A 1,153,433-nucleotide genomic window follows, 5' to 3' on the forward strand; every position below is an offset into this window, starting at 1 on the left:
TGGATCTCTTACCAATCATTATTTCAGTACCATCATTTAGTGTTTAAGATGCTTCCTGCTTGGATGATTGGAAAGGAAATAAAAACCAATGAAATGCAATAAATCTAATTTTGCTACAGTATCATCCCCTCCTTCCCAAAGCCCTCCATTTTGCCTATTGTGAAGCATGCTGGTAACATTTTGTCCTGTACTCTTCCTGGGGATTATTATTATTATTATTTTAAAAAAGGTGCATGCACACCTTTGTAGTTTGTGCATGCCTACAATGGAGAAAAAGTGGGAGAGAGGTTCAATCTCCCACATCATGAATACATTCTGTCAACTTGTGTGGATGGCAAGTGGAGGAATAGCCATTAATATTAAGACTGAAAAATGTGTGGAGGTTAATGTGCCAATGGCACCCACAGGAAAATTGAATCTGTGTGGCCCATCTACTGTATGAAGTCCCCATCTGGAAGCACCCTAAATTAACAAAGGGCATTGTTAAGTAAGACTCAACTGCCATTTCTTTCGGTTTCTACACGTCAAATGTTGTGCGAGGGAATTACCTCTTCCTTTGCCTCAGGCAGCAAAATGTCTTGGGCTGGTCCTGCTAAAATGTGTAAAATTGGGGCTGCACCTATTTTCATGTTTACTTGGAAGTAACTCCCAATAAGATCCATGTCACTTAGTAGATGTAAACATACCCAGGGTTGAACAGTAAGGTGAATTGATGTTGACATTGGAAGATACAGATTCTCAGCCTCTAAAGAGTTGGGTGTTTGACATGGGAAAGGATGAGACAGAGGGATGATTCATACAATTTAACTGGCATATTTCAAAGATGGTTTAAGTTCTCATAATGTCTTTGTACCTGATGAAAACTGAACCTGGAGATTCAGATTCACCATGTAATGTGGCCCCTTGATCATTGTATAGAGTAGCATCTTCCTGTTGCTGGTGGGCAACTTAGGGAAATTCGTTTTCCATCCACTATACTTTGGCAATGCTTGGTAGACCAATTATGTTTCTCACAATCTGAAACGGAGTACAGCATATGTTTCCGCTGTTTGTACTGCTGGAGAATGACTACACTTCAAGATAGATCACAATCTTTATTGGTGATCCACACAGGAAGTTATCAGACCATTGGATCAATTTATGGTTTGTTTGTTTGTTTGTTTCTTTGTTTTTGCCAGCACTTACCAGTAATTGACTCTTCAGGGTTTCAGACAGGAGTTTATCCCATCTCTACCTGGAGATGTCAAGGATTGAATTTGGTAATTTATGCATGCAGAGTATGTGCTGTTCTCCTTATATTTCAGGCTGTTCATCCTGCCCCTGTCCACCTGCATTGAGCAAATTTTAACTTATAGGGGTGTGGAGAGATACAGAGTCTGTGATGTTCAAACCCCTATAGTTAATCAGGGTCTCCTGTACCCAGATGTTCACAACAGATTAGTCTCTCTAATGGAAGTGTGCATCCTCTAATCATCCAGATTACAGGCATGATTCAAACCGAAGCAAGAAGAGTGTGCTATATGAAAGGTGCCTGTAGGACAAGGAATTAATTTAACAAGGGAGCCCAGATGGCCCAGACAGTGTGCTACAGAAGGGCAGAGACTTCTGGAAATGCAAAAGATGAAAAACTGCTAATCTATAGGTAACTGGGCAGCCAGAAGATATGGACATTATAAGTTTATTTTAAAAGCCTGTGTTTGCAAAGATGTAAGCATGCTTTCAAAATCAAACAGTGGTGGCTTGGGAGGTGGTCCAACTGGCTTTTCTGCAGCTTTCACAAGGAACATTTGTCCACAAGCGAGACTGTTGTACGTCGTTGCTTCTCTGAAAGGTTATGATTCTAAGCTATTCTTGCCAATGCTAACATTCCTTTTATGTCAGTAGAATGCCACGTTTTTGAAACATTGCCCTGATGTAGATGTTGGGATATTCCATCCTTCCTGTCTTGTTTGGTGCCAGGGCAGTGAGTTATAGATGGCATTTGTACAAGCGGATCATTTGTGGGGCTTGGGTGAAATTGGATCTGTATTGACTGAACATCTAATATTGAGCTTTGAGACTTTTTTTTTTTGGTACAAACTGAAGGTTGGGGGGAACATATGACCAGGGCTTTCTTCAGCCGGAACTTCCAGCACCTCTCAGGTGGGTGCCATTGCCAATATAAAAGAACAAGGGAGGCATTCATGGTGACTTCTGGCACCTCTTTTTCTAGAAAAATAGCACTGCATATGACTGACTCCTGCTCCACAGACAATCCTCCTCTGAGAAAACTAACATGTCAGGAGGAAAGCTAAGTAAAAATGTTTCATAAGTGCAGGGAGTTTTATAACAATTCAAACCCTCCCAGAAGACACTGATTATCTGTAGCCACATCAGTCCAATTTCAGTTTCTGATTTGGCATTAACCTGCTTTGGGTTGGTCACGCTGATAGATGGCCCCCACTGGGAGGACAGTGTGGTGAAGAAGCCTACTGATTCCTGGACCTCTGAGAAGCTTTTAAAACCATCAAACATGATCTGGGGAACTTGGCTATGGTGGTGCTTTAGTTGCTGCTGCATTGCTTTTTTAGATATTTGTCGTTTTATTGGTCCTCTTAAACCACCTTGAACTTCCTAGGAATGGCGGAGTATCTTTTTCTTAAGCAAAATGGGAAACAGTTAAGCTGAGCAGTTTCCACATCTGTAATCTGAAGTGGATAAGTAGCTTTACCACAGGGATGCGAAAACCTGGGGGCCTCCAGATATTGTTGGACTCCATCAGCCCCAGCTAGCATGATGATGGGAGTTGCCATTCAGCATCATTTGGAAGACTGCTGGTTCTCCATTCTTGCTTTACCACACCAGGCACCATTTTAGGAGGCTGGCTTGGGTATCCTGCTCTTCTGTGTTTAAAATGAATGGTGATTTGGTGGAGTAGAAGAAGAGAAAGGCGGCACGGGAAATGGAACCTACATAAGAGAATGCGTGTTGTCAGGATAGGAACTGGGCTCTCCAAGGCCACATTGCACTTGTTCCTACATGCTCAGTTCTTGTCTAGGCTGAATTTAATTGAGCTTGCCATGGATTTACCCCAGAACCTGTCATCACTGCAAAGATACAGTCTTGGGATATGCAGACATTACTGGTCATTCTCAGCTTTGGTCTGCCTGACCTTCTCTCTGCAACTGTTGGCTACTTATGTTTTTGCTTCCTTTGTGATTTCCCATCTCTTCCATTTCTTGTACATGGCTTTCTAAAATCTCAGTTCATCTGTAAATGCAACCACAACAGTTTCTTTAGATGCCCCCCACTTGTTGGAATGGTCTGCCTTTGGGACTTCATTATTTAACCTTTAAGAAACACCCATCCATATTGGACTTTCTTCTCTTTGAGTATTTCTGACCATGGGATCTCACCCAATAGTTCTTCAGCTTTTTGAAGAATAGTTCTTCAGCCTTCTTAAAGTCCAGATTACTCTTCCTTACCTTTGTATCATGAAACCCAAGAGCACACAGTCACTTCCTCCCATGGTTCACAGTACTTCCACTTCCACTTGGGGGGCATGGGTGGTGCTGTGGTCTAAACCACTGAGCCTCTTGGGCTTGTCAATCAGAACGTCTGTGGTTTGACTCCCCACAACGGGGTGACAAAAGCATGCCAGTGCAAGTAGATAAATAGGTACTGCTGCAATGGGAAGGAAAACAGTGTTTCTATGCACTCTGGTTTCTGTCACGGTGTTCTGTTGCACCAGAAGCAGTTTAGTCATGCTGGCCACATGACTCAGGCAGCTGTTTGTGGACAAATGCCGGCTCCCTCGACCTGAAAGTGAGATGAGCACCACAACCCCATAGTTGCCTTTGACTGGACTTAACCTTGACTGGCCTTAATCTTACCTTTTACCTTTACTTCATCAATCAGTTGCCCCCTTTTGGTGAGGGCTAGGTCCAAGATAGATGACCTTCTTGTTGCTTCTTCCACTTTCTGGGAAATGAAATTGTCACTGAGGCGCTGGAGGAATTTGCTAGGATTTACATTTTTTGGCAGAGTTTGAGTTCCAACAGATATTGGGGTAGTTGAAGCCTCCCATAACTACTATATCTCTCCTTTTTTTGAATATTTGGTAATCTGCTGTAGGAAGGCATCATCAAGGTTGAGCCAGAGCATTCTGTGAAAATTAAAAATTAAACCATCCTCCTCTTCACAGAATTTAGATTTGACCATCTTCCTGGAAACAAGGGTGCTGAAAAGAGCAGATAAAAGAATGTGATATTTGTGTGTGTGTGCGTGTTTTAAAATGGCCAGCAGTACGGCAATTCAGCAAAAAATGGATGCTTTGGCTGTTTCTTCTGTAACAGCATACAAAAATGGAGAGCTGGATATTTGTGGTGGGCTGGAGGAAAGTGAGGAGAGAACAGTACTGCCATGATCCTTCCTTGCACATGTGATTCAAATTAAATCCAGAGCTCAGATTTCCAGCTGTTTTGTTACATGGAAGCAGATCACCTGTTACTCTGTTTTAAAAAGAGAGGGAGAATGGGAGAGACTGCTTCCCTCCCCCACCAGACTCCTGTCACAGAAAGCAATTCCATCCTAAGCAGCTTAGCGTGTGGGATATCGTCTCTTTTTTATTGTTCTGTTGCAGTGCTTTCTGCCCTTCAGAGCCAGTTAGACTTGTTAGGGAGAAGCCAACCGATTGGCTGATTAAACGAGCTCCGTTTCATAAATTATAGTTCGGCATGCACTAGCACGCGTCTTGGGGCTGCCGTAATCCCAGGGGCCCGTCTGTTCCTGACTCCATGCCTGTCGGTTCTGCATCGTACATGATGTTGCACTGGAATTTCCTGTCGTAAGAAAAGCTGGCTGTTGCATCTCCAGGACGACTCTGTGAGTAACTCTGATTTCTTAAAACCTTGCGTTAATTGCACACTTTAAGCAAGAGATCCTGTAATTGGGCAATGCCACATAAGGGACAACTTTAGTGGCTGAGGGACTGCGTTGCCTCTGAATTAACTTCTCAGTCCCTAGAGAGTTAAGTCTATCTACTATGTGCAGTTAAACTGCAATCCGCTGCTGTATTTATTTTGGAAATGGTGCCGTGTTTAATTCTATGTCTGTGCTCTCTTTCACTTATTAGAAAGGGATGAGGTTGCAATATTTGTGACTTTTCCATACAGATGCTGCTTTGGATTGAAGACACATAATGTATATGTGTTACGAAGGAACTGTATTTCCTTTTTCTTTATGAGTGCTCAATGAGATTACTGTGGAGAGGGCTCCAGACACTGAATGATTTTTAAAAAGCCACAATAAACACCCCCCTCCCAAGTTTCTTCTTTTAAATATATAGTCTTTACCAGCTCATGGCAAAGCCTTAAGCAACTTTTTTTATTGAAACGCTACTTTGTGCTCACCCCTTTTTATAGAAAACTAAATGCCACAAGCACTTCAGAATTTGAGCTGCAATTTTATGTGCTCTTCCTTGTGGCTAAGTTCCATTGAACTTACTTCTGAGGAGCAGATTGCAAGGCTTTTAGATACAGTGGTATCTCAGGTTACAGACGCTTCAGGTTACAGACTCCGCTAACCCAGAAATAGTACTTTGGGTTAAGAATTTTGCTTCAGGATGAGAACAGAAATCGCTTGGCAGTGGTGCGGCGGCAGTGGGAGGCCCCATTAGCTAAAGTGGTACCTCAGGTTAAGAATAGTTTCAAGTTAAGAACGGACTTCCAGAACGAATTAAGTTCTTAACCCGAGGTACCACTGTAGAACCAATTATTTCATTGTAAACCCACAGGTGAGGCCATGCCTCTTAACTTCTGTATGACACCTAGTATAGTGATCAGCCTGATTATAAGTAATAAATTAAGAGGAGGAACTTAAAATAATAATTAAAAACTATGGAAACTGCTGCTTGGGATTTTCAGTCTATGTCTGAAGTCGCAATCATATTTACTAGGTAGTAAGTCTAACAGAATACAATGGGGCTCACTTCTTTATAAACCATGCTTAAGGGTGTCCTGCACTTTAATGAAAGCATCCCATAGATTCCTGTATTGGCTTTTGAGTATTGCCAGGTGCTGCAGAGATTTTAAGACACTGCAGCAGGCATTTGGCTTCCCTTCCAAACAGTAGAACCGAAAGTGGTCTGGGGTTGTTGTTTTTTGTTGTTGTTGGCTAGGCATGGACAAACTGGGCAATTTCAGTCTCTAAGGTATTTGGAGGCTGCGTCTTGGTTCACGTGTTCATTCAAGAAGTGCAAACCTGGTAGTTTTTCATTAAAATGCAAACAAAATCAATTTTGTCCTCCATCTCTACTTGTGGCAAATATAGTTGGGCCATGCTATTATTGCAGTTATTATTTTACGGAATTTTGTATGGAAACCACCAGTGTGTCGTGTCCTCACAACCATTACTGTCCAAGAGAAACCAATATTCATAATGCTTTCTAGGAATTTTTAAAACAGGGAAAGTGTCTGTTTGTGTTGCAACTGTGGAACTTTCTTTTAGCATAGATTAGAGTCCGGGCAGTTTCTTGATTAGTGATTCTCTCCCTTTCCACAAACACCTCCCCCAGTGCATTGGTGGAACAGAAAATGTAGCCTGCAACTTGAATTCCTGTGCTCCCAGGTTAGCAGATATGTCTACTTCAGTCCTTCTGCTTTGATGACTGTAAATGGTTGAAAAAGTTTTAGTTCTCTCTCTGCATTTTAAAAGTCCGTAATCGAGTAAGATTTGTGCTAAATGTTTTTGACCCTTCGGACGAACTTCATTTCCTGGTTTGATGCGTTGCTTGTATAGCTTTGTATTTCCTTTCCACATTTTTTTCTGTCCAAAATGTTACATTTAGGTAATCCTCCGCTTCCAAGGAACAGACGCATGGGGCAGTTTTCAGCACGAATGTATCAGAAGGGGAGGGAGAGCGCGGCAGACGTAACCCAGTTTTTATTAGATGGGTTACAATATATACAAACTATTCTGCATGCCTTCAAGATAGCTAATGCAGCCGTTTATGAAGCTACGCCTGTAACTCTGTCATTAGAAAGTTTGCAATGGCAGTGAAATGAGCTTCGCAGATAGATGCTATCAACATGTGCTGTGAATCAGCCAAGCCTGCACCATGACTGATGCTTTTAGGGCTTATCTAGATCATTGGATCATAGCATGGTGCCTTTTGCATTTTACCCTTTCTAGGAAATTTATTTATTTATTGAATTTCTGTCCCGCTCTTTCTCCCAAAGGAGCCCAGCGTAGCAAACTGGTGGAAAATGCTACTCAAAACAGGTTTAGAACATTTAAAAGAATTTTTAAAAATCCGAAAACATTTAAAGGCATTAAGAACACCTAAAAGCATGTCAAATAATTGCATCACAGTTAATAAATTTAAGATAGCCGGGAACAGTCTCTTTCAGCTACCTAAATACCTAGGTGAACAGGAATGTTTCTTCCTAAAAATTAGTGAGGGAAACAGACCTGTCCCACCAGGGAGGACATTCCACAAACGGGGAACCATCCCTGAGAAAGTCCTGTCACCTGTCAGTGCAACCCAGGCAGTTCCTGGGAGTGGCACCCTGCCCAGAACAGGTTGTTCACTTAATTCCCTCCAGCCAGGGCACCTCCATCATATCAAGATTCAGCCTTATTGGCTATATCCAATCCTTCACTGCTTCCAGACATTGGCCCAACACCTGCACAGTCTCTCCTGAGTCAGATGGAATGGAGAGATAGAGCTGTGTGTCATCAGTATATTGACAACCTGGCTTCCCCCAAAAAGTCTTGGGCAGTGCTGGACAACACCATGCTCCAGATCCCTGGACGACAGCTCCCAGCAGTTTCACATAGATGTTGAATAGCACAGGAGACAGAACGGGTGCCTGTGGGACCCCCACAACTCAAAAACCACATGTTTGAGCAATATTCACCTAGTGCTGTTTTCTAGTTATGACCTCATAGGTAGGAGCAGAGCCACCACAATACAGTGCCTTCAACTTCCTCAGTTGCTATCCTGATTAGACATCTGCAAATAGAACCAGATAAAGCAATGAATATACCTTTGTTTCCCAGAGTTTCTTAGGAAAGAGGGATTGGTTGTTAAACCACTCTGAGAATTGTAGCTCTGAGAATTGTCAGGCACCTCCTGACAACTTTCAGGGCCCTTAAGAAACTAAACTGCCCCAGATTTTTTTGGGGGAAGCCATGGCTGATTAAAGTAGAATAATGCTGCTTTAGAAGAAAAAACTGGCCCTATAAAGCTCTGTTGGAGCTTCCAAATGTTCAAAGAAGGGAGGAATGCAAAACCACGCTTTGGTTCATTCATGGTATCCCTTTCCTGATTTGAACTTTTTTGCATTCATCGCTATGGGTTTGGCTATGTACTGTGTATCCACATCTGGACTGCCAACTGCAGAGGCCTTTTGGGATACTAGACTAGATAATTGGGCTTGGATAAATGAGATTCTTTTTAAAAAGCATCTCTAGTGTCTCTCTTCAAGGCAAAGTAGAAAATCTAATGCTTTTTCCATCATTAGCATGTTTAGGGTCATGTTCGCAGCACTTATAAACATTGGCAATGTGGATTATGAGTGTGACACTTTACTGGTTAGAAAATAGATACTCAGACAGAGACTGTTTTGGAAAGTTTTTGCAGGGAATGTTTCTGGTCACACAGACACTGAAATCTATTTTTCATTGCTACAGTGCTTCCTATTCAATCAGTTGAACCATTTTGCAACCTCTTCCCCAAGCAGATACTGCTAGCCTGTTGCAGAAACAATTCTTGATCACAGAGGCGGAGCTAGCTTAAGGTTACCAGATTTTTTTTCAAAGAATCAGGGGACACTTTTTTTTTTTGAATAGAGAAAAAAAAAGTTATTAAAAAAAGTTACTATTTTTTTTTTTTTTTAAGGTAAAATCTTCTCTTCTGTGGTCTCTGTCACACAGCCTTCCTTTGGGCCCTGGCCTGCTCTCTTGGAGCACTAGCCACCGTGGAGTAGGCTCAGGTCGGGCCTGGGCTCGGCCACGTTTCCTTGCCCTCCCGGTGCTCTCCTACCTCCCCTCATAGGTGGCAGCGGCGCAGCATGGCAAGGTCAGGGCTCCTCTCTTTTTTCTCCTTTCTTTCTTTCTTTCTTTCTTTCTTTCTTTCTTTCTTTCTTTCTTTCTTTCTTCTCCTTCTCCTTCTCCCTGCGTTGGCTCCAGGGTTCTCCTGGCCCCAGAGCGCCACTGGGCAGTCGGCTGGGTGGCCAGGCGCTCTTGCTCCCGGCTCGATTTGGGTCATGGGGTTCCCCCAGTTAATGTGCCGGGCGTCCCCGGTTCCCCCTCAGCAATGGCAGTGGAAGTCTAAGCAGCCCGGAGCCAGCCTGGTAGCGTGGTTGGCTCTGGCTGGCTTCAGGAGTTGCCTTCTGCCGTGGCGCCGCCATTTTGCCTCGCCGGAAGTCCCCATATGAAGTGTCTTGTGCCGTTGAACCAATCACACAAGATTCATTCCCTACTAATAAATATACAACACTTAAAATATAAATCTGGGGACGTTAAATGAAATCCAGGGACATTCTGGGGACAGATTTTGTCTGGGAACAGATTTTTAAATCCGGGGACTCTCCCTGGGAAATGGGGACGTCTGGTAACCATAAACGAGGTGCTCCGGCATCCGGAGCGGTGCACATGCTGTCCACCTGTGGGGTGGGGTGGGGCTAGCTACCTGTGGGGGTGAGGCAAGCCTCCTAGGGGGGCACCTCCCATGGTAAGCATCCCAGGGGGGTGGCACGGCGATGTCACCCCCCTCAGGGATGACACCCGGGGAGGGCAGCACCTACTGCACCCCCTTTCTCCACCAGTGCTTGTTTAAACAGGTATAGGAATAAATTATACTTTTTGGGGGTATGCAGTCAATGGAAGTTTGCTTCTTGGACTTTGTGGTCTCAAATGGGGATCCTGGGCATTGCTTTGGATCAGGCTTCCTCAACCTCGACCCTCCAGATGTTTTGAGACTACAATTCCCATCATCCCTGACCAGTGGTCCTGCTAGCTAGGGATCATGGGAGTTGTAGGCTACCGAAGCTGGTTTTAACCAGCAATCAGTACTTTATTTTTACTGTTTTTGTTGCTCAGATATATTTCTGTTGACTCAATAGAATGCACTGCTGTTTCCACTTTGATTAATTTACCTAAAACATTTTTTTATTAAAAAATAAAATAAAGCATTTTAATTCTACTCTTTGGCTGAAAAAGACTTCCAGAGTGGCTTACAGATGACCAGATAGTTCCTGGCATCAGCCTTGCCATCTAAAAGGCCCAACACAAAAGGAAAAAGGGACTGAAAGTTTCTCTATTTGATATCTGATCTGGAAGTTTTATGAAGCTGGAGGGTTGTTTATAAATGTATTACAAACTCTATAGTGCGGGTAAAGCAAAATACTATGAAATACTATCCTGTAAACCAACACTTGGTTTGAAATAAAGGCTTGAGGTATGTATATCTGCCTTAAGAGTTTCCACTTAGGCCTGCTTTTTATCTGGAGAAAATTCAGCGTCATTTGCTTCAAATGAGCTCAGCGATCTCTTTCTCTTGAATCCTCTTTCATCTCTTTGCAGCTTAACGCTTTCTTTGAAAAATACACACACACACACACACACACACACACACACACACACACACACAGACATTAATCACAAATGTATCTGCTTTTTTGTTTATCTCTTTCTGCTTTGGGGAGTATACTTTCTCAGGACAGTCTCTGCTCTGCCAGAAAAATAGCTGGCTGTATTTTCCCTGCTTTGATATAAACAATTTATTGTATAAAGAAAATGTTTTGTCATATTTCATGATATAGTGCTATTAAAGCTATTTCTGGATCCATCCAAAGCCGTCTTGGAGAAACACAAGGCTCTTGTTTTGAAACTTTCACGTTGGCTGCAGTTAGGTATCCCATGCTATGATGAAGACAGCCATTGTGGTGGTGGGGTTAGTGTGGTGACATCAGTCTGGGTTTCAATCCTCACTTAGCCACAAAGCTCATTGCGTGACTCCGAGGTATCATAATCTCTCAGCCTCACAGGATAATTGTGAGGATAAAATGACGGGGAGGTGGTAGAGGGAAACCTTTGTTGTTGTTTCCAATCTCCTTGGAAGAAGGGCAGGGATAAAAATGTAATAAACAATACCACAATGTAAGCAACTATCAGTGATTAATTTCCAACACACCACAGCTCAGACGTACTAGAAGCCACTGAAAGAATTGCCTCCTTCACACATAACAATAAGCCAAACCCATGGCTTAGTGTGAAAGAACAAGTGGGCTGGTGCACACCAAGAAAATCATGGCTGATTTGCTCCTCCCACTCAATTCTGCTACGGTGCTACCAGGAGATGAGCCATGATTTGGCTCAGTATTGCATCAGAACCTGGGCTCATGGGTTATCTCCCAAAGCCCCAAGTGGCTTTGGCCTTGTATACCTGAAGGCGTGTCACCGCATCGTTCAGCCCAGACACTGAGGTCCAGCTCTGAGGGCCTTCTGGTAGTTCCCTCGCTTTGAGAAGTGAAGTTACAGGTGTGAGAGGAGCTCAGCAGGCACACCAAGCCATTGTTTGGTTTTGTGTTACCTGCAGGCCAGGCCAATGTGTGTTGCAGTGCTTTGAATGCTAGAAATGTACAACATGGGTGCTGTTTTCCCACAGGTTTTGTGGAAGCCTTTGCACAAATAACTATATGCATGAGGGCTTCAAGGCTACAGTGCTATATTTGCACATGCAGGATCAGGGATGAGGCTGATCAGTGTGGCTGTGCTCATTGATCACATATTGATAAACTTGGGAGCTGTAGTGCTATAATATTTCCCGTTATCAGTTCTAGTTGTATAATAATAGTGCTGAGATAGAAAAGTGTTCCCTGTTAAAAGTCCTGCAGGTGGACTGGTATCTAGTGGGGTCAGATTTGGGTCTGTGTTGGCCAGTTCAGATTTCCTCTCTGTCAGATTTCCTTTCTATGATTCTGTGTTTTGGATTGTTTTTTCTGCCATGCCACTTCACTGAGGAAATGATGAACTTGATGCAGTGCGAAAAAACCATTGAGGGATTTTGTCACTCACAATCTCTTTGGTGGTACCATACCTTGCAAATACAGTTTTGCATTGTTTGATTACTGATTTAATTGTAGTGTCCTCAGGCTAAAGTACTAATCTAATCAACTAGTTTTTTTCCTTAAAAATTCAAGTAAGCCTGTTTTCCGGCTTCTGCCAAGACCCGTTTTAGAATTTAATGGTTCTCTTTTTATTTTTAAATTTTGAAGCTATGACCATGTTTGATATAGAACTATCTCTTGTGTCTGTTTGCAGGTTTAACATTAACCATGAATTAATTAATGAACACATGGTAACCTTCATTAAGAAAATTATGCAATTTGCCATGGTTACAGTCACTTCTAGAAAAGCCCAGATAAATCCTTTCAATTGATATTCAGGAGGAAAGGATCATGGGATTTTGGAAATTGACCTTTTGAACTTTGCTGTCTTGTTAAACTTAAATTGTTTTCAAACCAAAAAATTAATACCCAGTGCAAAGTGTACATATGTCACTTAGAGCTAGTAGTCTCATGCCAAGTAGGTGGGCACCTTGTTGGCAGAGAAAAGTTCCCATGCAGTTTGTTTTGCAGCAAATACTATGTTATTCTAAAATGTACATGGTTATTTATGTAATTTACCTAAATTATGAATTTAACATGTTTAAAGATGTAATTCTTTCCACATAATTTCGATGCAAAGGCCATTCAGGAAATGCATTTTAAGTAGGAAAGCTCCCATAATCAGTTATGTATCATTTGCTAAATGAACACACACACCAGTGAATACTCATCATCAGTATTCACTGCTTTGATTTCCGTTCGAGACATGAGAAGAGTAAGTCAACACCATCAATCTCCACTTCTGTTTCCGTTTTTGTTGGAATTCTCTGGCATTTCTTTGCAGAAGCTATATAAGAAGCAGATAGTTCTATACAAGTCAGTCAATGAATGATTTGAGATTCCCAAGAGAAAGAAATACATTCTGCACACTCTTGTTAATGTGAAATACACCTGTACCAAGAACCTGAATTAGCTAAGCCCATCACTCACTGAAGGACATGGAAGCCTAAACTGTATGCATTCACTTTTTAAAAAAGATACAGTGACGCTTAGAGTATTTAATCCTTTCATCTCCCCCTCCCTGAACAAAATGCCATGCATGATGTATTAACTTAGCTTGGGCTGATACTTGAACATCTGTGCTTCGTTTTGACAGATGGCTCGTCCTCTAATGTCCCAGACCAAAAGCACAGTGTGCTGTCATTGGTCATTGTGTGTGTTTTAAAAACCTGGCTCAGCTCCAGCCTGTTGGTGTATGACATTTGTAGCTGTGTCCTGCCCTGTGCCTGGAGATGTATAATGGAAGCTATCATATGGTCAGATCTTATCCGGGTCTAATTAGGGCAAATGGTTGTAATTTATTGCCCTGGCTATTTACAGATGACATTTTACATAATGGTTATATGGCTGTCGCTTGCAACAACCCATGTAATGTATTGCAATAACAGTTACTTGGGAGCAGTGCTGTAACAGTCAGGGGATGATGTCTTAACAATAATCCCTAACTGAGGTTGATGCTGTATAAAGAAAAATAGGTTCTTCATACAGTTGAAAATGCTTGTAAATTGCACTAAGTTCCATCCATAACCAGTGTTAGGAGTGATCTAGATATTGTTTTTTAGATAGAGCTGAATTGTTGCTGTTATTACTTTAGAAAGTAAGAATTTTCTATCCCCAAGAGTAAATCTCTTCTTGAAAACATCCGGATTTTAAGTTCCTTGAAGTATTGGTCACAGAATCTGTATGCTGCATACATTTTTACAAGATCCCTCTCTCCCATTGCAGTGTGAATAATAAGTGCAACAGTAGGTATAAATAATGGGATTTTAAAAAGCAATAAGGAAAATGGCTTGGGCCCAGACTGCCTGAAAGATAATATTTCCCTATATGAAGCTGCCTAGGTGCTAAGATCCTCAGGTGAGCACCCATCAACTTCAGAAGGAGTGGTGGTGACGACACGAGACAGAGCCTTTTCTGTGGCTGCTCCCATATTGTGGCATTCCCTCTAAAGGGAGGTTAGATTGACTGCCTCTTTGTTATCCTTCCACTAGCAAGCAATGACCGTCCTATTCAGACAGGCCTTTGATAACTAAGGGGCAGACACTGCAGTTTATGGGGCAGCTGTCAGGACAATCTGTGTTTTAGTTGCTGGTTCTATATATGTTTTGATATATTTTAACTATTGTTTTTAACTAGTTTGTTTTTCTTAGTCGGTATTATGTGTTTTTAAATGCTGGAATCCCAACTTGAATTCCAGCGTGGGAGAAAGGCAGGATTCAGATACATTAAATAACTAAATATTAAGGAAGATACACTGAATAAAAGATAAATAAGAGCAATGGGCTGCGCCATAAGCTGTTGTTGCTGTTTTGCAGGTGTGAGTCAGTTGCATACTGGCAAATTCGGGTTGGGCAACAAGAGTGGATGTGGTACTTATGTGCCACAAAGCTATTTGCACACACACACACACACAGGTTTTTTGTGGTAAGGAAAGTTTCGGAAAAAATTGCACTGGAAAGTGGGGAATGAAAACTGTGACATGTATAACCTTGCGACATGCAAACAAGTCAGGATGAATGCTCTATAGCTGAGTTATCTGGAAGTGGCCTGAGTGCTCTTGTACATCACTTTTCACCGAAACAGAAATTGCAGGAATCTACATCACAGGGTTGCTGCAAGTATAAGCAAATTAAAATGAAGAGTGCAGTGTCCCTTTGTGTTCATACTAAAAAGAGAAGATGTGGTTGCCACTTGTTTTTACTAGCCCTGCTCTTATCACCTGTTTAGTTTCTGTATGCCCAGCTGCTTTTAAAAGCGCAGGAATGGAATCAATAAAAGCTGGTAACTGCAAGCTCTGATGAAAAGTAGCTATGTCAGACAAAAACAGCCAGCAATCTGATGTTAAGGGTGGTCTATTAGATGATAGTCCTCCATATTAAATTGCTGTAATCGTACAGTGAGAAACAGAATTACCAAAAATCTGAAAAAAATAGTAACTGAACATAGGCATAAAATAGATGTCTGCATTTGATTTGATCAAAATATATTAGTGGTTGTTATGCAGAAACATGAATTGATGGTCTTTTTATTAGCAAGGGACTCACTTAAATTGGCAGGCAAAAATGGAATTATTAAAAGGCAGAAATAAATTGGTTTCTACTTTTGGGTGGTGGTGGTGGGGTGGGGTGTGTGTGTGTGTGTGTGTGTGTGTGTGTGTGTGTGGTTACAGTTTCCAGTCAGGCTCACTTTTAAGTCAGTGGGCTTTTTAAATGAGAGCAATGAGACCTCACCTTGAAATATTTCTGAAAATATTACCCTTTCATTCCCACTAGAGATCATCAGAGAAGGGAAAAATTGGCCTTGGCATCTTTAAACTTGGATTAGTGAGAGCATTTTTTAAGGATTTGTGCTGGCTTTTTAGAACAGTGGGGAATTCTAATTTTGGGCTTAGCAGGATATTAGGATCTCAGATCAATATCGGGAGAATTTCAAAGTATTAGGAGCGAAATGTTACATAAAGGATGCAATCTGTTGAGTTTCTGGGAGCTGGCATGTTATGGTAACATATCTGCCAAGAAGCAACCAGGGATTCCAGTGTGTGTAATCCTCTTTATACAGGGACAACGGGAAGCTACTTCATCCTGAGTCAGACTATTGGTCCTTCAAGCTTTGCGTTGTTTACTCTGGGCTCTCAAGGGTTTCAGACAAGGGCGCTTTTCCCTGTCTGAAACCTACTTGGGAGATGCCAAGGACTGAACATGAGAGATATATACTGTATATATATTTCCAGTGCATATGGAATAAATTTGCTGTGTTCCAGTAAGGAGACCTACTTGTGAGCAAGCAACAACACCTAGATTGGAGCTTTTCATTTCATTTATTTTTTGCTATTGGGGAGCAGTCTGGAGAACAATCAGCTATGTATGTATACAGTGTTGGCTCCAGAATTGAGGGGGGAGGGGCTTTTGGACAAGATCTGCTTCCTAGGCCCACCTCCTCACCACTGTTGCTACCTGTCAGGAGCAAGCCAGCAGTAGCTCATACCATGCAAGTTGGAGTTAACTCTTTATTAGCAAAAACACGATCTGCACAGGAGTGTCAGGCCTAATGAGCATCTCATCTCCAGTAGGTCTTTCCCCCATGAATCAGTTGCTGAGACTGCAAGTCCCTGCTTCTCCACAGCCATCTAGGTCTCTTCCTCTCCAGGGCTTTTTTCAAACAGTCGGAGGCTGTGCCTGCATTCAGTCAGTCTCTCCTCTGCTCTTTTCATGCCTCTTTTGGTCCTGGGAGACAAAGGGAGAGGGGAGCTTGTCGCAGCAGGAGGGGCATCTAAATTTGGGGTTACAGCATGCAGGGAGGGAGTGGGTGGTTTGATCTTCTGCCCCATCACCATCTTTCCCCAGACTCAGAGGTGACCAGTGATAGCTCAGCTGGTTAGAGCATGGTGCTGATAGCTCCAAGGTTGCAGGTTTGATCCTCATATGGGACAGCTGCATATTCCTGCATTGCAGGGGTTGGACTAGATGACGGTTACCAGATTTTTTTCAAAGAATCCGGGGACACTTTTTTGGGGGGGGGAAGAGGGGGGGGGAGTTGTTTAAAAAGTTACCTTTTTTTAAAAAAAAGTAATAGCTTCTCTTCTGTGGTCTCCTCTGTCACGTGGCCTTCCTCTTGGCCCCGGCTTGCTCTCTTGGAGCGCTAGCTACTGTGGAGTAGGCTCGAGTCGGGCCTGGGCTCAGCCACGTGTCCTTGCCCTCCCAGTGCTCTCCTACCTCTCCTCAGCGGTGCAGCAAGGTCGGGGCTCCCCTCTTTTTTCTCTTTCTCTCTCTTCCTTCTCCTTCTCCCTGTGTCGGCTCCGGGGTTTTCCTGGCCCTGGAGCACCACTGGGCAGTTAGCTGGGTGGCTGAGTGCTCTCACTCCCGGCTCGATTTGGTCACGGGGGGGGGGGGTGTCAGCTGTTCCCCCAGTTGATGCGCCAAGTGTCCCCAGTTCCCCCTTGGCAGGGGCAGTGGCAGTCTCAGCAGCCCAGAGCCAGCCTGGTAGCGCAGTTGGCTCTGGCTGGCTTCAGGAGCTGCTTGTTGTCATGGTGCCCGCCATTTTGCCTCACCAGAAGTCCCCTTATGATGTGCCGCTGAACCAATCATGCAACGTTCATTCCCTACTAATAAATCTACAACATTTAAAATATAAATCCAGGGACGTTAAATGAAATCCGGGGACATTCCAGGGACCAGATTTTGTCCCCAGGAAACGGGGACATCTGGTAACCATAGGCTAGATGATCTTCAAGGACCCTTCCAACTCTACAATTCTATGAGTCATGCAGCATTTACTGATGTGTGGGACAGAACCCCATTGATGCCATTGAATAGTTTGCCTCTGGAGGACCGCAGGTCCAACCTATGATCTAACTGTACGTCTAAATCAGTCATTGGGTGCAATCCAGTAACAACATGTTTTATCCTTCTGGTTTTAACATGACCTGATCCTATACATATTTCTTTGGGCTATGTACTGCTGCGTTCAGTGGGACTTGTCCCCACGTATGCGTACACGTAGCCTTAATTGCTCTCAGTAACAGCTAAGAGCAAATTAGGTTTACCTTTGTGTTCCTAATTTCTAGCATTTTTAAAAAGTACAGTAGTATTTAAGTGCATAATTGCATTCTTAGTCTGGGCAAGTTCAGTTGGCAGCTAAGGTGTAGAAGTGACCTTCAGGGTCCATCTATATTCTGGACTTCATTCAGTGTATTCTGTGTTGCAGGGAGATTGAGGATGATGGTTGAACTTCATCCTCTTCCTTGTGATTGAGAACCAGAAATCAACTTGCACCAGTAGGTGTTTATTTACCTCCACTGTTGAAGGCAGTATGTCCTTCAATACCAGTTGTTGGGAATCTCAAGTGGGGAGAGTGCTGTGCGTATGGGGTGATGATGTGTAGACCCCAGAAATAGTCCTATTGTCTGACTGTATCTGCGTGTGTCATTATGAATTTGGAATTTGGAATCCCAGTATCACGCCAAACCCCTTTCATGCCATTTGAACAACACAGTCCCTCCGCCCTTCTTGGGGGGCGGGTGGGGAAAGCATTCTTCATTGATTTTCCTTTGAAAATATGTGTGCCATTGATTTGGGAGGAAAATATTTTCTCAGCCAGAGAGCTGAATGTGTGAGACTCTGGCCAAACCTTGAACATTGCCACGTTCACAGGTCCATCACTAGTCTTGGAGATCTGTGAACAGAATGGATGTATATAAAATAAACAAAGAGCACTGAAGCAAAATCTTGTCCTGAGCCAATAAAGAGTAGAGCAAACGAGAAGCGAGAACCCTTGAGCTTGGTGGATATAGTTTCTTTTAATTAACTACATTGATGGAGAGCAGGCTTTTAAAGGTCATTTCCATCAGCAGTGATATTTGATGTCTGTTGACAAATGAATGCTTTCTGCATTTTTCCCATGTCTTTGGCATGCTCTCAAATGGCTGAAGAGTACACAGTCATTGGGAAATGCAGCAACAAAACACTTAACTGTCCTTGTTCCACCATAGGCAAACATCTGAAATTCTTGATCGTGCTGTAGATTAATTTGTTTTTTCCTTCTTAAATGTTTAGTCAACACACAGCTTTCTGTTTGCCTGCATATAGATATTTGACAGTAGAAAACTCAGAGTTAGTTGTCTGTTAGCCTGGAAAGACGTGTAAGATTCCTCCACCAACCACCATACTTCTAAATCCATACTTCTAAATACAGTGGTAGTTTGTGCCTATTGGGACAAGTAAGGTGGAAGGTAGGGAGCTTAACAATAGGTGCAGCCAGAACCAATGAAAGGCAGGACTGGATCCAATGGCAGGTAGAACCAACTAATTCTAATTTTGACCCCATTTTCTTCTCTGCTGAGTTCTGCAAGGGCAACATGGAAATTAAGGAGGAGCACACACAGAAAGATCGTTCAATTATATTTTAGGATGCAGGCAGGTGAGTTCAGGAGGAAGCTGGATGAGAAAGCTATAGCTCTCCAGAAGTTATTGGATTTTATTCCCATAAGCCCTAGTCAGCATGGCCATTGGTCAAGGATATTGAATTTTATTCCAGCAGGATTTGGTGGGTCATAGGATCCCTACCTCTGATTCAGGGCTCTCTAGGTAATAACCAGTTCTGTCAGCGCAAAGGTTTCTGCTTGTGCAATGGAACGTTCTCCCACTTCTCCCTCCAGGTAGCCTGAATCTTCTAGGGACTCCCTCAGTCCTCTGGAACTGATTTGGGGGAAGAGATGGGAAGTCCTGTTGTGCAATAGGAAATCCTTGGTAGTTGAATACTATGCCAACAGTTTGTAGCATGCCTGTATACATACTGGTAATCATTCCAGGTGTTCTGAAACTGGCAAAAAAATGTTGTTGCAGCAGTGTTCCTGTGGACATTCTAGATACTGTGTTCTGGACCAAGTAAAGCTTACTGAGACTGCCAAGAAGCAGCCTTGTGAACAGTATGTCACACCAGTCCATTCTTGATGTAACCAAAGCATGTGTCACTATATGATTTCCCTAGAAACATGTGCTTATGGTGCACCTGCCTCATTCTGGGCACTGCTGTTCTCTGACCACCCAGAAGCAGCTGCCAGGAGTTAAGACCCTGTTATAACTGTGGCATCCAAGTCGGAGCAGATGGAAGCAATTTTATCCACAAAATGTTGAGTAAAACTGTCGCAGCAAGTGACTGGGCATATCCTCTCCTAACAACATAAGGACTTTCATGATGTTACACATTTCTTACGAGTAATTGTTCCACTGGACCACTCTGTGTGAACACAATGATGGCAGAAAAGGAAAATTTCTTTCTTGCTATTTCTGCCACAGAACAGGCCCTCAGGTGGGCTCTAGCATGTGTTTCAGTCAGGCATGTCTTTTTTACTCCACTGTTGCATTGTTTTCCACCCTTCCCATTTCATTTCCTGACTCCCTGAAAAGGTCAGGTTGACTCTGCCAACAGGAAGAGGATTACTGGGAGTGCTTTTGTATTATTATAAGAATTTAAGGTCTCAAATATATAGAAGAAGAAGAAGAAGAAGAGGAGGAGGAGGAGTTTGGATTTGATATCCTGCTTTATCACTACCCTAAAGAGTCTCAAAGCGGCTAACAATCTCCTTTCCCTTCCTCCCCCACAACAAACACTCTGTGAGGTGAGTGAGGCTGAGAGACTTCAGAGAAGTGTGACTGGCCCAAGGTCACCCAGCAGCTGCATGTGGAGGAGCAGGGAAGCGAACCCAGTTCACCAGATTATGAGTCTACCGCTCTTAACCACTACACCACACTGGCTCTATAAATTAAATGTTCATAAATTTACAAGGCAAACACATAAATTCACAAGGCAAACACATAAATAAGTATGTAAACCACGTGTCCGAAAATAGTACAGGAGAACAACATTTGGATGGGTGTGGCACCCGTGTGATATCACACAGTGGGAGGAGCCCTGATGGGGTCTGTTGTGCCCTTTGAAAGGCCCAACAGAGCCTAGTTGGAGCTGCAAGAGGGTCCAATGGAGCCTGTTGCTGCTGCTGCAGGAAGGTCTGATTGGGCCCAGCCGGCTGTGGAGTATTGAGGGGCCCCAGCCCCCTCATTGAAAATAAGTGTCAGGGACACGCCCAGCAGAGAGGAATCTCCAGAGGAAGAGGAATTGGCTGCACCTGAGTTGCCAACTTCAGAGGAAGATGAATTGTGGCTGCACCTGAGTCGCCAAGAAGTAGGAGGCGGAGCAAGCGATTAGAGCAGAGGCGGGCCAGCAGGAGGCGGGGAGGGACGTGGCGTATATCTGGCCTTGGGAGGGGTCAGAAGCCAGTCGAGTCAACTGACTCCGACAGTGAAGGATGAGTTGTGGAAGCTTGGACTGCTGTAAGCCTGTTATTGAGAAATAAACCTCAGCTACTTAAACTTCCAGCATTCCATGTCTTGTGTGGGAGAAGCGCTAAACCTGGCAATAAGGGGCACTCCCCCCCCCCATAGATGGTGTGCCTGTCCTACAGCAAACATATAAAATGTATATGTATATGTATATCTGCTAACCTAGTTTTTGGAGACTCCAGAGAAGTTGAGACCGACCTTGTTAAGCTTGCCAAGAGCCTGGTAGTCTTGCAACAACGTTTTCATCTAGCACAGGGAACTCTTTAGAAAATCTATTTTAATTGCTGGATGAGAACAAAGGCACACATTGGGAGATTATTGCATTACAAAAGGAGGGGATCAGCCTTAAAACCAGCTGTCTTCTGCTTAGGGCTGCATCAATGTAGAATAAAATGTCAAGCGTGTTTGTGAAGGCACATTTAAGCCGCATGAAGACTGAAGCCTCTTAGCCAAAAGTGGCCCAGCACAGGAGGGGTGGAAATCCTCCTGGCCTGTGGGTGTAATACTAGCGGCAGGGAGACCATGATCCACGTAAAGGTGAGGGCTTAGAAAGAAGATGAACTGGTGGCGAATGATAAATGTTTGCATATAAAGCAGAGCCTTGCTTATTTTGATGAGTCAGAGTTGAATGAGGTCACCGAGTACTTGTACATTTTTTATTGGAATATTAATGTCTGAAATTACAGACAGCCTGTCTGTGGCTGTACGCACTTCAGTCCTGATATGCTTCTTTTGAAGATTCACTGGAAGTTTTTCAAAAGGACTGAAATATATAGACTCTACAGAAATATATATAAGACTCTTCTGTTGTGCTAAGTGGGGAGGCACAGCAGAAGGAGGTCAGGTTACCTTAATTGCCAACCAGGTAATTTAGGGAATGCAGGGACGCAGGTGGCACTGTGGGTTAAACCACAGTGCCTAGGACTTGCCGATCAGAAGGTCGGTGGTTCGAATCCCTGCGACGGGGTGGGCTCCCGTTGCTCGGTCCCTGCTCCTGCCAACCTAGCAGTTCGAAAGCATGTCAAAGTGCAAGTCGATAAATAGGTACTACTCCGGCGGGAAGGTAAATGGTGTTTCTGTATGCTGCTCTGATTCGCCAGAAGCGGCTTAGTCATGCTGGCCACATGACCCAGAAGCTGTATGCCAGCTCCCTCGGCCAATAAAGCGAGATGAGCGCCGCAACCCTAGCATTGGCCACAACTGGACCTAATGGTCAGGGGCCCCTTTACCTTTTTAACAATGCAATAGACAGCCTTGTGCCTTTCTAGGACCCTTAGTATTTCAGGACCCTTTAGTATGCATGCCTAGAGAGACCAGGCGTCCTAACCATGCGCAAAATGGAAGCTGGGTATCTCCACTCCTTTGTTCTTTATGTGCAGGAAAGGAGACTTGAGCTTTTATCGCAAGATTTAAGGTTTTGCTCCTCTCCCCTTCAGTGCTGCTGTTTTAGTGGTGCCTGGCCGTCTGGAATGAGTCTGCGTGCCACTTCCTCCCACAGTCCCATGGAGAGATAACCTGCAAAGCTGTGTCAGGGGGAGGGCCCTCCCCCCCTTGAGCCTGCAACAGCCTTGCCCCAAGGGAGCACTGAACCCAAAGTTTCTTTTCATGATGTTAAACAAGTATTGCCATATATTTCTTAGATTTCTTGGATTTATTTTCCTGCTTTTATTTATCTGCCTTCAGACCCATTTAAGATTTAAACACTCTAAAACAGAAGGCCACAGGCACCAGGCTGTGGTTTTGAAGTTTGATTAAAGACTGGACAGACTTTTCTTCTTTTGCTTATGGTACTAGATGTTCCTCATTTCAAAGAATGCACGACATCTGGCAATTACACTTTCTGACCTCAAGGTTTATTATTTTAACTTTGCAAAATGGCTGTAGCCTGGGGGAAAGCCCACTACATAATGAGCACCCAAAGAGGTTTATTCCTGCTCAGCACGTGCTGTCAGCTTTTGAAAGTGCACCCGTGAGGGTGTAGGAAGTTGCTCCACGCATGGCCCTCCTTCCCAATACGTGATCTTAGGTGACAATGCTATGCATCCATTTGAAGTGTGTTGACCAAGCTATAGACACCGGTAGAATGTCTCTCAGAGACAGAGTTCGGGGGAAACACTGTCCTTCCTTGTGTCCAGCAAGACGGATTTGCAGAGTGTGGATTGGTTGGCCCTCAAGGGTCATCATTTGTGTTTCTCAGAGCAGGGCTGATTGGTGGCCCTTGTATTGGTCAGACAGACAGCTCTCAGAGTGGGTTTTTAAATCTGAAAAGACAACCTTGTTAATTAAAATAACAGCAGACCAACAAATAATGTTTTGAGCAGATAAAAATGCAAGTGAGGGGCTTGCTTGGGTGTGGCACTGTAAGTCTCCTTCCCTTTATTCTTCCATGGAAAAGGAAGGAGAGGAGGCTTGAGGTTCATCTCAGAGAGATAAAAAGCATGATGCTCATTCCAGTGGCTGTACATGTGTCCCAGAGCAGGGCCCTATCATTAGGCAAAGTGAGGTGGCTGCCTCAGGTGGCAGATAGCGACCTAGGAACCTGCTTTATCCCAAATTGTTTGCCTCTTTGTCTACAGCAGGGGTCAGCAACCTTTTTTAGCTGTGGGCCAGTCCACCATCCCTCGGACCATGTGGTGGGCTGGACTATATTTTGAAAAAAAATATATGAATGAATTCCTATGCCCCACAAATAACCCAGAGATGCATTTTAAATAAAAGGACACATTCTACTCATGTAAAAACATGCTGATTCCTGGACCGTCTGCGGGCCAGATTGAGAAGGCGATTGGGCCGCATCCGGCCCCTGGGCATTAGGTTCCCTACCCCTGTTCTACAGTGACTGGCAGCTGCTTTGCAGGATTTCAGACAAGGAGCATTTGCAGCCTTGCCTGGAGATGTCAAAAGAAACCAAAATTGACAGATTTGTCTATCTGTAGGCACTAGGAAAAACTGGGCTTCTCTTCTTTTGCTGAGGCCACTAGCATTTCATTTTCCCTCAACCGCTTCTCCTTGTGATTCTTCCTGTGACTTTGAAAGGAAGTAGAAACAGACAGAGACATTTCTATTCAAGCTAGCTTACTTTCACCTGTCACTTTGTCAGTGGTTCATGGTGGCTAAAAGGCAAAAGATTTATACGGACTGAAGAGAAACCAGAGTTTGAGGTGGCATACAGAAATGTAGCAACAGAAACCAGACCTCCAGTGTAATGGTCTTGATGTTAGTTACAAGATTAGCATTGCAAATAAAAGTAGAGAGTGAAGTTCAGAAGATGATGGGAATGCAAATGAAATGAGCGAATGCATCACAGTTTACTTGAATGGTACGCATCACCATCTAACACTATGAACCTATGTAGGTCTAGTCAGAGGCAAGCCCCATTGAATACAATGGGATTTAGGGATGTGGAAATAAGTATTTCCAGTCTGTATCAGTTTTGCATGTAATTATTCCTAAGTCCATTCCACCCCATGTTAATCTGCATTTTTTAAATAAAAATGTATGAACACTTGCATTACTGTTGAATTCCCCCCTCCATGATACATGTTGTCTGCATGCCTTATCCCAAAATAGCATTTAAGCACATCTTCTTATATGTGTGTTGGTTAAGATTTTTGAATCAAGAACTGTATTGCAAAATTTGGAATACTGTAAAAATGGAAGGATGACTTTGTTCAGATCTGCCTATTAATCTGGAAACTGAAAATCATGTCAATTCAGTTTAAAATGTGAACTGGATAAAATCCTTGAGCGTTCTTAATGGGACTTACTCTCAGGTAAACATGTATGGGACTGCATCCTAAATCACATATTCATCCAAATCAAAGGCTTCAGAAATGAACAGCTTTTCTACATAGGTGATGTAAATTCAGCACAGTGGGTTGTATCCAGCACATACAGGGAATAGATCCTCAATGCACTTAAGTTAGTAATGTCATTTGATTCCTATTGGCCTACTCCAAGTATGACTTAGTTGGAAATAACCCAGTGAATTGTCACCCTTTGTTTATATTCGGCATGTTTGATGCAACATGTTTTATTTACGGTACTTGCAATCTGTGCAGCCACAGTATCGTGGCATTGATAAATGGCCAGTTCTCTCAGTTAGGTTTAAGCAGGGTGGTCTCCTTTGCCAAGTCTGACAGGTTGATGATGAAATGGACTTGTCTCAGATCCTTCCCTTTGGTAGTTGTAGATTGCAGAACACCAGGAGAGGCTACAGTGGTTCCTGCTTATGGGCTTTCTTATAAGCAAGGCAAAGCGATTTAAGCAAAGCTCAAGCCCTGAAAATGCAGGAAATCCAGCTCTTCTTGTGTACAGTCACGAAGGCACTGTTTCTTCTGAAATTGACACACCATCTCTCTCCCCACCACCCACCCCCGTCTTGGATGACGAACTTTCATTAATGTTCCCATGAAAGGAACATTATGTGATTATTGATAGCCTACCCCCCTGATTTTTTTCTTAGTCCAAATATAGTCCAGAACGATAGTTTTGCTGTTTGATGTTCCAACACAAGAGCAACTAGCGGGCCCTGTAAAGAGAGCAGCCTGTGATTCACTGTGTTTAGTGTTCGTGCCTCTTTGTTTTGCCATGCATGCCTGATCCAGCACCCATTTGTTTGAGAAACAAACACAAGGCTTCATATTCTGCTACATTCTCTGTAACCTGTGGACAGTTTTCTGCATCTCTGATGCAATGAGGATTCCCTTTTGCCTTGTTTGCCCAGCACACGTGAGAAAACCATTTGCATGGCTCTGAAAATTGCCCTTTATTTTTACAATCTGCTCTTTGCATTCTTGCCATTCCCTTTAAGTGAAAATTCACCAGCATTTTAGGAATAATTTCTCCTCATGTACACATTTTTTTAAAACATTCCCCACTCAACATCATGCATTTTGTGTGACATTTTCATTAATAGATTCATTTTTACGCAAAATTGTATGTGAATTCCAAAGGATGGCTGTGCTTTGGTTTTTGAAAGTGCAAATTAGGTAGGTTATTGTCTAAATGAATTGCACTTTTTCTTAATTCCTCCATTATGTTCTCTGCACCATTCCAAGTGGGATGTCAGTGTAGAATGTTCCCACTGCTGGGATTTAACTCTCAAGATAGATGACGAGTGAAACTTCTAGCTTCTAAAATGGTTTATTGAAACACACTGTCTATGCATACAAATTCTGTAGAGCACTGGAAACAGCTTGCACAAGCTTTCTGCCTTTCTGGTGTGCTGGTGAGAACTGAATGTAAAAGAGGAGTTTCCCTCGTACAGCTGCTGCTAACAAGTTTCTACTCTTCTTCATGGGGCCTAACCTGGCTCCTGTCCAAGACCAAACCACAGAGGCATTTACATATAAGTAAAGAAGTAATATTTTATTATAGCAGTCTAATGTTACAAACTCAGCAGGTAGGAAAGAGAAGACTCTAGTCCATGTGTCCTTACAAGGCAAAGGAGTAGCATCAATATATCTGGTGTGAGAGCAAGAAGAGTCCAAGATTAGTAGCAAGTTCCAAGACTGCAAAGTTCTATGCAGAGTTCCAGGACTGCACAGGATCTGTGAAGTTGTTCCAACAAGTTTCCCCGTTTACCTGCCAAGCTTTTAAGCAGAGGTAGGGAAAGCTCAGCTGCTCGCGAGTCCCAGCCACACAGAAGTCCCTGGCCTGAAGGTAGACACTCCTCCTAGTGGGATTAGTCTCCTTTCTTCTCTTGATGCACTGCCTCTTTCTTGATGCATGCTGCTTCCTCTGAACTTTTCCGCTGTGTCACAGCGGTTTGTGCCCAGAGCTCCCCTCATTCTCCACATGCTAGGAAGGCACAGCCCCTGGGTCTCCTGTTTTGACAGGTCTGGGCATGCCCTGGGGGTGCTGCTGCAAAGCCTCACCCTCTTCATTCTAAGTCCTTGTCCTCAAGTGCCTCCCTTTCCTGGCCTGAATCAGAGCACTCAGAGGGACCAGTGCCCGTGCCAGACAGGAAGTAATATCTGTGCAAGCTGTTTCAGACTGAAATGTCAAAAGTTCAGTTTAAAAGATTAAGGTACTTCTTGCATTCTGGTTTTGAAATGAGGCTTTCCAATTACGGGGGGTTATCCTGATGAGATCCTGCACTTCAAAATCTGCTGCTGCGTAACTGACAATAAGCCAAGGAATGGTGTGCTAGCGTGAAGTACTAGCTTAATGTAGCATGAGAGGTTTGCACTGCAGGGAAGGCAAGAGGTAGACACCTTTGGGCCAGGGATTGGGTTTTCACTTTCCCCTCTTAGAACTTATTCCATATAGGATAGCAGCAGGCAAAGGAATCATGGAATTAGTTTTTGTCAAAAACGGATTATTCTGCTTTATGGGAGGTGCTGTCATTTGCCTTTAGATAAATTTCCACCTTTTGTCACATTTGAGTATATTAGCCCACTCATTTGTTAATGAAAGCTGCTGACAATAGAACTCCAAATGGGAATGAAAGTCATGCTATTATAAAATAAAACAGTGTTATGTAGCCAACAAGCACAAATTATAGAGGCTTAGCTGCACTTCAAGGAAGTCTTATCTTGCACAATGGAAGGCCTTATGTGTTAAACAAATGATCCAACTCAGACCTCCAGCTCAATGCAAATAAAGTACAATTTAACTGTACAGCAAATTTGAATGAAGTAATAAGTGTCCACTTTGGCACATTTTTTGGTTCCATTAAACTTGGGAAATCAATAGTTGGGTTCTATAAACTAGGAAGCATGTAAAAAGGAAAAATTTATTCTGAAAAATGCCACTAAGAGGATTTGTTTTAGCTCAAAAATGTTTCAGAATAAATGTTCCTCCTTCAGGACCAAGTTACAAATAAATGAAAAATACAGATGTCTACTATTGAACAACATTATATACAGGGAAATTTCAAGTGCTTGAAACATTACAAAGAGGTAAAATATGAGCAGTGTTTCAGAGCATGCCATCAAATTAAGCAGTGGATGAGGCAATTTTTTGAAGAAAAAAAATGGTCTACATAACCTGAAACCATCTGAAAAGTTTAAGAGATGCTAAAAAAGAAAAAGATCATATGTAAAACATTGTTGGGAAATGAAAGTAAAACCCAGAGTACAGACCATGGTAGGCTAACTAACATGTACGTCATCACATTGTTTGAAGAAGGCGGAGCGCTCCGGAGGAGCTGGCCACTGAAGCTATACTGTGCTTGGCTCCACGTCTGGCCTCATCCGCCCCAACGACAAATATTGATGGGGGTCAAAGCAGCACTGGATTAAAGCCCATGGAGGCCCCTAGGCAGCTGAACTCTCAGAGGGGGGTGGGGCTTGCAGATTATCTCCTAATACGTTTGGTGGGATAACATTGAACTAAGAAAGCTTGATTGTAATTTTCTTTCAAGATCAAATCAGTATTATTTTGATCCATTGTTGTGGGCCCCCTAAAAGGTGTGGGGCCCATAGTCTGGTGCCTATGCTGCCCATTTGGTAATCCAGCACTGGACCAAAGACACCTCAGCCCCCTAGAGTTGGTACGCCTGGGCAACCCTATAATAGGAGTTTCCTGGGCATTTAGAAGGATTAAAACAAACAACACTATTATAAAATCACAAATTACTTTTAGTGATAAAGTCTACTTTTCCAGCCATTCTTCACAGTGTGGTTAACTCTGAACACAAGGTGGTACATTCACAATGAGAGAAGGGAGAGATGTTTGATTCAGTTGGCATTTAAAAGCAAGCCTTCCTAATTCACTTTCCAAAACAATATGCAAACCGGAACGCAGTCATCCTTCAAAATTTGCCCTTCTCTTAATTTTGCATTGCAGTTTTCCAGCCAAGTAATATGCTCAAAAATGCATATTCTGGGGTATAGTGTGCGTACAAATAAACACATCTGAGCAAAAAAATAATAATAAAAATGCACAAATTTATTGCATTAGAGAAGATTGCTTTGCAAAAATTTGCAAATTAGGCAAAATTGTACACAAAGCCTTTGTATTAGGAGAAATTCACTGTTGGATTTTCATGATTTGAAAAAAAATGATTGCAAACTGATGCAGAAATGTAGAGAAGTATGGAAAAATGAGAAGCTGAGTGAAACCATAATTGATGGATTTGCCCATCCCTATTGGCAATGTAGCATCATGCAGGAGAATAATAATAATAATAGTAATAATTTATTATTTATACCCCACCCATCTGGATGGGTTACCCCAGCCACTCTGAGTGGCTTCCAACAAAATATTAAAATACCGTAATACATCAAACATTAAAAGCTTCCCTAAACAGGGCTGCCTTCGGATGTCTTCTAAAAGTCTGGTAGTTGTTGTTCTCTTTGACATCTGGTGGGAGGGCGCCACTACCGAGAATGAAAGGGAAGGGTCAGCATCTGGTAATTTTGTTCTGTGGTAACTGATGGTGTTTGCTTCCAAACTCAAATCACAATGTCAAAAGTGGAGAAACTGTTACTGTGAAAGTTAGAGTCCTAAGCAATACTCTGTAGCCCAATGTTTTGTTTTTTTCATTTTTCATTATGCCTTCCTTAAACTAGAAGGTTCTCCCATCCCTAACTGCAAACAAGTTCTTGCTTTCTTATGAATCCTGTCAAACTGGATACTGTTTACATTACTCTAATCCAAAGATAAGACGCAACTTACTGGGTTGGGGTTTGGGATCCCTGCCCACTTACGTACCATGCGGAACTTGTATCAATCTTATGTTGACGCTGCTAAATGCCAGCTACATAGTGAAACTGCACACATTTGGAAGCATAGAGTTCTCAAGCTGTGTTTATGTGTGAAGAGAGACAGAGGCTGAGCAGGGTAAGTGTTTCCCTCTATTTTATGCCTTTATATGAGGGTCTGCTTCTCTGGCATCTTTCAATGTAATATAATCTCATTTGGTGCTGGAGGAGGATGATGGGTGTAAAGAACTTTTGACCAGAAACCGGTCAAAGCTACAGCTTTATTTTCCATCCTGCAGATTAATGTAAAAGCCACTTACAAAACCCAACAACATCCAAAGCTTAGAGACAATGGAGCTGGTGTGCTTTCTAGGGTGAAATGGCACAATTTACTTCATATGAGAAAATTGAAGAACTCAGCCTGTTTCTCGCCCTCCTGCCCCTTAAAATATATTTGACCATTTCAAAAGTCAACCAGTCAGTAAAAATGTCTGAATGGTATGAAAAAATTACAGATATAGGACCAGATCCTATTGGCTTTAAGTGTGAGAGAGCTAGACATGTGCTTAATTCCCCATTAAACCAATGGGGCATTGGCACCACTGATTTCAGTGGGACAACAGTGAAGCACATGTTTCACTCTCCCATTGGAACTAACAGGACTGAAGAATGCTTAGCTCTGGCTCTATTGTGTCCATTGCATCTTTGTATACATTTTGCTCCAATCCATTTAGGGTGAGCTGATGCAAATGTCTCTGCCCCCCAAATATTTCAGTAGGTGGCAATGATGTCTGTACCAACCACGAGAATGTATTTAAAATTTAAAACTGGCAGGTTCTTCCAACCCTACTTACAGCTGAATGTGTGAATGGATTCAAATAAAAAACCATTGTGTTAGAGAGGTGATATCAGTTTGTTTGGGTCTTCCTGAATCACTTGGATGTGCACAAACCATCGCTTGATGGTACAGTCATCAAATGACGAGCCTGAATACATGGATTGGTTGCAAGTCTCTCTTGTAGATAGGCATCATTTCTTCCTTTTATTTCCATGGATAATTTATCGTGTATGAGAATGTTTATTCTGTTTTGGTTTTTATACTTTGTATGAATGTTTTTACTACTTTTGTAAGTCACTTTGGGTCACTTTGTGAAAAAAAGTGACTAATAAATGTTAATAATAAACAAAGGGATAAATAATACAATAATGTAACAAAACTGTGCTAGTTTGCCTTTTTTGGCCTACCCAGAGAGCTGTGAACGTTGCTGCTGTTTTACCACTGTGCCTTCTGTCTAGTAGCATTTCTGCCCATTATCAGCTGGTTGTATCCATTGCTTCATTTACAGACATATCTTTCAAACCCAGGTCACAGCCAGTTTTGGCGGATCTCATTTGGCTACTGAAGCAAGAGAAAAGGGCTGACATTTCCACAAATCCCACTGTGCCTCCTTGCCATTTTCTGTACAGCCACATGGTAGAGCTATTGTGTCACTAATCACACAGTTTTCGATATAAATAAATACTGAAGTTCCACCCCAGAATGAAACTAGTTGAAACCCTAGCAAAATTCTGGACGTTGCCTTTTGATACCATGGAAAGAGGGTAGAGGTGAAGAGCACAGCTGATCAGCAGGAAGTTGCAGTCCCCTATTTAAGTCGCTGGGTGCTTCCTGTCCTCCTTCTGATACCTTGTGGCAGGTGTTTTACAGATTTGATAAAACTGCTTCAAAAATAAAGTTTTAGGGACTTCTGGCGCCTGGAATGACTATTCCTTTTCAAGCCATCACCAACCATGGTGGCTCCTGGAAGTTGCTTGCCACCAACGGAGGACAAACCCTGCCCATGTGTTGTAAGTCTGGATGCTGCTTGGTAATTATGACTACAGTTTTTCCTCCACACTCCTCCGCAGCTGCTTTGAGCTTTTTCAATAGCCATGTGTCCTACATTACCAAGGACAAATCGGTCCTCAATTTGAAGAACCATCTAGTTCAAAGATCATAGGAAGACAGAGCCTGATGGGTCTTGAACATGTCCACCAACTCTTAGCACCTTGTCAGCAGGCAAAAAGGGCATATAGGTCACCTGGCAAGATGTACTGCATTTTGTTTATAGATTTGCATCTGTATGTATAGATGAGCTCCTATACTGTAAATCTCTGCCATCTTTTGCCATCTGGATTTTTGTGCAGCTGAGCCACTGTCATTTGCTGGGTTTTTCTTCTTGCTAGTTTATGACAGGGAGGCAGCTCCTTCTCTTTTAAAGGAATCCTAGCCCATAGATTCTGACCCTCATGTGGAACACCACTCCACCGTGTGTTTAAAGTGGGCTTGCTTAGAATTCCTGCATACTTTGCCCAGTAAATGGAAATTAAAACCAATACCATTATTTGGCCACTAGGGACAGCTTTTGGCTTCTCTGGGCTTACTGACAAACCTGTCCAAATACTTTATTTTTTTGCCATAGTAGGTGATTTCATTTCAGCCCTGACTCAGTTAGTTTCACCCCGTTAAGTGACTTGAATTGTGCTCTGGCAACATTAATATTAAGAAATGGATTTGTTCTTGGAACACTTCATTAATTAAGCAAAAAAGAACAGTGTGGATCATAGTTTTCATAGCAGGCTTTATGGCAGTCGAAATATTTTCAGAGTCCTCTTAAACATGGTGCTCAAGGGCTGCATTAACTGAATGTGCATATGTGTGAAGGCAAGAGTGATGGTGGAAGTAGGCATTATGAGAAATCATGAACTGGCAAGTGAATATAGAACGGCACTGAGAAAAGTTCACATGCAGGGCAGCCTTCCTCAACCCGCTGTCGTCCAGATGCATCTTTCATCCAGAACAATTGGCTGTGACGGCTTGGGCTGATGTGTCTCATAGTCGAAAACCTCCAGAGGGCACCAAGTTGGGGAAGGCTGTCATAGGTGTCCACCTGTAAATGAAAGACAAGGAAATTAATTTGGAGCGTTTAACACAACACTTGGGAAATTTAAAAATGCACCCCCACTTTCTTTAGTGAAATATTGCCTCCTGTGGCTTCTCCAAAAAGGATATGTAACGCTTAGAATAAAAATATAAAATGTACTGAAGGAATGGAGCCATGCTGTATCAACCCATCACAGGGGACCAATGTAATATATTCTGGGAAATGGAAATGATATTGTCCTCATTTGCACCACCTTAGAATGGAGCATATGATGGACAGCTCCATTTTGCAGACAAAATCAGCAAGTATAATGAATAGATTGATGGGCATTGACCTGGGTACAAGTCCAAACTTGGTTCTGAAGCTCACTGAGTAACTCCTGGCCATTCTTTCCCTCTCAATGCAACCTCAATACAGGCTTGCTGTGAGTGTATTTAAAAGCAAGCAAACAAACCGATGACACCTCATGAGGGTAGACTGAGATTAGTGCCCAATTGACCTAATGAACCAACCTCCTTACATGCAGCTTGGTGGGCAGATCGAATCCAAAGAATTTAGATAGCTAAGCCAAAAAAAAATAGAGGAAAGGAAACTACAGTTTCGAATATGGGTAACTAAAACTGCCTACCATCAGGGCTTAGTGTTTTGGTGATATGGAATGCCTTCCCCAGCACATGCAAAAACTGAATGTGCCATCTTTATAGCCACATTATATTGGTGACTTGTAACTAGGAATGGAATTTCTCATTTCCCCAGTCACAGGTTCAGTTCAGTTCACATCCTTTTTTAAAGAAGTCTTCATGAAAATTCACCAGCATTTATAGAAGCATAGAATTGTAGAGTTGGAAGGGACCACATGGGTCCATCTAGTCCAACCCCCTGAAATACTCAGTGCAAATTTCTCCAAATAGACCTGTATTTGTATGCAATTTCCCCTGGTATACACCATTTTGCAAAGCAATTTCCCCAAATATAATGGATTTTTAAAGATATTTTCATGAATTTATTCACTTTTATGCATGCTTTGTCCACAATTACTTGGCTGGAGAACTGCACTGCAAAATTCACCAAAATGTGAATTTCAAAGGATGTCTGTGTTCCAGTCCTCATATTGTTTTGGAAAGGGTGAATTAGGTAGGATCGCCTTTCAATGTGAACTGAATTAAATTTCTCCCCATCCCTATTGGTATCCATGTTCCAGCCCCTTCCTTTTCTCCGTTTTAGTGTTTGTTAGCTCCATTCACTTCCTTATTACCTCAACCCACTCTTTCACCCTTCTCCTTCTTCCATCTCTCTTTCCCCACTTCTTTCTAGCCATAATCACTACTGGGAAAACCATAGCTTTAACAATACGGACCTTTGTCTGCAAGGTGATGTCTCTGCTTTTTAAGATGTTGTCTAGGTTTGTCATTGCTTTTCTCCCAATGTACTTAGATGTGTACTTAGAGGACCTGAATTTCTCCCTCAAAGGGGAGAAGCCACATTGTGACTTTTACTGCTTTTACTGTTCTTTATAAGCAACTCCAGAAACTTTTTGGGTGGAGGAATATGGCAAAATGTTTCATCCCCCCCCCCCGTCAGTTGGACAGCATGCAGAATGAAAACCTTCATGCTTCAGAACATGAAGGGTTTGCAGAGGCTCTTGAAGCACCGAGTTGTGTTTCACAGGTTAGTAAAAACAAACAAAACTAGAATCAAGAAGCCAGACAGAAAGGAGCAACCTTTTCTTTGAAAGGTGGGGGGGATCATTTTGAATATAAGAGCAGGTCTGCTGGACCATGCCAAACATCGATCTGGCCTAGCAGCATCCTGCGCCCTACAATGGCTATTGGGCGCATAATGAAGTCTAATGAAGCAGGATTCAAAACCAATAATGTTTTTCGGTTATTTGCTTCCTTCAGCATATTCAGAGAGAGGCTGCCTCTAAGCCTGGAGAAGGAAAGATGGCTATGAATTGCTTGCTGTATAGAACCTCCAGATTCAGAGCCAATCTGCCTCTGGACAGCCTGAAGCTGGTGAAACTCAGGAAAGGGCTTAATAAACCTCCCCCATTTCCCCAAGCAGCACTTTTGTTTCAACAAAAGCCTCTGGAATCCCCCCCCCCCCAATCTGACTATCAGTATCAATACACATGTATTCCGGCATGTGGGTGGTATTCCTACGCAGAGCTCCATCGGAGTTAATTGACATAGCTGAGGTTCATTAATTTAAGTGGGTTTTAGTCTGAGTAGGACTTAGTTGAATGCAACCCAGGGTACGTAAGGTGGACAGACATCCTTGTCACAAAGGATTTCCCATGCATTTCAGCAGAAATTTCCAGACATCTCTCTTCTTCTCTCCCTTCCCTTTGCAAGTTTCTCTTCCCCACCACCCCCAGATGGTTCTCAATAAGCCCTTTCCCTGCACAAAGGAGGAAAGATGGGCTGCTGAGTTCTGGGCTTGCTCTCTGGTGCGCATGAGGTATAGAGGCATTAAGAATACGTGGCTTAGCTGAAGTGCCTGGAGGGCTGATTGAGAGAGAAAAAGAGCATGAAAAAACGAACTTTTAAACAAAGGCTTTCCTTATTAGAATTGGGGGACGGGGGACGGGACCCCAGATCCCCTGGTTATTGGCCTGAGCAGAATGCTGGATTCTTCCTATTATTATGTGGATTGTGGGTTACCCTACAATTGCTGTATGCTACAAGTAGGCAGACGTTGCCAAATAAACATCACTGTGTTTGTTCTAGAGCTGGAAACCTGCATAGGTTGGTGTTGGTCAAAGAGCATGCTAAGAGTTCTCTCTCTCTTTTTATTGTTCACTTCATTGTACTGTCATACTATAAAGGTGGAAGCGAGAGAGCTATCATTCAATTTGCACTCTCTCTGTGAGCTGCCTTCAGAACTTAGCTTTGCTGTTCCTTGCCTGTTAAAGCTTTTGAGCTCTGTGTGGCCTCTTTATGCTTCACAAAGGGTCTCCACTCTGGCTATTGTGTTAGGTAGCTTTTACTTTTGTGGATTACTAGGAAATGAACAAAAGCACGCTTCATATCTTCTAAGTCATTTCATTAATGCCGGGCTGGAAAGCTGATTAGGTGATGCTGGAAGAGATATCTGGCAATACTCCTGTTCCGTCTGTGTCTACACTCAGCAGCAGAGGGGAATGGTTTACAGTGGTACCTCGGGTTACAGACACTTCAGGTTACAGACTCCGCTAACCCAGAAATAGTACCTCAGGTTAAGAACTTTGCTTCAGGATAAGAACAGAAATTGCACGGTGGTGGCACAGCGGCAGCAGTGGGAGGCCCCATTAACTAAAGTGGTGCTTCAGGTTAAGAACAGTTTCAGGTTAAGAATGGACCTCCAGAACGAATTAAGTTCTTAACCTGAGGTACCACTGTGTTGTTGTTGTTGTTGTTGTTGTTGTTGTTGTTGTTGTTGTTGTTGTTGTTGTTGTTATTGAGGAGCTAAATAGAACTGCTCCATGTCTATATCCCAAAAGGTAGCTCATTCAAACGAGAATCCTCTTTGTGTTATTGTTATTTACATTCTGATTTCTAGGGGAAATTAATGAGAAGAAAAGAGAGTTTCTATTCTTTCCTTCAACTTCATCTCGGCTCTTCTCAAACTAGGGTTTTAAAAATTCCAGTGAATGTTTTGCTTGCCAAGCGCTTTCTGTGTGAAATACAATATAAAATAAAATAAAAATCCAGAGATGCCACATTCATTTTTGTTGTTGCTGGTTTGTGTTTTTTTTTTTTTGGGGGGGGGGGAGCAGTAGCTGTTTTGGTCCTTTGCTGCAAAAAGCACTTTAAAGGGCACTTTAAAGACTAGCACAAACATTTATAACATAGTTCAGTTGGTTAGAGCATGGTACTGGTTGCAGGTTTGATCCATGTACAGGATAGCTGCATATTCCTGCATTGCAAAGGGTTCGACTAGATGATCCTCGGAGTCCCTTCCAACTTCATAATTCTATGATTCTAAGGCCTATAGCCTTATGGGATTGGAAGATCTGGGAGCCTTGTGAATGGTTCCCCTTCTCCTTTAATCCCCACAGCAATCCTGTGAGGTAGGTTAGGCTGAGAGGCAGTAAATGACCCAATAGCCCTGAGTGAGGATTTGAACCCTGGTTTCCCAGGAAGCTGTGGGTTAAACAACAGAGCCTAGGACTAGCCGATCAGAAGGTTGGCGGTTTGAATCCCCACGACGGGGTGAGCTCCCGTTGCTCCTGCCAACCTAGCAGTTCTAAAGCACATCAAAGTGCAAGTAGATAAATAGGTACCGCTCCGGCGGGAAGGTAAATGGCGTTTCTGTGTGCTGCTCTGCTTCACCGGAAGCAGCTTGGTCATGCTGGTCACATGACCCGAAAGCTGTACGCCGGCTCCCTCAGCCAAGAAAGCGAGATGAGCGCTGCAACCCCAGAGTCGGCCAGGACTGGACCTAATGGTCAGGGGTCCCTTTACCTTTACCTTTCCCAGGTCCTAGTCCAAATCTCTAAATGGTATACGACACTACAAGGGCTCTAAACTCATTGACGGGGGTGCAGAAATAAAATGAGTTTTGGAATTAGCGTCTAGGATTATGGAAGTGCTTGAATCCCCCTGAGCTCAAGAGGTCTATCCGGAAGCCCCCTGGCTCTCCTGTTGCTTATTCAGCATTATTTAATATGCAGAGAGAAGAGGTGATGTGAAACGTATTTTCAAACTTTTTTTTTTAATGCCTATGCAGGAATCAATACCATTTTGTTTTCAGAGAATAGCTGCTTTGATTTACTACATAACTACTTATTCATTACAAGTTTCTGTTTTTAATGAGTAAGAAGTACCTAAAAGAGAAACCCATTACATATTCATATATTCTGTGCTTCAGCAGCTATAGCAAAGGCAATGTTCGCTATATATATGGAAGGAGAGGGTTTAAAATAAAACTGCACTGATCTACGTGACATGCTTGCTTAAGTTATTTCAAGCACATGTGAAACTGCAAACTGTATATAGGCTGTTGGCAGCCTGTTTCGCTGGAAATGGAAAGAGGCACAGCTTCTGAATATTAAAACATGAATCTGTTTTGGTCCCAGATGGTTCATGGCTGACAATCTGTGTCTGCCACATGTGGGAGACATATAAGAAGGTTTTGGCAACAGTGGTAGGATCCTGATGTGATGGATACTAACTGTTAAGGATCCAGTTAAGAACGGTTAGGGTCCAAATGGGCTACACAGTGAGTAAGAGCACACGTTGAACCAGTATTGAGAAAATAAGTTCAGGTGGGTGGGTGTCATACACCAGTATTGTTCCTTCCGCTAGCTAGCACTCTTCATATGTGTCATATAAGGACAGGCAGGTGACCTGTGTAGATTGGCTTCCAGTGATCCAATGTGCTGGGTGAGTGTCAATTTCAAACGAGGAACCTTTCTGAGCTTCCAACAAGCACATCCTGTAAAGAATTATCCCATCTATTCTGAAAGGATTTAGAGTAGGTTGTATTCCCTCCCTCTCTGAATCTGTGCTTGGCTTCAACCTCTGATTCCCATTGGCCCCTGATGACCTTGACTGTCTATATGAGTGTGTCGGGGTCCATTCTGGGCCCTTATTGAGCAGCAGGTAGCCTTTATATGCTTTCTAGCTCTCTCTCCATTTTCCTGTGACTGAATCCTGCGAGGGTTCTGTTAAGTTGTGGGTGAACATATCAGACAACACAGCGATTATTCAAACAGCTCTTGTTTATTCACAGGCCAGAACAGAACTGAACTGAAGGGTTCAGCCAGCCTGCTTATATAGAGCTCCACTACAACGCAACTGTAACAACTTTCTGTAACTATCCAATCACTGAATGTCACTTTCAATCCCTTATTTGCATATGTAGACTTGAGTGAAAACTATCTACGGTATTCCCCCTGCTGGCCCAGGGTGAGAACTTCAGTACATAACAGGTTCCTCTTTCCTCAGGCTTCCTCGGTCCCTACTGCCTCTTTAGTCTTCCTGTGACTTGTCCATTCCCCAATGAATTCCTCTGGAATTTACTTTGATCTACATAATGCTGTGAATGGTTGATCCACACTGCATGGTTCCCTGTTCTTTAACAGCTTCCCCAGCAAAACTCGGAATTCCAAAGGTACTGCTGCCTGGTCCTGATAAATTTTATTAATCTCTTTATTTAATTTACATCCCACCCTTACTCTGAAAGGAGCCCATGACAGCCCCCAAAGACTGTTCCAAATCCACAAATGGAAGTATATTTATATGCTGACCAGTTCTAACATTAGTGGGGCTATAATTTTATGCACTCACCAGGGAACAATGCCTAATGAGCATAGTAGGACTTCTGAGTAAATATGCATAGGAAGGTGATTGCAATGTATTGTATGTATAAAGCACCTTTTCTTCTGCAAGGCAATGTACATGTGTCTTTATGTGTCTGTGTGTGTACACACCCACCCACACCCACACACCCCAATGGTAAAAAGTCAGCACTTGTAAAACCAATAAATAGATTAAAATTAACAACCAGATTTTTTAAAAAGCAACAGTATACATTTACATTTTTAATATTAAATTTGTGTAAATCTCAATTTAAAATACATTATAAAAAGTACAGGAAAGCTAAAGAAAAGCACACACAATTAAAACATAGATTTTTTGAAATGCATGATCTTGGTTTCAAAATGCAAATTTGTTTCACATATCCGTACATGTAAATTAAGTCAGCAGTTTAATGCATTTGAACAAAAGGCTTGTTCTTGTTCACCCCATCTGGCAGGTACACAGATAATTTCTGCACCAGCAGAAGATGGCCGAGGACATGGAATGATGATGCGAGAAGTGCTGATAGGGAAATTTTCTCTGAAGTTGCCTGACTTAAAGGATTTGTGTTGCCTGAACTGACCCTTGAAGGTGCATTGAACAGCCTCACTCACTGCTTGCCATAAGCACTTAGCTAAGATGAGTGATAAAAAGCAACAGACGCCAATACACAGGGCAGCTCAAAGTAAATGAAAATTCTGGTTTCTTGAGGCTGTACCAGTGGAGGTGTTAGGTTGTCATGCTGATAGTTATTAGTCCCAACATCTTTTAGGGAAGCAGGCACTGCTAGGTTGCAAATGTATTGCACTGATTTCCCTTGCTAACAGTATTCCACAAAGTTAGCCTAGGGCATGAAGTTGGTTTTCTGGGTTTTTTCGTGGGAGTGAGGCGGGACACGCACACATATACAGTGTTGTGAGTTTGTGGGGGTTAGTCCTTTCTAATTTCTGGGGTCCTGGATCCAGCAAAGGTTAAAATCTAATGAAGTATTCCAATAGCAAGGGTTGTTGTGTGAGAGAGTTGGGCCAGAGGCAGGCAAAAGCCAAAGAATGAAAGCCATACTGGATTTCTGCTGGAATCCAAGGCTGTGGCTATGGGAGAAGCAAGACTGTTTGGGGGTGTTAATGCTGTGAGCACCTCCATCTTGGGCTCAGGTTGTATAGATGTGTAAATAAACCATATAGCATAAAGACACCACAGTCTCTGCTGTCTTTCATTCCAAGAAAACCAAAACCTGGGTAAGTGTCTGGATCCCTTGGAATCTCACACTGCTCAGAGATTGGGTTGACATGCATCTAGATCTAGATCTCTTGTCTTTCTTCCATCATGGATTCACCCCCCCCAGGTTCTTCAAATAATCTGGATTGCACAAATTGCAGGCCAACCAACTATTGTGAATACTTCATAAAATGGATATTTCAAGGCTTTGTCCTTGAAATATGCACGTTGTACCTCACTCATGGCTTAGTCGATTAATGCATTTGTATAGTGCCATTACTAAATTAATAGATGCAGTCCACACAAACAACAGCTTATTAAACAAGGTGATACAGTGGTACCTCAGGTTACAGACGCTTCTGGTTACAGACGCTTCAGGTTATGATCTCCACTAACTCAGAAATAGTACCGTGGGTTTAGAACTTTGCTTCAGGATGAGAATAGAAATCGCGCAGCGGGAGGCCCCATTAGCTAAAGTGGCACCTCAGGGTAAGAATAGTTTCAGGTTAAGAAAGGACCTCCAGAATGAATTAAGTTCTTAACCCGAGGTACCACTGTATTTTATTTTGAGGGAATGTGAGGGATCCATTTGTCTTCATGTCTAATTTAAGCCCCATTGATTTCAATGGGTCTACTGTAAGTATAACTAAGCCTGGATCCAACCCAACAAAAATAGTTTCATCCCTCCAAAGTACACACAGGTAACCCTAACCCTTATTAGAAAACAACAACTTGGGCTGTAATTTCCATTGAGCATACCTGAAGGACCCAAATTTCTCACTTATGACAACTAGGTCTCTGGCGTTTCAGAATGGACAGTGTCAACAAATGTGGTGAACCAGACCAGATGATGTTGTATAGTTCAATGGACAAAGGATGTGACTAAAAGGAGCCAAAGCTGAAACACTAATGTTTTGCACAATGATCACAAAGCACAAAAATTTGGTCTCACCATAGTCTACTGAAGTAGCAGAATCAACTATATTTGTTTATTTAAAAATGTATACACCACTTTTTGAGGAACTTCCTATGCAAAGCAGCTATCTGCAATTAAAAACAAATCCTCCTGACATTAATATATGAAAATATGAAATGCTGTACAACCAAGCAGCATAAGAAGTGGAGTACAGAAATAAAATATAAAACATAAAAGTTTAACTTGAGAAGAGCCTGCAGGCTCTAGTCCAATATTCTGTTTTCGGAATGGCCAACTGAGATGCCCACGGGAAACCCACAAGCAGATTGCTTTAGCTCAGGATATTGCTCCTCAGGTTTATTCAGGATTTTCTTTTAGTGTTTCACATTTCAGATCTTGGACTTGAATATAGCATTGATTTGTCATGGCTGTGTTTCTCTAAATGAGGCTAAAATTAAATAAGATTTGCAAGGAATTTTGTATATGAAAACACTAGGGCAGAGCTAGAAGAAAAAGGAAGTAATTTAAATGTTTCAGGCTTAGCAACCTGGCACATTGTATATTATTTTTATTTATAGTATTTATATCTTGTCATTTTCATTGCATCTGTGTGTCCGATAGCAAAGGAAGATTACTTAAATAGCAACACAAGAATAAGATGCTTTTAAAAGGCAGTGGTGGTGGCGGCATATGAAGGCTGTGGTGGGATGATGTTGAAGAACGTCCTCTCCTTAGGTCTTAGATCAGGGATGGGAAGCCTGCAGCCCTGCAGATGTTGCTAGACTCCAGTTTCCATTATCCCAGACTATTGGCCATCCTGGCTGGGCTGATGGAAGGTGGATTCCCCAACATTTGGAGGGTGCGTTTGCTGCTGCTGTAGTTGTTTGGACTTTGATGATTCAGTGAAGAACATATGGAAAAACACTGCAATGAGTGCTATGTAGAAATTCAGGGTCATGGAGTACCACAAGAAAAACACCCACAGATGACCTAGATTCCTCTGTGCATCATCATATTTTCCTGCATCCCCCTTGTTCTGTTAATTTTTCATCCCTGTATTGGTGGATAGTTTCCATTATACTATGTATGCTGGCATAGCACTGTAATGTTGCTGAATTTCTGCATCAGCTGGCTCAAGAGCCTTTATTGACCTACAATGCACATACTCTGATTGGAAATAAGCAGTGCCAGGTCAAGTGTCCCCTGCTGCTGCCTCTTGCTATTGAGTTGTCACTGCCAGCCTCTTAATGCGACCTTGCACTTCAATTCCCTAGTGGAAATGGGTACCTTGCCATGTCTAGAGGGAAGGTTGTTTATAAATAATATATACTTGCCACGGAGGACAACTTGTTCCAGGAGAACTGGATACGGAGCGGAAGAAATGCATATTTGTAGAGAAGAGAAATTTAGAAACAAAGCATGGAGCGGGGACACACACAACGATTTTCTCACGCTCCTCTAGGCATCTTGTTGTCGAATATCTTATTCCTCCAAGCAAGCAGAAATGCTACTTTGAATACAATCCAGTACAGTGGTACCTTGGTTTATGAACTTAATCCATTCCGGGAGTCCGTTCTTAAACCAAAACTTAAACCGAGGCGTGTTTTCCCTAATGATGCCTCCTGCCACCAGTGCCTTTCCACTGTTTGGATTCCATTCTTAGACGGAGGTAAAGTTCTCAAACCAAGACACTATTTCCAGTTTTGCGGAGTTTGTAAACCAAATCGTTCTTAAACCGGACTGTTCTTAAAGCGAGGTACCACTGTATTGTTATTTCCATATATTTTGTGTGCAGCAGTTCATACACACGCACGCACGCACGCACGCACGCACACACAGTGACTATTTCAACTTGTAAAATGAGCTATGTGATAGACTGTTTTAAATATTAAGCAGACTAGTCTCGTGCAGTAATCCCTAAACTGGTAAAGTAATTAAAAGTATCTTCTGTTTAGATCTTTGCCCTGCCGTGCTAATTCCCTGTTACCATGTAAGGAGAAAAAGCTCAATGTAGATTACTTATTTATTTATTTTTTTAAAAAATGGTGGGGGAGAAGAGAGTAGGGCAAAGAGATGAAAATCCAAGGGACGGAAGAGTACAGCTTGGCATAAACACAGGTTGACGCTCCCATTTCTCTTGTAACTAAGCAGAGACAGTGGAGAATGATTTAAAAAGTGAAGTGAGTTCCTCAGATATGACTCTGACAAGAAGTTGGATCCTGGTTAATATCTCCATCAGATAATTTATCATACGAACACCGATGGCAAAAACCCTAGGCCAAGCAGCATGCAACTTCTGGAAAAGGATGCTTATGTGGAAATAGGACAAGAACAGCAGGCTTAGAGAGCTTTTTGGTTTTTTGTTTTGTTTTAAAATCAGGGTTATCTGAAGAAGAAGGAAAAAAACCTCTCCAGGTGAACTTTAAAAATTGAGCCTGACAATGGATTTGCTGAAGAGGGCAGGGAGAACTGCTGTCAGTCAATGTAAAGACCAGAGATGGCCTCTGGCCCTCAAAATGTTGGTGGAGCAGCACCATTCAGCATGCTCAGTGGTCTGGGTGACAATGGAAGCGCAGCAACTTTTGGAGAACCAAAGGTTAGCCAGCCCTGGTGCAAGCAGTGTTTATGCATGAGACCAATGGTCTGTATGAATCTAAGACAGCTGTTCCTAAAACAGCATGGAGCTAAGATCTGCTTTTTGTTCCGGAATTAAAGTCAGGCAGACTATCCATTCCAGAGAGATGGGATTTTTACTTTTATAGGTGAACAGCATATATGAATGATGTCTGTCTGGCTCCAGCAACAGCTTCTTGCTGTTTTCCAGTTTGTTTCCACCCATGCCTCATCCCCACACTTCTACAGCAGCTTCTCGCTTTTACTGCAACAGGTAGTTAATTGGATTACAGGACAGCTCGGCTCCCTGGAGTCCAGCAGTGGGATAGCCAATAGGTCTCTGTTTTTGCTTCCTCTCTCTCCCCACTCTGCTGGACTGGCTGGAACTAAAAAGCACTCACCAGATGGCTCTTGATATTTCAAAGGAGCTGTCACAGTAGCTGACAAATGACTCTGCAACTTTCCACAAGGCCATTAAAAAAAAGAAAAGAGAACGAAAGAAGGCACACGGAGACTCGGTCTTTACGGGGGGAAATCCTTCATGCGAAAGCAACGGGACTTACGTGCCGAAACATTTCCCCCATTAATTGGCAGGGTTGTAAATATGAAATTCCTGTGAGCATCATACTTGAATAGCAAAACAGCAGAGGTCTGCCAAGTTTGAAATGACTGCAATCTCCCCCCAATCCAGAGACAGTGATGACAAGGAGGAGAAGCAGGTGTCTTGTAAATGATTCTTCCTTACTGCTAGGGTAAAGTGGAGGACTATTGCTATAGATTATAGATCGTATACCAGGTTCCTGTGCATTTTATAAGTCCGCCCCCAATAGATCAGAGGTGGGGAAACTTTGCCTTGCAGATAAGAATGTAAGAGGAGATAAGAATATAAGAGGAGCTGTTCTGGATCTGGGCAAATATCAAATGCGGCCAACTAGACGTATATAGGGAAATATTTCCTGTCCCTCTCATTTATTCACATGTTCACTCATAAGTGTGTTCCTTCCCATTTCTGTAGCAATCTGCAATTTTTGAAAAAAGGAATGCTTATAAATTGCATTGAAATTTATTTTCTCTCAAACTAGGCATTTCTAAATCTGTTGAGATACCTTCTTTTGAGTCAGTAACTTTACCGGAAATTTTCTTAACATATAAGACTTTCTGAATCAAATTATTCTTAACTGTGACAGATCTGAGTATGTGTTAGGTATGTGACAGAGGGCAAAATGATCAGTTCATGTGCTATCCTCACCCCTGATGCATTCCTGATACAAATACAATCTTTAACTCATTTTCTGTCAATTAACAAGTAAAGAATTTGCATGTGAATCTTGAAGGTGAGGGTGAGCTTCAATAAAATCCACATGGAATTTGAGTTTTGCTGCTATGCTTACCTTATTTTCAGAATGGCCAAGAGGTTGTGTAAATGTCCTTTAATTTTACAGCTCTCCAGGGAGGGTTTGCATTTTTCAGCCTTCCTGGGTGTTCACACTCTCTTAAAACCTCATGACATCCTTGGATGGGTGTTCCTGTAAGGGTTGGGAAACTAGGCAGTCTGCCTGCCATGAGACTGAAAGCTTGTTGTTGTTGTTGTTGTTGTTGTTGTAACCCAGAGAAGCCTTTTACATTTAAAGAAACCAGTGCAGATATGTAGTAGAGATAAATGGAAGGACTTCCCTAAAAATCAAATGAGTGCACTAATTTCAGGTGCTTGGTAGCCAGCTGCCTACACATCCTGCATTTCAATTAAAGCCCATGGGAAGATGTCATCAGGTGACTCCTCCCATGTGGCATCTTCAAACCAGGAAGCATGAACAGCCAGGGAGGCTGCAAAGTCTGGGAGAAATGTTTAGTGCAAAGAAAGAAAGACAGATTGGTCAATGCACAACAATAAGCTCAGCCCCGTACCCACCAACATTCTAAAGAGAATGTTCAGTGAGAATAAGGCTGAGAAATGATTTTATTTCCCCCGCAGGGGATGAAACATTTGAGAAATTGGACAGGCTTCAGCACAGCACTAGTTTAGTTATCAAATTACCAATGGTGGTTCACGGCCAGTGCACTACAGATATAATTACCTATAGATAGCCACTATTTGAACATGTGCCCCCTTTTTATAATCCAGGTTTCTGTGCTGAAGCAGGATCTACAGTCATATCTGACGCTTCACTTATTGGTGTGCAGTGGCTCTGGGGGGAACTTTTTAATACTGCTCTGAATTGTGAAAAATGTCAACAAAGAGCTTTATACAGTATCTATTGGGTCAGGCCGGGGGGAGGCCATTATTATTTTTTGGAGGGGTGGAACGAAATAATAGGTGCTGAGTTCTGCAACGTCAAATTGCTCCTTGCCATGGCTGAAAGGAGAGTGCATTATAACAGTGCGCCATCTGTGACTTTGAGATAAAATTCCCATTATCAGCTCTTTCTCAGTCTCTAAACATTTCTGTGTTTGTGGACTGGAGCAGTGCTATATAAAAATAATAATCTAGGGCCAATGCACTTTTATTTCTTCAAGTTGCTGGCAAATTTTTTTATCCATGTGTCAAAGTATTTCTACAGAGAGATGTTAAAATGCACTGCACTGTTCCACGTGTGTAGGTTTTCATTTGGTTTTTATATACTAAGCTTTTCATGGTTCTCAACTAAATTTCTTAGAGCTTGTGATTTGTAGTAGCTTTGAAGATGTGCGCATAAAATATAAAAGTGATTTTATAGCAGCGTTAGCAGCAATAGCTATGTATTGGAAATTAAAACTTGTTTAAGGACATTCCCTCGCCAGTGGCCCTTGGAGTCACAGGGTCCTTTCTGGGTATGTGTGTAACATTTCCCCCATCTCAGCCTTTGCTGGTGTTTTATCCTATTTTCCCATCACACTTCTCCTTTGTTATTCAATTAAGATATTTCTCCCTCCAAGGCAGAAGTAGCTGTATCCCCCCTCAAAATGGGGGGGGGGGGGGAGGCAGAAGCCCACCCCTTACCAATGGTGGGGTACCGGGGTTTTTGCTAGTGGTTGAAATTTTCACCACCCAAGTCTTTAATGGGGATCCATGCTCTTTTTTTCTCCACCACCACGTATGATTCCTATTGTGCCCATCCCAAAGCAGTCAAATATACCCTTTGAAGAGGTGCAATCGAGCCATCATTCTGAAATTTATCAGGTTCCACCCTCTCTGAATAACCATGCCTGCAAGTTGCATTTGATTTTGGCAGAAAAACAAAGAAGTTGTAGCTTTTCCATAATAAAATAAAATAAAACTGCAAAGGTGCTCTGCACCACTGCCTACAATTTGGCAAGCTTAATCCAGACTGGGAAGGGTTGCTCAGCTTGCAAATCTCATTCAGTTCCATGAAAAGGGAGGGGGAAAGTTATTGCCATTTTTTAGATTTCCCATTGTAATGAATGGGGAGCGTTTCATTTTCAACAGATCTAATTTGGTACTGAATAACGACTCAAACTGGAAAGATGCTGGTTGGACTGCTTTCCAAGGCTACAGAAACACGTCACTTTTTGTGGGCGGTATACACCTGTAGCATATAGCCTTATAACAATGTGCATCATATTGTTTAGTCTGCACTATGTCTTTTATAAAGCTTTATTGCTGCACATCATTTTGTTAATTCTTTATGAAAAGTGACATGCCATTGTTCTGCTGGCTTTGTAAATGGTTTGAATAGCTTTATTTGTGCTTGAAGCGTTCAGCAACAGTTAAGGTGCACTTCATTTTAATCTTGCATGTAGTAAATCTTTGCCTGTAATAGCCACTTTACAGTTTTTCTTCCTTCAAGAATCATTTACCTATAACGGGCTGTTGATTTCTCTTTGATAGCACTATGCTTATACCTTTCATAAATCAAAATGCATCCAATGTTCTTCTGATGCATGTAAAATAAATAATTCCCAATGGATTTTAGTCTCTCAGGTCCTGTTTGACCAACACCATCTTGCCCTTGGGGGCAAATTGAGGGCGGATCTAAACTCGTGGTTTATAACATTAAAGATGCATTATTAAAATGTGACAACAGAGGGCACTGCAGAGCAGCGAGCCACTGACAAAGGGAAACTGCAATTAAACATTATAGAATGTTATATTTTATAACGTTTAGAAGATCAGTGTAGATCCAGCCTGAGAACCTCCTTTTCAGTGACTATTGTATAGCACCCTGGAATCTGTTTAGGAGGAAGGACAGTCTAGAAATCTTTTAGATAAATAAATGAGACAATATCACTCTGGCTTTGTGTTGGAAGGGCTCTGTCTGTAGTCACTTCCAACACTTTGCTTCCGTGGCAGTCATGATATGAACAGAAGACTTGATGATGATAATTCCCTCAAGCAATCAAAGCAACCAAGCAAGCACTCTTCAGTATAAATGACACCAATAATTTAAAAAAGTCTACCATATTGCAAAATCTATTTATTCCATACAACCAGGACTGGATTGACTATTAGGTTTACAAGGCTGTACCCTCAGGCCCACATTTTCCTGGTTTAGTCTTCAAGCTCACAGGGAGAACTTGGGCCAATCACTGCCTCTTAGCCTTGCCTTCATTAGGGGAGGGAGTTGTGATTGTGAGGACAGAAGGGAAGGGAAATCCATCTATGCATGTCATCTTGAGCCCCTTGGAGGAATAGCATCATTCATGGCTTGCTACAGTCAAAGCCAGGAAAATAAATGTTTGAAGAAATGAGTGTAGCGAATGACATATGGCTTTCCCTGAGCTGTAACCCAGTCATTTATGGAAGATCAGTTTTATATTTGATGAAATGTTTTCATTGTTTTAGAGTTTGGGTGATTGGTTTTATTGTTCTAAAGCTTGTTTAATTGATTTTATTGTTCTAAGAGCTTGTGCTTCTGTGTTTTATTCTATTTTCCCCCTGTACACCATTTCAGTGGCTTTATGCCGTGCAGCAGTCTACAAATTTGGTTATGATGATGATGAAACAATTTCGTGAAAGAGAAGGCTAACAAAAGCTACTAGCCATGATGGTTACGCTCTGACTCCACAGCTGGAGGAAGTAATGTTTCTGAATACCAGTTGCTGGGACTCACTGGAGGAGAAAGTGCTCTATTGCTCAAATCCCGCTTGCAGGTTTCCCACAGGTATCTGGCTGGCCACTGTGAGAACAGGATTCTGGAATAGATGAGCCATTGGCCTGATCCAGCAGGCCCTCCTTATGTACACATCTGCAAGGGAAAGAAACAAACTGAATGAGCTGTTCACTATCTTTATTACGTAACTCTGATGTTACTTTGGTTTGTTTTTTTTGTCTCTCCTATCCCTCCAAGCTGCCATACATAGATCTAATCCAAGGTTGCTGTCATGGTATCTTTACCCTCTGGAAAGGCAGGCTTGGATACTAACCCGCTGCTGCTATGTGTCTGGGCTTTCTTGTTAGTTTTACCATTTCATTGTTGGCGCCTGGCATTCATAATTATGCCTTATGATCAGGTCACTCTTGTTTCTCTGGCTTTCTCCGTTTGGTCTCATACTAAGCATTGTGAGTGGTTTTTCTCTCCTGCAGCGCTGCATTGCTACAAAACACCCCAGGTTGGTTGTTAATGCTCTCAACAAAGCACTGCTTCATAGGGACAAAGATGGACACCTGGCTTCAGCCCCCTTGTTGTGTCATAAGTGCCCTCCGTCTGCAAGAGTACAGTGTCCTGAAGCATTTTCATCCAATTAAGGTACAGGGACACTGGCAGCCATTGAGGAGAGTTTAAAATAGGCAAGAATTATAGACATTGTGAAATGATCGTGCAACAGGCTTAAAAGTAGTTTTCTATCAAACGTAGAAGTTGAACTATGTGGATAAATTATCTAGAGCTCAGCCTGAATAGCTCATTGACCACTGCATCTCCTGTGAGTTAGTTTCCCTAGTGTTATACTGCTTGATGTGGGCAGACCATTCCCAGAAGCAGATATTGATGCAAGTCTTCAACAGCCAGGCATCCTCCAGATGCTGCTTGGGCCTGGTGGGGCACCAGATTGGCAAAGGATGATTGGTAGAATATGTTATAGATATTAGTTTTAAACTGGCATGGTTTACACGTCAGCAAAGTTTTGTTTCTAGTCTGCCTTCTTATTACAAGACCTATAACCGAAGTGGCCAGTTTGTTGGAGGCAAGGGGTTGGGCATTGATGAGAGCAGCAATATGGAATTATTTGAAGCAGAAGCTCCATCCTGCAGTACTGAGTACACTCTGCCTATGTACACCATTTATAACTGTATATGCCAGTGGCGGCCAGTGCTGTGTGCGCTAAATGATGTGGATTTCACCTGCCATAATCTCTTGAGCATTGACCATGACAAATGGGGACTAATGGGAGCTGAAGTCCAGCAACATCTGACTACCTCAGCATATGTTGTAGTGCAGGCTTTACTTAGGGCTGCCATGCACCTGGAATTTCCCAGACATATCCGGGATTTGTCTGTCGGAAATAGTGTTCAGACGGAATTTCTGAAAATCTGTAAAACGTCTGGGGAAACCCAGATAGATGTTTGGCAGCCCGTGTTGTAAGTGTTGATTTTTATTTTTGTGAATTTCCTAGAAAAAAGCTTAAAACCCTTTTGAAGATTTTGCAATAAAAATAAAAATCAACTTCCCTCAGCCCTAGCTGAGGTCAGTCATTCAGAATGATGGGAACTGTAGTACAACATCTGGAAGGCACCAGTTTGGGGAATGCTGTTTTAGTGATAGGGTCTAAAATAGGAGTAGAAACTAGAATATTCAACGGCAAGATGAAACAGAGAAGTACAGAGTCGACTCTTGCGTCAGAGATAAGTACAGAAAGAGGCTCCCCAGACCTTGAGGAGCTGTTCCTTTGAACTAGCCTTCCTCCAAGAGATGGTTGTTGTGGAGACCAAAAACAGTTAATTATTTTGCTGTAGTAATTCCATTCCTCCTCATGCCATAATTGCATGTTCTGTTGTGAGCCAGTTTCAGATGAACTGGAGGATGGAATGTCTTGATCCCAGTCCACAGCTACAAATAATTTCTTTATCTCCTTCTCTGTTCATGACATTTGCTAAACCCTGTTCAGCGAAAACAAATGAAATAAAAATCCTTTTTAAGGGCTGTGTGGGTGGAAATAACTAAATGTGTGCATCCAGTATTATAAAATGTTGCCACTAAATGTTAATATATATTTTAGAAATAAGATTTATTGAGAGGTGGGGTGGGGGGAAATATCTGACTTCTGGAAAGCGTTCCGATGCGGTCATGAGATTTCCTTATTTTGAAGTGTGGCAATTTTGGAATGACAATACATGTTCGCTCCACATCGGTAGGTCATCCTGACCAAGGTGCACCAGAGTCAAAGGAGGGAGCATGACTTGATCCAAACATTCATGACAAACACCAAGGCAGAAGAGGATGCTGCCATTAAGATGGCTAAGTGAACTTGTTGAAAGAAGGAGTGGAACAGCTTCATGGAACCCTGGGAAAGGAGCAAAGTAATATAGCCTTCAAAACTGGATGGGCTGGACATATGGGGATGTGGCATAATCACAAAATTATAACTTGCCTATGCAGTGAGGCAATCAAGTCAGGGCCCTCCAAAATCTGGTACAGTGGTACCTTGGTTCTCGAACATCTCTGTTGACGAACATTTCGTAACCCGAATGCCGAAAACCCAGAAGTAAATGCTTCTGTTTTCGAACGCGCCTTGGAAGTCGCTTCCGCTGTGTGTTTTTCAATTTCCTCAATTGAATTTGCAGACAGCCCTTTGCGCTTTGGTTTTCAGTGTTTTGGAACTCGAACGGTCTTCTGGAACAGATTACGTTTGAGAACTGAGGTACCACTGTACTAGCAGTGGCCTGGCAGGAACTGATTTGGAGAAGAGGAAGCAATAGTGGCATTAGTAAATAGCACAATGACCAACAATTGGGTGTGGGGGGGACACAATAGGAGGAAAACTTTTAGTGATGGCTTGGGAGGCAGGAAGGGTCAAAGCTGGAGGGCCCCTTCCATTGAGCAGAGTGAGGCGACCACTTCAAGTCATGGATACGATGGAGCGGACTGCAGTAGGGCTCCCCAGCCATTCCCATCCTCTTAAGACAATGTTTGCTTTCCACTGGCCTCTCTTCCAATGTACTGGTTGGAAAAGCCCCCTGAACAAACAAGCATGCAAGCCCAGGCCTTGTGCCCCAGCAGACATTGTTTGCATGCACACTCTGTTCTGTTCACATGACATACAATTGTGCCTACCACTGAACATAAGAATATAAGAATATCCTGCTGAATCAGGCCAATGGGGCCTTCCAGTCCAGCATTCCGGTCTCATAGTGGCCAATCAGAGTGGCCTGTGGGAAACCCACAAGAGCATTCTTTCCTCCTGTGGTTTCCAGCGACTGGCATTCACTACTTTGCCTAAGCATTTGTTTGAGCCAGCAGAGAGCAGGTTCCAGGCAGAGGGGCAAGTGCCTGGCAGAGAGGCATTGGATGAAAAAGAGTTTTGTAAGCCCCAGAGGTTGTTCTGTGCCTCCTAAGCTAGCCTCCTACTCTCAGGCAGAGGACCTGAGTGAAGGGTGGCACCCTTGAACACTTTTCAAAGCTAACCTTTCATGACTTCAGAATCAAAGAGCCAATTTATTAGCGTTTGTATGCTTTTGATAGGATTACAGCTCATTAGACTAATACCATAAAATCTGTTGGATCTAATTATTTACTATTGAGAAAGCTGTAGGTGGCCTGTAAGGAGCTCAGTGAGATTTTATTTTATTTTTTTAATTAACACTTAATTTCTACCTCCTTACAGGATTGATGTAGACACAATCATGGCAGGCAAATTTATATGTAGTTTTATCTGTGTTCGGAGCTGATGCATATGAACTGGCAAGTGGCTGCCAAACCCCTCTCTAACATTTGCTCATTTCCCCAGAGGAATATGGTGGGATCTTGAAGTAGTAGGGAAAAAATGTTACAGTTCAGTCTGCAGAAAGGAGGTACCATTTGTAAATGTGCTGCCATGTTAAAAAACCCTGATAATTTACTCATCAGAGATACAGGTGTCCTAGCTCAATCTACTGTGTAAGCTTGTGTGGTGTAGTGGTTAAGAGCGGTAGTCTGCTAATCTGGGGAACCGGGTTCGCGTCTCCACTCCTCCACTTGCAGCTACTGTGAGAGCCAGTGTGGTGTAGTGGTTAAGAGCGGTAGTCTGCTAATCTGGGGAACCGGGTTCGTGTCTCCACTCCTCCACTTGCAGCTACTGTGAGAGCCAGTGTGGTGTAGTGGTTAAGAGCGGTAGTCTGCTAATCTGGGGAACCGGGTTCGCGTCTCCACTCCTCCACTTGCAGCTGCTGGGTGACCTTGGGCTAGTCACGCTTCCTTGAAGTCTCTCAGCCTCACTCACCTCACAGAGTGTTTGTTGTGGGGGAGGAAGGGAAAGGAGAATGTTAGCCGCTTTGAGACTCCTTAAAGGGAGTGAAAGGCGGGATATCAAATCCAAACTCTTCTTCTTCTTCTTCTTCTTCTTTCTAATTGCAGGGAAATTTCTTTTTTTATGTTGAAGAGAGTGTTAAAAAATGCAATCTTCCACTTGCAGTCTGAAGTGATACTATTTACTTTACCACTAAATGACCTTCGGGGTCATTTAATGATCAGATGACTAAATGATCAGATGACTCTTGATATCCCTTCCAACTCTACAGTTCTATGAGTCTATCCCCCTTTAAAAACAAACAAAGAAGCAAAACCCCAATAATAAGAGGGCCATATATGTTTCCTGGGGGAGAGAATCTCCCAAATTTTTCCTACTGACAGATATATTGCCAGGAGCAGGGGGCGCTGTAAAGTTGTCTCTCTGCATACACCCTGCCTGTCATAACAGGCTATATTTTGCCAGTTGATCTGCTAGGAAGGAAGACTCACAAGAAGGGCCTCTTTGGACCAGACCTCACCTTGTTGATTACCCAGTTTGAGAATATTTTGGCTTTGGCTGAGGAACAGGATTAGTAACTGGAGATGGTGTGCATCTTTGTTTAAAATCAACAACAACAACTCTGGCACCAAGACAGCAAGTTGCCACTACACACTCACACTTTCCCCACCCACCTGTTGCAAGGCAAAACTAGACCCCTGCTTTCTGCATCCGGTAGAGAAGGGGATAGCCGCTGAATACTCTTGTCTCTTAAGCCCTAACAATGCATTACATTAGCTGTGTGAATTGCAGGCACGTGATTTTTCTAAACACTCAATATCAGGAACAGTTGGTGTGTGTGTTTTATTGGCACTGCGATATAGAGGGAGGTGGGATTTTAAAAATTAAAATAAAAAAAGCATTCCCTTTCCAACCACAGTCTCAGTGCAGCCATTATCATTAGGACAAAACGTCTTGCCGTGTGAGTGCTTTGTCTTTTTTAAAAAACAGCAGCAACCTGCGATCACAGGAGGGGTGCCATAAACCTCCCCTCTTTGTGTGTTGTTGTGCTGATGACAACCTCTCCCACCCGTCTGGCACTTTGATTTTTAAATAATAAATACATAAACAACCCTGTGACATGATTGCAAATCATGCCACTCATGTAACATGTAGTTAGGCCTTAAGAGAAATAAATGGGCACCATCTTCTGGGGTAGATGTGGCATCCCCACGAAGGAAAGATTGTGTGTGTGTGTGTGTGTGTGTGTGTGTGTGTGTGTTGCATTGTCTGGCTGAGGACTGAATAAGCCTGGGAAGTGTCCCTGCTTGTCTGAGAGAGTTCATGTACAAATCCTCCATTTTTTGTTTGCAGCACATTTGATGTAAAAAGGTTAGGCTTATGGTTTCACGACAGGAGTTTTCTCTTAATTTTCTACATTGTTAACATCCAGCTTTATAGATAAAAGGCCTCCCAAAGGCTCACACTTTCAATTATATTCAAGCTGGAGCATTTTAATTAAAAAAAAATGAGGGGAAGCCAGTCCCTAGCCATGCAATGGAAAAATTGCTGCTTTGGGGAGAGCAGCAGAATTGCTGCCATTTCATTACCGCGATCCTGTTATTTTCCCAGATAGTTGCACACCCCATCACTCAAATTACATAGTGGAATAGTCTTTGGCAGTCCCTTAACAGAGGCAGAATGGAGTAGAGCTGCGACTTGTAACAATTCTGAAACCTAATTGTGCCTGCTTCACAAGCCCCTTTACCAATCTTTTTTTATAATGGTGTAATAGAAACATAAGAAAAAGCCCTGCTAAATCAAATGGAAGGCCTTTCTAGCCCAGCCGTTGGCTTCCCACGGAAGCCAATTGGGAGCGGGGAACAGAGGGACACATAATGCTGCCTTATACTGGGCCAGACCATTGCCACATATATCTCAGTATTGCCTTCACTGGCTGGAAGTGCTTAGGTACATCCATCAAGTTGGGTTGTTTATATTGTCTATACTGACTGGCAGCAGGTCTCCAGGATTTCAGACAGGAAGCCTTTCTAAGTCATAGAATCGTAGAACTATAGAATCAAGACTTGTAAAGTTACAATGGACCCCAAGGGTCATACCTGGAGATCCCTGGGATTGAACCTGGGTCCTTCTGTATTCAAAGCAGATGCTCTGCCACTGGGCTATGGCTTTTCTCTCTCTCAAAGGTTTCAGAGAGGGGTCTTCCTAAGCCCTGCCTGGAGAAGCAGGGGATTGAGCCTGGGGCATTTGGTGTGGAAAGCAAATGCTCAACCACTGAACAAATCCCTTCCCAGCATCTTGTGGCCACTGAGTATAGAGGCTTCATTTAACTACCATGGCTAAAAATTATTTATAGTTCTACCTTCAGTAGAGTTATGTAAACCTTTTAAAACTCCCACAGTGTTCTCTTTTAAATTATAATAATAATAATAATAAAAAATTTATTTATACCCCGCCCTCCCCAGCCAAGGCCGGGCTCAGGGCAGCTAACAACCAATAATAAAAACAAGTTGACTGAATACAACTTCAAAACAAGATTAAAATGCATTAAAACATTAAAATGCAGCCTCATCACAGGAGGAGAAAGGAAAAAAGAAAAAGTGGGAGGGAATTAAATTGACTCCAAGCCAAAGGCCAGGCAGAACAACTCTGTCTTACAGGCCCTGCGGAAAGAAATCAGATCCTGCAGGGCCCTGGTCTCATGAGACAGAGTGTTCCACCAGGCCGGAGCCAGTGTTGAAAAAGCCCTGACTGTGGTTGAGGCTATTCTAACTTCCTTAGGGCCCGGGACCTCTAGGGTGTTGCTACTTATGGACCTTAAGGTCCTCCATGGGGCATACCGGGAGATAGCCTCAGCAACATAAATGAGGCATGAATGATACCTTGGATGGCTTCATGCAGGGCTGAGCCCGGCGACTCCATCAAAGCAGAGCTCTGATGTTGCTTCAGTGGCAGTCACCCTCCAACTGAGCATTAAATAGGAGGTGCAGCGCTATCTCTCTCATCTGCTAGCACTGCCCTCCATGGACTTCTAACTTGGAGGAGTCCTGCCCCTGTTTCTCTGACGGAGCTGGGAGGACTGTCTAAGTATTCTCTAAGTATTCTGAGCTAGAGTTTTCAGAGTCAGAGAAGGGCAATGTGATGTCCTCTGGCTGGAAAGGTACTGGCACAACAGTTTCCCCTTGCACAATTGCTTCTGGTTGGCCTGGTGATTATTGGCTCACTGGTGCACCCATGTATTGAAATGCCCTCCTTGCTGAAATACAAGAGGCCCCTCAGTGATGGCATCTCCCCAGCTCTTGAAGACATATCTGTTTAGGCAAGCATTCTCCTGGACGGAACTTGTGATTTTATTGCTTTAACTTTTTTGAAAAATTGTTTTCATTGTTATGCTTCTTAATTATTTGTTTTACTGTATATTAGAATGTTTTAATGTTATTGTGTTAATTAGGGATTGATGTTATGGTTGTAAATCACTTAGAAGCCATTGGGCTATATCATCATCATCATCATCATCATCATCATCCTCTGGAGCTCGTTTTGAGGGCAGTTTCCTCTCCCATTTCCACTGTTGCATACCCTTAAAATGTTGTAGTTGCACATCTAGAAAGTGTCTTGTGTGAAGATGTCTTTAATTGTTTGTCATTCACCTCATGTAGAGTTTCGAATTCTGACTTGGACTGTGCATTGTGAATTAGTTGCTTTGCTGGTAACTTGATTGCATGGTCTTATATTGCAACATCTACATAATGCCATGATTGTTAGTCTTATCGCAGTCTCAGTATTGGCCTAATAAACTGGCATGCCTGAAACGGATAGGTCGAAGTAATGGATGCTCATTCAATGTATCAAAATGTGACTCTGCACCATCCTTAAAGAGGTCTGTTTTATGCTTGAACACATCTGCTTGTCTTCTGGGTGTTGCTTTGCAGGATAGTTTAGTCCTGCATTTGGGAAGCTTCCCCATCCTTGTTTTCCACTAATCCAAAGTGATTGCTTATGAGCACCACTTATGACTCCCAACAGATGTATAATTAGGGATTGCAGATGGATTTTCAAATTGTAAAGTGTTCAGCTAAATTAAAATATTCAGGTCAGCTATGCGCAAATGGAGTAGCTTCTTTCCTTCTGGCCATTACATGAGGACCCTTACGCCTCCAATAGCAGTGAATCCCATGAAGGATGGGATGGGGGCATCTATGGTGGAGGAACTGCCACTTCCTAGTCTTGCACCAGCCTGGGTGTAAGGTGTGTATGCGCCTTTTCTTTTTTTTCCTGCTGAAGTTCCCTCCCACCAATTTCTCTCTTAATGACTTCAGAGGGTGGAGTGAGATGACTTGTGCCAGCTCCAAGGCTGGCTTAGCTAGCTGCTGTTTTTGGTGAATGCTGTGGAGAGGGCAAGAAGACTTCAGATCCTGTGGATCTAAGGCTTCCTCGATTCACCTATGATCTACCCTTTACCCCTCTCCTACCACCATCAGAACACCAGCAGTAAAGTTTGCAACTGCTACAAAACAAGGAGGCCTCAGGTACTGAACCTTCTTTCCCGACCATAGACCTCCCGATGCAACCAGCGAGGCAGTGCCACAGCTTCATATGAACCTCATCTTTCCACCCTAGTAGTTTAGGATTCCTTCTTAGGAGACTTTTCCAGCCATTTGTTCATGACCAGCACCTAGTGAGTGAGATGGAGCTGGGTAAATGAGCTGAATGCTAAAAAGTTCAGTAGGGAGCTGTTAACCCAGAAAGAGTCTGGAGAAGACCGAGAGGCTTATATCTGTACTTCAGTCTCATTTTCTTCCTCATTATCTGCTGCATTCCTCCTTGTACCCAGTTCTGGGCTCACCACTAGGCATGCTGCCACCTGTGCCCTTGAGGCTTGGGGGAAATGAAGAGAGAGAACTGGAGATAGAGGCAGGGATTGGGCTGTGGAAGATGGGTGGCTCAAGTGAGATATCTCTGAGCTCTTAGCTCAGGTGCTTCAGATTGCCCTGGGGCTTCTCCCAAGTCCTCAGTTGAACTGGGGGTTCTCTGTGGGGTCCCATGACTTTTCCCCAGAGGAGGTTTGCCTGGGTCTGGGTCAGGCAAGATCCTGACACACTTATATCTTCATATTTCCAAGCCCCAATTTCTGGGCATGGCTTGAGATAAAAATGCAAGTTGTGCTGAAGGGTGCAGGGATTTTGCAATAGATTTGTGTTATCATTGTTGACTATAACAGCATATCTGCCTGGGTGCTAGCATAAACATTCATGAACTCTGTTGTTAAATATGGATCCAGTTGTGAAATCCCAGAATCTGATCAGTACATTCTAGTGAGTGTCTATAGGACTGATGCTTGAATTCGTTTGTTGCTCCAGTGAAGGTCCAGGCATAAACAGTGTCTGTAGAGTGTCTGCATCGCCCAAGATAAAAAAAACAGACTCCATTTTTGCCTGCAAGTTTTATTTAATTTTATGTGAGTTTTTGAGAGTGGCCATTGACAGTGGGAGATCTTCACTCTAGTGCACATCTCCTATTAGGTGAGGGTCCTTCAGCCAGCCAGCCACTTCTTCTGGGAAAGGAGAACCTAACCACTCTCCAGTTCTGGCCAGCTTACATAAAGCTTTGGTTAGTTTCAGCTCCCCGGGGAGACAATATGTCTTTCATCTGCCTTAGCAGGGGCCCTTAGAACTGTTCAGGGTCCTGTATGGTCTCTGCTTGACTGGGATTCTGTCTGCTTCCCTCACTTGCTGCTGATTTTGCCCCGTAATCTCCCCTCCCAGTCCCTGAATTTGTGTTTAATGCAGTGTGTTAGTGACATGTGCGGGCGATTGCGTGCTGGTATGAGATTTAGTTCTGCCTCAAGGCGCTTGCTTCCCCATTACGGCATTCAGTGTTCTACATGACAGGCAGTCCACATTGTCACCTCAAGTGGATGTCACAAATCATTTGGCTGATTTGCATTCACATTTTTGCACATTGTCCCAGTCTGTTCTGAATTCAGATAATTGAAAAATCCGCCCTTCTAGCTGGAATAAGGATAATGTGGCAATGAAGATCTATGGGTCTGGGACCCATGAAATGTAATCAAAGACAGCTGTTTTAATTGGCTTATGCATTAAAATGCTTTAGCGAAACCAACCTGTTCGACCAGGCAAGGAGGCTCTTACTTTATTGGGGTAAGCTGTAAAACTGTCATTTCAATCTCCATTATTAAATTGGAATTTTAAAGATGCATTTTAGAATGTCAAGTCTCCATGGACGAGCCTTAAAAAAATAAGTGAGATAGCACAGAACTGTCTTTCACCATTTATTCCCCCAAATCTCTCCCACTGCCAGAAGAAATTCCACACACCCCTCTTTTTTTACGATGCATTCAAGCTCTTCTTCACGCAACATTTAGTCAATATACTGATACTCTCTAGAAGGCATCTTTATTATTTTTCTTCACTGTAAACTCAATTACATTTTAAATGATTTTTAACTTGCACCAAAGCAGACCATGAAGCATATCAATGAATACAAGTGCAACTCTTTTCATGCCTTAATGGTTCTTGTGGTAGTCTGTGCAAACACTGGAGCTCCAACAATGACCTGTGCCTAATCGTTTTGTGACCACATAACTGTACCAAAAGGATTCCCTGCGGAACTGTTTCCAGGATGAGTTGGTACCCATAATAGGGGCTCCGGAACTGACAATTTGTGATTACATTTTTATTATATGCAACAGAGTCCCTCGCTTTTCAGCTGCAGCCTCTAAGGTAATCATGTATGAATGGCTGTTACACTTCATTTTGCCTTTTTAAATGGCCTTTTAGATTATTCCTTGGTTTTGAGTAGCTTTATAATTGCATGCCAAACCACACCAGATAGATTCTCTTTTGACTGGAGTAAAACCCTTGCTTTTCATACACGAGCTTGCATCTGCTTATCTCTGTCCAAAGCAGGAATTGAGCAAGATTCGCAGGAAGCAAATAGGAGGGTAGATCAGTAGTATGTCTGCTGGTGCATCTAATGAAGTAAGCATGCAAGAATGTAAGACAAGCACTGCAGGATCAGACCAAAGGGCCACCTGGTCCAGCATTTGGGGAGAAGTGCAATAGCTCATTGATAGCAATTCAAACTGTGAGGGGTTTCTGCTACTGCATTAATCAATACTGTAGGTAATGTTTAGTGTCATAGGCCCTTATTTGCATGGCCTTAAGATTTTGCTGTAAAATGTATATGTTGATGCTTTTATTTCTTTTGTTTTCATTTAGCTTTTTATCTGCTCTTTTCTATTTTTATTTAGAACACAAAACCTTTAAATACCGTGTTACAAAGCTTATTCCTGAATTAAATTAAGACAACTTTGATGTTAGCAATAACTCATCTCAAGTCGTCTATGAGCTAAAAAATGGATTTGAATTTATAAGATCCAGGTTTGAAATAGATCTATTAAGCAACAAGGTTAAAATATTGTCAAAAATGTGTAAGTTGCTTTTGGAACGGCATACGAAAGATGAAGAAGTAAAATCTGTAATGATACATTGGGCAAAGGATATTGGTTATAATAGAAGAAGATTAGAAGAAGTTAGAAGATTGGGTAAGATTGTGGAAAGATGGAATAAACTTTACCACATGCAGTTCGCTTAAAGAAAATATAATGAAAATGATGGATAAATGGTATTTAACACCAGTGAAATTAACAAAAATGTATAGAACAAATAATAAATGTTGGAAATGTAAAGAAAAAGAAGGTACCTTTTACCATATGTGGTGGGTTTGTAAGGAGGTGAAGGTCTTCTGGGAAATGATATATAATGAACTTTTAAAAATGTTGAAATATATGTTTACAAAACAACCAGAAGTCTTCCTGCTAGGTATGTAGGTAGAGAAATACATAAACAGGATAAAACTTTGTTTCTATATGCAACAACTGCAGCGAGAATGTTATTAGCCCAAAGATGGAAACAAGAAGATTTACCAACGAAAGAAGAGTGGCAGATGAAATTATTGGACTATGCCAAATTGGCAAAACTGATGGGAAAAATCTGGAACCAGCAGGATCAGACTTTTCTGAAAGACTGGAACAAATTTTTGTTATACTTGAAAGACAATTGTAAACAATTAACATTGCTAGTAGGGTTACAAGAAGTTTTGTAAGGTTAAAACTATCACTTATTATTCATTATAGTTAATTTAGTATTTACACAAGATTATGATTTAATAATAATAAGAAATAGAGGAAAATGCACTACCCAGAGAATAGGTTTGAAAGCCATCAATCAGGGAGGGGAGAAGTCACAGGCTTGGGGAGCCAAATTATTATATACAAAAGTCTACTATGAGCTAAAGATAATTGTACTTCTCTGTTACATTCATTACCTTTTTTGAAAAAACTTTTTAAAAAAACAAAACCTGAGGGATGCAAGTGTACATTTGCTGTTTTGTTGTCTGTAAAATACACAGTTGTGAAAATTCACTGCATGAGTAACTATCTTTAGGTATTTTTTGTGTTTTCCACAGCAGAATATGATTGTTCATCAAGTTGATTCCCCTTGACATTGGTTGGCACGCTTCTATATAATCAGAGTAGTTCATTGAACAGCCTTCACTTCCTGGGTGAATTTCCAGGATAAATGAATTAATAAGTTATGGGTCTGGGCATGGTGCGCATGGTGCATGTTTTGAATTGTGCATTGTGGGCATGACCTCTGATCCTCTTGTTTGATGCATTCTGTACTCCATTTGCTTGTTTAGCTGCCTATTGATTATCAGGCCACAGTCCTGATTCTGTGCCTAAAGAGTGATTCCGTTGAAACACTTTCTGACCTTATAATGAGAAAACATGGGAATAAGTTCTATGGCTTATAGTTAGAAAAGATCCAGAAACTACAGCAAGAACCAAGAGAGAGAGAGAATGGGAGAACTCACTATCAACAGGAAACTGCGGGGTAAACAGAAAGGTCTGCAAAGGCACCTTGTTGTCAGTGCTTGCCTGATCTCCATAGGGAGCTTATTCCACAAAATATAAATCTGCGTATACAAATTATATGCAAATCTAGATCCTGTTTTTGCCTCCTTTTTGATGCTTCCTATTTTCTGTGCAAGCGGTCTCCCTACCTGATAGAGCTGGGCAGCCAGTGGAAACCTAGGGTTTGCTAGGGACTCTACTGCACCATTTCAGCAAATACTACCAACTTTCTCCAAGCTGAGCATGTCCCTTTAAGGATTGTTGTCTGAAGACTTCCTGGCACCTCAAAAATTTCCAAGGTGGTGCTGAGGTTCCCAGAAATTATGGTAACCTTACTCTTTGCTTTCAGCCTACTCAGATTAAAGAGCTTTCCATCTGTTTGATATATGATTTCTACTCGACAAAGTGTAGGATCTGCAAGCTATAAATACGCCTCAGCAGGCTTGGTCTTTTGTTTGAGCAAAGAGCTTGCTTGCTGCTGTTCTGTGCCCAATTGTGCGGTGCCTTTCCCCCAGAACCTTCTTTCCCTAGTTGGCAGGAGCAAAGCCTGCCAACCTTATTAAGCAGCTGTGGTCCTCAACATTGTTGCAGCCTGCCACCCTTGCACTAGTGCCACATTTTATGCAGAGAAATGAGTTGTTGCTACCAGAAAGCCTCCGGGTCTGGACAATAAAGCAGATCCATTGCAAAAGCAGTTTTCCAAAATAGATCTCAACAACCTCTATAATTTTCATGGAACTTTGCAAGGGAAGCAATGAAATCTGCTGCAGAAGAATGAGCTCTGGAATGAGGAACGAGGTCATCCGAACTTGGCTCACATGTTTCTGCAGCATTATTTCGGGTATCCGTTAACTATTCTGTTGTATGCAGCTCAGAATTTTGTTTTTAAAAAGGTATTAAATGGTTTATAAGCACTTTAAGTAAGCAAATAAATAATAAAGTGCAAAATACCTCTTAATTCTGCATTGTGTATGAGGGCTTGTTTCCTTTCCCTTTTTTAGGAGGAGGGAACTAATTATGTTTGCTGTCAATTGCTTCCCAATTAGTATGGAAGAGAAGCTCCTGAAGCAATGGCTTGAGCTACAAGCTGTGTCAGGAGGGATGATTTTCTTCATTATGTGATGCTGGCAATTGAAATTGAAACTGAAGAATGTTGGGGGCCAGTAAGCCAATTCCGGTACGGCTGTACGTGTGTTTGCATTTTCACGTGGCTCTCTTATCTGCCAGCTGTATTACTAAGTGCCAAGCTGCACATGAACCGGTCATGCAATTAGCAATTGTGTGAATGGCTTTTGGCAAGTGTGTGTGTGTGTGTGTGTGTGTGTGTGTGTGTGTGAAGTCCATTCTGGAACAGACGCTCGCATCAGAATAGAGGAGATTAAGCTCCTTGCGCCCCAGTGCAATCCCAGTTCAGACCAAGTCTTCTGCACCTGGTGCTGCATTGGAAACAAAGCACCCACTGGAGTGAATGGGAGCTTCACCCCTAATGCAAATTGAAGATGTGTGAGACACAAACTAGACTAAGACCACAGAAATGGAGGAGGGTCAAATTCCCCCCTATCCTGCCATGCCAGTGTTGCAATTCTGAACTGTGCCCATGAACCTGCACTTTTAAAACGACAGACTTCTGTGAGTGGGAATGGATCTCCTGGTTATCAAGGGCAATGAGGACAGGTTGGGCGACCCAGCGTCAACATCCACCTTGTCACTGGTGGTAGACCCAAGGGCCCAACTGTTTTCACCAAGGTCCCCAGACGGTGCAGCTGTATTTTAATGAATAGAATGGAAGTTTTTGAGTCGGGGTGCGTGGAGAACATATGTATGAACTTAACAGTGCTTTTTTAGTCGCTATTTTGTTAATGTTGTTTTATGGATTATAAATGCTGTTTTGATTTGATAATCATATAATATGGCTTTTGCTGTAATGTTTAGCTTATCTTTTGTTAGGAGTGTTTTATAGATTGCAGTTGTTTTACTGATGATTTGATGTGCTATTACGCTATTGTCATTTATTGTTTGTAAGCTGCTTTGGAATTCGTTTGAATGGAGAGCAGCTTAGAAATACAACCAATTGATGAATCAGATTTACACAGTTGCAAAGTCAGCGTATGAATAGCGCCTCATCTTGTTTGGTCCTAAGGCACAGTGGATGAGCAGATGAAAATGCACCACTCAGAAAGTTTCAGAAGAGCTTCACTGCAGTAACTGATATCATTTAATGATGATAAAAGAATGTAACAATGGATGGTGCTAAGCAATTCCCTTCCAACCAGGCTCACTTCTGGTATTCCAGCCATGTTGAAAGAAGACGGCTTAAAGAAGGCCGTTTGCTCCCCCGTCCATGTAATGTTCATTTTCATGTAAAAGAATAGACCCACTTTATATTTGAATGGGCCGCACAAGTGATTGTGTCAGGATGCCCTCTGCACAGTCTGGCCTGTGCAAGTGATCAACTGGGTGCATTGAAGGGGAAGGCATGAAGCAGTAGCCAGAATGCAGAGCAGCAAAGGAAGGCCAGAAGGGCCAGAAGTTGGTGCATAGTTCAGGCGAGATGGATAGTTCCAAAAGGCCGCTTTCCAGAGGAAAGGAACGCACAGGACTCTCTTGGGCAGCTACTGCATGTAGCAGGATGCTCAGGTGGAAGAACCAACTCTGAAGCAACAGTAGCATAATATACGTAATATATTGTCCTCCAGTTCATATTGTCTGGCTCAGCTGCTGGCCCTCTCTGACCATAATGTGGGTGGTGCTGTAGAGCAGGAAAGACCTGTTTTCTTAGAGGGTCAGCCTGGAACACCTTGGAGAAAAGGTGGATCTACGGATCTACCATATACCACCAAATAAATAAACTAAACACAAATAAAAATAAACAAATTAAATATACCTCCTTTTAGAGCTGTTCTGGTCGCATAGAGAGCAGGACATGCAAGGTATCTACCAGATCCCCTGGTCTGAGACCTTTGGTGCCTAACAGGATGGCTACCCCATCATGCCTAGTCATTTCAGGGTTGTTGTTTTTTAAAGTAATCATATATTTAATTCTCTTCCATTAAAACTATCGAGACATAGAGCTGTTCATCTTTCACTGCAACAGGCCTAAAAGTCCATGTATGAACATTCTCTTTTCTTGTAATTGCCTTTTGCATTACACCCTACTTTCAGTGAGAATGCAACAATCTCTCTACTTGTCTATCTGACTTATTAAAGTGCGTTCAACGTTGGGACCAAAATAAGTCTTCCTTCCTTCCTTTCTTCTCCTTAAAAGATCTGAGAGAAAGAAACCATAAATGCCTTTCAGGAGAATATTTTTACAGTCTTCTCTCCCCGCCCTCCACCCTTTAAAAACATCATTACCTCAATGCTCATACCAGCAGCCCCAGCGAGAAGATGCTTCTCATTACCAGCTCTCTAGATTCCAATAATATGTGCAGTAAAACAGCATGAAATTAAATTTCTTGCTAATTTTGCCAAACTGCTACTGCAGAATAGGGGTAATCTGTAATAAAAATATGTAAATGCGGTATTGGTATTCAACACAAGCAGCATGCTTGGGCTTCCTGTCTGTTTTCCTTTCTGCCCCCCATTTCATTTAAGTGGGCTGTTTTCTTGTTAGTAATGCAATTTGCTAACCTCCGGATGAACTGCCGGACACTGGCAACATATTCAAATGCTGGCAAACACATCTATGCAGGTTCTAGATTCAGGTAGGTAGCCTGTTGGTCTGATGCAGTCGATATAAATATCCAGTAGCACCTTAGAGACTAACTAAGGTTGTCGTGCTGGAGGAGACTCTTGAGAGTCCCATGGACTGCAAGAAGATCAAACCTATCCATTCTTAAGGAAATCAGCCCTGAGTGCTCATTGGAAGGACAGATCCTGAAGCTGAGGCTCCAATACTTTGGCTACCTCATGAGAAGAGAAGACTCCCTGGAAAAGACCCTTATGCTGGGAAAGATGGAGGTCACAAGGAGAAGGGGATGACAGAGGACGAGATGGTTGGACAGTGTTCTCGAAGTTCCAAGCATGAGTTTGACCAAACTGCAGGAAGCAGTGGAAGACAGGAGTGCCTGGCATGCTCTGGTTCATGGGGTCAGGAAGAGTTGGACACGATTAAACAACTAAACAACAACAACAACAAGAAGCTTGTTCTTGGCATAAGCTTTTGTGTGTATGCACACTTCTTCAGATAGATATCTATGCAGGGATATCTACAGTCCAATCCTGTGATGTGCCGCAAGCCCTATACAGTGATGTTGGTTGGGTTTATGGGTCCTTTATGAGGTTAGTGACAACTGCCGTAGAGGCTGGTCCCCAGTGAGATTGGTGGTAGGGCAAAAGGCAGGGAGGAAAACCTCAGGTGGAGTCAGAGCCAATGATAGGCAGAGCCAACAAATTCTGGATTTGTCCTCAACCTCCTCGGTGCTGAGCTTTGCAAGGGCAGCGTTGAGTCGGAGGAGGAAGCTGATAGGCACAGCAGCCCTGGGAATGGTTGTAAGGAAGGAGGCAGGCAGGCAGGCGAGGGCAGAATGAGTTGGTGGGGCAGTGGTCCATTATTCCAAATGGACCAGCCCACAGTGGGTTTCTATTCCCAGTAACAGGTGGGAAATGACACTTCTATGAAAGATCGCAGTCTAATCCAGGGCTTTCTAAGTTTTACAGAAGCCTTTCATATATCAAGTGGTGCTTTCATGTCAATTTGCCATATGCTTTATCAAAACAAGCCAAAACTGATTTATGGGGATCACATTAGTCCATGGTCAAACTGTACAGAGGGATGTAAAATAAAAAGTATTTGTGTTCTTTCTCTTTCTCTCTCTCATACGATTTTTCTAACTGGATAAGTTGGGAAAGAAAATCTAATTGAATACAAAGCAAGCTGTCTTGTTCATGGTATTGACACAAAGACACAAAATTGTCCATGACATACATGGAATAGGATGGTGTTTTTATGTCTTTTTTTAGTTGATTATCCCCGATGTTTTGTCTGCGAAGGTGGTGTAGTTATGATATGTTTAATATTGTTTTAGGTTATTATCTTTTAATTTTTTTGTATATTTTAATCTGCTGTACGGCACCTGAGTCTTTGTTCTTTTCTGTTCGTTTTTTGAAAGCAGTGTTTAAGAAGTTTATCAGGCTAACCTAATGAAGTCATCAAAACAAGGACCGAAAAGCAGGCTCCCCCAGTCACTTTCGCAATGGCCACTGCATCTGAAACTTTTCAGTGTATAATTAAAGAAATCAAGACAGACACCGATGCTGAACAATCAGACTAGACAGCAGCATCTTCACTTTTTAACACACTGATTAAGCACACGTGGGGCCATTCTGAACCAGAAAACTACAAAGAGGTGTGTTTTGTTGTGGTTTTTAGCTTTGATGATGCTTGCTTAAGGGGTCATTTTCTGTTCTTTTGTTTTATATGTCCTGGATTCTACAACATGTCTTCTACAACATGTAGGATTGCCGCTAAAATGTGACCCAGCGTGGTGTAGAGGGTGCAGTGGCATATATACTGAGGAGATCCTGGATTATTATGGACCCAGCTATACAGCTACAAATAAATGTTTTAAATGTGTTGTAAATTGCAATATGCAAATGTGACACCAGATGGTGAGAGTGAGCTATGCCAAATTCAATGTATTTTTCAAAATGATTTTTAAAAAAGGATTTCCACAATGTTTTTTATATGTGTATGTAGATTCCACCTATCTCTCTGATCAACCTACCCTGAAGGTTTTTTGTGTGGCTGGAATAGGGAGGTCGGTCCTATGTGTGCTGCCTTTTCGAAGTCTGTGGGGGCAGGCAGGATGAAAATATAAGGAATAAGAAGTGCAAGCATTCTTTATTTACAATATACAGCATGATGGTACCTTTTCGAATCATAATAGAAACATTCATTTCATTTTTTAAAGGGAGAAAATATACATTAGGCACTCTAAACACATAGGGTAGTATTGAACTACGTTTTACTCAATGGAGACCTATTGACATTTAGGGACCTAATTTCATTGGGTCTACTCTGAGTAAATTTTAGTTAAATACCACCCAAAGAAGCAATACATTTAGCAAGGAGGGCAGTAGTTCCTTATATGATATTTGAAACTTCACTCTAACCTGACCACAACATCTTTTGCTGAAAACATTAAATCACTGCTTTCTAACCTATGCTTATGCAATATACTGGATGCTGTCTGTTCTGAATGCTGTCGTCCCATTTTGTGTAACGGTCAACATTTGTCTAGCACTTTCAAGTATGTATGCTTCACATACATTATCTAATTGTTGTGAGGCCGGGGCAACCCAGTCAGATGGGCAGTGTACAAATAATAATAATAATAATAATAATAATAATAATAATAATAATATCATCTTACAAAGTTAAGTCAATATTATTACTCTCATATTACTAAGGCTAAAAGAGAGAGGAGTTTGCTTAAGGCTGCAAAACGAGTCAATCACAGTGGTGAAATTTGAAGCAGAGACTTGCTGATTCATCGCTCAGAGTCTTAGCAGCTATATTACACCAGCTCCTCATATATTTAATTATCTTTGAATTATATACATTATTATTTGCCTAAAATTCCAGCTTTTTCTCTCTTGTGACTAAACACTTTGTATGCCAGCAAGTTAGCATCAATAACGTGAAACTGGCTTCCAGAGAGCCAGTGTGGTGTAGTGGTTAAGAGCAGTAGACTCGTAATCTGGGGAACCCGGTTCGGGGAACCCGGTTCGCGTCTCCGCTCCTCCACATGCAGCTGCTGTGAGAGCCAGTGTGGTGTAGTGGTTAAGAGCGGTAGTCTGCTAATCTGGGGAACCGGGTTCGCGTCTCCACTCCTCCACTTGCAGCTGCTGGGTGACCTTGGGCCAGTCACATTTCTTTGAAGTCTCTCAGCCCCACTCACCTCACAGAGTGTTTGTTGTGGGGGAGGAAGGGAAAGGAGATTGTTAGCCGCTTTGAGACTCCTGAAGGGGAGTGAAAGGGGAGTGAAAGGCGGGATATCAAATCCAAACTCTTCTTCTTCTTCTTCTTCAGTGTGTTGTGTGCTTACTTTTTGCAATTTGTACAGTGGACGTCTCTCATGATGTTAAGGCACTTGGGCAGAATGTAGTATTTAGGGCAGTTCCATTCCTTGATCCAGACCAGATTCCAGAACATTCTGTGCTAAGACCTGATTAGTGCTAAGACCTGATCCAGACCTGATTCCAGAACTTCTCCCAGAACTTACAACTAGGCAGATGGGTGTAAGGGAATTCTGGCAGGAAGAACACCCGCCTAAATATCACTGTAAGCAAGGGAGGAGCTCTAAAATAAACCTGCTACCTAATAAGCATCCTATGCTTTCCAAGTTCTCATTCCTAAAGAGTCCCAGGCCTCTGAACAAAAAAGGGGATTAGCATTAAACCATAAAACCAAGAATGAGGTTTGTTTTTCTAATGACGGATCTTGAAGATAGCAGCCGATAAGGAATTGGCAGATAAGCATCTTATCAGTTAATGCTAAAAGCAAGCAGGAATGCTGTGTGGTTTTTAATGAAACTTGTATTTATGTGGCTGTTGCAAGCTGAGTCAAAATGTGGGAAACTGTTCAAGTAAACAAGTGGCACTCATTAACCTTAGGGTTTTGCTGAAACAGCCTGTAAACCTTGTTGCAATCCTATTTACATCTGGCTTCTGAATAATGAAATATAAGGGAGCCTTGGCAAATGGGGAGGCACATTTGAACCTGACAGCTAGGGAGCTCATTGGACCCAAAGCACAGATGTACAGGGTAGCTTCAGTCAAGGGCTGCTCAATATGTTTTTGCACCTGAGGTCCCAGAGCAAAATTCTTGATTTAGCCTGACTCTCTTTTGTTAGCTAGATTCGTGTTTTGTACAACCGGCCATGTAGGTGTGACTTGCATTTCTATTTCTAGACAGCAACATTTTTGTAAAAAACAACAACAACCTACTACTGGTCATTAAATGAGTTTATTCAACTATCCAAGTATCCAAAAGAGCCTAGAGAGATTTTCAGTCAGCACAACACAAAACCGGTCCGCAAAAATTGTAGCACGTTCCACACCCCCTCTGCTTCGAACTACGTATTACTGCCATTCAATTGTAATAGTATGTATTTTCTAAGTTACAATCTGTTTTATTTTAGCTCTAATAAAATAAGAAGATTAGCCACGCAACTCGGAGACTGTAAAACACATGTTGAAACGGAATTATATCTCCTGTGCAATCAATATGCACTGCCGTGCTAACATGTGGCCTTTTGGCCCCCCTCCCCCAGAAGCCTTCAGTAACATTTGTACAAAGAATGAAAACCCATTATTTTGTGTGTGTGTGTGCCATTCAGTTGTCAAACAAACTTTACCCTAAAGGAAGATGATAAAAGCACCCCCACCTCGCTTAATCTGTCTTCAGTCTGGTCTCCCTTTCTATAATAAGCAACCAATTTCATGCTTAGTTTCTGAAGCATGCAAACAGCTGGTTTCCGTCATGACCGTTTGCAATTGTTGCGACACTGTGTGTGTGTTTTTTAAAGATCATGAACTCCCTTTCCCTATGGAGAGAGGCATAATTTAAATGCATAAGGTTTGCCGTTTATTTTCAATAACATAAACTATACGACAACTTTGGCATAGAAATGGTGTTGCCTTTATAGTCCCTCAGCTTGGATTAGCAATTTGACCTTGACTATCATCGGACTGTGACAAGAATATAAAGCAGGAGATTTCTCTGGAGCAAACACTTTGAAGAACCTGCCTAGAATAGCATATTTTCTAGTGATGCACTTCATTAGGGGGGTGGGGGGTAGGAAATATATCCCGGCAAACAAGGCCAGGATGTTTTCTTTCCTCCTGCTTTTGCTTTTAGATTTGAGACGACTCAAAGTGCACTCGAATGTGACATGCGGAATTGGAGCACCTTTCAGACTTTCTCTTCTGTTTACAACAAATAAATCTGGTTTTATTGACTAAGCAGTTTGCTTGTAGCCCTGCTCACTTTTTACTTTACATAATTCAGAGCTGGATTTGGATGTTAGTTCCTGCTGCCGGCTATTAATGGCCTGTAATAACAATATGAGTGAGCCCTCATCATTGCTAGAATCTGCAATGGCGTTCGAGTGAGGCAGATCCATTTCTTCCTTTAATAACTCGCTAACTGTATGTTGCGTATGACCAAGACTTTTTCACTTGTAATTTTTATTGGTGTGTAGAACGCTATGATCTTCTCCACCCCTTGCAGCTTGTTCCTGATGTGCTAGAGAAATCAAATGCCTGTAAATGGCATTTCCAGCTGAGATTTAAAGAAAGCATATATCAGATCCTGCCAAACCCAACACTAGTCAATGGATGACTCAGGCAACGCATGTCGAGCAATTTGGAGCAAGTGGTTCTCTCCATGCCAGTTGCTGCAGAAGAGCTGTGCTTTAAGATTAACAATGTGAAACGACATCCAGCATCTAACCTTAAATGGCAGGCATAAGATGTGGGTGAATTATTCAGCAATGCACAAATAATCTGCCATTCTTGATTGCTGTGTACCTTTTAAAATAATTGAGATGTTTGTCTTCAGTGTGCCTTTGGCCCAGACTCACTGGACTGCTCATAGGTTAAACTGAGCCAACCAGAATGCATTCACTTTGCTTTTGAAGGGGGAATAGTTGGCTATCTGCAGTGGCGTAGCGTGGGTTGTCAGCACCCGGGGCAAGGCTAGTAATTTGCGCCCCCTAACCCATGGATTTGCGCCCCCTAACCCGTGGATTTGCGCCCCCTAACCTGTGGATTTGCCCTAACCCCAGATGTTGCGCCCGGTGCGGTCGGCCCCCCCTGCACCCCCCACGCTACGCCACTGGCTATCTGGTTTTGTGCAGCTTTCATAGTCTACAGATATCCATGAATTCATCCCAGGTTTTTTTATTTTTAAAAGAAGGATGCATCATATTCATATACCTGTGAACATGTCCAGGTAATCCTGGCAATTCCACGGTGCATCAGGTCTTGTGTGAAGATGCTGGGCCATGCATTTACATGCATTGACCCCATCTGCATGGTAGAGGAGCAGGTTGTTCCCCTCTCCTACAGTGTATATTTAAAGAAATGCAGGATGTATAATTTCCATTGGAGGCTGGTTCATTAGGACAGTGCCCCACCAAACTCAGTCTGTCCTCAGCCAGACCCCCACCTGCCTGCCTTCTTACTTGAATCCAGTCCAGGTGATGCCCTGCCTGTCAGCTTCCTTCTCCTTAGTCTCAGTGTTGCCCTTGTAAAACTCAGTAAGAAGGAGGATGGGGACAAGACTACAATTAGTTGGCTCTGCCTGCCATTGGCTCTGGCTCCAACAGCTGTTGGGATCCCTGTCTTTTGCCTGTCATGGACTGGTTGGATGCAGAGGAATGGTGGGAGGAACCAGTTGAGGAACTACCAAGGGAAGAAGGCTCAGAGCCCAGGGATTGGTGGTGGGACAATGATGAGTGGTCAGAGGGAGAAGACTGGGAAGAGGAGGTGTCGGAAGTGGAAGGGGTAACAGGACTTAGTGAGCTGGGAGAGTCTGTGGCAGAGAGAAGTCCAGAATCAGAGGGAGAAGCCAAGGCAGGACAGGAGAGAGGCTAAGAGACACAGATGAATCAGACTTGTGAAGAGGCAGGGTTGACTACCCCTCCTGCTGCAACAAACTCCTTTCCCCCTCATCTCCCAGAACCAGAAGAGGCATGAAGTGGGAGGAGCAAAGATAGACACGCAGGCACAGTCTCCAATTGCTTGGGGGCAAGGAACCTGCAAGGGAGGAGACTTAGCTGGCTGTAGGGAGACGGGGACCTTTATTCTTGGCAACTGCTTCTTGGGGGCAACACCTGAGTTGTTCTGCTCATTAGGCCTGAGACTCCTGTGCAGATCCTGTTTTGTTAATAAAGAGTCAACTCCACTTTGCTTGTGTGATTTAGTGCTGGCTTGCTCCTGTCACTGCCCCACCAGTTCTAATGGGCATCAGCTGCTGTTGACAATTTCTTCATTTCTGTACCACTGTTCAATCCAAATTCCCCACCCACCAAGTGGTGAACAGCATATAAATACAAAATATACAATAGAGGGCAATAATATGCCACAAGCATATAAAGTAATGTGATATAAGAGAGCAAGATATGGTAGCTCTATGTATCTATGAGACAATTGGTTATCTACAAAATTATGGAATATTGTGAAGTCTTTTCACATACTGCATTAGATCAAAAATAAGCCCACAACTGTAGTTGGGAGTGAACTACAGAGAGAGGGGAATGTGACATTGTCCAAACAAATCTAGGATAAAGAATATTGTCTAGATTTTTTAGTGACGTATCTACACTTATCAATGTTGAAAGCACAAACGATGTTTATTTAGCATGTGTCTGTTGGCTGTGTGTGAAGATCCTTGCATTCCGAAGGACCTATGGATTGTTGCTCCACCATTGCTTTTGTGTTCTAAGAGAGCACAGCATCATTTTGGGTTGTGTGAAATAACAACAGAATATTTCTCTTCTGTCCGCAGGACTTTGAATGGGCAGGAGACGGAACATCTACAGATAAAGCCCATTCAGGATCAGCAAGTGCAGCAACATGAGCAAGAACTCAAATACTTTATATGTCAGGAGTAAAAGTGTAAGTGGTTCTGTAATAATCTCTTCTTTATGAATTACCAATTCATCTGATTGTGGTTTGAAAGAACTTGTGAAAACGCTGTCATCAACAGGATGTCTACAAATCAAACGAAAATTATTTCTTTTGGTTGTTTCTTCTCTTTCACTGTTTTGCGTATCTCCATTTCTTTTTTTCCTGTACAGAAAATAATTTGGGGGGGGGGAACCCTCCTATTGATTTATAGAGTGGGATTCAACTAATGAGTCCTGTCAGTGGAAGCTCCGAGCAAGGACTTCCACTTGCACAATGTGGCTTCCCCCCCTTCTCCCCCCACCACGTCCCCTGACATTGGGCTTGGGCTTGGGCTTGGAAGGACCCCTGGAACAGCATGCAGCAAGGGGAGAAGGATGGGGATTGTTCCACCTGGCCAGCCAAAGCGCTTGCCCTGATGGAACAATAACCTTAGCATGTTGTTGAATTCTTCCTATGGCACTTAGGCTGAAATCTTAAACTCACTTACTTGGGAGTATATCCCAATGAGCTCAGTTTGACTTACTTCTCAATCATCCATGGGTAGGATTATCCTGTTAATTCCTTGGGATTTTTTGTTGGTCTATACTGAAACATGTGTGCAGAATGCCTGCAGCAAGAATATAGTTTATAGAGGCAATAAAAAAGTTTATCAGCACATTCATAGGCAAGAAGCATAGATACAAACACCTTCTACAGTGGTACCCAATATGGTGCCTTCCGGATATTATGGACTACCAATCCTGCCATCCTTGATGTTTGTATTATTTTAACGGGCCACACATGGTTCAACATCTTACCATATGGCAAAATATTTCATTACACTTTTGAGATACTGCAGAAGGTATTATCCACATCCTTAGACCCCAGACAGCCAGAGAATCCCAAACACTTAATCTGCATGCATGGGGTTTCCATTCCATTTCAAATGTCACTGTTATAACAATTATTTTGCTGTGAGAGCAGGACCTTGAAATGTAAAGTAAATGAATGCCTTTAGCTAATTATGGGAGATCAAGGTCAGGATTATTACTCTGACGAGAGGAGAAAATGATTTTGTTTAAATAATAATAAAAAAAACCACCTTCGCAGTCATGTTCTTTATTGACTCAAAGGTGTTGCCGCAATTCTAGGATTTCAGCTTCATCTGTAGCCCTTCTCTGATTTCATGGGCCTCACAATGTCACTGTGCAGGCATTATTCTCTGTATAAGAGATCTCTGCAGGTGTGTGTTCTGACTCTCAAATTGCCAGGGTTATGCACATCAAAACCAAAGTGAAGCCATTGGTTCTGGCTTCCCTGTTCTTTTGCTTGTGTTCTTTTCATATAAAGGCAACCATGAAAGGTGCTTTAGAGCTTTGCTTCTACTCTCTGTAGCTCTGCAGAATTATGCAAAAATGCTACCATGCCGTTCACTTAGAAGAGAGTGTTTGAAAATGTACCTGGTATATTTTCTTTTAAAGAGAGAGAAAAATGTAGTGCCTGGTATTGATATGGGGTTGCAGCCAATGCTGATCTTACTCAGAGTAGACTCATTGAAATTAATGGACACAAGTAACTTAGGTTCATTCATTTCAGTAGGTCTACTTTGAGTAGAAGTTGCAGTGGGTGCAACCCATGGCTTCAAATCCCAGCCAACCTGATGCCCTCTAGATGTTTTTGTGCTGGCTGGGGTTGGTGTGAGTTGTGGTCGTAAGTAACTGGAGATCACTGGGTTGGCGAACGTTGGTATGAAAACACCAGGCTGTGGGGCAATTTTCTACAGCATGTTATCAAGGAAGAGAACTCCGCAAGGGAGGGGACTGCTCTTTTTTGGCAACAAACTCATGCTTCTTATAACACGTAGTTCTGCTCTGAAGCAAGAACGGCGATCAATTTGTCATGCCTATGTAAACCCTGCATTGGCCAAAATGCTCATTTTCCTTATAAATCACTTTGCCCTTTCTCTTTCCCTGGCACTTTAATGTAAATAGCAAGACAGAAGCTCAACTGCTTCTGAACACCATGTATGAAAATGTTCCATTTGATCTTGGATGTTGCCTTGAGACAGAGAGGTGGGTGTAACTCCTTAGGTATTGTTGGGCTTGAAAAACTAAGGGTAGAGCAGGAAAAGGAAGAACAGAAGTCCTGAGTTCCAAAGTTCATGTACTGTGCATATTATATTTCCCATTTCTGTGAGACTAATCTCCAAAGGTAAAAGGCAAACTTAGCAATGGGTTGTTGTTTTTAATCACTAGAGAATTCTGATTTCAAGGAAGATTGGAATGGAGACTTAACTTGGCTTTCTCTCCTATCCTTCCATCTGCTAATTTCTGCTAATCTGTCCCCTGTCTTTCTTTCTCTCTTTCCCCCCCTTCAAATTGTAGCTGTATTGCTTTAAAAACAATTTCCTTATTAAATTTCTGGCATGATTTCAGCATGGTATAGATTTCTATGAGATATTATAATTTGAACTAGCAGGGAGGTTTTTACAAAGGAGGCAACGCCGAACCTGTCCCAGGTTTGGATTTCCTCCTTTCATTGTGGGCTTTGAAGGAGTGAAGAGCTAGGCCAGGAGAGGGACAAAGAGGCTGTAGTCTTCCAGAAGTTGTTGGACTTCAACTCCCAGCAGCCCTGGACAACATAGCCAATGGCCAGGGATAATGGGAGTCCTGTATCTGGAAGACATCACAGAAACTACTGCAGCATTACTTCTTCCCATGCTGCTGGGATAAATGGGGAGTCATGTTTCCTGAAACGGGTAGTGCTGGTGAAGGTAGTGTGTGGCTCTACCCACATGGCCTGAAGCCCATAATGTGATTCTGTTGGTGTGTGGAGGAACTGTACTTTACTGGTTTCCATGCCATGGAGGCCCGAAGGATGATAACTGCAAGACAGTTGGCCATTTTATTTTCTTCATGCCTTCTGTCCTGAGTACAGAAACGTGAGGTAAATATGAATATGGCTCACTTGTGTGAAACAGCTCTTTGGTGGAGTGGAAATGTAAAATTGGTTAATATAAATGTGAAGGAGTGGGGAGGGAACCAGCAGTGGAAAAACCGAACAGTAACTTAAATGACATAACGTTGCAAATTTAGCAGATTAAGTAGAAGCTGCTGCAAAGACAGAAAGAGACAGGGTGGTTTTGTCAACTGCCAGGTGATTGATTACAAGATACGATGCCGAAAAATCAAAAAGGTGCTCAACGTGAAAGCAGAACAGATGTGTGCAGAATGTTCAAAAATTGCTGAAGAAATCCAAGCAGCACCTGGTTCTTTTCTCTCCCTCCATCTCATCTTTCTGAGCCAGAGTTCATATTCTGGTTCCCTGTTGACTGGGTTTATTCATTTCTAATTTTTATTTATTAAATTTATATCATGTTCATGGTAGCAGACACAAAGGTGGCAAAACTTTGAATTAAAAATAAAATAAAACATTCAAAAGCATATAGGATATGTACTCTGCTAGCTAATCATGTCAAGGTTTCCAGGAACTGTATCTTTCAGCCATTATATGCCTAGGTGAATGTGGGGGACTGAGAAGACCCAACTGCACAGCATGACCATCAGGGATTTTCCTACAAATCGTAAGGCCCAAGATGGTTGATACTGAAAAGAGTGCTCTTTCAGGTACTTGAATCCCAACCCAAGTCATTTAGGACTTTGCACAGCACTACGCACAGTGGGTATTGGGCCTGGTAGCTCACTGGCAGGCAGCCGGTACAACCTTTTCATGGCCAATAGATAATACATGGTCCCATTGGGTTGTCCCACTTACCAACCTGACAGCTTCATTCTGCACAAGCTGCAGCATCTGTACCATCTTCAAGGGCAACCCCACATAGAGTGCGTTACAGTAGTCCAGGCTGGAGGTCATGGACAACTGAGGCCACGTTATCTTGGTCTAGGGATGGCTGGTGAACCAGCCTAAATTGAATCAAAGCACTCCTAGCCACAGAAGCCTCAGCAACAATCTGGAACCCAGGAGTAATACCAGAGTATGACCTGTCCATTCAGGGAGAGTGCAACCCGTCTCAAATCATGAGAAAATATAAGGTCAGGAACGAGAAGAGAAGGTAAGGCTAAAAATACGATGTCGCCTGGAACTTGCAAGAGACTTGGCATAAGAACATGAGAATCACCTGCTGGATCAAGCCAATGGCTCGTCTAGTCCAGCATACTTTTCTCACAGTGGCCAACCAGATACCTATGGGAAACCCACAAGCAGCACTCTCCCCTCTTGTGGTTTCCAACAACTGGTACCTAGAAGCATTACTGTGGAGGCAGAGCATAGCCATCATGGCTGGTAGCATACTAGAGATATGGTACCCAGAGGAAAAATGTAACATCAGAAGTGGGAATGCACACAGACAGTACACCAGGGTCGGGAACTCATGAGGGTGCAGGAATGCAAGAGGCACAGGGCACATGAAGAGACTAGTCATAGCCAGGAACATGAAATAATAGCAGAGGCAAGTGAAATATAAGGACTTCAGGAAGAAGAGACGGGGGAGGGGGGGGATAATTCCTGTCGCTCAGTCAACTGAACAACCTGCAGCATTGATATATGGGGCAGTCACTCCCAGTTAGGCTTACAGCTGTGCCAGAATGTCTGAAAAATTCTTTTTTGGCCATTCAGTGAGTGGGCAGGTGCAGAACAAATCTCTCCTGAAAAATCAGAGGGGATGGGAGAAATTTATCTGAAATGTTTGGAAGAGATTGCTGTTTACCTTGCTTAACTTTACAAAATGGCTAAGTCGTTTCCATTTTCCTCTTGCTTTTCTACCTTACTAATGCCACTCACTGCAGTAGAAGGCTCTCTCTCTCTCTCTCTCTCTCTCTCTCTCTCTCTCTCTCTCTCTCTCTCTCTCTCTCCTCCCTCCCTCCCTCCACTGTTTTGTGCTATCTGCACAGCCTGGAATGACTTGGGAGCAACTCCACATTGCACCACATGGCTCCTGAGGCATTCTGGGAAGTGTGGCTGTTGGGAAACAATGTGAGGCTCCCCCCCCCATCCCTGGCCACACCTCCTGGTGAAACCCAGCAGAGGAAGCTGCAACTCTTTAAGAAACCTTGGCAGAAATTTTTTGCCACCCAAAAGCAGCAGAAACTGGAGAATTCTAGCCTTTATCTAGGATTCCTGAAGGCCAATGAGACTAAATGACACTATGCTGCTTTCAAAGCAATCACTAGAAGAGGACTCTCTTCATGTGAGGTCCACGTATCTGGGAAGCTCAGTGGCCTTGGCTGCAGCAAAAACTTTGAATCCTATTCTTCCAGCTTAGTTTCTCCTTAGTGGCATTTCTACTCATCTCTTCATTATTTCATTTATGTCTTAATTCAGGGCGCTTTCAGGTGTGGAAATTATTGCATTAGTTTTCCTGCTTATAATGCAAAGGCTTCTACCACAGTTTCTAACATTCCTCTTACACTGCATTACCACTTGTGCAATGGAAATGCAACTTTTTGATCAATATAGCATCATGTCACACTAAATTTCATTGGCATCTGTGGATGGGTTTGACACAACAGCACACGTCACTGGTCATGTCCTCAAAACTACCATCATTTCTGCATATATGCACTTCTCTTCTCCTATGATTCACCCAGGAAAACAACAGTATGCTGGGATATCACCTTAATTTCCTATGATTTTCCTGACCAGCAGTGCTGCAAGTTCAATAAACTTGTGTCTGAGTACTTCTTGGCATAAACAAGAGTCAGATATCCAGACTGCAAGCAGATTCTGGAGCTGGAGAAAACACTGAAGCAGTGAGATAGTCTTGCATTACAAACTGAACCTTCTAAATGTATTCACAAGCATCATTTCAACAAAACTCCCACTGGCATTTGGTTAAGATTAGGAGATAGTGACTCTTCCTGATTGGTAGAAAGAGAGATGAAATCGCACTTGTTGGAGGAAGAGACATAGAATGCATATCTTCAGCGGTGTGGTAGTATAGAGGAAATGGATGTGAAGAGGAGTAGGCAGGAATGAATCGGGTGCGTAGAGACCTGCACATGCCATGTAATCACATCAAATATCTACATCCTTACAGAAGATTGATCCCAGCCTCTGTCAATCTATGGGTGGTGACATCATCCCAAAGGAAGGAGTAAGGATGCTTCAGGGTTCCTGGATGCAGCCCGTATTACCACTGTTTGGTATATTATTACAGAAGCATTTGTCTCACCCTGTCTCCTCTGTGATAGTGGACTCACTGGGAAAAGAAGAGGGCAAAACGTTTAGAGGCAAGAATAACCAGGCTTTTCTGCCATGTTAAAGAGGATGCACGTCTGCAAAGGATGCAATACAAGGAGTTCCAAAAGGGGAAAACAGGGAAGAATTATTGTGTATACCTCAGACACTTTTTTATTTTTAATTTGACATCTGTGCCATTTTGTGTTCTTGAAAAATTGTATATATAGGAATGGTTCACATAGCCTCTGCCCCATTCATGTGAGTAGGCCCGGTTCATTTTTGAAATACATCATGCATAGGTAAATGTTACTATGCACTAGGCAGATATTTGACTATGAATGCTAGAGAAAAACCAGAAATGGCTGCTGGTTATATCCATTATAGAGTCTGGCTCACACTTCAGTTTCCTCCTGTGATTGTTGTCATATGAGTTCACACAGGCTGCTCACCTTACATGTGGGCCATTTCTCATTGCATGCCCACTGTCAAGTTTATTAAATGCCGGGGGGAAAGCCAGAACACACACAAAGAAATTTATGCTGGAATTCATTTAGTATGGTAGTATATTGCCAGGTTCAACCACAAGTTTGGGGGCAAACTTTTTTTTGGTTTGAAAAAGTGCTTTAGAGGTCTTCAATGTGTTTTGCAAAAAGACACCAACCCAGTTTGCTTCTTCCTTCCCCGTATGCCACTTTAGCAACAATAAAAATAAAAATTGGGTTTCCTAGTAATACAGTTGCCATTACATAGCTGATCAAATTTGGCTGTGGTGATGATGTAATGAACAGCAAGCAAAAGCTCATGCAACCTTTTAAACATACATGCATATACAGTGGTGCCCCGCAAGACGAATGCCTCGCAAGACGGAAAACCCGCTAGACGAAAGGGTTTTCCGTTTTTGAGTTGCTTCGCAAGACGAATTTCCCTATGGGCTTGCTTCGCAAGACTTGCTAGTCTTGCTAGTCTTGCGATTTCCCCCCCGCTTCCCCCCTTTTTCTAAGCCGCTAAGCCGCTAATAGCCTTTTAGCAGCTAAGCTGCTAAGCCTTTAATAGCCGCTAAGCCGCTAAACCGCTAATAGCGCTAATCCGCTAAGCCGCTAATAGGGTTGCTTCGCAAGACGAAAAAACCGCTAGACGAAGAGAATCACGGAACGGATTCTTTTCGTCTTGCGAGGCACCACTGTATTACAAGGTATGATTTTAACATACATTCCCACTCAAGTGAGAGCTGACATCTGGCAAAATGCTCTGTGGAAAGCAAGTGAGCAAGGTAGAACCAACATGCTGAGTTAAAAGGGACTTCAGGAAAAGTTCCAGAAAGTTGCCACTTTGCAGAGAGCAGCTGCTGGGTATCTGGGGTCATGTGCTCCCGGTGCCAGTGAACATGCTTCCACAGGAAGCTGTTAAATGGAAACCAACTGGTGTGAAAAAATGAGGGCGTACTGGGGAAATGCTAGAAGAAAGGAGCACTTCCTCAGAGAGAGAGAGAACAATCAGTCTCAACACTATGGAGCAGATGGCAGTGGCAGCAGCAAATGTCATGGAGGAATCAAGAGACTGGTGCCTGCCCTGCATGCTCATGTTGGCCCGAGAAAGAAGTATCAGGATGGAAATGAAGAGTGTGCATTCATATGCATATTGGTTTTTCATTTGTTTTATACTGAAAACAAATGAGAAAAACAAAACAAAAAAGGAACATGGGAAATAAATGTAATTAAACTTTTACATTTGTTTTCAACTAGCTGGCATTGCAGACGCACTGCAGAGGTGAGACAGCTTCATGCAGGACTCTGTCTTGGATAGTGCATGAGAATAAACCTCAGGTCTTGCTTCAGCAGGAGTTACTCTCAAACTGAGCCTTGTTTATGAGCTGTAGCTAGCCCTGCTTAGGGCTTATCCATGCTTCCTTCCCTCTGTTCTTTCCAGGCACAGTCTGTGATTTAAAGCTCATACTCGCCAACATTTTTCTGATGGAAATAGGGATGTCCTAAGGGACATTCTGGGATTAAATAATAATAATAATAATGAATTTTTATTTCTACCCCGCCCTCCCCAGGCAAGACCAGGCTCAGGGCGGCTAACAACCAATAATAAAAACAAGTTGATTAAAATACAATTTAAAAAAAGATTAAAATACAACATTAAAACATTAGGATGCAGCCTCATCACAGGAGGAGAAAGGAAAAAGAAAGGGGGGGGAAGGGAATCAAACTGATTCTATGCCAAAGGCCAGATGGAACAACTCTGTCTTACAGGCCCTGCGGAAAGAAATCAGATCCTGCAGGGCCCTCGTCTCATGAGACAGAGCGTTCCACCAGGCCGGAGCCAGTGTTGAGAAGGCCCTGGCTCTGGTTGAAGCTAATCTAACTTCCTTAGGGCCCGGGACCTCTAGGGTGTTGCTATTTATGGACCTTAAGGTCCTCCATGGGGCATACCAGGAGAGGCGGTCCCGTAGGTAAGAGACCAGGATGGCTTCTGTAAATCCAGGACTGTCCCTGGAAAATAGGGGCATGGAGGGTCTGAAAGCTCATATCCAAATTTCATTTTCTTTTGCTCCAGAGATTTTCCTGTGAAAACCCACTCTCTAAAGTTCAATCAGAGCAAATATCAATCCACAGAAAACCCGAATAGATGTTTGCTCCAGTTCAGCTTCAAAGAGTGCATTTTTGTTAGGGAAGTTTAGGGCAAAGAAAACAAAACAAGACAACGCGCTCGGACATGAACCGCTGCCTGGAAAAAGTGGGACAAAAGGTAAAGTGGATAAGCGCTGAGAGTTCCTTCTTCATACAAAGGGGCCCAGTCTTCTCAAGCAAACGCTTACTCCAAAAGAGTGGGTGAGACTGTGGTTCCATTGGAGATTCTCAAGTGTAGTTTAGAGGAGAGCAACACAACATCCTCAAACCAGAGGAGCACTGGCACCTTAGGCTCTTCCTGTGAATGTGTTTCTGGTAGGTTGGGTGCTTCTGGCATTTGGTCTGAGGACAATTTCTCTTCCCACTCTGAATCTGCAGCATCGTCCCCTGAAGAACTGAAGTCTGACTCCAGGGTGATGCCTAGAACACAAAGTAGAGTTCACAGGAAGGCCATAAAGAAGAGAGAGTGAGTGAGCAAAACAATACAATACATATCATAGTGGGGAAGACTGCAGCTAGGTGACCTGCATGCCTGCTTGGTCTTCTATCGATCTGCTACTTGTTGATGGGCAACTTCCCTCCCCTCTCCTCCCTTTCTCTTTGAACTGGAATTGGACATGATAGCCATTCAAATAGAAGAATCCTTCAAAGACAGAACTAGCAAACAGAGGACTGCCTACTGTAAAGTAGGGCATATGGCCACCCTACAGAAAACCCATCACTGTAATAGATCCTAGGGGTTACAAAAGAATGAGTCAATGTGATGAGGGCAATTCTTTTGAACACAAAGGAGAGCCTAGACAATAAATGCAGTAAGATACACCCCCGACATCGCTACTCTTCTGTTTGTCAGTATCATTGAGAGAGATGGAATGAAAGTGATCCAGATACGCGGCACTCTAGTATAAACTCTGATTAAACTATCACACTTATGTCTGAGTACAACTGAGCGAATTTATCAGCAAAGAACCATGCAAAGCTATAATAAGGAATTGAGAGTGCATCTTCAGGGCCTAATAAACACAAACTGTTCAGAAGAGCCTGGAACAAGGTGACTTGAAGTGAACAACAACAAGAACATGCTGCCACAAGCACCATGGAAGATGCATGCTCTGTCCCATTTGCAAAAGTCATCTTCTACTGAGACCAAAACTAAAGATGGCAGGGGTGATGTGGGGTGATTTTCTTGATCACCTTGATTATGAGTTCATGTGCCTTGATCAGGTGGTCTTCTGACCATAATAATGGCCTTTTCTCAATGCCTCCAATCACCAACATATTTTCCAGTGCAAAATAGTATTCAAAATGGTTGAGAATGACAGGTGCATATTATAATTTATAGTCTACTCATGTTCATCTTTTTGCGTGTATGTCATCTAAAACAAGGACTTCTTCACAGCATGGACTCCAGCTTGTTCACTTTTCTGTGATCTGGAATTCTATTGTGATCAGGAATTCTATTGTGTTTTCCCCCCAGCCCCAGAGAAACCCATCAAGTCTTCTGCTGTGGTTTATGATTCAGGGGCACACAGGTGGCTGCTGGTTGTCTGGGTCTTTCAAAATATTGAAACCATTAAATAATGTATGCAAACATCCTCCAGTGACTAATGGGAGGCTTTTATAATTTGCATTTGCACTGCAGATAATGTAGAAATATTTTAACCTAACCACCAGTCCTATGTAGACAACCAAGCCTTACCCTATTCATTTTAGTGATTTTAGGTGTGCCCAGCACCACATCATATTGAACAGATATGTTGATGCTGAACTGAAAATGTAGGTAGATTCCATAAAGTAACATTTACAGTGGTGCCTCGCAAGACGAAATTAATCCATTCCGCGAGTCTCTTCATCTTGCGGTTTTTTCGTCTTGCGAAGCACGGCTATTAGCGGCTTAGCGGCTATTAGCGGCTTAGCGGCTATTAACGGCTTAAAGGTAAAAGGTAAAGGTACCCCTGCCCATACGGGCCAGTCTTGACAGACTCTAGGGTTGTGCGCCCATCTCACTCTATAGGCCGGGGGCCAGCGCTGTCCGCAGACACTTCCGGGTCACGTGGCCAGCGTGACAAGCTGCATCTGGCGAGCCAGTGCAGCACACGAAACGCCGTTTACCTTCCCGCTAGTAAGCGGTCCCTATTTATCTACTTGCACCCGGGGGTGCTTTCGAACTGCTAGGTTGGCAGGCGCTGGGACCGAGCAACGGGAGCGCACCCCGCCGCGGGGATTCGAACCGCCGACCTTTTGATCTGCAAGTCCTAGGCGCTGAGGCTTTAACCCACAGCGCCACCCGCGTCCCTTATTAACGGCTTAGCGGCTTTAAGAAAAAGGAAACAAACTCGCAAGAACTCGCAAGACGTTTCGTCTTGCGAAGCAAGCCCATAGGGAAATTCGTCTTGCGGAACAACTCAAAAAACGGAAAACCCTTTCGTCTAGCGAGTTTTTCGTCTTGCGAGGCATTCGTCTTGCAGGGCACCACTGTACTGGGAAATAGGGGGAAAAGATATGACTGTTTCCTAAGCAGAGGCACTGTTCTTAAAGCTCCTTTATTGCTTCAGTGGGTTTAAGTATGATGTGAATAACAACTGGGCAATATATGTATTAAACTGAAATGCCGAATTGCAGGCACTGTCCTTGAACTCCTGGGCCATTCTATTGTTGTTTCTGTGTCAAATAACACATATGCCACCTTCCTTTTCCTGGGTGCTTTTGAGCAGAACGTGAGCTTGCATACCAAGTGATGCATAACAGCAAGGTGTGAGGATGAGTACAAGGATGTGTGCTGAATTGTAGCATGCAGAGCATGTAATTCATTCTTATTTATTTATGTATACTACCATAATAAATCTACTTTGCAAATATTAGGCTTGAATGTATTAATTGATGTATGCCTGTTGTGTTTTATGAGTGGGTGACTGTAGATATAAAATCATAAAAAAATAAAAATAAAATCATGGCTCAAAGGAGTGCTGGGCAGGGCCTTAACATCTCTGTAATCTTCCCAAGGAGAAATGGATCTCTATTTTCAGGGTGGCAAAAGGGAGTAAAAGTGTTCAATGCATACTCCCCTTTACTAGTACTTTAGGTAGACAGCAGCGGGGATTTTCCTTTCCAGCGAGGCCTTTTTTTCCCTAGGAACAAGTGACACACTTGTCATGTAGCCTATCAGAGTTGGTGACATTAATGAGAGCAAATAAAGCGAATTCAGCATTTATTTCACTTGACTTAAGTGACAGTGTGCCGTACTCTGAATGAGCTCTACTCACTTTCAGTGCTATTATTACATAGTGAAGTCTGATTGGCTACAAGACCTGAAATCAAGAACTTATTAGAAAGAAAAACTAGCGCCAAAATAGCAGTGGAAGGAGGCTGAATAAACTATTTGAACAGGTGTGAAAGGATATTTGTATTAGATAGACATCCTCAATCTGGTATCCCCCAGCTGTTTTGGATGACATTTCCTGCCAGCCCCAGCCAGCAAAACTGGATTCTAATAATAATAATAATAATAATAATAATAATAATAATAATAATTTATTATTTATACCCCGCCCATCTGGCTGGGCCTCCCCAGCCACTCTGGGCGGCTTCCATAGAAACCAAAAATACAGTAAAATATCACATGTTAAAAACTTCCCTGAACAGGGCTGCCTTAAGATGTCTTCTGAATGTCAGGTAGTTGTTTATCGCTTTGACATCTGCTGGAAGGGCGTTCCACAGGGCGGGTGCCACTACCGAGAAGGCCCTCTGCCTGGTTCCCTGTAGCTTTGCTTCTCGCAATGAGGGAACCGCCAGAAGGCCCTCGGCGCTGGACCTCAGCGTCCGGGCAGAACGATGGGGGTGGAGACGCTCCTTCAGGTATACTGGACCAAGGCCATTTAGGGCTTTAAAGGTCAGCACCAACACTTTGAATTGTGCTCGGAAATGTACTGGGAGCCAATGTAGGTCTTTCAGGACCAGTGTTATATGGTCTCGGTGGCTGCCCCCAGTCACCAGTCTAGCTGCCGCATTCTGGATTAGTTGTAGTTTCCGAGTCACCTTCAAAGGTAGGCCCACATAGAGTGCATTGCAGTAGTCCAAGCCCCAGCATCATGCATCTATCCTGGCTGGGGCTAATGGGAACTGTAGCCTATAGTTCAAAACAGCTGGAGGGCACTGGGTTGGGGGAAGGCTGGTGTTAGGGAGCATCCAGGCCTGCCAAAGCTCTTCTTTCCCATCTGAATGCTTTGCCTGTGCATGCTTAACTCAGAATTCATTTTAATTGAAAATTCATTTTAATTGAAAATGGCAAAGATTCATCGCCATCTTCAGCTTTTCTTATAGCTTTCTGATCTGCCTTCAGAGACTATGTCCAGACTGGGGAAAATATTAGTAACAATGAATAAACATCATCAGCTTTTAAGATTTGATGGATGTCAAGCTATCCTTTCCCGAATTAAGAAATCTTGCCTGGCCTTGAGAATTCCCATCATTGCTTCCTTGTAAAACCCAAAAACCTTTATCTGTCTCTCACCAAAGACTGCAGAAAAACTTAGCAGCTACTAGATAAGAGAATGGGTCTTTATTAAAGCATTTTGAGGGTTTTTTTATATAATCAATTTTTATTGAAAGTTTTCAACATAGAATACAATAAAAGCCAAACTAAACTAGATGAAAATAAAACAGAAAGGAAAAGTAGAAAGAAAAACAAAAACAAATACCAAGCCCTCTGTCAAGTTTGTATCTTAACCCTTATCCCACACAAAGGAGGGTCTCAGCTGCGAGCTTCCCCCTTTTTAGTATGGGGTGGGGCAAAGATTTCAGCTACACCTGTGATGTTCAGTGGCACTTAGTTCTGAGAAGACATGCATAGGATTGCACTATCAGGCAGGATACATGATAGAAGTTTACAGAATGTAAGCATGGTTTCATAGGAGCCAAATTTAGGGGCTGAGGTCCTTTCAGCCCCGCCCCCAATAAAATATTTGAGGGAGCTGCCCCCCAAAAGTCGATGGGTATTGCAAGTGCATGGGCCGCGTGTTATGATCGATTATTCAGGCCAGGGCTTACCTGCCCCTTCCCAATATTTTATTCAAGTTGGGACCCCTGCATAGTTTAAAAGAATGGCTAGAGCACCTTCACCAGTAATCCTAGACCACCTGGCTATCCAATGAAATTGATTGTCACTGGGTTACACAAAATATATTTAAAAATATGGAATTGGGGACGAAAATGGAATTAGTTGCCTCTGCATCTCATTGACTCTGGCTCCACCTACCATTGGTGTCTCCCTGCCTTCTGGCCCACCAGCCCTGTTGATCAGTTGTTATTCTCCCATGTTATCTAAAAGGAATCTCCATTTCAGGAGCAGTATGCCATTGAATGCCAGTTAATTGGAGCAGGATAGCTCCACACCTAGCTGCTGCTGGTATTCCCATAAGAGCTGGCTGGCTGAGGTGGGAAGAAGGAAACTGGATTAGATTAGCCTCTGATGAGTCCAGTAGGGCATTTTCCTTTCTTCTCAGCTCATCAATAGTATTCCTGAGCTTTCTATGCGACCATTTAAAATCTCAACGGAAGCTAAGAAGCGCCGACCTGATTTCTCTCCTTCCCTGCGTGAGCTTTGCAAATATTTTTATTTAATGTCCAGCTCCTCTTGTTCTAGGGCAGAATGTTTCATATCATTGATCTACCAGCAGGTGGCTATTTCAACATTACACGATGCACGCTGAGAGCCAGAGATTGCATAGCAAAACCTGTGTCGGAGAAAAGGCGAGGAAGCATTTGCACAAGGGGATGGGAGGAAGATAATTTTGCAGCGAAAACCCAAGTGTATGGGCACAGTCTTCAAATTATTTGTCATTCCACAGTCTTCACATTACTTATCACCACTCTCCCTCCTGTCCCATAAAAAAAACCACTAACAAAAACAAGCGGGGAGTGGAAACAATAGCCACTTCATGAAGGGAAGAAATACCATTTCTCCCTGGTGTCAATAAATAAATTTCCTGAGTGTAGCTGCCAGGTCAGTCCCTTAAGATATCGAAAGCAAGAGGGGAGATTGACAGCTTTAATTGGAACACTGTCTATTGCTGTAAGCATGCAAGTCTTTAAAACAGAGTCATAAAACTAACAGACTGATCTTTTGCAGGCTGCAGCCCTTCTTCCAACTGAAAGGAAGTATGTAGATTTGAATTTACTAGCATTCACCACTTGTTTCTTCGTACACCTCTTTTCTTTTTCTTGACATTCAGTATATAGATTCCAAGCACTTTAGAGTAGGGACCTGCCTTAAGAACATAGCATAAAGAACGCCTTGCTGGATCAGACCAAAGGCCTATTTAGGCCAGCATCCTGTTTCCCTCACTGACAAACCAGATGGTCATGGGAAATTTACAAGCGGCAACTTGCTGGAAGTGCAACACCAGGGATCATTCTGTTTGTAAGTTAAGGGTTAATTTTGTTTGTATTAAAGTCAACTAGCCAAGGAGGAGATGGGTGGAGGTGTTGCTTAGCATGGGGGCATGGGGACATAATCTCTGCTGGTGTAGCATGTGTCCTGATTGGCTCTACAGTTCTGAGCGAGTTTTCCTCTGTATGTTTGGTTGAATGACTCCCTGCTATGTACAAGTCCTGAGGTAAGAAAGACAAACCTTGTTTATTTATCCTCAAATTAAATGAAGGAAATGGCCATGAAATTCACCAGAAATTATTGTGTCTGAAGACTTGTTTTGGTAGCACATGATGGTTCACCACATTTAACAGTAAATGTTAGGATTTAATGAAATCCTTTACTGAAGATGCTGTGGTTTGAACCTTGAGGTTTAAGCATGCAAAGCATTTTCTAGAAATGCATTATATGCTCCAAATGAATAGACCACTGAATAAAACATAATGAATCATTCATAAATATTCACCTGTTTGGTTTTTGTTTACAACCTGTATTTGAGTGAATTATAAATGTCTTCATTCAGTCATTTAACCATTTTCATGCAATTAATATTGGATTTGAAGATCCAGGTTGTTTTTCTTTCAACACCCAATTCACCTGCATTTATCTGTGCTTCTGTGGATAGTGAGCTGCTTACAAAAACAGGTTTTCAGCTTATGTGTGTCCTTGCTTACAAACTCAGAACCTACTTCGTGCATTTATTTCTTTTAACTGGAAAATTTCCTTCAATCTTTTGAACATTTCTCTCAGCAACTACAAACATTAGTCAAATCATTAAAAGCTAATTCTAAATTATAACTTTTGAGATCTCAGTGGTGGTACCAGACCCCCCCCCCCAAAGTGTCCCTATTTTCTAGGAACATCCCTGATTTAGAGAAGCCATTTGGTTTCTGATTTAATCCTAGAATGTCCCACTTTTCCTTAGGATATCCCTACTTTCATTGGAAAAATGTTGGAGGGTATGGAGTTATCCAATCCCCGAGCCATCTAAAGGCAATCCCGCATAAGGAAGTTTTTAAAAATGTTTTATTATGCTTTTATATATGTTGGGAGCAGCCCAGAGGGGCTGGGGCAACCCAGTAAGATGTGTGGGGTATAAATAGTAAAATTATCATTATGGGGGTGGGATGTTCCTATTTTCATCGGAGAAATGTTGGAGGGTATGTGGCAACCTATATTCTGCAATAGAAAGGCAGTCAGATGTTCATTCATATTATACAAGTTTACTTAAAAGAAGGAGAATATTATTAAGCCATAAGTGAGAGTTGAATGCATGACTGGACTTGACTATTTAATTTACAAGCCAGGCTTTATTTATTAGCTTGCTGAAGAACTAGTTCTGACATTCCTTTCCTGTCCTCCAACTGTGCTTATGATGTACGCAAATAAAATAAAGGAGTAAAATGGCATTTCTTTTTTCAGTTAAGTAGTATGATATTCTCATTAGGTGAGTCCCGTTCTCAAAACCTTTATGAAACTGAGATTGCAGTTTATGCACTGATAAGTTAACCAAACAGGTTAATTGCTGAATTATATATAGAAACATAGTGATGGTTGTCTGTTAAGAGTGAGTTGGCTGAATTGCATTCCATCATTATAATGAAGAATCAGCTGGGTGGGGAGGGGGGAGTAAGTTATAGGGTTTAAGGTTATAAAATGGTTCAATTGACTGATCTGAAACTTGGCAGTACAGTGGTACCTCTAGATACGAATGGGATCCATTCCGGAGCCCTGTTCGCATCTAGAGGTAAACATAACTAGTGACGGCGTATCTGTGCACCTGCACGTCGCTTTTCGCTGCTTCTGTGCATGCGCGTGGCGTCATTTTGAGCGTCTGCGCATGCGCAAGCGGCGAAACCTGGAAGTAACGCGCTCCGTTACTTCCGGGTTGCCAAGGAGCACAACTCGAACGCGCTCAACTCGAAGCATATTTAACCCGAGGTATGACTGTATAGGAAATGTAAGATTGAGGATAGTTGATGGTGAATTTAGGGCTTAAAAAGATAAGAGGTGGCTTCTTTTGAATTCTTTTGAATTTTTTATATTTTGCTGGAAGCCACCCAGAATGGCTGGGGAATAAATAATAAAATTATTATTAAGTTAAATATTTGATGAGTGACTCTTTCATGAACTAGGGCTACTTAGCAGCAAATCAGTATGGCAAGTTCAAAGTCGGGGGGGGGGGAGTCAATCCACACAAGCAAAGTCCAAAGGTCAAGAAGCACAGTCCAGTGTCCATCCAAGTAAGCCAAGTCCAGCAGTCAAGATGCAGTCCAGAGTCAAACCCTAGAGCAGTGTTCCCCAACCTTGGGCCTCCAGCTGTTTTTGGACTACAACTCCCATCATCCCTCGCTAGCAAGACCAGTGGTCAAGGATGATGGGAATTGTAGTCCAAAAACAGCTGGAGGCCCAAGGTTGGGGAACACTGCCCTAGAGATCCAGGAGCACCCAAGTCAAGGTCCATCAACATGGGCAGTTGAACAGACTCAGCACCTCTCCTCTGCTTTCCTTTTATGCATTGCATGCTGACTGCATCATCTGGGCTTGATGAATCATGTGACCCTCACCTGTTCCAAGCCTCCTCCAGCTGAGGAATCACACCCCCCCTCCCAGAGCTAACGAGCTCCACCTGGCCAGCTGGGAGCCTTTGCCTGCCTCAGCCTTCTAGATTCCACTCCTGCTGCTCTTTATGCCTCAGAGCCCGCCATGTTTGTGGGGACAGGGGCCCCTCTGATCTGGCGAAGGGTCCTGCTGCTCTGGTTCCTGTGTATTGACCTCCACCCCCTCGCCATCCTACATTACCCTGTGAGTACTTCCTACACCAGCTTCTCCTTCCCCTGCTTGCCCTGGTTTGGCCCAGTCCCAGCTACACCCCCTCGCTGGGATCCTCTTCCTACTTCCCATCGTCCCGCCAGTTCATGACACTCGGGCATTTTAACAGGTGCTGCACATATTATCCCCCACAGCTTTGCCAGGGTGGTTTCCCCAGGTGAATTTCTTCATTCATACTGCATCTTTTTTGGGAAATGCCTTTTGTTAGGTCAAGGGGAGTATCTGCTGTGTGTTTTCTCTAATAGTAATGCAACTCATTGGCAGTTTTCATTTAAAAATATTTTTTTGTGGTCAGTGATAGTCAACGGATTTGTTTGTTCTGTTGTTGCTAGAGAATGGTTTCTGGACTGGCCCACCTTAGCCTGTGGAAGTATAGAAGTCTGTTGTTGCTAGGCGAGATCCTCACAGTCCAGGCCTCAGCCTTGAAGAGTTAGCAGTACAGGTAGGGCAAGAGGTTAGAATAGATGAGAAAGGAGATAGGGAAAAGAAACCACAAGAAATGAATAAAAATGCTTTGAGAGGAGTGGAAGATATCTGTGAGGTGAACAGTGGCTAGATTTCTGACGCACAGGTTTTGAAGGCACAGGACTGCCAGGCTGCAACCGTACTTCTGGAACCCAGTGCTGGAAGTGCGCTCCTAGAAGTACATTGACGGCTTCTAGAAGTGCAGCCATAGCAGTCCGCAAAGGCTCCTCCTCCTCCTTCTATGGAGGGGAAACGGCCTGTGGGTCTGTGGCCCATGGCAGCAAGAGGACCACAAGTCCAGATGTTGTGTGCGACGACATTGTGCATGATGCCTGGACGTGACGACGTGAGCGACATCAGTCCCCCCAAATTCTTTTCCGAGTCGGCGTGTCTGCTACTGACTGAGCTTATCTGATACACTCCCAGCACTTGAAATAAATTTTAAAAATTAAAAAAAAAATTGTCCAATAGCACCTTAGAGACCAACTAAGTTTGTTCTGGGTATAAGCTTTCGTGTGCATGCACACTTCTTCAGAGACACTGAAACAGAAGTCACCAGACCCTTATATATAGTGAGAGGGTGGGGTGGGGTTTTTCTCAGAAGGGTAGTTGGAGATGGGTGATTGACTCAATGGGTATGGTAAATCTGTTGATGACTGTTAACGACTGCAATTAGTCCTATTAGTCCTACAGGAAAAAGCAAGGGATAGTATGCAGAGGACCAGCACTGTAGTTGATTCTCTTCCTAGCCTGCAGCCAGCTATGGACCTTTTGTTGTATTGTAAAGAATATACTGCTGTATTGCAGATTTCTCCTTCTCATTGCAGGTGTGCCGCCCTCGCTGTCAGTGGCAGGACAGCAATCAAGACAGGGCTCCTGTGTGAATAGGGCAGAGTAATCTTTAGCAGATGGGTCTTGCCATCAAATTCCATAGTTTAAATTACCTTGTCAAAATCTTTAAAATGTCAATTCAATCTTCCTGTAATGTGAGCTAAGATGGCACCTGCAATACAGAAAAAGCATTCTGAGCTTCTTCTCAGTTACAAATGAGGTTTTTCTTACTCAAATGGATGTTTATATGTTGTATGGCTGGTTGAAAAGAATGATTTTTTAATGCCAGAAAGCTTGAGGCCAAGGAGCCTCATAGAATGACAATGTCAGGGGAAAATGTCTGTTTTGGTATTCACTGTTAAATAATAAAAAGTAGAAATGAGGACTTCTGCAAACTCCATAACCTAAAATCATAAACTTTACTGATTGAATGAATTTATATACCGCCCTGTACCGACAGGTCTCAGGGTGGTTCACAGAATAAAACCAATATATAAAACCATAAAATACATAATAAAAAAGTAACAACAACCCAATACCCCCCCCCCCCCAATTTAAGGGCAAAATGAACCAGGAACTTCTCCTATGCAAGCCCGTCAGAGACAGGAAAGAGGAGAGCTGAACCCCAAAAAGAATATTTCCAAATTTGATGAATGGGGATTAAAATGGCAAATGCAATTCAGTGTAAGCAAGTGTAAAGCATACCCTCCAACATTTCTCCAATAAAAATAGGGATGCCCCATTCTATAATCATAATTTTACTATTTACACCCTACACAATTTGTTGGGTTGCCCAGCTCTCTGGGCAGCTTTAACATATATAAAAACATAATAAAACCATAAACATATTTTTTTAAAAAAAGAAACTTCCCTATACAGGATTGCCTTCAGATGGCTCGGAGGTTGGATAACTCCATACCCTCCAACATTTCTCCAATGAAAATAGGGACATCCTAAGGAAAGGACATTTTGGGATCAAATCAGAAACCAGGAACGGCTTCTCTAAATCAGGGACATCCCTGGAAAATAGGGACACTTGGTGGGTTTGGTGTAAAGTGTTGTGCACTGGGCAGGAAATCCTAATTTCACATATATGCTAATAAAATATGAACTGGTTGTGACTTACTGGGAATGAGTTTTTGGGACACAATGGTTAGCTCCATTAAGATTGCTGGCCCAGTGTGCAGCTGCTGCGAAGAAAGCAAATTCTATGTTATGGATCACTAGGGAAGTGATTGAAAATAAAGCAGCCAATATCATAATGCCATTACTGCTGTTGTTAGACAGTTGACAGCTAAGGGAATTTAACAAAAAAGTAACCAAGAATTTAATAAAAAGTAACCAAGAAGTGATTGGAAAGTTTTGAACTTTAAGATTCTGTGGCGAATTAAGTGTTCTGTGCCTAAATTTAATTTTTGAAATTTCAATGGGAGAAGTAGGAAATTTGCCAGATAACATTCTGTATATGAGTAAGAATTAATTTCAGCTTTGCTTGTAACCCTCTAGATCATATCTTCTTCCCTAGCATTAAGTAGGGACATCCAGACCTCTCTCTAGTGTTGCTAACTTCTGACAGTGTTACAGCGGGCAGCAAGATAAAAGCCTACCATGAGCAAATTTATTGAAGAGTGCAATTCTTTTTTTAAAATATATATATATATATATATAAAGGTACGGGCCAGTCTTGACAGACTCTAGGGTTGTGCGCCTATCTCACTCTATAGGCCGGGAGCCAGCGCTGTCCGCAGACACTTCCGGGTCACGTGGTCAGTGTGACAAAGCTGCATCTGGCGAGCCAGCGCAGCACACGGAAACGCCGTTTACCTTCCCGCCAGTAAGCGGTCCCTATTTATCTACTTGCACCCGGGGGTGCTTTCAAACTGCTAGGTTGGCAGGCGCTGGGACCGAGCAACGGGAGCGCACCCCGCCGCGGGGATTCGAACTGCTGACCTTTCAATCGGCAAGTCCTGGGCGCTGAGGCTTTAACCCACAGCGCCACCCGTGTCCATATATATATATATATATATATATATATATATATATATATGTTTACAAAAATATGTGCATTGTCTCTTTTTTCAAGTTGTATTTTCTACAGATCTGTTTCATTTGCTGTGAGACATTCGTGTTGCATGCAGTATTTGGTTGGGAAGAAGAGAGGGGGAATGGTGAGTGGGCTGGGGTGGTTATGCTTCTAGTCTTCTGCTTAATGTATGTGTGGGGTTTTGTGTCAGCGTCACTTGTGTGGGTTCTCTTTCTATTTGCTTGTTATATTTCCTTGGTGGTGAGAGTGGTTTGGGGTCGCCTAGGGTGTGGTTGGTTGTCTTTGGTTGACTGTAGTGAGATTTGTTTATATGTGTGACGGGGTGGATTTTTTGGTCAGGTAAGCCAGTGCGCTGCTCTGGTTTTGCCAGAAGCGGCTTAGTCATGCTGGCCACATGACCCAGAAGCTGTACGCCGGCTCTCTCAGCCAGTAAAGCGAGATGAGTGCCGCAACTGGACCTAACAGTCAGGGGTTCCTTTACCTTTAAGCTATATTGATTCGTATGCTGTCGGCGAATTCTTGTTGTCTTGTTGGGCTATGTACGTATGTGATAAAGGAGAACCATATTGCGGTGAAGGCATTTTCTCTTTGTCCCTGTGTCAGTTTCAGTTTATTGGTTAGTTTTTCTAGTAAGGCTTTCCCCCATACTACTGTATTTGATACCATTGGTTCATACTTACTCCTGACAGGTCTCTCTAGTGTTGGCTATGATGCTTCTGGCTGCTGAGAGTAGGTGGGTTATGAGCTCTTTAAAATGTGAGTGGGCATTATTATCTTGGAATATGTTCAGTAGGGCCAGTTCTGGGGTGACTTGATTAGTTATAATTAGTGGAGAAAGTTCATAGCTTGAATAGCAAATCCCAGGCTCATTTTCCTGCACTGCTGGGGTTCTCTCTCTCTCTCTCTCTCTCTCTCTCTCTCTCTGTGTGTGTGTGTGTGTGTGTGTGTGAGAGAGAGAGAGAGAGTTATACACTAAACAGATACAGAAATCACTGGAAGACTGTAAAAGTAAAACCCCATGATGCCATTCATAGCAGTCACTTCCCAGAACAGAACTTCACTTTCAGATGCATTTTCTTTCAATGAATTCATTTGAGCAAAAAGCATACAAGATCATTCTCAGTGTGAATGTTGCTTACAAGGCTTTCAAGGGAACTGTACCATCAAATTAAGTATTCTTGTAATTACCAAAGTGCCTCAACCACCTAAACTTTAAAAAACGTTTTGGATTCATGCAGTGTCTATACGTTTTTGGCTTCATTTGTCATATTGGGGGATTTATTTGTCAAACTGAAGTGAACAACCAGAGCTTTAGAAATCTATGAAATCAACATTATTGTTATATTTTTTTAAGCTGACCTTCCTTTGCACATGCATCAACTTCAACTATCATCTCTTTTTTTTTGGAGTGGCTGTCATTGCACAGAGAAATTTGAAATTGATGATTTTAAAAATAAGTTTCAAGGTTAGGTTTTGGAATGCTGTGAAGTGAGAAGTCAGGCACAGAAAGAATAGTTGCTCTCTTGAGATCAGCTAATGTACTTTCCTAGTGACAAAGAAGAGAGCACTGGTGGTGTCAGCATAGACCCAAGGGTCTGCTCCGTCACATTGCAAAACAAACCTGACATTTAGAACAATCTCATCGCTAACATAGGATTGCCCTGTCCAACTTTGCTCAGGAGAGACCTACAAACTAGCAAATGACACGATCTATAACTGATACAGGATCATTTCCATATAGGTGTAGCGGCAGTCTGTTGTGGCAAAGAAAAAGTCTCATGGGCACCTTAAAAACTAACATGTTTTCTTGCCGCGTATGTCTGCAACTTAATCAGATGCCATTCAGATGAAATGGGCTCTAGTCCATGGAACCTTATGCTATAATAAAACTTGCTAGCCTTTAAGACTCTGTGTGTGTGCTTGTAATATTTTTAACAGGCATTAATCATCCCTAAAGCAGTAAATGACTTTGTTAAGAAATCTGCTAGAAAGCCAGCCATCTCAAAATCTGTTCTCATGGAATATACATAGCTTGCTCTGCCTCTTGTTTTGTGATGGGTATGAACTATATCTGCTCTGTGAGTTTGCTATAAAGGGCTTTCTTGAACAATACAATCAAATTTTCTGGAGACAAATTGATTATCTGATTTTACAGTATTTAGCAGGACTGCTTGAAATTGATTGTCTGATGACCCAAGGAATGAATTCCTATCATCTTGTAATCTGGCATGTTAATTAACCCCATCTTGATTTCTTCTTCTTCTTCTGGCAAGCAGTGTATAAGCTCTTTCTGCCGTATCATAAACATGTAATTTTGTGGGTGCAGCAGAAATGATCTGAAACATTCCAGGTTTTAAGTAAGAATTACTGTATTGGTTGGGGATGCTGTGGGTTAAACCACAGAGCCTAGGAGTTGCCGATCAGAAGGTTGGCGGTTCGAATCCCCGCGACGGGGTGAGCTCCCGTTGTTGGGTCCCAGCTCCTGCCAACCTAGCAGTTCGAAAGCACGTCAAAGTGCAAGTAGATAAATAGGTACCGCTGTGGCAGGAAGGTGAACGGCGTTTCCGTGCGCTGCTCTGGTTTGCCAGAAGCGGCTTTGTCATGCTGGCCACATGACCTGGAAGCTGTACGCCACCTCCCTTGGCCAATAAAGCGAGATGAACGCCGCAACCCCAGAGTCGGTCATGACTGGATCTAATGGTCAGGGGTCCCTTTACCTTACTGTATTGGTTATGAAGCATTTGAAAATTACATGGCAAAAGCTTAAGAATGATGCAGTACAAAACCAGCATATACTTATCTCAGCTTGTCATTTGGACCTCACACCTGAGTAGTACCTCTTGCAGCATCAAAAACTGTGTGTATACTGTTTGTTTGTTTGTTTGTTTGTTTGTTTGTTTGTTTATATAGTCATGCTTCAGTAAATAGTTCTTGGGTATCTTTCAAATGAACACTGCTTTAAACCCCCCACTCCACAATGAGTGATATCGAGTGTCCCAGAAGTGGACTTCCCCACGCTGCCTCATGCAGTTCCCTTTGCCCCTCCCCCCCAAAAAAACTTCCAGAGGAGCCCCCAACTCTACAGAGCTGTGGGGCACACAGAAGGAGGAGAGGGAGGAGGACTTCTGTTATGCAAGAGGCATATTGGGGTGTTCCACTAACAGATGGGCACGGCTGGAAATTGTCCATTATATATGGTACTAAAGAAGTGCTGCAAAACTGCACTTGGGTTGCTAGCACTCATATGAATCATTCTGTCCCAAAGCACTTAATTGATGCTGAAAAATACAGTGAGCCACAACAAATAATGTGTCCACTGTGCTTCTTTATTGTTGCTATGATGGCTGTACCACCCATTAACCACCATTAAGAAACGTTGGGTTGGAACCTCCAGATTAAATTAGTTACACTTCAGACTTAATGGAGTTAATCAGACTCGTGTTCTTTATGACTAACAATATACAGTGCTAACTTGGGGAGCAATCAAAACTCAGGATCTGCCAGGATGAGTGGACTTTGGAATTTGCAGATCTTAGACTTAACTGGTCCAGCGGGAGATATGCCAGCTGAAGTTGTTCATCCTGGCCCAGCCAGAGATATGCCAGCATAGGTTCTCCATCCTGGCTCACTCAGAGCTCAGGGGAACATTCCAGGTAGGTGTGTGCCAGAGTGGTGGTGGGCATGGCAGAGGTTTGACAGGGAAGAGGGGAAACTTACCTCTATTCCAGGTGCCACTTGGCTTAGCCATGCAACTTAGCAACCTATAAAAATGTAAGAATAGTCTGCTTGAAGTCCCATCTAGTCCAGCATCCTGTTGTCACAGTGGCCAACCAGATATATGTTGGCCTTCTTTTCTGTGGTTGGAAGTGGTTACACTGGCAAAGATGGTGATGTAAGTCAAACTCCATTTTGAAGGCTTCTTTCCCCCTCTGTCAGGCTTGGGCTGGCTGAGCTGGCAATGGCCCCACTCCTGAATAGAGTTTAGAATGGGGTAAATTACACTGGCGCTGGTTTCCTCTAGTATGGATTGCTCTGCCTATCTGGATCCAACCCACAGGGCACAATTTGCAGGGATCCGGCACTGTAGGATTAGAGCCTTTCCAAAGGAGGATCATGGTCTTTGCAGAGTTGCGTTTTTGGTGAATCAGGTGGATACTACATACCTGCACAAAATAAAAGAGCCCATCAGGCATCTGATTGAGGGAATGACTGGAAATCAAGGAAGAGGGCACAAGAAAGTGGTACCCACACAGCTCCAGTAGCTGGATTGAACCTTAGCCTCCATTTCAGTTTTGTATGTTTCACTGTTACTTGTGTCAGTTTGTATTAACCTCTAGTACGTTTATTCCAAATTCTCCCTGTTGAGAAATATTGGGCAAAGATACAGATCTTTTCTATATAGCTATAGGGGCTGTCACAGATCACAGCATGTGCAATGTCATGATTTATTTAGAGAACGTATAGGTAGTTTGTGGGTGGGGGAATAATGGATGAGACAGCTGGTGGTAATTCCCAATAGCTAATCCTCTGTGCACCTATTTATTTCTCCTTGAGACAGTTTGTAAGCAAACTGTCTGTAGCATGAAATGTGTAAAAGCTTTACAATGCTATCCTTAATATGACTCACTTTCCTTTTATTTATTCAACACTCTAAAACAAATGTGCCAGGGATTTTGCAGAGCAAATAAATAACATATGATTCCTGGCAACTGGACCTTTCGAAATCTCATTTTAGCAATGGTGTCACCGAATGAAAACAGTGTTTCAGTTTTTCACAAATGCTGAAATTGGAGCTATGAAGGAGCCATGGTACTGGAATCTTTGCTGCTCGAGCCATTTGAGAAGTCAAGAAGGCAGGTTTCTTTTTCCTGTTTATCCTGTTCTCACAGTGGCCAAACAAATATAATCATTCAATCAATCAATCAATCACATTTATAGCCCGCTATATATTTATAACCTACTATCAAACTGCTAATTTCAAGGTTGCCAGAGAGAGAACTTTCAACCATCAAATGCCTGGGGAGACAGCAATGCTTTTAAATTTATCCTGAACATTAATACTGAGGGAATGCCTATGGGAGATGCCTAAGGGGAGCCTGCAAGCAAAACCTGAGTGCAAGAGCATTCTCCCCTCCCATAATTTCCAGCAACTGGAAACATACTGATTCTGACTATGGAGGCAGAGCATAGCCATCATGGCTAGTAGCCATGGATAGCCCTCACTTCCATGAAATTAATCTTGTTGTTGTTTAGTCGTTTAGTCGTGTCCGACTCTTCGTGACCCCATGGACCAGAGCACGCCAGGCACTCCTGTCTTCCACTGCCTCCCGCAGTTTGGTCAAACTCATGACGGTAGCTTCAAGAACACTGTCTAACCATCTCGTCCTCTGTCCTCCCCTTCTCCTTGTGCCCTCCATCTTTCCCAACATCAGGGTCTTTTCCAGGGAGTCTTCTCTTCTCATGAGGTGGCCAAAGTATTGGAGCCTCAGCTTCAGGATCTGTCCTTCCAGTGAGCACTCAGTGAGCACTCCTTAAGAATGGATAGGTTTGATCTTCTTGCAGTCCATGGGACTCTCAAGAGTCTCCTCCAGCACCATAATTCAAAAGCATCAATTGTTCAGCGATCAGCCTTCTTTATGGTCCAGCTCTCACTTCCATACATCACTACTGGGAAAACCAAACCTTTAACTATACGGACCTTTGTTGGCAAGGTGATGTCTCTGCTTTTTAAGATGCTGTCTAGGTTTGTCATTGCTTTTCTATTAATTAATCTAGTCTTCTATAAAACTGTCCAAGTTGGTGGCCATCACTGCCTCTTGCATAGTTTAATCATGCACTGTGCGAAGAATCGTGTTCTGAATCATGCAGCATTCAGTTTCGTTGAGTGTCCATGAGTTCTAATGTTATTTTTGTTTATTTATTACAATTATATACCACCTTTATCTTCCAAGGATCTCAAGCTGGTGCTATGAGAGAGGGAGAAAAACTGTTCTTTATCCAGTTTGGCCATGCAATGCATAGTTTTATACACTTCCATAATACCACATCTTATTCACATTTTCTCTAAACTTAAATACCCCAACCTTTACTGTAACCTTTACTCATTTTGTACAGGCACAGCTTGACCCAGAATGTTCCCCAATGGCTAACAAATCCAAAACTCTCTTTCCAACATCACCACCTGGAGACATGCCTATCTAGCTGGCCCTGCACTTGGTAGCATTTCAGAGAATGCTACCTTGGAGGTCCTCTTGTAATACAATGACTTCCACCTGTGCTGTGGGGCTTCCTTTCTCCCCCTCTCCCACACACTTGGTATATACCCCTGAAATCTTTTCTGGGTCCCCCCCCCCCAACCCTCTGGAGCAGACTATTTTTTTGGGCGCAGGAGCTACAGCTTGATAAGTGCCAATGCAATGCCACACCAGTAAACAGGGAGGATAAGGCTACCCCACTCTCACCCCATATATTGCCAAAGTGGATTTTAATGGTATTCTTTTTGACTTACTGACAGCTTGTTCTTGAAAGAAGGAGAAGGACATATACTCAAAGGATCAAGGATCTATATTTAATCAATTCCCAAGCCTGCTTCAGTCATGTTTCACACCAAAAAACCTCATTCTCAGCTAAAATATTGACATTTCATGCCTGCTTTCCTTGCTTAAATAAATGTCTCAATTATCTTCAATGGATTATTTTCATTGCTCTCTTATGTAAGATTGCATTATTGGAAAGATATCACACTTGATGAACTGTTACTGTTTTTAGGATCTATGAATCCTGATGGTTAAGCTGTGAATGGCTGTAGGCTTGCCCCACCCTACAAGGGCTCTGAATTCTTGAAAGCAAAACACAGTTTCTACGCTGCTTATGTATGTTTTCCTCTTCTAGTCTATGCATACACAGGTTGCTTTGGACTAAAGCAATCTGTATTCCCATGGAACATTTTAACATTGGCTAGTGTAGAGCTCCATCTGGTTTTCACATCACTGAGGCAACTGGTCATAAGGGAGCACTGAGGGCACTCTTAAGTTAAGACACTTGCAGTCCTCCTGGCCCAAGATGTCCAGTGACACCAGAAGGCAGTGCCCATTGGGAGTGGTAGGCAAATGGTAGGTAGAGCCAGAACCTTCACCTTATTGGTTTGAAGAAAGAAGGCAGGCAAGTGTGGCCCAACTGAGGGTAGACTAAGGTTGGTAAGGAAGGGCCTCTGCTGCCAGAGGGGCAATTAGACACCTTCCTTTTTAGTATGGAGCATGTGGAGATATACATCAGGTGTGGCAAGGTGCAGGGCAGGCAGCTGAGAGTCAGAACCACAGACTGAGGTTGGTGTGGAGAACCTCCAGGATCGGATCAAGGCAGGCACCAAACTCTCTGAGAAGTAGGAATTGGTGGGAATGGGGACCGACCAGTGTAGTCACGTGTCCTACTTTATAAAGGAGTGTTCTCTGTTTAACGAGGTATCAGAGGACCGTCTTCTATTTGAAGGGGCCTCTTACTTGGTTCAAGCTTAGTTTAAGGATAATGAACCACAAGAAGGGAGGAGAGGGATGGGCCTTGATGTTGCCCATAACCTGGACAGCAAACTAAGCAGGCACAGAGGTCACATTCTTCCCCTTTAATGTTGAGTTGATAGTATTCCTATTATTTCTAAGTTTAAATATCTACATTAAATTAGCATATGCAAATTTTATGCATTCATCTTTATCCTCTTTTGGGGGTGGGTGATACATTTCCATTTTCTTTGGTGATACCCACACTAGAGTGGACTTATTGGTTGGAAGATATCCTGTGGTCTCTGGAAGAGTTCAAACAGGAGGCCTGCACTACCTGCTCCAGAGCTTGTGAAGTAGTAGCTTCTTTTCTTCATGCTTGACCAAGCTCAAAAACTCTAGGGTTGTTTTTCTCCATACACCCACTAAATGGCAATATTAATCCATGGAACAGGTTGGTTAAATGAGGGAATGGATGTTCTTTCTTCTCAGATTTCTACTTTCTCTTAACCCAGGGATGGGGAATGCTCAAGGTCTGAGCTGTTTGGCCCTTGACATGTTCTCAGCACAACATTCCTCCCTAGGCCACACACCTCAGTGGTCCTGCTCTTCACCCTCAACCACTTTTGCTTGTGTGGAGTGTTCCATTGAATTGTGATAATGTCTCTTGCCTGCCTAAATGGAGGATGGGGGGGGGGTCTGGTGTGTGTGTGTTGAAACCCCTGACTTGTGTGACTGGAATGTATCCTAAAATACAAAAAGAAGGAGTGGCATCCATGGCTTTGCCCACTTTTGTCTCTGGTTCCCCTTTTGATTCTAGCCGTACCCACTACCTGTGGCCCTGAAAGGTTGCCCACAAGGTTGCCCTCATAGGCTGAAAAAAAAGTTTCCCCTACTCTGTCTTAAATAGTGGGAAAGAATCCAGCTCCATAGTCCTGATCCAAGCATTTGTATGCTCGCTGTCAGGTTGAGCATGCAACATACATTATAGTGTGAGAGGAGATATCCTCTACTGACCCATTTGGTAGCCCACCTGGGTAGTTTCTGGCTCAGAAAACTCACCAGGGAAATAAATGAAGTAGAACAGGATTGCAGCGTATTTGTAGAGCGCATTAGTTCAATAATTTTGCACATTGACCTTGCTTCTTCGCAGTAACTTGGCACTAGAAGAACCACAATAAATCAAAGAGCAACTCCTCCTACAGGGACTTCCAAGGCTATCAAGTAGCTGATTATGCTGAACAACAGTTCGAAACCTCACTGCTTTGTTCAAAATGGCACATTAAAATACATAAAGGCCTGCAGCTGTAAGTTCTGTGTCCTTTAGCTTTTTCTGCCCAAAATAATGCTGAGTTATTTTTAACATGTATTATGCAAATGCTGGGTAGACCGGACTTCAATTTGCAAATGGAAAAGAAAAGAAAAAAGAAAAATCCCGTTCATAAATGCCACATTAGCTATTGGGTCATACATTTTCATGATATGTTTCTGACAAGTGCATCGAATCAGCTCTCTGGCCATAAGGAAGGCTATACCTGAATGATTAATCAGTATTTGTGTCAGGGACTGGCAGGATGCTGACGAGTGTGCCTTAGGGGAAGGGGGGTTGGAGTCTTACTCAGGAGATAGGGTCAGTGGTTTCTGGCGGCCTGTGCCAGCCAGAAGGCAAGAATCAGGCAGGGGAAGTTTCAGAGCTAGAGGAAGGGGAGGAAGAGGCAGGCCAGGCAACTGAAGGACTGGATGCTCCCCCACCCTCTCCTGCACCATTGTCTCTCAGAACCAGGAGAAAGAGCAGAAGAGCAGAGACAGTTGCCACACAGGAGGCGTCTCTGGCTATGTTTGTGTAGCCCATCATGGGAAGGTACATAAACTGATGGAGGGGGAGTGGTTCCCCATTGCTTAAACTGTTCCAAAGGGCATGGGCCAGGGAGCAGTTGTCTAAACGCTAGTTTGGTGTGTGTAGGTATCTAGAGCTATAAAAACAACTATAAGTGTTATGTTTGACAATAAAGAGTGAACTCCCTGCTGTGTGCATTCTTCTGGCTGGAAGTGCCCTTGACAATATATTAATTAACTGTGACTACTAAGAAGGACATACATGTGCTGAATCAGGAAGGTTATGGGCATCAAATGATAGGACGGGGTCTCAAAGACGTGCTCTCCCAAGCCCACATTCCCAGCAACTTTACACTCCTGCCTCAGCGACATCTGCACTGGCTTGCTCAGGTCTACAGAACGGAAGATAGCAGAATCCTCATTCTTTGTCTCTGACAGTTCATCTCTTTGTAGCAGGATTTTAGTGCTTCACTTAACAACCATTAGAACCTGGAATGTTTGTTTCGCCATAATAAAACAGACCTAGTATTGGAAACACTAATATACTCAACATGACATATTTCTCGCTCCCACTTCCATTTATTGTTTCCATACAGCTATGAAGGAGTAGTGTAAAATAAATGCATGGAAATAGTAAGCTTGTTTCAGTTGTAATACTTTTATTTACATGATGGTTGTGGACAACATCCTTGTCCATCCTGACTGATTAACGCAGCCAGAGTAGGCCTGGTGGAATGGGCAAGCAGAATTGTGATTGTCTGATTAGTCTTAAGATCCTATTGTGAGACCTTTGTTGGAAAAGCCCATGCTCTCTGTTGGACCATTTCTGACCAGTCTCAAATTTGCCATAATTGAGCATGGTTCTTGAGCACATAGTAGCATTTCAGTTTTAGGAGTTCTTGGATGAAGCAGATTAGTCCCATTTCAATTTATCATGAAATCTGGAAGAGCTTTGGTCATCTTGGTTGATGCCATGTTCAGCTCCGATGCTAGAACTTGCAGAACAAGGCAGCAAGGCAGGTCAGAAGTTGCAGGACCATGGACAGCTCTAAGTGAGCAACATTCTCCAACAAAGGTTAAAAGCAGCTTCCCGACACAGAGTTTAATCCATACTTGCGGCTGTTTGAATCCCCTTTTCATTTACATGCTCCACATGATGTTTTCTCCTTCATAGTGGCATCCTGTAGTTTTTGAACAGTAAACCTGGATTTTTCCAATCTGATGAAACTGTGAAAAAAGAGAGCAGAGCCAGATAAAATCTAATGTTACCTGGCTGTGGAAGTGCTGGAGCACATAGTGTGGGGTCATTACAGTTGGTGACCTACACCAGGAGCTGAACTGGGGGTTGGGGTACATCCCTGATGGTTCTGCTGGACCTCTTAGTGGTGTTCAGTGCTATTGGCCATAGTATTCCTCTGGACCACCTGGAAAGGATGGGTTTACAAGTGTTCCAGTCTTTCCTTGGAGACGCAGGTGGCACTGTGGGTTAAACCACAGAGCCTAGGACTTGCCGATCAGAAGGTCGGCAGTTTGAATCCCCATGATGGGGTGAGCTCCCGTTGCTCGGTCCCTGCTCCTGCCAACCCAGCAGTTTGAAAGCACGTCAAAGTGCAAGTAGATAAATAGGTACCGCTCTAGCGGGAAGGTAAACGGTGTTTCCGTGTGCTCCTCTGGTTCACCAGAAGCAGCTTAGTCATGTTGGCCACATGACCCAGAGGCTGTATGCCAGCTCCCTTGACCAATAAAGCGAGATGAGCGCTGCAACCCCAGAGTCGGCCACGACTGGACCTAATGGTCAGGGGTCCCTTTACCTTTACTAATCTTTCCTTGGGGGTTCCAGAAGGTGGTGGGAGGACTCCTGCTCATCACCTGGTTCATTGGTTTATGGTGTCCCTCATGTTCTTAAACTTTAACATGGAACTGTTGGGAGAGGTTTTCCATAGATTTGTTCTAAGGAAACTGTGGATGTTCTAAACCAGTGCCTGGAGGCAGAAATGGACTAGATGAGAGCTAACAAATTAAGGCTTAATCCAGATAAGGCAGAGGTGTTCCTAATTAGGAAGGAGATGGGTTTAGGAATTAGGATCTAGTGTGTTTTGAATGAGATAGTAGTCCCCCTGAAGAATCAGGTGTGAGAACTTAGCATGGAGATGCCATCTCCACTGGTACCAACTTTAGTTCTGCCCTCAAGTGTAGATTGAACATGTAAATTGACTCATAATAACTTTTGAAAGGGCTTTGTCAGGGGAGGGAGGAATGTGTGTAGTATACTTAATGGGAAAATGGACACACATTTACTCATTTATACAAATCAGTGGGTGCTAAATTGTGCCTCGCCTTTGTAATTATGGTTTTCATTTTCATTAATTGAGAGTATTGTTGCAGTGGCTGTGCTACCTTTTTTTTATTAGGAGATTGCTTGTTAATGGACCAAAACGACTGGTAGATGTTTCTTTAATGGGATCTAATGGTTAGGACATATGCCAAGATCTCTCATGTTTAGAAGGGAAAACCTATCACAACTTAAAGAAAATAACACACTTTCCCTCCAGCTGAGGCAAGAGAACTAATGAAGGGGTGTGTGTGTTTGGTGTATGGTGGGGGGAGGGGGAGGAGAAAGGTGTTGGAGTGAAAGGGACAATTTGAAACAGAAGGAGAAAAAGAAGGATGGAGAGCTAGCTGAAGGCTAAAAATATATTGCAATGACAATATGTCTGTTGCTGGACTTCTGATGTGGGGTTGTGAATCTGATCAGAGCACACACAGAGACTACCACCACTTATGCTTTCTTTATATTTTTGCATATAAACCAAATATTACAAAAACACCACATGCACAATTTTAGAAAAATGTAAAAGCAATTAACCATCATTGGATAAGAATAAGGTCAGGAGTTCTTTCAGCTGGTTCATTTGCACAAATAATTGCCTGTGCAAGCACTACAATTCTGGAGATGCAGAAAGCCACACTCACAGAAGCAGCTGCTGGGGTTTTCCTGGTTTCCTTTTCTGTTGTTGCATAAGGCATTTATGTGAGCAGTTACTTGAACAAAGCATTTAATTCATTTAGACTTTCTGTACGCTTGAAGACTAGCAGTTGTGTGTGTAAAGCATTTCTGTTGAAAAACATTGTGTCTGAGGTGATACCAAAATTCCCTCTGTAGAATTATATCTGTGGTGGCCCCCATCACATTGCAAACAGTCAACTGATGAATTTGCGTATGTGATCCCACTGTAGGTAAAAATAAAAAGACCAGGAAAAAAACTGAGAGCAGTCGCTTTAGCAGTGAACATCAGATTGCACAGGTCTTCAGAGGAATTAACCAAACAATAATTGAGATAAATATGATGAGGTTTTAATTGCAAGCTAGAAAGATGGATAGATTATAATAGATCACTAAAATTGTAAAGGCTGCAGTGAGTGGTAGATGGTGAGTGATAGATGGGAAATGATTTGTGTTATCCTTGGCACTAAAAATGAATGTGTGCTGCCAAGAATACAAATGAAACTTCTAACTGGGAATTTGCCACTCTGGAGACTAATATAAAGATTTTCTGGAATGCTCCTTATAAACAATTGGTGATTCTATTTGTAAGGTGCTGGTAGCACAGTATTCTTGGAAGGCCCGAATCTTGGCTGCAGTTGCATCCTTGACTGATCTGATCTGTCAGATTTCTTGGCTAGAAATCAAGAAAGGTTTATACAGGCATGGGGAACCGTGATAGAATTTAAAGCAGGTAGGGGCTTGTCAATTCAGCACTGGGAATTGCTGCAGTTTACATACTTAGTTGGTGCTCATCCAGCAGGTCTGGCACTCTGAGTGGATTCTTGCATTCTAAATACCTGGGGAAAGAGTAAGAATAAGTTATAGGTTCTCTCAGTAAAGTGCTCATCATGAAGAAGAGTTACCAAATGCTTAGTTTTGGAGCATATAGAATAGCTGCTCCTCGGTGTTCGTCTTGAGCACTTACTCCAGAATAACCTTAGGAGCCAGTCCTCACTCTGATTAGCTCCAATTGGCACAGGGGGCGAGAAGGCTTCTCAGGAACTAAAAATATCCCCTCTTGTGCTGATAGGGTGGTTTTGGGATGCTGGAAATAGGGACACTTGCTGCTGCAGAAATAGTACAGTGGTACCTCGGGGTAAGTACTTAATTCGTTCCGGAGGTCCGTTCTTAACCTGAAACTATTCTTAACCTGAAGCACCACTTTAGCTAATGAGGCCTCCTGCTGCTGCTGCGCCGCCGGAGCACGATTTCTGTTCTCATCCTGAAGCAAGGTTCTTAACCCGAGGTAATATTTCTGGGTTAGCGGGGTCTGTAACCTGAAACGTATGTAACCTGAAGCGTATGTAACCCAAGGTACCACTGTAATGGGTCGTCAACCCCCCCCCCCCGACTCTGGACCATTTAGTTTAGTTATAGAGATGACTGAATGCTTCCATGTATAAAAAAATGTCCTTTAACAAATAGGTACCAATGAGAAGGGTTCAGTTTCACCTTCTCTGTGGCATGCAAGATCTTTGGGGGTGGGGTGAGATTCCTCATGCAAGTAGAGTCCAGAAATGGTACTACCATATGATGAACTGTTTGGCTAGAAAGGCAGTGAAATAGGCTTTTGCTTTACACATTTGTTTAGAATGTTAGAATCCAAGTCCACATATATTTCCCCATGGGGAGTGGTATGTACCCTGGAACATATGGTTCCTTAGTAGCAGAGAAACACACATGCTCCACCTTGGATGTTCTAAACAAGCGTGGAGAGAGGAGAACCAACTTGTTTGCACTTCCCCTCCATATGGAGGAACTGTAAGCTTCTCAAGCGTATGCAATCAAAGAATGAAACTGCTGTTTTCGCTCCCATCTTCAGCGTTTAACTTGATTGCATTTGATATTTTGTTGGAACAATAGTAAATTATTCATTATTAGAATAATGGAAGAGATATAAAACTTGCCTGTCTAATCAGTCTTTACAGTCTTTACAATTAATCTTGTGAGATTGCTGATGTGTGCAGTGCGCTGGTTTCCCAAAAGGATCCATTTAGAGTGGGATGTTCTGCAATGGGGGGCGGGGGGGGGGGAGAGAACTGTAGTGTCTTTAAAGTGTCAGCAAGCTCAAAAGCAGTTCATTTGCAGAATGTAACACTTCCCCCTCCTAAATCAATCTAAAGTGAAATCTCTTATGAAAGACAGTGACTTCAATCGAACGTCATAGTCACTGGAGTGCTAGGCAGAGAGCAGAAATAAAAAGAAACATGACATTCTCTAATTTACCAAGGCCATGGATTAATTTGGGGCTGCACATTAGGTAAAAAGAGTAAATTGGAGCCAAATTGTATAATATTACCTAGCAGGGTCCATTGTATAGTATTGCCTAGCAAGGAGGTGGACCTGATGCATTTTTTGGATTTTGTAGGAGAAATTTGCCATGGTGACTAATTTAAATTCCATTAATTTCAATGTGAACTAAGTTCAACTGATTTATAGTGCAAGCCTAAGCATGTCTACTCAGAAGTAATTCATATTGAATTCAGTGATGCTTACTCCCAGGTAAGTGGGGTTACAACTGCAACCTTTGTTTGGATCCAGCCCATTGTCTCTGTCAATTTGTAGCACGCCAAGCAAGCCCTGTGGCATCTTTAAGACTGAGAATCTGAGAAATGAACAATTCTTAGTAATCAGATAATAGAACAATCAGAATCCTTTTCATAAGAGACAGCCCAAATCTATAGATAGTAAGAGTCTTGTTCCACCTTTAAGACTAACAGATTTATTTTGGCAGGAGCTTTCATGGACACAAACCTGCCCCTATAAGTCAGTAAGGTGCTGTGAGACTTCGTTCTTTTTGTAAGATGCTAGGCATCTTTAACATGCCAGCTCCAATTTTGGTTTGCTAATTTAATGGACAATGTGAGATGCTTCTCAGCGCAGATTGCATTTTCTGCTGACTGCATTTCTCCTTGCTTCCTTCGGTGCATTATGCCTACTGAATGTCAGGGCTCGGTCATGGGAACTGGGAGTCCAGTCTAGTAAGGAATCAAAATCAGAGAGCAAATCAAAGGCAGAACCAGAGAACAAGCTGAAGAGCAAGAACAGAAGCTTGGGCAGATCATCTGCTTTGCATGCAAAAAGTCCCAGGTTCAATTCTCAGTGTCTCTAGGTAGGCCTGGGAATTTTCCCTGTCTGAAATCCCAGGGAGCTGCTGCCAGTCAGTGTAGACAATACTGAGTTAGATGGACCAACAGTCTGACTCAGTATAAAGCAGCTCCCTACATTGCTCCTAAACACAAGGCTAAACCTTATTGTTCAAGCAAGGCTCAGCTGCGGCAAGATGCCAGTTATGTTCTGTTATAAGAATTTTAAGGTCATTCTTATTTATATACACATTATATATATATATATATATATATATATATATATATATATATATATATATATAAAACTGTATATATAAACAGCATGTCTGAAACCCCATAGCTTCCTGTCAAGAAAGCTGTAGTGGCTAATCTTGGTGGCTGGAGTCATTCCTGCTTTGGAACCTCTTTGCTGAAAAGCTGTCACCTGTAGTCCTGTCATTCACCTCAGGAGGCAGCTGCATGCAGTTATGATATTTCACTGTGAGCATAGGTACCAACTCTGTGGGCAGCCCCCTCAAAGTATGTGGGGACGGGGCTGTGCCCCACCAATATTGAGGGGCTGCGCCCCCATCAGGCCTCCCTGTGGAGGCGGAGGGCCCTGCTGGGCCTCCCCGCAGTGGTAGTGAACCTCGTTGGGCCTCCCCAAAGTGGCAGTGGGCCTCCCTGTGCCTCCCGACATGTGTAATATTACACGGGTGTGTTGCACGAGTGATGTCATGCACACACACACGACAAGACCCCCAATGTCCCGTGGAACTTGGTGCCTCTGACTGGGAGGTTGCTGTTATATGCTTGCCTCGTGTCTTGGAAGAGGTGTTCCAGACCCACATTTAGCAGTGACCCAAACATCGAGCTATTATTTCTTTTCTTCAGTTTTTATATATTTTATAATGTGAGTGGTTTATAAATCTTTAAAAATAGAATGCACAGATAGTTCTCATCTGCAGGGAAGAGGAAGAAATGCATGTCTGCGAGAGAATCAAAGAGATTTTCAAGATCTGTAGCTCTTCTGCAAGGGATAACTGAATCTTGTCTCTCCAGTGAACCTCTCTGCTTGGATGGACAGTGTTATGAACAGCACGAGGTTATGTTTTCTCTCCTCCATCTGGTTTTGGCACACTGGGAATCCCTAAGTGTATATCTTTAGAATCTAACATTCATCACTCGCTTTCCTTCTATCTTCCTGCAGACAGACAATAGTTTTAAAGAGGCTTGAGAGTGGTACGATAAAGGCATTGCTACCCACACTGTACACATTATTATTTTAATTATACTGTGAACTCTTGCCCCCATTATCACATCCCCGTTGTATGGATGCTGTTGAATTTTGGAAATGTTAGGTAAAATTAAGGTACCACATTCTTTTAATCTGGCCAACTGGTTGGAACTTAACAACATCATCTTAAGGTTCATCAAAAAGACGTAGTAGAATTTGAGATTTTTTACCTGTTTTTCTCAAAGGAAAATATCACAAGCAACCTTTATGAAATTCACAATTTTTAATTTTCATTCTGAAATTTAATTTGCACTGTCAGTTTTTTAAATTGGTGTGAAGACTTGTTTTGGCTCTCATCTGTGGTGTAGCTGGATAATGAGTGACATAATGATAAACAGTGGATTACAAAATGAAGATGCTGCATAAATAATCCTGATCTTTGCTTAAAGTTTTGTAGATAATTTTTCACCACACATCACTGGGACTGCTTTTGTGAAGCTGATACAGAGTTTATTCCATCTATTTTACTGCAGCTCTCACTCGCTTTGTGTACTAGGCACAGTTCACTGACAACCTCTGCTTTTGGTGTTGTTTATGCTGGCATAATCTCCATCTGCAGTAGTTGCAATAGCATTGAGCTGATTTAAATTTGGAAAACGATCCATGTGAGTGTAGTGGGGGGGGGGGGGAAGGTTTAATTCCCTGTCCACCAGTCCGGCTGCTTGGATCATACTTGGAGCCCACCATTGGTGCTTTCTAGTGGGGGAGGGAGAAGTTAGATCACGGAGCTCTCACTTCATGTCTGCTTCAGCCTCTCTGGGTCTCTGTGTTTTATTGGAGCACAGCTTGACCAAATTGCAACTTTCGCATCAGAATGAGAGAGCAGCCCTCTCTGAATCTTCTGCTGACAGTGAGGTTCCTGTTTCCTATCCCCTGTCCTTCGGAAATGATTGTTCCTATTCTTGTCTTTTGATGACATCATATTTGAACTGTGGCTCGTGTGATTTGTTGATGCTCTTGTCGTTCAGAATCCTGCCCCTTTCCCAAGACTGTGGCAGTGAAATGAGTGAGGCAGAATACATATTATTGTCTCTAGCGTACTTACATAGGAATATATGCATTTGAAATATAAGGCATTGGTGCAGGGCACGGCCTGCTGTTTCACAAAATGCCACCATTGCAGCTTCGCACATTCAGCTGTTTGTAATGGCGTGTGGTGCTGCTGGTGTCGAAGCTCTCAGCTGCAGCTCCTCTGTGGTCAGGAATCTTCATAAGGCACTCAGTATGGACAGCGCCCACTACAGACCCAGTCCTCCACCTCCACCAGTTTGCAAAATTGCAAAATTTCAACCTTTCACTGAGAGCACCCTCTTTGAGAAAAGTTCCTGGCATTTCTTCCCTGCCTCCCAGAATAGGGGTGACACAAGTGCACCACTATTTTCATCTTTGTGGTTGTTGTAGGGCCAGCATGTTGTGAAAAATCTTCCAGTGGAATTGTAGCTGTCTTCTAGTTCTTGGGGTCGCCGCCTCTTTTCTTTGGAATCACATATTATCTTAACCTTTCATTTGCATTTTATCATTCTTTGTAACACAAAAGACAGGAGATTCATTTTCTCCGGAGTTATGAGTATGGCAAGCACATTTAAAAATAGTCTCAGGGTATTACTAAAATGTGTTCCCATCCACAATGCTTTTATCTTTTGCACCTTTTCCGTTTATATGCTAGACATTAAAGATGAACAGAACTCTAGTTTGTGGTTTGATGGTTCCAAAGAGATAGGAAAACAATTGGAACAAATATAGATATAGGTAGGTTGTTTTTCAAATGCACAACATAACCGATGTGCTGTTATTAAAAAAAAAAGTGAACAGATTAACCCAGCACTTTGAGCCTACATTGCAACATAAAGTACAATATATAAGGAATCCACCTCCTGCAGATTTATTATATTGTTTGTCTGCTTTGCAGGGGGGTGGGAATCAAAGTAAAAGAAGTGAAGAATATTGAATGCATATAACACTATTTTTTCTTGCAGTTCTATTACAAATCACAAAAATAAGTTTACGCTATAGCTGCAAAGTTTACAAGAGCCAGGATCTAAGAAGCAACTCATGCTAACCCAGTAGATTTTTTGACTTTTTACTTTGAACAGCTGAGTCCCATGCCACCAGTGAAAAGCAGTTTTTCAGATGGCTGAGGGTTGCTGTTAGAGAATAGCAAGTCTGAGACTTCCTTGAGCTCATAGAAATAGTTTCACAGTTATTTGTTCTTTGGCTAGAATTTCTGATCATTGCATTGAGCCATGTCTGATCTAACCGTGATAGATCAGAATCTGTTTGCTTTTCATGTAGCTAGGCTTGGCCTATGGCAACATTTGATAACCTGGTGCCCTTCAGATTTTGTTGACTACAACTCCCATCATCCCCAGGTCGCCCTGTGGACTGGGGTTGAAGGGAGTTGTAGTGCAACAACATCTGGAGGGCATTGGATTAGCAAAGGCTGGCCTATGATCATGTTAACATTTTGAGGTAAGAGATGCATACCCTCCAACATTTCCTCACCCAAAACTGGGCCATGCCCCCACACAATGCCACCCCCCAACTGCTGCAGCTATCCCCACTTGCCGTCTTACCTTCGCCAGCTCTCTGTCCTCTTCCACTGATGCTACCACAGCTGCGGCAGCTAGGTCTCAGCCTCCTTGTGCACCTTCTTCCATAAGTGTGCTTCTGGATGTGGTGCACCTTCCAGGAGTATGGCGGCTGCGGCAACTGTGGCAGCAGTCACAGAGGTGGAGGCTGTGGTGGAAAGCTGCCACAGCCACCATGGAGGTGGCGGTGGTGAGGCAGCGGAAGCAGGACATCTGGGATTTCAAGTCCAGCTCGAAGCGGGACTGTTGGGTGGTATGGGGGATGATTGGGGGACCAATGACGAAACATCACTGGGACCATTCACATTGTTTTGCTAACCACTTGGAGTTCTGTGTACATCACATTATTATTCAACATTGAAAAACACTTCTGGCAATCAATAGCACTCTGGGGTGGGAATATGGGTTTTGCTTGTGATTTGACAGCAGTTTTAAGAGCTTGTTGGGAATAAAGAGACTGCAAGCCTTGCATTTTTGGAGCAGTAATGAAGGCAGTCACGAAATTAAAAGACGCCTTCTTCTTGGGAGAAGGGCAATGACAGGCCTAGACAGCATCTTGAGAAGTAGAGACGTCACCTTGCCAACAAAGGTCCGTATAGTTAAAGCCATGGTTTTCCCAGTAGTGATGTATGGAAGTGAGAGCTGGACCATCAAGAAGGCTGATCGCCGAAGAATTGATGCTTTTGAATTATGGTGCTGGAGAAGACTCTTGAGAGTCCCATGGACTGCAAGAAGATCAAACGCATCCATTCTTAAGGAAATCAGCCCTGAGTGCTCACTGGAAGGACAGATCGTGAAGCTGAGGCTCCAGTACTTTGGCCACCTCATGAGAAGAGAAGACTCCCTGGAGAAGACACTGATGCTGGGAAAGATGGAGGGCACAAGGAGAAGGGGGCGACAGAGGACGAGATGGTTGGATAGTGTTTTCGAGGTTACCAGCATGAGTCTGACCAAACTGCGACACTGATGCTGGGAAAGATGGAGGGCACAAGGAGAAGGGGGCGACAGAGGACGAGATGGTTGGATAGTGTTTTCGAGGTTACCAGCATGAGTCTGACCAAACTGCGAGAAGTAGTGGAGGACAGAGGTGCCTGGCGTGCTCTGGTCCATGGGGTCACGAAGAGTCGGACACGACTAAACGACTAAACAACAACAACAATGAAGGCAGTCCCCTTAAGAGCAAGAATAAGCAAATAAAATAAAATTGGGGCACAAGTCTATACAACTGTGTCATTGATGCATGTATTATGAAAAATGGGTGGTTTTTGTTAACTATGCATACAATCTATTTCTTGACAAGCTCTTTCTTGAAGACCAGATGCTGAAGCAATGACACTGGGTGCTGTCTTCCAAAATATGGACTATGCAGTTGGATCAGAATATATCCGTATCACTATGAAAAGAGAATGCAGCTGAGTAAAGGGTAGACCATTCCTGTAGCTGTGGGTTGGCTTTTGTTGTTGTTGTTGATAAATGGAATACATTTTCATTAATCTGTGGTATAATTAAAACTGTCGGCTCTGATTATACATTTTCCGCCTGTTCAATTCCTCTTCATCTACAGTGAAGCCCAAAGGATTTCTAGTGCTTGGCATATGCATTGCAAAATATATAGCAGCCAAAATGAAGGGTCTGTTGAGGCTTGGTCTTATCTGAAAGTATGTTGATGCACTCCCTCTTCTGCTTCTTCACATTTCTCTTCCATCTGCCTTTGACATTTTAGAAATTTAGCAAGATTCCAGGGGGTTCCAGGCACTCGCTCAGGCTTTGTGCTCCTTTGTAGCTTTAAGAAATATGGTTTGTTCACCTATTTACACCATCAGTCTTCATGGAGGGAGTCCAAAACTTACAGCATGGTCATTTCAAGAGGGGCTTGTTCCTCACAGCACTGCAGCCATGGAGTCGAAGGCAGCTTTCCAGGCAGATTGCGAAAAGATGGTTCTCCATCTTTTCCCTCTCCTTTCTTCCCAGCACACCTTCCTCAAGACTCTCTTTTCCCGTCACCTCACACCCAGTTACTGTAGCAACATTCCAAATCCCCAGTCTCTGTTCACACCTCAGGGCAAGTGGAGAGGACAGTATGCTTGCATTGCCAATGGCCCTCAGTGGCCCTGTATTGTTCCTAATGGCGCTACCTTGGCAAGGTCATTTTGTATAGGTTAACTCAGGAATTCCTCTGCCGTTTGTATTTCTCCTTTCGCATTCCAAAAAACCCTACCATTTATTAATATCTAGGGTTTAGGGAGTCAACCTCCCAATTTGTAACAGTATGTTGGTATGTTGTTCTTCTGCTTCTTCAAATTTCTCTTCAATCCAACTTTGACACTTTAGTAATCTTACAAGGTTTACATCCAGGTGAAACAATTATTTCCGCCATTAATCTTGATCACTTCTTCTGAAAATAGCACAGATATAATGTTGATATTTGTTACTGTGGGCTCAAGCAAGGGGACTTTCACTGCATATCCATTTTCCTTGCTTCAGAAATTGGCTCTTGCAGGGGGTCAAGAGGACCCACAGAACATCACCAAGAGGGAGTAGAGAGGGGGCCGTTCTGCCTGACAAGCCGAAATGCTTGCATAGGTGGAACATTTGTCATGGTGTGACCTTGAATTCCACCCTTTATTTCTATGTATTTGACTTTTATTTGTGATATGTTCAGGATGCTGTCAACCGCTTAGAGATTTTGTTTGAAATATGAAGTGGTATATCCATTTTCAAAATAAATTATATAATAGTTATAATTGATACATGGAGGAAGCGTTGATTCTACAGTCTAACATCTTTTAGTAATGCATGGGCCATATACCGTATTTTTTGCTCTATAAGACTCACTTTTTCCCTCCTAAAAAGTAAGGGGAAATGTGTGTGCGTCTTATGGAGCGAATGCAGGCTGCACAGCTATCCCAGAAGCCAGAATAGCAAGAGGGATCGCTGCTTTCGCTGTGCAGCGATCCCTCTTGTTGTTCTGGCTTCTGAGATTCAGAATATTTTTTTTCTTGTTTCCCTCCTCCAAAAACTAGGTGCGTTTTATGGTCTGGTGCGTCTTATAGAGCGAAAAATACGGTATATGTGCCAACCACACCCATCTGCCCCACATCTATGTGACATCAGGTGTTAGGCAGGTGAAGATGCAGCTGCAAAGGAACATCCAGGAGCTTAAAGTGTGCTCCTGCTGGTTCCTTGGCAGGCAGGGCTTGCTGACAGCATCAACCATCCCCGCATCTTAAGACAGTAAATTACATCAATTAACTAAGTGCTATACTTTCTTTTGTCTGCCCTGGCTGAAAGCCAGAAAACAAAGCATAATCTAGGACCAATAAAAGACAATTACATATTTTTCTTTTGTATTTCCAGAGATTGTATGAAAGATCATCGAAACACCACTCTATTGTCTTCTGCTGTTTATGTAAGAACTCATTACAAACCCAGTTAATGGTAAATCAAACTTTATGCGCAGAGTAGTAACAACCTTAGCCAGCCGAACCACACCTCTGAGTCGGCTGTCCAGGAGCTGGCCTCCTGGATCATAGCTGATTCTCTTAAAGGGGGCATATGACAGATATTGAGTTGATTACACCAGTGCCAGCCCACACTGAAGACACTGCCTCCGGCAGCACGCCCCACTTTTAACATTGTTGATCCAAGGGTTAGAGATATCTAGCACACAGCTTAGCACCCAAAGCCTTAACTTAATTCTAACACTTTGCTGGATCTGGAGAATATAGTGATCTGGCAATTTCCCAGAATTAGTCACCTTAGTATTTAATCAAATTTAGGTACCCACAAACTCATAACAATACTGTGTTTGCCAATAGGCCTTTAAACCCATGTTTGTTCCATGACATGGGAGTGTAACGTAGGGACTACGGTATTTCCTAAATAGACAGGGTCCCTGATTTGTGTTCACAGAGCTCTTGGGTGGCAGATGACTGCCTGCCTGAGCATAGATGCACTCACATGAGCACTTTTATCTGTAAGCCCAGAATCTGACATCAACAGCGTGCCAGGAAGGAAGTGGTGGAAATGGGGACACTGATCTGATCAAAGTCTAATAGGCCCTAAGGCTTGGTTTATCCCATCCATACAAACTGATTAAATAACACTGACTAGCTTTAGTGGACATGCTGGTGAGTCTGTTCACTTGAGTGGTTGCTGCCTAATGAAAGAAGACAGTGATTGGGGGTGGGGGGTGGAGAGAGATTTTCCCAACCCTGCTCGAAACAAGTGTTCCCTTTACCCATCTCTCTCATCTCAATTCACCTCCAGTGCTGTGTCGTACCAAAGCTGCCTTGTTCCAGAAGCTGTGTTTACGCCATCTTGGCACTCAAGATAACCCTTCAATTAATTGGAAGTTGCTATGGCTATGAGCTCATACATGTGTATATATGCTTGCTTTGATATACACTAATTGGCCTAGCTTTGAGGGCACTCTTATATGTGAACCTGGGATACTGGGCTCAGAGCCCAGAGAAGAGAAACTGTCTGTAATGTTTTGGGTATTTGCCACCTACAGGGTCAGGTGGCTAATGTAGACTGTATAAAGAGTGTGTGTAGTTTTGCCTGGGTGCAGAAAAGGCCCTCTCCTAGCTGTAGTGTCCGTCCTGCATCTATGAAAGAGAAGGTTAGGAGGGCTGTTAGGCTGCTTTGCTGTAAGTTTTTGCCTACTTCTAATAAACCACTGGACACGATCACTCTGTGGTTTCTAGCATCCTTCTTTGGACTTCCTGCATCTCCAGACTCTTTCTAATAGGGTGGTATAGGATTTGTCCTTTTCACACTATTTCAGGATGAGCACTTTGTTTCATTTTTTGTAGGATATTTTTTCCAAAGCATATTATTCTATATTTTTAAGTTGCTCAATACATTTGATGTAGTAAACAATGAATAAATTTTAAGAAAACAATATACAACTCTCATCATCCGCAGCCAGTTTAACCAATGGTCTGGATAATGAGATGATGGTCTGGATAATGGGAGTTGTAGTCCAAAAACATCCAGGGACTGGAGAACAGTGGATTAGATGGCATTTTCTGTTTTTGTTGTTGATGAAGATGTTTAAACATCTGATGATGTTTTGTAGAGGAAGAGGAAAGCCGTAAAGAATTTGGTAGGTACAGACGGAAGAATTATGGCAATGTTTATGAGCTAATGGCCCAGAAGCTTGTAATTAAATACCATAAAAGCAACCAATTCCATATTTTTCCATGGAAACCTTAAAATTGCCTGAGTCATTGCTGTCTTGAGTGTTTCGACATCAGCGAGCATATTTCTGCTCTCATTAAAATCTTGTTCTGTCTAGCACTAAACAGCTTGAAATTTCCTTTTTAAAGATACACATGTACATTATCACAATCAGCAAGTGAATGACAATTCCCTTTTGACCTGAAAGGGAACAGGATATGAATATCCTTTTTGTTCCCCCTGTATGCTCATACATTCTTAGCAATACTGTTCTGTGATGCAAGGGGGGGGGGACCTCTCTTGGTGGAGATTGCTTCTCGAAAAAGAGCCTTAATTTAATGAGTAAGTAGTGTAGCAGATCACTTCATGATGTTAGTGTAGCCATATCTCAAGGTACATCTATGTGTCCTAAGTAGGGATGTTGCTCACTTCTGAATTAGTGCTAGGACAGGTTTGGTGCTTATAACTCCCTCCATAAGGTAAAGGTAAAGGGACCCCTGACCATTAGGTCCAGCCGTGACCGACTCTGGGGTTGCGGCGCTCATCTCGCTTTATTGGCCAAGGGAGCTGGCGTACAGCTTCCGGGTCATGTGGCCATCATGACTAAGCCGCTTCTGGCGAACCAGAGCAGCACACGGAAACGCTGTTTACCTTCCCACCGCAGTGGTACCTATTTATCTACTTGCACTGGTGTGCTTTCGAACTGCTAGGTTGGCAGGAGCAGGGCCATAGCAGATTATAAAGCTATCTTCTAACATGCAATCTGAGCAGGCAAATGTTCTTGCTTTCCAGTCAATTGCTAGGGCTTCTACTCCCACCCCTTAATGCACAATTACCCTAGTTCAGATGCTCTGCAATGTGGATGGCATTTAAACATCTGGTGGAATGTTGGGTAAGCAACTGTGAGTTGAACCTGGTACAATGAGGAGGAGAAACAATTTGCAAAACCTTGGCTATGTGGCTTTAAGAGAAAGGATGGCAGGCAGAAGGAGCTGTGTAGACAATTGTAGCTGCAAGGATTTTATTTTCAGTTCACAGAGTTCAAAACACAGGTTGAAATCTAAATGTGCTCTCTAAATTTAAACCCTCCACAACCACAGCTATGTGACCTTAAAGGGAACACTAGCGGTTACCATGTGGAATTGCCTCTTGATAGGAACTCAGAAAAATAACACCACTTCACTTGTATGCTGTTAAAGATTGGGGCTACATTCAAATAAATAAAAGCAACCTGTGCCGGGGTTTAGGTTACTTCTTAATATTCAGGGGTGTTGTCTTCCTCCCATCTCCTCCCCCCCTCTGCCCAAGGAGATCATCTGTCAATGAAGTCACAAGGTATATCCCAAAATTCTCTGCACTCCTTAAAGGTAAAGGTAAAGGTACCCCTGCCCATACGGGCCAGTCTTGACAGACTCTGGGGTTGTGCGCCCATCTCACTCAAGAGGCCGGGGGGCCAGCGCTGTCCGGAGACACTTCTGGGTCACGTGGCCAGCGTGACAAAGCTGCATCTGGTGAGCCAGCGCAGCACACAGAAACGCCATTTACCTTCCCGCTAGAAAGCGGTCCCTATTTATCTACTTGCACCCGGGGGTGCTTTCGAACTGCTAGGTTGGCAGGCGCTGGGACCGAGCAGCGGGAGCGCACCCCGCCACGGGGATTTGAACTGCCAACCTTTCGATTGGCAAGCCCTAGGCGCTGAGGCTTTTACCCACAGCGCCACCCGCGTCCTTAAAATGAAGATATTTAGGCTTCCCTATAGTTTGTAAGTACCACTTTCCTCCCCACACTTGGTTTATTACAGTTTTAGCAAGCAGCATAAAAAAATGTAACTGGTGTGAGGTAAATCAATAAAAAAAGGTTAAAATAAATGTTTACCCAATACAATAAAATAATAAAAGTGAAGTAAAATGAATACGGTAAATAAAATATAGCTGTTAACGACTGTTTGTCATTCTTTACCATCTGGATGGATCCAGTAACAGGCAGTCAAACCTTGGAGAGGGAAATTAAAAAAGATGTAACAGGCCTGACAAAATCATACAATTTCCGGTGATCAGTAAACAAAAGGAATTATATTTGAGTGGCTTAGCAATGGTTGAATCTGGGTGATCTTCATGAGTTACAGACAGGAACTAATGGGTCAATTTAAGGATAGCATGGGCACGTGTCCTGAAATGAGCAGAACTGAGATGGGCTCAGTGAGATGTCTGTATGGATTTTCTTCTTCCTTGAACCCATTTCAGAAATGAAGATGCTGTTGTCTGCATACTAATGCTGGCAGTGTTTTCTCCCCACCAAAAATCATGGAGACCCCCAACTCCAATGATCCTTGCTGGGAAATTATGCTGACATTTCCCACAGGATATTGATTTGTTTGGGGGAGAAGCAGGCAGCAAAACGATACAACAACAATAAACAAAAAAATATAAAAAGGCACCCAGAGGTTCATTAAAAGCTGGTGTTAAAAAAACCAGTGTCCTAAGAATGCTTGAGTAAGCAGATGTGTTTTTAATAAGTGATGAAATACTAACGTGTTAATTTAGTCTGCGATGTTTCCAAAGGGAGATCATTTGAGAAGGTGACTGTCACCACAGATAAGGCCCTCTTCTGAGTTTTCATAAGATGGATTTCTGCCAGATGTCTTATGGCTACATATATTATTTACACAAAATGTATTGGAGGTGCAGATACTTAACCCATGGCATTACAAACCCATCACTGTGACACATAGGCACATCTAAATATCTTGGTGGAGCCAGTGTCTCCGTCCAGGTATCCCAAATTATTTAAGGTGTTTTTAAAGAAAGACATTAATATTATTAACAAGTTTGTATCCAAAAGGGATAATTCATATTAACAAGTTTATCTGTCTGAGCTCTTGGAGAAAGAAGTGAGAAACAAGGAGGCTGTATCTTCAGTGCTTACAGCTTTGATTTCAGCCTTATGTAAGGAGTTTGCTAAATCAATGAGAACACAATTAGCGACCAAACCAGCAACCAGAGCCTTAGATATCATGTCTGCCTTTACTGAAGTGTTAAATTAGCTTCATGTTTGAGCGAAATCTCTGGAGAATAATTCCAGAAGAAATAATCTGTTTTTTGAGGCTTCTCAGGGTGGGTGAAGAAGATTGGTTGTGTTTGTCTTTTGCGTGTATAAAAACTGACAGACACAGCTAACAAAGTGGGTGCTCTGTTAAACTCCGGGTCCAGAGAAACCCAGCACCAGTGGTCAACCAGGGTGGGCACTGGCTGAGTTCCTCATGGGCTTGGAAGGACCCCTCACTGGCCCAACTCATCTGCTCCACAACTCCCTGCCCACCCTGCAGGGGCCGCAGACAACCAGTGTAGTGATGGGTAGGCACCACTGCCAATTTGACTGAGAACCAAACTAGGCTTCCATCTTTGGTGGCCTCCTGGCATCTTAATTTACCTGACTTATAGTGCTTTGGCCTACAGATCTGTGTTATGGCACTATTTGAGGGCCTGATGTAGAGAGTGGTGAATGCTACTGCTGTCACACTAGTTGGTGGCAGAAGGAGAGGGAAGTGGCTGCATGGGGTGGGATATGTTCGTGGGGGCCAATCAGCAGCACTGTGCCACTGAAGTCTTGTATTGGCCCTGCCTAGAGATCTAATAATGAAAGCTCTAAATGTTATAGCCAATGACATTTGCTAGAAGTTTGCTAGAAAATACAGTTTTCATTGTCGTTTAGCTCATTTCCTATTGCTGTTAGGATTTAAGATACTCTTATCTTCAAAATTGTTAAGAAGTCATACATTCTATTCTGGACAACTTAACAGGTCTTCAATTTCCTGGGCAACTTTACTTTCTCCTTTAAAAAATTAGGAGGCTTATGAGCTGCATTTTATCACCATCTCAAACTCATTAAAATTCTTGCTATTGGGCTTTCAGTTTCTCAAATGGAGTTTATCCAGTCCACTTCACCTTTGCATATTATGCACCTCAACCTCAGATGTGGTCATTTGCATTCTTATGTGTTCATTCCCTCTGCTATTCTGCCTTTGTGCTCTTTCAATATTATTGTTTTTATTAAAAACCAAGTTTCTGGTAGATTTAAAAAAACACAAACTTGTCTCAGCAGAGCTTAATTCTACTCTTCCCCTCTTGCACTTCATTTTATTGCATTTTATTTATTTAACAGCCAGTGGGCTCCAGTGCCCTGGTCTTCAGTTAGTGGGCTGCAGCCCATATTGGGTCATGATGGGCTGCCTCACAGTGATCCCATGACTATCTTCCGTAAAAGGGAGAGGAAAGAGAGATGGAGCTGGGCAAGGCAGGAGTGGAGACCAAGAAGAGGAAAAACCTAGCTAGATCTAGGGACATAGATTTACTTAAAAAAACAACTACCATGTTTCAAGCTAAAGACTAGTTTTGAGTGTGGAAAAGTTGAAGGCCACTTAGGCTTGGACACTGGAGATGTGTTACTAGAGATGTATTACTTCCGTCATGGACTTAGTGGGTGAACCTGTGAGATTTCGACCAGCTTCGGCCCATCTGAAGCTGATACAGGCTCGTCTTATCTTGAGCCCAAGCAGAGTAGTCCACGCAGCAGAAGGATAAGCCGTATGTGCCACATTCTTAACTTTATTTCCACTCTATGCTGAGAGAATACAAACATGCATCTTGCCTCTGCCTTAAAGCTTGGAGATGCAAGGTTCACCTAATCGTAGCTATCAGAACCATTACAGCAGAAGGCCAGCTTTCCAAACACTTGAAAAGCATCTGCAATCCATTTGTAGAATGCTCTGACTAAACACTTGGCTGTTAATATACCTCCTCAGCCACAGGGATGCTCTCCTCTTCTTCCTAGTCCCCCTTTTGTGTATGTGATGCTGTTGGTTTTTTTTAAATGCACAATTTACTGGTTGTTAAAAGAATTTTTTTGTAACTATACAAGAAGCAAACATGAACAACAAAAGTGGAGGTGGAAACAGCAGTCTGACGATTGATAATACCATGACACATGAAATAGACATGGCTAAGCTATTTACTTAACCAAGAAATTGTTTGGACCTTTGTAGCAGTCCCCTTTTTCTGCAGAACCGTACCTTACAGCCATAAAATCACAGGATTGGATGGGACCTTCAAAACCCATTTCAACTAATCCCACACTCAGGGGCACAGGAAGGGGTTTGTAGTGGGGGCGGACTGCCCTGGTGTCACCACATCTTAAGGCTGCCTGCCTGTTCCCATTTACCTAGGAGTGAGCTACAGTGGACTCAATGAGACTTCTCAGTTGATGTGCACAGATCTGTACTGTTATATCTATCTACGTACTAGCTAGCTAGCTAGCTAGCTCACATGTTTGAATATTGAAATACACATTCTGGATCTCAAGGTCTTCTGTTCCCACATCGTTCTGCCACACGTATGAGAGCCCAGGGGCTAAGTTGTTCAGTTTCAAGGCTGAGAAACTGTAAGCCTGAAGAGAACGGGGGAGTGCCATTGTTTCATAAATGAAAGCCTGGAATAAAAGTTATGCGGCATCCAGCCTCTCAATGCTTTCCAGTTTTAAGATTTGCTTGTCAGTCATGTTTCTGGGCTTGACTGCAGGAGATGAATTTTACAGTTGTTTTGTACAGTCATGTGCCCTTGTTGCTTCTGCAGAGAGGATGTGAGATTGATTCTGCTTTTATGAAGCTATTTTTCCATGGCTGGTGATACGGCTGCTCTTTAGTTGCAATAATGTACACTCAGTAGTAGCATGGAAATATAACAGCACACTTACGGAGCCTTCACCGGAAATTTCTTGCAGCTTTGCCGATCTGCAGAAACTTGAGAACTTGCCCTATCATTTGTTTTTCCATTCTATAGTATAGAGAGATCGCATCAGATGCTGGTACATATCTTTGTTTGTCATGTGTGAATTTAGGATTGCCATGTGATCCTAATTTTGAGGGGGGTCTTTTCTATTAAAAGTAGTCTGTTAATCTAGAAATTCAATAGCTACCAAAATGAACCAGGCGATGGAGCGACTCCCCTATCAGGAAAAGTTGCAGCATTTGGGACTTTTTAGTTTAAAGAAAAGATGAGTAGAGTCAGAGGTGGCATGATAGAAGTTTATAAAATTATGCAAGGAATGGAGAAAGTGGATAGAGAAAAGCTTTTCTCCCTCTCTCATGACATTAACACTAATGGACATCCAGTGAAGCTGAGCGTTGAACCTTATTTTTCTGGCGTTCTACAGATTCCACTGTTTAGTCTTTTAGGCGTTATGTTAAATGTGTCAAGGTTGGGAATGTTCAGCCATTTCTGCAAGCACATTATGATGTCCAGATGGAGTTAGAATAGAATCATAGAATCATAGAGTTGGAAGAGACCACAAGGGCCATCGAGTCCAACCCCCTGCCAAGCAGGAAACACCAGCAGTTCAGGACAAACAATATCATTTGATTCTGATGACTGCATATGTTGGCCCAGAAAATGTAGTTCATACTTCTGCATCATGCTGTGGAAATTAACAGAAAATAACCAAGGTTCCTTGTTGCAAACTGTGCATGTTCTCTCCCTCCTGGTCGATCGTTTGGGAGCTTCAAAAGCTTTCTTCAGCCTGAACATCACAGCAACCAATGCCAACAGACATTGGCACACTTAGGGATCTGCAGAGTCTTCTCAGCTTGCGTAACAGACATCAGCAACTCAGCATTTTGGCTAATCTACTTTATTTACATATAAACACACAACGGAGCACTGCAACATGGCTCCCTCTCTCTCTAGCATCAGATAGCAAAGAGAAAAAGGACAAAGGACAATAGTCCCACTTCACGGAACACAGTAACACAAACATCCTGTCTCCGTCACTTCCCACTCTGTGGAGTCAAAACATACACCGTCATGTGATAGACAACAATCCCATGACTGCAATCACGGAGCAGGAATTCTAACAATCCCTTCTGATAGTTCATCTCCACTCCTCTCTTTCTGTCTGCTCTGTGACAAATATCTGCTACTGCTTTTTAGTGCATGACTCATGGAATGACAGAAACATGAACAATTGCATAAATCAGTGAATGAGGGATGAGCACTGCCTGCTTTCATTGCGGGTACCAAATGCATACTTAGGTGATCTGCTTAGTACAGATCAATGCACCATTTCATTTTGAACTAAAGGAGGCGAAATGATAAAATCATTCCGGAGTTAGGTATAGAAGGACATTTTGCTAGCATCAAGTACAACAACAACAAAAAACTTCCAGTGGTTTGACAGAAAAGAGGCCTGCAGGTGGGAGGTAAGAGTTGTGGGTGGCAGTGGGCCCTTCCGAAGCCCTTGTGGCACAGCAGTCGCCCTGGGATTTTTGGTGCTGCTTCTACTTGATTAACATGTTAAGTATGTACAAATCCCTTTGCTTAAAAAAAATCTGGCTGTTCCACATTATGACGACGATGATGAAGAATGTAAGGAATAAACCCTACACAAATCCAGAGTGGAGTCCCTAAGATGGTTGGATGGTGCCTTCTGGCAACTCCTGCAGTCAAGTAGGTGCTTTCCTTTGGATCACATCAGCGAGCCCGAGAAGGGGGTCTTGTCGTCTGGGCAGCCCAGGAGCTCCATCAGGACTCAGTTGAATCTTGCCCTTAGTTTTTTTCCAATTTAATCATCAACATATATCTGGGAGCAAGCTTTAAGTCTTGGTCTTTTTGTCCCCACTTCCCCACTCATCAAGATCTGAAATGGTACATGAAGTGAGAAGGGAGAAATAAATGTTTCTGTTTGCCTGTGTATTTCCTTGTTTTCTACCATAGAAATGAAGGCTGTTTCAAGCTTTCTCATGCACATTCTCAGTCTGGATTTTTCTTTGGTGAGCAGAAAATATTACGTTTGTACTCTTCATATTCTCCCCACCACCACCACCAACAGAATCAGTATACTTGTTACTCTGAACAATATTTTTAATGAATCAATCTATGTACACTTTTTTGTTTTTATTGTTAAGCCTGACAAAACGACTGTCATGCAAATTAATTGATACGAAACATTCCATTAAGACACTGCTTTTCAAGCTTTCATTAAAACAATGTTTTATTTATATTAGTCACCTATTAGCCTAGTCCTCTAGGTGATGTACAACAATTTTCTCAGCAAAATTAATGTGCAAATCATCAGCTACATTATCCCTATAGTGGTAAAAAATTGTGTTTTCAAATGCTGTCAGAACAGAGACTAAAATAATAAACAACATCTCCTTTAAAATAAATCTTGATATATAATATTTTTTAAAAAATAAAAGCTGCTAAGAAAATGTTGAAAGAACGAGATCAACTAAAACATCCTTTTCTGGCACAAAAATGATACCACTGCAGGTGGACCTTTCTAGGGAGATTGCTTGAAGTTAGGGGCCCCCACTGAAAGGCCCCTTTCTCTCACTGCCACTCTCCATACCACTGAATTTAATGGGACATGCTCTCATATAAGTGTGTATATTAGACTGGCTAACCTTGGCCCTGCAGCTGTTAGACTCCACCTCCCAACAGCCCCAACCAGCATGGTTAATGAGCAGGGATGATAGGACTTGGCAATATCTGGGAGTACTACAGGTTAGTCACCCCTGGCATAGCCTTAATCTTCCCCCAGTTTCACTGTGCACCCCAGCACATCTCCTACATCCTGGTCCTCTTGTTACCTATACTTGCCACTCTAACAGTGCTACACCATATTTCATTTCCCCACAACCTATGCCTCTCTCCACTATACATTTCTCCCCTCTGTCTCACACACAGAGCTTCTGAGTTGAGCAGCAGACAGGGACTGCCAGCCCAGCAGAGGCTCAAAGCAGCATCTTGAGCAGCTGTTTACTTGGTTGAACTTCCAAGTCCTGCAGGTCTTCACCTTGTTCTCAGTTGACAGCCGAGTCACATTTGCCCGTGACCCTTCTAATTCAGTGCCAATTATGTGTTCCGTGATTTTATAATGAACCCCTGGACTGCTGAGAATAAAGGATGAAGACAGCCTAATTCCAATGGCCATCTGTGTAACTTCTACTGGACGCAAGAGATAAAAGTCATTATTTAGCTTTCCTGTGAGCATCCATTTAGGTGGCACAGGAATTCTTGTTGGGGAAAGAAGCAAGGACTCAATTATGCACATTTTAAAAATAAGAGAATGGAAGAGGGAGAGGTGATTGGAGGGCAATTGCGAAGAGGGGTAGGGGAGAGGGGCGGTGCTATGATGGAAGTGAATGAGCAAGATTCTAGGCTATTAAACAAGCCTGGACTGACAACCTTCAGCACTTGGGCATAAAATTGACTCTGTAGCTTTTCATAGGCATAGCAAGTCATAAAAGAGTTTGCATTCTCCTATCACTTTGAAATCACTTCTGAACAGAAAGCAAAGAGGCCCCTTTTTGGGGGAAGGAGGAAAACAGTTGATGCGTAGCTTCCAAATCCACACCTCTGTGCTTTGCATTCAGGCCTTTTAATAGCAAATATGATCTTTTATTCAAAGGTCCTAGTTTCTCCTTCCAGTTCAGGTCCTAGATTTTGTCTGAGCACCAGTCTGCTTGGCTGTGTACTCAAGCATCTTTGTTTTCTCCCCTTGTCCACCTGCTTCCAGCCTTGGGCTATCTTCTGTTTCCAGTTCCTTGGACAGACTACTCAGCTGTGATCTTGGATTCAATTGATTCTGGCTTCTGTTCTCTCCCTTCCCCCAGTGTAACATTGGGTGCTGTGTGTGGGTATTCTTACTTCTTCTGACTCCAGCTCTTGTCAACAGACTCTTAAAATGTGCAAACTTGCGGGAACTTACTTCTGGTGGCCAAACCTTGATCTGGGGGACTTTATTCCAGCACCTACCCTGCATTGTCAAATGCATCATCAGGACCTTTTAACTGGTAGCAGATCATCACCCAGCTCAGGAATTAGTTTGCCCTGACCCTTTCTGGCTGTGTACACTTCCAGGCCAACCCCTTATCAAGGTCAGAATTTGGTAACATGGCATCCTGAGTGAGGACAAAATTTGGAGCCCTCCTTCCAATATTTCTTATGTTCACAATAATTTATTTTGATATAGTTGCAATTTAAATGGATCTTCTCAGTAGGTACCCATATAAATATACGGTAGGTATTATTATTATTATTATTATTATTATTATTATTATTATTATTATTATTATTTAATGTGGTGCCTGCTCAGCTTAGCACCTGGTGCAGGAGAACCACCCTCACCACTTTATTTTAATTTTTTTAAAAATGAATTTTATTAGTATTTTCCACACTACAACATGAAAGATATCAAAAGATAACAATACACAACACACAAAAATCAACATTCAAAAACTAAAAAAGAAAAAAGGAAAAAAGACAACAACAAAAAAATATTATATTAACTAGTAAGACACCCTCACCACTTTAACTCCAGCACTGCCCTTATTGGAAAACATTTAATATTAATAATAAAAAATACTTGAACAACATGTACTTTGACTGCTTTTTGATCCTTACTGATGCATTGCTTTTACCTTCTTTAAAACATCTCTTTAAAAACATCTCATTTTGTGGACATGGGGTTTTACTCAGAATTGGCCTATTGAAATTAATGAACCAAGCTGAGTCATGTTCATTCATTTCAGTGGGACTGCTCTGAGGTAAACTCCATTGAATTGCCACCTGTGGTAAGTGCACAGCTGACCTTAGTGTTAGGCAGTGAGGAGAAATATATACATGCATGTGCAGCCTATGGTGACACTGAAATGTGTTGATGATGTATTCTCTAAATATAAGTTGCTATCTATATTTAAATGTTTACGGAATGCTAAATAGAGCAGTTTATTGCTCTAATAATTCATAGCCTCTTTGAAAAGTGCTCCTTCCCCGTGTTAAGGCTATAATCCTATACAGGAAGTCATAGGATTGTGTTGTTAGTCTCTCTCCCCCTCTCCCCCTCATTTTTGAAAAAAACAGCAATTGGACAAGGCTTACTTAAGTGTTGCATATGCAAATAATCAGTGGGGGATGGGTGGGGGAAGTCTTTGGAACAACCCTGTGAGGTAGGTTAGGCTCAGTCAACACAAGTGGAACTGCACATACTTAGAGCATTTTTTAATGTTTTTGTTTGTTTGTTTTTTTAAAAAAAGGTGGCTAGCAAACTTTTTTTTTTGCAATTTGTTGTACAATATCAGGACAGTGGAAAGTTGCTAAACAGCAGTCCATGTTGGTAATATATGTGCAAAAGCAGCAGTTATTCCCAATGGATTGGCTATGTGGTGTGTGTGTGTGTGTGTGTGTGTGTGTGTGTGTGTAAAATATAAGGTCCCAATCCACTTACAGTGTACAGGCCCCAGGAAATCCTATTAGCACCCCTACCTGTAAGGCACTTGGCATTGGCTCAGGAATGAAATTGCTAACTGTCAAGACAATTGAGCAGGGGGGACAAAATGCTACTATACATGTAAATAAAATATCAGTATTGTTTCAGTGAAGTGTACAACTAAGGTGATCTGGCACAAACCAGTTCAAAAAACAAACCAGTGAAAATTAGGGAGGTCATTATACCTATCACCTGTTAGTTATCTGAGGGTAAGGCCAGAATATAAATGGGTTTGCCTTCATTAGGAATGCTTTGTGAATATTCATTTCATCTTCTAAAAGCGATTAAAGGATCAGAGGAAGTTTATTGCAAGGCACTTATAATAACTGGGGTGATCTGAAACATGAAAGCAAGTCATCTAAGAGACAGTGTGGTTTATCTTGTTAACAACATCAATTAAATGAAGATGATCAAAGTGTGTAATACTAAGCAGGATCTGAAGACAGCAGATGGGCAGCTATGGCTTTTAATTTCTTTTAATAAAGGAGTAAGAGGACTTTAAATAAAATGGGAGTAAACCATTAATAAAAAGTAAACCAAGTTCATAATTTAAGCTTTGGCGCACAGAATTTAAAGGAAACTAAAAATTAAAAGCCTGATAAAAAAGTAAAATAAGTCAGTAAGGCAAAGCTGTGGGTTTTCCATATGAGTCATGTCATCTAGACTTGGTAGTTATTCAATCACTCCCTGGATTAAATATCTTAAAACTGTTCATCAGTTTGAGCCTTACTTATCTGCCCTGACTTACATTGCTCTTTGACGAACAATCTAAGACTGTGAACTTTCAATCAATGCCATCCAAGGTACTGAAATGTCTGCTATTCTAAGACTGCACCTATCCATCTGTGAACTGAGAGGGTGGTAGTAGAACTTCCTCTATTATTTGCTTAACTGAGCTTTCGTTCTGCAGTGATAAGAATGAACTTCCAGAAGCCTTTTTCATACGTGTGCACGCACGCACACACAGTTTGCATCCCCTCAAACTGTGCACTTTAAAGGACTTTAACATTATCAGTGCAATTCCCTATTCTAGCCAATCAGGGATACACTTTGATAACCACCATCTCCTCTCCCCCACCGACATACAAATTACTGAAAGGGGATGCTTCCAATTAATATTCAACGTAACCGGCATAGTTTAGATGGATTTGTGAGGCGTTGACGTTTATTAATAAATAAAATTCTAGCAGTTGTCCTGAGTCAAGGAACTGCAAAAGGCAAACCAACTATGAATCTTATATACAATGAATAAAAATGAAACCAGTGGGCAGGAGCAAATTCAGTAGCATTAAATGTAAAAATCAGATGTTCTATAGACTTGAGTTTCTGGTAATTGAAGATGGCATTGATATACCACTGCCAGGGCAAAAAGGCATTGCAAGTGATGGATTTCAGTTTATCATTTTGGAGTATCAGCAGCATGAATTGGCTGAGTGAAGAGTCCATGTAGTACAGACAACTCACAAAGTATGCTTAGCATCTCACAGGGGCCTGCTGCTTTAAAGAAGGCAGGCTAGTGAGAAGAATAAAAATTGTCTATGTATATATTTAGAGTTGTGAAGTGCCTTTACAGCCACTGTCTTGGCAAAAGGTGTTTATTTGCTTTAGCCTCATCGTGTTGATAAAATAAAAAAGGAAGAAAAGTACAATTCTCTATGAAGAATTTTCTATGAATGTCAAATAGGTTTGATGTGACAGTTCAGTTCTATACATGTCAGCTGATAAGTAAGCCCCACCGAGTTCAGTTGCACTTACTCCCAGGTAAATATATATATATAGGCTTGCAGTCTGCATGCTTATGTAATTTGTGGAATTTATCTGAATAAACAACTGTATATGTCACATTTCACACTTCATGCTTGTGTTCTTCAAGGGAGCACTTAACACCTAAGATCATAACAGAACTTGCACATCATTGTTTTGAAACTAAAGCATCTTCTGTCTTATTTTTTCCTAAATGCTTTGCTTTGAAGCATCAAGAACAACAACTCATTGGTGTCCTCAGTGGGTTGGCTCACCTTCTTTCAGTCTGATTAGCTCCAATCAGCACAGAGGGTGAAAAGACTTCTCAGTGGCTTCAGAGCTCCCCTTTCATACTGATCGGGTAGCTCTAGGATACTGGAGACAGGGACCCTGCGGAGACCCTGCTACAAAAGTAGTGATGGGTCTTCATCCCCCCTACAAGCCAAACTATTACACTTCTGCCAGTGACACTGCAGAAGAGAGCATGGTTGAGGGTGGACACTTCATTTGCAGATGGCACTGGCCATTGTTCAGAGTCATCATTGTGACGCATGAAGCAAGAGTGCAGTCTACAACAACACATCCAACACTCCTCTGCAGCTGCACATTGCAAGGGGAATGGTTATTTTGGACTGGTTCCACTACATCTGTTTGGTGCAACTAGAGAAACATGATATACAAAGGGAGGAAGCTGCATAGGGATGATTCACCCACATACACACCTCCCTCCCCATCACAATCATGCTCTCTCTCACTAAGTAACGCTTGCCATTTGTGGGGTGACTTGAGCATCTGTGGTGGGCCATATTGAAGGCCTGCAAAGGTCACATGCTGGCCTTGGGTTCCCACAGATGTGTGATGGTGTAGTGGTTAAAGAGCAGTGGACTCGTAATCTGGTGAACTAGGTTTGATTCCCCGCTCCTCCACATGCAGCTGCTGGGTGACCTTGGGCTAGTCACACTTCTCTGAAGTCTCTCAGCCTCACTCACCTCACAGAGTGTTTGTTGTGGGGGAGGAGGGGAAAGGAGATTGGGTAGTGATAAAGCGGGATATCAAATCTAAACTCTTCTTCTAAAACATTGAGGTGCCTGGCTTTCACACTGAATCTAGTCCATCATGCTGTTTTAGTTTTATTTGTCATCTTTTTTTCCTTTTTTTTTTTTTAGAGGACTAAAAATTCTTTGGAATGCACACGAGTATGAAACATGCTGAGTATGAAACATTTATTTTATTTGAAAATAAAAAGATGACCTCTCTGCACCTCCTATTTGAACAGTACAGTCTTTGAACATTAGCATATCAATGGACTGAAAGCATGTAGCTAACATTGTGTGTTCTGTATTTCTAGCTGACATTTTTGGGGTTGTACAAATTTGTATGTGTGGTTTTCTGTTTTCGTTGCCAGTGGCCTGAGCAATGGAATAAACCTGCAATGTTAAAACAAAAACAAAAACTCAACTCCCCCCCCCCCCCCAGGAGTTTCTTGTTTCATGAAACGGAATTGAATTGGGGAAAGTGTCGAGAGTATTGTTTATTGTTCTTTGCAGTTGGGAATGCACGACTGCTTAGCCAGTTAATGTACCATGTGATTTAAGGAAATGACCCTGAAAGAAATATAGTACTCCAGGTGCTTTTAAGAAACTAGCAAATCACTGAAGCCTGAGTAATGCAACAAACAATCAACACCATGGTGGCCTCTGAGACATGCTCCCGTGTTAGGTGCATTTCAGAGTGGCAAGGTGCTTGTGTGAACCACATAGTGGCAGCAACTTCCACTTTGCCAACAAAACCCAGTTTTTTTAATGGGGGGGGGGAGTAGCATGATTGTTACCACTGCTACTGCTACAAGCAGCAGGCTAAATATAGCTGTACCAACACAGCTGAATTTTAAGCATCAAACACACTGCTGATGGTATACATGCAGGGAACCTGAATGTACACTGTCTGCCACTTTACATACGCACATTTTGTCTACCATTGACATGAGCATGAAGTGATGACTTTTGTGTGTAAATGAGCCATCCGGTAACAATCACTGCAGACAGTGCTTCAGCGTTAATTCAAAGGCAATATCCTGATGCTGAACAGTACCTAAAGTCAACAGTAAAATCTCATTCCTGTAACAAGTGCAAAATATGTCAGAAATCAGTAGATCAGACTGATATAGCAACACAGTGGTGCTGGGTGCCCATTGAGGCTGGTGGGGAAGCAATCAGGGAGGCCAGCAAACTGTAGGGGGGGAGCCAGAACTGACAACAGGTGGAGCCATCCAATTCTAGTTTAGTCTCTCTTCTCCTCCCTGCTGTGTTCTACAAGGGCAGCACTTAGTTGCAGCCATTGGTAGCCCTACTCAGAGTAACCTGCTGAAATTAATGGACATGATTAACTGGCCCATTCATTCCAATGGAAGCTGATAGACGGGGCCACTCCTTGAATGAGTTTAAGTGAGAAGGCAGGCAGTTGGGGCTGGCTGAGGGCAGACTGAAGTCTGTGGGGCAGTGCATAATTGACCCTTAACAGAGCAGCCTCCAGTATGGCTGGATTGATCACCCCATGGGGATAGCCTAGGTGAAGAGGTGAGTGTTAAACTGGTGTCTAGATGTGAACACTCTAGGTGTATACAATTCTTCCAGGTTGATGTCTCTAGGGATTGCTGGGGGTGATTGAACCTGGTGCCTTCTGCATGCAAGGCAGATGCTTTACCCCTGAGTTGTTGTTGTTGGCATCTGTCTGTCTTGAGAGACAATGGAGTTTGCCTCTGGGGGTGGAGTCAAACCTCTGTGTTAGCACCTTCCATGGAGTGCACGCCTGGGCAGTGTGTATGGGGGTCCTGAGCTGCCTAGGCGACAATACCTTCCTCTCAGCCTGATACGGTCCAAAGGCAGAGTAATACGTTTGGCAGCACCTTGGCTACAGGAGTTTCAAGAAGGAGGCATATAAGGTGCCATCCAGACACCTTAGGGTTGCCACTCCGGATTTGTGTAGGGTTTGCTTCTAAGCCTTTTCTTTCCCCAAAGATGTCCTGCCAGGCCATAGAGGTTTAGAATCAAAGTTTTCCTTCTCCTAGATGGGCTACCTTCTGGGGTTAGCGTGCCCCCTCTGCTCCCCACTTCCCTCAACAGCACATGTAGAAATCACCTTCTTGACCATTGGACTTGCTATTGGTCTCGTCTGCTCAATCTTCCCTGTAATATAACCTCAGCATAACTTCAGTCTGTAACCCACTGAGGCATTTTAACTTCTTTTTTAAGCAAGCAAGCAAGCAAGCAAGCAAGCAAGCAAGCAAGCAAGCAAGCAAGCAAGCAAGCAAACAAGCAAACAAACAAAAACATATCTTGCCTTGACCGACTCTTAAGTGAAGTTGCTGGTGAAACTGTCAGCACTTGGAACACTTGAGCTCCAAGACGCTCCATCTCACTTATTCCCTGAGTCACATTTTCTAAAAGTACAGGGTTCTTAAGTTCGGCATTGCACAGCAGGGTGCACATCACATCTCAATGCTACACTGTTTTATTTATCATCTGCTATGTTTGCTTCCTGTAAGGCTGAGGTTTTGGAGGGGACTTGTGATGTTTCTAGGAGTTGGTGCTTGAATCTTATCTGGAGAAGTGATATTTATTGGACTGTTGCTTGAGGGATGCATATATCTGCATTCATGTTTGGATTTGTGTGTGTGCATGGTTATCTTCTGTTTTTCTCTCTGCCATTTCTCTTATCTGTATTTTAATTAAATGGAGCGTTTTCTGGTTATAAGCATCCTGAAAGTCTTTCAGATAAATTTTGCTTATAGTTCTGTACAAGCCTAAAATTATGTGCTTATGTGGACCTTTTTAATATTCCAGTCTTCAATGAAGTCACACTGCATACTCATTATTTTTATTCAAAGCTATGCTTTAACTAAGCTGGGTGCTTGTTTGTTTTTGTTGACTACTTTTCTTTTTCTGGAACTTTCCCATTCCATTTTTGTCACATCGGCTAACAAAAAATCTTTAATAGATTTAGGATTATCACTGAAAAGAAAAAAGACTTGGGCCACATTTACACCACACATTTAAAGCACTATGATACCACTTTAACAAACATGTCTTCCCCCAAAGAATCCTGGGGATGCTTAGAGTTGTTAAAAGCTATAATTCCCAGAGTGGCTTAACAATCATCCCCTCTGCCTGTGGAACTCTGTTCACTATGCATTTGGACACCTCTCAAGATATTGCAACCAAATTTTGCATTTTCATTCCTGAGATCAAGGAGCTGTTGGGATATAATTGGATACCATTCTGAACCAAGAGGGTAGACTGAACCTTTCAAAACTGTTCTGATTTTCTTAGAATTTTCAAGCAACACCAGGTATAAGAATGCTAGTATAATTTAAAACAACAAAATCCACCCCCAAATCCCAGACCAGCAAGAAGGCTCCCTTTTCTGCCTCCATTGCATATTTAAGTAGCTACTCAGTGCAGCTTTTGTGTTGTCTTGGGCCTGTTAGCATCTCCAAGGAATGCAGTTTTAAACCCTTTGGAACCCAGTGTGAATTGTTTACAAGGCACTTTGAAGCTAAAGTGACTTACCTCCAAGCAAGCTTGAAACTATGTATTTCCGCCCCTTGGCTTATTTTGCCAAGGGGGTATGACTGAGTGGATCCACTGGCTAACACATCCTTGTGGGAGGGAGTGGTCCCTGCTGTCTTGAAGGAAGCAGTGGCTCGACCAGTTCTTTAAAAAAAGGGGGGGAGAGGCCACCCTGGACTTTGTGTCAGTTACTGCCTGGTCACAAATACTCGGTTTTTAGGGAAGGTAATTGAGAGGGTCGTGGCACAACAATTGCAAGTACACTTGGATGAACCCAGTTATATTGACCCATTTCAATGTGGGCTCATGCCTGGTTATGGGACTGAACCAGCCTTGGCCACCCTGATGAATGACCTGCATCAGGAGAAGGGCAGGGGGAGTGCAACCCTGTTATTTTTACTTCTTCCCTCAATAGCCTTTGATATAATTGATCATGGAATCAGAGGTGGATTTAGGGCAGTGCGACTGGTTCCATGGCAGCGGGTGCCTAGCCTAGGAGGCGTTGCAGGGCGTCACAATTATGATGTAGTGAACTGATCAGAATGGGGAGTGAGAGGTGGGGTGTGTGCGCCAAATTTTGGCCTTGCACAGGGCGCTGCTGAAATCTGAAAGACCAAAGTCTGCCCCTGATAGTATCCTTCTGAGCCAACTTAGTGAGAAGGATATTTGAGGCACTGCTTTACAGTGGTTCCAATTCTACCTCCAGGGTTGCTTTCAGAAAATAGTATTAGGTGATTGACGTTTGGCCCCCTGGTAGCTGGGCTGTGGGGTGCCACAGGCGACCACCTTGTCCCCAATGCTGTTTAACATATATTTGAATCCATTGCGAGTGGTCATTAGGAGATTTGAGGTGATATGCCATCAGTATGCTGATGTCACCCAGCTCTATTTCTCTGTAACATCTGAGTGAGGAGAGACCAAGCAAGCTTTGGACTGGTGCCTAGACTCAGTGGCAGACTGGATGAGGGCCAACAAACTGATTCTGATTCCTGACAAGACAGAGGCACTATGAGTGGGTGGTTCCCAAGTTTACTGTAGAATAGATAATCAGTTAATTGCCTCCAAGGCCTTGCTCCACTTGGTCTTCTGCATAGGCCATGCAGCTGTGCATACTATTATCTCCCCTTCCCCTTCTTGTGAGGTCACCTGCTTTCATGGAGATGGGCTGTCCAGCCTGTCACCTGAGGGACGCAGTTGTTGCTGCTTGTTCCACCACTCTTACTTGTTCTCTCAGAATCTCTCAATGGAAGCGCTGCACCCCTAAACTGAGGTCATGGGAAATGTGTATTCTCATAATAATCTGAGCACTGAAGCTGAAATCTGCATATTTTCATAAAGTAGTTAAAGCAAGCAAGTGTCAGTTTTTGTCTGGTTTGCTGGAATGAGTGATTTGTAGTAGGAATTGAGTTCCTTTATTGTTCATGAATTATCAACATTTGAATGTTTGTTTAAGGTTGTCTTTCCAGTAGTTATAGAGCATGACAATAGTGTGAAAGAAAGAAAGAAATGCACAGTGGGAAGTTGTTGTTTTTGTGTGTAAGCAAACACTATTTCTTGCCTGTTGCCAGCTTACCCATTCACAGAAGTTAGCACTAGCTGTGTCATTCAAACTGATGAAGCGTGGTTGTTAATCCATCACTTCCCTACCATTTATCCAAAGGAAAACCCGCCATATCCCCCCCCCCCCCGCACACCATATTATGCTGTGTGAGTTTGGGATAGCTCAGTCGGCGGAGTAGGAGCCTCTTAATCTCAGGGACATGGGTTCAAGCCCCACATTGGGCAAAAGATCCCTTCTTTGCAGGGGGTTGAACTAGATGACCCTCATGGCTCCTTCCAACTCTACAATTCTGTGATTCTATGAATGCATTGTTTTCTACAGTTCTTCCTGGAGGCTGTCCATAATATATTTGGGGCCTGATATGAGGCAGGAGGATGAACCTCCTGCATTGGGTGCAGTGCCTAAGGAGAGCATGCTGGGTAGGCTGGAAGTGGCACATTAATCTCTCTCATGGGGCTTGCAGCCCACCCAACACAGCCTGCTACAAACTGAAGCTAACTTGAGCATACTGCAATGGAACCATAGCTGTCAACCTTCCCTTTTTTGTGTGGGAAATTCCCTTATTCCAGCACCGTTTCCCACTGCTTCCGGCTTCCATCCTGGATTGTTAGATCTCCCGTAGACTGTCCCCGGGACAGGTGAGGCTGCTGATCCCTTATTTTTGAGGCTGCTGATCCCTTATTTTCAAATCTGAAAGTTAACAGCTATGAATGGAACAAGAATCAAACTCAGTATTACAAATAATTAAGAGACAGCGATTAAGAATGAATCACCTAGTATTGTCACTCTGTGCTGCTGGCCATGTTGGCCGGGGCTGACAGGTTTTCTTGGGGACAAATGAAAATCCTCTCAGACCAGTGCTTGGCAGTCACAGGACAAATGGAAGAAATCACAACCCCAACAGCAGTGTGGATGAGCTCTCCCTAAGTGTCTTAATGCAGGTTGCAGCTCACAGCCCATTTACTCACCAGGTTGCTGCTAAAATAAACAGCATGTAAATATAATCTCTGGAGACGCCTGAATATTATTGTGAATTGCTTATTATATTTAGTATATTCTGTTGATTCCTATAATAATTTTGGACATTTTAGTTAGGAAAGGTAAAAATGGGTTCTCCCTAACACATATTGCTATTTGCATACTCTGCCTATGATTAAGTGGCCATAAGCTGCGCGCGCGCGCGCCCACACACACACACACACACACACACACACATACATCTGTGTGTGAGAGAGAGTGTGTATTTGATCTGCTACTAAAAACATCATTCCTCTTTTTTTTCATATACGTCCAGAGCACAGATAAAATAGTTACATCCACTTTTCCTTCCGTTTGTACAGAGTGCTAAAAATACAACAGAATGGTAATTGAACCACTCTTTCAATGACATAAATAGGCTTTTTCATGGCATTTTCACAGCAATCAATATCTCTGATTCATTTGCTGCCCTCCCAGTGCACCCATAATTCCTATAATTTTCGCATTTCCTTCAGGGTAGCCAAGATATTTGTCATGAACGCTTAGTTTGGATTGTGTGATCTGTTTAAAAGATAAAAATGTGGAACGCTTAAAACAGATAGGCAGGTTTTTATTTGTCAAATGTGATTTCAATGCATTGCCTAGGAAGCAAGCTGGTCGTCTTATCTGGTTTTTACAGTGTCCCCTATTTAGCCAATCTGTCATAAAGACACCTCTGATTTGAACTGGTCAGACTGACTGAGACAGCCTTCTACTCAATTTCCTTGGGATGCTGCCGTCAGCGGGGAGGAAGAAGCTATTTGTACAATTACAAAATAAAGAGCTTGTCAGTGGTCTATGAAGGAGAGATTTATTTAGCAAAATAAATGTTTCCATTTCCAGGGACAATGGGTGATATCTAATTCCTGTACTTATCATTGTAGCAACTGTGGAGGCAGCCATTGATGGAAAATGAGGCGAGGTGATTTTTGCCAATTTCCCCTTGCCCTGGAAACCCCCAGCACTCCCCCAAATCTGCTCTGGGGGATTTGGGGGTGGGTTTCAAGAACAGATTTGAGATGTGTGTGCTGGAGACTGCTAAAGGGAAGAGGATCAGCAACATTCATCTGTTCTGCAGTTCAAAATGCAGATTAGGATAGGAAGTCAGTGGGTTGCTGGGACCCCCCGCCAACCTGAAATTGGGTATGAGTTGCATCAGAGAAGAGTGAGTTCTGAGGATCTCAGGTATGCAGGGAGAAGTGGATTTCTACAGTTTTAAACTATACTACCAGTTCCTCTGTGCTGCAGAAATGTTTGAGTACTGCAGAACTTAATCCAGAACAAGATCATAAGAACAATATTAGGTGTGCCCAGATGCACGCCTTTAGATTTCCTAAGCAATGAAACTTGAATTCTTCTGGTACAAATTAAGGCTCTGTTGTTATTTTTGAATTTCTAAATTACTATCGACACTAAAAGAAAGACTTCAAAAAATGTATCAGAGAGCAGAAGTTTAATTCTATCTGTCTACATCAAATGCCTACCAGAGATATCAGAGGTTAGTGTAGATAATTCACTAATGTAATTTCAATAATATATTTTCATTGATCTAAAACGTTTGTTCCCAGAAAAAAAATCATAAGAGGAATTAAAGATGTGTGAATATGACATGATTTCTCATTTCTGACCATCATTCATTTTATCATTACTCAAGGGCAGTCCTTGCTACAGATAGTTCAGTAATGTAGCCTAGAGGATATAGAGTCAAGGATAATGGTCAAGTAGGTCTAAATTAGAGGTGGTGGAGAAACTCATCTCTCCTAATTCACACTTAACCAAAACAGCGCACAAACAGAAACAAAGCTGGTGCCAAATATATTGCTTTGTTTTCCTTTGGACTATATCACCGAGGCTGAGAGAGGGGTCTTTTAATCAGGGTATCTCAGGACTTCCATACACACTGCCCAGGCTTTCACCCCAGAAAGGTCACTTTGGTCCTGCAAATGCAGCAAAAAAGCAACAAACAGAAGAGGCAGCAGTGAACTGTGCTGCAAAATTTTGCAGTCTTTTGGATTTTGTGATGCAGTATTCCAAAAGGTATGCATCTGGGGAAAGTGTGAATAAAAATGAATATATTATTGAAAATAGCATACCTTGATACCATTTATTAGACAATGGCTACATGCAACCATTGCTTTATCAGGAGAAATGCGCAGTAAAATGGAGATTAATTTTTCTGAGGATTAAGCATTGCAAACTGATGCAGAAATGTAGTGAACTTGAATTTAAGAATGGAAAAACGAGAAGCCAAAATTTTCAGATTTGTCCATCCCTATGCCTGGTTATAGTTTTTAACAGAAAACCTCCAGAAGGATCCTTATCCTATGAGCTACTGCACCACACTCCCACAGTTAATGCATAAAAAGCATTTGTTGATGTGCATGTGGTACTGTCCCCTGCTGTTACTGTGGCACAAGTGTGCTTTGCTGCAATATTCCATCTGGACCAGTGTGACCACAGCATCCTTATAAGAAGATCTTCATTCTAATGGCCCATCATACAATCCTGCTCTAGCCAGTTGTTAAAGGGCACACACAGGTTCAGAGTTCTTTATTGCTCTATGCATGTAATACTTTTAAAATAAAATATAAAGTACACCGAGATTAATGGATGCAGTTTAGGAAAGAAGCTGCAGAGAATTATTAAGGCAATATTTGTTGCTGTTGTTTTTCTAGGTGTCAGAAGAAACACTGTACTCGCACGATGAAGCGGATGGGGCTCCTCAAGGAATGGACCAATATCGTGTCAGGAGACTTTCCTGCCGTAATCTCCAGCTTCCCCCTTTGGCGTTCAGGCAGCTGGAGCAGGCAGATTGGGACAGAAAGGGTGATCCAGAGACGGTGCCGAGGCCCACCAGCCTTCCGCTGAGAACTCTCCCACTAATTGCTATCACAGCTGCAGAGACTGTCAGGTAAACATTGATTTGGAACCCTGCTTCTGCTTCTGTTCGGCTGCTGAGAGACTGCGTTCTGGCAGCCGATGTCCTGGGTCCCTGTGATTAAAATGTTTGGCTCTTAATCACGGAGCGAATTAAGGCAGCTATAATGGAGAGCGTATTGAAGACAGGTTAATAAGATGGCAGTTCTATACCCATTGTTTTCATAGTAGTGGCAGAAAACATAAGGCAAATGTGTGATGTGAATAGCACAGCTGATACCAAGCAGTCCCTCTGCTAATACAGGGACTGTCCAATCTTATTGGCTGAAGAAGAAGAAGAAAGTGTATTTCAGCCTTCTCTCTGTGAGGAAGGCACTGGGGGCTCCTGTACTTTACTGCATAGTGATTTGGAAGCAATGGAAGGGTTGAAAAGAAACACATGACTCCATCTTTGAATTGGCAGCTATTCTGGATTTTGATGCTGTGGCTTAATCTCATTCAGTATTTCCCAAACTTGAATCTCCAGCTGTTGTTGGACTACAACTCCCATCATTCCTAGCTAGCAGGACCAGTGGTCAGGGATGATGGGAGCTGTAGCCCAACAACAGCTGGAGACCCAAGTTTGAGAAACACTGATATAATTGGTTGCAAGACTATGAGACATCATGTTGCTTCCGTGATCCCTGATAGGCTGTGATCACCTCAGAGAAAAGAAGCCTGGGAAGGACTATTATAACCACAGATGTGGAGGGTAGATAGACATCCCACATGCACATACCCACCCACCAGTGTTGCTGTAAGCATTCAAGCACCAGAAAACTTAGGGCATAACTTAGAGCTAAATACACAGCAAGGACAGGTAGCTGCTGATGTGGCTACTTCTAGCTAGAAGCTATGCATCTATGGTGGCCTGTTTTCCCCAACACCCATTTATGGACCTGGATATGAGCTGCTGTGGTTGCAGCTATTTTGATAAGTCACAAAAGTGTTGGTGGTTGTTGCAGGAGCTCTAAAAAAATGTGAGCTCTGGGCTTCCAGATAGCTCACGTGCTTTCTAAGCTCAGCATCTTGCATCTGTGCTAGAGGTGGGAGGAAGTGCTTTCAGCACAGCACCGGGAACCTATCCATCATACTGGAAGATTCCTGGAACCATGACATGGATGAGATAGTTGGAATGTGAAAACATTCACCCAAGAAGCTTGATTTCATGCATTACGTATGAGGCAGCTGCGTTCTGAAACCGATCAATATAGAGTCGAAATGTCTAAGAAAATGTCATAGATCAACGACAGAAAATATCATGAGCCTCTGACGAGACTCATGCTTGCATCGCATCTGGAAGAGGAGATGTGAAAGTTTGCCTAAAATGTTTCCCAAAGTAATGAAAAAGGGGGTGTTATTGTTAGTAGATATGCTTGCTGGTGCTCACTGCTGTTTTGTAGGCTTATGTACTGGAATGGGATAGCTGGTGCATGAGAGGTTTCTCACAGCAGGTAGATCTCTGCAAGACATAAAAAAGAACACCATTGTCCTGCCTAACAAGCTTTGTTCCAGACATCATGCTCATTTAATTTGGCTTTGATTTACTAGGAAATAAATTTATAAATGAGATCAAGGGGGGAAAGAAAAGAAGAAAGTAATAATGCTGCATTGCACAAACAAACAACCCAACAGAAGCAATTACTGTTGTGCCTGTTTCTTTTCAAAAGCTATAACCTTTATTTCTTTACTGTGGAAAATTAAATGTTAGATGCATGAATCATCTTTGCACTTGCCACACACACACACACACACACACACACACACACACACACTATATACAATATGTACAAGAAGGTATCCTCAGTAGTCCCAATATGCATCTGTAATCTGAAATTCTGTGTGTGGACCACCATCTCAGGAGTCTTGAAAAATCCATGTATTATATGGAAACTTGAAGGCTTTCATAAGGCTACAAAGATCTTTGTGTCTTTGATGTTGTGAAAGAAAACTTAATGTGAGCATGGGTGAAAAGTTCGCTTAGAAACCTGAAACGCAAGGGGACTGAGCAATTCCAAGACTAGTGCTATCAAGATGATTCACACACCAGTGTTTTTGCTCACACGATAACTGCAACTATAATGCAATAATTTGGTTGAATGAAATAGCTATCAGATCAGCTGTCACTTAGGGAGTTTTCTAGTGACACTGCATTTTCTAATGATGGAGTTTTCTAATGACCGAGAACCCTGCCAAAAATAAAAATATGTAACATGTAGTCTCTCTAGACCGAAGTATCAAATGTGGTACCCTCCAGATATTGCTGGACTCCAACTCCCATCCTCTTGGATCATTGGCCATGCTAGCTGGGACTGATGGGAGTTGACGTCCCACAACATATGGAGATCCTCAGATTCCCCAGCCCTGCTCTAGATGATTAGTGATAGTATGAAATGACTCTTTATAAAACAGGAGACACTTTCAATGAATAGATTCTAATAATTACATATTTTGCCTTTTCGTGTGGTCATCACATAGCAATTCCACTGTCTGTAGTTCCCATCATGTGTTGGGTGCCTTCGTAATGTTACGATCAGTCCACTATTCCAAGCGGTGTGACATTAAAGGTGTGTGCTACTTGCCTGGGTTTGGTTCCTTTTGGAAGGAAGTCGCTGTCGGCTTGTTGCCTTTGTGGTTGTTTTTAAATATAAAGTGCTGGTTGAGCATAGGTGAAAGCAGTTAGATTATGCATTCCCACATAGCTAAAGGCTACTGTTTCTGTATAAGACCTCCAGGGAGGCAGTCTGCACATCAAGACACTTAAGACTCAGCTTTCTGTGTCTGTCTTTACTCATTCTGCCTCAAACCGCAGTATTACCCTCTAGTCCTCTTCACAGATACCAGGCCTCCTCCCTCTGGTTAAGGAAGTGGTGTGGAAGAGGGAGGGCAGGCTGTCATTAAGGTATTTGTGGAAACTTGAGGGAAGCATTCTAACACTGGCTCCCATCAAAGAATGTGCCAGGTGAAACCTGACTGGCAGGTTTCAGGTCTATTATCCCTCTCTGTCTAGGAGCTGAAGGTGGAATAAACTGCAGAACAATCCTGTAAGGTAGGTTAGGCAGAGAGAGATTGTGACTGATCCATGGTCACATGGTCAACTAAGAAGGGATTTGGACCTGGAGCTTCCGGGTCCTAATTCAGCCCTCTAACCACAAATCCCATGTTTGCATAGATCATAGTACCTAGGCCTAGACAAACTGGATCTAAATGGTTTAGGACTTAACAAGTCAAAAGCCTTCACTTCTTCCAGGAAACCAACTGGATATCAATGCAGCTTCTTAAGCAGTGGTATCATGTACTGCACATGCCCTGGTCAAAGGCAGCACGTTTTATTATATTTCTACTGGATGGAATTCCCAGGCAGCCTTCGAGGGCAGCCCTACCCACAGCACAGAAATCTGGAAGCTGCCTTGCAATGTCTGACAACAACAAAATTGCAGTAAAATGCACACACAATCCCCCTTCTTGGCCCCCAGCATCCTGGAGGGATTTTGTTGTTGTTGAAAAAAATATAATTAATAAATAAAACCCACTCTTCTTTAGTCCATTCTCTTATCCACAGACAGGTGTTTATCTTTAAAATTTGTTGTTATCTGACCCGACCACCCCTTCAAAATGCTATTTTCAAATTCAGGAATACAACTGAGATGGGGTGCCACCAGGTTGCTTTCAAAGCCTTTTCCTTGGTGTTGCAATAAGGGCTGTTTTCACAGTGATCTCTCTGCTCAAGCACAGTGTGATTGATTTAATCTGATGTGAAATGTCTCGATAATGAGATGTCAGCTGAAACAACAGGAGAACTTAAAAGTGTGTTTGGAAACAACTGAGATGTGGAGGAAAGCACTTGCATAACTCTTGGATGTTTGGGTGTATTATATACTCAAGTGGTTGTTTTTTTTTTTTTATCTGGGTGCCTATCAATAAGCAAATGGTTTAAAATGATACTTTTAAAGTTGTTTATTTTATTTCTGGCCAGTTGTGCTTGGTTTTCTAATGTTCCATTTTGGCATTTTTGTTTTGAAGATAACCAAGGCATGAGGAATTTCTGAACAAGGTACCGTAACTGGAATGTGAAATAGCTCCCCTTCCTAAATTGCTAAGCATACTATATTGCTCACTTACCTAAAAAGTAAGCATATTGTTAGTTTATTCAAGAAAACTTTAAATTCCATGGAGCAGGTGCAAAGTATCTCTGAACCTGAATCTGAACCTGACTGTACCAGCCAGGAAAACAGTCTTCCCCTTGAGTCATGGCTGTGTTATCCCTCTCTAATAAGAGCCAGCACTGCAAGTTGATAAACTGGGCAATTCTACCCAAGCAGAATCTCTTCAATCATTTTGGATTGCCAGTTCCCTGGAATGCAGCCATTTGCTGGCAGGAAAAGGATGGGGGAAGATTTCAGATTGGTTTGGGACTTCGTTGCTAGAGGATGCTGGAAGTGTTCAAGTTTCTGGAAGCTGGAGCTTCCGGAGGCGGCGCGAAACGGCAATGGCGGTCCTCTTCAGCTGCTGAAGAGGGGCTCCGCGGAAAAGGGTCGTGCGCTACGGCACAGCGACGACCCATTCAGAAAATCCACGGGTAGAGTGAGCCCGTGGCCGTGGGATTCGGCGGGCACCAGGAGCGACCTCGGAAACGCAGAAGGGACCCCGTAAGGGGCTCCGGAACGTGGAGGGGGTAGCGGTGCTGTGAATCCATCGCTCTTTCCGCGGAAGTGAAGCCGCGCGGCTGCTGCTGATGAGCGCTGACCTTTCTTCTTTGAACATTTGATTCGAAACAACATACTCGTGAGTAAGAAATTTGAGACTCTATTTGAACAGTAAATTGTGAATTTCTTTTTTTTTTTAATAAATGTTTATTATAATTTAAAATACAAATAAAATATAGTACAGAATGAAACAAATGTCATAACATATTTTCATATCTTCCTTGGACTTCCTCACGTCTCCCGCTCCCACCTTCATCATTGTAGACTGTTGCCAGCAATTCATCATCTTATTTGCATTCTTATAACCCATCTATTTATTTATAATGTAATAGTTAATAAAATTCATATTCTCTCAATCTCACTTGTCATCCCATATCATCTAATTTAGTGGTGCTCAGTTATTTATAATCTAGCATCCTGCTTAACGTTCAATCAAATTACAATATTTTTCTAGATAAATCTTAAATTTCTTCCAGTCCTCTTCCATCCTCTCTTCTCCCAGGTCACGGATTCTGCCGGTCATCTCAGCCAATTCCATATAGTCTATCAGTTGCATCTGCCATTCTTCCAGTGTGGGTAAATCTTGAGTTTTCCAGTGCTTCGCAAGAAGTATCCTTGCTGCCGTTGTTGCATACATAAAAAATGTTCGGTCCTTCTTTACCACCCCTTGGCCGACAATACCCAGAAGGAAGGCCTCTGGTTTCTTAGTGAAGGTATACTTAAATACTTTTTTCAGTTCATTATAAATCATTTCCCAGAAAGCCTTCACTTTAGGGCATGTCCACCAGAGGTGAAAGAATGTTCCTTCACTCTCTTTACATTTCCAGCACTTATTGTCAGACAGGTGGTATATTTTTGCAAGTTTGACTGGGGTCATATACCATCTATATATCATTTTCATTACATTTTCTTTCAAAGCATTACATGCAGTAAAGTTCATCCCTTTATTCCACAGCCTTTCCCAGTCTTCAAACATAATATTGTGCCCAATATCTTGCGCCCACCTTATCATAGCCGATTTAACCATTTCATCTTGTGTATTCCATTTTAACAGCAAGTTATACATTCTAGAAAGTACCTTAGTCTTTGGTTCTAACAGTTCTGTTTCTAATTTCGACTTCTCCACCTGGAACCCTAGTTTCTTATCATTTTTAAAAACTTCTTTAATCTGGGCATAGTGTAACCAGTCACGCACTTTATCCTTCAGTAAATTGTGAATTTCGGCTGAAAGCGGGAGACGTTAAAAAGGAAGTCAGTCTTCCGTCCCTGTTTAAAGTGCTGAGCAAAGTCTTTCTAAAACGGAAGCGTTGAAAGGAGTTCAAAAGAACTTGGATTTTACCCTGCAAATTCGGAATTGATTGCCAAAAAGTTAAGGAAAAATTAAAACTGTATTATAAGTGGACAGAGACTGGGTTATTCCTCTTTCTCTTTTGTGGATTACAAAGTTATGAGACCCAGCTCTCGGGCTGGCTGGATACAAAGTAACATCAGACTGTGGTGACTGTGTATAGGGATACAAAGTTTCATTGGGCTATTTTGCAAGTTACAAGAAAGGAACTGTTGCAAGCACCTTTGCAAGGAACTTTTATACTCTGCAGTTTAAGGGAATTTAGAGGGTTCCCCCCCTCTGTTTTGGATTTTACTTTACTTGGGAACTTAATGGAAAATTTTCATCTTTCTCTCTAACCTCTGGGGTGCTCCCCCTGCTGGATTGTAGAATTATCAGTCTCTGAGAACTGCTGGTTGTTTTGGAATTTTTTATGTCTGGATGTTTACTTTCTGGATTGCTTTTCCCATGGGATTTACAATTTGACCTTGAAACATAGACAGCTGTGGAATGAGTGGTGCAGGAAAAACAAGGGCTGGCAAGAAAGCAAAACAAGCTGAACTACTGCAATTAACTTTGCCTGTGCAGCAACGCAGGTCATCGGTTCCAATTGTGACAGGTCTGCAAGAAGGACAACCTAAACAGCCAGTTTTGGAGGATATGGCTGCAGGAGGGCTAGACCCTATCTCTAAAGAAATATTGGACCAACTGGCAGCTTTAAACAAAAAAGCTGATGAACAAGCGGCTAAATTTGACCAGGTGACAGCTACAATTAATAAATTGACAGACCAAGTTGCTCAAAATACACAGGCGATAGGAAATATTGAAAAGACCACAACAGAGAGTCGAAAATTAGCCGAGGAAGCAAGTGCAAAAGCAGACCAAAATACAAAAAGGATAGAGGAACTAAGAGGAGAAGTAAGACCACTGAGTAGACAGGTTACTGAACAGCAGGCCTACCTGTCTATGGCGGAGCTGAAAAGCAGAGAAAGCAATCTTAGGCTTAGAAATATCCCAGAATTAGAAAAGGAAGATCTGACCAGCTTTTTGACTGCAGAAATATCCAAGTTCTGGGGCTTGGCAGAAGAGAAGGACTTTAAAATTGTCACCGCCTTTAGATTGGGAAGAGTGGCCAAGAAGAATAAACCAAGAGATTGCTTGATCATATTGAGATCTAAGCAAGAAAAAGATAATATACTCGGCCTACACTTCAAAAATTCATTGGTGATACAGGGAAAGACAGCAGAAATCTTCAGAGACATACCAAAACAGCTGTTGGATTTAAGAATTATATATAAAGATCTGGCAAGATTACTGAGAAACAACACAATTCCTTACAGGTGGGAATTCCCCCAAGGTCTATCTTTTAACTGGAAAGAGAAGAAGGTAAGAATCAGAACAGCAGAGGAGCAAGAAAAGTTCCTGAACGACCATGGGGAGGACCTCTGGAAAGGAACAGCAGGTACCTGGCCACCCCCCCTGCCTGGTCAAAAGGATCCACCTCCAGGAATAGACGACAAGGGAGACAACCCTATTGGCTGACAAACTGATCCAGGATGTCTCTGCAGCTCTTCAGTTGGAACATTCATGGTGCAAACTCCCCCGAAAAAAGGAAAAGGATTTTTCATATATTGAGGAAAGAACAACTAGACGTCATTTGTCTTCAAGAAACTCATGTGACCAGGCTCCACAGAAGAGTATTAATTAACAAGAGACTAGGCCAAGAATTTATCTCATCAGACAATGTTAAGAAAAGAGGAGTAGTGATATATGCTAAGGAGAGCCTAGCACCAAAATTTGTGTTTAAAGATGAACAAGGAAGAATTCTGGCGATTGAAATACAATCACAAGGAGAAAAATTTCTGATAGTAGGAATTTACGCACCGAACGAGGGGAAATCAGAATTTTACAAGAAGCTGCATGAGACAATGCTGGACCATGTTGACTATAATAACATCATCCTGATGGGAGATATGAATGGGGTTGTCTCCACACACATGGATAAGTCACAAAACCAAAACTTGACTAAAGATGGCAGACTACCAAAGACTTTTTTTGAACTTACAGACAATATGGACTTGATTGACATTTGGAGGATAAAGAACCCTCTAGGTAAAGAGGGAACATTCTTTTCTGAGGCCCACCTATCTTGGACACGAATCGACCAAATCTGGATATCTAGAGGACTGGCACCTAAGACTAAAAAAATAGAGATCTGCCCCAAAACTTGCTCCGACCATAACGCCTTGAAAATAGATTTGAGACTCACACCAGCTGGATCCTTCAGATGGAGAATGAATGACTCCTTGCTCAGAGATCAGGAGATTGTAAAGAAGGCCCAAAAAACGATGAAAGATTATTTCGAAATAAATTTGAACACTTCGGTGGAAAAGAAAACAATCTGGGACGCAAGTAAAGCTGTTATGAGAGGGTTCCTGATACAACAGAATACTATTAGGAAAAAACTCTGGAATGGTAAAAAGGACAAGATTTTGGAAAAGATAAAGGATGGAGAGAGAAGGTTGAGACTTAATCCAAAATCAAAAGAAGTTTTAAGAGAAATAAAATTCCATCAAGCACAATATGCGAAACTGATAAATCAAGAAGTTGAATGGAAAATTAAACAGATGAGACAAAGATCATTTGAATCGGCAAATAAATGTGGGAAGCTGCTTTCATGGCAGCTGAAAAGGAGACAAAAATTGAACTTTGTTACCAATCTAGAGGTTGAAGGAGAATGTATTCAGAAACCAGAGGAAATTAGAAAGTGTTTCCAGAAATATTTCAAAAAATTGTTTACTCAAGGACCCCAAGTGGAGACTGAGATAAATAAATTCTTAAAAAGCTACGGCCTGGAAAAACTAACACAAGATAAACAAACAGCCCTGAATTATAAAATAACACAACAGGAAATTGAAAGTTCCATTCAGAACATGCAATTAGGCAAATCCCCGGGCCCAGATGGACTTACCTCCAAGTATTATAAGACATTGAAGGAATATTTGACTCAACCATTGATGGAGGTATGCAACCAAATTATGGAGGGGAAGGGGGCACCAGAATCGTGGAAAGAGGCATTCATTACTTTGATACCAAAATTGGAATCTGAAAAGACTCAACTTAAGAACTATCGTCCTATCTCACTCCTAAACGTGGATTACAAGATTTTTGCTGACATTTTGGCAAACAGATTGAAAAAAGTTTTAAACGAAGTAATTCATAAAGACCAAGCAGGCTTCCTCCCTGGCAGACATTTGTCTGACAACACTAGGAACATTGTGGATGTCCTGGAACTACTACAGACAAACTTGAATACGAAAGCAGTTTTGATATTTATAGATGCGGAGAAGGCCTTTGACAACATATCTTGGAAATTTATGAAGAAAAATTTGGAAGGGATGGGAGTGGGAAGGGCGTTCCAAAACGGTATTGAAGCAATCTATTCAGAACAAAAAGCTAAATTGATAGTAAACAATGTGGTGACAGAGGAGTTTAAAATTGAAAAAGGAACACGACAGGGGTGCCCCCTATCACCCTTGCTATTTATTTCTGTCCTGGAGGTTCTGCTGAACTTGATTAGGAAGGACCAGCGGGTGGAAGGAATACAGGTCGGAGGAAAACAATATAAACTGAAGGCCTTTGCAGATGATTTGGTTTTGACATTACAGGAGCCAGAACCCAGTACAAAAAGAGCTTTAGAACTAATCTCTGAGTTTGGTCGGGTGGCGGGATTCAAGTTAAATAAACAAAAAACTAAGGTTTTGGCGAAAAACTTGACACCTTTAGAAATAGAGGGGTTTCAGAAGGAAACGGAACTAAATGTGGTTAAAAAAGTGAAATACCTGGGGGTTAATTTGACTGGGAAAAATTTGAATTTGTTTAAAGATAATTATGAAAAATGTTGGTCTGAAATCAAAAAGGACTTAGAAATCTGGTCAAGACTGAGACTTTCCTTGCTGGGAAGAATTGCTGCAGTTAAGATGAATGTATTGCCAAGAATGCTGTTTCTGTTTCAGGCCCTGCAGATCGTGGACAGGGTGGAGTGTTTTGGAAAGTGGCAGAGGGACATTATGAAGTTTGTCTGGCAGGGCAAAAAGCCCCGAATAAAATTTAAAATATTAACAGATGCGAAGGAAAGAGGGGGATTTGCCCTGCCGGACTTAAGGTTGTACTATGAAGCTGCATCCTTCTGCTGGATGAAAGATTGGTTTTTGCTAGAAAACACTGATGTCCTAGATCTGGAAGGGTTTAACAATGCTTTTGGATGGCATGCATATTTGTGGTACGACAAGGTAAAGTCTCATAAGTTATTTAAAAACCATATTGTCAGGAAATCTTTGTTTACTGTCTGGATTAAATACAAGGACTTACTTGAAAACAAGACTCCGAGGTGGCTGTCACCAATGGAGGCTAAGGCCACAAAAATACTTAATATGGGGGGTGGCTGGGCAAAATACTGTGAAATAATAGAAAAAGTGGGGGACACTTGGAGGTTGCAGAGCTTTGAAAAATTGAAAGGAAAGGTGCGAGACTGGTTTCATTACGCCCAAATTTTAGAGATCTTTAAAAAGGACAAAAAAATTGGTTTCCAGGTGGAAAAATCAAAATTAGAGTCAGAACTACTTGAACCTAAGACGAAAGTGCTTTCAAGAATGTATAAATTGTTGCTTAAATGGAATACTCAAGATGAGACAGTTAAATCAGCCATGATAAAATGGGCACAAGATATTGGGTACAACATTATGTTTGAAGACTGGGAAAGGTTATGGACCACCGGTATGAAATTTACGGCATGTAGTGCCTTAAAAGAAAACATTATGAAAATGATGTACAGGTGGTACATGACCCCAGTCAAACTTGCAAAGATATACCATTTGTCTGACAATAAATGTTGGAAATGTAAGGAGGCTGAAGGAACATTCTTTCACCTTTGGTGGACATGCCCGAGGGTGAAGGCTTTTTGGGAAATGATTTATAACGAGTTGAAAAAGGTATTTAAGTATACCTTTCATAAGAAACCAGAAGCCTTCCTTTTGGGCATTGTGGGCCAGAGAGTGCTAAAGAAAGATAGAACTTTCTTTTTATATGCAACTACAGCAGCAAGAATCCTTATAGCCAAATACTGGAAGGCACAGGAGTTACCCACACTGGAAGAGTGGCACACGCAACTGATGGATTACATGGAACTGGCTGAAATGACTGGCAGAATCCGAGACCTGGGAGAAGAGGCAGTGGAAGAGGACTGGAAAAAATTTAAGGACTACTTACAAAAACATTTTAAGTTATATGAATGTTGAGAATTTGCTAAGTCTTGAGAAAAACATGCTTCAGTATTGAGATTTGGAAATGATTGAAACTAAGTTACGACTGAGAAAAGCTTAATTTTTTAGAGTAAATAATTAGATGAAAATACAAAAACACATGAAACAAGGTTTTAATTTGCTGTTGATTTTTATTGTAAAGAATGCAGGGATGGAGGATGTGGGGAAGTCCAGTTGATGTTGAAAAAAGATTTGAAAAAGTGAATTTTTTTTCTTGTTTCTTTACTTTGTAAAAAAAGCTTTTGTTGTGTTATTGACGATGTATTGATGTTGTATTTTGACCCTGGAAAACAAAGCAATAAAAAATATTAAAAAAAAAAAAAAGTTTCTGGAAGCTGATCTAGTTGAGTATTGGAGAGCTCCATGCATCTTCATGTTCTCCACTTACATGATTTCCTTCCCTATAAGCAGATGGTAGCAAAGGCAAAAATCTCTTGTTCCCCCTCCTGCAAAGCTAAGTGACTCTACATAGGCTGCCCCATATTGTCTACTACCTGGAGAAAGTAAGTAAGAAGGCAATGCTTTGCTTAGATGCAAGTGGGCACGTTGTGATGCATGATCGTGGTACAGGAATAGGCCAATTGCTCTGTTTTTCACAGCTAGGTTTTTGAAGAGAAGCAAAATTTTGGTTGCCTGTTTCCTGGTTTCTTGCTGGATAAAGCAGCAAAGGTACGCAGCACCAAAGGCTGTGTGTGCAGACAAGACAATCAGAACCATGGATTTTGTGGGGAATCAAATGAGATGCCCTTGGGGGAATATTTGATTATCTGGTCATTATTTGCCTACCCCTAACTTACATGAACCAGAAGAGAGTGGATGTGTTCAAAAGTATAGTTTGCAAAAGAAATAAGTGAATGATATTATTGTTGCATTTTTTGTAAGGCAATGTTGATGTGCATGACACCCATCAGGGTCCTTGTCCCAAGGAGTTTACTGTCTGGAATTGGGCACAGGAGAAGCAGCAGAGGAAGGGGAGGGGAGGGGTCAGCTGAGGTTTCATGTGCTTATCCTGAGCTGCAACAGGGCATGGGAATGAGAGGGCTGAATGCCTCAAGGAGTGATTTGAAGGAAGGAAGATAGAGATAGGTCTTGGCTGGGCTGTATATTGTCTGTAACAGCAGGCAGACCTGCAGTTACCACTAAAGCAAATGTAGGAAATGAAAATAATAGAAATATGCAAGCAAATGACACATTTGGCAAAGTGTGTGTGTGTGTGTGTGTGTGTGTGTGTGTGTGTGTGTGTTTATATATATCTATATATCTATATATATATCTGATATTTTACAGCTGCAAAGCTTCCCCCTGCCATCATAGTATGCTTCTTCTAACTGTAATTTCCTGTTGCTAATTCTAACTTTCTGTGTCATTCAGGCATTACTCATCTGGCACACATAATCTGTGTGGCAAATTGTCAGTTTGAAGTACTGCTTTCATTTATACATAAATAAATGAAAAGAAAGGTGTTGTGTGGTGTGTGTGGTGTGTATAATATGGAAACAGACGGAAACACCATCAGTTCACATTAACATACACCCTATCCCATTGAGTCAGGATAGATAAATTATTTTTATTCTTAATAAATGAATAAAATAACAGACAAGGGTCACCACAAAGGTCTATGGTTTTTTCAAGTTTTCTGACATAACAATTCAGATTTGGAGTTGGATCCATAGTTGGGGTGGGGAGATGGAGAAGGATAAATATGGGGCTGGGAATGACTTCATGAACTGTCCTAAAAGACCTTACCCATCCTGGAGGAGATAGGATAGATCACGGCTGACCTACATGCCCAAGCTTACACACACACACACACACACACACACACACACACACACACACACACACTGTCCTTAATCCCAAAGGGATCCTAGGGCAATACACAACCAAAAGAAAAACAGTAACCCAACATATGTATTTAAAGCTAAAACCATAAAACCCTAGATCTTCCAATTAAATAGTCTTGCCGATTGGAACAATTATCAGCCCACCCCTCCCCTGTCAGAACAGAATTGCTGTTATCTGGCAAACATGTGGTAGCAAGTGGGACAGTCAAATGTCTAATGGAAGGGAGTGCCTCAGTGTGACAGCAGAGAAGGCCCTGCCCCAGGCCAGCACATACTGGACCACAGATGGACCACTCATCACCATGAGTAGGGCCTCGCCCAGAGATCTTGTTAGCAGATTGGTCTGCAAGTCTCATACTGTCATAAGAGCATAAGAAGAACCCGGCTGGATCAGGCCAATGGCCCATCTAATCCAGCCTCCTGTTCTCACAGTGGCCAGTCTGATGGGGGAAGGGGAAGAACCTCAGTTTGCTGTGTGTTTTTATTGATTTTTATTGATTTAAGGGGGGCAGCTGCCCCTCCCTGCTCCCCCGGCTAAGCCTATGTCTGGGGCTCTCCTACAGTGCCATCAATAGTGCCAAAAAAAGAAAATAGAGAAGGAAGTAAATAAATACAGTGGTACCTCAGCTTAAGTACTTAATTCATTCCGGAGGTCCGTTCTTAACCTGAAAGTGTTCTTAACCTGAAGCACCACTTTAGCTAATGGGGCCTCCTGCTGCCACCGTGCCGCCAGAGCATGATTTCTGTTCTCATCCTGAAGCAAAGTTCTTAACCCAAGGTAATATTTCTGGGTTAGCGGAGTCTGTAACCTGAAGCGTATGTAACCTGAGGTACCGCTGTAGGTTCTATTTTGGCACTGCAAATTGATGTGCTGGGACACCTGATGGTACCTGGAGTGGAGCCTGCAAAATTCATTCTCTTTGATTTCTGTACGAGTGTACACATTTTTTAATTAAAAAAATATATATTATACCATTCCCCCATATTTTCTGTTTGGATCTGCTGTTTCTGAACTGGGTTTACCTTCTTCGTTCTACTGATGGGAGTCATCTCACAAAGTTTCAGTTATACCTATCAAGCTGAGCTTACTTCCCCATACTAGGAGTTCATGCTCACCTTACTTATTTTCCATTCTCTGTGCATTAGTGTACAGACATCAAAAGGCTTGGATTTTCTGCTCCAACATCTCTCCTGCTGTTCTGTTGTGTGGTTTGCTAGGCATCTCCATATCTCCCCCCATTATCTCCCCAGAACCACTCAGGTGTCTATAGTTATTGCTGACTTTTGCATGAATCTTTGGGCTTTTGTCTGATTCCATGTAGGATTTCTTTTAGAGCCCTTGTGATCAGGTTCAGCATGCCAAAATGTATGCTCCCCATTGCAGAGGCTGTTCTTGTTTGACATTGCACTGAGCTCAAGGTTCCATGCAACTGGGCAGGAGGAGTCCTTGCTGACCCACAGCTCTGAGCTGGGAGGGAGAATCAGGGCTCATGCTTCTTTTTCTGAGTCTCAGAGATGCTCAGAAAGTAGAGAAAAATTGTGATCTCACTGCTTTCAGCCTCTCTTCAAGGTCAAACACAGAAAGGATGGGGAAAGACCCCATTCTCCTGCCTAGTTGCTGAACTCACCAGGTTAAATGATGTGCTTGCCAACTGCAAGATAGCAGTAGTATTTGATGGTCTTTGCCAAACACATTTCCACCAGTCTTCATGAGATGCAGCCCATCTCTTGTCCTTCATTAAGGTTGCTTCACTGGGCAATTTTCTTATATTTTACTGCAGAAATTTAAAATAAAGAGAGTTATGGATTTAGGCTTCTTGTTATAAAGTTGCTACTACTTTCTTGCATGGTATACACACTTCTGTTTCTTCCGGAAAGCTTGAGCAGTGATAGATAGATAGATCTCAGTGATAGATATGCAGAAATTCAGAAGGCATGTTTGGGCCATAACTGAAATGCGCTGAAAATGAATTCAGGGAGAGGAAGCTGCTCTCTCCTGGTTCATGACTTTGCAGCTCAGCAGGGTAGCCTCTGCACTGAAAATAAGTGGGAACCAAGATGAATATAGTGTTGAAAGTTAAAGATCAGAAAGGCTTGCCATTTGATTTATTTTCAGGCACCGAGGACGTTTCTTGGGACTTGAAGTCTCATCTGTCTCCAACAGCTTCATGCTGATTTGGGTCCTCCCCCCCTTTGGCAGTGATTGTACACACAATGACTCACCAAACAGTAAGAAGGAAAGAACAGAGCAATATGTTGATTACCTGGAATGTCTGGGTGTTATTTCCTCTTCATAACAACATTGCCTGCGGAAACACATGAGCTGATTCCCACATTGTTGCTGTCCCCTAAGCTAAAATACCAACAAGCGATGGCCTTCATTTTGTAGGCGAGGGAAATTTTAGTCACTTGCCCAAGGATACATAGCAAAATAATGAGGAACAAATGTGGGAAGTAACATTCAGAGTGCCTTGTTCCTTTTCTACTTCTTTGAATGTGGTCAGCGTGGAAGGCTGGCTATGGAAAACGTCTCTTGATATAGTCTAGTTTTATCCTCCCTCTGGAAGTGAAGAAAATGCCCCAATATAACGTTTAGCTGTGATTAAAATTGAATAATCATTTTAATGTATGTATCTATTTACCTATGAATTTTCATATACTGTTTTCCAGCTTCACAAATTCATATAAAGAATTCAAAGTCATCTCGTAAAACCATTACAGTAACAAGTTTTCATATTATTTTGGTTGTGTTAAAACACCTGGAATGGCAACTTGTAGCATTTGATAAAGATCTGGGTTTAAGGCACTCAACACTTTGGCCTTTGATACTTGATATGTGTATATATACACCGTATATATTATGACTCAACCTATTCTTGTGATTGTAGTTCGTTTTAAGTTATTTTTAATGTTCTTATTTTAATTGCTGTGGTCTTAGGATGAAAGGAACATAATAATTAAGAATAAACCTTACACAAATCCAGAGTGGAGTCTCTAAGATGGTTGGATGGTGCCTTGTACGCCTTCTTTCAGAAACTCCTGCAACCAAACATATTGTGCTTTCCTTGGACCACATCAGCAAGGCCAAGAGGGGCAGCCAGGACCTCCATACACCCTGCACAGGTTTGCACCCCAGGACAAGTCACTTTGATGCTGCTAACACAGCTGTTTGACTTCACCCCCAGAGACGTACTCCATTGTGTCTTGAGACAGATGGATGCCAACCACCACAATTATAAATAGTATTAGGAGTAGTAGTTACAAGAGGGTAGATTTTATATAAACTCCATCAGAATAGTCTGATAATGGAACCTATTTCCTAGAGAGGCAGTGAGCTTTCTGTTGCTGAATATCTTCAGGAAGGTATTTGCCATCCATCAGTTGGGGAGGAACTAGCACTGCATTTCCTGAATTGAGCAGTGGGATGACCTCCAAGCTCCCTTCCAGCCCTCTTATCTACTGCACATCACAAGGGTTTATCTGAGGAGGAGGAGTGGTTCTTTCATTTTGTGCAGGTGCATGGGAAGAGAGAAACTTGTAAATGGCTTCCTCACTTCTCAGAAGCACAGTGGAAAGCTAAAGGATTATCGCTTCCACCTTCTCTCTGATGTGCTGCCTCTGTTTTGCTGAACAGCTTCCCTGTTGTTGAGATAGACAGGTGAATATTATTTAGTTGTTCCTGGAACAACTGAATACATTTTTGTTTCAAAAAGATTTTTGAGCTAGGGGATTGGGAGTTAGATCTCTACATTGCTTATTCATATTGTCTAAAAACCTATCTTTACTAACATGCACAGCTTTGTATGCAATTTTGTTGGAGCGTACACATTTTTGCAAAGTATTTTCTCCTCACATAGTGTTATTTTAACTAATATATTCATTTTGAATACCTCACACATTTGATAACTGCATTGCAAAATACAGAGAATTGTGAATGTCAAAGAATTACTGCTTTTCAGTTTGCATATTGTTTCAGAAAATATGAAATAGATATGTTCGCCGATAAATGTGAACTGATTTGAACTTCTTCCACATCCCTCTATCACATACAATTTCAAGAAATGGGGAAGGGGCACAATTTACTCCACTCTCAAGCTCCCTGTGCCAAGTTTCTAAATAAATACTTTTACTGGGCACTTGCTTCGCCTTATGCAGCTGAAGGAGATAGCAGCAGCTGATTTTTCCACCTCAGGCAGCAAAAAAGGCTTGAGTCAGCTCTGCTGCTTATTTGATTTGATTATGCTTTTAAAACATTTCCATTCCTCCTTTCAGGAAAGCAACTTCCAAGGCGGCAATAATTAAAACAATTAAGTAAAAAACAAAAAAGCAGTAGTGAGAGAACACAAGGCATAAAACAGTCAGCAGCAAACCCATCAATAAATCAGCATGGGTAGCAGTGATAATTTCATCAGCTACAAGCGGTTGCAGCAGGTGCCTATTGGACAGTACTTGTGATGTCACTGGAAACAAGCAGCATACATACACCAATCCCTATGTTCATTTTCTGTCTCCTTTTAAAGCTCCGCTCATCTCCACAGGACAGAAAACTGGGTGATAATGGGCTGTTTTTTACATTTATACAAACACAAGTTTTGAAGAGGTCTCATTAAATAATTTACTTCTGTCTCACAGTTTGGAAGGTGTCTTTTTTTAAAACCTGGAACTTGCTATCCTATGAGGTATTAGGATTATTAGGAGAGTGGGCACCATCAGTGGGTCATGGATTTATTGACAAACTCAACATGTTAGTCTTTACATTTTGCATTCATGTATGGTGCTCTCTATCTGTTCTACATTGCATTATTACTCTGGCTTGAATATATTTGAGTTTTACTGTAAAAGCATGCTGTCTTCAAAGCATTCTTCCTGAGAATTCTCTCTTGAAATCTTACTGCTAATTCCTGTAAGCATACATTAGTTTACTGGCTGGTCATACCATGATAGTTGCTGGTGTCTAGATAAGAAGGCTGCTTACAGATGAAGGATTTATTGAGATGTCAGGAGTGCTGATTTAGCAGAGCAGAGACCTGCAAGCTGCTTGAAGATTGTGCTGGGTGATGATTGAAAAGAAATGAGCGTGGGAGGCACAGTCCAAAACGGGGTCTGCAGCACAACATTTGCATATATAAGTTTGTACATCTGAATCAGGAGAAGCTCTGAATCAGTTTCTGAATGCATTGGTGGACTGGATGAAGGCCAATAAGCTGTACTTGAATCCTTGGAAGACAGGGACTCATTGGGTGGGTAGTAACCCTGTATGGGAGGTAGGCAAGTTACTTGTTCTGGATGTTCTAGATTTGTTGTTGTTGTTGTTTAGTCATGTCCGACTCTTCGTGACCCCATGGACCAGAGCACACCAGGCACTTCTGTCTTCCACTGCCTCCCGCAGTTTGGTCAAACTCATGCTGGTAGCTTCGAGAACACTGTCCAACCATCTCTGTCGTTCCCTTCTCCTTGTGCCCTCCATCTTTCCCAACATCAGGGTCTTTTCCAGGGAGTCTTCTCTTCTCATGAGGTGGCCAAAGTATTGGAGCCTCAGCTTCAGGATCTGTCCTTCCAGTGGGCACTCGGGGCTGATTTCCTTAAGAATGGATGTTTGATCTTCTTGCAGTCCATGGGACTCTCAAGAGTCTCCTCTAGCACCATAATTCAAAAGCATCAATTCTTCGGCGATCAGCCTTCTTTATGGTCCAGCTCTCACTTCCATACATCACCACTGGGAAAACCATAGCTTTAACTATACAGATTAGTGGTTCCCAATTAGCTAAGTATTGCGGATTCCCTGTGTTTCAAAAGCCAAGCCACGGACTCCCTACTTTTGAAAATCATGATATATCTATGGTAGTTTTGGTTATGTGAATGGTGCCACAGACCCCCTAGTTGGATTGCGAAGACCCTTGGGGTCCGCAGACCACCAATTGGGAACCACTGTTCTAGATGTTCTGGATGAGGTTGCCTGAGTTGGCGAAGCTCATTTGACTGCAGCAAGAAACAGCATTTAGCACCATCGGTCCTGTATTGTGGAATGTTCTGCCAAATTCAGCAGGTGTTCCAACTTTTAAATGCCTGATGAACACTTTTCAGGGGCTGCACTCCCTCTAAAGGAGCAAGTGTGTAGCTTGGGGATACTCCTGGATACATCTTAGTCCAGGGGTCAGCAAACTCTTTCAGGAGGGGGCCGGTCCACTGTCCCTCAGAACTTGTGGGGGCCGGACTATATTTTTTTTGGGGGGGGAATGAAGAATTCCTATGCCCCACAAATAACCCAGAGATGCATTTTAAGTAAAATGACACATTCTACTCATGTAAAAACATGCTGATTCCCGGGCTGGATTTAGAAGGCGATTGGGCTGGATTTGGGCCCCGGGCCTTAGTTTGCCTACCCATGTCTTAGTCACTCGAGACTCAAGTGTCCTCTGTAGCCAGGAGTGCCTTTTATCCTGTTCACCAGCTGCAGATATTCCTGGACAGGGATAGTCTGATCACCATAGTCCCTGTGCTGGTAACCTCAAGGATGGCTTACTGCGGTAAGCTTTATGCGAGGCTGCCCTTGGTCTTGGTTCAAAGGCTCTATCTGGTGGCCAGGTTGCTGATAGCTTTTGACACTTGAGATGTCTGTTTTTAGGACCCACCTTATTTTTATAGTTATAAGTTGTTTCTAATGGTTTTAATGCAGTAACCTGCCCTGGGAAGTGAAGGGCAGGAAATAAGTTAATAAATGACAACACATGACACTGTTGCTAAAACATCTGCATTGGGAGTCATCTACTACCGGACCAGGTTCAACATCCTTGTACTAATTTACAATGTCCTTAACGTCCTAGGTCCAAGGTACCTTAGGGACCACATGACCCCTTATATCCCTTATTGATCACTGAGATCATCTGCCAGGAGTGTTACTGGAAAGGATTTCCTGTAGACTGAATGTAGTTCTTGCCTTTCTGCAGTTACACTTACCGTGAACCTCATTATATGATGTAGCACTGTACCAAGGGTGTGGGACAGTGCCTTACAGATGTGTACTTGCTGTATTTAATTATAGAAGACAGAGCCATAATCAGCTGTCAGAGGTGACCCAGGAGTCGGGAATGGAGCCAGGAATCAGAATCAAGGGACCAAGGAGCTTAGGCCGCCATTGGAAGCCCCTGCTCCCAAAATATTTATTTCTTCCAAGAGCTTCCTATTTTTGTTTTATTTTGGGATTGTTGTAAACTCTCTCAGATTAGTCATACTTCAAAATGGAAGGTAATATCAACTGAGAGGGCATTCCTTCCACTCCTCATTTGCATTCCAATCTTCCATACGGTTGCAGTTTCCAAATATAAACAGAAAGCCCACAAGTGATACTATTCTATGAAACTGCAGCAGAGAAAAGAATGGGGAACGAGGGGAGGAAGAGGAGAGACCACAGCCACTATTACTGCAGTGGGCTTGGTAGGGAAAGCAACTGATATTACTTCCAAAGTTCAGACGCAATAATTCAAAGACACTCTTAAGTTTTGCTTGAACCAATTAATATTCTGCCAGCCTTCAAGTAGAAAAATGTTCTTTCTTAGCAGAATGCAGCTGTTTGCCAGGCTGAAAGTGTGCATAATAAATGTCAGCACTTAACTATACCTGGGCATTGTTTTTCTCTTCTAGATGAATGTCTCTTGGGTCCACCAGTTGGGCAGAGATGGGGAATCTGTGGCCCATCCCATTTTTGTTGGATTCCAGCTCCAAGGCTGCCCCAGCCAGCATGACAAGGGGCAGGGATGGTGGGAGCTGTGATCCAGAAACACCTGGAGGGTTATAAGTTTCACATTGTTGATGTTCCAGCTTTCATAAAAAATCTCTTTATGCAGAACCCCATTTCCAACCTTAAAAAAATAAAAAAAATGGTTAGAACTTCATCTCCTAGCCTTGTTCCAGAGGAAGGCTTTGCTCAGGCCAAGAGTGCCTGTGAGCAATTGCAGATACCTTTCTGTCCTCTGCAATCTGTCAGAAGGATCTTACTAATGAGCTGTGAATAGGTTAACTCTTCATAGGTGCTTAAGTTAGAAGCTGTGGAGGCCCAAACCAAATGCATTTCAGCACATGTTTTTCAAGCACACATGTCTGGTTCAGTTAATTCATATATCTCATCTGCAACTTTATTCCACCCCCCAACTCAGTGCAGGTTTACCTTTTTCCAAGATGAGACTGTGCTCATTTTTGTGTTGATGACCCCACCCTAGCTCCACACCACCGATTCAGTGATATATTTGGTTTTTGTTCTTCACCGTCCACATGCCATCACCCTCTGAGATGGGCAGGGGATCTTTCTATACTAGCCTTTTACTTGGAGATGCCAAGAACTGCACCCAGGTCCTTCTGCATACACCATTGAACTTAACACCCCTGGAAAAGCTCAGGACAGGCCCAAATAGCTTCTCGCCTGTGGCCAATTTAGGAACAAGAACCCCCCCAAAAATATCCACAGTGGGGACTAATCTCAGATTGCCAATTCAAGTGGGCAGATGGGTGGTGCTATAACTTTGTGCCACTTGGAAGAGGGATCACCATCTTAAATAGGCAGCTAACTGAGCCTGCTCCTTGTGCTCCATCCCTCAAAGGGATTGAATAAAAATTACCCCTTATTCCTCCACATAAGGAAGGTTGGGGAGCACTGTCCCAAATCATATTGACTGTTCAATCTCAACACTCAACTGTCAATTCTCGTTCTTCCACGCATACACCACCTTAGCAATATCTTCATGGTTTCTCATTGGCCCTAGACTTCCCATCATGATCTTTGCAGAGCTTGCCAATGCTGCATTGAGATTCCACATGGTTTCCAAAGCAGAATGCCACACTAATAGATCCCAATGGAAAAATGCCCCACTTAACACTAATGCATTGTTTTTGTTGCCTTGTTTAGTATAGCCATATGAAAATTGCCATTCCTCTTCTTCACCAGAAAGTGCACATCAATAGGTTTCCTGAGTAGTCCTGTCTGGTGAAACTTTGTTGGAGAGGCTTTAGTGTTAGGAGGAACTTAATGGGAAGTAGCACTTTTAGAAAGTTATGCCATCTTCCCTTCAAGTTGTGCTCCTTAAACATAAGTGGGTGTGCACAGTTTGCAGTCGCTTAGTGCCACACAGTCTCTGCACATCATTAGAAGCACTATTTCCCTGCCCCCTTAATTCCTTAACATGTTCCCAGTTTCATTCTTGATACTCAGACAGAGGCCAGTGATAATATGCCTTCTGACCTTTTACTTGAGGCACTCCAGTGAAGTGAAAAGTTCTTGAAGGTCCCGTTTCTTGTTTCATGGTCTGGCAGGGGCAGTGATGTGCTGTGGGGAAACCTGGATGGTAGTATTTTTAAATTTTTATTTTACCCTCAAGGCTTCAAAATATAGACGGAGAGCATCGCCCTCTACCTGACTTGGTTTTATGATGATGCCTCATTATTATAGGGAGCCATCATGAAGTCAAATCAGAGTGATGGCAATTCTTTTGGTCTAGAGTGATGGCAGTTCTTTCTGTTTGTATGCAAATGGCTTCTCTTTGTGGACAGTAAACTTGGGGATAACATTTTACTGAATGTCTCAAAGAGAATGATACATTCTACAGCAGTTTATCAGAGGCGGGACTCACCCGAAGTAGCAGAATAGCGTCTTTATTTCACTCCTCAAGGTTTTTCCTTTTAATTTGCTGCTGCAGCTGTCTTGGAAGCCTTGCTCCACAGTGCCCCAGGCCTAGCAATGTGCTGGATCACATGGCATGGGTTGGGAAATGGCAGCAGCCATAAACTACCATGGAGTATATTCAGATAAAATTCTGCAAGGTGACCTTTTTTTCCTAGGGAGAAAGTGAGAAAAAGTAAAATCTGAAATTTGTTCAGAAAACTGTCTTCCAAGAAATTAGAACTGAGTCTTATTGCTGCATTCACTCTGGAGTCTTGAATAATAACAATAATAATAATACCTACTAGTTATCAGGAAAACCTTTGTTCCTGCTAGTAAGATCCTATCTGCATTTGTTTGCAGGATTAAGTCTACGTCTTCAACTTTTGCCAGCCTCCACTGATGCTAGTATAAAAGGCCAGCATTTCCATTTAATTAAAGTATGCATGAATATAATGGTTGAAACACTGTGATCTCTCCAATGAAAGTTAGACTTTTACCTGCATCTGATGCTAACAATTAAGAGCAAATGGATTCCCGCTACTGTTCTGCAGAGGGCAACTTCCAATAAATCTTGTAGATGACCTTGCTGCACCATTTTCTTAGTGCGCAACAAACCATCTTAGCTTAGGCCCTATAAATATTAAATAGTACTTATTTAAAGGTAGCACACATGGCAAATGCAGGTATAGCTAACTCCAGTTTCCTGATAGTAGCCACTCAGGGCTGATAATTACTGGGATCAAAGCAGGCAGAGAGGGGAAGCCTTAACCCTTTCTTCCACTGATGTGTTCCTGATGAAAATAACCTAAGTGGCTATTTACCTTGGGATGAAAGTTCCCATTTAAATCTATAATTTCATAAGTTTAAACTGCTGTAAACTGTGCCACAATACGCTGCTAGGCAATATACAAAGGGTACTTCCAGATGGATGTTTATTGTGGGGTAGCTACTCCTCATCCATGCAATTACTTTGAAGCATCCACACAACATCATTGACATCAAAATGTCAGCCCGTTTTTATTTCCCCCACTTAATCTTGATTTACCCTTTCTGCAGAAAGCCTGATGTTAAAAATATTTTGCCAGTGAGCTGTTTGTGACACCAGAATGACACATTTGCAATAGCAAACCCATCTGGAATCACCCAACAACTGATGGATGATACATGATTCATTTGCACATTAATTCAAGAGGTGTGGATCAAGACATTTTGTGTAGATAGAACTCCTCAGATTTATATGTCTCAAAACATGGCCTTGCATCTGTTAGCTGTTCCCTCTTGAGTTCAGAGGCCACTTTAGTGGAGCTAACCAGCCTTGTCTTGCTTATGATCCCATTATTTGAAGGTAATTGCTTCAGTTAGGCTATAATGCATATAAGCTGAAAAATAAGTAGTGGATCATCCACCCCCTAATTGGTGCCCTCTGGATGTTTGAGCTGCAGCTCCCAATATCCCTGACCATTGGTCATGTTGGGTGGTCATGTTTGTAGTCAGGGCTTCCCCCCCCCCCCAGCCGGAACCTGTGAGTGCCATTGCCATTATAAGAGAACAAGGGAGGCATTCATGGTGAGTTCTGGCACCTCTTTTTCTAGAAAAATAGCACTGGTTGTAGTTCAACAGCAGCTGCAGAGCTCCAGGTTGGGGAAAGCTGACTGGAAAAGATGGCATCTCAAAGAGTGTCTCAAAGAGTTAGACATGCTTATTCTCACTGATTTCAGTGTCCACAAGCTCACCTACTTCTGTCCTATTTTACAGTCTATTTATTTAAGGGAATTAAGATTTCAGCTCTTTTCTGTCAGCTTCTCTCCTTGGAGTTTGTTTGCATCAGTGTCAGTGGCGTAGCGTGGGTTGTCAGCACCCGGGGCAAGGCAAGTAATTTGCGCCCCCTAACCCGTGGATTTGCGCCCCCTAACCCATGGATTTGCACCCCCTAACCTGTGGATTTGCCCTAACCCCAGATGTTGCGGCCGGTGCGGCCGGCCCCCCCTGTACCCCCCACGCTACGCCACTGATCAGTGTGTCTGATATTAAAAATGAATAAATACAGGGAAATGATGCCTGCCTGTAAAACAAAGCAAATTTTCATTACAGCTTTTTCTTTTCTTTTCTGAGCCAAACTAAATTTGGCTCTATCCACTTTGTTGAATAGGAAGCAAATCCTCCATCTCTCCTAACACGTTCAATCTCTGGTTCTCTTCCAGAAAACAATCCTTGCTATGTGGGAATGTTTCCTGTCGGTAGGCTTCATTACATGGCAGGTGGAAGATCAGCTCCTATTCATTTGAATTATTAATCAGACCTAGGCAAGAAGTGTCACATTTTCTCGGAGGAGGTATATGAACTGCAATGGAATAGGAAAGGAATAGACACAGCTTGGCTCCAAAGGCAGCAGATGTCCCTTTTATGCCAGATTCAAGTACCAATTGCTTCAGAGCTCTTCGCTTTGGCCGGCCTCCCTGTGAACGCTGATCCACAGTGCCAATGTTTTCAGCAGTAGGTGAGAGATCATGCCTTCAATCTGGTTGCATTGAAGGCTGGGCCAAAACCCATCTCCCCAAGTATCCTGAAAATATTCTCCTCCTGGGAAATTTGAGTCAAATTTTCTTCTGCTTTTTTGGGAACAAACAAAACAAACAAAAACAAAATTATTTTGAAATTTCCATAAGGCATTGCTACTTACCTTGCATGTTTAGCCCTTAGTTTGTGGCCTGACATTCCTGACACCTGAATGACAATTCCTTATTAAGACTACAGGTCGATGGTATGAAAAGCCACTGAGAGGTCAAGGGTAATTAACAGGGTTGGAATATAGAAGCCTTTCTGAAAATGCTTTTTTTTTAAAGCGTTTTTAAAAATACATTGAATTTTTCATAAGGCTCACCATCACCATCTATATATACAGTATATACATTGTATATTGCACTTAAAACACACTTAAAACGTTTTATTTGCAGCTGTATAGCTGAGTCCAGGGTCACCTTTCCTCTGTCTTTCTTCCAACAGAGGCCATGATACAAGGCGACCAAAGCAGTTTCTGTGCCAAAACTGGGGCTAAACCCCAATTGAAATGGATATAGAAACAAAGTTTCCTCCTAGAGTACTTGGATCTGGGTAACAGTAATATAGATTGCACTTAAGTTAAAACACTCATAATAATATATTATAATAGAAGAAAGCAGAGAGCAGAAACACTGAAACTTGCTTAGGATCTGGCAATAAGCCACAGTATATTGATCTTGAAATTTGCCATTTGAAGCTCTTTAAGAATGGTGTGTGACCACACTCAGTGTGGTATAGAAAGGAGAGTATCTCTTGTTAGTGAGACTCCTTGGCAGACATATCTTTCATGTACCCTTTGGCATGTGAGATGCATATTTTTAGGACCCACCCTGTTCTTATGATTTTAATTTGTTTCAAACTGTTTTTAGTGTTGTATTTTAAATTGTTGTGACCCACCCTGGGATCTTTGGGTGAAGGACTGGTAAATGATGCAGTTGCTGTACATGTTCTAAGAGTAATGTGAATTGGGATCTTTTGGCAGAAGTGGTAGACTCTCAGGGCAGTATGATTCAGTGATTTACACTCACACAGGTCTTTAAAATGGGGTGGTGTTTATTGAACACACACAGAATCAAAATACACACACACACACACACACACACACACACACACACGAGTGCTTTGGCTTGGAAGAATTGGCTAAATAATCCTAACCATGACTATACTAACATACACACAACACACATGCAAGAATCAAACACGCTCACAAGGCATAAGGGTCTGAAATAATGATGGAAATAACTTCAGGGTTCAATGCAAGGCAGTGTGGAGGTTTGGGGGAAAGGTGTGTTCAGCACTGCTTGAAAAGGCAGACTAGGTACTATTATGTACTGCTGAAATGAACCTAGTGGAGTTAGGGCAGGACCAAAATACTTCTTGAAAATGTAGTGATGGCACAGATAGGAAGAGGGAGCAGGCTTGAAGGCTATAATTTGTAGGGTGAGGACCTACAAAAGACAAGATAGAGAGAAAAAGTTACCTTTCCCAGCCCTGATGGGCAATAAAATTGGCATGCATTGGAACTCCTGGGTCAGACAGAACAGCAAGGAAAGTGAGACAGAAGTAGCCCTGCCTTATTAAACTTTCTAAAGCACCATTTCAGCAAGCAAGGTTCCAGGGAGACAGCAGACTGGAGGCAGTGAAAGAAAACAGGGTATGACCCCAGGTTCCATTCTGAAGCTGAGGAATTTCAGGCAGTAGGCGGAACTGAGCAAAGAGAACAATTTGATTGTGAAGCTTGGAGTTTATGTATCCTCCTAAACAAACACTTCAAAGCAAGCTCCTAAACTGATTGGATGTAGGAAGGCATGATCCCTGGGCAGTCTTGCCTTTTCTATACCTGCTATAGGCTGGCACTTCATTTCCTTTCTGGAGACCAGTTGTGTTGGTCACTCCTTAGTTGGCATGATTAAATTTAGACTCTTGTGCGATGGGCCCGTTTCCAGAGGGCTACCTGATTGTACTGTTGGCATGGTCAGATTGCATTGCCCAAGGACAAAACTTGTGACATCACCTCTGATGAGTTGGCCAATTTCCACCAGGCAAGCTGCCAGCACCTCCTTGCTTTTATTGCAAAGTAAACCATACTGAAGCCATTTGAAATCCTATAGTCAGTTCTGGAGTGGAGTAACTCCCAGGTGCTTACAGCTAGCAGCCTGCCAACACTCTTCCCCTCCAGGCTCTCCTCCCCTCTCCTCTCACACACAGGGCACCCATAGAAGCTAGTTTCTGGTGGTGCATTCGCATGGTGCTTTGGTATATGTGTGAATATGGGGACCACATGGGCTAAGATGGTCATGTGAGGTTTTTCCCCTACCCAGCTCAGTTTTTCATCGGAATGCAAGTTGTTGTTCTTGTTGTTGTTTATTAAATTTATGTGTTACCAAATTATGCTAGTGTGTGCTCAAGCAAAGGATTCTGCAAGAGAGGATGTCTACAGATTTGTATCTCTTTCATGTAACTCACAACTACTCGTGTGTCCCGTATTCTGCACCAGAATCTACATTTACCATAGCGTTGCTTTTGTTGGAGTGAAGCAAATCTCAATCTGTTCATTTTTTGGCAGAAGGCGGGGAGACATCCTGTGTATCAAACCACTCTTCAATAGCAATGATACAACTGATCATTAGTTTGCCTGTCATACCTAGTCTTAAGCTACGGTATATTAGGTTATACATTATAGAGAAAGCTGCATCAGCTTGACCATGATCCAGAGAGCTACTTTAGACATGGCCCAATTGCTTTTGCACATCCAGTGGACATTTGGCTCTTCCCTCTTAGGAAAGCAGACTCCCACATTAGAACAGAAATCGCTTCTAAAAGTACTCTTAGATTTCAAAAAGTGCTTTGACATACTTAGTTGGAAGGCCTGCTGTTCAGGAAACACAAGTCCAAATCCCTACTGGGTGCGTAGAGATAATTGTGTGGTTCTTCGGGGCTCTAATCATTGCCAAAAATAACATCATAATCAGTTTATAACAGCTCAGACTTTGCTTTGATCATTCAGTTTCTGAATGATTTCCATAATCATTCATTTATTTTTGCTCTTTTCTATTAAATAATCAATCTGCAAAAGAGCACTGGTCCTCTGCTGCAACCTCCTGACCATAGTCATCTTGTCATCAGTTTTACTTTTTAAAACCTTTCTTGACCACCTTTCCACAATGATTAAAATTAGAGCTGATCTGAAATTCCTCAGAAGAGATTTTTTTCCTGAGAATATTTTTGAGAATTTTTCTTCTTCTCACCATTTCTGAAGAGAACCATTGTGCCAGATATTCTCCAAATGTTCTCCATCATATCATTGAAACTGCTGTGATTTCCTTCAGAACAGTGGCTTCGGACTAGGCTTCAGAACAGTGGCCAGGCATAGGAATTTCATTTTGGCCCATCCTCCCATAAACTTTCCTCCTACTGATTCTCATCCTCAAAGATCCAGACCCGTATATTGGGAATGCTGATGGGTTTCATGCCAGGGCATACTGCTCAGAAGAAGTGAGAAGTCAGAGAAGGCTCAGGCGTGCCTAGGGATGCAACAGATTACCAGGAAAGGAGAGGGCTGAGAGAATGTGAAACCTCCCAGTCCCTCCTGGGACTTTGCTTAGAGAACAGCTCCCTAGTAGGCTTCTGCTCAGCTTTGCTCCAGATCCAAGTTACTCCCACTTAAGCCCCAGCTTTAGCTCTACGTCTGATTTGTCCTTCTCCAAAGAATGGAGAACTGATGATGGATGTATATGTTGCTTTGAGTAGTTAAAGCAACAGTAGGGCTTCAAATTTTTTTTATGCATATTGGCCTGTAATATAAGAGCTATACAGTAGTCTGAATCCAGGTCCTTCACCCTTGATTTTTTTTAAAAAAAATCCAAGCAATGATATTTAAAATAAAAAATAAAAAATGGATGTTTTAAAAACCAAGCAGTGCAATTAAAGTAATGTGCAGTTAGGCTCTAATAAAGTTCTGGGCAATCTTGGCTCTACAGCCACTGCTGCTGCTACTAGTCTTGAGAATAAGAGGTGCCCTCTTCTTGATTCTCCTAGGTGGGGTTAGAGATGGAGAATTGCAATGAAAAGAGAAGTGAGGGTGAAAATTGTCAATGTCACTTATTTGTCCTGGGTCCAGAACACAAATGAATCTAGTGATTATCTACTGGCTTTTGTTGTTGCTTTCAGTATTCTCCTCCTCCTCCCTTCTTCTATCCAGTGAGTGAGTTTCAGTATCCAAACAATATGTGATTGATTACATTTCCTCCCACTCCATCCTATTTGCAGTGCATTTCTTTTGCATTGAAATTAATGGGGTGGAATAACATAATAGCAGAATTGATCCGCTAATAATAAAGTAAAAAATAATTCATTTGATAAAAACAATTTAATTTAGAACTTGCAGTGGATCATATTCTCAATTTTTAAACTGATCAATTCTGGATTCACTCCTCAATCTAGATCAGTACTTCATGCATCTAAAAGACTTCTGCAATGCTTGCAAACATGCACATTGAACTAACAGGTCCTGGCCTTCCATCCATGGCAGCAAATTACCCGTCATATAATGTGAGATTGTTGGTGTGGAAAAATGAAGGCAAGTGTGATAACAGAGGACAGCATTAAGTGCCTGGTGAGTTCTAAAAGGGAAAGATAGGAAATGTCACAAACCCATTGCCTTTTATGATTGCTAAACTGTCACATGTTCTGGTAAACTGCTTCAGGCTGGATTCCTGAAATGCACTCTATGTAGGGCTCGTCTTGACGTTGGTCTGGAAACAGCAACTGGTGCAAAATGTGGCGGCTCAACTTTTCACTGGAGTAGGGTATCACCAACACAATTCCCTGTGGTTGAAAGAATTGCACTGATTGCCAGTTAGGTATTGATCTAAGTTCAAGGTGCTAGTTTTGGTGTATGAAGCCCTATATAGCTTAGGACCAGGATACCTGAAAAATATTATCAGCCTTTTAAGTTGAGATCTTTTCCACTCTGCAATTGGAATAATTTTAAAGATGCTTTAGAGATGTTTTTGATGAGTTTTTAAAATTGTATCACTTGTTTGCCAATTCAAATAATAATAATAGTTAACCTGAGGTTTTATTTCACATAAACACACTAACTTAATATGGCTGTATTTAATTTTAATCTTTTAAGAGAACTGTTATTTTGCCTGGTAGCTGAATAGCAATGGTTGCTGCTTAATAAGGCTAATAATTCTATATAATGAGGACACCTACAGATGGCTCAGTGGTGCCTGGGTCGTTAGTGTGCTTTCTCCATATGGCTAGGGTGTTCGCAAGGTCTGAGACAGGGTGAGGGACCCAGAAGTGGAACAATGCCTTCCTACTGTGAGCTTCCGGCTGTTATTTTTGCTCTTATTGTGGAAGCTACACAATACTGGAAGTGTCTCTTAACAGCAGCAGGAGAAAGGGGATTGAAATACATTTCTGTCCCTTAATGGAGAATGCTGGTTCTTCTTCCTGTCGACTGCCTTTTCATCATGGGGAGGGGGCCTGTACAGTGTCCTCCCCACTAAACTGTAGATCTAGGAGTACTACAAATTAACAAGAACAAAAGGCTCTCTACTGAGGCATCCCAATTAAGAGGTTTCTACTGTAGCCCCCATCTAGTTGAAACAACCAGTCCTTTCAACGCTTTGATGAAAAAGGTATGTCAAACATCATTTAATTAAGAGGAAGGCCCCATTAGCACATTTTTCATTACTGTGAGACATTGCTCCCTTTCAATCAATATGATACAGGGACAAGCAGAAGAAAGGAATCCCAGGGTGAGAGTCTTTGTCGGAGCAGGAATTACAAGTGGATTTAGCTGATATCCAGGGATAGCCCTGAGTCTGAAGAAGGAATGAGAATATTCAGTGTGCAATGAAGTCCAGGACTGGAGTCCTAATTCAGAGAAGGCTTAGGGGTACTTTGAAGCTGCCGAAACCTGTGAAACTTCAGAAATGGGTTAGTGCTTAGTATATTTTAAGTAGCAGAAATAATAAATTTGTTTTGTTGGTAGCCACATGGGAAAGCCTCTAGGCAACATGCAATAAAGCATAAAATCATAAAAACATTCAACATGACATATAAAATGTGCTGTCTATGTATTTATGATGCGCGTATAAAATGTTATACAAATTTAATAAATAACATACATTTGTGGGAGAGGGTTAATGATTTGTTTTTACTCTTGTTTTATTATGCAGTATATGTTCTCATTTTATATTTTTATGTTGTGACCCGCCCTGGGATCTTCGGATTAATGGTGGTATATAAATTCAAGAAAGAATAGATGGGCTTAGCAGGGTGGTTCCCTCCCATCTGGTGTTAATATGGGCTTGAACACAAACGTGTTCCCCCCTCCCCTGCATTGTACACTGGTCTGCAACTTGCTGTCTTCATATTTTCCTACACATAAAAAGAGCCCTGCTGGATCAAACCAAAGTGTCTTGTAGTCCGGCATTCTGTTTCCAGAGTGGCCAATCTGGTAAGTCTCTGGGAGACCCACAAACTGGACATGAACACAATATCACTCATGGTTCTTAGTGACTTGCATTCACGCACACTGCCTCTGAAACTGGAGCTAATATAGCCATCAAGACTAGTAGCTACAGCCTTATCCTCTGTGAGTATGCCTAACCCCCCTTTAGAGCTGTTCCAAGGGCATTTTTGGAAACCTCTTTGCATAGCAAATGTGGCTTATCTTCCAGAATTTGTGCAGTGACTTTTGCTTTTTCCACTGTAGATCTACTGTCTCCATGCACCTGTCAGATTCCCCTAGTAGCATCCATGCGTTGTTTAAGGGGTCTTCAGGCAGTATCCATTGGCTGTGGTGTGAGTGACATGCAAAAGGGAACCCAAAACAATGGCCCATTACTTCTATCTTCTTCAGTTACATTTGTAATAAAAGCATCCTTTTTAAAAATTGCTACTAAAATCCATAAGACTTTTGTAAAAGATTGTTACATGGTTATGCACAATGAGGACAGCCAGAGCTGCCTCAGTCATTTGGGGGTGGTGAGTGGGGTGAGGCTGCCACCTCTGGCAACAGAAGCCTCCAATGTGTCACCCCCGTGAGTACGCCGCCGAAGTGAGTACTGGAGAAGTGGCACTGGCAACAGTGCCAACGTTTAGCGAGATGATGCTGATTTCTTGCAAGGTTATCGGTGAAATCATACGAGATATTGTGACATGTGTGAGATCCCCGTTAAGGGAGCTCATCCCAAAGGAGGTAGGGGATAAATTAAATTTTTTAAAAAGTGTGAGATCCCACATGATATCGGGGAGATCTCATTGGAAATGGGCACAATCTCGCCCAAAATTGCTGCAGAGGTGGCAGGGTGAGTGGTGCAGGCGGCAGCGGCAGCGGCAGGGTAGCATGGCACTTCGCATTTTGCTTCAAGCAGTGAAATGGAGACAGCTGATGGGGCAGTGATGGAATGCACCCACCACAAGCAACCTGCATGGATGAAACACTCCTCTCAAGGGCTGTCATAGAAGATGGAGCACACTTATTCTCCTTTCCTCCGAAAGACAGGACTAGAAGCTGCTTGTGGAATTTGCAGGGAAGCAGGTTTCAGCTTGGGATGCGGGTGGCGCTGTGGGTAAAAGCCTCAGCGCCTAGGGCTTGCCGATCGAAAGGTGGGCGGTTCGAATCCCCGCGGCGGGGTGTGCTCCCGTTGCTCTGTCCCAGTGCCTGCCAGCCTAGCAGTTCGAAAGCACCCCCAGGTGCAAGTAGATAAATAGGGACCGCTTACTGGCGGGAAGGTAAACGGCGTTTCCGTGTGCTGCACTGGCTCGCCAGATGCAGCTTTGTCACGCTGGCCACGTGACTCGGAAGTGTCTCCGGACAGCGCTGACCCCCGGCCTCTTAAGTGAGATGGGCGCACAACCCTAGAGTCTGTCAAGACTGGCCCGTACGGGCAGGGGTACCTTTACCTTTTTTAGGTTTCAGCTCATGTTGGCAACACTTGTGGTACACATTAACATCCTAACTGTAAGAGCTATTTGAAATCCAGCCTCCCAGCCAGTCCAATGTTTTGACAAATGATGGCTAGACATTCATTGTAGGTGGCGGGGGGGGGGATCCATTTTGACCCCCCCACCAAAAAAATGCAGGTCTCAAAATATTTGAAAGACATTTGCAGTCCTTATTTTCACTCTAATTTCTTAATAAGCGAACACATTTTGAGTATAATATACTCTTTGTCAGAGACAATAGCCATTTCTTATCTCCTGAATGAAGAGTTTCTTTTTGAGGGGAGAGCATAGGGGAGGGAACAGGTCCTCTTTCAGGAAACAAGGCATGACTATTGTTTCTGACAAAGGGTATATCACACTCAGAGCTCATTAGGAGTATTTAGAAACTGGAGTGCAGATGAAGCACCATCTATATCTGGGGAGCTTGTCTGAGATTGATATTGCTGCCCTCCTTTCCCCCCATGGTGTATGACTGCTTTTTAGGGTCAGTGGGAAGGTAAACAGTGTTTCCATGCGCTGCTCTGGTTTCACCAGAAGCAGCTTAGTCATGCTGGCCACATGACCTGGAAGCTGTCCTCGGACAAATGCCGGCTCCCTCAGCCTATAGAGCGAGATGAGCGCTGCAACTCCATAGTTGTACACGACTGGACCTAACGGTCAGGGGTCCCTTTACCTTTACCTAGAGATGTGTGGGAGCTTGGTGTTGGAATTCCTGAGTTGAAGCACCACGGTGCAGGAGGCAAAGGATTAACCCTGGTCTCCCCACATTGCAGTTGTGATGTAAACTGCCGCTATGGTGAGGCCTTAGTCGACACGCCTCTTCCCAAAGAAAAAATTCTGAAAAGGAAGTATGTCAGAAGCTCCAAACACTGAGCATCCATAACCATTTGAATCTTGTTCAAGTAGTACCTCTAGCTTGGAGGTGATTTTGGCAAATCACGTACGGAGAGAGGCACATCCACACTGACAAATAGTGAGAAAAGAAACGGCATTGTCATTCTTCATTGAGAAGAAGGGGGGGCGTTTCAGAAGAACATTCAACTCCTTTCTACCTAGGTCTTTTACAGTCATACGCATGGTTTATGCAATCTCATGCATGTCTACTCAGAAGAAAGCTCCACTGAGTTAATGTGTACCACAAGTGTTGCCAACATGGTGCCCATGGGCACATTTATGCCCCTGAGATCTTCCCCTGGTGAGGGTGGTTACCTTTTTCTTCCTTGAAAAGTACATAAGTGTTGAAGAAGGATGAGCGACACTTTCCCCTATTTCCTCTTTCACTTCTATGTGCTTTCTTATGGATTGGATTCTACTAGAGCTGACTTTTGCCGGCATTCATTGGTAAAGCATGCACACTTTCCCCACTTCTTGTCTCCCAGGGGCTGGCTGAACTGGGGCTGAGGAGCAAACAGAGAACTGGCCTTTGTGGCATTAACTCTGAAGCCCAAATGTGCTCACAGGTGCAAAAAGGCTGGCACCCCCTGGTATATAGGATTGCAGCTCTAGAGTCTGAAATTGGGCCAGACTAAAGCTCCTTCCTTGCGTCTCTTCACTTGGCCATTTCTATCATGGGTCATCAGCCTGTGGACTATGATAGTTCAGAAATAGTTCAGAGAGACTCTGTTTGCCATCAGGGGGTGGTTGGTTTCACTTGTGCTGGCCCACCTCCAGCCTAAGGAACCATCAGAAGGGAGGTGCTTCCATGGACATTATGTGTATGAGATGAATAGAGTGAAAGATTATGAGTCATGGGGGTGTGGAGAGAGAGTGTGTGAAGTGAGCAGGGCTTACTTTACTTTTTTGGTTGCTGCTTTGTTAATGTTGAAATTGTTTTATACATTATAAATGCTGTGTTGATTTGTTAATTATATAATATGACTGACTTTAATTGTGATGTTTAGCTTATTTTTTAGTCGTTGCTTTGTTAAGAGTGTTTTATGGATTGTACTTGTTTCACTGATGACAGATAGCTCAGTTGGAAGAGCATGAGGCTCTTGATCTCAGGTTGTGGGTTTGAGCCCCACGTTGTGGGTTTGAGCCCCACATATTGCGGGGGCTTTGGACTAGATGGCCCTTCTAACTCTAGGAGTCTATGATTCTAATTATTCTGTGTGATTTATGCTGTATTTGTGATGTTCCATTATGTTCTATCATGTTATTATACAGTAATTCATTGTTTGTAAGCCGCTTTGGGATTCATTTAAATGAAGAGTGGAATAGAAATAAAATCAGTCAATCAGTCAATCAAAACCAAATGGCGTGTCAGCAAGCAGGGACCTGCCTGCAGTATTCATGGTGATAGGCAGTAAAGAGGTGCCCTGCATTTTCTAGTAGTGGTAGTGGTTAAACCATTGCAAGGAGTGTAACATTTTATAATGCTGTGCTTTGATTTGTTTATTGTAACTGCTACTTTATGAATGGGCATATTAATATCCTATTACCTGCCTAAAGCCTTTGGGCATGGATAGAGTGAAAAATCTAAATTAATAAATCTGTGTATTCATATGGCAAACTAACCAGCCAATATGAAAATGAGATTTCCTGCATAGTTTATTTCCTCCTTTCTTAATCGTCTGCCAAGATTCTTTCCGTTCTTGAATATGAGATATAACAGGACAGTAAAAAAAATAAAAAAATGCTTTAATTCAATTTGTTGATTATAGTGAATGAGTGATAAGATATTTGATCAGATAATACACTTTCCTAAGTGCTGTGGTCTTTTGATTGCTTTCTGTTTCGTATAGTTCAGTCATAAAGTCAGATAAATTAGAGATGGGGGTGTGGGAAAACCTTATCCTTTATCCAGTTAATTCTTTTTATGGTACTGGAAATTGAGACAGAGCACTTGAAATCTTTTCTCGCTCTATATCTCCTAGCCAATGCATTTTCAACCATTTCTTTTGGGAGAAACATCCGTATTTTCAAGGAACCTAAAGACAGACCAGATGCTTCTTGATAACTATCTACATTTTTCCTCATACTGTTTCTTCCGTGTACACTTTTCTTTTGGCTCAGTGTTTTAGTATCTTGGTTGTTGAATATTTATACATGGTCACTGTCAAACTCATGTAGTTTCTTAATCCATTAGCTATATTCAAGGCAGGCCCAAGATACTTCACTTCTTCCAGTGAAGGACGAGAAGGTGGTTTCCCCCCATTCTACATACAGAAGCTGATCCAACTGCCAGTTGACTGTTACTCTGAAACTAGTGATGGGACATCATCCTCCACTGTGCCCAAGGGCATCAGACTAGTTTAAGAGTGCACATGGCTTGCCTCTTGGCTTCTGCTGCTTGAAGTTGCTGCTTCACTCTGCTTAATGGTAGGGCCAACCCTAGCTACATTTAGGGGCTTATCAAATTAGTCATAGGGAACCATGCAACAGGAACACATGAAACTGCCTGAAATGTCAGGCCACTGGCCCATCTAGCTAGTATTGTCTCCTAGTATGGGTGATTCGACCCATCTCGCCACCTGAGGCAAAGAGGGAATTGCCACCTCCTGGCCTGCTGAGCTGCACCCCATCTCTGCTATCGCCACTGCTCCCTGGCTCTTACCAAACTCAGGGAGAGCCGGGGTGCTGATCGGCTCCCACCACCAGGGTGTGGAAGACAAGTAGCAAAGCCACGTGCTGAAACGCCTCCCTCTTAGTCCTAACCAGCATGGCAAGTGGTCAGGGGTGATGGGAGATTGGCAAGATCAACATCTCGGAAGACCACAGGTTCCCTGTCCCTGATCTACAACCACTGATAGTGACTCCCCTGGGTTTCCAGCAGGGCATCATATGATGACGCTCTTTGCCCCAGTTATCCCAGGCAACATGGGTGTTTTCATTTTATTTGCTATATGCAAACCATTGAACTTGTTTATATGTAGACCTTTCACTGAAATGAACAGGGGAATCCTTGCCCTTAAAGGGGAAACATTTGGGTAAGCATTGGAGCTCTCATTCTCATAGCTACTACTGAACAAGGGCTTTTGAAGTCATAGGGTGCCCACCATGGATCTATGACTATCTTTTCCCAGCCTCATAGCTGACTAAAGTATAGTAGGGGTTTGTTTTTGCAATTCTTTGGGCCATTAACATAATAATCTAGTGAGTTTACTAGCAAACATGTTATTTTATGTTTGGTTTTCCTGCATGCCTCAAATGACGTTTTCATTTCCAAAAATAAATCTTACTCATGTTTATATAGCTTCTTTGTATTTTTCCCTTTGGTTAGAGCTGCTGCAGTCACAAAAAGCCTTCACCTGCTTCGAAGTACATTTATTTTCATTTTAATAAAAAGGAGAAGTAATCGGCAGAGTTGTAAAGGCTCCAGAATTAAAAATTTAAAAAGTGGAGGACAGTCAGTTGTTACTACTCATTGCTTTGGAGTCTCAGGAACCCCTGTCTGTCTGGTTGTAAACAAAGGGATTATCCAGAGTTTGATGCCTTTGTGAAATCTGATAATCTGACTGCTGATGGTACCCAAATACCATCCTAGAAGAGGCCTTGCCTGTGACAAATGTATAGGTCACCCAGAGCAGTCTGTGGGACATAAACAGATTTTGCTTCTAATATTTCCTTTCAAGATCCTGAGGAAATTTTTAGATTCAAAGCCTGTAGCCAGATCCCACAGATGCCATTAAGCAGGAACTATAACTGATTCAATCACTGTTGCTAAAAGCTATCTCAGAGAGGAATTCTGAATCCAAAGGAATCTTGTGGTAGGGGCAGGTTCCCCTTTTAAATGACTATATTGAAAATGGTTTCATAATTAAAAAAACAGAAAATTATTTTAAGATTTCTTGTGTCAGATATATGGATCTAGTCCATGTTGAAAGTAGGCTTGAGTTACAACTGATGTGAGAAAGAAAATATTTATTTAAAACTTTGTAATATTTTTCTAGGGTTCCAGACTTTTGTAAGAGTTGCTTTTCTCAAGGGCCCAACCAGTGTCTTTAAAGTGTTCACTTTTGATGAGCAGAAAAGATGGCTTGATTGATGTGCATTTGGTCCACTTGCCTACTTTAAATCCTACCTTTAAATTTTTAATTTGCTTCTAGTAGTTCCTTTATTTTTCATATTATGGAAGCATGTATTCTGTGTGGGGCTGCCTTCCATATTTGGTAGACCAGCAGATTTGCCAGGGCAGTTTTCCTTGCATTTTCCGCAACTTGGACATCTAGGGCAGATGGGAAACCTGTGCCCTTCCAAGGATGGGGAAGAATTGCATTTGGTCTTCATCTTTATGTGAATTGACTTAATTCTCATTTCCAGCACTACTACACGTATTGAAAATCCTTCAGATTTCAACACTCCTTAGAATTTTATGAGACAGTTATTGGATTGTAGAACATACACATTACAAATACAATTCAGAAGGTGTACATTTAAATAAATTATATATTTTTATATTGTACTGATTTTTGTACTGATCAGTTCATCCTTACTCCATATATTGCTGGGCCCCATCTTCCACTATCTCTGAGCATTTGCCATTCTGCTGGGGAAGATGGTAGTTGGAGTCCACCAGCAACATCTAAAAGGCTCCAGGTTTCCTAAGCTAGGAAGATAGCCCTTGACTCAGATCTGCCTTGCTATAGCCTCTGATTCAGTCAAACACACCAAACACTCTCTCTTACATGTAGTTCAAATGGTAACTCACAAAATTGCCTTTCATGTTAAATTGCCAGGTTTATCCCAGCTACTTAATCTTAATCCCACGCTCAGTAAACAAACCAACATGGTGGGTTCATTTTATTCCCAACACATTTCCCTTCACTACCAGGTTACTCATTACCATCAGCACCTGAATGCAATAAGCAGGCAACTTATCAATTCAAACCATGAGGACTGTGTAGAAACAATTAAGGTAGCCAGGTGACCTAGAGTTTATTTCCTAGAGTTCCTATAAATGATGACAGATACATAAACACCAAGTCCTTCTATTTTCTGGTTTAATTACAGTATATTTATTATTTCTGTATATTGCTCCTCACATTTAAGCCCATCTAGACCTATTAAAAAGCATTTCCATGAAAATATTGCAGGGACCTTTCAGAGTACCATACGTATAAAATGCAAGGAAATGATGGGGTTGTCTAGGAACTACATTAGACCATTAGTGCATAATGCCGTAATATGTTTTAATGAGCACTTGAGTAAATGCATAAGCATTAGCATGGAAGTTCTGTTAGAAGCAATAGCAATAATTATGAAGTTTCCATTTTAAATTCAGAATAATTGCATTTAGGGATGTCCAATAAAAGTATTTGCTGTAATGTAGTTCAGAGAGAATAAACATGGTGCAACAGAAAGGGAAGAATCTCATTGATGTGAGTATCTGGATTCTCACAGACTCAAATCACATTGGAACTCTGTATGCCTGTTCAGCAAGAGCTGTATGCTCAGTACAGAACAATTATGATAAGCAAGGAATAATACAATTGTAGAGTTGGAAGGGACCCCAAGGGAAATATATGTTGACATTTAACATGTACTGTTACATGATTTATGTAACTTATAAAGCACTTTACCAAAGTTGTTGAATTGGTCTTCTAAAACTTCACAAAAAGATTTGGGATGAAATTTGTTTTTTATCATGGTGGGAACCTCCCTTTTTTAGTCGCAAAATAGCACCCAATCTACACGCATGCACACGTCCAAACACATTCTGATCTCAAGAAGAATGATTCCAACAAAGCCAATTATAATTTTTTGACTATTGTATCCAGCCAGTTAGGAATCATGTAGCCAAGCAGCATGTATCCTAGCCAGACTTGGCTGTATGAAACAACACAAAGCTATATAAGAGTGAGGGCAATGCCCCTGCCCTCAGTTTTACTGAGAGACCACGTTCATCCCATATAGCTCCTCTCTGAACATGTTTTGTAGCAGGTAAGTTTTCCATTAGAACATCCCACCACCACTTTGAATAAGCCCTAATTTTATATATAGAGGAAGGGGTGTAGCTCAGTGGTAGAACATCTGCTTTGCATGCAGAAGGTCCCAGGTTCAATCCCTGGTCTCCAGGTAGGGCTGGGAGACAATCCTGTCCGAAACCCTGGAGAGCCACTGCTGGTCAGCATAGACAATGCTGAGTTATATTGACCACTGGTCTGATTTGATGTAAGGCAGCCTCCTATGTTCCATTAAGGCTGTAATTCTAACCCCATGTACTTATTATTTTATTATTTATTAGATTTGTCAGTTGTTTTATCTTGCTTAGGGCAACCCAAAGCAGCTTACAAACAAACAGACAATCAACCCCACATAGATGGGGGGGAGAGAAATACATTAAAAACACCCTGTCCACTTCTAAAAGGCCACAGATAGTTAAAGCCCAAAGCCTGGATATAGAGGAGAGTTTTTGCCTGTCACCTAAAGATATGTATGTAGTGAAGGCGCCAGGTGAACCTCCCTAGGAAGAGCATTTCACAAACAGGGAGCCACTGCAGAAAAGGCCTGCTCTCATGTTGCCACCCTCCAGACCTCTCATGGACTTCTCTGTTGGCCTTTAACTTCACCAGTCTTCATTATCTCCTTTACCCCCACCATGCAACAGCCCAGCTATGGCTGCAAGCCTACACACATAAGGTGAGAGGAACGAAATGGGACTTGCTCTTTGGTTAAACATACAAAAGGGCTGGACCACATCCTTTTCTTTACAAAACGTGTGTGTTGTGTCTCAACAGCCAGAAAGGCAGTGGGGTCCTCTACAACAGAACTTTGCCAGGTCAAGAAATAGAGGGTATGGGCATTTTAAAGTCTTGCGACTAAGCCCCATTGAATTCAATAGGACTTACTTCTAACTAAACATTGTTAGGAATGTGCTGCGGAACAGACATAAACACTTTAATTAGCATGTATTTTCTTTCCCTAAAGTGGTAAAAGGAAAGACTGGCGCTGGAAGGAACAAGGTGCAAAATTCATCTTTCCAAATCTGTGTTGTGGACCACGAGAAAATAACTCCTTCAAATAAAACTGGGTCTTATATAGGATTAGGCAAGTCACTCTACAACATCATGTGTAGCAGGCACAGGTAAAGGGTCACCCTACAGGAGTTTTTGGATTCCAGCTCTCAGCATGAACTTCCAAGTTCAGCAACATCTGAAGCTGCCCATCCCTGATGCATAGAGTGTGGAGGAATGGGAGGAAGGATGTCAGTAGTAGAGAGTTCTACTAATATTAGAAATGTCAGCAGAACTTCAGCTTTCATGATTTTTGTCTATTGCCTTTCAAAGACAGATTTGAAAGTGTAAATTAATCCAAAGACAATTTCACATCCTGACTACAATTAAGAAGGACAGCCATCTGGGGCTCTAATTATTCATCAAGGAAACTTAGACACCCCCTTCCCCTCAGCTATTTTTATGACCCCCCTAGACAGCGTGCTATTCAAAACATTTTGGGAGGAGTAAATCTTTTGTCTGTCTTCTGACAACTGCTATTTTTGTCATCATCCCTTCCTTTTTTACAATGAACAGTTTGATCCGTGTTGCTTACACACACACACACACACACACACACACACACACCTCTGCCTGCCCCTTCACAGCCTTTTTGTCCTTGAGGCACAATATGAAAATCATTTTTCTCTTGCTTTGAAAGCTATCACAACTCCAGCTTTGCTCCAGTGGGCGGTACCGATGAGATTCGAATAATTTGTCTGATGAATGAGATCCACAATTATTTTTGCTTGGCACATCTAACATTTTCAGCTGAGAACACTGATGCTACGCAGAAAACAAACACAAGAACAGTTTCAATCCAGATTACCATCCCCCCCCAAAAAAGTCTAGAGAACCCATCTTCTGTGAACACTACTGTAGTTGTATTAGGCAGAGTCAACACAACTTATGAACAGGCTTGGCTCCAGGTTTGAGTGGAGTCCTGATAGTGCATTCTGGTGCCCCCCCCATAAGTGTGTCCACCCACAGCTGTGGTCTTTTTCACAGCTGAGTCTGGGTTGCCACCAACCATTTCAACTTTCCCACAGTTTCTCAGACTTGGCTACTGCCAGCAGATGAAATGGAGGGTAGGAACAGGCCAAGGTGATTGCCTGCAGTAATGAATGCAGCTGTCCAAGGTGCCAAGTGAAGATGTCACCCTCTTTATGATTCTCTAAGCCAAATGTAGTCTTACTACCTAGGAATGGGGGAGGGATGTGTTCAACTGGCAAGCTAATGTGAACCTACCAAATTTTATTTCCTGGAACAACGAGCAAACTGAAACATAGCCAGCCTTTGATACTCAATGCAGTTCTTCAGCCAAAAAATGGCACAAAATCACATATGTTAAGGGAAATTGCATACACAGAAAGTATATCCATGGAGATAACATACAGAAGTGTGTTGTGTTAGAAATGTGCATAACATGTATGAATTTTCGTCTGGATTTTTTTAAAAACACACACACACAAATTGATGCAGAAAGGGAGCAGCTTGAACTTAAGATTGCAAAAATCACAGTCAGTCATCTTTATTATCAGCCATATACTGTGGCCTTCCAGGCACAGGACATCTGCTCTTGCAGTCGTGGGCAGGCACAAAACATGAATTTTCAAAACTCTGCTGGGCCACCATAAAATAATATGAGCTTTCTGGATCAGGCCAGTAGCCCATCTAGTCCGGAATCCTATTCTCACAGTGGCCAACCAGATGCCTGTGCAAACCTGCAAGCTGGACATGAATACAACAGTACTCTGCACACCTGTGACTCCCAGCAAGTGGTATTCAGAGGCATGATGCCTCTAACAGTGGAGGTGGAACATAGCCATCATGGCCAGTAGCCATGAGATAGGCTTGTCCTCCACAAATTTGTCCTTAAGATATATAGACTCAAGGAATTGTGGAGCTGGAAGGTTCACTGGGGTAATCTAGTCCAAGCATAGGCAAACTCCGGCCCTCCAGATGTTGGGACTACAATTCCCATTATCCCTAGCTAACAGGACCAGTGGTCAGGGATGATGGGAATTGTAGTCCCAAACATCTAGAGGGCCGGAGTTTGCCTTTGCCTAATCTAGTTCATCCCCCTGCAATGCACTGCTTACAGGGACATATGAAGACCTAGAGACATAAAGATATTGGCTGCATTCTGGTTAATGGATTGCAAGTTGTGTAGGCCTGTAAAATGATCAGGGCACGTAAACAAAACTGGTATTGTTGTAGAAAGCATTTGTTTCCCCCTTTGATTCTTTTTTCTTTTCTTACATAAGAAGCATTGTAAGTAGGTTTGAAAGCGCCTCTGAGCTTACAAGTGCACTTTGATTTGCAGCATGGAAAATGGAGACAGCTGGTTAGAAAAATAAGATACAGCCCATTAGGTGTAAGAAGATAGCCATGCATCTTTTGCATGTTATTTGTATAATATCTCCGCTACATACATTATGGAAATGTGAAATCTGCAAAGGCTGCATGGCTCACATAGCATATGAATTCACTTGCATTGCGTACAGGATTGCACAGGGCTTCTGAGCTAGACCAGGATGCAGGTTTTGCCTTCCCCTGGAATAATATTGAATGGCTTTTGGTGGAACTAGCTGAATTGGGTCTATTTTAAGGAATTGCATATTACTTTCTCTGTCAGCTGTTCTCTGTGGAGATATTTTAATATAACTTGGGTTGATCCTGTAGTTTTCTTTTATCAGATCCTCTGTGTCTCTCCAATCTGAAGTGATCCTTCTCAACTGGGAATGTATTGATTAAAGAATTATTATTAAAGAATGTGAAGGATTTCAGAAAGCACATACATGTTGTACAGTTTGAAATTGATCCAAATCTGGTTAACACAAATTTGTGTCTAAGAAAAAGCTGTAAAATGTGTAGGGTTTTTAATGTGAAAAAGTGATCTATCACACTTCTGTATAAAAGAACCATGGGAGAAGAAGGACCTAGGGCTGGGATTGCATTTGGGGGAAGAGCTTTGCCTCTTCTTCTCAATGTTGTTTTCCTGATGAAAGATCCCATAACTTTCCTTTCCCAAAGCTGCTGTTTTCCATATTGGGGAAAATGTATGGATACACATAAGTTTTCTCTAATGGGGCAAGTAACAGCTTTTGGGAACAGGGTAATTTGCAGCACAAGCCCAATGTATCTACTCAGAAGTAAATCCCATTGTGATCAGTGAAAATTACTCCCTGGTAAATGTGCATAGGATTGCAGCCTAAATCAGAAAAAAAATGTCATGGGGAAAAGGTTAGCTCTCTTTAAATCACCATGTTTTGATTTTATCACTAAGCAGCTGACTAGAGGAAAAGCGAATGGGGCTTCAATAGCACATTTACTTGGGAGAAAGTCCCATTAAAGTCAGTGAGTTTTATTTCCAAGCATGCATGCGTAGGATTGGTCTGTAAATTGTGTAATCATGTAGGACATTCAGAGACTCTTCAGTGTTAATTTTTTTCTCCCTACCACTGTATATGACTTCAGAAAGCATGTTGAAGTTGACAAATTAATGTTAGCCTTATCTTACATCGCCCCTTTGTTTGAAATGGATGATAAATGCTTTATTTAAATTTATGCTGCAGTATTTGTCTGCTTTGGTAACACTGTCCTCTCTCTCTTACGACATGTGGTTTTCAAATGTATCTGCATCTTTTATTCTTAATCAGGCCTCCGTGATTTAAAAGCCTTGCTTTCTTCTGTTTATTCATTCATGTTTCCAGTGTATTTCTGTAGCCATTATCTGCTGAATTCTTTTTCCACTTTCAGAAGAAGGATGCTGCTGCTGTAAACCAGATACTGTGTGAAAACTGTGCAACTGCAAAACACAGGGCTGGTTTGTCTGAAGTTTTCAATAAATATACCATAGACTTTAGAGAGCTCATTATATAAAGGAACTGTTCTTAAATGAGACTGGCTAAGATTTAGATCCCACATTACCAGAGCAGTGTGGCTGCCACTTTCCTAGAGCTGTGTCCCATTGTACTCCCACTCAGGTTACACAGGAATAGAAGAACAATATGGAAGGGCAGGGCAGGGCAGGATGACATTGGAGGGATTACATCATCATTAGAAACCATTTAGTTCTTCCCCTATGATCCTATCCCTCTGATGTAGTTCCTCCAGTCTGATGCTACCAGAGAGGTGTAGGAAGCAACCATAAGAAAACACTTTGTGGTTTAGTAGGAACTGGGCCTTAGTCAATGCCATTCAAGAACTCATTCAGTTCCTTAGCAAAATGAGGTCCATTGAAAGTGTATTGGAAACTTCAAGGACTTTGATCTGGGCTGAAAGTCTGTCCAGACTTAGCTGAGAGTAAGATTGAGCACAGCAAGATTTACTTTTTAGTAAACCTGCATAGGATTGCACTGGTAGTGACTGCATCTGTTGGCTCAGGGAGTGGGTGGCCCTGCCATGGGTGTTCCCACCTGATAACTGCTCCTCCCATTCCGCCTGCCCACCTTTTTTCATAGCCTCTGTTAATTTTAGTTAGCCTTTCCTGCACCTTTTCCATTCCTACAATACTCTTTTTGAGATGGAGGGGGGATACTGTGCACAGTATTCAAAATGTGGCTGCACAATAGGTTAGTAGAAAGGCATTGCAATACTGGAGGCTGAATTTTCAGTACTTTTCCCTAGTGTGGCTTTTGTCTCTTTCTCAGTTGCCATATACTAGGCTGGTGTTTTCATTGAACCATCAGCCTCAACATCTCTTTCCTGGGTTAATCCACAAGCTCAGATTTCATCAATGTATATGTGAACTTTGAATTCTCTGCCGTTGTGTGATTACTTTGCATTTATTTACACTGAGCCATGTTCCACTTCTTGTTGCTCATCCACCACTTGGAGTGATCCCTTTGGCACTCTTCACAGTCTGCCTGAGTTTTCCATTTCTAGAATAACTGGGTATTATCTATAATTTTGGTTACCACAATGGTCATCACTAACTCTGGATCACTTATGAACAAGTTAAACAGCACTGAATACTTTGTAAAGTCTCAGTGGGACCCCATGGCTTACTTCCTTCTATTTCAAGAATTTTTCATTGATTCCTATTCTCTGCTTCCTCTTGTTTAATCAATTACTTGTGCCTTCTGATTCCATGTGTTAAGTTTCTCAGGAACCCTTGCTGATGGCGGTTGGGAAGCTCCACCCTGTGGTTCAAAGTTGGCCCATCACATGTCCTAATTTGGCCCACAAGGCCATTTTCCCCAACCATGGCTACTCTACACCTGATATCAGATGAGGGGCAGTTAGGGATGCATATAGATTGGCTGCACAACTGAGCTTCCCATGCAAAACTTGATCATGTATACCAAGGTTTCCCAAACTTGGGTCTCCAGCTGTTTTTGGACTACAACTCCCACTATCCCTAACTAGCAGGACTAGTGATCAGGAGACCAAAGTTTGGGGAACGCTGGTGTAGACAATCCCTGTAGATGAGTAGAGTTGAAGTCACTGCTCATCTCGTGTTGGGCAGTCATTTCCACCCTGCTGGATTGGCTGTGATCCAAGTATTTACTTGTGTTTTATCTTGTATTTTATTCTCTGAACCACCCTGAGATCTTTTGATGAAGGGCAGTATATACATTTAATTAATTTAACAACAACAACAACAACAACAACAACAACAACAACAACAACAAAGGAACCTGGTGTACCAGGCCAAAAAGACTTCCCATCTCTTGTTTACCAAATTACCCCATCCACATACTTGATGACACTTTAAAGGAACTCCAAAAGGCTGGTGAGGCAGGACTTCCTTTTCCAGAAGCCATGCTGTGTCTTCCTCAGAAAACTTGTTCTTCTATATGCTTAATAATTCTATCTGTAATAATGCTGTTCACCACTTTATTCAGATGCTAAGCGGTTGCCCTATATTTTTCTTGATCCTTCTGCATGCAGTTAAAAAAACCAACAACTGGCATTGTATTGGCTAATTTCCAGTTGTCTAGGGAAAAGGCCAAGTTTAGGGACAAGTTGCATATTTTCATTGGGAAGATCAGGAATTTTATATTTGAGTTATTTAACAAAGCTTGGGTGGGTGCCATCTGGACCAGTGACTTCCTAATTTTTAATTGATTTGCAAAGCTCTAAGACTTCATATCTTGTTATGTCTCTTGAAAAACATGCATGAAGCCCCAGATGCAGGGGATGAAGATTTTAGCATTTTCTGGGCACAGAACCAAAACATTAGGGTAGCATTCCAGCTGTGTGCAAAGCATGGGTCACTTGACTGGAGCACATTTGTGAAAAAGAACGATGGCAGGCTCACCTCAGTAACCCTCTAATAGTGAAGTGCCCATCCATTTGAAAGTAAAATAGAACCACTTCCAAATATGGTAGTACTTTCTACATGCCTGGGGCTAATGGAAGTGGTGGTCCAAAACATCAGGGGCAGCGTGTTGGTGAAGACTGCCTTAGGCTGGTCTAGATGAGTCTTTGGCCAGGTTCAGTAACACTCTTCTTCTGTGCAATATCTATTTGCCTTGGTTTGTGTGGATGTAATCATTGCATGAACTGATTTAATCATGTGTCCGAATGCCTTCCTGAGCCGGAGACAGAAATTCACATTTAGGGTCAAATCTATTATTTGGATAGATTCAAGTTTATGAGAGGGTTTTTGGCTTTTTTAGGTTTGTTTGTTTTTAGAGACAGACAAGAAAAACAGGGCATTTCAGACGCTTTTGTGTCGATCCTATCCCTCATAATAACCTGGGATCTAGATGCTCTCATCGCAGGTAATCTGAAACACAGAGAAGAGGATTCACAGCTGCTGCTCCCTAAAGGAGACCTCTCTCGCCTAGTACTATGAGTTTATTTTAGAATAGTAGCATTTTACTGCTTAAAATAAAATCAACTTTGATTAGCGGGGTCTGTTTTTAAACAGTGGAATCATTTTTTTATTATTATTTTTGTCACGCACAGAGAATCAGATGCTCAAAGGCATTTTCACCGGCATTCACAAACTCCTGAAACTGGTGGTTCATAATAATGGAAGAGCTTGACCTATCCTTTATTCGTAACGGAAGACGCAGAACTCGTTATAATTAAAGCTCCGAGGTGTTAATTCGCAGCCAGGAGTACTTAGAGAAAGGCGGGGAGAGGGAGGGCTGGGGGAGAGGAGCAGCTTAATATTTCAAGCCTTAAGTGGAGCACTTTGGAGAACGCTGGTGCATGGAGGACCTCTGCCTCCCTCCCAGCTTCGGTTGCAAAGAGAGAGAGAGAGAGAAATAGTTCCCCAAATATATGGATGGGCAGAAGAGGAAATGGGACAGCTTTCGGCTCCCTGTTTCTCCATACACCCCTCCTTAAACCCAGACTCCCTTTCGCAGCGACGTCGACTTTGTGCAACTTTGCCACCCAAAGTGACTTCTTAAGGGGGGGGGGGTGGAGAGAGAGCGAGAGAGCGGGGTGGGTCTGTCTGAAAACGAGAAGTGACCGAATGGCAGCCTCGGGGAGGCGAGCGCAGAAAGGCAGCGAGAAGCCCATCTCCCGGGAGTTCGGAGAGGCGGAGGAGACGCGATTGGAGGCGATGGAGCTGGAGGAAAACTCCGCTTAGGTCAGCGCAGCAGTCTCGGCCGCCGCGCGTCCACGCTGCTCAGCCCCAGGCGCCCACTCCGGTCTATGCCGGCTGCTACGGCGGCGGCGGCGGCTGCTTCCCTGGCTGCAGACGGGCGCTGCTCTGCCTTCCTCCTCCGGGGCTCTCGGTTCGCGCAGGCTGCCGCCGCCTCCGCCCTTTGGGCAAGTGGCAGCCCTAAGGCCAGGCAACGTCGTCTCCTAGCGGCCGAGTTGGCGAGCAGACGCCGAGGGAGTGCCTTTCCCCGCCGCCTGGCAGCAGCCGGCGCAGGGAGCTGTCCAACTTTTCAGCAGCAGCAGCAGCAGCCCGGTAGTGGCGCAAGGCGGGCTTGAGCAGGCGAGGCGAGGGCAGGCGCGCAGGCAGGCAGGCAGCCCCGCCGCCGTTGCTTAGCGAGCGCGCCCGGCGAGCGGCGAAGGAGCGCGTCTGCAGCTCGGCAAGCGGCAAGGACAGCGGGTGCGCCGCGCTTCTGTTCCCCTTTTGCCCCGTCGGCGGCTGCGGCCCCAGCATGGAGGCTGAGGAGAGCCGCCCCAGCCTGGTCGAAGCGGCGGAGAGCGGCAGCGGCGGCCCCGGCGACGGGAGCCCGGCGGCGCCCAAGCATTTGTGGCGCCACGAGCACCACTGCCGCTACCAGCTCCGCCAGCAGCACCACTTCCTCGTGCACCAGCCGCAGGCGCCCCAGTGCCCGCCACCGCCGCCTCCCGCGCCGCTGCCGCCGTCGCCTGCCCCTCCTCTCCCCACAGCCGCCCGGGGTCGCGTCGTCGGGGGCAGCGGCGGCGGCGGCAGAGTGAGGCACCGGGGCTATTCGGACACGGAGCGCTACCTGTACAGCCGTGCCATGGACCGCGCGTCCTTCGCCCTGGAGACCGGCCACCGGCCCGGCCTGAAGAAATCCAGGATGTCCTGGCCCTCGTCCTTCCAGGGCTTCAGACGGTACGCGGGAGGGGCGCGGGGAAGGGGCTCTGCGCGCCGAGGGTCATTTCAGCCACCCTCCTCCATCCCACCCCTTCCGACAGGTGAGGGAAGAAGGGAGGAGGATCCTTGGACGGAGCGCGGGGGGGGGGCGTTAAGTTGTAGAGAGGACGTTGGGTGTTTGCGGGGGAAGAAACCCCCCCTAGGGGAGGGGGCCTTAAGGGACGGCGGTCAATAGAGAGGGTGCATGGGCGGGTGCAAGCATGGGAGAGACGGGAAGCCAGGGGCAATTGACAGGACCGTAGGGGGAGAGGGCACGGGGAGTGGGATCGAGGGGGTCATTGGGGGGAGGTGGGGGGATTTGGGAGGCAGGCAGGGAGGGAGGAATGATGCCACCGGGGACCGGAAGATCAGGCAGAAGAGGGCCGCTGGATGTGGTGCTTGGGCACTAGCTTGGGCACTGGATGCGAATTAGGGTAGGGGTCTGGTTGATCTGGGCAATCCTTTGACGTTGTCTGTTGACCCCCAGATCTTTCTTGCCTATGGTAGGCCCAGGCTAAAAGGGGGTGGGGTAGAGGTAAGCGGGGTTGAATCCAAGCACACTAGTTTCCCTTTGCCTTGCAAGTAAGGCAAGTATCTTTTAAAAGGCACAGGAACCAAGCACGTGGGTGATTTGAGGTGGAACTGTGTGGTGGATACTCCCCTGGTATCTGGTGCTGTGAGCAAGTCCACAGCAAAGGATCCATCTATCCTTCTCCATCTTCCCTCCAGTCCCCTCAACCGCTTCATATGCACACATCACTTTATGAAAACATTTCAAGGATAACCTGCTTTTTATTACAGTGAGTCCTCTGGGATTTAAAGGCTTAGAGGGGTCTGAAAGGGATGGAGAGGCACAGTTCTGCACTCCCACACATGGTATCAAATTATTGGCGGTTAATTTGGTGGGAGAGCTTCATAAATTGACCCTTGATTAAATGCAGTTAATTGATTTCCAGAAAGAGATATGAAGCGGGGAAAGGACTGCCGAATTGCTTCCTATGGAGTGAACTATAGGTTGTTGTGTTGTTGTTGCTGCTGCTACATGGAGACTGACAGATCACAGAGTGACATCACTGTTTAAGAACAACTTCCTCTTGCAATCAGTCAGCAGGAGAGCTGCTACTGGCAGGCGACAACAGCTCCATTTATGATCTCTGACTTTGTTTGCAGTAAGCAGGTCCATGCCATTTTCTAGAGTGTACATTACAGAGCAGTAGAATGAGGGAAATGGGATATTAATTTTTCATTGGGGTAGCTGCTGCCTTGATTTATATATAATCTGGGTTAACATGCTCTTACAGCATTCTGCACGGGATGCACAAATACCAGAGTTGACATTTCAAATTGCATCGCACGCCGCACACATCTCCTGCACATTCGTGACCTTGTTCATGGTGGTGTCATTCTGCCCCTCTGGTAAAGAGGGAAGCATCGCTTGGATAAGGCAATTCCCTAGCGCACTCTTTCTACGTTGCTATAGTCGTTTTTAAGATGAAACATTCAGTGATACAAAGAATCCAGTCCTTGTGGTTATTAGCATTAGTGATATCATGTTACTGTTATTTCCCTCCTCCCCCAAACTGTAATTTCATATCCACATCACTGGTGTGATCCGTAGTGGGTCAGGGTGTCTGGTGGAAAAACTCAGAGAGAGACTTAACAAAGTCTAAATGCTGAGATTAGGCACACTGCTTAGTGCACTCACCTAGGAGTAAGCCCTGCTGAACTCTCTGAGCCTCTCTCTTACTTGGAAATCTGTGTGCATAGGATCATTCTGAAATAAATAAATGCTTTTATTAGAATTATAATTACATGGAGTTTAAACCTTCTGGGGACAAAAGAAGATTAATTGTGGAAAGCTTGTGACACAGTGCTTTCAAGAATAATCCATATTGGCTCTTAAACCAAGTGCTCAGTATTGTCTGCAGGTATTAATCCTCCAGTTAATGACAGCGTAATAAATTAAAATGTTGATATTTACTGTTTCTTTTGTCTTGTTGGAGTTTTAGAACTCAGTCCCTTTTCCAAATTAGGGCTGCAGGTGTGTTAGCCAGTGTGTGTCATTGACTTCATCTTCCTTTACGGCTCCATCTTTCACCAACTTTGTAAAATAATGTTTGTTGTTTATAAAAATGAATTCATATTTATGGAAAACACATTTCAAAGGCAATACTCCTAACTTTGAAATGTAAAATGTACTCACACATTCAAGACACTCTATAAATTACACAAAGCTTTTCCCCAAAACTGACATTTTAAAAAATAATTGAAAACACACAGCATTTGGACTTCTTCAGATTTCAACCAGCAAAGGCATATTTAGAAGTTTCTTATGAGTCAAAGTGCTTTGTATTTTTTTATATTTTTAGTATAATTTATAACCTTTAAGAAAATAGCTTACTTTTTTAAAGTTGTATGATCATTTGCAAAAATGGTCAGAATATTGTTAACTTTTTTTTTGTCCTTCAGGACAAGCTGTTGAGTAGCATAAATTTAAATGGTTGTTTCAATTTTGCTATAAATTTGCAAAAGAACAACCACATCCACACCCTGTATATAGCGACCTATAGAAATGACGTAGATTATATAGCTGTTGAAAAAATGCTATATGTTGATGACTTTAATCACTCAAATGAGACAAGCATTCATTATGCATATAACAGCTAGGGGAAAAACTGGTTATGAGTTATTTTGAGGTCAAATGGATCCTTCTACACATTTTGAAGAGTGCATCTATGATTTAAGTGTACACCTTAAAAAAATCCAAGTGCGACTGTTGCAAACAAGTGTTTGAAAACTTGAGTATCATACTGGTATACTTGTCAGATAACTTAGTTTGGCTACACCATAAGAACTGAGTTAAGGTGGTGGAAAATATTGGTTTGTTTCTGAGAAAAGTGTGAAACAACCTTATAGAACAATTTAAGATGAAGTCGTCTGTGGAATTGTCTCCACCTGTTTGTAGAAAGTTCATTCCTGCACGAAAGCATTCTGCAAAGACACGGAAAGTAAAAGCCAAAAACAAATTAAATGGCAACAGCTTAATGCATGTGATGACAAGGAGAAAAAATGTTGAACCTCAAATGCTTTAATTTGTTTTCATCACAAACAAGAACCAAGATCAGTTCATGGGAGCTCCTTGTCATTAAATGGAATGTCTTGACTAAATAAGTGTGTTTGGCATGTGTCCTGCACCCAGAGAGACAACATTGCTACAGGTGGACTGCAGTCCACTGGCTTGAGGTTACCAGGATGGGAATGCAATGGCTATAGATCTGTTTCTGATTCTGCTTCACTGACATACCATCTTGAACTAGCAGATTAATCTCCTCTTGTCTCTTATTTTCTCACTCATGAAACTTAAGTGGCTATGCTAAAACACATCCATTTGTAACAGGATGCATGTAGATTGCAAAATATATCATTGCAATTTAGCCTTGGGTAGAACTGGCATTGAACGGTGTGCATTCTGTGTGCAGATTACTTTCAGTCCTAAACATATGCAAAGCAACAGGATGTCTCTGTGTGACAGGGGACTTACTGAAATCTACAAAGCCTGCCTCTCCACATTTCCCCAATTTTGGCCAAATGACGGTGCCCCATAGATTTGTAAAAACAGTAGCTCTTGGGGCAAGGCCTCCTGTGCCCCCCCCCCCCCAGTAATTCAAGCACTGGCCATTTTAGTCAGATATATGAAGACATAACCTGGCTCTGCAAGGGTTTTTGTCCAGCAGAGAGGCTGTTGCTTGTGAAAGGGGAAACAATTCAGCGATTCCCCCTGAAGCCTCCTGCCCCAGCCAACTCAGATGCTGTTCTAGAGGATCCTCAAACCTTCAAGAGCAGATTTGCAAGGGCGCAGAGGCTGCAGGGTAAAGGGGACATTGGGGAAAATCTGTCTCCCAGCCCCCCAGCAGGAGATTTCCACGAGTAGAACTCTACTCAGGGACTTTCTGGATCCAAACAAGCATTTGCATTATGCTGAACCTCTGTCTACTGCAGTTAAAGGAGCTGAAGTTATTCCATGATTATGGGAGTCAACGTGGTACAGTGCTTACTGTGAATCAGGGCCTAGATCAATGAGAAATAGATTCAAATTTCTGCTCAGTTAAAAAGCATATGGGGGTGGGGTGGGGGAATCTTGGGCCAGTCACTCTCTCTCAGCCTAACCTACACTACAGGGCTGTTGTCAGAATAAAAGGGGGAAAATAATATGCATTGACCTAAACACTTTTGAAGAAAGTAAGGGATAAAGATTAGATAGGATTTTGTAATGGGCTAAATAAAATAAATACATAAGCTGTAATCCAATTGCACTCATATTCAGAAATAAACCCAGTAGATTTTGCACTGTTTTACATGCTTCTGAGAAAAACCAAACCACTATGCATTGGAATTCTGCATTTATTTTACATGCCAGACTTAGAATTCTATTACAATGTGGGAGGTGTCAAATAACTCAGGCCCTTTTGATGGGCTTGATGTCTTAAATTCATGGTTTACTTAAGAAAGAATACTTGGTTTTAATAACATTTTGGTCAGACCTTCGTGATCACAGCCGAACAAAAATAATGTGGGAAGAAAATGGGTATATTCTTAACGTAAAGAAGTCCTGCGTTTGACTCAGATCTAAGAGCCCACTTCGTTAGCAGTGCAGGGAAGGAGTGCTGATTTTCTAAAGCAATTCCTTCTCTGCTCATCGTTTAACCACTTAGGTATAATGCTCAGGTAGGATACTGATATGAGGCTCAGGACTTGGAAGGAAAAGCAAAGGAATGAGCCTGAAGGATAGGGATCCATGAAACTATATGCCTGCACAGAGCAAGAGTATTCTTTAGGGCAGTGGCAGACAATGTGGTGCCTTTGAGATGCTGTTGGATTTCAACTACCAGTGTTGGTGGGCGGGGGGGGGCATGCCTATTAAGGATGACAGGGCACTTCCTCACCAACCTGAGTTTACTCATGACCAATCCCCACCTGCCTACCTTTTTACAACCAGTTAAGCTGGCTGCAAGCTTTGTCCTCCTCGGTCTCAATTTTGCCTTTGTAGAACTCAGCAGGGAGAAAGATGGGAACAAACCTATAATTAGTTGGCCGCACGTATCACAGGCTCTGGCTCCACCTACAAACTACATTGTTAGTTGCAAGTTTCCTAATAACGAACATTTGTCAGTTGGCTTGTCCATCTCCTTCCTATGACCCATTTCCCCCAGTAAAATGTTCAAATTCTTCCATCTTTCTTGTAAACCACCAAGGTAAAGAATAATGCTTTTCTTTGGCACAAGCATTAAGGCAAGGTAGAAATGCTGATGAAAGGACTTAATTTTTGCTTCTTGCTAGAATTCCCAAGGAACGAAAGTGGCATACAAAGATTAGATCAGCATAAATATGTTTGCTCAAGCGTATTCTCTACTGACGGCAGTGCGGATGGCAGTGTAATAATCCATTAAACGAACAGGGAGTCCACTTGAATCTGTTTGTGGTCTAGATAACTGTGTGGCCCAATCCTCTGTGTGTTTATTCAGAAATTAATCCAATTGAGTTGAATGAGTTCCAAGGAAATGTCTACTGATTGTAGCCTTGGTGGCCCTATTGATTGAATTAGTTTTCTTGTAGAATAGTTTCTGTAGTGTCTATTGTATTGTATACTATTGTAGCATCTATTTCTAAGGGAACAAGAAAGGATTTGCTTCACTATTTGTTTCTCCTGTTTCTCCTTGTCTCTCTATTACTTTTCTGGTGGAAACTTGCTGTAAATATCTCAAGTGGCTCTAATGGTCTACAGTTGCTTTTCCATATTTTTACCATTGTTACTGGCACAGGTTCGGGACACAAACTTAGGTGACGTCAGACATTTCAGACATGGGTCTGAAATGGAGCAGTCTTGGCTGCCAGATTCTCTACTCCCTGTGCTAGCAAATCAGATGGCTCAAAGAGGGAACTATAGGCATATGTCACCAAGACTGCAGGCCTACATATGGCTGCCTTTAAAAACTATTCAGAAACTTAAACTGGTACAGAATGTAGCTGCCAGAATGCTTGTGGGAGGGGGCCAGTTCAAGCTTACTGATCATATTACACCAATACTTCCAGAAACCTTGAATTGGTTTGGATCAGGTTATCTGAAGGATTGCCTGCATCTATTATGACCCTCCCCAGTCCCCAAAACCAGCCTTGAAGGTCCTGCTTTCTAGCCCAACATCAAGGTCTATCAGATTGCCACCTTCTCAGTGGCAACCCCACATTTCTGGATGCCCTCCCACCTTAGATATACATATGGCTTTGGGAACATCCTTAACAGCTTTTCTACTTTGTTCATTGTTTTATTGATGTGTGCTGTACATGCTGGCTGTTGGATGCTTACGTTTCCTCCTCGAGTTTTAGGATTGCTTCAGTTGTATCTACATTATTGGGCTTGTTTTTCCATTTCTGTAAGTTACCTTGGGAGGGACTCCCCCCACCCCTTGCTAAAAGGCACTATATTAATTGACTGCCTGCCTGAATGAATGAATGAATGAAGCCAGGTGCCTGCTGCTTTTGAGTGAAATCCAAGCAGGTGTCTGGGATGCAGAAGATAGCTGGTAGCAGGAGCTCTGGGCCAGGAACCAGTGACACAGCACCTTGTAATGTACTGCTTTAGAAGCCTCCTCTGCTCATTAGTCTATCTCCCTGCCTGCCCTTTATCTAGCCTAACCCAACCTCATCTCAGATTGCTTACTCAGAAATAACTTTCTATCTTCAGCTACCTCCATCTGAGATTAACTGGTTCTCTTGGAATTTACAACTCATCAACTGTATGCTTAGGGAGAGCCTAGACTTCAGTTTTTTTGAGAATGGGAGCAGACTTTTTAGGGACTCTCCTCATGTTCCAGGATTGGTATGCGCTCTCCTTGAGTGGTTTTGCCTGGCTAGAATGTATAATTGAACTCTGATAATGACTCTTACTTACCTGAGTGGGGGATAGAAAGGGGTGCATGAGTGTGTGGAGAAACTAACCTGCCATATGCAAAAATAATAGTTGCTCCATGCACTCACTGGCATGTGCCCCAAGAAGGCAATGTACCCCTCAAGTTGAAAAAGGTTCCCAAGTGAACACATGGCTTCCCAGAGATCAAGACCTCTGCATTCTCCCATGGTCCTCTGTGGCTTAGCCCCAACCAGCATGAGACCAGGAGGACCATGCTGAGAACCTGCATAGTGGCCATAAGCTCCTCTGAGAACCTGCATGCTCACACAAAGTTTGTTTTGGTTTAACATCATGTGAGAACTGGGCCTATATATGTTTGATGCAATGGATGACTTCTATAACCACGATGCACCCTGCGTATTTTGTTTATTTTGAAATTCCTCTTATATCTGCTTTGAACAAGGTCACCTATATTTTAATAACTACCGTTGCCACCCATTTAAATGAAGCTTAATTGATCAATAATTTGTGTTTTAGTTGATTAACCACTCAATTAGATTTAAATAAATATGCACATGAGTAAAAATTGCTTTGAAGCAAAAGGAATAATTGGGGTGTGGGGACTGTATCTAAGGAAGTTATACACAGGGTAGATCCACTGATATTAATGGACCTAATTTAGTCATTTCCAAAGCTCCAGTAGGTCTACTCTGAGCATGACTAACACTGGATAGAAACCTCCTCCCTTTTCTTTTTTAGATGAAGCACATGTGTTGGATCAGATATTGTTTTACAAAAGTCATTCCCTCCCCTGTGAGGAAAGAAAGAATCTTTTTAGAACTATTTCCAGGGCTTTTTTCATCCAGAACTCCCCAGAACTCACTTCCGGCACTTGTCCGGTGGGCACCACTGCCATTCTAAGAGAACGAGGGAGGTGTTCATGGTGAGTTCCAGCACCTCGTTTTCTAGAAAAATAGCACTGAGTATGCCCGTAACAAATAAGACCCCCCCCCCCAAAAAAAATAAAGCCCCTGGCTGATTAATCAGGGAACCATATATTTTTAAGCCAATTGATCTAACTAATATGGCAAAACATTTCAACTCAGCTAACAATGGCTAAAGCTTTCATATTTCCCTGCTTTGCAGACTAGTTTGAACATTTTATCAAATACTGATAACTGAATTGGTTTGTGGTTTCAGTATGAACACATGCTTCATTTCGTTTCACTTCATATATTGATTTACTGCTTAATACCAGAACAGTCTCTAAACAGTTTTCAAATAAATAGCATTTGTTATATGCTAGTGTATATACAATCTGTATCTCAAACAATGAAACTAAAACACAACAATACCAGGTAGTAGTAGTAGTAGTAGTAGTAGTAGTAGTAGTAATAATAATAATAATAATAATAATAATAATACATTTTGAGACAGGCAAATAACTCAGTTGTCTGGCCACCAAGTACCTGTAAGAAGGATAAAAGATATATGTCCCTCGATAAATGTCTCTCCCCTTTTCCTCCACCCTTCCTTTATGATGCTCTACATACCAAGGCAGGGGTTTTACAGGGCAGCTCACAGAACAATATTATGAAGCGTCTGATCAGCTGCCTTGCCTGGAAACTGTTCTATTGTTTTATGCCTATATACTGGAGTAAGACATTTAGCCCACCTACTGCCTATGAATGCTTTTCCATTAATTTTTCCAGGACCAATTTATGAATAGTCATGGGGCAACACCCACAATTATTAAAGTAATGTACTTAAAGAGGTTTTTTTTTTATTAACAAAACTCACTGTTATAGTTTGTAGCTTAAGGGGTGTGTAATATTTATTGAAGACATTAAAAACTGAAGGGCTATGAATGCTGAAGCAGTCACTGAAATAAAAGTTTAAATTAAAAGCAGTAATGTTCTGAAGTATCTGTGCTGGCTGCTTGAATCCTCTTTTATGGGCAGTTGAGTTCATCACATTAATGTCACTGCAACTATTATTTCCCATCTCAGAAATATAAATGCAGACCTTTGGGGGCCTAATATTGCTTGTCACACAAGATTTTATTGATGAAATTATTTTTATGGCACCGATTCATACAATATAACATGGCACTGTGCAATAGCATATGCAATAAAATAGTGCAAAATGATTTACAATGACTGTCTGAGCAAAAAATTGAATAGGCTTGTCGACATAAAACTGGCTTCAAGAGACAACTGAAAATCAAAACTGAGGGTGCCTGCCCAATTTTTGCTGGAAGAGTGTTCCACAGCATGGGACCACTAAACGTCTGACTTTTAGCAGAGGCCAATCAAGCTACTGTAACATAGGGGCACAGGAGGACCCTTACGTCCTCATACTTCTTCACTGGCTCAGCGGCAGAGAATAATTTGACTCTCTTCCCCCTCGTGGAAACCCTCCTTCTTTCCACCCATTGTCCACTGTGGTAAAAGGGTTCGCTCACCCTCCACCCCAGTGTAGGGCTGGCTGCAAGATACTCTTTGTCTCTTACTCTGAGGTAAAGCTGCCATTTTTAGCCCTTTCTGGAACATGCAGGGAATTCAGGAAAATGGTCTACACTTGGCTTCTTTACAGGGCTTCCTTTACGCTCCATGAAACCAGGCTGATGTGTGCACTGACCTGGGTGAGGGTTGGGTAAAACCTATCAAGATTCAGTTCCAAGGTTCCAGTGAAATGCATTTATTTAAGAATCAAGACATTCTGAAGTAGGAGATTGCTTTTTGAAAGAAAAGAAAATACTTAATTACCCAGCTAACCTTTATTTAACAGGAAACCTAAAAATAGAAGAGATTATGTTTCGAAGCACCTTACAAGCAGATGAATGGAAGCCACCCTGGGTTTTTGTGGTTTCAGATGTTGGCCTTGACTCTCTGCCAGGCTCACAAAGAACCAAGAGAATTGGGGAATCCCAGAGAGAGGGAGAATTCACATGCTTCAATTTGCTTGCAGCGGCCATTTCTTCAGGCTGATTCTGCACATACCCTGATGAACTGAGTCATTGGGGTGGAGAGAAGAGGCATAACTTTGGATGTGGAATGATAAAGAGGTGCAGGCTCATTTTCAGTCAGGATAATTTGTTGTGGGTGCCACACACACTGCACAACAAAGTATGGTCCATGACCTATTCTACTGGCTACAGAGGAATGCTTTCTTTCAGGGCTAATTTCAGTGAGGGGACGGGATACTGTGGGTTCCAGAGAAGGCCTCTCCAGGCACATGAGAAAATAAGAGCCTGCTGGATCAGGCCAGCAGCCCATTCTGTACCAGTGGTTACTGTGAAAAAAGCTGGTACTGTCACTGATTCTTTTTCTTTTCTTTTCTTTAGAAAGTTTTGTTGGTTTTATAATAAAACTACTTTGTTCAACTTTGGGGGGAAATGTAGAGTGTTACATGCATACCTCAGTCACATATAAAAAGGCATACTGATCCGGGACACTGTCAAATAACTGAATGTATCACTGAATGTATCACAGTGCTTTAACTATCCTTGGCATAGCCTCTCTATCAGTAAGTAGCTGGAGGTCTGACAATGACATCACTTCTATTTACCTAGCTAAGTTATGGGAACCATGCATTGTCAAAATGATTGTGTTTAGCATGGCCCCCAATAACCCTTCTCTGTTGTGTTAGAAAGAGCCAGATCTCAAGCTTCCCTTTGCCATCCTGTTCGGGATGGACCTTTGGGGTCTTTGCAGTGAGAAACGATCTCTAAGCAAACAGCAGTAAACAGCACGGCAGTTATGTCTTTCTATGTAAGAGGAGGGTCTAGATCAGCGTCTAGTGACAGAAGGACCAAAGCAGGGTTTGGGCTCAATGACTTACCAATAATATTGTTGGTAATATTATTGGTAAAAATATTATTTTACCAATAATATTATTGGTAAAAAATACTCTGCCGAAACCCAGGGCTAATTCCATGGATAAACTTGGTGAAATGGTTTGCTGCTCCCCCATTTTGTCTGCCCACAAATAAGCTGGATAATTTCAAGAGGCTGTTTCTGCACAGATCTACTTTAAATCTTCAAAGCAGATTGAATGACTCAGCTCAAAGGAAGGGGTGTTAGCTATACCCTGGATTCTCTGTTGATGACAATGGGAATAGAACTTTCTCTTGATTGTACTCTTATATATTGGCTGATACATGCAATCATATCCAATTGCCTGAATTACTAACCGTGTTGAGAACCCTGCTTGTCTATTGTTCCAGTTTAAATAATAACTTTGCTCAATTTTGTAGTCAAAAAGGAACCAGCAGATAAACTGATTTCTGTTGCTTCTGTTCCTGCCTGAGGCTTCAGCATCATTCATCATTTCCACTCAATGATGACATTGATGTAAATATGCTAACTGAATCACAAGTGAAATCCATAAATCTAGGTCTCGTTTCTCTAATGAGATTTCTATCACACCCTGGTACACTGTAAAATAGGAATGGATGTGAGGGAAAATGTACATTGAAAGGAGGTAAACACACACATAAAAATCTGCAGTTTCTTTGAGAAGTGAAACCTGTTTAACATGGAGAATTGTGTTTTAATCATTCCCTTTTAGTGTGTATAGGGTTGCAGCCTTATTGTGTTGGCTCTATTCTTCCGGCATATTAACTGTTCCTTGGCTAGAGATAATTATACTCTGCAAGCTGTTGCATGCAATACATGAAGGGTATTTTGTCTTCTTTTCTTCATGTGGAAACTCCTGCAAACTGAATTGATGACATCACAAACTTTATTCTTGAGACCTGGGAGCCTTCACAGTGTAATGAACAACCTCTCTAGAAAGTCAGCTCTCCAGGAGCTGGCATCCTGGGTCCTACTTCCATCCAAACTAAGGAAGAGCAACATCTATAGGTCAGTTTATTACTGTGATGAAGCAGCAAATTAATTGCTCAGTTGCGACAAACTGACCGTATACTAAACATTCTAAACTGAGTGGATTTGCCGGGGGTGTGTGTGTGTGTAGATAAATTCCATGCTGTAGCCTGAGAAGAACGGGGAACCTTCCTAAATTATAAACTCACCTTTTCATTAATCATTTTTCTGTAGAAATAATGTTAGATTCCAATCCCAAGACGTTTACTTGAAAGTAATTTTCATTAAAATCAGTAGGACTCACTGCCAAGTAGGTAAATGCACTTAAAATCATGGCGTGAAGCGAATTGCTTATTTCAGAAGCCACTTTCCTTTGCTGTGTCCTCAGGATGTGATGTGTCATTAGCATGCTTATACACTCTGTCCTGTCTATTGGCAGAGGATTGGTAGAGGATAGGTAACTTGCAAGAGTATTACCAATTTAATACCATGATTAATCAAAAGAGGAAGCAAAAGGTTTTAGTCTCCTCATGCTGAACCTGAGGAGGAGAGGGCAAGAAGCAGCTAGCAAGCCTGATGCTAGCATAGGCACATTCCAGTCATCACAAACCATCATTTATTATGATGTCTGAATTCAACCAATCTGTCAATATACATTTCAGCTCCTTGGGGAATCGTTGCTTTGGTGGCTAACGAATGCATCCAAATAGAAGAAATCAATTCTATTCACAGTCAAATAGAAGAGGGCTTTATGCTGAAAGTTTCTCTGGCATCCCTAGAGTCCTTTACAGTCCCTAAGTTCACCTAAGATATGGACTTTAAAAATCCAGTTCATGCTAATAATCTTTAAAAGCTAGCCATGTTTTATTCCTTTTTGTAAAGCACCTCTTCTCATATTTTAAAAGTAGCTGTCATTTGCTAAGCGCTACCCAGCAGTGATGGAACAAGCACAGCAAGTACAGAACTGGCATGCATAGACTACCAGCACAATCAGCTGGTATTAATATAATTCCCCCTCTACCCAATTATAAATCTTAGCCTGCAGGCATATCACACTGGGCAATGAGCCACTCAGATTTCATAGGAGCGATACGCTAAGATTAGGATTGGTTTTACCTGGATAGAAGACCACCAAAAGAGACACATTTAAAGGAATATGCAGTGTGCATGGCTGCACTAAAAACGGGAGGAAAGAAAGCTTTTAGAACTGTTTCTTTACGTGGGTTTCAAGGGCCTTTCTGTTGATATCAAGCCTAGTGTCTGGACTCAGTATATACAGGCAAATGCCATGACCCACAGAGACTAGACAGTTCACCATTGCTGCTGGCCTCCTTTTTATTCCTGCCCCCCCCCCAACAGCCTGGCACAGCAGAAAAGAGGTGCCAGATGTGGAGGCTGCAACTGCCACTATCTGAATTTTCACAGCATGTCTCTGGAACCAAGTGTAGGGCCCAGAAGCATTCTGGGAAAATTAGCAAGGCAACAGCTACAGGCATCTCACTCAGTGTTCCTCTTCAGAGCACCGGACTTCACTGCCACACAACCCTCCACCTCCTGGTAAGCTATCTTATTTGAGAGGGAGGCTCCTACAGTGGTGTTATGATTATAATTGAAATGATCTCACCACAATAATAATGTATGCATCAGAGTAGTTGTACATAAGAGCTCTTCTGGATCAGATCAAAGACCAAAAGTGGGGTATGAAGGCAGAGTCTTCTCTAATGGTTGCTGCCCAGCAGCTGGTACTCAGAGGCATTCTGTCTCTGAAGTTGGAGACTGTGTGCAACCTTCATGGTTAGTAACCATGGATAGATAATCCTCTATGAGTTCATCTAATTCAGCCTTCACCAATCTGATGGGAATTGTTTGCAGACTGTTTGCATATGCATATTTGTGTGAATATCAGAAATGTGGTGACTGTCAGCCCTGAAGTTGGTAACCATACTACTAACAAAATTTAACATTGTTTTATGACATGCCAAAAAGTAGATAGAGCATGCAATGGCACATCCAACACAGTCTGAAGTTTCTAGAACTCAGTTTGAGGCTGAAGAGGGCATGTGCGCAGCCATGCAGCCATGCTACGGAACTAGTTTACACAACTCCATCTTCTTTTTAAGCAGCCATCTCATGTAATCAAAAGCATCCCGTGAACGAACCACGTTTTGGTTACATTTTTCAAGACTGCATTGTTACAAAATTGTGGCCTGGAGGTTGGTCTGGAGGTTACCTGTTATTTTATATCTGTAAGATGAGATTCTGTAGAAGGAGAGGCAGCTGAAGTGGTGAAGCCAGTCTCCTTGTTAAGTTCATGGCTTATAGCCAAGTTTGACAAGTTATTTGCTTGACTAAAGCATACAAGTGACTGGTTGCCACAGAAACTATTAACTGGAGGTGCTTCTGTTGCATAAAAGAGACCTGATTTGCGCTCTGCACTGAATCCAAAGCTATGCTGTGACAGAAAGCTAGGCTAGACCAGAGTCTGGTGATGCAGTGCCGTGGAATTCCACCAGAGTGGACTAGCTTAAAAATGCTGAGCTGCAAACCTCGTCCTGATCGGCTGTGGGTACAGCTAGCCAGAGGGGATGGAGACAGCACTTGGGGGGGGGAGCAGCAGAGAGAGTTAGAGAGCTGGGGAAGTTGAGTGTTGGTTCTGGTGTTCAGCTGGTTCTATACCTCCTGAGCTGTGTGTATAAAATCTACTCTGAGGAGAAGGAAGCCTCTGAGCTTAGATTGAAAGACAGTGACAGGTGTCTTTGAAGAATATTCAGACAAGAGAAAACTGGAAAGCTGAGTTGGGGACAGGAGAAGTACAGGTGTGAGGAAACACTCTACTTGGGTGTCATTTCAGTCAGAAGGGGAGTGATCTTCTGGAAAGAGAAGAATCTCAAATCAGGACTGTGGAACTGGTGTCCCTCCAGATGTTGTTGGATTTCAGCTACCTTCAGCCCCATGGCCAATGCTCTTGGATGATGGGAGTTGCTGTCCAACAACATCTGGAAGGCAACAGGTTCCCCATTCCTTTTCAAAATCAAGGTAACAGATTGGGCAGGGGAATATGTGATTATGCATTGCCAATATTAGTAGTTTTTAATTAAGGGTGCTGTTGACTATATATCTAAGAGACCACCTTTATAGTTGTATAGGCATAGTTGTATAGTTTACGGCTTTCTATTTTACTGCTTTAAAAAAGTCACGACTTGCCCAGAGGACATGGTTAATGGGCAGTCTATACATGCATCATCATCTGAGGCTTCCAATAAAACAAAACAGGTTTTGAGTCAGAAATCAGCCTCTATTTGTCTGTCTACCAGCTTCTTGGAATCCAGAAAATATAGCTTCTGCTAACTGCTAACTGAAAACCCTTAACATGGCTTTCTATGTTTATAGGATATTTGTCTGCACATCTCTTGACAAGGGCATGACCTGCTTTAGGAACAGTCTCCTGTTCTAGCATATAGGGCAGAGCTTGTCTTATCTATTCCACAGACATGGTTTTGAGGATGGAAATGCTGACTGAGCCAATGGAAGTTGCAGTCCGAAACATGTTTGTGAAGAGTCTCTGTAGCAGATCTTAATAACTGGGCAGGTATATGTGGGAGGAGGTGATCCTTCAGGCAATCTGGCCACAAGCCATTTCAGGCTTTAAAGGTTAATACCAGCCCTTGGAACTGGGCCCAGGAAGAGTCTAAGCTATTGCATTGGCTGGGGGCAATAATACAAAGCTGGAAGTATTTTGCTCATTTTATGTCCTTGATTGCAGTTCTATATTCTTTGCATTAATTAGCAAACTTACTTTCTTGGTTAAGTAAACTGGTTCATTCTGATCAAGGGGTATTCTAATTCATCCTTTACTTGTCTCCATTTATTCTTTCAGCCAAGTTAAATGAAGAGTTTCTGTAGGACTGATAGGTGATTAGAGACTGAAATATTGAAGAATTGTAATAACTTGCTACCTGTCCTAGATCTCTCAAGTGAAGCAACTGTCCCTCCCCATAATGGATTAGGGATCTACTTCTCTTTAACCTAGCAGATGATGGCAGATGCTACTTTTACCGAATAACTACAATCTGCTTGTCATCTCTCTTCACATCTCTATGTATAAATGATAATTGATACTTGTATTAAGTTCCTCTAGCACCAGGTGTGGGAAACCTCTAGGGTTGCAAGTGGTCCTTGGCCTAATTGCTGAGGTCCTCTAGAACAGTGTTTCCCAACCTTGTGCCTCCAGCTGTTTTTGGCCTACAATTCCCATCATCCCTTGCCACTGGTCTTGCTAGTCAGGGATGATGGGAGTTGTAGGCCAAAAACATCTGGAGGCACAAGGTTGGGAAACACTGCTCTAGAACAGTGTTTCCCAACCTTGGGCCTCCAGCTGTTTTTGAACTACAATTCCCATCACCCCTGACCACTGGTCTTGCTAGCTAGGGATGATGGAAGTTGTAGTCCAAAAACAGCTGGAGGCCCAAGGTTGGGAAACACTGCTCTAGAACATCAGAGGAGTTCTTTTAGATCAGACTAAAGTTCCATCTAGTCCAACGCCCTGTTCTCATAGCAACCAACTAGATGCATAAGGGAAGGCCCCAAGGAGGACCCAAGTACAAAAGCACTCTCCCCACTCAATTCAGATCTCTTGAAAGAACAATATGTGTCTCTCCCAGCAAAAGGGCAGGGCAGAAGGGCAGACCCTCCATGTTTTCCTATTTTCCAGGGACAGTCCTGGATTTACAGAAGTTTCTGGTTTCATCCCAGAATATCCTGCTTTTCATTAGGACGTTACTATTTTTCATTGGAGAAATGTTGGAGGAGACGTCTATATTTTCATTGGAGAAATGTTGGAGGGTGTGGAAAAGACAGAGAGGTGAGGGAGAAAGGAAAGGAAAAGCTGCCCTCTGCTCTTAACCTGCTCTAGCCCACCTCTGCTCTAATCTGTATTCATTATTATTGGTTTGTTTTGGTCTTAGTGCTTTTACTGGACTTGATATGTGTGGTTTGTGTTATTGCAGCTTCTTATCTGTTTTTTGCATTAGAGTTTCATTGTTTTTTGAGCTTATTGCTGTTAATATTTTATATTAATCATTGGAAGTTGCCCAGGGTGGGGTAGGGTTTCCCCCAAAAGGTGGCTTATGGAAAAATAAACATCCTTAGTTTTTATATATCTATATTAGATATATATTTTTGGAAAATTCAATAAGCACATTTTTATATAAATATAAAAGGTATATCTAGTCCTAAAAGCAAAGCTGGATCCAACTGGACAGTCATTTAAACCAGATGATCTTCTGGGATACCAGGTTCTAAGAGGAGGAAGGAAAGAAGAATATATAAAGGGCTCCTCGGATGCCACACTTATTTATCCATCTCTCTAGTTCATGCAACTATTGTCTCAACTGTCAAATGCTATCAAATGTTGACTGCTGCATGTCAAACACTGTTCAGTACTGATTGTTGTGGCATGCCAGCTGTCAGGTACAATAGCAAAAACTGGCATATGCCGATTGCCAAGGCTGAATATCAATTGTTTGCCAAAATTCTGCAGAGCCATAGAATATTTTTTCAGACATACACTGTTCAGAAAGCAGTTTGCAGGACAGACAATTTAAACAAACAAACAAACAAACAAACAAACAAACAAACAAACAAACAAACAAACCCATAACAATACATTACAATACTACATTATCAGTTCAACTGTAACAGTTCATTTAAAACAGAGCTTTCCAAACTGTGTGACACGGCATGTTAGTGTGTCAGCTGCAATGTATAGATGTGTCACGTGAATGCTTCCTGCACTCCTCCTGGGGCTAGAAAGGGGTTAGTTTAACCTCCAGTTTGCTAGTAAAACTGAATTGCTGTGTTGCAAAATGATGCATGTCTAAAAAGTGTGTCACCAGCATGAAAAGTTTGGAAATTTTAAATGAGCGTAAAGCACACACAAACAGAGGTCAGCTAACCATATGAGAGGGACGCGGGTGGCGCTGTGGTCTTGCCGATCAGAAGGTCAGTGGTTTGAATCCCCACGATGGGGTGAGCTCCCGTTGCTCGGTCCCTGCTCCTGCCAACCTAGCAGTTCAAAAGCACGTCAAAGTGCAAGTAGATAAATAGGTACCGCTCCGGCGGGAAGGTAAACGGCTCTGGTTCGCCAGAAGTGGCTTAGTCATGCTGGCCACATGATCCAGAAGCTGTACGCCAGCTCCCTTGGCCAATAAAGTGAGATGAGTGCCACAACCCCAGAGTCGTTTGCGACTGAACCTAACGGTCAGGGGTCCCTTTACCTTTTTAACCATATGAGACACACATTAAGAAATCCATTCAATAATTCATAATGAAGAGTTTTTGCAATGAAATATCTTGCCCACAAGAAGCCAGCAGCAAAAAAAGGGGGGGTTAAATTAACCATGAGACACTTTAGACAGGCCACCCTTAAGCAGAAAGCGATCCAGGGTTCCAGGTCCTGTGTCAGCAAAGAGGGCCCCCATCCTCATGGCAGCTCTCCTTTTACACTGCCTTGAGATTCCAAGAAAGACAAAATGGAAAAATCATCCAACCCTGCAGGGAGAATTGGTGGGGCATTATTTCAGTCAGTCAAAGCAACCATTCATGTTGGGCCCGTGTCAGATGGGCACATGAAGGGGCTAAGGTTCACAGAGCTTTCCTGTAAAATTTGCTAGATGGAACTCTGTGAGATCACTTCCCTTGTTTGACTTGGCAGGAAGCTGTAACACTACATCCGTCCTTCCTTCCTTCCTGGGCAGCCTCCTCTTTCTTCGTCATGCTTTCAAACTGACCACAAGTGCATGTCAGAGCTCTGCAGCTCAGGCACCGTTCTTGAATGTACATTTTCTCCTTTCGTAACTTAGATAGTTCTTATAAACCCACCTTCATCTTGTTACTGTAGTTGCTGCTTTGAGATCTAGATTATGTAAGTAAATACTACTTTTATTTCTTCACAAAACAATGTCTATGTGATTGTTGTTTTTATGGGAGAGAAAAGGGGTAATACCAGGAGAATCCAGTCTGGCTTAAAACGTCCTGGGTTATTGTTTCTAGAAGGTTAAATAAACATTGTATTAACTTCCAAGTTTAAGCTGCAAAGGATGGTACCCTGCAGATCTCACTAACATAAGCAAGGGAGGATAATAACTAAACAATATATCCTCTCCTAGTGTCTAAATCCATTTCTACAGAATTTGGAATGGAAGTGGGATTCACTTCTGCCTTATTCTGTTTATTGAATCTGTGCCCAGGTCCCGATTTCCCTTTCATCTTACCTTTTTCTCTAGCCTCAAGCTAATCGACATTGATTAACCCCAAAGAACTGGGCTTGCCCCCCTCCCCTGGTTTGTTTATAACCAAGAATGATCATTAACTTTCACAGCCAGAGAATGACATACCACAAGCCAAGCCCTGGAACATCAGCCCAGCTTTCATTGCACTGTATACACAGACGTCCTCCCCTCACATTTCAAATCTTTAGAAAATGCTTAATCAAATCCTTCATTGACATGTTCAGTATTTGCCATGCTCTGCCAGTTTTGTCAATTTTGCTCATGGGTGGCCACATTTTTAGCCAGACATGCAACAGGATATATTTTCCATCCTAATAGAGGCGAATGATGAAAATACATGGAATTCAATATATATCCTAATAGCCTGAGCACATCAGCAAGGGGGAATGATGCTTACAGAAATTATTTGCACCACCTGTGCCTTTGTGTGTCTTACTTTTCATTGGAAATCTTTCATTGCCTGTTGCTTAGGCCTATCTGTGTGTGTCTGTGCTTCTGCACTACAATGGTGTTTTGTTTTGTTTTGTTTTGTTTTGTTTTGTTTTGTTTTGTTTTGTTTTGTTTTGTTTTGTTTTGTTTTGTTTTGTTTTGTTTTGTTTTGTTTTGTTTTGTTTTGGAAGGGTAATTGCTCAGTGGTGAAGCAAATGCGCACCAGCCCCAGCCAGCACAAACATGGGCAAGACTGTGGAAGGCTGATGTAGGCAGCACTGAGTTAGATGTCCCAGTGATCTGACAACAGTACAAAGCATCTTCCTATGTCACTTCCTTCTACCAGTGCTTGAAACATCCCTGCATTGATGCATTTTACCACATTGTGAGAAATCCACTCTTCTTTCATCAGAACAGCCTCTTATTGACGTTTTACCTCTAGTTAACTAGCAGCGGTTTGAATCCCCGTGACGGGGTGAGCTCCCATTGCTCAGTCCCTGCTCCGGCCAACCTAGCAGTTCGAAAGCATGCAGTGCAAGTAGATAAATAGGTACCACTCCGGTGGGAAGGTAAACGGCGTTTCCGTGCACTGCTCTGGTTCACCAGAAGCGGCTTAGTCATGCTGGCCACATGACCTGGAAGCTGTATGCCGGCTCCCTCGGCCAATAAAGCAAGATGAGCGCCACAACCCCAGAGTCATCTGTGGCTGGACCTAACAGTCAGGGATCCCTTTACCTTTATAGCAGCAAAGATTTGATGATGAGAATGTAACAGTGAACTGGATGCTTTTTGTGTGGAGGGGAGAGACTGAAGTGATTCTGAAAATGAAAGAGGTTGCTGGGGTCCCCCGAACCCACTTCCATGAGAAAATAAAGAAAAAGCTTAATCGTTCTGCTAGTTTCAATTGCTAAGAAATTGTTTGTCTCATACATGGTATATAAAACCAACAGCTCTTAAGGATGTTGCTAGGTAGAGTGATTTTGATTGAAAAGGGAAGCATGTTTGTTTGTTAAGCTATTTGGGTACAGCTCTTCATAGGACAACTTAAAGGCGACTCCCCATTTATGTGAGGGCTGCATTCCGAGGCACAGCGGGTGTCAGCAGGATACACATACGCCTGCCCACTTCCACCCCTGCCCTGGCCCCTTCCATTGGTGAAAATTGCATGCATATCAGCGGTTGCACATGACTTGAGCATGTGCAAATGGAAAGTTGCCTGTACCATAAAATAAGGCAATATATAAAACTTAAGAACTTCTGTGGGTGGTGGTCAGCTAATTTTTCCTCTGGCCCATTAATTTCAGTGGGTCCACCCTGAGGAGAACTCAGTTGAATACCATGCTATTTATTAACTTTGAATTCCACACAGGGTGGAATTTAACATCACACTATTAAGAGTTCACAAATGGACTTGTATGAGAGAGAGAGAGAGAGAGAGAGAGAGAGAGAGAGATTTGTATCTTTGTAAAATGAGTAACTTCATCTTGTAGTGATGGCTGCTGATTTTTCTTTTTAGTTTTGCTATCAGCAGAGATCTGCTGCTCACAGAGCAATTGGGGTTATTCGTCCTATTAATATTAATTCCAGCTTGCAGCTTTACTTGTTTTGGGAGCCACAAGGTGATGTATGACATATATTTCATCTCATAGTTATTTATTTATTTATTTATTTTAATGCATTATGTCTATGCATGCCCCTCCCCAATCCGGTTTAGGGCCTGATCCAGCACTTCAGAGCAGCCCCAGACCAGATCCAGCCCTGAACTGAATCAGGGGCCTTGCATAGCCTTTAATTAGGATTTAAAACTCTAATTAAACACTTTGTTAATTAAACATTCAGTTAGGAGGGCGGGGAGAAGGAGACACACACAAGCAGTGTATTCCCCTCCCCCCTGTTTTACTCTCACAACTACCCTGTGAAAGTAGCTTAGGCTGAGAGATGGTGCCTGGCTCAAAGTCACTCAGTGAGGATTTGAACCATGCTCTCTCAGGTCCTGGTGCTGCAGTCTTTTAATGCAGTTAGCGGGGGCGGGGGCGGGGCAGGCAACCCTACTTTCTCTTCTTCCCAACTTCATCAGTGCCATAGCATTATATTGCTACTGGCCACCCCAACTTCTGCTGAGCGGTAGCAAGAGATTCCAGGGGTCTTGACACTTAACCAGGGTTTGTGTTTCCTTGGATAAAATGAATGTAGAGATTTTGATGCCGTCCTTTGGTCTGACTTGTTTTCTGCAGTTTGGTGGTGTGGATTCATATGATCTCATAGTTTTTCATGAGACCCGTTCTTTCATTTTCTGGTGTAGTCAAATTCATGCAGCATTAACTCTGAAAAAGAAGTTGCTTCGTGCAGAAAACAGTTGCACGCTAGTCATGTTTCTGTTTCTCGATGAGTAATGCAACCCTGCATTTGCCGCCAGATGTGCTATGATTTCACAGCCTACTGTTAGTTGCTGAGATTAAGGAAGTACCTCCTCCTGGGCTGCTTTGGGATGAAGGGCTGGATATAAATATCATAAATAAACAATAAATAAATCAGTAGCTCCCTGCTTCCTCAGAACTTCAAGGTAGGATAGCACTCTGTGCCTAGGGATGGGGGAATTTGTCAAGTTCACTCAGTTTCTTATTTTTCCAGTCGTCAGTTCTCCACATTCTCATATCAGTTTGCCTGTAAAAAAAATAGTATTCATGAAAATTCATCAGCATTTGTACCCAAGTTTGCCTAATATACACATTTTTGCAGACCAATTCCCCCAAATATTATGCACTGTTTACAAAAAAATGTGCATTTTATGTTACCCCAGTGGATGTATTTTTGTACACATTACTTTGCAAAATTTGAAGAAGTGCAAATATATTTCAGGTCATATCTACTATCAGACAGTGAAAAGTAGGTAGGTTTGCTTTTCAGTGTGAACTGAATGGAATTTTGCCCCCCTCCCTGTCTGTATCTTGTTTCTTTTAGAAGTATAAACAGTAAGGGGACAGAGCTGTTCCTCTCCATGGTGGTGTCTAAACTGTTAAACATTTTATTGATCAGAGCACAGCTATCTATTTTTCTACTGGCTTTTTAGCACTCATTCTAAAAGTCGTTTTTTTCCAAAGGGTTTTTTATTATTACGTTGGCTCATGTTTCATGAAGTTGCTTTATATTCTACTGAGAGTTACATTTACATTGCGGGAAGAGGTGGGGGAGCTTAATTAGACCTTGTTTCACAAAATTCATTCACAAAATGAATTTTTAACTGCAGCTTTGGGTTTAAAGGGATTATTGCTGTTTTTAAAAATGTAAGTACTAGCACACTGGCAGAAGACAGGAAAAAGCCCACAACAGATTTTAAAGATAATCCTTTTCAGTTCTGTCCCCCCCTCCCCCCCAAAAAAACCTCAGAAAGTTTCTTATTTAAGCTTGTTGAATACACACTTGAGGGGAAATTGTATTAAATTTATGATCAGATACTCCTAATAGTATCTATTACTATAGGTACTTGCACACTGATGGCAAGATTGAGTTTGGATCCCACTTTTGTGCCTTGGAAACTAGTTATATCCCCCCCCCCCCCCCGTTCATTTGTGTTATGTGTATTAGCACACACACACACACACACACACACACACACACACACACACACACAGCTGCCAACTGAGGATAACACTTCATGCCTGTGATGAAGTGGATTATGGTCCTCGAAAGCTTATATCACAATAAATTTAAGGTGCCCCAAGACATTCTGAAAGTTTATATCATATAGGCAAGGATAACATGCTGAATCCCAGAGGGCAAATAAGACCCACATTATAAAGGAGTCAGATTAATTAATTTTTGTGCTGCTATGGCTTATATTGCTGCATCAGTACAGTATAAAAGAATGTTGACAGAAAGCAAACACAGCAAAGAGTCTTCTAGCATCGCAACGGCTAAAACATTTATTGTGGAATTCAGTTTCACAGACTAGGGTCCACTTCATCAAGTTTGTACCATCGTAAAGTTGTTGGTCTTTAAGGTAGCCTGCTTTTGCTGCGACAGAGTAACACAGCTGCCCTGCTAGAGAAAGTGAACCTGTTTGAGAAATGCTAGTTTCTGAGTTTATTTGGAAGAACAAAAATCTATGTGACATTCTTTCCATTACACAAAATTTGAGCATCTGTCAGGCAGCACATCTCAGTGGCAATTATGACTATCCCAACTATATGGTAATATTCTAGAATGTTTCCCCTTAAAACACCGACTAGAAGCATGCCCCAAAAGTCAATCCCTCCCCCCACCGCCCCCATGTTCACAAAATTATCTTTATTTAGCCATGTGTTGGATTCTAACAAAGCAGCAAAACCCATACTCACATGCAGATCGAAATGCACATGCTTTGATCTCTTCCACTGCTGGTTTTAATTGCCTCTATATGTTTTTAAATGTTTTTCTTGATAATTTCAATATTTCTCCTAAGCTGCTTGGAGGTTTCATTGCAATCAAGCAGCATATAAGTTTTGCTGATCAGTTAATTAAAGTGCTCTTCCTCTGCCTTGCTCTGTTTCAATAGGATGCACATTTAGGTGTCAGGTGGCATCAACCTGGTTGTTACAGCAATGGGGATGCATTCTCTCTTCTGTGCAACTTCCACCTGCCCTGTGGGAAGTTTCACAAGGGAAGGGCCATCGTTCAGTGACAGAGACCATGACTTGCATACAGAAGGTCCCAGGCTCCAATCCTTGGAATCTCCAGTTGCAAAGGTCAGGGAGCAGATGATAAGAGTGCCTAGGGAAAACCAGCCAGATGGGCGGGGTATAAATATATTATTATTATTATTATTATTATTATTATTATTATTCCCCAGGATATCTACCACCAGCTGAATGTACGCAATGCTGGACTGGACTATAAATAACTTACCTGGTATGAGGCAATTTCCTATATTAATTCCTTTGCAAAGGAAAGTGTCAGGGCAGGGGGCGGAAATGTGAAAAGCAGGGAGCTTGTTTTGGCAAAATGCTCATGAAATCAGCCCCCGCCTGCCCCCCGTCTCAGCTCAGCAATAGTTCTATCCCCGAGCAGTCATCTGTGTTTAGGAATCCCAACTGGAGAATATACAAGTTCACATTTGCTCTTATGCATGAATTCACTTTGCCCTCCGGTAGTAACCTCAACACATTTCTCTACAAGTGCTATTCGGTAAAAGGCAAGACGATCAGTGCAGCTTCATTCAGGCACCAGGAAAGAGAGCAGGAAGGGATTTTCAAGGCAAATTTCAAGACAAAGCCAGTTTTTCTTTTGCTTTGTTCTGGATGTGAACAGGCTGTTCTAGCTGTACCCCAGTGACCTAGTTCTGGGGGACTGATCTAAAGTAATGCTTTCCAGGGGGTGGGATAATGGAAGCAATTTACCCCCTCCCTTGCAATCTATATATATATAGATAGATTAATACACTCTATTCATACAGTCTGTATAAGGTCAGCACAGTTGCAAGCAGAAAAAATCACTACATGGTCAAACATTGTCCTGGTTTTGATTATTCCAGAGCATCACAAATGAAGACCAGCACTCTAGGAGCTTGTATGGATGTTCATTACTTAATCATCTATATTAGTTTGGACATCATTGAAATGTTCCAGATTTTATCAAGCCTGATGGAGCATTAGTCTTTTGCTATGCATATTTTTGCCACAGTGAGCAATTTTGCCACTACACCAGAATCTACAACTGGAATTAGGTGTTTTAAGTAACCCAGATGCAGTATTTTAGGATCCAAAGGCTATGTGTGTCAATGATAATACTTCAAACTGCTTTCCAGAATACCTGGGTTATCTTCCCCCAAAGCATGTTATAAAGTCTGCTCTTAATGCTATGCATCTCCAACAATTATTATGTGATGTTCAGTATATCCTGTTTAGTCCATGTTGCATTAAGTACCATTGATATTCCAATTTAAGAAAATTTGCTCAATTCATGTTTTCAATGTTCTCTCCTAACTGTAGCAATGCCACCACACCCAGACCAGTCTTCCCAAGTTGAGGCCCTCCAGATATTTTGAACAACAATTCCCATCAAGCCTAGGAAGTGTGGTCAGTTCTCAATGGCTATGGTAATTGTTGTCCAACAACATCTGGGGGAACCTAGGTTGGAGAAGCTCCTTTATGTATGGAGCAGGGGCTGGCCAGCTACAGTGGTACCTCAGGTTACAGACGCTTCAGGTTACAGAGGCTTCAGGTTAGAGACGCTTCAGGTTACAGATTCCACTAACCCAGAAATAGTACCTCGGGTTAAGAACTTTGCTTCAGAATGAGAACAGAAATTGCATAGCAGAGGCGCGGCGGCAGCGGGAGGCCCCATTAGCTAAAGTGGTACCTCGGGTTAAGAACAGTTTCAGGTTAAGAATGGACCTCCAGAACAAATTAAGTTCTTAACCCAAGGTACCACTGTACTTTTATCCAATATTTACTTCACAAGTAAATCAAACTTCCCTTCGCGGGGGAGCATTCAGAAATTCAGCATATTTTCTGCCGTCTGTGGTGGTACAGACCAAGACAGGCTTCATCACTTGATTCTACTGTCTGTGTACACAGTCCTGAAGATGAGATTTCACAGCCACTTTTTCTTCAGGTGTCCCCCCCCCCCTTAAACAGAGTGAAAAGATTGTGAAGTATTGTTTTTATTTATCTATTTATTTGATCATATATTAATCCTCTTCCACAGAAATGTACAAAATACAATAAAAACAGCTTTTAAAGCAAATGTTAAAAACAACACAGAAAATAAAAGCAGATAAATTTAAAAACAGTGCCAGGTAGACACCCACGGCAGAGACCTATTCATCCAATTGAGAAAGCTTGTTTGAACAAAAATGTCTTCAACTGTTTTCAGAAAGTGCATGCAGCAGGTGCCTGACAAATGCTATTCTAACAGAACAGGGACAGCCACAGAGTCTGGGTGCCAAAGCATTGATTCTGCATATTTCACCATCTCAAAATGTTATTTAGTTTATTGCCAGTTTGAAAAGGGTGGTGGGTTGGAGAAAAGAGAGAGAAAGAGAGATCATTATTTGGAACGTATGAGGCAGACTGAATATGAAGTGAACCTGTTTTGATTGCCAAGGATTAGTTCTCTTTAATTAACAAGGGCCAACGTTGCTTCTTAGCATGCAGAACAGACACCCTCAATGTATTCTCCTTGAACACTGGTGTTTAAATATGCATTTATAGTGCCATTGAGTTATATTCTTTAAAAGAGGTAGATGATTAAAAGAGAGAGGAAGAATGCTCAAAATGCCTACATTTTGAGCATTCTGATGCTGTTTATAATGATAGTCAAAATCAGAATAATTGGTCTGAATTACAATAAAAGGAGAGAAAGCACACAGCAACCCAAAAGCCTATGGCACAGGGAATGCTGTATTCCATCTGTAAGCAGTCACGGCCATCCTGAATCACACATTCTTATGGACAACCACAGTGCGTTAACTGGTGGATAACAGAGATAGCCCGCAGCAAACAAGCAGCAGCAGCAGCAGTCCCTGAAATGTATCTGTGGAGAATAGCTTGTGTTTGCAGATGAAATAATACTGGGCCAACTGACTGGGGGTGGGGTTGAAATCTGCAAGAAGAATCCATCAGGGAAAACTAGGAGATCCAACCAACTCAATATGCTGCCACACTCCAACTCTTTCATCTGGGATTTAAAAACCCCTTGCTTTGAATTTACAGGCATGTCTTGATGTAATTGGACACAAACTTCCAGAAACAGAAGGAGCTGGTGGTTGTGCGATTTCTGTTGGCACTTAGCTAAATTGTGAAATTTGCTCCCACAAGGGAGTGCTGGCTGCCAGTTTGGACGGCTTTAAAAGAGGAGTAGACAAATAGATGGAGGATAACCATGAAGGCCATGTTCTACCTCCACTGCCTGATGCAGGACGCTTCTGAGTACCATCTTCTGGGAATCTCAAGTGGCAAGAGTGGCATTGCACTCAGGTACTTGCAGATTTCCCATAGGCATCTGGCTAGTTGTTGTGAGAACAGAATGATGGGTGAGAGGGGCCTTTGGTGTGATTCAGCAGGGGCCTCCTTATGTTCTTAAAGCATAATATCAGACACAGCAGCCAAATATTAAGAATGGGAAACACATATATTGGGTACAATTTCTTTTTGTTTTCTGGACCTCCCTTTCTAAGCAACTGTGCCTCATGGAACCTTAAAACGATGCCTTGTTTTCCCTTCTTAGTGGGTTTTTTGGGGGGGGCGGGGCAGTTCTTTGATGTTACAGGCAAAGCAGATTCTAGGGAACCGGGAGCATTTACATTTCTGGCTGCACCCGCAGCTGTTTTTGCTTCTCAGAGCACAGTTCACTTGGCTCATGAAGACAGCAATCTGAAAGTTGTAAAATCTTCCGGTATTCCTAAGGGTCAGAGCATTCTTTTCCTTTAGGCTGGACAAATTTGTTTTTATAGAGGGATTCTAGAATCATCTGTGTCTGCCAGATAATGGCTAACATCTTATTAACACCTTGAAAACTCACAATCGGAGGATTGCTTGCAGATTTATAGAGATTTCCCAGAAATTAAATTCAATATACCTCTTGGAAATGACCTCAGCCATTTCAAGAGGCAATAGAAACTGCACTCATGACTGAACATTATTTACACGAGTGCAGATTCCATTGCCTCTAGAATTTCAGACATCTTCCATGTCCCCTATGTAATATTTCAAAGCAACTCTGCACTCAGTCCCACACCTGTGTTAGACATGCATGCAATAGATAATCAAGTCGCTTGCCATTATTTCATTTACTGCTTGAAAGATGAATTTTGCTCATGTTTGGGATCTAACATCGTTATTTTAGGAGCCGGAAATGTGTTTAACCTCCTGTAAGGTCCCAACCCAAACCTATCTGCTGTCCCTCAGATCAGATTGGTTTTCTGTCTCTTCCCCTCTAGTGAGGCTCACTTCTTGATGTGTTTATATTGTATGTGGATGGAGGTTTTTGTTTTGCAGCAGAGAGCACTGATTCCTTTTGCTCTGGTAGAACATCCTCCACCTCCACTTTAGAGCTCTTACCTTTTCAGATTCCAGCCACTCTTTGTTCTGTCCTGACCTCCAGTGAGCAGCCACGTACTAGGTATGATGGACACCTAAGAGTGGCTTAGTCAGGCAGTGGGACAGCAGATAGGCTTGGGCTGGGACCATACAGGACCTTGGATAGCTCCAGGCATACAATTTGCTCCCATGAGACACTGGCAAATGAGTTACTTTGGGAAATGTGACTCAAAGGTTACTGTCTCTAGAGGTGTGTCTGGCTCAAGATGCTAATAGCTGACAGGCTCGTGCCTGGATAGCTCAGTTGGTTGGAGCAGGGTGCTAATAACACCAAGGTTTCAGATTCAATCCTCTTATACATATGCTTGCATTGCAAGGGGTTGGACTAGATCACCCTTTTTCAACCTGTGGGTCCCCAGATGTTGTTGAACTACAACTCCCATCACCCCTAGCTAGCAAGGCCAGAGCTCAGGGATAATGGGAGTTGTAGTCCAGCAACATCTGGGGACCCACAGGTTGAGAACCACTGGACTAGATGATCCTCAGGGTCCCTTCCAATTCTACAATTCTTTCGATTCAATGATTCTTTTGTTAGCTGCCTTGAAATGTTTTGTTGAAATGGAAAAGCAGAGTATAAATATAATTTTAAAAAAATAATTCATTTGTCTTAGTCATAGGAGGTAGGGTGGCAATTGTTCTGTGCGGGGGGGAAACTGTGATCTGGGTTATAGTCATCATCGTGATTTATTAAGCACTTACAGCTGTGCAATAGCTACAAGAGAGCTAGGCACTGCCCACCGGCATAAAGTACAAGATAAATGAATTTGGAAAGGAGGAGATGCAATGCAAAGAAATCCAACCCTGCAAATTAAAGTAGGAAGAATAAATGCTGAGAGAGAGAACATTTAAGGGAGAAAGGAGAATATCAATCACAAACAAAGCTACAAGAAAAAAACAACATTAAAAAGTTTTTGTAAAAATAAGCTTTCATACCTTTTCTTTAAAAGTGTGGTGTAGTGGTGAGAATGCCGGGCTATGATGCAGGAGAGCAGACTATAAAGAATTTAGGACAGTCAGCAATTTGCAGCCTGGCCTACCTTACTGGATTGAAATGAGGATCATATGGAAAATCGTGTACACAAAAGTCATTCTCATAGGATAGCCAGCAACCTAGAATGTTTTAAAATAGGATTAGACAGTTTCAGGGAGGAGCAGGCTATTGATGGCGATCGATGGAGTTAACTATGCCTCTGAATACCAATTGCTGGACACCACCGGAGGGGAGAGTGCTCTTGTTCTCAAATCCTGATGTCACAGGCTGGCTGGATGCAGAGGTGTGGTGGGAGGCACCAATTGGGGAACCCCCAAGGGAGGAAGGCCCAGAGATAGGTGATTGGTGGCAGGACAATTATGAGTGGTCAGAGGGAGAAGACTGGGAGGAGGTGGTGTTGGAAGCTGAAGAGGTAACAGGGCTTAGTGAGCAGGAAGAGTCTGTGGCAGAAAGCTGTCCAGAATCAGAGGCTGGAGAGGAGGGAGGCCAAGATGCAGAGATGAATCAGGCTGGTGGAGAAGCGAGAGTGTCTCCCCCTCCTGCAGTGACCAGCTCACTTCCTCTCTGGTCTCCCATAACCAGAAGAGGTATGAAGAGGGAGGTGCAAAGATGGGCACAGGAACAGAATCTCAGATTGCTTGGGAAAGCCCTGGGGGAGGAGGAGACTTAGGCAACTGTGGGGAGGTGGAGACTGAGTTGAACTTGTTTCTTTGAATAAAGAGTTAACCTCACTGACGCCTTGTGATTTATTGTTGATCTGCTCCTGACACCTGCTTGATCCAGCTGGCTTTTCTAATGCTCTTGTTTACCCTTCCTTTGGAGTGGCGGAGGGCGGATTGCTGGTTGGCTCTGTGCTCTCTTATGACTGGACATGTCCTGTGATAGGGAATTTAGGAGTCAAAGATAGTCAGCAGAACGGAATTAAAGCTCGGGCCTCATTATTCCAGATGCCTTTCTGCTTATCCTAGCCAGTTATTGGCTGCAGCTGTCACAGTTTGCCCTGACTTCTTTTGGTATCCAAATCTTAATCGCTTACATCTCAAACCAGGAGAGGTCAAAAAGAAAGAAAGAAAGAAACCCTGTTGTGTTAGCATCTTACATCCTGTGTCTGACACGATCTGAAACCTCCTTGAACAGCTCTTATATCAAGCTCCAACTGTCAGGCTTATTAAATCACCCACAGCTTGCTTCAGAATGACATATGGGTAGGAACGCTTCCCCCAAAGTGGGTTTTGCCAGATATTGTGGCTTTGAACCACACAGTTTACAAGTTTGGTTTCTTTCCAGCTTGAAAGTCTGACCCTGCAATGTCTTGTTATGAGGCTCTGAGTTGAGCAACAATGGAGGAGGTGATGCTGACGTTTTTACTGTTCCCAACATAACCGTTTTTCAAAATCATTTAATCTAACATATTGCTTTTGTTTAGACACCTTGATGAATTTTGTATCACGTAATGTTCCCTGATGCCAATGATCTCTGCAAACCTCTACAAGTGAATGACAGCAAAATGTTATTTTTGGGAGAGGGACACAAAACAGTCTAAGATCAGATGGGAACCCATGTTCAAAACGTTTGTGAATAATGACTTAGGAGCATCTTTGATTTTGTGGAGAGCTACATAGGAAAGCTTTTTGAAGTGCATCATATACCCAGTCCTGGTAGCTGCAAAATGAAAAGGGGGAAAAAGAGAGAGTCAATGAAATGAACATTTTATGGCACATTGTTCTGAGCAGTAGTGCATTGCACTGGTGCTGCAAGCTGAGCCAGGATATGCTATATAAATGATAATCATGATGACAATGAGATTTTAATGGGCAAGGGTAAAAAGGTAAAGAACCACTGGACCAGTCAAAGGTGACTATGGGGTTGCAGCGCTCATCTTGCTTTCAGGCTGAGGGAGCCCGTGTTTGTCTGCAGACAGCTTTCTGGGTCATGTAGCCAGCATGACTAAACCACTTCTGGCACAACAGGACACTGTGACAGAAACCAGAGTGCACATAAACCCAATTTACCTTCCCGCTGCAGTGGTACCTATTTATCTACTCGCACTGGCATGCTTTCGAACTGCTAGATTGGCAGGAGCAGGGACAGAGCAATGGGAGCTCACTCTGTTGCAGGGATTTGAAGCACCAACCTTCCGATCGGTGAACTCAAGAGGCTCAGTGGTTTAGACCACAGTGCCAAAGCTCTTAATATGTGCTCATTTATTGGGTTTTTTATTTTTGTAATTTAAACTTGAATATATTGAAGAGCAGGTCTTTTCTTGCTGTGAATCTTGCCCTATCTCCAATGATGCCCCCCCCCAATCATTTGACAATGCTTGGAGCAGAAGTTATCAATCTTTTGGGACCAGTGGGCACATTGGGAATTTTGAGAAAGTGCTGTTGGCACCAGTCACAAAATGGCTGCCATTAGGGCTTAGCATAACACAAAATGGCTGGCATAGGCCTGGCATAATGGCAGCCACATATAAAAGAATCGAAAAAGAGGCAAAACCACAAAATAGTGTGGGCATATACTATCCAGGAATAAAGAACAGGGTAGGCACATCAGCCACTGCCATACTCACTCAGAGAGACTTTTTGCCTCTCTTCTCAGCACCAACCTTTGACATCCAATGAAATGTGGACATGTTTGAAGTCTGTGTGTTACATGCAGGAGAGGCTAAGCCAGTGCAAACAAAAACTGAGCAGGAACAGTAAGCAGTCTCTTGTGCTTTATGGATTTTTGAGGGAATGTTTACTGAAACCTTTTGTATGTGCCATGTGATGAAGTACAGGTAGGCACCGTAGCACCCATGGGCACCACACAGACTTAGAGCCACTCTTGGACCTAAATACCCAACTCACTCATAGGCAAGGGTTGGGGACAGTCTATCCCTCCCTGCTCCAACCTGCAAGCCAACTAAACAACCATCTAATCTTCCTTTTGCATCTCTTCTCTGCTCCTTTTCCTCTCATGCAATCTTCCTCTATCCACTCATTCAACTTTCTGTCTGCCTTGGCATACTGTGCTACTTCTAAAGCAGAAATATTTTTTTTTTATTGTTTATCCTCTGGCTTTTTCAAACCTCACTCATTCGGTACACCTGGATTTAGTTCCAGATAGCCACATGGACCAGGAGTCAAACCGCCTTGGCATCTCTCCCAGACATATCACAGCCAGGTAGCACAAAACCATAATCAGGTAGGTGGGTGAGTTGGAGGCATGGACAAAAGAGCAGGTTCAAGTTCCTCTCTGACTCAGTTTTTAATCAAAGTCATAGAAGAACTTTCGGGATTGCATTATTTACCGCCGAATGAGGCAAATATTACAAGCCCATCTGAATTCACACCGTGAGCTCTGCTTGGATATTATTCAGATCTATCAAATGCTTCTCTCCCTCTTGCCACTGTTGTTTACATGCCCCCTTTCTCTCCTTTAGAGCTTGCAATCCCCTAACATCTTGTATATGCACACCAAGGACTCTTTTTTTTCCTGTTCCGTTGTTGAAATAGAACAATATTTTGTCCTAGTCTTTGTGACTGTGGAGGCAGTAGCTGAAAAGAAAGGCAGAGCCAGATTTTCAGAGCCAGCTTGGTTGCAGCGAGCTCAGAACCCCCAGATAGCTCCATCAGTACTAGTTCAGTGCCATAGGTTGCAATCCTACAGATGAAACAGCGAGCAAGTTGTCTCAGCGCTAGCCTGGAGCAACTGTTAGAGTTTTATCACTTGATCTAGACCAAAGTTCCACCCACTGAGTGCTGCTCCAGTTAGAAGTCCAGCACCTTTTTATACAGCCATTGTTTCCTCCAAGAATGTGGGGTTGAGTTGTGAGGACTTATTTGTTGGAGGCGGTTCAGCATTTTGCCGATCCTCCAAGGAGCCTGAGGTCTATTTACTGGAATTCAGATGCAGAGCTGCCACCTTGGGAGTTGCTGTGCAGGGTGTGGGATCTGTTGCTGCTGGAGCTACTCAGGAAGAACTGGGGAGCAGATCTGTTCTCCTCCTCTGTCCTACTCCTCCTCTGGCCCAGGCTCTTTGCATCCGAGGAGTCCTGGTTCGCAGCCATGACATTGATTTGGATTCGTTTTCGTAAACAACCCTGCCGACACACTTGTGTGAGAAAGAAATTTGTCTCAGAGGGCAGATCACGACACCTGTCTCATCCTGCAAATGGACCACCATTCTACCCACTTCCTCCCTCTGCAAACAGACTAATACATAATCCCCAAATGAGGAGATGATCAGAAAATTCAAACATGGGTGGGTGGAAGTCTGAGTTACCCATCCAATGACTTTGCTAACTATACAGTCTTGAGAGGGAAGAAAAATATGTAGTACATTCTGGAAATTGATGTGACCTTTCCACAGAAAGATTTTCCTTAATTATGTCTCTGTGCTTAACAGGGCCGATCTGATGCTGATTTCGTAGACATATCTCTTCTTCTTTTTCTCCCTTCCTTTTTTTACACATTCATACACAAGCCATTAGAACCAAATTGAGAAATGCAACATCTTAAAAGATCAGGAAGCTATTAAGAAATGTGTTTTATATTATTAGGGTATGAGTTTGTTTGTTTTGGCAACACGCTATTAGACTGAGAAATGGTTAGATTTTCCCTATCTTCTTACTCGTTTTCTTCATTCTGACTCCACTCCTAGGAGCCCTGCTCACATGAGACATAAGCAGGTGGAAGAAGAAGCAGGGTTGTGCCTGCTTGGAACTAGTTTACTTTGCACATTTGCATTACTCCATATATGCCCCCACTTTGCAGAAATGACACTGCTACAGGTGTCACATGGTGCCCATTCTGCATTTGTATGAAATCAATCCTTTATTGTTTCAGCACATACACGGTGGAACTCCCTGCCTATTGACACCAAACATGCACCTTCACTGTACTCTTTTCAGTGCCTGTTGAAAACATTTTTGTTTAGACAACCATACCTTGATATGTACAATATTGACGTGTGTTTTAATCTGTTTTAAGTTCGTTGCTGATTTTATTTTATTGGAATGTTTTAAATAGTTGTTTTTGACTTTTTACCAATAATTCTATTGGGGTTTTTTTCTGTTTGTAAACTACTTTGAGGGTTTTTTAAAAAAAACTAGCACTGTATAAATTTTTATGAAATAGTTTAAAAAGTGCTTCTCCCTCATTTTCTTCATTTTGACCCCACTTCTTGCAGCCCTGATCTGAACATATAAGCAGGTGGAGGAAGAAGTAGGATTTTCTTCCTGCCCCTGCCCCCTGGGCCTTCATTTGTTCAGGAGAAACCGTAAACAAGGCCTGTATGCATAGAATTTGTGCAGGCTGCAGCTTTTCTCTGCATCAGAGCAGTGGTGCAATTAGGTAGCTCCCTATACAGGATTGCCGTCAGATGGCTCGGGGGGCAGATAACTCCATACCCTCCAACATTTCTTCAATGAAAATAGGGACATCTTAAGGAAAAGCGGGAAGATTCCCGGATCAAATCAGAAACCTGGTCATCTTCTCTAATTTAGGGATGTCCCTGGAAAATAGGGACACTTTGAGGGTCTGGTTGTGGTTTAACTCGTAGCATCTGATTCTCAATAAAAGCCCCTTTACCTTTTGACACCTGAAATGTATATTTTTAGGACCCTCCTAAAGTTGTTTTTAAGATTTTAAGTTGTTTCAAACTTTTTTAACATGGTGTTTTAATTGCTGCAACCTTCCCTGAAACCTTGGGGTGAAGGGTGGAATAATAATAATAATAAAAATAGTAATACAATTTATCTACTCAGCACTTATTAACAGTTTGCATCAATTTGAGTTTCACATCAGAGTACAAATGACTGACACTTGTGTGCTTCAGCACTTTGTTTTTGATACATAGAGATACTTTAGAATCTTTCTATTTTAATGATGCGTAGTAAATGCCCAGACTCTGTATTTCCCTTCTGAAAGAACACACGACGGTGTGGCTTCTGTGTGATTTGTAAGAAACGAGCCCCCTCTGCTGTAAGTTAAGAGCAATTGCTACATTTTCACAAAACCTTTTCTCCACTCTTTAAAAAGAAGGGCTCTCTCATTGGTCCATTTGCCTCAGTATTGACTACATGAATGGGAGCTGCTCATAGAAGTCATTGCCAGCCATTAAATCACAAGAGCCAGTTTAAAAACACCCACATAAGAGTCATCAATGAAAAGTGCCACCTGCATTTTCAAGGAGAGAGATTCCCAGATTCTCTTGATTCATACAGGTGGATGTGGGTGAAGGCTGCCCTTCAAGTAACCTCTTCCCAAACAGCTCCTAGCTTCAAATATCGAAACAAGCACCTTAAACTGAGCACAGAAATAAATGCAGCTGGTACACAGCTGGTGCCACATGAGTCAAACACTTGGTCTCCAAAGGTATCCTGTCAGCTGCATTCAGTGTCAGCCTTTAAAGGCAGCCCCATGTAGGGAGCATTGCAGTAACATAGCCTAGACCAGAGGTTTTCAACCTTTTCAAAATGGCTCCCTTGACCAACTACAATCTTTCTGCAGCACCCTTGCGGGGCTCAGGAGCCCAGTTATGTCACCCCTTGCCTGCAGAGCTGGCCGCCTCTCACCCTTTTTCGAACACCCTCCTTTGTGGTGTGTTCCCTCAGCATCTTCTCCTCTCCCCTCTCCTTGGGCGTCCTCTGGGCAGCCACTGCTGCCACCTCTTGTCTCTGAGCTTTCACCTTTCAATTGAAAATGGCATTGCATTTCTCACCCATCGCTTTGGCAAGGGAGTTTGCCTCTCCCCCGGTAGTTCCTCCAGCAACTGCTTCACCATGGTTAGAGTGCTTCAGGTGGTAAGGGGCCCTGACTTATCACAGGGGAAGTCATTTTCTTCAGGATGGGGAAGGTCAGAGACCATGGGAATGCTTTAAGGCAGACTGGTTTCCCCAGGTATTTCCCCCTTAAAATAATAATCACACAAACAGTCTTCCGAAAGGTAAAAATAACATTTACTCACTCAGAGCTTCTGTCACAGAATATCAGATATAGCAGCTTTGTTCAGGCAGGCTTAAAATGGTAATTCAGTTCCATAGACATGCTTAAGTCTAGCTTAAGAAGGAGCATTGGTTCATTTGAGATGAAGAGCAAGAGTGAAGAGAGGCAAAGAGGACATGCCCAGCCAGGTGAGGAGATTATATATGACTATGCCCTCCCTCTGTCAGGGCACAGTGCGAGTGGCTCTCAGAGATCTCTCTAGCAAACATACAAGAAAACTCTGTGAGCTTCAGTTCCTATCGTGCGCCTATCTAGCAAACATGGATTGTTGGTTTGACTGCCTTGTAAACATCCCACACTCAGGGGTCCCAGGATTAGAGCCTTTGCATACCTGTTGCCAGAGAACAGTGGAAGAGACCTGTTGTCCTTGTTTCCTGCTTCTGGGCTTCTCTGAGGCATCTGCTTGGCCGCTGTGAGAAACAGGATTCTGGACTAGGCAGGGCTTTTTTTTATGTTGTTAAAACAGAAATTTTTTAATGAGTTTCCTACAAAATATTTATACTAGAATCCATTACAGAAATCATGGTGAAAATAATTTAATGACTGGAGAAAGCATTTGTATTCTACAGTGCTTTTAGGAAGAAAACAATTATGTTCATACATTGCTTTTAGGAAGCAACGTGCTTTCTAGCCCTTGCACACAAACACATGGAGCCTCATGTCAGCAGCAGTTCCCACCGCCTAAGAGGCAAGCTGATGTTAAATCTCAACAATGGCTTATCTCTTCAACTGTGAGACAGTGAGCTATGGCTGTGCATTCTCTAGCCTTGCAGGTGGGATCCCAGCTTTTATCTTGTCCATGAGGTTGGCCTTTACTTGCTCTGAGAGATAAGTAAACTGAGAATAAACCTTGGCTACAGCTTGTGGTTTGGTGCAATGCAAACCACTAGTCTGGATTTGAACAGAACACTAAGCTAAGCCATGCCTTGGTTTACAGCAGTCGCAAGGTCAGGGGGAGGAGCAAAGTGGCTGTGATCTCCTCTCTGGGAAGCTGCATGCTCACACATTCATCCTAAGCCATGCTTTGCCTTAGCACTGTGTGCTAATTGGCTCATTGGGACCTGAGACTGAGAGCCAACCACTCCCCTAAACTATTCCCCCTGAGTGAATTCATGGTGTACGTGGGACCTGAACCCAGGTGTCCCAGATTCAATTTTGTTTATATACATTATCTTGAACATGCAAATGAAACAAATATCCAACTTGCTAGGATACTGGAACTAGGGTTGCAAGAAGGCAGCAATTTCCATTCCAACCTGCATTTGTAACAATCATAACTGTTACTCTTCCACTGCAGGTTGGTTTCTACCAAAAACTACATTGTTCGTCTTGCTATCTAGTGTAAGTTAGCACACAAGCTGGTGCAGTTTCTGCTTCCTCACCTGTCAGACTTCCCTTACTGGAAACATATTTGAAGACTTCTACATAGCAGCAGACATTAAGCTTACGCCCTGGCGTTTCAGTGGTGGGCAATAACCCAAGCAGGGGTGTGACTGTGAAAAATAAAGGAAATGCTTTCAGGGGACTTTTAAAATGTCATTACATTTATAAATGTATAAAGCATTATAAATTTATAAAGCTTTATAAATGCTGCCAAATGTCAGAATTCCTTTTTCTCTCACCATGCAGTCCTCTCCATTGCAATTTTTGGAGGCACAGACAACTCTTGCAAATCATTTTAGTTTTAAATTACATTACTGAAATATAATGTAGAGCAGGGGTGGCCAACTCCCAAGAGACTGCGATCTACTCACAGAATTAAAAACTGGCAGGGATCTACCCCCTTTTGGGGGGTTCAGGGAAAAGTTGTTGAGCTTTCTTTAGGGAGGAAGAAAGCCCTGATTTTTGAGAATTCAAGCCTAAGCTCAAGGGAGAAAGGAGGACAGCCACTCACCAGCAAATTGCTGGGGAAACATATAGCCTCACTGAGTAATCTCAGTTTTCTGCTCTGCAGATCATACAACAATGGTGGGCGGGACGAGGGGGTGAGGCCAGATTCTATTTTACCAATGCTAAGGAAAGGGGCCCAGCGATTGACCATGAACTTCAAAAACCTCCCAGGGAACTACCAGTAGATCGCGATCGACCTGTTGGACATCCCTGATGTAGAGGAATCACTCACTGATTTACTTTTTCCAACATCATTCATCGCCAAAGCTGGGAGTTGTTCACATACAGCTATGAATGTATTTCTTTTCCCTAGGCAAAGGCTGTGTGTTAGGATTGTAGCAATTACTTTCTAAAAATACCTGGTGTTGTTTCATCTGTCACTATTTCACTATATTGTTTTAAATAGTTGTATCCTGCCTTTCTGAAAGCAAACCTCCTAGAAGACTGACACTAATACATAATAAGCATAAAAAGGTAAAGGTACCCCTGCCCAACGGGCCAGTCTTGACAGACTCTAGGGTTGTGCGCTCATCTCACTCAAGAGGCCGAGAGCCAGCGCTGTCCGCAGACACTTCCGGGTCATGTGGCCAGCGTGACAAGCTGCATCTGGCGAGCCAGCGCAGCACACGGAAACGCCGTTTACCTTCCCGCTGGTAAGCGGTCCCTATTTATCTACTTGCACCCAGGGGTGCTTTCGAACTGCTAGGTTGGCAGGCGCTGGGACCGAGTGACGGGAGCGCGGGGATTTGAACCGCCAACCTTTTGATCGGCAAGTCCTAGGCGCTGAGGCTTTTACCCACAGCGCCACCCGCATCCCTATAATAAGCATAGTTACATTATTTTAAAAGGCAGTGGTGATTTGTGAAGGTTTGGGGCGGGGTAAGTGATGCAGGTCGAAAACACCCACCCTCATGTTTTTGTTTTTGCTTTAATGCACAATCAACAACATAGGAATTAAGGAGTCCATTTTCAGCTCTAAAATAAATGTATATTTAATTATTTGATTAATCCCTCCTCAATCTGAATTTACACAAAAAACTTTGCAGTCTATATTGGCTCCCAGTATGTTTCCGAGCACAATTCAAAGTGTTGGTGCTGACCCTTAAAGCCCTAAACGGCCTCAGCGTGGTATAGCTGAAGGAGCGTCTCCACCCCCATCGTTCAGCCCGGACACTGAGATCCAGCTCCAAAGGCCTTCTGGTGATTCCCTTACTGCAAGAAGTGAGGTTACAGAGAACCAGGCAGAGGGCCTTCTTGGTGGTGGCGCCCGCCCTGTGGAACGCCCTCCCATCAGATGTCAAGGAAATAAACAACTATCTGACTTTTAGAAGGCATCTGAATTTAGGGAAGTTTTTAATGTTTGATGTTTTACCATGTTTTTAATATTTTGTTGGGAAACCCAGCCAGATGGGCGGGATATAAATATATTATTACTATTATTATTATTATTATTATTATTATTATTATTATTATTATTATTATTATATTTCATCCCAATCTTTATACTTGGTCTTGTACTTCTCATCACCTATTAATCCCTTACTTTCTGCTTTGGTTTTCATGTGGTTTATTACTTTGATGGAGTGTCCCAATATCTGCTCAGTTGTCTTTTCCTCTTCTTGTCTTGGGTCCCAACACTTCCACGAACATCAAGGGGTATATAAGTCAGTTGTGTCTCCCCTGTAGCATTTCTCCCTAATTGTGAAATAAGATTACTGATGGTTTGCTGAACTTTCCCCCCTTTCATTGCCTCTACCCAACTGCCTGTTTCCTTTGGAAGAAGCAGAATGATGTTCAAAATCGTGATACATATAAAGCAAATGTAACATTTGCTAGATATTCCATCTGGTGGAGAATAACTGTGTTTTCTGTCTCGGTCCCAAGCAATAGCCCAGCCACTGATTCAGACAACAGTGCTGTCACATCCCTGGTCCAGGATAGCAGTGCAGACATCAACCCAGAGAACAAAGGGCCAAAGCTAGTATGGTGTGGAGATTCAACAAGGCTTGTTCTTCACCCAGTATCCAAACTTCCACCTCAAACATCTACAATGCACAGAAGACTCTTTCCTGGTCAGTTACTCTTTGCACTGATTTTGTCTCCTGCATTGAACACACACCCTTAAAAATGCCCAACTTTCATTGGCTGCCAGGACTGCATGCCCACCCTCCATTTTGTTCTGAGATGCAAAGTACGTCTCTCTGTGCTTGAGCCCAGTGGTGGCTGATATGCTGCTTTGCCTGTTAATGGGGTGGTTAGTGGTTGATGGAGGGCATGTTCCTATCATTTTATGATTCTCTCTCTTTTTTCTGCTTTTTTGGAAGTCACAGCCAGGGACACCAACAGGATTTCCTGGGCCCAGGACAGTGTATATGGACTGGGGCCCCTACACCCTAAAATCTGCAATATAATTTCAAAAATAGCTGCTTATTTTTATTATTATATTAACTAGCCATGATGACTATGTTCTGCCTCCACTGTTGAAGGCAGTAATGCTTTCAAATCCCAGTTGCTGGAAACTACAAGACGGGAGAGTGCTCTTGTGCTTGAATTCTGCTTGTTGGTTTCCCACAGGCATCTCTTTGGTCACTGTGAGAACAGAATGCTTGACTAGAGGGGCCATGGGAATGATCATAGAATCATAGAATCATAGAGTTGGAAGAGACCACAAGGGCCATCGAGTCCAACCCCCTGCCAAGCAGGAAACACCATCAGAGCACTCCTGACATATGGTTGCCAAGCCTCTGCTTAAAGACCTCCAAAGAAGGAGACTCCACCACACTCCTTGGCAGCAAATTCCACTGTCAAACAGCTCTTACTGTCAGGAAGTTCTTCCTAATGTTTAGGTGGAATCTTCTTTCTTGTAGTTTGGATCCATTGCTCCGTGTCCACTTCTCTGGAGCAGCAGAAAACAACCTTTCTCCCTCCTCTATGTGACATCCTTTTATATATTTGAACATGGCTATCATATCACCCCTTAACCTCCTCTTCTCCAGGCTAAACATGTCCAGCTCCCTTAGCCATTCCTCATAAGGCATCGTTTCCAGGCCTTTGACCATTTTGGTTGCCCTCCTCTGGACACGTTCCAGTTTGTCAGTGTCCTTCTTGAACTGTGGTGCCCAGAACTGTACACAGTACTCCAGGTGAGGTCTGACCAGAGCAGAATACAGTGGCACTATTACTTCCCTTGATCTAGATGCTATACTCCTATTGATGCAGCCCAGAAAGGCTCTTTCTGATCCCGCAGGCTCTTCTTATGTTACTATGTAAACATTATGTATCAGTGCCATTTGGGGTGGTAAGACTAGAATGCACATAGCAGTGGCTGGTGGTCCTGCCAGAGCAAAACTGACCCACTCTATTGTGCCCACCCAAATATCTCAGGTAGGCTTACACTGCTACCTACATGATGCTTCAGGTCAGGGATATTCCATGCGCAGTATTTCTTGCTTGCCATCTGGACCACACATTTCCTAGCTCACAGCCTTTCATAAGATTAGGCCTTTTGGCTGACAGTGGATTGGAAGAATGCCAAGTAGCACATTACCATGCTTCACTGCAGCTTTATTTAATTACCCTAAAATGTATACGCTGCAATGGCTGATCTCCAGCAACTACAAAGAGAAGGGAAATCCCAGTTCAAATGCCTGTTGCAGCGTACCCGGTCCTCTGCTGTTGCATGGGTGAATCCTGAGTTTGTCAAAAATGAGGTTTGGGAGAAGGTTATGTAAGCCATGGGAAATATGCCAAGCCTTCCGTCTTTTTTTTAAGAGGTTAAGATGTGTAGTTTCCCTTGTCAAAATATTGTTCATGTGCCATCTGCCTGCAACAGATATGCATGAGAGCCAGTATGGTGGAGCTGGAAGAGTCCAACTTGGAACAAGGAGAGCTGGTTGGTTATGAAGCTCACTAGTTAACTTTGGGCACTCAGCCTGACCCAGGCCAAACGGTTGTTGCAAGAACTGAATGGGGAATTGCAGTGTCTGGAGGGAGGGGGAGGGAAGAGAAGCCATGTATGCCTTGCTGAGCAACATGAACAAAAGCTGTCCTGGACCCCTGGCCTACCTGGCAGCAAGTCAGTGTGCCAAGTTCAAAGCCTGAGGTCAATCCATGCAAGTCCAAAGTTCAAAATCCAAAGTCTAAAGGTCAGGAAATGCAGTCCAGGGTCAATCCAAATAGCCAAGTCTGAAGTCCGGCAGTCAGGATTCAAACCCAAAGCACAGTCCCATAGAGGTCCAGGAGCATCCAAGTCAAGGTCGTAAAATATGGGCAGTTGAGCAGACAAAGCACCTCAGCTCTGCTTCTGTTTTGTACTTCGCCTGCTGATTGCAGCATCTGGGCTTGATATGGCATGTGACCCTCACCTGTTCCAAGCCTCCTCTAGCTGAGGAATCACACACCCTCTCCCAGAGCTAGCAAGCCCCACCTGGCCAGCTAGGGAGCCGGACTGTGGGCCCTTGCCTGACTCAGCCTTCTAGAAGGCATGTCAGGAAGAACTTTCTGACACTATGTGCACAAGACAGAGAAACCAGTAGGAGAACACTTCAATCTCCCAGGACATTCTATACAAGATCTCAAAGTAGCTGTTTTACTACAAAGGAATTTCAGAAATAGACTGGAAAGAGAAGCTGCTGAATTGCAACTCATTACCAAACTTAAAACCATGGAGAGACCTGGTCTGAACAAAGACATTGGATTCTTATCTCATTATACATGACAAAGCCATTTTTCACCTTCTCACCCCTTGCTTTTTCCTGTAAGACCTATTGCAGTCGTTAAGAGTCGTCAACAGGCTCATCACAGCTATCTGACAATCACCCATTCCCACCACCCTTCTGAGTAATACCCCTCTCCCCACCTTCTCACTATATAGAAGGATCTGGCAACTTCTGTTTCAATGTATCTGAAGAAGTGTGCATGCACACGAAAGCTCATACCAAGAACTAACTTAGTTGGTCTTTAAGGTGCTACTGGAAGGAATTTTTTTGTTTTGACTATGGCAGACCAACACGGCTACCTATCTGTATGTGCAGTGTGACAGTCGAACAGTTTGGATGGCCAGCTGTCATGGATGCTTTTGTTGAGATTCCTGCAATTCAGGTGGTTGGACTAGATAACCCTCAGGTTATGTACAACCCAACTCTACAATTCTATGATTCCACATCAGCTTCAGGAATAGGAGTTTGGGGTGTTTGTGTGTGTGTGCAATACATCCTTATTGTGCTAATGGAAAAGCTAGCCGACTGAAATCCGTTCAGAGCTGAGACCAGAAATGCAGGATCAATTAGACCGGGAGCTTGATCTCTCCCAGCAGGATGCTTTTTTCTTCTAGTAGTGGGGTTGAGACCACCTGCTCAAGAAACAGATGTCCAAAGGTTCCTTGGACCCCAAGTGAGTTGTTATTAAGAGGTCATTATCATCTCACCCAGTTTTCTTCCTATCACCACCATTTATGATCTATGGGTTCTATAATTTCTGTCTTAATGGGATTTTTGCAGTTTATCATCTTGATTTCACCTCGTACAGCCCTGTGTTTCTAGAGACAGACGCTTCTCCAAGCAATTTCTCTTCGGAGCATAGGCACCGCATGAATGGAGCAGGAAATTTGCTGCATTAAAGTTTCATTTCCCCCCTAGTTGACCGCTAGAGGGAGTATTCCACCTTGCAATACCAACAAATGCATGTGGCAATTTACTTTGCCAAAGTTTCAATTACTAGCTTTTCTCACCTATTGCAGATGGATGCATGACAAATAGTTTTTTGCTTTTCAGTCCTTTAAAGTTGCATGCAGCTGTGTAAAACCATCTAGATCTGTGCCTGCAGTTCAGTAGTAGCCCTGCGATAAGTTACTCTCATGTATTATTTCTGTTTATTTATAGATATGGAACCTCTCTAACCTTTGGAACAAGGTGATTGTTATCATTAGTATTCTGGCCCCTACGTGCTGTTAGGTGTTCTAGAAACGTTTCCCCTGAGCATTCCCTGAGTTTTCTCCCTCTTCTGCAAATGTCAGGTTGGTGTTTTATTGAGGCTGTGTTCAACAACATGTACTTGACACAATGATAGTGTTTCTGTGGCAGGCTTATTCTGCTTTACTAGTTTGTCCTGCAATGCTTCCCCAATGCTAAGACATTGTTGCTGTCTGGAGGGGCTATGGGGCTATTGATATGTTGGAGCAGGGCCTGGGTTTGAATCCCTGCTCAGCTCACTGGGTGGCCTTGGGCCAGTCACAGTCTCTCAGTCTAACCCACCTCACAGGGATGTTGTGAAGATAAAATGGGGACAAAGAGAAACATTTCTGTCATCTTGAGCTTCTTGGAAGAACGGAAGGATATAAATGAGAGTTATGGTTATCCCAATAGCATCACAATCACAAATGCATAATAAAAATGATGCCTGGAGGGTCCCTAAGGCTGCTATGGCTGAAAGTATTTCCCCGATGCCTACCTTTTAAAAATTTCCAATGCAGCAGGAGATAAAGCAGCTATGGTTGCTCTCACTTGATTCCTCCCCAGTTCTGTCACGGCCCCCACCTTCACTTGATGCGTAACCTGGATATCTGTTTGCCACAGCAAGTAGGGAGTAGCAGGCAGCAGGAACCTCACTCCATGGGGAGGCTTATAGTCTAGCGTCCGGCTTGCAGAGATGATGCAAGTCCAGTCCCAAGCAGCAATGATCCTTTAGCATGTTTCCAGAATGCTGTGCCTGTTGACTCATGTTCCAGGTGATGCCAGCTCAATACAAGCCATACTGCGAAAACACATCTGGAATCTGTGTGAATGTGGAATATGGACATTGCAGATTTTTAAAGGCATTTTTTCACCATGCTTTTCCATCAGTAAGGCTCCCGGAACAGCTTATATAAAATCAGGAGAATCAATCATGATGATAAGGTCAATAAAACAATAAAAGCAGAGCAGATAATCATTTAGCAATAAAGCTGTATTAAAACCAAATCAGAAAAGCCTGGGCAAATAAAAAAAGGGGTTTGCCTGGCGCCAGAAAGAAAACAAACCCAGTCTGAGCCACCCTGGGGGAGCGTTCTCACATGCCTGACCTCTGGGCAAGAAATTCATAGAATAACAGGCAGGTTCATGTAAGAGGAGCCTTATGGAAGAACATAGGAAGGTGTCTTGTACTGAAGTGGCCCATTGGTCCACCTACACAGAAAAGCAGCAGCTCTCTGGGATTTCATACCTGCAGATGTCAGGGATCACACCTGGGGTTTTCTGTATATCAGAGCTATTACCCTTCCTCAGGGCCCTTCTTCAGGTACAACACCTGCCAAGATGATTCCCAGGTGTATGAGAAGCACCCATTTCACAATGAGCAGCCCACAGGGGAGCACCCTCTCTCTGCCAGGAGAGAGACCGGTTGTATCTTGCTATATGGTTGAACTGATGGCTCACAGAGGGCTCCCCCCCTTCCATTGCTCCATCTGTTTCTCCCCACCCTCCATTTTTTATCCTCCTCTCCTTCAATGCTCCCAGGCTAGGTCAAAGCAGCTATAAGAGGCATTTGGTTTGCTCCAGAAGGGCTCTTCTTGTGTTCACAACAGCTACAGCTTTTCCCACTCACCACGGTGCTCTCCTTTAAGTCGTGACTTTCTTGTAGCTGGGGGGAAACGCACACTGTGCTTTGCACAGACCTGTGAGTGCAGTTACCCGCTTCAGTGGCATGAAGAGGCAGGCTCCTCTTCCGTTGCCCAGGGAAGTGCATTATTTCCGGGGCTGCTCTGTGTGCTTGTCCATTCGGAGCTCAGCGATGAATCATCCTGTGTTTGGGAACGAGGAGATGGCTCTCTTATTTTAGTTGGCTTGTGAGAATTGCCTTTCAACAGTGCCAGCTCCGTATGCCTCTGAAATAAATGGCATGCAGAGCATGACTTGGGGTCACTGTCTTCTCCTAGCCTTGAAGCTCAGGAAGCTGGGCTTTTGTAGCTGCCTTTCCATGCTGCTGATTTCGCCTTGCTGCGTGTGGTCCAATGACAAGCCCAGGTAACTGAGTCATTGGGTAGCTTTCTCTCTCTGTTCGTGTCTTGTTTTCTCTTCCCTGCCCACAGGGAAATGATTATGTAAAGGTCTTTTGAATCCTCCCCAAAAACTCAAGGGCCAAGTGCAATGTCACTTTAGCACAGTTTCCCATTGGACAGTTAGGCTTCTTCTGATCCCAGCTTAGGCTTCATGGAGCACGATTACAAAATCAACAACAGATTCTGTATGGTGGTTTTTCTCTGAGGCTTTGCTACTGTCGTAAGTTACTGAAACGCCGTGGGGCACCTCTTGTGTTATATAGGGGAGACCGTCAACATTTTGAGTGCTGCTGCTCAGGGTTCCAACAAGCCAGCTGTGCCCTCCATCCCATCCACATTCTTTGTTTCCCTCAACAGCCAATCAGCATTCTGTAGCCACTGAGCATGCTCAGACTTTATTGGACTGTTTTTTTTTGGGGGGGGGAGTGTGTGTATTTGCTGGGCTGGCTATGGCTGATGTAGCCCAAAATACTTGGAGGGGACTAGTATGGTAAAGGCTGATAAGGTAGCTAGACCAGTAGATATTTGTACACCTGCAAACCTTGGGCTCCCACCCAATTTCTGGACATCTCCACCTAGTGTGTGTGAATGGTGCTTGTTTTAGTTGCATAAGGATCCATATGTGGGAGATCCATTTTGCTATAAGTTTAAGCGATGAAATTCGAAAAGAATGATTAGACATGACAGGGCAACCACATGTATGTCTTATGGGGTGGTCATTTTGTCACATGAATAGGATTGCACAGGGGAGATGCACAAAACCTGTCCCCTTCTCTGCCTTAACTCACAAGCACTCAATTTGTTTAGGCAGTACAGTGGTACCTCGGGTTAAGTATTTAATTCGTTCTGGAGGTCCATTTTTAACCTGAAACTGTTCTTAACCTGAAGTACCACTTTAGCTGGAGCACAATTTCTGTTCTCAACCTGACGCAAAGTTCTTAACCTGAGGTACTATTTCTGGGTTAGCGGAGTCTGTAACCTGAAGCGTATGTAACCTGAGGTACCACTGTACACACAAAAACACACTGAAACCTGAGGTACCAAAGTACATACAAAAGCACACATTCAGCCCTTGAGCCAGCCAGAAGCAAACTGCACAAAGCAACAAAGCACAACAAGCTATGGCAGAGAAGGAGGTGTGTTTCATTCCCCACTCCCCTATATATATATTTTCATTTAAAGATTGGGCACCCATCCACACGTACACCCACAGCTCCACTCCTGCTTTATATGTGACTTGGGCAGACAGAAACATAGCTTACCCCCATATCTAGTTACTCCTTTTGCCTGCCATCTGACAAGGCCTTCAATTTATGTTGTACCCAGAAACAGATTTTTGAGATGCTACTGGGGGTGGGAGTGGTCATGATGAAGTCTTGGGCAGTGATTGTCTAGAAGTGCCTTTATGTTAAAGAGAAAATACAGGAAGTTAGATCAAAGGCCTTTCTAGCTAAGCCAGCATGCTGGACTCACACTGGCCAAATAGATGCCATTGGAAAGCCCCCAAGCAGGACATCGTGTGCAACAGCACTATCGCATTTGTGTTCCCCAGCAACTGATATTGGAGGTATACATGGTCATCATGACTTAGTAGCTGTCGATGGCCTTTCCTGCCATTTGTTTTCCATGAAATTGCCTAATCACCTCTTAAAGTCATCCAAGGTGATGGTCATTCATAACCACATCTTGTGTTTGTGAATTCAGTAATTTAACGACGAATAAGTATCTACCGTACTTTTGTCTACCCTGAAGTTCAGTGTCAGATTGAGCTATAATGGAGGAGGTTTAATGGAGCTATAATGAGGAGGTTTTTGAAACCAAGTCGAATACACAAGCATCATTCGCATCTACAAAACAGAATTGCTTAGTTAAGTAGATTATTCATTTCAGATACATCTTTGAACACCCACCTCTCGAGGACTTCCGGGTTGACGCGATCGGCTAATGGCGGATTCCCTCCGAGCTCCGGAGGGAATCGGCTCTGCTGAAGACGGGTCTTGCCGTGCCGGCGACACGGGGACCCTCAGAAACCACAGGCGCGGATGCCTGTGGACTTGGTGACTCAGTGGGCACCTTAAGCGCCCTCCCTGACCCACGAAGAGCCTTTTTAAAGGTTACGGAGAGGGTACGGAGAGTGGCGTGGTGCTGGGAGTAGACCGCTACTTCAGTGGAGCGAAGCCGCGAGCCATGGCCGGAGAGCGTTAACTTTCTTCCCGAAATTTGGACTGGAAACAAAAACCTGTGAGTACAGGGAATCCGGACTTTAAAAATTCCTACCTTTAATTTGGTACGACCGGGGGGATGTGCTAAAGGGAAGTCCGCACCCCCCTATCTACAAACGATCTAAAGCAAGGATCGGAGAACTAAGGTTGAGAGAACAGTGTGTTTTTGATGTTTGATAAAAGTTATTCCAAGAATTTGACAGAAGAAGTTTTTTGTGCTGGAGAGAAGAGAGGAGCGTTAGAAAAATTTGTAACCCCCCCCCCGAACCCGGGAGCGTCCTGCGTGTGAGTCCTACGAAAAAGAATAAGGAGTTTGACAGCTGTCAAAGGAGCTGTCAAACGGGTGGACAAAACTAAGAATTGAATTACTTAATATCTCTCTGGACTAAAGGTGTTACATTTTACTAGAAATGGTTGGAAACAAAGTAATAATAATAATAAAAAACAAAGTAACGGATTGTTGGAAAGGAAAGTAACTTAACTGGAATCCCCCTAGGGGGGATTTAGTGACATTGCAATGGCTGCAGAGGGAAAATTACTGGCAGAAATTGAAAGAGCCTTTTTTCTCGTGGGAATTTTGCAAGAACAGAGTACGGCTATGAACAAAGAACTCACGACCTTGATCTCTAAAACAAACAACCCTACTGATGGAACAAAGGACTTGACTGGGGAAAAATCTGCAGCTGAATCAGAAGTGACATCTGTGGAATTGATGGAAAAGGAGGAAGGAGGGGAGAAGGTACTGGCAGAAAATGACAAGCAGAAGTTTATGTTGTCAGAAAATGAAGCAGAAGATTTTTGGATTACAAATCTGGGAAAGGTGAGAAGGATGAGAAAAGCAAAGGAGGAAGTCTCTGGACTTTTTGGAATAATGGATTTTAAAAGAGCAAAGAAATATGATTGGGACTTCCTCTTCTTTTCTGAGTTTGAGTACGGGAGACCTATGGCAGATCTCTGGCAGCAAGTTCTTTTAACTACTTTGGACGCAAGAGAAGGAGATGTGGTTGTGACAGATCACCCTCGAAACCTGAGGTCCAACAAAAAGGACTACCAACAAAACCGACAGAGAGAGACGGACAGAGATTTAAAGGCCTCGGACGTGAGGAATCCGGGCTAGGAACTGCATGGGTGGATAATTATTTGGGAAGGGACGGAAACCGGGGTAGGGGGGGAGGGGGAGAGCAGAAGTTGGAAAATTTATGACTTTTGTGTTTTGTTATTTTGATTTATATTTTAATATAAAAAAGGGGAAATTTGTGGATGAGAAATTAGGTCGACCTTAGAAAAAAAAAGATTTGATATTAATAAGAGAATGGGATAAGTAAAATGTGACTTAGTTAAAAGAATTAAGTTCAAAAACAACAGATTAGGTTAAGGGAAGGGATAAAAACTTGCTGAACTAACTTTGGAAATTGGGATGTATGGGGGGGTGGGGGGAAGTCAGGGAAAGAGGGATAAGAAAGTAAGGATATGAAATTATACGTGTTTTGTCTTTGTCTTTTTTATGTGTGTGTTGTCTTTATAAAATTTGAAAACCCAATAAAAATTTATTAAAAAAAAAAAAAGAACACCCACCTCTCAATCAGCTGGCATAGTTTTATATTCAAACACAGTTGGAAGGGAGGAATAATGCATTGCTAAATGTGCTTTATCACTCTTCTTCCTTCAATAACTCCTTTTAAAAAAATACTCATTAATATTAGTAGCCTAATTTCCCCTCTCTCCCACTTAGAATTTAAAGGAAGTTGCCTTCCTGGTGGAAATACTGTATCTCTAAGCTGTCATCTGGAAACTGAGGCCTATTTATGTTCCATAAATGCCAAATATACATAGGACACAGTGGGATCTTTAGATCCTTTTAAAAAAATTGAAACCAGAGCTACATAGCTGCACCAGAGAAAAATGGGACCTTCATGCTAATACACTTTCCACAGAGCAAATTTTAAATGTTAAGTCTAAAAATAGAATTGTCCATGAAAATGACTGATAAACATCTGATTTAAAACTCTAGCTAGGTCTGCAAATAATTAAAACAATTTGATTGGAGAACCAGTGTAGAATAAGACTAGGAACCAGGAAGTTGCTGATTCTAAATCCGCCTCTGCCAATGAGACCACTACTGCGCCTCTAAAAGCTATTCTTCCTTGACCTCAAATTTCCATGCTGCAATGGGGACAACAGCCATACATGTTGCAGTGGGTACAACCTGCAAGGCTGTTGCTAGATTCTTAAAGCACAAACCAATAGCACCAATCTGCATAAATGTATAGGGAGCCAATGGATTGTGGTTGGCTGGAGAAGGGATTGAGAAATCTGTCAATTTCAGATTCTGTCTTTTTCTTATTTTTCCATTCATAAATTCGGTTCTCCACATTTCCACAGCAATTCACAAATTTCCTCTTGAAAATTCGTCAGCATCCAATGCTAATTTATCATAATAAGCACATTTCCTGGTGCAGTTTTGACTAATATGTGCATTTTTGCAAGCAATTTCCACTAATATAATGCATTTTGGAGGTAATTTTCACCAATCAATGCATTTTTCCACACACACTTCCCCTAATAAATGCATTTTTGGTACACATTATTTGGTTAGAGATGTGTATTGCAAAATTCAGAGAAGTAGAAACTTCAAAGGATATCTGTGCTTCAGTTTGTATCTTGGTTTGTGAAATATTGAAGTTATTAATACCATAATTGAATAACTGAATCCCTAGGCTGGGGTCACACTGGTACTGTATTTTTTAGCACCCCTAGCTGTCTCCAAAGCATTAAAAAACAAAAATTAAGTGGGGGGGCACAGGAAATCTGGGTCTCAATAGACAGGACATTAGTCCACCACGAACAAACACCCTGTAAATATGAGAAGTACTTTGAACAGTGGTAAACACTATATAAATTATAAGTACTATTCTGGTGAGCATTGATTTGATTAAATAAATATATTTCAAACATTTCCCGAATGCAAGCATTCTATGTAAATATGTTCATGAGTTTTTATGGTGCATCATGTGGTGCTAGCAATCAGCAAATTACTTTGACCAGCATAAATATACTGGCTGGCATTCCAGTCCTTTGTAACAACCTGCCTGCCTGAAGCATTGATCAGCTGATTGATTGACTGGTTTGTGGCCTTATCCAGTTCCGGGGACTCCTGCTCACAGGATTAAACAAATACACATAATAAAGCTATAATCCAGTGCAGGATTAAATGCCTTTGCAATGCCTTGTTGCATTCTGGCACATTAGTTAGAATAGTCAGGAAGCAGGCCTCAGTAACATACAGTGTATTATGTGTCTGAATGTTTAATCCATTTCAAAACCTTGCTGTATTCACAAAGCTATTATGCTGGAGAGGAGGGCATGCTTCCAATCTTCTCTTCAACATACTGAACAATGTCTGTGGTTCCCACAACAAGTGCTGCAGTTGCATCCAGACTGGTGTGGTGATTAGAGTGTTGGACTAGGACCTGGGAGGCCAGAGTCCATGAAGGTTGTTCAGTGACCATGGGCCACTCTCAGCCTAGCCTACAATACAGAGTTATTGTGAGGATAAAATGGGGAGCTGAGAAAACCACATATGTCCCATTCGGGTCTTTGGATATAAATGTAACAGAGATCCCATTGAAATCAATGGTAGAATTTAATCATGTCTTAAATTAATTCAGTGATTTCAGTAGGAATTAAGTTAACTAACTTAGCCAGGATCTATCTTATATTCTCTAACTAAACTACATATACAGAAATGGGGGAAGAGGCGTTTTTTTGTATTGTTTTGTTAATCGAACTATGCTATGAATATTCTGGTGTATGTTCAGTCATAAGTGAGTTAAAGCAGTTCATATTTGTAGGGGCAGAGCCCAAAAATGAAGCTGTGTGGAATTGCAATCCAATCCAATAGTGAAGACTCAGGTCTCTTTGGTGGGGCAAATGGGTAGGTAGGGTTGAAGGGGTGAGGCAGTGTGCTCACACACGTATTCATGGCATTCTCTTTATGATGTGTTTATACCATTGTTTGAAGAAGCCAAGTGGCAGATGATCAAAAAGTGGATCATGTGATTCATCTAAGAGCCCAAGATGGTCAGCTGGCATTTGAATGTGGCAGTGGCTTTTATAAGTAAATGAAAGGCTGGATAAGAGGGTATTAAATTTTTTGTGCAGGATAAGTTCCAACCTGGCTGTTCCTTCAGCCTAAGGAAGAGCCAGTGTGGTGTAGTGGTTAAGAGTGATAGACTCGTAATCTAGGGAACCGGGTTCGCGTCTCCGCTCCTCCACATGCAGCTGCTGGGTGACCTTGGGCTAGTCACACTTCTTTGAAGTCTCTCAGCCCCACTCACCTCACAGAGTGTTTGTTTGGGGGAGGAAGGGAAAGGAGAATGTTAGTTGCTTTGAGACTCCTTTGGGTAGTGATAAAGCGGGATCTCAAATCCAAACTCTTCTAATTCTGACAGCCCTTGCTGCAGGAAGAAGAGCTGGAGTCAGAGGGGAAGGACATGATCTTGTTGTTGAGATCTAGACACCACCTCCATAACGCATGTGTAAATGTGCAGTGGTCTCATAAAGTGAGTCTCATGAATAAGTTCACTCTGCCTAGTTGCCTAGTCTCTAATAGCTTAGAGAGAGGGGTATGGCAGCTATTGGGACGTCTTCATTGCTTCCATTCAGTTCTGCATCATTTGCCTGGCTCATGACCCTTGGAATCCTGACTTTTGTTCCTGAGCCAATACCATTATTGGCCTGAATAAAGTTTTCTTCCTTCCTCTCATGTGACTCACACTCTCAGCAGCTGGTATTCATGGGGATACTTCCAGTGACAGTGGAGGGAGAACATAGGAAGGAATTTGTCTAATCCTTCTTTTAGGCCATCATGACCTCTTATGGGGCCAAATTCCATAGTTTACTATGCACTGTGTGAAGCGACATTTTGCAGTGATTTTTCCCATCGAGGTCACATTTAACTGGTGCTGCTAACATGGTAGAGAACCCCACAGCTGTGTGTTCCACCCGCTTGCAGCCTACATGGCGCTTTCTGCATGTGAGCATGTATATGGAATGGAAATGGTTGGCATAAAGAAGCTGGAACGGAAAAATGTCTGTGTGCGCTGAGCTTTTAGGGTAGGGCATGTGGATCTGGAGATGCAGCAGTAAAAAAAGCCACATACTGTGCTAATAGCCAGGAAAGTGTTTGTTTTGTAGCAACTGAGCAGAGCCACTGCTGATGACTTAGCCATGTTTGCTTTTTCAGGGGAACAGCAGTCATTTGCATCTGTCTCTTTATGCCCTTAGAAGAAAAAAGGGCGAAAGCTACACAAAGCCCAGGGTGCAATGAATGAATATTATTTTCATTGCAAGGCATGTTTGGCTTGTAAAGGCCGGGGGGAAAAGTTGCCTACGCAAATCACATTGCAAGGATTTTTTTCAGAGCCTAAGGTAAACATTCTGTGTTTAAATTGTCGATTGCTCATTGTGCAATGCTAGAAGAACTACTTGAAATTCAAGTTAAACTTTCACTTCCTCTTAGGGTGGACACAGCTTAGATCCATAACCCTTTGTCCTGGCAGAAGCCTGCTCTCGTCTCAATTGCTATCTGAGTGAATTTAACTTAGGAGTTTAATGGTATGTTATAAAATTTTCAGCATTGACATGAATAAGTAGATAAGGCTTATGTATTCGACAGACTTTACAGTTCTCCAGATTTGTGATGATAGGCCACTAATGATTAATGGTGCTGTCATATACAATTGGCTAATATAGCAATATATATATATACTTTCCATGACTGTGTTATAACATTGTCAGGCTTTTAAATATACCAGCGATGATTTTTAATAAATACCAAGAGGATGTTTGCAATTAAAACTCAAACAAAGGACATTTTCTTCTTTTTCAACTTTGCTTTTTCTGGCAAGTAGATGAGTGCTAATGAAGGAACCTCCAACCAAAATTGGCTAGGACACGTCTTTCTCTCTTCAGAAATATATATTCTTCTCACCCCAATGAAGACATATTATTTCAATATTTATTTATACTGGAACCTCCCTGTGTAGTATAATAATAATAATAATAATAATAATAATAATAATAATAATAATAATAATATTTCCTTGCTAAACTTCTACTGCTACTAATTTCCTCTTTCCAGGAAAGGAGCTCTTTAAACATGCCCCCACAACATGCAAGTTGATGGTTTGGTGGCTTGTATGTTGCTACGTATGGATGGATGGATGGATGGATGGATGGATGGATGGATGGATGCTGCTGCTGCTGGTATGATAGAATGTTTAAGACCTAGTAGCAAGTTGAAGACCAGATCATTCTTTAGGCTAGCTGCACTACCTATGGTGATGTAAACAGCAGCTCACCTCTAGAATTGAAGTAGGTTGCAATGCCTGGCAGACACCATCACCTGCAGTTCAGCTGAAAAGGCTATGCTTTATGAGGGAGTGAAAGGAGGCCTCATTCCCATCTGCATTTTCACCACCAGAGACAGTCATGGGATCCAATGATAGGACAATTGTCTGGACAACACCCCCTGATCCTGTGGGAGTTGCTAAGCTCATGTAGTTCATAGAATCAGATTGGAAGCCTTTTCTGGGGCTGGTCCTATCATTAGGCAAAGTGAGATGATTGCCTCAGGTGGCAGATGCTGAAAGAGGGAGGCAGCAGGGGAGGCTCCCCCAGCCATTCCCCTCTCTTGGAGAAGAAGATGCACCTTCTTGTCCTCCACCTCGGGAAGCAAACTATACTGGCCTGGCCCTGGCCTTTTCTGTTGCCTTGGCAACATCACTTGCTTGACACTGACTTGGCAACCCACAATACAAGCCTTACTAGTGAGTTGCTTCCAACCAAACCACTTGAGAAATCATAGCCTCAACAAGAAACAAGATGGATTTACTGTAAAATAATAATAATGAAAGAAACAGCAACTGGTAATTTGTTGAGATTTAAATTTTATTGATCAAATGTCAATTTTCAAGACAATAGATATCCATGTTCTTTAAGTACTTTGGTACAATAAATAACACATTTTTTTTTTGCATTTTGTGAAATACTTGTTATGATTGCAATTGTCTGCATCATTTTCATACAATTTTAATACTAAACCATTATATCCAGTTACAAGAAGCAAAATGGCGTCTGGAATTTGGTTCTTATTACAAAATAGTTTATGCATGAATTTGATACTGACATGAGGGAGACGGCAGTCCTTTACACACTTACTTAGGAGAAAGTCTCACTGAAATCAATACTCTCAATTGACATTTCAAGTAACTATCTGGTTCAGCACATATAGTCCAGAAAAGTCTGGATCCATAGCAGTAGCAGTAGCAGCAGTAGTAGCAGCAGCAGCAGCAGCAGTAGTAGTAGTAGTAGTAGTAAAGTTAATATTACATTAAATAAATATCTGCTAGTAAATAATAGTTTGGGAGAACTAAAGGCCAAGTTAGATGTGATTTCAGTAGATCTGTAATCTGATCCCCTCTACAACTTTTGAAAATGATAAATGCACCTCTTTCATAAATGAAAAGTACTATATAAATACCACTACTGCTGCTGCTGCTGCTCTTATTGCTAATGATAAACAGCACTTTACATTGATGTAATAAGAAAATGCTGTACATGCTGAGGTTGAAGAGTTGTTAGCTCATCGTTACCTTCACTGACATCCAAAGCAGAAAAGTAATGGTGTTTATAAAAGCTTTTCCCTTTCCTGTGTAGCTAGGCAGCACTGGGTGCAGTTCTGAGAAATGAAGCCCTGAAATTTCATTCAAACTTCTTGCTGAAAAATATATCCATCCATCAAAAATAGCCAAAAGCAGCTGAAGCGTGCCCTTTATATAATAGCTTTGAGCAAAGATGGATCTCTGTTCAAAATGAGATCTTAAAGAGGAAGAGACATGGTGATTACATTAACTTAATTACTCTGAGCCATTCTAAAACAATAATTGTAACATTTAAGAAATAGTTAATGGTAACGGGAAGCCACCAGCTTGGGAATTAGCGATATCTAATTAGATGGGTTGTACACCACATCCTGGCTTTTATGTTGGGCTTCTGAGGCACAGCAAGAGTTTCTCCTTTTTTTGTTTGTGTGTTCAGGAGGCTGACTCAATATATTCTGGTGCTTGAGGTGGAAAACCTGTTGTTCTTTTATTTTGATTGTTCTAGAAAGCTTCCCAGTAGATTCCTCCCCCCTCCCCCAATGAGTCAGATAAGAACGCAAGAAGAGTCTTGCTAAATCAGGTGGAGGGTCCACCTTGTTTCAGAATGCTCGAGTGTCCAGGCCTAGGCATCCCAGAGTTTGAAGGCAGTAGTTGTCCCCTACTGTTGTCGGGTGCTTCAGATTCCTGCCCCCCCCCTTTCAGTTCTGTGATATCGTTCTTTTAAATGAAGCAACTGGAAATGATCCCAAGCAGTTTCCCAACCCTGCTGTCCTTGATGACATCTCTTGAGAGGGCTGATTTGACTTCTTTGTGGCAAAGTCAAAAGTGCACTTTGATTAAACTTGGAGTAGCAGGGATGCGGGTGGTGCTGTGGTCTAAACCACAGAGCCTAGGGCCTGCCGATCAGAAGGTTGGCGGTTTGAATCCCCGCGACGGGGTGAGCTCCTGTTGCTCGGTCCCAGCTCCTGCCAACCTAGCAGTTTGAAAGCACATCAAAGTGGAAGTAGATAAATAGGTACCGCTCCGGCGGGAAGGTAAACAGTGTTTCTGTGTGCTGCTCTGGTTCGCCAGAAGCAGCTTAGTCATGCTGGCCACATGACCCGGAAGCTGTCTGCGGACAAACGCCGGCTCCCTTGGCCTATAGAGCGAGATGAGCCCTGCAACCCCAGAGTCGTCCGCGACTGGACCTAACGGTCAGGGGTACCTTTTCCTTTACCTAGTAAGGTAAATTAATCTGGGATGTTGAGCTAATAAGAACAAATTCTGGTTCAGACTGATGGGTCATCTAGTCCCGTATCCTGTTCTCAGAGTAGCCTACCAGATGACTTTGGGAAGGCCACGAGCAGAACATGAGAACAATCTTCACTTGTGATCCCCAGCAACTGGGAGCCAAAGGCATTCCATCTCTCCCACTGACAGTAATCTACAGCTACCAACTAGTGGTGCTAGTTGGTCAGGGGAAAAAGCCAGGTATCATTATGGTTAAGAATTATTTGTTCAACTCAACAATGCCTAAAGATGATCACAGTAGAGTGGACCTAAAGGGTCAAAAGGATCTGGAAAGGCAAGCCACATTACCATTATTATGGTTTGACAAAATCACAGTAGTATAAATGAACCTGTTACCAAAAATATTACTCTTATTTTTAAATATTCCATTAGAATATGGAAGTGTTGTAATGGACAAATTACAAAATAATATTATGCAATTCATCTGGAATGGCAAGTTCTGATATTAGGAGAGAAGAAAAGAGTGGCACAGTCCAGACAGATTTATAGAATGGTGAAGTTTGTGAATTACTGTATTGGAATCTACACTTTCAAGATGAGATGCAACTGTATGTCTTGTTTACACAAATCTAAGACTTTAGGATAATAATAATAAATGAAGCATCCCTATTATAACTGTTCTTTGTACATGTACGATACAGTCTGATGTTTTGTTTAAATATCTATAGAGATACACACACGCACACTTGGACAATTAAATTTCATCTTGTATTTTTTTCTAATCAAATATTTGTTTGCCTTTGGGAAAGTTGGGGTATGTGGGTGCACTTGCTTATTTATTATTTATTTACTATTTGTTGTTTCTTTATTACACTTAATACACACCATCATGCAATAGCTTTCAAACATGGAATGCCGAGATACAGCAGTCTGAGAAAACAATGTACAGTCCCCCAAAAAACATTTTATCCAGCGCAGCATAATGCTCAGCCATTAACCCAAGCTGCAATGCCATATAAATCACAGGAGCTGAAAACAAGAAGAGCTGAAACAACCAGAAAAATGCAGCAGCTAACCCCCCCCCCCCCCCCCGGCCCAAAAAAACTAACCAGGTACTGTGGGGAGGAGGGTGGGACGGAAGTGCACCCTTTACATCCCCAGCCCCTCCCTTCAGAATGAGCAATAAACAGATGGGAATGATAGCCAAACATAACCAGCGTGCCAATGTTTAAGCCCTCCTCCCAGCCCTTTCTGTGTACATAATCAGGAGTCACTCTAGCAGCTGCAGTGCATTAGTTCCAGCAGTTTGACAGGCAGCCTCATTGCTCTGGCACAAGAGCTGTCGCTCCACGCTCTGCCTTCCTCTCTGTGTTCACTTGCGAGCAGAGCCGGCAGGAGTGAGTGGAGTCCGCCAGAGTGGACTGTCAGAGGAGTGGCAATGCCTACCAGCTTCGGCGGAAGAGTTAGACTGCTTTTTCCCTTTGCACTTCGTTATCTGGACAGAGACGCTCTGAGCGTAGGCAGAAGCATGCCGAAATCTGAATAGGCTGGATGAGAGTCGAAGCTCTGTATGGTTCCTCAGAACAAAATTAGCAGGAGGAAATACTTCTCTCTCTCTCTCTCTCTTTTAAAAAAGCAACAACTCCAGAGCAGCCAAAACAAATATCACGTTGCATTATAGAGAGACTTCGCAAATATCAGTTGCTTTGGAAACATGGCTCAGCAAACAAGCCCAGACACCTTGACCGTACCTGAAGTGGATAATCCACATTGTCAAAATCCGTGGCTCAACGAGGATCTTGTGAAGACCCTGAGGGAAAACCTGTTGCAGCATGAGAAGCTCAAGACATCCAGGAAGTCTTCGTCTATTTCTCCTAAGCTGTCGCCTGTCATCTCCCCTCGAAATTCTCCTAGGCTCTTGCGCAGGATGCTTCTGAGCAGCAACATACCGAAACAGCGGCGCTTCACAGTGGCACATACCTGGTAAGAACAGGACTGTACCTGCCTCCTCTCTCCCCTGTCTCCAAGTTTGGAATGATATCTCATTTTGCATGGGTGGGGAAACATGAGCTGGAATTTTAATGGAAAATCCCTTTTTAAAAAATCACAAGCAGAGTCACAGAAGCCATGGGCATGTTTCCATACCTTTAAGAGCAGTCATAGATTAGGCAAGAGACCCAGTGCCCTTATGCTGAAGCTGCTTCTGATATTGATTGAAATGAATGGCATTCCAGATAACAAAAGGAGAAGCCAGCAGGGCTGCACTGACTTTTCTCTTTTCTTTTCCCAAGTTCATCCTCGACCCTTCCTCCTTTCTCTGGACAGATTTAAGGGAGGAATGCGTGAAAAGAAAACATGGTCTGACTCACTGCTAAAAGTTGATTTAAATTCTCTTCCCTCTCCCCAGTTGTTGTATTGGGTGTGCATGGGGGAGATGGGGGACCCACATCAGAAGTAGATGGGTGTGGAGATGGTGAGCAAAACTGTGCATCTCTAGGTCCTTGTATTGAAATAATTGCTGTGGGAAGTGAGAAAGGAGATATTTTGTCAGTGGAAGAGCCTTTTAGTTGCACTGCGATTATGAAATATGGGGGGGTGTATTTGTGCATGAGTACAGTTAGATTAGAAGCAGACAGATGTTTTGCTCTATTTTATCCATCTTTGTGCATTTCTTTCTTTTCTAGTAAAACCTGTTATTTAGGTGTTTCCCTGAGAATAGTCCATTGACTTTTGCACTGATTGTTTCTTTCTTCTTTCTTTTTACATACTCCTTCTTTTTGTTGGCTACCAGTCATTCAAACATTTTATTTTGGGGGAAAACTAAAAATAAAATGTGGCGCCGAGAATGGTGATGTCGTAGAAAGGGAAGAATGACAAGCCTAGAGTAGTTTCTTTTTTTTTTAATTAATACAAATGTAATCATTTTAATTAAATGAAGAAGAGTGTTTTAGCCTAAAGGGCATGCACTGCTGTTTGTATGACAGGTTTGCACTAATTCATTACCTGAGGCTGCATGTCCAGAAAGGAAACTTAAGATGGAGATGGAAGAATACTTGTAGAAGCTAAGACCAAGCTGCTACTTAATGGAAACATGTATTTCAATGAAGCATAGATTTCAAGGAGACATAGAGTTTTACCTTTGAAAGTGTAACTTGGCATGAAGCCAATAGGAAACAATGTGTGGCTTGTGGATAGAAAGCATATAAGATTCAAGATGCATCAAGGGAAAGACCCAGAACTTACTATCAGGCGCTAACAGGGTTAGAACTCGGACCGCATTGTTCTTCCCACCACAGGTATCCTGTGTGTTGAGTCACCAGGGAACATCTCCCTAGCAAGTAAAGGATTTTCAGGTACTGCGATTTCACCAACCCTACTTAGTCATTGGCCCACCGCAGCAGGAAGAGTTACAAAGGCTTTTTGTTCAGGATGGGATTTTACTTGGGCAGTGATAAGTCTCCCCTGCCTTGGCTTGCTCTCTACCCTCAGACTCCCAGCTCTGATTCCTGGCTTCATCCCTACCCCCTACACCACCCTGTTATTTTGATCCCCGACTCCTGCTTCCCGGCTCCGACTCAATGGTTGCCTAAGACTCAAATATGGCACCCACCCATAGGAATATCCAGGGGCTGCCATCATGTGCCTGTGGGATCTTTCGCTGGCATCCGAGAGCAGCCAGTAAGGCAGCACAGGTAAGGCCCGTTGCTCTCCTGGCTTCCCAACATGGTGGGGTGCTGCTGCTTATTGAGAAGGGGTGCAGAGGCGCAAGGCACAGGCAGCTGGGCACAGGGTGGTGGTGCACATCAGCAGGAGCATTGGATTGGCTCCACCACACCACAGCCCCCCCCCCACGCCTCACCCCTCAACTCTTGGTAAGCAGCAGAGAGCAATGGAGCCTCATCTGCATTGCCTCACTGTCTGCTGCTGGTATCTACAAAAATCTCTGAGTTTTGGGAGGATGCTGCTGGCATCTATGAAGTCACTTGTTCATTGAAGTGAGGGCTATCCATGGCTACTAACCATAATGCTTATGCTCGGCCTCCACAGTTGGAGTACCTCTGAATACCAGTTGATGGAAACCATAAGAGGGGAGAGTGTTCTGGTCCTTGAGTCTTGCTTGAGAGTTTCCCACAGGCAAAGGTTCAGCCACTGTGAGAACAGGATGCTGGACTAGATGAGCTATTGGCCTGATCCAACCAACTCTTCTTATGTTCTTACATTTTAATGAATGCGTTAGAGTAGATGAAATATGTCTCAAGCCGACTGGGGGGGGGGGAGGAGAGAAAAAGCTTGAATCAAATTGGGGTCTAAACGTTAAAATTCCGCGAAGCATGATAGTATGAACTAGTTTGACACAGCAGCTTTGTATCATGACTATGAACATATTAGAGAGGCATAACTTTTGAATACTCATTTGGAAATATAATACATCAACTTAATTAGAAGTAAACCAAATTCATTTCAGTCACAAGTCATCCTCAGTGGTCTATTATAAACATGCATACACGACATAACATGTACAAAGGATGCATTGATTTGAAATATGCTGTATAATGAGAACTAAGGGGAAAATAAAGAAATATGAATCACAAGGCCTGCAATTAACATAAATATACTGTAATTATAATGTTATTAAATAACTAAGAATATTAAAACAAGATTAAAATAATTTAAATTGGATTGTTGTTTTTAGTATTAAGTGGAATTAAGTATTAAGCTTCTGAATCTGAAGGTCTCATGTCGTCATCTTCAGTAGGAGTCACTGATAAACCCAAAGAGATGTTTTGTTGTTGTTGTTTAGTCGTTTAGTCGTGTCCGACTCTTCGTGACCCCATGAACCAGAGCACGCCAGGCACTCCTGTCTTCCACTGCCTTCCGCAGTTTGGTCAAACTCATGTTTGTAGCTTCAAGAACACTGTCCAACCATCTCTTCCTCTGTTGTCCTCTTCTCCTTTTGCCCTCAATCTTTCCCAAAATCAGGGTCTTTTCCAGGGAGTCTTCTCTTCTCATGAGGTGGCCAAAGTATTGGAGCATCAGCTTCATGATCTGTCCTTCCAGTGAGCACTCAGGGCTGAGTTTCTTAAGAATGGAAAGGTTTGATCTTCTCAAGAGTCTCCTCCAGCACCATAATTCAAAAGCATCAATTCTTCGGCGATCAGCCTTCTTTATGGTCCAGCTCTCACTTCCATACATCACTACTGGGAAAACCATGGCTTTAACTATACAGACCTTTGTTGGCAAGGTGATGTCTCTGCTTTTTAAGATGCTGTCTAGGTTTGTCATTGCTTTTCTCCCAAGAAGCAGGCGTTTTTTAATTTCGTGACTGCTGTCACCATCTGCAGTGATCATGGAGCCCAAGAAAGTAAAATCTCTCACCGCCTCCATTTCTTCCCCTTCTATTTGCCAGGAGGTGATGGGACCAGTGGCCATGATCTTCGTTTTTTTGATGTTGAGCTTCAGACCATATTTTGCGCTCTCCTCTTTCACCCTCATTAAAAGGTTCTTTAATTCCTCCTCACTTTCTGCCATCAAGGTTGTGTCATCTGCATTTCTGAGGTTGTTGATATTTCTTCCGGCAATCTTAATTCCGGCTTGGGATTCATCCAGCCCAGCCATTTTACATGACCCCAAAGCCTTGATTATGCAGATTTTTTAATCCACTGAAAATCACACACACACACACACACACACCCCGCTGTCATACCACAAGCTGCTGTTGAAATCCCATTGATTTCAAAAACAGTTTGCCATGTTGCATAGAGATGGGGCAGTGGACATCTGCTTAGGAAACAGAAGCCCAAAATCATATTGGACATGCAGAACAAGCCACACCTCTAGCCAAATTCTCTGGAAGACAATTGGTAATTTCCCCCAATTACCACTTCTATGCTAGGATGGTTTGTTTGGCATAATATGGGAACTGCTTATTATGGACAAAATAGCTGTCAGATTAGAGCTGATTTGAAGGATGATTTCTTGGGAAATTATTCCTGTTTCTGATATATCTTGACTCTAAAAGTGGGGTGCATAAAGTGCCTGTTAAACTCAGTCCTATATTATATTGTGATATTGACACTGGCAGACCTCATGCTTTCACCCGAGCTGAAAATATGTTGGGGAAGAAATTACAAATGTAATACTGCGTGTTATTCTTTCCATGTATTGATCTCTGGTCACTCTGAAAGGAGAATATGAAAGTGAAAATTGCAGTTTGATCGCTGACATCATCTGGATTGCTGTTAGGCCATACTCACAGCACACATTTAAGGCACTATGATACCACTTTGAACAGCCATGGCTTCCTCCAAAGAATCCTAAGAGCTGTAGTTTGATAAAGGTGCTGGGAAGCCCAGCCAGATGGGTGGGGTATAAATAATAAAGTATTACTCTTATTCTTATTCTTTAGAAAGCCCACCCCACCCTACTCCCCATTACAGAACTACAGTTCCCAAAATTCCATTTGAAGAGGGATTGATTGTAAAACTACTCTGGAAACTGTAACTCTGAGAGAGGAATGGGCATCTCCAAACAACTCTAAGCTCCCATAATTCTTTGTGAGAAGCCATGGCTATTTAAAGTGGTATCATAATGTTTTAAATGCGTGGTGTGAATAAGGCCTTAGTTGTCCCCCATATCTCTGAAGCAGAGGGCTCCATCTGCACTATACGTTTAAAGCACTATTATACCACTTTAAATAGACATGGTTTCCCCCAATGGATACTGGGAACTGTAGTTTGTTAAGGGTGCTGAGAGTCGTTAGAAGACCCCTTTCCCCCTCACAGCACTGCAGCTTCCCAGAATGGTAGTTCAGCTACAGGAATAACAATTCTCAGTAGCCTTAACAACCACAGTTTCTGGGACTCTTTGGGGGAAGCCATGAGTGCCTAACGTGGTGTGATGCTGCTTTAAATCTATAGTGCAGATGGGATCTAGAAATTGAGCAATTAGTCACGCCAGTCCCATGTTGCAGAATACACGCTGTGCAATATTGTCCCAGCAGGCACCCTTGCTTTTGACTTTCAGGCATCCCTTGAGGACTTTTTCATCCTGACAGGTTTATTCAGTTGGATATATAGATATAGATATAGATCTTCATTCATTTTAGATGAGCCTGTCATTCTTGTGATTATTTTGCATTCTTATACGATATGTTATGATGTGTACCGCCTTGATATTTTAGGTGAGTGGGTGGTATAGAAATATGTCTGCAAATAAAAATAAATAGAATTGGTGGTTATGCTGGAAATGAATTGCAAGTGAAATGTTAGTTAAATGAAATGTCTGTTAACGCATTGCTCTTTAGAACTGAAAAATTTCCAAGTAAAGTAATTCTCAGCAAACAAGAATTCTTCTGAGGCTTCCTTTAAAACAGAGGAACAACATCTCCATGACACTTTTATTGCTGGATGCAAGCAGAGGCTGTAACTTCTGCTGTATGAGTTGCTAATGAGTCACAGGATATGCATGGGATTCTTTGTCACGTCTTTTTGAATTAATAAAGATGGTCCTTTTATACTGTTACTTTGGGGCTGCTTCCCTCAAATCACAGTGCTGGTGCAAGACCTATGGTAGCAAATGAGAACTATATTGCAGCCTTATAAGTGCAACCAACAACAAAACACTGCAGTGTGAAGTGTTCCCACTTTAGCCAGTCAGTTAGCCACGCCATCCTTCCATTCCATTCCATTCCATTCCATTCCATTCCATTCCATTCCATTCCATTCCATCCTCCCAACCAGCACTTTCTGTCCAGCCCATCAGTCTTCTGTGGCCACTGAGCATGCTTGGTCTTTCTTGAGTTGTTTTTGATTCTCCCCAGCTATTTTTTTTCTAAAGGGTTTTAATAACAAGGATTTTCCAGAGCCCACCAATACCTGCCTCTTTGATTTGCAAGGTGCCATTTCGGCTACATAAGGAATGATCACTCAGAGAATGAATTTATATTAGTACATAGAGCAAGAGCCAACATTAAGCCCTCCAGAAGTTATTAGACTCCAGCTCCCATCAGAGAATGGGAGCTTTGGCCTAGAGAATGTGGCCAAAGGTCAGGGGTGATGGAAGTTATAGTCCAGGACTTCTGGAGGTCATCTTGTTGATGACCTCTGGTATATAAGATAACCTTTTCTCTTCAGCCTTGTCTTCCCATCCTGCCGTGACAAGCTTCCCTCCCCCTAGTCTCCCATAACCAGGAGAGGCATGAAGAGGGCGAAGAAGTTAGCTTCACACAGACACAAGTCTCAGATTGCTTGGGGGAAACCCTGGAGAGGAGGGAATTGGGCAGCTGTTGGGAGGCAGGGACCTTCAGTCTCAGCAACTGCTTCATGGGGGCAAGAACTGCTGGAGATAAGTTGCTGTGCTGATTTGGCCTGACTCGCCTGTGCAGATCCTGTTTTTGCTAATAAAGAGTGAACTCCATCTTGCTCGGTGCAATTCACAGCTGGCTCACTCCTGTCAGTATACCCCATGGCCATGTGAATGGGCTTTGAGTTTAGACATGATGAGCTTTTTAGCAAACCAAGTTATTTATCTCTCTCCCCCCGTCCTTTTTCATAATAGCTGGCAGGGGTTACACATTGTAACTTTATACCAGAAGAACTGTCTTAGTGGATCAAGGCAATGATCTATCCTGCTGGAAATCCTGTTTACTGCTGTGGTCAGTTGGAGATGTTTGAGGAATCTTATTAAAGCACAGGCGTCTGACAGTATACACCAGCCCCTGTCAAATTGCATCCAGCCTCCGGCAATTTATAATGTAAAGATACTCTGCAACTCTTAGAGAAGGGCTGCTGAAATGTCTGTTTCTTGACAACTTGTCTGGGTCTGAGTTTTAGCTCGTTTATACTGTTGACCATCAATGTCAGACAGAAGGAAGTTCCCACCGATCAATGTAGTCATTAACAATGTTTCCCAACTGTGCTCTATCTATATTCTTTTTGAATCAGGGTGGGCTGAACTATACACAAACCTTAGAATGCCAGCACCACTGAATTATATATGGTCCTTTTGATATTAGCTATATTGATTTCCTTCTGAGTCCTAATAATTCTTTCTACCAGCTAAAGAGGCTTAAGCTCTATCAACAATAAATTGCAAGGCCGTTCTTCCATAGCAGCAATAATTAATTCATTACCATCAATTCTGCATTTTTGGATCGTGAGTGCCATCTGGCCTTGTAAATATGTCCACTCTCTTTGTGCTACTGGAACATTCTGTAACTCCATCATTCAATGTAGATCCTTTGTTCAAATTCATTGGGCAGAGTTTGGGTACGTTAGATACCTTCTTAATGCAAACAATAAGAACATCAATTCTATCTAACTAACTACAATACATAGTTTTAATATCAGGGTTGGCCCAAGACATTGTGCTGCTGGAGTGAAATGACAAGACAGTGTCCTTTCAATCCATATGCAGAAACCAACCAGACTGGTAGTTTGAGAGGTGCTGGTGAAGAGGCATCAGGCTAGCTTAAGGGTACCAGGAAGACCACATGTCACACACAACTCTGTTCTTCAGCTCTCCATCACCACTCCCTGTCCCTCAGCACCTGGGAAGTACAGCTACTATGTCACACTGCTTAATGGTAGGGCTGGCCCACTTTAATTTGCTGTGGAATATTTGGAAACAAATCAAAGACTACTAGACATGGTGCTAATATATTACCTCTGGGATCTGGATAACCGTAGCCGGGGAGCAATAGCAGTGGAAGAGGATTGCTGTGTTCATGCTCTGCTTGTGAGCTTTCCAAAGGCATTTGGTCAGCCACAGGGGGAAATGGGATGTTAGACTTGATCCAGCAGAGCTCTTCTTAGGTTCTTTAAAATGGCTGGTTACAAAAGGGGGGGGGGGGAATGAATGCTCAAGACAGATTGGAGGAGTTCCATGTACACCATCAAATAAACTGTGCTATTCAGAAGCAACAGCGGTGAGGCCCCATTGTGATGGCAGCTGTGGCCATGGCATGGGGTAGTTGTCTTCTAATCAAGTCACAGGGCCCCTTGATGGCAAGATATTAAGACTCTGCTGATCACTTTTGAGAAACTCTGCCATTGTCCATCCAGTCATTGATGACCAGTGCAGTGGGAAGCAGGATCTTGCTGGTGGGCTGCATCCTGACCACCCATGGACTATTTTGATAAGTGAGCAGGGGCCACCCACCTGTCGGTCACTGACATGACAAAGGCACCACGTAGCCCAAAGTTGTTGGTTTTTTAATCCTTTGCAGACATAGCTCGATCCAATCCTTCAGAGGAAAATGGTTTGCCCCATTGGTTTCAGTTCAAAACACAGAAACATTTCCTCTTCCCAGGTGTGTCTCAAGCCGTGGCTGCTGCATTGTTGGCTTGACATCAAGCCAGTGATTCAAAGGAATTTTTGCACTTGCAGTAAGCCCTGCTTGGGGGTTTACTGCATCTGCCATCTCATTTGGGCTTCCTGTAAGCACCAGTCAGCTGGTTGGTGTTAACAGCATGGAGCATGTGGAGGTCCCAACTGGGAATTCCGTAGTGCAGCTGATCCCACTGGGGTTTGCTGTCATCCCATATCAGCTGATTGACACTAAGAGCATGCCTCACTTGCCAAGGAACAATTTGGAGCACACTTTAAGGCTGGCACATGATATCAGGTGTGGGGCAGGTAGGTGTGGTTTGCAGAAAATGGCTTAATAGGGCAGATTGTGACCCAGGCCATACCCAGTTTGGCTTGTGGGCCTCTGCAGATCTTAGACAGCCTTCCATCCTACATACATATCTCTGGCAGGGGAGGGAACTTACTTTTCAACAAGATCTGCAAGGTGGCTATCGAAAAGAATATTTAGCACTAGGAAGTATTAACAAAATACTACAGTTATTAAACATTTGATTTTTAAGTGAGTGGCCTTTACCTTCTCCTGCTGTTAAGTTTTTAAAATAAGTTTTATGCCTCTCTTTTTATGCCACAGCTTTAATAATGTATGAACTGTTTACCCTTACACATAAAAGCTAACATAAGGGAAGAGCAGTTTCATATATACTTTTCCCTTCTTGAGAAGCCCTCCGAGTCTGATTGATGATCAGTGCTGTAAAAATAAGCCTGGCAATCATCACCTGTAAAAAGGTGTTGTCACAATTAGTATCTCGCGAACGCTTTTTTAAAGTTTGAGTCCACAATATCGACCAGATTACTAATACCCTCAGAAGCATGTTATTCCATGGCCTCTGCTGAAATTGATCACATTTTAAAAACATAGATATGTTTCCTGAACAAATGAGGCACTGCACCAGCAGATAGGAGAATAAACTCCAACAATTGCCACAATGGTGTATTATCTAAGCATATGGCACTGTGCTGCTATCAGGAGATTACATGCGACAGACATTGTGTTGGTGCTGCTGCATTGGCAATAACTACTGTGACCATGTACATCCTAAGCACATTGTTATATGCAGTGGAAATGGTTGTTAAGAGTAGGGGGAGAACTGAGAGTGGTGCCTGCAGCATCCCACAAGCATTTCTGCTATCATGGAGGAGCCAGCTGAGTTGGTGCAAGTCTGCGTACCTGATATTTGCAAGGTAGCTACCAATATTTTGAGTTCTGTCTTTTCTTGTGTTTTTCTTCCTCTTCATACCTTTTCTAAACTTAAGTGTGCAAACTACATTTGAAGAGTTATATTTAAAGGTTATATTTGTAACATTTGTTGATGCGTTGGAAATGATGAATTGGCTAGGTTTATAGTTTGATCATTGTAAATAAACCAGTTGGTGTTTGCTAGTGTGGGTGCATTTAATTACCTTTGTGGATCATTGTCTGGATCTTAGCAACAAGCTTCAGATCCACACACTCCCTCCTGTTAAGGGTTGCTAACTTAGGCTGCCACCCTTACTACATCTAGCTACTCAGAAGTAAGTTTTATTGAATTCAATAGAGCTTACTCCAAGGTAGGTGGTATTAGGATTTCAGTCTTAGTCTTGAAAACTCTGCTGAATTTCCTAGTTCTATCAAACTACTGTACAAAATGTGAAATAACCCAATATATTTCCTAAGTCTACTTAATGGATCAGCACTTAAAAGAGCTGTTAGTTCAGATTTGCTTTATTTTGCAGGAGAAGCCTACAAAGGTTTTTTTTTAAGCCTTGTGTTTTGGAAATTGGAAGGGGATGCAGGGCAGGAAGTAAGCGGGGAAATAAGTATTCCCTTCCATAGTACCATAACAACAGTACTTTAGAAATATACAAATGAATAACGAAAAGATAAAGCATGATTCTATTAAAATGGGTTTCATTCGCAAACTTGGGTCTCCAGCTGTTTTTGGACTACAATTCCCATCATCCCTGACCACTGGTCCTGCTAGCTAGGGATGGCGGGAGTTGTAGTCCAAAAACAGTGGGAGACCCAAGTTTGGGAAACACTGAAACATTCCTCAGCCACCATGTGCAGGAAAACCATTGGGAACAGACAGCTATGCCTCTTAATAAGGCCAAGGTGCCATTCCAAAGCTATATTTACATGTCCAGACCCATCATCAGGGACTGGCATAGTTGGGCATCCTGCCAAGCCATGCCACTGCTGCCTCGTGCCCCACCCCTGTGGATATGCTTAATTAGTGAGTGGCCATGGCAGGGCTCTTGAAAGGGAGCTGAACTCATGGTTGGTTCTCATCTATGATTGCCCCCACTCTGGTATACAGTTGTACCTTGGAAGTTGGAACAGCTTAGTTTCCAAACATTTTGGCTCCCAAATGTCACAAACCCAGAAGTGACTGTTCCGGTTTGCAAACTATTGTTGGAAGCCGAACATCCGACATGGCTTCCGATTGGCTGCTGCAGCCAATCAGAAGCCGCACTTTGGTTTTGAACATTTTGGAAGTTGGACGGACTTCTTGAACAGATTCCATTTGACTTCCAAGGTACGACTGTATTGCCCAAGATGTAAAGCTCCCCAATGATGTCAGGTCAAACGTTGCACGTTGGGAACTTCCATGTGATGGGTGGCCACAGTGGATCAGAGTCAAGCAGTTGCTCACCTCACATTCAGAAATGCTGCCACTGGGGAGGGGAATGAAGCATGTGACCAGCAGCAGAGGAAATGTGCCGTGGTGCCTAACACCAACAAGCAGAGGCCCAGGTTGCCATCAGATGTGAGCCCAACAGCAGTGATATGCTTAGGGCCAAGTGAATCCTGGCACCAGCTTCATCTCTAGCTTTAGAAATAATATTCTACTAGAGACCGACATCAAATCCATTCTATGCCTGTTTGTTTAACTGCCCCTTTTTCTGCTACATTTCCTTAATTCACTTATTAGATATCTCATCCTGTCTTCCCTGTCTGAAATGTCCTTTCTATTAGTTTTTCTATTCAGCTAACAAAATCAACACTACATAAAGCAATGACACTAAGTCAATTCAAAGCAATAACAATAAAGATGAGGACCCCATGATGACAAGTCAGAATAACCTAACAAGGAAATAGTAACCCTCTTTCTCCCAAGACCAAGATGCTTTCTTTTGTTAGATATATTTATTTTTGTAAATAAAATTACAATATAAAAAACACAAAGCATATAAAAACAAGAACAAGATTTATCCACTACCGCTTTTTGCTTACTGAAGTTCTTAAGAAGAAGGCACACATCCTTAGTATGACCAGGGCCTGCTCCAGGCTTTAATGGGCCCTTGGCATAGTGCCACTGATGACACTTTCCAGTACTGACTGGGCCTCCAGTGCCTCTGCCCCCATTCCTTCAGCCTCCCCAACTTGGCTGCTGCTGGCCTCAGCCACTTGGGCCTTCCAGGAACTGCAGCCACAGGTCATTCAGCTGCCAGAACTAGCCTAGTGGTGCTGGGATGGGGGCCGAGAGGCTGTCCAGAGCCAATCCCAGCAGTTTTGTGCCACCTTTTACTGGGTGAACACCAAGGGACCTGAGTGGCAGCAGGCACCACCAGCAATGTCATAAGGGCTCAGTGTCATCATGGGGCCAAGCAGAGTAGATGTCAGACTTCATGGGCCTTTCTAGAGAGTGTGGGCACCAGCAGCTGCCCCCAACATACCAGATGCTGAAACTCTGGGCCTGATAATCCCCAGCTGGAGCCTATCAAATATTCAGAAGAACCATCCACAGTCACAGCACAAGTGACAGCTGCTCTTGCTAAAAAGGAAGAAGAATCTGTAAAAATGTTCCTTGAGGCATACTAAGTCTGCTCTCTCTCGAGCAAAGGCAGCATGAAAATATACTGTAAGCAGGGGGGGGGGGTTATAAAAAGAATAGAAAAGAAATACACAATTGCCAGAGCTGGCGACATGTCATTTCAAGTTAGAAGAACCCTTGTAACATCTAAATAGTATAAAATGCTCTTCACGTTTGTAATGTTTCTGTTTTCCACCATTAATTACTTCTAGGCAGGCAGGCAGGTAGGGATGATACCCAAGTGATGTCACAGTGAACCATTTCATAAGAAAAAGAAACATTTACTACCTGTATTCCAACTTTTAAAGCCCTGTGCATTGCATCAAAGAAATTGCTTGAAATTCATTGACCAAATTGACACTTGGGAATCGTCTGCTAGATCACCATCATTCAGTTGTATCAGTCTAACTGACAGTGGTTTTGCCAGTGTTACAAAGAATTATGTATGAGCTAAACTGGAATCATAGACGGGCAATGTTTAGATCAGCTTCCCCCATTCTGATGCCTTTCAGTTGGAGCATTGCTGCTTCCCACTGTGGAAGTAAAGCACAGCCATCATAGCTAGTAGCCATTGATAGCCCTCTCCTCCATTAATTTGTCTAAGCCTCTTCTAATGCCATCCAAGTTGGTGACAGGGGTGCCTGGCGTGCTCTGGTCCATGGGGTCACGAAGAGTTGGACATTACTGGTGGCCATCACTGGCTCCTGGGCGAGCGAGTTCCATAGTTGGACAATGTGCCGCATGAAGACGTATTTTCTTTTATCTGCCCTAAATCTTACAACATTCAGCTTCATTGGATGTCCACAAGTTTTGAGAGTTCTAGTGTTACAAATGAAGTACCGGTAATACATGCTGCTATATAAAGATGGGGTAAGGTGGGGGAGTAAGGACATTCAGTCTAAAATTGCCGAACTACACCAGTGGGAATGCACAGCCACCTACCCACTCGCCGTGGTGCTACAGTATAGATAAGTATGCATACACATAAGAGATATTTTAGCCTTCTATTACAGGTTTCAAATAATAGTGTTGATGCTGAGCGCTTAGGAAAGGGGTATCCGGCAGGGTGTACCATTTCAGGTTGAATTCCAGTATCAACCCACATCCCCACCCATGGTAAACGTTCTCGCCTTTACTTAAGCAGTAAGATACCAAGGTGATAAGTGCTTGCTAACAAAAAGCTATTGGTAGGGTGTCTCTTTAATGCTTAGGAATGCAGCCTGCTTAATGACATTGATAAAGTAAGCTGTCGCCTACGGACTTTTGCTTACTATACATTGCTCCGTACACATACTTGATTCTCACTTCCTAATAAAAACACAGGAGCTGCTATTTATAACCAAATGAAACAGGTTTCAGTGGAAGTTGCTTCCCAAGGCAAAATCTACTTTCCACTCCTGAAAATATTTCAATATTGGTTTCCAGGATCCAGTGGATTCTAGGCTCAGAAAGGGTAGAAATGTATTTCAGCTCTGTTGTTGAGCAAAAGGAAAGTCTAGGCACATGGGTGTAGCCAGGATTTTTGTTGGGGCAGACCTTTTGTGGGGGGGGGGCAGAACTTCCGTTTGCTATGTATTTTTATTGATTGGGGGGACAGCTGCCCCTCCCAATCCCCCCTTGGCTATATCCATGTCTAGGAGTTTGTTCTTCAACAGCCAAAGGGCACAATTGATCCCTGCCTGGAGAGAAGAATCAGAGGAATGCTCAATGCAGCTCAGGCAGAGTGCATGGTGTCCCTGGACAGCTCGCAGGTCTCCGGTGGGCTCCTATACTCCATCTGCATCTGGGAGCTGCCATTTTTGTTTCCCACAATGCCCCAGAGTGATGCTCTGGGGAAATGTAGACGGTTCCCGGGTCCAGCTGTTTGGCATGACCCAGTTAAGCTAGAGGAGGCCCACCCAATGTAGGGTACTTTGCTTGAGAGCCCACAAAAGTGGAGCTGCCCCCCCCATCCTTCCTCCCAAAGACCAGCTTGTTGAGCATTCAGCCTGATTTGCTTGCAGAAAACTTACATGGAGCTTGGACTATATCTGGCCTTTGTGTTTGCGCGTTTGTGCTGATTGGCTTGTAGGGAGGTTATATGACAATGAGAGCATTTGTCCTCCTTTATTTCATACAATTGTAGAGTTGGAAGGGATCCCAAGGGTCCGAGGCTCCAACCCCCTGCAATGGAGGAATCACAGCGAAAGAATTCCTGATTGTTCGTTTGTTTACTGCATTTATACCCCACCATTTCCCCAAGCAGCTTGGGGTGGCATACCTTACTTTTTCCTCTCAGATTTATCCTCACAACAACCCTGTGGGGTAGGTTGGGCAGAGATGTAGTGACTGGTCCAAGGTCACCCAGTGACCTTGGCTGAGCATGGGTTTGAACCCTGGTCTCTCAGATTACCTATTCTGACACTCTAACCACCACAGCACACTGGTTTGAGTCTGCCCATTAATCATTCTTCCCACTGCATGGCATTTCCCTAACCACAAAAAAGTCTGTGTTCTTGTTGTTTTTCAGTTCATTTGTTGTGCTACAGCATCTGAGCACTTTAATATGCTTTAACTGCACAAACCTGGCTTTCATTCCTCCTGCAAGATACTGACAGTCTGGAGGCGACCCCAGTCCCTCCCCATCTGGCCTTTGCCTGCATGTGTTGCAGCTGTTGCTCCTCTTCTCCCCAGGGCCACAGACGCGCGTGTGAACCTGAAAACCCAGCCAGGGGAAGCGGGACAGAAGAGAGATCCATTGATACCTCCCCACACTGAGTGGGGTGGGGGCAGGTGCGATTAGCATCCTATAATAATCGTGGCAGATCTGTTCCACACTGGACAATGACAATAGCACTTTAGACTTCCTTACGGCTGGAAGAGGGGCTTATTTATTCAGATATCCTTCCTGAGATCAGTATCAAATTGTGTTGGGTCTGGTGCAGATCCATAGGTGCAGGCGAATTATGAATGTCCCGAGAAGGATGAGAAGAGGAGCTTTTGGCTTTCCCATTCTTGTCCCTGCTGCCTGAGAGCTCCCTAAGTTTCCACGTACAAGAGCAGTTTGGAATTACAAACTGGCAGAAAGAGCGGCTGTTCTCTTAATCGTATCTCAGAGTCACAAAGAGGGTGGGGTGGGGATAAGAACAATAAAAGAAATGCTAAACTAATCTCCTCCTTTTGTCGTTTCCTCACCAAGCACAGCAAAAGCCTTCCTCATACGTTATTCATGTTTCTGGTTTCTTTTATGAATGAGGCGGGGGGGAGGGGGCGGAGACAATTGCTTTGATTTTCTTTCGTCTCTGCGCCTTCCAAATGGGTTTTCTGCTTCCCTGAAGCTGTGAGAATATTTATCATACTGGATTAAGCAGGCTCGAGATGTGAGGGAGTTCCAGGAGGAGAGAGGTTACTAATTAGCTAGAGGCTCTCCTGCGTTGTTGTTGTTGTTTTTTTTCTGTGCCCATTTAATCTCCACGTATCAAGTTGCAAGGCTCTGAAGAATCCGGTTGCATCCTCCAGCTCGTCTTGATCTGCGTCACGCTGCAGCTTTCTTACGTGCCAGCACTGGGTGTTGTATTTGCATAAGAGCCATGTGCGCATGGCCCAGCATGTGCTCTCTCCACCTGGTGCAGTCTGCACAGCGTAATTTAGGGCAGGGGTTGGGGAGACATAGGCCCAGGGACCAAACACAACCCTCCAGGCGTCTCTATATGGCCCCTGGGCTTCTGTCCAGGACACTCACACACACACTCTCTCACCCTTACTAGACCAGCTCCACAACTTCTTTTGAGTGCTTTTGCCTGGCGAGGAAATTTGCATGAATGGTGATACCTGCTTTCCTAGATGAAGGTTGGAGCAGTGTTTGTCTGCATGTGGTGGGGATGATGATAATGATGATGATGATGATGCATGTTGGTGTTGGCTTGCCAATAACACACATCTATAAGACTGCATATGTTTGAACCAAGGCTGCAGGTTTGATCCCTGTATGGGAGAGCTGCATATTCCTGCATTGCAGGGGGTTGGACTAGATGATCCTCAGTGTCCCTTCTGGCTGTACAATTCTATGATTCTGTGACTGTTTCTTCACATGCAGCATTCATCATGAAATATATATCTTGGTATCCCATGTGGAAAAAATGTGTTGGATGGGAAGTAGTCCTAATAGTGGTCCTACAATTCTTTTCTCTTTTATTTTCTTTTGGAACATCTTCATCAACAAGTAAGATGTATACAGTAATAAAAGAGGAAATAATCCATCTTTTTATGACAGAATAAGTCAATCTCACATACATTTCAAAAAATAATAATTCGGGGAGTACACACATTTTAACCTATCGTATTCTTCGCTCTATAAGACGCACCAGACCACAAGACGCACCTAGGTTTTGGAGGAGGAAAACAAGAAAAAAATATATTCTGAATCTCAGAAGCCAGAACAGCAAGAGGGATCGCTGCACAGTGAAAGCAGCAATCCCTCTTGCTGTTCTGGCTTCTGGGATAGCTGCGCAGCCTGCATTCGCTCCATAAGACGCACACACATTTCCCCTTACTTTTTAGGAGGGGAAAAGTGAGTCTTATAGAGCAAAAAATGTGGTAATTTATTTTGACCAGTAGTGACATTTCTTTTCCTACTTTTCTGTCCCTTAAAACGATGTCACACCATTTTCCCCTTTTTGAAACTATAATTATGCTTCCCCTCTGTTGTCTTAGGGCCAGCTACAGGTTGTTGTTTTTAAGGGGGTGGTGGACCCTGAACAAGACACCTCCCTCCATGAGTCTACCCTCATTGCCACTGCTGGCAGTTCTTGCTGCTCCTCGTGATTGCTAATGCTCACTTGCCAGGCAGAACCAAGGAGCAAGCATGCTCATTGTTATTTGCTCGCTCATCCCCTCTGAGCCAGAGCAATAGAGATGTAAACAAGTCAGTTGCAATGGTCAAGAGGAGGAGCAGGCCAAACTGCTTTGGGGCTCCTTGCTGAGGTGTAGACCCATGACAACCTTTGGTGACGGCAGGGCCGGCATTTGACTGTAATATCATTGGAACCAGGATTCATCTTGGTGGTAGTGGTGTCTTGCTTCGTAGAGTGTCATGCGTACTGATAGTGATGTATAAATGATAATCCTCCTCATTGAGAAATGAAACTCCACTACAACATAGCCAGTGGGATCCATAGCTTGCCTGATTCCTTTCTGCTCACAGATCCAATTGATTGCACGAAGCAATGTATATTGTTGTTTTATTGTTTTGGTCAACACCTATGTTCCCTGCTCATTCTGCACATGAGAACTGAGCATATGTCACAATGCAAACAAGTTACAGTGGCATCTTGGTTTAAGAACAGTCCTGTTTACGAACAATTAGGTTTACGAACTCCGCAAAACCGGAAGTAGTGTCCCGGTTTGCGAACTTTACCTCAGTCTAAGAACGGAATCCGAACAGTGGAAGGGCACCGGTGGCAGGAGGCCTCATTAGGGAAAGCGTGCCTTGGTTTAAGAACAGTTTCAGTTTAAGAATGGACTTCCGGAACGGATTACGTTTGTAAACTGAGGTACCACTGTATTGATATCGTGGTTCATTGTATATATTATGGTATTGTTTTAGATTCCCCAGCTGGAGTGGAATGTCATTCTACTACTACTACTTCTACTAGGGTAATAATAATAATAATTCTTATATATCCTTTGGTTGATAGATGTCATTGTCAAGCCTTGGGTGAGAGGTTACATGGAAATATCTTGTTACCAGTACTAGATTTACACAGGGTATCACTAATTTAATTATACAACAAACAAGATGTGGATTGCCAGATTAATCTCTAGGGGGAAACTGAAGTGATTTAAGCAGTTTGTTCAGGGAAGCATGTGCTAAAATGTTTATCTCAGCCTATTGTTGTTGCTTCAGTATTCTTTTTCAGTCTCTCTTTCACCCTTAAGCATAAAATCTACCTTGCTGGGAATAAAGCAATTAGGCTTTGGATGGAAAGGGTCTTTTGGCTGTATAAGAATCCATTTGTTTTTCTCATGTGGACATAAAGTAACTCCAGTCCTCCACTTTTGAAAATGTTTGTAACTTCCAACTGTCTAACAACAGCAACAATTAAAAGGCTTTATCCTCCTGAATTATGGAAATGTTAAAAAACACAAAATGCAAATAGAAAATAACATATTTAAACAAAAACTCAAAAGCAGAGGACCAGAATTGGGGGGGATGAAGAATGCATCAGTAAAACAGCACCAATAAAACTCCTTAAGGTCCTAAGCTGAAAGCCAAGGGGGAATAAAATGTATTCTACCTTGTACCAGGAAGATAAGAGTGGATGTACCAGCCATGCATTCCACAGCCTGAATGCCACTTCAGAAAAAGCCATTTCTTTTTCACTGAACAAATTACAGCGTGAGTCCTTTAAAAGAGGTCCCATGGATACAGAGTACACATGTTCCACGGGGCCTCTTTTAAAAGACTCATATTAGGTGGGAGAACCTAGAAAAGGGCCCAATGTTATGTAAGAAAAGCCCTGCTGAAACAGGCCAAAGGCCTTGAGGAACCTCCCTAGACATTTTGGGAGGCATGACAGAACCCAGGTCATATGAAATTCATGCAAAGCAGAATGAAGGTTATTTATAGTACAGCAAGGGTTGATAGAAATCTTTTTCCCCATCTTTGTGTTTACACCTCCCAACCCCACTATTGTCCTGAGCATTTTAAAAAAAAAAACATACACAAAAAAACCCATGATTTTTCAATTGACTTGCCCAAGATTCAGGACAAAGCACCACCTTTCAGAAATCCCCCCCCCCCGACGTCAATTTTGCCTTTAAAATCCCAATGATGTCCAGGAAAATCCAGGCATATGGCAGCCCTGCCATTGGGGAGTAATAATAATAATAATAATAATAATAATAATAAATTTTATTTATATCCCGCCCTCCCCTGCCGAAGCTGGGCTCAGGGCGGCTAACAACATTCTAAAACATTCATTATAAAATTAATCAAATCAAATTAAAGTCAAATTAATGGCAACCATCAAGCAAAATTCTGTGCAGATTGCCGATTGCCAGAGGAGGGGGTCAGACTGCGCCCTGACCAAAGGCCTGGTGGAACAGCTCTGTCTTGCAGTCCCTGCGGAAGGATGTCAGGTCCTGCAGGGCCCTAGTCTCTTGTGACAGAGCGTTCCACCAGATTGGAGCCGCGGCCGAGAAGGCCCTGGCTCTAGTTGAGGCCAGCCTAACCTCTCTGTGGCCTGGGATCTTTAGGATGTTTTTAGGAGTAAGCAGCTAGGAAGAAGCCATGCCAGAGGTGGGGAGAGAAAGAATGCAGCTGACCCTCTACTTTATATCAGGGATGGGAAGCCTGTGGTTTTCCAAATGTGCATCTCATAATGTAATAAAAAAATTAAGGTCTTATATATATAATAAATGTTCGTAAATGTACCAACCAAGCACGCAAATAGATATGTGGGCCACATGTCTGGGGCAGCACAGCAAGACCATCCTGAAACCATTTTGACTCCCAAACTGACCAAATGTTTTCTCTGCAAAGAGGGAGGGGGTGAGGGAACCTTCCCATTGTCTCAGGAATTGGGTAATCACCATCTCAAAGGAATGGCCAGACTACCAGGAAAGGCAATCAGATAAGGCATTATCAGATAACCTAGCAGACAGGAAACAACATTCAAATTTCTGTAGTATACCGCCTTTTCTGTGATGTAGGTATGACGTTTGTGAGGGGTGGTCTTGGGTTACACCCCTTCTGTGATGTATGTATGATGTATGGAGGGGTGGCCTTGAGCTCCAGGGCAGGGAATTTAAAATGTCTATATAAGGGCAGGCACACCTTTGTTCTGGGTCCTCCTGTGTGTGAGGGGAGCACCCTGTTGCAACAGCTTTAATAAAGATCATACTTACTAGCTGCTTTGCTTCTCAGTATTCTCTGGTTGGCCTCTGTTATTTTCTCCTACCGATAGGGAACCCACTTAAGGACTCTGAAATATACTCGGACTATACGGGGTCTTGGATACCCCATAAGGGAAGAAGGGCAGATTTTGTTTACAACAATAAATACATAGTGATATGAGAAAAGAATATAGTCTCTTGTCTTGCTAATTCAGGTTTTAGATATCCTAATTAAAAGTTTTGTGAAATGCATAGGAGCCTGTTAATGGTGCAACATACTGTTCTTGAAATGTTAATGAGCGTCCTCTTGTCTTTTTAAATAGAGCTCTTTTTTCTTTCGCTGTCAAAGAATAATTGATTTCTGATGAATAGACTTTTTGATGAGTGTAATACCAAATTATTTTGCCTGTGGAACAGAGTGACTCATAATTCCTATGCAAAGCTGCACGTAAGCATCACTTTAGTTTTCAAATTAAACATTCTAATGTCTGCTATGTATCTCACTACTTTCTGAGCTACTTTTGGCTGGGATGTGAGGCAGGGCCTTTTGTTGTTGTTGTTGTGGCACCTCGTTTTTGGTGCTCCTACACTAGAGAATTTACGCTGGCCCCATCTCTCTTATGTTTTTCAGGTGGGTGGCAAAATCATTTTTATTTGGCCAATATCTTATTGTAGACTAAAGTTCTGTTTCCCTGGGTTGTACCCAATTAAATCTTGTTAGTGCCAGGACACCCACCAGCACAATGGGACACTATGTGCTGCCCTGCTTTGAGTTGGGGGGCTTGGAGACATGCAGGGAGAAGAAGTCCCATTGCACAAGTGGAAGTAATTGCACTAATAGCATTACCATCCAACATTTCTCCAATGAAAATAGGGACATCCCAACCATAATTATAACTTTACTATTTATACTCCACACATCTTACTGGGTTGCCCCAGCCACTCTGGTCAGCTTCCAACATATAAAAAAAATAAGAAAACATTAAACATTTTAAAAAAACCTTCCCTATACAGGATTGCCTTCAGATGACTTGGGAGTTAGATAAGTGTATTGCTTCCTCACATACACACCATGATAATTTACAGTAAAGCATCACTTCAGAATTGTTCTCCTTATTCACCCTATTACAATCCAGTCCTAACCATGTCTACTGAGAAGTAAGCCCTGTTTAATCCAATGGGGCCTACTCCCAGGTAAGTGTTGGTAGGATTGCAGCCTTAAGTTAGGTACTTTGTGGCTTGTGAAAATGTCTTACTGCTGTGAATTAAGAAAAGTTTGCATAATTTGTATAACTATTAACTTCCATCTGTAATTTTATTTGTTTGTTTATAAGATTTATAAGATCTCTGTGGGGGGCATTCAAAGAAAAACAGTACTACAAACAGAATTAATCCATCAAACAATAAAGGCATCTCAAAACCTGATTTGTTAAATAATCACAGCTTACATCAAGGCTTAGTTACTTGCTTGCCATCTGAGTGCACTTAATAAAACATTACCTGGGGTAGGTACCATAAATGGCCAAATTTGAAATTTCAGGTAAAACACACATTCACAAACACCTTGCTGAATTCTGAAGCTTATTCAGTGAAATGATGGCCAATATCTGTGGTGGGCAAAAGGAACCCCACCTGTAGGCGGTGCTGCAATCCACCATTTCCTACATGCAAAATGCTATTTGATTGCTGTTACTGACCTTCTTGAACACTGTTGCTGGGAAACAGGTTAATCTATTTTGAGTCTGGTGAATCCTGACATATGACAATTGCCTGGAGATGACCTTCATATACCGTATCCCTTTTCAGTACTATAATCTTATAATTTTGTCATTCTTTCTGGGCATAAATCAATGTACCCCCCAAACAATAAAACTTTTTAAACGTAGGTTAATTTGTGTCCTGAAATGTATATTGATTCCCCATCATTCCTCGAGTCATAAGAGCCTAGATATTGATGTAGACTTTTCAGAAACAATGAAGGCACAATTTCAAAAGGCTTTACAGCATGGCTGTGCCCCAAGATACAACTCTAAACATAACGAGGGTCCGTGCAATGCAGCTCAAACACTAAGAGGACCCAGTTGCATATAACACTGTGCATTAAATTCTCATTTAGATGAAATACCTATACATGCATACAATAGGTAACCATGACATACATATATCAATGTCCTGAAAGCACCATGGAGCGCCAGTTAAAATGCATTTCAACTAAGTGCAGTTTATGCACAATCAAAGTTCTAATTTCTTTTTGAAAGAGATTGTTTTTCTGCTGAGCTCCAATAGGGTCGTTGCCAGGTTGAAATCTTACTCTTCTTTAGAAATAATGATGCCTTCACCCAAGTTTATTTTTTTTATTATTATCAGGAACTGAACAGATCACCACTTCCCCTGTCATCAACCCAGGATCGGCACTCAGTTGAAATGGATTTTAACCAGTGTGCTTTCAGGTTGTAATAATAATAATAATAATAATAATAATAATAATAATAATAATAATAATAGTAATAATATTTATTACACCCTGCCCATCTGACTGGGTTGCCCCGGTATATTAGGATTATCTATTATTGCATTTATGTATGTATGGGAAGTTAATACAGTGGTACCTCGGGTTACAAACACTTCGGGTTACAGACTCCGCCAACCTGGAAGTAGTACCTTGGGTTAAGAACTTTACCTCAGGATGAGAAGAGAAATCACACGCCGGTGGTGTGGCGGCAGCAGGAGGCCCCATTAGCTAAAGTGGTACATCAGGTTAAGAACGGTTTCAGGTTAAGAACAGCCCTCTGGAACAAATTAAGTTTGTAACCAGAGGTACCACTGTATACACTTCTATACGTACCTGGGTTGTGTTAGCAGTTTATTATTATTATTAATAATAATAATAACAATAATAATAACAATAATAACAATAATAACAATAATAATAGCTTACAAATAAAATAAGAACCACAGGGGGAATCATTAAAAAACAATTAATTAATTAGAATTAAAACTGTATACATATATAAAATATATTAAAATCATACAAATAATTATAATAAAAACAGCACCAGCCCTTTCATTAAAAGCAGTCAGTTCCCAAAAGTCTGTTGGAACAATAAAGTCTTCTGCTGACAGAAGGACAACAAGGAGGGAGCCAGTCTAGCTTTTCTAAGGAGGGATTTCCAAAGTTTGGGAGCAGTCACTGAGAAGGCTTAAAGCAAACTAAAACTATATTTTTTTATTGCCCATGCCAAACATTCTCATTATAGGTAATTTCTAGCTATGTTTAATCTCTTTTTAAAAATTAAATTATTATTATTATTAAATTATTTTTGTGGAGCAAAACAGCAGAAGGTGGCGATTTTGCCCCAACAGAAATAAGTTCAAGATATGCACCCAACAAAAAATGTTCCAAGTGGGTGAGATAGTTAAATTGCATTTCTCAAAAAGGACCGTATCTAGCATAATTTAAAAATTTCATCAGCATATGGCAGACTTTTCATTAGAGTCACCTATTCATGTGTTAAATAGGCTCTTTGAGAAGAAAAGTGTTAATTGGAATTGTAGCCTGGCCTGCGCAGCATAAGCAATTTAGGAAGGAAAGGGAATGGCTTACGTAAGTGCATGCTGGCATGGGAGACCATTTAGAGCATGCAATTAAATGTGTAAATCAAATATGGCTATGGGAAAATGTCATATTTCGTTTTTACCGTTAATCAGAAAGGAAATGGCTGAAAAAAGCAAGATCAAGCTGGGCTCAGTCAACGGCTGAGAAATTATTATTATTATTTGACAGAAATAGAGAAAGGCTGCAGAAATACATACATTTTCTCCTCTCTCCTATTCCTCTGAGTTTGATGCTGTTAAAGTATGTGGTAGGTCAGAGGTAATCTCAATGACGCAGTACGGTTTGCGAAGGACTTCAGGGCTGCTGGAGTCAAGCGAGTAGTTAATTAGATATTATACGAGTTATCCCCAGGACTGGAAACTTATATATGGTCATTTGTCATGCCAGATGCATGGATCACAAGAGAGCTTCATTTTCTGTCGCATTGCTGCATGGAATGCTTGTCCGCTGTGGTTGAAGTTAATATAGCTATGTCTGTGGTAGCAATGGGACATTGGTTATTCATCAGGGAAGGCCTGTTGAGAGGGGAAAGGATAACAGCATCCTACAACATGCTAGGATTTAGAACATCCAGTCATTTTTTAAAATCAGTGTAACGTATATCAACCACCTACTTCTCTATAATTATATTTCTATATGACAGGTATCGGCCAGCCGCTCCACACTATTATAATAATCTATCATTTAGATTTTGCAAAGTGGGAAACAAGAAAGCCTTTTGAAATATGTGCTCCTTCACTTCTTGTCCCCCGTCCCCCCATTGAAATTAATTTTCCAGACATTTTGCATTTTTGGAGTAAAGACTTAAGTCAGGAGCACATTTTGTGTAACTGTAGTTCACTGCTAATATGAAATCTCTACCCTTGCGTCTTCAAAAAGTACTTATAATGAGAACAGATAATTTTAGGCACGCTCACTGGGCAGCTGCTACTGAAAAGCACATGTGAAAATAACGTCTTGGTTTTGTGGTTGCTATGAACAACCATAGTGTTTATTTGGCCGCTGAAATGGAAAAATGCTGGCAGGCTAAGGACTAAATTGCTACAAGCAGCTGATCTCACAATGACAAGGGAGAGCTAAAGTTCATTGGAATACATTCATAAAGAGGCACAAAGGGTGCTTGGAAGCATGCGGGGGATACTTGAGAGAAAATCACTTTTTGACCAGGTTTAATCAAATTTTCTGTCCTTCGTGTGCAATCTCAGATTCTGCCCTTAGCTGATCTGAAAAAGCTCCCCCTCTGCAATTGCTTTACAATGTACCTTGTACCTGTCTACTCAGAAGCAAATGTCACTGAGTTCAGTAGGACTTCTTTCCAGGTACGTACATATGTTTTAGGGATGAACAGAACTCGGACCAAGACTATTTTGCATGTGACCCACAATCTGTTTTGTCCCATTTTCAACTTCATGGACACTTTTTAAAAAATGGCACAATGTTCTCTTCCTCTTTCCTTCCTTCCTTCCTTCCTTCCTTCCTTCCTTCCTTCCTTCCTTCCTTCCTTCCTTCCTTCACCATCCCTAACTATTTAGTACAGTTACAACAAGCAGTGCCTGCCTTGTACAGTGAAAATATGTCTTAAGAATTCCCCCTGAAAATGGTGCTATGCCATGATGTGCTATCCCTCCCATGGGCCTTGCATGAGGGGGGGGAAGGATGGCTGCCCTTATCAATACACAAGGGCAGCCATCTTTCCTACACCAACTCATACAATGATTGTGTCATATAGGGACAACACTTCTGATGTACTACCACTTCCGGGGTCATTTCCAACATATACCTTTCTTGTAACCACCTCACTGGGACACAGGTGGCGCTGTGGGTAAAAGCCTCAGCGCCTAGGGCTTGCCGATCGAAAGGTCGGCGGTTCGAATCCCTGCGGCGGGGTGCGCTCCCGTCGTTCGGTCCCAGCGCCTGCCAACCTAGCAGTTCGAAAGCACCCCCGGGTGCAAGTAGATAAATAGGGACCGCTTACAAGCGGGAAGGTAAACGGCGTTTCCGTGTGCGGCTCTGGCTCGCCAGAGCAGCGATGTCACGCTGGCCATGTGACCCGGAAGTGTCTCCGGACAGCGCTGGCCCCCGGCCTCTTGAGTGAGATGGGCGCACAACCCTAGAGTCTGGCAAGACTGGCCCGTACGGGCAGGGGTACCTTTACCTTTAACCACCTCAAATGGCTAGAAATTGTTAGACGGAGATAGAAAAGAAATAGAATTTCAGTTAACTCCATCATAGTTGGCAGGAGTGCAGATGGCGAAGTGCACAATGTTCTGACCCACACACAGCTTTGGGAGCTGCAGATCACATGAATTCGCTCTGGTATGCATGCTACCTAAACTCCTCCAGCATCCCTAGTGAGTGCAGAATTGTAGCCTCAGCGTTTCTGCAGCTTATTGAGGCTGCAGCCCTATACACACTTGGAAAAAGATATATTGAACGCAATGTGGTTTACTCCTGAGTAGACATGCCTAGGATTATACTGCAAGATTCAGTTCTAAACTATAGTACTCATTCAAAACACTTGGCCCAAACAGATAAACAGCTTTTTGGAAATTTGGAGAGCTTGGTGTTCCTTTACACAGGAGAAGACCAATGGAAAGCTCCAAGCTTTCCAAAGATTCATAGGGCAGAAACCAGAGAATGGAAGGAATGCCTATACCCCACTGAAATAGCCAGAACTGAAGTGTACATCTGAGTGCTAATTATCTATTCTTTGGGTGCTTCCAAATGTGTATTTACTGTGGATTAGTGCTGCTCAAGCATACAAGTTTTTTGTTTTTTTTTTGCAGTAGAATATTCACATCAAAATGCCAGCCCATATTCTCTCCCCCTCGCCCCCACATTTAATATGGGTTTATCCCTTTTGGGGAAAATCAGATAACAGTAATGATTTTAAAAATTGTCACTGACCCATTTATATTTCAACAACCCACTTGGAAATTAAAAACCCCCATCTTGAAGTACCCTGAGCGTCGTCCTGAAGCATTATTCCAAATCAAAACAAAACACTCAAGAATCCATCATTATAAGATCTTGCATATGTAGCCACAATGAGCATCCAGATGCACTTGTAATAGAATTTCAGCAGAGAGCCCCAAAGCAGGGACTTGAGCAAGGGTTTAAATACTGAAGGTGGTTTCAGCATGAAAGTAAAATGACCCAACAAATGTCCACATGGTTCAGATGAATGAATTGGTTGCAAATGTAATCATGGGAGGGTGATCAACTGAAATTCAAAATTGTTTTTGTTTCAACATTTTGTTTCACTAAATTGATTCATCACATTCAGCTGATTGCTATTCATGGAAACAACCTAGGTATCGATCCAAACCACTGTGCAGAAGCAGTGAGCTTAGAGGTTTGGCTCTAGGGACATGGGTGGCGCTGTGATCTAAACCACTGAGCCTCTTGGGCTTACCAATCGGAAGGTCGGCAGTTCGAATCTGCTCAGTGGGGTGAGCTTGCGTTGCTCTGTCCCAGCTTCTCCCAACCTAGCAGTCTGAAAGCACACCAGTGCAAGTAGATAAATAGGTACCACTGTGACTGGAAGGTAAATGGCGTTTCCGTGCACTCTGGTTTCTGTCACGGTGTCCCATTGTGCCATAAGCAGCTTAGTCATGCTGACCATATTACCCAGAAAGCTGTCTGTGGACAAAGGCCGGCTCCCTCGGCCTGAAGCGAGATGAGTGCCACACCCCATAGTCGCCTTTGACTGGACTTAACCATCCAGGGGTCCTTTACCCTTTTTACCAAGAGCTACCATCTCGTTCACACTTACTGCTTGCACTGGCCAGGGCAGAAGGTCAGGGCGAGGGTGACAAGATCCTCTTTGCTCCACAAGCTCCTAGGCTGGAGCAGTGTTGTGGACATCATGTGATAGCACCAGGGCCAGCTCTGGATCCAGTGGATCCTGTGATGGCCCATCAGTTTGGGCATCTCCTAGTGAAGATGCCACTGCTGAGGATGGCATTGTTTGGGCAGGCACATTGCCATGCTCCTCACCAGCAGATATTCTCTGCTGGCAGTGGTGCCCTTCCCGCTGGCTGTGGCTGGTGACTCCATGCAGGGCTCTGCATCATCCAAATCTCCTCCAGCACAGCTGGATTGCTCAGCCCACTCATTTCTATATAGAGAAAACAATATGCTTTATGGACAATATATTTGTTCTCAGTCAGATCCTTGTCTCTGTGCGAGGGGAAGAGTCACAGGCCCATCTCTTGCCTAGCAAGAGAAATGGGGAGAATGCAATGCCTGGAGTCGAGAAAGGGCACGTTACAAAAGAGTGTCGACATCCGTAAGCAAAATGGATGGAAAGCACTGTTGTCTATTGAGAAGAAATGTAGTCCAATAGATGTGCTGGAGCCAGCAGTGAAAGCAGTGAAATGTGAAATACATTATTGCACATAACAAAAATGTTCGAAACCTTAACACAGCAGCAATCCACTCTGGCAGTACAAAGCCTGTTGTCAGCTGGGCTTAATGTCAGCAATTCACCGAAACAATTTGAAGTTATTTGATATAGATGCATGTGGGATAAAAGCCTTTTGTGTGTACACTCACCCCCTTCACCTGTGGTTACACAAGGCAAGAGAGTGTGGGAGGAAGCAACACTTAGCCTGGGTACTTGACGGTGGTAACCATGTGGGTAGGGAAAAGCTTGAGGAGAGGTAGTGGGGGGCGGGGGTTGTATTGCTTTTGTGTGGTACCCTCCCCAGTTTGAACAGGTGCCCAATCCTTCTCACTCGCAGCATCTGTTAGATGCCTTTCTGAAAAATATAGACATAAGTGATCTCAGGTGGTTAACTTTGAATTTTATGCCCTTCCAAATGAACCTGAGAATCTTCATCCTGCTAGATGGTGGGGCTTTGCAGAATCTACCTGATCTAGAGTGGCTGTTACAGATCTAGAGTGGCTATTACAGTTTAAGGTGAAACTGGCAGAGGAATGAGGAGTTTTAGCAATATTTTAATTTGAAGATACAAAGAGAAAGAGGGGAGGGAGGGCTGCTTGGGATGAGGTGTAATCTCTAAATAAGTAAATTTCGCAAACTGAACATCAATATTAGTATATTTGTTCTTGTTCATTTAAATATCTATAGACCAAATGTTTCATGAAAATCTAGCAAGGCGCTATATAAAATACAGGATTACGGTAACTTTGATAAAAGCATCAGTAACAGTATTCAGATAAAGCTGGTTGCAATTTTTTCTTTTTCTTTCTTTGGTCTGCAATGGCACTGTTTTTGTGTCAGCCCAATGTCTCATGTGCTCTGACAGTACGGCAATTGTTAATGCCCTTTTCTAGGAACTTGTGGACTGCAACTGGACTTTTTTTAAAAAATCACCGCTCTTTCAACAGTGGCTTCTTATTGCCTCAAGCTGAGGAAGCCAAATGGTCCAAAAAAGTTGTTGTTGATAATCTAGTAACGTCAGTGATGTCGCTATTATAGCAAGAATGTATTGCATTAAGTGCCAGAGGAATATTGTGCGTAATCCAGCTAATATTAAACATTTTAAAATTGCAGTCATTAAACAAGAGGAAAAAAATAAGCACATAGCTCTTCTAGCACAACCAATAGCCTTAAATGTAGTTAACCATGTCTGGATATTTCAAACCATGCATGTTGTGCACATTGTATGATATATAAATAAATCCCCTGAAATGAAGTGTTTCATTTTGGATTTGTTTTATTTCTGGAGGTAATTGTTCTTTCTGTCCCAAATGAAAGCAGGCATCCTGTTCATTTCAGGTTTAAAACCTGAAAAAGGAGCCTGGAAAATCAAGAGGAATAGTTTTGAACATCTGGCTTTTCCATTCTCTTTTGCCCCATCCTTCTCCTCCATTTCCCCTCCCCTCCCCTTTAATTTCATTGCAACAATTTTTCTGTTTTCCAGCAAACGAAATTTTGTCTGTATTTTAAGTGTAAGGACTGCTTTATAATGAAGTCTGCTACCCTAAACTCCCAGTGTTGATGGCTGGTGTGTGTGTGTGTGTGTGTGTGTGTGTGTGCACTATATGGGCTGGACTTTGGACATGCCTGCCCTAAGGTCCCAGGGCGAGTTACAACAATTAGAAACATCATTAGTATTAAAACACAATATTGAAAACGGTGTGAAACGACTTAAATGCACCTGCAAGTCATTTCCCCTGATAGGCATTAGGCACTTGCGTCAGAGTAGGATGCAGCGTAAATCAGTTGCATTGAGCAACAGCCTGCATTTGCAATAATGATCTGCTCTCATCCCCGTTGGCTTAGTCATTACACGTTTAACTTTTCCAATTAAGATTGTGCAACTATCATTCCACAGCTCCAGCTGATGAAGGAAGATATCTCCAGTCACATATAACATGAATACAGCTCTCTGCACATTATTGGCTGGCTTTTCCACATCAGCGCCAGGCTAAGGCTTTTCTCTTCACCTGGGCCTCTGATGGAATAATAATAATAATAATAATAATAATAATAATAATAATAATAATTTATTATTTATACCCCGCCCATCTGGCTGAGTTTGTGAATGTGAAAAGGTTTACATCTTCATTGTAGGGTCACTTCCAGACAACCTGTTAATTGAGCATTTACCCTGATTTGTTTATGCAGAGATTAGATGACACTGCAGTCAAAGCTTCTAGCACACACTTTCCAGTGATTTCTCCGCCAGAAAGAAAGAAAAAGTGAGGGAGGGAGAAAGAAAGAAAGAAAGAAAGAAAGAAAGAGAAGTCCTATTGAAATCACTAGGTTCAGTAGTTCACTTCTCCCAAGGAATCATATATAGGATTGCTGCATCGTCGTCGTCATCACCTTCCGTATTTGTATGTGAACCCATTTGCATCAGGGAAATTTTAGTTTGTGTTCTGTATTTTGACTCAGATTTCTCATCTGACTCAAATGTAACTTGAGTGTTGCTATCCTTTAGTCACAATACGCCTCCCTTCTCCAACCATTATACTTCATGGGATTTTATAGAATCCAGAAACAAAACTCAGTGGCGTAGCGTGGGGGGTGCAGGGGGGGCCGGCCGCACCGGGCGCAACATGTGGGGTTAGGGCAAATCCACAGGTTAGGGGGCGCAAATCCACGGGTTAGGGGGCGCAAATCCACGGGTTAGAGGGCGCAAATTACTTGCCTTGCCCCGGGTGCTGACAACCCACGCTACGCCACTGACAAAACTACCATGTTTCAAAATGAGTCATGGGTTGTTCCTTGCTGACAGTATCTACTGCTTCTCAGTCTACGGAGTTACTCCTACCAAAGAGACCTTATTTGTTGTGAACTAGGCATGACACAGAAGATCCATTAACAGGATTTCTTGAGGTCTTTCAAAAATGATTCTTTTAATAGCAATGTGGGCCGAGCAATTCAGATCAAATCCATGGCATGGGTGGGGTGTGTGTATGGGGAGGGGCGCGCCAGGGAGTCTTAACCCTTTCCATGCACATCATTTCCTCACCAGATGCTGCCATTTTTCCCATGGAGCAAATTTTCTCTGAATTTGGTTAAGCAGCTTCAGGAGAGATTTAAACAGGAGGAAATGATGTGGGAGAAAAAGTTCAAATCAAGACTGCATTTGCTATTACTATTTAAACAACAACAACAACAACCCTCCCAGTAGATCATTTCTACAGATCTCCCACCCAACATCTAGTTTAAAAGAAGATGCTGGTTAAGAGCGTAAGAAGAGCTGCTGGATCAGGCCAATGGCCTATCTAGTCCAGCATCCTGCTCTCACAGTGGGCAGCCAGATGCCTATGGGAAGAAGTCCTGTTGTCTGTCCTGAATCTGCCAACATTTAGCTTCATTGGATCTTCAATAGTTCTAGTTTATTAGCACAAGAGAAAGACTTTTCTCTACCCACTTGCTCCCTACCATGCCTAATCTTATGCACCTCTGTCTTGCTTCTTCCTTGCTCCCCTCTTCTCTAAAAAGCCAAATGAGTTTCTTTCACCCCCTCGATTCATTTGGCTGCCCTTTCATGAACTTTTCCAGCTTCAAATGGTTAGCCTCCTCTTCCCTTCCAGGAAAAAGGAGGTGGTCCTTCTGAAGCCGTACTTCAATTTGAAGTTTTCTGTGCAAGGCCCAACTGTTTTGTTTGCATAATTACTTGAAATGCTGTGAGACTGTGGGACTGGATAGAGAAACTTCTATTTATGTCCATCTCAACAGTGCTGTTCCACATTCCATTTCATGCTATTCTGTTTACCTTTTTCTGATTACATGGACCATACTTGAGTTCGGAAACAGAAATCGGACAGCCACTACCCAGCTACTGTCTGATGGGAGGCTGCTCCTGGCCAAAGCTCAGCCCACTCTCTCCCGTTGAAGAACAACAGCTGCTGTGAGACAGGGATTCATATATTTCCACAAGGCTGCCCCCTAACCATCAGCCTCCAAATTCTTACCTTGCCAAATCATGGTTTATTTGAGTGAAACAAAAAAACCACGATCCCAGGTTCAGATGCAATTCTGAGGTTGTGGTCTATTGCTCCCCGTCTTATAACAGGAGGAGCAAAATGTAAGCAGCCATGAGCTATGGTTTGCATGGCAGTGGTGTGCAGACTGGGATAAACTGAGCATAGAACTGAACACCTGGCTATCCTTCATGGCTAAATGTGTATTTGAATAGTTTATAATCCATTGAAAGCTCTGAATGTAAATATTACATTTTCATCTAATGTGCAGTGTTAGTACTGTATCCTGAAGACTGTTTTGCTTACCACTTACATATTTTATTTTTGTTTCTTTTTATAGGTAAGTACCATTACAAACAATACATTTTGGGGTAAGTCGTTTGAATTGAGCACATCTCTCTGCCGGACAACATTTTCTCCTACCTTGATGATTTGAATCAATTTCCATCAGTTAACAGGCGGAAGCTGTTGGGCAAGAATAGCCAAAAAGTGACTCAGACATGCACAAAGGTCAGCTCTTGAATTGTATGTTTGGTTGCGTTTAACCAAGAGAACTGTATAACTGTAGCTTGCATCTCATTTTGTGGTGCTTTCTCCTTTGAAACAGTCTTCAGCCTTGCAGGAGGCTGGGTAGGAAAGGGTTGCTTTTTTAGATTCCTTTATGTGCTATTATTGGAAGAGCTTGAAGTCCTTTTGTGCAGGCAGGATTTTTTGAAAACCATCTGCATGATTGCTATTTATCTGAACGATGTAACATTACGCTATTTGAATAGCCAGAGATCCAGAAAGACTGAAATTTGTAGTGCTGGATAAGCTGATCCCTAATTACATGTATCAAATTAAGCTATAGTTAGTAACTTCATTCTCTTTGAAGAGTCTTTGGTTTTAATATTCACAGTGCCAAACTCACATTCCTTGTGGTGAAAACTACTGTGCTTATTTATAGGCCCTTTGCTGTCTTGGTAGTCTGTCAAAAAATGTCCTGGTTTTTAATGAAAGTTTAGGTGCTCTGGTCTACCAGCACATCATTTCTGCTCTGCCTTGTTTAAGTCCCAGTGGAGACTGCCTAGACTGCATTTGGCCTTCTTTTCCATAGGCTGGCCTGGTGACAATAATGAGATGTAAGGAGTCTCTTCTAGAAAAATAAAAACATGGCTGCCTGTGTCTTTCATACTCTTGCGTCCAAGCCATTAGATGATGTAGAGTGTAAAGTGCATTGTTCTTTAACAGAGCTCTATGACCAAAGTGTGATTGGGCATGTATTATTAATTAATTAATTGCATTTGTATAGCACCCTTCATCCGTAGATCTCAGGATGGTATAATGAAAACTGGAGGACGATTGAGCTTTGTGGAGGTTTGGGATATATCTTGCCCATCTTACAAATTCCTTATGCATCCCAGAATTATGTGTTGTGTTTGATCTTGTGTGTGTGTGTTTGTGTAAAGCAAGGGGTACGGAACCTTTATGAGCTTGAAGACCATACTTGGGCAATCTTCCAGGGGGCGCATGACCATGTTGAGCAGGCCCAGGGGCAAAAGTGGATGGAACAATTAATGTGAATGTTTCTTTAGTGTGGTAGGCTAGTTTCTGTATAACCCCTCTCTCTGCCTTCCATTGAGGTTAGCAAGAATAATTACCAGAGTTCAAGGATACACTCAAGCCAGGCAAAACACCTCCCAGTGGATGCAAAGCAAGGCTCACGAAGGGTGTGGCCTAGTGAGAGTCGCAAGGACAAACAACAACAACAACAAAAAACCTGCCTTCCACACAGTCTCAAATAAGATTCTAAATTTGGTTTTCTTTGTGGATTTAATTAAGACTTCGCCCTGCCACAGGCACACATAATTTGAGAATGGGTATACAGTAGCATAGTGGTAAATTCTGAAGGGCAAGTACACTTTATGGCAACTCCCATAGCTATGATCCTTCTAAGGTAAAGGTAAAGGGACCCCTGACCCTTAGGTCCAGTCGTGGCCGACTCTGGGGTTGCGGCGCTCATCTTGCTTTATTGGCCGAGGGAGCCGGTTTACAGCTTCTGGGTCATGTGGCAAGCATGACTAAGCCGTTTCTGGCGAACCAGAGCAGCGCACGGAAACGCTGTTTACCTTCCCGCTGGAGCGGTACCTATTTATCTACTTGCACTTTGACGTGCTTTCGAACTGCTAGGTTGGCAGGAGCAAAGACCGAGCAATAGGAGCTCACCCCGTCACGGGGATTCGAACTGCCGACCTTCTGATCAGCAAGTCCTAGGCTCTGTGGTTTAACCCACAGTGCCACCTGTGTCCCTTCAAAGACTGTACAGCAAAAATGTTTTATTTTTTTAACTAATGATGAAATTATAGTCCTGATAGCAAACCAGCTTTTTCCACCACCCCTCCCCCTTGCTTAATGATCAGTCTGATCAAATAGCTTGCACACTGTTTTGTGACATTTTAGTTGGGCATAATAAAAGGGGCAGTTTAACCATTAGTGATGCACAGAAGCAGCTCCATTATAGTTCAACTACTTTTTAGCTACACAGCTTAACACCAAGGTTGCAGGTCTGATCCCCATATGGGACAGCTGCCTATTCCTGCATTGCGGGGGGTTTGGAGTAGATGTTCTTCAAGGTTCCTTCCAACTCCTGTGATTCTATTATCTTTTATATGCTTTCAGCTCTCTGTATTCTATCAGTGTTTGTTTTAATTTTTGTGAGCCACCTTGAGTCCTGGTTGTGAGAGATAGGCAGGATCTAAATAAATGAACAAGTAAGTACAGTAGTAAGTTAGTAAGTGGAAGTGCTTTGTCCCTCCTAATCTACTGTATCACTGGCTGATGATACAGAAGCATCAGAAATAGTCCTATTCCAACTCAGTTTGAGGCCTCTAGAAATACATGGCTGCAATTTCCTCTCTGATCACTAGATGTCCTCTTCCTTCTTCACAATGCAACTTCTGCTTCTGTAGAAAACTTGGTTCTTACAGCAATCATGGCAGCTGTAGCTGAATGATTTGCATGAGGTAAATCACACTAGGCCTACAAACGGTAAGCTCAGGTTCAAATCCCTGCTGAGCCATGAAGTACAAGGTGGCTTTAGCAAGGCACATTCACTCCATTTAAATCTTCCTTGCATGGTTGCCGTTGGGCTGAAGTGCTCCTCTGAGCAACTTGGAAGAAAGATAGGATATACATGAAACAAATGAAATAAGCAAATGATTGGGTTGTTTCCAAGAGGAAACAATTCTCTGACCCCATTTGCCAGTGCTAACATAGTGCTCCCCATCCACGTACCTTCTAATTATTTTGAGCATTAAATGCTAGCTCTCTTCTCTGCCAAGTCATAAGGCTGTTAGTGCTGCTGTTCATGTAGCTTGTGGTTCTAGCAATGTAAGAAGAATCGGGTGACTATTTGTGAGCTTTTCCATGCTGCTGTAGACATTGACTCATAGGCAGGAAGATGTCACGGTACGCTTCTGTGTGGAAACAGAGATTCGAGCTTGAAGTAGAATTTTGCAAATTTTTGCCTCATTGGCATCTTGGAATGCCCACAATGAGTGCAATTTAAATTGATCTAAGTAAACTTCCAAACCCCCCACAGAAGAAGCCCTGAGCCACAGGGGAAGGTTTGCAACAGCCCTGACTAAAGTTTGCTTTCTTAGCTGGAGGGAATCAAAGCAAGGCCCAAGGCCCAGAAAAGGTGGTTTGAGGCTGGCATCATGTACCCGCCTGCCTACTAGGATGGCCATGTGTCCTACTTTACAGGAAACAGTCCTGTGAAGGGTCATAGATCGGTGGTAGAGCATCTGCTTTGCATGCAAAGGGTTGCAGGTTCAATCCCTGGCATCTCCAGGTAGGGCTGGGAGAGAACCCTATCTGAAACCCTGGAGAGCCACTGCCAATCAGTGTAAACAATACTGATCTAGATGGATCAGGAGTCTTACTCAGTGTAAGGCAGCTTCCTGTGTCCCTGTGACTTATATTTGGGCTATGCAGTCCAAATATGGTTTAAACATTAAAAGACATAAGGAGGGGGAGCATGGGGATGGAAGTCACCCATCCATAGTTCATGGCAATCTGAGCAGGCAGGTACACAGCTTACCTGGTCGAAGTCTTGTTCCCCACTATGATAATCATAGAATCATAGAATTGTAGAGTTGGAAGGGACCCCAAGGGTCCTCTAGTCCAGCCCCCTGCAGTGCAGGAGCCTCAGCTAAAGCCGTCACAACAGATGGCTATCCAACCTCTGCTTAAGAACTTCCAAGGAAGGAGAGTCCACCACCTCCCATGGGAAATGTATTGCATTCTGCTGGAATACCTTTCTGTTTTAAGTTAAAGTTATTGCTTCTAAAAGAATCTGTGCGGATAATTTTATGCAAATCCACACCCCCTTTTGCCTCTCTTTTTGGTGACACGTAACAGGCCCATTCTCCCTGTGGGTTGTTTTCAACAGAGCCGCTAAGCAACATCCAAAGACACCAGTTAAACTGTGTGAAATTCAGCATCCTGCCCATTTACATAAATGATTGTTTTCTTTCAGCTTCAATGTGTGACAAATTAGCACCTAATTATGCTTCTTTTGGAAGATGCCAAGAATGAAAAGGTGTGTGTATGTGGGAAGAAAGATACTACTTTTCTGGAGCCATTTTCTTATTTCTGTCTTTCTTCCTGACACTGATGGTGTAGCAGCTGCATGAACCCTGACAAAATGTGAAGGAAAACAGGAACTACGGTACCTTATACCAAGTTAGACTATTGGGATGTCTGGCTCAGGACTGTATACCATTCCTGGCAGTGGCACTCCAGCCTTTCAGACAGGGGGTGTTCCCTGCCTACCCACAGATGCTGGGGACTTAACCTGGGATCATCTTCTGTGTGCAAAAGAGATGCACTACGTCAAAGCATCGATACTTCCCCAAATACTGTAACAAAACCTGTCTTCTATAAAGTATAGAAGGAGACCTCCATAGGAGAGGAGTACTTGGAGACAGTGTTGAGGTCTTCGGAGGCCTCTCTGTGCATTCCAATGTAATACTGGCCTGCTTTAGTGAAACACTAGAAGACCCTTCAGTCTACTAAGGAAATTAAGGCTACAGATTTTGCTTACCGTACTTGAATGTAGAGAGCAACCTCAGATTTTTCACATTCTGAGGATGTGTCTCACCTGTCATTGCGGTGAGAATGTAATGACAAACTGAGAAACTGTCATGGCATGTTCAGCCATTCACAGATTTTGGAGCACTACTGAGATAATGAGGAACCACCATGGAAGAAGTGGACAATCAGCCCTTCCTGTTAGCTAGGCCCCTTTACCTGGAGCAAGGCCTGCTAATGAGTAAAACACTGGCCATGAACAGGATTCTGCTTGCGAGTAGAGAGAGAAATAGGATATGAATCTTCTCTCCAGTTGATGCTAAAGATGTCCAAAGCTCTTTGTGTTAAGTTGTGGGTGAACATATCAGACAACACAGCGATTCTTCAAACAGCTCTTGTTTATTCACAGGCCAGAACTGAACTGAACTGAAGGGTTCAGCCAGCCTGCTTATATAGAGCTCCACTAGAACGCAACAGTAACTATTTTCTGTAACTATCCAATCACTGAATGTCACTTTCAATCCCTTATTTGCATATGTGGACCTGAGTGAAAACTATCTACAAGTATCCCCCTGCTGGCCCAGGGTGAGAACTTCAGTACATAACACTTTGCTTTCAAGGCACTATTTCCTGGATAGGTTCTGTTGGAATTAGGCACAGTATTTACATAACAAATTTCTTTCTATTGTATTTACAGAGAACAAATTTTTCATGGATTATGACCCTTGTTTTTGAAGTCAGATGGACCTAGTTGTATATCACCCTATAGAATACCCTCCAACATTTCTCCGATGAAAATAGGGACATCCCATTCCATGATTTTACTATTTATACCTCACACATCTTACTGGGTTGCCCCAGCCACTCTGGGCAGCTTCCAACATATATAAAAACATAATAAAACATTTAACGTTAAAAAACTTCCCTATATTCAGACAGCCCAGGGGTCAGATAACTTCATACCCTCCAGCATTTCTCCAATGAAAATAGGGACATCCTAAGGAAAAGCGGGACATTCCAGGATTAAATCAGAAGGCAGGAGGGCTTCTCTAAATCAGGGACATCCCTGGAAAATAGGGACACTTGGAGGGTCTGCTATAGTAAGTACATAAATATGTTTTATCATAGACCTGGCTTGCCAATATGAGGATACTGTGGTGGTTGATGTTCGCAGCACCTGACACTCAAATGTGTACTACTGCCTCAGAAAAAAATAGGTGTTGGTGGTACACAGATTAGAATGTTAGCTATCCCCTGTAAGCTGAGATGTCTATCAGAACATTGTATTTATTATTTTGCATATTGAGAGATAAATGGTTTTGTCTACATTTTTGCAAATATCTTAAAGAGGAAAAGGAAGTCAAGGCATTTTAACATAATGTTAGTTGATATTTGTACTTCATCACAACAGTTGTTGTTTTTTAAAAAAGATACAATTGCAGAACAGTTAGGAAACAGAGAATCATAGAGTTGGAAGGGACAGCATGGGTCATCTAGTCCAACCCCCTGCAATGCAAGAATATTTTGCCCAACGTGGGGCTCAAACCCATCACCCTTAGATTAAGAACCTTATGCTCCAGTTAGGAAGAAGCATATCAAGTTGCATCATACTGAATCAGACCATGTCTACACTAGAGGCAACAGCTCTCTAGGCTTTCAGATGGTGAGTCTCTTCAGGTCTATTTCTATACCTGGAGATAAATTTCACAGACTGTAATAATTACAATAAACTCAAAATGAACACCTTTCATCATTTCCCCCACTATATTTTCTGCAGCAGAACATTAGCGAGTGTTTTGTTCCTTGATGCAGAGCCCACATTAATGGTATATTTTCCACTTGCACTTTATTCCTTATTCTGAAGCTGATTCCACCTAATCAGCAACAAAGGATCAAAAGCACAGGAAGGAGAGACATAAATATTTAAAACCTTTACTTGCAAGCAGGAAAAGGCTGGCCATTTTTTAAAAAGCAGGCCTGAAGCTCTGCTTGAGATACAAAACTGCTCTGTTGATCTTTGTTTGACATTTTTAGGTTTATATAACGTGTGGCTCTAGCGGCTGTATCTCTGGAGCCGATCTGAAGCTTCGCACGGTGGGTTGTCAGTATGTTTTTATTTCGGGTGGGGAGAGGGAAGGGAGAGCAATGACTGCTTTATTCGAAGATGGGGAAACCTATGACCTTCCAGATGTTGTTGGGACTCCAACTCCCATCAGCCCCAGGAAAGAACCCAGAGGTGATGGATGTTCAGGTGGAAACTTTTCCATTTAATCATTCAAGGCATGACTTGGAATCTAGCACCACCATGAGTTCAGAAAGCAAAAGGCAGATTGAGTACTTCCTAACTAAAATAGCACTTCCTTGTAATTTGTGGGTCTCTTTTGCAATAAGGTTTTATTATCTTTTCTAAACACATATTCACACGAGTAATTCATTCAGCAATCAGGCTGCAAATGTGTCGCTTTAAGAGGTTAATGCTCTACTAACAAACATTGAATAACGATATGCTTTGTAACCTTAACACGATTTTCTTCTTGACACATTTTTATTCTGTGCGCAAATCAACAATCTGTAAGAACAATGGAAATGTTCCGATGGAAATGATCCGGGTTGTGTTGTGAGTTTTAATATGACGTTCAGGGCCAGCCCTAAATGGATGCTGGGGTGCGGGGTGAGGAATGACGTAAGAACTGCATGTGTCACAGAGACGGCTTTACACTCCCTAAACCAGCCTGCTGTCCTGTCACCAGTGTTGAAATCAGATTCAACTGGCAGTCTGGTTGGTTTCCAGAAGTGGAATTAGGTGAGAGAGGGCACCATCTGTCTTTCGCCTGATGCAGCAGCATATGACCCTGATCAAATTCCAGTGATCTTATTACCTAACAGACTCAAGCGAACTTTTATTAAATCACCATAAACACTCTGACGCTTTGGCATTGGCTTTATTATGATATGATCTCTGCATTCATTTCAATCCAACTTTTTATTTGTGCTGTAAGCCGGGAGTGTAAAGGCTGTGAATGTTTTGAGATGAGGGTTATATATACAGATGTCTGAAGACCTAGAACAGGATCTGGATTACAAATAAAAACACCAATTTGTATAAGAAGTGGAAGGAAAATAAAGGATATTTAGATAAATGGAATAAATTGAACTTGTCTCTATGGGGAAGGATATCCCCATATGCTAGGATTGAGATGATAAGGAACACAGGAAGATACAATGAGATGTAAAGGAGGGGCTGTGGGATTGGTGGAAGTCTAGGTTTGTTTGTTTTTTAGTGTTTATATTATTAATTTGTAAGATTTGTTTTTGTTTTTCATAAGCTTGTTTTTGTGTTTTGTGTAATTGTTATTTTCTGTGGAAAATATTAATAAAATTTATTTTAAAAAATTAAAAGAAGAAGAAAGCCTAGAACAGGGGCAGGCAACCTAAGGCCCAGGGGCTGGATGCGACCCAATTGCCTTCTAAATCCGACTCATGGATGGTCCAGGAATCAGCGTGTTTTTACATGAGTGGAATGTGTGCTTTTATTTAAAATGCATCTCTGGGTTATTTGTGGAGCATAGGAATTTGTTCACCCCCCCCCCCGAAATATAGTCCGGCCCCCAACAAGGTCTGAGGGACAGTGCTGAAAGGTTCTCCCTGCTGAAAAAGTTTACTGATCCCGACCTAGAAGCTGGGGTATACATAGTGTATTGGTGGTTGGGTGGAGAGGAGGAAGGCTTAATTTACTGCTATGAACTAATGGTAGGGGGAATTTTTCCTTATTATCACATCTGTGTGGGCATGCGCACATTGGTGTTTGTGCATGTGCTCATGAGCTTTGCTAATTGTACAAGCAACAGGCTGGTGCAGCATTGTAAAAGGTTATCTCCATTGGCATTTTTTATAATCACAAGCATGAGGCCCTCGGTTGACATCTGTGTGCTATGTCCATATGCATAGAACTTACCAGCCCCCTTCAGCCTTCAATAGAGCACGTGTGGATGTAAAATAGTGAGTGAAATAGTGAGCGGGAAAAGTGACCGAGGTTCCATTGTAGCAAATTCCCTAATTCTTGTGAAGTACTTGTGAAGAAGTACTTACTTTTGTCTGTCCTGAATCTTCCAACATTCAGCTTCATTGTATTTTGAGAAACGGAGAAAAACCAGCCTCTCTCCACACACACTGCATAGTTTTATATGACTCCATCATGTCGTTATTCACCTAAACTGAAATGCTCCAATTATTGCAACCTTCCCTTGGAGGGGAGTTGCTGCAACCCAACCCCTGGACCATTTTGGTTGCCCTTTTAGGAACCTTTTCCAGCTCCATAATATCCGTTTTCGAGGTCAGCCGACCAGAACTATATGCCGTTAGAATTTCCCTGTAGACCTTTCTGCTAAATATGTGAAGGTCAGGCGAGGGGACGGGTCTTTTATCAGGGTTGCATTTGTGTTAAAAAGGGGGAGGCGGAGTGTGCCATTTCAATGAAGGAAAGGTAGAGCAAACCATATATATATGACGGGTGAAATAAAATCAGAGAGGTGATTAAAGCCTTCCTAGCTCTCTGAAGCAGCCTTAGGTAGGAGCTGTCAGAACAGGTCAGGCAGTGAAAGCATCACAATCTGATGCTTGAGTGCGCTTGAATCTGTGCCAGTCTTTACTGTAGATGGAACATGTTATCTATTAATACATTAATGTGAAAGTCTTCAGGACCTTGTTTTGCTTTACATCAAGGTGAAGCGCCTCAGCAACTACGAATTGAAATTTTAAACGCAATGAATCAATCTAAGCTGCCATCGTTACCCACCTGAAATTCAAGAGCTACGACTTGGGGGGGGGGAGGGGATGATGACGACGGCGACGATTTACATTACATTATAATGAATCACCTTTAGGATTTTGGTAACTCCCTTCATAGGGACGCGGGTGGCGCTGTGGGTTAAACCACAGAGCCTAGGACTTGCTGACCAGAAGGTCAGCGGTTCGAATCCGCGTGATGGGGTGAGCTCCCGTTGCTCGGTCCCTGCTCCTGCCAACCTAGCAGTTCGAAAGCACGTCAAAGTGCAAGTAGATAAATAGGTACCGCTCCGGCGGGAAGGTAAACAGCGTTTCCGTGCACTGCTCTGGTTCGCCAGAAGCAGCTTAGTCATGCTGGCCACATGACCCAGAAGCTGTGCGCCGGCTCCCTCGGCCAATAAAGCGAGATGAGCGCCGCAACCCCAGAGTCGTCCGTGACTGGACCTAATGGTCAGGGGTCCCTTTACCTTTAACTCCCTTCATCCTATGGGAGCAATCCTGCTTCTGCAATGCTGCCTGTGCAGCTGTGTGCTTATAGGCCCCAGTACATTGTCTGTACGTAGGGTCCTCCCTTTGAGGAATGGAAAGGCCCTGGAGGGCATGGAACCTGCGCCACTCTCTTTCTCAAGAGGAGGAGGCAGAGGCTGAGATGCTGAACTGGGATGAGGAAGATGGATGGCTTTAAAAGAGGATTGGACAAATTCATGGAGGATAAAGCTATCCATGGCTACTAATCATGATGGCCATGCTCTTTCTTCACGGTTGGAGGCAGTCCTGCTTCTGAATACCACAAGAGAGGAGAGTGTTCTTGTGCTCAGGTCCCCCTTGAGTGATTCCACCAGCATCTGGGTGGCTGGTGGGAGAACAGGATGCCGGACTAGATGGGACATTGGTCTGATCCAGCAGGCTCTTCCATGAAGATAAAATAGGTTGGGCTGACTCACTTCTCTTTCCTCCCTGTCTGCCCCCTTTGGCCTTGTCAATGACAGAGACTTGAGTTTGCATTCATACTAGCAATTGCTCCATTGCTGTTTTTTTTAAAAGGACATTCAGGTAAAAAATTCAATAGGGTGGTAGTTACTAGATCTTTGAGTGCAACCATGCACAAATTTGCACATACAGTGGTACCTCGGGTTACATATGCTTCAGGTTACATATGCTTCGGGTTACAGACTCCGCTAACCCAGAAATAGTACCTCGGTTTTTAAGAACTTTGCTTCAGAATGAGAACAGAAATCGGGCTCCGGCAGCACGGCAGCAGCAGGAGGCCCCATTAGCTAAAGTGGGGCTTCAGGTTAAGAACAGTTTCAGGTTAAGTACGGACCTCCGGAACGAATTAAGTACTTAACCCGAGGTACCACTGTATCTTGCACATTTATTGGGTAGTTTTGAGGAGTTAGCAGTACTACTCTTGGAATAGACAATGGCACATTGGCAGTAAGAATGGCATTGGTTCTTGCTTGATTTGGGAAATATAGCATGGACTAAGTGTGTTTGCTCCTTCCAGAAGGTCCCAGGTTCAATCTCTGGATTGGGAATGTCCCCCATCTGAAAGAGCTTCTGCCAATCAGTGTAGACAACACTAAGCTAGATGGAAAATTGGTCTGACTTGGTGTAAGGCAGCTTCTTAGGTTCCTCTCAAGGGTCCAAGATGCATTATTCTTTCACAGAACAGCTGGTTCTGTAGGGAGGCATTAACTGTTGCCAGCTGATATTGCATGGCCCAGAATCATGGCTGGACAGCTGTCTCTTGTTGCAATGCCCAGGCTCTGGATTTCCTGCATCAATCAGGGGACTGGGCAGGACTAGAGGGCTTGCAAGCCCTCCCTCCAGCTGTGTGATTCTATGGCTGGCAAAAAACCGATAATCTTCCACCCAGGGTTTCTCCTCTCCCCATAACCCTTCCTAGTCTAATAGGCATATATAAGAGTTAGTTTAAACAAAGAAAACCTTCTATTAACATAAATTACATTGGCTCCATGAGAAGATAAGTGTGTGGCTGGGAATAGATTTGCTGAGTAATAAAGGCACCAGGTTACTTCCCCAATAAAGCCTAGTGATTAACAAGTCAATTCATTAAGTGTTCCTGCAGACTTCCATTGAGTTCTGTTCTATGGCAGAAGAAAGGCGTTGTGCGCCATTTCAGCGATGAGACGTACGGTTAATGAGCTGCCCTTAGCAGACCCCAAGAGCCTATGCAAAATATTCCAGATCTAAGGTGGGAGAGGATTCTCATGGAACTGCACCAATCTGTTGCCACACACAAAAGGCTCAAGCACTTCTTTGTCAAAACTGCACCTGCTGCAACCCAGGGACGACCTCAGGGGACCCGCCATGCTGCTGTATGAATAGAGAGAAAGGAGAATTAACTTATCAATTAATTCCTTTAAAAAAATAATAATCTTGGATCTGTCTCCTGCTTTTACAGCCTAAGGAGATTCTGGTTTTATTGCAGCTTCAGATAAAGACAAACCTGAATCCCACATCAACAGTAAAGCCAACCTATAGGAACAGATCATACAAGTTCCATAGCAGTAACAAACTATCCAGCAATTTCCAGGAATAATTCAAATAGCTATTTCTGCATAGCAGGGGGTTGGACTAGATGATCAGGTCTCTTCCAACTCTATAATTCTATGATACTATGAACATAGCAAGCTGCCTCCTTAGAGGTCAGAATACTGTTACCAGAATTTATATACTGCTTGACTGTAGCAAAGTCACCAAGCAATTTACAGTTTACAAGGAAAACCTCTAAGTGGTTTATTTGTCCACCTGTTCCAGTGCAGTTTTCTATTAAGTGTGCTTAAGGATTGTAGCTTTTAGTAAGCAACATATATGACTGAGTAGCTACCTCTCCACAGAGAACTATTGCACAGTGTTCAAAAGTATTTTGAACTCTGTTTAACCCTGGTATTACTGCACTTTTGACTCGAAGAAATATGTAATCCCGAATGTTTTCCATTTCTGCCTTGGCAATGCAAATCGCAAGGATTTTCCTGAATTTCTTAGTATTAACGAAATCTCCTTGTGATAGTAGATTTGATTATGCAATGAATATTATGCTTAAATGCCATTTTGTGTTTGCCATAGGAAGGATTATCAGGAGTTTGATGTATTTAATGCACTACTTGTATTATACAACAATCCCCATAACAATTGTATGATGAATACCCACTGGGTGCTTGATAGATCCTCCCTCTGCTATAGCTCAGTGGTAGAGCACATGCTAAGCAGGGGTAGGCAACCTAAGGCCCGGGGGCCAGATCCGGCCCAATTGCCTTCTCAATCCGGCCCGTGGAATCCGGTCCGGGAACCAGTGTGCTTTTACATGAGTAGAATGTGTGCTTTTATTTAAAATCCATCTCTGCGTTATTTGTGGGGCACAGGAATTCGTTCATTTCCCACCCCCACCCCCCAAAAATAGTCCAGCCCACCACATGGTTTGAGGGACGGTGGACCGGCCCACGGCTGGAAAAGGTTGCTGACTCCTATGCTAAGGTATGCTGAACATCCCAGGTTCGATTCCTGACATCTCCTGTTAAGCTAAAAAAGACCTCAGACTGAAACATAGGAGAGCTAATTTACGTTCCAACTCTACAATCCTATGATTCTATATACATAATACTGAGCTAGATAGACCAGCAATCTGATTTGGTGTAAAACAGTATCCAGTGTTCATGCAGCACCTTTGATCCAGTGGGCAGTCTACACAACAGAACACCCTTGCTAAACCTGAGCAGGTGTGGAAGAAAGAGAGGAAAGGAAAATGCTAACTTTGCATTGACTCTAAAATTTTATTTTTGAGTGTGTGGTTTTTTTGGGGGGTGGTGGATAAGGATAAAGCCAGCTTGAGAGCTTTATTGTAGCCAAATCCACACAACATATAAAAAATGGGATTTCTTACTTATGCTCAATGATGTGTCTAAATTATAAAAGGATATTAGAGTAGGTGCCAGGCAGGCCTCTGCAGGGTGGGTATTTCACGTAGGGTTTCTGGGCAGTCTCCCATCCTAGCACGGACTCGATCCAGACCTGGTTAACTTCTGCAAGCGAGCTGCTTCATGCACCATTGGACCATGCCCTTTTAAGCTTGTTCAGAATATTTTAGAATGCTACGAACTATCATTTATAGAAGCTTTCATTCATCAAATTCAGCTTCACCTGGAATGAAAGCTGCCTTTGTAGCAGGCTCGGAGAAACTCAATCCCCTGTCTGAAATACTTAATCTGGCACAAAAATCTTGGTAAACTCCCCCAGTCCTTCAAGACATTGTTATCCAGGGGGCTGCAGATTTCACCAGAAGCCTGGAAACATGTTGGAACCATGGTTAGTTCTTACTTAAGAACTGAATGGTGCTACCTTTAAATCCAGCCTGGAGTGACCTGAAGCGCTTCAGAGAATTACAACTGAAGGCAACGCCTAGGTCAGCCAAGACAGCTAATTCCTGGGATTCTGCCAAGCATCAGTTCAGGGATATTCTTGTAGCCTCTGCACCTGAGACTATTAATGGCACTGAGCATGGTTTATTTTTTGAGAGCTGAGCAATATGAAGTATGTTTGGATTGCCTTTCTCAATATGTGTCCAGTTGTTGTTGTTTTTAATCCTCCACAAAGGCCCTGCTGGGTGTTCCTCAGCTGCATGAAGGAGGTGCTATTAATGAGTTCTGCTTTGCCACACATTAATTCTTATCCCCTTTAATGGCAATATTCTGAACAGAGGCTCTCCCATATTGATGTTGCAAAACATGATGATACCATACCAAAACATGCAGCCTGCCCCTCTCTCTCTTGGATATGCAATCTCTCAAGTCATTTTTAGGAATCCTAAAAAATAAATCATTTCCCCCTACCCTCTAAAGTAGTTTCTAGTCCTCATGATTGCTGAGAGATGTTTCAAAGTACCATGAACATTACAAGATTTGAAACAAGGACTGGGACCCAGAAAGGCATATAAGGGCTTGTGCATGACCAGCAATACTTCTTTTAATTAAAGCTCCCGCCTTGCCCCTACCCTGCTATGTGATGAACGTGGAACTTCCTTCAGTTTACTATGTGATTTGGGGTGCAGGTAGCAATTTAAGAAACAGTTCTGCAACCTCCCTGAGCAATGAAGAACTAGCTCTGGAGTTTTCTGTATCCTGGCCAAGAAGCTAAAGCCTTATTTACGTTCCCACAGAAAGATTTGTGACAGCGATAGGATTATGGTGCCAAGGAGTCAACGTCTAAACCTCCTTCAATGTTTTTGGTGATATCACCAAAAGCTGTGTTTTGTCCCTGGTCTTTAAGGTGCCCTTTATAAGACTCCATCGTGCTAACATGCCCTGTAATTGGAAAACAACAACAGTTTATGATTTAGATTGTCACATGCTCACTCCCGGTCAGACTGCTTTAGATTAAAAGGAGAGCAATAAAAGCTTTGGAGGTTGGGAATATTTGACTCACATTCATTTAATAAATCTCATTAAGGATTTAACAATCAATTCATTATTCAGTGGCAGTTGCAACTTGCGAGTGTATAGAAAGGATATTAGTCAGCTTCTCCACATGACCAACTGTACTTCTTCCCTCTATTTAATTTCTGCATGAATCTGAATGCCCTGAGGCAGGAAACCTTGTCTTCTTCAATATGATCAATGCTTGCATCTCTCCACTAGCACAGATGTCACGGGCACCCAACAATGGCTCTTTCCTAACACCTTCCTTCACAGTTTCTACTACTGCAAGGATAGGGAGCCTGAGGTCCTCAAGGTGTTCTTAGACGACAGCTTCCATTAGTATGTGCAATGGCCATGGATGATGGGCGTTGTAGTCTGTCAGCATTTGAATGGCACCATCTTGGGTACACGGGGTGTAGGTTAACAGTCGTTGAGAGGAAAGAGAGGAGAAAACAACTGGGATAGGCCAGGTCTAAATCCATCCCAAGTAAGGGTGGGCACTGCAATGACATCAGCAGCACTCCTGCCATAGCCTGAAGTGATGTGCGCTTTGCCTTATCTTGCTTCCCAGTCATGGTCCTTAAAGTTTGCTGTTTTCCCAATGATGGCCGGTGGCCTAACAATCTGCTGGTGTGCAAGAAAGCAAAGGTGGCCCCTGATTTTTACACAACCCCCCACAGTAAATAGCTTTAGGAACAATCTGTGCAGAACTATAAGTCGTTTTAGGACTTTAGTCACCAGGAAAAGCTCGTCACTAACCCAAATATGGCTAGCCAAATGGGGATTTCTATGATGTATCTACTGTTATAAGTTTGGAGGGGGGACCAGTCTAGATCAGAGCTTTCCATACTGTGTGTTGTGACATGTTAGTGTGTGTCAGATGCAGTGTGTTGGTGTGTTGCACAAATGCTCATTGCGCTCCTCACGGGGCTGGAAAGGGGTTACTTTAACCTCCAGTTTGCTAGTAAAACTGAATTACTGTGTTGTGAAATGATGCATGTCTAAGATTTGTGTCACCAACATGAAAAGTTTGGAAAGCTCTGGTCTGAATGATATCCTGAGTTCTGGGGATTCTGTATCCAGTGAGTGTTAGAATATTAGAGGTTGCTGGACTGAACAGGCAAGTTTCTTCAAAAGAGCATAGCTGGCCACTTGCGTGACCCCATCAGCATCTAAAATAATGAGCTAGTTTTCTATAGCTACAGTTAATTGAGTGATGGAGAACAATAAGTCAAAGTGGGCTAGACTAGAGAATTGTTGTGTGTGTGTGTGTGCGTTGGGCTGAAAGTGGGGGACCCAGAAACATGTCTTGATCTTATTCTGAATCTAAAACTATGACTAACTAAAGAGCAAGATCTTTTGGGGTGTTAATGCTGTGAGCCCCTCCATGCTATGCTGAGGTTGTATATATGCACATAAAACCTTATGTTCTGTCTCTGTGGACCTTCGTTCTACAGAAACTGAACCCTGGAAAAACGCTTGAAACCCCTGGAATACTGGGGATGGTGTGTAACAATCCACATAGTATATATTCTAGGCTATTATAATCTATAAATGGATTCAGCATATCACACAGTAGTTGTGGCATATACCCATTTTAGTGAGAATGGCAACTGGGTGAAACCGAAGTACTTAAATTTTGAATGCATTTTTTTTTTTTTTAAAAAAAGAAAGATAAAAAACCCATTGCTTCCTTTTTATAATTTTTGTCCTCTGGCAAGCCTGCAATGGTTTTTAAGGAAAATGCTTCTGTTAGGTATCTGACAAAGAATATCAGTTTTGCAAGGTGGGGGGAGGGACACAGGGAGAAACGATATCTTTGATGTTGGTTTCTCCGCATAAATAATTTAAACTTGAGTGCAAATGGTGTATTAGGCAGCCAGTTTCTATTAAACATTAATGACCGTACATTTCATAGTCCATCTTCTCCAGCTCCATCCTCTGTCTAAACCACATCACTGCAGAAAAGACCAAGGAGATAGACTATGGATTTGGCAGGTCTAAAACAGACATGAAATATCATCAGGGCAGAAGCATCTATATCCACTCCTGCCTCCTTGCATTCAAGAAGATCAGCCTTTACAATCCAAGCTGATAGCCATTTTTAACTCATTTTAAACAACTTTCTTTAGCCCATGTAAGACAATTATTGTCACCTCAAACAGACATTTTTGACCCAATTACAGTCACATTATGTTGTAGGTTCAGCGTTATCATGTGTGGATGATAGCCACCTTAGTTCTTTTTCTTCTTTTGCCCCCCACCCCCCCGGTGATACCAAAAATACTTATTGTTTGTCTCCAGGGGGCATCCATACATATTGTCCTTTTCGTTTCATTCCCCATTCTTTTTCAGTTTATAAAGTCATTCAGATCATACATACTATATATAAAAATATATAGATTGCAGATCTTTGATTTCCACAAATCATATCAACAAACTTTTCATTCCAGTATGTTTAAAAAGTGCAAATTCAATCAAGTAGGCACCAAACTGTTGAACTCCAAAAATTGCTTTCTCCAAAACCAAGAATTGGTTTTGTTTTTTTTTTTAAAGTAAAGCCTTTTTTCATATTTTCTTTATCTAGAAATGTGAATTGATCCAGAGAGTTCCAAGGTCAGAAAACTCTGGAATGCTTTAAGATGAATCTTTCTTTACTCACAATGTTTTCAAAACATGTTATCCTATTCAATGAGGAAGAAAGCATCCAGCCAAATCTTATGTTTGCTTACATAAATCCTGTGGCCCTACAAATACTCCAACTCCCATCAGCCCTGGCCAGCATAACCGGTGATTAGGGATGATGGGCACTGGAGTCCAGCAACATCTGGGATGCCACAAGTTTCCCTCCCCGATATAGAAGTAAATCTTGCAGTGATCAGTAGGACTAACTCCCAGCAGTCTGCATCCCTAAGCTGCTATCTGAAGAACATTTACTAAGGAAGAAGCCCCACTGAGCAACCTGGGACTTACTTCTGAGTAAGCAGCCTTAGGATTGCACTGTTGATATGCCAGCTGGGCTGACCAAGCAGCAAAACTCTCAGAGCTGATCCGAAACCAGACAGCTTGGTAAAATATTTTCTGATAATCTTTGCTTGCTTTTAAACTCTATTTCAGGGTGAGTTGGAACTGGTGGGATGGCAGTAAAATTTGTCTAATGAGTTAGGCAAAAAAAAATAAAAGCTTCTTCAATATGAATCACTACATGTATATTAAAGGCCTATTTGTTACCATCTTTAAGATTATATATTAACAAGAAATATAAGTCTGTGGACTAACTTCCCCAAGGGAGAAGCTCAGCTAATTTAAAACTGTTGTGAATAAATCATGAGTAAATGTACTAAAAGAACTAGGATTCATTGGCAATGAGAAGACTTTGATAACCCTTGTAGATCTTTTACTTTCCTAAATTTCTTTGAAACGAAAACCACAGCGCCCAAGTGTCTGGCTTTGATTGTAGGACTGACTGCAGACAAGCAGAACATATAACCATTGGTATTTATTTTCTTCTTCTATGGCTGGTTGTAAGTCAAGATGTGAAACAAGGTGGGTCAAAGTGAATTTAAAAATTGGGGTGTCCACTAACCATAGTTAAGGGTTACGCTGAGCAAACCATGGTTAGCACAGATTCCCTGACTCTCCAGGCCAAGGGTAGCCAATGTGGTGCCTTCCAGCTGCTGTTCAACAACAATTCCCATCAGCCCTAGCCAGTATGGCTAATGGCTAGGGATGATGGGAGTTGTAGTCCAACAGCATCTGGAGGGTGCCACATTGGCTGTTCCTGATCTGGGCTCTTGGCTTGCACTGTGAAAAGCCAGTTTCACTGGGGGATTTCTTGTGCATGGGTGCATGGGGAGGGCTCTGCAACCTAAGCCATAGTTGCAGTGTATGTTTGTGATCGTGTCCAGGGTTATGGCAGCAAGTTATAGTTAGTGCAAACAAGGGCAGCAAGCAACATTTAACTGATTGAAAAATCCTGGCAAAAGGGGAAAAAAAGGTATTCCCACTTTATCCCACTGGGCATATGCAAGCAATCATCCAAAGAAACTTCAAGAAATGCTAAAGGAAGGACTCGCACAATGTGTGATTAACCTATACAATTTACTATAGGTACAAGATGTGCTGTTGGACTCCAGCTTAGGTAAAGGTAAAGGACCATTAGGTCCAGTTGCGGACGACTCTGAGGTTGCAGCGCTCATCTCGCTTTACTGGCCGAGGGAGCAGCGTACAGCTTCTGGGTCATGTGGCCAGCATGACTAAGCCGCTTCTGGCGAACCAGAGCAGCGCACGGAAACGCCATTTACCTTCCCATTTATCTACTTGCACTTTGATGTGCTTTTGAACTGCCAGGTTGACAGGAGCAGGGACCGAGCAACAGGAGCTCACCCCATCGCGGGGATTTGAACCGCCAACCTTCTGATCGGCAATCCTAGGCTAGATAGGGGTTTGCAGTATAATGCTATTAATAGCTATGGTTCTATGCTACCTGCAGGATCAGGGACAGCCTGCCTCTGAATGCCAGTCACTGGGAAACAGTGGGATAAACCTGGGGCCATTGTGTTCTGCTTGTGGATGACCCAGAGGTATCTGGATAGCTGCTGTTGGCAACAGGGTGCAGGACATTTGGTCTGAATCCAGCTGTGCTCGTATGTTCTTTTCAGAGCCTGGTCCATAGGATAAAGATATAAAGATGCTTGCCTTTTATTGATTGTTATCTACACATTTAATAATATTTTTTTAAAAATCAAGTGTGCATGTGCCAAATACCTGGAAACCCCTTTGGGATGCATTAAGCTCTGCAAGTACTCAGTAACTCTCCAATCTTTGCCATAGTATGAGGAGTGAGTGCATCACATTTCGAATTAATCACTTTTGGAAAGGTTTTGTTGACTTACATCCCCCCCTGCACCCAGGATAATATGACATTGCACTAAAGCAATTAGTGACACAGTATTATGCAGAAATAAATTGGTTTGACTGTGTTTCTTGTAATCAGTATAAATAATATCGCACATGGTGAAATGGCATGGAATATTAACAGGTCTGAAATTCAAAATGAGAAGAGCAACAAAGCAACATTTTGGTTTTAAAAACAGGTCTTCAAAAGATATATCTGACTGAGCTTTAAATACTTATGCTAATGTCTTATTGTTGATGGATAATAATGAATACATTTTTAATATGGTGCCAATAGTCAAGAGCAATTTTATTTGCCCAGGCAGGCACATTATGGGACCCATGAGAGCTGCAAAATAACCAGACGGTACAACGGTGAGGGGATAAAATCAGGCCAAACCTTTATTGACAGCAGCAGGCAGGGCAAGGGTTGGCATGGCACTGGGTCCCAGGAACAGTTCATCATTCCACAAGCCCCATGCTGATGGAATGGATCCGCTGATAGCCAGACCTCAAAGGTTACATTTACGCCATTTCCTTTACACTCGGCAACATATGATACAAACCTCTGACACGTTGCAGCTACCACACCCACTAGCTGGTGCCGTGTCTGTCTCATTAACTAGTCATTGTGCCAACAGAGTCCGTTTCTAATAATAACAAGGAAAAATAGGACACCAGAGGCCATTAATCTCTCTTGGAATGAGTCTTAAGAGCAGTAGAGAGGATGAACCATTAAACCAGTACTAAGTGTAACTTGGGGCGTGCATCAAAACACTTTACATAATGTAAACATTTTGGTTAATGTCACATAAGAATAGGCTGTGGGATCAGGCTAATGGCCTGTCTAGTACAGTGGTACCTTGGGTTAAGAACTTAATTCGTTCTAGAGGTCCATTCTTAACCTGAAACTGTTCTTAACCTGAAGCACCACTTTAGCTAATGGGGCCTCCTGCTGTCGCCGCGCCGCCAGAGCACGATTTCTGTTCTCATCCTGAAGCAAAGTTCTTAACCCGAGGTACTATTTCTGGGTTAGCGGAGTCTGTAACCTGAAGCATCTGTAACCTGAAGCATCTGTAACCTGAAGATTCTGTAACCCGAGGTACCACTGTACAGCATCCTGTTCTCACGGTGCCTATTGGAAACCAGGAAGAAGAACATGAGAACAAGAACTCTCCCCTCCTGTGATTTCCAGCAATGGACATTCAGAAGCATTGCAGCCTCCCATCTGTGGTGGCAGAGCAAAACCACCATGGCCAGTAGCCACTGACAGCTCACTTCCTCTCCCACAGTTAAGACATGGGAAGCATCCGTTGCAGCCTGATCATAATCATGCTTGTTTAGAAGTGGATTCTGCCGAGTTCAGTGGCAGGTGATTCTTGCATTGCAGGGGGTTGGACTAGCTGATCCTCGGGGTCCCTTCCAACTCTACGATTCTATGGTTCTAGGTGCTCTCTAATACGTGTGCATAGGATGAGCAGTTTTTACTGTTGCGTTTGGATGCAGAACAGAATGAAGATGACTTCGGGTGGCCAGCTATACTTCACCAGAAAAGAGGGCGCTTGGGCTGTGTACACACCATACAACGAATGCACATCTCCCTCACCCCCCAAAAAGAATCCTGGGAACTGTAGTTTGCACTTCTCATATTTACAGTTCCCAGCATCCCAGGCCCTAAGGAAGTCAGATTATCCTCCACCAGGGCCAGGGTCTTCTCAGTGATGGCTCCGACCTGGTGGAATGCTCTGTTCCCATGAGACCAGGGCCCTGCAGGATTTAACCGTCCTTCCGCCTGGCTTTCACTTTGACCTTAGCCTGATCTTTTATTCCCCTTCCTTCCCTCCCCCTCCCCTTTTTATGAAGATTACCCGCTCTGGGATCCCACAGCCAGTGGCGTAGCGTGGGTTGTCAGCACCCGGGGCAAGGCAAGTAATTTGCGCCCCCTAACCCGTGGATTTGCGCCCCCTAACCCGTGGATTTGCGCCCCCTAACCTGTGGATTTGCCCTAACCCCAGATGTTGTGCCCGGTGCGGCTGGCCCCCCCTGCACCCCCCACGCTACGCCACTGCCCACAGCTAATTCTCCCCTGGTCTCCTCGCTGGCCCAGATAAAACTAATTTAGCCAGCTAGCCCTGGTGATCATCTAATGTTTATTGGATGGGTTTCCCCCCCAAATTGATTTTTGAATTCTGAATTTATTGTTATTCACGTTTTATACGGTATTTTACGCTGTTTTTTGTTGCATCAATTAAGTGTTTTAAATTTGTTGTTAGCCCCCCTGAGCCCGGTTTTCTGAACTGGGAAGGGCAGAGTATAAATAAAAAATTACTATTATTATTCAAACTATAATTCTCAGTATTCATGAGCAGGTGGGTGAATGTGCTGTGGGACTGAATTTTTGCTATGGGACTGAATGCTGGAAGGATGTCTTTGAAAGGTTAATGTGCTGATCCAACCTGTATTTTTTGTGGTTCGTTGGTACACTCATACCAGGCAAACAGAGAGTCTCCTGTCTGTGGTGTAAGCATTTATTTATTATTTCTCACTGAGTGCATTTTGAATGCCCTCCCTTAATTGCCCTTATATCAGTTTTACTTGTCACCATTTGTGTTTGTTAATTGCTGCTTTCCTTTATTTTCTTTTAATTGTTTTATCGGGGAGGGAATTGGTATGAAATCAAAAGGTTAAGAATGAGAGATGATCAACCATGAAATTCTCCATCTCCTCAATGAGGGTAGAGAAACTGGGGCAATTAATAGGATATTCAAACCTACTTGCGCTCATTGGGAATAAATAAAATAGGCTGAACCTGTAAATAGGGAGGAATAATGCACCATTACTTCAAGGTATGGGAGCCTCAATAGTGAATGCTTGTCTATCCATAGTAGGCCGGTGTTAGGGCTGGAGTCAGATTCAGGTCAGCACAATGAGGCAAAGTCAGCTGTCAGTGAAGTTAACTCTTTATTCAAGAAAACAGCATGCAACTCAGCAATACTTCCCAGTAGGTCTTGCCCCTATTGCCAGGACTGAAGGACCTTGCTTTCCACACCTCTCTAAGGCCCGTACTCTTCTGGATGTCTCCCAAGCAGTCTCAAACTGCGTCTGTGCACCTCTGGTCTCTGTTCCGCCCTTCTCATTATTCTATGCGTTCGTTGAGACCAAGAAGGGGGGGAACTTGTCACAACAGGAAAAGGAGAGTCCTTGGATTCAATAGCAGCCTCTTAACCCACCTCCTCTGCTTCAGCCTTGGAGTCTGATCTGCTCCTTGTCACCAGCTCTCCCAGCTCACTAAACCTTCAGAATCCAGCGTCTTCTCCCAATCTTCTCCCTCTGACCTCTCCTCAGTGTCCCACCACTGATCCCTTGGCTCTGAGCCTTCCTCCTCTGGGGTTTCCCTGGGGGGTTCCTTGGCTGGTGTCTCCCACCACTCCTCTTCCTCCAGCCAGTCCCTGACAGCTGACTGCTGTTGCAATTGCATTTTCTTATTAAGAAAGATCTGAAAAAGTTCAGGTGGGCAGCATTAAAAAAAAAAAAAAAGAATGGAAATGCAGTGGGACGATGACAAGATTCTCTAGATGCTCTATAAAAATGGGCTAGCAAGGGTGGTAATTCAGGAGAAAAGGGCTAAGATGAGAACCACTTACGCCTGAAGGTAGTGCAATACAATAGGGAATATCCTTGCTGAGACTATATCCAAACAACAGCCTCCGTACAGCTGACTGAATGACTGACTTCCAGACCACAAGGGCAGGAAGCATTCTTGGGGGATGAAAAGAGAGGTACACAGTCTTGCAGCACTGTGCGCCGTAGTCCCAGGGTAGGCGCTTCTCTGCACTTTGTCACATCTGCTGGCCTTGCTAATTCCCTGCTGTGCTCTTGAGCAACTGGAAATCAGTGCTAAGATCATCACAGCCCCTCTGGGACTGGTAGTGATGAAGCCACAAACATCCTCCATCTGGAAGCACCCTGGCAGATTAAAGAGTTTATAGCAAACAACAAGCCAAGCACAGGTCTACAGTGGGCTGTTGCGACATCCACAACTGGTTTGCATGAACCCGAAGAATGATCTGCAAGTCGAGGGCAACATTCAACATTGCTACTGAGTTTACAGCTTCTCATACTGCCTTGGAAGCACTGGCTTCAGAAGGATGTTGACAAAATATAAAGCAGCCTCCACCACTGTGGGCAGGAGGCATTGAGACAGAGTTGCTGCTATTGTTGCTTATTAAATTTGTATACCACCCTTCACCCAAAGATCTCAGGGTGCATAAAAATACAAGATCAAAACACAAAATACATAATAAAACAAGAACAAGACCAAAACAAGCAATCAAAAGTGCATGTGGAAAAAATGGATCTGTTCCAGCCCACATGCACCCTGGTGTGTTCACAGGATGGTATGATGGATGCAGCTTCTTTTGTTCAAGAGGTGAGGCAGAAGCTGCTTTTATTCTGATGAGGCAGATGCTTAATTTTGGAGATGAACTAAAACAGGCATTTGCTGGAGGTGTTTGGATCTTTTGAAGCTGCTGTTCGGGAGATTCTTTTGGAACTCCCGGAGCTTCTGTTAGACCCACAGTGGGGGGAAATGACAGACATGATACAAGTGTCTCTATTTAGTGGGGTTAGGCAAAATTTAGTGGGGTTTGTTCTGGCAAAATACAGGACAAGGCAAGATGGGGCAGTTGGGGGCCGGTTTTTGTTTTCATCTGGTGCTGAAGTGACTTCAAAGCAATCCATTATAATCTAACAGGATAGCCCCTCTGGAATTTGGCGCGCGCGCACACACACACACACACACAAATTTGTTAATCTTCCTGTGCTTGGCTACCTGGAGCTTAAATATATGACCTTTCATGCACCCTTTCAAACACATGCATTGGGAATTTGGCAAAGAGAGAGTGTAACATTTCACATTGAAATACAGGGCAACCCTATGCTATACAGGACAGGTGGCAACACTAAGTGGGATGGAGGTTTTAAACTGAGGAAATGGTGTTGGGAGAAAGGGTTAAATGCCTCATGGTCCCAGAGCTGCTCCTTTACCTTCCTGTCGGAGCAATATCGAACTGCTAGGTTGGCAGGAGCAGGGACGATGAATAGGAGCTCACCCCATCGTGGGGATTTGAACCAACAACCTTCTGATCGGCAAGCTCTAGGCTCTGTGGTTGAACCCACAGCGCCACCTGCATCCCAGCTTCTGCTTTAGGCCCTGTCTAAACTATACCTTTAAAGCAGAATCATACATGGCTTTCCCCAAAGTTTCCTGAGAGTTGTTAGGAGACCCCTAAGTGCTGAAGCAATCAAGGCCTCCTTTCTTGGGAACTCTGGGAATTGTCATGTTCTGAGGAGACTAAGGATCACCTAACAACTCTCAGCGCTCTTAATGAACTACCATTCCCAGCACTCTTTGGGGGAAGCTGTGGCTGTCTGAAGGTGTAGGATGTGCAGGGTGCAACGGGAACAAGGATGCTAGCTCCGACTTTCACCACTGTGAGATGGAGGGCAACAGTCTGAAGCAGGGAAGACTGTATTTGCTTAAGCAGGACTGCTGGGGTGGGACTGTCGTATGCTAACAGCTTCTGCCTCTCTTGTTACGTTATTCACACACAGCCCACCACCACATAAGATCAGGGGTTGGGGAAGTGGTTCCTATGCCATGAGGGCTGCAGTGGCAGAGGAGGACAAATCCAACCCTGACTTCTGACTTCAGAGCAATCTGATCTCTGAGGAAAGCTGAAAGCAGACATGTCAGAACTTCCAATTATGGAAAATATGGCTAATCCAACTAATGAAACACCAAACCTTAAACACCAAAGGCATTAGCAAAGACATCACCACATTTTCCATTTAGAATTGTTTTATTTAATACTCACAACTGCCCATTCTAATAAAGAAGATTAAAATTCAGATGAATGTTAAACATTTATTTCGCTTACTGAGTTGTATAATGTTATTAAGTATTGAGATCCCAGAGAGACACTGACGGTCAGAGTAGATAATACTTAATAGACAATTCTGGGACAAATAGTTTAACTTGTATGGGCAAGTAGTTTAACCTGGAATAACCTGGTAGGCTCCTATGTTAGAATGTTTTGTTTCCTTTCTTTATGTACTGGCATTGGACTTATCTCTTGATATTCATTTGGCCTTGACAATTCAACACCATATGGGGCACTTCTTAGTGAGCAAGAATGGTCAACTCGAAGTCTTTGCAAGAAAGCAAGTTTGGGGGATCTTTTGCAGTGAATGCCGGAGCCCGTAAGCCATGGTCCAATTCCAGTGGTGCTGTTAGATAATTTTAGACTCCGAACCTAATGGTCTTAAGTGGGTTATAGGGCTCCATAAGTGTCATTTCGCTTATTGCAAAACTCTCCTCCTCATCTGCTGAGAGAGGACCTAGACTTTTGTCCCCAAACCCTGACATGACAGTACCACCATCTATTTATTTCCCTGCCCCCCTCTCTTTCATGCATTCCAATTTATGCACACATGGGGGGGGGGAGAGAAATGGTGTGCTAAGAGACAGTGCAAAAAAAGGGAGCAAACAGACACATGCCAAGCTAATCTCTCAGTAACTTTCATGTCAGGGAGCACAGCAGCAGGTGAAGCCAGAGCCAATGGCAGGCAGAATAAGAGAATCACAGAATTGTAGAATTGGAAGGGACCATGAGAAGCATCTAGTCCAACCCCCTGCAATGCAGGAACTGTTTGCCCAATGTGGGGCTCAAACCCATGGCCCTGAGATTAAGAGTCTCATGCTCTACCAACTGAGCTATTCCAGCTTGAGAGCCAGCTGGTTTTGTCCCCGTCCTCTTCCCTGCTTAGTTGTACAACACTGAGACTGAGGAGGAGGAGGAAGCTGATAGGCAGTGCCACTTCCTGGAGTGGCTGTGAGAAGGCAGGTGGGTGAGGTTGGTGGGGCTGTGCCCCATTTCCCCTAAGATACCACCAGCCTCCACCAGGATGGCAGGAGTGCAGCTTATGTGCTTTCCCCTTTGCCTCTGCCTGGGACTGTCTGTGCATCCTGATCAGACTTGTACAGGGATCTGTGTTACTGGAAGGAGGTTACACACAGGAGGTGGGTTGGATAGTGTGATGAAATGAGAATGTTTCTTTTGGTGTATGATCTGTCATGGCTGTTCTTCCCCATTCATTGCTTCATGCTGCAGTGATCATAGAACCATAGAGTTGGAAGGGATCCCAGGGGTCATCTAGTCCAACCCCGTGCAATGCAGGAGTCACAGCTAAAGAAACCTGTTTAAAAACCTCCAATGAAGGGGAGTCCGCCGCCTTCCAAGACAGTCCATTCCAAGTGGAGCAGCACTTACCACCAAGTGCCAGGCACGTGTGAACTCATCCTTGCGTGTTAGTATATATTGATATTTTTACACTCTCCGGCCGGTGGCTGCGGGCTGCGTTTCTTTATTACGCATACTGTTATTTGGGGCAGAATCTCCCTCTCTTGTACTGCGCCAAGAACCCAGACGCTTTTAGGCAATCCCAGCGTTTCAGTCAAAAAATAAAGGGAGGGGAAAAAGGAAGAAAAAAAATAGTGTCGCATCCACGGCGTACAAGACATTCTACAGCAAGATGAGTCATAGCCTTTACCAACAGCTTGGAGAGAGAATGCAGGCTCTGAATGGAACTGGCCAAAGGCTGCGTTCGGCTGAGATGGTGCTTTTCCATTTCATTTTCATTTTGTTTTTCCATTCCGTGTTTTCTTTCAATGTACTTTGCAGAGGTGTGTGTGTGTGTATTCAACCAACCAACCTGCAGCTCAAACGAGAAAGGAAACTGAATCGCAAACGTTTCTTTGATGGAGGCATTTATTATTTCACTACAGTATTCCTTCCTGCTCCTCCAATCTGCACCCCGCTTGACCCGTCATGTATTGGAAATGCAGCTGGGTGGGGAGCGGGGGAGAGAGAGAGAGAAGGAAACTTGGAGCAGCGTGACTCGCCTGGCAATCGCCCCGTCGCCACACCCCCTTCTACCTTCCCGGCGCCCCGGTCTCAGCAGCCGGTGGGGGGCGGGAAGGAGGAGAGCGCCCGGTCTATCTCCTACCAATCGGCGGCAGCAAATGCTTTGTTCCTAACAAAGGCACCTTCGCCCCCAAGATCCCTTTAGTCCCCAATAGTTTGCTGCCTGGTTCTCGCTCTCCGATGACCACAGGGCCGCGGGCTCCTTGGAGAGGCGCGCAGCTGCTGCGCGCAGCAGCCCGGCGCGCCGGCGTAGAGGAAATAGGCAGCGCCAAAAGAGCGCGCTCGCGGCGCCTCTTATCGCGGACACTCCTCGGCAAGGAGCCTTTTATGACCGGGCGAGCCCTTTATGGGATTGTTGTCCTTGTGTGTGACGCTCGTCGTACAGGATTTCCTCCCCAAATAGCTGAGTGGGGAGCCTGATCCGTCACGACGGCTGCTTGGGCGATGCAAAGCCCGGGTGGACCTGGTGAGCGTCCCCGCCCCGCTCCCGCCCCTTAGCGAGGGGGGGGGAGAAACAAAAGAGGGAGGTTGAACGTCATGTCATTCCAAAAGAAGAAGAAAAAAGCAAACCTTGCAAAATAGGCTGGTGGAATATTTGGCGTCTTGCTTGCTTTTAAGCAGCAGGACGCTTGGAAGGTAGGCATGCCGGGTTTTGTGTATTTTAAAATATTTTTTAAAAAAGGCACAGCTCTATTTTCTGCCACCCACCTTTTGCTATAACGGAGCGGCGCCCCTCTCGGAGCCGTCGGTGAAAAGCGCCAGAGGAGCCGCGGTGGCAGGATGGAGAACCCACCTAGAGGGGCCCCTTGACGCGAGCACATCCTCTGTCGGGCAGCCGCGCTCGCTGCAGCCTGGAGCTAATTCTGCTGCACAATTCTCGTGGCACAGACTCGCCTGCAAGTGTCCTGAGCCCTTCCGTAAGAAAAGGAGACAAAGGGGGTCGAAGGGGACGCAGGAGGAGGAGACCAGCAACATCCTGCTGCCTGCTGCATCGTTTGGTCCGGAAGGTCTACGGCTGGCTTTGCCTGAACTTCACGCTCTACCTATCCAAGGATGTGGCCAGACATTCAGGAGTAAGAATAACCGGTGTTGAGAAGCCGATTGCTGGCGGGGGGGAAACTGGGAAAAAAGAAGAGGAGAAACTCCAGGGAAGGGATTCTTTGATTACTTAGGACTTGAAACTCTCCGCCTAATTCTGCCAAGACGTGGAGGTGCACACATAGTTTTAAATGCAAAGTAGAATATTTAGTTAGAAAACAAGGCTCTGCAGCAAAGGAATCGATCACTTCCATCACGACCGTCGGTGTGTTTACTCAGAAGTAAGCCTCAGTGGTTTTAATGGGACTTATTACCTCCTAAGTGTGTGTGGTATTGCAGCATTAGTCATTTTTTCTTCCAGGTAGAAGACAGCTTTATTATGGGGTTAAATGGCAACTTGGAGTGGGATCATGACAACAGCTTCAGTGCATAATGGTATTTCATTGTAGTCTTATCTTATGGAGCAGGAAAATAGCATAACACACTTCCTTAAGGCTCCCTCCTATCAGGCAGAGAGTGGAGAGCCTACATTTCCAGATGAAAAGTTTGCTCCGTATTGGATCAGCTTCCATTCTTTGTCTGGTCTTTCTTGCAAAGAGAGGAAACACAATTAAAGCAACCACTGATGAATATGTGTTTGAGAAGGAAGAAAAAGCAATACTTGTTTCTAAAGGACAGCATGGCAAAACCATGTGAAGTTTTGCATTTCCTCTTAAAAACTGATTTAGCACAGATGGCAAGAAACTCTCTTTTGACTAACCTTTTCTTACTGTCTAAAATGCTGCTGCACAAGAAGATGCTTTAATTTATACCTGGGATTTATCAAGGGGAACCGTTGCCTTCATTTAGGATAAGTTGTTAAACATATATGATTCCTTTTGTGATTTTTAAAAAACGAAATACTAGTGAGTTGCATTAATGGATGGACGCATAGCTAGAAAACCTTCTGGAAATTCTGCCCTTGAATCCTGGAGATTCTCACTTATGTGGAATACAATACTTTTTTGCAATAGCCCATGACACTAACTGATGCTGCAGTTGTTGCGGAATGTATCTATGAATTCCGTAACAGATAAAGCTTTTGGACAAGGAAAAGACTGAGGCCGATAGAACCATGAACATGATGCATGTAAACAATTTTCCATTCAGGAGGCATTCGTGGATATGGTGAGTAAACTGCTGCACACTTCAATGTGGAGTTATCCCAATACTTGTTTGCTGTACGCTGTGACAATCGATTCCTTAGCACCAAGGGATGGCGATGCAAGTGAGGAACTGTAATCGAGAGGTGCATTAAAAATAAATAAATCCCACACTGGGGACGTAATGCAAGTTTTACAACACAAGAGAAACCCAGCAGGGAGAATGTGTACATTTTATGATGTCATTCTTGTTTTTCCTTTAATCCAGCACCATGAAAACACATTCCCTCCCCTTTCTGTCGCCTTGTTGAATTTGATGACTTTAACAGAAAATAGAACTTCTGTTTTTGTTTTAACTCTTTCAAGTCAATTCTTAGGTTCAGTGTTTTTCCAGACAAGTCTTTTCCTGCTTCAGTGAAGGGGTATTTGGTGAAAAGGGCTGTTTTTCCTCCCTTTTCCTTTCTGCTTTTCCTCCTCCTCTCCTCCCTCTGCCCCACCCCCTTTTTGCTAGGGTATGCACCAGAATACGAATGATGCTTTCTCTAAGAAATGCATGCCAAGGGACTATTTTCCCCTCCCTTCTTTTGTGTGCAACGTCAAAGAAACATCAGGGATTAGTTGCATATTTTTATTATTTTTTGCTCCCTTATACAATCCGGGCAGTGTGACTTAATATAACCCTTTCTATTTTGTTATATAATAAGATGGGTTTGCTTACACGGTTGTTAAACAGTATGCTCTAGAAAGTGGATAAATCTGCTTATTCTAGAGCATACTGTTTAACAATGCCTGATAATGCATAGGTATGGGAAGATTTATAAAAGAATGACTAGGATTTTATTTATTTTTTAGTGGTGGGAGGAGGCTTGCTTTCAAAAAGGTCCTAGTACCTATGCATTGTCAGGCATGGCAAGATTCCATGTTATTTATTTAAAAGTGGTGCAGAGAGGGAGCCTCTTGGATTGCTGTAACACATCCATTATGAAGATTATAATGGAGTAACAGGAAGAGGGGTTTTTCCAAGCGACCCAATTAATGTGGTGCTTGGTTAAAAGCTTTATTAATTGATGCTTCTTGTCTTGAATACTGCTCTCCTCAGCACCGAAGCAATACATTTAAAGGCATTGGGTGGCAGCATCAGCATCGCTGAAACATCATACGTAACTGTAGAAATCCAAAATTTCCTTTTCTTCTCCAGTGAACATTTCCACCCTCATCCTTATGTCAGTTTTCCTTACATATACCATTTTTTTATCTGTCACATATAAAAGAGAGCATATGTGATCAGTATATGAGTCATTAAAATATCAATATTTTAAAAGTTATTCCCGTCCCCCTGCATTTGAGTTTCATTTTTCTTCTGCCAGCCTTCTAACTTTCAATCTGTGATAATAAAAGTTCTTTGTGTGTGAAACTGAAGCAGGTGGGAAATTTGATGCAGGGCCTCGCCACCATCAGCTCAGTTCGGGATCATCTTGGGTCAGTGTTGCAATTGTTGCTGTCTTGCCACATATTTATTTACATATCATGGAAAAGACCACTCACACCTGACATTGATCCATTCAAAGGCTGGACAAAGCCCCTGAAACTTTCTGAAGGATTTGCTTTGGCCTGGTCCTGCTACAAATAAGCAGCATACCTAAAGGGAAATTGGTAAATCATGGTTTGCCTTACCGTGAAACATGGAGCTTCAGGCAACGGATTCCAGAGAGATTGCAATTCCCCTCTCTCCATTTTCCATCTGTGTGTGCCATTAAAAAGAAGGAAAAGCTCTAGTTCAGAACAGGTAGGGGTAGCATATTACCATCCCCATTCATGTGCAAAGACTGTCTAAAGCAAGCACTGGGTAAAGAAAGAAAGAAAGAAAAGAAGCTACACTCAAACCTTCGCAGGGGAAGGAAAGTCTTTGTGGATTGAAAAATAAGACCCACAGTGGTCCTGTGAATTAGCCTTCAGGGATGGGGAGCTCTTATGATGGTAGTTGAACTACAGCTCCCATCAGCCCCAGCCAGCATGGTCAGGGATGAAGGGAGTTGAAGTCCATCAACAGCTGGAGGGCCACAGGTTCCACATCTCTGCTTTAGCTGAATGATTCCAAAGCCGCCTTCAGGCACTGAATGGAAAAGAGCTATGTGGCCTTGGAAGCATGACACCTCTGAAGAAGAAGAGCAAGAGCCCTGGGACAAAGGCATGTCAAGTCTATCATCCTATGGAAAAGCCCCCAGGCAGGACATGAGCACAATAGCTCTCTCTCAATGTTATTTTTCAAGTGATTGGTTTCCATAGGCATGCAGCCTCTTATCCTGGATTCAGGCCTGGGTTTGGGATTGGCTTGGCATTGATGGGTTACCTTTATTGGAAGAGAGATAAGGAATGTGACCCTGTTTGTGCTTTTCATATTTGTGTCTTGGGAGTAGAGAGTGGGACACTTGGTTAAAGTGGTTTTGCTTGTATCTGTGGGTCAGTTTCATGATGCAATATTTGCTGACAGTATCTTGGCAGCTTGGCTATTAGGTGTCCCCAGTTCTGTTTAACATGTATAGGAACTTGTGGGGAGATTTGGGGCACAGTGGCATCAACAGGCAGGTAACAGAGAAATTGTCACGGTCCGGTTTACGGGCGGTTGAAGTACAGGCGGAGGACGTCAGGACTGGGGGCAAGACGGTGGGGTGGGAGCAGGAGCAGGAGTCCAGAAGCCAAGGGTCCGAGGGCAGGAAACCAGGAGTCAAGGAGTCAAGGGACTGAGGATCAGGAAGCAAGGAGTCAAGAAGCCGAAGGCAGGAAGCGTGTTGCTGTGGCAAAGAGCCAAAGGGAAATGCTCACCTTATATCCCTTCCCGGCTCTTGCCACCAGGTGCTGTGAGTTACCAACTGGCCTCACCTGTGCCTTTCCTCTTCAGAACAAACTTAGGAAAGCCCCAGTCCTGCGAAGCCCTACCCGTCACAGGGCCTGGCTCCTGCACGCACTCCTGACAGAAATAGGGTGAGGTGGTCATGGACCAGTGGCTGGATGCAGTGTTGGGCTAAATGATGGCCAGTAAGTTGAAACTGAATCCTGACCTGCAGAAGGTAGGTGTAGTTCCTGGTTCAGGAAATTAGGCTCCAGGGCTGGTTCTTGATATGGTTAGACATGGCCCAGCCTGGCTCATTGGCCGCTCTGCCTTTTTCTAACATTGGCTAGGGTGGCTTTCAAATATCTCTTTTCTGTATGCTCTCTACATATGTGTATAATGATATAGGATGCTCAGACTTGCTTTTAGTAGTATCCAAGTGTCATAGCTCAGCAGCAGAGAATATGCTTTTCCTGCAAAAGGTCCCAGGTTCCATCTCCCAACATTTCCAGCTAGGACTAGGATGGGTTTCCCCCTGAAATTCTGGAGAGCTGCTGCCGGTCAACCATGGGCAGTGCTGACTTAGATGAATTAATGATCTGACTTGGTCTAAAGAAGTAGCCTATGTTTCCAAGATAGTTCTTAGAACATGAGACCTAATGAGGAATGGACTCTATGGGTGGAAGGACAGAATTACTTTAGTAGCAATTGGTACAAAGAAATGAACTGGTTGACATGGGGTGCCTGTGATGCCTTGGGGGCACTGCCCATCTTGAGACTCCTGGTCTTATAACCTGGTCACTTGCCATTTCTGAGTGATCTGGCAATGAGAGGAGCAGAAACCTCTTCGCTCCCTTTACCTCTCCCTCTGGAAGGTTGTGCAGATTGAGTCCAAGAGAAAGAGGCAACTTTTGTGGTTGGGGGTGGGTTGCACTCGGGGGGGGGGGCAACTCCATCAAAACCTGGAACTGGCACTGATGGTTTGGGATGACATCGTAAGGCAGGGATGGGGAACCTCCGGCCCTCCAGGTGTTGTTAGACTTTAGCTCGTGTCAGCTCCAGCCAGCTTAGGGATTGATGGTGCTTTAGTCCAGCAACATCTGGTTCCCTACCCCTTCCATAAAGAAAAGGCTGTGTTTCTTGGTGGATTTTTAGTAGTAAGGAAGAACACTGTTTTTACTGGGATAAACTCTGTTGAGATTAGAATGCATTTGTGAAGGATGTTCAGCATATATAGATATATTCTTTATTTCCAACACCTTCAACACTAACAGCTTATTGACTGGATTTCCTCATGCAGCCTTATGATAATACCAAATCAAATAAAAATAAGCATGCTGCTTAATTACAGGATCTACCTTATAGCCAGATAAGGATTGTAGATCTTTTCCTGGTTCTTAATATAGAAGGTAGGTTGTAATACTTTGTGGTTTTGGATGTGATTGTTTGTTCTTCCCGCAGGACAGTGAATAAAAACATTCTATGTATCTTGTACAGCTTTTAGGGAGGAAATGCAGTAAGAATGTGCAGTTCACAATTCACCGGGTTTACACATCTGGGACTCTGTAGAGCTTTAAGTCGAAACCGCCTTATCTGAGATGCAGCCTTGTGAGCTACACAAGTCCTTAGGCTCAGCAGCAGAGCATGTGCCTTGCATGTGTGGAAGGTCCTAGGTTCAATCCCTGGCATGTCCAATTGAAAAATGTTTACTGGAAGAAGCTATACTTGAGTAAGCTGTACTAGGTTAGATGGACAAACTAGTCCAATATGGAGCAAGGCAACCTTCCTATATTCTTTTGTTTCTCCTTGAGGCGTAACAGAAACTAAAAATGCGCAGCATCATGCTGTACAGTTGGTGGACACTATGAAGCCTCTGAGTTGGCTAGGCATGGACTCTGGTCACCAGGACCCTGACCACATGCCCTTGCCTTGCCAGGAGGTGTCTTTTGGCTGTCTTAGGTAATCTGGGATGGGACAGACACACTCCAGCTATTCTTCTGAGCATGACCATCCTCTAGCATGGACTTGATACAGTGTTGGGATGTGTCGCTTAAGATCATGGCCCACTTTGGTATGTTGGCCAGTTTAATACTATACTTGGGTTTTGTTTTGTTTTTAAAACTCAGAATAGGTTGGTTTGCTTATGCTCAAAGGATTGTTGGAAGATTCAAGATGGATAAAAGAAAGTACTTGTTCACACAACAAATGGTGAAACTATGAAACTTGTTCCCAGGGAGACAGTTCAGGCAATTTCATGGAAGAGAGGGCTATTGATGGCTACTAAACACTACACAAATCTGTAGTGGAGTGCCTAAGACAGATGGATGGCGCCATGTACGCCTCCTTCTGGCAACTCCTGCAGCCAAGCTGGTGCCAAATGTATCGCTCTGCTTTGCTTTGGACCACATCAGTGAGTCAGAGAGGAGGGTCTTGTTGCCTGGGCAGCCCAGGATCTCCATACACACTGCCCAGGCTTGCACCCTGGACTTTGGTGCTGCTAATGCAGCAGTTTGACTTCATCCCTGGAGGCACACTCCATTGTCTTTTGAGACAGATGGATGCCAGCCATGCCAACCACAGCTGGAGGCAGCAATGCATCCGAATGCCAGTTTCTGGAAACCACAGGAGGGGAGAGTGCTCTTGTGCTTGGGTCCTGCAATCAGGTTTCCCACAGGCATCCACATGGCCACTGCGAAAACAGGATGCTGGACTAGATCAGCCTGATCCAGCTTCTTCTTCTTACGTTCTTATGTTTTTGCACAAAACTTTGTTGCTACTAGGACATGGTGATGACTGCACTTTTTTTTTTTTAATGTCCCCCACTATGCTTCCATTATGCACAGAGGAAGGGCATGGTTTCCAAGCATCAGTAGCAAGACAATGTGCAGGTGTGTTAGAGAATTGGTTTCATTCATATGAATAATACAATAGTTATCATGTATTGTTAGCAAGACATTTGACAGTCTGTCTTTCACTTGGTATTCACATTGATGGGCATATTTGTAAAACACTCTCCTGAAAATGTTGGCTGAAAAGGCTGCTATAAGAAGAGATATAATGAAATATTAATAGGAAGCATGGTCCTTAATAGGAAATGTGGTCCTTAGGGCATTTTGTTATCCTAGTTTTAGTTCTGTTCTGTTTGGCACATTTCTGCATAACTTAGAAAACGTGTTCATGAGATCGGCAGATGTCATGGCACTGAGAGGGATTGCATCAACCTCCAAGCCTCAAATTGTCATGTTAATGTGGACAGTTAGCTTGTAAGTATGCCAAAACCTTATAACGATGAGTGCTAATCCTGGCACATTCTGGGACAAAACAAATGAATATAAGTGAAAAATGGAAATTAATATTAAAGACTAATGGGGAGAGACAGGCGGAGGACTTAAAATGGTCAGTCAGTTGAATGGAACATGAGTCAGCTATGAGTCAGAAGAGGGGAGAAACCTTGTAATTAACGACAGAGAGACAGAGTAGTATCCAAGGCATGAGGATTAGTAAAGGTCTACTTCACACTGCCTTGGCCCCAGCTAAGTACTGTATTTTTTTATTAAGGAAGAAAGCAGTGAAATTAGAGTGAATTGCTATAGACAATAGGACAAAAGGCAGTGGATTCAAAAAGCAGGAAAGTGTATTTTAAAGGAGTTGTGTGGTGGTGGTGGAACATAGTAATTATGAAAATAATTGCCCAGTCAAGCAGGTGATCAGTGGTGTACTGGTAAATGCTGAAGTGCAGGGTCTCATTGCGACGGCCCCCATAGCTCTACCCCAGAGGAAAGCCCAGAATTGAAGACTGCTGCATCCAACTTCTATTTAATCATTATCTTCCTTCTCTGAGCTCACCTATGCTAGTTTGTTATAAACAACAACAGTGAATCTCGAAGGACTTTCTAGAGAAAGGAGAGTCTGTCGTTTACTCTGGCGGATGATTTATTTGTTTATTTATTAACCGCCCTTCACCCCAAGGTCCTAGCGTGGTTTACAACATTAAAACACAATATAAAAAACAGTTTAAAGCAACTTAGTCACAGAAAAACAAGGTGGGTCCTAAAAACATATGCCTCAAGTGTCAAAAGCCGAGGGAAAGAGGTGCATATCTTAAGCATTCTCCGGAAGCTGTACAATGAAGGTGCCACACGGACCTCTGTGGGGAGGGAGTTCCCCAGTTTGGGGGCCACCACAGAGAATGCCCTCTCCCGGCCGTCACTTCTCCCTCCCCAAGCGTCTGAGGGTGGAGGAACTACCAAGAGGACCCCCTTTGCCAATTTCAGCAGCTAAGAGGGTCTGTAGGGAAGGAGAAGGTCCTTTAGACATTTATGGATTGGAACACCAACATGAGCACATTAAATTGGGCCTGGGAACGAAATGGCAAACAGTGCAGCTGTTTTACAGCTGTTTTAAAGCAGCTAGTAATCTGGCTGCCGCATTTCAGATCAGCTGAAGTTTCCAAGTTGTCTTCCAGTGCAGCCCCATGTAGATGATGTCGCTCCTGTTTCACCCTCATGTCCTCCCTCCACTGCACCACTGTGGGAGTAGCTCATTAATAAGGCAAGGTTGATTTACACCCGTGGTTCCCAGACCTTTTTCACGCCGCCACCCCCCACCCCGTTGGTTCCATAGAGTCATCCCCATCGCCTCCCACTCTACTCTATAAAAGGCATTACTCAGAATGGCAGTTTGCACAACCCAGTAAGGAAAAGAGTAACAGAATACATTTCAAAATAGCACCAATTAATTGCACATTTGTTCAGAACCCAGTTTAAACTATTCAGTTTAATTATTTCAGCAAAATGGATGAACTTAATCCAGCTTTTCCAAGTCTGATAATCATTTGCTTACTCGGTGAGAGATCATAGAATTGTAGCGTTGGAAGAGTCCACGGGGGTCATCTAGTGGAAGCTTTTGCCCAAAGTGAGGCCCCACCCCTGCCATTAAGTGTCTCATGCTCTACCAACTGAGCCATCACTTCTGTTTACTTGCTGGTCTTTTGCAAACTGCATATACAAGCCTGGTCTCTCACCTCCTAGCCCAGCACTAAGCTTTATATGGAAGTAAGCAGTGTGTGTCATTGCTTTGTTCCTTGGCATTTGAGGACCTGGCTAAAAGAGCCCTGGCCAAAGATTTCTGCCTTTTGGCTTGCATGGCCCACAGTCCATCCCCCCCCTCTAACCAGCTGTTCTTGTTATGCAGGAAACAAGGGTTTGGTGTCTGGCGCGTGGCCTGAACCCTGTCTCTGGCAGACACAAGATATGGCGAAGGAGTTCCTTGTTTCAGGCTGGGAATTGGACCTTGCCCATCCATAAAAATAGCCGTTAAAGGCTTGACGAAACCAAATCTAGGCTGGTTAAAAATGTTTGCATGCAGTACTTTTCAGATGGGGCTGGTAAATGGGAAAGGTACGTAATCCCGAGGCTCAATACCAATCTTAATATGCTTCGCTCACTGTTAAGGTCACTGCTCAAATGCAGTAAGGCACCTTTTCTGTGTGCAACGGAGCACAATATAATAATAAGCATTCTGATATAATTCTGGTTCTTTTTTCTTTCGATTTTGCTCAAAGAACCTATCTTTTCAGTTCTATTTACAGCTAGGTAGCCGTGTTGGTCTGCCATCGTTGAAACAAAATTTAAAAAATCCTTCTAGTAGCACCTTAGAGACCAACTAAGTTTGTTATTGGTATGAGCTTTCGTGTGCATGCACACTTCTTCAGATACACTGAAACAGAAGTCACCAGACCTTTATATATAGTGAGAAGGTGGGGAGGGGTATTACTCAGAAGGGTGGTGGGAATGGGTGATTGGCTGATAGGTGTGGTAAACCTGTTGATGACTGTTAAACGACTGCAATAGGTCTCTAAGGTGCTACTGGAAGGAATTTTTTTATTATCTTTTCAGCAACAGCTAAAGAACAATTTGCTTTCTAGCTGCAGCAGCAGCAGCAATGGATCAACAAGCAAACACTTGTTTCTCCAATGCTTCTTATAGGGTTCTTCCAAACTAACCCCCCCCCCCAAACCATTTTGCATGTGAGATTCAGGTGCATATCAGCAAATTCAGGTTATGCAATGAGAATTAACAACATGAATTTTGCGGTAAGGAAGATGACAGGGCAATGCTTGAGAAGCTGTGGAGTAACACCTGCTTGAGGCAATGTTGTGTAACAGATCGGAATGAATGGTCCAGTGGCAGCCAACGTCATCTAACCACCCTGCAAGCTTTGTGCCAACAAATTTGGATGAACGCTCATTGAATGGGTTGTATGAAAGGAACCCTAATAACACACTGCTCTCTTTATAAAGACTTTCATTTGGGCAACAGATATGTGCCCGTAACTAACTTGGTCCAAAGAATGAGTTTACATTGCCGCTGGACGAGCCCATTCCTAGCACAACTCTGCTCCTAGCAAAGTAGAATAGAGTTTCACAAGAGTATGGTAGGGAAACTCCAGGCTTGTGGAACCTACATTGCAGTAGTGCCCTGTTTGCATCGCAGTGGAGTAAATCTGTTGCTCCTGTCAGTATTCTCCCATCCTTGCTTTCACCCTGCCTCTGCCTAGTCCAGTTAGGCTGCAGTGATACAGGCGTTGACTCTGCCCTGCTACTTGGTTTGTTTGTTTGTTTGTTTACTAGAACCTCGAAATGCACTGACCAGATCAGTGAAAGACATGCATTTAGCATTAAAGAATTCTGAGCCCCAAAATTTATTTGAGTATTGGAACTCGATGAAGCTCATGGTTCTTCCATTCCCCATCTGACTTCACTTCAACCATAAAATTTCAGAAGAGGGAATATTTTGTTACTGCTATCATTAAGCAGTCCTTCCTAACTTACCAAGTCACCTGGAAATCTACCCATAGATTGAGAGATCTACGTTCTGCCCACGCTTGTCTGGGAGAGAACTCTGCCTCCATCCCAACAAACAAGCACAGATTCCCTTCTGGAGCTTTCACTTTATTTATTTGTTTAAATATTTAAATGGAACATTTTGAGCCCCCCCCCCCAAACCCAACAACAAAACAGTGTAGGAGCCATGTTGGTCCATAAAGGGGGGGGGCAAAAGTTACCTAAATGTCAGTGTTGTTATTATGAGCAACCAAATGTCACTAAATACTGAAGATGCTTTCAGGTTCTCCTAGATGGCTAGATGTTAAAAAAAGCCGTCAGAGGAGGGGAAAGGGGGGAAAACACACACATTTGGCTTGATGGTGAAGATGCAAGGTCTGCATTTAGTCACAGTCTGAAGATGGAGTTCAGGAAGAGATAGCAGAAGAAATTGGATTAGGCAGGCTTTACTCAGTGCTTTGCAGGTTTCAGGTTGTACCTATGACTGCACAAACAAAGAAACAAGTATTGGCTGATAACCCTGGTGTTGTTTTTTAAAAAATAATAATAAATAAACCCATCAGTTACCTGGCTTTTTGTACCATACCATTCAAAGGCAAATCGCAACATAAAAACTGGATACAGATTTTTTTAAAAAAAACAATAACCCAGAGATGGAAGGAAGACATAGTCCCTACCAGAGAAGAATGGCAGATAAAATTGATGGATTGACAAATGACAAAATGACAAAATGACAAAAATGATCTGAAGAAATAGAAACCAGGAAGACCTAAGGAATGGGGGAAATATATAATTCACCTTAGAAATCGCTGTCAATTATTAAAATTATTAGTACGATTGGGATGTTACTTGTAGTTGAATGTTGAATTATGGTTGTAATGGAGATTTAATAGATTTGGATTAACAGAGAAGAGGCAGGAGGAAAAAAGTTAACATAAGTACCCACAAAGGGGAGGGTGGAAGTCCAGGTGAATCTATGAGATTCTCTTTTTATTTTGGTTGTTTGACAATTGTTTGTAAATTTCAAAATCTGAAAAATTATTTTTTTAAAAAATACAACCCACAAAAGTATTTCTTTGTATTTTTTAAAAGCAGCTTCAAAACCCTGTTTTAAAACCCAGATATTTCCTATAATAAAATTGTATTTGCTACTAGAAATACAACAGCAAAGGGTGCTCTTTTGGGGGGGGAATGGGAGTTCCTGAGAGTGGCAAAGGCCTTAGTTAACCTGTCCTGCTGTATCTCAGATAGTGTGGGGTTCCTAAGCAGAGAAGTAATAGAACTGCAGTACTGACATCTTTTGCCATGTCAGCCTTGCAGCTAGAGCCTGTTCTTGGAGTTCATCTGTGGGCATCATGTGTTGTTTCCTTGCGCTGCAGTCACCTATCGGTTTATTACCTGTAATAAACAAGCCACTTATGTTTGACTAATTAGATCTAAGCCAGTAAACGGCTTTGATGCAAGTATTCCCCCTTAATTGAATAAGTCTTCTTCTAACAACACTCAAGTAGGGCATGACTTTCTAAGGACTGTTTTGACTACCGTCGAACAACTTGCAGTGCCAGGCTAGAATACAAACAGGATAGCTGTGCAAAGTGATGGCTAATGGAAATTTCCTTTCATTTTAAACTTGGCAATGCTCAGATTTCAATTCTCTTACAATGCAGTCATATCTATCTATCCAGAAGTAAGTCACAGTGAGTTCAGCGGGGCTTATTCCCATGTATAAGTGGGTACAGGATTGCAGCCTTAAGGGTGTTAATTAAATGCCACATGGCGTTTCCGTGCGCTGCTCTGGTTCTCCAGAAGCGGCTTAGTCATGCTGGCCACATGACCCGGAAGCTGTACGCCGGCTCCCTTGGCCAATAAAGCGAGATGAGCACCGCAACCCCAGAGTCGGCCACGACTGGACCTAATGGTCAGGGGTCCCTTTACCTTTACCTTTATATGCTCTTCTCTGTCACTTCTGCATTGCTTTTCCCATTCCCTGCCCACCCTCTCCCAAAAACAACAACATGGCAATGATGCACTGTTGATCACATTCTTGACAATTCGCCCTTCTTTGGGATCAAGAGAAGGAAAAAAGCAGAGTGCAACAGACTCAAGCCCTGATTGATTGCAGCTCCTTGCTGTTTTCACGACTGGCTGGCTCCATCCTGTTCTTACGTCACATTGTTCTGACAGCCAGGGTGATGTAGTGTTTGCTGCACTGGGAGCAGGAAGAGATCTGTGTTCAGGTCTTCACTTAACCAAACAAAGCTTACTGAACGCTGGGCCAGTTTCACCCTCTCAGACCAAGCTGCATCTCAGAATTGATGAAACAAGTAACCACTTGTTGCCTTGAATACTTTGCGGAAAGGTGGAATATAAATAAACAAATAGTAATCAAAATTAAAAAAAACACCTGCAACAGAATTTTGCAGAGTGGAGTGCTGCTGTTTAGGATTCTGGCTACTTCATTCCATTAGACTCCATTCCTTCTCCCATCTTCTGGTTTTCCATCTCTCTCCTGTCCAGCAGTCAGCATTCCTTGGCCACTGAATAGGCTCAGTCCTTAATGAATGGTTTTGTGGTGGGTCGCTCCTCCCTCTTTCATAAACTTTCTTTTGTACTTCTCTTGTACTTCTGGTAACTCTGGGATTCTTCTAAATCCTGCTAATATCTCCTTCTGTGTGGGTGGTGCTGGTCTGGTCATTTAACCCATGGCACTAAAAACCCACACATTGAAATTAGAGGGAATGTCGTGCGTTGTCCTAAATTTCTAGAAGGAATGATGGAGCGATATAAAAAAATGCATGGAACCACACTTGAAGTTTATGCCAGGAAAAATAATAATAATTCTCTAATGAGCATATAAATGAGTAAATCTTCAGGTAGATATCCACAGCAGAGACCTACCTTTTGGCCAGTACATCAGAGCTGAATTATTCTCTTCTTAATGCAGGCAAGTTGGGTTATTTCGTTCTCTTTTTTCTTTTTTGTATACAGTAAAGGGATTTCTCAAGGTACAGGAAGCCTGTACCATCGTTCTGTTTTGTTTTAAAATCTATATCCCATCCAAATGTTCTCTAAAGGCAGTCTACAAGACAATGTTTTAAAGCATACAATAAAAGAAACGATAAAATCCAAAGTCAGCCATCAGTTAGACATAGTCCCTGGCAGCAGCAAGAGCATTCTAAGGACTTCTGCAGATGACCTACATGCTGAGCATTCAACCTGATTTGCTTACAGAAAGCATATGCAGAGCTTAAGATTACATCGGGTCTTTATTGAGCATTAGTTCCAATTTGCTTATGAAGTATTTTACCGCCCTGTTAATCACTTGTTCGTTCCACACCTTTTCACGCATTTCTCCCATCTCTTTCCTAACCACCAAAAAAAAAGTACATTTCTTTCTTTAACGTGACATTTGTTGTGCCAGGGTGACAGAGCACTTTAATCCACCTTTATGTTTTCCAGACTGAAACTTCACGGTGCACTGTTGAATCCCTCCTGCAAAATAACGACAGTTTGGAGGCACCCTTAGACTGCAAATGCCTGCTTAAGGAACATAAATGCTTTGGCCAACTTCCCGTATTCCAAGAGCAAACAAATGTGTTGGGAAGAACCCACCTCAGAAATGGTGCTGCTTTTGAGAAAGCCCTTTAACTTCTTAACTGCAAAACCTGAGCTATCTCTTAGAGGAGCCTGGAGTGCATGTGGCAGGAGGCAATACAAAGGGTACCTTAATGGCATTCATCATGGTTGCAGCTGATAAGACCTGGTTCCTACATGAAGCTTAGTCAAACAATGGCTTAGTGCAAATAGGTGGGTTCTCAGAGAAGAGATCACAGCTGCCTTGCTCTCCTCCAGTCCTGTTGCTGCTGCAGTGCTGTGAGCTAAGGAATGGTTTGGCATATCATGTCATTTGAAGCTCATGGTCATGGTTTCTTCTCTCTAAGCAAAGCGTGAACTGTAACCAAGGTTTGCTATTTGTTTATGCCACATGGTTTGTCTGGAGGAGGAAAACCATGAGCTTGGGCTCAGCTGACATGCTAAACCAAACAATTGTCTAGCTTGCAGCAGGACCAGAGGAGGTGCAAAGGTGGCCACGATCTCATCTCTGGGAGCTTACACATTTGTGCTAAAACCATGGTTTGGCTTAGCATTACGTGTGGGCCGAGCCAAATCCCGCTAATAGTACGGCTTATTTCTTTTTTTCTTTTTTGGAGAATCAAAGCAGCTAGTAAGCCTGATCTTTATTAAACTGTTGCAACAGGGTCCTCACTCACCACATGCCGGAGGGAGGAGAAACCCAGAACAAAGGTGTGCCCACCCTTATATAGACCTTTTAAACTGCCCACCCTCAAACTCCAGACCACCCCCAGAAACATCATACATACATCACAGAAGGGGTGTATCCCAGGACCACCTTCCCCAATGCATCATACATACATCACAGGGGCGGTCTAAAACAGAACCCTGAGTGTGTTGTTTATCTCCTGTCCGGCAGGTTACCTGGTTGCATTATCTGGGTTTTGGCCACTCTTGTTTTTTTTGTTTGTTTTTTTTTAATGTATTTTTTATTAAAGATTTTCTTAATTTACAAAAGTATGTGTAATGTCTCACTCTCTCTCTCTCTCTTTTCCCATTCAAGTAACATTTTTACAGATCAGTTTCATTTGTTGAGACATTAGGAAGAAGAAGGTGAAAGGGGGGGGGGAGATGGGTGGGGGTGTGGTCGGGTGGCCATGTTTCTATTTTACTTGATGTATGTGTGGGGTTTTGTGTCAGCGTCGCTTGTGCAGGTTCTGTGCTATTCACTTGTGTTCCTTTGGTGGTGAGCGAGATTGGGCTTGGCCCAGGGTGTGGTTGTTTGTTTGTGATTCACTGTGGTGATCTTTGTTTTCATGTGTGAGTGGGGTGGGTGGGTGTTTTGGATCAGGTTTGAGTGCGGCTTACTTCTGTACTTTCCAGGGCTCATTGTATTAAATGATGTTCCCTTTGCCCGTAGGATTAACAAATTTTAATATCCTGATCCCAAACGCAACAGGTGGAAGCAAATTCCATGGAAGCTGAGATTAGTATATACAAGACATATGACTTTTTGAGGCAAAATGCAAGATGGTGCCCCCTCTCCTGACAGCCATTCCGTGTACAAAGCCAGGCACCCTGGTGATGGGGCAGCATCCTGAGAGCAGGAGGCTGATTTAGGGGGCTCAGGGTTAGCTGAGATCTCCGTGCCATTCAGTTTCTGCCATCTGAGGGGAGTTTGTGCTCAATGGCAGCGCTGGCTTTTGATGCATTGTTAGGTTTGAGGTTGCCCATTAAACTGCACTGGAGATAGAATTCCAGTTGAAGAACAAATAGGAATTCTGTATACTCAGAATACTGCAAAAAAAAAATGTATATTGGAAAAGGAGGTGGGAGATATTTGCTGCTTTGCCTCAGGTAGCAAAATGTTTTGGATTGACCCTATAGATACAGTGGTACCTCAGGTTAAGTACTTAATTCGTTCCGGAGGTCTGTACTTAACCTGAAACTGTTCTTAACCTGAAGCACCACTTTAGCTAATGGGGCCTCTTGCTGCCGCTGTGCCGCTGGAGCACGATTTCTGTTCTCATCCTAAAGCAAAGTTCTTAACCTGAAGCAATATTTCTGGGTTAGCGGAGTCTGTAACCTGAAGCGTATGTAACCTGAAGCGTATGTAACCCGAGGTACCACTGTACTCAAAATTGACTTGTGCGGGTTGTCAGCCAAATTGCTCTCCCTGAGGGAAACATCTGAACACTTGTCCTTACCTTTAAATAAGAAATATGTGGTGTTACAAAACAGAGACAGTTCTGGATATTGCACTTGCATTTTAATAACCACCTCGCAAAGAGTTTTGTTCTTTCAGATGGCATGCACAAACATTAAAGGAAACTTTTGTGTTCACCTGTGTTTTCTTTACTTCCTCTCCAGAGGTTTGATCTGCCCTCAGTATGCCCACAGGAGTATCCTTTGGTAGGTTGGAGGCTGAATACAAAAAGCATATTTCTCTGATGTTTTAGCTGAATAGAGGATTTGAATTTAAGGTACATTTCAACAATAAGTCGTTTCCAGGGAGCAATTTTGCAAGAGGTCTTATGGCAATTCCACACCGTTTTAAAAAAATAAAAGGCTGACATTATTGACTGTGCTGGGCCACAGCTGTGGATCATTGTATGAAATCCCTGTCAGAACGGGAGTATGTTGGGCATGAGATAAACAGAATGTGTGTTTTGTAATTTGCACCTCTCTTTTGAACCATAGCTCCTGTTCAGGTTTCCTGCTAGACTTCTATGTCCTCTTTCAGGATACTCTAAGGTTTTCTCCCCAAAAGGCAGTTCCCAGCGAGTGTGCCCAGTCTTCACTGGGCAGTTCCCTTCCCCACACTTAGATTCCCACCCACTCTTTTTGGGGGGTAATTCTACAAACCCTGAGATCCCCCAGAACCTACTGATATCTCCTCTTGTTCATGGGTGGTACGTAGAGAGTCACACTTGGAGAATGAGTTTGCTGTTAGTATATAGGAGTCTCTGAACACAAGAAGAGGCTGCTGGATCAAATCAAAGGGCCTAAGAGTCCAACATCCTGTTTTCACAGTAGCGGAAAGCCTGAAAGCAGGACCTGAGTGCCACAACAACTGGTATTCAGCCTTTGGCAGTGGCGGTAGTACACTCGGATAGAGAATGGTATTCCAAGTAGCACATTTCAGGCTACACTCTGCTCAGGCAACTGTCAGGGCTGGAGTCAGATGCAGGTCAGCACAAAGAGGCAGAGTCAGTTGTCAGTGAAGTTAACTCTTTATTCAAGGAAATGGCATAAGAACAGCTTAATTTATGAACACTGCAAACCCAGAAGTAGGTGTTTTGGTTTGTGAACTTTGCCTTGGAAGCAGAACATGTTCCGCTTCCTGCTGAGTGTAAATTGAATCCCCCGCTGCTATGGGAAAGCACGCCTTGGTTTAAGAACACTTTGGTTTAAAAATGGACTTCCGGAACGGATTAAGTTCGTAAACCAAGGTACCACTGTACAACTCCACAATACTTCCTAGTAGTAGATCTTGCCTCTATACAGAAGTTGCCAGGACTGAAGGTCCCTGCCTTCCACCGCTTCAAAGCTCCTCCTCTCCCAGATGTTTCCCAAGCAGTCTCAAACTGCATCTGTGCACCCCTGGTCTCTGTGTTCTGCCGTCGTCATTATTCTGCACGTTCTTTGAGATCAAGGGGAGCTTGTCACAACAGGAGAGGGAGAGTCCTTGGATTCTACAGCGGCTTCTTAACCCAGCTCCTCTGCTTCAGCTTTGGAGTCTGATCTGCTCCTTGTCATCAGCTCTCCCAGCTCACTAAACCCTGTTGTCCCTTCAGCATCCAGCCTCTCCTCCCAATCTTCTCCCTCTGACCTCTCCTCAGTGTCCCACCACTGATCCCCTGGCTCTGAGCCTTCCTTCTCTGGGGTTTCCCTGGGGGGTTCCTTGGCTGGTGTCTCCCTCCACTCCTCTTTGTCCAGCCAGTCCCTGACAGCAACACATGGAGAAAATGTGTACTGGCTCCTGCCCCAGTCTTCTTGCATTAAATGGGGAGGACCGAAGGGAGCTTCTGAGCACATTCAGCTGAATGCATTTAGAAGCCTCCCAGTGATTGGGAGTCCTGAGAAGGAAAAGCCTCCCAATTGTGTGGTGGCTTCCAGCTACTTTCAGCTGAATGTGCTTAGAGGGCTTGGTCTTCAAACCCTGGGACTCAACCTGGAAAGGGGGAGGTGACACTGGGGCTAGGGCAGGGGTCCCCAAACTAAGGTCCACAGGCCGGATAAGACCTGAGGGACTTGTTTATCCAGCCTGCGGCAACCCCTGCCACCTGCTGCCACCACCCACTCCTACTGGCTCTGCGCAGCTGCCCACTTCCGGGTCAGAGGAGCACCAGAAACAGCTTGTGCGCACGCGCAAGTGTTGTTTGTGCATGTGCAAGCGTTATTTCCGGTGCACATCCAGGTCGGAGGAGGCCCGTGCACATGCGCACAAGCTATTTCCGGTGCTCCTCCTACCCAGAAGTGCGTCGGAAATAGTGTGTGTGCATGCGTATGGGCGCGCACTCCCTCGCCCTCTGGCCCGCCACGCAATCTGCGCTGGAGACACCAGCCTGAGGCGTGGTAAGTTTGCTGACCCCTGGGCTAAGGTTTGCCTGTGTGATTCTATTGTCCTGTTCACACATTTACTTTAAAGACAGTTCCCTTCAAATAAACATTTGCTGTGTGTTTATATAAACTGGGGGCTTGCGTTGTTGGGTGACTCATTCGTATCCTCTGGTAACATATGGGTATATTACTATATAATCTTCATAGCCGTATATCCCATTTCCACTGCTACAGCTTTGCAAAGTCTAGTCCTGATGTAAGGTTTAGTCTTTCTTATCCTGTTATCATGGAGCCAGTTTATATGCTTTATAAGCTGTAAATGATCACTTTAACCAAAATGGCAAAATGTGATAAGCGCTATTTATTTAGTGCAGATTTATTAAGTGCAGAATTATTGAGCTCACCATCCAACACATTTCTCTTCTGCATGGTTTTTTTTAATAGTCTTTTGACCTTCTTAATCAGTTACAGGAAAGGGAGAGGTATGGGCTGGTTTGCACTGTAGGTTTCTGTTCTCATGGTCATAGTAGCCACTGAACTTTCTTACACTCTAAATGCTACACAACATGGGCTCTCTAGTTATGGGCACATCCATTCCATCCGTTTCAAGGATGGAAATGCATATTTAAAGCCCCAAAGAATCCTGGGAATTGTGGTTTGTTAAAGCTGCCCTGTGAGGGTGAAACCACAGTCCCCAGGATTCTCTGGGGGCGAATCATGCTTTAAGTGCATGATGAGGATCTGCCCTATGAGTCTGGAACACTGGGATGAAGGGCATTTCAGGGGGAAAGTGAGTGGCAGGGCAAGGGTTAAGCATTCCTTTATCCACTGTTCTTGATGCTCTTCTTCCCTCCCAAGAGCTCTTTGCATGGGAGAAGTTGCCTCCAGGACTTTGTTGGGCACAGCTGTAGTGCTGTGCACGGATTGTTACTCATAATAAGTGGAGGAAATGTATTTGGACAAGAGCTGGGTAAGGCAGCCCTTGCCAGACTACAGCTCTGTGCTGGCTGATGCAAGTTGCAGGCTAAAGCATTGGTTGGGGAAAAGCAGCAGGTTGGAAAAGGCTGAATTTCAACAAGTAGAATGGAAAAGAGTTGAGAGATGCAACAGGAGTTACATCCTTATTTATTATTAGAATTTATATACCACCCTATACCTGGGGAAGGGGTGTCACAGGGTGGTTCACAGGAGAAAATCAAAATATAAAACCACAAAATATATAATCAAAATAAAAACAACAGAATAATAATAATAATAATAATAATAATAATATATTTATTAAAAGGGACGCGGGTGGCGCTGTGGGTAAAAGCCTCAGTGCCTAGGGCTTGCCGATCAAAAGGTCGGCGGTTCGAATCCCCGCGGCGGGGTGCGCTCCCGTAGTTTGGTCCCAGCGCATGCCAACCTAGCAGTTCGAAAGCACCCCCGGGTGCAAGTAGATAAATAGGGACTGCTTACTAGCGGGAAGGTAAACGGCGTTCCGTGTGCGGCTCTGGCTCGCCAGAGCAGCGATGTTACGCTGGCTACGTGACCCGGAAGTGTCTCCGGACAGCGCTGGCCCCCGGCCTCTTGAGTGAGATGGGCGCACAACCCTAGAGTCTGTCAAGACTGGCCCGTACGGGCAGGGGTACCTTTACCTTTACCTAATATATTTATTATTTATACACTGCCCATCTGGCTGGGTTTTCCCAGCCACTCTGGGCGGATTCGAACAAAATATTAAAAATACAATAAAACATAAGACATTAAAAACTTCCCTAAAAAGGGCTGCCTTCAGATGTGCTCTAAATGTCAGATAGTTGTTTATTTCCTTTACATCTGATGGGAAGGCGTCCCTCCACCCCCCACCCCCCCAAAAAAAACACATTTTAAAAGGGTATAGGATGTCAATCAGGTCAACCAAATGCCTGGTTAAAAAGGAACATTTTTGCCTGGCGCCTAAAGGTGTGTAATGGAGGCGCCAGGTGAACTTCCCTGGGGAGAGCATTCCACAGACGGGGAACCACTGCAGAGAAGGCCTGTTCTCAGGGGTGTGGTGAAAATCTCATTTAACAGTGAACAAGGCTGGAATCCTGTACCAAGCTTCATAGGATTGCACTGTAAAGTCTGAAATCAAAGCAATAGAGTGAAACAGTAAGGAGTACAGTGGTACTTCAGGGTACAGACGCTTCAGGTTACAGACTCCGCTAACCCAGAAATAGTACCTCGGATTAAGAACTTTACCTCAGGTTGAGAACAGAAATTGCGCGGCAGCGGCACAGCAGCAGCGAGAGGCCCCATTAGCTAAAGTGGTACCTCTGGTTAAGAACAGTTTCAGGTTAAGAACGGACCTCCAGACTGAATTAAGTTCTTAACCTGAGGTACCATTGTATCAAGGAGCTGAGAGGAGTAATTCCCCTTTTTTCAGGGGTGGATGGAAAGCTTTGCTTTATGGCTGTTCTTCAGGACTAAGTACTCTGAGAATGCTGATCACTCAAGATGGAAGGAGTGCATGATCTTCACTGTCTGTTACTCACACGTTGAGATCAGCAATGCTCTTGTCATTATAATTTGCATTAGTGACACTGATATTTATTTTTCAAGAGCCATTCTTTATGCCAAAAGAGACTTTGATTATGTTACAATGCCTAATTCCATGGCAGGTTTGAGTCATCATCTGTCATTGGAGAAGGGCATCAGAGTTCTTTTCCACTTAAAGAGAGAACAAGAGGGGGAAATTTGGACACGATATCCCAATTCCCAAATACCCTGGTGAATAGAAAAATGCGCATCATGATCTTTTTAATGGATTTCTGCACAAATTCCCCCAGCTTTAAGATGAGTGATACAGTAACTCAGGTAAGATTATGACTAGGACTGTGACATTCACGCTTCACCTTCATATGCATGTAAGTAATGTGGTGTGGTGTTATTTAAAAAATGGTTGAATTCGTTCCCCTTCTTTTCATGAATTGTAGCATACGGGGACCGTGGTCCCCTGTCTTGAATGTTGTCCCCAGGGAATCTCACCCGGCACCGACTTACACAATTTTAGGTGCCAGGAAAAGACTTTTCTCTGCTCTTCTGGCTTATTAGTTGTTTTCAGAAGCTTAGTAGTTTAGGTAAAGTAAAGGTAAAGGGACCCCTGACCATTAGGTCCAGTCGTGGCCGACTCTGGGGTTGTGGTGCTCATCTCGCTTTACTGGCTGAGGGAGCCGGCGTACAGCTTCCGGGTCATGTGGCCAGCATGACTAAGCCGCTTCTGGCCAACCAGAGCAGCGCACGGAAACACGGTTTACCTTCCCACCGGAGCGGTACCTATATATCTACTTGCACTTTGACGTGCTTTCGAACTGCTAGGTTGGCAGGAGCAGTAGTTTAGGTAGTAGTATCAGTTTTAAGTATTTTAAAGATTAACTGTTTTTCAGGGGTGGCTTTAATGTCTAGTATTTTATATTTAATGTCATTTTATAGTTAATGTCATTGCTGGGTTTATTATTAATCCCTGAATGGGGATTTTGTGACTTTTTTTGCTTTCTGTTTAAAGTGGGATTTGTTGCTGTTGCTTTATGTATGTGTGTTTGTTTAATTTACTTCCATGTACTGTATATTTTGATTTACTTGTAAGTTGCGTAGAGGCAGTTTGCATTAGGTGGCACTTATCTAAACAACAGAAGCAACTATATAGTACCTTTTTTTTGGCCTAGTTTCAGTGCGGAGATAAATTTTAACAAGCTGCAGTCAGGTGAATGAGTTGTGATACAATTAACAGAGGAGTTCTTTGGAAAGAACGGACCATGCTTAGACATGAGTTGAAAGCAAAATAATGTATCAACGCCTAGTTGGGAAGGGAGCCAATCAGAAGCTCCCTTAAGTGGTAGGCTTGTTTGGTACCCTCCTTCATGCTGCCCTGATTCAGTTTCTATTTAAACATTTGTCTTCTGAGCTAAATAGGGAGCTCTGGGATGATTATGCCCCCCACATGTCCCCATGACCAGCTTTCTCTGGCAGAGGGTTTTATCTTCTAGTGTAGGTTTCCTGTGTGATGCAGAGCCCTAATTTCAGGTATATGGTTAACGTTGCAGTAGATGATGAAGAAGAAGAGTTTGGATTTGATATCCCGCTTTATCACTACCCGAAGGAGTCTCAAAGCGGCCAACATTCTCCTTTCCCTTCCTCCCCCACAACAAACACTCTGTGAGGTGAGTGGGGCTGAGAGACTTCAGAGAAGTGTGACTGGCCCAAGGTCACCCAGCAGCTGCATGTGGAGGAGCAGAGACGCGAACCCGGTTCCCCAGATTACGAGACTACCGCTCTTAACCACCACACCACACTGGCTCTCACATTGCCTATATTTTGCTTTGAGCCCTTCAGATAATAGGCTATAAATCCCTGCCCTGTTTTCCCATCCAGCTGGATACTCAAGATATAATCTGTTATATACAAAGCCATTATATATTAATAACCCCAATGTGTTAAACTTGCTGCATCTGCCAGTTCTCTTCCTTTCTTTGAGACGTGCGCAGCTGCCATTTTCTTCCATGTCTGCCCTTAATGTCAAAAGCAGGCTTTCATGTGATGGATCTTCTCTTATTTCCTCCGTATCTACTAGCATCATAAAGTCTGCAACCTGCCAGGCACCTGTTGGTTTGTGACTACTTTCACTGTGCTGCTCATGCCTCGGCCTCCATTGCCCTTGACATTTATGTAACTTTAAAAAGACTTGCACAAAGCTTCCGAGACCACCCTTTTTGGCATACCAGGATTTGACACCAGTCAGATGAGGAGCACACAGAAAGTTTACAATGTTAATAGCATGCTGTGTTAGGGCTTCCAACGCATCGCAGTACAAGCTAAGAAGGATGGTGAGGGACTAGAGGACTTTTCATAGAGCTAAAAAGTTTTTATATGGAAGAGTTGCATGTTGTTGTTATTATTATTATTTACTTTGGATGAGGACAGTCTCTAACATTGCAGCCCCCTGCAAGTCTACGCAACGGGGCAGTCAGCCTATATCCATCTTGTGGCTATTTATCAGGAAAAGCCAATGTGGTACCAGCCAGATGTTTGTGGCTTTTTGAGCAACTTTATCTCTATCTAGCCAGTGTTTGAAATTCTCCAAGTGTCAAACACATTTTGCACCTGGCTATCAGTCACTTGCAACCAAGTGAAGATGTCTTGGCGCCGGCATAGCACCTGACATCTCCACCATCTGGAGGTGCAGCCCTGGGGATCCTTGGTTCTTGCCTGTTTTCATACGCTAACATACACTGTAGAATTTTATCTGTGTTGTTTTATCTGCACAATCAAAACAAATTTCAGGAACCAAAAGGTCATATTGAAAAATACAACTTTTGAGCCATGTGGCCCAAAAATGTCAACCAGGCATTCCGTTTTGGCAACTACAACCCTGGTTTAAGGAGTAATTTGGTGCCTATCTTATATATTTGAGTTTCTCTGGGAAATTCTGCAATGGCCAGAAAAATTGCTATGGGAAGTTTATGAGCATGAAGGCCATAGCATTCACTGGTTGTTCCCTAGGACCTGGTATTCAGAAGGTTTGCTCTCTGTGTTTTGTTTGTGCATGTTATCATCATGTCCCCTAGCTCTAAAATAGGTACATGGTCCCCCCCCCCCAAAGATACTTGCAGTCGTGATTGTGTTCCTGTGTGATGGGCTGATATGTGTAGATGATGATGTCTGGCAGCTTTTGAAGTACATTCAAAAGAGCTGTTCATCTATGTTAATATCCTTTTTCTCCCCAGGTGAAGTCCTCTTTATTCCCCGCAAGCCTTTTAGAGTGAATGGCTCTGTATTTTGGTCTTTGCAATAAATGAAGTGTTTCAATGATGTTTGTGTTGGTTTTATGCAGATAGCTGTATTGATCTTCTTATAATTTATTTGACTGATTGTTTATATTTGATTTTTTAAAAAGAAAATATTGCACAGAGGTTATTGTTAATGTAGGTGCTATGAATGCCCAAATTAAATAAATAAAATATTTTAAAATACAGAAACAAATGAATAGGGCACCGAAAGTGGACTTTACCCTCTCATCTATCAAGCACCACCTTTTGATTCAATAGACTCTAGTGGTAGGAGTGGTTTAGCAAGGTGGGCAGGACTTACAGCTCTACCAACATTTTGGAAGTGCCAGCCCCCACTTTTTCTGCATCATGAGCAATTTAATACCTTATATGCACCTTTCCCCCTAATCAACAACCTTCTACCTTTTCAGCTTTCCTTGTAGTGGAGTCACTCCAGCCCACCACACATTTTGGGTTGCCCTGTTCTGCACTTCCCCCAAACTTTATAAACATCCTTTTTTGTGATGCTTTTGAACAGACTATAACAACCAATGTATAGGTTCTCTTTTCATTGTTGTTGGACTGAATGCTGTAAGGATGTTTGCAATGAGCAGCTGCTGCTTGAAAATATCAAGCCGGTCATTCCTCTTGAGAGCTTGTTGATGAGTACTCAGGAGGAACAGCAGGTAATGATGGCAAGAGCTAAATGGTGCGTTGTCAAAAGACAGCACAAAGATGCCCTGTTCATGAACTACTATCAGGATCCTTGCGTTGAGTTAGGGGAGGGGTCCATCCTGCCCGGTGCCTGGCAGTGGCTGTCTAGGGTCTTGGGCAGAGAGGGCTTTTCCCAGCCTGCAAGCTTTTAATTGGATGTGTTAGGGATTGAACTTGAGACCTTGGGCATGGAAAGCATGTGCTCTGCTGCTGAGTTCTGGCTCTTCTCTGAGCACAGGGCAATCACTGCGTCACCACTTAAGAAGGTGCTGCCAGTAGTTACGCTGCAGAACAGCTAAGTATATCCCTTTGCACTGTTGCTGGGGGAAGCAAGAGAGCCAGGGAAGGACGAGCATTTGAAATGTGCTTGGCTTTGGAGAAAGAGAGAGAGAGAGATCGGGGCGGGGAGGCAACAGCAAAGAGAAAAATGGAAAGAAAGAGAGAGAAAAGAGGGGGGAAACCAAACAAAAACCAAGCTTGGCAGCAGCATGCCTCGTTTCTTTATGAAAACAGTACGGCTTTATTCAGTGTGTGAAAAGACCAAATGGAACTGTAACACTTCCCTCCGCAAAAGGCACACTGTGGTGTGATCTCTTGGGATGAAGAAGGGAAAAGCTTTGTATAAAGACGTTATTTGCGACCATCTCTTTCAAACGGATAATGTGCCGCATGTTGTATTGCCATTACAGTATATTATTTAGTTAAATAAATAGCTCTGAGAAAGACATGTACGAGTGAATGTAAAGCTTTAAAAAACAACAATTTGGAAGAAGAGTTATTCAAGTGAGCTGTTAAAATACATACGGTCCACTTTTCTGCACAGTTAAAGCAGTTTATAAGTTATCACAACCATAACGCTTAAAATAAAAACACTACGTGCATTTTAAAAATTCATGCCAGTTTGTTGCATTACCTACTCCCGGAGGCCTGAAAATTACTTATGCGGTTCTTTTTCCAGGCACAAGAACTTCCACCAAACAGTTGGATTGCAGTGCTTTTGCAGAAGAATACGAATTGCAGTTTGTGGTTCTGCCTTGGAGAGCTAGCAGAAACCATGGTTTGGCAGCCTGGGTGAAAGGGCAAACTATAGTTAGCCAGGGAAGAGAAAACTGCAGGAAGGCATGAAAGGAGGAGGGGTGGGGAAGAGAGGCTGCAAAGGACATTGTATGGGGGGGGGAAATATGGCTGCCCCAGAGGTAGTTCAGAAGGTAGGGACTGAACATTATGACATGGCTTTTTCCTGGAGTATTTTAAGAGACGTGAAGTTGCAAGCTTCTGCAAACAACTTGATTTTTTGGGAAAGGAAGATAGAAAAGGGGCAGTACTTAGACCACCTGTGAGAGCAGAAAGCCTGACTACATGGCCTGATGCAGCAGAGTTCTTCTTACATCCTGTAGCAGCCACAGGTTTCACGTGGTTGTCCATAAAAACAGCTCCAGTACTTTTGCTCTCATGTGGGGACCCCATGCAATTGGGACAACCAGTTGGCCATGTTTTGCAGTTAAATGGTGTGCCCACACATAAGAAGAAGCATGCATGCTGGAATTCTTCTACAGATAATGGTGCACAGCCATGGGTTGTCTGAGGAAGAGAAGTGATGTTGGGAACATGGCTACAAGTGCAATCCCACTCCCAAATAAACATGGGACTGCTCAACATCCAAGTAATGTATCAACAGGGCTTTATTTCTCATGATGGGGCTGTAGGCCATGAGTTTTAGGCCAGGGCTTCTGTGTGAATGACTGTAGCTGGGCAATAAGCATTGCACTTGCCTTCCGTTTTGAGATGAATGTCCTTGCAATGTTAGCTGAGTGTTAAATCACCTATAAAATGGTAACGAGCTGAGGGATTTTGCGGAGGTGGTAAAAGGGGTCTGGGAAGCAATTGGCCAAGAGCATTTTGTGATGCTAAGGGAAGTGCACAAGGCTTGCAGTGAGGGCGAGAGTGGAACTAGGAGCGATAAAATGTTGTAGGCAGGTTAGCTTCTGTGAAGGAAAGTGAAAGGTCGTTGGCAGAGAAAAACCCTCCCAGGAGGAGCAAGGATGAAAAGCAGAATGGAAAGAGGAAAAGGAGGAGAGAGAAAAAAGGAGGGGGAAGGAACTCAGGGAAAGGGTGCAAAGTGAGCAGTAGGCTGAAAAACAGCAGCCTCGGTTGGGTACTCTTGTGCTCTGCTTTTCTAAAGGTAGTTAGTTCTCTGTTTGAAAAGATGCCCGTGGGCCCATCTCTCTTGGATGGGCTTCCTGGTCCAAGTCTGGTTTAAAAATAAAGAACCATAGGAAGGGGTGGCAAGGGCCTTGAAGTTGCCAATCAATAAGCCTGAAGTCTTGCACTTCAATTCTCCTGCGATTTTAATGGGTTCATGCTGTGGTCACCCACTGTGATGCACGCACCTTCCTTCCTTCCTTCCTTCCTTCCTTCCTTCCTTCCTTCCTTCCTTCCCTCCCTCGCTGAGAATTTCCTCTCCAGTATTTTGGCATAGAAAGTCATGGCCAGAAGAATGGCAGAATGTGGAGGGAGAGTCATTCAATGAATCATTGGGGGCGGGATGGGCAGAACCAACATGGTGGTATGGTGGTCACAATACAATGGGGCAGGTGAGAGCAGTGTGAAAGGAATGTCAGAAAACAGGACAGAAGTGCTAGCCTTATTGTGAGTTAAATTGGTGCAGGAAACCCCACGTGTGAATGCAGCCTCCGCCTCTGCATTGCCCTTCTAGAACTCAGCATGAAGATGGATGGGGACAAAAGTAGCTATAGCTGGTTCTACCTGTCATTGGCTCTGGTTTCACCAGCTACTGGGCTCCCTGCTTTTCGCCCTACCAGTCCCAGTGAGCACAGGCCACCCCCTGGGCAGGAGTTCTGGGAAGGCAGGATAGGTACCTGAAAGGGGGTGAGTCAAGTGAAAAAGTGAGCTAGAAGAAGGGGACCTAAGGGGACCAGAAACACGTAGCTGAAGAAAGCAGCAGTGGGGGCGAATGTAGGTCAGGGGCACTACCTGCCGGATGAGTAAGATAACCCACCTGTTTGGTCTCCCATTTCAGCTTTATCTGCAAACAGAAATGAATAAGCATCCATTTCAATGGATGAGTCATTCCTTTTAACTTGCTCCCAAAAACATTCATGCTAGTTTCCTTAAGCTCTCATAGTAGGTGAGCTGCTGTTAGCTTTTGAAAACCAAATGCTGAATGAAAAAATGGTGTGGCGAAAGACTGCCATTTCCTAAGGTCAGAGATTACTAGAACTGCATGTGTAATAGATCTGAATATCGGGAGGAAAAAACAACCCACCCACCCACCGCTGCAGTATATAACAGTACGTGGAGAAAAGCAAATTAAAGAACTCCTGTCTTTTAACAAGTTTACAAGACAATACCAGTAACAACAACAATTACAAAAAAGAGATTAGTGTATGAGGAGGGATGCAGAAGCTCATTATTTCTCCTGCTTCAGTAGGTTTCTCCAACTCACCTTTTTATAGATAAGGTATGAAGTATATGCTTTAGTGTAAGTACAACATGCAGCTTCTGGCTTCTTTAATTCTCCTTTGCTGGCAGTATGAGACGGTATTTCCAGAATTTCTGCCACTAGCTTGACTGTTGCATCTGGCCCTACTGCACAGCAGTGTTTGTGTCTTGGTGCCTCAAAGATGTGTAGCATATATAATGCTTCTAGACCATCATAATCTGAATATGTCACAGATGAGAGCTTTCTGAGTACACTGTTGACCGACATGTATTCTGGTGTTGCCAGAATTAAACTAAGGCTAAGCTATAGTGTTAGAGTGATAGCATGTTAAAGATGCTTGACACACTGCCTCCCTGATCTAGACTGGAACTGTGGCCTCCAAGAAGGGATTGAGATCTTCCCCTGAAACTATTTGTCCTCAAGGAGGTGACATTTTCAGCCCGCAGCATGGGGAGTGGTTGGCAGGAAAGCAGTCCATGAGAAAGAGCTAAATTCTCCACCAGCGCCATGGCCTCAATCCCCTGGTGCATCCGTTTTTCTTAGGAAAGAAGTTTGTGCAGTCTTTAGCACACTTAATGGAACCCAAGGTTTGATGACTAGACTCCACATTGGGTCAAGATCACGCTCCTTGGTCCTTGTGCGTGGTGATGACATCATCAGTCTCCCAGTCAGCTGACATGAAGTGCATGTGTTGTGTGGCATTATCTGTGGTCTGAGATTCACCTGCAGCCTGTGGACTGCATATCGAGCTCCCCAAGTTACTGTGCTTCTTCTAGAAAATAGCACAAAGTATGGGAGGGACTGACCCCATTCCTTTCCCAAAAGCTGCTGCCTCAGGCCCCATCTACACTACACATTTAGAGCTGTATCATGCTACTTCAAATAGTTACAGCTTTCCCCAAAGAATCCTGGGGACTGTAGTTTGTTACGGGTGCTGAGAGTTGTTAGGAGACCTTTATTTCCCTCATTCATTCCCTCAGTACCCACAATTCTCTGGGAAGAGTGAGTAGACTATTCTGAGAATCAGAACTCTGTGATTTGTGGGGAATCCTAAAAACTTGCAGAACAAGCTGCAGTTCCCAGGATTCTTTGGGGGAAGCCAGGACTATTTAAAGCAGTACAATACTGTTTTGCATGTGTAGTGCAGATGCTGCCTAAGTCTCTAAGGCCTGATGCTCTGGCATTGACTTCCAGACCCTCCAAGCGTCCCTCTTTTCCAGGGACAGTCCCGAATTTACAGAAGTTGCCCCGATTTCTGATTTGATCCTGGAATGTTCCGCTTTTCTTTAGGACATCCCTATTTTCCTTGGAGAAATATTGGAGAGTATGGAGTTATGCGAAACAAGGAGATAAGTAGCTATACAACTTTTAGAAGACATCTGAAGGCAACTCTGTATAGGGAAGTTTTTTTTTTTAATGTTTAACGTTTTATTATGTTTTTATATTTCTTGGAAGCCAGCTGGAGTGGCTGGGGTAAACCAGTCAGATGGGTGGGGTATTGTTATAATTATTATTGAATAGGCTGTCCCTATTTTTCATTGGATAAATTCTGGAGGGTATGGACTTCACTGCTGTAAATCAAGGCTTAGAAGAGCTCTAATTGAGGTTCATTTTAAGACCAGAGCTGAACCTCGGAAAGTTTGGGGTCTAATTTGAAATGGATCTGCTTGGGCAATATAACTTTAATCTATAAATGCCCGTGTTAAATGTCTTCTGCCAAATACCAATTGTCTTTCGACAGAGGGAAACTCTAGCCCTCTAGTTACCATCTGCCCTAACCAGCATAGTCAATGGTCAGGGATCATGGGTGTTGTAGTGCAGCCGCATCTGAAGGGCTGCAGGTTCCCCATTCCTCGGTTAGAACATGGCAGTATGTGTAGAACTGCAGAATCATACATCCATCTGAAGCTATTAAGGGCTATGCTTATCAGAATGGCAGACTACCCAATACAAGTTGCTCTAATTTGCATAGCATTTTTTTCCAGAAAACATACACCACTGGTGTATTTATATCACATCAGGGTTGTGTGTGTGTGTGTGTGTGTGTGTGTGTGTGTGTGTGTATCCTAATGAGCTATAGTGGGATAACATTATCTGAAGTTAATATGTAAACCCCTGATCTTCTTAGATTTTCATTCAACTTGAAGCTCAGAGACTGTGATCATTAAAACTGATACAAGGACACAAGCCAACGAGGGCCACAGAGACACATTCCACATGGGTCCTCTCTTCCCTATCAAAGAAGGCTATTGTATGCCACGACAAAACAAAAATGTGTTTGACCAATTGTGTTCTTTTTTTGAATATGATTGACGGCTGTATAGTTTGCTTGCCAGCATGAGTATTATCTTAACTGAGAGGTACGTGAAGGTAGCTTATCACTGAAGGAGAGAGATTGATGGGTGGGTTTTGTCTTTGACAAAGATTACTGTATCAACAGTTGACTGAAGTGCATGATTTTAAGTACCAGTTCATCTCACCTAATTCATTCCCTTGAAAATATGACAAGTGCCTGGCATATTATATGATACAGGATGCCTCATCTGGCATTGATTAAAAATGTGCCATTGAATATTAATTACTAAAAAGCCTGCTCATAGTCAGGGATTCACTCAAGAATTGAGATCTGATTTACTTTTATATTACTGTTATGCTAAGAGGAAGGAAAAGAAGATTTAAATATCTTCTGCTCAGTATGATGAGTGTGCATTACACAGGCGGAGACAGGAGATTTGGGGTGGGTGGAGAAGTGGGTTGAGATTCACCATGGGTCCTGTTGGTCTACATCTTGGAGGGTTGTTGCAAAAACCTGGTGATGCTCCTGAAAATAACCAGGCCATGTGGCCAGCATGACTACGCCGCTTCTGGCGAACCAGAGCAGCACATGGAAATGCCATTTACCTTCCCACCTATTTATCTACTTGCACTTTGACGTGCTTTCGAACTGCTAGGTTGGCAGGAGCAGGGACCAAGCAACGGGAACTCACCCTGTCGCGGGGATTCGAACCGCCGACCTTCTGATCGGCAAGTCCTAGTCTCTGTGGTTTAACCCACAGCGCCACCCGCATCCCTTTCATCTGGGTAGTGACCCTGTAATTTGAGCCTATCACGTTGGATTTGTCTCACTGTGTGTGCAGCCTTCTCAAACATGCATGTATGCATGTGATGCGCCTGGCATGTTCTAGGGGGTGGCTAGAATTGTCATTGTACAGCACCTTCTCATATGCCGAAGATGCACCTCTTTACCCTGGCCTTCAAAAATTAAGATATTTTGTTTTGTGGGACCCACCTCTTCTATTGAATTTCTGTTACTCTGTTTGATGCAGAATGATTTTACTGGTTTTATGATTGCAATGGCTTTATTTGCAACCCGCCCTGTGAGCTTATGGTGAAGGCTGGGCCAGAAAATTAATTTTAATTAATTAATTGCTGACTTATGGGTGCTTGGGGGCCTCAGAGGTGGGACAGGGCATTCAAATGAGCAAGGTGGGAATGCTGACATTGCATAAAAGCAAACAAATGTGTGTGCATGCACACACTATGTGGAAGAGCCATAGCCTGCTGGTTCAGCCCATGTTTTACATGCCAAAGGTTCCAGGTTCATTGCCTAGAAACTCCCAAGTAGGTTTAAGAAAAACCTCTACCTGAAACTTTGGAGGGTTGCTGCCAGTCAGTGCCTGCAGTCCCGAGCTACATGGATCAATGCTTTGCCTCAGTATCAGGCAGCCTCCTAGGTACCTCTAAAGCAGGCTTCCTCAACCTCAGTCCTCCAGATGTTTTGAGACTACAATTCCCATCATCCCTGATGACTGGTCCTGCTAGCTAGGGATCATGGGAGTTGGAGGCCAAAAACATCTGGAGGGCCGAGGTTGAGGAAGCCTGCTCTAAGGAGAAAGCAAAGGAGGTCCTCATCACAACTGGCCACTGCAGACATTACCTTGCAAAATAGCTGAAAGCCCTAAGCATTGGAACAATTATTGGCCTAATGGTTCTAATTTGTTAAAAGATTATTGGAATAAAAATGATTTGTTATACAGTTGTTTAAGTAAGTTAGATTACACATTCTAAAATGCTGAGTGAAGAAAATACTTACTAAGCACGAACTTGGCATCTCCTGATGAAGCATAATCATATTAAAAGGATCAATAGCGAATAGTATCTGCTGGTGCCAGCAGTATAATATATTTCATCATGCACCTTGTAGCCCATATTTGTATTGCTGAAAATGGCCTTTCAGCAGATTACATTGGATACCGAAGTGAATTTTCACGGGTTGTATTTAACTCAGCTACTTGCTCCACAAATTCCCTTTTATTCTAACTTGGATAATTGAACGACTAACCATGCTGAGGTCTACAAGAAAGTACAGACCAATCAGGCACAGAGAATGAAGGAGTGCAGAAATGAACGTGAAACTTCCATTCTAGGACAGACAGAGGATCCAGACACCTTGAAACCCAGGTTTCCTACTGTAGTCCTTGTCCACTACTTCTAACATGGGTCTGGGTGGGACCCATTTCTAGGGTGGGAATGTAATTTAGGAAAGGCTTTTAACCAAAATGCAAGCTTTTCTCGAGAGACTTCCTGTGGGCCAGGATGGGGAACAGGTTACAGCAAGTGGGCCAGATCCTGAGATTCCCCCACCATGGGCCACTTGGATGAGCGGGCAAGGGTTCAAAGGAACAGTCAGATGACTTAACTTCAAAGGAAGGAATTAAAAGTATGTTCCTAATTCGTTCCTTTCTTCCAATGCACGAGTAGTTTGGATTCATCTTGAATCATTTGCAAAGGGAAGTCCCTGTTGCAAGTGTTGCATTTCAAGGCAAGCCCTGCCTGTGGCAGGAACTCTAATTGGGGGCTCCTTAGTGCCACATTTAAATGTTGCCAAATGCGGAGAGCCGGTGTGGTGTAGTGGTTAAGAGCGGTAGACTCGTAATCTGGTGAACCGGGTTCGCATCTCCGCTCCTCCACATGCAGCTGCTGGGTGACCTTGGGCCAGTCACACTTCTCTGAAGTCTCTCAGCCCCACTCACCTCACAGAGTGTTTGTTGTGGGGGAGGAAGGGAAAGGAGAATGTTAGCCGCTTTGAGACTCCTTAAAGGGAGTGAAAGGCGGGATATCAAATCCAAACTCTCAAATCCAAATCCAAACTCTTCTTGGAGATGGGGAAGGAGAGGTTGCTGTAGGAAGTACTCATGGAGTGATGGAGGCTGGCGAAGGGATTGGGGTCAGTGCACAGGAACCAGAGCAGCAGGGCCCATCACCATCACCAGAAGGGCCCCTGTCTCCATGTCCACAGCGGGCTCTGAGGTATAGGGAGCAGCAGGAGTGGTGCTCTAGGAGGCTGAGGCAGGCAAGGGCCTACAGCCCAGCTCTCTAGCTGGCCAGGTGCAGCTCGCTAGCTCTGGAAGGAGGGGTGTGATTCTTCAGCTGGATTAGGCTTGGAACAGGTGAGGGTCACATGCCTCATCAAGCTCAGATGCTGCAGTCAGCAGGCAAGGCATAAAGGGGAAGCAGATCTGAGGTGCTGGCTCTGCTCAGCTTCCCATGTTGGTTGGGCCATGGTTTGGATGTTCCAGGGTGTTCTTTGGGATTGTGGGGGTGGGGAAATGATCTGCAGTTGCCCTGACCCCTGGATCGGCTGAAGCGGTGCAAACTTGGCCTGAGTGGACTTTGAACCTGTTAGCCTGCTGGACTGCACACTAGCATCTGCTGTGAGGATCATGTGTACCCTGTGGTTCAGGATGGAGGAGTGCACTCTTGGTTGTTTCACTGTAGCCATGGTTTTACCTGCCCCACACCTGCTGTTTAGTGTGATGCGGGTGGGCATGGCTGGGGGAGAACAGCCTTGTCTGATTTGACCCAGAGGCCAGTGGTACCCCATGCCTGCTTTGGAAGAGCAGAGGTCAGATGTGAATATTGCTTTGCTAGCATAATGCCGCTGCTCTTGCTCCAGCCAGCATTGTAAGCAGCCACAGAACAGGAAGGTTACACCAGATCTAGGAGGGTTCAAACTATGATGTCACAAAAAGCTACCATCTACAGATGCAGCATAGCATTACGGTTCAAAATTATTGCATTGGACAGAAATGGGTGGCAAATTGGAAAAATGATGATTTATCTCTCTTGTTCTCTCTCTTATAATGTCAGTCTTCTAACGAGCCGCCAGTGGAGAACATAATCCCCCTGTGATGTATATAGAATTTTGCCACCATGACGCCACTGCTGGTATTGATCAGATATATTGGATCAAATGCTTAAGGTTGTGCAGATGCAATCTGATGCTGTGCTTGTATGCAGTTTGGTTTGCTGTATACCAAGGCTGGGCAGAAAAGAGATTGGGATCTCTGGGTGATATGCAGGTGATCGGCAAGGATTTCTGGTAGTTCAACAGTAAAATGACTTCCCTCCCCAAATTGGACTGCTAGCATAAGGAACATTGTATTGTGTGCAGAGGGATTGTGAGTTCAGCTCAGTTTTGGTACCCAAAACAAATTCCTGTGCTCAGCAGCTTTTCAGAGGCACCCTGTTCTTTAATTCCAGGTGTGTGTCTTTTGCACCTAGTTCTGATTTGTGTATCTCAGGGTTACCTAATACAGATATTTAAAATGCCTGAGTGATGGGTGTTAGTTTCTTTTTTGTGATTTCTTTGTGCATTTGCAGCTGTGCATAAGAGATTGTAACATGTCTGTGTCCTATTGCTATTGCCATATAAAATGGATTTTTGGAGGACATTCATATTGGAAGCCCAGATGAAAGATAATTTATATCAGTTTGGGCTTTTTAATATTGATAGGATTAGTTTCAGATTTCGTTCTGTAAGTGAGTTTGCATATCTGTGCTGTTGCCTGGGTCTGGTTCACAATAAAAAAGGTTCCTTGTTTCTCCTTTCCCCATGTACAAAATGTGCAGAAGAATATTAAGTGTACAGTGGTACCTCGGATTAAGTACTTAATTCATTCTAGAGGTCCGTTCTTAACCTGAAACTGTTCTTAACCTGAAGCACCACTTTAGCTAATGGGGCCTCCTGCTGCCGCCGCTCCGCCAGAGCACGATTTCTGTTCTCATCCTGAAGCAAAGTTCTTAACCTGAAGCACTATTTCTGGGTTAGCGGAGTCTGTAACCTGAAGCGTATGTAACCTGAGGTACCACTGTACTTACAAATCCTGTGGTCATTGTTGCCATTGTAGTGGTGATGGAAATCTCTGCATAATGAACCCAGGCACTTCCAGTGTACATGCAATGTTTCTCCAGGGGAAGGAGTCATTTAGAGAACTAGACTATCAGCAGTATTCAGCTACATAGCTGTGTCAGTGCAAGGATGAGCACCAGCAATGAGACGTCCTCCCTCTCCACACCTCCTGCCACCGTGCACCCCACACTGTCCCAAATTGGCTCTGGAGGCTTCAGGGAAACCCCAGAATAAATTTGGGGTGGGTGGGAGGGGTAGAACATTCTGTCACACAAGAGAAAATATTTGTGTTGAACTCACCTTGGCACTACTTTGAATGCAGTGCAACCCCCTGGTTGTTGTTGTTTGTTAAACAACAACAACAATAATAATAATGTGAATGAGTCCTAAAAAGGTGTGTGAGTTTTAGAAATGAAACTTCATAGGTGAAATAGCATATTAAAAGAACCCCCTGAAATCTGCATTATTGAATTTGGTTTTGGACAAAAATGTGGATAATTACTGGTGGTTGCAGCTATGACTATTGCTACTTTTAGTTTTAACTGAAAAACTCCCACATAAATTAAGGACTGAGGTGAACTAAACGCATGGATACATTTGTGGTAGAATGGAGGAATCTTCTTTCTTTTACAAGCAATCCAGACAGCAAAAGGAAGGGCCTTAAAATGTACTCTGATATATGGCTGTTGTAATACTTTGGCTTTATTTGATGTGATATTGTGTCTCTGCAAGGTAAGGATCTTCTAGGCTAAGTTGGAGTTTATGTGATTGATTGGTTGCATCTACAACATGCCTTTTTCTTCAGAGAGCTCAAGGTGGCATACATGGTTCTCCCTCTCCTCAATTAATCCCACAACAACCCCAGGGAGGGAGGTTAGAATGAGAGGCAGTGACCCAGTGGGCTTCATGGCTGTGAGTGGAGATCTGAACCTGATATTCCTAACCACACTGGCTCTTCAGGTTGTTGACTGCGTGGTTTAAGTTTCCATTCTAATTCTGACATGTGTCTGTATTTTTTTTTTGGGGGGGGGGACGTTTCATCTCAGAACATATGAAACACAGTTAAAAAATTACAAGAAAAGAAATGGAACTTTATTTCACAAATTGAACTCGCACTTTCCAGACCTTAAAAAAAAAAAAAATTGTATTCAGATGCTTATGGGAAGCCCAAAAGCAGGACAGCATAGCAAGAGCCCTCTCCTGTTATTGTTCACCAGTGACTTGTACTTAGAGGCATGTTGCCTCTGAAACTGGGTGCAACGTATAACTGTGGTGATTACTAGCCACTGATAGCCTTTTCCTCCATGATTTCATCCATCCCCCTCCATTAAACCTATCCAAGTTGGTTGTCATCACTACATTTTATGTCAGCGACTTCCATTGTGTAACAATGTGCTGCATGAATACGTCCTTTTTGTCTGTTGTGAATCATCCAACATTCAGCTTAATTGAGTGGTTCCTGGTTCCAAATGGAGCAAATCCTCTCTCTATCCACTTTCAATCAGGCATAATTTTATACGCCTGTGTCATTTTCCACCTAACTTACCCTTTTTTTCTAAACTAAAGAACCCCCACTATCTCATAAGGGAGATAGCTGGATAGCTCAGTTGGTTAGAGCAGGCATAGGCAAACTCGGCCCCTCACATGTTTTGGGACTACAACTCACATCATCCCTGGCCACTGGTCCTGTTAACTAGGGATCATGGGAGTTGTAGTCCCAAAACATCTGGAGGGCCAAGTTTGCCTATGCCTGGGTTAGAGTGTGGTGCTGACAGCACCAAGGTTGCAGGTTCAGTGGGACAGCTGCATATTCCTGCATTGCTGGGGACTGGACCTCAGGGTTCTACAACAGGCATAGGCAAACTCTGCCCTCCAGATGTTTTGAGACTACAATTCCCATCATCCCTGACCACTGGTCCTGTTAGCTAGGGATCATGGGAGTTGTAGTCCCAAAACATCTGGGGGGCTGAGTTTGCCTATGCCTGTTCTACGAGATATTTTTCTATGAGTCACTCAAGGCTGCTGATAATTTTGGTTGCCCTGTTTCAGCTCTACAGCATCCCTTTCTCAAATATAGTCCTGTAGGTGTCTTCTTATCTGGACTTTCAGTCTCGATGGGAATCTTTCATTCCCCTACAGAAATGTGAACAGTGCCCCTCTATCCACAACGACGGCCCCTTTCAGTCTGGTCGTGAACTTAGCTCCTGCCTAGTTAGCAAGTGGCAGTTGTTCCAAATCAGGGTGCCTGCCTGGCACTTGAAAGCCCCTCCATCTGGAAGGGCCCTTAGCTGATGAGAAGCCCTTGCTAAAGTATGATTATAAGATGGTTTGATTAGCAGGATCATCTGTTTCGACCTTAATACTTCGCTTTCATCATCTTTTCTTCAGTCATTAGTGCAATCTGGAGAACGAAGGCGCAACTTGACCTCTAGGCATCAATCACCTGCTGATTGCCTTAAGAGGGAGCTGAAAGTAGGGTTAAAGTAGATGCCCTTAGTAGAAAGGGAGGATTTAAACTGATTATGATAAATTTCATGTTTCCAGAAGATGCAAACATGCATGCGTATACAGCTCCCTCACCCTGCCCTGTTTTCAGTTTCTGTTTGGCTGGCAGCAATTGGAAGGGGGCATTGGTGGGTAGTTGAAGGGTTAAACATTGCCACTCTCTCCTACTCATTAGTTATCCCCCACAAATGCTTCCCTGCATTAGCATTATGAGGCATATGCAGGGCTGAGAACTCCTTTTTCGCCTTGTAAGGTTCAGTTCCAGAAGCAGAAATTCATCTGTCATGTCTGAGATCAGAACTACACATTGCAAAGCAACATGTGGAAGTAGTCTCACCCCTTTGTAGAATGAAAAGATGATTTGTGGAAAACAGGATTATTTGCAATTAATTAAAATCTTCATGTACCCACAAACATGTCCCCATGGAGGTTGTCTTGTGAAGAACACGAGCTCTAGACCTGAACTCAGTCGGCTTTCTTCAGCACCTTCCCCCCACTCATTTCTTGAGTTTCTGGTACCTTCCAAGGTAACAGTATTCAAGGCATTATAGTATAATTGAAGAAAATTATGTATTCAATGGCTTCCTCTAAATTCTGAATACCTAAGCTAAGTGAGTCATCTGGAGATCAGGGCTGGGAGGTACTCAGAAACAATCTTCTGTTTAAGAAATTATAAGCCTAGTTTGGGGTAGAAACCGGAGGTGGCCATTGGTGGACCATAACCAAGCAGCAAGACACAGTGGAGACATGCTGCCTTTCAGCCTGAGAATAGCTGGCAGGAGCAGCTCAATTTAACTCGCTTTCTCGTGATTTTGTGTGGTTAAACTGGCAGCAAATTATTATTATTTTTTTGGTAATATGCTAATGTTTTATTTGGGTCATCATAATGCTTGCAGCTCTTATTGACATTAGCAGCAGCTTCCAGCACACATCTGAGGACAGAATGGACAAGTTTGACATTGCAAATTACTATAGAGATGCAGGGCCTTGATAAGTAAGTGACAGACAGTAAACAAACGATTCTTCAGTTTATTGTTAGAAGTATTGGCTGCCATCCTAAGCACATTGACATGGGAGCAGGTCCCATTCATTCCAGTGGGACTTAGTGCCCAGTTAAGTGTGTTTAGGATTACGGCTGCTGTTTCCTTATTAAACATCAAACATTTATTTTGTAATAGGGCCAGATGTGTTGCGTTGAAATTTAACCTGCTATTGTGTGTGGTTTTTGCACTAAAACATAGGGATGCTTGAGGAATTTGGTGGGCTCGTTTTCTGAAGCAGGCTGCCTTGATGTGAACCTTCCTGACTAAGTCCCCATCTGCACTGTACATTTAAAGCAGTGCCATAGTCCTTTAAACAGCTATATCTTCACCCAAAGAAACCTGGAAGCTGTAGTTTGCTGAGAACCACTCCCCTACCAGAGCCACACTTCCCCAAGCTGTTTAACTATGGTAATTGTAGCTCTGTGAGGGGAATAGGATAGATGAGTTGCTTTTTAGGGGTGCTTGCATGACATTAGCTCCTCCATTATCTTCTCAAGGAGGAACTTCAGAGGACGCCTAGAATGCCATATGAAAGAAAGCCATTGGCACAAGACACTGGACGAAATGCTTGTACAATTTTGGCATTCTTGCTAATGAAAACATAAGCCAGAAGTTTCAACTCAACCATTTTTAGGGTCTCTTCTTCTATTCTGTTTACACAGATGCAGGGCCAGGTCACACACTGTTCCACCACCTCAAGAGGCCAGCGCAGAGATATTTTATACACAGGAAACCTGGCAGCAGAAGTGCATACAGGCCTTCGCTTGTCCTGTGGGGATAATTGCTCACCTCATAAGGGTGCTGTGACGCTGAACTGCAAAGGACTTTGAACAATACAATGACGTCTTAACGTTTTGTGAAGCATTTTATATGTATTGCTACATCACTAAATAGTTGATAGTAAAAATACTCTTAATAATTCCCCATTATTCCAGAGGTCCCCCCTCCCCTTTTGGCTCTACTAGTTTCACAACAGCTTGCTTATCAGAATGACCTTAGGCCTTCAGTTCTGCCTCTCTGTGTTTTTACTATTGTGTTTTTTTCCTATTTACAGTAGTGACTTACAAAGCCAAATTCCTTTCCCTTTATAAAACAGTGCAGCTATGGAACAGCAGAAGGGAAGGATTGGGTTCATGGACGGGATAGCCAGCCTCGTTCCCTCCAAATGTTGTTCAGCTCCCATCTGTCCCAGTCAGCATGGCCAACAGCCAGCGATAATGGAAACTGCAGTTCAACAACATCTTGAAGAATCCAGTTTGGCTATCCGTGATTTGCTGGGAGGCATTAGGATGCCGCTGGAAAGTGGGGACTGAAATCTATAGGTGTAGATGGGACATTTTATAAAATAAAAGCTGGGACTTTGCAGCAGAACACACATCTTGCATGCAATGGGTCCCAAGTTCAATCCTAAGAAACTCAAGGATTAGCAGGTATGGGGAAAGATCTCTGTCTGAGGCTTTGACAGGGTAGACAATACTGTGCTAGACAGAGCACTGCTTCTGACTGCATCTTCCTGTGTTCTTGAGATGGATGTAGTTTCACACTACCTCTCCTGGGTATTCCTTGGGAATGGAAGGGTGGGCGACAGTGGGTGATACAGACACTCAAATTTAAAGAGGTGCTCATGGGGCTGGGTGAGGTCCCTGTAAGAAATCCTGGAGAGCTGCTGCCAGCCAGTGTGGACGATACTGAGCTAAATGTGCCAATGGCCTGACTTCCAATGCTCTTACGTTGGTTAGTGTCGGGAGAAGGTATTGATTTGTTCCACAAGCTCCGCCCTTAATTTTCCCCAATTTTAGCCGCATTTGTGGGCTTTGTCATAGCTAAGGGGACTGGCACAGAACAAAAGGAGGCTGGGGACCCCTCCCAAATATTTGGGCACTCAGCTGCTCTGGGAAATGATACTTATGAAAGGATGACTGCTATGCTAGAGCTGTTGCAAATGGCGGTGTTACGCAGACACCGCAGGACCATTACGGTCGCTCCAGGGCCTGCAGCCAACTACCTGGCTGTTTACGCAGACACCAGTTTTCTTCATGTCAGCAGCTGAATCCTGGCCAAATGCACCAATCTCCCCATTTTAAACACTTCCAGATTTGAGTCACCAATAAATTTCCCTTAGCCTCTTGCCTCCTTAATTCCCTTCCTTCCATCCATCCTTCAGTTCCTAGCTGTCTGCTTTTTAAATCTCATTCTTTGGCACCAACCTTTTGGGGCTTGGACGCATATTTGGAAATCATAATAAACTCCAATGGGCACCACAAAAAATCCCTTTTCAGAATAAAAGAACCTCACCCCCCCCAAAAGAGGAAATATACATTCACACCCTGAAACAAATAAAACAGACAGAAAAAGCAGGCAACTACCTCAAAAAGCAACCCCTCCATCAAAGAACCAAAGAACCACTTTCTCACTGAAGAATCGGTGGTGTAGGGGCCTTGGATTCCAAAGGGGAGTGTCTGTGAGGGACTCCATTTTAGGTCCTTTGGCCATCCTACCTCTTAGCCAATCTCTGCCAAAGGCTTCCTTACCACCATGAAACCCCAAAACATGTTTGCAGTATAGATTGCAGGCAGAAATCCTGAAGGTTTAGATGCCAAACAACAATCCAAAAGGCACTCGGATTGCTTGCTTTGAACTTGCCCTTCTGAAGCAAATGTGAAATGTAATTCAGAAGTAAATGAAATGAACTGAGGACAGCAACCTCGGTGCAATTAGCTGTGCCTGTTGATTTCTTGCATCTTCTCTCTAAGGAACTTTTTGTACTTGATTATTTTTTCATTGAGGCTGGTTAGGCATTTCAAGCAAGCTGTCACCCGCTTCTTTCTCAGATTTGATGTGGAATTTAGCTGTTCCATTCTTGGCTGGAGAAAACAGCCATCCAATCATTTGTTGTTGTTGTTTAGTCGTTTAGTCGTGTCCGACTCTTCGTGACCCCATGGAGTAGTGCATGCCAGGCACTTCTGTCTTCCACTGCCTCCCGCAGTTTGGTCAAACTCATGCTAGTAGCTTTGAGAACACTGTCCAACCATCTCATCCTCTGTCGCCCCCTTCTCCTTGTGCCCTTCATCTTTCCCAACATCAGGGTCTTTTCCAGGGAGTCTTCTCTTCTCATGAGGTGGACAAAGTATTGGAGCCTCAGCTTCAGGATCTGTCCTTCCAGTGAGCACTCAGGGCTGATTTTCTTAAGAATGGATAGGTTTGATCTTCTTGCAGTCCATGGGACTCTCAAGAGTCTCCTCCAGCACCATAATTCAAAAGCATTAATTCTTCGGCGATCAGCCTTCTTTATGGTCCAGCTCTCACTTCCATACATCACTACTGGGAAAACCATCCAATCATAGGTAAAGGTAAAGGGACCCCTGACCATTAGGTCCAGTCGTGACCGACTCTGGGGTTGCAGCGCTCATCTCGCTGTATTGGCCGAGGGAGCCAGCGTACAGCTTCTGGGTCATGTGGCCAGCATGACTAAGCTGCTTCTGGCAAACCAGAGCAGCACACGGAAATGCCATTTACCTTCCCGCCGGAGCGGTACCTATTTATCTACTTGCACTTTTGACGTGCTTTCGAACTGCTGGGTTGGCAGGAGCAGGGACTGAGCAACGGGAGCTCACCCTGTCACGGGGATTTGAACTGCCAACCTTCTGATCGGCAAGTCCTAGGCTCTGTGGTTTAACCCACAGCACCACCCGCGTCCCTATCCAATCATAGCTTCTATTTTAATTATTTTCAAAATGTTTAGATTTCTTCAAATGGTTGGGTAGTAACTGTGACCTGGTTCACATGCCATTAAACTATGGTTTAAATGTGATTGTGCAGTGTGCTGCTGCATGCTTCTGAAATCACGGGTGCTTTCCAGCTGCGGAACAAACCATGGTCTGGCTTAGCATAATGCCCTGGACTTGTGGTCCCACCCCCCCATACAAACCACAAGTGTGACCTAACCTCAGTTACCACTCATGCTTTGTTTGAACACTACCAAGCATTGAGCCTGGGTTCAGACACAACCCTAAACCAGACCATGGTTTGTTTCCTGGCAGGGGTGGAAGAGGCGCAAAGTCCCCATGATTTCAGCAGTGTGGACCAGCTTAGTTTTGTTAAATTATGGTTCAAAGCGATGGGCAAACAAGGCCTGTGCATTCTCTTTAACGTTAATATAAGGATCTTTCTCTCTTCTTTCCTGAAATGAGATTGTGCATCGCTGTTTGCTGAATGACACTGAAGAGAAAAGCCTTGGTTAGGTTGAAAGATAGTTGCAGATTGTTCTTCAAGTGGATGGCAGGAGTTGGATAAGCAGGAGTGTTATTTCTGGTTTTTTCTGCTGTGCTTTTTATTGTGCTGAATTGCCAATGAAATATAACCTTATGACAGTGGAAATACACTCTGCTGATACTCTGTATGACACAGCTGGCATTACTGTTTGAAGAAGGTGACAGTCGTTCTTCTGCCGGCTGAATTAATCTGGACAGTAGTTTCTGATCATTTTCTTAGGGCTATTTCCAAACTGGATAAATCAGTCTGTGCTTCAGAGGTCTCAATGTCACCAACTTTAACTCTTTGGGGAATACCCTACTGGATTGCTTTATTTCATTGCATGCATGCACCAGCACCCCCTCTTCTTATATATATATATATATATATATATATATATATATATATGAATTTGCCTTATTTATTCTGATGGACCATTGGTCCATCTAGAGTCGCTTTGTCAGGCTCATCAAGAGCCCACATGTTATACTTCATCCCTGACCATTAGCCATGTTGACTTTGGCTGATGAGAGTTGTAGTTCAGGAACATCCGAAGGTCTTCACTTTATCTACCTTGGTATACATGCACAGTGCTTGCTGCAGTGCTTTAAAATTGTGTGCTTTTATGGCTTAGGTAAAAATTGTACCGACTTCTTCCTCTGTCTGGCTTCAGGTTGAGTTTTATTATCTCGGCTATTGTCTGTGTGTCAGACTTTCCACTGTTACCTCGGTCAGCTTTTGACCCTGCTTATAAACGCCTTTATTGTTTCCAGCGCACTTCCATATTGTTTCTAGGTTTCCTGTTCTCCTTGTCTAAGCCTTGCCTGGCAACTCTCATAACTGAAGGTCAGCGTGGTTCTTCCCTTCGCTCAGGCCAGCTTGTCTTAGAGCTCCCCCTTCTGTTGGCTGTTGAATAGCATAAGAGTGCCTTGCTTGGCTGAGGTCAACCAGCTGTCCATCCATGTTGACTCTGAAATTGGTCAGTTCTGGATGCTGCGACTTGTGCTTTTGGGAGTTACAATCCATTAGGTTGGGAAAAGCTGGCCTGCTCTCATTCCAGGTTGGTGTGTTAAGGTGTGTGTCTTTCCCTCACAGTGTTGTATGAAGACCTGGCATTCATTCTGGGCAATGTGGTGTTTAGGATATTCCACCTGCTTAAGAATGGGAAATAGCATTCACCAGCTTAAAGGCATTTCAGACACAGTTGCCAGTTAAAGCGGAGTCATACCTCAAAACAGGGGCAGGTAGCCTCAGTTCCTGGGCCAAATGCAGCCTCTCTATTTGCCCCCTGGGACTCTCCCAAGGCTACATCCTCAGCCACACCCCTCATTACTCTCCTTTGTGTTTTTGCAGGGCTGGAATGTGCAATTGATCTCTGACAATGCTTCTTGTTTGCCTGGATGGAGGAGAGAGGGGGTGTCTGAGCTTGTGTAAAGGTAGCCTACAGTACAAAGATTCACTTTTGCCTCTGCCCCTGCCTGCCACTGGCATACGGCTCCCGGAAGATTGCTGAGAAGGGAATGTGGCCCCCGGTCTGAAAGACTCCCCACCCCTGCCTTAGAAAAACACATCTCCCATTTTCCCTCATTTGCAAAAACCATCCTGCTGTGGTTATGAAATATTTGGATACATATATATAAATCCACTAATGGGTTTTGCTACAAATATTGTTAGTATCTGGTGCCCGCCTACATAAAATATGCTGTAAGAGGCTAGTCAGTCAAGGGTAGGTGCAAGAGAGGCAATTTCCTGACCCTCTCTCAGAAACGAGTCCTAATAATGCTGCTGGAGCATATGGCAGGAAGACTGCTGTCACCAAAACAAATTCAGGGTTAGGCAGGTGGACATTTATGAGTATCACTTTTGGACTATGCAAATACTCTCTTCTCTTTTTCCCAAGCTTAATTGTTTTCCTTAATGCTCAGTTCATCTGAAACCTGATGCAAGCACTTGCCAAACTAGGAGAATGCTGGATGGAGGCCAAGAGTAAAACAGATACGCAAAAGCTGAGCACTGTTAGTAGCTGCAGCTGAGATAATTTCTACTTGCTGGGTATGGGTACGTTGGTCCTCGGTGCCTGTGCTGTGATCTAGTGTGTCATGTTTTGGGGAGTGCATGGGACATCTGCCATTCAGTTAGGAGGTGAAAATCAGAGTGATTAAGGAAGCAGCATTGAGTAGACAGGGGGGTGGAGGGCACAGAATCAGCAGAGATTTGCAGAATTAAAGGGAGGCCCTAAGGCAGTGATGGAGTATCTGTGACCCCCCAGATGCTGTTGAACTCCAGCTCTCATCAGCCACATCCAGTGTGGCCAGTGGTCATGGATAATGGGACTTGTAGTCTAGCAACACCTGGAGGGCAACATATTCTCCATCCCTGGCCTAAATACAAGTTGGGCCTGGAAGGAAAGTAAATTCAGAACCTAGCAACAGGAGGTGCTGTGCATTGTGGGCTGAAAGTTGTCTAGTAAAGCATACCCTACAACATTTCTCTCATGAAAATAGGGACATCCTATTATAGAGATATTTATTGACTGACTGACTGTTTATACCCTGCCCATCTGACTGGGTTGCCCCAGCCATTCTGGGCCGCTTCCAACATATATAAAAGCATAATAAAACATTAAACATTTAAAAACTTCCCTATACAGAGCTGCCTTCAGATAGCTTGGAAGTTGGATAACTCCTTACCCTTCAACATTCCCCCAATGAAAATAGGGATGTCCTAAAGAAAAGTGGGACATTCTGGGATCAAATCAGAAACTGGTACGGCTTCTGTAAATTTGGAACTGTCCCTGGGAAATTGGGACACTTGGAGGGACTGGTAAAGCTTTTTGGAAGTTGGGAATCCTGTAGTCAGCAACCTAAGGAACATACAGGTGGAAGACCAGGACCCTGAGGCAGCTTCCGTATCTTCAACATGCACAGAATGGGAAATTTTCCCAGGTACGAAACAATGATAGCAAAAATAATAACTGGAAAAGTCTTCATTCTATTCAACACTCACAAGTACTTTGTGGACTCAGCTACACTGGCAAAAAAAGCGCTTTATATGCATTGTGTTTGCATTCTAACACTGCGACACCATTTTTGCTAACCTGATTTCTCAGAGTTTGCAATGTGTTTAACTGAAACTCTTCTTTGATGTGTCTAATTCCAGCCTGTGTCCGCTCTGGATATTACACACACACACTAGATCTTCTTATTGTTGGTGTCATTATTGTTAATCGCTTTGAGATGTTTCACAGGAAGTGAGTAATAAAGTGAATTAAATAAATCAGTAACTAAAGTAAGTGGAAACCTTAAGGGGGTAATAAAGCCAAGAGGTGAGGATATGAATGTGATGGAAGGAAGAGATCAAATCAAATCCTGGGCCACACTAGGCCTGGGTTGCTACTGGCAGGGTGTGAGGGATCAATATGGTTGGTGGGAGCCCTGAGCCTTGCCATTCTTCCTCGGTGGCTAACTTTCCCTGCCAGCAGCTGAAACTTTCAGTGCTGCTAAGGATAATGGCAAGATGAAGAGAAGTTCCCTGGCCTAGATCAGGCCACACATGACAGACAGACCTTCACATATTTGGGCTACAGACAGAGGCGAGGCACAATTCTGGCCATAGACTTCTAGCCACCATTTTTGTTTGGACCACCAGTGAAGGATCATTTTTTGAACAGCCATCTACAACTTAAAGGTAAAGGTAAAGGTACCCCTGCCTATACGGGCCAGTCTTGACATACTCTGGGGTTGTGCGCCCATCTCACTCAAGAGGCCAGGGGCCAGCGCTGTCTGGAGACACTTCCGGGTCACGTGGCCAGCGTGACAAGCTGCATCTGGTGAGCCAGAGCCGCACACGGAAACGCCGTTTACCTTCCCGCTAGTAAGCGGTCCCTATTTATCTACTTGCACCCGGGGGTGCTTTCGAACTGCTAGGTTGGCAGGCGCTGGGACCGAGCAACGGGAGCGCACCCCGCCGCGGGGATTCGAACCGCCGACCTTTTGATCGGCAAGCCCTAGGCGCTGAGGCTTTTACCCACAGCGCCACCCGCGTCCTACAACTTAGCCTATCTTTTTTCTTCAAATACAGCTTTGTATTTTACATCTACATTTTTCTATTTTGTTGCATTAAAAATAAATGCATATCCTACCCTCGAAATTGCTGTTCATGAAAATTTTCCTTCAACATACTGTCACACACTTGAAAAGTATTTTCTATTTTTACTTGGGTTTGTGTCTTTTTCCTGTGCCTTTCCATGCCTGGAACAGCTTCCTTCCCTCCATTTTCCAATCAATTGTCCTTTCTCAAAAAGTCTTTGCTCTAAGACAATTGTTTGGCAACCGTTTATCTTCCACACTCATCTTTCATTTAAAATCACCATATGCTTTGAATACTATTTTAAATAATATATGATCATGGAACTTAGGAATTATTTTCTGTGATAGTGTTGTTTTATAGCCCAATCTTGTGCATGTTTACTCAGAAGTAACTCCCCTCTTTGTTCAAAGGAGCATACTCGCTGGTAAGCGTGCATGGGATTGCAACCTTTTTTCTTTTCTTTTCCTCTTTGCTTATCTTTATTTTATTTTTTATGGAACGAACTGGCTCACACACCCACGTTGGTGGGAGCCACTGCCATTGTAAGAGAAAAAGAAAAGTTCTTGGTGAGCTCCGGCACCTCTTTTTCTAGAAAAATAGCACTGGGTGTAGTGGAGAGGGACTACAAAGAAGCACAACTGTAGGATTTATTCACAGCAATAGCAATGACATCATCTGACAGAGTAACGGATGAACTTTCCTTGCTCTAGCAAGTTAATGAGGTAATAATAAGCCTTTCAGGAAAATAACAAAGCAGAGGCGGGACACTTCGTTCCTTTCCTTTGGTGTGGTTCCTACTTCAAGCTAGGAGTCTAAATTGTAACACAGCCTTGTGTGCAATAGTTAGCATTCCTGTTTCAAAGCTAACTGGATACATTTCAGCTGACTGAATGCCTTTTGTTAAAGCCTGAGTATATGCAGTGAGAAGTAAGCATCGCTGTCCAGTGCAGATTATTCCCTGGTAACTACTATGCTTAGTATCACCATAAGTGAGTGAGTGTGTGTGTGTATTTATACAGTGGTGCCTCGGGTTAAGTACTTAATTTGTTCCGGAGGTCCGTTCTTAACCTGAAACTGTTCTTAACTTGAAGCACCACTTTAGCTAATGGGGCCTCCCACTGCCGCCACGCCGTTGTGCGATTTCTGTTCTCATCCTGAAGCAAAGTTCTTAACCCGAGGTACTATTTCTGGGTTAGTGGAGTCTGTAACCTGAAGCATATGTAACCCGAGGTACCACTGTATAGGTATTTATCTTTCACTTTTCAGGCAGACCTCACAAACCCGGTTTCGTAACATTATTATAACAAGAAGCACCATTTTTTTAAAAAATAACAATGACAATGTTACAATAAAAGGAAAAGACAACTTGATTGTTTCAGAGGAAACTGCTACTGCTGCTTCTCACTTCTCTCTTCATAGGGGCCACTATGGGAGGTGGATAGTGGCAACTATCCTTTCTTCTCTCCCCCCCCCCCCCCCCCCGGACAAGATAGTCCTTCATATACTCCTTTGGTGGCAACTAAGGGAGAGAGGGCCACTGTGGAAGGTGGATGGTAGAAATTTAACGTGTGTGTGTGCAGTGGTGGAGCTTCATGCTCCGGCACCAGGGGCGGAGAGCAGGCGGGGGCGGGGCTGGCGTGCATCCTGGGGGGGCGTGCCATCTGCGGGGGCGGGGCGCCCAGCACAGGCGGGGGGGGGACACCGCGATGGCACCCTGGGGATTGCACTGCCGGGGGCGGGGTGCTCCCTCTGCACTCTTCCTCCTCCGCCTGTGTGTGTGTGTGTGTGTGTGTGTGTGTGTGTGTAAGATCAGCATAGCTGCCTGCAGTTTTGGACTCTCCTTGGGGGTGCATGCTTTTCCTTGAAGCTAAGGGGACTCTCATTATGAGCTCCCACCAGGAGCCAAAAGTGAAATAGGATTGTGGAAGAGCAGCAGCTTATTCAGATCATCTCATATGTGAGTTGTGGCCTCCACACAAATTTCCAGTTGCCTAGGGCGGGGGTTCCTAGTCACAACAGTCTTCCCCCTTTAAAGGGAACAAATAGGACGCATGATGTTCGCATGCAATCAGTCGTTTGTGCAAAGGCCCAGCTAACACAGGAGGTTACTGGCTCACTGCTCCCCCACCAAGCTGTTTTAGCTCTGCTCTGGCTGCACGCATGAACCGCAGTTAAATGATTATCTCAAATTTCCTGATGTCCATTGGTTACATGTGCGCTTCCAGACATGGGTTTCCTTTGCCGGATCTCAGTGATTATTTTAGGATTATCTCTCAGTCTAGTTCTTTTGCTCTTCCCAAAACGTTTTCTTTTGTTACCGGCAGCACTTATAACAGTAAAAAATAAAATAAAAATGGTAGCGCTCAGATTCTTCTTTTATTTCTCTAAACAGCTGCAGATGTAAGGTCTATAAAAATGCATGCGTTCACATAATAATAATAATAATTTATTATTTGTACCCCACACATCTGGCTGGGTTTCCCCAGCCACTCTGGGTGGCTTCCACAGAACCCAAAATACACTAAGATGTCACACATTAAAAACTTCCCTGAACAGGGCTGCCTTAAGATGTCTTCTGAATGTCAGGTAGTTGTTTATCGCTTTGACATCTGTTGGGAGGGCGTTCCACAGGGCGGGTGCCACTACCGAAAAGGCCCTCTGCCTGGTTCCCTGTAGCTTTGCTTCTCGCAATGAGGGAACCGCCAGAAGGCCCTCGGCGCTGGACCTCAGCATCCGGGCAGAACGATGGGGGTGGAGACGCTCCTTCAGGTATACTGGGCCGAGGCCGTTTAGGGCTTTAAAGGTCAACACCAGCACTTTGAATTGTGCTCGGAAACGTACTGGGAGCCAATGTAGGTCTTTCAAGACCGGTGTTATGTGGTCTTGGCGGCCGCCCCCCGTCACCAGTCTAGCTGCCGCATTCTGGATTAGTTGTAGTTTCCGGGTCACCTTCAAAGGTAGCCCCACGTAGAGTGCATTGCAGTAGTCCAAGCGGGAGATAACTAGAGCATGCACCACTCTGGCGGCAGGTAGGGTCTCAGCCTGCGTACCAGGTGGAGTTGGTAGACAGCTGCCCTGGATACAGAATTGACCTGTGCCTCCCTGGACAGCTGTGAGTCCAAAATGACTCCCAGGCTGCGCACCTGGTCTTTCAGGGGCACAGTTACCCCATTCAGGACCAGGGAGTCCTGTTCACATCTTTAGGAAGGAGCTGCTCTTTCAGGTGACTCCCCCATCTGCCCAAGGAGTCAGCATTAGGAGCACACAGTATGATTTTACAAACCAGTTTAAAGACTGAAATGTGGTGTTCATTTCACAGTAGCCAATTATGCCTAATAGCTACAGATTGCTGCTAATGCACATGCCACGGTTGATTGATAACAAAACACTATAATGAGCCAAGGTTTGTTCTTGGCTTCGCAATCGTAGTTTGTTTGAGGGAAACAAACCACAATCCATGGGGATTGCGGTTTGTTTCCTCCATGCATTCTGGGGAGGAGTTAAATGGGTGTGACTTATTCATTCATGTGACCACTGTGGCCCTGGTTAAATGCAATTTTCATTATTGTGTTCTGTAGCTGATGCAGTCTGAACTCAAGCAAAGAAAGTGTACTTTTGAGTTTATTTTTTTTAATGGACGCACACTCTACTGGTTTCCCCCTTGGCAAACACATTTAATTCATTACATAACAGGACACTCCGGTATCTCATCCTTAAGCTCAATGGTCTGCATTTCATCAATCACACTGAAATATTTTGCTGTCAGTGTGTATAAACAGAAGGCTGAAAATGCCTGTTGCCTAATCAGCGAGCTTTGCGATGACGCAGGAAAGTGACGTCCATTCATTGTGAGATATATATTTATATATATATATGGAGAGAGAGAGAGAGGTCTTATTTACTGTTTAAGAATGAAACTTCGCTGCAATTGGCAAAGGCTGAAACATAATGGAAATTGAACTTGCCCAACTTTTCAGAACAAGTCTTTCCGGATAAATGTTACTCCATTCTGTGTTTACTTTCGCTACAGGACATGTATGGTATAGTGGCAACAGCAGAGCCACACTGTAACAAAGTGTGAATGAGACTATGGAATTGGGTTTGTTTTTTGAAATGAGATGCAAAGGGGAAATACAAACTGGATAGAGAGGCTGAGTTTTGCATTGCTGCACAGATATACCACATGCTTCTAAGTACCAACGCATGGATTACACAGTGGTTAGATCCAGTAGAAAAGTCATCCATCCTACATGCACAAATATCTGTGTTAAATGCATACATTAGTAATAGGTTTGCTTTTCTTATGATTTAGTAATGACAGATCACCTTGCCTGCTGCCTGGAATGACGCTACCTTCCAACTTCTTTCTAAACATATTTTGGGGGTGCATGGGCAGGTTGGGATTGAACTTTGAGCACCGAATGCAGTTTCTGGGTTGTATGGCTCAGGATATCCTAAAATTAGGCAGAAGTGTGTGCATGCATGCTCACGAGAAAAAGTATACATACATCTTTTAGGTAATATCACACCTGGTGGCTTCTCTGTTACGATAATCATTTCAATCAACATCTTCCAATATTTTATCTCACAAAAGCAAGCTCTGGTGCGTTACGGCCACTGGGTTATCTGTAGGCAACAGCTGGCGTGAACCACAAATGTGAGAGCCATGAGGAAATAATTCTGCTTTCAGCCACGTCTCGGATTACCACTTCAGGAAAATTGGGCAAGGTCTAGTTTACTTGGCTGTCATGGACTTGGGTGTGTTGTTACCTGGGTGCCCTCGAAGCACAGAAAGCAATGTGGTGAAGGGAGCAGGGAATCGAAGAAGGGTTGGATCAGGTTTTATACACAGGCGAATTCAGCAGCAGTTTCTATGATCCGCTTTCTACACTGAAGCATTTTTGGAGCTTCTCCAGTTATTAAAATTGCTGCTGAGTGTATTGCACGTTCACCTCTTCCATGTATGTCCAAAGATCACCATGCCGCAGAGGGCTTTGTTTGTTTGTTTTTAAATGGTACAGAAATGATATTGCAAACTGTTCCTTAACATATCCACACTGCTGTGCTGTAATATGGAGAGTGAAAGGACAGGCTTTTCATTGGGTTTTTGAATAGAAAACCTGCTCCTGTTCTTAGTGGTTTTCAGCTGCAGTCCCAAGCCTGGCTTTTTGAGCCAGGGGAGAGGCAGCTGCAAAGGAGGGAGGTTCCTTTTGATCAGCCCCACCCCTGCCCTGAAACTAATGGTGTGTGGGTATATGCTTGTGTGGAGTGTTTTTAGTTGGGTTCAGAACAGGAAGACGGGAGATATTTGCTAATATTGATGCCTTCTTTTGGTTTTATGGAGATGTAATGTTTAGGATCCAAGGAACCATACAGTGAGTTCTTTGTGTTTGAGTAGCCCTCCATGCCAAATATTACATCTATATTCAGACTTAATATGATTTGAAAAGCAGTTTACAATATAGCCTGAGAATGTGCTGCCTGCCCAATACCTTTGGCTAAGATACCGTTAACTATTTGGAGACCTCAGCCTATCACTTAAGTATTATTATTATGATGAAATTATCAAACTAAAGTTGAACATCAGGACATTAGAAACTGTTGAAATGTCAAAATATGATTGACAAAAAGAAACATTTGCTCCTATCAGGATTTGGATACTGTTTAGTTATTTTGTTTGAAGTTGCTGGACTTGTAAGAAATCCCCTGTATGATAGTGCCAACATTCCTGAAATGCCGCCTGCTCAGCAAAAATCAAAACAATAGGAAGTAAGGTATTAAAATGCCCTTGAATAGCTTAGTCCTTCCCTTGCCACTATGATTAATGTTTAACATTAGCAAGCTATGCTTTGCAAATGAATGTGTTGTATTAGCCAATCCATCACTAGAGGAGCAAAAAACATGTTTCTGGGTGATATGAATGAGCGGGGATGATATAACAGATAGTAATGAAGACCCACAGGGCTCTTTTCAGATACTGTGTGTCTAAGGGGGAACTGGATCTGACTGGTGGGCCAGATCCTCCCCCCCCCCTTACACACACCAAAGTTTGATGGGTGGGTAGGACCACCCACTTATCACTGTTTTCACAATGACCTCAAGTGACCCATTTTGCCCATGCAGTTTGAAACCCAAGTTTGTGGGCGGAAAAATAAAAGCTGGTGAAGTGCTATCCAAGCGCTGACTGTTGGTAGTTCTGAAGCACTGCCTGCAAAGCCCCTTTTGTCCAAGGCCCACCTTTAGCTTCCTCACATCTGACGACATATAGGACAACAGGAATAGGGCAGGTGGGGCTGGCTTGGCTGAAACAGATTTGCAGGCCAAACGGGGAGGTCTAGTGATGCTAATTAGGCCGTGGCCCAGAGGTTTCCTATCCTGGTCTGAGGCAATCTGTTGACAAATGAGTTGCCACTGTAGGAACAGTTAAAAACATTAGATAATTTATTTGGCTTTATTAAGTTAATGGTTACAACAGATAACCATTATTATGCCTATACCTGTTTAGCTATTTTCATTTCCTGATGATACCAGAACAGCTGGGGCTATCCTGCATTCTGTCTGGCCGCAATTCCTCATCTGACCTCTGAGTCTAGAAATAGATGGCTCTCGCATCCAGCCATGGTTAGTCCCTATTCCTCCAGGCACTGAGTCATCATGCAGTCTATTTTTTGAGATATTAAGCTGCAGTATGGTGTTTCTTGTAATCATTGTGGAGTCAAACTCAGCTTGGTTTTAATGGTGTGTGTTTTTTTAAAAAAGATTATCATCGGCATGAATTTTGATTCACAAAATACCGTGTTAAGTGCTACAGAGTGCTACCTCAGTTTATGTCTCAATTAACAATGTAATCCTAAGAACACTTACTAGGGAATAAACTACATGGAGCTCAGTGCTTAAAATTGCACTGTGGGGAATCTGGAATCCTTTTTTGTTCCACAAGTGAAAGATTTATAGGTTATGTATGTGCAAAACTGTCCCTGTTTACCAAGGATATTGGTTTACCAACTCATATTTTCTGATTCCCATCTCTGCTTCTCTGTTGCCTTTCGCATTTGTCCTGCCTGTTCCTATTTTGCTTTTTGTGTGATTCTTAAAAAAGAAAAGAAGTTGGATTGGAAACTTAGTGTGGCATGAGGGGAGCTTTAACGCTTTCTCCTTCCATGCTCTAAAATCTAAATTGAGGAATACTGCCACTGGTACCAATAGAATTGTTTTGTTCTTTGGCAAATAGAAGGTGTGGATTCCTAAGTGCAAGCTTTGATTTCCCCTGCCTAAAAACAATACTACTCCTCAACTATTTCAACTACAGTATTGGTCCAACTATTGGTCCTCCCATCTCCTGGCCAAGGAAAGAGAAGCAGCAACCTACTTTGGGTTCTCATTTGCACGCTCTTATGAGCTGCTCAGCAACATCACGCACAATGGGGAGAGTCTGAGCTATGTCCAGTCCTGTTAGGTCCCTGCCCAGTTTCTTTGCATTGCTGTCTTGTCTTTCATTGCCAGTTTCGTTTGGAAACCTGAAGTGTTGTTGAACCACTGCCACCTGTGTATGTAGCCATCATTTCTTTTCTGACTTTCAGAGAGATGCGATCATACAGCTTTGCTCTCTCTGTGGCTTAAAATTAACCAGACTAAATTCCTAGAAAGGAAGGTGGTCTGGAGAGATGGGGAGGGGTCCTCTGGAACAAAAATTCCTCCCTCCAAAGCCCCTTCCTGCCTGTATTTCTCCCAGATGGGAAAAAGGCATTGATCTGTCCTATGAGCTGAACTGGTGTTGCAGTCTGAAATCTGATGAATCTTCCCATTTTCTGCATTTGGATCAAGGGGAGTCCAAGGGCAGCTGGGGGAGGGGATGCCTGTGTGTGTGTGTGTGTCTGTGTCTGTGTCTGTGTGTGTGTCTGTGCAGCTGATCTATCACAGCACCAGGATACTGCAGTATCCCCGAGCTCTATATGTTTCTGGGTCCCAAAATAAGCATTGGGATATCCAGTAACATACACCTGCACAATCACAAAAATAATAGTTGTTCAAAGTTAGCATGCTTCCAAAATACTCATGAATGCATGAGGCATCACATAGTCTACACACACACACACACACACACAGAGAGAGAGAGAGAGAGAGAGAGAGAGAGAGAGAGAGAGAGAGAGTTGTATTTATTGACTTGGGCTTTTCTTTTTCCCTCTGGCCTGCCTGAATGCAGTACATAAATTCAAAGATTTCTGTGCATAAAATACTGCAGTTTTGTATGTTTCCTTGAATAACCTTTGCAGTTGAGCAGGAGGAAAGGCTCAAGCAGTGATACTGATGTAGAAGAGAATAACAGGATCATAGATTTGTAGAGTTGGAAGGGACACTGAGGATCATCTAGTCCAACCCTCTGCAATGCAGGAATATGCAACTGTCCCATGTGGGGACCAAACCTACAAACTTGGTGTTATCAGCACCACGCTCTAACCATCAGGCATAATGTCCCTCTTTTCATCTGAGGAATGTTGGAGTGTGTGCACTTCCTCTGCCTTGTTCCTGATTCTGTCTGCTTCTTGCAGTTTTGCTGTTTTCTTTCTTTCTTTCTTTTGATCAATCAATCAATCAATCAATCAATCACACAAGGGGATTAGCATCACATCATGTCTGGCCCTGAGTAGAGGTTAGGTTCATATGAGATATAGTACTCAAGTAAACTCACACAAATGGATCCAAAAAGGCCAGTACATTAGCTTGCCGTCCAACTGCCTACCATAAAAGCTTATCCAGACAGTAAACCTTGCTGAATAACAGCCATTGTATAATAAAAATAGCCATTGTTCTTAAACTTTAACATAGTTATGCTATTTGTTATATAGTTTTCCTAAGCTCAAAGAGCTTGACATCCCAAAAGCAGTATCTAAAGGCGCATGGAATTTAAACACAAAGTAATTTGCAATGGGCAATATGAGTTTCTTGGCCTAAGCTTCTCCTCTTTTGACTTTTGTTCGGATCAGTAATACATACACTCTATGTTGAAATCAAGCATTTTGGGGTAGAAAATGAGAGGGTTCCAACCATTATTTCAGGGGGAAATTCAGGGTTGGAGTGACAAAAGTCACTTAACCAACACATAAGTCTCTCCAATTCTTAAATTTGAAACCAAAAATTCAGTTGGAACAATTCACCATGTTATAGGGTGAGGCAGACAGGTAATTAATTAAAAAATGTCCAACTGTACCAGTTGACTTTCTAATTTTGATCCCCCTCCTATGAAGATCCCTGGTGTATTCCCATCCTGGTGCGTCTGTGCTTTAAAAATAAATTAATTCTGAATTCCTGTCCCTTCAGATTACAAGCAGTTAATGATCGTTCTCATAAATCCACAATTTATTTTGAACGCTGCTTTACATCTAAATAGAAACAATGGCTGTTCTGTGCACTTAAACCCTTAATGGCAACTCAGTGCTTACCAGTAATCCATTATCTCTTACTGAGGTTTTGGTGTACGCCTTCTTCACTGCACAATATGGCCTTAATGAAAAGGGACAAAGTATGATTTCCAGGCTCCCTGATGACAAGAAGTTTTTAAAAATATATATATATAATTTGTTATATTATTGGAATGCTGCAATACTGAGTACAAGTTTGAAGGCATCATGTTTTTCCGATCTGTCAGCAGCCATGGAAACCTCCCCTCCCCTTTCCTATTTCCTGCAAGCTGGAAAGGATGCTGAGATAGTGAAAAGAAAATCAGGAGGGCCGAGGAAGAGAACAGGAGAATATGGTTTCCTTGGCAACAGTTGCTGTGAAGCAGTGAGAGGTGGCATCTGTCTCATCGTTTGTTAAACCAAACTGGGCTCCCACCGTATCAAACAAATCTCACAGTGGTGGGGAACTACTGCCAGCTACACGCACACAGAGAGAGAAACCACTAAGAAAGTTAGGTGGTGTTTTCATAAATGGCTTCCTTTACTTAAAAAAAAAAAGATTTTTTTTAATTTTTCTAATACAAAACAATAAATTACAAATGTAACACATTGGGGACCAGAGGAAAACTGTGCCCTAACCAAAGATAACAATTAAGTAATATTAACAGCACTTGCAATAACTCCAGCATAATACGCATATTTCTTTATTAATTTGGGAAGCATTTATAGCCTGCCCATCAATCAATTCCTCAAAAAAATGTAAAGCAATAAAATAGAAAAGGATAAAAATAGGTTCAAAAGAAAATATCAGTACAGATATCGAGACAGAGATACAGTGAGCACATCTTATAAACAAAGTATGTAGGTTGAAAAGTGAAATACCATTGCTGAAAAAACAGCAACCTTTCAGACATTTTTTAAAAATAAAATGAACATTCATTGTTATTTCCTCCCTCTTTTGTAACATTCATATCTTGTGTTTCCATCAAGATGCTCAAGGCAGCATACATGGTTCCCCCAACATCCCATTTTATCTGGACAACAACCCTGTGAGATAGGTGAAGCTGGGGGAGAGAGTCTGATCTGGATTAGGGTTTTTGGACGGGTTATTACTGCAAGAAAACCCTCTGCACGATTAGTATCATATGTTGATCAGCCCTGCATGAATAGAATTGTAACTGGTCTTCTGGGAGTCTCAACTGGTATGCCATTCTACCCCCCACAATCAGTAATGGGCAACATATTGTAGAAATAAGAAAATACAAAAGAGTTTTACACAGTGCTATGGAAGATGGAGGTTTTTAGATTAATAAGTGTAATAAATATCCATTATTATGAGTGTTTTGAAGTTACTTTTAAGGTATTTAGGTTAGAGTGAGTTTTTAACGCGGCAACCCTTGCGGAGCTCAAGAGAATCAAACAGCTGACATCCCTTGTTATCAACATTTGATACAAATTGACGTCAGAGCTCTGGGAATGCCTGAGGCAACTCCAGAGCCAGCTTCCTCGCGCATTCTCCTGACAATGAATGCGTCTGTGCTTTTAATTGGTTAATGTCAGGGCGAGTTCAGACTTGGAGTAACATGAAAACATGACTATATTTTATTCTTTCCAAAAGCGCAGTTACGGAGTTGTTGAATCCCTTTAATGACCTTTGGAGAGAATATGCCTTTTATGAGAAGAAACTGTTGTTGTTTCTTCAGGAAACAGCGCTTGATTAGCACTTCACGACAAGCTCAGCCATATTTTGAAGCAGGCGTCCAGCATGGAATGACTAATACTCCATGTGTGAGGGCCCCCAAGGTTGTAGGCATTGGCTTTGGGCCACTTAATGTCAAGGAGTTCATTGTTGTGTATACCCCAAACTCCAGGGGTTCCCAGGCTTTCCTTGGAATGAAGGTCAACAGAAACCCTGGTGCCTTGCGGATAAATGGTTTTATTTACACTACCTGAGTGTAGAACGTAGGCGCTCCCAGCATGAATGCTTCAATATATCCTCCTTCTCCTGGAGGTTTCTAGGGGAGCCCCAAAGTCCAGATCTGTATGCCCAGATTCTAGCATCGCTCCACCAACTCTCTCCAATACAGCAGCGCGCACACCCCAACACACACAGCCTCTTGTTCTCCATCCTAGGATGATGAGACATCCCAACCGGGTGAGATGGGGAAAGGCCCACTCGCTTGTCTCTGTCACAACCCCTTGGGGCATGAAAATAGCAGTACAGTGGTACCTCGGGTTAAGTACTTAATTGGTTCCGGAGGTCCATTCTTAACCTGAAACTGTTCTTAACCTTAAGCATCACTTTAGCTAATGGGGCCTCCTGCTGCCGCTGCGCCACCGCTGCACAATTTTTGTTCTCATCCTGAAGCAAAGTTCTTAACCAGAGGTACTATTTCTGGGTTAGCGGAGTGTGTAACCTGAACCGTATGTAACCTGAAGCGTATGTAACCCGAGGTACCAATGTACGGAACTGGTCAGCCAAGACCATTAACTTAAGATAGGAACTGGACTTACTGGTTTACCAGGTTTCCTCTTGTAGGTGTTCCCGGGGGGGGGGGGGCTGCAGAGGGTGGAAGGTGAGTAAGGGGAAGTCACATTACACTAGCAAAAGATTTGTTCCACTCACACAATGTCGCCCTGTTTGTTCACTCTCCCAAAGCTCAAATAATGTATGGTAGTTCCATATGCACTGCAAAGTATATCTTGGAGTGCAGCATATAAAACAATATTCATAATACCAGGGCTGCTATTTCTACCGTATTGGTTGAAGGAAAGAGAATCGTGTATACCCAGAAGCCTATTTTTTGCAGATAAACTAGGTGAAATATCTCCAGGTTCTTTCTCTAATATTACTTACTTGTCATAAATCTGCTATGTTACTATAACATTTTGGTCCTGCCTTTCTGCCACTTCGGGCCTCCAAGGCAGTTAATGCTTTGATTTAAAAGCATTATAAAATGCCACAAGAAATTCTAATACACTGCAGCCTCCCAAACCTCCCATATTCGGTGGCTGAAATATACTGTTCCTGCCATGCTTGACATTTTTTTTGTGGTGGTAATATTTGGATTGCTCATAATCAAATATTGCCCCCACCCCACCCTCAAGTTTGTGTTTTCCTGTTTCGTTATTTGCTGTCCTGGGCTTCTTTGGGAGGAAGGGTAAGAAAGAAAGAAAGATGAAATAAAATAAAAATTTGTGCAGATGAACCAGTAGCAGATCAATATAATTTAGTACCAAAGGGCCTGGAAGAACAGAGGCATTTGAAAGTGACACTTATTTTCCCCTACGCAAGAAGGGTTAGTGTGAAAACAACCCCAGTAGCAATGAAAACAAGATACACATTTACATGATCAAAAAAGTAGATTTTGATATCAGGACCCATTGTAACAGTGCATAATGAAAAACAACAATTGCTTGGCTCATATGTAGCACTAAGCTATTCTCCTTTCCATCTTCAGGCACAATTGTGAGGAGATTGGAAGCTTTCACTCTGTTTTCTGCTAACTATGGTTACTCATTATAACTGAACCTAGGCAAGCTGTGATTTAAGGCATTTAAGTAGCCAGAGTTTTGGATTATAGCTCCCATCAGCCCTGGCTAGTATGGTGAATGATCATGGGTGATGGGGGTTGTAGTCAACAACACCTGGAGGGCACCATGCTGACAAGCCTGATTTATCAAAAAAGAAGTAGTCAATTTCCATTCATGGTTTATGAACCTCACTGGTTTATGAACCATAAACCATAGTTAGCACTAACCACAGTTCTCCCTTTGGATGACATATTCGTCCTCTTTGAGGCCACACTGGAATAACAGAGGGGAGGGCAAGGTTTACCCAGGCTTGTTCCTATTGCGCTAAACTATGGTTTAATGCAGGGGTCTGCAACCTTTAAGACAAAAAGAGCCACTTGGACCCGTTTCCGAAGGAAAAAAAACGCGGGAGCCGCAAAACCATTGCGACATTTAAAGCATGCACGCCGCTGCCCTCCGATCTGACAGCGGGTGGGAAGGTGACGTCGGGACGGTGCGTGACTAACGCACGCACCGCTCCCATGCGACGTCACAGCCAGTACAGCGCCCGCCACAGTGGGGAGTGTCGGGGCGCACAATGCGCCTCCTCCCCTCGCTAGTATCCGTCCCGGAGCCGCGGCAAAGGTGTAAAAGAGCCACATGCGGCTCCGGAGCCACAGGTTGCAGACCCCTGGTTTAATGTTATATTTGAAGGCAGCCAGTCTTATTTCGCTTGCAAATCGCAACAGTGCCAATACTTCATTTAACTTGAATGATTTCAACCTTGTGCAGTTGAAGGCGGGCTGGTTCAAATTTTGGTTACCTGGCACAGTAAGCACTTTTAAGCTCCCTGCCTTGCTTGTGGAGGCAAGTCCGCTAAGCGCAGCAGCTGTGAGACGCTCTTGTGAGATCTTTCACACCCATCCAAATTCCCGTGATGTCTTGCATGAGCATCTCTGGCCTTCCAGAGCCAGAATGCTGAGCAGGCCTAGTGCAGCAAGCAAGGCTGAGAGCTTAAAAACTTTTTCTGCCAGGTAACCCAAGTGGACCAGTTTTGATTCACAGCCGTGAAATCAACACCAGTGCATCAGGGCTTATATACTTCAGGTGCCACCTGCATTATAAAGGGGTCTTCTAATAATTCTCTGCACCTTTAACAAACTACAGGTCCCAGAATTCCTTGTTTAAAATGGCATTGTGGTGCTTTAAATGTTTGGTGTGAATGTGACATTAGTCACGCAGACAGATCAAAGCTGTAGGGCTATATACATGTTTAAATATACCTGGGCTAGTTGTAATGCTGTCTTCCCCAACCTGGTGTCTTCCCATTTGGCATTGCTGGCTCAGGCTGATGGGAGTTGTAGTCCAAGCCATTTGAGGAATATTGGGTCAGGAAAGACTACTGCAATGAAAAGCCAAAGTTTCTTCTTCTGCCCAAGGATGGTGCATATTCCTTTTCCACCTTATTCATCTGATTTGCCTTTCTTATTTGTGTAGCTCCTCTGTGTGCATGACACCAGATAACATGCTAAAGACTGCTTAGCAAGGCGGTGAAGCAGAAACTTCATGAGCAGATGACATAAAGCAGGAAGACAAAATTGTGTGTGTGTGTGTGTGTGTGTGTATTAAAGAGAACCATCAGTACCTGCAGACTTCTGTTTAGCCATTACTTCATATTATGCACTTAAATTTTTGTGGGGGTGTATGGGAAGGTGGGGGGACGCGGGTGGTGCTGTGGGTAAAACCTCAGCACCTAGGACTTGCCGATCGTAAGGTCGGCGGTTCGAATCCCCGCGGCGGGGTGAGCTCCTGTCGTTCGGTCCCAGCTCCTGCCCACCTAGCAGTTCGAAAGCACTCTTAAGTGCAAGTAGATAAATAGGTACCGCTTTATAGCGTTTCCGTGTGCTGCGCTGGTGCAGGCTCGCCAGAGCAGCTTTGTCACACTGGCCACGTGACCCGGAAGTGTCTCCGGACAGCGCTGGCCCCCGGCCTCTTAAGTGAGATGGGCGCGCAACCCCAGAGTCGGTCACGACTGGCCCATACGGGCAGGGGTACCTTTACTTATGGGAAGGTGGGGGATGCAAATACCAGGGATTTTGGTTAAAAAACAAAAAAAGGCTGCTTTTATAAGAAAGAACTCCACAGTGTTCTTGGTTTGGGGACTGCTTCTGGCCAAATAATTAAAATTAATTCAGGTGTAATCCTGAAACATGCCGGCAGACTTTGAAGGGCTTAAGGGAGCAGCTTGCATGAAGTTTGCCAGCAAAGAGGAATGTCACTGGTGCGGCAGCACTTAACCAGTGAAGGAGTCCCTGGCATTCTTATGAAAGTGCCACTGGTCATGTGCAACTGTAGCAGGCCTTGAAAGGGGGCATGTTGGGGACAGAATGGAACCTTGGTTTCCTGTTGCATCTGAACCAAACGAATGTGTCATGTGGAGTCAGTTACCATGCTGACCTGTAGGGATGCTCATTAAAGGCAGTGGAAGAAGATGAGTCAAAAATTTGAAAGCCCACCTGTTCCTTCCATTATTGTTACTAACGACAGGGCACATGCAAAGGCTCTTTGTGGGTGCAAATAAAGTTGAGCAGTTGCTCCACCACAGTGTGTGTGTGTGTGTGTGTGTGTGTGTGTGTGTGTGTGTGTGTGTCCATCCCAACTGGGTTTACAGAAGCTTCTTTTGTTTCTTTCTTAAAACAATCACTTAGTATTATTTTCAGTGGCACAGCAATAACCAACCCCACCCCCCACAATATACAGTTCTCCAAGATACAAAGATCTATTACAAACAGGTTGCTCCTAGACAGCCTGTTCATTGAGCATTCATCTTGATTCATTGGCACAGTTTGTGGGGAAGTTGTATGATGCTTCTTATCAATTGAACATTCATTCTCTTTTGTTTGCCGGGAGGCTATATGACATTATGTTAAGCACTTGTTATCTCAAACTTCCCACTGCATTTTCCTGTCATTTTCCTTACCACAACACCCCCTTTCCCCCTTCTTTTTTGAAACAGGAATCTCTGCACAAGAGCACCAAAACCACTTTTATAGCAGAACCTGAATTTGCCATTGTGCAGTAGAATCTCACTTGCAATATGGTGACAGTCTGGAAGTGACCAGAGATTCTTTCGACTATTCGTAAGGGTAGCTTTTTTAGTTCATCAGACAAGGCTGGCAAACAGGAGAAGAATGGCACAGAGAGCAGAAGATAGCTGATAGTTTTGGTTTGTTCATTAAGGAGCCCCCCTAGATTTTCAGATGAAGACGTTAAGCAATATTTCCTCTTCCTTCTTACTCGTTTTCTTTTGGCATTTAATGGGCATAAATACAGGATGAGCGGAGTGGGAAGCAAGATTGTTTTATCCAATTAGTGTGTTGTTGCTATCTTAATCATGAGACTCAGAGTTGATATTTTCCTTGACATGCTAGCTCTTGGGACGATGACTCTCGTCTTAATTTGATTAGTACTGCTTAGATCTGTCTAGGTCTGATAAGGTGAAATTTGGTGAATATCCAGAATCTGCCTGAATGAAGTTCTATCTTTGGATTTTCCCATGTTCTGCTGTGTAGGCAGCAATTTTTTGGTCAGGGGTCTTAAGCAGAGAGGGAATTATTGCAGAATAGTCATAACATAATGTAGCTTTCTTCAAGCTGATGCCTTCCAGATGTTTTCAACTACAATTCTAGACCAACCAAGACATTTTCCAGTGACAGTCCTGGATTTACAGAAGCTGTCCTGGTTTCTGATTTGATCTTGGAATGTCCTGCTTTTTCTTTGGACATGTTGAAGGGTATGGAGTTATACAAACCCCAAGCCAAGGAGATAATAAGTAACTATACAACCTTTGGAAGACATCTGAAGGCAGCCGCCTTGTATACAGAAGGTTTTTTATGTTTAGTGCTGTGTGTGTGTGTGTGTGTGTGTGTGTGTGTGTGTGTGTGTGTGTTGGAAGCTGCCCTGAGTGGCTGGGGCAACTCAGTCAGATGGGTGGGATATAAATAATAAAATTATCATCACCATCATAATAGAATAAGACGTCCCTATTTTCATTGGAGAGTATGCAATTCCACCTAAGCCAGCAAGGTCCAAGGTCAGGGATGATGTGAGATGTAGTCCAAAACATCTGGAGGGTACCAGGTTGTGGAAGGCCAGCCTAGTATGTCTAACATCATCTGCAGAGCAAAGCTACACATGTTTGCTCAGAAGCAAGTCCCACTGAGTTCAATGGTCCTTACTCCCAAATAAAGGAACATAGATTGCAGCCTTAATCGCATGCTTCCCTTCTTATTATCTGTAGATGCATAAAAGTGACTGCCTTGTAGTTACAGCCGTGTGAAGAAAGCCTTACAATTCTAATTTAGGTTGTGGGGGAAAGTTTGCCACTGTTCAATATAAATTAAGCTTTATTGTTTTGGCTGTATGGGAAATGAGTCGGGAAAACAAAAAACAATATCATTGTTCACAAAACACCTTTAAAAGAAATCAGTGCTAACTATTTTCAAATGTGGGTCCAGTCCTCCAGCACTGTAGAGGGGAGATAAAAAGGGTATTGTATGCTACACTTATAAAGCCAGGGTTTCAAGTGCTTTCCAGGATTTCAAGCAATTTCCAAGTGCCCAAGTAATCTTCTGCACAAGAGGCACGTTATAGAGAAAAGTCTTCTATACTTTCCAGCCTGCCAGGACACAATTGGGGTTTAATAATACAGTGGTACCTCGGGTTACAGATGCTTCAGGCTACAGACTCCGCTAACCCAGAAATAGTACCTCAGCTTAAGAACTTTGCTTCAGGATGAGAACAGAAATCGTGCGGTGGCCGCAGGAGGCCCCATTAGCTAAAGTGGTGCTTCAGGTTAAGAACAGACCTCCAGAACGAATTAAGTTCTTAACCCGAGGTATCACTGTACATTGTGTTGATTTCTAGAGTCTTCCTAATATATTCATATGTGCCCAAAATCAAAGCAGACCTTAAGTCTAATTTTTTTCTGCACCACTGTTGTTGTTTTATTATTATTATGATTAAGTAATTTTACAATTGTAATATTTCCTGGGAGCATCCTGTTGATTTTTTGTTCTGTATGATTTCTCGCTCTCACGTATTCCAGTCAGTAAATGGGTCTTTGTCAGTTGTGTGTCCTTTTCTGTCTTGTGCAAGCCTTTACTCATTACTAATGAGGGAGTAATCGCAGAATTCTATTGGGGTATTAATGCTGTGAGCCTGTCTGTCTCATGCTCAGGTTGTATATGTGTGTAAATAAAACTACATATCACAAAGACACATTTCCAGTGACCTCCGTTCTAAAGAAACTGAAACCCACATATGCACAGGAACCCTTGAATTCTCTTGTTGCTTGGAGAATGTCATGTATGTAGCAATAGAACATTCCTCTTGATATTCTTTCTTATAGTCCTCCTTCAGTTACATCTTGGGGTAGTCCTGCATTTCTTCCAGTGAGCTCCCTTGTTCTTGCTCTCACCTTCTGACTTTGCGTCAGCCATCATCCCTTTGTGATCCTATTCAGAACCACCCCCCGCCCCACAACCTTTCAACAAAAAGGGACTACCCCTTTGCCAATGAAAGGATGCCCAGGAGTGGAGGAACTGAGCTCTGAGAAGATGTTTCCTCTGAGAGCCCATTCCCTCCATGAGTTTTCACAGATCCCTGCTTTCTTTTAACAACAGGAATAGGATGCAAATAGAATCTTTCATAAAAATGGGTGGTGCAGTTGTTTTGAAACAGTGCTCTTCAGCTATGTGATCCTTCAGATAACTCTGCATCTCGCTGCTGCTGCTGTGATTTTGTGAGTGTGTGTGTTTATGCCACACCATTTCTCCGCCATTCCCAGCTGAACTCCTTTCTGTTTTGTTGTGGCATTCAAGAAGTGACACAAATTTCAATACTTGTCTCATTTCATAATGCAGAAATAGGAGAGATAGGGGAGCTGCCCTGTGTGTCGTGACCATAACAAGCACATCCTTGACTGCTGCAGAAAGCTAATATAGGTTGACTGAGTATTTCAGGAACTGATGCTCCTTTTGAAAACTGGTTTTAGTTTAGCCAAAATATTTATATATTTTGTAACCTCGGGTTACATACGCTTCAGGTTACAGACTCTGCTAACCCAAATACAGTACCTTGGGTTAAGAACTTTGCTTCAGGATGAGAACAGAAATCGTGCTCCGGTGGCGCGGCGGCAGCAGGAGGCCCCATTAGCTAAAGTGGTGCTTCAGGTTAAGAACAGTTTCAGGCTAAGAATGGACCTCCAGAACGAATTAAGTTCTTAACCTGAGGTACCACTGTGTGTGTGTGTGTGTGTGTGTGTGTGTGTGTGTGTGTGTGTGTGTAATCTCTGGAATGCCAACATTAACCCAATCCACCCCCACTTTGCATGAGAGAGAATTGGCTGGGGGTGTCCCCCTGACCAGCCCTGCTGACCTCTGACCTCCTCTGTCTGGATGATACCAATTTCACTCCACTGGTGTGACATTCCCTATTCTGCCCCTTGAGTAGATGCATCACTGGCAGGATCCATGTTAGCAGCTATTTATCAGAAGACCCAAAATGGAGTTTACGTGAAATCACGTATATATGAAACACCATTGAAAAAGCCTGCAAACATCCTCTAAACCTCTTGAACCCCCTGAAAACCTCTTTGAAAAACCAGCAGCACTTACCGAACACCAAAACCCACTACAATCGATCCCTCCAAACCTCCTTGCTCAAAATCCAACTCTCCACAGGCCACAGCAGTCGGTGCAAGGGCTCCTGGGATTGCACTGGCAAAAGCTTGTGGGATTGCTAGACACTGTTTATGAGCAACATGGAAACCAAAACAGTTAATAGTGTTAAATATACCTCTGTTTTCAGAAGCTTGGGTCAAGTGTTCTCTAGTGCCCCCCACCCTCTCTGGGAGCCCTGCTGGGTTTACCTGGCTGTGGTAGCAGCACTCTGAGCAGTCGTGGGGTTCAGGCATCCCTTTTCTCCTAGGTCAGAAAAATCCTATTGAGGAGGAGGAGGCAAAGGCACAATGGGCCCTGCTATGTGCTGGGGACCTGACAGTTGCCCAGGAATGCCAGGTGTTCACACCAGCAGTGCATCCACTTAGTTACATATTTATTCCAGCTAGAAGTCCGCAGAGTATTCAGAGTGCTGTTCCCTTTATTACGTGGTGCCTTTCTCAGATCCCAAATAATGCAGAAGGGGGAGGCAGACCCCTCAGTCCCTGCAGGATGATGCTCACAAGTCATGTTGCGTAATTAGAGATCTAATGCAAATTCCGTATCCCAGTTAATCCATGACATTTGGGTCAGCCAGTTACATCAAGAGGGGATGTGCTTTGGTACCTTAAGATGTCCTGTTTTGCTTTTTTTAATGGTCAGCGCACCCTTGTTTTTCTCACCACCTGCCTTGAAACATTCATTGTTTTTCTCTGCGCCCTGAGGGTTTATGTTATATAGACATCAGAAATTTATTACAAAGCAAGTTACCTACGTCATTGAGAAAAAGCCCAAACATGGTTCCATTAACTTCCTTGTAAGTGCTTCTCCTTAATAATTCTGGTGACGTGCAAACTGTATCCTCGTCCCTTTCATGCCAAACCAGGGGGGAGAGATAACTAACAGTTCGCAGAGACGGGTGTGCGGGGAGGAGGGGGGAGAAACCCAGAAAGCACATTTGAGCTCTCTGTCCTCCAAAAGGAGCTACTTGACCGAGCTGAGGCAGGCCTTTCTATCTCACAGTAGGTGGCAGTAAACCATTTCATTGTACTGTATCTCAGATTTCCAGAATGCCTGGTTTGTAGGGGAAGCTATTGAAGCATTGATGGTGATAAAAGAGAAGCTTATTTGGCCTGCGACTGTGTGAGAGGTCTTGGGTGACATAACAGTATGTTGATGTGTACAGCTGCTGTGGCAATGATTTAGGCCATAGGCATATGTAAAACCCAGATTTTATAGGAAGGAAAAATCTGACCTTAACTATTTTACAGGCCACAGCTGACATGCTGAGAAATTTGTTCATTAGCTTCTTTTATTTTATCCAGGGTATCATATAAGTAGGGTAACGAGATCAGATTGTTAAAAAGAAAGGACTTTGCCTTTCGATCTGCTCCGTTAAATTGGAGAATTTGTGAAACGAGAAATTCTAGAGAGATTAGGCTGCATTAAGGGGCAATGCTAAATATGCTTATTAGGGAGTAAGCCCCATTAAAATGACGGGTCTTACTTCTGAGTAGGCATACACAGAACTGCATACACAGAAGGGAGCGGGTGGCGCTGTGGTCTAAACCACTGAGCCTCTTGGGCTTGCCGATCGGAAGGTCGGCGGTTCAAATCCATGCAATGGGGTGAGCTCCCGTTGCTCTGTCCCAGCTTCTGCCAACCTAGCAGTTCGAAAGCATACCAGTGCAATTAGATAAATAGGTACCACTGCAGCAGGAAGGTGAACGGCGTTTCTGTGCACTCTGGCTTCCATCAGTAATAATAATTTATAATAATAATTTATTATTTCTACCCTGCCCATCTGGCTGCGTTTCCCCAGCCACTCTGGGCGGCTTTCAACAGAACATTAAAAAGTGGCGCTGCATCCCATTGTCGCCTTTGACTGGACTTAACCATCCAGGGGTCCTTTACCTTTTTAACTTTTTTAAACAGAATTGCATTGTTAGTCTGTTAGAGCACAAAACAAGGGGTCTTGGGGCACCGTCAAGATTTATTGTGACATAAACATTTGTGGACAAAATCTGCTGTGTCAGATGTTGGTTTATGACACACACAAAAATATGTTTAAGGTGCCACAACACTGTTATTTATGAGAGACCTCTTACATTTGTGTGAAGTCTTTGGTGGTCAGAAGTGGAGAATGCATGACAAAAATTATAGTTAAATTGGTCTCATTATATATTTCTTCCCCCATGAACACAGCCCCTTATTCTGCAAATTCACATCGGCTTGCTTTTCTTTTCTTTTTCTTTAAGAGCAAATTCCTATTCCTCAGGGCTTTCTGCTCCTGCAGTATGACTGTGGCTAGAGACAGACAAGCCTGTGTTCTTTTGAACAGCTGAAGGTGGTATGATTGGGGTACTGCGGCAGCGGCTGAGCAAACCTATTTCTTTGTTCCGGCATCACCTCTGATCAGAGAGGCTTGACAGGTTTTTGAGGCACTAGAAAAACCCTTAGCTGAAAAGATTTGTTGGATTTCTGTGCTTTGCAATCGGGTACCAAGTAACTCTATTGCTATTCAATCAACCTTCCTACTATACTGTTGAGAGCAGGGGTAAGGAGTCTGTGGCACTGAGGCATAGTGTCAGAATTGTAGAGTTGGAAGGGGCCACAAGGGTCATCTAGTCCAACCCCTGCGATGCAGGAATCTTTCACCTTACGTGGGACTCGAACCTGTGACCCTAAGATTAAGAATTTCATGCTCTGACTCACATCTGCCCCAGCCAGTATAGCCAATGGCCAGGGATAATGGGTTTGTGCACTCAAAACTTGGGTAGGGGGTGAGACACAGTTTCCACGCCCCTGATGCAGAGCTATGTAGAGGATAGGAGTCTCAAGAAAAGAATGTAACTCCCATGAGCCGCATCTTTAAGGTAAAACAGATAATGAGATATGACAAATTAGTATGCACACAAATTGATTATAGAACACAGCCTCATATAATAGATATGTGTGGGTTTTATAGCTTCTTTCATTTCAGCCTGCAATTCAGCTCCTAGATGAATTGTTTTAAGCTTTACCTTATATGAATACCCATAGGGGTGGGGAATTAAGCTTAATTCTACCCCACTTGAGTGCTTGTTAATATCTTCCAGATAGCATCTATCACTGTAATAGTATATTCTCTCTGTTAATTATGAATCAACTCATTATAAGAACAATGTCATTTTATGTATCCATGTAATGAATGTGTAACAGAACTCAAAAGAAGACAATTGCAAGCTACTTAGACAAGCGCCTCTGTAAGGCAAAGTGCTGTGATGAATTTTGCTATGTTTTGAGTTAACATCTTATAAGCTTGTTATGCTTATAAGCAGTGTTGAACCCTGATACATATGAAAAAGGCACATGTAGCTTGATATAGAGCTACACTGTTGCATTACATCATTTCCAAATAATAATCTAAAACTATACTAAAGCTTCTACATTGTCAGAGACATGCTCTCAATGGGCAAAGGCATCCTTTAATGCGCGCACATAGTGCATGGCAAATTCCCTCCTTTGTAAGTTCTTCTATTATGGTATCATAAATGGTTGAGACTTTGAGTGTTATCTGCACAGCTGAGATTCTTTGTTTGGTGCTGGTCTCAGTCTGGGCACGATGATGGAAGCTGTCTTGACCCCACAGTCACTATATTTAACAGCAGCAGCAGCAGCAACAACAACAGCTTCAAAGAGAATTGGTGAACTAGAATTTATCAGAAAACAATGGTTCTGCTCATTTAGACCTTAAGACCACGGGTTAAAGCCAATGTTAGTTCTGCTCAGAACAGGCTTCTTGAAGTTGATGGACATGACTAATGTAGGCCCATAAATTTCAGTGGAGAGCAGAACTTAGTTGGATACAACCCCATGAATTTCTTTCCCACTGCAAATGTAAATTAACAAAAACAAAAGGAGGAAGATTGTGTTACAATTCTAAACCATTGCTGGTTTTAGCTGTGTATTACCTCCAGTTTTGCCAGTTTCCTTTGCCTCTGACCTCTGTCACACAAGGAATCCACTTAAAGTAGCAGGAGACCCCTTCAGATCAGCCCTCAACTGAACAGCTTTGTTTTGTGGCAGAATAGCACAGCTCTCCACTCTGGAATCTATTATGATTCTGTTTGTGAACCCACCACAACTGGGATAGAGTTCATGTCTTTGAACTCCATATGCTGAGTTCCTTGGAAGAAAGGGTAGATATTAATGTGACAGGCAAATCAATAAATATTATGTAAAGAACCATGACATTCAAAAAAGAGCCACAAATATAAAATATGCAGTTAGTCCAGAGTTTCACATATTAATACATCTTCTCTCTTTTTTTCTTTTTACAGGTAAGTACTCCATTCTTCTTCTTTAAGCTGACAGAAAATATATTACGTGCCTGAATTGTAACGAATGGTACAAAAGCAAGCTAGTGAACAGGAAGATGGCATTGCCCACTCACATAAGGATTTCAGAACAGCTTCAGGATGCCCTTGTTTATTTTTGAAGGTTGGTAACAGAAAGTGACCCCTATTTTGACAGGATTTATTAAGTATAAATATAACATATAGTTGACGTTTGTGAAAGATTAACTTGTGCCTGTTGACTGCCTGTATGGAAAAGTACTGTTGCTGAGTCCTCTGTAAAAAGACCAGCCAGGTTATTAGTTATAATTATAGACACGCCGGGGGTGTGTGTGTGTGTGTGTTCCATTGTCCGAATGGGATGAAGGAGAAAAATGGTTTGAGGATGTAGTGTTAACTGCATAGTGAAGAAGACCCTGGCCTTGGATTTTTTTTAATACTTGTTTTGTCGGCAATCTTGCCCCATAAATGCACACACACACAAAATTGGCTCTAGAATCAATTTTCCTGCAGTGGAACTCTTCTAATTGGACATTCCCATGGGCTGAGGAAGATTTTGGTGATTTCTTCTTCCCTTTGCAGCCCCTTAACCACCAACCCCTCAAAATATGCACCAAACGGTTGGTGGCATGCACCCCAGAACAGTGTGGGAGGTGGTGGCTTCAGAGGGCAGAGGAAATGGATAAAAATCCATCCCTCCCTCTATTGGAAAGCTCCATTTGATCCAAGTCCCCCCCCCCCCCCCCCGGAAAGGAAGTAGCCCTTCCAAGAACAGTCCTTCCATTTGTGGAAAAGCCTACTGAATACAACTTGTAGAAGCTGTCTTGCGCACATTTAACTTGCATGATTTCAACTATATGCAGTTGAAGGCCGGCTGGTTTAAATCCCTTAAGTTAAATATGGAACCGGTGCACAGAAGAGGCCTTGCTTGGGAAGCAAGGCAGGGAGCTTAAAAGCTCTTTTTTTGCTGGATTTTCCTGGAGCAAAAAAAGAGGTTTTAAGCTTTCTGCCTCGCTTCCCAAGCTAGGCTCTCTCCTCTCACCGGGGTGTGAGATGCTCCCGCAAGAACTCGAAAATACACGTTTTAAGTACCGTATTTTTCGCCCTATAGGACGCACCGGCCCATAGGACGCACCTAGTTTTTTTTTGGGGGGGGGGAAATAAAGGGGGAAAAATTTATTTCCCCACCAGGCGCAGGGCTGGGGCGGGGGAAGCCCGAGCTTCCCCCGACCCCAGCCCCCAGAACAGGCAGCTCTCCGCAAGCCGTGGGAGCCCAGCGCCGGGCTCCCATGGCTTGCGGAGAGCTGTGTGAAGCCTGGAGAGCGAGAGGGGTTGGTGCACATCGACCCCTCTCGCTCTCCAGGCCTCAGTGAAAGCCTGCATTCGCCCCATAGGACGCACACACATTTCTCTTTCATTTTTGGAGGGGAAAAAGTGCGTCCTATAGGGCAAAAAATACGGTATACGCAGAACCCTTGGAACTGAAGTTGTGATTGTACTGTATTTTACTGCCACAGCACATTGAGTTGATGCTGTCAGTCAAACGAAAGATCTCTCTCCTCCAGAGTCAGGAGGCAATTCATTCTCTACCTAATAATAAAAATAATGATGATAATACTATAAAAGACCTAACATAAAAAAGACCTAGCTGTGCGCGTGCATGCAAATATTGATGTCTGTCACTGTGTGAGTATCGCAGGCAAAGGATCTCTCTTTTTTCCCCCTTGGCTCATTATGAGTCTTGATTGGCAAGTGTTATGTGACTAAGGACTATGTGCCTGCTGGGATAAATTTTAAGGAGCTGCGTGATTCTGATCAAAACAGAGAAAAGCGGGTTTGCTACAAGGGGAAGGATTATAAAGATTGTGCACTGTTCCAGCACAAAGTTTCAAACAATTGTAACTAGATGTTAATGGAGAATTCAGCACTGCCAATGGAGAACGCAGTCCCTTCCCCAATGCCTCCTCTGTACTCCACCATCAATCCCTCTGATAACATAATCAAGCAGTGAGTGCCACAAGGATTGTAGCCAAAACACAACCACTGAGAAGCAGGAGCACACACATCAGCGTGCTTGTGGCCGGGGGGAGAGACCCAGGAGTACACTAGCAGCCAAAATTGGCTCATAACAGCCCCCCTTTTTTTAGAATAATACCATAAAATAATGCCATAAAATTATATATCATTAGAAAAGATGATCTAATGCAGATTGCAATACAACAAACTGTGTTGAATCATCCTTATTATATCAAAGGTTCTATCCAAATAACCAGAAAGGGAAGCACGACTGCCTTTTGTAACAAGAAGCAGATTTCCTCAGCTCAGAAATGACCAATGGCAAACAGAGTGAAAAATGTTGATGGGTCACCCAGAAAGCAATGCAATAGCCCTGACCTGAATAGAAAATGTGTGGAGCCGTTAGTTCAGTTGGTTAGAGCGTGGTGTTGATTATGCCAAGGTGGCAGGTTTGAACGCTTTAGAGGACAGCTGCATATTCCTTCATTGCAGGGGGTTGGACTAAATAATAATAATAATAATAATAATTTATTATTTATACCCCGCTCATCTGGCTGGGTTTCCCCAGCCACTCTGGGCGGCTTCCAACAGAACACTAAAATACAATAGCCTATTAAACATTAAAAGCTTCCCTAAACAGTGCTGCCTTCAGATGTCTTCTAAAAGTTTGGTAGTTATTTTTCTCTTTGACATCTGGTGGGAGGGTGTTCCACAGGGCGGGTGCCACTACCAAGAAGGCCCTCTGCCTGGTTCCCTGTAACTTGGTTTCTCGTAGTGAGGGAACCGCCAGAAGGCCCTCAGCACTGGACCTCAGTGTCAGGGCAGAACGATGGAGGTGGAGACGCTCCTTCAGATGATCCTCAGGCTCCCTTCTGACTCTACAATTCTATGATTCAATTCTATGGTCTGGGAGCGATATGCAGCTGTAGGTTAGAAAGTGAGAGAGAACATCTTGCATCCTTCTAGGACACCCCAGATGTTTTAGATCACTGCTTCCATTTGCCTCAACTAGCACACCATGCTGCCACAGATGGGAGTTCATTTCATCTAACTACAATATTTATAGCCCATCCTGTAATTCAAAGATCTCAGGGAAAGGGACAATGAAACTCATTTAACGTCACATTCCATGGTCATAAAAAACAGATAAAAATCAATTTCAGGCCATCATTGAACTGCAGCGGTGACCTAATCCAGCTGAATATTATTCGCTCCTCAAAGGCTTGGCTAAGTAGCCAGGTTTTTTGCTGGTTCTAAAGATGAGCATTGTAAGTGCCGGCCAAATTTTTAGGAGGAAGGGAGTTGCATAGGTGGGGTGCTATCAGCGAGAAGGCTGATTTGGTGATATGACTTACCTGTTATACTATAGTTGAGACTATAGATTGTAATGTTAAGGGCTGATTTTTCAGGCCAGCAATTCAAGAACCTGGTTCCCTATTTTTATGGTTATAAGAGATATAAAAGGAAAACATTGGTTCTTGGGTGTGATGTGCAGAATGAGCCTACAGAGGGCATTGCAATCCTTTTGATGTTGTGTAATCCAGCATTCTGTAGTGAAGTGGACTACTATTCACGGTACTTTTCCATATGTTTCGCAGAATAATTAATTTTGCTATATCCTGCTGATATGCATAAGCAATAAAAGTACGCATTATGCATCAGTGAGGCAGCTGAGAATTGGCTTGTGTTTATGGGGACGAGACATGCTGTAGATCCAGGTCTTGTTTGTGTAGTCTGGAACACAATTAATAGGAGTCATATTTGCCCCCTATTAAGATCTAAATGTCCTCAGGATCTATAGTGGGGATGAGGGTATCTCTCAACCTAGGTTCTTCTAGATGGTATTTCACACCCCCTTGTAGTTAAAGAATATTCCAAGGCAAAAAGTGCAAAATAAAATGTTACTTGCTAAACATTCCATTCCATTCAGTACTATAACAGGCTGCCAAACTGATTTAAGTGTATATTTACATATAATTTAACATCCTGAACAATCCTATAAAAATAGAATTATGAATTGGAATTATTTTCAGTTAAGAAGATTGGGAAAGAACAGTGAAAATTAGAGATTTAAAGCAGACCTTAATACCTGAAAACCCCAAAAGATACTAATAAAATTAGTGGACAAAAATTAGATCCAAGAATAAATTGCAGAAACCTTGGCTATTGTGGAGTCACAGTATACACCAAATACATTGCAATCAGAAATGTCAGGAGTTGAATTTGTTGATGTAATAAACAAAACCACGTCTAATGACACTTCTAATTCAACTTCCCATCATAAAGAAAACCAAAATGAAGATACTGATCTAATAAGTTCTATTACAAAAACTTTTGCTAGAAAAACAAAAAACCCTCAGAAGAAAGACTAAATAAATTTCTCAAAGAAACAAAAGTTTTCTGACAATACTGATTTTATTCTGTGAACTGCCCTGAGACCCTCAGGTATAGGGCAGTATATAAATAATAATAATAATAAATAATACATTGCAAGAAAAAGACATAGATTTTTTAAAACATTGTGAAGAAAGAGATGAGCCCATGAGTTCCTTCCTCCTTTCTCTTTTGCACATTAATTATTTGTTTCCAGGGTTTCTAAAACTACAGTTTCCCATTGTGATGAAAAAAAGAAATGGTGGCTTAAGCTCTCGTTACAGTTTTAGCTTGTAAACCAGAATCAAGCTATGGTTTGCAATCCTGTTTTGTAGTCAAAGCACAGTTTCCCCGTTTGGACGTAATGGACAGCTGTTGTGTAAGGAACTATGCAAATCGTTGAATTAAGTTACAAGGAAGGAGAGGAAAAGGGAATGGATAAGAACAGTGCTCAGTCTCAGTCTGATAAATCATGGCTTATTAGGCTACAATCACTACATTCAAACTGGGCCTTTATCTAGACATGTTACCATGGAATGGGCAGGTGTCTGTGTAACTTTTTAAAGGCATTTATTTATTTTATTCTCTCCCACCCACCACGAAAATTCAGTAGCTCGTATTATTATTTCGATTTGTTTGCTGCTAGCAGAGAATTTTGTCCCAAGAAGGCAGTGGCTGTGGTTGGACCAATATTGCCAATAAGCAAGGGTGTGCAACAAACAAGCAATGAGTAAGATTAACCACAGTTTGTCATACCATTTGACATTCTATGGTTAATTAAGCATAGCTTCTTTGTGGACACACCAGATGCGGAGGGAGAAGCTTGTGAGCCCAGGAGAAAGCTAGGCTTGACCCCATCATGATACACCAGAGTTTATTGTGAAGTCAGAATGTGTCCATTGAAGGTTGTTCAAGATTAAGAAGGGTCCTCTTGGCCTGATCTGACTGACTTCCAGGAAGGTACCACTCTGAATATCAGTTTCTGGGAATCATGTATGAAGAGTGCTGTTCTTCTGTAGGCTTCTCATAGGTACCTGGCTGGCCACTGTGAGAACAGGATGCTGGACTCCACAGGTCTTTGGTCTGATCCATCTGTGCTGTTTTTATGTTGTTAATGTAGTCAGTAGACTTTTCTAAAACAGCGAAATGAAGCACTATTTAAAGATTAGAGGTAGGCCCCCCCCCACAAAACTTCCCTTTTTAAACAACAACAAAAACCCATGCCTACCTGCCCCACACTTGATGTGTAGGGCAGGTGGAGATGCAGCTGGATTGGCTGCTCACATACCCATACCCTGCAGAAATCCAGGTTGAACTTCCTGCATATTAGTCGATATGCTAATGCTTAGTCCTGCTTGGTCACTGTCTCCTCTCCACCCCCATGGGTCCGCATTGATGGGTAGGAGGGACTACGCAACTGTCAAGCTCCTGACATAATTATGACATTAGATAATTCACAGGTATGTGGCCCATCTGTCAATGTTGGCCCATGACATGCAGGGAGATCTGGCCTACTTGGCAGAAGAGGTTCCCTAACTGTTTTACAGATCCTTAGAAGAATTAGGAGTTAGGTGGAGGAAGAGCGAATGACTTGGTTCTTTTATGAAACTAAGCATTATCCTGTTCACATGAAGTAAGTTCGCTGCACTCATTGAGATTTACTCCCAGCTATTAGTGCTTCATTGCAACTTATTCTGACTCCCACTTTGAATCAGTAGTTTTTCCAAACAATTACCATTTTAAGTCTCCTGTAGAATAGGCAAAGAAGACATCTTCTGCAATGCTAAAATGAAAAAAATAATAATGTCAAAGCTTAGTGAGATTCTTCGGGATAGATTTTTTGAAAAATGGATCCTTGAGGTGTATCTACACAGCAACAGAAATCCATATGATGGCTTTGTGTCAGTTTCACTTCAGTGTGATTTGCATTGTACTGTGGATTGGCTATGCATCATCAGGACAAAAACCAACATATACAACAATATGTTAAATCAGGGCTGAGGAACTTGAACTACAACTTCCACCATCCTGGCATGATAGAATCTGAACATCTGGAGGGCACGGGTTTCTCATCCCTGGACTAACTCCTTATAAGTCAACTTTGCACTGCTAACAGCAGTGCAAAGAGAAGTGAAGTACAATACAGTGGAATAAATTTCTGCTGCTTAGAAAGGGCAAGTGAGTCCTAAAGTAGCTGGTCTATAGATCAGATTAATCTTTCCACGCTTAGAATTATGAAAGTCCAGTTTGCTCATTCCTCACAATACCTTCCCAAACATTTGCATGGCCAGATAATGTGCAAATGTTTGTATAGCATTTAGGCAAGTACTAGGTTATAGTAATCTCCCTCTTTATCAGCTATATTTCTGGACAATGTAAATTATTGACAGGCAAGCATCATCAACAGGTCTTTTATATGTAGTCATCTTCATCATTTTCTCAGGGTACAAAAACATCACATGCTGAAAGGCAGAGTAGAAGATGTACTAACTGAAGCTGTTAACGAAGAATTCACTTCTGATGAGGTTGCAGGCAATGCGATGCCATGTTGGTAGATCAGAACATTGGGTAATGTTAGATTGAAACACTGGCAATGTCTCTATAGTGTAACAAAATTGTACTAGTAGTTTTATTGGTCCAGGGCGAAAGACTCAGATCCCAACATCCAGTCCTTGAGAGGCACTTTGGTTCTGTTGTTCGTTCAAGTGTGATGGGGAAAACTGTTGTTTTGGAATTAGTTATTATCTGTTGTTGCCTTGAATGGTCTGCTTTTTATGACGATGTTTATTTTTGTTGCAACATTTTATTGTTTTCAGTCTTGCAAGCCACTTAGGATTTCCACCGGAAGAAAAATTGTGGAGTAAAAAATGACATATCTGGTCAAAGCATTTCTATAATATTTTTCATAGATTTAGGTTAAGGTTACCAGATTTTTTTCAGTGAATCTGGGGACACTTTTCAACTTCCTACTAAATAGATGGATTTTGTCAGGGGACTGATTTGTAAATCCAGGGACTGTCCCCGGGAAACGGGGACATCTGGTAACCTTAAATTAGGTTGCCATCCTATAGCCACTTGTGAGTACGTCTCTCTGAACTGAGTAGACATGGGTACAACTGTACTTTTAGACATTTGCCTCAAAATTATCTGTCTTCTGGGGAATTGTTTGCCTGGGCTACACAGTGGTACCTCGGGTTACATGCGCTTCAGGTTACATACGCTTCAGGTTACAGACTCCGCTAACCCAGAAATAGTACCTCTGTTTAAGAACTTTGCTTCAGGATGAGAACAGAAATCGTGCGGCGGCGGCAGCAGGAGGCCCCATTAACTAAAGTGGTGCTTCAGGTTAAGAACAGACCTCCAGAACAAATTAAGTTCTTAACCCGAGGTACCACCGTATTCAAAATTAACAATTTATAGGTAGAAATCCTTTTTTCCTGTTACTAACCTTCCTGTTAACTAGATGGTGGATGGAGGATTAGTAATAGGAGAAAAGGATGTCAAGCCATCAATTGTTAATTCTGAACATATTTTGTTTCCATCCATATCCATGGTATCCTAAATTAAGAAGTAAAACCATGGAAGCTGATATTGCATGAAGGAAAGAAAGGGACAGCGTGTATACTTAAAAATGAGACAGCCAGTCTCCACAGAGAATGCAAATTAAATTTTCAACAGTTGATACACCATGTGCCACAAAAACTATATACATTAACAATAGGTGGTACCGACCTAACATTTCTAAAATGTCTTTATTTTGCCTATTCAGTGAGAAGCATTTGTGCTAAAATCCAGATATTATTCTAAACTTAGCAGCAACAGCTGATATTCACACATTATATTCACCTGGGAAAATGAATAAACACAATTGTTCTGCTATGGAGCTCCAGCAATATGCTGCCCATGTATTTTAATGGGTAACATTATATACAATGGCAGCAATGGGTTGAAATCGTTTTAACTTTTTCTCTTTGAAATGGCTCTGTTGTACAAGTCTGGCAGTTTTATGTGTGATACTTACATATCCCCCCCCCTTTAATTTAGTTACATTTTTAAAGGATTTTTGTAATTTAAGAATGAGTCCATAATACTTGCTAGATAATTAAAAATCATAATCATTAAAGCAACTTCTCCACTAAAGAAATGAAGAAGAAACCGGGGGCATCAACAGTCACAAAGCAGTCCTATTTACAATCAAAAAAATGCAAAATGCATGCACAAAACACCCAAGACCAAAACGATGCCTCCTCAGTTCAAATAATTCAATGAAAACCTTGATTCCTTACATAAAATTTATTATTCGCTAAATAGTTTAGAGGAAACCTGTGACAGAATGATTGTTCTATTCCCCTTGGCCTCTCCAAACAGGTGTTTTAATATGGATTTAAACTTAACACAATAATAATGCATTTGTGGTGGATTTATTTTGTTTTATTAATGCTTCTCTGATGTTTCCCAAAGCTGCCACATCATTGCTGTCCAGGGCCCTGTAGCAAAGCGAAAGGGGGAGAAAAAGAAACCAAACATTCATGGTATAAAAAGTTACAGAACGCAGCAAGACGTTATGAGATATTCTCAGACTGGAAACGAAGCAGACGTGAATATTGCAGAAAGTGGGATTGTGTGTGACTGCTCCAATAGCACCAGCAGCTCAAATCATCATGAATAGGCAGCGAAAAGGGTGTCTGGGTGGGCCTCTTCCCGTTTGCTGATAAGTGTATAAGGCAAAATGTCTCATGCAAGGAATCAAGCATATTCATTGCTCCTGCAGGACTAGATTGGCACTTTTTGCTATTCAGAGCATGCAGATCATTCGCTCAGCCAGGTCACCAAGGTCTCTGCGTGACAGTATTTAAGCCTATTTTGGCACAAGCAATATGCTTCTCTTCCGTGGAAGTGAGGCCCTCCTAATCGCCTGCCTTTTTTGATGGGGGAGGGGGTTGACCAGCAGGAACTGGTGAGTAGCAACAGGGATAGTATTAACCATACGCGGGGCACGGGTGGTGCTGTAGTCTAAACCACTGAGCCTCTTGGGCTTGCCGATTGGAAGCTCGGTGGTTCGAATCCCTGCAATGGAGTGAGCTCCTGTTTCTCTGTCCCAGCTCCTGCCAACCTAGCAGTTCGAAGGCATGCCAGTGCAAGTAGATAAATAGGCAGGAAGGTAAACGGTGTTTCCGTGTGCCCTGGTTTTCGTCACGGTGTTCCATTGCACCAGAAGCAGTTTAATCATGACCACATGACCCGGAAAACTGTCTGCGGATAAACGCCGGCTCCCTCGGCCTGAAAGCGAGATGAGTGCCGCAACCCCATAGTTGCCTTTGACTGGGCGTAACTGTCCAGGGGTTCTTTACCTTTAGTATTTACCACATTTTGAGTTGTGGTCATCTCAGAGGGGATGGGGTCGATTTTTAACAAGACCACTCTTCTTGACGCTTAAATTTCAAGGTAATTTGGCACCGTCTCTACTTGGTTTACATGGGAACTTGTAGTTATGGGGCTGGCCTGGCAAGAAGAGCTCTGCTGGATTAGTCCAAAGGCCAATCTAGTCCAGCATCCTATTTCTCACAGTGGCCAGCTGGATGCACATGGGAAGCCCACAAGCAGGACAGAAGCACACCAGCACTGCCCCACTGCTGCCCCCCAGCAATTGGTATGCAGAGGCATGTTGTCTCTGGTCATGGAGGTCACATTTAGCCATCATGGCTAATAGACATGGATAGCTTTATCCTCTGTGGATTTGTCAGATTCCTTTCTAATGTCACCTAGGTTAATGGCCATCACCACATCATGTGGAAGCCTCCATGTTAAAGTAAGCAAAAGCAAGCAGCTTGATTCAGATTTAAAATAGTTTAATTGCTTGAACATCTCTTCAGAAGATGCCTCAGAGGCACAGCCAATGTTCCCTTTTGCCAGGCAGTGTTCCCCAGTTGGGGACTTAATTCAATAAAAACCCTGAAGACCCAAGTTCACATTCTCTGTACAGATTTTTCCATCACAAAGAGCCCCGTATCCTGTTGCTATTAGGCTTAACAGTACTTTGCTAACCAAACCGGAACATTGGCTCATGAGCCTGCTCAGATACCCATTGGCATTGCTAAGCAGTGGTGAATCTGTATGTCCACTTTCTCTCGAGGTGACTTTGAGCATCTGTGTCTATTATCACGAGCAAATGCTGAGCATTACTATGTAGGTGACCCTGAAATTGTGTGCTGAAACAATTGTGGAGAAAGACACACACGTTATATATATTGTTTGGGAAATAATATGAAAAATGCAAGGGAACCATGTACAGCTATGAAGAAGCAAGTATAGATAAGCTGCAAGTAAAAACGTGTTTTATTTTTTCCACTGTTGAATGAACATTTAGGATTGATTTATAAGACCTTTCTTAAAGAAGAAGCAGCTGAAGAAGCTAACTTCAAGTCAGATTAGCTTTTTAATTTCTTTTATCTTTGGGGCAATGTGACTAGTTTTCCTAAAATAAAGGCTGGTCACATCCATGTTAATTTTCCAGCCTGCAATATGTGCAGCTAGAGAGAATCATTTTTTTATTCCGGTTCTTGGACAACTGACACAAACGTTTGGCACCTCTCCTGTCCTGTTATTTCAGTGCTGTCGCCTCCTGCCCCCAACAACTTTCCAAAGCAACTCCCATTGGAACATAAGCAGACTGTTGAATCAGACCAGCTAAAGGTCAACCTAGCCTATTTCCTGCAGTGACCAATCAGATGCTTATGGGAAGCCCACAAGCAGGGCAGGGAGACAATAGCTCACCACCACAGTTGCTTTCCAGCAACAATAAAGTGAAATGTTGCCTCTGAACCTGGAGGTTCTGCTGTGCCTTTATTCATTTATTTCTAAGGGGCATGCATAAATATTAAAACGCGTACAGTGGATAAGATAAAATCAATAATAAAAACAGCTTCCTTGAAAATGTCTGGTGAAATGGAAAAGTCTTGAGCACCTGAAGTTCAACAGGGACACGTTATTTCCCACCAGCCTGCTGGGACTGAGGTTCTACTAATTCAGGCCTGCAGGGCTTGCTCTTGTGTATAGGAAAGCTCCTTATATTTACCGCAGGAGCCCATGAAGTGAAAAGCCTCCAGCTCATTCACCCTTCTTCACTACAGCTATCAAAATTGAGAAGGAGCTCCATGCAGGTGCCTGTAGCAGCTTTTCCAGCCGCTGGCTGGGATAGACTTCATACAATGTGGACAATACAATTCAATACAATACAATACAATACAATACAATACAATACAATACAATACAATACAATACAATACAATACAATACAATTCACAGGCTCCAGCATTTTAAAATCTAATCTAGACATCTTGCTTTTAGTTTGCTGGCTGCTGAGTTGTGCCCATGCAGTGTGTTGTTGTCGTTTTTACTATAAATATTAACTTCTGAGTTTACATACAATGTGAGATAACTGTATCATTTGTTTTCAGCATATGTACACGGTGTAGACATGTTGCAGAGAGCTACAGTTGGCCCCAACTCCCTGACCAGTTGGTGTTGCGTGCATGTCACAGGGGAAATATCTGTCACCCTTTCACACATTAATATGGTGAAACCAGATAGATGAGCTTCTCCAGAAATGTGAAGCAGCCCTAATAAATCATCTGCAGTTTTACTGTTCGCCATAGCTTTCTCATGTAGATGGACTGAGCTGAGAGATCTGAAGAAGAGGTTTACAAGAAAAAGCACTGATGAATTTGAATAAGTGATTTCTCTTTCACCGGGGGAGAGCGTCATCTGAGTATAAATAGTCCATCTCGGCCACCTATTGCTGCGCTGTAATTGCAGGGAGCGAGTTTTTAGAGGCTGCATTTGCAGTTGAGCAAGCTGTGCTCAATGTCTGTTGGAAGTGGGGGAGTGGAACTAAGCTCCTGGGAAGCTTTCCATTTTATTGGTTCAACCCGATTGCAACTCGACTCTGAATAAATGCAAGCCACTGCCTGTCTATCAGGGTGAACGCAGCAGCCGGAGAGACCAGGACCTTTTACCTTCCAGACAGCCAGAGCACAAAAGCTACACCTGAGCTGCCCACTGGAGTTGAATCCATTTCCCCAGATTTCCCAGGAATGTGTCCGTTTTGCCTTTAGCTTTCCTTTACAGCTTGTACCTGGATAAAATGAGTTTGCCATCCAGCTGTGAGCACCTGACTCTGGAGAAGGTGGCCAGATTTCGAAGTGCCTTCATTCACGGATCACCCTATGCTATTAACAAGCCAATTGATATTAAACAGCAAAGGAGACGGTAACTTGGCGTTTTTTCCTGTTATTTTTAGCAAAATGACACACACCCCTTCCTCCTTTTCAGTTTACTGCTTTGTAATCTTTACTTACAGGGGAAGGGAGGGCTGTGTCTATTTGTGAAGAGAGGCATTGTAGCTACCTCTACTGCATATATTCCTTGATTACTTTTAAAAGCTGAAATTGAAAGTGTATGTGGTTTGAGAAAACAGCAAAAAAAAACCCTCTGTTTTAAATGCATGGGGGTGGCAGTTCTGCTCAAAGTAAATACAAATGATAGGTGCAATCTGGCCATCAGGTATTTATTACTGATTTGAATGGGATTTATGCATCAGTAATAGGAAAAGAGTGGTAGTCAAATGTAATAACTGGTCATTGCTCTCACGCATTCTGCTCACCCGTCAGCTTCTTTAATGTGTATTTTTAAAGTAAAAGCATTGCCAGGAACCTAGGAGCTGCACAACTAATTCAGCATGCCCCAAGAAGGCTTTTGGCGTAGGATCTTAAAGCAGCACTTATTTTGAAATAGAAGAGACTCTTAAAAGTACTTTGTGATGAATCATTATTATTATTATTACTACTACTAGCAGTATTGTTATCACTGTTGTTGGTGCACAAGGCACTTTCATTTGTGTTAGTGGCATAGGCAGGTCGTGGCTGCCAACAGCCTTGCAGTATAAATCAGACTGTGATATAATAAGGGGCGTGCACACATGCATGCCTTGTTCAAAGGGACAATGGAAGCAGGAGAGTCGCCAAAGTTGGGTCCACCTGTAGCTATTGTTTCTTGGCCCAGAAATATAAAAATGTCTCCTGTCAAGCAGAAGAATCAGGCAGAAGATGCAAGTCCAAATCAATGAGACCAATGTTCAACATAGTTAGGAAAGCTGTGAATGTGCTTTGTGCTGTTCTTGGGTCTGAGGAGTACTGAACTCAGGGGCACTTTTATAAGACCCATGTACCCTGGTGAGAAGCCCCTGCCCTTCCTGGAAATAGCAATACGTAAGGAAATGCACAAGTTTGCAACCCTGTAGCATGCTTTTTCCTTATGTATCGTCTTCCTGTCGTGTGCTTTGTACCTTGCAAATTGTCTATAGGACAAGGGCACTCCTTCCCGACATCACTGCTGAATTCACTTCAATTTTGGGAGTGGGTTTACTTTGTTTCCTTTTTACAAAACCAAGCCAGGCATGCTCCTCTCTTTGAAGTCTCTAACTTCAAGGCAGGGGTGAAGAACCCCAGCCATTACAGCCAATGGCCAGGGATAATGGGAGTTGTAGTCTAGCAACTGCGGGTTTAAGGTGTGCTTTAAGCTGTGCACTCCTCAGAAAAAGTTCATGAAGAAACACTTTTGCAAAGAGGTCTGCGTAAGACCACGGGAACCTGCAAGGTGTTTTACAGAGGTTTTCAGGCTATAGTTTTCAGCAGCTCCAACCAGGATGGCTAATGGTCAGGGATAGCATGAGTTGTAGTCCAACAATATGTCAAGAGCACTGTGTTGGCTACCCCTCCTGTTAGGGATTTTGTAGGTAGGTTTGTGCAGTGTCAAAGAAAGAAGAACTGTAGGAGAGCCATGCATGATCAGACCGAAGAAGGTCTGTCTAGTTCAACACTCTTCTAATTTCCAACGGTGCCTTGCTAGGTGCTTGCAAGGCATCTTAACCTACCCTAGCCACACCTGCTCTTCAAAAACTGAGGTTCCTGCTAGCTATCAATGACCAGTGTGGTGTGGTTGTTAGAGTGTCAGGCTAGGACCTTTGAGACCAGAGTTCAGATCCCTGCTCAGTCATGAAGCTCAGTGGGGCTAGTTTCATTTCTCAGCCTAACCTACCTCACAGGGTTGTTGTGAGGATAAAATGGAGTCATCAAAGCATAGAATTGTTGGAAGGGACCACGGGGGTGATCTAGTCCAACCCCCTGCAGTCCAGGGATTTTTTGCCCAATTTGAACCCACAATCCTGAGATTGAGTCTCATGCTGTACTGATCTATGGAGAGTGGAGAGAACCATGTTCACCACCTTTAGCTCCTTGGGGGAAAGGTGGGATAGAAATGTAAATAATAATTAAAATAATAGCTTATAATAAAAATGTCCATTGATAGACGTAACCTCCATGAATTTTTCTAATCCCTCTATTAAGCCATCTAAGCCAGTGACTGCCATTAATGGTAATGAATTCTCTAAGCTGGCTATGTGTTGTTTGAAATAGTGCCTCCTTTTGTCCCGTTTGTTTGTTTAAATTTTCATATACTGCATTCTCTGCCAAAGACATGCTACTCAAAGGCACCGTACAACATAGCAGAACCAAATGCAATAAAAACATCCCAAAGACACAATAAAAATAGAAGTCAGCCAGCATAAAGCACAGCTAAAAAGATCCCAGCAGAGGGAAACCACTTTGGAACGCCATTAACCAGCCCAAAATGTATTCTGGAAGAGCTATATACTAGTCTTCTGGCATTTAGTACCCAGCTGGGCTTCCCTTGGCAAAGTGTACCATGATGTAGGTGCCACCAGGAAGAAGGCATAGCTCCAAATCCTTGCAGTTGTTACTTCTGGAATATGGGACAGAGCACTGCTCTGAACCCACTGTTGTTCTGTTCCATTGAGTGTCCCTGACTTCAACAATTCTATGAAAGGGAAGACAAATTATTTCTGTTCACGCTCTCCATATCATTCATAGTTGTACAAACTTAATTGTAGAAACATAGGTAAAGGACCCCTGGACGGTTAAGTCCAGTCAAAGGCGACGATGGGGTTGCGGCACTCATCTTACCTGCATATGGATCACTTTGTTTGCTCAGAAATCTTTTCCTGCTCTACATTTTGTTTTTATGGACATAGGATAGCCAGATCCACTCATGGTATTCCAGATGTAGCCCTGCTGTTTATATAATGGCATTAGGATATGACTGACAGTAAGAGTTCTTCAGTCCCTTTCCAAATAATTTCTAATGCTGAATTTGCCTTTTCAGCTGTTACCGCACAATGGTTGCATTTGAATGTAACAATGAACTACTGCGCCATACTAGGGATTACTATGATAATGATGATATATTGAATCTATATACTGCCCTATACCTGGGGGTCTCAGGGTGGCTGAAATTTTCACCCTGAAGGCTGTGTTCACCCTTTGCCACCCTGCATGCCATTGGTGGTATGGCTAAAAGTGGGTGTGGTCACCCCAGACTTTTGCTTGTGTGCATGTGCACAACCTCACACAACCGCACAGACCCTCCTCGAGGCTTGTATGTGTCACAGAAAGCCATAGTTTCGTGTTACACAAAAATCAAGTCATTTTTGATGTTTTCAGGGAACAATCTACTATGACCCCAAGGTCCTTTTTGTGGGTTGTCACAACCAATGTAGACCTCTTCTATGGCATGATGGCGGTGTAATAGGAATGTTCATTTCAGCAACCTTGAGGAAATGCAGGTTTTGTGCACCATCAAATTAGCTTTTCTTACTTTAAAATAAGTAAAAATTCCCCAGAAAGCCAGCAGAGGAATGGGACATACCCTTTCGGGGTGAAAGGAGGTGGCAAAATTAGCATTCAAAATGGCAGCTGGGTCTGATACTGAGAAGGGAGGCAGCAGGAATGAGATCAGTGACAGAGAGAGTGGGAGCAAGAGTGGAACCGGAACTCATAGCAAGGGAGATATTCTGTTCAATTGTAATTACCCGCTGATAGCTGTAGAGCTGGCGTTCTTCATTTGGTTCATATATCTGCTATGGCTTTCTTTCATGACCTCAGTGTCCATGGCTATGAAGAAACAGCACCAGGAGCCTTGCCAAGCATATTCATTGCTTAGGAATGTTTTGTGATAAGACCAGTCCCTGTTGAAATATAGCTCAAAATGCTTTGGCCTCAGAGTTCTACCCAAGTATTCTGTTGAGGTTTTTAAAAAAGTTGCATAAAGTGGAAGCTCTTCAACACATGGGTTCCATCAATATAAGGAGTGATCAGAAATCTGGATTGACACTCCAGAAGGATTTCAGTGTAATATTTTTTAAAAATTGCTACTGTTCCTGCTTGATGTGTCCAGATCTGACAACTTCAAGATTTTAGGGTGCATTAAGATATTAGATTTTCTGTCTTAGAATCATAGAATTGTAGAGTTGGAAGAAACCCCGAGGGTCCTCTAGCTCAAGCTCCTGCGGTGAAGGAATCTCAACTAAAGCATCCATGACAGATGGCCATCCAACCTCTGCTTAAAAATTCCAAGGAAGGAAAGTCCACCTCCCAAGGGAATCCGTTCCATGTCAAACAGCTGTTGCCACCAGAAAGTTCTTCCTGATGTTGAGTTGATATCTCCTTTCTTGTAACATGAAGCCAGTGGTTTGGGTTCTACCCTCTGGAGCGGGAGAAAGCAAGCTGGCTCCATCTTCCAGGTGACAGCGCTTTAACTATTTTAAGATGGCCATCATATCTCTTCTAAGTCTCCTCTTACCCAGGCTAAACATTCCTAATTCTTTCAACCATTCGTCATAAGGCTGGGTTTTAGACCCTTAATCATCTTGGTTTCCCCCCTCTGCACTTGTTCCAGTTTTTCAATGTCCTTCTTAATTTGTGACGCCCAGAATTTGTGACGACACAGTAATCCAAGTGTTGTCTGACCAAGGCAGAATAGAGTGGTACTATTACGTGATTTAGATGCTATACCTCTGCTGATGCAGCCTAGAATGGTGTTAGCTTTTTTTGCTTCTGCATCTCACTCATGTTAAGCTTGTGGTCTACTAGGAACGCTAGATCCTTTTCACATGTACTGCTGGCAAGCCTGCCCGCCCCCCAATCTTATATCTGTGCAGCTGGTTCTTCCTGCCTAAGTGCAGAACCTTGCATTTGTCCCTGTTGAAATTAATTTTGTTAGTTTGGGCCCAGTTCTCCAATCTATTAAGGTAATCTTGTATACCAGTTCTGTCTTCTGTGACATTGGCTACCCTTTGAAAGTTGCCCTCCTCCGCATTAAAACAATTAATGCAGAGAAATGAAAATGCAGTCGCATTAGCAACTTGTATATTATGGGCATCATTTTTAGTCCAGCATCATGCTACAACTTGTCCTTCCCTTCATTATTGTTGAAATAGCAAGTCACACTACTTTAAACAAAAACAAAAACCCACCCTCAGTAACATTTAAGGTTAGGGGATGTGTGTGGACCTTTGTAAATACTACCCAAGTTGGGGCAATATTGGTCAGGGCTGGTTCACGTTTAGAGAGGGTGTTTGGCAATAATATTAATTTATTATTTCTACCCCACCCATCTGGTTGAGTTTCCCCAGTCACTCTGGGCAGCTTCCAATGAAAGATTAAAAATACATTAAAACATCAGTCATTAAAAACTTCCCTAAACAGGGCTGCCTTCAGATGTCTTCTAAATGTCATATAGTTGTTTTTTTCTTTGACATTGATGGGAGGGCGTTCCACAGGGCGGGTGCCACTACCAAGAAGGCCCTCTGCCTGGTTCCCTGTAACTTTGCTTCTCACAGTGAGGGAACCGCCAGAAAGCTCTCGGCGCTGGACCTCAGTGTCCGGGTTCAAAGGTGAGGGTGGAGACACTCCTTCAGGTATACAGGAGCTGGCAAAGTGTCCTCTGATGAATTGCACCCCCCTCCCCAAGTCTGTGAGCCCACCAGTGGGCTTGCACGATAGTGGTGACAGGCAGCAGCAGCAGCTTCCACTCAGGGCTGAACCCAGGTGCTCCTGCCATTTTAAATTCCCAATTCACAGGGAGGGGGCAGAGCACATGTCACTAGAGCCTTGGCAGCCGACCAAGGCTTGCCCGCTGATGATGCCAGCATGTGGACAGAGTGCCACAGCCACATTTCACCCTAAGTGGCCTGAAAAGGCTTGAGCATGAAGAGCAGCCTTCTATTTTTATTCCATTTTAAAATGTGAAAGTGCTCCTGAATAACAGCAGACTTTCAGAGAAAAGGCCCTGGATACAGTCAGCATTATTTCATGCCATCAGTCTGCTCATTGTCTTGCTCAATTGGTAGCTATGGAAATGAATCAACAGTAATGGCCTATTGGTGGGAGCTAGGACCCAAACTATGGCGTGTCTATTAGCTGTGCCTTAGTGCCTCTAAAAATAGAAAGAGATAACAAATGGGGCCCAACATGCTTCCAGCATGTGCCTGAGCTTGTACATCATGTTCTGAGAAATAAAAATTTGAAAATGGAAGCTCTCAATGACATCAATACAGTTGATTAGAAACAGATTGGGGGAGTTTGTGTTGTTCCAATGCAAGTGCCCTGCTTTCCCCCCCAAATCCCTCTTAGTTTATTAGCTGTGGGGGTGGAGATTTCATATCTTCTCTTGACAGCTATACTGGCTTGTCTTTACCAGTTTTCTTTAGGGGAATGGTAGGAATTTAGGAAAATAATAATAATAATTGTACCCCACCCGTGTGACTAGGTTGCCCCAGGCACTCTGGGCGGCTTCCTATATAAAAACATAATTAAACATTTAAAAAACTTCTCTATATAGCCCCCTTGTACAGTGGTACCTCAGGTTACATACGCTTCAGGTTACATACGCTTCAGGTTACAGACTCCGCTAACCCAGAAATAGTGCTTCAGGTTAAGAACTTTGCTTCAGGTTGAGAACAGAAATCATGTGGCGGCGGTGCAGCAGCAGGAGGCCCCATTAGCTAAAGTGGTGCTTCAGGTTAAGAACAGTTTCAGGTTAAGTACGGACCTCCAGAACGAATTAAGTACTTAACCCGAGGTACCATTGTACTGAACAGGACTGGTCCTACTGTTAGGCAGAGTGAGGCAGCCACCTCAGGCAACTAATTTTGATTGTCACAAAAGGGCAGCAAATGCTCCATTATTTAGCTTATTATCATTGCATTTTTATAGCTGGAGGAAGACAAGTCACTCATGGGATTTTTCTGCCTCAGGTACAAAAATAACTTTGCCTTGGCTACTAAGCACCTTTACTTGCTTGGGAGGGAGAACCATTTGTTGCTGTGCCTCAGGCGGCAAAATGCCTTGAGCCATCCTTGAATGCTGAAGATACAACTCTTTATCTTTTTATAAAGATGCCTCAGGGGTATATTTTTGGGACCCAGTGTGTTTTTCTTGCGGTGTGTGCAGTTCTTTATATTTGAGACATTAACAATATATCTTGACATACATCATCAAAGTCATCATGACCAGTTTATTTATATGTCACCTTTCCACGAAAAAGGGGGAAAGAAATCATGCTCAAAGTGGCTTAAAACAAGGAAAACAGCAATACACCCCAAAGTCAACAATCACAAAGATCAATTCAGAATAATGGGAATACTAAAACAGCAACATACAAAACAACAGCATCTCGAAACTGTAAATGCAACAACATGATACCTCCTGGCAATACAAAAAATAGCAAGTTAGAAGGAAAACATTTTTGTTCTATTCCATTGAGAGCCAGTGTATATTATCAGGAACAGAGCAGTTGTCCCATGTTGCGCCAGATAGCTGATTTTTTTAATTGAATATTTTTTGTCCACCTGTAAAATTCAGTAACAGTCCCAAAGTGGGCAAGAATAATAATATACTCTCTCTCCATATTAAACAGAATAACTAAAATCATAAAAGTAGGAGACTGAAATGGCTAAAGATTTAAAAACACAGAGGAAGCAGTTAAAACAACAGATTTAAACCACCCAGTTTTATAAGCCGTTGGGTCATTCTGTAAAAAGAGTATTGCTACTAATACTGAAGTGCTTGGGCAAACAGAAAGTTCATACTGTGGCGACTAAAGCTTAATAATGAGGGTGCCTGATGATTCTTCTCAAGAGGAACGTGTCACCTAGGAAAGGCCATTTCCTTGCTGCTGCTCCAAAGATGGAAACCCTCAGAGGAGGTAAAAGGTAAAGGACCCCTGGACAGATACGTCCAGTCAAAGGCGACTATGGGGTTGCGGCTCTCATCTTGCTTTCAGGCCAAGGGAGCCGGCGTTTGTCCACAGACAGCTTTCCAGGTCATGTGGCCAGCATGACTAAACCGCTACTGACATTGGAGGACCGTGATGAGTGCCGGAGCACATGGAAACACCATTTACCTTCCTGCTGCAGTGGTGTCTATTTATCTACTTGCACTGGCATGCTTTCGAACTGCTAGGTTGGCAGGAGCTGAGACAGAGCAACGGGAGCTCACCCCGTCGTGTGGATTTGAACTACCGACCTTCTGATTGGCAAGCCCAAGAGGCTCCGTGGTTTAGGCCATAACACCACCCACATCAGAGGAGGAGATGTGATGAAAATCTCAATTCTCACACAGATCAGTGCAGAAAAAGCCATATGTGTCTGCATCTTCCAATCACACCTGGGCCTTGTCAACATTACCCCAGCCATGTTGGAGATGCCTACCCATGAGCAGCTCCTATGCAGCAACACAGGAGCAATGTTTAAATTGCTCATAGTGTGTTGGCTGATTGCATGGGGCTTTCCCATGAAATTTGTACCTTGAAATGACAGTTCAGTGAGGGAAAAGCCCTGTGATCAACCCTTTCCCATTTTCGTTGGGTTGTTGAAACATGACTCCTGAGTGATGCGGGAGCTTCTCACAGAAAAACAACTCCCACACAGCTAGGGGAACATTTAAAAAGCCCTATTGTTAGAACAGGTTGTATGATTATGTACCACGCTTGCAGCAACCAAACAGTGAGAAAGCAGCAGCTACAATACCATGCTGCCAAGGGTAAGGTGGGCCTCTTAGTTTTATAGCCAAGCCATATCCCTTCCTTTAGCTGTTGTGAAGGCGGCATCTTCTGTGCGGTAAATGCGGCTCAGCTGAACCACTGCAGCCTGCTTGCCTTTCAGATGAATTACCCTAGTTGCTACTTGACTTCGGAACAGGGGCCCCACTCCATGAGCTTTCTCCTAAGGTGGCCACTTCTGCATAGGCAAAGAAGTGGAAATGCAACACATAAAAAGGAGCAAGAGGTGATAGGTTTGCGTATAAACTGAGGCTGGCTCCTAATAAGATGGAGATTCTGTGCATGGGTGGTTCCTGGGTCTGGGAATTAGGCGTAAACCCTTTTATTGGAGGGCTTGCACTTCCGCCTGAAGGAACCGGCTCACAGTCTGAGTGTACTCTTGGGTTCCACCTTGTCACTGCAGTTTCAAGTGGCTTCCGTGTCCAGGAGTACGTATGCCCAGCTTAGACTGGTTCACCGGCCATGGATATTCCTTGGCCTCAGTTGTCCATCCTTTGGTGACCTCTTGCCTGGATTGCTGTAATGTGCTGCATGTGGGGCTGCTGCTAGTGTAGAATGTGGCTTCTAGTTTGCTTGAACAGTTGGATGCAGCTCAGTGGGACCATGAGTTACTGTCCTGGCTGCCAGAGAGGTACTGGGCCCAGGTCAAGTTATTACTTGAACATAGGTCTTGTATTAGGCATGCAAGGCCTAAGATAGTTTGGAATCCAAGTACCTAGAAGAGTGCCTTCCTTGTGATTATCAGGGAAGGCATTGTTGGTAGAGACACCACTGGGGGTTGCCCATTTGATGGAGACTCATGACAGGACCTTCTCAGTGGTGGTCCCCTATTTGTGGAACGTCCTCCCTAGTGAGGTGCATCTGCCTCCCTCATTATTAACATTTAGGAGAAACTTAAAAACATTTCTGTTTATCCAGGCATTTGATGGTTGAAAGTTCTGTCTCTTGGCAGCCCTGAAATAATTGGTTTGAGAGTTTTTAGGGGGGGGTTAGGGGTTCTTTAGAAGGTTCCTTACTGTTTTAAGTTTTTAATTGTGTTGCCTTAGTATTGCTATGTTTGCCACCTGGAGCTCCTTTGGAGGAAGATGCAATATATATATTTAATAAATAAATTTATGAATATCCAAATTTATATATATATAGATGCAGTATGTCTATAAACGCCTGTTGCAGAGAATCACAAGTAGCAAGGATGCTACTGGTTTCAGGTCCTACTTTCAGGCTTCCCATATAGAAATCCAGTTGGCCTCTGTGAGAACAGGGCATTAGACCTTTGGCCTGATCCAGTGAAGCTCTTCTTACGGATTTATGTCATAAAATATAAGAATGAAATTCCGCTTTCCTAGGATCAATGAAGAAGCTCATAGCTGCTGCAAGGTTAAAGTTTCTTAAGCTATAGTGCCTTACTGCACCCTTGTGTTTTAAGTGGTGATTTTTCCTTCAGTTGCTGGCATTTAGAAAAAAAACAGCAGAATCATTTATTTTGATATAAAGAGGAAATACCATTGAGTTTGGTTTTATTGCACGCACGGCAGTTTAATGTGTTGCCTGGGAACTCTTCTTGGATGAAAGATGGCATAGCAAAGAGACATTAAGCTGTTCCTGCTTGCGGTTCTTAGAAGCTTCTACGTTGCTTCATAAACTAGTGGTGATGAGGATCCATGTAGCTTTGTTTCCCCTGTCCATTTCAAAAAGCTATATTTGGACTTCAGGCATGCTGGTTCTTGAAATACAATGTAAATCAATAAAAATAATTTCAAAAGCTGACTTGTTAACTTGTAAGATCCATACCCCAATCATTTTTTCCCCTGCCACTCGCCTAGACCCCACCAACTTTTGACAGCAGTGGTAATAAGAAAAACTGCTGGGGTGAATGGAGAGTGTAGAGATCTCTCTCTCTCTCTCTGTCCCCTTCTTTCCTTCATCAGATGAGTCATTTGATGAGCTGGGAGGGGGCAATAAGTCTACCCTTAATTTGATCACTCCCTCTATTGATAGGCAGCCACCAGAGTGTTGGCCAAATATTAGCAAATATTCTGCTCTGGTCAGACCTCACCTGGAGTACTGTGTCCAGTTCTGGGCACCACAGTTCAAGAAGGACACTGACAAACTGGAACGTGTCCAGAAGAGGGCAACCAAAATGGTCAAAGGCCTGGAAACGATGCCTTATGAGGAACAGCTAAGGGAGCTGGGCATGTTTAGCCTGGAGAAGAGGAGGTTAAGGGGTGATATGATAGCCATGTTCAAATATATAAAAGGATGTCATATAGAGGAGGGAGAAAGGTTGTTTTCTGCTGCTCCAGAGAAGCGGACACGGAGCAATGGATCCAAACTACAAGAAAGAAGATTCCACCTAAACATTAGGAAGAACTTCCTGACAGTAAGAGCTGTTCGACAGTGGAATTTGCTGCCAAGGAGTGTGGTGGAGTCTCCTTCTTTGGAGGTCTTTAAGCAGAGGCTTGACAACCATATGTCAGGAGTGCTCTGATGGTGTTTCCTGCTTGGCAGGGGGTTGGACTCGATGGCCCTTGTGGTCTCTTCCAACTCTATGATTCTATGATTAGCAACCTTTGAACTGGCTGCCTGGGATGGCCCCTGCAGGTGCTGCCACAGATACTGACAGTCGAGGTGTGTGAAACCAATATAAATAAACTTAGGCAAAGTGTAGGTACTTATCAGATCCAGCTACTGAGAGTATCTCAAAACTATTCTTCATTCAATACAAGGAAATTTATGTTAGGTCCCAGTTTGTAGTTCTGAGCAAACAAGAGCATCATAACTCTCGCATTAAAAACCAAACATATAAATCCTCTCCAAATTAACATGCAAATGTTATCTCGTTTACAAGCTTTCCTTCACTGAGAGTAATGGTCTGGAACCAAGGTCAGGTATATTTCAAACAACCTTTCTGTAAGGAATGCCATTCAAGAATTGCCCAAGAATTATAGGGATTTTCAGGTCCTTACCAGAGCAGACCATTAGCTGTGCTAATGAAAATAGTTGAGAGAGAAGTGAAACCTGACAGTGCAGTTGTTATATTATGTTATGTTATTATTTTATCATTAAATTAAAATGCCATTTCTCCTGGGACAGGTCTACCTCAGTTCAATTGTTCAGCCTCACTTCATTTCTGCGCTATACTCTGCCTGAATCTTTACACTCAGAAGTAGGGAGGTTAAGAAATATCCCCCCTTAAGATTGAAATCCTATAGTACGAGTTGACAGCATGGTGCCCTCGAATGTTGTTAAGACTATAACTCCCATCACCCCTGGCTAGGACTGATTGGGGTTGGAGTCTAACATCTTTGGGTGGGCGTTATGTTGCCTAATCCTGCTATAACACACCTGGGAGTAAGCTCTCTATTGCAAGTGATGAGACTTAACTGCTGAGTAGACATGCATATGATTGGACTGCTGGTGAGCATACTTATCTGACATATCCCAACTTGAGAAGAATGGAAAGAAAGTTAAAGGACTGTTCCATTCACCAAGCATCTAACTGTTCAAGCAAAAAATACATAAAAATATAGATAAAGATATGGATAATGCTTCCCAGCATGAGCACAGAAGCCACACCTAGAGAGATCCCCATAGGCTGCCCTAGAAGTCTGTCCACCCACTTACTCCCAGCACACAGGTGCATGTGGCTCCCCATTTGTGGAATGCTCTCCCCAGAGAGACTCGCTTGGTGCCTTTGTTACATACATTTCCGAGCACAATTCAAAGTGTTGGTGCTGACCTTTAAAGCCCTAAACGGCCTCCGTCCAGTATACCTGAAGGAGTGTCTCCACCCCCATGGTTCTGCCCAGACACTGAGGTCCAGCGCTGAGGGCCTTCTGGCAGTTCCCTCACTGCGAGAAGCTAAGTTACAGGGAACCAGGCAGAGGGCTTTCTCAGTAGTGGCACCCGCCCTGTGGAACGCCCTCCCACCAGATGTCAAAGAGAAAAACAACTACCAGACTTTTCGAAGACATCTGAAGGCAGCCCTGTTTAGGGAATCTTTTAATGTTTAATAAACTATTGTATTTTAATATTTTGTTGGAAGCTGCCCAGAGTGGCTGGGGCATAAATAAATAAATTATTATTATTATTATTATTATTATTATTATTATTATTATTATTATTAACCTTTAGGCAGCAGGTGAAAACATTTACTCAGAAGTAAATTCCATGGTGTCCAGTGTGGTTTTCTCCTAGTATTCATGTTTCAGACTACAGCCCAACATGATGCTTCTTTCAGAGCATTTTTTTTTTATTTGCTATTCCTAGAGTGGCTGTAATACCTATTGAATATTGATTGTGAAGAAATTAGTAACAAATGACACAATGTCCAGGGAGGACCTGGGCAATAAGGTGCCCTATGTGAGGCCAAAATTTGATGCCCTAGCGCCACCTTTCCAAAGCCAGGTAAGGGAGGCACTGGCTTTGGGGAAGGAGGTTTGAGGCTCTGGCAGGGTCTGCCTAGAGTCCTCCCTCCTCCTTCCCAAAGCTGGACAAGGGCTAACTAGGCTTTGGGAAAGAGGGACCCTTAAGACTCTGTCAGAGCCCCCTGCCTCCGTCCCAAAATCCAGCACTTCCTAGGCTTTGGGAAGGAGGCAGAAAGGACCCGCCTTGACCCCTATGCCCCGTGCGGAGAAACTGGTTGTGCTCTCCTGAATCTGCCTCTGCAACATCTTCTTTCTTCTCAATGAGTGCCCTAATTTGCTTCCATTTTGGGAAATGCATATCTAGGCACATTTTTTTCTTCTTAAGGAAGAGAATTGTAAGCAGCTGACAAGAAAGCTACTTCCTTATACACAGATAGTAGTACACAGATAGTTTGCCATGCTTCTGTAACTTTGAAAGAAACCTATTGGGATACTAAACGCTGGTTAAAATGCTTGTGGAAAACCAGACTTTTCGACGGTGCAAAAGCATTTTTAACATTATTTGAAAAACAATTTGAATCTCCATGGCATATCACCTTTTAATGTGCTTTTTACTGCCTCCTCTAGTGTCAAAGGGGCAGTAAACAGGACTTGCAGTACAGTACAACAAACAAAATAAAATGAATAATAAGAGGTTTAAATCCAGAATTTGTTATCAAAACACTGCTGTGTTACTGAGCTATGAAGTTAGTTTTTCATTCAAGGGATGTTGGATTAAATGAAGCCTCTTCTCAAAAAGAAAGAAAGAAAGAAAGAAAGAAAGAAAGAAAGAAAGAAAGAAAGAAAGAACGAGACTACATAGATGCTTCAGCAAAGCATTTTCTGAAAGTTCCTTGAGCTTTGTGACTTCATGCCATTTTAATAAGGCATGTGCCAGGTCTTCTGGTTTTCGTTGATAAATTCAATTTTTACACCTTTTCCTCATGTTCTTTTCAGTACCAATAGTGCCTGCTTTGTGTAAACCAAGATAGCTGCTCTCCCACTGACTGCTTTGTAATGCCTTATATTTGAGACCAAACCACATTAAAATTTAAGGAAGGTTTGATCCACAGAGATTCAGTTCCACTTTGAAGGGATTAGTGCTTTTTGGAGTTGAGAATCGTGTACTGAAAGCGGGCAGCGAGCCAATTCTACCTAATTTGATCCTATTTTTGTACTTTTTATTTTCCATCCTGGACTTAACCACCAAATACCCACCATGAACTTTCTAAACTAACCTAGCCTTCAGGTATGAATTGTAGGCAATGTTAATAAATTACTAGGAAGAAGCCTGCTGTTTTAGCCAGCCTTGCCCCTTACTACCTGAAATCGAGCAAAGCCTTGATAAATTACAAGATACATGAATGGCAAGCACAGAATAGCCTTGTCTATCTCTTTAACATCTCATTAATTCTCAATAGAAGCTAGGACAAATAACCATTAGCGAAGGTTATTGGATCTTAAGAATTAACCAACAAATAACTTGCAAAAAGTAAATATTAAGAACCAGCCACAGTGCAACAGATGTTGGCCACAAGATAAGCAATGCAATTGTGTGCTTATTACATCACCATTATTAAACACAAAACCTCCAGTGTTTAGATAGCATTACAGTTATGAGGCAAATCAACAAAAAACAGGAAATTTATGCCTGGGAGTGACGTTTTAAGATGAGGAGAAGGGCTGTTCCTTGCCTGTCCAGGGGAAATATCATAGAATCATATACAGTAGTACCTCGGGTTACAGACGCTTCAGGTTACATACGCTTCAGGTTACAGACTCCGCTAACCCAGAAATAGTACCTCAGGTTAAGAACTTTGCTTCAGGATGAGAACAGAAATTGTGCTCTGGCGGCGCGGTGGCAGCAGGAGGCCCCATTAGCTAAAGTGGTGCTTCAAGTTAAGAACAGTTTCAGGTTAAGAACGGACCGCCGGAACAAATTAAGTACTTAACCCGAGGTACCACTGTAGTTAGAAGGGACCCCCAGGGTCTTCTAGTACAACTCACTGCAATGCAGGAATCTCAGCTAAAGCATCCATGGCAAATGGTCATCCATCCTCCACTGATTTAGTTAATGGTTTACTTACTATAAACACACTGATCTGGGCCACTTTGCTTCTCCTGGCTAGCATGTGGGACAAACAAACCACTCTCCTTGGGTTAGCGTTATGTCAAACCTCAACTACAGATTATGGTTTGTTCTGAGTGGAACAAACCACAGTCCCTAGCTCAAACAAAACACTAAGCCAGGGATTGTCATTTGTTTCTTTCATTTACTAGCAGAGAGGAGCAAAGTGGCCAAAATTGGCATAGTCACACAAAAAGAACAAAGCAGGCCATGGTCTATAAACTCCAGAGACTCATTCTTCATGCCCCTGTTTCCTTTTGCTCTTGGAGAGGATTCTGGGGTCTTTGCACAAAGCATCTCAAGAAGCTTACACTCTGAGATCCCAGGTTCAGAGGACCCAAAAACCAAGCTGCTTTTCAGTTTCGCCTGCCTGCCAACAGTGGAAGCATCTGGGAAGGCAAAGGGCAAGTGGTTTTGCAAGTGGCCCAATGCCTAGCTTTCTCTCTCTGTTCTAAATTGTACATCACCCTCTTTCCCAACATCTTACATAAGAACAGGGACGTCGGTGGTCTAAACCACTGAGCTTCTTGGGCTTGCCGATCGGGAGGTTGGCAGTTTGAATCCGTGTGATGGGGTGAGCTCCCGTTGCTCTGTCCCAGCTTCTGCCAAACCTAGCAGTTCGAAATCATACCAGGGCAAGTAGATAAATAGGTATCACTGTGATGGGAAGGTAAACGGCATTTCTGTGTGCTCTGGCTTCCGTCACTGTGTTCTGTTGCGCCAGAAGCGGTTTAGTCATGCTGGCCACATGACCCGGAAAGCTATCTGTGGACAAACGCTGGTGCCCTCGGCCTGAAAGTGAGATGAGCGCCGCACCCCATGGTTGCCTTTGACTGGACTTAACCACCCAGGGGTCCTTTACCTTTTCTTTTTCTTCTTCTTTTTTTCATAACATAAGACAAGCACTGCTGGATCAGAGCAATGGTCTGAAATTAAATGTCCTATTTCTCGCAGTGGCCGGTCTGTTGCTTTTGGGGACCATCCAAGCACAATGTTCTTCCATTCCCAGACTTCCAGCCCTTTTATTCTGTGGGAGAAAGTGACTGGGCCTAATTAACAATTTTGAAAATACATGGGAAAGGGTTCAATGATGTTGCACTGGAGATCAGCTCAAAGGACAGTCTTGAAAGGAGTCATCAAGTATATCCAGGCTTCTTAAAAAGTATCCACATTTAAGCTACTAGGCACCGCCCCTTAAGCCAGGTCTTGGTGGATGGACCATAATGCTATGGCAGAGCATGTGCTTTTCATGTAGAATGTCCCTGGTTGAATCCCTGGTATCTTATGTTTGAAAGCATTGGGTACCAGAGATGTGAAATATTTATCTGCTTGAGGAACAAATGTCAGTCAAGGTAGGGCTAACCGGACAAAAGTAAGCTTTCTCTGTTCGTTACCCCACAGCAAACCTGTGCAATTTTGTGCAAGCCCATGATTTCAGTTTTTACAGCCCTTGGTAACACATTACTTTGCAGTCATTCTTTATTAAAAGCAAACAGCCTTCTTAAACACCTCTCAGAAGCATTTAATAACTAATTAAAACACTACTTAATTTACATTAATCTTCTCTAATTTACAAGATCAAATAAGGCAACTGTCTGAGGAACTGAACAGTGTAGTTTCAGTTTAAAAGGACTTACTGTCGCCTAAAAATTCCCAGCTGTGGTTATGAGACTTTGGGCCCCCTGCATATTACATAGAGTTGTGTGATTCTTTCATGCATTTTTTTTAAAAGGAATATCACTCACAGGAAGCTAGACTACTGAGTGAAGGACGGACATCCTTACATCCATTTACTTGCTTGTAAGCTACCACCCCACCTGATTTTCCCTGTTGGAAAACATGTTGGAACACATATCTTTCCCCCCGTGGGTGGTATAACACAACAGCAGACAGATGTCTGGTAGGGCGAGAATTATGCAGGTCCTCACCTACCATTGGCAATTTGTTCATACATTCAGCTTCCTATGAGCTCTTTTCTCTCTCTCTCTGTGTGTGTGTGGGGGGGACCTATCATGCAGCGCTATTTTTCTAGAAAAAGGTTCCAGAACTCACCATGAACACCTCCCTTGTTCTCTTAGAATGGCAGTGGCACCCACTTGAGAGGTGCCAGAACTGAGTTCCTGTGAGTTTCCCCTGAACAAAAGCCCTGCTATCATGTAAAAGGATCATACTATGTGTAGTTTGGCTCAGGCAGACTCCATGAAAATGGCTCAGTTGACACGAGATCTTCCTGGTACCATGTAACTAATCAGGATATTACAGATTCAGAAACATAATAGATTCCACTGAATAATCATAGGAGAAAACCAAGGGCCACTTCTTATTTTTGTGCAGGCCATAACCAAGGAAGAAGCTACATCACCCTCCTGAATTCCCACCCGAGGGGTTACAGATTTGTTTATCTAGCAAGAACATGCAGTATGTAATGGGTAGAAATGGCTCTCAAATCAATCACTTGGAGCCCTTAAGTCAGAGGTAGCCAATAGGATGCCCTCCAGATGTTATTAGACTCAAACTCCCATCAGCACCAACCAGCATGGCCCATGGCCAAGGATTATGGATGTTGTAACCCAGCAACATACGGAAGGCAGATGTTGGCTACCCCTGACTTATAACTAGAAATTAGCTCTTGTGCACAGTATTCCCTTTTGCTTTAAATGAACTGCATTGCAACCAAGACCATGGCTTTTGGTTTCTGGCTGTTGCGCATTATGCCTGATTATTCTTTCTGTCCAAATCCTGCATGTGGCAGCTGGCGTGTACCAGGGGCCTGACATGGGCTGGGGAGCCACCAGGCCTGCAAGCTTGCCTCTTGGTCATCACTGCTCAACTGCCTGTATGAGCGGGGGGCCTGTTTTAGCTCAATTGCAGCACAGCTCTTGCAACAGCACATTATTTGGATGCTGATGCTGTCCCACAATCTCTGGAGGGCTCACGGTTCCCCAGTCCTAGCCTACACAGTACCTACCTTGCTGTTACTTCCTGCTGTGGCCACTGGTTCACAGGCCAGGGGTGCCTGCTTGAGGAAGGGGCATGGAAGACTATGCGCTGCTGGGTAGTTGCATCTCAATGGCAAAGTGTCTATTTTTTCATGTTAAAAGTCCTAAATTCAATCCCTGACATCTCAATAGGAAGACCTTTGGTTTGGGACCTTGAAGAGTCATTGCCAGTCAGAGTAAGTCATTTCTGTGGGTTTCCCACAGACATCTGTTTCACCACTGAGGGAATAGGGATGCTGATTTAAAGGACCTTTGGTCTGATCCAGCTGAGCTCTTCTTAGAGCATATCGTATGGACCAGTGATGCAGTGGATAGGTTTTAAAAGTCATTTGAGAAGCCAGTGCTGAGAGAATCTATCTATTCCTACTTCCAGCCCCTTTTCTCTAAATAACAAATGCCCATCACTGAACGAGAGTTGACGGCTGAACTCTTCCTTAGGTAAAAGTTGCCTGGTATATCATATCAGTCAATGCCTTTCTATCAGGTTGCTTTCACAAGAGTTAATCATTAATATTTCTGTGGGCTGGGAACATAGTAATGCAAGCTATGCAACAGTTATATAAAAGTGTGCAAATGGTTGTTACCTGTTGGGCATGATGTAACAATTGCAGATGTGGGCAAACGCAAGAAAAACTCTTGTTTCATTTCAAAAAAAATTACTATTTCCCCATTCTGATTTTACAAACAAACAAATGTGTTTTTACATGTATCAAGAAGGAAAGAAAAAGAATGAATGAATCCCAACTGAAAAGAATCCCTTGTTTTAAGGAACTAGCCTGTGTTACAGCCTGATCTTATGCTTCGCTAGTACCCAAATCCACAGAACCTGCCCTGCTGCTGGGTTCAGTGTTTTTTTTGCAAGACCATGTAGTATTGAGTAGTGTCCTACTTGAGGTTAGATAGCTGTGACATGGCTCTGTGTAGGTCTGTTTTTGAGAAGCATTTGAGAACTGCAGCTGGTCCAGAATACAGTAGTTAGGCTTCTACCTGGAGTTCATTCTGGGGATCATAGACCACAAATGCTTGGAAGCTGCACTGGTAACTGCTTGGTTTCTAGGCTCAAGTTAAGTTGCTGATCTTGCTAAGTGCTCTGGGTCGAAAGTATGTGAAGCACCACCCCTTCCTCTATATCCTTAGGGAATGTGCAAGCTGCTCCATTTCCATTTCACGTCAGTTTTGCACGCACACATCCACAAGACTGTTCTGCCTTAATCTGCACATTTAATTTTTTTTTAAAACGGCACTGGAGTTAATATTTAAGTACATAGTTTTGAATGCATTTTCTCACATTTACTATCTAAAATGTATAACCTTTTGCTAGATTTGGATACGATTGACAAGGAAGTGAAAGAGACAATGATTAAATGTGCGTGAGACTTCAGCCATACAATATATTTATAGAGCAATGGGAGAAACTTTGGCAGGAAGATATAAGATTTACTGCCTGTAGTACAATAAGAGAAAATTTCATCAAAATGTTCTACAGGTGGTATTTAACACCAATCAAATTAGCAAAAATCTATAAACTGAAATCCAACCTCTGTTGGAAATGCAACAAGGAAGCTGGTGCAACAACGCATATTTGGTGGAGTTGCACCCCAATTAAGTACTTCTGGGGAGGAATGCATGAGGAGTTGAAATGAAAATGCTTAAAATCCCATTAACGAAAAAAACAGAGGCTTACCTACTGGGCCTTTTAGGAAAAGAAATAGCAAAATTGAAAAAAAGAATTTTCTTATATGCGACCACCGTGGCTAGGATAGTAATAACATTTAAATGGGAAGCTAAAGAACTACCTACCAAGGAGGAATGGATTCTCAAATTAAATGAATATTTAAAATTGGCTAAATTAACAGCATCCATACGACAGCAGTCAAATCAAAAAATAAAAAACGAATGGCAATGCTTTGATGATTATATGACAAAATATTGCTCTAAAAAGACATGCTAATATGCTTAGATTACGAATGTAAATGCATCAAAACAATAAATTATCAATGACGTATGTATATAGAGAAAATAAAAACAATCAGAATGCAATGATAAGGGTAAAATTTATTCTAGAGAAGATGAGTAGCGGTGGAGGGAAGTTAAACAGGGTGGTGGGTTTATTTTATTTTGTTTGTTTTTCTTTTGCTTTTTTGGATATTGTATAATGCTTTAATGTATCATGCTTTAATGTTTCTTTTATGTTATGTATTATTTTTCTTTTTTTATTAAATTGTATGATGGAAAATCTAAATAAAAATACCAAAAAAGAAGAAAATATAGATGGGAGATTATCAGAATATGCCATTGCAGCACTTTCTTGGTGGGTCACACAGATTTTTACAGGTTGCGTGGAATTTGCTTAGCTTTTGAATCTCCATTCATTTCTAGGAGACGAAATGCACTGCACAAGAGAGAGAGAGACATCTAGTGGTTAAGACTGCCGTCTGCTGCACAGCAAACTTAACCCTGGATGTGTTGTAGAAAAATGTACAGCACACATTCACTTCCAGTTTTTCCACCCAGATAATGGAATTCATCTACAGCCTCTACCTTAACCCAGTGGAATTCCCTTCAAAATTGCAGATGCTCAATTTAGGTGTAACATGTAAGAAAGGTATAGATGGATCTGCAGCATAATGAAAGATACAAGTACTGCAATATTTGAATTTCAGATTGATTGTTTCTCGCAATGAGATTTTGAATACTGTACAAATAATTTGATTTTGGTGGAAGTACTCCTGTGCTATTCATTTATTTCTTTACCTTTCCTCGAACGGAACCAGCACATGTGCTTCTCCACCCCACCCTTTTACCCTTCACAACAACCATGTGAGATGCATTAGGCTGGGTGAGAGTGACTGGCTCAAGGCCACCCAACACTCTCCATGGCTTAGTGGTGGTTTCAACACAGATCTCCCTAATACTATTACAGGGTAGCCAATGTGGTCCTCAGCAGATGTTGTTGAACCCCCATCTACCTTCGGCCTCAGCCAGCGTTGCCAGTGCACAGGGATGGTGGGAAATAGGGTCAAACAAGGTATGGAGAGAACCTTCTTGGCTATCCCTGTCATAGTCCGCTAACAAAAAGCATCCCTTTGTTACAATTATCAGTTCTACAGGCTGATATTCCCTTTTGTATCTTCTTCAAACTCATGTACAGGGGAAGGGCACCTTCAAAAGGTCTCATGTTCAGTCCCTGGCATCCTCAGGTGGGGCTGTGAATGGAAAACCCTGGGAAGCTGTATAGGTGTTGCTGGATTGGGTGGATCAGTGATCTGACTTTGCATCATCCTCACCGTCATCCTCATAATTTATTATTTATATCCCACCCATCTGGCTGGGTTTCCAACAAAATATTAAAAATACAATAAAACTTCAGACATTAAAAGCTTCCCTAAACAGGGCCACATTCTGATGTCTTCTAAAAGTCAGATAGTTGTTTATTTCCTTGACATCTGAGAGGAGGGCATTCCACAGGGTGGGTGCCACTACTAAGAAGGCCCTCTGCCTGGTTTCCTGTAACTTCGCTTCTCACAGTGAGGGAACATCCAGAAGGCCCTCGGAGCTGAACGATGGGTCTTGGCGGAATATCCTGATGTTTTATTTTTCATTTTCTAATCGCAGCCCTGATGTCTTCTAAACACCATTCATGGTGCCCGTTTTGATCCTAAACCCTAGATGGATGTTTGTAATATACATAAATTGTTTTTTCTGCTTGGAAAGTGGTAAATAATAAATGAAAACAAGTAAAACATTTAAAAGGTTAGAGATTGCCAACTTGCCTTCCATGCAGCAGGTTGAAACCTGTCCTGCCTTCAGACCACAAAGGAATTCAGGGGGGTCATTCTCAATGGCTCTACTCTAGTTACTCCCTCCCCAGGGAGGCTGGGCAAAGGGTGGGCTAAAGCTTATTTCAAAAGTGCTATATTCTGGTTTGATTAGTTTTTGGCCTTCACTGGTTTCATTTTGTTATGGGATCTGGACAGATTTTTAATGTATTGAATTTTGTTTTATGCCATTTCACAGTAACAAGAGGGTTGCTGATATCTGAATAATTAAATATGGTTGCCTTTCTTGGGATTTGTGGCATCAGCAAATGTGATAAAAATAAGTTCATTTAGATAGATATTTATATTACAAAGTGGACTTGTTAATATTCATTTATACTTTATGCATTTGGTCTGTGTGAGATACTTACTGATTTCATCAAGTTAGCTTGCATCAGTCCCAGCTAATGAGTAAACCATACAAATGAAATTCTCTATATTTTTAGCTGTAGCTGATTGGTTGATTTGGGGGGGAATTGTTTTGATGTACACAGCGATTAAGTGGCCCTGCTGTCTGATGAGATCTCAGTTTATACTCTGCTGACTAAACTGCATCAGCAAAGTCTGCTCTGTTATGTGCTGTAGAACAACTGTTTTTGGTTCTAAAACAATAACAAACTTCTTTTTCTTTTCAGGTAAGTTCAAAAACATTTATTTCATTGGTTGCAACAAACAGGTAGGACAGTATATTCTGCTCCATTTTCTATGTGACTAAATATACATATCTTGAATGCTTAGAGGGTCATACTGGGCATTGGGATGTATGCAAAGTAATGAACTATTTGGAGAAAAATCTCTCAGATGTGTGTGTGTGTTTTAGAATTGGTCATTGTGGCTACTGGGGCTTCCTCTACTCAATCCTTGATGGATATTTTCAGTTTGTCCCGCCTAAGAAGGTGGGCTAGATTCTTGGATTTGTGAGATCCACCATTTGTACTTAATGATCTTGGCCCATCCTGGTTTGTTCATTCAGAATTAGCAAACTGGATCTCAGAAGGTGGAAGAAGGTGAGTTCTGGTGGTTCTTAAAGAGACTGTTTTGTAATCCATCCTTTTAGATCTTAACAACTTTCACCCTGTTTTACATTTTTTGATCACGATACTTTACCATTTGATGGCAAAGCAACTCCAGTTTTTCTTGAATGAAATGGATAGCTCACATCTATTTCACATCTAGCTCCTACCTCAATTATCAGACAGGAGCTCCCTTGATCTCCTGGCGAAGGGATGGACAAATCTGTCAATTTAAGTTTCTTTCAATTTCTCTGCATGTTACACATCAGAGAATCAGTCCCATGAGCCATAACAATAACAATAATTATTGTTATTGTTATTGTCCCATGAGCCAAGCTGAGGCCAACTGTGTGCAACCCCTAATAATCCTGGGAACAATTTTATGGATGTAGCTTTTATGAGTTCAGAACAGCCTTCCCCAACCTAGTGCCCTCACAATCTTTTGGACTGCACTGGTCATGCTGCTTGAGACTGATGGATGTTGTAGTTCAAGCCATCTTAGAAGGGCACATTGGAGGAAATCTGTTGCAGAGCGATTCTGCTTTTGTATTTGAAGCCTCCTGGAAAACAACAGAGAAAGTGTTACAGGAAATATTTGCTGCCTTGTAGCTTTCCCTCTTGGACCAAGTCCACTTTGAAAGTGAAAGGCGGGATATCAAATCCAAACTCTTCTCTTCTTCTTCTTCTTCTTCTTATCCTGAAACGCGTCAAGGTGCCTGCTCATCATTTGCTAAAGCTCTTCTATTCCATCGGAACTAAAATTAGGCTTCCTCTGTGTTTTTTGAGATGCGGATTGTCCTTGGATGATCACCATCAGCTAAAAACAGAGAGGGAAAAACAGCTTTGTCTTGAGGAGCCATTAATAGGATGCAGAGCAGCAGTTGTGCCCTCTTTCCACATTTGCCAAAAGATGCTGCTTGCCTGCTAATGTCACGTGAAGCAAACATTGTCAACCATCAGCAGTGAGCAACAGCGATAAACCTTGTTTAGGAAGTTGTTGTGAGACTCTGTGTGTAGAGCGGCCATTCCAGCTGCATGTCTGCATGGGTTTGCGGGGAGATGTGTATGTCTTGGGTATGCGTGAAGGCCAGTGTTTTGTAGTGGTTAGAGTAGGAATAGGGAGACACAGGTTTAAATTCCCACTCAACCAAGAAGTTCACCAGGTGACTTTGCACCACTTGCTGGCCTGGTATGCATATCATGCAAAGCAAGACCGTCATGGCCTCATGTGAACTTGTAGGATCTAGAAAAGATCCCTTATCATTTTGCTACTGTACTGCACTGAGCTAAGCCATGGTTTGTCTTAGCATGTTGTTTGAACCTGGGCTTCAGACCTCTTGTAAAGTTTCATCTCAGGCCTGTAGCGCGTAGCGAAATGGGGGATTTCATATCAAATTTCAGTTGCACTCCAAAGCGGTTCACTTGGTGCATCTTTTGCATACTGTCTTTGAATGCTAGCCCAGGCTTTCCTTCATCCAAAAGAATGGACTATTTTATGTGTGTGAACCCCTTACTTTGTGTTTTAATTCTTTGGTATCTTTTATATGCCTGTTTTAATGTTTTTAGACTGAATTTTAATGATTTTTTTTTAAAAAAAATATGTGCACCACTTAGAGATTTTCAGAATATTAACCAATTGATAAATACTCTTAAATAAATAAATAAAATAATTCCAGACCAAGGGTTTACATTTATTTGGCCATAATCTTAATGGTAATAGGTTTTTATTTTCCTTCCACCACATTGAGATTTGTTGTGCTAATTGATTTAAGCACACGTTGGAACAGGAAGGGAAACAGTTGCCATGGTATAAAAATTGAAATTAACTTTGTTTGATGCTTTTAAGGTTTGCATTGTTCAGCGAGGCTTGCTAAATTAATTTTGAAAACAAATATATATTGCAAATTGGCGTTGTGATAGCTGACATAGCAATTATATAGCCACTGTGGCTTGAATGCAAAATCTTTTGTTCATATTGGTTTGGTATTCATTCTGTTTAGTTTTATGATAATATGTAAATCAGTGAAATTAATATTGTGAGACTTGGGAGGTAAATAGTGTCTCTAGAAAACAAAAAGATTTCTCTGAAATTAGAAGCACCATTGTTTAGCACCTGTGCAGCAGCAAAATGTTATATAACAATGTAAAATACAATTGAGTTTTATTCAAACGAAGAATAGGAATCACCTTGCTCCACCTGCAAATTCCGGGTGCCTAGCTCTGGTGTGTGGAGATGCGTTACTCAAGGAGAAGCTCATTACAGTGGTGCCCCGCAAGACGAATGCCTTGCAAGACGGAAAACCCGCTAGACGAAAGGGTTTTCCGTTTAGGAGGCGCTTCGCAAGACAAAGTTCCCTATGGGCTTGCTTCGCAAGATGAAAACGTCTTGCGAGTCTCGCCATTTATTTTTTTTGCTTCCCCCCCCCCTTTTTCAAAGCCGCTAAGCTGTTAATAGCCTTTTAACAGCTTAGCCGCTAAGCCTGCTAAGCCGCTAATAGCGCTAAATCGCTAATAGCGCTAATCCGCTTAGCCGCCAATGCTTTGAAAGACGAAAAAACCGCTAGAAGAAAAGAATTGCGGAACGGATTCTTTTCGTCTTGCGAGGCACCACTGTATTGGCAGTGCATGATTTACCACACAGCAAAAGGCAGGTATGCTGAGGAGAACAAGGGTTTACGGTAAGTCCTGTTTTAAGAACATATTCCTCCAGCACTTTCTCCATCTTGGTGCTTGAAGGTGTGGTCTGGTCAGAGTTCAGGAGACTCAGTCCCATGACCAGGGCTGTGGCCCATTGAAACTGGCCTGTTTGTTGTGTGCCCTTGAATATTTCAAGTGGTAATTGTGGCTGCATTCAAATATGGAAACATGTGGAGTTTGCTTCCCTCTAGATCAGGGGTGGTGAAACCTCCAATCTCTGGGCCCATACCCCCCATCATTTCTCCAATGAAAATAGGGATGATGGTAGTAGTAGTAGTAGTAGTAGTAGTACTTATTTATTTATACATACATACATACATACATACATACATACATACAGTGGTACCTCGGGTTACATACGCTGCAGGTTACAGACTCCGCTAACCCAGAAATAGTACCTTGGGTTAAGAACTTTGCTTCAGGATGAGAACAGAAATTGAATGGTGGTGGTGCGGCGGCAGCAGGGGGCCCCATTAGCTAAAGTGGTCTTCAGGTTAAGAACAGTTTCAGGTTAAGTACCGACCTCCGGAACGAATTAAGTTCTTAACCCGAGGTACCACTGTACATACATACATACCCCACCCATCTGGCTGGGTTTTTCAACAGAATATTAAAAACACGATAAAACATCAAGCATTAAAAACTTTCCTAAACAGGGTTGCCTTCAGATGTTTTCTTAAAGTCAGATAGTTGTTTATTTCCCTCACATCTGAAGGGACGGCATTCCACAGGGCGGGCGCCACTACCCAGAAGGCCCCCTGCCTGGTTCTCGGCAGCTTCACTTCTCACAGTGAGGGAACCACCAGAAGGCCCTCAGAACTGGACCTCAGTGTCCGGGCTAAACAATGGGGGTGGAGATGCTCCTTCAGGTATACTGATGGTGATGATGATGATGATGATGATAACAATACTTTTTATACCCCACCCATCTGACTGGGTTGCCCCAGCCACTCTGGGCGACTTCCAACAAATTATAAAACTACAGTAAAACTTCAAACGTGAAAACCTCAGTGGCTCACGAGGCTGTTTTCCTCAAACCACGCCCACCTGGTTCATGCTTGGCATCACATGTGACCTCAGGTGTTGGGCAGGTAAGGGCACAGAACAATCAGGCGCTTAAATTGAGCTCCCAGTGAATTCTTCATTTGCAAGCGGGACTTCCTGACAGTGACTCCTACAGAGACCAGCTGCATGGCGTTCCCCCCCTAGGAACTCCCTAGCACAACTGAGGGTGCCTCGATGTCAGTGCCGATCAGCTGAGTCCCTTTGATGCTGTCACCCAACGTCAGTGGCTTTTCAGGGTCTCAGACAGGGATCTTTCCCATCCCCTTCTGCCTGGTTCTTTTAACTAGACATGACAGGTATCGATTTAACAAGGGATTAAACTTGGAATCCTTTGCATGCCAAACATGTGCTCTGCCACTGAGCTATGGCCTTTCTCCTGTCAAAATTGGTTGCCGATTTTGGACTTCTAAATTTTAATCCTCAAAGTGCAATTACTTTTAATGGCCTACTCTGCAACACTGTTTTAAAAAATAAAATAAAAGGCAAATGACTATAACATCAGTTCCTTATTTAGCTCTGTGCCTCTACAGTGCTCCCTCTAATTCACTGTTTTGCTACAATTTGAATGAAGGACGTTTATACATGGCACACACGCCTACTTTCAGTCTGATTCCAACCCACCATGACTTGTGTCTGAAAATGCGCTCTGGGCCTTTAAGAACCGTGTTTAAGTATCCCAGAGCCCCATCACCTGCAAAAGGAGAGTGTTTCTTGTATCTAGCTTTGCAGTAAGCTGAGTGGAGTTGTCAAAGTCATTCACTGTAATCAGAGAAAGGCACAAAGGGTTCTGGATGAAAAAGCTGCCAAAAGGGCTGAAAATAATCTACATGTCGGAGGCACTCTCTGGAACGGCTGTTGCCTCACAAATCATTATGCCCCATTGGAACAGGAGCTGCTTCCTTACGTACAGCGAATGCCTCTTTGAAAATGGAGAGGGGAACCAGAATTGAGGTGGAGAGAGAAGCAGTTGGTTCCTACGTTTACCAACTAAAAATCATTTACATGTGGTGGGGGACATTGGGCTGATGGTGTGAAGCAGCTCCATTGGCCATACAAAAGAATACTTTGAGGAGAGGTGTACACACACACAGGAAGCTGCCATTCTGAGTCAGATCCTTGGTCTAGCTTAGTCCTGGAAGAAGCAAAGATCACCAGAAGAAGCAATGATTCTTCAACATCAACTTCATTGGACTGGTCGTGTTGTGCGGATGCTTGATTATCGTCTTCCAAATCAACTACTCTATTCCGAACTTAAAAATGGAAAACGTAATGCTGGTGGTCAACGAAAGAGGTTTAAAGACTGTCTCAAGGCAAATCTAAAAAAATGTAGTATAAACACTGACAACTGGGAAACACTGGCCTGTGAGTGCTCCAGTTGGAGAACAGCCTTTACCAAAGGTGTCATGGGCTATGAAGACACTCAAACTTAGGACACAGGGGAGAAACGTGCTAAGAGGAAGACACGCTTGGCAGATCCACACCGTGATCAACTCCCACCTGGAAACCAATGTCCCCACTGTGGAAGGACGTGTGGATCCAGAATTGGCCTCCACAGTTACTTACGGACTCATTGTTAAAACCGTGTTTATGGAAGACAATCTTACTCGGCTCCGAGTGATTGCCAAAGAAGAAGAAGACGACACTGACCGGCAGCAGCTGTCCAGGGTTTCAGACAGGACAGTCTCCACCCTACCTGGAGAGGCCGAGGATTGAACCTGGGACCTTCTGTGTGCAAAGCGAGCACTTTGCCACTGAGCTGCGGCTGGTCCTCAATCCTTCCATGCATCTTTTAAAGAGAAGCATCAGGCAGGCAGATGGGAGAGTTGTGCACCTTCCATCACATGCAGGGAAGGAAGGAATGGGTTTCCGGGTAATGAATGACTGCCATGTGAGCAAGCTTGAGTTAATTTTATTGAATGAGAGCCACTGTGGGTAGACATTAGAGCAGTGTTTCCCAACCTTGTGCCTCCAGCTGTTTTTGAACTACAACTCCCATCATCCCTGACTAGCAAGACCAGTGGCAAGGGATGATGGGAATTGTAGTCCAAAAACAGCTGGAGGCACAAGGTTGGGAAACACTGCATTAGAGCAGTGTTTCCCAACCTTGGGCCTCCAGCTGTTTTTGAACTACAACTCCCATCATCCCTAGCTAGCAAGACCAGTGGTCAGGGATGATGGGAATTGTAGTTCAAAAACAGCTGGAGGCCCAAGGTTGGGAAACACTGCATTAGAGAAGGCTTTCTCGGCCTTGGGTGCCCAGATGTTCTTGAATTACCGCTCCCATCATCCTTGACCACTGGCCATGCTGGTTAGGATTGATGGGAGTTGTAGTTCAACAACATCTAAGGACCCAAGGTTGAGAGAGGCTGAATTAGATGGCACTGTTTCCCAAACTTGGGGTCTCCAGCTGTTTTGGACTACAATTCCCATCATCCTTGACCACTTGTCCTGCTAGCTAGGGATGATGGGAGTTGTAGTCCAAAAACAGCTAGCAACCCAAGTTTGGGAAACCCCCGAATTAGAGTGTTAGGCTTGGGAGAATGGGGTTCATTCCCATATCTTATTCAGCCACGAAGTTTGATGGATGGTGACCTTAGGCTGGTTGTTATCTCTCAAACTGACCCCCACCCCCACAAGGTTGTTGTGAAGATAAAATGGGGAGAGGGACCTTATGTACCATTCTGCTTTCTTGGAAGAAGTATGGGGTTTTCTTTTAATGTAATGAATAAATACAATATTTGCCTAGATGCCAACTGGATACTCACTGCATGTTTTTCACCTTTGCTTGATTTCACCCTGAACACATTCATATGTTATTGAAGGAAAACGGGGGCCATGTTAAGTGTATAGTGAGGAACAAAGGGACTGTTAACTACATCGGTGCTTTGCTCCTGCACTCTGTGTAACTTCTCAGCAACACGCCACTTGCTCTCTCCTAATCGGTGCTATATTTATAAACAGCTTTACTAGGAGAGTTTCTCCCTTCAGTAATGAGATAAGGCCCCTGAATGCAGCCAGTGTTCTTGCTCAGGGCAAGTGTCACGCTGCAGGAAATCTTGGTTATCCTTTCTACCTTGTGCATGCTCTCAGCACTGCCGAAAGCACAGCCCAAGGAAAGGCATTTCGTCAGAGAGCTACAAGTAATTTTCTCATTAGTGTGACGCACCTCCAGCTCCGTGGCCGGGTCTCTCTGCACATTAGTCGGGGATTGTTTGCAGCCTGTAAATGGCCTTTGTCTGGGAACCACTGGGAATAGCTGCCCCTCCAAGGAACAACAAGAAGAAGTTTCTTTTCTTGAAGTCGTACAGGTATCTGAACTTGCCTGCTGTGGGTTGATGTTGTTGACAGTCCCGTCTATCTATAGTTTTGTCTCAGGCCCGCAGCGCGTAGCGAAATGGGGATTTCTGATCAAATTTCAGTTGCACTCGTAGCAAGCATTTCACTCGGTACGTCTTTTGCATGCTAGCCTTTGAATGCTAGCCTTCTAAATGAGCAGATTAAAAGTTTAGGAGATTACTCTGACATAAGTGTATCACACTTGAATTAACAACTTAGAATGGGGAAAACCTGCATGAACATTTCAAAGCAAAAAACAAACGCATTTAAATGGAAGCTGGCAAATTGCTGAATTTGGTTATTCAGTGATCTGTGTCAAATGCTGTTTAGTAGCAACTGAATTTGGCACTTCTGAGACTGGGATTGATTTTGAAGTTTGTCAGGGTACAGTCAGTGCTTTTTTTCTGGGGGTACGCGGGGTATGCATACCCCTAAACATTGTGAATCTTTGTATTTTTGTCCATTTACTGTATTTATTTTTCCCAATTTGAACTATAAAATGGGGATTTTCTTGAGTCAAAATGAGAGTACCCCTAAACATTTTTTTTAAGAGAAAAAAAAGCACCGGTTACAGTTATCCTGCAGAAAGCAATGTGTCTTACTTCCAAGTAAGTGCATAAGTCCTAATTCCACTTATTTGGGAGTAAGCCCCATGGAATCCTATAGGACACGAACCTACCATATAGTAGACATGATTAGGGTTGCACTATGCACTTTCATGTTGGACAATAATATTCCTTTCTGTGTTCTGCAAGTGAAAGAAAACAAAAGAAAATGCACTACAGCCATTCTTTAGGATGGGGGTGGGAACCCAAATAGCAAAATGTGTCATTAATGGGTATTTGTTGAGATGCTTATTGATGATAGTTTTCCAGTCTGCTTTGTTGGTTTAATTCCATCTAATCCTGTAGGGAAGCACATTTTTTTGTGTGGAAACACATTCACATAACACAACTTTTTAAAAAACAAACAAACAAACTTACCCATCTTTTTTTTACTTAATATGCATGCATATAGCCCTTCCTTGTTTTGACAATACCATGAAACATGTAAGTTGCAATCCTTTACTCAGTTACCTGGAAGGGGCACCCACTGGACTCAGAAGTTACCGTATTTTTTGCTCTATAAGACTCACTTTTCCCCTCCTAAAAAGTAAGGGGAAATGTGTGTGCGTCTTATGGAGTGAATGCAGGCTGTGCAGCTATCCCAGAAGCCAGAATAGCAAGAGGGATTGCTGCTTTCGCTGTGCAGCAATCCCTCTTGTTGTTCTGGCTTCTGAGATTCAGAATATTTTTTTCTTGTTTTCCTCCTCCAAAAACTAGGTGCGTCTTATGGTCTGGTGCGTCTTATAGAGCGAAAAATATGGTATATATTGGGTTGCACTGTTGGGCTACTGTTTTTTCTCAGCATCAGGCAGGTTTTTAACTTTCCTGCAAATGATTTCCCCACCACCACCCAAAAAACACACATTATAAATATTATTACACAAACACAGCTCACGTACCACTAAACTCAAGTACAAAATAATAATAATAATGAAAGTCTGTTTCAAAAGCCATTTATAACATGTTCATAGTTGGAAATGGATAATTTACCTGTCAGATGTTTGTATTACTTGTGACCGTACACATTAGCCAAATGAATGCACGTTATAATTTTGTAATACAACGTATCTGATGAAAGAAAGGTATTAATACATAATTACTTTTTCCTTGGCTTTTTGTTCTTCTTCCATGATTTAGCAAAACAAATTCAAATTAAATATATATAATATCAGTTCTTGTTTATTGCAGGTATGAAAGGGTAGGGTGCTTCTCCCCCCCTTCCTTTTTTCGGCGCTGTCAGATAGGCTTTTCACTTTCATGAAAATGATTTGTTTTCAGAAAATATGCTAGCTGATATGTGTTTAGATGCAGAAAAATCCTGTGTACAGTGGTACCTTGGGTTACAGACACTTCAAGTTACATACGCTTCAGGTTACAGACGCTTCAGGTTACAGACTCCACTAACCCAGAAATATTACCTCGGGTTAAGAACTTTGCTTCATGATGAGAACAGAAATCGGGCGGTGGCAGCAGGAGGCCCCATTAGGTAAAGTGGCACCTCAGGTTAAGAACAGTTTCAGGTTAAGAATGGACCTCCGGAACGAATTAATACCACTGTATTTATCCCAGTCCAAGAATAATGTGCAATATGGAAAGCACTTATCGAAATGGGTTCTTTACAGAAAGAAAAAAAAAGTAAAAAGCAAACAGCACCCAAATCTGTGTAGATTTCTCATTGCTGGATTACAGTTTGTCAGTTTGTTTGGTACTTTTAGCTGTGACAGCATCACTCAATTGTTTGGATGGCAGGGTTGAGGGAAGAGAGAGCTACCCAGGAGTGCTGACTGGCCAGGAAAATCTGGCATGTAGCAGCAAGCATGCCCCCTGGTGCTGCATGCTGGGATCCCTGGACTCAGGTCAGAGTGTATATTAATTGATGCAACTATTGAGAAATTGCAAAGCCAGCATAGTGTAGTATAGTATAGTTGGCGTATGACTGAGGGTCAATACCCATTTGGCCACGAAGCTCACTGGGTGAAGCTTGAGCTGGTTATAGTCTCTCAGCCTAGCCTACCTCACAGGGTTGTCATGAGGATAAAGCAGGCTGGGGAGAGACTAATCTACTTTTCCTCGGACTACTTGAAGAAAATACAGAATATGGTAGCTAGGTAAGCAGGCAGGCAGAGTTAGAAGATACCCTCTGGACCAATAATCCATGCATTCTCCTCTCCAGAGATTACAGTGTTAAATCACCATTCGTATTCAAATTTGAATTTTGTCCTTGAATGTAACACAGTCTATCAAGTGTATTCGGGGTTTTTTTTTTTTAGGTTTTTAGACTTTACCAGAGGTGTTGCTTGAGCAGGGTGTGGACATAGTGCAGAATTTAGAGAAAACTGTATTTCATTAACTGCAAATAGACAAATTATTAAGTGTACTTCATGGCTGAAAATGAGATGCAGGAACTGGAACTTTTATATAATTTTGTAGACTCTTTTCTTTCATTCATCCTTTGGGTTATGTTTTGAGATCTGTGGCAGAATATTTTGCTTCCCTGTAACCCAAGAACATTGCCTTCGTCAACTCACAGTTCTCTCCACGTCACTGAAATATCTAATGACAGTGTCAGTATCAATAAACTTCTAAAAATTAACATATCACAATAGTTGGCTTTCGGAGCTGATCTACTTTCCTCTTTTGCTCTGGGGTATTCTGTTACTTGAAAAGAGATTCGAGAGTAAGCAAAAGGGCATCAAGCCTTGCATCTTACAATGCATAAAAGCCTTGCTAAACTCAATGGCAAGAGATACTAGAGCTTGTTCTCATACTGAAGAAGTGGGAACTGCAGCAAAATGTTGCTGTGTATCCCCACTCTGAAAGAAGGGTTTATTTCTCATGGCCCCAGTCAGCATGGAAAGGGAGCCTTGTAGCGCTATTCAGGCCTTGGGGGAGAGGGATGGAGGACATAATTTCCTCTCCCTGCGCTCTGAGGTCATTGCCTGCTGAACTTTGTATTTATTAGAGGGCTGCCAGCCCCAAATGTGAGCATTTTATGGTGAGATAACTGTGGGAGGCTCCACCCACTCATAGTACCGTTGATCACCTCCGTAGGTTGTGAAGTGGGGAGCCTCCTAATCTTGTATTATTTTTATTTATTGTTGGTTTCATTTATAGCCCACCATTTTCTCCAAGGAAAATGGACGCGGGTGGCGCTGTGGGTAAAACCTCAGTGCCTAGGACCTGCTGATCGTAAGGTCGGCGGTTCGAATCCCCGCGGCGGAGTGAGCTCCCGTCGTTCGGTCCCAGCGCCTGCCAACCTAGCAGTTCAAAAGCACCCCTAAGTGCAAGTAGATAAATAGGTACCGCTTTATAGCGGGAAGGTAAACGGCATTTCCGTGTGCGGCGCTGGTGCTGGCTCGCCAGCTGCTGCTTCGTCACGCTGGCCACGTGACCCGGAAGTGTCTTCGGACGGCGCTGGCTCCCGGCCTCTTGAGCGAGATGAGCGCGCAACCCTAGAGTCGGACACGACTGGCCCGTACAGGCAGGGGTACCTTTACCTTTACCTTTATTTTCTCCAAGGAGCTCGAGGTGGTGTATGTGGTTCTCCCCTTCCTCATAACAATCCTGTGAGGTAGGTTAGGCTGAGAGGCAGCGGCAGGCCCAAGGCCACTCAGTGAGTTTCATGGCTGGGTGGGGATTTGAACCCTGGTCTCCCAGGGTGAAATCCAACACTCTAACCACTACACCACCTCCTCCTCCTCCTCCCCTAGAGGATCCCTGCATGCTTTGTTGTTGTTGTTGTTGTTGTTGTTCAGTCGTGTCCGACTCTTCGTGACCCCATGGACCAGAGCACGCCAGGCACTCCTGTTTTCTACTGCCTCCTGCAGTTTGGTCAAACTCATGTTGGTAGCTTCAAGAACACTGTCCAACCATCTCATCCTCTGTCGTCCCCTTCTCCTTGTGCCCTCCATCTTTCCCAACATCCGGGTCTTTCCCAGGGAGTCTTCTCTTCTCATGAGGTGGCCAAAGTATTGGAGCCTCAGCTTCAGGATCTGTCCTTCCAGTGAGCACTCAGGGCTGATTTCTTTTAGAATGGATAGGTTTGATCTTCTTGCAGTCCACGGGACTCTCAAGAGTCTCCTCCAGCACCATAATTCAAAAGCATCAATTATTCGGCGATCAGCTTTCTTTATGGCCCAGCTCTCACTTCCATACATCACTACTGGGAAAATCATAGCTTTAACTATACGGGCCTTTATTAGCAAGGTGATGACTTTGCTTTTTAAGATGCATGTTTTAGAACCCTGGAAAATCATAGTTCCCAGCACCCAATGCCTTGTGTTTCATTAACTCGTATAGAGAATGCTTTAAGAGGGCTAGTTCTGGAGACAGGATTATTTGTTGTGAAGTGGAGGGAAGGAGCTTTGAACCTAACAGCAAATCCCTCTCCAATCATACTCTTCCCTCCCAGGGTGCTTACTGAGCAGGCCAGTTCATGCTCACCCCTTCTCCTCCAAGTTCCTTTTTTGGAGGGAGGGCTGTTTTCTTCTGGCATCTTAACAATCCATTTTCCAGCTGCTCTGAGCCACAGATATAACTAATGGACTTAAACAATCTGCCTGCTTCAGATTAGTTTTGGTCCTTTGGTCCTCTATGGACTCAACTGCCATCAGCAATCTGAAAGCTAAAAGGTTCTTGTTAGACAGCTTTTTTTTTTTTTAAGTGCTAGAATTTAGAAATTTCTATATTTCCTTGTTCTCAAAGAGTCTCCCAATCAATAGAAAACACTATCTTTGGAGCAGTGGCAGCAGCGGCCTTATTTCATTTCCCAACTGTTAGTGGTCACCTCCTTGAGAGTTGCTAGAAGACCCCCTCCAGAGGGCTCATTTCATTCTCATGGGTTTCTTATCCCATAGACTCAGACCCGCCAAGTGTCCCTATTTTCCAGGGACAGTCCTGGATTTGCAGAAGTCGTCCCAGTTTCTGATCTGATACCAGAATGTCCTGCTTTTCCTCAGAACACCCCTATTATCAGAGAAATATTGGAGGGTGTGGTAGGATGTCCCTATTTTCATCGGAAATATGTTGGAGGTTATGGAGTTATGTGACCCATGAGCCAAGGAGATAAGTAACTATACAACCTTGGGAAGACATCTGAAAGCAGCCTTGTATAGAAAAGTTTTTTTAAAAAATGTTTAATGTTTTATTATGCTTTTGTATGTTGGAAGCCACCCAGAGTGGTTGGGGCGACCCAGTCAGATAGGCAGGGTATAAATAACAAAATTATAATTATTATGGAATAGGATGTCCCTGCTTTCATCGGAGAAATGTTGGAGGGTATGTAGACCTCTGTTTGCCTACTATGGACTAGGCAAGCCTTTGGTCTGTTTCAGTAGCGCTGTTTCATTCCTAAGTTTAACTAATACCTAATTAGTACATATTTTCATATTGCAGACCTTATGTTATTTAAATTACAGGTTGCTTTTTCCATCATTAGTCCACGGCTTATTGCCTAAGTGTTGTGATTTCTTGAAGAATTTGTATGGAAACAATCTGCTTTGTACCAGCTGTGGTACTAAGGTATAGGTATCAGAATTGCACTTAAAACAGAATATGTGAAAACTTCACAGTCAGAGGGAGAAAATCTGTATGTATGCAAAGATAAGCACAAAAAACTATTTACAGAAACAAGTACTCTATTTATATTGCATCTCCAATGGAAGAAAACAAGACAAATACTCAGTTCAGACTACACGGTTCCTGATTGGGAATATTTTGTTGGCTCAGGCACTGTCTCATCCCCTCTCAGACAGGGATCCCTCCCTTCCCTTTCCCGGTTTGTGTAACCATAGTTTGCTGTGGCATGAGGAAACTATAATGAGGGCTAACCAAGATTGTTTCCAAACCATGCTTTGCAAACCACATTCAAACTATGGTTTCTAGTTTTATGCTTTACAGGTAATTTATTCCTAGTGAGTGAAAACCACAATTTTCCCAATTCACATTTCACAGCAAGCTATAATTGTACAAACCAGGAAGGGGAAAGGGGAGGAGGGAATCCCTGTGCGAGGTGGAATCCAAACTAGGGCAAGAAAGTATAAATAACTTTGTGCATTTGTGGAAAACAAAATTGTGTTGCAAATTTTCCAGTTCTTAAGGAGCAGGCGGATCTTTGCTGCATAATAATGTTCATCTTGAAATTTCTTTAGCAGTGACACCCAGTTCTTGCATCACATAGTCTGTTTGTGGTGTTCAAAAACCTTGGATTTACTTTTTCTTGCTAATAACATACTCCTAATAACAGCCAAGTAAGCACTGGACCTAATGGTTAGGGGTCCCTTTACCTTTACCTTTAAGCATTCATAGATAGGCTTGTGGTGCAGGATTGCAACTTTACACACTTGTACAAAGCTTTAAGTCCCACTGAACTGGATGGAACTTGCTTCTCAGGCATAAATATTGGGCTGAGGTATAATCAGTGATTTCTTCTGGGGGGACGCATACCTCTAAACATTTTGTGAATCTTTGTACTTTTGTCCATTTACTGTATTTATTTTTCCCGATTTGAACTATAAAATGGTGATTTTCTTGAATCACAATGAGAGTACTCCTAAACATTTTTTTTTTTAAGGGACTGGGTATAATCAAATAGGTTTCAGAACTGTGCTCTCTTGCATTCCTCTCCTACTACACTGCTGATTATTATACCTCCATACCTGGGAGAAAGGTCATAGCTCAGTTGAGCAGCACCTGCTTTGCATACAGGTGCATCTCCAGGTAGTCTGGAAATGTCTTCAGTCTGCCCCTAGAGAGCTGCTGCCTGTCAGTGTGAGCTAGATGGAGCCAATGGTCTGATTCCTTTTGGGCACTTTTTTATGTCCAGATAAAGGTAAAGGGACCCCTGACCATCAGGTCCACTCATGGCCAACTCTGGGGTTGCGGTGCTCATCTCGCTTTATTGGCCGAGGGAGCCGATGTACAGCTTCTGGGTCATGTGGCATGACTAAGCCGCTTCTGGTGAACCAGAGCAGCGCACGGAAACACCGTTTACCTTCCCGCCGGAGCGGTACCTATTTATCTACTTGCACTTTGTTGTGCTTTCGAACTGCTAGGTTGGCAGGAGCAGGGACCGAGCAACGGGAGCTTACCCCGTCGCGGGGATTCGAACCGCCGAGCTTCTGATCGGCAAGTCCTAGGCTCTGTGGTTTAACCCACAGCGCCACCTGTGTCCTGGCTTATGTCTAGATATGTCTCCTCTATTCCATTTAAATTAGCAATGCAAACCTCAAGGTATGTAGATAAAGTGCCATCTCTTGACATTATTTGGACATAGTTGAAAGTGCTAGTGGCCTCTGGCATGTGAGAGGATTTTGGAGGTCCAGCAGTGGCTTGTGAGAAGGAGGCTCAGTTGAAGAGGAGTTCAGCTGAGGAGTGTAGGTGAGGCTCCGGTGAGGGAGGCTGGCAGTTGTGTGGGTGAAGGGATTTTGGCAAGCAAGGTGTAGTTTAGCAGCAGTCACTTTGCTGGTGCCTTTCCTCATCAGAATGAGCGCAGGGGAGTTTGGTGCAAAATGACGATTGTAGAGCCTTGTGCAGCTTGGCCCAGTAAGCCATTTGAGCATGATAGCTCTGATTTAGACTACAATGTTTTCTAGTTCCCTCCACCTCCTTGGAAACTGCTTTGCTTTAATTAAAATTGTGCTCACCCCCTAGAAGGATCCTTGGTTGTATTGGCAAGTGTCTGGAATATTTGAAACCCTGAAGAAAACAATCCCTTGCTGCAAGGCAGTTTGCCTCGATGTTACAAAAATGCAAGTGACATTTCAATTAATTTTTCTCTGAGCTGTGATAGCTAAGAAATGTAATCACCTCTTTCCAGCACAACTCAGGGACCATCTATAAACTTTGCTGCACCTCTAGAAATGGGTAGCAGACCTTTGACAAATACGTCGTTGTTTGAAATAAGAGGAAATGTTTGATTGGCAGAAGGAAAGGACTTTAAAAGGCCTTTTTAAAAAGTATTGTGTGTTTCATGGACACCCAGCTGTGTGTCTCTTAACGGGGGGGGGGGGGTAAAGATAAGAAATTTGGGAATGTGGCAGGAATGTAGTGTGGGAATGGGGTGTTTTTATCTAACATATTTTTATCTACACCTGCTGTTAGGTTCAGTGGCTAGTGTGGATAAAGAACATCAAGGAGGAGCTCTAAAATATTTGTTGGATCTGATCCCTAAAAGAATAGGTTGGTATAACATAATGAAACTCTGGTGCTCTTTTGTAGGACATTTGAGTGTCTTTCAGAATGGATAGGGACCATACAAAGTCCAAAGTACAAACTTGCTTTAGAGAAATAAATACTGATTGTGATTTTTTTTTCATTTTTTCCTCCTACCTTCAAATATTTTTTTGTTTTAGATGTGAAAGCTCTGTTTATGACTTTCACTTCAATAACAAGGCTGCTATAAATAGAGCAAACATCAGACCTGATACCCAATACATTAGGTAAACATGTTGACACGAGTTCAGCATGTACTGTAACATAATTTCTAGGGGCTGCGTGGATAAAAGTGGAAAACTGAGTCAACTGGGGTGCTTTGTAATGTTTGGTTAGCACTGGTCATTGTGAAAGTGACCAAAACCATTAAGGCTCCAATCCTGTATCCACTTACCTGGGAGTAAGCTCAATAGGAACTAGTGGGACTTTCTTCTGAGTAAACATGAATGAGATTGCACTGTTGCTTCCCAGCTGCTGGTATACAGTACAGTAGTATAATGCTGATAGAAGTCATTAGTAGCTAATTTCGAGAGGTGCACAGTACTTGCATTTAAATTGCTGCTTTTCTCAACAGTGCAGCAGTGACCAGGGAGTGTCTACCATGAAGAATAACTATTTAAACTTGTAGGTACTATTCTTGGTTGATTAAAGCAGCATATATATTAAAAATGCCCACTCCCTAGTTCCAGATGTATAATGCAGCTGTTTAGCTAAATAAAGACTCAAGAGTTGGTGTAGTGCATTGGTTAAGAGCATGAGCTCAGAGTAACTCTTTAAAATCTCAATTTAGGCATAAATCAGTGGGTAGCCTCAATCCTCCACTGTTTTGTCTGTAATATGAGGCTCAGAATACATTTCTTCCCTGCAGGTGGTGGAGCTGGCTGAGATAAGAAATGTGACATGCTTTGAGTGCTTTCTGCACATATCTTGGTATTACTATTGATACCAGACATAATAATATGGAATAAGCAGCTTTGCAGACTCCTAGCAAAGTCTCCACTCTGATGTGCTGATCCAGAAACTGCGTATGTTGCAAACACGGATATCATTTGAAATGAACCAAACTTTTAGTGTGGCAGCACCTACACTTTCGAACTGCCTGCTTATTGGTATCAGGCAGGTGCCTTCACTATAATCTTTTGGCGCCTGCTAAAAACATTTTTGTTTAGACAAACCTGCCCAGATACGTAGAATGCTGTTGTGTGTTTTATTCTTAGTTTATTGCTATTTTTTTGAATATTTTAAATAATTGCTTTTAACTATTTTTACTGATAAGTTTATTTTATTCTCTTCGTAAACCAATTTGAGGGTTTTTTCTACATTTTATGAAAATAAATAAATGCGGTATAGTGGCAAACTACTGTGGTATCTCAGGTTACATACGCTTCAGGTTACATATGCTTCAGGTTACAGACTCCGCTAAGCCAGAAATAGTGCTTCAGGTTAAGAACTTTGCTTCAGGATGAGAACAGAAATCGTGCTCCAGCGGCGCGGCAGCAGCAGGAGGCCCCATTAGCTTAAGCGGTGCTTCAGGTTAAGAACAGTTTCAGGTTAAGAACGAACTTCCGGAACAAATTAAGTACTTAACCCGAGGTACCACTGTATATGGATCGCGTGCATGATGGTGAGGTCCCTCATACAAAACTTTCAAGCCAACTTACTTGCATGATGCAAATTGAAGTCCAATAACATCTCCGGGGGCGGGGAGAGGCAAATGTTACCCCTCTCTGCTGTAAACTAATATGGGTTACCTTTTTTATCTTCCCTTGACATTAGTCCCTGATAGAGCCTGGGCTGGGAACTTCAGGCTTTCCTTTTCTCAACCAGTTTTTGGGTGTGTGGGCTTATTGCTTGGAAAATTCCCACCCATGTACACATTCATTCCTGACGCTAATAGATGCGCCCAAAGGGAGGGGTGAAAGACTACTCACTCTATACTACCCATCACAGTAAAAAAAAAAAAATTCCAGTGGAACCGGACTGTCCTTGAAACCTACTTGAATTTTTAAAATAAAATATTGCCAGAGGAGGGAAAACTGGGCTCAGTGGGTTTATTACTGACATTCGTCAAATCGAAATATGGCAAAATATTGCTAATTGTTGATGTGCGGGCGTGTTATTTAATATGACACAGATGGTGCATTTACTTCCTCTGTTGCGTTAGCCAAATGGAGCATGCTGTGATCAGATCTCTCTTTCAAAAACACATCCATCCGTTCATGCTGTTGCCAGCCGTCTTTTACTGTATGAACCACCAGAGAGCAGGTTCAAGTTTCACTTGAAAGGCTGGTAACTGAAGCTCATCCTGGAGGTACATCGGGCCACAGCCTTGTTCAGCCTGCCCCTTGTTCCAAAGGTCTCACAATGCTCCAGCATCGAGAAATAACACACTCCAGCGTTCACAACTCTCGGTGGACAAACAGGCATAGTGAAAGGGAAATGTAGGGTAACACAGCTCCAGGATCTCACCCCCCCCCCCAGCAATACCAATGTCTTGGACTGCTTAGACACAGAGGAGTGGTGGAAGGAACCGGCTGGGGAACCCCTAAAGGATCAGACCCTCCAAATGTCCCTATTTTCCAGGGACATCCCTGATTTAGAGAAGCTATCCTGGTTTCTGATTTGATCCCAGAATGTCCCACTTTTCCTTAGGATGTCCCTATTTTCATTGAAGAAATGTTGGAAGGTACAGAATTATCCAACCTCTGAGCTGTCTGAAGGCAATCCTGTATAGGGAAGGTTTTTTAATTGTTTAATGTTGTTGTTGTTGTTATGATGTGTTGGAAGCTGTCCAGAGTGGCTGGGACAACCCAGTAAGATGTGTGAGGTATAAATAGAAAAATTATCATTCTGTTTTTGTTTTTTGTTTTTAAATAATCTTTATTAATTTTCCAAAAAGGTTACATTAAGAATCAAAACTCAGGAACATAGAAACTTACATCCAAAAAAAGAAAAAAAAGAAAAAGAGGTTCACCTCTTCCCACTTATTTTCAATAACTTCTTTTCAGGACTTCCCCACGTCTCCTCCTATTGTTTCCCAACTCCAGTTTATTTATTCTAGCAAGTTTTTCCCCTAGACATCCTGTACCTTATTTTATTTAAAATTACTTAACCCTAGTTTGATTAAATTCATTTAATTATAAAATTATACTTTAGTTCATTGTTGTGCTAGCATTTTATTAACGTATATCCCTTAATCCTCTATATAAGAATAAAAGAGCAAAAAAGAATATAAGCATGTTTCTAAAAAAAGAAAAAAAAAGATACCTTTCCTAAAATTGCCACCCTTTCCCTCCCACGGATTCCCCATTCTTATGAAATATTCTTTATTCTATAAAAATCAAAAGGTAAAAAAAAAAAGAACTTCAACCCCCTTCGGACTGTTAAGTCCCACCCTTCTCCCCCGATTTCAATCCTTAATCAAAATACATTTAGTCCATCTTTCTAGCCTGGTGATCTCACGTCTGAGGCGCGCAAATCTCTCACAGTTCCTTTCAGCCGATTTCTTCGAAAGTTTCTCATGCTTAACTCCCAGGATCGAAGACTTGTTTTCTCAATGTTGGCGGTGATTCTTTCAGTTAGGCCTGTTTGCTTATGTCCCATATTCCAACACTGTTTCATAAATCTATATGTCCCAAATAGCCCTGTTTTCACCTTGGTCAGTTTAGGTTTCTTCTTAGCAGATCTTGGTCTCTCCTCTCCTTTATATGGTGTCTCAGCCTTCCCTTCCTTCAGCTCCTTTTGCTTGGCAGGTGTCTTTTCCTCCTCAATCTTGGGTTCTTTCCCTTGTCCAGCTGCCTGTGTTTTAACCAACGAGTCCCTTTCCAAGTCAGTTAGTGTATTTTCAGATAGCTTCGGGTCTGGTGGGCTCGTAGACAAAACAAGGCCTTTCTCATTCCTCTGTATCAATTTTCCCACAAGAGAGATCAGCTCCTTCAAGCCAGCACGTATTTCCTGTATTCCTTGTTTTAGTTCCATTCTTGCAATGTCCAAGAGTCCCCTCTAGAGGGATTCTGGTTTTAGTGATCTTTCCCTCTCCGATCCAAAAGTCAGACTTGTTTGTGTCGATCTTTCCTTATTTGTAATATTTTGTAGCGATTTAATCGGTTAAAGTTTCAATTTTCAGTTCTTTCAACTTTGACAGCTAGTTTGACAGCTGTCAAAAGTATCTATGTCTCAGCAGGCTCTTAACTCGGGTTGCTCCCGGGCTTGAGTAGGGTGATACTTAATTTCAAACAAAATAATCTCTTGTCCTCCAGCACCTTAACTTAGGTCTTTTAAATCCGTGAGGTTTGTATTTTTTATCCAATCTCACAAATTTTCCCGCAACTTTAGTTGTCAAATCCTTGCTTGCACTGTTAACAATATGGAGGAGACGGACTTCCCTTTTTTTTCATCTCCTCCGTTCGTACCAAATCCAAACCGAAAAAAATTTATAATCCAATTTTCAAATTACTCACGGGTTGTTACTCTTAGTTTTAAGTCCAAATTTAGCAGGAAGAAGTTAGCGCTGACTGAAGAATGGCATGCGGCTTCGCTCGGCAGGGGTAGCAGAAGACTCACAGCACCACGCCGCTCCCAGGCACCCGATCCTTAGCCTTTAAAAAGGCTCTTTCACGGGTCGGGGGGGCGCTTACGATGCCCGCCGAGTCACCATGTCCACGTACCCCGTGTACGTGGTTTGTGAGGGTCCCCGTGTCGCCGGCACGGTAAGACCCGATCCCCTGCTGAGCCGATTCCCTCCGGAGCTCGGAGGGAATCCGCCATTAGCCAGACGCGCCAACCCGGAAGCAGAATTATCCAACCTCTGAGCTGTCTGAAGGCAATCCTGTATAGGGAAGGTTTTTTAATTGTTTAATGTTGTTGTTGTTGTTGTTGTTATGATGTGTTGGAAGCTGTCCAGAGTGGCTGGGACAACCCAGTAAGATGTGTGAGGTATAAATAGAAAAATTATCATTCTGGAATGGGACGTCCCTATTTTTATTGGAGAAATGTTGGAGGGTATGAAGGATGATGGCTCAGAGAGAGAAGACTTGGGAAGAGCAGCTGAAGGGCTTAGTGAGCTGGGAGAGAAAAGACCAGGAGAGGCCGGATGCAAAGTGGCAGAGATGAGTCTGGCTGGTGAAGAAACCAGGGAGTCTTCCCCACCCCATTGGTCTCCCAGAACCAGGAGAGGCATGAAGAGGGTGGAGGAGAAGTTAGCTTCACTCAGGCACAGTCTCAGATTACGGTGGTGGAGGGCCGACCCTGGAGAGGACATGGCTTAGGCAGCTGTAAGGAGGTGGGTACCTTCAGTCTCAGCAACTGCTTCATGGGGGCAAGACCTGCCAGAGATGAATGGTGCGCTCATTAGGCCTGGCGCTCCTGTGCAGCTCCTGTTTTTGTTAATAAAGAGTTAACACCAACTGGCTTGGGGTAGTTTACTGCTGACTTGCTCCTGACAACCAATGATGTCATCTGCTGAAGAGCCAGGATAACAGATGGATTATCTCTCCTCTGGCAAGTGACTAGGGTCATAATTAAGCGTTGATGTTTGTGTCAGATTGACATGGAGCAGCCTTTGCCAATCTGAAGGGTACCAGTTTGGCAAAGGGCTGGCACAGAAGCAGTCAGGTAATAAGGGAAATGATCAAGTAGGGGCGGGAGCCTTTCTTCTTTTTCTTTGATGGAGTTCTTGCTTCACACCAGCAGCCTAACTGGCAATATTTCTGTGTGAGATAGTTTGCATTTCTAATAAAAAGCTAAATGTTGCAATTAAGCTGGCTGAGGATCTTTTGTTAAAGCTCAGTGTGTTTTACAAGTTGAATTTATTCTATAAACATCTATTCTGTGGCTGTTAATTGATCCTAATAAATAGGATATTAGGTTACATGCAGCTGCTGCTGCATGTATTTGTGTATGTATTGATCAACAGATTTCTTCCCTGCCTCCACCGGACAAAGGTCAGTCAGCATTCACTAAGCAGCCCAGTCCTCATTGGGCAGCCTTCCTTTATTTTTTGCAGATGGAGGTACACCACACACACATTCTGTAAATCATGGCGCTCCCCTGAACTTGCTGATACCTCTCTCCCACTCTTAGGACTACGTAAGAATCCTCTCAGCGAATGAGCTTGCGATTAGTACATGGGTTTATTTTATATTTTTTAGCCTGTCCTTCCTCTAGCAAGCTCAAGGTGGAGTGCATGGTATGCAATTCTCTCCCCCACTCCCTCGTTCTCACAACAGGCCAGTTTAAGATGAGAAACAGTGACTGCCCCAAGGTCATCCATTAAGCTTTGTGCCTTTGCAAATACTTGTACCTGCTTTATGTACTCAAAGTATATGCTCTGCCCTTGAACTGTGGCTCCCTCACCAACTGATTGGTGTTCTGCCTTTTTAAAAGTGTAAGAGGCATGTCCCTAGCACTGAGCTCCCTTTCCTGTAGCCTGGGTACCACTGAGCTCGGCCTCAGTTAATTGAATAATGTCTACCACACGCACGTAACTCTCATTCACACACAACTTTTTCACACGATGCTGCAGGCAGTGGGGAAATGGTGGGTGCTGTGGAATTGGACTTCCTGACAGATTTCCTTGGTGCATTCTTGCAAGATTATCAGTTTTGAAATCCTCCCACAGCACTTCTGTGTAGACTGTTTCCACCTGCCTTTCTAAAACCCTCCATTCTCTGCTCCAGGAATTTGGAAGGCTTACAGGGCTAGGGATCACAAGTCGTTCCTTGTTGAACTACAGTGGAACCTCGGGTTGCGGACGTAATCCGTCCCAGAGGCACGTCTGCAACTCAAAGCGTTTGCATCCAGAAGTGCCATTTCTGCGCACGTGCGCGGCATGATTTAGTGCTTCTGCGCATGTGTGAAGCTCGATTTAGCGCTTCTGCGCTTGCGAGAGCAGTGAAACCCAGAAGTAACCGTTCCAATACTTCCAGGTTGCTGCAGGATGCAACTTGGAAAACATAACCTGAAGCGGATGCAACATGAGGTATGACTGTACTGCTCTCGTTCCCTTTGACCACTGGCCATACTGGAGCTGATGGGGATCAAGCAGTATCTGGAGGGACATAGCTAGGCTACCTGAATGATCATATGTCCCTATACAAACCTCCCCAGGTGCTAAGGTCCTCAGGTGAGCACCTTCTCTCAGTCCCATCACATCAGTAGCACAGTTGTTGGTGATACGAAACAGCCTTTTCTGTGGCTGCTCTCATATTGTGGCATTCCCTCTAAAGCGAGGTTAGGTTGGCTCCTCCTTTGTTTTGTTTCCACTGGCTGACTAAGACCTTTCTCTTCAGACAGACCTTTGAAAGCTAAGGTGCAGAGGATGCTTATCATTGGGCTGCTGTCAGGGCAAACTGGATTTTAATTGCTGGTTCTTAATGTGTCTTGATGTATTTTAGCTAGTTTGTTTTTAATACTTTGTATTCTATAATGATGTTTTCCAATAATAATAATAATAATAATAATAATAATAATAATAATAATAATAATTTATACCCCCACCCTCCCTGGCTCAGGACGGCTAACACCAAGTATGAATTACAATAAAATGTAATAGAAAACAAACAAACAAACAACAACAACAAACAAACAGTTAATTAAAATACGTCTTAAAATACGTCTTAAAATACAGCTTAAAATGCAGCCTGACTTTAGTAGTAGCCCATAAATCAAGACCATAAAGGGAGGAAACATCAGATATTCACCGATCCAGCTATCCATGCTGGTCCTACATGGACCAGCAAAAAAGCCAAGGGAAAATTTATATACCAAATCCCATATAAGGGGTCAGAGTGAGTCTAAGCCAAAGGTCAGGCGGAACAGCTCCGTCTTGCAGGCCCTATGGAAAGATGGCAAATGTTGGAAGCCAGTTTGAGTCCCAACTTGGAAAAAGGCAAGCTATAAATACATTTAATAGTAATAATGAAATGATGACGAAAGCGCTTTTCTAGGGTTAGGCACTTCCTCTAGGGCTCCGCAAATTTGGAGAACTGAGGTGTACAAACGGAGCATTCTCTCGCATATCTTCTGACCTTAGCTGTTCTAGGCAAAGTGAGGATGGCAGCCCCATTGCTTTGGCAGGCCCTTCCTTTGCTGGTCATGGAGTCCTGGCAGTTGCCCAACCTTGCCAGTCTTGTGAGGCGCACTTCAAGGCTTTTTTCCCCCCAGCCAGAACTCTCCAGAACTCAGTTCTGGCTCCTCTCGGGTGGGTGCCATTGTAAGAGAACAAAGGAGGTGTTCAAGGTGAGTTCCAGCACTGTTTTTTCTAGTACAATAGCACTGGTATGCCTGATACCTTCTGTGTTTTAGGTTCCTCCAAGAGTGACCTCATCAACTTGAGCTAGCCTCCTGCTGGCTTCCCATGGTCCTGCTGTTCCAATTCCTCAGCCCCAATCTCAGTCTGGATTCCCAGAAAACCCACTGTGGGGCCATTCATCTGCAGTAGCTATTCTCAGAGGATGCCAGGGTCGACATCTCACCACAGAAAACTCAACATGATTTTCCAAAGTCTTTTTTTTTTTAATGGTAATGGAAGAAAGATCTGGAGCACACTCTCTTTATACCCCCAAGATGCATGTTCTGTGTTACATCTGTCTTAATGCTTAATTCAAGCTGGCATAACCTCTGCCTGGCTCATTAGCATAGGTTGCAGTTGGCTGCCCTCTCTGTCTGGCTTTGTCCCTTTGCCAGGGTCAGATTCTCAGGCAAGACTTCGCTTGCACTTCAGGAAGACTTCTTTGGCAAAGTGTGGAGCTTAGAAATATAGTCTGAACCATTCTCCAGTTATAAATAACATACATACCAGTTGCGATGGGAAAAGAACATCATTCCTCCTGTCAAGCTTAATTGAACACTCTGCAAATTCGCTGGGTTGTGGCTTGTACTTTTTTCACAGGAAGACAGTAGGCGTTGCCATTCCAGTTCAAGAAGCCTTCCAAAGCTGGTGCCCACCAGATGTAGTTGGACTTGCATCATCCCAAAGGTCAATAAGTATGATGGGGGTTGCAGTTCAGCAACATTTGAATGGCACCACATTTGGGGAGGCAGTCTTAATTGTTTGATTGTTTGGGCTTTAGTTAATTCATCAGTTAGTGAAACAGTTGTTCTGAAACAGGAAGGGCAGTTTCCTTGTTTTTAGATGATCTACGTGCATCTTAGAAGAGCCATCTGTCCTATATACCAGGAAGCTTAAGATGGTGCCTGCCATCTAGTTTTTATAAGAAACTTGTTGAAGAGCAGGGTAGTGGGAATCAAACATAGTGGTCATCTGAACCTCCTTGGTTACCTTCCTGCTCCTTAATTCCTCCTGTGGGGTCCTGGTCAGCAAACTTCTGGCTCATTGTTGATAGTATGAACAGGGATGCCTTTGTTATCTTCCTCTCCCTCCATGATCCCTGGCTGGGTAATTTCATCCTGGGGCTCAAATGACAACAACAACAACATACAGTGGTACCTCGGGTTACATAAGCTTCAGGTTACATACGCTTCAGGTTACAGACTCCGCTAACCCGGAAATAGTACCTCAGATTAAGAACTTTGCGTCAGGATGAGAACAGAAATCGTGCAGTGGCAGTGCAGCGGCAGCAGGAGGCCCCATTAGCTAAAGTGGTGCTTCAGGTTAAGAACAGTTTCAGGTTAAGAACAGACCTCCGGAATGAATTAAGTACTTAACCCGAGGTACCACTGTAGTTTTGATGAAATGAAATATTGCTTCGTGTAGTTTTAGCAAGAAATTGGCAATTGGTCCCCTAGAGCAGGGTTAGGCAACCTAAGGCCCATGGGCCACAAGCGGCCCACGGGGGTCGTTTAACCAGCCCACGAGCCGCCCCCCAACCGAGTCCCTCGGCGAGTCCCTGCATGCGGTGCTAAACCAGCGCAGTGCAGCATGGAGACTCACTTCTGTGGTGCCAAAAATCACATCTGCGCAGATGTAGACACCAGAAATCACGTCTGTGCAGACGCCTGAAATCACTGCTGTGCGTGCTCATGTGCACACACGATCCGGCCCACAGAGGGATCTCCGCTGGAGTGAACTGGCACAGGTGAGGTAAACCTTGCCAACCCCTGCCCTAGAGCCTATTCTGGGGAAAGGTCATATTCAAGGCCTATTGCAATGAGATTGAAGTGGTTATGGCTGCCTTCCTTAGCCCCCAGTTATCTATGTGGGACTCACTTCTGAGGAGACATATGTAAGATTTTAAGTCTCAATGACTTCAGGGGGATTTGTTTGTGACTAACGTTTGCTGGATCCCATCTTTTGCCCTTAAACCCTTTGTGCCTTTTGAGCAGTGTGACTTAGCCTTGGGAGGGGGGCGGAAAGAATAGATCACGGCATTCTGATTGAATTCTTGATGCTTCTTGTGTTCCCCGGTATAAGGCAATCGTGGAAGGTTACCCATTATTTGCAGCTGATAAGCAAGACACCGGCATAGCAACAGTCTTCTGCATTGATTTTTCAAGGGCCTTGAGTCTGGAATTCAAACATGTTTAGCTATGTCTCCTAGTTGCATCCTTTAAAAGGGAAGATGTTACCCATTAAAATGGGTTCCTATAGTAACAGCAAAGGGATGTCGTCACAGATGTTTGCGTACAGTTTTCCCCACGTAAAGTCTCTGTCTTAGTCTATATTCTTCTGAAAGTTTCAAGCCTTTCACCAGGAAAGGTACAGTTAGATCAGGGGTCAGCAAACTTTTTTAGGAGGGGGCCGACTCACCGCCCCTCAGATCTTGTGGCAGGCCAGACTCCGCACACACACACACACACACACACACGGCGGAGGGGGGCTTCTCTCTCCTCCAGCCCCTCCCCTCCTGCTGCTTTCCTAACTCCTCCACTACTCTGCCTGTGGTTGAGAGCCGGCGGCAGTGGCAGCGCCTCTCCTTTCCGGGCCAGCTTTCCCGGGCACCAGGCATGGGGCCAGTAGATGTGCCAAGCTCCAGCCAAAGCCTTGCGGCACGGGCATTACAATGTCCATGGACGGAGAGGCCGGTGGGTGGATGGTGAGTCAGGGCTGTGCCTCAGCATGTGGGCGGTGAGGCTTCGGATTGGCTGGCACCAGTCAAAGCCCAGCTTCCTTCCTTCACAGGGCAGGGCGAAGCCAGGAGGAGGGAGGGAACAGGGAGGAGGTGCCACTGTGATATGTGTGTGAAGGAGGGAAGGAGGGAGGAAAATGGCGCCCCCCAAAAAATTGGGGGGGGGGAAATGTTGCAGCCCGAACGATAACGTCGATCCAAGCGGCAATTCTAGGACTTTCCATGGGCCGGATCCAGAGGGCAGTTGGGCCTGATCCGGCCTACGGGCCGGCCTTAGTTTGCCGACCCATGAGTTAGATGCTAAAGGTCCCTAAAACCCAACACACACACACACTCCAGGCCTGTTGAACTATTCAGTGAAAATAGCTCAACAGCTAATTTCAGTCAGTAGGAAAGTAACATATAAAATGTGATGAAATAAAGCAATATCTCTAAGATACATTGGGCTAAGAAAACTAGTTTCAACTACAGTGGTACCTCGTTACATACGCTTCAGGTTACATACGCTTCAGGTTACAGACTCCGCTAACCCAGAAATAGTGCTTCAAGTTAAGAACTTTGCTTCAGGATAAGAACAGTATTCGGGCTCCGGCGGCACAGCAGCAGCAGGAGGCCCCATTAGCTAAAGTGGTGCTTCAGGTTAAGAACAGACCTCCAGAACGAATTAAGTACTTAACCCGAGGTACCACTGTATTTATACTTTGTATTGCCCTTCCTCTTCTTAGTGTTTATTAGGAATCTTTATTAGGGATGTAAGAGACCTGCTGGATTAGGCCATAAGTGCATCTAGCCCAGCATTTTGTTCTCAGATTTGCCAACCAGATGCCTTTGGAAAACCCTTAAGCAGAACCTGAGTGCAATAGTACTCTCCCTCTTATTGCATTGATCTGCATCATTACCCTCTGAGGAATCATGGTGATATTGTTTGCTTGTTCATTCATTCGTGTACAACCTCTTGCACTGGTTTCATAGAGATGTTGAGACAAAGAAAAGTCCCCCAGCATCAATCATGGGAATCAGCCTTTCAGGGGCAAATGACCAGAGAATGGCAGAATGAAAGGGAATGTCTTGGAAGATGTTTTGGCTGGCTGGAATCTTGAACAGGAGCATTCCACACTGTGAATTAATTTGCTTATTGGTGAGCAATATTACTCTTGGGCAAGTGTATGCAGGATTGGTTAAAAGCAATCTACACTTAACTGTCGTAATCAATCTTGTTGATGTCTTCATTAGAGTTTATGAATTTGTAGTTGTTTTATTCTGTATTTTCATTTCCTTTGCTTTTTGTATTTGGGTGCCTTTTGAGACTGAAAGGCATGATACAAACAGGAATGTGTACATTGAGCATTCCACCCAAATTAAAGAAGGGCAAGGTCCAGTAGAAACTTTTCCTGTGTAAAATAGGAATGAAATGCGTGTGATTTTCATTCATTTTCGTGGGAATGAAATGACAGGCTCTCTTCCCCGTGGGTGCTACATTCATATCTATGTGTTCTGTGCCTGGGAACTTTTAGAATTTAGAAGTGATCCTTATTCCTTACTTAAAACAAAAAGCAAAATACTGCCACAAACCGCACACAACATCTTTTCTCAAATTACTTTTCTAATTAGAGAAGGCCATTTGAAAAACAGCCTTTCACGGTTGATAGAATAATAATAGGAAAAGGTGAGCTGGCTTTGCTGTTTGTTGTGCCCCCTGATCAGCAAGGTCAAAAGCGACTGCTGCTGATTCAAAAAGAAAGAAAGAAAGAAAGAAAGAAAGAAAGAAAGAAAGAAAGAAAGAAAGAAAGAAAGAAAGAAAGAGAAAATGTCTGCTTTTTATTATTATTCATCTGCAGGCTAGGCATGGGGGATCATTCAGATATGCAGTTTTATACCAGGAGTCCAAGGTGGCATAAGTCCAGGAAGTTATTTCTGATCACCTGAGCCAGTCCTGCTGGCTTTCTGAAAGGGACTCTCCCTACTCCCTATGTAGGTTTGGACATATTGAGACTTCACCCACTTCTAGGTTAAAGGGAGCACCTTAGTTCTAGCCCAGCCAAGATGGTTCCTTAGATTTTTGTGTGTGCCGTCTATTAGCTGTTAAGTAACAACATCTGAGGCAGAGTCAGCACCAAGTTGGGCTGGGCCTTGACACATCCCCACACTCCTAATCTGAACTCCTTGAGAGCAGCATCTTCCCTTTGTGGCAGGTGAGTACAGCAGCAGCAAAAAAAGGGGGCTAGCCAACAATTGGTCCTTGGCACTTTAACCCCCACACAATGCCTCTGGGCCTCCAATGTAACATTGCTCTGGGGAAACACTAAGCTGGGAGCTCCAGAGGCATTTTGAAGATGTTAAAGTGGTTGACACCAGTTACCCAGGCAAGAAAAACTGGAGCTGGTTGGATGCAGCCAACTTTTTGGTGATAGTGCGGTTGGTGGTGGCCTCTTCTGAAGTCTTGAATGATCAACAACTATCCACTACCAAGCCCTGATCTGAGGACACCCCAGACCATAGCAATTGCTACCACTGTGAGTCCAGCAGTTTCAGGGGATTCCAGCATTACTCTTTCTGTTCCCCTTCTAATATAGGTAGGACTTTGCCCGTATGTTTGTTTGGGGGCTGAGAAGGCACCAACCTGGTATTCGCCAATGGCATTCTGGCTGCGGCCAATGAGAGTTGTAGTCAAATAATATCTGGAGGGTACCAGGTTGGCAAAGGATGGTGCAGATGCTAATGATGGGAGAGGCTGAGCTCAGTGGTAGGTGAAGCACACAAATGATTCCACGTTTGTGGAATCCCCTGCCATCACTAGTTATGAAAAGAATCAAATAGCACTTTACATTTAGTGGAACGTCCTGCCAAACATTTTTGGATGAGATGTGCATGTTTCCTTGGCAGGCACCATCTTAGGAAAGGAATTCCCTCCACTGTGTGAAAGGCAGGGGAATCTTCATCTAAGATTGTGCCAGTCACCGTGGTTTAATTAAATATGTTAATTTTGGTTTTTTAAAAAACCTGCTGCCTGATGAATCAGAACACCTTTTTGATCCATCAGAGCATTTTAATGGGTTAATCTAACCAAATAATCGACTAATAGTATAGTCCTGTACAAGCCACTTTGAAGACTTGTGGTGTTTATTGGGACTTACTCCCAAGTAAGTGTGGTTCCCTCCATGTGAGAAGTGAGGTTTCAGAGAACCAGGCAAAGGGCCTTCTCAGTAGTCACGCCCTCCATGTGAAACGCCCTCTCATCAGATGTCAAGGAAATAAACTATCTAACCTTTAGAAGGCATCTGTATAGGGAAGTTTTTTATGTTTGATATTTTACTGTGTTTGATGTTTTAAGTTGTTGGAAGTCACCCAGACTGGCTGGGACAACCCAATGAAATGGGTGGCATATAATTTATCATTATTATTATTTACTCAGTCCTATAATACAGAATTAATTGAGAGTGAGCCACATTTAACTTAGCGAGACTGTTTTTTGTGTAAACTTGTATACATTTGCTTGATAAATCTTTGCAGTTCTCCCCATCAGCTCATGTCTGTACTCCAGAACTCATAAACTCCCTAAACAGTGATTTATGCAAAGGGAGTTGTGGTGGCTGCGAAAAATTCACAAATTATCTGAACATTAAGCACTTACTTTTTCCTGACCTCTTTGCGTCAGGTAATTTTAGACTCTTGATGTAATGGTGCCACAGACTTTAGATTGTGATGCTTATTACTTTGCTTGCTTCAAAATGTGGCAAGACAGGCCTCCTGCTTCTTTCGCTGAGTGGGACTATTGACTTCTGCCCCCAAAGTCCTGCCCTGGCAATACCATTGTGAGTTGTTGTTTTTAAAAAGTAGCTGCTGAGCAGAGACCATGCAGACTAGGTTACCATAAGGAGCAAATGGCTACTAATATGTCCCACAACCCTGGAAGAGAAGCTAAGTAACTCAACAGGGGATGGGAAATTGCTTGTTGGAAATAGTGATGAGACCTTTGGGCTTATTCCGGCGATTATCACGCTGTGTCAAAAAAACAAAAAGACCCACAGCAAAAAAGTGTATCTGTTTTCTTCTTCTTCTACAAATTCTATTTTTAATGCATACTATTCTGTGTTTATTTTAAACACACTGGATTTTGGAAACTTTTATGAAACAAACCAGATTTTGCAAGTAGGTGTCCAAAGAACTGTCGTAAGCTCCAGAAATGTTTAAAGATAGGTTTTCGCAAGCTACAGTGAAAAATACTGCAAAGCTAGGAGTACAAGGGAGGGGGGAAGACCTTGAAAAAGTGTTGTTATGCTGCGAAAGGTCAAGGTTGGCATCAGTGTAAATAACAGAGTGAGAGGGGTAGTGGGGCAGAGAGAAACCTCTGCTAATTATCTGTAATTAATATGTTGGGTTTATAAACCTTTCAGACAAATTGTTTAAATGCATTTTTCAGTACAGGCATGCTGCATGTGTTCCAAAACTGTACTTTAGAGCTCGAGAGGCTTTGTTGCTCGCACCCTCCCTCATGCCAAATTCTCCCTTCTAGGGAAAACTTCAGTGTTTAGATATTTGGGGCCACACACAGCTGCAGCCAGGCTTCTCACTGGCATATTCCAATCCCTGATCTTCTCATTTGGAAGGATCTGTTCCACTTGCTTGTTGCAATGTGCAAACCTTGAGCTGGGGCAACTTAGTGACTAAAAGACTTGGGCTACCTTTCAGGTGGCACTGAGCCTCTTGGGCTTGCCCATTGGAAGGTTGGCGGTTCAAATCCCCACAATGGAGTGAGTTCCCATTGCTCTGTCCCAGCTCCTGCCAACCTAGCAGTTTGAAAGCATGCCAGTGCAAGTAGACAAATAGGTACTGCTGCAGCAGGAAGGTAAACGGTGTTTCCGTGCGCTCTGGTTTCCGTCACATTGTTCTGTTGTACCAGAAGCAGTTTAGTCATGCTGGCCACATGACCCAGAAAGCTGTCTGTGGACAAACGCCAGCTCCCTCGGCCTGAAAGCGAGATGAGCGCCGCAACCCCATAGTTGCCTTTGACTGGGCTTAACCGTCCAGGGGTCCTTTACCTTTACCTTAAGTGCTATATACCACTTTAAACAGCCACAGCTTCCCCCAAAGAATTCTGAGAGCTGTGGTTGTTGTTTGGTTAAGGTTCTCAATTTCCTAGTGTTACCTGTGAAGAGAAAATGGTTGTTAAACCAGACTGGGAATTGTAGCTCTGGGAGGGAACAACTCCTAACAACTCTCAGCACACTGACTACAACTCCCAGAATTATTTGGGGGAAGCTGTGACTTTCTAAAGTGGTATCCTAGCTCTTTAAATGTATGGTTTGGATGTGGCCTAACAGAACAATGCTGGAAGGGACCAGGATATGGCAGGAGGGGTGGGGTTCCATTGCAGTGGAGGCCCCTGCTGTCCCACCAACAGCACAAGTTGTTGACAGGCTACCGCTGGTTGTGTTTAAGCCTGTGGTAGCTGGCATAAGGCTCTGGAATTAAGAAGGGGAACCCCTCTCTCCCCCACCCCTTCCATCCCGACCAGTTCAAGCAGTGGGGCTGCAGACGTGGCACTGGATCCATTGCTCTATTCAGTTGGACTTGCTTCCCATGCTATGAACTACCAAGTCTCTGGTTGAAACCTCGCTTCTGCTGTGAAATCGTCAGGTGACCATATGCAGCATAAAATATGATCCCACTGGATCAGACCGAAAGGCCTGTTTAGCTGAGTGTGGATTGGTTGGCTGCAGAGGAATGGTAGGAGGAATCAGCTGGCGAACCCCTAAAGCAGAGGTTTTCAGCCTTTTTGAGTCCTCTCCATTGTGGAGTGTTCCCTCAGACTCATCTCCTCTCTTCTTGGGAGTCCTCTGAGCAACTGCTTCTGCCACCCCTGGTCTCTGAGCCCCCCCCCCCAGCCCCAAAGGCCCCCCGGCCCCTCTTCACACTGCCCCACAGGGGCCTGGGAAGCACCCCTGGCCAGCCCCAGAGAAAGCATTTGCCTGGGGCACTTGTGGCCAGGGCTGCTGCAACAAACAGCTGTACAAGCCTTTGGGTGCAGAGATGCAAGTGGGCATCAGATGAGGGAGGAAGAAAAGAGGGACATTGCCCGCGGCACCCCTGATCATCATTCAACGCACCCCAGGGTGCCCCAAACACTGGTTGAAAAACACTTTCCTACAGGAAGAAGGCTCAGAGCCAGAGGACTGGTGGTGGGATGATGAGTGGTCAGAGGGAGAAGACTGGGAGGAGTAGGAGTAGCAAGCTGAAGAGGTATCAAGGCTTAGTGGGGGGGGGGAGAGAGATTTGAGTCAGAGATGAGTCTGGCTGGTGAAGATGAGTCTGGCTGGTGAAGAGTCATGGGTGTTTCCCCTTCCTGCTGTGATGAGCTCCTCTCTTCCCTGGTCTCACAGAACCAGGTGAGGCATAAAGAGGGTAGAGAAAAAGTTAGCTTCATGCAGGCGCAGAGTGTGATTGCTTGGGGAAAACCCTGGTGAGGGAGGGAATTAAGCAGCTGTGGGGAGGTAGGGATCTTCACTCTTAGCAACTGCTTCATGGGGGCAAAACCTGCCAGAGATGAGTCGCTGTGCTCATCAGGCCTGACACTCCTGTGCAGATCCTTTTTTCTTTTCTAATAAAGAGTTAACTCCAACATGCTCAGTGTGATTTACTGCTGGCTTGTTCCTGTCACTGAGCATCCTGTGTCTATAGAAGTCAACTGGAGGCTTTTTGGAATGCTCACAAAAGAGACATGGGGCCAATAACCCTCTCCCACTGTTCTTCCCCAGTTTTTGAACTGGGGAACCATTCTGGCTAGTAGCCACTGTTGTCTGTGAATTAACCTCCCATTCCCCATCCAAACAAGCAAGGCAAACTATCACATACCAACGCACTTGAGAAGCACATGGATCAGGATCAGTGAGGGGTGTGTCCTGTGGAGGAGGTGTGGCCAAGGCAAGGGTGTAGCCTAGGGAGAGTCCTGGGAGCAAGACTGAGCTGCCTGGAGGGCTTCATTTGCCCTAGGCCTTCATTACCTTGCTTGTGGATTAAATAGCTATCTCCCAGCATTTTTAAAACTTTAATTAAACAACAACAGCAAATCCTTTGGGAGAATGCTTACACATCTCCTATTGCACAGGTTCAGGTGTTTCCAAGGCCCCTTGACTATCCCTGTGTTTAATAGGCTATTGTTGGTCCTCCTCTCTTGGAGGCTCTTTGACTAAGAAACGAGGCTCCCCTTTGAAACTCCTAAGCATCGGCCACTAAACGTATTATAGAAAATAAAAGCTTGGGAGACAAATGAAGAGAATGCGGAGCATGATGCCTCATTAAAATTCTTTCTGCTGTTATGGAACAATTTGCATACAGATGATTGGCATAAGCCTAGAGGGCAGACAGGATCATTCCTGTCAATGAATAGCATGTACTGACCGTGGTGCATGTTTTTGGAGCTCTTAAAATAGCAATCAATAACCCTCAGCTGATGCTAGCAGAGATTAATGGGCACCTCTCCAGAGACAGATGGAAATCTCATTGTCCACATGTTTTGTTTTTAGCATGTTCTTTAAAAAGTAAGGACGCAAGAAGATCATGACACGTCAGTTGAGTTTCGTTCCCAAAACTGCCAGGAGGTTACCCAACCCTTTGTAATACGTAATCAGCTGCTCCTGCATGGAGGAACAGTTCCTCTGCATGTAATCACTTGCTGATGACATCGTTGTCTACATTTTGAAAGCAAATTCCAAAGCATATTCACAACATGGCATTTAAAAATCTCTCCCTGCACGCATCCTCGAATCAGTATGTACATAGCAAGAACGTAACCCCGAAAATGCATATCTTATCTCTTTCACAAAACTGCACATGCCGACACTTAAGAGAATTTCAGATGGAACTGCTTTTAGGCAGGGGGGTTTATGATTAATGGTTGGCTGGGCATGTTAGCTGCTTGCAAGGGAGAGCCTCTGGGCATCTTGAATGGAGCAGCTCACGTACAGCTCTCTCTCCTTTATGAAACAGGACCTTGGCAGCAATCCTATATGAGCTTTTACTTGGGAGTAAGTCACACTGAAGGGTTGCGGGTGGCGCTGTGGTCTAAACCAGAGAGCCTAGGGTGGCGGTTCGAATCCCTGTGACAGGGTGAGCTCCCGTTGCTCTGTCCCAGCTCCTGCCAACCTAGCAGTTCAAAAGCACATCAAAGTGCAAGTAGATAAATAGGTACCGCTCCGGCGGGAAGGTAAACGGCGTTTCCGTGCACTGCTCTGGTTTGCCAGAAGCGGCTTAGTCATGCTGGCCACATGACCTAGAAGCTGTACAACGGCTCCCTCGGCCAGTAAAGCGAGATGAGCGCCGCAATCCCAGAGTCGCCCGCGACTGGACCTAACGGTCAGGGGTCCCTTTACCTTTAAGTCACATTGAACTCTGGAATTCGCTTCCAAATAGCATGATTAGGATTGTGCTGTGCATAGTATAAGACCTACACATACACTGTATGATAAGTGTGAGAGTGAGAAAGAGAAAGGGAGAGAGAGATTGAGACTTATCAGTCCCCAACCATTGTGCATGTATTCCTTTTAGTTTAACTTCCTGTTTAGCATCTCAAGGTGTTTTCTCAACCAGATGTCACTCAGCCCTCAAGCTTTTTGTGTGATTAAGCAGCTGGTTTCCCTTTCTGAAAGCAGTGGGGAGGGAGAGAGGGAGGGGGGGAGGGAGGGAGGCTGCAAGATATCAGGAGGAAAGAGAGTGAAGAATTATGTTCTCAGGCAGTCCTTGCATTGAAAAGGAAGGGGTCATAATGCTCTGTGCTCTTCCATTTACCCTGGCACCTCTGCAAGCGAAGCTTCCCTGGCTACTTACTGGTGCTCCAGTGGCTCATCTTCATATTTTCCTTCTGCCACCCATCAACAGTTTTAGCATGTGGCTGACCTTTAAACCTGTTATTATAGGATTGCGAGAGAAAAGCGATCAAGAGGCTCTTTCAGCTGCCTTGCTTCCCATGTGACCTAGATGGAGAATAGATTCAAAATACGGTTCCTCCTCCCCCAGCAATGCAAGGCAGAAGAGAAAAGCACTGTCACTTCCAAACAGTGCTGGCACAAAGGCAGGGAGGAATAAAGCCGAGAAGAGCTCCAGTAGTTTAGGACTCCTCTCAAAGAGGCCGGATTTTTGTTGCAAGGAGTAATGCTTTTGAGAAAGCTCCTGTTCTTGAAGCATGCCTGCTCTGCAGAGGGAATACGTGGGGCAGGAGGAGCGGTGTGAGGACAACTGAAGTTTCACTGCTAGGAGCACCTGGGATTTTACTTGCAAGATGAGTATTATTATGAAGCCAAGATCCCGATCTACCAGCTCATTAAGAACTGCAGACGCAACTTGGTAATGTGGCTGTTTTTACCCCCTCCTTTGCTGACACTGCCTGCCTGTCTACAAATGCTCTGTTATATCGTTTTGTGCTAATAAATTGTGTACATGCTGATTCCACAGATTGGGGTGCAAGGGTATGTCCAAACCAGAGATCACCTTTGTTTCTGTTCTACCTATTTAGCATGGGGGGGGGTGTATGGCAATTTAGCTTTCTTGAACAGAGGGAGAACTTCTGCTGCCTTATTATGGACAACTTTTCTGAGTTGGCCTTCTGAAGGGAGACTCAAGGTAGTAGCTTCTATTGCTTGTTGGGTTTCTGTTTTGCTTTTCTGGTGACAACTTTCCCCTTATTTTTCTTGCATTTAATAAGTCAAGTGATGACAGATCATAGGAAGTATGGGAAAACACAGACTAAGATCTTGTGATGAGAGATTTTATCTTGTGTACTTTCCCTTAGAAAAATAAATAAAGGGGAAAATGCCAGCATGTTTCTCTTCTCTCTTAACAACTCTCCCCCCCCCCCGCCCCACAAAGAGGCATGAACTAGGACGACGACCAGTGCATTTTAAAATATTATTTTTAGAGCTGGTGTAGCAGAATGGCTAACACAATTGCCCTGTGCCTGTTTGCTCAGATGTAAGTCCTATTGTCTTCAATGGGGGGTTACTCCAAGGTATGCATGCATAGGATTGCAACCTGAGACTGAGCAATGGGTCAGGAAGTCTGCCCCTCATTTGAATCTCACCTATGCCATAGACTTCCTTGGTAGCCTTAAGGAAGTCACTATCTCCTAGACTCGTTCTGCCCACTTCCTGCATGTGGAGGATAATAATACTGAAATTGCCTGAAAAGGTTGTTGTAAGGATTATAACTAGATAATGCACCAGATGCACTTGAAAATGCTATGCATTTTTTTTTAGTCAGTATTCTTTTTCTTAAACATTGCTATCCTAGCTTTATTTGAGAACGAGTCCCAGTGATCAAAAGTAGTGTTTTCCTCTGAGTAAAACCTGCAGAGGATCGTGCTCTCCATTTCCTAAGCAGTTGCCAAAGTTGTAGCCTCTTCTGTATGATGGATCTATAAATTATAAGGCTGTTCAAGAAGTCTGGCCAGGAAAGGGCAGCTTCACTGATACCTATGCCCTCTGGGCACATCCTAGATGTTTATTTCTAGATGTCCTGACATTCTATCATTTTTGTTTATGTCATCTCTGTGCACATAGAGAAGCACTAAGAGATGTGATTTATTCTACCTCTAGCTCCAATTTTGACATGACACTTCTTGCAAAATGTAGGTTTTTACTGCAGTCGTTGGACATTCATTATGGATATTCCTGATTGTTGGCTTAGCCTTCTTAGCAGAGTCTTCACATGTTTCACCTGGGGGGGCCATCAGCTATTTGATGTCATCACAATAGCCCCAGCAACATCATTGCAAGTTATAATGAGATATACGACAGTGGTTTGGTTTTTTTATAAAAATAATAGTAGTAGTATTAGTAGGTCCATAGTAATTTTAATAAAACCAGTAACAGTATGAGATTATGGTAAACCATTAATCAAACTTCATTCTTCTTCCATGACGTTGTGAAGAAGTGTTGAATTTTCTCAAGCTACGTCAGCCACATAATACTGTATTGCATAGTTGGTAATTTCATGGAAACTGTTGCCAGCTTTCCAGCGTAAAAGCACAAAAGGCAGTGCTTTGAGAAACAGAGACCAAACATTGCAGCCAGACCTTATTCAGGCAAAATCTTAGCTAACGTCACAGATACTTTTTGCTGGGCGGACCGGCACTCTGTAACTGTGAAGTTTCTGTCAGGTTTTATTTTTTAAAAAGCCACTACACCACAGTTCTTCTCTCCTTTTTTAATGTTCATTTTCTTTCTATAGCCATTTATTTATTGTTTTCCAGCAGCCAGATAATATTCCACAGATCTTTTGTTTTACTTATTTGCTCAGTTTAACTGTAACTGATAAGCCTGCAGCTATTTTGCAGAAAAGCTTTAAGTGTGGCACGTCCGTCCAAAGTATTTCATCTAGTACCAAGTGGTAGATGGAAGTGAGGAAAAAATGTTGCCACCTGCAGCAAAGAGTTCCCAGTTTCCCTCTAGTATAATCCTGCCCCTGTAATCGTAGGATTGTAGAGTTGGAAGGGACCCCAAGGGCTATCTAGTCCAACCCCTTGACAGCCACGCCTGGGTGGGCTCGAACCACCAACCTTCTGGTTAACAGCCAGATGCACTGACCCAATAGCACCACAGAGAACACAGTGCAATTCGGGAAAAATGAATATTTTGTTAAGTGGGAATGTAGACAAATTTCTTTTCCTAATATAGTATTTCAGTGAATTGTTTATCAGAATAAGTTCCTTATTGCTATTTCCATTGACTCACAAGCGTATCTTCCCCTGATTAGTGTAACCAATGTAAAAATTTCAGCATGGCTTCCTTCCTTCCTTCCTTCCTCTCTCCTTCCACAGCTTTGATCTTCTAGTCTCTTAGGATACCATGGCATCCATTTGCCTGTCTCTGTGGCCTTATTCTTTGCAGAACATTGCAATTATCCAGGCTGTTTGTCTTGAGTTGTGAATTGGGGGACCCAGAATGCCAATTGTGAATGCTGGGTTAATGTGCACCGAGGTGTAAAATGCATGATCAACAGCCCTGTGTTTTTGGACCATGCCACCGAGACTGTGGCCATGATGCTTGAATACTCTCACCTGTGAAATAAACTTTTCCCTGTATTCAAAACTAGAAAGTCCAGAAGACATTGAGGCAGAACTTTCTCCCTAACATGGCAGCTTGATACAGTTTTCAGACCAGCATTTGCACATGATCTGAAAGATCCTCATTCATAAAAAGAGGTGCAAATGCAGAAGTCCTCTGGTAGGGCAAGGGATGTGTACCTGTGGTACAGTTCGTGCTTTGCATGAGAAAGGTCCAAAGGCCCTTCCCTGGCATCTACAGGTAGGGCTAGGAATGCCTTCTGAATCTCTAGAGCATGGGTAGGCAAACTAAGGCCCGGGGGCAGGATCTGGCCCAATTGCCTTCTAAATCCGGCCCGCAGATGGTCCGGAAATCAGTGTGTTTTTGCATGAGTAAAATGTGTGCTTTTATTTAAAATGCATCTCTGGGTTATTTGTGGGGCATAGGAATTCCTTCATTTCCCCCAAAAAATATAGTCCGGCCCCCCACAAGGTCTATGGGACAGTGGACCAGCCCCCTGCTGAAAAAGTTACTGACCGCTGCTCTAGAGAGCTGCTTATGGTTAGAATAAAGGTAAAGGTAAAGGGACCCCTGACCATTAGGTCCAGTCGTGACCGACTCTGGGGTTGCGGCGCTCATCTCGCTTTATTGGCCAAGGGAGCCGGCGTACAGAATAGACAATACCAAACTTGATGGACTTGATAAGGATACTCTGGAGAAGGGAAGAGCACAGACACAAATATGTATTTTTAATTTTCCATGTCCCTTCACCCAGTTTTGTGTAAATTCTTGTCTTAGGAAGATTTCTCGAGAACTCAAAAGCTTTCCAAAATTCTACGACATTTTGGGTTGCCCTAATAAAGGTATTGCCCAACTGTGCAGTTTGAATGGTTTTTCTTTTCTTTTTCTTATGAACCAACATGGCTACCTCTGCATTTTAAACATTTTCATTTGCCCTGGTGTACTTCTGGTTACTATGAAGGATGTGTAAGATCGAGTTAAAGTACAACTGATTTCAGCAGAAGAGACATTAAAGTGCATGCTTAAGTCACCCACTAAAATCGGTAGAGCTTAAAAATTAGCTCGATTGCATTCTAAATGGGTGGGGATTTTTGTTGTAAGAAGTCTGATTCAGAGAAAAAATGAGTTACCTATGATACATCTTGGTCAAGGTTGTGTTTATAATTACGGTATATAATATGGCTTCTGCTAGAGGAGGAATAATGTTTTCTGTTGTTATTGCATAGTGTCAATCTGCAGCTGTTTTCTGGCTTCCTTTGGGAGTCAGTTTATGATGTTATATGAAGTCTTTTATTAGCAGCATTGTGCATTAGCCATTGCCCCTGGAAACATTTTGGTGTGTAGTTGCCATGGAAAGAAGGGGGAATGGAACTATAGATATCTCTTAGTAACACTTTTAACTAGTGGAGTCAATGTGATACAGTGGACAGTGCTAGCCTTGGATCCATGTCAAATCTTGTCCTATCTCTGTAAGGTCCCTTGTATGGTAGTGGGCAAGGCATTATCTCTCCCCCCCCCCTCCATCCTTAAAGAAGAGGAAGGAGCATAATAGTAACCCACATCACTATGGTGCTCAGGATAAATCACAGCAAAGTCTGAAAAGCACATTGTAAATTTAACAGCTTCCTAAATGCTAGCACATGTTCAATACCTGGAGAGCCACATTATCCATTTCACATTCCATAATTGCGATGGTGAATATTGGATATATTTTGGATATACAGTGGTACCTTGGGTTACATATGCTTCAGGTTACATATGCTTCAGGTTACAGACTCCGCTAACCCAGAAATAGTGCTTCAGGTTATGAACTTTGCTTCAGGATGAGAACAGAAATCTTGTTCCGGTGGCGTGGCAGCAGCAGGAGGCCCCATTAGCTAAAGTGGTGCTTCAGGTTAAGAACAGTTTCAGGTTAAGTACAGACCTCTGGAATGAATTAAGTACTTAACCCGAGGTACCACTGTGCAGTGGTACCTCGGTTTAAGAACAGTCCGGTTTAAGAACGATTCGGTTTACGAACTCTGCAAAACCAGAAGAAGTGTCTCAGTTTGTGAACTTTACCTCGGTATAAGAATGGAATCCGAATGGTGGAAGGCCATCTGCGGCGGTGGGAGGCCTCATTAGAAAAAGTGCACCTCAGTTTAAGAATGGTTTCAGTTTAAGAACAGACTTCCGGAACAGATTAAGTTTGTAAACCGAGGTACCACTGTAGTTGAAATCAGTCAGAAAATATTCACAGGCTTGTGAACTAAGCCATATATTAGGCCTTTATAAGAGGGCCCACTAGAACCAGCTCAACTAGAAGAAGTCAATAAGCAGATTAACTCCAGCTGTGTGTGAACACATTGACCTTGGCAATTTCTCTTTCCCAGCTTTTCCTCTTTCCAACCAGGTTCATAGTCTCCACTATGAGTCACATCTCTCACCCTCTTATCTCCCCACAACACCTCTGTGGCTACATCACTCCCAGAGGAGCCATCACCCTCTATCCAGCAAACATAGGTGTAATTCACTGACTGACTTTTCAACAAATGCTGAAAAATAATTCACCTGCTGGAAAGCGCAGCTCTTGCTTTGGAGCACATGCCACGTTAACCCCACTAACCACTTTAGCACAAAATTCAACAGAGGAGGCATCATTTTATTTTCAACTTCAAAGTGAAAAACAGCGCTGGACTCTAATTTTGGCTGTGCAAATCATCCAAGACACAAATCATCTGATGTCTTGAGCTGATTTGGATTCTCTCCAAAGTGACACACATTGCCCTAGGTGAAACGCTTTCTTTTAGGGTCTTGGAAATAATGTTTCTATTGATGAAGCTTAGAACAGCGTTGCCTCATGGATTCATAGCCTAGCCAGTTATCTGCCATTGAAACATCTGGTGCTTTGCTTAATAATGTGGTGTGCTCTTCCCAATTTATTACACTTTAATGTCATGTTGTTGGTGTCTGCCAATTTTCTCCATTGAGGTCATTTTGAACTTCTAGCCGACCTCTGAGAAATTTGCAGCACCTCCCAGCTTTGTATCATTCATATCCTTAGTGAATAGACTGATTGGTATGCCTTTCCCAGAGTTGCCTTTCTTTTATTTTTTAAATGGGTCAATCATTTTCTTTCCCCCAATCACCTGGAATGCAAGTACGCAATTGCATTAGTTTGTGGTTCTGAGATGTGCCTGGCTAACTCCTGTAACATCCTTCACTGAATGTCACCAGGCTTTGCTGACTTCAATGTATTGTCCCTGTTATTTAGCATGCTTTTTGATTATCTTGCCTTTCCTTCATCATTGTTGCCAGATCTCTCATCACAGCCTTCTCTCAGCCTCTAAGGAGGGAAGCCATGTCAGCTCCAGGTTTAGGGGAAGGGCTTCTTGGCCAAGGTTTTTTGGGGAGCTGGTTAGGCCCACCTCCTCCTTGCTGCTATTGCCATTCTCAGTTCACTCTCCCTTTAGGTCCAATCCAGACAGCTGCCCACAGGGGGAGTGCACAAGGCAAGTGTAGGATGCAATCCTGCACCATCTCCTTACACGTGTCGCTGCTTGAGGTTTTTGGTTTGCCCCAGTGAGCGAGGGTGTGGTGACCAAACAAAACCCAAGAAGCCACAATTTGTATGGAAATAATTATTTTAAACATATCCCCAGAAGGGCAGGCAATGATTTCAGTTTACTAAGATTTAAGGATGATAATATTGAAGAAAAATCAACAGAGAGAGAGAGAGAGAGAGAGAGAGAGAGAGAGAGAGAGAGAGAGATGGGAAAGGATAAATATGTGCAAGTAATGAGTAAATGGAGAACAAAACAGAATACGAATATGTAGTTTAACTTTTAAACTTAACTCAGAAGAGCGAGATGCAACTTGGCGATTATAAACATTACTTATGACATGAAAAATGTAACATTCTTAATTATTCATTTGCCCCCTAAAAATTCCACCAGTTTAACTTAGTTAAAAACTTTGCTGTGTTACAACACTATAGTAACTTTTAAATATTAAGAAAAGACAAAAGAAAGAATATGATAGTTACCTATCCAAGCAGTAACTCAAAGGAACCAGTTTCTGTGGGCCTGGGGAAGAGCTGAGTGGTAAATGCAGGATTCTGCGGGTAGGATCCAGAAAAATCCAGATGAAGGGGAAAGGGTAGAAAAATAGAATAACGAATTAGGAACTGTGCTTGGGAGTAAGCAAAAATTGACAGGACAGATTCAAAGCAGGAAACTCCTTCTCTTTTAAAAAAGCAAGCAGAACAAGCAAAAGTATAAGAAAAATTTAGCGCTAAGCAAAACGTTAAACAAGCAAAGAAGTGAATTCTAGCATGGAGTGCAGTCTCTCTTTTTTATGCCCATTGCACCTATAATTTTCTCCATCCTGGTTTGTCCCATTTTGTTGCCCACTTACCCCACTAAAAATTAGTTCTGTAACGTTAAATGGCAGTTCATGGGACAAACACCGGCAGAAAGAGTTGTCCATTGTTTTAGGGGTTGATGTGATCCCAAACTTATTGGGCACAGGGAGAGTCAGAAATGTCGCCCAGGGCTGCTAGCCACGTGGAATAACAAATCTTGTACCTTCTTCACAAGGCCTTGTCAGCATTTCTGGTTCTCGCTCTCCAGACAGAAAAGAACTTTTGCCCTCAAGACAAGACATTCCATCCTACTTCTTTCATGAGCATGAGCTTCTTGACCAACGTTGTTTTCTTCCATTCAAGGTTCATGCAGATTTGCCCCTAGAATTGAGCTCAATAAGACTTTTTGGACACTTGAGAGAGGACGGGGAAACAGGCTGTGGCATCCAAGAGGAGCTGCATGGCCAAGACCCAAGGGGAATCAGGCTCATGCATGGAGGTGGGCCTGGGCAGGAGAGGGAAACTCTAAAACAAGTGGATTTCAACCTTTTTCTATGTCATTTCTGTAAGTTTTCCAAAGACCACACTGCTGTGCCCTAGCTATAAACAGTCAACTCTGTATACACTTTATGTGACAAGCTGAGTGAAGTTTTTGTATCCGCCATCATGTGAATGGCAGAGAGGTTTATTTATTCGTTTGAAAAATTATATCCTATCTTTAAGTACACATGCTCTCATGGCGGCTGACAGTTAAAACAATCTACAGTAAAACAGCCCAAAGCATAGCAGAACAAAACTTCTGGAAGTTACACAGGATTAAGCAACCAGTGCTGGCTGGTTTTAGCTCAGTTTAGACAATGCAGAGGCACTGCTGGTGGGTGGTTTGTCTGACATAGGAGGTAGCGGGCAGTCTGTTCTGGAGGGGGTGGTGCTCCCCCTAAAACATACTTGTCTTGCAAGGAGTGCAGAAATGTGCGCACACACATGGGGAGAGAGAGAGAGAGAGAGACAGACAGACAGACAGACAGACAGACAGACAGAATGCCCTTTTAAATGTGCACTCATGATTTGTATTTCTGTTTTCAGTGCTATTTGCAACTGCATAAAAAATGGAGGGGGGGCGGTCATAACACTTCATTGTCCTGCTTTTGTTGTGCTGTGGCCCCTCCAGGCAGCAGTAACGTGGCAACATTGGGGGATCATTGCAGATCTTAAGAAAGCAGAATAATCCCACCCCTAATGCACTACTGCTGTGTCAAGAACATACTGCAGAATACACCTGCCACAAAACACCAGTTTGGATGGGCTTAGAGAAAGAGGTTGTAGAAGGAGAGAAAGGGATAGAGAGAAGGGGGTGTCCCCAGCTGCAAGTGACTCCAGACACACCCATTGCCGGAATGCAGCCCCTACTCCTGCCCTAAAAGATCAGACCCTCAGCTTGGGGGATCAGCTGGTTGACTCAGCTGTGTCAACACAGGCCAAGTAGCTTTGGCAGCACATAGCATCTAACACCATGTGAGGCTGGTCTGCCAGATCCTACTATCTCTAGGCAGAATACCTTAGTCACAGTTATCTATGACATCCCAGACTTTGATTACTTCAGTGTGTGAAATGTGGGACTGCTCATTGGGACTATGTTTAGTTCCCGCTGCTGCTGCTGCTGTTAGATTGCTAAGTGAGACCTTCTCTTGACTTGATTCTTACTCGTACATCTGATTCTTTAACATCCAATGTTTGTTTTATTACAAGGTTTAGTGGGTGGGGAAGTGCATTACATGCACAAAGGCAACGCAGCCTATAACATTTCTAATGAGTTACCGGTAATTTGGGGGAAGGCTGTTGTGAAAGTAGCTTTGTCCTGTGTTTGTTGCAGTAAAGCTACCAAGGAAAGCAATCTGGGCTGAACCTGGTGAAGAGAGTATAGGAGGGGAAGGATGAGTGACTAATTTTTATTTGCTCCTGCTGCCTTGTTCTGTGCAAAAAGAAGAGGGAGCCTGCAATGGTGTTTAAGGTGCAACACTGTGGGAAAAGGCAGCTCCCCCTTCCTGTTCTATATCTGTCTACTGCTCAGTTTTACAGCTGTTTCCCGGGGTTCTATTTATTTAGGGGGAGGAGTATAAACCACTTAAGCAGTTCCCAGGTGGTGTACATAAAACAGTATAAAACAATTGTTGATAAAACCAACAAAATTAAAAGCAAATCCAGCAAACTACATTATATGTCGAGATAGACATGCTGAATTTTAAAAAAAGCATCTGAAACAGTATAATGATGGTTGAAGCATAGGTTCTGCTACACTAAAAGTTCCTCCCCCCTCTCTTTTATTTCATTTGTTTAAACAGCAGTTAATTACAGTAAAGTAGTAGAGGAAGAAAATTGTTTGTTTGTTTAGTGGCAGGATTTCTAGACCGCATTTATGCCCTTGTGCATCTCCTGCTTATTTCAGTGGAGCTTATGCAATAAGGATGTTCCAATGGGTTGTTCTTAATAAGCTCTCATAATGCACCACTGGAGGTGGCTGCCTCGTGACTTTTGCAAAGGAATGGCTTCTTCCTCCTCCTAACATTGGGAAATGCTGAATTTTTAGTGTCTTCTTTTATTGGATGGTGCATTTCGTATAGTCTCTGCTGTGCTTGAACGTTATAAATGAGCAAAAAGATAGGAAGATGCCTCTTCAATCTTGCAAAGCACTCCAGTACCACTGCATTCCTCCAGTCTCTTGTGCGTTCATAGATTTATTGAGCTTGACACTAGTGTGTCTGCTGCGTTCTGAATTATTTGTGAGAAGGAGCAACAGTATTTTACAGACAATGACCTTCTGAATTAAATATGAACATTAAGAAGTCAAAAGGGCTGCAATCACAGTAACAGTGTAAGGGGGGGGGGAGCTGTTTGCCCTATTATTCCAGAACGGGGTAATTCTGCAAATCAAATGCCTGTTATATTCAGGGAGTCAAACCATTAATGTTGTTGTTCTACAGCCAGGGGTTATAGTTCAGATTCAGCTATGAAACTGTTCTGGTTTAGTTCTGGTTCAAAGCCAATAAAGGCACTGTAATTGATTCAGCACACTTTCCGAACTGGATCATTTCCAGCTCATGGGAAGCAGAAAGATAAAGGGTCTAATTTGTTACATATGTCACTCGTCACCTGTAAGTACTATGAAAGATGCAAAATAACAACAACAACAACAACAGCTAAAGCACTTAATAGTAAAATGGCAACAAATGTTAATTAAAGTGTATGGCAGCCTTAACCCTTAAAGTCACATGCCTTTGAGATGTCAAGATATAGTATGACATGCTCAGAGTAGGCCCATTGAAATCGATGGATCTATTCTATGCCTAGTTTGATAGATTGGCTTTGCATTCTGAAGATAACATTTGGTTGGGATTACGAAGTGTATCACTAAATCGGGTTGTTTTTTTTGACTCCTTATTTTGTATTAACTTGCTCAGGGACATTTATGTTTTGGGGAGAAAATAAGGATTTGGTTTTATTCTTGGTATGTTCTATCTTTCTGTTACTGATTTGTTCTGCATATGCTGCTGAATGAGATGGTTAAATTATTATTATTTATTTAATTGCTTGAATTCTCAGGTAGTAGAGTGGATTGTACCACTTCACCCAGTGCAAGAATGCCATTTTTAAAATTCCTTCCCATATTTGTTGTTGTTTTTTAACAAGAAAAATCTCCCTGCAAGTTAAGCATCTAGCATAGAAGGGAGAAACCATCTCATCCAACCCAGTCCCTTCTGTTCTGCTTTTCTACCTGCAGAGTAATTTTGCATAGAAGAGGATTACTGGCTGGAAGTATCATTTTAAATGTCTGAGTAAGCCACCCTACAGGTCTTTTGTGAAGAAGGGCAGCCTTCACATATAACTACATAAATAAATTCATCAGTGTGATTACTGTCTTGCAGTCAGAAATAATGGCACAGTCCACTCTGCTACCTCAGGATTCTTATCACCCCAGGCTTTTGTGTCAAAAGCTCAAGAACTTGACAAAATACATTAACCCTTGTGCTCGCTGCATCCTTGACTGGTAAAATTTGAAAATAGGGATAGGGGAGAAATTCCATTCAGGTTGTATTTAAACGCAAAGCTACCTAATTCACACTTCTAAACCAACATGTGAACCGAAACAAAGCCAACAATTTGAAACTTGTGGTTCCCACAACATACATTATTTTATGGGGGATTGTTTGCAGAAATGTGTATATTAGACAAAAATGCATATAAACCTATGAATATTATTATTATTATTATTTATATCAGGGGGAATTCTCACTAAATCACTGGTGAATTTTCAGGAAGTCTTTTTTTAAAAAACAACAACCCACAACCTAATGTTGAAATATGGAGAACTGAACTTTTAAGAATGGAAAAATGAGAAAATGAAATTGACAGATTCTCCCATCTCTATTTGCATCATAGATTGTTGTTTTGTTTTTTAAAAGCAGAGGACTGTATTAGTCACTTCACTTTCCCACATGTGTTCATTTTTGAAATACCAAGAATGAAGCAGAATAAAATAGGACCCAATAAGGTCACTCAGTAAAGAAATGGAAGAGGACAGGAAGGGGGAGGGGGTTGCATTATTTCCATAAACTAAATGGAAATAAAGCCCTTAGTGATCTTCCTTTGTGTAACCAAGTATGCTATGGTTCCTACCCTGCGTCGCCCCCCCTTTTCATTCAGTGATGTAAAAAGCAATGAAGAGAATACAAAAGAGCACTCCATGTTAAAACGATATGAGAAACCATCACATGTGCAAAGCCATTCAGCATGATCTCTGATTAACCACGAGTGCTAGTGAGATAGCATTTCATAAACTGGAGATGACAGCTTCTAGATTTATATTCCGTTTCAAATATTTCCTTTGTGCCAAGATGAGATCAATGTGACTGCTGAATTATTAATCTGATGCAATTTTCGTTCTGAAATGATCTATTTCTTTGCCCTATATATTTTCAAACATTGTATTTACAAGGAGGGGGATGATCCAGCCCACATATTCATAGCCTGCAAATCTGAATTATCACTACCCACGGGGGGGGGGGGATTTTCCATGCCACATGTGTAGGAAGGTATTCCACAGCCCTTACCAGAAGTCTTGGATTTACCTGTCTTAACTCCAGTGGCTGGGCCATAAGAACACATGAAGACCCTGCTGGATTTTGAATTCAATTTGTATACCTGTAGATCTCAGGGCAGCTCACAACATAAAATAACATTATGAAAAAACAGGAAATTAAAACATAATAAAAACAAAACAAAGAGAACCCAATAATCACCCCCCTTCCACAACACATTTTAAAAGGGCATCGTATGCCAGTCAACCAAATGCCTGGTTAAAGGGGAACATTTTTGCCTAGCGCCTAAAGTGTGCAATGAAGGTGCCAGTCGAACTTCCCAGGATCAGGCCAGTGGCCCATTTAGTTCAGCATCCTGTTCTCAGTCCCCAACCAGATGCCTGTGGGAAACCTGCAAGCGGGACCTGAGCACAAGAGCACTCTCCCCTTCGGCAGTTTTCAACATCTGGCATTCATAACCATTCTGCTTCTGATTGTGGGAAAGGGACGCGGGTGGCGCTGTGGGTTAAACCACAGAGCCTAGGGCTTGCCGATCAGAAGGTTGGCGGTTCGAATCCCCACGACGGGGTGAGCTCCCGTTGCTCAGTCCCTGCTCCTGCCAACCTAGCAATTCGAAAGCATGTCAAAGTAGATAAATAGGTACCGCTCTGGCGGGAAGGTAAACGGTGTTTCCGCGCGCTGCTCTGGCTCACCAGAAGCGGCTTAGTCATGCTGGCCACATGACCCGGAAGCTGTATGCCAGCTCCCTCGGCCAATAAAGCGAAATGAGCGCCGCAACCCCAGAGTCATCCACGACTGGACCTAATGGTCAGGGGTCCCTTTACCCTTTACCTCTGATTGTGGAGGCAGAGTATAACCCTCATGGCTAGTAGGCATTGTCCTCCATGCAATTGTCTGATTCCCTATTAAAGCCACCCAAGTTCATGTCCCTCACTGCCTCTTGTGCAAACAAGTTGTATAGTTTAGCTGTGCGCTGTGCGAAGAAGTACATTCTTTTATTTGTCTTGAATCTTCCAAAATTCAGCTCTGTTGGATGTCCACAATTTCTATTGTTATGAGCGACAGACGAAAGGGCACTGAGTTTCCACAAGGAGGCACCAGATTGAGGAAGGCGTTCCTAAACTGACCCTCGTGAATAAGGCTAAGCTTTGTCCTTCATCCTGAGTTTCTTTTGAGTCCATGCAATTATTTGGTCACTCAGTAGTGGGGTCACTGGCTTTTTCCCTTCAGCAGGTTCTAGCATTGAAATGTCAAGACAGATGCCCCCAACTGAGTGCGGTGAAAGTGCTCTAGGCAAACAGTTGCTGCCATGAAAACCCATTCCAGACTTCTGCAATACTTTTGTTGTATCGCTTCCACATTGTTAAACTCAAATCACTTCTACAACTCCGCTCTCTTTCAAAAAGTTGTCTGCCATGTGCTGTGTTAGAAAGAGGGCATAGAGCCCAAAACCGTGTTGGAGCTATCCAGGTGTCTGGAACACAACCAAGATATACAAACATAGCCACCCATATGCTCATTCTGAAGAGTAAATTCTGGTACTGCAAGTTTTGCTCCACTATGGCTCAATATCATATGTTCCTCCTAGCCTCAAGGCTTGGTTTCCTGTTAATTACCGGTAGCTAAGCTCCTAAATACTAATGATAAATGTAGTAGCAGCTACCTTTATGATCCCTTCTTCTGATATATTATTCTCTTTCAAGTATCGCTTCCCGCCATACTTACGACATTAAAAAAATGTATTGCACAACTTAACCAAGCATAATTGACTGGTAAGATCATCTCTTCCAAGAAGAGGACGCAACTGCTACAACTTGCAAAGCCATGAATCAGGGTCCAGAGCCAAGGTATCTGCCTGCTGCCACACAGCAAAACTGCCCATCAGTTAAAATCCTTATCTAAGGCCTTTCTCAGAATGCACCTGAAGTGTCAAGATTGTGCAGTTCCCTCTCCTGAAATGTTTGCCTAGAGTCATCTTTGCTGCATTTTAGATGCCAGGCGAAATCCAACCTGTTTGCCCATGCAATTTTGATTGTTAATTAGGTGTTTGCTGCTGCTTTTGCTTTGTTTTGTAATGAATGGACCTCAGTCATGTCCATTGATTTCAATGGATCTACTCGTGAGTATGAGAACATTGGGTGCAGCCCATCCATTTGTATTCAATATTAGTCATAATTGGTGTAGACGTATTGAAATTAACGGGCATGACTAATTGAGGTTTGTTCATTTCAGTGGGCCTACTCTAAGTAGAAATGATTTAGAGTCAGCCCATTGAGTTGTTTTGTATTTTACGGTTTCTAAGTTATTCCTCTGTTTTGATAGGAAGCCAATGTAGAGGCATTTAAAGTTGGCGAATCAAATCTCAAAATTAAGGGCTACCACTTGTTTCCACAGTGTAGGGCCAAGGTGTAAATGGGGCAGATCCTTTCCAATTCAATGTTTTCAAACAGCCTTTGCCAACCTGATGCCCTCCAGATGTTTGGATTACAGCTCCCATCAGCTCCAGCCAGCATGTTCTGGCTCAGTTGGTAGAGCATGAGACTCTTAATCATGGATTTGAGCCCAGCATTGGGTGAAAGATTTCCGTTTGACGCTCCTGGCCCCTTCCAACTCTATGATTCTTTGATCTGGAGGACTCCAGGTTGGTGAAGACTATTTTACAGGTTTAAGAAACTTCATTTTCTGCCATTACGAATTGTGTTAGAGCACAAAGAGGATCAGCAGTGGAGTAGAAGCTGCAGGGGAAATGTCTTTCAAGGATAGTCAATTGGTTCTCTTAAAATCTTGACTTTTTTATGGTTTTGTGTAATAACAGATGGTTGTAGTTTGTAAGCACGGCCTGAAACGTTTTATGATCTAAAATCCATATTCAGTAAAGTCGGGTCCTTTCATAGCATTTGATCTTTCAAGGCCGTGTTTGTTTTAGTTTATTTCTTATGAAAGATTGTTTAATCTTCTTTAATTGGTGATAACCATGTTGATGGGGTCTTCAGTGTTTTAAACATTTCTTGACAGCTTTGTTTCTCTCAGCGTTTGCACAAATGTCTCAGGCTGGTGGAGGGGAAAGACTTGCTGAACAAAGTTCCAGGGTTCAAGAGGCTTCCCATCTTTGGGCAGGTTTCTTTTGAGCAGTTGGAGACTTGGAGCTTTGGCCAGAGCTGCATGCAGTCAACTTAATGGGCCCATGTTATTAGCATTCTGTGCTGTGGGTGTGGTCCTCAGATCACAGTTGTGGCGCTCACCAAATAATTACAGTGGTACCTTGGGTTAAGTACTTAATTCGTTCCGGAGGTCCGTTCTTAACCTGAAACTGTTCTTAACCTGAAGCACCACTTTAGCTACTGGGGCCTCCGGCTGCCGCCGCGCTGCCAGAGCACAATTTCTGTTCTCATCCTGAAGCAAAGTTCTTAACCCGAGGTACTATTTCTGGGTTAGCGGAGTCTATAACCTGAAGCGTATGTAACCTGAAGCATATGTAATCCGAGGTACCACTGTATGCCTAAGCAACTAGGCAGTATTTTCACCATACTGAGAACTTCTTAGTCGTAATATCATTTTATTATTCTTAGTTACTGCATTTATGTCCCACCGTTTCCTCCAAAGAGCTCAAGGGGTTGTACGTGGTTCTCCCCCTCCTCATTGAAGCCCCATAACAACTCTGTGAGGTAGGTTAGGCTGAGAGGCAGAAACTGGCTCATGGCCACCCAGTGAGCTTCATGGCTAAGTGGGGACTTCAACCCTCATCTCTCAGGCCCTAGTCTTGTGCTCTATCCACTACACCACACTGTCTCTCCTTATAAAGTACATGAAACCCCCATTTTAGGCATGACCGATATGTGCATGATTGCACACACATGGAGTGTGCTCTGCTATTCTACCTCTTTTACTGCTGCAGTCCAGTGGAATGACGTGCTAGCTGGTGACTTGGCTTGCTGATATAAGATGGAATGGCTGCTAATAGACTACTTGGCAGAACTGTCTTCCTGGAAACTGAACCCTAGAAGGAAAGGGTTAAGCCTCTCCTCCCCCACCAGCTGCTGTCACCTGGAAAATTACCTCCATGCAGCAATCAGGCTTGAAGAACGCTAATTTGGGCAAGGAGTGTATATGCATGTGTTTGTGCATGTGTATATCTGACTACACGTGGGAATACAGCCACAACCTTCATTGGCATACATCCAATGCGCACATAAAAATGTAACCCTCTGGCCATAAGAAAGGTTCTCTATCCCTGCTTTATGAGAAAGAAGGCATAAGAAATGGAAGGTTTTTTAGGTGAGTAATTGAAAGTACCTGGCTTGATAAACCACGTAAACCCCCAATAAAGATAAAAATAGGCCTTTAAGAGTGTGAAGATAATAGACTAAATATAATACCGTACTGTGGAAAATCAGTATGGTCATGGGCATGACTAATTTAAAGTCATTGATTTCAATGGGTATACTTTGAGAAGCACTTAGATGCAACCCGTTGCTGCTTCGTATTTTAAAGTTTTATTATAATATGACATTGCTGTATTTTTATGTTCACATTCTCTTGCAGCACTTTGGGGGAACTTGTCTCAGAAAGGCGACTTGCAGACATTTAAAAAATGCATTTTGGGTTCGCGTAAAGGCCTGGTCTGTGCATATCACTAGGGCAGCCCATGACTAATTGCAAATGTGTGGGGTCCCAGAGAGGAGATTGCTGCTGCTTTGCCCCTCAATTGCTGAGCAATGCCATGGTTTGACTGAGGATGTCGTCTGAACCCAGGTTCGTGTTTTAGCTCTCTCTAGACCATAAAGAGAGAGCTGGACCAAAAGAAGGCTGATCGCCGAAGAATTGATGCTTTTGAATTGTGGCGCTGGAGGAGACTCTTGAGAGTCCCATGGACTGCAAGAAGATCAAACCTATCCATTCTTAAGGAAACCAGCCCTGAATGCTCACTAGAAGGACAGATCCTGAAGCTGAGGCTCCAATACTTTGGCCACCTCATGAGAAGAGAAGACTCCCTGGAAAAGACCCTGATGTTGGGAAAGATGGAGGGCACAAGTAGAAGGGGACAACAGAGGATGAGATGGTTGGACAGTGTTCTCGAAGCTACTAACATGAGATTGACCAAACTGCGGGAGGCAGTGGAAGACAGGAGTGCCTGGCGTGCTCTGGTCCATGGGGTCACGAAGAGTCAGACACAACTAAACAACAATAGACAAACCATGAGCTTATAACTAAGGTTTGCCATATGGTTTACAGCCCTTGGTGTGTCTGAGAGACCAGTGCTTGCAAACCAAGGTTCAGATGACACATGAAGCCAAACCATGGCTCAGCGCAGCATGACACAGCTGTTGAATGACCAGAGGAGGAAAGCTGTCATGATCTCTTCTCCTGGACTTTGCATGTTCATGCTAAGCCATGGTTTGGCTTAGTGCTGCATGCAAATGAGGTCAGAAACATTGTGATTTAAAGACTGGAGAATTGGGAGGATTCCCACATTTGCCCCTATTTGAATTTCATTAAGTTTCAAAGCTGGTGCCAACAAATTCAGGGGGAAACAGAGGTGTTTCCCCAAATGGTGTCAGTGGTTTTGCTGTAGCCCTTGTTAAAATAGCAGTTAGCATGGAAGACGTGATGACTTTTCATCCTATTTCTTAAGTATTTGTAGTTTGAACTGGAAAAAATTCTGAAGAACCATTAAAGCCGGTGGTGGTGGTGACTGATGGTGGAGAACCTAGAAGAGCTGGGCCAATACAAATACTGCAGTCTTCCAGTAAAATGACTTAATATTGTCATACTACATTCCAAACTGTCTTTGGGAAAAGGTTCCAACGCACATTATGGACCAATAACCCTCCATCTTCTGTGCCCTAAGAAGGAGGGGATCCTCTTGCCATTACTGACAGGTCAAACTTTCTCTAGAGTTACTGCTGGGGTTTGCTAGTCATGTCATCATTCTTGTTTTATTATTATTTGTAGACAATAAATATTGTAATTCTTTTTGTCGAGCCAGAGTTTTACAGCTGAGTGGAAATATATTCTTCCTAGGAAAAAAAAACGTCAGGGATGAGTAACAAGGAAATGATGTACTGCACCATTCTTCTCCAAACTGATGCCTTCCAGATATTCTGGACCATATGATAGCTGGGGCCGATGGGAGTTGTGGTCTGAAATATTTGGAGGGCACTAGGCTGGGGAAGGCAGTATGGTACAGTGAGCATATCTACCTGAAACCCAAGCTTCCCCAAACCAAGGAAAAATTGCACACACGCACACACACGTGAGAGAATCAAGTTTGTCTTGTGTTGCCACACTGATTACAGAGGGTATTTTGCTGTCTTGTGATGTGGGAGATCTAGGATTGACGCTGCCTTAAAGAATGGCTTAATATCACTTGTGGGATCCTTTCATTTTGATCAGAGTATCAGAGCTAGTGTTATTGTATTTTAGTGTTCTGTTGGAAGCTGCCCAGAGTGGCTGGGGAAACCCAGCCAGATGGGCGGGGTATAAATAAATAAATAAATAAATAAATAAATAAATACTATTATTATTATTATTAATTATTATTAACCCCCCTGTTAGCCTATGCCACTATCTCTGCCAAATCTGTGATGTCCAATGGAGGAAAAGGGTGTTAGCAGTATCTGTTGTTGCTTTGTCAGCAGAGCAAATAGCTGGACAGGGGGAGTGATTTATATGTGGGGAAGGCATGGAGTGAAAGTTCATTCACATCCCTTCCATTGTGTACCGCCCAGAACTCCGACAACCCAGACATCCCATTTTGCGCCTTAACTTTGGGGAGTGCTGACAGTCTCAGAGGGGAATGTGCTATTTTCAGAATTTTCTTGCAGTTGTGGTGTGTTGGAATGCATGTGAACTGTATTTCTGCTTTCTGTGGGTTGCTGAAGTCCCGTAGCAGCTTTGCTATCCTCATCAGTGTATGCTTCAGTGAAGCCTGAGCACCCGTACTTATAAATGAGTCCGTCCATTCACTGAGGTCATTGCCAGAGGATTTGTTCAGTGTCCCCTTATCTGATGGGTGGTGTCCACCTGCACAAGACAGGGTCTTCTTAGTGGTGGCATCAATTATTGGGATTCAGGTGCCAGGTCAAAACAGGGCTGTTTCAGAGAGCTTTTGGTTAAAAACAAATGATTATTTACTTTACTTCTTACTGCTTTGTTCTATTTACTTTACTTCTTGGAGTACCTAGTGGTGAAGTGCCGCCCTTTTTATTTGCCACGTGAGTTTAATGTTGTTATAATAACAGCGGTGTATATACCTCCCGATGCAAACACTACTACAGCTATGGGCCACCTGCTAACTGCTATTAGCAGACAGCAGCGGGCCCACCCGGATGGAGCATTTGTGGTTGCTGGTGATTTTAACCGAGCTGATTTAAGGACTGTGCTCCCTAAGTTCCACCAGTATGTTGATTGTCCCACTAGGGGGGGAAATACCCTGGACCGAGTATATAGTAACATCATGCATGGATACAAGACCAAGCCCTTGCCCAATTTGGGGCAGTCAGACCACATATCTTTACTTATGATACCATCATATAGACCTCTCGTACGCAGAATTAGACCATCAACTAGCAGTGTTTCCCAACCTTGTGCCTCCAGCTGTTTTTGAACTACAACTCCCATCATCCCTGACTACCAAGACCAGTGGCAAGGGATGGTGGGAATTGTAGGCCAAAAACAGCTGGAGGCACAAGGTTGGGAAACACTGAACTAGAGAGATACGAGTGTGGCCAGTAGGTGCATCTGAGCAACTTCAAGATTGCTTTCGGAGCACCGAGTGGTCGCTTTTTGTGGAGAATAATGTGGACACATACGCTTCAACAGTACTGTTCTATGTTAAAAGCTGCATTGATGTTGTCACTACCACCAAACAAATACGGGTGTTCCCTAACAACAAGCCCTGGCTAAACAGGGATGTGTATCTTCTGTTAAAGGCAAGAAATGCTGCTTTTCACTCTGGTGATGCGCCACAGTATAGAGAAGCCAGAGCCAAATTGAAAAAGGGCATTAGGAACGCCAAAGCTATGTACTGCCGGAGGATCGAAAAACATTTTGAGAGCTCCGACCCTCTTTGAGTATGGCAAGGCCTGCGACAAATTACAGGGCAAAATATTAAAAACGAACTGGCTAGCAGCAGTGCGCACCTGGCTGATCAACTGAATCAATTTTTTAGTCGCTTTGAGGAGGGAACTGGAACTACCGTCACTACAGCATTGGCTACCAGCACATCATCAGAAACTACTACTGATAGACAACCATTTTTATTACAGACCTGTGACGTACAACGTGCCTTTCGGAGCATTAACATTAGGAAGGCAGCTGGACCGGATGGAATCATGGGACGGGTTATTAGGGACTGCGCTGCAGAATTAGCTGGTGTATTTACGGACATTTTTAACCTATCCCTGTTGCAGGGTTCTGTCCCTACCTGCCTGAAGACATCGATTATAGTGCCAGTCCCCAAGCAGTCAGTGGTGGTATCTCTCAATGACTATAGACCAATAGCCCTAACATCTGTCGTTATGAAATGTTTTGAGAGATTGGTGCTAGATCATATTAAGGCTGGTCTTCCATCCACTCTAGACCCGTTCCAGTTTGCATACAGAAGAAACAGATCTACTGATGATGCTATTTCCATCGCTGTCCATACTGTACTGAGTCATCTAGAACGACAGGGAACCTACGCAAGGCTGTTGTTTGTGGACTACAGTTCTGCCTTCAATACAATTCTGCCAGACAGGTTATTTCTTAAAATGACCAATTTGGGTATACATCAGAAGATCTGTCTGTGGGTAAGGAATTTCCTGACTGATAGGCCGCAGACAGTGAGAATGGGACCTTACTATTCTTCTACTCTAGTATTAAGCACAGGAGCCCCTCAGGGATGTGTGCTAAGTCCCTTTCTCTATTCCCTGTACACATTTGATTGCACCCCACTGTATAAGTCCAACACAATCATCAAATTTGCGGATGATACAACAGTGGTGGGGCTCATTAGTGAGAACGATGAGACTGCTTATAGGAAAGAAGTACAGGGGTTAATTCAATGGTGTAAGGAAAACAATCTTATGCTTAACACCAAAAAAACCCAAAGAACTCATAATTGACTTTAGGAGAAAGAAAAGTGTATTTTTACCATTGCACATAAATGGCGAGGAGGTGGAGAGGGTTGGTAGTTTTAAATACCTGGGCATTTATATCTCTGAGGACCTCTCATGGACTGCAAATATTAATATGGTTGTGAGGAAGGTGCAGGGGAGGTTGTATTTCCTGAGAATGCTCAGGGGACTGAATCTATCTCAGCACCTACTTCTGTCCTATTATCACAGTACCATCGAGAGTGTCTTAACCTATAGTATATTATCGTGGTATGGGAGCAGCTCTGAAACGGATAAAAAAGCTTTACAGAGAATAATTAAAATTGCCCAGAATGTTATTGGGCTCCAACTACCAACCCTGGATGAGATCTTCACGTCTCGCACTTTGAAGAAGTCACACAATATCCTGAGAGATCCCACCCATCCCGCTCACAACTTCTTTGAACTGTTGCCTTCGGGCAGAAGATATAGGACAATGAAAACACGAACCACACGCCTTCTGAATAGTTTCTATCCAAGAGCTCTGATTGCACTAAATAATGATCTCAGGGCCAGTTGCAAGAAATAGCAAGCAGGGAGTAGGAAGGAATGAGATAGGTTTTAGGTTATGTTATGCCTTTAATAGGTTATGTTATATTCTGGATTATGTTATGTTTTTATAGATTATGTCTGAATAGGATGAGAGTGTTGGAGATACGTGCAAATGTGTATGTGAACCCGGTCTTTGGGTGGGTGTTTGATTTTCGTTGTTGTGTATACTGTGTATATACGGACAATGACAATAAATTTATCTATCTATCTATCTTCTTACTGCTTTGTTCTGTCATTTTTATTCTGTTTTAATCCCCCCCCCCCCCCTTAGCATCCTTGGGTGTTTGTGGGATAGAAATGTTTTAAGACCAACAAATGTAGATAATGATTCTCATGTTATTTGAGGCAAATGCTTCATATTATGCTGCAGATCTTTCTCATCTGGACTAGATTAAACGAGTTGATAAGCGTGCTAAATCTCTTTGGCTAGGGCGATAGGCTGCATTAAAATTATCCACTGCTCAGAACACAATGTCTGTTTCCTTATTACTGTGGGAGCATTGTCCAGGAAGATTTCCCCACACCCCAGCATAAAATGAGTAAGGCCGCTGTTTAAACTCCAGTTCATTTTAAGTGGTGAATTAGCAAATGTCCTCCCCCGCCCAAAGCTACCCCCCTATCCAGACAGGGATAGCCTGACTTCTGTGGACTACCCTCTGGTAACCTCTAGGGTGGATTACTGCAATGCATTATACATGGGGCTGCCTCTGAGGATGTTTCAGAAACTTCAGCTGGTGCGAAATTTAATGACCAGATTGCTCACAGAGCAAGATAGTTTGAGCAAATAACACCAGTCCTGGTCCAACTGCACTGGCTGGCAATTAGTTTCCAGGTCCAATTCAAAGTGCTGGTGTTGACCTATAAAGCCTTATAGAGCTCATCATCTCATTAAGGACTGCCTCTCACCATACAAACCCACCTGAGGCCCTTCTCTATGTTCCCCATCCCAGAGAGGTTCGGAAGGTGGCAACATGGAAACAGGCCTTTTCTGTGGTGGCTTCCCATTTGTTGAATGCTCTCCCCAAGGAGGTTCACTTGACTCCTTCATTGTATGTCTTTAGGTGCCAGGCAAAAACATTCTTTTTTACCCAATCCTTTGGCCATTAAATAATCTATGGTTTGTTAAATGGGGTGTGTGTGTTATTATGATTATTTAATGTTGTCTTACTTTTATTATGTTTTTATTATTGACGATCTGTAAAATGTGTTGTTAATGTTGTACACCACCCTTGGGTCTTTTGATAAAGGGCAGTATATAAGTTGAATAAATAATAAATGAATGATAATAATAATAATAATAATAAATAAGTACCTGAGACTGGCCAAGTTATTTTGGCACCTAAGGCAGAAAATCCTACAATCATCTCTCTCTGGGAGTAAAAATGCAATAAAACAAAACTTATAATTAATACTTTATTATTCTTCCATGAGGGACGCGGGTGGCGCTGTGGGTTAAACCACAGAGCCTAGGACTTACCGATCAGAAGGTCAGCGGTTCGAATCCCCGCGACGGGGTGAGCTCCCATTGCTCGGTCCCTGCTCCTGGCAACCTAGCAGTTTGAAAGCACGTCCAAGTGCAAGTAGATAAATAGGTACCGTTCCGGTGGGAAGGTACCAGCGTTTCCGTGCGCTGCTCTGGTTCATCAGAAGCAGCTTAGTCATGCTGGCCACATGACCCGGAAGCTGTACGCCAGCTCCCTCGGCCAGTAAAACGAGATGAGTGCCGCAATCACAGAGTCGTCCGCGACTGGATCTAACGGTCAGGGGTCCCTTTACCTTTACTTATTCTTCCATGATAGCTCATTCCATGGGCACCTGAGGTTTTGAGGGAAAGCAAGTAGCATTTGGCAAGGTCAGGTCAAGGTAGGCAAGAACAAATCAAGGTATAGCGGGTCTGGTTGGAAGCTCTTTCTGACAGAGGGCAGAGAACAACAGGACTCTGGCAAGGTTCCAGGGTTGGGAGTCATAGCACATGACACCAAAACCCAGCTGCCTAAGGCAGCTGCCTCACTCTGCCCAACTGCAGGGTGCTGTTTCACTCAGGTTGCACTCATGTGAAGCTTGCAGGCTTCTCGCAGGCCTGAGAGCAGGATGGTGAACTAGATGGGCCATGGCCCTGATCCATCAGGCTTGCCTTGTGTTCTTATGTTGTTAAAGTAAGAAGAAGAAAAGACAATGTTTCTTTAGATCAGTGATGGCGAAACTTGGCCCTCCAGCTGTTTTGGGACTACAACTCCCATCATCCCTAGCTAACAGGACCCAGTGGTCAGGGATGGTGGGAATTGTAGTCCCAAAGCAGCTGGAGGACCCAAAACAGCTGGAGGGCCAAGTGTATGTTTTGTGTACCAACCCATTTTAAAGTTATAAATTGCAGTAATAGATGCAGTGGGCTTTATCTTGTTGAATCATAGTGCTAAAGAGAAAAATGCATTAAAAATAAAGTCAAATGTATACTTGGATCCTGCTGAGAATGGACAGTAATATCCTCATCTAATGTTAGGTGGTTTTACTATGCATCTGGTGTATTTATAGTAAGCAATATTTTTGTGCTAGAATGCTTGTTTTTCTTTTTAAGGCACTCAAGGGTTTAAAGAATTTGCACGAGAAAAAAATGTTTTTGTTTTAAATTCACACATGGGCAGCATTATTTGATTAAATGACAGTAAGGCTTTTATTTGAGTCTCTTTTCTACTTAAGAAAATCCATCTGAAGTTACATTAAGTAGAGGTGGATAGGATAAAATCTCAAGGGTATTCCTTTGTGCATGAAATATTTTGACGTGTGTTCTGTGATTTGCTAGCTTTATCTAGGACAGCCTAGCATTTGCCATTCGCGAGGCAACACATTATTAAATTATGGTGTTCACTGCTACAACATGTAGTTATGGTCAAAAGTTTAGACAAATGCGTGGAGGTATTATGACTGTGAAATGTCCATTGTTGGAGGGCAGACGATGGAGGAGAGAGCTGTTAGTTTTGTGGCATGATGTAAGCTTTCTGGTAGCGTCTAGAAGTAGGATGTTGAACTACCGTATTTTTTGCTCTATAAGACTCACTTTTTCCCTCCTAAAAACTAAGGGGAAATGTGTGTGCGTCTTATGGAGCGAATGCAGGCTGCACAGCTATCCCAGAAGCCAGAACAGCAAGAGGGATCGCTGCTTTCGCTGCACAGTGATCCCTCTTGTTGTTCTGGCTTCTGAGATTCAGAATATTTTTTTTCTTGTTTTCCTCCTCCAAAAACTAGGTGCATCTTATGGTCTGGTGCGTCTTATAGAGCGAAAAATACGGTATATGGAGCTGGTCTAGGGGTAGCCAATGTGGGACCCTCCAGATTCTGTTGAACTACAACTCCCATCACGCCTGATCCTGGCCATGCTAAGGCACTCCTTATGTTCTTGTTCCAACAGAGATTTATTTCTGTGCTTCTTACACTCAGTGGGTTGGCTCCTGCTTGTGGACAGGACTCAGATCCTGCAAAAGCTTTCCTCTGGAGGAAAGGGAGGCGATTTTCACCAACGTCTACTTCCTGCTGCAGCTCCTCCCATGATGTGCCCAAGGGTTCTGAAACTGCTTTTTTTAGGAGGCAGAGGAGGCTGCCGGGGGGGGGGGGTTGCCCACTCTCTGCAATCCGAAACTAACCCAGTGAAACCAGCTCCTGTGAATTTTCAGAATTATTATGAAGAGTTTTCTCTATTCAAAGTGTTTCATAGCCCAAGTGCTGTTTAAAGATATAGAGATCTAAAAAGGGAGACAGGAAATAGCCTGAGAGTTGCCCATCAACATTTAGCAGCACCTGGGCAGCCACAAAACACACCTGGTCACAGGCTTCCAAGCTATGATGTACAGTGGTACCTTGGGTTACATACGCTTCAGGTTACATACGCTTTAGTTACAGACTCTGCTAACCCAGAAATAGTACCTCGGGTTAAGAACTTAGCTTCAGGATGAGAACAGAAATTGCATGGTGGCAGCAGGAGGCCCCATTAGCTAAAGTGGTACCTCAGGTTAAGAACAGTTTCAGGTTAAGAACGGACCTCCGGAACGAATTAAGTTCTTAACCCGAGGTACCACTGTACTGCATTTCTGTTTAAATTACAGCAATTGTTTCTAAATATCTATACATAATAATTGACATATGCAGATTCTGTATGTATCTGTATCCTCTTTTGTGTGCTTTTTTCCTGGTGGTAAATAAGTGGCAATCCTTGCATATTCATGTAAAAAATAAAGAAGCAAATAAAGAAGCCCATAAGCCAGAGCAATAAGGAGTTATTCATGTTACTCAGATCAGGACTACAGTCCAGCTGATCCGAACTTTGTGTACATCCATCACTTTTGATAGGGAAGGGCAAGCTCACTGTGTCAGAGCACAGGTACCCTCTGAGAGCTGCTGTCGTGGAGGGAAAGATGCTTTATCTTGGCCTTTTCCTTGGACTTGCCATAAGTCCCCAACTGTGTGCCTGGACCTCTGTACATATGTTTCTGGCTTGCAGCCCAATATAATTCTCTTTCTCTCTCTCGTCCCCTGGGCGAGTTCTAGGTCCTTTGAATTCCAAGAAACCTTCAAAGCTTATTTTCTAATTTGTCTTTAGACTTGGCAAACAACTCGAATTTCACTTTTTATTCACTGTTAACTACAGTTAAGCTGGGTCTCATAAAAGCTTTTGGTGACGGAAACCAGAAGTTGTCATTTCTCATGGGACTTGGCCCGAGAAGTGGTTAATTTTTTATTTATTTATTTTTAAGAGCAGCACATGGTCAGACGAAAACCTGCTTGTGCCTTAAACACAATGTTCTTTATCTTTGCTCTTGATCAAAACTAAAGTGAATCCGGCACAAGAACATTCAGTGCTGGGTTTTTTTGCATGTACAAATAGCCGCAAGCGTCACATTAGAACATAATATTTGAAAGTTCAGTATTGGGGGTTTTGTTGTTTTTCAAAAATGAAAATAAAATCCTGAACTAATTTGTTGATCATCATGCAGTGAATATGTGGATTTAAGTAAACAAAGTATAAATGAATAATCCTTTTCAATGGAACTTACTCCCTGAAGGAATCGTAATTAGCTGCCCCCAGAAAAAGCAACATGTCTTAATGCATACTAGAAATCCTTTTCAGTTGTGCAACTGCACAAGGACTGAGCAAATCTAGATCTATTCCTTTTTATTTCAGTAACGTAAATGTGTTCCGCTACATTAGCCTTTTAACAATCATTTGTCATTCAAACTACTCTGAAATATTATATTTGTTAGTTTCTGCATAAGCAGTTGCAGCACACAAATAGACTAGAGAGAAACAGGAAGATGTAATAATAATAATAATAATTATTATTATTATTATTATTATTATTATTTATTATTTATACCCTGCCCATCTGGCTGGGTTTCCCCAGCCACCCTGGGTGGCTTCCAACAAAGATTAAAAATACATAGGGCCGACACAAGCAGAAGGTGGATTAGGATCTGTCGGTAGATCTCATAATGATTTGAAGTAGCTCACCAGGTATTTCTGATGGATTAGCTTTGGCAACAACAAAATGGACCCCTCCTCCAATACCCAGAATTATCACACTGAAATCAAGAAGGTAGAAGCTGAAATAACTAGGAGTGGGTTTTTCCAGGGAAGGGCTATGAACTCAGTTCAGTTCTGGCACTCAGAACAACTCGCTGGGCTCAGAATCCTTTAATTTGAAATAGATGCCATTTGCAACAGATGCTGCTCAGTGGAGCTCAGAGTTCAAGGGAAAAACCAAAGTACATAAAAACATACGAAGAGCTTCCAGGATTGAGGGAGTGACTCATCTCGTCCAGCATCCTGTTCTCACAGTGACTAGCCAGATTCCTGTGGGAAATCCACAAGCAATCCTCCTGGGGTTTCCAGCAACTGGTATTCAGAAGCATTGCTCCCTTGGGCTGTGGAGACAGAGCAGAGCCACTATGGCCAGTAGCCATTGATAGGCTTCTCCATAAATCCTCTCCATAAAGTCTAATCCTCTTTTACAGCCATCCAGGTTGGCAGCCATCTGTGCCACCTGGAGGAGTCAGTTCCATGGTTTGACCATGTACAGTGGTACCTCAGGTTACAGACGCTTCAGGTTACAGACTCTGCTAACCCAGAAATAGTACCTCGGGTTAAGAACTTTGCTTCAGGATGAGGATAGAAATCGTGCTCCAACGGCATGGAGGCAGCAGGAGGCCCCATTAGCTAAAGTGGTGCTTCAGGTTAAGAACAGTTTCAGGTTAAGAAGGGACCTCCAGAACAAATTAAGTTCTTAACCCGAGGTACCACTGTACTGCATGAAGAAGTGCTTTAAAAATATATATATATTAAAAATCTGTCCTGAATCTCCCAACATTCAGTTTCCTTAGATGTCTCCAGATTCTAGAGTTGTAAGAGAGGGAGAAAAACTTTTCTTTGTCTACTTTCTCCATGCCATGGATATTTTTTTATAAACTGCTGCCACATCGCCTCTTCCTCGCCTTTTCTCCAAACTAAGAAGTCCCAAATGCTGCAGCCTTTCTCGCCGGGGAGTCGCTCCATCCCCTTGACCATTTTGGTTGCCTTTTTTCAGATCCCACAGACATGAAAGCTGGTCAGGTCTGCTATAGAAGAAACAGGGAGCCCCAGGTTCTGAAAATTTGCTATTATGGGGGGGGGGGATAAAGAGAGAATTCAAAATAAGCTTGTGTGATGAGTATTGTGCTTGATTGTTTTTATCAAAGTTTTGTCGACTGGTGTGCTTTGTTTTCATTTATGTTAAAGAAACAGATTTTTAAAATCAGCAACAATACAGCCTGAGAACTAGAACTTAGGAAATAACTGTTTTAGCGCATGGCTCCAAGCACTTTAAAGGGAGCCATGCCTTTGAAAATGCACCTCAAGAAACTGTCAGGGACGGTCACTGGGCACCAATCTATAAACAAACACTCAGAGGCAAGCGAGAGAGAAATAATAATAATAAAGGCAACCCCAGCATTTGGCAGGCAAGTAGAGTCCTGCTACATCAGACCAAAGTAGGGGGGCCAGTTATACATCGCCAAAAAAGAGAATAGCAATCTGCATATGATGATTCCTTTTTAAATAATAATAAATAATATTAATAAATAATAATAATAATAATAATAATAATAATGATGATGATGATGATGATGATGATGATGATGATGTTATAATGCTGTGATTTAAATACAAATTCAGCACCCCTCACCATAGTGGGGGAGACAACAGGCAATTTGTTTTCTTCCTCAGTCTGCTGGCCAGGTGCTGCTAACTGTAGACAGGCAATTTCAAGGTTCCTGCTGCTTGCTCTCTCTCTCTCTCTCTCTCTCTCTCTCTCTCTCTCTCTCTCTCTCATGGTTTCTTATCTTTCAAAACAGACTTGGACTGGGCAACCTTCAAATAGAGGACATCTTCAAATAGCAGACAGGCCTTGAAAATAGAGGGTGATTCTCTGTAGAGTAGGGCACGTTTGCCACCTTAGACCAAAGACCTGTCTGGTCCCACATGCTCTTCTCTCAGTGTCAAACTAGATGCCGATGTGAAACCCACAAGTCGGAACTGAGTGCAGTTGCTGGAGTTTGTTGCTTTGCTGGTGGCCTCATTAAAAGGCCACTTTCAGAAGCATCATGCAGCATTCTCTTAGGAATCTTTCTGGCATGTGTAAGGAATCTAAAATCACAATTTTGTGTCTCTGTTGCTCAATGGCTCTTAAGCCATTTATTTTGGCAAGATGGGGAATTAAGAGAATTGCAGCACTAAGCTCTGTTTTATCTCATCTTCCGTTCTTTGGGGACTGGCTCTTGGAACGCTGCAGCGCTTGCTACTTAGATGTAGCTCAGCAAATTGAATGCTTGTTGTTAATTTGCTTTGGTGATGAGTCTTTCGTTTTGGTAATATGCTTTTGGCGTTTGTGCCTCGCAGCTGAAGACATCGTATGTGTAAGAGGTATAGGTTGGTTGCTTGAGAGCAATCAGGCAATATGCTTCAATAGTCTGTTTTAAAGCTTTCTTATCAGTGATAAAAACCTTTGGAATGCAGAGCGCCTCTATTCCGTGTCTTGCTCATTCACTGGCAGAATCTGAGAGTGGGCGGTCCTTAAACCTTCCCCAGCAGAGTAGTTTCTTGACGCCCAGTCTGCGCCTCCCCTCTCGGCACGGATGCCTACTGCGCAAGGAAGGCGTGGGTAACGGGGGACCTCTCTCCTCCCCGCTTTGCTCAGGCAAGGTGTCCTGGCACCGCCTCACCTCCTCCGAGCCCTGCATCTCCTCTCCACTAGAGGCGTGGCTACTCTCCTCTGCTGAGGAGGTGCTGCTTCCCACGATCTTTGGGGGCTCTCTGTAATCCATCCGGCTTTTCCCCTCTCACCCCTGAGCCGATGGCAGTTCCCTGACAGTATGCATAGGTTGCTCGTGCAAATTGCAGTCATTCTATTAAGTTTTCAGTTCTGCACATGCTTACAAATCATGGTAGCACAGGAAGCTGTCTTATACTGAGCTGGAGCAATGGTCCACCTAGCTCAATGTTCATTATGCTGAATCACGGCACCAGTTCTCCAGGGTTGTGGATGGGGTATCCTATACATAGGATAAGCCCTGCTGAACACAGTGGGACTTAGTTTCAGGTAGATATGCATCGGATTACAATGGGAAAGAGGTGGTTTCCCCTCTGCCCTTGCTCCTGATCTTTGTGCCTTGAGAGGAAAGAGGAAACATACGATGGGCCTGTGCATGTGATTGGGAACACTAGTTGAGCCAGGATTTCCAGTCAAATATGCAGAGACCCTTTTTGCATCTAGAGCTGTATGTGAATAGACTCCATTTTCATATCCCAGTCAATGTGTGAAAGCAGACAGGCAGCACAAGAAGGCACATGCAGGATGAAGTTGGGGCCAAAGGCTAAGATCTAGCATCCCTTTACCTGTTCATTGAAGACAGGGATGAGGGCATGGGAAGTAGGCTAAGGTGGGGTCTTTCTCATCTCCTGCAGTTGCCTTGACCCAAGTCCATACTGCTTCTCTCAACTACTGACAAAGGAAAAGATAATCAATCAAAATTGTGGGTTAAAGTGGAACTTCTAAAGTTGAGAGTACAGTGGTACCTTGGTAGTCAAACAGCTTAGTTGTCAAACAAATCGGCTCCTGAACGTTGCAATCCCGGAAGTGAGTGTTCCGGTTTGTGAATGTTCCTTGGAAGCCAAACGTCCTCCGTGGCTTCTAATTGGCTGCAAGAAGCTCCTGCAGCCAATCGGAAGCCGTGCCTTGGTTTTTGAACCATTCTGGGAGTCGAACTGATTCAATTCGAGAACCAAGGTACCCCTGTAATATTCTTTCCGGATCAGAAACATCCAGTTTTAAATTGGAGCCACACAGGATGTTGCCGATTCCAAGAAACACCTTGTGGTGGTTCCTACCTTCCTAGATTCATTGATAAGTGAGCCCCACCACCTTAGTAAAAGTGAAAGTAAAAATGTATAGGAATTATCTGGCAGATCCGTCCAGTTCCACCACCAGTCCGCCACATGCCCCTGCTAACAAGCAAGAAGTGACCATCCCTTAACTTCCTTTGCTCCCATTAAAAATAATTAGAAAAAATCTTGAATGACAGTTCTGTTAAAAGCTGTTAGTCATGACAGTTAAATAGGAACTTTGTATTTAGAGGCAACTGCTTAATGGCATATTAAGGTGGGTCACCTTTTCACTGTTGAGGGCTACATTTGCTCATATTCCTCTTCCACCCCCTTATACTGAGGCAGACCATTGGTTCCTCTAGCTCAGTATTTTCCTCACTGATTGGCAGAGGCTCTCCAGGATTTCAGACTGGGAACGTTCCCAGCCATACCTGGAGATGCCAGGTATTGAACCAGAAACCTTCTGCACTCAGAGCAGATGCTCTGTGACTGAACTACACCCCTTTCCTTAACTAAAGCCTAATGAGAACCTGTATATTTAGTTTGAAATGAAATAGATATATCTTAAAACCCCAAACCTATCTAAGCTACAGGTCGTCATTTTATGTTGTATGGAAAAGGGATTCATTTGTTAACTGGATTCTTTCTAGCATTGATGGGAGCAGGGAGTAGGGGGAAAACTCTACCTACATTGCTAGCCATGATTTCATAAACCATTGTCATTATGTTGGAGCAGGAAAAGGCACACAGTCAAATGGGTACCCAGTTTATTGGAAGTAGGTTCAGGACTGACAAAGGAAATACTTCTTCACAAAGGGAAATACGATGGAGAGGATTGTGGAGGATGTGGTATTAACACAGGGAAATGTCATATTCACCACAAGATATGGTGATAACCACGATCCTAGCTCTAGCTCTGAAAAAGCTGCGGAAGGGCAGTCAAAATGATCAAGAGATTAGCACTCCTTCCTTTGAAGAAAGGTTAGAGCATTTAAGGCTTTTTTTCTTTTTGCAAAAATAAATAACATGACATTGTCATATCCCCAATTAGTAATTCCCATCAGTGTAGCTAAACACCTTAACCTTTTCTTCTTTTGAAAGGTGTGAAATTAGTCACAACTGTACACTCTATATCAGGAATGAGGAACGTTTTTGGCCCAGCAGGCCAGATCTTTTATCACCCCAGCCCACCCCTGCAGGCTAGCTTTGACTGATGGGTGAATCTTCTGATGCCACAATGACATCAAATGAATGATTGACACCTGTTTCTCCCAAATGCCTTACAACCAGCTGTTTGTTGGGCATTTGAGAAGTGCTTCTCAAAGTGCTTTGCAAGCCCTGGGCTTGGCAATCATGGAACACAGGGCTTGCAAAGCACTTTATGCAGCACTTTCAAAACATCCAAAAAACAGCTGGATGTCAGGTGCTTTGGAAGCCCTTTGCAAGGGATTGGCAATTCCTGCAAAGCCACTGTTAAGTTGTGGGTGAACATATCAGACGACACAGCGATTCTTCAAACAGCTCTTGTTTATTCACAGGCCAGAACAGAACTGAACTGAAGGGTTCAGCCAGCCTGCTTATATAGCGCTCTACTAGAACGCAACAGTAACCATTTTCTGTAACTATCCAATCACTGAACGTCACTTTCAATCCCTTATTTGCATATGTGGACATGAGTGAAAACTATCTACAGTATCCCCCTGCTGGCCCAGGGTGAGAACTTCAGTACATAACAGCCATTTTTGGCCAAGCCCCACCCTTATCTTCCCCAGACCTGATGGAGGTCAGGTGTGTGTGACTTGGCTGAAATCCAAGTCACAGGACAAATGGGGATGCCTAGCAGGCTGAATCTGGCTCCCCACTATATGTCACCATTCCAGAGACTTGAAATCTTGTTTCTTGTTCTTTGCTGAGTGGAGACCCACAAGCACAACTCTCATTCCCTGAGTGAGAAAATTATGTTTTCTTTGCTGTGAAAATATTACGAGGGACTGAAATTGTTTCTGTCTTTTCAGTGGGCAAATTTGATTGAGGGATCTCTGGGGAAAGCAATATTTGTGCATGCAAATGCCATATGGAAAAACAAAAAGAAAACTTTTTTTCAACTTATATATTTGTAGTTGTATTCCTGTTATAGAAATTGCTTTGCAATTCTAAATGTTTGTGACAGTAATCTAGATAAACTGTTTATGAATCCAAACCAGTTTTCAATCTAACCGGCCTTGTTCATATGCTGTGCATAATAATAATAATAATAATAATAATAATAATAATAATAATAATATATTATTTGTACCCCGCCCATCTGGCTGCGTTTCCCCAGCCACTCTGGGCGGCTTCCATAGAAACCAAAAATACACTAAAATATCACACATTAAAAACTTCCCTGAACAGGGCTGCCTTAAGATGTCTTCTGAATGTCAGGTAGTTGTTTATCGCTTTGACATCTGATGGGAGGGCGTTCCACAGGGCGGGCGCCACTACCGAGAAGGCCCTCTGCCTGGTTCCCTGTAGCTTTGCTTCTTGCAATGAGGGAACCGCCAGAAGGCCCTCAGCGCTGGACCTCAGCGTCCGGCAGAACGATGGGGGTGGAGACACTCCTTCAGATATACTGGACCAAGGCCGTTTAGGGCTTTGAAGGTCAGCACCAACACTTTGAATTGTGCTCGGAAACGTACTGGGAGCCAGTGTAGGTCTTTCAAGACCGGTGTTATGTGGTCTCTACAGCCGCTCCCAGTCACCAGTCTGGCTGCCGCGTTCTGGATTAGTTGTAGTTTCCGGGTCACCTTCAAAGGTAGCCCCACGTAGAGTGCATTGCAGTAATCCAAGCGGGAGATAACCAGAGCATGCACCACTCTGGCGAGACAGTCCGCGGGGAGGTAGGGTCTCAGCCTGCATACCAGATGGAGCTGGTAAGCAGCTGCCCTGGACACAGATTTGACCTGTGCCTCCATGGACAGCTATGAGTCCAGAATGACTCCCAGGCTGCGCACCTGGTCCTTCAGGGGCACAGTTACCCCATTCAGGACCAGGGAGTCCTCCACACCTGCCTGCTTCCTGTCCCCCCAAAACAGTACTTCTGTCTTGTCAGGATTCAACCTCAATCTGTTAGCCGCCATCCAACCTCCAACCGCCTCCAGGCACTCACACAGGACCTTCACTGCCTTCACTGGTTCTGATTTGAAAGAGAGGTAGAGCTGGGTATCATCCGCATACTGATGAACACCCAGCCCAAACCCCCTGATGATCTCTCCCAGCGGCTGCATGTAGATGTTGAAAAGCATGGGGGAGAGGACAGGACCCTGAGGCACCCCACAAGTGAGAGCCCAGGGGTCTGAACACTCATCCCCCCCCCCACTTTCTGGACACGGCCCAGGAGGAAGGAGCGGAACCACCGTATAACAGTGCCCCCAGCTCCCAGCCCCTCTAGACGGTCCAGAAGGATGTTATGGTCGATGGTATCAAACGCCGCTGAGAGATCCAGCAGAACTAGGAAACAGCTCTCACCTTTGTCCCTAGCCCGCCGGAGATCATCATGGCTTAGCAAGACATGCAAGAGCAGAAAGGAGCCACCATGAGCTTTGAGTTTGTGTGCTCCATCATTTCTTCTCCTCTTCTCACATGGCCAAGAGGAGGACTTCAGCTGCTTCTCTCCCCATTTCCTTGGACCTCAGTTTGTTGTGTCATCAGGGCCAGTTTATTGCGAACTATGGTCAATTTCTAAACAAGGCAACTTCAAACCATGGGATGCAGAGCTGGCCTTTAAACTTACCAGAGTGAGCGTGGAAAACTATGGTTCCTGCTCGCTGGACCAGGAAAGGATTTTTATCCTCTAGGATAAGGCTTCTTTGCAAGTTTATGACCATGCAGGGAGAATAACTGATTTATGTTCAGGCAGGTAAAGCTGATGCCCTTTAGGAATCGACAGAGGATGTTCAAAATCATCCAGTGTTTTTCGTTTGCTTAGGAGAGGGGCAAGCTTGAATTAATTAATCCATGCAATTAATCAATTAAAGCATTGCTAGGTGATTACAATCCCCTGCAATCAGTGGAATAATGCACACTCAACTCTGCGGCTGGAGACATGATGGACTGCCCTAGTTTTTAATGTATGGGAAGGCCTTAACTCAGCAGTAGAGCACATGCTTTTCATACAAAAGGTCTAAGGTTCAATAGTTTATCATCTCCAGGGAGATCCCTTGTTTGAAATCTTGGAGAGCTCCTGCCAAACAGTATGTAGTTAGATGGAGCCATGGTCTTATTCGGCCTGGGAAAGTTGAGGGCAGGGCATGCCTCCATGTCATGGAAATGGTGCCACCTTTGCATAAACAAATGCAGATGGTTTGGATTTTAGTGAAAGCTTGCCTCAAGCCATTCTGAAACCAAACAAAAATGACTTGCAGGACAAGGCATCGAACTTCCCATACCCCAACCCATATAAATAAGAGACCAATAAGACTGGGTTTGGGGTAAAAACAGGCCACAACTTTATTGAATACAGATGAAAAAGATTTGACTTGGCCGTGGGGCAATCGAAATACTTCCGGCCTGCCCACCAAAAGTGACGTGTGGTCAATCCAGGCAGGGGTTCCTAAGACGTACATCAAATAGGGTGACCCCCACAGGGACCGCCGTCTGGGGGAGTTCCTTCGGACCTGCCCCCCCGGGCACATGGACATGGCCACTCCCCCTGGATTCCTTTAACAGGATACCGCAGCGTTTGGAGGGGCAGGCTGGGACTACGACCTCCCCTCCGCCCAAAACAAGGGATTGCCCCAGTGCCCAACCAGTTGTGATGAATTGCTATGAGGTAGGCAAAACCACCAGGTAAGAACCAAATATCCCGGTGGGCAAATTCCTACCTGACCCTGTAAAGAACAGCAACCACCGTAGCCACAGCAAAGTCATTGACTTAGCAACGTAAACCGTGGGTGGGTGGGATGGGGAAACCCAGCGCAGGAACAAACAGGCAGTGCCCCAGGTGTGGGCTGCTTAAATGGGCAAGGGATGGATCTGAGGGAAGCCCACCGTCAGCTCTGCCCCCTGGCATAGCCCACATCCCATCCCGCATCTCCATTCGCCAATGCAGGGTGCAGGCTAGGATCCAGCTCCTGATAGGCGACGGGGGCTTATGCCCCGCCTCCTATCAGGAAGGGCAATGCCGTTTGAATTCCACCATCAGGGCCCCAGTGAAGACTCTTCTGTCCAGCAGTGCCACCACACCAAGAGAGGTGAGCGGACTTCTGTCACCCAATAAACCAACCATTTAACCAACCATTTGGCTGGACTCACCAGTCATTTTATGGATATTGTAGTACTTTCCAAGGCATCAGCCAATCATCCACAAATATGGCTTTCTAAATATCCTCTAAATTGGTGAAATTTGTACAGAATGCAGCTATTCACTGGTCAGAGAAAGCATCTCAGTTGGAAGTACACTGGAATATAAGAAGATGCTTTGTGCTGCATCATATCATTGGGCTATGTAGCTCTGTATTGTCTACACTGACTGGCAGTGGCTTTTCAGGGTTTCAGATTGGGGGTGTTCCCAGCCCCACCTGGGTGTTTATTGTCAATTGGGTGCTTCTCATACATGCATTTGTTTTATCGCAGCATCCACATGATGGTGCCAGCGTCAAAATACTAGCCTGTATCCCCGCTCCGCTTTTAATCCAGATTTATTCCTTCTGAAGAGTTAAAAAGTAGTCCCATTTGCCAACAACCTGCTTGCAATATCTGAATGGCGCTTTTACAGTATTAAGCCCCCGTCTGGAAGCAAACCGTATTAAATCAAAATCCGAATGTATCTGCCAGAAGCTAGTTTCCTTATTTTAGACTTCCATCTAGTGTCCATAGTTTTGTACTGCAACAGAAACACCTGGATTACTGGCAAATTGCAGGTGTTCCATGTTGTAGCTTTGTGAAACAAGTGTGTTCATGTCTCAGATTATAAATTGACCACTTTGCAGGTTTTCCTCCAAGAGGGTTTACTCTTTCCATGAAAAATTTCGTAAGCTAAAAAACAAACATACCCTGAATCAATTGCCAGTGACCCATTTGCAATACAGTGGTACCTCGGGTTAAGAACTTAATTTGTTCTAGAGGTCCGTTCTTAACCTGAAACGGTTCTTAATCTGAGGCACGCTTTCGCTAATGGGGCCTCTGTTCTTATCCTGGGGCAAAGTTCTTAACCTGGAGCAACCACTTCCTGGTTAACGGAGTTTGTAACCCGAAGCATCTGTAACCCAAAGCATCTCTAACCCAAGGTACCACTGTACCTTGAATAGCAGTTTCACATGAATAGCAGTTTCCCTTTTGTTTGGTTTTTAACCTTATTGATAAGATTGGGGGGCATGTAGTTTTAGTTCTGCGTTACTTTTAAGCCTGAGCAAAAAATGTTATTTGGTAAAATTCCAGAAAAAAAGAAGCTGTAGCTCAGCCCTCAAGAATGCTTGCATCTTTTCATGCATTACTATAGCAATGCAGGTGTGGGGAGCTATTTCTCTGGAGTGGGTTCTCTTGCGGTTTGATTGATGCAAATAGTGTGATTGCAACGCTCTGAAGAGAGATGGGCGGAGGAAGCTAAGGCCACCTGCCTGGACGTCATTTTGCATGGATTGGGCCTTAGCTGAAAACAAATAACTGTACCTACATACCGTATTTTTTGCTCTATAAGATGCACCAGGCCATAAGACTCACCTAGTTTTTGGAGGAGGAAAACAAGAAAAAAATATTCTGAATCCCAGAAGGCAGAACAGCAAGAGGGATCGCTGCGCAGCGATCCCTCTTGCTGTTCTGGCCTCTGGAATAGCCGTGCGAAGCCTCTTCAGGGCAGCAGGATGAAGGCTCCCCGCTGCCCTAAAGAGGCTTCACATGGGATAGCTGCGCAGCCTGCATTCGCTCCATAAGACGCACACACATTTCCCCTTACTTTTTAGGAGGGGAAAAGTATGTCTTATAGAGCGATAAATACAGTACATGGAAGTGTATTTGCTGCAGCTGTTGTGTTTCAAAATCCTGTTTCAGTTTTGAGGAGTACATAGAATGGATAAGTTTAAAATGTGCTTAGATTGCTCTCTTGTTTCAGCAGCATAGTAAACATCCAAGGCTTACTGAAAATGAATGGTGCTCTACTGTAGCAGCGCTGAGTCAAGTGCATCTAGTGCCCTCTTGTGGGCACAAGGACTCCAATGCCCACATGCATTTTCTACCTGCAATAAGTTCCTTGCTCCTTTCTGTGGATGGAGGCAGCTCTGTCTGTACCTTCCTTTGCACAGGAGGCCACAGCTCAGCAATCTCAGCTTTCTTGTAGAAAGTTGCAGGTCCAACCTTCTGGGATGAAGATTTTGCATTTTCTGTAAAAGGGATTATGGGACAGATGACAAAAGTACTTGTCAGGAGGCTGAAGAAGAAAACTTACTGCCGTCAGTATTGACCCTGACACTTCCCATTTCCTGCTGCCTGAGTCCACGGCAGAAGAGTTGAGGGAGCCAGCTGTGAAACCTCTGGCCTGAGGAGGAGGAGACCCTGCTCCCTCTGAACCGTGCTTAAGTCGGGCAGCAGTGGCTCCTTGAAGTGCCAGCAAGACTAGAACAAATACTGCTGTGCTTTAGGAAATATGGTTCATTCACCTATTTACACCTTTGGTCTGCATGGGGGGAGTCCAGATCTTACGGCAGGGTCACCAACCTAAGGCCCAGGGGCTGGATGCGGCCCAATCGCCTTCTCAATCCGGCCCGCAGACGGTCCGGGAATCAGTGTGTTTTTACATGAGTAGAATGTGTCCTTATATTTAAAATGCACCTCTGGGTTATTTGTGGGACCTACGTGGTGTTTTCACATGAGTAGAATGCGTGCTTTTATTTAAAATACATCTCTGGGTTATTTGTGCGGCATAGGAATCCATTCATTTCCCCCCCAAAATATATAGTCTGACCCACCACATGGTCTGAGGGACGGTGGACCGGCCCACGGCTGAAAAAGGTTGCTGACCCCTGTCTTACCGCATACACATTTGCAGAGGCAACCTTCAGGCTGCTTACCTCAAAGATAGACCTCAGCTCTTTCTCCCCTTCTTCTTCCTCCCAGAAAACCCCTTCCCCCCCTCCAGCAGTTACTTGGCAACCTCCCAAATCCACAGTCTCTGTTCACACCTGGGAGCAAGTGGAGAAGTTCCTTTGTACTGTTAATGGCCTCTGTTGTACTCTTTATAACCATAGCTGGACCAGGTTGGTTTGCATAAGCCAGCCCAGGGATTTCCTAAGTTCCCTCTCTAGCACAGTTCTGCACTTAAATCCATATCCCAATCGATCAAAACCCTGGCGTTTCTTAATTTCTAGGGTTTACCCCCAAATATGTAACAGTTTCATTGGCTGGATTCCTGCCTTGCAGAGGGTTGGACTAGATGACCCCACGGGACCCTTCCAACTCTACAGTTCTATGATTCTATTCTAGTTTTCTATGCTAGTTTAGAACATCCTTTTTGGGGTGGCATAGCATGCCATCCTGGGAGTGGTAACAGTCCCGCCACTGGCTTCCCCCATCACCAACAGTTGGGGGGAAACTAGGTCTCAGCTTCTGCACTGCTGTGATTTGTGCATATTTGTCTGCAGGAAGTACAACTGACAATAAGGGACACTTTATCTAATACAAGGTTTCCAGTGCTGCCAGCACGTTAGAGGTGCAATTTGCCATGGCATCTAGCTGAGCTTAAGTAAATAAAAATGCTTTCTTCCCATTTGCGAGTTGCACTGAAGGAAGTTGTTGTTATAGTGGTGCCTCCCTTTCGTTTTGTAATTTCTTGTTATCAAGATTTCTAATGTGCTTAGGACACTGGCCATTAATTTGATGACCAGCTGTGGTTTTGTCCAGGAGGAAGAGATTTCCAAGTAGCAGAAGAGTTCCTTGGTAGTAGCTTTTTTCATGTGTGTGGCTCACAGATCTGTTAGCTCTGTGGTGTTGAACTTCTCTTCCTTTCTTGCAGTTTCGACGTCGACAATGGCACCTCATCGGGACGGAGTCCCTTGGATCCCATGACAAGCCCCGGATCGGGGCTCATTCTCCAGGCTAACTTTGTTCACAGTCAACGGAGGGAATCCTTCCTCTATCGGTCCGATAGCGACTATGACCTCTCTCCAAAGTCTATGTCCAGGAACTCCTCCATCGCCAGTGATATGTAAGTATTTGACGCCGTGTCTGAAAGGTCTTTCAAATTCACATGGCATAAGCTTTCGTGGTCTAGAATCTGCTTCATCAGGTGCAAGAAACGCCATCCTTCGTTATCATGCTTATCTAGGAATCGATAAAAGGTTGAAAACAGTGGAATCAAGTCAAGGTGCAGGATGTGAAAATACAATTTATTGGTTAAATGTATGCAAAATGAGCAGCGACAGGACAATCGGCCTAGCATAACTAAGCTGATTGACACCTGTAGTGGATTAGGAAGACATTGTCTTTACACAATACTGAATAAAATGAAAAGGGATTTAGACTAAACATTAGGAAAAGCTTACTGGATTTTCCATCTGCTTTTCAGGGGAACAGACAGATTTTGAAGATGATGGGCTCTCCTTCATTAGTTTTTAAGCAGATGCCATATGGCCACCTTATCCTATAAAGGGATGCTGGGGGGGGGAGGGGTCCCTCGCATTGGCAAGGGGTTAGATGACATACGAAGTACCTTCCAATTCTGTTTTTCTACCCTAAGGACGTGCAAAGTGTGTAGGTTCTGTATGTGCAATCTGGGATGCTGCTTATTCATCAGAACACACAAAACTGAAGCATAAACTCAGTATGGTCTGTATATCGACTGTCAGCGGCTCCTGCCGATTTCAGACAGGTTGTTTACTAGCCTTCTCACAGAGGGGGGTTAACTCAAAGAATCATAGGGTTGGGAGGGGTTCCTGAGATTCATCTAGTCCAACCCCCTGCAATGCAGGAATACGCAACTTTCCCTTACGGGGTTGGACTTGCAACCTTGGCATTGTCAGCATCGTGCTCTAAGCAACTGAGCTATCCACCTTCTGCATTCAAGGCAGGTGCTTTGCCACCGCAGGGTCCAAATTCATAGAATCATAGAATCATAGAGTTGGAATAGACCACAAGGGCCATCGAGTCCAACCCCCTGCCAAGCAGGAAACACCATCAGAGCACTCCTGACATATGGTTGTCAAGCCTCTGCTTAAAGACCTCCAAAGAAGGAGACTCCACCACACTCCTTGGCAGCAAATTCCACTGTCAAACAGCTCTTACTGTCAGGAAGTTCAAGGGAATCTCCTTGCTTGTGCAAAGCCTGTGCACACACATGTCATATGCCAGTGGGCTTCTTTGCAGGTCATGCCAAACACACGAAGCCAAGGGCTAGTGGGTGTGGTCCCACATCATGTTTACGTTTGTTCAGGGTAAACGGAACAATGCAGCTGTGCTGGTTATTATTTATTAGCTTTGTATAGCATCCTTCTCCCATCGATCTCAGGGTGGTTCACAGCATTCAAAGGCAAGATAAAAGCACAAAAGACATAATAAAAAGCCCGTAACCACCCCCTCCCTTAAACACATTTAAAATATATATGGTATGTTAGTCTACAGACTTGAGCATGGTGGATACACTTTTTAATCTGACCTTTTGAAAACATAAGCAAATGAATATTTGTGATATGTATGTGTGGTATGTATATCTATCAGTCTTTTTAGATTTATTTTTTTTAGATTTATTTTACTGTATTTGTGGTTTTTATGGAAGCCGCCCAGAGTGGCTGGGGAGGCCCAGCCAGATGGGCGGGGTATAAATAATAAATTATTATTATTATAATAAATTATTATTAGAGCAGATATTGAATGGGCATCTGTCATGGATGCTTTAGTTGTGATTCCTGCATTGCAGCGGGTTAGACTAGATGACCCTCAGGGTCCCTTGGTCCCTTCCAGCTCTACAATTCTATGGCTATGCACTCCTGCAGAACCAGTGATACATACATATATATATATGTGTGTGTGTGTGTGTGTGTGTGTGTGTGTGTATGTGTGTGTGTATATATATATATATATATATATATATATATATATATATATGCAGGTTTTGGTGTCCTCGGGTGTCTTCCCGTGTAAAAGTTGGGGTGTCTAGGCGACGTTTCGACGAGGTCTCACTCGTCATCTTCAGGCTGGTGCTTTCGGCTTCTTGTTACTGGAACAAAGCAGGATCTCAGTGTTTGAGTTCCTATAAATACTGTTGAGGGGTGTGGTGTATAGCCTCCAATGTTCTGGGCAGAGAGGAAGTTCCCAGGCTAGTGTGCCTTTTCTTCTTTTGTTCCTTAATTGCTTGAGGGATATCTTGAGTGATTTCTTGAGTGATATCCTGAGTACCACTTAGGTGGGTCATTAGGTGTGGATTAGTTGCTAAAGCCTTTGTGTCTTGACCTCTTGAACTTTGTGAAGAGTTTTTCTGAGAAGATGGCTGTACTGCATTTAGTTGTGCTCTGGCTTGGCTTCGTGTATAGGGGCGAGCTGTGGTTTTGTGGCCTGTGCCAGCCAGATCTGTGTAGGGATTGCAGGGGGGTGCAGCATTGCAGGGGGGTGCAGTACACCCCTCAACAGTATTTATAGGAACTCAAACACTGAGATCCTGCTCTGTTCCAGTAACAAGAAGCCGAAAGCACCAGCCTGAAGATGACGAGTGAGACCTCGTCGAAACGTCGCCTAGACACCCCAACTTTTACACGGGAAGACACCCGAGGACACCAAAACCTGCATTCCTGTACCCGTGAAAATCTACGAAAGCAAATATATATATATATAACCAGCCACCAAAACACAAACAATGAAACCCCCCAGGCGGCTGATACATTGGGTATACAATATTCAATAATAAACATATTCAGTAAACTACATATTCAATAATATTCAATAGTAACATATTCAAATTAACCATATGTACACTTCTATATACCTTAACGCTCCTCCTTCCACAAGGTTTATTTAACTTTTAACATTTTAATTGCCCCAAATTGCTCAAACCTACTCAAATAATTCAATATTTTCTCAAACCAATCCTCCTCTTTCTCACTGACCTTAAACCCTTTCCTTCTATGTAGCCAGTGATACAGATTTAACCCCACCCTCCCACCCATCTAGTGGAAGTCACAAGGGATGTCTGCTAATGGCTGGGGGACCATTGGTTTGGGGAAACTGACCTGGCAGGCCAAACTGAATCCCCTGGCAGACCATGATTGGCTTGCAGGCTAGAGATTCCCCACCCCTGGTGGAGCTGCTTCCTTTTTTAAAAAAATAAAGAAAATGATTTGGAGATTTGATGGTGGATCTAGTCCGACCACAGTGACTCCCTGCAGGAGACTGACGAGTGCTGCCTGATTACCAAGATCAGAGGCAGGCAGGGAGTAGATTGGGATCTGTCAGAAGATGGCTGGATGATTTCCAGGGCAACAGCAAGGGTATCTCTTTACCCATGAGTGTCACTACACTTGGCACTTGCACTTCCCATATAGCTAATTCAGTAGAGCATGAGATTCCCAATCTCAAGGTCATGGGTTCAAGCGCTACATTGGGTAAAAGATTCCTGCATTGCAGGGAGATGGACTACATGTAGATGATTCTCACGGCGCTTTCCAACTCTACAATTCTGTGACTGGCGACTGTTCCCTAACCAATGGGCTGGATTAGTCCTACAGACTGATAGTTGGTGCCCTCTCAAATTGAGAGCAGTTAGCATGGATTTAATGGACTCTTGGGTTTAATAGCACTTAACTCTCAGCTGATTTGTCATGTCTCTAATAGCCAGTTTGAATGTATGTTTCATAAGACCATTTAAATATAGTATTGCCTCTTCATTGGTGCCAGACTTCCTCTAGCTTGGTGTGGTGATTATAGGGTTAGGCCAAATCATGTGAACATGTTTGTGCCTGCTTAAGAAACAGCGAGGTAGTTCTGTTTTTCTTGTCTTTCCTAGAGGTTTTGATTTTGTTTAGATGTTGAGAGTCTGCCATGTTGGGTCATGAGCAACGCATTTTTCCCTTTCAGCCCACCCTAGGGTCTCACTTGAATTTACAGAGTCTGGTTTTACATCCCCCTATTTTGAGCACGGAATTATTATGTGGCTTCAAGAAGTCTGTAAAATGGAAAGGAGGTTGACCTATCTCACAGTCTTGCTGTGAGCAGAAACAAGAAGAAAGGTCTGATTTGCTTGTTAAAAGAGCTATTCATATGTCTGCCTCGTTCTCATGATAGAACCAGAGTTTAGTTGTTGCTCCAATGATCCTCTATAGCTGTGAATCTTCTGTGGATGCCTGCAGAGGCTTGCAGAGCAGGTAACGGGGGAGAAAACAGGACATCAATGTAAACCACAACAGCACCATCCTAGGATTGTGTATCAGAGGTTAAGTAGAACCATGTCTTTCATCCTCGACAGCACAAGGACCGGTTCAATTTGCGTTCCTTTACGAGGGTTCCTCCTCCCTCACAGTCAGAGATGGAGCCATAGGCTGCAACCTTGCAGTTGCTCTTCACAGAATTGTCACCTTTATCTCTGTTTGGAATCTACCCAAGGCATGTTTTGGCAGGTCTTATTCATATTCAATTATGGATTGCCGGAGTTTGTGAGAATGCGTTGGAAAGCTTGGCCTGAATGTTTCACACTTCGAGAGCATTTCCATTTAACAAATAAATAAAAAATGAGTGATTTTCTATATTATGTAATCTCTCCAGTTGACGTCCTTCTTAGGTTAGCCAATGACCCTAGTAACTTAAGAGGAAAAGACTCCTATGTAACCCATGTGCCAACTTTTGTGTTACTCTGCAGTTTTATTTATATGAGCGTGATAAATACTTTGGGCTTGACGGAAGGTGTTTTTCCCCCTGCAAGAGTCTGGGTGACCTCCTTGCTTCCCCCTCCCCCCTAAGAGACGTCACCCTGATAACTTTACTCCTACGTCACAGTGTGATGTGGGTACCGTTGCTCCAGCAACAGCACACTCTCTGTAACACTGAGGACATGTGAGTCAGTTGAAAAGTTTTACTGGGTTTTTATTAGCCTATGAAACACTTCCCTGTCATCTGCGGTTACTAGCTTGTCCGAACCTCGCAAATGGTTATCCGTTCGTTAACACTTAATGCGAATCACTTTTGGTGTTCCAGTGGGCTGGCCTCTCCAATGAAAAGTAACTGTGGGCGCTACCAACTGCCAGGGCATGCCTGGCTTGTTCTTTTGGGATGCAGGATTTCCCTGAGTTTAAAGGAACACAACCCTGAGCACTCAATCTTTGCTCATTTATCTGTTCTCTACAGCTGTGTGCAAGTCTTAAAAAAGCCACACTGGAGTCATAGGTGCTTGTCCACCCCAAAGTTACTTCAGATAGCGCAGCTGGAATGAATCCACGGTGAGGAAGTAGTTGAGGACAAGATGAATAAAGAATCATGTATCATTTTGAACCTGATGGAGGGGAGCAAAGCCATCTGATACTGATTACTTTGCTGTTTGTTTTATTTTTCAGACATGGAGATGACTTGATTGTGACACCGTTTGCTCAGGTAGGCTCCACATGCCATGATGTAGCCATTTATGAAAGGATCAAACGGGGGGAACTGTTTTCAGGCTTTGGATGAGCTACAGCTTTTGTTATTATTACTATGATGTTCCAAAAATAACATTCTGAAATGGAACCACTTCCATGGCTAACTTGTATTGCTTAGAGGTGCTTAGAAAGAAATCTGATGGTGTCTACCATCTAAATTTTATTTACAATGGTACCTCGGTTTACGAACTTAATCCGTTCCGGAAATCTGTTCTTAAACCAAAGCCGTTCTTAAACGAAGCGCGTTTTCCCTAATGAGGCCTCCCGCCACTGGTGCCCTTCCACCATTCGGATTCCGTTCGTAGACCGAGGTAAAGTTCGGTAACCGGAACACTACTTCCGGTTTTGCGGGGTTCGTATACCAAGTAGTTCACAAACAGGGCTGTTCTTAAACCGCTTAAACCGTTCTTAAACAAATACCACTGTATTTGTTTGCTACATTTGTACCCCACCTTTCCTCTATGGAACTCAAAGGGGTAGACATGATTCTGCCTCAGTTTTTATCCTCACAATAATACTAAACCAGACTTTCTCAACCTCGGCCTCCAGATGTTTCGAGACTACAATTCCCATCATCCCTGACCACTGGTCCTGCTAGCTAAGGATCATGGGAGTTGTAGGCCAAAAAGATCTGGAGGGTCGAGGTTGAGGAAGCCTGCACTAAACTGAGGCTGCATTCCCCCTATACATTTGAAGCACACACCCCTCCCCAGAAAGGGGTCCTGGGAATTGTGATTTGTTAAGGGTGCTGGGAACTGTGGCTCTGTGAGGTGCAAACTACAGTTCCCATGATCCTTTGGAGGGGGATACGCTTTAAGCGCATGGTGTGTCCCAGCCTGAGAGTTCAGAACCAGCCCAAGATCACTCAGTGAGTTCATGGCTGTGTGGGGATTTGAAGCCAGCTCTCCCTAGTCCTAGTCTGACATGCTAGTTCTTATATCAAACTGGCTCTCTAAGGAGCTGCATAGGCTCACACAAAGAACACGCAATGACCCAGCGGAAGTGTGGGTAGGTGGGAGTTTCCTTAAAAAAGAAACTTCTTTTCTTTGAACATCAGACTGCCATGCTGTTCAGTGAACTGATTTTGAAGCATGGTGAGCCCTGATGGTGCAAAGCACCTCTTAATGAGGGTCTGAAGCAAGGGCACACTGTTTGCCATCTCTGCCCCAACACAAGTGATCAGCAGTGCCACACCAGCAGTTTGTGAATGTGCAAGGTACTAGTGCATTTGAGATTCTATGCCCCAAACTGTTGCCATTTTAGATCACTAGAAGTACTATTCCAGTCCAGGTACTTTAAGGTGTGCTTCCAATGTTTGTGTGTGTGTGCGCGCGTGCGCGTACACACACACACACACACACCTACACACCTGTTTGGTGCCAGCAAATCAGGGTGACGTGGATTTATTTGATAACAACTTTATATGAATGTCAAGTGTGAGAGGATCTTATTGTGCAGTTGTTAACTGCTGGGATAATTCTGGTGCAAATGGCAGTGGACATCAGTAGACTATTCTTTTCAAAGCGCTGTAATTTCAGAGAAACAAAGAGTGTTTTATACAGAATTTTTGTCTTCTTTGAACAAGGCTGCTTTTTAAACAAATAATGGCTTCTTTTGTGAGAAGGAAAGCGACAAAATGATTGTTCTTGCAGTTCAAAAGCTTCATTGTGAAGTAACGGTCAAAGGCTTCAGACACCAAAATAATCCTGGAAAGTTTTAAGAGATTGTTTAGAAAGCCTTCGGCTTGTTGACCAATGGAGCAGAGAGAGATGGGTAGCACACCTGGTGAAACTGAGAATGAAGCATCCACTTTATTTGCTACAGGTGCTGGCCAGCTTACGTACTGTACGGAATAATTTTGCTGCATTAACCAACCTGCCGGACCGAGCACCTAGCAAGTAAGTGTGGCCTTTTCCTCCTTCCTAACGTTTTGAGTTAATGCTCCTTTCATTTTTGCTTTATTGTTTTTTCCACATATAATAAAACCTAATACAAAATACAATAAGCAACAACCATAGCAGCTAGTCTGTCATTTCTTGGGGGGAAAAGCATAACAGCAGCTTGAAGTAAGAACCACTACATAGAACAAGTTTATAATGCACATTTAAGTCTAGTCCAATAAGTCCCTGCGGATGTTTCTGGAGGTCTGAGGAGGTGGTCTCAATTGATCACCCTGCCTCATATGAAAGATGAATGGATGTCGGGTGTTGTAATAGGATAAAGGACTCCTCTTGCCTTTGGCTGCCCTGACTTGACAGGTCAATTTCTGGGCCAGAGCAATGGACCACACCTGAGCATATTGTGAATCTGTTGACAGGCCTGCTGCGGAATGCCACCATTTAGCAGTTTCTGAATGAGCAGCTACCAGCAGAACTGTCAACAATTCCCTTCATTTTGTGTCATGACTGCGTTCTACCACGTACGCTAGCCTTCCTCCACCTGGTGTCCTTCAGATGTTCAGACTACAACTCCCATGAGTCTCAGCCAGCATGGCTGTGCGCTGATGTACACTGATACATAACAGCATAGACAAAGGTCACTGCAGTGAGCTGTACACATGATGAGCCAGCTGCTAGTTCTAGGTTTGGAATGGCTTCTGGCCAAATGCATGTGCTGCGCTGTCCATGCTAACCTTTTCCCACCGAGTCCAAATTTGCAAGTGGCATCAAATGCATGGCCACAGATGAAATTGCAACCACATGTTCAATTCCCCCATTCCCTTCCTTATGCCTGTGGCAGCTTAATTCTGTGCTGATGTCATGATCCCTACCCCCCTCCCCAAAAAATCACCAGTGACACTGATAAAAATGGTTTTATGCTGACGACTTACATTCCCCCCTCCCCTCTTTTCTATCAGACGGTCACCCATGTGTAACCAACCATCCATCAACAAAGCAACCATAACAGGTAAGACAACTTAATGTGGCTTGATTTGGTCACACCTTTTCAATGAGATTGTATTGTTTTATAATTCAGTTTTACTAGCAAACCAGAGGTTAAACTAGTCCCTTTCCAGCTCTGGGAGGAGTGTGAGGAGCGTTTACGCGACGCACCTACACACTGCAGCCGGCACACTAACGTGTCGCGACACACGGTTTGGAAAGCTCTGGGCCACACTTTTCTATAGTCTGGATGATACATAGTTGGTTTGTAAAATACTTGTGGACATGTGTTAACTGAGCATTTTTTAAAGCCCATGAAAGGCTTCTCTTAGCCCATAGCATTTCCACTTCTGTGATAGCCAAGGTGTGCTACAATTTAATTTCCTTCATGCAGTGGTAGTGGTTGGGTCTGGGAAGCCGCCTCCCATTTAAAATTTCACACAATGCCTCGGAGTGGTGCTGCATTGAGGCATTGTGGGAAATTAGCATGATGAGCAACTCACAGCTGTTATTCCCAGTATGCCTGCTGGTTGGGACAATAATTTCAATGGGATTGAACATGACAGGGAGCCCACCTTGCTGAAACTAAGCCAGAGTTGGGCCTGTTTAGTGCCTGGATGGGACACCACCTGGAAAACCCTTTGTTCTCTGCCTGTATTTTCACTGAGAAATGAAAACTGGGGTATAAATATTGCAAACAAGGAATGCAGAGCTCCAGGTCTGCTAACGTATAGCTGGGCCTGCTGCCCACAGACATGATGCAAAAGGCAATGGGATGTTTATCAGCCAAATGCCTGGTTGCAGAAATGTTTTCACCTGGCGCCTAAAGACATGTAATGAAGGCAGCAGGCAGGTCTCCCTGGGGAGAGCATTCCACGAACAGGGAGCCACCGCAGAAAAGGCCCATTCTGTCTGCCACCCTCCGGACCTCTCATGGGGGAGGCAACTGAAGAAGGCCCTCCAATAATGACCACAAGGTTGCTTGCAGATGTGTGGGTGGAGGTATGGTTATGCGGTTCCTCCAGCAGTCCAGCCCAGAGCACAAGCCTGGGGAGGGAGGGGGTGCCAGCTACTTAATCGCAAGACGCGTGTATGTGCAAGTTCTGTGCACTTTTGGAGCTACTGTAAGCACATGCTTAGTCCATGAAGAACTAGAAACTACCAGCCATTTGGCCTCCTTGCGCTCAGGACACCGTTTTTGAAAACTGCATCAGTTACATGAAGTCATGATGATGGTGATAATCCTCCAACATTCATGGCAGATTGGTGACCCCATTGTTTTCAGTAGTTGAAACTTCAACTTCTGTTTCAATATGTTAGCTTTGCCTCATTTCACCTTTCATGGAATAGAATAGCAATGTTTGTGTGAGAGAGTGGCTGCCCCTTTACACACACCTGGGAGCGAATTAAGTGTTTGCCAGTCTGATGCCCAAACTACATGCGACACCATTCACACAATTAGGGACGGCCTGAGTGGAGGGTAAGGCTGACTGGATATGAGCCACATCCATGGGCAGAGGCAATATGCTTCTGAGCATCAGTTGCTGGAAAACAGCCGGTGGGGAGACGACTCTTGTGCTTAGGTCCTGCAGGCAGGCTTCCCATAGGTTTTTGGTTGGCCACTATGTGAAAAGGATGCTGGACTGAATGGGCCAACAACCTGGTCTCCTTATGTGGCTTTAAAAAGTAGATTCGTACTGTGTGTGACTGTACCAGTCCGAATCAGGACCTGGTGAGAGAGGTAGGATGCCTTAACCCTTGGCCACCACCCCATGTTCTTTCTGTGACTGAGGTATCAATTTCTGCAATTTACTTTTTAAAAGCCCTTCGCTGCTATTGCTAATTGCATGAACAGCATCTCATCTAGCTTGGCCCTCAGTTACTAGAAAAGTCCATCTTTGAAAATGCTGTTGTTGCTAAATCAGTGTAGAAAATGCCTTGTTACTTGTCACAGACAGGAACTCTCAGGTTTATGGTTGTGATTAACTTTTTAAAGGATGCCCTCGTCTGCGCTTACCACTTAATATTATGCATGATTAAAATTCTGGTCTAGATGAGTCCACAAAGGCGGGTTAATACAGGTGAAGCTACATTTTAGCTTCTTGTCAAACCCCCGAGTTAAAAGATAATTCAGCACCTTCATAATTTACGAAGCGGTGTGAACTGGTGGATGGGGGTGCGCCCAGCTCACCTCATCACACTTGCCTCAAGAAGAATATTGCAGAGCTGGGAAAGGTTCAGAGAAGGGCAACCCCAATGATTAAGTGGATGGGGCAACTCCCCTATGAGGGAAGATTGCAACATTTGGGGCTTTTGAGCTTAGAGAAAAGGCATGTAAGAGGAGACATGATAGAAGGGTATATGCATAATGTGAGAAAGCTCTACCTGGAGATGCCAGGCCCTCTGCATGCAAGGCGAGTTCTCCACCACTGTGCTGTGGCCCTTCTCCATAACACTAGTGTGGCGGAATGGTTAGAATGTTGGACCAGGACTTTGGAGAGCAGGGATCGAATGCCTCTCAGTCATGGAGCTCACTGGGTGACCTTGGGCCAGTCACCATCACCTAGCCTGACCTAACTCAAAGGGTTCTTAGGAAGATTAAATGGGGAGGAGGAGAGCCACATACACCACCTTGAGATCCTTGGAAGATAAAGGTGGTATAGAAATGTAAGCAGCAGCAACAACAACAATTGTAAAGCCAAATGTTTGACGATTCAGGACAAACCAATCAAATATGCTGCTGGGAGAAGTAGCGATGGCCAGCAACTTACATGGTTTTTAAAGAGGATAAGGCAAATTCACAGAGGAGGTGGCTATCAGTAGCTACTGGTCACGATGGCCATGCTCTGCCTGCACGGTCAGAGGTAGTAATGCTTCTGAAGGCCAAATGCTGGGAATCAGAGGTGGACAGAGTGCTGTTGTCCTCATGTCCAGCTTGCAGGCTTTTCTTAGGCATCTGGCCGGCGACTGTGAGAATAGGATGTTGGCCTGGATGGGTTGTTGGCCTGATCCAGAAGGCTTATCTAATGTTCTCAGCTTTTGTGCCATTCCTCTAACAGGTGTACACAGCAAAAATCACATAGCCCATGCAGTTATTTTGTTTTTAATTTATTGCATGTATCAGTATGAACTGATCTTATGCTTGGCTAGCGTGGAACCACTCGTAGTTTATAGTATAGTTGGTATTAATACCTTTCCCACAGCTGTAGACAGTGCTTTTTTCTGGGGGTACACAGGGGTGCGCATGCCCCTAAACATTTTGTGAATCTTTGTACTTTTGTCCATTTACTGTATTTATTTTCCCTGATTTGAATTATAAAATGGTGATTTTCTTGAGTCAAAATGAGAGCACCCCTAAACAGTTTTTTAAGGGAAAAAAGCACTGGCTGTAGCCTGAAGGTTTATTGTAGTCCTTTAAATTAGATACCAGCATAACATTTTCTCTTTATTTTAATTCCTTGGAGTCCCTGGCAACTTAAAAGATTTGTGTGCATAAGCAATAAGTGGTTTTTATTGCTGCATTGCAACTGCATTGCAAACTAGAAGGGACTTTTGGAAAAACTATTTAAAAAGGGAGGCAGTATGGGACTTAGTACCAATTTTCCTCTGGAAGAATCACACAGGCCTCTGTAATGCCTTCCTTCACTTCCGTCAGAAAACCTACCAGTTTTACCAGGCCTAGACTTCAAATTAACGGGTGTGCTTTGGTGCCTGAACGGTTTGGCTCCAGCATGCTGAAGGAAATGCGAAGCCAACCCAAAGCTGTGAGACGTACCAGAGGTTTGGCTCAGATGGTCCTTTGCCTGAACTGGTGGGCCCATCCCTAGTCATAATGCTGCATTTGATGTTATAGGTGTTACCATAACAACAGACTGAGTGGCACAAGCATAGAATCTCTCCTCGGGGCACATAAAACCCTGGTAGTTGTGGCAATGCACGTTATATGAAGGCAGAGCGCCAAGGAGGGCAGAAGGGATGGTGCAGGCTTCCCTCCCCTTCCTACACCAATTTAGAAATTTGGCGCCAGCTTTCCTCACAGATTATTGCCAGAGGTGTTTGAAGTGCCGTCTTTTGCTGCTAGTAAGTTTCCTTGCTGTTGCTCTGCCTCTGCAGGCCAAGGAACCAGGATAGAGAAACAGCTGTACAGGTGAGGTCTCCGTTTGTCTGAGGCCAGAAGGGCAAAAATTAAGAGCAACGCCGGCCAGGGCCAGGAAAGACAAGAGGGGAATAAAGAAAGTCTGGAGCCCTTCATTAGGGAGCCCAGAATAGTGAAACACCTCATGGAACCTGATAGTATCTCCAGCTAGTATCTGAATTTTGCCTGAGTATTTTCCATTGGATGTTTGTGCAGAATTGTTACAGAAAAGCTGTAGGCTGAACAAGGCAAAATATTGGGAGATCTGTGACTGATTTGTTTATTTTTAGTTCAAGTCGGCTGTGGTGGGAGAGGGCTTAGTGCAGGGGAGCTGTACTTAACCCTTTCCCATGGGGGCTTCTCCTGGTCTAAATTGCTGCCCTGGAGCTTCTATTTCCACCGCAGTCTACCCCGCTGGTGTGCCCAATGGCATTCTCAATAAGGGGGGTATCCCATTCCTTCTGATCCATGACCACCCCCACTTGCTGACCCCATTTCCCTCTTCTGTTGTTTGTACTGGTGGTAACTGCAGGCTGTGAATAGCACCTGCATATTCCGCCACTCACAGCATGCCCCAGCTCTGTATCTTCTTTAAAATCTTACTGACTTGTCTTCTTTGCTCTCCAGCCAAAAAGGTGTTTCCCCCTTCCAGTGAGTCATAGTTTAGGTTCACCGAAGCGTGCTTATTAAATAAAGCCTTCGGTGTTGGGCACAGTCCAGCCAGAGTTAAGCACTTTTAAGCCTCATTTGTTCTCAATGGTAGAAATTTAAACACTTGGTTTAACTCTCCCTCCAGACCAATGGGATTCTGATGCTTGACTTTGACTGGATCATGACCATGATTTGCACTGAAGCAATAAAACAAAATGCTAAGGCTTAAGGAGGTTTCATTAAAGTTTCTTTTTTGTTGGCATTTTCCCAACTGCACTATGACTTATTGGGTATTTTCTGTGCTCAGCTCAAATGGCTGATTTTGATCTATAAAGTCTTAGGTGGTTCAGGACCCCACTATCTCAATAATAATAACAATAATGACCATTTCCCCCACATGGACCAGCTCAGACTCTGTGATCTTCATCAGATGCCCTTTTCTATGTGCCTCACCTGAGGGAGGTGCTAGGGGTGAGCACATTGTGCATTCAGTTTGTCAACAACAACAACAACAACAACAACAACAACATAATAATAATAGTCCACTATTTTTATTATTTCAAGGCTGTGTAGGCTGTGTTCTTTGCCATCGGGATGGTGCCTAAATGTGGCGTATATCCAGGGAAAATGCCATTCAAATCACTTTTAAAAATTTAAAACATACACCAAAACAAAATGCAGCTTGATTAAAACCTAGTCAAAGAAAAGATAAAAAAAACATGTGCAGCAGCCAGAAAACAAGCATAAAACAACTTTGGAAAAAAGTTGCACTTTGACTAAGCACCGAAAATCCAGCAGATGAATAGCCAGGCATATTCTTGGCAGAGTATTGTACTGTGTAGCCCTGTGCTCTTACAGGACTGACTTCCATACAAAACAGGGCATGGGGCATCACTCCCCACATAGAATCATAGAGTTGGAATAGACCACAAGGGCCATTGAGTCCAACCCCCTGCCAAGCAGGAAACACCATCAGAGCACTCCTGACATATGGTTGTCAAGCCTCTGCTTAAAGACCTCCAAAGAAGGAGACTCCACCACACTCCTTGGCAGCAAATTCCACTGTCGAACAGCTCTTACTGTCATAGATATAATGGAGCAGGAAGGAGGGGTCCCTAAGGTGCACAGACCCCAGTCAGTATTGATTAATTTAAGCCCCAAGCGATGGCATTGAGCTTGACGGTACCAAGCAACTGAAGCCATCACTTGTGAGTTAAATTCAAGACAAATGATTCCCCCCCCCCCCCACACACACATACATTTTAATGTGTTCATCAGCTTACCTGTACGTGGATATCTGGGCTATCAAGACGGTTTCTTGTGAAGGGTTCCCTGATCCACTAATTCATACTGTTGCTCTCCACCGTGATCTCGGAGCAGTGCAAGATTGCAGGTGCTTGGGGTTGCAGGTGCTTGCCTAGGGTTCGCATTTCCTTTGGAATGAGGGAGAGCAGAGATATTTGGTTTATTTACACATATATGCAACCTGAGCCAACGATGGAGGGGCTCACAGCATTAGCATCCCAAGAGGGTCTTGCTTTTCCCATAGCCACAGCCTTGGATTCAAACAGAAATCAAGCATCGCTCTTGCTCACTCTCGCTTGTGGGCCTGCTGCTTCCAGCTTCTAACTCCCAAAACTCCTAACAGTACAATCATTTTGGCAATGCTGTAAAAGGTGTGTCTTTTTTAAAACCTGCATTTAAGCTCTAATGATCAGTGGCTATCATTTCTGTATCTCATTCAATTCCCACCTTATAATTTTGTATGCACACTAACTAAGATTTCACTCCTTGCCATCTGATGACAGGGGCTCAAGTCCACGAAAGCTTACGCCATAATACATTTGTTAGTCTTTAAGGTTCCATTGTCTCTCGAGTCTGATGGAATCTGATGGTTGTGATTAAAGGCAAAAATGAACTGCAGCCCAAAGCATTCTCCAAAGTTAATATGCAGTCACTGTGTGCCTCTTCCATGGCCAAAGATTATCAGTTTAAAGGCTAGGGGAGTGAAATTGCACCACCATTTTCATTTAGGGCCCTCCCGATGAAACCAGTTTCTCGCAGTTGAAAGCAGCTGTGTGGTGTTCTCTTCTTGCTGGGATACTTCCACCACCTCAGACCTCAGTTCAGCAGAAGTAGGAAGAGAGGTTGCAGTTGTGCATAGTACTGCCCAGAATAATTGGGAAGGGTGAACGCTGAAAATGGCAAGAACTGCCCTTCCTGCCTCTCCTCTGTCTCCTGTCTTTTTATAAAAATACATTTTTTAACCTTTGTGGTTATGCCAAAAGTCTTGAAAATGTGTGCCTGTACTCAGACTGCAGAGGGCAAACAAAAGTAATGAACAGTTCATTATTATGTCGGAATCTCAGAGGTCTAAGTCATTCTTGTACTTCAGCTTTTCATCAACTGACACAGGTCAGTTTGTTCGCAGTCATCTCTTCCTATTTCTGCCCTCTCTTTATTCTCTCTTTTTTCAAATTATTTTTATTAATTTTCCAAATTATTACAAATCAAACCAAATTACTTTAATTTAATGCTATTTCTAAAAATCAGGTTTCCTGTTCCTGTTGCAAACATATCCCCTCTCTTTAGTCTCTTCCCAGTTGTTAAAACTTGGACTTTAAGCTCTTCTGGACTGCCACTGTCCTATTCTTTATTTCTCTGGCAAATGTAGTAGTAGTAGTAGTAGTAGTAGTAGTAGTAGTAGTAGTAGTAATGATTGGGCGGCTTCCAACAGAATATTAAAAACACGATAAAACATCAAACATTAAAAACTTCCCTAAATAGGGTTGCCTTCAGATGTCTTCTAAAAGTCAGATAGTTGCTTATTTCCTTGACATGTGGTGAGAGGGCGTTCCACAGGGCGGGCGCCACTACCAAAAAGGCCCTCTGCCTGGTTCCGTGCAACCTCACTTCTCGCAGTGAGGGAACCACCAGAAGACCATCAGAGCTGGAGCTGCTAATGTAGCTGTTTGACTTCACCCCTGGAGGAGCACTCCGTTGTCTCTTGAGACAGATGGATGCCAACAATATGGCTGCAGTAGAAATTGATTACTTGAGTAAAAGAAGGGCACTTTCTTTTTGCCTTCTCCACTTACATGGCAAATAGTAAAATACACTTACAAATCCATGAGAGGGCAGCAGAGAGTAGAAGATGCCTTTCTTGTAGCTCTTACAGCTGTTAATTCTGAATTTCTGCAGTTTACTGTGCCTTGAGAATAGAAAACTGGAGAGGTTTAGTGGCTAACATGGTTTTAAACAAAGCAGTGCTTGTAGGTTCTCCCTCCTCAGTGCCCATCTCTATGTATTTTAAATACAGAAAATAAAATTGCTTTGCAAAATGTATAGGAGCTATCCCACAACCTAAGAAACATAGGCCCCACTGGAAATTTACTCTCTAAATATCCACACCATCTCTTTCCTGCTGGATAGGTGACTTTTGTGAAATCCAGTTCTGGAGAGGAGCAGCTGAAGAGGTTGACTTCTCACACACCATCATAAGTGTAGCAGTTATCTTGCTTTGAGACCAAACCATACATATGTTATTGCTGATTTAAGTTCCAAAGTGCTATCATTTATTTTATTTATTATTTCACAAGGCTTATATTCTGCTTAACTGTAAGAAAACCGCAGAATAAAGAATAAAACAATACAATTATTGTTTAAAACAGTCAAAAGGTAATTAAAGTTAACGATAAGCTAAACACCAAATTAAAAACACAGGACAGCTCCTATAATTAAAACATTTTTAGCAGTACAGTGAAGGCACCTGCCTGATGTCTGTCTTGAGAATCACAACTATCAATTCATCAATTTCTCTTTCTCCTCAAAAAAAACTTTCTTCAAGTGTGTCAGATTCAAAGCTACTGAAGGTTATTTGCTTGTTCGTTTTTTAAAAGGCAAGAGGGCATGAAAAGATATGAAATATGTGGGGATTTCTTGCTGAAAGATAGATAAAAAAGAGGGGTGTGTGATATTTAGTAGAAATAAGAAGAACGCTGGTGGATCAGAGCAATAAACTATTGAGTCCAGCATCCTGTTTTTCGTTGTGACTGCCCAGGTGCCTGTGGGAATCCCAGAATTTAGGGGAATTTAGAGAGATCTGGACATTCCCTGAGGCTGTTATCACCACTGATAGACCTGACCCCCATAAATTTGTCTAACCCCACTTTAAATCTATCTAAGCTAGCAGTCATCACTGCATTGTTTGAAGAAGCACTTCTTTTGTCTGCCCTGATGAATGTTAAAGGATTACAGCTGTGTGGGTTTTGTTTCTGTTTGTTTTTTGTGAACTTCTTGCTGTATTTGGGAAACAGGAAATAACTCAGAGGTCAAATTGTGCAAGGGACTACTAGCTTAGCCTGGCTTGTTAAAATTCCCCTTCACACTAAGCCCTTTTACCAGGAGCCTTTACTGAGTAAATTAGTTCTCTGAAGATCCACAAAAAAAAAACTTGACAGGGGGAAAGGGTGGCCTGGAGGGGAAGCCTGGCGTAGTGTCTGCCAAAACAAATGACCGGGAAATTCTCCCGAAAACAGTTTGACATAAACCAAGTTGCACAGCCTGACCAAACATTATTCACGGGGTGTGGAAAGGTCTGACACACAGAGGAGAGAGATCCAGCTGGGACAGGATCCAACCGCGGAGCTGGGAATGCAATGCAATAGGTGGTGCTTTTTTTGTTTTAAAGGGAATGACTGCCGCGAAAGCAAGCGGGACGGAGGAAAGGGAAACTGCCAAAGACATGGGAAGCAGGGAAAAGCGTGACTTATTTTGTTGAGCAAGAAAGAAATATGAAGCACAACTTCTCCCTTGTATGTAGCAGAGGTTCAGAGGGAAGGTTGTCTGAGGACACGGCAGAGCGGGCAGTCCCCTTGGTCAGGCTCCGTTCTGCATCTATCATGTTACCGAGCAGGGCTTTTGATGATGGAACTGTGTGTAATATCCCGGGCCTTTCACTTTGATGGGTAAAATGTTCCAGATGTTGATCCTCATCTACTGCATGAGGACATTCTCTCTCTCTCCCTCCATCCCCTCCCTGCTGTTTTCCATAGCGCTGGTTTCTCTGCCACAGTTTCTCTGGGTTTGCATTTGCAAGAAAGAAACAGCAGTAAAGTTTTTGTTTGCTAATTATTTCTATTTGCTTGAATAGCAACAATTGCTCTTGGTTTGCTCATAGTTCCCTCCCGTCTGTATGAGCTAGTTTTCCGTGTGAAAATTGGTTTGTTTGTTTAAACTGTATTTGTTTTGTAGGGAAATAATTGAAGTAAAATGCATACCGGACAGCTGACACCGCTCTCCGTAGGATAACGTGCTAGAGGTTCTGCTCCTGAAAACCCTTCCCAGAACTTTGATATTACTTTTGAGTGTTGTTTCCAGCTTTTGCCAGGGTTCTCTCCTCTATGCCCCGGCCTGACCCTGTTTGAACTGGAACATCTAACAGCTTAGAACTGATTGGCTGCAGTACTCTAGATAAAACTGCTGAGCCACAATATTTTATTTTGCTAGTAAAATGTCATGTGATTTCAAACTTAACGACTCCCATCTGTAGAGCTTGGGTGGCCGGCTGAAAAAACGGACAGGCCTCCTGTACCTTCATTAATAGGTTGTGCAGAAGAGGGGCATTTCAGCAGGGCAGGAGCGGCTTCTCATATGGCCCACCCAGAGAGCGGCTGGCGATGGGAGCAGTAGCAAGCAGATGCCCATGTCAGCAGTATGGTCCAGTATGCCCACCAGAGCTGGTGCTGGTTGCTGCAACCTTATTTCGTATTTTTAGAAGCATTTTGTGGTCAGGGAGTGGCCAGCTAGCTACATACTTCAAGGGTGGATATTGGGGGGGGGGGGGAGCTAAGGTCCAGCGTAACCCATGGGCAATCTTCTGAGGGGGCTGCATGTCTCAGTGGGTGTGGCCTAAGGGGGCGTGGCAAGGAATGCTGCTTGCAAGGCTGCCTTTCCGAAGGCTGTCCCGGCAGCTATTTTTCACTCTTTTACAGAATTCTTGCCGCTGTTGTTGTTATTTCATAGTTGCTTGTTACCCCAAGGTCTCAAAACAATTTACAACACATTTACACACACACACAAACTTACACATATACACACAGAGAGCATATCATTTTTTTTAAAAGCCATTAATTTAATATAGATGCATGAAAACATGAAAAAAAGAAAAATCGCCATAACAGCCCCCTAATACAAAGAATATAATCTGTCTATCAAAAAACTGAATTATTATTTTCAGGGTTTTTTAAAAATTAAAAATTGCAAACCTTTTAAAAAACAAACTACCATCAATTTTTGGACTACAATTCCCAACCATCCATGACCACTGACAAGGCACATCCCAGTGAGGAACCTTTAGGGAAAATATCCGGGGGGGCCCTTCAGAAATATTTTAAAAATGAAAAAGGAGGTATTTTGGAGACCCACAATATTTTGGTATCAAAGCAGGGACCTGTTGGAGCAGTTATGAAGAAGAAGAAGAAGAAGAAGAAGAAGAAGAAGAAGAAGAAGAAGAAGAAGAAGAAGAAGAAATAATGCAGGTGGAGGAGTTGAGCCCCCTCAAAAGATTCTTGGGGGGGGGGGCAGACGTGGTTTGGCTTGGCATGAACAAAGGCAAGCGCCTGCAAATCCTCCCATATATATAACATTGCCCCAGGCCACCCCATATGCCCTGCTGCCACAAAACAGTGTTTCTGGAGCAGTATTTGATGTTTTGGTTCAGGCCTGCACCACCTGTGACTCACCAAGGGAAATGCAGCCCTCCAGCCATGCATGGCAGCTGCTAAAGGGCTGGGAACCTCCTGATTTTGCTACCTGTTGGGGCATACCAAAGAACAACAACAAATAATCCCGGGAAAACTGTATGTCAAGCACCTGGCAAGCCGCAGGACACGCAATGGGTGTGTGTGTGCATGTGCAAGTGTGCATTGAAACTCACGGCTGGGATATATCTGATTGCCCTTGACAGGAAAATGCAGTCATATAACACAGTAACTTAAATCTGCCCTGTGTCACTTGTGTACCACAGCTGGAAACAATGCACGCAGGATCGGTTTGGTTTGGTGCATTTATTCTTTAATCCTTTCGTCACCACACCATAGTGGTGAATACTTCAAATTTTTTATTTTGCTCGTAAACATGAGCAGTTGAGCTTTCACCAGCTCTTCTCTGCGACCGAGAGCCAAATATTGGTTGCAATGGAATGTCTTGAGAAGTGTGAGAACACATGTCCACGTCAATGCTTGTGCCTAGATTTCAATGTCGAGCTTTCAACTTGAGGAGGAACTTCATCAGCCTAATGGCACATGCATAGAATAGCTCAGGGACAGAGCATGTGTTTAGGTTGCAGAAGGTCCCAGGTTCACTTCCTGGCAGCTCCAGTTCTTTTTTTAAAAGGAGGACAGTGGAGACCTCTGAGATCTTGGAGAGCTGCTGCCAGAGTCCTACCTCACTCTTAAAATTTGGTGGCGTCCAACTAGTCCAACGCCTTGCAATGGAATATGCTGTTGTCCCATACGGGGATCGAACCTGTAACCTTGATGCTATCAGCACCATGCTCCAAGCAACTGAGCTATCTAGGCTGTCTCTGTGTGTGTTTAGGCTACTGTGCAAAGGTAAAGTTTATGTTTGTTGCTCCACCCACTTTTGCCTCTGGCTCCACCCACCACTGTCTGCTGGAAGGTTGTCCAGAAGGGAATGCAGCCCTTCAGCTGAGCAAGGTCTCCCCACCCCTGCCTTATGTGATCTAACATTCAACGGTTGGGCTTTTGGAACATGCAAGTGGCCACCTTTGGAGATCCCTGCAGATCTCTTCCTCCAGATTGATGCTCCTTTGAGCATTCCTGGAGAGCAGCGTTGTCCCAAACTTGGGTCTCCGGCTGTTTTTGGACTACAGTTCCCAACCATGCTTGACCACTGGTACTGCTAGGCAGGGATGATAGGAGTTGTAGTCGAAAAACAGCTGGAGGCCCAACTTTGGGAAACACTGCAAGGATGGGGAGCCTGTGGCCCTCCAGATGTGGTTGGACTCCCAACACCCATCAGAGCCAGCCACCATGGCCAATGATTGGGGTGGAGGATGCTGGAGGAGGAGGAGGAGGAGGAGGAGGAGGAGGAGGAGGAGGAGGAGTTTGGACTTGATATCCCACCTTTCACTCCCCTTAAGGAGTCTCAAAGCGGCTAACATTCTCCTTTTCCTTCCTCCCCCACAACAAACACTCTGTGAGGTGAGTGAGGCTGAGAGACTTCAGAGAAGTGTGACTAGCCCAAGGTCACCCAGCAGCTGCATGTGCAGGAGCGGGGAATCGAACCCGGTTCACCAGATTACGAGTGCACCGCTCTTAACCACTACACCACTCTGGCAATCCACCCATCTTTGGGAGGGAAGGGGGAAACAAATGACCCATTGCACTGGGCCTCCCTTGCCCGGGTTTGTCATTGGTGTTACCATCTTCCATCCAGGCCTCCATACTTAGGAAAGTTTGCTTCCAGAGAGCAGATAAGTAGTTCTTTTGAATCTAAGAAAAGGGTGCTCTCCTTGCTTTTATCACAATGAAAGAAGTTGAGAGTTAACACAGACCAAGAGGAAAATCCAGCTCAGTTTCTGACCCTGAGCTTGGTTGCTTCTGGGGTTCCAGTCTGGCCTCGTCACTTGACATCTCCTGTCTGTCCCCTTTGCTCATGGAATAATGAGCCGTCGGCAGTAATGAGTCAGCAAAAACAAGTTAAGATTTTCCAGATGGAGCCTCATTTTGTGAACATGTGGTGTTTTCAGACAAATACTGCCAGCCTGTTATAATTTGTTTAGCCCTTTTTGGTTTCCCTTGCTTTATGAACTTTTAGAATTAAGTGCCAGCTAATTACAGAGGTTGGGCAATCGCAGAACATTGCTGAGGAAAGGCGACAGCTTTCCTGCACAAAATGGTACATCATGGACTGTGACAGATGGAGAAAAGATCCCCAAGGTGGCAGGCAGGCTTGTTTAATGGATCCTAACATCTACATGCATTTTCCACTAGGGCTGAGATCCTGCCATGCAGGTGTGGGGAATCTCAAGCCTGGGGTGGCAGTATGGGCTGAATACAACTCTCCAGGCCTCTTTGCCTGGCTCTTCTCAAGTCACTGCCCTCCCAGAAGCACCCAGAGTCCTTTGCATGGCTGAACTGTGCCCTTAACGCCTGATAATGCCCCTTGCTTGCCTGGACAGAGGATGCAGAGGGATGTGTGAGTGTGTGCAGAAACTAGCCTGCAGTTCAAAGGAAGTATTTACATGGATTGCTCTGCTCACTTTTGCCCCTGGCCCCACCCACCATTGGCACATACCCCTTGGAAAGTTGCCCAAAAGTGACGCTTGGTTCCCCCTTCCAGCTGTAATACTTGGGAGCCAGTCCCCTGGAATTCAATAGAGTTTACTTTTCTGTGCAGATAGGTTTGCAAAGTGAGTTGGTGATGTTTAGAAGTATGTCTATGTCCCCTTTGTCCCCCATATAACGCACAGGTTTATCCCATTCTGTCCTCAAAACCACCCGGTGAGGTTTCGCGGACAGGGTGGCTGGTCCAAGGTCACCCAGGGAGGTCTTTTGTTGAGGAGGAACTTGAACCCAGATCTCTCCAGCCCCAAGCCAAGCAATCTATCTGCCACTCCACACTTCTTCCCACAAGTTCAGATTCTTTAACACAAGGTTTTCCAATCTGGGTTGAGAGTCTTCCTTAGAGAAATCAGTCTTACGCATGTTTTCTCAGAAGCAACTCCAACAAAGCTCATGGAAAATTAATTCCAAATAGATGCAAATAATAATAATAATAATAATAATAATAATAATAATAATAATAATAATAATATTTATCATTTATACCCTGCCCATCTGGCTGGGTTTCCCCAGCCACTCTGGGCGGCTCCCAACCAAATATTAAGAAAATACTAAAACATCAGTCATTAAAAACTTCCCTAAACAGGGCTGCCTTCAGATGTCTTCTAAAAGTCAGATAATTGTTTATTTCTTTAACATCTGATGGGAGGGCGTTTCACAGGGCGGGTGCCACTACTGAGAAGGCCCTCTGCCTGGTTCCCTGTAACCTCACTTCTCTCAGTGAGGGAACTGCCAGAAGCCCCTCAGGTGCTGGACCTCAGCGTCTGGGCAGAACCATGGGGGTGGAGACGATCCTTCAGGTATACTGGGCCGAGGCCGTTTAGGGCTTTAAAGGTCAGTACCAACACATTGAATTACAGCAGGAATTGGGAACATCTGACCCCTTGGGCCCCTCCTTCCACCCCTGAGGATTCTCCTCTGGCCCTTCTCCTTCCCCTCACAACACACTTGTCCCTGCTCTAGGATGGAGAGATTTGGAGGGAGATGTTGAAAACACTATATTTATGTAGCCTTCCATATAAAGCAAAGAGCTATTTCCATTGTTCTAGCCACATTTGCATCTGGCACCTTCCACGCACCTCAAAAGGTTAACCAGAAATGAATGTGAGCCACGGGCTGAAAAAAGGCTTCCCAATCCTAGTGTCTATGTAGGATTGCCGCCTTAGATGTTAACAATGCTTTGGAAACAATTGTGGAGAGTGAATGTCACCTTTCCCAGCAGAGTGGAAATATTAATACAGCAACAGAACATCAATTTCTAGTCCATCATCACAGAGAACAGAAATAGAACTGTATTACCAAGCCAATGTTTTAGCATGGAAATTCGCCTTCAGATGTCTTTGGGATTTAGAACACTCTGAGAAAAATGATGTTTGAGATAGACATTATTTTCTTAATAGGTTTTTTTTTATCCTGTATTTCGGTGAAATATATTCAAAGAGGTTTGTAACTCCCCTGTCCCCAAAAGTACAGTACACAACAACACCCATTCAAAAAATATAAATGCACTCACAAACATAAAAACAATTGGTGGTAGTCAATCAAGTTTTATCAGAGTTGAACCACTGAAATTAATGAAAATGTCTGTTATTTTCAATGGGTCTACGCTGAGTAGAATTTAGCTGAGGGCCACCCAATAGACCCAATTCCTAATGTATGCCCTGTATAGGAGGCAGCAGATCACTCAAATATTAAAAGCTGGTTTGAATAAATAGGCTCTCAAACTGTAGCTAATGAATCTCCCACAAGCATTTTTCACGGTTTTGGTGCCACCACCAAACAGTTCCTGTCCTTTGTTATCTGCTCAATGGTAGAGAAGGCTCCCTGCTTTGGACTTCACCCTCCAAATCATGGAGAGTGACAGGCATAGAAATGCAGGCGGTGGAGCTTAGCACACCAGGGCCGGACCATCTATGAGGCAGACTGAGCAGCTGCCTCATGCAGCAACATACAAGGGGTGCCCCTCTGCTGCCACTAGAGAAGTGAGGCTAAGTGGCTGTGGTGGCTTTTGGGTTCCAACCAGATATTTTGAGAGTCCTGTGAGATCATACTTGAGAGCGCCTTGCTTACTAGGGTCTCTGGAAGGTTGTGTGAGGCCTCCTCGTGATCTTGTGGGGCTCTTGTGAAATCTCGCTGGAAGCTGCAGCCACGTGACCCTGGTAAGGAAGTCTTTAGTGGGGCAGGTGGGCGGCACTTTCCCATTTTGCCTCAGGTGGTGAAACAGGATGAGCTGCCTCTGCCGTGCGCCCTACTCACGTGTCGGCATCACGGCCGAATAGGGCGTGGGTCTTTGTTGTGTATAAACTTTGCTGTTTGGTCAAGACGTACGTATCCCACCTTTCCTCATAAGGAATTCAAGGCTCCTGAGAACAAAATTGCACCATAATGAAGTCATTTAAAATATCGATGGCACAGCTTTAACTACACCAGTTATTAAGGCACAAAAACAGTGCTAGTAAAGAAATGAACAGTACGCCAGCAGCAGGTATAAGTTATTCTAAATCAGCAGATAAAAACCAGTACAACAAAACAGCTGCCTATAAAACCAAAAGCCGCCTTGAAAAGGAATAATGGTTTCATTAGTTTCTGGAAAGCCATGAAAGAAGGCCCAGGACATGCCTCCCTCTGGGCGGAGTCCCAGAGTCTAGGCACAGCCACAGAGCAGGCTTTCTCGTTGCTCCCATCCAAGTGCATACTAGGGGGTGTTGGATCAGGACTTGAAACGTCATCGCTAGTACCATGAATTGTGCCCAGAAGCAAATCACAAGCCAGTAGGACTGTTTGAGCGAGGGATTCACATGCTCCCTATATCCTGCCTCTGTTAACAATCTGGCTGAATTCTCGACCAACTGTGGTTTCTAAGTACTCTTCAAAGACGGCTCTGCATAGGCTGCATTGCAGTAATTCAGGCATCACATAACGAAGGCATGCGTCGCCATGGCTGGATCTGCACTCTCCAGACCAGGCATAGTTTGCGCACCAGTCTGCCTTGCACCAATTACGCCTGATCTCCTGTGTGCATTTGACCTCTTTGCAAGAAGTCTTATTGTAGTAGAGTCCATAAGCGTCACCTCTGGGATAGATCAAAGGGGCTGTTATTACATCAGAACCTGCATAAATTGGGGGTATATAGACGAGCTTCCAGCTGTCACTCCTTTTCATGTGGGATTCAATCACATAGCAGCAAATTCAGGTTGTGTAATTACAGCTGATTGAGAGGTCTTGTGCAACAAACCTGCTTCCCCAGAAATTGGAATTTTTGCGATAAGTGACGGGAAAACGAAGCTGAAAGTTTGGCACAACACTTGCTTTGATGCAACTGTCACCCAGCCTGCCCACAAACAAATGAGAATGGATGTTCTTTAAATAGCCAACACCATCCAATTTCCCTGCAAACACATCAGGATGACTGCTTTATAAGCAGGTCTTCTGGATGTGCTCAGAGGTCTTTCATACATACATAGCCCTTGCAGAGAAAACTTATGATTCTCCTGCTGTTTTGCTTTCTGCCTTTTCAAACCCTTGACATTTTGTCACATTCCCGCTTCTAGCTGGAGCCACACAATAGGGATTTAATTGTGTTAAAGCCTCATGCTGGCTTTGTCCTTTCTGGTCTTACGTGCTGCAGACACTGCAGTTCCACGTCACATCTCCATCTATGTATATAAACGGCCTTGACCTTTCTCACTGCGCTGCTAATTCTGAATATGTACTTCCACTTTGAGATAGTTACCCCCACCCCCCGCTACTCTGCCAAGCATTCAGCGGTGCTGCTGTCACACTTGCACAAAACCTAAGTGCTGTTCGGCCAGGCATTTTCACAAAACAGCGGTCTCCATATGCACCACTGAAATTAAGTACAGTGGTGGGCGTCTAGAACTGGACCCCAATCTCACCAAAGGTTCTTCAAATCAACTGACCTAAATCTTGTTCTGCAGGCACATGTGTGTAGTTTTGCATCTTACCATGAGATAAAGTGCCCTATTTTAAAATCAATAGCTCTGGGCTCAATCACTTTGCGTTAGTCGTGAATTGAGCATGGCTGATACAGCTTGCCCAACGTGCTTCTGATATCTGTGCTCAAAGAATGCTAACGTGTATATGTTTGGAGAAGCAACTGTGTTTCGGCTGGCATTTAATGAGTAAATCACATGGGGATAAAGGCATGGCAGTGTCAGACCCTCTGTTTAACAACCCCTCGGAAAGCACAAATGCATTCCATTGCCTGTTCTCTTTCATTTGTTTTCTTAGTTCTAAATGGCATATATAAATAATAAATCCTCCCATTGACTATGATATTATACAGTTCAGGTGTAAGTCTGGATGCGAGAGAGATGGCTGGGATCTTCACAAACCAATGTTTTAAATTTAATGCATCTTTAGGAAGCCACGTTCTGGGGGGAAACATCTATAACAACAACGCAAAACAGCAAACGCTCCACATGCCCAACGGAGTAAGCTGATTCAACTGCTAAAACTGGGTTGGGGAGTGAGGTTGAGTTTTAAAAGAACACCAAATTAGCGAAAAGAGATAATGAAAGTCAACAGAGAGTAGAAATGGATTTCTTTCACTGGAACATGAAAGCAAAATCCAGCATTGCCATGCCAGCAGGCAGGAATTCCTTTTCACTCATCTGAGAGACCTGAGACCTAGAATGTGCTGTAAGAGAAGCTCTGTCACCCGAGAGACAAGCGTGCTGATGCTAAGGAGCTTTAGGAAGGGGAAAGGAAGGCATTATATAAGAGAGAGGGGCTAATTCCCTGGCTAAGGTTATCCCTTTAATTGGGCAGGTTTCTGCACACATCCATATCCTAAACTCTGAGTTCACAGAAATCTAAGCTAACCTGAATGTGCCAATTATGTGTCTGCCAGCGTTTGATAAGGTGAGCATTTGCAAATAAGGGCATTTGTGGTCCAGGTGTGGTCATGCCACATTTATGGGGGTTTCAGGACTTACCGGTATATAAAATAGTTCTATATGCCCAATAGAAAGCATTCTGACCCATTTGCCACCACTGCGTACATTTTAAGCTTCCCCCAAACCTGGAGATTTCAGAACATCAGGAGTTCAAAACCGACTAGCCCAACTTGCCGAAGCCGTTTTTTAGAGAAACAATATTGTGCCAGGTACACTCGAGCTCCAAATTTAGCTCCTCCGTGTTTGCAGAATCCTGTATATTAGCGACAAAGGCTGGGGGGGGGGGCATTCGTGTTGTAAGTAGCTTATTTCGCTCTTCTTTTTCAGCCACGCATAAACTGCAGCGGTGTTGCTAATTACAATTATTTCAACAGCGCTTTTTTTTTTTTTTAAAGATGATTCTCTGTAACCCTTTTAAAAAAAGCGAGCGCCCCTGCTTCTTTAGACTCCAACAGCCTGGCCGACCCCTTCCACTGGAAGTATCCAGTCCGGAGATTAGCAGAAGCACGAGCCCTCTGAACAAGAGTAGCCTCTGAGGGTTTGGTTTCTGATGTCGCGCTAAGCATGATAAGAATGCCATTGACGTCAGCAGAGGCATCAGCAGGGAGAATAGCACCCCTGCTCTTCAAACCACACCAGGCAATTGCAGCGCTTTTGAAAATTAAAAGCCGCTGCTCGCAGGAGGGGAGGGCCGCTCCGGCTCCAGCTGAACTCTCCAGTTGCTTCTGCATTTCCTGTAAATAAAGCCAGAGAGGGGGAAAGCTGCAGTGTATTGATGAAGGCACTTAAAATCCGGGGGAGAGGCGGTGAAGCAAAGGGGGAGAAAGATAATTTGATATATATATATTTTTTTGTAAGCCCTTTGTTGTTGTTGTTTTCTAGGAAAAACGCAAGCTGTGCCACCCATGTGGGTTGCTGGCTGGAGCTGCTTGGCCACCAAACAAAGCAAATTTCAAATTCCCCTGAATAGTAAATGGGTTGGGGTTGAGTCAGAAAGATGTCAAAGGCGGGCATGTGCTGGAAGCTATCTGGAGTCCCCTGCACCCCGTCCCACTTTTGAAAAGGTCTCGAAGAAGTGGTGCAGTGGATGGTATGCTCTCTCTCTCTCTCCCCCTCCCCCCAAAAGCCTTTATTCTTGTTCGCTGCACAATAAAATAAAATGCCTGGAATCCAGGGAGAATAGAAACTGTGACCATTTCTTGAAGTGACCTTGGTGGTGGTTGTTGTTTAGTCGTATCCGACTCTTCGCGACCCCATGGACCAGAGCACACCAGGCACTCCTGTCTTCCACTGCCTCCTGCAGTTTGCCACGTTTATTCCACAGAACGGGGATGCGGGTGGCGGTGTGGGTTAAACCACAGAGCCTAGGACTTGCCAATCAGAAGGTCGGCGGTTTGAATCCCCATGACGGGGTGAGCTCCCGTTGCTCAGTCCCTGCTCCTGCCAACCTAGCAGTTCGAAAGCACGTCAAAGTGCAAGTAGATAAATAGGTACCGTTCCGGCAGGAAGGTAAACGGCGTTTCCGTGCGCTGCTCTGGTTCACCAGAAGCAGCTTAGTCATGCTGGCCACATGACCCGGAAGCTGTACGCTGGCTCCCTCGGCCAATAAAGCGAGATGAGCGCTGCAACCCCAGAGTTGGTCACGACTGGACCTAATGGTCAGGGGTCCCTTTACCTTTTATTCCACAGAACTAAAGGCAAAGTGCATAGTTCTCCCCTCCGCCATTCTTTCAATCATCAACAACAACCCTGCGAGGGAGCTTAGGCAGAAAAGTAGTGAGCCAGGCACTGAAAAGCCACCCAGGGCTCAGTTTGTGAGGTTATTTTTCTGTTTCTGCATGTGCTGTAGAGGGAAGTGAGGGGCAGATGGGGATCATCAACCTGGGCAGGGAGCCTATCTAGGAGAAGGAAAACTCTGATCCTAAACCTCCACTGCCTTGTGGGATATCTTTGGAAGAAGAAATGCTAAGGGGTAAACCCTAGACAAATCTGAAGTGGAGTCCCTAAGATGGTTGCCCAGAGCCTTGTGTGCCTCCTTCCAAACACTCCTGCAGCCAAGCTGGTGCTGAATATCTTGCTCTGCTTTCCTTTGGACCATCAGTGAGGTCAAGACGGGGCTCTTGTTGTCTGGGCAGTCCAGGACCTCTATACACACTTGCACCCTGGGGAGATCACTTCAGTGCTGCAAATGCAGCAGTTTGATTTTACCCCCAGAGACACACTCCATTGTCTCTCAAGACAGGTGGATGCCAACAAAGGCCATAACAAACTTGGTTGCCTAGTGAGTTTGATGGCTGAGTGGGGCTCTGATTTTGCGTCCTCCTAATCTGACGCACTAGCCGCTATAAAAGGAGTACAGGGTGTGTGACATGAGAGCTGACCACAGTGGTCTGAGTGACATGACCGCCCCAACGACGGGGCAGAGGATGAGATTGGCAGTTGATCAGCTTATGGGCTCGAAAAGAGACCGTGTCATGAAAGCACCACCTTATCCACCCAAAACAATCCGGATCATGCACACGTTTTTAAGAGTTCTTAATGCTCTAGGAGTTCTTAATGTTGCTCTTTGTTTTTGTAGTCAGTGTGGCTGCAACAAATAAGAGCAGCGTGAAACTGACTCAAGCATCAAGGCCAGAAAAGATACTTCAAAGGCAGCACTAATGCATCTAATACTCAACTCCAAAGCAGCAACTGAAGGCTAGAATCATACCTTTCTGAATCACCTTAGGAGAAAGAGCAGGGTTGGGGTCATGGGCGGCATAGCCAGGGAGCAGCTGCCCCCCCCCATCAAGTAAATAAATAAAAAGACTTAACCAGCTGTCCAATTGCATTGTAGATAACTTGGTTTTGCCCCCCCCCAAAAAAAAACGTATTGTGAATACAGCAGGGTGATTCCCATAATAAACAACAATTAATATGTTAGTGGTAACCACATGTTGCCTGAATTGGATGTAAAACTCCAATTCAGGCAACATGTGGCCAAACTCCCTCAACCATGGTTCTAATAACCATCACTTTGTATGTCCAAGCACACTAAGGTTATTTTATATGGTGGGTTACTTTTCTCCAGAAAGGAAGCACCTCTGGGTTGTTTTCAGCATGCATTGGGAAAACCCACATGCACCAGTCTCTCTCCCCCTCTCCCTCCTTCCTGTCTACCATACCTCATAGGGGTGTTGTAAGGATACAGTGGGGAAATTCAAGATACAGTGGTACCTCTTGTTACAGACGCTTCAGGTTACAGACTCCACTAACCCAGAAATAGTACCTCGGGTTAAGAACTTTACCTCAGGATGAGAACAGAAATTGCATGGTGGCAGCAGGAGACCCCATTAGCTAAAGTGGTACCTCAGGTTGAGAACAGTTTCAGGTTAAGAACAGACCTCCAAAATGAATTAAGTTCTTAACCCGAGATATCACTGTATACCACTGTAAACTCCATGGAGGAACTATACCAATGTAATAAAAGATATGTGGGGAAATCTAAATTGGACTTTTCCTCTGTGACAGAAGCAAGGCGTACGACGCCATTCAGGTGATTGTTATTGCCGTTTTGGTTCAGATTTCCCAAAGACTTTGCCATCTGGACTTATCCCCTCGTAAGTCTGGGTCGCTTCCTGTGTTTTCCTGCCTTTGTGCTCTGACCTCACACCTTCCTTGCTTCGTCTCTCCCTCCCTCTCACTCGCTTTTCTGCCATCTGTCTAGATTTCCCTTTTCCTGACATTGCTGCCGTATGCAGAATATCGTCACGTGGTATCTCCGCTATCCAGAATACTTTCAGCTGTGCAGTACGTGCTCAGTGTCATCCTTTCGAAACCTCAACTCATTTTTCAAGTGGTGTCTCATAAACATATCCCCTTTGTGCCTTAACAATAGCACATTTGTTGGTTCTTTCACTGCTTGACCCCCTGGCTGAAAAGAGAGAGGGAAAGCCAAGCATTTTTCTTCGCCAAGATGTTCCCTTGCCTGCACAGGTTTGCACATGTTCAACGGAGGAGGCAATGCTTATTTTACAGCGTTGTCAGTTGCTTTGTCAGTTTCGTCGATTTGGGGCCAGGAATGGGGGTGCACCAGGGCTTATTATTTATTGGTTATAATTATTTTGAAAAACACTCAGTATGCCTTATAACTGTTATGAAATAAAACTGCAGATCTGGAAGATGTGATGTACAGGGAGGGAAATCAGCTGAGCAATTCTATATAGGCCTGCCCAATTGTAAGTCCCCACTGAGTTCAGTGAGGTGTACTTCCAACCTAGCAGTGCAATCTCTTATTTATGTCTACCCAGACATATTAAGTCCTATTAAGTTTAATGGGGATTACTATGAGATTACTGGATTTAGGATTGCAACCTAGAAGTAGCAAGTTTTCCCATCATCTCTGACTTTCCTTTCTGGGTTTTTGCTAAGCACTGTTGTTCTGTGTTTGACGTCAGATCATTTCTTGAATGCCTTCACTGTAAACATGCGAGAACAAGAGAGCGAGCGAGAGAGAGAGAGCGCTGTGTTGGTACCTAAGCCAGTTATATTTCATTATTTTAAAATGCTAAAATATTGCATCATTTCACGACACAAATTTAATTGTAAACCTCACTGAAACCAGCAGTGTTAAGCCTTTATATGACGAGAAAGATGTGCGAACAAAAGCACTTGTACACTCTGGTCATCTTTCCAATAACAGTAAATGGAATATGCCTGGAATTGTTGCTTGACTCAATAGGCAGGATATGACAAAGATTATTATGGGGAGCATAATAGTTGTTTACAAGGTCTGCTAGCACTCTGGATAGTGTTCACGGTGCAGGTTTAATGTTCCAACCAGATTAAAAGATATTAATTTACTTGGTTTTATATTAAGCAGTGGAGAAATTAAAACATTTTCTCATCATTTTTAATAGGGAAAAGTGCACTTCCATTTTTTTTTAAAAAAAGGTTGCCTGTCAGTACATAAATATTTTATTTACCACGAAGGCCTGTGATTTTCAAGAGGAAACATGTGCAGAAGCCTCTTGTGGTGACACGACCCAGTTCCATCTTTGTACCATATTGGTACAGCATATTTTTCATAGCTGTGACCTCTATGGGTCAGTGAAGCCTCCTTAGAAGACACTGGACACTATACAAAGTCCAGACTGTCTGACCACCTGACCCTTTATTGCGTGGTCTGAAAGTCCCTTCAATCAGGCTCTCAGAAGAATATAAGGAGAACCTTCTAGATGAGGCCCAGTGGAGTCCAGCATCCTGTTCTCACAGTGGCCAACCAGAAGCCTGTGGGAAACCAGCAAGTGGGACCCAAGCACAACAGCAATGTCCCTTCCTGTGGTTTCCAGAAGCTAGTATGCAGAAGCATTACTGCCTCTGACCATGGAGGCAGAGGATAGCCATCATGGCTAGTAGACATTGATAGCCTTATCCTCCATGAATTAATTTGTCTAATCCTGGTGGCAGGTTATAACCGTCCTGGCCAGTGGTGTACTGGTGGGGAAATACCTGGCTGAAGGATGCGACAATGAGGTTTTCAGGTCCTTTGCTCTGAATGGATTTCTGCTTCAGGTTAGCAACATAAATGTTAGCACTGCTTTGCAAGATTGTTTGCACTCCTGATTAAAAGCTTAGGTTACATTTCAGCTGGCTGAAGACCTTTTGCTAACGCGCAATGTGTTTTGCGCAATGTGTTTTGCGAGCTTGCAGTCAGAAGTAAGCACCGCTGAATTCATTCACTTCCAGATAAGTGCCTGCAGCCATGCTACAAGAGAATTTAGTCCAGGGGTCAGCAAACTTTTTCAGCAGGGGGCCGGTCCACTGTCCCTCAGACCTTATGGGGGGCTGGACTATATATATATTTTTTGGGGGGGGGGGGGGATGAACGAATTCCTTTGCCCCACAAATAACCCAGAGATGCATTTTAAATAAAAGGACACATTATACTCAAGTAAAAACATTCTGATTCACAGACCGTCCACGGGCTGGATTGAGAAGGCAATTTGGCCGGATCCAGCCCCCGGGACTTAGTTTGCCTACCCATGGTTTAGTCTTTATTATACCAAAGGACCCTTCCTTGAAAAACCAGTCATGCTTCCTTTGTTTGCATAGTAAAATGTCTTTACACACAGCTGCCTAGTTTTTTGCATTCTGGCTTGGTTGTGGGTGCTGTCAAGTAGATCTCCTGCCCTCCAAAATCACACCACTGATCACAACTAGATAAGATATTCCCAGTAGTTTGTGCCACATATTAGAAGTCCTTTGCCAATCACATGGTGAGCTGTTTGGTGGAATTAATTTTAACTTGCTTCTTATGGGCAGCTTATTTGGAAACACTGAAGCTTTGCTGCAGCTTGCAGAATCACAGGAAAATATGCATTGGTCTTGAGGATTTTCTCCCAGAGTTTATTTTCTTAGTACCATTTTACTGGTAAGGGATAAGGGTGACGCTGTGGTTTAAACCACTCAGCCTCTTGGGCTTGCTGATCGGAAGGTCGGCGGTTCAAATCTGCATGATGGGGTGAGCTCCTGTTGCTCTGTCCCAACTTCTGCCAACCCAGCAGTTCGAAATCGTACCAGTGCAAGTAGATAAATAGGTACCGCTGCAGCGGGAAGGCATTTCTGTGCGCTCTGGCTTCCGTCACATTGTTCTGTTGCACCAGAAGTGGTTTAGTCATCCTGGCCACATGACCCGGAAAACTGTCTGTGGACAAATGCCGGCTCCCTCGGCCTGAAAGCAAGATGAGCGCCACAACCCCACAGTCACCTTTGACTGGACTTAACTGTCCAGGGGTCCTTTACATTTACTGGTAAATACTTTTTGCTGCTTTGGGTGCCACAGTATCAGCTGAATAAGTAGTGGCATGCAGTCAGTGGACTCAGGAGACTAGACTAGTCCCCTAAATGTTCCCTTGGTGCCTCCTTCCCAAAGCCTGCGAAGCTCCTGCCCAGCTTAGGGAGGGAGGTGCGATGCTCACACAACATCACAATGTCCCAATCACCCTCGCAAGCTGATGCCTCTGGCCCTAACTGTTCCCCTTCAAATAATTTCACTTCATGCCACTGTAAAGAAGTGTGGTTGAAAGTTTGGCAAAAGTACACGTTCATGTTCATGTTCATGTTCAGTTTAACGAATCAACTGTTTAAAAATGTAATGACAGGAAAGTGACTCAGTGGGAGCTCCATTTGGACATGCATAGAATTGTTCTATAAATGCTCTAATAGGGCCTTCTCTAAAAATTCCTAGAATCACTTACAAGATCAGTAGCAAGACAGTCCCTGCCCTTGAGACGAGGGAACGGAGCCAGTGCCCAAGGTTTGCTGGGACCAAGCCTTAAAAAGCTCCATCGGTCATAAGAATCACCATGAGTTGTATGTGCAGAAGCTACCGAGACACCAGGACAGAGGCAGGAGTACTAATGAAATGCCCACCTGGTGGAAACCCTTACACATATGGTTCTTAATTGTAAACTATATGCTGATCTCCGTCAGCAATTTCTAGATCAACTCTGTATCCCCAAATGGAAACCAGAGGTGGAGGTCATACATTTTCTGTTACTGGGGAATGATCAGGAGCTCACCAAGTTAGTGGCTAAATATCTCTTTTTGGTTTTTTGTTGTTGAAATACACTGCAGACATCTGATCTCCCTTGAGACCTAGAGATGTGACGATAGACTGCTCTGCCTCCTTTCTTTTAGCAAATGTTTTGTGCCACTGGGGAAGTGGTAATTCTGTATTGATTTGTTTTGGATGTTTGTATGTGATGCCAATAAAAGGTTTGATGATGATGATGATGATGGTGATGATGGTGATGATGACTAATGAAATGTTCTCCCAGAGCACATCCCCACCAGTAGATGAGCAAGAATTATCCTGCCTATGACTGAACTTTCTGAAGAGCCATTGAGAGCAGCTGCTTGTCGAGGGCATTACATTAACCTAGCTTGTGGTCCCAGTGTGGCAGACAGGAAGATGCCACCACTTCCTTGGCTTCTTGGGATGGAATGGAACCTCCTGTCCCGAGGAACCCCCCCCCCCCAGGACCCCAATAACTTGAGGTCTACCCACTTCTGATGCCACTGTTTTTAGTGGTATACAACAAACCTTAAAAAGAACCCCCCAGCAGAAAATAATGCTCGGGAAACTGTGAAGAAGTAAGATTTGGCCTTTCTTTTTCTGTGCAATCTATTGCTGCGTTATTTCTTCACATTTACGAAAATCCATCTTGAGCCTTCTTCACTGGTGATGGTTAGTGGCCAATCCTGGGCTGACGGTTGAACCATCGTTCTTTCCTGTTGCAGTGATAACACCTCTGAGCAGATGAATGACGGCCTGTTTATTCTAAACGTTCTGTTCACCACAAGCCCTTTCTCCCGCCCCAACCGCCCCCACATACTTTACTTTCATCTGCAAGGGATTTATGGAATTTATGACTTGGTTCGTTTGATGTGGCACAGTTCCACATGTGAGTGATGGCGAGCTGGAAAGCACGCTGGGAGTTCATGCCAAGAATAATTGGCTTCTGCATTGTGGAACAGCTCAAATATTGTGAGCATCACAGTATGTAATTTGGGTGTGCGCATTGCCCATAGTTCAAAGCATTTTGCTCACCCACAGTCGCACACTGAGTTTCCTGTTGGTTGGCTTTGTGTGTGTTTATGAAACAGGCCGAGCGCCATGCTAGAGAAGCCAGCAGTCAGACCTTGCAGCTCTTCAGACTCGATGGATGTTTGCATTCTGCTCACTCCCAGATGCAAGCTCCCAAATTTGACGTGCTCTCCACGTTGGTCTGGTAGCTTTGTTAAGCAGAAGGCAAGAGTAACTACCAGCAACACAGCAAGGATTAATGAAAAGGTTTAGGGATTAAGCAATGGATGCTTCCAATAAACAATTATTCATGCCATGTGAAAGGAAGTACACTCCTGATGTAAACAAAGTATTCATCTTGAAGGTGCACGTGCCTCAGAACTAAGGGTTGGACATGTGTCCTAGGTACTCGTGTGTATGTAAACCACACTCAGAGGTCACACCTGCACCCCAGTCCTCAAATACAGTTCATCTAGAAGCCAGTATACGATTTTACTGGTAGTTCCTTGTAAAAGGCACTGTAGCTGCCCAGAGTCAGGTGGCACCTACGGTTTGCATACAGTTTGTGTGTGCTAATTTATATGTATTAAATGGGTTGCCATATTTTGAAGAGCAAAAAAGAACGCTATGACAACTCTCATTTTAAATGCCCCTACTATATGTAGGCTATAGAAGCTGTGATATATTGCTGGGGGGGGGGCAGGAGAAGGGAAGAGGAAAGCAAGTCTTCAACCACCAGTTTGTCTATGTCCAGAAAGTATAGCCAGAGACATTTTGGCAAATTTAAAAAAAAAATCAACCCAGAGAGAAATTTTACCCTTGAAAAAGAGAACATGTCCGGGGGGGAAATAGGACACATAGCAACCCTAAAGATGCAAACACAAAAATAATTTCTAGAATTTAAGTGTAACACATTTCACCATAGTGGGGAAGATTGTCACGAGGTGACACCCTTTGTGCCTGCACAGGAGAGGTGTGCATATGGGAAGGTCAGGGCTGTCTTTACCCGGGGGTGCGGGGCACCCGGGCACTGAATTCTGGGGAGCGCCAGGTGCCCGCTGCTGAAGCCGCCTAAGCTCTTAACTATCTACCTGTTACGAAATAATAAATAATTTTGATCAAGCTAGAAAAACAAAATACATATATACCTAGGTATTACTGAAATGTAAACCTACTGTTTCACTAAAGGACTTTTGACTTTGTGCGCTCATTTACCAAAGATGTGCCGTGGGCAGATTCTATGGGACCAGCGCCCCTCTCCTCGTCCCCCTCCTGGTCCTGTTCCAGGCGGTGCTCCAGGGTGCCCAGACCCGCAAAGGTGAGAAGCTCCTCGAGGCAACCCCTCCCAACCGGGGACCCTCCTTCTCTCGCTCCCCTGACGCCGCACTCCAATGAGCCAGCTTGAGCACCAACGGAGAGCTGTGCCAGGGAAGGGGAAACGCGCATGGATGTCTGCCCTTCCTGGACCCCGAGACGGAGTGGGACAGGCTGCCTCTTGACTGGCTTAGGAGCTGGTGGGCTGAGGATCGCTTCTGCTCACCGGCATGGCAAAAAAATATATGTTTTTTCCCACTTCGGCGAACTCCTCTGCCCTTCCCTAAGGCGTAAGTGTGGTGTCTGACATAAGCATAATAAAAGTTAATTTGGGGGCTAAACTAAATTTGGGGGTGCTGTGCGGATCTTTGCGCCCCGGTGGTGCATATGCGAAAGACAGCCCTGTGGAAGGTAGTCAAATGACTGGGATTAACCTGAGAGTTCCATCTTGCCAGTTCCTACATTCCAGCCACACAGAAGTCAGAAATTTGTACACCCACACCCCTCCAGGAAAGTAAGAGGCGTTATCATAGTTCAAAGAGGCATTTAAGCCATGCAAAAGTATTTGATGAGGATTCAGTGAAGGGTTTGTAGTCTGGAGGGAGCAGAGGCTACCTTTGGAGAGTCCTTAGCTCCAGATAGAGACTGGAAAGACTGGGAAGGAGGCATTTAGGGCCTGATATTCTACACTCCTGATCTGCGCACAAAGAGGTATAAGCAAGCTTGGGTTTACAAGTTTACAGAAGCATGAAAAATATTTAGGGGAAAAAACCTAAAGAGAGGAAATAGACCCAGAAACATGCTGACTATTGGAAGGACAGACTGACTGACTATTGGAGAGATAGACAGAAAATTGGTGGGAAAGAGCGTGAGATGTTCCATCTGTCATGGAGGAAGCCATGGCTGGCTGACGGGAACAGGGAACGGGAGCCATCATCCACGCTGCAGTGTTTTGTTGCAGGTCCCACTTGTATTACATAATATCCTACAGTACAGAGGGTTTTCCATATTGCTGGGAGGTGGAAAGTGGTGATAAAACGAATGTTTGGCTGTTTGTAGCCAAGGTTACTGCTCCATGGGGATGTTAGATAGAGAATGGTTTGAAATGATATCATACAAGATACTTCGCCAAAGTTGAATCATTGCTAATAAGCTGCCAGAAATAATGAGAAAACAGAGGATGCTGAATGTAACCACAGTGGCCTACTAGTCTATTGCTTGGGAAAGATGCCCAGTTGGTCTTGCTATGCGCCTCTGCTGCTTTACATTTGGCAAATACCTTTGGGTACTTCGAATTCAGTGGCTGGTGAAACTGGAACACTCACTTCCTACACTTTGTATGTTTACGCGGAAGCAAGCCTTCTTGATTTCAAGCGGAAGTTTGGATTGCAGCCTTGCTGTGCATTCCAGAACCCGGTTCCAGTGTGTGTAATGGGATTTACTCTCTAGTAAAAGTGTTTAGGATGGGAGTCTTATAGTACAGTCTTATGCATGTTTATTCAGAAGCAATTCAGTAGGATTATGGCCTACATGTACTAAATGCGCACACTGTGGAAGTCATTTTTTATAATGGTAATGCCTGAAAACATGTGACAATTAGTATATAATGCCAATAAGGAACAAAGTTTGTGTTAGGGGCTGAAGGACACGTCATGGGGAACATGGAGTTGCCAGTGAAGAGGGTGTCCTTATGTTCTGTTCTTTCGCTCCTTCTCTGTAAAGTGTAGTAAAGCTCACCAGGGACCCTAGTTTGTTGCTTTCTAACAAGCCACAGTTTCTAATTCTAAATCCATGGTTAGTTATTGACTTGCTGACTTCTTCAGGAGCAACAAACCATGGTTCAGATATAAACATGATGCCAAGGCTTCCTGGTTTGTTTAACCTGCTTGCACCAGGGGAGGCGAGAAGTGAAAGCGCATGGACATTCCTGATAAACCGCAATAAGCAAGAAAGCCTTGCCTGGGAATGCAGCCATTGTTTCCAGGAATGCAGAGGCAAGGACAACTCTCCCAAAGCACTACTGCTTGAAACAGTCCTAGTTGTATTGTCATTTTTTTCATTTTATTTTTTGCCAGCTAGCATTTTTGCCAGCTAGCATACCATTCCTGTATCATCTTCCACAAACTGACCAGCTGGCTGCAGTATTGGTACAAGGGGTTAAAATATCTCCCTCATTTCTCAGCATATGTAACTTTATTCATTCTGTGACCAAGTGGAGTTTGGAACAAACCTCAGTCATCTCTGTAATTCCAGCAGGAGACAAAGGGCATGAGCCCAACCGAAGTGTAATAATGGTTCACAGAACAGTGTTCAGTGTATTGTGCGCAAAGTCTATTGAGATAAAGGCAGGATCAAATTAATTCCATTACTTTATGTCGGAGTGGTTAAGAAAGCCTACTTTATAATCACTCATTGATTTCCAATATTTCATAGGGAGTAGGGGAATGCAGCCACTTTATCCAGGCCAGTTGTGCAGTTTTACTCCCCTCTCCCCCCCCTTAATTAAATTTTTTTGTTAAAATGGTCAGTTTCCTCCTGTCTTAAGACCTTGAAACTTTATTCCTAAATATTCCTTTTCATTTCTTTTGATCGGGCGGGGGGAGAGAGAAAGAAAGATTGTGCTGGGGTCAACTAATTGTGGTTTTAATGTGCATAAAATTTGCCAAAACAACAGTTGCAAAAATAGATGCAATTTCAGGTGGCAGTTCTGTACCCACTTACCTGGGAGCAAACCCCGTGGGAATTACTTCTGAGTGAATATGTATAGCTCTGTTGGATATAAAAATGACTAGACATGAAATACAGGTTTACAATGGCTACAGTGTTCATCCTTGGCTATAGTGGTCTCTGTGACTCTAATGTCAGTAGCTTTTATATTGACTGGTTTCTGTCCTGAACATACAAAAGATTCTCTTAAGCCACACTGTATTGTCAGTGTTATTGAGCTCTGTTTGAAAGCAAATGCCTAGCTTTATTTTATTGCATTTATAAACCCATCTTTTCTCCAAGGAGCTTGAGGGGGTGGTGTACATGACTCTCCCTCTCCTCATATAATCCCCTAAACAACCCGGCGAGGTAGGTTAGGCCAAGAGGCTGTGGCTGGTCCAAGTGAGCTTCATAGCTGGCCAGATTCTTGTGGATTCCACAAAGTGAACTGGGCTTTTGAGGGCCCCTTCCTCAAAGCATATCAGCACCAAACCTAGCTCATTGTATACCTGAACCTCTGACAACTCTCCAAAGTCCTGGATTTTCATCCACATTGTCAACTATTTCTGTTTAATTGAGGATAGACTAGCACTCTAAATGTTGTAACTAACAGGCGGGGTGTGTTGAGGTTTTTTTTAGCCTATTCATTTCCATTGAGCAATATCATTTTAAACAAATGTTTGTGTACATAGGTGATCAGCTGTAATAAAAAACCTTTTTTTCCTCTCACTTTCAAACTTTCAAAATTTTGCTATCTACATGCAGCCCTCCACCCTGTGCTCTGGCTGAAGTGAAGTACAGTGGTACCTTGGGTTAAGTACTTAATTCATAGAATAGAATCATAGAATCATAGAGTTGGAATAGACCACAAGGGCCATCGAGTCCAACCCCCTGCCAAGCAGGAAACACCATCAGAGCACTCCTGACATATGGTTGTCAAGCCTCTGCTTAAAGACCTCCAAAGAAGGAGACTCCACCACACTCCTTGGCAGCAAATTCCACTGTCGAACAGCTCTTACTGTCAGGAAGTTCTTCCTAATGTTTAGGTGGAATCTTCTTTCTTGTAGTTTGGATCCATTGCTCCGTGTCCGCTTCTCTGGAGCAGCAGAAAACAACCTTTCTCCCTCCTCTATATGACATCCTTTTATATATTTGAACATGGCTATCATATCACCCCTTAACCTCCTCTTCTCCAGGCTAAACATACCCAGCTCCCTTAGCCGTTCCTCATAAGGCATTCCTCATAAGGCAATTCGTTCCGGAGGTCCGTACTTAACCTGAAACTGTTCTTAACCTGAAGCACCACTTTAGCTAATGGGGCCTCCTGATGCTGCCGTGCTGCCGGAGCATGATTTCTGTTCTCATCCTGAAGCAAAGTTCTTAACCTGAAGCACTATTTCTGGGTTAGCGGAGTCTGTAACCTGAAGCGTACGTAACCTGAAGCGTATGTAACCTGAGGTACCACTGTAAATGTTAGACTCAGAGTATATCCATTTAAATTAAACTTAAGTTAATAATGTCCACTGACTGGCATTGCACACACCCTTAATGCCCATATGGCCCCTCCCTTCTTTAGATGGCAAGGTGTATTATAACACTTATTTCAGAATGATGTAAGGAGACCTTCCTGCATTTTGGGGTCTTCCTATTCATTCTGCTGAGACTTTTGCCCTAAAGTCCTATCCTGACAGCACCACCAGTGTTTTTTCTAGAATGAACACAGTTGTGTTCAGCTCTTTACCAGGTGCTTGGTGCAAATTTATGGGGCGAGCCTTTGCAGATTGTAAGAAAGGTAGAGAGAGTAATTAATCTGACAGCTCTCTCATTTATTTTACTACCTAGCCTATATAAAATGTGCTGTTTCCTGACCTTGCACATAATTTATAATGGTATTGTAGTTTAATTCTGGCACACGCAAAAAGGGCTTTTAAACATAGACTCTCTAACAATTGTATTTACCTTACACAGTGGCAAAAGCAGTTATTATACAGGAAATAAATTGTCCAGCTTATTCCTCGCATGGGTAGTGCCGAACATTTCCATGAATTCACAGTACTGCAGTATATAAGGGAAAAGGATATCATATACCAACTTTTAATTCTATGCTGTATGGAAGGGGGGGAATGGAAAGAGGGTGTGATCCTATATTTAACAATTGATCAAACAGAGCAGTATATTCACAGCTGTCAAAGAGAAGTCCACTTAAATCACCTTTCAGTGACCTTGCTTTATTTCCTTGCAGCTAAGCAAGTGTGGGCATTTAACCCTTAAGATGTATGAGTGCTAGACAGCTTCTATTTCCAGTAGCAGTCTTTTCTGGCTGTCAATCACCCATTGGGCCACAAAACAGATCTTGACTAAGTACTAGCAGTATAGGGCCCTGTGTTCTTGGTGCTTTGAACCTCCAGGAGCTGCTTGCTGGGAGGTCCAAAAGCCTTGTAATTAAGATGGTCAATAGGTTGCTCACTGGCCAAGGTTACCTTCTGCAGTGACCGGAAGCCACACAAACCAAAACTCAACTGTAGCTCTGTGGTTGAGCCCATAATTTGCATGCATAAGATCTCAGGTTCAATCCATGGCACTTAAAACGTTCTCAGGAAGCTGGGTCAGGAAGTGCTTCTAATGCCACATTCCAAGATGCTGAGCAAGATGGACCAATGGGCCAGGCAGCTTCATATGTGGGATGAAAGAAGGCAACCTATGGACATAGGAAGATGCATTACATTGATCCATCTGGTCCATCTGCCTCAGTCCTGCCGACACCTGCCTTATACTACATGGCTCCCTCCAGATGTTTTGAACTGCAGCTTCCATCAGTCCCAGCCAGCATGGTCATTGATCATGAATGATGGGAGCTGTGGTCCAAAATATCTGGAGGGAACCAGATCAGGAGGCAAAGGGTTAAATCTGGGACTTTCTGCATGCAAAGCATATTCCCTGGTGAGCTGTGGACTGACATGTAGAGGAGAATTAGGCTGAAGGAAAGTTCACCTCTGAGAGGAGGAGAAAGTGGGAAGGCCAGCTCTGGATAATGGCAAGGCAAAGTCTCAGACTCAGGGGTGTGTGGCTATTTTGGAGACTTGAGATAAGAATATAAATTTTCTCCGCTTCCACCAAGCACACACGTCTGGCCACTTCTGCCTTTCTTTCTCTTCTGTTTTCGTTTCTCCAGAGGTTTTTTTTTTAATGGAAAGGGTTATGTGATAAACTGGTGACAAAACTGTCGATTCAGTTTCCTTTAAATTGCTTATCTGGGTCTGGGTCATAAAAGGACACTAACCTATGAATGTCTTCTGTCTTTAATAATTTTGGAGAAGAGCCTTGTTTCAGCAAGGGCAACTCATCAAGCAGGGCATATGGAAGGTTATACTTGCTGGAAATCCTGTCTCTCTCTCCCCCCCCCCCCCCCCATTTTTAATAGTAGCCTCTCAGACATTTGTGACTCTATCCCCTTTTATTCTGTTTCCTGTAGCCCTCATAACATGCAAGTGTGAAGCAGCATACTCATGTTTTTATTTTTTCAGTAGCCTCAGTTTTCTTCAAGGGTGTATGTAGCAGAATCCTTCAGTCAACTCTTAGCTAAAGCAAAGCTCTTGCATGATACTTTGATTGATCCAGACAGATTCAGAGGTTGTGCAAAAGGGTACTTGATTTATGAGTAACATGGGCCTGTGGAAAACTACTACGCACACTTTGCCTCAAGTAGCCGGCATGTGAGAACCACAACTTCATGTCTGACACAGGCATACCTGAAAGTGCCATCCCTTTCTCAGAAATGGGGAAAGAATACTGCCAGAGTATGCTTTCCCCCTCTTCTACTTCTTCTTCAGAGAAGTAGTCAGGCTGCCTAAACGACTATTGTGAAATAACCAAAATTTGGTTTGGACACAAGGAATGAGAGGATTTCTCAAGCTTTTATTCCTGACGCACAGAAGGAGCAGGTTGATTCCTTTTGTGGTTTTATTCCATGACGTGGGTCGGCGGCCTACCTGTCCTGTAAAACAAACCATTCCCATCTGTCCCTTTCTCAACATTTTATCAGCTGACCAATAACTGAAACTTGTGGTGACTTCTCGCTGTTTTTTAGCCTCAAGGCTAATTTCTTGAGGCAATAGTAGAAGGAAATGTAGCGAAGCCAACATGTTGACTCACAAGCATGCTGGCCATCAACACAGATGAAATATCTGACTAATAAAAGTGGAGAGTCCTTAAAGCACTCTTTCATGTCTCTCACATCAGGTGGTTATCTTTGTGGATGGTGTGCAGCATAACCACAAGAATGATTGCACTGCTGTGTAGAAAGTGAGGTCGGGAGCTGCAAAGAAAGGACTCGCTCCGTTTTACGATTATGCAGCCACTTAAATACCAGGAATGGAAATGGACCAAAAGCCCCTAAGACTTAACACAAAAAAATAGGACTGTGCAGGTCATAGGCTGTTAGCTGAAATTTCACCCTACCAGCACACTATTCCACAATCAAGTTATTTGGGGGACATCCTGATGGGTGGCAACTTTTATTTCCTCTGTTCTCGCCCTAATAATTGCTGCAATGCTGTAGAACAACAAAGACTATGTGATGTTCCAAACTAGCCTTTGTGTAGGGAGCAGGCTCTTGTTTCCCCATTTTCCTTGTGTTTTCCCCCCTCTTTGAAAAACGTCTCACATTATATAGCAGCAGCAGGAGGAGGATTCAGAGTAGCACCCATAGTCCTCCCTTTAGAAACCCAACTCTTCTTTTCAGTAAATCAAGCTTATGAATCAATCAGTAAGGGAGACCTTAGATGTTGTTGAAGTACAACTCCTATTAGCCCTAACTAGCATGGCCAATGGCCATTGACCAGGGATCATGGGCTCTGGAGTCCAACAACATCTCAAGGGCCACAGATTCACCATCCCTGGAGCACATTAGGCATTCCTTGCTGCTACTTGCCTCAGATGGTATGGTGCAATTACAGTAACAGCATAAGATGCAGCAGCACTGGGTTGGATTAAGAGCCCTGCATTTGACATAGGGCTGCTAACGTCTTTAACTCTACGCATGATTGACAATCTGAGAAGTTTGCATGGGGTTAATACAGATAGAGAGGGGAACCTCCAGTTTCCCAAACTTTCAAATTACCCTTGTTCTTTATGCTGACTCTTCTCCAACTGATATTCTTGGGTCGCAGTTTCCTCGCTTCAGCCTTCTCTATTGGACCTCTTGGGGAGAGGTCATTTTGTACCTGTCTCTGCCAAGAACAAAGGAGCAAACAAGTCTCCCTTGGACTCCACCACAGTTAGACTAGGAAACTGTTCTATCCAATAATGAAAGTAAGAGTTCTTATTTTCCAGTTTAAAGTCCCTATGTGTTTGCTTCCCAAGACTTTCCTGCAGTGCAAAAGTTCAAGTGTCTGTTGATGCATATAAATGGAATATGCTATCAGAACTTTACTTTAACATTGGCAGTGGGACAACATACCTCACTGCACCCAAGAGCAGAACAAAATGCAGGCTGTGTGACACACACAGCTTAGGAAATGCAGGGCAGGATATGTGACGCAGACAGCTCTGTCTTCCGACACCTTGCTGCTGTTCTGTGGCTCCACTTCGTCTGAGGCATCTGCCTCACTACACCTAATGATAGGACTGGCTCTGGCACCCTGGAACTCAGAACAGGAGCACTCCATGCCGTAACTCTTTGTTGCAAGTCCCACCTGCACTTAGCTGATCTTCAGCTTGTCGGAAAAGGTCCCTTTTCGCATGCCATTCGTGAATCTGTCTCTACAATGCTTCACTGAATCAACCCATGTCTGTATAAAAATGCAGCCGTCAGCCGTATAAAATAGGAGATCCTGGCAGTGTGGCAACTCTTGCAAAAGAGGGGCAGCTACTCCTCTTGCCCTTGAGGCGATTACATTTTCTTCGGGACAAGAGGGAGCTGTTTTGACATACTCTGTTAAAGTCATGGGCAGAACTTTAGGTGATGTGTCAAGGGAATCTTGTATGTCGTCATATGCACACACACACACACACACACACACACACAAATCCCACCTTGTTTCTGGTACAAAGATGATAGCTGTTAAGTTGTGGGTGAACATATCAGACGACACAGCAATTTTTCAAACAGCTCTTGTTTATTCACAGGCCAGGACAGAACTGAACTGAAGGGTTCAGTCAGCCTGCTTATATAGAGCTCCAGTACAATGTAACTGTAACATTTTTCTAAAACTATCCAATCACTGAACGTCACTTTCGATCCCTTATTTGCATAACTATCTACAGTATCCCCCTGCTGGCCCAGGGTGAGAACTTCAGTACATAACAATAGCCGTGCTGGAAGTGGTGCTCTAAAACCTCTGAAGAGCACCAGTTTCCAGACAGTTAGCATAGCAGGACTTGAAGAAAGCTCAATGAAACAGCCAGGTCTCAAAGCAAAAGTGGGTACACCCACTTTGCCTGTGTCCCTTTGTCTGTTTTGGGTTTTCAAGCCAACCAGAATCAAGCCCTTCAGAAAAGAAGTGTGCTGCTTCCTCTGTTACTTCAGTCTCCCCTGCCAATTATCCCTGAGCCCCTCCAGTTTAAACTTCCCCTTGCTCTGGAAAGCTTGGACTGGATATTTCCTTTTAGCTTTTGGGGACTACAGAAAGGAAACTGAAACACTGCTACTTCTCTGCTAAGCCCCTGTGAAAAGGCAGTGCCTCCAGATCTTCTTTGCCACTTCCATTATCATAGGCTTACCTACACTGGAAACAAACTGGGTTAACAGCCCTTCCTTCTCTCTAGTGAATTGCATCTCTGTGAGTGGGGGTAGGGATTTGCACCTAAACTGCAATTCCTTGTGTTCTTGGGTAACGTTGTTCCATAACAGGATTACGTCTAGTTTAGGTAAACCTTTAGAGTTACTGTTCAAAACCAGTGAACAAATGAGCAAATTATGACCATGATTTTACCTCTACATTTTGCTAAAATGATACAGAACCATTCTTTAGTTTGCAGTTGCCAACAGCAACAAAAGGCAAAGAAAGAGAGAAAGATGACCAGGTTATGCCACAGATCATACATATGTGCATACATATAGTTGTACCTTGGTTTTCTAACAGCTTAGTTCTCTTGGTTTTCTAACAGCTTAGTTCTCTTAGTTTTGGCTCCTGAAATCCGCAAACCCAGAATTGAGTGTTTGCGAACTATTTGGAAGCCGAACGTCCGACCAGGCTTCTGTGACTTCTTACTGCAGCCAATCAGAAGCCGCGCTTTGTTTCCGAACGTTTTGGAAGTCAAACGAACTTCCTGTATGGATTTCATTTGACTTCCAAGGTACGACCATACTTCTGGGGACTCCTGCAGCCAAGCTGCTGTCAAATATATTCGCTCAGCTTACCAAAGGGTAAAACTACATGGAATCATAGAATTGCAGAGTTGGAAGGGACCCCGAGGATCATCTAGTCCAACCCCATGCAATGCAGGAATCTTTTCCCCAGCCTTGGGCTCGAACCCCTGACCCTGAGCTTAAGAGTCTCATGCTCTACCCCCTGAGCTATCCCAAGTCTGTGTTTGGTAATGAACATGGGATTCCCCAATCTTCATGTGCAGAGTGGAAGAGGATTGGGTGTCTTGAGGGGAGAAGGGGGGTCCCTTGTGCCCATCCCCTGGCTGCCATTTTCCCTCCACAATCCCTCCCCTTCGACATCAAGTATATTTGCCTCCCAATGAGAAGTTCCTCTATTGCCTAAAGTGAGAGATGGGCAGGAAGAGAGCTGGTTTTGGTATCACAAAACATGTTAAGGAAGAATAAATTGCCTTGAAGCAATACTTAATGTTTGTATAGAGCTTTCAGATGTTCAGAGCAGCTCAAAGGCATTGTCTGGATGCAGACCTTACAACAATTGCATAAAGTGTGGCAACCTCATTGGCATCTCGAGAGACAATGGAGTGTGCCTCCAAGGGTGAAGTCAAGCTGCATTTCTCTCTGGACAACCTTCTGAGAACCTCATGCTGGTGGTGGGCAGGGCCAGAGGCAAAGTGGGTGGAGCCACAAATGTTAATAATTATACCTTTGGTGCAGTAGGCTAGTCCATCAAAAGGCATCAGAGTTCAAGGGCACGTTACAGGCAAGCAAAAAAGAAAGAGTAGTTTTCCTAAAGCACAAAATATGTCCATCCCTTAGGTGACAGGAGATCCAAGGAGTTCTTGACTTGCAGCCCAGCACCTTAGGCTGCAATGCTGGGCACCCTTTCCTGAAAGTAAGATCCATTGCACACAATGAGTGTTGACATGTCCAGGATCAAACTGTTGGCCCCCGTGCGATACCAGCATTGCAAGGCAGATAGAAAATGTAACCCATTGCTAAATTGTGGGGTAGGAGCATTGATGATGTCTGTTTGAAGAATTATACCAGAGAGGGAGGTGGTATTATTTTTGAAACATTTAAACAAACGCCCAGTCTTTTAACTGCTTGAGGGATCTTGAGGAGATAAATCCAATGTATTTCTGAACTGCGTACCTTTGAAACTTTATTATCGAAAAAGGACAACTGTTACGGTAGCCCTGTCCTTTTGATAAGTAATAGGTTTGTTTTTCTCAATAAATCTGCCGCTAGAACAGGATAGTGAATCTAGGGCCCACCAGATGTTGCTGGACTGTATCAATCACCTCATCACTGGCCATAGGAGGCTGTATTTTTAAGCTCAGTTTTCTGTCACATTGTGGTCGGTTTGTTCTGCTTTGCTTTTGCTTTTAATATCAGAGTGTATTATAAAGTGGCTTTAAACAACAACAAGACAACAGCCTTTTAAAGTTGAGGTAGTTTAAATCTGCTTTAGTGCTTTAACTTTTGTATGTTTTCAAGTAGGGTTATAAATTTTCGTTTTATCCTTTCAAGGTTTTTTTGTTTGTTTTACAATCAAGCGGCGTATACATTTTATGAAATAAATAAATTCTGTAGGATGAGGACTACCGTGGGAAGGAATTGTAACAGCTCTACCTGTTTCTAGATATTGCAGCATGGGGCACTACCCTGAGGATAAATCAGGATCGAACCCTAAGGCTTGCACACTTTCTCCCTCTCTCTTCTGTGTTTTAATGCAGGGAACATTTTAAAATGCAGTCCATTTTACCATCTCATTCTGCTCCTTGTTTCCGCTCCAAGGATAAACAAATCACAGACACATCAGTCGAACAATTTTCTTGGAAGCAAGATTCCTTGAACTCTGTGGAACTGATAGTGGCTTTACATATTCATGTGCCTCTCTAATGACTTGCAATGGAATGGGAAAACTGACTCCACTGAAGAACACTTCATTGGAAGTGACGTGAGGTGATACAGAAATTCTGTCTTTGACTCTGGTCCTTGATGTCTCCTTCACACACATGCAAGTCAAGACTGGATGTTTAGGTCATCAAGGAATAAGCATGCATGGTCAACTTGCCCTCAGTTCCACCAAATTTGGTGAACAAACAAGCTTAAGATTGCAGCCCTCTGTCATATGATTAAGAGTGAAGTTGGCTGCCGCTGCTCTTTTGATTCATAAACTCTCAGAAAAGTCCCAGCTTTAAATTATCACAGGGCATTTTATTTTATCTTTTGGCGCAAGGCCGCTCCTGTATATTTGGAGGACACCTTTCTATTCCAGAGAAGTGAGCAACTTGGACTGTTGTTAATGATGTAATGAAAATGATATTGGAGACATAGTAAAATGGTCTCAGCTTGGCAACTCACACGCATCATTTTTGTTAATACATTTCTACCCCAGCTCCGAGTTGCTCTGCAACATTTGGCAGTCCCTTTGTAACATGGACAAGCATTTATTGTTCCTATGGACTGAAGCATTCTCTTGGTTATTATGTAAGGATTGTATAGTTGAAATGATGTAGAAACCCAGCAAAATGTGCATTAATATGCCATGGCAGCTTGCCAACACTGTACATTCCTTAAAAGTGGCCTAATGTTTTGGTGAGTGCATTAAATGTCATCTAGAAAAAATTAGAAAGGGTATTTTTAGGTAGCGTTAACTTTTGTTCAGTTCCACAACTTTGTTCCTGCAGCCAGTCAGTCCATTGTGGTAGTGGGGATGGAGGAGAGATTCAAAATATACAGTACTTCTTTCAAACATTTCAAGCTTGAGGTCTAAAACGATTGACTCAAGTCCACAGCTAGCATCATTTATGGACTGTGATGCAATCGACCCTTGACAGTTTCTGAAGGCTATGTGGCTGGAAAAAACAAAAGCTTAATTTCTTATAGCAAAACGTTTTGGGCCAGATTCAGCTACTCCGTTCCCTTAGTGGAAGACAGCACAAGGATTCCAGCTGGAGCAATGGGGCCTTGCCTCTCCCCGCCACCCAGTGCACCCACCTCAGCTACCCCCAAACCACTCGGAAGGTTTGATCGATCCCCCAGAACAGTGAGCCAGGAGTGGGGAGAGGAGAGGGAAGATAATTCTATCCGCAAGCAAATGCTTGCACTGACTGAACTATGGCATTCGTGCTAAGTTGAACTCCACCCTTCTGCCTCCTTCAGCTGCCTGCTGTGAATCAAAAGGTGGTGTAGCCAAGGTGGCTCAGAAAATGAAATATTCCAAAGAATTGCAACTAGTTGAATCATAGGTCTGGTATTACCCTCCAAGTTTAGGCTATGTGGTGTTAAGGTATCGGGTCTATAGATTCAGAGGTTTTCTGTTGTTTCCAGTGTTCTTGGATCAGACACAATCTCGGTTGAATAATTGATAAATACTGTATAGATAAATAACAATGTCACTCGTAAATAGCTGGTGCAAAGCAAACTTATATATGCAGTAACAAAGTACTTAGCCAGCTCTCAACACCTTTGTATTACCAAGTTGTTATTATTTTTAAGAAATTAAGAACATAAACATCAGAGCCTTGCTGGATTGGGTTATACTCCCTCTCTGAAGGAGCTGGTATGAAGCTTGGGGGTACCTCTGGACCCTTTGCTGTCACTTGAGGCTCAGGTGCCCTCCACCAACTTTGGTTGGTGGCCCAGCTGCTCCCTTATCTGGACAGGGACAGCCTAACTACTGTTGTCTATGCTCTGGTAACATCAAGGTTAGATTACTGCAATGCATTATAGAAGAATAAGAATAAGAGTTTGGATTTGATATCCCACTTTATCACTACCCGAAGGAGTCTCAAAGCGGCTAACATTCTCCTTTCCCTTCCTCCCCCACAACAAACACTCTGTGAGGTGAGTGGGGCTGAGAAACTTCAAAGAAGTGTGACTAGCCCAAGGTCACCTGGAAGCTGCATGTGGAGGAGTGGAGACACGAACCCAGTTCACCAGATTACAAGTCTACCACTCCTAACCACTACACCACACTGTAGGGCTGCCTCTGAAGATGGTTCAGGAACTTCAGCTGGTGCAGAATTCGGTGGACAGGTTGCTCACTGGTGCAAGACAGTTTGAGCATATTACACTGATCCTGGCCTGACTGCGCTGGCTGCCAGTTTCTGGGCCCAATTCAAAGTGCTGGTTTTGACCTATATGGCTCAGGACTGCAAGACCTCAAGGACTGCTTCTCCCCATATAAACTGACCCATACCCTGAGATCTTCCTCTGAGGCCCTTCTTCATGTGTCTAGAGGTCTGGAGGGTGGCAACACGAGAATGGGCCTTTTCTGCAGTGGCTCCCCACTTGTGGAATGGTCTCCCCAGGGAAGTCCATCTGTTATACACCTTTAAGTGCCAGGTGAAAACATTCCATTTCAACCAGGCTGATTAATACCCTATATCCTTTTAAATATGTTTATGGGAGAAAGGATTATTGGGTTGTTGTTTTATTATTATGTATTTCGTGTTTCTTTCTTGTACTTTTATGCTGTGAACCGCCCTGAGATCTTCGGGTGAAGGGCGATCTACAAATTTAATGAGTCATCATCAACTAGGCCAGCATCCAGTTCTCTCAGTGGCCAAAAAGATGCATGTGGAGAATCCCACCAGTGGGGATATCTTCACTCAGTTTCTTTGCACATTTAAAAATCTGTCCGTAGGAGTGCCGATAGCTTGTATCTTCCTCCGCCAACAGTGGTGCAAATTTCAAATATGAATGTTGGCTATGTAGCTAAAGCCTGCTGGGTTGCAGTGTCCATAATATTGGAGTCCTGTGTCTCTCGCCAAATGTCATGGGGCAGACTGTGTTACTCAGTGATGAAAAATGCTGCACATGCTCAAAGTCAGAAGTGCCAGCTTTGCCCTGCAATCGTGAGTGCCTAGGGCCGCGGATGCCAGGCAGTATGCATGGCCCTGGCACTGAAATTTGTGGGTGCCCGGCCCCTTCATGGGGAATGTTGTGGGTGCTTGGGCACCCAGGGCCCCAGGGAGTTGGCACCTATGCTCAGAGTTACTTTATAATCTCATTCTGTATTTTCCACATTTAAGCTCCTGCATTGGAAATAAGACCTGGGACTTGGTCCTTGGAAATCCTGGCTTAGATTCTTCCCTGTCGCCTAGGCTTCCTCTCCCTCAGTTGCCAGGTGACATCTGGGGGGTGGGGGAAGCAGAATCAAATAAACCCCAGTTGATATTGAGTCTCTGAGGTAAACTTTTGGAAGAGATTCCCGCCACCCCTCCTTCTCCCAAAGCAAACTTTGTGATGAACACGTCATTCACACACCTTCCGTCGGGGATTTGGTTTAAAGTAAACATACTGCAGTATTTGGAAATGCCTTTGCTGCTAAATCTTTGGCTAGACTGACTTATATACATTGCATTGAAACTGACTGTGCAAATATTAACTGTAATTCTCAGGACGTATGATGGTTACCTAAAGAAAATATGGGATATAAGCTGTAAAGAGACCTAGTGTCGTCTGGTAGACTCAGGGAGAGAGATATGAAAGGCTCAGGTCCACACATCTTACCTCCACTATGGATCCATTTGGGTGACCTCAGTTCCCTCCGTGAAATGTGAGAACGCATCATCCCTCCCTCCACGAGTTGTGCTGAGGCCAAAAGAGATTATAGGCATGATCCAGCAAAAGTTACGCACACAAGTGAGCCGTATTGATTTCAGAGGGGCATTTAATGACGTGCTTAGCCCTCTTCCTCCACTGGAGCCAAAAGGGACTTAATAGCACTTATCTTGGGCTGGATTGTATCCAGAGATGGTAAAATACTTTATCTATTAAGTGTGCTATATATGCGATTAGTAGCGATAGCAGCATCAGATAAGAAGTGGAGAACAGAACATTTAACAACACAATGTTCTGTGATCTGAAGAGGGCTGGAGCAGGTAGGAAATGGAGGCAGGCAAAGAGGGGCCAGTCAATGCATCGCTTAGTCCAGAGCTTTCCAAACTGTGTGTTGCAACACATTAGTGTGTGTCGGTGTGTCGCATGAATCCTCCTCCCGGGGCTGAAAAGGGGTTAGTTTAACCTCCGGTTTGCTAGTAAAACTGAATTACTGTGTCGCGAAATGATGCAAAACTGAGTTACTGTGTCATGAAATGATGCGTGTCTAAAAAGTGTGTCACCAACATGAAAAGTTTGGAAAGCTCTGACTTAGTCTCTCGGAGGGCCACATAGAACAGAAACTCCCTTGGTAGTTTATAGACCAGGAAGTTCCTGGACTTTGAAAACTACAGACAGAAGCTTCCTCAAGGCCCTTGGGCATATACTGGCCATGTGTTTGAATAGGCAGTGCCATTGGGGGGGGGGTGCACGGATGTCTCTCCCCCACCCCCCAGAGAAACAGCTTATCCTCCACCTGCCCCTCCCATTGCTGGAACCTCGTGGTTACTCTAAAGAAAGGCAGTTTTCAAATGCTCCCCCCTTCCATGCTCTTTGCACCTTCTTCCCCATGCTTGTCAGAGTCTGAGAGGGTACACAGGGGAATAAAGACCCTGGAAGTTTCCTGCCCATGGTGGCCAGGTCTCATGCATCTGTTACTGTGTGCAGTCCAGTTTCTGGCATATCACTAAAAAGGCTGGAGACAAGGCCCTGGGAGGAGAAAGCTAAAACTTGGATCCTGTGTGAAGCAGCAGGCGAATGTGACTGCCTCTCCTTACGGAACAAGAGTCGCAGTGTGCCCAGGCTTTTCTTTGAGGGCTGGGCGAACCGACTGCCTCTTTCGGCCGGCCTGTATGTCCATGGAGAAGAGGTCATCTTGAGTGCCCCACCAAGGCCCTGTGAGAAAGCAGCAATGTGACCCCTTTGCCAAGGGCACACAGACTTGTGTGGAGAAGGGATGGGGCGGCAGCTCCGTGGCAGAGCATGCAGTGACTCCCCCCTTCAGTCCCCAGCATCTGTAGTCCAACCACAACTGGGGGCCCAAGGTTTTTTTTTGTTTTGTTTTTATTGAAGGGTTTTCATAGAGAACAAGGGTATAAACGTCTCCATTCTCCGTTCATAGTCAGTTGAATTCGGTGTGAGACACTGCTGTCATAGAAATTGTGAGGTTGGGGGGTGGTGAATTGGGGAGAGAGAGCAGGGGAAGAAGGGAGGGTAATGATTTTCCATTCTTTTGCTTAATGTACTTGTAGGGTTTTTGTGTCAGCATCGCTAGGATAGGTTATTTGTCTGGTTACATAGGCAGGGCTGTGTGCATGCGCAGAATCTGGGTGCCGAATGCATAAGTTGGCATTGGGAGCGCATCAGTTTCATGCCCAGCTACCCGTGATCTGGTCACCTCCAGTTTGGATCGCTGCAGCAGGTTAAAGGACAGGGCTGCGTTTGGAAATGGTGTGGGAACTCCTCTCAGGTGGAAGGGACGGAGTGATTTTTATCATATTGCACCAGTGCTGCTTCATGTGTAGGGACCCAAGCAGATGAACCGCTGGTCCGACTCAGTGCCAGAAGGCAGCGCCCTCTTCTCCTAAGTAAGAGGCCTTCTCCAGCAGAGACATGTTACATCCCTGGGCCCAAGCTGCTTCAGTTGAGCTCTTCCCCTCCGCTTTGGCCATCTGGGCGCACGTTGCACGCCAAGGACCTCAAGGTTACGATGTGTCTTTAATCTTGTTTATGTCTCTCCTCCTCCAGGCCCAGGACAGCGGCAGTGGCGCTGGCCGGGGCGATCGCTTGTGGTTATATAATGAGCTCACTGTCTGAGGGCGGGGAAGGGCGGGTGCGGGGGTGGGAGAGAGGGGGATTTCTTGGCCACGTCACGGCCCTCGCCTCCCCGCCCCCCGCAGGTGGCCGCAGCCTGTGCGCAGCGAGCTGCAGGAGGCTCCACGTGCACGCCGCCCGAGCCGACTTGCAAAAGGGGAGGGGGGCGCAGGCAATGCAAGCCGTGCGCTCCCTCCCGTGCCGAGTTCTCTCTCTCCCCCCCCCTCACCCTGCCGCCTTTCCCCCCAACCCAGAACTGCAAACGGGGGCAAAACACTTCCCGCTGCACCAAACGCACAAAAACTGCGGCGGCGGCGGCAGTTCAAAGGCAGGAGCGCCCAAGGCGCGCTCTCCTCCCCTTCCTAGCAGAACTTATAAAAAGAGGGAAAGGGGGTTTGCTTAAGAGCCTCGAAGACTGCTCTCCGCAGGGGGAGGGAAGGAGGAGGCTCGTGAAAGAAACGGGCTTCCCCGAGAGTCGAAAGCAGCCGCCGCAAACCTGGCTTCCCCCCGCCCCCTTCCCGCTTGCGCTGTGCAAAGAGAGAAGTTGAGCAAACAGGAAACGCGGCGGCCGCGCACCCGGCAGCCTCCGCCACCGCTCTGATTCACTGGGGCTTGCAGCTTTCCCGAAGAGGGAGGGGTGGCGAGGAGGTGTTGCCCGCCCGCTTCCAGCCCCGGGGAAGGAAAGCGCCGGGCTGCGTGTCGCCCAAAGTCTCTGGCTCGCGGGAGAAAGAGCAGCAGCAGCCCCAGCCAGAGAGACGCGGCTCCGTGCGCCCGCCTCCGCCCTGCGCTCCGCGAGCTGAGAGGCTGCGCCGCGTCCCTCTCCTCCTCCGAGGACTCCGCGCCGCGCCTCCTGCTCCTTTTCCCCGCTCAGTCGCCACCAGCGCGCGCGCCCTGCTGAGCTCTCCCGCCAGGGAAGAGAGGAGCGAGAGAGAGAGAGAAAGAAAAAGAGAAAAGTGCCTTTTGCCCGGACTGGCTAAGGAAAGGCTGGAGCCGCTCTCGTTCCTTCGTGGTTCCCGCCGGAGCCGCAAGCCCGCCTTTCTCCTCCATTGCTGGGGCTGAGCAATATGAAGGAGCAGCACTCATGTGTGGGCACTGGGCATCCCCCCATGGCTGGGTATGGCAGGATGGCCCCGCTGGAGCTCGCTGGTAGCCCTGTGAAACGCTTGCGAACTGAGTACTCCTTTCCCTATCTCTTCGCAGAGGAGGCCTACCAAAAACTGGCCAGCGAGACCCTGGAGGAGCTCGACTGGTGCCTGGACCAGCTGGAAACCTTGCAGACCAGGCACTCCGTCAGCGAAATGGCCTCGAACAAGGTAGGACAAAAACCTCCACCCCGATCCCACCTGCTTCCCCAACGCCTTCGCCTTGCCCGTGTTTTTGCCTTCCCGCCAGCAAAGTGGCCCGCGATCTCGAGCGCTGGAGTTCGCTTCCAGCCCCAGGGCCTGAGTGCTGCAAAGGGATACCGCAAACAGGACATTAGCAACAGTTTCCACCACCCACCCAATTTAACTTCTCGGACTTCCCCCAGAAATGGTAAATTCTGGTTAACTGGGAAAAGAGAAAAATGCTGGCTGGCATTTCGATTCCCGGGACCACGCGGATGTTGCAGAAAACTTGCATGCATGAGCAGCCCTAATCCTGCAATAGCCCATCTGGGAGCATCCGTAATATTAGGCAGCTGCTGCTGTTGTGCCAAGAAAACTTGCATGCCTTCTTTGCTGTGGAGGAAGCTAGTAGCTTGTAGGCATTCATGTTTGCAAACTTAAAAGGTGCATGGAGCACAGTGTTACTGCAATGTGTCTCAGTGTGTTATCTAACTTAGGTGAATCGGATCTAAATGCAAGCCTCCTTCAGGCTTCTACTCGGTAGTAGTTCTTGGTAAACTCCGTGGGACTTTTGGGGGTCAAACTTAAAAGTTGGATTCTTGCATTCTCTGTTTATCAGCATCACTCCATCCTATGCGTGCTTACTCTGGAACTTAAGTTCAATAAAGACTTACTTTTTGGTGAGCCAGCAGAGAACTGCAAAACTTTGCAGGGGTTTAAAATGATTGTTTAAGATCCCCTTTTTTATAAAATCGTATCTACGAATGAATCAGATGGCAGAATTGAAAAGTCCTGCATACATTTGAGATGGGCAGGTCCATCATTTTGACCTTTGCAGTTGTATAATAAAGTTGGAGAGGGGGGAGCAAAACTGGCCTGGCTGGGGGTGGGCGGATCAAAAGAGGTGGTGTAGTTTGGGTTTCAAAGCTTCACATGCCATTTAAAGGTTGTGCGTAATCACTGATCAGTGTGCTGCCATTTTAAAACAGGATGAAGTAAGATGCACACACAACATTTACGTACGGCACTTTGCTGTAAATGTCAACCACTAAAGGTAGTAGGAGATGTGGTTACAACTTGTTGTAAATACCGAGGAACAGAGAAAAGCAAGCAAAGCCATGTGCATGTTGGAAACAGATTTGTTTTACACTTTTTGGTGTAAGTGATTCTTGTGCATACTGACCGAAAGCAATTTCCATTGATTTCACTGGAGCATACTTTTGAGAAAACATTAGGTTTGAGAAACAAGTTTTCATTGTGGCACTAAAATCACCAAGAATGCTGACACACACCTTGCTCATTCAACAGAAAAAGTTCCCCACTTTCTTTTTAGGCTCTCGGTGAAGCTGCTCACTGGGTGACCTTGGGCCCCTCACTGTCTCTCAGCCTAACCTACCTCAGAGTTGTGAGGAAGAGAGCCATGATCTTTTTGGAGGAATGGTGCAATATAAATGCAATGGCAGATCTAATATCACTTCTGACTGCAGACTTGATCTACACAGGCAGGGGAAAGAGGGAGGGAAGCATCTGACTCTTGCAAGCTCCTTGAGCTTTTGATTGTGCAATGTAGCACATGGATACAGGAGTCACAAGTTCGTGGATTCTTTCCCATGCTTTCCTATTCTTGAGATACCATTTATGCTCCTCCAATAAAAGTGTCACATATTGTTTATGCTGTTAACATGTCTCTATCTAATATGTGTGGATGTTTTCTGTGGCTCTTGGCAATCGACTGCTATGAACCCAGATTTGATTCTTGCAATCAAACTTACGGATTTGATCCTGCACCTTCATAGACATGTGCCAAGCAGGGCAGCTTAGAACATTGTGCAACAGCGGTCGCTGGTTTGCCACCAAGTGTATATTCAAAAGGGAGGTGCAGCCGTGAAGGCTCCTTGGTGAATATCACACACATTAGCAAGCAGATTCACTGCTTCATGCCTTTTGAACAAGGCTTGCTGCATAGAATTTAAAAATTGCATGTGGATTTTAATTATCGGTGAAAGCAAAAGAGCAAATGTTTGAAGCAATGCAGTCTCATTTGCAAGCAGTGCAGTGGGTTTTCTGAATTGTTTATTTGGGCAACAGCTTGTTTCCTATATCAGTATGTGGCTGTTTTTCATATTAGGCTTATGTTTAACTAACAGTAATAATAGTAAGTTGTGATATTTTCATGTTAATAGAAGATAGGTTTGTTTTCAGTAAAAAAACCAAAAGGTACACTATAAACATTATAGTACTGTAGTTTATTTCCTTGCAAACATTGCTTAGCAATGGTGTTGCTGCCTACCTTGTAGTTAGCTTGTAGATAGGCATTTGCAAAGGAGTTGTTGTATTTTGGATGTGTTCAGTAGTAGAAACTCCAAATACAGTGGGAAAAGAAGCATTTCATAAGAAATCTGCTCCTCCCATTGCTTCAGAAAATTGATCATACAGCCAAGGTTTCCTGTATGAGATGTACAATAAGTTGAGTTGCTATAGCCACTCTGAAGGTCAGCCTGAATGATGGCATTCCTTACATCAGCACTGAAAATTTATACTGCAGGCACACAATTACTTGGTTTTATTTTGTCCATAAAATGGGAAATGTGGGTGTTTTAGGCTGCAATCCCACCTGGGAGCACATCTGACAGAACTCTGAGAGGCTTACGTCTGAGTACGTATGTATAGGATTGGACTGCTCATTTCTTTCCTGCCAATTAAACGCTATGTGCCAATATCCCAAGCCATGCTAACTAGCACACTTCTATGCATATTTATTCAGGAATAAGTTCCACCATGTAGGTGTTTAGGTTTTTTTTAGATTGCAGCCCAAGCGTCGGTGTTAGCTCAATAAACCCCTATTACCAAGGGCTACTTTTTATTTGCACACCACAAAAGGAAGTTCTTGGCTACCACCAGCACCAGTTTTTTTAGGCTTTTAGTCCTCTACAAGTCTGTTTTCTAGAGACCCATGACTTATACTGCTTTGTACAGGAGAAATTGGCTCTAAAAAGCAGTGTGTGTGTGTGTGTGTGTGTGTGTGTCCTGTACAGTTCATTTTCCTTTGTTGAGAAGGCAGTGTTGGCACAGGGTCTCTTTGCATGGTATCTTTGGTTGAAGGTGCCCGCCATTCGAAATAATCCTAAGTAGGTTTTATGCGTTGATAGGCGATCATGCTGTTTAGGGCTTAGTCACACTGTGTGCTTTAGTTCATGGACAGATGTGCCTGTGTGGGTGCATGTGGATGTGGGTGCATGCATAAGTCAGATATCTTCTACACACACACACACACACACACACACACACACACACACACAGCACATAAAAAATACTCAAGTTCTTTTGACTTCTAAAAAACAGCCACGTAAATAGATGCAGTTCATATTTGGGTAGCCAGGGATAATTTTTCTTGAGAAAGGCTGCCCTTCTAAGCAACTTTTTCTCAGGGCATAAAGAGGTCAGTGGCAAGTATTTCACAGTGGCAAGATAAGCAAGAGGAGCTTTTCCAATGTGGAAGGGGCAGCAATCTATTGCGGTCCATTACATGAAATATATTTCTGCATCACACCCAACTTTGTAAGCTACATGCAGAAATCTCAGAAAGAGTGCGGAGAATGCACCACAGTGCCTGCTCCCCCTTAAATACGTCGCAGCCAGCCCTGCCTAGTTATTCCATAACGCTAGCTTGAGAATTTATTAGGGTGGAGATCTTAAGCATTTAATAGATCACATATGTGATGCGCAGAGAAATAGGAGGATGCCACCGGATGCACTGGCAAAGTCATAATGTGTTTGCAGTATGTTTGCATATTTCAAAAAGTAAAAACCAGGACACCCTCAGCTTTTTCAAAAGTTGTTGAGCTTTTTTAAACTAAAACAACACATGGTTTTTTGATTGACGTATGCCAGCTCTAAGTATGTAAGCTCTTCATTTATATGTACATGCATCACACAAATATAAACATACAAAATACAGACAAGCATACCCGCATGGCTAACTAAGCATGGAAAATTGTGCTGTGGCTTGCAAAGAATGCACTGCATTTACTGCTGGGGAGAGTAAACATTGTAGAAAGAAGGTTGTTGTCCTCCAGCACAGTATTCCTTTAAATCTTTCAGCTGTATGAATTATCACCTTGGGTATTATTGACATACGCAAACAATAGCAAGGGGTAACAGTAACGAAAGACACAAATAAGCAACACCTTTGAGATCTTTGAATAAAAGCAGAAGAGAAAAACTCTCACTTGCAAATTACTCTTTTTGTAGGCATACTTCCAAATTTGGCTTTTTCACAAAGGGGTACTGCCCAGCAGGCCATCCCTGTTAGGCTGTGTTGATCTTGCTGGCTATAGCTGCTGTTGTCAAGGTCATCGTCCAAGTACTAAAGTTAATGTTACTATCTATATGTGCCAGTACAAACACACCCTCCCTAGACCACCAGGTGGTTCCACTGGTAGGGCTGTTTAGCAGGGTTGTAACCATAGGAGAGTCACATCACTGGCCCCAAAGAGCAGCACTGTACATGCCCATGAATGTTACTGGGAGAGATGTGATGAGGGGCAGGGGAAGGTGTTGCACCTGCCTACGTCTGTCTAGGATTGTGCTCTTAATCTCATTTTTTGGAAGAATCTCACACCAGATCAGAAAGAAATAGGAGTTCCCCCTTCTGCACACAGCCAGACACACACACACACACACACACACACACACACCTGAAAAGCTACAGCTGCCGCCAAATTGCTGTGTTGCACCCGTAGGGCAAATTCAAGATTCTGGAGTAGAATTGCAAATATAAATGTGAAAGAAGGAATAGCAACCAGGCTCCCCATGCCAGATAATATATACAGTCGTGAGTCAGTGGATCTGAATTAAATGGTGGCATTGAGGGAATTTCCTCTTTCCAGTAAGTGGAACTTGCTTCCACCACTGTTTTAGAAGGTGAGGCATAAGAGGATCCTCCACATTTTTGCAAGAGATGACTGGGAAGATTGCTCTCATTACAAGGAGAGTTTTCTCCCCACCTTCCACCAGCTGCTGCTGGGAGAGCCTGATGGAGGAAGAGTCTCCATGCAATGTGTCCTGTTATTGGGACCCATAATTTCAAATTATGTCGGCTGCTTGCAGTAGCAGTCATGCAGATGTGTTTTCAAACATTTTATGCATGGGTTGCAATATGTATACCAGCCCTTTGTACAAGTTTTAACATAGCAGCATGATTTCATCAGTGTTTTAAACTCCTATCACAATGTTAGATTAGAGCAACCTGTTTCCAATTAGAGAGGAAGGATAATGCTGTCACATCCAATTTAAAAGGATTTACTTATTGGCCAGTCTCTTGCATTTCCATCATTACAAATAATAAAACAGCGAAACAGGAATTTACTGATCTAGAAAATTCGTTCAAAGAAGACAGGTGACCTGTTGATAATTTTACGGTAAAAAAGCTGTTAATGGGGTCCTAAAACATCTGCAGCTCATTATGACGACTGCATTTTTATATAATGTCTGGCTGTGTGATGACTTTTGGCTAACTGATTTCATAGTTTAGTTGGATTTAGGTCTTTCCTTGTCTTCCTGGGGTGGGGAGTCTGATGAACCCTTAACTTTGGGATATATTTGCTAATTAAACATAATTTTTCTGATGACCATAAAAGTTCTCTGACCACTGGTCCATCTAGCCAAGTATGGCCTACTCTGGGTTTGTAGTGGTTGCATAGGATCTTGGGCAGGAATCTTTTTTTAGTTACCTGCTGCCTGATCCTGGGTTCTTCATTCACAGCATGTGCTCTGTTTTGAACTATATGGTCACTTCTCACTTTTTCAAGCACTCTCTTTGATAAATACCAGCTAATCCTGTGTTGTATACTGTGGTACCTCGGGTTACATACGCTTCAGGTTACATACACTTCAGGTTACAGACTCCACTAACCCAGAAATATTACCTCAGGTTAAGAACTTTGCTTCAGGATGAGAACAGAAATCGTGCAGCGGTGGCGCAGCGGGAGATCCCATTAGCTAAAGTGGTGCTTCAGGTTAAGAACAGTTTCAGGTTAAGAACAGACCTCCAGAACGAATTAAGTACTTAACCTGAGGTACCACTGTATTCAATTTTTGTAAGTGCCCATGAGCTTTAGAACAAGTGGCTTCTATCCAGCACAGCACTAAGTAAACATCCTGTTGGTGCAAGGAATCCCACCTGCACAATAGAATTTCACACACACACCATCTACTCCAGAGCATTGGGGGCGGCACGGGGCGGGACTACAACTCTAGAACATATTTAGGGAGCATATTTGAGGGGTAGGAGTCCAATTGCTCAAGGAGGAATCATTGCAGTAAAGCCAAAGTTTGCATCTAAGGTGTATTTTGAGAAATGTCATCTTATTAGATTAGAAAGCAGTTGTGAGGTATTTGGAATATAAGCAGAAGTCAACGAGTAGATTCAAATAGAGTGGTGAAAGGCATTGCTTTGATTTTGTTCCTTAGTTATGGCCAGTTAGAATTCAGGAAACCTCCTTTTCCTCATGGCATTTTTTTCCACCTTCCCGAAGCATTGAGTTACACAGAGAGCCACTGAGAATATTGGAGGCTTGTGTTAGGCAGACTCAGTAAAGTATTCTCACTTGGGGATTCAGATCCCAAAGATGTCCCTGTGTCCTGCTCATAATTCTCACCTTCGGAGAGGATGTCATTTTGACTTCTTCCATTCAGACGTGCAAATCTCCAAGCAAGGCTAACGTTGCTTTTGGAGAGCCTCGGCGCATAGCTTTGGCTTAATCATATGACTCTCACTTGATCGCAAGAGCTGGAACAGGAAAGTAACTTCTTCCAGATGAGGTTGGATTATGACCCTGGAGCAGTCTCTGCCCCCTTCTTTTAAGCAATTTCGCTCATTCACGTGAGCAATTTAGACAGCTTTCCTAGACTGCTTTCTTGAATTGTTCAGGCTTCCCTAGTGCAAACCGCATTTTGCTGGCTGGCTGCTTTTGGTATGGTCTGTAAGGGTGAATGGCATGGGTTAATTGGATGTGGATGTGGCTGTGGGCTGGTTCATGGGCAATCAGAGCAGAATGGGATTGGATCTCAGACCGCCTTCGGACCCTGTGCAATGTTGCCTTGAAGGCTGTGAAATAACCATGGCTTGCAGGAAGGAATGAAACAGTGTGGTGAAACATTTCTTCATGTGTGTTCAGATGATTGTATTTAGCATATTAATTAAATAGTAGCTTTCTCTGTGTTGCGCATCACCTTCCCTTTATGTTGCTGCCATGAGATAGAAGAGTATTGAGTCTTTGTTCTGCAATGGAGAAGGAGTGCCTCCTGTTTGAACTATACTAGCTCTAGGTAGTGCTCCCCTACACTCAGGTAGCCATGGAGATGGACGTGGGTGGGATGGGCAGACATCATTCTCCCTTGTAGGAAAAGATTTGAAAGGAGCAAGGACAAAGTGTGAAAAGCAACTTGCTGAAGAGTTTACCCCGTGTACAAAGCCTTGTTTGCTCTTTCAATGACTTTCCACACAACTTCCACAGAACCTCACAAAGGGGAAGGGAATCTTGACCACTTTTCTTGAGAAAAGCATATAAAGAAGGAGGCTGGCAGAGAAAGGCAAAAGTGTAATTTCTGGGAAAGTCCTGCCAGGGGAGCAGGTTGCACTTGCAAATATAAATATATCTGCCGCTGGTGGTTTAGATGGAGGAGTCTCTCTGTAGATCTGAGCCAGACAGGCCCCAATGCCATTTGGAGTGTGACTGCAAGTTGATAGCAGTTATTTATTGTTTGTGACTACTTTTGTTATGTTGTGGTTTATGGCTTTTTTATGTTGTAAGCCACCTTGGCAGGGACGTGGGTGGCGCTGTGGGCCTAGGGCTTGCTGAGCAGAAGGTCAGCGGTTTGAATCCCTGCGACGGGGAGAGCTCCTGTTGCTCGGTCCCAGCTCCTGCCAACCTAGCAGTTCAAAAGCATGTCAAAGTGCAAGTAGATAACTAGGTACTGCTCCGGCGGGAAGGTAAACGGTGTTTGCATGCACTGCTCTGGTTTGCCATTCTGGCCACATGACCTGGAAGCTGTAAACCGGCTCCCTCAGCCAATAAAGCGATATGAGCGCCGCAACCCCAGAGTCATCCGCGGCTGGACCTAATGGTCAGGGGTCCCTTTACCTTTAAGCCTCCTTGGCATGGTTTGAACTGTGGAAAGGTGGCATACAGATAAAATTATGTGTGTTAAGTCTTTGTTGCACCAGCAGGCAGAATAATTAACAGTCACCCTTGTGATTCAGAAAATCACAAATTAGGAAGGAAAATGCACATAACATTCGTGAATCAGTCACATCCAGCATCCCCATACCTTGCTCACATATAGACAGAAATCATTTCTGTTGTAATATTTTACTAATGGGGGAGTGATTTCTAGGTGTGAGTCCCTGAATTAAAACCTCCTGGTTCTAATAACACCTCCGCCCAAAGTCCTGACTGTTGATCCCACAAGCCGAAGGTTTGCCCATCCATGCTGCAGTTCATGAGTGCACGGGGAAAATATAGTTAGGCACACTTTCACGTGGAAAACTGCCTCTGGGTTTGGGTCCTTCTAATTGCAGAATTTCCAGTCTCAGGACTAGGAAAAGACTGTGGCCAGCTGAGGGGTGTTTCAGAATTGATTAGAAGACAAATGTCCCTATGTCCATGGTACAAAACAAATTCCACCCCCACCCCCCCCCACACAGGTATTTTTGTAACCCCTCTCTAATAGACAGGAATTGTTCCTCTCAGTTGCGTGAAGTAGTTGTTGTTTTTTAGGTTAAAACCTTTCTTTTCCCACCTTCTGGTTCACAGCAGCAAAAGACACCTTGTTCTTATTTTCCTTTCTGCTGCAGTTGCTTTTGATGAGTTCATGATGTTCCTTTTCCCATAACTGTCCCCACTCCATGTCCCAAACCATGAAGTCCTTTTTTGAGTCATATATCTGACACAGAGGCAAATGCACATTTGCATCTACATAATTTTATTTTATGAAGTCACATCAGTATCGGACATATTTTTAATTGACCGAACCCCTAAATTGGAAATAACCCTCCTTTGTGGAGCAGGTTATTGCCAGTGAGAGTTTATGACACAGTAAACGTAGGGTTGGATAGATCCATATGGAGGCTGCAGTCTTGAAACACACTAGGGAGTAAGCCCCATTGAACACAGCAGGACATACTTCGGAGTATTGCATGGGACAGGTAAGTGGGACAAGTTAGTGAGGTCAAACCAGGGCTAAAGCAACACTAATTTAACCTGGATCCAACTATATTGTTTAGTAGCCCAAAACACTAAAACACACATACAATAAATGTACACACTGTAGAGAACAAACCGTGTGCCATAGCTCCTTACAGCATGAAGCCATGTGAGGAAGTGTATTTTCCTGCTAACTTATGTGAAGCAGGTTGAAATCAAGCAGTTTCCAAAGCCATCTTCGACATAACATCTTTCAGTCAAGCAATGGTCCAGTTCTTCATTTTGCCCGTTTCTTCATTTTGGGCACCTCTAGGACCCACTGGTTTTGCCTCTCTGCTTCTAAAATACTATATGATCTGATCATCTCATATATACTACTGTAACTTTCCTTTCTTGCCATGTTACTTTTCTGCAGCTGATTTGAAATGCCCCTTTGAAATTTCCCCCAGTAAGCACTTAGTTTCTGAAATACCCAGGCTCAAGTCTCCCCACTACACACACAGTTTGTTTGTGGGTTTGTATCTGGTTGTGGGTGATGATGGTTTATGATTGTTGAAGGCCAGACACTTTCTATATGTGCTGAGATATCTTACAGACATAATTAAAGGACACATTCTAGGTAAAGACCGTGGTTGATGGGCTGCTTCCTGGAATCTGCTTCAGTGAGCGTATGCCATGACAACTGTGATAAAAGTATGTGGGAGAGAAATCAAGGGGGAAATGGCTTTCCCGAACATTCATAATCCCATCTTACCTGCTTCCACCCTGACTTTTCAGTTAGCCCTGCCTTATTCTTTCTCTCCATCACCACACCCCATCCAAGTTTTGTCATTCCCATATATCCTTGCAGTTACTTCTACACCTATTGTGCTTTTGGTTCTGATTAAATCTGGAGTAGCAGCAGTAAGTGGCCAAGGATATGCCCCATATATTTTTTTAGATGATTGTTAAAGAGTTGCTAGAAAAAATCAGCTGAAATTTCAGCCCTGCCTCATCCTTCCTAAGGACCATTGGTCCTATTTGTTTTGTGCCTTCCTTATTACTTTGCAGTAGCTCTAAGTTAGGGGTGGGGGACCTGTACGTGCCAGGTGACTGATGGGAGTCCAACAACATCTGGAGAACCACAGGTTCTGCATTGCAGGGGGTTGGACTAGATGACCCTTAGGGTCCCTTCAAGCCCTATGATTCTGTAGGTTCTCCATCTCTGCTCTTCATTATAGACTTTTTTCTTTTCTCCCCCCCCCCCATCCAGATAAGTTTTATCTTCTCCAAGAGGTATATAGGTTTGGTGAGGTATTGTTGCATATTCATGTGCCATTGCCACAAAACTCCCCTGATGATCATGAACCCTCTGCCAAATAGCTATGTTAGGAAAACATTTGTCATTTGTAACACTGGAGACACAATTCTGTGTGTGTTCCTCCGTTTTAATAATTAAAGCAAGATTCTTGGGATTCAGGTGCCATGCCTACCCCTAGCTAAAATGTTCTGTCTTCCTGAGAAATTGGAAAATAAAAAGTGGGACCCTTTTCTTTTTGACTGCTCAAAGATTAGATCAAGGAATCCTATTTTGTTTTATAGTGTTTTCCTATCTTGCTGAACCCAATCTTTCATTTGTGGCAGCCTCTAAAATATAATGTAAAGCCATTACTAAATATCAACACAAACTTTCTTTTGTTGTTAGCCAGCCGTTGTACAATAGTTGTACAAATCAAATTCTTTATAGGGTTCTATTCAAGCTTCAAAAAACCATGAAAAGAAGGCTTTTATTTTGAATTGCACTTTCCCAATCACTCTTATCAGGGTGCTGACAGGTCTTGCAGACGTCTGCTGATCTGTGGTTGCTCAATAATTGCAAGCATTGGGCATTCTCATGGATTTCAAAATGGTCAGTGATGAAACAGCCTCTGCTCCTGCTAAGGATTTACATAGCAGGAGCTGTCTGGAAACTGGAAAGGCCATTATTTGTGTTATCTCCAAATTTATAGTGAATGAGCCCAGATCTATCAGTATGAGCTAAGCCTTGTCTCATCCAAGCAAGTGAGGTCATTTGGCAAGGTGACTCGACTAAGTGGATGTTGTGTTAGTTGGACTGGCAGTGGTGGCAGATGGGAGCTCTGAGATTTGCCATGTCTTCCTTCTGGGTTATGTCTCCCTTGTCCCTGAGGGCAGTCTCCCATCAGGTCCACTGGAGAAGCAAAACAGACTATCTCCTGCAGCTGTGGGGAAAAAAGGAGGTTCATTTCTAAAGTTGAAAAGCGAGAGTCACAAAGGAATGAGTAATAGTTTTGCAAACCATGCAGCAGTGCTGAGACTTGGGGACCCAGCTGCTGTCGTCAGCTTGATTTTCCACAGAAGCTGGGATGGCAACAAATGACAGTGCTAAATTTCCAGAGGTCAATTTGCCTTGTTCCTTAAAACGGTCCACTGCCAGGATTTCCCAATCACTAGTAGCAGCAGTGTGACTGTATTTAAACTTCACCCACCCTTCCACCCCCACCACTAGTAACTGCAGACAGTATCTGGGGAAAAGCAGGCTCTGTGATTTGTATGCTGCTTAACCGTGATTGAAATTGCCTGTTCTATGCAGAGTTGCAGAGAGCATGCTCAGATTCCTCAGCATCTCTGTCCTCTGCTGCATGCTGATCACCTCAGTGACTGCCGCCGGCTCTCATTACTGGCAAATAGCATGCTGTGCTGATGCAGGCACCATAATAGGAAGCACCTAGGCCTGTCATAAACAAACAGGTCTGGGGGGGAAAAAAGTGCAGGTCTGACGTATGGCGTGTCCATAGCAACGAGGAGAGATGAGGTTGCCATTTTGGAGTATATGCAGGCTAGTATAGCTCTCTACAAGAAGCCAGAAAGTACCTGACAGGATTCAAAAGCTGTCTCTATGTGTACATCTGGGGTTTTGTAAGGGATGCTGTTTGCAGGAAGCCGCTTGCAATGCCAGCAGCTTGAAATACAAACTTTTAGGGCATTTTAGAGCTTTATTTGAACTGTTTGGGGTTTTTTTTTTCCCTCCCTCCAAGTGTAATAGAAAGTTTTGTTGGAGAATGCTAGTGCTTTTACTCCTAAGAAATGTTGATCTGACTACTCAAGGCAGCCTGCGTACATTGTTGGATGCTTAGCCATTTAAACTGAGAGGATACATATTTTACGAGTAAGATGACTGTGAGTTCCTTACATTATGAAGTATGGCCAAAGTTTTTTGCACCTGAATTTTGGATCCAGGTAAGATTCCATTTATTGTTGCTGTCTCTCCTTCATATTATTTCCTGCACTACTTAAATTAGGCTGCAATCCTACCCATGCTTGCCTGAGAGTAAATGTCACTGAACTTAATGGGGCTTATTTATTTATGATGGGAATAAATTTTTATAACTTGTAGAAAGAGTAGATCTGCAGCAGTTTTGTTCTGGTGTTGGAGACTAGGGCTTAAATGGCTGTTGGTGCTGTTGCAATGTGTAAAATGATCCTGTTTTATGCATGCGCTGGGAATTTCTTTGGGCTGGGTATAGTAAATCTGTGTTTACCATATCCCACTTTCTTCAGTGAAATCACTGCGTTGAAAAGTATTTCAAGTACTGAAAATTAGGAATGTACAAGGAACTGTCCGCAGAGCTGAGTAGTTTTGTGATAGGGTGATTTAAAAAAAACACAAACCCCTACGTAACCTTTCCCCCTTCGTTCCTTGCTTTTCTATCTGAGTAATTGTAGCTCTTTTCAGTTACTCATATTTGCAGAGCTTACAAGAAAGATCAGCTAATAGGAGCAACGGCGTGGCAATAAAATTGAACTTATATGGTGGTTACAAGGCACAGCAGTAGAAGGCAAGCATGCTTCAACCAGTTTTCTTTTTATTTTGGTTGAACTTCTAAAAGATTCTAGTTTTTCTTAAGGAAGAGAGGAGAACTCGTGGTTGCAATATGGCTGTTGACTAAAGTAGATCTCTTTGTTTGTGTGCCTACATCCACAAACGAGAGGAATTTTGTAGTTGAATAGTGAAGAATCACTAAATGAACGTAGAGAACTAAGCCATAGATGAATGTACTGAGAAAAGAGTAGGGTCTTCACTCCAGGAGCAGAATGAACTATTAACTGCTGTAAGCCAAACCTTTTTCTCCCCCCTTCAAGTGTTTGATATTAGCCCCTGGACACAGGAGTATCTTCTTTTCTAACAGAGTAGTGAGGAGTCTGTATTTTACCTATAAAGCAGAAAACAGTCTAGTTGCATAGTCTCTATTCTGTTTTTGTCCACCAGTGGGTTTTGTGGTTTTGCTTTGGGCTTGCTTTTATAGGGAAGAGATTTTGTTCTGCTTTTTGCGTAGCACACAGGCAAGGGTTCAACAAATCCCAATTTGGGGGTCAGTGGTGGTGGGTTGTCAGTGCTTCCTCAAGCAAACCACTTCTTGCAATTGTGGGTGTGTCTTGCTTTGTTGGCCATATTCTTCCAAGCTTTATTGCCGCTTCTTCTGAATGGCATAGAACAGTAGCAAGATTTTGCATCAGTTCCCTCGTGTAGAATCAGTGGCACTTTCTGTTGAAAATTCCAGAATTACGACACTTCTCTTTCATTGCCCTGTAGGTGAAGTGGAAAGAAGGATAGTTTCAGGAACAACTTAAAGCCTCTGGGTTTTTTGTTATTATTATTAAATTAAATTGGGACCAAACGTGAAGGGCTCGAAAACAGTATTGCAAAAGCAGAATTGCCTGCAGCAAAGCAGGTGGCATTAGATGGCGGCAAACGCAGTAAGAGTGGAAATTCCCAGCTAGAAAAGGAATTGAAAAGTTGGGAGAAATGTTTCCAAGGTTGGAACTCCTGACTTTCAGGCCAGGCAAATTGCTACAGAAGGGAGAAAGGGAAGAAGAAGGGATTTGCCGTCTGGGACTGAAATCTGTCTTTGAGGACCTTTCCAGATGAAGATTCTTTCCTCTGGCGATAACACAGCTGTCGTGAACACTATGTTAGTATTCTCTCAGTCCAGTGAGGTTCTCGTGCAATGGTAGGTGGCTGTACACAAGGACCACCTGTCACAGGAAAACACCCATGATCGTTTCACTTCCTTTAGACAGAATTGTAGTTCACCAGTAGCTAGGGTTCAGCAGTTCAAGGGCTGGTAAAAAGCGATACTATAGTCGGAGGACTTGCTGGTTGATATCATCTTTGGTACTAAAAACTGAAATGCAGCTATCCTTCGCTCTCAGTACTCTAGCAGATTGGATGGAGGAGGTGGAACGCTGGTTGTGGAAGAATTAGTCCTGCGTTAAAATATTAGCCTGCTCCAGATTCATCTGCTCTGGAGTGGTCAAACAGCCACTAAGGAAGAGGAAAAGGAGGATGTTTCATGAATGTTCGTTTCTGTGGTTTATTTTCAGCTTGTACTTGAAACCTTACTGCCATAGTTAACACTTGCACGTTTCTGAGAGTTTTGCAGATCCTGCCAGCTATCAGTAATTTGGTTGTAGAGCTTCATTTGGAACTTTGGGACGTTTTATCGTGATTCTTTTTCCATGTGATACAAATACTCATAGCAAACTCCTTCCATCTTTCTCCAGTGCTGAATGTATGCAGATGTAGCCATATCCAACATGAGCTCTTATATTGATGGAGCTAGAGGAATTTGCTCTGGACAACAGGTGTCTGTTGTTTAGGTAATACTGTGATAAATTGTCTCAAGCAAATATCTGTTCAGTCCCATGCTTTAATCTAGAATTGTCCTTCTGAAGAAGGAAACCAGTTGAACCTCCTGGTTTTTGTTTGATTCTCCCACCCACCTACCCCATACAACTCATTTCATCATGACTCATTGTTTGGATTCAATTATGACTTAGTTCTTGCCAATGAGGACCATGTTCTTAGTCATTGAAATGAGTTTGGGCTGTGCATTCATCTACTCTTTTTACATCTTTATCAAGCCAGTATTGGTATATTTTTGAGTAGTGGTGATTTCATCTATCTTATCCCCCCACCCATAAAGCTATGAGCTGCTGCAGGGGGAAGCCCTGAATACATACATACATACATACATATATATATATATATATATATATATATATATATATATATATGAAAACCTTTCTAGATCACCTACTATTTAAATGACTTTAAGATCTGGCTGTAATAGAACAGATCCTATGTGTTTGCATTCAACAGAAGACAAAGAGGCTGTGTACACTACATACTTTTAAAGCACATTTGAAGACACCCCCCCCCCCAATGTGCTTTAAAATTATAGTGTGTCTGAAGCCCGAGAATGATGGGTTCTGGCCAAATATATACCTAATGGAAGTGTGGACACCCCTTTCCCCACCCAACATAAGTTTCATTTTCCTCTGAACTGCAGATTTTGGAGATAATAAAAGGTTACATGAAGATGTTTTTTATGCATTTGTTTAAAAAAAAGGTCTAAAATGCTTCGTATTTTCAAAATCTCTAAGCAGTGTACAGTATGAAAACAATATCCATTGACCCAAGCAAAAATGCATCCTAAAATCAATACAATGGTATCAAAACATAAAAGCATATAAAGGTATTCAGTGGATTCATACACGTACATCAGAGTCTAATCTTATGGGTCAGGGAAAGTGGGCAAAAAGGTAAGAAATGTGAAGCTGCTGATGGTTGCTTTGGATTACAAGTCCTACCATCCATGACCAGGACAGTCATGATGGTACTCGTAGGAGCTAACATCTGGAGGGCAGCAGATTAGCAAAGGCTGGCATAGCATGTTCAGGACAAAGAATTGTAACACTTTAAGGACCAACAGATTTATTGTTGTGTACATCTTAAGTTGTTCAGAGCCCATATTGTCGGATACGTAGTGTGTTCATGTTACAGATATATGTGCATATCTTTGGTGATATACAGAGAGGGAAACAAATGTGAGCCCAAGGGTCATGAACGGTGTTAGAAACTGAGATATGAGAGCTAGGAGCTCTGAAATCTTAGGTGCAGTACTGCGCCCAGAGCTCAGAAACTGCTCATGTTAATGAAATTCCCTGTCGCAAAATGCGCCTAGAACAATGGGAGTTTTGAACACAGATCATGGGATGCAAGAGAGTCAGTAGGTCCGGGACATTTCTGGGCAAAGCTCAAACTTATGGTAGATAAGCACTATGCTCGCTTTTGGTGATAACACAGCTGTTGTAGTTTTGGGTAGCTAATTTAATGCCTGTAGCAGGGAAAGAGCCCATAGGCTCCGTGAAGACCTAAGAAGTCTCCCATTTCTGCAGTTCCACACTAGTCTCTTATCTCTGACATTTCTGTATTGCAAAATGGTGACTTTCAGGACAGCTGCAACCTGGGAGACTGGTATGTTCTTGCCCTAGTTTTTGAACATTGCCAATTTTTTAATATTAAATTTGTGCCCACCTGTTCTTTTCACTCACCATTTTTTCCTAGTCAGACAGCAAGTGATGACATGTAAGACACTGGAAGATCGATAGATCTACAAGCCTTTGATGGTATGGCTTAGGTCCTGTGGTAAAGTATCCTGAATGACTCTAGAGAGAATGGTGCATCTAAGTTTGGTGTAGAACCAGGATTCCTGCCTAAATTTGACAGTTCTTTGTACTGGTGGGTAGTCCTTCAGGTTAGAGGACAGTGAGTAAGTAAGGGCAGATTGTGAATGGAGGCGCATTGTCCAGGATGGGCTGTATATCTTTGATAATAACGGAGGAGTTCTGTGAGGAGCAGTAAGTGTCAACATACTGCATTTCTCTTCTGCCATTATAGTACTGCAGGCTCATTTGCACACTCTTATCACCTGCCAACATTTCCTCTTTTGATGTCTGCATAGGATAACAGGGTCATTTGTGATGTAAAAAGAATAAATGGGCCCAAATCTGACTTCAAAAAAACCCCAAAAGAGGCAATGTTCAGAAACCAGAGCTGGAACATTTTCAGCCTCCCAGGACATGTCCTGCTGACTGGAAAGTCAACAAAAACTTCAAAGGAATACTCCATTGAGAAATAGAATTTATCAGGGCATTTGACTTTATTCATTTGGTTATTAAGTGAGTTTATGGATTCCTCCCCCGCTCTTGATACAAAATTAGCATAGCAAAGGTAGGACTGTTGTATTAAGCTACTTACTGCTGCTTGTGAATGGCCGTACTGCATTTGAACTTCACTTAAAAATGTCCTAGGCCTGTTGATTCTCCTGCATTTCCTGGCCTTATGTCCCTTCCCTCTGCTCCAGAAAAAAAAGTGTGTGTGTGGCATAAATATGACAAATGGCTTGAGGCCCACAAATGCTTCTGCCACAATGCATCTTGTTGTTGTTGTTTAGTCGTTTAGTCGTGTCCGACTCTTCGTGACCCCATGGACCAGAGCACGCCAGGCACTCCTGTCTTCCACCGCCTCCCGCAGTTTGGTCAGGCTCATGTTTGTAGCTTCGAGAACACTATCCAACCATCTCCAACCACAATGCATCTATTAACCTTTAAAGTGCCAGGAGACTTCATTGGTTTTTCTGCCACAACAGCCTGTCACGTTTAGGGTTGTATTTTAAACAGAGATAGAAAGTTCAGTAATGGAAGAAGGCACAGAGTGTTGGACGTGTTTTAATCAATTTGATTTTTTTTTCTCCTATGTTAAAATTTCAACAAATATCATGTCACAAAATAGAGAGTTGGTTTAACTTAGTGGCTAAGGCTGCAATTCTCTCTATGCACTTAACCTGTGAGTACTTCAAACTCAATTGAGGCATCTCTGTGTAATTTTGTTGTGAATCTGGAAGACACTGGTTTTAATTGCACTTCTGCCATTAACTTGCTTGGTGGACTTGGGTACTTATACTGTCTCTCAGCTCTGTCCTATCCTCTACCTGAAACCGTAACCCCTTGTCTTTAAGCAGTGGCCAGCAAGCCAAGTTCCCTGTGTCAAATCCAATCATTTGGTGGCCAACAAAACACTCGCCATCAAATGGTAGCTCTCAAGTCTTTGTGGTCTGAAGGCATATGATGCAGCCACCTGGCTGAGCCTTAAGCAGATCTGAGTCTGGCAAGGGGAAAGGTCTAGGTGGAAGGCTACTTGGAGACCTAATGTATGCTGCCTTAAGTTCCATGACGAAAGAAAAACAAAATATGAATTGCAGTATTTACATTAAAGTGCTACCCAACCCTATCAGCCCCAAACAAAATTTCTTACAAAGACTTGCCTAGTCCTTGAAAAAGACCATTCCAGTTACATAGACCTGTTGCCTATCATTTTGGCTGCTTTGGCTGTGAATCCCAAGGAGCTGTGCACACCAATGGCCAATGAATTGTCTGCAAAGGAAGCCTGTGGCAGTGTTACCCACTTCTGTCCAGTATGAATGAACAAGGTTTTGTTCAAAGACAAGCAGGAATCCAGCTCCATGTTAACATCAGCGGCTTCCTGACACAAAGGCTAACAAAAAACTACACATGCGTAACAATAAATTCTTGCTCCAAAACCTAATGGTGGATTTTATAAAGGCATCTTTTCTAGGAAACAGAATTATTTGTTAGGTTATAGAAACAGAGCCGTTGACTTTTCCTGTGTAAAGGAACACATTTACATTTGGATTGCTCTCTGTATGTGTAGATGGCACACAAACAGCCTTAATCCGTTTGGGAGCTTAGAATAACACAGAATTGAAGAATTGGAAAGGACCACAAGGGCCATCTAGTCCAACCCCCTGCAGCGCAGGAAACTTATATTACAAGCCTTTTTATATTGAGATAATATTAAATATCTGCATCTGAAGCAGAACAAATCTTCTGGGCTGAATCAATTCTCTGCTGAAATAGTAATATTGCCCTGCTACCCTTTTCAGGAAGGGGGATGATAGCAGTGCTTCAACAGCAACTGAAGCTTGAGTCAACAAGTCTGTGTGGAGCAGCTTGCAATGTGCCTTTGAAATTCTGCTATCTAGTCAGGGTGATTTATAGGCTCTTGCTCTGGCATGTACATGCTGGGGCCCTACTGGGCTTGTTTGTTTTTGTGTTAGCTCGGTTACCTAGCACTCCACAGAGTGGTGGCTCTTTCCTTTTTTCTTTTTTTAAGTGACACACAAAGAATTTAGCAGGAATACTTCTTCAGAGTGAAGGGGTAAGGTGGCAGGCAGCTGGGGACAGGAAGGGGGTGGGAGAGAGAGGGGGGGAAATCCTTCAGCTTCTCTCCATGCTTTTATTTTAAATTCCCTTCTGCGCAGAAACATTTTGCGTTTGGGGTTAACATGCATTTTAGTTTCTTCATCTCATTTATGGCAAGCTATACATGTTATGTACTGATGTTCTCACCCTGGGCCAGCAGGGGGATACTGTAGATAGTTTTCATTCAGGTCCACATATGCAAATAAGGGATTGAAAGTGACGTTCAGTGATTGGATAGTTACAGAAAATGGTTACTGTTGCGTTCTAGTGGAGCACTATATAAGCAGGCTGGCTGAACCCTTCAGTTCAGTTCTGTTCTGTCCTGGCCTGTGAATAAACAAGAGCTGTTTGAAGAATCGCTGTGTCGTCTGATATGTTCACCCACAACTCAACAATACAAGTAACGTTCATAGGAAACCAGGAAAGGGCTCATGAGCAATGTTTGGGCCTGGGGCATGGCCTTGAAGATACATGAGGCAGCAACCTTGCTGAAGCTAAGCAGAAACTTGGGCTGGTTGGTGCTTAGACAGGAGGAACCCTGTGTGTGTTGCTTTGCACTCCATGATGGAAGGAACATGTGTTGGAAATGTCATAAGGAAATAAATTGTGCCTATGAAGACTTAGAAAAGTGTTAACTTTAGTATCGAAAGGGTCAGTTGATCAGTCTTCCTTTTATTTCAAGCTGATTTTTAGAAACAGAGAATTGTAGAGATGACCCTGCCCATTGCAATGCAGGAATCGCAACCAAAGATGGTCATCTAACCTCTGCTTAAAAACCTCCAATGAAGGAGAGTCCACACCCTCCCGAGGGAGTCTGTTACACTTTCAAACAGCTCTTACCATCAGAAAGTTTTTCTTTGTTTAGTCAGAATGTCTTTCTTGTAACTTGAAACCATTAGTTCAAATCCCACCCTCTGGAGCAGCAGAAAACAAGTTTGCTCCATCTTCCATGTGACAGCCCTTTAGATATTTGAAGACGACTATCATATCTCCTCTCAGTCTCCTCTTTTCCAGGCTAAACATACCCAGCTCCCTCAACCATTCCTCATAAGGCTTGGTTTCCAGACCCTTGATTGTATTGGTTGTCCTCCTCTGTAGACGTTCCAGCTTATCAATATCCTCCTTAAATTGTGGTGCCCAGAATTGGGACACGGTACACCAGGTGTGGTCTGACCAAGGCAGAAGAGTGCAGGGCTGTTACTTACCTTGATCTGGACACTAGAATTCTGGTGATACAGCCTATCATCTCATCAGCATTTTTTGCTGCTTCTTCACACAGTTGACTCATGTTACGTTTGTGGTCTATTAAGACCCCTAGATCCTTTTCACATATACTACTACTGCCAAGTCAGGTGGGCCCCCCCCCATCTTATATTTGTGCAGCCGGTTCCTTCTGCCTAAGTGTAGAACCTCACATTTGTCCCTATTGAATTGTTAGTTTGGAACCAGTTCTCCAATCTGTTAAGGTCATCTTGAATTCTAGTTCAGTCTTCTGCATCATTAGCTACCCATCCCAGTTTGGTGTCGTTTGCAAATTTGATGAGCGTTCCCTCAATTCCTTCGTCCAAGTTGTTTATAAAGACTTTGAACAACAACTGGCCCAGGACCAAACCCTGTAGCACCCCACTTGCCACTTTTTTCCAGAATGACGAGGAACCATTAATAAGTACTCTTTGGGTTTGGTCAGTCAACCAGCTACAAACCCATCTAAGAGTTACTTCATTCGGCCCACATTTTAGCAGCTTCCTCGCAAGAATATCTTGGGGGGCTTTGTCAGAAGCCTTACTGTAATCAAGATACACTATGTCCTCAGCATTCCCCTGATCCACCAGGCTTGCAACTCTATCAAAAGGAAAAAGGAAAGAGATGAGATTCGTTTGGCATGACTTGCTTTTGAGAAACCCATATAAATGGCATATCATTGCAGGACACATTCCTGCAATACGTTCTTCGGCGCAGATATCACTGATATGAATGGAATTTCCACAAGAGCGTTGTCCGTGCTCTTGAGCTGCAACCACTTGTTGTACTGAGGATTGTGCCAGGAGGACTTTCCTCTGGCTTTTGTCCAAGGCAAGGAGAACTTCTGTTTCAAGTTATGCCCCATTTGCCCTTCAGAATTCTCAAAGCATTATCCTTCCTTGGGGATAAATCTTAGAAGCAGGTAGGAGAAGAAAGAAGAATTACACAGCTCCTACCCACGTCTCTCTTCCTTAGTTGCTTTTTGGGGGGGGGGGTAGGGAGACAGGGATGAGTTTGCCTTGTCTGTGTTATTGCTGAGGTATTCATCTCAGAAACACCCATTTTCCCAGACTCCACATGGATCTCAGGTGTGTAAATAAGGAACAATCCGTGCAAAGCCCTGTAATTTTGCACTTACTGCTGGGCTTCTTCCAGCTGTTGAGTTTAAACCATGCTAGAAAGCTCTGCTGTGATACTTCCCACTTCTGCAACTGCCTGCTTCAAGAAGACATCTTTTGTAGAAAAAAATATATATAGACCTGCAACTAAATGTTGCAGTGTGAAAAGTTTGTGTTTTCTGTTCCACCCCCGCCTGGTTTTCAGTCCAACCAGGATTCATTGGGCTGTTTGTGGCCCCCACCCCACCCCACCTACCCTTAGGATTTTAGAATGTCTGCAAAGCTTGGTGTTTCCCTGAACTTACTGATCTCCCCATCATGTACGATGCTGTTTTAGTACTTAAGGCAGTGGCACCAACCTCTGGACATAGGAAATGGAGGGAGCAACATAGATGGGAGACGCTTAGTGGTTCAACCAGAGGAGTCTGAACAGTACTATCCCATTCAATTCCAGCATCTAAATCAGAATGCCAACACCACAATCACTTTTCACTGTCCTCAGACTCAGCAGTAGAAGTGTGATTGTGCTTCGGGCTCAGGAGTAAGAACTGGAGAGAGAATATCAACTTGATGGACGGCTTTACTGCTTTGTAATCTCTTCTCCATACTCCACTCCTCTGGTTTGCTCCATAAAGATTTCTAAAACAAGCTCTGGCATAAGAGCAAATGAAACAAAAGGTGTTTTTGTGTTGAACTGATATTTGAACATATCTGAGCAGTTCACCTGCAGCGGTCCCTGCTAATGGTTCTGTCAGGAATGCCGTAGTCTCCCAAAAAGCGACATTTTTTTTTTGTCTCTTTGTGTTCATTTAAGAGAGGCCATGTTTAGGGAAAGACTAAGATGTACTCAAACTGCTCATAAGCACTTTCGATCATTTCCTAATTGTCCATTATAAAATGTTTTCAGGTTGAAATCACAAGATTCAACTTTGTGATTCAGTGGTATTTAAGCTACAGTCTTGCTCATACTTACCTGAGAGTATTGAACACTGGTGCTTACAGCAGAGAAAACATGCCTAAGATTCCACTTAATTATGTCTTGTCTCTGGGTATATTCCCCCTCTGACCTCTCCATCTAAGAAACCTTGGTTTTGCCCCTGGAGGCTACCCAGATTTTTGTTCAGTTCAGTTCCTGAACTTGGTCCTTGGTCTACAAACTGCATGGGTCATTGGAGCCTTGAACAGTGGTTTCAGGGCTTCCTGCAGATCTCCCTGTGAGCCAAGACTTGGATAGAAAAAGAGCCAACCAGCTTGTTTTTGCGTAATTTGTTTGCTCTTTGATGAGCAACATAAAGCAACATAAACATAAAATGGAAACCGGCAGCTAACTTTTTGATTATCATATTCCTTTCCACCATATGCAAGGCTATGCTTGGATTTCCAGAAAGATGTGTACTCCTGGATAGCTCAGTTGGTTAGAGCATGGTGCTGATAATGCCAAGATTGCAGGTTCGATCCCCGTCTGGGACAGCTGCATATTCCTGCATTGCAGGGGGGTTGCACAAGATGTTCTTCAAAGTTCCTTCCATCTCTACAATGATTCCATTTATGACTGTGTGTTGGGTTATGGGCCCGTGTCAAGGTCTCAAGTGTCACCCATTGAAATGGGTGGAACTTTGGCTGGATCTTTTGCTGTTCGGGATACAACCTTTTATACATCCGAGTACACAAAGAACTGTGGATTAGTTAGAACAGTGATAACTTCACTGCTACCCCACAGCAGGTGAGAAGAACAAATGTTTCCTAAATATTCACCAATTAGTTTTCATTGTCACTGAGATATTTTTAAATATTCCCAAGTAATGTTTACTTGCACCTCATTCCTTCCCTTCCTTTCCGACTGGTACTGCTGTTTTAGCGTTCTACGTGGGTTACAAATCTCTCTTGAGGGTGCTGGCCTTCTCCCGTCAAGGTCTGCCGTCACTCAATTCCACACAGGCTACTTCATCATCTGTTTCTGTTCACATGCTCCTACACGCTGCTTTGGGACAAACATCATCAGCACTTCACAGTCTTGACCCTAAATGCCCCCTCCCCTCGCCTTAGGAAATTGTTCCTCACATTTCTGGTTTCCTGAGTTTTTAGCTTGCTGACTTTATCCTATGTGTCAGCTTTGCCCATGTTCATTTCACTTCCTCTGATAAAAGCAGGCTTGCATGATGCTTCACCGATATCTGAATTTTTGTGGCGACCAGCAGTATCTTTTCCTAACTGTGACGCATCAGCTCATTGATAAAAGTTACTTATGGGGGGGGGGGGACACACCTCTGAAAGAGGCTGGATGAAACAGATTCTGTTAGAAAAATAAGAAGTGTATCTGCCTTTTATCACTTTCTCGCTTCTTCTTTTTTTAATAGTTTTTTTATTCAAAATTAAAACAAGACATCCAAAAACATTTCATCCTTGTTTCCCCCCCCCCATTTTTCCTCCCTCCCCCACATAACCCCCCCCACCCCACCCCCCAACTTCCCTCAGTTCCAGTCTTTGGTTTCTCTGAGACTGCTGTTTTCTGCATGTTACAAAGTTGTATAGATCCTCAAACTATTTAGCTGATTATTATCAATAAAAAGTTTGTGAATGTTTATTCAAAACCTGCCAAGGAGTCCAGTTCACTTTGTTGCGTCTTCAGATACTTTGTAAAGGGTTCCCATTCATCCTCAAAGTCACAGTTATCCTTGTCCTGTAGCTTATATGTCAGTTTTGCCAGTTCTGCATAGTCCGTCAATTTTTCTTGCCATGATTCTTTAGTTGGGGTTTCTTCAGTCTTCCATCCTTGTGCTACCAGAACTCTCGCGGCCGTTGTCGCATACATGAAGATGTTTTTCAGATTTTTTAGCAGGTCTTTCCCTACAATCCCCAACAAAAATGCCTCGGGTTTTTTAACAAATGTTAAATAGAACATTTTCTTCAATTCATTGTATGTTGTTTCCCAAATTTTTTTATCTTTCTCGCTTCTTTTAATGAGAGGCATTGATGCAGTTCACATGTAGCATACGAAGCCAAACTATGGCTTTGCATGAATGAGCAAACATACAGTCATACCTTGGTTCTCGAACAGCTTAGTTGATGAACAAATCGGCTCCCGAACGCCGAAAACCCAGAAGTAAGTGTTCCAGTTTTTGAACGTTTTTGCGGAACCTGAACGTCTGACCCGGCTTCCACTTGAGTGCAGGAAGCTCATGCAGCCAATTGGAAGCCGTGCCATGGTTTTCGAACAGTTTTGGGAGTCGAACGGACTTCTGGAATGGATTAAGTTCAATCCAAACTCAGGCCCCACACAGGCGATAACAACGATTTTTCCAGGTTGGACTGCTTTAGCTGGGGCTGGTGAGAGTTTGGGTTCCTTGGAGGCAGGGCATTGCCTAGTATTTACCACCACTTCCTTTACCATAAGAAGCAGAGAAGCACATATTGGGGCTGCATCCTTTCACTATGTAATATTTTCTGTGCAATTGGTTTTTTCTTAATTGTGCTCTAAACAGAGTCTCGGTATTTCTATTGCTGCTTACAATCTCAAACCTAAATGAGCCTGGTTGCTCTGCAGCGAAAAGCACATTTGTTGTCAGAAGCTGACTTGATTAAGATTAAAAGAACATTTATAGGCAATAAACCAGAAACATAATCTCTCTCTATCTCTCTCTCACACTCACTCACTCACTCACTCACTCACTCACTGTGTAATAACTTCATCCTGGCAAGTGTTGTGCAGCCCATAATAAGCCTTACAAAACCCACCGTGAAAGCATTAAGCAGACAAGGATAGTGTTGTGGAGTGTGGCCCTCTGGTGGTGCCATTTGTAGTTTCGCCTTTCTGGCCTTGTTTTGAAATCTTAGCCTGAAACAGGATAGCTGTGTTACAAATGCCGTCAAGTGAACATACTAAATACATTTTGCTGGTTCGAGCCTTGCTTGATTAAACGTTTGATTGTAATTTATTGTTACTTTTTTATTACTGTAACCCACGTATAAATGGAAAGTCTGGATAGAAGTTTCTAAAATAAATAAGCGCGCTCTGCTTTGCAAAAAAAAAATTCCTCTGCACCATCCTTCTCAACACTGCATACGTGTGGTGCTGAAACGTTGCATTGTGTCCAACAATATAGATTTTTTGTTTATGCTGATGGTGTGATGGCATTTGTGTTGAGAACTCCCTGGCCCCAGCACTGACACACATATCCAGTTCTTTCGTCCCTCTTTCAGTGGAATTCCAAGTCATCCTTGGTGAAAGACAGGCAGGATTGGAGGCAACTTTGACAACGATTCGCCCAATATTTTACTTTTTTAGTAACTTGTTTTTATAACAGTCAGTACAAAATACAACAATACAGTACAGAGCAGCTGTGCAGTCAATGTCAATTACATATCCCACTGGCCCAGTCGTCTAGCAGAACAAAAATGAAGTGCTGATTGTGATAGAAATAAGTTAGGCATAGCTTCATAAGATAAATATTCTTAACACTGCTTAGGGTGATGATATGAGCAGTTCCTGTATAGGTTGTTGAGAAGGTAGGTGTACACATTGTCCAGAATGAAGAAATTTATAAATAATGACTATAATTTAAACATAAATACAATACTCCTCAACATAGGGGGGGGGGAGAGATTGGGATGAGGTAACCTGCCTATGGTTCTTTAAACTGGATTTAAACCAGAGAACTCTTCAAAGAAATGATGAGCCACTCTTCCTTTACATACGGGTAAATTTATTTCCCCGGTTTGGTAGCATTTAAGAAGTCATGCAAAGCCACACTTTGAAGGCCGGAGCCTGTCTCTTAGTAGAGTAACCTGGCACCTTCCAGATGTTGGATTAGTTGGTAGTCCAGCCACATCTGCAGGGCACCAGACAGGTGAAGGCTTTAGCTGGTACAGTGAGTAAAAGAAAAGTCATTTCCGATTTCCAACTTCTCTACAAACTGCTGTATACATAAGTCTGCTGTATATAAACACACAAACCCAAGAATATTGTTAACAGAAATATTTTACTCTACCTATTCATGTTCGGAATGCAGTAATAATTGTACCTTAGTTTTCAAAACTTTTAAACAGCCTTATTCACAGCTGCAGACATACAAGCTGTAGTTGACTGCAGTGGCTGAGCAAACTTTGCTAGGTAGTCTGCAGTACAACAACGCTTAGAAAAAACAAAATAGCTGCTTTAAGATACTGTTTATCAATAGAGGGCAGTATATGCAAGCAGAATTGAACAGAACTGTGTAGTGTGCACAAATGCCAAAACTTCATACAGTACATTGTAAAAGTAATTTTTACAAGTTTAATGCTGTCGCAAAATCTAGTAGATCAGACCATCCTATTTTTAGCTTTCTCGCTTCTATCAGTTTAGGCTTCAGATGGATCTAAAAAGAAATTGAAACATGGAATTTTAGAACCTAATTCAAACAGTTTCTCTGGTTTTCACTGTCCAACAGATTCAGCTTTAGTTTCATTGCCACCCTGTCGTAAGGGTGCACAAGTTGATATTGTAAAGGTGCTGAAGTAAATCTGCCAAGTTTACAAATGTATTGTGCAAGACATGGTTAAGATACATCACATAAATTTCACATAAATTTCAACATGACCCTTGTGCATCCAGAGCGTTGGTGCTGGTGTAATTGAATCACTGATTGAGGCCCCCCCCCCTTCAGCTAAAACCAATTCATGTTTTTAATATAAATGTACTCTTGGGATTGTTTTCTTTCACTCTAAATGCTGTTGTGTGTAGTATCTAGGTCAGAGTCGCAGAAAAGCATTTCTGAGGAGATTAAAGCTGTGCACCTCTAGCTGCCTATTGTCTGCTCATTTCAGTTTTCCTCTGCATACTATGTAATTCTGTCTCTACAGTCATACCTCGGGTTACAGCCGCTTCAGGTTGCATTTTTCGGGTTGTTGTTGTTGTTTAGTCGTGTCCGACTTTTCGTGACCCCATGGACCAGAGCACGCCATGCACTCCTGTCTTCCACTGCCTCCCACAGTTTGGTCAGACTCATGTTAGTAGTTTCGAGAACACTGTCCAACCATCTCGTCCTCTGTCGTCCCCTTCTCCTTGTGCCCTCCATCTTTCCCAACATCAGTGTCTTCTCCAGGGAGTCTTCTCTTCTCATGAGGTGGCCAAAGTATTGGAGCCTCAGCTTCATGATCTGTCCTTCTAGTGAGCACTCAGGGCTGATTTCCTTAAGAATGGATACGTTTGATCTCCTTGCAGTCCATGGGACTCTCAAGACTCTCCTCCAGCACCATAATTCAAAAGCATCAATTCTTCAGCGATCAGCCTTCTTTATGGTCCAGCCATTTTTCGGGTTGTGGACCGCCAAAACCTGGAAGTACTGGAACGGGTTACTTTTGGGTTTTGGTGGTCGCGCAGAAGCACTAAATCACACTTTGCGCATGTGCAGAAGTGCCGAATCGCAACCCATGTGTGCGCGCACACGGGTTGCGAACGTGCATCCCACACGGATCATGTTCGCAACGCGAGCATCCACTGTATTAGCAAAATCGGCTATCCTCTTCTGCCCTCTTTCCTATCACTACAGTGGGAGAAATGTGCACAGGGAACAACTGAGTCTTATGCTAACCTAACTTCTGGAAAGTGCCTGCTTGCATAAAGAATTTTGCACATATGCTTTGTCTGTGTGGTCAAGGACCTGGTCTTTACACAAAGGAAGGTAAATAAATTCCACAAGTGCAGCAGAGCACATACTGCCTGGTGGTTGAGCCCTCTTCTCTTAATTCACTGGCTCTTGATTAGGACAAGAAATTCAAATTCTTTGCAAAAAGCTTTTCGGGAGGCTTGTGGTCCCCAAAATACTGGCTCAGTTCTGCAGTTGATGAGAGTTCAATCAGGACTGAGCTGTGTTCATGCTGCTGTGAAAGTACTGCAAATCAGGGGCTCTGAGTCACCATCTCTTCAGTTTCTAATCATTAATGGTGACCAAGATCCCTGTAAATGACAATCCTGCATTTTGCAGAGCATCGGAATCTGAATTTATTTGACTTTCACATCCCCAAAATGTTTAAATTCATGCAGAAAGTGTGGCAACTGGAGAAGCTGCTTCCTTTAATAAGCCAAGGCAGCCTCAGTGACATGTCATATTCCTCCTCTAAGACTGAAAGCAGGCAATAGGTTCCATCCCCTGTCGCCCGGTAGTATATGCACTTACCACACCGTTACTTCTATTAATAGATTTTTGCCATATTTTGCAAATGCTTCAGAACCTCCAAATCACTTTGACTAGGACTACTTATTGTCCATATGTTGTTCTTTAATAGAAAACTACATCTCACATAAATAATAAAAATTCCTGTTATTTAAATTACCTGGTCTGGGTTATCAGTGTGAAAATAATAGACAGATTAATTACCCAAGTAGGTCAGGCTAGCAGACAATCTAAAGTGGCTATTGTTGCTGTGGTTTGCTTAAATCTTTTGAATGTGATGGCAACCCTGGAATTAGGTTACTCTACTCTGTTCAAGGAACAGTCCCTTAGGACGATGGTCTCTGAACATCCTATTCCCCGTATTATACATAAATGCACCTTAAGAGATCCTCAGTTTTTGCTGCTTGCTGGCCTTTTCTGTTTAGTTCATCAGTGTCGCGTGGATAATAGCCCTGGTTTATTATTTTAATCCTGAACCTCACATGTTTTGGGGGTTTGTTAAAGCACCAAAGTATAGTATACCTGGAACTATTTTGAGAATTCTAATGCGAAATTTAGATTGCAGTACAGTTTCAGAGAGTGGGGCAGATCCTACCCAACCAGATGTCACCTTGGTGTAAAATCATGTGCTAGGATATGATGCCTGGATTAGTGGTAAAATGGACCAAGCAGACTTGACTTGACTTCATTTGATTTTTGAAATTTAAAGTCAACTTTCAATTTTAGCTGAGTTGGTAGAGCATGAGACACTTAATCGCAAGGTGATGAGTTCAAGCCCCATGTTGGGCAAAAGATTCCTGTATTGCCGGGGTTGGACTAGATTGCCCTCATGGTCCCTTCCAACTCTACAAATCTGTGATTCCCTGTGGGAAAGTCCAATTAAATTCATTAGGACTAACTTCTCGGTAAGCATACATAAATGTAAATACGTAGGTTGTAAATTTTGGGGCTCAGGATTACGTAGAGCTGATTCACTTGAATGCTAAACCATTCCCATTCTCCTGTCTTCTCATCCCTTATGACCAGGAGGAGGACTTCTGCTGCGATTGCAGTGAATCTCAGTTTAGCATTGCATGCAAGGAAGGAATCCCAGTTTAAAATGAACAATGGTTAAACAAACCAGCCTCATAAACCATGGTCTGAGGCGGCTTGTTTATCAGCTAACCATTGTTTGTTTTAAAACAGAATTCATGGGTTGACTAGGAGAGGGGCGGGCAGGGAGACTGCAAGGCAGAAGCGCTGCTTGGGACAACCAAGCCCTGTATAGGTAGAGCTCAGTCTAAAGTGCAGCTCATTCCATAGAGAAGCTTGAAGATGGAATTTCACAGTACTTTAAATCCCAGAATACAGTGGTACCTTGAGTTAAGAACTTAATTCGTTCTGGAGGTCTGTTTTTAACCTGAAACTGTTCTTAACCTGAGGTACCACTTTAGCTAATGGGGCCTTCTACTGCCGCTGTGCCGCCGGAGCACGATTTCTGTTCTCATCCTGAAGCAAAGTTCTTAACCCGAGGTACCACTGTAATATTTAATCAGGGCATGTACAGGTTATGGGGGGAGGGGATAAACCCAAGGCTCACTTGTATGTCATGGTCTGGCATTGTGTGTTAACCAGCACACTGAATTTTTTCTTGGGGGAGATGCAAACTTTATGATTGTGCATGGCAACATTTTTGTTTTTGGGAATTACAGACAACGCCCCCACACTTATGTGGGGGTTACGTTCTGGGGCCCCATGTGCATAAGTGAATTCACGTAAATTGGGATGCACTCCCCTTTAATAAGGAGGGCACGCAAAGGGGAGAGAGAGAGACTCAACCTGAAAATTTCTTGGGGCCTTTGCCTGCCTGCCTGAGGGAAGCCAGTGCATGTGGCAGCAGCTGGTCATGGAGGGCCAAGAAGGGCGCCCAGCAGAATTCGTGCCAGGATGGGGTTGTGGGTGCGAGGCAAAGAGCAAGGTAGATGCAAAGGTGTCTCCCACTCTGCACTACTGGTCAATCCAAGGCTGCCTTCCCATGCTTGGGCAGCAGCCCTGAGCAAGAGAAGGCCTATTTATTTATTTAGCAACAACATGTATAAGCATGGTCACGTGTAAGTGGGGTGGGTGGGTGCCTGTGTAGGCCTTTTTTGAATACCAGATGGCTGTGTAATTCAACTATATGAAGGTACTCAATGAAACACGTTAAAGCTGGTGTGGTTTAGGGCATAAGCTATACATTCACTTAAAGCTTCACTTAATTGAGCAGCCCCAATCTTTCATCCTTGACATCATATCTGTAATTTGGGGAAAACAGTAGTGGCTTACTTTGCTTGGTGGTTTACTGAGGTAACCTATGTGAAACACTTTTAGTAATTAGGGAAAGTGCTACACAAATACTAAATACGAAATGTTTAATTGAGCAAAACGTGTTTTCGAAAGAAGTATAACTCTTGCAGCGCGTTTCATTCTCACTAGATGTTTCACAAATGGAGATTGCCGTTTGCTTTTGGCCTGTTTTCAGTGGACATTAGTAACACACATATAAAAATCTCTCATGGATGGTTTCATAAATTGGTAACACCGAAGTTAATGCTTCGTTCAGCTGATGGAGAGAGATGCAGTCTCTGAGATCTTACGACGCAGTGAAGAAGTTGGTCTTTAAGGTGTTGCTGGATTCTGTGCCGAGTTCCCTGCAGCACACTGACAACGGCCATCCCTCTGTAAATTGATTCTGTTTGTGATGACGCAAAGAGGGGAAGCTGCAGTGCTACGGCAACTCTTTTGTTGACTCTGGTTTCTTTGTTCATACTGCTTCACGAAATGCTTGCACCTGGTTTGGAATGTAGTACAGTGTTGATACTCATAAGTGCTCCTATCTAATTTCCCCCTCTTTTTGGGACACTACCAGGCTGACCAGAGGCTGTGTGTACACACCTAACAATGCAATATGGATGCTGTCAGATTGAAATGCAGTAGAATTGCTGCACTGGAGACTTAGCTAAACAGTTTTGCAAGGCTTTTCATCACGTTCGGCTGTTTAAAAATAAATAAAGTGCTCTAGAAAATGTGCTGCTTTTAAAATAAAAAATGCAGTGAGCTTAATAAGCCAATGACATTTAGCCTGAGCTGAGCAGTCACTTCTTTCTCGTTGAATGGGTGCAATGAGCCCCTCTCACTGAGCTAGAAAATGCTACTGAGACACACACACACACACACACACACACTCACAAAAGTTCAGCTAATTAATCATGTCTGCACAGAGGTAATGCTGCAGGGAAGCCATTATTAAATGGCATTTAGCGCAAAAGAAGAGAACTACCCTTTCCCCAAGAGATTCACCTATGCTGCCCAATCAGAAACTAGCACACACATGTCATGGCTTTTTCTTCTGCTTTTATATATTTCGGCAGGGACTTGATTGGCTCTTATCTGAGATTAATGGGAGGGATTACTTGACACTGGTTGTAGCTTCCCTGCAGATTCTTCTTTGGTAGGCTGTTGATATAGAACAAGTCTCTTTCAGCAGCTGAGCATCTTGGCATACATAATTCATTAAGTCGTGGTGTTGTGGAAATATGCAGATCTCTTTCCGCTCTTCCGATTTCTCTTCAGCTGGTGAAATATGTCTTTCCAACCAAGTCCTTGAATTTTACTGCACTTTGGAATTTTGCAAATGGCTCTTATATAACTAGAAGATCTCACAACTGGAATGCCAGTTAGATGTTTTCTTGTGTACCTAATAGCAAGGAATCAATAGATCAACAAAACTAACAAACTGAAAAGCAAAATTCATTGAAAAGAATCCAGCATACTTTCCCCTGTTATCTCAATAACAGCAGAGGACTGGAAAATTCTGTTTTAAATTGGTAACCCTAAAAAAAATCAAAAATGCCCGAAGCAAACTATTTACTCTCAGTGTCTTGGGGCTACATAAAGGTAGGAATGTCTTCTTTTTTTACTTTTTAACCATTCTTGTCTGATTTGAAAGCATAATTATGAAAAAACAAGATTGTGGAAATAATCATTTGAAAGCTGCGGTTGTTTTTCTTTGCATTATAGATTGAGACTGTATTGGTATATCAGAATAGCTTGTAATATCTAGCTGGTAGCTGTGGAAAGAGATCCTTCATTTTTCAGTCATGCCTGATTATGCCTATAATAAAGTTGAAGTCTGCTTTTTGGCGAATATCAGATTGGAACTATTGTGCCATATTCCATTAACCAAGGGGAACTTAGTTAAATAGATTGTGTGACTAATAATGGCTGAATGCATGCATTCATGATGCTTTCTGATCACAACGTAGATCTCTGTTTCCAAGGATGTGTTTTAACAGCATATTCTGGTTTCCTGTGTGTGACACACAGCTTCTGTTGATTAAATCTCATCTGAATTGATGGGAGGCGGAAAATGGTCTTCCCTGAATGTTGACCTGTCTTACAATTTATACATGCTGAAAATCAGTCTTGATTTACAAAGCTTCTATAAAAGAAAGCCAAATAGGCTTTTCTCTCTCTTCACACTAGCAGGTATACTGATTTATTCATCACATGCAGCATAAAATGCTGTGTTAGATTCCCGGAGTAAATCACGGGGTAGGGTGGAGGGACATGTATATCTTCTCTGAGTTGTTCCTTAATTATATGCCCATGTAACACTTCCACATTATCCTCTTTTCCTTGATATTCATACAGTGTGTTCTTTAATGGTCCAGTAAAATAAAATCGGTGAGCTTCAGTTAAATGCATCATATTGTTGAATCAATTGCAGTATTGGCTTAGGACCAACAAAGATGTCTTAGAATGCTCAACTTGGATATAAGCTATTTAGGTCACCAGGCACTTTGATTCTAAAGCAGACCACACTCACCTCAACCCAATATGTTTTGTTTCCAGAATTTCGAACAATTCTCTTTTCAAGAACTGGTTTTCCCATATGCCAGATAACTTGTTTTCGAATATTACAAGTGCTCTGTTTATGTTACATTGTTAGAGGGGCCTTCTACTTCTGTCTTCCAAGTACTCGCAATACTTTGCCCCCAAGGAACTATGCCATTCTCACTTGGTCAAGAACAGATGAATATCCCGAGTCAGCAAGGAGAATTCTGTGTGCAAAAGAAATCAGGCTTTCGCACATGGATTTCCCAGCAAAAGGCTGCTCTGTGTAGAATTCCCCATCCAGCAACCTGTCGTGTGCATGCAGTGCTTCTGCATTCAATGCCCAACAACAGATAGTTGGTTAGCCCTGTATATCAAGTAGTACAGAGAGCCTATGTGGTTCGGGCTGCTGGATTTGGACTAAGAAAGCTTTCTCCAACCAGATGCCCTCCAGATCTTTTGAACCACCACTCCCATTGTCCCTGACCATTGTCCACACTGGCTGAGGCCGATGAGGCTTGGTGTCGGAAACTATCAGGAAGGCGGGCACAAGGTTGGAGAAGACTCTGCTAGGCAAGCCTGGGTTCTCATAATCCCTACTCTTCTTTGAAGGTCACTGGGTGGCCTTGGGAAGTTCCGCCTGCTTGGGCAAGTCCCCAACATGGGATAATCCGCAAGTATGCTGCCCTGAGCTCTGTGGGTATACAGATTTGATAGAACCAGCGGGGGGTGGGGTAGCCAGCTGCAAGTAACCCATCCCCCCACCCCCACCAAAAAAACAGGGGGTATTCAACACTCCCTATTGTGATACTGAAGTTTGATCTGGCCAGTCACCCCCACATGCAGTTTGCAGTTATACACACTGACATTAATTGTGGCACTGAGTTTTCAAGTGCATGCACTATTGTTAATTAAATCTTAGCAAGCAGAGTAAGAACCTCAATTGATGATGCAGTTTAATATATGTGTTTAATAATATACCGTTGTACTGGTGTTTGGTTTTGTTGGTGATTTTTGCTTAAGAGAGTATACACACAAACACACTTTTCTCTGCTTTATTTTTCCAAGCTTATTGCGTGAGTTTTGCTGGCTTGCAGGTAGAGGGAATCTTTTTATCTGTGCAGGCTTTTTTTGCTGAATCGTTAAAAAAAATGTAAGCAGTTGGTTTTCCAATGGATCAGTTTTGCATCATTGTGTTTTGACAAGAAATGCATTTTACATCTGGAGAGAAAGGGATTGAATCCCTTTTAAAATTTGCTATAGATGCAAAGTCCCGTTGAAGTAGGTAGGAGTTAAGCAGTTACTTGGAAGTACATCCTGCTGAATTCAACAAGGCTTAGATAAATGTGCAAAGGATTGTAGCCTTACAGCACAATCCTACGCTTGCCTACTTGAGAAATAGTATCATTGAGTTTCAATAGGGATTACTTACTTCCAGGAGAGGTTCTATAGCATTGCAGTATTGTGCTGAGTAGGCCCCATACAAGTAATTTTCTCTCTGAAAAAATCCTGGGAACTATAGTTTACCTCTCACAGCTATGGCACCCTGAGAGGTCCACTACTGATGCTTGCCCCGGGGCCCCGTGTCATCATTTCCTCGCTGGCTCAGCACTCTGAGGAGGGCCAGCAGCTGGATTGACCAACCATATTTATATCCCACAATGCCCCCTTTAATGAGAAATCAAAGGTAGTGTAACATGCATATGTCCGCCCTTGCTCAGAGCTAAAGACCCCTTGTTGCCATCTGCTGCTGGGGATAGTTCCCCAGTTGCAGAGAGAAATTTGCATGTGCCAGTCTTTGCCTGGAACATTTCTGAGGTCCCTTATGGATGTGCCTTCGGGAAAACACCAGGGATCGAAACAAATCACTGCCTGCCTCCACTCCAAAATGGGAAGGTTCTCTTGGCTGTCATGAAATAACCAGTGATGGGGACCCTCTCCTACCTTGTGCATTTGCACAAAAAGGGACATGCATATTGTATCAAATAAGCGCTGCCCAGGAAACAGGTAGATATGCTCCTCATTTGCAGGCTTAAATGTCTAAAGCAAACATGAAAAATGAAAGAAGCAGAGCCATGTAAATTTAAAAGAGCAAATGAGAGTGGCTGAGCAAAAAGAAAGGAAGGGCGTGGACTGCTTTCAAAGCATGTACCCTGGCCCATTTTCTCTCATTTCCCCCACATAATTTTCCCCCCTTTTGTTTTCAAGTTATGCAGTTTGTATGGGAAAATGGATATCAGAGAGAAGTGGTAGACAAGGAGTTTTGAGAAAACGTGCTCAATGTTCTCAAGCTTGGAGGACAGCGTTGGAGGGAGGGGCATTTGCAATGCAAATGTGCATTTTGGCCAGTGCAGGTTTTCCATTCATAACCTGACGAGCTGTTTCCAAGCCTCATGTGTGAAAACACCCCTAGGAACAGGGGAAAGGCGCACATCCTGTTTTATGTCACATGGGGGAGCAGCCCCTCGCTGCCAGGTGGAAATGGAAAAGCACCAATGGCCCGTTTCTATTAAGTGTGATGGCTGTCTTTGCTGCCTATGGAAATGTTTGGTGGTTTGTTAATTCATAGAATCGTAGAGTTGGGACCACAAGGACTATGTAGTCCAACCCCCAGCAATGCAGGAATCTTTTGCCAGATGTGGGGCTCGAACCCACAGCCCCTGAGATTAAGGAGTCTCGTTCATTCTCTACCGACTGAGCTATCCAAGCCAGCGTCCATTTCCCTAACGGCCTAGCAAACATGTTTGTCCACCTAGAAACCACAATATGGAATTCTTCTCCCCATCCCCTGCCCTAGTCTTTCTCTCTTCATGCCCCCCAGATCATAGGATTGGACCCACGGATTCCTGTGCCCTTGTTTAAGTTGCTAGGATTTGGCCTCATTGCGCCCTCTCCGCATCATCTAACCAGCAGCTAACATTAATGCCATTTCAAGTCCAAAGGGACTGCCAAAGGGAACTTCCTTGGAGCATGAATCATGTCAGCTCTCCCTGGACCCTTGTGCCTATATTAAGATTCTGGAGGCTTGGAACTCTTTATTCCAGTGCACTGTGCTGCTGGAGAACTTCAGCCTGGGGAAAGCTGAGCTAAGGGGTTGCAGAAATGGATTTTCTCCCTTGCAGTAAGGGTAGCTGTTGCAGCACAAGCTGCTAGATCAACCTAGCTCCCAAATACTGTAGTCTTCAAAATTACACAAACATGTGATTGCAAACCTGTTACCAAAGCACAAAATAAAGTTTTGCAGTTCAGGATAATAATAATTAAATATTGCATATGAGCGTGGTAGGCAGAACATCACAGGAGTATCAGTTGGAGGGCTTTGTCAGTTGATACTTGGAGTGGGCTGTTGTATCTTCAGTTTCATGATCTTGTTTTTAAAATGCCAGAGATGCTCTGTTCTTTGTGAGAAAGCTATATCCACAAACAAAAAATGAAGAGTGCTCCAGTTTCCATAGCATTTGGGGGGGACGGGGGACGGACGGTGCTTAGCTTTTTTAGTGAGCGGATGAGAGCTTTTGATCTTTTTCATACTCTTTCCAACAAGGATACTTGAAATCGTGCAGGGTTGACATTTTTCAATTTATGTGATGGCTTTTTGAAAAGTGCACTTCATATCAAAATACAAAAATATGGCCTAGGAATATGAGAAGCCAAGAATATTGTTTTCTTTCTTCTGTAGGACAAAAGTGGGTGTGGGTGTGTATAAATATTTGAATGGCAGTAATCCCCCTCCCCCCAAAATTAAAATCTAGTACATTTGCAGCGTTATTTGATCTGTCTGCCATCGTTCCCACAGTTTGTTTTCAGCATCTGTTTATATAACATTAAGTAGAATAATGTATTTCTCCTGGAAATAGCATTTGACTCTGCATTATGCCCATAGAAGTGAGCTGGTTTGCTGAATTAAATGTTTGAATATGCCTAATATTAAAAGAACACTGAATTTTCTCATTGCAAAGACTTCAATTCTTGCCTATTGACGTGTCCTGTTTTTGCTTTTCTTTGCAGTTTAAAAGAATGCTCAACCGGGAGCTAACCCACTTATCTGAAATGAGCCGATCGGGCAATCAGGTCTCTGAATATATATCCAACACCTTTTTAGGTAAGCTTACGATTATGGACACTAGTACTCTTTGTGCTTTTCCTTCCTCTCCACCACCCACCAGTAACATCCAGATGGAAAGTTTATGAAAATTCATATCCTGTGCAGTATTTTTCAAACGTATGCATATAAATCACTATTGGTTAAATAAAATTCAGTGCCCTGTTTTATTTTTCCACACACTCTTTCCTTTACATTGAATATGTCCCTGTTGTGTTCACAAAGTTCAATTGGACAGAGTTCTCAAATACTGTTCCCTTTCACGCTAAAATAGAGTATTGTGACGTATTATTTGACAATCTGTGTTCAAAAGCATCATTGCTTATCTATTCAAAAGCATCATTGCTAATCATGGCACTCTCACACACAACAGCAATCTTGGGTATCCCAAGGTTTGCAGAAGTACAGAAATATTCAGACGTCTCCATCCCCTTCCCACAAAGCCCCAGTGAGGACTGAGTGTACTCATTGGCCCCTGAATCCTGACTGGCTGTTTGAAGTTGGAAATGGAATGGAATATCCTGGAGGGAATCCCTGCAACATTTTCTTGCGGGTGCTACTTGTTTAATATAGTCCCGTTTGCTAAATACTCCCTATCTATCTATCTATCTATCTAAGCATCTATCTAAAGACAAGTTAAACACGGCAGCTGCAAGCCTAAACTCTCTTACCATGGTGTAAATCCCATTGAACAGTAAGCAGGACTTACTTCTGAGTAAGCATGGTCCAACTGACCAATTCTGATAGTGCTTTATACCTTCAGCTGATGTTGATACTGCTGCAGTTCCCACCGCTGTTCAGTTTTTAAAATGGCTTACCATTTTAGCAGAGGGAAGTTGCAGCATCGAACAAAACTCTGTGTGCACAATTCTGCCCCTCCCCCCACTGTCTTGCTTCTTGGGATTTCAGCCTAAATCTTCTGGCACAGTCATGGTTTTTCTCTAAAGTATTACTTGCATTCTGTGGTTTGGTAAAGAAGTATAAATTGATATACCCCCTTCAGTCTTTGGGTTGTGTCCAGTGGTAGCTTTGAACGAGCAGAATTGCTTACAGTCCTGCTAAGCAAAACAAATCTCCCCACCCTACTGTGGCCCTCTGCATTATATCTCATACTGTTCCATAGAATTGCCCACCCCTGAGAAGCAGCTTGGGGGAAAACGAGGAGGTTATTATATGTAGAGGAGAGATATATAAACCACCCACATGGTACGTGTGATCACGCTTGTGTCATACTAGTTCACACTCGTGCCAACAAAAGAAGAAGGCATTGTTGCTCGAGGACCATTAAGCCTGCACAGTGCCCTGCTCTTCCTATATCACTCACTTTTGTGGCATCACAAACAGCTGGCCATTGGTGGGACAGCAGAGCACTGGTGCAAGAGGTCAGCACTCTTGTGCTCTCGAGATAAGGGCTTGCGCTCAACTTAATGGGCAGCCTGCTGTGCTTTCCTGCAGCTTATATAAACCATTGCCAAGACACACCTGGCCAACTTAAAATTATGTTGATTATTAGGGAAACGTGAAGAGGGAGACCATTTTGTGTCCGAATTTGCTAGACCAGAACTTGGTTCTGTTCGCTGTGGCTTAAAAACTAAATACCTTTTCCTATTTAGTCTAGATACACCCGAAACAAATCCTTTATAAAACAAAACTCGGCTCTAAGCCTTTGAAAAATGTAGGTGATCTCTAAAACTGAATTTAAGGAACCCTGTGTCATGAAATTCTACTGAATATTGATGTACGGCATAGTTAGCAGAGTAAAACTTAAACATGTTGCAGGATTCCCAAAAAATAGACCAGAGGCAATTAATATTTCATCCAGCAGAGCTTTACTGCTACTGAAGGCAAATGAGCATAATGGTCACAAATCCAATACGTTCAGGATTGGCACTGTCCATAAGAAACCCAGCTGCAGCAGACTTAACTTAAACTTACAATAAAACTAAACCTTAACTCTATATACAGAACACCACACCAGAAGGAAAAGAGATAGAAAGTGAAAGGGAAACCCAGGCTCCTTCTGGCCTTACTTTTATAGTCAGCATGACCTTGACCAGTGGTTCTCAACCTGTGGGTCCCCAGATGTTGTTGGACTACAACTCCCATCATCCCTGAGCTCTGGCCTTTCTAGCTAGGGGTGATGGGAGTTGCAGTTCAACAACATCTGGGAAACCACAGGTTGAGAAAGGCTGACCTTGACTAAAGGAGAAAACAGAACCAGTTTAAATCAGCTGTACTCTGCTTCTCTGAAGGAATAACCCAAACACCATGAACCTTCTACTTGTTTCACACAGAGAAGATCCCAGAACCCTCTTGAATTAATTAGAATAGGAAAGATCACACATCAGATCAATGCTTTCTGTACTAAAAAATGCAAACTGACCCCCTGGAGAAAGAAGGGATAAGTTTAGTTTCAGAAACTCGGGGGGGGGGGGGGGGCTGGAATAAGATTGCCGGCAGAGATGACCTACATAGGAGGATTTTCTCGCTATGACTCACTGAAGAACCCAAGACTTCACTGTCTGCCTGTGTTTCTGTGGCAGCGAGGGAGATGCATACCCTAAGGAAATGTGTCCACCACAGACCTATAAATTGAACTATCCTGCAAGCAGGACTCAATCCTGTGTTACGTTAAGCAACACAGATCCATTGTTAGACCAGCTTGTTTAAATAGCAGGACTGACGTTTCGGATCTAATCCAAAGGATGTCGTGCCTATATCATTTGGGAGCTGGAAAACAACCATATCTGAGAGCTGCACATTCTGTATCCCAGCCTTAAAGACTTGTGCTGCATTATCCTTAATGCTGTGACTCTCTCTCTTCACGGTTCTGGGTCACATTGCATTCATTTCCTAATTTTCAGTGCAATGAGCTTTGCTTCCTTTGGGAAAGGGGTGTGATAGGAGCCCTTAAACTATTGTGTAATCCTTTCTTAAAAGAAGAATTTTGTGTTTAAGGAATGCAGGGAGGGGAAGGGAGAAATATTTTCCGGACTGCAGAACGGAGCCCAGCACGGATAGTGTTAGCTGCTTGCTCACTTTGAACAAAACCTTAGGAAAACCCATGGAATTCCATGCCCCATCTAAAATCTTCCGGACAGACACTTCCTTTCACTTGAGTTCATCTGACAGTTCGCTTTACGATCCTCCCTCATGATGGTCCTAAACTTTGTGCATATGACTAAAGCCATAAACATCAAGGCAAGGCACACGAGTCACTGCTCTTCAGCTACTGTTGGTTTGTGCCAGTCAAGTGCTCTTCCTTTCCTCTGTGTTTTATTTAATTGGTGATCAAGAGAGGAGCAGTACAGGGGGAAGGAATGGATGCCCAAGGCTAAAAGTTGGTGACATTTTCACTTCTTTGCAGAGATTCTCTGCTGTTCCAGTAAGTGCTAGTCTGCTTGGAAAGGTTACAGAAAAAGAGAGCGACAGAGATAAGAGAAAACAAGCATGCTAAATAAAACACAAAAGTAGCCGTGGTCATATTGCATCCCTTTGCCTTAATGTTGGTTGTTAGGTGGAGCAAACAGTATGCAGACGCCTCTTTAATGCTCTTGACCCCCACATGGTTATTTCTGGTTTTTATGTTGGGGAAAGATGAGATCAGTGAAGAGAATCTCAAAACAAAGGTGATAATTTTACTGAAACAGCTTAATTACAATGCTGTTGTGAGCCCGGTTGTGCTAGCTGGAGTGCTTGCACTGGCTTCCACTAATGGAACTGGGTAGTTGTATCCAACGCAGAATACTTTTTAATCAGTATTGCTTTTCTCACAACTCTTGAGTGGCCATTGCTGTTCCTCCTGTTGTGCAGATGGCAACACAGCCTTGCATTTAAGCACTTACCTATTAGGTAAAGGTAAAGGGACCCCTGACCATTAGGTCCAGTCGTGGCCGACTCTGAGGTTGCGGCGCTCACCTCGCTTTATTGGCCGAGGGAGCCAGCGTACAGCTTCCGGGTCATGTGGCCAGCATGACTAAGCCACTTCTGGCGAACCAGAGCAGCGCACGGAAATGCCGCTTACCCTTCCCGCCGGAGTGGTACCTATTTATCTACTTGCACTTTGACGTGCTTTCAAACTGCTAGGTTGGCAGGAGCAGGGACTGAGCAATGGGAGCTCACCCCGTCGCGGGGATTCGAACCACTGACCTTCTGATCAGCAAATCCTAGGCTCTGTGGTTTAACCCACAGCACCACCCGCGTCCCTACCTTATTAGGCAACAACAAATTGCATGTGGTCAAGTACATGGAATTTCATGTGAGGGAGTGATGGAAGAAAGATGGAGCATTCTATCCTTCCTATGTGCTCAGCATATAAACCAAGTGAGCTGCTAGGAGAGAACAGAGTTATTCCTCTCTTCTATGCCAGTCCCTACCAGGCTAGTATTTTTGACGTGCTGGTAAGCAGGCTAGTACCTTTTGCAAGTTTATTTACAAGGCTGTTGTAAAATTAGACTGATGAGAATAAGTGATCTGTTTAAAGCCATAGCAAATCCATTGCTAATCTTGGATTTGAAGCCATCTTTTATGAAGTCAACTATACTGGCTGATTTTGCTGTTCCTGTTTTGTTTTATATCTATGAGTCATAAATCTACTGTAGGGATGTTTTGTGAAAGGCTGACTTTGGTTCAGAGCTGAACTTTTACAAGACAGTTCTAATATACAAACAGATTAACAATTTTCTTTTCCCCTCCCTCCTTTCATAGACAAACAGCATGAAGTGGAAATCCCATCTCCTACACAGAAAGAGAAAGACAAGAAGAAACTGCCGATGTGTCAGATCAGTGGAGTGAAGAAACTGATGCACAGCTCCAGCCTAACCAATTCGAGCATCCCAAAATTTGGAGTCAAAACTGACCAAGAAGATATTCTGGCCAAGGTAAGGGCAATGCTGCTCTCTAGCTGGTTTTCTCACTTATAGTGGAGCAATGTGACAGGCCGGTAAATCACATCCACAAGTTTGCCCACATTAGTATTTATTTACACTTCACTGCATGCCCACTCTAGACATGGCAATTTTCCTTGAGGAGAGTTGTCATTGGAACTACATTAGTGGACAAGTAAAATGAAAAAAAGGAATGGAAAAATGAGACCTGCAGTATTTATGGTAGACTTCTGCATCTATAGCATTTCAACAGAAAATTGGTTGGTATGCTTATACCAAAAGAGCCTCAAGCAAGGGGTGTAACATGCAGATGGCTCCAGGTTCATTCCCCATCACCTCCAGGTAGGGATGGGATTCTGAAACCCTGGAGAGCTGCTGCCAGTCAGTGTTGACAGTCCTGAGCTAGATGGATCAACAGTCTTGGGCATTCCTTAAGCTTTCCCCACTTCGACCATTATAGTGCTCAGAACATCCAAAAGCACTGAGAATAGCAATAAGAGTATAGCATTTCTGAAGGCTTTCCCACTGATCCCTCTTATTACTGGGTATCAGTGTACTAGTGAAACAATTCCATTCCATTTCTCTCTCTGAAACAAGATACCCCCTCCCTGTTTTAAGTCTAGAAAACTGGTAGCTGACACACTGAGAATGACTGGGATTGGTAACAGCAATCCAGTGTTACGGTTTTGCATAAACCTCGTTGAAAAACCCGGTATTAGATTCTGTTTTCTGCTCGGTTTCATTTTAGGAACTAGAAGATGTAAACAAATGGGGCCTCCAGGTGTTTAAAATAGCTGAATTATCTGCGAACCGACCTTTGACTGTCATCATGTACACTATTTTCCAGGTATGTGTAATAAAAGGAGACTTTTCCATTTTCCATTTTCATCCTTTGCATGTATTGTAAAGGCAGCCATCTTTTCTCTCTTTCATTCCAGGAGCGGGAATTATTAAAAACATTTAAAATTCAACCAGACATGTTAATAACTTACTTGATGACACTGGAGGACCATTACCATGCAGATGTGGCATATCACAACAACATACATGCTGCAGATGTTGTACAGTCTACGCATGTGCTGTTGTCCACCCCAGCTCTGGAGGTAAGTTCACAGAAACAGAAGCTTTGTGTCACGGAATCCACAGACATCAAATCTTCCTCTTGCTTTATTGCAGGAATCCTGCAGCATCTGTTTGCAAGATACTCTAGTCAGTTCAGTGGAGCAAAAAATACTTCTGTTATTTGTTATTTATCTGCATCCACCATTTGTATGCTACCTCATAACATAAAGTTCTCTAGGCAGCTTGAGAGACACAGACTTTGTTCCTGTTCTGTTTGCTTTTCTCTGAACTGAAGCGTAAAAGGCATGTTTTACAGAAGCTGTGAAATGTCCCAATTGTATTTCCGCGCCAGCTTTTCAGTTCAGCCTTGATTTAAATTCTGATGGGTGAATCCAGCATTGCATGAGCAGCCGTCAACTTGCAATGGGGCCTTCTCTTCCTTTGTCACCCCTCTCCCACCTACAGCCTCCCAAATCTGCCCCAAACTTCTGAAGCAGATTTGGGGGGCAGGGCACGTGGGGGGCTACAGAGCAGGGAAGAGAAAAGGCAAGTCCCGTTGTGCAAGTTGATGTCTATTGTGCTAGCTTTTACGACTTGCTGGCTGCTGCTGCCACCAGCAAGGATCCCAACAGCACCGCTTGTGTGTGTGCACACATATTTGCCAGCCACATGTCTTTTATCATAAAGTGTTTCTCTCCATTTACTGTTTTTCCTTCCCCCTCAGGCGGTGTTCACGGACCTGGAGATTCTGGCTGCTATTTTTGCCAGTGCAATACATGATGTAGATCATCCTGGGGTTTCAAACCAGTTTCTTATCAACACAAGTAAGTGTGGTCTATTGCTGGTAAAACTTGCTCAGTTCACGCATTACATTAAAGCCGTAGGATTTTATTTGTTGTTTTTTTAAACTGTGGCTTTAGGTAATGAACAGCACTCTGAGAACCACTGCTGGAAAGGTCCTGGGGGTGCCCCTCCTGTAGCCGTGCCACCTCAAGCAAAACAAACCATAGTTTGGCTTCTTGTGTCCTCCAAACCCAGGCTTGTGGTTTTCCCCAAACCAACCACAAGTGGTAAGCCAAGAACAAGCCTCAGTTACCACTTGTGGTTTGTTTGAAGGAAACATACCCAGAGCCTTTGTTCGTACAAAACAACAAGCCAGAGTGGCTCATTTTGTCCAGGATCAGGAGTGCCACAGGTATTTAAGAGCACCATGCACCAACTTATGCCTGCTTGTTTATGTGGAAGTAGGTGTATTGTGTTTTTGCAGCATTAATGTATGTGACCTAGTTCTTCTTATTTATTAAATTTGTATACCGCAGATCACGGGGTGCTTCACAACATAAAAATGCAATGTAAACGGACAAAATACATGATGAAACCCTCTCCAGAAATGAATAACACACTGACCCCTACCAAACTATCAATTGCATATTGTGTCTTGTTTCTGTTGATTAATAATACAGTGGTACCTCGGGTTAAAGGGACGCGGGTGGTGCTGTGGGTAAAAGCCTCAGCGCCTAGGGCTTGCCGCTCGAAAGGTCGGCGGGGTGCGCTCCCGTCGTTCGGTCCCAGCGCCTGCCAACCTAGCAGTTCGAAAGCACCCCCGGGTGCAAGTAGATAAATAGGGACCGCTTACTAGTGGGAAGGTAAACGGCGTTTCCGTGTGCGGCTCTGGCTCACCAGAGCAGCGATGTCACGCTGGCCACGTGACCCGGAAGTGTCTCCGGACAGCGCTGGCTCCCGGCCTCTTGAGTGAGATGGGCGCACAACCCTAGAGTCTGTCAAGACTGGCCCGTACGGGCAGGGGTACCTTTACCTTTTTACCTCAGGTTAAGAACTCGTTCTGGAGGTCTGTTCTTAACCTGAAACTGTTCTTAACCTGAAGCACCACTTTAGCTAATGGGGCCTCCTGCGCCGCTGCTGCACAATTTCTGTTCTCATCCTGAAGCAAAGTTCTTAACCCGAGGTACTATTTCTGGATTAGCGGAGTCTGTAACCTGAAGCGTATGTAACCCAAGCTACCACTGTAATCTATTAATTATATGCCACCCATCTGAGTGAGTTCTCCCAGCCACTCTGGGCAGCTCCCAATAAAAAAAAAAAAGCAAAAACACAATACAAACCACACACTAAAAACTTCCTTGTTTTTTTGCTGCTGCTGTGCTTACTAAAAGCCACAGAGGCAGCAGTCTAAGGTGGGTGATGGACGGAACGTTGGCTCCCTTAACTCTTCCTCCACAGTGGTGCAGTTTGTTAATTTCAGATTCTGGACTTATGGTCTTACAGCTTTCAATGAAGGCCTGATCCAACTTCACAAACAATGCTATAAATCTGTAGGGCAGATGTTGCTAAGTTGGTTGGTGTGGGGATGGGAATGCTCTGGCTCTCATTCAATAATAGGAACCTAATAATGTTTTGCTCCAACCCACTGATCACCCCTTGGGGAAGGGCCCTGGCTCAGTTGCGGAGCACAAGCCTTGCAGGTGGAAGGTCCACGGTTCATTCCCCCCGTCTCCAGATAGGGCTGGGAGAGATCCTGTCCGCAATCTGGAGACCCACTGCCAGTCATAGAATTAGAGTTGGAAGAGACCAACTCCTGCAATGCAGGAATCTGAGATTAAGAGTCTCATACTCTTCCAAGTGAGGTGTCCCAGCTGGCAGCATAGACAACCCTGAGTGAGGGGGACCAATGGCCAGACTTTTATAAAGTTAACCCAGTATACTTTTTCACCCGAGCATTGCCACGGACTTCCCTACTGGGCCACCAAAACAGATGGACTCTTGAATGGGGTGCATAAAGTGCATTAAGTTTAAGGGTGGGTAGGTGAGAGAGACTGGATTACATCATCAGTGCAGAGAGTTGCTCCTCAGCTGCAATTTTTAGAAACATGGTTTTCCACTAATATACAAGTAAGCTATTCCCTGCCACGCAGAGAGATCTTGGTCATAAAGCAGTGCATACCACTCATAAAATGCTAATGTGTTCAAAAATTGTTTTGCGTACTGTTCCTGGGAATTACAGGCATCTTGCCACATCACGACAACTGGATAATTATTAGACTCCAAAAAACCCTCTTGCTTCCCTCGTTGAAAATACTTTTTTTTTTAAATGCAGAACACTAAAAGCTTGAGGATTTTATGAATTAGTCATTTACTGTGGGAGGTTACTGTTCTACAAAGTGCAACTTTTTTGGGTTTTGATTCTTAAACCTTTCACATGTGACTATGAGATAAATGGGGAGTTCATTGGCAAAACAAAGCCTCCCTCCCACTTTCTGTCATGTTATGCCTCTGGGAGAAAAAGAGCGAGAGGGAAGATTCCTTGGCTCACGTGTTTGGTACAGGAGAGCGAGACTGCGGGAAAATAAATTGGAGCTCAAGAGCTTCGGCATGCGGTTGAGCTGCAGGGATTTTTCAGCCAAACTTTACAAAAAAACAAACCACAGCACCCTAAACAAAGCGACAGTCAGTAGAACAGACTGATGCTCAGCTAGCTTTAGGATATGGAAACTGTAATAAGCAGAAATTAATGTCAACCAATGACAAGCAGTGTGTTTCACTGGTCTTGTATCTAGAAGAATCTAGGCTGAATAGAGGGAACGAAACACATCTATAACTGAGTGCCTCGTTAGGGGATTTGTAAATAAATGCAACTTGACTGGTTTTTGTTTTTCTTACCACAAATGTTCCAAGATGTTTGTGCGTGTACTTCACTTGATTTCGTCGTCATGTACAGACCGAGATAGAGCTTTGCATTTGGAGAGCATAGGACGTCTCTCTGCCGTTTTTGGTAGCAGTGAGCAGGAGGGAGCCAGGAATTTCAAACCAATGCAAGGAAAGGATATATATGCACACTTGGTACAAGAATAGGCTCTTCATGGGGGGGGGGGGGGGAGGGACAAAAAGGCAGTGAAAGTGAGAAACTGCTTACAAGGAGGTAATTACTGTACAGTCTAAATCCTGAAACCGTTCTAAAGGTGTAAGACATAAAGCCTCAAATATTCAGCGACAAGAAGGGGCAGGAGGACTCTGTGCCCAATGTGACCTGATAATAGAGAGTTTTGGGGCCAAAATTCATATTGATATTCACTGAGTGCTTATTAATGCAGAGTAAGCCTTTGCTGCAGGATTTGATCATGATTGTTATTGTTTCTTCTTTCTTCTGAAATTTTGCAAAGCCTTCAGAAGAAAGGTGTTTTTCAAAATTCCAAGAGCAGGGGGAAATCAATGATCATGATCAGATCTTGCCGCAAACACATCCTCTGCATAATGCAAGCATTTAGTGTTCTCCAGAACAGTGGAGCCAGTTGTAGCTGAATAAAGGTCTATTGTCAAATATTGTTACCTGCAGCCTTCTGAACCCAGTTCTGGTTTTGTTTTGTTGGTTTGGCGTTCTACACATAACAGCTGTCAACTCTGCAGAACATGACATATCTGAGCCTGCTCAAAAGAAGCAATGTGATGTTCCAGCCATGTAAATTATAAATTGTTCTTTTTGGATCCCTTACAACTGTGAGAAGTCAGAAAGAAAACTTGTGGACAGGTAGGAAAGGGATATAGGCTTTCTTAACATTCTACCTTGTGACTGTCTTGCAGACTCTGAACTTGCCTTGATGTACAACGATTCATCAGTCCTGGAAAACCATCATTTAGCTGTGGGCTTCAAGTTACTGCAGGAAGAAAATTGCGACATTTTCCAGAACTTGACAAAAAAGCAAAGGCAATCATTGAGGAAGATGGTCATTGACATAGTGAGTTGCCATTTGAATGTACCGATCTATCTTTGTACTTCCTTGTACTTTTCTGGTAGGATTTAAAACCTGAAATTGCACACAAGGTGCTTTTTCCTAAAGCATTTTAAACTTTCTTTTAACAGAGCAGATTCTCAGTGGCTTGTTTAGTCTTACTCAGAATTATTTTGAATTTACCCACCTGTTCTGAAAAAAATACCCTGCTGCTGAGTTATGAGTGATTATGAACTGTTCCACACAAAGTGGTTCTCCCTGGGTTTTGCTGTTCATGGGAACACTAAGAAAACTTTTATTCTGCACCCACAAAACCTCTCTGAATTGGTGTCGCTATAGATTCTAGCTAGGTATTTAATATAAAGATGCTGCCACTATGCCAGATTAAATTCCCCACATCATCATTTTATTTGTATGCCGCTTTTCCACAGTTAAAAACAATGTTAAAGGTAGCTTACAACATGACAAGATTTACATAATTACAAAAGTCATAATAAATAAACCACATCAAAAAAAATGCACAACCAAATGGAAAGCAATTTCCACATAAATCAAAATCTAAAACTAAGAATACAGCATTAATACCACAGTTTAAAATGACATAGGTAAAAAATAACAGCAATTTAAAAACAAAAACGGAGCCCTCTCTGTCCAGCAGCAGTCCTTTGTGGAGCCTGTCAGGCCCGCCCTAGGCCAGGTGGTGAGTGGCAGGACGGGGTCTCTCAGGTGCTCGACAGGGGAGTCCTAGAATAAATTGGTAGATAATTTTAGTAATCCATTGCTTTCTCTTCTCCTCTAAGGTGCTTGCAACAGATATGTCTAAGCATATGAATCTTTTGGCTGATCTGAAAACGATGGTTGAAACTAAGAAAGTGACTAGCTCTGGAGTTCTGCTGCTTGATAACTATTCAGACAGAATTCAGGTAAGAGAGATATGCTGCTGTGTGCAGTATAAACCTCATCTTCCCATTGTGTGTATTCCAGTAGACTTACATGTCTTGCTTTCTTAACTGGTTGTCATTCCTACCTGCAAGAAAACAAAATAAAAATCAGTTGCGTCTACTAAATATGCTTTGCATAGACCACTGTGAGTCGCTGAAATCTTCCCCTATGGTTGAAAGCAGCCAAGTTGCATAGCTTGATTAAGTTTGCCTAAGGGGCCACTTGCCTTTGAAACTGATCAGTCTTGCACTTACAGCATTTTGGGCCTTTTAATACAGGCAGAAGCTGCAGATGTGAGATAATTGGAAGGCTATTAATGTCAGTGTGAAAAACACACAGCCCACCACCCCTTTGTTGTTCAGAATAAAGCTTGCACTCGGTGTATTTTTGAGATTCTGTTTTCACGCCCGTCAAATGTGCAAATGGGAAAAAAGGGCTCTGTCTCCACAGGTTTCTCTAGAGAAATGTGTTTTCTGTCTGCTTTAGGTTCTGCAAAATATGGTACACTGTGCAGATTTGAGCAATCCGACAAAGCCACTCCAGCTATATCGCCAGTGGACAGATAGAATAATGGAAGAGTTCTTTCGGCAGGGAGATCGAGAACGAGAGAGGGGGATGGAAATCAGCCCCATGTGTGATAAGCACAATGCATCAGTAGAAAAATCACAGGTAATCTGTCAGAAGAGAGCAAATTGCAATGTGGTTGATAGAACATTATATAACTTTTAGTTGGGAAATGCTAACTCTTTTGTGTAGGTTTGTGTTTTAAAAAAACTAAAAATCATGATTTAAAACAGGGGCCTTTTCCCTTAGGGGTCACATACCAGCCAAAGCCGGTGATTAGTGGAGCCAGAGACTAAATTGTTTTGGATAAACACTTTAATTACCTGTCTTTAGGTGCCAGGCAGGAAAGTTTCTCTTCAACCAGCCATTTGGCTGATTAATGTTCTATGGCTTTTTAAACTTTTTTTTTGGGGGGGGGGGTGTTATTGCTTTGTTTTTGTTTTCGCATTTTATATTTCTCTGTTGTGAACTGCCCTTGGGATCTTCAGATGAATGGTGGTATACAAATATAATAATATTAACAATGATCTGGAATTAAAAGCATGCTGCTTCAGTTTTCACCATGGCTTCCTCAGATTATAATCCCCAATCCTCTGCCCAGTTTATTCAGAGTTAAGCCCACTGGGCTTGATGGAGTTACTCCCAAATAAGTATACACAGGGTTTTTTTTAGTAGCTACAGCTCTGAGTGTGATATGCAGATATGTACACAAAAGTCTACCAACTAGAATTTGAGGCACTTTACCCTTAGTAAGTACATTGCTTGCTCTTGTAAGAGCATAGAATTATGGAGAAGAGTAAGGATAGCTTGGGACGACTTCTGAGGCTTAGAGTCACTTGGAGAAGCATGAAAATATTTTCTGCTTTTGAATAGTTAAATGGGAGCTTACCCCCACCCCAGCGCACTAAACCTTTATCTCCTCAGCTATGGGCTCCAAATAGTTGTGCTGGTCTCAAGCTCAGTGTAGTATCGGAAGACCCTAATGATCCCTCCCCTTGGAGAACGAAACTATGGCAGGCTACAAAGTTGATACATGACAAGGATCCTCTGCAAGGTAGGATGCAGAAGACAGAAGGGAGAGAAGTGCAGAATCTTTCTGTTAGGCCTGTTTAGTAGAGAAATTGGTCAATGTAGTTCCTCCTCCTTTGAAAGTAACCTCTTCCCCCCTAATTTTGCATTACAACAGGTGGGTTTTATAGACTACATTGTTCATCCTCTCTGGGAGACCTGGGCAGACCTTGTACACCCAGACGCCCAAGACATCTTGGACACGCTGGAAGACAATCGCGAATGGTACCAGAGCACAATCCCTCAGAGTCCGTCTCCTGCCCCGGATGACCAAGAGGAGGGGAGACAGGGCCAAACAGAAAAATTCCAGTTTGAGCTAACGCTGGAGGAAGATGGTGAATCGGACACAGAGAAGGACAGTGGGAGTCAAGTAGAAGAAGACACCAGCTGCAGTGACTCCAAGACTCTTTGCACCCAAGACTCAGAGTCCACTGAAATCCCACTTGACGAACAAGTTGGAGAGGAAGTGGTGGAGGAGGAGAGCCAGACAGAACCTTGTGTGCTAGAAGAACGTTCTCCTGACACGTAACAGTGCGACGGCTCTGCCGCTCCCTCTGCTTTCTCTCTCTCCTACTCTCTTTTCAAGAATCAAAAATGGTTTCCAAAGTGCATGTCACTCGGCACAGCCATGGTCACGCCTCACTGTCATCTGCAAGAGATGTTCGCTGATCAAAAACTGACCTTGATTACCCTGTTTGGCACTCAGGAATATTGTAACCAGAAATGTTCATTGTTCATAGCATCCAGAGAGCAAAGGAAGGGAAACACCTGCAAAAAGAACAGTTTAACGAGAATTCAACTTGGCAGATACAATCAGAGAGAGTGTCTACTCCAAGCTGTTTTCAAAAGGAGTAATGGCTGGTCCAAAGCTTGTGTGTGCCTGTGTGTTTTGTATTGGTTTTTAGTTTCTTGAGAAGAGGCATTAGTAGCATACATCACCAGAATATACAGAAGGCGACCAGCGAGTGAACAAAAGGTTATTAGCGGAAAGCGATCGAGCTCAAATATTGGGGACACAACACACGAATCTGTTGCCAGTAGGAAGATGAAGCTGTGGAAGTCACATAATTTTCTAATTTCAAGTCTTCCTAACACATGACTGAAAAAAAAAGTGTAACTCAGTGGGTTGCACTGACGTCTGCATTTTGTATTATATGTAAAATGGAAATCTTTTTGTAGAGTTTACTTTTATTATTAAATGTATTGAGGTATTATATTTAAAAGAATGCAACACTCTCAGAACTTCATCTGCCACTGATTCTTTCTCCCCCCCCCCCAAAAAAAAAGAGTAACTTGCAAGTTTTCAGTACAAATATGAGCTACACTGGATAAATCCAATTTTATATTTGTTTGCACTTAAGATTTTCATACCAATTCATTCAGCTGTTGTAAAACAACTCTGTGTTCTAGACCAATGACAGCTATCAAACGCTCATTTTCCCCCTCCCATGTTGCAGAAAACTTGTTTGTTGGCATTAATTTCTGGCTTTTCTTACTGTAATTTCCCCAAAGCAGCAATATTTCATCTGTGAAATGTCCTCAGAGATGGCTTGGTTGCTGCAGACCCAGCTTTTATTGCTGTGGGCTTACTATAAAATTTCTAAAATCTAATGGACCATTGCAGTAGCAGTTCCCCAAAATTTGGATTGCAACCCACTGCTGGATGGCAGCAGCCTTGAGTATTGAGCACCAAACTCCTTACCGTGGGGTCCAGAGGGTCGAGGACTCCAACAAAGAATAGGGTTAGCAGGGGAGATCCCGAGGAAGCTCCAAAACAAAGATGAAACTCCATTAGCAGCTCCTAAGAAAGAAAAGTTGGGGGGACACTCCTATTAGAGTTGGGATTTGCAAGTCTACAGCTAGCATGAATGTGACTCTTGCTATAAATACAAACCTTTTCTTTGCTAATTAAATCATTCCCACAAGGCTGCTCCTAGTTGTGTATGCAAAGATTTGCTGTACCAGCAAATAATAATACTTAGGGTGAGGACATGTGGACTGCTGTGACAACACAGTGCTACAGACTGTGCCTGTTCAAAGAGTACTTACAATTTGTAGTGGAATCTTTGCTGCTTCAGAAACAGACTGAGTCACCCTATTAATCCCCCTTAGTAGCTTTTTGCAAAGACGGCTGGGAATATAATGTAAAAGGTCACCGATAAATCAGCCCCTTTAAAAATCAGACAAAATCAGCTTTTGACCTTGAATATGGCAAGAAATATATAATAGTCTTTAAAAAAAAATCTGCAGAAAGGATCTTGCATTTTTGTCCACTCAGTGACTTTTGTTTTGCTCCTTTTGCTGTCCTACTGAGAGGTCACGTTGAACGAATAAATTTCTAGGATGGAATCGTAAAGGTTATGTTAGGGGCTAGAAATGCATGACCCTATAAAATAACAGAGCATTTGCAGAATGAAGTGTAGCCTGTAATGCACCACAGAGTTAAATGTCATCAAAGCTATTGACTTTAATGGGTTTGTGTACATTTAACTCTGTCTCTCATTGTGCCCAGCCTGCAACCAGTATGTGATGAAAACTCTGCCGGGTGGCGGAGATGGTGGGTGTGAATTCACATCTGCCTCTGACCTGCGCTGCGACTGTGTTGCAGTGGGTGTTGGGGGCATAAATATGACTAGAGTCATGTTTGTGACTATGCATGATAACACCTGCTGCCTTATCAACATGGAGCGTTCAATTGCCTGCACCCCTCCCTCCATACCCAGCATAGACCAGCTCTTCTATGCAGGGTCCCTCCTGCATAGATTTGGCTTGAACGACGAGGCTGTTTTGACCCAATGAAAACAGTGGATTGGAGGTAGACCAGTTGAGGTCACAACTAACTCTTGAGTCCCATTGATTTCCATAGATTGACCTTTTACGTCTTGATACAACCCACAGATTATACTTGGTTGACTAAACCAAGGAAAGTTTGGGAGACTGCTAAATATCCGATTTTAAATGAAAGCACTGACTGATGGGGATTTTTTTTTAAAGTGCATTTTAATGTGTCTCGTCTACCTTTTAGCTCTTGATGGCTTTTACTGAAGAAGGAAAAACTGGAGAAGTTGATGAAAGAATTTCACCATGTTGTTGTCAGCCTAGGCTCCTGTCCTCCCCTCACTACGTCAACATTTGTTAGTCCCCAAGAGTGCCTGGAATCTTAACGAATAAAGCAATATCAATTCCAAAAATCAATATATATCGGGAAGGGTATTTTATCTGCACTAAAGGTTTAATCCTACAAACAGGGGTAAACTCTAGCTGGAGCCAGCCAGAGACTTAAGTATTGGGGAACGGCCAGCGTCTAATAACATTTTTTTAATGGTTATTCTCAGATGCTCAGTTTTAAGGAGGTTCATGCCTGTTGATAGTTCTGGTTAGTGTATACCCTGTAAGATTAAACTGTCAAAGAAAAAGGAGAGGTAATGAAAAAACCACCATATTGTGTAAAATACACACCCATATACATGGACAATCAAGTGGCAGGAAACATAATAATGTTTAGAGGCAGGGATCGAATGCACTGTACAATCTTTGTTTGTTTGTTTTAGTTTGCCAAAGTGTGCTTTAGCGCCAGCACACTACTCTAAAAACAACAACACAATACTGTTGAAAAAGTATTTTAACATGTTTTCTTTGTGTTTCTGTTTTGTTTGTTTTTTGCCATAAGAGAAATGCAATGAAGTCGATTGAGGATTGTGTAGAGAGGGGGGAAAGACAGAAAGAGGAATCTGAATTTGCATCTATACTTTAGCTTGCAAGTTGCTTTTCTCAGTAATACTGTGTCTGTTCCTTTTTAATTTCTGGTTTTACACCGTTCTTCTAAAAACAAAACCTTTAAAAAAGATCAGGCAAAATAGGTAGAACAAATCACATTCAAAAGGTTGGGGTTTTTTATATTAAAAAAAAACACTTGAGGATGAAATGAATTTTACAGGCCGCTTTGACAATTCTTTTAAAACCCATTTATTTATTTTTTATTTGTGCCATGCATATTTTTTTTCTCACCAAATGACCTTACTTGTAATAAGTCTTGTTTGTCTCTGTTTACAACCATGTATTTATTGTAATGTATATATTGTAATGTTAATTGTAAATTATAAGTTCTTATTATAACATCATCCTTGCCAGGGTGGTATTGCTATATTTGGAAACTCTTGGTGAGAGAATTAATATTGTGTATACATACTCCCCCACCCCCACCCCCCTTGTACATTCTGTAATATATATCCTATATCACCTTAGAGCTTGTTTATGGAAGAGTTGAGAAAAATTATAAAGTACATAGTTATATAAATTAAAAAGCTGCAGGTCTTTGGTCCCAGGGCTGTGCCTTAACTTTAAACAACATTTTCTTCTGTTTTGCTGCATTTGAAAGAAAGGTCGTTGTGGAACATCGGCTGGGCATATCTCCACCGCCCTTCCTCCCCTCTTCCCCAAGGGACACTGGTCCTGGCCTCTCTGGGATGCTCTGCATTCCAACGGGGTTTTATCTAGCTTCCTATTGGAAGCCCAAATGCTAACCTTGGGCATCAATCGCACCTGCCTGATAAGAGTGCTTTCCCCTTTTCAAAATGTATCTTAAGGGCATCACTTTATCCCAGCCTTCATCAAAATCCAGCTGTGTTGTGACGACCACTCCCATCAATCCTGGGTAGCATAGTTGTACTGGCTGGGGATGATGGGAGTTGGGGTCCAAAATGTCTGAAGGACACTAGGTTGGTGTCTTGCCCTTTAAAACAACAACAAGCAAACCAAAAAACACAACCGCCCTTTAATCAACCGGGCTGGGGCACCGTTCATCAACAACCCCACTGAAACGTGGAAGTTGCCTCCTATGCACTTCAAGGAAGAAATGTCCCGAGTCTGGGATGTCCCCTTTTGTTACCAATACAACAACTCTCACAATTATACCTAATTTTATACTGAGTAGTAAATATACAACACTGACCCTGAACTCGCCTCCCCCATCCAACACTACTAGCAAGCACTGCAAGCAGCCAGAGCTCAGTCCCGTATAAATGGCTCTGTGGGTGCATGTATAGCGTAGGTGTAAAGAATGACTGTAGCCTTTTAGACGGTTGAAACACTTATCATTTCTACTTTTATTTTTGCAGAGTTTGCCGTGTCTTGAAGGTGTTGTCTTGCTGCTGTTCTTGATCATGTAATTTCGTAGTATCTGATACCTCGTCACCATTCCAATAATGCCCAGCCCTTGTAGCATGTGACTGTTCAGTGAAAGGAGAGATTCTTTTTCAAGGAAAAAAAATAGCCTCCTTTTTGACACAAACTGTAGATTTTAGCAGCCCTGGCCCAAAGGAATAAAATTGCTTTTGTTTTAAACAGTATAAAAGGGACACTATAACAACAGAATTACTGAACAATATTTTTGTTGTTTTCAATTTGGTTTGTTTCCTTTGGGTATGTCTTTAGAGTGGCACATTGTGTGAACATTGCAATTAATTCAATGGTTTCTTAGCCGCTCTTACAGCCTATGGGATAGTACTGTACGTCAAATACCTTCATATGAAATTTTTATATGCAATGGAAATAAAAGCATGGGTTGATTCTGCCTAGATACTGTACTTGACCATCTTTTTGCAAATAAATTTATCTTACACTGTTGACTGCTCATCTGTAATAAGATCTATTTTTTTTAAATGTTTGCTTGCCCAACCCAAAAAGATACTACATGTGTCTAATACAACTTCATAACTATCTCATCTGTAGCAAAAAGTTGCAGAAAGCAACTGCCTACCCTCCTTTTGGGTGAAGACATCAGAAAGAAAGGAACATTTGGGGTCCATTGTCCAGCCTACCACAATTGAACATAGCAGTCTCCCAGATCCAGCTAGAGACCACACATGGGTGGGAGCAGACTTTTACATATACTGGTTATACCCTTCACTGGATGAAGAATCATACATACAAATTATTGCTGGAATGTGGCAATTGCCCACCTGTGATCCATGCCCAGTCTCAGCTTTGACTAGCACCACTAAGTTATGTTGAACAACATCAAGTATGTTTAATAGTAAGAGTGATATGCTGGATGGCATGTGACCAGAAGTTCTAGGTTTCTTTGTTGAGTTTTACGCAATCAAGTGTTGCTTGTTTGCATGCATAGACTTGAACCAGGGTCCTTGTCTACAATATTTGCTCATCATTTTCCCCAGCGCTCTTTCTATAGCTCAGCCTCCATATGTTTTTTAATCTTTTCCCCCAATAAATTTTATTAAAGTTTGAAAGAAAATAGACAAAGGTTGATAAATATCCAGCATCTTACATTAAAGATAAAAAACTAATTTAAAAAAAAAACCAAAAGGAGGAAAATAAAAAAGATAACTTAAACAATTCTTCTGTCAGCTATCTAGAAAATTAATCAAAACATCCACTCCAAGATAACACACAACAATTCCACTTTCTAGAAAACAACATTTCCTTCAATCCTCAACCCCAGATATCATAAGTTCATTTTCTTCACAAAAAATCTACACAGGCGCAGGGGTTACATTCCGTGTGCATTGGCAGGGCCCTCATAAAGCGTTCTACCCTGTCCCCATTCTACCCCTTTAGTGACTTTTTAGGTCACTTCCGGATTTGGCACCGTGTACGATCACGTGTCAATTGGACACGCTTAAATCGGTGGTTGCCTGTTACGAGTTCCCAGTCATTAGTAAATACTGACAATGATATTTCTCTGATTAAACACATCAACTTTGCCATCTCAGCTAAGTTCAATAATTTAAACAACCATTCCTCCCCGGTAGGCAATGATTAAAACTTTCAACCTTTGTGCATATAAAAGTCTTGCCACTGTAATCATCTATTGATATAATGTTCCTTTTCTAATTGTATATCCATTATCCCCAGCAGAAAAAGTTCTGGCTTCAACTGAATGCAGATGTTTTAAACTGCAATTCCCATGTCCATGCAGGCTGGACTGATTGCAGTCGAAAACATTTGGAGAGCACCAAGTTCACGTTTGCTACCATAGCTAATAAAAATCCAGTGCATGTGCTTAAATCTCCCCCGTTGAAACCAACAGACCTTAAGAGTGCCTGACTTTGGCTGAATCATTTTGCCCAAGTTTTATGCAAAATTACCAATCAGTTATTTGTGAACTTTACCATGGTAGGAGCATATGGTGTGCAGCTTAAAAAAAATTCTGTATGCATTCTCTGCTGTTGACTATGATGTGAAGGATACAGATGGCCACATGGAGCACTTGAGATCTAATTTGAGGTCTTGGTGCAATCTAGAACCCTGGAAAAACCGGAGCTCCAAAATTCACAGCCTTCAAGAGCAGAAAAGGCTCTCTGCTTCAGAAGTTACCCAACTCATGGAGGACGATGGGCAGGGCAACATGGTGTAAAGCTAACACACACAACGTCATTGTCTCCCACCCCACTCTCCAAGGAAGGGAGACTATACAAAATCTTATAGGTGTGGCTCTGAACTGAGACCTGTGGGTGAAGGGAGGTATATAAATTCAATAAAATAAAAACTTCAGAGGAATATTCGACATCTCCATTAAAAACAAACAAAAATCTGATAGTAGGAATTGGAAAAGAATCCTCTCTGCCTGAGACCCTGTACAGCAGCTGCGACTGAGGGAAGCCAATACTGGCCTGGAGAGACAAACAGTCTGATTTGATAAGCAGTTTGCTGTGCTCCTCAGAATGGGTGTGTGAGTACAATGACATGAGCACCAACCACGCTTTTCAAGGATGCTGAACTCCGAAGGCTGAGCAGCGCAACAGAACCAGAGGGAGGATTGTGTGGGAGATGCAAGCTCCCAAAGGAGAACACAGTGAACCTGATAAAGCTGCCATCCCTCTGAGCTTCCCAGTGGCAATGCCATACGGCCATGTGGCTTGGGACACTTCCGCACAGCACTTGGGCAAAGCACATGTTGCCAAGGTGACCATGGAACTGCTGCAGAAAAGCCCTTGAGAAAAACATGGGGAATATCTCTGACCAGATTAGCAAGCAGTGCCAGATAATGCCCAACACTCATTTTGTGTGCGTGTGCTGAATCCCGGCACTGCTCCATCCCAACAGATGATGTTGTCTCTTAAGTGGACAGCCAACCATCCTCTGGCTGGCAGGGTCAGCGCCATGCAGGCAGCAGCATGTGAGTAGGAGAGAAAAGCACTGGATTTGCGTAGCTCTTCTGAAAGTGCTCTCTGTGCCTGCGACAACATCCTCTATTTGCATCCTTATTAAAGAACGCCCTGGATCAAGTGAGCAGAACCCATACGGTATTCTCCTCGACTGCAGACCAGGTCTCTCAGCCTGCTATTTGACCCCAATACTAAACTGCCGAATCGTTTACTGATCGTTCACATTCTCCAGGGTGGCCATGTTTTAAAAGAGCATGTGGCACATGCGCCAGCAGCGCTCTTTGCAGGCCTGAGTGGCCCAGGAACCACCAATTTGGGGAGGGGAGAGCACATCTGTACACCCCTGCATGCACCAGGCTCCCTTCTCCATCTTACTGACTGTGTAGCTGGTGGGGGGCTGAGGTCTCCACAAATGCATGGTGCAGGGTGAAGCATGGTCACCAGGCACCGTGCTACTCCCCTTTCAATGCCTGCTGGGTGGGTTTTTTTCCTGAACATCCCTGGCATAAAGTCTTCCAGCTCCTGTGCCAGAATCCCCAGTATGAGTCCCTCATTTCATCTTACCCAGAAGGATGTAAGAGATGCTTGATGAAGGAGGTTTTTCAAACAAGTAGTCTGCCACTCAGCTGAGAGGTGCAATATTTCACTCCCCACCCCGCAAGCACATAGGTTTAAATGAGGATGGTCGTGTGCCCTATTATATACAGAACAGTCCTCTATTTTGAAAGCTGCCCAGTACATGTCTGTGGTTTAAAGACAACAATAAAAGGGGGAGGAAGGAGCTCTGAATCTGCCCCTCAGGCACACATGGCATCTGCTATCACCTGCACTATGGCGAGATGGATTGTATTTCTATTTAATGTATAAATGATTACTTCAAAATCCCCATCTATACGTATTATCGTATGCAAATTTTATACTAAGCAGTGTCCTCTCTTTGGGGCAGGAGATGTTAATCCTCTTTTTTTGGCAACACAAAACTATCCCACCTCATTACAGTGGTACCTTGGGTTAAAAACTTAATTCGTTCTTAACCTGAAACTGTTCTTAACCTGAAGCACCACTTTAGCTAATGGGGCCTCTTGCTGCCGCCACGCCACCAGAGCACGATTTCTGTTCTCATCCTGAAGCAAAGTTCTTAACCCGAGGTACTATTTCTGGGTTAGCAGAGTCTGTAACCTGAAGCGTCTGTAACCTGAAGTGTATGTAACCTGAGGTACCACTGTATTTATATCCTTTTTACTCCCAAGGGCTGTTCGCAAATAAACAATGATGCCAAGGAAAGGGGTTCTACAAGTATGGTCAAGCAATCAAAATCAGCAACGAATGGCTGCTTTAAGGTGAAAAAATAAACTGCCTGCATTCTCACTGCAGACCCTTCTTGTCTTGTGCCATTTGGCATTTACTTGCCATATAGAGAGGTTCCTATTCTGCTTTGATTGCCTGGCAAAACCACAAAACTCACTTTTTCATACACTGGGGGAGAGGTGGTTCTGTAATGACTTTATTTCCCCCCCAGATGAGTTGAGAGCTCATTCTGATGCCTTGGCAGCCCCCTCAAAATATGTGTCGTTTAAAGGATAGTTTTCTTTCCCCTTCCTCTGAAATGTTAGTATGAGAGAGAGAGGGTTTATTGAGAAATACCAAAGCATTTTCTAGCCAAAGGGTTCTGAGGGCTTTATTTTTATGAACTGATCTATTTTAAGACAAAGCTCAAACAGAGCACATTGTCTGTCCTATTACTTTCCCATGTGCTGGCACGTTCAGCAGGGAAGCAAAGGATGTTGTTAGGTTAAAAAGCTCACCTTGGCAGACATGTGCAGAGCTTTTCTTCCACAACATCATCCTGTTTAACCCCCCCCCCCCCCCCCCGAAGGGACTTAGGAGCCATTTGGCATGACAGCAAGGAGTCAGCGCAGTGTTTATCATTGTATTGTGATGTGCAGGCACCACTAATTCTGTGTCACTCTGCATTAGCGTCATATCTAGCAGGTTTTTATTCTCAGCTTAAATCAGAGTAGAAATCAGAGTGCACTTGATCCACGTGCCTTGGCCATATATGAATGAAGCACGAAAGTGGAACAATGTGATGTGCAAGCTGAATGAGCCCAGGAATTCTGCCTCCTGCCTCTTTTCCAACATGCTGCCCTCCCATTTAAGTGAATGGCATAAGTCTCAATGAGTTAGCAAGGCTCTCTGCATTTTACAAGGGATTAAACACGTGCCAATTTTTATGAAAGAGCTGCTCTGGATTTGTGGATGTTTTATGAATGGAAGTCTAGGATCGTCTCAAATGCAGCCATGGGCATATTCTCTTTTGTCCCTGAACTGTGAAGAGCAAGTCAATTTTATGAATAAACAGAAGGATATTCCTTTCTTTCTGATACATTGGCTAACGGACCTGACTTTGAGGGACTTGCCAATGTTTGTCTGAAGATCTGCCATGGATGTCTGTAAGGGTTAGGGTTAGGGTTAGGGTTAGGACTCATGTTTGCGATGCATAGTTTTGCTGGAAACTCATAGACTTCCTACAACAAAACTTAGTTCATGTCTTATGGGAGCAATGTCCGTCCACAGTAAAGTCTTGAATAGTCCATGCTGCATTTGTGGGTTTTCTCAAAGCACTTGCTATTCCTGTGAATGTAATATGCTTGAACTGCTTTTAATTCTGAACTTCAAAACTGTGGTAACTCACCTTTTGGCCTGCTGGTGAATACATTTAATAATAATAATAAAAATAATACTTTGCACAGAGGCACTTGGAGGGACTTTCACAGATCTCCCCCATCAGCAGAAGATGCAAGGACAGCAGAGAGAGCTTTGCTTGGGGGATCAGGCTTAGGAGCTAGAAGGAACTGAGTGGGTTGCACACACGTTGTGTGGGTGGAGAGGAATGGGCATAAGAATCGTTAGCCTGCAGCACCACATTAAAAAGTGGGAGGCTGGGATGGAGACAGAATGCTTTGTGCATTTGTGCCATGCAGAGGGAAAGGAAACCAGACCGCTGGGCTGGGCTGATCAGATGTAAGCGGCGCAGGAACAAGTGAATCACTGCTAACCTCTAGTTTCAAACATTCTGATAATGAAAGGGTTGGGGCTTTTGTGACTGCCTTTTAATTCATACATAAACATGAAACTGAAAGAGATCTAATAATAGTAATGAAGGGATGCTACCGGCAGCAGTTTTCGTGGCATAATTGCCCCACTGGCAGAGCAAAAGGCAGCATCTCTCCGGCTTTTTCTTAGCTGCATAAAAGGCCCAGTGGAACGGGGATCGGCTATTGCTAACCTAACAGAGAGAGCAGCTGTGGCTTTAGAATCCTGCCATTAAGATACCCGTTTGTAGTATGGAAGAGCTTACAGCCATTGCACATGTTACTGTAGTTGTCCATTGGCACCAAAAGTGGCGACGGCAGGATTCAGGGGGAAACATTTTAGAACATTTGCAGAGCTTTGAAACTGCCAGCAGGACAAAGTCAGCCTCACAGATTTGAGTCTTTAGTAGGCTTATTATACAGGTACAGGATAAAATTGCACATCCCTGTGACGATGAGGGCTGTGAGCTCTCTATTGAAGACAGGCACCAGCCCTTCAATGTGAGAAGAGGAGGCTGCACGAGATGGGCCTTTGGCCTAATCCAGCACAGCTCTTCTTAAGACACTATACATTTCAAGCAGATGGCTTCCTCCATAATCCTGGGAGCTGTAGGTTTCCAGCTACAGGTGCTGGAAACTGCCATTCTGGTGGCAAACTACAGTTCCCAAAATTCTTTCTGGGAAGCCATGAGCTTGAAATTTATGGCATGGATGTGACCAGTGCTGGCAAATGCTACAATTTAGTTTTCAGCCAGGGTCAGGGCCCTCCCAGCTCTGCTGACTTCTTTGTTGCTGTGCTTTACTAGATTATCATTTAATCTGTTGCTTGCTACCCAAAAGATCCCCAGCCATTTTACAACCTCTTTGAAACTTGAAAATAAATTTAAAAGTGCATGATGTTATATAAGCACCATCTCACAAAAAGTCATGCATGCAGTTCATGAAAAACACACAGACACCCAGCAGCAGAATACTAAACTTCAGCAGTGCACCCAACAACAGACAATATCATTGCAGCCCATCAAGAGTCAACATAGTCCATAAATTCATAGAATTGGAAGGGACCCCAAGAGCCATCTGGTCCAGCCCCTTGCGATGCAGGAATCATGGCTAAAGAATCCCTGACAGATGGCCAACCAACTTCTGTTTAAAAAGCCTCCAAAGAAGGAGAGTCCCTTCCGCTGTTGAGCAGTTCTTGCCATCACTAGGGAGAGCATTCCACAAATGGGGAGCCGCAACTGAAAGGGGATGGTGCTCAGTTATATAAGGAAAGCTGCAGAGTTGCAGATGTTCTGCAAGAAGTTGTTTATGACAAAAGGCACACCCTGAATAAAAGCATTTACATGAAAAATGGAACGGAGAAAACTGCAAAATGCAGCTGAGTGAGAGCAACCAGGCGGTGTTTCTTTCCTTCTTTCTATCATATTTAAAGCACACATGTGCCCCCAAAGATGCATGGAAACTGTAATTTACCCCCACAGAGCTACAACTCCCAGCACCCTCCACAAACTAGAGTTCCCAGGATGAGTGCACTTTATATGCGCTTTTAATGTGTGGTGTGTGCACAGCTGAAACAGCCAGCAGAGCTTTGCTTGACCTTGTTATGTGGTCCAGAAATCTATTTCTTCTTCTCTCACACTCTCCATAAAATCTGCATTATGCGCCTGACTTTGAAAAGGTCAGTTTGATCAAAGGTAATAATGGCAGGTGCTCATGTTGGTACACAGATGCCAAAAGCGATTACTGCCTTCTGCAAGATAATAGGGAGCAGTTTTCCCCCCATCATATGTAGCAGGTTCTTTTAAATTACTGGCTTCTTGTATCTTGTCTCAGCTGGCCTTAAACCCCAAGAGTCTGACTGTGTGGAGCTACTTTTTCTCCCCTTGCTTCCGTTCTTGGGCTTCTGCCAGCCTTGTACTTGGAGCTGCTGGGTCACTGAGCAGTTTCCCTGTGGGACAACTGCTGGTAGGTTTCCCAATCATCATTTTGCCCAGATGGGCTGCTGGCAGAGGTTCCCACAGCAGGTCTCCAAGCCTGGGTTTCTCCCAGGTGTGTCATGCTTTGCCAGCTGGTAAAAAGTACAAGCTCGTTATGACTTAGACCCCCTCCAACCTGATCCTTTGCTGCTTTGTTTGAAAGTAAGATGAGTTCCGGACTGCCACTGTTTTGCAGGAATGATTGCAAGCACGTGCCAGAAATTTAGGTGTGTTCAATTCAAGCGGAATATGACAAACCTAGACAGCATCTTAAAAAGCAGAGACATCACCTTGCCAACAAAGGTCCGTATAGTTAAAGCTATGGTTTTCCCAGTAGTCATGGATGGAAGTGAGAGCTGGACCATAAAGAAGGCTGATCGCCGAAGAATTGATGCTTTTGAATTATGGTGCTGGAGGAGACTCTTGAGAGTCCCATGGACTGCAAGAAGATCAAACCGATCCATTCTTATGGAAATCAGCCCTGAGTGCTCACTGGAAGGACAGATCCTGAAGCTGAGACTCCAATATTTTGGCCACCTCATGAGAAGAGAAGACTCCCTGGAAAAGACCCTGATGTTGGGAAAGATGGAGGGCACAAGGAGAAGGGGACGACAGAGGACAAGATGGTTGGACAGTGTTCTCGAAGCTACGAACATGAGTTTGACCAAACTGCGGGAGGCAGTGCAAGACAGTGCTTTGGAGTGCTTTGGTCCATGGGGTCACGAAGAGTTGGACACGACTAAATGACGAAGTGCAACAAATCCACTTGAAAAAAAGATAAAAGCATGGATTTTTGCAGTTAGGGAAGTGACAGAGAAATGCATTGAAAAGTGTGGGATTAATGGGAAGACATATAAACATCCCACAAGAAATTCATTGATATATTGCAAACAGATCAGAATGAATACTCATTAAAGGCTGGAGATGATCTAAACTCTGCATAAGCTTTGTGCAAGTAAATCAAGACGAATGCTCAATAAACAGGCTGTCTGGAGGAGCCCATCGTCTCACCAAGTTCACTTCCATTTAAGCAAACGCAATAGGGCTGCAGCCTGCAACGAATTTTCCTTCCCAGTATAATAGCATGAACGTAATGTTCTGATGGGAGAAGCACCTTCTGATGGGAGAAGTGCTGTAGCCTTGACTACAGTGATCAAATGCAAAAGGGGCGAAGAATCCTGCATCTTTAATAATGGCACAGAATCACGCATAGCTTTCCTCACTTGCGTATGGTCAAAATTCCAAAGAAGATGCAACAAATGCATTCTCAACATGCTCAGATGCAAGTGCTGTTTCAGATCTATATGCTAACCATATTAGGTCATGGAACTCAAGGCCAAAGCATAACGTGGCCAAACCATATTTTTTAGGCTGAAAACACCTCCATTTTCTAGCTGCCTTTGTGAACTGAAATCTGTCTCCCTGCCGCCTCCTTTCACCCTGCTGGCATGTTCTCTTCCTTAACAAATTCTGCTGGTTAAAAGGCACCTGTGGTGCAGTTAAGTCATTTAAGGCTCTGGTCTGAAGGAGGCGAGGGTGGGGGCTCCTTGGATGGCCTTGTGTGTTGCTTCAACGTGGGAGGCCAACCCTGTTGCATCAGGGCATCCCTTTGGACCTTGTCCTGAATGCGGCCTCAGATTTCTGCCCCAAACTTGCTCCTTGACAGCACCACTGAAAGGAACGTCTGACTTCCTGAGAGGATAATTTGTGTGAAATCCAGGTCCTATTCCAACACTCCCAACTACTGTACAATAACTGCACTGGCCAAGGATGCCAACTTGAATTGGGGGGCCCCAGATAAGCCCTGCCATACATAATCACTCACAAGTTATGCCCCCCCATTTGAATGGCAATGCCCATCAACTTTGGGGGAGGGCAGCCCCTCACATATTTTATGCGGGGGGCACAAAGGGACCTCAGTCACTTTGAGTTTGCTACTATGACACAGGCTATTGTGTTGTTGTAAACCACAGAGCCTAGGACTTGCTGATCAGAAGGTCGGCGGTTCGAATCCCCACGACGGGGTGAGCTCCTGTTGCTCGGTCCCTGCTCCTGCCAACCTAGCAGTTCAAAAGCATGTCAAAGTGCAAGTAGATAAATAGGTACTGCTCCGGCGGGAAGGTAAATGGCCTTTCCGTGCACTGCTCTGGTTCACCAAAAGCGGCTTAGTCATGCTGGCCACATGACCCAGAATCTCTACGCCGGCTCTCTCAGCCAATAAAGTGAGATGAGCGCCGCAACCCCAGAGTCGGCCATGACTGGACCTAATGGTCAGGGTCCCTTTACCTTTTTACTCTCAAAATACATCACACGCCCCAAGCCCTTTGGCACTGAAGGTTTACAAATTAAAGGGAATCAAGGAATGGAGAGGGGAGGGGAGGAAACACAGGCACTGATGTAAGAGCCCCCAAACCCACTTCATCAGACTTGCACCCAGTCCATCCATCCCTCGCACAAATGAGCCTGCTTCGATCGCCCTTCAGATTCTTGCCCGCCACTCCACATGCAAACCGTTGTATTTCTAAATCCCCTAAGTACAGGGCAAGGCCTCATGCCTACTTCAAACAAATCACTGGGTTTAAAAGCAGGAACGGGGGGGGGGGGGGGATTTCATTGTAAATATAGCCAATCAATCCGAAAGTGTGAACTGCCTGTCGCAATGCCTGCACAATAGCGGTGGTGAATCAGTCTCTCTCTCTCTCCCCCCCCCCCCCGCTCCTCCTTCATGCGCATCTTCAAGCTGAACTGCACTTTATTGGAATTCATTAATAATTTATGTCGGCGGGGGGGAGATTGTGTGATCTTCCAGCTTTGTCTTTGGTGACAAAGGCAGAGCAAAGGATGCTTTTTAGATCTTCGCAACCTACGCTGCACTGCGGATTCTTGAAAAGGAGATGAGATCTTTGGGGAGATGAAAATAAAATTTAAAAGGAGGAGGAGGAGGAGGAGGAGGAGGAGGAGGAGGAGGAGGAGGAGGAGAGCCCCTCCTTCCTTTCCCCCCTTCAATGATTATTTGGAACAGCTAAACTAGGCAGAGCGTGCCAAGCATCAAGGGGAAATGGAGAAGGGGCTTTTTTGCCCTAAAATTCAGGGCCAGAGGAGAAACATCTTCATTAAACAAGGATGAGGATTAAGGGATCAGGGAGCAAGGTATCTGAGCTGCCCCACTGGTGCCAGTCACCGTGGACTTTCCGCAGACCACTGTGCTGAACCACATTCACCCCCTATCTGGGCCAGGTATAATGCCACTTCTAACTTGATTGCAACCTAATACATGTATAATCCCACTTTCCCGTCATTTCTGGAAGTTTACAACCTGTTGAACTGAGCTATACCTCAAGGTTTCAGCTGCCACGGGGCCGCCTACAGGCCCACAAAATAAGCTGGAATTACCGGTATGTTAATTGCTACCAGTATAACTTTGCCAAGAAATTGGAAATCAGTCCCTCCTGATACCTAGTATCAGTGACTGGCGGAACAAAACCCAGAACATTCTGTTACATGAATAAAGTGACTAATTAGAGGCAAATCTTGTCCAAAGGTAAAATGAGGCTGCTGGAAAACTACTTGCCAGATGCTGGGATTTAATGTGCATGGAATACAAGACTGCAATCCTGTGCACACCGCTACAGGAGCAAGCCCCTGTTGAACACCATAGGACTTCTGTAATGCATATAATTCCACCCCAGGGTACATGAGATTGTGTTGTTCTTGTGGTGCACTGCAAATACATTCATAGTATCACAGCTTCAACATCATATATACCAGGGGTTGCCAACCTTTTCCAGCCAGTGGGCACCGCATACTTCACAGCCAAGCACACACCACAACCTATTCTATTGACTACAATAGAATGCTTATTCTGAACCTGATTCCAGCAAGGGAGAGACCACTGAGGGTCAGGGAAGGCCTCTCTGCACACATGTGTGCCCATGGGCACCAGGTTGCCAATCCCTGGCATATACTAATAACAAATTCTAGTGGCCAAGTGCCTAAGTGAAGAGTTCCTTTGAAACACACTAGAAACTATATCGACCTTTGCACCCGTCTTTTGGATGTCCTAGGAATGCAGAAGAATAGGTAAAGGGACCCCTGACCATTAGGTCCAGTCGTGACCAACTCTGGGGTTGCGGTGCTCATCTCACTTTATTGGCCGAGGGAGCCGCCGTTTGTCCACAGACAGCTTCCGGGTTATGTGGCCAGCATGACTAAGCTGCTTCTGGCGAAAACAGAGCAGTGCATGGAAACGTCATTTATCTTCCCGCCAGAGCGGTACCTATTTATCTACTTGCACTTTGACATGCTTTCGAACTGCTAGGTTGGCAGGAGCAGGGACCGAGCAACAGGAGCTCACCCCGTCACGGGGATTCGAACTGCCGACCTTCTGATTGGCAAGTCCTAGGCTCTGTGGTTTAACCCACAGCGCCACCCGCGTCCCTCATGCAGAAGAATATGAGTCTGTAAATTAAAACGAAAAGGAAAACCAAACTGACAAGGACCCGAGAGCTTCTACAATGTGGAATATTGAGAGAGATGGAAGGAAGGAGGCTCCCTTTTCAACACAGCTATTGAAGGGGCTGGAACCCATTCCTCTTTTTGACCACCTTATCCGAAACAAAGATGAACTTCTTTGGGCAGGAAACCCTGCAGAAGTGGAGCCATCTGATTCCACTTCTTGTTTCCACGGAACTCAGCCAGCCCAGCTATCTGTAGCAAAGCCCACATCCCTTCTCCCATCACTCAGGCCAACATTTGAAGAGGTCTTGCTGCATCATCCAGGCACCAAATCCTGCCTTTCTAATCTTCATAGTGCTGCCTGAACCGGGCAGCTGCTGCTCCCTTCTACAGATGAAACAGTGAAGAATCCCAGAGACAGACTTGGAGAAAAGCCATACAGAATGGCAATGCTCTACAGCAATTTTTTCTACGGGTCACATTCTCGTCGCTGCTGTCTTCAAGCACCTCTGTCAAAATAACTCATTCATTCCAATCATGTTACAGATGGGTAGCCGTGTTGGTCTGCCATAGTCAAAACAAAAAAAATTCCTTCCAGTAGCACCTTAAAGACCAACTAAGTTAGTTCTTGGTATGAGCTTTCGTGTGCATGCACACTTCTTCAGATACCTGAAGAAGTTATCTGAAGAAGTGTGCATGCACACGAAAGCTCATACCAAGAACTAACTTAGTTGGTCTTTAAGGTGCTACTGGAAGGAATTTTTTTTATTCCAATCATGGTTTTCCAGCAACAAAGGGGGAAATACAGTGGTACCTCAGGTTACATACGCTTCAGGTTACAGACTCCGCTAACCCAGAAATAGTGCTTCAGGTTAAGAACTTTGCTTCAGGATAAGAACAAAAATTGGGCTCTGGTGGCGTGGCGGCAGCAGGAGGCCCCATTAGCTACAGTGGTGCTTCAGGTTAAGAACAGTTTCAGGTTAAGAACGGACCTCCGGAACGAATTAAGTACTTAACCCGAGGTACCACTGTACCCTTTGTTTTTCCTAACTGAACCACTGAACCAGAGCCTGAGACAGGGGCAAGCTTAAGTGGTACATTAATCAAAGCTAGATTGATCAGCCCCAGATGGATGAGAATGGGTGCCCCTGGCTGCACCCAATGCATGTGTCCACATACACAAAAACGTGCGCGTGCACACACACACACACACACACACACACACACTCCATACAGCAAAAGACAAGAGTGCTCAATAAACTGGTACACTCAGAACCCTTTCACTGAGGCTGAATAAAAAGAGTAAGAAGAGCTGTGCCAGGTTGCTTTCTGCCCCAAATATTGCAGACATCAGCTGCCATCACTCCTAATGCAATCACCTTTCTGGTGACATTCTCATTGCCACCTTCTGCGTTATCTGTTCAGGTGCAATTCTAACAAGAAGCAGAACCAATAGCTCCTCTCTAGGTGAGCTGCACAGATGACCTTTGAAGAGATAATGAGGAAGATCCCCGGTTTCCACAGAACTGTAAAAACAAATTTTGTTCTTCTGCTGAAGGCTATAATCCCTTAAGGACTTATTTGGTCATGGATTGAAATTTGTGAGCTGTGACAGTTCTCTGCTTGCACAGCTCATCAAACTTCAGCAAACTTCTGGCTGACACAGTACTTATGAGAAGTGTAAGTACAGAGTCAACAAGATATATGTATGTAGGCCTGATCTCCTTTATTGGTTCTGAGGCCTTCATAGTGGTTTTTCATCTTTTCTCATATCTTGTGGGGTTTGCATTCATACTGTAACTGATGAAGTATTGAAAGAAATGGAGACGATTTATTTTATTCATTACTAGTAAAGAAACAAATGCCAGAGACAGAACATGAGATCATCGTAAGAGCCTGATGGATCTGATGGTGCACCTAGTTTGGCATCTTGTTCTCACAGTGGACAGACAGATGCCTGTGGAAGACCTGCAAGCAGGATTTGAGCACAATATCATTCTTCACTTCCTATGGTTTCCAGCAACTGGTATTCAGAAGCTTTATTGCTTCTGACCATAGAGGCAGAGCATAGCCATCACGGCTAGCAGCCACTGATAAAACTTATCCTCCATGAATTTGTTCAATCCTCTTTTCAAGCCATCTAGTCTGGTGGCCATCGCTGCCTCTTGTGGGAGTGAGTTCCATAGTTTAACTATGTGCTGTGCGAACTTACAATCCACAACATCTGGCAAGCACCACATTGTCTACCTGTGGATGCATCAGTTCAGCTAATCAGCAAAACAATGGAGCCCTACAAAGGAATCAAAAGCTTGTGCAGTCAAATACCCCTATGCGTTAAAAACAAAAAAGCTGGGGTAGGGGAAGCCTGCGAAAAATATGAGAGCACACTTTGCGACATGTGAATTTTACCTCATAAAAATGATATAAAAAGAAAAGGAGGAGTTGGGGGGGATGTAAAATGAAAGAATCCGTGTTTTTATCAATAATTGCTCAATTGTGGCTCTGGCAATAGTGGGCTGAGTTATCATTCCCAGAAACACGCCGTTAGTAAAATGTTTTGATTGAATCCAAGTCACAGTTTGGGGTTCTAAGAATCCACAGCGGTTCCAACATGCAGGAATAGAATCCAGGGGGAAATGATTCAGAAGGTTTCTTTGGGACCTTGTCAAGGGTTGTTGTTTTTTTTTACATGCCGTGGAAAGTGCTTTGCTGAGCAGCAGGTGAATCATAAGTGCCTGTTTTAAATGTAAGTTCTTGCTAGCCTGTCACATATAAATGAGAAAGTGTGAATTAAGAGGTGAGAGGAAGGGAATGGCAAGGAGAGATGGAGGGATCAACACTCTTGAAAAAACAACAGATGACTTGTTGGAGCAGAGAGAGAGAGAGAGCAAGAGAAAAGGGGCTTGGAGGGAAATGCTTCAAGAGCTCAGTATTGTTCAGAGTTTGGGGAAGTAGTCTGTATGCAAGATCTAATCCCCGGATCTGGCAAGTGTTAACATATTAGTCAGGTTAGTTTCCTGACAAGGTGATCGCCTAGGTGATGGGTCATTAAGAGAACGAAGGAAATGGGCTCTGTGTGAGACGACAAATGGCTGGTGGTCCTCCCTCAGCTTATGGTTGGTTAGAAGGAAAAGCCAGAGTTGAGTTGCAGTGATATGGGTCTGAAGAAAAGCAGCAAGCTGGAGAGAGACAGAGCTATGTTTCATTTCTGTTTGAATCAAAGGCTATGAGAGAAACAAGACCCTTTTGGGGTGTTAATGCTGTGAACCCCTCCATCATAGGCTCAGGTTGTATGTGTAAATAAACCATGTACAGTCATACCTCGGGTTACAGATGCTTTGGGTTGTGCAATTTCAGGTTGCGCACCGCGCCGAACCCGGAAGTACCAGAACGGGCTACTTCTGGGTTTCGGAGCATGCACAGAAGTGCCGATTGCGGGTTGCAAACGTGCTTCCCGCACGGATCACGTTCTCAACCCGAGCATCCACTGTATCATGAAGATACCACAGTCTCTGCTGTATCTCATTCCAACAGGAAACACAACCCTAGGTAACAACCTGGAATTCTGGAATCTTGCACCATTGGGGTGGAAAGCAATAGTATTCAGAAGCGTCCCTAAAATCCCCAAAGCTGGTAGTTGGACAGCCAATGGCCTGCATACAGGTGCAAGGGCTGTGACTTAGGGGCAAAACATCTGCTTTGCACACAGAGAAGGTCCCAGATTCAATCCCAGTCCTCTCTAGACACGGAAGAGATCCCAGTCTGAAACCCTGGAGAGGCATGTGACCAAGCCAAAGTCAGGTGAGCAGCACAGTTCTACCAAACCATCTGCTACTACCAGGTTCAATGCCTTGTAGCTTTAGCTAAAAGGTCTGGTAGCATGTGGTAGAGGAAATTCTGGTGTAATGCTACCTGTTAAAGAGGGGCGGCGGTGGCGGCAGAAAACAGTCTGACCTGGTATATTGCAGCTTTGAGAACATAAGAAGAGCCCTGCTGGAACAAGGCAAAAGCCTGGAGACCAGATGCCTACAAGAGGCCTGCAGGCAGGACCCGGGTGCAACACCACTCTCCCCACCTGTGATTCCCAGCAAAAGGCGTTCAAAGGCATACTGCCTCCAACAGTGGAGACAGAATATGACCATTGTGGCTGGTAGCCATTGGTGGGCTGGCCTTTTCTATGCTCCTTAGACATGTGGGCAAACCATAAGCATATGGGGAAGGACGGCGACATGATTCATGAGGGATCAGACTCACTGCTTCCTGGATGAGCTCATCCTTTTCTCATCTTGTGCTAAATAACTCCCAACAGCTTGTTCTCTACACCTCTATTTATACACATCATATTCTTTTCCCTGCTTCGGATCCTTTGCCTTTATCTGCCCAACATCTTACAGGAGCTAATAATATTCTGCATTGTTCCTTCGGTTCATTTCTGCTCTTAAAAAAGGGCAAAACAATAGCTGCATTTAAAAATAAAAAACTTACAGAACGCCAACATGGTTTGTACTTTTTCTCTTTCTTTTCTTTTGTCAATAAACGATTTTAACAAGAACATTTCAATGGAAATGTCATTATAAAACCCTTTTTAAAAATATTGGGAATTTACTAGACTTACAGTGCAATGCTATACACGTCTACTCAGAAGCAAATATCCTAAGAAGACATATACCTGTCTACTTGGAAGTAAGTTGTTTTCAATGGGGCTAACTTCCAGGAGACCAGCTTCCACATACACATTTAAGGCTCGTTTAATTCAATGGGGCTTACATCCAAATGTGGAGGTACAAGATTGTGCTCTTATAGAATCTAAAGTTAGAAGAATGCTATTGTAAGGTATTTATAAAATGTTATGAGCACGTTGCATGAGTTCAGCATGTCAATGTCATGCCAGGAGTTCAACATGCCAGAGTTTCAGAGCCTGCAGCTGTGAAGTCCTACACTGAGCAGGGGCTGAGCAGTGAATCACAGCAATCCCGGGTGTTAAGTTGTGGGTGAACATATCAGACGACACAGCGATTCTTCAAAGAGCTCTTGTTTATTCACAGGCCAGAACTGAACTGAACTGAAGGGTTCAGCCAGCCTGCTTATATAGAGCTCCACTAGAACGCAACAGTAACCATTTTCTGTAACTATCCAATCACTAAACGTCCCTTTCGATCCCTTATTTGCATATGTGGACCTGAGTGAAAACTATCTACAGTATCCCCCTGCTGGCTCAGGGTGAGAACTTCAGTACATAACACCGGGGGGCTTCCTTATACCAGGTCAGACTATTTGTCCATCAAGCCCAGAATTGCTTTCTGTCCCCAACAACTGTGACCTGGAAGAAGCCATTGAATCAGCTGCAGCAGAGGGAGGGGAGGAGTTCTACTCTATTGACTCAAATGAAAGACCTGAAACTTTTGGCTCCTCCTCTTTTTTAACCATTATAAGAACTTTGTAAATAAAAACTTAAGTGCTTGAGTCGGCTTCACCCCCTCCTGCTTCCTGTCTCTTTAAGAAATTTTAAAATATTCCTGTTTACCCAGGCATTTCGACACTGTTCCTGGCAAACCTGAGTTCACTGGTTGAGAATTTTTTAAACCATTACTTTTAAAGGATGTCTAAAAACTCGTTTTAGTTGTTGCTGCTGTTTTACCATTGCTGTATCTGCTGCCCTGGGCTCCTTCAGGAGGAAGGACAGGATATAAATCAAATAAACAAAAACAAACAAAAATAAAATGAATACATTCTGCCTCTACAGTCCCCTAATCCACAGCACTGTACCTTCTAAGCTGCTCTTAAGACCCAAGCCATCTCCCAAATTCATCTATAATAGCTCAGAGTTAGATGCAGCAGAGCTCCAGGCCCCTCATAGCCTGGCACTGATGACGGGGCTTATTTTTGGCTTCTACGAGATGAAGAGTTCCACAGCTCCTAAGCTTTTAGCAGGAAATAGTTCCAATTGCCCAAACAACACCTCCCATTTTCTGAAATAATACTTCTACGAGGAACAAGGGAGCATTCTTGACAGCTCTGGAAGAACAATGTTCTCCAATTTCTCCCTCATCGTTTCTCAATTACACTTTATTGGCGGTATGTGTAGCATAATCGTGACAGGTAGCATCTCTAGGAGAGGTCAGGCTCTGAGCAAAAGAAATTGGATGGGCCCTGGAAACTGTGTACAATTATCCACTTCAGCTTTTCCTCCTTTTTTTGACACTTAGAACCGAGTGGCTGCAAACTTTCACATCCTGCTCTGTACCTGACACTTTCTGCTTCTCACACACCTCTCCCTCACCAGGAGTGCTGGGTAAGCGACACTGTCTGCTGACTACTCCCTTCGGACACTTCGATGAAGGTTGGGGTTTTCTCTGAGTATTTGGTCTCAGCCTGTCTGGCAAGGCCTCTCAGTCTGGGTGCTCTTGCCCCTCAAATCCTGACATCCTCTGGACAGGCAAAGGATTGCCTCTAGATTCACAGAATTCTAAAATTGGAAAGGCTCCCAAGGGCATCTAGTCGAACCCCCTGCAATGCAGGAATCACAGCTAAATCATTCCTTGGAGGTGGCCACCCAACCTCTTCAATGAAGGAGAATCTACCACCTTCAGAAGCAGTCTGTTCCACTGTTGAACAGCTATTACTGGCAGAAAACTCTTCCTAAGCTGGAATCTCCTTTCTTGTAATTGGAATCCATTGGTTTGGGTCAGACATCCCCAAACTTGGCCCTCCAGATGTTTTGGGACTACAGTTCCCATTATCTCTGACCATTGGTCCTGTTAGCTAGGGATGGTGGGAATTGTAGTCCCAAAACATCTGGAGGGCCAAGTTTGGGGGTGCCTGGTTTGAGTCCTACCCTCTAGAGCAGCAGAAAACAAGCTTGCTCCATCTTTCATGTGACAGCCCTTTGGCTATGGCTATCCTATCTCCTCTCAGTCTCCTCTTTACCAGGCTAAACATACCCAATTCCCTCAATTGTGTCTGGAGGCGGTTGGAGGATGGATGGCGGCTAACAGATTGAGGTTGAATCCTGACGAGACAGAAGTATTGTTTTGGGGGGACAGGAAGCAGGCAGGTGTGGAGGACTCCCTGGTCCTGAATGGGGTAACTGTGCCCCTGAAGGACCAGGTGCGCAGCCTGGGAGTCATTTTGGACTCACAGCTGTCCATGGAGGCACAAGTCAATTCTGTGTCCAGGGCAGCTGTTTATCAGCTCCATCTGGTACGCAGGCTGAGACCCTACCTGCCCGCGGACTGTCTCGCCAAAGTGGTGCATGCTCTAGTTATCTCCCGCTTGGACTACTGCAATGTGCTCTACGTGGGGCTACCTTTGAAGGTGACCCGGAAACTACAACTAATCCAGAATGCGGCAGCTAGACTGGTGACTGGGAGCGGCCGCCGAGACCATATAACACCGGTCTTGAAAGACCTACACTGGCTCTAAGTACGTTTCCGAGCACAATTCAAAGTGTTGGTGCTGACCTTTAAAGCCCTAAACGGCCTTGGTCCAGTATACCTGAAGGAGCGTCTCCACCTCCATCATTATGTTCCTCATAAGGCTTGGTTTCCAGACCTTTGATCATCTTAGCTCTCCATCTGCACATCTTCCAGCTTGCCAATATCTTTCTTAAACTGTGGCACGCAGAATGGACACAGTACTCCATGTGTGTTCTGAGCAAGGCAGAATAGAAGAGTACTATAGACTCAGTGTTTTTTTCTGTTGGTACTCACCAGTACATACTACCAGCACCTTCCCCCCGCCCCTTTCCCTCAGAGATGCTTTCTGAGGCCTCCGGAGGCTTCGGAACCTGACTTCCGATGCCACCAGAAGTAGGTTCCGAGGTGGGGGGGGGGAGGCGTGTGACATCATGACATCATGCCACATGTGACATCACACGCACTGGGCATCCATAACCTGGGGCCCAAGTTGGCTCCCCTGATAGGAACTCAAGTGTGGCTGGTGAGAGCCATGTGGTTGAGCTGGAGCAACTAGCTCAAACTTCTTCATTGAGGGGAAACAATTGGCTTGATTGCCAATTTCCTCCCAAGGTAAGGGGAAGTGACATAGCTAAGCCTGGCAGGGCAGCTTGCTCTGTGGTTTTAAATTAGACTTAAGCATGTTGATTATATGAGGCTGGTTATCCTACAAATGGTAAGGAATATTAGTTGCCTGTGTGGCCTCGTTCACCCAGGAAATATAAATGCTCTGTATGAGTGCTTGCCACTAAGCAAGGTGGGATGATTACGTACACTGGAGCCCTTCTCTGCTTAAAAGCCCTGGGGGAGGTGGAATCACATGTTGTTCTAGCAAGTCTGGAATAGCATAAAACCAGGCATTCTGCAACATATTAGCCTTTAAAAATGAGATCTTTTAATTTAAACCACAGTGAGTCTTCTACCATGCGTATATCATTTCTGAGAAATACTTTTACACGTTTGGGGCGGGGGAGGGAGGTTAAAAAGGGACAAAATAAACTCCTGCGTCAACAGATTAGATTTTATTTCCCCCAGGGAGCCATCTGGTGGTGATCCTTAGCCAATGCTTAGTATATGTTTCTCTCAATGGAAAAGGATAGGTGTGTTTTTTTAAGGCAATCATATTCATGACGCCTCTCTATAAGCATTTAGACTATGCTGCCTGTACAATGTCAAGTCAACAGGAAGATGTAAATTAAGCTTCTCTTTTACTAATGTGTGATATAGTTATTAGCCAGGTAGTGCAGAAAGCATAATACCTAAGCGATGAAGGGATTTATTTTTGTTGCTGCTGCTTCTGCTGGCTGGCTCAGTTTTTCATCTCCTGCTGTGATCTGACTCAGGGTCTCTCTATGGTTTGCTTTAATGGACACACAATGTACTCCGGCAAATAGCTCAGAGCAAGGTCATCTACAAAAATAGGAGCCCGATTCCTGGGATGTAGGGAAACTAAATTGCAGCAGTTCAATTCCCATTGGAGCGCTGCTTTTAGGAACAAAACTGAACACTAGTTTTTTAGTGTTTGAAGAGAAATTCTGCTATGATTCCGAACACTAACTTATTCAATTAATTATGCAATTATTATTTTTATTAAAAGTTTTTAAATGTATTAGTTGCTTTTTTAGCCACAGTGACTCAAAGCAACTTGCAATATTTTAAGCAAAACAAAAACATACATACAAACCATTGTAAAAATATATATCTAAAATATAATTCCATTTAAAGGGAAATATAGAGAGCTCCAGATGAAAAGTGAGGCTGTATGTAATGTATTTCATGAGTGGATTTCTTTTGTAAACTAGATTCTGGCAAGCAGAACAACAGTTTCTGAAGGAGTAACTAATTTGGTGCCCTCCAGAATGTGTTGGACTCCAGTGCCCATCAGGCCCAGTGAGCAGGGCCAGTGGTCAAAACTGGCAGGAGCTGGAGTCTGGCAACACCCGGAGATTATCACACTGGCTATTCCTGCTGTAGAGTGTTCCCTGTGATCCATGTGCATTGCTTTATTTATTTATCTAGGCATTTTTTAAATACAACCCAGGAAACTGTGTCCACTGAGCAGTTCACAATTGTAAATCAATGAAGTTCAAATACAAACAACAGTACCAAAAAATACCAGGCAACTTACAAAAGCAACAGGAACACAGAATTCACAAAGTGCAGCCTAGAACCGTACACCAGCATAACATCAGTAAAGGAGGTAAAGGAGATATATACCCCACCCCATCGCTCTGCAAATGTAGGGTGCTTATAAGTCTTGGCCTTAATTTGCAAGCAGGCAGGTCATTGAGAATATCACAGGTGAGTCATTGGGAACAGGTTGGTTGGTTGGTTGGTTTTTAAAACAGCTTTTCAGATTTCCCTCCAGTGTAAATCTGGATTCCAGATGGTGTGTGGGGGGGGTATGGACTGTGATTTTGGGTCAGAAGCACCAATCTCATCAATCCCACTATAAACACCCTGTCTGGAAATATCTCCCCCCCCTGCACATGCTGTTCTGGGGGTACTTCCCCACCCCCCAGCCAATGGGGGGGGGCATAGAAGGAAGAAGGGGGAAGCCCCTTTGCACTCATAGAAGTATTTTAATAGACTTCCATTAGCGGGACTGGTTAGTTGAATCTGGCCCCTAGTGAACACTGATGTGGGGTTTTATTTCTGGTGTTGCCAATGGACTTTTGTTTGTACTTTTAAAATCTGACTGTACTTTAAAAATATGTGTACTTTTATAATTTGATGCTATGATGCTTTCGTTTATTTTTATATTTCTTGTGCGATGAACTGTTTCAAAGACTTACACCTTTTATTTTTATAAAATGAAAAATAGCAACGGCAATTTGCCCACACCCACCCCTTCCTTTGCTAAACAAAGAATGTGAAACTCCCAACCTAACACTGTAGCTACTGGCCATTATTCCCACCCCTCATCCAGCAAACTTTTTTATGCTTGATGGACAATTTCACACATTACATAAAGGCTTGCCACAGAAGGTGGGCTTGCCTGCAACACTTAACCAAACTACCACTCAGCATGGTTGGTCCATAGTTTACAGTTTGTTCTTGGGCTGTGTACACACTATCAGCTGAAAACACCACTATTTTTCTCAATTCAGACAAACTGGTTGGGGCGGGGGGGGGGGTGTGTGTATCAAAACACAGCATGCCATTAGGAAAGACAGGGTAGATACAGGATAGATCTGTGGCTGGTGTCATGGGTATACTGCTTCCGAAATCAGCAGTGGGAGCATACTGGATGCAGTACACAGCTATTGTCTGGAAGAGCTAAACCAGAGGCTAAAGCACCAGATTCAGACAAGAGACTAAGCCAAGGCATAGGCTCAGCTCAATGCAACAGCAGAATGACTGGTGAGGAGCAAAGCAGCCATGATTTCCTGCCCAGAAGCCCACTCATTTGCACTAAGCCAATGGTTTCACTTAGCGTTAAATGTGAAACAAGGAGAAAGTGTACATTCAACAGGATGCGGCAGCCAGTCACATAGGAATTCCTCCTTCCCCATACTGAGACACGGTCAAACATACACCAGTTTCCAGATGCAAAGATAGTCTTGACCTAGTTAGCTTGTGCTGGCAGCTGTATCAGCCAACTGCATTGTCTTCAGCGAAAGGGTAAATCTATTCCTGACAAATCTCAGTAAGATGTATGAAAGCCAAATTTGTTTCTTTCCCTGGAAACAAACCACCAGCAATGTTTTTGCACAACAGATGTTTCTTAGCAAGTATGTTAAAATAACTTCCCGCCCCCAATAAAGAATATATTTACATCCTGCGTCAGCAATCTCCAAACAACAACAACAACAAAAAACCCACAGCATTGCCAAAATCAGACAATACTTAGTGAGGTGAACCAAGGGTCCTAGTATATGGCTGCTTCCTATGATGGTGAGTTGGTGGGGTGTCCTTCTAGGTAGCTTTTTCTAAAGTGAATGTGCAGGTGGCAGGGACATGGCTAGGAGATGTGGTGGCATAGGGCTTGCTCAGGGGGTCATGTGTCACAAACTGGCAGGACAACGAGGAAGGGGAGGCCCATGATTGATATGCACTGGGGCAAACTGAAGATGGGGAAGGGAAGGTTGGGGGCTTAGAAGGTACTCACAGGATATTGGAGGACATCAGGAGGGTAGCAGACAGTTCACAGGCGCCAGGGGAAGGAGACACAGAACCAGAGGTGCCCCCCATCTCTGCAGACATGGTAGGCTGTGAGGCATCAGGAGCAGCAGGAAGTGCACTCCAGGAGACCGAGGAAGGCAAGGAAACACAGCCCAGCTTACTAACGGTCCAGGTGGAGATCATGGAACTCATTAGATCTGGGAGGAGGCTGTGGTCATGCAGCTGAATTAGGCTCAGGGCAGGTGAGGGTCATCTGCCTCATCAAGTGGAGAGGACAGTTGCTCAACTGGAGCAAACTCAGGTGCAGGAATCAAGATTGTGAAGGATAGAAGGGAAGCAAGGCAGAGACTCTGTGTCTGCTCAGCTTTCTCTGTTGATAGACCATGGCTTGGCTGTTTTGGGAATGCCACTGGACTATGACTTTGGGGCTGACCCTGTGTGTTTCAACCCTGGATCTTCTGCAGAGGCAGAAACCTGACCTTGCAGATTGACTTTGGACCTTGCTTGTTGTATTGGACCATTTGGACTGTCTGACTGCTCTCTAATGTTACACTTGGGACTGTGTGCACAGTCAGGACTTAGTTCTAGGCACACTGGGGTTCAGGATACCCTGTAACACACCCTTGAACATGTGTGTGTGGGGGGGGGGAGGGCTATTTAACTAGAGGGTCCTTTCATACATCCTTTTTATTGTGCATCATGATAATTTTGCTCATGATGGTATTGGGGTGGTAATACGCAATCCCACTATCCATGCTGTTTGCTCCTGAAATGTTGGACATACTGCTTGTTTCCAGTTTGTGCTTGTTCAGGGCTGTAATTTCCCCTTCATGCAGTCAATTACTCAGTTGTTGCATGCCAAGACCCTGTGACCCTGTTGCTCTCTAAGAGTTGAATACCAAACCAGAAAGCAACATATAAGTTGGGTTCAAATAGGCCTCAACTTTATTGATTACAGATGTGAATGGTTTGGCATAGGAATCAGGTAAAGCCATTTATTCCACTCCAGCCTGTCTGCTTGGGAGTGTATATAAGGGAGTGGTGTACCACAAGGGGGCCCCAATGACTTACATCAAATAGGGGTACCTCCCAAGGGGACCCCGTTGGAGAAGTGCTATGGCCCTAGCCCCTGCCTGGGCATCTGGACAGAAGCAGTTCCTTGTGGATCCCTTTAACGGGATACCCTTATCAAGGAGGGGCAGGCAGGGGCTACAACCTCCCCTCCAGCCAAGACCCTATGCTTACCCTATGCCTAACCAAAACAAAGTTGTGACGATTGCTATGAGGTAGGTGAAAACCAAATGGCTGGTGCCAATTTGCTAAGTGAGAATATGGCAGCCAACAAAGTTCAGAACAAGGTCCTAAAAGGTAAAGGTAAAATGACCCTGACCATTAGGTCTAGTCATGGCTGACTCTGGGGTTGCGGCGCTCATCTCGCTTTATTGGCCGAGGGAGCTGGCGTACAGCTTCCAGGTCATGTGGTCAGCATGACTAAGCCACTTCTGGCGAACCAGAGCAGCGCACGGAAACGCCGTTTACCTTCCTACCGGAGCGGTACCTATTTATCTACTTGCACTTTGCTAGGTTGGCAGGAGCAGGGACCGAGCAACGGGAGCTCACCCCGTCATGGGGATTCAAACTGACGACCTTCTGATCAGCAAGTCCTAGGCTCTGTGGTTTAGCCCACAGTGCCACCTGCATCCCTTGAAAATATGGCAGCCAACAAAGTCCAGAACAAGGTCCTAGTATGATAGTAAAACACAGGGAAAAGGGAGGCATCTGAAGGCAGCCCTGTTTAGGGAAACTTTTGATATTTAATAGACTATTGTATTTTAATACAGTATTCTGTTGGAAACCGTCCAGAGTGGCTGGGGAAACCCAGCCAGATAGGTGCATAGCTGTCAACCTTCCCCTTTTTTGCGGGAAATTCCCTTATTCCAGCACTGTTTCCCACTGCTTCTCGCTGCTATCCCAGATTGTTAGATATCCAGTAGAGTGTCCCCAGGGCAGGTGAGGCTGCTGATCCCTTATTTTCAAATCTGAAAGTTGACAGCTATGGATGGGCGGGGTATTAATAATAATAATAATAATAATAATAATAATAATAATAATAATAATAAAATTGGCAGGGTGGGAGGTCCGGCAACGAGCTGGGGAGGAGGGCTGAGCAGGCTGCAATTCATTCCCCTGTGAGCTAACCCAAGCTACAGTCAGGGGCAGGCCCAACCAGCCAGTCCTCCCCAGCTGGCTGCCAGAATGCAGGCAAGGCCATGGCCAGGCCGCAACACCTCCTGACTGTTAAAGGTAAGTGGACTTAGGAAGATAGTCCAACACGAGACACTAGAATGACAGAACGGCTTGGAAACTAACTACACCTGCAAGAACTGTTGGCATAAAACTCCCCCTGGGTACATAAGACAGCGATGATGGATTAACTCATCAGCTACGCACTTCGTTGATTGAATTCCCCTTTGCTTGTGTGTGTCTCTAAACTGAAGCAGCAGTCCTGAAGTATTACCCAAAGGCACCCTCTGGCGTTCACTTAAAGCAATTACCATCAAACAACTTGCCAGCTACAGTATATATCCTGAACAATAGGGCTTGCTTCTAAAATATTCCCTGACATATGCTGCTCCTTGTTTATGATGATATTTAGAGAGTTATGCTTTAACAGTATTGTCTTCAGCCTATCCACTCGGCTGCCTTTCTTGAGACTTTTTTTCATGCACAGCTATTGTTGTCCACATTGTTTGAGCGTCAAAGGCTTAGAATACTATACAGCAGTCTTCCCCAACCAGGTGTCTGTTGGATGTTTCAGACTGCAGTTCCCATCAGCCACAGACAGTGTGCCCAATGGTCATGGAAGATGAGAATTGTAATCCAAACCACCTGAGAGACGTGGGGTTTTATAAGAGGATTAGAGGCCGAGAGAACATTTCAGCCTTAGCACTGATGAGAAGAAGGGCCATTAGGATAGCGGAGTTCTTCTTCGATGAAAAGGAAGGTGCTGAGTGATCGTACCTTTCTGTGCAATTAAGGATTTAATGCTCCCCGGGAACAATGTGTATACCATATTTTTCGCCCTATAGGACGCACTTTTTCCCCTCCAAAAATGAAGGGGAAATCTGGGTGCGTCCTATGGGGCCAATGCAGGCTTTCGCTGAAGCTTGGAGAGCGAGAGGGGTCAGTGCGCACCGACCCCTCTCGCTCTCCAGGCTTCAGGAAGACATCCACAGCCTAGGCAGCCCTGCGGGAGGTCCCGCAGGGATGTCTAGGCTGCGGATAGCAGCCTGCTTCCCGGAGCGTCGGGCGCCCTGAAAGCAGAGTGCCCGGTGCTTCGAGAACACATCCGCAGCCTAGGCAGCCCTGCGGGAGGTCCCGCAGGGATGTCTAGGCTGTGAATAGCAGCCTGCTTCCCGGAGCGTCGGGCGTGCTGAAAGCAGAGCGCTCGGTGCTTCGGGAACACATTCGCAGCCTAGGCAGCCCTGCGGGACTTCCCCGCAGGGCTCCCCACGCTGCGGATAGCAGCCTGCCGCCCGGCGGGCGGGACGCCCTGAAGCAGCGTGCCCCGCGCATTGGGCAGACATCCACAGCGTGGGGAGCCCTGCAGGAGTTCCCCGCAGGGCTCCCCACGCTGCGGATAGCAGCCTGCTGCCCGGCGGGTAGGGCGCCCTGAAGCAGAGCGCCCCTCGTGCCGGGCAGACATCGGCCAGCCCCACAAGCTCGGGGGACAACAGGGAGGCGCAGCGCTGCCATCCCGCTGTTCCTCGACCTGGTTCGGTTTCCCCGACCTGCTTTTGGGGGGGAAATAAAGGGAAATTTTTTCCCCTTTATTTCCCCCCCCCAAAAATAGGTGTGTCCTATGGGACGAAAAATACAGTAGGTATCCTCCCACTTACTGTACATACGATTGACTCACGAGTGACTGCGTATACGTGTGGTGCCAGTAGATCAATTCAAACTTGGAAATGATGGGATAGACCTGGAAAGTCCTTGTGGCTCATGAGAAGACCCCCCACAGACCCCAAAGAGATTTTAAAGGCTTAAGAAAAAGAATTTATGGACTCCAAAATGGCACACAGGAGCTCTCATCCCCCACTCAACAGTTGTTGGGCAGGAAGCTGCATTGCAGTGGGCTTGGACACGCTGCTCCCTGCCCTTTCTGGCAATCTGGAAACAAAGGTACTGTATAAAAGAAAAGAAAAAACAGGGGTTTAGAAGCTTTGAGAGGGTGCCCTGCACTTTACACCATTTAACTTATGCGTGCAGGAGCCCAGAACGTAACCCCCACATAAGTGGGGAGTTGCCTGTACTTTCCTTAGCATTTAGTACTTTCAATAAAACAGAGAAAGAGAGAGCTAGCAAAGCCGATTCTGGAAATAGGTTGGGAAAGTTGACTCTACAAGCCCCAGCAACACCTCTAATACTTGTCTCCGAATCAAGATGGACAGATTATTTGTAAACATCCTGAATTTAGCAGAAGTGTTTGCAGGAAGAGGGTGGTTGCAGGATTAGACTTCATGGGCACAAACTCTGGCAGTTATGCTGGCAAAATACTGTGCCGTATTGAAAGAAGCTGCATTTGCTACGGATGTGCATTAGAGGGCAGCCTACTGCAAATACTGTACAGAAAGTCTATTACCGTACCTTACTGAAAACACACAGCTTATTTTGCTATTCCATTTAGTAGCTTAAATGAAGGGTGATGCGGAAGCCCATCTCCCCTTGCTGAACAATCCCCAATCAAGACAGGGTTCCCAAGAAAAGTTGTGCAGTTTTCTGCATTTAAGAAAAGTGCAGTGGAGACGATTGGGAAAGTTAAATGGCTCAGGATGGCATAAGGAAAGACAATGTAATTTTGCCCAATACCAGCTGAATGAATATGAATGTTAATCTGCCAACACACTTCATTTTCAAAAGGAGCAGCAGGGAAACAACTTGACCTGCATGGAGGTGTGTACAAAACATCAATGCCCTTTTTGCACAGAAGCCTATAAATGGGTCTGAATTGTATATTGAATGCCCCTGATACCAGCAGGAAAATCAAAATATGAGTTAGGCCAGGGGTCAGCAAACTTTTTCAGCAGGGGGCCGGTCCACTATCCCTCAGACCTTGTGGGGGGGGGGTGGACTATATGTTGCCATGATTATGACCTGCATTTTTGGCAAAAAACCCTTATTGGTACCAACCCCAACGTTGCCCAAATGTGATTTTTATTTGGGGGGAGGGCAGTGGCGTAGCGTGGGTTGTCAGCACCCGGGGCAAGGCAAGTAATTTGCGCCCCCTAACCCGTGGATTTGCGCCCCCTAACCCGTGGATTTGCGCCCCCTAACCTGTGGATTTGCCCTAACCCCAGATGTTGCGCCCGGTGCGGCCGGCCCCCCCTGCACCCCCCACGCTACGCCACTGGGGGAGGGTGTTCCCTCATACACCCATGCTGCTTCCTTTGCGTTTTACACATTGACAATTATTATTTCTCTCGTAAGGCAGGGTGAGGGGTGGGGGGCTGAGGTAAATGTGCCATTCCTGTCAGCCCTGGAGAGCGTGTGCACATGTGCAAGGTAAAGGGACCCCTGACCATTAGGTCCAGTCGTGACCGACTCTGGGGTTGCGACGCTCATCTCGCTTTATTGGCCGAGGGCGCTGGCATACAGCTTCCGAGTCATGTGGCCAGCATGACTAAACCGCTTCTGACGAACCAGAGCAGCGCACGGAAACGCCGTTTACCTTCCCGCCGGAGCGGTACCTATTTATCTACTTGCAGTTTAACGTGCTTTCAAACTGCTAGGTTGGCTGGAGCAGGGACGAAGCAATGGAAGCTCACCCTGTCGCGGGGATTCAAACCGCCGACCTTCTGATCAGCAAGTCCACAGCGCCACCCACATCCCGTGCACGTGTGGGTGAAGGGAAAAGCCGTTGGCCACACTAAGTCAGGCCAGTGCCGCTCAAGCAAAAACATTCTTTTCCCCATGTGAGGGAAGAGGAGGTGGCAGTGGCCATTTACCTTTCCATGGCTCACACCATGTAGCTAACAAGCAGACTCCCCAGCAGAGTGCAGAACTGTTTTGGAGTGCAGCCGCCCAGGCGCTCCCCACTTCCTCTGGCAGGGAGCACCGCAGCCATAGACACCAGTGGGCATCGCTCCCAAGGCACCTCTGAGCCCCTGCTGCTGCAGCTGCCCTTCCTGAGGTCAGTCACCGGCAGCTCCATGGTGGAAATCCAAACTGTGGCTCCTTTTCCCTCTTCCCCCCCCCCCCAGAAGAAAAGATTGCTGCGCGCGCACGACAGATGGAGAAGAGGCTTGTCTCCAGCAGTCGCCCGCCTCACTTTTGATCCCCAAGCCTGGCTGAGTCGCAAAAACCATCGCACACGCACACTATGGCGGTTGCCTGGATTCCCGGACCATCTGTGGGCCGGATCTAAAAGGCAATTGGACCTGATCCAGCCTGCGGGCCTTAGTTTTCCAACCCACGAGTTAGGACCTGCTCATTAAGTGTCATGGTTTTTTGCAGTCTTATTTGATTTTATTTTCATATATGGGAACATCCTCTTATTATTGTTGCTGGATTAGCATTGCACGGGGCAGGTGCCTCTTTGTAGATCTTTGCTACTACAGAGCTCCCTCTACCCCCGTCTAACCATGGGGCTGCTCCAAGCATTTGACTATACAGTATTTTCACATATAAGGCGTAACCCTTGAAACCAAACCCCCATGTAAGCGGATGGGTTACTGTACCATTATCATTGGTGCCTTTGGGCAGCTGCCTCAGACTCATACCTTGTTTTTAAGGAAGTCTATGGCCCTCCTAGAAAGAAAGTTATGGGGCAAAATGTGTAGGTGCCTTCTAAGCAACTTCTGTGAAATTAAGAGTAAATGTGATGTGTCCACCTTGTTTATATTTCCTGGTAGTGTTCTTCTTAGACAGCAACAGCATCTCTCTCTCTCTGTGTGTGTAATCAATGTGGTGTAATCTCCTCAAATGGGAGCAGCAGGAATATAGTTGACTTCCCATGGTAACAATAAAGTTGTCAGGGCTTGTTGTCTCTTTAATTATATGTCCTGTGGCACTCCCCATGGCAGCCATTTTATGTTATACCAAGCCCTGTAGCAGCCATTTTGTGCTATGCCACCACCACCACCCACCCTCTGGCAGCCATTTTGTGCTATGCGACCCCCACCGCCCTGTGGCAGCCATTTTGTGCCTGGCACCCCCCAGCGCTCTCTCAGAATTTGAAATGTGCCCACTAGTTCCAAAAAATTGGTACCCCTTAGTGTAGCAGTTATGCTGAACAATGCTAAAAATGAGCAGCAAGCTTTTAGGCAACCTAAATGAACCTGGAAAACATTTAAGTGCTTTGTTTTGTCTTTTAGAAACTTAAAAACACAAGGTGGGGCGTAAACTGAAGGCGATTAGCCCCTTTCTGAAGTAGGGAAAAAACAAACACTTCTTGCCTTTAACAAAGAACAGACACATGTTAACAGAACCAGATGAAACTTTTCGTGATGGAGAGGCAGCCAAATGGATGCCTGATCTTTAAATTCCACTGGGGATCTATGGCGGGGGGTGAATTGGTTGCAGATGGGCAGTTTTCTGTAACAGAAGTAAACAGGCTTTGAGCAAATGCAGATTTTATTGGGTATGCGTGCATATATCATAAGCCCTTATTGTGCTTTTTTCCCTTTCCTTTTTTTTTTACATTAAAAACCTAGGTAAGCATACCAGTGAGGAATGTTGATTAAGATTTCCATTTAGCAATATTAAAGCCTCAATGATTTTTTTTTAAAAAAACCTCATAAATACCAAACCAACTCCCCTTGTCAGAATGTAGAAAATAAAGGTTCCTTTCTTTTGCCCAGCCCTCCCCAATCTCATGCCCTCCAGGTGTTGTGGACTATAATTCCCATCATCCCTAAACTTTGGTCATGCTGGCTGTGGCTGATGGAATTATAGTCCAAAACACCTGGAGAGTACCAGGTTGGGGGAAGGCTGCTTTAGCCAGAATGGATAGGAAGCAAAAATCATAAGGACTGACACTTTGGTGGTGGTGGGTAGTTTTCATAAGCATTTAACCGGTGCAATTTTTCTAGAAAAAGAGGTGTCAGGACTCACAGTGAATGCCTCATAATGGCAATTGCACCCACCTGAGAGGTGCCAGAACTGAGTTCTGGCAGAAAAAGCCCTGCATTTACCAGTTTCATGGTGGGCAGAAATGCAGCAGGTGTTTCTGCCCCTAACAGTAAACCTGCATGCCTGCTGAATTTCCCGAGAAACAGTTGTGCAGCCAAGCGCACACCACAACCTACTCTGTTGCCTACAACTTAATGTTTCTTTCAAGCGTAATTTCAGTGGGGAGGGACCCTGTGAGCAACAGGGAAGACGTCTGAGGGAGCTTATGTGCCTGAGGGCGGCACATTGGTCACCCCTCTGAATAATCAGAAATGAAGTTAAGGAAGGACAGGGGATGTTTTACCTGGCATGTTGACATGCAGCCTGCAAGGAAAGACATGGAACTTTCCCAAATATAACAGAATGTTAGGAAGTCGTGGCTTTTTTTTCCAGACAGAAATTTCCAGAACTCAGTTCCGTCACCTCTCAGGTGGGCGCCATTGCTACTCTAAGAGAGCGAGGGAGGTGTTTATGGCGAGTTCCAGCACCTCTTCCTCTAGAAAAATAGCTCTGGAGGAAGTTATGATTTGTAGGATCTTGGGTGCATTCAGAACATCACAGCTTGACAGAAAATGTTGCTGTCTGTTTTACAACCACAGTTGTGTGCTCCTTATTTTTGGATGTTTGATAAGCTGACATCTTTTGAGAATATAACCTGTTTGCAGGGAGAAAAGGCATCTTAAAAGAAGAAGCTGTTAACTGCTCGTTTCGACTTGAGGGCAGCACCTTCCTATTTGCTGCGGGAGTTGCATGGCCTAGCCACAAACAGGCCAGCTGTTCCATTGACCCACAGGGTGGCATGATGGTCCAGGTGAACTTCAGATGTGTTAAGAAAAATATGTAAAGCATGCACCAGCAATGCTGTTTGCTGACCTGGCTGTCCCAGGATTGGAGGAGCACCTCAAAACACACTGGCATGCATCAGTCTGCACACTCTTTCCCCTCCTCATTGGGTTGCAGTGTGTCAGTTTGCTTGGAGTGTTTCATTGCTTGCAGGGATTAGTAGAAAATTACCTCAACGCGTCTTTAATTCATGAGTAGAGTCTCTGAAATATTTATTATTATGTTTACAGATTTGACAAAATAAGACAAGTGCACTCGTTATACAGAACGCGCATCAACGAAAATGTCCAATGACTGACATGTAGGGTTTGCTTCCACATAGAATTAAGAAGTCTGCACATGGGTAATACTGGCACATCACACACCTGAACACGAAGTCCTGTGGGCATAATAAAGGAGATTCGCCACAACACAGATCACCCAGCAGCACAAGAAACTTTTTTTTTTTTAAGAAGTGCAATCAATACAGGGTGAGATGAATGGGCTTCCAGCAGTTTCCCTGGGTGTTTGATAAGTTTATCCAGGATCAGCCCATCTAGTTCAATAATGTCTACACTAACTGGCATTTGTTCTCCAGGCAGGAGTCTTTTTCTGGAATCATAGAATTGTAGAGTTGGACGGGACCACGGGGGTCATCTAGTCCAACCCCCTGCAAGCCCAACATAGGGACTGAACTCACAACCCTGAGATGAAGAGTCTGTTGCTTTACCAACTGAGCTATGGAGATGCCAGGGATCTCCTTTTGCGCGCAAAGCATGAGCTCTGCCACTGAGCGACATACCTACTGTTCAGTTTACAAGCTGACTGAGGAAAAGTCACGCATTCGTTTTTGGTATTTGACCAACTTTTTATGTGCCTCTCTGTAAGTGTTGAAGGACTGCAGCCTTAAATTATGCACGGCTTATTCATTGGTTTCAATGGGATTCATGTCCAAAGTAACTGTAGCATGGCATGGGGAAGTCCTCGGATTACTTTGATGTTAGCCATATTTGGGTGTTTGTTTTATGGATTTGTAAAACCTTGATTTAAAAGGGTTCATCACTCAGTGCCCCACTCCTCAATGTTTTGGACCCCATTTTCCACCAGCGCCTGCTGGCACAGCCCTGTTTCCCCCCCCTCTACCATGTGACTGCGATTGTGTAGAAGTGAACACTTGAAGAGTCAACACAAGTTTCATATCTCTTTAGTAAAGCAGGGTTTATAAGGGGAGTTCCACAGCATTTAAAGCACATGACTTCCCCCCAAAGTATCCTGGGAACTGTAGTTCCTCCACAGAGACTTAACAATTCCTAATACCCATATCACACTACAGGTCCCAGGGTTATTTGGGGGAAGTCATGTGCTTTAAATGTGAGTTGGATATGCTTTAAGGTAAAGGGACCCCTGCCCGTACGGGCCAGTCTTGACAGACTCTAGGGTTGTGCGCCCATCTCACTCAAGAGGCCGGGGGCCAGCGCTGTCCGGAGACACTTCCGGGTCACGTGGCCAGCGTGACATCGCTGCTCTGGCGAGCCAGAGCCGCACACAGAAACGCCGTTTACCTTCCCGCTAGTAAGCGGTCCCTGTTTATCTATTTGCACCCGGGGGTGCTTTCGAACTGCTAGGTTGGCAGGCGCTGGGACCGAGCAGTGGGAGCGCACCCCGCTGCGGGGATTCAAACCGCCGACCTTTCGATCGGCAAGCCCTAGGCGCTGAGGCTTTTACCCACAGCGCCACCCGTGTCCCTTTGGATATGCTTTAGTATGGTACAAATCTGCCCATAGACCCTCTTCTCTCCTTTCTAGTGTAGTTCATTCTCCTGTGATTCCTAACTATTTAGTACAATGGGCCTGTGTCTTCTAGGTTATGACGAGATACTTCCGCCGCCCTATTCCAGACAAGTGTGTGTGTTAGGAAAGGTGAAAACAATGGGGGGAAACTCCCTGTATCATTCAGTTTTCTAGTAACCATGCCCTACTTTTTCCAAACATCAGAAGTGCCAAATCATTTTCTGGACTGGACCACCTGATAGTGCAGTCTGTTTCCCCTAAATCCCCACATATGGAAAACTAGATTCCACACAGAATGGTTCTCATTTAGATTTCTTCTTGACAATCTACTTTGCAATTTGCAGGGAATTTGCATGTGTGTGGAGGTGCATTCTGTCATGAAAAACCCCACCTGCTATCTAAAGGTCCAGAAACAGGGTTGCAAAGTCTCCGAGTCAAACTAGATGTTAAGTGGGAGATCCATGACTGAGTTGGCTGATGTCTTCTGTTCTTTGGAGGGTGGGGAACAAACCCCCACATTTAAAATAGGTGCAGGCAGTTGCATGTTTGTATGCAGCATGGGTGTGCTGGAGGGGGAGGTGTTGAACTGTTTTCACCCTGTGCAATTTTCCCAATCTGAATAGCTCTTCTAACTAACTCTATTCACCCTCAGGAGAGGGAATACCGTCACCAGCTGCTGGGTCAATGTTCTCCCCACTCCTAGAACTAACAGCAGCTGTGCAGGGAGGGGCAATTTAGAGCTGGGAAACAGCAGTGGTGAAAGTGTTAAACGTCCCCTCCCCTGGGTGGAATTTTCTGATCAAATTCAGACGACCCCCCCCCCCCCGCAAATCTGTTTTAAAATGCTGGCGGTGGGGAGCAAAGCCTTTCGGCCCCCGCCGGCCTTCCTGGACCTCTTCTGAAGGCCGGAGGGGGGGAAAGGCTTTGCTCCCCACCGCCAGCATTTAAAAGAGGTCCCCGGAGATTTCCCTATGGGCTTTCTTCTTGCGAAGCAAGCCCATAGGGAAATTCGTCTTGCGAAGCAACTCGCAAACGGAAAACCCTTTCGTCTTGCGGGTTTTCCGTCTTGCGAGGCATTCGTCTTGCGGGGCACCACTGTAAATAGAACCACCCTCCCACACACCAGTGATTTGTTCCCCCGTCTACATAGATCCTTCTAATCAGTGTTCTATAGCCTACCTGAATCCAAAGGAATCCCTTGCCCCTAGGCTAGACAGTGAACAATCTCCTATGGGTGTTGTTATTGTTTTGTAACACATGAACCAGACCTCAAACTAATGACTGAATTTTTAGATACTTCCCTGCAGTTCCTTAGAAGCTGGTATCATGGCCATTAGCAGGACACAATGAGGCAGCAAATATTGTGGGTCGGCGGGTATGGGGTCATAAGGCTTGCTCAAGTTCCCCACCCTCAGGTGTGGAGGGCGATGCTGCCCTGCTAACTGTCAGTCTGGTTTGCTTTTGTCTCTAGCACCAAAATGTATTGAGCCAGCCCTGTAAACAAGTAGATTAGGCAGCAATCCTATGCAAACTTACTGGGGACTAAGTCCCCTTAAGTACCATGGGAATCACTTCTGAGGAAACATGCACAGGCTCACACTGCGGGGCTCTCATAAAAATGCAGGTTTACTAGGGAGTAAATCCTATGGAGCTCAGTGCCACTTATTTCTGAGGAAGGCACGCTTAGGCTCCCATTGCTAAACCTCTGTGTGCTTTCCAGAGGCTCACATTTCATGTGCAAGACCACCCTTCCAATAGAGTGACCCAGTTAAGCATTGCTAAAAATGAGGCTTTGGGTCACCAAAGAAAAAATAGGGGGGGGGGGGAGGGCACCTTTGCATTAAAAAAAGTGCATGTGGTATATGTATATATGTAAATTTAGAAATAATGACTATAATTTAGAAATACAATACTGTAAGGTAAAGGTAAAGGTACCCCTGCCCGTACGGGCCAGTCTTGACAGACTCTAGGGTTGTGCGCCCATCTCACTCAAGAGGCCGAGGGCCAGCGCTGTCCGGAGACACTTCCGGGTCACGTGGCCAGCGTGACAAAGCTGCATCTGGCGAGCCGGCGCAGCACATGGAAACGCCGTTTACCTTCCCGCTGGCAAGCGGTCCCTATTTATCTACTTGCACCTGGGGGTGCTTTCGAACTGCTAGGTTGGCAGGTGCTGGGACCGAACAACGGGAGCGCACCCCGCCGTGGGGATTTGAACCGCCGACCTTTCGATCGGCAAGCCCTAGGCGCTGAGGCTTTTACCCACAGCGCCACCCGCGTCCCTTCAGTACTGTACATCACACTATAGTGGAGAAGACACCCTGTGAATTGTGTATTTGCTGCAGTATTAGCAGCTGAAGGACAACTTCATGGTTCCTGCTCTCCCTCCTCTGTGGTTCTTTATCTTTAAACTAGATCTGGACCTCTAAGACAGTGTTTCCCAACCTTGTGCCTCCAGCTGTTTTTGGCCTACAATTCCCATCATCCCTTGCCACTGGTCTTGCTAGTCAGGGATGATGGGAGTTGTAGGCCAAAAACATCTGGAGGCACAAGGTTGGGAAACACTGCTCTAAGAGATGACAGCTTCAAACAGAAGACTGTTTTCGGACAGCCCTCCAGAACAGAGAACCAAAGGAGGGCGCAACGTACTTTCCTATACCCACCGGTGAACGTTGTAATGTTTGAGGGGGAGATGTATTTGCACACATGTGTAAAGCATGTGCCAGGAGCCCACAAGGACCTATGTTCCCAACTGCATATCCTTTGTAGATTTACAAACAATTATCTGTCTCGTGAAAGAGCCATCAGATGTACCGGCCCTCTTCTGCAGTGGTCTTGTATAGCTGCCCAATTCAGGCCCCCAATGCAGGAGGTTGCACCCTTCTCTGCCCCCCCACCCCAGCACACACTGATGTCGAAGCAAGGGAAACATTGCCATGTGTCCCCTTAGCATTAAAGTTATTACTGTGGTCTGAGCTATGATGCCTGTATTCTAGAATGTAGAGATATCTAGACCATACATTCCATTATGGTGACCTAAGCTGGCAGAGTCTACAACCACTGAGAAGAAATGGGAGTCAGTCTACTACATGATGCATTTTTATAGAACATGCCTCTGAAATGTGCACAAACTGAGAAACACCTAAGATCTTTTGACTGAAAATAAGTTTCTTCATTGTTTTATTTATAGCATAATCTTTTGGTGTTTTTGTTTTTTTTAAAGACACAGTTCTAGAAGTAAAATTGACATGCACTTGCAAGGAAACATATGGATATGTTGTTTTTTTTATAATCATCTCATATAGGAAAAATAATTAATTTAACAGAATCAGGAATAGAATATTCTTGTACGACACTGTTAAAAGCATTTATACGATATAAACGTGACTATCGGACACTTAAAACAGCTACTAGAAATTGTTTAAATAAGCCACACAGTCTTCAACTAGCAGCAGGAATTTCACACATCCACAACACTTCTCTCTTCCACACAAGTTTATATACACTGAATAAGTCGTTAAATATTGCACTTATTGGCCCATGATCCCTCCGGTTAGAGGTGTTCAAAAATAGAAAACAAATCTATTTTTTTTAAAATAACATTTTCATGCCACATTTAAGACACTTCAGTTCCACAAACACTATTAAATAGTATACACATTCTGACAGTTCCAACTGAATCACAACACAGTGGACATTTACCAACAATATATTGAACAGGAATTACAGCACGGTTTCCATTTAACACTAGTTTGCAAGGTACATGTCAGAATTACCCATTTCTGTCAATTTAATCCTGGTAAGTCCTAGTATCTCTTTCCTATGTTCAGGGAGGGATGTAGGATAGCTGGGAGGTCTGGGTGTGTTCTCTCCCCCTTAAAATGCCAGGGGGCTGTGTCCATCTGTTCCACTGCAAAACTAAATATGAGCTCTATAGCTTGTGAAATTACCACAGGCACTTCCTACCGATAAGGTGAATTTCTTGGCAAATCCCACAAAGTGGGGTATGAGGATGGGGGGAGAGATATAAGGAAAAGGATTGTAAATGATTTAGATTTTGTCGTGGCTAAACCAGTGTATGGAATGAGTTGGCATGAGACATGCAAGAGATATTTGGTCAAGTAAGGCGAAAGATTTACACGATCTGAAGAGAAACCAGAGTATTGATTGATTGATTGATTGATTGATTGATTGATTGATTGGTCAAGTGACTTATTAAGAAGTTTGATAGAATAAGTGTTAACAGAGACTTTTTTTAAAAAAACAAACGACGACACCACCACCACACTATATACCTGACTTGTGAAGAAAAATAATTTATAAATATTAAAGCTGACTTGTATTTTGAATTTGTCAGTGGGATGCTCGACAGAACCAAGTTCTAGTTGGGTATGAAAGAAACAGAAAATCCTGTAATTGACCTAATTATCTGACAGGCGTAAATTAGCAAGGATTGGTCTGCGGTAGTTATGGGGATTCTGCTATGAATCCAGCTCTGTCATAACTTTTCTGATTCCCAGAAGAGTTAGTCCAAAGGTACTTGGTCCACTCTAAACTGTGTATTGATGTAGACCAACTGGTAGTTTGTTAAAGAAAATGAACTATACTTTGAATGATGCCTCAAAGCTACCTGAGATACGCTTTTTGGACTTTCTAACATAAAAAAACATGTATGACAATCTGCCCGTATCTCAGGGAATCACTTCCCTTAAGAAGACCCTTCATTTCCTGTCACTCATAACTGTACTGGCTTGACAAAATGAATAAGGATGGCACAGGCTTCTGTGGAAAACAAACAAACAAACAAAAAACAAGCATCTTCACAATCCAGTATTAACTGCAGATTTCTCCAACATAATCTGGATGGAATATATGCAAACTTTGCCATGGAAGGAACAGTTACAGTGTTTTGATTCAGGAAAAGTGGATGTGCATCAGTACCCTCAGGAAAAAGGACCCCCTATTCAACAAGACCCCCATTTACACAGTGTCATCACAAAACATGCTCATTGAAAACTAGCTCTAGCAACTGTCTGTGACTGACAAAACTGCTATCAACAGACATAAATCTTGCACCACTGTTAAGTCTCCTAGAAAACACAACATTCCGACAATTCCACACATTAGGATCAAACTCCAATGAACATAGTGCACCATTAAATAGCACTTCATTCTTAAAATAAATAAGGTGCAGGCAGTACAGCTGGACATAGCAGAGCTGAGCTGACTGGGAAGAAGCTCTATAATCTTTCAGACTCAAGCTCTGGAAAGGCCACACAGATTGAGCTGCTCAGGTCGTTTCTCTATGCAATATACTAAGGGCTTATTCCAGTTCACCAGCAATAGTGCAATGACCAATACGTATAGAATGGAGGAGAATAAATATGGACAGTCCAGGGTTATAGTTTTTTGTTTTTTGTTTAATGACGGGATGATATACTCCAGCACAAACTGGAGAGGGATGCTCAAACTGCAAAGAGGGTCTATCAAGAAGAGATGAAACTGATTTGTTGCAGAGGCCAAAGAATTCCCTAGTCAATTAAGCTTGTCAGTGACCCCCATGAGTCTCAAAGCAAATTCTGAATGGGAGAGTGGGAGAGTTTGAACTTAAGACAGCTATACTTCCTCTCTCAAAGTTGAGCATTCATGTCAGGGTGACCAAATGGGGCAACAGGACAACGCTGTTGCTGTCATTTGTGGCGTCACATTCTCTAGCCCAGGCATAGGCAAACTTGGCCCTCCAGATGTTTTGGGACTACAACTCCCATCATCCCTAGCTAACAGGACCAGTGGTCAGGGATGATGGGAATTGTAGTCCCAAAAATGTCTCGAGGGCCAAGTTTGCCTATGCCTGCTCTAGCCAATTGGAGTTGGTGACACTCAAACAGAAGCACTCCAAAAGGAAGCAGTCTTTCTAGCTGGGGGAGGCATCTTTTATTTCACCAGCAACAATATATTGCTCTGAGCGCTGGGAAAATACAATATCTGAAACGCTTTCATGAGTAAAAATGTTTGCATCCTGCACAAGACATTGAACAACTGTACCTCCGTTGCATTATCAGCTGATCGCTTGGGAAAGCCCTGAGTATAAGCACAAAGGAACAAATGGTTCCAGTAACAGTCACATATATTTGCAGCTGAGAGAGAAGGGGAAAAAGCCATTTCGACAGAAAGGACAGGCCAGCTATTTCATATCTCAGACACCAAACAACCAGATTTGAAAATAAGCGAGGGTGGGGAATGCCATTTTTAATTAATGGCATAAAAGGGATAGGCACATTTGCTGTATTGTAGAGCAGGTTGTTATACACAAATTGAAACACAAGCTTGCTGCTCCATTGCTTGTATGCGCTTGCAGGCATTGTAACACTCAGCTCATGCCTCTGCGATCCAGTTGCCAATATGCAAAACTTCATTAGAAATATTTTGCCCATGTGCAAAGGAAAGAACTGCTTGAGCAAGAAGGCAATTCACCCATGCAAGGAGTTGTTCAACTAGGAGTCCAGCTATTTTTGTATATGGTGTGATGTAGTGGTTAAAGTGTCAGACTAGGACCTGGGAGACCGGGGTTCAAGTCTCCACTCGGCCATGAAGCTCACTGAGTGACCTTGGGTCTGTCACTGCCTCTCAGCCTAACCTACCTCAGAGGGTTGTCATGGGGAATCAGTGAGGATGGGGAGACCCATGTATGCCACCTTCAGAAGGTGGGCTATAAAGGGGAAAAATAAAATAAATTCAAAAATATCCCTGTGTGGTTACAGTTTAGCTGGGCTCTCAGGAATCAGGCTAGCCTCTAGAAAGTATTTTTATTCATTCAAGAATAGCAGAGAATAAAGTTTACATTGGTAACAAGCAATAACCCAGAATAATAAAACAGTGCAATAAATTAGGATTGCCTAATTTGAGGGGGAGTTTTTAGGCTTTTACAAGGATTTTTGAAGCATTTTTTTAACGCCCTATTTGCCATATGTCCAGGTTTTCCTGGACATTTTGCCAATTTGGCAAAAACCCACCCGGAAGCCATTTGCAGAGTCTGATTTCCAGACGTGTCCGGGAAAACCCGGGCATATGGCAGCCCTACAATAAACAAACCTCTCTTATTTGAACATGTGCATTAATTGAACTTGCACACTACAGGGATGCTAGAATTTCTTCAGTATTTTTCTTCTAGGTTTTTTGCATCAAAATGCTTCCCCCCCCACCACCTAAGAGGGGCAGTTATATCCAGTGAAGTTGTCAAGTTAGCAGAAGGACTTCCACCTGTGCAATGGGAATTCATTTCCCTCTCCTTGTGCACCTCTGCACCCCCCTCATCGGCTCTAGAGGGTTGGGGAACCCCCCAAAATATTCTTGTGGGTGAGGAGCAGGAAGACAAGAGAACAGGGAGTCCCACTGCACAAACAGAAGTCATTGAGCTGATGGGACGTCGTTAAGATACAACCCAGAATTTCCTTGACTGGATTTCTATCAAATTCTTTCTTCCTGGCGGTATATATTGACTTCAACCCTTTTCTTTTTTTGCTGTTCCCCACCTCTGCCCTGTTTTTTTTGGGGGGTTGGTGACAAGAAAAGACTGACTGCCTCATATCCTCCTCTGCAAATCGGCAACTTTTATTGGGGGGGGGTTGGGGTTAATTCAGCAAAAATAAAGGAACAAAATTAAACCTTTGTGTGTGTGTGCTGCTAGCTCATTTATATTGTGAGGCATTTGGGTGTGGGGAGATGAGTGCCACAAAAGCTCTTAAAATATGTTCCATTTTGTACATTATAACCAGGCCTCCCCCCCCCCCCAGCCGGAGCTCACTAGAGCTCAGCTCCAGCACCTCTCAGGTGGGAGCCATTGCCATTCTAAGAGAACATGGGAGGCGTTCATGGTGAACTCTGGCACCCCAATTTTATCCAGGCGTAGGTTTTAGCTTATTTTTGCTCTCCTCAGCTCCCACACATCTGAAAAGGTGTCTTAGAGTACATTTCAACACCTATCTAAAACATTTTCTTTAGGTGAGCCTATCTAGACATGCAGGTGTTATTATCTTTTAGCTTCTTTCACTATTAATTTTACTTGTTTCTATAATGTTTTAAACTGCTTTTTACTGATAACTTTAATATTTCTTTCAGCTGCTTAGAGGTTTTACCAGTCAAGCGGTATATAAATCTTGTGAAGGAAAATAAAATAATTATGGCTCACAGTTGGAGTGAGGCCTTAGCTTCCCTATGTGGTAATTACAGTGAAACGCAGTAACCCTGTGGTCAGGGGTGCCTTTTAACAATTCTCTAGACACCCACCTTTCACCCTTCTTCCTTCCGTCATTTCTGCCGCAACCCTGCTGCAAAACATCTACCTGGTATTAAAAGATGATGCAAATAAGAGCTATGAACATTTTATACTTCTCTGATAATTAGAAGAACTTCGTCGCTGTGACCCAGCTAGAGCAGTCGAGATGGAATACTGCAGGGTGAAGAGGTGAGAAATTGCCTCCAATTATCAGAGAGGGAATTTACTGAGAAACAAATATCTCTATGTGGGGAAATACAGTGGCTAAAACAATTGACATGCTGCTTGCTTATTTTTCACAGTCTTTCTGAGAGTTTATAATCAATTTGCATGGTTTGTTTCCTGAAACCGTAGAAGTTCTTCTTTTAAAAATTAATGTAGCTATATTTTCCTGTGGGGCTTCCAGAAACACCATCAAATTCTGACTTTTTTGTGAAAAGATATAAGAAGGTCATCATCAGTTAGAAAGTCTAGGGCAAGATGTCTTTCAGAAGTAATGACCCAGATCTGTCCTCACGGGCAATTCTCCCTGTTATTAATGAGAGTGGCACTGGAGAGGAGAAATAAAAGTTTCATAGCAAAGAAAGAAGAAAAAAGTTATCTGATGGTATATAACAGGGGTGGGGAACCCTTCATTCTGCCAAGGTGAATCTGTTAAGGGTCACATGCTGGAAGTGGGTGGGGCTAAAATAAGTGTGGGTGGGGCCAGAGCTAAAATAGGTGGAGTCACACCTTTTCTCTTTCTACCACTCCTTTCTCTCCCCCTTCTGACACTCTCTTCTCTCTGTCTCTCCCCCACTCAATCTAGCAAGCTGCTTGTGGACAGAAAGATTGCTCTTCCTGCCAGAGGACGGAACTGATCACTCTGAGAAGACTTATGAAATTTCGGTCAAGGGTTGCTGTATGAAATTGCACCAAAAGACCACATGAGAACATGTGTGGCCCATGATAACCTGGCACTTAAAAAGAACAAACCGAAATGTGTTTCATAAAACGGTAAGGCTGGTTCATATATGCATGCAGATCAGTTGATTTCTTGATCTTGATCTGCAGGTGTAAGCTGCTTCCGTTGAAAAATATTCTACTTGAGTTGATGAAGGGATAAATCTGCAATGTCCCATTCATTCATGCAAGTCATTGTCTGGTCCGACCGTCAGCCAGTGTAGAGTACACATGTATAAACTAGCCTCAGTGATTTCAGAGAGCTGCTGTTCCATGCAAAGGGTACCTACAAAGCTATGCAGATCTTCACGGCATCATACAGACACCCATGGGTGAAAGGGCATCCTTTTCATGTATATATGTAGTAGAATGCCTGGCACATGTAATGGGAAGCTTCACTGAGCACCTACAGGGTTCCCATTCTGTCCAGGAGGAGGAGGAAACTGCTGTGAAGATGGAGCTATGCATATGCAACTGAAGCACTGGAAGTCAACCTTTTGGTGGTGCTGTAGTGGGACTCCTGCACCACTGGGGTCCCACTAAAGATGACCTTTGAGGTCTCTTCCAACTTGTCTATATTGAGGATCAGGGTGCCACTAAATTTTGGCTAAGAATAACTTGATCAAAATTTATATATTTTCACTGGTGTTACTATCAGGAGTTTAGTACATCCAATAAGGACAGCAAGAGTAATGCACTTTGGATATCAGCGTTCCCATGCATGTAGAACTGAGAACAAGCCTGCAACCCAATTACTCTTGTTATATTTCTTACTGTTTCATGTTGCCTCTCTTTGTCCTTCTTCATTATGTAACGTTTCTTCACTCATTTCTTGTACATCCTTTTGACAATTAGAGAAGAATAAATTTCTTTCCATTGGCCTCCAATGACTTCACTAATGTATCTATCTATATTCTAAGCTCTGAATCCTTGGAACTTCCATCTGTGTCCGTATCAAAAGTGTGTTAGTTGTAGTGGGAGTTATTTTTGGCTCTACTTTCTGTAGTGCAAGTAACTGTATTCTCTGTGGTGCACTGAGATATCCTGGGAAGGACAAATCCTACACCTTGGCTGCTTACACAATAAACAATTGAAGTGCGTTGCTCCACTTTAAAAAACAGCCAGTCCCTTCCTCATTTTTAACTGCCCACTGAGTGTGACCGATAGTGAAACTGTTAAGAATTTACAGTGGTTTTATTATTATTATTATTATTATTAAACTGAAATTAAAGTTTGTGTGAATATGGTCTGAAGTTTGGACAAGTATCCCTCAAGATAAGCAATGCTCGAGTGAAGGAAAACCAAAAACCCAGAAATATTTGGTAAACAATCAGACTCTGCAAGGCCTATGGCTGAAAGCCAGGGAACTGTTGTGTCTTGGTTTTGAATGTAGGACGCCCTTCCCAATGAAGGCTGTCTGAGAGGCAGGTAGCCCTGATCTGGGAGATCTAAATTCTCCATCCCTGTCGCTGGTTAGCAGGACAACTGCGGTTTTGCTAATGGGCCCCAGCCACCTTGAAGCATGGACCTCTCTGGAGAATGCAGACTGGCAAGTTACCTGGAAGGTACAGCTGTGCTGGCGTGATTAGATTGCTACCTTTCTGCAGTGCTAGTATTGATTTGGAGTGCCAAGGAGCGGGAGTCCTATTTCTGACTTGCTGGATCATCAACCTAGAAGAGTCAATAGCATTAACCGGAAATGGGATGAAGGAAGAGAAAAATCCAGACAAAATGTGGACCTGAGGTCACAGCACCAGCTAAAGGTGGAACGGGCATAAAGGTGAACATAAAGAGCACAGACGAACAGTCATCTACGTGCAGAGGCCAAATGCTGAGAAATCGGAGGGCCCTGTCCTTACACATTTGCGATCTGTTTCGCAAAGCAACTCTATGCACATACTGTACCAGCAGTGGGCGTTAAAGAAGATATATTTTCCCCAAAATGAACCGGTAAGACGTTATAAATAAAGGCATATAGACCCTATGTAAATACTCTATTGGCAAAAGAACACGCTGGAGCCGCCTCTGTCGACAATGACTCTATTAACAGCCACAGTTGGGTTGCTGTGGAGGAGGGCTGTCCTTTAGTCTTGTGTTCTGTTTACCGGCAGCAATGGCAGGATCTGCTTCCAGACTTTCTGACATTTTGTCGCAGATGATATCCACAAGCCGTTCAAAGGTCTGCTTGACGTTGACGTTGTCCTTGGCACTTGTTTCAAAGAATTCAAAACCTGGTAGAAACAGACAGACTTGCAATCATTCAGAAACAGCACTTGCAACCATTCAACATTATATTTACCTTCTTCAGGCACTGACTAGACGGCGCTTTGGGGTAGATGCAAAGACAAGCAAAGGAGCAACTGGGCTCAGGAGGACAGGGGCGAGGAACCTTCAGCCCTTCAGATGTTGTAGGACCCCCCCAACTCCCATCATCCTTGGCAAGTGGCCATGCTCTCTGGGGCTGATGGGAGTTGGGAGTCCAAGAACATCTAAATGGGTGAAAGATTGCTGGCCTTGCTTTAGGGGATAGAGTGATAGCTCAGCGATAGAGTACATGCTTAGCATACAAAAAGGTGTCTTCGTGTAGGACTGGGAAAGACTCTTGCCTGAAACCCTGGAGAGCCGCAGCCAATCAGTTTCAATGGTACTGAGTTAGATGGCCCAAAGGCCTGACTTGGTATAAGGCAGCTTCTTACCTTCTCATGACTCTAACGCCCATTAGCCCATGATGGGAGCTGTAGTCTAACAAGATTTGGTTAACCACGGATTCTCCATGGCTGCAGTATGAAGTTAGGGCTTAAGTTTAAACTGGACTAATCCTAGTGCAAATGCTTCTGCGCCACCATTGCACAGGAAAGAGAGAAGAGTGGCTGTTCTAGGAGACCACACAAGGGCTCAGCCCTTTGCGCGATGAACCAGATGGCCAAAGGTATTCATCTCCATCTGTTAGGGACGTTAGCCTGCTTGTGCCTTTTGTTAAAACAGATTACTGTCTAATGGAGGGGTCAGCAAGGTTTACCTTGCCTGGGCCGGTTCACTCCAGTGGAGATCCCTTTGTGGGCTGGATCGCCCGCCCGCTGTTTTCAGCGTCTGTGCAGACGTGATTTCTGGTGCCATGGAAGTGAGTCCCTGCGCTGCGCCGGTTTAGCATAGCGCGGGGACTCGCTGAGCGGGCGGCTCAATTCAGGGGCAGCTTGTGGGCTGGCTAAACGACCCCCGTGGGCCGCTTGTGGCCCATGGGCCTTAGGTTGCTGACCTCTGGCCTAATGGCTCAGGGCCAGACAAATGTCTCTTAATGGGAGCCAACAGCCATGACATGGCAGGCATTTCCCAGAAATTTGAAGCCCACCAGAACTGGGGTGGGAAGGGATAGGTAGCATATCTTTTCCCTTCCTAGCTAAGGGTGATTATGTAGGTGTAATCTTTTTCTAAAGGAAAAACAGGAAGTGCTGTTTGAGCAAGACAGAGAAAGAAACGTAGAGGAAGGAGTTCTGGAAAGCTAAAAGTGCGGACTTATGTAACAATATACTAGTATTATTTTGGACATATAGATTGTGTATTGCGTGTATGCAATAAGTAAGTTTAATTTAACAAAAACAAAACAAGGAAGCTGGAGGCAAGGTGCTGTGTTTTTGCATTGTAGCCAAGAGGGACGATGTCTGCATATTAAGAACAGAAGACTTGTAAATGCTAACTCAGACCACAGAGCTCATCTGGTCCTCATTCTGTTTCTAATAGTGGCCAGCAGAGGACAGGTATGCAGAAGTCCCTTTAGATGTTGCTGGACTGCTGCTCCCATCATCCTTGACCACTGGGCCATGCTAGTCAGGGATGAAAGTTGGACTCCAACATCATCTGGAGGGTACCAGTGCCCCATCCTAGTGCTAAGGACATCTGACAAGACAAGTTGGGCCATTGGCCTGATCCAACAGGCACTTATTATGTTCTTATGACACTATTAGAGAACAGAGAACTGATATTCCTTCCCAAGGAGACTCAAAAGCTGAATATGATGAAAACAGCACCCCACTGTTGTTTGTGACATTTTGGTCTTCTTAACAAAGGTATTGCCTTAATAAGCTTTTTGGGATGTTTTTACATAGTGGTAACAGAAATATTTCAATAATCATCATCATAACAAAATCATCAGACTTCTGGCCTATTTTCTTTCCAGCCATATTAACTGGATATCTTTGAAGGCTAGACAGGAAGCCTGGATAAGTCTATATGCATCAATTTCCCCCCAGATAGCCACTTAATGGAAATGTGTCTAAACTACTAGAAACAGAATCCTTTGGGGGCTGTGATTATACTGGCTATTAACACAGGTGTTTGGGAGTGCTTGCTCCACTGGGAAAGGGGCTCAAACATTTGGTGTAAAAAAATAATAATTACAGTATGGATTTTCCAAGCTTTGAAGATTATTATATGAGGTTCTGTTTGACACAGAGTAAACAGCTACTGTCTGTGAAGCTACACCAGCCAAAATGTGCAACTGATTTGATTTGGGCATAAGAAGTAACTGTGCTGATAATGGTGAGCATGTTTCTATGTAAACTCAGGGCATTTTTACACCTGTGGCTTCAACTGCCTTTTTGTATATTCTATAATGCAAACGTACAACATATTTTATTAGCTTAAATTAATCTTCTATTTTAAAATGGATCCCTTCCATGTTTTGTCCTGCATTCCCAGTTTCGCACAAAGCTGATGAGAGAGAGAGAGAGAGAGAGAGAGAGAGAGAGAGAGAGAGAGAAGGAAGCTAAAAGGCACTGATGCCACATATGAAAATGGTCTTTGTGGGTTATGATCCACTCCAATTGACTTACAAAGGCCCTAAGTGTAAATTATAAAACACACAGCAACCTGGACATTTTTTAATAGGCAGGGAGAAAGGATCCAAACACATCTGTGCCTATTCAGTTCTCAAAAAATTAAAACTCTGCATGCAGACAATCCAAGTGTGCCTGCATATAAGTTTTCAAACACAAATTTGTTGCATTGGCACATTTATTATGTTTTTAAAAAACTTCATAGGGGGCATGCAAAAAAAGGAAAGAAGGAAAAATGCAGTGTGAATCCCAAGATGCAAGAGGATTTATTTAAGCTGCAGGCTTTTTGATGAATGGAACAGGCTCTCTCTGCCCCGTTCTATAACTACCATTTGGCTAGAGCTACCGTAGATTCGCAACAGGGACACCTCTTAATATGCTGTTGAAGTACTGTTGATAGCTCTGATAAAAAAGAAAGAGCCACTTATAGAAAGCAGAACCTGCAAATGCTCTGAACGGATTTCCAACCCAACTTCTTTAATGAGTTATTTCGCAGAGCTGTCTTTCCCAGCTACGCGGCGTTTTTTTCCCAGGTTGCCCAAGAGATTTTGCAGTCTCGTTTTCTAATCCTCTGCTCATGCTTGTTTCCTTGGTTTACTGGAGAAGAAAAGGGCTCGGCATCCATGCCCACTCCCCTAGTCCTGCTCACAAAAATAGCAAAGACTCAGGAAACAGTCACTTCTGATGTTCTTTTAGGGCTTAACAAGATGCTATGCGCATACGTGTGTGTATTAAAATGCTGAGGGCTGCTTTTAATAAGGAAACACAGCTTCAGGAAAAGGGCAGTTTTCAAGGGTGCTTAACCATTTCTTCACCTGCTCTTTCTATCTCCTCTTTAGGTCCATGATGGAGGAAGAGAGAGGAGGGGGGGGAAATGGATGATCCCAAGGCTCGTCATTTAACATTATGTCTTAAGGCAGTCAATGTGCAGTTAAGCTCTTAGAGGAAGAGATGCAGAGCACAGAATCATAAAACTCCCCAATCAAACTAAAATTAGTGGGTGTGAAGGAGTTGAGACAGCAGCTGGCGATATGAAAAGTAGGTAGAAACCCTAGTTAGCCTTTTTCTCCAGTTATGTTTTATTTCCTGTGTTTATCAGAAGCTACATTCCCACTGTAGGTTCGTTAAGAAATAAAGGTGGAATCTCCCTGCCTGCTACTAGGAATCGGGGAAGAAATTCAGTTTGGTTTGCATTTTTATGTGACTCTACCTAATTTGCACTTCCTGAAACAATATGCGAATCCAAACACTTTTTAAAAAAACCACACTCCTTCAAATTTTGCGATGCAATTCTCCAACCAAAACATGTGTTCAAAAAATGTGTACGTTAGGCAAAAGTGTGCATAAAAATACATATATTCCTGAAAATAACAGCCCCCAAAATGGATTATATTAGGGGGAATTGCATTCAAACATGACTATATTAGGAGAACTGTGTGCCAGGATGCCGATGAATTTCTGAGAGGACTGGGCAAATTCATGGAGGATAAGACTATCATTGGGTACTAAGCCACAATAGTCTCTGGAAACTGCTGGAGGGGAGAGTGCTCTTGTGTTTGGGTCCTGTTTGCATCTGGTTGGTCTCCGTACAAAGAGGATGCTGGACAACATGGGCCGTCAGTCTGGTCCAGCAGGCTCTTCTTGTGTTCTTATGGGACAACTCAAAAAAACAGAAGCAACAACTTTGCAAACAGATGCAGAATTGTTGCAAACTGAATTTAAAATGGGGAAAGAAATTCGAAACTGAGAAAAAGCAAAACTGATAGATTTGCTCAACCCTACTGGCCACTAACTGCATTTGCTGGAGAAACCACTTGAGAAAGGAGAATCTGCCTTGCCAGTTGAGCACATTTCTCATTTCACACTATGCATTGGTACCTCGGGTTAAGAACTTAATTCGTTCTGGAGGTCTGTTCTTAACCTGAAGCACCACGTTAGCTAATGGGGCCTCCTGCTGCTGCTGCTGCACGATTTCTATTCTCATCCTGAAGCAAAGTTCTTAACCCGAGGTACTATTTCTGGGTTAGCGGAGTCTGTAACCTGAAGTGTATGTAACCTGAAGCATATATAACCCGAGGTACCACTATACTCCCTTTTGTGCTGAGCAACTGGGAGAGTGATGGGCAGTCAATATGCGCAAGCCCCTGTCAGAAGTTCCTGTGGCATGCAAACAGATGGAATGGACCACAACAAACAACAAAGGTCCCTTCTGCACTCTACATTTAAATAAGTGCCATGTCACTTTAAACCATCATAAAAGGTAAAGGTAAAGGTACCCCTGCCCATACGGGCCAGTCTTGCCAGACTCTAGGGTTGTGCGCTCATCTCACTCTATAGGCCGGGAGCCAGTGCTGTCCGCAGACACTTCCGGGTCACGTGGCCAGCGTGACATCGCTGCTCTGGCAAGCCAGCGCAGCACACGGAACACCGTTTACCTTCCCGCTAGTAAGCGGTCCCTATTTATCTACTTGCACCCAAAGGTGCTTTCGAACTGCTAGGTTGGCAGGCGCTGGGACCGAACGACAGGAGCGCACCCCGCCGCAGGGATTCGAACCGCCGACCTTTCGATCGGCAAGTCCTAGGCGCTGAGGCTTTAACCTACAGCGCCACCTGCGTCCCTTAAAACCATCATAGCTTCCTCCAAAGAATTCTGGGAAGTGCACTTTGTTAAGGGTGCTGAGAGTTGTTAGGAAACCCTTGCTCCCCTCAAAGAGCTGTAATTCCCACAGTGGCTTAATAACCAGTCCCTCTCTGCAGCTCTGTGAGAGGAATGGTGGTCTCTTGAGAACTCTCAGCATCCTTAACAAACCACAGCTCCCTGGATTCTTTAAGGGAAACCATGACAATTTCAAGTGGTCAGACAACTGCTTTAAATGTAAGGTGCAGATGGAACTCAAATTCTTTTTTTTGTATATAAATTCTCTTCTTACCAAGTTGTTCTGCTAAATGTTTCCCTCTGTCGGTGGAGATTACCCGTTCTTCTTCCATGTCGCATTTATTACCGACCAAAATAACCTGGGCATTATCCCAGGAATAAGTTTTTATTTGGGTTGACCTTAGGAGAGAGAGAGAGAAAGAAAGAAAGAAAGAGAGAGATCAGTCAAAAGAACAAGGTAATTAGACTGGCACTACCTGTAGGCAGTATGAGCTGGCTTGCCTCAAGAGAGCAGGTTTTTGCATATAATTAAACAGCAGTGTTGGGTTGGGTGTTTGTTCTTTTAATTCAGTCAAGGGATTTCTATTACAGCAACCAATTTATACAGTAATGTGGATCATGAAGGAATATTTTTGGCTTCGCATTGCTATTATGCATTCAACCGGATATCAGATTGCACTCCCCATTTTTCTTCTTCACAAAAGCAGCCGCTAAAATGTCTGCTTCATGCAGGTTGCCCTCCAGCACGGTCACATGACTAAAGGCTTATCCACACGTACCTTTCCTCTGCTCTTTCCAGGGACGCCCCACGATTTAAAGCTTCAAGTCTGTTGCTCCGGAGCTTTCTCCATGAAAACCTGCTCTTTAGAGCTCAATCAGAGCAAACACTAATCCACAGGAAACCCGAATTGACATTTGCTCTGATTCAGCTTTAAAGAGCAGGGAAAGCTCAGGGCAAAAAAATAATAAAAAAAAATTAAAAGTGCTCGGACATGGAGCATTAAAGTGCAGGCCTCTGCCTGGAAAAAGCAGAGCAAAAGGTAAGTGTGGCTAAGCCCTAAGATAAGACACAGAGACTGGAATTTCATTAATATTAAAGGGAAGGGAAGAAAGTGCCAGTGCTTTTGAAGTCCAGGGTCACAGAGATGTGGGTTTTTTTGCGGGGAGGGGAGCAGAGGGAAGCATGCTGAGTTCTTTAGGAATGTATAGTTTATCAGAATATGATAAACGGCTTTCATAAAAGATGCGCCAGTTACCATGGCAACCTTGCAAATGGCAGTAACTCAGACTTCTTACCGTGCCAGCCCATTAGCGACTCAAAAAGATTTCATTTTTTGATCAGCTGTTAGTCAGGGCCCATTGACATAACTATATTTCATTAACAAATGGAAGCTGTTTTAAAACCTGTAAAACAGCTAGAGGAAGAAGTATGATTTTTCTACCTAATAGCCATACACATAGGGAAATGGTTACTTTGCAATAAGAAAAATGCTTCTGTTATCAAAGTTCTTCTGTGTCTCACATATAGCCTTATGGAGATGCATGCATTCTAATTCCCCTTCCCAACTTTTTAAAAATTACAATTTTATTAAAGTTATATTACTACAATGTTAGCCAAAATCATTATACATCAAATATCTTTGCTTTTAAGAAGGGATCGTTGAGAAATTAAATCTTCGCAAATTCCAGTAAGAATGACCTGATCTGTATCTTCGGGCCTAATGTGTGGATTGAAATGTAAGATGCAATCCTATACACACTCATCAGGGAATAAACCTTAAAGGATGCAATGGGACTTTCTTCCAAGTAAACATGCCTAGAACTGATCTGTTAGTTACTCAATGGCTTTTGCTCTTCCTGAATGTTCCGACACAGTTCTTGGTGAAAAAATAAGATGAAAATTAAAAAATGACCAAAATACATTTTAACACACATATTTTGAGGAGAAAGAACGTTTGTATTTCAATAAGATTTGTGGTGCTGATTGCGGTATTTGCAGATTAACGCAGAAAACAGGGCAGAAAAAGTGACATGGCGCAATGAGTCGGCACACCAATCTCTTCTCAGTTGTAAACTGCCTTGTGATCCTTGGAAGGATCAGTACAGAAAAATAACAAGCAAACAAACAAACAAACATCTCCAGAAATGATATACAATGATATAGCTTTTATAAAAGCTGGGGTTATAAAAACAACAACCCCAGAAGCTTTTCTTTTGGGAATTATAGGGACAGAACTACCTAAATGACCGCTCCCCACATCAAATGGGGGGCGCCTTTTGTGTGGTTGCACGCAGCCCCCCCCCCCCGGATCCCAGTGTGACTCCTGGTAGTTTGGGCTGGCTTCATCCTCCCCAGGCTGGATACCTGGAGGTCTCCGCCTACCTCAGCCAATCACCCAATCCCACCTGGGGAGGTGTTCTCATGGGATCGGCCAGGTAAGGGGAGGGACTGCCCTGCCCACACAACAGAAGGTGAATCTTACCTGCAAAGCGTCAGTTGGCTTCAGAGCTTCTCCCACCCTGCCCTCCCTCAGTTAAGTCTTCTTTTGCAAGTTAACCTCTTCTCCACAGGTACGTAGGCGCTGCTACGTCAGGATCGCTGTTGAAGGGCTGGAAAGGAATTTTCCTGCATTGGCAGGTTTTGCCTTTCCTGTAGCAAAACATCACAACTTTGGTGGTTTCAGGCCTTAGGCGGAATCCTTTAGTCTATCTTCCTAAATGGGGGGGGGGGGGGTGAAGCAGTGACCCACACACCCCTTGCGGCGGTGAGCCCAGGGTTCCCCATTAAAGGGGTTTTGAGGGGAGAGGCAATGGCCATACTCCGAGAGGTTGTCATTGCTCTCCCCTGCGATAGCGGCGAAATGGGGGGCAGGCTCTCTGCTTGAACATACCGTATTTTTTGCTCTATAAGACTCACTTTTTCCCTCCTAAAAAGTAAGGGGAAATGTGTGTGCGTCTTATGGAGTGAATGCAGGCTGCACAGCTATCCCAGAAGCCAGAACAGCAAGAGGGATTGCTGCTTTCACTGCGCAGCGATCCCTCTTGCTGTTCTGGCTTCTGAGATTCAGAATATTTTTTTTCTTGTTTTCCTCCTCCAAAAACTAGGTGCGTCTTGTGGTCTGGTGCGTCTTATAGAGCAAAAAAATATGGTTCTCTAGAGCCAGCCCGATCCCCACACATTATGGATAACCCTGATGTCTCCCAGATCCCCAGCTGGGGACTGGGAAGGATAAATGCCCAGTGCCTGAGCCAAGGTCTTCCTACATCTGAAACTTAATAAAGTTGTGGCCAATTTTAATCCCATAACACGTTGTCATGAGTCATTATTCTGCTCGGGGGTCGCCTGGGGTTGGGGGGACTCCGCCTGTCCACGCAATTGTATAGAAATTTATTTATGTATGCTACTACACCAGCAAGAATGCTACCTGCCCAAAGGTGGAAAGAAGCAGAAGTCCCAGCAAAGGAAGAATTGACACAAAAACTTATGGAATATGAAGAAATGGTGGAACTTACCAGAAGAAAAAGAAATCAAGATAAACTTTTTATAAAAGACTGGAAATGGTTTGTTGAATATTTACAGATAAATTGCAAACAGATTCAAACATTAGCAGGATTATTGTAATAACCTGCAGTTTTATAAGAGTATATATTTAAATTAGATAATAAATTGAGCAAACTAAATAAATTTGGATATGCAGAAGATATTTTAAAAAATAAATTTAAGGAACCGCAGAAAGAGGGGGAAGGAAGTCAAATTTTTGAAATGTTAAATTGATTGTAAGACTAATGAAATGTATAAACTTGAAAAGCATAAATAAAATAAAATAAAACTTTTAAAAGAACGGGGAAAAGAAAACATCTCTGGAAGACACCAGGAAGTCAAAAGCAAGGATGCCTGCCCAATCTCAGCTGGAAAAGTGTTCCACAGCATGGGACTAGCGACAACCAAATGCCCGACTTCTAGGGCATTGTGGCCTCTGAAACATGTGGAACAACTAACAGTGTTCTTTCAGATGATCACAGCGAGATATTGCTCGATGACAGTTGAGGGATCAAGAACGCTTCCCTTCTCTCCCTCTCCTTTAGCCAGACGGAATGGCTACTGCCAGGTGTAGGACAGAAACCAGATGGGAGTTGGCTTCTCAGTACAGCTGTGGGTGACTTTGCCTGCTTCTCCCCTTGAGACCTCAGCAATTTCTCTGTAACAGCCAGCTTTCACACAGGTTTTTTCTTCTCAGCTTAAAACCATGGGGTGAGGGACACAAATGAATAGGGCTTAACACGGAGAGAAAAGCTTGCAGATCAACTTTCTCTGTGTAAATCGGAGGAAGAGCATTTGAACGGATGTTTCCCCAATGACAAAGATGTGTTTCACTTACTCGATAAATCTGAGTTAGCTTGTAATATATAGCATAGGGAAGCTTACTTCCCTGTGGGTCGATGACGTCTTTAGGCAAGTCTCTGAGACGCTCAAATTCCTTATGTGAGAACTGTCGTCAGTGAGGATGAGTTGGGAATTCTCAAATATCCTCCCATCTTTGCAGGAGGCATTGGTGTTTCGATGCAGGTGCCATTGATCAAATCACCCTAATTATTTCCCAAGAAATGTTTGTTTGTTTCAAATTCCATTGCCCTCCCTCCCTTCTCTCTGCCAGCGAGAAAGAGAGACTCTTAAGCGAAGTATTAAAGCATTTTATCCTGGAAAGGGCATCTCTGGCTTCCGCACAGTTGAACCACAAAGACTTAAACAGGAGGCTGTGGCTGTCTGAAGATTATATTGCTGCAGATATAGCTGGTACTAACTGGAGTGCAGAATGCAGGAGCTGAACAATATTACTGCAGTAGTTGGTGCAGAGAAGGTGTTCCACAGCCCTCCAAGATGGCTGCCGAGAAGGGAAATGGAAGCCTGCATTGTTCTGTGCTTCCACCTTCTGCAAGATTTACAGGGCAGGATTCTATTGACCCAGGGCAGGTCAAGCAGAGTGCTGTCATCAATCTGCTGAGAACAACAGCTCTGCCTTTTCACAGCTTTCGTCTCTCTAAGGTTGATCCCCCTTGCAGGAAAAAAAAGAAAACTCAGGCACCAATTCTTAGTTACACAGTCTTTCTGCATGACCACCTGGAATGGTCTAAAATTGTATGTCGGAACACAATCAGACCACCAACAGGGTGCAGGTGAAGCCCTTTACCCTTCTCGGCTTGCTATGGGAAAAGAGAAGTTGTTTCTAGACAGACTCATAATTCAGCTGTTGATCTGGCAAAGATCACACTAGACCAGTGTTTCCCAAACTTGGGTCCAGCTGTTTCCGGCCTACAACTCTCATCATCCCTAGTTAGCAGGACCAGCGGTCAGGGATAATGGGAACTGTAGTTCGAAAACAGCTGGAGACCCAAGTTTGGGAAATACTGGACTAGTCCAAAGGGGAATGCGTTGTCAAAAAAACAGGTACCACTTTAAAACTTGAAACATTTAATTTTTATTTTTACAATTAGTAGCCTGAATGATGATCTGTATCTTTCTTTATTTTTTAAGATAGTGCTCTGTGTTTTCACATTGTACGCTGCCCTGATTTTCTATGATATGATGGTACAGAAATACTTTCATAAGTAAGTAAGTAAGTAAGCAAGTAAGTAAGTAAGTAAGTAAATAAATAAGGGAAGCAGGCCACTTCATTGGCTTTTCCTCTCCCTTACCAGTTAGCAGCCATTCCATCAGAGTGTAGCAGAGGGAGAGAAGGGAATCAAGGCTGCTCTATCAACTGAGACGCCAGCAATTTTCTTCTCCTCCTCTCCTTAAACTGTTTCTATTCCATGTGGTCATGCATAAGGAATATGTACCATGTAAAGGTAAAGGTAAAGGGACCCCTGACCATTAGGTCCAGTCGTGACCGACTCTGGGGTTGCAGCGCTCATCTCGTTTTATTGGCCGAGGGAGCCGGTGTACAGCTTCCGGGTCATGTGGCCAGCATGACTAAACTGCTTCTGGTGAACCAGAGCAGCGCACTGAAACGCTGTTTACCTTCCCTCTGGAGCGGTACCTATTTATCTACTTGCACTTTGACGTGCTTTCGAACTGCTATGTACTATGTAACTAAGTGCCTGAGTTTTCTTTTTTCTGCCTTCACTCCCATTCTTCCCACCTTTCTCATGCCACCTTTTCTAGATTACAAACCTAAGGGCAGAGACTGTCTTACTATTGGAAAAAAAGGTAAAGGACCCCTGGAAGGTGAAGTCCAGTCAACGGCAACTATGGGGTTGTGGCGCTCATCTCGTTTTCAGGCCAAGGGAGCTGGCGTTTGTCCACAGACAGCTTTCCGGATCATGTAGCCAGCATGACTAAATCGCTTATGGCACAATGGGACAACGTGACGGAAACAAGAGCGCATGGAAATGCTGTTTACCTTCCCACTGCAGCAATACCGATTTATCTACTTGCACTGGTATGCTAGGTTGGCAGAAGTTGGGACAGAGCAACAGGAGCTCACTCCGTTGTGGGGATTCGAACCATTGACCTTCCAATCGGTAAGCCCAAGAGGCTCAGTGGTTTAGACTACAGTGCCACCCATGTCTCGTCACCCTGTAAAACACGTTTGGCTGGAGTGTGAAACAAAAATGCTTCAACTAAAGAAAAAAACCAACAAGATTTGGATTTCTCATCCCACCCCACCAATAGGAAAATGTTAAAAGAGAAGTGGCGGTTCCAATTGAAAAACATAGGGAACTGCCTTCTTTCAAATCACAGCCCATTGGTCCATCTAGCTCAGTGCTGTCTACACTGACTGGCAGCAACTTTCCATGGCTTCAGGCTAGGGAGATGCCAGGGCTTGAACCTGGGACCTTCTGCCCCTAAAACAGTTGCTCTACCATGGAGGTGTGGCCCTTCCCCAAAGAAATGCAGCTGGCTTTCCCAGGATGTAGCCAAGAAGAATGGTGCAAGAGTTACATGAAAAATGGTGACCAAAACACTTTATTTAGAACAAACACAAACACACATTAGTCATGAAAAAAGCCCACCGAACGACTACAGTCCTCAGCTGCTTCAGGGCCTAGTCCCCTGAGCTTTGTGTAAAACCGGGACTGGAACAGCTGCAGACTGTGGTGCACTGGAACCCATCAAACCCCAACTGGATCTCCTTAACATTAAAATTGGCGGTTTGCCAAGTAGAGAAGCCTAGAAAGTTCCATCTGAATCTATGAACGTCATCCTAAAATGGGGAGAGCATTCCCAGAAGTGAAGCTTTTGGCTGCTGGAAGCTGTATTCCTATGAGCTCACAAAACCCATTACTACAATGCTCTCAACCACCGTGAGTTCTAAAATTACAATTTTAAAAAGTGCATCAAAATCTCAGGATTCGACTAGCTGCAAACGTCCTCCAAGATAATGGCAAAATTAAACCCAACACTAACCTCACAATATCTTTCTGTTCTCTCTGTATCAACAATGTCTGTGTACAGACCATGCATTTTAAGCACACTGCTTCCTCCAAAGGGGGTGGGTGGCTTATTGGGTTTTTATTTTGATTATGCATTTTCTGGTTTTATATTTTGATTTGATTCTGTGAACTGCCCTGAGACCTGTGGGTATAGGGCGGCATATAAATTCTATAAATAAAATAAATCCAGGGAGTTTACTCACACAGAGCAAATATTCCCAGCACCCTTTACATACTACAGTTACTGGGATTATTGGGCGGGGGAAGCGTGTGCTTTAAATGTATGGTGTGTACACACCTGATACCTCTATATCCTCTGAACTGTTTATTTCTCCCTGCCTTCCTTATGACTCTAATGTGCAAATGCTCTACACTAAGAGGAGAACATCTAAAATCAAAATCAATCTCCATTGCTGTTGTGGTAAACTTCAACCCATGTCTTTCCCTTTTCTCTTTCCCTTTGGAAACTGCCGATTTCTGTCTGTCTGTGCTCCCCCCCCCCCGCCCCCAGCACGATGTTCCAAGGAAATTAAATCAAGGCTGCTCCTGTTTCAGATTAGTCATGTTTATACTAAGTCAGATACAGAACTCTTGCCAGATGAACACACTCTCCCATTAACAGATCTGTTGAGAATCTGAGAGTACATTTTATGGAGAACAGATCTGTGTGCGTGTGTGAGTTTGTGTATAGATATATCTATAGGCCAATATATTCTAAAGGGATGCATTTAAACATCTGGATTTTGCTGTTTAAGAGATGAACTATCTCACAAATCACATGCACTCTAGCTAAAGTCCCCCTACAGACCATGTTCTTGTGGGTGGGGGCAGGTTCATGCATCCTCTTCTACTCCACACATTTCTGGGAACACGCTGTACTCTCGGTGTGCTAGATCAAGGCAGGAGCAGGCAATTAACTAGAGTGCCGTTTCCTGCCATTGCTGCTAACTCCTAATGATTCACCCTATTCCATTCTAAAATGCCATCCTTTAAGTGGGACTTCTAGCCACTTCCCAGTCCCATGAATCATGCAAAACATGTCAAGTTGTTTCTCATGTGAACTGTGGAGTGAGGATGGACGCTGTAGAAACAGCTACAAATTTGCAGGTAGCAAGCCATCTGATCACTCTTTCCTTAGATAAAGGCAGGTGTGGGGAAGAAGAACAGGACATGAAAAAAGAGGCAGCTGCTGGCAAGGTCAGATTACAAGTTGTCCCCCCCCCCCCCGGAAAACCCAAGTACATCCATTTTTTGGGTTAAAAAGGGAGGGCTTTTTTTTATTTGTGGCAATCAACATTTTTCACTGCAGAAGAAGAAGGAGAGTTTGGATTTGATATCCCGCTTTATCACTACCCGAAGGAGTCTCAAAGCGGCTCACAATCTCCTTTCTCTTCCTCCCCCACAACAAACACTCTGTGAGGTGATTGAGGCTGAGAGACTTCAGAGAAGTGTGACTGGCCCAAGGTCACCCAGCAGCTGCATGTGGACGAGCGGAGACACAAACCCGGTTCACCAGATTACGAGTCTACCGCTCTTAACCACTACACCACACTGGCTCTGCAGAGGCAATGTCAAGCTCTACAAACAACCCTGCCGCACACAATTGCCTCCTTAAGCAGGTATAAACCTTGAAATGCAGCAAGCAAGTGGCCACCCCAATTTTGGATTATGCTCCTAGACAGAAAAAAAAAATGGTTTTAACTGTTACAGCAACCAGCTAGCATGCATACAGTGGTACCTCAGGTTAAGAACTTAATTCGTTCTGGAGGTCCGTTCTTAACCTGAAACTGTTCTTAATCTGAAGCACCACTTTAGCTAATGGGGCCTCCCACTGCCGCCGCGCCGCTGCTGTGCGATTTCTGTTCTCATCCTGAAGCAAAGTTCTTAACCCGAGGTACTATTTCTGGGTTAGCGGAGTCTGTAACCTGAAGCATCTTTAACCTGAGGTACCACTGTACTTGTTCAGGAAATAGATAAATTAGAAACCCTCCTTGAGTGTTTTTTGTCTGGCGGCAATGTGGCCCTGACCTCCAATAACGCCTTTTGCTTCCCTGGAAGGAGGGTGGTGGGGTGTGTCCGTATGGAGAAAGGTCGCATGGTTGGAAAGTAACCTACTGTACGTGGGTACAATTCACATCCATTGCTCTGGCCACTTTTGCACCCGTTCCTACCCACAACTGGCGCACAATTTGGACCCTGGAAGGATGCACATGGGAGAATGCAGCCACTGGGCTACAAAACATTCCCCACACCTGGGTGGAAAGAATAATTGGGGGGGGGGGGTGCAAATGACTGTGTGTCACAACTGCTTTGAATCTGAAAAATCTGGGATGAAATGGAGGTAAGAATTTCCTCATCATGGGACGGCAGTCAGCTAGCTGACTAAGCTCCCATTTCCTGGTTTCAAGAACACATTATCATGAGAACGTGAACCTAGCTGCTAACCTCTCATTTCACAGAGATTTTAATTTAGTGCCTCGAAAAGCAGTTTAAAAGGTTTAAAGGGAAAGAATGTCATCGTCGTGGAGGTTTCGTGACAAATTAACACACTTCTGTGCGATAATTGCACTCCATTATCACAATAAAATGTGTGCTCATGCTAGTGTGGTAAAGCTGACTATTACTGTTGGGAGTGTTCAATTAATGTAGCACACTGAGAACAGGTATTGGCACAGCACTATGCTTTAAGTACACAGATCCTGTTGTTATAGTTATCAAGCACCCTCAAAATCTTTGTAACAGTCATTTCCTCCCTCTTCTAGCTCATTCTCATCAACCTATAAATACAGTTGTGTGTGTAGCCATGTATCCTTAGCCTAAGCCCCACATTTACCATATGGGATATCATCACTAGTTTACCTTGGGGGGCTGATATGAATGCTATTGAGAGCCAAACTACACATTGCATGAAGTGTGTGATTCCACTGAATGTGGCTTCTTTTTCTTTTAAACAGCAGTCCTATGGGAGATAAACGTCACATCCACACTATACATTTAAAGCACTATGGTCAGGGTGGTTTAGCAATCAATCTCTCTTTCCAGAGAACACTGCCCACTTCTAGGAACATAAGAAGAGCCTGATGGATCAAGGCCAATGCGCCATCTAGTCCAGCATCCTGTCCAGCACACTGGTCCTGAAAGATCTTCATTGGCTTCCAGTACGTTTCTGAGCACAATTCAAAGTGTTAGTGCTGACCTTTAAAGCCCTAAACGGCCTCGGTCCTGTATACCTGAAGGAGCGTCTCCATCCCCATCATCTAGCCCGGACACTGAGGTCCAGCGCCGAGGGCCTTCTCGGTAGTGGCGCCTGCCCTGTGGAATGCCCTCCCAGCAGATGTCAAGGCAATAAACAACTATTTTACTTTTAAAAGACAACTGAAAGCGGCTCTGTTTAGGGATGTTTTTAATGTCTGATGCTGATGTTTTTAATATTCAGTTGGAAGCTGCCCAGAGTGGCTGGGGAAACCCAGTCAGATGGGCGGGGTATAGATAACAAATTATTATTATTATTATTATTATTATTATTATTATTATTATTATTATTGTTGTTGTTGTTGTTGTTGTTGTTGTTACTACAGTGGCCAACCTGTGGGAAACCTGCAAGCAGGACCTGAGCACAAGAGCCCTCTCCCCTCCAGATGTTTCCAGCATCTGGAATTCAGAAGCATCACTGCCTCCAACCATAGAGGCAGAGAATCATGGCTAGAAGCTACTGATAGCCTTTAACCTCTACTGATCCTCTTTTAAAGCCATCCAAATTGGTGCCCATCCCTGCCTCCTGTGGGTGCGAATTCTGCAGTTTAACTATATGCTGCATGAAGAATTACTTCTTAAAGATTCTGTCCTGAATCTTCCATCACTGAGCTTCATCAGATATACACAAGTTCTATTGTTATGAGACAAAAAACTTTTCTTTATCCACTTTCTTCGTTCCATAATTGTGACAGACTGTACAAAACACAAGAAAGCCCTCACATCCCTGCTGGATTCAACCTGCATGGTGGCTTTTGTAGTTAAAGTTACTCTATTCAGAATTTAAGTTTTTATTTAGCTCAAGGAGAGAAGGGACAGAGTGTTGTGCCCTGGGCCTTCTGTCCCTGCTGCCAAGCTTGCATGTCTGTTTTCTCTCTGGAACAACTTTGGAGAGTTTCTCATTTTTCCAGTCTCAAATTCAGTTCTTCACATTAGGTTGCATTAAAAAGGAAGAGGTCCTTGTGAGGATTTATCAGTGAATTTCTCCCAATATGCACAATTGTATACATTTTCCCTAATATACATGTTTTTGCAAAGCAGTTTCCCCATACCTAACAGACTGTTAACATTATTTTCACTAACATATGCATTTTATGCATCCTTTATCATGGTATATGAATTTTTGTTCAAATTACTTGGCTGGAGAACCACATTGCAAAATTCGGACAAGTGCAAATTTCAAATGACGGTTGTGATTTTTGCTCATGTATTGTTCCAGAAAGGATGAATTAGGCAGATTCACCTTTAAATGCGAACTGAATTTCTCCCCCTTCCTTATTCCACACCCACCCACACCCACCAGCTCCATTGAAGTCAACAGGACTTTCCTACCATGTAACTAATTGCAACTTTACACCTCTAGGTTACGCTGCCTGGGAGCATAAGGGCCAAAGGAGGGTGACATATGAATAGCCTCATTTAAACACATTTGCCACCATGGGGTATAACAAAAATGCATGTTAATTGAGAGTTCATATGTCACACACAATGCTGCTTGCTATGCCCAACTGTGAAAAGTGATTTAATGGCTCGTGGTTAGAAGAAGTCTGTACATTTTAATCTTCTCCCTGTAGAGATACCTGCCATTAAATTATGAGCCTTCAAGGTTTCTAGTACAAATGCACAGCAAGACCCATCACCAAAGATTAGGGTTTTAAAGGAGAAAAGAGGTATTGTGGGGCAGGGGAAACCTACCATAATGTTCATGAAGGACCATTTGCAACTAAACAATAATTTCTTGTTGTGCTGTTTGATTACCTTGTTTCTTACGCTTTCAGTTCAGTCTTTATTGATCTGCGTATAAACAAAACTCCCTTAATTTCACATTTCCAGGTGTGCTCCCAAAAGCAAAGAATGAGCTGTAGGTTGTCCCTCTAACATCCTTCCCAGTGCAACTGGAAACCCTGCATTTTTAAAGCCGTAGTTCAATCACATATCTGCAAATTCAGGTTGCGCAATGAACTCACTTCCCCAAAAGATCAATCTTTTTTTGTGACTGGGGAAGTGATGGGAAAATGCAGGGGAAAGTGTGAGTTAATACTCACTTTGGGCTCAACATCATCTAACCTCCCCACAAACAGAGTGAATGCTCAGTAAATCTGGATGCACCCTTGATGTGAAAAGGTAGCAGAGAAATGACTTTGAAAAATAATAAAGTAAAAATACTCATTTGCCACCTCTGCAAGTAGAGAATGCCGGAGAGCTGCTGCCAGTTAGTGCAAACATTATTGAACTATAATGGACCAATGGTCTGACTCAGTTTAATGCAGCTTCCCAAGTTCCTGTGATATTTCCTGTATTCCTTCAGGAACTGCTGCCTTCTCTTGGGGCCAAATCAAGACCCATGTGTACACTAAACATGCATGTGCTTAATCATTTCTCCAGGTGTCCTTCCCCTTTTCCAATTGAATCCCAAGCAACTTTCCTCACCCTGCCCGCCACTCAAAGTTGGCCCACACAAGGCTGAGGAGCTAAGGATGTGGACCACTAGCTAAATCCAGTTCCCTGCTCTAACCACTACACCACGCTGCTTTCTTTGCTATCATGATCCTGGGCATCAGTTGCTCTCCTGGTGCACGGTGTTAAAACACAAGAAAGAGGAGATAAACAAATGTCTGAAATGCCCCAATCTCACAGCACCACTGACATGCGGTGAGGGGGGCAATTGGGAAAGGGGTGGGGGATACACACTCGCTGATGCTCCTCCAGTCGGCACTGAGCTGGGAGGCCCAGCCTTTTCCAAACGCCCTTTAGAATGACACTTCACATCACAGTGCAGCATTATTCCAGAGCACTTTCTTTTGGGGAGACGGGGGGGGGGGGGGTAATACAGTGGAATCATAGATGACAGGTGCCTGCTGAACGCAGTCCAAGGAAGAGTCAGTGCATGTCACTCCATCCCTCAAATTCATCCTCCAGCCTTCTGAAAATGTGAAAGAAGGGAAGGAGTTCTGCCCTATGCCACCCCAACCCTCAATTTCAACACTAGATTTTATGCTCTTTGACACTTGGCAGGTTAGAACAGGAACATTCTGATGTAATTATTATACATATACACCAAGAGGACCAGAAAGTCACAACTATCTCTGGTAAACAGGGACAACTGCAATGTAAATAATAATAATAGTATTTATTAAAGTTTTTTGTGTTACACAAAATGTGTTACACAAAAACAAACAGATAAAGAGGGGAAAGTACACCTATTGTTTTATGCAATGTCTGCATGAAGAGGAGATCATTATTATTTGATTTAATAATAATAATAATAATAATAATAATAATAATAATAATAATAATATCTTTATTGTCATTGCCCCCTCTCGGGGACAACGAAATTACTTGGCTGCTCCATCCACCCAGGTAGGGCACTACACACAAAATCAAATCAACTATAAAAACACTAATTAAAACAATACAGTATAAAACAGCAAGGAAGATTAGATGACTTTCAAAGTCCAGGCTTCCCATTCAGGGCCGAGATCGCTCTGGAGAAGAAGCTGTTCTTAAGACGGCTCGTTCTTGTCTTCATCGTCCTGTATCTCCGTCCCGACGGCAGGAGCTCGAAGAGACAGTGACCAGGATGCGATGGATCTTTTACTATGTCCAGTGCCTTCCTATGGCACCTTGTGGCATAAATCTGCTCTAAGGTGGAGAGTGGGCAGCCAACAATGCTCTCTGCTGCCTTAACAACTCTGCACAACCCCAACCTGTCCCGGGTAGTACAGCTTCCATACCACACACATAAGCCATAGGTGAGCACGCTCTCAATGGCACAGTGATAGAAGGCAAGCAGCAGTTTCTGCGGAAGATGGTTTTTCCTTAGAATTCTCAAAAAGTACAGTCTCTGCTGCGCCTTCTTCACAAGCCCCCTTGTGTTGACACTCCAGGACAGATCCTCTTGTAATTCAATGCCCAAAAATCTGAACGTTGTTACCCTCTCCACACAGACCCCATCAAGCAAAAGTGGCTGGACATTGCTCTTCTGTCTCCTGAAGTCCACCACAAGCTCCTTTGTCTTCCTTGTATTTATGAGCAAGTTGTTAGCTCTGCACCACTCTGTCAGCCGCTCCACCTCATCTCTATAGTCCATTTCACCCTCCCTTTCAGAGATGAGCCCAATCACGGTTGTGTCATCTGCAAATTTGACAACCCTATTACTAGGGTGAGCAGCGACACAATCGTACGTGTAGAGAATATAAAGGAGTGGGCTGAGTACGCATCCCTGTGGTGTTCCTGTGTTAGTCCTAAGCATACTAGAGGTATAAGGGCCCAACCGAACCCTCTGGGGGCGGTCTGACAAAAAGTCCAATATCCACCCACAAAGTGATAACGGAAGCCCCAGATCTTCCAGTTTAGACATCAGACGTTGTGGTAGAATGGTATTAAATGCCGAGCTGAAATCTAAAAAAAGCAGTCTGGCATAACCCCCCTGCTGCTCCAAATGTGCAAGAACGGCATGGAGGGCAATCGCCACAGCGTCCTCTGTCGATCTTTTCGTTTTATAAGCAAATTGGAATGTGTCCAGTCCCTCTGGTAGGCAGGCAATGACATAATTTCGTACCAGCTTTTCAAAGCACTTCATGATTATAGGTGTGAGTGCTACTGGACGAAAGTCATTCAGATCTTCCGGGTTAGATTTTTTTGCTATTGGAACGATAGTAGAGGACTTTAGGCAGGATGGAACAATAGCCTGGGCTAGGGATCGATTTAAGATCCCAGTGAAAACTCCTGCTAGTTGATCTGCACAGTCTCTCAATACCCTTCCAGCTACCCCATCTGGCCCTGTGGCCTTCCTTGGGTTGATTCCCTTCAACACCTTCCTCATCTCTTCTTTTTCCACAGAGACTACTACATTCCTTTGTACTGATGATTGTGATGGTGGCAAGGCCTTCACAGGGAGTGGTGGTGGTGGTGGTAAAGCCTCAGCAGGTGTTGCTGCAGATGTTACTTCAAAACGGGCAAAAAAGACATTCAAATCCTCTGCGAGGGATGCCCCTCCCTCGTCTGCCAGGGAATCCTTGGATTTATACCCTGTTAATTCTTGTACACCTTGCCACACCTGCCTGGTGTTGTTACTTTGTAGATGATTCTCCAGCCGCTGTCTATACGCCTCCTTTGCTACACGGATACCTCTCTTTAAATCCGCTCTAGCTAAGCTGTACAACGACTTATTTCCACTTCTGAAAGCAGTGTTTCTTGCCTTTAGCAAACCCTGGACCTCCCGTGTCATCCAGGGCTTCCTGTTTGGGTAGATCTTTATCCGGCGCCTCCGTGTTACATTTTCAGTGCAGAACCTAATATAGTCCAACACTTGCTCAGTATGAGTCTCTACATCCTGTTGGGCGAATACCTCCCAATCGGTGTCATGAAAACAGTCTTGTAGTTGTTGGGATGCTTCAGCTGGCCATATTGTAATATCCCTCTTTATAGCTGGAGTCCGTTTCCTCAATGGAATATATTCAGGAGTCAGGAGCAGGGACACATGATCAGATTGGCCTAGATGTGCCAGTGGTTCGGCCTTATAGGCCTGTTTGACATTTGTATACAGCCTGTCCAGAGTCCTTTCTCCCCTGGTTGCACACTTTATGTGTTGATAGAATTTAGGTAGGACCACTTTCAAATCTGCCTGGTTGAAATCCCCGCATACAAGAAATGCAGCCTCGGGATACTTGCCTTGTTGTCTGCTGATGGCATCATGCAGAAGACCCATTGCCTCATTGATGTTCGCATCAGGTGCAATGTATACTATAGTTATCAGTACTGCTGTAAATTCTCGGGGGAGATATATAGGTCTGCATTTAAGCGTCATAAATTCCACAGTTGGGGAGCAATGACTGGCTATCACAGCGTGGTTTGTGCACCAGCTGTTATTCACGTATGCACACAAACCTCCCCCCTATTTACAGCACAATCCTACCTGCATTTTTTACTCAGAAGTAAATTTCCCTAAATCCAACAGGACTCTTTCACTAGTTAGTGGTAAGAGTGCTGGATTTGGACCTGGGAGAGAGCTGGGTTCAAATCCCTGCTGAGCCATGAAACTCACTGGGTGACTTTGGGCCGATCACTGTCTCTCAGCCTAACCTACCTCACAGGGCTGTGGTTTGGGAGACCCATGAAGGCCACCTTGAGCTCCTTGGTGGAAAAGTCGAATATAAATGCAACAAATACATAAATACATAGTGTATTTAGGACTGCAGCCCGAGAGAGCTATAAAACAATACAAAATATTTGATTCAAAGACAGAAATGCTGCATTGCGCACTTCCTTTCTGTGATTCCAGCTTACACTTGTTTGTTTGTGAGGATTTCTTCTCCTTGGCCTTATGTTTTTCAATATAAAGATAAACACTGCTGTACCAGGCTTCACTGGGACCCAGGCAGCCATTTTTTAAAGAGAAACCCTCCCTCACCAAATGCTGCCTTGTCTGTTTAATTGGCAGTCCTGATTGTGAAGTCTGATAATGACAAATGAAGTCCAAAAGGCTGAATGACTGACCCCTCACACTGTGCCATTATTTGTCAGGAGCCCGTAATGAGATTTGCCAAACCGTAATTACATTAACTGCACTTGTGATATTGATGAGTCAGTGTGGCACTCAAAAGACAGGGGGAGTGAAACAATGAAAAATAACAATATATTCCCCCCAAAAGTGTTTGCTTGATCTCAAAGGCCATTTTGCTTTGATAACTGCATGAATAGGCAAACTTCAAAAGCAGGGGTGGCGGATTATTAATTAATAATAGGAAACAAGATGGTTCTATTGCATTTACATATCAATCCATGTATGTGCTCTGCAGGAAGTTGCATCAAGGGCCTCTTTGTAAATGGCACATAGCGGTTTAGTGCAGTGTGTGTGTGTGTGTGTGTGTGTAGAAATCAGTAGGAGCTGCAACTAAATGTTGCAGTACTCCTGTTTCAGCCCTTCAGCTCTCTTCAAAGATACCCTTTCCTCCAATAGGATTTCTTTTTTCCTGAATTTTTTTTGTTTTGCTACACATCTTGGAGTTAGTAGTGGCATCTAGGCCAGAGTGTAGGGCACAGGTTAGGGGCTTAAATCCCAGCCCCCCCCTCCCAGAGGCAGGAGCAAGCAGCACTGGCCCACACTAGAACAGCAACGCTGTGCTGACATATGAGGCAACAGTGAAGTGTCTACCTTTTAAATTTCAATCCTTTTCCTATGGCTAGAGTCTGGGAGGGAGCTCAGCCAATCAGATGCTGCCTTTGAGGTCGTGGGGCACCAGAGCAGTAGAGGGCTGAGCTGAGCCCCTCTGCTGCCCCGTCTGTCCTCTCCCTCCCCATCTCTAAACCAAAGAGGGTCCCACTCTGTGCTCTGCAGTTTATGAGCAACCTTAAACCTTTCAACTGCATTATCCACCCTGAACGGCGTGAATCGTTGTCCACAAGCATCCGCAGCAAAAACCTCTCACCCTCTTTTGACAACAGCAACAGAGCATAAAACATACCAAAAAGAAAAAAGAAAGAGATGGGGGGGGGCAACCCTCCCCTGCTGGAGACCCCAAAGGAGTGACCTCAAAGGAGCAACACCTTCCCTCTCCCTCTGGAAAGCCCATCATACTGGGGCAGTGCTCCTTAAATATTATAGCTCCCTCTCAATCACCAAATAACTAGGCCAATTAAAAAAAGAAAGATCTTTACAGAGCTCAAGAGGAAGGGAGCTGCTTTAGTTAGTATTGTTAATATAGCTTGCTAACACAAGGTGAACATAAAACGGAAATTTTTTTTTGAAATTCAGTGCAATTACCTGACCTAAAGTAAAGCGTTTTGAACCAGAGTAGTAGTAGTAGTAATCCTACTACTAGTAATAATAATAATAGTAATTTATACCCTGCACATCTGGTTGGGTTTCCCCAGCCACTCTGGGTGGCTCCCAACAGAATCAAAAGCACAATAAAACATCAAACATTAAAAACTTCCCTAAACAGAGTATATTAGGTTTTATGAGGACTTTTCTCTCAATGAATTTGATTCGTATTTAATGCCCATATAATTCTTGTCAGGACCCAAATGTTACTTTCTTTAAGGGTAATATCACACAGTTTGGTAAACACAGGCAGCATGTAGTTTGCTTAGCCACTAGAGTGTGAGAACTCTGTAAGAAGCAAATGGCAACATTATGGCATGTTATGGTTTTAAAGTTGTTATTGATTTTACACTGTGGATTCCTAAGTTGGGGGCTACCTTGGAAGGCTTTGACTCTAGAATGCGGCCTATAATTTAACAGCGAAGAAACAATAGGAGGCATTTCCATTAAGAGCATGCAATTATTTGGGTAGGTTTTAAGGTTGTGGCTAGAACTATAGAATTGTATAGTTGGAAGAGACCCTGAGGGTCATCTAGTCTAACCTCCTGCAATGGTGGAATCTCAAGGGCCAGAAATGAAGAGTAGAGGCCCCAGGAAGAAAGCAGATAAGCTGTCCACATGGAACACATCCAGACTGTTAAAGATTTAGGATGGTATCCAACGAATAGGGGGTTTGATAATGGTTGTATCATCAATCCTTCTTCTCAAGAATTCTGGGAATTGTAGCTCTGTGAGAGGGGGGAAAGGGGTCTCCTAAGAACTCTCAGCACCCTGAACAAACTACAGTTCCCAATAGTCTTTGGGAGAAGCCATGACTGTTTAAAATGGTATGATGCTGCTTTAAACGTATAGTGTAGATGCACCGCTCCCCCTGTCAAAGACATATGCACAACAAATGAACTTTGCAATAAGGAGACACTTGGAATCTCCTTCCCCTCTTGTTTTTAAAGGCATGGGTGAAGCCAGGAAGCCCAGCCCCCTGTTTCTCCCTTGCTTTTCTAGGCTCTGTCCTGCCCTGCCCTGCCTCCCCGCCTCCACCCCAATTTTGAAACTTAGCAGGCTTGGCAACCTTAAAGCAGAGCCAATGAGGCAATCCTGGGCTATCTCCACACCACTTAGCATAAGCTGGGGGTGTGGTGGGGAGGGAAAGCAGTATTCTGTGCTCCTGTTATTAACATGAGCATGAGCAGCACAGCTTCCCAAATAGCCTCTCTTCAAGCATCTAGCTGTATTTGTTTCCATTCATACAAATACAGCCCTAGTCCATGGCCATTTTGAACGGATAAGGTGAAGGCATAAAAGCACAGAGGAATAGCATGCTCGGGTGAAAGTAACACAAAAGGTGCCATTGAAAGATTGCACATTATGCCGTCTATCTGTACACAATGCACAAGCATGCATGAACCCACACACTGAGCCCTCCACAGCAGAAATGCTCATGAAAACTGCAACAAAGGTAGAGATCTCCTTTTACACTGCAAATGCCGGGCAAAGCATAGTTTCTATATTCCCACGAATTCACATAATCCTGAGTGTTAGCATAGAAGTCTGAAAAACCACACCAAGAATTCACCGTAGGATTCACCTACGATGCATGCTGAAGCAGAAATTCAAGCAGCATTTTCTCTCTCTCTCTCTCTCTCTCTCTCACACACACACACACACACACACTTTTAGGGAAAAGACATTTGTCCCTGTTATATATCTATCCATATTTTAAAATAGCTAAGCAAAGCAGAACTCCACTGATTCACTTCCTCCCTTCACCTAGGGATGGGAAACCCAGCCCACCCCCTCCATCAGTAACCACAGGCACATTAAATAAAGAGAATCCTCCGGAGATATGCAGAGAGAACCTGAATATAACTTACCTGAAGGGAGATGCACATGAAGGGAAGCAGCTGGCATGCTGCAAGCCGGGAAGGAGTGAGGCCTACAGCACAGAGATGGAATATGCAACAAAGCCATCTTTGGCTGTTTTCAGAGGAGGCTGCGGGAAGATGCCACAGAATCCTTATATGGCAAGGAGAGGATAGCGTGGAGCAGCATGCAAAGCAGGGTGAATTAAGTGTGCAGATTAAAACGAACAGCTTGTTTTTTGCACCTCGGTGAAGTCCGAAGCCTCTCAGCCAGCTACTCTCTGGACAGACCAGGTACTACTGGAAATAAAACAATGACTTTCGCTACAAAGCTGTCATGCAGCGAAAGGAAATGGTGTTTAATATAACATTAATCTTTTTATTCACATTGCTCTTCTTTTGGTATGGCCCAGAGAGAGAGAGAGAGAGAGAGAGGAGGAATCGATATTATACTTTGCTCTGCACATGCTACCAATGTGGAAAATCAGTTTAAGGGCATCATCGTGTGTTGCTACTGGCTTGTTGCTTTTTAAGAAGTGATGCTCAGTGCCAAAAAAATGCAACAAGGCAAGGCTTGCTAACATAAAGCATTAGAGAGAAAATTTAGCACTTAACCACTAATCAGCTCCCCTTTTATATTAATCCGCTTGGACAGCAGGTTGTCTGCTCCCAAACGTGTGTAAAAATACATTAGACTTGTGATATGGTCAGTTCTAAACCTTTGCTATATTACAGGGATGGGGGATTTTTTTCCATGCCAATGGATGCATTCCCCTATGGGGAACCTTCTGGAGACCACACGGCAGTGGTGGGCGGGGCCAGAGACAAAAGTGGGTGGGGCAACAGATATGATTCTTTTTTAGAGTGGGCTACATTGCAGCCATGCAGTAGTCGGTAGGCTACATTCTAGCCCATCACAAACACAACTCTGCCTTTCTCTATCCAGGCAAGCAAGTGGGCATTACTGCCTTTGAAGGACACATTTCAGCCAGGCAAAAGCAGTCAAGGAGCTTGTGGAACATGGTTAATGAGGGGAGCTCCTGAGGATTGGACAGAGAGGTCTGGAGAGCTACAATTGTCTCTGGACCTGAAGTTCCCAACCACAGCTATATAACCACAGGAAGCCTCTTTAGATACTATTCAGACTTCTGGGGTGCCTGATGCCCTGACCCAGGGGTCAGCAACCTAAGGCCCATGGGCCGGAAGCAGCCCACGGAGGTCGTTTGACCGGCCCACAAGCCGCCCCCGAACTGAGCCGCTCACTCGCCCGCTGCGCTAAACTGGCACAGCGCAGCGCAGGGACTTACTTCCACGGTGCCGAAAATCACGTCTGTGCAGATGCCCACGGAGGGATCTCTGCGGAACCGATCCGCCCAGGCAAGATAAACCTCGCTGACCCCTGCCTGACCTATGGAGATTGATACTCTGAGCACCGTTTTCTTCAACAGTGCCCTTCCCTATGGCCAAGATAATTCTATAATGTTTAGCCATAAACTGACCCCATTCAACAACAGTCTTTTCAATGTTAAAAGTTTTCTGTCTGTATATCCTGGTGGTGAATTTATTTATTACATTTATATCCTGCTTTTCCTGGAAGGAGTTCAATTCTCCTGCTTCAATTTTATACTGACAACGTTCCTGTTAGGTAGATTAGGCTAAGAGCCCAAAAATCACCCAGAAAGATGATTCAAGGCTCAGTGAGGAATCTGGGTCTTCCTAATTTTAGCAACCCTCTCACAGCAGCAAGACTGGTGAATGGCTCCTTAACTGTCCCTTGAATTAGTTCTCTCAATTGCTTCGCCATCTGTTTCCCTTTATTTTAATCTGTATTGTGAAAGAATACTGCTTCACTATTAAAAGGTGAAAAGGGAAATAAAAATAAAAATTAGAAGGAAACTGTAAATTAAATAGCGGAAACTGCCATTAAGGCAATGATACCCAGCCTCAATCAACCAAAAGCAATAAAACAGTAAGGAACTGCTAGCAGGAAACTTTTAATTAAAGGTACAGGAGCCCTGAATAGCTTTAACAGATTTTGCCCTTTGACACTTGGTAGGCTGCATTTTATTTTATTTGCATTTTATTGCTGGGGTGTGTGTGTACAGAAATCAGGTCTGAAAAAACACAGGATGACAACCCAGAAAACACTGGATAAAGACTATTTCTTAACGAGGATGTTTGGATTTTCTGTAAACAGAGAGTGAACAAAGGGTGGCAGTTCTAGAGAAAAGAGTGTGCTTGGGAGCAACCTCTGTTGTTTACAATGTTTGAAATTATTTTTGCCATACACAGAGATATCCCCCCCCCCCCAACTCTGCCCTTTTCAGTTGATCCCCAGGAGCCTCAATCTCTGCTTAATTTCTCTATAAACCATTCGTATGGCTGGTAATGGTGGCTGTTTCTGACTCCCAAACACTGCACTTGTTGCTCTGGGGCAATCACATTGCCCAGCTTGCAAAACCAGCAAATATGGTACTGTCAAGGTGGGAGTCAGACGCTCAAAGAGGCAGAGGCAGTTGTCAGTGAAACTAACACTTTATTCAAGGAAACAGCATGCAACTCAGCAACACTTCCCAGTAGAACAGTTGCCAGGACTGAAGGTCCCTGCCTTTAACCCCTTCTAAGGCTCCTCCTCTTCTATGTTTCTCAAGCAGGCTCTAACTGCGTTTGCACACCTCTGGTCTCTGTTCTGCTCTCTTCATTATTCTGTGCATTCTTGTAGATTGGGGAGCGAGGGAGGAGAGGGGCTTGTCTCAGCAGGAGAGGGAGACTCCCTGGATTCTTCAGCAGTCTCTTGACTCCCTTCTTTTGCTTTATCCTTGGAGTCTGAACTGCTCCCTGTCACAGGTTCCTCCTGCTCACTAAACCCTGTTGTCCTTTCAGTATCTAGCATCTCTTCCCAAGCTCTCCCCTCTGACTTCTCCTTAGTGTCCTACCACCAATCCCTGGGCCTTGAACCTTCTACCTCTGGGATCTCCCTTGGGCAGGCATAGGCAAACTCAGACCTCCAGATGTCTTGGGACTACAACTCCTATCATTCCTAGCGAACAGGACCAGTGGTCAGGGATGATGGGAGTTGTAGTCCCAAAACATCTGGAGGGCTGAGTTTACCTATGTCTGCCCTTGGGGGTTCCCCGGCTGGCTTTCATCATCCAGGTAGCCAGTCCCTGACAGGGAAGCATGGTAGTGATTGAAAGCACACAGTACAAATAAATACATGGTTAGGATGGCGCAGAGCAGGCTGTGATGGTTGTTTTTTTTTAATAAAAAGCTGTGCTTACACTGAATGTACACGTACTATTTGAGCATTATTTGAGCAATATTTGAGCATTATTTCCCCTTCCCCAAACCAAACTGGGTTAGAAATGCCCCACTAGGGGTCTAGATATAGTTGCATCTACATTAGTTAATTTTTATGTGCAAATTTTTTTTTCTTGTTTGGAATAATGAGACAGATTATGCCTTAGGAGTTCATGACATGTTTGAGGCAAAATAAAACCACGAGAGCCAGACTCCCAAGGAGATGAAAGGCTTAATGTCCTTGGTTTTGAAAAGGAAACACAAAATGAAAGAAAGCATGGTTAATCTTGGTCTTTTATGTTCACGCTTGCTATGTTCTAAAGCAGGTGGCATTATGCTACATCTTCAGGGGGAGGAAAACAAAAACACTGTGCATATAATAATAACAAGAGCCGAGATCTCAAACTAGATTGTTTTCTGAAAAACACAACCTTGAAAAAGTCAAGTTTACTTTCCATTTCTAAAAAAATCAGATGGGTAACATAATTCACATAAGAAGCAGTAATTAAAGGTTTTTTTAAATCTATGTTGTTATGAGGTGAGAGGCAAAGTGTCACAGAAAGATGCCAAATGTAGCAAAACCACATCAATATTTACAGTTGCTAAGCAGTAATGAATTAAGGCAATAAATGTTCCCAGTGGTGCAGATCACTGTAGGGAGTGTGAACTGACTTGTTCTTATCTCATAAACAGCTGTATTGTGGTGGCCATGCATCTCCTGCTCTGGGTCCTAGAGGTCACCTAATACACCAAGTGTAGCAGGTGAAAGGTATGGCTGTAATGACAAAAGACCAGGGTGCCTCAAGAAGGAAATTCCATGTGGTGGCCTACTCCCAACACCATCCTGGGGCCAATCCTTTCAAAAGGGTCACTACACTTCCTTCAGATGCCATTTCATTCACTGATTATCTTCTATCTCATAGAATTTATCCACAATTTATAAAAGAAAACACCTCAAAGCTCTGGGTTGGATTACAACAATGCGTTATACTTGGGGCTGCATCAGAAGACAGTTTGGGAAACTTCAGCTGGGGCAGAATTCAGTGGCCAGGTTGCTCATGGGGGCACGATGGTTTGAGCTATAGTGCCAATCTTGCCCTGGCCCAATTCAGGTGCTGGTTTTGACCTAGAAAGCCTTAAGCGGCTCAGGACCACAATACCTAATGACATCATGGAAACAATGATTGGAAGAGAGGAAAATAACAAGAATACCAAACACCTCATTTACATCAAAAACAAGGGTCCACGGGCCCTACCAGTTTGCCAAGACTTCCCTACCCACAGCTGATGTGGTCCCAGGCTCCAACAGTTTTGAGGTGGGGAGATAACCTTTGGTGGGTGGGACCCGACCGGTGGACCACATATTGCCTCACCTTACTTTAAAGCTGGGATGGGGGAAGCTGTGGCCTTCCAGATGTTGGTGGCCCACAAAGAGAGCCAGTGTGGTGTAGGGTTTAGAGTACTGGACTAGGACCTGGGAGACCCACGTTCAAATCCCCACTCAGCCGTGAAGCTTCCTGGGTGACCTTGGGCCAGTCACTATCTCTCAGCCTAACCTACCTCACAAAGCTGTTGTGAGGATAAAATCATAGAATCATAGATTTGGTTTTTTAAAGCGTTTATTAATTTTCCAATAAAAACATCCAATTAACATATCAAATCAAATCCAATAAAAATAAAAAAGGTCCAATTGTCTTCCAAATTGTAATAATTTTGTTTTGACTTCCCACGGTCTGAATTTCGAAGCGCATTCAACATCATAGTCTTGCCTCTCATCATCCTCAATGTTATTCATAATTCCATGTCTGATTTTCCCCTTCCACATTTTGACTCTGGTTCTACGTTCCTCATTCATGTCAGAAAACAGATACTTTTTTCCCCTATGGAGTGCAGATTTGTCCGTATATTGTACTCCTTCAGCTGTTTTTTCATCGCACCGCTTCATTTAATTGCATCCAATTTCAAAGTTCTGTCCAGCTCTTTGAGAGTTGTTATTTTGGCAGCTCCCAGATCGTTAATCTTTCCCGCCCAGGTGTTATCAAAGAAACAGAGAGAAATTTCCTTCTGTAACCTACTTGTTGATTTATCTTAAACAGACTGTTTGCAGTGTAGCCATATATCAGACAGTTAGCAATTGGCCTTTGGAATCCTCCCAGTCCCCCCTCCGGGCCCTAGAGGGGGGCTGCCAGAAATCCATTTAGCCCCCCCTCTCGCTCGTAATAAAAAAAAATCTTTTTGCAAACAGTTGTATATGTAATATTGTTTCTAGTCTTTATAACCAACCATCCGTTAGCTCCTGTTTCTCTTAATCAGGGAAGTATTTCAGATATTCAATAACGACGTGGTGGGTAGAAGCCATTTTGTCCTTTGTTTTCGTCTTTAACAGACATTTCCGGTCTTAGAAGAGAAGTGGCTGCGAGTAGATCCCAATTATATATGAAAGTCCATCTGAACTCACTTTTTGAAGAGCAATTTAAGTTCTTAATGAGGCTTGGCATGCATTACAGATTGTTGATGTTAAGGATAAAAGAATGTTTTTTTACATACCAAGCCCCTCCACATTCCAAACGTCATGATGAGGATCTCTTTGAAGTTTGATCTTTTGCACCAGAGACTATACATAGTGCAGGTTTTTTCCAGCTTCTTCAATTCAGAGCGTGTCTGTTTGTTTTCCAAATCTTTATATTTCCCAAACAGATGCGTCCGGCTATGGGGTGGCGTCGCAGGAGTGTCAGCCGTCCCTAGCTCCGTGACCCAGTGCCCCTGCCGTCTGCCAAATCGGCAATCTGGGGCAGACCGTGGGTCGTTGAGACAGTCCTCCCCTACCCTGGGGAGGCTGCCAGGGCTAATTACCCCCATATCAGCCCTGAATTATCGGAACGGCTGAGGTCCGATTGTGTGGGATCAGCCATTTTCCACCGCCGGAAACAGGAAGTGATAGAATCATAGATTTGGAAAGGGATTCTCAAGAGTCCTCTAGTCCAACAGCCTTCAATGCAGGAATCTCAGCCAAAGCATCCATGACAGATGACCATCCAACTTCTGCTTAAAAAATCTCCAAGGAAGGAGCGTCCACAGCCTCCTGAGGGAGACCATTCCACTGTCAAACAAATGGGGATAGGAAGAATAATAGATGCCACATTGAGCTTCTTGGAAGAAAAGAGGTGTATAAATGTAATAATAAATAAATGAGCACCCATTATCCCTGACGATTGGTCATGTTGGCTGGGGCTGTTGGAGTTCAATGTCTGGAGGTCCACAGATTCTCCATCTGTTATTGGAGTCACAGAAAACGAACTTCAATGTTTGGGGTGGGGAGGAAGCTTAAATATGTACCACTAACCTGTGGTATTGAATACCATTCATTCTTTATTGATAGAACCTCATTATTCCTCCTGAAATGCTACTGCTTTCTCCTCCATCCACAGAAAAGCAGAACAAAGGAAGCCATTGTAAGCCAGAGAGTAGACAGGAATACAGCCAGCATTAATCTACCTTTCCTAGAAGAGCAATTTGTTTAAGTGCTAGTCATCATCGCCAACAATGGCCTGTGAGAACGCTGCACTGTGGCGGCTGCATTTAACCGTTTAAATATTAACTACCTCATGTTTACTTTTGTCTTAGAACAGGAGAAGCAAAGTTAGAAATGTAAATTGTTTTATTTCTTTCTCTTTTTTAACGGTGAAACGTTTCCAAGAGGTCGGGAAAGGAGGCCTTAAGTGAAAACAGGTGGAACCAAGGCAGGGGTTTCTAAAAGATGAGATTGGTTACCTTGGAAACAGGCTTGGAATCTTTCATCAAATAACGATATGCAGGATGTTGGCCTATTTCAAACCCCCACACGCAGGCTGTAGTCTTACAAAGATTTAAGGTGGCACTTTTGCAGGGCGGAGGGACTTTGTGTGAAAAGCTTTTGCATTTATTTTTCCTTCCATCCCCTTACTGTCTTAATTACTCAGATTGCTTTGAAGTGAGAAATGCATGCTGCCAAAAGTGTGGAAGTTTGCTATCTTGTTCTGTGCAAATAACCAGTTACAAATATGCAAAGATCCAAGACCCTGAGTCCCAGAAATAACCTAGATCTAGATCCAGAGGGCAAGCAGACAGTGGTGCGGACTGAGGAGACCCTGAACCCCAGGCCAACTGCCCTGAGCAATGGCCTCAGCAATACAGGGTTCTCACCCAAGGTAGGAGTTCAGGTTTGGGCAAACAAAGTGAAGTATTATGCTACAAAGTAGGGTGAGGTCAAGGTAAAGCAAAGATTTCAGGAACCAGAGGGACCCTGGACAGCTCCATTTCGGAGCTCAGGCTGGAAGTTTTGCATGGATATCTTTCTTCAAGAGCAGGACTAAATCATGACCTGAAACTGGGGTATGCCCAGATCTGATTGGTTCAATGCACCAGCACCATTTTCTTTCTTTTTTATTTTAGATTCTGGTTGAATCTCTATGACCTGGGCCTATTCATATTTGCTCAAAAGAAGGAGACTGAAGGGAGAGTAGGAAACAGGGAAAAACCCAAAGAAAGAGAAAGTGTCCATGCAAAGGAGGTGTCGTCTGCCCCAAGTAGAGAGGCACAGCATGAGTTAGGAAGCAGCCAGCAGCAGGAAAGCTTTCATTTCTCTCAGGTAGCTGGGAGCAGTCAGCTGTCTACTTCCCCTCCCCCTGACACTGAAAGGAATGCAGATAAGACGCTAGTAGAGGGTGGGATGGAGAAAAGAGGAGGCAATTCATCCTATGAGCCCAAGGAGTAGACGTATGGGAAAGGTATTAGACAGGAAACAAAACCAGAAATGTAAGGGTCATAGGTTCAGGATCTTCTGCAGAAGCAGGAAGAACTACTCAGAAGGGTCAACTAAATCGTAAGGTACGGAAGCTCCGATAGAGCGTCCGAGGCCAACAGTTTTGCAATACATCTTCAATTATGACTTGTGTGCTGTGTTGTCAAGACATGTGATTAAAGAGAGAGATGTGTCCCATACTCTAAGCTAAAGTCTAAAGGTCTTGAGTCTTAAGGAGGATGAGGATTATGGGTCTCAGAGATACCAGTATATATTTTTATATTTTTCTAACCCATCAATCATTCCTAACAAACTCCATTTAGATACATGGGAAAATAAGAATACCACAATCAAGAAAGGAATAGAATTGATTTTGATCTGCTGAGAACACCTATTTTTACACAAACATCTGACCCATCCATATAAAAGCAATCGTTTTCCCTCCCCTTTCCTTTGGAAAGTCACAGTTTTCTCCTTCTAACGATGTTCTTGCCAGGCTATTCTTCCAGACCTGGCAGTGACTCACCCGGATTGTGTGACTGGGTTTGCTGCATCCGGAGGGCAGCTTCGCACAATCTAAGTCACACTTTGTGATATTTGATGAGATCTAAGTTGGAAATGAACAGTTGGAGTTGAAGGCGGGACGGATGATATATCCATCAGTAGCCATGATATACTGACATGGTTTTTGTCCCACTGTCATCTCCAGGCAAAATAGTTTTGCAGTGCTTCAAAAACCTGCCAACTCTGTCTTATTAGAGACAATTGTGGAATAAAAGAAATGTCTGCACATACTATGGGCAACGCCAATGGTTCTTTCAAGCCCTTTCATCTCTCTTACAAACTATTGTCTGTCTAAAGCTAAAGAATTCCTCATTTCCCAAAGCTCTCCCTTTTTACTCAACCTTTCCTTACTGTTTTTTTCCTTTAAAAAATAAGAGTTAAACACTGCTGTAAAGCAGGAAATGCTCGTCAGCAACGTGATAGAAAATGCTGCTAATTGGAAAATGCTCGATAAGCTTCCTCCTAAACATGTAGAGCTTTTTCAGCTGCTTAATTGGAAGCCATTTTCTGAAATCATCTATGATGAACATCAACCCATTATGTAGCCAAAAAAAGAAGAGGAGGAGGAAGTCAAAGCTATCGAAGCTATATTTTACGAGACACTTATTCAAGACACTCAACATGGATTTGCATCCATAGATGCCTGGTTTGCATCTCATAGGGGCTACAGGCACAAAACCAGAATTTATACTTTTAAACTAAAGTTCCCTCAGGAAAACTAAGCATCCTGGCCAATGCAGAATTTACATTTCCACAACGGAATGAACATAATGATGATAATGGTAATGGTAATGATGATGAGGAAGTGGTTTAAAGCTCATACGTAAAAACATTCTAATTGTTCAATCCAGAGTCCTGTGTTATGAGGCAGCCGTTAGAAATTCCAGTGATCAACAGAAACAATAACATCAGAAACAACAACAAAAATTCCTTCCAGTAGCACCTTAAAGACCAACTAAGTTAGTTCTTGGTATGAGCTTTCCTGTGCATGCACACTTCTTCAGATACACTGAAACAGAAGTTGCCAGATCCTTCTATACAGATCTGCCAATCACCCATTCCCACCACCCTTCTGAGTAATACCCCTCCCCACCTTCTCACTATATAGAAGGATCTGGCAACTTCTGTTTCAGTGTATCTGAAGAAGTGTGCATGCACACGAAAGCTCATACCAAGAACTAACTTAGTTGGTCTTTAAGGTGCTACTGGAAGGAATTTTTTTTGTTTTGACTATGGCAGACCAACACGGCTACCTATCTGTAATCAGAAACAACAGTAATGCATGTCTGCTCAAAAGTAAGTTCCATTGAATTCAGTGGGCTTACTCTGAAGTAAAAGACTGTGGCCTTAATATCTCAGTCTGTATTCATCGGAAAAGGAAAGAAAGCAAAAGTCTTATACTACCCTTCACACATTCAATGTCCATGTCCGTTCCAGAAATGAAACCTGTGAAATTGCCTTCATACCTTTCCTTTGTCTTTAAGGTGCAGTCATGTGGTTCAATTATTTTCTCCAGGTTTACCCTGAATCCTTTCAGCAAACCGCTCTGATTACAGACCAGTCCTTTAAAATCCCCATTTAAATTTGTCTTTTAACGCTGTTCCTAGGATAACCTTGACTGTCGGGGGGAAATCGCTCCGAGCAGCCGTTTATGCTTGTGGTCACAACTGCTGTTTATGATGACAGCTTTATGTGGGTCTGAAAATCTTCTCAGAGACCCATGAAATATTTCAAAACATAGCTCCTGTTTCATCTAACAGTTTCCAGAAGTGCACCACTTTTATTGGGAAGGTATCTGCAGAAGCGATTTTGGACGAATGTAAAAAAATGCTCTGATTTCAAAAACCTCTTCAGTAACACAGGCTTAGCACTAATCTTAAAATCACGCTTGGCCACTCCCTACAGGGTTCTCCAACACCACAGCATTGGAGTTTGCAAGGACTGGAGGTTCCTGGGTCTGAGGAATACCAAATAAGGGGAGGAGCAACATTTTTGTGATGTTAATGTATGACTGCAGTCCCCAGTCTTTTAATGGTTCTTGGGACATCACCATACTGCTTTAACAGCACCTACTTGGCATGTCGCACCATCAACAGACCTAGCCACAGGGCCTGGGCAGAACTGCCTGTTCCATGCAGCTTTATTCAAGACATTCAGTGGTAGAGCACAATATGGAGGACAGGGAACCTATCTCCAACTCCGATCAGCCCCAGCCAATGTGGCCAATGGTCAGAGAGGATAGTCTAACAATATCTGGTATGCTACAGGTTCCCCATCCCTGATATAAATAATATAAAGTGTCATAAGACTTGTGTCATAACTGGACCTGAAAAGAAATCCAGCTAAAGGTTTTCTGCTCTGTAGGTCAATGGACATATATTTAAAATTAGAGAGCAACAGATGGCACATCTGTGCCAGCCCAACTTTCATGGCTCTTAAATAATGTTTAATATTAAATTTCTTCTTCCTCTGAGGCCTGATCCTTTTACGTTGCTGAATTTGATGCCTTCCCTTCTCTTTGTTAGGTTGAATATTAAAGTTAAAACCTTAAAGACACCTGCCATTTTCCAACACTCCATTTTCTGCCTCCCCCCCAAAAAAATATTTTTGTACTTCCACAAATCTTGGGGTTTTCTGAGCACACCAATACCACTCATTTGGCCATGTGGCTACATAAGGACTGACACTCAGAGAACAGAGACCATTGTTTATGTGTAGCAGGGATAACCAATGTCCTTCCTTCCAGGTGTGGTTAAGACTACAGTTCCCATTGCCCCTATTGACCACACTGGCTGTGGCTGATGGGAATTGTAGTCTACAGTATCTAGAAAGTGTCATGTTGAGTAGTTCTATGATATATGATAAGCCCTGAGCATTAGACCTTTGAGTGCTAGCAACTCATAGAGGGTCCTTGAGGAAAGACAGGAGACTTAAATGAATTAAACTAATAAAAATAAGCTGCCCCTGTTATGTACTGAAGTTTTTGCCCTGGGCCAGCAGGGGGATACTGTAGATAGTTTTCACTCAGGTCCACATATGCAAATAAGGGATTGAAAGTGGCATTCAGTGATTGGATAGTTACAGAAAATGGTTACTGTTGTGTTGTAGTGCTCTATATAAGCAGGCTGGCTGAACCCTTCAGTTCAGTTCTGGCCTGTGAATAAACAAGAGCTGTTTGAAGAATCGCTGTGTCGTCTGATATGTTCACCCACAACTTAACAGCCCCTCTCCGTGTTCTCTTTAGTTCTGCTATAGCCCACAGGGTACCTACCTACTCTTCAGACATTCAGCAGCCGAATGTGTAGAAAGCAGCTAAAGCACATTTTTACCCTCTTATATATATTTTGAGATAGACTCCGTGGTGTGTTTTTTAAAAAAATGGTAACTTTATTGTGAAATAATACAGTTGAAATGTTCCCTGGAGACACACTGTAATCTGTAACGAGAAAGATGTGTGGTACGGAAGGGAGAGGAAATGTGTGGTGAGGGGATCACCTAAACAAAACTGCACAACCCAAATATACTGCACAACCTCTCATGTTTATATTTAGACTAACTGCAGTGGCAGCCTGACAGAAAGGGTCTCCATGGTGACCGAAGAGCCATTTTAAGGATTTCTGAGTGACAGCCTCCTGAAAATGTACAGTTCCTTGTGAAAAGCTGTAGGTGTATGCTGTGCTCATTCTTTATTTATTATAGTACGTTACTCACTTTACGTTACTCACTTCCATCATACTAATGAATCGAGACTATACACCAGTCACTGTATAACTAGGATAAATTTAACTCGGGGGAATTATCCTATTTTTCATTGAAATACAGGGTTTAAAAGAAGATACAAGATTTTCCTGTGTTCCAGCTATGCCAAACTGGGGAGCTTGAGGATTCTGATTAAATCCCCTGCCCTTGCGGGTTATGGAGGTGAACTTCTGCCAGGGCTCCACACCAGCTAATTGCCAGGGATTCATTTGGCTCAGGGGGTAGAAACAGTCTGGGTCAGGTTAGGGGAGAAGTCAGTATAGAGCCAAAACCCACTGACTCCACTTCCTCCTTTCTCTGCAAAATCACGATGAGGCATGGGATTCTAACTAACTCTGCAGCCAAAGGTGATGATAGGTGGGCAGAACTGTCTACCTGCCAGGTCACCTGGCATAGGTATGATAGGCAAATGCTTCCCTTTGAAGCCCTGATGGATGGAACTTCACTGTGAACCACAGGGCTTTCAAACAGGTTCGATATTGAAAGCTGTCCACAGAGATAAGGCTAGTGCTTTTTTCTGGGGTGGGACGCAGGGGTACGCATACCCCAAAAAACTTGTGAATCTAGGTTTGGCCTCAGTGAGGGGCAGTATTTCAATATGAGTAGGAAAATGAGAATACCCTTAAACATTTTTTAAGAAAAAAAGAGCACTGGATTAGGCTATCAATGTCAAATACTCTTGACATTGCGCGTTCCAAGTGAGGATAGAGGTATGGGATTCAGGTCCTGTTTGCAGGCGGATTCCCAAAGGCATCTAGTTGGCCACTATTGTCAGGTGGCAGAGGAATCAACCCCCACAGCAGGTTGCCAGGAACGGATAAGACAAGGAAAAGTTCTTACCATCTGCTTTTTATGCAATATTTACAGAGAGAGGCTTGAGAATGCAGCTTCTTGGAATAATGGTGTTGTCCCAAGTAAATCTCCACCCTGCTTTTCTCCCACTACCTCATTTGTCAGCAGCAGCACCCACTTTACAGTTGCTGCTTCTGGCCATCTGCCTCCAGGCTCTTTGCTCTTCTACTTTTAAGGCTCGCCGGGTTCTGGGAGATGGTGGGTCTGGAATGCTTTCTAGTGATAACGTGTCAGCCAGCTGCTCCAGCTCTGCCTCCTCTCCCTCTCCCATTATTTCCCAACTTTCTCCCTCACCTTGCTCAGAAATGTGACTTCTTTCAAACCCCTGTTGTAATTCTGAACTTTCTTCTTCTCTGGAAGAGTCAGGCTGGGGAGGCATTCTCCACCATTCATCCTCTGTCCGGTCCCTGACATCTATGATAACGGGATGTTGGGTGGCCCTTTGGCCTGATCTATCAGGGCTTGTCTTATGCTCCTATGTTCTCACAGAGACAAGAAAAAGTGTAAACAATTTAAATAATTCCATTAAAAGTAACCCCCGTTCTCTGAAAAGAATAGGCCAACTAGTAAAGAGTTACAGGCGATTCAGTGGTTCATGGGGAAATCCAGTATGGTTAAACTGATTTCAGACCCCTTTCGAACTGATTTAAATAAAGACATACCCTTGAATCCAAGGAACAACCACTGGTAGCCAGATTACATCCACTGCATTATTAACTTTTCATTTCAAAACAATGTATTTAATTATCATATGTTACAGTGCTCTGTTATATTAACTCATTTTCTGTGCTGCAAAGGCTTCCTCTTCTATATTTATAGAGTCTAAGGAGCAAAAGTGATTTTTAGCTGTAAAATGACCTACGAGTCATTATCGTAGCATTTCCATCATTTAAGTGTACTAGTTATTAATATAATTCAGTCAGTAGCAAAGCTGCATTCAATTTCCTGAAGGTGGAGGTTTCATTCAGGAATGCCTAATGATAATGTTACCTTTGTCATCACACAAAGACAGCAGAATATGAAGAGAAAGCCCTGGCCACTGCTCACCCCCCCCCCCATGTCATTTGGCAATATTGCTATTGATAGCAACGTTTTGTGGCTGGGTAATAAAATAACACCTTTGAATACGCCAGCCATTATCTGTACCCTATGGCAAATAACAGGGAGAGTTAAAACCCACACATTTTGTACATTTGCTTAATAGGAGGGGGTATCACATAGGGATGGGTGAATCTAATGGTTTTGGTTTTTCTCAATTTCTTATCTGTGCAATTGTAAGTGGAGTTTTCTACATTTCCACACAAGTTTTTTTTTTTTAAAGAAAATATTCCTCATGAAAATCCACCAGCATTTTAGTGTTGATTTTTTAGAATATACACATTCTTAAATGCAATTTTGCCTAATATACATATTTTTGGAAATATTATTTCCCATAATATAAATGCATTTCTGTAGGTTATTTTCACTGTTATATGCAATTTTATGCACATGTCGTCCTGGCACATGCAGGAGAACTTTACTGCAAAATTCAAAGAAGTGCAATTTCCAAAGAGCAGGTGTGCTTTGATTTGCATATTGTTTCCAAAAGTGTCGGTGTGGCAGGTTCATCTTTAAACATGAACTGAATCAAAGTTTGTACTCATCCCTAGTCAGGAAGCACAGCTCATTCATTCATTAGCCACTACCTGCATTCTATCCAAGTGCGTTTACCCATAGGCATAGCCGGGGGCAGTGGTACCTAAATACAGTGGTACCTCTGGTTGCAAACGGGATCCATTCTGGAGGCCCATTCACAACATGAAAGGAAAGCAACCCATGTCTGCGCACGCGCGGGTTGCAATTCACCGCTTTTGCGCATGCGTGTGACGTTATTTTGCGCGTCTGAGCATGCGGCAAAACCCAGAAGTAATGCTTCCCTGTACTTCCGGGTCGCCGCAGGACGCAACCTGAAAAAATGTAAGGTGAAGCAAACGTAACAAGAGGTATGACTGTAAAGTAAATAAATAAAAATACTTAGCTAAAAGAAGAAATTGTAGAAAGATTTTGAAAGCTTTTCCTGAGCACTTGGGGTCAAAAGAAAGTCCTGCCTCTCTCCCCCCCTCCCCCAACACAACGTAAAGCCTGGCTACACTCATGTTTATACCCCATACATGTGAAAAGCCTTACTCACTGACAGATGCCAGTGTTGCTATGATGTGACCATCTGAAAACAAACCAGATTGTTCCTGCCCAGATTATGGCATCTCCTGGGAATACAAAAGCTGGTCGCCTCCGATGAATGTAGGCTTTTTCTGTTAGCATTAGTGTACGGCTGAAAATCCCAATCACTACTGCCACCTTTGTTGTACCATATTTTGTGTGTGTACCTTCTGCCACTTTGGAGAGAGGGAGGAAAATCCAGCACATTTTCAGGGGCAAATGCAGTGGATCAGTTCCTTTAAGGTGAAGGGGGGGGGGGCACCGTCCCACCAACCTAAGTCTGGCGTAAGCCAGCCCTTGCCTACTGGCCTCCTTAATTAAAACACTGAATGTCAGCTTCCTCCGCCTTAGTCTCCATGTTGCCAGCAGGAAGGAGGATGGGGAGAAAACTAGAGTTAGTCGGCTTTGGCTGTCATTGGCTCTGGCTCCACCTGCTTATGGCTTCCCTGCTTTCTGAACCCACCAGGCTCAATGGGCACCAGCCACTACTGGGCAAATGGGCTTACCTATAATGATACAAGACGGTTTCCTTAAGGCATTATTCCTTTTAGACAACCGCACAAGAAACATTAGCCACTGCTTGAGCCTTTTATCCTACAAAAAGCCCCAATGGTAATGATGCTATGTCCAGACACAGTCTTGTTTCTAGGGAGATTGGTGTTTTTTAAAAAAGAAGATTCTTCCCTCTGCCTCCATTGGCACAACGGCTGTTTCTGCCAGTACTGCAAATGGCCAGTGCCAGCCTAAGGCATGCTGCTGCCTGTAATGAACCAGACGCCATCCATTTCACATTCTACATGTGGAAGCTAACTGAACTGGCAGCTGAATCTTACTTCAGCACTGTTGATGGGATGGCACCCTCCAATGTACCAGAATCAGGGGACCTAGGACAGGCTGTGTGGCAACAATGGTGAACGGCTCAGGAGGAACAGCTGAGGGCTGGTACAGCTGCCCCAACCTCAGAGGCTTGAGGCTGTTGCCTCACTTTGTCTAACTGTTGGACTGGCCCTGAAGACTACTGATTGGCCTTCCTGTGACAAACCTTTTTTGCCGTTAAGGAAGAAAAACTTATGGATAACCTCTGCTTCCTAGTACAGTGGTACCCTCAGGTTAAGGACTTAATTCATTCTGGAGGTTTGTTCTTAACCTGAAACTGTTCTTAACCTGAGGTACCACTTTAGTTAATGGGGCCTCCTGCTGCACGATTTCTGTTCTCATCCTGAAGCAAAGTTCTTAACCTGAGGTACTATTTCTGGGTTAGTGGAGTCTGTAACCTGAAGCGTCCGTAACCTGAAGCGTCTGTAACCCAAGGTACCACTGTATCATACTGACTAAGCTTTGACTGGTCTGAAAATGAACTGAATTGCCTCCTCATCCAGAAACTACAACAACAAGGCTTTAGATACATTTCCCTCTTCCTGCATTGCAAAAAACAACCACCACCCTGATCTGGATACTTCTAGTTTGTGAATGGAACTGTACAAGTGGTACACTCCCCCCTCCTACTCACCCTCCTCAATATTGCAGTCAATTCCCTCTACAATTGATCTGTGATATTTCCTAATATGAAATCATAAATATCAAGGCACAGAAGCTTTCAGTGCACTGTGCTGAGCATACAAATCAAGCCTACATGCTGCTGTGCACAACGGCTCGATAAATAAAAGGATCACATTCAATATCCACAACTTGGAACAGATACGGATTAGCCAAGAGTCAAAGCACACAGCCATTCCTGCAAAGTGGCAATTTCCCTTCTGGCATAGTTGTGGTTGTACGAACTTCCATAAACTGCCATTTTGTGGGAAATAGCAAGAGTTAAGTTAGAGGTGAAGAAAGGGACGCAGGTGGCGCTGTGGGTTAAACTATTGAGCCTAGGGCTTGCCGATCAGAAGGTTGGCGGTTTGAATCCCCACGACGGGGTGAGCTCCCATTGCTCGGTCTCTGCTCCTGCCAACCTAGCAGTTCGAAAGCACGTCAAAGTGCAAGTAGATAAATAGGTACCACTCTGGCGGGAAGGTAAACGGTGTTTCCATGTACTGCTCTGGTTCGCCAGAAGCGGCTTAGTCATGCTGGCCACATGACCCGGAAGCTGTACGCCGGCTCCCTTGGCCAATAAAGCGAGATGAGCACCGCAACCCCAGAGTCGGCCACGACTGGACCTAATGGTCAGGGGTCCCTTTACCTTTACCTTTAAGTTAGAGGTGAAAGCAAATGGACGAGAGCTTTCAAGGTTAGAACGTAAGCAGGCTTTTAAATAACTCTGTAGCAGTGTGCAAAACTTTAAATGGATCAGGACCCAAGCACTTAAAGAAGGACCTCTCCTAATGCCAACTGTTCCATGCTCTGAGACTGGCTGGGGAGTCATGGCTTGTGATCATGCCAATAGACATGGCCCAGGGGTGTGGTGACATGAGACAGGGTCTTCTCAGTGGTAGCACCCTGTCAATGGAACTCCCTTTTGGATGAAGTGGGATCATGAGGAAATAGGACGCGCCTGCTGGATCAGACCAATGGCCCACCTAGTCCAGCATCCTGTTTTCACAGTGACCACCCAGATGTCTGTGGGAAACACTCAAACAGGACATGAGTACAAGATCACTCTTGCCTCCTGTGCTTTTCAGCAAAGTGGATCATCCTCTATATTGCTGCATTTCAGTTGTCAACTAAAAAACAGGTTTCGTTTGCCTGGGCTTATGGAACAAAATTTTTGCCACGCAAAGCTATTATTTTAGCTGTACTTCTTTGAAAATATACTTAATTAGTCAATACAATTCCTGTTCTTGTTAATCTATACCGCCCTGGACTTCATCAAGAGGGAAAGAAATCTATACCTATAATAAGTAACAGCAAGTCACAGAAAAGTATATAAGTCTGGGGTTGCACTGTCAAAGATGTGAAAGGTTTGTACTACTCTATTTGGACAGAGGCAGCCTAACATTTGTTGTCTATGCACTGGCAACTTCTAGGTTAGATTATTGCAATGAGTTGTATGCCGGGCTTCCTCTGGAGATGGTTCAGAAACTTCAGCTGCTGCAGAATTTGGTGGCTAGGTTGCTCACCAGGGCAAGAAGGTTTGAACATATAATGCCAATCCTGGCCTGACTGCACTGGCTCTTCATTACCTCTGACCTTCTTGAGTAGGTAGGCCTTTTAAATAATAATAATAATAATAATAATAATAATAATAATAATAATAATAATAATTTATATCCCGCCCTCCCCAGCCGAAGTCGGGCTCAGGGCGGATAACAACAATCAAGTAATCAAACAGTCAAATAATCACACATTCTAAAAATATTTCATTATAAAAATTAATTAAAATCAAGTTGATAGCAACCGATTAGGCAAAATTCTGTGCAGGTTGCCAGAGGAGGGAGTCAGGCTGCGCCCTGACCAAAGGCCTGGTGGAACAACAAGAGTGGATTGTCTTTTAAATTTTCATTTTATGCTAGCTTCAAGGTATACATTTGTTTGTTTGTATATTGTAAGTTTCTCTGGGTTACTTTGGTTTTTAAAAAAGCAACCAATAAATTTAATAAATAATAAATAATAAAATTTGCAGGAACCAGCTTTAGATGTGCCACTTCACAATTCTCTTTTGGAGATTTTGCATTAGCACCCTAAAAGCAGAATCCTGCACACTGCAATAAATAACACACAGCTGGGTTGTTACAGGCTGAGAACCAACACTGGTATATTTTCTCCCCTTGGCTATCACATGTTCAACAGTTTATTTTTTTATTCATTTATTCCCTTATATTTATATTCCACATTTATTCCATCAGAGAACCCAAGGCACCATACACAGCTGATGACCCATCCAGGAACTGACCAGACCCTGTCCTGCTTTAACAAGGTGCTGGCTTCATATGCCTTGAGGCCAAGCCCTGGGGCAGGCCCATGACTCAGAGTTGCTACTTCAAATATGCTGAGTTGCCCTGTTTTTTCACAAAAGCCATAGGCTAGATTTTCTTCAAGATGGCACAAATGGCAGGCAAGTACACACAGCACTGGGGCCATATAATAGAAGAGTGAACAGCGACCACTGTAATCTTTTTCAGAACTAATTCAATAACATGCACAAAAGCAGCATGAAACGGCTCTTGGCATTCATTTATTTCTTGTTTGAATTTGGTAAAGGTAATTAGTTACAATAAATTAAATCCAGCAGCCTCAATTATATGGTTCTTGTAGATGCTGCGTGCAGGATCTAGCGGTATGACAGTCTGCAGTTTGAATTGTGAGCTGAGCCACAGTCTGCAAGAAGTCTGTTAAGCCATTCTCATTCTCCACAGTCACTCGAGTGACAAATAAATAAATAAATAAATAAATAAAGGGAGGAAGGGATGGATGGATGGAAAATATTCCTCTTTCAACATGCCTTCCAAAGCCTTTATCCCAGTTGCTATGCATCTTGGATTTGAATTGATTTCAAATTGCTATGTTGTTTGAAACTGTTCTTATATTTACAGCTTTTTTTAAAAAAATAGATCTTATATATGTAATAGTTTAAACTGTTTTATATATGTAACTATTTTAGCGCTCCAAAACATGCATTTTGGGGTGCCGTGCCCGAAAGAAGTTTTTCGAAGGGAGAAAACACGTTGTGAATTCGTGTGAGACCATGGCAACCAAAATGGCCGCCATGCTCTCATGGTAAAAAATGGGAAGATGGCGTCTGGGAAGATGGTGTGTCAGATTTTGGCTTCAAAGTGTTGGAGGAGATGGTTACAGTTCCCAGAGTGGTTTAGCCACCAGTTAATTCCTCTTCTAATGAAGCTCTGGAAATTGCAGCTCTGTGAGGGGACTAAAGGTAAAGGTAAAGGTACCCCTGCCCGTACAGGCCAGTCTTGACAGACTCTAGGGTTGTGCGCCCATCTCACTCAAGAGGCCGGGGCCCAGCGCTGTCCGGAGACACTTCTGGGTCATGTGGCCAGTGTGACATCGCTGCTCTGGTGAGCCAGAGCCGCACACGGAAACGCCGTTTACCTTCCCGCTAGTAAGCAGTCCCTATTTATCTACTTGCACCCGGGGGTGCTTTCGAACTGCTAGGTTGGCAGGCGCTGGGACCGAACGACGGGAGCGCACCCCGCCGCGGGGATTCGAACCGCCGACCTTTCGATCGGCAAGCCCTAGGCGCTGAGGCTTTTACCCACAGCGCCACCCACGTCCCTGTGAGGGGACTAGGGGCCTCCTAACAACCCTCAGCACACATAACAAACTACAGTTCCCAGGATTCTTTGGGGGAAGTCGTGACTGCTAAAGTGGTATCACAGTGCTTTGAACATATGGTGCAGATGTGGTCTGGTGTAAACCAGTTTAATAGCAATTCCTTCCCCCAAAGGAATCATGGAAAACATACTTTTGTGAGAAAGGTTGGGGATCTCTAAAAGAACTCCGCAAATCATCAGCATATTATAATCCTTGGGATTCTTTGGAGGGAACCATGATTGTTAAACCGCTATATAACTGATATATAAGTCTGCAGTGTGGCTATGATCTATGAGTGCAGAATAGGGAAGAAGTTCATTGTCTTCAAGGGATACATCTGATAATCAGCCCTGCAAATCTCTCCTGGAACCTTGGAGCCTAGTTGTGATTTATATTACGGCAAGCTCTGCTGTGACTGTTCTCAGATCGGCTCTGTTTAACTTCACTTGGGAAAAGAACATGGGGAAATAAATATTTTATTGCAAGAAGTTCTGCTCTGCCTGAATTCCGTCAATGTTAGGAGGTTTGAAAGCAGGCAAGTTCCAATAAGCTCTGCTGAAGCACTGGAGGGCATTGCTGTCATGTGCTTTGGTAAACAAGATTTTGGAAGTCTTATCAGCTGTGAAGAGAAGTCTCTCTGTAAAGCAATGCGGTTAGATCTCTTTGGAATTGTGTTGTCATTTATTTATTAATTTTTGCAGAATGGTTACAGCTCTTTTGCTAAGAAGAAGAGTTTTCGAGAGAGATTTCATTTAGAGAGAGGTTGAGGCAGGGGGAGAAGTAGTTTGTTTTCCTGAACTGAAATAACCTTAGTAGTAATAGGGAACTGGTCTTGTATCATTTCCCCATCTACCGTACTTCTCCGTCTACAAGACGCACCTTTGTATAAGACGCACCCCCCATTTTGGGGGGCTCAATTTTAAGAAAATGAGGGGAGATGGCCCAAAGTTGTTGAGCCTCTCCCTCCACACAGCTGTGGGCTAGAAACACTGCCTAGATCATTTGTGGCACGCAGCGGCATCGGGTGAATTTGCGCTCCCACCAGCCATTTGGTTTGAGGGAGCGCAACCTCCCCTGGAAGGACAGATCCTAAAGCTGAGACTCCAATACTTTGGCCACCTCATGAGAAGAGAAGATTCCCTGGAAAAGACCCTGATGTTGGGAAAGATGGAGGGCACAAGGAGAAGGGGACGACAGAGGACGAGATGGTTGGACAGTGTTCTCGAAGCTACCAGCATGAGTTTGACCAAACTGCGGGAGGCAGTGGAAGGCAGGAGTGCCTGGCGTGCTCTGGTCCATGGGGTCACGAAGAGTCGGACACGACTAAACAACAACAACAACCTCCCCTGATGCTACCGCGTGCAGGAAATGATCCAGGGAGCGCTTCCTGCGTGCAGTGGCATCGGGGGAAGCTGTGCTCCCACCACACGAATGGCTGGCGCCACGCCGCTTAACCCCCCATGCCACTATTCATGTATTGGACGACCCCAGTTTTTTGACGTGATTTTTGAGTCAAAAAAACTCATCCAATACACGGAAAAATACAGTATTGGGCTTGTATTTGTTGATATTAAAGCCTATCTGGCTTTCTGACATGGCTGCCCAAAATCTGACCTAGGAATATATGAACCTCTCTCAAACCAGTCCGACATTCATTTGCACTTTCATCTGGTATTTTCTTTTCCTCTGTGACTGGTTTATCTTGCACCAGTCTTTTCTTTGTTTCATCAGCCTAACTGATAAATTGAGGGCTCTAAACTGGCCTCCCCAACTTTAAACAGAGCATTTTTCACAAATAGCTACATAATTGCAACAATCGGCGGACATAATCCAGCCAAAGCCAGTAAGTCCCACCAAATTTACATCAAAAGGGCTTAACTACGGGCGGATCGTCCCCATTTTCTTCTTCCTGCACATAGCGGCACAGGGTGAACAGGCATGTGTGGTGCACATGTTGGATGTGATCCACTGGGTACACAGAGGAACTGGCAAAATAATCCCTCTGCGCTTTGGGTGAATGCATTTTAAAGCTCTGGCAGAGATTTATTTGGACTTTCTGCACTTCGGCAGTGCAGCGTTGCCATTGGGAGGGTTCGTTAACTTTAAAGATTGTCAGAGATATCAGCAGCAGTTGTACATCTTCCAGTGTGGGAGCCTCGGCTCATTGAAAACAATTACTGGCAGTGAAATGGAAGCAATAAAGTGAAGAAGCACAGAAGCAGTGTGTGTGTGTGTGTGTGTGTGTGTGTGTGTGTGTAATTAACTTCTTCTGACATGTGGCATCAAGCCAGCTACGCTATCACTCAGAGTATTGATCAGTTCCATATTTGCCCCATGTGTCCACTAAACCATCCTCTATCATTTCCAAAAGTGAGCCCAGACATGGCAGTAATGGCCAGTTCTGATGTAACCAACTAAGCTTACAATGATTCCTGTTATGAATTCTGGGCTGTACCATTTAAACTGGTGCAGAATGCAGCTGGGGGTGGGATGACAGCGGTCATATTTTTAATGCTTCTTGCACGTGTAGCAAATTAGAAGAAGTACTTTCTTTTGCCTATCTTCCAGCATTCAGTTTCATTAGATAACCCTTGGTTCTAGTCAGTGCTTTTTTCTGGGGGGAACAGGGGTACGCATACCCCTAAACATTTTGTGAATCTAAGTTTGGCCTAGTTGAGGGGCAGTATTTCAATATGAGTAGGAAAATAAGAATACCCCTAAACATTTTTTAAGAAAAAAAGCACTGATTCTAGTAATATGACAGAGGGAGCAAAGCCTCTACTACTTTCTCCACAACTTGCATCTCTATCATGTATGCCCCTTATTTATCTTTTTCCCCCTAAATTAAGAAATCCAAATTAAAATATGAAATCCAATCCCAATTATTATTTTGCTTGCTTGACCTGGATTTACAATATTTGTTTTGAGGTGCAGCAACAAGAGCTGAGCACAATATCCTATGTGTGCTTGAACCACAGATTTCTGTACTTTGATATTATGATACTGACTGCTTTTAAAAACCTAAGTGCACAGCATGAAATGGATCTACCATAGCCACATGCTTATTGACACTCTCAAATGAGAAGTGGATCCTCTCTACGTGTGATACGTCTCCCTTCTGAGAGGGGAAAAGTTGGTGATTTAAAACAAGCAGGAAAGGTTTGGTAAAGCAGGAATGGAAAGATACTGAGAGGAAGATGCCAATTTTAAACAATGACAGAGGTATGAAGAAAGCAGGAGCGGAAGGACACTGAGGTTTTTAAGCAAGCAAGCAAGCAAGCAAGCAAGCAAGCAAACAAGCAAACAAACAAACTCCAGTTTTAACAATGAGAAATAGCAGAGACAGCTGCAACACAAAAGCTAATACAGTGGTACCTCTGGTTAAGAACTTAATTCATTCCGGAGGTCTGTTCTTAACCTGAAACTGTTCTTAACCTGAGGTACCACTTTAGCTAATGGGACCTCCCACTGCCACTGTGCTGCCGTGGCACGGTTTCTGTTCTCATCCTGAAGCAAAGTTCTTAACCTGAGGTACTATTTCTGGGTTAGCGGAGTCTGTAACCTGAAGCGTCTGTAACCTGAGGTACCACTGTACCAGAAAGCTAACAACAGAGCTCTTCCCAACCCCCTTCCTTTTGTACTCAAACCTTGCTTTAAACCATCACTTTCCCTCAGTGCTCCTCTGCTAGCTCTATTCAAACTTCTGTAACTATTTACACTGCCATTTCCTCTCAGTGTTTCTTCATTCCTGCTTAATTCAAACTTTTGCATTGTTTAAAACCAGCACAAGCAAAAGAGCGCTCTCCTCTCCTATGGTTACAGCAACTGATATTCAGAGGTATTACTGCCTCAACCATGAAAGAAGACCATAGCCATCATGGATTGTTATTAGCCAATGATAGCCTTATTCTCTGTGTATTTGTCCAATCCTCTTTTCAATTCATCCAAGTTGGTGGCCATCTCTGCTACCTATGGGAGCAAGTTCCGAATTTGTAAAATGGCTGCAAAATCCATTCTGCAGGGCAGCTTTTGAGCAAACTACACACATGAAATGTCCATGAAACTATATCATGTATTTTGCTGAAATGCTTTCACAGGTTTCCACATTCACAGGAAAAAGTGGCTAAAGATATCCCACAAACTAATACAACTGGGCTCTCAAAACAACAGGAAAAGTGTATTGCAACTGGTTCTCTCAATGCTTTGCAAATTATGTATTTTTCATCTTTACTCTACAAGGTTCTCTCTCACAGCAGGTAGCACAGATATTGTTAAGTGGGGCATGCAAAACTGACAAACGTACCAGCGAAAAGCAATTGGGCAAGGAAGCATAAACAATAAAACAATAATATTGTTATAGTTTTGCACCTAACTGCTAAAATGCCTTTCGTGCAAAGAAGTTGAGCACTGCAGAACGGGAAATGGCTTGAATCTGATACCACCCTTGGGGACAGACAATTACCATTTCCATTTTATAAACATGGGCAATTTGTTGCGTTTGCATTCCTTTGTAAATGTTCAAATATCCAGGTATGCACCAGACATTTTCCTACAAAGAAATATAAAAAAAGGTCTTTGACCTCATAATTACGTCCCTGCACTGAATCTTTGTGTTGGTGTTGTGTTTTTAACGGCTAGTTAGTGGGTGAAAGTACTCCTCCGCTTATTGTTTATGTGCATTTAGTGTTTTCTATCACTGTTATGGGGGAGAGTGTTTTGTTTTTGGCCATCACTCATCTGAAGTAGGAGGTGGTACAGGCTAGAATTAACGTAAGAGACATAAGAAGAGCCTGCTGGATCAGGCCAATGGACCATCTTGTCTAACATGCTGTCCTCACAGCAGTTAACCAGATGCCTATGAGAATCCCACCAGAAGGACCAGAGAGGATCAGAGAGCCGGAAGTCAAGAAGCCAAGGGTCTGAGGGTCAGGAAGTAAGGAGTCACAAAGCCAAGGGTCTGAGGATCAAGAAGCAAGGAGTCACGAAGTCAGGGGTCCGAGGATCACGAAGCAGGGAGTCAAGAAGCCGAGGTTCAAGGATCAGGAAGCAAGAAGCCAAACGCAGCAACGCAGGAAGCGTGTTGCTGTGGCAAAGAGCCGAAGGGCAATGCTGACCTTATATCCCTTCCCAGCTCTTGCCACCAGGTGCTGTGAGTTACCAATCGGCCTCACCTGTGAGGCCGCGCCTTGCCTCTTAGGAAGGCCCCAGTCCTGCAAAGTCCTATTGGTCACAGGGCCTGGCTCCTGCACGCACACCTGACACTGGTATTCAGAGGCATACTGCCTTTGGCCGTGATGGAGAGTACAGCTATCACAGTTAGTAGCCTCCATTAATTTGTATAATCCTCTTTTAGAATCATTCATGTCGGTAGCCATCGCTACCTCTCATGGGAGTGAATTCCATAGCTTAACTATAGTTTAACGAAGGTGAAGTGGAACTATCTCCTTTTTCAGCCAGGCTCATACTGTCAGAACAAGCTCGCTGAAAGTCTTCAGGCAGTGGACACTGAACAGCCACCTGTTGCTCTAGCTATGGAACTTCAGCATTGACTAGAGCATTGGGCTAGATAACCTACAAGGCTTCCTCCAACTCTTAGGTGATGTGTGATTGTGCAAAACATGCAAAACTGAGAAAGAAGCCCATGCTCAGGACGGACAGGGTAGTTTTAATCAGAGCTTCCACATCGCAACAAGCTTTGGTGTAGGAGTCATGGATAGGCAAACTTAAGGCCCAGGGGCCAGATCCAGCCCAATTGCCTTCTAAATCCGGCCCGCGGATGGTCCGGGAATCAGCGTGTTTTTACATGAGTAGAATGTGTGCTTTTATTTAAAATGCATCTCTGGGTTATTTGTGGGGCATAGGAATTCATTCATTCCCCCCCCCCCAAATAATATAGTCCGGCCCCCCACAAGGTCTGAGGGACAGTGGACCGGCCCCCTGCTGAAAAAGTTTGCTGACCCCTGGTGTAGCTCCTCTCAGCCTTTGCTCTGTGCTAGCAGAGCACTGGATTTAATTCTATAAATAATCGATGGGAAGCAAAAGTGCAAACGTTGAAACATTAATGAGACAGAGTGCCCAATGAATGATAGGTAGCAGAGCTGAAAAGCACATCTTTTCCCAGCATTGGAATGATGCCACTAGGGACACAGGAGGATGTGATAAAATGGGAGGAGAAGCCTTCATTGAATCAAGGCACAATGCCCCCAGCGCAGCTCACCTGCAATTGACCAAGGTTGCTTGGGTAGCCAAGCGGGCAAGAGTGAGCTGCGGCTGAAGAGGTTCCTGGTTCAAATTCTGACTTTGCCACAAGCTCTCTGAATGGCAATTGTTAAGCCATTTATAGGTGAGCCTGGTGACCACCTGTGGTGCCTGTCACAAGCGGTCACCTGTCACGGGTTTTTCTACTCAGCTATCCACACAATAGCTGAAGCAAATAATGCAAGCCATTCATATTGAATGAAAGTACAGATTAAGGAACCTAGCACTTATTAGGCTATACGACGTGGATAAAACGTACATGCAAAACATACACCGAAGTCTGATAATGCAGGGATCCTGATTACGCAGAGACTTCTAGCTGATTTCAGATGATCATGATTAGAAGGACTCTTCAGACCTTCAGAGTAAACTAGTGAATGTCTGGGGAGGAGGTGGCATAGCTGGCACACAGGAGGTATTGTGGCAGAACCAGCATACACACTGGGCTGTCTACACACGCATTTAATCCTCCGTGATGAAGCTGAATGTCTGAAGAGGGCTAGAGAGACAACCCCTCTCCATAATTGTTCAAGCATCTGTTTAACTAAGTTTTGAGATTCTTGACTTGATTTATTTTCTTGCCCACTCTGAATCCCTAATTCTAGAGAATTCCAGGAAATGGTTTTGCCGTGATAAACTTAAGTCTGACATAGGCTGCATTTATTCTTTTCTCCCAATGTTTCTCTAACTGCTAGTTGCCACATTATACATTATATCGCATACAGAAATATAGCGGAATATAGTGTACGTTTAGCATTCTTTTCTGCGTTGTTTGCTTCTGGAAAGGTATCTGTTTGCAAATAACATGGAAAGGAATGCTCCACAATACCCAGCTATATTTCTGGAATGGACTTTTACAAATTAACAGAGAAACATCAGGAAAATGCAACAAACTGCCATGAGAATACAGCCTTAGACTGGAATCCTTGCTTTGAGCACTCTTTTTCTTCATTCTGACTCTCACTGGACTCCACCTTAATAAAGCCTTCCTTTCTATTTCTCTTTTTTGTTGGATTTATATTGACAGTAAGGATCTCCATGCCTACCTCTGATATTTGGACAAACCATAAAGAAGGAAATGTATAAATCTTCATTCTGTCTTCTCTCCCTCCCTCCCACACACACCACCTTTTTAATTACACCTACAATTCCCACACCTCTGCCCTTCTCAGAGTCTGAAGTCTCTCCCTCGTCTCTAGAGCTGCCTTTGCAATCATCCACTCATTTTCCATTTGTTATATTTTCTTAAGAAATATAAATTTCTGGGAAAGCGCTGACTGTGTCTCTGTTGTTCCAAGAACACATTATAAGAGCACTCGGCTACCTAGATTAAACAACCTGAAGTTAAATCGTGTCATTCTGTTTTGTATTTCGAAAACATGCTTTTTTAACGGGCAACCTCTACTAGACTGACAGCAGTCTGTCCTGTGCTGCCAACTAACAGAATAGAGCTAAGATTACATTGGGAAATAGTTCTCACAGCTAGCACATTTGAGCAAAATTCTCCAATCTCCTTTGTGTTTCAGAAGGCCTTATTCCCTGAAGATGGAGAAGAGACAGTGTTCAGATGTGCACAGTCCCAAACAAACCCCATCCGTTGCTCAAAGAAGATGCATCTACTGGGAGCTTGCTTTCCCCTTTCCTACCAGAAAGAGTATTCAACTTCAACTTCCAGTTGCCCTGGAACTGCAGAAGCAAGGGGAAAGGGGACCCTCTGGCCTCATCCATCAGCCAAGAGCCACCAATTGTGATTCAAGCAAGAATACCAACAAGGGAAGACCAGCCTGGCCTGAACTTGATTAAATTGCTTGTAGCTCATCACTCTGTTTTGGCCCTGAAGACTTGATCCTTCATTCCCTTTTGTGTCATTTCATTTTAGCTTGTAAGTCTGGTGGCAGGGCCTGTCTCTCTCTCTAATTGATGTGAGTCACTTAGGGAGACCATAACTGTCTGAAGTGCATGAGAGAAATATAGAAAATAAAAAAGATAAATAAAAATCTGCACAAGAGGGATATTAAATCACACTGCTTTGTCATACAATGGCATTGCAAGAAACTGAGAACATGTAATGAGGAGCCTTCTCAAATCAGAGTGCAATGGAAATTTCCCCTGATGAAGAGTCGGATTTTGCTTGAAAAGTGTTTGGCATTAAAACAGCACTTTCTAGAATAAATATGCTCTGTGAACTCTGCTTCTGACTGCTGGTATTCTGCCCTGTTGATTGAGTGTGACAACTGCATCACTGACGAGTAAAGTCAACCCTCCTTCCTTGTTTCACACTTTTCATGATAATTTCAGAAATTCAAGATTGTGGCAACTCTCCTCATTTAGGAATGATGCATTACCCAGAGTGCAAGAGTCCTGTACAGAACATAAAATTGTTCCATCCCTACCCAGAAGACTTATAAACTGGCATTAGACAGGGATGAAAGGAGAGGAAGAGATTAGGGAGAATCAGATAGGAGAGGAGCATCAGCAAGCAAGGGGAGACAGGAGAGGTTGAGATCAAAACTTTGCTGAAGAAATCAATTTTGGGAAGGTCAGTGAAGCAGAAGTGGGGGGGGGGGGTCCTCCAATTTGTATAAAACCAGTGGCCATTCCAGATATAGGAAGAAGCAGAACCATCAGACTAGAGAGGAGATTGGGAAAGGTACAAAGGTCCCTTCTGAAAATTCAGCTTCTCCAGGAAGCCTTTCAATCATCTCTCTAATGCCTGTTGTACTAAGCAGAAGCACTGTGATTGAATCCATCACATGTTCTTCCCTTGGCTACCCAGGTCTCCATTTCACTCCTCCTTCTGTTGTTTCTGAATTTCGATTTTAGATTTCAAGTCCCTTGGCGCTGCTTTCTACCTGCTCTTTGTGCATAGGTGGCGCCCTCTAAATAAATAATAACAATGACACAAGTTTTCTGTGTGGCACGCAGAAGAAAGGCAGCAATTAAAATGCAGTATAGAACAATAAAATTATTAAAACTTAAAAAATACAATTCAAACACTGCTTATTTTTTTGCTGCTACCAAAATATTCTTAACACAGTCTCTGTTCTTAATACGAATTGCGCCATCAAGGTATCTCAGGAAACCAACCTTAGAATCACACAACATTCAATGCCTGGTTATCTCAAATATCTTCAGAAGTCAAGTACTTCTTGCCAACTTCATTTGTACCCCACAGGAATTGCGAAGTAATATACTGATACATTCCCAAACATTCTTAAGCTTAATCCCATCAAACCTGGCAATTTATAATGGATTCATAATGTGACCACAGCATAGAGACGGTCACTCAAGTTGGATTGTAGTGAGTGGGGTTGAAGCTTTTAATGTGAGAACTAGAAACCTGACACTGAGGTCAACAGAAAAATGCAAAATAGTCTCAAAATCAAATTCATGATGGCAAGACAGAATTTGTTAGGAAAGCTGCATCTGTTCCTACAGACCAAGTCTCTGAGATATTTCATAATCACAACAGGAATCTGGTTGCCAAATTCACTATCCATATTTCCCATTTGTTTCTATCCCAGATTTGACTTACCAGTCTTGCACAGCGTTGAAGGATTCCTCATTGGTGATGTCATACATTAAAATGAAGCCCATTGCACCCCGATAGTAGGCTGTCGTAATTGTCCTATATCTCTCTTGACCGGCTGTGTCCTAAAACAATTAAATATAGACAGTTGTGGCTACAAGTTGTCAAAAGTCTTGTGTTTTGTTTTTTAAAAAACAGCAATCATACTTCCCGCTTAGAAGCACCATTTTGGCAAATAAGCAGTATAGAAATTATATTTTATATAAATCAGGCACCTGATTTCATAATGACAGTGAAAATTGGAGATTCAAAGAGTGGTGTGGGCCTGTTTAAAAAGGGCTTTCAAACAGCCCCACCACTGCTGTTTGAACTTCTGGTTTTCAGCAGTTCAAAGAGCCACAGTGGGAAGGAGACATGGTTTCTACTGAATGGAAACCCCCTCATTGAGCACGTGGGAGCTCACTTTAAGCTTCCAAATGTTCTTTTGAAGTCCCACTTACCTGCCCCATGTATGACCTCAGTTGTAGGGCAGTGGGTGTGGCTCCCCCAAAATGGCCTCTCTGGGCAAATGAGGAGGTTTGGCCCACAAGTTCAAGGTCTCTGCACCTCATGTCAGTTTACATATACTGTGAACAAACAGCTTTGTGAACCATATGCCTTTATATCAAACCCATTCTCCCTCCCTCCCTCCATTACTTGTGTTCACTCTCAGAAATTGTTACATGGGTATAATCAAGGAAGGAAATTCTCAGCATTACCCATAGTTCTGCAGCTCACATCAAAAAGAAAATTTTATTTCATTTCAGTTGGTTGTTGGCACAGGAAATCTTCCTGGTGGATTTTACCCATATGCACTGATCCAGAGAATGTTAACAGGGTGCTTAAGCTTCATTTATTGTGACAGTTGTTGAATAAACCTCAATTCTCTTTGGATTGTTTCCAAACACATTCAAACTCTATAATATTTTGTTTCAGGAAGGTTCGCCATGTTGGTCTGTTGCTGCAAATACCACAGTCTTGTGGCAGCTTAAAGACTAATTTAAGCACAAGTTTTATAAGCGAGAGCTATTGTGGCTTTAGTCTTTATGGTGCCACAAGACTCTCTAAAGTATTTAATATCACTAAAGATAACTTCGGTTAATAATGTGCTAATATTTCCCTGAACCATCTTTCTGCACAGTTTTTATCCCTTCTGTTGCTTTCATTATGCCTGACTTTTATGCAAATGAAAAGCATGGGATAATCCATTTCCATATTTCATTTACATTTCTTGCTGTAAAACAATGCTGGCGTTCCTCATTAAACTGCAATTTGAGCCTCTATGTAAAAACCAGTTCGTTTATCAATTCAATCTTGCTTGCTCATTGGTCCTAATTTACCCACTGATCAGATTAGCTTTAAATCCAAAATGTAATGGTCTGTCTTTTAGCCCAGAGTCACTTTCTAAGCAAAATCTAACAGAACAAGCCTGACGAATATTGATAAAAACTTGACCTATTGTTCCATGATGGTGTTACCATGGCAATCCATCTTCTTCCTGGATGAACAGGGGGAAATACATAAAGATTTTCGATGGAGCCTTTTCATTTGCTCCAGTACCAGCTAGAAATATATGAAATAGTTTCAAATATGCTTGCACTATGGTGGCTGTTTGACAGATATCCTTTAGTAATGATCCATGCACATCCAGGGTAGTAACAAACACGTATTTATAGTCAGACATAATAGTGTTTACTCAAAAGCAAGTCCCACTGTGTTCGGTGGTGATCACTTCCTTCTACAGTGGACGTTCGGGTTGCGATCGTGATCCGTGCGGGAGGCACGTTTGCAACCCACAGCGCTGCGTCTGCGCATGCGTGGGTTGCGATTCGGCGCTTCTGTACATGCGCAAAGGGTGATTTAGTGCTTCTGCACATACACGAGCATCAAAACCCGGAAGTAACCTGTTCTGGTACTTCCGGGTTCGGCACGGTGTGCAACCCGAAAACGCGCAACCTGAAGTGTCTGTAACCCGAGGTATGACTGTATATGTGCATTGGATTACGGTCCGGAAAGCCGATCCCATGAATGCTTACTTAGGAGCAAGTTGTCCAAGTTTAATAAACATCACAACCCACCTACTTTCAGCAAACAGAAACAGCACAACCAGACACTGGAGAGACCTGTCAGGAGTAAGCATGGACCAATGGTACCAAATAGTATGGGAAACAGCCTCACTAGAAAAATTAACCAATAAACTGAAACTGACACAGGGACAAATAGAAGATGCCTTCACCCAAGTATGGCTCCCCTTTATCACATACACAGCCCAACAAGAATCCACCAACAGTATACGAATCAATACGGCTAACCTGATTCAAAAACACCCACCCACGCCACTCAAACATGAAAACAAAGTTCACCACAGCCAATCACAAACAAACAACCACACCCTGGGCCAACCCCAACCTCTCTCACCACCAAAGGAACACAAGCGAATAGCAAAGAGAACCTGCACAAGCGACGCTGACACAAAACCCCACACATACATCAAGTAAAATAGAAACATCGCCACCCGACTCCACCCCACCCCTCTCTTCCCCCCTTTCCTTCCTAATGTAACACTAATGTCTCAACAAATGAAACTGATCTGTAGAAAATGTAACTTGAAAAAAGACACATTGCACTTTTCTGTAAACTAAGAAATCTTTAATAAAAAATACTTTTTTTCAAAAAAGAGTGTGAACTAGATGACCCTTGGGTCCCTTCAAACTCTATGATTCCATGAAATGTGCACAGGACTGTTGCCTTGGTGGGGCTATAAATCCACCTGATTTGCACAGGCTGCCAGATTTGAATCAGCCTGCAATTTCCATGTTTTCTCATGACATTCTCCTAAAATCAGAGCTGGAGGGGGCTGCATTCACATGGCAGTTTATTCTGTTTCCCTGACATTTCCCCATTGATTTCCATATTGTATTTGAGTGATCATGTGACATAAATGGATTTCTCAAGAAACAAGAGGATAGACGTGTATTGTGGCTACTGTTGTGTGTACATGCCGGTGGTGGGAATGTACTGGATACAGAGTGAAGGGGTGCGTGTACAGATGGGGATTCATGTGCCAATGTTCCTACATGCTAAAAGAAAGATCCACAGAGAACTAGCTTGTCCATAAGAAGGGCATCCTAAATCCCTTCTCCTGGATAAAGTACTTTCACCTGTTTTGTATGGAGGAATAGCCAATCGTGTGAACCCCCAGCAGTTGGTAGTAGTACATGTAAAATACAGGTTCATTTACTGTACTAGCCTTTAGCACCATGGTGCATCTGCTCCATGAAGTGCCTGCAAAATAAAAATAAATGAGTAGTCTTTCTTCTCTGCTCCTCCGGTCATGCCAGCAACAGCAGAAATCCAGCAAAAAAATAAATAAATAAAACACCCCAAAGACCACAAAATCCCATTATTTCAACACACAGCATGTTTTGAAGTGAAAAGCATGAGGAAAAAAATGGGTTTAATAAAGGAAATAAGATTAGCAAACGCTAGAACTGGCAGTTCTGTATTTTATATTGTTGGGTGCCAGCCCCACTCTCTGCCAAGCAATAGCGATATTCCAGGGAGTTCCAGGCACTCACCCAGAGTCTGTGCTCCTTTGGAGCACTGAAGATGCAGTGGAGACTGTCGTAGCTTTAAGAAATATGCTTTATTCACCTATTTACACCTTCAGCCTGCATGAAGGGAATCCAGATCTTACAGCAGGCTTCCTCAACCTCGGTTTGAGACTACCATTCCCACCATCCCTGACCACTGGTCCTGCTAGCTAGGCATCATGGGATTTGTAGGCCCAAAAATCCAGAGGGCCGAGGTTGAGGAAGCCTGTCTTACAGCATGGTCACCTCAAGTTGGGCTTGTTCCCCATAGCAATGCAGAACTGGAGTCCAAGGCATCTCTCCCAGCCAGCCTGCTCAATATGAATCTCTCTCTCTTTTTTTACTCCCTTCTTCTTCCCTGCACACCTTGCTAAAGACTCTCTTTTCCTGCCACTTCACACACAGTTACCATGGCAACCTTCTGTCTGCTTGGCCCTAGGCCCAAGATTCCTCTCAGATGAGCCATCAACACTGTTGGTCATGTCAATGCCTCTACCCTAGACAGGCCCTCCGGCTTGCCCTCAGGACCGTGGGTGTCTGAGGCTGTGTTTGCTGGCGTGTATGCCTGACATCACATGCGCTTGTCAGTGGGTGTGCAGTGGCCCCGGGCACATTTTTGGGAGGGGGCGCGACCAGGTGCCTCCCTCCCACAGGCTCCCTCATTGGAGCCTGGCTCCTCGTTCCTGCAGCAGCTGCGCTCTCGGATCGGGCCTGACCTGGGGTCGGAGTGGAGGAGAGGCGTCAACAGCAGGGTTGCCACCCCACTCCTGCACTGGGCTACGCACCCAAGGGAGCAGCCAGCTCCCTCACACGCAGCCTCAGCTCTGCTCAGATGGAGAGGAGAGTCGGGGTGGCGGCAGCATCATGTCGGTGCCCCTCTCCTACACCGAGCAGAGAGGAGGAGGAGGAGAGGCAGAGCCAGCTGCATTGCCACAGTGCTGCCTCGCTCCTTTACAGGGCTGTGTGCGCAAGGAAGCTGCCAGCTCCCTTGTTCCCAGCTGCAGCTCCACTCCCGGGTCAGGTCTGACCTGGGAGGGGGAGAGTAGGAGGAGAGCCACAGTAGCGTGTACGCACAGCCCCGGCACAAAAATCTTTGGGTGCCTGGCCCCTCCATGGGGAATGTTGTGGGGGCTGGAGCACCCAGGGGCCCCCGTACTAGCACCTATAATCCCAGGTGAGGCCCTGGCTTGGAAAGGAAGCATAGCTTGTCCTTTGCCATGGGGCTGCAATCTTCCCTTCAATACTCTAAATAATCAAAATCCTACCGTTTGTTAATTTCTAGGGTTTAGCTCCCATTCCTCAATATATAATGGCTTCAATTCATTGGTTCACCTTGCTTCAGTGATGCCAACTCTGGGACTATGCTGTTTTAAGTCTCAATGCCATGGGTAGGAAAAGGAGGTTGCAATTATTTTGCATACTTGACTAGTATTGCCTGTCCTTTTTGCACTCCAATGCTATTTAATCCCACTCTTTATAACACTTGTAATTTCTTCCTCTATACCAAACTATATATAAAGCTGCCAACTGGGGAATAGTCTTTCAAGCATCTTGTGAAGTGCACTCTAGTCCATGAAAGCTTTTGCCATAAAAAAACCAATGCAATTATTATTACAGAAATTCATAACCCCTTTTTAACTTGCAGTGTATTTAAAAACTCTAGAAGGACAATAGCTGCATCTTAACTCAGATATTCTCAATAATCTCCAGAATGATAACTATGGTAGGTCACATCCACACCGTGGATAAGGGGCACTCTTAGACTATTTACTGCCATGCCCCCCCACAAAACATCCTGGGAACTGTAGCTAAGGGCGCTGGGAATTATAGTGTGGCATCTGAATATAGACTGCATTTTTAATCAAGACTTATATTGGCTTATATCTTGATCAGGTTCCTAAATTAAATGGGCTTAGATTTTCAAAAGTTTCATGCCAGGCAGAAGACCAGCTGCTTAGAGAACCTTGGCAATGTTTTTCCTCCTAGACAAGGGGCCCCTTGATTTATAGCAGAAAACAATTCTCAAAGTCGTAAAAAGGGAATTACAGGCTAAGAGCGAGGACATTGACCCTACATGTTACAGAAGATAAAAAAGCAGAGATAAACATAATTAGGAATGAGTAAATAGTAAAATAATACCAATGTGCCTCCCAGTAAAATGAGCCAGATCTTCTTCCTAAGGTTAAAAGGCCAAGAGCAATGGAGAAGCATCTAGCTGGCAGAAAAAGAGCATTTTTGGGAAGTCTTTTTTAAAAGCTGTTTCTTTCTTAAACTGAGAGAGTTGAAGGGCAATAAATGTTGGAAAGAGCTAATGGGGAAAGCAGCTGGCTGAGGGGGGGGTGTAGACTGAAGAGGCTTCTTTTGAAGCTGTTTTTTACTGAGTTCCTTTTTCTACTTTACAAAGGCCTTATTCCTTTTAAGAGGCTACCTGTGTTGTGTATTAAGTATATTGGCATAGATGTAATTATGCAAAGGATTTAAGAAATGCTAGATTCTTATTTCATATAGTTGTAAGAGTTGTATTTATCCTGAAATTAAGTCAGCCACCAGCCTAGCCCCCCTGCCAGACAGGAGACGCCATCCAAGCAGTCCTGATATATAGTTGTCAGGCATTTGTTTAGAAACCTTCAAATGAAGGAGATCTTTCAATGTTGATGTGAAACTCAAGATCCTTGACATATGTTTAAGATAAAAATTTAAGATTAACCATTTGTTTTAGAAGGCAATAGGGCAAGGAGGGCAAGAGGTGAGCTGGTAATTAAGATTCCTTGTTGAGACACATGTAAGATATATTACTACTTATTTGTCATTTATAGATGTAACAATATATAGCTCTTTGTGTTCCATATAAGGACAGGAGGATATGGGTGTATCTTTTAGGATTGGTTATAGCAATCAGCCAATAGGAAATCCAACCAGGCTGATTGGACAGAGGCAGCCCAAGGAGGAGCAAAGGGGGCTGGATTAAGGGAATATAAGTGCTGGCCATAATGGCAGGAGGCAGGCCAGAGCTTGGTAACCATATACCACTGTGCCTCTCATTTATTTGTCTGACAAATAAATTATTATTTTAATTTCTCTATTGCTGCGTTGAATATTTCATTCCAGCTAAGCGTTAACCACAAGCAGGGTGCTACAATAGCTCTGTGATGGGGTCTCCTAACAGGCCTCACAGCACCTTTCACAAACTAGTTTCCAGGATTCTTTGTGGGAAGCCAGGACTGCTCAAGTGGCATAAGAGTGCTTTATAATGCATAATGTGGATGTGTGACCCTATTGTAGGAAAAATATTTAAAAGTTTCATGGCATTTTAAAGACGGACGAGTTTATTCCAGAATGGAATAAGAACTCATAGTTTCAAAAGTATATACCCTGTGGCTCATTCCACAATAAATATATTAATCTTTAGGATCACAGAATCAGAGAATTGTAGAGTTGGAAGGGACCATCTAGTCCATGGGTGTCAAACACAAGGCCCGCGGGCCGAATCTGGCCCGCCAGACCTCGTCATGTGGCCCGTGTAGCCGCCACCGGCCGCCAGCCTTCACCTTTTATTCTCGCTTTTTTTTTGACACAAGAAAGCTGCCTCTTCAGCGCATGCGCGGCAGCCTACAAGCCAGAGAACGTCTGCCCTCTAGCGGCGCGGGCCGTTCTACACAGGAAACCTCCACTTTACATGTCCTTTACATAGTCCTACAGATACAACCGGCCCTTTGAGGGTGACCAAACTGCTGATGCAGCGCCCGATGAATTTGAGTTTGACACCCCTGATCTAGTCCATGGGTAGGCAAACTAAGGTCCGGGGGCCAGATCCGGCCCAATCGCCTTTCAAATCCGGCCCATGGATGGTCCGGGAATCAGCATGTTTTTACATGAGTAGAATGTGTCCTTTTATTTAAAATGTGTCTCTGGGTTATTTGTGGGGCATAGGAATTCATTGATTTTTTTTAAAAAAAATATAGTCCGGCCCCCCACAAGGTCTGAGGGACAGTGGACTGGCCCCCTGCTGAAAAAGTTTGCTGACCCCTGATTCTAGTCCGACCCCCTTGCAATGCAGAAATCTTTTTGTCTACCATGGGGCTTGGACCCACAACCGTGAGGTCCTTATTAGACTTGAGAATAAAAATGTCATCATCTGTGAAATGTGAAGTTGGTCCTGGAAGGTCATGCTTAAAATGTTGCTTTGCTCAGTTTTAACTGTAGAATTCTCTCTTTCTCTCTCCCTCCCTCCCTCCCTCCCCGCAAAGGTTATTATGTCCTATAAGAGAGCCAACATCCAATGAGCGCACTGCTCTTGTTGTTTGGCTTTGGTGACCTCAAAAGGTTCTTGCAATTTGATGGGAGCTTCTAATATTGGCTCTTCCGCCCGCAGAACACTTGATAACCCAAAAATAGATGTGTTCCTGCCATACAGGAGGGCTGGGGTTTTATTTTCCTTCACAGATGTGCTGAATGCCTTTGGTTTTCTCGCCTGATCTCTCACCTTCTCCTCAAAGTAAGTCTGGCAGGGGCTCAGCTTCCCTTCCGTGAGGCAATTTTAGCAGCTGCTCCAGACTTTGTGTTAAGAAAATAAAATAAAAGAGGATGGGCATAATTAATGATATAATTGCATGGGGGCACCAGGAAGCAATATAATGAGGATGGCCAGGGGTATTCAGGCACAATGGTCAAGGGTGCTGATACTGTTACCTTCTCTCCCTCTGCCTAATGATACAGCCAAACCAGAATGTTGTCTAGAAATTCTTGATTTACAAAGGTCAATGGAAAGGCTCAAAGTGGATCCAAGAGACAGTCTTAACGAGGTATTATCCAATTGCTGGATCTCTCTGAAGTCAATGCCACAGCTTCTGTTAATTTCTAAAGAACTGGCATTCGGAGTGTGTGAAAATTGAGAAAGGATGAAAATTCATAATGTGATTCGACCGAATACTGAATGGGGTAAGTGGCCATGATAGCAGTCCTAAAATATCTGAAGGACTGTCATGGGGAAGATGGATCAGACTTGTTCTCTGTTGATCCAGAGGGCAGGAGGCCAGGACTAAAACAAACAGGCAGAAATTCCAATGGAGGTGCTTTGGGCTAATCATTTTGAAACACTTCCTAGTAGTAAGAACTATTCAACATGGTAAGAGCGATTAAATCATTGTTTCTCAAACTCAGGTCTCCAGCTGTTGTTGGACTACAACTCCCATCCTCCCATCCTCCCAGACCACTGGTCCTGTTAGCTAGGAATGATGGGAGTTGTAGTCCAACAGCAGCTAGAGACCCAAGTTTGAGAAACACTGCATTGAACAAACTGCCTCAGAATACAGGATGGGGAGAAAGTAGCTCAGTTTTCTTTTTAATATGAACTTCCTTAATTCATACTTCAAAACTGTGTACATGGTAACATGAGCACAAAATGTCTACTGATCTATTTATTTTAAGCTACAAATGAATGAGGAAATGAGGCAAACTGAATTTAAGAATGAATAAATGAGGAAATGGAGAAAAACTGAAATTGATAGATTCATCTATCCCAAGAGAGAAGGTGGTTGGCTGTCCTTCTCAGGAGGAACTTAACCAGAATTTGAGTGGCCATCTGTCAGGGATGCTGTTTGAATCCTGAACTGGTTTGGACTAGATAACCTCCAAGATCTCTTCCAATTTAACCCCCCTCCCCGATACTAGGTTATTTGGAGAAGCTACAAGCTCTGAAAGTATTTTTATCCAAGCCAGAAATGACACAAATGTTTGATTATATTTTTTCAGATAATTGCTAGTATAATTTGAATTTTGATGAAATGTTAGCTATGGACATGCTGACATTTTTGTCACATGCATTATATTTCAGTTATCTTAGCTGTAATGTTCCTATTTTCTGCCTCATTTTGTGAGTCAGAAAAGCAGAAAACCTCACTGAATCATTCCCTTAATTTTTTTTTGACACTGCAGCAAATATATGGAATATTAAAGAAGTTGTTAGTGTATAGTAAGCTATAAATCATTCATTCATTGGTTATTATGATTCATCCAATAATGATGCTCTGGTGGTTTAAGCAACGTGTTTTGAGAAACGAACTTGGTTTGTTAGGTACAGATATTAACTTTGGCAGAGACACCTCTTCCTCCTTAAGTCTAAGTCCTTACTATAATCAAATGATGTAGATATGACTTCTTGTGTGTTGCTGTGTCAACAGAACAATCCATTCGTCCAGATTTGCCTTACCGATCTATTCTCAAATGATTCATTGGCCTGTATGCATGTGTAATCTGTGCATCTTCCATTACTCTTCTGGCCTCAAGTATTTCACACCATGTCACCTTCAGGATCAATGAAGATGTGTACCATCATTAATGGCTGGATAGGCTGCAGTTGTGGTTTTGGCTTGTAACATAGGGACACTCTCGCGGTGCAGAAAAACAGAAATGGCGTCCATGTATAGCAGCTAGTTCTGTCCTTATACTCAAACACAAGAACAGGATGGAGCACAAGTTGCTGGAGGCTCCATTTATGTCTGAGAATGGATATGGAAGGAGGTCCAGGCAGGGTGTCAGATCAAAGCAACATTCAAAGATGGGTCTCCTTTATCTGCCTCCAACCCACTGCTACCTACTGTTGCCTTCAGTAAACTATCACTTCCAATCTGTTTCCAGGCCCAACTGAAAATGCTAGTCTCAGGTCATTTATAAAAAGGTAAAGGGACCCCTGACCATTAGGTCCAGTCGTGGCTGACTCTGGGGTTGCGGAGCTCATCTCGCTTTATTGGCCGCGGGAGCCAGCATACAGCTTCCGGATCATGTGGCCAGCATGACTAAGCCGCTTCTGGCGAAGCAGAGCAGCGCACGGAAATGCCGTTTACCTTCCCGCCGGAGCGATACCTATTTATCTACTTGCACTTTGATGTGCTTTCGAACTGCTAGGTTGGCAGGAGCAGGGACCGAGCAATGGGAGCTCACCCCATTGTGGGGATTCGAACTGCCAAACTTCTGATCGGCAAGTCCTAGGCTCTATGGTTTAACCCACAGCGCTACCTGTGTCCCACAGGTCATTTATAGTCCTAAACTAAAGAATTTCCTTTTCCCAATGTACCTATCTAGACCAAGATAATATTGTCAGAGGTTCTTCACTTGGAGCTCCCACCAAAGGAGATGCAATGGGTGGCTATCTCCTTTCTAGTGGTTGTTCTCAGTTATGGAAAATCATCTTCAAACAAGTTCACCTGACTTTTGGTCACCTGATTTGTGGTCTTTTGGGTGGCAGGTTTTTTTTAATTAAAAAAAAAAAGAATTCCAGGCTTTTGAATTATGAATGTTCAAATCCACTGAAGTTTTAGATTTGTGGCATCATTTTATTCCTGCTGCATATTTAAAATAAATGTAATTTCTGAAATAAATATTTCTCTGTTCCTTTCTACTCCCTGCTACTGAAATTTTAATGCTGAAATGTAATGCTGAACTTTGTTTACTGATTTTTATTTTTATTTTGCTTTGCAGCAATTATTGTATAATACGGTATCGTGATGCTTTATTGTTTATAAGTCTCCCAGACAACAGTGTCATCAGACAGCATAATAAATGCTGTTAAATAATGAACTAACTAAAATAAAGATCCTCCTCACTGGAGGAAGCACCGTTACAATTTTCAGAAGGGAGGAAGCAGCTAAATTCACCACACAATTCATTCAGAAATCTACTTTTAGATTATGCAAAGCTAAATCTTCATCATCCAGCAAAAGAAGATGTATTTTAAAAGCATATATTGTGGTTACATATAGTAGTAATATTCCAATTTCTTTCTTACCCTTCATTATAAGGTCCTAAGGTAAAGGTAAAGGGACCTCCGACCATTAGGTCCAGTCGTGACCAACTCTGGGGTTGTGGCGCTCATCTCGCTTTATTGGCCGAGGAAGCCGGTGTACAGCTTCCGGGTCATGTGGCCAGCATGACGAAGCCACTTCTGGCAAAGCAGAGCAGCACACGGAAACACCGTTTACCTTCCCGCCAGAGCAGTACCTATTTATCTACTTGCACCTTGACATGCTTTCGAACTGCTAGGTTGGCAGGAGCTGGGACCGAGCAATAGGAGCTCACCTGGTCGCGGGGATTTGAACTGCCGACCTTCTGATTAGCAAGCCCTAGGCTCAGTGGTTTAACCTAGGGCAGGTTAAAACCACTTAAAGTTACAATATTCACAGTTTAAAAGAAATCAGTTGCAAGATTATGGTGGGTCCTAAAAACATGTATTTTAGATGTCAAAGGCCAGGGTACAGAGACATGTCTTCAGCATAAAGCCACACAATGAAGATGCCAGAAGCATCTCTATGGGGAGGGAATCCTGCTACTCAGAGGCTGCTAGAGATAATTCCTTCTCCCGGGCTGCCACTCTCCCCTCCCAAAGTGAGGGTGGTAGAATTACCAACAGGTAGTTTGTACGGCTTAATAACAAAACCATAGGCTGCTACCAACCCCAGAAAAATAGTCACATGCGGATTGAGATCACAGATCCCATTCTACCCTCCCTAAATATCACAACTGAATGTGGGTTTTGGCACACACAGTAAGGGGAGACGCCTCCAGTGTGTCAATCGCCTTTCCTGCTCAAGTAGGAGGATGTCTCCCCCCGCCATTTTCTCATGTTCATTTGCTCACTGAAATCTCGGTGTTGACACTTCTGTATGAATGAATGTGGAACTGACAGAAACCACCATTTCATGAATGAGTAGCAGACTTCTCCAAGGCCCAAATATTTCTTTTCAGAGGGCACCGTAACTGGCAAGGTGACAAATTTTCTCTCAGGAATTCAGGTGTGCCGAGTTGGCACATGGGTCTGCCAAACTGGCATGACACCAAACAGATGTGTTTTATTGAAATACGTTGATAACATTTCCCCTTGTCTGACTACAAACATGCTTCTTTTGACAGCAAGCAGGCATATTTCTCAAGCCTAGTTTTCTCTGATAAGAGGAAAGGTTGTGCATTTACAGTACTGATGTTCTTCTTATCAGTCTAAAGCAGCAGGTGCAGCAATGGATTGTGGGATATGAATTATAAGTTTGCTATTTTTAAAAAAGGAAGCAGAAGCCTGTTAAAGGGATGTTTTGTGGTTCTCTTGCTCAGGTAATTGCATTATAACCAAACTTGTTCCTTCCGACTTTTTTTTGCACAGAAATGAGTTCTCTGGATTGTCTCCCCATTGTGAATTGTGGGGCAGATATACTTTGTGCAGTAGTTAATTCTGAAACATGTAAAGAAAATTGTGCATGGAATTGAAAAAGAGGAAAATGTGGGGGAGGGGACTAATAATGGAGAACGTTGTGCTTACATTTGGTACTGATATTAAAGACCAGGCTAGGCATTTGATGGAATGGAAGGTCTAGATCACAAATGAAAATCTGAAAAGTGGTGAGGAGAGGGTGTGATTTAGAGCAGGGCTGGCTAATCTGTGACCCTAGATGTTGCTGGATGACAATTTACATCACTCTGACCATCGGCCATGCTGGCTAGTGCAGAAGGGATATAGTTAAGGATGGGTTAACCTCACGTTCTCTCCTTTTATCATTTTTACAATCTTAAATTCAACTCTCCACATCAGACTGTGATTTAAAAAGCACACACACAACAAAACATCATTACAAATATCAGCATTTTAGTTCACATTCCTCCTCATGTACACAGCTTTGTTTGCAATTCTGCCCAATAGGCATTTTGCAAAGCAATTTCCTCTAACTTAATGCAATTGTCACTAGTATTTTTAAGTTGTAATCATTCTTCTTATTTTTATTATTGCTTGTAAGCCGCTCTGAGCCCGGCCTTGGCTGGGGAGGGCGGGGTATAAATAAAAAATTATTATTATTATTATTATTATTATTATTATTATTATTATTATTATAGTATGTGCATTTTTGTACACAATGCTTAGCTGGAGAACAGTATCACAGAATTTGGAGAATGTGAAATCTTGAAGTGCGGCTATGTGTTAGCTCAGATAGAGTTTTTGAGAATGCAATTTAAGTAGCCTCTCTTTTAAATGTGAATTGAATTGATTTTGCCCCATCCGTTGTAGTTCAGCAATATCTGGAGGGCCACAGGGTAGAGTCACCCCTGCTTTAGAAGGTAAGTGAACAGGCTAGGAGAGCTCAGCCCTTCCTCACCTGCAGCTTCTTAATTAATTCCCTTTTCTTAAGCATGTTTGCAGCAGCTGGGAGAAGAATGGGTAAGGAGAAGCAGTGGGCAGAGGATTAAGAATCCCTTCCTATCTTCATTGCTCTCAAAATCGTGACAGTGGAGACTTGGGTTCCCAGACATCAGTCTCTGCTGAAGATCTGGTTTGCAGGGAATGGCGCTGGAAATGGCATGAGGTGAAAACTGCACAAAATATGAGTAGGATATACCAGAAAGAGAAACATGGAGATGGTTCTATGAGGACATATGTTTAGAAATGGAGCTTGGAATTCAAAGCTGACACTCTTCTCATGACAGTTTTCGAAGACACCAGGCCTTGATGAGTTGAACATTTGTCTGCAGTCAACTTGTGGGTGAAATTCATCTATCTAAGGTTAGCCGTAAGCATATGCTTGTGTGTTCGGCTACAGCTTCATCCCCGAACTGGGCTTCTGTTTCCTACAAAGCTGTCCAGATGTTGTTTCTTTGGATATAATGCGTTATCTAGAAACACATTGAAGTAAAATTGCATTATCACTCCTTTGATCTTAGGGTTTTATTTTTTATTGTGTTGTGTGTTTTTTAAAGGAAGGATCATTTTGTTCATGATCTGATTATGGCATATGTTCTCTTGCTCAAGAAATTAATGTGAATTATGGACCTACTAGTCAGATTTATGAGGTAGGTCAGTTGGTTATTCAGCTTATCTCTTTGATTTAGTTTAAGGGTGAGTTACGGGACAAAGTCCTGTGTTCACAGAACGTTCAGACACATGACTGGCGGTGGGAATGCTGTGCATGTGAGGAAACTCAGATGGAGGGCTTTGCATGCAACCAGCTGGACTTTCATCTCTCCTTCCCTCTCCCTCCTGCAGCCCACTTCTAAAAGTTCCTCATATTTAAGGAACATGTATGATGGATGCGGGGTAGAGTGTTTGTCAGCACACGATTCCTATTGAGAAGAGAGGACTTAAAACAAAGGCAGATGGAGAGTGATCTGTAGCTAGCAAGGGGCAGCAAGAGCCGATTCTCCTAGTTTTTCAGACCATTGTGGAGGTCTAACATAGAAGCCTTTACAAGTATCAAGTACTAGCTCCTCAGACCTATTGGTGCAATACAGGGCTCAACCAAATTGATCATTTGTCAGCCTTTTCACCCACTTCAGAATCAACTGTTCTGTTTCAGCTATATTTCAGGGCTTAGGTGAAATTCTTATAGGGAAAGGGTATTGGAATGACCACCATTTTGTTTTTCTTAGAAAGCCCTGTTCTAAGTTGCCTTTTGAATCTTGGGAAATTCAGTTTAAAAAAGGGGCTGCCTCTTTGCCATTCACCAGCGACTGCCATTATACTGGATGGCAGCTGAATATATTTCTCAAGTAGTTCATTTTATTGGTGAAGAATTAAATCCCCCCTCCAAATAGAGGGCAGTGATTGAAAGAGGTTTCTGAAACGCACAGTCACAGCAGAACATTCTAGGCAACAGTATTTTTAAATGTGGTGAACTAGGTAAGATTCCTTTTCACATTTGGATTTCCTTTCTTTTTAAAATGAGACTGTCTTGCAAAAACCTAAAGGAGATGCTTTATTTGAAAGCAGGCTCAAAGGTTTAAAAGGCGGGCCATGGTGGTGGTGGAGGAAATCAGATGTTAAACGTGGAGTCCTGTAATCAGGAGAAAGAAGTACTGAGTCTAATGGGCCTTCATCTTAAGTAAACTTGGTGATGATTCAGCAAAAGAGGGAAGTGAGGAACAATTTTATGAAAAGGTATCTCCTCGAATTACTGGGGGTGTTTCAAGAACTGTTTGCCGAATAAGCTGTTTCTCACCAACTCTAGTACAATGAAGCTTTATTGATGGCTGGACTCCTGGTAGTTCTCTTCTTTGGCCAGGGCTGGGTGGCAGTTCAGGGGAAGAATCCCCATTTGAAATCCCACAGGGTTTTCTCTTTATGACCTAATGAAGGCTCAAGTCTATTAAGGAATGGGCAACATCTTCTCCCAACTGGTGGAGCTGGTTACATGATTCTCTTGACTGTGATCAGAAGCCAGGATGAAAGGAACTGTTAGTTTTGATTCTATCAGTTCCTCATTTTTCCAATCTTAAATTCAGCTCCCTACATTTCCAATAGGGACGCGGGTGGCGCTGTGGGTAAAAGCCTCAGCGCCTAGGGCTTGCCGATCGAAAGGTCGGCGGTTCGAATCCCCGCGGCGGGGTGCGCTCCCGTTGCTCGGTCCCAGCGCCTGCCAACCTAGCAGTTCAAAAGCACCCCTGGGTGCAAGTAGATAAATAGGGACCGCTTACAAGCGGGAAGGTAAACGGCATTTCCGTGTGCGGCTCTGGCTCGCCAGAGCAGCGATGTCATGCTGGCCATGTGACCCGGAAGTGTCTCCGGACAGCGCTGGCCCCCGGCCTCTTGAGTGAGATGGGCGCACAACCCTAGAGTCTGGCAAGACTGGCCCGTACGGGCAGGGGTACCTTTACCTTTACCTTTTTACATTTCCAATGCAATTTGAGAATCCTTTTTTTAAAAAAAGATCCTCATGGAAATTCAGCAGCATTTTAGTGCAAATTTTCCCTGATAAACAAGTTTTTGTATGCAATTTTTCACTAAAGTGCATAATTTTGCCCACAATTTCTTCAAATAGAATACATTTTTGTATGTTTGTTTTTGCGAGTACATTAATGTTTATGCAAACTTTCACTTGATATATGCTTTTTTTTTTGGGGGGGAGAGCATTTAGTTAGAGAAGTGAATCACAAAATTCAGCTAATTGCAAATTTCAAAGGGTGGCTGTGCTTCGATTCTCATATAATTTCAGAAAGTGCAGATTTGAAAGATTTGGTTTTAAGTGCATACTGAATTGGATTTCTCTCCCACTACTAACCAGGAGGCTTCCCAAATCCAGAATACAGGGAACATTATGGGACAACCTGGCGAAGGGCAGATAAGAAAGGGAAATAATAACGACAGCTGCAGCCATTAAACCTAAGCTGCCAATTGCCCATCAACATTTGCTGTCATTTTATATGGCACCATCAGCAAGGGAGACTCACAATGATGGACCATATGCAGCCAGTGAATGAAAACATGCCCTCGCAAAATATAGGCAAATTATTAATGGATTGCTTTATGCCTTGCAAATGAATATAATAAACAGCTCTTTCCCTTCAAAGTCCTTTTAATGTATGCAGGCAATTTCGCCTCCTAATAAAATAGAACAGAAAATTATTCTAGCTACAGTCTTTATCAAAGCAACACTTTCATTGCCATCGAAAAGAATTCATCTGACGTTAAGAACGGTAATCAATTCAATAGTCCGTTTCAGTGATGATGAAGACAATTGTATTCTCTCTTCTTGCATTCAGTCTTTTTAAATTTACATTTTTTTCAAATTAATTCCACTAGAAAGCTACCATTCAATAAATTCCATGTTAAAGATACCTAAGCTCTCAAGGACGCAGGTGGCGCTGTGGGTTAAACCACAGAATCTAGGACTTGCTGATCAGAAGGTTGGCGGTTCGAATCCCCGTGATGGGGTGAGCTCCTGTTGCTCGGTCCCTGCTCCTGCCAACCTAGCAGTTTGAAAGCACATCAAAGTGCAAGTAGATAAATAGGTACCGTTCCGGCGGGAAGGTAAACGGCGTTTCCATGTGCTGCTCTGGTTCGCTAGAAGCGGCTTAGTCATGCTGGCCACATGACCAGGAATCTGTACGCTGGCTCCCTCGGCCAATAAAGCGAGATGAGCGCCGCAACCCGAAAGTCGGCCATGACTGGACCTAATGGTCAGGGATCCCTTTACCCTTTACCTTTAAGCTCTCAGGAGCCTCCTCAGGCAGGTGGATAAGGGCAACAATCACAATTTTAGCGAAAGACTGTAGTGGCAGAGTACATGCTTTGTATACAAAACTCCCCTGCTTAAATCCCTAACATCTACAGGTGCCACATAATACCTGCTCAACACTTGTAAGAAATTGTTAAGTGCGGCAGAGCTTGCCCTTTGGAACTCTCTGCCTATTGAGATCAAGCAGGTCCCTTCACTGTACTCTTTTCGGCACCTGTTAAAAACGTTCTTGTTTAGACAAGGCTATCCAGGTGCTTATAGAGACGAGGCAGTTTAAATCTGTTTTAGTATTTTAACTTTTGTATGTTTTAAAGTATAGCTGTGATCTACATAAATAACACCTGCGAGTAGGGACTTGGGAATATACTTCTATCTGAAACTCTGGGGACCTGCTGCCAAGTTAGTAGACTGCAGATTGGGCTAAAAGAATGAATGGTCTAAGGCAGCCTCCCCTGTTCCTTTGGTGCACCCATAATTACTGTAAGTACAAGAAAGCATGGGTAACTCGCAGCCTACGTGCATTTAACGTTTGCGGATTCAGCTTTACGTGCTCAGCAACTTTTTTAAAAAATGAAAAGGAAGTGGGAAGGCGGCAGTAAACCAAGAAAAAAGACTTTGGGAATCCCATTCCCCCCCTTGAATCCAATGTGTTTTGACTATATGTGATTTTGGCTTTACACACCCTGGAACGAAAACCCGACATAAGTTGAGAGTCGCCTGTATCCATACCCCACAAGTACGCCGGAAAAAGGGGCATCCCATTTTCTTGTACAAGAGCACGGTGGCCCTTTTGGGTGCCATGATTTTGCATCATTTTGCACTGAGATCTCACCTCATGGGGGGGGGGGGAAGCAATTGTGGGGAGGTCACAACCCCCCCAAAAGCGCATCTTTTGGGTTCCGTGATCTTGCACAGGTCATGCGACTCACACAGGAGGATGGGCAGGAAGACACATATCCCAGATTTGGGACTCCAGATGTTGGTGTGCCTGCTGTTATCTGCATCAACCAGGATCTCAGTGGCAACAACAGGTCACCTCCTCCGTTTCAGTGCTGTTTACACTCTAGGATAGGGTTACCAGACATCCCTGGATTTGCAAATCTGTCCCCGGGAAATGTGGCAGTGGCAGCCTCAGCAGCCCAGAGCCAGCTTGGTAGCGTAGTTGGCTCTGGCTGGCTTCAGGAGCTGCTTGCAGCCATGGCGCCCGTCATTTTCCTTGCTGGAAGTCCCCGTATGATGTGTCTTGTGCGCATATGATGTGTCTTGTGCGATCTCCTGCCCCCTTCCCCCTTTGTTTTGACTGATCAGGGGAGGCTTGGGAGTCACGGCCGGCCAGCCATTGCCCAGTTTTTTAAAAACTCTGTGCATTTATGTCTCACAGGGTGCAAAAGAAGGGCTTTGCACCTTTATACAATATGAATGTATGCTTGGGCCCAGTGTCTTTTGCCTCACCATCTCCACTACTAACTCCCTGTTGCTACTCAGCTTAAAAAAAAAAGTGTCCCCGGATTCACTCAAAAAACAACAACTGGTAACTATACTCTAGTATGAGAAGTACATAAATGATGTTTTGGTGATAATTCTAATGGAAGAAGCCCATGGCTTCCAGCCTTTGCAAAACACCTCCAGGATCCACCTTGCAAATCACATTAGCATGGAGGAGGTCATTTAAATGGCACTGATAAGAAGCTGCATTCTATTTAGATTCAAGCTGGTCCATGATGTAGCCAGCCCCGTTCAGTCAACCCTGACTAACAGCAGCTTGCTGAGATCTTTGGCAGATGTTGGACCCCGAAGGCCTGTTTGCACTTGCAGAAAGGGCCAGCAAGCAGATGCTTAAGTTGCTCACATCTCCACTTCTGGGGCACTTGGGGGTGATGTGCAAAAACGGAATTTACACTTTTGCTCTATGGCGAGAGACTTGTGATTAGGGATGGGGAGAAATTTGTTGACTTCCCCTTTTAATGCAAAAGTATTGATTTCACACTTTGACTGGAGCAAACCGAAGTACAATTTTTTGTGATGCAGTGAAAATAACGTACAAAACTACATTATATTAGAAAACATTTCTTGCAAAAATACATATATTATTATTATTACAGTGGTACCTCGGTTTACAGGCACTTCAGGTTACAGACTCCGCTAACCCAGAAATAGTACCTCGGGTTAAGAACTTCGCTTCAGGGTGAGAACAGAAATTGTGCTCCGGCGGCAACGGGAAGCCCCATTAGCTAAAGTGGTACCTCAGGTTAAGAACAGTTTCAGGTTAAGAACAGACCTCCAGAACGAATTAAGTTCTTAACCCGAGGTACCACTGTATTTGATTTCTTATCCACCCAGAAAATCAAGGCTACCTTAAGCTTAAGAATCTGAGTCATGTAAAGCTTATATCCTACCAGTGTGCTCTTAATAAAACCATGCAAATGGGTTGTGTAGTGTTGTCAGCTGCATCTAGCTCCAGATAAGATGGATGGAGATGCAACTGCTGCCTCATGTGGCTAACCCTGATGGCTATGAGGAAGCATGCTTCTGAACACCAGTTGTTGGCCACCATAGGAAGGTGGAATGCTGTTGCACTCAGGCCTGGTTTACAGGCTTCCCACTGCCATCCAGCTGGCGGCTGTGAGAACAGGATGCTGAACTAGATAGGACACTGACTTGATCCAGCAGCCTCATCTTATGTTCTTATGTGCTTGTTTCTTCCACTTTAGTTCACCTGTCTCTAGCCCTGGGGAAAAGGAATGCTGCTGTCTCCAGACTATTCCTCTTCCATTTGCCTTTCTTTAATTCAAGAAGTCTTGAGAAATGTCACTCCATTCTCCATGCCCCTCAATTTGGCCAAGCTCAAATAGCTGCTTTCCTCTTTAGTTCAAAACATTACATCCAATTTGTTGGTGCATTTTTTTGCACCTAATTTAAAAACTTGTGGATGTGAAAACGACTCAATCAATCAAAGCCTTAAAAATAAGCAGCGTATTGATTAAGAACACGAAAATACTTTCAGCATAATCCACAAAACCCAGAATGAGTAATTGAACTGGGGACTTTCCTTTGACCTTGTTTAAGCAGAGACTAATGTTGTCATTTGCCGCGGAGAATGTCAGGACTGCAAAATTCAGAGAGTGCTGCTCAAAATATTCCGGATGTTGGTTCAGAGTGATCATGCTGCCTTTCTTTTGATGATCTAGTCATTTCAATGCTCTTGGATTGTAAAGTAAATTAGAAAGGGTAATTCCCTGGTGAAATACTCCCTCCCCCCCCCCCGTCTTGAGCACTTAATAATAATAATAATAATAATAAATTTTATTTATATCCCGCCCTCCCCAGCCGAAGCCGGGCTCAGGGCGGCTAACAACAATAAAACAGTACAAAAGTACAACACAAACAACACTCTAAAATCATTCAATATAAAATTAATTCAAATCAAGCCACTGGCAACCATTGGGCCAGAGCTCCGCGAAGATTGCCGAGGGAGGGAGTCAGGCTGTGCCCTGGCCAAAGGCCTGGTGGAACAGCTCTGTCTTGCAGGCCCTGCGGAAAGATGTCAAGTCCCGCAGGGCCCTAGTCTCTTGTGACAGTGTTCCACCAGATCGGAGCCACAGCCGAAAAAGCCCTGGCTCTAGTTGAGGCCAGCCTAACTTCTCTGTGGCCTGGGACCTTCAATATGTTTTTATTTGAAGACTAAGTTTCTCTGTGGGACATACCAGGAGAGGCGGTCCCGTAGGTACGAGGGTCCTAGGCCGTATAGGGCTTTAAAGGTTAAAACCAGCACTTGGCTTCCTTCCCATAGTACTTTGATGAGAGTTCTGCTTGTTTGCCAGCTCGGATGAAAATCTTTTAAGAAAATATTTGAACCAAACTTTGAAAGAAATGCAAAACTGCCAAGCTCCACCTCATCCTGAAACAATCTTTCTTGAGGTATTTTCCAGTGGGGAAATTTCCAATTGATGACTGTAAGCTAGAAAGCTAACTCATACGTGACCTGGATTTTACCATTCCATTCACACAACTGACCCAGCTTTCTAAGGCCCTTGGAATGTGGAAGAAATATTGGGAGAGAAACTCTCAGAAGAAGATGATCATTTCCCCTGTGTTTCTTCAGGACAGATATCCCTGTCATAATGTGTGTATCTGGGTCTGAAAAGACAGTCAAAAGATCTACTACTGTGGGACCTTTGGGAAACTTACAAAGTTTCCCCCTGAATTGATCCTGGAAGCTGGGGAAGAACCCCCCCCCCCACTTCAGAGCTCCAATTCCTCTAAAAAGCAATATTTAGGAAGCTGCTTGTTCCACATCAGACCACTGGTCCAATTAGCTCAGGACTGTCAAAAGCAGGAGTCAGCAATGTGGTGCCCATGCTCTCAGTGGCTCCATTGAGGTCTTTTTCTGGTGTTCATGATTCTTCCAAGGCACACTCACTGACCCCTTAGTCTTGAGGGTGGAGTTATCTTTTCTCTTGAGATGTACAGAGGGCTTATGGGGGAAGCAGGAAGTTTCTCTGTTCTAAACCCACTCATACCCCAGCAGATTTCTAAGAATGGTTTAGGGTCCCTCTATCTGAGATCATTTTAAGTGCAGATGCCCAGCCGAGCTTTGATCTTCTCCACGCCAAGCATGAACTCTACGCACTCCCATTTATTCCGCACCCAGTGTGTTCCCATGGATGGTTTGGAAAGTGGTGTGCACATGGCATTTGCCACAATCTACATCTAGCCTGTCATTTCTTAGGACATGCTGCGCTTCCCCCTAAACCAGCTTCGATCCAAGATTAGAAACAGAATGACCTAGTTGTGTTCTAAACTGGGAATGTGTCAGTCTTCATCATCATTTAGTCTTGGGAAGTATTCACATTTAACTTAAGACGAAAACATTGCTATTATTTATTGATGCTATCTTTAAACGCTCAAGAATGAATCTGTCAAAAACCCCTTTCCAAAGCTTTCTTCAAAAAGAAGCACACATCATTGCTCGGGATGGGAAGCCTCGCCACAAAATGAGATATGGATGGGATTACTACTAGATTTAGCCACCAAGGAAATCTAGCCATCTGCAGGTAAGACTAGGAGAGTGCCTGGCCTGGAGAGCTGCTGGCAGTCAATGTTGACAATTCTCAGCTGGGCAGGCCAGTGTCGGTCTGACTCTGTATAAGCCAGCTTCCTATTCTGTTCTTATGTACAGAATATTGGGAGTTTCTGAGAGGGAAGGCGGGGAGCAAGAAGGCTGTGACTATTGTCATAAGCAATACTAAAATTCAATAAAGTGTCAGCATGAATATTTACCCTTTATAAAGCCACCTTCGTGTATGGTCAATTAACCGATGGCATCGTTTGTAGGAAACTGCACTGCTTGGGACCAGCTGCAACAATTATTTTCAAGGGTAAGCAGGGTAAACAATTGATTTCACGATGGTGTGACACAGTAAGTAGTTTCATGTTTTCCACGGGTAGAGCGGAAACTGTGTCCTAGATACTCACTATTGAACACTTGCAGATCTATCCAAATCCAGCATGTTTGCAATAACTCTTAATTAGAAGGAAAGAAACTCTGAATCAACCAATGCAGCTTTCATTGTGAGAGTCAAAGCTACGGTATTAAAAGCAGGAATTGTTTCTTAGGTTTCTAGGGCCCTAGAGCGCTGAATCTGTTCCGTCTACTTGTGTGCCCTAGTCATCAAGAAATGCTGAATGCAATGGGACTTACTTCTGAGTAAGCATGCCTAGGATTGCACAGTTAGCTGCCGACGCGTATGTCATTATTTGCACTGCAGAAGTTTCAAAGGACCAAGGTGGAAAGCGTCCAAGTCTCGAAGCTATAAAAGGCAAGCATGTAGCAACTCACGATATCTATCCTGTTCACTAAAAAGAACAAACCCTCAAACTGTGATGTTGTGATGGGCTGACATCTCCCATTGGCGTGATACCCAGATCGGGGGGAAAGCTTGGAAGCAAACGATCCAGAAAAGACCTGCATAATTTATCAGTGTTTAATCTGAAATGGGGTTTCTCCTGCAGACTTGCTCCAGTTTCAGCTTGTTCCGTTTGTAGTTCTTTTAGCTTCCTTTGATTTCCAAAATCTACCCCTTAGAGACAGCAGGGATTTCCTAATGCTAACTAAGCAGCAGCATTGCAGAGCGCATTACTGATAGTGCAAACCAGTACAGCAGGCTAGCTGCCAATTCAAATGGAGAAAAACAACACGGCTGATTGAAAAAGTAGCTGGCTGAGGATACAACACTCTCTGGCCTTTTTCTTGATTTCCCCAACTTTTAAGTAGGGGATGGGGGAACCCACAGATTTCCAATGCAAGAGTCAAATGTCCTTGATACATATTACATCAGCCTTTCCCAACCTGAGGTGCATCCAGACATGATCAGCGCTGGCCTGCCCATGAGGTGGACTGTGGAATCCTACCAGGAGGTGCTGCCATGGGGACCCTGCCTGCCCCTGCTGCCGCCTCAGTCAAATGATGACAATGGCTTCTGGCAAAGTGGGAGCAGCTACGATCACAGTACCCTTGTGTGGCGATCACACAGGGTCCCTGGACGTTTCACTGTCTATTGATCCCTGTGCCACCACTTTATTTCTCGCTGCCAACACCCAGGCCCTATGTGGTACAATACTGAGTCCAGTCATGGTTAAATTGGAACACAAACTGCTGTTTGTTTATTTATTGCAGTTTAACAAGTGTGTGGTTTCATAAACGGTATTGGTCAATTACAATCATGGGGTGCCTATCCAGACGTATAACTTCCGCTACCTGCTATCACTCACTAAACCACCTCTCAGATATTTACTTGTCTTCCTGGCCCCTAACTGCTCCTGACTCAGCTTATTTCACTACACTAACTCAACCTACCCACAGACTCTATCCCAATTCACTCCCACTCCAACCAACCTCCTAACAAACTCTTCCCTTCGCCCCTCCCAGAGCTGGTTTTATAGTCCCTCTGACTCCACCCCCGAGTTCTGATTGGGTAACTTGTTTAACTATTTCACCTCCAGCACTCTCATATGTTAACGTCACACCTTGTAAGTGAGTCTTTGGCCTGGGGGTGAAAAGCGACACGTTCACATTTCGCCTTGGGTGGCAAAACAGAATGGGCCGCCCCTGAATGTGGGAAATATTTCATTAGCTTTACATATTACCTGTACCGTTGTTTTGTGGAACAGATGCTTTTGGAGTGATATAACAGCATGCCACCACACCAGTGGCTGCAGTAGGACGCAATGACTGTCACTGGACAATATTACCACTCCTGCCATCCCTGACCATTGGCCATGTTGGCTGGGACTGATGAGAGTTGGACTCCAACAACACCTGGACCTTTTGTCAGCCTGTGCATGGTCATCAGTGGGCTAACAACCCAGGGGGTTTGTGTGTGTGTCTTCTCCCATTTGTATGAATGGGTGCATCATACTTGGCACGGGCTGTTGGTCCCATGGCTGTTGCACTTTACGAAATCACAGCAGCTTCAAAAATAGCTGCCTTTATATACTTTCACTTTGTTCTACAGGAAAGAGATTCCACTTTAGTCTGATATCCAAGCATTATTGTGAATTCTCCTGTCACTATTTTAACATACGGAATTTAGACTGAATGCATTTACCGCTTAGGAAATGCATTACCATTGGGTCAAAATCATGCTGATGAGATGCCATCCATATTGTTATTAGTTGTATTTGTTCTGAACTCATGGTGGGGTCATCCTCTGTTGGGGAATATTTCATTATTCCCTCATTCACCTACTTATCTATGAGGGCTTCAACTCTATGCATTCACATGGCTTCATAGGGGAAATTCCAAGAGCCCTGCTTCTCTGAAACCCTGAAGAGCTCCTGCCTGCCAGTCCAAACCATACTGACCTAGACAGATTAATGATCTGACTTGATATAAGCAACTATCTGTGATGTTTCTGCTGCAGCCGCAGTCCTGAGTGCCCTCCTCCAGCCTGAAGCTCCTCCTCTCCAGCCTGCAGATCACACCCTCTCCATCCCAGTCTGCCCAGAAAAGCAGTGGCTGGGCTTCAGAGACGGGAAGTTCAGGCAGTTTTCTTTCTCCTCTAGAATCAAAGGGTGCAATTTGTGCATGTGAGAACACACACACATCCAAAGTCGGCACCCAACATCATTCTGGGAACAACCGCTCCTCACTAGAATAGGATTTCATCACTTCCTCTCAAATGGAATTAGCAATTTTTAGCAGAGTCAGTCACTTGCTGTGGATGATAAGCCTAGCAGCCGTGCTCCATCAAGAGAATAAAAGTAATTATTCCCATTGCAGCAAGTGGGCAGAACAAAGAGAGAACAGTGGATATTGGAAGCTGCCAGCTAAAGGCCTGAGTCATATCCATGCATTGTCATCTGTCTCAAATGCACTTGTGTGAGGAGTGACTAAGCGAATACTGGAAGGGTAACTGCTCTAGTGATTCTGGCAAGGGCCGGCCCTATCATAAGGCAGGGTGAGGAAGCCGATTCTGGAGAGTGTGAGCCTCCTTGGGCATTTCTCCTGAGCTTCTCTGGTTGTTCACTTCAGCTGTCCCAGCTATTCCCAACCTCCTGAGCTGGCACATGAACAGTAGTAGTAGTAGAAGAAGAAGAATTTGATATCCCGCTTTCTCACTACCCGAAGGAGTCTCAAAGCGGCTAACATTCTCCTTTCCCTTCCTCCCTCACAACAAACACTCTGTGAGGTGAGTGGGGCTGAGAGACTTCAAAGAAGTGTGACTAGCCCAAGGTCACCCAGCAGCTGCATGTGGAGGAGCGGAGACACGAACCCGGTTCACCAGATTATGAGTCTACCGCTCTTAACCACTACACCACACTGACTTGCTTGCTGCTGGTCTGGCTTGGCTTACTATCTAACCAAGGCACCTTCCCCCAAACTAGCACAGTGCCATTAGGAAAGGCCCCTGATAGAGCAAGCAGGCAAAAAGGCAGCCAGCTCAAGCCAAGTACTACAGTGGGCGCCATACCTGTGGATGTGTTAGTCGTGTGATGCATGCTGGCAGTGTCAATGCTGCATTGCAGGACTTTGGAGTGGCATGAGCAGGTGCCTGGCAGAGTAGTGAGGTTAAGAACAGAGTTGTGGGTGTCATGTAAGCTGCCCTGCACCTCCTAAGTCAGGCTGCTGCCCTCAGGTGTAGTAGAGATAGTGTTGCACCAAAATCTGCCCTCCAATTTCATGAAGCTTTCTCTCCCTGAGAAAACAGGCTGCAAATAACGTACATGGAATGTATTGCATTGCCATTGACAATGCAAGCCTATACGTGTCTACTCAAAAGCAAGCCCAATTGAGTTCAATGAGATTTACTCTCAGGTAAATGTGTACAGGATTGCAGCCTCAAACGGTCTTATGGGGCAGCCACTTTTAGAATGCTCTGTCCAGTTCTCAGTAGGGCTGGGCAATATCTGGTTTTCAACATTGTGATTTATCACCAGCTAAACATCGCAATATACTGATATATCACAATGTCTGAAATAAGGATGGAGCTATGTAGAAGCATTGGTTGGCTTCATCGTTTCCCCTACATTGTGATTTTTGCATAGCACACACACATCATGATTCACAATATATTGCCAGGTCAAAAATTATGAAATCAATATCACAATTGAACTTCAAACCAGTTTTGATATATCACCCAGCTCTACTTCTCAGAAAGGCTTTGTAGAGCTGGAAACATACAGGTGGTTGACACTAATTCTGGGAACTGGATCATTTTCCCTACACCTAGTTCTCTTTTGGGATTGTAGTTCCATTTGTGTTTCATAAGCTGATCTCCGACCGTAAAAAATAAATAAATAAATTCAATTCAATAATATGAAAAATCCTAAGGAGTGGGGGCATAAGAAGCTTATAACACTACAATATTGGAAAAATGGAGAAAACCTGACTTGAAACTTTTTTTTTAATGAGGTGAGAAGGCTAGTTCCTGTTTCCAAAAAAACCTGTCAAGATCGTGAAACTTTCTCACTTGCCTTTTTACAAAGTCTCCATAAAGCATCCTTTTGAGCTCCTGTAATTCTTTGGCATCTGCAATAGATCTTAATTAGCTCTCCAAACTGCTGACAGTGACTTAACTGTTGGTTTTATTTTTCTTCCACAATATTTATATCTAAAGTAGCAAGTGGTTAATTTGAAACCTTTACACATTGCTAAGCCAAGATGGATGTACTTGCTATAGGAAAGATTTATGACTGCCGGAACACAGCATGGATGCATTGCCATCTAGACTCGTGTCACAGAAGGGAACGTTGAACATTGCCTTGAACCAGGTGAAGGGCTTTGCTGACAGATACTGACCTGGCGGGAAAATACTTTCCCCCCGTAACAGTAAAATTAAAAAGAAAGAAATGTCAGACTCCTCTCATACTCTTTGCTTACAGGGATGGGGACTTCCGTTCCCATAAGACCCAGTCAGGGATTTGTAACCCAGCAATACCTGCAGGGCCACAGGTATCACCATCCCATCTTTGTTGGAAAGGCAGACATCCGGGGAGCTGCATGTAGGGTGATCTCCAACTAAGCCATACTCATCGTGCATAAAGGTAAAGGGACCCCTGACCATTAGGTTCAGTTGTGGCTGATTTTGGGGTTGTGGCGCTCATCTCGCTTTATTGGCTGAGGGAGCTGGCGTACAGCGTCCAGGTCATGTGGCCAGCATGACTAAGCCGCTTCTGGCGAACCAGAGCAGCGCACGGAAACGCCATTTACCTTGCTGCCGGAGTGGTACCTACCGTATTTTTCGCTCTATAAGACGCACCAGACCATAAGACGCACATAGTTTTTGAAGGAGGAAAACAAGAAAAAAAATAATCTGAATCTCAGAAGCCAGAACAGCAAGAGGGATTGCTGCGCAGCGAAAGCAGGGATCCCTCTTCCTGTTCTGGCTTCTGGGATAGCTGCACAGCCTGCATTCACTCCATAAGACGCGCACACATTTCCCCTTACTTTTTAGGAGGGGAAAAGTGAGTCTTATAGAGCAAAAAATATGGTATTTATCTACTTACACTTTGACATGCTTTCGAACTGCTAGGTTGGCAGGAGCAGGGACCGAGCAACAGGAGCTCACCCCGTTGTGGGGATTCAAATCGCCGACCTTCTGATTAGCAAGTCCTATGCTCTGTGGTTTAACCCACAGCGCCACCCGTGTCCCACTCATCGTGCATACACCCACTAAAATCTGTGGCCTTAAGTAACAAATCCCTTGATTTCAGGGGGTCTGCTCTGAGTATACCTAACACTGGATATCAGCCATAATAAGTAGAACAGCAAGTTGAAATCACTGTATTCTTTTCATCCTCAACCCTTTTTATTGCACTGTATTGCGGGGGGTTGGTCTACATGGCCTTTGGGGGACCCTTCCGACTCTAGAAGTCTACAATTCAGTTTGTCCAGGTGTTTTAGATTGGTTTTATTGCTCTTAATTTTATTGTATGGTTGGCTGCATTAACGTGTGGGGGGTTTGTTTGCAATTTAAAACTTATCTTTGTATAAAGCGCTGAACAAAGGGATTATTATACAAATGCTGGGATAGATCTGTCGGTAGAGCACGAGTCTCTTAATCTCATGGTCTTGGGTTCGAGACCCATGTCGGGCAAAAAATTTGCAGGGGATCGGACTAGATGACCGGCGTGGTCCTTTCCTAAACCACTCTCTTTCACTCCTTCACCCCGCACCTTAGGAGATAAGCTTACATGGCAACGTGAGGCCCTTTCCTCCAGCATTTCTGTTGGAGGCAGACTGGACTCGTTCTGCTTCAGAGCCATGATTGTTCTGAACCTAGAGCCAGCCAAAGACTGTCCTGTGAACCTGCAGCCTTTCTAGCCTCAGCCAAGCCTTGCCCATTTGCACTCTAGACCATGTAATCATTACGATACGATACAATAATCTTTATTGTCATTGTCCCATACAGAACAACGAAATTGAAAAAATCTACATCAGACATTCAAAAACCCACAAGCCTGCTATCCCAGCTATCCCAGCCTGGTTAGCCCCTAAAAACTCTGATGCCCGATAACTGAATACAATATACTCACATAAAGACTACCTTACACTGCATTTATAACCAAAATCGCATTTGGATGGAAACTGTTTCTCAGGTGGCTAGTCCTAGTCTTTATAACCCTGTACCTTCTTCCAGAAGGCAGAAGCTGAAAGAGATCATATCCTGCACTATCTCTGTAGCTTTCTTATGGCACCTGGAAGCATAGATTTGATCCAAGGTGGGAAGAGTGCGCCCAATTATTCTCTCCGCGGTCTTTACAACCCTGCACAGAATTATTTTTTCCCCTGACCTAATCGTACTCCATCAGAAACAATTGGCAAAACTCCGGTCAATATTAATGCGACAGTGTTATTATCTCTTTCCGAACTGTGTATGAACAGACTTCACATGGTATAATTTGTTCCCCTTTTCCCGTCCCAGGAAACGGCCAATGTGAATGCCACCCACAGTTTGTAGTGGGCAAGGTCCAGTTCTCAACGTTTTGTTGACTGATCTGTATTTGTCCCTCCCTCTCCCCACCCCCACCCTGCCATAGAAACCAACTTCTGAATCTCATAATGAGTCATTGCGGCTCCAGACAATCGCAGCTTCCAAAGGCCAGGCTCTCTGAGGTTCATTAGAAATTTCCTAATGAATGTGGCAGATCTTAATGAGTCAGCGTGCACTAAGAGTGTTAGGATACTGGCAAGTCAGTGTCAGGCAGCACTTACACTATTAACCTGCCTGCTCATGACTTGCATCACTGGATTCTCCATGGGACTCTGTCAGGTTCATATGCATCTTCTGAAAGACCCAAAGGCATTATGGGATGCAACACATTGGAGCAGGCAGAGTTAAGCATACAGCATGCGGGCCAGAGACAACAATTCTCAGCTCCTCTGAACAGACAACTAAAAATGTTGACAATCTATTTTTAGGTTGCTTATTACTTCCAACCTAAAGGCAGCACGTGGTAAAGTTTTTTTAAGTCACCCAAGAGACATAAAACCCTTTGTTATGGTAGGCAATAAACAATACAGTGGTACCTCAGGTTAAGAACCTAATTCGTTCTGGAGGTCTGTTCTTAACCTGAAGCACCACTTTAGCTAATGGGGCCTCCCGCTGCCGCCATCGCACGATTTCTGTTCTCATCCTGAAGCAAAGTTCTTAACCCGAGGTGCTATTTCTGGGTTAGCAGAGTCTGTAACCTGAAGCATCTGTAACCTGAAGCGTATGTAACCCGAGGTACCACTGTACTATCAGAATATGAATGTCAGTGATCACTGGCTTAATCACATTCCTGAACATGATTTGAACTGTGTAATTACTACTTACACTAGGTGGAAGGATGGATAAATCTGTCACTTTCTAGGTTTTCCGGGTTCTTGTTTTTCCAACATTAAGCTGAGTTCACCCCATTTCTGCATCAGTTCTTGAACACATGTTTATGTGTCTTCTGTGCACTCCTAACATACAGATCTATGAAGGCAATTTCCTCTAGAATGCATTTCGGTACACTATTTCCACCAATATGCACATTTGCACAGACACATTTTCCTAATATTAGGGTTGCCATACGTCTGGGAAATCCCAGACATATCCGTAATACTACAGTCAGCATGTATGGCAGCCTATGCTGGCAGTGGCGTTTTTGCCAATTTGCCATAAAAATAGCTCAAAAATGGCATATATATTTTTGCGATTTTGCAAAAAAAAAATAGTTCAACAACTTTGGGCAGAACTAAAAAAACCCTCTCAACAATTTTTCTGTTGAAATTTGGCAACCCTACCTAATATACCTATTTATTTAGCTTGGAGAACTATATCCCAAAATTTGGAGAGGTCTGAATTTCGAAGGAAAGCTGCTTTTTGGTTCATTCAGGAGCTGTGAATTAGGCCAGTTCATGTTAAAATTTACAAAAAGAGCAAACTTCTCCATTCCTAGGTTTGTCGGTTTCTCCTTGCTTTAGAACCTGCCATGTCACAGGAACACAGAGAGTTAGTTGCCTTAGAAGAGGCCAGACAAATAATCTCTCTAGAGCAATATTGCCTATTCTGACTGGCAGCAGCTCTTCAGCGACTCTGCAAAATATGTGTCCCATCACCTGGTCCTTTTTTTAAATGCCAAGGCTTGAACCTGGGATCATCTGCATGTAAAGCATGTTTGTTACTATGACACTATGGTCTCTCTCCAATGCAAACACAGTCTCGTCAATGTGCAACTGTTGTGATGCCACAAAGAGTAACTTTGTGCCAACACAAGGAATTCACCTTTTGCAAAGCAATGGAGATAGGTTGCCCTGCAATACAGACAGTTAGCTCTTGGCTACAATGCCATCAGAAGAAACGTTAAATGTATCAAGTCTGTGGACCTACAACGGAGGAGGCAATCAGGAGACTGAAAGACTTTTGAGGATGGAGCATGGAAAATTAACTCCAGGCTTCCACATGCCCCGATCCTACTACAAGAGCTTTTTTCCAGTTGCTTACTAACTTTGTGCATGTTGTGGGTGTACACACACGCACACACACACACACACACACCGTAGACACATCTGTTTTACATCCGTTCAGTGGTGATGGCTTCTTCCAAAGAAGCATGGGAAGTGTAGTTTCATGAAGATGATGATAATTACCTGATACGGACACCACCTCCAGAACTGTTGTTCCCAGTATAATTAGTCTGTGGCACGAAACGCCCTCAGAGGCCTACCCTCAGGAGCCTTCAGAGGGGAGTGGAAACAGTTCCTAGCTGGTTCTACATACCGTTCATTAGGCAGCTCAAAACCACAGCTGGCAGAGAAGGTAATTGGAGAGCAATCTGGTGACTGGGGAATGCTTCTAACACAGGGAAGATTTATGGTTGTGTACAGGAGCCGGGCAGTCATCCCCACTGCTTCTTCCCAGCTGACAAGAAGAACTTACTCCCACATAAGCGAGTGTAGCAATGCAGCTTGAATCGTCCTTCGCAAGAGACTTGACAGAATCATAGAGTTGGCGACAGCAGCGCGGATACTTTTGGCCCAGAGATGGAAAGAAGATAAAGTCCCAACCAGAGAAGAGTGGTTGACAAAGATGGACTACGGTGAAATAGCGAAAATGACCGGGAAGATTAGAAACCAAGAAGATAGAAACTTTAATGGGGAACACTTGGAGAACACTGCAAACAACTGAATACTTTGGCAGGAATGTAGAAACACTTGTAATGTAACAGGAACTATGGTTAAAAAAAAGGGAATTTTAAGAAAGAATGGAGAATATTATAAGATGCAGGTGAAAACAGATTAATAACAGAAGCCATGGAGGGGTGGATTCAGGGAATCCTATATGTGTAAGGTTATGACTACGAATCGAATACAAATGTAAATTGTAAAGTTGGAAAAAAGTATAGAGGTGGAAGGGACACCATGAATCATCTAGTCCAATGCACTGCAGGAATATGCATCAACGCAGGGATCAAACCCATGACACTGGCATTGTCAACACCACACTCTAACCAACTGAGCTAACCAGCAAGGCTGACTTGCTCTTCTCCTACTGCACAGTTTCTACAACATGAAATTGCTACAATGTGAAATCTGGCCCAGAACCAGCGGTCAGCCAGGCCAGGCACTGGTCAGGGGCCTCTGGGACTTAGAACGGCTCCTCACTAGCCTGACCCAGCCGTGCTGCCACTCTACATTCATCCCCCTGCTAAACACCCCAGTGGCATCATGGCAATGGGTGGGTGTCGATGACAGGGGCGTAGGAAGGGGGGGTGGAGGCGGACTGCCCCGGGTGCCCTCACTGAAGGGGGTGACATTCAGCATGCTGTCTGCCCATGACTCCCAAGCCTACCCAAGCTGTCAGGGTAAGGGGGGAGCTGCGCCGCTTTGCTGGTGGCATCCCCCTCTTCCTCTTTTGTTTTGACAGCTTGGGGAGGCTTGGAAGTTGTGGGTGGGTGGCGCGCCGAATGTCCGCCATGGGCAGCTTGCTCCACCCCTGGTGGCAGGGCGTGCGGACCACTCTGGGCACCCGAGCGGCTATCCCACGCCCGGAGGGCACCCTCTGGGCCATGCCCCCCTTGAGAGAGCACCCACCCTGGGCAGCACGGGCATATGTTCCACTGCTGGCCATTGATGCTTTGAATGGGCCCTAAAGCTCTCTTATATTGCTCTACAGAAATCTACAGATTCCACAGATCTGTAGTATTGAGGTAAACTAAGATGCTGGGAGCCAAGGCTCAGGGCTAGATTAACCATTAAGCAAAATAAGCAAATGCTTAGGGTATCAAGGGAAGGGGGGCACCACAGAAATTTCCCATTGCTGGATTTTTAACATTAATGGTCGCAAACTGCTCAAGCTGAGCATTCATTTTCTCAGTTGAAGTATATTAAAAATCCCAAGACAAAAACTATGCAACAAAGCAGGCTGGATGGCCTTATCTCTACTAAGTGTAGAGGCAGATGTGTCATGAAAGATTAGTTTCAAGGATCTGATCAAAGACTCTGCAATTAGAAAAAAGCAGGGGAACTTTTTTCAAGTACAAATAAAGTGAAAGTTTACAAAAATAAGCGCTCTTTCCCATCTTACCGTAGTTTTCGTTTCATTTCAAAAAATATAATTTTAACTTACGGTTTATTATTGTTTATATATTGAAGTACGGGACGCAGGTGGCGCTGTGGGTTAAACCTCAGAGCCTAGGACTTGCCGATTGGAAGGTCAGCAGTTTGAATCCCCGGGATGGGATGAGCTCCCATTGGTCGGTCCCTGCTCCTGCCAACCTAGCAGTTCGAAAGCACGTCAAAGTGCAAGTAGATAAATAGGTACCGCTCTGGCGGGAAGGTAAACAGCATTTCCGTGCGCTGCTCTGGTTCGCCAGAAGCGGCTTAGTCATGCTGGCCACAAGCTGTACGCCAGCTCCCTCGGCCAATAAAGCGAGATGAGTGCCGCAACCCCAGAGTCGGCCACGACTGGACCTAATGGTCAGGGGTCCCTTTACCTTTACCTAAATATTGAAGTAGATATATATGGGGGCACCAAAATCGTTTAAGTGCTTGGGGCCTCTAAAGGTCTTAATCCAGCCCTGCCGAGTCTGACTTTTATACAGAAGTGGCACTACCTCACCTGGTTGGCCGGTAATGATGGTGGTGAGAGGGCGTTGCCTTTTACCCATGCTGTGTGGTTGCATGCAGGGGATGGGTGTTGGGTGGGCATCAGTGCCACTGTACCAGGAACCCCCTGAAGTCCAGCACCAGCCATGCATTAGATGCACCCAGTTCTGCTGCTGCTGCTTTTGTGGTGACTCTCTCCAGGACTGATAAGAATGTGATAAAAGACCCAAGAAAATTTGTTCCAAGAATATCCTGTAGATACTGAATTTGTGTCGAGTCATTTGGCCCTCTATGAAGACTTGTGGGGGGAAATGGCAATTGGACGACGCCTCGGATAATTAACAAGAGAAAAACAACAGCAGGTACTGCACAAGGTACTTTGAAAATTAACACAAATTGGACAGAAAGGAAACCAGAGAAGACCAGGAAAGAGAATTCGCCACAGGGGAAATTAACTACCAGACCCTTTTCTCTTAAGCTGCAGTTATGAAATTTCTTTTTGGGTTTGTGCTTTCCTTATGGAGAAAAAGAGAGAGAGGAAAAACAGGAAGTTACTGTCAGTTCTTTTTTCCACTTTCATTCCCCTAGTAATTGATTCAGGGTACCTATCTAGCAGGTAAGATTTAGGTAGATCCAATGCTTCATGACCAGGTGAGGGGATAAGGAACACCTTAATGAAGAACCCAAAGAGTTTAAAGGACACCCCTGCTATAGCGGTTATCTTTTTAAAAAATAATTAAAAAAACAACCCGAAATATAATTAAATTTCACTCAATATAATGTTGAAATATAATTAACTCACAACCAAACCAGTTGTGATGGTGCAGGAAATCTGCCATTGGGATCTCCTGCTGTTTTTGTTTTGCTAATTAGAAGGCCTTCTGGGTTGCTTTGAAGACCAGGAAATGGTGGGGGTTAACCCTCTCCTTCCACTCCCAAGCTACTAATTCTGCAGTATTTGTGTGGGGGAGGAAGGAAGTCAGAAACACAGTACCTATCTTTTCACCCACACACCCTGCCAATGCTAATAGCATGGGGGGGTGTTTACATTGGAGAAGAAACATGTGATGAAAGACCACCCCCTTCTCCCCACTCATCAAAGCAGACCCACAAGGCTGCCGGTTACCAAAGCAATACTGAAGGGCTATGGATGGGCAGTTCTGTCAATTCCACTTTCCCACAGCTTCTCATTTTCCCAATCATGGGTTCAGTTTCCCACTTTTCCCCGCATCATTTTTAAAAAATATAAAAGTAATCACACAAAAAATGAATTTCTCCAATCCACACATTTTATGCAGTTCTACATGAAGCAATTTCCTCTTATATAATGCATTCTTAAAATGTTGTTTTTATTAATATATGCAATATACTGCACAGCTTTAGTGCATAATGTTTGTACAGACTGCCTGGCTGGAGAACTGCATTGCATAATTTGGAGGTGTGCAAGTTTTGATTGATATTAGTGCTTTGTTTTACACTTGGGGGGGGGGGCAAGCATCACTTGTTTGCAGGTGAGACCCCAAGTGGGAAATAAAATGCCCCTTCCCCTTCTTACATTATGTATTTACTTACTACCCTTCGCCGCCACCTTTTTGCCAAAGAACTCAAGGCAGTTCAAGTTAATGGCTTGTCATCGAAGCCATAATACAAATGTGGAGGGAGAGGAATGAGTCTGAGACAACAAGAGGAAAATAAGCAAAGCCAGGTATCAACTCTGGGGGCTTCCAGATGCAGATGATTTAGCAGCACTCAAACAGTGCTGTTCTGCTTAAAGCTGGAAGTGGAAGAGCAGATCTCGTTGCTTCCAGATGACCTGTTTATTGAGCATTTTGTTTGCAGAGCGGTTTAAGATGGTGATTGCTATTTATTGAGCATTTGTTCCAAGCTGTTTAGGTAACATTTAGAGGGTGTACTCATTACACTATAGTACCCCTCCAGACAGCAATACTGCCATAACATTAGGGGAACATGGTAGAACAACTAACAAAGCAGGATGCTACATGGATAAAAAGGTAAAGAGACCCCTGACCATTAGGTCCAGTCGTGGCCGACTCTGGGGTTGAGGCGCTCATCTCGCTTTATTGGCCGAGGGAGCCAGCGTGCAGCTTCTGGGTCATGTGGCCAGCATGGCGAACCAGAGCAGCGCATGGAAACGCCGTTTACCTTCCCGCTGGAGCGGTACCTATTTATCTACTTGCACTTTGACGTGCTTTCGAACTGCTAGGTTGGCAGGAGCAGGGACCGAGCTCACCCCGTTGTGGGGATTCAAACTGCCAACCTTCCGATTAGCAAGTCCTAGGCTCTGTGGTTTAACCCACAGCACCACCCGCGTCCCTTGCTACGTGGATAGTGAAGTATAAATCCACCACCACACTATTATTGCATCAATGAAAAGTTGCATAATACACCTCCCAAAAAACCCCTCTAGTCTGGAAGAGCCCCAATGCAGCTCAGTGAGCTCAGAATGTTGATTTATTCTTGGGGCAGGGAATGGCATAGCCTGGGAAAGAATATGGCTGGCTGGCCACATGTTATTACACATGCTATAAAGAAATAATGTCTATGCTTTCCAGAGTGCAAAGATTGTCAAGTGTGACATTCATCCTGCTACACCATGCAAGGCACCTATCACCTCTCATCAGTCTCTGCCCGAACTGTCTGAAGGAATTCTTTCTTCCCTCCTCAAAAAAGTTTGGGCTTTCTTAACCAAATCAAAAGCTGAGGAATCCTCTGCCAAAGGATGTTGAGAAAGGACTCCAGTGGCAACTGGCCTTTATCTGCTGCTAGTCTCCTCCTGTTTTTTAAATAAATAATTTTGTATTGGTGCTTTATTTTCCATTTCTCTCTATTATAAGGCATGCAAAGAGCCATGCTGATATTTAAATGTCATTACTGGCTTAAATAGGAATGCTCAATTATCAAAGCTGAGAGTCTCCGCAGAGTTATTTCAAAGCAGCAAGCATAGCACTGCTTGCAAAAGAGTCTTCCATATCTTCAAATTAAGACCCAGAAACTGAGAGCTGTGTGTCAACTCAATTCCTGGGTTAACTCATTCCAAAATGGCTCACCCAAGTGATCAAAGAGAGTCCACCCCAGAGCCTTTGATCATTTCTTTAAACTCCCTCCTGAGAGGTTGATGAGTTTTATGCCAGGGATTAGAGGGGCCAATGCAAATCAAGGAGCAGAGGCAATTGTAACATGTTTTCCACTGCAATGGAAAATGAGTAAGGACGTCTGCAGGAGTTACAAAACACTGTAAACCCCAATGTATGGTGTTTTCTGGTGGAGTTGCTTAACAGTGCATTTGTACCAGGGGTGGGGGACAGGATGCAGCCAAATAACTAGACCCAAAACCCTCTGCAAGTGGACCACCTGCCAATCACCTGGTGTCATAGGTAATCAGGTTATTCAAATTGCAAACCATATTTATTTATTTATACAAACCCCGGCCATCTGGCTGGGTTTCCCCAGCCACTCTGGGCAGCTCCCAACAGAATTAAAAGCACAATAGAACATCAAACATTAAAAACTCCCCTAAACAGGGCTGCATGCTAAGTGCACTTCCAGTTCATCCTTTCACAGAGAGCTGTCCCACACCAATACAGACCATTGATCCATCTACTTCAGTACTGCCTGCACTGACTAGCTGTCAGGGATTGGGCAGAGGAGGAATGGTGGAGACCGCCTCCCCATCCTGACCCTTCCAGGGAGAAGGAAGAGGAAGACAGTATAGATTTACAACAGGGGGTTGAGGGAGGTAGCAGCTCAGAGGCAGATGAGGGGGAAAGCTGGGAAATCATGGGAGAGCCAGAACACCCAGCTGACAAGCATTCCAGACCCTCCATCTCCTGGTACCCAGCAAGCCTTAAAAGTAGGAGAGCAAAGAGCTCAAAGACAGAGGGCACGTAGCAGCACCCGTAGAGGAGATGATGAGACTGACGAATGAGGAAGTGGGAGAGACAGGGAGTGGAGATTCACTCAGGGCAACACCATTATCCAAGAGGCTGGGTTCTATAGCCTCGCTCTGTAAAGATTGAAATAAAAAAAGGACAGTAAGAAACTGTTCCTTGTTTTTATACTTTCCAGGGCAACCAGCCGCTGACAGCATCCTGACCCTAGCAGCAGCTCTCCAGAATTCGAGACAGGGAACTTTCCCATGCCTACCTGGCTAGGGTTGAATCTGGAACCTTCTGCATGCACAACTGATGCTCCATGCCTGAGCTACCACCCTTTCCTCCTTTGCAGCCCTGGTTTGAATTCAAGCCGCAGCTGCAAAGGAACACCCTCTCATTACATTCCCAACCCTTCATTTCCAGCTTGAATACAGCGCTTTCAAAACTGGGTGCATTTTCCTGTCACCATGCAGAGTGAGGGAAAAGGTGTCTATTTCCAAATCTCCCCCCACCAGCTGTGCGTCAAGGTAAATAAGTACCTTAGGTCAACTCAGTTATTTGGCACCTGGAGCAGAAAAACAACACCAGAACCTCTCCTCCTTGCTGGCGGTAAAAACACAAGAATATATATATTTAATAATCTAACAGTTTGCTGCCCTTTCATGGCATACAGAATCCTTGAGATGGTCACCTCACTAAATAGCTGGTAGGCCTTGCCCTTCAGAGCTAGGAGAGCTAAGAGATGAAATTTCACTGTGAATGTACCATCATTTCTGATAAAGAAGATAACAGGGAAGCCTCTGCTCAGGTAGAACTCTTGGATGTGTCCCTAGGCTAGGTCTTAAGAGTGTAACAACTGATGTATTGGATCACATCTGCAGTACTTCTGACCAGGGCCAAACTCAGACATTTTGCTGCCTGAGGCAAAGGACAAACTGATGCATCTTTTCCATCCAACAGCCAAATGCTAATAAGAATTGCAGTTGAATTTACACCAGCAATGGCGGCAGGCTAGTTTAGGGAGCCCAGGAATTCACAGGTCTCCCAACAGACAGGAAAGGAAAGGGATGTTAAGTGGAACTGCTTGGTAGGTAAACTGCTGCTGTCCCTTCAGCTTCTGCTGCCAGAGGTGGTTGCCTGCTCAATGGTAGGGCTGGCCCTGAGTCCACCAGATATGCCAGCCAGAAGCTCACAACCAGAAAATCAGGGAGAGAGTCTTCCCCGTTGGTTTGCTCCTAGCATCTGGCAGTCCAGGCCATGCTTGTCTCTAAGTTGGCCACTTACGCATCGCCACAAAAGGGGAAATGAATGCATTGTCAAAACAGAGGCTATGGGTTTGCATAAAAGCTGCAGATTTAGAAATAATGACTGTAATTTAAACAGAAAAGCAACACATCTCACCATAGCAGGGAAAATTATGTCCAGCTGAGCTGTGTGCCAGCTACAGCTTGCTGCTCAGGTGCTGCTGATGGGCAATGCTAAAAATCCTTGCTCTCCCCTTCCTATGCTTCTTTATCTTTACACTGAACTAGATAGTCCTCCCAACAGAGGACACCTTCCAACAGAGGATGCCTGATAGCCTTTCAAAGAGCCTGAATAGTAGAACGGATGGCCACCAAAGCTATCTCTGTTCCAACTTCACCTTTTCCCACAAATACAGTGGAACCTCGGTTGTCAAACCTAATCCATTCCGGAAGACTCTTTGACTTCCGAAACATTTGACAACTGAGGTGGAATGGGCTGTCAGCAATTTCAATCGACAAAATAGAGAAACGCGCCTCAGAAGCCGTTTGATTTCCGAGGCACATTCAAAAACGGAAGCATTCATTTCTGTGTTTTCGGCGTTCGGGTTCTGAATCGTTCAGCTTCCAAGACACTTGAAAAGAGAGGTTCCATTGTACATCCTAAAGCATCTCTACACCCCCTGTATGCTTGCAATTATTTAAACCTAGGAACACAGAAGAACAGGGAAAGCTGCCTTCCTCTAAGTTGGACCACTGGTGCAACCATCTCAGGACACACTCTGGCAGTGGTTCTCTGAGGTGCAAGGCAGGGGTCTCTCATAGCCCTATCTGGAGATACCAGGGATTGAACCTGGGACCTTTGGGATACACAGCATATGCTCTCTCACTGTATTATGGCCCTTCTCCTATACAGCTGTGATGAATGAATGAATGAATGAATGAATGAATGAATGAAAAGAAGGTATGTCCCTCCTTATCACATGATCACATCCAACAATTCTGCAAATCTTAATTTCAGCAGTAACTTGTACAAAGAGTGGGGAACGGGAACATATACTGTACTTTGAATAAACACACTTGCGTGGTATGCCAAGGAAATTACAGACCCTGAATTGTATCCAGTGCTACTCAGAGTAAACCCACCAAAAGGAATGAAGTTGTTAGTCATGTCCATTTATTTCAGTGGATCTACTCTGGGTAGGACAAAACATTGGATACAGTCCCCTTTCACTTACTAGTCCACACTTAGAACACAATTGCAAAATCATCATCGTCATCAAACATCCAAAACAGTTGGATGAAAGCAATACAATGGAAGGATACTATGATCTTGCAGACATGGGGCCTACCCACATAATAATGCAGCTGTCACTGCAAGTTATGCAATGAGGGCAACACGTTCAATTGATTTAAAATCAATTCACAGAGCAACTTTCCCAAGATTCATATCTTATTTCATTAGCAGCCCTGGGGGTACTGCAGTCATATCATTTTACTTTAGCCTTAAGTGCAGCACAAAGTACGGAATGCAAAAACACTAAATCAAATGCAGCAGTCAGAAGGGAAATTCATTTTGCAATGTCAAGACTTCTTGGGGAGACAGTCATGAAAGCATTCACCAAGCCTTGTCCCCAAAGACGGTGAGGTTTAGCATGTATAGGAGGACACTGGGGATCAGTTGACCTTCACTCACCACTAGTGCAAAGTTGACCCTCACTAGTTGTGCAAAGATTCATCTGTGAAAAGTCTCTTACCTCCCTCCCTCCCCCTCACTTGCTCCCAATGGCCATTGTTAGGAAGCTTTTCTGGTGGCTTGCATGTTTCCCTTGGGAAGAGTGGTTTACTACTGGTGCCTTACCTTGCAGGTGCACAAAATTGCATAACAGCACTTTGGTGGGTGCAGAGAATAAGCCCTCCCTTTTCCTGGGTCTGGGGCCTTTTGAGGGCCACTCCTCCCATTAGATGAGGTGAGGCAGTCAATTTTAGGGAGCCGTTAGAACGTAAGAAACACCCTGCTGGATCAGATCAAAGTTCTACCTAGTCCAGCCTCCGGTTTCCCACAGTGGCCAGGGGCCCACACAGATGATAAAGTTAGTTTGGCTTTGCTTGGCTTAATGCTGTCTTTTTGTCCTCTTGTCACCCATCTGAATCCCTGGCTGCTGTACCAAAATGTTTGGCAGCTTCTGCCTGAAGAGCTAGGCAGCTCAGCTGGAGAAGGAAATGTGCAGGTAAAGGAACCTGTTGCCAGCAGCTGGGGGAGGAGAGAGAGAGAGAGAAAGAGAAAGAGAAAGAGAGAGAGAGAGAGAGAGAGAAAGAAAGGAAGGAAGGAAGGAAGGAAGGAAGAAAGAAAGAAAGAAAGAAAGAAAGAAAGAAAGAAAGAAAGAAGAGCAGCAGGAGAAGGGCATGGCAGCACACTACAATTAAGCCAAGGTACCCACTTCAGATTTAACAATAAACCACAAACCAATCTTTTTAAGAGTGCAAATATAGAGACCTGTCTATGATGGTCATTACACAAGCTTCTAAAGAAGAAAAAGATTTGTGCTCCTCTCCCCATTTTTCTTACCCAAATCTGCAGCTTAATTCTTTTTTCATTTTTGAAAACCGTCTTGACTTTGAAATCGATCCCAACGGTGCTGACAAAAGCCGAGGTAAAAGAATCGTCGGCATAACGGAACAAAAAAGAGGTTTTCCCAACGCTGCTGTTTCCAATGATGAGCAGTTTGAACATGTAATCAAAGTTCTGGTCTGATGTGTCCTTCTGGCCAAACCTGGCATCTTGCGTAGAGGCCATCTGTAATAATTTTCAGAAAGATGGTGTGGGGGAAGGGGAAGAAAGAGGGTTATTTTTTTTGTGATTTATCCTTTAGGTTCACATCATGTAAGTCCAAAGTGCTTGCATTTAATTGAGCTCCTCAGTGTTGCATACCATAATATTAGAGGACAAATTTAATGAGGTCCTAAACTATTCCCCAACCCTCCTGGTAATCCAGCCATAAACTTAAGTGCTGACCAGTGCTGAAAATGTCTCCAAAAGAGCACCATCACGACTCACTTAGCACAGTATGAAACTAGCTCCCCATTCGCAGAAATGTTAAAGAACCTTCCTCAAGTGGCAGCACTGCAGTCAAAATTAATAGCTGTGGAAAGTGGTACAGGCCCTTGTAATTCAAGTCAGGGGAGGATGAAATGGAAAAGCACTTCAGGGGTTAAAATAAATAGGTAGGGTGGAAGGTAGGAAGCAAAATGGTTTTTTCTCATTAGCTTTGTGTTGCAAAACTAATCCAGTTTCAAGTCTATGGCCTTGCTGACAAACAGCGCTGCTTTTTAATAACACAGTGTTCTACAACATTTGTATCCTGTCCTTCCTCCAAGGATCCTGGGGACAGCTTACAATGGTTTTCCTCCATGACCACCGTGAAGTACCGGTAGGTTAGTCTGAGGGGGTTGTGAGTGGCTGAAGCTCACCTAGTGGACTTTGTGGGTGAAAGAGGATTTGAATCCAATATTTCCCCAGTCCTAGTCCAACATTCTGATGATTAGAAAGTTAGAATACTACCTTCCAACCACTACACAATAATGCAATTCTTTCAAATAATTTGCTGGTATCCTGTTTATTACCAAATCGTTTCTCTGCAGCTCTATGTAGAACGAACATTGCGAAGGCTCAGGCTGCATGGTGGCTACAGTCCTGAGCACAATTACTTTGGGGGGGCGAGTCCCATTGAACTCACTGAAGCTGACTTTCAAGCAGATGTGTATAAGGTCAGGCTGCCAGAAAAATTCTTGACCTGGTCTCATGCTGTTCGGTATCTTCTTGTCTCATCCTCTGGAGCCAGTATAATGGCTAGAGTGATGGAATCGGACAGGGGATACTTTTCTAATTTAAAACTAATTATTTCAATCAAATAATAATAATAGCAATAACAATAGCAATAATTAATAATAATAATAATAATAATAATAATAATTTATTTATACCCGCCCATCTGGCTGAGTTTCCCCAGCCACTCTGGGCGGCTCCCAATCAAATGTTAAAAACAGTACAGCATTAGATATTAGTTCTAATGTTGTCAGCAGGAAATTAAACTTGGTTCTATGGACCGGACCCAGACTAAGTTAGTTGCACTTAGGCTGCCGTCCTAACCCCACTTACCCAGGGCTTAAGTTACATCAAGATTTAACTTGTTCCATCTATTTCAATGGAAACAATCAAGGCTGAGAATGTATTTCATCACAGCACACACTGTCTTTTCTTGCAATACACTAAAATACAAATTATACAGGCTACGCTAGAACAGGTACCAAGCGGTATGGAGGGCACTTGCGGAGATGTTTTTTCAAGTGTTCTCTCCAGCCTTTCAATTCTGCTTGAATGCATAATGGGTCTTATCCTCCTTTTAAAAGTACAGCTTGTCTGATAATATTTCATACTGAGGGTGGGGAGTTTGGATCACTGGCTGGTGTTACGAGACAAATGAATTGAAGAGCACTTCAAAGAATGGAGTTGCAGTGTATGTGTGTGTATAAAAAAAATATTCATGACAGTCTCTGATTCAGGAATTCCTGCTGCTATCACTACACGGAAGCAGACTCCCACTCATCTCTTTGATTAAACATAACCACTCCCATCTGAAGGCTTGCTATGCTTCCTTTTACTTTTCCTCAATTATGAAGAGCCTGCTGTGTTCAGAGGCATCATAAAGGCATCCCAGTCCCGTCACTTGGCAGTAACTGCCAATTTCATTTCCTTGTGCTATTCTTCTCACTAAGGTCCTCCGCACATTATGGTCAGATGGAGAGGCAGAACTGAGTAGCCCCAATGAGTGGTTGAGATGGTGGAAGGTGTGGTTTTAAAGGACAGCACAAAATTAGAGGGTGGAATGTAGAGAATGAGCGGAATGTGGTTATCTCTGAGTGTAAATTCTATAAGGAGGACTGGGAGGGAAGTACTAGATGCAGTATTACTCAGCAAGTGAATGAGAACATAGAGCCAAACAAGCCTGTAATGCCAAATGAGACAGGCAGACTCCTCCACAGAATCATTCTGGGCTTCAAAAGTAATTTAGTGCTGGGGACATACTATTCCCAGCTCTCCTGAACAAAATGCCCAGGGTGATCTTGAGGTCGAGAATGAAAAAAAAAATAGCAGCATCCAAAGGAGAGCATCTTGTGGCAAATGGTAGCTTCAATTACCCTCACATTGACTGGGTAAATATTCTGGTCACTACAAAAGGGTGACATTTCTAGATACCCTAAAATGACTGTGCCCAAGAACAGTTGGTCATGGAACCAATCAAAGGGGAGATGGACTTGAGCTCAATTCTAAGAAGGCACCCCAATTGTGTGTGAGATGTACATGTGAACCAAATAATGTCCAGTTCTGGGCACCACAGTTTAAGAAGGGTATTGACAAGTTGGAGTGTGTGCAGAGGAGGGTGACCATGATGATCAAGAGTCAGAACACCAAGCTTTATGAGGGAGTTGGGTATGTTTAGTCTGGATAAGAGGAGACTGAGAGAAGATATGATAGCCATCTTCAAATATCTGGAAGATGGAGCAACCAACAGATTCAAGTTAAAAGAAGGGAGATGCCGACTGAACATATATAAATTTCTGGCAGTAAGAGCTGTTTGACAGTGGAATGACTACCTTGGAAGGTGATGGAATCCCCTTCACTGGAGGTTTTAAAACAGAGACTGGATGGCCATCTGTCAGAGATTTTTTAGCTTGGATTCCCACATTGCAGGGAGTTGGACTGGTTGACACTTGGGGTCCCTTCCAAGTCTACAATTCCATGATTCTATGGCAAAAAAGTCAGAGCATTCTGAATTATGCTGAACACTGGACATATTGATTTTCCTTGCTCCGTAAAAGGAATGACCAAGAGCCTGCTTTAAGCCGCTAATTTTTCCTTTGAAGCCCCACTCCTACCTGCCCATCACACCTGGCATCATGTTTGGTGTAAAGTGTGGGGTGGGGGGTGTGACTTCCTCAAAACAGCCTGGTGTGCCAAGTTTGAGTTGTTTCCGTCCCTGATACTGAAGAACAAGACTTTGCTGAAGAGGAATCATAGCTGCAAAGGTAAGTCATAGCTAATAACCTTTTAAGAGTCCTTTAACAATGTCATTAAGTATGTGGATAAGCTGATCAAGTAAATATTGTGTACTTAGATTTTCAGAAAGCTTTTGAAAAAGTCTGCCACCAAAGACTCATAAGCTTAGCAGTCATGAGATAAGAAAACAAGGTCAGCAACCTGGTAAAGAATAGGAAGCATAGTAGGAAGAAATGGATAGTTCTAGCAATGCCAGGATGAATTGAATTGAATTTTTTATTATTACAGTCACAGACCAGTTCCAGCTCACTTACAATATCAGGAAAATCATAAAACACAACAGGAATACATTGGGGATGTATTAAAGGGGTTTGCCAAAGATCTGCATTGGGACAAGCACTTTTTAACTTGTTTTCAAATGGCCTAGAGCTAGAAGTGAACAGTGTGGTGGCCAAGTTTGCTGATGATACCAAATTGTTCAGGGTGATTAAAACAAAAAGCTCCAGAAAGAACTCTCCCAGCCTGGCGAATGGGCGTTAAAATGGAAAATATGATTCAATGTCAGCAAGTTGAAAGGGATGCACTTTGGGGGTGATGAATCCTAATCACATTTGCACTAATCAGGTCTGAATTGGTAGTGACTGACCGGGAAAGCCATCTTGGGATCACGGTGGATAGCTGGATGGAAATGTTGACTCAGTCTTTTGGATGCCACAAATAAGAAAGAGTATATGCTCTGTATCGCACCATTAGTGATGGCTCTGTTGGATTCAGTTTTTCCCCCTCCATGCAGGGTCCATGTCAGATGTTTCATCTCCAAACAAAGAAGCCCCAACTACCCTCTAGGTAAACTTGGTTATGTGAGAGCAGTTAAGATGAGGGAATCTTTTCTGATTCCAGGGATTCTTTTATGACATCACAGATGGTTTTTTCTACCAACTACCATCACTTGGATGCCAGCCACCATATTTCAGCTCCCAGTAAATGAGCAATCTATTTCTGAATGATGACTCGCCCTGCCCCTTTTCTGGGTGTGGGATGGACACAAGGGGGTGGGTTAGAAATCCTAAGCTCAATTTACCATTGATGGCCTTCATGTGCAAATGGACTGTCAAACATCAAACACGACAGAAGGAGCTGCTCTGTCCGACAGACAATGGTTTCCATGAAGGAAACTCACATGTTCATCTGAAAGTTGTTAAGCCCAGTAAACACATGTATATGTTAATAGGCCTGCCATCAACCAATGAAGAAATGTCCTGGGAAAATAAGATCATAGTCTCACTTTTCATTTAAAGCACAATGATATCACTTTCTCAGTTATGGCTTCTCCCAAAGCATCCTGGGAACTGTAGTTTAAGGGTACTGAGAGTTGTTAGGAGATTCCCCTTGCAGAGCTACAATTCCCTGAGTTCCCTGAAAAGAAATATTGGCTGTTCAACCACTCTGAGAACTGCAACTCAGTGAGAAGAGGGATCTTCTAACAGCTCTCAGCATCCTGGGTTCCCAGGATTCTTTGGGAGAAACCATGACTGTTAAAGTGGTATAACAGTGTATTAAATGTATGGGGTGGTTGTGACCTAAGACAGATTGTTTTCTATCTCTAGGATTCCCAGGTGCTTTGAACAGCCCATGTCATGTCCTACCTATGGTGACACATTGCCGAGACAAGCGAAAGGGCTTTCTCAGTGGCCACACCTAAATTGTGGCATACTTGCCCCATGAAGCTGAAGTAGTTTGTTGCCTTCTGCCAAATAGCAAATAGGCTTTTTATTATTAATCTGGCAGGCATTTGCCTTGCTGTGCAGAATACTGTGTTCATCTGTTATGCCTCCCTTTATGTTTGACGTGGTTGTTTTATTGCAAATTTAATTGTCGCAAGCCACCCTGAGTGATGTGTGTGCAATCAAAGGTGGGGTAAAATTCCTTCTGCTGAGGAAAAGAAAGGAAATGTTGCTTCCAGAGAAAACGAGGGCAGGCAAAGGATCAGTTCAGTCTGAGTCAGCTAATAAGGCCAGAAGTGCAGGAATCTGAAACGATGGGAAATAGAACCCAGCCAATCTTTGGGATTTGGGCACTTCCTGACATTGGCTTTCCCCATCTGACTGCACTGCTTTGGCAGGTGTGTAACACTAACTGTGTGGTTGCTGTTCGTGGGGAATGTGATGTGTGGAACTACCTCAAATCCAGTAGCATGTACATTGGTTGTGAAATCCACTGTAGTGTAGTGGTTAGAGTGTGAGGCTAGGAACTGGAAGGCCTGGGTTCAAATCCCCACTGAGCCACAAAGCTTACTGGGTGACCTTGGGCCAGTCACTCACTCTCAGTCTCTTACACCACAGGATTCTTGAGAGGATAAAATGCAGGAGAGGAAAGATGCCACTCTGAGCTTCTTGGAGGAAAGGTGGGGAATAACTGATATATACAGGTATTTTCAATTTAATTCCACAAGCCATATACATCTATGGAACAGAGAATTAATTGTCTCTGTAACAAAAAGCATTTTTGGGGGGATGGGATAGTAGGCAACTAAGATTGCAGTCTTATACTCACTTACCTGGAAATAAGCCCCAGTGAAATAAATTGTGCTTATATCTGAGTAGACACGCATAGGATTCCACAGTCAAAGCTTCTTTTCGCTAACAAATTAAAATGAGTCTAAGGAGATAACTAGTTTAACTAACCCTACAGCCTCTTCTGCAAAGACTGCAACACTCAGTCAGAAAAGAAAATCCATCAGAAACTTCCAAACCACCAGAGAACAAAAGACTGGAACCTGGAATTGCTCAAAGGTTTATTCAGAATTATTCTAGACATATTCAGCAGGAGGGAGGGGGAGGAGGAAGCATTTTTATTTGTGGACTTTAAATGCTAATCTGAAGTACTCTGCTTGATTGCATTTTCATATCTCAGAGAATCCTTGACGCTCTGTAATTATAATTATGGAGGAGACATGGGAAAAAATACATTATTAGTCCACCTCAATGCTGCCGCCCCTCACAGCTTTGTTTTTGACAGCTTTGCTGCTACCTTTACATATATATAATTAGCTCTTTTGCTGTTTAGGGAAGGGGGGGGCAGATCTTTCCATCTTGAAATGTCAGATTAAGATTATAACATCCATACAGAATATCCAAACAGAATAGATGCTAAGGCAATGCAAAATTAAATATTTCAGCCCAATTTTCTTTATCTGTACTACCTTACAACCACAGTTCTGTTTATACAAACCTACACAGCCCAATCTTATACTTCTTTTACTCAGAAGTAAGTTCAGTTGAGTTCAATATGACCTACATTCAAGTAACAGTGTATGGTTGCAGTCCTGCTGCCCTATCCTATGCCTGGTTCCCAAAATAAGTCCAACTGAGTTCATTGACTCTTATTCCTAAGTAAGTTTTCTCAACAGACAAAACCTGCATAACTAACCCTACAGCAAACTCACCTTTAATTCTGATTAAAAACATCTTTATTCTTTCAACAAATAAGCAAGGTTTCTAGTTTTGTCAGGACACTGGATGAAATGTTTAAAATACAATGATATAGCAGAGATAATGGGATGTCAGCATGTAGCATAATATGAGCTAGTGATTCGGACGAGATGGTTATTCACCTTTCATAATCAAGCACGCCCAACCATTTACAGAGGTGCTGTATAAGGGAACACTGAGATTTTGATTTTGATTTTTTTTTAAAGATTTCACTTTATTTTGCAATTGGAAAGAATAAATGTTAAAACCTGCATTACAGAAGGGGAAAACACACTTGCTAAATCAATATATTGCAAAAACCCAACAGCTCAGAATGAAAGTGTAAAGATTTGATGGCCAAATTTCTAATACCAAGATGATGGATGTTTATCAGTGTGAGTATTGTAGAGTTGCCATTCAAATGACAGTTGTAATAATGGTCATTTAGTATAACACAACAAATGGGAGTAAATTATTGTGACTCAATAAAAAATGCATACCTTTGTACATTACAAACACCTGAACTTTATTTTGTTTCTTCAGTCTGGATAGTAAGAGCTTCCACATAAAAGCATTTTCAAGAGTGATACTCTCAGTTTCTTCTGAGCTACATATCATTCTTTGTTCCAGAATGACAATATTCCCATAACTACTATTTTCCCCTTCTTAGACTCATTACATATTAACTTATGGTTATTACAACTATTTTCTTACCTTGATGTGCCTATGGTCAGAGACTCATTGCTTTCAAAACTTACACTATGCAAAAGAATTTAGGGATCACAGGTTTACATGATCCCTCAGGCAAAATATATATCACATCATCAAAAGCAACTTAACAGAAGATCTAACATTAAGGCTTCAATTGGATACCTAACTTCTGTGTAAACCTGCACAGGACCGCACTGTTAGCTAGCAGGAAGAACAAACCTGTGTATCTTTACTCATGAGTAAGTCCTGCTATGCTCAGTGTGTGGGGAGAGTAAGGATTACTCCCTAGTAAATGTGTTTAGGATTGCATTCCTAATGCTGGAGATTTAGTGCGCTCTTAAAAAAATAACCCATCATACAAAACTGCAATAACAGAAACCCTTTTTCCCCTGGTGTTATTATGCTAATATCAGGGGGGAATGGGCTTATGTTGGGCTGCTGCTGCTTCTTCTTTTCTTTTCAGGGCACACGAAACCTCCAACATTAAGGCTGTAATCCTTAACATGCTCTGTGTGCTCTGCTGTCGCCCTGGATCTTTAACACTCACCCTCTTGGAAGAGGAAATGGTGTTGTCAGGGGAAAGGCGTTTGCTAGCTGGCTTGGATTCACTCAGTAAGCGATGCTTGAGTTGACGCCTCGCCTTTCCTCCCTGCCCAGTGAAGGAACAACCAAGATCCGTGTGACCAGAGATTTATTTTTGGGTGTGTGTCTGAGAGTGTGTTAAATAACAACATATGACAATCTGTGCCTAGTGCAGCACCCCTCCCTCTTCGAAAGAAACAACAACCCATCTAAAGATGACCAGCAGCAATCGCACAACAACCGAGTGACTTTAGGAGAGGGGCGCGCGCTCTGCCTATCTCTCGTGCGCGTACCCGCCATCTCAACCCCCGTCCCTCGGTAGCCACTACCCTTTCCCTGAGCGCGCGCGCAGAGTTCGGCCAGGCTTGCTCGCGGTTCCCCTTCGGTCTGTTGTCACTCACCTGCACAGGAGCTTCGTGCCTCATGGTTCAACCGCGCGCCCTGTCCTTTCCCCTCGGCCGCTGGGGTCTCACAGGCAAGCGGGAGAAGCAGCAGCAGCAGCAAACGAAGCAGCAGCAACAGCCGTGGCCAACCCCGTCTACACGCCACGCACGCAGGCACAGAGAGACACGCGCGCCCGGCGCGTCAGCAGCAGCAGCAGCAACAACACGCTCGCCTCGCAGCCCAGCAGACAATTCAGCACCGCGGAGCTGTCCACCCGGCCTCCCCTGCCGCGCCTTGGCCCAGCGCCCCTCGCGGCGGCCGGTGGGAGCTGTAGTGCCAGCCGCCGCGCGTCCCAGGCCCGGGTCCAATGGAAAGCGGAGGGAGCCAGGACTACAAGTCCCAGGGAGCCTCGTTTCCACCGCCGCCGCCCGGAGCTCCACCCCCTCCCTCGAGGAGGCGGCTCCATGGAAACGGGGCGCGAGGGGGGGGCGGGGGCGGCTCTGCGGCCGCGAGTTTGCGCGCTGTTGGGCGAAAGTTTCTGCGCTTTCTCTAGGCGATGCTAGGAGAACCCAGAGAAGGCAAATAGGGAAGAAATGCAATTCCCACCCCACAGAGAGAGGAGAAAATGCAAAGCCCGCCTCGCCCATTTTTAAATCTTTTCCTTGTTTTAACTATACTGTTTCTCAAAGAAAAGGGAAGCGGGCAGCTTCCAAGATGTTTGCTATATATTTTTTTTTCCTGGCGTCGCGGTTGGAACTCATTTGCTAGGACGGCAGAGAGAGCGAGAGATCAGCCCGGTTGGGTGTTTTGCTTCGGACTCCATACTGGCGAGTCCTTTTCGTTAGCGGCGGCGAAGCTTGTCAGCTGCTTTCAAGGAAGTATTTGAAAAGAGGGGCGTGGAGGAGCCCACAGCGCTCTTACCTTGCCGTAGATTTCCATCGCGATCTCGCCCAGGGTACCAGCCGGAGAAAGAGACCCGTCCACACACAGAGAGCGGGAGAGGGAGAGCCTCGTGGGGGAAGCGACGGCCCCTGAGACGGTCGGGAGGCCAGGCGGAGAGCGCGCTTGCTTTGCCTTCTTCCCCCGCCCCACCGCCCGGCAGGTGGAGGAAGCGTTATTAAGCGATGCCAAACGGAGAGCTGAGTTTCCTAGCAGCGCTATTAACGCGCGCGCGCGATCCGCCTGAGCCTCCCTTTGGGCACTTTTGGAAATTTCGCATTAATTAACTCTGATCCAGAAGAACAGCAGGTGAAGGAGGCCGAGGGAGGAGTGGGGCGTCTGTGTGTGTAGCAGAAGCAACCAAGTTATATAAATTGCCTAGCAAAACAAAGCAGTGCAGCAGAGACGAGGCTGGAGAATTAATTAAGCCCGTCTCTGGCTGATCTGGTTGCAAAGCAAGCTTGGAAGTCAGTCTCGTGGGTGGGTGTTTCTGTGACCCGTTAGACAAGCGGTAGGAAGACTCAGGCATTTGTATTCCTACATTGTAGGGGGCTGGACTAGATGATCCTCGGGGAACCTTCTAACCCTGCGATTCTATTTTTCTATATTCCATGTTGAAAACATTTTTGTGGTGGATACCTATCTAGACAGGGACGCGGGTGGCACTGTGGGTTAAACCAGAGAACCTAGGACTTGCCGATCAGAAGATCAGCAGTTCGAATCCCCGCGACGGGGTGAGCTCCCGTTGCTCAGTCCCAGCTCCTGCCCACCTAGCAGTTTGAAAGCACGTCAAAGTGCAAGTAGATAAATAGGTATCGCTCTGGCAGGAAGGTAAACGGCGTTTCCGTGCGCTGCTCTGGTTCACCAGAAGTGGCTCAGTCGTGCTGCCCACATGACCCTGAAGCTGTACGCTGGCTCCCTCGGCCAATAAAGCAAGATGAGCGCCGCAACCCCAGAGTCGGCCACGACTGGACCTAATGGTCAGGGGTCCCTTTACCTTTACCTATCTAGACAGCTGGAGGGCTTATATTTCTTTATCTGGTTAACAAGAGGTATGCATTGATGGTTACTGTATCTGTAATACGAACAGATAGTGGGTATTTTTGTTGTTATTAGTATTATTTAGATATTTTTTATTTTTGTTTTATTGTCCCCATCATTTTTCTTCCACCTTCCTTTGATAAATTTAATAATGATAATGATAATAATGCACCTGTTTAGACTTGATTGACTGCAGATCCCTAGCATATGTCCTAGCGTATGTTCACTGTTTGTTGAAGGATGCTCACCTGCCACTCACTCTTTGTATGCTGAATGCGTTGGCGTAGAGATGGCATAGAGAAAAGTGTGTGAGTGAAAGATACAGGCAGGGGCACAGGTGTATATACTGGTCAACATTGGAATAGAAGAAACAAGTTCTGTGTAAAATAGGCAGCAATTCTTCTCCTATGCATGCAAGCTATGCTGCAAGATAAGAGAAACCAAAGCTGGAACAGGAATGTCACCTGGCACTAGGCCGTCTTCCTTTCCCATCATGGGTGGGTGTGCTGCATTTTTAAAAACGAGTTCTTCTTTAACGGGGCTCTGCTTTGTCATTTCTAAGGCTGGTGCTCTCAAAACTGTGATATCATGCTTTCTGATAGTTATGAGCCAGCCAAGGGGAGGGGAGAACCATATGCGTAAGAAATTCTGGAGAACCTTTACCAACCGGGTGCTAGCAGGTGATATGGACCAGTGGTGTGACAGCCGTTGCTCTGTGCCAGTCTGCTTTGGAACAGGTTGTTAGCCTTTTGGGGCGAGAGGGGGAGCTTTTAACTCTTCAAGGTCCACATGCTAGGGATGAGTGTGTGGATCTCATGTCCCCCTACTCAGCTGATCCATGCATATTGAGTTATTGTCCCTACCCTGGCTCATCAAATGATCAATCTGATGAGCAGGGAGGTGGAAACTGGCATCTCCATGCTGCTGGTCTACACGGGTTAAAGGTTTAAACCCAAATCGGACCGTTGGGGGTGGGAATCATGCAGAGCATGGAGAAAACGGAACCCAGGGTCGTGCAACAAAGCTTAGTGGTGGAAGATTGGGGAGAGATTAAAGGAAGGACTTCCTCAGACAGAACACAGTTGAACTCTGGGATTTGTTTGCACAAGACATAGCGATAGCCACCTGTTATGTACTGAGCTGAATAGGATCCAAAATGCAGCATTCTGATTGGTCCTAGAACAATAGGATCCAAAATGCAGCAGTCTGATTGGTCCTAGAACAATGCAGCAGAATGATTAGTCCGCAGGAGCCACCCAATCCAGCTCCAGGTGGAAGTGAATCCACAACCTGATTGGCCTACAGGAGAATCCCGGAATTAGCCAATCACGTGCAGCCCATTGTGTAAATAATATATACAAAGCAGATATTGTGGGGGAACTTCCATTTCCTCCTCACCACTATGAGCTGAATAAAGAGCATGAAATCCACTCCGAGTATATTTCACCATCAAAAAAGCAGCTTAGCTAAAATAATGGAGGATGAGGCTGTTAGAGAATCACATGGGGAGAGTGTTGTTGTGCTTGCAGGCTTCCAATTGGCAACTGGTTGGCCATGTGAGAAGATACTGCACTAGGTGGGCCTTTGGCCTGATCCAGACTTCAGCATTTTGTCACAGCTTCCATGTGCCACTTCCATTCTGCTCATGGGCTCATCTTCGAAGAGCTATGTGGGATAACTAACCCACTCCGAGGCAATTTTTTTTTTTTTGCAAGGAAGATGTTTTTCACAGGATGAAAAGTCACCCCAAAAGTACCAGATGTTAATTCTGGAATCACTCCAGGCTCTACCAGAGCAGCTCCTTCCAGTCCACTGCCCTGGAAAAGGGTGCCAGAATAGGCTGCAAATGTCAAAAATAGATAGATGTTGTGATGTCTGCCTTGTGTTCTTCCGCGCACAGAAACCAGTGTGTTACTTGTGACAGCCTCACTGCAATTCCCCTCCCCTTTTACTCCCTAGCTTAAATTGCATTTCCCTCAGGGAACAAAACTAAAAGGTTTTAGTTGTTGACAAGACCATCATACGGCTTCTTCTTTTTTTGCCCCCGTTCAGATGACACTCTATCAGGGTGTTATTATCTGCAGCAATGACATGGAAAATAGCTTGAAAGATGGCAGCTGGGATTTGCTAGAGACCGGGACTATGAGCCTAGAGCACAAGGCTTTGAGAGCAAGCAAAATGTTTTCTTCTAGCACCATGTTGAAATGCCTTGCCTTCATATTGTCCGAAGAACTGCATTTGGGGACTGTTTAAGGGGCTGAAAAGGTATTGAGGGCATAAATCTTCATTTTGATAGACCAAGCATTGTGTAATTTAACCCATTGTTCACATTACATCAACGTGTAAGAGTCATTCTTATCTGGCCATCTAGTCTCAAGATCAACACATAAATCCTAGTAGGTGTTCATTTATAATTCTGGCTCACTGAAGCAGGAAGTAAGGTGGCAACTCTGTTCTGCAACTGGCTGTAACACTTTGGAATATAGGTGGAAGGTCACATGGGGCAATGCTTCCCCACTGGGGAGGAAAAAAATCCCTGCGCTTACAAAACTAGAACATGCAGGGCTGAGGCAGGTGCCTCGAGGGGTGGAACCCCCAAGAGGAGGAACCCCTACAGGCAACCCACCCACCCTGCTGCCTCCTCAGCTGGCAGAAAAGCGGTGGTGGCAATGGCTTCCAGCAATATCTCATGAGATCTTGCTGAAATCTCACAAGATCTTGTGCACTCCGTGGCCGCGACCACACAACCCAGGTAAAATGTGATGTACCACGCCCAGAGTACACGAGACAGAAGAGTAGGCTAGGAAGCTGCAGTTTGAAGTGGTGCAGTCTAGGATTATAAATGATGCGGTCACATACCTGAATGCCTGCCTTATCTGTACAAAAAGTGCACCAAACACTATTTCCTCATTTAGGCCCAAATGCACCTAGATAAATGGTTTGACTAGGGTGGGTTGAGTATATTTGGCCTCCAAACAGGCTAATCAGGAAAATTTTATACAAAGGCTCTATGATTGTGTTGAAATAATCTTTTAGCCTGCCAGAGACCTTGCAGTGCATTAATATGTAAATTGGGGTGAAGTGTTATATCAAGAGTACTCTGCAGTCATCTATTTTTGCGCATCTGATTTATGCCTCTTTTTGAATGAGCCACTTTGTCTTTCAGCCATTTAATGCAAAAGGAGAGCAAATGCCATCTATAATTCCTGCAATAGGCAGCGATACAAATTGAAAACAAGCTTCCAATGACATGGAAAACCCATATTGTTATATCAAAGGATGGTTAGATAGAAGCCATTACTTAACGTCTGTGTTGATTTCGATCAAACACAAATGACCTGTAAGACAGTTTGTTCTGATCACAGTCTCTATTATATATTTGTTCACAAAATAAGCCGGATGGAACATAGATTGATTGTACCCTGTCAAAATTATTTTCCAGGTAAATTTCCATGGGGCTGTTCAACTGACAAAATCATTGCAAGGAATTTCCTCTCTGACAATGGTCCTAGCTTTAAGTTTTAAACAAAACCAGTCAGATTACTGGAGAGAATATTGAATTTATTATGAAACGCTTTCTACAATTGAATTTCATTTTCTATTTGTTCCTGTAAGCTGTGACAGGCAGCCTATCTCAGCCTTCATTCCCTAGAGGCAGACAGCCAACATAGATCAGCTAAGCCCCTTCCCTACTGCACAAGCTGAGGGAAGATTTGCCATGTTGTAGGGGAGATGGGGAAGCTCTGGAGGTAGCTCACACCTTGATAGGCACATCTCCCAACTTCTTCAAGGTGTCAAGATCCCTTCCTTAAAGTACGGGGCCCACCCTGTGATTGCCTGGGCCTGTCGCTCAAAGTCACCTGGGCATGAAAGACCATAAGGTAAAGGTAAAGGGACCCCTGACCATCAGGTCCAGTCGTGACCGACTCTGGGGTTGCAGCGCTCATCTCGCTTTAATGGCCAAGGGAGCCAGCGTACAGCTTCCGGATCATGTGGCCAGCATGACTAAGCTGCTTCTGGCGAACCAGAGCAGCACACGGAAATGCCGTTTACCTTCCCGCCAGAGTACTTGCACTTTGATGTGCTTTGGAACTGCTAGGTTGGCAGGAGCAGGGACCGAGCAACGGGAGCTCACTCTGTTGCAGGGATTTGAACCGCCGACCTTTCAATCGGCAAGTCCTAGGCTCTGTGGTTTAACCCACAGCGCCACCCTATGAAAGACCATAAACATCAACAAATGTGGCTCTCTGGACCACTCTCTCTCTGGTCCTCTGAACTCTGCCCACTTTCACCCATGACAACACCCACCTTTGTATGCGGCCCCTGGAAGCTTGCCCCAAAGAAACGTGGCTCTTGGGCTGGAATGGTTCCCTGTCTCTGTTTTAGTGGGAGGATGGTATAAAATATTTCAAACCCATCAATACTTGGGGCCCTCCTCTGCCCCTCCCCAATGCTAGGCAAGCAGCTGCTTTGCAGGGAAGATGCACCTGAGTGTCTCTGTATCTGTCAGTCAAGCTATTCTACCTGCCATCTGCAGTGCTCTGTGCACAGCTCAGGGAGCAGGGACTTCGCGTAGCTTTTCCCTTGGATTCCGTATCTCTCTGAACAGGGACATGGCAGAATAATGTAAATTATCAGCATCCTGTTTCTGACTGGGAAAAGCATTCAAAGAACTTATCATCACAGCACTGTGGTTGCCATGGCTACTAGGTCACCATGCTAGAAATTCACCCAGTCTAACCATATGTAATGATCTGCCATGACCGCCCAGTGTGGTGGTGATGGTGGCTGTTCGATATTGTCTTTTACTTTGCCGCTGTGGTGGATTTCTTTAAAGCTAAACGGTGCCCGTTTTTGAGCTTCTTAGGTGCGGTTTGCCAAGTGGCCTACAGAAATGGCCTAGTCTACTCCTGAGCCTTCAAGAGGAGCTGGATCTGTAGAAATGAGCAGGTAAAGCTTGGGGATGTTTTTTTTTGCTGCACGGAGGTCAGTGTTATTACCTGCTGATCTCAGATCAAGCTGCTGCTGAAATCACACAAACAGGGTATACCTTGTTCTCATGGTACAGGTCCCTCCTTATAGCAGCCAAGAATAATTCCATCAAATTGCATGAATGACAGGAATTGCTTTTCACCTGAGACTCTCTGCCAGTGGTGGATTTATGGCTGTGCAGCAGTGCACATGAGCTGAGCTGAGGGGGCACAGCCTCAAAGCCGAGTTAGCACTTTTCCAGCTTTGGGAAGGAGGTGGGAGGGCTCTAGGACCCTGCCAGGGCCCTTGTGCCTCCTTCTCAAAGTTGGGTGCCTCCTTACCTGCCTTTGGGTGAGGCGGCAAATTTTGGCCTTGCACAGGGCACCATAGTACTCAAGTCCGCCACTGCTTTCTGCCCTATCTTGGAAGACACTGGAAGATGCCTTAGAGTAGTTTCAGACTATTTGTTTAGCTCTCCAAGTATTGTCTATTCAACTTGGCTGGGCTCTGACTGAGGTCTTCCCTGCTGTCTTCTGTCCAATGCTCTTTCTAAACTAACTGTCTATATAAGAACATAAAAAGAGAGTGCTGGATCAGGCCAGTGGCCCATCTAGTCCAACATCCTGTTCTCACAGTGGCCAACCATATACAGTGGTACCTCGGGTTACATACGCTTCAGGTTACAGACTCTGCTAACCCAGAAATAGTACCTCAGGTTAAGAACTTTGCTTCAGGATGAGAACAGAAATCATGCTCTGGTGGTGCAGCGGCAGCTGGAGGCCCCATTAGCTACAGTAGTGCTTCAGGTTAAGAATGGACCTCCGGAACCAATTAATTACTTAACCCAAGGTACCACTGTACATGTCAGGGACTGGGCAGAGGAGGAATGGTGAAGACCTCCTCCCCATCCTGACTCTTCCAGGGAGGAAGAGGAGGAGGAAGACAGTATGGATTTACAACAGGGGTTTGAGGGAGGTAGCAGCTCAGAGGCAGATGAGGGGGAAAGCTGGAAAATCACAGGAACAACACCCAGCTGGCACGTTGTCATTAGAAAGCATTCCAGACACCCCATCTCCTAGTACCCGGTGAGCCTTAAAAGTAGGAGAGCAAAGAGCTCAAAGACAAAGAACACATAGCAGCACTTGTAGAGGAGATGATGAGAATGACGAGTGAGGAAGTGGGAGGGATGGGAAGTGGAGATTCACTTGGGGCAACACCATTATCCAAAAGGCTGGGTTCTATAGCCTCTCTCTGTAAAGACTGAAATAAAAAAGGATGGTAGGAAACTTTTCCTTGTCTCTATACTTTCCTGGGCAACCAGCTGGGAGTCGCTGACAGCATCCTGACAATACATGAGGGAAACCAGCAAACAGGACATGAGCACAAAAACATTCTCCCGTCTCATGGTTTCCAGCAACTGGTATTCAGAGGCATACTGTCTCTGATAGTGAAGATAGGCCCTAAACTGTAATTTACTCACTTCTTTTGTCAAACTGGCTCTTTCTGCAAAGCTAAAGTTGCCAGAACTTCCCTGCTGTCTTTGGCTCAAGCCTCCTTTAAAAGGAAAAAGGAGCAGGGAAATGGGTGTTGCAGCCTCCTCATCCTTTTCTGTCACGCTGTGGGTTAAACCACTGAGCCTAGGACTTGCTGATCAGAAGGTCGGCGGTTCGAATCCCTGTGACGGGGTGAGCTCCCGTTGCTCGGTCCGTGCTCCTGCCAACCTAGCAGTTCGAAAGCATGTCAAAGTGCAAGTAGATAAATAGGTACTGCTCCGGCAGGAAGGTAAACGGTGTTTCCGTGCGCTGCTCTGGTTCGCCAGAAGCGGCTTAGTCATGCTGGCCACATGACCCGGAAGCTGTACACCGGCTCCCTCGGCCAATAAAGTGAGATGAGCGCCGCAACCCCAGAGTCGGTCACGACTGGACCTAATGGTCAGGGGCCCCTTTACGTAATGAACTACCACAGAACAAAAGCTCCCACTAAGACAGGGGTGGGGAACCTGTGGCCCTCCAGATGTTGGCCTCAAACTCCCCCCCCCCCCCGGCAATATGGCCTATGGCTAGGGATGTGCATCTAGTTTGCCTCAGGCTCCAACAACAAAGTACTTCTGTACAGAAGTAAAGGATCCTCTCTGAAAGAATCTCAATAAAAGTACCAGGTAATGTTTTGTTTATGTTCATGTGAATACAGACACTGTCTTCAGTTTCTTTCCTAATGAAGATGCATAGTCTCCCCCCTTCTTCTGTGAAGCACTGTGCAATCTCTCCTGTGAATCAGCCCTATCAGCTCCTCCTGTTTACATTGTCCTTTGAAGCTCTTGCAAGAGGTTTCACAAGGGATTTGCTGTACCCATATACCTCCTGCAGTGGCTTAGCACAAGGGCTGCACAGAAATCCCTGCATGCATCAAAAGGAGGAGGGGGGAAAACAACATTCTGTGTTTGGAAGGCTGGTAGACTCAGGCTCAAAGCTCATTATCTAACTTGTTTACTCTGTGAAAAGGAATCACATGTCAAAGCAAAAGCTTATTCTCTCCCCCCCCCCTCTTTCCAGTGCAAGTCTATGCATGTTTACTCAGAAGTAAGTCTTGCTGCGTTCAGGGGGGACTTACTTCTCAGTAAGCATTTTGAGGATTGCCATATGCGAATGTATTTTTCGACCCCATTTTAATTAATTAGGAAATGCATTCTCTTAAGGGCACGGATTCCAGAAATCCATTCCAAACTCAATTTAAGAAGAAAGCATAATTAATTGCCACTCACCCACTGCCAATATCATCTGTAAATCTAGATACATTAATAATCTGAACCTTACCTAGACCACAGCCTGACAGTCATATACCATGGCCACATTTTTGGTAGCCCTCAAAGAAAATATTGTTTAAATGCTCTGCAAATCCTTGATTGGTAAGATGTTCCAGATGTGGTGTTTATCAGACTTTTGATTTCCCTTTGGGAAAGAGATTGTTTTTAGTGGAGAGATATGTGTTATTTTGCAATGTTTGGTTTAAGCATTATGTTTTGGTTTCAGAAACATTTTTACCCTGCTCTTTAGCTGAAGAAGACTCTTGGAGGGCTGCCCCCCTACCCTCAGGATCACAACACAAAAGACATGACACAAAAGGAAAAGGGCTTGGTAAGGCAAGCGCAAATGCTAGTTATTTGTACCTCACACAACAACCAACTGGAATGGAAACAGTTCAAACCTTTGTTGAGGAACCTGATTGTTATGGGGCATTGTTGCATATTTATTAGCATGAGCCCACTCTGAGCGCAGTTACTGCAGGAAAAGGGTATATACCGGTAAATAAAACTTTTTTTGACTAGCCCAACATTGTCCATTCCAACTGGCAGCATCTTTTGTCTCCAGTCAAGGTTTTTTCTCAGACCAGTAACCTGAGTTCCTTTTACTGGTGATGCTATTAAAAAGGTAAAGGGACCCCTGACCATTAGGTCCAGTCGTGACCGACTCTGGGGTTGCGGCGCTCATCTCGTTTTTTTGGCCGAGGGAGCTGCCATACAGCTTCCGGGTCATGTGGCCAGCATGACTAAGCCGCTTCTGGCGAACCAGAGCAGTGCACAGAAACACCGTTTACCTTCCTGCCAAAGTGGTACCTATTTATCTACTTGCACTTTGATGTGCTTTCGAACTGCTAGGTTGGCAGGAGCAGGGACCGAGCAACGGGAGCTCACCCCGTCGTGGGGATTCAAAACACCGACCTTCTGATTGGCAAGCCCTAGGCTCTGTGGTTTAACCCACAGTGCCACCCGCGTCCCTGTAACCTGAGTTCCTTTTACTGGTGATGCTAGAGATGACCTTATTAATGCAAAGAATGTGCCACTGAACTATGGGCCCTCCCTTCAGAAGACAAGAGCTGCTGACTATCTGAGCACAATCAAACCCTCTAAACAACCAGTTCGGCAGCAAGTCAGTACTTTTAAGAAAATGGGTAGCTAGCTGGGAGGGACTGTCTGTTTCTATCCACCGCAACATCTATCTCTCTGACATTGACTCTATGACCAACTCTTCAGTTCCTACTAAATTGGCTCTTTCCTTGTGGACATTTCTCTCTGCACTTCTGATCTCCTGGAAAAAAAGTTCGGTGGCATTTAAGTCTCTCACCTTTGTGTTTCTATCTGGAGCAATAAAACAGCACAACCAACACTTGAGAAATAGCTGCTTGGCCTCACCTTCTTTCCCTCCACACTAATCTCTCTGGCTCTTGACAACTAAATCAGCAGCAATTCCAGTCCCAAGTCTCTAAAAGAGACAAACTCTTATCACAAGCAACTGCAAAACTGGAATGGAAAATCTGGAGAAAGGAATTTGGTGCACAGATAAATTTCTCTGGGCCCCTTCACACATTACATGTTTAGGTATGCTATAAACTGCTGAGAGATTCTCTCCCCTCTCAAAAAGAATTATAAAGTGATGATATATCATCATCATTATCATCATCTAAATAAATGAATATTTCATTGTGGATTGTTTTCTCAAAGGTATTCAGTGTTAATGAAGGCAGCTGTCCATAGACCTAGTTATACTATATGGCAGTCCCACCCTCAGCAGATGGCTGTATCTTCTATACTGTACTAATCACAGGTTTTCTTTTCGTGTGTCGCTGGGGAGAAAACCCCACCATTTAATAGGGCCCTCTGGGATAGAACTACCTATCAGGTAACCAACACGCAGAACCTAAGCAACTCTCTTCAGAATATCAGTTTCTAATTGCATCCTCAGATCTCTCTTCCATTTCCAAGTACTAAGGCTGCAATCCTAACTCTACTTACTTGGGAGTAGCCCCATTGAATTGAATAGGACATACTTGAATACACATGGCTTAGGGTTGTGCTGTAGTCAAACATATCCATTTCAAGTCAGTGTAGAGCAGCTGGAAGTTACACATTTCCTATTCTGGCAGAACAAAAATATAAGGATTTTGATATTAACATGGGTTGCTATGTATTCTACCTATTTTTTAAAAAAGGTCCAGTTGTGGATTGTATTCTTCCATTCATTTTAATACTGCCAGTGTGAGGTTCTTGCATTGAAATGAGCAGAAGATGCACAGAATACTTTGCCTGGTTACTTGCACCCAGAGATAACAGCAAAAGCAATCTGGTGCTTTTGAAAATCACAAACAATTTCTCTTTCTTCTGCCCATCTTGTTTCTAAGCAACTGCAAACATGACCCCATTTGCTTGGCAGGTACTGTTGATCATTAGGTATTTTGCCCTTCAATTCATTCTCAATTGCTCATTAACTATAATCGTTAATGGGCCACTCAATTTCACTCCTACGTTATCCAGGAAGATTAAACACTCTCACATGCAAAATGTTTGTTGTTCAGCAAACTATTTTTACTCACTCTGGATTTCGATGCGTTTGAGAAGAAAGGTAAAAACAACCAAAGAAAAGTGTATATAAAAGTGATTGATTACCCCAATTTTTCATTTTTTATTTTAAAAACCATTAAACAATCTGGAAGATCAGGCAATGACAGGTAAGAGTGATGATCTGTGTTGCTTTCATCTAGCTTAGCAACTTCCTTGGAGATGCAGGTCAGAAGTGTGTAAATAAAGCCTGTCTTCCTTCCTTTCCCACACAGAATCACATTTCACTTGCATAGACTCCTCAAGAGTTTGGAATTAAACTTAAAAAAATAGGTACCTTACATTTTAAGGTTTTGAGAAAAAGGAAATCTGTAAAGCAGATTTTTTTAAAAAAACACAATTTATGGGGAAGCTTGTTTTGAGGTAAACAACTTCCCTCTTTTTTGTGTGTATTCTAATACAATTTCATTGTATTTCTATTGCAGAATCAATTGCAAAATATTTTCTTGACTTTAAACAAAATACAAAGTTTTAAAAGAAAAACTGATTCTTGGGGAACTATAATACAAATAACATGTTTCACCAGTACAGAATAATATGACAGACAAGCTGGACCAGGTAAATAGTTCTGATTTAGATTTTCACCAATAACTTAGTTGCGTCTGTGCACTCTGCAGTCATGCTGATTAGTTGCAAGCCACTTATATTTTGCACAACAAAGCAAAAATACAGAAAAAGAGAAAGGGGACGGAAAAGAGGGGTTACTTGCTTACACATGCCAAGCTGCATTATAAACCACCCTTCCATGTGTTGCATCATTTGTATAATTAAAAAAGCTGTACCAAAGAGCAACCTTTAGAATATATTTGCTAGGCAATTGTGTTCTCTGTGTTGAGTTCTAGTGTTCATGTGGTGGGTGCTTTAACCGCAAGAGCAAGGAGACACACATACCAGTAAGTAGCGGGGACTGGGCCATTAGGGTGAAGGAGGCATTGCCCCACCAACCTCAGCAAGCTACAACTTGCTTGCTTTCTTACTTAAAACCAGGGATTGGCACTGCCTGACAGCTTCCTGCTCCTTAATCTTTGTGTTGTCATAGAACACAGCAGGGCTGAGGATTAGTTGGCCGTGCCTGCTTCTGGCTCCACCTGGTGTTGAGCTCCTTGCCTTCCACCCCTTCATAGAATCACAGAATCATAGAATTATAAGAGTTGGAATCTCAACTAAAGCATCCAGGACAGATGACCATTCAACCTCTGCTTTACACCCTCCATGGAAGAAGAGTTCACAACCTCTTGAGGGAGACTGTCCCACTGTCAAACAGCTCTGACTGTCAGAAAGTTCTTCCTGATGTTTAGACGGAATCTCCTTTCTTGTAACTTGAAGCCAGTGGTTTGGGTCCTGCCTTCCAGAGAAGGAGAAAACAAGCTTGCTCCATCTTCCACGTGACAGCCCTTCAAATATTTGAAGATGGCTATCATATCTCTGGTGGGACGCGAGTGGCGCTGTGGGTTAAACCACAGAGCCTAGGACTTGCTGATCAGAAGGTCGGCGGTTCAAATCCCCGCGATGGGGTGAGCTCCCCTTGCTCGGTCCCAGCTCCTGCCAACCTAGCAGTTCGAAAGCACGTCAAAGTGCAAGTAGATAAATAGGTACTGCTCCTGCGGGAAGGTAAACGGCGTTTCCGTGCGCTGCTCTGGTTCACCAGAAGCGGCTTAGTCATGCTGGCCACATGACTTGGAAGCTGTACTTCCCTCGGCCAATAAAGAGAGATGAGCGCCGCAACTCCAGAGTTGTCCACGACTGGACCTAATGGTCAGAGGTCCCTTTACCTTTTTATCATATCGCTTCTTAGTCTTCCTGGCTAAACATACCCAGCTCCCTCAACCATTCCTCATAAGGCTTGGTTTACAGACCCTTGATCATCTTGGTCGCTCTCCTCTGCACACGTTCCAGCTTGTCAATATCCTTCTTAAATTGTGGTGCCCAGAACTGGGCACCTTATTCTAGGTGTGGTCTGACCATCAGTCTCAGACGCCAGCCACCACTGCTAGCAAGCTGAACCTCAGTTGAGTCTGGCCACACAATTGATGGACCATGCACCATTTTGCTTTAAAAGTGGCATTTGTGCACTTACTGATCATTTAAACATTCATCCTCCAGGGTTTCTTTTTTAAAACACTGAAAATATTGAAAAATAAGTAAATTAAAATGGCCACAAAACATTTGAGGGGATTGAAGGAGAGGTGTTAATAATGTCACTATTGGCACTGGTCAGTTGAGGCCTTCCACACACATCCAACAGGCCCAGTTCTGCTGAACCATATTGCAAACTTGCAAAGATGGGCTTTCAGAGATTGCAAATGGCAGAGCTGGGTTTATACCAGAGGTGAAGAACGTGCTGCGGTTTCTCCTTAAACACTTCATCTGTCTTTCTTCCACCCAAAAAATAGATCAAAGGCTCAGTGGCCGTCCCAAATTAATTACCAAGTAAGAATTGTTGCTGCTTTCCCCAGTTTTTGCATCAGCACTCCTGGTGTCCAATTAAGTGCTAGTCTGAGGCCACACATCCATTTCTCACAGGTCAGCAAGCAGCTGTGAGACGACAACTTCTGGACATTAAACAACTTGGCTTGGATTTGATCTGACGCCTCCCAGGTAGAAAGCTTTATATGTCCAATTACTGCTGCCAAAGCTCAGTCAAATGAAATGAGAGGGTGTTTTAGGGTGACAGAATATAATGATCTATCACCCAATTTCACCAGCTTCCCTGAAGTTCTGTTTCTGTCTTTCCAGACAGCACAGAGCTTTCTATCTTTTAAAACCAAGGTAACCATAGCTTTGAATGACATTTTCTTGGAGAGGCAATATTATTGCTCTATAAATGTGAGATTTGATGAAGGAGACGATGCAATCACAAGTGTTTTCCTCATGGGGAGAAGTGGGCTTATCTACACCTATATTTATGCATATTCTCCAAACCAAGGATGAGGAACCCCTGGCTCATGAACCAGATGAACCCTACAGGACTTCCCCTTCCAATCTGCCCCCTACCCTATTTTCCCAGCTGCTGAGTTGTGGCTTCCCATCAGCATGGGGAGCAAACTCTATTCTCTATGCCAGGCATCCCCAACGTTCAGTCCTCCAGATGTTTTGGACTACAATTCCCATCATCCCTGACCACTGGTCCTGTTAGCTAGGGATCATGGGAGTTGTAGGTCAAAACATCTGGAGGGCCACAGGTTGGGGATGCCTGCTCTATGCTACCCGGCTGATCAGAGGTAACAGTTTGCCCACTGCTGAGATGTACTCTCTGATCAGCTCAGCAGTATAGAGAACGAGGCGTCACAGGAAGGACAGATTATAGCTCAGCAAAGGACTCACTGTGTTTTCAGGCTACAAGATGAGAAAGAGAGGCTCCTTTCACCATGCCACATTATTATTATTTATTAAAATTGCTGACCACCCTTCATCCGAAGATCCCAGGGCAGTTCACAACAGAAAAATACAAAATGAGAATATCAAATACATAATAAAACAAAAACAAACCAATAACCCCCCCTCCATACACACATTTTAAAAAGCCATAGAACATTAATCAGCCAAAGGCCTGGGTGTCTTCGCTTGGCGCCTAAAGATATGCAATGAAGGTGCCAGGTAAGATTCGCTGGGGAGAGCATTCAATAGGCAGGGAGCCACCGCAGAAAAGGCCCGTTATCATGTTGCCACCCTCCAGACCTTAAGTGCAGGAGGCACATGAAGAAAGGCAGCAGATGATGAGCACAGGGGAGAGAATGCTTGAGGTTCTGTGGTCCTGAGCCGTTTCAGGCATGGTGGGAAGGTTCTGTGACCTTTAGCCAAAGTCCATTTCCACTCAGCACAGAGTGTTAACTCCTTGAAGCTCAAAACATTCTAAAACTCTTATGAGTCTGTTACCTGTTGTATTTTCCCTGTGTGTCGAATGTGTTATGTACTGAAGTTCCCACTCTGGGCCAGTAGGGGGATACTGTAGATAGTTTTCACTCAGGTCCACATATGCAAATAAGCAATTGAAAGTGACGTTCAGTGATTGGATAGTTACAGAAAATTGTTACTGTTGCTTTGTAGTTGAGCTCTATATAAGTAGGTTCTATTCTGCCCTGTGAATAAACAAGAGCTGTTTGAAGAACCGCTGTGTCGTCTGATATGTTCACTCACAACTTAACAGAATGCTCTCCCCAGAGAACCCCCCCCCCGCCCCCCGGCACCATCATTACATGTCTTTAGGCCCCAGGTGAAAACATTCCTTTTTACCCAGGCCTTTGGTCATTAAGTAATCTATGGCCTGCTAAATGTGTGAGGGGCAGGGCCTCTCTCTGTTATTATGATTGTTTTATTATTACACTGTGTCCAGGCAACCCCCCCCCCCCCGATGATGTGCGAATATTCAAAATGTGTGTGATCATGCCAAACCTGGAAGTGACCTGAAAATGTGACAAAAACATCACAAAAAGGGATGGAACAGGACAGGGGCGGAACAGGGTGTTTGCAGGACTTTTCACTGGTGTTTCAAATATATGCGATTTCGCTTAAACACGTGGTGCCTTGGGACATAATCCCCGCGTAAACCGGGAGTTATGTTTTTGCTATGATGCTGCATTTTTGTTCTTAATGTTGTACACCGCCCTAGGATCTTTGGACAAAGGGGGTATATAAATTGAATAAACAATAATAACAATAATATTACTGTATACCACTTTGGTAGCTTTCGGCTGTGGTTTATAAAGCTGCAAAATAGTAACGACATAAGCTCTTTTCTTATCAGATATTCCACTCCTCTTTGTTCTCTGCTTCTGAGCAATTCAAATGCAGCTTTCTACGCATTGTTTCTCATGTTTCCACCTGTGTCTTAACTATTAAACACAATTAGGGGACAACATTGTCTGCGTTTCAGAATGCGGTGGAAGGCTGATCTATAATAGTCAGTCTGCATCTTTCATTAAGGGCTGCTCAGTCTTTCAAATAGGCTCAGGAAGACGTATAGGCCTCCTGGTTTTATGGTTTTGCTGGTGTTTCAGTTTGCATTACTCTTCCAAGCCCCCCCCCCCTTTTAAAGGCTTTGACGATTACTCTTTTGAGGAGTGGAAAAATCAATTGAGTTCCTTCAAGCTCCAGAGATTTTTCCCTGCCCTAAAAAACTCACTTTAATAAAAGGCATCTCCCAAGCTGCACTGCTGAAGAATCCAGAGTGAAAGATAGGAAGGGAAACCCATCCTTTCCAGGGGGTGATTATAAAACTGGAGCCTAATGCAGCAAAGAGAGAAGAAGAAAAAGTCCCCAGGATTTCAACTAGGGGCATTAAACAGAAGGTTTTTTTTTTGGGGGGGTGCAAATATATCACTGCCTGTCCCTGACTCATGGGAAATCTCCAAGTGATTTTTTTTTTAAATAAGGGCCAAAGTTAAGTGCTGCCTGAATGATTTCAATGGGAGCATTAAGCACGTGATTAATTTACTCACATCGATACAAAAGGGACTTAAAAGTGATTAACCTTGCTTGGCTTAAAAGAGATCAATAGGTGGTTTGCCTAGCACTGTATCTTCATAGGTGTTCTGGTCCTGCACTACTAGGAAATACGATGGAGGGGCTCACAGCATTAACACCCCAAGAGGGTCTTGCTTGTCCCATAGCCACATAGACCTGGATTCCAGCAGAAGTCAGGCATGGCTCTGTCTCTCAGCTGCCCAGCCTGCAGCCTGTGTCTCCTAGCTCTCACATATCTCTACTCCGGCCTTTTGTCTTTCTAGCTACCAGTGAGTTGAGGGAGGAGCCCCTACCCATCTGAAATCTGTCTCAGAGCCACTTCCTTTGTTACCTTAATGGCCCGTGCTTAGAGGGCCATTAACTCACCAAGAAGCTAGCCTGGCTGTTCCAGGAACTGAATGTGCTGGATCCAGGAATTAGAAGGGGGCTCAGGCATATAGCCTATCCCCCCACCCAAATTCACAGCAATATAATGCATGGGGAGTTGCATTGTTGCAGGGAGTGCAGAAGTCTGCATTCCCTGATTTAAAACAAAGCACAGCAAATGTGCATTCTTCAGTTGGTTGGACAGACTTCAATGAAGTATTTTATATATATATGTGTGTGAAAAGCAAAAGGTTAATAAACTGGGATAGCTGGAGGTCTTGTTGCTGTTTTGTTGCTTTTTTATTATTATTAAAGAGTTAGATAATGGATCCCACATTTTCCCAAGGGTGAAATATTGCAATCAGAGTGTTTGGGAGAATGTGATAGCCCTGGGATAGATAGACTCCTTCACTTTGGGAGGACACCTAGACTCTGCAGAAACAAATGATTAACAGCTGCACAACTGTTGTGTAAAAATCCAACCGTCTGAAGTTTGGAGAGCCTTGCCGTTTACAAGTCAGGCTGAGAATTATTATTTCAGCTGAGAATGTATTTAGAAGGTTTCTTGGATGTCTTTTTAAATGGTCTAATTTTAACAAGACATAACCAGTGTGATAATAGTGCTTGGTGTGTATATACTTTAGCACTTAAATTGTCCACGCTTTTAAAAAATTGGTTGACCTATATCATCTCTACAATCCTTTTAGGAACCTTGCAAGGTACGTATGTGACCCAGCTTCTTCCCAACAGATGCAGACAGAGGCTCTTACTTGTAAGTAACAAAGATGTACAGATTTAGCAGCAGACTCAGTGCTCACGAGTCGCCACTCAGGAGTTCAAGAGCGAAACAAGACTTTCAGAACTGGATGGAAGCAATCAAGATGTCCCCACAAGTAGCTGGTGTTGGGATTTGTACAATATTTGTTAGAACATTTATTTTACAAAGAATAAATTGTATTGGTCCCGTCCCCCCCCCCCCCCCGAAAACCTATGTCATGGAATGTAACATCAGCAAAATCTTGTGACTCCAATTAAGGTCACAGAAATGCCGAATCATTGTCTCATCAGTTTGTTAACTCCCTTTAAAGTGAGCATGTCTTAGGTAGAGATAGGAGATAGGAGGGGTTGGGAGCTGGGGGTTGGCAGTTTCACTGTTGTTTTGCTGAGTGTGAAGACGCTGTGTCTGGAGGAGTTGGTGAGGACAGACAAGCTATCATTTAGGGACTGCTTCACGTGAGTTTTAGCAGCAAGAACCAAGAAGACCCTCTCTTGGGCTCAAGAGAATGAAAAACATTGCATTGGATATATGCATGATACTGCTTGTAATAGTTGGCATTCTGCAAGCAAAGAGTCATCTTCAAAGTCTTATGTGTGGAGTCTACTTCTTCCCTGGGGTTTCGAGGGTGAAAGCGCTGCATGACTCAGGAAAACAGCCAACAGCTGGAATGGAAGGAGGCACCACCACAGGTGACAAACAGCCCAGCCCTGAAGGCTGTGATGCTACACAACAATAATTGAAAGAGGGCACATATTAAGCTGCTTTTTGCCTGATTAGGAACCCAGGAAGCTGTCTTACTTGAGTCAGACTGTTGGTCCATCTAGCTCCATATTGTTTACGCTGACTGACAACAGCTCTCCAGGATTTTAGAGGGACACCTCTCCCAGTCCTACCTGGAGTTGCCAGGGATTGAACCTTCTGCAAGCCAACCAGCTGCCTGGCCACTGAGCTATGGGCCCTCTGCCTAACTCAGCCAGATACTGATTTTCATCTGTACCTCTAAAATGACCCCACCTTTTCTGATCCAGTAGGAGTTGCCATTAATAGCATCTTTAGTCTGGAATTCTAAGCACACTGAGTAAAAGTCTATCTAAATTGAGGTTGTTTCTAAGTAAACACAGGAGTGGACTGCAGGTGTATGGTTGAAAAATCTTGACTGCTTACTCAACTGATATGAAAATAGGAGGCTTGTGGAAGAAACCAGCTTTTGCTTCTGTCGTCCACTGCATTTGCCTGGGATGGCAAAAAAAATGAAGTCATTACAGTGGTACCTTGGGTTACATACGCTTCAGGTTACAGGCTCCGCTAACCCAGAAACAGTACCTGGGATTAAGAACTTTGCTTCAGGATGAGAACAGAAATCATGCTCCGGCGGCGCAGCAGCAGCAGGAGGCCCCCATTAGCTAAAGTGGTGCTTCAGGTTAAGAACAGACCTCTGGAATGAATTAAGTACTTAGCCTGAGGTACCACTGTACTGATTCTTTTCAAAAGTAAAGAAATCATTGATAAGCCCCTCTACTTTCTTTATAGGCTCCATTCCACTTTAATGGGCCTTGTCCTAAGGGGGAAAATACTTTCAATGCAGGTTCTGCCATTCTCTTCATTTTCACTTGCCTCTATTCTCAATGTTCAATGCGATAAGGAAATTATCTCCCATTTTTCACAGACATGGCAAACGAGCAGATGGCTGTTTCTTTAACCCTCCCCAGCCCAGTCAAATTGCAAGCAAGGCCAAGGTGACGGAGCATCTGTTGCAGCAGATAAATTCTTTTCATTTAATTGGCTATTCAGGCATCTTTCCAAAGTGCCCCGACACCATCTCCTTGCTGTGCACTTGGCTACTTTATGAATGTTCTCAAAGGAACGTAATGATGTGAAGACACAATGGTCCAGCTTTGGAACTCAGGCAAGATCCTGAGCTCCTTGCTGGGTCTCATGCTATGACATCTGCCACTCATGTGTCTTCCCTGAAGCCTTTGCAGTTCATTCGCTGAGGCTTATCCCTTCTAGCGTTTTTCATTCTCACTGCAGTGTTCTGAATAACATGGATTATGCTAACAAAAACTAAAAGGGGGGGAGCCTAAATGTTCCCCCATGCAACAAAATGTGGGACAGTATTCTGGTTGCATGGTTTTCTAGGTTTAACAGGGTTGCGGATTGATTCACCCTCAAGCAATTATTAACAGGGAAATTAAGCACTGAACTCCCACATCCAAATATCTGCAATGTGTGGAAGAGGTCTGACTTGGGTAAGTCATTACACATTATTACCACCATCTGACAAATTGGAATATTATGGATGAACTTTGCAGCATCCTTGGGAATGTAGATTAATGTGCAGGTGGTAAAATGTACTGCCTAGTGAATAGCACTCCTTGGAGGAAAGGAAGACGGAATATAATCACGATAAAAATGAATAAAATTAAGTAACTGAGTGTAGCCATTTCTGCTAGAGCTGTGCAAGCAACTCTCAATTTGGCTATGCAGACTGGGCTTTGATCAGGGCCAGACCAACGTACCCTGAACCTGGCCCCTGAACTAAATTGGGGACCTTGCACAGCCCTAATGTTTAATTAGGAATTTAAAGCCTAATTAAAAATTACAAGAGTGGTGATGAGAGGCAGGAAAGAAGTACAGGTGAGAATCTCTGCCTGCCTAGTCTCCTTCTCCTCTCCCTTACTGCCCCTCCTTTTGACAGCCCTGAATTGCACAAGGTGGACCCAACCCGAGGTGATCTGGGGCTGCCCTGACACACTCTGGACCAACTCCAAATTGACCTCATTTGGTTCAGGATCAAGGATTTGGCTCAGGCCAGATGTACAGCTCTTAAACTTCTGATGCCTTCTTTTGAGGGGGAAAGAAAGTTGCAGCGTGCTCAGGAATGTTTTGTATTAAAACGTAATTACAAAACTGCATAAGTACAATTTGAAAATATCAGGCAACGTGAACCTTTAAAAAATCAAATGGCAATATATTTGGAGTGAGGTACGGATGGAACGGTTCAGTTTAAATACAGTGTAGTACAGCAGGCTAAAGAGATAGCATTATGTGAGTCGGTCACCAGGGGGAGCTACAAGACAGCTTATTGATAAATATACTGTACCTGAAACCAACTGTTCTGAACAAGGAAGGCAAGGATGGTTCCCTTGAATAAGGGCTCCTCCACACTTCGCTTCTCCTGTGCCTAGAAGGCGTGGGTGTGAGTGGTTTTCCGCTTGGCCCACATTTTCTAGAGTCTGAGTGATTTCCCCCTTGTCTAACAAAAGGTGTCATTTCATTCTCTGTTTATTTCCAACTTTTCACTGTATAGGCACCCTCTTCTCAAAAAACAGGGGCACAGAAAACGTGTTAAGAAGCTTTGGTGCCAGAGCCGAGAACAGAACATTGGGGAACTGGCTCAATATCACGTAGCATGGATTAGTTCAGGGGTCAGCAAACTTTTTCAGCAGGGGGCCGGTCCACTGTCCCTCAGACCTTGTGGGGGCCGGACTATATTTTGGGGGGAGGAAATGATGCAAGAGCCCCATGAGCCCCGGTGACTGCTTACCTGTGTCTTGCGAGCGGCAGGGGCTGGCGGCGGGACGATGAGCGGCGCGCGAAAGGGCTCCGGAGAGGGGTTGCTTAAAATGGCAGCCGCTTGAGCACTGCTGCTGCTGGCACCAACAAAGCCCAGCCCCCTTCCTCCTCTAGGCAGGGCAGAGAGAAGCCAGGAGGAGGGAGGGAGGAGGCGGCAGCGGCACCATGCAAGGGAGAGGGAGGGAGAAGGAAAGAACGTGCACACTGGCGATCCACGCGGCGATTCCCGGACCATCTGCGTGCTGGATCTAGAAGGCAATTGGGCCTGATCCAGCCCGTAGGCCTTAGTTTGCCTACCCATGGATTAGTTACTCCTTAATATGTGTTAAGCACCTTCTTGCAACTCCAAGCTGGGCAGCAGGCTGTGTTCTACTCCCATGTCAGAGGCAGAAATGCCACTGTATACCCCTTGCTAGAAAACACAGGAGAGGAGACTGCCCATAGGTATCTGTCTGGCCAATTTGGTAACAGCATACTTGTCTAGATAAGGCACTGGCCTGATCCAGCAGGTTCTTCTTATGTCCCCCTGATTTTAGTCCTTCCTTCCTTCCTTCCTTCCTTCCTTCCTTCCTTCCTTCCTTCCTTCCTTCCTTTCTTTCTTTCTTTCTTTCTTTCTCTCTCTCTCTCTCTCTCTCTCTCTCTCTCTCTCTCTCTTTCGTTCTAGTTTGAACATTGTGGGACATATGATTTGTTACTTATTTGCTTAGGATTGGCAGTCTTAAAATACTCGATGCATGAGGATAGTGCTTTCTTAACTTCAGCATTCTCCTTTCTTATTGCACTTAATGATTTCCCCCCTATGGTGACATTAGCCGGAAACAGAGATCGTCTTCTTGTAAACTGCCACAGTGGGTGAATGGGTCCATTGGAATGGATGGGTATGTAACTTCCAACACACCACTGTACATTCTGGAAATTCACCCATGTGCCTTAAATATGCTCCAGTACATCAGTCTAAGGACATATACAAAAATGCCTTCCAGCATGATTAAAAACTACATGGCACAACAGCATGTATGTATCTCCTAGTTAACATGTTTCTGTTCAGGGTTGCTAACTTCCAGCCAGCCATGCCCTCTCCCAGAACACTCCATTACGCTTCCTCCTTTTCTCTGCCCCGCCCCTTTTAACCAACTGTCACTCAACATCTCATGTCCTCATTGGCTGTTTAGTTGTGCAAGCAAGCAGGAGGCTGCATCCTTAAGCTTTATTTTTTTAAAAAAAGATTTTTGTACTTCTGAAAATCCAGGGGTTTCCCCAAAGAAGCGAATTAACCATCAGCACTCACTGGTTCAGTGCACTATTAGAGGATATTCTGATAAGAGGGCGATACTATGCAATGTTTGGCTGATATCAGTGAAAATACATTTAACACTTTCTGTGTTTAAAATGTACAGGCAACTCACCTTAAATGCTGGTTACGTTCTAGGAGTAGCGCACACAGGCAAAATTATTCATAGCCAAAAAAAATTGGGTTCAATGACGGGCGGGATTGCTGAAGTCATTTTTTCCTGAGCGCTCACCCCCTTTAAACAATTAAAAATTTTTTTTTGATGCTGACGTAAAGCTGAAAACACATGTTAAACGTGTGTAAGTTTCAAGTTACCGTACCTCTCTCCATTTAAAAAAACTTATATCTAGCACTTGAATCTTCAACACACATGTGAGGATAAGCCAAACTGATCACACAGAACATATTTCTAAGGAAATCTTAGGAGAACGGCCATATCAGCCATACAAAGTTTCCTGATGCGTCTTGGATCTAATTTGCATGATGCAGAAGGAATAAGCATCACTGCTTTCGTCCCAGTCCTGCTAGTAGGGAACTTGACATGGGGCCAAGATTAGGCAAACCACACTTACCTTTTTGATCTGCCGATTCTGGTAGTTCAGCTCTGGAACTTAGAGGGATCACTGTGTATTTGGCAAGAAGGATCACATACATCTCTGTTGACATCACAAAGAAAGAGGCATTAGTAATGTCATCATCATTCGGGATGGCCCAATTCTGGAATTCTGAATGGAGTTCACGTCTCTAGTACATGACTCTCATCTTTTAACTCTGAAAATCCAGGGTTTCCCTCATGGGTGTAGAATTCCCAGAGGAAAAGGGATTGATTGTTAAACCAGTCTGAGAGCTGTAGCTCTGGAAGGGGAGCAGGAGTTTCCAAACAAACTCTCAGCAACCTTAACCAACCACAGAACCCAGGATTCTTTTAGGGAAGTCATGCCTGTATAAAGCAGCGTGATATTGCTTTAATTTGTTAGCACAGGCAGATCCCCATCGATGTAGTTTAAGCTAAGAGATCAGCCACATACATGTGTTTCTTGTGTGCAGGGCCCTCTCATGCATCCACACCACTGGCCATGCCTCCAACCAATGTTGTGTCCCTGAACTAGCCCTTTCACATGTTAAGCATGGAGGTGTGTCTGCAATGGAAACTCTATGCACGTGAGAAGCTAGCCTAAGGATGCAACATCAGGGCCAGCAGTTCCTGCCACATGACACATGAAGGGGCCAAGATCAGCCACTGAAATTCACATCTAAGCCAGAATTGGAACTTGATCAAGTCACAGAATCATAGAATTGTAGAATTTGGAAGGGACCACAAGGGCACAACCCTCTCTAGTCCTAGCCGAACTCCTGCCTCTTCCATCCTCCTCCCATAACCACTGCCTCTTTGTCCAAGAGTCCTGGCAGCTATCGTTCCTAATCTCAGCGCATATGTATACCCGCAACAGATACCCTGGTGCATCACCACTAGAGCAACATGGCGGCCACATTCTGCAGGCCACATGAGTTGGGTTGCCAAGTTCCCATGAGAAGTGAGAACTCCCAATTTAAGTACTTTGTTAATTGAGCAATGCCGATTTACATAATTCAGGTGTGCAAGCTGGGTTTCCACCTGCTTGGACAAAAGATTAAAAATAAACTTCCATGTTGCCTAGTCATCCAACCTACAGTGTCGGTGGCTGGGAAGCAAGGACAAGGGTTGGGTTTGTTGTTGTTTTTTCACATGTAGATCCTTGCAAGATCGAGGGCAAATAAGTAGCAATTATCATGCCACAGTTGGTAATTTGGCCTCTTGGCTTTGCCAGGCCATTAGATCATATCATACAGTTTCCCAGGACGCTGCTGCCCTGACTAGCATGTGTACTAAACAGCATATGCCGCTAGAGGTCACTGCCGGTTTCTTCCAAACCTGAAAGAAGCACTGGCTTCATCCCAGATCTGCAGCAGGTAACCCACTTAGCAACAGCTAGATCTTTAAGCTCGGGGACTGCTGATTGGCAGAGCTTCTGCAGCCAAGAGACTGAGTCCAGGAGATCTGTCAGTAAGACACAAGACAGAGACAGAGCGCAGAAGGCGATTCTGCTGCACTTGGTCTCTATTAAGCCGCTGCTTTGTCAGGCTGAACCCCTGCTATTGTTTCACACCCCCCTGCAGTTTTAGCACTGCCCCCAGTGACATCCAGTTATATTACCAGTCCTGAAGAGATGGCTGATTTTGCATGGGGCAATTTTAATAGAAGAACTGTCAGCTGTCTGATTCCAATGAGAAAAGGGATGCTCTTTTTCAAGGAAAGGGCTGAATTTGCTGGGTGTGCGGGGGGCGGGTTACATCTCTCTTAGCGTGTGGCATTTCCACCCGTCACCTCCATTTTCATGCTTGAAGGGAAATGTGAATATTCCACTTTTGTTTTTTAAACTGCCTTTTCGGTGCCACTGCCAATGTCCTTCCTTGTCATCGTAGAAGAGAGAGGCAGTGTCTGGTCCAAGAGGAGGGACCACCAGGCTGTGTTTGTCCTTGAATGACCTTGGCTTGATTAGCGTAGGACATGGATACCACGCTGCTCTTCTCCGTATCCCAAATCGCAATCAGTGCTGCAAGGCTCAGGCACGTTAATTTGGGCCTCATAAGCCTGGCATGTGTTCACCACATGGGCTGTTCATCAGAAAGCCAGATGGAGAGAAAATGAGGGAAGCGAATGAAGGCATCTCGTCTCTCTCTCTCGGCACCTGGGATGTTAATCCTGGAGTTTATCCCTCGGTGTTGCAGCTGTTGCCCTTCCTTGGTGTGATGAAGGGCACCTTCAGTACACAAACAAGCTCCTGGCCTGCACAGAGTGTATCTTAACATCCGCACTGTCCATTGAAGCCTTGGGACACCATGTGTGCCCCCCTCCCATTAAACGTGTATGCAAGGAGGCCCATTTTAATGGGTTGGCTCACGGACAGGTATCGTTCGAAGGAAGGAATGACATATATACGTAAGGTCAATGGCGCAGTCAGGGCCAGGAGTCCAGGGTCTCCCATTCAGTAGAGACAAGGAAGAAGGGGAGAGCAGGACTGGCTTAACACATTCACCAACCTGGTAACCTCCACTTGATTTGGACTACAGTTCCCATAAGCCCCAGCCACTGTCGCACTCAGGTCCCACTTGCTGGCATAGCTGTCAACTTTTACCTTTTCTTGCGAGGAATCCTATTCAGAATAAGGGAATTTCCCTTTTAAAAAGGGAAACGTTGACAGCTATGCTTGCTGGTTTCCCACAGGTGTCTGGTTGGCCACTGTGAGGACATGTAACTGGGTTACATAGCTGCTACCAGGGCTATTCTTATGTTTCTTTGGGAGTTGTATTCTAAAAGAAGTGAAGGGAGGAATTGCAAGGAAAGCTAATCAGAGAGAGAGAGAGAGAGAGAGAGAGAGAGAGAGAGAGAGAGAGAGTGTGCAGCTGTGGGGCGGGGCTCAGGGTAATCCCTCCCCTACCCCTGTTGAAACGTCACTCAAACCTACCTAAGCCATTGTTCCATATAGGGAGCTGATGAATTCTCCCCATGGGCCTTGAGGCGGCTTCCAGGGGCCATGGCAGGCAAGGTGCCGGCTTGGACTTTTGCTACGCAGCTTTTCAAAGGAACAAAGGGGCCAGGGGCCGTTGTGGCTGGGGGTCCCCATTTCTCTATCCGGTGGCTGCGTTGTCATTTGCCGGGCCAACATTAAAGGGTTATACAGGAGCTGGCCGGCCTTGGCGCGGCTAGGTTGTACTGTGGCTCACCCACCGCAGTGAAAACCTGAAGTGTTTCCTCTGAAAGAGGTCCGGCGGCGTGGCTTACTCCTAAGGAAGCGCGCGCGTTGACTGGGAAGGGGCGTCGTTCGGGCCAGCGGTTGCAATTACGCGGAGGCCTCTTTTCCCCAGGGGCGTGTCGCTTTGAAGGCTCCGGCGGGCGCGCGTTCCCAAGTGCTGCTTAACGCGCGTCGCTGCCAACGTTCCATCGGGTCTCCCGCGCGGCCAGCCGGACAACGCGCTGCCCGCCATAGGCCGCTCGGCGCTTCGGAAGGCGGAGCATTGTGACGTCGGGGCTCGCGGGGCGGGGCGCCTGCCCGCGCTATAAAAGGCCGTGGAGGCGGTCGCCGTTTCGCAGAGCGAGCGTTCGGCGCAGCGGCGGCGGAGCTTGGGAGCGGGTTGGGAACAGGAGCGGGGTTTGTTTCGCTGGGACAAGCCTGCCGACGGAGCTATGGATTTATTGAGGACTATCGCTTACCAGCCGGGCGGTACAGCAGCCGGCGGCAGCGGCAGCGGCAAGATGGGCGAGCAGGCGCTGGGCAAGTCCTGCAATGGGGAATCGCGAAGGAAGAAAGCGGCGGAGTCGGCAGCCGAGCAGCATCACCACCACCCGCACTCGGCCACCGAGATCTCTCGGATTATTACCGACCCCACCACGGGAAGGCGATACTGCCGCGGCAAGGTGCTGGGAAAGGTAATTGCCCGGCGGCAGTGGCAGTTTTAGGGACCCGTCTCGTGGATCTGTCACTGGTGTGCAGAGCTGGTTGTAACGTCGGGGTGGGGTCGGGGGGCGCATAGATTCCCACCCAACATCGATTTATTTTGATTTTGTGTGCGGTTTTTTTGCCAGTGCGTTTTGGCATTTCTGGCACCTAATCTGAGCCTCTCGGTCTGATCTGCCCCCCCCCCCCATTCTGTACCTGGGGCAACCCAGCCAGATGGGTGGGGTACAAATATAATAATAATTTATAATTAATAGCATTTCCCCCCCCCCCGCTCCTCCCGGTCCATCTATCGTGCCTTTTCATTTCCCTTCCTTTGCAAAATTCCAAATATATTTGCTTCTCAGAAAGAGGGCATTTTACACCCAGTGTTCCATTCATCGGGGCTGCGCTGCGCTATCTTGAGTCCTTATGTCCTGCTGGCTTGATTTGCAGCCCCCTCTGTTTTTATCGTTTGTGTTTTATCACCTCTGCGGATCACCTGTCGAAGTAGGCTTGTTACCTGTGGAGGCTGGTGCATGCATAAGCTGCCAGCCTTAAAGGGCTGCTAAACAAAAGACGGAAGGCTCCACACGGATAGCTGCACGGAGAGGGAGGACAGCTATCCTGTGTGATTAATGTACATGCCTGTCAGCTGTTCTTCTCCCAATTACATGCAGCAGAAAACTGTCGGTTGCTGTGCCTTTCATCTTGAGCGCTTGTGGCAAAAAATGGATAAATGTGTGTGCATTGGTCACAAAATAATCTGTAGGAGAATTGCCTGCTTCACACATGAGGCAGTTGGGGAGGGTTTTGTCCTCTCGCTACAGGTTTAAGCTGCTAGACCTCAAGCATTTTACAGGCATTTGTCTGTACCTTTGTTGCATATTTTTGACCGCTGGTTGAGAGAGCTTGCCTGGGGGGCTCTCTTTAGCATCCAAGGCTCTGCATTAATTTGATTAGCAAAGAGTGAGAATTGAGAGCACACTGCAGAATGTCCTTTGGCTGCAGACTGTCACCGTTTTTTAAATTTTGCCGTCATGGTCCCTTGGTAGTTCCGATTTTTCCTGCTTGACTTGGGCTCCCTGAATAGGGAGGTGGAGGGGAGTTTCTCTGCTGCCTCGCCTAATGTGCTTCTTCTGCTCTGCCTTGTCTCTTCAGGGCGGCTTTGCAAAATGCTACGAGATGACGGATCTGACCACAAACAAAGTCTATGCTGCAAAGATCATTCCTCACAGCCGAGTAGCCAAACCTCATCAAAGGGAAAAGGTGTGTATGTGTTGTGACGCTCCTTTCAGGAATCTCTTTATGTGCTTGGGTGGCCCTTCCCTTTCTCCCTCTGCAGTGGCTTGCTCGCATCTAAGCCCTGCCTCTTCCCACGGCGGAGGCATGTGGATACCGAGGTGCCAGTAATAACCTGCTTCTTGTTTGTGTGTGCCCTTTTCTCCTCTTCCAGATTGATAAAGAGATCGAGTTGCACAAGATGCTCAATCACAGGCACATTGTGCAGTTCTACCACTACTTTGAGGACAAAGAGAACATTTACATTCTGTTGGAGTATTGCAGCCGAAGGGTGAGCATCCATGGGGAGAAATCCGGTATTCCCTTACATGGAATCGGCCGATAGTGTAAAAATGTTTAATGTGTAAAAGGTATTGTCCATAGTTTCTTGAGGCAGCCCTTAATTCCTTGCCTTTGACCCCCACCCCTCAGCTTTTTCATAATGCTAATGCTTATCGTGTGGTTTCAGCTGAGTGACCTTGCCTGTGGGTTTTTCTCTTTTCTTCCTCTCACCAGTCTATGGCTCACATATTGAAAGCAAGGAAGGTGTTGACGGCACCAGAAGTGCGATACTACCTCAGGCAGATTGTGTCGGGATTAAAATACCTTCACGAACAGGAGATCTTACACAGAGACCTGAAGCTAGGTATGTTGATCTCCCAAGACACTGGGCTTATAAGATGTTGAAAGAGCAGTTTCCTTTCTCATAGACCAAACTGCTGTTTGAAAACTGCAATTCATGGGGATTAATGAATAGGATCAGCTTGTCTGGCAGTGGAGTCTTGGAGTGCTTGAGTAATAGCGCTAAGCATTCATTCATAAAAACAAAAGCACCAACTATGTGCTGGCCTTCTTTAGACGCGAGTCAGCACTTGTCTAACACGTCATGACAGTGAATTGGACTCACCATGTTTCCTCTTCCTCTCTGCCTTGCGTCTGCAGGTAATTTTTTCATTAACGATTCCATGGACTTGAAAGTGGGTGACTTTGGGTTGGCAGCAAGGCTGGAACCGCTGGAGCACAGGAGAAGGTAAGGACCTGGGAAGGAAAGAGGACAGCAACCTAAATACAGCAGAACTGCCTTGGGATTTGTAATCTCTAGTTATGCATAGCAGTGAGAGATGCTGGCTCTCATAATGCGTTTAAAGCATTGGCTTGCAAGCCAGGATATCTGACAGCTGATCAATGTTCTTAATGGCCTTTTTTGTAACAGTTTAGTGGGTCAGCTTCTTCTGCCTGTGAGCAACCCCCATTATTTCAGGCCCATGCACATTTGGCAGGGAGCTGCCACCATGGGACATAGGAAGCTTCCTTATACTGAATCAGACCACTGGTCTAAGTAATTCCCTGTTGTCTGCACTGGCTGGCAGCAGCTGTCCAGGGGTTCATGCAGCCTCACCTGGAGATGCCAGGGATTAAACTTGGAGCCTTCTTTACGCAAGGCAGATACAGGCTGTTTACATATAGCAAAGAATTCAGGTGGAACCTGTACAGTATTTAACGAAAACATATAGCTTTGGGGGCCAAACTAATGCTCTGTTTAAAATGCACTGACTTGGGATTGGATTGCATTGGTTTCACTAAAGTGTATGACACACGTTGAATTTTTGAGAGAGTCTTAACTGTTGTTGGACTGGTAGCTCATTGTTTTGACTCCTCATTCAATTGTCTTTTCCAGAACCATCTGTGGCACACCAAATTACCTCTCCCCAGAAGTTCTGAACAAACAAGGGCATGGCTGTGAATCTGACATTTGGGCCTTGGGCTGTGTCATGTGAGTATTTAGCTGGTGTTTGGTCTTGTCTACAACTGTGTAACTAGTGGGTAGGCTTTGCCTTTCTTGAGGTCTTCAAGCAGACCTTCAGCACATCTCTTTGAGTAATTGCACTGAGCAGGAGGTTAGACTATGTAACCTACAAGGACCTTACCCAGGTTGCTCTCCTGCGACCTGTAACTATTCAGATTACGCAGAACTCTGGAGATTTGGCTTATTTTGCACAATAAGCTTTGTTTGTGCTAGTTGTACATGCAAAAAACAATGCAAGGTATTGTGAAGCCTCACCTTCTGACCTCATCCCCCCATTTGAAATCACATTAAACACACTCCAGTAATCTCACCTGGAGATATTATTGCATGTGTGGGCAGTCTTCTTAGACTGAGTCAAACCAGTCTAAGGTCCACCTTCAGCCTAGTGATGTCATGCCCATCTTGTTGGCAGGCTCCTCAAAGGCTTTGGATGGGGTGCCTTATGCATGCAGAGTCTTTAACAGTTCCACTGATGAGCTATGGGCCTTTCCAGGACCACTTTCCACTCCTTGCAGCCCCATGATATTGGGATGCTTAATCTTCATTGGTTACCAAACCCACACATCCTTGGGTCTTGCACAGACCTGTGGCATGTTCTTGTTCTCAGTTCAGCCCCTTCTTACAGAACTTAGCTGACAAAACATTTTCCAGTACTAGTAATGGTCAGTGGTGGTGATGCTTTTGCTTAAAGACTACTTAAATTGACGCCCTTCTTATAAACATTTTTATTATTATTATTCTTGCCAATGATTCAAATAATGAATTGTATACTTCCTCTTCCAACAGGTATACAATGCTACTCGGAAGGCCTCCATTTGAAACAACCAATCTGAAGGAAACTTACAGGTGTATAAGGGAAGCGAGATATTCCTTGCCATCGTCTTTGTTGCCTCCTGCAAAGCACTTGATTGCAAGCATGTTGTCGAAAAACCCGGAAGACCGCCCCAGCTTAGATGACATTGTTCAACATGACTTCTTCTTGCTGGTTTGTAGCATTCTTGTTCTTGGTTTGTTTCGCTTCTGTTCAGAGCTACAGCTGACAGCCAGCTGACAGCCCGTTTTTGTACATCTTGTTTCCTCAGGGCTTCACTCCGGAGAGGCTTCCATCTAGTTGTTGTCATACAGTTCCTGACTTCAATTTGTCAAGCCCGGCTAAGAATTTCTTCAAGAAGGCAGCTGCAGCTCTCTTTGGGGGCAAGAAGGAAAAAGCAAGATATTTTGACACACACAGTAAGTAGATATATTCATACCTGGCTACTATCTATGTACTACAGTAGGCAGAGTTTAGGCTGGAAGGATCAATTTCGTTTCTTACTAAGTCATCAGTGCAAAAGAACACATCTTTTCTGAGAGGGAAGTCCTTTTCGTTGTTGCTGTATCATTAAGTAATCCAGAATCCAAAAACTTGCTGATCTATCTTACGAATCAGCCAGAGATCTACGAGTAGATCCCAATCCATCCTCTGCCCATCTGTAACAAATACTTACTGCTGATCTCTTGCCACCTCTAAAAGCTTCACATTTTGTGTATACACACTGCTGAACTTTTTAATGCAGAGCTGCTAAAGCATCACTGTTGGTTTTTGAAGCCAGCCTGTTATTGGCTGCAGTTCCTGGTCTGCCGACTCTTTCTATAAGAGCCATGTTCAGCTTTGTGAAATCAGGCACATACAAAGGAAGCAACACTCTAGACTGCATGTCTTGTCAAGGCAGGAAGTATTGTGTACTAGACAGTCATGTGCACTTGGATAGGAAAAACCCCTCTAAATTTTCTGTGGCTTTCTTCTCCCTTCCAGATCGGCTTGCTAAAGAAGATGAAGAAATATACAAGCTTAGACATGACTTGAAAAAGACCTCAATAACCCAGCAACCCCTGAAACACAGACCAGAGGAGGTATGTATTTCAATTGGTTGGGCTTTTTTTTGTAACACGGTAGCCTGCATTGCTGAACACAAGTAAAAACGAGCGGCTAGCGAAATCCTTGAGAGCTCAGGAAGCTTAGCGTAATCTTGTGACATGGCTGTCATAGCCTTTGACATCTGTGCAGGGTCTCTATGACTCCAGGACTCATTAGTGCAAATCATCCAGCATCTGTGTGTCTCCGTACTGCATAATCCTGAGATGCTGTCAGCTGCCCCTCCTCTTCCTTAGGGAGACTTAGCTCAGGATAAGCCAGCAGTTCTGAAACTTCAGTTGCATTTGCAATCTCCAACATGTTTGGGAGCTGAAGCAGGCCTGGTGTGTGTGCAGACACAGGAAGAGTGATGAGACATAACCAAATAAAAATGTGGAACAAACAGCATGAGAAGCTCTTCCAAGCCTTGTTAAGAAAACATCTTTCCATTGTTCTGTTCCATTGTTCAAGAAATGGGATCCAGTTTGCAACCAAGAAGAATTTTGATTTTTGGTCGTTCAAGTTGCCAAAAGGACAGAACAAGTTTGAAATCTTCCCCAGTGGTTTATCACAGCCTCTTCCTAGATACATAAGTGAAGGGAAATCAAAGCTTGCTATCATGGGGGAAATGAATTCAGGTCCTATCTGCCTTCCACCTCCTGATGCTAGGTGACCTTGCCTTCCCTGAAAGGGAACTCGAAGGGAGTTTGTGTGGCATGTATAATGCACACTGCATCATTGTGGGCAGTAGCAAAAGCCCTTTGCATGTATCCTGTTCATCACAGTGATAAGCACCTTGCTAGCGAGGCCTAGCTACCAGGGTACCTGCAAAACGGAATCTGAAACATGATTATGAATTCTGCAAGAATCTGTCCTTGATGGTCCTTGGCAACAACATGGTATTTTCTGCCTTTTCAGGAGATCCAGCCTCCCAGCACCACTGTAGCCAAACCTGGCATGCTAGCAGAAACCAAACAAATCGGAGATGCTATCCGGATGATAGTTCGGGGGACGTTGGGAAGCTGTAGCAGCAGCAGCGAATGTAAGTATGATGCACATGGCGTTAAGTAGACGGTTCTGTGTTTAGTCTGTACCTCAAGCAAGAATGTAAGATTTAGGGCCTGTAAAGAAACATTCTTCCTCCCATGTCAAACTGGCCAAGCAAATAATCTAGTGTAAAAACCTACAAATTTGGTTAGTGAGTCTTTGGGACTGTAATGTCTTCCTTCCCCACAAAGAACTGCAGATAAATCCTCAAGCCCTTTTTAAACCTAGTTTTACAGCTTCTCTTTCTGTTGGGAACTCTCAGAACTTCAGTACAAATTCTGTAGCAGAAATTGCCAAACCGCCTTTTAGGGGCATAATCTGAGACGATAGGCCAATGAATAACGTACAGGAGGTAGGCTCGTTGACAACTCTGCATGTGGTTTCTGTAACGTTCCCTCCTCTTTGCCCTCACCCAGGCCTTGAAGATAGTACTATGGGAAGCGTGGCTGACACTGTGGCTAGAGTGTTGCGTGGTTGCCTGGAGAACATGCCAGAATCTGACCACATTCCCAAAGAACAACTGGCTGCGTCTTTCCAGTGGGTCACGAAATGGGTGGACTACTCAAATAAATATGGCTTCGGTTACCAGCTGTCGGACCACACAGTGGGCGTTCTCTTCAACAATGGTGCTCACATGAGTCTTCTTCCAGACAAAAAGTAAGTGGCTGGCCCAATGTACAACGAAGTTGTCACTTGACGCTTTCCTCTTCTGTGTCTACTTGAACTTAATATTCTTCTTCTTCTTTTTACCTTCAGAACAGTCCATTACTATGCAGAGCTTGGTCAGTGCTCCGTGTTTTCCACTCCTGACGCCCCTGAACAGTTCATCAGTCAAGTAACTGTTTTGAAGTACTTCTCTCACTACATGGAAGAGAATCTCATGGATGTAAGTGATGTGGATGAAAAGGCTTGGAATCCGTTGCTGTTAAAAGCCTGTGTGTTGATGAACTCTGCTCTAACCAAGATTGTGTGTTCTCCTTTTCAGGGAGGAGATCTGCCCAGTTTAACAGATGTCCGTAGGCCCAGACTTTACCTCTTACAGTGGTTGAAATCTGACAAGGCATTGATGATGCTCTTCAATGATGGCACCTTCCAGGTAGGCAGAGTTTCTTCTCTCTCTTCTCCCTCCGCCCACCCACACATGCAGCTTGCTCCAAACATGTAGGGGCTTGTTATCTGGAATCAGTGGGGATTAGATCTGAAGATGGCGAGGGTACTATTTTTACACAGTTTGTTATCAACCTAAGGAGCTTGTCGCAACTTGATGACAATAGTAACTTATCATAAGTAGTGTTAATAAGCTATTGTTCAGCTGACTCCGTGAAAGACGAGGAGCCCAATGGCTTGAAGGGCCAAACGTGCTACTTTCACAAATCCCAAGGCCAAAAGTGAAGTGTACACAGATGCAAAATGGGCTTTCTACAAGTTACATGATATTGTATCATCTGTAATGCTTGGTTTATTCTATTATGCGGAGGGGGGGGGTCTGTTGGGTTTGGCGTAACAAGACATCATAGGCACACTATGACAGGCATATGCAAACTTTTGGGACTATAACTCCCATCATCCCTGACCACTGGTCCTGTTAGCTAGGGATGATGGGAGTAGTAGTCCCAAAACATCTGGAGGGCCGAGTTTGCCTATGCCTGCACTAGGATCCAGTAAGAGGTTGGTGAACCTGTGGGCCTCCAGATGTGACTAGACTACAGCAGCAATCCTTTACTATGGACCATCTTCGCTGGGGCTGATGGGCATTTTAGTCAAACACACCTGGATGGCCACAGGTTAACAGCCAGTGGTCTAATAGAGATCTTCCTATACATCACCAGAACTTTGTGTTCCTCTGCTCTCAAGCTACCTAAGGTCTGCAGTGATTTTAGTTCTCAAATTCTGGACACAAGCCTCTACCAACTAAAGATGAACAATACCTTTATTCCTTAAGGGGTGTTTTTGGATACATAACTTGCTTCCAGATTATGTTGCCGTTTCAAAAATTAAGGCTTGCAATCTTTGTCTTCAAGCAAGTGATTTTGATTAAGACCCTATTGAGCTTAGAGTCAAAGAGATGCTTTGTCTTTTAGGCATTTAATATTCTGCAGCACATGAGCAAAGGGGTTTTCATTATGCTTCTAATCTAGGCTGGAAAGGAAGGCTCTGTCCACGAAATACTTGCAGAGCACTGCTGAAAACTGAAAGCAGTGCCATGAAATGTGCATTGAGAGGTTGGAACAGTTGCATTAAACAGCACCTCTTAATTTCTTGGCAGGTGAACTTCTACCATGACCACACAAAAATCATCATATGCAACCAAAATGAGGAATATTTGCTTACTTATATCAATGAAGATAGGCTATCGACAACGTTTCGCTTGACGACCCTTCTGATGTCTGGGTGTTCCCTGGATCTAAAGCAGCGAATGGAATATGCGTTGAATATGCTGTTGCAAAGATGCAATTAAATTAAAAAGAACTCTTCTAAAACCAAAAGGACTTCTCTCACTGAAGTCTACAGTGGAGGCAGTTGGAAAAAGCTAGTATGTTGATGGATGAGTGAGGAGTAGGGACTGGTACGAACAAATATCTTATGTCCTGGCTGGTACCAGACATGGAGCCTACTGCAGCCGTCTTTGGTGGATTAATGGTGTGACAAGGAATTCTTTTGGAGTGTAGCTTCCCTTGGTTCACTCCCATTTGAAAGATATGAGTTGGACTTGAAGCTCTGCAGAGAACAGTTCTGATGGAGGACTTAAAACTGTGAATAACACTTGAGGAATTGGGAGGGAGGGCAATCTCATTGTTGTCGAATAACTATTTGGGGCAGCTTGTGGCTGCTTAACTGTGAACTATGGCCATACATTTTTTCTTATTTCTTCCAAGAACTAATCACACTTGTGGCTGGCAAAGTGCATTCCTTGTTAATATTTTTTTTTATTTATTACAGCCCAAAGTGAAGTATTTATTACATACATTTTTTTGCAACCGTGATTTTAAATATACATTTGTTGGCAATAAAGAGTGGGGAAAACCTGAAGCACTGGTTTCAGTATATGCCTTTTTTCCCTCTGAGCTCTGCATTTCATTCTAACCGGTAAAAGTAACACGCAAGATAGAAGAGGTTCAAGGTCAATTGATTTCTCATTCTGATGAGGTGGAATGGGCCTCCATCAGCATTTATGGTGCTTTATTTTCTACCTGCAGGAGCCTGCAATCTGCTTGGATAACAGCCCAGCTTTTGCACAATTTATATAAACCATGGTGGATGTGGCTGGTAGATTGGCCTGATGCTTTTAAAAACTGGTGCTGTTCACCACAGACCATGGCTGCAATCCTAATACTTGGTTACATGGAATTGGGTCTATTGTACTCAGTAGGGTCAATTTCTTAGTAGATAATAGGATTGCATTGAATATTATTTAAATGTCTGCCTTAGTGTTACCTTCAGAGTTTAAATTGGCTTTTTTAAAATGCACAAGGTTCAAGGGCCTCTAAATTTTCTTATGATATCCAAGTCTACCTTGGTATCTGCAGCATATAAACCTTTCTTCTTCATACTACTTTGGCTTGAAGGAGAATCTCTTGCTTATAAACTCTTGCAGACATCTGACCATTGTACTCAAGCAAATGTGGTTCTCCTATCAGCCTTCCAACAAAGCAGAGGGTGTTTTGTAATGGTTCTATTCAGCCTTTTTTTTGGGGGGGGGGGGGGACTGATGTCAGCTGATCTCTAGGTGAACTTTGGTCAGCATGGAAATTAGCCATGTGGCAAAACCTTGAATTCATCTTGCTTCCTGAAAATGCCAGGATGGCCGACGGAGGGTTTAGCCAGACTTCTGCCGAAAGGAAGGCTACTCAGTTTTAGTAGTCTTTGAAGCAGGCACATCGAAAGTGGCAACACTTGGATTCTGTTTGTATATATTCATGATAAGCACTGTTGGAACTACTCTAAAACTCCACTCCTTTTGTATACTTCCAATAGCTATGAATCGGTACTTTGGGGGCGCGGGGAGTGTAACTTTATAAAATCTGTTTTTTGTGGAATCTGCATTCCGTGAATGCTGATGGAGAAACTGAAGGCACAATGTTCGTTACTTACCTAGATTCACAAAATCGTGACATACAAAAGATGGAGACATATGATGTTTCTCAAAGGGGCCTTTCAACTGCCTAACGGGATGTAACCAAAATTAGGTCACTGGATTAACCTTAATTGGGGTGTGTGTGCCTCAAACATTCTACTTCCCAGGGGCTACGTGAGAAGGCTGGAAGTTACAAAGCCCACCAGTCACAAAATGACAGCAAATGGAGATGGTTTGACATAAATGGCTGGCAACTGAATCTAATCCCTCTTGGAAATTGCTAAATTCTTTGTCTCAGTGATTTTCTTATGTCAGGGAGTTCCACAGTTAACCTGAAGAAAACGTTATGGATATCAGAGTATCATAAGTCTATTTTAGGTAGAATCTGCTGGAAGCTCGCAGCTGGAGATGGCTTTTTATTTGCAATTCTCCCCATGTGCCTCTCAGCATTCCGTTGCCTCCCATTTTCCTTTCCTCTATTCTGTTTTTCATCCCAGCTCTTTATATACATTTGCTTCTTCTGTAAAAGCACCACTCTTTTTATCACCTTCCTCTCTATTCCAGTTTATTAGTCATGGCAGTAAAGTACCAACCACTGGCTCTTTCCCTCAAGAGGAAGACTCTAATAAATGCCTCCCATCTCCCAGCCACCTTTCCTAAGCTCCACTTTCCCTGCTCTGCCCCTCCCCCAAAACTGGTGTATGTATGTGCAAACAATCACATAGTCTGCCTGATTTCTGTATGAAGGAATCCCATTCCAAACAGGACCTCAGTGGGGGCACTGCAAAAACAAAGACTCTTACTTCATCCCACAGACCTCATTTGGCTTCTGTGTTTGCTATTTATTTTTGTGGGGGTGGGTGGAATCAGGCTATTAAAGAAGTTCCATGACAAGAAACATTGCATCTAGCTGGGCCCTACGAGGCTCCAAAGTCCATCTGGTTGAGCAAACTTGGAATAAAAGGATCTTGGGCTCTTCCTGGCTGTGTCAGGGCTGCACAAAAATGGCTCCCTCAAAACAGCTAAACCTGCAGGTGGAGATTCTGCCTCTCCCTCCCCAAAGTGGCCATCATTCCTGTGCTCCTCTAAGGCATCAAGATCAGCCTATGATAATGTGCCAACAGAAGAGGGGAAGGACTGGGGAAGGGGTTGATGATGTGGGTGCCTTAAAGTCGAGTTTGATAGGTTGGTTTACTATTTAAGTCTGCAAAGAAGCTTTATTTTGGACCTGAGGATGGGGGGGGGGGGTTAGGACCTTGGGCATTCTCTCCCTCAGTGTGGCGTAGTGGTTAAGAGCGGTAGACTCGTAATCTGGTGGACCGGGTTCGCATCTCCGCTCCTCCACCTGCAGCTGCTGGGTGACCTTGGGCCAGTCACACTTCTCTGAAGTCTCTCAGCCCCACTCACCTCACAGAGTGTTTGTTGTGGGGGAGGAGGGGAAAGGAGAATGTTAGCTGCTTTGAGACTCCTTCGGGTAGTGATAAAGCAGGATATCAAATCCAAACTCTTCTTCTCCCTCATCCTATTGCTGCCAGCTGGCATAGTGTTGCCCTTTGCCAACAGAATCTGACAACTGTAATTCTTTGGGCTCCTCCAGACGACCCAATTATTCGGCATTTGTCCTGATTTTCCTGCCCAAAGCTTACTTTGTGTCTAGTCGAGCATGCATTCTGATTCGTTTATGAGGCACTTATACGACAATGAGCATTCATCCTGATTTTCTTGCAGGGTGTTTGCACATCTGCCTGTTAATTAATTACTCATTCATCCATCCAACACTTTTGAAGGCATTTCCCCATCAGTTTTCAAACCACAATGTGTTTTTAAAAAATAATATTAAATTGTGGATTTGTTGCTTCAGGATGACAGAACTCGTCAATCCACTTTGAATGCACAAACCTAATGTTCCGGTGTGCACTTGTATCCCTCCTGCCAAATATTGTCAGTTTGGAGGCACCCTTTTTGCCTCACATACTAGGGAAGCTGCTACACCCTGCAAATTTTGTTGTGTCATGGTGACCCAGCTCATTCTACACTGGCAAGGATATATGCAGAGGAGCGAGATGGCAAAGGCTATTTTAACAGCTTGTTTTAATGAGGTAAGGCAAACAAAGTTCTCCAAGGGCTCATCCTTTTGTGTTGGGTTGCCCAAAGTTGTTCAGCTCCCCCCCCCCAAAGTCTCGAATGAAAAGTTTTTCAGCTATTTTTAAGGAATAGACTTCCAGCACAGGTTGCCATACATCAATCATACATGTTTTTGCCCTCACATTTTCCTCAAAGTGTGGATGAGCCCTTAGTCTGGAGAAAAAGAGAGTTTTACGACCTGTGCAGAAAAGAACATACAGTATAGGGTCAGATTCAACTAATGAGTCCCATTAGCAAAAGCCAACGCAAAATACAGCAACCTCAGCTAGCACAATGGGTCTGCCCCCCAAATTGGCTTGGAGGGTTGGGAGAAACCCCAGAATGGTGCATTGTGGGAGGAGAGGGGAGATTATATGGCAGTGCTTGCATTGATGGAACAATCTCCTTAGCACAACACTTATTTTCCCCAAAAATGGGGGGGGGGGGGAGCGTTCCAAATGATGGGATTGGAACAACTGTACCAAATGACTGATATCTGGAAAACCATCTGCCAGTCATTGCCTAACTGCCAAAACATCCGTAATTTCAAACAAAGCTTCTCTGCAACATCCCATCCTTTTCACGAAACGCTTGGCTTTCTAAATTATTTTATTTAACATTCATTTCAGACATTATTATTTCATGTAAAAACTATCTTACTTGTGGAGCGTTTGAGATTCTCTGGTGGTGCTTGCAAAGGATCTATTACTGTGAATGGTTGAAGGTTAGACCTATGATTGACATTCAAAGAACACTACATATTTCATCTGATTCAGTGGTAATTTGTTCTCCCCTGGATACTGAAAAACAATGATTTCTACTGGGTGCCATCCAACACTGTGCGAGTGGACTTCCCCTCGTGCAGTGGGACTTCTGTTTCTTCTCTTCCTCACTGTAGTCTCTCCCACTCATCCCAAATCTACGCCAATGGGCTTCCCAACCCCACAGACCAGACCAGAGAGTGCTGGGGAGCTGTAGGGGGAGAAAGGGAAAGTCCCCTTCCACGCTTGGTCTGAGACTGCTGGATGTTAGCCATTGTAAATGCACTGCCATAATATCAAAGAAAAGGTGGGATTTGTGTACTTTCTCCTTGGCAAGAACCCCTCGATAGTGTACTCAGTGCTATTCATTTCAGTTCCAAAAGTGTCTGTGCTTAATCTGATTTTTATCGAAGACTAAACCTATCAAAGGATGATCTGTACCGCAGTTTACAATACTTCACAATGCTATGAATCTATATTCCAAATATAAGTCTCTGAAATCTGTTGATTCATTTGGTAAATTAAAAATAAGTATTGTTTTAACAAAAGAGAGAGAGAGAGAAGGAGATGTGTATTATTTCAGCTGGGAAGTTCTACCATCTCCACTAAAGATCCTCAATATATCTCTTCTAGTGAGATGATAGTATATTTTAATTGGTTCATTAATCATTTAGTTTTAAGGAAACATGGTAAATGACAAACAACTTTTATTAGCAGAGAGAGAGTCCTGGACAGGATGCAGCGACCATCAACAAATGTACAGTAAATGCCTTCATCCCAGAGGGAGCTTTGAGCTAAATGACTGCTTATAAAATCCAATTCTAACTTCTCCAGCTTGCTACAGATGTAATCTTGTGCTTGTAATCTGCAGCTTCCTGTGTGTTTTCATGCTTTTTATGCCTTATTAAGTTCTGTGGTGGCAAACATCCCTCTGATTGAATTGCTACTGCTTAATTAGACCGATACATTCAAATTAAGATGTTAAATGCCATTTAAATATATGGTGTTGAAATCTAATATCATGGTTCATCAATGTTTGGAATTTACTTTAATAGAACATAAGGATTTGGCCTTTGGGATTTATTCTTTTTAATTTTGTTTTCAGTGTGAAACTGTCCCCCCGCCCCTCAACGGCTTTGATGAATTCAGGCATATCAGACATGAGCACTTACGACGATGTTCAACACAGCAAATATATGGTGTCAGGCTTGGCGGGAGGTTGGGGGGGGGGGAGGAATGAGCTTCTGTAGAACAGAACTGCTTTGTAGGATCACTTCCTGGATTGTGTTATGGAACGGAACTAAATGCAGAGAAAGGAAGAATGTGATAGGCTGTGGCTCATGGAAGAATTCTGAGCAAGCAGTTTGCGGATAGGGACTGAGTCATGGTGAATATTTCTTGAGTTCTGGGTCACTGGTTCAAACTGGGCTCGTGCCAGTAATTACTGAGGGCTATTCCTCTTTGCCGATTGCTCAATTTGCCTGCAAATAGGACAGTGAATTAGGTATAATATTAAGTGGACAGTCTACTGAGCAACATAGTAACCACCTCTTAGCTAATGACTGTGTTACAGTTCAGTTTGGTCACATAGCAAACCCTGCCTATTTTACAGGGACAGTCCTGGATTTACAGAAGTCGTCCCGGTTTCTGATTTGATCCCGGAATGTCTCACTTTTCTTTAGGATGTCCCTATTTTTTATCAGAGAAATGTTAGCGGATATGGTAGGACATCCCTATTTTCTTCAGAGAAATATTGGAGGGTATGGAGTTATGTGACCCCCGAGCCAAATAGATACAACATTAGAAGACATCTGAAGGCAGCCCTGTGTAGGGAAGTTTTGAAATGTTTAATATTTTATTGTGTATTTACATATATTGGAAGCCACTCAGAGTGGCTGGGGCAACCCAGTCAGATGACTGGGATATAGATAATAAAGTGATGATGATGGAATAGAACGTCCCTATTTTCATAGGAGAAAAGTTGGAGGGTATGATATAGGCCTGAAGTAAATACTGGGAGGCACAATATCTTTCAGCATATAAATGAACAGCCCGGATTAGCTACCCTCCCGCTCAGCCCACATATTTGCTGGACCCATCATGTGATCGCTGAAAGCACTTGTTCGTTGATACCTGTGGAATGTGGTATTGCACCGGGCTCTGGCAGACTCTTTTGATAAATGTGCCTCAGCTGCCAAGTCCAGCTGCTGCTCTCTGCTTAACTAGCTAGATAATGCTCAAAGGCACTTTGAAAGGGGTAGAGAGGAAGTATGGAAAACCTGGGCTGAGTTCTGTTTGAGAGTACTTTTATTATTCCAAGTCATGATGGCTCAATTGTGTAAACAGGATGCAGCCAATCAGTGCTAGGCCAAATTAAATGTAAATCCACAACGTGCCAAGCATTTACCTTTGCCATTTTATCAATCCAGCCTTGCCATTGTGTTCCCAAAGCCTCACAGGCTTTCCCTTGAAGAAGATTTTGACTTTCCTCATGCTTTAAATCTTCCACAATATTTTTGGGTGACTGCTCTGCGGCTTGCTCGAGACAGCTTCTTCTTCACTGCTTCTTCAGTTATTCCAGACCAGTTTTCCCAGGGGAACCAAGGGTAGGAGGGTGGGGCAGAAAATAGTGCTGAAAACATAGTATTGTGAGACTTTAGTTTCATATGAAGAGCATGTGCAATGAATTAGGGGAGGGGGGGGGCGGATATTTGATAGGACTATGTATGGTTGAGAAAATACAGTGGTACCTCAGGTTAAAAACTTAATTCGTCCTGGAGGTCCGTTCTTAACCTCAAACTGTTCTTAACCTGAGGTACCACTTTAGCTAATGGGGCCTCCCACTGCCGCCATCGCGCGATTTCTGTTCTCATCCTGAAGCAAAGTTCTTAACCTGAGGTACTATTTCTGGGTTAGCAGCGTCTGTAACCTGAAGCGTCTGTAACCCGAGGTACCACTGTAACCTGCTCTACAGAGAAGCTGAGTTGAAACCAGCCCCTTTGGCTGGGTTGGCCAGCCTCTGTCCCACAGGCTTAATTAAACCCAACAGGCCTTTCTATTTGGCCCACTTTGGCCAAGTGATGCCAGTTACCATGCACCTGATGTTATATGTGGGTCTGTGGAGGAGGGTGTCCTTTTTCTGGAGGCTGAAAGAATAACAGCCATGTACAAATAATACTAACAGTAGACCACCATCAGTTCCCACTGCAGAATATTTGTATATTACAATTTCCCCCTTTATTCCCCCCTTTTGTCTCTCTCTCTTATTTAATTTTATTTCTTCTTTTCTTTTTTCTTCCCTTGTTAAATCTGCAAAGAAAAAGAAAAATTTAAACCAAAACATAGCAAAATAACATTGAGATGAAAGGTAAGTGGCACAGATCACTGAGTTCACTTGCCATAAAATGCTGTGGGAGGGGAAGGGTTAAGTGTTGCTTCTTGCCCCAAATTGTTCCAGTGCTGCAGAGCCATGCTCTGAAATTTTTATTACCCACATTTGAATGTAATGGTAGTACTTCAACACCTCTTTAATATTTGCATGATCAAATGGCAACACACGTACTGTTTTGATTTGCAACGCCACATCCAAACCCACCCTATTCTTTTTGTCCATTTTCTGTGGCTTGGAGCCAAAAGAGAGCGAAAGAAATGGAAATGCCCCGGGCATGTTTTATTGCCGGTAAATGGCAGCGCCTGCAGTGGATACCAACATCTTTAGCGTGACCGGTATTATTGGTGTTAATAACTTCAGCATGTTGCCCTGATTGTATCATCACCTTTGAAGCTGTTTACACGACCCATTTAAGAATAACTAGCACTGGTGATATTTCAGTGTCACTGAAGATATGTTGCTGTACGCTGGAGGTGTGACAGTCACTCTGCTGGCCCGCATGAAAAACTCAAGAACGGTCTGCTTCATCGGTTCACATCTGGAATGATTAACTGTGTCGCCCAAGTGCCCATAAACCTATATAAGTGTGCAACCAATGTTAATAACATAAACCTTTGTCATCGGAGCGTTAAATCTAAACGGCAGATGAAAAGCCTCCCTCGGGGATTATTGCGAGGGTCCATAACTGCAGCCTGTTGGGATAATGTATGTTGGCAGTGTTGAAAGTGAGTGATCATGGCAGGAGCGGAGGCCAGTTTATTTATTTATTCCATTCATATTCTGCCCTTTCCTCCTCAAGGAGTCCAGTGGTGATGATGATAGGAAAGTACCAGCGTAAGCTATAAGCTTAAATGCTTCCCCCCTCCAAAATTTATTCAGTGTTGTCTGCATTCAAGGGAAGCGAGTGCAGTGCTTGCTTTTTAAGCAGACATGCTAGGGCTCAGGACTATATATGGGAACTCTGCCATTTTGCCCTAGATGTAGCCCTCTGAGTGCTGTTGGACTACAACTCCCATCATTCCTGGTCGCTGGCCATGCTGGCAGGAGCTGATGGGAGTTGGAGTCCAATGACACAGAATCATAGAATCGTAGAAGTTGGAAGGGACCCCAAGGGTCATTCAATATCCCCATCTCTGCTCCCTCCAGTGATCCATGCCGAGTAAAAAGTGGGCTATACCCTGCTCCTTAGGTGAGAACCTCAGCAAATACATGCTCCCAAGCCTATATCCCCCCATAACATGAATACTGCCAAGGCAGGATACATGCAGGAGAGAATCAATGGGAGACATAGGGGTGCTTAACCCTCTCCCTGCTTACTGAGCTGCATCTACATACTCCTCTAGCTGTTCCTCCTGAGGCAGGTATTCTCCAAATAGCCCAGCTTGGGGGTGGGGACGCAAAATCATATTGGGGAGGGGGACTTGCAAGGGAGACTCAGCCGTTAGGTGAAGAGGCTTAAGCATTCCTCTTCAAGCCAACTGATTCTCTAGTAGTGGACTTGCCTCCCTCTTCCTCAATTAGTGTTGTTGTTGTTTAGTTGTTTAGTCGTGTCCGACTCTTCATGGACCAGAGCACGCCAGGCACTCCTGTCTTCCACTGCCTCCCGCAGTTTGGTCAAACTCATGTTTGTAGCTTCGAGAACACTGTCCAACCATCTCGTCCTCTGTCGGCCCCTTCTCCTTGTGCCCCCAATCTTTCCCAACATCAGGGTCTTTTCCAGGGAGTCTTCTCTTCTCATGAGGTGGCCAAAGTATTGGAGCCTCAGCTTCAGGACCTGTCCTTCCAGTGAGCACTCAGGGCTGATTTCCTTCAGAATGGATAGGTTTGATCTTCTTGCAGTCCATGGGACTCTCAAGAGTCTCCTCCAGCACCATAATTCAAAAGCATCAATTCTTCGGCAACCAGCCTTCTTTATGGTCCAGCTCTTACTTCCATACATCACTATCAATGAGTGTTACAAAGCGTTATAAAGCAACACAAGTGAGGAACTCGGGTTCCCCCCTCCCTACAGTGGTACAAATCAGCTTTAACATTTGCTGTCCTTTTTAAAACTAGATATAGACAGACACAAATGTGAAATCTCTGACATTTGATGGATGGAAATTAGTTTTCTACTAGGAGAAGAAGCAGGTGACCATGTTGTTTGACAGGGTGTCTATTCTGTGGGGAGGAATGTGACTGGAAGAAGCTAAAGGACCAAGCTGTAAGCAAGCAGACAGCCTACATTGTGACTGACAAGGTCAACCGCTTGCTTGCTGCTGCTTTCATGTTGAGTTCTACTGCAAGATATTATTCATTCTCATATCTAAGAAGTGAAGAGGGCTGCCTCCATACAAGCAAAGGTCGCACACTTTTGAAACAAGTCTTACCAAATTTGCGAAATTGTACTTACGTACAATATTCTTTTCTTGTTATTTATCAGGGTTGGCAATACTTTTGCTCTTGTTTTGGTATTTTGCTGTACATATCAGGACTATGAAACATTGCCATTACAGCGAGGTGGGTCTGCTTTCATGACATTCTGCATTTTTATTTTTCTTTACATGATCTTTGAATGACATTAAATGTTTGCATCCTGATTTTCCTCCCAGGAGCTCAAGGTTGTGTATGTTTTCCTCTCCTCCAGGGTTTTTATCTTTGCAACAATGCTGTGAGATAGGCTAGGCTAAGTTAATATATGTTCATAAGCAGCCATTCTTGCCAAGAGATTGGTGGGTGGCAGCAGGGAGAGGCAGGGGCCCTAGGCCACATTGCACCAGGCCCTGTGCTTAACCCTTGCCTCCCTTTCCCTATATGAAATCACACACACACACACACACACACACACACACACAATCTGCTTCATGTCTACACAGTGTTATAGACTTAGTGTAAACCCTAGAAATGAATAAATGTTTGGTTATCTGTGATATGAAGGGAGAATACAAGCTGCAAAGGAGTTCCTGGGCTAGTTTATGCAGAACAATCTGGCTGAGCTACGGCCAGAAAAACTGAGGGACATTAACAATAGGAGCAAACTCCTTCCCCCTTGCCCCAGGTGACAGTGACTGGGGATTTGGAAGGTTGCCAGGGTAACTGCTCTTTGGGGGGAGTAAGGATTGTTGGGAGGAAGCAGGGGAAAGAGTGGAGACCCATGCTTGGAGAAGGCTGTCTGCAGCCTGCGCTGCTGCGTCTTGAAATGACCGTGCCATAACATCTGGACTCCCTCCATGCAGACTGAAGGTGTAAATAGGTGAATAAACCATATTTCTTAAAGCCACAACAGTCTCCACTGCGTCTTAAATTCTCCAAAGGAGCACAGACCCTGTGTGAGTGCCATGGTCTCTTGCCACCCCTTGGCAGAGAGAGGGGCAGGCACCTGACTTTTTAAAAAACAAAATACAGATATAATCCGGGATGCGGGTGGCGCTGTGGGTAAAAGCCTCAGCACCTAGGGCTTGCCGATCGAAAGGTCGGCGGTTCGAATCCCCGCGGTGGGGTGCGCTCCCGCTGCTCGGTCCCAGCGTCTGCCAACCTAGCAGTTCGAAAGCACCCCCGGGTGCAAGTAGATAAATAGGGACCGCTTACTAGCGGGAAGGTAAACGGCATTTCCGTGTGTGGCTCTGGCTTGCCAGAGCAGTGATGTCACACTGGCCACGTGACCCGGAAGTGTCTCTGGACAGCGCTGGCCCCCGGCCTCTTGAGTGAGATGGGCGCACAACCCTAGATTCTGTCAAGACTGGCCCGTACGGGCAGGGGTACCTTTACCTTTTTTACAGATATAATCCAGACCACTTCCATTCTCTATTCTTCCTACAGTCATACATCGAGTTACAGCCACTTCAGGTTGCGTTTTTTTCGGGTTACGCACCCGCTGAAACCTGGAAGCACTGGAACGGGTTACTTCCAGGTTTCAGCGGTCACGCATTCGCAGAAGCACTAAATCACACTTTGCGCATGCGCAGAATCACAACCCGCGTGTGTGCAGACGCGCTGCTGCGGGTTGCGAATGTGTATGCCTCACAGATCACATTCGCAACCTGAGCGTCCACTGTACTCCCACTGCCCATCTAACAGAACCTTGCAGAGTTTCCAACATGGCGGTGGGAGCCTGTGATTAGCACATGTTTTGTCGCTGAGAGAGCAAGACTCCGCCCAATTTTCCCCTTGGGAGACTTTCAAATCCCACTGAAAGCAGTGAAGAACCCGTGGTGCTTAGCAGTTATGGAAAAGAAGTAAAAGGTCTTAGTCTTACTGGCTAGGGTTGCCATGAAGCTAAAAACAACAAAGGGTCTCATGGCACCTTGAAGCCTAATACATTTGTTACGTGGGGGGGGGGAGTTTGTGGGCCAGAGGTGCATGAAGTGTTCCCCTAAGTTGGCAGCTGTAGAGATGCATGAGTGGAGAGAGAAAAAATGTAAGCAGTGAGGTCAAGAGGAAATGAGATGAGCAAAAAATTAAAAAAAATCAGACTCTGTTATGCTAAAAGCATAAATGTATGCAAATGAGGCACAGTGTCCATGCACAAAGCAGTGTTGACAATAACACAAACAGAGAAGAAGGAAACAAATGGAACTGTAAATTGCTAGGGTTCCCTCCCATGCACACCTTGCAATTGCTTATGTAGAGAAAGAGGTACTTCTAATGATAAGGAGGCATCTATAGATCAATTCAGGGGTAGATTATCCACCACCCTTAATAATACCTGAGTTCACAACAAATCACAGTTGTCAAAGAGTGTTGAAAGATTGCAGCCACTGTGGTCCCCTTTCACATATTGTTGAACTACAGCTCCCATTATTCCTGGACGTTGGCCATGTTTGCCGAGGGTGATGGGAGTTGGAGTCCACAGCATCAGAGGACACTGTGATTGTCACCCCTGCCTGAGTGTGTTAAACAACAGCACTGATGGCATCTATGTGCTTGGCATGTAGGTCTTTAACCCATTCCCGGCACTCTGGTCCGGGGTCCCCTTCCTTCCCAACTGGATATTGCACTATCATACAAATCCTCTCCTCCTCCTGCTAGATCCTGGTTGCCCTGGTAGGGAAGAGGAGATGGAGGAGCTGAGAAGAAAGATGTTATGTGGCAAAGCTTTACACTGACCCCCAAGGCAGAATATAGGCTGTGGATGTGGCAGGAGGAAGAACAGGAAAGTCAGAATGCTACGTGGGAAGAAAACCCAGAGCTGAGTTGACAGGAAAAAGAGGGACATCAACTGGGAGCTGTGATGCCGTAGCATGAATTTCATCCATTGACACAAGCAGCCATGATTTTGGCTCCATGAAGGGCTCCTATTTATTCATTTTTATAAAGGATTTCAGAAGAGTATAGCACACCTTAATATGGAAGTAAATGTAATTTGTTGGAATGAACCAGGGAGACATATATGAAATATTTTCACCATGAGAAATAACCCGTTTCCCTCCTCCGTGTGGGTATGATGCAAAATTGGTTCATGCCTTTTCCGTGAGTAACAGCCGCCACCTTTGAAAATTGCAAAGCATTTGTACAAACTGGCAGCCTTCCTGGGAATTTTTGGCGCTGGTCCCTCTTACCACCACAGCTTAATTTCTAGAAAAGAGAGGCATTGGCACTCAAGGTCTGTCTCCCTCTGAGGGATCTGATTGAACGAGGTCCTATGCCAGGGGAATCTCTGGCCCCACAGATTAGGGAAAGGGGGAGAAATTAGATTCAGTTTGTATTTAAATGTGAACCTGAAACGACACATAAACCAAAACACTACTGTCCTCTAAAGCATTCACTTCTCTGAATGGTACAGTGCGGTTCTATAGCCAAGTAATGTGCGAAAAATGAATATATTTGGGTAAAATGTGCATATTATTGGGAAAAATACAAAAATGTATTATATAGGGAACATTGGTTTGCAAAATTGTGTACGTATTAAGCAAAATGGCACACAATATTAGGATAAAATTGTTCTGATACGCTGCTAAATTTTCATGAGGAATTCTTAAAAACAAGCACATTTACAACAGAGAAATATGGCACATTTCACATGAACTAGTTCCCATGCAAATCCTGGTTGTTTTTCTGAAGTAAGGCCTATTGATTTTGATGCAAACATCAAAGTTCTCTTCCTCAGCTATTCTATTAACAACAAACATAGGTGAACTGTTACACAGGCAGGCAAATAATAAAGACACTCCAAGGGGGTCCAGGAATTGGGGAGAGAGTGAGGGGGGTCAGTTATTTGTAAGACAGGCCCTGGACCCCATTGCCCATCCCTTCTAGCACCACATAGTATGGACCTTCCATCCCGGAGCTCTGCTAGAGAGCTGCATATAACCTTATAAATAAAATCAGTTAAGTAACTAAAACCTGTTGTGCAGAGCCTGAATTCAATCAGCAAGGTTCAAGAGACAACACAGGGAGCCTATTAAGGTTTGGCGTACAAGGGTGATGTCAGCAGATCCACCCTTCCTGCTGGGAAGAATGCCAGGCAGCCCTGAGCAGATAATGAATCAAGCTCCCTGAAAACCGAGTCTAGTTGTGGCATACCTCGCTTTCCTCTAGAGTTGGGATGAGGAATCTGTGGTCCCTCCAGATGTTGCTCAACCACAACTCCCATCATCCCTTGTTGTTAGCAACGCTGGCTGAGGCTGATGGGAGTTGGGAGTCCAAAAGCGTCTAGAGAGCCACAGGTTCCTGGTCCCAACTCTAGAACCTTGGACCAAGCTTACACAATATGTAACACACCTCCTCCACACTAGTTTTAAATGACTATTGCCTGCAAAAACAGAGAAGAAATAATAATAATAATAATAATAATAATAATAATAATAATAATAATAGTAATATCTCACCCATCTGGCTGGGTTGCATTGTCCAGCAGAATCACGCTATTTGGTGGATGGACTGGGTTGGATTAAAAAACAGCAACACCATCCAGGGGTCCTTTACCTTTTTAAGTTCAGTCAAAGGCGACTATGGAGTTGCAGCACTCATCTTGCTTTCAGGCCGAGGGAGCCGGTGTTTGTCCATAGACAGCTTTCTGGGTCATGTGATTAGCATGACTAAACTGCTTCAGGTGCAATGGAACACCAAGACCAGAGAGCACGGGAACACTGTTTAACTTCCCACCGCAGTGGTACCTATTTATCTACTTGCACTGGTGTGCTTTCAAACTGCTAGGTTGGCAGGAGCTGGGACAGAGCAACAGGAGCTCACCCCACCGTGGGGATTCAAAGCACCGACCTTCTGATCGGCAAGCCCAAGAGGCTCAGTGGTTTAAACCACAGCGCCACTCATGTCCCTTCCCTGAGTTGGATTTAGTGGGTCACTAGCTGTGCAGGATTGTGTTACTGTCATAAAGAATGTGTTCCCCACAGAACTGCTGGAGTAATGCCTGTGTGATCTTCTCTGGGTGGGGCTGTTTAAGAATGTTCGGTGTGTCCTGGGGGGACAGGACAGACCAGGGGGATGCACACCAACCAAAACATTATTGACCAAGAGCCACTCCAACAGCCCGGCAGAGATTTAAATTTGAGTCACTCAAACAGGCCTGCCCTGGAGCCTAGTTTTCCTTTCCTTTTCCCAGGGTTTCACTTCATTTCTCTTAAAGGGCCAGTTATTAACAATCCATAAAACAGAGCATAAGGCAGACTCTAAATTAAACAGAAGATTAAGGAAGACACTAATTACTTTCCACACCTGCTCTTGTGCTAGCCTGTGTTCTGCTGCTGTGACTTGCTTCCTCGAGGAGAAATCATTCCAAGACCCAGGGTGCCTGTTCTTTGTAGCATCTATTGCAGTTTTTGTGCAGGTTGAGGAGGATGCTGTCTCTGGAATTCATGCTTTCTGACTCAGCACCACAATCTAAACTTCATACGGACCAGAGCTTAGCCATACCACAAAGTGGCTTAAGCAAGCATTGGAAAAGATCTTCATGCCACTATAACCACCAATAATGATGAATTGTACAAGGCTGTGCATCCTGTACACGTAATAACTCCTGTATGGCCATATCAGAGAATCACAGGATTGTAGAATTGGAAGGGACCACAAGGTTCATCTAGTCCAACCCCTTGCAGTGCAGGAATCTTTTGCCGAATGTGGAGCTTTAACCCATGATCCTGAGATTAAGAGCCTCCTGCTCTACCAACTGAGCTACCAAGGCTGAAGGTCTGTTGGGATTAAGCATTAGGTGATATTGGGGGACATCAGATAACAGGAAAGTTTTGCCTTTGGTGTTATATCTTTCATAAAAAGTCATAGCTCAGTTGCAGAGCTCTTCAGAATGTTTCAGGCTCAATCCCCATCATCTCCAGTTAGGGCTGAGAGAAACTCCTGTCTGAAAACCTGGAAAGTCAATCAGTGTAGGCAAATTTCAGCTAGATAGACCTATGCCTGGCCCAGTATAAAGTGAGTTTCTATGTTCCTATATGCAAATCACTACCTGATGCTACAAACATCAGGTTTTGGGGCTTTGACCATTCTTTTAAAAAAAATAAAAATTATTAAATTTTCCATTTTAACAATCCAATCCAATCACATTAAGTATTCCAAATTATACAAATACATATCATATAGCCCAAATATTCTGCCAAATTATAAATTTTTGTTGGGGCTTCCCATGCTTCAAGTTCAGTGGGGTTCTGATCATCTTATGTTTCTACTGCCTTGAGTTTCCAATAGTTCCTTCTTTAAATCTCCCTGTTGTTATCCTTTGGGCTCCGACCATTCTTAATCTGGTTGCTATGTTTACTTGAAAAGTTTTGGTGCAATGGTGCTGTGCTCTCGCACGAGTCAGCTGGCTCCCACAAGAGCGCAGCACCAAAAGACGTATGTTCCTATTTTCAACAGAGGTATGTCGGAAGGAATGCCAGTGGAGGGAGATGTCAGCCATGTTGAGGCCTCAAAGCCTTGGCATTGCACAGCCATGATGTAGTATTGGACCTTGCCTTTGCACAAGCTGTTGGCCAAAATGACTTTCAGGTTCCTTCAAGCTCAGCAATGTTTCTTGTAATTCTATTCTTGGTCCCATTCTTATGTGCACGGTCCTAATGTAATCACTTAACAATGCAGGGAGAGAATCAATGGCTGCTAAGCCAATTTAGAACATTTCATTCTTTTCAATTTTTGTAAATCCCATTTCAGTCGCATTGAACTCTCTTGTTCCTTCTAAATCTGTCCAACAAAATCATTCGCTAATGGTGTTTTCTAAACTCAGAGGCTGCAGAAAAAGGAGAAGGAAGCCTTTCTATGGATTTAGGTGATTCTTTCTGTGTTTTCTTTTTTTCAGTTTTGATAGCAACATGTGACAGTCAATGAGGAAACATTCCTGCAATGCCATTTGTTTGCAATAAGGAAATAGGAGAGGGCCAGAAAAGGAAACGTCCAACTTTCACATAGTTCATTTGTTGACTTTGCATCATGCAGTATCTTTGCAACAGAGTCAGGTGGGAAACTTGTTACATGAATTAATCAAGTGACAGCAAGTTATAGTTAAGGGTCATTCATCTCGGCTTCAAGCATTTTCTTGGTGTTTGAGCTTTTGCAATTTAAACATAGTGAAATCCATGTTGTCTTATGTGTTGATCACACTTATTATCAGAGAAGGTTGCCTGGAGATTATAAGGAAAAGGAGATTTGTTCCAAATGTAAACACACATGTCCTGCATCTGACAGCTACCATACCCGCAGTATGAAACATAATGGTGGCGTTCTTCAGACATGGAAGCAATCACATATTTATTTACCTACAGATTATGTCCACTCAAGACAATAGTCTGTGGACTTCAAGGAGACCTCTGATTTTTGTTTCTATCTCTGCCTGCATAGGTGCCAGGGATAATTCACACCTAAGAAATTTTCTGTACAAAAAAAGATATAATCTGTCAGTGAACGGATACAAAATGCTATAAATATATACGGCGATGATTAAGGTTCCTGGTTGTTCCTTACTCTGGGATGTTGCTGTGCCACTGGGTTTTACATTGTGTGACTTAATCTCCACATTCAGGGGTTGCATGTGCCGGATGGGAAGCTGTCAGCAATTGCAGTGCCTCAGTGTTTATATTTACATCAATTTTACACATATTGTTGTGAGGCTCGGAGTCTGGTGAAAACTCTCTTAAGGAGTCCTGGTAGAGTTGCCCCCAAACCCATTTTTTTGTTGGGGAGGTGACTGGCTCAATGGCTAGGGAGTACGTGAAAAGACCGGAGGTGTTTTCCCCCACTCCTAGATATGAATCATGAACTCCAAGAGCACAAGATAAACTGGGTATATGCATTGATGGGGGGGAGTCTCAAGGGCCTGATACAGAGGTGTTGAGGGCCACATTCATCACCAGCGCCTGAGGTTCCCCACCCCTGACCTTGTGCGCATGACACACGTGCAAGGATTGACCTTGATGTGCCCGAGCTGTATGGATAAGCCCAATAGAGAATGGAAAGAGCCAGCCTATCCAGTATTAGCTCAAAGTGAACAGATGTAAAATAATCCTCCAAGCAGCTAAATCTTCTAAATCTCATAGTTTCAAGAATGCTTATAAACATAGATTATATGGCCAGAGAGCAAAAGCAGGGAGGATATATAATAATTATAATCTGGTCGTGACAGTGACAAAACACTCAAAATATATTTAGCAACGATCTGTTCCCTCTTTAGAACCTGGCTATGCCCCCCCCCCCTTTTTAGCCTGTTGTAGTTCCCTGTTTCTGCACAGTAAAAGGCCTTTTTATGCGTCACTTGTTCCGTATTATTGCATCTCCTTTTATCGTTAACAATTGTTTGGCATTAACGTAAGAAATCCAAGGAAGGTGAAATATCATCATGTCACCCCTGGCTGGGAGACTTGTGCCCCTTCCAACATTGTTGGACTGCAACTCCCCAGCATGGCCAACTTTTCAGGGATGAGAGGAATTGCAGTCCATCAACATCTGGAGGACCATATGTTCTCTACTGCTGCCCTAGGCACTTTAATCTTACGGCAGGTGACACGACAGTGTCCTGCACTAACCTGAGGGTAACAGGCTTGCTTAGGGGTTGCAGGGCAGGCCATGTGGCATGAACAGCTGCTTTTCCAACTCACTGCCAATTCCCAGCATCTACTGCATACCCTCCGACTGTCCCTATTTTCTTGTTTCCCCTGCCAGCGCCATTGCCAGCGAGCTTGGGGAGGAGATGAGCCAGTACTTGCCCTGAGCAAGGGAGGAGCATCTCATGGCCTCTCTATGGCCATCACCCCTTGGGCACCTTGTAGTAGCTGCTGGAGAGCGGGCGAGGAGGACGAGAGGCTGCCACTGCTGAGGCCCAGCCTCACATGACACACCAGACCTCCTCCTCCTCCTCCTCCTCCTCCTCCTTCTTCTTCAGGCCAACAGAGCATTTTGTTCTGCATTCTGCACTCCCAGCTAAGGCTACTGTCTTTGGGGACCATGAGTTGGAGAGTAGCTCTTTAGATCAGAATTTAAATGTAGCTGCCCACCACTCCTGAAAAACGTCAGTAGTTTCCTCTTGTGCTTCATTATGTAACACAGGCTAATAATACCTGGGATTTCATTTACTGAAGTGCTGCATAGAACTTTTGCAACCCACCTTGAGTGGAGACAGGTCCCATCCCAACATGTTCCTCTGAGCATGTAATCACACTCAGACCTCCTCATCCCACCCCTGATCCGACCCTCAGATCATCTGTGACCTTAAACTGAAGCAGGCAATGGACAATACCATACTGCATAAAGGTCAGAACAGAGTACATAATTTGGCAAACCTCAACTGGGCAGACTTTCCAAGGGAATCCAAGCTTGGAAAATCAGAGATAGAATTGTTTCTGTAACTTCCCTACATATATTAGCATATTTTGCACATTGCACACAAGTAACAGTTTGTGTGTGCGTTTCAGTGAAGGAATATTAAGGAGATGCAAAAAGCCTTATGTTATGCCACAGGTTTTTTGAACAGATAACACATTTGACAGTCCCACTGTGTCAAGTTAATGACAGCATGAATAATGTAGCGGATCTCACTGAGGTAATCCTCTCCATTGCAATCAAGATTCTTTTCCCTACCTCTCCTGACCCATATATCATTGCTACCCTCCTGTGTTGTGCTATAATCATGGACCACAGTCAAGCAGGCAATATGTGTCACGCACAGAGACACTGCTTAATATTTCATGCTTTGGGGAAGGGAAAAGTTCCTGTGATCTGGCATGAATGCTGTTGCGTGCAGGGTACACACCAGCTTTCCACACTTCTTCCTTGATGTGTCATAGTCAGCTTAAAGGACACATCAGTCTGGGAACTTGATGACAACTTCAATGTCTCTCCCTGGCAAGAGCAGAACAGGAAGAAACTTCTGACTACAAAGAGATACGAATAAGTCCAGTGCTATCTAATGGACATAATGACACTATTCACACACTAACTGAAAAGGGTCAACATTTCATGTGCCTGCACAAACTGAAACACACCTAAGAGAAGCCGTATTAAAAGGTAAAAATAGTACATTGGCAGTAAACAGTTCTTGTGTGAAAGCATTTCTGTTAAACCTCAAGTCTGCAGAGCATCCTGACCTTGATTCCTGACGGATATTAGGTTGGAATTCAGCCTATGAACCAGCTCTGAGCAAAAGTGAGGCCAGATAAACAAAGGAATCTCTTAACTGCCATAGAAATCTTAGAAATGCTTAGCAATGCATTTCTTTTGGGTCTGTTTATTTCTGCTCCATTATTTCTATGTTGTTGTTGTTTAGTCGTTTAGTCGTGTCCGACTCTTCGTGACCCCATGGACCAGAGCACGCCAGGCACCTCTGTCCTCCACTACCTCCCGCAGTTTGGTCAAACTCATGCTGGTAACCTCAAAAACGCTAGCCAACCATCTCGTCCTCTGTCGCCCCCTTCTCCTTGTGCCCTCCATCTTTCCCAGCATCAGTGTCTTCTCCAGGGAGTCTTCTCTTCTCATGAGGTGGCCAAAGTACTGGAGCCTCAGCTTCACGATCTGTCCTTCCAGTGAGCACTCAGGTCTGATTTCCTTAAGAATGGATGCATTTGATCTTCTTGCCGTCCATGGGACTCTCAAGAGTCTTCTCCAGCACCATAATTCAAAAGCATCAATTCTTCGGCGATCAGCCTTCTTTATGGTCCAGCTCTCACTTCCATACATCACTACTGGGAAGACCATGGCTTTAACTATACGGACCTTTGTTGGCAAGGTGACATCTCTACTTCTCAAGATGCTGTCTAGGCCTGTCATTGCCCTTCTCCCAAGAAGCAGGCGTCTTTTAATTTCGTGGCTGCTGTCACCATCTGCAGTGATCATGGCGCCCAAGAAAGTAAAATCTCTCACTGCCTCCATTTCTTCCCCTATTATTTGCCAGGAGGTGATGGGACCAGTGGCCATGATCTTCGTTTTTTTGATGTTGAGCTTCAGACCATATTTTGCGCTCTCCTCTTTCACCCTCATTAAAAGGTTCTTTAATTCCTCCTCACTTTCTGCCATCAAGGTTGTGTCATCTGCATATCTGAGGTTGTTGATATTTCTTCCGGCAATCTTAATTCCAGCTTGGGATTCATCCAGCCAAGCCTTTCGCATGATGTATTCTGCATATAAATTAAATAAGCAGGGAGACAAAATACAGCCTTGTCGTACTCCTTTCCCAATTTTGAACCAATCAGTTGTTCCATATCCAGTTCTAACTGTAGCTTCTTGTCCCACATAGAGATTTCTCAGGAGACAGATGAGGTGATCAGGCACTCCCATTTCTTTAAGAACTTGCCATAGTTTGCTGTGGTCGACACAGTCAAAGGCTTTTGCATAGTCAATGAAGCAGAAGTATATGTCTTTCTGGAACTCTCTAGCTTTCTCCATAATCCAGCGCATGTTTGCAATTTGGTCTCTGGTTCCTCTGCCTCTTCTAAATCCAGCTTGCACTTCTGGGAGTTCTCAATCCACATACTGCTTGAGCCTTCCTTGTAGAATTTTAAGCATAACCTTGCTAGCGTGTGAAATGAGTGCAATTGTGCGGTAGTTGGAGCATTCTTTGGCACTGCCCTTCTTTGGGATTGGGATGTAGACTGATCTTCTCCAATCTTCTGGCCACTGCTGAGTTTTCCAAATTTGCTGGCATATTGAGTGTAGCACCTTAACAGCATCATCTTTTAAAATTTTAAATAGTTCAGCTGGAATACCATCACTTCCACTGGCCTTGTTATTTGCAGTGCTTTCTAAGGCCCATTTGACTTCACTTTCCAGGATGTCTGGCTCAAGGTCAGCAACCACACTACCTAGGGTGTACGAGGCATCCATTTCTTTCTGGTATAGTTCCTCTGTGTATTCTTGCCACCTCTTCTTGATGTCTTCTGCTTCTGTTAGGTCCTTTCCACTTTTGTCTTTTATTATGGTAATCTTTGTACGAAATGTTCCTTTCATATCTCCAATTTTCTTGAACAGATCTCTGGTTCTTCCCATTCTGTTGTTTTCCTCTATTTGTTTGCATTGCTCGTTTAAGAAGGCCTTCTTGTCTCTCCTTGCTGTTCTTTGGAAATCTGCATTCAATTTCCTGTATCTTTCACAATCTCCCTCGCATTTTGCTTGCCTTCTCTCCTCTGCTATTTGTAAGGCCTCGTTGGACAGCCACTTTGCTTTCTTGCATTTCCTTTTCATTGGGATGGTTTTCGTTGCTGCCTCCTGTACAATGTTACGAGCCTCCATCCATAGTTCTTCAGGCACTCTGTCCACCAAATCTAAATCCTTAAACCTGTTCGTCACTTCCACTGTGTATTCATAAGGGATTTGACTTAGATTGTATCTTACCGGCCCAGTGGTTTTTCCTACTTTCTTCAGTTTAAGCTTGAATTTTGCTATAAGAAGCTGATGATCTGAGCCACAGTCAGCTCCAGGTCTTGTTTTTGCTGACTGTATAGAGCTTCTCCATCTTTGGCTGCATTATTTCTATAGGCCATACTAAAGATGAAAGAAGAGATGGGGAGGTTGTGTTTGGAAATCTGGAAGGGATAGAGAAAGCAAAGCAGCAAGGCAATCTCAGGTATGCCGCGTAAGCTATGATCCCATTTTCACCAATGGCCATTCTTTTCCAGTACATGATGGTATGATCAAGGTGCTCCCAGTTGGTCAACAATGTCATAGTGGATCAAAATACAAGGTGTGTGGAGACAAGGAAGCAGGCCCTGAGGCAGGGCAAAGTACCTTAAGTTTTTAAGCATGCTGTTAAAAAAACATGAAATGGAGAAAGGTATGTAAATTATCTGAAAAAGAGATGGCGTGCATCAGAAAACACCCAGTACATCGGACACAACTTGTGCTAAGCTTCTCAATGTGAATGTAACATACCCCAGAATATTTCTGGGTTTATATGCAGAATTTCATCCTTTAGGCCTTAGGAGCATCCAGCTTTTATTTGCAGGTCCTGTTAATACCACACTGATTGTAAATCCCAAGAAGCACAGAGCAGCACTTCTTATCTTGTTAAAAGTGTAATGCACTGTTTACTAAGAACATGATAAGGACCCTGCTGGATCAGACCCAAGGTCTGTCTAGGCTCCTCCAGAATATTTTTATTTTAAGCATTCCCTCTGATTTGCTTCCACAAAGTTTACACAGAGGCTAGATTATAACAGGCACATGTTTCGGTGCGTTTCCCCATCACTTTTCAAACGACAAGAAGTCCTGTTCCGTAACAAAACAAAAAACAAAAAACCACCAGCATTTATTTCATTATAGTACAATATGTTTCATTAGTACCATATCTGTTTATGAAGCTGAATCTAGCCCTGATTGGGGGTGTGTGTGTGTTAAATGTGATGTGATCTATTCAATAGCAGGGAAGCAGCAGCCTGGGACAAAACTGAGCTGCTCTAAAACATTTACCAGTTGGTACATAGGCACTTTTAAAGCACCAAATTGCACACATGTTTTATCTCCACAGAGCACCATGGCGAAAGGTTTTGGTTGAAGTGGCAGAGTCTCACTTTAGGAAAATTGCTGGTGAGGATTTCGTTTCATTTGCATTCATTTATTCCTGGCTAATGAGTCCTCAGTCTTGTTTTAAAGTATAATGATATATATGCTAATACGTTCTTTGTTCTCGCCACAAGTAATTGAACATTTCATTGCTGAGCACTGGGGGCCGATGCAGTGGGCATATCTAATGTGAGGAGATCATACTCCCCCCCCAACTTTTCTAATTTAGCAATGCACAGAACTGATACTGCCCATTAGAAATTCAACTAGGTAACTCAGTCATTGGGCTGTTTGTTTCCTTGCCTGTCCACAGTACTCCCTGTTCTTTGTTTGAAACTGTGCCCAATTTCTGATAGTCAAGTAAATGCTTTGGATCCGAAGAGCCATCCCATCTGAGCAGACATCAGTTCTGCTTGTGTATACAGGTGAGTGAGAGGTCCATTGATTCCTACACACTGTCTTCAGATTTCATGGCTCCTTCAAGGGAGACATTTTCTGGGCTATGGGGAGTTGCAGATGCGATGAATCAACAACATACACCCAATACATGTGAAAACTTCTTCCCTCTACTTGCAGGGTAAGATCTTTGGATCCAATCATTCTAAACCACTAGCTAACTCTTGAAATAGATGGTTTCATAGAATCTATAGAATCCTAAAATTGTAGAGATGGAAGAGACCTCTGTAGCCCTCTGCATCCATGGCAGATGGTCATCTAACTTCTACTTAAAACCCTCCAGGGAAGGAGAGTTCACAATCTCCTGAGGGAGTCCATTCCACCGTTGAACTGCTTTCACTGTCAAAAAGTTCTTCCTGATATTTAGTTGGAATCTCCTTTCTGGTAACTTGACTCCATTGGTTTGGGTCCTACCTCCAGAGCAGGAGAAAACAAGATTGCTCCATCTTCCATGTGCCAGCCCATATTTGAAGATGGCTTTCATATCTCCTCTCAGTCTCCTCTCCCCGCCCCCAGGCAAAACAAACCCAGCTCCTCATGAGGCTGGGTTTCCAGACCCTTGATCATCTTGGGTCTCCTCCTCTGCACACAGTGGGCTTGCACACAGGGGCAGTATGTTTGTAAGCTGTGAGGTTAGAGGAAAATTGACTACAACAACTACTGGAAGTTCCAATTCAATTAGAGCTAGATTGGATGCAAGCAGCCCTTTACAACAACAGTGGTAGGTAAGGAACAATCAACTTGAGAATGCTGAGTTAATGAACACCAGTAGCAGTGGTGGGACAGGAAGCTATTGTCCCTGTTCAGACCCAAATAGACAGAAATGAATTTCTGAAGACATTCATCTGAAAGGGTTGCATTGCAGTCTTTCCCCCAGGTTCTTGCTTTTTAAAGCATGATGTTTCCATCAGGGTTGAAGGCATGATTTCTAGTGTGATTGGGGAGGTTGTGAGACACTCTTGTTTCTCCAGCATTGCATGTTCTGAAATTTATTTATTTATTTCATAAAATGTATATATTGCCTGATTGTTAAAAAAAACAACCGTAGAAGCCGAAATGGAATCCTTTTTCTAGTTTCAACTCTCTCCCTTCCCTTCCTTTATGCATTCATGGGCACCACATGGAATGTTTACACTTTGAAGAGGAGAAGAAATGGTAAGGAGGGAGGAAGTAGATGCTGGTATGGAAGGTTGACACCTTCCTTCCTACTCCTTAAAAATAAATAACTGTCCCATTCCAAACAGTAGCCACCGCCATGGGATTTGGTGAAGGACAGAGCCCTATGTAACCTCAAAAAAGCCTGAATAGAAGTACCTGGGCAGGGCTGTCCTAAGACATCATTCTGCCCATAGTGAAGGAGAAGGTGCCACCCCCCTGTTTCATGTACAGAACCTGAGAAGACTAGCAGTTGAAACTTATTTCACCACTGGGACCACATCCTCTTAAGGGCAGCTGCCTATTTTAATGGGTGCAGATAGGCTTCTTGACCTATGTAGCTGTCTGGCACCTTGCTGTTGCTCTCCACCATCCAGCTCTGTACTCACTAAAGCCTTACCTTGCCTAACAGAGTGGCCGGCCATGACACTGTATTATGCTGTGTCTTTTAGAAAGCCACCTGGAATATGTTGTACTATCTGCTTGCCTTTTATTCAGATTAGAGATCAATGCTAAAGGGAATAGGGATGGGTTGCATTGTGACTGACTGGTCAACCATAAGTGACATGTCCACTTCTTACAGCAATTCACTTAGCTCCTAGCCGACTATTGTGAACCTTTCAGTACTCAGTCAGCACTGAGGTAGTTTCTGTGGCTTCCAGCAAGAGGACTCTATCTGTTTCTAGGTCAGACATACGATCATGTTCCAGTTCATATATCGGAGAGTTTCCAAAGTTGGAAACATTTCTTTGAAGGCTGTAAGGTGAGCATATCTTGCATTAATTATAAATTCTCAATGCTGATACCGTCTGTGGATTTGGAAAGGGAAGACATTGGCATCGTCTCTTAAGTTGTTTTTGCACTTAGCAAAAGGGCTCTAACACCAGAGCTCTATACAACATCAAGAAACCTGCTGAAACAGATTGAAATTTATAGCCTTCGATCTTCAGAAATGAATTCCAATTTTACAACAATCAGCCTATTATGACTCAGGCGCTTTCAGAACATGTTTTATCATGCTGTCATTATAACCGCCCACTGATGACGATTTTGAAATGCAAAGCTCATCTGTGCTCAGGTCATAAGTTTCTTATATCCGTAGCCCAGCCCAGGCTTCCTCAACCTGGTGGCTTTCAGATGTTTTGTACCACAGATCCCACCATCCCTGACGATTGCCCATGTTGGCTGGGGCTGGTGGAGGCTGGAGCACAAAGCATCTGGAGGCTGCTATTGACACTGTATGTAGAAGCAGCAACCGCAGAGCCAGAAGAACTATGCAGATCTGCTGTGTGCTTTAATATTTAAAAAAAATGTATAACAACAGCAGATGAAGAGAAATAAGAAAGACCTGCATAAAATAAATGAGTTGCTATAGAACAGAAAATACCAGATAAATGTGTGAATAAATGTCAGAATGGATTGAAGCACATTCTTACTTCCCTTGAAGGAGACCCCACAACCTTCCGAGGCAATAGGTTCTAAATCCCCTTTGTTGTAATTTGAACCCATTGGTTTGGGTCCTATCCAGATTTCTTCTCCTTTGGGAATTATAGAGCATAGAATCATATAATTGTAGAGTTGGAAGGGACTACGAGGATCATCTAGTCCAACCCCCTGCAATGCAGGAATCTATTGCCCATTGTGGGTTTCGAACCCCTGACCCTGAGGTTAAGAGTCTCATGCTTTACCAACTGAGCATGTATTTATAAATTTCGTGTATCTGTAAAATTTACGTATTGCTTAATATTAAAACAAATCTTTAAGCAGAATGCTTGTTTCTGAGTTCCCTGGCACTTTTGCTCAGCCTCTGTAGAAACCACTAGATTGTGGGCATATTGTAGGCATATTCTCTATGGCAGGTTCTTGTGACTGATCAAGCAGAATCTAAAATCCACCAGTGAATTCCGCGTTGTATGGAAATGGGAAGCATTACAGTCCTTTGGTATGAAGCCTCTCCCCACACTACCTTCACAGACTGTGAGAGTCCTTTTTTAATAATATTTTTAAAATTAATTTTTCAACAAAAATAACAAAAATAAAAAACAAACAACAACAAACACAACAAACAAAGAAAAAATATACATTAAAAGAAATCAAATCCATAAATTGGGATTCTCTAAATTCTGTGACTTCCCTCCCCCCCCCATTAGTTTTCGACATAAATTTCTTACATTATTTCTAAAATTACTAGTGTTCTTAAAATCCTGTCAACGTACTAACCTGTTTACAATACTTTTGTAAGTACATAATAAACATTTCCCATTCTTTTTAAAATTTCTTGTAATCTTCATTTCTGAGCTTTCCGGTTTATTTAGCCATTTCAGTGCAGTCCATTAACTTGGTTTGCCGATCTTCTTTGGTCGGGACAGACTGAGAGTCCTAATTGTTTTTGGCTGCATCTGATTCCAAAACAAAGCGCCATGAAGATGCCACTTAAAGCTCCAGTGACCGCTTCCTTTGAATATCTATGGCTTCTGTCTTCCCATACAAAGGAAGTTTACTTACCGGTAATTGCTTGCTCCAGTGTTGAAAGTTACCGCATAGCATAACTATGCTTCAAAATGGAGTTCAGCACAGAGGTTGCTTTTCATTAAACGGGGATTGATTTCTGAAGCAGCTGAGAAATTTAGCAAAAACTGCAAGTCTTCATCCTAGCAGTACTGCTGCATGTTCTTCATCCAGGTGGTGCTTTCATGTTTTCTATATACATGTGCAATATGAATCAGTGTGTTTCCACTCCAACTCCCAATGTTCTGTTCACTACACTGCATTGTCTCCCAGCTTTTGGCCCATTTCTACTGAACCCACATTTAGACCAGGGCACCAAAAGCAAAATTCCAAACTTCCTGGCAGACACACCTTAGATTTAGGCCAATGTGGCTGGAAATCATTATGGGCAGAGGGTTTGTATTTTCCTGTTTGGCCACCATGTGTTTTAACTGGCCGTGAGAATGGGCACTCACTCGAGAAATGGGGAAGGAATGGCAATAGCACAAAAAGAATCCTTCTCTTTCACAGAGCTGCAGTATGGAATGAACACACCTAGAGAGCCCAAGCACAGTCCACTTGGCGCTTGATCAAACACCACCTTAAATGAGGAAATATCCCCTCTTGCCAGAGCTCCAGATCTGATGATGAAGCTCTGGGTAACTAAGCAAGCAAAAGTACAATTGCTCACAGGCTGTTTAAAAAGGGTGCCAAGTTTTCAATAAATGTTTGTCTGTTTATTTATTTCATAAAATTTAGATACTTGATTGTAGAAAAAACCCTCAAATTGGTTTACAAAAAAGGTCCAGTCTTCTCTGTAACGAAAAGAGTCAGAATGTCAGACTTCAGGGAATCAGATTCCTCCCGCCCTTTGGCAGTAGATAAGCAGAACAAAAGAAAAGGAGTCTTCTTACTGGTTAGAAACTTTAATAACACAGCGAGAGAACAAAGAACATGTATCCTAGAAATTGCGGTGCTCCCAATTAAGGCTTTCCCCCTCTGTCCCTATTAATCTACATCACTCCTACATCTTGTAATCTGAGTTTGGTGCCTCTGTTTTCTGTTCTGACATATTTTGAGGTCTTCAGGACTTTGGGGGAGGAGGGTGGATACTATCCAGAGACTGGGAATCTGTTAACTCTCTCTCTTCTAGTGTTTCTTCTGCTAGCTGTTCCCCATCCAGTATTTCCCAGCTTCTGCCTTCTGGACTATGCCCCTCTGTAAACCACTGTTCCAAATCTATACTGTCTTCCTGCTCCTGAGAAGATTCAGGATCAGGAGAAGGAGGAAGGGGTGGCTACCACCATTCTTCCTCTGTGCAGCCTTCTTCAGCATGATCCCTGACACAGACATACACCATGCCGACCAGTGTATTGTACTGTAGTGTAGTGTAGTATAGTGCAATGTTGTGTGAGTTGGATTTCCACGCAAGCTCCAGCCACATCCCCCCCAAACATTTAAAGCACATCAAAGCACATGACTCCCACCAAAGAATCCTGGGAACCATGAGGATTAAGCTACAATTCTCATGAATCTTTGGGGAAAGCCATAACCATTAAAGTAATAAACATGTGCTTTAACTGCATGTTGTGAATGTAACCTATATTGAAAGGAATAGTGATCGTATGGACATGTTTGTACAACTCAAATTGCAAGCTGGAAAAAAGTAGGGGGGGGGGAGATATGTGTTTATGTCAACAGAGATAAATGTCCTTCCCAAGGAGAGAGGTAAACAGGAAGAGACCTATTTGGTGGTGGGAAGGTTTTCCTGAATTTTCAAAGCAGCATTAGGAGCTTTTCAGTGCAATGTAATTACTACTTTTTAATTTGCCTTATTAAAATGTGACCTTATGATAGGGGTTGATTCCCATACAGATTCTGCTTCCAATGCAAAAAAACTATTTCCTGTTCATGCTTATCAGCATTTCATTTACACATCAAAAGACTCGTGTACTTACACCAGCTCATACATAGCTTTTTTTTTTATTACCTCATAAGAGCACACTGTAACACTGTGCTAGAAACACTGGCCTCCTGTACCACTTACTTAATCCTGTGAATGTGATCATTATAGACCTAGTTCTCATAAAGAACTGATGAGGAAGCAAACCTGTTTGAGGGCCTTACCTGTAAAGGTAGAAGCTTGCATTAATGGATGAGATGTACTGTATAATTTTCTATACATAGAAAACTGTCTCCTCTAGGCCAGACTTCTCCTTGAATACCTCTTTCCTGTGTGCAAGGAACTCAATCATGGTAGAAAGATGCAGCCCACAATAAAATCCACCTCTTCTCCTGCTCTTTTGTGCGCATTAGTCTTGAGCAATATAAGCTTATATTGTTATGGGTTTCCTATCATACCTACCTAGAAATATATATTTTAGCTATCAATATTTCTTTTGGAAAAGTTTTATTGATTGTATCTGTTTTATTTAGAATTATTTTAGGTATACTTGTTTTTATTGATTTTAAAAGTAAAGGTAAAGGTACCCCTGCCCGTACGGGCCAGTCTTGACAGACTCTAGGGTTGTGCGCCCATCTCACTCAAGAGGCCGGGGCCAGCGCTGTCCGGAGACACTTCTAGGTCATGTGGCCAGCGTGACGAAGCTGCTCTGGCGAGCCAGAGCCGCACACGGAAACGGCGTTTACCTTCCCGCTAGTAAGCGGTCCCTATTTATCTACTTGCACCCGGGGGTGCTTTCGAACTGCTAGGTTGGCAGGCGCTGGGACCGAACAATGGGAGCGCACCCGGGGATTCGAACCGCCAACCTTTCAATCGGCAAGCCCTAGGCGCTGAGGCTTTTATCTGTGTTTTTTTTGATGATTTTATTGCATACACTGCTTGGGGAGTATAAATCTAAACAAATAGATAAAATAAATATGAAGGTATTTTGTTATCTGTTAAAATCAATCCATGTAGGGGTGGGGCAAGGGGTTTCACACACCTTACCAGCCCTCCAAGTCCCAGTCCCTTCTAGCTTCACATGGGGTCTCAGATCACAGGAATGCTGCTCATCACACTGATCTGAGCATGCTTAGACGTCCCCTTCAGACCTTCGTGGGACTGGGAGTTAAGCTGATGGGGGTGCTGTGTGTGTGTCAGCTTGTTCATCCCTGTACCACCATTTCAACACAGTTGACATAACACCTGACCAGGATTCCAGAGAGCTGGAATTCAGCTCTGTAACTGCCTTAGGAGGCTGTCTGTCCGACTTGAGATCTGATGTGGGAGCAGTGGACTTTGTTCAAGTGTTTAGGCTGTGCCTCCACCTACTCTCAACCTGTATATTCACAAATAAATACAAACATCACAAAACCCTAATAAGTCTCCAGTGACCTCCTTCCAAAGGGAGCTAATCACAGGTTAAGCACTGCGCCCCCGGAACTTCTTTGCCATCCAGATAAGTGGGCTGAGTGCAATATGTTAATTCCCTATGGCAGGAGCACAACACGGAGGCAGCTCCCCTGTCTGTCATTGCTCCTCTTCAGCAGACACTGCATATAAGGACATACCTTCTGAAAAAACAACAACCCTGAAACAATTAGTTTAATTACTTCACACCCTGAGGCTGCCACAGTTGCATTCATTTACAATTAAATGTAAATTTTTGTTACATAATCATTTTTATCTGGGGAAGCTGCTCCTTTTGGCACAAAGCCCTCAAGAAATGTCTTACTTGCAGCTCTCACTGTAATGTTTGAAGGGAAAACTGCTTTGATTTTATTATTACATCTCACCTAGCACTCGGGGCAGAAAAAACCCAATCCAATGCCACATTAGACAAATTTGGTTTGAATGAATAAGGTCAATAATGTAGAATATTCAAACAACCCCTCAGTCAGAAATTACCTCTTGAGGGTCCAGTTAACTAAGCAACGGTTGTTAACAATGCAAGCATGATGAAAAATGGACAGTTTGGCACACCAATTCTAAACTATATATCTCTCCAGTGTTTTGTGTATATATCCACTTCAAAGAGTCATAACATTAGGATATTAATAAATAGTCCAAGACAAGAAATCAGCCAGGAGAAATCAGCCAATTCTGGTATTGATTTGCTTTTTGCCAGCATTATACTGAATGTCAAGCTAGATGTGATGGTGTTAAGGTGTATCAGAGCAGCTGCAAAAAATTGAGTCAGAAATACAGTTTTAAGAGCAAAAGAGGTATATGGGGTGAGGCCACAGGTAGCACCAGAAGGGGAAAATGAGTGGCCCCATTCCTAGGCCCCAGTGCGGGTCACATACAGATTAAAACTTTCTGTTGTGACTGATTAATGTATAAGCATGCAGATGCCATCATGTCTAGCTTGGTCCTGGGATCGAATGATAATTAAGGGCAGAAGTAGAGCTCTACACTACACTACCTTCCATGCAGGAAATCACTGTTGCTATCTGGGAAGAAGAGGTGGAGGTGGTAGTGAGGTCATCATGGTGCAAACACATCAACAGAGCCAATCAGGTGCTCCTGTTAGTGTCCTGCCTCAACAGGGACCCACCTTTTGGGAAGCTACCTTAGCAACTCTACCCAACCCAGAGAGCTCCTTCTAGCTTTGGGTGTCATACATGGTTCCTGTGCTTATTTCTAGAGTTCCTTCCATCTATCCAGATGTCACAGCGTTACTCACAAGATCAGCATAAAGAGCCAAGAAAGCAGTGCAGAGGAAATGACTCAACGAATTCTTCTATAAAGTCATGTGGTGGAAATGGATTCAACACCCTCCCATTCCAGGGGCATACCCTGTAGGCACAAAATGCTTGAATGCATTATTTCCAGGCTCAGTTCCTCATATAGGAAGGAGTGACATCAGGCACCATGGGCCACCTCCAGGAAAACAGGAAGTTGTCTCTTCTCCTCACAGACACCAGTCACTCCTCTCTTCTTTCCTCCATTGTGTTTGGGCTGCAATGGAGTAATAGTTTCAAGGGTGACCTCATGCAGTAGGAAAGTCAAATGGAAATTGGGCAGGAGAAGGAAAGGGAATCAGCATTTTATGCAACCAACATTAACAAGTAAGCTACAATGCTAAGGTCTTTGTGACCTACTCAGTTAAGAAGCTATAGATATACTGAAGCTTTTGTGGGGCAAAGTGGTATTACACCATTGAACCTAGGATCAGAAGAGGAGCCTACAGGATCAGGTCACAGATGCCTGTGGGAAGCCACAAGAGCACTCTCCCGTCCTGTGGTATTCAGAAACATTTCTGTCTCCTGCTGTGAAGGTAGAGCATCGCATAGCCATCATGGCTAGCAGCAACCGTTAGCTTTATCCTTCATAAATTTGCCTAATTCTCTTTTAAAGCCATCTACTTCACTGCTGCCTCCTGTGGGAGTGAGTTCCATAGTTCAACAATACGCTGCATGAAGAACTACCCCATCCCAGACTGATACAAACAGTTGGATTATTAACAGCATCCTGTCTGTTTGTAAAGCACAGCATTTCTATTTATGTGTAGTCATTTTTATTAGTTTTCAATTACAACAACCCAATAAAAGCCTCGTTGTCAATAGCAAATTATAATACCAAATTATAATACAATCAATAATTCCAATTGTTCAGATGCCAAATTATATTATTTTGTTGCCCCCCCCTGCATGCTAGACTTGATGATTAGATAATTTACTTTCTCTGCATTCCAAAAACTTATAAATTCCAATTACATACCAGTCAGAATAGCAAACCCTTATATCGCAGCTGCAATTTTAACGACTTCCATTCACATTAACACATCAAATAATTTACAGTCCTACAGGCGAAGCCTTCAAACTCTCTCTTTGTTCTTCTTGTGTGTGGCTATTATTCAGTATTTCTTAGAAGGGTGAATGGGGCCTTTTTGAACAAATTGCGAGTAGCTGGTAGGGAGAGGGGGTCCTGTGTTGTCACACTTCCAACACTAGAGTTGCTCCTTTTTGCTGGTGCAGAGCTGTGTGGGAAGAAGCGGTCAAGCAATTCAACTGGTGCGCCCATGCAGCCCCGATCTCACTGCTGCCAAGCCACACCATGCTATTCCAGTGATGCCACTGTTGGGAGGGCAACATGGCGACACCACAGCAGCACACCCACTCCTGGATCAAATGCTCTCTCTTTAACTTCAGAAAGTTTTTTTTAGCATTAATGTCACACCACCAGTTCTTCTCATGTGACCTCTTTCCTTCACTCCTTTTATTGGCACAATTTATGTGTTTGGTTTACCTGCGTATAATTTACAAGTAGGCTGGAGAGAGCTGGCTTCATTTCCTGTTTCATTCCTATATAATGGTACTTAAAATTCAGCAAATTATCTGTGTGTGGGGGGGGGGTGTCTGTGGGTGTTTTATTAAAGAAAAGTCTGGACACTCTGAAGTTTGACTAGGCTCGGCAAGAGATGTTGGTTCTATAGTTTTCACTTATTTGTTATTTATGCAATCATTTAAAACAGTTCTATTCCACTCTGCAGCTACAAAGCCTCCCTGGGCAGCTTGTGTAAGATCGGTAAAAGCGAGACAGTCCCTGCCTGCAGACGTAACCATTTAAAAAGGAGTAACACAAAAGGGAAAAGTGAGGAGGAGGAGGCTTTGCCCATCTTGGCATGTTGAAACAGCTGCAATTTTCAGTTGTTCAGGGGTAAAATTTCAGTATGTCTGGTCCCATTCCCTATAGCCCAGGTATGTGCCTTCTTCAGCTTGCATTGTTAGGTCCACTCGACCAACAGGAAAAGACAAAAGTAGTAGTTCAGTGGTCAAGCACATGTTTTGCATGAAAATGATCCAAGGTTCAGTTTCTGACATTTCCAAGCAGGACTGGGAAAGACCCCTGTCTGGATTCCTGGAGAGGCTCGGCTCTGCTGTGTCAACAAGACTGAGCCGAAATGGACCTTACTGTGAGAAAGCTTTCAGAGTTCCACTTCACAGAGAGATTTCGCCACTCTCCTTGTGCAAATGTGCCAGGGCAAAGTGTCTATTTGTGGCTGTGCCGTTTGAGAAATGTTGTACCTAGTCATGACCCTGGAGTTTGTAGCTGAGATCTGCAGGTGAAGCTAAACACTGAAAAAGATGGTTGTTTGAACATCTCCCCACTTGTTAAAATAAAAGGTCTTGTGGAACAGCGGCAGGAAACCTTTTTTGGCAAAGTGGCTAAACTTTGACAAGTGTGTTCGGCCAACTCAACTGTCAGTCACACAACAGGATTATGAGACCAGATGATTGACAGCAGGGTTGTCTCATCTGCCTGTCAAAATCCCTTGTACGGTAGTCTCCAAGTGCTTTATCAGTGTCATAATATTCTGTGTTTCTCACCTTACCATTGTCAGCTGCTGCTGGAAGGGAAAATGCAGAATATTATCTCAGAACGACAGAAATAAGTTCTGTGAGGCATTGAGGAAGAGGAGGGGGAGAGAAAGCTAAACATGCTAAACATGCCAGCTGATTTTGTGGCAGTGGGTGGATATCTAGTTTAATATTAGGATCGTGAGTTCACAGAAATCAGGAGGCCAGACTGATTTATTTCCTTTTTGCATTTAAAAGCTTGAGAAATAGAATTTTGCAGGTGTATGTGTGAGAGATTTGTGCGTGCCTGGGCGCTGCCAAATCTCAGATTGCAGTGTGTTATTATGGCAGGCTGGCCAGGCAATGAAAACAGTGATTTACAATAGAAGCCAGGCAGCCCATCTAATAAAACAATGCTAGAAGAGCAGCAGCCAAAGAGAAGGATTGAAATCCTGACCTGGGTACAATCTTGGGGAGCTGTGACAGCTGTGGAAATATTACAGCTGAAATCCTGGTTCCATGATAAGGGCAAGGAGTTTTGGTACTACAATTCCCACCATCCCTGACCACTGGTCCTGTTAGCTAGGGATGATGGGAGTTGTAGTCCCAAAACAGCTGGAGGGCCAAGTTTGGCCATGCCTGCCTTAAAAGATCAAGTCATCTTTGCAATTATAATGGAAAGCATTCTGACTGAAAAGTGGTATGCAAATATTGTGAGTAAATACTTCCTCCACTACCACCCCACTTCAATGGCTTGCGGAAACAGACTAAAGGACACACCACACCAGGCTTCCTTAAACTCAGCCCTCCAGATGTTTTGAGACTACAGTTCCCACCATCCCTGGCCACTGGTCCTGCTACTCATGGGAGTTGTAGGCCAAAAACATCTGGAGGGCAGAGTTTGAGGAAGCCTGCACTACACATTATGTGGAGCATTCATGAATGGGTCTGCAGACAGTTCTTATAATACAGAAAAGCAGCTACTTGGTGGAGGGGTGCCAGTTGCATCAGAGCTGTGGCGCTGGGGTTTAATTCCTTCCCCCGTCACTTCCCCACTCAAAATTGCCTCCAAAGATACTGGAGGAGAAGGCATATTGTGTACCCAATTAATACTTCTAGGTCTTTTATTTAATTAAAGTTGAGCCATCTGAACATGGATCTGATTGAATAACATGTAGAATGTGCCCCAACATGGCTGTCTCTCTGCAACTTGATATATGCTCTCAATATAGTAGGAAGGTCAGTATGCCATGTGTAGATGTGTTTCAAGCTGAAATCGGGCAAAGTCTTTGCTTGCAGAAAAATGCTGTGAAGTTAGAACAACCTCATACCCTCCAATATTCCGCAGATGAAAACAAGGACATTTCTCACACTCCCCCCCCCCCCCCCCGGGAGCATTTCTACCCCCACTGCACCAACAGGACCTAGCACACACACCTTTTACTGAGAAAAATTCTTAATCCCCATTTTATTTTATTCTTTGGTCGATATACAAAAAGAAAAACATGCACTAATAAATAAATTTTAGAAACAGGCAAGATTAAACATGGACACGCAAAGCATTTATTTTTTCATAGTGAGATCATGCCCCCCCACCCCCGGTGCCTCAAAATTTTGCGGTTTGGGGCTTTATGATCTTGTGTGGGTCATGTGACTTGAGCAGGAGCACTGATGGGAAGACGAGCATCCCAATTTTGGGACTCAACATGTTGGAGGATATGACATTTATATACTTATAAATGAGGATGTGCTAACTTTATGCAAGTCTGTATCATCTGTGGTCCTCTTTCTATCAGGATGCATTTAACCTTTTTGGCAATGCGCAAGTGTAGACCTGATCAGTGTACAGCAGAACATCTTCACACACACACCCTCTCTCTCTCTCTCTCTCTGTGTGTGTGTGTGTGTGTGTGTGTGAGAGAGAGAGAGAGAGAGAGAGAGAGAGAGAGAGAGAGAGAGAGAGTGTATCTGGGGCAGGGAAAGGCAAAGAGACAGAGCAATTGAGGCCACTTCACACTTCACAGAGAAGAAAGGTGTTCTTTGTGGCCATTCCCCTTGTGCAATTTGCACAGGTTCCCTGCTTGGGTGTTAAGATGTTCTGCTGTACATTAAACTGTTCAGGTTTACACATTCTATTCACTCAAGCATGGATAGAGATTAGGTTGGCTGATACATGCAGCTGAATAATACAACGGATGTTTAGGCACGCCTGCACGCATTGTTATGAAACCGCAGCCCAAGGTGGCAACTTGTGAACAGAGGATCTAACCTTTCCACCAGGGTTCAGTGACGTAAAACCATATCCTAGCCTGGCAAGGGAAGCATGACCCAACAGCAACTTCGAATGCCAATGCCGTTCTCTTTGCCCTTTCTTTCCTTTCCAGCAATGTCCAATTTCATACAAATGATGTGGTTTCCTTTCCGTCATTTACCGAGCATCGGTGTTCATCTTGCAAAATATGATGACCTACATAACTAGGAGCTTGTTCTGCACAGGCAAAATGCAAATCAAAATCCGTCAGTGCTGTAAAGCTGTGCTCACATCCCAAATCCAGCTGCTCTGCTGGGAAAGCTGCATTGGCAATAGATATGCTAGAGAGTCAGCAACTCATTATGCCTGAAGACTCCAGTGGTTTCCTTTCCTCCTGGAGGTGATACCTTGGGAACTGGCCTGATAGATGCAAAAATTTAAAATAAATAAACCTGGAGCTACAGAACTAATTATGCTCCAGAAAGCCCCCATTTTTAACGAACTGAGTGGAAGAGCTCATCCATGTATCATGTGTCAGACAAAAGAAACTAGGAATATATCAGTCTATTTCTGGTTTGTCAGTTTCACATGCTCATACATAATTCTGTTCCATCCTGTTGTTACATCCATCTTTTTTTAAAAAAATGTATTTGCATCAATTTCTGAATGTATTTCACCCCAGAAAATACATTTGTCTATGCATTTCTGTATGCAGGGTACCCTAAAATACATATTTTTGTGCCCATTTTAACCTAAAATGATAATTTGCACCTGCATTTTAGTGAGTCATACAAAAGCTGAAGGATAACTGTGCTCCAGGCCAAATATTAGAATGGGATGTCCGAACTGGGAGGGCTTGCTTAAAAATACAGGCCAAACGAAATCCCTGCGCATCTCTAGTGTAAATGGCCATTCTTGGTTGCTGCTGCACAACTAAACATCTCCTATGTGGCTGAAATGAAAATGTCTTGCCGAAGCATTGCAGCATTTCTTTTTCCTCCTTCTTCTCTGCCCCCTTTTTTATTTTAAAGGTTGTTTCCCTGAACCTGGTACTAAACCACCGTGACATGTACATCTTGTTTTGAAAGAATGCCTAAAGCAATACTACGTCAGGGGAATTGCGGGAAATCAAAATGGCGCTGCTCATGTTCTTTGAAGTGTTGGTGGTACGATTTTAAAAAGGAGGGCTTTCAAAGCAGGCATCAGCAGTGATCCTGTAGCTTCCCAGAGATGCTGTGTGCTGATGCCAAACCTGGGCATCTCCCATCCAGACATCTTACAAGGCCATACCTGCTTAGCTTTGGCTACTGAACCATCAGATGTCTTAAGATACCCAGTGCTTGGCAAGACAACCTTGGTAGTCTGGTTCTTGGTTGCTTTCATTCTCACCTTGAGACCCCCAATTTATGTTTGACATCTTGTTTAGACTGTTACTCAGATCCAGACCTTGGCCTGGAATGACCTCTGCCTGTATATTGATTATAGCCGCACCAGCCTATTATTATCCTGGGCTTTGTGTCTCTTGAACTTCATACTACAGCGTTGACGTCTATGGCAGGTGAAGTGTTACTGACTTGCATCACTTCATATCCAGGCACAATCATTTGAAGGGGTGTGTCCCACCCCATATATCTTAACCTTGAATTTAGGTGAGCTTTGAAGTTTAATAAGGCAACTCAGCATGTTCAGTTACACAACACATTGCAATTTCATTGCAGGCTGAATTAACTTTCAACTGCTAAATTGGCTGCCACTCAATGTAACGATGAACATCAACTTAGATAGCTTTAAGCAGGAATTAGACAGTTCATAGAGGGTAAGGCCAACAACAGCTTCTAGTGATCACGAGGCCTATAAACTTCTGGTATCAGAGCTGCCTCTGAATACCAATTTCTTCAACAGAAGAGGGCTATGTCTTATGTCTTGTTTGTGGTCTTCCTATAATCAATAATCTGGTTGCCTGCTGTGGGAAATGGGATGCTAGGCTAGATGGGCCTTTGACCGGATCCAGCAGAGCTCATTTTGTGTTCTTATCCATTGCCTATTCCCATATATCTGGTTTGTAGTGGTTTCTGTGAATTTAAATCCAGTTGCAGCAGCCAGTCCAGTGTAGACTTAGCAAAGCACTGCTGACTCACCATGTAGAACAGGCTACCCATAATGAAATTTGCAATGTGGTTGGTGATGACATTGACATAAGGTGCCCATTTCAGAAGTTCCCCTGAATGGAACTGAGTATAGGACTGCATGCTTGAGCTAGTAATGGCTAGCATATTCCATTTCTTTGCATGCAGCCTAACTTCGGCTGGACTGGGGAATCTATTATACTCTCTCCAAACAGCTCAGAGGAGCTGATGTATGGCTGCCGGTCAATCTCCTATCAAGGCGGTTTCCCACAGGGCCAGATCTGCCTTGCTTCAGCAGTAGACCACAGTTCCACGTAGCTTTCTGTATGCATATCTACTTATACGTTAATATCAGCAGACAAAAATAAAGCATTTTCGTGTATAAAAATAGCAAGAAAGCTGGCGGCACCTTTCTCAACAATCAACTTTATGACGCCAGAAGGTTTTGTGAGCCATCTGATGAAGCAAGCTCTGGCTCATGAAAGCTTCTCCCACAACAAATGTGTTTGTTTTTTCAAGATGCCGCCTTGATATTTATAGAATTTAGAGATGCACGCAAATGGTCTCTGGAAATTGTCTATCCTATTAGTGGTCAGAGAAATTAAGGGGGGGGGGGACAATTTCACCACATTACTCCAGAGGGAAGAGAAATTCTACAACAGTTCTTTGGCTGTGGGGCTCACTCCTAGCTGTGGCAGTAGCAGTAGCATGGCTTCATTCATTCTTTTTCCCCCTAAGATGTTGTGTGATATTATCAGCAACTGTGCTGGCAGCCTGGCCGCCATTTTGCATTCTCCATAATATGTTGTTTAAGGGCATTATGGAGGATATGTGAAATTGGAGGCCACCACAAAAAAATGGTGGAGAATTTTCAAAGATAATTCTGTAAAGTGGCCAGCTTTTATTGTGAAGTAAAGTAAAGTAAATAAAATAAAATAAATATGTATTCTGAGAGATTTAAGCCCAGTCTACACACACAGAGTATTAAGAGAAAAACCACAGCTCAGTAGCTGAGCAGATGCATCAAATGCAGAAGATCCTGATTTCAATCTCCATTTAAATGGTCAGGTAGCAAGTGATAGGAAAGGCCTCAGTTTGAAGCCATGAAAAATTTCTGGCACTCAAAAAAGACAATACTAGGCTACTAGATGAACCAGTAGTATGCCAGGGTTAAGAGATAGCTTCATATGCCCATAGCCAATCTGTGTCAAATAATAATGATAACACTACACACAAACCTAGACTGTAATTCTCACATCAGCACTGTAAGGTAAGTCCCTGTTGTATCCCCACATTGAAGTCAGGCTGGTGGTAAGTAGCTTGACTCATTCTACCCAGTGAATTTGTGTCAGAGGCAAGATCCGAACTGGTGATTCCCATCTAGATTCCTAGCCCTGTTACACAGGTCTTGATTGCAGAGGTCTAGATCAGTGTGTATTTACTGTACAATGACTTTGACCTTATTGTAACCCATGAAATTATGTTCCATAAAGAGTTAAGTGTTGGAGTTTCTTCCCTTAGTGACTTTTAGGAGTGATAGGCTCTGACATGCCACCAGACACCTATCTTCCTTAGGAGAGAAAATGGTGCCAAATTCACACACCTGAGCTATACTTTATTCTTCTTACAAGTTGTGCCAAGTGCTATATAACAGGGTGCTGTGCCAAACCCTTTTTGAATTTTTTTATTTACCAAGCTATTAAACTGAAGGCATGTTGAAAAGATACTTTTCAATGTTTAAAGCGTAGCATGAGATATCATCTTAAGAGCTTTCCTGTCATCAAAAATAGATTTAGAAAGCTCTGCTGCCCTCAGCTCAGAAAACTTCCTTCTCTTTTTCCTTAAAGAACAGCCCATCATAATTAACGCCATTAAGCTGGAAGCATCCCTTAACTTAATTTCCCATGCCTTTTAAAAATGAGTTGACACTCAGTTTGCAGAGAATAGTCGTAAATGTTGAGCTCTGAGGCTAACTTGGATATCACCAAATTTGTCTCAAGGTTTGAAATTTAGTTTCTGTTTTAAAGAGCTGTGCTGGAGGAATTGTAGCTGAAGAAATCCTGTGGATACACCGTTCCTAATCCAGAGTTTTCAAGAAATAAACATGCAAAGAGAGGCTTTGGAACAACTCAGCCCATAAACATGAGCAAATGAACTTGCATGAGGCATGTATCTGCGATTTAGTTTGCCTTTGATTGTTGTGGATTAGGCTAAGGATATAATTTGTGGAACAGCAGGGGTAGCATTGTTTTGATAGTCGGTGCCTTATTCTGGTTTCTGTTTGTATATTTATATTATTTTGTACTGACTCTGCTTGATATATTATATGCCATTATGGGTTTTCTACTTGAATTGAAAGGCAGGATATAAAATCACTAAATGAATGTTTTCTTAAGAAGCCCAATGACAGCAAAAGCAAGAGCTGGCCAACTTGAAAACGCTGTCAGAGACAGAATATAATGGAGGAGCCTCATCCTTTCTGTGGATTATAGCTGTTTAAGATAGCAAAGCCTTGGGCTAATTCCAGTGCCACTGTCTTCCTGTTTTCTTTCCCACCCATAATGGGTTGCTAGAAATATAAGTGCAAACTTGTCTGTTTTATCTTCTTACACTCTCACGACAAATGCCGTAGCTCAGCCTTCCCCAACCTGCTGCCCTCCAAATGCTTTGGCCTACAACTCCCACCAGCCTCTACTAGCCTGTTCAGGAATCATAGAACTGTAGAGTTGGAAGGGATCCTGAGGATCACCTAGTCCAACCCCCTGCTGTGCAGGAATATGAAGCTCTCCCATGCTTGGATCAAACCTGCAACCTTGGCATTATCAGCACCACACTCTAACCAACTGAGCTATCCAGGTAGGAGAAGGATGCTGTAAGGGAAGTGCAGTGGGTGCAGGCTGCTTCCTTGTGACATCCCAGCCAGTCTCACAGGACATGGGGGTGCCTGGACCAGAAGTGAAGCTGCATGAAAATGATGACCTTAGAGATACTACAATGCATGCATGGCACCTAGAAACATTACAGGTAGGTTCCAGTGGGGAGGAGATGGAGGAGCGGGTGGAAGACATGGGTGTGAATATTGACCACCAGGGCAACACAAACAGGTGTGCTTCCTCATCTAGCAAAGGGTAGTTTGGATTGTTCCTGTTGTGCTCTGACATCCTCTTTGCATATCCTAGAATTCTCTAGAAGAATTCCGTATCCAAAGTGTTTCTCTGGCAGGACTTGTTAGCTGCAGATAATTGTGATCGTGTCATGGGACCAATTTCTGTGGGGGGTTGGAGCAAATGCCTTGATAATGTTCCACATTATACCAGAGTTATAGTTATCTCTTCTACTTGATTCTAGCAAGAAAACAGCCCCCCAAAAGAATTAGTAGCAAAGAAAAGAGAAATAAAGTTAATGGATTGAAGGTATGGCCCAGATTTTGCTTGTAACATTCTTTGGGACAAGCTCAGTCATTTGACCCCAAATACTTCAATTTAACGACAGTTCCTAGATCAACATAGTTGTAGGATATGTTGCTCTCTCTCTCTCTCTCTCTCTCTCTCTCTCTCTCTCTCCTTTTAATGACAATGCACACAAACCCCAGTCTTTTTCATAGCAATGCTAAAAATAAACAGAGGCAAACCTTTTCAGTCAACTTGTTCCACTGGTTTATATGACAATACCCTAGATTAGATAAACTCTGAGATGCTGCACAGCACACCGCAGTTAAAGTTAACAGGGAGTGAAGTAGAGACACAGCACATACATCTAAAATAGGAGGTCACGTTGTAGGAGCCATTGCTGAAATCATTTTGCTTGGCTTCGCTTGACACAAGACAGTAAGATACTGGGGTGGAATTCAGGCCTCCTTGCTTAGCTATTGCAAGACCAGCATCAGTACACAAAAAATGCACAGTATATTGATAGTAAAGTGTCAAGCACAACATCTGCAATAGCCCTCTTCCCCCAAGTTCTTCTACATGTAATTTGAAATTAACATATGGGATTCACTGTCACTCACTTAGATGGCTTCAGAGTGGGATTAGCTATCAACAGCTGTTAGCCATGGTACTTTCCTCAACCTGGTGCCTCACAGATGGTGTCAGACTCCAACTGCACCAGCCCCCACCCAGCATGACCAGTGGCCAGGGATCATGGGAGTGATAGTCCAACAACATCTGGAAGGCATAAGGTTAGGGAAGGCAACGGAACCTCTATATGCTTTTAAACGTTACCATATGCTATGGACAAACGATGGGGGACTATGCCCTTTTTATGGACTATCTGGAAATATTTGGCTGGCTGGACCAGAGGGACTCTTAGGCTCATCCAGCAGAGCTGTTCTTACAAGGCCAAAGAGCACCTACTCCAAGCTGCCATCTTAGAACCATGAGAAATGTCCCATTCATCTAAAGGTCCATCAAGCCTAGCATTTTGCTTCCGACAGTGGTCATATTGATGCTTTGTTTATAGTTGTCCTCTGGTGCATGTCTCCTGCTTCTGACAAGGAAAGGTATGCACAGGCAACAATTACAGTTGATTTGAATGTGGAAAAATTGTATGCAGTATAATAGTCCTTGCTGAATTGTACCACCTGAGACTGCAGGTGGTTGAGGCACATATTGGAATGCTCCTCTCTTGTCTAAAACGTTTGTCCCTTCCCAAGTCTGTATCAACAGCAAGGTTTAAGAACCTCTGAGTCTCAATGTTCAGGTTTCTGAGGAACCTCTGAGTCTCAATGTTCAGGTTTCTGAGGAAAAACCATCACAGTGTTTATCATGATGAATAAAAGGAGAAGAGTTGGTAATCCTGCCTTTCAAAGAACTAGGACCAATGTTTTACCATTTGGAGAAACCTGAGAATAAGATGGAGATAATAAGGGCAGGAACCTCCAGGTGTTTCTGGCTCCCATCAGCCTCAGCCAGCATGGCCAGTGATCAGGAATGGTGGGAGTTGTGGTCCAACAAGATCTGAAGGCCCAGAGATTCCATACGGATGATGTAGGTGAACAACAGATAAAGACTTATAGCTCTTTCCTTTTAAAAGGTCTAGTTAAATTTGAAAACCTTGGTAATGGATTCACAGATTTAATAACCACAGATAACCTTTTCAGTATTTGAAATTGTTATTGGCCAGAACAGCTATGCTAACCTATTTGTGTGCTTTCTCAATTGCATCATCTTTTAAGCTGGGAGGTAAAAATAAAAAAAATAATTATAAGGGATAGAAGATGAGTCTTCCTGAGTGATTGTTGAATTGCATTGATTCAAGTAAAGTGTGCTTTAAAAGGGCACAAGATGGGAGCAAGAAAGAATGACTGGATTTGAAGCAGACTCGCTAGAATATTTGACATTAGCTCACCAGTGAAGTGGGCTGTTTCTGTCTTACCCAGCTGTCAGCCTGCATAGCTTAATTTCACAAGTTATTCCTAAACCTTCTCTTCCAGGAGTGCACCACCAGATGAACTTTGATCCTGAGGCAATTACTTAGTCTCAGATCCAACCTGGGTACGACATATCCACTGACACCTTATATTCTGCGTTATCTCCAACATTTACTGCTGGCAGGCTGGTGATTCACCCACGAAGCTCCTTCAAACCTAGAGGTCAGTGGAACTGAAGGAAATTTAAAGGAGGGAAGAAGAATTCCTGTCACACAGCAGCTCCTGTTAATGTGACATGCACATGCCTCTAACAAAAATAACTGCTGTTGGGTTTTGAACAAGTGAAAGCTGTGCATAACCCTTTCCCTGGCAGCATTTGCACAATGCATCCATGTGTCTGGCTGTTAACCAGAAGGTTGGTGGTTCGAGCCCACCCAGGGATGGCTGTATGACCCCTGGGGTCCCTTCCAACTCTACATTTCTATGATTCTATGCCTTGCCTATTCCAGTTCCCCTAGTTGAACTAGGAACAAAGGAACACAGGAAGCTGCCTTATTGATACCAAGGCTGCATTCAGGCATGGGGAATATTGCATTGGTTTTCCTGATTGCAATGGGAAAACCCATTTTCTAATGTTCCTTTCACACTGCAATGCTTGTCAGACCACACAACGTCCCTTCCCCTTATTTCTCTTTCAACATAAAAGCTGCATACGCACCATACAGTTCGAGCACATTTCCTCACCCTCCTGGGAATAGTAATTTGTTGAGGATGCTGGGAATTGCCGCTACATAAGGGGTAAACTGTAGGTACACCTGCAGCCTTAGGTGGTTGAGCCTACTGTTTGCCAAGGCTCCATCCCTGCCCACAATCTTCATTCCCCATCAAACCTGGTAGCACTGCTTTCCTCCTCTCCCCTTTTGATACCTTGGCATTGCAAATCCAGCAGGGCTCAGAGGGAAGAACGTGAGAGAATGCTTCGAAATGAAGGCCGTAGCAGGCAAGTGGTGTTCAGTCATCGTGCTGTGCAAAAATCCCTTCTTAAAGAATTAGTTCCCTCCCCAGGAACAATGGAGTGCTTTCATGAATGCTAAGCAGAGGACATCCTAGAATCCGCGGTGTATGCCCAAGACATAGCCACAATTTTCTCATGTTAAGCTCTAAATGGAACCCGAACTCTCTTTCCCCGTTGGTTTGTGTGTGTCCCCTCCACCCAGTCGCTTGACAGCATGTTGTACACACATGGAGCCATTATCCGGGCATTGTGAATAACTCTCTGTTCTCGAAGCTGCAGCTAGATCAACGGAGACTTGGAGCAGTAGATTAATCTATCAATGGAACTATTCTGAGAACTTCCCCAAAGGATCAAGGACCATATTTATCGCTGCCCTTGTTCTACAGCCCTTCGTGTAGAAATGCATATGCTAGGGATTCTATTACGCTGATCTAGAAATGGTTGTCCCCCCCCCCTTCTCTCTCTCTTTCTCTCTCTCTCTCTCTCTCTCAGCTGTACTTAAAAGTTCAGGTCAGGGTGAGAGCCAGCCGAAGTATGCACTGCACAACATGGAGCATTCATAAGCACAGAGGGAACTCTGCACCCACATGCCTCAATTAAGGGCGACATTGCTTAGATATTATTCTCCCTCCGAGGCAAGTCCAGACACAAATTAAAATATTCGAACTGTGCCAGCTTTTTATTAAACAGTTCAATCAACAGAGGTCTTTGCACGTCTTTATGTGGCCTCCCAGATCTGAAGGCTTTCTATTGTGTGGCAAGAATGCTGGTGAGTTGCTCTAAGTGCATTGTAACTGTAAACGCAGTAATGCTGTTGGGCCATGTGCACTCAGTGTCACTTAACTCACAGATCTTAGGATTCCAAGGTTGGAATGGCAAAGCTCTGCAAGGGAGGGCAGTGTGGAGTAGTGGCTAGAGCAGGGGTCAGCAAACGTTTTCAGCAGGGGGCTGGTCCACTATCCCTCAGACCTTGTGGGGGGCCAGATTATATTTTGAAAAAATAAAATGAACGCATTTCTATGCCCAACAAATAACCCAGAGATGCATTTCAAATAAAAGGACACATTCTACTCTTGTAGAAACAAGCTGATTACCGGACCATCTGTGGGCCAGATTGAGAAGGCAATTGGGCCAGATCCAGCCCCCGGGCCTTAGTTTGCCTACCCATGGGCTAGAGGGTTGATTTTGGATGCGAAAGAAGTCAGTTACAGTTAGTTTGTTAGCTGCTTACACTTCTTATTTCTAAAGAAGAAGGAGATGACTCAAGGCATATTACAGCAGATTAAAAAGTAAAAACAGTAATACAGAAGTATAAGCAATAACACAAACACTTCACCCCAGCAGACAAACCGTCAAGGCTAATCAGTGTTTTCTTATGGCATGGACGCAGCTCTCCCATCCCATCAAATGCCTTGGAGTGGAGGAAGGTCTTGATTTGGTGCTGGGTTCAAATCTCTGCTCACGCAGGAAGCTTGCTGGGCACTGTAGGGTGCAACTAGGCATGACAGAGGCATACTTTACCAGGTCAGAACAAGGGTCATGATGAATCTCCAAAAAGGAGAGAGATGGCAACAAAGGGATCTGCTTTATACTGAGTCAGAAGAAGAACAACTGTATACTGGTATACCACCCTAAATTTCGCTCTGCAATCACATGCATTCTGCTTTTCTTTTTTCCTTTCCTTTTCCTTTCTGGAGTGCTCATTTATTTCCAATTTACTCTTCACCCAGACTGGAGGCAGTTTAGTCCCTTTCACCGATGGGTGGTGGACATATTTTGAAAGAAAGATAGCAATTTGCAGCTGCCTCCTAATGAAATGAAATCTAAGCTTCCCACATCTGAGTTTTCATGTACTACTTGCCAAACAAACCACCCTTGCTGAAGAGAGATCCAACAGCTTGAGCCAAACCTCATTCACCATAGTGACTGCGTTTGTGTTTTGTGCTGATTTCTTCTCCAAATCATGGGTATAGTTGTCTCCTTCTGGCTGAGCAGCTCCCCCTTCAAATAATACAGTCTGTAAAACTACCAGCAGCAAACTGGTTTGAATAATGAGCTGCTATTAACACAGGTCAAACACCAACTTGATAGGATTCTCTTATGTACATAACATAGGAGTTAAAATCCAAAATGCCTTATGCCTGCTGGAAGAGATTGTGAGGTGGGGGTGGGGAACCTATTTTTAAAGGTAGCTTCTGTAACACTGATTGCCATTTCAAACATGGCATCAATAAAAAGCGTTCCTTGATGTAGAAATGCTGGGATTTGGGCAATGGAGCTGGATCAGGGGGAAAGTGAAAGACAAGCAGACCACCAAGGATCCCTCAGGACTGGTGTTTTATTTTTTGTGGCTGTATTCTGCAACATGCCACTAATGCAAAAATAGTGCATGAGTGCTGGAGTCCTATTGGACCATCCACATATCATTCCACATTATTCATTGTTCTATGATGCTTCCGCAATCTTGTTGCGTTATTGACATCGGGAGGGGTGCTCTTGCACTATGGCATGACCGAAAAACAAACAAATGTGGAGCATTTGTGCTAGTACAAGTTACAGGATTTCAGCAGGAAACTAAAGGACATGCATTGATTGCAAATGAAGCAATTTTGCATGTGCAAACAGTATTGAAGTCAGTGGCAACTTGAATAAAATATGGGGGGGGGGGGAGATAAGCCCTGCACCGCATAATCAATCACATGACATGGTGCATGCACACCATTTGAATGGCAACACCCATCAACTTGGGGGGGGGCTTGGCCCCCTCAAATATTTTATGGGGAGAGCAAAGACCCGTCAGCCCCTAGGATTTGGCTCCTATGGTCAGGATCACATACAAACTGTTCCGATCCCATAATGAATGCACAATAAAAAGGCTTCAGGGAAATTTTCCAGGGATAGTCAAGGTCCAACAAGTCAAAGGAAGCAAGGCTAAAAAAGACAGTGACGCAGGTGATCTGTGAACAGAAATTCCAGTGTTTATGTTTTTCTTTTTATGGCTCAGTGATCACTTTTCTTTGTGGCTAACTTTCTGACACACACACACAGACATGCACATCTACATAACTTGCCACAAAACAGACATGTCCATTCTCACACATGATGCCTACAGTCTCATTCATGAATTTCACGCACACAGAGATTATCTCTCTCTTTCTGTGGAGCTTTTTCCATAAGCCTAATCGCCAAAGCAGGCAATCTACATGGGGATCCTTGTTGGAGATGGGAAAGGAATTTGATTCAGCTCACATTTAAAGAGGAACCTCCCTTATTCAGACTTTCTGAAACAAAGACAATAACTGAACCATCGCTATCCTTTGAGATTCGCACTTCTCCGAATTTTGCAACGCTTTTCTCCAATCAAGTAATGTGCATTTGGATACAGCAGGATAAAGTGTTCACAAAAATAGTGGAAAAGACATTAAAGTCAGTGAAAATAACACTGGAACCTGCATTATATTTGGAGGAGTTGCTTTGCAAAAAATGGACACATTTGGCACAAATGGGTATGTTAGGAAAAAATCATTGCTGAAATTTCATGAGGATTTTATAATGGAAAATTTGCAAATTGGTATGAAAAGTGGGAAACTGAACATAAGAATGGGGAAATTAAAAACTGAAAGAAACTGAAATTTAACAGATTTGACCATCCCTAACAGAGAGGCAAGAATCAGCCATCCCCTTCCTATGGGTTGCAACCTCCTCTGAAAATTCTACCCACCTTTCATGGTAAAGCCAAATTTGTATGCAGGGGCTTCTCCACCATTACATAAATACTATAAAATGTAGCATTATTATCCCCTTAGTTAACGTAGAACCTTTTTAAGGGAAACCTTAAGAAGATGCATTCCCCATCATAAAAAAGCCACAAAAGAGAAGGCATCTGAGTCACAGCATAAGGATATCTTTGTGGAATCTCCCGTCTCTGAGCTCATTTGACATTCCCCTGTAGACAAATAGCCAGAGAGTCAATGCAAGGTATGCTTTATCTATCCAACACAGTGACGCTTTCCTTTCTGCCTGAGATATTACCTTACACCCCCCTGGTTTCAGTTGGTTCCATTCCTCTCTCAGTGCATTGTAATTACGTTTTCCACAGAATGACCCTTAATGGCAAAAACAGCAAGCTTGAGGCTTTTGTCTTGAGTGGGTTGGCTGGTTGTTTTCCCGGCATGTGGCTCCATTCCTTTCTTACCTGTTATTATTACTCTTAATATTTCTTCTTTTTAACGGTCTGCTCTTCAACATTCCTGGCGGTTGTTCTTCTGCGGCATATTTTCATGACCGGCATGTGCCGGTTCAGATGGCCCAGATAAAATACCAAGGTTGAGGCAGAGTAGCTTAATTTTTGACATATTTTCAAGCTATTGTCCACTCTCCTCACTCCCCCCCACCAACGTATTTGAATTGCATGGAATTCAATTGTATTGCGTCACACTCCACATGGTATCCTACCAAGGCATCTCACAACCTGATGTCCTTCTAGTGTTAGGGACCACAACTCCCATTAGTCCCAGCCAGCTCAGCCATCCATGTATAGTTGATAATCATTATTAGGTAAAGGTAAAGGTACCCCTGCCCGTACGGGCCAGTCTTGACAGACTCTGGGCTTGTGCGCCCATCTCACTCAAGAGGCCGGGGGCCAGCGCTGTCCAGAGACACTTCCGGATCACGTGGCCATTGTGACAAAGCTGCATCTGGCGAGCCAGCGCAGCACACGGAAACGCCGTTTACCTTCCCGCCAGTAAGCGGTCCCTATTTATCTACTTGCACCCGGGGGTGCTTTCGAACTGCTAGGTTGGCAGGCGCTGGGACCGAGCAACGGGAGCACACCCCGCCGCGGGGATTCGAACCGCCGACCTTTCGATCGGCAAGCCCTAGGCGCTGAGGCTTTTACCCACAGCGCCACCCGCGTCCCCAATAATCATTATTACATTGACACAAAAGTGCCCAGTTCTGTTGACATATCTGAGTTGACTTTTCTCTCTCATAACTGCTTGGATCTAGTAATTTTATTCATTACTATGATCTCCCATATTTTTCTCAACCACTGGTTGATGTCTTCTCAGACTGCTACATCTCAGCTACCTTAATTTGGGCCCCTATTAACACCCGTGAAACCAAACTTTTCAGAAATCTCCATATCTGATACTTTGCATAGCCCAAGAGCGTAGAGACAGGATTCATTTGTAATTCAAATTCCAAAATTTCTCCAGTTATTTGATTAACCTTTTCTCAATAGTCTTCTATTAAACAGCAATCCCAGAGTATGTGACAAAAGTGCCTCAAGCTTTTTTAATACCTTCATCATGGTTGGAAATAATTTAGATAATTCCTAATGGTGTATAATACCATCCTCTATATTATTATTACTTTTTTAAAATAAAAAACCCCAACCTCTTAAACTTTACGTGCATATATTTCCAAAAGAACTTAATGAGCAAATTGCATATTATGCATGCTCTTTGTTTTTATTTATGACTAAGAAAAGCAGCTTTGGGGTGTTGAGATTTTGAGTGGAGAAGCAGCAGGGGAGCGTGTGCTTAACCCTTTACTGGCTGACTGCATTTCTTTTACTCCAAATTCTTCTTCCAGATGCTTCCGAGTTCATGCCTGCTTGTTTCCACTAGCATGCTGCTAGGACTGTTATGGAAAGAAAAAGCAGCATTGGGAGTTGATGAAAGATTTGGAAGGCAAATCGTATGAAGAAAGCCCGAGAGAGCTCAAAACAAGCATAAACGCTTTCTTAAAGGGATTAAGTTCCCTCAGCCTTTCTTCATTTGCATCTTCTCTTGTTGCTCCTTTCTGCCTGGAGGTGCCTTTTAGAAAGCCTTTGTAAGGCCACATCTATTACCTAGTTCTAATCCTTCCTCTTTTCCATCAAGCCTTGGGGGGGGGGGCATACCCAAGTCTTTGTACCCTACTGTAAGCAAGCATGAAAGAGCAATACTATACCCACATTACACCAAGACTCGTAGCCGAGTAAGACTGTCTTCCATAAACATGGTTTTAACAATGAGTCCGTAAGTGACTGTGGAGGCCAATTCTGGACCCACATGTCCTTCCACAGTGGGGACATTGGTTTTTGGGCAGAAGTTGATCACAGTGTGGATTTGCCAAGCGTGCTTTCCTCTTAGCACATTTCTCCCTTGCGTCCTGAGTTTGAGTGTCTTCAAAGCCCATGACACCACCGTGCTAGAGGAAGCAGCACCAGATCCAATGGATGCTCAGTCTGACTCCTGGAGGATGAAAACACACAACAGAAAATGGCAGTCACTTCACAGTTTCCCTGGAAACACCAACCCTACCCACAAGTCAGGGATTGTGGCGGTGACAACACTCAATTGGCACCCATACACAGAGGACTCACAGTGAAGGTACACGACCCCAGCACACTTCCTGCCTTGCCAGAACATGGATGAAGATTCCACCACACTACATCAGCCCCAGAAGCACAGCCAGCAGGAATCTTGTTACTGTTGGTCCTCAAGAACATCCCTCCAGGTAGGGGTACAACAACAGATCTATGTATCTGGACTGCTCTATATATCCAGGTGTCACAGGAGCCAATAATCACACAGTTCAGAGTTGGAGTTAATTCTTTAGTAACAATTTCCCACCCCCAATGCAAGGAAAATTCTTCACTCCAGTTCTGCAGCAACATTTCTCAGTTGCTGGGAACAAAGCCATGATTTCAGGAGATTCAGCAGGCACAGTCCATGTTTGGCTCTCCAGATGTTATTAGATTACAATTTCCCATCAGGCATAGGCAGGGATGAAGGGTGTTACAGCCCCATCTGGATGGCAGCATGCAAGCTATTCCCGGGATAGAGGATTTCACAGTATCGTGGAGTTGAGGAGGTTCTCAAGGGTCATCTAGTCTGCCCCCTCTCGGTGCAGGAAATCTATCCCTGATAGGTGACTAGCCGGCTTCTGCTTAAAAACATAAAAGAAAGGAGTGTTTGCTACTCGAAGGCAGTCTGTTTCATTGCTGAATAGCTTGTCTGTCTTGCTGCTGTTTAGTAGTCTAAATCCTTTTTCTTGTAATTAGGTTCAAATCCCAACATCTGGAACAACAGAAAACAAATTTGCTCCATCGTCTATGTGACAGCCTTTCAAATATTCGAAGACAGCTCCCATATTCCTTGGCCATCATCCCTTCTCTGGCAATGACCGCTCCCCGCTTAAAACGGGGGGCGCCCTTTGCATGGACGCGTGCAGCCCTGGATCTGGAGTGGCCCCATCAGCATAGGCTTTGCCTTCCCTCAGGTGGGATACCTGGAGGTCCCCGCCTACTTCAGTGAGTTGTCCAATCCCACCTGGGGGAAGCGTTGCCAGGGAAACCAGGCCAGGTAGGGGGAGGGATTACCTGCCCACACAATAGAGGGAGGATCTTACCTGGTAATCCTCACTTGGCTCCATCGTCTATGTGACAGCCTTTCAAATATTCGAAGACAGCTCCCATATTGCTTGGCCATCATCCCTTCCCTGGCAATCGCTAGTATCTTTTCATGGTAATATTGGAACTTTTCTCAATTGTATAGACTCAACTTAAATTATGCTACCTCTTCAAGAGGAACAAAGGAATCCTTTGATTTCTAGCTTTTATTTATTTTTTATTTTCTGTTAGTGTAGCAGAAGCCTTAAGGCAAAGTAAGAACAACCCTAAAAGGCCTATTTTCACAGTCGGCCACAAAAGTCTTTTTGTCTTGCAGCTTAATGGAGATTCTATACAGATGTTAACATAGACAAAGATGCTAGTATTCTGAAGGCAGAACCCTGCCTCTTCCTCATTGGAGCAGGGAAATATAGAGTACAACATTCTGGGGGGAGTTTTTGTTCCTATTTCCAGTGCCTTTCATAAGACAAGAAGATCCATGTTAAAAATGGCATATACATATGGATCACATTGATATGTTTCAGGTTTGGGAATGATTTGGCTATCTTGCAGTCTCTGTGAAGCTAGACTGCTTACAAGTGTCTCAGTTTTAAAACGGTTAATAAAACAAGATGAGATCCTAGATTGAAATTCTATATTTATTGTTTACTCTTCATTCGGTGATATGACAGAGGAAAAGAAACTCTTAGGGCCAGACAAGAAGCAATGTTAAATGTGTTCATAATCAATGTGGCTACTTAGTGGATTGTAGCAGATGCCTTTGGGGCAGATTAACCTTTGCTATCCTGCTGTGGCCCTGTTGAAAATAGCTTATTTGAAGGGGCTGTACGTATTGCAATGAAATTACTCCATTGAAATCAATGGGGGATTTCTTCCGAATGTAAGCAGCAGCTTCATAGAATCATAGAATCATAGAGTTGGAATAGACCACAAGGGCCATCAAGTCCAACCCCCTGCCAAGCAGGAAACACCATCAGAGCACTCCTGACATATGGTTGTCAAGCCTCTGCTTAAAGACCTCCAAAGAAGGAGACTCCACCACACTCCTTGGCAGCAAATTCCACTGTCAAACAGCTCTTACTGTCAGGAAGTTCTTCCTAATGTTTAGGTGGAATCTTCTTTCTTGTAGTTTGGATCCATTGCTCCGTGTCCGCTTCTCTGGAGCAGCAGAAAACAACCTTTCTCCCTCCTCTATATGACATCCTTTTATATATTTGAACATGGCTATCATATCACCCCTTAACCTCCTTCAGAAGAGTGGCTTTCACCAAGAGTGGCTTTCACCAAGAGTTAAATTTCCGTTTCCCAAATTCTTCAATCCAATAATTACCACCCCCAGCAACACACACACACACACACACACACACACACACACACACACTCTGCATAGCTGAGCCACCATTGCTTTGGAAAGCATTGTAATAAGCAAATAGCCAACAGGTGCAGTTGCTGAAGGAAAGCCTTCCTGCTCTGCTCCCCACAATTTTCCTTCCTTTTTGTGTATTTGGGGAGGTGGGGAATACAAACAAAAAAAACATAACGTTAGTATGATCACCCAATGTAAGAACTAAAGACCAATGCTATACATTGAGAAAGGAAGCTCTTTCATTTTAGAAGAAAAGGTTGTCTGTACTTCCTTTCAGTCATAGGTTTGCTGGTGTTAAGTGTGTGTGTGTGGGGGGGGGGGGAACCACCTGCCTCAGAGTACAAAGAGAGCCTCTGGGTAAAGGCATACTTCTGGTGCTATTTACAAAATACTTCATTATTATCTATTATCTCTGCTGTGCTAAAAATAAAGCACAGCTTAGAGAAGTGAACTTTCACAGAAATCTGGAGTTGAGCATTGCAAGAATCCAGAATAGCAGCTTCTAGTATGAAGCTATCCATGGTGTGTGAAACTGGGATTCTATCCTCTCTCTATTTGGGTGGCTTTAGGCTTTGAATACAATGGTCTCCAAGGAGGAGTGATGTGGATGAGGGATGTAAGCATGCCACTGATGTGGCCCGTGCAGGCTCCAAGCATAGGATTGGGATGAGCACCCAATCCTATGCTCGGTGACTCGGTGACTCGGAAACTACAGCTAATCCAGAATGTGGCAGCTAGACTGGTGACTGGGGGCGGCCGCCGAGACCACATAACACCGGTCTTGAAAGACCTACATTGGCTCCCAGTACGTTTCCAAGCACAATTCAAAGTGCTGGTGCTGACCTTTAAAGTCCTAAACGGCCTCGGCCCAGTATACCTGAAGGAGCGTCTCCACCCCCATCGTTCTGCCCGGACGCTGAGGTCCAGCGCTGAGGGCCTTCTGGCGGTTCCCTCATTGCGAGAAGCAAAGCTACAGGGAACCAGGCAGAGGGCCTTCTCGGTAGTGGCACCCGCCCTGTGGAACGCCCTCCCATCAGATGTCAAAACGATAAACAACTACCTGACATTCAGAAGACATCTTAAGGCAGCCCTGTTCAGTGAAGTTTTTAATGTATGATATTTTAGTGTTTTTTGGTTTCTGTGGAAGCCGCCCAGAGTGGCTGGGGAAACCCAGCCAGATGGGCGGGGTACAAATAATAAATTATTATTATTATTATTATTATTATTATTATTATTATTAGGAGCCAAATGACTTGGCTTGAAGGTCAAATGGAGTTATTATTTATATACTAGTGCTCCAGCAAATACCTTTAGTTACTAGCTTTCCCCCCTCAAGCTTTCCTCTGTATATTCAATCAATACATGGAGGGCAGGAGGATCAAACTGGTCGGCCCAGCCCATATCATCCATCCACTTCCTTCAAAAGTTACCGGAGCAGATGCATCACTCAAGTACAGTGGCGTACCATGGGTTGCCAGCACCCAGGAGAGAAACAGATGGAGTACACATGTGCATTCAACTGCCTAATTGTGTCCACATCACCCTGGAGATCACAGCTGCAAAAATAAGAAAAGAAGAGTCATTCCGTTGTCTGGAGAGACCACTTCCTGGTTCGCATGGAGAAGCCCAGTGATGGAACAACAAGCCCAGTGATGGAAGCACACAGCTTTATTGAGGCAGCAGTGGGTGTTGGAATTTTGCATCCCTAATAATTTTGCACACAGGGCAAATGACCCTGTGCCCCCCCACATGCTACGCCACTGCTCTAGTGTGTGTGTGTGTGTGTGTGTGTATATATGACTAGAACTCCCAATGGAGTGGGAATGTGGGAAGATTCGGGACAGATAGAGGAAAGTACTTTTTCATGCAGAATGGAATTAAATGATGCAACTTTCTCCCACAGGAGGCAGAGACGACCACCAACGTGGATGACTTTAAAAGAGAATTAGTCAAATTCATGAAGCAAAAAGCTACCGATGGCTACTAGCCACAAGGGCTACGCTCTGCCTCCATGGGTGGAGAAAAGACCCTTCTGAATTCTGGAATCTTCAGGAGGGGAGAGTGTTCTTGTGCTCAAATCTTGCTTGTTTGTTTCCCACAGGCAGCTGCTTGACCACTGTAAGAACAGAATGCTGGATAAGATGAGCCAGTCTTCTTAAAGCATTTTGCACAAATGCTTCACACTCTAGGCCTTGTGAATGAACTATAAACAGACTCGACTTCCAAGCCTACCAACTGCTATTGATTTCAAGCCTGCTTTTCCAAAGGCGTGAGTAGCCAGCCTTGCTTTTTTTTTATTGTTGTCAACAAAGCTGAAATTTCCCTTCAAACAATTCCGCCAGAAAGAGGAAAGTTGTGGCTTCGGGCTGTCACTGCTCAAAGGAAACTTCAAAGTTTTGTCTGCTACAACTGCTTTAGCTTTCAGAAGTTCAAAGGTAAGGAGCATGTTTGAAATAATTTGCCCTCTTTGGGTTTCTTTTCATGTTGTTAAGGAGAAAAAACACCACCCTAAATAGTCCTTTTAAACTGTTGCAGTGATTTATGTAAGGTAATAACAATGCCATGATGTTTGATAATGTTTATAAAAACCCACACGGAGGCCAGGTTAAGTAAGGTTAGAATGCTATGCGGACTATTACAGTGGTACCTCGGGTTACAGATGCTTCAGGTTACAGACGCTTTAGGTTACAGACTCTGCTAACCCAGAAATAGTACCTCGGGTTAAGAACTTTGCTTCAGGATGAGAACAGAAATCATACTCTGGTGGCACCGGGAGGCCCCATTAGCTAAAGTGGTACCTCAGGTTAAGAACAGTTTCAGGTTAAGAACAGACCTCCAGAACGAATTAAGTTCTTAACCTGAGGTACCACTGTACTTTGCTTGGAAGACTGAAATGAGCTCCCTTTTGTGTGATGGTTGATCTCAAAGAAAACTAATAGAACACGTCTAATTGAACCTCGAAGACAATGCCTCTTTGCAATAATTTCTTGTTAAAGAATGGTTTGGAGTTATTAGCAGTTACTTACAAAAAGCAGGGCTGGCGTCAGGAACTGATTGGTTGATTGATTGATTGATTGACACTACTGAGTATTTCTAAGCATTGTATTCCAGTTAACAGGAACTAAGGCACTTCTTTCAGCCTGACACTTTACTACAGGGGTGTGGAAACGTTCTCTCTCTCTCTCTCTCTCTCTCTCTCTCTCTTTGTCAAGGGCCACATTCCATCACAGATAATTTGTCAGAGGTTTTTAACTATGATGTAAAACCACCAAGCATTAAGCCCTCGTAGACTGCAATTAAACAAGTATACAGTTTTGTTCCAGAAGTACTTCTTCATACCTTGAACCTCTGAGCCTTCACAAACCTTGCTGCTGTTAAACATAAACGCTACTGCAAACAGTCAATTATAGACTGCTGTTGTGTGAATACAGGCAGAGGGCGCCCGTCCTGCTAGGATGTCCACTATTGGGCTTTATCTGTGGCCAGCAAGCAAGATACAAAAAAAGGCCCTTCCAGGTAGCCACTGGCGGAGGAAGAGGAGTGCGGGGGCAGCGCACCGCCCCCGGCAGCGCTGTCCTGGTGGGGTGCCATAGTGGCTGCCTTCCTGCCCGCGCTGGGCACTACGCCCCTGCAGGCGGCGTGCCCCGCCCCCAGGAAGCACGTCCCGCCCCCAGGATGCGCACCAGCCCCGCCCCCACCTGCTCTCCGTCCCCCAATGCCAGAGCATGAAGCTCCACCACTGCAGGTAGCCAATGATATTGTGGAGATAGAGCGTGCTGCTAATAATGCCATTGTCATAGGTTCAATCCCTGTATGGGACAATTGGATTCCCCAGTGATGGCTTATTCCCATTCGGACTAGTAGGGAAGAAGGCAGAGAGGCAACTGTAAGTGGAGCCAGAGCCAATGGCAGGCAGATTCAAATCATTCTAGTCTCCTCCCTGTTCTACAGGGATTAAAGATGAGGAAGGTGCTGGCCTGCCCCATGCCCTGGACTGCTTGTGAGTCAGAAGGCAGGCAGATGGGGGCTGACTGAAGGCAGAGTGAGGTAGTGCCCCATTCACTGCAGCAGATCAACAGCCACTGTAACTCCCATCATTCCTTCAGGCAAGTGAGTATGGGTTTGCAGCCTAAGTGACTAAGGCTAGGAGGAGGAGGATGAGAAGGAGGAGGAGGAGTTTGGATTTGATATCCCACTTTATCACTACCCGAAGGAGTCTCAAAGCAGCTAACATTCTCCTTTCCCTTCCTCCCCCACAACAAACACTCTGTGAGGTGAGTGGGGCTGAGAGACTTCAGAGAAGTGTGACTAGCCCAAGGTCACCCAGCAGCTGCATGTGGAGGAGCGGAGGCGCAAACCCGGTTCACCAGATACGAGTCTACAGCTCTTAACCACTACACCACGCTGGCTTGTTGAAATCAACTGGCCATGCTGACAGGGGCTGATGGGAGTTGTGGTCCACCCCTGCTCTAGATTAACTTCATAAATGATTTAGTTGAAGTTATGAAAACATGCGGAGTATAAGAAATTCTACTATTACCTGCTCCATTTTGTTTCTGAGTTCCTCTTGCAGCACCGATGGGAACTCCCAGTCAGGGCACCTCCGCTAATGAAGAACAGTGCAATCCTGTGCATGTCTACTCATAGGTAAGCCATTGAGCTCAATGAGACTTATTAAGTGAGTATAGGCTTGCAGGCAGGTTTTCTATGCCTGGGAGTTAGCCTCGCTGAGTTGACACATATGTGATTGCTCTGTAAAATTGTGACTTGTGCAGAGTGACTATGGATTCAGGAGTCAAAGTATTGCTCTGGGAGAGGTTTCGCAGTTGTGCCTGTTTTGCCGAATCCCAGGTTGCTGCACTCTTTGCCACTGCTTTTGAAATCCATAAATTATAGAAATAAATCTTTTGCCAATTGAAAAATGATAAAATCAGTAGGAGAAATTAGGAAAGACTTCTAAGCATTACCTGTGCCAGGAACTCAGGTATTTGGCATGTTCAGTTTGTGACCTCATTACCAGAATTATTATTCTGTTTGACGACACTCTTTGGCCACAAATGAATACATAGATCTGTTTTCACCTGCTATAATTCATTTTAAAGAAGTTTCAGGTGTAAAATTGGAGAACACTAACAGTCCATTTCTGCACATGCCCACTCAGAAGTTAGTGCCACTGAACTGAATGGGATATTGCTCTCAGGTAAATGTGTTTCTTTATTTTTGACAACCCTATAGAATCATACAATTGTAGAGTTGGAAGGGGCCATGAGGGTCATCTAGTCCAACCCCTGGCATTCCAAGAATCTTTTACCCAACATAAGGTTCAAACCCACAACCCTGAGATTAAGAATCTCACGCTCTACCAACTGAGCTATGGGCTATAATTCATGCATCTTATTCTCATGGGGGAATCTTTTCTGTTACTTTATAGCAGGGTCATCTGTGGTCATCCAGATGTTGCTGACTACAGCTCCCATTATCTCTGACCACTATCCCTGCTGGCTGGGATTGATGGGTGTTGGAGTTCAGCAACATCTGGGAAGACACAGGTTCCTTATCCCTGGCTTATAGAAAGGTTCATGAACGAACAACAATACAGTTCATTCCCTTAGTGCCAAACAGGCATTACATCACATGCAGTTTCAATTAGCTGCCTCTTCTGAAGCTCTTAAGGTTAAGATGTTTCGCCTAGATTGTTATCATCTCATTGTGTCATGGGGTTGGAGAAGGTCAAAGAGGAGGTCACCGTGCCCAATCCTTTGCTGCAAGTCTCCCTCCCCTCCTCCCACAGTCCTTCCCTGCAGAAGAGCTTACACAATTACAGTCACAAGCAGAGAGCAGGAGAGCGAAGAAAGTGAACTGTAGTAAGTTTTCTGCAGAACCAAGAACTCCATGTGGCTCAAGCAAGTGAGTCATGCCATGAACTAAAGGGAAGAGAAAGTGCCAGGTTCAGCTGGACTTAAAAGAGGGATTCTTTCCCAACCTCCATATGACAATCAAACTCTGAGCATAAGCAAAAATCCACCCACAGAGGGCTCGACCACAGGTCCACTAGTCCCCTGCCTAGAAAACACAGGTCCAAGCAGTTTACCCCTTGCCTCGCTCCTTTCCCAGTGAAAAAACGCTCTTTAGCTCTGAATCAGAACAAACGGCAATCTGTGAAAAACCCTTTTGCCATTTCCTCCAATTGAGTGCTAAAGAGCGGTTTTCCCTGGGAGAAAGCAGCAAGAGGAAGTGTGAACAAGCCCAGAGTTCTTTTAAGGGGAATTTTATTGGGGCAGAAATTCACCAGCAGGTCCATGGAAGTTCAAAACAGCCCCTTCAGCGCCCTTGGAAATTACCAGAACTCTTCCAACCTTTATCTGTAGCCTGAAAAGGAAGAGCTGCAGCTTAGCATGCAAAAAAGGCTTGAGTTCAATCTCTGGCATTTTGAAGCAGCTCTGGGGGAAAACCCCTGCCTGAAACCCAAGACACTTGCTGCCTATTTGTTAGAGCAGAGCAACACTGAGCTGGATGTTAAGCTCATTGCCTGACTGGGATGGCATCTGTTCCTAAAAAGCCAGGAAAGACTAACAGCTAACAGATCTCAAAGAAGCCCTAGAGAGAAACATGTTTTGCAATCCAGAGTGACCTGCATGTTATGTTGAGGGGGAAAAGAGAGCTGCACTGGGGAGTGTGGAGAGACGGAGAAACCATTTATTAAAATTCCTCCACCATTTGAAGGGAGGATGAGGGGATTTCCCTGCTTTTAATGGCATCCATCCATCTCTGGAAACAGTTCAATCCTCCTTGTCAGATAGACCTTATGCCCAAGGCTTAAAAGAGAGTTTTCTTCTATTCCTCCACCCCTATTCTTACCCCCTTTCTCTCCTGAATTACATTACGCCAGAGGTTCTTTTGTTGTTGTAAAATCCACACAGAAGGCGAATACCACCCAGCTGCTGTGAGATTTCTATCCTCCTCGATGTGCTGTCCTTCCCTGCAGCAGATGGAGGGGGTGGAGAAGGCATTATTGCACATCCTTCCCCAGCTCCAGCAAGCAGAGCTGATGGGATTTGTAGCCCCAAACATCCAGAGGGCACCAGGCTGGGGAGGGCTGCTTTATTTGTTACAGAAGAGCTTCTGCATTCCCTTGTTGGTTTTCAACAAGGTCTCTCTAGCTCAGCATTTTTTCTGATGCCCCAGGAGCAAGTCATGGGTGATGAAGATACACAGGTAGAGCTTTGTGTTTGTCCTTAGGGTCTGCTAATTGGAGGCATGCCACCTCTGAATGTGGAAGGTTGCTAAATTTCTGTTTATGAATGGTATGGAGAAAGAGGATAGAGGGGGGAAATTCACAGCAGAAAGGGACATCCACTTAGTTGGCCTATGGAATCTTCTCCCCCAAAGGGCAGTAATGCACACCACCTCAGATGGGGAACAGAGAAATTCATGGAGGACAATGGCTGCTCACCACGATGGCTACATTCTCCTGCCACTGCTGCAATGCTTCCGAATACAAGTCACTGGAAACCACGGGAGTGGAAAGTGCTCTTGGGCTCAGGTCCTGCATTCATGCTTCCCACAGGCATCCAGTTGGCCACTGTGAGAACAGGATGCTGGCCTAGATGGGCCATTGGCCTGATCCAGCAGACTATAATTAAGCTCTTAAGTCCAGTTTTGAGTAGCATTGCCAGGGCCGCCTTTAGCATATGCGATGCCGGGGTGAAAAGATCTGCCCAGCGCCCCTTTTTTAGAGGGGGCAAACACAAAGTTGTTGAGTTTATTTTGTAGGAGGGGGAAGCCAAAGTTGTTGACTTCTTGGGGGGGGGGCACTCACCTGTAGCAAGGATACAGTGGGAAAAACTGCTTTTCTTTGATGGTGGCACTGTGGGTTAAAAAACCACAGAGCCTAGGACTTGCTGATCAGAAGGTCGGTGGTTCGAATCCCCACGACGGAGTGAGCTCCCGTTGCTCGGTCCCTGCTCCTGCCAACCTAGCAGTTCGAAGCACACCAAAGTGCAAGTAGATAAATAGGTACTGCTCTGGCAGGAAGGTAAAGGGTGTTTCAATGTGCTGTTCTGGTTCGCCAGAAGCGGCTTAGTCCTGCTGGCCACATGACCTGGAAGCTGTATGCCGGCTCCCTCGGCCAATAAAGCGAGATGAGCGCCGCAACCCCAGAGTCGGTCATAACTGGACCTAATGGTCAGGGGTCCCTTTACCTTTACCTTACGGAGTAACAGAGTGACAGGGGGGAGGACTTTTGCTCCATTGCTTTTCACTGCCACCAATCGAGAGGGACTAGTATGCAGTAGGCAAACATTTGGCACCCCCCAGAATTTGGCGCCCGGGTGCACCACACCCCTTGCACCCCCAGGTAAAAACGGCCCTGAGCATTGCTAATAGCCACTGATGGAATTTGCAGTATCTGCCATGAATTTATCAAGTTCATCACCACATCCTTATGCAGATGGGTTGGCCCTGCCGTTAGGCAAGGTGAGGTGGCCACCTCTGGCATGATCTGGGGGATCATGAAAGGGAAGCAAATGCTTGGTATTAAATTCATTCTTGTTGCATGTTATACTGTTGTGGGAAGGGTAGAAAGGTGCTTATGGGGTTTTCTGTTCCAGATGCCAACATAATTTGGCTGTCCTTGAGCACTATGGATTTTGAATTAGGGGAAGCAAAATGTCTTAGGCTGGTTTTGTTGGCTGAGCCACAGGGAATCCCAAAGTGCTTTAACATCACAATTAATCCTTCTGTTTAAACTAAGGCATATCTCCATTTCTCCATGCCTATAAATGGGAAAATATGTGTGGTCTTACTGACAAACTGTAGATTAAAGGTTTGTTAGCTATATGATGCTGCCGCTTTCTTCCTTTGATTACTTTTGGATTTTGTTAACTGAAGTCCTATTGGAAAGATCTGAAGGGTGCCCAGATCTCCATTTTGCTTTTCTGCAAAGGCAACATTTAGGGGATGTTTGTGCCAGTTCCCCTTGAAAATAGTAGCAACATGTTCCTGCAGCAGCATGTTCATGCGCTGTCAAAGTACTGTTTGGGAAATTCCCAATGCATGTTTTTCCTAGCCTGAATGGATTCCTTCCTTCTATAGCTTTTGGTTGGTAAGGAATGTGAGGTGATTGTTTTGCAAAAGGAAACACCCACTCAATAAAATTGTATAATGCATGTAGGGGGTCTGTGGAACCAGAATACATGTGTGCATTTACTATGTATCCTTCACGTACACACTTTTACCCTTGTGTCCTTGCAATTAGCCAAGTAGGCTTTGGATAACACCACATTGTGGTACATGCAGTGCTTTTTTCCCTGGGGGGATACAAAGGGACGCATACCCCTAAACATTTTGTGAATCTTTGTACTTTTGTCCAATTACTGTATTTATTTTTCCCAATCTGAACTATAAAATAGTGATTTTCTTGAGTCAAAATGAGAGTACTCCTAAACATTTTTTTTAGGAAACAAAGCACCGGGTACATGCCACAACTTTCCAATAGGGATGAAGGAAACACTCGTTCAATTTTCATTTTAATGCATTCATACCTAATCTGCAGACCATAATATAAAATGGAATTTCCTCAAAACCAGTTTAAAAGAACAACATCCCAGCCAAGGAAGAAGTCACTCTTGCATAGGCCACCTGAAATAACTAGGCCTTCCAAGTTTGAATGTGGTGTTGTTGTTCTGGGGCTTATTTTGTAAATGAATTCAAGAACCATAGATTTCCAGTCTGAATTATGGACCTGTGAAGCCACCTTTTCTTTTTTCTTTTTTAAAAAAGTGGCTATGGCTAAGCATACGTTTTATATTGTTATGATAATACATAGCTTGGTCCAAAGAGGCCTCTGCTAGAAGGAAGACAGGTGCACAGACACTGTACTTCTTCCCCTCTGAAAAGCCCACAAGGTGGACCAAAAATGACCACGGAGACAGAAATGCCCAGTTGGCTTTATTCAAGCTACCTGCTTTTACAGAAGGTTCTAGTAGCTCATATAGAAACAGACCTCAACCATATAAGGTGCATGTTGACAGCGCTGGGAAACTGGCCGCTTAAACGTACAAGATTCATTGGAGAATCATGGCCTTTGGAGTGTTAAGTTGGTCCTGTGAAGGGAAAAAACACTGGATGTGGGAACTGCAATAGGACATGGGGAAACTGCTGGATGAGCTTCAGAATGTAGAAAGTACGAAATGGAAAAACTATCTTGAACTATGCTACAATAGCAACGGTGCCATGTATGAAAGAAGTAGGTCTACATTTTCTGAAACAAGAAGCCCCAAATGTATTTGGGTTGTTTTTCCCACTGACCATTTTTATACTTTTTGTGCACTATTAATAAAGCCCTTAATCACAAAATGTACTTAATCTTCTGTGACAACCTCCATAGCACAGACTCAATGGGCATAGCAAACACAGTTGACCTGTTCCCTCAGAATTGGGCTAATCCCCATCAATCTCCTTAATTCCCTCCTCATGAACTCCAAATTCTTGTACAATTACTGCCATTGAGCAGATGAGGGCTAGAACAAGCAGAGACATTCTGGTCACAGAGATGATGGATAGATCAACAGACAAACTGTCAGACAAGCAAAAACATAATTCTAAACAAACAAACAAACAAACAAACAAACAAACATGTCTTAATTAGAATTTCAGTCCACTGTAGCCAAGTCAGATTGCAGAATACTGTAAGTCTATGGTTAGAATGTTCTTTTGCTAATAGAACACATCCAAGTCTTCAGACAAATGGCCACCCTGTTTATCACCCCCCAAACTGGTTGGTGAAACGGGGATCACTTGAGATCTAAGCTGGAGAACAAGCACTACAGGGCATGGGTGTGCATATGAATTTCATAGGCTCTTCAAACAATAGAATCTCAGGTTTTATTTTATTTTATTTTTATTTTTTAAAGTGGAATCTGCAAATTATATCTTACTCTTTCTTCCACCTGCAGACATCCATGCATAAGTGAAAATGCTACAGTAAAACCCTTCTCCATAATATCTAATATTTTATGTGCAATGATTATTTTAAAATAGAATTGTCTAAATGTAATTCTGTTTTTTAAAAAAATCAAATCTATTAATTTCATAGTGTAAAAATTCATCTTACAAAAATGTGAATATTTCATACATGAATTCACGACCAATATGCATATAAACAGACACCGATAAAACTCAATAAATACTAAATCATTCATATTTCAAAAACACCACTCTCTGAAATTGACTATTTCTAGTTATTCCTAACTCTTTGTCTAAGGATTTTTTAGGAGCGGTTGGCGTTGTGATTTAAACCTCTGAGTCTCTTGGGCTTGCTGATTGGAGGGTCAGCAGTTCAAATGCACATGACAGGGTGGGCTCCTGTTGCTCTGTCCTAGCTCCTGCCAACCTAGCAGTTCGAAAGCACACCAGTGCAAGTAGATAAATAGGTACCACTGCAACGGGAAGGTAAACAGCATTTCTGTGCACTCTGGCACTCATCAGTGTTCCGTTGCACCAGAAACGGTTTAGTCATACTGGCCACATGACCTGGAAAACTGTAGACAAACACCATCTCACTCGGCCTAAAGCGAGATGAGCGCCACACCCCATAGTTGCCTTTGACTGGACTTAACCGTCCAGGGGTCCTTTACCTTTTACCCATTCCTGACTCTTTCTCTAAGGATTTTTAAAATGGGGGAACCCCTGCAGTCTGGAGTAGTATAGTCCAGCTACAGGTTTGCCACTCGTTTTCTGTTTGTAAGAACTAGGCCAGATTTCCACTTGTGTAACATTGCAGAGTAAGAACATGTGACCTCAATTATGTCACACATTCCTTGATATTGCAGGCTTTTTGGATTTGTATTGTTTACCTTTCTAGATAATTTGTGGCAGGGAAGAAAACATACCAAAATGGTAATGTCATTACTTCATTCAAGGAAGAAGAAAGAAGCATCTGAAGGTCATAAATTATGGCTAGTAGCTTGTTTTCTTTAGATACAGGGCAGCCAGTGCTTAATAAAAGTATATGCTGATGATATGAGACTGAGTACATGACCTGTTATGAATCTGTGACCTGATTGTGATAGCAAACTGAAACTACTCAGAAACATTCAGCTATCAGAGGAGGAAATGGAAAATAGTCAAAACAAACTGTCATGTGTTTCGGTTGTACAAAAACTTTTTTTCCTTGCAGTGACTCAGATGACAGGCAAACTATGCAGCAAAATTTGTGCTCCCCTATGTGTGTGCTGGATTTTTGGTTGTTTGGAAGAACATTTGCACTGATGACAAGCTTGAAGTTTTCATTGACTGGACTGGCAACATGTAAAAGAAAAGTCAGTATTTTAGGTACTACTACTATTATGGCCATTGTGGTTATTACTATTCAATGTCAAAATAGGCTTCTAAGCAGTTCACAAGAACAAAAACCAATTATATAAGCAAGAAAATAGAAACATCCATAATTAAAATGCACAATCAAAATACAGAATGAAACAATCCCACTGAAACAGCAAAATATTTAAACAGGTGATTCAGCTTGAGAGATCATGGGAATGCCTGTAGAAACAGATATAGAAGAAGAAGAAGAGTTTGGATTTGATATCCCGCCTTTCACTCCCCTTCAGGAGTCTCAAAGCGGCTAACATTCTCCTTTCCCTTCCTCCCCCACAACAAACACTCTGTGAGGTGAGTGGGGCTGAGAGACTTCAAAGAAGTGTGACTGGCCCAAGGTCACCCAGCAGCTGCATGTGGAGGAGCGGAGGAGCGAACCCGGTTCCCCAGATTATGAGACTACTGCTCTTAACCACTACACCACACTGGCTCTCTTTTGAAGATATGTCTTCAAAAGCTGACGAAATGCCAATACAGATGGCATCTCTTGTATTTCAGCAGGGAGTGCATTGCATAATAGGTAAAAGGTAAAGGTAAATGACCCCTGGACAGTTAATAATAATATCAGTGCATAACACCAGGTTTTTTTTAGTAGTGGTGGGAACTTTCATGGGCCAGACTTCAAAAGGGGCAGCCTGTCAGTCTGTCAAAGCAACATGGCTCTTTGGATTCTTATTAGGAAGCCTACCCAGTTTTTTTAGAGCTTTGTATGGGTTTTAATTTGTTTTAGTCTATTCTATTGCAGTTTTAATCTTTTGTATATTTTCAATTATGGTTGGGGGGGGAAATTGTGACAATTTTATTGTTTTCTCATTTTTGTAAACCGGGTCTAGGCTTTTTCAACAATCAAGCAGGACATAATTTTTATGAGATAAAATAAATCTACTCCAACTCAGACCTTGAACTGACTCCACCCACCCTGGCTGGCCCTTGGAACCTTCTAGAAATAAGAGAGCTTCCTGTGCCAGTTGAGCAACAACTTGCTTGAGCAACAAGGTGCTTTTGAGCTCTGGTGTGTTCCTGTATCCTTTGGCCTCGACTTCCAAGTTTTCTCCTGGATGCTGCCTCCAGCTTTGTGCTTTTGTTCTGCTTTGTTCCTTACCCACAGCTTCTGGCCCCCAGTTCCTGCTTCGCCACAGGGCTCTGACCCAGCCCTGACAACACCTAATGAAGCTCTTTAGTCTTCTGCAAAGGAGTTCCTGTGTCAGCCCCCAAAGACAGAACTGGGAAAATCAGCTAGGAGGAGGAAGCGGTGCCACTCCTGATCTAGTCTCATGCAAGAGGAAGCATCCTAGCCTGCTGTGGAACAGGGGTGGAGAGGAAGTGCATTGTGGCATGCTTGCAGACACCAGGGTTTTCCTGCTAAAAGAAACGTATTTGATCCTGGTTTCATTTCCTGGTTAGTACACTGGGATTAAACTACAGTTTCCTGGTTTGTATGCAGAAGGAAGCTGTGGGTTAAACAAAACATGATAGATCACTGAAGTTGGTGCATGAGTAGAACAGGGATGTGGAAGGTAAGGGGGAAGTATATGGCACAATTCTCATTCTCAGCTGGGAATGGTTTACTATGTGGAGATCATTCCATGTGAATCACCTGTATGAGTCTGTGACTTCTAGACATGAAGATGAAACTCCACTATGCTGAGCTCCTTGGAGAAAAGTTACGAACTTTCCCTAGCATTCAAGCCACAATTTGAGGTTCTTAGGGAAATGCAATTCATTTCCAGCTACTGTTCTCTCTCACTCTCCTGTGCCTTTTTTCTACATCAACCAAGATAGCTAACTACTATTTGAGCACAAAAGCACCCTCTCCTCTTGCAGTTTCCAGCTAATAATATTCAGAAGCATTACTGCCTCTGGCAGTGGAGGAAGAGCATAGCCGTCATGGCTAATAGGTAAAGGTAAGGTAAGGTAAGGTAAAGGACCCCTGGATGGTTAGGTCCAGTCAAAGGTGACTATGGGGTGCGGCGCTCATCTCGCTTTCAGGCCGAGGGAGCCAGTGTTTGTCCACAGACAACTTTCTGCGTCATGTGGCCGGCATGACTAAACCGCTTCTGGCTCAACGGAACACCGTGACGAGTGCCAGAGCACACAGAAACACCGTTCACCTTCCTGCCATAGTGGTACCTGTTTATCTACTTGCACTGGTGAGCTTTCGAACTGCTAGGTTGGCAGAAGCTGGGATAGAGCAACAGGGGCTCAGCCCATTGTGCAGATTCAAACCGTCTACCTTCCAATCAGCAAGCCCAAGAGGCTCAGTGGTTTAGACCACAGCAGCACCCACTCCCATTTACCTATCATGGCTAATAGCTAGAAGTCAATCCTAGCACACTGTGCCTGGAAGCTGACAAACTTGCCAGCGCAATTGCAATAACACAGTGCCTATGCAGTTAAGCTAGCTTGCTTTTGGCACTTAATTAGCCATGGCATTCTGCACAAAAATGAAGTTAATAAGCTCTCAAGGATATCCCACCCTCCTGCTCCCAACCCATTACAGTAGCTGATCGCTGAGGTTCCCAAAGGACGGGTAATTTTGGCTGAGTCCTTCCATATCCAGGTGCAGAAAGCCAAATGCACATGCATTCCTGAGCATAACTGCTCACCTGCAATTTCAGCCACAAAGCAAGAGGCATTCCTTTCCCATGGCTCTACCCCAAAGGAAGACAAACATTCCCATTGGAGCCTAGCAGTTTTTCAGCTTGAGAAATGGAAGCTGTGCCCGAGTGACAGGCCTTGCTTGGGGATACAGCAAGTGATGTTCTTCACATTTTGGAAATTCACAGGAATGCAGTTAGCAATTATGTGATGGCTGCTTGACTAATAATAACCCTGCTTCCTTGGTGCTTAGCCATCTGTTATATTGCAAGAGCTTTTCATGGAAAGATGCTCTAAGGAGGCATTGCAAAAGATAAAATCAGCACATTGCTTTGTTCTAAAAGACCTCCCCAATGAAAACATTGTGGGGTTTTATCATACCGCCAGGTGTCCATGTAGGGTCACCATGTGCCCTACTTGAAGAGGACAGTCCTCTATTTGAAGGACTCCTCTGTTTGGTGGGTTGTGTGGCTTGTGATAAAGAGCTATAAGGAGGGAGGGCTGGGGTCATGTAATGCCCATGAAGGGCACTTGGGCAGAAGACTGATCAGGCACACAGGTCACAAGATCATAATCTTCTCCACTATGGCAGGCTGTATTTCAGTTCAATTTTACAAAAAAGGACATAGATTTGTGCGCACCAATTTACATGTATAAATGCAAATTTAGAAATAATTAAAATTTAAATTGCATATATAAATTGCATATATATGCACATCTCTGCCCTCTTTTGCCCCTCCTCTTCAGGAAAGCATGCCAGAATGAAACACAGTAAGGACAGGAGTCTCACAGCATAATCCAGGCATAGGCAAACTCCGGCCCTCCAGATGTTTGGGACTACAATTCCCATCATCCCTGTTAGCTGGGGATGATGGGAATTGTAGTCCCAAACATCTGGAGGGCCGGAGTTTGCCTATGCCTGGCATAATCCTACACCTGTCTACTCAGAAGTAAATCCCATTGATGCCTGTGAGGCTTTCTCCCAGGTAAGTGGGTCTCGGATTTCAGCCTTAAAGTCTTACAGCAGAGATAGGGATCCTGCTTCCCTCCAGATGTTTTTGGACTCCAACTCCCATAATGCCTGACCCTTTGCCATGCTGGCTGGCATTGATAGGAGTTGCAGTCCAGCAACATCTGGAGGTCACAGATTCTCCACCCCATCTTAGAATGCCAATTGCCAATAGAAATATCATCATCTTTATTTATTTTATTTATGAATAGTTTCCTGTGAGGCATCCCAAAGCCATTCCTAATATAATAACATATATAAAACAAGCTACAAGGTATAAAAGCAGTTAAAACAAATGCACAAATAAAACCTTTTAAAAAGAAGTATAATGATAAAAACAGTTTAACACAGCAACAGTGCCACACATTTAGCACAGTGCAAGGACATCCACGTCAAGAACTGGAGAAAGGATAGCTCATTCAGTAGAGCACTTGACTCTTAATATCAGGGTTGTGGGTTCGAGCCCAACATTGGGGGAAAAGATTCTATGATTCTAAGAACTGGTTAGTTATAAAACCATGGCAAGCCCGGTTTGAACTGCCCTGGAGTTGTGGGCTCAGCTTAAAATGTTTTTTTTTAAACGTTTTATGTGTGCATTTGTGAATTCAGCATTATATATCTCCATTGGAAGCCTTGGATGCCTTCACAAACAACAGTTGTAAACAGAAGAAGCAATTAATCTTCCTCTTATCACTCGAAAGTTCTTAGTACTATATCCTTAGTGTGCACCTTCTTTTAAATAGCTATGCACTGAGCACAACTATTGCACACCCAGCAAAGCGGCCCATCAGTTGCCCATACCAGCCCTTCTGCTCTGTTTATCCCTATGTCAAGTGCAAAGCAATATGCAGCGGTACCTCAGTTTTCGAGCGTCTCGAAAACTGAATGTTTCGGTTTTTGAACGCTGAAAACCCAAAAGTAATTGCTTCCATTTTCGAATGCGCCTCGGAAGTTGAATGGTTTCTGTTGCATTTTTGGGCTTGCTTTTTTCCAGTTTTCTCCACTGACTTTGGAGACAGCCCTTTGCGCCTCAGTTGTCAAGCGTTTCGGAAGTCGAACGGTCTTATGGAACTGATTACGTTCAACAGCTGAGGTACCACTGTAAATGGTAATTGCATTTAAACCCAATGTATCCTGTATTCTTGATAAGTATGCTTGTAAGTATATACTGTACTTCATTGCTCTGCAAATCTATTGTCCGGTTGCATCATTTGCAGAACACAGTAAGGACAATTCAAAATTCTCTCTCTTATAACCTATATAAAGAACTGATTTGGGGGCATCTGAGATATAGGCTGGTCTGACTGCTGCCTCAACGTGACACATGGCGAAGCTGCATTTCTCATTCTAGGAGAGGGGCAAGACTAGAAACCTCTTGGGTCAGTGATCACAGCGCTAATGGGATCTGCTCACATTTGAAGCAGCGCTTTCCATTTATTCAGAAATACCCTAGAAGACCCAGAATCCAATTTCATGCCTTTTTTGTATCTGTGGAGCTTTGGCAGAAAAAAAAATCTATTGTATGCCAGTCTCAGAGAATACAATACAGTATCCCTATTACTGGAGGATAACAGAAATAGAACACATGCGTTTTGGACCTCAAACAAAAGGGAAGAGGTGGCAGAGCAGTCTGGGACTTTGTCTCTATGCAATGGTACCTTGGGTTACAGACGCTTCAGGTTACAGACGCTTCAGGTTACAGACTCCGCTAACCCAGAAATAGTACCTCGGGTTAAGAACTTTGCTTCAGGATGAGAACAGAAATCGCGCAGCGGCAGCAGTGGGAGGCCCCATTAGCTAAAGTGGTGCTTCAGGTTAAGAACAGTTTCAGGTTAAGAACAGACCTCCGGAATGAATTAAGTTCTTAACCCGAGGTACCACTGTATAGGATTTGTAGTCAGTCAGTAATACCACACAGAGCTTTGTGCAACCAGCCTCTCAAAATTCTCCATCTTATCTATGGGCAGGGAAACTGGAGAAATCAATTTCAGAAGGAGGAGAACATCTCCAAATGTTTCTTGGGATTGGATCTCACCATTATCTGGGCTAGTGTATTATTGTGCTGCACTCAAGGCTTTTTTTTCAGCTGCAACTCCCCAGAACTCAATTCCGACACCTCCCAGGTGGGCGCCATTGCCATTGTAAGAGAACAATGGAGGTGTTCGTGGTGAGTTCCAGCACCTCTTTTTCTAGAAAAATTGCACTGACTACACTTATGTTATCCTTGACATTGGCCATCCTTGCTGGAGCTATTGGCAGCTGGAGTCAGTGGTGAAATTAGCCACTCAGGTTCCCGGTGCAGCGCATGCATCCTGCAGTAGGGATTGGAGCAGGCCACCCATGGGGGCGGGGCAAGCTGTCCATGGGAGCGGGGTGAGCCAAGGCAGGGCACGCTGTGTGGAGCCTCTCCGCAGCCGGGCGGCTGAGGCAGTGGGCAGATGCAACCCCGTGCTGCTCTAATAATAATAATAATAATAATAATAATAATAATAATAATAATAATAATTTATTATTTATACCCCGCCCATCTGGCTGGGCTTCCCCAGCCACTCTGGGTGGCTTCCAAAAGAATATTAAAATACATCAAACATTAAAAGCTTCCCGAAACAGGGCTGCCTTCAGATGTCTTCTAAAAGCCTGGTAGTTGCTGTTCTCTTTGACATCTGGTGCGAGGGTGTTCCACAGGGAAGGCGCAACTACCGAGAAGGCCCTCTGCCTGGTTCCCTGTAACTTGGCTTCTCGCAGTGAGGGAACTGCCAGAAGGCCCTCGGTGCTGGACCTCAGTGTCCGGGTAGAACGATGGGGGTGGAGACGCTCCTTCAGAAAAAGCAGCAAGAGCTTTCAGGAAGTCTGCCCATCGACTCCCCCTCAGGAGAGCACATGGCTCAGGCATGCTGCAGTCCCTGCAGTGTGGCATCCAGTGCCCCTTGCCTCACCTAGCTACCAGTGGCATAGGAAAGGGGGTGCATGAGTTATTTTTTTCAAAAAAAAGTGTTGTGAGCCCATTTTTTAAAAACACACACACACACATATTTTTGCCATTTTGTCACCCCCCTCAGTGATGACACCCGGGGCGGGCCGCGCACAACGCACCCCCCCTCCTACACCACTGGCTTGAGTCCAACCTCTTCCAGAGGGCTCCCGGCTCCCCACCCTTGCAGTAAGATATGTGAGTGTTGCATGGACAGGATAGTTTGTGATGTAGCCACCATGTAGCTCAGCAAATGGTATCTGATGTGCCTTTGTATTTGACAGTAGACAGGCCTGGGTTTTGCAGGGTGGGAGACTGAGATCCCCATATCTGCTGCTCTATGTAAGGAGGGTAGGATATGGGGGAAAGGAAGCTTATAGTGCAGTTTTGTGCCAGCATGCCAACAACTTAATCAGTGTTAGTAGAAACGATGACGCACCGGTACCATCCAATAGAGATGGTATCTTGTGCATCACAGTGTTTGGAGGAGATTACTGGTAGGCCCAGTGGTTTATATTTAGACCGAATGTGATTACCTGGAAGCGAGGAAGTGGAAGTTCTCTAAAAGGAAGAACCAGTAGTAATAGTAATAAACCGAGATTTATGAAAGGTACATTCTGCTGCAGTAGTAAATGGCTGATTTCGACAACCTAGTCATTTGCCAGGGTAGCATGAAGTGGGAGGGCTGGATCAATATAGGGCTAAATCAATAAGGACAAAAGGACAGTAGGGGAGAAAATGGAAAGTAAAAAAATCAATAGGTTTCCTCTCCATCATGCCCCCAGAGGTCTGTTGAGTTTCTCTTTTTCAGATAATCTTGTCTCCTTGTTTTACAAGAGAAAGGGGTCGGCTTGTTTCACAAGGGAAGGGGGTCAACTTGTTTGACCCTGGCTCTGCAGGTCTCCTGAGATCTCTTCTGATCTTGAGGGCCATGGCTCAGCCTTACGCTACAGGAGCAGTGTATCGGGGCAAATTTTTCTTCCTCTTCCCGTTATTCTGTTGCAATGTGCAAAATTTTTTTAAATATTTATTTATTTACTGAAGGCATTTTGCCCTGGGGAAAAAGACTGTCAGAGTTCCTTACAGATATCTCAAATATTAAGACAGTCCCTGCCCTGAAGGCTTACAATCTAAAAGACATGGCACAAAAGCAGGGGGAAAGGTATTGTGAAGGAGGAGGAAAAATGCAAATTCAGGAGTTCTTGGAGTTCTTGAAGTTCCCCAAAGAACCAGCCGGAATGGTAAAAATTCAAGTAGGCAAAAGGTGCTGGTCTCTCAGCTGAGCCAAAAAAGGCCTGCAGTCCATTTTCTCCTACTGCTACTGCTGGACAGCAGCTGAGGGAGCACTGGACATTATGCACCCCCCTCCTTGTAAATATACAAGTTTATTTTCACATTTGAAGCTCGGAAACCTATCTGCCACAGCAAAGACGTGTCAGTTCTCCTTTACAAATTATCACACAAGTGTGAAGAGAGGAAGCACAAGCCAGTCCTGTGCCCCGTGTTGGCAAGAGGTAACTTTCCAGATTATAATTCAATTTTGGCGGTGGAGAAGACTCACGCCTAGATGCCGAATGTGACCTGCCAACCGTCAGGATGCCCTGCCCCCCCCATGCCATTATCTCTCCCTAGGTCATATCACCAGTCCTATGATCATATCTAGGCCCATGCAGAGTTTGTCTGAGGCAAGGCGGGGCGGGGGGCTATTGGCAGCTTCCCATTGGCCGGCTTAGCCTTTCAAGGCCTAGGGCAATACCCGGCTGCCTAGTCATATCCTTCACTAATCCTGTGCGCACCCTCCTTAAGTGTGTCCCAGGGTCTGTTCACCTCCAAAATAGACTATTGCAATGCGCTTTACAGGGGGCTGCCCTTGAAAATGGTTCAGAAGCTGCAGCTGGTGCAGAAAGCAGCTGCAAGGTTACTGGTGGAGACAGCTGCATGGATGCACACTACCCATGCTCTGAAGCAGCTTGTACTGCTTGCCTATTAGCTTCAGGCACTCAAGAATTGTTGTTGTTATTGTTGTTGTTATAATAATAATATTGCCAACCTAGCAGTTCAAAAGCATGCCAGTGCAAGTAGATAAATAGGTACTGCTGGCGGGAAGGTAAATGGCATTTCCGTACATTCTAGTTTCTGTCACAGTGTTCCGTCGTGCCATAAGCGGTTTAGTCATGCTGGCCACTCAGACTCAGAAAGCTGTCTGTGGACCAACGCCGGCTCCCTCAGCCTGAAAGTGAGATGAGCACTGCAACCCCATAGCTGCCTTTGACTGGACTTAACTGTCCAGGGGTACTTTACGCTTACCTTTTACCTCATAATAATAATATTTCTTTATATCCTGCCTTTTCCCCAGGCCGGGACTCAGGTTGATTTACACAAATTAAAATGACACAGATGAAATTCAAAAAGCTAAAAATGTATACAAGATAATGTATCGTTAAAAAGTAATTTAATAGAATGTAAACAGTAGAAAAACAAATCTATTAAAATACAGATAATAAAAACAGCGCATCACTATTAAAAGCCCAATCGTCGTCGTTGTTTTTTTTAAAAAACCTGTCAGTTCTCAAAGGCCTGTTGCAAAACAAGATTATTCACCTGCCAGCGAAAGGACAACAAGAACAAGGAGGGAACCAGTCTAGCTCCAAAGTCTGGGAGCATGCACTGAGAAGGCCCTCTTCTGCACCCTACCAAGAATGTCTGTGAGGGTGGCGAGACTGAGAAAAGGGCTTCCCCCAAAGATCTCAAAGCATACCCTCCAACATTTCTCTGATGAAAATAGGGATGTCCTATTAAATAATAGGACATTATTGTTGTTGTTGTTGTTGTTGTTGTTGTTGTTGTTGTTGTTGTTGTTGTTGTTGTTATTATTATTATTATTATTATTATTTTCATATTTATACCCCACCTATCTGACTGGGGTGCCTCAGCCACTCTGGTCAGCTTCCGGCATATATAAAAGCATAATAAAACATTAAACATTTAAAAATCTATCCAGGGCTGCCTTCAAATGTCTTCTAAAGGTTGTGCCTATCTCCTTGGCTTGGGGAGTCACATAACTCCATACCCTCCAACGTTTCTCAGATGAAAATAGGGATGTCCTGAGAATAAGCAGGACATTCTGGGTTCAGTCAGAGAACAGGATGGCTTCTGAAAATCTAGTACTGTCCCTGGAAAATAGGGAGACTTGGGAGAGTCTGAAAAACCCAGGCAGCTTTGTATGAGAGAATAGCCTGGGCCTAAGCTGTATAGGGCTTTATAGGTCATAACCAGCACTTTGAATTGTGCCCACAAACAGAAGGCCGCAGAGTGCAAACCACCAAAGAGATGTTTTACAGAATGAAAGGAAGGGCACTCACAAACACCCTGCAGCTACCTTGGAAGTAAGCGAAGCTCAACAACAATACCTGCACCTCACCCGTGAGACTTCCACGAGAATTTTTGCTCCCCTTGAACCATTTTCAAATGCAATTTCTTTTTTCATTAATTGGTGGGGAAGGCGAGGCAAAATGCAGGATAAATGTTCAACACAGCACGAAAAAAATGCTATGCTAATTTTCTCTCAGAGCTAGCTACATGAAGTCTCCTCTGAAACGGGAAACAAAATAAAACCCATTTTTTACCTTTAAGGCATTTGTATAGATGTGTCAGAATTTGTCAATATTCTGTTTCTTTCATCTGGAAACCAATTATTTAGGAAAAATGGCAGAAGACGCAAAGAAAGCTTTTATCTATACAGCGGGGCTTTTCTAGCATGTTGATGGTTGAAGGCATTTGTTGGTACATTTTGAAATAATGTGTGCTATCTCAGAAAATCAATAAACAGACAGCCCTTGAGATGCCATTGCCTGCTTAGGCTGCAGGCGGGAAAGTCCCACTGTGATAATAAAGTACAAAGTGCGTTTTCTGGATTGAAGGCTTGTTATATGAGGCAGTGTGATCAAAACTTTGCAAGGTAAAAGGTGACAGAAGATGGTCTGGAATATTTCCTAGAATGCATCTTTTACACAAAGATAGGGCGAGTCCTCCCTTCCCTAGTTGTAGAAGCCAAATGTGCAGTTTCAGGAATTTTGCCCAGAATCCTCTTCACTTTCTATGAAATTTTCAGTGTGTTTGGTGCCATTTCCCTCATTTTTAAAAATCCCATTGTAGTTCTCATGACAGAAGGAAGGAGAGTTCTGGGGAGTATGTCGTTCTTCATTCTCCACATGAACCTACCGTAATACCTCATGCCCATTCACGTGAGATGGAGATTTCAGGAACTCTGAGTTTAGAGCTGAGTAAAGAATATTCTGAGAAATTCACTTGAGAAGTCCCTTGATCGGGGCTCCCTCCTACCTGCAATGCTGTAGGATAAAAAGGTAAAGGTAAAGGTACCCCTGCCCGTACGGGCCAGTCTTGACAGACTCTAGGGTTGTGCGCCCATCTCACTCAAGAGGCCGGGGGCCAGCGCTGTCCGCAGACACTTCCGGGTCACGTGGCCAGCGTGACAAAGCTGCATCTGGCGAGCCAGAGCCGCACATGGAAACGCCGTTTACCTTCCCGCTAGTAAGTGGTCCCTATTTATCTACTTGCACCCGGGAGTGCTTTCGAACTGCTAGGTTGGCAGGCGCTGGGACCGAACAACGGGAGCGCACCCCGCCGCGGGGATTCGAACCGCCGACCTTTCGATCGGCAAGCCCTAGGCGCTGAGGCTTTTACCCACAGCGCCACCCGCGTCCCTTGTACTTATGCTGTAGGATAGTGGTTCCCAATTAGCTAAGTTTTTGTTTTTCAAAAGCCAAGACATGGACCCCCTATTTTTGAAAATTTTGATATCTCTATGGTATTTTTGTTATGTGGGTGGTGCCACGGACTCCCTGCGTGGGATATTCGGACCAGCTGGGGTCTGCAGACCACCAATTTGGAACCACTGCTGTAGGAGAATTCTAGGATCCCCTGGATAATATTCAACACCCTTCCACTTTCTCAACCTGTCTATCCAATAGAGGATTTCAAGTATACCCAACCCAGTATAGTTTAATATTGTTGACCTTGGCATCTGCGCCTTCCAGTCTTGCTCTCTTAGCCCTTTGCATCCTTGCATAACTAGTGTGCTTCAGTTAACATTAGGCGAACCAACATTCTCAGGAGATATTTTTCTGAGAATAAATCTCTGAGAACTTCCTTAACAGCTGGAGAATCTCACCTCATTCTCGCTGCCCACAAAGAGGATGGATAATTTTCTGAGGCCATTTTTACTCATACCCACAATATAGGTAGAAAAGTTTCAAAAAGCCATGTGGAACTGTTGGATATTGACCGCTCTCCTCAATTGGGGGTGGGGCAAGCCAGAGCACCCGGTGAGGATTATTGTATGGAGAAGTTTGTTTCTTAAATTAGACATCTATGAATGCCAGAGGTTAGTCACCCATGTGGTACCTACCATCCAAATGTTAGGAGACAGGAATGTGCATTGTCATGGTAATGTAATCCTTAAACTGCACTGACATGATGAGATCATAAGATCATCACATTCCCTCTGGAATGCAACAGTCCTCGTGAGCTTCTCTCCTGAATAAATACTGTTTGTTGATGTTGCATGAGATGATAGGCTATCTGGATGTGCATCTGTAAACTTCCTCTCGGTTTGTACCTTTCAAATGGTTACTGATTCACTTCAGACGGTATTGCAGTTCGTCCCATCATCGCTTGAAAATCATTGACCAACGGTGCGAAAGGTCTCATACATCTTATCACTTCATTTGGCATGTTCGTGTCTATTTTTAAAATGTTTTTGCTAACGGTCAGCGAATGAATAACCAGACTCAGAAAGCGGAAGATTGTTCATTTGCACTGAAAGCAAGTTGCAACATCCAAATGGAATTGGGGGTAGGAATTCATTGCATTTCAAACTCAAAACCGACCGTGCTGGAGGTATTGAATTAATACACTGTGGGCATCCTCTTAAACATGCAGGGGCTTGCTTGGAAATCCTTTGTCTCGAGCCAGAATGAAATGTTCTGTGCTACGGTGTTGAAGAACAAGTAAAAAGCTTATCGCTAGAGAATTGAACTTCAACAAGATCCCAGCGGAAGGACTTTTTGTTAATTTCCCAGAGGGAAGGCGATCAGCTGAAACCTAATTGCTACTCATTTTCTCTCACTTTCACTTTATCCCTTGGATTAAAATCCTGCTGCTTTCAACTTACCTTCAGTCTGTTGGACAAGTACAGTTTCCTGATAGCAGTGCTCAGAAAGACTAAGGGCTCACAGCAAGATTTCTAACTTGGCTTTCTTTAACACAGTTGCATTAGAGAAATGCCGAGGCAGCTTTAAAAGTTAGTATTTTAAAATAGGTTCTCATGTCTCCTCTTCTTTCTATTCAGCTTTCACAAACTATGACTGTATACACACACTCCATGACCCGATATGGAACTCCAGATCAGCTCTGTCCTAGAAATCCAGTTTGGATCGGCTGAAGCCTGGTTCTGCCTGAAACAAGCTGGGATGGAGAGACACAATGGTAGCTTCCTGGCAGCAGGGCCACTGCAGTTTAATGGAAGGGCAAAAGGCAACATGGCAAGGAGGGCACCGCAGTGTGGACCCACCAATGGGAGCACAGGATTGGCTCCTCCTTGTAGGTTAGTGGCAGTGTGACCCCACTGCTACGAATCTAGCATTGTGGCTGAAGCTGGATGAGCTGCTTCTGATCAGGAGCTCAGTGGGACAAAAGAAGCACCCCATTGAAATATATTTATAGTATGGCGGAAGGAAGAAAAACAGTTTATAGAAAGCTTGGGCTTGGTATCAGATAGACTGGAAGCAGTTGAAGGGAGACTGTGTGCACATTTACCTATACCGGGATTAGCGAAAGTGTTCCCTGCTTCAGAAGTCTAATTGCTTCTGCCATGTTCTGCTTATATATTTATAATCAAAACAGATATTATGAAGAGGCTATAAGCCCTTCTTATTCTGTCTCATCTGAAGGAAAAGTAAACTAATCCCCACTGTCGCTGGAACTCTCTCTGCACGGAGAACTGGGGAGCGCTTAACTTTATAAATAAAAGTTTTAAAAATGGAAGGCATCCTTCTGATCTCCTTAGTCCCTCCAAGAGTGTGACTTCAAATTTAGAACATTAACGACCTGGGCATCTCTTGCTTTCAACCATCTGGACAACTTACGTCAGATGAGGAAATGCAGTGTGGGAGCGAAGGAAATCAGGAAGATCCCGTCTCTGCAGAACGAAAATCCCCTTGGATGATGTTAATTGCTACAAAGCAAGCCTGGCTTTTCCTCTTCCTTTCTTCTCCTTTGGAAGTTTCTGACACGTGCAACCCTTCTGACAAGAACAACACTTAGCGCATCTGAAAGCCAATGAATTTCTTAAGAAAACATTAGGGTGGTTTAAGAAAGGCATCTGGATTGATTCCCGGAAGGAGGAGGCGCGGAAGAGTCACCGTTTACATTGCTAAGAGAAATGGAGTCTTGAGGTGTTTAAGCTATAAATGGAAAGGCACACCCTGAGAGCAAGATTAAAGAGCTTTCGGGAAAATCCATTACTCTCATAATTCTAGTTGAAAGGAGACAAATCCAGAGGCCATTAACAATGCATGCAAAGGCTGCATGCACGCGCCAAGCATGTAAAGCACCTTGAAAACACATGACCTCCCTCTAAAACATCCTGGGAACTGCAGTTTTTAGGGCTGCTGAGAACTGGAGCTCTGAAATGACTAAACTACAATTCCCAGGATTCTTTGGGGGAAGCCATGTGCTCCAAATGTATGGCGTTTATGCAGCCAAGGTGTTGGTTATTTGCTAATGAGCTGATGCTACACACAAACACAAGAACTGTAGGAAGGAAGAAGACTAGTCCAATGCCTGCTGTTTTGCTGTCCAAGGCAAATTGCGTCTTAATATGCGTCCCCACTTTCTCGTTCAGCTCTATGTGCTTTTCAAGGCTCAGATTAATTCTGCTGCGTCCGACTTTTACCCGGATCCCCTGTGCAAAATAAACCAGTTGCGGCAGAATGGAAAATACCAGAGGAAAGTGCAAATCAATATCGTAACAGAATGAGACATGTTCATACATCACTACAGAGACCCAGAGAAGCACTGCCTAGCAGTGGGTGGGATGTCAAATGGTGACTTCATAAGTCCACACATTTTCTTATTTTCATTGCTGGTGTCTGCTGGCGTATCTGTGCCCAAGGTGGTTGGTGGAGAGCAGGACGTTCTTGCTCATATCTCTTGGGATGCAGGAGATATTCCCCCCTCCCCACTGATGAGTGTTCTCTGTGTGCCTCTTCTGGAAGTTCAAGCTGTGACTCACTCTTCAAAAGGCTGGCAGATCCACACCATACATTTACAGCAAATTCAGCACACATTTAAAGCATACAGATTTTCCCCAAGAACCCTGGGAGCTGTGGTTTGTTAAGGGTGTTGCTTTGGGGGGGACTACAGTTCCCAGGACTCTTTGAGGGAGGTCATGCTTTAAATATGCATTGGATATACTTTAAATGTGTAGAGTGGATCTGCTGATAGCTGAAGCAAACGTTGTTGGCATCAGCTGCCTCTCACCCTCTCTGAGTTATTGGCTTCTTCTGCCCCTTTTGCCAGTTTCATCAAGCACACTCTGTTTTGCAAATCCTTCCTGAGATAAAAAAAACCCCAAACAAAGCCCCGAAGTGCATGCCTCTGCTCTTGTTGACATCAGATTTCTAAAAGCCAGCTGTGTGGCTGCCATTGTTTGGTTTCAATGCTTTTTATAAAGCGCATGGAAACTAATTTCCTCTTTGCCTGGGTTGAAGGATATACCAAGTGACAAGGCTTCCCTCCTCTTCCCCTCCCCTCCCACAAACCGCACAGATCTCTGTGTTCTGCTAGATGACCTGATAAATAGCCTCCTATCTGTGTGTGAAAGGAAGAGAAGCAGGAATTCCGTTAGGAAGGCAGACAATAATCTTAGCCATCCCAATGCTGGGTCTGGGCAGATGTTGCTGGCAGAGATCTGCAGATGCGCCTTTTGGGGCTGGGATGTGTAACACACATAAATGAAAGAGTTTGCTTGTATTTTGGCTCTCTGTTAAATCAAACATTGATTTGGCTTTTTATTTTTTTTTAAAAAAAATAACCTTGTACACAAACATAAGGAGCGCCCTGAACATGCCAAGGAGTGGCATTTCCAAATGGGCGTTTATTGGGGGATGGGTGCTTTTGTGCATGTAATTTTTTTTCACAAACCACCTAAGAAAAGCAAAAAGGGTAAAGGACATCTGGAGGGTTAAGTCCAATCAAAGGCGACTATGGGGTTGCGGCGCTCATCTCGCTGAGGGAGCCGGCGTTTGTCCACAGACATATGGCCAGCATGACTAAACCACTTCTGGTGCAACGAAACACCGTGACGGAAACCAGAGCTCATGGAAACGCCGTTTACCTTCCCACCACAGCAGTACCTATTTATCTACTTGCACTGGTGTGTTTTCGAACTGCTAGGTTGGCAGAAGCTGGGACAGAGCAACGGGAGCTCACCTCCTCACGCGGATTCGAACCGCCAACCTTCTGATCGGCAAGACCAAGGTGCTCAGTGGTTTAGACCACAGTGTCCCCTACCAACTACCTGACATCATTGGCACCAAAATGCCAGCATTCCCCACCTCCATTTAATCTGGATTTGCCCTGTCAAGGGGAATGATGTGATCTGATGTTTAAAAATGCCCCTCTCATCAGTGACCGCTTTTTATGACAACTGAATGAACTGTGTACAATATTAAGACCTTGTCTTAAACCACCACCCTATGAATCAACCTGTCACCCTCAGCTATGATCAATAGGATCTTGCATCAAGAGGATGTGATCCCAGAGCTGCTTCTAGCACAGCTCTGCTGGGTTTAAAGCAGCAGGACCCCTCCTCACAAGTCCGCACACACTGGAGTGGGCAGGGTACTTTGGGAAAGGGCTGTAGCTCACTGTAGCTGAGTGGCAGATCATCAGCTGACCATCATGCAGAAGGTCCCAGGTTCAATCCTCGGCAGCTCCCAGTAGGGCTGGGAGAGAGACCGCGTCCAAAATCCTGGACTCAGTGTAAGGCAGCTTCCAAAGTTCTGATTATTGATTGGAAATCCTTTATTTCATTATTAGATCATTTTTTAAAAAAATAATATTTTATTAGAGTTTCAAATAATACAAAAAAAAAACAAGAAAGAAAAGAAAGGGGGAAAAAGAAGAAAAAAGAATTCATCCTTTACAATCCCATTTTCAATAACTTTTTTCCGCAACTTCCCCTCACCTCCCCTTCTTGTATTCCATGTCCAAATATTTATCCAACAAGTTCTTATCCCTAAATTCTTAACCTTACTTTGTTATTATATTTATTATATTATATTTTTAACCTTAATTTGTTATTTATATTTAATTCAATTTATATATCAACTTTTAACTTATATTCCTCAATCATTTACATTTGAAAGCTTTTTCTAAGGTCGACCCAGTTTCACTTCCACGGATTCCCCATTCTTATATTAATAACAACTCAAAATTAAAAACAGAGTAGAAAAAATCAAACACCCTTTGGATTTCCAAACCCCACCCATTATTAGATCATTTAGATCCTGCTCTTCATTCTAAGCAATTTCAGGGCAGGTTAAAAGTTAAAACATATTTTTCTTGTTGGCATCCATCTGTCTTGAGAGACAATGGAGTGCGCCTCCAGGGGTGAAGTCAAACTGCTGGAGAATCACAACGCCTGCTATGGCTGCAGAGACCAGTAACTTACAACTCCTGCCTCCCACATTGTTTTTGCTGCATTAGCAGCACTGAAGTGGCCTCTCCAGGGAACAAGCCTGAACAGTGTTTGTGCAGGTCCTGGAATGGCCAGATGACAAGGCCTCTTAGCCTTGCTGATGTGGTCTAACAGAAAGCAGAGCAATACATTTGGCACCAGCTTGCCTGCAGGAGTTGCCAGAAGGAGACCTACAACTGTCTCAGGGACTCCAGATTTGTGTAGGGTTTATTCCTTAGCCATTCCTTCTCCCAAAGATGTCCTGCAAGGCAGCAGATACAGATTTTTCTCCAGAAGCCTTTCTCACAAATGAGAATAGCCACAAGGCAGTGGAAGTTTAGGATCAAAGTTTACTTTCTCCTAAAGCATCATGCATTCCTGTAAAGCATACAGCAAAGACTAGGGCAAAAAGCAAAATCTTTCACTGGGGCAGAAAGCGCAACAGCCTTTGCACCAGTCAAATTTGAGACACTACCACTGAGAAGTCTCCCCTCCATGTCACTGCTGAATGGACCACCGTAAATGATGCCTCTCAAAAGTGTACATTTGGGGAAGGATTTTGCATTCCTGGGATAAATTGGGCTGGAGGTTGTGGATGCCTTCCTTTAAATCCTGCATTAAAAACCAGCTTTTTCCATGATGCATTTGGCGTAGTGTCTTAGAACCTCTTTATAGACATTCTATTATCAGTGCAGTTGCTGTTCTTCTCAGTCTTTGCTTCCCACACCAGCAACAGAAGACTTCTGCCCACATGGGTTGCTGTGACGACGAGGTTCACAATCACAGTGGCGATGTACCTCCCACTGGGCCAGGTGCTGCCTGTGAGGAGACGCTTTTGATTCATCAGTAGCATAAGCTTGCTTCAAGAACAGAATGGAAACGGCAGACATGCAATCTGAGATGCCAGAAGGAAATAAGCAGCAGGTTGTCCCATCATATGATGGCCATCCAGCCTCTGCTTAAAAACCTCCAAAGAAGGAGAGCCCACAACCTCCTAAGGGAGACCGTTCCAAACATGGTTTTTGGAGGTGTGAAAGCCACCACAGAAAAGGTCCCTTCTTCTGTTGCCACCCTTAGGACCTCTCATGGAAGAGGCAAGCGAAGAAGGTCCTCAGATGATGATCTCAGGGTCTGGGTCAGTTCATATGGGGGAGGCAGTCCTTGAGTTATTGCAGTCTTGAACTGTTTAAGGCATTATAGGTCAAAACCAGTACTTTGAATTGGGCACAGAAACTAATTGGCAGCCAGTGCAGTTGGACCAGGATCGGTGTAATATGCCCAAACTGTCTTGTCCTGATGAGAAACCTAGTCACCAAATTCTGCACCAGATACAGTTTCTGGGCTGTCTACAGAGGCAGCCCTACATATAACACATTGCAGTAATCTAACCTAGTACAATCTGGCAACCCATGCCATTACCTCCATCACCCCTTGCAGGCTATATATCTTGCAAAATATACTCTATGCTAGCTTTCTCTTTCAATCAAAATATACTCTGTGCTAGCTTTCTCTTTCAGTCAAAACATGCTTTATCCACACGTTATGCTAATCATGAATAGGGAACCTGTGACTACAACTCCCATCACCCCTGACCACTGGACACAGTGGCTGGAAGGGACTGATGGGAGTTGAGTCCAACAACATCTGGAGGGACACAGGTTCCTCAGGCTTGCTCAAAATCAAAATCCTTTCCAATGGGACCATATAGGAAGACCGTAGCTTGGGAAGATATTAGCCCCACTATAAATGTACAAACAGGAACTAAATACTTTATTTCAAACCTATTAGAACCTGGGAGGTGGAGGTCATGGCACTGTTTGGAGGTAGGGAGTGGGAACTATGGTGCTAGACATAGCCTGAAAATATTCTGTTCAGATTATTATTATTATTATTATTATTATTTCTCTAGGCATTAAACTTACTGCCTGGGTGGGCAGTCTGTTAAGTGAGTAATAAACGTGCTACCGAGTATCATACGGCGCAAAAGAGACTCTAGGATAGGATATTGCAGTTTCCATGATAGAACAGCTGTAGGCAAAGCACTGAGTCTCCAAAGAAATAGTTTAAGCAAATAGATACCAGCAAAAGCTTTACAGTTAATGAGTCTAAACAAACAAATTAACTTGCGTGTGTAATTTGATGTGAATATTCTTCTGAACTGTATAGGTCTTCAGTGATTTTGACAAGATGAGAAGCCAAGCTTGGAAATCAAACTGGGGAGTAGGAGAAAGAAATTATCCACAGTATGGGTTTATATAAATTTCACAACACTATTTGCTGCGTGGGATCTCCTGGGGAACAGAATATTATTTATATTTATATAGAATCATCAAACTGTAGAGCTGGAAGGGACCCCGGTGCCATCTGGAAGAAGTAGAAGAGAAGAGTTTGGATTTGATATCCCACTTTATCACTACCCTAAGGAGTCTCAAAGCAGCTAACATTCTCCTTTCCCTTCCTCCCCCACAACAAACACTCTGTGAGGTGAATGAGGCTGAGAAACTTCAAAGAAGTGTGACTAGCCCAAGGTCACCCAGCAGCTGCATGTGGAGGAGCGGAGACACGAACCCGGTTCACCAGATTACAAGACTACCACTCTTAACCATTACACCACACTGGCTCTCAATCTAGTCCAACCATCTGCAATGCAGGAATCTCAGTTAAAGCATCCAAGAGAGGTGGCTACCCAACCACTTCTTAAAAACTTCAAAGGAAGGAGAGTCCACCATCTTCTGAGGGAGTCAGTTCTGCTGTTTAACTGGTCTTACCATATACAATCTATCTATAGTAATTGCACAGAAGGTTGGAAGTATGGCTGCATGTACACACACACATGCACACACTCACAATCAGTTGTGGAATGGACCCAAAGGCTGCTAAATATTGTAAACATGCCTGACCCTCAAGCCACACATTTGCTCTCAGTCCATTGCCAATCTCTTGTTTCATTTTGTCCTGGGAATATGCACTCTCTCTTCAGCTCGCTCCACCCTGCTGGCAACACTCCTAGACATTCATGCATTGAAGCTCTGAAGGGTGTGTGTGGCAATGTAGTTAAAAAAACACCCCACAGAGAGTCAGGGATGTGTTAACCCATCCAGCTGCTGCAGAACTACAGTTCCCACTGCCCCCTGATCATTGCTCATGCTAGCTAGGGCTCATGGGAATTGGAGTCCAACAGCATTCAGAGATGACCCATCCCATGTTTGAGTTCTTTTTAAAATGGCTAAATTCAGTGCTTTTTCTCTAGCAAAATAGAGAAAGTTGTTACAGTAAGTTGCTGGGCAACTTAGGGGCAGCCCTGAACAGATGCTCGTTTGACAGCAGCTGCGTTCACCACCCACAGAGATGCTAAAAGCTACGGCAAGCTGTCTCTCTAGCTGCTTTGAGGGTCCCCTCTGGTGCTGCTGCAGGTCAAATAAATGCTCCCCTGCCTTCCTCGTTCTCTTAGATTCAGGTGGGTGGCTAGGATAGCTCAGAAGGGCCCTCCTGCAAACATGTGCATGTGCAGTGGTAGAGACCAGGCTGGAAAGCCTAAAGCCTGCTGCCACTATGCAGGAGATGGCTTGAAGAAAAGGAAATATGAATTGGCCCCACCCTGTAACTTGACCAACCGGCACTAGGAGCAGCTAGGAGCTAGGCAGAAACATAGATCTAAAAAGACTTGCATATGCTGGCCAGCTTCTATTTTGACTTGAAATGTTCGTTTTGACTTCTCAGAAGTAAGTACAGTCATACCTCGGGTTACAGATGCTTCAGGTTGCATCTTTTCGGATTGCGGACCGCCGAAACCCGGAAGTACCGGAATGGGTTACTTCCGGGTTTCGGTGGTCATGCATGCGCAGAAGCGCCGAATTGCAACCCATGCGTGTGCGGACACAGGTTGCGAACGCTGCGGGTTGCGAACGTGCATGCCACACGGATCATGTTCACAACCCGAGCGTCCACTGTAAAGGCAAAAAGCAGACAGGGAGAGCCTGCAGTGGAATCCACCTGAGAGGTGCCAGAACTGCACTCTGGTGCGCTCCGGCTGGGGGTGGGGAAAAGCACTGGCTAAATTGTATGGTAAGCAAAGTGTCTTTGGGTGTATCATACGGAAGGATTAATGGGGGGCGGGGAAGCTATGCTCATCAAGTTACTAGGCGGAGGGAAAGTGCAAGATTTTTTGTTCATTCTGTCGGGGGTAAAACAGAGGTCACCTTAGCACATTTGTTAAGTGAAAGTGTGAGTGTGAATGATGAGAGGAAGCGGTTATGAGACCCAAGCAACTGCACAAATGAAAGCTTAGCTAAGTTACAGCAGAGAGGCCAAAGTGATCAGGAAACAGACTTCAAGAATGACGCAGAGGAAACTTGGTGGAGTTGCTTCACATATCACTCAGCAAAGGGCCACAGAAGCCACATAGGATGCTGTTGGTAGGCCTCTCTCTTTTACAACTTTTCTACTAGCATGTTGCACATAGAAGGTCTGCTTCATCTATCTGAAGTGCACCTTGGCAGATGAGGAAGCGAAGGGAGTTTCGCTGCAAAGCCGATGGATTTTCAGATAATTAACTGTCCACTCTTTGCAGTACTCAACGAAGAAGCTTGTCAGTACAAAACTATTGTGGGAGAGCACTGGAGGACATGACACAGGGCAGCAATGATGTCTGTAAAAATATCTTAGAGGAGAACATGGAAGGCCCTGTAATAAAATGCTGCTTGGGTGCAAGGCATGCTGGGAGGGGAACCTTTGAAATTACAGATTGGGTTGGTTGTTCCCCAGCCTGGTCTGCACCTTCAATGGCCGCCCCCCACTGGCAAAGAGGCTGTGTGGAGTGAGAAAACCTCCCCACATGAGAAGGGATGGTTGCACAGTGTGGGTGGTGCTATGGTCTAAACCACTGAGCCTCTTGGGCTTGCCGATCAGAAGGTTGACGATTTGAAACCTGGTGACGGAGTGAGCTCCCATTGCTCTGTCTCAGCCCCTGCCAACCTAGCAGTTTGAAAGCATCCAAGTGCAAGTAGATAAATAGGTGCTGCTGTGATGGGAAGGTAAACGGCATTTCTGTGCGCTCTGGTTTCCGTCACGGTGTTCCATAGCAGCAGAAGCGGTTTAGTCATGCTGACCACATGATCCAGAAAGCTGTCTGTGGACAAACGCTGGCTCCCTCGGCCTGAAAAGTGAGATGAGTGCCGCACCCCATAGTTGCCTTTGACTGGTCTTAACCGTCCAGGGGTCCTTTACCCTTTACCTTTACCTTACCAATATACAGTGGTACCTTGGGTTAAGAACTTAATTCGTTCTGGAGGTCCGTTCTTAACCTGAAACTGTTCTTAACCTGAAGCACCACTTTAGCTAATGGGGCCTCCTGCTGCCACTGCGCCACCTGCACGATTTTTGTTCTCATACTGAAGCAAAGTTCTTAACCCGAGGTAATATTTAGGGAGTCTGTAACCTGAAGCATATGTAACCTGAAGCATATGTAACCTGAAACATATGTAACCTGAGGTACCACTGTACTTTTCCTTCTCTCCTTACAGCCATGTCACTGCATAAATTTTCTTTTCCTTTTGGGAATGTGTATGTGTGCCCCTTACATTTTAAAAAATCTAACACTGTGTACCACTGTGACTGAACCCTGGAAGGGAATGACAGCTAGTTCAGTTCTTTAAAACTCTGTTTCCAAATACCCTTTAGAGAGATACTCGCTGTATATTGTTCCATTGAGCCAGCAAATAAAGCTCTAATAGTCCTCAGCTGCAAGGCAAACCAGCAATTCCGCATACTCAAGCCGAGCTCTTAAGAGTCAAAACGTTCGCTCCTTTCTACCTCGTGGCAGATAAATAAATGTTCTCCAGGCTAAATGAATCCCCGCTAACATCTGGGAGGTGTTGCAGATTTTCAGAGGAGAGCGGCAGCAGTCCTGCTTTTGAGGATGTGCTGGTTCTTCAGCACTACAAATTTGCCATCGTCGGTACAGCCGGCCTTAATGAAGAAGCACCGCTGAGATCTACTTCTCCAGCTTTTTGATGTTGTTCTCAGTGCAAGGCTTAGCCAACTCATTGCGCAACTGGCGGGAGATCAGGCTCCACAAGCAGTGACCATTGTTCCCTCTTTTGCCCATGTCAATAGTTTACTCCTACTTCAAACTAATGAACTCCAAATAACATTTCTGACAAGGAAGACGCTTTTGAAATTAAGCTTACAAAATATCAAATGTTTCCTGATTCTTCCTGATTTATATTTTATCCTGTAGCGAGAATGGTTGTGTTTTTTTAAAAAAAAAATGAAGGTTTTTTTTAAAAAAAGTTCTATATGAGTTCACATAAAAATCTTTTGGCAGGAAATGGATGGTTTGAATTTTCAGTAGTTCTTCACTGATATTGCAACATATTCTATTACAGTGGTACCTCAGTTTTTGAACGTCTCTGTTGGCGAACATTTCGGTTTTCAAATGCCGTAAACCCGGAAGTAAATGCTTTGGTTTTCAAAAGCGCCTCGGACATCGAACCAGAAACTTGTCTTCCGTATTGAGTTTTCTGCTTTGAGGCTTCCATACTGATTTTTCAGTTTTTAAACGCTTCGAACTCAAATAGTCTTCTGGAACAGATTACGTTCGAAAACCAAGGTACCACTGTACATTGCATCTGTGCTTCAGCACAGGGATGGATAAATCTGTCCATGTTGGTTTCTTTCAGTTTCCTATTTTTCCAGTCTTGAATTTATTTCTCTACACTTCTACATCAGTTTGCATTTTTTTAAAAAAAAGTCAATGTGAAAATTCACCAGCAGTTTAATGTGCATCTCTCCTAAGACATACATTTTTGTATGCAATTTTGCCTAAATATACACTTTTTGCTAGCAATTCCCCTGTTAGAATGCATTATTGTATGTTGTAGTTACTAATATATTATTTTTTTATGCACGCACCTTCCTAATATGTGCATTTTTGTGCACATATTTTGGTTAGAGTACTGCGTCGCAAAATTGGGAGAAATTCAGATTTCAAAGGATAACTGTATTTTGGTTCCTGCATTGTGAAAATTAGGTAGATTTGCATTAAACAGAGTTTCTACACCACTCCTTGCTCAGACATACGGGAACTGTAGCCCTGTGATATCTGGTGAACCTTGGGTTCCCCACCCCTGTGACAGAGCCGTGCTCATTTAGTGCAATGCTACCATGCACTTGCTTTGCTGATGGCCCATCCTGAAAAGGCATTACAAGGATGTTTTGCTGGGGAAACCTACCCTCTTTACAGTATACGTGCATTTCTTTCCATTATAAGAGCTCTTTGTTTTGGGGCGCACGCTTAATGCTTTATGTTGAAAATCTTGCCAAAGTTGGACATCGCTAGACATGCACCTTTCTATACATTGCTAATTGTGTCCATCTTTTCCTGCAGAAATAAGTGCTACTCTAGTTGCATCACCAAAACAGTGATGTCAGCATGATACTCATCTGCTCCACACGATATCTAACTTCTACTGTCTTCTCATGCTCTTTTGACATATATATGACATCTATATATGGGTTGAACTTTCTGTTGAGCAATTGCCTGATTGCTTCACCACAAATTTAACTCAACATAGATCTGCACAAAATGCATGCAACTTTTTTTTTTTAAAAAAAAGGTCAAGGGTTGAACTTTGAAAACATAAGAAAAGCCTGCTAAATCTAGTCTAGCATCCTCTTGTCATGGTGACCACCCAGATGCATGTGGGAATTCCACAAGCAGGACCTGGGCTCCAGAGCACTCTCCTGTTCTGCAGTTTCTAGCAACTGGTATTCAGAAGCATTACTGCCTCTGACCGTGGAGACAGAGCAAATGAATTTGACCAGTCCTCTTATTTTATTTTTTATTCGTTTTCCAAATCGTTACAAATCAGACCCAATTACTTTAATTTAATAATTTCATAAAATCTGGTTTCCCATTCCTGTTGCAAACATATGGCCATCACTTCTTCTTGTAGCCACTTCATATCTTCTTTAATATCCATTTAAACCTTCACATGATGTTAGTCCATTCTTGCAGCTGGCCATAATTCTTTCCTTACATACAGCTGACCAGTCCTCATTTAAAGCCATCTGAGTTAGTGACCATCACTGCCTCCTGCGGGGGGCAAGTTTCAGTTTAACTATGCACTGTTTCAAGATGTGCTTTCTTCTCTGTTTCCCGCATCTTCCAAGATTAGGCATCATTTGGTGTCTATGAGTGCTAATGTTATGAGCGAAGTCTTCTTCTCTATCCCCTTTCTCAATGTCGTGTACAATTTCAGAAACGTCTATCATGTTACCTCCTACTTGCCTTTTCTCTAAACTAAAAAGTCCCAACCTTTCCTCATATCTCTGTACAGGATTGCCAAACAGGCAAGTTTATGGTAATGTGAGGAGAGGGGGGAAGGAAGACTGAAACAAGTCTCTTCTTACTTATTTGCATGGCACACTGGCTCCAAGGATCTCTCTGAGCAGTAAGTGTAGCCTTACAACAAGTTTGTCAGGCCCTCCAAGTGGGCTTCATTGCTGCACAGCAGGAGTAGTCAACATGGGGCTACACCAGAGTTTGTTGAACTATAACACCCATTGTCCCCATTGGCCATGCTGACTGATGGAAGCTGGACTCCCACAACAACTGGCAGGTACTACCCTGGCTGCATAAGGATTTTAAACTGGTTTTCCTACATCTGTGGTCAGCCCTTTAAGCATTACATGTACGGGGAGGGGCAAATAGATATAGATCACCCATGTGGGATAATTCATAAAAGAATTGGCTGGATCCCTAGATCCAGAGTGTGGGGCTAAACACACTCTCCAGCAGGAGAGATCCCCAGCAGAGTTTATAATCACAAGAAACCAGGTGAACAGAATGCAAGGGGTGGCAGTAGAGAAGGTTGTTACAGGGCTGCCATATTTAGTGGTAGCCTTGGGTTTAGTGTAGCATGCTCTTTTCACAGAATCTTAGAATTGTAGAGTTGGAAGGGACCTCTGGGGGTCATCTGGTTCAAGCTCCTGCAATACAGAGCAATCAAATTTTACCTGGTGGGTAATCAAATTCCCTGCACTGGCATCTCTTGCAGTGTAGCTACCAATTTTGGAAAGATTTTGTGCTGAAATGCTAGAAGGGACTGGTTGGATCTCTATAGGAGATGCCCACGGTAATGAGCCACACAACGTCCTCATTATTAAGTGACTTGGTTTTGAAAATTATGTGAGATGTAAGTATGTTGCTGTCATTCAACAAACCTAACTGGTTTTTCAAGCAAAAAAACCCAAAACCCTTTTTAAAAAATAATTCTGGAATTTCCTGTGGAGCTAAACAGTTGAGTAAGAAGGCACAGATTTTATAAAATCTCATTTCACACTCAAGCCATGCTTCAAGCAAAGTGGGGACTTTCCTCCCTCCTCTCTGCCTGCTCTCCATTACTCAATCTTCCTCCATTACCTTCTCTCTCTCTCTCTCTCTCTCTCTCTCTCTCTCTCTCTCTCTCTCTTACATGTGTGCTTATATGTGTCTTAAATAGCCCCATTGCTATGGAAACCAGTTTAGATGTGTTACAAGAATTCAAACAGCAAAGTTGCCCCCCTCCTCTTCCACATTTGGTTTATTTTTATTCAAAGGATGGAGGAGGGTGGATTATTTCTGATAAAAGTGGAGTCTTGCAGTGCCTCTGCGCCACCGAATCCAGTATGCTGGGAAGATGTGAAATGCAATTTCCGTTCCAGGCCATTGGTATGCCAAGGGATGTTCCCCCTGTATTCATGCTAGGTGCCTGGGGTACCAGTTTTGGTAGTCAAAATGGGCCCCTTGTATAGCATTTGTTTCTTTGTTTAGTTGATTGGCTGATTGGTTTCTAGAGAACCTACAGTAAGGGCACTGAATGTAAATTAAATAAAATAAAATGAAAGACACACAGGCTCTGCCTCAGCTTTGCAATCTGTAAGATCCATCACAAAAGGCATAGGAAGGGAGATGGTTGAGAAGTGGGTATGAATTTGCATATTATCTGTTCTAATGACAAGTTTGACAGAGGATGATGGTTCAGGATGTCACAATAGAACTGCATGATATAGGGGAAATAATTAAGCAAAAAAACCCACAATCCTTTGTTCTGATTGCAACAGAAAGGAATAATAATAATAATAATAATAATAATAATAATAATAATAATTTATTATTTGTACCCCGCCTATCAGGGACACGGGTGGTGCTGTGGGTTAAACCACAGAGCCTAGGACTTGCCGATCAGAAGGTCAGTGGTTCGAATCCCCGCGACGGGGTGAGCTCCCATTGCTCAGTCCCTGCTCCTGCCAACCTAGCAGTTTGAAAGCACGTCAAAGCGCAAGTAGATAAATAGGTACTGCTGCAGCAGGAAGGTAAATGGCATTTGCGTGCGCTGCTCTGGTTCTCCAGAAGCGGCTTAGTCATGCTGGCCCGGAAGCTGTACGCTGGCTCCCTTGGCCAATAAAGCGAGATGAGCGCATCAACCCCAGAGTTGGTCACGACTGGACCTAATGGTCAGGGGTCCCTTTACCTTTTCCCCGCACATCTGGCTGGGTTTCCCCAGCTACTCTGGGCGGCTTCCAACAAAGACCCAAAATACCATAAGATGCCACACATTAAAAACTTCTCTGAACAATCAAAATGGTACCCATGCTCTGGATTGGATAGGTTTTAATTTTAAAAATGATATGCAGCTCTATACAGACATTCTAAATGCACAGAATGAACACACATAGTGGCCAGAGTGGGTCCTGCCCCCAAGAGTGTGCTCCCTGTGAGTGCAGAAATTCTCTAAGATTGTACAAACTGTAAGTGGTTCATGTGTAGCTGGAATTGCTATGAAAAGGAAGTTCTTCAACTGTACATACAAACTGCATGATATGGTATGATATGGTATGATACATCATATAATGATACCATTCCCCCTCCATGAGAGCTTACTCTACATGGCTGTGTAGGGCTATTGATGGAAAGAGGAAAATAGGGATCCCTAGGACTGAGGAGACCTATGTGATGCCCTTCATATCTAGTAGGACAACAGTCCCCATTGCTCCTGACCACTGGCCATGCTGGCTGGGGTTGATGGGAGTTTGAGTCCAACAATATCTGGAGGATGCCCCATTAGCTCTCCTGGCTCTGGGGGTTTATTGCCCAAAGCAGACTGCTTCATGTCAATTCATTTAAGGTAAAACCATTGCCATGGCATCCTTCACTTTTTAGGGTTGAAGGTTTTCAGGGAGGGAATGTAGTGTTTGAAACAGATGCCTTGTGTACCTGAAGTCCCAGGTTCCATTTCTGGTTCTTTCCCAGTTAGAAGGCTCATAGGTACAAGTGCTTGGTAAGATCTCTTGCTGAGACACTGGGAATGATGAGGGTTGTAGTCCAAAACATCTTGGTTGGGGGAGGCTGAATTAGAGAGTGCTGGAATGGTTCGACACAAATGGCTCAGCTTCATGTGTTCATATGTGTGGACAACTTGGGGTGAATGTGCCACAAGGGAATGGAAAATCTCTAGGGCCACATTCTGCACCTTCATTGCAGCAGCCTTTCTGGATGCTGTTTGTATAGCTGCATTTTAATGAAACTTAGCAGGTTTCTGAAGGTGTTTTGTGCCTGGCCTGGTCCCTTCCTCTCTATATCTCGCTAGCTGACTAGCAGGCAGAGGGACCGTTTTTGATGGCGTTCCACTTGAGTTGGTTAAAGAGAAGATGAGAATAATAGGAAGAGAAATAGCAGAGCCAGCAGATGCGTCTGTTTCTCTGGGGCCCTGATATCAAAGTGTGACAGATGAAAAGAGAACTTGGAATAGTACAGACTATATTCGGGAGACGACACAGGATTTAGAAATATAAAATCATATATATATAGATAGATATAGATTATAGAGATATAGAGATATAGAGGAGATATAGAGATATAGAGATATATGCCAAACTGTGGTGCCCTTGCATTGCTTTAGAGATTTAAAGATGCTGGAGGGGCAAAGATGGCGCAACTAGGGGTGAGCTAGCCAAGGGAAAAAAATACCATGTGAAGGATAAGTGAATAAGGTAAAAAGGTAAAGGACCCCTGGATGGTTATGTCCAGTCAAAGGCGACTATGGGGTTGCAGCGCTCATCTCACTTCAGGCGGAGGGAGTCAGCGTTTGTCCACAGACAGCTTTCCGGGTCATGTGGCCAGCATGACCAAACCACTTCTAGTGCAATGGACCACCTTGACGGAAACCAGAGCACATGGAAACACCGTTTACCTTCCCCCCTGCAGCGTGCTTTTTGGCAGGAGTTAGGACAGAGCAACGGGAGCTCACCTCATCGCAGGGATTCGAACCACCAACTTTCTGATCGGCAAGCCCAAGAGGCTCAGTGGTTTATACCACAATACCACCGGCGTCCCTATAAGTGAATAGTGAAATGAGGACATAAAGAATCAACTCAAAAGACAGCAGTGAGTCAAAAAAGATCGAAAGGTTACAGAAATAGGAGCATAAGAAGAGCATGGAAGCCGTCTTACATGGAGTCAGAGTATTTGCCAATATGACTCAGATGGACAGTGGTCATGGTCCAGTGTGATTCTATCTTAACATGCCAAGGATTGAACCTTCAGCATCTAAAACAGGAACACAGGAAGCTGCCTTGCACCAAGCCAGACCATTGGTACATCTAGTTCAATATTGTCTACACTCCCCAGAAGTGGAAGGCAGGGATCTTGCCCTATCAAAAGACATCAGAGGTAGAACCTGAGACCTTCTGCATGCAAAGGTCTACCATTGAGCTATGGCTCTTCTTCTATTTACCATGTTTGCATGGATGGAAGGAAGAACAATGGGACAAAAACACTGTTAGACTGACACTTAGGGCTCGTTCACCGATGTTTGCACATCACTCACGTAATGCCTCCTCTCTTGATAACTCTTGTTATGAAAGAGTGACTTGACTCCACTGAAAATCGTTGTTTCTGAGATTACATGAAAGGGCTGTCTTTCTAGTGTTCCACCTGTGATGTGCACAGATGCAAATCTATTCAAATATTTATAGCCAAAGCTCCACCAGGCTGCTGGAGGGGGGGGAAACATTGCCAACAGCAAAACAAAACTATTAATCAGTAGCATACCAAACCCAGGCCAGAAACAAGCTTAGCAGGAGAAGAATACATTTTAAAATACTCAGCAGAACTTGGCAACATATGCAGAAGGATGGCCAGCTCAAATTCACAGAGCCTCTCAAGTGTCCTTAAAGAGATTCATTTTGGCCTGGCATCAGAACACCAGCAACAAGGCGGCAGAGCAGTATGTGTTTGAAAAACATTTACTGGAAACTGCTGGAGGGGAGAGGGCTGTTGTGCCCAGGTCTTGCTTGTGGGTTTCCCATAGACATCTGGTTGGTGACTGTGAGAACAGGATACAGAATTAGATGTCCATTGGCCGGATCCAGTAGACCCTTCCTAAAGGTAAAGGTAAAGGTAAAGGGATCCCTGACCATTAGGTCCAGTCATGGCCGACTCTGGGGTTGCGGCGCTCATCTCGCTTTCAGGCTGAGGGAGCCGGCATTTGTCTCCAGACAGCTTCCGGGTCATGTGGCCAGCATGACTAAGCTGCTTCTGGCGAACCAGAGCAGCGCACGGAAACGCCGTTTACCTTCTCACCGGAGTGGTACCTATTTATCTACTTGCACTTTGATGTGCTTTCGAACTGCTTGGTTGGCAGGAGCAGGGACCGAGCAATGGGAGCTCACCCCATCACGAGGATTCAAACCGCCAACCTTCTGATCGGCAAGTCCTAGGCTCTGTGGTTTAACCCACAGCACCACCCACGTCCCTTAGGCCCTTCCTATGTTCTTATATTTAAACATCTCCCAGAAAAGAGTTCTTTAGTCTTCGTGCTAGGCAGGCATATATCGTACTTTATGGAGACCATTCCTATTTCGAGGGTGTATGTCTTCTATTTCAAGTGCTACCTGGTCTTAATCTGGTTTAATAGTAAAAAAACCATAATAAAGGAATGCAGAGACCTTGAAGTTGCCCATTGGCACCTGGGCAGACTCAACAGACAGAACAGGCACACAGGGCAGCCATTCAAGTCTTTCTCACTATGGTGAGATGTGTGTTCAGCTATACAAGTTGGAAATAAGTGAAGCTCTATGAAGTCCATGCTGTTCTTCTGCCAGGAGGATAGAAAGGGAAACCACTGGTTTGAGGCTCAAGTTTTGCTTCAGTACATAAAAGAGGCAACCTGTCTATGTTAGCAGTTAGAGCCATCTCAGAACAATCTTCTATAGTTTCTTAGAATTGGCTGCAGTATATCAACTTGTTTAGTTAATGTGCAGTTGCTGTGGCTTGACCCAAGGAGATTCAGAACAATGAATAGCATCTCACCTCACATCCTTTCCTTGGGCCTTTATACCAACTTTTGCTGGAGTCCTGATGCTCTGTATTCAGAAACCGGTGGCAGCTAACAATCCATTGCTCTAGTTTATTATGGGTTTAATCCTAGTGATAAAAGTGGGGAACTTAGCCAGGTTTAGTTTTCTTAGGGTACCCCAGGGGGTGCCAAGGTGCAGAGTATTCTCTTAAGGACCCCAGGTATATATATATATATATTTCATAAAATTTATACACCGCTTGATTGTAAAAAAAGAAAAAAGAAACCTTCAAAGATGTTTACAAAAAGATAAAACAGGAGAATCAAGTAAAACGCTCAACCCTACTTTAAAGCATACAAAAGTTAAAATACAAAAACAGGTTAAAATTCACACCGGCTTTTCTAACTACAGTGGTACCTCGGGTTAAGTACTTAATTCGTTCCAGAGGTCTGTTCTTAACCTGAAACTGTTCTTAACCTGAAGCACCACTTTAGCAAATGGGGCCTCCACTGCCAGTGTGCAGCTGGAGCACGATTTCTGTTCTCATCCTGAAGCAAAGTTCTTAACCCGAGGTAATATTTCTGGGTTAGTGGAGTCTGTAACCTGAAGCGTATGTAACCTAAAGCGTATGTAACCCGAGGTACCTCTGTACCTGGATAGCCTTGTCTAAACAAGAATGTTTCCAGCAGGCGCCAAAAAGAGTACAGGGAAGGGACCTGTTAGATATCAATAGGCAGGGAGTTCCGAAGTGTAGGCGCTGCCACACGAAACAACTGAGTTCTTACAAATGCAGAATGAGCATTATGTGGCACCTGTTGTAGTGCCAATTCTGCCGACTGAAGCAGACAAGTGTGGACGTGTGGTGTGAGGCATACCACTTAACCATCCTGATTTGAGCGGGACACCCCAGAACTACAGATTTCATCCCAGAATGTCCCATTTTTGGTGCCACGCTGAACAAGCTCTTGCTTCCCCCTCTCTCTGACATATCTATCTATCAGGGATCCATTGCCAACCCATTATACAATGTACCTCAGTTTAATACCGCCTGCTGTTCATTTTCTTGAACTCTGGAGAGGCGGCATATGACTCACTAGTCACCCTTTGACCACCCCTAGTTTAGACACTTATTTTCAACCAAATGGAAGGCAGTGTTCTGACTTGAGCTGACCCACCTTGATTGTTTAATGTTTCGTTGAAATTCTATTGGGTCAAAGGAAAAATGCAAACCGTTACCATTACATGGGAACAGTAAATATTTATCGCTGGGTTTCCATAGGTTAATAGTTAATTAAGGAGACAGCAAGCTTAAAGTTTCGCTTCCTGGCATGCAATGTGTTCAGCCGCCCACTGAATTATTTAATCATCACCACCACCATCACCACCACCATCTCAGTTTACTAAGAGGATAGGCATGTGCCTTACTTTAGAACTGGGCTGGCAATCCTCTATTTGAAGGGCAATCGGAGGAGAGTCCTCTGTTGGAAGGTATCCAAGCCTGGTGTGACAATAAAGAACCATAGGAAGAGAGAGCAGGGACCTTGAAGTCACTTGTCAGCAACTGGGCAGCAGACTGAGCACACACAAAGTCAAGGTAGCCTATAAAGGGTAATTCAAATTTTATTTCCATGCACTATTTCCTTTGAAATGATTGCCTCCTAAGATAACAATGGCCAATGGCTATATCGCCATTCACAATACACATTAATATTAATGTGCATTGTGCTTGACCTCAGCTTGTGGAGGCTAAACTGCACCTTGAACTCTGTTGTCTTGGGTAAGTGTTTTACTAAAAAGGCTTTTACCACCTGGGACTGAGCTCCGAGCTCCTGAGGGCACCTGCTGGAGCTTAACAGTGCTGTATCTCAGTATATTCTAGGAAATGTGTCTAACACTTTAAGAGAAGGAAGAGTTCTCTCACACAGGAAATGAAGACCAAATAAATGACTGAACAGCGTGTTCAAGAAAATCATGCCAGCATTTGAAGTGGCTAAAGGTGTCTTCGCCACCTGTATAATAGCGGTGTAAAAAGCAATAGTACGTTTCCTGGCAGCAGACAAGAAAAAGGAAACCAACAGGCTTACGATGAAAAAGACTGTCTTGCTTTAGACAACAGGAGAGCTATACGGTAGGTGTCATTTCCCAAATTCTAAGATAGCTGCCATCTTGTAGGAGCAAGGCATCCCCCAAACGTGTATTCATTTGCTGTTTCACAAGTCTACAAGTGGGGAAAGTCTGTAATGCCATTTTAAATGCATGTTCTAGCCCAGTGGTTCCCACACTTTGGGGGCCATTGTGCCCTTGGTTCCATAAACTCATATCCAGTGGCCCTTACCCTACAAAAAGCATTATTCAGAGTAGTGGTCTGGTGATGGGCCTGCTAGTGTCAGCTTTTTCCATGCTCTGGTCATAGCAGCTTCTTTTATGGTGCATTCAACTTGGTTTTTAGACAATGGTTACAAGAGATTTCCAGATGGCAGTGGACTGCAAAGTATAACAGAGTGATGGAATCTGTCACAGGGATTGGCTTGAAACCAATTTATTTGCCTTTAAAAACTGGGCCTGCTGTTTCTATGGCAACACGTACATTTTTTTATTTCAAAAAAATAGAAATTTAAAACCCAAGGGTACACCTTGCCTGATTTTTCAGTGCTGGAGTTTAGTGAAGCAAGAAATTTGCAGGCTTGATGCATTAAGCCTGTCCAAAGGATAAAGAATACTAATAGGTTTAATGTGAGACACTTGAACAGCCAAAGCTACATTATCATAAATATGAGAAGACATCCGTTCACAAACACAGCCGACTTCTCATCCTTTGCTAAAAAAAAATGCTAGAAAAAAATGCCCAAGCACATTCTTGCCTTGGAATATGACCAGTTGCTAAGGAACCCATGGTACAAATGGAACCTATGGTGCCATGATCTATATGTTCTCTGTGATGGTCTGCATACAATTTGTGTCCAACGAGTGGGGTGGACGTTTCCTTCCCATTGCCTGAGGTCAGGTCAACCTGAGAAGTAGCTCTGCAAACTCCCCCATTTGTGTGTTTCCTGTGTGAGCAGACATGATCAATGCTAATTGGATTGCAATGCTCTGCAAAGAATATTGCTATACTAATGTAATGTCTAGAGGTAATGCCAAAGAATTAATATAGCCGGGACTGCAGAATTTGTTCCCTGCTAACTCAGCAGGCAAACATACTACATGAAATGAGGTAGTTATTGCTGCGACGGGCTGAGAAAAAGGCACTCTGGGAGGCTTTGCAGCCAAAAGAGCTAATATATAGAGCTAATGTGGTGTTGTGATTAAAGTGTTTGACTAAGACCTGAGAGAGGATGGTTGAAATATCCATTAAGCCATGGAGCTCACATGATGACCTTGGGCCAGTCATTGTCTCTTACTCTAGCCTACCTCACAGGGTCGTTGTGAGAAAATTCTGAGGAAGAACCATGTATGCCACCTTGAGCTCTTTGAAAGAAAGGGGGGATACGAATGTAAAAAGAAATATTCATCATATACGGTATATATATATATATATATATATATATCCAAGCACTGTGAAACTATGCACTGCTGTTGTATTTCTATGTCTGGGTGACATTAAGAGATGAGATTATTACGAGGTTACTCTCATTATTATAAATTGTGGCGCCATGCTGGGGTCTGCAGACTTTCTGTTGTTAATGTTTTATTATCTATTTTGCAGTGGCGGTTATGGTTTGTGCTGTCATCAGTGGAATATTTAAAATGTCTCTGTATTTTTACTTTGTGTCGTGAGCCGCTTTGCATAGCATGTGCTAAAAAAGCAAATTGCAAATCTTTTCTATAAATGAAATAATTCTTTAAAAGCATTTCTAAACTGCTTACCGTTTCAGAAATCTCCAAGCAGTGTGCACCATGTACAGTATCAAAACAATATCCATTAAAGTGCAAATGCAACCTCAAACCAATAAAACTGTATGAAAACATATAAGCAAATAAAACAAAAATTCAGGGGATTCATAAACATAAATCAGGTTCCAATCTTACAGGTCAGGGAAAGTCTGGGCAAAAAGGTAAGACTTTATAAGGCATCTAAAGCAACTGATGGTTGCTGCATCGTGTATGGCAGAGGGAAGGGGATTCCACAATATCCTGCTCTTACTTTGCTAGAGCTTAGCCATTGAATAAAATTTTGGCCGAAGACTTGTACTTCATTAAGTCTGGGCTCCATCTATCTTGTCTTCATCCTTAGTAAAAGTACAACCCATCTTTGCATGCAGGGTTTCTGTATGTTAGAGAATTCCTTGCCCATTCTACCAAGAAGACCCTAATGATGTAGTGTGTCTTGATTTCAGTAAAGCTTTTGACGAAGTCCCCCATGCTATTCTTGCAGAGAAACTGGTAAAATGTGGGCTGGGTGACGTAACTGTTGGGTGGATTTATAGCTGGTTGACTTCAAAATGGAGATTTCCACATGGATACCTTAATCGCTTGTTCTAAGGTTAAACACTCACGTGAATTCTAGCAGAGAACATCAACAGTTAATTATCAACTCAGCTAGAGGCCCAGGGAACTCTCGTCTAGCTTAGTGTACTCCAGTTGAATTTTTCTGTATCAAAACCCTTCAGTAATATACGTACAGGCACCTTCCATTTTCAATGTGCAATTGAGCAATTATACTTAATACATTACCCAAGTCATTTCAGGTGATGGGGCCACCTGATCATGATATCGCTGTATGGGCAGGCTCATGTTGGAGAAGCCCATTCTGAACAATTATTGTTCCTGACCATGAGCCATGCTGGCTGAGGATGATGGGATTTGGAGGCAAACAAATGAAGGCCCACAGGTTCTCCATACCTGGCATAAAGTCACCACACTGCTGTGAGGATAATGATGGGGGAGGAGTGGAATCCTGCACACCATCCCTGTGCACAATCCTTCACATTTATTACTTGTTTTCCTTCTGAGAAACCAAGTCCTATGGCCGGCTCCTTTTCAATTAAAATGCTTCTTGTACACTCTAAATATAAGATAAGCTTGCCATTTGATGTATTGACATAGTTGGGGCTTGGCTATCTCTCTTATACTTTCTGCTTTCAGCTGTTTTTCATTTGCGGCGTGCAATTATCAGAATGAATACTGTCCATGTTGCAATTTGCATTAGCTTTTGTGCATGTGGTTTCAGACACAATAGGGGAGAGAGAGGTCAGTGTTCATGGGGGATACAGCGCCGATGTCATCCCCCTGCTGAGCATTCGATTTTGACATTTGACAGCCTCGCGCTGCAGAGAGAGCTAAGCGTTGAACTGGCGCTGATCCTTGGTACCTACAGATTAGCATTCCTGCAGATTGGTGCTTAGCGTGCATATTTTCTCTCTAAACAGAAACTTGGAGATCATCCAGCACCAGCGGAAGCTGCCCATTGGAACAGGAAGGTTTGGGACAATAAAGAGAGGGAAAAAGTTAAGCTAAATGATTCATGATTGTTTGCAGACCATAAATCTATGTTGCGAGCACAAAACGCGCACACACATTTGAACAGCTGCAGACTGTTGATATTTTCTCCACCCACAGAAAAGTGGGTTTCAGTGCTAAATGTTTAACTGAAAGGTTTTGGGGTTCAAAATTTTCTTAGAAGCCCTCACCCCAGAATGTGTGGAGACTAAGTTGTGGCATTCCCTCCCCACAGAGGTGAGTCTGGCACCTTTGCTACACAGTTTTCAGTGAAGGCTGAAAAGGCACCACTCTCCCTGCCCCCATAATTTGTACTGAGTTTTTGAATTGTAAGAAAAGAAAAGAAATTACCGAAGGAAAAATAAGGAAGAAGAGAGAGAGAGAGAATACTAGAAAAAGACAAAGAAAAGCATCAGTGCAGAACATGAGTATAGCAGAATATTCATGAGTTTTAACAAATACTTCTGCATGTTTGAAAAAGAAAATACTGCAGTAATTACCAATATGTTGAAGTCAGAGTGGAACAAACAAAATTGTTAGTCTTAATTCCCTTGCTTTCTTATCATGTGTGCACCATATGAATGGAGATATAGTAAGAGTAAAATATGATAAAATAAAAGAGCATAGGTGTGTTGTACAAAGGCACACCTCCTTACTCTGGGCTTGAGATGTGTGTCTTCAGGGCCCACCCTATTCCTGTGACTGTACCCCGTTTCAATTGTTTTTAATTTCTGGATTTTAAAATTGTTGTAACCTCCCCAGGGACCTGCAGTAAACCAGCAAAATCCCTATTCTGTCCTGATTATGCCGGGAACAAACACTCTAGATCCCCCCACAAACTGAACAGTGAGCCTGGAGAAAGAGAATCTCTAGAAATCACAGAAGCTCCCCATCCATGACCCTCAAGTCTGCCCAGATGCTGCGTTGAGTACCCAGATGGGTACAGCTTGGTGAGACCAACTCCACCCAGGTCACCCACCCAGGTCTCAGTGATACAGATCGGCCTTCTCACCCACAACCAGATCATGGAAGAAGAAGATCTTATTCAGAGCCAGCCTGGCATTCAGCAGCAGGCGCAGTCCCAACGGCTGACTGATAAGACTACAATTCCTCAGGTTGGAGGAGGGGCTGGCACAATATCAAAGAGTCCAATAAATCTTTTGTGCAACTTTTGGTGGGGCAGAAATAACACAAGGCCCTTGTGGCAGTTTAAAAAGGTTTAAAATGGATTGAAGCACTCCATTACCCTAGCACAAGAAGTTCATTTTAATTCCCAGCGTAGTTTAAGAATCAATCCCTCTTCCCAGGGAACTCCCAGGGAATTGCAGCTCTGTGGGGGGAATAGGGGTCTTCTAACACTTTTCAGCACCCTGAACAAATGGAATTCTTTGGGGGAAGCTATGGATTTTTCAAGTGATATCATAGTACTTTAAATGTACAGCGATACCTCGGATTTCGAATGTAATCCATTCCAGAAGACTGTTTGAGTTCAGAAACGTTTGAAAACTGAAAACTCAATATGGAAACCTCAATATGGAAAACTCAATACGGAAGCCGCATGACATGTTCGACTTCCGAGGCGTGTTCAAAAACCGAAGCATTTACTTCCGGGTTTACGGTGTTCGAAAACTGAAATGTTCGTCAATGGAGACGTTCGAAAACCAAGGTACCACTGTATTGTGTGAATGTGGCCCTAGAGATACTAGGGATTGAATCTGGGACATGTGGTGAGCTGCGCCATGTAGTGAGAACATATTATTATGCATGGATAATTGTGTTTTGTTTTCCCTTGTCTTGCTTCATTTCAAATTCCACATTAGCTATTTTGCTCGAGATTACAAAATATCACAACAAAACTGCTTCCACTCTGATTAACACTCGAGGTTTGTTTGTTTGGGTTGGATTTCCCCCCCTTCTTTTTTTGCAAATCACCTATTTTGCTAATCATAGTTCTCAGGAGACGACAAAACATTGTCAGACAACAAAAACAGGAGGTAAACAAATGTATTAGAAAATACAAGGTAATAAGAGACAACACCCCCTTCCCCTGCCCCCAGAGAAACTGCACAAATGCTAATTAAACAGCGATGCAAATAAAAACTCTTGTTGAAAACCATTTTCCAAAAAACAGCAGGATTGATTCTTTTTTATAATTGAACATCAGTTGGCTGAATGAAGAACAATTTGTGTTGATAGTAAAGGGGTTTCTGAGATGAAAAATGTGGTTTCTTGTCTCAATGAATCTGCTCACACAGTCCAGACCTTTTAAATATACACTGTCGGAACAATTATGGGCTTGAAGCCAAAGTGCTCCATTGTGGGTGCCTAGAGGGCTTTTTAAAATTTTGTTTCTGAATAGCAGCCTTCCCATATCAGATCCCCAAATGCTTTTGAATCTCCCCTCTTTAAAAGCTACTGGTCACAATGGCTGTGCCCTCCCTCCACAATCAGAGACAGTGATGCTTCTGAATAGTAGTTGGTAGGTAGTAGGTATGTTTAAATTTAAATGTAAACAAAATTGAATTCCACCCCAGCTGAACTACTTGGTTCTTCGGATCCTAGACTTGGTGTCCGAAGAGACCAAAAAGTCTTCCTATTGTTGTTGTTGTTTAGTCGTTTTGTCGTGTCTGACTCTTTGTGACCCCATGGACCAGAGCACGCCAGGCACTCCTGTCTTCCACTGCCTCCCGTAGTTTGGTTAAACACATTTTAGTAGCTTCGAGAACACTGTCCAACCATCTCATCCTCTGTCGTCCCCTTCTCCTTGTGCCCTCCATCTTTCCCAACATCAGGGTCTTTCCCAGGGAATCTTCTCTTCTCATGAGGTGGCCAAAGTATTGCAGCCTCAGCTTCAGGATCTGTTCTTCCAGTGAGCACTTAGGGCTGATTTCCTTAAGAATGGATAGGTTTGATCTTCTTGCAGTCTATGGGACTCTCAAGAGTCTCCTCCAGCACCATAATTCAAAAGCATCAATTCTTCGGTGATCAGCCTTCTTGATGGTCCAGCTCTCACTTCCATACATCACTACTGGGAAAACCATAGCTTGAACTATACAGACCTTTGTTGGCAAGGTGATGTCTCTGCTTTTTAAGATGCTGTCTAGGTTTGTCATAGCTTTTCTCCCAAGAAGCAGGCGTCTTTTAATTTTGTGACTGCTGTCATGTGATTTCTATGATGGATTTGATGTCCGAATAGACCAAACCATTTTCCTATTAGCCTAACTCAATCCAAACTAAAAGCAAATCCAAAAAACTCCAAAATAGAACATAAAGTGCAAGGAGCCACAGGATTCGGGGAAAACAGTTACTTGGCAGGCTATCTACTCAATAGATGAAATTAATTCATTTTCTATGATATAAATTGTAAAGCTGTCAACAATGGTCAGTGTTGTATTAATGTTTATAATTATTAAGAGGAACGTGTACAACATCTGCACCCACTGGTCAAGTGGCAATTGTGTGAATGATTGTGATCAGACCTACATGTACAAACTTATTGTCAGCAACTGAGAGCAAAGATCAACCATGCATAGGAACTGTATTCTATAAATTCAACTAAAATTATACTCTTAAAATGATGCAGGAATGCTCTGCAGTTGCTAACATCTGCACTTCTGGAAGCTCATAAGCAAGGAGATTCTGTGCTCATCCTTCACAATGCCTATGGCCGATCACCCTTGGCAAGAGAATCGTAAATAAAGGAAGCTGTTCTGTCCTGTCAGTGGAGCTGAATCACCACTCTCGCACACTTCTTAAGCATAGGGCTGTATCCACTTGCGCAACAGAACCTCTGCCTCCTCCTTTCTCCCCTGCAGCCCTTCCTGCTCAAAATCTGCTCCAGAGTGTTGGGGAACCATCTGGAACAGATTGGGGGGCACAGAGAGTGAGAGGAGAGGAAGGGGAAGTCTTGTTGTGTGAGTGGAATACTGCTTCTGCAGCATTGGGTACCACCCATTGTTTTCTTACCTCTGAGACCCAGAGTTTCTCTCAACCCTAAAACAGATAATAGTAATCATTATAGATGTCTTCATAACAAATCATAGACTCAGGTGTCATTGAAGTGCACAGAATTATTCTTCCTTTATTATTTAAATTGTTCTTTTATTATTTAAATTGCTCATCTTTTATCGCTGCTAAAAGTGAGGTGCTCTCTCATTTGGTGCTTCAGATTAATTTGAATCTCTATTGCCTCCTGGGTAATAATTGTCTGCATGATGAAGGATGGTTGAACGGCAGAAGGGCAGCTTGCTGTTTACAGCTGAGCAAATTGCATTTTCTTTCTTCTGGCACAAAAGCACGTTTTGACATTTTCAGAGCTAACAATTTATGGAGGGGGAAAGAAAGAACATGAGTAATTCTTCCTTGTACATTCATGTGTTGTGGGTGTTGGTTAGTGGACTCATGAAGTGGAAGTAGGGCGCGATCATGTTCCGATCATGCAACTATAAAAAATTCTGTAAGTGGGATTTTTAATTTTTAAATTCCATCCGCTTGAGTCACAGATTTGATTTTGTTTTGGTCGCATCTTCTATGATTAATCACCACAGTTTGGTATGCAATTTCCTTATGAGATCATAGGTGAGGGTACTCTGGTTGCTTGCAAAAGCTTCCATACTAGTCCCATGAATGTATGTATTTACGTGAAGATAAGAATACAAGAAGATCTTGTTGGATGAGACAAAATGCCCATCAAGTCTAGCATCCAGCTCCCATAGCAGCCAACCAAATGCCTATGGCAAGTTTCTAAGGAAAACATGAGCACTGAAGCTTCATCTTGCTTTCAGAGGCATAACACTCCCAACACTTCAACTATTATGGCTAGGAACCATTGATAACCTCCATGAATTTGTCTAACCCTACTCTTAAAGTTGTCCAAGTTGTCAGGCATTACTGCATCTCATGGTAGCAAATGTACTGTGTGAAGAAGTCGCAAATCTCCCAACATTCAGCTTTGTTGGCTGTTCCTGGTACATTGAATTATTCTCACCATCTTGACTGGGTGTAAGACATGTACTTCAGGCATGTCCAAAATCTGGTCCACAGGCCAGTTGCATCCCACGCCCCGGTTCAAAACGGCCCCATAGAAGGCCGGCGAGAACTTGGCACCTGGAGGAGTTGGGCATGCTCTCTCCAAGCACCCACCTCTGGCCGTGCAAGATCCACTGCGCAGGGTCCACTGCCGCACGCCCTGGTGCACTCGCCCTCAGCCTGCAGGGTGTAGGAATCAGCCAAGGCTGCAGCGGCTGTGAAGAGGAGGAGGAAGAGGAAGAGGAAGAGAAAGAGGAAGAGGGAGAGGGAGAGGAAGAGGAGGAAGGCCCGACCTCCCTCCCTTCGGCTCTCGAGTCCATTTCCCCAGCTTGAGTGACACAAACACACCAGGCGAGTGCCACCACTGCCCAAGCCAGGATCTTACAAATCCCTCTCTGCCACCGCCGCTGCCCCCACTGCCTTAGCCTTCACCTTCCCTGCTCTCAGCACATCTTTTTGCAGGCGTGCCAAGCACCCAGGTCAATCCCCTCCCAGGGGGCTGCACTGAAAGAAGCTCCAGCTTGCAAGCAAGGCGAGGGGACAGGGAGGGGGCACGACACCAGCTTCCTGCTTGCAAAGAAGGGGATGGGGGAGAGAGAAAAAGAAGACAAAGAAGAGAGGAGAAGGAGGATGGCGTGTTTCCGAGGATCCTCTTTGGGGAAGGGTGGTGGTAGTTTCCTTCCTTCCTTCACGTTCCTGGCCCCCCACCCTCTCCCAGCTATCTCCACCCTGCGCTCCCCAACCCATCACAGCTGTTCCTGTCACTGCCAATGTTGCAAATCTAAAGAAGATTGGGCAGGGGTGGTTGGAGGAAAGGTGGAACAGCCCCCCCCCAACTTTCCATATAAGGATATTTTTTGGTCTCTGGAATCTTGGGGAGCGTAATGTTTTCTCATCTCTCTTCCATCCCGCCCCCCTTCTCATTTAATCTCATCACTTATCTTCTCCACCCCACATCTTCTCTCCTCCCCCTTCGGGTTTGGCACTATATATATGTGTGCCATATAGGGGGGGGCACACACATACAGACACATATATACTGTCTTTTCCCCAGCAATGGAGAGGAGAGTGTTTTTAAGGAGAGAGGGAAGAAAAAGGGACACACACACACACACACACACACACTTCCTTTAACATTTTTTTGCTGGTTTGTTTACTACCCTCATCAAGAGGTTTGTGCTAACTTGGTGTTATGTTCCTGTTCATATTTTTTGAACTTAAAAGTTGACAGACAACCTTTGTCTGTCAACTGCATTTTAAATTGCATTTTTAACCTGTATTTTAAATTGGTTTTTTCCTCTATTATGTTTTGACTGTAATTTTACTGTTGTTAGCCACCCTGAGCCCGACTCTGGCCAGGGAGGGTGGGGTATAAATAAAATTTATTATTAATAATAACAACAACAACAACAACAACATGTAATGTACTTTACATATATTTCAACTTCCTGTATTTTTTTTTTAAATCTGGCTTTCAGATATGAAAGGCATAATGATTTAACACCTGTTTAGATTTGTCATCCATGTGATGAAATGAAACTATGCCATTTGCAATAAACTTTGCATAAAATAGTTAATTTGCATTTAATTTTAATGGTTCAAAGAATGTCAGGCAAAATGGTCGGCCCTCACGCATGTTCACTTCATCAAATCTGGCCCTCTTTGAAAAAAGTTTGGACACCCCTGAGGTACTTCCCTGCATAGCAGATGTTCATTGAGAGAATGGACAGACTACAAGTCATTTAAGGAACAGGAGTTTGGAAATAGTTGACATTTACAGGTTGCCACTATTTAGTTATATAACCATGAAACTTGCAAGAACTAAAGCTGAAAAATTGTGATTTTTGTTAATACATACATAGAGTTTGGATTTGATGATCATTCAGCCCTGAGGCAGAAAGCTGCTATTGGTCTGGCTTATTTTCATTAAAAAAAAACACTAAAGCGAAACCAGTTTCAAAACAGTACATTGGCAGGAGAGCCTTTTCTTTTAAAATATGCTTTGTTATGAATTTGATGGAATGATCTGAAATGGAGTGGACTTTTAATAAAACAAAATAAGAGAAGAGATGAGGAGGTTATAGAACAGGGGGGAGGAAATGGATTCTTTCCCCACCCTCACCTCCCATAGGCCTAATTTGCAGGTGGGCGGGGTTTTCCAACCACCAATCATCTGACATTATGATGACGTCAGGTGACAACTTGAAAAGGGATCACGTTTGAAGCCCATTTGCAAGTGGTTTCAATATAGACTGTTTGGAAACAGACTTAAAACCTGATGTCTCTCAGGACTGATCGCCTCAAATAGGCACAGGAAGTATTCAGTAAGGCAGCAAGTCCTCTAAACTAAACTCCTCCTGTTAACAAATGAAATATATAGCCTAACATATTACAGAAAATGGCTGCTTGCCTTGCACGCATGGAAAGTCTTTATTAATTCTCCCCCACTGCTATCCAGCTGTTTGGTAAATGAGCTTCCCATCCTTGTTGCCTGCTGCCAAATGACTTAGCTTGTGGCTCATCTTCTTCTGTCTATGCCAGAGGTGTGGGACCACAGTTGCCATCATCCCTGACCATTGAGCATGCTCCTTGGGGCTGATGGGAGTTGTAGTACAGCAACATCTGAAAGGGAACAAGTGTCCCTGCCCCAGCACACCAGTCATGCTGACAGTAGGTAGTGGTGAAACAGTTTTACAATAACTTGAATTTTAATACTAACAAACTACAAAACTAGAAAGGCATCAATATTTTTCCTCTGATGTATAGGTTTATACATTTTAAGTTCTTGTAGTATTATTTAAGGCAATTTGGAAATGTTTTATTTTCTTTCAACTTATCACTGCAACTTATTACAACTTATCACGAAACTGAAAACTACGGAGAGACCTGGTCTTAATAGAGATACTGGATTCCTGTCTCATTACATATGCTAATCATCTGCATACTATCCCTTGCTTTTTCCAGTAGGACTAATTGCAGTCGTTACCAGTCATCAACAGGTTACCATACCCATTGAGTCAATCACCCATCTCCTACTATCCTCCTGAGAAAAACCCTACCCCACCCTCCCACTATATATAAGGGTCTGGTGACTTCTGTTTCAGTGTATCTGAAGAAGTGTGCATGCACATGAAAGCTTATACCCAGAACAAACTTAGTTGGTCTCTATGGTGCTACTGGACAATTTTTTATATATTTTTTTATATTTCGACTGTGTCAGACCAACACGGCTACCTACCTGAATCTATTTTCTTTCAGTCTGAGATGAATATTACACTTTTATACTAATGATCCCATTTCCAACGTATATTGTTTGTGTCTTTATTATGTTCCCCAAGGAAGGATTTGTTCTGAAACACGCGAAGACTGGAATAAATTTCAAGCACCTGCTCCTTCTCCTCCTCCTTTTAACACAAGTGAACAAGTACTTGAGGGGGACAGGATAACTGACTTGTTACCGGATTTGGCTTGGATACTGCTAATTTACTGAAGGATCATTGGCTATGAACTTGGAAATGTATTTAACTTCCATGATTTTAGTTAGCTGGCAGACCACTGATGGTATCAAAGCCTTAATTTTCTTTGCTGTTCTGCTTTGAAGATTTTCCTTTCTTCCGTCACAGTCGCTTCTCCATTAACTTACTGGCCAACCTTTGCCACATTATCCAACATCTGATGTCTCTCCCAACTTCCTGCTGCAATCAATCACAGAGTTGACATTTCCATCCTGCCATATGCCATCCTATATCCCACTGGGGTCTGTTCCTTCAACTTGCTCTTCTCAACCGGATTCAGGGATCTCACCCAGCAGATAAAATTCCTGTCATTGCTCTTCCTTTGTTGGTTAGATGAGGATAATTCTGCCACTTTTCTTTTTAAGATCAGAAGTGAGATCTGGACTGTACACAATTTTAAGGAGTGCTTGCTGTGAAGTCCTTTCTCTTCTTCAGTAACCAGTCTCCCAAGCTGGTGGTGAATCTTTTCATTAACTGCTTCTTATACGTCCCTGTTTTAAGGTGCCCTGAAGGTTAGATTCTTTGGTTTGCGTGGATTTGCAGGGTGACGAAAAACAATCCATACATTTATTTTTTAAATTTAATTTATATGCCACCATTTGTCTGCAAATCACTGGGTGGTTTACAGCATAAAAATACAAAATGAAAACACAAAATACATACCTTAAAAGCAACAACAAAGTAACGCACAACATATATAAAAGAACATTGCTTGTTTAATCAGCCAAAGGCCTTGTTATAAAGGAATGTTTTTGCCTGGTGTCTGAAGATATGTAATGAAGGTACCAGGTGAGCTTCCCTGGGGAGAGCATTCCACAAATAGGGAGCCACTGCAGAAAAGGCTCATTCTCATGCTGCCATCTTCCGAAGCTCTTGTGGAAGAGGCACATGAAGAAGGGGCTCAGATGATGATTGCAGGGTATGGGTTGGTTCATATGGGGAGAGGCGGTCCTTGAGGTATTGCGATCTTGAACTGTTTAAGGCTTTGCAGGTCAAAAACAGCACTTTGAATTGGACCTGGAAACTAATTGGCAGCCAGGGCTGTCAGGCCAGGATTGGTGTCCACAAAGCAGGTACACAAACGTGCTTCTTTTTCTTGCTAAAAGCAATGTCTTGTAGAGATGAGAGTAAAAGTGAAATAATAAAGCAGCAATTCATCTCATTGGCATTTCAACACATGAAGTCCATTACACTTTTAAAAATTGCAGAAAAAAGAAGTAAGAAATAAAAAGTTGGACAAAACACATATCAACTCTAAACATACACACACACTTTCCTTAACATGCAGGTATTTTTGAATAACAGAAGTCTTTCATTGTGAAGAGTCTAAAATATTAGCAGGATTCTAAATACACTTGTAATAGAAAGTACAGTTAACTTAGGAAGATGAAAAATTGGAGAAGTATTGATATGCAGTTGAAAATAGAATTAAGAGGACCCATGGATGGGATGTGGGGGGGGAGTCAGGAGATGGAGAGCAATCTCAATACAGTGGTACCTCGGGTTACAGACGCTTCAGGTTACAGACTCCACTAACCCAGAAATAGTACCTCGGGTTAAGAACTTTGCTTCAGGATGAGAACAGAAATCATGCAGCGGCAGTGGGAGGACCTATTAGCTAAAGTGGTACCTCAGGTTAAGAACAGTTTCAGGTTAAGAACGGACCTTCAGAACGAATTAAGTTCTTAACCCCAAGGTACCACTGTATGTGGATTTTCTATGATCTTTTGATGTAAGCTTATTCTTTCCCTTTCTTTCTCTTTCTCTTCTTCCTTTCTTTTCTCTATTTTGGAAAATCAAATAAAAAACGATATAAAAAAAAGAATAATAGAAGCCTTAATAATTTTCCTCTACACTTTTTTTTTGCATTTTTGGAAATAAGCATCAGATTAGCTACTAAAACAATTTTGGCCTAGTTTATTATTTAATGAATGCAACACTATATCTTATCCCCCAGGGCACTCTGGCATTTATGGTGCTATTTATCTTGTTGTGCTGTAAGGACTTACGGAAGTGCAATGAAGTACAGAAATCTTTGTCTTGTTCATAAGCCTCAGTCCAGGGTGGTGCCACTCCACAGGCAGGGGCTGATGGAGATGAACAGGGCAGGCAGAAGGAGAGTTTCACCAGGTCAACAAGACCCTCCACCACTGCCCCATGCAAAAGAGGGAGAGACTGGATTGCTCCACGAGCATTTGATCCATGAATCAAAACCTCCTAAATTTGAATGTCTCCTTATACATGGCCTTACATATTCTCTCTCTCTCAACTTCAACACGCCCATCTGCAATATGGAGCATAATGACTTGCCTCGCAAGGGTTGTTGTTGTTGTTGTTGTTGTTGTTAATATTACAACAGCATAATGCATGTGAAGCCATTTGAACACTTGAAAGCATGGTACAAATGTTAATTTTTTTAAAAAAAACAACCACCCCCCATCTTAAGCTCTGCAAGAGTTAGATATATTAGGTGGAAAATATATCCTCTGATACATGTTAATATTCATTGTTTTCAATTTTATGAGGAGCAGAACAGCTGGATATTTTAGCCTCAAATTTAGTACATATTTTGGCAAGGTCAACCTGAAGGCTGTGGCTTTTTCTCCTGGGCTTGCTCACAATAATTACCTCATTTATAAAACTGTCTTCCCCTAAAGCTCAGCGAAAGAACAGAGTAGAAATAAAACCTGCCTTTCTTCTGTGTGTGTGGTTCCACTTTTCTTTACAACACCACCCGATAAACGATGGGGGAGGAATTCGGTTCAGTTCCCTTTTAAAGGTGAACCCAAACAGAAACACGACACTCAAATTTCACAGTCCTCAAAATATTGTAGTGCAGTTCTCCAGCCAAGTCATATGCACAAAAATGCATATACTGGGGTAGAGTGTGCATAAGAATGAATAAAAAATTGCAACAACTTGAAAAATAACATAACAAAAAATAACATAGAAAATGCTTTATAATCAGGAAATGTGTAGGTAATGCAAAATTCAGTACAAAAATGGACATGTTAGGAGAAGCATCTGAAGGAGCGTCTCCAACCCCAAGCACCGAGGGCCTTCTGGCGGTTCCCTCACTGTGAGAAGCAAAGTTACAGGGAACCAGGCAGAGGGCCTTCTCGGTAGTGGTGCCTGCCGTGTGGAATGCCCTCCCATCAGATGTCAATGAAATAAACAACTATATGACATTTAGAAGACATCTGAAGGCAGCCCTGTTTTTAATGTCTGATGTTTTAATGTATTTTTAATCTTCTGTTGGAAGCCGCCCAGAGTGGCTGGGGAAACCCTGTTGGTGTTCCGCAACTTTGACCTGTTGCAGGACCTTAGCCAGACCTTAGGAGAACATACACAGAGTTCCAGAAAGCAATCAGTTGCAGGCAGGATGGACGAAGCAGGAACCAGACGCTACTACTAGTAACTTGGTAGTGGTGAGAAGGAAATCTCTGGTACTGACCATCTGAGCTGTTTTTAGCTGCTGTTGGCTGAAATACTCAGATCCTGGAAAGGGAACAGGGGAGACAAAAGGGTCTGAAGGAGGGATAGAAGAAGCCGTGGCCTTTGAAAGGAAGATGCAGGAACCAAAGAAGGCAGCAGGCCAAGGAAAGTGCGGCCACTGTAGAATTGGGGTCTGGAAAGGAGAGTGGTCCAGAGGAGACAGAAGAGGAGAGAACTATTGAAAAAAGGTATCAGTGGATGCAAAGATGAGGGGTCATAGATTGATTGGAATGGAATAGCCAGCTAGATGTGTGAATGCAAGGCCCTAAACCTCATGAAAGGCCCAATTTGTGTTGGTAAAGACAATGACATTTTATCATATCGCCTGATGAATTGATATAATAATAAAAAAGAGAAAACAAACTCAAGGAACATTATTGGGTGCACAGTCTTTTTCCACATCTGTTTTGTTACATTAACTTCCATGGCCATATCTATTAATTTTGTTTTATTTTTTGAAGGAAAGAGAACTGGCCCTTTAGTACCTCAGTTGTGCAATGGAGTATGAGGGGAAATAAATCTCTGGCATAAGATGGGATTCAAAATGAAAGTTTCCATATGTCGGGAAGAGAAAATGATGTTTGACAAACACACACACACACACACACACACACACACACCCCCCCAAGTAGTGTAATGTTTCCCCACCCTCCTTTTGGGCTATATAAAGTTCCTGCCGTTTCTGGTATGCATCCTCCAAACTGTCCAATTTGGAACTGAGCAAGGGAATTCTCCCTAGGCTTCCAGGCAGAATTTCATTATTATTTGAATGTTCCGTTTCCCTTGCCTAAGCCATGCAGCCAGCAGAGGAGACACAATTCATCACCGGCCCTTTGAAGCAGACCACAGCAAACGTTCTTTTGGTGAAACAGCCGCTGATGGGCATTCATACTGTGAACAACGCTGTAGTGGTTTTGGCGGCGGCAGGAGATTTTAAAGATGACTGGAACATCTCGCTCAGCTGTCGATAGCCAAAGTGTATCACAGGGAAACTTAAGACTTGCAGGCGAGAGAAGGAGGAGGAGGAGGAGGAGGAGGAGGAGGAGGAGGAGGAGGAGGAAAAAAAGATTAATGTCACTCAGGTTTGAGGATGGTTCACATCCTGAAGTACTGAGAATAACTTAACGATGAAACCCAAAAGACAATTGTTGACTCTTTTCCATTTTGGATGTCATTTGAGGTTTCCATAGTCTAGGGTGAGATTTGCAGCAAAGCTCAAAGGCCTCCTCTTGGAGGTGTTTAAGAGGAAATAGGCAAAATACAATGTATTTCAAATGTGTTTGTTGTAGTTATTGGGAGGAGGGCTTACCACCTAGCGTGAACACTGACGCATCATCTCAAACAGAGGAAATAGAGGACTGTCAGGGACTGGACTGACGGGGGATTCCTCCCTTCTCCTGAACCTTCCCAAGGGCAGCATAGATTTAGAACAGTGGTTTGCAGAAGGACATAGTTCAGAGGCTGCAGAGGAGAGAAGCTGGGAAATACTGGAAGAGGAATAGCAGGAAGAGGAAACACCAGGGGAGACACAGCTGACAGACTTAGTGTCTTTGGAAAGCATTCCTGACCCCACCCGCTCTCCAAAGACTAAGCAGTAAAGGTAAAGGGACCCCTGACCATTAGGTCCAGTCGTGACCGACTCTGGGGTTGCGGTGCTCATCTCGCTTTATTGGCCGAGGGAGCCGGCGTACAGCTTCCGGGTCATGTGGCCAGCATGACTAAGCCGCTTCTGGTGAACCAGAGCAGCGCATGGAAACGCCATTTACCTTCCCGCTGGAGCGGTACCTATTTATCTACTTGCACTTTGACGTGCTTTTGAACTGCTAGGTTGGCAGGAGCAGGGACCGAGCAACGGGAGCTCACCTCATCGTGGGGATTCGAACCGCGACCTTCTGATCGGCAAGTCCTAGGCTCTGTGGTTTAACCCACAGCGCCACCCACAGAAAGCTCAGATTAGCCAACATAGGGGTGACGTGAGGGGGTGGGACTTTACTTGGAGCAACACCATTTCGAGAAAGAGAGAGAGAGAGATTCCTTTGTCTCTCGCTGTGGTTATTGAATAAACTAATTGGTAAGAACTTTTCTTTTATTTTATCTGCTTCTTTGCTGCCACCAGGTGAGGGATCTGATTCCCTGGAGCCTAACAAGAACAAACAGATGACACCACTTTCCCTACAGTGAAACCGGTGGTGGCATGTCACCCCTGATTGTTTCTGCCTCTGCCATACTACTGGCTCCTTCATAAACACACATACCAAAAAGTACATAGGTTGTTCTAGGGGTTGGTGAGCTGGTGATTGAGTCTTGGCTTATGGCCAGGAATTGGCACTTCTCCTTCTATTAACTTTGGACAGATCCATACCACACATCCAAAGCACATTTAAAGCACTTGACTTCCCCCAAAGAATCCCAGGAACTGTAGTCCCCCTCTCACAGAGCTATGGTTCTCAGCATCCTTAACCAACTATAGGGCCCAGGACTCTATGGAGAACCTCACATGCTTTATATGTGTGTTGGATGTGCTTTAAATATATGGTGTGGGTCAACAATGCCAGAGAAATACACACGGAAACATGATTATCCTGCTACATCTTTGCTTGTCCTGTTTTAACTTCCATTATACAGTACAGTGGTACCTCAGGTTAAGAACTGAATTCGTTCTGGAGGTCTGTGCTTAACCTGAAACTGTTCTTAACCTGAAGCACCACTTTAGCTAATGGGGCCTCCTGCTGCCGCTGCACCACCGCTGCACGATTTCTGGTCTCATCCTGAAGCAAAGTTCTTAACCCAAGGTAATATTTCTGGGTTAACGGAGTCTGTAACCTGAAGCGTATGTAACCCGAGGTACCACTGTATCTCAGAACAGATTATTGCAGGGATTTGTTTTTCCAGAAATTGCAAGAAATAGCAATAAAAGCAAAATATGTATGAAATAGGTTCACATAAACCAGGGGAAAAGGATGCTTTGGGGACAAATCTAGCCTGTAGACTTTATTTGTTGAAAATGAGATATACATCCCCCCCCCCATTCAATCACAAATACCCAGTGGGTTGGTTGGTTCCCTATTATCCCTATTGTACAGATGGAAAAACTGAACCTGGAAGAGAGTGGGGAGACTTTGCTTGAGGCCATCCATGAGTTCATTGCTCTATTGGGTTTTAAAACCAGTATTCACAGATCACCAATGACTCTTGGCATAAAATCTATTGCCTTTAATTGTTATTCCCACACTAAGCTTATTGGCATCTCACTTTTGCACGTCCACTGGTTTGTCTGTAGCTGTTTTCTTTTTCCTTCAGTGAGTTAACTATAAATTGCAAGGGAGAATTAATTCAGTTACAGCTATAACAACAGGCTATTTGTACTTATGCTTGGTTTGTTTCCCATATAGTTGTACAGATTTTTCAAAAACAAGTTTAATTCATCCAAGCAGTAATCTGCAGTGCAGAGCAATGATAGAATAGGGTAAAATTATAATTTAAATATTTGAATGCTCTTTCTTTCTTTCAACAGTACCAGAGCCTATAATGTATGGAAATCTGCATGCATTTGCATTGCAAATGAGACTGGGAAACTGCCTGTGTTTAAACCACTGGTGAAAGCTACTTTTTGGCATTTTCTAGTAATGTCTTGCTGTCTGCAGCCATGCAAAAATCTAATCAAATCCAGATTTGTTTAGTCTCTTGGCACTGTGCCTCGGTTTCCCTTGAGGGAGAGGGGTTGATTAGCACTTCTTCTTTCTTCCCTCCCTATTCTATTTCTCTCAAGTAAGGCTGCCAGACCTTCTCCAAACGTGGCAATACTCATGCAATTAATAGTTGGATGTTAACAGAAATAGTAGCTGTGAGCAGAGACCGTGGTGGGTGGGGCAAGAAGGCATTTTATGCTGCCATTGCCCTGCTCAGAATCAGCCCACACAAAACTGCTGTTTGCACTAAGGAGAAAGCGAAGATTATCATTTTGTTATTATTGCCACCATTTTAATTATTGTATATTGTTTTGTTTTATGTTGTTAACAGTCCTGGGCACCCTTTGGGGAGGAAGTGAAATGTATAAATCATGGATGGATGGACAGACAGGCAGACAAAAATCCCTTATCTCCCCTCACCCTCCCTTAAGTGTTATATAAACAAGACAGCGAATAACAGAGGGAGGCAGAAGGAAGCTAAACCTGAACCTGGCAAGGGTTTGAGTTTCCCACAAAACCTTGAACACCTGCAAATCATCAAAGCCATCACACTCCCCACGCTGATTGCGTGGAGATAATTTACTGCAGATTGTTTGCTTCAAGTGTATCCCCCGGGAGTAGAACATTTTTTAAAGTCAGGGAAATGTCCCCTCAACAAGCATGTTAATGCAGCTCAAGTGCTGTGCTACCGAGTGATGTATGTATTCTTGTCAAGGGCATTGCTCTCCTTGCTTCACTGTCAGCTGTGGCTGAGGAGGAATGTATGGATGTGTCAATTTTGGTTTCTCTTAGTTTCTCATTTATTTTCAGTCACCTATCCAGTGGTCAAGAAGGCAGATTCTGCATGTGCTGTAGGGGGAAGTGAGGAGCAGAAGGAAGGTCGCCCATCTAGGAGAAGGAAAACTCTGGTCGTAAACCTCTGCTGCCTTGTGGGATGTCTTCAGGAGAAGGAAAGGCTAGGGAGTAAACTCTACTCAAATCCATAGTGGAGTCCCTAAGACAGTTGGATGACGCCTTGTATGCCTCCTTCCAGCAACTCCTGCAGCCAAGCTGGTGCCAAATGTATTGCTCTGCTTTACTTTAGACCACATCAGTGAGGCCATGGGTGGAGGGATGTCATCTGAGCATCCCAGGACCTCCATACACACTGCCCCTGCTTGTGCCCCAGGGAGATCACTTCTCCCCAGAGGAGCCCAGAAGCGCCCTCCATTCTCCCTTGAGACAGATGAACGCCAACAACAACCAGTATGATCTAGAAGTACTGCAAGCTGCTCCATCATTCTCTCCCGAGAAAAAGAGTGTTATCCATGAGACAGTAGTTATTGCACAGCTCTTGGTATGACTCTTGAAGTGTGGGCACAGCATTGCCTCTTTAAGGGTGGCAGATACTGCCCATCCAACAATGAAGAACAAGAACTTGGACCCCTCCGCCAACCTACTGCAGGTAGCTTTAATAAGCATTCGGTTTTCAGGCACCTGGATGACTGATTCAAATACTACCTTGCTCCTTCTGAATTTCAACACGTAAGCATAGAATTAACAGAAATAGTTCACGTAAAATACCTTCCATTATTATGAAGGCGGAGCAAAGCTAAAGAAAACTGGGGCATAATGAGCGTGTAATTGCTGTATCAAGTTACAAAGGAGAATATAAAACATTCCATTTAGAGTCAGTTTCATAACACTTGCAATTATGTCAATATCTGCCACTTTGAAAGTTGAGGGTGTGTCGCACAGACAATGCTTCTGTGTTGATGCTGTTTTAGGACACATGGGAAATCATATACCATAGAGTGGAATTCAGCATTGTGTAAGCAGACATCCCCTTCCTCTCTTCCGCAAGCTTCTGGAGCAGTTTTTGGGTGCATGCGGGAGATTTGGGAGAGAGTGGAAGGTGTGTTGCACAAGTGCAAATACACATGGGCACTACTGAATTCAGCCACAGTATTTACTCAGTGACTTGAGTCGTTGGTCATCGAAACACCATTTTCAGCCATGTTTGTTTACCATTCTTACTTTATTTTTCAGAACCATGTACCCAATTGATTTTACAAAAACAAATAGTTCTCCATTAGACTAATATGAAATATCACTTTCTGCATTAGCACATTATCACAGTAGCTAGCAGTGGTAATGCAATAAAAAGTTGTATCATTCATGGTAACATTTTTATTAGACTAATATCATGCAATCTTTGAAACAAAAATACTTAAAAATGATGCATTGCTTGTTCCTAATGTACTGATTAAAATCTTTGCAATATCTTTTAAAAAATGAAGCTCTTGGACAAGTATTTCATAATATTAGACATCTGCAGGGTGAAAATGAGACCAGCCCACAAGTTTTCAGAATTACTCTCCTAAGCAGATTGTCAGTACAATCAACATATGCCTCTCTTTCTTTGTAAATGGGGGGGGGGTGTCTTTGTGATGTGGTCAGCAAAAGAGGTTAGCTGAACTGTTGCTGAAGAAATGCAATTTTCACTGAACAACTGATCTATCCAATTAATGAAGAAGACCTGCTTTGCTGCCTCTAATTTCAGTAATTTTGCAAGTTTTGTCAAATCACTGAACAAGAATAGCAATTAAAGAACCATTCCCTCCACACTGTCCATTCTACTTACCTGAAAATAAATTGCTGAATTTAGCAAAAATCTTTCCAAAACCTGAACTCCTCATTGAATACACATGAAATAGTAAAGGGTGATGATTAATTTGGTCAGCAGAAAAACTGCCCAAAGCAGCGATCAGCAACTTCCATGTATCAGGGCCAAATCTGCCCCCTTAAGGAGTCCCAGCTGCCTTTCCCTGCTCTATTATCAAGCTGAACTGGGAGGTATGTGGAGGGAATGGTTGCAACACTTGGATTTGTTCTGGGCTGTCTACTTTGAGGTCAGTTCTGTTGGCCCACAACCCTTCATGCCTTCCTCAAAGCAATCCTCCTATGAAACCACTTGTGGCCTGCAGGGTCACCACCCTTAGCAGTATTGTGGGGACAGAACTGCTTGGTGGTGATGCCAGAGTTGTGCAGATGCATTGATGGCTCTGCCAGATTGGCTCTGCCAGTGCAGCTATGCAGGGGTGGACCTGCTATGAAACTAAGAAAGCTTAAGATTCAGGGCCCCTGAAGCAACTTTAGTGCACATTGCTTGCACTAAATGGGTCTAGTAGACCCAATTTCATCATTCCATGATGCATCCCCCCATAACTCAAAAACTATAAGGCATAGGATTTTTAAAAATTCACTTTATAGTGGTACCTCAGGTTACAGACACTTCAGGTTACAGACTCTGCTAACCCAGAAATAGTGCCTCAGGTTAAGAACTTGGCATCAGGGTGAGAACAGAAATCGTGTGGTGGTGGCAGTGGGAGGCCCCATTAGCTAAGGTGGTACCTCAGGTTAAGAACAGTTTCAGGTTAACAACGGACCTCGAGAACAAATTAAGTTCTTAACCCGAGGTCCCACTGTATTGATCTTAACGCGAGATAATCCAGTATGACCATTTTAATCAAAAAATCTGAGATATAGCAGTTAATTAAAAGAAGAAGAAGTGGTGATCTGGTGGAACAACCCCACTGAAACAGATAACAGCGGTTACGCAGGCCTCATTGCTGGTTATGAAGGGGCCCCCAAAACAGTACAAGCATCAGGGCCCCCAAAATGTAGGTCCACCCCTGCAGCCAAGCTGTCCCAACCTTGCTGCTTCTATGTCCCCACATTGTCCTGATAAGCAGCAGTGGAGCTAGCAGCTCCTGCATAAAAACCATCATTGATGTGCCTCTTTCAGAGTGCCTAGATGCTGATGTCCTAGTGCTGCTCCAAACCTTTCTTCCTCTCTATATTTTCAGCAAATCTGCCTCTTTACCGCTCACCGGAAATGGATACTTCTTCCCAGCTTTTGTCTTCCATTTTCCTTTGCACCTCTGTTTCAGCCGTTAACAGACACTGAATCCATTAAAAATTATTATATGCATTAATATGCAAACTTTACCCCTAGCATTTACGTTTTTGTACGCTTGGGCAAAATTCAGAGAAACGTGAATTTTGATGGAAGGCTGTCTTTCAGTTCATGTCTTGAAATGTGAAATAGGTAAGTCTGTCTTTAAAGGCAGACTACCTTGCCCAAAATGTGAGGCATGTTATTCTACGTATGTTGAATACTGCTCTATATAATTCATTTATGAATATCTTCCTATGAAACATCTTGAAATGATCAAAAACATCAACAATAAGAACATCTAAAAGTATTTCATCTCTAAAAAACCTCCAACAATTTCCTAACCAAAAGCAAATAGTTAAAACAATTCCACTTATAAAATCAATAACATGATGTTTCAATCTTTATTAATTTTCAGGAGGAATTTGAAAACATTCCTGCTTACCCCGACATTTGGTGGCTTAAGTATACTGTTCCTGGCAACCCAGAGTTTGTTGGGTGGGGGGAATGCTTTAACCGTAACTACTTTTAGATGTTTCTCTATAATTGTTTCTAGAGTGTTTTGCTTGTTTTAGAATGCTTTCTCTTTGTTTTTGTTTTAAAATTCTGCATCTAAAATCCTGCCTTGAAGAGGAAGGGCAGGATATAATAATAATAATAATAATAATAATAATAATAATAATAATAATAATTCTGCATGAAGGAAAATAGAGAGTTCCAAAGGCACCACATCTAATTCTAAAGGCACTCTGAGCAAGAGCCTCTGAGAAAGATCTCAGTGGTCCAGCAGGCTTAAACTGGAGTCAGTGGTCCTTCAATATATTTGTGTTGAGGTTGTTTTGATCTGAAAAGTTAATGGCTTTTCTATGTGGAAATGCTGTCGTGTCCACCTTCATCCTCTCAGTGAGTCTCCACTAAGCAGCAAACACTTTCCCATTTATCTCTTCTAGCTATTATGCCTTAGTCAAAATGGCAGCATATGGACAAAATATTTTTTTTTTGCTGTAGCTTGGCCTAGAGAATGTGTTTTAAATAGCTGTTCAATATCTGGCTCAATATCTATCTAAGGTGATCAAACATAGATGAACTTGTAAATCATTTGCTTTCCTATATAGCTGAAAATAGCTGGTTCTTTCCCCATCTTTAGTTCAGTGTAAAAGTCTTTCCCCATAAACTCTTTTAATGTTCATTTGATAATGTGAATTGGTTGGATTATTATCATTTTTTAAAGAATTTGATTTGAGCTGTATTGATCCAACCAACCATCCACATTTCACTAGTGCCTTCTACCAAGAAAGCATGAGCCCATTAAAGTAAGCCTTGCAGACCATTTGGCAGAATTGGTATCTATGATTAGCCTTCATTTATTGAAGATGAAACTGAAGCACGCAAACAATTACTCAGCAGGTCCTACAGCTTGTTAAGTGCTGTAAAATCCAGCCCTTGATCTCCTGCCCAGAGATTCAACAAAAGATAATGTTCAATAGTCAAAGAGATAGGAGAGATGACCTAATAGGATTTTCCACCTCGCCTTGATAGTTCCAGAGAGTATGTTTGCCAAATCTGTAATAACACAGACTTATGTGGCATTTTGATTAAAATAAGAGCAATGAATTACAGAGGAGTGGGGAAGCTTATAGCTCAATCTTATACACAACTACTTGGAAGTAAACCTCATTGTTTTCAGTGAAGCTTATACAAAGGTAGAGATGGGGAAGAAATTCTTCTTCTTCTTTTTCATTTTAAGAAGAAACTATCCAATTTGCACTTCTCAAACCAATATGTAAAGCAGAAAACAACTACCCTTCCAAATTTTCACTTCTCTGAATTTTGCGGTGCCATTCTTCATCCAAGTAATATGTACAAATACACATATACTAGGATAAAGTATGCATATATTAGAGGAAATAACATAAAATGCTTTATATTAGGAAGCATTGCTTTGCAAAGAATGTGTATACAAGGCTAAATACCACAAAAGCATGTATATATTAGGAAATGTTTGCACTAAAGTTCTGATGAAATCTCATGAGAGCTTTAACACACACACACACACACACACACAGAGAGAGAGAGAGAGAGAGAGAGAGAGAGAGAGAGAGAGAGATGTGAAAACGTGAAGAAATGAATTTAAGATTGGGGAAAATAAGAAATCAAAACCAACAGATTCGCCTACCATTCAGCAAAAGTGATTGCACCAGCTTTGAAAAGGCACTTGAACTGCAAAGGCTCTAGATAATGATGTACTTGTGAAATTTCTAGCTAAAGGTTTTTTTTGTGTGCTGCACGTAGCTACAGCAAGCACAGACCAGACTATTAAGCTCATCCAGATTTTATTTCTCCTTTTAATGCAGCATCTTTTAAAGTGTAGTGCACTTTTAAATTTTGTTCTCAGAATTAAGGCTTCCTATGAAACAAAATGGTCAGAGGACTGAAATTGAACCATGGTTGGTTGCTTAAAATAAAATAAATAAATAACTGCTTAGCTTGGCTTATCCTTTAAGTGGGAGGAATAATATTGGCCTTGTATGCAGAAAACAAATGAAAAGGAACTATTAAAGTATTGTCACTTCAGATCTAGAGATTTTATAGGTCATCATATGACCTGTGGGAACTTGTCATATTAGGTGATAGGTCAGTCACAGCATCTACGCATATCAGGAGTAGGGAATTATGGAGTTGGGAGTTGGAGCTCAAGTACATCTGGAGAGCCAGAAGTCTCCTTCCCTGTGCTAGGAACATAGATATACACATGAAGCTGTCTAAACCAAGTCAGAACACGGGTCCTTCGAGAGCTGACAAGGACTGGAAGCAGCTCTGAGGGTATTAGGCAGGAGTATTTTTCCAGCTCTACTTGGAGATATAAGAGATTTAAAGTGCAAGAACATAAAACAAGCTGGATCAAGCCAACGGCCCATCCGTCATCCTGTTCCCACACTGCCCACCCAAATGCCTGTGGGAAACCTGCGAGCTGGGCATGAGCACAACTGCACTCAGCTCACCTGTGATTTCCAGCAAATGGTATTTAGAGCTACAATGCCTCTTACAGTGGAGGCAGGACATATGCATGATGGATAGTAGCACAGAGAGCCTTATCATCTAAGAATATGTCTAATCCTCTTTTAAAGCCATCCAGGTTGGCGGCTGTCAGATGGCAACGGTGGTTGCTCATGAGTAACCAGTCAGGACTCCGACCTGTCTTTTACAGGTTTTATTTTGGTGCAAAACTATTTACCGTGCAGAGCCACAAGTTCATGTCTGCCTCAATCGCTAGCAGAATCCGGGAGTGGTTGTTTCCGGGTCCTCCCCCAACACAAAAGCTTAGTCACCCCCAGCCTTTTCCTTCCCTCCTTGTGCTTTAAACTTCTGAGCAGGGTGGGCGACAGAAGAAGTGTGCTTCCCTCCTGGCCGGCTTGGCCAGGAGTGGTGCTGAGTCTCCCAGCAGCATCCTCTGGTCCCTTCCCCTCTTCCCCACTGGAGGTGTGGCTTTCCCCACCACAGGAAGAGGAACTGCTTCGCAAGATATTCGGAGGTTCCCTGTAACCCAACTGCCCCTCTGCTTCCCTACCCTGTTCCGATGGCAGTACCCTGACAGCGGCCATCATAGCCTCCCATGGGAACAAGTTCCACAGTTTCACTATGGGCTCCATGAAAAAGTATTTTATTTTATCTGTCCCGAATCTTCCAACATTCAGCTTTGTTGGATGCCAGTGTTACGATGCCAGGCCTAATTTTATAAACTTATTTCATGTCACCTCTCACTATCATTTTCTCTAAACTAAAAAGACCGAAATGCTGCTGTCTTTCCTCATAGAGGAGTTTCTCCATTAAGCCAGAGACTTTTTGCATATAAAAGCTACCACCAACGTTTGGATTTCTTCAGTGAGTGAGATGTTTTAACCCTGGCTTTTAAAAAGATGGTTGCCTTTAAGATTTCCCTTTGTTTCACTTTATGTTGGTTTTAATGGAGGTGCTTGTTTATCGTTGAACGTTGCTTTGAGTTTTGTTTGTAGAAAAAAGTGATTAACAAGTTTAAAGCAGAAGAATATTAATAATAGCCCTTTCTCTACCACCAGCTAGCTTATGCTTCCTATTTTGTGAAAATGGAACAAACATATAGGTAAGTCTTAGGGGAGGAAACCCTCCTCCTATTAAGAATGCAGGAGAGAATAAGCTGATTGTTTTTGTAGAAAGTGTTGAAATGTGTTCATTTTTACTTCCAGGAGTCCCCAGAGATCTTTACAATATGAGCAATAAGGGGAAGGCTCTGGCTTGCTTAACTTCACATACGAAGATGGTTGTGCTTTCTTCCTTGAAACTCTCAGAAGGAAAATAATCTCATCTCACTGAAATCTCCAGGGTATGTTATCTTCAAAAGAAATTGCAAAGATGACTGATAACAAGCCACTAAGAGTATTTGCATTGTTGGCATTCTCTCTCTATGGCTTCAAGGATCCAGGTGCCCTATATTTGCAGTGCACTTTAGGGAGGTGGTTGTGCTACCTCTTCCGAGATGTATTGCTTCCACGCTCCACTAATTCTGTCTCAATGCCACACACACAAAGAAGAAACTTGTCACCCACTGATGACAATGTTTCTGTTACATTCTCTGCAAATTTTGCCTCCCAGCCACAACCAAATCAGTAAGGGAGCGTAGAAAATGAAGCAAAGAAGTCAATATCCTTTTTATTTTAAGAATTGCAGATTTTACACACACACACACACACACACACACACACACACAACCTTTCTCCCCAATGCACAGTAGTGGATGACATGGGGAGGTAGATGGAAGCACCTACCTGAGATGCCTGAGGCGCAGTGCAAGAGCAAGATTGGCTCTTCTGGTGCATTATCAAAACGTTGCAGTGCAGTTCTCCAGAAAAATAATATGTACCAAAATGCATATGCATGCATGTAAATGTATATATTAGTGAAGATAACATTTCAAAATGCATTATATTAGAGGGACATTGTTTTGCACAAAAGAACCATGGAAAGGGACAGCAGGAGCCTTGAGGTTGTGCATCGACATTTAGCCCCTGAACAACAACCTGATCTTAGAATAATAGAAATATAGAATGTAGAGTTGGAAGGGACCCCAAGGGTGATCTAGTCCAGGCCCTTGCAACACAGAAATCTCAACTAAAGCATCCATGACAGATGGCTGTCCAACTTCTGCTTACAAACCCTAAATGAAGAAGAGTGTATCGCCCTCTGAGGGAGTCCATTCCACTTGTCGAACAGCTCTTCCTGTCAGAAAGTTCTTCCTGGTGTTTAGTCAGAATCTCCTTTCTTGTAACTTGAAGCCATTGGTTTGAGTCCTACCTTCAAAAGCAGGAGAAAACAAGCTTGCTCCATCTTCCAGAGCCAGTGTGGTGTAGTGGTTAAGAGCGGTAGATTCGTAATCTGGGGAACCAGGTTCACGTCTCCGTTCCTCCACATGCAGCTGCTGGGTGACCTTGGGCCAATCACACTTCTCTGAAGTCTCTCAGCCCCACTCACCTCACAGAGTGTTTGTTGTGGGGGAGGAAGGGAAAGGAGAATTTTAGCCGCTTTGAGACTCCATAGGGTAGTGATAAAGCGGGATATCAAATCAAAACTCTTCTTCTCTTCTTCTTCTTCTTCTTCTTCTTCTTCTTCTTCTTCTTCTTCTTCTTCTTCTTCTTCCATGTGACAGCCCTTCAGATATTTGAAGATGGCTATCATATCTCATATGATAAATATGATATGAGGTGGGTAAAACCTCAGTGCCTAGGACTTGCCGATCGTCAGGTGGGCGGTTCGAATCCCCGTGGCGGGGTGCGCTCCTGCTGCTCGGTCCCAGCGCCTGCCAACCTAGCAGTTTGAAAGCACCCCCGGGTGCAAGTAGATAAATAGGGACCACTTACTAGCAGGAAGGTAAACGGCGTTTCCGTGTGCTGCGCTGGCTCGCCAGATGCAACTTGTCACACTGGCCAGGTGACCCGGAAGTGTCTGCGGACAGCGCTGGCTCCCGGCCTATAGAGTGAGATGAGCGCACAACCCTAGAGTCTGTCAAGACTGGCCCGTACGGGCAGGGGTACCTTTACCTTTATCATATCTCCTCTCAGTCTCTTCTTCTCCAGGCTAAAGCTCCCTCAACTGTTTCTCATAAGGCATGGTTTCCAGATCCTTTATCATCTTGGCTACCGTCCTCTACACAAGTTCCAGCTTATAAATACAGTGGTGCCTCGCAAGACGAAATTAATTCGTTCCGCAAGTTTTTTCTTCTTGCGAGTTTTTCGTCTTGCGAAGCACGGTTTCCCATAGGAATGCATTGAAAATCAATTAATGCGTTCCTAGGGAAACCGCCTTCAGACCAGGTCCGGGGACAGTCTGTCCCCCGACCTCTTCTGAAGGCTGGGGGGGGTAACAAGGGCTTCTGAAGGCTGGGGGGGGCTGGGGGGGGGAACAAGGGCTTCGCTGCCGACCCCCAGCATTTTAAAATCTCACCGGGACACGGGGAGATTTTAAAATGCTGGGGGTCAGCAGCGAACGCTTCGCTGATCCCGGGACGGCAGACAGCTCTGCGCCGGCATCCAGAGCGGGGCAGGACTTAGCGCCCCGCTCGGGATGGCGGCACACATCTGCCTGCAGTCCCGGGATGGCAGACAGCTCTGCGCCGGCATCCAGAGCGGGGCGGGACTTAGCGCCCCGCTCGGGATGGCGGCACACATCTGCCTGCAGTCCCGGGATGGCAGACAACTCTGCGCCGGCATCCAGAGCGGGGCGGGACTTAGCGCCCCGCTCGGGATGGCGGCACAGATCTGCCTGCAGTCCCGGGATGGCAGACAGCTCTGCGCCGCCATCCCGAGCGGGGCGGGACTTAGCGCCCCGCTCGGGATGGTGGCGCAGATCTGCCTGCAGTCCCGGGACTGCAGGCAGCTTTGCGCGGCCATCTGGAGCGGGGCGGGCTTCGCCCCGGCTACCGATGGCCGCGCAGAGCTGCGCTGATCCCGGGACAGCAGACAGCTCTGCGCCGCCATCCCGAGCGGGGCGGGACTTAGCGCCCCGCTCGGGATGGTGGCGCAGATCTGCCTGCAATCCCGGGACGGCAGACAGCTCTGCGCTGGCATCCAGAGCGGGGCGGGACTTAGCGCCCCGCTCGGGATGGTGGCGCAGATCTGCCTGCAGTCCCGGGACTGCAGGCAGCTTTGCACGGCCATCTGTAGCGGGGCGGGCTTCGCCCCCGGCTCCCGATGGCCGCGCAGAGCTGCGCTGATCCCGGCACGGCAGACAGCTCTGCGCCGCCATCCCGAGCGGGGCGGGACTTCTCTGCTGTCCCGGGGAGATTTTAAAATGCTGGGGGTCGGCAGCGAACGCTTCGCTCCCGCCCGCCAGCATTTTAAGATCGCCCGGGGCAGCGGAGAAGTCTCCGCTGTCCCGGGAAGGCAGGCGGGGGGGAGCAAAGACTTTTGCCCCCCGCCGGCCTTCAGAAGAGGTCCAGGACCTCTTCTGAAGGCCGGCTGTGGGCGAAAGTCTTTGCTCCCGACCGCCAGCAATTTAAAACAGGTCCCCGGAGATTTCCCTATGGGCTTTCGTCTTGCGAAGCAAGCCCATAGGGAAATTCGTCTTGCGAAGCGCCTCCGAAACAGAAAACCCTTTCGTCTTGCGGGTTTTCCGTCTTGCGAGGCATTCGTCTTGCGGGGTACCACTGTATCCTTCTAAAATTGTGGTGCCCAAAACTAGACACATTATTCCAGGTGTGGCCTGACCAAGGCAGAATAGAGTGGTACTATGACTTCCCTTGAACAGTGGCGGAGCTTCATGCTCCGGCACTGGGGGGCGGAGAGCATGCGGGGATGGGGCTGGTTCGCATCCCGGGAGCTTGGTGTGCCGCCCGCAGGGACGTGGTGCACGTCCTGGGGGTGTGGCACCCAGCAAGGGTGGGGGGGGGCAACCGTGATGGCACCCCACCAGGATTGCACTGCCGGGGGCGGTATGTTCCCCCGCACTCCTCTTCCTCCGCCAGTGCCCTTGAAGTCAGGCACATGGATCACCCAGCCAGTCTTTTCCACTGTGGTGAGATGGACTGCATTTAAATTTAAATGACAGTTATCATTTCTAAATTCATATCTATGAAGATAACTTATCACATGCAAATTTAATACAAATCTGTGTCTCCTTTTGTCCTCTTTTCTAGTGATGCATTTCCTTCCCCCACCCCAGCCAGTGTGGTGTAGTGGTTAAGAGCAATGGACTCGTAATCTGGTGAACCGGGTTCGCGTCTCCGCTCCTCCACATGCAGCTGCTGGGTGACCTTGGACTAGTCACACTTCTCTGAAGTCTCTCAGCCCCACTCACCTCACAGAGTGTTTGTTGTGGGGGAGGAAGGGATAGGAGAATGTTAGCCACTTTGAGACTCCTTAGGGTAGTGATAAAGCGGGATATCAAATCCAAACTCCTCCTCCTCCTCCTCCTCCTCCTCTTCTTCTTCTCTTAATGCACACTGCCAACCATACAATAAGCCATTGGCTAAGAATGCTCTCTTCTTTTTTTCTTACCGCATACCAAATAAAATTGGTTGTAACAAGCCAAATTCCATTAGCCTGGGCTCTAGCCCCACATGATAGACCCTAGGGTGTGCTGTCCCAGTCTGTTAGCTTTTATTATTGCAGGTGTCCTCAGTTCCTTCCAGGGCCACCCAGAAGGAAAATGAGTGGGGAAATAGTGCTTTCTGGCCAGCCCAGAACTTACCTAGTTCCAGCAGAGCAGGTAAGGAAGCAAAACCGAATGACATTGCAATCCTACATATATAGGGTTATGATTGTATTTACTTATGGGGAACCTGTGTCTCTCCAGATGTTGTTGCACTACCACTTCCACCAGCTTCAGGGTGGATAGCTGGTGACCAGGGATGGGTTCCCCCCCCCCCAGCCCAGTTGGTTACAATACTGTAGGTTTAGGAACAGCAGAAGCCCCCTCTATTTGGAAGGAACTTAATTGTTGTTTGGGAGTTTACTGCATCGGCTAAATTTCTACTGGCAAGTGCTGAACACAGCTCAAAAGCATTGCAGCATTGAACAAAAGCAAGAGCAAAGCACAAAACCGGCACATTCCTCACTTTACAGTCTTAGTACGATATTATCTATGAGTTCAGCAGTGACCTTGGAGTGCCAATGACAGCGGAAAATGCTGCAAAGGGGCAGGCAATTGGTTTCTAAGGTAAATATTGGATACAAACAATTCTTTGTTTGACAAGATGTATTGGGGGATATTATGCTTTCAGTGCAAGCCTGTGTGACCTAATGAGCAGCTTTCCCAGCATGCATCAGGTCAGACACGCTCATTTCTGAACTCACACAGCTTTGAAAACTCTCTTTACATTGTACTTGGCGTTTTACATCCAGGTCCTTAAAAAAAAATAAATCTGGGCTAGAGCAGAAATGAGCATTTGCAAACTATTCAATACTTGGTTAAACTTTCCAATTTATCTGTTCATATTTGAATCCAATGTTTGCATCAACATTTCTAATGTGATTTTTTAAAAAAAAATCCCTCTAGTATCCAAATACTCTGATTTTACCAGTATCTATCGATCACTGCATAGGGACGTGGGTGGCGCTGTGGGTAAAAGCCTCAGCGCCTAGGGCTTGCTGATCAAAAGGTGGGCGGTTCGAATCCCCGCGGCGGGGTGCGCTCCCGCTGCTCGGTCCCAGCATCTGCCAACCTAGCAGTTCGAAAGCACCCCTGGGTGCAAGTAGATAAATAGGGACCGCTTTCTAGCAGGAAGGTAAACGGCGTTTCCATGTGTGCTGCACTGGCTCGCCAGAGCAGCGATGTCACGCTGGCCACATGACCCGGAAGTGTCTCCGGACAGCGCTGGCCCCCGGCCTCTTGAGTGAGATGGGCGCACAACCCCAGAGTCTGTCAAGACTGGCCCGTACGGGCAGGGGTACCTTTACCTTTACCTTTATCCATCACTGCATGCTATGGTAAGAGGGAGAACTTGATGCAGGCCCTTTGACTTGAACTGTTTCCAGAACCAACATGTTTCCCAAGCTTTTGCAGCACGAATGGGGAACGTATAGCTTTTCAGATGTTGTTGGATTGCAACTCCCATCATCCCTGATCACTGGCCACACTGGCTGGAACTGATGATGAAGAGACTTGCTTTAAACATATAGTGTTAGGAGGCTACCAGTGAAGGTTTGCGAAAGTGACTGTATCAAAACAACACATTCAGTGGACATTAGAGGTAACAAGGACACTGTCAGGCTCCTGTCCCAAAGCACAACCGCGGCAACTCTTACTTGAAACTAAGGAATGCCACTGGCAAAGCAGCGCAGCTACCTCTCTTCTCCCAACAGCTCGGGGGAGGCTGGGTGGGTGGTGTGGGTGGCACACCAAATGTCACCCCCCTCAGCGAAGACACCCAGGGCGGCCCACCCCCCACCACACCCCCTTCCCCCACCCCTGCTATGAAATAAGAACAGATACGTAAGTGAAATAAGGCCTACTCTAATTTAAGTACACCAGCACACATTCTTGTGTTGAGAAGGCCTAAGGCATGTTGCAAGCATCAGGAAATGGATGGTGCCTTTCGGGAATGTGAGCAGCTTGCAAAATTTCCAAACAGGGTTTTTTTGAAGTTTTTGTTCAGGAGACATCTTGGCCTGAGATGAATATGGTGCGGCAGACTAGGATTAAGCTCTGTGGCTTGGCAATGTTGTGTAATTCACACTACCATTTCCTCAGCCTTGGTTCATTTTAGGATGAGTGGTGATAACTTCATACACAAGGAAACAAAGAGAGAGAAATCTTCTTCTTTATTTAGAAAAAGAAAAAGGCAGAGGCAAGCTAGGTAAAGCATGCAGTGTTCGTTTTGTGCATCTGCCCTTCAGCCCCAATAAGGAACTGCAGACAGGCTCATTTAATGCCCGTCTAGACTAGATTTTGCAAGCCTGCAGGTTAATTGCAAAAAAATAGCTGCCTAAGAGCAATTAAAGTTGATATCACTGTCAGGTGAACACCTTGGCCTATTTATAAACCTACTTATGGTTATCAGATTCTGGAAAAGCAACTTGATCTCATTCCACATGAAGGTATCGTTCCTGAGTCCCCCACACATCACAAACGCTGGAGTCAGTCTGCATGTATGTGCAAAGAACATTCTTTCCTCTTTGTAATAATCATGTCACAACCAAAGCCAGGAAACAGATTTTCTTGCTGGTACTAATTAAGCATATTACCCATGAATCCTGGCAAACATAAACACAAACTGTAACGATTTGTCAACAGATGACTCCAATTTGCATTCTGATAGATTCCACCACCACCACCCGCCCCACTGAGCAGGATGCATAATCATCTCTCTCCTGAGTCTTATTTTTTGGTTTAAGAATGATAGTTCGAGAGAAAGAAAATTAAGTACAACCCATTATGCTCACGGTTCCTATGGGATGGCCATTCACTTTTTGGATGACGATGCAAGAGATCATTTTATGGCCACAACATGAGGTTCAAAAATTCTTAAATGAGGACTTCCAGCCTTCAGGCTGTGGTAGAAGGGTAACCCCTCTGATGTTGCTGAACTACAATTCCCATCATCCCTGACTATTGGCCATGTTGGCTGGGGCTGATGGGAATTGGAGTCCAGCGACATCTGGAGGGTACCACATTGGCCACCCCTAGCTTAACATTGGACACCCTGCCTCCCCAGTGTCTCAGCCTCACTGCATGCCAGTCAAACATCAATTTGCTCCTAAGAGCACTTTTTATCTGGACTGTCCTTCCTCAAAATGATTTCATTTCAGCCTTTACTATATTTGGTATACTCCATCATCTTGCCATTGTCTTAATTGCAGGCTGGCAATTGTCACCTCTAGTGGGAGAAGCTAGCTGCCTTTTCTCAGGTTCCTGTAAAATACTGTCAAAGCCCGCAACTATTGCAAAATAAATGAATTTTGCATAGCCCTGTAATGCTTTGTGCACTGGTGGTGAAGGCCTATTTTTATATTTTAATTATTATTATTGTGCACACAAGTGTCACTCGTCTGGAACTGGACATTGGGTGGAGATTCAGAGGTCTGCACTCTGGCTTTCCCAGGGATCTGGAGGAAGGTAGGAGCCCAGCCAGAGCAATTTTGTAACAGCACCACCCAACTCTGAAAATATTGCTGGAATTGCTTCAACGGCAGCTTGTTTGTTTTGCAACAATGAAAATAGTTAGGTCACAGACATTAACATTCCTTCACTTAGGTTGGTTCTGTTCGGTGACTAAACAAGTGAGGTCATTAAAATAATCCTTGCTGGGTTGGTCTTTCACCAGCCTCATTAAACAAATGCTACATTCCTGGGGGGGAAAGGAGTGGGGGTTTTTTCACCCCAATGACCAAATCCCCTTAGAGAGGGAATCTGCATTGAGGACTACATACATACCAGTGGTAGGTGGGGCTGGAACCAAATATTGGGTATGGCCAGAGCCCAAAGTGGGCAGGGCCAGAGCCTCCCCATGCATCTTTCCATTTTTACACACAAAAATATGCATCCCATTCATCCACCGTCTTTCCAATCTGTCATTGTTAGGCATATTAATGAATTTATATGTCTGCTCATCACTAGGGAAGAGTCCTGTCTTAAACACTAGAGAAGTGCTACCAGCCAGTGTAGACAACACTGAGCAAGATGAACCAATGGTCTGATTCAGTATAATATAGCTATCTGAAACCTGTAAATAGACATGCTAAGGAAGGGTGTCATCTGTTTACAGCTGAAATTTTCAGTTTTCTGAAAGCAGTTGGCAAACAAACATATACAGTTTTCTACAAAATCTGTTACACATTCAGAGTTATAGGATCTTTTAATACCACAGCAACAGGCGTGTGAACAATATTTTAGCCCTAGTTCACCAGTTATGTGTTCATTCAGTGTTAAGACTACAAAACCAATGATGCAGTGCGACTGTGAATAAACCACACGATCATGAAAACATTGAGGGTGTTTACCTGCACAATCTGTGATGTAGTGGAACGACGAATGACACATAGGCACATCCAGAATTGTTACTTGCATCAAGCAACAGTCTTAAGACACCAATGATGAAGTGTGACGCTAAGTGGAAACATCCACCCAAAACAACTCCTGAATCATTTAGAGGAAATAAAATAGTGAAGAATGGCACTATATATTAAAGCATAAGTGCCCTGCTGCGAAAGCCTGCCTAGTCCAGCACTTTGTCCTCACAATAGCCAACCAGATGTGCATGGGTAGCTTGCAAGAAACACCTCAAAGTAACAGCACCTGTGGAGGTGGAGACAACACCTGTGGTCTCCAGCAACTGGTATTCACTGCCTCTGACACTGGAGACAGGTCATAGGCCTCGTGGCCATTGATAGCCTTATTCTTCATGAATTTGTCTAATCCTCTTTTAATAAGAACTTAATGGAATGGAATAAAGTATAATGAGCAGATGGTTTTCTGCAGATGATCACAGGTCATGAGGGAAAGTAAAATTGAAAAACAGAGCTCCTTCCATGGGTCTTACGCACCTTTGCATATATCTCTTATGGGAAATGTGAAAATTTTCACAAAAGCATATGTGCTAGATGCTTAGTTCTGTCGTAGAGCATCTGATTCCAGCAGTCCATGTGTTTTGAGGTCTTCACTGCTTCCTCACCCAGCCATATGACTGATAGGAATGATTATGGGGAAAGTAGGTTCTAGGATCGGGACGCGGGTGGCACTGTGGGTTAAACCACAGAGCCTAGGACTTGCTGATCAGAAGGTCGGCGGTTTGAATCCCCACGATGGGGTGAGCTCCCGTTGCTTGGTCCCTGCTCCTGCCAACCTAGCAGTTCAAAAGCACGTCAAAGTGAAAGTAGATAAATAGGTACCACTCCAGAGGGAAGTTAAACGGCATTTCCGTGCGCTGCTCTGGTTCGCCAGAAGCAGCTTAGTCATGCTGGCCACATGGCCTGGAAGCTGTACACCGGCTCCCTCGGCCAATAAAGTGAGATGAGTGCCGCAACCCCAGAGTCGGCCACGACTGGACCTAATGGTCAGAGGTCCCTTTACCTTTACCTAGCTTCTAGGTTCAATGTTCTTCAGTTAGGGTTCTGTGCATCACTTAGATTCATCTACTGAGGGACTTGCATTACTCACTTCAAGTGTTTCACTTAACCCACTTTCTCTACAGCCAGAACAGGTGCTGTAACCTTCTAACAGTTTGACTTCACTCCCAAAGGAGCACTCCTCCATTGTCTCCCAAGACAGCCGAACACCAGCAACATCAAGAAATCAGACTATAAGGTACTGGACCCCACAGGTGGGTTTTGTTTTACAAAGATAAGTAAGGTAAAATACATATGTAGGGTGACATTCAACTACGTTTTGCTCAGAACGGACCCACTGAAATTAATGAACGTGGCTAACTATGTCAATTAATCTCAAGGGTTCTACTCTGAGTAGTGTCAGCTGTAGCATTCAAAAGCTACACTAGCAGTGTTAAAAGCCATAGGAAGGCCTGCACCTTGGCACACCCGACAGGATAAAAGGTTTGCGTTTTAAGATCAGAGCATTTCCATAAAATGAGTTTCAGAGAAAGAGAGTCAGAAAGGGGGAGTGAAAATGAAGGAGGAAGAGAGCAAACTTCTCACCAGGGAAAAATTGTTATTATCCTTCAGAAAGGTCAGAAGGACGTCTCTCTGGAGAGTTTTATAGCGATGGTCACCTGCCTCGGGAAGCTAGGCCGCCTGCTTTTTCGGTGCTAAGTGAAACCCTTTCTATTTGCCGAGGCCTTTAAATGGGGGAACTGTGGCACTCCATAAATTGCTGAACCACATCTCCCATCATGCTTGACTATTGGCTTGAATTGCTGGGAGTTGAAGTGCAACAACATCTGGAATGTTTTAGATGCTGCACGTTGTCTTCAATCCAGCTTTTATCATTTCTCTGCAGCTTCTATTTTCTTTTGTATTTTTATGCATTATGCATTGGTTATTATCTACTATAGGTGCTCTGTTGCCTGAAGAGTGGAACAGACTTTTTAAAAAATGTACAGTACTGTCTACATTGTTACAGTAACAACTCTCGATATGTAGTGGCATGTTCTCCCATCTCTCTCCTGCTTTACATAATTGGCTTTCTGCGCTAGTGCTATCCATAGGAGTTGCTGTGCTGATGACTAACTCTATTTATGTCTGGTGGGGATTCCCAGGATCAAGCTGCCCTTTTGCCAACAGTAGCAGGCACATGTTGGGTGCAATCACACCACTCCCCAAATATTTGTGTGTGGGTTGTGTGTTCTTTACCACTGGCCTATGACAATGGCTTTGTTGTTGTAGTCATTAGCACTGAGTGGTTTGGTTTCATAAGAATGCAATTGCAGATGTCCAAGGGTGTAGAACTTGGCATGCAAAAAATGAGAGTTTTGGTATAAATAAAAACATAAGAGATGAGAGAGAGAGGGGGGGGGCACATTTCTAGCACTTGTAGTTACAGATAAAAGCATCCAAAAGAACAAGGCAGATTTCCTTTTGCTGGGTTATGGCAGACCCAGACACAACACCATAGCATTAGTTCTCTTGGATTGTATCCAATGCTAGTCCTACACATACATACATACATACATACATACATACATACATACATACATAGTTTTATGTGTATGCCCCCTTTCCACAGTTCAAAGCACGCTCAAGGCAGCTCACAACATGAAAAATGCACAATTACAACATGAAAAAATGCATAACTACCTCATAACAAAAGCAGTAATAAACGATAAATAAAACATTACAAAAATGCAACCAAACTGAACAATTTCCATATAAATCACAAGGTCTAAAAGAAAGATACATAAAACCGACAGCAAGAACCTCTCCAATAAAACCCTCTGACCAACACCTTGGCCCAAGAGTCTTCCATCCCAATGGAAGACATGTCCAATGAAAACCCCTTGAGATTTGTTTAGACAATACTATATAAAAACTAGTCATCTCAATTTCAAGAAACATTTTCCAGGTACCCAGAGCAGACCTATGGAAATAAATGGGCCCAAGTTAGTCATGTCCATTAATTTCAATGGGTCTACTCTGAGTAGGACGAGCAATGCTTACAACCCAGTGTCCATAGTAGGACTGCTGAAGACTAAGTGAAAGGCAGCTTACCAGAAGAAATGGGGAGCATCACAGCAGGGAGCTGGGCAGGAGAGACTTTTCAGCATGGATACAAGCAAAGAGATAACAGGTTCTTAGAACTATGGAACCCAGCCATGCTGGTACTGGAGAGTGGGGCTCTGGGCATGGTCTAACCCCCAGTATCTGACATGCTGGTTGGCCCTGCCACTAGATTAGCGCAGCATACCCCTTAACTGTCCCAATTAAATTGGGACATCCCAATTTTTGGCACTGTACTCTCTGCACAGCACCCCAAAATGCAGGAGATCACAACCTCGCACAAGATAACGGAGCCCAGGATCCACCTTGAGATGTTGTGAAGGCGGCTGCTATAGAAATCTAATAAATAAATAAAATAAGCGTGCATTTTGGGGCTCCACAATCTCGCAGTATGTACGCATGGATGTGTTCATTACACATGATGTTGCACATGTGGGGGCACACATAATTTTCTTCTCAGAAGTGACAACCCTTTTCTAAACGAAGTTGTCAGCAGGAGACTGGACCTCTCTCTCATCCTGTTGCTTCACATCAGCATCCCTGCTGCTCAGGTATGCACACAAACCTCTTGCACATCCCAGTGCAGGTACCTGATCTGCATAGGTAAATTAGTGCATTTGTGGATCAGTTCGCTCCACTGAGTGAATGAGATAACCATTGGGAGGGGAAGTCCCTTTGTGCACAGCAAAGAATAATTAAATCATTCAATTAACTTGGGAATTAAGAAGAAATGAATTGCATTGGGGAACAGAATGTTCCCTGGTCAGGACTTACTTTTTTTTAAAAAAAAATGAGAAGTTTAACTTGGATGCAAAACACTTTGTTGTGTTCTATTTATTATGGTTTAAAATCTTCTTAGCTAGTGTATTTGCCAGGGTTAATGTCAAAGGCATTCTGTAGGCTTCCTGAGATCTGGGATAGCATGTAGATCAGAAGATGAGAGTCCAGTGCTTCTGGCTTTTAATGCCTGCTTGGTGACACATTTAACCCCATTCGTTCTCTCTGCCTCTGTTTATCCCAGTGCAATATCAGTTAATTGCATCATCCATCTAGTGCCTAAGTGTTTTGTGATACTTAATTAATTGATGTTTATACGGCACATTGTGACCTTTGGCGGTGCAAGGAGATATAATTAATTCCATAAAAACAAATGTAGCAGATCTTGTTCCCAGAGAGAAAGAAATACAAAACAGGCAACTTTTGGTGTGATTCAAACACTTGCAGGCTCCTGCACCAACAGAACTCTTCATCAGCAGAACAGAAACAAGTGGGGCAGAGTTGGTTTAGATCAGTGGCCAATCGCTTGTCCAGAAAGGTGTAAATCACTAGAATTCACCCATGTACAACTAATATAAGATTTCAACAGAAGAAACATGCCTTTTTTCCTCATTAAACACAGGTAGTATAACAAAAGTGGGAGATGAAAGAAGAGTTTCTGGGTGGAGATGCAAATACCTGGCTGTTAGTTTGTTTTTCATCTATGACACTCTTGAATATATTTATTGAGTTGCTGCAACACATTAACAGGCAGAAAAATAGAACAATGCTAGAGCCAAACTAAATGTGGCGTTGGATGCACTCTTCTACTCCAGCTGAGGGGCAATAGGATGTGACAGAAACTCTTTAGATGAAGAGATGCCCTCGGCTACTCCACTTGTGAAGCCCCTCCCCATCCCCCACCCTCACAACTAGAAGAAAATGGAAGAGTCTTATAAACTAAATTGAGTGACGCCAAGGATGATGACAGGTATTTAAAATTCTACAATTCACAATTTCTCCTCTAAAGGACATAAGATATTATTGTTAAATACCATGGTGTTTTAAAAAATTGCATAAAATTAACACTGAAAAACTTTTGCAATAACTGAATTTTGTAAACCTTTTGTGGCCTGGAACTAATTCCCATGTCTTGTTCCTCTCTAAGGAATCAAGTTCAGCCTTCATGGCATTTAACCCGGGCTCAGCATCCTCTGAGGTTAAACTTTGGATCTCTTGGAAGCTTGAAGGTTCCCAAACCTTCTCTAAGTTACTAACAGCAGCTGTATCTGCTGTGACTGTTTTAGCAAACTCTTCAGCATACCTTTTGCGTGGTTTACCCTTTGTGGCCCTTTCAGATCTGCATACTATACACAAGTCTTCCATGCTAGGCTTCTCCTCTTTAGGAGAATGGTGGGCAGGCCGGGTCATCCTCTTACATACCTGCTGGGATGGACAAGGCACCTGACCCTCACCTGAATCTCATAGCTCTCATGTCATGTGCATGGAAGTTGCCAAACCAATTAACCAACTAGAAGGATTACAGTTAATAGCACCAGTTTTCCTATAACTTGATATTGCCAGACTTAGAGGCCCGAGTTGCCCTGCTCTTGCATGAAGTCTTGGGTTTGCAATTTTGGGAGAGGGCAGACTGCCCGTTGGGGAGCAGGAGGGGTGGCGAGGGCCCCTAGATTTAGAGACCCTAGGCTTCAGCCTACTTAAAGGTAAAGGTAAAGGGACCCCTGAAAAGTCCACTCGTGACTGACTCTGGGGTTGCGGCACTCATATCGCTTTATTGGCCGAGGGAGCCGGCGTACAGCTTCCGGGTCATGTGGCCAGCATGACTAAGCCGCTTCTGGCAAACCAGAGCAGCAGATGGAAATGCTGTTTACCTTCCCACCAGAGCAGTACCTATTTATCTACTTGCACTTTGACGTGCTTTCGAACTGCTAGGTTGGCAGAAGCTGGGACCGAGCAATGGGAGCTCACCCCGTCGTGGGGATTCAAACCTCCGACCTTCTGATTGGCAAGTCCTAGGCTCTGTGGTTTAACCCACAGCGCCACCCATGTCCCTTCAGCCTACTTAGCCTATACATAAATCTGGCACTGCAGAAACCCCATTATTCCAGTTCAACACTATTGTTGGTTAAATGCCCTTTTGATCTTGCAGGATCAGACCCTAGATGCCTACAGCAGAACAAATTGGTCTTGCCCACACAAAGTTCCACTCCAACCCCCAAGGGGTTGCAGTATATTCTTGCCAACAGGGGTGGCTGTGGCAGAGAACTCAGGTGGCAGCAATGCTTCCTAGTTGCTGGAAACCACAGGAAGGGAGAGCGCTCTTGTCCTGGAATCCTGCTTGCTGGTTTCCCACAGGCATCTTGTTGGCCAGGATTCTGGACAACACGGGTCATTGGCCTGATCCAGCAGGCTCTTCTTATGTTCCCAGGCTCTTATGGATCTGAGTAAAAGTCAGAGCCACAAGGATTAATCTGAGCCTGAACAGCACATAGAGCTGAAAGAGGAAGTGGTCTAGACAGTTGCGCTTGCAACTTCCTCCTTCAGCTCTATGGACTTTTTAAAGGAGGGTAAAGTAGACACCTTCACCACCTCATGACAAAATGAGCAGTGAATGTGGGAGGTGGACACTTTTTAGGGTGATGTTTTGGGAGGACTTCAACGGCATCATTGTGCCCATGGACACCATGTTGGCGAGTGCTGGACCACATGCGCCCTAGAATGTCATTGTCCTACTGTTCAACATTAATTTGCAGAATGCTTGCAAGAACAAAAAAAGGCAGTTTAAGCATTTCTATATTTCCCCACAAGACCTTGGTTTCAAAAAAAACCAACAGGCTTGCTAAAGAATAAGCCATCAGAGCTGGAGCTCACATCCTTTCATTTACTTACAAAGCCACTTTCGCCCTCATTTCCGCTAAGATGACATCTTTTTGCAGTTCATAGGATGCCAGCTGCCAGAGTCAGAGGTTAGCATCTTCAAAGGTGTGGGTTTGGAAGCAATTTTGCATGCAGTGTGCCTCTTGTGATTCTATTTCTAGCAGCTCTTCCGACAGCAGCTGTTAAAAAAATCAAATCAGACCTGAAGGGTGTAGGTGGAAGGAATGATCAAGCTCCAGTATCATTTGAAGGGCTGACAATCTTGCAACTTGATCAGGAATTTGTACTCAATTGGGTGCCGTGCTTGATGCTTGTTTGAAAGATGAGGGCTTCATGTTTTATTGGATATTTTAAAAATCAGCTTAAACAATCGGTTGACCATCAATTTTAGAGCGTATTGAATATTAGATATGATCAATGGTGATATTTAGAAAGTTTGGGGAGAATTTGAATATATCCATTTGTTTGTCACCTACAGATTTAGTTATATGCTTAGAAGAATGAGCCTCCTCCAATGTGATATAGACATGAATGATGTTTGTAAGGATTCAGCTATTATGGTTATATTCTTATACAGGGATGTGTATATTTTCTTTCATTTTCCATTTCACATCTGTTCAGTCATAAATCTATTTCAACCTGTTTTCCGTGAGTCAAAATGACCTTAAGAGATTGGAGAACTGGGCCCAAACTAACAAAATGAATTTCAATAGGGTGAAATGTAAGGTTCTAAACTTAGGCAGAAAGAACCAGCTGCACAGATATAAGATGGGGGACACCTGGCTTGCCAGTAGTACATGTGAAAAAGATCTAGGGGTCTTAGTAAGCCAAACACGTAACATGAGTCAACAGTGTGATGCAGCAGCAATAAAAGCTAATGCAATTCTACGCTGCATCAGCAGAAGTCTAGTGCCAAGATCAAGGGAAGTAATAGTACTGCGCTATTCTGCCTTGATCAGACCACACCTAGAATACTGTGTCCAGCTCTGGGCACCACAATTAAAGAAGGGTATTGATAAGCTGGAACAAGTGCAGAGGAAGGCAACTAAGATGATCAAGGGTCTAGAAACCAAGTCTTATGAGGAACAGTTGAGGGAGTTGGGTATGTTTAGCCTGCAGAAGAGAAGACTGAATGGACGTATGATAGCCACCTTCAATTACCTAAAGGGCTGTCCTACAGAAAAGGGAACAAGCTTGCTTTTTCCTGCTCTGGAGGGTAGGACCCAAACCACTGACTTCAAGTTATAGGAAAGGAGATTCTGACTAAACATCAGGAAGAACTTTCTGACAGGAAAAGCTGTTCGACAGTGGAATGGACTCCCTTGGAAGGGGATGGACTCTTCTTCATTTAGGGTTTGTAAGCAGAAGTTGGATGGCCCTCTGTCATGGATGCTTTAGTTGAGATTCCTGCGTTGCAGGGGGGTTGGATTAGATTACCCTTGGGGTCCCTTCCAACTCTACTATTTTATGATTTACCTGGGCAGGGGAGGGAAAGAGTACAGGCTGGCATTCATAGTCAACCTAACTGCAGCGATAATCAAAGTATGTGCAAACTGCATTTCCCCCCCCCCCACATTCATCTTTTGTTTCCTTTGCCTCCCCAGCCCCATCTCTCTGTCCTCCCTGTTGCCCTCCCTTGTTTTGCAAGTCCTTTGGTACAGAGACCCATGTTTCTCTGCCTTGTGCTACAGCAATGCAACGCTGATAGGCTGCATAAATAAATAATACAAAATAATTTCCTCCTCAGCCCTCACTGATGAGTTTTCTAAATGAATGTGCCATTCCACATGGTGAAATAAATGAGTTAATTATGTGCCCAGGAATGCAAGTTTTCAATCATGGCCGGGGACATCGTTTCGTATTCATAAGAAATTGTGCATCCCTTGTGATGGGGATCTGTCATCTCGTGGGAGTGTTCCCTTGTCCAAAATAGTTGTATACTGTAAAGTCAGAATCTGAGTGCTGCATAACTGGTCTGTTGGGTGGACTTTAAAGAGGAAGTTTGTAGTATGTAGCAGAGCAGCCCTGGAAATGTACGAACCCAGGACACTGTTAGAATGTGCATAAGATATGTAGCCTACATCTATTTACCTTCAGATTATTCACATTTTGGAAGTGCATGTTTATGAGTTCAGCCTCCCACTCTTTTTTCCTCCCCATGACAGCATAAACCTGAACAGGCCTGTTTATTTTTAACACAGTTGGTACTCACAGCCGTACACTGTTAAGCCTACTAATGCTTCCAGACGGATGGAAGAGATCTTCAAAAGGAACAGTGCCACCTATCTTTGAGAAGCAGCTATGAATCGCCTAGAAAGCCAAGGAAAAGTCCATATACAAATCAGGAATCACAGAAATGGCTCCTTTAATGAAACAAATCACCTAACCCACCGCACGTTCTCTGTTTGCCTTGGCTCAGTATTATAGATAATGTCTGGAGGAACATAAGATACAGGACCACAGGTGTTGGCTTAAGACCCAAAGGAAAAGATTCAATATTAAAATATACTAGCAGCTGAATCTTAAATCAGTGCTGGTATCAAGACATCACCATTCACTGCACATGAGGGCAGCAGACTAGCAGATGACTGCATGGCACACCGAACCCCATCCTCCAACACATTTCTGCCACCTCCCACCACTGCCACCTGAGGCAATTGCCTCTGCCTAACAGTAGGGCTGGGCGTAGATGACCTTCTGCAGTTACTTCCTAAATTATCCAAATCACCTGGTCTTGTTCCTAAAGTGGGACTCATACATTACATCTCCTGCTTTAAAAAATAAATAAATCCAACTGTTGTAGCAAGTAATCAGCATGCGCAATAGTTGTTGCTTGTTTGTTATTATTAAATTTATTACCTGCCCTTCATCAGCAGGTCCCAGGGTGGGTTACAACAATTTAAAATTCAGAATTAAAGACTGTTAAAACAGATTATAGTCACAGGAATAGGGTGGGCCCTGAAAACACGCATCTCAGATATCAAAGGTCATTGAATTATTATTATTAATTATTTATTTATTTATTTATTTATTTATTTATTTATTTATTTTATATACTGCTCTTCATCTAAGAATCACAGGGCAGTTTACAATATAAAAACACAAAAATACATACCACAGTAACCATATGGTGCCTAGAAAGATGTAATGAAGGTGCCAGGCAAGCATCTCTGGGGAGTGCATTCTACCAATGGGGAGCCACCGCAAAAAAGGCCCATTCTCATGTTGTCACCCTCCAGAGCTCTTGTAGAGGAGGCACACAAAGAAGGCCCTCAGATGATGGTTGCAGGGTTTGGTTCAGTTCATATGGGGAGAGGCAGTCCTTGACGTATTGTGGTCCTAAACCATTTAAGGCTTTATAGGTCAAAACCAGCACTTTGAATTGGTAAAGGTGAAGAGGTTTGATGTAGCCTTCGGTCCCTTCAGTTCACCTGCCTTTTCCCTTCCTCTCCCAAATGGTAGAGAATAAGGTCCCCGTATCTTTATTTAAGGTTGGGAATGTTCCTTGCTTGATACCCCAGAAAGACACTGCCATCAAAATACTGACCAAGAGTCTACTTCACTGGACTCTGCACAATCCCTGGAGGTGTGTCTTTTAACATCTTTTAAAATCCTTACTATGGAGCCAGTTCAGCATGCAACTTAACAGCATATCAGGCTGGAGAATTGAGCAATCCATGTGGCAAACAACTCAACACTGACAATTGCCCCTTACCCAAACACTCAACTAAAGAAGGCCGGGAACCCCTAAGGACTCGTTGAGTAACACATACTTTTCTTCATGAGCTAATAGCCCTTGTGCCAACGTGCTTTGCGTGGAATAATTATCTCCCACTGTGTGGTAAGAGTTCCCTGTTTTTGCAGCCCTAATTGTGGAATGTCCTATGCCTGGATGAATCCTTTCTCTAGACCCCCATTCAACTCTAAAAACTGCGTCAGGACTGAAAGCAAAAAAAGGAGAAGTGTAGTTTCGCTGGAAAGGTTTCTGAATGTCATAGCCATTCATATAATTAAAGTATTTTGCATATGAAAAGTGAGCACTCAGCACAGATTGTACTTCTACAAAATCCGCCGTGTGGGGTGGGGAATGCCGCACACATTTATATCGGTCCTTCAGAATGTTTTCATTTAGTTTTTGGCAAACAAATGTTAATTTTGCTTTCCAGTTCTGCGCCCGTTGCAGGGGAGGGTTTCCAGCCAAAAGTTCCCGGCCTTCTCTGCCCATAACAAACAGCCGCTGTGCCTGGCGCTCTGTGTAATGAGTCCCTCTTGCCAATGTGCTCTTTCCCCCTTTTGTGTTGCACTGATGCAGGAGAAGGATAGCCAGGGCCAGAGGCAATCATTCTTTCAGGTTATTCTATTCAGCCGTGCCAGCTTGCCCACACACAGACCCTGGTTGCTGTGAGACTCTGGCTGTGCCCAGCAGTTGACAGTGGACTAAAGGTTAAGTGGCCTGAACCCTGTAGCATCGTAGCAGATTGGGGAACTGGGCCCAAAAGAACAAAATGAATTTCAATAGGGACAAATGTAAGGTTCTGCACTTAGGCAGGGGAAAAAACCAGCAGCACAAATATAGGATAGAGGATACCTGGCTTGCTTGTGAAAAGGATCTAGGGGTCTAAGTACACCACAAGCTTAACACGAGTCAACGGTATGATGCTGAAGCAAAGAAAGATAATGCTATGCTAGGCTGCAGCAACAGAAGTCTAATGTCCAGATCAAGGGAAGTAATAGTACCACTCTATTCTGTCTTGGCCATACCACATCTAGAGTACTGTGTCCAGTTTTTGGTGCCACCATTTAAGGATATTGACAAGCTGGAATGTGTGCAGAAGAGGACAACCAAGATGGTCAAGGGTCTGGAAACCAAGCTTTAATGGTTAAAGGAGCTGGGTATGTTTAGCATGGGAGAAAAGGAGGTGGAGAGGAGATAGCCATCTTCAAGTATCTAAAGTGCTGTCACATGGAAGATGGATCAAGCTTGTTTTCTCCTGCTTCAAGGGGTAGAACTCAAACCACTGACTTCAAGTTACAAGAAATGAGATTTTGATTAAACATCATGAAGAACTTTCTGATGGGAAGAGCCGTACAACAGTGGAATGGACTTCCTCAGAAGGTGATGGACTCTTCTTCACTGAGAGTTTTAAAGCAGATGTTGGATGGCCATCTGTCATCAATGCTTTAGCCGAGATTCCTGCATTGCAGGGAGTTGGACTAGATGGTCTTGGGGACCCTTCCAACTGTACAGCTCTCCAATTCTTTGAGTCTATGACAGAGGATTCCACAGTGACCCTCAATGTGATAAGCCTAATCATGGCTTCACCCAAAGAATACTGGGAAGTGTAGTTCCTTAAGTGTGCTGAGATCTCTTAGGCGACCTTGATTTCTCTCCCAGAGATACTAGTTTCAGAGTGGTTTAACAACCTGAACTCTGGGAATTGTAGTTCTGTTTTAATACTTAGTATTTTTTTTATTTTGTACAGTAGCATTATGTTAATTTGTTGCACACTACCCTGAAATCCACAAGTCCACTCCCCGACTGGTGATGAAAAAAATAAGGAACAACCAGCAGACAGCTCTCAGGGCCCTCAGTAATGAACTTTATTACCACAGCTGAGAGATTTAAGGCCACTCAAGAAGCTTTACTTTTCAATTAATCTCCCTCATCTTAGCTGATAGAAGCAAAACATTGTGTCAGCAGAGATGTAAATATGTCACAACTGGATGAAAAGCTGATGATTAAACAGTTCTACTTACAGGAAATGCAAACTATACATTTTTAAATTATGAATTAGCATCCTAATCAATTTTGGTCACTGTATGCTATGTATGAGCCATGTGTTTATGCTGTTTGTACCTGACAAACTTTTGCACTAAAAAATGTAGTCGGGGGGCCACAATCCTGTGCAGAGTTAAGGATGCTTAGGCCCAATATGCTTGACTCCAACTTGGATTGTGTTGGATCACAGCCAGATAATTTATTATTGTTGTTGTTTCAATAGGTCTACACTGAATAAAATGCCACTCTTACCTCTTTTCTTTTCTTTTGGTGGGGTGATGTTATGGATTGCCTGGATACATGGGAGTGGTGGGAGGCACCAGTCGGGGAACTCTATAGGCAATACTCAGGGAAAGAAGGCTCAGAGCCAGGGGACTGGTAGTGGGATGGCGATGAGTGGTCAGAGGGAGAAGGAGTGGGCTGGGAGGAGGAGGTGTCAGGAGCAGAAGAAGTGACAGTGTTTAGTGAACAGGAAGAGGCTACGGCAGAGCACAGGAGTTATGTACTAAGCTTGGATTCTAGAACAATAGGCAGGTAGGATCCTAGAATGCAACAACTGATGGGCTTGCAGGAGAAGACCAATCAGGCTCCAGGAGGAAGTTAATCAGTACAGGAGGCGGGCAGGTGTGGAGGACTCCCTGGTCCTGAGTGGGGTAACTGTGCTCCTGTAGGACCAGGTGCACAGCCTGGGAGTCATTTTGGACTCACAGCTGTCCATGGAGGCGCAGGTCAATTCTGTGTCCAGGGCAGCTGTTTACCAGCTCCATCTGATCCGCAGGCTGAAACCCCATCTGCCTGCGGACTGTCTCGCCAGAGTGGTGCATGCTCTAGTTATCTCTCACTTGGATTACTGCAATGTGCTCTATGTGAGGCTACCTTTGAAGGTGACCCGGAAACTAAAACTAATCCAGAATGCGGCAGCTAGACTGGTGACTGGGAGCGGCAGCCAAGACCACATAACACCAGTCTTGAAAGATCTACATTGGCTCCCAGTACGTTTCCAAGCACAATTCAAAGTGCTGGTGTTGACCTTTAAAGCCCTAAACGGCCTCGGTCCAGATGCTGAAGGAGCATCTCCACCCCTATCGTTCTGCCCGGACACTGAGGTCCAGCACTGAGGGCCTTCCAGCAGTTCCCTTGCTGTGAGAAGCCAAGTTACAGGGAACCAGGCAGAGGGCCTTCTTGGTAGTGGCACCCGCCCTGTGGAATGCCCTCCAACCAGATGTCAAAGAGAAAAGCAACTACCAGACTTTTAGAAGACATCTGAAGGCAGCTCTGTTTAGGGAAGCTTTTAATGTTTAACAGACCATTGTATTTTAATATTTTGTTGGAAGCCGCCCAGAGTGGCTGGGGAAACCCAGCCAGATGGGCGGGGTATAAATAATAATAATAATAATAATAATAATAATAATAATAATAATAATAATAATAATTTATTACTACTACTACTACTACTACTACTATTAGGCTGGCAGGATCGTAGAATGCAACAACTGATTGGCCTGCAGGAGAAGACCAATCAGGCTCTAGGAGGGAGGCAAAATCAGCCAATCAGATGGGACTCATTGTGTAAAGAATGTATATAAAAGCCTGAGGTTTGGGAGAAAATTCAACCACTGTTTTACAAGCTGTAATAAAGAGCATGAAATCACTGCAGGACTCTGAGTATATTTCAACAGTCCAGACTCCGAGGCAGAAGCAGAGGTGGGCCAAAAGGCAGCAATGAAGCAGGCTGGTGAAGAATCCAGGGAGTCTCCCCCTCCTGCTGTGACCAGCTCATCTCCCCTCTGGTCTCCCAGAAGACACAAAGAAATGAAGAGGGCAGAGCAAAGAGAGACAAGACAATGGAGCCTTAGGCTGCTGGAGAAAGAACTGGGGAGGGGGAGCCTTAGAGAGCAGTGGGAAGGTGGAGGGCCTTCAGTCCTCACAACTGCCTCACTGGGGCAAGACTTACTGGGAAGAGTTGCTGTGATCACTAGACCTGCGCTGTTTTGGTTTTTTTTCTTCAAATAAAGAACTAACTTTGCTGACACTGATGTTGTTGTTTTTGCTCTGACCTACTCCTTACTCTGACCTCTGACAGGTAGACACATTTGTGTCAACCCAAACTACCGTACATTAAAATTGTTCATTTCTCCATTGCTGTCTATGAGCAGCTCTCTCTTCTGTAGCTTTGGTAAGTTCTGGAGACTATCTGTGGAGGTAGAAGAAGAAACAGTTTATCGTATGAAATTGGCCTAGTAAAGGTAAAGGGACCCCTGACCATTAGGTCCAGTCGTGGCCGACTCTGGGGTTGCTGTGCTCATCTCGCTTTATTGGCCAAGGGAGCCGGTGTACTTCTGGGTCATGTGGCCAGCTTCTGGGTCATGTAGCCAGCATGACTAAACCGCTTCTGGCGAACCAGAGCAGCACACAGAAACGCCGTTTACCTTCCCGCCGGAGCGGTACCTATTTATCTACTTGCACTTTGACGTGCTTTCAAACTGCTAGATGGGCAGGAGCAGGGACCGAGCAACGAGAGCTCACCCCGTTGTGGGGATTCGAATCGCCGACCTTCTGATCAGCAAGTCCTAGGCTCTGTGGTTTAACCTACAGCACCACCTGCGTCCCATTGGCCTACTTATGTTCAATTTCATGTTTTCAAATGCTGTGGTCTTGGGTAGATGTCCAAGGATGTTGAAGGGAGCTCAGCTCACTGGGTGGGTGGGAAAGGCAGGCTCACTCTTACTTGCTTCACAGTTCAGTTCCTTATATTTTTCTCATTTGTTCTTTGAACATTAAGCAATCTCTTTCCCGCTTGAGCAACAGATTTCCCAATCATCCCTCCCTTGCCATACACCCCGAATGTTGGAAAGAATATAACCTCATACGGTAAACACTTAAACAGTAAGAGTGGTTTCCAAATATTGTGACACCTTTAAGAATGGGAAAACTGCCTGGATAAGTGGAGATAAATATTAACAACATATCTGGTTCATTAAATGGCTTTCAAAACTCCTGAGAATTGAACTCCCAAGATCAATAGGTAATGCAGGCCAGAGATACAGGTTTTGACAAAGCAAATATTTGCTTAATCTGCTGGGGCTTTTGTAGTTCAGTGCCCTCTTCTTCTAAATGTACCTGCTTACACCTGAGTAGCCTATTAGATGCTGTTCCCAGCTGAAGAATATTTGACACGAAGGTATCATAGTTATAACTGCTGGAAACTCTGAGAATGAATCCCACCCCATCCCCAGTATTTTTATGAGTATTACTTATAGCACAATAGTAGTACAACCCCTGGGCTGAAAAAGGTTCCCTGCCCCAAAATGTTAAAGGGAATGTTAAATCAGTTCATCAAATGAGTGTAACTTAATCGATTGATTGAATAATCCATTAAATCTGAATACATCTGCATGAGATTAAACAAATAGTTTCAAAGAAAAAAGTTTATTTTTATAAGGTACGAAGGTACTTGTATTAAATATGATTCACATTTGAAAAATGTGTTGCCTAATATATTGGGGGCTGCCTTCTTAGCCTATTAGAAAATGTTTTAATGAGTTAATCTAATTAATTAATGTAATCAAGTATTAATGTGTTAAAGCTTGCCTGCAACCCTTATTTTCAAATCAAAAAGGTAAAGGCATTGCTGTTTTTCATTTTCCTCAAGAGAGAGAAAAAATGCATAGCTCTAGGAGACAAAATGTTAACTGAAAGCATTTCTGAAGGCCGTTGCTCAAGAGGGGCGGATATGTGGGGGATTGACTTAATGAGGCAGGCTACTTCATCAGAAGTAGCTGTGGAATAAATCTCTACTCCCAAGAAGAGTTGATGCATGAAAAAATCATCTTGGCAGAAGCAAGCTGAGCTTTGTAGAGGCATATTTACCTCTAGAACATGGAAATAAATAGCTTTCTAAATTGTCGAACCCTTAAACCAAATCCAATCAATGGCCTCCTGGGGAGTGTTCTGAGAAATGGTTTTGTGGAATCATTAATGCGGCCTTTTGGAAGGAGCCCGAATTCTGGTGGTATCACATCGCACTATAATGAGCATGATGTGAATCTGAGCTACCAAGCTGAAGCAACCTCCTATCTGAGCCAACAAAGTGTATGTGCGCTCTCGCTCTCTCTCTGACAGAAGCATATTTTTAAAAATAATTTAAAAATTGCTACTGCAGAGGACATTTTGAAATATATCTTCTAAATTGTGCATTGTTGTGAGTTGGGGTGGGGTTAAACTGTATGATGCTTCCATTCTTTGCCAGCGTGGCTACAGTCGAGGTCTTAAAGAGCTTTTGCTCTTTATGGTCTGAAACAATATGCCAGGCATAGGCAAACTCGGCCCTCCAGATGTTTTGAGACTACAATTCCCATCATCCCTGACGACTGTTCCTGTTAGCTTGGGATGATGGGAGTTGTAGTCCGAAAACATCTGGAGGACCGAGTTTGCCTATGTCTGCAATATGAAGATATTTATTCAAATTTTACAAAATAAAGAAACATAAGTTTACAAAATAGAAAAAATTATAACAACAATTGACAAACTAAAATTATAACAACAGTTAACAAACTAAGAAAAAACACACATAGAAAAAAGAATAAAAAAAGAATACACAATGCAAAAAAAAAAGCAAGCAGTTGAAAAAGAAATTTAAAAAGAAAAAATATCCATTTTTCAATATCTTTGGGCTCATTTACTTGTTTCCTTGACCTCCTCTCACCTCCCCTTTTTGTATTCCCTTTCACAAAGATATTTCAGCAAATCCTTACCCTCTTTCAACCATCTTTACTCTATATCTTAACCTATTATAACTATATATTTTCATTCATTATCAATCCATATTTGCATATTCTTGTTAATCTTAATACCAATACCACATATTTTCAATCCAACATCATTTTAACATTCATTAATTTTACAGTATTTCTGCAAATAGTCTTTAAATTTCTTCCAGTCTTCTTCCACCAACTCTTCTCCCTGGTCTCGGATTCTGCCAGTCATTTCTGCCAATTCCATATACTCGATCATCTTCGTCTGCCACTCTTCCAGTGTGGGTAAATCTTGTGTCTTCCAATACTTTGCAATCAGTATGCCTATGTCTGCAATATGAATTACCAGGTGTTGATCTCTTGCTACTCATAATTTTATGCATCTGGGGTTACATAGTCAATGGGTGGTGCTGTGATGATTCTGTAGTACTCAAAAGAAACAGGTGGGGGAAAGCACCAGAGGTGCCAACTTGGGCCCCAGACCATGGGTGTATTATGACTTGATGTGATGACATTATACCGTGGGGCGATGCAACGTGATGATGTCATGTGCAGCGCAGAATGATGGGATGATGTGATGGCACCACAGTGCAGTGCATGGCGCCACTGCTGCTCTCTGACACTGCCTGACAGAGGCCCCACGACAGAGGCAGAAGCCCTGGCCCAGTCGCTGCCATGGCACCAGAAAGCTGGAGGTAAGGCAGCAGGTGGCAGGTGGCGGCTGGGCACCCACAGTGAAAATTTTGTCAGTGCTCGGGCCCCCTGGAGTTTGGTGTCAGTGGGAAGCACTATGTATTACCAACGGTGAGCCTCTAGCAAGAGGCGTATCTCCTGAGTGATTTAACGTAACAGATCGGAAAGGATATATTAACAAAGGATCAGGACTAGCAGTTGCCTTGACCAGATGACTCTCCCCAATCACCCTTGGCCTGTTTTGTTCACTGGTTTGTTCACTTAGCCTTCCTCGCTGCATATCCCTCTCCTGCAATGTGCTAGCTTCTGTATTGCCATTAACTCAAAGTAACTTTTCCCTCCTTTCCCACATTTTCTACAGACACCATTACACTGAAGTGGTTGTCTCACAGAGCTATTCAGCTCACTCCAGAGCTCCAGCGACAATTTCCAGAGTATGATTTGTAGGATGACATTGAAGACGTTTCCGTTCTCTGCATTTGCTTGCATCCAGAAATTAAATAGACAGGGTGTTATTCACGGATAAATCCCTGCAGTGGTTATTTGGCTGGCATAAGAATGAAGACCACACTGCACAGGTGGAAAGGTTATATTCTGCTGTGAAATGCACTAGGAAACATAGCGAAATAGGAAGCTGCCTCAGACCCTTAGTCCATCTAGGTCAGTATTGTCAACACTGACAGGCAGCGACCCTCTAGGATTTCAGGCAGGGAGTCTCTCCCAGCCCTACCCATATATGCTGGGAATTGTTCTACCACTGAGTTCTGGGCTCTTGCCTAATCACACTTACATACAAATAATTAAAAAAAGAAAGGGGTGGTCCATATACTACTCTCATAATAAGTAATCAGTAATAAGAGAATTAAGCCTCACTCTGCCTGTTTTGGCCTTCAAGAGAAAGGAATCAATACAGGCAGCTTGGGAGAGGCAACCAAATGACAGAGGTGGTTTTAAGGTAGCACAACCGGTTTGACCGCACTGGGCACCACGCTGCAGGGGACACCGCAACAATGCTGTAGAAGAAGCGCAAGAAGTAGAGGGTGCTGGATTTTAGTGTCACATGGGGCACCGCTGAAATATGAGAGTCCAAAGTCTGCCATTGCAAGATTATTTGCTGTACTGAAGCTGATGTGAAATGAAGTGCCCCCTCCTTGAGGAGGAAGATCACCAACAGAGACAGATTTAGGGGAGCGCAATTTGGTCACCTGCACTGGGTGCTGAGCCAAGAGGGTGTTGCAAGGAGTGCTGCAACAATGACGAACCATAGAAAGCAAGGGGGGGTGTTCCAAATGTTGGCATTGCACAGGGCGCCATTGAAATTTTAAAGCCCAAAGTCCGCAACTGTCGCCAAATGCAGGAGGCAAACACCTGAAGGAACGTGACACACAGAAGCGGGACTCTCAGGAACCATGCTGCATCTTTGGAGCCGCACAGCCAATTCCAGGCCCATCCCTTGGGCACTGATTCTGGGCCAGAGGAACAAGGACAGCAGTCGCAGTTCTCAGAGTGCTGTAGGAGGTGTTGCTTACAGGAGGACTCCTGACACTTCCCAGAGTGCTGAGGATACTTGTCTGGTGGGTAGAGGGGGATTTGATCATTAGCAACATAGATAGTTAGGTGCACTGTGAAAAAGAAGAAGAAGAAGAAGAAGAAGAAGAAGAAGAAGAAGAAGAAGAAGAAGAAGAAGAAGAAGAAGAAGAGTAGTAGTAGTAGTAGTAGTAGTAGTAGTAGTAGTTTGGATTTGATATCCCGCCTTTCACTCCCTTTAAGGAGTCTCAAAGCGGCTAACATATTCCTTTCCATTCCTCCCCCACAACAAACACTCTGTGAGGTGAGTGAGGCTGAGAGACTTCAGAGAAGTGTGACTAGCCCAAGGTCACCCAGCAGCTGCATGTGGAGGAGCGGAGACGCGAACCCGGTTCCCCAGATTACGAGACTACCACTCTTAACCACTACACCACACTGGCATACAGACCACAAGGTGCTCACCTGACACAAAGGTTGCAGATGTTGCCCATTGCCCAGGCAGCCTGGTAGATAGTGCTGAGGAGGAATAAGCAGTCATGGTGCATGTTGGCACCAATGACAAGGGGAAATGTAGTTACAAGATACCAGAAGCCAGATTTAGGTTGCTAGGCAGGATGCTGAAGGTCAGGACCTCCAACGTAGCCAGCTGCCTCTGAAATGCTGCTGGTTAATGTATTTTCCCCCAAGAAGTACAAATTACACAAGTTGGCATGAAAATGGCATTAACATCTCTCCCTTATAATCACAGTCTCGAATCATATGGGGAACCTTCATGAGCGCAGAAGCCACTAACTTGGGGGACATTAGCCCTCCAGCATGTGGAGGGCAGTGATGCTGGTGTCAGGGGGGAGTGAGCAGAGCAAAGGAAATACTCAATATGTTGTGGGAGAGAATGGAGGGGTTATTAGTTTGTTTTTTGTTCTTGCTGTTCAGCCAAGGGCAGGGTTCTTTCCAGATCTGGAGCCAATAAGCACACCAGTGAATGAAGAATAAGTACAGTGGTACCTCGCAAGACGAATGCCTCGCAAGACAAAAAACTTGCAAGACGAAAGGGTTTTTGGTTTTTGGAGTTGCTTCGCAAGACGATTTTCCCTATGGGCTTGCTTTGCAAGACGGAAACGTCTTGCAAGTTTGTTTGCTTTTTCTTAACACCGTTAATACAGTTGCGACTTGACTTTGAGGAGCAACTCATAGAACGCGGTGTGGTAGCCTTTTTTGAGGTTTTTAAAGACTTTGGTGATTTTTGAAGCTTTTCCAAAACTTTCCCGACACAGTGCTACGCAAGACAAAAAAAATCGCAAGACGACAAAACTCGCGGAATGAATTAATTTCGTCTTGCGAGGCACCACTGTAATGCTTTATTTGCATAAGGTTAACAGATAGCAGCAAGCATACAAAACACAAATTATAGTGTACCAGACAGAAGTCATGCACAGTCTCCCCTTCAGCTGCCCAGAGCTCCAGGTAGAGCAGTGAGAGAGACCCCGACCAACAGTCTCACAGCATCTGGTACCTCAGTTTGTGAAGGTGTTCCCTGAGCCCCTTCAACCTACAGCTCTTATAGCCAACTTTGATTGACTGCACCTGGTTAGCAAGCATCACTCATGATCAGCCCGGGACAAGGGGTGTGACTCAACAGGAATGCAGAGCAGCTGAGAGTCTCCAACCCAATTCACTACACCTGGGTATCCTCCCCACTAGCCAATCAGTACTTAGAACACAGGAGACCCAGGGAACTCCTGACACAGATGTGTGAAAAGCAAGTTATACCATCATGAATCGGCAAACTTTAAACCAGGAGTGCAAAAGGGAAAGAGACATGTCATCTAACTCCTTGAAATTACAATGGTCTTCCACGTTTCCCCTACACTTGCTATGTATTTTGTTTTTTTTACCTTGTATTTTTATGTTGTGAACTGTCCTGAGATCTACAGACAAAGGGCAGTATACAAATTTAATGAATGAATTAATAAAATAAATATAATCAGATGGGGGACACAAAGACCTGAACAGGGTTTCTGTGAGCATGGAAAACCTCTTGCAAGTTTGAATACTGTCAAAGAAATGGGAACTTGGGGGAGGGGCCACAACTACTAAAGCAACGAGATTCCTTCAATACCATTTTTAATTAGTTTTGATAAAAACGGAGCCATCTGTATGATATTAAAAAAAATGTTGCCACAGCAACGTCAAGTGAGGTTGACAAGTTGGGGGCTTCTAATTGGCATGCAGTGCAAGTATCTCATCCACCTGCTAGTATCTCTATGGCAACGTGACTGTCTCTTCACTGTGATAACACAGGGACACCATATTTATAGTCTTCTCCCCCGCTCTGCTGGATCTTTTTGTTTGTGGAATGGAGTTTAATAGTAATAATACAGTCCAAAATAATGAAAGAATAATGGGGATGTGAAGCACTGTCGTATGTGTTGGCCACTCAGATGTTGTTCCCACTATGTTCAGTGGAGGTTACTCCCAGGTAAGTGCTCAGGACTGTAGCCCAAAGCTACAGTTGTGCTTCCTTCGGCTCCAAAAGGAAAACACCGGCACACGTACAGTGGTACCTTGGGTTACATACGCTTCAGGTTACAGACTCCGCTAACCCAGAAATAGTGCTTCAGGTTAAGAACTTTGCTTCAGGATGAGAACAAAGTTCTTATCGTGAAGCAAATGCACGCTCCGGTGGTGCGGCGGCAGCGGGAGGCCCCATTAGCTAAAGTGGTGCCTCAGGTTAAGAATAGTTTCAGGTTAAGAACGGACCTCTGGAATGAATTACGTACTTAACCTGAGGTACCACTGTATATGCAATATTTTATTGTGTGCCTTTCAGATTTTGGAAGGGGCTCAAAATCAGACCATATGCCATGGTTTGGGGGAAGAGGGAGATGAGAAGAAATGGCTCCTGTGCCTTTTATAGTTGTGTGGCTGAGGGAACGTCTGCTGGTGTGGCTTTCATGGCAGCAGCGCAACTGTTAAAGGTACACAAGCCAAGATATCACCAGAGCACCCTGATTTAAAGCATCTGGGGAAAAGATGCAAGGATGTGCATTTAGAGTGTCAAAGCACTTGGTTCAGATCTTCCCTTGACCTGTTTGTGAAGGAATAATAATATGAATCTAAGTTTAGTTTTTCCACTGAATTGTTTTATCCATTTATTTTTTATTTATTTTATAAAAAACCAAACATTGCATCCCCCACCCCAGATGCCGCAATGTTTTAAATTTGCCATAATTTACAGATGGGTAAAATATGTCAATTTCAGTTTCTCCCACTTTCTCATTTTTCCAATCAGAAGTTCAGTTAGCTCTATTTCTACATCTGTTGGCCATTTTTTTAAAGGTTAAAAACCAAAATTCATATTCATTTTTAGATGTAGTTTGTATGTAATTTTTGTGAAATGCACACCTTTTTTTTTTTACAAGCAACTTCTACTATAATGCATTTTTGGACATTGTTTTAATTAATCTATGCATTTGTGTGTGCCCTTTCCCCTAATATGCACTTTTGCATACATTTTTTGGGTTGGAGAACTACATTGCAAAATTTGGAGAAGTACAAATTTCAAATGATAGCATATTGGTTCAGGAAATCTGAATTAAGCAGGGTGTTTTTTTCTAACTAACTGGCATTCATGGGTTAGTCACGAACTAAGTAGACCTGCTGCAATTAATAGACCTAAGTGAGTCATCTCCATTAATTTCAACAGTTCTACTCTGAGTAAATGGGTTTTTACTCTGTGTATGACTAATATTGACTACAACCCCATACTTATTGCTTCTGAAGTAGCGTACCTTCGAAAGAGTAGGTTTGCTCATACACGGGCATTTGGCACAGCACAGCATAATGATACCAGCAGGAAAACTAATCCCTGTGTAATCCATAGCAACCCACTGTCAGGTAAATAAAAGCAAAGCCTATAGACATTTGTCCTTATTAGTCCATCATGGTGATCACTGTGGCTGGAGGCTAGGTCCCCACTTTGGCAGTAAACATCTCAAAGGACTCAGTCCCAGCAGTGCTTGCATCTGGTGTCAAATGGGAAATGTGCTGAATACAAGCCCCACTTGTGAAGGAGCAATCGGGATTTCTCTACATCTATGTCACAAGCTGAGACTCCAATACTTTGGCCACCTCATGAGAAGAGAAGACTCCCTGGAAAAGACCCTGATGTTGGGAAAGATGGAGGGCACAAGGAGAAGGGGACAACAGAGGACAAGATGCTTGGATAGTGTTCTCGAAGCTACCAGCATGAGTTTGACCAAACTGCGGGAGGCAGTGGAAGACAGGAGTGCCTGGTGTGCTCTGGTCCATGGGGTCACGAAGAGTTGGACACTTCTAAACGACTAAACAACAACAACAGATTCTACCTCTGTCTCGAATGAGGAAGGGCTGGCTAAACGACTAAACAACAACAATGTCACATATGACGTCAAGTGTGGGACATGTGGGCATGCACTGGGGAAAATCTCTAGGTTAGATTACTGCAATGCATTATACATGGGGCTGCCTCTGAAGACAGATCGGTGCAGAATTCAGCAGCCAGGTTGCTCATCGGCGCATGACGGTTTCTGGGCCCAATTCAAAGTGCTGGCATTGACCTATAAAGCAGCTCAGGACCACAATACACAATACTGCTCCCCATATGAACTGACTTGGACCCTGCAGTCATCATTTCAGGCCCTTCTTTGTGTTCCTCCTCCATGAGAGGTCTGGGGGGATAGCAACACAAGAATGGATCTTTTCTGTGGTGGTTCCCTGTTTGCAGAATGCTCGCCCCAGGGCAGCTCACCTCGCACCTTCGTTATGTGTGTTTAGGTACCAGGTGAAAACATTTCTCTTCAGCCAGGCATTTGGCTGATTAAACAATCTATAACCTTTCAGATGTGTTGGGGATATTGGTGGTGTTGTTGTTAGGTTGTGTATCTCATGCTTGTGTTTTTGTTTTTTTATATTGTAAAGCACCCTGTGATGTTCGGATGAAAGGTGGTATATACATTTAATAAATAATAAATAAATTTCCCCCACGAGCCATATTAGGATCCTTGCTGTGGTGAATTAGGTTCACTGCAGGTAAGTGTGCAAAGGATTCCAGCTTACAACTATTATTATTAACTCTTTCTATATCACCACTGTGTAGTATCAGTCCCTGGATAAAATTAACAATTACGTTGCCCAGGGACAATGTGACTTTGAAATACGGTGAAATAAACTATCCTCAGTGATTCCTCTACTGATTTTATGGTTGGGGAAATCTCTGTGCCTCTGTTTAGATGGAAAGGTAGCACTGGGAAGAGGACAATAGCAAAATAAAACAGATAAAATTTAGCAAATAGTTGCACACTTCACTATTTCCTAAAATCTGTTGTATTAGTGATTAACTGCTTATTTTGGAAAGGAAAGTAACGGGCTGCACTAAAGCATATAAATATGCTATTGGCACCATTTTAATGAAATAAACAGTCAAATCCTATGCATATTTTCTTGGCAATAATTCTTTCTGTGTTCAGTGGGGCTTAGTCCCAGGGAAATGAGAACATCATTGGGCTGTAAACTTATGAAGATGCTAATCTGAACACTGTGGCAAATGAGATAATACAAATACCAAACACACCAGTCAATAATGCATCAGATTTCACTTTCCAGTTATTGTATCTGACATTGCAGTATATTTAGTTTCAAACAAAGACGTCTCTGGAATATTTCCTCCAGGAAGTAATTTCAAAGATTATAGTTCATTACCATGCTTTTGTGAGCAAAGCATAAACTGTCACTCATGGGTCTTTTAACTCCCCCCCCCCCTTTTTTTTTTTTACATTTAGTTTTTGCTCTTAACAAACCTGGCTGCCAGCATCAGATTTTCTTGTGGCATGAATGATGTAGTAGAAGTGTAGCCGAATGATCCTCTGTGTCATCTGGAAAAGAGAAACAGGATTTAAATAAATATATTGAATGAACGCAAACTTCCAGCAAGGGTGCTGGTAAAAATGGTGTCAAAAAGCAAAACAACAGCAGCCCCCCCTCCATCTTCAAAATCACCCAAATGACATCAAAAGGACTGCAGAAGTAAGAGGTGTCTGGGTTCAAACTAAGAGGCATCCCAGCATATCATTTGGCATCAATACTGCTCATGTTTTAATCTCGCTCTCTGTTTATTTTTTAACTAGAAGCATACCTTGAGTTCTTCCTTGACAAATGTTTTCTTTTGTACTCCTCCTCTGTAACTCGCCACACCCTACGCAACGTGTTTAGCAGAATTATATCGGAAATATTTGTGGCTTGGATACATGAGAAGAGCTTGTTGACTTAAAGAAGCCAGGTACACCTTTATGTGGCCACAATAGAACAGGAAGACCACAGCTGAGCCCTCAGCAATGCGGATTTTGTCTGGGCAGCTCAAGAATGTTATCCACAGAGAGTATCTTTTTTTTTCTTTCTAACGAGGATGGGATTTTGTCCTGAACAATTTTTGTAGTTGTCTGTTTAAACTTGGTTGCAGTTATCACCTGGGACAGTTTACCAAAGACATGCCTGAGGTTTCATGTTAAGACAAAATGGTCTTGGCAGAATAACTGTCAGGGAAAACTATCAAATGATGTGGCCCATTATATATTATATTTTCAGCCCTACTGGCATTTGAATTCCTGCCCCCCACCCAATCCCCCCAAAACCCACATACCCTCATTACACAATAAACATAATTACTTCCACACAGTTGGTGCCCCATAGCACTAATTGTCATGGTTGCAATTGTTTGTTACCAAGCAGGAAAAAGTAAATAGTTACCGTAAATGTGGGAAAACAAGAGCCCTGTGCAAGTGTTACTCACAAGAACAGGCAAAGCCATGTAGCTTTGGAGGTTGGGCTAAGAATATGACTTTACTTGCCTTTTTTTTTTTTTAACCTCACCAGCTCTCTTCACACAAGAAACACCTGCAGACTGCCAATGCTTGGAAATATATCTCCGAGACTAAAGCTGGGTTGAATATTCCCTCCCTCCCTCATTTCACAGCTCAACTTTTGAGAAGTGGACAATTTTTTAGAATTTAGAGAAGTTTTACCATCAAAGAGCAGGTGATCAAGGGTTCTCTCCCTTTCTCCCCTTTTTTATCTAAAATCCTGGGACAGAATGCCACATGGGAACAATGCTGACATAGACACTGAACACACTTGCTTGGGAAATTTAGTTTAAATAGAAGGGGGGAGAGACTTGTACCCCCTGGTTTGACTGTCTTGAATTGGTAATAGACAATTGGAAATATGAAAGTTTTCCCTAGTAAGATAGGAGGAAAGTGCAGTGGTACCTCAGCTTACATACACTTCAGGTTACATACGCTTCAGGTTACAGACTCCGTTAACCCAGAAATAGTGCTTCAGGTTAAGAACTTTGCTTCAGGATGAGAACAGAAATCGTGCTCCGGTGGCGCGGTGGCAGCAGGAGGCCCCGTTAGCTAAAGCGGTGCTTCAGGTTAAGAACAGTTTCAGGTTAAGAACGGACCTCCGGAATGAATTAAGTACTTAACCAGAGGTACCACTGTACCAGTTTGATCTAGAAATGTTTTCCCCACTTTTACTCCCTGGAGCCAAGTATTACACTTTGCTCCAATTTCCTAATAAATCTTAAGTTGATACCTGGAACTTGTCCTATGTCTGCATTTGAACAACTTGAGGTGATGCACACTGCTTCTTAGATGTGTTCTTTCGGTCATGGCGCCATGACATTGCAATACCTTTCGAGGGAAGGTTGGCCTTGGTGAATCATTGGACTGGTTGAATCACTACTTTTGCCTTTATGGAAACATGACTGTGCATAAGGACTTCTGGGACAAGTTCAGACCAATATTGTGCTGCTGCTAGATTTTAAAAAATATGATGTTCATCTTTCTTTCAGTGGTTTCTTTCTTTTTGGATGCTGCTATTTTGCAGCCTGCATTTTAATAATTGTGTTAATTGCTTTAGTTCCACATGCTAGGAAAGATAAACAATTTTAGAACTGTTTGCAAGCTGTCTTAGGACCAAACCCAGCCATCCTCTGAAATCCACTCTTCTCCAGATTCTGAATGCAGTGCTCCAGCCAAGTCATGTGTACAAAACTGAATAGAGTGTGCAATAAAATGGATTAATTTTAAATGCACTGAAGATCATCCTATAACCTAGAAAAGGGAAGTTAGACAAGAAGTCTTCACCAAGAGCGGAATTCCATGCAAAATCTTAGCAATTCATTTAGAAACTCATAGGCAGATATATGTTTGAACAGGTACAATTAAAAAATCCTGCAACTTTCTAGTGCTGGCACAAAGGAACTGTTCTCAGAAGTTCACACATTATGTAGAAAAGAAGCTCCTAAATCTTGAGTCACAGTACAAAGCTTCCTCCAAGGACAATCTTCATAAATTCACAAATATTAACTAATGCAGGAATAGCCTGTCCAGTCATTCCTGACCTTTGGCTATGTTGGCTGGGGCAGATGGGAGTTGTAGCCCATAAAACCTGTAGGGTGCCCTATTGGCCACCCTTGAACTGAAGAGTTTGTCCCTTGAAGTAATTGATTGTTATGGCTTTTGATGCTTTGCGAAATGTTTAAAATCTTGATGAGCCTTTCAAAAATTAGAATTCCCTTTATATCATCTGACCTTTCATAAGATGCCCTAAAGTGGCTATTCTTTTCAAAGGCATTAATGTTTTCTTACATTAGCTCCTCAGCCAGAACACCCTACATCATTCCCTCTTCTGCAATTTCCTGATTCTCCATTATACATGCTCTTTAATGATGCAGTATTTAATAGAAGCCTGGGGCCAAACCTGTCTGCAAATGCTTTCTGAGAATATCCAGGACATAACCAAGAAAACTGAGGACAGTGAATTTGTTTCAATTCCAACAATATTTAATTGCATGCTGAGTAATAAAAATAAATGAGGCTCCAAAAGATAACTCTCTGCGTGGTTACTGGCCAAGTTAGCTGATTCTCAGTTTGACATTTGCTTGTCCACTAGGTAGATGTCAGCCATGTTTGGGAGAAACAGCAAGCTATTCACTCACAGGTAACTACGGCATGCCACAGGGTACTGCAGGTACCACCAGAGTGAAATGTCTGTCCTAAGATTTCACGAAATTAAAAGACGCCTGCTTCTTGGGAGAAGGGCAATGACAGGCCTAGACAGCATCTTGAGAAGTAGAGACGTCACCTTGCCAACAAAGGTCCGTATAGTTAAAGCCATGGTTTTCCCAGTAGTGATGTATGGAAGTGAGAGCTGGACCATAAAGAAGGCTGATCGCCGAAGAATGGATGCTTTTGAATTATGGTGCTGGAGAAGACTCTTGAGAGTCCCATGGACTGCAAGAAGATCAAATGCATCGATTCTGAAGGAAATCAGCCCTGAGTGCTCACTGGAAGGACAGATCATGAAGCTGAGGCTCCAGTACTTTGGCCACCTCATGAGAAGAGAAGACTCCCTGGAGAAGACACTGATGCTGGGAAAGATGGAGGGCACAAGGAGAAGGGGGCGACAGAGGACGAGATGGTTGGATAGTGTTTTCGAGGTTACCAGCATGAGTTTGACCAAACTGCGGGAAGTAGTGGAGGACAGAGGTACCTGGCGTGCTCTGGTCCATGGGGTCACGAAGAGTCGGACACGACTAAACGACTAAACAACAACAACAACAAGATTTCATGTGATCGGTGATAATGGATCATTACTTTTTAATCATATAAGGACAACACTAGAAGCTAAGCTGGGTGGTGATGGCTACCCATAAAAATGAATATCACTCACTAGTGAGCTGTGGGAAATTCAATACATTTTCACAAAGCATTTTCACAACATTTTTTTATATGTGTCTAGATTCTACCTCTGTCTCGAATGAGGAAGGGCTGGCCAGACTGGCTGATCTAGCACCACAGAGAGACAGGTCCTGGAAACCAAACCACCCCAGCATCATGACCAGGTCCAAGTCCATCAGATTGGGGGGCCTTTATTCTGGGACCCCTGAATCTAAACCTTCAGTGACTGTACTTCCAGAGCCTGCAACCCCTGTGGAACCACGTGGCTCCATGCCAGGGAACCCCATCCCCATGATGGCCTATCAACACAGGTAACAAACCTGGAGGGAATAATCAGAGGAGAGTAAGTACGCTGGACTCCAGGCTAGAGGGCTGTCCCTTTAAGGTTTCCCTCTCATCAAGGAAGAGGCAGGGCATGGGAGGGACAGTCTGGCCCTGGATGTGTCAAAGGTTTCAGTCAAGTCTAGGCATTGTTGGAAGAGGCTGCTCACTGGGAACTTTCCATGGTGTCGCCTTATGACATATCTCTTATCAAGATCAGGACAGGTTATTATTCATAGTAGATTGTGGGGGCCAATTTGGGGGGCTGATCTGCCTCCCTCCCAGCAAATATTTCTCCTTACCCAAGACTTCACTCATTTTGGTGGTGATGGCAAAAGAGAGAAGAAAACGTAAATATTGTGCCCTTACTAGGATGCCCTCTCTGGTCATCTGATTAATGATTTGACAAGCGGAGAGGGAATAATAAACTCCCCTTCTCAGCTGATCTGCTTGGGTGGTGTGTGTGTGTGTGTGTGTGTGTGTGAGAGAGAGAGAGAGAGAGAGAGAGAGAGAGAGAGAGAGAGAGCGTGCATGAGAGAGTATGGGGTAGCCATACCCACTGCTGGCATGGATGACCAAGGGATGAAGGTGGCTATTGGGCCAAAATAACTTTAGCCACCCTTGCATTAGACCCTGGAAATTATGAGTTATAAATAAAAAGGCCAGCTGGCATAATACCACAATAGTAGCAGTGTTGACACAATGTTTCTGAGGGTCAATGTGGTGAAATATATGTAAGTAAACAAGGAATAAAATGACTATAAATTGCTGGGTTCAATATTCAACCCTTGCCAGGTTGGCTGTATTGACAGATCCAAACACAATGTTTTAACAAGTGAAAATATATATATATTATCTATTATGTATGTAGAGGGACCAAGGCAACCAACCACCCCATCAGCATATAATATTTTGGGCATGACTGTTCCCTGGAAATCGGTCGTTGCTTGCATTTCTTTCGCAATGTTAGAGATGTACTGTATTTCTCGTAACTCCTTACCTGGTGAAATTGTCCTTCATAACTGCCACTTGTAACTCAGTATATAAATAATTGGTGTGCATTCCTTCTTGACTTGGCAGCCAGGTGAATAATCTCCAAGGACCAGACTTCAGGCAGCGCCCACTAATTAGCTGCATTTTTGTGGTGTGCCTGGCTACCTAGAACCTGCTGAGGCACAGAAAGTGCCTTGGCACACTGATCTGAAACTGCTTCTGACATCATATGGTTCTCACATTGTCTGAGAGCAGCTCTTCTCAACCAGTACGCCAGTATGATCTGTGAAATTCTGGGAATTAGAGGAGGCAAGTAAGTATGGAGATTGTGCCTTTTTCCGGGATACGGAACCATTTATGCAGGAATGGCATCTCCCATTACTCTGTTTCAGCTACACAGCTATAGGATGAGAAAACCATGTCTACATAATGGAGCTATTTAAGTGTCCAGGATTAGGAGCTGGTGATCCAGATTATGTCACTTGTGATGTTTGTTCCATACTGGCATCCTTCTGTCTCAGGAAACAATGGAGGAGCGCACCTTTGGGCATGAGGTCAAGCTGTTGGAAGGTTGCAGCACCAGCTGTGGCTGTAGAGACTGATGCAGGAGAGAAATGTTTTGCTGCAGACATCTTTGTAATGCAGAGTTGGTCTCGTTCTGGAAGCCGATTCCCCATAGAGCACATCCTAGGGGATTCTGCCATCTTCCATTCTGTGGACATGACCCAGCGTGGACATCACTAAGACAGGAGTGTGAACATGCTGGTAATGTGGGCTTGAAAGGGCACATCTTTGTTTGAATTCTGACCTGCCATTTGATACCCAAACTCCTTCTGACGTAGCGCATTTTCCAGCTTCAGCAATAACAGTAACTGCAGTATCTTCGACTATTTTCCCTCTGCACATATTTTATTGCCAACTTTGTTCTCTTCTTTTCGTAAGGTTCTGCAAAGAGCAGGAACTCCTGCTGCAGCTGTTTGCATTTTCACAAACTCCCTTTCTTTTATTTTCTGACACTACGGTGCTGCATATTCTGTTCCTCTTTTGGCCTCTGAAAAACCACATGTATTTAGAAGATAGTCTGCTTCCATCTTACCTTTCACCTTAAAGACTTTAGGAAGAGTTCAGAAAATAGCTCGTGTCTGCCAAAAAAAACCCAACATCATAAATTATGACACCTTGTTTGAAGGACATATATCTCATGAACGTCTGCATGTTTACTTGGAAGAAAGCCCCACCGTGTCCAAAGGGATTGAACCCATCAAAGGTTCTTGCTCATGGCTTTGCTGCATTTGACCCTCAGGCATGAAGCAGTATTTATATTCCCCCGGCCACCTTATATTTATCTGTGGTATTGACCTCTCAGTTCACATTGCCAGCAATCACAGCACCTCTAATGGAACTTGTGTAAAATTAAAGAGATAAAGCTTTTATCTTTTATACTACCCTTCCTGTGGGGGAAAATTGTACCATCAACACTCAGGAAAGGAGCAAGCCTATTCAATGGAGACCTCCGATACGACAGATCTGGAAGCTAAAGTGCAGATATAATCAGTTTGTATAGGCTGATTTTTTTTAAGCCTCGTTAAGTTTGCCACCAAACTATTTGCTAAAAGCAAATCTACCAATGTGTACAATGAGTCAGAGAACTGCCCCCTCCCAATTAATCACCCTGGGCTTATTTCATGCAAGACAACCATTGCTTTATCACCGTGATCAGAACCTCCTTGGAGAAATTTATTTAATTAAGAGTATAAATAACATAAAGCCACATGGGAGGCATCGCAGGGCGATGGGGACAAGGAAAGCAGATTCTGCCGCCAATGTGTCTGTTTTATCTGGATTTGGTTGGCATAATGTTTTTATATGTAGGTAGGCTAAAGGTGCAAGCCTAAAGTCCCAGGGTGGATTGCAACAATGTAAAATACAATTTAGAACAGGCTTAACAACTAAAAATACAATCACAAAAGAATGGGTGAGTCCTAAACTGGTAAGACAGCTACAGCTATTCTTGGACTGTGATAGCTTGACCACACTGATAACCTCACCGCTGGATTACTGCTGTGCACTCCATGTGGGGCCATACTTGCAGTTGGTCTGGAAGCTGCAGCTGGTGGAAAATGAAGTGGCTAGATTACTTGTGTGAGCAAGCTACCATCAGTATACACCACCCTGCTTGCGAGATTTGCACTGCCTGCCAGTCTACTACCAAGCCAAGTTCAAGATGTTGATGTTGTCATAGAAGGTTGTATACAACTCAGGGTCAGGTTACCTGAGACACCACCTTATACCTGAGATCTGTGGGAGAGTTCTCCTGCAAGTTCCAAAGATCTCAGAAGCTTTTAGCCCCTGTGGAGGAGCATTCCTGTTGAGAGATGACAGTTGCCTGCCTTTTGCACTTTCCAGAAACAATTTGAAGATCCATAAATGCTGGGCCAATGGGTCTGTGCCTTGAGTGTCTGGCTTTAGTTTTGTTTTAAATGCATCTTCTGGTTTTGTTGTTTGTCTTATTGTGCATCACCTTAAGGCAATTGTATAGAGAATGATATTAATAAATTGTTATTACTAATATTGATTCTGATTTGGGTATGAATTTTAGGAATCAATTAAAGCACACCCATTCAGTATCTGGGATTCTCCACTTCTGCCATACAGATAAGTGGGAGATCAGAGCAGGCTATACAGGAATGTTGTGGGGGGTTTTGCAGGTCTTAAGTGTTCCTCCACGTGAACTTCACACGTGCTTTTCTATTTCAGTCTGTGGGATCAGCCCATCCATATTTACTTTCCAAGTTGCCAATTGCATTTGACTCCAGCGAGTGAGAGTCAAGGTGATCGTGGGAGGACTGATGTTTGAATAGCTGGAGTTGCTCTTCCTATACAGAAAGCATTTCCATGAATGGATGGGACTTTGGCAGGAAACAAGCACTGGTGAATGATGACATTCCATCAAACCACAACTTATTTACTCTTCTGGCGTTGCCTGTTTATATGCAGCTCACTGGGCATTCATTTTTAACCAACTCTGAGAGAGAGAGAGAGAGAGAGAGAGAGATCAAGGATCCCATTTGTGACTGCTGGAATTCCATATGACAGCCATTAATCTTTTGTGTACACATGCCACTTCCTAATACAAGCTTGAGGACAATCAAATATGCATCTCTTTTCATGACTGAGAGTTCAACCAGTGTTTAAAAAAGGTAGATATTATCTTGGTCTGATTTACTTCAGAGTAGACCCATTTGATTCAAGGATGCTGCTTTTAGATATGTGACAACAGGGGGCTTATAGCATGAAATGGTGGCATTCCTGTGGTTTGTTAGTGTTAAGGTTCCTAACACAATACACATCTTCATCAAAACGGTTCACATACAAAGCTGAATAGCTTTCTGATTAGCCTTATGTTTGCTGTGGGATCGTTCGCACTAAGTGCCACCTGATTGTATTGATAGGTTAAGATGTACAGCTATTATAACTGTTCTTTGAAAGCCTAGGGCTTTCTTGGAAGAGATGTTAACCTAGCATGTCTGTAATTACATTAATTTTCCTAGGATCCTTTAAAAAGGATGTGTGTGTGGTAATGGCAGCTTTCAGGTTCTAACTTAGAGACAAACTGAATATTGTATTGAAAAGATCAGCAGCTTCACATGTGAGCACTTTCAGGTATCTCAGGTGAACACCAATTGGGCCAAGTGTTGTGCAAATTGCCAATATGGGCCCAGTGATTTGTTCATTTCTAATTTGTCAATGTGGGCTGGAATGTTGTCACTTGTCACCACTATTTGCCACAGTTCCTCAGACTCCCTGAGAAAGTTAGTTTGGATACAGGGTTTTGCAAAGAAGACATTCTGCTTTTCCACAATCTCCTTTCCTTCTTTTAGCACACCCCTGACATCCATGCTGCCCAAAGGTCCAAGAGCCTTCCTACCCCATTTCCTGCTTCAGATATATCTAAATAATATTTTATTGTTGGTTTTAATGTTTTTATAAGGGACGTGGGTGGCACTGTGGGTTAAACCACAGAGCCTAGGACTTGCCGATCAGAAGGTCGGTGGTTCGAATTCCCGCGACGGGGTGAGCTCCCATTGCTCGGTCCCTGCTCCTGCCAACCTGGCAGTTCAAAAGCACGTCAAAGTGCAAGTAGATAAATAGGTACCGCTCCGGCGGGAAGGTAAACGGCGTTTCCGTGTGCTGCTCTGGTTCGCCAGAAGCGGCTTAGTCATGCTGGCCACATGACCCGGAAGCTGTACACCGGCTCCCTCAGCCAATAAAGTGAGATGAGCGCCGCAACCCCAGAGTCGGTCACGACTGGACCTGATGGTCAGGGGTCCCTTTACCTTTACCTTTAATGTTTTTATGCTCCTCAAATTCACATTCCTGTGTTGAAAGACTCTTAGGCCACATACACACCATACATTTAAAACACCTCCCCTGAACCTGGTAACTGGAGTTTACCCCCCACAGAGCTACAATTTCCAGTACCTCTAACAAACCACAGTTGCCAGGATTCTTGCTGGGCTGTGTGTTTTAAATGTAAGACATGTAAGCAGCCTTAGTCTCATTCAGGAGTACAATGAAACAAGACCAAGCAGGATATGAACATTAGCACTTTCCTTCTGAATTCTCATGTAATGTGAAAGTTGTTGAGTGCATTCTAGGTAAGACCATCAGGCTCACACAGTCCGAGGAAATAAGTGACCTTCAATTGCTTATTATTCCACCATACCCTGAAGGCTTCAAGTGGATTAGAATATAAAACCAGAAGCATAAAAGAGTAAGTACAGTTATAGCAATGCTAAACTAGGCAGTTAGTCCCTATTGAGTCAAATGGGAGTTAAGTGTACCTCTTAGTCCCTCTCAATTCTGCATCAAGATTGCTTTGAATTATCCCTGCACTGGAAATGGCAACACCGGGTGCACAATACATATTTCCTTGCAGAGATTGCATAATGTTACTGGCCGAGCCTATCTGCAACTGAAGTCATTTCCTTCTTTCCATTCTTCTGGTTTGTTTTGAAGGGCTCATTGTGCTACTTTGAGTTAGTTCAATTCACATAATTCTTTTTTGTTTGTTTGTTTTGGATTAGCTCAGAAAGGGTATTGTGCATGCAGATTTGCATGTATGCACATGTGAGAGCTAGAATAGGGGCCAGGTATGACACTAGCTAGGGCAATTTCAGACAAGTGCTGCAGAAGATTCTTCTTCTACGGCCCAGCCTTACCCAACCTGGTGCTCTCCTGATGTTTGGGATAGGAATGGTGTGAGCTGCAGTCCAAAACACCCAAAACATTTCCCATTTTGGGAAAGGTTGCTGTAACATATTTGGCTAATTTGCAAGCCAGGCTTGATTATTGTAACTCACTCTACGTGGGGCTGGCCTTGAAACTGACCCAGAAACTCCAGCGGGTGCAGAATGCCATGGCGAGACTCCTCACGGGGTCCTCGCTGCAGGAGCACATTCATCCGGTGCTATATCAGCTGCACTGGCTCCCGGTGGAGTACAGGATCAGGTTTAAGGTGCTGGTTTTAACCTTTAAAGCCCTATACGGCCTATGGTCTCTCCTAGTATGCCCCACGAAGGACCTTAAGGTCTGCAAATAATAACACCCTGAAGATCCCAGGCCCCAGGGAGATTAGACTGGCCTTGACCAGAGCCAGGGCCTTTTCGGCTGTGGCCCTGGCCTGGTGGAACGCTCTCTCACAAGAGACCAGGGCCCTGTGGGATTTGACATCTTTCCACAGGGCCTGCAAGACAGAGCTGTTCCGTCTGGCCTTTGGTCGGGGTTCAGTCTGATTCTTTTCTTTCTGTATAAGAACAAGCATTAAAGAGGCCTCCTAGCCCACTCACAGGTCCTCTATAAGACCGGTGGTAACAGTTGGCCCTAGAGAATATTAACCACTCTCAATTTTACCTGTGGACTGCCATCTGTCCAGATTTTAATTTGCTCTGAACTAATTTTAAGATGTATTTTAATTAATTGATTGCCTGTTTTATGTTTCTTATGGTCTTTGTATACTGTGTTAGTTTTATGATGCTAGCTGCCCTAAGCCCAGTTCCCGCCAGGGAGGGCTGGGTATAAATAACATTTATTATTATTATTATTAATTACCCAACGAAAACATCAGAAGAGCTCAGGTGGATCAAAGCAAGCATCTGCCTACACCAACTCAAGAGCTGGTGGTATATAGGGCCTATTTGGGGGGGGGGCTGTTGGAAGTATGAGGAGGGGTGCGGATTCTGGAGATCCTTGGCCACCCTGGAGGTCTCTAGTTGTATAAATGCAGATCTTCCTCTCTGCCAGTGGAGCAACACTTCTGCCTCCTTTGGCTGGCTTTAGGATTGCTCTATTTTCAAACCAGGTTCACCCAAACTGAGCAACTGTTCCGCCCTGAAAGTATTGCATAATCTGCGCTCCAAATTCTCTTCATAATGAGCTTTTAGAAGATATTTATAAGTAGGCTGTCAGCTTAACAGGATGTACCAAATCCTGTAGCTTCAAAAGCCATTCTTTTTTTCCCCTTTTTTTTTTTTTTTTTTTTGAGGGGCTTCTTAGGGCTTTCCAATCCCTGCCAAATGTTAATCATGCAGCTGCCAACACACTTATTATTATTGCATGGCATATCTTTGATGTTATGTTAAGGGTGAGCTCCAGGTTCGAGAGGTAAAATTAGAGCACCCTTTCAGCAGTGGGATTATCCCACAATCCAGGGATGGGTGGCTAACCTGTAGCCTACCAGATGTTGTTGACTACAGCCAGCATGCAGTTGGAGATGATGGGAGTTTGTAGTCCAACAACTTGGACTACAAGGTTCCATGGAAGACCACAGGTTCTCCATGAAATTCTGCTTGTGGTGATTAAGGATCTAAGCCTTTGTTCCTTATCTATATCCACTGTGTTAGTCAGAGTGTGACACAAAGACCTTGAAGGAATTCTTCTTACAAGCAGGATTTTGTTGCTTCAGCAAATGGTGTAAATGGTCCAGCTGGTAACCTGCCTGCCTTTGGTATTTGTTTGAGTAACTCACATGACATGCCAGCCACTATATTAGAGCAATATATCCTTAAGATGTCATTCGGTAGCGTCCAGATATAATGGCTGTTGAGTGCACAATATACATTTCTGACACATGTTGAGGTACCGTTTGCACTAAGCGTGTCCTTCATCCTTCGGTAAGGTCACATCTAAAGGAGGTGGGGGGGGCGAAATCAGTCTCCTGAGCCATTGAGATGAAGTCAGCATATTATCAACACACCAGCCGCTGTACGTGACAAGGCTGGTGTCGGAGGGAAATACAGGAGCCAAAAATAGTCTGGAAAACATGAGATATAACTTTAAAGGGACAGAATCCAACAATCTGAAGCCAAAATGGGTTTTGTTTCCCCTGATGTATAACTGCCTTATGTGGAACACCCTTCAGCTTCTAAAATTTGTCTGATTCTAATAAATTCATAATTAGTAACTGCTTTCCTCTTGCCTCTTAAAAAAAAGGACCTGTTTCTGATCAGATCTGTAAGCCTGCCTGCCTTCTCTCAGAAGGATGGGGGTGGGTTTCTTGGGTTGGGGGAGAAACCTAAATCATATTTTCTGGTGGAAATATACAAACTGAAACATAGCCATCCTTTGAAAATTCCCGAATTCCCCAAACTTTGCAAAAATCCCTGTATTTTGCAATGCAGTTTTCCAACCAAGAAATGTGTACAAAAATGCATATACCAGGATAAAAATAGGATATTTTTATGCATATACTAGGATAAAAGAATTACACAAGTGTGTTGTATTAGGGAGCACTGCTTGGCAAAAATGTGTATGTTAGGCAAAATTAACATACTATTTAAAAAATAGCACAATGAGGATGAACTTTTATGAAGACTTATTTTTTTTAAAAAAAATGGAAATGTAGAGAAATGGATTTCAGATAGTAAAAAATGAAAAAGCAAAGTTGACATATTTGCCCCTCTGTATTGGGGTATAGGGGCTATGGTCACTCATTGTAACAGGTAGCAAAGAGTTTTTGTTTTAATATATCTATAATATGTGGCTTTTTGCTTTGTTGTTGTTTAGTATGTTGCTTTGAGTTGCCTTTGGCAAGAGGAAACAACAACAACAACATCATAATAATAATGAATGAATGAACAATTTTCCCAATGGAGAGATTCAGAAAGTAGAGTCCCCCACTTTGGGGCTTTTTGGTTTGTTCATAAATGATCTAGAGTTTTTCACTGGAGATGCCAGGGACTGATTCTGCAGCCTTCTTGCAGTGCATATGCCAAGTGCTCAAGTGCTGTTCTTCCAACGTGGCAGGGAAAGTAAGCTATATGCTGCTTCTCTTCTCTTTTTGATGCTTATGTGTAAGGGACAAAATGGAAATTTAGCCTTTGTCTCGAGCTCCCATATCTCACCTTGTGGGAGAGATATGTGAGTTGCCACATATCTTGAATGGAGTGAAGTGAAGCTTGAGAAGAGGCAGTGCAAAGAGGAAGCACTTCCTTCCCCCTCGTCCCATTGAGCAGCCTAAGAATCTGCCTCTTCTTCACCATTTATTACAACCAATATGCCTAGCAATGCGGCTTGGTCTACACACACAGCACAATAAGGTGCTTCTGAGGTGGCAAATGATGGGATCTTTCACTTCAGACTGCAGGTCTTGTAAGGATAAATGTCACTATACCTTTAAGGTCACCGTGCATATCTTGTTTGGGATGTTAGGCCCAAGCAGAAGGCAAAGCTAGAAGCAGAGTGAAAAAGCAACTAAAAGAGTGAAGACCTGTTGTATATATAGCTCTATTTCTTATTTACCGTATTTTTCGCTCTATAAGACGCACCAGACGACAAGACGCACCTAGTTTTTGGAGGAGGAAAACAAGAAAAAAAATGTTCTGAATCTCTGAAGCCAGAACAGCAAGAGGGATTGCTGCGAAGTGAAAACAGCAATCCCTCTTGCTGTTCTGGCTTCTGGGAAAGCTGCACAGCCTGTATTCGCTCCATAAGACGCACTCACATTTCCCCTTACTTTTTAGGAGGGAAAAAGTGAGTCTTATAGAGCAAAAAATACGGTAAATCCTCTGACCTGCTCATTATTTGGCAGAGAACATTACAGGCTCCGGCTCATATTTGTGAATGTTTCTCTTTTTAAAAACAAGAATACCAATATCACATACCCATGAACTGCCAAGAAAAAAAAGGGACATCCCATTTTTTCTTGCAGGTGGACAGTGGCCAAAATGGCCACCACAATCTCACATTATTTTGGACACTGTGCCCAGAAAGCGTGTTTTTTTTTTGGGGGGGGGATGCAATCTCATGCATCCAGGTGTGGACCTGGAATATCACTTCCTGGATTTGGGCCGTGTCATGTTGGAAGGTATTATCTCAGTCGGCAAGTACATAGCCACCTTTATCTGTTGGGGGTGTTTTTACTTTTAGTGAGTTCTTTAAAGGGAATAAATATGCAAAAAAGGGGGGGGTATCTTACCTGTAGACTAATGTAGTGCAGTCCACTCTACCACCTCATCCATTCTGCTGCTTGTGAAGATTAGGCCTGTGATGGATGGGCTGCTGTGGGGAGACTCGTAACTGTCTGTTTATTGCAAAGACCCCTTTGAGGCTACAATTCAACAGAACACAGAGACACATTGTACTCCTGAGGTGAATGAATGATGGACCTCTGCACAAAGGGCTGGCTACAGACATATTGCTACCTGAGGTGGAGCAGCAAATGGGTCATGCCCCGCTCTCCCCAAAATCAAGGTGTATAGCACCCTAGGGCCAAGCAAGTTATTTTGTCAGTTGAAGTATAATATCTTGTAAGAGCCTCTCCCCTTCTCCGGCAGGAAAATACAAGAACAATTAATCAAATAACTGTTTGCAGACCTTTCATGGCATTCCAAATCAGCTGCCTGAGGCTGTCATCTCATTCCGCCTAATAGCAGGGCTGGCCCTGTTTGTGTGTCAGAGCTGAAGGGCAGGTTTTCCACTGTTGGTTTGCAGGACCACTGTAAAAGGGAGAGGGTGGAAGGTAGGCTTCAGCCATACATCCATGCAAACATACAACTGAACAACAAGCATATCACTCTGCACTTGTTACCTGGTTGTGCTACACAGAATGTGTTAATCAGAACTCAGTTCCGTAAAGATGGAAATAGTCTACAAGGACACCATGAGAATAATGGGAGACATAGATTGCATACCTTCCAACTTTTCCTATCCCAAATCCGGAACATGCCACCACTTCCACGCACACCCAGGCCTCCTTGCCCTGCCACCACCTGCCAATTTACCTTCGCCAGCTCTTCTCTCCTCCACAGCTGCATTGAGGCATCTACTGACGCGGCAGGTCCTCTGCTGCCGTGGCAAGGCCTCCACCACCATTAGGCCTCCACCACTTCCACTGCTGCCATGACAAGGCTGAGACGTCTGCTGCCACGGTGAGGGCTCCTCCACCACAAGGCCTCCCAAGGCCACTGACGTACTTCTAGAAGCTGGTGCTATGCTTCTGGAAATGCACAGAAGTGCAGCCCGGCTTCCTGGAGTACGTCAGTGGCTGTGGAGGGCCATGGTGGGCCTCAATGGAGGCCTCGTGGTCAAAGGGGCCCCATGGCAGAGGCAGCAAAGGAGGAAACAGAACATCCAGGATTGATATCAGAAGCCAGGGCAACTTCTGTCAATCCAGGATGTCCTGCTCAAAGTGGGATGATTAGCAGGTATGAGAATGGCTGCCCCAAGTTTGCCACCCACCGAGATGTGGGGGGGGGGGGTCAGAGGGATTTCAGGGATTCCTATTCAGAGGAGGGTTTTTTTTTTAATGCAATGGGGACAGGCTTCTTAGTGATTTTTCTTTTTTTTTAATGTTTGCGTGGCTTTAAAATAAAATAAAGCTGCTTGCAAAGCCCAGTTAAAATATGTTTCCCCCCACATTGACCCAAAAAGAAAATGTATTTGGGAAAGGAAAGCATAGCAGTGGTGAGAAGTAGACCAGTCCTAGAGGGTATTTGGTTCACCCATGAATTGAACACCTCTTTACCCAGCAATTTCAAACAATTTAAGAGAAACATCCATTTGAGACGTAAGGGTTCTTTAATCACACTCACACACAGAGAGAAATATGCATCTTTTAGCTCTGCAATTTCAGCAGCTCGCGCAGCATATGCAAAGCTTTTATTATCCAGCCTACATAGTAAAAACAATATTCTCAACAGCAGATGGAATGAAATAAAAATGCCACAGTGCAAATGGTCCCCGCGGGGTGGGGGAGGCATTGATTCACTCCTGGACCTCATACAAAAGCCATTCTGCATCTTGTAGAATAGGCTGTTGCAACACCAAAGCTTTGTTTTCTTCCCCGGCTTCCTCCCGTCTATGTACACACAAATAATTCACAGCTAAAATAGGCTCTCTGAGGCTTCCTCATCCTGAACTTAGCCATTAGCTTTCTACTCCTTGCATTCATAAATAGCCTGAGAGTTTTCATGGCTTGGAAGGTCGGCACGTTTCACACCATTGTTCTTTATGGAGTTACGTGAAGGTTATTTCATTGCGGCGGGCGGGAGGGGCAGGTTTTAAGTCTTTCTCAGCATTGAAGGACTATCTCTGTGACTACAATAGCTACAAGGTGATCTAGGCTGACCTTGGCAAGTGTTCAAGTTGCAAATCAGTCTTGGCAATTGGTCTAAATTCTCCCTAGCATTATTACGCAACTTGACATGAATTCTCAAGTAGTGAGCGGAGCCAGGGCCAGATAATAATACCTCTTAAGAATGGCAAGGTCTTATTGATAATATGGACCAAATGATACTGTATTGACTCAAGTCTAATGCACCATCGAATCTAATGCGCACCTCAATTTTGAGAAACTTGAAACCAAAAAAAGTATTCGCTGGCAAATGCTAATGTGCCATTGAAACTAATGGGCAGCTTAATTTTCACAATGTAATTTGGCTAAAAACAGTGAGCATTAGATTCAAGTATATACGGTACATTTTACAGAGAGATTATTGTTGTAAGCATACCTTCCAACATTTCTCCAATGAAAATAGGGACATCCCAGTCCATAACGTTAATTTTACTATTTATAGCCCAACCATATTACTGGGTTTCCCCAGCCACTCTAGGCAGCTTCCAACATATATAAAAACAAAAATGAACATTAAACATTTTTTAAAAAGCCTTCCCTGTACAGGATTGCCTTCAGACAGCTCGGGGGTCAGATAACTCCATACCCTCCAACATATCTCCAATGAAAATAGGGACAGCCTAAGAAAATGTAAAAGCTATGGTTTTCCCAGTAGTGATGTATGGAAGTGAGAGCTGGACCATAAAGAAGGCTGATCACCGAAGAATTGATGCTTTTGAATTATGGTGCTGGAGGAGACTCTTGAGAGTCCCATGGACTGCAAGAAGATCAAACCTATCCATTCTGAAGGAAATCAGCCCTGAGTGCTCACTGGAAGGACAGATTGTGAAGCTGAGGTTCCAATACTTTGGCCACCTCATGAGAAGAGAAGACTCCCTGGAAAAGACCCTGATGTTGGGAAAGATGGAGGGCACACGGAGAAGGGGACGACAGAGGACGAGATGGTTGGATAGTGTTCTCGAAGCTACCAGCATGAGTTTGACCAAACTGCGGGAGGCAGTGGAAGACAGAAGTGCCTGGCGTGCTTTGGTCCATGGGGTCACGAAGAGTCGGACACAACTAAACGACTAAACAACAACACAAGAAAATGAATCATAGAATCATAGAATCATAGAATCATAGAGTTGGAAGAGACCACAAGGGCCATCGAGTCCAACCCCCTGCCAAGCAGGAAATGTGGGGTATTCTGGGATCAAATCACAAACTGGGATGGCTTCTATAAATCAGGGACATCCCTGGAAAATAGGGACACTTGGAGGGTCTGTTGTAAAGTTATAAATCTTGACACTGGCAGCACTGGACAGGGCTCGGGTAGGGCAGGACAGTGATGAGGCTGATGGGAATATTGAGACACCAGTAAGACCACAAGCAGCAGCCCAGCACTCTTGCTGGTGCATCTGCTTGTCCCCAACCTTGCCACAGTACTACTGCTTAAGAATTCAAGCCTAGTGCAACACTGTTCCCTTTACGCCACCGCTTTGAAGAGGATGAGAGGAAGAAAGCAGGTTTTCTTTACCGCATCGCCCTCCTGCAAGTCTAATCAAATCGGTGCACTTTTCTGTTTGCCTCAAGTTGTGGGTTTCTGAGAAACTGCAACCTTAAGCTGCAAAGTACAAACTTTATTAGCGTTCCTCGTCTCTAGGCTGCCAAATGGGCCAGGAATGATACATTTGCAACATATACACCCAGCTCACCATTCTAAATTGCTATATTTATAGTCTCTTCCTGTGAGTCAGTTATTTCCTATGCCTTCTGCATTATTCTTGTAATATGATGTGCTACGGATTCATGTGTGGGTTTTAAATGGGTATGAGGGATATTCATAGGTATTGAGACTTTCTGCATTAGCTTTCTAGCCCTAGGGCAGGGAACCTGTCTCAGGCTCAGGACCACATCCCCTCATGGGCAAACTCCCAGGGGCACATACCAGTGGTGAGTGTGGTCACACACAAATATCCTCTTTCCAGGCAAGCAAGAAGAGGTGCCATCACAGTTCAGGGACACCTTCCAGCCAGGCAGGATAACTAGAGAAAGGCACAAAGTAGGGCCAGTGAGGGACATGGCCAGGGAAGAGTCCTGAGGATGAGACAGAGAGGTCTGGAGGCTACAGTCAGTGTTCAGGCCTGAAGCTTCCCATTTCTGTTCTAGACCAAGTCAACATCTCCTCACCCTCATTCCATTTCTCCATCTGCTTTGAACGAGCTCATTGCTATTAACTTCCATAATTTATTTCACCCCTGTTCACCCTCCTTCTTCCTCCTTCTGCCTGCAAGGGCTTCTGATATTCTATAGGAACCACTGTTTGTGATCTTCGGTCCTCCAGTTCCACCAACCATCCAAATGTCTCCTGCTCCTTTGATGTCTCGTATGTATGTCTCATACACGGGTGGTGCTGTGGTCTAAACTACAGAGCCTAGGGCTTGCCAATCAGAAGGTTGGTGGTTCGAATCCCCGTGACAGGGTGAACTCCCGTTGCTCGGTCCCTGCTCCTGCCAACCTAGCAGTTCGAAAGCAAGTCAAAGTGCAAGTAGATAAATAGGTACCGCTCTGGCGGGAAGATAAACGGCATTTCCGTGCGCTGCTCTGGTTCGCCAGAAGCGGCTTAGTCATGCTGGCCACATGACCTGGAAGCTGTAAAGTGAGATGAGCACCGCAACCCCAGAGTCATCCGTGACTGGACCTAATGGTCAGGGGTCCCTTTACCTTTAGGCTTGAACTACCTCCCAGGATTCCATTCATTTTCTGTGGAGCCTTTGGCTCAACCAGCTAGTTCCCATGCCCTACTGCAGGGGCACAGAACCCTTGCTGGTCCAAGGGCCACACTCCATTCTTGGAAACCTTCCATGGTGAGCAAGGTCTGAGGCAAAAGTGGGCAGAGCAACAAATCTTTGTACAGTAGATGTCCACTTAAGCACATACAACTGAAAAAACCACCTATCACTTCCATGTTTACCCAGCTTCCTCTGTTGTTTCCTCTCTGTTGAAGTTTAGATTGTAGAATCCTCAGGGCAGAGAGTTGTCCTATTGCATCCCTGTAAAGCACCATGAACATCAAAGTTGCTACGTATAAATGCCCATTTTCTCCTCAAAACCCATTTCTTTTCTTCTTTATGCATTTATTGAGCCAGTTGCTTAACCATATTTTGTGCTTCCTTTTGCCTTTCCCAATCCTCATCTTTCTCTCATGATGCCATAACTATTGAACTGTGCACTTTCTACAAAGCCTGACACAAAATAAACAATGTGTGTGTCAGGGATGGGAGGAGATATTAATTCACTAAAACTGTCCACTGAACAGCAGAGGGAAACTAATTTAGTGCTTTGTTTTGCTTTGTTTGGGGACTAGTTGCCAAAAAGGCAATGACCAAGCCTGGGGTTTTCTTTAGCCACACTAACTGAGACCGATGGGAGTTATAGTCCAAAATATCTGGAGGGCACCAGGTTGGGAACATCAGCTCTAGGCCATAGCTAATAGACTTTTCTTTAGGTCCATGTCATATGTCAGGGGCAGCTAATATAGTGACTTCAAACTGTTCTCATCACCCCCCCCCCTGCCCATTGGGACTTGCTATGTGGGACTGATGGGAATTGCAGTGCAACCAAATTTGGAGTGCCACACACCGGCTACCTCAGCCATCAGTAATAGACTGCTTTTGCACTGGCTTCCATCCCTGACTCTGCCTTAACTTTTGGGTTGCATCAACAAAATCTGTTTAGGTATTAATTTTTAAGAGATGTGAGTGGTGAGTGGGCCTGCTCAAACATATGTGCGTGGAGAGCATTTCCCTTCTTGGTGTATTTTCAAGATATTGCTTCTGAAGGGTGATTTGAGGATTCTTATGAAAACAAAAGGCCTGAAAATAGAAATAACCTTTTATCTGATGGGATTTTTTAAAAAGGCTTCATGCTATGTTAATAATAATAATAATAATAATAATAATAAATTTTATTTATATCCCGCCCTCCCCAGCCGAAGCCGGGCTCAGGGCGGCTAACAACACTAAAACAGTACAACATTATAAATACATTCTAAAAATTAATTAAAATACAAATTGATGGCAACCATAGACTAAAGCTTTGTAGAGATTGCCAAAGGAGGGAGTCAGGCTGCGCCCTGACCAAAGGCCTGGTGGAACAGCTCTGTCTTACAGGCCCTGCGAAAAGATGTCAAGTCCTGCAGGGCCCTTGTCTCTTGCGACAGGGCATTCCACCAGGTTGGAGCCGCAGTCGAAAAAGCTCTGGCTCTAGTTGAGGCCAGCCTAACCTCTCTGTGGCCTGGGACCTTCAAGATGTTTTTATTTGAAGACCGTAAGTTCCTCTGTGGGGCATACCAGGAGAGGCGGTCCCGTAGGTACGAGGGTCCTAGGCCGTATAGGGCTTTAAAGGTTAAAACCAGCACCTTAAACCTGATCCTGTACTCCACCGGGAGCCAGTGCAGCTGGTATAGCACCGGATGAATGTGATCTCGCAGCGAAGACCCCGTAAGGAGTCTCGCTGCGGCATTCTGCACCCGCTGGAGTTTCTGGGTCAGTCTCAAGGGCAGCCCCACGTAGAGCGAGTTACAATAATCCAGTCTGGAGGTGACCGTCGCGTGGATCACAGTGGCTAGGTCAGGGCGAGAGAGGTAAGGAGCCAACTGCTTAGCTTGGCGGAGATGAAAAAATGCCGCCTTTGTTATAGCTGCAATCTGTGCCTCCATGGAGAGGGAGGTATCGAAGATTACACCCAAACTCTTAACGGACGGTGCTGGCACTAATTGCACCCCCGCAAGAGAAGGGAGTTGCCCCCTCAATCTCATATCGTCCCGTCCCAGCCAGAGGACCTCTGTCTTCGAAGGATTTAACTTCAACCGGCTCCCACGTAACCATCCAGCCACAGCTTCCAAGCATCTGATCAGTGTGTCTGGGACCGAGTCAGGATGGCCATCCATCAACAGATAGAGTTGGGTGTCATCAGCATACTGATGGCAGCCCAGCCCAAAACTCCGGACAAGCTGGGCAAGGGGGCGCATAAAGATGTTAAAAAGCATCGGGGAGAGAATCGCACCCTGAGGCACTCCACACACCAAGGAGTGGCGGGATGACAATTCCCCCCCAGGCGCCACCCTCTGTCCCCGACCAGAGAGAAACGAGCGCAGCCATTGAAGGGCTGTGCCCTGGATCCCCACGTCGGCAAGGCGGTGGTCCAGGAGTTCGTGATCGACCATGTCGAAGGCTGCTGACAGGTCTAGAAGAATCAGCAGCCCCGACCCGCCTCGATCCAGCTGCCTACGGAGATCATCCGTTAAGGCGACCAGAGCCGTCTCGGTCCCATGACCAGCGCGGAAGCCGGACTGGAATGGATCCAGAGCCGATGTTTCATCCAGAAACCTACCAAGCTGTTCCGCAACCGCTCTCTCAATCACCTTACCCAGGAATGGAAGATTCGAAACCGGGCGGTAATTGGATAGATCTAAGGGATCTAATGATGTTTTCTTTAAAAGCGGGCGCACCACTGCCTCCTTCAGTTCCCCTGGGAATGTCCCGGTGCCAAGGGACAAATTGATGATATCCCCCAGGGGGGCCCGCACCTCGTCTGGACACGCTCTAATCAGCCAGGACGGGCACGGGTCGAGAGGACAAGTGGTGGGCTTTCCAGCTCGGAGGAGTCTGTCCACATCGGCTGGGGATATCCGGTCAAAGTGGTCCAATACCGGACCCGAGGACAGTCGAGGGGCCTCCAGTTCCTTTATTGTATCGAAATTGGCGGGGAGGTCATGGCGGAGCAACAGGACCTTCTCCGCAAAAAAGCTCGCAAATGCCTCACAGCTGTGTGTCCAATTGTTATTTAAATTTGGCTGTCCTTCGAGGGACGTTAAAGACCGAATTATACTAAATAATTGCGCCGGACGAGAGCTAGCGGATGCAATGGAGGCCGAGAAGTAGGACTTCTTAGCGGCCTTCACTGCCATCTCATAGGTTTTCATAAAAACTCTATAGGATGTTCTTGAAGCTCCGTCACGGGCACCCCGCCATACTCTCTCTAGCCGTCTGAGGTCCCGCTTCATTTTCCGGAGCTCCTCGGTAAACCAGGGAGCCCGGTTTCTGCGGGGTCGCAGAGGGCGCTTAGGTGCGGTCTCATTGATGGCTGCCAGGAGCTGGGTATTCCAGCCCTCAACAAGCTCAGTCAATGAGTCGCCAGGGGGAGCAAGGTCCCGCAAGGCTTGACGGAATCTATCAGGGTCCATCAGCCTCCGCGGGCGAGCCCAAATCGGCTCGCCACCCAAGCAGGGTGGGGGTGGAACGTCAATCCTGGCTTTCAGAGCGTAGTGATCAGACCATGGCACCTTCATCGAAGGAAACATGATCACATCTATACCGACGCCAAAGATCAAATCCAGCGTGTGGCCTGCTTGATGTGTGGGGCCCGAAACAAACTGGGAGAGCCCTAGTGTCGCCATGGAAGACACCAGGTCCAGAGCTTGTGAGGAGGGAGTGGCATCAGCATGGATGTTGAAGTCCCCCAATACCAATAGGTTAGGGAACTCCAAGGCCCAGCCGGCCACCGCCTCCAGCAGGCCTGACAGGGTGGCTGCTGGTGCGCTAGGTGGCCGGTACACCAGCCAGACAGCCAAGCTCACCTCGGAGCCCCACACTAGGCCAACACATTCAATGCCGGGGATCGATGGCGATGGTAGAGCCCTGAAAGAACAATCTTCCCGGATTAATAATGCCACCCCTCCCCCCCGGCCCACAGTCCGCGACTGGTGGAGGACGGAGAAACCCGGGGGCGCCATCTCTCGTAAGGTAACAGTATCCCCTTCGCGCACCCAGGTCTCCGTCACACAAGCCAGGTCGACCCCCTGAGAGATGAAGAAATCTCGCAGGGTGGCGGTTTTGTTGCCTATAGACCTGGCATTGCACAACACCAGTGATGGAGGTGAGTAATCCTTGCTCACCCTACCCTCGTATCTCGGGATGGGGCGCAGATTGGAAGGGGTACGAGCATATCCGTATCTCGATCCCCTTCGCCTATAACATCTGCCCCCACCGCCATACCTCCCTCGCCCCTCCACAGTAGGAATCCCAAGCCTCATATTCGCCTCCATTTACAAAATATAAAAGCAAACAAACAGAAACAATTACACCAGAACAAAACCAATCCCCACCCCACTCAACAACCAGCCCACCCCAACCCAAAATAAAACAAAACAAAATAAAAATACATGGATACAACCACCGTTTATGGTGGTACAACAAAATAAAAAGTAAAAACACCTTTACAACACTTTAAAATATATAAAAACATTTTAAAAATTTGCTGCAGCAGCACCAGTGTCCCCAAAGTTGTGGCGGTGGTGGGTGTGGGCCCACCACAATGTTCACGGCAGAGCGACAGCAGCAGTGTTCCGAGGCCTCCTTGGAGCCTTATGTGCTGAGGTGGAGTATGGGGCCCGCCCCCAGGCCAAGATGGAGAATGGGCTTCAGGGGGGAGCGGTCCTCTCCAAAACTCACCGGCAGAGCGGCAGCAGCAATGTTCCGAGGCTTCCTTGGAGCCTTGTGTGCTGAGGTGGAGTATGGGGCCCACCCCCAGGCCCAAGATGGAGAATGGGCTTCAGGGGGGAGCGGTCCTCTCCAAAACTCACCGGCAGAGCGGCAGCAGCAATGTTCCGAGGCCTCCTTGGAGCCTTGTGTGCTGAGGTGGAGTATGGGGCCCGCCCCCAGGCCCAAGATGGAGAATGGGCTTCAGGGGGGAGCGGTCCTCTCCAAAACTCACCGGCAGAGCGGCAGCAGCAATGTTCCGAGGCCTCCTTGGAGCCTTATGTGCTGAGGTGGAGTATGGGGCCCGCCCCCAGGCCCAAGATGGAGAATGGGCTTCAGGGGGGAGCGGTCCTCCCCAAGACTCACCGGCAGTGCGGCAGCAGCAATGTTCCGAGGCCTCCTTGGAGCCTTCTGTGCTGAGGTGGAGTATGGGGCCCGCCCCCAGGCCCAGGATGGAGAATGGGCTTCAGGGGGGAGCGGTCCTCCCCAAGACTCACCGGCAGAGCGGCAGCAGCAATGTTCCGAGGCCTCCTTGGAGCCTTATGTGCTGAGGTGGAGTATGGGGCCCGCCCCCAGGCCCAAGATGGAGAATGGGCTTCAGGGGGGAGCGGTCCTCCCCAAGACTCACCGGCAGAGCGGCAGCAGCAATGTTCCGAGGCCTCCTTGGAGCCTTATGTGCTGAGGTGGAGTATGGGGCCCGCCCCCAGGCCCAAGATGGAGAATGGGCTTCAGGGGGGAGCGGTCCTCCCCACAAACTCACGGCAGAGCGGCAGCAGCAATGTTCCGAGGCCTCCTTGGAGCCTTATGTGCTGAGGTGGAGTATGGGGCCCACCCCCAGGCCCAAGATGGAGAATGGGCTTCAGGGGGGAGCAGTCCTCCCCACAAACTCACGGCAGAGCGGCAGCAGCAATGTTCCGAGGCCTCCTTGGAGCCTTATGTGCTGAGGTGGAGTATGGGGCCCACCCCCAGGCCCAAGATGGAGAATGGGCTTCAGGGGGGAGCGGTCCTCCCCAAGACTCACCGGCAGAGCGGCAGCAGCAATGTTCCGAGGCCTCCTTGGAGCCTTATGTGCTGAGGTGGAGTATGGGGCCCGCCCCCAGGCCCAAGATGGAGAATGGGCTTCAGGGGGGAGCGGTCCTCCCCAAGACTCACCGGCAGAGCGGCAGCAGCAATGTTCCGAGGCCTCCTTGGAGCCTTATGTGCTGAGGTGGAGTAAGGGGCCCGCCCCCAGGCCCAAGATGGAGAATGGGCTTCAGGGGGGAGCGGTCCTCCCCAAGACTCACCGGCAGAGCGGCAGCAGCAATGTTCCGAGGCCTCCTTGGAGCCTTATGTGCTGAGGTGGAGTATGGGGCCCGCCCCCAGGCCCAAGATGGAGAATGGGCTTCAGGGGGGAGCGGTCCTCCCCAAGACTCACCGGCAGTGCGGCAGCAGCAATGTTCCGAGGCCTCCTTGGAGCCTTCTGTGCTGAGGTGGAGTATGGGGCCCGCCCCCAGGCCCAAGATGGAGAATGGGCTTCAGGGGGGAGCGGTCCTCCCCAAGACTCACCGGCAGAGCGGCAGCAGCAATGTTCCGAGGCCTCCTTGGAGCCTTATGTGCTGAGGTGGAGTATGGGGCCCGCCCCCAGGCCCAAGATGGAGAATGGGCTTCAGGGGGGAGCGGTCCTCCCCAAGACTCACCGGCAGAGCGGCAGCAGCAATGTTCCGAGGCCTCCTTGGAGCCTTATGCGACTCTACTGGAAGAATGGCAGATGAAGGTGATGGACTATATGGAACTGGTGGAAATGACCGGCAGAATCCGAGACCAGGGAGAAGAGTCGGTGGAAGAAGATTGGAAGAAATTTAAAGACTATTTACAGAAATACTGCAAAATTAATGAATGTTAGAACGATGTTGGATTGAAGTTAAGTGGTTTTCAGCAGTAATGTTATAAAGATGTGCAAAAATGGATTGTTAACAGGTGATAATTTAAAGTTATAATATATTAAGATTAAAGATTAGGATAAAAACAAAGAGGGAAAGGATTTGCTGAACCAACTAATTGAACTGGATACAAAAGAGGGAGGTGTGAGGAGGTCTGGGGAACAAGCAAATGAAAGATAAGATATGGAAAGATTGAATTGTTTTTAACTGTTTTTACTTTGTATTTTTTCTTTTTCTTTTTTTCTTTTTGTAACATTTTGAAAACTTTAATAAAAATCTTTAAAAAAATAAAATAAAATGTGACTCTAGTGTTCCTGCGCACAAGTCCAGAAACCTCAGTTTATGTGGTTGATATTACTATGAGGTGGGTTTGCAGGGGGGAGCTGTATGCCTGAGCCCCCCCCCTCCCTTCTAATTCCTGGATCCAGCAGGATTCCAATGGTGTAATAGCCAGGCCAGCCTGGTGATGACTCACTAAAGATGGGTTGTTAAGGGAACAAAGGGAGTGGCTCTGTGCCAGAACCTCCCTCAACTGTTAGTGGAGAAAGTGGAGGGTTGAGTGATATGAGCTAGAAATGGCATGCAGGTTAGAAAGGCAGAGAGAAAGAGAGCCATGGCTGATTCCTGCTGGAATCCAAGACTGCAGCTATGGGTGAAAGAAGACTCTCTTGCGGTGTTAATGCTGTGAACCCTTCCATTGTAGGCTCAGGTTGTATATATGTGTAAATAAACCATATCTCATACAGACACCACAGTCTCTGTTATGCCTCATTCCCAAAGGAAACACAAACCCTGGGTAAGAGCCTGGAATCCGTGGAATCTCAGAGATTGGGGTGGCATGCAACAATATACACAGATCAAGGGAGGTAACCTTTTCTCAGGCCATGAACTGTGGCTTTTGGATTCTCTCACATGCATGTCTCCTAGCATCTAGGCTACAGACCTTTGATTTTATATATTCTTCATCTCTCTTCCCTTCCTCGGCTGATTTCTGTCTCTCTGGAAAAGTTCATTCAAGATCATTATAAATCATACTGGGGTTCCTGTTATATTGGACCCTGTTCCTTGTTTTTTGTAATGTCCTTGTGTGTCAAGGATGCCATCCTGGATCTTTGTCGAGTCCTGTAACCAAATCTGCCATCCCATTTCCCAAAGGTTTTCTTCCACTGTGAAATGTTGTTTTCCATTTTCCTGTATCATTCTCAGGGAATTCAGAGTTTCTTTAGCATTCCTCTGTGCATGCAGTTTTGAGCTTAGCTTACAATTGTGAAGTGCCATGGGCAGCGTAACATTTTTCTAGCACCCTGCAATCCCTACTGGCTCCCTGGTCTGAAAAAGGAATGTGGGAGGAGCTACCTAATACAGGATTCTGTCGGGTACAAGCACCCAAGTAGGCTGCTGGGTATAGGCAACTAGTGCAATTTTTTCTAGAATGGAAACCCACAAAAACCCCTTGTCCACCGCAAAAGTACAAAGTGCAAAGACAAAACCCTTGCACGCCATCCATTAACATTTCACCCACATTATCTCTCCCCTTTGATAATTTTTGAGTGCAGTTTTTTTTCTCTCATTGATTGAGGGAGACCAGTCAAAAGAAAATATGGAAAAGTTTTTCAGCACAGCACCTTCTTCTCCTTGTTTGGATTAGCATGCAGCTTTTGCTATAGCTGTGGAAATTATTTGCTCAAATAAGCAAATGGGAAAGTGTTGGCTCAGTGACAACAATCTATTCTAAATGCTCAATTTCATTATCTACCCAAATGCACTGTCCATTTCATTATTCAATCCCCTATGACCTCAGCAGATGTATTGGGCATGTAACGCTAAGCCATGTTTTCCCATGGAATTACAATAAAATCCATTAATTTTGTTTATATCTATTCATAACATTTTATTTGTTTGTTTTAAACTGCCTAATATTGTTGTGAGTTTGTGGGGGAGGGATTACATTTGATGATGCCTTCTAATCCCTTCGAGTCCTGGGTCCAACAAGGGTTAACATCTAATGGAGGATTCAACTGTTGCTGTAGCCAGGCCAGTTTCTTCGTAATAGACCTAAGCATAGTCCTTAGCTTGACAAAGGATGTTGCTCCTTCACCTGGCTGGTAGTGAGAAGGACAATAACCAGAGTGGAGTGTGTGAGAGCTGAGCTGGAAGCACACAGAAGCCAGAGAGTGAGAGCATGCTTGATCTTTGCTTGATTCCAAGGCTGTGACTATGGGAGAAGCAAGACCTTCTCGGGTGTTACTTCTGTGAGCCCCTCCACTGTAGGCTCAGGTTGTAAATAAAGATGCCACAGTCTCTGCTGTCCCTCATTCCAAAGAAATGGAACCCTGGTTAAGTGTCTAAAACTCCTGGAATCTCGAGAGATTGAGATGGTGTCCAACAATATTTTTTAAACCTCTAAGCAATGCATCACCTTGCCAACAAAGGCCCGTATAGTTAAAGCTATGGTTTTCCCAGTAGTGATGTATGGAAGTGAGAGCTGGACCATAAAGAAGGCTGATTGCAGAAGAATTGGTGCTTTTGAATTATGGTGCTGGAGGAGACTCTTGAGAGTCCCATGGACTGCAAGAAGATCAAACGCATCCATTCTTAAGGAAATCAGCCCTGAGTGCTCACTGGAAGGACAGATCCTGAAGCTGAGGTTCCAATACTTTGGCCACCTCATGAGAAGAGAAGACTCCCTGGAAAAGACGCTGATTTTGGGAAAGATGGAGGGCACAAGGAGAAGGGGATGACTGAGGACGAGATGGTTGGACAGTGTTCTCGAAGCTACCAGCATGAGTTTGACCAAACTGCAGGAGGCAGTGGAAGACAGGAGTGCCTGGCGTGCTCTGGTCCATGGGGTCACGAAGAGTCGGACACGACTAAATGACTAAACAACAACAACAAAGCAATGCATGCAACATAAAGAAAGAAACAATATAATTTAAACAAATGTGCAACATAAAACCAGGGAAACAGTAGTAAAGAAACACACACAAACAAACAAATAAAAACAGGAATTCAGGGAATTCAAGCAAATAAAAACAGGACCTGATCTTAGGGGTGGGTGAAAGCCTGGGCAAAAAGATGTCTTTAGAAGACACCTGAAGTAACTGATGGTTCTACTTCATGTATGGTTGAGGGAAGGGGTGTTCTGTATCAGAAGATACATGTTTTCAAGTCACAACCCTATGTATGTACAAGTAGAATTTCCCCAGGTGTTCTAAGTGAACCATCCATGCTTTAAAAATAAATAGACAGGCAGGCAGCCTGTGTACATACCATATATTTGGAACGTATCTAAAGAACATCCCCCACCCCCGCCAAGAATGCTAGAAACTGTAGTTTACCCATCCCAGGGTAAGTCCATCTATAAATTCCATATGAATGGTGTCTGCTTCCTCAAACTGGAGGGTTTGTGGACCAGCCCCCTGACATCAGTTGGCTAACAGCCAATCACTAGCTTTGTTTTTCTAACAGGTTCAAAAGCCTATGCAAATCTGGGTCCCAGATAATCAAATGGAGTCTCCTGCAACCCTGCATCCTGCTGAGAATTCTAATTAATGTACAGAGGTCTAGGAAATTGGAAAAGTGATCCAATTTTGGACTCGGTAAGGGGGCTAGGAAATCCGTTTATCTCAATCCAACCTGGAGACCAGGAAGTTTCCCTATCTGTGTAACATGCAGGTTCTCATCTACAGAAGCCCACACCATGAGTATGAATTGACTTTTGCATACAAATAAAGCACTTTGATATGGAAGGGATCAATAAATAGCAAGAGTTTTCTTTCTGGTCCAAGCCACCCCAAAAGGCAAGTTTTTAATATAGAGCAGTGGTTCCCAAAGTTTTTCAGACCACTGCCACCTTGGTTCCATAGACTCATGCCCTACCTTATAAGAAGGATTATTCAGAATAGTGGTTTGCATGATCCACAAAGGAAGATGATGACACAATCCGAGTTGCAAAGCTAACAATTGCAGATTTATTCAAAGTCAAATTAAAACGGCTTCATTTAATTGATTCAACAAAAGCTACCAGCTTTTCAAAGTCTGATCGTCATTGACATCTCAAGCATTCCCCTAAGTAATCCCACTTCCCCTGAGTGGGTGGTCCCACCCTCTTTGGGAACCACTGCTATAGAGCATTTGTAACTCATACAGCATAATCGGGAAAACATTATTATCACACCCATGATGACTCTAGTTTCAGCAAAACATTTACATTTAAGCAAAACATTCAGCAAAACATTGCAATTTCATATATATTTTGTAAAAAAAAAATTGAACCTGGAAGTTCTCCTCTACTCCAGTCCTAGATGTAGAAGTACACAGTTTTGTGGGAGGTGAAAAGGAATCGCCAACCACTTCTGCATTTAATGCATGCATGCAATCCATAGAACCAAATTATCTAGAGAAGTGGCCAGCTGTCCCTTACTTCAAGTAGGTTCTGGGCAGGCATCTATTGGGGTTGCTCTACATCTGGATTTCCTGCAACGAGTAGGAAACTAGACTAGATAGCATACAAGGTTCGTCCCAGCTCTTTGACTCCATGATTCATTCCTTCATCTACCACTTAACATGTTACCATAGAAACATGAGTACTCTACTGCTCTATTCAGTGGTGAGTTGCAGAGGCAGTGTGGGGGAAGTCGTCCTTACATTTAAGCATTTGTGGATGTATGAATATTGTAGCAAAATGGATCCTAGTCATAGGTATTTGCATTTAAAGATTTCAAGAGAATACATTTCACATGTTTTGGATGATGGTACACAGGAAGTAGATATGAGGGTGAAAAGCTATGCAGAAGATGTGTGGGCTGAAGGACGCAGCACAGCTTTGTATGATTGGAGATGAGGGGACACCAGAAACAATTCAGAGTCAAGGAGCATTTGTCATATGCAGTGAGAAATGTATGGTGAGTGATTACTTAATGAACGGGTTTTGAATGGATTCACATGGCACTGGCTGGTTCTTTCCGTGACATGAGGGCTTTGTGACATCAAATGTATGTAAAAGCTCATGTTTCCCCCTCAGTTGTTGATTCATTCTCCATTCATTATTTACAAAATGCACTGTGTGGAAGATGAGGCACAAGAGTTGAGAAGTGAATCATATACATTGGTCGGGACTGTGACAAACTAGTAACAGAAAAATAGCCTCCCCTCCCCACCTGCCCACTCCCATCCAAACAGAGTGAAACAGCATCTGCCTCAGGAATGGCTCCCAAAGATTTGCAGCATTGAACAACTGAAACTAAAGGACACAGTGTTCAAAAGAGCAGAACAGAGAAGGCAGAGCCTGGAAAGAGGATGACAGGGACAGGGACAAAGTTAGCTAAAAGAGTTGATGAAATGGGGGGGGGGGAGCCAAACAGGCCATGGAGAGGGTCATGGGCAGAGAGCAAAAATGTTTATTCTGACATTTGAGCAGCAGGAGTCAGTACTTTACTCTGAACAGGTAGAAGAGAATCTCAGTCAACTTCCTTCAGTGCCAACTCTCCCATTGCTGCTTATGACGTTTCCCTCACACTGCATCCCTCTTTTACTACTTTAAGTAAAATCCCTGGCTTTATCACACCATAAAAAAAATATACCTGTGAACTTGAAGGAGTGTCTCCATCCTCATTGTTCAGCCCAGACACTGAGGGCCTTCTGGAAGTTCCCCCATTGTGAGAAGTGAAGTTACAGGGAACCAGGAAGAGGAGCTTCTTCTCAGCAATGGCACCCACTCTGTGGAACACCCTCTCATCGTATGTCAAGGAAATAAGCAACTATCTGACTTTTAAAAGAGATCTGAAGGGAAGTTTTTAATGGTTGGTTTTTACTGCATTTGATATTTTAATTTGGAGGAAGCTGCCCAGAGCAGCTGAGGCAACCAAGTCAGATGGGAGGTATATACATATGTGGTGGTGGTTTTACCAATATACAGGCTTAGAGATATGAAGATGTGTTGTGGAAAACACAGTAAAAATGGGTGTATGTAATTTCTTCCAGCACCAGAGCCATCCCAGGATGTTTTGCTACTTGAGGGAACCTATGGGTCTCTAGATATTGCTGGACTCTAGTTTCTGTTGACCACATCCAGCATGACCAATGGTTACAGAAGATGAAGGTTTGGGTTTAGTTTATTTATATGCTGCTGTTCCACAGTGGATGGTACCCAAGATGACTCACAATACAACATCGTCACCCCTACAAAGGCCCATTCTTATGTGACCACCCTTCACATCTCCCTCAGGTGAGGCACATGGAAAAGAATCTGTGATGAAGAGTGAAAGGTCCAGGTTCTTGTGGGGAGAGGTGGTCTTTGTGGTTTTGGTGTTCCAAGCTGCGTAAAGGTCTATAGATTAAAACCAGTGCTTTGGATTGAGCCTGGAAACCAGTCGGTAGCCAGTATACTCAGGTCAGAATCAAAGTAATCTGCTCAGGTTTTCTGGTCCAATCAGTAAAGAAACTGCTGAATTCTGCTCTAGCTGTACTCTTCAAAGGCAGCCCCACATATAATGCATTGCAGGAAGCTAGAGATTACCAAAGCACAGACATTTGAAATGAAGTCATCCCTGTCCAGATAGCATCGCAGCTGAGCCACCAGCAGAAGTTGATGGAAGGCACTCCATGCCATGGAGGCCTCTTGTGCCTCCAGTGACAGCAGTGGAACCATAAGTACCCCCAACCTTCTCTTTCAGGGATAGCGCAATCCCTTCCAAACAGATTCATTGCACATGAGAAACCACAAAGGACCACCACCACCCCGCCCCATTCTAAACAATGTGAAAGTAATGCAGTAGCAGAACGATAGATTCCAGGGAGAAGTTACTAACTACTCTAGCCAGACAAAGGCCAAGAGTGGTGTTAACATCTGGCAATCTATTACACTACATCTGAAGAGCACAACATCACCATTCTGAAGCCAGAATAAGCAATGCCTTGATTCACAAATTCCAAAGGGGAAGTGACTAAGTGGCTCAGCAAAAGCAATTGTTAGAGCCAACATCTCCTCAGTTTCAGTTCCAGCTTCTTTTGCTTTCTTCTGTTTTGATTAGATAATAATTTTCTAACCACATTTCAACTTCCTGTTTGTTTTGTCAGTCTCCGGCTCTCTGATAATCCCGCAAAAGGGCTCCTGCAAATGCAATGGGGCTTTCCCTCCCTCCCTCCCTCTCCTTTCCCCTACCCCTGCCCAATGGGCTCTGGTGGGGTCAGGAGAACACCCAGAACAGCATGTGGCGGGTGGAAAGGGCAGATCCTACCTTTTGGCAAGCTGAAATGGCAGAACAGTTGCTTCAGCACTCCCATAGGGGGGTAGACCCATTAAAAGGAATGGGTTGTTGTTGTTGTTGTTATTTAGTCATTTAGTCGTGTCCGACTCTTCATGACCCCATGGACCAGAGCACGCCAGGCACTCCTGTCTTCCACTGCCTCCCACAGTTTGGTCAAACTCATGTTCATAGCTTTGAGAACACTGTCCAACCATCTCGTCCTCTGTCGTCCCCTTCTTCTTGTGCCCTCCATCTTTCCCCACATCAGGGTCTTTTCCAAGGAGTCTTCTCTTCTCATGAGGTGGCCAAAGTATTGGAGCCTCAGCTTCACAATCTGTCCTTCCAGTGAGCACTCAGGGCTGATTTCCTTCAGAATGGAGAGGTTTGATCTTCTTGCAGTCCATGGGACTCTCAAGAGTCTCCTCCAGCACCATAATTCAAAAGCATCAATTCTTCGGCGATCAGCCTTCTTTATGGTCCAGCTCTCACTTCCATACATCACTACTGGGAAAACCATAGCTTTAACTATACGGACCTTTGTTGGCAAGGTGATGTCTCTGCTTTTTAAGATGCTGTCTAGGTTTCTCAAGCTTAGTTGACTGCCATCCATCAGTGTGCTTAAATGTTTCTGACCCATCTGTATCAACTTGCTGCTTCTCAGCCTTGGCACTTCTACACATATATCATTTATTTTAGGGTTCAGAGAGGCGCCCACTGCTGGAGAAGCCAATTGCATATTCTATAGCAACTAAGAAATGATCTCTGGCTGCAGTGATTCCATTTTTACTTCCCCCACTGGCTTAAGCACTTTTTGAAGTTTCTCTATTTGCCGTCACCCGCTAAGAAATCCCACACATTTTCCAGCAGCTGCCTCTACCTCCTTTGCCCACTGCAGTAATTACTGTGGGAGTTCTCTGGTTCAACCTAACAAACCCCGATTAACATTTCTAAGAAGTGTTGGAAGTACTGAGGGAAGAGAGTTTGAAACTGTGAGGTTAAAAAAAAGTTTATTCCTGATTTATATTTTACCGTGTAGCAAGACTCTTTTTTTCTTCTTCTTTTAACAAGACTTTATATATGGTTCCATATATTGACTGGGCTTAAAAATTAAGCTATTATTGAGCTTAAAAATTAGTGGGCAGGCATCTGATGGTTTTTATTCTCATATGCCCATATTTCCTCATTCATATTGCATACATGTACCACTCTGCTGTATCTGTATTTCTGCATAGGGGAATTTCTCTCATTTTCTTATTTTTCCAATCTTAAACTCAGTTCTCCACACAAAAATTCTCATGAAAATTCACCAGCATTTTAGTGTGAATTTCTCCTAATATAGTATGAGTTGGGAATTATGTTCTGCGGATAGCATGTATATGCAAAAACATGTACACTCGAAACCTCCACCTGGAGCCACACCCACATGAGCATAAATGACCTTTTAGAGCTGGCACACCAAGTGGGCCTTGCTCCCCACCCAAGCGAGGTGGACCAGGCAAGTCCTGCTCAGAGCATGGGCTCTGGGGTCGCCTCATGAGACCACCTGAGCTCCCACAAACCCACGTGCTGCGTGGGACTTGGTCCACAAGCAAGGCAGAGAGCTTAAAAGTTCTTTCCATGCCAGGAAAGCCCAGCACAACATCACCTTTCGACTTTGCCTTGTGTGAAGTTCATGTGCAGAATTTCAACCACCCAGCTTTCAACCACACAAGGTTGAAATCGCCCAAGTTAATTGCTCGCGAGTTGAGATCGTACTGTATACGTTTTGTGTGTGTGCCCAACGTACACATTTTCCTAAAGCAATTTCCCCCGAGAAAATACATTCTTATTTGCTGTTTGCACAAATGCATGCATTCATAACCACCGTTTACCCCGGCATCTGCATGTTTCTGGTTGGAGAACTGCACTGCAAAATTCAGAGAAGTGCAAATTTATGAGAATGGCTGCCTTTCAGTTTCACATATCATTTTAGGAGAGCCAGGTAGGTAGTTTCACCTTTAAATCTGAACTCAATCAAATTTCAACCCTCTCCCTAGAACTCAAGCAACCTCTGATGAGGTGGGAGGTTTAGCGGCAGTGAAAAAATAAAATATCCCTCCACACCCTTCTAGTAACTTTAAGGTGAACGGACAAGATACAGGAGATGGTTAGCTCTTAATAGATGCCAGCGTGGGGTGGAATTTTGGTCTGCAGGAGTTCTACTCCCCCATAACACACTTGAATAGGCCTTGGGATTGATAGCCAAGAATGTGTATTTATGCTTATAGACTTCAATATGAATTTACATGTAATTACATAGCCAGAAGGGTTTTTTGAAAGGCCCTCTTTTCCAGGTATGCATATCCACCCAATTTCACAGGATGAGAAGTGTCTTTAATATTCCGCAGTGCTGCTGAGCAAACTGATTTGTCCCCTTGATCACTTAGGGATAACAGCGCTGCTCGTGCTCTCATTGTTAGCTGACGGAAGGTTAAATCCACACTGCCATTTATGAGCAGACACTACTTAGTATGGATGGATGCTAAGGCAGAGAGGTGCTTTAAAGGACAACCACTGTAACTGTACTGCATTTCACGTTGGGCTATTATTAAGTTGCATCACTTTAGTTTATTAGCAGATGACAAATGCTGACCTTGAAATTTCCTGTAAATCCATTTAGAAAGTATTCCTCCCCATACCAGTTAGGGTCACCTGACTGGAATTAAGTGAAATTAAGCAGTGGCATTAGAATGTCGCTGCCATGAAAATAAATTCACAGGAACAATGCAGCTACTATAGTTAAGGTGTGAGAAACTGCTTCAACCAACTGCCTTCAGCCCACCTAGGCTCATGGGGGGTTAATTAATGGCATAACAGTTTTCTTTTAAATAATGAGATCTTATGCTAGAAAAAGAACAAAATAGCAATTGAAGGCCCCCCCCCCTCTGATAACCCAGTGGTAGAACTCCAAATTCCAGCAATGTCTTCCCACTCACCCCAATCAATTTACTTTATGGTTCCCCACTTTATGTTACCAGAAAGTCACAATGCTTGCAAGATAGAGGTGATGCACAAGTACCCCACTTCTGCTCCCCAAAGAGGAGAGAGTGCTATTGTGCTCAGGTTCTGCTTTCATGCATCCCATAGGCACACGGCCAGCCACTGTGAGAACCTAGTGCTGAAATGGATGGACCTTTGGCCTGATCCAGCTACACAGGGCACTTCTTATAAGGCCGAGTCCCTGAAAGCATTCCAAGTGAATGCATGTAAAGGCTCGAGATTCAGTGCAAGCCCTTGCAAAGTATGCATGGTGTACTGGCAAACTGCTTGCCTCCACCTCCCCCAGGATAGTGCAAAGGAAGGCAGTGTTAGAGCCTCCCAGGGGGACTGGGGCTCCTCCTCCCTGAGCTCTGTGTTAGCAGTCCAGTAGTAGGAAGAGGTATAGGATTACAGTTTCGCCTGATATGAGCCAGGGAAAGGAGGTTTCAGTCTGTAAGCAGTGGCAAGCTGGAGAAAGCAAAGGGTGAATACAATGTGGGCAGTTTGACTCCAAATGGGAGAAATAGAACCCTCTTGGAGTGTAATGCTCCAAGGTTGTATATATGTGTAGATAAACCATATATCATAAAGACACTACAGTTTCCACTGTGCCACATTTCCAAAGAAGGCTTAATCTTGCACTGCTGGGGAGATTGGAGTGGCCTGCACCATTATTATATTTATTAAATTTATTACTCGCTCTTTTAAAAAAACAAAGTGACAAAGTGACTTACAATATTTAAACAAACACATACATTGGAAAAACCCCAAAGACAAATCTAAAAGACAACCCTCTATTTAAAAGGCAGGATTGAAACATCCCATCCCCTTGAGTCCACAGATCATCAAGAACTAATGGTTCCACTTGCAGATCACCCTATTGAGTTGAGGAAAGAAGATCCAGGCGATGAACCAATGACATGTTGGGACAGCCCCATGGTTGTCATGGCAGCCATGGAATCTTCAGCCACTCCAGAGTGAATGGCCTTGGCATGGACGTTGAAATCTCCCAAAACCAGACTACTGTCACCTTCTCCTTCCTGAGTTCTAGCATAGGTTTCTAGTCCCTTGGGACAAGGGAGAATAGGAGGAAGAAGCTCAAATATTGAGGTGAGCAACTGCTTACAAATACCTAAGTGGGTTTCACATACTGAGGGGGACTTCTGGCACATGGAACCTGGGCAGTAACTTCCATGTATGTAAAGGCACACATCATAACCTGAGAACCTAATCTGAACATAGATTGTGCTCAACCGCTCAACGCTGTGAACCGCCCTGAGACCTCTGGGTACAGGGCGGTATATAAACTCAGTAAACAACAACAACAACAGTATCCAGCTGCTCTATGATTCTTCCTTCCCAATGTACTCTTCATACACGTGGCTGTTAATTCCAGTCATGTTGCTAAAAAGCTGAAGACCACACCTGTCTATCACCCTTGCAAAAGATTATCGCATGATGTGTCTTATTTAAGGTTCTGTAAGTACGTAAGTGCATTTCAACTTAAAAATAACTCTTCTTATTTATGTGCTTCTGATGCTAACAACTCATAAAATAACCACAGACAGATGCTTGGGCTCAGTGTCAGAAATATGCAAAAGAAGTTTCATTCTCTTATAAGAAAGCCATTTTTCCATCAGCTTGTTGGAAACTCCATATAGGAATATGGTAGCCCTAACTTGTGATGAAGGTAGCTATGGTCTTATCTGGTTAGTTTTTAATTGCTAAGCCCCAATGCCACTAAGTCAGGAGTAGCCAAGGTGGTGGACAACAACTCCCATCATCCCTTCCCATTGGGCCGGGGCAGATGCAGCTAACAGCATTTGAAGTATACTGCTTGGCTACCTCTGGACTAAGCTATTATAATTGTTAACTTCAACTGGACTTTCAGTTCCGTCTTATGCAGACTATTTACTCTGTCCCATTGTTCTCAGTGTGGGCTTACTTAAATTGAGACTAATTTCTGTTGGATTTGGTCCAAGGATTATTCATCCATGCACCCCATTTATCACCATATTGGATATACACTTCTGAGTTGTATAAATGATATACCTTAGCAATTAATGATATTTTGCTGGACATAAAAACACTAAATTATTCAGTTTGGGGCCTTGCATTTGTGTTTCAGTGGAGGATTGTGAATCAAGAATTCAAAATCAGTGAGAATATATCCCTTTAACAAGGTCAGGGACATGCCCCCCAACTCCACTTTTACTGGTATTCAATGAAGGTTTGCTAACCAGTAAAAACAATCTGGCTTTTATCATGCCATGATTCCGATTCACCCACTGTTCCTTTTAACCCCAGCAGCCATGCCATCTGATCGTGGATGGACAAAAAGAGATGTGTATTCATGTGGGTCTAATAATAATGTCTGTTTCCAATAATATATGCCATATCATCAAGCTGCTATGCAAAGGCAGGAAGCTAAAGATCTGGTCAATTCCTCCACCCCTAATAGTTCCTAGATTGTATTTTCCACATTCTGGATGTATAACCCTTCTTAGCTATAATGTTTCCATTGCCAGGTGTAAAGGTTAAGGCACAAAGCCAGCATGCAAGTATGATATATACACCCCTCTTTCAAGGAAACGCATTATGACCTTGAGCTCCTACAGCTTGAGCTCCCAGCCCTCTCACCTGCCCCATAAATCCCTCCCAAATGTCAAGCTGCGTGGATTTCGTTTCCTGCTGAGTGAAGCCCTGTAACCTTTGTCATCAGTTGTCTGTGTCCCACTGGTGGGGATGGGCGTTGCTCCTGAGCTCAGGGCTTGGGTTGATGTCAAAAGCAGTAGCTAGCCCCTCATTTCGCGCGACGCCAGGGAGGAAGGAAATGCTAAGGCAGGTTCTTCCATTGGAGATAACGCTTAATGAGTCCAGCGGATGTGTAAGCCAAGGAAGCTTTCAGGAAACTAGAGTCATGTTGATTTGGGGCAGTGTCTTTTAAGAAACGTGCCATAAACATTTTTTTAGAAGCAGATTTGTTAACAGCCATGAGTGCTGCCAAAGGCCTCATGAGCCTCCACAAATTTTTGTCCAGTTTTCACCCAGAGCAGAAACCTAGGAATGGAGAAGAGTGCAAAGTGTTGACATTTAAAAGTACAGTGGTACCTCAGGTTACATACGCTTCAGGTTACAGACTCCACTAACCCAGAAATAGTACCTCGGGTTAAGAACTTTGCTTCAGGATGAGAACAGAAAGCGTGCAGCAGCAGTGCAGCAGCAGCAGGAAGCCCCATTAGCTAAAGTGGTGCTTCAGGTTAAGAACAGTTTCAGGTTAAGAACAGACCTCCAGAACGAATTAAGTTCTTAACCTGAGCTACCACTGTAGCGGTATCTGGAATGTTGAATGTTGGAAGATTCAGCGTTGACAAAAGAAAGTACCGTATTTTTTGCTCTGTAAGACTCACTTTTTCCCTCCTAAAAAGTAAGGGGAAATGTGTGTGCGTCTTATGGAGCGAATGCAGGCTGCGCAGCTATCCCAGAAACCAGAACAACAAGAGGGATTGCTGCTTTCACTGTGCAGCGATCCCTCTTGCTGTTCTGGCTTCTCTGATTCAGAATATTTTTTTTCTTGTTTTCCTCCTCCAAAAACTAGGTGCGTCTTGTGGTATGGTGCATCTTATAGAGTGAAAAATACGGTACTTCTCCACACGGTGCAGAGCTAAATGATGAGATTGTCTCCCACAAGATGACTTTAAAAGAGGATTGGACAGATTCGTAGAGGACAAGGCTATTGACAGCTACTAGCTGTGATGGGTTTGTGCCACTTCCATACTCAGAGGTGGTATGCTACTGAATAAGAAGTGATGGGTTGCCCCTACGTTTGGGGGACCGGCATGCGCCACACACATGTGACATCACATGTGCAACATCACACACGTCTGTACAGGCCAGTGCAGCCTTCTGCTAGGCTGCACCAGGCCCCCTCAACATGGGAGAGGGCTGGGCCCCCTTCAAACATATATTGAGGAGGTTGAAGACACCTCTGCCCCCTAGAGCTGGTCTACCTGTTCTGAATACCAGCTTCTGGGAACCACAGGAGGGGAGAGTGATGTTGCACTCAAACCCTGTTTGTGTGCTTCCCGTGAACATCTGGTTCTCGCCTGATTCAGAAGCCTCTTCTGATGTTCTTATGAAGGTATTACAATGAGTGTTGATTGGTCATCTGTTCTGTATTTCATAAATAATTTCCTCATTGCCTACCCTTGCAATTCCATTTTGGTACGGGAAAGTGGAGAGGACTTTGTTTGGCTGCCTATAGCTCTTTGTTCCCTGAGCTCAGGGGTGGTCTTAGGAATGATCCAGAGTTTTGAAGGGTAGGCATGCCAGACTCTTCTCGTTCTCTTCTTCCCAGGTTGAGGTGAAGTTATATGTGTGAGTACTAAGATGAGAGGAAGAGAGGGGAGGGCATGACTTCTGCACTGTGTCAGTACGCAAGGCTTCCACACTGTATAATCCCTCTTTGAAATAGCCTACCCCTTGCAAAACAAATGTAGACAATTTAAAATACCTGAGGCAAGCAAACTCTCATAATGCAGCAAGGCCCTAGAATGTATTTTGGCATCAGCAAGTAACGCTCCACACTTTCACTGCATTTTCCGCAGAGGTGTTTATGCGGTACAAAGGCTGATTAATTTTCAAGTGTGATATAAATACAGTCTAATTACACCACTTTCCTATGGGCCTGGCTCACTGGGTATTCCTATCTCCATTTTATATTAGGAGTGCGGAGGCTAATCCCAGAGAACAGCAGGCCTGCCTGCATGTGCGATGAAATGAATATGTATATGGAAACTCGTGAGGGGAAAACAAGGAAAGCCACTGAGAGGGAACTATTTAGAGCAGGGGAAAAGAATGGTCAGCAGGGAGGGGTAAGTAGAAGCCCTCTCTCTTGAACAGCGTTTTCGTTTCTCTATGATGCTCCTGGCATCAGCTGCAGAATTCTCAGGTGCCTGCCAGCTTCTCACACACCAACAGGGATCTTTATTGACACCTGGCCCGAACCCTCTTTAAGTCCCCCCTCCTTAAGCTCCAATCAGCTGGATCTCAGCAAAGGTATTTCAGTTTCCAACAATGCCCCTGATGTAGTGTCGTTCCGGGGCACTGTGGGAAATTCAAATACTGGTGCCCAAACACCCAGCAAATATCAGAGGACTGCTGATGCTCTCCTACCTCCCTTACTTCCAGTGGATCACATGGGAGAGGACACTGAAACAGAAGGGGGGGCACTTTGAGGGAGGTTCTGACTTGAGTACCAAAATTAATTAACTGGCGTGCTTTGACTTGAGGGGAACCGTGAAATATTTTGGGGTGGCCCCCTGGGCATTTAGAGGTCCTGTTTCCACAGGTTGATCTCTGAATACAAGGCACCAAATTTATATGAAACTAGATTCAGCTATTATTTACATTTATGGATCTAGCCCATACGGATTCCCACCCTTCGTGCAAGGAGCTCAGGGTAGTGCTCTCTAAAAGAACAACAATCTCACAACCTTTTGAGGTAGGTGAGGTTGAGCAAATGTGACTTGCCCAAAGCTAAGCCCAATATCCTATCTGTGTGAAGCCTCTTAAGGACTTCAGATAGTGTATTGACTTAACAAGTGAAAGCCCCCCCCCCCCCCGGGATGGCTGCCTTCATGGAGAATGAACTCGTGAAGTAGGAAACCTCCTGGGCTTATGGCAGGGGTGAGGAACCCCTAGACCACAGGCCCATTAGGGTTTCCAGTTTGGTTTCAAGACCATTTCTCCCGAACCAACGCTCACCTGTTGTTATGTACTGAGTTGAATAGGATCCAAACTGCAGCAGTCTGATTGGTCCTAGAACAATAGGATCCAAAATGCAGCAGTCTGATTGGTCCTAGAACAATGCAGCAGTATGATTGGTCGGCAGGAACCACCCAATCATGCTGCAGATAGAAGTGAATCCACAACCTGATTGGCCTACAGGAGAATTCCGGAATTAGCCAATCATGTGCAGCCCATTGTGTAAATAATGTATATAAGCAGATACTTTGAGGGGACTTTCATTCTTCCTCCTCACCACTATGAGCTGAATAAAGAGCATGAAATCACTTTGCGACTCTGAGTATATTTCACCTGTCAACCAGATGACATCAGCTGATGGGCAGGATGTGGAGTTCAATCCTGCTGGGTGCCATTTCTCCAGAGTGCTCCCTAAAGGGAATGTGTTGCCAAAGCAGACCTCTGTAGAAAGCAGGAGTGAAGTCTCCACTCAGGAGCAGGTGAGCAGAGAGTTCAGTCCTGCTAGGTTCTATTTCATCAGCCAGGGAACGTCCTGGTGAAGCAAGCCCCAACCCTTGCAGGTTAGGGGCGGGACTACTCACCTATCAGTCACCTGTCAAGCTTGGTCCATGGGGTGAGGAGAGATAAAGATCTGGCCAGCTGGGAGTCTCCTGACTTAGGGTGATTCCTCACGTGTTGAAGAAGCCTGATTTTCCACAGGAGACTCCTTACTTTATAATATCACTCTCTGCGAGATTGGAAGATGATTGGTATGTTGATATGGGGCAGAGATAACATGTTCACCCTCCTCCGGCTCACTCATGTGGTAATAATATTTTACCTGAAGAGGCATTATATCACTCAGCTTTTGAGCTCTTGCCAATTACTGTATATCCATTCATGTGTGTGTTTACACTGCAGCAAAGTAACTTCTAACCACACAAAAGCTGTGCTTTATCCTACATGAAAACAACAACACTCCCTACAGGTAATTAGAAAGATAAAAGCAAACCAGCAGGCAATTGCCAACTCATAGGTTACTGTGTACAGAATCGCCGGACTGAAAGGTTGCAGCTCATTGGTGCCTTATTGCAGTGGTCTGGGTTCAGAATGTGAAAATATGTGTGTGGTTCATTTTCCACTGCTTCAAAGCCTTTACAGGCAACAGAAAGGAAGCTGACAGCATGCTTTTGCCTGCATCCTCCATTTATGACATCTGCCGGCAGCCCACCCCCACCGAGGCAGATTTCCTGAGTCGTGAGAGCTTAGGTGGAGCCTGTCACAGTAAGGAACATGTGCAAATGTGCTGAAATGTGTCACAGCCAGCACCTGTTTCCTTCCCTGAAAGCAACATCACATGTAAGTGCACTAAGCTGTGTAGCTGTACAATGCACACAGAAACCTCCTGTTCAGCAGCAAATAAATATATTCCTCATGTGAATTAGGTCGCAGCAATCTTTCCTCCAATTTATTCCCCCCACCCCCAAGGCTGGGAGTGGATTACTTTGAAATCCCCTTGTATCCGCGGAATACAAAGTTATGCAAGGGTGACTCCAGAAAATCTAGTTTGGGGGATCAAAGGAGAAGCAACAACCATTATTATTCAGGAACTTAATATATGCCATGATTGGAAAGCTTGAGGAACAAACAGGATAGGCAGGAAATATTTGGTGGGCATGCCTGCTGTTGTCTCTCTGAGCAGGGATGGGGAATCTGTAGCCTTCCAGATGTTGTTGGACTACAAAACTTATCATCCCTGTTGGCTATGGTGGCTGGCGCTGGTGGGAGTTGGAGTTCAGCCACAGCTGTAGGGTCAAAGGTCCCCATCTCTTTCTAAGAGTCATCCTAATGCTGTAGGGATGTGGGTGGTGCTGTGGGTTAAACAACAGAGCCTAGGACTTGCCGATCAGAAGTTCGGCGGTTCGAATCCCCGCGACGGGGTGAGCTCCCGTTGCTCGGTCCCTGCTCCTGCCAACCTAGCAGTTCGAAAGCACGTCAAAGTGCAAGTAAATAAATATGTACCACTCCAGCGGGAAGGTAAACGGCGTTTCCGTGCGCTGCTCTGGTTCGCCAGAAGCGGCTTAGTCATGTTGGCCACATGACCCGGAAGCTGTACGCCAGCTCCCTCAGCCAATAAAGTGAGATGAGCGCCGCAACCCCAGAGTCGGCCACGACTGGACCTAATGGTCAGGGGTCCCTTTACCTTTACCTACTGCTGTACACTCCTGGTAGCCCCCCATGCTGTGTCCACTCTCTCCGCCATTTTCACATTTGTTCTCTGGGAAGAGAATTTAATTCTTAAAAATCACTTTGGACATAGTAGCTCTGGGAGGGGAATAAGGGTCGCCCACTATCTCCCAGCACCCTTAACAAACTTCAGCTCCCATAATTCTTTCGGGGAAGCCACAGGTTTTTAAAGTGGGGTCACAGTGCCTTAAATATATAGTGAGAATGTGGCCACAGTCACAGGAATAAGGTGGGTTGTGAAAACACATGTTTTATATGTCAAAGGCCAGGGTAAAGAAGTTTATCTTCTGCATTCAACGAGAGCTGTATAGCTCCTCTGTGGGGAGGGAATTCCACATGGACAGTTGAGGCAGGGCAGAGTGACCATGCGCAACTGTTCTGCCATCTCTCAACACATGACTAAGATAGCATGGAGAAAAAGACCTTTATGGGGCTTATCTCTCAACTTACTTCCTCACTTTTTTATCCTTTAAGAGCAGAAGATGAGTGTGTGGGAACAGGTCAATCTAGGCCATCTAGTCCAGCATCTTGTTTTCACCAGATGCCCCTGAGAAGCCTACAAGCTCAGCAGGAGTGCAAGAGCATCATCTTACCCAGTTTCTCCAACCTATTCCCTTGCATCCGAGTAACAAAACTATTGTGTATACTGAATAATCTATTAAAACAACTTGGGATTCCATTCACAAAGTCACCTTCAGTTTGGAAGATGGATTGCTGAAAAGTGGAAATATCGTTAGCATTGACTCAGTATACATTGACCAGTGTGTTTAGACCAGCTTTAATGGTCAAAATGAGCACCTTTCCTCTATAAACAGCTGCTTCTGAGGTCAACTTAAGTAATGGACTTGAAAAGACTTTTCTGCTCTGACCAGATTAGATATAGATTTAGCAATCAGCACTGTTAGTCCAGACAACATCACCTTAAAAAAATTCTGGCCAGAAAGGAAGGCAGCAGATTGGGGTGGGGTCGGGGGGGGGGGGGCTTATCTAGGATATAGCCCAAAAAGCTCAGAAGCTGCCTGAGGGACAATTCATATGGTCATATTTTATGTAGGGCTGCCAAGAAATTAGCTAAAAGCAGAATAATGTCCTAAAACTGCAGGCATAATTTATATGTTCCAGGGAACCTCTGCCAGAATAAAAAATCCTTTACTCTCATTATGTCTTCATTCTCATGAAAACATTTAACTTTTTACATGCGCAAAAATCTTGCCGCATTCTGCAACAGTTCCTCTGTCAAGACCTCTGGAAAATATATTTACTTTTGATTTCAGTGGCATCCTGTTTCACAATGCTGATGCGCCACGTGCATGCGGTGTAGCGTAGTGGTTAGTGTGTCAGACTAGGACCTGGGAGAGCAGGGTTCAAATCCCTTCTGGACCATGAAGCTCACTGGGTGACCTTGGCCCAGTCACTGCCTCTCAGCCTAGCCCACCTCACAGGGTTGTTGTGTAAATGAGGTGAGGGAGAACCATGTACATCACATTGAGCTCCTTGGAGAAAACATGGGGAATAAGTACAATATATACATACATTCATACATGCATTCATAGACCTAGTTGCCCAGTGCTCAGTGTCAAGAGTTCATCCTACTCTCGAGTAGGACCCTGGCAGAAGCACATGCCTGACAGGCATGTTCTCTCTCTCCTAGTCATTTGTTTGGGAGCTTCAAAGCTTTCTTCTGCCTGAACATCACAGCGACCAATGCCAACAGACATCAGCACACTTAGGGATCCACAGAGTCTTCGCAGCTTGCGTAACAGACCTCAGCAACTCAGCATTTTGGCTAATCTACTTTATTTACATATAAACACACACGGAGCACTTGCAACATGGCTCCCTCTCTCTCTAGCATCAGACAGCAAAGAGAAAAAGAACAAAGGACAATAGTCCCACTTCACGGAACACAGTAACACAAACATCCTGTCTTCATCACTTTCCACTCTGTGGAGTCAAAACATACACGGTCATGTGAAAGACAACAATCCTGTGACTGCAATCACGGAGCAGAAATTCTAACATTCAGGGGCCATGTGCCCCATTTTGCTGCTTGAGGTGAAATGGGAAGTGCTGCTTCTGCAGAAACAGGGGGCAGGCATGGCACCAGCAGAGGCACCACCTCAGGGTTTTGCGATGCTGTTGCTGTTGCTGCTGCTGACACATATGCCCATTAGAGACCACTGAGAAAGGAAAGGACCCATGAGAGAACCATTTGGCCAAGGTGCTTCACACCTGGAGCCATCTCTGGTCCCAGGTTCCATCCTTGGGATCTTCCACCAAAAGGATCAGGTATCAGGTGATGGGAAAGACGTCTTCCCAAGGCCCAGAGAGCTGTTGCCTGTCAGACAAAACAGCTAGAAGGACTAGATGGAAATATCATCCCACCTGGCAAAAAACAAATCCAGGTTCTTAAATCCATTACCATTCTTCTGAGGCCACAAACCTAAGACTGTCCTCTTAGAAGTAAATCCCATTAAAATGAAGGGAATAGATTCCTGCATAAAAAGAATGCAGGAAAGCATTGTTTTCTGTTCTGGCCTGTATTCCTTGTATGCAGCACTCTTTCCATTCTGCTGCAGTTTGTCTTCTATCCAAACCCGTGTTATTTGTCTTCTTGTTTGCTGTGGTGAAATTACATAACTTACTTACTTTACATAATTAATCCCCTCGTTATGACGTTATTCCACCCCGTTCATTCCAATGCAAAGGGAACAATGCAAACTGGAGGGAGAGATGTAATCAATTACATATCGTTTGTGGACTAAAAGCAAAACCAGCCGCAGATCCCCATCACATTCACTGGATTGATTTATATTCTGGGCATGGGACAAATAAACAAACATCTGCAATTTCTGCTACCATTTCCGTTTCCTCTGACATCGGAATCCTCCGACATAAGGATCATTGCAAATGGGCTACCCATGCTGTTTTCATTTGGTTTATTTGCGTATTTGCATGATATGAACCAGTGAACAGCTGTCTCCCAGTCACTTTTGCTAGTCAATTACGGTTTCATGGTATCTCTCCCATATCCTTCCTCCCACATCCTTTTAGTCACCTCTTTCTACGCGGAAGATTCCCAATAATTTAAAGACAGCTGCATGCAACAGGATCTGTGAAAACATATCCCCGCTCTCTCGCAGAGATTCAGAAGTGGGTTGGGAGCTTCAAGGATTTGGGAGGAAGGGGGGGGGAGCAAGCTGGTTCAATGCAAAGGTTAATTATAATTTAATTTCACAACAATCCTCATACCTCCTTCTTCCTTTCATGAATTGCTTGTAATTCATTTCAACTCCCACAGGGAATTTGAGAGGCTTCTCAATCAGTTCTAAACAGACACTTCAGATGTTCCTGGAGCAGCTGGCTGCAACCTATCAAACAGACATTACATCTTTACTAAGAATCAAGTGGTTCAATTCATTGCAAACTCTGCTTAGGTAAGCACTGCAGACACAATGGTCCAATAATATCCCCTGTATACGAAAACAGGGCTGGAATGAATGGGGATTTGGATTAATGTTTGCTGCACTGAACATGCATTTAACTTCAAAGGCCAGTGGCAACGGTCATTAGATCAAAGTGGCACAATTTTAAAAAATGATCTTTTAAAAGGAGACGGAACTCAGTATTAGCAAAATCATCATCAGTTCACATGGAGGCTGGAGCACAACTGGAGTTAGTCTCATTGTGAACATGCCTCATAATCCCATCTACTGCAGACCAGGGCAGGTAGTGAAGAAGGCCTCCTTTGCTACCTACATTGTCTCATTGACTAGACATCTAGTGGAGCTTTTTCTAGCGGTGCTATCACCTACCCTGGTGAACCTGCTTCCATGCAGACTTGAGGGCTGCTGTTGATAAATTGTCCGTTGAGGTGTTCAATGCGCCTTCCTGTCCAGTGACGTAGCGTGGGTTGCCAGGGTCGCGTGGAGAGAGGGAAACAGACAGAGTATGCATGAAGAAGAGTGGGGAAGCAGCCACAACTGCTGCTAGGATTTTGCGGGCTAAAAATTGGAAAACACAAGAAGTGCCAACAGTGGAGGAATGGCAGATGAAGATGATGGACTTTTGGGAGCTAGCCGACCTGACCGGAAGAGTCCGCGACCAGAAGGAGGAGGAGGAGCACCAGGAGGAATGGATGAAATTGAAAGATTATTTTGCTAAATATGCTAAGATAATTTAAATAGAAACATTTGCAAGTACCAGATTGGCTTAGGATTTTAAAATGTGATGTTATAGGATAATATATCTAAAGTTAAAATGAAAAGAAAGAAAGATGTTAACTGATGAAGTAAATTTTATGAGAAATTAGTTTTGGAAAACTGTTACAATGATACACATTGAAACTCAGCCAGGGGGATTTGAGGAAGTCACCTAACAATGTGAACAAAACTGGAATTATCATAGTTAGGATTTATGTTTGTTTGTTTTTTGATGTTTGTTATAAATTTGGAAAATCAATTAAAAATTTGGGGGGGTGTAATGGTTCTAGGGGTTGCTCGTGCGTAAGCCGGTGCAAACACCTGGCTGGATTGCCTAAGTGAACCTTTTCTGTCCGGACAGCCATTCACCCGTGGCTGTCTCGATCGCTGGCAGAATCCGTCAGTGGGCGTTTCTTAAACTTCTTCCAGCAAAGAAGCTCTTTGACGCCCAGTCTCCTCCTACTCTCTCTGCGCGAAAGCCTTCTGCACAAGGAGGGCGTAGGCAGCGGAGGACCCCTACTCTCCCCACTGGTCCCCGGCAAAGAGTCATGGGACCGCCTCGCCGCTTCCCCCATCTGCCCCCCTTCTCCACTGGTGCTACGCTGATTCTCTTCCCCAAAAGATGGGCTGCCTCTCCCAATTCCGGGACGCTCTCCGGAATCCCTCTGGATTTTGCTCTCTCCCTCCGGCACTGATGGCAGTTCCCTGACAGGGGGGAAAGAAGAGTGGGGAAGCAGCAAGTCCGGGAGAATTGTCAGATAAACCCTTCTGCCTGACATGCTTACTTTCTATCTTCAGGGAGGTGTTGTTGTTGTTGTTGTTTTACGGACATGGAACTCTCCACCTGCAGCCAGGCATGGTTGATTTACCTGTTGATTCTTTAAGCCAGCTACCTATACATACACAGACAGGTAGCTTCAGTGAGACTGTGCCAAAGAGCAGAAGCATTACGGAGGTGCTAGACTCAAAGAGAGCTGGGCTCTGAAGGAGGTGAAAGGACAGTTTCAAAGCACTTGGAAGCAGCAGCAGGAAAAGAGATGTGACCGAGTGGGATGTCAGAGTGGGTGGAGCAGGTCTTGCAGGGCAGGGCAGGGTAAGGCAGCTGGTAAAGAAGAAGGTCAAAGTGTCCTTCTAAAGGTCAGCGTGTCCTTATAATGTTACGGCCTCATTCTTTCTGCCGATTTACAGATCACCAGTAAAAGCAAGCTAGAGGTAAAGCTGATTTTCAAAAGCAAACAAGACAACCACCAGTCTTTTTGGCCTACTTAGCCATTTCTTTGGCATCAGCACAATATCGCAAAGCGATTCTGCGGCCATGCATCTGTCTATAAAAATGCTTCATTCAATTTCACACTTTCTAGGGTTTTGTTAAGTTGTCTGTGGCTTCTTGAAAACAGAAGCGGCATGACGTTCTGACACATTTGCGTTACTTGGATACAACCCATTTATTTATTTATTTTTAATAGGTTCGTTCCAGAATGTTTTCCAGAATTTGGGGGAGGGGGAAAGGAAGCCATAGGAAAATAATAAATACATCTTTAACATGGTAATTCTATAGCCATGTACCCAGGAGTAAGCCTTGCAGAACTGAATGGGACTTATTTCTGGGTAGACATATATAGGTGTTATGTACTGAGCTTGGATCCTAGAACAATAGGCAGTAGGACCCTAGAATGCAACAACCTGATTGGCCTGCAGGAGCAGACCAATCAGACCCCAGGAGGGAAGCAGAATCAGCCAGTCAGACGGAACCCATTGTGTAAATAATGTACATAAAGCCTGAGGTCGGGGAGGGGGGTTCATTCAATGTTTTACGAGCTGCAATAAAGAGCATGAAATCACTACACAACTCCAAGTATATTTCAATAGGCTTGTGCTGTAACTCACTCAAAGGATGGGAAGAGGCTATAGTCCTTCTCCAAGACCCAAACTAGACTTGATGTTGCGAGATCCATTATTAAATTCCCCATGATAAGCATTATATTTATCTCATGTGTTATTTTTTCACCTTGCAGGTTGGGATGGGGGACAAATTTGATTCATTGCACACTTGAAATCTACCTAATTCACACTTTCTGAAACAATATGCAAACCGAAAAACCATCATCCTTTGAAATGTGCACTTGTCTGAATTTTTCAGTGCAGTTCTCTAGTAGTAGTAGTAGTAGTAGTAGTAGTAGTAGTAGTAGTAATTTTATTATTGATACCCTGCCCATCCGGCTGGGTTTCTCCAGCCACTCTGGGCAGCTTACAACATATCTAAAAACATAATAAAAAACAGTCAAGTAGCATGTACAGAAATGCACATGCTAGAGTAAAGTGTGTGTATAAATGCACATAACATGCAAAAATATGTTTTATTAGAGAAAACTGCTTTGCAAAAATGTAAAATGTAAAATCCACACTATAATGCTGTTTCTATTTTTTAACGTGCAAACTGATGTAAAAAACTGAGAGAAACTGAATTGGATGGATTTGCCCAAAGATGTGATCCCACTACTTCCTCCATGTACTGATTGTATGCAGGCATGATTGAGACCTGTCAGCACTCAAGCCCATGGTGGATCATAAACTGGTGAGCTGAAGGACCTTAGGTGTTATTTCGACCTGTGCACCACTACCCAGCTCAGGCTGAAGTAGGTGCTGCGAGGAGACTGGCCACACTAGTCACAGAAGCACCTTCTCACCAGAGAAGTAATATTCCTGGGCTTATGTGAAGACTTTGGGGTTGCATACCAACCGGAGCAACATGGGAAGCTGCCTTATACTGAATCAGACCACTGATTCCTCTAGCTCAGTATAGTCTACACTGAGTGGCAGTGGCCTCCAGGATTTTGGCCAGGGGTCTCTCTCTCCCAGCCCTACCTGGGAACACTGGGGATGGGACCTGCAACCAGTGTGGTGTAGTGGTTAAGAGCGGTAGACTCGTAATCTGGTGAACCGGGTTTGCGTCTCCGCTCCTCCACCTGCAGCTGCTGGGTGACCTTGGGCCAGTCACACTTCTCTGAAGTCTCTCAGCCCCACTCACTTCACAGAGTGTTTGTTGTGGGGGAGGAAGGGAAAGGAGAATGTTAGCTGCTTTGAGACTCCTTTGGGTAGTGATAAAGCGGGATATCAAATCCAAACTCCTCCACCTTCACCTCCTCCTCCTCCTCTTCTTCTCCTTCTTCTTCTTCTACATGCAAAGCTGATGCTCTACTGTTGAGCTACAGCCCTTCCCCAACCAGTAGATTCTGGTTCCATGCTCGCTATGAATTGCCTTCACCCAGAAACCATCTTGTCTTGCTTTATTCCACCTTGCCACACTCTCAGCCTCATGGCAGTCATGCCTGAGCGGAGCCATTTTTCTTTGTGAGTTTCTGGAGGGAGAATTTTGGAGTCTAGAGCCCTGGGTCTGTCCTTGAACCTGCCGTGTGGCTCTTTAAAACCTGATTGTGCCTGTTTAAAAGAAAAAGGAAGGCTCAATCATGCAAAATAATGTAAGTTCTGCATACACAGTGACACACACAGAGAGAGAAATGCCCTGAAGCAAGGGGAAAGAGTAATACAAGATTTTCACACTCTGTTTGCTATAAAATCCCTGGAATGCCAAGTATTCAATAAATATGTGTAACACCTGGGTTAGAAAAGGCACCCTCTTTGCAAAACAAAACGTCAAGTAAAGGCATGTGTACCTCACAGAACAAAATGGACAGAGAGTGAGAGGAAGCATTTTATTAGGATGCCTAGACTTGAATCTCCTTTGCTGTCAAGTGTAACATTGCCAATGCTAGTGGTTTGTGGGTGTGTTTCCTATGGGTATCTGTTTGGGCACTGTGAGTTACTGGACTGGGTGAGCCATTGGCCTGATCCAGCAGGCTCTTCTCAGGGGTGCATTGCACAAATGGGCATTTTACTTGCCTTGTTGCCATATTGGATCTGACAAACATCCCCTGTGCCCATCTACCTGGAGGGGGCATTTGATTGCATGAACCCCTTTTCTTCCAACAAGCAGAAGTGCTTCCAGACTGGGGCTCAGATTTTACAAAGAGATCCTTGAGCTACTGCAAATGGGTCACTGGCAACACGTGTTTCTTAAAAAAATATATTTAAAAATCAGATTTTCTTCAGGAAGGGAAAATTCAGAATCAAGTGGGGCGAATGCAGGCTGACGTTTTGATGCCAGTGATGTCGTGCGCATGCTGCGAAAAACCTGAGTGCATGAGGAGCACTGATTGCACAATAAGCACTCATCTGGAAGCACCTTAGATGTACTGTCTGGTTAACAAGGAAGATCCAAATTGGTCATGTATTTCTTTGAAACATCTGTACCTAATTCTTCAGCCACTGCCCAACTGCACACAACTCTTGAAATCAAGGGGGCCTAAACACACTTTGTTCTGTGCTGGGTAATGGGCAAGTCTTTTATCATACAAACAAAATATTGTATGCATACATTCTGCCTTAGCTGTAGGTGTTTAGAGTATAATACCAAGTAAAGGGAAATCAGATGTCTGTGAGTGTTGTTGCTGCTTGCCTCAGCTGTTGGGCACCTGGGTGAATCTGCAATTCTTTAGAACTGCCTTTGCCTCCAGGTGTTTTGAACTTGAACTCCTATATCTCCAGATGTTTTGGACTACAACCCTATGCAGGTTGGGGATAGCGAGGATTTTGTTCCAAAACAATTGGAGGGTGTGAGGTTGGTGAAGGCTGCTTTAGAGGAAAGCAGGGATGGGGGTGATAAATTAGATTAGGAGTGAGTATCTACCAAAAAATAGCTAGGGATCCCAGTGCAAATGGAATTGTCAGCTGGATGTTTCTTTTCTGCAAACATATCACGGAAAGATAAATATAGAAATTCATTTGCAGTCGGGAAAGCATGATGTTACTTAGTTTGGGTAGGACACCAAGCCACCCCCTGTTCCCTAAAACAAATCAACAGGGATGAGGTCTGAATCTGACTGCCACGTGCTATGAATTGTCCACTAGCACTCAGCAATATTTTCCAATGAATAATTTCAAACCTTGCGCTAATCATAAGATGCTCTGGGGCAATTTGTTAAGAGATGCAGAGCCAATACCCTTGGAATAAATTTCTCTCTTATGCATTACGCAGGCAGCTCTGCTAAGAAGCATTTCCCAGTGATAATTATCTAGGTGCAACTCTCTGAGTGAGCTTGTATATAATGGAATTATATGTGTTTCACCAAATTACTGAAGTCATAATGTCATTTTCCTGTTGAATGATAAAGAACAGATATTGCTGTCTTTTTTTCTAGATCAGACTCCCCCAATCTGCTTCTCTGATTTGGATTACAACTGTCATCATTGTTGACCATTGACCATGCTGGCTAGGGCTGTTGAAAATCAAGAGAGCACCAGGCTTGGAGAAGGCAGTTCTAGATGCCCCTTTTGTAGGACAGCTAGCCAAATATAGACAACGTGCTTAAGTCTAATTAATGCATGAAGCGGTTAACACCATAGAGTAAGCTGTCCCATCAGGCCATGTCACTTCCCCTTACCTTGGGAGAAAATAGGTAATCAAGCCTTTGCCGCCCCCCGGGCTCATCTACCTGTAAATTCAGCACATGAAGAGTTCTGAGCTGGTTCCTCCAGCTCAACCGCATGGCTTTCACCAACCTCTTTTGGGTTCCTATACCAATAGTTTAGGAACATTTACCACTTTGTAACTAAGCTATGTTTTACTGCCTGTGTAACTTTTCTGAGTGATGTGTGGGAAAGCACATGAATCTGACCTTTGGAGAGTTTGTAAGTAAACCATGTTTTAACTTACCAAATGTTTTGAATGCTGTTGAGGGCTGTTTCACACATGTATGTTCATTGCTTAATTACTATGTCAGCATGTGTGAATGGGGCATCACAGATAGGACATCACAGACAAGACTCCACAGTTGTAGCGGACTTTGGGCTTTCAAAGTTCAGCAGCACCCTGTGTGACATCAAAATTTAGCACGCACACCCACCTCTCACCTTCCATTCTAAGTCATTGTCGCAGTGCCCACTGCAGCATCCTCTCAGCTCAGCACCCAGTGCTGGTGTCACTGTCCCCTAAATCTGCCTCTGAATGAAAAGATTTTCAGTGGTGGCAGTTCACACATTCAGCTGTGAATCCCCGAAGTAATCAAGAATAGGGAACTCAAGTTTTTATACACACACTCAGACACAATTGGGATTGCTACAAGAGAAAAACTGGATATGTTTGCCACTGCTTGAATCATGAATAGAGAACCTATGGTCTTCTAGATGTCTTACTCCCACCAGCCCCAGCTAGTATTGCAATGGTCAGGAATGACAGGAGTTGTTGTCCATCCACATCTGTAGGGACCATAGATTCTACATTCATTGCAGAGGGAAAGAAATGGAACTTCAGAGTGGATACAGGTGGTTTGGAACTGTTTGGAGCCTGACACAGATGTATGGTTTGCTATACTTATCTCAAAGTTCTGGCACAGGTCAGCTGGAACCAGCAGCTTAGCTTCGGTGAGCCACTGAGTCCCTCTCTTTCATGGCGCCAACAAATGGACATTGAAGTCTTGCCATCCAACTGAAGCCATAGGGCCTCCATCCTGTTCAGCAAATCCCTACCAAGGAACTTGTTCCAGCCAGCCAATTACAGCTCATAAACTCAGTGTTTCTCCAAGGAAACAAATTTTAAAAACAAACCAGAGTTGAGCAGGGAGTAGACAATAAAAAGTGCAACGTGAGCGTGAAGTTGATTTAAGGTTAGAGCATGCAGCAGCTGGCAAGAAAAAGCACATCCTAATTGCCAGCTTGAGACAATGTTGTTATTATCACACAAATCTATAAAAAGGGACTGGTAGGTTTTCTCTTAAGGACTTTCTAAAGAGATTTATCCAGAGGCAGAAAATAACTCAGAAATATTTAATATCCAAAAGTTAACTCAGTCATCCCGTTGAATATCCAGATACGACCTCGAGAAATGAAACAACAAAAAATATTGATATTGAGCTGCAACAAAAATGGGCAAACCTTAATAATTAAGCCTACAACTTTATATCCACTTACCCAGGAGTAAGTCCCATTGAATTCAATGGGAACCTCTTCTGAGTAGACCTCTATAAAATTGTACTATAACAGTGCAATGTTCACTCAGAAGAAAGTTGCCTTGAGACCAACAGGGCTTATTTCCTAGGTAAGCAGATATACAACTGCAGCCAAAAATTACTGTTGTTATGATTGCAGATATATTCCTGGATCTCCCATGAAAACACATGTCTAGTCCACAAAATTATTTGGCACCAAAGCTAACCATCCAGTATTTTTTTTTGTATTTATCATTTTTCTTTAAAAAATAAATTAGCACATATCATTTAACCATGTACTCAAAGTAGCTTTATATTTTGCAAGCTATTTCACCGCTCAGCTGCATCTGGTTTTGCAAGGTGTTCTATCTTCTTCCACACTCTGGTCATATGAATATAACCTTCTGCCAATAAAAGGAGTAGCCTCCTATGTTAGGGACCTTAGCCCTCTTCTAAGGCACAAGTCTAATGCACTCCTTAAAACACAGAAGAGTGAATTGACAACAGCTGGTTGCCCTTACAGAAAATTTGTTCCCTACCCACAATGCAAGTGGGCACACACCAAAGATGCAAAATAATTGCATTACTAGCATTTAGGCATCAGGTCAGAAGGTTTTTACTGCAGTTGATGTTTGGTCTATGAGGTTTTACTGTGGTGCCGGACAATTGTTGTTGTTTTTATTGGATTGTTTTATATGCTGCATTTTATTGCTTTAGAATTATGGCTTTGTTGCTGTTTCTTCGGCTCATAATGATTTGGACTGGGAAGGTGACTGATAAATCATAATGCTAGCTAACTAGCCAGCTAAGTCAAATTTCAGAACACCTTGAACAGAACCTAAATTGTCTCAAAAATGGGTGTAATGTCTACAAAACTTTGCAGCCCAAGCAACCTAGCAGTTCTTCTTGCTATATAATAATGTCCATAGAACTGAGTACGTTTTGAGGGTATCTGGGGCCATGTTTTCAAGCAAATGAATCTGCCTCACTTACCTTCTAGTTGCTTTTCTGAAATACAACCAACTATGCTTCTTCATCATTCAGCAAAGGAACATAGGAAACTGCAGTATACCAAGCCAAACCATAGGTCCACTTATCTCAGCACTGTCAACACTGACTGGGAATGGCTCTCCAGGGTTTCAGCAGAGGCGAATTTGGGGGAGCATGACCAGTATGACAGCACTGTCTGCAGAACCTCAGGGTGCCAAAGAGGGCACCCCAGCTATTATTTAGAATGGAAGATGAGAGGCAGGGATGAGTGCCAAAATTTGGCATTGCACAGAGCTCCACAGACCCAAAGGTCTGCCATGGGTTTCAAGCAGAGGTTCTTTCTCTGCCATACCCAGAGAGACACCAGGGGTTGAACCTGAGACCCTCTGCAGGCAAACCTACTGTCAGGGGCTCAGGAGCATGGGGAGAGAGGAAATGGAGAGCGAAGGGGAAGAATCTGAGGGCAGCATAGGGGAGTATGACAGTGACTCGAGAGATTCCATGAGCTTCTCCAGCGAATCAGAAGATTCCCAGAAGGGGGCGCCGATGGTCAGGGCAAGGGGGTTCCCAGGGGGGACACACCAGAAACAAGGGGCCAGCGGGGACTCCCAAAGCAGCAGCGGGAGATCAGGACCAGCTTCCCCACCAGAGCGTAGTGGGGGGAAAGAGTCCCATGTGTCAGGGCCAGCGTCTCCTCCAGCGGGGAGAGAAGATGAGTCAGGGCTGACCACGCCTCTATCGGAGAGTGGGGGAACGGAGGGGAGGTCAGGTCCAGCTAGCCTCCCCGAAGGGGGAAGCAGTGACAGGAGCAGTGTAACGGTCAGGAGGAAGGTTGCCGGCTGGGCGCGCGCGCCAAGTTCGAATGTACAGGCGCGCGGGACAGCAGAAAACCCGGATTGGGAACCAGGTCCTAAAGCCCGCCGGAGGCAGGGGGAAGACTCAGGGGACTCAGCGTCAGAAGAGTCTAGGAAGGGCAAGACACCAGCGGACAGGCGGAACCAGAGGAGGAAAGAGCAAAGGAAGAGGTGGAGCAAGGCTAGAGTCTTAAACTGGTGTCTGGGGGGAGGAGATTCAGACGGAGCTTCAGCGGTCTAGAGTTTGAGACGTAGAGCTGCGCGCTGCGGCTGTGAAAGCGAAACCGAACTTCAATGAAGACTTTTGTATATAACAAGGAACTGGCGTTGGTCCTTTGTGAGCTGGGACCTCGGGCAGCTCTGACACCTACATTGTAGGTTATACTGTAAAGGTAAAGGTAAAGGTACCCCTGCCCGTACGGGCCAGTCTTGACAGACTCTGGGGTTGTGCGCCCATCTCACTCAAGAGGCCGGGGGCCAGCGCTGTCCGGAGACACTTCCGGGTCACGTGGCCAGCGTGACAAGCTGCATCTGGCGAGCCAGCGCAGCACACGGAACGCCGTTTACCTTCCCGCTTGTAAGCGGTCCCTATTTATCTACTTGCACCTGGGGTGCTTTCGAACTGCTAGGTTGGCAGGCGCTGGGACCAAACGACGGGAGCGCACCCCGCCGCGGGGATTCGAACCGCCGACCTTCTGATCGGCAAGCCCTAGGCGCTGAGGCTTTTACCCACAGCGCCACCCGTGTCCCTAGTAGGTTATACTGTAGAGATGGGTAAATCAGTCTATTAACTGCCCATGCCTTTTTTGTACATGTTCATTCCTACATTTGTTCCCTCTTGTTTTTAGAGCCAGGAATGTTTAGGAAGTGCCAAAGCCAGCGGAAACAAAATCCTGGTGTAGATTAGGGGTTGTCCTACTCTAAGTAGACCCATTAAAATTAATAATCCTAATCTAGTCCTGTCTGTGTTTTTTAAAACATATTTTTATTAAAGATTTATTGATTTACAAAAGTATGTGCAATTTCTCTTTTTTCAAGTTACATTTTCTACAGATTAGTTTCATTTGTTGTGTTACATTAGTGTTACATTAGGAAGAAAAAGGGAAAAGAGGTGGAGGAGTGACAAATGAGTGGGGTTGAATGGCAATTCTTCTATTCTGCCTAGTGCATGTGTGGGGTTTTGTGTCAGCGTCGCTTGTGCAGGTTTTCTTTACTATTCGCTTGTATTCCTTTGGTGATGAGAGAGGTTGGGGTTGGCCCAGGGTGTGGTTGTTTTTTGTGATTGGCTGTGGTGAACTTTGTTTTCATGTGTGAGTGGGGTGTATTTTTTTGAATCAGGTTAGCCAGATTGATTTGTATGCTGTTAGCGGATTCTTCTTGTTGTCTTGTTGGGCTGTGTATGTGATAAAGGGGAGCCATACTGGGGTGAAGGTGTCTTCTTCTATTTGTCCTCATGTCAGTTTCAGTTTATTGGTTAGTTTTTCCATTAAGGCTGTTTCCCATACTATTTAATACCATTGGTCCATATTTACTCCTGACAGATCTCTCAAGTGCCTGGCCGTGATGTTTCTGGCTGCTGAGAGTAAGTGAGTTATGAGCTCTTTATGATGTAAGTGGGCATTATTATCTTGAAAGATGTTTAGTAGGGCCAGTTTATACCGCCTAACAGACTTCGACAAAAATAGCAAACCCTTCTCAACACAAGAAATACAAGGCAAACTCCCGAATGCCCTGGCTAACACACCGCCAATTACATGCCCTCTTAAACAATCCAGTAGTAAAATCAGCAGCAACTAGGCCCCTGACAACCCTTGAAAACCTCCTCCTAACAACAAAGGGGCACGGCAAAGGGATGGTATCCACAATGTAGAAAATACTACTCCAAAATCCCACAAACGCCCTAGACGTAATAAAAAAACAATGGGAAGACGACATAGGCTATGAGATTAATCCCACTCAGTGGACCAGAATGTGGTCTAAACCTCCCTTTAAATCCATATCAGTGAAAAGAAAAGAACTCACTCTGAAACTCACTTACAGATAGTACCTAACACCAAGGAATCTAGTCCGGTCCGTTGACTTCAATGGATCAGTTCTGAATAGGACTGGCCCTGAATACCATCCCAGAACAACTCTGCTGGTACACAGAATTTCTCAAGGAAACCCACCCTATTGGTGTGAGCAGGTTAAAGACTGGGAGCTCTGTAGCAGTGAAAAGAGTAGAATGCCTCCCACTTTAGAATAGGAATGAGAAAAACAGCCCAGCTATGCACTATAGTACCATTGTGCCCACTTCTGCCTATGAAAAACCTTGCACTTGAATGTGTAAATGAATCTACAGTTCTGACAATCCTTACATACAGGACTGCCTGGTGCTGTAGTGGGGCTTCCGCTATAATCTACAGCCCCTCAGCTGGCATAGCTAAAGTATCAGATTTTCCAAGTTCTTGTCTTCCTAATCATTGGCTAGGAAAAGCTTGAAGGTGGGAGCAGTTTTATGTGTCAGTGAGGAATTGGATAGGATTCTGCATGTATTTGTCTTCATATGAAGAGGAGGGCAACCAAGATGATCAAGGGTCTGGAAACCAAGCCTTATGAGGAACAGTTGAAGGAGCTGGGCATGTTTAGCCTGGAGAAGAGGAGACTGAGAGGAGATATGATAGCCATCTCCAAATATCTCACATGGAACAAGGAACATGCTTCTTTCCTCCTACTCTGGAGGGGAGGACCTGAACCAATGGATTCAACTTACAAGAAAGGTGATTAAATATCAGCAAGAACTTTCTGACAGTAAGGGCTGTTTGACAGTGGAACAGACTCCCTCGGGAGGTGGTGGACTCTCCTTCATTGGATGTTTTTAAGCAGAGGTTGGATGGCCATCTGTCATGGATGCTTTCGTTTCTATGCATTGCATTTAGATTCCTGCAGTGCAGGGGGCTGAACTAGATCACCCTTGGGATCCCTTCCCACTCTATGACTCTATGACTTTATGATAACTTCTTTAGGGATGAACAAATCTGTCAATTTCAGGTTTTGTTCCTGTGGGCTTTCGGCAAGAGTAGCCAATGTGGTGACCACACCTCTCATGGCCATTAGTCATGCTGGCTGGGTACTGAAAGGAGTTCTAGCCCACAACATCTGGAATGTACAACATTGGCTATCACTGGCCTATGGTGTGGCTTACATTTTTTTCACCTTGATGTTATGCTGCCATTCATCAGCTGTTTTTATCTCACCGCATGATTGCGATTTTAATATTACATGGTTTGTTATCTGAACACCTTATTGTGAGTTGGTACGGTGGGATATAAACATTTTAATTAATAAACACAACTGCTTTTCAACCCCTTAAAAATCTTGGTTTTAATTGATAACATCTTCCTAAACAAAGTTCCACACAACAAGAAGTTACTTTGCTCATGCAGCAAACAGTGACTTGTGTGTGTGTGTGTGTGTGTGTGTGTGCACGCGCGCGCCATCCTCCTCTTCTCTCAAACCAACAAGAACAAAATAAAATAAAATGACAAACAATTCAGCAGTGAGTCAGTGAAATTACTCACTATGATGAAAAGTCACTAAAGAGCACACACACAAAAAGTCTAAATAAGGCTACTGCTTCTGGGAAATTTGTTGAAACTGTTCATTAGTTATCAGTGTTTGCTTCTTGTACATCCCCATCATCCTCCACCTCTTCATAACAGCAGCAGCAACAACAACAACAACAGCTCTTTTAAACATGTGAGGAGGACTTCAGCTGAGGAGTAAAGAGATTTCACTAGGATGTTTCATCAAGGTTTAAAGTCCTTTATTGTCTGTATTTAAGATTAATTGCAAAACATGCAGCTTAACAGAGGAGTGTTTGCTGTGACAAATTTACTGTTCTTATTACAATTAATCACATTCTAAACCACCACCTCAAGGTGATTTATACTTAAGATAATTTAAAAGCTGTTATAAACTTAAAATCAATCAATACAAGTGGACACTCGTGATAAAGACCCATTTATTTATCCAGTAAGGTAAAGGGTAAAGGGACCCCTGACCATTAGGTCCAGTCGTGACCAACTCTGCGGTTGCGGCGCTCATCTCGCTTTATTGGCCGAGGGAGCCGGCGTAAAGCTTCCGGGTCATGTGGCCAGCATGACTAAGCCGCTTCTGGCGAACCAGAGCAGCTCATGGAAACACTGTTTACCTTCCCACTGGAGCGGTACCAATTTATCTACTTGCACTTTGACGTGCTCTCGAACTGCTAGGTTGGCAGGAGCAGGGACCGAGCAACGGGAGCTCAGCCCATCGCGGGCATTCGAACCGCCGACCTTCTGATTGGCAAGTCCTAGGCTCTGTGGTTTAACCCACAGCACCACCCGTGTCCCTAAAATTAAGAATTTATCGAATAGTCTTCAACTATTTCTAGAAATTGCAGATAGTAAGTTGTCTGTCATATCTTGATATGAATGCTATTCCACAGATCAGGGACAGCCATACTAAAACCTTTCTTTTCCCAAAGATGTCCTGCAAGGCAGTGGGTACAGATTTTTCCTCAGGGTTTACTCCAGAAGCCTCTCCCATGAATGAGTAGGAAGTGGAAGTTTAGGATTAGAGTTTCCTTCTCCTATATGGGCTTCCTTCTCAGGTTGATGTGCCCCATCTGCCCCTCACTTCCCTATGCAGCCTGTGCAGAAATCACCTTTCTTGACTGTTAGACCCACTGTTGGTCTTGTCTGCTCAATCCTCCAGAGCTTGTCTTTGCATGCAAGGGAAGTCCTTAACTCATGAAGGTTTTGAGGCCCGTCAACTACCCTCACCTAGTTTAGTTGGCCAATTGAAGATGTTTCTGAGGTGTGGCTGCTGTCATATGCTGAGAGCCTCTAGGAGCCACAGGTAAGAGCTGTGTGCAGGATGGAAACCAAACTACCCCAGAAGAAGAACAATGTGTCCCCCACTAGAGGTGCTACACTTCACCTAACACCCCATACACCCCAAGCCTGACATAGTCAGATGTTTGTAAGAACAGCCATTCCATGCTTAGAATCACTGAGTTCATCAGACATGCAGATAGATGCCTCTGAGGAATAATCAGGTATGGTCTTAAACAAGGAGGGTGGAGAGAAATCTGCCCTTTCTAGATAGTGCTCCTGGTAAGGAGAGCTACCAAGCACAGCTGTGATGCTAGAAGGTTTTTTGGTGTGTGCTGGTGTGGAGATTACACCACTGTACAAGCTAGCGCCAATGACTTGCAGATGCAAGTCATGCTTAAAATGAAAACTGTCATATGGCTTATTTATATGCATAAGCTCTGTGCTCACTTGGTGGGGTAAAGCTCTACAGTTATACCTCCAAGATTCCCAAGAATTACATTGGCATTTTGACAAGTTATTATTCAAATCCAGTGTCATTTATTTCTTAGTTTCAGTTGCTCTGTTTTGGCAACATACCAAGTATAAAATATAATTGTTTATCTTAATATCATTGAGGGCAAAGACCTAACAAGCCTCCAACAATCAATGGTAAAAGGTTTGAAGGAGTTTAAGGATTTATTTGGCATATACATTCTGAAAGTGCGGCAAACAGGTCATGAAGAGTTCAGATGGTTTGTGTGGACTGCAGGAAATTAATACCCTTTTGTAAAAGTACAAGCAATTATCAAATAGGGAATCAGATTTGACTTTCAGCATTTAGCCTATTGTTGTTTTTCTCTGTCTTTCAATCCTGTTCAGCTGAGATTTTTGCTTCAAATGGCAAATGTCAATTGTATATTATGGTCAGAGTTTATTTCCTCTGATTATTACCCACAATTTCATTAAGCTGTGTATTCATATAACCTAATACAGTCATTTAGGGCAGTACATTCACCTGCATATTCAGCTGGCTGATGACAGTCTGACTGTAAACCATCTTGGTTCTCTGATGAGTAGCATGAGATGATGCACAGTGGCCTGTTCTTTCAGCAAATATAAACTGTTTGGTTTAAGGAGTTTGGTTTAAGGAGTCAGCTGAATCCATAAAGGGATTCAGGGACTCCACAAATTAACTCAGTGACATTTGCACACAGAAAGCTCAGCAACAGGCAAAGGCCAAACTGTAAAACAGAGCTGTTTTATATGACCGCCCTTAAGCATTTGTGGTGTGAACACACTGTAGAGGGAAGAAGAAGAAGAAGAGTTTGGATTTGATAGCCCACTTTATCACTACCATAAGGAGTCTCAAAGTGGCTAGCATTCTCCTTTCCCTTCCTCCCCCACAACAAACACTCTGTGAGGTGAGTGGGGCTGAGAGACTTCAAAGAAGTGTGACTAGCCCAAGGTCACCCAGCAGCTGCATGTGGAGGAGTGGAGACGCGAACCCGGTTCACCAGATTACGAGTCCACTGCTCTTAACCACTACACCACACTGGGGACTTACACCAGACCTTCTCTGGATATAAGACCATATGTTTAGAAAAGCATAATTTCTGCTTCAGTACTTTTTTCTTTAAATGGGTTTTCTATTCTGGGTTGTAGTCCCATTCTCGGAGTAGACCTGTTGAAATTTAGGAACATGACTAAAGTAAGACCATTAATTCCAATGGGCTACTCTGTATAGGACATAGTTGAAAACAACCCTCAGTTGTGGTTTAATTTAATTTATTGATTGTTAGTTCTATCTCCTCATTCCTGGTGGTGCTTGGAGGTACCACTGATGAGCAGGAGAGGCAGGCTGGCACTAGGGCCCCCAGAAAGTTCAGAAGGTTCAGAAGTTCAGCAGGAGGTTCAGAAGTTCAGCAGGAGAAGCAGCCTGAGCATTAGCATCTGGAGGTGCAGCACTGGAAGTGCAGAAGATAGAGGTGGAAGCCATGACTGGAGGGGAGGATGAAGCCTAAGTGGAAGTGAACAGGGAAATTACTAAAAAAAAAAAAGGATCAGAGTGATGGAAGTTTTTACCAACAAGTGAGGTCAAATATGAGTTAAGGCATCATCAGAACATAAGAAGAGCTCCATTGGATTAGACCAAAGGCTTCTCCTCGTCCAGCATTCTGTTCCCATAGTGGCCAACCAGATGCCCATTTTTCTCTACCACAAAATATAAGCGGTATAAGCCACCAGACTGAGTGTGAGGATAAGAAGGCAAGATTCAACTACCAGGGATTTCCCAGAATACTTCCATTGGGGTTGGATTGCTGGACCTTGTTTACTGCATCGCAAATAGGTATGAGTGCTGTCTCATGCCAAGAAGAAAGCAGCCCCTCTGAATGACCACAGGGGTCAAGGTGTATTTTGGAATCCATGTTTATTCAGCCTTTTAAAAATACTGCCGACGACCATTTCACATGGGGCTCTGTTCCCAGACCCTGCACACATCAGTAGAGATGAATACCTATTTGTGCATAAGTGCACCCTGCCCCATTCCTCCCTGCCCCCGTTCTGCCCTTTAAGTGACATTTTTAGGACATTTTCAGTCACTTCCAGGTTTGGATGCAGGTGGTGCTGTGGGTTAAACCACAGAGCCTAGGACTTGCTGATCAGAAGGTCGACGGTTCGAATCCCCGCAACAGGGTGAGCTCCCGTTGCTCAGTCCCTGCTCCTGCCAACCTAGCCGTTCGAAAGCACGTCAAAGTGCAAGTAGATAAATAGGTACCGCTCCGGCAGGAAGGTAAACGGCATTTCCGTGCACTGCTCTGGTTCGTCAGAAGTGGCTTAGTCATGCTGGCCACATGACCCGGAAGCTGTGCACCGGCTCCCTCGGCCAATAAAGCAGGATGAGCGCCGCAACCCCAGAGTCGGTCACGACTGGACCTAATGGTCAGGGGTCCCTTTAAGCATGCACAATTGTACGTCTTTCAGATATATGTTAATCTAGGATTGCTATGTTTCAAAAAGTGAAAATCCGGACAAAAAAAGTTGAGCTCAAGGTTGTTGAAAACAGCACTTCCAGCATGGGTTGCCATACGTCCAAATTTTCCCAGACCTCTCAGTTTCCTGGACAAAGCTTCTGATGGCCAATTGCCGGCTATGTCTGGGAAATTGCCTGGGTTTTTTTCCAGGTTACAGATGCTGCCCAATGAATTTCAGCCTTAGTTCAGAGACAGAGAACACTGCTTTATACCAAGTCGGACTATTTGCCCCAATAACGCAGCATTGTCCAGATTGATGAGCAGCAGTTGTCCATTGTCTTGCAACTGAATCCTTTTAAGTGGAGATACCAGGGACTGAACCTGGAACCCTCTGCTTGCCTGACACATGCTCAACCACTGAGCTATTGTCCCTGAATAAAACAAAGATATAAGAATGATTTATTAATTTCCTATTGATTTAAAATAATTGAAAGCTGAACATTGGCAGGAATAACGTTTTTAAAAAATAATAGACAGGCCCAGTAAAAACAAGTGCTTTCATGCAATTTTTCATTTTTAGAAAAGAATGTTGCTAGATGAGCTTCCTTAGAAAGTATATTCCATCAATGCAGAACAGTACATTTTTTAAAAAAAGCCCAGTGTCCTCCATCTACAAAGATTCATGATCTCAGTTGCAAGTTAGATATAAAGACGTCTTTTATTGAAATCCCTGGATGAGTTGTCTCATTTGCAAACACCCGCTACTTGCATCTCATTCGGAAACCCATTCCAGTCTGAGAAATTCCCAGTCACGTAGGGCTTTTGACTCATTCTTTGTGGCCAAATGAATTAATTTTCTTCCTACTCGAGTTGCATGGATTTGTTGGTGGAAGAAGGCATTTTCCAGGCAACAGTGAGAACATTTGTGCTCGGCCACTTGTGCAGATTTGCTTTCAATTATCTAAAATGACAGGCAAGGGCTCCCTCTGAATTGCTATTTACTGGTAATTAGGACCCTGAGCTTTTTACCATGAAGGATGGACATGGTTGTTACTGGGGGGTTTTTGAATAAATTTTATTGATTTTATAAAGAGAGATACAAATATTACTATCAAATATCTTCTTCTTTTTTTACAAACTAAAACATTAATCTAAGTAAGAGAGAAACATAGATCCAGAGGAGAAGAAAGAGGAAGGGGGGGGGAGAGAAAGCAAGTGAGCGAAGAATTAAAAGAAAGAAAGAAAAAATAAAGTTAAGAAACTTCCAATTCAGGCAGCTATATATAATCATGAACTTCTGTCAGCTATGTATAAACTTTATTCAAGTCATCTACTCCAATATAACACCCAACACAACTACGTTTTATAAACCAACATTATCTTCAGCCTTCAAACCCAAATGTTTTTTTTTCTTTTTCGTTTTCATGCAAGAAGTCTATGAGAGGTTTGCAATCTTGAGTAAATGTTGACAATGGCTTTTCTCTGATTAAACAGACTGCCTGGGTGAGTGCCTGGAACCCCCTGGAATCTTGCAGAGAGCGGGGGTGGCACCCAACTTTTGCAACAGCACTTTTACACGCAGTGCATAGCTTCATGAAGGAATTCACTCTCACAAGAGGCAGTGATGACCACCAACTTGGATTGGACAAATTCATGGAGGACAATAGCTACTAACCATGTGAGCTGTGTTCTACGTCCATTGTCAGAGGCAGTTTGCTTCTGAATACCAGTTTCTGGATGGGACACGGGTGGCGCTGTGGGTTAAACCACAGAGCCTAGGAGTTGCTGATCAGAAGGTCGGCAGTTCGAATCCCCGCGACAGGGTGAGCTCCCGTTGCTCGGTCCCTGCTCCTGCCAACCTAGCAGTTCGAAAGCATGTCAAAGTGCAAGTAGATAAATAGGTACCGCTCCGGCGGGAAGGTAAACGGCGTTTCTGTGCGCTGCTCTGGTTAGCCAGAAGTGGCTTAGTCATGCGGGCTACATGACCCGGAAGCTGTACGCCGGCTCCCTCAGCCAATAAAGCGAGATGAGCGCCGCAACCCGAGTCGGCCACTTTGGGGTCCCTTTACCTTTACCAGTTTCTGGAAGAGTTCTTGTGGCCATTATGAGAACAGAATGCTGGACAAGATGGGCCAAACAGGGTCTTTTGGGATGATTAACATATGCAGATTATGCAAAAACATAAAAATCATTTGCATAATTTTAAACAGTTCACAGAAGCCATTCTGTGATGTAGCATAACATAGGATTTTGGCTGATTTTTCTCTACGCACATCTGACATACAGCTCTGCTTATTGATTTCACGGAATGTTGCTGCAAGTGCACTAGGGAAGCAAGGCTCATCTACACCACTGGTCTTCAATGACTGGGCTGGGGCCCACAAGTGGGGCTGGCATGGCCTGACCCAAGAGGCGCTGGTGCAGATGGGCTGCAGAGATATGGAGAGGGAGAAGAATGCCTCCTGTCTTTGCTCAGAATCAATTATCTTTATTAAGAATACTGCACATGTTATAGGTTTTGAGACCAGGCTGGTGGAGAGACAAGGTTATGCAGCAGTCATTTTTGCTCATTTTGGCATGAGATAAGTTGCAGGCTGTAGCGAACAACTCGTGGGAGATTTATGGAAACCAAAACAAAGCCTCATTGGAAGATATATTACTGTGCAGGCAGAATGACAACCGATATGCAAGAAAAGCTTCTTCCTTTTTAAAAAAGAGAAACCTGTATGGTTTAGTACACATGGGGTTCTTTCATTGAGCAAGGTGGAAATGGATTGTACAGAAAGCTCTCCAGATGGCTTATTAAAAGGTAGGACCTATTAGCTTCCAATTACAAAGCAGTGCAATATACTGAAAGGTGTGATTCTAGGATGATTGAGGAGTGTGCTGACATGTCATGTGGATGCCCTGCAGCTTGCACACATGACGCATGTGTGTCCTATGGCGTGCACACACAGCCATCCCTTAACGGTGAGGGGGCCCAGCCCCTTCATTGATTTTGGGGGGGGGGCAACTCCTCCCACAAGATGGTACCGAGGATTCTGTTTGAAGTGGTATGATACTGCTTACAAAATTACACTGACTCTATGTATCTTTTCATTCCATTGTTTAAGTTCAGAACACAATGAAAACTCCCCTTCTGTGTCCCCATCGATGTTCTGTACACACTGGACCATCATATGTTTTTCTCATTGCCTAGAAAGTTATATCCTGGGGGAAATTATGCCCTACTCTACAACTCTCCCCCCCCCCCATACACACACATACTTTCAGATCTGAAAACTAGTCCCAGTTATGCACCCTAACCATAGACCTATGGATACTCTGCATGTATGAAGCTCTTACAACTGTACATTTAATGGCTTGTCTACCCACAGGAAGCTCTTACAGCCGTTCATTTCAAAAGAGGAAGTGGAATCTTCCACGCAAAAGATCGCACTCTGGAAAACATGCTCTTCCACTGATGCCCATTAAAGGTGTGGGTCCAAATTCCATAGGATACAGCGGGGCAAATGTCACACGATGCCTGTGCCCATTTCTGCTTTGCTTTGTTTGGAAACTGAACCAGCACAAAACAAAACGGCCGTGTGCTTATAGCCACTCTGTGCAGGTCAGCCTTCCTCCCCACAAACAAAAGCCATGCCTTTGGGCTCCCTGCCAATCCTCCTGAGTGGGCGGGGTTTCCTCTCCGAGTGCGCAAGCTGCTGGCAGAATTGGCAGGGTGTCCAACTTTTCAGCGTTTTGATTCGCCTGCACCACCAGCAGCACAAACTCCTGTAAACATCCCTTTCCCTTTTTATTATAATGGGGCTGCATTACTCAGTGTAATCTCAGCTGCGGATTTCAAAATAATTAAAATCAAAACAGTTGGCTGATGAAAGCCTATCGCTCGTTAACACAGAGAAAGAAAAGGGCAGGGGAACGACATCAAAGGAGAAGCTTAAACTGACCCACAGCAAAGCGGTTCAGCTGGCTGCTGGCTTTGAAGCTCCCCGAACGGAGCTGCAGGAGACCACACATTGGAAGAGAGCATCTGGAACTGGTAGGCGATGTGGTGTGAGCCAATGCTGCATATGTGTTACATTTGGGGTATGTTCTTCCTTATTCAGGTCTGTGCCAAGCCCAATCCGGCCCACCAGCCATATGTGGCAGCCCAATATGGGGTTGATAGACTTCCTGTTTTAGCTGCCTACAGAAAACAATGGTGGAGTTGTCAATCATCTGGAAGGCCACCACCCATTGCTGGCCAACCGTGCTTGTGAGATCAACAATATGGTTGGATGCAATATCCTGGAAGAGGGCATGGATGGACTCTCTTCTAGCTAGACTCTCATAGGTAAAGGTAAAGGGACCCCTGACCATTAGGTCCAGTCGCGGACGACTCTGGGGTTGCGGCGCTCATCTTGCTTTATTGGCCAAGGGAGCCAGCGTACAGATTCCTGGTCATGTGGCCAGCATGACTAAGCCGCTTCTGGCGAACCAGAGCAGCGAACGGAAACACCGTTTACCTTCCCGCCAGAGCGGTACCTATTTATCTACTTGCACTTTGATGTGCTTTCGAACTGCTAGGTGGGCAGGAGCACGGACCGAACAACAGGAGCTCACCCCGTCGCAGGGATTCGAACTGCCGACCTTCTGATCAGCAAGTCCTAGGCTCTGTGATTTAACCCACAGCGCCACCTGCGTCCCATAGTCCCTCATAGTCCCAAGGAAAAACAGAAGACGCATGACTCTTGAAGAACAAGAATGACAGAGGAACTGATGGGAAGCAGGTTGTTGGGGTAGGAGCACCTAGCTGCCACAATACAGATCTAAATTTGGTTAGAATCACAGTATGCTGTGAACCACCCTGAGATTTTCAGATGAAGGGTGGTGTACAAATTTAATAAATTGTGTGTCTATAGAATAAATGCCAAGGATTGTTCTTTTGTAAATGAATAGGAAGCATACGTCTCTAATGGTTCATCCTCTATGCAGCAGGATTTAATCTCCACTCATCAGCAGATGAGCAGCTATTAAATCCTGCTCGAGAGCACGGTTTGAAGCCGCTCACATGCTTCTCCTGCAGGTGGGCAACAGCAGGGTAGGGGAGAAGAGACTCGCAAAAGCTGCTTCAAGCAGAGCTTTTGAAAAGCACTTTAAGGCAGCCTCCATGCTCCCAAAGAGAGTGGTCCGGCTTGGTTTGGGTGTTTGCGAGCTATAGCAGCGAGTGAGGACTGCCTTTGCTTGCTTTTCCTCCCATCCCATCAAGCTGTGGTGAGGAGAGAAACAAATCCATGTTTTGCAAACAAGGGAGGCAAACTGGAGAAGCTCTGCTTGCTGCTGTCATATGCAAACTCCACCCTTGTTCCCCTCCTCCCTGTCAATGGCGGGACAGGGAGAAATGAGAGGTCTGCCAGCCCTATGCTCAGAGCTTCAAAGCACCAAATTTAGGGCTGGCAATGGGCCTTGCAGTGTGGTTTCTCCTGCTGCACCATCAAAGCAGGATGCAGTTTTCCGATCCCCTGCCCTCTACCCAGGGCACCTGCCCCCCTCACGCATCCCTAAATCGAAGCCGGAATTTGGCTTCATGGGTCGTAGCAGTTTGAGAGATGGATGTATAAAGGGCTGTTAACTCCATATAACCATGCCTATACCCTTTGATTGCTAGGAGAGGCTGTGTTTACTGTCCCATTGCCATCTAAGGTATGATAGGTAAAGTACACTGTGCAGGGCCTTCTCAGTGATGGCACCTGGACTATGAAACTGATAACCTTTCTGCCTGCAAGTTAAAACAGTGCTGTTTGCATGGGCATTTGAAAGGGACACTAATTGAAATAGTGTGAAATGGATGGAGGTTTGTTTTTGCTGATTTAAATATTCTACTAGTTTGTGGCATTATTTAAGGTGGGGTGTTTTTTTAATGTGTTAGAGTTTCTCTTGTTGTATTTGGTTGACAGCCACCTTGTGGGTCCTATCTGAAATGGAAACGCTGGCTATATACCATTCAATAAATAAATTCACATCTTGCTACTGTTTCTTTCAACAGTGGTTACCAAAGAAGATGTCACTTTCATTAGCAATTATTAGAGACTGGCTTATATTCAAACACACATTTAAATCTTGCACAAGAGGAAATGCAGGTTTTTAAAATTGCACTTGAGCAAGCAGCACTGAAAAACATAATTAACAAAAGACAATGTCAATACAAAATACATTATAAAATGTTGACTTGTACATTAAAAGAACAACAACTGAAAACATAATACTTTTTAGAATCAATTTACTTTTCAGACATTATTTACCAAACAGAATAGGAGAAATGCAAATATTTGATAGAATGACTTCTGGGAATAGTTGTGAAAGTTACAAAAACAATCCAGTAAAAGCTGGTTACTTCATACTTACATCTGGCAGATTCACATATCACATGTCAATTTTACTCCAGGAAAATTTCACCAACCATCCACTGAACCATTCAAATGCATTTATTACATGCAATGTGAAGGCTTTCTCCATGATAATCAATCAGCTATCAGATCAGATTATTAAAATGTCATCCACTTTTGTTCTCCTGTCTTGGAGTTCATAGATCAGATATGCCTGAACTTGCCCTAAATTAAAGGGTTCAAGGTCAAGTCACATCTTCTGCTGCAGATCTAAAAACTCTTAGATCTCTCCTTCTACATGCTACTCCCAAACATGAAATCTGCAGTCATCTTGGATTTGAGAAGTAGGGTCATCAGTGATTTACAAGGCTCTTGTGCCTTTAAGAAGTGAGAACACTTGTCTACACAACGTGAAAGATTTCACCAGCTTATTTCTTTAGAACAAGCTGTTAAAGACACAAGAACAGACCATGCCTGTTTTCCTGGTCAGTTGGCAACCCAATCCAGAAGTTTGCTTAGTGGGACATTCCATTCCATCTGCTCTGGGAAATTTTGCAACATCTTTAGCTTTGTAGGGTGAAATTGCACACCGATGGGAGCATCTGTCAATTTCAGTTTCCCTCGGTTTTTCATTTTTCCCTACTTACGCTGAGTTCTCCACATTTCCATATCAGTTTGTGATTTTTTTAAAAATCATCTTGAAAATTAATCAGTGCATTTCTTCTAATATACACATGACTGTCTGCAATTTTGCCTGTGGTGCACATTTTTGCATAGTAACCTTCCATAATATAATGCATTTCAGATGTTATTTTCACTAATACATGCCTTTTATGCACACTTTACCCTGGTACATGCAATTTTTTGTACATATTACTTGGTTGGAGATCTGCATTGCAAAATTTGGGGAATTTTCAAAGGATGGCTGTGTTTCAGTTTGTGTATTGTTTCGGAAAGCAAGAATTCAGCAGATTCTCCTTCCAATGTGAACGGGATCAAGTTTCTCCCTCATCCCTAATGCTGTGATTAACATGCTGTGGAATTACCGTACTTTATTTTATTTTATTTTATTTTAGATTGCATTTAAATCTCGCATTTCCTTCAAGGGACTCAAAATGGCAGAGATGGTGCTTCCCTTCTTCATATTATCCTTACCCTGTGAGATAGGTTAGGCTGAAAGAAAGTGACTGGCCCAAGGTCACCCAGTGAGCTTCATGGTTGAGCGGGATTCAAATCCAGGTCTCCCAGATCCTAGTCTGACACACTAACCACTCCACCACACTTTATTTCTTAGTAGTTATATTATTTATTACAGGGATTTAGTCAAGAAGTCCAGAGGTCATGAGGATGAACCTAAGGGCAGGAAGAGAGAAGAATGGTTTGGATGTCCCGCTTTATCACTACCCTAAGGAGTCTCAAAGCAGCTAACATACTCCTTTCCCTTCCTCCCCCACAACAAACACTCTGTGAGGTGAGTGAGGCTGAGAGACTGCAAAGAAGTGTGACTGGCCCAAGGTCACCCAGCAGCTGCATGTGGAGGAGTGGAGACGCGAACCCGGTTCCCCAGATTACGAGACTACCGCTCTTAACCACTACACCACACTGGCTCTCAGTGGACTGGGGAGCAAGTCAGAGGTCAGGCCAAGAATTACAGGAATACCTCCAGTGTCAGAGGCAATATGCTTCTGAATACCAGTTGCTGGAAATCTCTAGTGCGGAGAGTGCTGTTGTACTTGTGTCCTGCTTATGGGCTTTCTACGGACATCTGTTGGCTTGAGATTCCTTGTTAACAGCAGCATTCTATCTTGGAAGGCTCAATTCTATCTTGGAATGCTCACCAAAACCTCACCAAATCACCCCTCGTCTCGCACACAGAACCAATGCACACCCCAACGATCACCCCATGCTTCTGTTGCAACCCTCCAGTAGAAAATTACTCTGTTTTTTTTTACTTTTTTGCAATTTATCCAGGCCTTTTGTGTTACTGTTTAATCTCCCGTGTGAACAACTTGTGACCTTTATTTCAAAGCAGGAAGCTGCTTTTCCTGTTTGTCAATAGGGATGTTATTAAATATTTCAAACTGCGTTTTGCATCCCATCCCTGTCATGTCTCTGCCATGGCTCGGAGGCATAAGAATTCCTCCCTCCTCTTTAGCTTTCTCACAACACACCTTCTTGGATCAACTTCAATTTGTTTGAGAGAGAGAAATGTTCACAGACTCATTTTCCTTTGACTGGCAACTCCGCCTTTGCTCAAGGGCCATTGGCAATGTTATATCCTCATCACAAAATGGCGCAGTAATCATAATTCCTACACAACAGGTATGTTGTAGCTATGTGATCTAATGGAGGCCTCTCATTCTGTGTAGGAAGTGGGGCTGCACCAAAAAGGTTCCCCATTTCTTTTCCTGATCATTTACATCAACTGTGAAAAGTGTTGTCTGTTTTCAGGATATATGGGGGTTGTTCTTTCAATAACTTTCTCAGAAATGTTGTCTACATTGATCTAGAAATGAATGGAACCTTTCTAGATTTCTAGAAACAATGAAAAGACATGACTACAATTCTATGGAACTTCCTGCCAGCTGAAATCAGACAGTCCCTGTTGAACTTCAGGCCTTGGGTGAAGACTTCCTTTTTAAAAAAATTAATAAATCAGCAAGCGTTTAAAATAAGTGTTTCTGATTTTATGCTTAATTTCAACTGATTTTATCTTTTGTAACACCGCTTAGAGATGAGGTCATTAATTTATGATTAATGACCCTCCTCTTCTGTTAGAAGATGCTTCCACTCGATCAAAATCCCTTTCTTAATGACAAAGGCATCAACTGGATAGCATAGGAAGCAGGCGCACCAGCTCTAGGGGGCAGAGGTGTTACCAGCCCCCTCAATATTCCTTAGCAGGGGGCTCAGCCCCTTCCCAATATTGAGGGGGCGAGGCGGCTGGACCACCAAGCCGAGTGCAGTGCAGCATCAAAGGCTTGGTCCTCCTGAGCATGAGAGAGGAGGAGCTGCAGGCATAGAATCTGTGCAGCACTAAGGAAGGCCTGCTCCTGATGATGCGCTCCTCCTGATGACACATGCGTGACATGTGTCATGCACATTACATCACAGGTATGTGATGCATCACTGCACTCCCCCCCCCCAAGCTTCTGCCCAAAACAGATAGGAAGATGCCTTATACTGGGTCAGGTCACTGGTCCCTCTAGCCCAGTATTATCTACAGTAATGGGCTGTTTCTCTGCAGGGTTTTGGATAGAAGACATTCCCAGCCCTACGTGGAGACGCCAAGTATTGAACCTAGAACATTTTTCATGCACTATCCCTTCCCCTAATTCTTTGGATTCCACCCAAATAAAATTTGCTCCTTTTTCCTCTTTAGGGTATGGTTTCTTATTCTCATATGCAAATACTGTATACATGGATTTACTTGCTTAATTATCCAGTCAATCAATTAAAAGGCATGTGATTAATTAACTACAGTTCTTGAATGGGGCGATGGTGCTGTATTGGCAGCAGAGAAGATCTGCAAAAAGGAATTGCCAGTCAGAGAGACCTGAAAGACCATAGGAAGTATAGGGAGCAGGCAGGCAGGAAGAGCGCCAATCACTCCAACCAAGAACAGCCATTTTCAACATACAAATATCATAAATACATAAATGCTTTAATTCACAGTGGTTGCAGGTACTTTTCTTCAGCCTAGATCTGATACCGGAAATGAACCAGGCTAAAGCAAATGACAGAAAATAATGGAGTTAGTTGAGATGAGATGGAGAAAGGGGCAATGTTTATCTTCTCTGCCCTGCATTTTCATTTTAATTTAAGTTTTAGCCTACACACACACATACATTTTATATGTGAATAGGGCAGATATCTAGTCCAAACCAGTACACTGCAGGAATCTCAACTAAACGAGAGTCCACAACCTCCTGAGGGAGTCTGTTTCACAGTCATGCAGCTCTTACTGTCAGAAGGTTTTTCCTGATGTTTAGTCATAATTTCCATAACTTGAAACCATTGGTTCGAGTCCTACACATACACACACACACCCCAGAGCAGGAGAAAAGAAGCTTGATCCATCTTGCACGTGAAAGCCTTTGAGATATTTGAAGATGGCTATCTTATTGCCTCTTTTCCAAGCTAAACATACTCAGCTCCTTCAAGCATCCTTAATGAGGCTTGGTTTCCAGACCCTTGATCATCTTGGTTGCCCTCCTTTGCACACGTTCCAACTTGTCAACATCCTTCTTAAATTATGGTGCCCACAACTGGACAAAGTAATTCTAAGATTCTATGTGAAGAAGCCTTTGCTCTTTCGTCTTCACATGTGTTTAGCTTCTCTCTCATACACTGTAGTGGCTGTGGTGGTGGGGCAGAGTTGCCAAGGTATACTCCTGACACTGGATTCATTGCAGCTTACTAAGATGGGGCAGGGCTTCAGTGACACTAATTTCAGGAGTGCAGCTCTGCCCCACCCCCATGGCCACTGCTGCTGCTATATAACACATATAGCTTGTTTAGAGAAAAAGCGCAGCATGACCACCTCTGAAATACAGAAACTTTCGGAGACAAGTTGCTAGGTGTAGTTGTTTTTATTTTAGAAAAAGCATTTCCTGCCTGGGAAGAGTAAAATTATAGAAAAATATGAATTGCATTATACACAATGAAAATAGGCCATGGGAAGATGTAGAGTAAATTACCATCCACATGTCATCTCCAGGAGCTTTATTTTGTGCTGACGCAGAGAAGGCTAGGAATAACTTATTGCATTCATTCAGCAAGCACAGATAATTATTAACACTAAAATCTCCAGACAAACAGCACGTGGACCTCCAGGTGGCTTCAAATCCCAAATGAAGTGAGGTAGATCTTTCTTGTTCCGTGTGAAGGGAGAGGTTTAAATTGTCTCGACCTTTTGAGAAATCTTTGGAATGTATTTCTGGAAGTCTGTCCCTTAAGAATATCTCGATTCATTAGCTGCCTTCAGGCACTCTGGGACTGTTCATAGTAATCACATTGGTGGGGGGGGTCAGTAGAGATGAGCTCTGTTCCCCGTTGCTGTGAAGCTTTATGAACTTCTGCAGGGTTCTCAGATGTGCAGAGAGCCACCAGAAGCACAGGAGGCTCCCTGCTTCACAAAGTTGCCCTCCAACCATGAGGAGCCAACTCCTAGGGGTCGAGGCCCCTTCATCCCCCATAAAATATTTGAGGAGGCTGCTGCTCCCAAGTTGATGGGCATAATCATTCAAATAGTGTGTGTGCCTTGTGACTGATTATGTGGGGTGGGACTTACCTGCCCCCCCCCATATTTTATTCAAGTTGGGGGCCCTGCCTCCAACTCATGGAGGGCAATGATGATGATGACTAAAAGGGGGCAGAGTTAGTGTGCTTGTTCCTATTGCCCTCCCTCACATGGTTATGGTCCAGTTCCAGGATGGACAGACACAGATGGGCTAATGATGTCACATCTGCTTTGGCCTTGAGTCAGATGAGAGAAGGAAAAAGAGGAATAAATGAAAAGAGAAGGTGAGGGAGGGTTTGGGGACTTCCCTTTGGTGTCCTATTATATTAACAGAGCATAATTCAGCAGATGAAAATTATTGCAAGGTTGAAACCTGTAATCTTGATCCAGCAAATCCCATGAAATCTATTTTACTGGTCTCACCACTTTGAAAATTGCTACACACATGTGATGGACATCTGCAGCTCACATTTCGTAGGTGAGGGCCAATGAATGTTTAACTGGGCTTGTTCTGTGTCAAATCAATTTGAATCAGTGCTTAGCAACTAATTGTATGTGGATGCTCACACCGCATGCCTGAGCATCAGAATGCCCAGTATGTTTATCAGGCTCCAGTACCTCAGTTGTGTGAACCAGCCTTTTTAAGAGTAGATGTATCTTGTGAAGATTAAAAGCACCAGCAAAATTTGACAACCGGTCTTTATTCCTTTCCTCTTATAAATATCACTTTGACCATGAATTTTAGCTTTTACCTGTCCAGATGTTGCTTAGAGCATCTCTGGCTGGTTGATTAGAGCAACCACAGAGCTGGAAAGGACCAGAATTCATTAATTCAGTTCTGTCTTTCGCATTCTTGCAAAGAGGAACCCTCTGCAAGGAAGCACGCCAGTTTGGGAAGAACAAAAGATCCCAGGGAAATGTGAGCTGTGGACAGCACAAGCTCCAAAGCCATTTCCCTGTTGATCCTGTTCCATCAGTCATTTTAACATGCAGCTCCTAGATCAAGAGCATATCACATATCAAGCTGATAAGAACAGACTTCCTTGAGAAAAATGCTTCAGAGAAAAAGCTACATAGAGAATAGGACTAGCTGAGACATAGTATGCAATAGTAACCATAAAGTTAAAAGAGGTCAGCAGGATTAGGGATGGCAAGGGTGGGGAGAAATTTGTTCAGCTTGCATTTTAATATGGATTTACCTAATTTGTACTTCCTGAACACAAACCAAATCATAGTTATCCTCCAAAATTTGTAGTATTTCAAATTCTGTGATGCAATTCACCAACCCAAAAGAGTATATAAAGATGTATATAAGGGGAAAGTGTGCTAAAAATGTAGATAGTAGTGAAAATAATATACAAACGTCATGCATTGTATTGGGGGAAATTGCTTGCAAAAATGTGCATGTTAGGCAAATTTGGAAGGAGGGACAGAGGGAAAGGTGTCTGAAAAGTTGTATGAAAATGCAGATAAAATGGTTGCACTGACTTTTGTTAAATAAATTGTGAACAAATCAGAAAACTGAACTTAAGATTGGAAAAATGTAAAGCAGAAGAAATTGAAACTGACAAACTTGTCCATTGCTAAACCGGTTAGCATCCAAGCATCAGAAGCAGGTGCAGTCCCTGTTTTCCTGAGAATAGGAGGTGGTATGGCTGGTTTTCAATCTCAATTAAGCAAGTACAGCCTCTGGCCATAGTGCCATAATAGTCACAGCTTTACTTGTAGGCTATGACATATAGGTTACTGCATGTGATCAGGAGCCAAACAATGATCTTGATGAATGAGAAAAGTTAAAGAGGCACACATGTATTTGGTAGGAAAAGATTAGCTTGTTTGTTTTGGCTGATGCCTTAGTGCAGTGTTTCTCAAACTTGGGTCTCCCTCTGTTGTTAGACTACAACTCCCATCATCCCTAGCTAGCAGGACCAGGGAGTTGTAGTCCAACAAAAGCTAGAGATCTAAGTTTGAGAGATATTGTTAATGTAAAACCTGGCTCCTAGTGAGGGTCAGGTGAGGCAAAAGGTAGGGAAAATCAAAGGCTGAAGGCAGGAGCAGATGTCGTAGCTACATAGACGAGTGAGCAAGTCTGACTTGGGAGCCTTTAAAGAGGATAGAGAGTGTCACCTGACCCACTCTAGCCAATTGGTGGAAGGAAGCTTTATCAGATGGTCCCCTGAAGTTCTGTCCTTAGGGTATTGCTGAGTGGCAGAGCACATGCTTAAACCTTGCCTGACATCCTTTAGGTCACCAGTTCAAGACTTGCTATGGACTCAAATATTCATGACTTCTTTTTTTTTAACAGCGGAATTCTGGACTCCAGGTCTATGGTGATTTGTACAAGTTGAGAATGTAATCACCCTTCCCCTGGCTTATTTTAGCATAATTGCAACCTGTGAAAATTTGTCCCAGGAGTGCAGAGACAGCAAAGTGTGTGTTGTTTACCCTTTCTGCTGTAACTCTGAAGATTAAGGCAGAAAATGAAGTGAGAATTAAACATTTGCTAACAATCAAAGCACCGAAGGCAGAACCAGCGACAGTATGTGAACTATTCAAGGTTGCATTTAATACATCTTATTAAAAATTGGCCAGACCTCAGACTTGTTCCTCCCTATAATCTATGGTAGTAATTATGGTGGTGTGTTGAAATGCACAATTATATGGACATGCACAATCCCAAAAATGAAATGTTCTCCAACACCATCAAGAAGATCTTTCTGAATGTGAATGGGAAGGTGGTGGTACAAAGAGCTAAGGCTTCCAGTGCATTAAGATATCTGCATTCCTTGTTTCTTGGGAAACTAAGCATTTGAAGCAGTGCTGTAATGAGTTTTGGTGGTGTTCAAGTATCAAGACGAAAATTCCCTTTTGAAGGGGCTGAATTTTTCAACAAATGCCCAGAACTCCCTTTACAATGCAACCCTAGGTATGCCTACTGTAAAGTAAGTCTCGTTGACTGCTGAAGGACTTACTTTCAGTAAAGCGTTTCTAAAAAGCCTTGATGTTTATGTTCAAAATTAATGGCTGTGTTCCTGTTCTATGGGTTACATCCAATGTTAGTCACAATCAGAGGATGTCCATAGAGTATGGCTCATGTTGGATATCACCCTCTCTCTCATTTTAGTTTTCTACATTGCAGATTTTATAAAGCTCCAGGTCCCTATGCTGGGCAATGATGTAAATAATATGATGTGATACCATGCAGCTACTAGTCCCTCTCTGAAACACCTTCAATTACTGCGCACAGGGGATGTCTCCCATATGGTACCCACCTGCTTTCAGATTTATGTGTGCAGAGGTAAGTAAACATGTGACACTCACTTTTTGGGAATGATGGTGTGCAGTTAAAAGGCTAAAGCAATACAGTGCATATAAAAACAATTTGGACAGGATTTTTATTTTAGATCTGTATGTATTTATGCACACACAGAAACTCAGACCACACAATAACTAGTGTGCATTTCAAGATATAAACAGAATGAGAAAAATCAGAGATAAGCAAAGATTCCAATTTCAAAATGATTTCTTTGTTTGGTTTTTCTCTTCATGCTGCACCTTCCCTCCTTCAATATTCTGAAATAAAAAATGGAAGCTGAGCCTTTCTGCATTGTTCTTGTTGAATCGACATACATAAGAAATGGTGGCCACTTTTCTATCAGTACATCCACAAGCAACAGGTTACATGTGCCTTTAATTTCAGATAAAATCTTTCCCACAACCCCAATTCCCCATGTTTTTATCAATCCAATCAGTAATAAGTGGTGGATTTAGCCACAGCTTGCAATGTAGCAGTTGTTAATCATAATAAAATTAGATCCCTTCTAATTCCTGGTATAGCCTTTGCATCTATACATTCTTGCAACACTGTGGAATGTGCTAATGACATTACATAGCTTGTAATCAGTTTAGTAAACTGGAGTAGCCATGCCCAGTTATCTCATATGAAGAGAAGCAGTGACTTGCATGCAGGAGAAGTCTCAGGTTGCGAGCATGCAACCTATCAGAGGAGGGGATATGAGCCAGATGAGGAGAGGGCCTCCACTTTTGTGACAACTGCTCCATAGAGTCCAGACCTATGTACAGCTGCCTAGAGGCCAGAAGCATGTGTGTGTTTGGGTGTGTATCCAGAGCACTGTAGAAGCTGTTGTGTTTCTCTTGCCAGTAAAGAGTTAACCATCAGGCTTCCTTATCTGGGCCAGGCCAGTACACCTTGCTTCATGGGTGGGCCAGCCCTGCTCAAAAGCACACTTCCCTATATACCCATTTTACTCGCCAAGAGATTGCTCTATCTGTTTAGACTTCATTTCAACACAGCATGGCATCCAGACACTCATTTGAAGGAGTCCAGCTTTTGCAATCAGCCTTGGTGCCTTTTAAGTAACCCTGGTGATTAATTACATGTTGTGCCGCATAACTCTGACTACATAACTGACTCCATAAACTCTCCCACACTTTCTCATGTGCCCATGTTTAGAGACTATCCTTTACACCAGCCTTTCTCATCCTTGAGTTCCCTGATGTTGTTGGACTACAAATCCCATCTTCCACAGCCAGCAGGGGCAGCAGTCAGGGATGATGGGAGTGGTAGTCCAACAAAATCTGGGAACCTAAGGTTGAGGAAGGCTGCTTTATGCTATGTAGCTAATCCACCATGTGACCTGATTCCGCAAAGGTATCAAACTTGCCACAAGAATGGCAACCTGTTCAAAATGGGAATGCTCATTTGTTTTTCAGATGAATGGAACAGTGAACTGTGGGTAGCAATGGGAACTGGATCTATCTAACCACCCTTCAAAGTTCTCACCAGCTCTCTATATATTGCAGACTGATCTGGAAATGCAAAGAACTGAACATAAGATGGAGAAACTGAGAGAAACCGAAATTGACAGATTCGCCAAAGCCTAAGTGAGAGTCCCATTCAATCTGAATATTTCTTCCCAGGGCTTTCTGTTGTTTCATGGCATTCCAGGAGAGCTGGGGCTCCCACCAAGGGGTGCAATCTCTATTTTATTTTACCCAGAATGCACGACATCCAGGAGAATTATGGGAGAAGCAAAATGGCATCTTCTGCAGAAGCCAGCTCCTCCCATTAGTGACAGTAGAATTTAGTAAAAAAAGAGGGAGGGAGGGAAAGTGGGGGAAAAGGATGGTGGAAAACACCCAAACCTATCACAGCAAAATCATTACCAATGGATAAAACATGAAATAAAAGCAGATTTTGATGAATGAAACACTGAATTAATGAGACTTCCAGAAACAAACATGAAGGAAATCCCCAAAGCAAGATTCCTACTGCAGAGTAATCACGATAAAAACTTAGCACTTTGCAAATCAAAGCTAGGATCTATGGTGAGTTGAACTTCTTCCTCCAGAGCCTTCTATAGCTGTCCCTGATATACAGCAGAGAACATGCAAGACCCATTCAACAGCATCCGTGAGCTTTTTAAAAATGATAAAATCATATCATATTCTGTGCATCAGTGTAGGCAGGCGACCCCAGTAGGAAAGTATGGGGCCAGGGAATCTGCTGATACCTTAGGTGGTGCTATTTACTGCTAATCTGCTTTTAGATTACATTTTCCTCCTTTCTCTACAACTGTTTTGTGACTATTGTGTGATTTGCTTGCTGAACAATGCACAGAGGAAGCAGTAAGGTCTGTGTGAATGGCTCATGAGCCTAATAACTAGGGGGTCCCATGCTTCTCTTGGAATATATATGTGCATTTCATTGTTGTGCAGGCACATCTGTACAATTACATCGTGGGAAAACTAGAACGCTTCCACTTATTTCAATGAATAAAAGCTACAAGCACTATTATCTGCGTTGCCGGGGGGTGGGGACGCTGTTTAGATTAGTCACTGAATACCCAATGGAACCCCATTTCAAGGAAAACAATTGGACATTCTGAACAATTGGCTTCCAACAGAGTGCATTGAGGCACCCTATAGAAAGGGTTCCCCCAAAGAAATCCGGTGGAGAAGGAAAGGTGCCACCACCCATTAATGTATAAAGGAAGGAAACTGTGGACATGGAGGTGTTGCTAGACTACAACTCCCATCATCCCTCACTATTGGCCACATTAGCAAAGGCTGATGGGAGTTGGAGTCCAACAACATCTGGTTTCCCCACCTCTGCATTATGGAGTTGGTCCATGCCATGCAATCTCTTGGGGGTGTGGGGATAGCCAAATCACCGACACAAACAAAAACACCCCCAGAATCCTTCTAAAAGTTAAGGTGGGCAGCACAAAATTTAAAGGGTGTCACACCGACACCAATAATTTGAGCATTGGTTGTGGCTTTTTAAAATAACCTTTGAGCAATGTGCTCAATGTGCCCAGGTCAGCCTAAGCCCATCCTGTTGCATTTTCACTAGAGGACTGACTAACCCTATTTTGTGCACAAAAAGGGGGTGGAATGGGGTGTTTTTCAGGCTTTTTCAATGGTGTTCAATGCCTGTATGCATTTCCATAAAATACGCATTTGGACTGTAAAATCCATATTTATGTGCTTGCTGCTTGTGCACCATAACTGCCTTGCAAAATCCAGAGAAGCATGTAATCCATGGGTAGGCAAACTAAGGCCTGGGGACCAGATCCGGCCCAATCGCCTTCTCAATCCAGCCCATGGATGGTCCGGGAATCAGCATGTTTTTACATGAGTAGAATGTGTCCTTTTATTTATTTATTTTTTCAAATAATTTTTATTAATTTTTCAACAAAAAGATATAAACAACACAATAAACAATAACAACAAACATGCAAACACATACAAACATGTATAATTTCATAACCTCCTTTTCTTAAACCTCGTTTCAACGACTTCCCCATACCCCCCTTTTCTGCATTCCAAATATTTAATTTTTTTCCAGCAACTTCTCATTTCAATTATCATATTAATAACTTTTATTATCCTTTTTCTATCTTACCCCATCATTTACAGCTGTGATTCTATTTTTATTACTGCCCTTGGCATTTTAGCACTCATAGATATTATAGCAGTTCTTAAGGTATTCCTTGAACTTCTTCCATTCTTCTTCCACCGTCTCTCTCCCCTGGTCTCGGATTCTGCCGGTCATCTCAGCCAGTCCCATATAATCGATCACCTTCGTCTGCCATTCTTCCAGCGTGGGTAATTCTTGCATCTTCCAATACTTTGCTAGTAGAACTCTTGCTGCTGTTGTAGCATACAGAAAAAAAATCCTATCCTTCTTTGACACCAGTTGGCCTACCATGCCCAGGAGAAAGGCTTCCGGTTTCTTATAAAAGGTGCATTTAAGAACCTTCTTAATTTCATTATAGATCATTTCCCAGAAAGCCTTAATCCTCGGGCATGTCCACCAAAGGTGGTAAAAGGTACCTTCCACCTTTTTACATTTCCAGCATTTATTATTGGGCAAGTGATATATTTTTGCTAGCTTGACTGGGGTCATGTACCACCTGTACATCATTTTCATAATATTTTCTCTTAAGGCATTACATGCCGTAAACTTCAGAATGTGTCCTTTTATTTAAAATGCATCTCTGGGTTATTTGTGGGGTATTGGAATTCGTTCATAATTTTTTCCCAAAAATATAGCCAAGCCCCCCACAAGTTCTGAGGGACAGTGGACCAGCCCCCTGCTGAAAAAGTCTGCTGACCCCTGAGTAATCTAATCAGGAGCTGAGTAGCAATCCACACACTGGTTTGGGACCATCAAATTGGTTCAGTTCACTGCAAAAAGCAGACCAAATGACTTCTCCATCCCTAGCTCTGATATGTTACCTCTTGGCCAAGTGACTTGACAGCAGGCAAGCCCCGATGAATTCTGGTTCACCTGCATTTTTTCCCAGCTGGTGTGAACCACGGCGACTGCATTGAGTAATTCAACCAGGCTAGATCATTTGCAAATTCTGACAGTCTCTTGCCTTCTTTCAGCCTCCAGGGCACTCGGTGCTGGGCTTAACACCTTTGCTCCTGCAACGTGCCCAGTGATGAAACCCTCGTCCATGGACAATCTCTGGAGCCGCCAACACCCACGGCTGATTGTGCAGAAGGCGACTTTCCCAGCTCATAAAGCATTAGCTACTTGCATGGAGCAATGAATAAACCAGAAATAAAATTTAAAAAGTCAGAGTCGGGCAGGGCTGAGTCCTTAGCATGCTTATAGCAAACACAAAAAGAATGTGCCTTGGAATAGATTCTTTTACCCTGAGGACACACACGTTCTCTGCATGTCCATAAACCTATGAAACTAGGCTGCCTCTAGCACATGGCTAACCAGCAGAGCACCAGTGGACCTTCCCAGACAAGAGAACAGGGAGGTCACTGCTAGGAAGGAGGCGAAAGCCTACATACCATTGCACAGCAAAGGTGTGGCCTTTTGGTTAATGCCAGGCTCAGTTAAGAGCTGGGAAAGTTCTGCTGCACTGAAACCAATAGCTGCACAACGGCCCTAGCCTTGGGTGAGGGAGGGCGGAAGGAATGTTCCTCTCCTCCTTTTCATGTGGCTGCATTCACCTGGGGAGCCAGGCACCCGAAGGACTAGCCCTGTGGCAAGGTGGAGGATTAGCATCCCTGCACCTGCACAGCTTCACGTGAGGCATCTATTTTGCTATGCAAACCAGTTTTGCTGCAGATTTGACCCAGGAGCTGAAGTTGCCCTCAATTCGTTGCTGTTGACAGAATGGGGAAAGAGTTCCAGGGCCCATGTCTCCATGCAAATACTTCACCATTCATAATAAGTGGAAATGTAGAGTGCACTTCTGGAATGCTAGTTTTAAAATCATGAGGTTGAATGGGACCTTGGTGGTCCTCTTGCTCAGTACTTGTTTAGTACAGCACCAGCAGGGTTCAACTACAGCATCTCTGAGAGATGGCTGCCCAGTGTCTGTGGCAATACCTCTAGCAAAAGAGAAGCCACCATCTCTCAAGGCACTTTGCTCCATGTTCTCACAGCTCTTGCGATGAGGAAAGTCCCAAATGTTTGCCTATGGAAGAAAGTCTTCTTGTGTTTGCATAAGAGCAAAGAACTTTGATGATTCTCGGAAACAGAGACCTCTTGAGATACAGATACTGCACTCTTAAAATAATAATTAAGAACTCTGCCGCCTTGGAATTCTCTCAAAGGCTGCTCTCTAAAGTACAAGGGGCAAAAGATAAATATTTCCCTCCTCTCTTTAGGAAGTGGGCTGAGCATTAACTATGGTCCTTTGGCCAACAACTTACGGCACGTCAAGGGGTTTTCTTTTCTTTTTTCGCTCTGTGATGGCAGACATTTGCTGAACCTTGCTTTCTGGAGATGTCCAAATGGTCCTGGTGCCTAAGCAGGTTGCTGGATTTGGGCCCCAGGATGAGAATTTGCAAGACACACAGCTAAAGACCCACAATTCCTCACTGCAAACTCTGGCTGGGACCTATAAAAGAGAGACACTCCTCAAGGGTGCATGTATTGGGATGGAAGTGGAGGCATAAAGGAATGCATAGTTTTCTTGCAAGCTTTGCTCCATATTGCCAAGCCAAGCCCTACCATTAGGCAGAATGAGACAGCGGATTCTTAGTGTCATGAAAGAGCAGCAAAATGTTGACCTTAATACATTATTGTTTGGGCTCTTGTGACATGTATTGGGTACGAAAGCAGCCTTTACCACCCTGGTGCCCTCTGGATGTTTCGGACTACAATTCCCATCAGTTAGAGGGCTGTTGAGAGAGTTTGGGAGCACATTTGGGAGCACCAAAGTGATGAAGGCTATGTTAAAGTAACTTGACTGGCCTTGGGTACTATGGACCTTGACTTGGGGTTGGGAAGCTTTCGTGCTGAGCCTCAGACAGCAAAATGTCTTGGGTCAGCCTTGTATATCCTTTAGTGGTAAAAATCATACATAGGATTTCCTTTACTTTCTCATTAATCATATTTATTATATGTTGAGACATGATACGTCGGGGAAATATGGAGGTAAAATGGCTCGGGGTTACCAAATGAGCACTGTATTTCCATCAGACAGCAGTTTGACCATCTGTTAGCAAAACTATGCTGTAAAGTGACCAGAAAACAGGTGATAGGGAAATATACATTTGTAAGTATATTTGTGACCTGAAAACCGATAGACACCCAATGCTTGTGCAACATCATCTAAGCCTGGCTGACATTTTGCCTCTTTGACCTGTTCAGACTCTATATCTGCTTCATTTTCATACAGTAGAGGAGTTCCCAGATTTCCCAATGATGAGATGAGAAGCTGGTGATTAGAAAAAAACCACAATGTTGCTTGCACAGAAATTGGGCAACCAAGCACTGATCGCATCTGCAGAGTTCTGCATGGGTGTCACAGAAAGTCTTGGCGAAATGGGCAACCCCAAACATGTGCTAGAAATTGCTGTTACTTCCTAAAGCAGCCTGGTTATTTGCGGCATTTGTCGCAGTATTTTGCGGTATTTGTGGCAGCCCTGAGTGCCTTATGTCTGCATGTTCTTTAAACAGCGCAGGAGCTCGTCATTTTGCCTTGGAGTTCAGTGCAATATTCTAAAGGGGGGAAATGTCACGAGGAGAAGACTCAGAGCTGACTTGCAAGACTTATCTTGAACAGCAATGTGCATGGGAAGGAATGTCCGTAGAGAAGTTGAACAATTTCATGGAGGATAAGGCTATCAATGAATACCAACCATGATGGCTATATTCTGCCTCCACAGTCAGATGCTGCGATGCTTCTGAGTACCAGTTGCTGGAAACCAGAGGAAGGGCTAGTTCTCTTTTTCTCAGGTGGGTGTCCTGCAGACATGTGGTTTCCAACTGTGGGAAAAGGATGCTGGCCTAAATGGGCCATTGGCCTGATGCAACAGGCTCTTCTTAGATAGGAGGAGTGGGAGTTAGAGGCTGGCTGGCTGTTTCACCGCTGTTTTGCTGAAAGTAGAAACTTAAGCAGACTCTGTGTCCAGAGGAGTTTGCGAGGGAAGGCAAGCAAAATGGTCTGGTAACTTATGCACTGCTACAAATGAGTTTTGGAAGCAAAAAGCAAGAGACTCTCTCTTGGGCTTAAGGGTTGAGAAATGCATTGTATTGGCCTTGATATGCATAAATGCTACAGCTTGTTAATAGTTGCCATCGTACAAGTAAAAAGTCATCTTCAAAGTCTTGTGTGTGGAGTCTACTTCATCACGAGTGCTTCAAGGTTGAAGCTACTGCATGACTCAGGAAAAAAGCCAACATAAAATGTGCTGAAAGCCCTTTGCCTTGGTTCAATCTCCAAGTGATAGGAAGACTCTTTGCTCTTTTTTGCTGCAACACACTAGCATGGCTCCCCCTCTGGAAATGAGGCCTCTGGTGTTTCAGGTCCTGTTCAAAATGAGCAAAAGCTGTTTTCCCAAACTTCTGCAGCCCATGTGTAGATTAACTTCAGCCTCTGGTCCCCTTAGGATCTTGTGCTGATTGTCAAATTTTTATTGCTGGTTTTGATTGTAGTTGACGGATTTTGCGAATGCTGTTGCTATGCTTATTTTATGTAAGCTGCTTTGGTATACATAAATAAATAGTTCCATGTAATTTGTTCCATTTAGGTTTATTAAATTTCTACCCTATTCTGCTTCCCAAAGGAGTCCAGCATGGTAAATGGCATAGTGGAAGAACAATTCACTTAAAACAACAACAACATCTAGGAACATTTTGAAATGATCTCATATCCACACAGCTGATAATTTTGAGGATGCCAGGAACAGTGTCTCTCAGCCATCCAACACTGGGATGTTTTCAAATTCCTCCTGAATGTTAATAATAAGGGCAAGCAGTTCACCAGGAAGGGCATTTCACAAAAGAGGAATCCCACCAAGAAGCATAGCTGTCAACTTTCAGATTTGAAAATAAGGGATCAGCAGCCTCACCTGTCCTGGGGACAGTCTATGGGATATCTAACAATCCGGGATAGCAGTGGGAAGCAGCAGGAAACGGCACTGGAATAAGGGAATTTCCGGCAAAAAAAGGGAAGGTTGACAGCTATGCCAAGAAGGCCCTGTCCCAAGTCAGTGCCAACCATGCAATGCCCAGTTTGTGCATCAGGAGCCCAGATAGGAGTGTGATGCTTCTTTGGAAGCTACAAAAGGGCCTTGTATTTCTGGAGGGCAGTGGGTCACTGGTACTCCTATAGTGGAAAGGTTCACGATTAATCTAATAGTTCAGTGGGTAGAAATGCACCCAGCACAGTATAGACCCAAACAAACATTGTTGAAGGACAAAGAGATCTCTAGGTTCCCCGTGGGGATTCTCTCTTGCACAGGCAAAGCTATCCACATGGCGGGAGGGTGGGTGGTGCCTATCATCAACTTCATTTAAAAGTAGGAATTGTTGCATTTTCCTTCCGCTGTTTCCCTTACATTCACTTGTGGCAACAGGTTTTCAGATACATGAATGGTGCAGTGATGTGTTTGTTTGTTTGTTTGTTTGTTTGTTTGTTTGTTTGTTTGTTTGTTTGTGTGTTAAGATTCCACACTGTGTGAAGATTCCTGCACAACCCAGATACTGTAAGCATGTCCGAGCGTGTGAAAATGAGGCGTCATTTTGAAAATATGAAATGGTATGTTCTTAATCAGAAATAAATATTTGTTCAGAAACCATTATGGGTAGCTGGAATGATGATGGCAGGAGGCAAAAGTGATTCATGGGGCCAGAGCTGAACAAAATAACACCTTGATGTGCTTTCTTTTTTTCCCCCAACCATAGCAAGGAGTACTTGATAAAGCTGTTGAAAATAAACACACACTTCCCCTGAGTACATCTATTTGATGAAGACCAGAAGTGCCGTTTATCAAGGTGACATTGATGTTGAATCAGATATGCAAAACTTGTCTAACATTCCACACATCAAAGCTGTGTAATGGTATATTATGGCTCAGCTCTTTCCCACAGATTCAGCAGGCAAAACTATTATAAGATATCTCATTGCACCATCACTGTGAGTTCAAACAGTTCAGAAACAAGGAATCAAGCCCCATCATTTGCTGCATCAAATGATAACTCTCTCACACACAGAGTCGCACACATGTATCCATGAATATTATACAAGTATATAAGTGGGGGTGGGTATATGTGTGGGTGTATCTTCCTATATAATAAAAATGTAAGGCTGTCACTGCACAGCCCCTTTGAAGGGATTTGTAGTGCCACGTCAGAAACCTGGATTTGCATGAAATCAGGATGAAAGTGGAGACAGTGAAGGCAGGTTCCACAACAGCAGTGGCCATGGCAAGGGAACGAGTGTTGTTGTTGTTCAGTTGTTTAGTCGTGTCCGACTCTTTGTGACCCCCTGGACCAGAGCACGCCAGGCACTCCTGTCTTCCACTGCCTCCCGCAGTTCGGTCAAACTCATGCTGGTAGCTTCGCGAACACTATCCAACCATCTCATCCTCTGTCGTCCCCTTCTCCTTGTGCCCTCCATCTTTCCCAACAACAGGGTCTTTTCCAGGGAGTCTTCTCTTCTCATGAGGTGGCAAAAGTATTGGGGCCTCAGCTTCACGATCTGCCCTTCCAGTGAGCACTCAGGGCTGATTTCCTTCAGAATGGATATGTTTGATCTTCTTGCAGTCCACGGGACTCTCAAGAATCTCCTCCAGCACCATAATTCAAAAGCATCAATTCTGTGGCGATCAGCCTTCTTGATGGTCCAGCTCTCACTTCCATACATCACTACTGGGAAAACCATAGCTTTAAGGGAACGAATAGTTTAAAACAATTGCAGCATAAAAGAGATAAGTGGCTTCGGAAATGTGTTTGGGAAGGTGAAAAGTGTGCTTAGTGCTTGCATGGAGTGGTAAGGGGAAGCTCTAAAGGGTCAATGTGGGAGAATGGTCGTGTCAAGTGGTGTGAGCAGGGACAGAGCCCTGGTTTTTTTGTGTCTGTGTATGTATATGCATGCATGTGATGCTTAAATTGAAATAACCCAAAGGAACCTATTTTTGTTGCACCACAGATATTGGCTTTGCCCTTTTCCCACTTCTGAATTCAGCTCAGTGTTGTCGGCACTAACTAGCAATGGCTCTTCAGGGGAGTGCCGGATTTACGTATAAACTAAACAAGCTATAGCTTAGGGCCCCACTCTCTTGGGGGCCCCCAAAAAATTTAAAGGGGAAAAAACTGGATGTACATTTCCAAAATATAAGATAAAAAACAAATAAAATAAAACCTACATACAGCTACAGCGTTTTGTGTTGTGTGGGCTCCTACGATGTAAGCAATAGGCCCTGCCTGCTAGCCTGCTCCCTAAAATATCACTGGTAATTATTTCACTATTAATATACTTCTTCTTAATTGTATTTCACTATTAATATACTTCTTCTTAATTGTATTTTAGTTCAACAATTACTTTGATAAAATACATATTTTGTTATGTGCAAATGGCTTTAGATACCTATTAGGTCCATAAATTACCATATAGCATATACAGTGGTACCTCAGGTTAAGTACTTAATTCGTTCCGGAGGTCTGTTCTTAACCTGAAACTGTTCTTAACCTGAAGCACCACTTTAGCTAATGGGGCCTCCTGCTGCTGCCGCGCCGCCAGAGCACGATTTCTGTTCTCATCCTGAAGCAAAGTTCTTAACCCGAGGTAATATTTCTGGGTTAGCGGAGTCTGTAACCTGAAGCGTATGTAACCTGAAGCATATGTAACCCGAGGTACCACTGTATTCAACACACACAAAAGTGACAATTTGTTGTTATCAAAGAACAGCTGGACATATAAAGGGCCCCATTACCTTCAGTAACTGAGGGCCTCATCAAAACTAAATAGAATAGAATAGAATAGAATAGAATAGAATAGAATAGATTCTTTATTGTCATTACACAAGTGCAACATTGCACAAGTGCAACGAAATTGGATGCCATCCCTTAAAAACAACAAAAGCAAAACAACCACAACAACCAAACAAACCACATTCCACATTGCAGCCCTACTTCAGGGTTTCAGATAGTGAAATTCCCAGTCCTAACTGGAAATGCCAGGAATAGATGCTAAAACATTTTGCATGCAAAGTTGATGCTCTGCTGATGAGCTGCAGCAGTTCTGCCCTTATTCCAGGGATCTCTCAAAAGCCCAACCAGCCCTGCTGGCCACTGCTGCATCTTCTTGGAATCCAGAAGCAATGCCAGGACCACTCTTACACTTTTCACAACTGAGAGTGAAGCACATGTCTGGTTTAAATTCAGAAACCTGGGAAGCACTGCTCTCGAGAGCTGGTTCCATCTTCCTGACAGGTTGTTAACTAGAGGAGCGAGAGCAATCCTGGAATCACAGGAGACTTTGCTGGAGGACATCTGGTGCTGCTCTAAAAATACTCCCAGATTGTTCTTGGCTACAGTAAATCTCTTGTACTCCTTTAAATGAACAAAGGCATCTGACTTATTTTGAGCAGATTGCATTTCATCACTTATCTTTCAAAGTTTGTTTGACATTTTAAGCATCAATTGACCACAGGACACGGAACGAAAAGAAGAAGAAGAAGTAGGCTCAGAATACCTTCAAACTAGCCATGTTCATTTCAAGATGCTGATGTAAAGCCATAGATTACGTCATAGAAAATGAATTCAGAAAATAAAGGGTAAGTTCAGAGAGAGGTGGGGAGAGGGAGGGAGGGAGAGGGAGAGAAAGTATGTAATTGTTTCATGTATATACAATGAGAGGAGCATATGTTTAGCAATATAATTATTGGGGAGTGTGCATCTAATGAGCACATAAGTGCGCAATCAAATATAAGTGCACAACTCTGCAAGATTCTGGGCACCTCTCAAGAGGTGTGGGGAATAACTTGCCCTGGTCTCAGCATTCACGCACATGTACACCAGGCCATGTGCAATTGGGGTGTCTACAGGAGGATAGGCATGTGTCCCACTTTACAGAGGACAAATCTTTATTCAAAGGGCTGCCAGGCCCAGTCTAACTTTCTTTATTATTTTGTTTATTTATTTCATAAAGCTTTTACACTTCTTGATTGTTAAAAGAAACCTCAAAGAGACTAACACAATAAAATTATCTGTGAAAGAAACCCACCTCTATAAAGCACTACAAAGATAAAATCAACAATAAACTAAAAACAGATTAAAACATACATCGACATTCTACATCTCTGCATAGGCTTGTCCAAACAAAAATGTTTTTAGCATGTGCCGAAAAGAGTAAATTGAAGGCGCTTGTCTGATGTCACCTGTCTGAATATAGGTTCTGTCGCACTTATTATGGAGAGGATTTTGTGGCACTTGCAACAGGGCCAGTTCTGCAGATCAAGGCAGTCGAATAATAATTCTAATGATCATTTTATTATTTGTACCCTGCCCATCTGACTGGGCATATATGGGGCAAGGCGATCTCACAGGTAAACTGGTCCCGAGTTGTAATGTTCTTTATATACTGATAAGTAACAATTTGAACTTGGCCCGGTGGCAAGTCAGCAACCAGTGCAGATCTCTGGCCACAGGTGTTCTATGCTGGCAGGGCCTCACTCCTGTCAGCGATTGTGCTGCAACATTCTGCAAGAACTGTAGCTTCCAGATGAAGCGCAAGGGAAGCCTCATATACAGTGCATTGCAGTAACTTTAAAGATAAAGCCACTCCCGACATAAGGGGGGGTTGCGGGCTCAGGCCCACCTGCATACGCTGGCTGCAGCACTGCACGACTTGGGAATCCTCGGGCTGCGTCATTCTCCACGCCAGCCAATCGGCTAGGGGAGGTCATTTAAGGTCGGGGCAGCCCAGGATCGCCCCTTTCTTTCCCTCGTCTGGCTGCCTAAAGCCAATACCGCTCTTACCTGTAACCAATAAAGTTGTGGCCATTTTTCGCCCATTAACCTAAATTCTGGTGTCCAGTGTCTTTATTTATTCCAATTTGGGGGGGGGGGAGAGCTGTAAGAAGGGAGAACAGGGGCTCGGAGAGTCCCCATAACCAAATGTTAGCACCTAGACAGCAGACTGAGGGTGCAAACAGCTCACCTGGTGACAGTCTTCCCCACTTCGGTGAGATGAATTGTATTTCCATTTCAACTATATGCAGATCTCTGTTGCCTTTTGTTCTCTTCTGTGGTGACATGTAGGGATGGTTTAGAATTTCACTGCCGTCAAATTTTAATGCGAGCTTTGCGGTGTTCGCTCGGTCGACAGCCATGTGAGGCAATGGGGTTCGTGTGAGCGGTAGCAGTAGTTAATGATACCGATTTGTGTTTATTTATTTTTTTAATCACAAACCTAACAACAATGTTTTTGAGTCCAAACTATTATACTAACTCTATTCTGTTCTCTGTCCTTGTTTTGCCGTTACCATCCAATCTGACGTCCTTGAAACGTGGATTCCCTTGAACTCTTGTTTTATTGATGTCATGCTGGCAGCTATTAACATTCATTGTTTTGTTTCTTATCCTTTCTCCCTACCTATATAGCTCTTCAATACACGCTTGCCAAGGTTGGGGGTGTCAGGCACTTAAGCTGAATGAGGGTGTCAGGTACTGATATGGGGATGGTGGATTAAAGGGGAAGAAGAACCTGGGAGCAGAGATAGTTAAGTAAAGGCATGAGAGTCCTTGTAGGCTTGTTTTATGGCTAGGATGCTTCTGAGCATGCTCAGGAGACCATTTCCTGCTGGGGTGCCTGGGCTTTGTAGTTTTGTCTGCCTCCCTGCCTGGTTCATTAAACTGGGAAAGGCGTATGAAACTACAGCTCACATGTAGCTAGGGCAAATAATGATGATGCTGACCACCCAAGTGAAAAATTCAAGCCTTTCATGTGTCCCTTCAAATAAGACCTTTCATGTGTCCAGTCAGCTTTCCGTACGCCAGTTTAAACTCATCCATTGAAAGAGGAGACCAAGAGGAAGGGAGGACTAGAGACAAGTTCACCCTGGGCTTTGATTTCTGTGCTTTCTTAGGGACACAATGGAAATGTCCCATCCGCCCCTCTCCCCATGGGAAAATGCGGCGTGATCTCTCAGAGTAATCAAATGAAACTTTAACATGTGGCATGATAAAAGTCTGTAATTTTATCAGGTCAAGTTACTTGTTGTTTACTGTTGTAACAATTGTTTTCTCAAAATTTATCTTCTGTACCATGAAAATGAATAAAAACAGTATTAAAAAAAGAATTATCAACAAATGAATTAATGTTTAAGTGAGCCAGCGAGAAGTCACTTATCCCTAGGGATATCAGAGAATTCAGACGAAAACAGAAAGCAGAAATTGCTGCAGTTTGCACATTTTTCCATGGTCAGACAAATCAGTCGAACAAATGTATTCATTCACATAGTTGTCGTTGTCATTTTTAAGTCCATAAATGATAAGTAATTAATGTCTTTTATAATATTGTTTTGATCTTTCCTTTACATTGAAATGAATGCATGTTACATAAGTTAGGTCAATAGTTATGTAAGTTACATGACTTATGGTAAATAGCAGACGGCAAGACAAATAACCTAGTATTTGATAGAAACTGACTCGCAGTGGAATGGAAACGCTCACTGCAACAAATTCAGATCAGAACAGAAATCACTGCCTTTTTACATCCCAGCACATCACAAATATTCATACGCTACTTGGTATATATTTTTGAGGGCACTGTGGTGCCTGGAAGTTTATAATGGCGAACAGATTTAAAAAACAACACCAGTAATTGGCTGTTGGACAAATAGTACATTTGCAACTAGTTTCATCCTACGGAGAATACCAAGCTGCAGGCAACTTCTGTACACATGACAAAACATGGCTTTTATTTCAGCTTTGACAAAATGCGCATGAAACGATACTGGTTCACCAGGTGAAACAGACACAGTAGAGAAGTCAATGAGAATTTGATGGATATCAACCCAGGCATTAATTTGTTCTTCTCTCTTTCACTGTTTTTAATCCCCTGGATTATTTTTAATTATTATTATTGACTGAGCCTTTCAAAATATTGCTGAGCGGTGACCTGTTGGGCGGAGGTAAAATTAAAGAGTCAGCAGCATTTATTTATTTTTCGCGTCCTCATCTGCTTGGTATGTTCCTTCCTTTCACTGTAATAGCTGGGAAGATCACACCCTTCCCTGGCATTCCTCCTGAGCAAGTCGTGTCAAGGAAAGGGGGGGAGAGAGAGGAAGCTGTCCTACATTGTGCCAGTGGAGAGGAAGTTCTTAATTAGGTTCCAAAGATTAACGTTTCTGCAGAAACCAGCCCTTCCTTTCTTAATCCAAGCCTGCTCATGTGTAGTTGACCCCCTACCCCAGCAAAGCTCAAGAGTAAGAACACAGATATTCTCAAGGGTAATTTGCATCAAGCTATCTGAAAGTGGGAGGGGGGGGATCAGATTTCCTATCCGCAGGAACTATGATAAATTGTGGAGAGTAAGTTTGTGTTGGCTGGTGTTTCAGGATTCACCCACCTCCCTCCTCTCAGCAAGCATCCTCACAAAGCGCTTCTGAAATTTGAGGGGATTTCGGGAGAGGCTTCCGGTGCAGGAAAAAGAAGTTGCCTGTGACTGAAAAACAGAAACAAAGAACCCACTCTCAGGGTTCTTTTTAGATTAAAAAGAAAGAGAAAGAATTTTGTATTGCTCCTTATCAGATTAGAGTTGTTCTAACATGGGGAGATATAGGATTCTTTCTCCCCATTTTTAAAACAATGAATAATTGGTGCCAGGGAGGAAATGAATTCAATCACCCTGAGAAGTAGCACGTTCCCTTCGTTCCTAGATCTTCAAGTTGCTTTACGGAAAGGCACTTTTCACGTATAAATTATAACAAGAATTGTAAGATGGGGGTTAAAATAAGGCTGCAATCCAGAGTGTCTTGCCGACTTGAAAGGTACCGCCATCAAAATCCACAGGACTTATTTAAAGAAAATGGTTTTGCCTAATTGCTCATGCATTTTAAAAGGCCCCTCTTAGGTAACATTTTTGCCTAAAAATAGATACTTCAATCAGTGCTTGATCTTGACCAAAAGGCCATTTACAGCAAAACATGACCCAGTGCAGTGCTTAAGCAAAAAGAAAAGCATTTCTCAGTTCTTAATGTAGAAAGTATGTTTATGCAATTTGTAAATACAGGTGGATATAAAGAAAGGAAATGATGTTTGCTTGCCGAGATAGAAATAAAACCTGACATGCTGGCTACTGAGTCACTGCAAATGAATGAAGATTATGTAATTTATTGTACAGTTCCGTGGTTTCTCTGCAAAGCTAACATGCCTAACCATAATGCAAATTCTCCTGATTAAATATTGGCTATGTGGCATAAAAGTATGCACTGGCAGTTTTTGACACGGAAACACTATTAGCTGAGAATATTGTGTAGGTCTGTTCAGAGGAAAGTCCCACTGAATTCAGTGGAATTTACTCCTAAGTAAATGTGCATAGGATTGCAGTCTAGTAAATAGTGGAATGTACTTTAACTGGACCCATCACCTCCTGGCAAATAGAAGGGGAAGAAATGGAGGCAGTGAGAGATTTTACCTACATGGGCTCCATGATCACTGCAGACGGTGACAGCAGCCACGAAATTAAAAGACGCCTGCTCCTTGGGAGAAAGGCGATGGCAAACCTAGACAGTGTCTTGAAAAGCAGAGACATCACCTTGCCAACAAAGGTCCGTATAGTTAAAGCCATGGTTTTCCCAGTAGTGATGTATGGAAGTGAGAGCTGGACCATAAAGAAGGCTGATCGCCGAAGAATGGATGCTTTTGAATTATGGTGCTGGAGGAGACTCTTGAGAGTCCCGTGGACTGCAAGAAGAGCAAACCTATCCATTCTTAAGGAAATCAGCCCTGAGTGCTCACTGGAAGGACAGATCGTGAAGCTGAGGTTCCAATACTTTGGCCACCTCATGAGAAGAGAAGACTTCCTGGAAAAGACCCTGATGTTGGGAAAGATTGAGGGCACAAGGAGAAGGGGACGACAGAGGATGAGATGGTTGGACGGTTTTCTCGAAGCTACAAACATGAATCTGACCAAACTGCGGGAGGCAGTGGAAGACAGGAGTGCCTGGCGTGCTCTGGTCCATGGGGTCACGAAGAGTTGGACATGACTAAATGACTAAACAACAACAACTTTAATTCTAATTCATCCTATGTAGCCTCAAGAGCAGTGCTTTTTTTTCCTTAAAAAAGCATTTAGGGGTACTCTCATTTTCCTACTCATATTGAAATACTGCCCCTCAACGAGGCCAAACTTAGATTCACAGAATGTTTAGGGGTATGCGTACCCCTGCATTGTCCCCCCCCCCAGAAAAAAGCACTGGTCAAGAGCAAGAGATAAGGGGCTATAAGGCCATAGTTTCGAGAAAATTCTGCACCAAAAGGTACAGTGCAAGAATCCCTACATGCAAAAGAAAAAAAGATTCCTTATATACAGATAGGAACCCTGTGCAATAGCATTCCTTATGAGCGCATAACAAAACAGATGGTAAAATGCAACCTTGTTTGGGCTACGTAGAGCTGACGGGCGTTGCATAAACCAGAATGTATCTGGTGACGTATCCCAATGTTCAAAACACAAATTCTCAAAGGATTGTTTTGCTTCCCTTAAAAAAAAAAAAAAAAGCAACAACAGCTGGTCTCTGTCAAATAAGCAAGTCCTGAAAGGGCAGCTCTGTCGAAATTTCATATATTCAGCAGAAAACTCACAATAATAAAAGTATCCTGTGCAGTCTCCCATGGAAGAAGTTGCCCGGCCTGTGAATCAAGAACTGTGCAATCCCTGAGCTAGACTGGAAGAACAATCCGACTCTGTGTTGCCGGGTGGGGAGGTGTTCCACTGGTGAAGCAACCACAAAGAGCCATTGCTCTGCCATTTCACCATCGGCAGGGGATGGAAGTAGGGAGGGAAACTCTTTCCGGTCTCACTGACTGTAATGGGATGTTGGCACAAAGAGTTGCATTGGTTCCTGGGCATGCCAAGGAAATGGGGCCTTAGATGAAGTGTATCCACACTTTACCTGTCCTAATAACTCTTCTCCACCACCACCCCCCTACCAGGAGAACAATGCTGGTGAAATAACCATGTGACTAGAATTTTCCAGCGCTGTACTGGTGGACTTCCAGTGGCAAAAGCGTCACCCCACTGGCATTGTCTCTGCCAGTCGAGTGGCACGCCACATACTTAGGCCTCTCAGCTGGCATTATGGTAAATATATAGGATTTCATCCTAAGGACCAGGCCAAATGTGAGTCCATTCATGTAGCTCACAATTATATGACACTTAAAACTTTAAGACAAGCTACCGCAGAGAGACCCAGAGTCACCCATGGAACCGAATTTGGGGGTTTTCTTAACCAACTAGTTTGGGTCAGAGGATGGTCTGCGCCTACAGATCTGTACAGATCTGTCATCTTATGATCTTTGCCTAACAGGAAAAGGTCAAATTTTTGCTTTTCCAGGAAGTCAGCGAGCCTCACCAGCAGGGGATCAATGGTCTCACTACAATGGTACCTCAGGTTACATACACTTCAGGTAAAATACGCTTCAGGTTACAGAGTCTGCTAACCCAGAAATAGTTCTTCAGGTTAAGAACTTTGCTTCAGGATGAGAACAGAAATCGTGCTCCGGCGGCACGGCGGCAGCAGGAGGCCCCATTAGCTAAAGTGGTGCTTCAGGTTAAGAACAGTTTCAGGTTAAGTACGGACCTCTGGAATGAATTAAGTACTTAACCCGAGGTACCACTGTACGTGCCTCTTCATAAAAGGGACATCTAAAGAACAAGTGCTCTGGGCTTCCTATCTCGCTCAATGAACAGGCGCAAAGTCTCTGAGCATATGGGACTTTTTTGCAGGATCCTTCCAGGACCGGCGAGGGCAGAGCCGAACTTCTGAGTAGATTTTAAACTACCAGAGTTGGTGTTTTTTTAAAAAGTAGAACCATAGAATTTAGAGTTGGAAGGGATCAATCTTCTAAAATCCCCAACTCAAAACTTAGTTTAAAATTATGACACCTTTAAAAAACATGAGCCCCACTTCAATATTTCCGAATTAATATGCCTATAAAATCTTCTGTAAAGTTAACTGTTATATAGCTTGTCTTAATTCATCATTAAATCAATCCACTTGTTAATCCTAAATCCATATTGGTTTCCTCAATACTGAAACAATTCCTCTTCCTTACATTCTGCCACCTCTTCCCTGAACAGCAGATGTGCGGAAACTTCCATCCTCCAGATGTTGCTGAACTACAACTCCCATCATCCCTGGCCATTGGCCAAAAAGTAGACATTTTCGGTCATTCCTTTTATAGCCTGGCCTTCAAAGAAGTCATGGACTGCACAAATGCATTAGGTTTTTTTCTGGGACAGGAGGGGGAATGATGTTTTTGCACAACGGTTGCCGGATGCAGCCAAATGGAGAAACCCACAAGGCCAGCCGATGATGAGTGTACAAATTCAAGCCAGGAGCGGCTAGGTGAAGACACAATGGAGAAAGATTGGTGATGCTTTGAAAGCCATTTGGTCACGGCTGTCAAGGTAGAGAATGCAAACTAATCTTCGCATGTGGAAGAGAGCCTGTGTGCATCTCTGCACCAGCCCAGCCTGTGGGGGAAAGAGGCAACCCAAAATGTGCCATGCCTCTGCAGCTACTGGCTCTGTTTACTTACCAAGTAAGATCAGGAGTCTGGGAGGAAGAGAGAAGGGAAAGCTTAATGGGATTGGCATGCTTTTTCCTGCACCACAGACAGGCCCATGCAGAGCTTGTCTGAGGCCCAGGGCAGGAGTCTTGTTAGAATAAAGTTATAGGTAAAGGCACCCCTGACCATTAGGTCCAGTTGTGACTGACTCTGGGGTTGTGGCGCTCATCTCACTTTATTGGCCGAGGGAGCCGGCATACAGCTTCCTGGTCATGTGGCCAGCATGACTAAGCCGCTTCTGGCGAACCAGAGCAACGCACGGAAACGCCGTTTACCTTCCCGCTGGAGCGGTACCTATTTATCTACTTTCACTTTGACGTGCTTTCGAACTGCTAGGTTGGCAGGAGCAGGGACCGAGCAACGGGAGCTCACCCCATCGCGGGGATTCGAGCCGCCGACCTTCTGGTCGGCAAGTCCTAGGCTCTGTGGTTTAACCTACAGCGCCACCCGCGTCCCAGAATAAAGTTATAAACTCCAACAAAAAAGCAGCAGGTCTCTGGCAGGACTCCCTGGCCAGTTTAGCCCTCCAAGGCCTGGGTCAAGTGTAGCCATCTGCCTACCCCTCTCTGCAGGGGCCTAATCGCAGGTCTGTTTTAGGACCCAGGGATCCTGAGAGCACAACTTCCAGTATCTTCCCTCTTCCACTCTAACTCCCAACTCCTCCTTGGTAAGCAGAAGCAATAGGGCAAGGGTGGGGGGCTGTTTTCCCAGGGGCCACATTCCCTCATAAGCAACCTATCAGGGGCCACATGGGTAGGCGGGGCGAGAGGCAAAAGTGGGTGGAGCAATGACTTTCACATTAGGCCACATGTCAGCAATGCAAGAACCTCAGGTTTTTCCATGCACACACATCCCAATCCACATATTTTGCTTGCTTTTTCTTTTGTTTGGTGGGGGTTATTGCCTCTTTGGTGGGCACTTAATTGCTCTTTCGTCTATATTTTATTCATTGTGGAGGGGGGTTCTAGAGGGGGAGGTTTTTTGTGCATCTCCCATTTTTCTTCTGTAAAATGGCCCTTTTTGTGGAGCCCACAACTGTTTCTCAGGTTTTCTAGGCTGCAGAAGACACAAAACCAATGGCTAAGGTTTTTTCTGATAAAAAAATTCCTTCCAGTAGCACCTTAAAGACCAACTAAGTTAGTTCTTGGTATGAGCTTCCGTGTGCATGCACACTTCTTCAGATACACTGAAACAGAAGTTGCCAGATCCTTCTATATAGTGAGAAGGTGGGGAGGGGTATTACTCAGAAGGGTGGTGGCAATGGGTGATTGGCAGATAGCTGTGATGAGCCTGTTGACGACTCTTAACGACTGCAATAGGTCTTACTGATGTTATGTATGGCTTGGGCTCATAGATGCTACTACATTATAAGCAAAGCTGGTCGCTTTCCGTGATTTGGCCTCTGGCCTGTATAGGCCATATTCCCACATTGTTTCAGGTTCTGCTGGGCCTCAAGGCATCAGACAGAGTCTGGTTCCTAGCATGACTATAAATAGGAATGTTGTGGAGTGGGAAAGGAATTACAAAGAAACATATTTGAGCTCAGATCGTTGTTACTCTCCAGTTCACTTTCAGATCTCTATTTAATCCCCCACTCCCCAATTACTTGCTTTATTGCATTTCTATTTTTAATACTCCTGTTTCCTCCAAGGAATGCGATACTATAATGATGACTAGAGAGACACTTATCCCAATCCCTATATAGGAAGCCTTGATTATATTTCCTTATCATATCTTGACTGGCTCCAGCTGCTCTTCCCACCTTTCCCATACATCCACCATCAATCAAGATTTCCTTACCGCCATTTGATGGTCCAAAGGAAATGACTTCATTACCCACCAGATGTGTGGGAAGGAAAACTCACACTGGACACCGGTATGCAGCACGGTCACTGTGAATGTGATCAGGCTGGTCCAGGAGGTAGGATGAGCCAAGACAGTCATCAGAATATATGGAGAATTGCCTTGCTGGATCAAGCTAAAGGCCCATTTGGTCTGATGCTTGATTTCCTCAGTCAGCAAAACATCCCGGGGAAGTTCACAGGCAAAAATATGATTCATCTCCTCATCTGCACCGTTACTGGCAGTTCGGGATTTGTACTAGGTAGATGTTGGCAGCCACTCAATTCTTCAAGGTTGGAATACAACCTCCTTTTCCAGCATGTAATGTGATTATTCGTTTGACGTTCAGGTTTGTTTTATTCACAATGACCTCATCTGTGAAGTCAACCACTACCAGACCACTGTAGCAATGGGATGATCACATCACCATTAAATGTGCATTATTGTTCCATGTTATACACAGAAGCTTCCTCTAGATCGCTCCTTTATGCTATGCACTTGAAAATGAACCCTAACTTAGCTCAGTGAAGCGCAGCTGCAAAAAGGTCAGGGGAGGAACACTTAGACTGGTTCGCACAACTCACTAAACTATGCATTCCAAGTAAGGATGAGGGAGGAATTGAATTCCATTTGCATTTAAAGGTGAACATACCCAGTTTGCCCTTTCTGAAACAATATGTGTTCCAAACCACAGCCATCCTTTGAATTTTGCAATGCAGTTCTCCCACCAAGTAATGTGCACAAAAAATGCATTTGCCAGGTCAAAGTATGCATTAAAATGCATATATTAGTAAAAATAACATACCAAAATGCATTATATTAGGGAAAATTGCTTTGCAAAATCATATAAGGCAAAACTGCATACATGAATGTGTATATTTGGATAAATTCGCTCGAAAATGCTGATGAATTCTCATGAGAACTTTTTTATTTAAAAAGATTACAAATTAATAGAAGCATTGCCACCCAACCCCACCCCTCTCACCATTCCCCCTCCCCCTCTTTCCCCCTTTTCTTCCAAACCTAGCATTGTATGTAACACAAATGCCTCACAATGAATGAAATTGATCTGCAGAAAACACAACATGAAAAAAGAGACAATGCACGAATTTTTGTAAACTAAGAAATCTTTAATAAAAATATTTTTTTTAAAAAAAAAGATTACAAATTGACATGGCAATGTGTGGAACTTAAGAATGGAAAAATGAGAAACTAAGAGAAACCAAAATTGACAGATTCACTCCTAGTTGCAACTGGGGGGTAGGAATTACATTGCAATGAGAAATTGAGGAGCTCAGATGGATGTTCCGCTCCATGCCTTCTCAGAGAACCTTAAAAAGAGCCTGAGCACCATATACATACATTGAAGCAGAAAAGAATGAGTCTGAAAAATCCAGAGATATTTGTGAAATTCTCAATCTTCTACTTTGTCACAGTGAAAAAGAGGGCCCTCTGAAAGTTCAAGGCACAGTCAATTCTGGAATCCAATAGCTTTTTTCATTCGAGTCCTCTAATATCCTTTAAGACTGACATGCTTTAAGACTCAACGCTTTCAATGCATCTTGAAATCCCGTTATGTATCAGCCATGCAACCCCTTGAGAGGTAATGCAGCTGGATTAATATTGACTTTAAATCCTCCATTGTCCCATCTCGGGCAAAGATAATGTTTCTCAAAGAAGGTTGTGCTGGCCATGTTTCCTCTCCTGTACAAATAAGGGGAAGTAAATTAACAAGGATATTCCCAGAAGTCGACAGCAGCACACATAATGATGGCACTTGCAAGAGGAACCTATGGGCAGACTAATAAAAAGTCACCCAGACAAGTAATAGAATCTCCTGACTTTTTCCCTTGTAGGTGAACCACACAGATGTAAATCCACGAACCGTGCCGCTTCTGGGGATCAAATCATATTCATGCAATGAACAACAGTTGGAAGAATACCAGTAGTAGCATTGTGCTTTGAGGGGCACTAAAAAGTATAGAAACACGGGGGGGGGGCAGATTACATGATGAAACTTGTATACATTACATGATGAGACAGACATCCCCTTCTGCTTTTGCAACATGTACTGTAATGCACACACATGCTTAACGAATTATCGAAATGCGGTAGAGAGAGCAAGGGAGCCTTGGAGCAAATCAGAAAAACCCAAGAGACTGGGGGGGGGGCCTCCTAGGCTGGTGTACATTAGCCAGACACTTGCCATTTATTTATTTGTGTTTGAAGTCTCCATGTAATAGTATTCAACAGCTTGCACTAATGTCCTACAATGATGAATTAGCTGAAGGCATTGCCTCTGGAAAGCAAACTAATTCTCAGCCATGGGAGCTTGCAACCCAGCAAAGCCATCCATCTGCAGTTCTGAGAGCCAGACACCAAACAGACGTCTCTCTCCTGGCTGAACCTTTTATGTAAAGTCGGGATTTTTAAGGATGAAACATGTCCTCGAAGCAGGGCTGCATTAGCTTGGCAAAGGCAGAGAGTATGGGATAACATGCGTGAAGAGCACACAAATCCCACTAAGACGTTTTACTCCTATGGTAAACTAATACATGAATGGGGCTGTGTGGAGTCATCACATCCACACTGTGTGCACCAACAGCACAAACATCAGCAAGAATGCAGCTGTACACCTGAAGGATCCCTTCTTGAATACATTTGTGCTATAGACATGGGCACCAGTGGGCAGAGATAGCTGGCGCATGTGATATTGTGGGTGGGTAGCTACTTGGCACTCACTGGTCTAATGTATGAATGAAACATCTGAATCGAACTACAGCTGACACTTACTGCAGCAATCTTTTTTTATATATATACATTTTTTTATTAACAATTTCAATATAACAAATTATCAAAACAAATCATCTTCATTATTCCCCCCTTTTTTTTTCTCCCTCCCACCTCCCGAACAAACCCTCCCTCCCTTCCCCCCTCAAGACTTCCCTCAGCTCCTCTCTCTGATTTCTCAACTCATATTGTTCTCTGCATACTGTGAAATTGTATAAATCCTTATATTATCTATCTATCATGTTAACATCAAGAAATTTGTGTATGTTTATTCAAAACCTGCCAAGGAGTCCAATTCATTTTGTTGTCTTTTCAAGTAATTTGTAAAAAGTTCCCATTCTTCTTTGAAGTCACAGTTGTCCTTATCTCACTATTTGTATGTCAATTTAGCCAGTTCTGCATAGTTCATCAATTTCTCTTGCCACTGTTCTTTTGTCAGGGCTTACTCGTTCTTCCATCCTTGTGCTATCAAGACTCTTGCCGCTGTTGTAGCATACATAAGTAAGTTCTTTATTTTCCTGGGCAAGTCTTGTCCTACAATCCCTAAGAAAAATGCTTCTGTTTATTGCAGCAATCTTAATCCCTCCTCCATAATGTCTAGGACAAAATATATGTGTGTCCTGACTCAGATCACTGGACTGAGAATTTCCCTGCCTTACCAACAGAGGTAGCAATGGGGGATGAGAACCAGGAAGTGCAGGAGGACTGCACTTTGGGTTTGACTTTCTAACACAAAAGGGGAAGTTTTGAGCAGTCCTTCCTCTCATAATGGTATCTGGCAATTTCATGTCTCTCCAAAGCTCCAATATGCTGTTGCCTTTCACATAATTTTTAGGGAACTTGACGATCTCACAGTCCCACACAGACAATCAGATGTCGCTATATGATGTCATTGTTGAGAGGAAACAAAGAGGAGGAAAGGGGTGCCTGTCCTTATTGCACAATGTTGGCAACTATCTGTATCATGCAACAGTGCCCTGATTATTTCATTGCCTGCCAGAATTGCATAGCGGGACTTTCACTCCAATATATTGCTAGTAACACATACAGTAGTTGGAGTATATGGGGTGTTAGGTGAGCTGGGGGGCACATTGTCCTCCTTCTGGGGTAGTTTGCCCACCTTTGGTCCCCACTCAGCTCTCGTTTGTGACTGCTAGAAACTGCCAATGTGTAACAGCAGCCACGTCAATTCAAGTCAATTTCAGCAATCCACAAGGATGAGCCTTTGACATAGGAGCTGCTTTTTGAGCCCCCAGCCGCTGGAATACAGACCATGTGGGTGCAAAATAGGCACAGCACAACTCTGCATATGTGTGGGCATGATTTTTATATGAGTATAAGTATACTTTTAATTCCCACAGTGCCAATTTATGATATTTACCATCCTATTCGTGCACTGTTAGAATGGCCATGCCATTGTCAGAACAGGGCAGCTTCTGCCTCTCCAAAATCCTTCTCAATGTTTCGTCTGCGAACTTCCTCAGAATGCCACACACACTTATGACCACACAAGCATACAAGTCTCATTTTTTAAAAAAAAAGAAAGTAAATTGCTTCATGTACGCTGATCAGATGCCAGATACTTTCAAGTCTGCTAAGTAAAACTGCTATTGCAGTGATATTGTGAGGTCAATACGATACAAATCTGGGTCAAAAAATGTGGTCGTATTAACTAAACTATGATTTCAAGGAAGCAGTACTGTACAGTAAATCACTGCAAAATGCACAGCCAGTCTCTCTTGAACCTTGCTGAATGTCTGGGCCTCAGCAACCTAGATGGGCTGGGAACCCATAAAAAGAAAGCTGTCATTACTGCACTTTAAGTATACATTATCTGATCCACATAAATACTTCTGTGTTCTTTGAATTTCCCATGCACATCCTTTACTTGTCAATGTGGGAGCATTACCTAATGGCATTGCTTAATCATATTTTGAGCAATAAGCAATCAATCTTTCACATAAAGAGATCATTTTGTCTCCCGATGTATGTCTCCAGAACAAGGGTAGGGAACCTGAGCTCTCCAGGTGTTTCACAACTCCAACTCCCATCAGTCCTAACAGCAGCACTCCTCTCCACAGGCAGAGGCACCAGCTTACAAGGGCAATGGGGGGGGTGCAACATCACACAAATGATGTCAGGATGGTGGGAGGAGCCAGGGAAGAGCTAAACAAGGTGGCACTGCAGCTTCAATGGCCAGTGGCTTCTCCTCTGCCTCCTCCTGGTGTCACCAACAGTGAGAGGCTGCTTCGACCCTGCTTCCCATCCATGGCAGGAGGAGGAGGAGGAAGAGCCAGCCATTGGAGCCACATTGCGGTCAGCTCCGTGCTTCACCTCTGCACTTTTGGAACACTGGGGGGCCCAGCCCCAACCCCAAAAATATAGGGGGCAAAAGGGCTCAGCCCCCTGGAACTGGCACACCTGAGCAGAGGGCACTGGAGAGGCAAATGCACTGCATGTTAGCTGCCACCACAACCCATCCATCAGCAGTTGGGGTCTAGGACTGCAGCCAGAGGGTTCACTGCAAAGTAAGAAATCCAAAATACCAGGGACAAATGTTGGAATCTTCTCTATTCCAGCAACTCGTTTGGAACTGAAACTAACACCAAACTCCACCCTTCTCCAAGCACTTCAACCCCACCCTTTCATTCCTATTTCTCCCAGAACCTTTGCATGACCTTAACTTCAAATCCCAGGATTCAGTTCACCTACAACGATACCACAGAGCCCCTACTTCTCATAGGAATGTGAACCAGCCTCCTTTCCTGGCCTTGCAACTCCTGTGTGTTTTGTTCCCGCTTTCTGGAAATTTGAAAATAGGTCATTGCTCAAAACTGACAGCTGTCATTCAAAAGAAAGACAGAGACTGTTTAGAGACTGTGTTCCGGTACAAATTCAATGCATGCCAGCACTTGTTGAGAAACTAGATACTGTACTTGTTATGTGCAATTTTGGAGTGGCAGCAAATGAACTCTAAAGTCTCCCATAAAGAGGCTTTGGAGAAGAAATATAGGCCTCTACAACAAATTGACCTCAGTTTCGTACAGTTTGGCCCAACACTACACAAGTCTCTGCAGGTTTCTCTAGACAAAGAATTATTTAAAACAAAACAAAATGCACACAAAAGCACAGCACATATATGCACCTGCCCCAAAGACAGAATGCAGAGTCTTATTCAGAAGGCTAACAGCAGCCGTGAGGAAGTGTGTGCACCCAGTGTGGTGTTTTTTTTCCAAGAGAAAACCGATGTTATAAAGTGAGGAAATCAATATAGAGAAACGTGTGCAAAACTCGAGTTTCCACCACAAGCATATGAAGCAGCCAAATTTGATCCCTATTTATTCCAAAGTTGGTTTCGTAGCTTTCGGTGGGACTTCCTCCTAAGTCAGTGCACGTAGGAATGTGCAAAATCCTTTGGGGACTTAGCGCTGGCATGTCCAGGCAAGCTTAAACAGCTTAGATGGGTTTTAAAAAGGATTAGTCAAATTCATGGAGGAGAAGACTATTGATCAGTACTAGTCATGATGGCTCTGCTCCATGGTTGGTGGCGGTGATGCACCTTGTGCTTGGTCCTGTTTCCAGGTTTCCCACAGGATGCTGGACTAGTTGGCTACTGTGAGAACAGGATGCTGGACTAGATGGGTCATGGACCTGATCCATCAGGGTTCTTATGCTCCTACACTGTTAGAACAGAAAACTAGTAAGAATACAACTGAATAGAGACAGCTGACGTGCTACTCTTCAGAAGTTGCTGGATTCCAGCTCCCATCAGCCCCTGCCAACATGGCCATTGGTCAAGGATGATGGCAACTGTAGTCTACCATCTGCAGGGCACCATGTTAACTCCCCCAACTTAGAGTAAAGCCTATCAGAGTCTTTCATGCCTTTCATTACCAGGTCTAACCTGTTAAGAGAGGTTGGTCCAGGTCAGAGGATGATTTCAGGTTTTATATTGTGATGATATGGATGGGCACCAGGGCAAGGAACATCTCAGCAGGGTTGCCTGGGGATGATGGAAGTTGTAGAGCAAAACATCTGGAGGGTACCAGGAGAGCAACAGCTTTGCTGTCATCGTGCCTGGATTGTTTGTCCACTGGTACATGGAACATGTATGGACCTAGAATTCCACACAAGTCAGCACTATTAAGTGGGTACTGTACTTACATGTCGGCATCAATCATAAATGTCCTCTGTTCTTTTTTGCTTTAGAAAATCCTGTTATATTGAAAATGATGGGTTTCCTTTCTTGGAGGAGCTGGCAGGAAGAGGCAAAGGGAAAGGGGAGTTCCTGACTGATCAGCTGCAGATTCCATTTCAACAGTGGGAAAATCAGGAGGCAGGAATTCCTCTCTTACACAACTCAAAACTGGAAGAGGAACAATTCTGTGAAAACCCAGCTGGAAACGCCCAGGTCAGCAGAGACAGAGGGGGGAAGAGAAAGCCAGGCGTAATCGTTCCACATTTGTTTTAAACGTATCTGCTTTTTCAATAATCTGCAATTTTGCGATGAAATGCCTCATTATTATTCTCCTAAAACAGAATTTATTATAAAACCGGGGATGTGAGTGTCAAACGATGGGAATGTGAATGGAAATATAATAATCTTGGGCTGTAGCAACTGAGCAAGTGGACAAGGGCCAACGCCAGCTTCCTCTTCAAAGCTAGTATGGCCCCCATCTTTCCTTCTCTTGGCCCCTGTTCCCTTCCTCTCTCTTCCCCACAGGGCCTTCACCATTGCCCTTGCTTCTCCAAGTCGTGCAACAGTCACTTGCTGTGGTTTCAAGCACTAATTTTGTTGGTTATTGCTCACCTTTTGAGGTCCACATTCATTCTTGGTATTTTGTTTCCAGACCTCCTTTAAGTCGAGCATTCTTTACTACCCCCCTTAGTGAGAAATGTTTGGGGTGCTGGACATTCAAATAGGTCTGAGGGGAGGGACTGGAGTGAAACCAGTGGGTGCCTCCCCAAGAAAGAGACAGCAAAGCTTTTCCTCTACATCATTCCTTTTGGGGAAGGGAAATTTGCAAGGCTCAAGTTGTAGGTTTCCCATAAGCAACTAAGCATTATGTCAACGCATCACAACAGACTATGGATGGTGTGGGAATTCCAGAGAGTGGAACTCCCAACATTTTCTTCTTCTGCAGCTGTGGGGAAACTGCTATTTCCTTCAACATGAAGCAATGCTGGAAACTGTTGTATATTAGCACAACACTTTGTTGGCTTTAGTGTGAGAGTGCTAAAATTTGTTCTCTCCTACTCCTTTTTTCTGCTGGTGGTCAGGTCCCTTCACTTGCCATTTATTTCTAGTTGATCTTTCCAAACCATCTCTTTAAAAAAGGCTTAACTTCACAAGAGATAGCTGATTTGGATTGAGATTGCAATGTGACCTTAACCCTATGCTCCGGTAACTTGACCCTGATCAATATTACCTCCATCCCAACGCTGAGAGGGAAACTTAAAGGTTAGGGTTTCCCCTCCCCCCACACAAACACACTGCAACCCTGATCCCAATCATGCACACAAAACATGCCTGCTGTTGTTGTTTTTAACTAAAATGATATGGGGACTTCCAAACACAGAACTCACCTGACACCTCTCCCCCCCCCCCAACCTATTATCTCTGCCTCCCTCTCTGATTTCAGGTGATACCTCTTCCTCCCACACCACCACAGTGATTCAGGAGAAATCAGACAGACAGACACAGAGACTCATGGAGGTGTGGGATGTCATTATATAAGACTAACATCTCCAAGAAACAAGTGGGACCTGCAGTCAATGGCTGCAGTGTGGAGTGAGTGCTTTTTTCCAGTCTTCCAGCCAGCCAGCCAGCCAGCCTCACCCTCTTCCAGGATGTTCCGTTCCATTCTTCCCAGCCCAACCATTTCCTGCCCTGTGCCCAACAGACACTCGGCATTCTGTGGCAACAGAGCATGCTCAGTTCTGTTGAAGTTCTTTTTTCTACTTCTGCAAATCTTGCAGTTTCTCCCCACACCAAGCACACTCTTGTTTCTTGGTGGCTCTGTTTTGTCAACAATCCTACCAGCACTTAGCAGGCTGAGCTTGCTGTTGGAGGGAGAGAAGGAGAAAACACCCTGCTCTGGAATCCCTGGTACAGTGGGTCACTGATGCAAACATTTGGGAAATGATTATGAAACATCATAGCCATGCTGAGTCAGGTTGCAGGTCAGTCTAGTTCTGCACTGTTTTCTCCAGTGGCCCACAAGATGAGCCAGGAAAGTCTGTTAACATGACTCGACTGATATCAACCTGCTGCTTGTCCCCAGCCCAACTGTTACATGAGAAATCCATGATTGGATTCAATGTCTTTTTCTTCTTGTAAAAGCAGCTCTGGGGAGGGGATGGATTGAGGGCATGGATGGGGGGCGCAGCTTAACCCTTCTCCCCCAGACTGAATCTCTCATGCAAATTTCAAATCCCTCCCCACAATTGCTGTTTGCCACAGAGGAAAAACCATTTCAGCACCCACACATATCGTGCCTGCCTGTTAATATATGCTAATAGCACCTTGGGGAGGTTCATTTGCCTTGGGGAATTGGTCGTGACATTTTGCTGCAAGCCCAAGGCCTTTGGGGGTCTTCAACTGAGCGCCAAATGGTGACCCCCTCAATGCAAAGGCCAATATACATTCCTTGGCTGCTTCTTTCCCTCTTACCTCCACTGCCTGCAAACGCAGCAGAAAAAGAGGTCCCTGCCCACAAAAGCTTGCAATCCAAACTGAAGGATTTATCTCTAGCTATGTCTCCCCCACATACGCACAGACACACATTCAACATAATTCATTCAGAATTGGCAGTCACAAATTCAGCTGATCTGGAACTCAGCTGGCCAAATGGATTACCAGCATTCATATGAATGGAGTGAGTTTTATTTATTTATCAATCATTTGACTGGTTGATTGAGTGCTATCCTGCCTCACTTTGCATGGATCGTGTTAACATAAAAGGTTAACATACAAAATGTTTTTAAAGCAACCTTTTTTTGTTATTGATGTTTTTTTAAAAAAAAAACCAGCATTGCAAAGTCAACACTAAAAATTCATTGTAGCAGCAGCAGCTACAATGTAGTTTTTCATCCTGGATATGAACCAGAGGTAGTAAGACATAGAGCATAGCTTTATAATCTGACATTCATGTTAGATTTGTTTTACTGATTGGCCTACCTTTCAGGCTAACAGCTGCCGTTTTATTTTATCTTCTTTTATTGACTTTGTAGACTACTTTCTAGCTGTGGGGGGAACCTAAGCCTGGATTTAGTCAAGGTATTCTGAAACTGGGGGGCAAATCCATTGAAAAATGGCCGTTTGCGATCATTTCGCTTTCGCATACCACACATGCGCTGCATTTTCATTGTTTCCTCTTTGTGCTTAAGCTCTTATACATCAGTGACCTCTAGAGGCTTGACTTTCAGTTTCACAGCACATTAATTAACTTTCCAGCGAAACAGGAATTTGGACTTCTGCCCATATTTGGGAGCAAAAACTCCAGCTGTCAAAGACAGGTACAAGAAATTCATCTTTCAAATAGGCACTGGAGCGCTTGCAATTGCCAGAAGTGAATCTGCACAAGAGATTATTGAGGGATGAAATGTCTTTATGGATGGGCGGGGGCTAACAGGGGAAGAAAACTACTTCCATACCAAGGGAGTGTTTGCGCAGCGCCCCAGAACACATCTGATTTACATCTTGGTAGCCTTCCTTTCCCTCAAAGAAGAATACATTAGAGTCATCGCTTTTTTAATCCTTACAATAGTAAATAATAATAATAATAATAATAATAATAATAATAATAATAATAATTTGTTTATACTCCGCCCATCTGGCTGGGTTTCCCCAGCCACTCTGGGCAGCTCCCAACAGAATATTAAACAGAATAAAACTTCAAACATTAAAAGCTTCTCTAAACAGGGCTGCCTTCAGGTGTCTTCTAAAAGTCAGATAGTTGTTTATTTCCTTGACATCTGATGGGAGGGCGTTCCACAGGACGGGTGCCACCACCGAGAAGGCCCTCTGCCTGGTTCCCTGTAACTTCACTTCTCGCAGTGAGGGAACCGCCAGAAGGCCCTCAGGCGCTGGACTTCAGTGTCTGGGTAGATGATGGGGGTGGAGATGCTCCTTCAGGTATACAGGACTGAGGCCATTTAGGGCTTTAAAGGTCAGCACCAACACTTTGAATTGTGCTCGGAAACGTACTGGGAGCCAATGTAGGTCTTTCAGGACCGGTGTTATGTGGGCTCGGCAGCCCTGTGAGGGAGGCTACCTCTGAATACCAGTTGCTGCTCACAGCAAGTGGAACGAGTGCTATGTCAGTCATGTTCTGCTTGCAGATTTTGTCTCAGGAGATTGGGGCACTGGGGACCTGTACCAGCCAGGAGGCAAGAATCAAAGGCAGGGGAAGTTTCAGAGTTGAAGGAAGAGGCAGGCCAGGTAAGTGAAAGACCAGGTGCTTCCCCACTCTCTCCTGCTCCACTGTCTCCCAGAACCAGGAGGGATTGAAAAGGGATGAGTCCTGGATATACAGAAGCCATCCCACTTTCTGATTTGATCCTATTTTCATCAGATAAATGTTGGAGGGTATAGGATGAGCCCATAGTTCAGCTTTCACTAAACCTTACATTGGTCTTCTCACTGTTGGCTATGTACAAAGCAAACATAATTAATTATCTGATTAATTACATAATGAATTTCAATTGAAGGGAAACACCAAACTCGGTGCAGAAAACAACCTAATTATTAACATAATGCCTGAAGATTAAAAAGAAAAGCGACCATAGCAAATGCCGCTTATATTCACTTGTGTGATTTCCATTCCTGATCTCTGACAAGCAAGTGCATGGTGGCCATTTCTGCTCCCGTTTCCATTTCTGATGGAATTCTCCAACATTCCTACTGGAATGGAGCCATTAGTTAGGCTTTGTCATCTTAGCTCTTTATAAGGGTCCCGTCAGACAAACCAAACTAGTCATTATTAAATTCCCAGGCATAACCCAGCCAATACCAAATGTTAGTGAATAATATCATGTCTGGAAAATGCTATATCAGACTGATTGTTCACTTAGAGAGAGTCCCTTGCCTGGAACTGATGAGCTTCCATATTTCTTTTGCCATTTTAAAAGGATATGAAATTACTGCAACATTTCTGCAACCCGATGCCATTAATAAAACAAACTACTCTCCAATAAATCAACAGCACCGGAGTTTTATAAGAAAACACATCGCCATAAATGACAGTCTTTTTGTGGGGGGAGGGGAGGGCTGGCTGGCTGCTCTTTTTATGGGATGTTTTGTCTCCAGAATAAATGTGTACTGCTCTCTGTGGATTCTACGAACGGAAACAAATGGATGACCTGGAGCTCTTAGGTTACTGCAGCTAGGGCTTGCTATGCAATGTGAGAACTCCTCTGCAAATGAAAATAATAATAATACTTATGATAATTGAGTGCCCAGGAAGGAAATGTTATATGGAAAGTTGGAGGAAACAAAAGGGATTGCTTTGCCGTAAACCAAAGTGCAGTAGAAACTGTTTCTTTCCATGAATTGGTTGGGACAGGAAGGATGTCACAGAGTCCTTGAGATTATGAGTGATCAGCTAGCAAGGACAGGGATCCTTCAGACTTCTAGACATTGGTGGAATCCAAGTCCCCTCAGACTCAGCCAGAATGGCTAATGGTCAGGGATGGTGGGAGCTTCAGTCCACCAACATCTTGGAGGTTCCTCTTCCCTTCTGAGCTACAATCTTCCCCCTCCTCACCCCTTAGCTAAAAGCCTGTGAAGAGTAGCAGACATGCAGGGTGGGAGCTGAGAAGACAATTGCCAGGGAGGCAGTAAGGGGTGGGGCTGTTAGAATTCCTGCTCCATGATTGCAGTCGTGGGATTTTTGTCTATCACATGATGGTATGTGTTTTGACTCCACAGAGTGGGAAGTGACGGAGACAGGATGTTTGTGTTACTGTGTTCTGTGAAGTAGGACTATTGTCCTTTGTCCTTTTTCTCTTTGCTGTCTGATGCGAGAGAGAGAGAGAGGGGAACCATGTTGCAGTGCTCCGTGTGTGTTTATGTGTAAATAAAGTAGATTAGCCAAAATGCTGAGTTGCTGAGGTCTGTTATGCAGGGTCCTACTCGAGTGTAGGCTGAACTCCTGACAGGGGCCATACCTCAGCACCTGGCCCTGCACCTTGCTCTCCCAACCCAACCATTACCTCCAAAACCTGAGAAGAAATTGGCAAGTGCCTCTCCCCCTAAATACCTATTCAGGAGCTGCATTCCCTTTTCTTTCTCCCGTAAACTCATTTTTCGTGCATCTGAAACAGGATAAGGCTGCAGAGGCCATGGAATAGCCCTGCTTCTGTTCTCTCCCTCTGTTCTTAAGCCTGGTGAATTGTAGAGTTTGGAAGGGACCCAAAGGTCATCTTGTCCAACCCCCTGCAATGCAGGAATCTCAGCTAGATCATACTTGACAGGTAGCCCTCCAACCTCTGCTTAAAAATTTCCAAGGAGTCCCAAGGGAGACTGTTCCACTGCCGAACAGCTCTTGCTGTCAGAAAATTCTTCCTGATGTTTAGTCGGAATCTCCTTTCTTATAACTTGAAGCCAGTGGTTTGGGTCCTATCCTCCAGAGCAGAAGAAGACAAGATTGCTATCGTATCTCAGTCTCATCTTTTCCAGGCTAAACATACCCAGTTCCTTCAACCATTCTTCATAAGGCTTGGTTTCCAGACCCTTGATCATCTTGGTCACCCTCCTCTGCACACGTTCCAGCTTGTCCATATCCTTCTTAAACTGTGGTGCCCAGAACTGGACACAGAACTCTAGGTATGGTCTGACCAAGGCATAATAAAGCAGGACTATTACTTCCCTTGATCTAGATACTACACTTCTGTTGATGAAATGGCTGCTACAAGGTAATAGCAGAAAGCAAGCAAGGGAAGAAGAGGAAGAGGAGGAGGAGGAGGAGGAGTTTGGATTTGATATCCCGCTTTATCACTACCAGAAGGAGTCTCAAAGCAGCTAACATTCTCCTTTCCCTTCCTTCCCCACAACAAACACTCTGTGAGGTGAGTGAGGCTGAGACACTTCAGAGAAGTGTGACTAGCCCAAGGTCACCCAGCAGCTGCATGTGGACAAGCGGGGAAGTGAACCCGGTTCACCAGATTACAAGTCTACCGCTCTTAACCACGACACCACACTGGAAAGACAGAGAGGCTTGGCTTCCTAATAACAGCTTGGTGGGAGGCCCCCTATTCCAGGCATCAGAAAGCTCTAGCCCATGGGCCAAATCAGGCCTGCCAGATTTGCTTATTTGGCACATGAGACCATTTCCCCCAGCCACGTCCACCTTCCAAGCCATGGCCCCAAAGGAAGAAAAGGCAGCATTGGGAGTGGTGTCAGATAACTGGCATGTGGGCAGCCCGCTCACCTGTCAAAGTGACCTGTGGGATGCTGCTGCTCAGGCCACATCCAGTTTTTCACCGTTGCCCTATTTTCATAACAAGAATCACCTTGTGAGCCCCATCCCCTCCACTGTTCCATGTTGCTGGAGGCTCTTTGCCAGTAGCAGCAAGATTCTACTCTCTGTTGATTCAAAAGCCAAAAATGATGTAATCCATTTATGCAGTGTAGATTCGTGACACTTTCCCTGGGAAAGTGGCTTGCTTATGAGAACTAGAGATGCACTGCATATTCTGCAGTGTTAATTCTGATCCTTGAAGTAACCATTTCAGTAGGTTTTTTTTCTGAGAAAGAAAAAAATCTGGGTTTTTTTCAAACATATCCCCCTTTAAAAACAAAAACCTTATTCAGCATTATTATTTCCCTTGGCTGTTGCTTTTTCTTCCATATTTCTGTATTAGTCACATCACACCCATCCAGGGATTAAGTAGCCAATGAGATGACCTCAGAGGGCTTTGTCTGACATGATGATGTCACTGGGTATCCATAAATCAAATAAATCCATAAATCAAATACGAACTGAGCAGATATGGCTATGTCCCTGAAGGAAATGTAAAGTTATATGCAGTGCTTTTTTTCTTAAAAAAAATGTTTAGGGGTACTCTCATTTTCCTACTCATATTGAAATGCTACCCCTCAGTGAGGCCAAACTTAGATTCACAAAACATTTAGGAGTGTGTGTACCCCTGCGTACCCCCAGAAAAAAGCACTGGTTACATTTTAGCAAGAAATTCTGAAAAATAGGCCAATGGAGGGGGAATTTTAAAATGGCTAAACTCATGATTTCGGTGTATTGTATTCCACTTTTCTATATAAGATGTAATTTGTGAAAATTGTCCCTTGTTAGAAGAGCCCAGATGAAGGAGCCTAAAGCCAACATTTCGCAGCCTCAGTTGCCACTGTTTAGGCAATATTTTGGGCATCGCACATCTAGTCCTTGATAGAAGCAGAGTGGTTTTAAAAGCTATTCCTTCAGAGAACAATGAAGGAAATAAAATGCATCGCAGACTGTTCCAAACTCTCCTGAATGCCAGAACACAGAAGAATGCAGCTGGAACATTTGGGAAATTGAACAGGGGAGCAGCAGACCGTAAAGGGAAGTGACTTGAAGAATACCAGAGCACAAGGCTGACTAAGAACAGGATGCGAAAGAAACCCAAATCACGCTTTCTCGTGATTAGAGTCTTTTTGGCTGACATTTCAAGCAGGGAATTCTGAGAGGCGTTCTAGGAAGCAGAGCATTTAGCTACAGAGAGCATTTGCTTAGGGCATCCTACCCCAATGTGATTCCCTCCAGATGGTTTGGGCCTACAAGCCCCATCAGTCCCAGCCAGCAGAACTTTTCTGGCTGGAGATGATGGGAGTTGTAGGCCCAAACCACTGGAAGACACCAGGGTTTTCAAACGGCACCACAGGAAAATAACCAAAGAAGAGGCCCATCCTCAGAAGTACTCAAGCTACCACAGTTTAGCAATCACCACCTGTCCTGCGCTTTTACTTCAATTGGCTGCATTCACCTTGTGGGGACCAAGTGCTTGAGCTAGGTTTCCCACCCTCCCTCCCGCTCCTTTTTCCTCGTGTGTCATGTCTTTTGACATTGTAAGCCTGTTTTGGGGCCTGGCAAGAGACCAAGGAGTGAGGGGATGTGTGGGCAAAGGAAGGGGGAGTGAGGAGGGTGATCTGGGGGAAGGGGCCAGTGATTTGTGGGGTTATCATAGAATCGTAGATTTGGAAGGGTCATCTAGTCAAATCCCCTGCAATGCAGGAATCTCAACTAAAGCATCCACGACAGATGGTCATCCAGCTTCTGCTGGGAAACCTCCAAGGAATGAGAGTCCATTACCTCCTGAGGGAGTCCTTTCCACTGTTGAACAGCTCTTACTATCAGAATGTTCTTCCTGATATTTAGTTGGAATCTCCTTTCTTGTAACTTGAATCCATTGGTTCTAATTCTGCCCTCCAGAGCAGAAGGAAACAAGCTTGCTCCGTCTTCTATGTGACAGACCTTGAGATAACTGAAGATGGCTATCCTATCTCCTCTCAGTCTCCTCTTTTCCAGACTCAGGCTAAACATACCAAACTTCATCAACCGGTCCTCATAAGGCTTGGTGCTGCTCTTCTGGGGGGACTTTCCCAGAAATTCAAAGGGCTGCCTATAACATGAGTGTCAGGGAACTGACATCGGAGCGAGAGGCGAAGGGAAGGCTCCCAGATGATGCTGGCGAAGGGCCCAGCAGCAGGGGGAGAGGCAGCTCAGTAGAGGGGGAAGCAAATCAGCGCAACACCAGGGATAAAGGGGGGCAGATGGGGGAATCGGCGAGAGGGCTCCAGGACTCTTCACTGGACATCAGTGAGGAGAGCACAGGTCCTCCGCTACCCACGCCCTCTCTGCGCAGAAGACTCCCGCGCAGTGAGAGGAGGAGGAGACTGGGCGTCAAACAACTTTTATGTTGGGAGAGGTTTAAGAAACGCCCACTGACGGATTCTGCTAGCGACTGAGGCAGCCACGATGAGAAGGGCTGTGCAGTCAGAAAGGTTTAACAAGGCAATTTAGCCTGGAGAGGCGGCAGTTTACGCACAAGCAACCCATACGCATTACAATGAGGATGAGTCTTGGGACCTTGCATTAGATTCCCCTCCCCTCCTCTTCTGCATGCCAGCAGAGGACATAAAGAGCTTCTTCTGTTAAACAAGTCACAGTTCCCCATGACATCTCAACTTGGGAAACTGTGGTTTAACTCTAGTTAGTGAACCCGTGGTTTGATCCTGGTCCATTAATTTCAATAACTCTACTCTGAATAAAACTTCACTGAATACCATCCTCACTTTGGGCCCTGAAGATGCCTCAGTTGAGGCTTAGATTGCTTTTTGAGATTATTTGCTTCTTCATAATGAGGTGTAGAGATTTATTGGACTGAATAACCATTTGTGTATCTGTGTGTTTTGTAGTGAAGGGGAAAGGAAGAATATTGGAAATAGATTTATGGAGGCATTTCTGTGGGTAGGAAATTACAAAGCCAGGCTTTGGAAAAAGAGAAAAAAGATGAAACAATTGAACACAGGAGAAATCAAAGCAAGGGTCTGAAGAAGGGCAGCAAAAACCGTGAACTGTGTCATTTCCGTTGCAGAGAAAATCCTTTATCCACTTGCAAGTGGTACTTAAGACTGATTCAGTTGTCTGATGAAGTTGACAAGCAAGGAATGAAATAGGAGTGATAATGTCTCAGTGCTATGGTGTTATTGCAGATGTGGGCATCGTATGGCCTGGCAAGTTGAACTCAGCCCAACAACCATATATTGTGTCCAGATGTATGCCCAAACAGAGCAACCCTGCAAAAGCAGGAGGTTTAAAATGGCAATGATAATTATCAAAAGGCTGGAGCACTTTCCCTACAAGGAAAGGCTAATATCTTGAGGCTTTTTAGTGTGTTAAAGAAGGGGGGGCAAATACTGGTGGAGATGACAAGATAGAAGTAGATATAAACAGTGCTTTTTTCTGGGGAGACACAGAGGGACACATACCCCTAAACATTTTGTGAATCTTTGTACTTTTGTCCATTTACTGTCTTTATTTTTCCCAGTTTGAACTATATAAATGGCGATTTTCTTGAGTCAAAATGAGAGTACCCTTAAACATTTTTTTAGGGGGGGAGCACTGGATACAATTAAGCATTCTATCTTCCTGTCTCATAATACTAGAATGTTGGGTTCATCTAATGAAATTGACTGGCAATGTTGTAAACTGCCCAATGAACTGTTTTAATGGGTGGAATATAAATGTTGTTAGCGGGACATTCAGGACAGAAAGGTAGAGCTCAGTTGGTTAGAGCGCGGTGCTGATAATGCCAAGCTGCACGTTCGAGCCCCATATGGGACAGGTGCGTTGCAGGGGTTTGGACTAGATGATCCTGAGAGTCCCTTCCAACTCTACAATTCTATGACTCATACTGCACATATTTCACTTGTCAAAGTCACTGCCGTAAAGTGTGGTGACAGCTAGGACTCGATCATGGATGGGGAATGCAGCTCTGCAGGCTACATTCTTTGGCCCTTCATCCTCTCCCCAGTCCACATCCCTCACCAGTCTTCTTCTCTGCTCATCTAGAGTCTGATAATGCTTCTTATTTGCTGAGGTGCATGATGGAAAGATGTATATGGAGTTTTCAGAAACTTCTAACTTTTGTAGGAGTAGAGTACAAGCTACTGTACCAAGATCAGAATCATATATGTTGCTCCACCCACTTTTGCCTTTGGCCACACCCACCACTGAAATGCAGGTTCACTGTAGGAGCCATGATGGTCATATGGAAGCTTCATGTTCCAAGGTAATTTGCTACTGGAAACCACTTTCTGGGGAGCAGCTTTAAGAAATGGTCTTTTGCCCTCCCATCCCACTTGTGGGCTTCCCGCAAGCACCCAGTTGGCTGTTGTCCAAAAGACGATGTTTGAATGGAAGGATTCTTATGAGATTTATCAGCCCCATTGTACACCATCATATGTACCTGCCAGATTGCATTTGACTTGACGGGTCACAACCACTACTGTGCACTGAAATCGCAACACAAGACTTGTTTATTTTGTCCCTACTGGAATCTCAGGTGGAAAAGCCACACACATGCCATTTGTGCAAGGAAGTTTACTCTAGCCATAAGCGGAAGAGAGAACTGTGCAGAAGTTTCCCCCAACACTTCCATGCTGATAACACTATCAAGCAATATACAACAGGGGAGCCTGGGTGCCAACAGCTTTCTATTCACTTATGTCCGTCGTTTGTTTCCCTTTCACTCACTGGCTGTTCATTTCTTTAAAAGTCAACAGCAGGGAATTATTTATCAAGAGCTAAAACTTGGCCTGCTTTGATATTAAAAGAGCCTGCTAAGATCAGTATGCTCATAGCATTTCACCAGGACGGTGGGGGTTAAACCAAATACTTGCTGATAGGCTTTGTCCCATTGCCGCTCTATTAAGTCCTATGGGTCCTAATGAGCACATTCTTGAATCTCAGCAATTTATAAACTGATATATGTCAGAGGTAGCGATGGGCTCAGTTTCTCTCAGTTTCTCGTTTTTCCAGTATTAATTTCACTACTCTGAAATGTCCTTGAATGGAATTTACTTTTTTCAATTACAAAGAAATATTTATCATCATAAAAGGTAAAGGTAAATGGACCCCTGACCATTAGGTCCAGTCATGGCCGACTCTGGGGTTGCGGCGCTCATCTCGCTTTATTGGCCAAGGGAGCTGGCGTACAGCTTCCAGGTCATGACTAAGCTGCTTCTGGCGAACCAGAGCAGCGCACGGAAATGCCGTTTACCTTCCCACCAGAGTGGTACCTATTTATCTACTTGCACTTTGACATGCTTTCAAACTGCTAGGTTGGCAGGAGCAGGGACCAAGCAATGGGAGCTCACCCCGTCGCGGGGATTTGAACCGCCAACCTTCTGATTGGCAAGTCCTAGGCTCTGTGGTTTAACCCACAGCGCCACCTGCGTCCCACTTTATCATCAGAGTACCAATTAATAGTGAACATGCATATATCCTCCTTCTTTTTTTAATACTAAATCTTTGCAGGATACAAGTAGCAAGTTTTCTCACATACTGTAAAATGCTTCCACACGAGCCTGGTTCTGATGGGCAATTGAGGTTCCGTGGTTTCAAACATGGAGTTGAAACTTGCTCTTCATATTGAGTGACTATTCACAGTGATCATGACCGAATCCTAACGTGTTTGTCTGGGAGATGTTTGAAGATCCGCAGCATGATTATGTAAATTGTCTTCCAGATTGAATGTGAAGCTTCCCGAGTCGCAGACTGCTAAGAATGCACCAACATTTTTAATGGCACTGAAAGGTGGATATAAAATAGAATAAAAACATGAGGAACACTGGAAAGGCTTAACTGGAATGTAGATAATGAAGGAGCAATCTTTCCTGGGAGTGCACTCCGGTGAAGGCCATGTGTCTTCCTTCTGAGCAGACATGCACGGAATGACGCTGTTAGAGAATTTAATGTGTGACCTGGCCCCTCTGGAATGAAGCGTGTTTGTGGAGAGTGTTGGAAAGAAGTGGTTATAGTTGTTTTGCTTTGACCCACCAATAGTCCATAGTTCAAACTCTGGCTCTTATCACAAGAAAACACATTCTTCCTCTATGTGCAGTATCAATCTCAGTTGCTTTCTATTGGGACAACGGTGACGGGGGAGAGAAAGAATTACATTCCAGTGCTTACCCTCACCATGTCAACAGATCAGATCCTGTACTACATTTTCCACTGTGCAAAATGCTACCCTTTCCATAGTCTGCTGCCTAGCAGCCTGCAAGCCGACCTTAATGTCACCTATGTGATAAGGCAGTGTTTCTCAATGGAAGGGGGAGCATATGAAGATGGTGGGGGAAGACTTATGCAAGTGGTTTTTTAAAAAAAAAAATGTGCACTGTGCATACAATATAAGTTTTTTAAAAAATTCCTGACATTTCAATCCATTGAAAAAGTCAAATAAATTAATTAGCCAGGTTTGAAGGGGGGTGGGAAGATATTTTTATGTTAATTAAAAGGGGCAGCATCCTTCTCTCATTTTAATTGCTGTTCTTGCTGGATCAAAGGTGTTTTTTTCTGTGCTGTGATTTGTGACTGTACTTACATCAATCAATCAACCAACTCTAGGGAATCCCAGTGAAAAGCATACTTCAACAAACTGTACACAACTGCTGATATTACGTTACGTATTGAGACAGCAAATGTCGCAGGTATATAACTCCAGTCTTATCAGCCTCTTACAGCCCTGAAAATGACCTTTGGTTAACATTGAAAGAGTTTCCTACATAACAGAGCCAAGAATTATGCCTTTATAGACTTTTCTGATCCCTCTAATCTTACCAGTGGCTTTGTTTATTATTTCCTTTCAAAGGACTGGAAAAGAGATATGATATTATTCTAGTAGTAATAGCAGTATTAATAATAATAATTTGTCACACCACTAATGGTAATGACTCAAAGTGACTTACAGATACAAATGTACCATGCCTATGACACAGGAAGAAACCATAATGAAACATAAATGGATTCTTAAATGCAGGTAGATGCATTTCATGCAGGTAAAAAGGTAAAGGTACCCCTGCCCGTACGGGCCAGTCTTGACAGACTCTAGGGTTGTGCGCCCATCTCACTCTATAGGCCGGGGGCCAGCGCTGTCCAGAGACACTTCCGGGTCACGTGGCCAGCGTGACAAAGCTGCATCTGGCGAGCCAGCACAGCACACGGAAACACCGTTTACCTTCCCGCTAGTAAGTGGTCCCTATTTATCTACTTGCACTGGGGGTGCTTTCGAACTGCTAGGTTGGCAGGCGCTGGGACCGAGCAACGGGAGCGCACCCTGCCGCGGGGATTCGAACTGCCAACCTTTCGATCGGCAAGCCCTAGGCGCTGAGGCTTTTACCCACAGCGCCACCCGCGTCCCATTTCATGCAGGTACATGCATTTAAATATAGTGATGATTATTACTTTACATTCCTATGTTTCTATGGATTCTCATCCAGGCGAAGCAAATCCTTGTTGATACTCAGATCATCACAGAGATGCAGGCACAGAACACATGTGCAAAGTAAGAAAACTGGGTTTCAGTGGTTCCGCTATGCCCAGAATCTCTAGGCAATGTAACATATAGAACAATTCACAAGTGGCATCCTGAAATTCTGCACCCTGTTTCTGGGCAGAGAAATTGTGGGCAGGACCATTTCACTGAATTTCTTCAGGGCTAGAAGAAGTTATCCAGTGGTTCTTGGGAATGAAGGGTTCACCATAAACACCGGCGCAGGTGCTTCAATCCCCACCCCAAGCGCTAAGGTTCGTGTGTGTGCTGCTGATGGTGTTTGAAGTAGCAACAACTGCAGCTGCTTTGGCAGCCTGGAAGCCATTTTGCATCCCCCACAATGCACCACATCTAGTGTTGCTTGTGAGTATTAAAGGAGCAGGGTAGGAATGGTGTGGAGGAAAGTATGAGGAAAAAATCTGCAAAGTGGCCTCCTTTTCTAGGGTGGCGTGAGAAATAAAAATCTGGAGGATTTTTTTCTCCAAAAAGGGGTCTTCTGAGTAGTTTGGACTCAGCTCTAAGTAACATATGCAATTCATGTTATGGTATACAGTTCATAACATCTATCAGTGTGAATATCAGTGGTGGAGACCGGAGGATTCTTGCTATTTTCCTAAGAGTGGGTGGTCAGTGTATCGATACATTGTCCAAAATTGGTTTGAAATCCACATTGTGCTAATGGTTTCATAATATTTAAGATGGTGATATGTTGTGAATCATGATGCGTGTGTATGCTATTTAAAAAAAACCACAATGTGGGGAAATCATGAAGCTGTACACAATAGGAATGCTCTTTAGAAGATGGAAATAACAAAGGGAAAAAGGGAAAGGAAGGTTGTCTTATTTTGGAGGGGGTTTTGGAGGGGGGAATTTGGAGACAGAAATACGGGGATTAAGACTTCCTCTTTGTCAGATTTAGATGGATTCTAAGTATGCTTTGCTTTAAACTGTTTTCCTTGTTCAAAGCAATTTCCATTCTGCATGCAGTTCATCTTTTACAGCTGTTGTTTCACAAAGATTGATGACGCGTGTATCAAACACTGCAGAAGGACAGGAAGCATTTTAGGAGCCATTAAAAGAGAAGCACAACTGCTTTCAAAGCACAGCAGACATATCTAAATATCACAACAGCAGCACTGGATTGGAGAGACTGCAGCGTAAGCGGCAACAGTCAGGCGTCAAATTTGAATTTACAGTTACTCATATTCACAAAGCTTGCAGTGGAATCATCAGCGAGAATGGCATTTTTCGCTCTATAGGACACACCCGACCATAGGACGCACCTTGTTTTAGAGGGGGAGAACAAGAAAAAAAAATTCTCCCCCTCTCTGCTCATGCCCCTTCAGCGAAGCGGCAGGAGAAATGGAGCCCCTTTTGCTGAACCCGAAGCCTGCGGAGCGCAGTGGGAATTCGCACTGCGCTCCGATGGCTTCAGGCGGCCATCCCTGAAGCCTTCGGAGCAAGCGCAAGTTCCCGCTGCGCTCCACAGGCTTCGGGTTCCTTTTGCTGAAGCCGGGAGAGCAAGACTCTCCTGGCTTCAGCGAAAGGAACCTGAAGCCTCCGGAACGCAGCGGGAACTCGCGCTGCGCTCCGAAGGCTTCAGGTGGCTATCCCTGAAGCCTGGAGAGCGAGAGGGGTCAGTGCGCACCGACCCCTCTCGCTCTCCAGGCTTCAGCGAAAGCAACGCGAAGCCTCCGGAGTGCGGAGGGAGCGCTCCCTCTGCGCTTTGGAGGCTTCGCGTTGCTATCGCTGAAGCCGAGGAGCCTGCATTCGCTCCATAGGACGCACACACATTTCCCCTTAATTTTTGGCGGGGAAAAAGTGCATCCTATAGAGCGAAAAATGCGGTAGTTCTCTCACCTGTTTTGAATGACTGAAAGGGTCTCTCCTGGAGGGTCTTTAAGCAGAGGCTGGGCAACAATCTGTCAAAGATGCTGCAGTTGCAGCCTGCCTTGAAGAACATGTTTTGGGCAGGGATTGGACTGGATGACATCCCATGTCCCATCCAACTTTTAATTCCATAATGTTTATGCAGACTGCAGTATTGTGTACCAGGATGCTGCAACTGTGATTCTCTTTTTTTTTTTTTTTTTAATAAATTTTTATTGGTTTTCCACACACAAAATAACAACAAACAATACACCATACACAAACAAACAAACATATAAACATGTATAATTTCATACTCCCATTTTCTTAGACCTTATTTCCCGGACTTCCCCATACCTCCCCTTTTCTGCATCCTTGTTTTAAATTTCTTCAGCAACTCCTCCAATTAACTAATTATTCAAATCGATTCTTTTAATTTCTTCCTTAACTTATTAATTACAGCTGCAATTCTTTGTCCCATTCCCCTGACATCTTAACATTCCTCAATTTTACAACAATTTTTAAGATATATCTTAAATCTCTTCCAGTCTTCTTCCACTGTCTCCTTCCCCTGGTCAGGGATTCTGCCAGTCATCTCCGCCAATCCCATATAGTCAATCACCTTCATCTGCCATTCTTCCAGCGTGGGTAGTTCTTGTGTCTTCCAATACTTTGCTAAAAGGATCCTTGCTGCTGTAGTAGCATACATAAAGAACGTCCTATCCTTTCTTGACATCAATTGGCCCACCATACCCAAGAGAAAAGCCTCTGGTTTCTTAGGAAAAGTTCATTTAAGAACTTTCTTAATTTCATTATAGATCATTTCCCAAAAGGCTTTTATCTTCGGGCAGGTCCACCAAAGGTGGTAGAAGGTACCTTCAGTCTCATTACATTTCCAACATTTATTATTTGGCAAGTGATAAATTTTTGCTAGCTTGACTGGGGTCATGTACCACCTGTAAATCATTTTCATAATATTTTCTCTTAAGGCATTACATGCCGTAAATTTAACACCGGTGGTCCATAACTGTTCCCAGTCAGCAAACATAATGTCATGACCAATATCTTGTGCCCATTTAATCATAGCTGATTTCACCGTTTCATCCTGAGTATTCCACTTCAACAGCAAGTTATACATTCTTGACAGATTCTTAGTATTGGGTTCTAACAATTCTGTTTCTAGTTTTGACCTCTCCATCTGGAAGCCTATTTTCCTGTCCTGTTTAAATACCTCGTTTATCTGAAGGTAATGAAGCCAGTCTCGCACTTTGGGCTTTAGTTTCTTGTAGCTCTGTAGTTTAACTTTTTCACCATCTTGTTCTAAAATTTCACAATATTTTGGCCATTTAGACCCCATATTAAGTTTTTTCATCTCCTTGGCTTCCATTGGTGACAACCACCTGGGAGTTTTACTTTCCAATAAATCTTTGTACCGCATCCAAACATTATATAATGCTTTCCTAACAATATGGTTTTTGAAGCCTTTGTGCAATTTTACCTTGTCATACCATATATATGCATGCCAACCAAATCTGTTATCAAACCCTTCCAAATCCAAGATGTCTGTGTTCTCAAGAAGCAGCAACTGTGATTCTCAACACCCTGGGTATCATCTGAGCTTTCCCTGTTTACTAGTCCTTAAAGCTTTGAAGGTGGGCTTCAAGAGACATGCAGAAGACATGGCAAAGCATCGAAAGGCAACAACCAGAGTAGGAGCTCTCACAACCACAGCAACAAATGTTGTGCAGCCACATGCAGCCTTGGGGAGTTTGCCCCCATCTAAGAAAGGAGGCCCAGGGAGTTCAGGCAGTGATGAGGTGAACACTTCTCCCCACAACCCATAAAGGAATATATGACATATGTCAACTTAGATTTTAAGTATAATTGAGTTTAATAAGCCTTATTCCCAAGTAGGAATGCAAGGAGGCAGCCATCTGTCCCAGCCTATATCTGTCACGATCAACAGTGTTTCCATTCTGCTACAGTTCAGCTTCTGTGAAAACCTACATTATTCACCTCACTATCCACTATGGCCAAACCTAATGTGATTCACTATGTATGTAATAACGTAATTAATTTCATTAGATTTCAATGGAAGGGAAACATAAAAAACAATGCAGAAAATAATAAGTAATTATTTATAGAACATTTGTGGACTTAAAAAAAACAACCATGATAGTGATTACCACTTGCATGATTTCCATTCCTGATCTTAGAAGAGGATGTGAACTGTGGCAATTTTCATTTCCATTTCTGCTGGATTTCTCTGCCATCTCCACTCCCAAGCAAAGAGGCCAGATGCAAAATTGGAGGGCGCTCCTGCACTTTTAATAGTTGTGTAGAAGAGGAGATTGGTTTTTTCATCTATTCAATTACATTTACATGCTGCCTTTCTTCCATCATGCAACCCACAATAGCATACATGGCACTCCTATCCAGGCACTAGCAAAACCTAGACATTCTTAGCTTCAGCAAGATGGTGGCATCTTGAACCATGAGACCATTTCTTAGGAATGTAGCAACTGTATGAGATTGCAATGTGTATGTTTGTGTTACTTATACAAATTATCAACATTTCATGTTTTGCACTCAGATTTTTCAGTATTCTCAAAGAAGAAGTAACAGTTTCCCCATGGATATTTGTCATGTTATAACAAAATATGTAAAACACACACACACACACACACACACACACACACACACACACACACACAAACCGAAAGGGCAACTGTCCTTTGATTACACACTTGTTTCGAATACATGGTTCTCTGTATCTGCCAAGAACCACCAGTATCAAAGGCTGAAGGAGGGACCTGCTCTGCTATGTATAAAATAACCTCCCCTAGAATCAGGTTGTCAAGTGATAACTTCCTGCATAAACAAACCTCAACAGATGCTCTAGCTTGCACTTTTGCCTACAACTGTACATGTGACATCTCACTTACACAGGGGTTACAATCTGGGCTCCACATGTATAAGTGGAATGCATATAAGTGGGGAGCACCCTGGAGAGTCCTTGGGGCTCGTAAGGAGACCCAAAGAGGACACAGAAGAGACCAGAGGTGCAGCGGGGCATCAATAGCTGCTGCACATTGTTGCACTACTCCATGTGTTAGCTGTTAGACGAGGAGGCTGAACTCTCTCTACAAAGCTCCACTGCACCTCTGACTCATGAGCTCAAAGTGTCGGTCCTCTTTGGGTTCTGGGGAGAGTCTCCCTGTGAGCCATGGACTTTCCAGCTCTCTCCCACCACTTCCCAGTACCACACACATGTGCGTGGTTGCACGCAAGTTGACTGTATGCAAGTGAGGCACTATCTATATAGGCATCAAAAATTATCCCCTGCAAGAGATGAGGGCAAAGAAAAGAGAGGAACAAATCATCATCCAGCATGAAGGGTGAGGGGTGTCTGCTGGCTATGCAAATGTGAAGTCATGGTATCATTTGTATTGCCATCTCAAAATCAAATGATGGATTGTTTAAGAAACCATAAACGAATGGACTGATCCTGGAATGCAAATGGTTGCGCCCACTGACAAATAACATCTTTGCTAGGATGCTACTTTAAACAAAAAAGCTGTTGGCAGAAGCAGATGTGATGTTGCAGAGGCCGTCGCAGCAGGAGGTGCAATGCCTTTGGGGAGGGGGGCACTGTCAGTAAGACATGCGATGCTGCAGGAGGTCCTGAATGCATTTCAGTTTTCCACATAATTAACCTTATTTTAGAGAAGGGTGGGAGGAATCACACAAAGACAGTTCTGGTGCATCAAAGCTCTTTGTCTGCCCAAGTGGGTAATTGCAACTTCTGGCTTGTGGCAAGAGGGTCAATTAAGGAAAGACAAGAAAGGGGACTTTGCAAGAAGCCTTCCTTCATCATCATTTGCTTGAGTCATGGAAGAAGCAAAAGCGAATATATTTATTGATGGTCTTCATTCAGATTGCGAGCTGGCAGCATCCCAGGTGAGTTGCAAGCGGCGCCGTTAAGTGGGAAAGGACATGCTCTGCATGTAGAAAATCCCACTTGCAATTTGCAGGAGCAGCAGCTGTCTGGTTCCGATGTGTTCCTGCTGTAAGGTGTGCCAGAGATGGCCCAATGCATTTTGCAGCCTGCGGTGGAAGAGCAGGAGGTGCCTCTCCTTTGCATACATGCATAATTTTATTTGTATGCTGCATCTCCACAATCCTGCCTTGTAGGATACCTTCAGAAGAAGAAGAAAAGGCTAAGGAGTAAACCCTACAGAAATCAGGATTGGAGTCCTGAAGAAGGTTGGATGGTGCCTTGTACATCCTTCTGGCAATTCCTGCAGCCAAGCTGGTGCCGAACATATTGCTCTGCTTTCCTTTGGACCACATCAGTGAGGCCGAGAGGGGGGTCTTGTCGTCTTGGCAGCTCAAGTCTTCCATACACACTGCCCAGACTTGCACCCCAGGGAGTTCATTTCGGTGTTGCTAATTTAGCAGTTTGACTTCACCCCCAGAGGCACACTCCATTGTCTCTCAAGACAGACGGACCCTAACAACAACATGCTGTTGTTCCATTTTGCCCAAGGCTGAATGAAAAGTCCTAGAAATTGGATCAGATCTGAAGAACAGCTCTAGCAGCAGTTGGCAAATTTTACATGGTGTCAAGAGTCCAGCAGCCAGAGAGGATGCTTTGGAGAATGATATGCAGCACTTGAAGCAGGAAGCTTGAAAGTTTGCTTACCTTCAATGCACATTGCAATGCTTCTGAGTTCTAATGCCACTTCCCTATATCTAGGACCCCCCAGACATCCTTTCTATTGTGCATTCATGATGGTATCATGGTGGCAATATGTGATCCTGCTTCCAGGACTATTTGTGCCTGATGGCAGTAATGGGGAGGCATCGCTCAAGAAGTGATGATGTGGAATGATATGTGGATGGTCTAGTATAAATCTATCCCTAATGCACCATTAATATGACATGTTGCACAATACACCCACAAAAAGACACTAGTCTGGATGAGCACCCTACATTCGCAGATCTGCGTTCAAACAAAGGAAGCATATACAGTATGAGAAGATTGTTGTTGTTGTTTAGTCATTTAGTCGTGTCCGACTCTTCATCACCCCATGGACCAGAGCAGGCCAGGTACTCCTGTCTTCCACCGCCTCCCACAGTTTGGTCAAACTCATGCTGGTAGCTTCGAGAACACTGTCCAGCCATCTCGTCCTCTGTTGTCCCCTTCTCCTTGTGCCCTCCATCTTTCCCAACTTCAGGGTCTTTTCCAGGGAGTCTTCTCTTCTCATGAGGTGGCCAAAGTATTGGAGCCTCAGCTTCAGGATCTGTCCTTCCAGTGAGCACTCAGGGCTGATTTCCTTAAGAATGGATAGGTTTGATCTTCTTGCAGTCCATGGGACTCTCAAGAGTCTCCTCCAGCACCATAATTCAAAAGCATCAATTCTTCAGCGATCAGCCTTCTTGATGGTCCAGCTCTCACTTCCAGACATCACTAGAGTGCTATCTTCTCAAACATCAGTGATGTAGTGATGTATGAGAAGATAGCACTGCCTATCTATTCAGTGCAGTAGTTAGCGAGTTTGTCTCTCCATCTGCAAAAGGCAAAGCCCACATCTTAGGAGGGCTGGGTGAATCCTTACAGTAAGTGCACTTCAAAGCATTGTCTTCACTGGTAGGGTGTGAGACAGGGGCAAAAAGGGAACCTGGTGTGGGAGAGGCACAGATTGGGAGATCAGCCCCCAACCCTAACAGTCTTCCTGCTGCTGTGATACCCCTGCAGCTGCTATTTCCTTTTTTAAATGTGCATGTTAATTGCATTCGCACAATTAACACCACACCTCATTTGTCCCCAGACAAAGAGAAACCTCCTAAAGAGGAGCAGATGCTTGCTTTGTAAAAACCTGATAACATCTTCCATTGGAAATGCTGGTCCCATTGCAGAAGGGGGGGTATTAAGGGGAAAGCTGCCAAAACAGATAAAGCAAAACCTCCACAGTTAAGATATTTTAGCCGGAGTCATCTGCTTGGTGTGAGATCTGCCGTGAAATGTGATTCAGTGTCTGGAATAGATTGCTTAGAATAACATGCCAGCTTCATGAAAAACCATCTGAGTCCCTTTGAATGAAATAGCAAGTGACAGCAGAGAAGCATGTCACAATGAAAATCAGATCTGCAGCAAGGATAATAGATGCATATTAATTTAAAACATACCAAGCTTCCTCGCCATCCCCACGCCTCCCCCACACAAAAAAATATTCTCGCAGAACACAAAGGGAGAGAACAAGTAACTAATGTATGCTAGAAACAAATGTATGTTTTCAGTAGCAGGCTGTGCAATGGCCTAATTCACAGCTTACTAGCATCAGTGTAGGCACTACTTCCCTATGGGAGAAGCCCATGATGCATTGGGAGGTGTTATTGGGATGTTGTTTTTGTTTTGATTATATATTTTGTGGTTTTATATTTTGATTTTGTTCTGTGAACCGCCCTGAGACCTCCGGATATAGGGCGGTATATAAATTCAATAAATACAGTGCTAGCTCGGGTTAAGAACTTAATTCATACTGGAGGTCCGTTCTTAACCTGAAACTGTTCTTAACCTGAGATGCCACTTTAGCTAATGGGGCCTCCCACTGCCTCCATGCTGCCACCATACAATTTCTGTTTTCATCCTGAAGCAAAGTTCTTAACCCAATGTACTATTTCTGGGTTAGTAGAGTCTGTAACCTGAAGCGTTTGTAACCTGAAGTGTCTGTAACCCGAAGTGTCTGTAACCCGAGGTACCACTGTAATACTAATAATAAAATACAGCATGCAGTAGTGTTGGGGGGGGGCGTTGCTTACTTAATCTCCCATCACCAATGTTGCTCCAGCTTAGCAGAACAGAGAGGAATAGGGGCGAGATTGGCATGGTACAGACACAATTGCAGAGCCAATCCAGTGCTTCTGTTGGCGCAATTGCACCACTCTGGTCTCCCTCGCCCCCTCTAAGTAAGCCACAACGGTGCTGGGGACAGGAGGTTGCATAAGTGCTGCTACTCCAGCCTGCCAAGGTTCAGAAAAGGGCGACTGAAATGATCAAGGGCATGGAACAACTCCCCGTGAAGAAAGGCTGCAGTATTTGGGAGTCTTTTGGTTCAGCAAGTTGTTCTCTTTAAATGAGAACAACTGGAGGGCAACATATTGTCTACCCCTGCCTTAGCCTGGGTATGGACAGTGTGGCTGTCTGCAGTAATGGAACCTACAGCAGGGCTCTAGCTCACATGGACTCTGTAAGGCAGTCCAACTGTTTATGTAGAAGGTGGGAGGTAGTGCAACTCAGCACATCCTGGCTCCCATGTTGAGTAATGCAGGAGCTTCAACACTGAACGAGAGCTACACACACCCCAAAACCACACAAAGACACCCTTTAAGACCAAGAGCAAAGGAGGCTTCAAGGAGGAAGGATTTTGATGACATAAATGCAAAGGGGCAGGAATTATCCAGTTATCATAATAGAAGAGAGTTGGTAGGAAAGGCCCGAGAGAGCAGGTTCTCCAAACATTAAAATAGCCTTCAGGTTCTGCTTATGAGTAGGCATATTAGTTAGAAAAATGCAATTAGATAACTATATTTCCTTTGCGGGGGGAAATAGTCCTAATCATTTTGTTCTGTGAAAGGCCCTAAAACTATAATGCAAGTGGGAATTTTCCTGCTAGAGGATTAATTAAAAACCAACCAGAGTGTGTTTGTGTTACATTTAGATGAGTTTCTGAACAGCTGCATTAAAATAAATAAAAAAATCCAACTGTCCCTGTAATAAATTTTTTAGAGGTACCTCGCTTTCTCTTGCCATGCAGCAACTGAAAGCCTTTAAAATATCGAAATTAATTCAATTCTTGATTTCCTTTTCCAGCCCAAACACAAAACTTCATTGACACCAGCCAACTCTTGTTTTATCAGCTGGCTTGCATTTGAGCAGGAAGCAAACGCTGCCAGGATCCGTGTTCTTCGCAGAAGGGTAGCCCCTGCCATTTTCTGTCTACAGCTCAGCCTGTTTATGTGACAGAAGTAATTTACTCCCTAGCCCTGCCAGCGGTTTGGCAGATAGACCATTGGCTTATTTTAGAGATCATATCAAAAGGGGGGAGGGAAGAGATTTTAATGCAGAAAATGTAACGGATCAGCATTATGACATGGAGCCGGTTTTCCTTTTGCTTGAGGTATCAGGTTCTGTTCTAAGATCAAGCGATAGACTGTAGAGAGAAAGTTGGCTGAGAGGGAAGGAAGCTTGCCATTCTGCCAAAAAGCCTGTGTGAAACAGGCAGATATGCCCGCTACGCCACTTCTGTTTTCCTTTGAATGTGAAAATATTACCGTAGGAAATGAAACTTGCACTCATTGGCATGCAGCCAACAGAGGGACCCCCATTTAGCCATGGGGAGGAGAGCAGTCCCTCTTGTGTTGCAAACCACCTGATCAGGAGCACCTCTATCAATGGCCAGCCGCTTGGGCGCTGCTGAATGAATGGCTATCGTTATCAGCAATGGAATGGGCCAACATCCGAGGTTAAACAATCCGGTACTTAAGCCCCTTTCATTGTTCGCAACCACAGCCATTCATTCGGCAGAATGAATGACATAGCCACAGGCATAGATCTTGCAGTATGGAAGCACAAGGGGGACCATCCTTGCTCCCCAAATAAATATTTGAAATGAACATTAAACATTTGATGTAACAAGGGAACTAAGAACAAGATTTAAAGCAATCGACCTGGTATCATCACCATCACTGGTTTATTAATCGCCTTCTAAACCACTATCTCAAGGTAATTCGCATATCATTTATTCATTTTATTTATTTGTTTCATAAAAATTTCACACTGCTTCATTGTGGAAAAACTACAACAACCCTCAAAGCAGTTTTTAAAAAAGATAAAACAATAATATCAGTTTACAACCATGCTTTAAAACTTACAAAAGTTAGAACGGTAAAACAGATTAAGATAATTAAAACAGTTTAAAACACAAAAGCAACGAATATATTTAAAACAAGACTAAAACCCTAATAAGTGGACGCTCGTGGTAAACACCCATTTAACCAGGCAGAAAAAAGGTGGCCAGAACAAAAATGTCATCAGTTGTTTCCAAAAAGTTTAGGAAGTGAACGCCTATCGTGTCTTGACAGGAACGCTCTTCCACAGAATGGGGACAGCCACACCAAAAGCCCTGCTCTGAGTAACTGCGGAAGATCTTTGGAACTTGCAGGAGAGACCTTCCGGCAGGCTGCAGTGATCTACCGGATGTGTAAGGGATAAAGTGGTACCCTCAGTCAGTATTGCTCACGGTCAGGTTGAGGCAAGTTGTAGTCGTAAACATCTGGAGGGCAACAGGTTGGAGAAGGATGCTTTAACAATCTCTGGCAGTAGCCAGCTTAAGCTTTCCACTTAAAAACAAAACACTGTCCTAATGAGAGTTACTAGACAGCCTGACACCAATGCCTGACAAAAATGGCTTCCAACATTTGGCCAGAATGGTCTTAGCCAGGACACTGGGAATTTTGTCCTGGCGACAACAGTCATTCATTTTCACTAGCAATTTAGAGCAAGAACAGACCAATGTATTGTGATGCCAGCTGTACGATGCTCGAGTTTTACAAGCATTATGGAGGGAAAATCAGTTTACCTCCCTAGTCTGTATGGGTTCAGGGCCTTGGCCTTCTGAAGAGCATGTTCCAGGTTGGCAAGGGAAATCCAGGGAGTACATGACCTCAGAGAAGCAACCTCAGCAAATATGAGGTTCACCATAAGTAGTTTTACAGTTCTCTTCCCTATACAGTGGTACCTCGGGTTAAGTACTTAATTCGTTCTGGAGATCCGTACTTAACCTGAAACTGCTCTTAACCTGAAGCACCACTTTAGCTAATGGGGCCTCTTGCTGCTGCCGCGCCGCCGGAGCACAAGTTCTGTTCTCATCCTGAAGCAAAGTTCTTAACCCAAGCTACTATTTCTGGGTTAGTGGAGTCTGTAACCTGAAGCGTATGTAACCTGAAGCGTGTGTAACCCGAGGTACCACTGTACCTTTTACAGAAATGTGTGTTCCATTTCAGGACGAATCATCAACAAATTAATTACCTGTGAAGGAAATTGAGACATCACCTTTAAACTCTTGTCAAAATCATTACACGGTGCTTGCTTGAGAAACAAAAAGAGAACAAAATAGCCATGGGGATAGAAATTGGTATGGGAGAGAAGGCAAAGTATTTCCTAAGGTAGCAAGAGGAAGCAGATATCCGTGGCAGTTTCAAGGGAACTCGCAAGTAAATTACATGGCTTGTACATCCAGCACAGCAACAGTCTCCTAAAGCTAGGTTGCAATTTCTGGAGATGCCAAAAGATGTCCAACTTCACCAGAACTTCACCAGAACCCTGAAGACTTGGATTCTCATTGTTGTCAAGCAATTCAATCCTGGCTTCCTCCAAAGAATCCTGGGAACTGTAGTTTGCTAAGGGTGCTGGGAATTGTAGCTCTTTGAGGCGTAGACTACAGTTTTGAGGATTTTTCAGAAGGAGCGTATGGTAAGTCTGTAGCCAAAATGAAGTAATTTTATGCAAGGGAGAAGAGGGTGGTTACAGGATGAGTGAATGAATTTGCTAAGCTAATATCTCAAGGAAAATGGATTGAGGGGGGGAATAAGAATTCTGTATTAGAAGCTTGTTAACACTTTGACAGTCCCTGAAAGGTTTACTATTGATAAATTTAGTCAACAGTTAGACATTTGTGTTAAAGTGGTGTTCCTGGGTTGTGTTTTGTTCTTCCTGTGAGATTACCATTGGTTTGTGCTTTGCTTTTTAAAAGAATCTGTGTCCATTTTATTCACTTCAGGTAGTCAATTGCAGCTATCCTTCTTTTTCAGGTCTATTTCCATCCCGTTCATGCTATGGGGTTAATTACTGCAATTTTCCATGACCTGCCTCTTTGACAATTGTCCCTTATTACAAACACAGGTGTCTCGTTGAAGCTGGCAGCCTGTGACTGAACACATTTAATGAACAGGCACCTGAATGGAGGGTTATTGCTTCTCTGAAATCAGAATTGATGAGGATCCAACCCAGACGCCTTTCTGGTCTCCACAATGGATCCATGAGAGGACGGATTGTTTTGTCTATGGCTGCCTATTGCATTAAACTATCAGACTTGTATGCAACACTCCCAGGTGGGTGAGGCACCTCAAAGCCCCTAGCGTCAATTAGATTCAAGCACAACATGTAAAGATTCAGCAGAAAGTATTCATTCCTCCAAGCAGAAACCATCGCTTCTCAGTCTTTGGGCTAATAAAGCAAACAAACCACACAATGTAAATACAGTATAAAAGTAGATGGTGTTTGCTGCCTTAAAACACTCTGTTTTGCTCTGTCGTCAGTCATACGACACAGAAAACAAGGTCTTAAACTAGTGAATATCATCCATGCCCTTTCATCAGCTTGGGATTCCAATGGATTCCAAGCTCTGTTACTTTTCAGGTATTTGCGCCTCATGTTTTTCCTCCAATAACTTCAACATCAGCAGTCAAGGATCCTGCAGATGGGTAGTACCTTCATTTAAAGCCCTGAACAGCCTCAGCCCAGTATACCTGAAGGAGCATCTCCACCTCCATTGTTCTACCCAAACACTGAGGTCCAGCACCGAGGGCCTTCTGGCAGTTCCCTCACTGCGAGAAGTGAAGTTACAGGGAACCAGGCAGAGGGCCTTCCTGGTAGTGGCGCCCGCCTTGTGGAACGTCCTCCCATCAGGTGTCAAAGAAATATACAACTATCTGACTTTTAGAAGACATCTGAAGGCAGCCCTGTTTAGGGAAGCTTTTAATATTTGATGAATTATTGTATTATAATCTTTTGTTGGAAGCTGCCCAGAGTGGCTGGGGAAACCCAGCCAGATGGGCGGGGTATAAATAAGTTGTTGTTGTTGTTGTTGTTGTTGTTGTTGTTGTTGTTGTTGTTGTGTTAAAGTGACCCCTTTAAGGCAGGGTCTGTGGAGTGACAATGCTCAGCAAACCCATAAGCTTTTGCTCTCCTTTTTCAGGAGCTATTATCCACAAAATTTGGATATGTTTACATTTCAGTGAAAATTCACACCCAATTCTCAAACCAATACATGAACCAAAGCGGAGCTACCCTTCGAAAATCGCCCTTCTCCACATTTTGTGGTGCTACTCTCACTGCTGTTTTGTGATGCAGTGTGAACACAAAAATGCACATATTAATGAAAATAACATACAAAAATGTGTAGGGGACTTGCTTATGGAAATCTGTGTATTAGACAAACCTGCATGTGCAATGGGCATAGTATTAGAACTCTGTACTAAAGTTCTAATGAATTTTTATGAGAAATTTTTTTTTAAGTCACAAATTGCTGCACAAATATGGAGAATTGTGTTTAGGACTGGAAAAGGAGAGCTCAAAAGCTGCCAGATTCATCCACCCCTCCTGAGACTGGGCACAAGCGTATCAATATTTATGTATTTTATATTTATCTCTAAAATTTATCAAGCTCCTTTCCAGAGAGCCACTCAAAATATCAGTCTCCTTTCCACTAGAATTCTGTAGGAGAAGTACAATCTGAACAGGCCTTAGGCTATGATTAAATTTAAGACAAGGGATACCATTACATTCTTCAATAAACACTGTGGAATTACTTAGAAAAATATTTCATCCATATATTTCATCCAAATATTTCATCCAAACCCCAAACCGCAGAGTGACTACAATTCATTTGTTTTGCTCAAAAGGTTCTTTTTGGAACCTTATTATTTGTGGAATAAGAACAGGGTCTTCTGCTGCTTAGAACAGAAAATCACACAGACCAGATTCTAACCCTGAACTATAATGTAGGGTCGAAGTCGACTGGCACATTCACTTTGGCATCTAAAATCAACGCAAGCTCAGTGCTTTTCTCTTGAGGAAATATGGAAACACTAGACATTTGGGGGCGGGGGGGGGGGGGAAACACCCTTGAAAGCATTCTCATCCAGATGCCCTCTTTTCTTCATTATGCATTTGTGTCAACAGCCTGTTCATTCTTCAGTTGGACCAGATTAGGCTTGCCTTCACATCTCACAAGGCTGGCAGCTTGAACAGATTCGGTGGAAATTCAGGACCATACTTTTGAAGTGGATATATAAATGGGAGGGTGGCGGTGGTTGTTGCTCCACATTCAAAGGGGTAGAAAAGAACTCTGTAAGATTAAAAGCAGAAAGGCGAGAGGTCAGAGCTTTAGAAGGAAGTGAATGTCTATCTTCAGCTGGTTCTGAGGAGAGATTCTGCTTACAAATCCCCTCACAAGAAATTGAACCAAGTGGTAATTATTGCGGGAGAATTATTCAGCACTGAATCTAGGAAGATAAAGATAAAACCATTCTTCATGTACCCATCTGGGCCTTGTGGAACAAAGTGTAAATAAACTTTATTTTCAAGTGCTTCGGATCCAAACTTTTTATTTTTCTAGTCTATTATGAGCTGCTGCTGTGAAAAAGAAATCAAAGACCTTCCCTTAGGAGGAAAACCATGTTTAAAAAAAAGTTATGTTATTGACTCCTCTGTATGGATCTGAAGAACACAATGCTCTTAAAAAGGATTCAAGTGCAAATCTTATAGCTTCTGGTCGGATGGCATATATTGCTGTTACAATATGTGCATCTGGGGTGGGTGTGGGAAATCACATAGCCATCAAAATAAGGCATTTTTTGAAAATGATGGCTGCTGTTTCTTTTTAGTTCTGTCCTCTACATCACCAGGGAACTGGGTGTTTTGCTTAAGGTGTGTGAGAGAGCTGCAAAGCAGCTGGGTTTTATGTTTTCGAAATTGTGGATCAAAAACAGGTATAACCCAATAACTGCAAGTACATACCAGAGATAATTTAGTCTGCAGTCTCTATCTTGAAGCTAAGGGCTCATCCAGACTTACCTTTTACCCCCCAGACTTTCTAGGCACAGGTATGTGTTTTCCTGGTCTGTGTCTGAGCACTTTTCTCCCTGCCTGGCCACTTTCCCCAGGAAAAACCTCTCTTTAACGCTGAGATGGAACAAACAGAAATTCAGGTTTCCCACAGAACTGCTTTCAGTGGTACAGAGCAGGTTTCCAAAGCGCCAGGAGAAAAAAACAAAATAAAATAAGTTTAGACATACAATGCAGACCAGTGCCTAGAAATGTGACACTAAAGAAAATCTGGATGAGCCCTAAGTCTAAATGTGGCAATAGCAACTGGAGGGGAGGCAGTGGTGCTTACTTGACCTCCTATCGCCAGTGTCACTATGTCATACCCACCAACATTTATCTGATGAAAATAGAGATGTCCTATTCAATAATAATAATAATAATAATAATAATAATAATAATAATTTTATTATTTATACCCCACCCATCTGAGTACCGTAGGTTGCCCCAGCCACTCCTTATTATAAAAACATAATAAAACATTGAACGTTTCTTTTAAAAGCTCCCCTATGCAGGGCTGCTTTCAGATGGCTCGGGAGGTCGCATAGCTCCATCCCCTCCAATATTTCTCTGATGAAAATAGGAGCGTCCTAAGGAAAAGGAAATTCTTAAGGAAATCAGCCCTGAGTGCTCACTGGAAGGACATATCATGAAGCTGAGGCTCCAATACTTTGGCCACCTCGTGAGAAGAGAAGACTCCCTGGAAAAGACCCTGATGTTGGGAAAGATGGAGGGCACAAGGAGAAGGGGACGGCAGAGGATGAGATGGTTGGACAGTGTTCTCGAAGCTATCAGCATGAGTTTGACAAAACTGCGGGAAGCAGTCGAAGACAGGAGTGCCTGGTGTGCTCTGGTCCATGGGGTCACGAAGAGTCGGACACAACTAAATGACTAAACAACAATAAAAGGAAAAGCAGGACATTGCAAGATTAAATTAGATGGCTTCTGTAAATCTGGGACTGTCCCTGGGGGGAAAAAGGGGGCAATTGAAGGGTCTGCTGTGCTTAGCAGGAGGGCGAGGGGGAATGGGGAAGATGGGTATCTTCCCTTATATAAAGCATGCATGTTGTTTTCACTATGCACACTTTAACATATGCACAATGTTGCACGGCTAGAAACTACACTGCAAAAATTAGGATGGCAATGCCTCAGTCTGCGTTGTGTTTCAGAAAGTGCAAATTAGGTGGTTCCCCTTTAAATGTGAACTGAATCAAATTCCTCCCTGTTCCTAATCTCGCAAATGAAGGTTGTAGCCATCAAAGGCTTGCAGCTACCACCAACAGGCCTTCCTCCCTTGTATAAAGTTTTAAATAATTTGTACACACAGTCACTTGGCAATATATCGCTGGAACTGGATTTTAGTTTTGTTCGTGTTCCATGTGTTTCCTTGAATTGCTGCGCTCACTGGCAGCTCTTTTACCTGAATAAAGAATGGGCCAGGAAAAAATCAATATTGCTAAACATTTGCCTTCCAAAGGGGGAATTCAGAATAACTTCAAATAGGAAATAGTCTCTCTAGTTTCTTACTTCCACTAAAAATGACAGTTTCCCCAAGCCTTGCACGGATACACTGCTTCCATATATCACATTCACAATACTGGAAGGCATTGAGTGGAGGGAACCCCACTGCTACATAATGCATCACTACAAAGCAATTTAAGGGTGGGCTTTTTTTAACAATCTGAAGAAGAAAAGGCCACCTGAATGACCTTGGGCAGAAATCAATGATGTGTCTTTTGTCCACTGCATTTTATTTTAAGTTTTACACCTTGCAGGCATTTGGCTGCAAGCTGACAAACAGTGCAAAGGTGCTTTCCATCACTGTCACTCCTTTCCTTTCTGAAATATTGCGGGCCTCGGGATGAATTCAAAGTGGAGCTCAGGAAGAGAGAGCCCATCTGGTGTGGGTTTTTTTCTTTAAAAAAAAAATCTACGCTCTTTCTTCCTGCTCTCCTAGCAACAGCAAATCTGTAAAGATCCAAGTCTGGCTTTGTAGACGTTGCTAGAATGTGGTCTGAATTAGTGCTGTCAATGGTGTAGAGAAGTCCTTGATCTCCAGTTCTTGGGCTGGATTCAAACTCGTCTCTCCCAGAATGGCCACCTGGGGGGGGGGAGCCTGCCTATAAATAGAGGGGCCTCTTTTTATGAAGCCAAACCTTGCTGTTGTCTATGGAAGAGAGACAAGTGAAGGTAACGCAGGTGGTTATGGAAGGCTATATCTAACCACAGAACTGGGAAAACATTGCTTGGGTATGTCTGCTATTGGCCACCTGGTGAGTCTAGGGGATCACTTTCCCATTCTTCACCCTTATGGTGGAATTACTTTCATTTTTCAGCTGAAAGGTTGGTGAAACTGGCCTTCCTCAGGGGCACAGGCCAGGGAGCAGGAGGCGGGTGCAAACATCACTCCCAGAAATCTGTCTCTTGTTGTCTGTGTGAGATTGTGAGTTTGGACAAGAGCTGGGAGCTGAACAGTAGGAGAAATGGTGAGGTGGTATGAAGGTAGACTGCCAGAGACTATGGCAGTGAGATCAAATGTGGAGATGTGATTTTTTTTCAGAGGTGGTCAATGATACAGCTTCTTGCCAATGGTGCTCCCCTTCCTCCTCCTCCTCCTCCTCCTCTTCTTCCCACTACAGCTGCTGATGCTACTCCAAAGACCTGGCTGGCTCCCTCCCTCAGTTCCAAGACTCTTCCTTCTCCACCTTCCCTCATTCCTAGAAGCGGAGGCAAAGGAAGTGGTAGAGGAGGAGAAGCCAGCCTCAGTTAGCAACTCTCTCTTCCTCCCACTTCCCTCAACGTGAAGCCATTTCTGGTTAGCATACCTCAACAGAGATGGGAACTTGCATTTCTCTGCATGAGAAAGTCAAAGGTTGCTTAAGGGTTTTCACGATGGTCCTCCCCAATTTCAGGGCAGCTGGAGACTATGAGAGTGCATTGCATTTCCCTCAAGTCCTCCTTCCCTACTCATCTGGTTGGCCACTATGGAAGCAGGATACTAGACTAGATGGGCTTTGGGCCTGATCCAGTAGTGTTTTTCTCATGTTCTTATGTCACGCGAGAACCAATGGGTGTGGTACTTTACAAAGTCATGAAAGGCAGGGCTTTCGACAACTATTGCATAAGAGTTTTCAGTTCTGCTGAGCAAAAACTGACAGGGAGAAGGGAAGGGAGAAGGGAGATTGACCTTTCCTCCCTATGCAGTTTTCTCATTGAAAATTCCCTCCCTCCCCAAAGCAGCTTTTCTTCCTAGTAGGAAAAAATACATGCACCAGGGAATTGCATGCAGGAGAAAGGGTTAAGTCCCTCTGTGCGTGTGCTGTGGTCCTGAATATTCTATTTGCAAATGTTTAAAGTGGGCCAAGATGCATTAATACATCTCTCAGTCACCGTGTTTAGTTTGAACCTTAGTTCACCATTAAAGAGCAACACTGTTTATGCATTGTACTTTGAAACAATCCCAAGCTGTGTTGCACTGGGCTTTCTCTCTCCCAGCAGTACACGGAGAGCTGCATTCTTGGTTCATTTTTAGACTGCCAATTAAATGCCAAGGTGTCTATAATTTTCTTCCCCCACCCATTGGTCAAATGTCAACTCCCCACAATGAGGACATATTCTCACTGGGAGTTCTGCCAGCTTCTTGTCAAACATGATTAGTGACAGACGGAGGAAGTAAGTCGGAGCAACCATTGCTGCCTCTTTCTTGTTTCCTTGATGTTAAGGGATAGGTAAAAAAAATGGCTGTCGTGCTATGAATACAACATTCCTTTTGACAGGAAGCAGAACGCCTGCTGCATTTAATTTCTTAAAGAGCCCTGTTCACATGAACTGTGTTCCTTGCAGTGCTCAGTGCTGACTTACACATAAACTGGGCTGTCTGAGAAATGGCCATTTAGAAATGGTGCTGATCTCTTATCAAAAGGAATCATAGAATTGTAGAGTTGGAAGAGACCACAAGGGTCATCTAGTCCAACCCCCTGCAATGCAGGAATCTTTTACCCAACATGGGGCTCAAACCCATGACCCTAAGATTGAGAGCCCTCACCTAGGCCTTCAGGAATAAAGACAAACTAGCCCAGGAGTGGGGAACCTGTGGACCTCCAAGCTGCAACTCTCCTCATTCTTAAGCACTGGCCATGCTGTCTGCGGCTGGTAACTACTGAAGCCCAACAACACCTGGCAGGTCACAGACTTCCCATCTCTAAATTAGCTCGTGCAGGCTCCAGTCAATCAATCATTTTATTTCTATGCTGCCTTTCCAAAGTCAAAACCATGTTCAAGGTGCCTTACAACTTATTTAAAAAAATGCATAACTGCAAACATAACAAAAGCAGACATAAACAATAAGCAAAGCATCAAAAAGCATGCAACCAAATTTAACAATTTCCACATAAAGATCCCCAAAAATAACATCAACATGCCATGCATACATTATGCCTCCAATTAAAATCCCAGGGAACCAGGGACTGGGCTGTAGGCCAGGCCATTCCTACCATTGGACAGAGTGAAACATCCCCACGGGTGGCAGATGCAGAGGGGCAGGGAACAGACAAGGCTGTGTGTGCCACACAATGTGCCCTGGATGCCCTCCAAGCTAGCCTGTGGACCCCACATACTGTGGAGGATGCTAAATAAAGATTCAGGTGCCAGTGTGATTAGCTTCTGCAGGTGGAACGTGCCTCCTTTCCTTTGCTACATGCACCAAAATGTCTTGGATTGGCTCTGGCCATAGGCCAAGTATGTCCCCTCCTGTGAAGAGTAGAAGTTGGTTGCTCCTTCTACTATAGATCCTGGCCCATCTCGCTCCTACTGCTACCACCACCTTCCTTTGTTCTTTCTGCTTTCCTTTCTTCCCCCTCTGCTTCTTCCATTGTTCCGCTCACCCACCACTGGCACCACTTCTGCCCTCTTTCTATGGTGGTCTCATCAAAAACTGCCCACTCTTCACCTGCAGAAGCCATACTGGAGAAGTCATACTTTCAGCATAACAATCTCTCCAAGATCAGAAAGGGAGGTGTGCTCCCATCACAGACACACATGGAATGCTGCAGATTGGGAAAGGCTTTCGAAAGGCAGCTGTTGGCCCCTGCAACAAAGGAAAGAAAATGAGATGATGTGAGACAAACATTTGTTTCAGAAAATCCCTGCCTTGCTAACGCTGAATACAAGCCTGTTTTGGAGTTCTTCTGTGTCGACTCTTCGGATTTGACAGCTGCAGGTTTGTTTTAATCCACAACCATGAGCATAGCTATTGCCTCTGCTAAAAATGGAAATCTGTTCATCTATTAAGGATTTCGTTTTTCCACCACCCTCTTGTATTCATTCGCTTTCATAAGTCAAGTCATATAAGATAAGCTGTGGTGCAAATCCACAGCAGAAATCATCGTATTTCTCAACACATTATTAATAACCACCTATTCTGGAAGATAATAGAGAGGTTGCTTTAAGTACAGCTTCAGGCTCCAGTTGCTATTTCACAGATGAGATAGATAGACCCTCCCTGGAACTCCATAATTGTGACCAGGTAGCCTCCTCCATCATTCCAAGACTGGCAACACACATGATGCTGGAGCAAGTCTGATATTGCTACCTGAGAGGACACAGTGATCCACATGCTAATATCTGCCCAAGATTTAATAATAATAATTTTTTATTATTTATTCCCCGCCCATCTAGCTTGGTTTTCCCGGCCACTCTGGATGACTTCCAGCACATATAAAAACATAATAAAGCGTCAAACATTAAAAACTTCCTAATACAAGGCTGCCTTCAGATGTGTCATAAAGCTATGACAAGGCGCCTCTTTAAGTTTTCTCCATGGTTCAGTGGGAAAGGAAGGTATCAGAAGCTACTCTGCTTCCTTGGGAGAAAATTTCTTTCATTCATAAAGTTTCTCAGGGAGGAGGGGAATGCAAATTACACCATTTCAGGACTACTTCATACTTGTCAAGCCTAATAATTTGTATATTTCTCTGTACATAGCTAATGAGTGTAAAGAGTGACTGTGATAAACGTGCATTTGGAAACACATGTCATCATGCAGATACATACATAAGAAAGCAACAAAACTTATATTCTGGCCAGGAAGCTTTCTGGGGTTTGCTTCTATGTGTGGTGGCCCTCAGCAATTTGCCATCATCGATAAGCTGGCTTGATCTCTTTTTAACTTTTCTGATTCTGAAGCATTTTTTCAGTCAAGTATCAGGAAATATGTCCCTTACCTAAGAGATGTATCTAAATCAGGCATGTTGGATGATGGGAAGTGTCCCTCTACCTGGGGTGTTGCATTTTGTGAGACATACCTCCCTGCGTTAAATGAACTGAGGCTGAGTGTGAAAAAACTGTTGATCAATGAGAAGCACACTTGAAAACCAACCTGCAGCAGCGATGCATGACCACTGTGGGTGGGAGTAATCAGAATTGTCCATTGTCCCCCTGGCAAGGCAAGTAATTGATTTCCATGGGCTTCAGAAGCCTGCAATGACTACTGTCTCAGCCGGAGACAGACTGGTTATAATTGATATTGATTTGCCAACAGCTAGAGTATGAAAAAAACTGCCTTTCCAATGTGAGCCCACTGTGGAAAGACTGCCCATTTCTTTTATGTTCTCCACAATGCATATTGGCAGAGAACCGCTGTCAGACTCCTTTCTAAAGCCAACATTTCCATCAAGCTGGGTGGGAAGCTTTTAGCATTATTATGAAGGAGAGGGGTTTTTTTATGTCACTGAATGATCCTTTCTTGCCAAGACAAGAAACCCACCTTATATACACAAACTGCTTATTCTTTCTCTCCTGTTAGGTAGATGCAGAATCAGGAGATTTGCTAGGTGAGGCATATTATGACAGTCTTTCCCCATGTCAGTTGTAGGAACCAAATTAGCATTAGCAACATGCTTTTAAGAGTTTGGTGACAATCCCTTTTGTGCAGATGTGATCCAGGAGACAGGGAACTCTTCTATAATACTACAGTGACATGTTTCCTGTGGAAGGTGGAATAACTTTGATCTCCTTAGTAGTTATCACAACAAGCCAACAATGTACTGCTTCAAGAGAAATGCCAAACCATGTTGGATGAATGCAATGCTCACAGGTTGTCACTTGGGGGAGGAGGGGACACAAATCAGGATGGTATATTTTAACACAGTAACACATTCATTCTTTTCCAAACGAATTCATCCGCTTGTCAGCCTTGATGTCTCTCTCATTAGATGTACAGTTTCCTTGTGGACATGTTCTTTGTCTGAGATAAGGGAACCAGATGCTAGTATCATTGCACGAGTTTCACATTACAGTGGTACCTCGGGTTACATACGCTTCAGGTTACATACGCTTCAGGTTACAGACTCCGCTAACCCAGAAATAGTGCTTCAGGTTAAGAACTTTGCTTCAGGATAAGAACAGAAATCGTGCTCTGGCGGCGCAGCGGCAGCAGGAGGCCCCATTAGCTAAAGTGGTGCTTCAGGTTAATAACAGTTTCAGGTTAAGTACGGACCTCCGGAACGAATTAAGTACTTAACCCGAGGTACCACTGTATTTGTGAGCCGTGATGTTGTATGCTCACACACACCACCAAAAAACCCCAGCATATTTCAATTATTTTGACATTCTGGTCAACACAGTTATTCTACTTTTTGTATAGGAAATGCGTACCTAGTCTACTTAGTTCATTTGTTTACTTCACATATATTCTGTGTCATCCATTTGTAGCCATGCTTTAAATTTGTATACAGATACTTGAACTCAGAAATAGCCAACATAGTTCCCTCCCCCCTGCGCTCCAATGTTTTGGACTCCCAATTTCCATCAGCCCTAGCCAGCTCACCAAATAGTCAGAGATGATGAAAGTTGTAGTCTACCATCCTTTATGCAGTAACCACGGGATAAGCATCTCATTAAACCCAGTGTGTCTTGACTTCTAAGTAGATAATGTGCAGTAGCTGTTTCTTCATAATGAACAATCTGAGACCATTTCGGGAAGGGGAAAACACGCATGTATTAGTCTATTGGTTCAAATAAGTGCTTAATTCAAAATCCTTGCTACCCACTGCTGTGACCAACCAGAATGGCCAGGGACATTGAATCCCATTTCTGCTCTTCTGTTAAAGCAGAAATAAATTTCTCCGGGATTGTGAACTCCACAAACCTTAACAGAAATGCGGAAACGACAGAACTTACAGTTGCAACAATCTTGTTATGTAAAACTAAACTGCTCATTTATTTCTTCCATGACGGTAGAATTTAGAAATAATAATAATAGGTAAATGCACATTGGAAATGCAGGGTGATCCTTTTACTGGAAACCCAAAATAGCTGAGCCAACTCTTACAGTGGAATCTTTCTTTCTTTCTTTTTTGCTAAAGTCATTATTTTTTATTTGTTTATCGATTCTAATTCAAACCTACAATCATGACCATTTCTGAAGTTTTTAAATCCAGGCAAAGTTTCAGATTTGTTTCTGGGTTTGATGGGGATCCCATTGCATCTGTTTCATGTGGGTTGGACATTTTTGCAGCATAGGATCTGGACTCTATTTGGGGATCTGGTTGGTTTTTCCCCCAGCACCTTCTCTCTCCACCTACCCATCAGAACAGAATTGTTTTATTCTATTGTTTAATAGCTTAATTGCTCTTCAGTCAGTTAATCTTTGCTCGGAGCACCGCGGAAGGCACTTCCAGGCGGATATTACTCATTTGGAGAGGAAAGAAAAGCAAGGAGAAGCCACTGACTTGCTTCCGCAGAAGGCTTTTATGTTCATGTATCAGAGCAATAAGCCCTTCTGGCTGTTAACTGTCCCCTCTGATTCAGTACACAGGATTAGATGTCAAGATTAAGAAAGGCACCTGGTTGCTTTTATTTCAGATTGTTAAACAATAGAGTTAAAGAGCTGCTGCAAGACACACCAAGAACTATTTTTGACCCAACACTGCTCTGCTCTCAGCGTTAAAGAGCCAAGAATCTGGAAAAGAGATGTTAAATACTATCATCCAACTATCCATCATCTCAATCATTTCCATCCACAGCTCTCCTTCTTGTGCTATTCAATGTGGCACTGAAAGCAAAGTGCAACTCGCTTATTCCAAAGCATGGAAAGAGCAAAGCTCCTTCAGCTACAGCACCCCAGTTATGGAATGCCCTGCCTCTAAAGGTCCACCCAGTCCCTACATTGCAATCTTTGGGGCAGGGGACAGGCAGGCAAAAGTACTGTTCCTTTCCAGGCATTTTCAACTGCTGGTGATTTCATGGCCTAGTTCGCACGTCACATTAAACCACAGTTAAGCTTAACTATGGTTTAAAGGGGAATGTGTGGCGTGCTGGTGCAAGGAATGAAAATCGCAGCCATTCCACTCATCTTTCCACTCTTGCTGCTTCACTGCCAAGAGGTAAGCCATCATTTGGCTTGCTCTTGTGTCTGGACCTGGAAAGACACAATGAAGGTTTGCTCTTAGAATCCAAAAAAAATGGGGTTCTAACTTGAGCAGGAACCTCCAGCAGTAGAAGAGTCTCCCCACTGCGGACATTCACCGTCCAGCTCATGAAGAGCAACAGGCATAGTCATGTGGAGCCTGGAGATGATGATGCTGCTGAGTTGCTTTTTTCCAAAAAAAAAAAAAAAAAGGTGCACTCAAAGCAACTTAGAAAAACCATCACTAAAAGCAAGTGTAAAAGCAAAAGCAAGAATGGAAACAACCTAAAAGGTTCATCAATAATATGTGTAAAAGAGCAGGTCCAATTCACCCCTGTTAAAGGCAAGCAGAAAATGAAGATCCAAAGAAGAAGAAGAAGAGGAGGAGGAGGAGGAGGAGGAGGAGGAGGAGGAGGAGGAGTTTGGATTTGATATCCCACTTTATCACTACCCGAAGGAGTCTCAAAGCGGCTAACATTCTCCTTTCCCTTCCTCCCCCACAACAAACACTCTGTAAGGTGAGTGGGGCTGAGAGACTTCAGAGAAGTGTGACTAGCCCAAGGTCACCCAGCAGCTGCATGTGGAGGAGCGGAGATGCGAACCCGGTTCACCAGATTACAAGTCCACCACTCTTAACCACTGGCTCTAGGTGACCAGATAAGTTTTTTCCTGGCATCAAAAAACAGATTGTGTTGGCACCAGGCATGCCTCCCTTACTGAGCTCAGCCTTGCTTGTTCATAGTCTTCACCTTACTGTGTGGTCTATTCTATATTATCTTAGAGTGAAATTCTACATGCCCCACATATAAAGGGCATTTGAAGCAAATTTCTCCCACCCACCCCCTGCAGGAATCATGGTAATTGTAATCCGTTAAAGGTGCTGGGAATTGTAGCTCTGTGAAGGGGAAACTACGGTTTCCAGGATCTACCCAGACCGAAGTCATATTGAATTCAGTGGGGCTTGCCCTGAGGTTTGTGAGGTTAGGACTGCAGTCTTAATGTTTCAATCGACATGCTATGATCCTGCTGTTAAGAACATTGCCTGTTGTCTGGTGTGTGTCAATAGTTGCATTGTTCATATTACAGTTTCTCTGATTAGTCCATGTAATGCTGATACTGGAGACACTTGAACTCTTAACTACTCCACTGTCAGTTTCTTATGGAAGCAGAACATCTTGATAAATGGACTCTTGGGCCTCTGGGATGACACCCTGACTAGTTCTGAGTTTGTTCCAAAACAGATAAACAGAAGAGGTTACTTCTGAGGTTCCTTAGTAAGAAGAGGTTACTTCCTAAGGACAAAGACAAATTACTTGGAAATATCAATGGTAGAAGGGCCCAGAGCATTTGACTGGAAGATTTATGAACTTGAGAGGGGCAGGAATATACACTGAGATAGCCTTGATTAATAAATCAAGCAACATGCCAGAGATGTGGGCGGCAGCCCTGGCTGAATTTTGTTAGTTGTAGGCTGTGTTTGAAAAAAATGGAGAAAATGATGAGCTGTGAAGTTACTGCATGGTGTTTATTCTGCTCTTGTTCTGCCTTTGTGGATACAAACATGTTCTTTGTGGATGATTGGGTGCTCTTCCTGTTCCTCAATGACAGCGTGCTTTGTTGTAGCTTAGTGAGTTTCTTAGCTGATAAACTAGGATCATTGTGGCTGCTTAACACTTATGGTTGATCGGTACATGTCATCAGTGGCAATGTGCAAATGCCTTCCATATTGTTATGTTCTTGTTTCTTCCTATATAAATGCAAATGTAAGGCTGTTGTCACGCTGCAATTTATGTGGCAAATGGCAGGCAGGCAGGTGAGCAAACAAGCGGCACAGGTGGCAGGCAGTCTTGGTGGGCCAATCAACAGTGTGGCGAGGCGCTTCACAGAGCAGTTTGGCAAAGCACTCTGTGACGTGCCTCGCCCTTCTCTGTTTAATTGGCTGAAAAGAGTGTAATATAAAGTAAGGTTACTTTATAATCTTAGATCCAGAGGGAGAAGCTGAACAAGCTAGCACCACAACAGTGCAGGAAAATGAAAGTAACTACTCCGGCAAGTTGCATGGTGGTGTCTTGGATCTAACCCATAATAGAGACAACACAGGAGACAATATTGAACAATTTACCAATTTCTACATGTGCACCTAGATGTGTTTCGGATCTTCTTGGGGCTGTCAAGAGAGTTTAGGCCTCCAGCTGTTTGGGGACTACAATTCCCATCATCCCTAACCACTGGTCCTGTTAGCTAGGGATGATGGGAGTTGGAGGGCCGAGTTTGGCCATGCCTGGTTTAGGGCCTCCACAGTCATAAACCATTTTAGATTTCCAAGAGGTTGCAGTGGAATTAGGGTACAGTGGCAGCCGGGGAAAGGGGACGGACAAAAGATTTAGCAAAACCTACCTTTGCTTCCAATCTTCTTCTCCACCTTGGAGGGTCTCATGGGACTACACCTGCCCTCTGACCTGATCCTATGCAGTTTGGAATGCTGGAGCTGGCTAGTGTTCACTTATTTAAAATGATCTGTTGCACAAATGATCTGTTGCACAAGAGCTTCAAATCCATTGTAATTGTGTGATCTGGATTTGGCAATATTCCACTGAATATCACCCACAAAGTAGCATCAGATGATCACAGGAGGACCCCACATCCAGTGCCTTGAGTTCTATGGAGAAAGGGTGAGATGTACACGTTTTCATTGTAATAGTTGCAGCTCCCAGGCTGCTCCCAGCATTCTCCTCCTGCACTTTACCCAATGTAAATCATCTACCACCAACCATAAAGTGTGGATCATATGCATCAAGAGAGTAGGAGCTGGCTCGATTAAATTAATGTTTCTGTAAAGACAGGAAAATAAGCAGTTCCAGGAATAAAGGGGGGGCCACTTTCATTTTTAAAAAAGGAAATAATTAATTATGATGATGCTTTTGTTCAAGGGGTATTTTTAAATCTTTTGGGGGAGACATTTTTAACTGGAGGCTAGCTTTCAGCGTCCCTGCTATGAGCAGACTAGTAACCAAAAGAGTGTTTGTGCCATCTAGCGGTTTGTGAAACCATTACACAGATCATAGCTTCCAAGACTTTCATAGAGTTTATTATTGTTAACAAGTGTAACCTGGGCATCCTCCAAGGCGTTAAAGATGGCACAAGGTGGTGGTTCTTCCCCCATTTGCATTTATCTGCACAACAACCCTGACTCAAGGTCACCCAGTGAGCTTTTCCCACCGAAAATAAAATAAAAAACCCATTGAGCAAAAGCACCTCAAGGTGTTTTCTGCTCTGTTTAGAAGCACTCCCTGAAGTCTTCGTGCAATAGGCTTGTTCACACTTTCCATTGAACCCAGGTACAAGTTGTGGGGCTCCAGTCACAGCAGTCCAAAGAATAGTGGGCAAATTCATAGAGGAGAGTTCTATCAATGGCTACTAGCCATGATGGCTCTGCTCTGCATCCATGGTCAGAGGCAGCAACGTTTCTGAAACCCTGTTGCTGGAAACCACAGGAGGGGAGAGGGCTTGTGGGCTTGGATCTGGGTGGTCACTGCGAGAACAAGATGCTGGACTAGATGGGCCATTGTTCTCTTATGACGGCTCCACCGCCAAGTCCTGCTGTTGCCCACCAAGGCTATGGATTGTGCCATTACCTCTGAGCAGTATTACTCATCTGCATCCTGGCTGCTTTCCCCATAGCCCACCGGTTGTAGGAAAAGAGTCCTTTTAACCTGCACCATGTTGTACATGTTAAGTATAATTGTTTAATTGACACGGAAATGGAGAATGGCTAAATGTGTATTGCTGATGTTGGGGTTTTCCACGGCAGTATACTAAGCTCTCTGAGCTTTAACTGGTTGATAATTAACTGTTGAATGTTCTTTGCTCTAAACTGAATGTGTGCCTTTGATCATGTGACAAAGGTATTTGGTTGCAAATCTACCATTTTGGAAAAGTGGTGGGAGTAAGATGTGTCAAATGAGTCTCCTGAAGAGAGACAAAACAGCTACAGTGGTACCCCGCAAGACGAACGCCTCGCGAGACGAAAAACTCGCAAAACGAAATGTTTTTTCGTTTTCGAGTTGCCTCGCAAGACGAATTTCCCTATGGGCTTGCTTCGCAAAACGAAGCTTGCCCAGGGGACAGCGGGTCTTCTCTTTTGAAGCAAGGGGCGGCGGGGAGAAGCGATCTTCTCCCGGCAGCCCCAGGTCCGGGGACAGCGGGAAGCGCTTCCCGCTGCCCCCGGACCTCTTTTGAAGCAAGGGGCTGCGGAGAGATCGCTTCTCCCCACCTCCCCTTCCTTCAAAAGAGGTCCGGGGGCAGCGGGAAGCGCAGCGCTTCTTCCCCGCTGCCCCCGGACCTCTTTTGAAGCAAGGGTTTGCGGGGAAAAGCGATCTCCCCGCAGCCCCTTGCTTCAAAAGAGGTCCGGGGGCAGCGGGAAGCGCAGCGCTTCTTCCCCGCTGCCCCCGGACCTCTTTTGAAGCAAGGGGCTGCGGGGAGATCGCTTCTCCCGGTGCTCCAAAGCCGGGCGGGGGGGAGGGAACACCTGCCCCCACCGCCCGGCTTCGGAACGCTGCTCCGAAGCGGGGCGGGGGGGCGGGAACACCTGCCCCAGCCGCCCCGCTTCGGAACGCTGCCCCGAAGCGGGGCGGGGGGGCGGGAACACCTGCCCCAGCCGCCCCGCTTCGGAACGCTGCCCCGAAGCGGGGCGGGGGGGCGGGAACACCTGCCCCAGCCGCCCCGCTTCGGAACGCTGCTCCGAAGCGGGGCGGGGGGGCGGGAACCTCTCACCCCGCCGCCGGGCATCGGAACGAGGTCCTGGACCTCTTCTGAAGGCAGGCGGGGGCAAAAGTCTTTGCTCCCCCCGCCTGCCTTCCCGGGACAGCGGAGACTTCTCCGCTGCCCCGGGCGATCTTAAAATGCTGGCGCGTGGGAGCGAAGCGTTCGCTGCCGTCCCCCAGCATTTTAAAATCTCCTCGGGGCAGCGGAGACTTCGCTCCCGCCCGCCAGCATTTTAAAATCGCCCCGGGACAGCAGGGGCTTTTAAAATGCTGGCGGTCGGCAGCAAAGCCCTCCTGTCCCCGGAGCTTGCGGGGCGGGAGGTGGGAAGAAGGGCTTTTCTTCCCACCGCCAGCCTTCAGAACAGCCTTCTGAAGGCTGGCAGTGGGAAGAAAAGCCCTTGCCCCCCCCCCCAGCCTTCAGAAGAGGTCGGGGGACAGACTGTCCCCGGACCTGGTCTGAAGGCGGTTTCCCTAGGAACGCATTAATTGATTTTCAATGCATTCCTATGGGAAACCGTGCATCGCAAGACGAAAAAACCGCAAGACGAAGAGACTTGCGGAACGAATTAATTTCGTCTTGCGAGGCACCACTGTACATGCCAATGGAGCCTGTGTGAGAGAGAGCTATGTTTGTCAGCTCTGATTATAATTTATTTTATTTCTTATAAGTTGCTGAGCCTGCGCTGGACATGCTCAATATATTGTACAACAGTTTGGATGTATCATTTACTGTTGTTGTTGTTTTTGTTCTGTTTTGAAGAAAGTTCTGCAAGTAAAGTTTTGAATAATATCTACTGAGCCTAGACAGTGTTTTATTCCAAAAAGAGTCAGTTTTTATGCATTCAGTTACTTTAAGCTGTGTAGTATTAGTATCTTCAATAGCACATAAATCCTTTTAATATCAAATAAGAATCCCTTCTGAATGTAGAAAGGCTTGAGCACTTCCACCTTTGAGTCAGCAGAATGTGTCAGCCAGTGATTAAATAGTGGGTGACATTCAGAAGAACCTACCGCTGTGCCTGGTTTTATTATTATCTTGGTGGCCTCATCCCGGACCCTAAAATATGTATTTTATCTATCTTCGATCAAGTTAATGCAGATCATACATTTAAACAGATAAGTTTATCTTCTGGTAGTCATTCAGTTAGTGATTGCTCAGGGCTGGATAGACGCTTCCTGCTGTAACCTAGATAACTGGTTCAAGTCAGTGGCGTATGTGTTTTGCTGGTGTCCGGGGCACATGCGTGCACACAAGAGGGCAGGGGGCAGAGGGCTAATGGAGCCCACCGTGCCAGGCCCAGCCCTCACAGCTGACAACACCAGCCCCACAACACCAGCCCCACAAAGCGGCACAGGGCAACACCCCCCAGAAAAAATATGCCCGGGGCCATCACCCCGGCAGCCCCCTCCACACTACGCCCCTGCTTCAAGTACGTTATGTTCATTGCTGTCTCGGAGAAATTGGCATGTCATATTCAAGCACCTTTTCATTTCACCTCTGTTGGGGGTTTATTTATTAAATATACGATATCACAAGTCTCACGGCTGGCAAATCTTTTCAAAATATGGTTCTGTAGGCGGTGTTTTCATACCACATTTAAAATTTCTGAATTGTATCCATTTCATTCACTCCTGATTTTTTTATTAAAAAAATTCTTTTGACTTCATTATCAAAAGCTCCTTGTGTTGAACTTTCCTTATTTTGTTGTTAATGTTTGGTTTCTCCCCTTCTTTGTATGCATTGTTTGTTTTCATTGCTCAATAAAAAATGAAAATAAAAAGAGAAATAGAGCATTTGCAATTCAAATAGGCACACTGATCACATCCGATGTCGTGGGCGCTAATTAATTTGTTAGTATGATTTCCTGTGAATGGAGAAAGAGAACTGGAAAAAAAAGAGAATAATCATCTGTAGGCATCCTTTCCACATGAAATTCTGATGTTTATGCAGTGTCTCCGGAAGATGAGGTTGCTTTGAATCTTGCCTGAATGCACAGAGGGAATCCACATCAGAAGAGACATATGCTTTCATGGTGACTGGCCTGCTTATGAACTTTCTTGAATATGTAATTACTAGCAGGAAGGTTGTTCCAAAGAGCTTGAAACCCGAAAAGACACAGCTCAAAGCACTGACTGCCTGGGCTTGAACTATATCTGGATTAGCCTTATTGTTTTTGGTTAATTGAAACATTGCACTGATGAAGGCAGAGATGGCCAAGAAGATTATCTCCAGATGTTGTTGGACTACAACTCCCATCATCCCTGACCATTGGCCAAGGTCACAGGAGTCACCACAGCAAATCCGATTAAAAGACAGTGGGGGGCAAGGAAGACAAATAGAGCCTAGAAGAAGTAGCAGAGAGATGAACAAGCTCAGTGTAATGCTAATGCTGCGGGTGTAAAAGAAATAGAAAATAAAAACAGCAAGGGCACAATGGGAGTCTAGGGTTTTCCCCAGACACTTCTCCATTGCGAATCAATTGTACCTAACAGTTGTTGTGCAGCTCTGCCTGGAAAATTTGAATCAGATCATTAATGAGCAACTTTATATAACATTTGGCTTTCTAACTGTTTGATCAGGTAAGATTCCATTTTGCTCCAAGCGAAATGCCTGAGTTCATTTGCAATTCAAACCCACATATTCATTGCCATCAGCAAAGCAGGAAACACCCACTGGGGAACAAGTGCCGGGTTGCAAGAACAGCCACACAACGAAAGAGCAAAGAAAGCCCCAATTTGGCACATGTATCACAAATCTGACTGTAAGGCAGTTGCTCAAGGCATGGGGAAGGTTCCTTCTTTACAATGAATGGTTGTCTGCTGCAGTGGTTTTCAACCAGTGTGCCGTGGCACCCAGGGGTGCCACAGGCAACACAGACCTCTGTCCCTCTTTCCTCCCTCTCTCCTCTGATGCCCTCTTGTGTCTCTGCCTGCCAAAGGCTTACACAGCTGTTTGTTGCAGCAGCCCTGGGTACAAGCTCCCCAGGCGAATGGTGTCTCTGGGGCTGGCCAGGGGGCGCTGGTTGTCAGGAGCTGAGGTGGCCTCAGAGTAAGCAAGCAAGCAGGCAAGGGTGCCCAGCCAGCCAGTCCTATAGCCCTTGCTGTTGGGATTGGGCAGATAAGTCCCAGGCCCCTGTGGGGCAATGGGAGGAGGCACCTCTGTTTGGGACAGGGGAGTGCAGCTCAGAGACCAGGGACAGCAGCAGCAGTTGCCTGGAGGACTCCCAGAGCCAGTGTGGTGTAGTGGTTAAGAGCGGTAGTCTCGTAATCTGGTGAACCGGGTTTGCGTCTCTGCTCCTCCACATGCAGTTGCTGGGTGACCTTGGGCCAGTCACACTTCTCTGAAGTCTCTCAGCCCCACTCACCTCACAGAGTGTTTGTTGTGGGGGAGGAAGGCAAAGGAGAATGTTAGCCGCTTTGAGACTCCTTCAGGTAGTGATAAAGCGGGATATCAAATCCAAACTCTTCTTCTTCTTCTTCTTCTTCTTCTTCTTCTTCTTCTTCTTCTTCTTCTTCTTCTTCTTCTTCTTCTCAATGAGAGGGGAGAGAAGAGGCTGAGAGAACACACCACAAGCGAGCTGTTCGAAAAAGTTTGAGAGGCTGCTGGCTCTGCAGGCAAGGGGTAACATAACTGGGCTCCTGAGCCCCGCAAGATTGTAGCTGGTCAAGGGAGCCATAGACTCAAAAAGGTTGAAAATCTCTGGTCTACTGGAAGGGCTTTCAGTGTTCTATGGAGTCCTCTCTTTGCAGGGGTCTCTATTCTAAGTCTGGTTTAAAGATTGCAAACCCTAAGAAGCAGGAATGGGGCAGGGCGTGAATAGTCCTACCTTCTGCTCACCAGCCTAAGCAGGCACACAGGAGATCACCTGCTCACAATTTCCCACACTCTGGTGAGCTGCATTATTTGTTTGTTTATTAACAAGATTGATATACCACTTAGTTTTTTTTAATAAAAAAACAACCTCAAGCTCTCAACTCAGTATACATAAAGCAATATAAAATAATCATAAAATCCAACTTTTAAAAAAGAAATAATTATTTTTTCTCAAAATATGCATAGAATCAACAGTTTAAGGAAAACAAATACAAGCCATATTAATTACACATCTGGGTAGGCTTCACTAAACAAAACAGTGTTTAGCAGGTATCAAAAACTGTACAGAGGTGCCTGCCTCTTATTAATGCATTATTTTCCCATTTGCAGTCATTATTTCTAGATTTGCATCTATGATGTCGTTGGTTTGGTGTGGAGTCAGTCTGGGTGATGCCCTGAGTGCCCTCCAATTCTTGGAGTCCTGTACCTAGTGAGGTGGGAGAACAATGGAGACAGTTGTGTGTGAGTGAGCTGGGAGCAGGCTGGAAGCTGGAGACACAGAGACATGCTTGCTTTGTGCTGGATCCAAAGCTTCACCTAATGAAGAAACAAGATTTGGTTGGTGTGGGTGGGTGGGTGTGTTGCAGGGTGTTAATGCTGTGAAACCCTCCATGATATGCTCAGGCTGTATATATGTGTGAATAAAACCATATAGCCTGATGACACAACCACCTCTGCCGACCTTCATCCCAATGAAAGAGAACTCTGGGTAAGCACCTGAAACTTCTGGATTCTTTCACCGCTCAGAGATTGGGGTAGCACGTAACAATATCTATAAATTAGCACATGCAAATTTCATGCAAATCTGTGTCTCTCTTTCTTATTTTGTTTCTCTTTTTGAGAAGGGACAATGCCTAAGCAGCCCCCTAAGGCATGGTCCAAAAGAAACAGAAGAGGCACCCTCCTGTTTGTGGGGTTGGGCATCGGTGTAACAGAGGAACGTTCAGGACTTGAAAGAACAGTTGTAAACAAGATGAAATCCCTGCAGCTGCTTCTCAGGTTTAATCCACTGCTGGTCTGCAGGCTGCTTTGAGTGGATTTGATGTTTGCCTGTGGAGGGGGCTTGACGTGGGTGTGAGGCAGATAAACACAGCTGACGAATGACATTTGGGTCTGCTTCCCAGCTACACAGGAAGCTCCTCACTCACCGAAACCCAGGCTCCTTTTAAAAAAGCCTACGTGTAACTACTATATTTAGATGGGGAGATAGTTTGATTGTAATGTTGTAACAGATGTCTTCTTTTTTTTTTTTCTTTGTGTACTCCACTAGGAAGCCCTTGCACTAAGTCAGATGATCAATCTCAATACTGTCTACATGAATTGCTCTTCAAGTTTCAGGCAGCAGTCCTTCCAAACTATACCTGGAGATGCCAAGGATTGAACCTTCCGCATGCAAGGCAGCGGCTCTGCCACTGAGCTTCAGAGTAAGTCTCTGTCCAGTTTCTGGTGATCCCGCTTCCTCTTCCCTCCCTGTCTCCCTGGACCACAGCCCACCCCATTGAAGAGCAGTGGTGGGGCTGACATACAGAAGGTGCTTTTCTGGGGAAGAAGAAGAGGAGGAGGAGGAGTTTAGATTTGATATCCCGCTTTATCACTACCCTAAGGAGTCTCAAAGCGGCTAACATTCTCCTTTCCCTTCCTCCCCCACAACAAACACTCTGTGAGGTGAGTGGGGCTGAGAGACTTCAGAGAAGTGTGACTAGCCCAAGGTCACCCAGCAGCTGCATGTGGAGGAGCGGAGACTTGAACCCGGTTCACCAGATTATGAGTCCACCGCTCTTAACCACTACACCACACTGGGGACTTACACCAGACCTTCTCTGGATATAAGACCATATCTTTAGAAAAGCATAATTTCTGCTTGAGTACTTTTTTCTTTAAATGGGTTTTCTATTCTGGGTTGTAGTCCCATTCTCGGAGTAGACCTGTTGAAATTCAGGATCATGACTAAAGTAAGACCATTAATTTCAGTGGGGCTACTCTGTATAGGACATCGTTGAATACAACCCTCGGTTGTGGCTTAATTTAATTTATTGATTGTTAGTTCTATCTCCATGTGTCCTCATTCCTTGACGCTGCTTTTAGTCAGGTGGCTGTGTTTTTTAATGATGGTTTATTGTCCACTTTATACTTATAAGCAGCTTTGAGCAATCCCCTTTGGAGGGGAAAACGAGGTATACATTTTCATATATTAAGATGAAAATAATTTAACAGAAAATAGGTTTTAAAACACAAATTCAAATATATTTCTAATTGCATATTTTTGTGCTGACTTTTTAAATATGAAAATTGGACAGGACTGGTAGATGAATGAAACATGTGAAAGTGCCATGGAGATGAGAAATGCTAATTTTCCCACATCCTTAGTTGTGTAGTTTAATGCCGCATTATGCCATACATTAAAGAGGTGTGCTTTAAATGAATGGCTTCTCCCAAAGAATAATGGGAGCTGTAGATTGTTAAGGGTGCTGAGCATTGTTAGGAGACCCCTGTTCCCCTCCCAGAGCTACAATTCCCAGAATTCCCTGTGAAGAGGGATTGATGGTTAAGTCACTCTGAGAATGGTAGTATAACAATAACAACAACAACAACAATTCCTACTCTGTTATAACAGCATTAAAAGGCCATGGACATTCCCATCTAGCTCAAGGATTCCCTAAAGAAGTAAGTGGACTTTGGACCATGTGCAGTAAAGGGAAGATCTCCCAGGTTGGGAAGCTGGGAAACAAAAGGGAAGCTCCCAGGTGAAAGCTTGGAGGATCCACCTCTTTCTGTGCGAGACAAGGGTTAAGATCCACCTGTAGGTTGCATTGCATTGCATTGCATTGCATTGCATTGCATTGCATTGCATTGCATTGCATTGCATTGCATTGCATTGCACTGCACTGCACTGCACTGTATTGTATTGTGAAAAGCCTTAATAGAATATTTTTTTTAAGAAGTAAGTGGGCTTCCACAGATAGTACAGGGTTGCAGTCTGATGCTGTAACCCATTTGTTTTAAAATGTTGCTAGCTTTAACAGCTGTAGACAAACAGCTTAAAATGCGCCTGCAACCAAGTCTTCAGGTTCTAAACCTGAAGAGAAATTGAAAAAAGAGCCCAAGATGTCTTCTCGCTGGAGTTGTTAGACCTTTGCAGGGAAAGCCCAGGAAATGAGGGTCACCACTTAGGGTCAAAACATCTCGCAAAGCTATAACAGGACCCAAACCACAAAGCTCAACCTTTGCCTGATGTGAAGGGCTGTTGCTAATTAAAAGTCCTGTGAACCCTCCAGCATAAAACAACATTAACATTTCAGAAGAACCCCATTATAGGGGGACCCAGCAAGAAAGCCTTGATGACAACTGGCACAAAGGATGAATCAAAGATGCTGAAATCCTCTCGCTCTCTTCTCAGCCTAATGGCATTTCTCTCAGCTAATAAAGATGGTGGGATTTCAAAGTAATAACTTTTCCTGCTAAACAAAACAATATGTCAGATGGCTGTGATTGCTGCTTCCTGCTTCGCTTCTTTTTTACCACTTCAAACGTCACGCTAGATCAGAGTTATTTTGTGGTCTGGAGATATTTATTCACTGCTTTCCTCCCTTAGAATGTTTTAAACTCTTCAGTTAAGTGATAGGAATAATATCCTAGACATAATTCTATAGACCAGGGGAAGCCAACGTGGTGTTCTCTGTATGCTCTTAGGCTACAGTTCCCATTGGCCTCTGACACCATAGCCAATGGTCATAAGAACATAAAAAAAAGAGTCCGCTGGATCAGGCCAGTGGTCCAACTCGTCCAGGATCCTGTTCTCACAGTGGCCAACCGTTGATGCCTGTGGGAAACCAACAAGCAAGATTCAGGCACAATAGCATCACTGTGTGCATGATGGGAGTTGTAGTTCAATGACATCTGGAGAGAACCATATTGGCTACTCTTGGTATAAACCATTGGTGGCCAACTGCTTAGGGTCCAGACGCTCCCAGCTAACTTCCAAAAGTCATGGAAGTTCTGAGGTTTCACCAAGAAGACTCTGGGACCTCAAGCTGAAGAACCTGGCAGGTCTCCTGCCCATCAGAACATCCAAGGTCATCTCTAAAGTCCATCACAGCAGAGGCTTCTAGAGCAAACTCACCAATGAATACTATTTACATTTCCAACCTGGAATAGAGATGAGCTAGATACCATTAGGACAAGGGTCAAATGTTGCCCCTAGGCTGCCAGGAGTTACTGCAGACTAATGTTCTGCCTCCTTTGTTTGAGGCAGTATTCCTCTGAATATAAAGGTAAAGGTAAAGGACCACTGGACAGTTAAGTCCAGTCAAAGGTGACTATGGGGTTGCGGCACTCATCTCGCTTTCAGGCCGGGGGAGCTGGTGTTTGTCCACAGACAGCTTTCCCGGTCATGTGGCCAGCATGACTAAACCGCTTCTGGTGCAACAGAACACAATGATGGAAACCAGAGCACACAGAAGCGCTGTTTACTTTCCCACCTCAGTGGTACCTATTTATCTACTCACACTGGTGTGCTTTTGAACTGCTAGGTTGGCAGGAGCTGGGGCAGAGCAACGGGAGCTCACCCCATTGCGGGGATTCGAACCACCAACCTTCTGATCTGCAAGCCCAAGAGGCTCAGCGGTTTAGACCACAGCGCCGCCCGCATCCCTCATGCCTCTGAATACCAGTTGCTGAAAACCCCAGGAGAGGAGTGTGCTGCTGCAATCAGGTCCTGCTTGCAAGCTTCCCATAGGCATCTGATTGGCCACTTTTAGATAAGGATGCTAGACCAGATGGGCCATGGGGTCTATTCTTTTGTTCATGTGTACATATTGTCGTTATGCTATTCTATCCCATTCATTTCACCACAAAGGAAACACAATGAAAATTGGGGGGCAGTAATCATATCATTTGCAGACTGAAAGCAACAGCAGCAGCAAATACTAATCTTATTCCCTAGATTGACTTATGTTCGGGACATGGGATGAATAAGCAAATGTCAGCAATTTCCACCCGTTTCTGTTTTCGTAAAAATTCTCCTTCATTTTTAATGGTGAGCCATGGGGACTACAGGTCAGAGTATTACTTGGGTAGCAAAAGGTGATTCTTTCCACCCAGGTTGGCCATAAAGGCTTCTTGGTCAGGACCTTGCTTGGACAACAACAATAGTAAGGTAACAGTAAAGGTAAAGGACCCCTGGATGGTGAAGTCCAGTCAAAGGCAACTATGGGGTTGCAGTGCTCATCTAACTTTCAGGCTGAGAGAGCCACCATTTATCCACAGACAGCTTTCCGGGTCATGTGGCCAGCATGACTAAACCACTTCTGGCACAACAGGACACTGTGACAGAAACCAGAGCGCAGGGAAATGCCATTTACCTTCTCACCGCAGTGGTACCTAGTTATCTATTTGCACTGGCATGCTTTCAAACTGCTAGGTTGGCAGGAGGTAGGACAAAGCAACGGGAGCTCACCCCATCACAGGGATTCAAACAGCCAAGCTTCTGATCGGCAAGCCCAAGAGGCTCAGTGGTTTAGACCACAGCGCCACCAATAGTCACTGCATCTGACCGACTAGCTCCTGGTTGGACTCTACCTATGGCAAGGCCTTTAATGACAGCAAGGGCTTAACAAGTGCAACCACATATTGACTCAAGGCTGGAGATCACAAAGACCACTGATCGTGGGAGTTATACCATTTTCCACTTCCAGTCAAGACAAATAATGCATACATCAGAAAGCCATACGTTAAGTGCTTTGATTATTATTATTTTATTTACACCACTGTTTACAGGTTTATAAATGTAACAAATAAAATAAGTCAAATCCTTATCCCCCCCCCAAAAAAACAACAACAACCCACCTGCTCCTGGCACAAATCTTTTCCAGAAGTTCAGGAAGCAAATGCTTCATCCTTCAGGAAGAAAGTCAATTCCAAAATAAATTTAAAAGATCACATTAAAAGGAGAGGCATAATAAGGTACAGAAATCAATAATGTCATTAATATGTGAAGCACCATCATTGTCTTATTCGCTGCAGAAGTTCACGCTTCATTATCGTTCTGCAGAAGCCTTGGCACACAGTGCTAGCACAATTCCAGATCGCAAGGGTACTTAGCGAGATTAAATTAGAAAGTGCATTATGTAGTGCCCTTTGGGAAGTCTGGCTGAGATATTTTGAACATGATTTAAGGCTGAAACGGTTTCTTCCAGTAACTCACGTGACTCCTTCCCTCATCTGCTTTTCTCTGTGATTCCAAAGGGGAGGGAGGTTCATGTGAACATATGAACTGCCTGATTAGGGAATCAGACTAGCGAAAAACATAAGAAGGTAAGAAGAACCGTGCTGGACAGGACCAGTGGACCAACTAGTCAAGCACCCTGATCTCACAGTGGCCAATGGGAAGCCCAAAAGCAGGACATGAGCGCCACAGCATTCTGCCCACTTGTGATTCCCAGCAACTGGCCTTCATAGGCATACTGCCTCCAACAGTGAAGATACAACCTAGCCATTGTAGCTAGCAGCCACTGACTGCCTTATCACCATGTTATGTGGTGCCATCAGAAAAAGCCTTCTCTCCCTTTTAAAGCTGTGCTTGGTTCCAGCTTGGTGCTTCTCCTCTGCTTCCCTTCATCCACACCAATTTTTACTACTGCAGAGCTGTTGAGGAGCAAGTGTAATCTTTGTTACTGTTTGGTAACCCTATCCACTGCACAGTATCGGTTGCCAGACCGAATTGGACAGTTGTCAGAATTCTCCATCTGCCCTTTATTGTGTGATTCAGTGGTGTTCTTGACTACTATGGTGTTAAAGATGTGGGAGATTGCAGTCAAACATAATTATGCACATCTGCTGCTTAGTGCATGAAGGGGTAAAGGACCACAGAGTTGTATTAATAGAGAGACTCAGTTAGGTCACACCCCCTTCTTCTCCAGAGAGGAAGTAAAGCATTTCTACTTCCTTTTTCTCTCTCTGCATCATGTAATCTACCAAGGAGGACATGTGCAGGCTTGCTCCCAAATTTATAGCATGTGTCTGGGACTTCTTTCTGTATTTTCTACTCAAAAGTATTTTGCCTGCATTATTCTTGGTGCTGAATGGAACAATGCATGCCTGAGATCTTGAATCTGTAAGTAAAATATTTTAAACTTACTTAACAATGAGAATTTGGATACGATGTTATAATTTTGGGGGTTTTTTTGTTTTTTTTCTTTTATGTATGTATTGTTATTGTTATTTCTTTTGTGTTTGTATACTGTACTGTTGGGTATGGGATTATATATGTTGGGTGATAAATGTAAAAAATCTTGAATAAATATTTCCCCAAAAAAAATAAACTTACTTAACAATGTTTTCTGCTCATTACAAGAGGTTTAGTAAGAGGTCAGCTACTATGTTCATTTGAACAGGATAAAAAGGTTTAACAACCTATATTCCTAATGCTGTACTGCTGCACTTGTTGTGAGTTAAACTCTCCTGGGGTTCTCTGTGTGCTAGCCCTGGGTTTTGAATCCAGTCACCCAGCCTATTCTTTTGTTTTTAACCCACACATATGAGTCCACAGAGATTCATATATTTAATTCCCCCCACATAGAAGACTGTTTGACTGTCATGCAACAACAAAATGAATGAATGCCTGATCAGCCGAAGTATTTAATATCAGCTGGAAAGGCCCTGTTTTGGGGGTCCTTGTTAAGTGTGTCCCATGGGGAAACCACACAAAGCAAATCCTTCGCTCTAGTTATCTGACTATCCCCAGCACTGGTGTCTCTTATATTTCAATTAAAAGCTTACTTATTTTTGCAGGTCTTTGGCACGTTAACGTGAACAACATTACCTGCGAAATGTATTGCTAGTGGTTTATTGTATTTCTATGTATATGATGTTTTATGATGTTAACTGTGATTGTTTTACTTTCTTTTAAACTTCCTTGGGCTCTTATGAGAGGAAGGCTGGGATATAAGGAAAATGAATAAAGAAATAGTCCAGGGAGTTGGATCAAAATTTATTTGATCTACAGCAGCACAAAATCAAACAATGCAGTCAGACAACAGTTGAACGGAAAGTTCATTACTTCCTAGCCCATCCAGAAGTTCATAGTCCTGTTAGTAACATGGAGTTCTCTTGCCATATTGCCTTAACTACTGGTACATTTACAAGCCATAAACATTCCAGATCCTTAATTTAGGGTCTAATTAAGAGTCCATATAATAACAATCCAGCTACCTTGCAATATATCGCTGGTAGTTCCCATTATCAAGACTGCCATTAAACAATGGTCACATAAAGAAGACTCAGCAAGGACTTCATTAGCAGGACATCTAAATCAGCACGAGAAACTGTAAGCACTCTTGGCAAGCAAGAAGAATCCATTCCAGACATCGATATTTGCTTATGCTTAATTATCAACCTCTCTTGAAGCTGGACATTGCTTTGGAACACCTTCCTGATATCTCGGATGTGTGGGGACTGCGCTGAAGAAAATGAACTCAGTATGTGTTCATGAGTGTTTGTAACCATGGATCTGAAAGACAACAAAGGCTCTGATCCTCACATCCCCCCATTATTGGGTAACTGGGAGTGAAAGAGAGATACCACTCATCTGTCTGGCCAAAGACTTCTAAGGCTCCTTGTAACATCAGAGCAGCTAAAGTTTCCCAATAGCAACCAGAGGAGCTATGCATTCTCTGCTTGCACAGATCTACTCTGACATCAGAGCAGGTTAGACATTCACTGCCAAATGGCATCCACACCCCTTGGGTTGTGAATACGTATGTTATTCCATTCTATGTATCAGATGGAGCTCTGAGTAACGTGTCCCATCCGTTCAACGATATCTGCTTGCACAATGGGACTTTTCCCATTAAATCTCCTTAAATCTGTTCTAGGGGCTCCTAAACCCTCTAGAGAAGATTTGGGAAGGCCCCACAAAACATGGTAGCAGGGAGAAGAGGGAAGCCCATTGCACAAGCGGAAATCCTTGCACTGACAGAACACATTAGTTGGATACCGATTTACTGTTATCATCATCATCATCATCATCATCATCATCATCATTATTATTATTATTATTATTATTACTGTTGTTATTTGAGCTTTTCAGAATGTTGACACTCAAACATGTGTAAATTATAAGACCAGTGATTGTCCACAGTCACTGTTGCTGTTGTTGTCGTCATCAATAAGATACTTCTACTGCATTTGTTGCTTGGCTTCTGTTGCTCCCAAGAGTCTACCCACAGCATGTGAAATGGCCTTATTAACCAAGCATTGGCAAGTTGTCCCAGAGGTATTGTGGCTTATTAAGCAATGACTGCAAATCGAAGGAAGGACAAAGGACAAGAAATACTTACATACACAGCCGCTCCAGGGAAGGAAAAGCTTGCTGAGTCTTTCCAAGAGCATCTGTTCATTAAGAGAGCCATAGGCCAAGATACATACAGTAGGTGCTTTCTATTGTTGTTGTTGCAGACCCTCTCTGAGTGTCCCTATTTTCCAGGGACAGCCCCAGATTTACAGAAGCCATCCCGGTTTCTGATCTGATTCCTACTTTCCCTTAGGAAAAGCATTGGAGGGTATGGAGGGTATGCAACCCGCAAACCAAGGCGATAAGATACAACCTTTAGAAGACATCTGAAGGCAGCCCTGTATAGGAAACTTTCTTAATGTTTTATGTTTTTTACGTTTTTATATACCTTGGAAGCCATCCAGAGTGGCTGGGGCAATCCAGTCAGATGGGTGGGGTATAAATAACAAAACTTATTATTATTATTATTATTATTATTATTATTATTATTATTAATTGAATAGGGTGCCCCTATTTTCATCGGAGAAATATTGTAGGGTATGTTTGTTGTTGTTGCTGCTGCTGCTGCTGCTGTTGCTGTTATTTCCCAGATCATTACCCTAAGGTTACAATAATTTAAAATACAACATTAAAAGCAGTTTAAAACAACTTGCAATCACAAAAATAGGGTAAATATACATCTTGGCATACTGAGTGAAGAACCAAAAATGCATGTTAGCATAGGAACATAAGAAGCTGCCTTGTAGCAAGTCAGACCCCCTAGCCCACCTAACTCAGGCACTGCCTATATGGACTGACAGCAGCTCTGCAGGGTTCAGATAGGGGACAATTCCCAGTTCTATCTTCTTATAACTTGCTAGCTAGCCAGATAGCTGGATGCAGAATAAACAGGAATATGTACACAGAATTGATGCTTTTGAATTATGGTGCTGGAGGAGACTCTTGAGAGTCCCATGGACTGCAAGAAGAACAAACCTATCCATTCTTAAGGAAATCAGCCCTGAGTGCTCACTGGAAGGACAGATCCTGAAGCTGAGGCTCCAATACTTTGGCCACCTCATGAGAAGAGAAGACTCCCCAGAAAAGACGCTGATGCTGGGAAAGATTGAGGGCACAAGGAGAAGGGGACGACAGAGGACAAGATGGTTGGACAGTGTTCTCGAAGCTACCAGCATGAGTTTGACCAAACTGCGGGAGGCAGTGGAAGACAGAAGTGCCTGGCATGCTCTGGTCCATGGGGTCACGAAGAGTCGGACACGACTAAACGACTAAACAACAAACAACAACATGTACACAGCCTGAAATAAAGACACATCCCTTCTCCATTTGCCTATGGCTGCTACCATTACTCAGGGTAAGGCTGAAGCCCACCTTAGGAAGCTGAGTGGGAGGGGGGTGTTGTCATGAAAGGGCAGCAGACTGCCAGTTTTCTCATTCACTACTATATTTTTTCCGCCATGGGGAGGGGATCCCATTTGCATTCTCTGCCTCAGGCTCTGACATTAAACAGCCATTGTGGGGCGAGGAGTCATTATGTTGATGAGGCCTGTGATTATCTCTGAAGGGAAGCCAGCCCAACCTGACGAGAAAAGGCGGGTGAGTCAGTCGTAGCTGGGAGAAGTTTGCACCTGCGGATCCCAACCACGTCAAGGCAGCGACCCTAAGCCTTAATAAGTGTCAACAGAGTGAAGGGAGGAGATTATGGGGTTTGTGTCTTCCCAAAGAAAGTGCAGTGCTGTTGAATGTATGGGAAGCAGTAGGCAGTTGTTAACCAAGATTGCCCAACTCTTGACGGTAATTTTGAACAAAACTAGGCTGGGCCATTGAAACACGAGCCTTTATTTTTTGAAAAGAGCAATGCATGGATACTATTCATTCACCTTGCCCAAGGTCTTGTTTTCTTTTATTCATAGGTTTGAAAGCATGTTTAGTATAGTATCTAAAAGGTTGAGCAGTGAGCCAGAAAAATGGTAGTGGATTCAGAAGTCCCAGGTTCATTCCTCCATATCTCCAACCAAAAGGACTATGGAGCTGCCTGAAACCCTAGAGGAAGAATTTAGGCAACATTTTCTTCTATTCAAGACTGCATTCCCTGGGAGCAATCTGTCAGAAGCCTCATAATGGTGGCAGGTGGAGCCAAAGTCAAAAGTATGCCTTGAATATTAACAGAAATTCACACAAAATGCATGCATGCAAATTTTCGTGCAACCCTTTTTGAAAAGCAGGGAAATGTGAACTAAGGTTCATACACAGCATACATTTAAAGCACATGACATATTTCAAGGTATCCTGGGAACTGTGGTTTATTAAAGGTACTGGGAATTGTAGTTCTGTGGGGGCAAAGGTCTGACTCCCATCATGCTTTCGTGGTGGGGTGTTGTTGTTGTTTAGTCATTTAGTCATGTCCGACTCTTCATGACCCCATGGACCAGAGCACACCAGGCACTCCTGTCTTCCACTGCCTCCCGCAGTTTGGTCAAACTCATGTTGGTAGCTTCGAAAACACTGTCCAACCATCTTGTCCTCTGTCATCCCCTTCTCCTTGTGCCCTCCATCTTTCCCAACATCAGGGTTTGTTCTTCTTGCAGTCCATGGGACTCTCAAGAGTCTCCTCCAGCACCATAATTCATGGTGGGGTAGATGTGCTTTAAATGTATCGTGCGTATGCAGCCTAAGAACTGACAAATGAGAGAAACAAAAATTGACAAATGTGTCCATCCCCACCAGAAATGAATTCTAATACTGTTTTCACACTGCAAAAATGAACATAGAAACAACAATTTTAAAAAACAGAAGGAAAAGATGTGTTCTTGAGCCAACTGAGCTGAAGCGTTAACATGAATTGTGAACAGTTAGGTCACTAGTTCCGCCTATTAAAGCACTCAGCCCCAAAGTCATTCTTCTGAGATCGTCTTCAAACAAGGACTTTTAATGTATCTTGAAGCAGATGGTCTGTGGTTAATGCTTCCTGTATCGAAAATGATTTAAGCATGATTGCAGAAGAGCAGCATCTGAAAGCTGCCGGAAAGCAAATATTAATTATAACCATAAGAACTGTGCCATTCACTAGGGCCCCAAATCGTTAACAAACGAATGTAGATGTTTAGAAGAAGCTAAGCGTGGATGGGCTCTGTGGCATTTGTGTATCTTTAAAGTGGGGCTTGCTTAGCCATCTGTGATTAATTCTTCTGGGATCACAGCCATCCTTATTTTCCCATTTTGTTATCTGGTCTTAACAAATTAATGAAGTGTTAACAAAATATTCAGCTGAATGGGGAGAATATGAACTACTGTTTATAGAGATAAACGTCTTTCTATCTTGAGTCTGTTGTTTTTCTAGTCCACCATCGGGGTGGGAAACATCTGATGAAGGTAAGCAAGGAGCAAGGATAAGATGCAGTAAAGAAAACTGAGGCAGCTGGATAACTTGTGCAAACAATCTATTTAAATCCCTGGGCTTTTTTGCATGGTTCAGATATAACAGAGAACTATAGATGTAGAACATATTGAGCATTACTAAGTTAGGTTTATTAATTTCAATGGGTGTACAGTGGTACCTCGTATGGACGCGGGTGGCGCTGTGGGTAAAAGCCTCAGCGCCTAGGGCTTGCCGATCGCAAGGTCGGCGGTTCGAAGCCCGCGGCGGGGTGCGCTCCCATTGCTTGGTCCCAGCGCCTGCCAACCTAGCAGTTCGAAAGCACCCCCGGGTGCAAGTAGATAAATAGGGACCGCTTACTAGTGGGAAGGTAAACGGCATTTCCGTGTGCGCCTCTGGCTCGCCAGAGCAGCGATGTCACGCTGGCCACGTGACCCGGAAGTGTCTCCGGACAGCGCTGGCCCCCGGCCTCTTAAGTGAGATGGGCGCACAACCCTAGAGTCTGTCAAGACTGGCCCGTACGGGCAGGGGTACCTTTACCTTTACCTTTACAGTGGTACCTCAGGTTAAGTACTTAATTCGTTCCAGAGGTCTGTTCTTAACCTGAAACTGTTCTTAACCTGAAGCACCACTTTAGCTAATGGGGCCTCCTGCTGTCACCGCGCCGCTGGAGCACGATTTCTGTTCTCACCCTGAAGCAAAGTTCTTAACCCAAGGTACTATTTCTGGGTTAGGGGAGTCTGTAACCTGAAGGGTTTGTAACCAGAAGCGTATGTAACCTGAGGTACCATTGTACTGTAAGTGAAATTTAGTTGAGTCCTACATCCATGAATGAGTCTTGGAGCCATTGCACTAGGGAACTCTTCCCTGCTCCCCTCTTCATTCCCTGGATGAAAAAAATACTTCGGGAAGGGATATTTTTAGTTTAAAAATGACACAAAGAGTCTGCATTAAGCACCTTGCCTCCAGCTGTTCTTCTTCCACTGAGATTTATGGGGTTTTTTTTAACAACAGAGAAATGAATCACAGAACTCTTTTTAATGCCTAACCTGAGCTACAGGACAATTTACATATCTGAGGTGCATGAACTAAAAGATACAATCATCCAAAAGCTGCAGAATTAATTCCAGTCCATGACAGGCCTGCTTCACTGAGATTACCATTTCTAATGAGAATTCCCCCCCCCCTTAATGGCACATTAGAGATTATGTTCCACCATTTAAAATTAATTGATGCATTCATTTATTTAAAAATGCAGTGCTGATTATCGACAACAGGAAAACAGTTTTGCAGTCAATGCCAGCCAGAATTAAAACGTGTGTTTGGTCTTTAAACTACAGATGCAACCATTCTAATTTAAATTCTCGGGTATAAAATTAAGAATGCATTTAATTACTTTTAGTGGCAAGCAGATGGTCATCAGTGACAGGTTACAAGGTAGGGGGAGAAAAAGAGGGTGCATAGATTTTGCTTTTCGTTCTTTTCTGTGCAGCAACTAGGGATGAACCAATCTAGCAATTTCTGTTTCTCTCAGTTTCTCTTTTTCCAATCTTAAAATCAGTTCTCCAAATTTCTACTGCAGTTTGCAATTTTTTAAAAAAAAAATCTCATGAAAATCCATCAGCATTTTAGTGTGAATTTATCATAATAAAGACATATTTGTATGCTGTTCTAATATACATATTTTGGAAGCAACGTCTCATAACATAATGCATTTTGATTTTCACTGATCTATGCCATCTTATGCACATCGTGAATACATGCATTTTTTAATACATGCATTTTTGTATGTACACAGTATTTGTTTGGAGAACTGCATCGCAAATTCACAAGAGTGCAAATTTTGAAAGATTGCTGTGTTTCTGTTTGCGTATTAGTTCAAGAAGTGTGAATTAGGTAGTTTCTCATTAAAATGCATATGAAATCGAATTCATCCCCCTGCCTAGCAACAACTCGTGGGAGGAGAGTAATCCTGAACAAGAAGCCCATTTCTGTGGATCGTCCTTGCTCACACACTGAAACTGGCTTGGTCACCCTGGTTGATGTCATTTGTTAGGTGAGCGATAGGGGGAGTGTGACCTTGCCTATTCTCCTTGATCTCTTGGGAACTTTGGATACTGTTGACCATGGTATCTTCCTGGAGAATCTCTGGGAATTTGGTGTTGGGTTAACTGTGCTTCACTGGTTCCTTTCCTACCTCCAGGGCCATTTCCATAAAGTACCGTAATTATGGGATGCCACAGTTCAGGGCAATGGGAGTTGTCCTGTGGTGTCCCACAGAGTTCAGTCTTGTTCCCCATGATATTTAACATCTATATGAAGCTGCAGGGAGTTCTCATCAGGAGTTTTGGAGTGAAGTCTCATCAGTATGCAGATAGGGGGGAAATCAATATATGCAGATGAAATCCTGCTCTGTCTCTCTGTTCCATCTGAATCGGAAGAGGCAGTTGAGGCATTAGGCCAGCAGCCTCCTCACCTCTCAATTTTCTCTGACTGTGGGAGTTCTTTTAAAATATATATATATGTGCATTGTCTCTTTTTTCAAGTTGCCTTTGCATATGGTATAAGGTTGGGAAGAAAAGGGGGGGAATGGTGAGTGGGGTGGGGTGATAATGCTTCTATTCTTCTGCTTAGTGTATGTGTGGGGTTTTGTGTCAGCGTCACTTGTGTGGGTTGTCTCCTGTTCGCTTGTTTATTTCTTTGGTGGTGAGGGAGGTTGGGAGTGGCCTAGGATTTGGTTGTCTTTGGTTGGCTGTAGTGGGATTTGTTTATGTGTGTGAGGCGGTGGGTTTTTTTGGATCAGGTTAGCCATATTGATTCGCATGCTGTTGGGGGATTCTTGTTGTTGTCTTGTTGTGCTGTGTATGAGATGAATGGGAACCATACCAGAGTGATGGTGCCTTCTTTTATTTGTTGTGGGAGTGACTTCTGACTCAAGGGGCATAGAACACACTAAATCATCACTTCCATTGTTTTCACTGAGCCATGGTTGTGCAATGTTAGCCAGAGCATTTGCTTTTTAATGATCCTGCAATTTACGCTAGTGTGAAGAACCTTTTCTCAGCCTGAGGGCCACATTCCCTTCTAGGAAATCTTCCAAGGGCCACATACTAGTGGTGGACAGGGCCAGAGGCAAAAGTAGGCAGAAATTTTTACGGGTAAGCAGTAAGCTGATCTCTACACCCTTCTACCATTTTGTGACAAACTTTCACCTACTTTCTATCTACAGTGGTACCTCGGGTTAAGAACTTAATTCGTTCTGGAGGTCCGTTCTTAACCTGAAACTGTTCTTAACCTGAGGTACCACTTTAGCTAATGGGGCCTCCCGCTGCCATCGTGCCCCCTCCACACGATTTCTGTTCTCATCCTGAAGCAAAGTTCTTAACCCAAGGTACTATTTCTGGGTTAGCAGAGTCTGTAACCTGAAGTGTCTGTAACCCGAGGTACCACTGTATTCATTCTCTGCCTGCAGATATCGTTAAATTTATTTTCCTAATTTAGAAACAGTGAAGCCTCGGCCTTTTTAAATTTTATTTTTAGCCCAGACTTACATATAACTCTAACGGGTCTTGCAGAGAGTCAACGTGGGGCCAGTTCAGGGACGGTTTCATGTCACGTGTAAACACTTCAAACACATGTAAAGAAGGTTAATCCAAAGCAAAGCCAGCCACGTCCAGCATCTGTCTGCTGCCTCGACATATGGTTGTCAAATACTGAACAAATGCACATGGCAAGAAACAGGCCGGCCGGCTGGACCAAAAGAGCATCCTGAAAGGGAGAGAGCAAACATGAGCAGATTTGAAAAGGGGGTTATGACAGCTAACTCTGCACTTCCAGATGTGCAGATTAAAAGATGGTGCAATTTGCATATGTAAAACTGTTTTCAACTTGAGTGTCATTAAAGAAGTTCTGTTAAATTATAATATTTTAGGAGGACCTGCAATGAATAATCAAGCACATTTACAGAGCAATGGTCACTGTTTTGTAAAAGAAATAACATAGAATCATAGAAGGGATCCTGAGTGTTGTCTAGTCCAAAGCTCTGCAATGCAGGAACCATATTTTTGTATAAACTATCAGGAATCATTTTTTATATCATGCCAGTGTGGTGTAGTGGTTAAGAGCGGTAGTCTTGCAATCTGGGGAACCGGGTTCGCGTCTCCGCTCCTCCACATGCAGCTGCTGGGTGACCTTGAGCCAGTCACACTTCTGTGAAGTCTCTCAGCCCCACTCACCTCACAGAGTGCTTGTTGTGGGGGAGGAAGGGAAAGGAGAATGTGAGCCACTTTGAGACTCCTTAAAGGGAGTGAAAGGCGGGATATCAAATCCAAACTCTTCTTCTTCTTCTTCTTCTTCTTCTTAAATCAACATTTTTTAGTGCAGGGTTTGCTGTACTAGTTCAGAGAAGCCTGTTAATTTTGGCAGCTCATGGCCCCTTCAACGTCTTATATCCATCCTGGCTTTTGGTACAACTGCATTGTTTAGACAGGAGGCTAAAAAGCTGTAAATAATAACAAAACAAAAAAAAAACCAGGAGAGGAGGTTACCATTGCCGCTGCATAATATCCATTACTTTCTCTTATATAATCAGATATCTCTTAGCCAACACCAGCCATCAATATTGTGCAGTGATTTCCGGAGAGTTAGCTGTGTTAGACTGCAATGCATGTTAGCATTTGCTCAGATTCCAGTGCATTCCCATCGCTGGTGTTTGAAGCTGACTACACATGACATTAGCCACAATCCTATGTACCCTATCATTCCTTGAGAAATACTCCTGTGTGGTATCTTTTCCCTCCAACCAGCTTCCATGCAATTTGAAAGTACAAGCAATGTTCAATGGTTCAGCTGGCATGTATACAGTTCATATAGCTTTTGTGCATGTGCAAATGGTGGTATCATTGAATAGGAGTTCAGGGGGGTTGCAGGTAAGGGGAAACAAACCAGACAATAGGCATCAGGTGAAGACACTCCATCTCCTCTCAGGTGTGGGCAGCAAGCCTCTAATGTATACAGTGGTACCTCGGGTTAAGAACTTAATTCGTTCTGGAGGTCCGCTTTTAACCTGAAACTGTTCTTAACCTGAAGACCACTTTAGCTAATGGGGCCTCCCGCTGCTGCCGCGCCGCTGCTGCGCAATTTCTGTTCTCATCCTGAAGCAAAGTTCTTAACCCGAGGTCCTATTTCTGGGTCTGTAACCTGAAGCGTCTGTAACCTGAGGTACCACTGTACATAGCCTCAGTCTGTTGCACATCAGGCATTAAAGCACATTTTTACCCAACCCAAGCCCAAATAATCCTGGGAACCATGGCTTGTTGAGGGTGCTGGGAATTGTAGCTCCGACCTGCCACAAAGCTAGCGTAGATACTCTGCCCCAAATACGCGAGCCACTTCTGCTGGCCTACACATGAAGTAGACCGAGCTGCACCACTTCAGGCTACAAGTGAGGAACGCCATTTTTGAATGCAAACGTTGGGGTTCTCGGAGCCTGAACAATGGAAATATTAGCCAGAGTGTTCATCTTATTTCCCAGCAACAGTAAAAAAAAAGGCTTTGATGGGGCGCAGGGAAGGGGGGTGCACAAAGTGGTGATTCATGGGTATAGATGTTTAAAGCATCCTTTGCTAACCTGGTGCATTCCAGATGTTTTGGTCACCAGGTTGGCAAAGACTGAACTAGGGTGGCCTTGAAGTTTGTAGCCTCTGAGGCTGCCTGAGAGAGCAAGAGATGAAAAGGAAAAGGAAAAGGAAGAAAAATTCATTCTTTCAAGGAGCTAAAATCCTTGTGAGCATGTGTACAGTTTGAACCTAACAATCTCACACATGTCTACACAGTCAGAACTCCCACTGAGCTCAACAGGGCTGACTTCCAAGTAAGCGATACAGCGCTGCTGCCTTAGTCAGCAGATGGCTTTCTTTTTCTTTTTAAGCTAAGTCTGTCATCAAATGCTAGTATTTGGTCCAGTTAGTCCTTTAATGCAATCACCCCCGACAGGGTGCTTTGTATCAGCATCCTGTTTGCACAGATCGTAAAGGAAGCAGGCTGCTCTGTAATGAGGAGGAAGAACGTCACCAGAGTATTAGTGTTTTGTTTTGTTTTCATGGCCTCTGTTGCTTATGTTGCTTTTTAAAGAGCTTCTGGCTGCAACCTGGTCGTTTGTCATCAGACGAGATAGTAAATGCCATTTAGAGCAAAAGAAATATTCTTTTGCCACAGCAGGGTTCACAGGTGGGAGATTTTATTTCCATCAGCCATGTGTTTTTCACACATGGGTTGTTCTGGTCATGTGCTGCACTGCATTTTCCTATCAGACTAGAACAGAGTGGTTCTGGGTGCCTCCAATTCAAGTAACGTCAGTTGCACTGTAGCCCCTCTGAAATTAATGGAAGTAATTTAGCTGCAGCAACTAAATTCCCATAGATTGTGGCTGCATGCACACCATACATTTAAAGCACTTTACTTTCCCTCAAAGTATCCTGGGAGTGGTAGTTAAGGGTGCAGGAAATTGTAGTTCTGTGATGGGTAAACTACAGTTTGCAGAATTCTTGGGGAGAAAGCAATGGTGCTTATGCAGCTGATTTAAGCCAAACATATTTGGGCCAAAAGGCATAAAGTTGAGTTTTTATACAATGGGTATGTAAAAGCAACCCCAGATTGTTGTAGAGTTTTTACTATTGTGCACATTTTTTGCAAGTAATTTCCCCTAATGTAATGCATTTCTGCAGGTCATTTTCACTAATATATGCATTTTAGTAAACATCTTTTTGCTGGAGAACTGCATCATAAAATCCAAAATGTGGATCTTGAAGGATGGCTGTGTTTTGGTCCTGAGAATCAGCCTTGTTGACCTCAACAGAACTTTCTTCTGAGTAATCAACTTACTACAGAATCAGATATCAGAATCTGCTTCTTTATTGCATAAGACCTTATTATTATTATTATTATTTTGCATTAAAGGGACTTTCAGCTGCGTCAAAGCACTGATTTCTAGTAAAGTTTACAACTGCCCAGAGATATTGTATCAACAATGGACAGCTTAAACTAAACACAAATGAGCCAAACTCAAGAGCTGGGAGGGTGGGGGGAGGTGAAATGGCTTTTAATGTTGTGTGATTACAGACTCTGCCATAGGACCATCTATGAATCACCTTGCTTTGAAGTATAAACAGGATATAGCTCTTTCAACCACTGCACTGTTTACTAAAACGCCTACAAGTAAACTGTGCAGTGGTTTAAGGTTAACTTAGGCAAAGCAATCATTCTAATTATACCAGTTTTGCATCTGCTTGCACCAGCATTCAGAGTTCAGAGCTGATGCCTACAGCTGTTCCAGCTTCACCCAAGTATTTCTGTGCAAGAGAAAACTGTTCAGTGTTGCTTCTTGAAATAAGACCATTTGGAGAGTTCTCGCCGTGCACAAGCCATACACAAAACAGCTCATCATATGGGTCTGGTGGTTTGTGATTCCACACCAAGAATTAGCAGAACTGTACATGGTGTTGGTGGCAGAATGCCTTTGACTACCAGTCGCTGGAGATCAAGGTGGAGATTGCACTATTGTGTTTAGATTCATGAGCATCTTGGTGGCCACTGTGAGAACAGACTGCTGGACTAGATGGGCTCTTGGCTTAATCCATCACACCATTTCTTATGTTCTTATGCTGCAAGATTGCTGCAGAAGTTTCTCCCAAAGAACTCACAAAACATTTAGATCCAGACATGAATTTCAGACACTTGAAAAGGCTGACTTGAAACATTTCCCCAAGCTTCTTTTTATGACATCCTTTGGCCATCTTCTTCCAAAGCATAAGCAATGAAGAGTGATTACAACTGAGGGTATAAATCTCAGCATAAGCGGGGCGGGGAGAGAAAGTAGAGCAGGAGAAATATTATGAGACAAGAAGAAATTTGGCTAAAGAGATTGACAGGAACGTCAGCACTTCAAAATCTAAACTGCAAGTGTATGTGTGTTAGAAATAAACCAAGTTCTCAAATAGGCACAAAGGCAACCAAAATACTTCCTGGATATAATTTCTGTGAAGAGGCTACTACTGCACTGACATCTTCTGGCTGTTTTGGGCTCAGCAGGAAAATCCGTAACTGTCTGAACCATCTATTTTAACCTGTTGTGGGGTTGGGCATAGAACAGTGTTATTTATGTCAGTCTTTCAAGAACTTGTGGGATTCTTATCTAAAAGAGAGTGGTGTTGCGGCATTATTATTATTTATTTGTGAAGCCCACAAGCCATGTTTGACCACAGGGATCAGGAACCTCAGGCCCAGAGCTCAAATGGGCCTCTTTATTTATCCCTCAAGACTCTTGCCAGACACACACCTCACCAACCCTGCTTCACACCTTTCCTGAGTGCTTTTGCCTGGATGGAGGACAGAGGGCTGTGTGGCAGTGAATATAGAGACTCACTTAAACTTATATTTGTGGCTCTGCACACCACTGTGGCATGTGGCCCCTAGAAGGAAGAAATGTGGCCCTCCAGCTGAACGGGGCTCCCCACCCGATTCACCATATTGTAGCCTCAGCTTCTGAGTTACGTCCCAAGAATCTTCTTCCTCTGGCCTTACGGTGTATTCTCAGTCACCAATACCAACCCTGCAACCGGCTGACGAAACAGTGGGACGAAGAACGACTTGAACAACAGCAGCTGAACCAGCAGAGGCTGGTCTGTTAGGACATGTGCAGCACTGCCCCACCAAGCCCAGTCTGCCCTCAGCCTGCTTCTCTCCTGATATGCTTCCTACCGGTCTAGGGGGAGGTATTGGCTGTCGGCTTCCTTCTCCTTTGTCTCAGCATCATCCTTGTAGAATTCAGCAGGAAGGAGGACAAAACCAAAATTAGTTGGCTCCACGTATTATTGGCCTTTCTGTCCTCCCGGTCCCAATGGGCAGCAGCCTCCATTGGCAGCTGGTATTGTACAGTCATACAGAATCAGAGCCAGGTCTGCCAAGAGCCAGAATAAAAACACATTTTACAGAACAACTTCAGCACCACCTGGTGGTTAGCGAGACTCATTCACCATCAACTAGTGCATCTTGCAAAGGTACGCATGGGCTGCAAAAGGGAACCTGTATCATTTAGAAATGGAATATTGAGATAAAAGCTGGATTGTTGCTTCTGTAGTGCTTACAGCGTACCTGGCACCAGACTGTATTCAATGTGCGGTTAGAGTTATGCCATGGGAGCATCGCTCCTGGTTCATGATATAAACACGCATACACCCACACCATTCCTACAACTGGTTGTCCTGCCAACCTAGCAGTTTGAAAGCATGCCAGTGCAAGTAGATAAATAGGAACTGCTGTGTCAGGAAAGTAAATGGCATTTCCATGCGCTCTTGGTTCCATCACAGTGTTCCGTTGCGCCAGAAGCGGTTTAGTCATGCTGGCCACACGACCCGGAAAGCTGGCCACATGTGGACAAACATTGGTTCCCTCAGCCTGAAAGCAAGATGAGCGCAGCAACCCCATAGTTGCCTTTGACTGACTTCACCATCCAGGGGTCCTTTACCTTTTACAACTGGTTGGCAAAACAGAGACAAAAAAACCCGAGCCAAAGTTTTGCCATCCCAGTAACAGAAGAAACCCCGCAAGAAATCATGAAAGTGCAAGCTTCCTGCACACCCAGCATTTTAGGAGGGTACTTGATTGAGAGAGAAAATGTAGCCACTCATGCTTAGTGCAATTCAAGGAGCCTAATGGTACATCTCCCTGTGCCCCCCACCACCCAATTCTTCCTCTGCCTGCCTACACCTATAAGGCTGCATGACATGAACCTGTCTCTCCTGTGCAGTAGGGTGGAGATAACCCATGTTTTGATCTGAAAGATATCCAGTTTTAGTTTAGCACAATGAAGTAATACACTTCACAGCATCCACACTAAGGGTAAAGGTGTCCAGTGTTCTACTTAAGTTTCACTTTGCTCCTTCCCCTTCTGGAAACCCTTGATTAGGAGAGACTAGACTATTAGGCAGCATTCAACTTAGACTAGTGCAATAACTCTTGGCTGCACAAGGTAACTTTGCCACCCTCTCCTCTCCCCACTGGAGATGCGGGTGGCGCCGTGGGTTAAACCAGAGCCTGGGGCTTGCCGATCAGAAGGTCGGTGGTTCGAATCCCTGCAATGGAGTGAGCTCCCGTTGCTCTGTCCCAGCTCCTGCCAACCTAGCAGTTCGAAAGCATGTCAAAGTGCAAGTAGATAAATAGGTACCGCTCCGGCGGGAAGGTAAATGGCGTTTCTGTGCATTGCTCTGGTTCGACAGAAGTGGCTTAGTCATGCTGGCAACATGACCTGGAAGCTGTACGCCAGCTCCCTCGGCCAATAAAGAGAGATGAGCGCCACAACCCAGAGTCAGTCATGACTGGACCTAATGGTCAGGGGTCCCTTTACCTTTACCTCTCTCCACTGAGTCATAGTCTGCTCCGGAGGATTGGGGGCACCCATGGGCTAGCTATGCTCTAGCTGAGTACTACCAGTGATTACTTACACCAGGTAAGTATCTCTAGCTCAAGATAAAGTCCTATCAAAACGAATGTAGTGGTAGGTGTGTCATACTGAATTAGAGGCGCATGGTGAAGTTCACTTGTAAAACAGTCCAATATTTACAGCCTGGCTCTTCCAAAGTGAATACAAAACAAATCAGTTTCCAAAGATTATCCAAAGCAACACCTTTAAAGCACAATTGGTAAGATGGCATGGGGTGTAAGCATATCCATCTGAGAAGTCCAAAGGAACACTCTAAGAAGCATCAGATCTAGGTGTTTTGTCAACAATCCTGCTTTAAAACTAGTTAGTCAACACTGAACTTGAAAACCTACATAGTTAAAAACTAACTTTAATGAAATGATTGTCTTCATTTTTGTGAAAACATTAATTTACTGCCATCAGGCTTCAATAAAGGTGTTCAGGTCCCAAACAGCCCTTGATTTTGTAAACCACCACCAAGCCATGTCTGTTTTAATAGTTAACTAAAACTCTGGATATTGTCCATTTTCTTAATGACACTACTTTTGAGGATTACTGTCATATTGAGAAGTGTATTTTAATATTCCAGGAACTCTTTCTGGTCATTCTAAAAGCAATTCTTATATTTGCCCAGGTACCATCCGGAGCATAAGCACATCATTTTCTTTCGCAATGCTTGTAACTCCAAATATAAGTCAGCTATAAGGTGCCAGACTAATCCTGCTTCAAGTTAAAATCTGAAATTGGGAAGGAAAAAATAACTAGATATTCTATCGTAGTAAGGTTGTAGAGGACTCTGCACCTATCTTTGTTGGAACCTGCCCAAGAGTGGCTGGGGAAACCCAGCCAGATGGACGTGGTATAAATTGTTGTTATCATCTGCATAGAATAAGATTAGTGTGAATATGGCCACTGCCAAATTCCATACAATTATTTAACCATGTGTACATTAAATAAGATTTCATATTCAATACCTTAAGGGGGAAAAATCCTCCTTATTGTGCAGAAACACAAACCAGAAGTTAGAATTAATTCTCAGAAGTGTGAAGGCAGCAACCCTGGATAATTAAAAGAACCACAAGATATACACAAGTATCTTCAATGTTATCTTCCAATATATTAAGTGAAGACATTTTATTTTGCATGTGTTAAGATGGATCCAGTCAGAGAAATAAGCTTTCTGCATCTGAATAATTTATCAAAATAATGTTTATTTTCCCCACAAAGAATCAGCACTCATTGTGGAGGATCCAGATTCCTGGGTCTTGCAGCATCCAAATAAAGCTTTTGATTTACACCAGTTCTGTGAAGTTTAGAATTGAAGCAAGTCTTTTCATAATTACTGTAGTACAAACTGCTAGAGAATTACTGGTATGTGGAACAATTACAACAGTTCAGGAAATGGATGTCTTAGTGCACTTATGTCTTATTTTTTTTGTTTAGCAAACATGCTATATTGTCTATTGTCTGTGCACAAAGTGAAAACTGTAGATTCCCACTGTAGAAGAAATCCGTCTCAGTAAGCAACACACTGTGTCAAGCTGCCCTTTTCTCCCTTAGACCTGCAGTCTTAAGACAAAAACTTTGCCAAACATTACATAATCTTTTTATTATTATTAAATGAGAAAATCTCATTCTCTTACATTGTCACATTGCTCGTCAGAGAAATGCTGCAGTGATGAAGAAAGTCAATGTTGGGGCAAAGTCCTCATTTCTACAACATTCATTTACAGAAATTATAGTCATGTTCAACACAGCTCATCAACACAACATTCTTAGGTTCCTTCACGAGGAGTCCAAAAGATCCTTCCTCTAAGGGGGCATGTCACTATGTAAAATTATAGTTCTCCCCTCTTTTGAACGATTCATTCTCAAACTGCACAAGATGCAAGGCAGACATCCTCTAGAAATCTTCACACATCATCATCATCTGATGTGTCACTGCTGCTTGTCTCCGTGTCGTCATTCTCAATTGTTGGTTTGAAAGTGCTGTTTTTCCAGGGACTGAATTTGAAGTCACAGATGAGGCCATTTTTTAGAATACCATTTTTCCTAAGGCCATTTTTTTGTAACTGAAATTTAAAGCACAAATCAATTTAGCTATCTGAAAATGGCAGCTTGAAAAGCATTTATTTTTGTACAAGGTGTTAAGCATGTGTATTTCACGTCTGGCAACAAAAATTAACTTCGCAAGATTCAACAATGGCATTAGTACTATGTTTTGTAGATGCTTGCATTTCCAGGTTTCTTTTGGTTTTTTTAGTAACAAACATGAAAATAAGCATGTAATTAGATTCCTGTCATTAGATCTCAAGTCAAAGTATGAGGTTAAAGAGAGCCATGAACATAGATGTAAATCCCTAGTTACGATTCCATTTCCCATAAACTGAGTATGGTTTACATATTGTTTACAATATACAGTAAGTGGTCTCTACTGCCACATCCCTGATTCTATAAAGCTGAACTGGATAAAGGGGGGAGGCTACTTTAATATGAATACACAAAACTTTCTGCAGCCATTAGTAAGCTGACCCCCATTTCAAACCCAATTCAAATAGTTCACACATCCCTTTCAAATAGGGGTCTATGGTCTTATAGGAATTACCTAGTTTCTAGATACCCATCTTCCCCTCCTGTATCTCTGAACCAGTAGATTTACAAAATATTTCCTCAGACTAAATATTGGAAATTCCCCCTGCAATATTCAAGGCTCAAATCTAAGGGATGGAACAGGATGCAAAAAGTTTAAATAAGAGGTCAACCAACAGTATGTCCATCTTCTATCCCACTCAATAGAACATTTCACTTGAAACATAAGAAACTCAAGTTATGTAGGGCTAGCTTTCGCTCTCACCTGTTCACTAATGACCTGAAATTCCCTCATTTCATCCTCAGTTAGCGGAGCACAGGTCTCATCGTTTTCACTGTCTTCCTGCCAACCCATCTCCTTTAACAATCTTTACAAAAGAAATAAAAATGTGGACATTTATAAAAAGATCAGCAACTTTCATTCTCCAGACCCAATCTAATTGCTCTGAAGGGTGCAATTTAATTCTTCTGGCCAGCTCTCACAACCTTGCATTCTTAAGACTTTTTGGAGAAAGTGATTGAAAAAGCAAAAGGTTTGCTTCACTTCCCTGTCCATTTTTTCTTCATGCCTCTCTTCTTCCCATTCGAGAAAGAACATCAATACATCAGAAAACCCAGTGCACAACAGGGGTCTATACATGGATGCTTATCTAATGTATTTCTAATCTATTCTTTAGGATACAACAGAGGCAAATGTTCAACTTAAAACAATATAAATAAAACAACACTTCCAAGGACCATACAGCTGAATGACAATAACTATTTATGTGCAGTATGTGAAATACTGAATCAAAACTATCAAGTTAATTCCTATTGTTAGCCAACTTAACCTTGTATACAAGGGGTGGGAAACCTTCAGTCCTCAAATCAAATTTGGCCAGTCAAGGGGCTAAATTTTGTCCATGATACTATTTTCCCCAAACCAGAGACACCTGCCCTACACCTGTCATTATGTGACATCAGGTGTGGGGCAGGTGGAAGTATGGCTTAATCAGCTGCGCTGTTGTTCCCCTGAGAAACTTGATAGCCTAGCTGATCCTTGCAGAAAACCAAGATGAAGTCACTGCCCATCAGCTGATGTGCGCTGAGTTCAAGCCTACTGGATCAACTGCATGACTGAGTTCCACTGGGAATTGATGTCAATCGACTGACAGGTTGTCCCACCTACCTGTCAAAAGTTGGCCTATGGACAGACAAGGTTCTGCTCCACCAGGTCAAAACGTTTCCCTGCCGCTGCTGTATACCTATCCTTCCAGCAAGCAGTATTTTTCAACAGGTTAAAACCATGTCAATAACTGGAAAAATACATACCGATGCTCTGCTTCAAGTGAGCTTGAAAGGACATCGGTCTGCGGAAATGTTGAAGACCGAATGATCTGCTGAGACATCATTATAGCATTTCTATTTTCTTGAGGAATTTCATTTTCAAAGTTTCGGTTTATGTCCCTCTCTTCGTGACCATTGTTGCTGTTATGTAAATTAAATTCATCATCATCATCCTGTTAAAGAAGTCACATATTTGAGTAAATTCCAAAAAGATTTGTCCATGATTTGCATGAATATAAAGACGCAACAAGCCTACATATTGCATCCCACTGGAAGTTAAGCCCATAGAAGAGCACTGCTAGAGCTTGTCCAGCATTCCATTTTCCACAGAAGCCAACAGATATCTCTGAGAAACCCACAAGCAAGACATGAGTGCAATGGAACTCTGCTACTGTTGCTCCCACCTAAGCAAGTGTCTTTCAGGGGCACACCGCCTCCAATTCTGGGGAGAGCATATAGACATTGTGACTAATGAGACTGTTATCTCTGAATTGTGAAGCACAAAGTACCTTTGTTTACTTTTGGGGTGTGGTACAGGACTGACTAAAACAGCTGAATTTTAAGCTACATAGGATAGAGACAGTATGTTCTGATGACCAACATATGCTAAGCTCACTATGGAAGATATTCCTTTAAGTAGATTCCAAACAGAAGACAATCCTTATCTACATTTTACGTCACTCTATGATCAACATGGCATCACAAGTCTTAAAGAAGACGCTGGCAATCCCACCCGCCACGGAACCCATTGACTATACACAATTTTGGCTTTATGCACTATCCTCAGAACGCAGCCCCCATGTAAGCTGGAAGTCTGTAGTAAAAATGAAACACACATGACCCTCTATACAAAATTTGTAGTACCTTCTCTTGCCCATCATGCTCCTCTTCCACTCGATCCCGTTTCAGTGTCTTCAAGAATTCACTCTTCTTATCAGTGCGCATTCGAGTCAATTTGGTTAAGCGAGGCTGGCCAAGTTTATCAACTGGAGATGAGGAATTTGATCGATTACACTATGGTGGAGAAACACACAATACTGAGATGAAGAAAAACTTCATGGCAATGTTTCATTTTGTTCAGCTGCCAGTATTTCTGTTTTATTTAAATATAGTTTCAAGTTTCCATTTAATTCTCAAAAATCACAAGTTCATGAAACATAGCTTCTCAAAACTAGAAATACCCCAAATAAAAAAATAACCAATTTTTCTGTACCTCTTTCACTGAATTCTGTGATCCAACAGCCTTAGCAGTAGATTTGAAAGCACTAAAGTTTCCAATACCATATGGAGAATCATGAGGAAATGGAGGGCCAAGTTTGTTATCTTTTGTTTGGCTTTTCCACTGTGTTGTCTAAATAAATCAAAATGATGAACAATTTTTGACCAGGTTAATAAACTAAATTCTTTACATTATTTAATGTTTATGACAAGAACCTGAACATGTTTATATAGCACCATCAGTCTAAATGACAATATATGGGGGGGGGGGGAGAATAATTAAAGAGAGGGGTTGGCCCCTTCCTTGAGAAGCTTAGAATCTAAATTTTGACAAAGAGAAAGAGAAGGCAATGAGAAACAGAGAGAGGTAACAAGAGATAAAGGAGTACACAGGGTTGCATTTATTTTGGTTTAATACGTGTCTTTCATGTAATGCTTTAACAGAGAAAGTGAAAAACATTACAAAACAAGAGAAGAATCTGCAATCCCCTCCTCCAAGACACATTACTTATACACATCTTACCTTTGCAGGTGGAATGACAGGTTTAGGAACTAAACCTTTATAGACACTTGTACCAGTTCCATTCTTGACTGACTGTGAATGAATATTTCCTGCTACAGGGAATCCAGATATCTGTAAATCTTTCGTACTGCCTTTCTTTATAACTAGCATTCGTGGAGATCTAGATTTTGGGTTCAGAGGATATTCTGCAAAGAAACAAAAGTTTCATCTTTACCCTGGCCTTGGTCCTTAAATATTTATTTTTAAACAAACAAACCACATAGTGATGGGCAACCCAGCCAGATGAGCAGGGTATAAATAATAAAATTATTATTAGACGTGTTCTGATTTTAAAAAGTGAAGAAAAAGGAAAAAAGAATAGTACATCACTATAGCAATTGTTAACAGTTAGTAGTTACCGTTTTTAACCTACTGTATTTTGTATAAAGCAGTTCCAAACTTCATTATACTTGTCCATGATGCTTAATTAATTTTAATATTTTAATGTTCCATTATTTTAATGTTGTATTTTATTTTTGTTTTTAAGTTGTAATCATTCATCTTGTTTTTATTATTGCTTGTAAGCCGCTCTGAGCCCGGCCTTGGCTGGGGAGGGCGGGGTATAAATAAAAAATTATTATTATTATTATTATTATTATTATTATTATTATTATTATTATTGTGTTGATATTTTTTAATTCAGGAGGAAAACACTGAAGAGGCTCAGGTGATACAGTTCTCCTTATACTCTGTAGATCATCATAGCAAAACAAGTGTTTATGTTTATAACCAGGTACCATGGAACTGAAAGAAGCCGTCTGACCTAAGAAGAGACAGTATTTAAAACAGTCCAACAGCTTTAGGCACAGAACATCATCTTGACCCCACCAAAAAAGACTGCCAGCAGGACATGAAACAAAACAAAATGATTTTAAAAAAAGAGGGAGGCATCAGCATACTTGAAGGAACCCCAAAGTCTTTGTGAAGTACAAAAAAATATTAAATACAAAACCTTAGGTGAGGAAAAAAACCCAAAACATGGCCCAAGAATAACCAAGCATGCTTAGTAGCCATGTGATGCTGCATGATAGTTAGATAGTTAAAATAAAAACAGAATGGAGCATGGAATGGACTATCCTGGGAGGAGCGCACAGCTGGCTGACACCTAATTCTTGTTAGGTGACATGCATATACTGTAACTGCTGCAGGCCCCACTTGCATCAGAAATTTTCTCTAACAATGCACAGCCATCATGGTTTCAGGAACACTAACACGTGATGGCTATCTTTAGTGCAAGAATGTGAATATGCATACATTATAACTCCTTATGAGCAGCACAGCCACATTATTCTGATAGTTTTCAATGCTCAATAAATGCATCACAAAAATCAAACAGCATCACAAAGTATAGCTGACTTAAGGTGCAACAATAAAGATCACTTCAAAGGCATTTTTTAACAAAATGACACTCAAAAAGCTTTACTGTAATTTAAAGCCCAGTGCTCTTACCCCAAACACCAGCAGCTAATGATTTATTCTGGTTTGGTTCTCTCTCATATTCAGGATTCAGGGATGGCTGAAAAGAAGGGGAGGAACAAAATACAGTTTGATTTAAGATCTGCTGGAAAATATCCAAACATGCCAGATCATAAATATTACAATTTAGAGAGATGATTCAGATCCGGCAAATGATCTTTACCAATGAGGGTGCTGAATCTTATTTCAGCATCACTCAATGAAACCTACATCTAACAAAATGAAATTTACATAAAACCACCAATAGAGGTCACCCAAGGGTTTGGGGTTCAAAGTCATCACTATGCAATATCCAATGCTATCTTTACTTTCCATCTCACTCCAGGGAGGCTGTAAAGCAGGGTTTGGGAACAGAATCCCACTGGCAGACCACATCTTGATGTCGCCTACACCACACAGGCTGGCAAGGCCACTCACCTGTTAATCATCTGGAACCACCCTGAAATCATAACTCAAGACAGGCTGAAAATTAAGATCCCTGCTGAAAGTAGAGCTCAGCACTGATTGCAAGTCCCTGCTTTCACCAGATTGGCTGTACTAAGAAGTTCCCAAATGGGAACTCCCTACTGTAGCTGATCACAGTGGGGGCCTGCTGTCAGCACCTATCAGCACTGACACCCAATTCCCATTGTCAAGTAAAGGTCAGGAGTGCACTTCTACCAATGGAGGTCTTGACTAAAGCTCAATGAAAGCACATAAATGATTCACTTCTGCGAGTGAGCGAGTTCATTATGATTAACTTACAAAATCTTCGGCTTCAAATTGTTTGGGTTCTTCCTTGTCTTCCTTTTTCAGAGTCTCACTTTCCGGTGCATTTTTTTCATGCAACCCTTGGCTTTTTCCAGACTGAAAGCTACTGGCGCGAGCACGTGAACCTCCGCTATGATATCCCACTCTGTGGTGTGTGTTTTCAGTGCCATTTCTACCTTGTGAACGCCAGCCATTTCTCTCCTTTCTTCCCAAATGCCCTTGGATTTTAAAATGACAAAGTTACAAGCAGTTTCCAAAAAATTTACTTTGCAGAAAAAATTTGAAATGTAGCATGCTAAAAATAACTGAAGTTTGGTGGAACTGTAAATTAGGAACTGAAATAATTGAAATGATTGATATTAAAAATTAGAATAAGATCCCATGGTTAGTCACTCAGAAAATCTAAGAGGGGTAGTGTCGAAAAAAGACAAAAGTATGTTGTGTAATAAGTGAACTGCAGCAGAAGTATTAATTTCAAAAGAATAAACAGAAGTTATCACCCATAAAAGAATGGAAATAGGCAATCCAGCACAGGATTTTAATGTATAAATTTTCTTTAAACTTTTAGAGAAGCGACAATGAACATGCAAAAAAAGTCATCGCAACTTTGAAAAAGTTTGTTTTTTCTTGGTGTAGTAATATGCAATATACAAATACTGGGAAGTAAATTTGGGGTAGTAATTTTACAAAATACATCCAAGTGTTGCTCACCCTCTTATAGCTATACTACAGAGGATAAAGCACAATCTATGGCTCTTCATCCAAAGAGCAGTTCTGTAGTTGTGCTGCATGGAGTTTTCAATTTATCCAATACAGTCACCCATATTGATTTCAGCTTACACAGTGAACTGTTCAGAGGGTTTATGAACTAGGAGCAGCTCAACACTTAAAAAACAGTAAAAATAAAATAGGGTTACACTGTATCTAGAGGATTAAACACATACAAACCTCCATTTGAACGACCACTACTAGGATCAAATCCATCAGAAGAATTGTGTCGCCTACGGTTAACTTCATAACGATTCTCTGTCCATGAAAAGCTGTCGGAATGCTTCTCAAAATTCAGTGATGACTAAAAGTAAACACAAATATTAAGTGAGGTCTACAACAACAAAACTAAATAAATCATCTTCAGCTACTGTGTTGGCATGCAAGAGTGCAAAGGTTTGGTGTTTAAACACTTTTTAGTTTTTCTAAATCTGAAGCCACTAAAATCATCCCCAATATTATTATTATTATTTATTGAATTTATATACCACCCTATACCCAGGAGTCTCAGGGCGGCTTTAAGAATAAAATCAAAATATAAAACCACAAAATACATAATCAAAATAAAAACAACAACCCAATAACCCCCCCCCCAAAAAAGCCACATTTTAAAAGGGCAAGAGTAAAGGGGAGATGAAGTCATAAACTTCCAGAGCAACTGACAAGCAGCACTCTGCCATTTTACCTGCGTTCTGTGGCTGCGAGGTATAACTGTCATGAAATATATTAGATGAGCAGCAGACTGGTTTCCTAGGTGAGCAAGTTTGAAAGCCAAGA

At 43.7% G+C, this 1,153,433-nt stretch overlaps 4 protein-coding genes and 1 long non-coding RNA gene across 19 annotated transcripts in view; 3 read left to right on the forward strand and 2 right to left on the reverse strand.

The window, feature by feature from the left end:
* The first annotated feature begins 4,541 nt into the window (after window positions 1-4,541).
* PDE4D (phosphodiesterase 4D) lies at window positions 4,542-610,642 on the forward strand. Of its 11 annotated transcripts, XM_077936354.1 has the most exons (17): window positions 4,724-4,863; window positions 73,427-73,536; window positions 142,356-142,591; window positions 497,451-497,642; window positions 502,969-503,005; window positions 504,874-504,947; window positions 505,907-505,956; window positions 553,828-553,940; window positions 591,657-591,750; window positions 596,458-596,630; window positions 597,385-597,483; window positions 597,575-597,739; window positions 598,423-598,522; window positions 602,295-602,449; window positions 603,244-603,366; window positions 603,872-604,054; window positions 605,136-610,642. In XM_077936354.1, exons 2-17 carry the CDS (start codon window positions 73,495-73,497, stop codon window positions 605,544-605,546), a joined length of 2,247 nt encoding a protein of 748 aa, XP_077792480.1. In that variant the 5' UTR covers window positions 4,724-4,863; window positions 73,427-73,494; the 3' UTR covers window positions 605,547-610,642. The 11 variants fall into 11 exon arrangements, with proteins under 11 accessions (XP_028605213.2, XP_077792490.1, XP_077792480.1 ...); XM_077936355.1 differs by lacking the exons at window positions 4,724-4,863; window positions 73,427-73,536; window positions 142,356-142,591 and adding an exon at window positions 251,234-251,960; XM_077936359.1 differs by lacking the exons at window positions 4,724-4,863; window positions 73,427-73,536; window positions 142,356-142,591 and adding an exon at window positions 312,463-314,418.
* A 41,938-nt stretch (window positions 610,643-652,580) lies between these two features.
* Window positions 652,581-764,734, reverse strand: RAB3C (RAB3C, member RAS oncogene family). 2 transcript variants are annotated; one of them, XM_028748376.2, is made up of 5 exons: window positions 764,511-764,734; window positions 754,954-755,181; window positions 712,563-712,681; window positions 662,006-662,130; window positions 652,581-656,474 (listed from the first exon to the last, which is right to left on the reverse strand). In XM_028748376.2, the coding sequence occupies exons 1-5, from the start codon at window positions 764,526-764,528 to the stop codon at window positions 656,287-656,289; spliced, it is 678 nt and encodes a 225-aa protein (XP_028604209.1). In that variant the 5' UTR covers window positions 764,529-764,734; the 3' UTR covers window positions 652,581-656,286. The 2 variants fall into 2 exon arrangements, with proteins under 2 accessions (XP_028604209.1, XP_028604208.1); XM_028748375.2 differs by lacking the exon at window positions 764,511-764,734 and adding an exon at window positions 763,607-763,964.
* Window positions 764,735-791,526: 26,792 nt separating this feature from the next.
* Window positions 791,527-800,940, forward strand: PLK2 (polo like kinase 2). Its single transcript, XM_028748970.2, has 14 exons — window positions 791,527-791,874; window positions 793,043-793,150; window positions 793,338-793,454; window positions 793,679-793,808; window positions 794,105-794,192; window positions 794,841-794,936; window positions 795,756-795,954; window positions 796,052-796,199; window positions 796,765-796,862; window positions 797,782-797,905; window positions 798,327-798,567; window positions 798,667-798,796; window positions 798,896-799,006; window positions 800,177-800,940. Exons 1-14 carry the CDS (start codon window positions 791,632-791,634, stop codon window positions 800,366-800,368), a joined length of 2,025 nt encoding a protein of 674 aa, XP_028604803.2. The 5' UTR covers window positions 791,527-791,631; the 3' UTR covers window positions 800,369-800,940.
* Window positions 800,941-1,031,841: 230,901 nt separating this feature from the next.
* LOC114606921 (uncharacterized) lies at window positions 1,031,842-1,051,211 on the forward strand. Of its 2 annotated transcripts, none has more exons than XR_003708998.2 (4): window positions 1,031,842-1,032,125; window positions 1,042,833-1,042,991; window positions 1,044,428-1,044,598; window positions 1,047,611-1,051,211. It is a non-coding gene; the product is annotated as an uncharacterized LOC114606921 (long non-coding RNA). The 2 variants fall into 2 exon arrangements; XR_013394703.1 differs by having other exon boundaries at window positions 1,044,518-1,044,598.
* Window positions 1,051,212-1,145,158: 93,947 nt separating this feature from the next.
* GPBP1 (GC-rich promoter binding protein 1) overlaps window positions 1,145,159-1,153,433 on the reverse strand; it is a 22,184-nt gene continuing 13,909 nt past the window's right edge. For 2 of the 3 annotated variants that reach the window (XM_028748160.2, XM_028748161.2), the window contains exons 5-13: window positions 1,152,837-1,152,960; window positions 1,151,883-1,152,106; window positions 1,151,112-1,151,178; window positions 1,149,624-1,149,808; window positions 1,149,096-1,149,233; window positions 1,148,747-1,148,896; window positions 1,147,868-1,148,055; window positions 1,146,822-1,146,924; window positions 1,145,159-1,146,039 (exon numbers count right to left, since the gene is read on the reverse strand). In XM_028748160.2, the coding sequence (XP_028603993.1) occupies window positions 1,145,881-1,146,039; window positions 1,146,822-1,146,924; window positions 1,147,868-1,148,055; window positions 1,148,747-1,148,896; window positions 1,149,096-1,149,233; window positions 1,149,624-1,149,808; window positions 1,151,112-1,151,178; window positions 1,151,883-1,152,106; window positions 1,152,837-1,152,960 (1,338 nt within the window). In that variant the 3' untranslated portion in view covers window positions 1,145,159-1,145,880. Of the gene's footprint in view, window positions 1,146,040-1,146,821; window positions 1,146,925-1,147,867; window positions 1,148,056-1,148,746; window positions 1,148,897-1,149,095; window positions 1,149,234-1,149,623; window positions 1,149,809-1,151,111; window positions 1,151,179-1,151,882; window positions 1,152,107-1,152,836; window positions 1,152,961-1,153,341 lie in introns of all 3 variants that reach the window. The other variant, XM_077936365.1, reaches the window with a different exon arrangement.

Source organism: Podarcis muralis, chromosome 11 (assembly GCF_964188315.1).
Source record: "Podarcis muralis chromosome 11, rPodMur119.hap1.1, whole genome shotgun sequence".
Lineage (NCBI taxonomy): Eukaryota > Metazoa > Chordata > Lepidosauria > Squamata > Lacertidae > Podarcis > Podarcis muralis.

Bases quoted from the DNA above. Each gene is read 5' to 3' on its own strand.
- PDE4D (XM_077936354.1), top strand. From the start codon at position 73,495: ATGAGCAAGAACTCAAATACTTTATATGTCAGGAGTAAAAGT. The intron at 504,948-505,906 runs GTAAGTGTGGCC...CTTTTCTATCAG, and splicing joins CCGGACCGAGCACCTAGCAA to ACGGTCACCCATGTGTAACC. The intron at 505,957-553,827 runs GTAAGACAACTT...ATCTCTTCGCAG, and splicing joins CAACAAAGCAACCATAACAG to AGGAGGCCTACCAAAAACTG.
- RAB3C (XM_028748375.2), bottom strand. From the start codon at position 763,630: ATGAGGCACGAAGCTCCTGTGCAG. The intron at 712,682-754,953 runs GTAAGAAAAATG...TAATTGTTTTAG, and splicing joins GAATTAAGCTGCAGATTTGG to GACACAGCCGGTCAAGAGAG. The intron at 656,475-662,005 runs GTAAGAAGAGAA...TGTTTCTACCAG, and splicing joins ACATTTAGCAGAACAACTTG to GTTTTGAATTCTTTGAAACA.
- PLK2 (XM_028748970.2), top strand. From the start codon at position 791,632: ATGGATTTATTGAGGACTATCGCTTACCAGCCGGGCGGTACAGCAGCC. The intron at 793,151-793,337 runs GTGTGTATGTGT...CTCCTCTTCCAG, and splicing joins AACCTCATCAAAGGGAAAAG to ATTGATAAAGAGATCGAGTT. The intron at 798,568-798,666 runs GTAAGTGGCTGG...TTTTACCTTCAG, and splicing joins AGTCTTCTTCCAGACAAAAA to AACAGTCCATTACTATGCAG.